The sequence below is a fragment of the Antechinus flavipes genome, chromosome 1 (genome assembly GCF_016432865.1).
Source record: "Antechinus flavipes isolate AdamAnt ecotype Samford, QLD, Australia chromosome 1, AdamAnt_v2, whole genome shotgun sequence".
NCBI classification, from domain to species: Eukaryota; Metazoa; Chordata; class Mammalia; order Dasyuromorphia; family Dasyuridae; genus Antechinus; species Antechinus flavipes.
Genome location: NC_067398.1, coordinates 689,935,628 through 691,089,060, shown reverse-complemented (window position 1 = coordinate 691,089,060; position 1,153,433 = coordinate 689,935,628). Strand labels below are relative to the sequence as shown.

At 39.3% G+C, this 1,153,433-nt stretch overlaps 6 protein-coding genes and 6 non-coding genes across 16 annotated transcripts; 4 read left to right on the top strand and 8 right to left on the bottom strand.

The window, feature by feature from the left end:
- Window positions 1-23,846: 23,846 nt before the first annotated feature.
- On the bottom strand, window positions 23,847-122,974 carry SCARB1 (scavenger receptor class B member 1). 3 transcript variants are annotated; one of them, XM_051972625.1, is made up of 13 exons: window positions 122,685-122,967; window positions 67,096-67,253; window positions 64,263-64,404; window positions 61,757-61,960; window positions 57,427-57,522; window positions 55,905-56,020; window positions 55,142-55,308; window positions 49,075-49,193; window positions 40,795-40,868; window positions 37,979-38,030; window positions 34,727-34,873; window positions 28,202-28,330; window positions 24,014-24,111 (listed from the first exon to the last, which is right to left on the bottom strand). In XM_051972625.1, exons 1-12 carry the CDS (start codon window positions 122,808-122,810, stop codon window positions 28,202-28,204), a joined length of 1,530 nt encoding a protein of 509 aa, XP_051828585.1. In that variant the 5' UTR covers window positions 122,811-122,967; the 3' UTR covers window positions 24,014-24,111. The 3 variants fall into 3 exon arrangements, with proteins under 3 accessions (XP_051828587.1, XP_051828585.1, XP_051828586.1); XM_051972626.1 differs by having other exon boundaries at window positions 24,018-24,111; window positions 28,190-28,330; window positions 122,685-122,974; XM_051972627.1 differs by lacking the exon at window positions 28,202-28,330 and having other exon boundaries at window positions 23,847-24,111; window positions 122,685-122,973.
- Window positions 122,975-142,082: 19,108 nt separating this feature from the next.
- On the bottom strand, window positions 142,083-146,038 carry UBC (ubiquitin C). Of its 3 annotated transcripts, none has more exons than XM_051972623.1 (2): window positions 146,015-146,038; window positions 142,083-143,536 (listed from the first exon to the last, which is right to left on the bottom strand). In XM_051972623.1, the coding sequence occupies exon 2, from the start codon at window positions 143,531-143,533 to the stop codon at window positions 142,160-142,162; it is 1,374 nt and encodes a 457-aa protein (XP_051828583.1). In that variant the 5' UTR covers window positions 143,534-143,536; window positions 146,015-146,038; the 3' UTR covers window positions 142,083-142,159. The 3 variants fall into 3 exon arrangements, with proteins under 3 accessions (XP_051828583.1, XP_051828581.1, XP_051828582.1); XM_051972621.1 differs by lacking the exon at window positions 146,015-146,038 and adding an exon at window positions 144,831-144,947; XM_051972622.1 differs by lacking the exon at window positions 146,015-146,038 and adding an exon at window positions 144,090-144,178.
- Window positions 146,039-151,932: 5,894 nt separating this feature from the next.
- TRNAA-UGC (transfer RNA alanine (anticodon UGC)) lies at window positions 151,933-152,004 on the bottom strand. The gene has a single exon. It is a non-coding gene; the product is annotated as a tRNA-Ala (tRNA).
- Window positions 152,005-163,828: 11,824 nt separating this feature from the next.
- On the bottom strand, window positions 163,829-163,900 carry TRNAD-GUC (transfer RNA aspartic acid (anticodon GUC)). The gene has a single exon. It is a non-coding gene; the product is annotated as a tRNA-Asp (tRNA).
- A 450-nt stretch (window positions 163,901-164,350) lies between these two features.
- TRNAF-GAA (transfer RNA phenylalanine (anticodon GAA)) lies at window positions 164,351-164,423 on the bottom strand. The gene has a single exon. It is a non-coding gene; the product is annotated as a tRNA-Phe (tRNA).
- Window positions 164,424-170,113: 5,690 nt separating this feature from the next.
- TRNAD-GUC (transfer RNA aspartic acid (anticodon GUC)) lies at window positions 170,114-170,185 on the bottom strand. The gene has a single exon. It is a non-coding gene; the product is annotated as a tRNA-Asp (tRNA).
- A 291-nt stretch (window positions 170,186-170,476) lies between these two features.
- On the top strand, window positions 170,477-170,548 carry TRNAA-UGC (transfer RNA alanine (anticodon UGC)). Its single transcript has one exon. It is a non-coding gene; the product is annotated as a tRNA-Ala (tRNA).
- A 1,538-nt stretch (window positions 170,549-172,086) lies between these two features.
- Window positions 172,087-203,408, bottom strand: DHX37 (DEAH-box helicase 37). Its single transcript, XM_051972620.1, has 27 exons — window positions 203,203-203,408; window positions 201,414-201,583; window positions 200,392-200,504; window positions 199,593-199,905; window positions 195,124-195,272; window positions 191,662-191,751; window positions 191,217-191,313; window positions 189,382-189,495; window positions 187,098-187,199; window positions 186,478-186,592; window positions 185,920-186,015; window positions 185,626-185,699; window positions 184,030-184,174; window positions 182,967-183,043; window positions 181,517-181,749; window positions 180,660-180,771; window positions 179,121-179,227; window positions 178,642-178,830; window positions 177,070-177,194; window positions 176,823-176,939; window positions 176,351-176,526; window positions 175,237-175,351; window positions 174,770-174,907; window positions 174,535-174,629; window positions 174,338-174,411; window positions 173,649-173,746; window positions 172,087-173,124 (listed from the first exon to the last, which is right to left on the bottom strand). The coding sequence occupies exons 1-27, from the start codon at window positions 203,309-203,311 to the stop codon at window positions 173,042-173,044; spliced, it is 3,426 nt and encodes a 1,141-aa protein (XP_051828580.1). The 5' UTR covers window positions 203,312-203,408; the 3' UTR covers window positions 172,087-173,041.
- A 5,925-nt stretch (window positions 203,409-209,333) lies between these two features.
- On the bottom strand, window positions 209,334-209,406 carry LOC127546100 (small nucleolar RNA Z40). Its single transcript, XR_007949960.1, has one exon. It is a non-coding gene; the product is annotated as a small nucleolar RNA Z40 (small nucleolar RNA).
- A 4,128-nt stretch (window positions 209,407-213,534) lies between these two features.
- On the top strand, window positions 213,535-227,602 carry BRI3BP (BRI3 binding protein). The gene is made up of 3 exons (XM_051972619.1): window positions 213,535-213,806; window positions 220,216-220,318; window positions 222,919-227,602. The coding sequence occupies exons 1-3, from the start codon at window positions 213,594-213,596 to the stop codon at window positions 223,374-223,376; spliced, it is 774 nt and encodes a 257-aa protein (XP_051828579.1). The 5' UTR covers window positions 213,535-213,593; the 3' UTR covers window positions 223,377-227,602.
- A 57,920-nt stretch (window positions 227,603-285,522) lies between these two features.
- Window positions 285,523-367,811, top strand: AACS (acetoacetyl-CoA synthetase). The gene is made up of 18 exons (XM_051972618.1): window positions 285,523-287,094; window positions 295,986-296,089; window positions 296,977-297,097; window positions 303,053-303,166; window positions 309,648-309,745; window positions 320,015-320,129; window positions 324,601-324,682; window positions 328,653-328,800; window positions 332,294-332,374; window positions 335,074-335,198; window positions 343,054-343,118; window positions 343,244-343,366; window positions 348,377-348,490; window positions 351,383-351,508; window positions 357,472-357,541; window positions 360,371-360,429; window positions 361,811-362,013; window positions 366,072-367,811. The coding sequence occupies exons 1-18, from the start codon at window positions 286,962-286,964 to the stop codon at window positions 366,207-366,209; spliced, it is 2,019 nt and encodes a 672-aa protein (XP_051828578.1). The 5' UTR covers window positions 285,523-286,961; the 3' UTR covers window positions 366,210-367,811.
- A 92,639-nt stretch (window positions 367,812-460,450) lies between these two features.
- On the top strand, window positions 460,451-1,121,418 carry TMEM132B (transmembrane protein 132B). Its single transcript, XM_051972617.1, has 9 exons — window positions 460,451-461,125; window positions 640,368-641,262; window positions 727,519-727,665; window positions 890,356-890,542; window positions 991,021-991,164; window positions 1,089,825-1,090,030; window positions 1,106,135-1,106,408; window positions 1,109,416-1,109,607; window positions 1,112,252-1,121,418. The coding sequence occupies exons 1-9, from the start codon at window positions 461,050-461,052 to the stop codon at window positions 1,113,407-1,113,409; spliced, it is 3,279 nt and encodes a 1,092-aa protein (XP_051828577.1). The 5' UTR covers window positions 460,451-461,049; the 3' UTR covers window positions 1,113,410-1,121,418.
- The last annotated feature ends 32,015 nt before the right edge of the window (window positions 1,121,419-1,153,433 follow it).

Below are 1,153,433 nucleotides of genomic sequence, written 5' to 3'. Positions count from 1 at the left end.
AAAACTATATTATAAATATAGTTATAAATAAAAACTATATTATATTTACGTGTGTGTGTAGCTAGATCAATAGATGGATGCATATGGCAGCTAGGAGACACAGTGGATAGAGTGATGGGCCTAGAATCAGGACTAGTTAACTTCGGATACAATCTCAGACCCTTCACAGCTATGTGATGCTGACACTTCACCCTGTTTGCCTCAGTTTCCTCACCTGTAAAATGAGCTGGAGAGGAAAATGACAAATTACTCCAGTATCTGCTAAGAAAACCCCAATGGGGTCACAAAGAGTTGGAAAGAACTGAAACAAGTGAATAACAAATAGAATACATAATTTATTATACGATAGTATAACGTAGTAAATTTTAAAAGTGTTCATTAAGTATTCACTATAAGCCAAACATTATTCTAACAGCCCAGGGTAAAAATACAAAAGCAGAAACATTTCTTGCTGCCAAACAATTTATAATTTAATGATGGGATGACACCATTAGAGGTGTAAGGGGGGAGGGGAGGAGAGAAAGGAAATTTGAATTGGAAAATTGCAAGGATAGGCATTGAAATCCTAGGAGATGGCAGAGAGTAAAGTTATATATGCATGAGGTCCCCTATATATAGTGGAATACATGAAGCACTCCCCTGTCAGGACGATGGGCTCATGGTAGTAGTCTGGGAACTGGAAGGGTTAAGTCATTCATATTCATAAGAATAGAATAGAATAAAATGGTATATAGAATATAATATACTATATAACATATGCTATGTTGTATATTATATATAGAAAATATTCTATGGTATCATTATAATGTCATGTTATTTCTAATATTTAATATATTAACATATTCATCTAATATAATATATTGACATCTAATATCACATAGTGTCTAATGTCATAATAATATATCTAATATGTCTAACACGTATATTATAACATACTATTCTAATATAACTTATAATATATCATACATGATATACCATTTATTATAATATCATGTTATATCTGTTATGTTGTACATTATACATCTCATGTAATAATACATTATGTCTAATATCATAATAATATATCTAATATGTCTAATGCAATATATCATGATATAATATTCTAATATAGCATATTGTACATGATATATCATCTGTTATGTTTTATCTAATATATTATCATATATTATATATCTCACATAATATATCTAATATGACATTATGTTTAATATCATAACATCCTATCTAAAATGTATAATGCAATATATCATAATATAATATTCTAATATAACACATGTCGTACATGGTATACCATCTATGATAATATCATGTTATATCTAATATTTGTTTTATCTCATATGTTATCACATTATATACCTCATGTAATATGACATCTAATATGACATTATGTCTAATATATTTAATATGTCTAATGCAATATATAATAATATAATATTCTAATATACATGATATACCATCTATTATAATATTATGTTATATCTAATAATATATTTGTTATATCTAATATATTATATTACATCTTATGTAATATGTTGATATCTAATTATACATCTCATATAATATATTGACATCTAACATCACATTATGTCTAATATCATATCTAATATGTCTAATGCAATATATTATAATATTATTCTAATATAACCTCTCATAATATATTATACATGATATGTCATACTATCCTATCATATGTTATATAGGATATCCTATACCATAGCACATAGCACATAGCACAATATTATAACATATCTAGTATAATATTATATCATGATATTGTATCTAATATAATATAATATATTAATTAGATAGGATAAATTGTATTGTGTAGTATGGTATGCAATTATGTGATCTGGTATAACATGATATGATATATACATAATGTATTATATGCGATAGGACCTGCTATGATCTGGAAAATGATGGGTTTTTTCCTTTCAGCAGGGTAGGAGCTCTTGGAAAGGCCCTTAATATGATCTTGTTGGGAGCAGGGCCCTGGTTTGGCTTTTTTTTTTCACTCCCTATCATTGCACGCAGTGCCAAATGCATAGTAAGCATGTCCTAAATGCTGAGTGACTGCCCATCTGCCTTCCTCTTATAACTTATAGCTTTATTCACTGAGACAGGGTCATTAGCCCTAACTCCAAATGAAGGTTGCTCAAGGTCACAAGCCAATATGGAAGGTCAGGACGTGGACCAGATTTTCCTAACTCTGAAGCCAGTTCACTGCTTAACAGAGGTTAGAAAATGCTTTATATAACCTTGTTGAGTCTCAGTTTCCTTATCAGTAAAAATAAAAATAAAAATGAGAGGGCTAGACTTAGTGACTTCCAAGGTCCTCTCCAATTCCAAATCAATGAGACGTTTTCAAAGCCCCGTGACCCTAGGTAGCTCAGTTAAGCTCCCCATGCCTCAGTTTCCTCATATGTGACAGAACCCAATAACGTCTAAGGTTCCCCCTAGCTCCGGTCATCCTTCCAGTTCTCCCTCCAAAGGCTGACATGTGAATGTCCTAGCCCCAGTAGCTGAGAGCCCCCAGAAGCAGCAAGGGCCCAATACCCAGGAGAAGCTCCTTGAGGTGGGGTAGAGGGAGGAAGGATCCAGGACAGAGGCAGTCCCAAACCACATATTTCTCCTTGGGAGAGAACTGACCCTGTATGTTTTCTCTGCATTTGAAATTAGAGGTGCGTTCGGGCTTCTAGATGCTGTGGAAACAACTGGAGCCTTTATTAAGCACCCATAATATCCAGGATTCTGGGTCTGGAATGTATGAAATAGAAGAAAAATGGGGCCGTGACTCCAAATACACCTGGATGCTCTTAATAACTGACCCTGCTACCTGAGAAACCCAACTAGATTCTGGGAATATTTTTTTTAAAAAAAAGACAAAACAAGGACAGCTAGGTGGTGCAGTGGGTAGAGTACCAGCCCTGAAGTCAGGAGGACCTGAGTTCAAATCTGATCTCAGACACATAACACTTCCTAGCTGTGTGACCCTGGGCAAGTCACTTAACTCCAATTGCCTCAACAACAACCTGTCTCTTAGGTGGCTCCTTACAGGTTTTGAGAATGCAGAACAACACAATGAAACCAATGAGCGCTAGCTCTGAAGTCAGAAGATCTACTCTTTCCATCAATGTGATCTTGGGCAGGTCATTTCATTTCTCTGGGGTTCAGTTTCCTCATTTGTTCTCAAAAAGGTCCATGATTCCAAGGAGGTGATCCCATGATATGGAAGTGAGTTGGATTTAAGGGAGGTGGACTCCATAAGTGTTTTCTAGTCTTAAATCTTGGATCCTAAACCTCTATGTATCTCTGTGAGATGCCTTCAGCTTGAAATCTATCACTCAATCAATAAACATTAATTAAGTGCCTCCTGTGTGCCACTAGTAATGCTTTAGAGCAAAGTCATTTCTCTTCTCTACAAAATGGAGAGCTGGGTGGTGCTCCAGAGCACAGCATCTGGAATAAGGAAAACTCAACTCAGACACTTCCTAGCTATGTGACTCTGGACAAGTCACTTCACCCTATTTGTTTCTTTATATGGAGAAGATAAATGGAAAACTACTCCAATATCCCCAAAATGGTGTCATGAAGAGCCAAACATGATGGAAAAACCACAACAAAAAAAATGGAATTAATGCCAGCTGTCTAGGATCTGAGCCCTGTATTCCCAGAAAGTGTCCAGATATCAGTCTTCCTGGGTAGACTTTCATCCAGCACCACACCCAGATAAGAACCAAACTGGACTTGTCCCCAAGGGTAAAAGGACTATTTGAAGGGTGGGGAAAAGTTCGTCCTTTCCAACTTTCCAAGAGGAAGCAGATGAGGCTGAAGCCCCTGGCCACATTTATTTAGCATACAGTAAGACTTTAATAATTGCCTTTTTATTTATTCATTCATTCACTGATCCCCATCATGTGGAAGAAGCTTTAGGGTCTATATCCTTCTATTTATACAGTGACATCATAGGGAAAGGGATTTAGGGTCTATATCAGGGGTCCTCAAACTATGGCCCGAGGGCCAGATGCGGCAGCTGAGGATGTTTATCCCCCTCACCCAGGGCTATGAAGTTTCTTTAAAGGTCCACAAAACAAAGTTTTTGTTTTTACTACAGTCTGGCCCTCCAACAGTCTGAGGGACAGTGAACTGGCCCCCTATTTAAAAAGTTTGAGGACCCCTGGTCTATATCCTTCTATTATACAGTGACCAGTACCTTTTGACTTCAAAGGCAGGTTCTGCCCAAGACTCTCTACATCCCACCTAATCCAACAACCTACTACCCCTGCTTTCCACCACCACTGTGTCTAGCTCACTATTGCTCAAAATTTCAGTTTCCTCACTTAACTAAAGATTTCCTCAGCCTAATAAGAGGCAAAGCGACTAGAAGTAATAACAGAACATTAAGTCTTTTCATCCATGATTCTTCCCTCTAACAATGCAGATTGCAGCCTGACCTATCCTTGGGCCAATCAGCCAATAGGTATTCATTACAGATCTGCTATATTCCAAATTCTAGAATAAATACAAACAGATGCAAAAGAAAATTCTTGCCCTCAAGATGCTTACAATCTAATGGGGGAAGCAACATGAAAACAATTATACACAAAGGGAGCTGTGTACCGGATATATGTTGTTGGTTTTCCTTTGTTTTTGAAGAGGATCAATGACATCGCAGGTGATGGATGTCTTGGCTTGTGGGTGAATTGGATTTAATTGAGCTGCAGTTGCACAAAGTGGTCATCTCAGTCTGCTCCAGAGTCACTGAAATCCAGCGACAGGACAAAAGTCAGGACCCAGGTCGATGGCCCTAGATGCAGCCAATGACCTTGGCGTCTTTGATGTTTGAATGAGCACAGAACTTGCTTCAGCCATTTTGGAGCAAACTGTTCTCATCCAGAAAAGAGGAATGAGGGCTTCTTGTAGAATGGGGGATTTTAGCAAGGATTTGGGAGAAGTCAAGCAGAAATGTGGTGAGAGAGCCTTCCAGCAGAGGAAATGAAGTTATCTGGAGGCTTGAGAGGCAATCTCCAGGTCAAGGAAAATGCCTGGAGGCTAGAGTGTCTTGTTGGAGAACAGCCAGGATCTGGTCAAGCCTCTGGAGAGAAGGGGACAGTTCCAAGAAGACTGGAAAGGTGGGAGGTTATGGAGGGCTTTGAACTTGAAACAGAGCCTTGTGTATTTGATCTTGGATAGCCGGAGGATCTCCTGAGACTTCCTTCATTTCTCTTGACGTTACCAGGACCCTTGGGAAGTACAGAGACTAGAAATGAATCATGCTCTTGCCACATGACTAATCATGATCTTTGATGGAGTCTGCTGGCTCGGTCCCCGATGATTTTATCATGAATGCTTTGGAGAAAAAAAAATTTGTAAAGCTTACAATTCACTTAATTGCTGCCTGCTCTGTTAAATGGGGACAACGACAGCAGCTTCCTCCCAGGATTGTGATCAAAAGTGAAGTGCTCAGAACAGGGCTTGGTAGGCTCTTGGTTGATTGCTTGTTGTCCTTTGTTCTCTAAAAGGACAAATGACATCATGATGTCGGGGTCATTGTACAGTGTGTCCAGCTGTGGCTAATCAGACCCATGCAAGCTCGGAAAGCTCTACTACAGGTCAGGCACAGAGAGTCCAAATAAACATTGCAGGTGGAAACGGTTCTAAATTTACACGTCTGGAATTTCTCTCGAGCTACTGCAATTCTGCTTCGCTCTAGGAGGCTGCTTTGATGTGGGCCGGCCATACCGAGCCGTCCTGTGTCTCCTGGGTTTCATAATTGATTCCAAAGTTCTTCAGAGAGACCTTGATAGTGTGCTTATATCACTTTTTCTGCTCTCCGTGTGAGTTCTCTATAAAATAGTCTTTTAGGCAAACATACATTTGGCATTTGAAGAACATGGCCAACTCAATGAAGTTGCATTCTCTGCCGTCAAGATTGAGTGTTTGGTGGTACCTTTTCCTACCAGGTGATCTTCAGCATCTTTCTAAGACAATTCAAATGGAAATGATTAGTGTTTACAGATGAGAGGGAGACAGAGCCCTTTCTGATTAAAAACCAGATCCTAGACCACCAGAGGAGTGACTATATCTTTCTCCAGACCACACCACCTTGGAAGCACCAAAAACTTGAAAACCCCCAGAAGTAGTTGTGAAAGCATCAAGGCAAAAAATCTTGGAATCTTGGAACGATTTCACTTCTCCCTCCCCCCAACCCTCAACAGAATCCAACTTTAATGCAAAATTCAAAGTCAAGAATTAGGTTATGGTGACAGAGAAGAAGAAGATGCAAAATCAGAACAACATGGAAACAACTACAAGCAAAGCCTCAAAGAAAAATGCAGAGTGGACACAAGCTCAACGAAAACTCTTGGAAAAGCTAAAGAAAGAGCAAAAAAATAAAAATTTGAAGTAACTCCTAAAAACTTTATCACTATTAGGGCAGTTAGAAGGAAACTACATTGACAGAGAGCATAGGTATGAGAAGATTATGTTGAAATGATCTTTAAAAAATGGATGCGTAAGAAAGTGGGACATAAAGGAAGAAAGGGAAAAGGAGAGGTAGAATGGGATAAATTATTTTATATAAAAGAGGTACACAAGGAAGTTTTTACAAGAGAGAGAGAAATGGAAGGGAAGGGGCAGGCACCATTCTTACTCTCATTTTAAGTGGTTCAAAGAGGAAAGAATATTTAAAGACATTAAGTTGAGTATACCCAAAGGAGAAGTAGGAGAAGAAGACAAGAAAAGGGGTGGAACTGAAATAAGGGAAGGCAATTTGGGGGAGTCAGGGGTCAAAAGCAAAACAGACTTTTGAGGAAGGGTAGAATGAAAAAAGAAAAGGGAAATAAAGAAAAAAAAAAAAGTAAAAGAAAATGGGATAGAGAGATGTATCCATAGTAATCATAACTGTGAATGGGAATGGGATAAATTTGCCCATAAAACAGAAACAGGAAGCAGAGTGGATTAGAAACTGGAATCCAACAATATGATGTTTACAAGAAAAACGCTTAAAAAGAGAGACACATACAAAGTCAAAATAGGGGACTGGAGCAGAATCTATTATTTTTAGCTGAAATTTTTTTTAAAAGGTAGGGATAGCAATCATGTTCTCAGACAAAGTAAAAGTAAAAATAGGTTAATTTTAAAAAATAATCTGGGGAATTATATCTTGCTCAAATTAGATGCCATATAGACCATAGACAATGAAGCAATGTCAATACTAAATAGATATATATCAAATGTCACGGCATTCAAATTCTTTTTTTTTTTTTTTGCTGAGGCAATTGGGGTTAAGTGACTTGTCTAGGATCACACAGCTAGGAAATGTTAAGTGTCCGAGACCAGATTTGAACTCAGGTCCTCCTAACTTCAGGGCTGGTACTCTGACCACTGCACCATCTAGCTGCCCCTGGCATTCCAATTATTAAAGGAAAAGTTAGATGAGTTTTAAAAAGAAATAAACAGTAAAACCATACTAGTGTGGGACTTCAAACTTTCCCTTTCAGAACTAAATAAATCTAACCATAAAATTAATAATAGAGAAGTTGAGGAGATGAATAGAATTTTAGAAAAGTTAGATATGATAGACCTCTGAAGAAAACTGGGATGGAAATGGGAACAGAAAGAAGTAGTTTTTTTTTTTTCCAGCTATATGTGGCACCTTTACAAAAAGTAACCACATAATAGGATATAAAAACTTCACATACAAATATAGAAAAGCAGAAATATTAAATGGGTCCTTTTCAGACAACTCAATAAATATTATATTAAGTAAATATAGATTTATTTAATATTTCATATATTATATATTTATATATAAGTATAGATTAAAAATTAATTGGAAATTGTATAATCTAATCCTAAAGTATGAATGATTCAAAACACAAATCAAAGAAAACAATTACTAATTTCATTAAATATAAGGACAACAATGAAATGATTTTTAAAAATTTATGAAATAGACCCAAAACAGTACTTAGGGGAAATATTATATCTTTAACCACTCATATCGATAAGAAAGAGAAAAAAAAGATCAAGAAACCAGGCTGGTGAAGAGAATTCTGGAAAGATGGCAGATTAGAAGAAAAAAGTCCAAGCTCTTCAGATTTCACTCACAAACAAGACTCATAGAGTCTTAAACCATAGAGTGGTTTAAAAAAAAAAAAAGAATTGGGGCAGAATAGTATCATCCTAAAACAATCTGAGAAAATCCAAAGAAAGATATCAGGATAGGAGGTTTGACCCATTCAAAGTATAACTACCTCTGAACCAATTCTGTTGAAACAGCAAGCTACAAGCCCTGGGACTATCTGGGTTGGGAAGTAGCCTTAGCCCCAGCCCCAGAAATTTTTCACCTCCCAGACCATATGGGTAATCAGGGAAGATTGAGAAACCTTTGCTGATAAGGAATTCTTATGCTGGAGGCCCAGATGTGCTGCTAGAGACTGGGCCTGGGCAAGAAGGAGCCAGCATACCCCCAGTGAGTGCAGAAGCAGTGAGGTACTTACAGGAAGGCAGAGGTCTTGGTTTTAAGTCCCAGGTCAGAGGGGAGAATTGAAGGAGCATCTGAGGCCAAAGGCACCATCTTCCAAACCCCAGGACTAGAGGCTTCATACTGAAGCAAAAAAGGCCTCTCCTACCCGAAGGAATAATGTGAAATGGTCACTTGTCCCAAAAGAATTCAAAGAAGAACTCAAAAAAGCCTTTAAAAATCAAATAAGAAAGAATGAGGGAAAATAAACTTATTATTAACATTCATATACCAAACTTGTCTGTTCCTAGGAGATCCAGAATCTTAAGGAAGAAAATTACTTTTTGAAAACTAGAATTGAACAAGGGGAAGCCAGCAAAGTTATGAGACCAAGACAAAAGAAAACAAATTATAAAGAATGAAAAAAATAGAAGAGAATGTCAGCTATCTTATAAGGAAAAAAACTGATTTGGAGAACAGATCAATAAGAGAAAATATAAGAATAATCTGACTACCTGAAAGCTATGATCAAAAAAAGAATCCCGATTCAATAATACATGAAATAATGAAAGAAATTTGTTCTTGAATGTTAGAACAAGAGGAGAAACTAGAAATAGAAAAAATCTGCTGATCCCCACCTGAAAGAGATCCTTCAAGGAAATCCTATATGAACATCACAGTCAAATTCCAAAACCTCCAATTCAAGGAGAAAATATTATGAACAATGAAAAAAAATTTAAAATGGCAGAGCCACAATTAGAATTATACAGGTTCCAGCAACAGTTACATTAAAAGAACACAGGTCTTGAAACACTATATATATGTGTGTGTGTGTGTATATATATATATATATATATATATGTATGTATGTATATATAATATCACATCCAGTAATAATACTGAACAAAACAAATGAAAATATGGATATTCCGTGAATTGCAAGACTTTCAGGATTTTGTTGCCAAAAAAAACTGACCTTAAGAGAAAATTTGACTTATAAGATACATGAGAAATCTAAAATAAACATTGAAGATTAATTTTAAGGGACTCAATAAGGACAAACTATGTTTTATCATAGAAATATAAATTATATGTCTAACTTGTCAGTAATTGGGTAACTAGAAAGAAAGATTAGGATAAAGCTGAGCATGATGTGGTTCTAAAAACCAAAACTGTGTAAGAAAGAGTAAAAAAGAGTAATCATGTTATACAAATGAAGTGCAAGAGCAAGAACTATACCAGATGAATTAGATGGGGGGAGGACTGGTAGTTTTGGAACTCTGCTCTCATCAGGAATGGGTTAAAGATGGAACAATACATACATATATACTTTTACACACACACACACACACACACACACACACACACACACACACAAGGGCATAAAAATCTCCTAAATTTATAAAGAAATAAAAGGATTAGGGAATAGGATAAAGTGGGGTATGATTGTTGTCCTTCATTTTCAAAGAGGATCAAAATGACATCACTATGCTAGAGTCAAGTTACAGTGAGTCCAACTGTGCCTGATCAGACCAATAAAGTGGTGAATAGAAATGTATGTAGATTAACAGAAATGAGATCAAAAGGAAGGGAAAGGATTGGGAGAAGAGAGTAAAGGAGGGGTCCTTGGAGGAAGGGTAGATTAAATAACAGCAAGACAAGGTAGAAAGTAAAAGTAAAATAAAGGAATCAGCAGGAAAAGCAAATAAGAGATACAAACATGATAATTATTATCAAGAATAGAATTTATCAGGAAAAAAAAAAGCCAGGGTAGTAATCATCAATCTCAGACAAAGTTAAAGTTAAAATAAACTTAATGGAAAGAAAGGAATAGGGAAACCACTCCATTTGGCAGTCATATTAATCAATATTATTTTAGACTATTTAACATAACTAGATAGTAAAGGTAGGAATATTGTTGTGATATAGGAAATGATGAGTTGGTGGATTTAGAAAAATTTAGAAAGACTTGGACTTAGAAATGATAATGTTAGCGACCATCAGAGAAACAGAAGGTGAAGTATTATATGGTCTTAAAAATATGTATATGAATGAATGTTTATATACTTAATTGTAGGTTTCTTGGGGAAGGGGAGAGTGATAAAAGAGAAAGCACATTAGGGGAGGGGCTGGTCAGAAGCAAAACACTTTTGAAGAAGGACAGGACAAAAGGAAAGAGAATAGAATAAACGGGGAACATACAGTTAGCAACAGTAATTATGAAAAGAATTTTGAAGCAAGCTTCTCTGGTGGAGGCCTCATTTCTCAAATGTATAGGGAAAAAGATCAAATTTATTTAAAAAGTTAATAATAGAGCCATTTCTCAAATGACAAATGATCAAAAGATATGATCTATGTCCAAAGGGCTATAAAATCATTTCTATCCTTTGATCTAACAGTACCACTATTATGAATCCCATGAATCCCAAAAGGGATTTTTTAAAAGAACCTATATGTATAAAGATATTTACAACAGTTCTTTTCTCAGGACAAAGAACTGGAAATTGAGGGGAGGCCCATCAATTAGGGAATGACTGAATAAATTGTGGTTAGGGATGATTATGAAGGAATATTATTGTTCTATAAGAAATGTTCTATAAGAAACAGGATTCTATTAGAAAAACCTGGAATATCCTCCATGAGCTCAAGGAAAGTGAAACATGCAAAGTTGTGGGATGATCAGCTGTGAATGACTTTACTATTCTCAACAATACAATGAGCCAAGATAATTCTGAAGGATTTGTGATGAAAAATGCTATCCATACCCAAAGAAAGAACTGATTGTATCTGAATACAGACTGAACATACTTTTTTTTTTAATTATTATTTTTCTTGAGAGGTTTTTTGGGAAGGGCGAGGGGAATCTGTTTTCTTTTGCAAAATGACTTTTATGGAAATGTTTTGCTTTGTACAACTTCACATGGGACTTCTCAATGAGGGCATGAGGTGGGGAAGGGGGAGAATCTGAGTATTTTTAAATGAATGCAAAAAATTATTTTACATGTAACTGAATAAAATAAAATATTTTTTTAAAAGAAAAAAGTGCATAGCAGAGTACAAAAGAAAACCTACAAAGAAGCAAAGAAAAGATGGATAGCTCTGACTTCAAAGCAAACATGCAGGCTTTATTCAAATGGAATTTTATTGTTTCATATTCTGCATCTTTTTAGGTTCTGCTGTGCACATTGCAATGTTTCTTTTTCTGTTCTTTTTTATTTTGTATTTTGTATTTGAGTTTTAAGTAAATAAATAATTAAAAAAATTAAAAGGAATTGGACATGCAACTAAAAATACTAGAAAAAAATTTAAATCCCCAACTAAACCCCAAAATAAAAATCCTAAAACTTAAGAAAGAGATGAATAAAAGTAAGTTTTAAAAAATGAATTAATAAATAAAACTGGGGGCTGGTTTTATTTTTTTTAAGATTTTTTAAAAGAAAGATAAAATTTAAATTATCATATCAAAAATGAAAAGAGTCAATGTGCCACTAATGAAGATGAAATCAAAGTAGTTATCAAGAGCTGGTTTGCCCAATTATATGCCAGTAAACCTAACAATTAAGTGAAATGTAGAATATTTACAAAAAATATAAAATGTATAGATTAACAGCAAGAAAATAAAATATTTAAATAACTCTATTTAAGAGGAGACAGCTAGATTTCTCAATGGATAGAATGATGGGCCTGGAATCAGAAGAACTGAGTTCAAATGTAGCCTCAGACATGCACTAGCTGCATTACTCTAGGTGAGTCACTTGACCTCTGTTTGTCTCAGTCCACTGGATAAGGAAATATCAACCACTTCAGTATGTTTGCCAGGAAAACCTCTTATAAAGTATGGACCACAGGACTATTGTAAGAGTCAGATACAACTGAACGACAACATGAATCTTAGAAAGACAAATTAAAGGAGTTATAAGTGAAGTCCGTTAGGGAAAAAATATCCTGATGGATTTATAAATGAACTTTATCAAAAATTTAAATAACAATTCCAATACTATTTGAGCCATTTGGGGAAAAAATAGATAAAGAGGGAAGTCTATCAAACCCCTTCTGTGCTGCAAATATAATTTTGTTACCTATACCAAGGAGAGCATAAACAGAAAGAAAATTATAGACCTATTTCCCTCAGGAATATTGAGGCAAAAATGTTAAATACAATAATAGCAACAAAATGATAACAATAAATCACAAAAATCACATACTTTGATCAAGTAGGATTTATGCCAAGAGGACTAGTTCAAAAATAGAAAAACTATCAGCATATTGACTATGTCAGTAACAACAACAAAAAAAAATCAACAATCATATGATTATATTGATAGATATAGAAAAAGCTTTTATCAAAATACAATATCCCTTTCTAGTAAAAAAAAAAAAATCAAAACACTAGAGAGCATAGGATTAAAGAGAAGCTTTTTTATAATTATAAGTAGCTTCTATCTAAAACCAAGAGTAAGCATTATTGTTAATGAAGATAAGCTAAAAAAAAATCTTCCTAATAAGATCAGGGTAAAGCAAGGATATCCCTTGTCATCACTATTATTTAACATTGTATTATAAATGCTAGCTATAGCAAGGAAATAAGAAAAAGAAATTAGAATATTAAAATTGGCAATGAGGAAACAAAATTATTACTATTTATAATACAATGTTACACTTACTGAATCTAGAAAACAAGTGAAGCAATAACTTTAGCAAAGTTACAATATACAAAATAAACCCACAAGTCATTAGCATTTCTGTGAATTACCAATAAAACCCAATAGAAAGAGAAATTATATTTAAAATAACTGTAAACAATATAAAATACTTGAGAGTCTATCTGCCAGGACAAACTCAGGAACTATATGAGCACAATTCCAAAACAGACAATAAAGAGAACCAAACAATTAAAGAAATAGTATTGTTTATGAGATGATTCAGGACAGTTTCAATGATCTTGTGATGAAGAGAGCCATCTACATTCAGAGAGAGGACTATGGGAACTGAGTGTGGATCACAACATAGTATTTTCACCTTTTTGTTGTTGTTTGCTTGTTTGTTTTTTCCTTCTCATTTTTTCCTTTTTAATCTGATTTTTCTTGTGCAGCAAGATAATTGTATTGATATGTATGCATATATTGGATTTAACATATATTTTACCATGTTTAACGTATTTTGGATTACTTGCTATCTGAGGAGGGGTAAGAGGGAAGGGAAAGAAAATTGGAACACAAGTTTTTGCAAGGGTCAATGTTGAAAATTTGTCCATGCATATGTTTTGAAAATAAAAAGCTTTAATAAAAAAAGAAAGAAAAAAATTATTATTCATGGGTAGGTAGAATCGATATTCAAAGTGACAATTTCATCTAAATTAATCTACTTATTCAATGTCATATCAAACTGTCAAAGAATTATTTTATAGAGCTAGGAAAAAATAGCAAAAATCATGTAGAACAAAAGGTTAAGAATATCAAGGGAATCCATGAAAAAAGTGAGGTAGGCTAGCAATTCCACATTTTAAACTATATTATAAAGCAGTAAAAATTAAACCAATCTGGTACTAACTAAGAAATAGAGTGGTGGATCTCTGGAATAGACTAGGTACACAATAAACAGTAATAAGTGACCAGAGTAAGTTAGTATTTGATAAATACAAAGATTCAAGTTTTGGGGACAAGAACTCATTATATGACAAAAATTGCTGGGAAAACTAGAAAGTAGTTTGGCAGAAACTAAGTATAGATGAGGGTATATGAAGTGTTAAGAGAAGACTAGTATTTTTGATGTGGAAAGCATGTGATATGCCTAGCTCTCACCTATGGCTCCAAGAATGTTCTTTAGCATGAGTAGCAACCACACCTGATAAAAAAAATTTCTGTAGAGATTTACAAGGTTTTACAAGAGAGTCTCTCTGTCTCTCTGATTCTGTCTTTGTCTGTCTGTCTCTCTCTCTCTTTCTCTCTCTCTCTCTGTTTGTCTGTATGTCTTTCTCCTTTCTTTCTGTCTCTATCTCTCTGTCCTTCTCTGTCTTTCATCTCTGACTGTCACACACACATACACACACACACACACACACATTCTCTCTCTCCCTCTCTCTCTCCTACTTTCTCTTCCCCTTCCTCCCTCCTCCTCTTCCTCCTTTTCCTTCTTCCATTCTTCTTCTTCTCCTTCTTCCCTTCTTCTTCTCCTTTCTTTCTTCTTCTTCTTCTTCTTCTTCTTCTTCTTCTTCTTCTTCTTCTTCTTCTTCTTCTTCTTTCTTCTTCTTCTTTCTTCTCCTCTTTCTCCTCTTTCTCTCTCTCTGTCTGTGTGGGTATGAGTGGCAGTAAGATTCTTGCCAAAGTCCTGCTTATTTGGATGATCCACTCAAGAGCCAGTTTGGCTACAGAAAAGACCAAGGAATGGTCAATATATGATTCCTGTTCAACAAACTAGGAAAAATGCCAGGAACAGAACTGAGGTGTTTATACAATGTTTGTTGATCTGGCCAAGATCTTTGATACTGTCAGTCATAAGGATTTGTGGAAGATCATGGCAAAATTTGGTGGATGTGAGAAATTCATCAATATATACACCAGTTCCACCATAGCATGTTTGCACAGGTTCTGGATAATGGGTGATGCTAAAGTAGAGTGAAACAAGGCTATGTGCTTACTCTCATGCTTTTTTACATGATGTTTCCAGTAATGTTATCAGATGTCTTCATGCTGCCCAGATGAGAAATTATTCAACTTGAAAAGATTACAAGCCAACTGCAAAGAGGAAGAAGAGTTAATGTTCAATTTACTATTCACAAATGATTGGGTACGTAATAGTCTCTGATGCTGAGATGCAATAAAATGTGGATTGATTCTTTGTGTTTGTACTCATTTTGACCTGACAATTACTCACAAGAAAACAGAAGTATCAGCCAGCACCATCCATACATGGAACCATCAGTTACAATAAATGGGAAAATTTGGGGTGCTGTGGATAAGTTCACTTATTGACAGTAAAATTTCCAGGAATGTGCACATAGATGATAAGGTGGATGCATACATTGCCGAGGCCAGTTCAGTGTTTTGGAAACTTGGAAGGAAAGTGTGGGAGAGAAGCGGTATTAGGTTGCCTACCAGACTTAAGGCCAAAAGTCTTATTGTGCCGGTCTCATTGTTGTATTCCTGTGAAATCTGGACACTGTACCAACACCATGGTCAGGAAACTAAATTGTTTCCTTTTGAATTATTTTAGGAAGATTCTGAAGGTCACCTGACAAGATAAGGCACCAGACACTGGGGTTCTTTTATGGGCTGAACTGCCCAAGCATTTAAATTCTACTATGGAGACCACAATTCCAATGGGCAGGCCGTGTTATTTGAATGCCTAACATGTTTGCCTAAAAGATTATTTTATGGAAAACTCACACTAGGCAAGAGCTCACACAGAGATCAGAAGAAGTAATACAAGAACACTCCCAGAGTCTCTGAAGAACTTTGGAATCAATTGTGAGACACGGGAGACACTGGCATAGGACCCGAGACAAAGAAGGCTCTGTGCTCTGCAAGCAAAGCAGAATTACAGTAGCTTAAAAAGAAATGTGAGATATGCAAATTGAGAGACATCTTTCTCCCAAATGTTCAGACTATTTGTGACTTCCAAGGCAGTTTTGGTCTGATTAGCAGACACGCTGTATATTGACCTTGACGTAGTGATATCATTTTGGTCTCTGACTATGAAGAATAACAATCAACCAAAGCCAATATCTCACACCAAAATAAGTTCAAAATGGGCATGTGACTTAACCCCCCCCAAAAAAAGTGATATCATAAGCAAATTAGGGTAGCATGGAAATTCTCATTTGCAAAATCTGTGGATAAGGAAAAAGTTTGTGACTAAACAAAAGCCAGAGAGTGGACAGTAAAATGGATAATTATGATTAGCAAATTTAAAAGGTTTTACACAAATAAAACCAATAAAGGAAAGCAGGAAACTTGGAGAAATTTTTATAGCAAGTTTCTCTGATAAAGGCCTCATTTCTCAAATATACAGGGAACTCAGCCAAATATGTACAATTGTTAAGATTTTCCAAATGATGTTGTCAAAGGATATAGTGGATAACAAAGTTATAAGTCAACAAACAGTTAAACAGTTGTAACAGTTCCCTCCATCTTGTATGAGACATTAGTTCACAATTAAAAGCCCTTTTTTGGCATATTCTCAGCCCCATGACCCCTCCACAAAGAAATCTTGTGTGATAACTTCTATTCAGTAAGACTTCAAAGGTTTTTTTGATTTCAGAAATCAGTTTAGTCATTCAGGATAGGGTATCTTATCTAATCAGCCAACGCTTGCAACATCTCTCAATATCTCTCAATATCCCTTTGCCTAGAGTTTTCCCCCACCTTTATTGTTTTAAGCATATATATGAGACTCACTCTGAGAGTCTCTGCCTACAGAAAATGGGACTCCCTTGTTATCAAACTCAATAAATCCCAAGACAAGTTTGATACTCTGGTATTTCTTTATTCCTGCATCACCCACAATATGAATAGGGAGGATTCAAAAGAAGAAAAATCAAAGCTATCAATAGGTAATGAAAAAAATGTTCTAGAACACTGGAATTAAAATATCTCTGAGGTATCACTTCGTTCCTATGACAGAAAAGAAAAATGACAAATGCTGAAGAAGATGTGGGGAAATAGATTTACTAATGCATTGTTGGTGGAGTTGTGAACTGGTCTAACAATTCTGGAGAGCAATTAGGAACCATGCCCAAAAGTCTATTAAATTGCTAGGACTGTATCCCAAATAGATCAAAGAAAGATGAAAATGATCTATATGTATGAAAATATTTATAGTAGTTCTTTTGGGGATGGAAAAGAATTGGAAAGTATGGGAATTTAATTTAGGGAAGAGATTGGTTATTGGTTGGTTGTTGTCCTTTGTTCTTGAAGAGCACCAAACTGACTTCTCAATGTTAGCGTCAAGATACAATATGTCCAACTGTGGCTGATCAGACCAATACAAGTTAGGAATGTTCTGCTACAGGTTGGACACAAATAATCCATGTGAACGTTTGGGGTGAACTCGCTAACTTTACATATCGTGTTCATTCTGAGTTAATTTAATTCAGCCTTCACCATAGAGCACAGCACCTTCTTTAATGAGGGCACACACCATGTTGGGCAGTCCCATGCCGGGGTCTCACTTGTCATGCAATCAATGCATCTTAAGACAGATTTTGAGAGTGAACTTGTATCACTTTTTTCTGACCACCTTGTGAGTGCAGGGATAAACATGTACTCTATGATTGTGATGGAATACTATAGTCAATATTATTGTACTTACAATAATTACTACAATATTATATTCAATATTATTGTAATAAATGATGTGCTGGATGATTTCAGAAAAATCTGGGGAGATCAATATGAACTGATGCAAAGTGAAATAAACAGAATAAGGAGAACATTGTATACAATAACAGTAATATTATAGTGATGATTAACTGTGAAAGACTTAACTCCTGTGATCAGTACAATGGGGGAAAGAATTTGGAACTCAAATTTTAAAGTAAATGAAATATAAATGAAGCCACATCATATCCCCCTAACTGTGGATATTCCCTATCTCAACTATTTTATAGCTGATATCTATCTCTCCATCTATCAATCTGGCTCTATCCATCTATCCATCCATCTACCTAACTACCTATCTATCTTTCTATCTCTATATCTGTCTCCATCATTCTATATATCTATCTAGCTATAATTTAGGTGGATTCTGGTGGTATTAAGCAACCCTTATGGTCAAATTGAGTCCTGAGGTTCTGGGACACCATATTCTAGCAGATCTTAGTGAACTAGAAAGGGTTCAAAAACAGGCCCAGATTATCTATCACTGATGTCTCCTAATTCCAAGGTGGATCACCAAGCTGTCAGAAAAATGGAACTGGAAGCCACAGCAGCTTATAAAGAGAATCAGTAGACAAATCAGAATCAGAATCCTGTGAAATACTTTGAAATCCCAGTGGGATCACTAAACAAACGGTTTCATATTGATACCTCTGACCTGAAAGTCTCCAGTAGCAAATGCCTGTAGTCTTTTCTAATGGAGAAACTGAAACTGGTCAATCCCCTGAGCTCAGAGAAAACTCTGCAGAGAAGCTAAAATTGACCTATGTGTCCACATTCAAGATAGTGATAGTGAATTCTGAGACTGAGGGGACAATAAGCTATTAAAAGAGACCAGTTGAGGGCAGAAGCAGAGTAGACCAAAGTTTCTGTGTTGATCACCACTGAGATCAGGTCATGAATGACAACTACACTTCCTGTGACAGGCTACTGTCACAAAATAGTGACTAAGAACCACCAAGGAGGGTCTCAGGATTACAACTATGTCTCCCTCCATTTAAATACATTACACACAGGATTTTTTTTTGGGGGGGGGCAATCAGGCTTAAATCACTTTCCCAGGTTCACACAGCTTATAAGTGTCTGAGGTCAGATTTGAATTCAGATCCTCCTGACTCCAGAGTAAATACTATAAATTTAGAATCTTGAAGCTATAAAATTATTTCAGTCTATCAACAGTATAATGACCAAGCCTGGCTCTGAAAAGAGAAGAAAAGGTACCATAGTCCTTTCTTTATGGAGGTGGAGAACTATGGGTATAGAATATTGCATTGGCTATCACTTGTTTGGTGGATGCATGATTGGTTTTGACTAATGGCCTTTGTCCCTCACCCTCTGTTTTTATTCTTTATTTTAAGATATGGCTCTCTGGGTAGGAAGAAAAGGAAAAGATTTTTTGAAAATTAAAATTATATATAAACAAGAGATATCAATGCATTTTAAAATTTTAAAATAAGATTATAAAATCGTTCTCTTCTCAAGACTCCTAGGGCAGGTCATCATATACATCATCAGACTTATTTTATGTTTGTCTCAGTCTTAGAGTAGTTATTTCAGTCTATCTTTTTATTTTCAAAACATAGGCAGATAATTTGACAGCATTGCTCCTTGCATAGCCTTGTGCTTCAGATTTTCTCCTCCTTCCCCTTACCCCCTTCCCTAGATGGCAAGTGATCCAATATATGTTAAACATGTTAAAATATATATTAAATCCAATATTTATTAACATATTTATATAATACTCTTGCTGCACAAGAGAAATCAAATAAAAAAAGAAAGTAAATGAGTAAGAAAACAAAATGCAAGCAAACAACAACAAAAAGAATAAGAATGTTATGTTGTGATCCACATTCAGTTTCTACAATCCTTTCTTTGGGCATAGATGTCTCTCTTCATCACGAGATCATTGAATTGGTATCAATCATCTCATTGTTGGAAAGAGTCACGTTCATCAGAATTGATCATCATATAATCTTGTTGTTGTAGTGTGTAATGATCTCCTGATTCTGCTCACTTCACTCAGCATCAGTTCATGTAAGTCTCTCCAGGCCTCTCTGAAATCATCCTGTTCATCATTTCTTATAGAACAATAATATTTCATAACATTCATATACCATAACTTATTCAGTCATTCTCCAATTGATGGGCATCCACTCAGTTTCCACTTCCTTGCCACTACAAAAAGGGATGCCACAAACATTTTTGCACATATGGGTCCCTTTCCTCCTTTAAGATCCCTTTGGAATATAAGCCCAATAGAAATACTACTGGGTCAAAGGGTATGCACAGTTTGGTAACTTTTTGAGCATAATTCCAAATCACTCTCCAGAATGGCTGGATCTGTTCACAACTCAATCAACAATATTTCAATGTCCCAGTTTTCCACATCCTCTCCAATATTCCGCATTATCTTTTCCTGTCATCTTAGCCAATCTGAGAGGTGTGTAGTGATATCTCAAGAGTTGTCTTAATTTGCATTTCTCTGATCAAATAGTGATTTAGAGCACCTTCTTATATGATTAGAAATAGTTTTAGTTTCTTCATCTGAAAATTGTTCATATCCTTTGACCATTTATCAATTGGACAATGACTTGGATTCTTATAAATTTGAGTTAATTCTTTATATATCTTTATCAGAACCCTTAAATGTAAAAATGATTTCCCAATTTATTGCTTCCCTTCTGATCTTGTCTGCATTAGTTTTGTTTGTACAAAATCTTTTTGACTTAATATAATGAAAATGATCTATCTGGTGTCCAATTATGAGTTCCAGTTCTTTGCACACAAATTCCTTCCTTCTCCACAGATCTGAGAGGTAAACTATCCTATGTTCCTCTAATTTGCTTATAATATCACTCTTTATGTCTAAATCATGAACCCATTTAGATCTTATCTTGGTATATGGTGTCAAGTGTAGGTTGAGCCCTAATTTCTTCCATACTAGTCTCCAATTTTCCCAGCAGTTTTTGTCAAATAGTTAGTTTTTATTGCAATAGCTGGAGTTTTGGAGTTTGTCAAACACTAGATTATTATAGTCGTGTATTTTGTCCTGTGAACTTAACCTATTCCATTGATTGACTACTCTATTTCTTAGCCAGTAGCAAATGGTTTTGATGACTGCTGCTTTTAGATCTGATACAGCTCGGACATCTTCATTAGCATTTTTTTTTCATTAATTCCTTTGAAATTCTTGACCTTTTGTTCTTCCAGATGAACTTTGCCACTATTTTTTCCTAGATCTGTAAAATAATTTCTTGGGAGTTAGATTGGTATGGCACTAAATAAGTAGGTTAATTTAGGTAGTATTGTCATTTTTATTATATTCACTCGGCCTACCCATGAGCACTTGATATTTTTCCAACTGATTAGGTCTGACTTTATTTGTGTGGAAAGTGTTTTGTAGTTGTGTTCACATAGCTCCTGACTTCCCCTTGGCAGATAGATTTCCAAATATTATATACTATTGACAGTTATTTTGAATGGAATTTCTTTTTGTATCTCTTGCTGCTGGACTTTGTTGGTAATATATAAAAATGTGGATGATATATGTAGATTTATTTTGTGTTCTGCAACTTTGCTAAAGTTGTGAATTGTTTCTAATAGTTTTTTAAGTTGATACTCCAGGGTTCTCTAAGTATACATCATATCATTTGCAAAGAGTGATAATTTGGTTTCCTCATTACCAACTCTAATTCCTTTAATTTCTTTTTCTTTTATTGCCAAAGATAACATTTCTAATACAGTATTGAATAATAATGATGATAGTGGATAGCCTTGTTTCACTCCTGATCTTATTGGAATGGTTCTAGTTTGTCCCCATTACATATGATGCTTGCTGACTTTTAAATAGATGCTACTAATCATTTTAAGGAAAAGCCCATTTATTCCTACACTCTCTAGTGTTTTTAATAGGAATGGGTTTTGGATTTTTGATAAAATGCTTTTTCTGCATCTATTGATTATATGATTTTTGTTAGTTTGGTTACTGATATAGTTGATTATGCTGATAGTTTTCCTAACATTGAATCAGTCCTGCATTCTTGGTATAAATCCTACTTGGGTCATAGTGTATTATCCTGGGGATGACTTTCTGTAATCGCATTGCTAATATTTTATTTAAGATTTTTGCATCAATATTCATTAGGGAAATTGTTCTATAATTTTTTTTCTCTGTTTTCACCCTTCCTGGTTTAGCTATCAGCACTGTGTACAGCACTTTTAAGGTTTGCAGAACATTCCTCAAATATTATTTCATTTAACACTCACAACAAAACTGAGGAGGGAGGTGCTCTTATTATTCCCATTTTACAGATGAGGACAGTGTGCAAAAGCAGCTTGCCCAGGATCACACAGCTAGTAAATATATAAAGCAGTATTTGAATTCAGGACTTCCCCAAACCTAGTGCTCTATCCAGCCCACCTAGCTCTATCTATAAAATGGAGGTTATTAATTAATCTTTATCTACCTTCATTTACTCATCTGCTAAATGGGAATCATAATAGTATCAGGGTTACTATTATAAAATCCAGAGTTGTATCACTTGGATTGAGGTTCAAGGTTGAGGATCAAATGAGTTAATATTTGTAAAAATTCTTTGCAAATCTAAGCTTATATAAATATTTGCTCATTATTTGGAGTTTTTGCTCATAAGTAGCTAAGCAGACCAAAAAGGGGCCAGAGGCCAGGGCCTTCACACTCCCCCTCACTGCCCAGCAAAATTGAATACAGCTCTGATAGCATACTTCTATTTCCCCCAATCTTCTCTCCAACCTATGGGTCTCAAGGATCTTTGGTTAGAGACACTCCTGCCATTGTTCACTAGGTATCCTGGCTAGGCAGGTTGAGAGCAATGAAGAATCAAGGAGTATAAGGGTCCAGCTCTTCCCTCCCCCATCCATCCTCCCTACTGAAATCTTTATCTCCAACACAGTCACATCTTCAGACATTTGTTTTTTACATTTTTATTTTAAAGTGAATCTATTCTTTTAAAGTGAATGAAATTTCTTTTATTTTGTTTTCTAGTAGAAAAAAAGTGAAAAAAGAGACAGACATTTGTTCAGGAAGCCAGAAAGGCTGTTTCCCCAGCCCTAGGGTAGTCAGCACATCCATTTTGCCAGCCCAAAGGGGATGTAGGAGTCCTGAGATCTCTTCCCCAACCCTGGCTTGTTTCCCTGAAAGAAGGAGTCAGGAGAGGGGTTTCCAGTGTCTCCAAGAATGCAACGGGCAATCTCCTAGGACCACAGCCCTCTAGAGTAGACATTTGTTAAAACGGAAGATTGAAAAATGAGGAAAATATTTTTAAAAATCAGACCTGTCTGTGTGAAGACCCTGAAAAGTTAAAATGCTCCCCAGAGAGACCATAACCCCAAAAGGGTGGTGACCCTGGACCTTCTGCCCTGGACCTCAAGTCATGAGAACTCCATAACGGAAGATGGCGCCTGGCCAGTTCCCTGGGCACGGATAAAATCATTACTGGTCCTGCCCTTCAGCACCAGGGGATGCCCACCAGTGGTGGTCTCAGCCCTGTGGGTGCCCAGGCCATAAAGGACCCAAGGGAGCAGCAAGTCTAGTCTCTGTGGAGTGAGCCTCTGAGTCCAACCTGGGCAAGCTAGAATAAGGTAGAAGTTCTGGATCCCAGAACCAGGGCACTAGGGACATTAGTACATGGGGGAGGGGAAGAGGAGAGGGACAGAGGGTGGAGGTAAGGCTCATCTCAGCTTGGGTTCACTTGGTTGGACTTGCAGCACATAGTTCATCCTGGCTCCTTTTGAGGGAGAGGGGGAAAGAAGGGCTCCAAGGAGAGGGGCAGGGGAGGGGCAGACAACACCTCCAGGACGCTTTGGGAGCCTGGGGTTTGGACAGACCCAGGGATATGTACATTTCTGAAAAGTCAGGTGTCAAGTTGCTCCCAGACTGGCTCTCATAAAACCTATCATCCCCAAATGCCCGATTTGACAGTCTTTGAGGTTGAGATCTCTCTCTCTCTCTCTCTCTCTCTCTCTCTCTCTCTCTCTCTCTCTCTCTCTCTCTTTCTCTCTCTTACACACACTCACATTCACACATGTTAAACATGTGCATCCATGGTTGTACATGTAAAATGATGACATCCTGGCCATACAGCTGCCAGGCCAGACAGAGGAAGTCACTCGGGACTTGCTGCCAGCAGGCTATCCATCCTGGGGGTCGTCCTGGAGGAGGGGAGTCTGGGAGCTGGGAAGCTGGTCTGATTGGGGGTGTAGCCCTTCAGAGAGAGCAGCACTGGGTGTCCTCTGTGGAAGAGAATGGACCAGTTACCTCCCTTGCCACTGGCACATCCCTACCACCCTCTGCCCCCTCCCATTGACACCAACAAGGCACCCACCCCCCGAATGGTTTTAAAGTCCACACATCTCCTCTTGGGGATGGTTTACTTTCTAGAATGACCCAGAGAATCCCACCTGTATGTTCTCTCTTGCATATCTATTCAATCACCTATTGTGTCCCCCATGAGAATGTACAATAAGCTTGTAGAGAGCAGAGGCTATTTTTTGCCTTTCTTTTTGTCCCCATCACCTAGAATACACCAACTGTCTAATAAGTGTGTGTTGGTTGATTGACTTTATATAGTGCTCTTATTTTACAGATGGGGAAATGAGTGAAATCCATCTGCCCAGGCTTTCTCCATCAGGCTAGAGGCAGAGAAGGGACTGAACCCCAGTCTCACCATTTGATGATAAGGGCTTTTTCTGCACTATCCTGCCTCACCTCACCCCCAAAAAGGAGCATTCACCTGAGCCTCATTTTCCTAAGCTCAGAGATATGTGTCTCTGTCTAAATGGTATTTTCCCTCTGCCCAGATTCCCTTTCCCCAAAACTCTCTCTGTATCAGCTCCCTCGGATACCTCTCAGGTATCAGAAAGACAGGCAGAGGTGATAGTAAATGTTTAACAACCATATCTTTCAAGCCCATAATGTACTTTTACAATTTAATCTATATTTATTAACTTTCTGAAAACAAGAGACAATCAACAAAACCACAAAATAAGGCCTGAATTGGAGTGTTTGGGGATTTCCAAGTAAATTCTCCTACTGAAAATTTAACAGTCCTAATTACGCTTAACATATCCCTGGTCTGAAGTGTCTCCAAATAATGCACTTTTACATTTAATCTATATTTATTAACTCTTTCTGAAAACAAGAGACAATCAACAAAACCATCTGAATTGCAGTGTTTGGGGATTTCTCAGTAAGTGCTCACACTGAAAACTTAACAATCTCAATTACACTTAACACACCCCTGGTCTGAGGTGTCTCCAAATAATGCACATGATTAATTCTTGCAATTAATGTAAGCTTGAATTACAGACAGATTTCCCAACCCTCCCTCTCTTTCCATCAGGAAAACTTTGGAATCTACATTATTATTGGTACCCAAGAGGTCCTGGTCCATGTTCAGCCCCGGAAGGATGAGTATTGAACCCATCTAGAATTGGGGGGGTAGGGCAGTGAGGGAAGGCTGGACCACTACAGCTTAATATACAGGAAGGTCCAGTTTAGGAAATTGTCTCACAGATTAACCAAAGGAAAGAAACCAGGTGTGTAACAGTCAACCATACAAAGTGAAGGAAAAGGTGGGACACGTCTTTCCCAAAATTTAAGGCTGCCATGCCCCCTAACATTTTAAGGCAGAATTACACATTTTTTCCTGCTTCATTTAGTGAGTCAAAAATGTGGTCTATGGTTGTGATGGAATATGACGGGAGGGAAAAAATTGAGCATTATTGAAGAAATGTCCTAAAATGCATAATAATTGTACAAGGAAAATGACTCTATTTTGTATGGCCCCTTGAAGACCTATCTCTCAACCCTGTTGGTCCTGAACCCCTTTCAGTGTGTATCAGCGTTCTGACCTGGGGGAAAGCAAGTTAATGAAGGCCCTTGGAGTGAGCAGAACACCCAGGACTCTGATGCCAAAGGGTATTAGCAGAGTCAACATCATGGAATGTATAATCAACCCCCACTTGGCCAATCCCATGGCCAAGTTCACTTATGGGGGGGGGGGTGCTGCCTCTTAAATCAATTAACAAAAACATATTTGGGGCTGGGGGTGGAGGTCTAGGGAGAGAAAGGGTGCTTGCATAAATCAGGACCCACCAGTAACCCCACTCATCAACAGGGAGAAAGCAACCATTTGAATAATTCCTCTGCAAGTCTGCTCTGAATCCCCTAAGGATGGACTAATAAACCGAAGTAAGCTGGTGCCGTTAACAACCCCCCTCCTCTCCTCCTTCTGGCCCACAAAGCTAAAAATATGCCAGCAGCTGGCTGCCTTCTTACAGTTGGTGCCTGAGAGACTCCCCTGGGAGGCCCCCCAGAAGCCCCTGGGGTACCTCCCCTTTTGGGGGGAGAGAATAGGGATGAGGCACTCTTCCTTGTATACAGGGAACATTCAGGCTGAAAGAATACAGAGCTAATTTATCCCGTATCTAGGAGCCCACATCTTCTAATATTCTTTCCAGCTGTCCATCGGTGATAATTATAATAATAAGACTTCAAGGCATCCTAGCCCACCCAACGGGTACAGATATATAACTCCAAGGCCCAGAGAGGTTAGTCTCAGAGGCAGAACTGGAACTCAGCTCAAGTCCACATCCTGATCTCAGGCCATTTACATCACACTGCACCCCCCCCCTCTCTCTCTCTGTCTCTCAGTTTTAGCCCAGAAACCTCAGCCCCTGTGAAGAAAAATCCCACCATCCTCCAAGGCAATGATGCTTCAGGTTTATGGAGGGAGTCCCCTCCCCCCTATCCAAGGCAGTCACAAAGAAAAAGAATGGTGCCCTTCTCTCTCCTTCCTCAGAGACTAGAGGGCAGGAGGAGGCTGCTAAGTGGGGAACCCACCATCCTCTCGGGAGACCTAATCAGGGCTGGTAGAAAAGGCCCTCGAGCTCTAGCTTTGCCCCTCTGAACTCCTTTCAAGAGCCAGTACCAGCCAAAGCATGCACAGGAGAGGGAGTGCCGCATAAATCCCAAAATATCTTCCCTGGGGCCCCAGGGAGATTATTTCCCTCAATGTTGAAGAAGCTCTAGGGAAAAATCCTCCCGTTTCATGGAGCTGGTGAAGAGGGAACTTTAGCTGAGCCTGTGGCTTATAACCCAGCAGCATTCCCCACCTCCCACATATTATTTAAATAAGGGACTTTTATAGATGAGAACCTGACAGGCTTTATTTTCATGTTCTAGCCTCTGCCTAGTGATTTAAGCAAATTTGTGGGGGCAGGATAAGAGAGGCCCCTGCCAAAGCACTCAGTCAAGACCAACTGATTTCACCACGTCCTGTGATCACTAGGCCCAGTATTTATTTCAGGCATTTGTACCTGTTCTCTCTGTAGATTTTTTAAAATGTCTTTTAGATCATAAGGAGAAAGATAGGGCCTTCCTCTGTGGCTCTAAACAATCTCAGATACCAAGGAACAAACATTCAAGGGGAGGGGAAAAAAAACAAACCTGCTGATTTAAACTCAGCACAAAATGGGAAGTCAAAAGTCACTTTGTTTCAGTTCCTCCATCTGAATAATAACACTTACATGGCCAACCTCCCAGGGCAGTTGTGAGGGTATGATAATAAATGTGAGAGCTATACTAACCTTAAAACACTACAGAAATGAGAATTTTACTTCCTATTAAACCTTAAATTACATAAAATAGCCTTCCCCTTTCTCTACCTTTGAGACTTGTTAAGTTTTCAACAAGTAACTTTTTGCTACTTCAGTTTAAAAAAATAGAAAAAGGAAGTGTGAAAAAGCCCTGGGTTTTGAGGCAGAGGTCCTGGGTTCAAATCTTGCCTCTGTCTACTCCCTAGATGGATGACCTTGGAAAAGGTCACACAAGTATAATAAGTTTCAAAGGCTGGATTCAAACTTGGATCCCTCTCACTTCAAAGCTAGCACTCTTTCCATCTGTGTTCCTTGTCACCCCCCCAAAAAAAAAACCAACATTTTTTTGACAGCTGATCTAAAGTAACAGACATATTTTTAAAGTCTGCAGGTGCTTCAGAGGCTAAAGGAAGTGATAAGAGATAGCTAAGTGGTGCAGTAGATAGAACGCCAGACCTGGATCTCAGGCAATGTGAGTAACTTCAGCCTAAGTCACTTTACCTCGGTTTGCCTCAATTTACTCATCTGTAAAATTGAGATATTAATAGTACTTACACTCTCAAGACTGTTGTGAGGATCAAAGAAGATGATATTTATAAAGCATTTCACAAGATTGAAAATGTTATCTAAATGCTAGCTATAATTATCATTACTATTATTTTCACTAAGACCAATGGTGTGTGGAATGCTCAGTATACAAATGTCATTTTACCTGGTTACCCACCTATAGTCGGGCTTCCTGTAGCACCGTCCCATTAGGAGCAGGGGTCATCAGGAATTCTGAATAGGACTGAATGGCCTCTGAATTCTTTGAGACCTTTTTATTACTACTCCAAAATAAAAAGAATGTTTCCTAGAAGATAACCAAGCTAATTTATAGTTCCAGTTGGGAATGAATACAGTTTGTTTTTTAATACGATTATTAATTTTTTTTAAATTGGCCCCTTGTGAAGGTTAATGCTCAAACCAGTTGATTGATTGAGGTAACTTATGTATTATATTTAGGTATATATATTTATACATTATATTATTATATAATATATATTAGGTATATAATTAGGGTTTTTTAATTGTTTTGGTAGCTCATTTGTTTCAAAGGTGTGTTTAAAAACTGATTTATCTTCTTCCCCTATCCCACATCCATCTAATGAATGGAAATCAATAATCAGAAATGATTCCGCCAGAGTTCAAGCCAGTCCTAAAAGATCTCTCTAAGGACTAAAAATGAGTTGCAGACTCTGGATACAGTGTGAAGAAATAAAGATTCTAAAATGGCAAAGTCCCTTGAATCCACATCCTATTGGGTATGGATGAAGGAACTGGGTATCTTTAGCCTAAGACTTGAGGTTTGGGAAGGGGTGGGGGAGAATAGCTAACTTCAAGTGTCTGGAGGATTATCCCATGGAGAGGAGATTGTACTGGTTCTTTAATTATCTGAAGGATTATTATATGAAGGAGGCTAAGGCATGTTTGCATGTTCTGTTTGGCCCCAGAGGGCAGATCCAAGGGTTGATAAGGGAAAATTTTTGGCTAGATATCAAGTAAAGCTCTTTCAACACTGGAGAGTAGAATGGGCTACTTGGGAAGACTGCAGACTGCCCTTTCCTCACATTCTTCAAGCAGAAGCTTCTTGGAAATGTTTGGGGGGTACTGTTGGAGTGGAAGACTGCCAAAGATCTCTTAAAACTCTAGAAAACTAAAACTCCCATCATTTCCAGAGAAATTCCTCTCAGAACCACTGAGTCCAAAGAAATTCACTGGGATTAGGAATGGACTCATTGGCCAATGAGTAACTTTTTGTGGTTGTTTATGTTTTTGTGACTTTGGGGACATTTTTTTTAATTTATGGAATAAAATGGAAGACTTTTAAAGAATGGCTTGAACTGTGGGGATATCTCAAGTTGTGTGGCATTTATATTCATATGTACTGGGCCAATGTTGCCCCAGTTACGGCTCTGATACATTTTAATCATCTTGCCTCCAACGACATGTTAGAAAGGACAAATTAAGAACTCGGTGAAGCTGCGATCAGTCACTTCTGCAGAACAAGATTGTGGGCAACAGTTAGTTAACAGATCACCAAGCGCTTTGCGACATTAGCTCATCATAAGAATGTGAATGTTTTTCTGAGGGAAAATGGGCCGGAGACAGCCAACAATCCACAAGCTGGTAGGCTGCTCCCTAATGTCAAGATAAACAATAATACCTCGAACTTGGATGTCAGTATTGACCTCCAAGGCTTGGATTACCCCACTATCATTCATACATACAAAAAAAAAAAAAAGATGGTAGGGTAGATGTTCAGGGAAAGATGCATCTTTAGCTTATGCTGGGCCACATTGAAAACTGCACAGGACAAGATTTGGTTTATTTTCATTTGGGGATCTTTGGCTAAAGTAGCCCTAGCCCCAAGGATATTTTTTTTAATAATGAGAAACAAGGTGGGGAGGTCAGCCCTTTGGTGATTAAATGAAAAATAAACCTGGAAGTTAGAGACATGGATGTGACTCTTCCGAAGAGGTGGGGTTAGTAACACAAGGATCTGTGAGTACTGTGAATAAGCTCACCGACAATTAATCACCTAGGAAGTTTCAATTATTGCATTAGCCAGCAAGCAAGCAAGACAGAAAGCCTCCTTTGAAAACGGTTCTGATGAAGAGAAAAAGAAAGGAAGAATTGTCATTGACAAAGACTGGATGGCAAGGACAAGGCTGGTTATTGACACAATGTTAACTATGATGGGATTTAATATGCTATTATCAATTAATCAATCAATAAACATTTATTAAGCACCTATTAAGCCTAGTATAGTTTCTCGGTTTGTTCCGAAAAACCCGCCAGTGTGCTACTGCTCCCTAGTCCAACCCTCACTTTTACAGGTGGAGAAACTGAGTCAGGAAAGGGGCTTGTTCAAGTTCTCACTGTAAATGAGCTAGGATTTCAAGCCACACCCTCAGACTACAAATCTAACACTCCTTATATTCTATTACACTGTCTTCATTTTTAAAAAATAGAATAAATCTATTACATCTAATTCTATAGGATTATTATTTCTAATTCTATAGGAACTGGTTAATGGAGAGAACAGACTATAACTGAGTACAGCCTTAAAAGTTGTGAGTCTCCAAAATTAAACTAGACAGCTGCAAGTTGATTGTGCTGAAGAGCAGACCTTGGTGAATTCCCACTAAGGAAGTCATTTTGGCTATTCTAGCCAAGAATTCCGACTATTTAGAAAGGATTATTCGTGTCTTTCCTAGGGCTTAAACTAAGCCAAAGGCAAGAAGCTGCCTTTCCTCCTCCCTGCCTTCCCCATGAGAGAAAAATGAACCCAAATTTTGTTTTCCAAAAAAGGGAAGGCAATTTGGAGAAATGTCTACACTTGAGTTAGGTAGAGTTTTTAATAAAGAAAGCAGAAACTAACTAAGGATTTAGGATACTAAGGATTCTTTCTCTGCATAATTTTGGTCCTCTGGGGTGGGGGTATTGCTGAAGCTCCAGAGAGGGCTTTTTTGCTCCAAATAAGCACACATTCATCCCCCCAAAAAGGCTCAGCAAAGTTATAGACAATCTCAGAGATCCTAAGACTTGAGAGCTGTTGGTGTGTTCTGACTGGTTTTTTGGCAGTGGAAAGGGGTTTAAAGTTATCCCAGCCTGGGCAAAACTGAGGCCAGAATGAGTAAGACAAAGACAGATTGCCAGTGATTCAAAAAATGTACTTAGGAGCTCATCCTCAACCCCCTTCAGGAAGGGAGGCTTACTCATTTTTGAAACAAAGCTTTCTCAGTCATAGAACTTGAGGTAAGACTGGGTATTGGGCCAGATGGGGCACTGGGCAATCTCTGAGGAACCTCCAGAGCTATTGGATGAAAAAAGGGGAACATCAGCCCATTCTTCCTCAATGGACTCCCAAAACAGCTCATTCAAACTTTGCCAAATAGGGGAAAAAACAAAAATATTATCTAGGAGTCCTAACGTACAAAAATACAGTGATAGAGGAGAGCAGATGGACTAGCTGGTCCAGTTAATTCACAAAAGGGGAAACTGAGGCCTACAGATAAAATGGAACTTTCCCAGAGCTGGGGCTAACATTCAGTGTACTTATCTGTAAGATCACATTGCCTCTTAGCAAGGTCAATTTCTAGTGCCCCCGCACTCTTGCTATACTGCTGATTTCTCAAAATTCCATCAACTGTCAGGTTGGACTTTATTTTATTTTGTTTTTTTTTAAGTGAGACCTACAATTTAACTGGTAAAAAGAACTGCTGAAATTTCACCTATCCGATGCAGATCAATGACAGAGAATCTTAGAGATATAATGGAGGCCCTGAAGGGTTTAAATGATTTGTCAGGGCTTACATTGCCAGGTTTGCACTGGAGGATTCCTTCCAATGCTTTCTTTTATAGAAGGCAGACACTGCAATTTCAGCTCCCTCCACTCTCTCTGGTTTCAACTCCATGGAATAAGATAGACCCTGGTGTGTCATTATCCCCATCCCATATCCCTTCTCCTTCTAGTTTCTTTTCATGTGCTGTCTTCTCTCACTCTTTGAAGGCAAAGATTGTCTTTTTCTTATTTGTATCCCTAATATCTGTGACACAATAGGCTCTTAATAAATGTTTATTGAATTGAACTGAAAGAAGTAGGACTTGAACTCAGGTCTTCCTGACTCGAAGGCCAACTCGTTGCCCACTACAGCATTTGACTTCTTATTATTTTTATATTTTGTATTTATTTATCATTTAGGGTTTTTTTTTTTACTTTATTGCCTTGTTTCCTCCCAGTGAATATCAACTTCTTGAGGGCAGGGATTGTTGCTTTTTTTTTTTTTTTTTTGGTTTGGTATCACTAGTGCCAGCACACAGAAGTCACTTAATAAATGCTTGAACTGAATTCTAGGCATTCATTTAACTGAATTAGTAGGTTCTCAGTAGATACGTATTGAACTGAATTGCTGTTTTTTCAGTCCTGCCTGATTCTTCATGACCCTCTAAGGTTTTCTTAGCAGAGATCCTGGAGTGATCTGCCATTTCCTTTTCCAGCTCATTTTACAGATGAGGAAACTGAGGCAAACAGGGTGAAGTGACTTGCCTAGAGTCACACTGCTAGTCAGCTGAAGCTGAATTTGAACTCAGGACTTCCTGACTCCAGGCCCAGCACTGTATCCAGAGCCCCCTACCTGCCTTATTAAAGTAGATTGTTGCTGCCGTTCACTGAGCACCTACTAATTCAACTGAATAAAATGTTGCTTAGTGATTCAATTCAACAAGCATCTATTAAGTATCTACTGTTAGACATTGTGCTAGGCAATAGGGAAAATAACAATAAAAAATAATAACTGCCACAAACAGTCCCTTCTCTCAGAAAGCTTATATTGTACCAGAATTATCTTTTGGCTATTATGTACGATTGAAAATGTTTGAAAAGTATATTTCAATAGATATGTTAAGGTCCCATAATTTTACACTTGGAAGTTTCCTGCACTGAGACCTTTCATTAATTCAGACTAGCTTCCCTCTCCCCTCCCTGCCCCACAACCCACCACCTCATTCCTTGCCCACTTGATCTAAATGAAGAGCTTTTCTTTAGCTGGATGGTTTGCTTGCTTCCATGGGGGATGAGGAAAAGATACCCAAGTTGACTCCCTCCCAGCTCTTTTCCTAATTCCTAATCTGTCTAGCTGGCTGGCAGGAGTAGCCACCTCAATAGAAAGCAGAGCACAAGAGAAATACCAAACTGAGTTTTTAGCCCAGTATGTTCTGCTGCTCTGGTTTGTGAAAGCCCCAGGAACCCTGGATAACTTGAATAGAAAAATTTTCCTAAGAGGTAGGAGGAAGGAGGGGAAAATTTGGAACACAAGGATTTGTAAAGATCAATGTTGAAAAATTATCCATTGTGTATGTTTTGAAAATAAAAAGCTTTTAGCTGTGTGATCCTGGGCAAGTCACTTAGCCCCAGTTGCTTCAGGAAAGAAAGGAAAGAGAGAGAGAGAGAGAGAGAGAGAGAGAGAGAAGAGAGAGAGAGAGAGAGAGAGAGAGAGAGAGAGGAAGGAAGGAAGGAAGGAAAGAAAGAAAGAAAGAAAGAAAGAAAGGAAGGAAGGGAGGAAAGGAAGGGAGGAAAGAAGAAAGAGAGAGAGAGAGAGAGAGAGAGAGAGAGAGAGAGAGAGAGAGAGAGAGAGAGGAGGAGGAAGGAAGGAAGAAAGAAAGAAAGAAAGAAAGAAAGAAAAAAGAAAGAAAGAAAGAAAGAAAGAAAGAAAGAAAGAAAGAAAGAAAGAAAGAAAGAAAGAAAGGAAGGAAGGAAGGAAGGAAGGGAGGAAAGGAAGGGAGGAAAGAAGAAAGAGAGAGAGAGGAGAGAGAGAGAGAGGAGGAGGAAGGAAGGAAGGAAGGAAAGAAAAAAAGAAAGAAAGAAAGAAAGAAAGAAAGAAAGAAAGAAAGAAAGAAAGAAAGAAAGAAAGAAAGAAAGAAAGAAAGAAAGAAAAGGAAGGAAAGAAAAGAAGGAAAAAAGAGAGGGAGGAAGGAAGGAAGGAAGAAAAAAAAGCTTTAATAATAATTTTTTAAAAGAATATTTTTCCTACATGAGGAGCCTTGTTTTAGAGTTTCTCATAGGGGTGGCTGCTTACTTCAAGCCTAGAAAAAAAAAAAATGACGGCATCTTGAATGTTTGCTAAGACCCTAACCAGACTTCTGGCCTCCCTTTGGCAGTCCCGTGAAGCCAATGGCCCCTTCCTCAGAACCCTGCTTTGAAATACATCCAATAAAACCCATAGGACTCCAGAGCAAACCAATTCTATTGAAATACAATGATCAAACTTTGTTTTTAAACTAATTCACAGTCCCCATGTCAAAGATCCCTGTCCTAGACCAAGCATCAGGTGTGTGTACGCAAAACCCATTTCAAGTCACTACCAGAAATGCCTCTGAACTTTCCAGAAAAGGAAGAAATCGCAGGGCAAGGAGCAGAAGGGAAAAGGTAGCTGGGGTCTTAAGGAAAACCAGGGAAAGGAGGTAAAAGCAGCAATGTCAATTTTTGCCCCATCCCTGCCCCAAAGGATAAAAGCAGGGCTCCCTGAAGGGCCTAGGGATGGACGCACCAGCCTAAGAGGGCTTCCCTGGAGAGAAGGGCCCGGTCAGAGCCTGGGAAGGCCCAGTGTGGGGGAAGCTCTGGACCGGTCCATCCCTTCTCTCCAGGGCAGAAGCTGGCACAGAGGGCTGGAGGGTGAGCGGGGGCACAAGCTGGGCTGGCACTAACCTGATTCTTGATGATGAGGATGAGCGTAATGACTATGAACAGGCAGCCCAGGGCGTTTAAGACGTACTGCACATACTGCACCAACTTGGGCATCAACACCAGTCTGTTATAGAATGTGTTGAGGGTCTGGCCTTCCATCGCACCACGCTGGAAAGTGAGACAGAACATGAGAGGGCCGGTGGGCCATGGCCCAGACGGAGACCTGGGGGTAGAGGGGAATCTTTTTTTTTTGTGAGTCCGATCCACAAGCTCTTCATAATCAGTGTTCCAGAGAAATGCTCTGAACGCCGAGGAAATCAAGAAAGGCAAAAAAAGGAGCTTACCCTTTAATAGTGGGAACAGCACATCCATGAAACACAAAACATCTCTCTCTCTCTCCTCTCTCTCTCTCTCTCTTTTTCCATATGTGTGTATATATATATATATATATATATATATATATATATACACATATATATGTAATTTAGATATATTTTATATGCAAATATATTGAGTATGTTTGCTTATAATATGTAGAGATGTTCATATTTATATTTAATTTTTATATAAAGAATACATACACACAGAAATATTCAGATGGGCCTCAGAAAAAATATAACAGTGAGCAAGGACCCCTCTTTTTCAGGAATTTGTATCATAGACTCCTTGCAAAATCTGAGGAAGTCTATGGACTTCTCAGAATTCTGTTTTTAAATCCATAACAATACAGAGGATTAGCCAGTTCTATTGAAACAGAGTTATCAAAATAGACCCCTTGAGTAGTCTGGGAAGCCTACGGGCCTCTTTTCAGAATTCTGTTTTTAAATTCATAACAATACAGAAGATTAGCCAATCCTATTGAAATATTGTTATCAACGATGATCAATTCTGATGAATGCGGCTCTTCTCAACAATGAGACGAGTCAGGCCAGTTCCACTGATCTTGTGATGAGGAAAGCCATCTACATCTAGAGAGAGGATTGTGGGAACTGAGATCATAACATAGAATTTTCACTTCTTTTTTTGTTGTTGGCTTGAATTTTATTTTCTTTCTCACTTTTTCCCCTTTTGATCTGATTTTTCTTGTGCAGAAAGATAACTGTATAAATATATATGCCTATATTGGATTTACATATATATATTTAGCATGTTTAACATGTATTGGATTACTTGCCCTCTAGGGTTAAGGATGGGAGCAAGAGGGGAGAATTGGAACACAAGGTTTTGCGAGGGTCACTGGTGAAAAATTACCTCTTGCATATGTTTTGAAAATAAAAAGCTTCAATTAAAAAAAAAAGAAATATTGTTATCAAAATAGACCCATTGGGCACTCTGAGAAAGCCTATGGGATTCTCAGAATTCTGTTTTTAAATTCATAACAATATAGAAGATTAGCCACTTCTATTGAAATAGAGTTATCAAAATATTTTCTGAAAAAAATTCATAATTGATGGTGAGTGAAGCAAACACAAGCAAGAAAACAGTATATACAGTAATAGCAAGATTGTGTGATGATCAGCTATGATAGACTTGGTTCTTCTCAGCAATTCAGTGATCCAAGGCAATCCTAATAAACTTTGGATGAAGAACACCATCTGCATCCAGAGAAAGAAGTTTGGAGACCAAATATGAATCAACACATATTATTTTCACTTTTTTTCCTCCTTTTTATTCTGATTTTCCTCTTCCAATATGAAACATATAGGAATATATAAAAAATGAATGTATATTATACCAAAAAATGTACATATAACCGGGGAAAATAAAAATAATTTAAAAAGAAAAAAAATTAAAATAAAAGAAGTTCATATACCCTAGGTTAAGAAGCCCAATATGCCTTGTATGCATTGATGTATATGTTCTAACCCCCATTAGATGTAAGCTAACAGTAAGTCAACATTTTATCAGGTGCTTACTATTAAGTGTTTAATAAATGCTAATTGACTAGTTAATGACAGGGGAATCAAATTAAAATCAGAAGGCTGCATGAGAAATGCTATCGAGAGAGTCAGAATTAGAAATAAAAGGTGTTTGGATAAGCCTGGACAGTCTAACCAAATTCTCTCCCAATTTTTCTATTTCAGTGCTCTTTCATTTTAGGGAAAGTCCTCAACTGCTCTGGACACAACGGCGTCAGACAATATGGATGCTTTGCTGTAATAGTCTCAGATGCCCTTTGGGAAGGATGGCCCTACCTCCATCTACTACAAAGTTCAAGATCATCCTTCTCTCTCCTTTGAGGGCCTTGGGTGGAGTTTCCCAGCAGACCCATCTCTGGAGAATCTCACCCAAATGAGCTTCCAGGACACAGGTCTAGATATGGGGGGCCTGGGCTTGCCCCTCACCCGAGTCATCCCAATAAACAAACTGGGCCCTCCTGCCCAATCTCCACCACAACCGTCAACTCAATTGTTGCCTATTACCTAAAAGCTGGGAGAAAAATTACATTGTGATTTCTGATCCAAAGGACTGAACCACTAAGATACCATTTTCCAAGAACTGAAATGCCATAAGACCCAAAAAACAAAACACCTGTGACATAAATAGAGTGAGTAAAGATCTCAAACAGCAGCTAATCTGAGCCACAGGTGAACCAAAAAAGCCTCTCCATCCCTCCCAGCACGTGGTCGTCCAGCCTTGGCTTGAAACTCTCCAGGAGATTTTACTCTTTCCCAAAGCATCCCATTCACGCTCTCTCTTGACCATCTCTCTAAATTGAGCCCCTGTGCAACTTCTACCCAATTCCTCCTAGCTGGCCCTTTGGGGACTAATACAAAAAGTCTAATCCATCCTCGGAGAGCCCCTCTTAGACGTCTCCGGTTCCTTCATCCCATCTTCAGGGTGAAGACTCAAGGTCCTTCCCTCCCAATTGCCTTCCCAGGTCCCTCTCCAGCTTAGCGAGAACTCTCTTAAAATGTGGAGCCCAAGACAACAGACCAGAGGACCAGAGGCAGGATTATGATACCAATACCTCAAGATCCCATGAGCTTTTTGGTCACCCTTAAGTCACTCTCTCTTACAAGGTCCCTGTGAAGTTATTCCCATTGGACAGATGAGGAAACCAAGTGACTGATAACCCAGATGGTAAAAAAAAAAAATAGGAAAACAGTCAAGTTAATAAAGGGGGTGGGTTGCTTTCCATTCCAGGGCTGTTTCTGTATCATCGCTGCAAAGAGGGAGAAGTCTCTCTGTCCTGGTCCCTCCTCTCTGGCCCTGTACCTACCTGCCCACCCCTTCCAACACTTCCCTCCAGGAAGAGAGATAGGACCTTACCTCTTCAAACCAAAGGAGAGGAAGGACAACTGGACTGATTTTTCCCGTTTGCCTGAAGAAAAATAGGAAAAAAAAAAGTCACATTCTAATTAATTTGAAGGCATATTTCACACATAGCAAGAAGGAACTTGAGTTGGTCTCAGAATCAGGAGGACCTCAGTTCAAGTCTCACCCCAGACAACAAACTAGCTAAGAGTCCCCCCAGAAAAGTCTCATCATCCCACAGGCAACACTCAAATAGGGAAATGGAAATAAGCATTTATTAAGTTCCTACTATGTACCAGGTACTGAGCACTGTTAGAATATTAGCCATCTGCACCCTGAGAAAGGACTATGGGGACCGAGTGTGGATTATAACATAGTATTTCACTCTTTTTGTTGTTTTTTGCTTGCATTTTGTTTTCTTTCTCATTTTTCCCCTTTTCGATCTGATTTTTCTTGTGCAACATAATTGTGGAAATACGTATAGAAAAATTGTGCATGTTTAAGATAATATTGGATTACTTGCCATCTAGGGGAGGGGATGGAGGGAAAGGGGGGAGAAAAATTTGGTGTTACAAGGGTGAATGTTGAAAATTAACTAGGCATATATTTTGAAAATGAAAAGCTTTAATAAAAAAATAACAAAGAATATGATCCCTTTTAATTTTTATAGCAAACCACAACATAGGTATTATTGTCATAATATCCATTTTCCAGTTGAGGAAACTGAGGCAAGCAGCAGTGAGATGACTTGCCCAGGATTAAAGAGCTATTACTATAATTTACAGAATAGGTCCTAATCTGTATGGGGTGGAACAGAGGGGGAAACAGGGAGTTTCCTCATCAGGAATTCCTTCCTCCAATGCAAATCACAGCATCTGGTTTAAAAAAAATAAATTACATGTGGCCTCTGAACATAATTTAAGGCACTAGATGAGATCAAAAAAAGTCAAAGGATCATGGGTCTAAAACTGGAAGGAATTTAGGAAGTGATCTAATTCAATCCCCTCATTTTACAGCTGAGAAAATTTGCCTAAGATGGAATCTGAACTCAGATCTTCCTGATTCTAGGTCCAGTACCTTTACCCATAATGCCCTGCTGTCCTTCATCCTCTGGGGGGCAGGGTGGAAAGGTCCAGAGAACTGAGATTCCCATCTCAGTGCTGGACTTGGGGGTCAGGAAGTCCTGGGTGAGAATTCTGCCTCAGAAATTGCCTCCCGGAGGCTTCAGCTCTTCCTTGTTAAAGATGAAGGGGCTGGACTCTGACCTTTAACATCCAGCTTCCACCTAGTCTAAGGTCCATTTCTAACTTGTTTAGATCCATAAAGGAAATGAAGACTCGGGGTACAGCAGAATAAATCTAATTTACATAAAGGGGCGATCCTTTATTTTTCTAGATTAGAATGCTTCTGTATCTCAAGTGAAGGAAGAATAAGCATTTATATAGCACTTTAAGTGCTATACAGTGGATAGAGTGCCACGCCTGGAGTCAGGAGTATAGAAAAATTGTGCATGTTTAAGATAATATTGGATTACTTGCCATCTAGGGGAGGGGATGGAGGGAAAGGGGGGAGAAAAATTTGGTGTTACAAGGGTGAATGTTGAAAATTAACTAGGCATATATTTTGAAAATGAAAAGCTTTAATAAAAAAATAATAACAAATACGATCCCTTTTAATTCTTATAGCAAACCACAACATAGGTATTATTGTCATAATATCCATTTTCCAGTTGAGGAAACTGAGGCAAGCAGCAGTGAGATGCTTGGAGTGAGAGCAGTGAGAGCAGGGAGTCATCTCCCTGAGTGTAAATCTGACTTCAGACACTGTGTGACCCTGCACAAGTCACTTCACCCTGCATCTGGAAAAATGAGCTGGAGAAGAAAATGGCGAACTACTCCAGTATCTCTGCCAAGAAAATCCCACAAAGAGTCAGACACGACCAAAATGACTAAAAGACAATTTAAGGTTTTCAAAGTAATGTGTATGTACACACACACACACACACACACACACACACACACACAATTTAATGTGATCTCTACAACAACCCAGTGTGATTCAGTTCAGTTGTATTGGAACTTTCTTGACCACATTTTGTTTTTTATTTTCCTGATTAAGTGACTTGCCCAGGGTCACACAGCTAGGAAGTATTAAGTGTCAGATCCTCCTGACTTCAGGGCTGTTGCTCTATCCACTGCACCACCTAGCTGCTCTGACTTTGGGATTTTCTTGATTGAAATATTAGAGTGGTTTTTCATTTTCTTCTCCAGCTCATGTTACAAATGAGGAAATATTGGAATGGTCTCATTTTACAAATGAGGAAACTGAGGCAAACGGGGTGAAGTGACTGGGCCAGAGTCACACAGCCAATATGGATCTGAGGCCAGATTTTAATTCAGGAAGATGAGTTTTTCTGTGACACTATTATCCCCATTTTAATGATAAGGAAACTGAGGCTATGTAAGAAACAAAATTGACTTGTCCAATTAACATTAGTGACACAATAAGCCCCCAAGGGATGGTCTTTGAAGTATCTTCATGTTGGTTCTGCCCCAGGAGAACACTTTGAGGCTACAACTGCCCCTTCCTGCTTCTCCTCTCCCACCCCATCACCTTTGTCCCTTTCTTTTTAGCGGTGGGAAGAAGCCCACAGCTGGGAAGTCTGCTCTGGGTCTAAAGCACAGCCCGAACACCGGTCCTCCCGACCCCAAACCCCATCCTTCAGCCGCTCTTCAGTGTGGCAGCGTCTGGTCTCTATTGCCGATCCACTGGGCCCAATCCCCCTGGACTTGTGCACGCGGGGAGAGATCCGGCTGCACGGCTACACTCACCCAATGCCGGGGATGGACTTTATATACAAGCTCAGCTGCAGTTTGACAGAACAGTTCATGGGGATCCCGGTGACCTGCAGTCAGAATGAGAGCGACAGTCACGTCGTTAGTAAAAAATAATGGCGCCATTTACCTGGCTTTTGGGCGGTGACCAAGTCTTAGAAACAGATAACCTTAATAAAGGAATCCAGCCCCTTCTCTCGAGACATTCTCAAGTTTTCCCCAGCTTTGGACTCTGCTTATTGAAAAGGTGAATGAGGGATGGTTTGGGGAGATCCTGCTTTTTATCCCCCAAAACCAGTCTCTCATAGCAATGAACCATTATTCAATACATGACAGCCAAGTGGCAAAGTGAATGAATGTTGGATGGAGTGAGAAAAACCAGAATTCAAATCCAGCCTCCGCAGGGTGAGCCTGGACAAATCACCGCATCTCTTTTTGCCTCAGTTTCCTCATCTGTAAAATGGGGAGAATATTTTTTTTTTTTACTTTTCTCAGCCTCAATTTCCTCATTTATAACATGGGGATAATAAGAGCACTAGCTTCCAGGATTGTTGCAAGGATCAAATGTGTAAATATTATGTAAATATTAGCTGTTATGGTTATTATTAACATGTGGCAGTACTCTTTGGTTCGGAGTCAGAAAGCACAAATCTGAGTTCAAATCCTACATCAGAAACATACTGGCCATGTAAACTTGGGCAGTTTACATAAGCTCTCTCAGCCTCAGTTTGCTTATCTATAACATGGGGATAATAGAACCACCTACCTCAGAAAAATTTTGTGAGGATCACATTAGAAAGTCTATGTAAAGGGCTTTGTAAACCCGAAGGGGCTTTAAATATTAGCTTTTCATTATTTTCACAATTTAAGGGGCAGTAGAAAAGGTGATGGAGTCAAAGTCAGCCCAGAACAGCTTCAGCATCCTCATCATCACTAAAAATTTATTTGGATGGCACTTTAAGGCTTGCAAGATACTTTTCAAATATTATCTCATCTGAACAACAATTCTGAGATATAGATGCTGTTATTACCCCCATTTTTTAACAGATGAGAAAACTGAGACAAATAGAGAGGAAGTTACTTGCTATTTTATCCCCATTTTACAGGTAAGGAAGCTGACTGAGGTAGAGAGGAAGAGGCTTGCTATTTTTATCCCCATTTTACAGATGAGGAAACTGAGGCAGAAATGAAGTTACTTGCTATTTTATCCCCATTTTACAGATAACAAAGCTGAGGCAGAGATGGAGTGACTTGCTATTATTATCCCCATCTTACAGATGAGGAAACTGAGGCAGAGGTGAAGTGACTTGCTATTATTAGAAAACTGAAATAAACTGAGAAGAAGTGACTTGCTATTATTATTCTCCTTTTACAGATGAGAAAACTGAGATAGAGGTGAAGCAACTTGCCCAGGATTACAGTTTGTAAGTGTCAAAGGTAAGATCTTAATTCAGATCTTTCTGACTCCAGGTTCAGGCTCTCTTTCTAATCACTGCATGTCAATCTTGCTTCTGTGACCAAGGGCAAGATATTTCCCCTCTCCAGACTTCCTCAGTTTTCCTCCTCTGTAAAGTGGGCATGATCTCTAAGGTTCAAACAAAGGCTTCTAGAAGACAACAGCTGTTTCTGGCTTTCTTTGTACCCTAGAGAGCGCTGAGCACTGTGATTGGCAGATTGTTACGTCTGACTCTTCATGACTCTATTGGAGTTTTCTTGGCCAAGGCACTGGAGTGGTTTGCCAAATCCCCCTCTGGCTCATTTTATAGATGAGGAAACAGAGGCAAACAAGGTTAAGTGACATATAACTTAATAATTAATATAATCATAGTTTACTATATTCTATATAGCAATATATTAATATTTTATTGATATGTTATAATAAAAATATAATAATAAAAGTTAATAATTATCACATAGCTAGTAAGTGTCTGAAGCTAGATTTGAACTCCAGTCTTCTTGACTCCAGACTCTGAACCACTTAGCTTATAGTACCCCAAAATTTTGAAAGCTCTATCTCCCTCTACTTGTGATTTTAATTTATATATTTAAAATAGAGTCCCAAGGAGTCCATAGCTTCACCAGACCATAGCCCAGTGGGCCCAGAACACAGACAAGAAGAGAAATCCTGATCTAGCATTGTTTTCAGGATTATTCGGGTTTCTTGATTTGTTCTGCATCCGGCATTTCAGATGTGCTAGGCAGAAGCTGCCTGACTCCTAAGGGAAAAGAACTGAAATTATGTCCTTGGGCTCACAGGGCATGGAATGGGCAAAAAAAGGGGGGCCCGGTGACCCACACGTACCCGCCTCCGTCCCCAAAACAAACAGGGGAAGATGGGAAGCACCACGACCCAAGGTCACGCTTGTCTCAAGGAAGTTTATGTTTAAACTCCACAGAGACATAAGTCCTTGCATCAGTTTTCAGTTATTACAAGATTATCTCTTATCAAGCAAGACCTCTCCCATCAGATAAATCCATTAAGTCCAAATAAAGAGTAATCTAATCAGGCTGGCCCCACATTCAACATCCAGACCACAATCTCCCTCATAATTGCAGGAGCTGATTCTAAGGGGCAAAGGCTCCACATGGGCTAAGGTGGCTTCCCCAAGGCCTTCTGAATTCGGGAGTAATGACAAAGATCTCGCTCTGGGAGTTCATCCTCAGCCCCTACCTCCTGCTATGCTACTTCACTTTGAGCCTGGGTTCAAATCCTGCCTTGAGCACTTAGCTATGTGACCATCCCATCTTTGAGAGAAATGATTCTTAACAACCAGATTCAGAGCTCTCCCTATTCTCTTTCTCACTTCAAGTCTCTGAAGGCTGAGCCAGCCTTCTCTCTCTGACCATTTCAAGGAATCTCAAAGCGAAGATGAATTGCATTTAATCAAGTTTTGGGAAAAGAGAGACCCTTTCTCTAAACTGCCCGAAGCTGGTGGGGGTCTGGGTACAAACCTAATCTCTCTGTCCAAAGTGACACAATGTCCCCTCTCTCAGCCCCTCATTGTAATATTCCTTCTCTCCTTAGTTATTAACCAATAATAGTTGATTTCTATCCTAGAGAACAGCTACTCTTCAGAGCTTACAAACTGTGATGATGGTCTTTGGTCTAAGATGGCTACGTGACCATCCTTTTATTAAAATGCTGGTTTTATTAATAAAACGATGAAATTGCCCATAAATTGTCTCTCAGACTTTTTTAAACATCACGTGTTGATGGCAATAACAAGAACCAACATAGAGAGCAGCTAGCGAGGTTTGAAGTTAGGAAGACCTGAGGTCAAGGCCAGCCTCAGTTTCCCATGTGTGAAATGAGCTGGGGAGAGCATCTGCCAAGAAAATCCCAAACGGGGTTACAGAGAATTGGACACAATCTAAAAATGACTGAACAAAATACAATGATATAGTATTTTATATGTTATATCATTTGATCTTTACAATAACCCTGAGGTGCTGTTATTATCATTTTTCGGATGAGGAATCTGAGGTAAAAAGGTAAAGAATTTTGAGGTCACCCAGCTAGTGTCTGAGGCAATTTTTCACGAAGGCCTTCCTGATTTCTGATCTAGTGCTCTAATCATTACATCAGCCAGTAATTTCTGAAGTCCCTTTCTGCTATGAATCTACAATCTTGTGATTCCTAGCAGATCTTGATCTATGATCGCATGAAAACAAATACCAGATGATGAATCTCCTTTCTATAGCTTCCCTCACAAAGATCTACAAGTAGAAAGCCAAGAGACAGACAAAATCAGAGAGACAGAGAAAGACAGAGAAACAGAGACTGAAGGAGAAAGAAAAAAACAGATGAGAGAAAAAGAAGGAAGGAAGGAAGGAAGGAAGGAAGGAAGGAAGGAAGGAAGGAAGGAAGGAAGGAAGGAAGGAAGGAAGGAAGGAAGGAAGGAAGGAAGGAAGGAAGGAAGGAAGGAAAGAAATTTATATGAAGAAAAATTTGTCTGGGTCTGTGACAAAAGAGGATGAAAAAAAGGGGAGAAAGAGAGGGAATGCAAAGACAAGGAGGAGGAGAAAGAGGAGGAAGAGCATTTTCATAGCACTTTAAGATTTGCAAAGTATTTTACAATTATTATCTCATTTGATACCCACAACAACCCACAAGTAGAAGTCATTAATTATCCCCATTTTACAGATGAGAAACTGAGGCAGACAACTGTTAGAAGAGCAAATGAGATGACACTTATAAAACACTTAGCACGGCAATTGGCACATAGTAAGCACTATATAAGAGCCAGTTGTTTATCATCATTATTAATGATGTCCAGAGACACATAGCTAATAAATGTGTGGGCTGCATTCAAACTCCGGTCTCACTGGTTCCTGGGTCTAGTGCTCCACTACTGCCATTTCTCCCTGTCAAAAAGATTGAGGGGACAGCAACAGGAGATGGAAACTGCATTAAAAGCATGTTTTAAATTCCTGTAAGCGTGGAGGCTACGTCCCAAGCCAGACGTTTTGGCTTTGAGTCTGAACCAGGCCCAGGGCCTTTCCATGTGGATGAGCTGCAGAGCTAGACTAGCAGAGGGCCCTGCTGGGGAGGGAATCAGCATCTTCCAAGGCTCCTCCCCTACTCTCTGCCCATCGGCTTCTCCCTCCCTGTCTCTTCTCCTCTCCCCCAGCCTCCACCCCCTTGCAGGCTCCCACTTATCTCTTGCCTAAATGATTGCCTCTTGTTGGGTCTGGAGGCCTCAAGCCCTTCCCTCCGCAGCCACCGGACGGATTTGCCTAAAGCCCAGGCCTGACCTTTCACACCCCAGTGGCTCTCTATGGCCTTCAGCATCAGAAATAAAGTCCTTCTCTTGGCGTTTTGAATTTTTCATAACCTTTCTTGTGTTTTTGGAATTTATTAAGAAATCATAGAATCCCAAGCCATTCTCCAATTGATAAATGATCAAAGGATATGAACAATTTTCAAATGAAGAAATTGAAACTATTTGTAGCCACATGAAAAGGGGGCTCCAAATCACTATGGATCAGAGAAATGCAAATTAAGGCAACTCTGAGATACCACTACACACCATTAGATTGGCTAAGATGACAGGAAATGATAATGATGAATGTTGGAGAGGATGTGGGAAAACTGGGACACTGATGCATTGTTGGTGGAACTTCTGGAGAGCAATCTGGAATTATGTCCCAAAAGTTATCAAACAGTGCATACCCTTTGATCCAGAAGTGTTTCTATCCAAAGAATCTTAAAGGAAGGGAAAGGGACCTGTATGTGCCAAAATATTTGTGGCAGCCCTTTTTGTAGTGGCCAGAAACTGGAAAATGAATGGATGCCCATCAATTGGAGAATGGTGGAATAAATTGTGGTATATGAATATTATGGAATATTATTGTTCTGAAAGAAACGATCACAGTATGATTTCAGAAAGGCCTGAAGAGACTGACAGGAACTGATGTTGAGTGAAATGAGCAGGACCAGGAGCTTATTATACACTTCAACAATACTGTATGAGGATCAATTCTGATGGACGTGGCTCTCTTCAACAATGAGATGATTCAGGCCAGTTCCAATTGTTCAGTGAAGAAGAGCCATCTACACCCAGAGAAAGACTGTGGGGACTGAGTGTAGTTCACAGCATAGCATTCTGACTTTTTCTGTTGTTGTTGCTTGCATTTTATTTTGCTTCTCTTTTTTTGTGTGTAGCACAATAATTGTATAAATATGTATACAAATATTGGATTTAACATATATTTCTATCGTCTTTAACATGTATTGGACTACTTGCCATCTAGGGGAGGGCGTGGGAGAAAGGGAGGGGAAATTGGAACACAAGGTTTTCCAAGGGCTAATGTTGAAGAATTGTCCACACGTGTTCCAAAAATGTAGACGCTTTAATAAATAAATAAATGAACAAAGGGGTGAATGAATGAATGAATGATTTTTTTTTAATAAATCATATAATGTTGTAAAAAATTACCCTGGCATGGGTTCTGTCAATAAAAAGTTATTTAAAAAAATAAATCATAGAATCTAAGCTTATTGATCTAATTACTGTTTATAGTACAGAACACTCCTACCTCCATACCCCCAATACCCAGAATTCATTTCCTTCCTCACCCGGCCTGGAGTTAGAAAGATCTGAGTTGAACTCGGGTCTCAGACACATTAGCTGTGTGGCCCTATACCAGTCACTTAATCCCAATTGCCTCAAAAATAAAAATTAAAAAAGGCAGCTTGGTACTCCGAAGGCCCAGCTTCCCTACACACACCCTCTGTGTCTGCACAGAAGCAGCAAAACAGAAATGGCAAAGCTCCCCTACCTGCGACCTTCTCTACAGCCCAGCTTCCTGGCAAAACGGCCCGGGCCCTTCCCCTGAACCTCCTGAACCTTGGCAGGCTCGGCATAAAATGTGTGGGCCCGACATGTTTGAAGCCAGTGGGCTGCCCCCGGCTGCACGGGAGATAGGCAGGCCAATCCACATTAATTAGTTTACAGCTTTATAGCCCTTTTATAGAAGCAATTCTCCAACAAAGCTGTTTAAATCTGTATTCTATGGAGACTGGGCAAAGGAAGCAGCTTCGTGATCGGACAGAGCACTCTGACAAGCTTTAAGCATCTCCCATGTCAGTCAGTCCATGAGACTTTAGTAAATACATATACACACATACAGATATACACATATATACATATTTATGTGTGTATATATGCATTTCTGTGTGTGTATAAATATATATATACACACCTGAGGATCTACACTTATAATCTCATGTGAGGATGAATAAGAAATGTCTGCGGGACATCCGGGGAGATTTTCATAGACAATTGACAATGTGGGACTGTAGTATAAGTGGGTGTAGAAAGCTGGATATGGTTATTTTTACCTTCTGAATCCAATTCTCCCTGTGCAACAAGAGAACTGCTCAGTTCTGCAAACATATATTGTATCTAGGATATACTGCAACATATCTAACACATATAGGACTGTTTGCCATCTAGGGGAGGGGGTGGAGGGAGGGAGGGGAAAAATCGGAACAGAAGCAAGTGCAAGGGATAATGTTGTAAAAAAAAATTACCCTGGCATGGGTTCTGTCAATATAAAGTTATTATTAAATAAAATAAAATAAAATATTAAAAAAAAGCTGGATATGTCACTTTTGAAATCACTTCCATAGATGTGATTATTCAACCCATGGGAATCAATGATATCACTGAGACTAAGGGTTTTTAACCTTTTCTTTTTCCTGGATCCCCTTGGCACTAGAGATCTGAAGCCCTTCTCAGTATAATCCTTTTAAGTGTATAAAACACACGGGATTATAAAGAAAAATAATTATGCTGAAATATAGTTATCAAAATTTTTTTTAATTTTTTAAATTTCACAGACGCTCCAAACCTCTGCTATAAAAAGGGAAGCGATAGGGTGCCAGGTCCCACCCACACAGTGCATGGGAGACATGAAGTGGGATCTGAAAAAGAAACTGAAAAGAGACTGTGTAAAAGCTCGGGAGAGCAATAGCACAAAAGTCCTGGGGGGAAAGAGCAGAGCAGGCAGCAGAGTCAAAAGCTGCCAAAAAAAAAAAAAAAGTCAAGAAAGGAACCAGAAAGGGTTATTGTGATGAGATGCTCAGACACCCTACAGGGACCTTGGGAAAAACAGTATCCATAGAGTGAAAGAGCCAGAAGCCAGCCAGGCTTCCAGGAATTATTAGAAATGAGTGGGAGGCAGCTTATGAAAATCCTTCTATGAAAAGGAGCAGAGACAAATTTTTAAATCTGATTTTTCTTGTGTAACATGATAAATGTAGAAATAGGCACAGAAAAATTGCACATGTTTAACTTATATCGGGGAATATATGCTGTCTAAGGGAAGAGGTGAGGGAAGGGAGGGAGAAAAAATTAGAACACAAGGTTTTGCTAGGGTGAATGGGAAAAAACTATATCTAAATGTATATTTTTATTTAAAATTTTTTTCAAAACATATGTAGAGATAGTTTTCATCATTCAAATGGTGGCAAAGATACTAGAGTAGTTTATCATTTCTTTTTCCAGCTCACTTTATAAATAAATAAATGGGTGGATAAATTATAAATAAATAATAAAATCAATATAAATGTCATTTATAAATAAATAGGGTGAGGGGCACACAACTAGTAAGTGTCTAGGGCCACATTATGAACTCAGATCTTCCTGATTTCAGGAGGGAATGCTTTCTACCGCACCCCTAGCTGTCTCCAATAAGGAAGCCCACAGTAACCTGGCAAGCCCCTCTCCCAACACAATGGCAGCCGGGACCCCCTTCCTGGCGCTGACTTACCGGGTGCACCTCAAGGAACAGGGAGTGTTCTTCCTTGCTGGGATGGAGCCCAATCACAGAGTCAAGCAGCACCGGATCGGCGTTGTAGAAATGTGGGTGGGAGAGGAAAAGCGGGGCATCTGGAAAAGACAAGGAAGAATGGGGCTATCACCAGTCATGGGGGAAGCCGCTCACCTACTGCCCAGCTGCTGCCCAGTTAGTGAAACGAATGCCCAGAGCCAGGAAGAGCAGCAGCCCTGCCACGAAGGCTGGCTGGATCCAAGTTCTCAGGCACTGGGGGAGAAATCTGTGAAATGGGCTTCTCCCCTCACGAGGACACGAAAAGCGGGCATAATCCAGAGATACGAAAGCCTCCCTTTCGCTCAGTCATCGAGGGCAGGTCCGAAACCAGGGTGGACACCAGCCAACAGCCGGAGAGCCAACAATGTTCTCCTACGGGGACATTTGCCCAGTTTTCAGTCAAGTAGCATACGAAACTATCTACAGGGATTTTTTAATCCTATGTCTGTCACTTACTAAAGACTGTTTCTTAATTTGTGAAATGAAGGGATTGGACTAGCCAAGTCTTAAATCATCAACTGCAGAGCCCTGTATGAAATAATAACATTTACAGAACATGTTAGGGCTGGCACAGTATCTTATATGCTATCTCATCTGATCATCATATCGACCGACCCAGTGAGGGAGGTGCAATTATTATCCCCATTTTACAGCTGAGGAAACTGAGGCTGACTAGCCCAGGGGTCACGTAATTAATGAATATCTGGAGGCAGGATCTGCCTCCAAATCCATCATTCTACCTAATACTGGCAGAATTAAGGTGGTTTCAGCCCTGTGACCCAGGGAGGATCATACAGGGAGGGCAGATAGATGTCATGTCCCATTTACAAAGGTGAAGAGCTTCCTGAACTTTTTTGGACTGCACTCATCTTGCATCTTTTTCCCCTAGACCAAATAAACACTAGCAGGTGCTTCTGATCAAAACCTAGATTTAAACCTAAATTCAAAAAAGAGCTGTTTGTTTAATTGTGTCTGACTCTTTGTGACCCCATTTGGGGTTTTCTAGGCAGAGAGACTGTAGTGGTTTGCCATTTCCTTCTCCAGCTTATTTTACAGATGGGGAAATTGAGGCAAACAATGAAATGACTGGTGGAGAATTGCCCAGCTAGTGAGCTCTGGAGTTCAAATTTGAACTCAGCTCTTGACTCCAGGCCCAGCACTCGGCACTGTGCCACCGAAATGCCCAGCAAAGACCCTAAAGCATTTTAATTTTAAACAGATAGGATCTGTCAATGGGTTTTTCTTGCTGGGGTCATTGTCAGCCTGGCAGGCTGGCCCTCGCGGGTCCAGAGATGTGCAAATCTGCATATGTCTTTGTGGGATTGCCAGGCAGAAGTGCACGAGATGGACCGGGAGATAACTGTGAATTAATTAATGCCTTCACAGGGCTCCCCCATGGGCACACAAAGGCAGCCTCGGCACAGAGCTGGAGCAGCACGTCCGTCCCGTACCCGGCACAACCTGTTCCACTGTGTGAGCTGCCTCCAAAGACTTTATTTCCAGTGTAGATCACAAGAGACGCTAGGCCAATAACTCTTAATTAATTTACAGCTTTATAGGCCTTTTACACCCGCAATTCTCCCACCATTAAAACAATGTCTCCTGATAGAATGATTAGGAAGTGCTGGCTGAGCAAAACCCTGGCCCATGCTGCAGCACCCAGACACGATTTTCTGAGAGTCCTGAAGGTGGGATTTTTCTATGAGGATTTCTTCCTTGGTTTCATAATGTGAGAACTTTAAAGTATCCCTCTTACAGTGGACATCTCTGGCACTTAGTGCCTAAGCTTAGGCTTAGTCTGATGCTTTCTCTTCCTCCTCCTCCTTTTCCTCTTTTACTGTCTTTCAGTGTCTTCTCTGTCTCTGTCTCTCTTCTCTATTTCTATCTCTCTCTTTTTCTCTTTCCCTCTGTTTCTCTCTCTCCCTGTTTCCTTTTCTCTCTCTCTCTCTCTTTCTCTCTCTCTCTCTTTTTCTCTCTCTCTCCCCCTCCTCTCTCTCTCCTCTGTCTCTGTCTCTGACTCTCTCTCTGTCTCTCTTTCTCTCTGTCTCTCTCTCTGTCTCTATCTCTGTCTCTCTCTGTCTCTGTCTCTCTCTGTGTGTCTCTTTCTCCCTCTCTCTGTCTCTGTCTCTCCGTCTCTATCTCTGTCTCTCTCTGTCTCTGTCTCTCTTTCTGTCTCTTTCTCTGTCTCTGTCTCTCTTCTGTCTCTCTCTCTTTCTGTCTCTTTCTCTGTCTCTCTTTCTGTCTCTCTCTCTCTCTCTCTTTCTCTCTGTCTCTCTCTCTCTCTCTCTGTCTCTCTCTGTCTCTCTCTATCTCTCTCTCTCTGTCTCTGTCTCTCTTTCTGTCTCTTCTCTGTCTCTGTCTCTCTGTCTCTTTCTCTGTCTCTCTCTCTGTCTCTCTCTCTCTCTCTCTCTTCTCTCTCTCTCTCTCTCTGTCTCTCTCTCTGTCTCTCTCTCTCTGTCTCTCTGTCTCTCTGTCTCTCTCTGTCTCTCTCTATCTCTCTCTGTCTCTGTCTCTCTGTCTGTCTCTCTGTCTGTCTCTCTCTCTCTCTCTCTCTCTCTCTCTCTCTCTCTCTCTCTCTCTCTCACACACACACACACACACACACAGAGTTTCCTAATCTGAAAATTGAGAGATCTGGACTAACATTTAGCCGAGTGTGGTCTGCAGACCTTAAGGGTCCCTTAGACTTTTTGGGGGAGTGTTGGGGGTGATCCATGAGATCAACAGTATTTCCACAATAATTCTAAACTCTTGCATTTCTCATATTGTAACTATCAATAGGTATAACATATAAACAAAAGCTCTTTGTGGCGGCGGTGTGTGTGTGGGGGGAATCCTTCATAATTTTCAAGAATATAAAAAGATCCCGAGACCAACAGGTTTAGGAAGCTCTTGACTAAATGATCTCTGAGATCCTTTCAAATTAAAGTCCTTCCGAACAGGAAATCTCTTGGGCGTAAGCACCTCCCTGAGCCATGACCAGGATGGGGCAAGATGACTAAGGCTTGGTCCCGAGATACAAAGTGTACAGAGCGCCACAACCGACACTTCCAGACCTTCTGCTAGAAGCCATCGAAGCCAGCACCGAGTTAGCAGTAACAGCCGGCAGATACATAGCTTTCGGATTTGAAATGCACATTACAATCCCAGGGGAGAGGAGTTCTCATTATTCCCATTTTAGAGACTGAAAAACTGAAGCAAATGGAGATTAAGTGTCTTGCTCAGGATCACACATCTCAGCAACGTCTGAGGTCAGATTTTGACTTCGGCCTTCCAGTGTTCTGTCCACTGAGCCACCTGGTTGCTCTAAAAAGAATGAGGTAAGGTAGAAACCACCAAATGTCTTGCTAGTGACCCCACCCCATCGCAGCCTCAGTAGCAGTGTCTGGGGACTCATGCCGTGCTATCTGCTCCCTGTCTATTTTGGGAGGGAGAAAAAAATGCTAATTACAGTCTTGTGACTTCTGCAAAAGAAGTCCTACAGAAAATCTTCCTCAGTTTCACCAGGGAGGAGCTTGACCCATCCAGCTAGTAATCTAAGGACACTGACTGGGAAGACAATTTACTAGCTGGGCTACAGTGGAAGCGTCACCAACCAGGTCAAGATGTTAAAGGAAATGTAGAAGGAGTTGTAACTAGGGTACGGCAATCAGAGCTGTGCCCAAGGGTAAAAAATTAATAGGGTGTCCACTTGTGGCATTTTAGCCATGAAGAAACTTACTAGAAGTAATAATCTCTAAATTTAGGAAGAAAAAAAAAATCTTGATAGGTTAACATTCTGGGTGGAATCAAGAGGAAAAAACTAGGTCATGCAGTGGATGGAGCACTGTGCGTGGAATCAGGTAGACCCAAGTATAAATCTTCTCTCGGATATTTACTAGCTGTGTGACACTGGGTAAGTCACTTCATTTCTACCTGCCTCTCTTTCCCCATCTATAAAATGGGACTCATGAGAACATCTACCTCCCACTTTGTGAGCAATAAATGAGATAATAATTGTAAAATGCTCAGCGCAGTGCCTGGCACATAATAAACACTATATAATGCTAGCTTTTCTTATTATAATTATTCTTTAATTTCTATTGGTCTCAGTTTTCCCACCTGGAAAATGGGAATAAGAATAGCACCTATCTCCCAGGGTTATTATGAAAATCAAATGAGATAATAATTGTAAAGTGCTTAGCACAGTGCTTGGCACATAATAAGCACTATATAAATGTTGGCTGTTCTTATTATAGTTATTACCTAATTTCTGTTTGTCTCAGTTTTCTCACCAGGAAAATAGGAATAAGAACAGCACCTATCTCCAAGGGTTATTATGAGAATTAAATGAGATAATAATTGTAATAGCCTGGTGCCTGGCACATAGTAAGCATTACATCAATGTTAATTGTTATTATTATAGTTATTGCTTAATTTCTGTTTGTCTCAGTTTTCTTACTAGTAAAATGAGATTAAGAATAGAACCTACTGGGTTAGCTAGCAGAACATCCACTCTGGAGCTAAGAGGACCTCAGTTCAAATATGATCTCACTTATTAGCTGTATGACCCTACGCAAGTCACTTAACCCCAATTGCCTTTTGAAGAAGAAGAAGAAAGAGGAAGAGGAGGAGAAGGTGGAGGAGGAGGAGAAGGAAGAGGAGGAGAAAGAGGAGGAGGAAGATGAGGAGAAGGAGGAGGAGAAGGAGGAGGAGGAGGAGGAGAAAGAAAGGGAGAAAGAAAGAAAGAGAGAAAGAAAGAAAGGAAGGAAGGAAGAAAAAAGAAAGGAAGGAAGGAAGAAAGAAAAATAGAAGGAAGGAAGGAAGAAAGAAAGAAAAAAAGAAAAATAGAAGGAAGGAAGGAAGAAGAAAGAAAAAAAGAAAAAAAGAAAGAAAGGAAGGAAGGAAGGAAGAAAGAAAGAAAGAAAGAGAGAAAGAAAGAAAGAAAGAAAGAAAGAAAGAAAGAAAGAAAGAAAGAAGAAGAAAGAAGAGAGAGAGAGAGAAAGAAAGAAAGAAAGAAAGAAAGAAAGAAAGAAAGAAAGAAAGAAAGAAAGAAAGAAAGAAAGAAAGAAGAGAACCTACCTCTCAGAATTATTAGGAGGCTAAAATGAGATAATGTATGTTTTCTCTATCCACTGCACTACCTAGATGCCTCAAAAATACCTTGTGGCCAGGGTCTTCCTTGGCTGGGAAGACTTGCTTTGCAAATCCTAACATAATGTATAAATGGCAGCTTAGCTAGGGAGAAGAGAGACACATCTTCCCAGTGAAATAAAAAACAATCCAAATGCTAAAGGGGAAGTCACAGAATTTTCAATATGGAGATGGTCCAAGGGGTGAAAGTCAAAGGCCACTTGGCCCAGCTCCTTCATTTTAGAGAAGAAGAAACAGACTGAGTGATTTGTTCAGGGGGGAGGAAGAGGAGGAGAAAGGGAAGCTCTTCCTGACTCCAAGACAAGCCCTCTCTGGACCACCCTGTTGACCCTCCCCTGAGCACTCTGCAGCTGATCCATGCCCTTCTTTGTACCGATCACCCCAGAAGGGTGAGATCAGTGTGGGTGGAGGTGACTTTGGAACCTTGGGGAACCACGAGCCTGGGGCTCATCCAAACTGGCAGAGATTTATTCCACTAGGAATTCTGCCAGCCTTGCAGCAACACGGCCCACTCCTGGCATCTCCTCATGCTGGTAAGTAAGACATATGAGGAAAAGAGATGGAATATCACCGAATTATTCTGCCGTTAGCTATATTCACAGTACTTCAGTTCTAACTCTGGAGCTTATATGTCATTGAACTTTTAAAACTATGTTTCTAATAATCAGCTTTTCCCATCTTCCCCATTAGAATGGGGGCCTCCTTAGAGATAAATAAGGTCTGTAGATTTCTTGCTTTTTTTTATATTCCTGGCACTACAGGAACCTGACACAAATCTCACACTTAAAAAGATGCATCCAGATGTTTAATGACTAAGAGACTGGCAGAATGACCAGTGACTAAGAAGACAGATCCCAGAGGATGAATTACTTACTTAACTGACAAGCGCTCATATTCTGGATTCCCGACTCCATGCAAGGACAGAAGCCTTCATTCGGTGGGTAGACAGACCCGTTGGCAAATAACGTCTTAGGGGCCACAAATCGAAAAGTAGGAATGCCTTTGAACTCTCCTGACTTTTCATATTCAAAATTCAGAGACCTAAAGAGTTGAAAGAAAAGTCACTAACGAAAATATCATCAACAACTGGAAAGATAAAAATATCAGTCCATCAGTTCGCTATCCAAGAAACCAAAAGTGGAGCTAGATAGGGAGGCCAAGAAGAGACTTGATTTCTCAACTTGGCTCTACCAAAAACCTGATTTGATTTCAGATATTACTCTTCAGATTTATGATAATCCCTCCCTTCACTGCACAAGTAAATGGCTGTGGATTACTGCATAGCCTGACAAATTCAGTTGCCAGTGAACAAAACTAGTTATTTTTTATTCGTTGCCTTAAAAAAAACAGATGGCCCAATAAATAGGAGCAGGAAGAGAGCTAAATATGGAAATGATTGTAATGTGAAGTCAAAAGTTATACACGCACATCATGGGACATGAGAGCAAGTCACTTGCTCCTGAACTTGGTTTTCTCTTGCTATCAAATGAGGAAGCTGGGATGGTTGGTTTCTAAAATCCCCTTTTCAGCTTTGTCATTGAGATGGGATGGTATCCAGGGAGTGGATCCTCCTATCCTGAGAGTGGATTGCCATCATTCCCCCTTCACCAAACCCAGCCATAAATAAGAATCATTACCTGCAAGCCTCCGGGCTGTAGAACTGAAGGTTATACTCTGGAGTCATGAAAGGGGCCCACATCTGTCCAGATGTCCCATTAATCATATTGCATTGGTCTGAATGCCAGAAATTTAACTGATAACAGATCCACAAATTTGTTAACAATATGAAACTCATTCACATAACAAATTTGTTAGCAATAACAAACCAATTAATGATAAACTTAACAAACGTTAACAACCAATGTGTCAAGCACAAACTTGTTTATACTGACAGATTTGCTAACAAACTTGTTAACATTGACAAATGTGTTAACCAACTTGTTTCCATTGACGAATTTGTTAACTACAAACTTGTTGATGATAAATCTGTTAGCGTCAAACTTGTTAACAACAACAAATTTGTGAGCAATAACAAATTGATTAAGGATAACACATTTGTTAACAACTGCAAATTAAAGAAGGAAAGGATACGCTCATGAGAATTTCCAACGTATGTCCTGGTACACAGTTTCATGAGTTATAATGGCCTAAAAACTTCCATGGCCTATGGGCAACTTTTTAGAGATAAAACTGTGAACTCGGCTGGACTAGTCTACAAATCAATTCAATAAATAGTTAAGACCTGAATCCTACTTCAAATACTTATTAACTGGATAACCATGGAGAAGTCATTTAACCTTTATTAGCGATCATTTTCTCAACTGTCCAGTGGGATAATAATAATATCTGTTCTTGAGGACACACTACTCCCTTCCTTGTACATGATACTCTTTCTGTCCCCTCTGGCCATGTCTAGAATGCTTTCTCTTCTTACCTCACCTCTTGGATATTCTGGATTTCTCAAGATTTGCCCCAATTTCCACCTTCTGCATGAGTCCTTTCCTGGTCCCCTGAGCTATCAGTACCTTTCCCTCCAAGGTAATCTTATATTTGATTTGAATATACTTTGTACTTTATATTTTCAAGCTTTCTCTCTAGTAGAATATAAGATCTTGAAGGCAAATATTGTTCCTTTTTTTAATGTTGGAATTTCCAAGGTGCTTAAATACTTATTGAATTGTGGTAGATGAATATAAAGGAATTCTACTGTGTCAGGGGAAATGATGAACTGAATGTTTTCAGAAAACTGGGAAAGCTTATATAAACTGGTGCAAAGTAGGAAGTGGAATAAGGAAAACAATTTATGCTATAGTAACGATACTATAAAAATGAAAAATTTGGAAAGACTTAAAATCTGATCAATGAAATAATAATTCATGATTTCGGAAGACTGATAATGAAAGGTGTTCCGCACTTCTTCACATAGGGGTGACAATTAAATTTTACAATGAGACACATCGTTTTTGAACATAGTCAATACAGGAATATAGCTTGCTCACTGACAGATAGTTGTTACAAAGTTTTAGGTTGCTTTGGGTTTGGGGGAAAGAGAAAAAATTATTATTAATTGAAATGTTAAAATTAAAAAAAAATACTTACTGACTAATTATAAGGAAAACATTGACATTTAACATCAGCTATTATTATCCAACTTCTTACCTTGCTCTTACCATTCCACTTGTCCACTAGGTGGATCTTGCTGAAGTCTTTGACCCCCGTAAACACAGTGAACAATCCTGAATTGGAGTTGTTTAACTACAGATTATTGGAGAGACATAAGTCAGTTTCCTGGGCAAAGAACTCAGTGAATATATAGGCTTATTCAATTTAACCCAACAAGCCTTTATTTGTATGAGTATGAATAAAATTGGTGTCTTCTGTGACAGAGAAGAGGACATTAAAGTGAGTAACTTTTCTGTCCTTCCAGGAATCACATCATCAGATTTCCATTCTTGTTGTGAGAATTATATTTTATATTCTTGTCATGCCTGACTCTGTGTGATCCCTTTTCTTGGCAAAGATACTGGAGTAGCTTGCCATTTCCTTCTCCAGCCCATTTTACAGATGGGGAACTTGAGGCACACAGGGTGAAGTGACTAGCTCAGGATCACCCAGCTAGCAAGTGTTTGAGACGACATTTGATCTCAAGATTCCTTGATGCTGGACTCACCACTTCCTCCAACCATCTAGCTGTTCTACCAACATCTCCCATAACAACAAAGATATTATGCTTCTTAATGTAATCTAAAATCACATTAGTTTGTTTTTAAGCTATTATATCTAACTGCTGACTAACAGGAGCATAAAATCTAGTAATATCCCCACCACAATCTTTTGCAGATAAACTACTATCTAACCATGTCTCATATATCTTGTTCTTGTGACACTGATTTTTTGGACCCACAGCAGACTTTACACTGGGTTCCAGTTATAATAGCTTGCTAGGTAGAACAGTATAAGTTCTGGGTTTACAATCAGGAAGATTTATTTATCTTCCTAAGCTAAAATCTAACCTCATACACAGGCTAATTGGGTGACTCTGGGCAAGTCGCGTTACCCTATTTGCCTCAGTTTCCTCAGTTGTAAAATGAGCTGAAGAAGAAAATGCCAAATCACTTCAATATCCTTTGCAAGAAAACATCAAATCTGGCCTTAGATATTTCCTAGATGTGTGACTCTGGGCAAGTCACTTAACCTTGTTTACCTTAGTTTCTTGATCTGTAAAATGAGCTGGAGAAAGAAAGAGCCAAACATTCCAGTATCTTGGAAAGAAAATCCCAAAGAGGGTCCCTGAGAGTTGGATATGACTGAACAAAAACATATAGCACTACTATGTTCCAGACATTTTGCTAAGTGTTTTTAAAATGTCACATTTTCCCTAGGCAATTCCAATAAACTTTGGATAGAAAACGCCATCTGCTTTCAGAGAGAGAACTATGGAGAATGAATGTAAATCAACATATGCTATGTTCACTTTTTTTTTTCTTTTTCTTCTGATTTTTTTTTTCTCTCATGGTTTTTCACTTTTGTTCTGATTTTTCTCTTGTGACATGATTCATAAAGAAATGTGTATTTAAAAAAAATTAATGCTCATGTGTAACCAGAAAAGTAAAGAAAACAATTTTTAAAATCACATTTTGACTTGTACAATCCTAGAAAGTGGCTTTATTATTATTATTTGTTTATTTTGTTTCTTATCATTATTATTTATTTTTATAATGTAAAATACAAATATTGTACTGATTATTTATTATTATCCTCTTTTTACAGCTGAGGAAATCGAAGTGGACAGAGTTTAAATGGTTCACATAACTAGGAACTGTCCAATGCTGGATTTGAACTCTAATCGTCATGATTTGGGGCTCAGTGCTCTAATGCTCCATCTAGCTGCCTCATCATACTTGGTTCTGCCCAATGCTTTAGCCTGCCAAAATCTTTTTGTCCTCCCTCCAGATCAGACAGCTCTAAATTTTAGAGGAGGTTGCAGCATCTGGCCACCATACCTGAGCTCACGGGCTCCCTTACCAAGCCAGTTATGGAGAATTATTCTCCTAAATTTGACTACTTTCCAGAGCAAGCAAGAAAGACCTCAAGAATGGGCCTGCCCTGTGAAGCTCGTGTCATAACGGTTTTTATATTTTAGACAGTGAGCTCTTGGAACACAGCAACTGTTTTATGACTGTTTTTGTTTTCCCGGGGCTTATATTAGATAATCAATCAATAAATGTCTACTAATAGGCTGAATGATTTTCTTTCAGTCACAGTAATTTCCAAAGACCATAACAGTGTATATAATAGAATCTTGGTTCTGGAGTCAGATGCCCTGGATCCAGTTTTAGAACATAGACAATACAGGAATTTAGCTTGCTCATTGACAGATACTTGTTACAAAGTTTTGGTTTGATTTGGGTTTTGGGAAAAGAGAGAAAATAATTATTAACTGAAATGTTAAAATTTAAAAATATTTGTTGACTAATTATAAGGATCAATTGGCATTTAACATCAGCTATTATTATCCAGCTTTCTTTCTAGCCTGGCAAAGAATGTTTTATTTACTTGCTTATTCATTTGTTTGCTTATTCATACTACTTTCACACTATATCTAGCAAAGAATGCTCCATTTATTTATTTGCTTGTTTTTTATTTATTATTGTTCATGCTAATTTCTCACTATACTTGGCAAATAATATTTCATTCATTCATTTCTTTCATTCAAATCCTAACTCTGACAATGAGCACTTTTGTGACTTTGGCTTCCTTGGACCTCAGTTTCCCCATCTGTAAAAATGGAGGGGTTGACCTAGATAGTTTCAAAGATCGGATGAAGTTGAAGTCTGAAAACCCTCTCCATTAATGGAGAGAATACACAATTGACAAGGGTCATGGTTTTTGAAACACCGAGAGTTAAATGAAGGTGTTGGGGATGGTTAGCATGGAGAAGAGAAACTTGGAAGGGGGGGAAGGGGCGATAACTGTTTCCAGGTCGAATGGACATCATGTAGAGAAGGGATGAGATTTTGGCCCCAGAGGATGGAACCAGCAGCAATGGTGGGAGAGGGTTGCTGTCAAGAGGATCAGCATCAGGAAAGAATTCTAAATAATCAATAAGAGAATTGGCCACCCTGAGAGGGGACAAGTTCCCTCTGACGGGGATAGAGAGGGGATGGGGAGTATTCTAACTCAGAGGACAGATGATCACTGGTTGGAGTTTCTGTTTTTTTCCTGAGGCAATTGGGATTAAGTGACTTGCCCAGGATCACACAGCTAGGAAATGTTAAATGTCTGAGGCCAGATTTGAACTCAGGAGGTCTTCCTGACTTTGGGGCAGAGACTTTTTTGAGTCTGGGTTGGATGACTAATATGGAAATATGTTTATACGTATATAACTCCTATCAAAAAGCCTATCTTCTCAATAAAGAGGTAGAAAAGGGAGAGAATTTGGAACTTAGGTTTTTTTTATATATAAAAATGTTTAAAATTGTGTTTACAAGTAATTGGGGAAAAAAACAAACTATGAAATTTGAGTATAGATTGGATTCAATGACTGTTGTGGTCCTTCCAACTCTCAAATTCTATGATTCTAAAATACACAGCACAAGCTTAGACTCACAAAAAGGGGTTTAAAATAGCAGAAACAGCCCTTCTATGATGTTAACTTTCTAAATGATGCTGAATAAGTAACTTCCTCTTATTGGACCTTGGTTTGTACCTCAGTAAAATGATGGAGCCAGAATACACAAGGTCCCTTCTAAAGGTCTGTCTAATTCTAAAGGGAAATGGAAGGACACCAGCTATGGAGGGAATGGATGAGCCATCCTACCTATGTGAGATACTCTGAACAATAATTTAATCCATCAATCAGTGAGGATCAATTAAGCACCTGCTAAATGTGAGGGACTGCTTAAAAATTCCCAAGTTCAGGGCATGCACATAGTGTTAAGGGATGGTGGGTAGACTGGCAAAGAATGTTTTATTCTCTTATTCATTTGTTTACTTATTCATACTTCTTTCACACTATATCTAGCAAAGAATGCTCTGTTTATTTATTTGCTTGCTTTTTATTTATTATTGTTTATGCTAATTTCTTACTATACTTGGCAAATAATATTTCATTCATTCATTCATTTTATTCATGCCAACTTTACACTATCCTTGGCAAGCCTGCAGAGCGGCAGAAGCCTCCCCCTTTCTGTCAGGGAGATTGAGGAATATGAGTGGAAAGCGTTTCTTAGGTTCTCAACGTCACTGGCAAGTTTTTCTGATTTTTTTTTTATCTTTGTTATAAAGGAAGATTCACTGGGCTAAAATGGGATGGAGAGCCAGCATAAAGAGGGGGAAAGTGATATGAGAGCAAAACACAGATACATTTTTTCAGTGGTATAGCCTATTGCCAAAATAACAGCGACTGATCAGGTTTGGGTTTTGCTTTCAAAGAACAAGCTAATCAGCCCTGTGTATGTTTATGATATTTTGACCCAGCCCAACTCACCTCTGAAAATAAGCCAAATTTATCCTTAAACGGCAACATGCCAGGGAAGTATTTATTCAGCATATCAATCATAGGATCCCGATAACCCCACATGATTTCCCCCACTGTGCGGTTCATGAAGGCCCGCTGGCTGAACATGGAGAAGGACAAGCTCATGAGCAGCTTCATGGACATGGGCTTGTGTTCCATCATCATGGAGGACACCTAGAGCAGAGTGGGGAAAGACACCGACATCATCAGGAGATCTGGGGTCCAGACTTGGGGTGGGGGGAAGGGGGATGCTCTCTACCCCACCTCCAGCACACTTTTTGCATCTCTGACATCTATTATTATTTAAATGTTTTCCAGCTAAAAAGTGCCCCCTTAATTCCGAAGCCTCCCCTAGGGGATTATCTGTAATTTATCCTGTGTTTGTCCGTAGTTTTTCCCATGTTATCTCCCATATCAGACTGTAAGGTCTCTGGGGGCAGGTTGAGTATTTTGTTTGTATCTAGAACTCAGCACAGTTTCTGGCACACTGTAGGCCCTTAACAAATGTTTATTGACTGAACAATAGAATAAAAAGTTGATCTGGCTCCATTTCCTGAGATGAAGAGCAAACAGACTTTCGATTTCCTTCCTCCCCTCACCCTGGCTGTCCAGAAAGGCCGGGAGGGTGGTAGAAAGTACCAGAGATTGCACTTGAGCCAAGTTTTCAAGTTCAATCAACAAGCACTTATTAAATGCTTACTGTGTGCCAGGCATTGTGCTAAGTACAATAGAAAGCCAAAAACAAGGTCTCTGAACTCAGGAAGTTTACAATCTAAAGTTTTCAAGGAAAGCAGAGATTCTAAGAAATGAGGTCAAAGGAGGGAAGATCGGGCAAAGGGAACAAGTAGGGCAAAGGCAGAGGGACTAGAGAGGGAGGGTCAAGTGGAACATTTAGAGCATTAGACCACGGAGTGTGTGACGAGGACTAATGGCTGCTAAGCACCAAGAGGGGGGTGGAAGTGAGGTCCAGAAAGGTTTTAAATGCTAAACAGAAAAAAAAATTGGATTTGACCAAGATAGAAGAGGAGAGAGGCCTTAGCAAGTGAGCAGATATAGGGGATGAGTTGTGAGAATTCAAAGGTGGTCCCTGGAAGCTTGGATGGGGCAGAGCCTGGTGTCCCTCTGACAGGAATGAAGAGTCAGCGAATGTGGGCGGCTGGGGGACATTTCTGTTTAAAGAACCTATAGGATGGTGGTCCAATGGGCAATGAAAGTCTGGAAGTTAGGAAAGGGTTTAGGACGGAGAGATAGAGCGGAGAGTTATCGTGATAGAGATGGCAACGGAATCAGTGGATAAAATCACCAAATGAAATAGTAGAGAGGGAGAAAGGGAAGAAGGGAGGGGATAGGGAAAGGGGAAGAAGTAGAATAAGAGGAAGGGGAAGAAGTAGAAGAGGAATGTGAAAGGAGAAGAGGTAGAGGAAGGGGAATGGGAAGAAGAGAAAAGGAAAAGATAAAGGAAGGGGAAGAGGAAGAGAAAGAATAAGAGGAAAGGGAAGAGATAGAAGGCAAATGGGAAGGGGAAGAAGTAGAGGAAAGGGATTAGGAAGAAGAGAAAAGGAAAAGATAAAGGAAGAGGAAGAGAAAGAATAAGAGGAAAGGGAAGAGATAGAAGGCAAATGGGAAGGGGAAGAAGTAGAGGAAGGGGATTGGGAAGAAGAGAAAAGGAAAAGATAAAGGAAGAGGAAGAGGAAGAGAAAGAATAAGAGGAAAGGGAAGAGATAGAAGGAGAATGGGAAAGGGGAAGAAGTAGAGGAAGGGGATTGGAAGAAGAGAAAAGGAAAAGATAGAGGAAGGGGAAGAGGAAGAATAAGAGGAAGGGGAAGAAATAGAAGAAGAGGAATGGGAATGGAAAAGAGGTAGAGGAAGGGGAATGGGAAAAAGAGAAAAGGAAAAGATAAAGGAAGGGGAAGAGGAAGAGAAAGAATAGGAGGAAAGGGAAGAGATAGGAAGAGAATGGGAAGGGGAAGAAGTAGAGGAAGGGATTGGGAAGGAGAGAAAAGGGAAAAAGTAGAGGAAGATGAAAGGGAAGAGGAAGAGGAAGAAGGAAAATAAGAAGATGAAGGGAAGAGGAAGGGGAAGAAGAAGGGGAAGAGGAAGAGGAAGAGGAGGTAGAGAAAGATGAATAGGAAGTGGAAGAGGAAGAGGAATGGGAAGATGAAGAGGACCTAGAACTTCACTTTAGAGGATGCAGTCAGAGGGTAAGATCTGGATGAAGGTCCAGAAAAGGAGTGGTTAGACAGGTAAGAGAAGATCCAGGAAAGATTCAGTGTCCCAAAAACCTAGAGAAAAGAAGAGAAGAAGCTGCTCAACAGGGTCAGAGGTTTCAGAGAAGTAGAGGAGAATAGCCATTAAAAAAAAAAAAAAAAGAGGCAGAAAAGCATCCCGAGGCGAGACTCGAACTTGGGTCTTTCCGACTCCTGTCCCTCCCCCCTTGTCCCCCTTGTACCCCCAGCTGCCTGTGCCCTGCACTCACCAAGACCAACAGGTTGGGCATCACGATGTAATCGGTTTCTAAGCCCCGGGACATGTGAGGCTGGAACACAAAGGTCCGGTATTCTAAGAAGGACACCGTGTCATTCTCATAGAAAGTGATGTTGTGTTTCTGCCTGTATTCTCTGTGGAAACAAAGGCAGGGAAGCCCTCAGCGCCCCAACTGTCCCCGACCTTCTCCCCTGGGTCAGCCCTTCCCACCAATACCTCAAAGGGCCCATAAAAGGTGGCTACAAAGCCCTGGGGAGCGGAGACCATCTCCCCCTTTGCTGTGTATATTCCCAGGGCTGCGCAAATTTAGGAAGGGCCTGGACACTGAATCCCACAGCTCACCTCCCACAGGCATTCCCACCAGATGTTCCTTAGCACCCCACAAAAATCCAGAATCCAGATTGCGGGGTTCCCGTCAATGCCGTCCCCACGTGTTCTTAACTTCTTGTACAGAAATTTACGGGATCGGGCGTTCTTGGTAAACTCCCCATGTGACTAACATTCCAGGGCTGCCATCCCGGGCTGCATGATTCCCACAAGCACTGTTTTATTCCCTCTATCTGTAGTAATTAATAGCTCAAACTCCACCTCTTGCAGGAAGACTTCCATGAAAAATTCTCTATCATTTTAAAAATACTTTAAAAACATAAAAAACATTTTTAAAAACATAAAAATCATTTTAAAAACCATTCTATGGCTTCATTGATATAGAGAAATTTTAAAAACACTTTAAAAATATTAAAACATTTATAAAAAACATAAAAAGCCATTCTATGGTTTCATTGATATAGAAGAATTTTTTAAAACACTTTAAAAATATTAAAACATTTATAAAAAACATAAAAAATCATTCTATGGTTTCATTGATATAGAGGAATGATTTTAAAAACACTTTAAAATATAAAAACATTTTTAAAAAACATTTAAAACCATTCTGTGGTTTCATAAGTATAAAGGAAGAAAAATTCTTAACTTTTGTGTGGCGCCAAATTTGAACTCAGACCTCCCCAAATCCACGTCCCAAGCCCTATCCCCTGCCCTACAGCTGCCCCTATAACTGGGGAAAAGATTTGTTTTGTTTCAGGTAAGATGAGAAGGTCCTACCGTCCTGGCTCTAAATCATGATCCCATGAGGTCATCAGGGTGGAGCGCTAACAAAGGACATGTACCAGTCTTCAGGGAGTCAGAGCAGCCTGGGGCAGTGAAGGTGAAGTGACGGCCTCCTGCGTCAGAGGCACTCCAAAGCCAGCCTCCTAACTACTATAGCACACGGCCCGTCATCCCCACAGCACCAGAGAGGTTAAGCACTTTGTCCCTGGTCCCACAGCAAAAATCGGGGAGGGGGCCACCCCTCAGTCAGCCCACTAAGTACTTTACCCCTGGACCCACAGAAAAAATGGGGGAGGGGGCCATCTCTCAGTCAGCCCACTAAGTACTTTACCCCTGGACCCACAGAAAAAATGGGAGTCTCCCCTACAGTGACCACACTGAGCTCCCCAGAGGGACAGAGCTCCTCGACCCCAGTTCAGAGCTGAGTGATTCCCAAGCTCCCCAAAATTACTGCTAGTACTTAGAAACACCCCTCCCCATCCACCCTGTGGACCCACCTCTCACTGTACTTTCTCTGAGCAGAGGCAAAGGCTTAGGGTCAGAGGGCAGAGAAGGGCCTCGCCCACAGGGGCTTCGGACGCCAATTGGCTGATCCGGTTTCCTCACATGTAAAGCTGAGGATCTGATGAACAGGAAGTGGGGGGTGGGGGAGGACGGTGAGGGGGACCCTTCCAGCCCTAAATCAATGATTCTGAGACACACTGCCAGCCGCCCAGACATAAAAGCAGGCTGTGTGGTAGAGCAGGAAGAGCCCCGGGCGAAGGGGGAAGAGGCTGGTTCTTCTGGTCCTAGCAGTCGCTAATAGCTCTGTGAACTTAAGCAAAACCTCCCCTCCTTGGCAGGTTCTGTTTGTCCCACTCTACAATGAGGAGTGGAACTAGGTGGCCTCTGAGCATCAGACCTGTGTCAGGAAGCCTCATGGGCACGTCACTTAAAACCCATGTCTGCCTCAGTTTCCTTGTCTGTAAAATGGAGAGCAGAACGGCCCCTACTTCCCAGGCTTGTTGTAAGGAGCAAATGAGATAATCATTTAAATGATAAATTACATAACTGTAAATATTTATAATTGTAAAGCGCTTAGCACAGTACCAGCACACAGTGAGTACTATATAAGTGTTAGCTATTGTTATTATTATTCCAGTCTCAATAGCTCTAAAATGATTTCTAACATATGAAACATATATGCATGTTATATTCAAGTATATTTGTCTCATACATAACACATTAAAATATAAGTAAATCTACATATATAAACATAAAATCATGTGTGTATCTTGCGTGCGTACCTACATGTGTGTACATATACATATATTTGTGTATTTACATGTTTGCATGTATGTATGTATTTCCTTTGTAAGTCGTGCTGCTTTTCCATCTCCCCTCCCCCAATTAGACCAGGATCTTCCTGAAGAGAGGGACTGGTTTTGCCTTTCTTTGTATCCCTGGCCCTTATTAGTATGTAGAAGGCGCTTAATAAATGCTTCTTCACCTGATCGTACTTGAAGGCATTATGATATTCTATCATTTTGCTTAAGTTGAATTAAATTCTCTGCAATAAGTCTCCACTATGGCCAAGTCCAGACCTTTAAGTGCCTTCTCCCTGACAAGAAGAACCCAAAGACCCCGTCTCCTTCCAGTCACTCTCTCTCCACCTCGGAGAGCTGACGCGGGCCGCCGGGTCCGGCCTTGCCCCAACACTCCCGAGACCTCCTCACCTGTACACGTACGGCCCACGCTCCTGAATGGAAGGCTTCTGCCCCTTCAGCACCTCATCGGCGTTGACCACGTGAAATAAGTACACTGACATGTAGAAAGGGATGGGGATCTCCTTCCACATCTCAAAGGACAGGCTGGTGGGGTCAATCTTGACATTCTGTGGGCATTAAAAAAAAAAATCAGCTTTAGTATTTATAACCCCAATGGAGAAAAGGTCTTTTCATCAGAGCCAACATGGAGGGAGCCCAAGCTCTGCGAGCGACCTCTGAACTCCGAGCCAAGGACAGGAGATGGTGCCGTCTCCGGGATCAATGAGTAAAGGGACAGAACGATGCTGGCAGGGGCCTTGTTTTTTCTCTGTATAAAAATGAGGAGCTCTCTCTACTTCCCTGGGGCTTCAAGTACCTCCACACGTATGTGTGTGTATGTGTATAAGTATTCTATATGTGTACATGTGTATTGTGCATGTATGTGTGTATATATAGTGTGTATTTTATTACATGCGTACATGAGGATGTGCATATATTGTAAATGTATGTAATATGTTGCATTTTTGTGTGTTTTATGTGTATGTATAAATGTGCATTTTGTGTATATGTAGGTACATATGATTATACATTTATATGTATTGTGCATGTATGTAATATATTGCATTTTGTGTATTCTATGTGTATGTATAAATGTGCATTTTGTGTATATGTAGGTACATATGATTATACATTTATATGTATTGTGTATATCTGCATATATTGTGCATGTATGTAATATATTGCATTTTGTGTATTCTATGTGTATGTATAAATGTGCATTTTGTGTATATGTAGGTACATATGATTATACATTTATATGTATTGTGTATATCTGCATGTATTGTGCATGTATGTAATATATTGCATTTTGTGTATTCTATGTGTATGTATATATGTGCATTTTGTGTATATGTAGGTACATATGATTATACATTTATATGTATTGTGTATATCTGCATGTGTTGTGCATGTATGTTATATTGTGGGTGTGTATATACGTATGTATGTCTACATATTTATATATTTTAAAGATAGATAATACAATAGAATGAATGATGGCTGGGGAGGAGAGGGCCTGGGTCTAAACTCTGCCTCCGAGACCCTGAGGAAGTCCCTCAGCACCCCCGGGTACCAGCTGTAAAACAGAGCTTGGACAACGTGTAAGCAGTAAAGATGGAGGCTCATTCTCCTGCTGTCCACACAGCTTGCAGATCGGCGGAGGCGGCAAAGGGGAGCCTGCGGTAGGTCTGAGCCCACTTTGCCAGGCCCGGGTGGTACAGGGGAAGGTGCCCCCCCAGCCCCCAGGTGTTGGGAGGAATGTTTGTACTTGTGCTCCTGCTTTATCTTTGAAGTAATTCTCTCCCTTTGAAGGAGCCAAAACTGAGGGGGATGGACTCTGAGGCTCTGAGGTCCCTTCCTGTTTTCTATCCCTGATTACACGAACCAAGCCGAGCCTGCCAACAAATCTGGGCAAAGACCAACGCCGGGAAGCAGCTTTCCCAGGATTCAGCTTCTCCTGGGCCCTTCCACTTCTAGCCCAGTTAGCAAGTCCAATTAAATCACTTTAGCATCTGTGCAGCCAGGCATTCTTTGTGCTGGAAGCAAGCTCGGGGCAGGGCTCGGGCAGGTCGAGGCAGCTGCAGCCACGGTGCCAGGGCACTCTCGTGGCCTTCCCCCAGAAACCCCACAACCGGGGCGGCGGATGATCAGGTCATCTCACGCCCCAGTAGCCCGGCCTGCACCGGCCTGAACAGCTCCATCTCCCCTCCCTGGGGGGAAGCATAAAGGCCACCTTTATGTGGCGACAAAGACCCAGAAAAGTAAGGGGGTCTCCCCCCGCCTGGGAACAATCATGGCACAGACGTGCTATTGTGCTGTGAGGAATCACGAAGGGGATAATTTCAGGAAAACGTGGAAAGATTTGTACCGAGAAACAACTTCCCAAAGATAAACAACTTCTGGAAAACTTGAAGACACTAGAACAGTGATTCTCAAACTTTTGTTCTCAGCATCTTCATGTTGTTAAAAAAAAACTATCGAGGATCTGTTCAAAGAGTTTTTGTTCATATGGGTTATATTTATAGCTATTTACTATATTAGAAATAAAAAATGATTTTGAATTTGTAGACCCTCTGAAAGGGTTTCAGAGACCCCAACAATTCTTTGGACTACACTTTGAGGACCACTGCACTAGAATAATGTGCTGACCAGCTGCATTTCCAGAGGCTAACGAGGAAACACCATCTATCCCCGATAGATACGTGATGGGCTCAGGGTACAAAAAGAGACGCCGTATTTTAAAGCACTACCGATGCAAGAATCAGTTTTTGCTTGACTTTACATATTAGGAAGGTTTTTTTTTTCTTCTACCATCTCCTAATCATAAATAGGGAAAAAGGAGGGGAGGAAAAAAGAGAAAGTAGATTCAATTTTTAAAATTAATTTTAAAAAAGTAAAAACAATAGCAGGCAAACCAACTTTCATATCTCCTTTTTCCTCCTGAGTTCTAAATTATCCAACCACATTTCTCTGAAAGAGGGCAGCCTACCCAGGAAGAGTTTGGTACAAGTAACCACAAGAATCCAAATAAAAAAAACTATTAAGCCGTCTCATACCCATGTCTTTCCCTTAGAGAGCTCAAGCCTTAACTAGCATCTCATCCTAGGGTCAGGGTACTGGAATCCTTTCTCTCTACTCCAATCTCCAAGCCCCAACTCAAAGCTTCCCCATCCCTCAGGGTCCAATCCAAGTTGGGCCCATTTCCATGGAGTGGCCCTTGGCCACTCCTTTGACACATGCTTTTTCAGCTGCTCTCATCACCCAGTACTCTATGTCTTCCCATGATATAGGGAAAAAGGAACTGGACTCCTGAGTTATACCAAGTTATACCTGAGCTGAAGCAAGGTCAAATCCAGCCTCAGACATTTGTTAGCTTTGTGACCCCTCAGCAAATCACTTCATTTCTGCCTTGGTTTCCTCAACTCTAAAATGGGAATCATACCAGCATCTGACTTACAAGTTTGGGATATGGATCAAAAGCGATCCTACTTGTTAAGCGTTCAGCACAGTGTCTAGCACATAATAAACACTATAAAAAGGCTTACTCCCAACTGGAAGACTAATGCATTGTTGGTGGAATTCTGAAATGATCTGACCAATCTGGAGAGCAATCTGGAACTGTGTCCAAAGGGCTGTAAAACTGCACGTACCCTTTGACCCAGCAGTGCCATTATTGGGTCTGTATCCCAAGGAAATCATAACGGAGGGAAAAGACCCACGTGTGAAAAATGTTTGTAGCAGCTCTTTTTGTGGTGACAGAATTGGAAAAGGAGTGGATGCCATCAATTAGGGAATAGCTGAACAAGCTGTGGTACGTGAAGGTAACGGAATATTTTTGTTCTATAAAAAATGACGAACAAGCTGATGAGAGAAAGACCTGGAAAGATTTTCATGAACTGATGCTGAGAGAAACAAGCAGAACCAGGAATTCAGTGCACAAATAACAGCAAGAATGTGTGATAATCAACTATAAAAAGTTCAGTGATCCAAAGCAAGCCCCAATAGACTCTGGACAGAAAAGGCCATCTGCCTTCCAGAAAAAAGAACTAAGGAAACTGAATGTAAATCAATACATGCTACATTCACTTCTTTTTTTCTGTTTTTATTTTTCTCTCTCCCATGGTTTTTGTGTTTTGGTCTGATTTTTCTCTCCTAATATGATTTACAAAGTAATCTGTATTAAAAATAAATAAATTTACAAAGAGAGAGAGAGAGAGAGAGAGAGAGAGAGAGAGAGAAATACTTATTCCTTTTCCCTTTCTCTATGTGAACAAATTCCATCTTTGGATAATATATCCATTTCCCTTATTTCTGTCCCTTAACAAGTTTGTTGTAAGGATCAAAACTGATCATATTTGTAGAATACTTAGCACACTGTCTGGCACATAGTAGGTGCTATTGAAATGCTTATTCCTTCTCCCTTCTCTATATCTATGAATCATCTTGGGATAATAAATCCATTTCCTTATTTCTGTCCCTGAGAAGGAAGTGAGATGGTATAGAAAGATCCTGGGCTTGGATTCCCAGGACCCAAATTTGAATCTCACTTCTGATACTTACTAACTATCTCTAGGATTCTCACTAAGTTATCTTCTCTCTGCCATGGGTCCCCAGTTCTAATCTGCAAAATGGGGATAATAATATTAGTTGTGACGATCACAGATAATGAATGTGAAGCTCCCTATAAACCCCAGAACTAGAAAAATGCCCCTGATATTTATTAGTTCTTAAGGACAGAGTCAAAGTGACATTATAATCCCAAATCTTACCAGAGCTGAAATAACTGGAAATCATTTCAATTCAATCCAAGCATTCATTAAACACCACTGCCTACGGAATATTAAGCTAAGCACTGGAGAGAATATGATGGCCCTTGACTTCCTGCAGCTTAGAAGGTGTGGGGAGGGATTGCCATTTCTTTCTCCAACTCATTTTTACAGATGAGGAAACTGAGGCAATCAGGCATAAGTGGCACAGTGTCATAAGCTAATAATTTGAATTTGAGTTTCCCTGATTCCAGATCCCAAATCTAATGCCTAGGAAAGCTCAAAGAAAGTGACCTGGAGGTCCAAGAGAGTCCAGAAATCCCACTAGCAGCTGAAATCTGAAAGCTTTCGATAGTTGGGGAAGTCACTCCCAAGCAAACAGGCCAGTTTTCCTAAGTGTCTCTAGGTGGGAGAGAGCAGAATAAGTGAACCTTCATTTTTTAACCAGTAAGTTCTGAGGGTCTCTAAATGTAAGAGCCTGTGGGCAATATAGTTCTAGTTGCAGTTAGGCTGACTTTTATGGGAAAGCAGGAATCACTAGAGGAAATTCTGGCCCACTTACAAGACCTCTAGCCTATAATGGTCTGATGCTTCTGGGTATTTTTGAGTTGTTATTACTTTTTAGCCATAAAACCCACCTTCCCGTTAAGAAAAAGCTTAATGGGACCCCAGACACTCTCTCATCAATGTTTGGGTCAGCTGTGCTCAGTGAATACCCGGAAAACCCTATTGTCTGAAGGCAAAGGACAAAGGAGGCTGCCTGGGGTCCAGATAACGAGATCTAAGACACTATTCCTCCAATAAGGAAGCCCACGCCCATTGGAGTTAGCCCTGGGGCAGGGACAGCAACATCAGGACCCGCGGTTGGGAAGGCCCGCCCTCAAGGTACAATATTCCAAACAATCCGCTCCTCACCTTCTCTTCTATTTCCTAAAGGTTGGAGGTGAGAGTCCTTGCTCAGCACAAAGTTAATGGCCATGACCTTTTGAATTGATCCACTGGCTGCCTTTACTGCTCTAAAAAAGTCACCAAAAACACTTGCTCTTCTCTGTCTATAAGAAAGCCTGAAAAGCCAGTGAGAAAAAAATGGCATCAAGATGTTGATATAAGGGCAGCTAGGTAGTGGACAGAGAACCAACCCTGAAGTCAGGAGGTCCTGAGTTCAAATCTGGTCATTTCCTACCTGTGTGACCCTGGGCAAGTCACTTAATCCCAATTGCCTCAGCCCAAAAAAAAAAAAAAAAAAATGTTATCGATAGCATTCATAATCAGGATCAAGCATTGGATTGGATCCAATAAGATAAAATTCAATTTGAAGAAATGAATGTCTAAATAATGAATGGATGAATAAATAAATAAATGAGTGGATAGAAGGATGGATGTCTTATACTTGGGTCCAACATATCAATTTCACAAGGACATAGTGGTAGACTATCGTTGGTCTAAAGAAGATCTGAGGGTCAAGAGGATCAAAAGTGGATTACAAGTCTACTGTGAACTAAGGTATCTTTAAAAAGGGTAATATGGTCTTAGGTTACATCAAGGAAATGAATTTTTTTTAATTAAGCATGTACTATGAACTATGCTAAGTCATAATTATAAATATTATCTCATATGATCCTCACAACACCCTTGGGAAGTCAGTGCTACTATGATCCTGAAGCACAGATCTACCATGTCATTCTCCTACTCAATAAACATCAGTGGCTCCCTATTCAAATATAAATATAAACTCCTGTTGATGTTCTAAACACTCCCCTTCTAATTTTCTCACAATTTACTCATTCTCATGTACTCTTCAATCCAATGCTCTCCTTGTTGTTCCCGAACCTCCATCTCTCAGCTGCAGGCATTTTCACTGGCTGTCCCTCATCCCTGAAACACTGTCCCTCCTCATTTCTTCCCCATGCTTCCTTGGCTTTCTTCGAGTCCTAACTAAAATTTTATGTTCTCCAAGAAGTCTTTTCTAGTCCTCCTTAATTCTAGAGTCCTCCCTCTGTTGATTATTTCTGACATATCCTGTATATATTCAATTGTATGTAATTGTTTACATGTTGTTTCCCAACCAGATGGTTGTTTGCCCTTTTTTTTCCCCAAGGAGAACCAGTGACATCACAGGTGATGTCTCAACTTATTTGTAAATTTAAGGGAGGCAGTTCCCTCAAAGGAGTCAGCCTCATTCCTACAAAGTCACCAAAAATCAAGAGAAGCGGCAATGGCCTGGGATGCCGTGGGTGACCTTGGCGTTTTCAGTGTCTGACTCAACTCTGAACTCTCCATGGTGCCGGCTTCTCATCCTCCCATTTCACCAGGGGAAGATATCTCCCTAAGTCACCAATACGCTGTTGGTTACCTTCAGTCTACTTTAGCCCACCTGGGAGATGAGTTTACTAGGATGTGGCAAATTGTGCTTCCTACAGTTTCTTGGAGTCACAGGTGAGCGCTGGAGGACAGGTAGATGCTAAAGGGGATGAGCAGCCCTGAAAAGACCTTGCAAGCTCTCACCTCAAAAGTGCCAGTCTCCCTTGAACACCCCCACACACACATATACACAGACACAGACACAGACACACACACACACACACACACACACACAAAACGCCTCTTGAGAACAGGTATTATCTTTTACCTTGTTTTGTATCTCTAGCATTTTGCATAATGCCTTGCAAATAGGAGAGGCTTAATAAATATTTATGACCATATAAAAATGATCCAAATCATTAATAATTAAAGCAATAAAAATAAAACAACTCTGAGGTATCACCTCATGCCCCTAAGATTGGCCAAGTTGACCAAAAACAAAACAAAACAAGGAAAATGACAAATTCTGGAGAGGACATGGAAATATGGGGACTTTTATGCATTATTAGTAGAGCTTTGAACTTATTCAGCCATTCTGGAAAGCAATTTGAAGGTTTAACCCAAAAGCTATTAAATTTTACATACTAAAAACATTATTATTGGTCTATAAGCCAAAGAGATGAAAGATAGAGAAAGGACTCCTGTACAAAAATACTTCTAATTGCTATTTTTGTGGAAGCAAAGAATTGGAAATGGAGGAAGTATCCATTAAATGTGCAATGGTGAAACAAGATATGATATATATGTAATAGAATATATATGGAACGTAATAGAATACTCTTGTGCTATAAGAAATGTTGAAGGGAATGATTTCCAAAAACCCTAAGCAGATTCATATGAACTGATATAGTGAAGTGAGCAGAATCAGGGCAACAAGTTATACAATAACAATATCACTACAAACTCTACAACTCCGAAATATTAAAGAACTCTGATCACAGAATGAGCAACAGTAATCCCAGAGAACTCACCATAAAACATACTGCCCTCCTCCAGAGAGAGCTGAGAGACTTAGGGGGCCGATTGAAACTTTTTTTATTTGGACATGGCCAATGTGGGGATGTAGTTTGCTTGACTATATATGTTCATAATGAGTTTTGTTTTTCTTGCTTTGTCAGAATGGGAAGGTGGGAGGAAGAGAATGGCGACCTGAAAATTTAATGTCAAAATACAAAATACAATATATTAACAGAAAAAAAAATAAAGAAAACAGCCCAAAGGTGATCTTGTACAATTCTTTCCAGCTTTAACTCAATCAATTTAAAAATTCTTCCCTGACCTTCCCTAGCTCTGGAAAAAAAAGGAAGGGGAAAAGAGGGAAAAATTGAATGACCTTGGACAATTCATTGAACATCCTCACATTTCTTCATCTTTTAAAAAAATTGAGGGGGGTGGGCTAAAGACCTTAAACACCCTCCAGCTTGAGATGGATGATCCTATACCCCAATACATCGTGTCTCCCCCACTAGACTGTAAACTCCTAGAGGGCAGGGATCTTTTTTTTACCATTTTTGTATCTTCCATGCTTAGCACAGCACCAGCCACACTGTAGGTGCTTAATAAATGTTGTTGACTGATGAGATTTGTTACTCCTGTGTTTCTTAAATGTTCCTCATTCAAATTATATTATACCTCGCTCCCGCCCACTATGCAACTCTTCATTGTCCCCTAGATAATATTAATTTTCAAATCTTCAATCAAACAATAAACATTTTTAAAATGCTTAATCTGTGACAGGCATTATGTGAAGTGTTAGGGATGCAAAGAGGCAAAAAACCAGTCTCTCTCTTCAAGGCGCTTACACCTAATGTTTGCCAACATGCAAATGAATATATGCAAAGTGAGCTATATACAGGATAAATAGGAAATAATTAACACAGGGAAGATACTGGAATTAAGAGGTGTTGGAGAAGATTTGCCATAAAAGATGGGAACTGTTACTTTGTTCAGGGATTATTGTGTTCCTGTCTGATCAAACACATTGATGATAATAATAACATGCTCTCTCTCTCTCTTTCTTTCTCTCTCTCTCTCTCTTTCTCTCTTTCTTTCTCTGTTTCTGTCTGTCTGTCTGTTTGTCTCTCTCTTTCTTTCTCTCTCTGTCTGTCTTTCTCTCTGTCTCTGTCTCTCTCTGTGTGTCTTTCTCTCTTTCTCTCTCTCTGTCTCTCTCTCTCTCTTTCTGTCTCTGTCTGTCTGTCTGTCTCTCTCTTTCTCTTTCTCTCTCTCTGTCTCTGTCTCTGTCTCTCTCTCTCTCTCTCTCTCTCTGTGTGTGTGTGTGTGTGTGTGTGTTGGTCTCTGTGTGTCTTTCTCTCTCTCTCTGTCTCTGTCTCTGTCTGTCTGTCTCTCTGTCTCTATCTCTCTGTCTGTCTCTCTGTTTCTGTCTCTCTTTCTCTCTCTCTGTCTCTGACTCTCTCTGTCTCTCTCTCTCTTTATCTCTCTCTGTCTCTGTCTGTCTCTCTCTTTCTGTCTGTCTCTGTCTCTCTGTCTCTGTCTGTCTCTCTCTCTCTCTCTTTCTGTCTGTCTCTGTCTCTCTGTCTCTGTTTGTCTCTCTCTGTCTCTCTGTCTCTGTCTCTCTCTTTCTCTCACTCTGTGTCTGTCTGTCTGTCTCTCTCTCTGTCTCTGTCTCTCTCTGTCTCTCTATCTTTGTCTCTCTCTCTCTGTTTGTCTCTCTGTCTCTCTCTCTCTTTCTCTCTGTCTCTGTCTCTCTATATCTGTCTTTTTCTTTCTCTCTGTCTCTGTCTCTCTGTCTCTCTATCTTTGTCTCTCTCTGTCTGTCTCTCTCTCTCTGTCTCTCTCTCTCTGTCTCTCTATATCTGTCTTTTTCTCTCTCTCTGTCTCTCTTTCTGTCTCTACCCCCACTCTTGTCTGAAATGACTTATGAAATCCTCACCACCTCCCTCATTCTTTTCCCCCAGCCATCAGGGATCTGGTAGCTTTCCTGTTACACAACTCCCTCATGACGACGCCCACCACCCCCTCGGCATCCCCAGCTAATCACCTTGATCTAGGTTTTGGGCCATCTGTCTCTTACGAGACGGCCCCTCGTGTCTGCCCCATGCCGACAGCAGCCAGGAGCCGGGGATCAGCTGTGTCCACGGAACCACGCGCCAGGCAGCCCCGTACAGCAGAACCACATTGGGGTGCACAAGGCCACATGATTTGGGGCCAGCCCGAGAGCTCCCGGTCCAGAATTCTGCCTTTGCAGGCCGCCCAGGGATACAAGAAGATCACAGAATGTAGAGATGTCAGAGCCTTTGAAGATCATCCATCCAGTCAAGGCTGTTTCATTTTGCAAGAGATGTCACCACGTCCCAGAGATGTTGAGCAAATGTACCAAGAAAACACAGCTCACCCCTGTTGGAATGTTGTGGGAGACCTTGGTTGTTCTCCCTTGACTTTTAACCCCAAACATTCTGATTTGTCTTGAAAATGCATCTTAATTTCCTGTCTGCAAACTTATCCAAATCTTTTCCCCACTTATTCTTGGCTCGAAATCCCCCTTCAGGAAAAGAGGGAGGGGAGGAATATTTATATGTTTCCCCCCGTGTGCTAGGAACTTTTGACAAATATGATCTCATTTGACCATCGCAATAGCCCTGGGAGGTAGGCGCTATTATTATCCCCATTTTACAAATGAGAAAACTGAGGCAAATGGAGGCTAATTGACTTATCCGGGGTCACCCAGCTAGGAAGTATCTTACATGAGATGCTGGTATTCCTCAGTTTATTGTCTGCACTTTTTTACTTTGCTCCAGCATTAATTGGATTTGAGCAGAGCTGCTCAGAGTTGTGGATCTTGTCTCAGAGGGCCAGCAGCGGGTGACTGTCGATGGCCCAGAGATGGTAGTGGATGATCTTGGGGCCTTCCACATCCGACTAAGCTCAGCGCTGCCAGCCAATGTTGGAACTGTGCTCATCTGCCCATCCTGCCTGGGGAAGACTCCCTAAGTTTGGGGTTAAAATCCCCCAACTCACCAATCGACAGTCGGGGGCCTGTCAGTCACCCTCAGAAATGAGGGAAAACTGAGGCGGTTTTCCAGGTGGGATCACTGCACGTGCTCCAGCTTCTTGGAGCCACAGGTAAGAGCCAGTTGGCAGGTGGACATCCAAGGTGGATCCAGGGAAGGGGCCAGTCCTCCCGGAGCACCCGGGCTGTCCCTCTGCACATCATAAATGTTTGTGGATGGACTACTTGCTAACTTCTCTGACTCTCAGATCCTGAAGCCATAGTCTGAGGGACCTAACCCAAGCAACGGTCATCTGGCTTTTACAGGAGAGGGAGCCCCCCAGCAGCCCATTCCCCTTTTAGGGAATTACATGAAAAGTCTTTGGCCATGGAACATAAAAGCAATTCTCTTCAATTTCCACCCACTGACTCCTGTTCTGCCCTCAAAGGCCAAGGGAACAAAATTAATCCCTCTTCTTCATGAGAGCTCTTCAGATATATATAGATATATATATATATTTTAAACAACTTTTTATTGACAGATCTTCAGATATTTTTACACAAACTTAGAGGCATCTCAACGATACCGTGGATAAAGCTCCATGGAGTCAGGAAATCCTAATCTCAAATCTAGCCTCAGATACGTATTAGCTGGGTGACCCTGGGCAAGTCACTTTACCCTGTCTGCCTCAGTTTCCTTATCTGTTAAATGAACTGGAAAAGGGAATGGCAAGTGACTTCAATGTATTTGCCAAGAAAATCCCAAATGGGGTCACTAGGAGTTGGACTCAACCGAACAACAATAACAAATTTATATCCCTGGCATTAAGCACAGTGTCTGGCACACAGCAGGTGCTTAATAAATGTTTACTGACTATTGATCAGGCAGGAGGTATGAACTCAAGGCTCGATACTGTCCTGATTACCTCTCCTAGATGCTTTTTAGTTTAGTTTAGTTTAGTTTAGACATCCATGTCTTTGTAAATAGTGTGTCTAACACCTGAACACAGTGCTCTAAATGTGGTTTGAAGTACAGTAGCTCGGCCGTTCTGGAAGCAATGCGGCCCCAGATCACTCCATTAGCTCCTATTGAGCTTTCAGTCCATTAGGACCCCCAGAACTTTTTCAGGTAAAATACTTTCTAATCATGTCTCCTCCACCTTGTACTTCTATGTGTCTCCCAACTCAACTGAATCTTATCAGATTTGAGCCAATAGCTTACATTTTTGGACATCGATTATCTTCTGGTAAATGAGCTGTACCTCCCAGCTGCGTCCTCAGCAAACTGGACACACACAAAAACTAAAACAACAAAGGACCAAAGACCCATGGGAAACTCTATTAGGGCCTTCCCTCCAAGCTACCATTGGTCTATTCATTACTATCCTTTGGGTCCAACCAGTCAACAACATCGAAGAGCCATCGGATTGTGCAATCACCCGGCCTGCCCCACTTCTTTTCCTATAGAAGAAAACTTGCTTGCTCTTTAAACACAGAAAAAACCCTCAAGGAAGTTTAGCCTTAATTTATTGCTTTCCTTCTTTTCAGTTAAAAAGGAAAAATAATGAGAAACTAATAGAAAAATATCACACACACACGTGTATATATATATATATATATTTATGTATATGTATATGTATATATGTATGTATCCCCTTCTTCCAACCAGGACACTCACTTTAACAAATCTAAACCACTCTGGAAGTAGAGACCCACTCGCTATGGGACAGAAACTCATAAGTAAGATGATACCTCAGCATATAAACCAGTTAAAATTACTTCACTTACAGAAGACAGACCGATGAAAGCTTACGTAAGAAGGCTGAAGCCTCTGGGACACCCTCTGACAATGGTTACAGGAAAACTGCTAACAACAATAGCACAACGACAATAATAATCCTCAGAATCAGAGGCAGCAGTGTTGCTGGCCTAGGGGACAGAAGATGCCCACAGGGGAGTGGATGATTTGGGTGGAGGTCCCACCTTTGACCCATAATGACTGTGTGACTCCTGACCAACTCCCTTAACCAATTTGTATTCCCAGAATGCTCCATAAGATTTTAATTAAGTTACCCATCATCAATTGGTAAAAAGGAATTAGTTCTCATCCAGGAATTCACCAAGCAGATGAAGCCATGGATCCTGATTGAAATTAATAATCAGTCAGGAAGCATTTATTAAGCACCTACTATGCGCTAGGTTCTATGCTAAGTATTGGGTATACAAAGATGCTAAAGGGGCATCTAGATGACACAGTGGAGAGAGCATGAGCCTGGAGTCAGGAAGACTCTAGTTCAAATTTGACCTCCGACACTAAATACTGACTAGCTGTGGGATCCTGGGCAAATTACTTAACCCCAACTGCTTCTCCCCCCAAAAAAGATGGTACAGAATCTGCCCTCAAGGTATGATCCGAAGAAGGAAAACATATACAAACAAATATGTACAAACAGCATAAAAAGAAGGAAAGCACTAGAATTAGGAGGGTTCCTGGAGAAAACAGGATTTTGTTGTCACGGCTCAGTCATTTTGGTCCTGTTCGATCTCATTGTTTTGTGTTGGGGGTTTTTTGTTTTTGTTTTTTGCTAAAATGCTATTGTGACTTGACATTTCCTTCTCCAGTATAGAAGAATAAACTGAGGCATACAGGATTAAGTGACTTGCCCAGGGTCACACAGTTAGGAAGTATCTGAAACCAGATCTGAAGAAGCCCTTACAGCTCTCAGGCCTGAGACTACTCAATGCAGTAGACAGATAATTAGACTTGAGAGTCAGGAAGATAAATAAATAAATCGTATGACAGATGCTTGCTGACCTTGGGCCAGTCAACCTCTCTGGGACTCAGTTTCTTCATCTGTAAAATAGGGTTAACAAAATCATCTCTTCTTGCCCTCCCAACACACACACACACACTGGTAAGGATCATGAGAAGATATATATAAAGTCCTGTGCAAAGCTCAAAATCCTATATGAATGCAAAATATTGGTTGTCTATGAAAGGAAAAGACAGCTTCTTTAGAGTCCATATCCTCCAGATGAGCACTTACCATGTGCTCTCTTGCACTGTGACTTGATTCTACATATTTATGTCCTCAGAAAGCCTAGAACATAGTAGTCAATAGGTAATTTCCTCCCCCTTCAACATCATCTAAAGCAGTTTCTTAAAGTTTTTCTACTCACGACCTCTTTTGCCCCAGAAATTTATATATATATATAGGAAAGGTTGTAAATTTAGGATTATTATACCTATATAAAAATATATATTTTAATATATATATTTAATGTCTATGTATAGATATAATAATCCTAAATTCACAACCCCCCTATTCAATTACACCACCCCATATGGGGTCATAACCCACAGATTAAGAAACTTTGATCTAAAAGAGAATATAAATGAAACCCTGTGAATCTGGCCCAAGTCACGATTCCTGACGCATCCTCTCTACTCCCCCCCAAAAATCCATGCGAGCAGCCACCCCCCCACACCTTCTGCTTCCTCCAGATGGCAGGAATAACAGCCGGAACCAGAAATTGGGAACAAGACTATGAAACAACAAACTAATTTTAAAGGATCCTAAGATTCAGTTCAAAACAAAGTGTGGCAGGTCTGGAGTCAGACAAATATGGGATTTAAAAAGAGATCACATCTGGAAAATGCTTTGCAAACTATAATATAACATATAACTATATAAAATGATATCACAGTATATATGATATGATATTATGTAACAATTTAATATAATGTAAATCTAAATTTAAAAATATATAAATTATAGCTATTGCAATATTCTTACTATTATGTTTATTTATTATTGCTGCTTCAATGATTTTAAGCAAGTCATTGTATCCCTAAGGAACTTAGTTTCCTCATCTAAAAAAAAATGAGGAGGGGGCGGGTTTGGACTAGACAGCCTAAGAGTCTTTCCAGCTCTAGGTCAATGGTCCTTAGACATCATGTCTTCCAAATAACTTTATTTTGTAAATGAGAGAATTGAGGTTCCCAGAGAGCAGCCAGGTGGCTCAGTGGACAGAGCAACGGACCCTTTAAATCCAGTCTCAAACATGTGGTGTGACCCTGGGCAAATCACTTAACCCTGTTTGCCTTGGTTTCCTCATCTGTAAAATGAGCTGTATAAGAAAAGGGCCAACCATTCCAGTATGGGGACAGCTAGATGGTTCAGTGGAATCAGGAAGACCCGAGTTCAAATCTGATCTCAGGCACTTAGCTATGTGACCTTTGGCAAGTTATTTAATCCTGTTTGCCTCAGTTTCCTCATCTGTAAAATAAGCTGGAGGAGGAAATGGCAAACCACTCCGGTGTCTTTGCCAAGAAACCTTAAGACGGGGTCAGATACTATAGGAACGATAACAAGGATCACATAACCTCGGAAGATTATTGTATCGTATTCTATTGTATGGGATTGCCCAACATCTCAAAGGTGGTATGGACAGAACAAGATTCAAACCCAGATCTTCAGACTGGCCATCTCCATATCACGCCACCTCCCCCTCTCCATCATCCCCCATTCCGTCCCCTCCCAATTTTCACCTTCAGTTTGCCAAGATCTCACAGGGCCCCAGCATCAGGCCTCCACGTTTAAATTCCTTGCCCAGCCTCCCTTTATATGCTGCATGTGCCCGTTAGAAAGTAAGCATCTTAAAGGCCGGGGCTGTCTCTCTTGTTTGATTTTGTATCCCCAGTATTCAGCATAGTCCCTGGCACAAACTAGGTGCTTAATAAATGCACTACAATCCAGAAATCTTTCCAGGCTCCTTCTAGAGTGTGTACAATAATTTTAATACCCAATCAACCAGCATTTATTAAGTGCCTACTATGTGCCAGGCACTCTGCTAAGTATAAGTAATTCAAAGAAATGTTAAAAATAAACACTGCCCTGGAGAACTGATGATGCTCCAAAAAGGAGACCCTGCAGACAGCCAGCTATGTAAAAGCACCGAGAAGGAAAAATAAAGGCACAAAAATGGGAAGAATGGAGTCACTTGAACTAAATTAAGGGGGATTCAGACAATAAAATGACTTATTTCCAAGCAATCAATTTCATGTTGTTAATAGTTCAGAAATTCATAGAAAAAGATCCCTAGCACCCCACCCAACTGCTTTAGTCAGAATGTACAAGCCCTGTATTCGAGGTGGTTCATGGGAGTGAGCTAAGGTGAGCCACTCTCTGCATATCTCAGTTTCTTCTCTTGCGAAAGTAATGAGAAGGTGATCTCCTTGAAGGCAGATTCCATTTTTTTTTTTGCCTTTCTCTCTATTTCCAGCACTGAGTAGGGGTCTCTCTCACCCATTAGGGGTTTTATGTGTTAACTGACAGACTAGGAAACAGAGATAATTATAGCACCAATCTCCCCTGGGTTGTAAATCAGAATTCAATGAGATTACACGCAATTTCGCAAACCTTAAACCCTGAAACATCCCCTCAACCAGCTTGGCTGAAGGCCTTCCACTAACCCTCTGGGGATGGGAAGGGCACGGCTCTTCCTTCTATTCAATCAGCAACAACACCTTGGTCAGTGAATGGCAAATGACACTTTCCCCAAATACATTTTCCAGGTTTGCAAAGCCCATTACTTACATAAACTTATTTCATCCTTCCAGCAAACTTGGGAAGTGGGAACGTGTGAGCTTGTACCATTTTGTAATCAGGAAAGCTGAATTTCAGAAAATATCAAGGGACAGTCCTTTTTTTGGTTGTTCTTGTTTCTATTTTGTAGATGGGAAATTTGAGTTTCAGAGATATCACACCATTTCCCCCCAGAGTGATGCAGCCAAAAAGTGTTAAAAGTGAAAGTCTAGAATGGTGATGATGATGATGATGATGATGATAGTTACATTCATATAGTACTTATTATGTACAAGGCACTATACTAAGTCACTTAACCTCTGTTTGTTTCAATTTCCTCATCTGTAAAATGGGGATAAAATAGGGCAGGTAGGTGATGCAGTGGATAGAGCAACAGCCCTGAAGTCAGGAGGACCTGAGTTCAAATTTGACCTCAGTCAGACACTTAACACTTCCTAGCTGTGTGACCCTGGGCAAGTCACTTAACCCCAATTGCCGAAGAAGAAGAAGAAGAAAAAGAAGAAGAAGAAGAAGAAGAAGAAGAAGAAGAAGAAAAAGAAGAAGAAGAAGAAGAAGAAAGAAGAAGAAGAAGAAGAAGCTATTACTATTAAATATATGATGCTAAGAAGAAGAAGAAGAAGAAGAAAAAGAAGAAGAAGAAGAAAAAGAAGAAGAAGAAGAAGAAGCTATTACTATTAAATATATGATGCTATGATCCAAAGAATCCAGGTCTGCATTGAGCTCACTAGACTTCACCCCTGGCCACTATTTCTATATGTAGAGGAGCCCCCTATTACAGACATTCTCAATCTCTCTTGGGTCATGGACCCCTCTGGCACTCTAGAGAAGTCTATGGATCTCTTCTGAGAATACAGTTTTTAAATTCCCAAAATAAAATTACAGATTTCAAAAGGAAACTGATTTAGTGAAACACAATTGTCAAAATATTAAAACCAAAAAACAAAGTTCATGGATCCCAGGCAGAGAAGTACAGCAGCAACTAGGTAACACAATGGATAGAGCACCAGCCTTCGAATCAGGAGGACTTGAGTTCAATTGTGACAGACACTTAACCCCAATTGCAAACAAAAAATACCCCAAACCCAAGTATATTAGAACAGTAGCTCCTTGAGATCAGAGACTGGCTGGCTTACTATTACTTTGTTATTTGCATCTTCAGAGCTTGGCAGACAGGAAGGACCTTCCAAATACTTCTTCAATCACTCATTCATCCTACAGAGAGAGAATTAGTCATCCAGGGTGGCAGCCTGATGAAATATTGCTCAGAGCAACACAAAAATAAGAATGAATGAAGCAAAAAAAAAAAGCACTTAGCATGTGTAGTGTGGGAACATATGAAAAAGAAAACTCTTTAGTAAAACTGGAAATGTTAAGAATAATATTTTCCTCCAAAGTTCTTTCCAGATTCCTTGGAAAAGATCCTTGGAATAGTGGGTGACGGACTTCAATAAAAAGACAAAAAGGCTTTTCATTAGATGAATGAATTAAGGGTGATAACCAAGCCTAAACCACACAGAACACGGAGACCCACCCTTCTCCAATGAGAAAGAATTAAAATAAATCGAGGGAAGATTTTTCTTCCCTGTCTGTATATAGAATGTCCCGAGTTTGAGAAGTTAACTCTTTACTTAGCCAAACAAACATTTATTCCTTCAAAAAAAGAAAAAATTACAACTTTTACAGGAAACTTTTGCTGATTCTAGTTAATGTTAGGACTTTCCCTCTGTGAGTTATTTTGAATTGTAACATCCATTTTAATTTCTAGTATCTACAGCTTGTTTATACATAGCTGTTTCTATTTCTCCTTCCCCATTAAGCTGCAAGCTCCTTGAGGGCAGGGAAATCTTTGACCTCCTTTGAATGGCCAACATTTAGCACAGTGCCTGACATATAGGAGGGACCTAATAAACCAGCTAGCTGACTGACTCATTACACTCTCTCTTAAGTCAGCATCACTCAACAAGAAGGCACTGTTCCTTTCCTAAGGGACTCTTTCATATACTTGCCAAGTAACCCTGTGGCATACGGTATGTTGTCACCCTTCTTTCTTTTACACTTAAGTCCTGACTTTTTTCCAAAATCCACTTCAGATCCCATCTCCTCCGAGGAGCCCTCCCCAACTACTCCAGCCTTTGGTGACTTTGTGATCATGTGTTACACATGCCGGCGAAGGAGAACCACAGAGTCAGACACAGGAGAAATCAGTTAGGGAAGCTTAACCCCTTGTGGCAAATAAGGTTGTAAGTCACAAAGAAAGCACCAGCCACATTGGGAAAAAAAGTCCCCTCTTACCACAAAAATCACATGGTAAGTCCCCGTGTCTCTCCCATTAGACTGTAAGCTCCCTGAAGTCAGAGACTGTCTTTTGCCTCTTTTTCTATCCCCAGCACTCAGCACAGTGCCTGGTACAATAGCAGGTACTAAATAAGTGTTTATTGATTTGCTAAATAAATGTTTATTGATTGACTTGACCTATTTCCCACCCCTTTTTGTTTTTGTTTTTGTTTTTAATATACACAAGATCCGATCCTTCTTTGTGAGCAAACTCAGGCTCTCCAAGTAATAGTTCAAAAGAAGCTAAGAGGAAAGTTGGACCCTCTGAGCTCTGCCATAGGACTATGTGGCGGAAAGAGCCAGATCATCAGTATAGCAATGGGTATCTTCAGTCCTTCTGATTTGGAGCCACTGGTCCCAGGAGGCTCTGGAGGGAAAGTGAGGCAGGTGACCAGCCTTCCCTCACTTAAATCCAATTCACTTGTATGTCACAGTATCCCCTCCTTGATTTCATGATCTTTTCCAAGAACGAAGGGCAATCAGTAACAAAGAAATGGGGGGGGGGGGGAAAGAACACATTTGGGTGATCCTCCTGCTCTGTGTCAAAAGATCCCTTTCCTTCCCAAATCTCCAAGCTCCACACAACCTCAAAGTCTCCATCTGCCTGCTCCAACAGTGCTCCTACAGTGCTCCCAGAGACTTAGTCTTCCATACTCTGGGAAAGGCAGTACATTATCCTCTTGGATAACTCTCATCTTTAGGAGCACTTTCTTAACCTCTGCTCCAAATCTGTACTCTCACCGTCTACCCACTCGTTCATGGTTTCATGAAAAGAACAACAATATTTTCAGGTTGAATGATACTCGGTTTCATTTTGATCTTTGCATCCCTCGTGCTTAAGAGTCTAGCACACAACAGGCATTTTAATGCTTATTAATAAGAAAAATCCCAAATCTCAGTCCATTTAATAGTTAAAATTAAGCCCCACCTTCTAAAAGACACATGGGTCAATCCTCCTTTGTGATGGTACCTTCCCTCTGAAATTATCTACACTCTACTTTGCATAGATATCTTTTTACAGAGTTGTTTGCATGTTGTCTTTCTCATTATGATTATAGATTCCTCAGGCAGCTTTTTCCTTTCTCTTTAGCCCCAGAAGTAGCCTGGTATATAGTGGGCATTTCATAAATGCTGAATGGACTTGACAATTTTAGGTGCAATATTTAGCTCCACCTTCCATGTATCCAAGTCAAGCATTGATTAAACACTTATGTTCATATCTGAATAATTGCAGAGTAGAAATGTTCCACATTCTAGACTTTCTCCCCTCTCTCTGCGGTACAAATGCTGTACAAAGGGGATCCCCTCTCTGCGGGGAGGATACTCCTCCATAATAGAGAGGGGCTGACAAGCTGGGTTGTTCAATCTCGGATACATTTTGTTCAATCATTTCAGCCCATTTGGGATTTTCTTAGTAGAGGTACTAGAATGATTTGCTGTTTCCTTCTCCAGTTCATTTGACAGATGAGTAAATTGAGGCAAACAAGGGAAAGTGAGTTGCCCAGGGTTACCCAGCTGATAAGTATCTAAGGCCAGACTTCATCTTTTCTCATCAAAGATACTACAGTGGTTTGCCATTTTCTTCTCCAGCTCATTTTTACTAAGTAAACTGAGACTGAGCAAAGGAACACGTCCAGGATCACACAACTACTAAGTGTCTGAGACCAGATTTGAACTGAGGAAGATGGGAGTTCCTGACTCCAAGCCCAGCACTATCCACTGGTCACCTACATACTGGCTCTCAAACTTCCAGGGCCCAGGAGGCCTAAGTTACACAGAGCTTTTCCAACTTCATTGGTAAAAGCTGTTTCCTTACTGGGAATCTCTCTCTACCAGTGAAATCACAGGTGTAGACTCTCTTTCCCCCTCCCAAATTAGATATCAACAGGGGTCAGTCGGAGTTCCCTTCCAGCTCTGACAAGCTGGGATTGCAGGACAGAACAAGTTCCTCCTGAGATCTGGTCAGCCGTAATAGTACGTAGTACACCCGAGGTAAACTTTCCTTATCTACAGAGTATCCTCCACAGAGGACCAACTGGAGATCATTCCCATGTCTCTCTTAGGAGCCTGCAAGAATACTCGACGGGCTGGCTAAAATCCATCTTCTGTCAGTCCTGGTCCCTGTCCTTGGGGAGGGAAGGGGAGGGTTCCTGAGGATGGGGGGGGGGGGAGTCCAAGGCTCCCGACTGCCTCCCTCCTCACTCATGTTGCCCCTGCGTAATTGGTGACCTCGACCCCCAAACATTCTCACTGCTGGATTGTTTCCTCATCCTCCAGCACCATCTCCCTGGACACCCCCTATGCCCATCTCCTTCTGGACACCAGGGAGGTGACTCTGACAAGATCCCACCGAGAGGGAAGAGATCCTTCCCAGGGGATCCAAACGCTCCCGGGCTGACGTCCCATTGGGTGCTCAAGGATACGGCGCGGAAGGTCCCAATCAGCAGCCGTCAGTAATTTCCGCTATGTGATAAGCAACAAGGACAAAGGGCAGGTTTCCAAGGCTCCCGATCAAAGTCTCACGGGCTCCCTACCCATCCAGTTGGCAATGACCTTCCCCTTTGGACCTGACATAGCATGCTGTTTTATAACTATTGTGCATTTTCCATGTAACATTTTAGGCTACTTTTAATTTTTAAATAATATTTTCAGTCAAAGAGCTTCCAAAAGAAGGCTGGGCCTGGGAGCCACAAAGACCCCAAATTCAAATCCACTTGAACATGTCCTAGCTGTGATTCTGGGTAGATTATTTCATTTTTCTGCTACAGCTTCTTCATTAATAAACTGGGGATAATAACTGGGGAGCACCTGCTTCCCAGGGTTGTTGGAATCAAATGAGAGCATCTTTGTAAAGTACTGACCAGAGTGCCTGGCATATAGTAGGTGCTATATAAATGCTTATTTCCTTTCCTCCCACCCCATGTAAACAATTTTGTTTTTCAGTCATTTTCCAGTCATGTCTGACTCTTCATGACAGCCTTTGAGGTTTTCTTGACAAAGAAAAAAGGAGCAATTTGTCATTTTCCCCTTGAGGAAACTGAGGCAAACAGGGTGAAGTGATTTGCTAGGGTCACACAGCTAGGATGCATCTTTCTGACTTAAGTCCCAGTGCTCTAGCCACTGCACCACCTAGCTGCCCGCATCTAGGACACGGGTTCTTAAAGCCCATTGACGACCTAGATCATAGCTATTAGAACCTCAGAGCCCACTGAGTCCAATCCTACTGTTTTATGGAAGAAAAAACTGAGGCACTAAAGTTAAATGACTTAGCTATAGTCATACAGCATACAACACCCAAATGTGGATTTGAATCCATATTTTTCAGGTAACAAAGCTGGCCAGTCCTGTATCTGCTACACAACAGAGTTGTCAAATGCCGCCAGCCCACACTTTCAAATAAAAACTAGGTTCAGATGTAATTGGGAAATACTTAACAAAATAAATAAAAATACAACAGAACATAAATAATGTTAATATGTAGTTTTCCCAGGGATCCTCATGGTTGGTTCTATTTGGGTGGGACACCACTGTGCTCTCCATCTCCCCCCTGGCAGGATAACAAAATCTATGGATTCCTCAGAATCATGTTTTAATGCATAAAGTTAAATACACAGAATTAAAAGGAAAACCGATTCATTTGAAATAATTATTTTTTAAAACTTATTTTTTAAAAAGCACCTTTGTCCCTGGGTCCCAGGTTAAGAACCCCTAGATTAAATGAGGTCCCTCCCAGTTCTAAACCATGATGTGAGGACGGTACGGTCCCTCAACACACCCACCTCATTGCATGTTTCCAGATCTTTGAGAGGGAGTTTGATGAGGGTTGATAGAACCAGGTCACGCTGGGAAAGGCATATTGGAGACTAGCAATGGAAGCTGCAGACAGTTTATAATTAGGACACCACTTGACCCAAATTCTCTGCTGCCAGGGCCTGGCCTGATGTCTGAGCTAACACGGGTGACTTGGATTTGTCCAAGAAACAGACAAAGCCCCAAAAATCAAAATGATGTAAGGAGGAGGGGCACGCCCACAGTCCCTAATGGAGGCCAGGGGCGGCCACAATCTGCCTCCAGGAATAGCTGACTCACCAGACCCACTCTGGGACTTTACACGGAGAGCCGGTGGGCTGGGATGGAAGCCCCATCTTTACCTAGGGCCAGCAAGGAAGGCAGAGAAAGGAAAAAATGATGGCGGAGAATACCCGGCTTGTGAACAGGCTAAGAGGATTAGGGTTCCACAGGCTTAGAGAGAATAACCCTGGAGACCCAGAAAATCCTTGGCAAAGGTAAAAACGGATTGTGTCACTATATCCCAGAACACCGGAGGCCAGGGCCAACCAACCGGCTGGAGGTTAGCAACAGGAAGTGATCCTTGCTGAGATCCAGAGATCAGGCTCTGTGTGGGTGTTGTTTCTTATCAATAACATCAGATTTCCCCAGAGACACCCCCAAAAAAAGAATTAGATGTAAGAGGCTCCTCATGGAAAGAGACTATTCTAGGTTGGATTTGTTTTTCTTCTCTGTCTTCCAGAATCTAGTCCAGTAAGTGCCTCAGAGATCATCCAGGCCAAACATCTCATTTTACAGAGGGGAGAAATTGAGACATAGAGGTGAAATGACTTGAAGGAATGACTTTGGGGAAGGGAAGGAAGAAAAGGGAAAAAGAGGAAAGAGAGAAGGAAAGGAAAGAAAGGGAGAAGGGGGAAATAGAGAAGGAAATGAAAGAAAGGGAAAAGGGGAAGGAGAGAAGGAAAGGAAAGAAAGGGAAAGGGGCAAGGAGAAAGGGGAAGGAAAGAAAGAGAGAAAGGGGAAGGAGAGAGAGGAAGGAAAGACAGGGAGAAGGGAGAAGGAGAGAAGGGAAGAAAGAAAGGGAGAAAGGGGAAGGAGAAAGGAAAGGGAGAAAGGGAGAAAGGGATTTTATGCTTGAAAGTTCACAAAACATATTACATCTGCTCTCGTTTAAGTTTCAAAAAACAACAACAACAAACCAATGACTCTCTGTGAGATAAGAATCATAGGTATTTTTTTCCTCTCATTTTAAGTGTAGGACACTCTCGGTATGGAAACTCCTTCCAGCAATGCAGAGCTTTAAACTGGAGCTCTAGAGACTCTCCTGGAAGATCTAAGAGATTAAGGAGCTCCTATACTGCAACCCCTGGTCCTCCTGACTCCATGTTTCTCGTTATTGATAGTACTGTCCCCATTATATGGATAGGGAAACTGAGGACTGAACTTCAGAACTTTAGTAATTTGTCCTGGACACAGAGCTTGTGGAATCTGAGACTATCTCCAAATCTGGCATTTCACCTACTTTCTCTAGGAAGAACAAAGGACAAACAACAACCACAAGTGAATAAGAGTATGAGACAGTTGTGAAACAATTCTATTCCATCGCAATATTTGTCTCATGTGTAGCTGCTAGGGAATGTGCTTGGAGTATGGAGGAACTTTGGTCCCAATCTAGGCTCAAGCACTGGGTAACATGTGTGGGGCCCAGGATAATGACTTCACCTCTGGGTATTCCAGGGATACTACAGGCTCACTTTGTTCACCTATAAAATAGGAATGACACTGTTAACGCCAGTATCGTCAACCTCACCAAGCGGTGATGAAAACACATTGTAAAACATCTGTAACTGGCATGTATTCTTTCGTGAAGTCTGAGGGAAGAAGAATAATATTGACAGAAGGGCAAGGGAGAAGAAACAGAAATAGAGTAGACATCATATGAATTGAGCTTTGAAGAAAAGTAGGAATTTTAAAAGGTGAGGAGGAGGAGAAGGAATAGCATTTATATTATCTATATTATTATTATTGTTATTAAATATTATTATTGGCAGCCAGTGATCATAGTAGAGAGAGCTGTGGGCCTGGTGTGAGGAAGACTCAAGTTCAAATCTCTCCTTGTATGACCTTGGACAAATCACTTAAACGCTTTCTGTCTCAGTTTACTCATCTGTAAAAAGAGGATGATAATAGCTGCTACTAGCAGAGTTGTGAGGCTCAAATGAGGTAATATTTGACAAGCACTTAATACAGTATCTGGCACAAAGAAACCTTTCTTCCTTTCCTATATTAGTAGTATGAGCAGAGGTGGGAGAATACATATTTAAGAGGCAGAAACTAATCTGGTTTGATTGAAGGTTATAACATGCAAAAAGAAAAAATATAAAAGATGGTTAGAAAAAGGGGAGAAATGGAGCATTATTTATAAGTGCCTTGAGTAGCAGTCACAGGACGAGAATTTGATGTTTATTCACAAGGTAAGAAGGAGTCTCTAAAGATTCTGAGCACAGAAGTGACCATGAGGGGCAGCTAGGTGGTGCAGTGACTGGTCAAACACCAGCCCTGAAGTCAGGAGGACCTGAGTTCAAGTTTGACCTCAGACACTTAACACTTCTTGGCTGTGCAACCCCTGGGCAAGTCACTTAACCCCAATTGCCTCAGGAAAGAAAGAAAGAAAAAGAAAGAAAGAAAGAAAGAAAAGAAAGAAAGAAAGAAAGAAAGAAAGAAAGAAAGAAAGAAAGAAAGAAAGAAAGAAAGAAAGAAAAGAAAGAAAGAAAGAAAGAGAGAAAGAAAGAGAGAAAGCAAGAAGAAAGCAAGAGAGAAAGCAAGAAGAAAGCAAGAGAGAAAGCAAGAGAGAAAGAAGAGAGAAAGAAGAGAGAAAGCAAGAGAGAAAGCAAGAGAGAAAGAGAGAAAGCAAGAGAGAAAGCAAGAGAGAAAGCAAGAGAGAAAGCAAGAGAGAAAGCAAGAGAGAAAGCAAGAGAGAAAGCAAGAGAGAAGCAAGAGAGAAGCAAGAGAGAGAGAAAGAAAGAGAGAAAGCAAGAGAGAAAGAAAGAGAGAAAGAAAGAGAGAAAGAAAGAGAGAAAGAAAGAAAGAAAAAGAAAGAAAGAAAAAAGAAAGAAAGAAAAAGAAAGAAAGAAAGAAAAAGAAAGAAAGAAAGAAAAAGAAAGAAAGAAAGAAAGAAAGAAAGAAGAAAGAAAGAAAGAAAAGAAAGAAGAAAGAAAGAAAGAAGAGAAAGAAGAAAGAAAGAAAGAAAAGAAAGAAAGAAAGAAGAAAGAAAGAAAGAAGAGAGAAAGAAAGAGAGAAAGAAAGAGAGAAAGAAAGAGAGAGAGAAAGAAAGAGAGAGAGAAGAAAGAGAGAAAGAAAGAAAGAAAAAAAAGAGAGAAAGAAAGAGAGAAAGCAAGAGAGAAAGCAAGAGAGAAAGCAAGAGAGAAAGCAAGAGAGAAAGCAAGAGAGAAAGCAAGAGAGAAAGCAAGAGAGAAAGCAAGAAAGAGAGAAAGAAAGAGAGAAAGAAAGAAAGAAAGAAAGAAAGAAAGAAAGAAAGAAAGAAAGAAAGAAAGAAAGAAAGAAAGAAAGAAAGAAAGAAAGAAAGAAAGAAAGAAAGACGAAGTTTTGAAAGGGTGAATGTTGAAAGCTATCTTTGCATATATTTTGAAAATAAAAAGATATTTTAAAAAAATTTTTTGAAATGAAATAATGAGCAGGATGCTTTTAGAAGATGCTGGAAAAATTTACATGAACTGATGAAGAATAAAGTGAGCAGAACCAAGAGAACACTGTACAAAGTCACAGCAATGATGGTCAGTAAGCAACAGTAAATGACTTAGCTACTCTGATCAAACCAACGTTCCAAGACAATTCCAAAGGACTCGTGATGGAAAAAGATGCTAACCAGTTCAGAGAAAGAACGATCAACTCTGAGTGTAGATTTATGCATTTTTAATCTTTCTTGATGTGTTTACTCTTTTGCCATACATTCAATATGGAACTATGTTTTGCATGACTTTACATATATAATCACTATTATATTATTTGCCTTTTCATGAGTTGTGGGGGGCATGAGGGAGAGAATTTGGAACTCAACTTTTTAAAAAATAAATCTTTAAAAAATTTTACATGAAATTTTGAAATATTTTATGACATACATAAGCATGTGTATGTTTATATTTCTAATCCCTTTGATTCAGCAATACCACAAAGCATACAGATCAAAGAGATCAGACAGAAAGAAAGGATTTACATGTATAAAAATATCTGTCATGTCAAAGGATGTGAACAAGTGGTTTTCAGATGAAAAAAATTAAAACTATCTCTAATCATAAAAAACTTAGATTAGAGAAATACCTATTAAAGCAATTCTTAGATTGGCTAGTATGACAGAACTGGAAAATCATATGTGTTGGAAAAAATTTGGGAAAACTGGGACACTAATGCAGTTATAAACTGATCCAACCATTCTGGGGAGCAATTTGGAACTATGCCCAAAGACCAATCAAACCCTTTGATCCTGTAATACTTCTAGTAGGTCTGTATCCCAAAGAGAACACAAAAAAGAAAAAGGATGTACATGTACAAACATATTTATTTATAGCCGTTCTTTTTCTGGTGGCAAAGAACTGGAAATTGAGGGAGTGTTCAATTGGGGAATGGCTAAACAAGTTGTGGTATATGAATGTAATGGAATACTGTTGTGCTATAAGAAATGAGGAGCAGGCAGATTTCAGAAAAAATTGGAAAGATTTGTAGGGATGCAAAGTGAAATAAGCAGAACCAGGAGAACACTGTAGACATTAATAGCAACATTGTATGATGATCAACTATATTAGTTTTCTCAGCAATGTGATATCCAGGACAATTCCAAGGAACTTGTGATGGAAAATCCAAAGAAAGACTTACAAAGACTGGATACAGATTGAAGCATGTTATTTTCATGTTTATTTCTTGTTTTTTCTTTCTTGTGGCTTTTCCCTGATCCTATTTTCACAACATGATGAATGTGGAAATATGTTTAACATGATTGTACATGTATAACCTACATCAGATTGCCTACTGTCTTAAGTAGGGGGATAGGTGAAAATTTTAAATGAAAAATCTTACAAACATGAATGTTGAAAACTATCTTTACATGTATTTGGGGAAAAATTAATATTAGCATTTTTTGATATAGCAAAAAATTGAAAACAAAGAGAATGCCCTGACAAATTATGATATGTGAATGTAATGAACTATTACTGTAACATAAGAAATGGTGAAAGGGAAAAGGGATTGGGAAAAATCTGGGACAACTTATATGGACTGTTGAATTTACACACTAGCAACAACAACCATAAAAACAAACAGCTTTGAAAGGTTTGTTAATAGAATGTCCAATCAGCTCTCTTGGCTGTCTTTTCTGTAAGACGCTCTGTCTCCAACCTCCAGGCATTTTCTCTGGCTTTAGGGTACACCAGGAACACTCTTTCTTTTCATCCTTACCTCCTGGCTTCCTTCAAGTCCTAGGTAAAATTCCACCTTTTACAAAAAGCCTTTTTCAAACCCCCCTTAATTACAGGACCTATTGATTATTTCCAATTTATACTGTCATTTGTATCCTTTGCACATAGATGTTTGCATGTTGTCATCCCCATTAAATTGATAAGCTCTTGGATAACAAAAGAGTGGGTTTTTGATGGGGTTTTTTAATTTTTGTTTTGGTTTTTTGCTTTCCTTTGTATTCTTACCTAGCATATAGGTATTTTCAATAAATATTCACTGACTGACTGACTCCATATAAATCGCTTCTTATTTCTCAACCTACAGGTGATAGATTTAAGATGCAGATTGAAACCTACAGTCTTAAATCTGGTCAATATTGTTGAACATTATGTATTTATTACAAGAAAGGACTTTTGGAGAGTGCAGGAGGGCATGGCAGTGATAGCCAAGAAACTAAAATTAGACTGATACAATCATCTACCTAAATGGTGCTAAATAGAAAAGAAGGGATTGATTGAAGAACAGTTTGTGGAAGCAGAATTGACAAGTCTTCAAAAACAATGAGAAGATTAATGTGGGAAAGAGAAGAATCCAAGGTAACTCTTCAGACTCTCTCCCATGTCCCCTCTCTAGGTACCTTCTCCCTTCTACCCTAGAGCTTCCTTTAGGTGGTCTCTTATCCCATTAGAATATAAACTTCCTGAAAGCAGAAACTGTTTCTTCTTGTATTTGCATTCTCAGTGCCTGGAATGTGGTAAGCATTTAATTTTTGTTAACTTTATGTCCAAACTTGGTGGTTGTTTTTTTTTCTTTCTTCAGACTTGTCTGAATCTTCAAGCTCTCATTTGTGCTTTTCATAGAGTGATTTGTCATTTCTTTCTCTAGCTCATTTTACAGATAAGGAAACCAATAATTTTACAATTATTAAATAGCTGAGGCCAGATCTGAACTCAGGAAGTTGAATCTTCTTAACTGCAGGGCCAGCACTCTCCCTACTTAGATGCCCATTGGTCATTACAATGATACACTATTTATTTTTATCTTTTCATTATTATTTTAGCAGAAATTTTATGAAGTGCTCTGTTGTTTTTTTTTAATTTCTAGGTAATTTATAACAATATTTTAGTTATGGCTAGCAAATAATTTTTTTCTTTTTTTAATAACTTTTTATTGACAGAACCCATGCCAGAGTAATTTTTTAACAACATTATCCCTTGCACTCACTTCTGTTCCGATTTTTCCCCTCCCTCCCTCCACCTCCTCCCCCAGATGGCAAGCAGTCCTATATATGTTAAATAGGTTGCAGTATATCCTAGATACAATATATGTATGCAAACCCTCTGTTGTTTTTTTAAAGAACCAAAATTATATTTTCTCTAAGGCTTACAAAATACTTTACATAGAAATCTCCCATTAATCTATCACAAGAATGTGCTATTAGAGAAGCCACCACCAGGGAAGGGGAAGAGCAGGGCCACATGAGGAAAAACTCACTTGGGATGTGGCTATATCAGTATGTAGCTTATTGTTTTAACTAATTTTTTTTCTCAATAGTATTTTTAAATACATGTAAAGATAATTTTCAACATTCCTTTTTGTCAGATTTTGTGTTCCAAATTTTTCTCCCTCCCCAAGAAAGTAAACAATCTAATATAGTTAACTAGCTGTTTTATATAATATAGTTAACTAGTAACATAAAATTAGCTTATATTTACACAGTGATCTGTAAAGCTTCATATATATTTATCTCATTTTATCCTCACAACAACCCTGAGAAATAAGTATTATTATTTTCCCCATTTTATAGATGAGAAAATGGAGGCAGAACAAAGGTAACTGATTTGCCCAGGGTCATACAGCTAGTAAGTGTCTAAGGTTGGATTTGAACTCAGATCTTGCTGTTTCCAACTCCATTGCACTATCCATTATATCACCTAACCACTTCACCTAACGAGATCAGCCAACCCAATGATCTCCGTTTAACAAAAGAGGAAATTGTTATCTATCTCGCTTATTAGATTGAAAGCTCCTTGAGTGTAGGGACTAGCTTTTGCCTCATTTTGTATCCCTAGCACTTAGCCCAGTACCTGGTACATAGTAGGTGCTTTAATAAATATTTATTGGTGGATTGATTGAATGATCAAAATCCAGATCTCTGATTTGTTCTCTTTCTGTTCTTCAGTATTCCTATAACTTGGGGCTTTCAGAGTGGGAACAGACAATGAAGCTAAGTGGGCAGTGTCACCCTGAAGCAGTGAAGACAGTTTTCAGGACCAAGAATAAAGGAGTAGCTACTCAGGGTTTGGCCAGATCTCCAAGAAGTCTTGGCTTGGGAAAGCTGGAAACTATTTCAATGAATTCGTTTCAAACATACATGAATAATAATAATAATTATTATTATTATTATTATTATTAAGCACGCAGGCACTGTGCTAAGTGCTTTACAGACATTTTTTCATTGATCCTCATAACAATACAAGGAGGTAGATACTATGATCTTCCTATTTTACAGTTAAAAACTGAGACAGGCAGAGATGAAGTTCAAGTTTACACAGTTAGTGGGTACCTGAGGCTGAATTTGAACTCAGATCTTCCTGATTCCAGACTTGGTACGCTCTATTCACTGATCACTTTGCTGCTTCAAAGATCAGACTGCGGTTTTTTTTAATGGGTTTATATTTATAAATTTATAAAAATGTTTAAATTTATAAATATTGCTAAATATTTTGTACCCACTATGGGTACAGGATCAAATATCCCTTGCATCTTGTGACAGAGTTTATACTTTATTCAAGTTAGTGATAGTGAGAGAATAGGCTGTTGTATTCTCAGCTTGGGGAGAGTTAATATCTGAATTTTACCATTCTAAACTCTTAGAAAAGATAAGGAGATGTGGGGGGCTACTGGTCTAAATTCTATAGGGAAGAAGCTCCATTTTTACCCTTGAGATTCCCAGCCAGAGTCATTCCTTTTGGATCTCAGAGATTTTACTTTTTCCTTTGGTTGTAATTTTTTTTGTAATTCTTTTTTTTTTAATGCATATACCCTCTGGAGAGATCTGTTGTGATAATCTATATATTTTCCTTGTCCTTAATGAACCTAAGTTGGATGGGATCTTGGGCCATCTACTCTAACTTTTTCATGTTGCAGAAGAAAAATCCAGCAGCTTGGCTGGGTAAAATTTGAACCCAGGCTCTCTTGCTCTAGAGCCATCACTGGGGCTTGTCTCCCTCTCCTTCCTGACTCACTTCACCCAGGGAATGGCTTTTGCCCTTCTTGAGCAATTCCATCCTTTCACCTTTCACTTGTGCAGGTGACTGATTCAGAAATCTGTTTTCCCTTCTCCCCACCTCTGTTATGCCGTCTCTGTCTGGGGGACCCATTAATGTTTCAGATTCGGGGTATTCCAAACTAAGCTTTATTTCATTCCCTTTAAGTTGCTCCCTTCATCCATCTTTATGGCTGCCCCACTCACCTGGTCATAGGACCCAAACCTTGGGGTTACCTCGGATTCTTCCCCTTTCTACTCTAAGATTAGTAAGATTTTATTAATAACATTAATCTGATTGTTTTCCAAGAGTTGTCGATTACACCTCCACAGTGTTCTTCAATCAATTTTTTTTTTCTTTTTAGCACCACACAGGTAGATCTTTGTGACAATCTCCATTTATTTTCTTGGATATCACTGTCACATCCTCCTTCCCCCTCAAAAAGTTCTTTCTCGTAATAAATCCATAATGTTGAGCAATGTTGATCAAATCTGAGATTGTAGGTTTCAGTCTGCATCTTAACTATCACCTCTATGATAGGGAATAGGAAACAATTTATTATCATTGAGTCAGTCAGTCAGTCATTAAACATTTATTAAAGTACCTACTATGTGCCAGGTAAGCATATAAAGGAAAACAAACAAACAAACAAAATAAACCATAAAAAAGTCTTCATTAAGACATCATTCATCTGGGCATTTTTTTTAAAAAAGAGAAGTTCTGGTTGGAATTGACCCAAAAAATAACAGGAAAAGGTCACGGGGATCGAATGAACTCCCCGGGTGACAAGAGCAGAAACTCCACACAAAAATGAACTAGCTATGAGAATACATGTCCCTCCCTTCTTTTCAAAGGTGGGGGACCATGGGCCCGGAACAGTGCATATACTATCGGCTAATACATTGGTTAATTTTGTAACCTGCCCTCCCCCCTTTCTTTTATTCTTTGCTAAAAAAGAGATGATTGAGTGGAGAAGGGGAAGGAAGAAGAAGTCTATTGGGAAATAAATATGATGTAAAACAAAAGATAATTTTTTAAAATTTTATGTTTTTTATTTTTAAAACAAATATTTCCATAATATAGTATAATTTTTTAAAAAAGTGATTGCACATGAACTGCAAATCTGTTATATACAACTTGCTCTTCCTCTTAAATATATAATAAAGCTACTGTGTCAATTTCTGGGTTGTTTTTTTCCCTGTTCCCACCATCAACCTCAGAGATAACAGGCCCTCCACAACCCACAACAAGTTTGCCGTTCCTTATCAGACCCACACACGTCTTTTTTTTTCTCCTTAGGTTATACATGTGCAATCATGCAAAGCATATTTCCACATTAGTCATGTTATAAAAGAAAATGTAAAAACCTAAGGATTCAGATTCCATCAGTTCTTTTTCAGGAGACGATAGTATGTTTTATGATAAGTCCTTCAGAATTTTCAATTGGGAAATGGTTCTTATTTTTATAAATTTGACTTTTTTCACAATATATTTGAGAGATGAGGCCGCTATCCTAGACACTTGCTTCCCTCCATGCAATTTCCCTCCTATTTTTGCTATTCTCTCCCTCTTTCGATCCTGTCCCTCCTCAGAAGCGTTCTGCTTCTCACTTTTGCCTTCCAGTCCACCCTCCCTTCTAAACCCCTTCTCCTCCAGCTTTCTTGTAGGCGTAAAATAGATTTCTATTCCCAATAGAGTTGAATGTCATTCTCTCTCTGAGCCAATTCTGACAGTCAGGCTCAAGCACTCGCTCTCAGATCCCTGGCTCTTTTGTGGGTCCTGCCATTCCAGGATTTGTTTTAGGGCATTATTTAAAGGTCTTTGGAGGGATCTGGGGGAGGGTTCAGCAGACTCTGGGCCTTCTCTCCGCCATCCTGCTGCCGCCCTCTATCCCACATCTAAAGGGGGTTTCCTGAACCGACCGAGTCCCATGACACGTTACCAGAGACCATGTGCCCGAGAGCCGACACATAAGTTAGAGGCGAGACCCAAAGGCCACACGTGGCAGCTACGGCCCAGGTCCCGGGGGCAAGAGTTTCCTCACCCCCTCAGCTCCAGCAAGAAGCCAGGCCCGCTCTTTCTTCACCAACATCCAGGATTCTTTTGAATTTTTCCAGCCAGAGTGAGACAAACTATACAAGTCAGTGGGCGAAGAGGCAGACAGGAAGCCAACTCACTGACTGGTTCTAGAGCTGGAAGCTCTCCAGGCACCTTCTGAAGTGGTTCCTTGCCTCCTCCCACCGAGAGATTTCACCCACCCCTCAGTGGAAATAGTGCACCTTACTCCCTGAGCACCAAGAGCCCAGGACATCCAGACCCAACTGGCTTTAGCGCTCTCCATCCATCTGTCTCTCTCTGTGTCTGTTTCTCTGTGTCTCTATCTCGTGTTTCTGAATCTGACTCTCTGTCTCTGTTTCTGCTGTCTCTGTCTCTCTATCTCTCTGTCTCTGTTTCTCTCTCTCTATCTCTCTGTCTCTGTTTCTCTCTCTCTATCTCTCTGTCTCTGTTTCTCTCTCCCTGTGTCTCTGTCTCTATCTCTGTCTGTCTCTTTCCTCTGTCTCTTTCCTCTTGTCTCTCTCCTTTCTGTCTCTGCCTGTCTCTGTTTCTGTCTCTGTCTTTCTATCTCTATCTCTGTCTGTCTCTATCCCTGTCTCTCTCCTCTTTGTCTTTCTCTCTATCTCTGTCTGTCTCTCTCTCTGTTTCTGTCTTTCTCTGTCTCTGTCTTTCTATCTCTATCTCTGTCTGTCTCTCTCCTCTCTGTCTCTGTCTGTCTTTCTCTGTCTCTGTCTTTCTGTTTCTCTCTATCTCTGTCTGTCTCTCTCCTCTCTCTCTCTGTCTGTCTCTCTTTGTCTCTGTCTTTTTGTTTCTCTCTATCTCTATCTGTCTCTCTCCTCTCTGTCTCTATCTGTCTCTCTCTCTCTCTCTGTCTGTTTCTATCTCTGTCTCTCTCCTCTCTGTCTCTGCCTCTGTCTCTTCCACGTGCCATTTGGCAACCCTCCCCATCTTGATACCTTGGGCAAAAAGGGTTGTGAGTGGAAAAAGTTTAAGAGATCCTGGTCTAACCCAATCTCTACTCAATCCTGTAAAAAAAGGGTCCTATTTGGGTTCCATGGTTGAATACATGGCACCTGGTATTGCATCCAAGATTCCCTCCAACACCAAGACTTTTGAGAAACTTAGATCCTTTCTAAAGCATCCCTGACCCACAGCCGCTTGTTATCTAGATATAAAATAGGTATGTAAATCAAACATTTACTGATAATAAATCAGAAAGAAATTTATTTTAAAGCAATTCTTTGACATGCATATAATTTTACTAAAGATGAAAACAAGTTTCCATATTAATGAGTTAGATGTGCTTATTTGTTTTTGCATATAGAATTAAACCTTGATCCCTACATGGGGTCTCAACCCAAACTTTAAGAAGCTTTGGGCTAGAGGAGGACAAAGTCTTTTCCAGCTCTGAGATAATGTGATTTCAAACACAGAAGGGACCTGGGGAATGTCAGAGAAAGAAAGCCTTCGGCAATAGGGCAACAGGAGAAGGGAAAAGGAAGAAGTATTCCATCCCACGGGGCTCTGTACTAGCTAGACCTCTACACTATTTTGCTTGATGATTTCATCAGCTTCCCATGGATTCAATTATCTTCTCCATGCAGGTGATCTTCAGATCTACTTATCCAGCCCTAACCTCTCTCCTAACCTTCCAGACTGATTTATCTGACTGCCTGTTGGACATCTCAACTTGGATATCCCACAGGGAGATATGTCCCAAACTGAACCCATCATCCTTCCCCCTGTTGAGGGCCCTGCTTTTCCCGTCCAGGTTCACAGCCATTCTTGATATCTCACTTCTCTCCCTCCTCACGTTCAGTCGGCGCCAAGACCCATCCATCAGACCTTGGTAACATTTCCCCTGGTCTCTGACACTGATCATACCTATGCCCAAGGCAGGTCCTCATTACCTTACACCTGGACTATTGTAATAACTGATGATGGGTGTGTCTACCCCAAGCCTCTCCCCACATCACTCCATCCTCCCACTGTGGCAAAGTGATCTCCCTTTGTGCCCAGGTCTGCCCTTCCCACTCCCACCCTCAACTCAATAAACTAGGGACTCTTATCACCTCCAGAATCAACTGTCAGATCTCCATGTCAAGTTCTAAGCCTTTCAGAACCTGTTCCTCCCACCTTCCTAATCTTTTTACACTTTTCACACATATACACACAACCCCACCTGCAATCCTAGTCTTTTTGTTCTTCTTCACACAAGCCATTTCCATCTCCAGATTCTAAACACTTTCACTGACTGTCCTCCATACCTTCCTCCTGGCTTTCCTTTAAGACCTGACTGAAAACCTCACCTTCTAAGGGAAATCTTCCCTGATCTCTGAATTCTAACACCTTGCCCTTGTTGATTATTTCCAGTTTTGCCTTTCTATTATTTGTTGATTATTCCCACTTTTGCCTTTCTCTTATTTGTTGATTATTCCCACTTTTGCCTTTCTCTTATTTGTTGATTATTCCCACTTTTGCCTTTCTCTTATTTGTTGATTATTCCCACTTTTGCCTTTCTCTTATTTGTTGATTATTCCCACTTTTGCCTTTCTCTTATTTGTTGATTATTCCCACTTTTGCCTTTCTCTTATTTGTTGATTATTCCCACTTTTGCCTTTCTCTTATTTGTTGATTATTCCCACTTTTGCCTTTCTCTTATTTGTTGATTATTCCCACTTTTGCCTTTCTCTTATTTGTTGATTATTCCCACTTTTGCCTTTCTCTTATTTGTTGATTATTCCCACTTTTGCCTTTCTCTTATTTGTTGATTATTCCCACTTTTGCCTTTCTCTTATTTATTGATTATTCCCACTTTTGCCTTTCTATTATTTGTTGATTATTTCCAGTTTTGCCTTTCTAGTATTTGTCCATGGTTGTTTGCTTGTGGTCTTTCCCATTAGATCCTGGAGGGCAAGAATGGTCTTTAATTTTCTTTCTTTATATCCTCTCAGAACTTAGCGTGTTTCCTGTTACATAAGGGACATTTAATCGATGTTTAGTGAGCGTTATCCTTCATTTCTCTCCACATGTCTTATGACTGACTTTACCCTCATGTTTCAGCAGCCCCTCATCCTGGAATATCCCTCATTCCCTGGAATCCCTTCGACCATGAACAAGTTCCTCCTGGAAAGTCCACTTTGACGAAGGGCCCCAGCACAATGACTGGCACTCGGTCAATGCTTAATAAATGCTTCTCCTTGTTGACCAGAGAGAAGGGTCTTAAAAATGTACAAGAGAGTTCTATAAACTCTTAAAACCTTTATAATACCATCTTTTGCTATCAAGTCTGAGGTTCAGAGAATGAAAGCCATAGTAGATTAAGCAGTGGAACTTAGATCAAATCCTGAGTTTCTAATACTGGTTCTGGCCCTAAATTGCTAGCCCTGTGACCCTGAACAAATCATCTAATCTCTCAATTTCCTCATCTGCTCTGATTAGTCAATGTGCCCGGGATTAAATGATGGGGAGGGGTGGGGAGAGCAGAGTGTTAATCCCTACTGAGCTGAATCATCAGTTTTCTAGAAATGACTGGAAGACAGTTAACTGTTGAAAAATCTTTCTAAAGGATGGCAGTTTCCTTTCCTGCCTTATGATCACATCTCTCGGCAATAATTGATTCACTCTTTGGGACTGAAGGACCTCAAGATAGTTTTCCTGAACGTTCATTGTCTCTCTATAAAATCACCACATATGTTACTTTGGAAGTAACAGAAAATCAGGTTGTATTTACAACTGCCAAATGTTAGCATTATCTTATAATCTAATAAGAGTCAAAGGAAGAGATGGCAATAGAGTAGCAGGGGTGGCCCACAAAGGGATACCAGAGGCACAGAAAGCTCTGCTATCTTCCCAGGCCTTTTGACAGAAAATTTCTTGCCATTGCCTTGCCAAATTTGTCAACTATTGGTAAATCTCCTAGGCACAAATGGAAGTAATTCAGAAAGCACTGGAGGAGACGGTGATGTCTTACAAAAGAAAGCCAAGATTTTATAAGTACTAGGAGGATTTCCAACAGCCCTTCCAACTAAAGTTAAGGTCTTCAAAAAAAAAAGTCAGTTTATAAAGTTAAGCGATCTGGGTGTTGAGGTCCACTCTGACCCATATCACATCTGTGCCTCTAAATTACACTCATAATCAACCAAAGCTACAGAATAGCTCCCGATCACCAGGGGCAGGAACTTTCTCATCTCACCAATTCCAATGAAGTCCCAGACTGAGGTCCTGATCCTCCCCTTCCCCAAAACAACAACAACAAAACTTTTCACTGAAAAAAAAAACCCAAACTGAGTCTCAGGCTAAAAGGTTTATCCACAAAACATGGGCATTTCTATGTATTTCCACTAAAACCTAGCAGAAAGAGAAAGAAAGAGAAATTCTATTTAAAATAACAAGAGTATAAAATACTTGGCAGTCCGTCTACCTGCCCGGACACAGGAGTTACAGGCACACAACTGCAATATTCTTCATACAAATAAATACAAATCTAATTATTAGAGAGATTATTCATTGTTTATAAGTAGTCCAAGCTAATAGAATAAAATGGCAATATTATCTAAATTAACTCACCTCTTTGGCAACATACAGAACAAATGACCAAAGGATTATTTTATAGAGCCACAGAATGTGAGTTTAATAATAATAGCTAATATCTATATGGCACTTATATGTGCTACACAGGGCTATTATTGCTTCATTTGATCCTTAAAATAGCCCTGGGAGGGAGGTGCTTTTATTATCTCCACTTTATAGATGAGGAAACTGAGGAAAATAGAGGTTATTGCCCAGGATCACACAACTAGTAAAATGCCTGAAGTCAAATTTTAACTCAGATCTTTCCCACTTCAGGCCCAGCTGTTCTATCCATCTTGTCATCTAGTTGCCCTTAATTAAAAGAAACCAGTATAAGGAATAAAAAGTATATTTTAAAAATACATACTAAAGGTTCATATGGACTAAAATTTTTATATTATATATAATGTATTATATTGTTATATTATATATTATAACATTAAATGTTCATTGGTTGGAGAAAAGCTAAAGCAAGTCCCCTTTGGCAACCTGTTAAAAACCTATGAATCCTTTCTCATAATCATTTAAAATAAAATAACCAATAATATCAATAAATAAAATACCCAATTATATATTATATAATATTACAATGTAATACATATTATGATATATATCGTAATATTATAGAATGTCTATTATAATAATCGACATTATTATATATAATACACAAGTATTATATATAATATATAGATAAGATATAGATATTATATTTAAAATGTCTATTATTATAATCAATTTTTAAAGAATAAGTTCGTGGGTCCCACCAGTTTTAGCAACTCTGAGCTAACCAAATTGTAGTATATGAACATAACGGAACATTACTATTCATAGAAACAACAAACATGGCTGCATATAAAGAAGGATGGGAATGTTTATATGGGGAGTTTACCCCTTCTGAGAATACTAACACATGGGAATTTCTCACATTCTAATGTGAAAAAGAAATTTAAGAATGGGCCCAGAGGGAGTTGAGTGGAGAAAATATGGGTGAAGATCAACAGAAGGACGAAAATAGAAGCAATTTTTATCAATGGAGGAAACTAGAGAAGACTTGGAGAGAGGAGGGAAAAAACTGCTGATGAGCTCAGGGAACGGGTCACAGATCCATTTTGCCATAGGGATGGGGAACTCCAAGAGTTTAGAATTACTGGAGATTACTCATCCCAAAACAGTAATGGATGATTCCTTGGCTTGCCCTAATGACCTCGTCATCTTCCAGGATATTTGAGGATAAGTGCTAATGTGGGGACTGGCTTTATCTATAAGCAGGAAGTAGTTGTTTGAGCAAGAAAGATGGGAAGTTAAGGAGGGGGTAGAGGGAAGGGAAGTGACCACATCATTCTGGAGTTTATGAAGGAGAAAAGTATAACAGCCTGATATGTACTCCTAGATTTCAGGGGCAGCTAGGAGGTGTGGTCTGGTGGATAGAGTCAAGAGATTCATTTTCTGTGTGACCCTAGGCAAGTCACTTAAACTAATTGCCTCAGAAGGAAAAAAAAAAAAAAAAACTCATCTTTGTGAGTTCAAATCCAGCCTCAGACACTTACTGGCTCACTTTCCTTATCTGTAAAAAAAGAAGAAAATGACAAACTAGTCTGGAAGCTCTGTTTGACCCAACTGAAATCACGCAGCAACAACAGAAAAGATGGAGAGAGAGTTAAAAAATAATAGTAATAATTAGCCCTGTAAAAATGGTTATCAAATGGACTAAGTACTAGATAGACTGCAAAATGAGCAAAGGCTGGTGACTAGCACTAAGCATCCCAGGATGAGGGTGGAGGGAATCCAGGCAGGACCTAGCAGAGCCTAGGGTAGATAGGATGATAATCATGGATGATAGGAGAATAACCTTTGGACTGAAAAAAGAGAGAGAAGAGAAATGCAAATCAGAAACTGAAAGCCAAAGACAGCACATTGCAAAAAGCTCCCAGTTGCCCTAGAGTTCAAAACCCTGGGACAACAAGATGAAGAGCTACCCCAAGGCACTGATCAAATCAGTGGTTAGAGCTCTGAAGCTACCCCCACTCATCTTTGTTTAGATTGCACAAGAGGAGAGGGAATGTTGCCTAAAACTAAAGAAGGGTAAATGTCGCCATTTAAAATAAAATTTTAAAAAGTCTGCAAACTCCAGACCAGGAAGCTTGACTTGGCAAAATAATCCAGCATGTTATTAAACAGGTAGTTAGTTACAAAAGAAAAAGGTGATCAGCAAAAGGGCCTCATAACAAATTAAACACAGCTTCCTTTTTGGATGTTCTTCCTTTATAAATGGATTGGGACAATTCTAGAGATCAAATTTACCTGAATCTTAATTGTCTTTTTTTATTTCCCCTTTTTGCTGAGGCAATTGGGGTTAAGTGACTTGCCCAGGGTCAGTTAAGTGTCTGAGGTCAGATTTGAACTCAGGTCCTCCTGACTTCAGCGCTGGTGCTCTATCCACTGTTCTATCACCTAGCTGCCCCTTATCTGAATTTTAGAAAAAACAAACAAACACAAATATTTATTAAAAGGTTAAATAAATAAATAGATAAATGAATGGATGAATAAGTAAATAAATAAATGGATGAATGAATGAGTAAATTAATAAATAAGGAAAAAGATACTCCCTGCCCTCAAGGAGCTTCCTGTCTAAACAAGTTATAAACAGGATAAAATGGTCCCTAAGAGGATCTGTCTTTTACTGTTCCTCAGCACTAAGCCCAGTGCCTGGAACAGAGCATAGGCTCTTAAAAGTTTTTTATGGACAGTCTATTCTGCCTAGTTTCAGAAAGCAGAATTAATAACAACGGGCAAAAGACTCAGAGGTAGATTTGGCTTGATTGAAAGAAACAGATAAAAGTTTTCCATACAGAGTTATTTTACATAGTCAATATATACACATATATAGAAATGTATGTATACATAACATAGAGTTATTCAGAAATAACTGGAGCTTGGAGCCATCAGGATGTCTTTAGCCTTCTCTGAGTCCCCTGGGGAAAACTTACCCAAACCACATGCCCGCATGCCCCAGGGCCTTAGGCCTTCAAGGTACCATCATGGGAAAGCTTCACCCTTAGGCCCTTCCTGCCTCCATATGTTTGTCCATCTTGCAACATCTCCCATCATTCCTGCCCCACACAGCCACCTACGGCCAACGCACTTGACTAGCTCTGGCAGGGTAGCTGGGCAAACCATCAGAAGGAACTTTTGTGATAGCTGGGATCTCCTACAGGCACTAAAGGCAAGAGAGCTTGGTGGTCCAAGTCCATCGGGGCAAGGATGGAACCTTCAGGGTTGAGATGCTACCCAATGTTTTAATCCTGAAAGACCTCTCCTGAACCCTTTCCTCATGAGAAAAAGCAAGTCTGAAACTTTTGGAGAAATGAATCATTTCTAGGATAATTCTGTCTCTGCAGAAGATCTTGAGATCTAATGGATCTCCTCTATGAGACAACTTAGACTCGGGTCAGCCCGAGATCGATTGGTTCTTGATGGATGATCAGACCCAGAAGAAGCTTCCTTTCCCCTGTTTAGTTGAAGAAACTTTCTTCTATAATAAGATTAGCCCCATCATCCAGAGAGGGCTTTGGAAGAAGAAAAAAAAATTTAATGACCACCTGGGGCAGTGAAGTTGAAAGAGTAATGGATCTAATCTTTATGAGTTCAAATCCAGCTTCAGACACTTTCTACCTGTGTGTTGGCTTTGAAAGTCACGTAAGCCTGCTTGCCTCAATTTCCTCATCTGTAAAATGAGCTGGAGAAGGAAATAGAAGGAAAAAAAATTATTGTATTTTGCCAAGAAAATCCCAAATGGGGTCATGAAGAGTCAGACACAATTAACAATAACTGAACAACAAGAGGACCACCTATTCCTTTAGACTGAGATTCTGTGATTGCTATAGTAACTCAATAAAACTGTTTAAGTGAAATGTATCACTGTCTTTTAAGAGAAGACACGTTTGAGAAATACAGCTTGATGGTTTAAGTATTTTCAGTTGTTGCTGGGGTCATAGGGTTATTTGAGAATGTAATCCAGGTCCAAACTCATCTTGTTGATAAAGTTTTTTAAAATTTGCTTTTTTTTTTTAAATATTGGATTGCGATGAGCTCCCTATCATTAGTACTCTCCGAGCAGAGGATGGATATCAACTTGTTGATCTCATAAGGCAATTAATTGGCACATAGAGCATTGAGGGGCAACTAAGTGGTATAGTAAGTAGGAGTGTCAGCTTCAGTCAGGGGGACCTGAGTTCAAATTCAACCTCAGATACTGTATGACCTTGGGCAAGTCACTTAATGCTATTAACAAGAGAACAGAACACTAAGCTTAGAATCAAGAAGCTTATTATTTTGTTGTTATTCAGTCTTGTCTTATTCTTTATGATCCCATTTTGGGTTTTCCTGACAAATAATACTGGAATGGTTTGCTATTTCCTCCTTCAATTATTTTATTGCTCTAATCACATCTAACCTCAGGTATAGATCTGAAGTTTTTAACCTGAGGTCCATGAATTTGTTTTTAAGTTGTGATAACTTTTAAATTTTGATGTATATTACAATATGATTAATTTTTTTCTATAAACCTATATATTTTATTTTATGTATTTAAAAGCCATATTCTGGGATAGGATCCATAGTTGTTTTTTTTTCCAGACTGCCAAAAAAGGTTTGTTTTGTTTTGTTTTGTTTTGCTTTGCTTTGCTGAAGCAATTGGGGTTAAGTGACTTGTCCAGGGTCACACAGCCAGGAAGTGTCTGAGGTCAGATTTCTCCTCCTGACTTCAGGGCTGATGCTCTATCCACTGCACCTGCCAAAAATGTTAAGAGCTGATGACAAAAACCTCTTGTTTACACTCTTCTAACTTCATTAAACTCTTAGGTTAATACATTAATTAAGATGGGGGGGGCATATGGATCTCCTCCCTCATAAAGGAATAAACAGAAAAGCTCCTTTGAGATTCTATGGGTTTCCACCCTAGTCTATAAAAAGGTGAATACACATAGACCCACATGTGTATAAATAGGACACAAAACAACCAAAGACTCATGGGGGAAGAGGGGGGAGGAAACAGAACCAAAATAAACTAGACTAAAAATAAATTCAAGTTATTCAACAGTAGCCAAGGTTTGGCTTGCTAGCCAGGGAGGAATAAATGTGAGGTCCTGAAGTGGGAGGAATGGGAAGTTAGATAACTTAGGAGGAAGAAGGAAAACAAATCACAAGAAATGACCTTAATTACACTCCAGAAAGTTTCACTCAACCAAGGGAGGAGCCCGAGAATGTCGGATGATCGGACACTTGGGACCAGAAGATCCAACCATCATCAACCTGACTCTTATAGCATCCCACTGGACCGCCATGACAGTGACCTATCAAAGAAGGTGCAATCCAGGAAGTCCAAGAAAGCAGTGAGCTGGCTCACCATCAAAGAATGGGAGGGTGGGGAGGAGGAAGAAAGGAGGAGTTCTGTTTAAAAGCCTACAATTTAAATATCCCCTGGTCCAAAAAAACTGGAAATGGGAAGGAGAGATCACAAGACAAGCATAGGATTTCTCTGTACCATCTTCCCTCTTACTTTGTTTTCTGTGAATTCAATTCAAAACAACCAAGATTTTTTATATGTTTATCACATGCAGAGTACTGGGCTAAATGGTAAAGATACAAAGCGTAAAATCAGCAAACTATGGCCCATATACCACCATTTTTTAAACATAAAAAACCTCATTCTGAGCTCTGTAGGTCAAGGGCCAAGTCTATTTACCCCAGCTTAAACAAACAAAACTAGTCCCTGTCTTAAAAAGTCTGTTGGGGAATACTGCAAGCATGCAGGTAAGAGTCACTGCTATAGCTTCTGTGTACATCCACATGGGTTACCTAAAAGCAGCTCCCAGGATGCCATGAACAGACAACTTGGGAGCTTTGTCCATCTCTTTCCAAGGGAGATTTTAATTCTTGTCTGGAGGAGACATGAAAGGGGCCACAAGGCTGGATATGCTGCTTTCATGGCAGGGAAAGGGGGAGTAGGCTAGAATTGTATGTGTCCTAAATATTGATGGCCTAAGGGAATGATTTATTTAAAGTTCATGAAGCTTTATTTAAAGGAGAAAGAGTTTCCCAATCCTATATCTGCAGGTGATAGGAACGAATTCTCTCCCCCACAAATGTACCAGACTTAAAACCTGAGTTACATAAGTAAATAAAAATCATCTGCAAATGCTAAGTGGGAAGACTAATAGGAAAGGGGGAGGAAGAAACAGACAGTGAAGGAAAGCAAAGTTAAGGAAGGCTTTTCCAGCCACAAGTTCACAAACAGCAGCGAGAAATGAATTTCAACTTCCTAGAGCAGTTTCTAGGGCTTTTTGGAAGATGCTCAGAATGTAAAAGGAAAGAATATATAATAAGGATGACGAGATAGACTGGGAGAATTGGTAGCTGAGGAGATTGCATTCTATCATGACCCGGAGTCTAGCTTATGGGGGACTTGGGGTCCACAAATTCTTTTTAAATACTTTGATTACTGTTTTTATGTAAAGTTGACTTCCTTTGGGATCTAATTATTTCATGTATTTGAAAACATGATTTTGAGAAAGGGTTCATAGGTTTCACGAGATTGTTGGCAAAGTTCATAGAAATCAGCTTCCCTAGAAGTATAGGTAAGTACAAGGAAAAAAAAGGACGAGAGTCTCTCTTTGCTTTTGAGAGTAAAGGACAAATTAGGTTCCTCCAACAGCTCTTTTCCTGCTTAACCACATATGGTAAAAGCTGGGACAAATCATGAAAATCATCTAAATCGGAGGTCGGCACATCATGACCTTTAGGCCAGATTCGGTCTACTGCCCATTTTTGTACGACCCTGAGTTAAGAATGGTATTTAGAAGTACCTGATTATGTACTTTATGATAAATTCCCCAAAGAATGGTAAACCCCATTCTCAGCTCATGGGAGGCCAGCTGGAATTGGCCCACGGGCCATATTTTTCAGATCTCTGGTTTAAGTCAACGTCTTCATCATGTAGACAAGGAATTTGAAGTCTAGAAAAAGGATTAGTAGTCAAATGAAGAAACAGGATTGGAATGTGGGCTTTCTAACACCAAAACAGGCTCCTTCGCTGTACCACAGTTATCCCTTCATTTTCCAGAAGGGGATGAAGACCCAGATGGGAGAAATAGCTGTCCCAAGCAAGTTCTCCAAGGGGAGAAGGCATTAGAATGCCCCCTTTCCTTTCAGTCTACTCATGGAATTTGGGGGAGCTCATTTCTAACCATTTGTGACAGAGTGGTCTGTCCTATCTGAGGATATTTTTTCCCCAGTGGCCTGGAGCTGGAAAAACTGACAATTCAGGGGTTACTAAAGCAGGAGCTGAATGGATATCCAAAGAGAACACCCCTTTTTCATGTTCTTTTCTTTGCAATGTCAAGTGAGTCAGGACTGCTGGGAGCCACTCCTAAGGGTCAAGTAGAGAAGGGGCAAAAGGAGGTTAGAAGCCCAAGGCAGCTATTTTTGCTTTTTTTTGTTTCTTCTTTCTCAGATTGCTAACGCAAATTGGAATTCAGAGAGGGAAGAGTCCAATGACCTTTTGAGTTGGGAAGAATCAAAGGTCACATCAGAGCTGAATGGGTTGTCGGGTGGGGAAGGTTTGGAAATAAACAGTGGCCAGAGTAATCTTAACTGGAATGGAAAGTAGAGAGATATCATCCATGGGAAGATAATGAATATCAGAAATTGAGATCCCTTAAAATCCACCAGAAGTATGGATTGTAGGACCTGCCCATCTATCAGGAGCAAAAAAAAAAAAAAAAAAAAAAAAAAAAAAAAAAAAAAAAGGAAGCTGGGTAATGATTCCACAAAGAGGAAAAGGATCCTCCGTGTTCACTCCCTGTATCTTTCACCACCTATTTACTATGTGAGCCCAATCCACAGGAAACTTTTGTATGCACAAGAGAGTGGCCCCTGGTTTTTGCTTTCTTTACTTTCTTCGGCTAATTCTTTTTCTAAAAATATAATAATAATAGCTAGCATTTATATAATAGTTTGTGGTTTGGAAACTGCTTTACAAATATTATTTCATTTTATCCCAATAGTTCTGGAATGTAAGTGCTATTAATATTCCTATTTTTCCAAGTGAGGAAACTGAGGCAAACTGAAATATTTAAAGTCACACAGCTATCAAGTGTTTGAGGTCAGATTTCATCCCAGGTCTTTCTGATTCCAATTTAAGCACTGTATCTACTCTATCTACTGTTCCTACAATGTCCATTTAGTCCAATGCCTTTGCTCCGAGGAACAGTGTTCTCAGTCTCACTACTGACTCACATTGGTGGAGTTAATGGAGTCTACTGATTGACTGGTATACTAGTGGGGACTCACAAGTAGCATTATCAAAACCACAACTCTTTAGATTTATCTATACCTAGAAACCAGCATTGAAATAGGTAGCCTTGCCTTCTGGGGATCCCAACTTCTAAGTTTCAATCCCTATGATGTATTATCTTATTATGGGATGCTATGTGTAATCAATTAATATAATTAATATGCTATCAATTTAACTAATCTACTAATCTACTTTCAGAGCTGTTGTGAGGACTAGATCACATAATGATACTAGCAGTTCTATAAAAAATTTTAAAAGAACCTCTAAGAATCACAAATTAGAAAACACAATGGCTGGAAGACCAAAGACTAAGATTTATAATCATCTATCTTCTCATTCAATAAACATTTATTAAAAGCCTGCTGTTGTGAGAAGTGCTGGGGATACAAAAAAAAAAAAAAAAAAAAAAAGCAGACTTCACACCTCTGAGATTTGGCATTTGTTCCTCATTATTTGGACGAGCTCTTTAACTTCCCTCAGGGTTTTGTTCTCACTTTTGTGAGAAGTGTTTGAAAAAAATCAGATTAGGAAATCTCCAGAGTGCCTTTTAATCCGGATTAAAAGGCACTCTGGAGATTTCCAATCTTTTATCAAGTATTTCCCACATTATCTCATTGAGTGTTTTTCCCCTTTCTTTCTTTCTTCCTTCCTTCCTTCCTTCCTTCCTTCCTTCCTTCCTTCCTTCCTTCCTTCCTTCCTTCCTTCCTTCCTTCCTTCCTTCCTTCTTTCTTTCTTCTTTCTTTCTTCTTTCTTTCTTTCTTCTTTCTTTCTTTTCTTTTCTTTTCTTTCTTTCTTTTTTCCTGAGGCAATTGGGTTAAGTTACTTGCCCATGGTCACACAGCTGGGAAGTGTTAAGTGTCTGAGACCAGATTTGATCTCAGGTCCACTTGACTTCCAGACTGGTGCTCTATCCTTTACACCAACTATCTGCCTCTCTCACTGGGTTTTGCAACCATTAAATACTATAAATATATGTACCATGAAACACTATATAACTAAAACCATCTACTAAGGCACATAAATGTATAAAGAGCTGCATTCTCGGTGGAGATACCCATACAGAGTAACAAAAACAAAAAACAACTCACAAACTTATTAAGGACAGAAATATTAAAGAAAGAATAAGAAAGCACGCTTTGACAAGCATTGGAAAATCCTTAGATGTTCAAAAGACCAAGTCTTAAGAAACATTATGAATGTGGGATGGTCGAGTGAGCCAAGGTTAAGAGTTTTCCTCTTAAGAGTCCAATTCATTGAAGAACTTATTACTGCTAATCACTAGTGGATATACAAATTTGGTGACCACTCCCTACAGGGTTGGAAGGCTCTGGATAAATAAATAACACCCTTCTTAGAATTAACCTTAAAAACTAGCCTTTAGCTGGTGCTAAATCTGTGTTGTTTCACTCCAATTTTGGAGTGGTCAATCATGGATGTACCTGAATGGCCCCACCCAAGTCACTTTATTACCCTCCCTGGTAAAATGAAGCCACTGGACAATGTGGCCTCCGAGGCAAAGGTCCCTTCAGGTTCTAGATCTATGAGTCTTTCATCATCATCATCATCATCACAGGCAGGGTGGACTAGCTTCAGATTCAGGAAGACCAGAGTCATAGTCTTTTGCTTCTGACTTATGGTGGCTGTATAACCCTGGACAGGACATTGAATCCTCTCAAAACCCTAGCCAACTCTTTAAGTTGGGAACCAAGTATCTACTTACATTGGTAGATTTTCTGAGATCCTTCTATCAGTGAAATTATTATAACCCTTCTACTAGGTGGTACAATGGAAAGAGCAGTGGGCTTAGAATCAGGAATCAAGAAGACTTATCTTCATGAGTTCAAATCTAGCCTCAGATATATACTAGCTACGTGACCCTGGGCAAGTCACTTTACCCTGTTTACCTCAGTTATCTCATCTGTCAAATGAGACAGAAAAGAAAATGGCCAAACACTCCAGTATCTTTGTAAAAAAAAAACAAATAAACCTCAAGTAGAATCATGAAAAATCAGACAATTTATCAAAAATGCTTTTAAAAACGCAGAGAAAAATCAAGTCCAACCCTAGGTTTTGAAGAGATAATTCAGTTTCCTCATTTGTAAAAACGAGTTTGGGCTAAATAGGCCCCTCGGTCCCTCCCAGTTCTTGCTCTAAGCTCCCAAAAGGTACCTCAAACAATGAGAAAAAATTAATTGTGCATTTATAGATATCAGTTAGAAGTGAAAAAAGATGAACAAACAAGAATGACTGAAAGCTCTTGCCTTCTTAAGGGAAGGAATATAAGCTTAAGTGGAAAAATGGGAAATAAAAGCTGTTGGGGAGTCACTGAGACAGCAGAATTGATGGGGCCAAAAGAACAACAACAGCAGGGAATGCTGCCGAAGTCCCTGCTTGGGCCAGATGGGAGGGGAGGCCCAAAGACAAATAAATAGATAGAAACCATATCCTTAGAAGCTTCCTCAAAGCTTTTCTCACTTCCCCTCCAATTTCTGTTACAGGAAAAAGTCAACTGTGAGAGAAAATTTTTAAAGCACGGAAGCAAGGGAGAAAAGAGAGCCCTTTCCTAAGAAACACGACTACGCAGTCTGGTATAGTAAATATAATAGGAGTCAACTAAGATTTGAGTTCAAATCCCACCTTTCCAATTCTGACTCACTGTGTGACCTTGAATCAGTCACCTAATCAATCAGTCAGCACATATTTATGTATTATAAATTATTTATTATTTATTTATATATGTAAATAATCCTTATGAATTAAGGAATTATAAATTGGGGACTGGGCTAAAGTCAAAACAATCCTGCATTCTGATAAGGGAAACATGCTCACGAAGCCACACTGAATGGGGAAGAAACCGGGTTTCAGTTCTTTCAGCTATAGTATGGGAGATTTGACTAGAAGTTCCTGAGTAAATGGCAATCTACTCCAGTTTCTTTGCCAAGAGAACTCCAAATGGAGTCATGAAGCGTCAGACACGGTGGAAAAATAACTGGACAACCACAAAAATAATGACCAACCACAAAAGCAACAAGTCAACAAGGATATGAAAAGACTGAACAGAGATCAACTTGAACTTGGGAAAACCCGAATTCAGATTCCACCTCAGACACAGTTTAGCTATATGACCCTGGGTAAGTCCCTTAACTGGTCTCAACCTCAATTTCCTCATCCAGAAATGGAAATAATAAGGGCACCCACTTCCTCGATGAGATCAACCAATCAACAAGTACAACTTGAAACTTTAATAGCTTTCAATTTCACTAAGACTTTTGGGACATCCTGCATTTATTAAGTATCTACAACTGGCCAGGGATCATACTGGGCATTTTAGTAATACAAATAAAGACGAGCTTCTTATGGCAATGAGATTATCACAGATGAAGCTCTTTGCAAACTTTAAAAGAGCTATATGAAGGTTATTTTGTGTTCCTGAGTGTAATTTTGCTCCAATTGGTTAACACCTTCACAGAAAACGCTTCCACCATTACCTTCCCTTGAGATTCTCGGACCCCTATATCCCAATTCACCCTCTCAGACCCCAATCTGGGGTCCACAGGCTTTTCCTACCATGGACTGCTTTGGCTGTGGGGTGGAGCCTCCAAACTCCTCTCTTTGGATAACATTTTTTGACTATACTCATATCTGAAGGAAATGAAAAATTTCAGTTAGAAGTTAATGAAGATAAAGTTGGGTTTTTTCTCATACAAGTTCATAGACTCCCCCCAAAAATAAAAAACAGATTAAGAACATCAGCCCTAATGGATTCATTAGACCAGGTTACATTATGAAACCTTGTAACCCTCTTACTAAAGCTTACATCCCAGAAGAATGTGAGGCTTTTGAGGGGCTGAGAAATGCTTTTTCTTTCATCTTTAAATGCCATATTACCCCGCCAAGTATCTAGTACATAAGTGGTATTTTATGTCATCTTGAATTTGATTGCCAGTAGGGGTACTTTCTATCCATTAAAAAAAAATGTTTAACAGGATTTTGCAAGGGTGAAAGTTGAAAATTATCTTTGGAAGCATTTTGAAAATAAAAAGCTATTATTTTAAAAAGAAGAAATAGAGTCAAGCTTCCCAAAAAAAATGTTTAAATAGCCAATGATTCCACCTGCAGTAAAATCAACTTGGAATCTGAACAACAATACAGTACAGACCCTTCCACACCTTCCCATCCTGTGAGATTTTTCCAAATCCCCACCTAATGAGGACTACTGGTCAGCTAGCAATGAAGTCTTTACTCATGGCGAACCACAAAAGAAAAATATAAAATTTTTTTATTTTAGTCCTGTGCGATCCCCTCCTCAATTAAGTGGTAGATAGAATGCAGGGCCTGAAATCAGAAGCCCTGTGTTCAAATTCGTTCAAATTCAGTCTCAGGCACTGAGCAAGTCATTAAACCTCTATCTGTCTGTTTCCTCAACTGTAAAGTAGGGATAATAACAGTATCCACCTCATTATGTTGAGGACCAAATGAGATTATATTATAAAGCACTTAACACAGGTTGTCATTAGCCACATCTGACTACTCATGATCTTGGTGGACATATCCCAGATCGTTTTATAGGAAAAGGGCCTTCCTTTGTTTTATTTCTACAGTAGGCGGGGAGAGAACAGTTTTAATCTAGCTATAAATTTTGACATTCTAAATCTGAATCCTTGTCTGATGACCAAAAATAAAATCCAATTGCCACTTCATCTGTGTAATGGCACTTTATAATTTTCAAAATCCAGTCAAAATCTATTTTCTCACTGAATGACTTCCCAGCTCTCACACCCCCAAAATGGGATTCTTTGATTCCAATTTGGTTAGGCTGACATCATTACCTGCTTAGAGCCGGCATTATTGACAAGACTAGGCTAACGAGAAGATTTATGAATTTCTGCAGAAATAAACAATTTCTTGTGAAGCCCCAGCTTAGTATCATTACCGGGTCACTTGGATGGGAGGAGGAAAAAAAAAACTTGCCACAGTGATGTTCCTCTTCTCTCCCCCTCCACCACCACTATCTTGCCCCGGAATTTCAAAAGAAAACATGAAGCAACCACAAAAATAAAAAACCAGGAACACAGAGTCATCACTCATTGGACTCTCAATCATTTAGATTACAAAACTTAACAGAAGAAATCTGAAAAAAAAATAACAAAACAAAAGTCAAGGAGATATTCTGTGGCGTGATTGACGCACAGGCAAGCCTCCTAACCCAAAGGCCTTGGCTACATTCGAGTCTTTCCCCATCACCAAGGTCTTCTCCATTTCCAAACGTAGCTCATTGACAATGGGGGAGGAAAAATGGTCGTCATACAAGCAGCAATGAAAAGGAATTTCAGGGTCAATCAGGGCAAACACTCCGTTATTACAGTTGAGGAAACAGACCTCAAATAGAAAAATAGAAAAAATTGTGGAAAAATCCTATGTGATTGATCCGAGGTCAAAGAGGTAGGAAGTGCCCAGTTCAGAATTACAGTCCGAATCCTGTATCTACGAGGTGAACACTACTAAGTGGGCTCTTTCAGAAGGCCTCATAAAGCAAGTTGTACATAGTAGATTTGTAGTTTCATGTGAGATCACCTTTTTTATCCTACTATGTTATGGGAAGGCTTCTTTTATCCCTTAATTTAAAAATATTTTTTAAAAGAAATCAAAATCAAAATCAGACACACATATACCTCAAGGAAGTCAAAGAAAAAAGATAATACTATTCATGGCCATACTCTCTGGTAGCAAATGGAAATAAAGCTGGTGACCACAGACTGGGAAATGACTTTGAAAACCATAGAATATGAATGTAATGAAATATCCTTAAGCAGTTGAAAAGTGAAAATTATGAAGATCTGCATGTGCTAAGGCAGAGTCTACATATCTGTCTGAATGTTGTGTTCCCCATCAGACTGTGAGCTCATTGAGAGCAGAAATTGTCTTTTTTTGTATCCCTGGAGATTAGCACAGTGTCTGGCATGTGGGTTTAGCCATTTTTCAGTCCTATTGGATTCCATAACAGCATTTAGAGTGATTCCTCCTGACTCCAGCTCTATCCATCTATTCATTGGGTTACCTAGCTGCCCCACCTGACACAATAAAATTTATTACATATTATTATATAATTTCAATAAATAAGTTAGTGAGATTGTATAATATTTAATAAATTTTGTTGATTCAATAATCATGATTGATTTAATTGAAACTGGAAAAGCAACATACACAATGACTACAGTCATGTAAATAAAGAAGAGTCACTTAAAGTAAGCAGAACTCTTTACTTGAAGTAAACAATAAACTGAAAAGCTAATAATTGTCCCAGAGAGAAGACAAATAAACATTCTGCCTTCCTCAGAATAAAAAAGGAGGGAAGGGAGAAGGGGGAGAGTGGAGAACTTCTGGAGCAGACTATCAGAGACAGGTTAAGATGGAATCTCCTTCTCAGGTATTTTTTGCTTATTTGTTTTTCTTTGTTACAGAAGGGCCCCTTCGGGGGAGAGACATATATTGTGTATGGTTTTTAAAAGGTATTAATAAAATATATTTCTTTATTCTTTATTATTATTATTAAGTTATAACAAAGAAGTCTGCTATACCATTAAATTGAATCAGCCAGAGAGGAAAAATTCCAGGCTCAATTATATTTAATAAATATTTATCAAATGCCTATTGTATGCACGTATTCAGAAATGTTTTCCCTCTGCTAACAAGTCAGTAATAATTGCTGAATGGTTAATTAGGTTTCTATTTGTAGAATGAATAGGAGTGAAGAGAAAGAAGGGGGAGATCTCATGTTAAAGATGAAGGACTGCTACATGGTACAGTGAAGAGAGTGTCTGACCTGAAGTCAAGAAGATGCATCTTCCTGAGTTCAGATTTGGCCTCAGGCACTTACTAGCTGTGGAACCTTGGGCTAGTCACTTCACCCTGTTTTCCTCAGTTTCCCCCTCCGTAAAATGAGCTCAAGAAGAAAACCACTCCTTTATTTTTGCCAAGAAAACTCCCAAAGAGTCAGACATGACTAAAAAACAAGTGAAGAGCAACATTTAAAGTTGAAAGGCAACATACTGATCCTCTAACTCCAACTCCCCCTCATTTTACAGATGACAAAGTTGAGGTGAAGGATCTTATTTGGCTTTATGTACAACGGAAGACTTGGATTCAAATCCTGCCTTTTGTTTGATCCCAGGTATATCATTCTCTGTATCTCAAGTTTCATAATTAAGACATTCTGCCAACTGTTGTGTAAATTACTATTGTTATTATTCAATTACAAAGTGTCAGACTCTGCAGTCTGGGAAGTTTGTTATTGTTTTTTGTTAGTTAGCATCTTAGTTTTTTATCAGTGACACAACCTGTGATTTCAACAGCGCCTCTATAATTCAAAATCATAGAATTGCCTGGAGCTTTTTTTGGGCCTCAATTTCCTCATCTGAAGAATGGGGAAGAGAAGGATGACCTTTGAGGTTCTCCAATGGGCAGCAAAGATGCTCTGGACTGGCTTCTGATCCTGGCACTGCTACTTTGGGGCTTTCTGACCACCAGTAAAATCACATCTGCACTGAGGATTTATCATCTGCACAATTCAGGCTTCAGAGATGTCACCACCAACTCAACATGCTCTGATCGCCTACGGGAATGCTGTGACATGCTGAAGTTCTCATCTATTTGGCTGCTGCAGGCTGCCAAACTCCCCAATCCACATAGAGAGAGAGAGAAAGATCTATTCTGTGATTATCTCCCCAAGGTGCTTTTCATCTTGGTGTTTCAAAGAGATCTGAATTGAGGAAAGACATAAAATGTTGATATCTGTGAGGTGATAAAAGCTTCTCACTGGAGATATAGGACTCACTGGTCTCAACAACTCTGGAGAGGGAGGCTTACCTTGAAATCTTACTCCCTTTGCATTAGATCTAGTTTGAACAGGCCATATCTTTACCTCCCCATATCTTTACCTTTTAGAATAGGATTTTCCCACAAGCCTCCTCTCAGAGGAGATTAAGGCCCCCTATCAACCTCTCAGGTATTAAGATTCTCCCTCACTAAAATTTCATATTATATTTACTCATCTGTGAACTTGCTTTGGTCTTTCTAGCCCCAGAAGAGCGACTTCAAAATGTCTGGGCGCAATTATGGAAAGGTTCAGGGACTGAGGAACTTTTTACAAAGGGCCGTTTAGCTTGCCCCATCCAAGTGACATTTACTCAGCACTTTCTAGGTATCAGGCTCTAAGTTAGGGAGGAAGGAGCTTGTAAAGGATTCTTCTGGGGCTCAAATGAGCTGGTGGAAACGACATATAAAAGGGAGGGGAAAGACAGCCAGCGCTGCAATACTGGGACTTATTAATGAGATGCCAACTATGCGATACCAAGACAAACCAAAGCAGCAGATTCAGAAGCCAACATGCCAGGGAGGAAACTTTGGCCCAAGTCCTGACATCCTTGCAAGGGTGCATCCGCCCCAGGTTCCCTCACAGAGCCCAAAGATGCTGTTAAGGTGCATCTGCCCCAGGATTCCTCCCGGAGCCTGAAGATTAAGGGGCATCTGCCCTGGGATTGCTCTCAGAGCCTGAAGATGCTGTTAAGGTGCATCTGCCCCAGGATCCTCCAAAGACGCAGGCTCCAAGCATCCTAGACCCTGCCCAACAATGCCCACGCCACCTGTAGTCTGGGCTTACTTCACTCCCCCAAAGAGAGCAAAGGCCCACCCGGCTGGTCCCTAAAGCCCCTTCCCCAGGGGATGCCTCAGCTTTACACAGGACTCCTAACTCCTCTCATCTCCCTCCTCTCTTTATCAGGGACAGCCCCTTGCTCAGATACTCCCAGGCTCCCAAAGCTGCACCAGGGATATTGATCGGGGTTTAGTTGTGTCCCTGGTAAGTTCCTTTATCCGTCTGGAACCTCGATTTCCTCATCTGCAGAATGGGGGAGAGGGGGAGGACTCCTGAGCTCCCCTTCCGGCTCTAATTCTACGATGCTGCAACCCTGATGATTCAAAGGCAGGCTGCTAGTTTAATCATAGCAGGCAATGGGCCCCAAGCGGCAAAGGGTTAAAGGAAAGGTGGGGTGGGGTGAGCAGCCGGCGCGTTCCCGGTCAGGAAGCCGGCTCGCGGGTGTTCACTTTCCTTGCCCCGCGGTGCCCGGAGCCCCCGGAGACCAGAAGTTAGAGCCCCCGAGCCGGGCACCCGGGTCCGGCGGGCACGAGCGGTCCCGGACGTCACCACGTCTCCCTTCCCGCCAGCTCACTGACAAGCCGGAGCTGTCCAGGCCCCGGTCCAGCCGTCCCGGCCGTTTCGCGGTCCGCCTTTTCAGGGCGCCGGGCTGCCGGGGTGGCCGGGCGGGGGCAGGAGGTTCACACCTGCCCAGCCAATCGGCCCCAGGGCTCCAAGGCGGGCTCCTAAGCCCGGGTCTGTCTGTCCGCGGGTCGGTCCGCCAACAGCCCCGTGCCCCGCGCCCCGAGAAGAAGGAAGACAGAGGCCCCCGGGCCCCTACCCACCTGGAGGATCTGGTTTCTGATGAGCTGGGGCACCACGAAGATCATAACACCGCCCAGGACCGTGCAGAGCAGCCCCGTCAGCCCCACGGCCACGATGGTCTTGCACCCTCCGAGCTTCCCGGCCATGGCACTTGGGGGCCCCGAGCTCGCTCAGGGCGCAGCGCACAGCAGGGCGCCGAGCAGCGGAAGGTGGGCACGGCCGCGGGTAGGCAAGCTGGATCCGGACCCCACACTGCGGGGCAAGGAGAAGCGGCAGAGGGCCGTGGCCGTTTTATGTGCCATCGCCTGCCCCGAGGGACCGCCCCCTCGCCTGCTTTTACTTCGCAACGCGGGCGGCTCAGGATTCCCATACTGGCCGGAGCAGGGCGGAGCCGGGCAGGGGGCGGGTCTCCCGCCGAGCCCGCCCGCCTCACGCACCCTCGGGGCGCCGGGATGCCCGGCGGGGTCCCAGCAGCCCCCCCGGGCTCCGCTCTGCCCCTCCGATGGCCCTCCCGAGGCTAGAAACAGCCGGGGAAGCTGGGAGTGCCCGGGCTTCTCCATGAGGCCAGGGGGGAGCAGGAGGGACATGTCCCCCCCCACGTGGCCCCTCGCCCTCCACAGTTGACAAAGAGGATCACAGGACCATTGATTGCCAGCTAGCAAGGACCCTGAGGTCACCCGCGGAGCTGAATACGTGTTTGTCTACGGAGTGCAGTGTGTCTGGAAATAATAAAAATAATATTAACACCCGGGTTCAAGTCCAGCTCAGATACTTAACAACTACCAGGCTTTCACAAAATGCTCCTTCTCTCCGGACTTATTTCTCCTTCCCACCGTGATGCAGTTATGCCCCTAAATTTCTCTCACCTCCTGGATGAAGGCTTTCAAGACTAGCCCTCCAGCCTTTGACCAGAACAAGTGGGAGCCTCCGTTGTCTCATCTATAAAGTGAGGGAGTCGGTTTCTGCTTCTACATCTTGTTCCATTGTCTCCGAGGCTCCCCTTGGGGTTTTCTTGGCATAGGTGCGGGACTAGTTTACTATTTCCTTCTCCAGTTCATTTTACGCATGAGGAAACTGAGGCAAATAGGGGAGAGACTTACCCAGGGTCACTCAACCAATCAGGGTCTGAGGCCGAATTTAAACTCAGGTTTGACAGACCGGGACCCGCTATCTGCTTTGCCCCCTAGCTGCCTCCCCTCTGAATATATGTCCCTAATAATTCAGGCAGCTATGTAAACTGATTGCCCATGAAGACTTCTAGAGAAGCTGTATCACTTTGGCCAGGTCACTTAACCTGTGTCTATCTCAGTTTCCTTTTTTGTAAAAGGAAGGGGTTGGATGGGTAACTCCTAAAGCCCTTTCCAGGTCTATGTCTACGGCTCGTTTCCCACACGCAAGGGTTCCCGCGATCAGTTATGTAATGTTGGACATCAGTCCCAAGCGCAGGGGCTGTTGGGAATACCCAAGGAGATGTCAAACACTATAGAAATGGTGGCTCTGACCATCTCCTCTGGTCATCTTCCCAAAGCTCTGAGGAGGAGGCAGGGGTCCCATTACAGAGAGAAAATTGAAGCACGGAAAGGAAAGTTATTTACTTAAGGTTACAAGGGAAGCTGAGGACAATGACCCAGGTCTCTCCCTTTCTAAGTCCACTGTGGTTTATTCAGGCTCACCCAGGGTTAATGAGCCAGGTTTGGGGTTTGGGGGGATTTGGTTATTTTATTTTTTTGGTGTGTTCAAGTTTTGTTATGTTGTTTTATTTTGGTCCTAATTGGAGAAGAGGCCAAAAACGAGACCGATTTCTGCCACCCCCACCCATAATCTGAGGAAGTGCGTGCTGCTTTCCTGCCATGGGCCTGGAGGTGACAGCCTTGGGGTTGAGGTTGCTAAAGGAAGGGGACTTGCCAGAGCTGGCCTTGGGCAAATGAAAATGAAGTAGGCCCTCTAGTGGTTGCAAACTAAGGGAGGAAGGTGTTGCTTTAGTTTGAGAGATCTAATCTTGGTCCTGCCAACTGTCTGGGAGTCTAAGGATTAGCCACCCACCCGGCCCTTGTACCTCTGTTTCCTGATGCTTATTTGCCAAATGCATTGCTTCTGCTTTAGCCTCACTTATCATGGTAGCCTGACTTGGGAAATGATTTCAATCCTTCCAAAAGGAAGCACACTGAAAGCCCCAAAGGGAATGTTTTGTTTTTTTTTTCTATTTTTTAAAGAAGTTAGGGAGCACCATCCCTGAAGTCAGGAGGACCTGAGTTCAAATCTGACCTCAGATACTTAACATTTCCTAACTGGGTGATCTTGGGCAAGTCACTTAATCCCAATTGCCTCAGGGGAGAGGAGAAAGAAAAGGAAGAAGAGGAGGAGGAGGAGGAGGAAGAGAAGGAGGAAGAGGAAGAGGAAGAGGAAGAAGGAGGAGGAGGAAGAAGAGGAAGAGGAGGAAGGAAGAAGAAAGAAAGAGAGAAAGAAGAAAAAAGAAGAAAGAAGAAGTAGTTAGCTATATGGTCTCTTAGGATAATGACTTACACTTAGTAGAAAACAGAACTCATGGCAACTGGGTCTTCCTTAAAACTACCTCATTGGCACATGTTTTAGAGGACTTACCATTACATGTACATGTTTCATCAAAAATCTCCCTTCCATCATTGACTGGGTCTTAATTTTCAATAAAGTCTCTCAGAGATCCAGGTATTGTTTTGTATACTCAAGAAAGTAGGCCTGAGCTAGGGGAGGGGATAGGGGAAGGAGGGGAAATTTTGGAACAAAAGGTTTTGCGAGGTTCAATATTGGAAAAATTGCCCATGCATATACTCTGTAAATAAAAAACTTTAATTAAAAAGAAAAGGAAAAAACAAAGAAAGAAATTAGGGCTGAAGGCCAGGTCCAAATTGTTGTGCAACTGTATATTTATTTGTCCTTTAAAAGAGGAAAAAGGAAAAAAAAAAAAAAAAAACAAAAAACAAAGGATTTTTGATAGACAGGTCAACCAGTCTCCTCTGAAAGGAATTGAGTTTTTACATTCAGGACAATAACCTGATGAAGGGGGGGAGAGGGGGAGAAATACTTTTACATTTTAGGGGGAGGAGAATGAAGAAAATTAGGAGGGAAAGTAGACATAGAGAAAGGAGAATGGAAGAGATAATTAAGGAAAAATAAAATGAAGCAAAGGGAATGAAATAATAAAAATAGCTACTATCCATAGGACGCTTTAAGATTTGGAAAGTATATATTATCTAATTTGAACTTCATTTGAACAACTCCAGGAAGGAGATGCTATTATTGTCCCCAGTTTACAGATAAAAATAATAATAGTTAACATTTATATAGTACCTACCAAGTGCCAAGACTGACTGTGCTAAGTGCTTAATAATTATTATCTCAGTGGATCCTCACAACTGTGGGAAGATGATGCTACTAACCCCATTTTACAGATGATGATAATAATCATAATTAACATTTATATAGCACCTACTATGTGCAGTACTTGGCTACATACTTTATAATTATTATTTCATTGGATCATCACAATAATCCTGGAAGAGAGATACTGTCATTGTCCCTATTTTTCAGATGATAATAATAGTTAATGTTTATATAGCAACTACAATGCTCCAGAACTATGCTAAGCACTTTACAATTCTGATCTCATCAGATTCTCACAACAAGCCTAGGAGATAAGTGCTATGATTATCCCCACTTTATAAATGAGAAAACAGAGACAAAGGTGAAATGACTTGTCCAGAGTCACATAACTAGGTAGTGTCTGAAATGGAATTTCAGACTCCAAGTCCAAGACTAGAAAATGAAGGAGAAAACATAAGGGAGGAAAATAACAACAGCAATAATTGGCATTTGTGAAGAGTCCTAGGAAGTGTGGAAGAAGTATTAGATTTGGAATCAAAGGACTTGGGTTCAAATCAGACATCTGCCACTTACTATCTATAATATCCCACTGTTTAAAATTAGAATGACCCTGAAAGTTCCCCTGGGATACTTAGATAAAGTATACTTTAGGGGATGCAAAGCCCTTCATGGGCATCCTCAAAAAAAAAATCAATAAATAAAACCCAACTCTGAAGAGGCTGTTCAAGAGAGGGAGGAAAGAGAGTTTGGGGGAAGATTTCACCTTTTTTTGCTTAATAGAGAAAGAAGAGTTCAGTATTCCCACTGCAACAAGTGTATATACCAACATTATTCCAGTGAGAAAGAAATTCTTTGGGAAGAGATGGGTCTTTATTTTCCCTTTTAAAATCACCTTGCTCTTATGCCCCCAAAGTTATCAAACTGTGCATACCCTTTGATCCATCAGTCTCTACTGGGCTTATATCCCAAAGAGAGCTTAAAGGAGGGAAAGAGACTCATATGTGCAAAAATGTTTGAGGCAGCCCTTTTAGTAGTGGCAAGAAACTGGAAACTGAGGGGATGCCCATTAGTTGGAGAATGGCTGAAGAAGTGATGAGACATGAATGGTATTTGTTCTATAAGAAACGACCAACAGAATGATTTCAGAAAGGCCTGGAGAGACACATGAACTGATGCTGAGTAAAATGAGCAGAACCAAGAGATTATTATACACGGCAACAATAAGATTATACAATGATCAATTCGTGGCTCTCTTCAACAATGAGATGATTCAAACCAGTTCCACTTGTTCAGTGATGAAGAGAGCCATCTCCACCCAGAGAAAGAACTATAGGAACTGAGTGTGGAACACAACACAGCATTCTCACTCTTTTTGTTGTTTGCTGGTATTTTATTTTCTTCATCATTTTTTTCTGGTTTGATTTGATTTTTCTTGTACAGCAAGATAATTGTATAAATATGTATGCATATATTGAATTTAACATATATTTCTACCATATTTAACATATATTGGACTACTTGCCATCTAGGGGAAAGGGGTAGGAGAAGGGGGGAAAATTGAAACACAAGGTTTTGCAAGGGCTAACGTTACAGAATTATCCATGCATATGTTTTTAAAATTAAAAAGCTTTAATTTTAAAAATTGGAAAAAAAATAAAATCACTTTATTCCAAAGTATCTTAGAAAAGGGAGAAGTGAGGGTTGAGGGGAAAAGAGAGAGCCAAAAAATGCATATCCCTAGTCAACATATCCTGTTTTAATATACATTGATAAAGAATTTGCAACCATTAAATTTGAACCCAGTCTAAAAGTTCATATTGTAATTAATTTGTCATTCATTTTGTTAGCTTGAATTACCATAGGTATTTGAAAATACAATGTCAAATAGGAACTATCTGTGATTTCTTTAGTCTACAACACAGGTTCTCAAGCTTTTTTATCTTAATAGCCTTGAAATTTGTCGAGGTCTACTCCAAAGACCTTCAAGAGTCAAGATCTAGGTCTTAAAAGTGGATAGGACCTCAATAGATTTGTGGATATGAAAGGGAAAAGCATTTCTGATTCCAAATCCAGCATTTTTTTTCCACTTTGGGTGAGGGAATCACTATTAAACTCTCAGCTTTGAGAGTTTATTCTATAAGCCTCCATTTCTTCATCAGTAAAATGGAGATAATACACTGGGTTGTTGTGACAAAAGTCTTATAAACTTCAAATTTCAATTTTTCTCAAAGCTGTGTCCTATCAGTGGATCTCTTCGATAAAGAGAGTTTTAATTGATCAAAGATGGACAGAAGCAGCTACACCCAAAGAAAGAACACTGGGAAATGAATATAAACTGCTTGCATTTTTGTTTTTCTTCCTAGGTTATTTATACCTTCTGAATTCAATTCTCCCTGTGCAACAAGAAAACTGTTCAGTTCTGCACACATATATTGTATCTAGGATATACTGTAACCTATTCAACATGTAAAGGACTGCTTGCCATCTGGGGAAGGGAGTGGAGGGAGGGAGGGAGGGGAAAAATCGGAACAGAAGTGAATGCAAGAGATAATGCTGTAAAAAAATTACCCTGGCATGGGTTCTATCAATAAAAAGTTATTGAAAAAAAAAAAAGCTGTGTCCTATCCCTAAAACATTACTCATAATATTCTTCCAGGACTGTAGCTAAAACATGACTCAGGAAAAGATAGGTTCTCTCCAGAAGTCACCAGGCCTGTCAGTGTACAGAAAGGATGTCCCCCAGTGCAAAAGCAGATGTCCAAAACTGATGCTGATAATCTCATTCAGTGCCCACTGCAGAGGATCAGATGTTTGAAACCTACTAAATGGCAGCCTAAGATTTTTCTGCTACTAACGGCTCTCATTCTGAGTAACTCTGAAATAAATGGGAAGTTAGAGACAAATTTAGGTGTTGATAACAAAAGAAATATGTTAACAATTAGAGATACCCAAGGTGAAATGATTCACTTTGGGAGATCCCGAGTTCTCTCTCTGCAAAATTTAAGCAAAGGTTGGATGACAGCTTGTCTGGTGTAGTCAAGACATTTTTAAATATAGATTACACTAGAAAACTCCAAAAATTTCCTTCCCACTCTAAAATTCTGAGGTTCTGTGAATTTCTAGAGACCTCTGGGAAAACCCCTACTGAGGCTATGTCTCAAAGGGATTACTGATGGCAAGAAACAACATATACTAAAATGTTCATTCATTGAACATTGTGATAACCAAAAACTGTAAATAAGATATGCCCAATAATTAAGACTGAATGGACCAATGGGAGAAAAGAATGGAATCTTTCTGGACTATTGGAATGAGAAATGTAAAGAATCCATAGAAGCATGGAAAACCTTATGGGATGGGACACCCAAAGACCAATATGGAAAGCAAAAGCCATTAGATATGTCTAATACTTAACAATCCATATTAATACCATACTGCCAAAGTTAAGAGAAGCATTATCACTTTTATGTTAAAAATGACTATTTTCTAAAGAAATGTACTTTGTAAATGCACTTATTTGAGAAAGATATGTTTTATTAAATGTCAATAGTTTTTTTTTTAAGTTTGCCATAAATAATGTTTTATCCCCTTAATTAAAAAAAAAAAAAAAAAAAACCTATTGAGAGTCCAGAGGAAACAGCCATAAGGAAGTTGACCTCAAGAGCAGATCTTTGATCTAATACAAGATAAGCCAGGAAGCCCAAGAGCCACTGAGAAGGATGGGGTTGGATAGCAGGAAAGGCGGGGAACCCTAACCAAAAAAAAACAAACAAAAAAGACACGAGTGAGAGAAAACCAGGACTCCAGGAAAGTTTATAAACAAGATTTCCAGTTTGCACATCTTGCCAGCTTTGAGGTAACATAAGTACAGTTCAAAGGGAGTTTACTCTGAAGTCAGAGAACTTAGGTTTCAATCCTCTTACTTCTTTATCCTCCAAAATTCACCTACTTAAGACCCCAAACAAGTTGACCTCCTGTATTTCTTCATCAATAAAATGAAAGGGTTGGGATTATGTTGTCTCCAAGGTGTCTTCCATCTGTAGATCTAAAACATTTAATCAATAATCAATAATAATTATTATTTTGCTAGGCATAATATACAAAGACAGACGTGGAGGTCCCTGCCAAAGTTTATACGTAGATAAATATAAAATAAAGCCAAAGGTATTTGAAAGCAGGAGGAAAAATCAAGAAAAATTTTATGTATAAGGAGGTGCTTGAATTGAGCCTTGAAAAAAGTGAGAAATTTTAGACAGAAAGAAAGGTCTATTCATGAAAAGTCACTTAGCTGGAATACAGATGTGGGCAATGCCAGTGAAAGACATCATTATTGCCCACTAAGCTCCTATGGACTTGATTAACTCTCTCCTCCTAACACCCATCTTGTGCTAGATGGTAAACTCTTACAGAAAGATTTTGATGGTTGATAGCCACTGGAGTCAAACTCAAAAACAAATGAAGGTCACTCAACTATACCCAAAGATCTCTGCTGGGGCCACACATTAAATTAGAAAACCTCATAAAAGTATTCTCTATTTTCTACTCTATTTTTATTTTGTTAAAAGTTTCCCAGTCACATTTTAATCTAGTTCAGGTAGCACTCCATGCAGTAGAACTCTACATGCAGAAGAGCCTCAGCCCTGTCATGGAGGTGCTATGAGTTCCCAGTCACCAGAGGCGTTTCAATGGGAAATTGATTACCTATTTGTTGCTGATTTGGGATTCCTCATCTAGTATGGGTTGGGTTCATTTCTAAATTCCTGTAAACCCCTTCCTTGCTCTTCACCCCTTTTCTCCTCATTAATTGAAAATGTTGGACTGGACGGGTTTCCAAAGTTCCTTCTAGCTCTGAAATCTTATGATGCTCCTGATTCTTTTGGAGTCTGCACTTTTGCAGACCTGAATAACAAAATCCGCAGAGCTGTTTCCAAACAAGCTATTTCCCTGCAAGGGAAACACTTCATATTTTAATATTTACTGTTGAATTCTGCCAACTGGTGAGGAATTTATGAGGCAGAGGTTTACACAATGAATCATTCAAACCCCCCCCCTCCTTCCATGCCCCCAGAAGACTTGTGGAATACCAAAGCTGCCAACTTTGGTGAATGGGTAGCCTCTCCTCCAAGAAAAGCCTCAAAGACTGCTGTGGTCATATTCCTACAACTACTAAAGAACAAGTGAATAGAGCCTTTCTGCCTTCACTCCATAAATACTGTTACTTGCTACATCTTTTACTCTGGACTGGAAGAGGAGAACTTAAACATAACCTTATAGTATCAGCAGGAACCTCTAACGTATTGTATTATAGCCTCTCGTCTTGCACATTTTGTCTTTGTTTTCCAGGTTAGTTATTATTCCATTGAGATATTTAACGTTCTCAATTTTTCATTCTTTTGGTTATTTTATTATTTCTCTATGTCTTATGAAGCGATAGCTTATGAAGTCTTGCCCAATTCTATTTTTTTTTTTTTTTGGCTGAGACAATTGGGGTTAAGTGACTTGCCCAGGGTCACACAGACAGATATTAAGTATCTGAGATCAGATTTGAACTCAGGTCTTCCTGACCTCAGGGCTGGTGCTCTATCCACTGTGACACCTAGCTGCCCCCGATTCTAATTTTTAAGGAATTATTTTCTTCAGGAGGTTTTTGAATCTTTTTTTCCAAATTGGTTGACTTGCTTTTTCTAATTTTCTTGATTTCCATTACTCTTATTTCTTGTCCTAATTTTCTCTTCTACTTCTCATAATTCTCTCTTATTTTTAAAAGGTCTTTTAAAAACTCTTCTAAGAACTCTTTTTGGTCTTTTGACCATTCTTTATTTTTCTTTAAAGCCTTACAAGTAGCAGTTTTTACTTTACTGCCTTCTGAGTTTGAACCCTAAGCTTCTTTATCACTATTGTAACTATCTATGGTCAGGTTCTTTTTTTGTTGTTTATTCTTTTTAAGTCTATTTCTTGGCTGTTAACTTTATGTTAGGGTAAGGCTCTGCTTCTTGGGTGTATAGGATAATGTCTTTTTTTTGTCAGATTTTTTGTGTTGTTTTCAAAACTCTATCTGGGGATCTTTAAAACTTTTTAGTTCTTATCATCCAAAGCCAGGTGTGGTCCCTCCTCTTCCAGTTTAAACCTTGGTTTATCATCCACCTCAAGTACTTCTCTCCACCAGAGGGAAAAGCAGAACTAATCGCTGTTCCCTTATGAACACAGGTGTTAGTTCTTCCCTACATCCTAGATCTGAAACCAAGAACTCCAGTCTCCTTCAAGTGATCACTAGTCCTCTCCATCCTGAAACAGTGAAAAGGGCCAGGCCCTGCTGCAACCACATTCACTTGCATGAGCTCAGTCCTCCTCCATAAAACCAGCCATGACCACCTGGGTCCTGCTACCAATAATTTTTCCCAATCAGTTGCAACCTTCTCCCCCCACCCCTTACTGTGGAGTAAAATACTGCAAACTGCCAAGACACAGCTACCCCCAAGATTTGCTATTGGATGATCCAGCAGTACATACACTTCCCTCTGGCTAGACCACCATCCTGGTAGGTCAGATCTTTCCCAATGTCTTGCCAAGTTGTCTTCCTTGGCCACCGTTACCCCAACAATTTGAGGCATTATATTATTTGGAGGGGTATTTGGGAGAGGCAAGTAATTTCTTGCCTTTTGCTACCATCTTCCCACAATCCTATAAACCAGGGATTCTTCATCTGGTATCCAGAGACCCACTGAAATATTTCAGGAGATCTATAAACCTTTTATTTCTTTTCACTAATCACTAAGAATTTAATATTTCCTGCAATTATTTGATTCTAAGAAGGGATCTGACACATAAAAAAGTTAAACACCCTTAGACCAGATGATCTCTGAAGTATCTCCTCCCTCTAAATCTGATCTGCACCTGCAAGAGATTTATAGCTATAATCTAGATGCAGCAAAGGACTTTGTTTTGGAATCAGGAGACTTGGTTTCAAATATCAGTTTTGTCACTCACAAGTCACATCAATTCTGGACCTCAAAAGATTTCAGAATCCATAAAATGGAAGGGAGGGATGGGCAGGATGCTCTCTAAGCTCCTTTCCATTTTTAAATTATCTAAATCTAGACATGATCAATGCCAATTCTTCAGCATAAGAGAGTAACAATCACTTCACAGCTTAATGGCCTTCAGCCTACATTAATTTACTAAATACGACACCTATTTCCTGGATTTTTTTTTCTTTTTGCTGGAGTTTGTTGGGGCCAGGGTAGAAAACAGCTAAATTCTCATTTTTGGCTACGGAGGCAAGATACAGCCACAATCGGATATCAATCAGCATGACAATTCTACTATGTAGTGGGGCACTGAGGTTGGTACTGTTGGGCTTGATGATGAGTCATAAGAACTCTCTTCTCTTTACTCATTCAAGCCCCTTGCTCTTTAAACTTCCATATTGTAGAGCAGTCCCTAAAGTCCTCAGTTGTCAATATTGCAATACAACCCACCCAAAAGTTGGATGAAATGACACTTTGTGGATATCCGGCTACATCAAAATATGCACACCGGCTAATGACAGTTGTCTTCACTGATTTAATTGAATTGGAGAGTGATTTTCCAGGGGTTCCCACTTTCATAGAACTTAAACATGATTTTTGAACTAAAATTCATGATATACAGAGTTTAAGAAATAAGCTAGTACAGAAATTGATAAGGAAAAAAAGGGTTCCTTATAATCTAGTCTTTCCATCCTCATTAAACCCTAATTCACAAGTTTTCAAAAAAATGGGTCAGAAGTTCTCAAGGACCATTCAGATCAGCTTTTACCTGTTCCAAAAAAGTAGGACACAAAAGTTCTAAAACAATAACAAAAACAACCTAGGAATGCTATCTTCTCTCCACCCTCAATGAATCTTTTCCTGGTGACTATGATTCATAGAACAGTACAATCTTCTAAGCATCCATATTGAGTGTAATGAAGAGGTACTTAATTAAGTGGGCTGCAGCAGGACCAGTGATGACTCCCCCATGATATCAAGGAAGACTATGATCATTAAAAAGGAGAGAGCTGATCATTTATGAGAATAAAAGATAATGAGTTGGTAGACCAAACACTACTCCTGATTCAATAAATGTTTGGGATATTTTTGTTTGTTTTGTTTTGTTTTGCTGAGGCAATTGGGTTTAAGTGACTTGCCCAGGGTCAAACAGCTAGGAAGTGTTAAGTGTCTGAGACCAGATTTGAACAAGGCTGGGGCTGTATCCACTGTGCCACCTAGCTACCCCATATTCAATAAATATTAATAAATAAATAAAGCTGACAGAAAATGTCTAGGGCAAAAACTAAGCAGCATGTAAATGTCTTATGATCAGCATAAGTGAAAGGAATACCCACATCGATGGTATCAGGGGTCTCTGACGCAGTAAGAATGGAATTTTTGCCTGTACATGTTTCTAAGTTTTGGGGGAAAAGGAACTGAGATTAGACATGTGAAAAAATAGATATTTAGAGGATATTCAGCAGAAGTAAATGAGAAATCAAATTTCATTATCATACAATCTATGTATTTACAGACCAGTATCCTTCTCAATGAAAACTAATATTCAAAGTTTGAAGCTAATCTATAGTAGTACAGAAAAAAAAAAAAAAAGCTCCTGTCAATAACTCTTGGGAACAAATCCAAACATTTTATGCTGTTTTGGACAGAAATCCAAAGTGCATTCTCACTTTTGCCCAAGCAAAATCAATGCAAAAGTGGGAAAAAGTTTTTCCAGCCAAACTTCTCTTATAAAAATGCAATATCCAAGATATTTAGGGAACAATTCAAATACAGAAAAACAAAATCCTAACAGAAAAAAAAAGATCAAATATTATGAACAGGCAGTTCTCAAAGGAAGAAAACCAAATTAAGGTTGGCCACATGGGAAAAAAATTTTCCAAATCACTAATAATGAGAAATGCAAATTAGAACAATTCTGAGGCTCTATCTTCTACCTATCAGATTGGCAAAGATGATAACTGTTGAATGAGCTGTGGGAAGACAGGCAAAGTGATTCATTCTAGTTCCTGTCCTATGCAGAGATGGTAAGCCATCGATAAAAGCTATGAATTGGTTCAGCCCATTCTGAAAAGCAATTTGAAACTATACTCTCAAATTCATTAAACCATGCATACCCTTTAATCCAATTTATACTATTAGGCTTATACCCCAAAGACATAAAAAGATACTGAATCCATCCATACAAAAATATTAATAATAATCTTGTTTGTTCTTTAAAAGAAATGGAAACTAATAAAGTATTCATCAAATGGAAGAAATGGCTAAATAAATTATAGCAAATGAATGTAACAGGTGGCTGTGTCAAGAAACGGTGAATGCAATAGGTCAGAAAAATCTGGAAGTATTTGAATAAACTAATGCAAAGTGTATAGCACCATAACTTACACAACTACAGTAATTTAAATGAAAACACAAAAAGGCAGTCAATTACAGTGACCATAGTCTATCCCAAAGATATATACTTCCCTCTTTTCAATAAATTGTATAGTCTATCATTCAAAGGGATTTTGTCAGTTTTCCAGATTTTTTTTTGTAAAGGGGTAGGGGCAATATTTAGAAAATAACTGGTTTAAAAATAATTAAAATATTATTATTATTATACTATTATAATTGTGATACCTTCAAGACCTATTGAAATGTACAATTTTTCGCTGCACAAAATCCCAATAAGATGTACTTATAAGTTCTTGGCTCTTGTTTTCCCCGTTTTTGTCTAGCCTCCTTACCAAGCTGGCATCTAACACTTCTGGACGCTATCAGTTTGTCTATATCCACCAGCCCTTTTCCTCCTTTCTAATATTCTTCTACAGGGTGGAAAACTAGACTACCAAGCTTGAGCTTGGAAAAGAGATTTAAAAAATGCATCTCTCACCATTTGCTATTGACATTATTAAATATGGGTATGGAATATTGCAAATAAGCTAAAAGATTGAAGATTGTGAAACTATATAATATAGTACAAGAGCACTATATATCACTGTGCCCTTTCCATTACTGATATCTTATTTCTCAGTTTTAATGTTGCAAAAAACCTGAATCTACATTTTCTATAAACAATTTGAAAAATAACTTCAGGAATAAAAAATCCATTTCAACTTAAAAGTCTCATTTAGCCTATGAATTTAACAAACTTTTAAAGTTTTCTAAAACAATAATTTTTTAAAGATTCAAAATTTGCATTATATACAACTAGCTCTTTAGAACAATAAAATAGAACAATAAAAAAAAATCTTTATCAGCTGATGATGGTCAGCTTTCTTTGGACTAGCTTGCCATTCATCTCCTGTAACCAAGGCAAGGATATCCCTTCTTTTCCTCTAAACTCTGCTCTGGACCCCAGTTTCTCTGGTCTGATCAACCGATCAGATCCCTATGATCAGTCCCTATGAAGACTATTTCATAGTATTCTACTTGACTATGTCAATCTTGACATATCTACTTGATATGTCAAATCTACTTGAGTAGCAACAGACTTGCCTGTTGAATTTGTTCTTAAAACAATCAAAACTGAACTCATCATCTCCCAAACCTGGCTTCTTGCCATGTCCCTAATTTGTTGAAATCATCTCCGACTCAGTTACCCAAGTAAGTGACACTGCTACCACACTATTCTTCCCCATTACCTAACACAACCGAGATGTCAATCCTATCTCTACATCTCTGAACCTTGACTGCCTATCTCTACACGTAGGTAACTTCCATGTTTGGTGTATTAGTCTAAATGTTCACTTTTCCTTGAATTTTTTCCCTCTACAATCCATTCTCCACAGAAATGCCAAAATAATTTTCGTAAGTGGGACCCTGTCATTCCATTATTCACAACCTATCACTGGCCCTCTATTGCTTCTAAGATTTAACTACAATTAGTGAAGGACATTTTAGGCTCCCCGCTGAACTTTTCCCAGCTATGTTTCACACTATTCCACTCTTCACCTAATTCTACATTTCTACCAAAAATGAACCACCTAGGTAGTTTCAAACACTGATTCTGCAACTCTCTTAACTGTGACATCCTGGGCAAGTCACTTCTCTTGGCCTGTTTTCTCTGATGAGGCAATTCATCAAAGTTACAAAGTGTGTCAAAGTTACAGACCCAATCTAAGATCCAATGGTTTTAAGCCAAAATTAAAGAAAAAAATATAAGGCAAAATATTAGCTTCATTCTTTTGTATTTCAAACCTTGCTTATTAATCAAAAGTGACCTTTTCTATCTCTTCATACTTTTTAAAAATCACTAGGTATTATACTGGATGGAGCACTGTACCTAAAGGAAAAGACCCTTACTAGCTGTGACCTAGGCAAGTTACTGACTTAACTGCCATCTGCCTCAGTTTGCTCATCTTTAAAATGAGGATAATAGCATCTCTCCCCTACGGTTGTGAAGATAAAAGGAAATAATATTTGTAAAGTGCTTAGTAGGGAACAGAATGCTTAATAAATACTTGGTTTCTTCCTTCTTTTCCTATTAATACCCCATAATCCCGTGTCTATAGCCCTTGTTCAACATTTAACTAGGGTCAGATAGGTGGTGCAGTGCATGGAGCATCAGCTCTGAACGCAGGAGGACCTGAGTTCAAATCTGGTCTCGGACACTTAACACTTTCTGGCTGTGTGACCCTGGGCAAGTCACTTAACCCCAATTGCTTCAGCAAAAAACAAAAAACCTTAACTGATATGGCTCATTAAAAAAAGAAAACACCAAGATCATTTATTTCAGAGGTTTTTCATTCAGAGCCGAACTAAAACAAATTTTAAAACTACCCCAAAACACCCATTCTTCCTATTAAAATTAACCTTAAACACTTACACCATCAATTCAATTTGCTCTGAAAAACATTTTTTTTTCCCAGGATGGTATTGTAGCAGAGACAAGTTCTCCCTAGGGGAACATAGCATTCACTTTAGAGCATTAGCCAGGGATAAAACATACAGCCCATGTCCAAAGAGCTCTTCTTAAGGTCATGTATCTGACTTTTAAGGGATCTTAAGAGATGGCTTAGTCCAATTCTGATTTTACATGAAAAAATAGACCTGTTGAGGTGAAATGAATTGTTTAAGACAACATTAAGCTGTATGACAGCTACGAATTCAATGTTTTCCCCTCTATAGAACTCCCTCCCCCTCAAAAAAAAAAAAAAAAAAGGCTGCCTGGGCTCCAAATTAGACACCCTAGCTCAATCTTTCAGCCTCTCTTCAGCTAACATGAAAGCCTACCTACCTTGCTGGAGTACAGAACTTTGATTCAAAGAACAAATGGGCAACTCATGAAATGAGGCACCATAAATGAGGTATCATTTGTCCCTTAATCTCTAAGGATTATATAGAATTTAATCAACAGCTACAAGTTCAGACAATAAACCAATTATAAAAATGCCAAGCAAATTAGCTACATTATAGAGTATCACTGGAGAGCAAGTAGTCACCCTTAAGACTTATCAGAACCAACTTTACCTTTCACTCTTCAGCCACAGTAGCTAATTATTAGCAATAACATCACAATACAAATTATAGGTGAAGCAATCAAACACAAACATTAGCCTCCCTCTATGAGGGCAAAGTACCAGAAACTAAGGGGAAAAAGTTCAGTTTTTCTTCTCTTTGGAATGTGATATAGAAGACTGAGTTACATGCAAGTATGAAGATTTTAAAATTCCTTACAATCCAGTAACTTGTGACTATTAGTTTTGAAGGTAGAATTTACTTTACCTCCTCCCAAAATTAACATTAAAAAAAAAAAAAATTAGATTCCCATTTGCCCTTTTCTTTTTAAAAGAAACATGAAGAATGAAATATTTGGATTCTTTTTGGAGCAATTGCCCTGTTGAAGAGGCAATTTAGACAACTTCCATATGTTAATTTGACTTTAAAAAAAAAAAAAAAAGTACTTTGCTTCCAAAGACTCCACCTCCTAAACTCCCCTGAAAATAGCAACAGCAAATGACCCATGATCAAGAATGATGAAGAGTCTGCAAAGGTCATCAGAGAAAGGGTTGTTCTTATCAAACCAAAGTCCAAACCCTGATTCACCTGAACCCTTTAGCACTACTACCCACTGGGCAGCAGCCCTTCCCTCTATGGGAGTGTCTTGTTTGCCAATATTAGCCAGGCACAGAGGACGAACACAAAGCATCCTTAGGTTTTATGTATTAGTGTCTCCTGGAGTTCTTAGAGAAGCAGTGAGGGTCAGATTTAGAGCTGAAAGGTACTTCAGAAGCCAACGAGGATAACACTTTCATTTTACAGATGAGGAAACAGGTTCAGGGATTAACTGATTTGCCCACAACCCTCCAGGTTAATAAGTCAAGGTGGTACAGTGGTAAAGTGCCAGTCAGTCCTGTGTTAAAATTTGACACTCAGACATTTACTGTCTGAAAAAAAAAAAAAAGCCACAACCTCTTTGCCTAAGTTACTTGGTTTGTAAAATCTCTTTAATAACAGCATTTACCTCAGGGTTGTGGTAAAGATTGAGATAATTGTACAATTAATATGATACCTGGCACAAAGTAAGTGCTCTGTAAACCGGTTATTGTTATATGATAAAAGCAGGTTTGAACCCAGGTAATTTCTTCACGTCATTCCAACGTAAGATTGACTCATCTAATCATACAAAAATAATTGACAAGTAGCAGCATCTCATTTTTGAAACGGTAATTCAAATAAGCAAAACTAGGTAAGATTTATACTTGTCTTCAATGCAAAGCTCTAAACTTCGATTCACCTTTAATGCAGGATTAGACAGTGCCAGAAGAGCTGTCACTTACATAGCACTGGCTTTCAGTTTTGCAGTGTCTCACACTTATTGTGTAGTTGGGCCTTGGGAAGTATTCCATTTTACAAATTAACAAAAGTGAGGCTAGGAAAGGTTAAGCTGTTGGCCAATGTCAAAAAGCCAGACCCCAAGTTAGGTTTTCTTAATTGTACAGTCTTCTGGGCCAAATTATTTTCACCTAAAGGCTGACTTGTAAAAGAAAGTGCGAAAAGCCTACCTCCCTTATGAAATACTATGAGCTCTTAAAATTTCCCTAACAGTGTTATTCATAGAGAGAAAACACCATGCTCAAATAGAATTGTGGCTGTTTTTGTTTTGTAAGCTTTTTAAGATTGTGCATTAAAAAATAGACATCATTCACCAAAAGCCATTTGCTTTTGGGAGCTAGACACCCAAAATATAAAACTAAGCCTGACAAAACTTATAACTTAGCAGGCCAAAAAATTTTACTTAGGACAAGTTACATAGGTGATAGGGGCTCAGCAAGTTTCTATCGATTACATTGTGATATAGTGAATAAAGCAGCCCAATCCCAGGTGCAGTAGTAACCCATGTGAGCCTGAGTCACTAAGCCTTTTCCAACTGCCAATTGTGGGAAAAAAAAAAAAAAAAATTCCACTATGTAAGGCAAACCAGAAAGCTAAACTTGTTTAAAACAAAATCTCAAAGTCTTTAAAAATATTTTCCCATCAATAATGTGTTTATGGAAGAAAAAAGCCCCTTTGTGCTTAACATGGGAAAGAATTTAGTTGGTCCTCAGGCTTGTTTTTGTACACCAGAAAATTAGTTTTCAGTCAAGCATAAGAAACTTAAAATATGTTACTACCTGTGAAGAGCAAACCAAAGTGTATCATAGCAGCTCCCTCTCCTGGCAGGCCTGCCAAATGGACAGTTCTTGTTCAACCCCAGTTGGCTGTAGATAGATCATTGAATTCCTAAGTATATATTAAAAAAATTAGTCTCAAGCTTAATCAAAATCAGAAATTGCATCTGCAGATTTTAGTGGGACAAGCCATTTTCCTGCTACTACAGAATTTTTAAAAAATTCCTTGGAATTAACATGTTTTACTGCTCCCTGGCAATCAGGAATGCAGAAGACTGGGTTCAATTCCTTAGATTTAAGATTCTTCTACACCTATAAAACGCTGAGTAGCCCATTTCCCAATTAAGACCACATGTGAGCTATTCATTTTATATAACCAAGGGCAAACTTTTGCAGCTTTCCTAACCCTATTTCCTAGATCATACAAATGCTATTTAATATTAAGTGTAAATACTTGGCAAACCAATCTATCTTTGGAATGTTTGCTTCCTTCCTTTTACCTAAAACATGCAATGACACTAAATGCATATTAAGCAGATGATACCTTATCAGGATCAGCCCAGTGGCCAATGCCCAGCTATTTCAGATGACCCAGATACAGAAGGGCCCTTAGAAAATACAACCCCAACCCCATACTCTGGACATTGTCATACTTGAGACAACCTCCTGGTGAGACTAAATATATGAGGACCTTAAGATTCAAATGTTTTGCTTCTTGCTCTTGAATTGTTTATACCCACTTTTAATACAACCAAACTTAATTTTATCCAATTCTATGGCCAGTTAAAACCACAAAGCAGTTTTTACAATTTTTATATAGCCCCCAATGTGCTGTTTTACCACCATTTGGGTTAGCAAAACTTGCCCAAAGTTTTCACTTGTGTGAAAACATCCTACAAGAAACCTTTCACAAAAAAATTATATACCTCTATAAAAACCAATACTCTAATTAAAACTAGGGTCATCTATTGCCCTTTGTAAATTTACTTTCAGATTCTTCCCACCCAAAAGCTTATAAAGTAGCATTATAGGGGTTATTTATAATAGACTTTAAGAAGCAATTTCATACTAATAATGTATTCCCTTGTCTCTTTCTCTATTGGTTTAAGAATGCGTTCAGACCTACCTGGTCACAGCCTTGAGTTACCTTTCCAATGTTTCCTCCTCAGATTGTCTTCAATACCACTTGATCAGCTGAGCTATATTTTTCATCATAATCTTTTCTAAAAACTTATCTGTACCTGACCCCTTAAAATCTTAAAAAGTCTTAAGGTAAAAATTACTTTAAACTATTAATATCTATGACTAATGTGCTTGTTCTTGTGCTTTGGTTTTTTTTTACTTACACAACTCTGAAGGTTAGATTTACTATTTTATGTCCTTAAATACATTGCTATAACCCATATATGACGACTTAAAAGACAAAAAACAAGCATTTTGGGAATGCAACAACTTTATTGAAAGAAAAGTGCAGTGAAATTACTCAAAAGCTTGAAAGAAACTTGAGGGAATTTAGACACCTCCCCTCAAGCGCAGGACCAAGTGCAGGGTGGATTCTTTCTGGATGTTGTAGTCAGACAGGGTACGCCCATCTTCCAGCTGCTTTCCGGCAAAGATCAATCTCTGCTGGTCTGGGGGAATGCCTTCTTTGTCTTGAATTTTGGCCTTGACATTCTCAATGGTATCACTGGGCTCCACTTCAAGGGTGATGGTTTTACCGGTCAAGGTTTTCACAAAGATCTGCATCCCACCTCTGAGACGAAGGACCAAGTGCAGGGTGGATTCTTTCTGGATGTTGTAGTCAGACAGGGTGCGACCATCTTCCAGCTGCTTTCCGGCAAAGATCAGTCTCTGCTGGTCTGGGGGGATGCCTTCTTTGTCTTGAATTTTGGCCTTGACATTCTCAATGGTATCACTGGGCTCCACTTCAAGGGTGATGGTTTTACCGGTCAAGGTTTTCACAAAGATCTGCATCCCACCTCTGAGACGAAGGACCAAGTGCAGGGTGGATTCTTTCTGGATGTTGTAGTCAGACAGGGTACGCCCATCTTCCAGCTGCTTTCCGGCAAAGATCAATCTCTGCTGATCTGGGGGGATGCCTTCTTTATCCTGGATCTTTGCCTTGACATTCTCAATGGTGTCACTGGGCTCCACTTCAAGGGTGATGGTTTTACCAGTCAAGGTCTTCACAAAGATCTGCATCCCACCTCTGAGACGAAGGACTAAGTGAAGAGTTGATTCTTTCTGGATGTTGTAGTCAGACAGGGTGCGACCATCTTCCAGCTGCTTTCCGGCAAAAATCAATCTCTGCTGATCTGGGGGGATGCCTTCTTTATCCTGGATCTTTGCCTTGACATTCTCAATGGTATCACTGGGTTCTACTTCAAGGGTGATGGTCTTGCCAGTCAAGGTCTTCACGAAAATCTGCATCCCACCTCTTAGACGAAGGACCAAGTGCAGGGTGGATTCCTTCTGGATGTTGTAGTCAGACAGGGTACGCCCATCTTCCAGCTGCTTTCCAGCAAAAATTAATCTCTGCTGATCTGGGGGGATGCCTTCTTTATCCTGGATCTTTGCCTTGACATTCTCAATGGTGTCACTGGGTTCTACTTCAAGGGTGATGGTCTTGCCAGTCAAGGTCTTCACGAAGATCTGCATCCCACCTCTGAGACGAAGGACCAAGTGCAGGGTGGATTCTTTCTGGATGTTGTAGTCAGACAAGGTTCGCCCATCTTCCAGCTGCTTTCCAGCAAAGATCAATCTCTGCTGGTCTGGGGGAATGCCTTCCTTGTCCTGAATTTTGGCCTTGACATTCTCAATGGTGTCACTGGGCTCCACTTCAAGGGTGATGGTCTTGCCAGTCAAGGTCTTCACAAAGATCTGCATTGTCTGTTAAAAAACGGAAAGTAAAAAAAATTTAAATATTCATCATCACTACCCTTAAATCCTAAATGCCAATTCAATCCCTCTAGAAATCCTGAAAAAAAAAAATTTGAGGGGAAAAAAAAGACCCCCAAATTTTTATCCCTAGTGGAGATACCCGTTTAAAATAGAATGAAAATAATTAAACTCAATCTAAGGGCTTTTACACCCTTTATACCTAAAAACTAAACAATAATATTTTTAAACCCCAAGCAACTGATGTATAAACATAGTTGTAAAATTTAAAAAGGTTCTTAATATTTTTCTTAGCTACAGTGAGAAAAAGAATTGCTTCCATCTTAGGGCTTCTGCACACCTTATAACTAAAAACTAAAACCTTTAAGTAATTTTTTAAACAATGGAAGGACCAAGGAACTGAGGTAGAAATATTACCATTTTATTTCGAAAAAAGAAGTTCATCTTTACTATATTTCCTTTGCCTTATAGGTAAGAAAATTAGCTTGATTTGATGCAGCTCGATCCTTCTAATGTTTAAATAACGTTAAACACCGAAACTTACTTCTTTTACGCCAGGGCCCCTGTCCCTTCTCCTGACTTAAGTCCTGCAGTATCCACCCCGGCCCCCACCTGACAGTGCCCCTTGACCGGCAAAAGAAAGCCCATCTCGAGCCAGGCTGCCCACCGCCCTCTATCTCGGATGAGCGGACAGAGAAGGGGAGGGGCTGTATCACGTGACGTGATGAGCGGACAGAGGAGTTACTCCCCCTTCCCTCGACGGGCCGCGTACTTCCGGCCACACCCCGACGCGCAGGCGGCCGTAACGCGTTTTTCTTTACTTCCCGCCCCCACCGACGCGACGCGCCAGGCCCGGCTTTATGGCCGATTCTCTCCAGCAGGGGGCGCGCTTTCCTTCCTTCTCGCTTAAGCCCCGGATGAAAGCGCGCCCCTACACTCCCCCGCCCCTTAAGACCAGCGGTTTTCTTACACTAAAGAACCAAGGCCCTTCCTCCCGAATCCCCCGCGGTCTCGAGACCTTGTCTCCCGCAATGGCGGGGGCTTCGTCTCTTCAAGGCTCACCACCAGCCGCCATCTTGCGGGCTTCTTTTACTTCCCTTCCTTCTCTCCCCGCCCCCCCCACTAGCCCGTCAGCCACCTAGAGCCAAAATAAACCGTCACTTCAAGCTCTCACCCAAACCCCAAACTCACCTACCCCGTAGCCCGGCACCAACAAAGCCCACCCCACCCGCAACCCCACCCTTCCCCAGGGGACCGCGATATACAGCGTCCCCTCCCCCCTCACCAAGCGGTGGCGACGGCGACACACACACTGAACAACAGAGTCAACTCCTGTCCTCGGCGGATCTAACTGCGCCACACCCGGCGCGTCCTTATATAGGGACACAGCGCGGCGATTCTATGAGATCCATCCGCGGAAACGCCGAGAAGGAACTATTTCTCCCACGCTAGAACCCCCATCCCACCCTACTCCGAAACAAAAAAACGAGATCACAACTCTCACCGCCCCTAAGCCGTAATCAGGTCGATGGCTTCCTCTCACGAAACTCTTTCTCGAGTTGGTTTAAGGGGCTGAAGAAAAAGTAGCCCGGGGAAGGGGGAGGGGCCATAGCGTGAGCGGAGGGATTCTGAACGTTCGAAAGGAGTGCTTTGACACGGCGGCGTGGAGGGGGAGGGGCGGAAGGGGAGGAAGGGGGAAGGCTCGGCTGGCGCCAAAATCTGGCTTGGCCCAATGGAACGAACATCCCCACCCCCCACCACCACCCGCTGGGAGAAGAGCCGACCCTCCCCCACCTCGCCCCGCGGTGCTCGCCCGTTGGGCCCAAACGCCCACGGCGCGGGGGTGTGGGGGTGGGGGTGGGGTGTCACACTAACGGGAGGTGTCGAAGGCTTTTCCCCCTAGGCCTGGGCACCCCTCGGCCTATATCCCAGAGGGACTGCCCCTCCCCCAACGGCCTTCTCCCGGACTCGGGGGTTTGACCCCAGTCAAAAGACTCGAGACTCCCAGCCCCGCTTCGCAACGATCCTCCCCTCCCCCATCGCCTCTCTGGGCCTCAGTTTCCACATCTGTCAAAAGAGGGGAATGAACACTGGCCCTGCTTCTACCCCTCTCCCTTCCCCCAAAACTTTACACACCCCCTCCCTGGGCCTCAGTTTCCTCATCTGTCAGATGAGGGAACCAGATTCAACCAACGACCTCGGAGGCCCCTTCCGGCTCTCCATCTTATGATTCCTATGAGAGAAGTCCTCCTTGGGGGGGGCCTTCCATCCTTGGGACTCTGGATCAGGCATAATAAAACCATGAATTTGCACAAAGTGCTTGGAGGTTTCCAAAGTATTTTCCTCATTCTCCTGAACCCCCCACCTTCAGTAACCTCACACAGAACAAGTTAGGACTGAATAGAGAGACCTACAATAAGACTTCCTAAGGGTAAGGGGCCTTTCCTTTTTAAATACTTGTCCACTGACAATTTCGGGGTGTTCCTCTGTGAAATCAGGAAGTTAGGGGAATGGGAGGGGGGCAGAAAGCCCCTTGCTCACAACACCAGGGCAGTTGGGTGGTCATCCGGTTGCTCCTCTCTTCATCTCTGACTCTTGGCTCCCACCTTCTACAAGGGACCTTTCTCAAACCCTCTTTATGTTAGATTCTTCCCTCTGTCATTGTCCAATTCCACTGTCCCCTGAATTCTTGAGCAAGAATTGCAGTTTGATATCTTGGATGGGACATTTTATTATCCTGTACATCTCTAAACCATCAAGAGTGTTATGTCATTTCACTGGGCCTCCTCATCTGTAAAACAAAGGAATTGGAGTAGGGGAGCCCAAGGAGTCCTTTCTAACTCCAGATCTAGGGTCCTCTGTTTCAGTAAGGTCCTCTCCAGCTCCAAATTCTTGATCACTAGATCTTTTGGCCAAAATAGAAAACCCTCATACCTGTGATCTCATCAATATGGTCATTTCCTGCACTCATACGGACTTTTTGCTGCTACTCCTATGAGTTTACCCTGGGCATCCTTCCAATGTGGTAGGGGCTTTCCTTGAGTTCTCCTGAATTCCCTCAGGTTACCAGAGGAACACAAGATCTGTCTATCCCTCACTCTCCTCTACTCTACCTCTTTTTCAAGAGTTAATTTCTTTGATTTCATCCTCCCTAACCTGTAATGTGGGCCAGCCTGTTCATCTCTTCCATCTACCTCTATTGTCCCTTGTGCAGTCCTCACCTTCAATGCTTCAAGGAATGTAAATCAGCTACCAGAAGCCATTTGGCATCCGAAGAATGAAATGCCGGTATTAAAACAGGAGCCTTTGTTCAGGGGCAAACATTAAAACAACTTTGCTCTTTCCCAAAAGCAGTCCAGTCGGCCAGTTTCCTCCTACTGAATTCTGATCCTCAATGAATGATTTTATAGAGTGTCTGGCATCCTACCACCTATCCTAGTCTGAACAATAAACATTAAAATATTTTTATCCATTTGGTTTTCCAAGTGTGGATTGTAAAGTCTAAAGTCTGAATGGGATGGATTTCATTTAGAAAGTTCTAGGCCTCTTTTTACCCCTACCCCATCAAGTCCCCCACAGGAACATTTGAAGGACTTCAGATACAGAATGTCTCCTCCATATTGACTCAGGCAAATCCCACATATAGATCTCCCTGTTTTATGCCTTAGTTAATGTTACTGATCAAGAAAATTATAAAACAAAGCTGTCTCTGTTCTATCTTCCAGATATATGCATAAACTGTATCAAAAATACACATAAAAGGCAGGAAAGGAAAACAGAGACTTCTAACACTTTTAAAAAGCTAACTAATGAAGGACATTTTCCTCCTGAACTATTCTTTACTCCTAAAAATTTTGTTAAGTTTTTTTCCCCTTCCAATTTTCAGATTCAAAAATTCTACCTAAAGTACATTACAATGAAGTTCCATTGACATTTAGCTTAGCCCAGAAATACCTCCCTAAAGACCAGGGGGTATTATGATGTCAGCCAGGTACTTATTTATGTTGTCATTTGATCAAAATTTGCCTTAGAGGAAATTGTTGGCAACCATAACACTAGAGTGAAATGATTTCCACAGGGGGAGAAGGGGCTCCACTTGAGAAAAGAAAATTAGAGCTAAAAATAAATGTCTACTAGTTAGAGTTGATTGAATTGACTATTTACTTAGAATCGGAGTAATTCCCTTTCCTAACAACCTACATTGCAATATCTGTTCAGGTCCCCAGCTGATTTTTAAGGTGTCTGGCTATTCAGACAGTTTTTCAATTATAGATAAGAATTTGGAGTTAGAAAGGCCTTTTAGATCATCTATGTCCTTAATTTACAGCTAAATAAGTCAATTGACTGGCTCCAAGTCAAAAAAACAGAAACATAAGACAGGAAAAAAAATCTATTTACAAATCTCTATCCATATATTTGATATATAAATATCTTTATTTGATTCATATAATATTTCACATGTTTCATCTTATATAAATTAATTTATATAATGATTATATTTTATAAAATATTGAAATTATTTCTATAGATTTATTTTCTACATATATTTTAAATTTCTGCAATCAGAAAAATAGTTCCCTTTTTGGCTGGTTTTTTTTCAATTTATAGAAATCTTCATTTTATTTATAGAAACCTTATTTAAAATACAAGCTTTTAGGATACCACTGACATCCTTATTACTCAAAGTGAAATATACAATGGGGATTTAAAAGACCCCTTCCCCAATTTTTTTCTGTTTAAGTACAGGATTAGAACAAGCCAGGTTTCTTTCAGAGTGACCTAGTTTCATGTGAAAACCACACCCTGCTTTTGTTTTTTGTTTGTGTGCAGTAAGGCTGATGATTAATGTACACGAATCAGTTGGGTCACAAGTTTTGAAAGACTAGAAGAGAAACAGCTGTTGGGTGAGAGGCTGGGGGGCTGGTGATGACCCAGATTTAGGAGGTGGGGGGAAGGGATGAAATCCAAATTGAAAAATAGAAGTTCTGAATCCTGGCCCTCTCCCCTACTCCTGGCAAATGCTGGAGGGGCTCAGAGGGTGGACCCTTGCTTGTACTGTCAGATTTTTAAATCTGGTCATTGGTTTGGCTCTCTGAGGGAAGGATACAAAAACTAAATACATCAATAAAAATGTCTTTTTTAAAATGAAGCTGGATGGAGTTGGGGAGAGCTTATGGTAAGGAGTTGAAATTAAAACCTAGAAATCCAGGAACTGGGCCTGGTGTTCTGGGGGAATGTGTCTCCAGGCCAAGGACCCGGAGATGGGGAGGGGCAAGGATGTGTTTCCAGGCTGAGGAACTGAGGATGGAGGGGGCAAGGATGTGTTTCCAGGTAGAGGATTTGGGGATGGGGAGCAAGGATGAGGAAGGGAGAGAGCGGATCTCGGGGTCCCTTGAGGGGAGGCTGTGCTCTCTGAGCAGAGGCGGGGCTGGCCCTGCAGACAGATGCCTCTTTGGGGAGGTCTGGGCATCCCTCCTTGGCCAGACCCAGAATTCTCCATTCTCCCTCCCCCCAGATATCCTTCCTTCACTTGCACCCAGTGGGAAAAGCTGCTCCAGAGGCACCGGCGTGGGAGAGAAGAAGGAGCCTCAGTGGGACCTGAGCCAATGGAAGATGGAGCAGGGCCCAGCAACCACTTTCTGATTGGTGGGGAAAGAAACGCATGCACGACCTTGCCCGGGCTCACAAAGGGGTTTGAGGGCTGGGGAGGAGGAAAGGAAGGGCAGCCACCTCTCCCAGCTTTCTCTCCTTTCTTTCCTCCTGCCCCCAGCAGAGAAGTAATCACCCTGAAGAGTTACTTCATCTTAGTTTGCATCTGCTGGGTACCAATCAATTCAGTTTGGGGAAAATCCTGGTAGCTCCTGGCTGAACCAACAAAGGATGCTTCCAAAGGAAAGGGGAGGGAGGAGGCTGGAAGACCCAGTTTTGAAGGATCAGGGCACCCCCAGCTCTCCTCAGCAATTTGATCTTAAGGAGGCCTTAATCCAGCAGCCAAAGGGGCTCCTTTGTTGTTTATCCCTGCCTGGCTTGGTCTTGGCTTAATTAGGTAACCAGTTGCAAAGAATTAATTGCACACTCACCCCTTTTCTAAGGAAGGGCTTTTCCCACCCTGAGCAATCTCAGAATAAAGGCTTCTTCAAGTATCTTTTTTTCTCCTGCTGCATAATGCTGGGAAGATTTCATTGAGGCCAGTGGAAAATCACTGGAAACCTGTCATTTCTATTGAACATTCATGAAGTCTGAACAATGATGGCTGGCTCTCAATAACGAGGTCTTTCTTTTCAAAAAAGCTATATTCTTACTCTTTCTAAAGACAAAACCAGCCAAACAAAATCCCACTCTGCAAGAAGCCTTTCCTAGTCCCCTTAATTCTAATGCCTTCACTCTAAATGAGTTCATATTTGTAAAGCCTTAGCCCAGCACCCGGTATTTCATTTCCTTGGCAGAGATACTGGAATGGCTTGCCATTTCCTGTTCCAATTTATTTTACAGATGAGGAAACTGAGGCAAACAGGGTTAAGTTACTTGCTAATAAGGATTTGAGACCGGATTTGAACTCAAACTTGAATCCAGATCCAGCACTCCATCTACTGTGTGGCCTACCTGCTCCAAGTATTACATAAAGGTTAATTATTATTATTATCTCCATTAATTTGTCCCAATTAATTCTATTTAATTTATCCCATCTATATCTTGCATGTACATAGTTGTCTGTCCCATTAGATTGTCAGCTCTGTGAAGACAGGAATAATTTTTGTCTTTCTTTGTATCCTCAACCCCTAGCACAGTACAGGAATGTAATACTTACTGATTGATTCTTTGACAAATAATTTACAGATACTCAGTAAGTAAACACACTAAAAGCCATTAAATAACCTCAACTAAACTCATGAACTAAATCAACTCCAGCATTTTAATCGGATCTATTGGCCTTGAGTAATCCACTGTATCTATACTCAACAAATAAACACACTAAAAACCATTAAATAACCTCATCTAAATTCATATTATTAACTAAATCAACTCCAGCATTTTAATCGGATCCATTGGCCTTGAGTAATCCACTGTATCTATACTCAACAAATAAACACACTAAAAACCATTAAATAACCTCATCTAAATTCATATTATTAACTAAATCAACTCCAGCATTTTAATTGGATCCATTGGCCTAATGGTTGAATAATCCACTATGTTTTTAAGACAAGATCAATTAAAAAACGGAGATGGAGGATTGCTCAGTCCTTGAAATATTTTACACAATTTGGATTACAAACTGAATGAAGCAGCAGTATTTGGGATGTGCTACATGCAAAATATAATTAGAAAATGCTACATTTTATGGTGATCAGATTAGAAAATTATTTCAAAATGCACATCCTCCCTTCTCTAAAAGAAGTGAGGAATCATGGGTGTTGAATGCTGCATGCTCTCCAAGTCAAGGTCAATCAAACAATTACTGAGTTGTTTCCCTCCCACCCTTAGTCCCCTTTTTTGTTGCTGCTGCTGCTCTGTGTTTCCAGGGCTGGCTAGCTGGAACAGGGGAGGCAGGGGGTTACCTTCTGAAAGAAAGGTTTAAATGCAAAAGATATCATTAAAAACAATTTTTAAAGATTTATAAAGGGAATTATTTCAAAAGAACTCGTGAACATGAACTTTCTACTTTTTCATTTTTTAAGCTTTTTTTTTGATTAATACTTTAGTACATGGTTTGAACTTTATTCATTTGAAGTAAACTTTAAAGTTCTTAGATGAATAGACCCCATCCTTGACCCCCCAGAAGTTTTTTTTGTTTAAGCAAAAGGGGACTAATTTCACAAAAAAATAAAATACTAAGGCAGACTGTGACAAGGATTAGAAGAGAGGTGTTTGGGGATGGCACTGGGCAGAGGAAGGGATTCCACAGTCACGTTTAGGGTCATGCTCTCAAAAAGGTCTTGATTTCTAGTCTGTGACCTTGACTGTAAAATATTTTGAAAACTGTTTCAGTATAATCTGTTTCCTTCCTACTCTTGTGTCTTTTCCTTCATTCATTTAACAACATGATTCCCAGCAGGGTGAATAAGCCTCCTCCCCATGCTCAAGGTTGGCAGGGCACCGAAAAATTGAAGAACCCCTTCCCTGAAATGAAAACCTAGCTTTGGAAAATACCCAGAGGTTACAGAGCCAACCGTTGCTGAAAAACAGAGGTATTGGTTTCAGGATAACTGGAATGGATGAAGAGAACATTATTTTAAAATAAATAATTAACCCCTCCCCCCAAAAAAAAGCCGGTTTCCCCCAAATTTTGTAAACAAATCGAACTACCCTGTTTGAAAAAATTGTAGTGCTACCTGTTGGGGGAAGGGGAAAAGGGACAACTCTGTTAAGAGGACAAAAAGGACACTTGGAGATGCCGGGGATTGAACCCGGGGCCTCATACATGCAAAGCACGCGCTCTACCACTGAGCTACATCCCCAGCCTCCTCCTCTGGCTACCAACAGAAATGCCTAAAAAGGATGAGTTTTCTGATCTGCTTCCCTTTTATTCCTAAATTTGATATTTTAAAATGAAATTAAACAGTTGACCCTTAAAAAAAAATTCACATTCTGTCTAGACAGAAAAGAAAGCTAAATGAAAAAAAAAAAAAACATCTGAGCCTTTCCCTAATTCAGCTCCTTGAAATCACAGAAAAGTCTGGACCCCAAATTGTTTATAGGGTCTTCTCTGCAAGTTCCTATTTTCTGCTGTGTTTCAAGAATAAGGGAAAAGAGGAAGAAGGAGAGAGATAGGAAAAGAAAGAAAGAAAGAGAAAGAAAGAAAGAAAGAAAGAAAGAAAGAAAGAAAGAAAGAAAGAAAGAAAGAAAGAAAGAAAGAGGAAAAGAGAAAAAGAAAGAGAGAGAAAGAAAAAAAAAGATAAGGAAGGAGGGAAGGAAGGAAAAAAGGGAAAAAGAGAAGAAGGGAGGGAAGAAGGAAGAAACTAAAATTTTTCTCTCATGGTTATTATTTTTTATTTTTTAAAAACACACTTTATTTGAAACTTTTGTCTTTATATCACAGGATTTCACTCTCTAATACAGATCAAATATTTCCTTCTAAACCCCCCATCTCCAAAAGAAAAGAAAATCAAGCAATACTGAGGCATTAAATGCCATGGTATACAACATTTAACCCTGTGGTCCTTCATATCTCTGAAGGGGGGAGGTTCATTATATAATGTCCCCAAATACCCATCACTGGTGATCCTGGTATATGAGGTCAGTTTCCTGTTAACCATCTTTCCATCTCCACTGATAGTCTTTGTGCATATTCTCTGTTTTGTTCTGTTTATTTCATACTGCATTTCTTCCTATAAGACTTCCCATGTTTTCTCCAAATTCTTCATATTCATTATTTCTTTTTATTATTATTATTATTATTATTATTATTATAGCTTTTATTTACAAGATATATGCATGGATAATTTTTCAGCATTGACAACTGCAAAACCTTTTGTTCCATCCCCTCCCCCAGATGGCAGGTTGACCACATATTCATCATTTCTTATTCCTCAATAATACTGCATTAATTCCTTTATGAATTTGTTCAGTTATTTCACAATTGATTGAGATCCCACTTCATTTCCCATTCTTTGCTACTACAAAGTGCCCCTATAAATATTTTAGTATACATTGAACATTAGTTTCTGGGGTTTTTTTTTACCACCATGCATATTTTTAAATATAAAGTAAAAGATGAGATTATAAAGAAGTCAAATATATTGAAATAGTTATCAAAATATTTAAAAAATAAACATGTTTTGGAAGCAAGGTTGAGACAGGTTCAGACAATAAGGGGCTGTTAAAAGTTCTTAAGTGATAGAAAGACTCAACCATCTCTGGACTTAGATACACATGTGACTTCATGGATGTGAGTATGGCCTTGACACTGATGCTTAGGATGACCAAGATGTGCCTTTTCATTTTGCTAGACAATTTCCATAAATCTTCTAGCAAACTTCCCGATCATAGATTTAAAGGCAGACAGGACTTTAGGGCCTCCAAACCCAGCCTCCTTGTTTTCCAGATGAGGAAACTGAGCCAGAGGGAGACTGTCCATAATTACACAGCTAGTAAGTGATAGAAGCAAGATTTGAACCCAGATTTTCTCACTCTTCTCTTTGCAGTGTCCCACACACCTTTGGTGTCTGTCTTTTAATATTTTATGAATAATAAGGCAACCCTAATGTGTCACATCCATTTGCCATCTTTTTCTGATAATGAATGTCACTGAGACAAAATACACTTTATATGACTTTATATGGGCTGGTCTGGATTATTAGGCTGATTTCTTTTGAGTGGATTTAGAGCTCCTGAAAGGGACCTTATGATGGATAAAATCAAAACTAAATGAATTCTCGTAATCCTCCTCCTCAGAAATCAAACTCTGAAGCCTCCTCTTGACATGGAGGTTACCCACCTGGAAAGTCCCTTCACCACCAATCAACTGGGAAAAGGATCATGGATTTAGAGACCATTAAGTTCAGGGTTTCTTATCCTGGGGCCCACACCCCCATACAGAGCAGGGGGTGCTTGAACTTGGATGGGGAGGGAGGAAATGACACCTTTCTTTTCCCTAACCCCCTAACTGAAGTACAGCATTTCCTTCCATTTAGTTTTGCTTTTAAAAGGAGAAGAGTGTCTTCTCACATTGCCAAAAGGATCTGGATGAAAAACCGCTTCCTTTTACAGACAAGGAAACTGAGGTTCAGTGACTGGCCCAGGCTAAGGGGCAGAGCTAAGATTTTTCAGCCAGACCTCTGACTCCAAACGGGCTCCCCAGGTATGGCAGTTGTGTGAAGGTAAGATTGGAACCTGTAGAGATTCCTTTAACTGAAGGTAAGCCCAAGGACCATCTCCCTTTTGTCTCTGTGTTCCCAGCATCTCCCTTAGGGTCTGGTGCTTCATAAATGCTTCTTGTTTGGCTGACTGAGGCAATCAGTTTGGGACACTGTAGGTATGATGTGATGGAAAGCAAACTGTAAACCTGTTAACCTTCTTCCGAGTTTAGTCTTAGAGAGACAAGAGTTAGGTTGTTTTTGTGGTTTTATTCCTCTTAAGACGGCAAATGCCTACATGGGAGCCCAGGTAGATACATGGCAGCCCAGGTAGATCCCAGCCGGACGTGGGCATAAAGGGGTTATAAAGACAAAAGTCACAAGGGAGGATGGGGGGGTGGAGAGGAATCGCATGATCTGATCAGGTGATTCTGGGCTGGGCTATTTTTCAGAAATGAATCATGGCTGTATCAGGTTTGGCCACTGCTTTGGGGTTGACCTGAGCCAGGCTGAGATGGTTCTGTGGCAAAGCAAGGGGGGTTCTGGATTCAGTAGGAGGAGGATGCAAAGAATTTCTAAGGAAGGAAATTCTGCAAGGAAATGTCGGATGTTCCCAGCTGAAGGAAGGCTCAGTTTGTCTCCAGCTCCTGATTCCCCAAGTCAGTCTGGCCTCCTCTGGTTAGTAGGGGAGCTGGAGCAAATCAAGGTGGCTGGTAAAATCAGCAACTGCCTCAGTCTCACAAAGCCAAGGAGAGAACTAATTTTTATTGAGCGCCTACTATGTGCCAGGCTGGCACGTAGTCTCTGGGTCACTAGACCCAGATGGCTCTTGAGGAGAGAGTAAGGCTGGTGACTTTGCACAGCCCTCCCTCACTTAAATACATTTCACTGTCATGATCAATCAATGTTATGATCCTCTTTGAGAACTAAGATCTAACAACCTGGGAATAGAAGAAGGGCAATGCAGTTTTCCTTCCTTTCTTTTCTCCTTCCCTCCCTCTCTTCCTTTTTTCCTTCTTTCCTACCTTTTTCTCTTTTTTTTCTCATTTCTTCCCTCCCTGCTTTCCTTCCTTCTTCTCTCCCTCCCTCCTTTTTTTCTTTCCTTCCTTCCTTCCTCCCTCCTACCCTCTCTCTCTTCCTTTTTTCTTTGCTTCCTTTTTCTCTTTTTTCTCCTTCCTTTTTCCCTCTTCTTCCTTTCTTCCTCCTTCCTTCTCCCTTCATGATTTCCTTCCTGCCTTTCCTCCTCTCCCTCTATTGTACCTAAAAGAATATAAATTTTGTTTGCTGAAACTTAACGAGTTATCTTGGAGTTCACTGGCTAAGGTTTCTTTCTTTCTTTTTTTTTTTTTTTTTTACCTTTAATTAGAAAAATATTTTTTCCTTTTTTTATTATTATTATAACTTTTTATTGACAAAACATATGCACGGGTAATTTTTTACAACATTATCCCCTGTACTCTCTTCTGTTCCGACTTTTCCCTTCCTTCCCTCCACCCCCTCCCCCAATGGCAAGCAGTCCTCTATACATGTTAAATATGTTATAGTATATCCTAGATATAATATATGTGTGCAGAACCGAACAGTTGTCTTGTTGCACAGGGAGAATTGGATTCAGAAGGTAAAAATAACCTGAGAAGAAAACCAAAAATGCAAACAGTTCATACTCATTTCCCAGTGTTCTTTCTTTGGGTGTAGCTGATTCTGTCCATCATTGATCAACTGGAAATGAATAGATCTTCTCTTTGTCGAAGAAATCCACTTCCATCAGAATACATCCTCATACAGTATTGTTGTTGAAGTTTATATAATGATCTCCTGGTTCTGCTCATTTTACCTACCATCACATCAGTTCATGTAAGTCTCTCCAAGCCTCTCTATATTCATCCTGCTAGTCATTTCTTACAGAACAATAATATTCCATAATATTCTTATACCACAATTTATCCAACCATTCTCCAATTGATGGGCATCCATTCATTTTCCAGTTTCTAGCCACTACAAACAGTTTCTAGCCACAGACATTTTGGCACATACAGGTCCCTTTCCCTTCTTTAAGATCTCTTTGGGATATAAGCCCAGTAGTAGCACTGCTAGATCAAAGGGTATGCAGAATTTGATAACTTTTTGAGCATAGTTCCAAATTGCTCTCCAGAATGGTTGGATCCATTCACAAATCCACCTACAATGCATCAGTGTCCCAGTTTTCCCATATTCCCTCCAACATTCATCATTATTTTTTCCTGTCATTTTAGCCAATCTGACAGGTGTGTAGTGGTACCTCAGAGTTGTCTTAATTTGCATTTCTCTGATCAATAGTGATTTGGAATACTTTCATATGAATGGAAATAATTTCAATTTCATTATCTGAAAATTGTCTGTTCATATCCTTTGACCATTTATCAATTGGAGAATGATAGATTTCTTTCTTAAGGACCATGCCTTAAATCCCAATCATTCTGGTTCTCATTGATTGGCCAACATTAGGTCCCAGACCAAGCCCCAATTAGTCATTTTGGGGTCCTCAGAGTCACTCAGAATAAGTGTAAATAGCAACTATTTTTGCTCTGGTCAGAAACGCTAAAGATTTTCCCCTTCTAGATTGATTTTATTTTATTTTTTTTAATTAGGTTAAAAAAAAAAAAGCTATTCTTTGTCTCATTTTCACCTAGCCTTAATCGCTGATTGGGTGTTACCTCAGTCAAACTAAGATTTGTTAAAAATTTAGCTTAAAAAAGGTCAAGGCCTCCTCTGGTCATCCTAATCTACATCTGGCCACTGGACCCAGATGGTTCTGTAATGCCGGAGAAACTGAGCAAGACAGAGATTAGAGACCAATTTAATAGTTTATTAAATGGAGCTATATACTGGGACCAATCTAGCACTATCAGACTGCAAGCTTTTTTATAGGATAACAAGAACAAGGACATAATGGGGGAGGTACCTGGATGGGGGTAACCTAATGGGGGAGGCATCTAGGATGACATAATGGGAGGTACTAGGATAATGGGGGGGGTGTTGGGGAAGAGAATGCCCCCAGTTTGGGACATATTGAATTTAAGGAACCTCCAGAACTTCCGTTTGGAGAGAGGCAATTGGAAATGCAAACATGGAGATCAGTGAAGAGGTCAGAGCTGAAGAAACAGATCTGAGACTCGTCTGCCCAGAGATGGCCACTGGAACCATGGGAGATGAAATCATCAAATCAGATGGGATGAAGGGAAAAGAGATGAGGGTCCGGGGCAGGTCCCCACAGCAGGCAAGGCCTGGGCCAACAAAAGACAAAGAGAAGGAGCCACCAGATGGGGAGGAGGAGCAAGCAATGTCCTGAGTATCCAGAAATGTGTGACCCTGTCAGAGACAGGATCCTTGCAGAATGCTTAGAGGTGCTCCCCTTATACTAATTTTCCTATTCATATTGAAGTGCGCCCATCCTCCCAGTCTCCCAGACTCATCACTTAGGTTGTCATCATTGACTCCTATTTCTCATCCTTTCCACTCCCTCATTGTTCAAGCCCGGCCGTTGGGTCCCCAGCATCTCCTGGACACACTCCCTTCTCTCTCTGCCCTTGGGCCCAGCCATCCTCTGCTCATTTGTCAGATCCATGGTGTGCTAAAACATGTCTGACCGTACCAGCTCCCTCTTCATAAACTTCACTGGCTCCCTATTACATCCAGGACAGAATAAAAAATCTTCTGTTAAAAGATCTGGATCTCTGCAGAGAGATCCAGAAAGATGAAGATTAGGGAAACGTCATTACATTTATCAGCTAAGAGATCTTAGTCATGTTGGAGAGAGAAGGTTAATTTCAAAGATAAAATCATTTGCTTGACAGCAGCGAGCTTGGAGGGCAATGAGAGGGATAGAAAGAGAAGGCACCTATTATAGACAGGCTTTTCAGCATTTAGCCCCAAAGGCAGAGAGGGATGGTACCTTGGCTGGCAGGGATGGACCGCTCCAGCAAAGGATGGAGGAGACCTTTGGTTACTAAGCGACGGAAGGAGAAGGTGTTGGAAGTGGCCGTGGGGAAGCAAAGGCGCAAGCGGATGCTCTCGACCAGGGCCAGAGGAAGGATGAGTGCTAGGAAGATCATGTCACAGGAGGCAGATGGATCTCAGTGACCTCCAAAAGATGGAGGAGGCAAGAAGGGAAAACATTTAAGATGAAATTCGGTTTGTCTCCTACGAAGTAGGCATTGCATCAGTGGGAGATTTGGGTAGCCTTTGAATGGGAGGTTGGGGCAAGGAGTATGAGGAAGGGCATTAGTCCTGGGAGCATGGATCCCCAAATCATACTTTCCTGTGTGCTCCTCACATTGCTTCTGCACTTAAATCTATTAATTCATGATTACATTTTATCTCCCCATCCCATTACTCTCCCAAAGGAACAATTAAAAAAAAATTCTCATAACAAAATAGATAGTTCAGCAAAACAAATTCCTCCTTTAGTAACATCCAAAAAATGTTTATCTCATTTTAAGTCCATCCCTTCCCTACCAGGAGCTGGGAGGCACATTTCACCTTCAGACTCATGGTTTACCATGGCAACAATAGAAGTTCTAAAGTCTCTTAAAGATGTTTTTCTCTATAATGCTGTTGTCATTGTATATATTGTTCTCTCTGTGTTCACTTCAATCTGCATCGGGTCATCTTTCCTCTGGAACAGCCCATTTCATTATTTCTTTTGGCAAAATAATATTGCATTTCATTCATATGCCACAATTTGTTTGGCCATTCCCCTTTGTTTCCAGTTTGGGGCTATTCTGAAAAAAACATAATGATGTTTTTTATAGTATTGGTCTCTTTTCTTCTTTTTTTGATTTCTTCATGGGGTAGAGATGTAGTGGTTTAGCTGGCTCAAAGGGTCATGTATAATTTAGCATCTTTTGGGTCATGATTCAAATATATATTTTTTTACAGAATGGCTGGTTCAATTCATAGTTCCACCAAAAGAGACTTATATTAAGGCTCTATGTGTGCCTATGTGTGCTCCTCCAACATTTACTTAGCTTGTGTGACCTTAGCCGAATAACTTAACCACTATTAGCTTCAGTTTCCCCATCTGTAAGACAGAGATAATAATAACCTACCTTTCAGGGTTGTTTTGAGAATTAAATGAGAGCATTTTTATAAAGCACTTTGCAAAGTTTAAAATGCTATATAAATGTTAGCTATTACTATTAGTTATTTCTTTTTTTCATCTTTACCCATTAGATGGGTTTGCTATAATTTAATTTGCATTCTTTAATTATTAGTGATTTGGAGCATTTTTATGTGGTTTTAGATAGTTTGGATTTCTTTGAAAAAGGATAGGCCTCTGAATATTTATTGATTGAGGAATGGCTCTTTCCTTATATAGCTTGGAAATGAGACCTTTATTAGAAAAACTTGCTGGAAAGATTTCCTCCTCCTCCCAATTACTTGTTTCTCTTCTAATTTTAACTGCATTAATTATCACTGGGAGGAAAATTCCATAAAGGTAGAAGGCACATTCTCTGAGCAAGAGAACATTTTATTAACAAGGGCACTATCTACAAACAGAATGGATCAATGACTGGCCTCAAAGCCCTTTACTGATCTTTTTCAGTTTTTTAGGGGGAGTGAAGAGCAAAGAACAACTCAGGTTTTTCATTTTTTGTGGAGTAAAAAGCGAAGAACAAATCTTCACAGGTAGAAAAAGAAAATAATTGGTTACAGGATTGGCAGAATTATGGGGATGAGGAAAATGTCACTGATTACAGAGCTGAGGTGTGGGGAACAATGTGATTGGTTTGAAATTGGGAAATGAGGGTCTAGCAACAGTCCCTCCTTCTAGTTTGTGACTAAGGAAAGCTCATGGTTTGACTCTAGGTCAAGGGCCCAGACTTCTTTGGACATCCTTGTAGTATAGCCTTGGTGTCCACCTGAGCTCCACACAAATAAGATATCTCCTTAAGGCTAGAATAGAACAGTGATTAGTTGGAGATGGCAGACAGACACAGAGAGACAGACAGAGACAGAGACAGAATAGATACAGGCATACTGACCATGAACTTAACCCACTCCAGGCCAGCTAAACTTCTGCAATAAGCTCGGAGAGGAGAACAATGACTTAGTTACAGGCCAAGATCAATTAGTTGTAAATAGGATCCATCAACAAAAAGAAGATATAGAATCATTTAATCTTCTTGTTGAGGGGTGAGAGATACCCTAACAGCGATGGGGGTCCCCAGGCCGCTGTTGCAGGTTTGGTGAAAGAATTCGCAATCCCAGTCTGCAAGTGAGGTTTGGGGCAAAAATAGGTTTATTTCACTGAGAAACTCTTTCTCTCAGTGGGCCGCTTCCTGATTTGGAAGATAGCAAAGGTGTGGGTACAAAGTTGTTTTTTATTTAGCCTTCTAGCCTTTGAGCTAGGGAACATTAGGGGCTAATTTCTAAATCCATAAGGATGGTGACTATTCCCCAGACCAAAGTGATTCCCAGATCAATTGGGAAGTGGGAGATTCCAGTGGGAACCAGGTAGGCAGGTGGGGATCATTTCTAGGAATTTCCCCAGGCCAGGTGGCCCACCCTCCACAAAGATCAGGGAGACAGAGTCCTATGACATCATTCTCCTTTTGTAAAGGTTTGGGTACAGAGTTGTTTTTTATTTAGCCTGCTATCCTTTGGGCTTAGAGAGCATTAGGGGCTAATTTCTAAATCCATAAGGATGGTGACTATTCCCCAGACCAAAGTGATTCCCAGATCAATTGGGAAATGGGAGATTCCTGTGGGGAACCAGGTAGCTTTCTCAGAGCTGGGAGATTCAGGTGGGTGGGGATCATTTTTAGGAATTTCCCCAGGCCAAGTGGCCCACCCTCCACAAAGATCAGGGAGACAGAGTTCTATGACATCATTCTCGTTTTGTTAGTGCAAAACCTTTGACATTTTCATTTTCTCCCGTGATCATTTTTTCTATTGTTTGAAATCTTCCCACCTCCGAAGATCTGACAGGCAATTTCTTCCTTGCTCCTCTAAATCTAGTTATGATGTCACTATTTTTTTTCTTGACTGTCACACAGTTTTAGAATTCTAGCTTTTCCATAAGTATTCCCTTCCTCCTGTCAGAACCTAAGTTCCTGAGGTACCAAGAAGTTTTCACGTTTGAGTTTCTATCCCCAACAGTTAGCACAGTGCTTGACATAGCCTACATTTAATAAATGCTTTTTCATTCACCCTTTTCCTAATTTTTCCTATTACAATTATTAATATATGAATATATATTTCCTCCTATTGAATGGCAAGGCAAGCTCATTGAGCTTAATCTCATTGAGACTCAGTTTCTCATCTATAAAATGAGAATAATAATGTTCCCATAACCAACGTCGGAGCATTATGAAAGAAGGCCCGTAGTAAACCTTAAAGGATCATTTCAGTGGGAACTACTGAACTAAGCCAGGCATTTCTGGAGCCCAAACTTGAGATCTTACACACAGTAGCCTTTTAACTGGATTCTTTTGGATTGAAACAGTTTGGCCTGAATATTCAGTCCAACATTCCCTCCTATGTTAGTTTTTGAAATCTTTCATTTCCTTTAAAGCTGAATTTGGGCGCAATCTATTCCATCTATTTATCCATCCACAGGCATATATCTTATAAACACTATGTCAGATTAGGGAGAGAAAAAAGGGAAAATTGGAGGGGTGGGGGTGGGGGTGGGGAACCTTCCTTAAGGAGTTTACATTCTAACAAGGAAAACAACCTTCATGAAATGTCCTTTTTGACTCTCCCAGGTAGAAATAATTCTTCCTTCCTGGAATTTCTCTCACTACTTGGTTTTACCTAAACATAGATCACAAGCAATGTATTATGGTGATATGGAGATTCCAAAGAAGGAAGAAGATCACATCAGGCTGCAAGTTCCTAGAGGGCAGAGGTTGTTTACTTTTATTTTTAACGTGCACTGCTGTTCTTGAACCATCTGGACACATAATAGCTCTTTAATAAATGATAGAAGAATTGGTGAGTTAAAGATATTTTGATTCAAAAAGGTCAAAAGTAGACTTGGGAGGAGTTATGGGATTTATCGGACTATTTCATATATTGCTTCACTCATTCAATTCAATAAGTATCTGTTATAATGTACAGTGTGGGATGGCAGGAGAGAACTGCTCCCTAAGCCAGAAAGAAGTGTGTTCACATCACAGCTCCCCCAGAGGGGTCTGGTGATCCTAAGCAACTCCCGATTTACCAGTCCTTCCAGCCAAGATAGAACAAACACCCTTTCTTCAGGGGACTTCCCTCCTTCTCCCTCATCTTGAACAGCAATTCACACTTAAAGCTAAGTGCTTTTCCATACAGAGATTCCCAGAAGGAAACTGAAGCCATTTAGTCCAAGCTCTCCCCATTTTACAGATCAGTAAACTGACATCCAAATATGTAAAGGAACTTGCCCAAGGTCTCTCTTTGTCTGTCTCTCCCTCTATCTCTTTGTCTGAATTTCTGTCTCTGTCTCTCTTTGCCTCTGTCTCTGTCTCTGTCTCTGAGACATACAGGAGCCAATATTTACACTGGATCATTTTAAGGCTCACATTCCCACTGTGGGGGAGCTTGAGCTGCAGTCAGTCAACAAGCATTGATGAATGATTTATTATGGGCCAAGTGCTGGTAATGGTTACAAAAAAAGGCAAAAAGTGCCAGCCTTCAAAGAGCTCATATTCTGATGGGAGAAAAAGCATAGCAATAATTAGGTACATATACATATGTGTGTGTGTACATACACATACATACATATATATAGCGTATCACTTCTTGTTTATTACATATAGTTGGAACAGTGCTATTATACAGGGATATAGGTAATATACTTATATATCACTATACACACATCATACTATATATTGTATATAATATTTACACATATGTATAAATACATACATTATATATACAATACACACATAAATATAAAGTATATAGGTTATAGTTAATTATGTATACTCTCTATATATAATGAAAAGGAGGTACCATCTTATATATGTTCCATGTTAAATATACACCATATATGTAAAAAGTATATTATTCTATGTGCCATACATATGCATACACACTAAATGAGAGGTACTATATGGATATATAGGTGATACATGTGTGTGCATGTCATGTGTACATATGTTTATGTATGGATGTATATAGATGCATGCATATATATATATATATATATATATATAATGTGTTGCACGTGTGAGAGATAATCATAGAGGGGAAGACCAGTGGGCTCTGGTTAGGAGAAGAAGTCATTTTAATATAAATATATTTAAAAGTCATAATAGATTTTTATGTTTAAGAAATACAAGAATAAAATAAGCACTTTTTAAAAAGATTACTTAATGTTTTGGGGAAAGTAGGTCGTATGTTTTTTTTAAAAAGAAAATTAGTTTGGTTTTTAACTTAATTTGAAAGGAAAAGCAGGGTTTTTTTTAATGAAAGAACAATAATTTTAAGTTGTTTGGGATTATGGTAAAACAGTTGGAGCCTCCCCGTCGGGGAATCGAACCCCGGTCTCCCGCGTGACAGGCGGGGATACTTACCACTATACTAACGAGGATTGGCCCGAGCTCGGAGCTCGCGATATCCATCTTTAAAGGGAAAGCCGGCGCGAGCACCTTCGCCAACAACCCCGAGTTCTATATTGTATGAGCTCGGGTTCGTGCAAGTTGCAGCCGCGGGATAGCGGCCCTAGAGGCGCCCCAAGGCCCCATGGCCTCCCCTTGTCCTCTCCCTTTGCTCTTTTAGTGAGTCAAGGCCAAACCCGAGGCTCAGAAAGGCTGGCCCTTGGGAGCGCGTGCAGAGGAGCTGCTGGCGGGAACCTCTTCTGTCCGCTCCGGGGGGTCACACTCTGTCCCCAGGAGGTGCTCATCTGGGATTTCCGTGATTTCTGGGGAGGTCCGTGAAGATCAAAGTAATAGGGATTAATTTTAAAAACGAATGGTGGAACGCAAGGGGGGAAGAAGGGAAAGGGGAAAAAAAAGAATACAAAACCAAAAATCCTAGCTTCTGCCGAAACCCGGGATCGAACCAGGGACCTTTAGATCTTCAGTCTAACGCTCTCCCAACTGAGCTATTTCGGCCGCTGGAGGGGCGCTCGCCAAGACCTGCCTACTACCTCTTGCTCGCGCCGAGCCCTTCCGGAAGTTTCTACGGCTCTGCGTTCTGCGGCCCCTCCTCCTCCCTAGGTCTTTACCTTCTGGAGCCGAATCCCTGGCTCTCAGCGCCCCCTCTCGGGGCTCTGCCCTGGCGGCCGCGGCGCCGCCTGGCCCCGCCCTGCAAAAAGCCCAGCTCGGCTCCGAACTCTGCCCGGGGTTCCACGACTGTGGATCTCCCGCCTCCGTGCCTTTGCCCCTGCCAGTGCCCAGTCCGGCAGGCACACCTTCACCCCTGAGTTTCTCCTGTTTCCGCCGAGCCCCACGTGGTGCAGGAGGCCTTCCGCATCCCCGGCTTCTGTTTCTTCTTCCCCAAGGTTTCCTTCCGTCTGCTCGGAATCTACCCTCTGCGAACAGCGTTTATTTCCCCCTTGTAATGTTAGCTCCTCAGCTTTGCGCCATATTCTGTCTCCTCAGCAGCCTGGGAGCGAGCGCTTGGATCAAGCTTGTCAGGTCACTCACGGGGTCCCCCGCGCTGCGCTCCGTGGGGGGCAATCACGGCGCCGACTCCCCTAACCATAGTGCTCCCATCAGGGCCGGGCCAGTAGAGTCTTGGCGGGGGGAGGGGGAGTGCTGCAGGAGTCCAAGGTCTGAGCCGCGGAAAGGTGGTCTGGTCCTGGAGGGCCTTGAATGCCAGACAAAGAGAACCTCGGGACCTTTCCCAGTTGCCTGCAAGCTCCGCGCCAAAGCGACCTCCGACTCGGGATCACAAATCTAGGCCTGAACCCTAGAGGCCCTCTGCGCTTTCATGGGCAGATGAGAAAACATCTGGCCAGGGGGATTTTTGTATTTTCCTGTCCTCCCCACCCCCCAGCAGAGTGTAAGCTCCTTGAGGGCAGGAACTTTTTATTTCTGTAAATGCTAATTATAGTGGCTAGCATCTATAGAGCACCACAGAGCTATTGGCTCACATGAGCTTCACGACCACCCTGGGAGGGGAGGGGGGCGTTAAATGCTTATTATGCCCGTTTAAGTAATTCCCTGGGGTCATCCAGGTCGTAAATGTGTGAAGCTGAACTTGAACCGAGGTACCAAAGAGCCTTCAGTGTTTGTTTATTGATTAATAAACAAGTGGGAGCTATTGATGATTTTTAAGGGAGAGCAGCTGGCCAGTGCACACGGAGGAACATTTTCACAATAGTATTGGTGAGGTTGAGAAGGGGACCAAACTTTTTTTTTGGGGGGGAGGAGGGTCACAGAATGGTGTCCCAAGTTCTCAAGAGAATTTGCAGGCTTGAATCCATTTCCTGGTCAAGGGGCAAAGTTTTATTGTAATTGTAATACCATCACAAGCTGGCTAAGTTCCAAAAGAAATGGGCAAATTGCTGAGAGAGGGGACCCCTTTATCCAGCTTTCTGTGCTTGACATGCTAATTCTGTGGCCCAGAGGAGTGGTCAGGACTTTGGTTTTCATTGACCAGATTATTAGTCAGCAGCAAATTGAGGGAGGAGGGGGGTCTATTCAGAACCGGATTGTTGTTCTGATCTTAGGAGCATGGGAAATCCCTGAAACGGACTCTAAAGCTTTAGGATCGCTGACTTATTGTTAGAACAGAAGCCCCCCTAAAAGCAGGGACCACGAAATCACGTGACATCGTTCTGTTAGAGGACGTGCGGACCAGGGGATGGGAGACAAAGGAGGGTCTCTGATAGGCGATGACGGGAGATGGTACAGGTCCTGGAGGAGGGAGGTGGGCTGGCCTTTTCAGATCACCCCCTGAAGTTTCAAAATGACTTTCTCCATATTATCTCATCCAGGTAAACGGAGGTGCCGGAAGACAGAGCCTGGGAGAAAATATTAAAAGCATCGTTAGACATCATACCTTTGGAGCCTCAGTTTCCCTGAATTATTAGGTTATGTCCTGAATAAAATTATTATGGCCACTCCCCCACTCTTCCTTACCTCATTAAGCTCTGGCCACTCTTACATCCAAGAGTCATAAAACTCTCAAATGACTGGGCATTGCTCGCTGTCTCCTGCCCTAGACTCTCTGCCTCCTGCTCCCGGCCTTCCTGACCCCCATCCTGTCAGGCCTGGAATCATGGCCTGGCCACTCACCCAGGGCTCTGCCCCTCCTTGCCTTTGTTTCCCCGATAGTTGGAGCCCTATAAAAGTCTCCGGAATTAATTGCCCACTAGGGATGCTTTGAGACAAGAGTCCCACGCAGTTAGCCATCTTCTGGACCTGAGATCTGTTCCACCGCTTGCCTCAGTTTCTCTGCCATTACAATACAATACTATGCACATATATACATACAAACACAATGTATATACACAGAACCATGGAGCTCTGTGAAACTCAATAAGCCTTTTAATTAAGCCCCTTCCTGATTCCTTCCCTTATCCAATTTCCTCTACCTACTGTCCCTACCCACCAAGTTGCCCTTATGTAAACAAAAACCACTTAACAAGTGTTCTTGTATTGGAGACTCACAACTGTGTCTTTATTCCCATTGTTAAAGAAGGGTGAGGCAGCAGTCCCACGGTAATGGCTGAATTTGAACCCTTTTCTTCCTGGATCCAGATCTAGGGCCTTAGCCAATGAGCCACCTCCATGAGAGGTGTATGAGAGCTTATGGGCACAGATATGTTGTGCGGGTGCATGTCTGTGTGTCTGTCTACTGAGCCACAATCTGTACACAAACATACACAGCACACCCCCATATACACATGCACACATTTCTATATACACTTACACATATATACACACAAACACATTATATTGGCATTTATAATACACATGCATCTATATATGCATGCACATATATACAAACCTAATGTATATACTTCTATGTATATGTACCCATACCCATACATACACATAGACATACCATATACACACATTTCTATATATGCTTATACACATAAATACATACTATATACATGTGTCTATTCACAACTCGATTTTCACATACACATATATACACATGTACGCTATATATACGTGTGTGCACTATATATACACACATCTCTATATACACACATGCACATATATACACATATCTCTCTATATACAAGCACATAGTTACATACAAACACATTGTATATATACCCTCATATGTATATATACCCATATATATACACACATAGACACTCTATATACAAATACACATAAACATGATCTACACATTTCTATATATACTTATGCAGATAAATACACAATACATACATGCATGTATATATACAACTATTTTCACATACACATACATATATACAGATGCACACACATATACATACATAAACATACTGTATATATACTTACATGTACATCCACATCCACACATACACATTATGTATGTACAAATATACACATCTGTATATACATATACACACTATATATACAAATCTATATACATCCATATATACACACACTACACACATACACATATACACTATACTTACATGTATGTATATACACAATCTATATACATACATATGACAAACACACAGTATATGCATACATCTCTACATACATGCACACACGTACACACAAACATTGTATACATGCTTACATGTATATCTATATGCACACATAATAAAAACTACATATACTTACACATATATACCCATCTACATACACATGCACATTATATATTTATATACATGTGTGTATATGCACACATACTCACTATAAACATATGCACATACATATACACACAAACATACTGCACATATACTAACATTTCATATATACATGTGCATATTACATATAGACATCTATATACATGCATACCCACTAAATACACAGCATACATACATGCCCACACTTATCACACATATGATCTTTTCCCAAACAGGCTCCCTGCGCCAGAGAAAACCCCCCTTTTTGCTTTTGTATCCCCACCAGCGCCTGGCATGGAGTGGGTGCCGGAAGTCCGCTGGGCACTCAGCATTTCAAAAGGAAAAGCAGGCCCCGGCCTCCGGGAGCTAACGTTCTACTGCTTGGTTAAATTTGATCCTGCAGCATTAGGAGCTGTGGGCTTGCAGCTTCCGAGAGAAGTCAGAAATGGAGATACAAGTGTGGGAGTCGCCTTCAGAGTTACGCAGCTAGGGAGATTGGTACTGGAGAGAGAGGAGAGGACCAAGGGCCTTGAGGGTCAGTAAATCAGTGCCCGAGTATTTATGAAGCACCTAATACGAGTGGGCCACTGGGATACAAAGTTCAAAGAGGCTCCCCCTCCCCAAGAAGTTCTTAAGGGCGGAACACGTGCAGACAACAACGGACAAGCCAGTTTTACCCAGAAGCACCGGGAGATGATTGACACAAGTCACTCATGTGGGGGAGGGGTTGCCTTTAAGAGGCTCAATAGTCAGAAAGAGCTGTCATAAAGGAAGAGACTGGGGAGAGCGAGGGGTCTCTGGAGACAGAGCATTCAGGAGGATGTTGCCCCTATTAGAACGCGTGCTCCATCAGGGCAGGAACTGGGGCCCTTTTGCCTTTGCACCCCGGGGAAGAGGTACGTATACTACGCAGAAGGGGCACTTATAAAGACATTTTGCTGGACTGGCTTGGAAACATGGAGTTCCGGTTGTGCTCTTGCCATTGATGAGCTGGATGACTGCAGTGCTCTGAAAGTCACTTTCCCCAAATGTGATAGCTAATGCTAACATTTATAGGATGCTTTAAAGTCTGCAGAGTGCTTTACAGAGGTTAACTCATTTGATCCTGATCAAGGTACTAATATACTAATAATATCTGTGCATCTGCCCACAGGTCTGCTTTCCAGCTAGATGAACTAATTCCCATAAGAAGCTTTGACTAGGAAAGTCCCAAATAAATATATCTTAAAATATTTGAAGTTATATATATTTTAATGACTTTTCTGCTCCCTTAAGCCATCCCTTGCTACAGAAAAAGGGGGGAAGGGGGAATTGCACTCCAGCAAAACCAGCCAATAGATCCATTCCCCTAGTCCCCCATCTCTGAGAAGAAGGGAGGCAACAAGCTTGTTCATTCTGTTTATTCCAAGACCAGGCTGGTTTCTCATCTTTTTCCCCCACTTGTGTCATTTTTAATATTCTTTCCCCGGTTTTTCAGTGTCAGCTATTGCTTATCGGTGACTATGGGACCACAGACCGAGATCTGGAAAGGGTTCTTTGAGGTCACATCATCCAGCCTTTCAAATGGGTAAATCGAGACCCAAGGGAGAAAGTGACTTGGCCAAGTTTGCGGATTAATGATTATGCATCATGTAGCAATTGCATAGTATATGCACTAGGTTATAGGAAATATACCATAATACCCCAGCATTCTAATATATTATGTGAAATCCATCATAATGCACAATCTAGTTATTAGAATATGAACTTCGAAAGCAAAAATTCATTTCGGAAAAGGGAAGAAAGAATAGGGAACGAGTATATGCTTTCCCCCAAATTCTTCCAGATTTCCAAAATCCATTTTGGAAAAAGAAAGAAAAGGAGGAGGGGAAAAAAGAGAGTATGCTTTTCCCAAATTTTTCCAGATTCTAGAAATACGTTTTGGAAATGGGAAGAAAAAGAGGAGAGGGAAGAGTGTATGCTACTCCCCCCAATGTTCCATATTCCTAAAACTGGGACAACAGCCTCTTACCAGAGAATGTAATCAATTTTCTTTGGAGGAAAAATGTGCACTGCGGCCTCCCCGTCGGGGAATCGAACCCCGGTCTCCCGCGTGACAGGCGGGGATACTTACCACTATACTAACGAGGAAGTGCCTTGTTCAGCCCCCTTCAGGATCCTCCATGTAACTACCACGTGTCTTCCTTGTCCTTTGCCACGTGTTCTTGCACTCTCCAGATCACAGTGAGCATGAGGGAGTCAGACACGAATTGCCGGGAGATTTGCAATTTATCCCAGGTGTTGCAGCTTATCTCTTCCCCCCATCTTCATTTGCATCTTACCAGTAGAAACCCATCCCCCACCCGTGTTTGTGCAAAAAGGGGAAAAAAATAGATTCTGCTTGGTACACCAGCCTTGGCAGAGGAGCCGAGCTGCAAGCGTGGGGATGTAGCTCAGTGGTAGAGCGCATGCTTTGCATGTATGAGGCCCCGGGTTCAATCCCCGGCATCTCCAGGGCGCTTCGCTTTTTGGCTTCTTCTCCCCTTTTGACTTTGAGCCCTAACACTGAGAGGGAGGGCTCCATTCTTAAGTCCCCAAGAGCCTCATTTTCCGGGCAGACCCAGCGGCCTCGGGCTGCTTGAGTCAGCGGGCTCCGCCTGCCCTCGAGCTCCCCCTCGTGGCCGGAGGCGGGAGGCAGCGCCAGGGATGCTCTTTCCTGCCACCTTCCCTACCTGCGCCCTGGCACCTGCGAGGAAGCTGTGCGTCCGCGGGTGGCGTCAGGAGGCCTGGGGGCGCTCCTCCTCCCGGGATGCCTCGGGAGACTGGCCCCCTTACCTTCTCAGTGTGCACCCCAAGACTGGCCACGATGCGAACCGCACCGATTTCGGAGCCCCGCATTCAACGGGCGCCTATTGCCTACAACCAGAGGGGGGGGGGGGGGGGGGGAGGGGAGAGGGGCACAGAGAGTGTCCGCGGATGGCGCGGGTTCAAGTGCTGCTTCTGAGGCCTTGACTGTGCGGACAAGTCCCCTTGCCTTTATTCCTCGGTGCTCTTTGTAACTCTGAGTAGGTGCTGTGTGAGCTTTAAAATGATTGGAAATGTTTGGCCGTCTCTCTTTCCATATATACACACATATATTTGCATATGTATATGTGTGTGTTTTTTATATGACATATAAAAAGATATAAATCTATGTAAAACATACACATGTAAGTATGCACATATACACATAAATACGTAAGTATTTACGTATATAATTATATATACATCTATAGTCAAGGTGTTAGATGAATTCAAAGAAAACTTATCAAAGCATGTATGTACAAAACACACATATTTAAGTGTGTATATATACACATGCATTCGTAATGTTGTTTATATATATATATATACACACACATCTATAGTCAAGGTGTTAGATGAATTCAAAGAAAACTTATCAAAGCATGTATGTACAAAACACACATATTTAAGTGTGTATATATACACATGCATTCGTAATGTTGTTTATATATATATACACACACATCTATAGTCAAGGTGTTACATGAATTCAAAGAAAACCTATCAGTTACATATACATATAAAATACATATAAAACACATATAGACATGTATATATATGCACATATACAGTATATATGTATATAGTTATATATACCTGCATATACATCATATAGTCAGTTACATGAATTCAAAGAAAAGCCAACAAAATCTTTTTCAGTGTTTGACTAATGCACTTTATGTGTTTAAATATTTGATCCTGAGGAAGTCCCTGGCCTTTGCCAGGCAGCTAAGGGGCCTGTTCTAAGCCGGTGGCTCGCCTTTAATTGGTAAATCACAAGCCCATCCACTTTCTTTGTGCTGTGGATGGCCCGTCTACAAAGGGGCAGGTCCTGACCAGGTGGGGGGCATGAGGACCTGTTTATGAATTCCCCTGGTCAGACAGTGAGTGGCAGAACCAGGATCCATCTGGACTCGGGCAGAACCCAAACCCTGAGCCCTTGCCACCACCCCATGTGTTTCCCTAAGCAGAAACACCAAGAGCCAGAATATTAGTTAAATATATTTATTTCCCCCCAATGTCTATTTACATCTATTACATCAGACAGCCTAAGAAGAGGATTTCCCTTCTCAATAATAACCTCATTCTGGGTGGGCACTCCTAGTGACGTCACCATCAGGGGAGGGGTGTGAGAGCTGTGGAAAGCCTTCCTCTCCAGGATGAGAAAGCTGAGATCTGGTGGTTGGGGGAGGGGAGGGTCAACTCAAGAATTGTCTGCTGAGTGGGGGGAGGGCACCAAGGACTCGGGAATTGGAGGAAGCCCTAGAGGTGCCCGGGGCCTTTAGACAAGGGAAAGGGGAGAGCAGAGTGAGCATGCTCAGTCTCACAGGGAGGGAGACAGAAAGCTCATTCTGTCTTTTAAGTTTGGAACTTTAGAAAATAACTTACTAAGGAAAGGACGTTTTAGTCTGGTGAGGGTCCTGGAGACCTAAGGAAAAGAGGTAGTCCCTGTGCTCCAGGGGTTCACAGTCGGCCTGAGGGACCCCAGATGCTCTGGCTCTGGTAACTAATACAAAATCCACAGTGAGCTGGGGGGGGCGCTAAACCCTGGGAAAGGTCTCTGAGGGGGTGGTGACGGGTGGGGGAGGAGGGCATTGTGGGAAGGGGGTGGCCACAGGCTGCGCCCAGTGCGAAGGAGGCTGCGGCTCTCTTGGAGGCAGTGGGGAGCCACAGCCCTTCCTGAGGAGATCTGTGCGCTGGGAAGCTCCCTGTGGCAGATGCAGGAAGATGCCGAGCAAGGGAAGAGACCAGCGGGAGCCCACGCAGACGTGACCAGCCGGAGAGGTGCTGAGGAGGCGACCGTCACCGAGCCCGCCCGGGGAAGCCAGACCAGAAAGTCCAGGAGCAGAGACAAGAGACAGAGCCGGCTTTGCCTCCTTGGAGAGTCACGCTCTGTGCTGGTCCCTCCGAGTCCTCCAGAAAGGCCCGAGCGTGTGCAGGGGCTCAGGGTGTGCAGGGAGGCCAAAGCTTGGACACTTCGCCGTGCGTGACCTGGGGGAGCCATTCGCAATACTCGGACAGCAGATCTGAGAGAAGAGAGGGGACTGGTCAGCCGCAAGGAACCAGCAGGGGTCCCTGGAGATCTGGGGAGGGGAAGGACTCGGTGGCCAGGGCATGGCGCTGGCCCGTTCTCAGCCTCAGCTTCCTCCCCGAACACTCTAGCTGACAGGGTGAAGGGCTTTGCCAACCTTGGAGGATGCTGACATTGGGCAGCCGTCCTTCTGGCCCGGGCCTGGCTAACAAGGGGCACTCTGCGAGGCACTTTACACAGATGCTCCATCACCCTGGGAGACAGGTGCTCTTACTGGCCTCAATTTACAGAGAGAGGGGAGGAAGGGGGGGGGGGGGGGACTGAGGCTGAGAGGTTCCCACAGCTGGTGCCGGAGGTGGGAGTCAAATCCTGAGGCCTAAGCAAGGGTCCAAGGCAGAATCTAACTGGGGACCTCCCCACTCCCGCCGTCCATCTGCTGCGCCCTGAGCCATCTCCCTTATTCTTGTGTCCCCCCGCCCAAACCCTGGGTGGGACATTGGGGGCTGCTCTGATACTTACACTTGGGATCCTGCTTCCAGGCCTTGAGTAAAGCATCCTGGCAATCTGCTTTCTTTGAAACCAGGCCTTTCAGGAGGCTCTCAGTCCTGGGCTGCAGCCTGAAGGTCAAGAGTCCCCCCAAACACCTATCAAATGCAGGAAGTGGCCCCGGCAGAGCCTCCCCAGGACCCCCCTGGGGGTGTCCTTCCTCTGCTCGGTCCCTGGGTCAAAGGGCAGCCAAGCAGCCAAGGCCCTCAGACCCAAGCAGCTCTGCTCGCTAAGACCAGCAGAGAGAAGCTGCCCCTTGGGCCTCAGGTACTCCCTTACCCCGATTAGCCTCACATTGTGTGGGGAGGAGGGGCCCTTCCCCCAAATTGGGATTGGGGGGATTGCTCAACAGCTGGCCCCCTCCTTTATTGTTTCTCTGGCCCCCATGCTCCCCAGAAGGGTTCAACTAACAGGGCATTTCCTAAGGGTGGGGAGAGGCTCTTAAGAGCCCCATTTTACAGATGAGGAGGCGGAGGTTACATGATTTGCCCAAGATCACATGGCCAGTAAGAAGCATAATTCGAACTTGGGCCCCAAACTCTATTCACGGTCCTTCACTTGGCACATGCCCTGATCAAGACTAAACAAGGTCCGAAGGGGTCAAGGACAGGCCCAAGGCCGAGATGGAAGGAAGGCTCCAGGCCCCCTCCAGCGCCACTTACTTGGCCCATGTCTTGAGCATCGTGTTCGGGCTGGACAATAAGCAGCTTTTGTATTGGGCGAGCTCCTTACAGACCTGCAAGGGGGAGGCAGGAGGCAAGTCTAGTGGGAGGGGTCTGCTTCCTCCTCATCGTCAGCCCGGTGCACCAGACCCCAAACAGCCTCCCCCTCCCCCAGCCAAAGAGAAGGGGCTCCTTACCTCTCCTTCCAGGAAAAACTTGGCAAAGTACTTGTAGCGCTCAAGCCCCTCGGGGTAGTCCACCTGCACAGCAGGGAGCTGCCAGCCCACGCGGTCTGCAAGGATGGAGGCCCAGCCCTCATCAGTGCGGGGAGCACGGGGGCCCAGGACACACGGGGGCCATCGCTACTAGGGATCCACATGAGCCCAGGGTTCCTACTGAGGTGGAGTCCCTCCCCACTGCGGGGACACTCACAGAAAGAGCTGGCCCGGTGACATACAACCCGGCCCGTCTGGGGGCAGTAGGCTGGGGGAGGGTCCTCCAGGGGCTTCTCAAAGTGGCAATAAGAAGGCAGCAGGACCGGGATCCACGTGGCTTCCACTGCAGAGACACCTGAAGGGCAGGGGTGGCTCAAAGCTCGGGCCGGCACAGCAGGGGCCCTCCCTGACCACCAGCATCCCCTGGGGCAGGTGGCCGGGCAGCAGCAGGGCACGGACCAAGTGTCAGAGATCCGGGACCTCGAGCCCACCCAGGCCAACACCCACGTTCCACAGGGGGACCCTGCCCCACAGATCCTCTCAGGGAGCCCAGGCCTGGGGCAGCCCAAGACTCGAGCTGTCAGGGCTGAGGGGCCTCCAGATGGCAGCAGGCCCAGCCGGGACCTGCCCTCCCAGCCCTGCCAAGCCAAGGTCAGGGGGCGTCCCCGGGGCCCCAGCACCCACCTCTCATGTACATCTTGGTGGTCTCCACAATCTCCTGATAGACCACAAACTCGGGGAGCTCTCGGAAGAGGACGGAGCTGGGGTGGATGAAGACAGGCTCTTCGAGCAGAGGAGTCTGGAGGGGCAGAAAGCCATCTCTTGTCAAAGATTTTTACAGCAGTTGTAACTGGGGACAGTGTAAAACACCCCACAATGAGGACAGCATAAAACACCCCACAACACCTGGGGACAGCGTAAAACACCCCACAATAATGAGGACAGTGTAAAACACCCCACGACACCTGGAGCAGGCATAAAACATCCCACAGCAGCAGAATGGTTAAATAAACAATAGCAGAATTAATAGAAGGGTGTAAACTATCTGCCTGCCAGTCACATTTGGCAAAAGTGGGGGGCGTTACAGGTACGGAGCACTCCCTATAGTGACGGAGAACCTGATGTGGAGCTGGTGGCTAAACTGATTATTTTAAAAATTTCTTTTTCATTAAATTTTATTTTTTCCCAATCATTGAAAGTCTCATTTCTCTTCCCATCCCCAAGTGCGAAAGAAACTTAGGAACACGTAGAGTGAAGCCCCCCATCAGGCCCTTGGAGGATGGGCTCTGTGCTGGGTTATTTCCCAGGGGTCTCTGTGTCCCGCAGAGCTGTCTGCCTTTCCCATGGTGCTTTGTCACAAGTATTGGAAGGGCCAATGGGGAGGGAAGGGGAGAGGGAGCCGCCCACAAACGAAGGTGACAAGAGGACATTCGCTGAGGGTAATTCATTAAGAAGGAACACGGCAACCATGACCCCGTGAGGACTCCGGAGGTATCTTAGGGAACAACGGACATCGGCCACCCAGGCCCGTGAGAAGGGAGGAAAAGAACCAGGACGGACAGAGGGACGTGGTCCTGGGGGCCTCCGGGAGAGGGGCGGGTGCTGGCTAAGGCGGTGAGATTAAGTGACAAGTGGAAACAGCAGCCAACAGTAGGGGCCGCCACCATGTTTCCCATGGCCACGGATGAATTTAAAAAAAGGAAACCAGCCTGGGCTTGCCCGGTCCGGGGGTGCCCGGGGTGCCCCGGGGCACGGCTGGGGGAGGAGCAGGAGGCCGCGGCCGGGGGGTGGCACCCACCTTGTAGCCGTTCTTCCACTTGGCATCGAGGAGCTCCTCGCTCTGGATACGCCTGGCGACGTGATCGCCCAAGCCGGCCAGCACTACCTGCCGCAGAAAGGTCACCTGGTCTTCGCTGGGGGGCTTCATTTTGGGATCCACACAGAGGCTCTTGGCGTGCTCGCTGACGGAGGCCACTGGAGGAAGGGCCCGAGACAAGGAGAGACCCCTGAGGCGGGCGAGCAGCGAGGAGCCCGAGCTCTCGGTGTCCCGGGATCCGACGATGGGGCGCGCCACCCGCCCGGCCTAGGAGAGGGCTTTGGGGGCTGGGCTTGGAGTCAGGAGGGACAGCCGCCCCGGGCCCTGAGCTACTCTGCCTCAGCTTACTGAGCTGTACAATGGGCAGCAGCCCCCCACCCCCACAAAGCCTCCCCGAGAGGCCGAGACGATGGCAGGGGCGCCGCGGGCCTCCCACCGGGCAGAGGGCAGCTACCTGCTGTGGTCAGCTGTCCCCGGAGCCGCCGGACCTCCATCATGGCCTTGTAGCGGAGCCCGTTGGTTTCGCAGAATCGGGGTATGCAGGCCGAGTACTCGCAGGCCCCCACCGCGCCTAGGGAGGAGAAGGAGCAGCGGGGCTGGGTCCACGCCCCTCCCCCCCGGCCCCTGCCCACCCGTCCCACACGTCCGCACAAGGAGCGCCTGGGCCCGGCCTGCGGCAGGAGGGCTCGGGGCACGCTTACCCAGCAGCACCATCATGTCCCCCAGCTTCAGCGAGGCTCCCTGGCCGGCCCAGAGCCTCTGCATCTGGGACACGCGCGCCTTCTTCCCCTTCAGCTGGGCCTCCTCCCCCTCGCTGGCGGCCGGCCTGCGGAGCACAAGCATCGGCAAAAGGCCCGGCAGTGGGCGCTGCGCCCCCGAGGACCTCCCGGAGCAAAGGGGCGGCTCCGGCCTCCGGCTCCCCGCTCTCCTCCCGGCCGCTCACCCGCCCCCCCTCCCCCCGCTCACCCCAAGGGCCTCTCTGAAAGCCCGGCACAGAGAACCCCCCGCCTGGAGCGCCCCCGCGAGGCGCTGCTCGGGACTGCACCCGGAGAGGCCGCCTCTTCCCAGCCTGCGCCCCTCCCCCCGGGTCTGTATTGGGGCGGCTTACACCCCGCCCGCAGGCGTGGCCCGCACACGTATGTTTGTGTGTGTGCAGACCCGCGGCGCTGTGTGCGTGCTGGTGCAGCACGCAGGTTAAATCTTTACATGCACGTGCACATGTGAGCAATCATGCGCACTGCGGACACGTGGCACGTACAGTGTAGCACATACACACCTGCACACACTGGCGTGTACGCGCACAGAAGGTTTGTGTGTTTAGGTGCACGAGCCCCACCCTGTGCTCCCATTCACACAAGGCATCTGCACACACGTGTGTCTGCCCAGTTGATGGCCACGCACACACGTGCACACACACTGGCAGAAATGGCACAAAACCCCCTTTCTCGGGGACCTCACAGAGCCCCTCCCCCGGCGGCTGCCAGGGCCTCGCTGAGTGGGGGGAAGTCGGAGGCTTGGGTGCTAAGTGTGGGCCTCTGTGTCCGCTCAATCCCGACCCTACTACGCGCGGGACACAGTGGGGAGACAGAACGGCCGTCCTCGCTCCGGGGGGGTCGGAAGCACCTTCCAAGATAAATTCAAACACCCGCACATGGGATGGGGCAGGCTTTTCTGGGGACAAAAGGATGGGACCCCCATAAGTGGGGAACGTAAGAGCACCAAGGGGGCGGCAGCTGAGCTGAGCCCCGGAGGCAGGGAGGCCCCGGAAGTGGGGGGGAGGACCCAGGGCACAGCCAGTTCAAAGGCCAGAGGTGGGAATGAGTAAGGGGGGGAGGGGCAGCCGGGCCCGCCCGGAGGGTGTGGGAGGAACAGTCCAGAAAGCCGGGGCACGGGGAGCGGCTCTTCCCCCCCTCGGGCAGGCTGGTACGGTCCACAGGCCCCATATCAGAACCAGGTTTTAAAACAAGCAGAACAAAACCCAGAGAGCGACAGAGGAACCCGCTGAGGCTGAAACGCCATCCCGCCCCACCCAGAGGTCGCCAGTCCTTGCCCCCAGCCCCTGGCCGAGAGGCGGCGGGAGGGCCCCGGGCTGCACCCCGACATAAGAAATACTGGAAGGAGGCATTCTGGGCAGCGGGCCTCCCTCCTACAGCTGGGACCCTGGGGAGGGACCCCACAACGGGCAGCCTCTTGCTTTAGCTTGCTGCCTCTTCTCCAAAATAAAGCTTCGGGGTAACTCCTGCCGGCAGCAGCCCCCCCCCCCAGCCCCCCACCTGTCCAACTCCTCGAACAGCTCGCGAATCGTCATGGCGGCCACGATGGTGACGACGTAAGGCAGGCACTCGTGCCGCTGGGCCAGGGCCAGCATCTTGGCGTAGCGGGGAGCCACGGGAAAGGCGGCCATCGTTCTCCCCAGGGGGCTGATGGGACGGCTCAGCTTTGCCCCCTGCAGCTGCTTCAGCCTGGGGACAGTGAAGGAGGATGCTGGGGGCGACTCCTGACTGGGGAGGGGGGGAGGATGAAGAGGAGGGGACAGGGGCTTTCTCAGCCTCGCAAGCTTAAAGCTGGAAAGGAACCCGGAGACCACGGGAGTACAGCCCCCTCGTTTTACAGATAAGGAAACTGAGGCAGAAGTTACGTGGCTTGTCAAGTGTCTGAGGCAGAATCTGAATTCGGGTCTCCCTGATTACAGGCCCAGCTGACCAGTCACTCTGGGGTCCTCAGAGGGCCCAGCAGACCCGGCCCAGCTCACCGTCCTGTCTGCTGGGGCTCCTGCAAAGCTCCGAGTGCCATCAACAACTCCTCTGCCGCGACCAGGGCCTCCATGGGGGGAGGGGATGGAAATGGGAAGTTGACCACCTAGAGAAAGCAGTTGTTGAGAATGAGAAAACAGCCAGGAAATCGGCATCGGGCTTGGGGCAGGGCCTGGGAGCCCCCCCCAGCCTCGTCTGGTTCGCTCCCCTCATGGCTATCGCCGAGTTCCCCACCAGCGCCCTGTTTGGACGCGACTGCAAACTGCTCCCTCTCAGGCCGGGAGTTCTTCCAGCTCTCGGTATGGCCGGCACGCAGTAGGCGCTTAACAGACACTCACGGACCCGGTGTGGCCTTTGAGGGCTGAGCTAATACAAAGAAATACTGACACCTAACGGGAAACAGTCCGGGGCCGAAGACGGAGCGTCCTGGCTGGCGGACACCCCCCCCCCCCCAGTGCCATTGGTTACGTGGGGCCCTTCAGGGCGTCTGAGCGCCTCCCCTTGCACCGAGCCCCTCTGTCCCTCCCACACCAGGACTCTGGGACGGGGCTAAGGACGGGGCCGCGGGGCCGGGGCTTTGGGCCAGACTAAGGGACACGGGAGGCTCTGTGACACGTCAGTCCTTCCTCCACCCTCTCCCTCTGCCCTCCCACCCCGTGCCAGGCCGTGTCTCTGTCCGCAGCCGCTGCCTCCTCTCCCCACGGAGCCCTCTGCAACGCGGCCTCCGATCCCACGGTTCCGCCGCCGCTCTCTGCAGCGCCGCGCTCTCAATCGCCAAAGCCGAAGGTCTTTCCTGGGCCTTCCCTCGCCCTGCTGGGGCTTCTGCGGCCTCTGGCACTGCCGACCCCTCCCCAGCCCTCTCTGCAGACGCCAGACAGGTACCTTGTCCAGCTGCTCACTGAGCCATTGCCTCCCCAGGCTCTGCCTAACGTCCCAAGGCCCCCCCAGGTCCGGAGCACGCTCGTAACCCCCGAATGGGAGAAGCTTCCTGCAGCCAGGGCCTCGTGCACGGAGGCTGGCACGGAGGGTGGCACATGGAGAATGGCACGTGGAGGCTGGCACAGAGGGTGGCACACAGAGGGTGGCGCATGGAGAATGGCACAGAGGCTGGCACACAGAGGGTGGCATACGGAGGCTGGCACATGGAGAACGGCACAAAGGCTGGCACATGGAGGCTGGCACATGGAGAACGGCACAAAGACTGGCACATGGAGGCTGGCACATGGAGAATGGCACAGAGGCTGGCACACAGAGGGTGGCACATGGAGAACGGCACAGAGGCTGGCACATACAGGCTGGCACACAGAGGGTGGCACACGGAGAATGGCACACAGGCTGGCACATACAGGCTGGCGCACAGAGGGTGGCACACAGAGGCTGGCACACGCAGGCTGGCGCACAGAGGGTGGCACACGGAGGCTGGTACACGTCTCCTGCTCCTCTGGGAGATCAGCCTGGCCCAGCTGTGAGTGCTCCACATGCTCTCTCTCACCCTACCTGCACCCCTGCAAGCCCGCGCACCCCCACCACCCTCTCACCTTTTCTATGTTCAAAGCCTTCATCTGAAGGACCAGATCCTCGACGGGCCGCCGGGTGATCTCAGGAGGAGAAAACTTCTCGAAGTCGCTGAAGACGGCCGAGGAGTACAGCCTGTGGGGGACAGAGGGATGCCGGAGACCCCGCCGGAACCCCAGCGCCCCCTTCTGCCCGTCTCCTCCGTCTGTCACTGCGCAGGGGGCTCCAGGCTCATGGGGATTCCTGCCTCAGGAAAGCAGCCTCCCCATCTGTAACCGGGGCCCCCAGATCCCGAGCTCTGACCGCGGAGCCAGGCAGCCAGAGAGAGGGGTCCCGGGGGCTCAGCCACAGCAAGCCAAACACCAGACTTCTTTTTTCCTCAAGGGCGAGGGGGGCCATGAGCACCAACAAGGTATTTAAAGAGCTCACGGGAACGAGAGAGGCAGGATTGCTGCGAGTGTCAGAGTCGGCGCAGGCTCCCAAAGCCCCGCGCCGTGCGCAACAGAACTCACAAAAACCTTCGCTTCTCTTCTGTGAGGACGGCAACGTCCGTGTGAGATCACAGTGTAAAGTAATTAAGTGTCACAATAAGGAAGCTCCGCGTCGCGCTCTCCCCTCAGGTGCAGAAAGCTGGCCCGGGGGGATCCACGGCCACCTGAGCGCTCGTTTGCTGAGGCCCTGGGTCTGCCTCGGCCGCCGCACCACAGATGGGCCGGGCCGGCAGCTCCCCCGGCTTAACGCCCCCGACGTGCCCCGAGAAGCCCTTCACACTCCCCCTTTCCCAGATCAGAACCGGAAAGGCCCCAGTGCAGGGCACAGCCCCACAGCCAGGCAGGGACAGAAGCGGGCTTTGCCCCCAGGGCCCTCTGCTCCCGCCTACCTGTAGCAGTGGCCCGGCTCCGTCCTGCCGGCCCTCCCCGCCCGCTGGTCCGCCGAGGCCTGGGACACCCACGTCACTTGGAAAGAGGACACGCCCGTCACCTTGTCGTAAAACCTCTTCTTGACTTTGCCGCAGTCGACCACGTATTTGATGCCGGGGATGGTCAGGGACGTCTCGGCCACGTTGGTGGCCACGACGCACAGTCTGCGCCCCTCGGGGGGAGGCCTGAACACCTGAGTCAGGGAAGAGCCAAGGCTGTTGTTGGAATGGGACCTTCCCTGTGGGAGGCTGGGCCGGACCCCAGAACCCGCACGCGGAAGTGGCTCGGGCCACAGGGCGGGGAGAGCCTGCACCGAGTGCAAACCCATTTCCAGAAGTCCCTGCTTAACTTCCCAGGTGCTCCCGGGGGGTCAGCATGGCACACAAGCCCGTGGGACCTCGGCAGCATCTATGGGACCTCCATGGCCGCCCACGGGACCTCTGCCCATGGGACCTCTGCCCACGGGGCCTCTGCAGCATCTATGGGACCTCCATGGCCGCCCACGGGACCTCTGCCCACGGGACCTCTGCAGCATCTATGGGACCTCCATGGCCATCCACGGGACCTCTGCCCACGGGGCCTCTGCAGCATCTATGGGACCTCCATGGCCGCCCATGGGACCTCTGCCCATGGGGCCTCTGCAGCATCTATGGGACCTCCGCAGCTGTCCTCTGCCCACAGTACCCCTATGGCCATCCAGAGACTCCCTGGGATGTCAGCCTGGCCTGTGCCTTTCCTGAGACCATATTGGTGGTCCTGGTGGGCTGCTCCACAGCTGGCTGCCCAGGAGACCGGAAGCTCTCTGGGGACAGGGGCTGTTGTCTGACCTTGCTGTACTATGAGCACTCGCACGGTGCCTGGCACAGAGGGGGCATCCTGACTGGCTGAAGCTGGCCCACATCCAGCCTAAGCTCGCCCCCAGAAGCAGCCACTGCCATGGTTCTGGCCTTGGAGGCGGAAAGCAGTAGCCATGATTCAAACCCCAGCTGCCCCATCTCATCTGACGGGCCAGGAAGGAAAACGGGCAGCCCCCGGCCACACACCCAGTGTGGGCCAAACTGGGCTCCGAGCTCGGGCATCTAACCCCACGCCCGCTGACTCTCCACCCTAGCCCAAGAGACTAGCACTCACTGCTGCTGCCCGGCCCGCTCCGAAAAGGAGGAACAAAACCCTTGTGACAAGTCTGCGTCTCCCAGAGAGAGTCCCACCCTGGCCCATCCAGCGCCCCTGCCTCCAGGCCGAAGGGGGGCTGCGTCCCGGGCCCGTACTGCCAAGAGAAAGCCCTGGTGACGAGGAATGCTGGCGAAGGGCACCTCCCGCCCAGCCTCCGGGCCTTGGCTCTGCGCAGTCTCACAGTGGCCGGCACGGAACCGCGCATGCTCAGCAGGGCCGTGTGGGCCTGGGTCTCACCTGGGCCTGCTTCTCGGGGGCTAGCAGCGAGTACAGCGGCAGGACGTGGAGGGGCAGGGAGGCATCTGGCTTCTCCTCTGTCACAGAAAACAAAGTCAGGGCCAAGCGGCCGGCGGGGCCCCAATGGGCCCCAGCAGCTGCAGCTGAAGACGACCATGGGGAATATTATTAACCTGGCTATGGATTACGATCAAGACTAACGTTATTGGCTTTAGCTATGGATGCGGACGTTAATTACCACTATGATTAAGAACACGATAATCAGTCTGCTGCCTATGAAATCGTGCCCAGGAACATTCACCAAACCCCTAAGGTTGTGCCGCGCGCTCGCCAAATGTGATTTCAGTTAACCCCAAGGCCACACGGGGAGGCAAATGCTGGTTATCTCCTTTTACAGATGAGGAAACCGAGGGCAGCTAAGCCACCCGCCCAGAGTCACACAGCCAGAAAGTGCCCGAGTTGCAACTTGAAGCCCGATGGAAGTAATACATGTGAGCAAACTGGAAAAAGCTCTAACTGGCCTTCTAACGGAATGGACGTTCTCTGCTCAGGGACGCCCCACAACGGGGAGGCAACGGCTGAGACCTAACGGGGCCAATGGGGCCGTGGGCTTCCAGCTTGGCTCTCTCCAGCCACAAGTTCTAACTGTGTACAGAGGCCAGCGTTTACACAGAGCTCTTTACAAACTATCACGTTTGATCCTTGCAGTAGTAGTTCTATTATTATCCCCATTTTACAGATAAGGGAAATTGAGGCATAGAGAAGCTAATTGCTCAGGTTCTCCTGATCCACCATAATGACATGAAGGTTTGCTGAGTCCTCACAATGATCCTGGGAGGATCCATTTTTAGTGAGGAGAAAACCAATACTTCAGAGAGACTGCACCATTTGCCCAAGATCACACAGCTAGCAAGTGTCTGCAGCTTTCCGGAGCTCTAAGCCCCACACCCTACCCAGAAATGGGGAGCAGGATAAAAGCAGCTCGCTATGGAAGCAAAGCCTGTCCCAGGGGCAGAGAAGGCTGGGGGTGATTTCAGAGGGGAAAAACCCTCTCTAGGCCCACCTTCTTCGACTTCCCCATCCCCCAGGTCCAGGTCGAGATCCGATCCCACGACATCATCTTCTTCATCCATTTCTGATTCCCGGTCTTCGTCCCCTTCATCCACGGGCATCACTGAGTAATTATCCAGATCGATTCTGGGTAATACCTAAGGGGAAAAGCGAGATCAATACCACTTGCTGTAAGCAGGCCTGTCTGCCCTTCTCAGAAGAACTCTCAGAGAAGTTCTTAACCCAGGACTTTGTTTTGTTGCTGATAATTGTATTTTGACATAAGGTCTCCTTTGTCAGCGGGAAGATTCCCGCCCCTCACCTCCCACCCACAGACACGGTCTTCTAGCTCTGTCCTCCACAGAACCACCCATCCGTGCCAGGGAGGCTGCCCTAGACTTGAAATTATTTTCTTTTATGCGTTTAACCGTGACTCTGAGAAGGGGCCACGGGCTTCTCAAGCCACTGCCCAAGAGGACCAGGACCCACCCACCTCAAAGTCAGAGATCAGTAAGAATGGAGATGGCAAACGTGGAGCATTGGTTAAGAAGCCCCGAGCCCAAAAGAGGCAGGAAGCCTTGGCGTCTCCTCGCCCTCAGCATCCCCCACCCCCAGAGCAGGCCCAGCTGTCTCCTCCAGTCCATGTGGCTTTAAGAGGGAATGAGAAGAGCAGCGGCAGGAAGAGGCTCTCTCTCTAACGCCCTACTTAGCCACGCACTACCACTTAGGGGAGGCCCAGTCTGCCTCCCCGTCTCCGCAGAGGGCAGCTGGCAGAGCCGAGGTGCCTCTCTACGTATTAAGTATTAACGCCTTCTGCATGAACACTGCCGGGCACCCTTCTGCTCGATGGAGGCTGCAGTCACTGACGCCACCCCCACCAGCATTACGGGATCCTGAACGGCTGGCTCTTAACGGAGAGACACCACCCCCAAAAGGGGCCTTCCAGGCCAGGGATGCGCTCATAAATGCTTTAGCTGCTGTCAAAGCACTGTGCTCTGATTCTCATTACGCACCGGAAACGAGCCCCCCTGGGATCGTGGGGAGGGGCCTGTCCGGGTTATGGAGGGGCCTGCTCCCTACCCCTGGCAAGCATGGCAGAAGCTCCCTGAAAACAAGGCCTCTCCAGGGCCTGACACGCAGCAGGCCCTTAAGGGTCGGAGATCTGGAGCTGGAGCCCAGGGGCCGGAGCCCAACACCCCCTCATGTTCCAGATGCGGAAGCTGAGGCCCACTGAGTCTCCTGAAGATGTCCCAAAGGGGCAGAGGGGGAGCCAAGCCAGGACTTCCAAGTGCAGGGTCTGAGCTGCTACAGGGCCACATTGTTGGGGAAGGGATCCAGGGGCTCGGAGCAGTACTGGGGCAGCCCCAGGCTGAGGGTCTGCAGGGGGCCGGGGTTCCAAGCCCCAGGGCACGTCTCACTAAGTCTGGGTCAAGGCACCCAGTAAAGCACTTTCTTCTCAAAGAAGACCCCAGGACAGGCTCTGGTTTTGATGTGGGAGAAAGGTCTCTGAGGACACAGTGAAGGGGAGCCTGGGGCAGGGGCTGCCCAGAGCCATCAAGAGGGAGAGCCCGAGAGACCCCACCCCCCACTTTCAGAGCTGCCAACGTACAGTGGGAACCTTCTTGTTCCGGGACTTCTTGAATTTTCTCATTTCTTCCACAGAATCCTCTTTTTCTTCTGTTTCTTTAGGAAAAAAAAAAGTCACATTAGAGCTTGACTCCTTGGCACGTTCCTCGATCAGACAGGCAGCTTTCCATGCCCGCACCCCTGCCCTGCCCAGCCTTGCCCGTGGTGCCCCCAGATTCTCTGGGAACAAATACCAGCCCACTCTGATGCCCGGTGGGCATCTCCCCTGCCACCCTTTGGCCCGCTCAGTGAGCCCGGGTCCCAGTGACTGACGTACCCCTGGCGCTGCCTCTGTAGCACGGGAAGGCTTTCCGGAGTCTTCGGCAGAGCGAGTGCACTTCAGCCTGCCCCGTCAGGAACACCAAAATGCCTCCTGCGGGAGAGAGGACCCAGAGCTGGCCACCTCAAAGGCCTACGGCCACAAGCCATGAGCCAGCCAGTGCCAGGGCCCAGATGCCGACGCCCCGGGAGAGGCTCTGGGCTTCCCAGGGCACGCTCAGACTGGCATGTGGGGGGTGGGGGTGGGGGAGGGACAGCTCGTGTCCCAGAAGCCTCACATGGAAGAGGACAGCAGTGGGAGCCGGGAGGCCAGGGGCCGGCCCAAAAGCAGAGGGCTTCTGGGAGGGAATCTAGCTCTGAGGTTCTGGGAAACCATCAGACACAGGACGCAGAGTGTCTGCCCTCGCCCCCATGCCACAGAAAAGTGAGGGCAGGGGAAGGCATTTTGTGCTTGCTTGAGGGAGCCGAAAGTGAGAGATCTGCCTGTGGCCACACGGCGACTCGGGGACAAGAGCAGCCTTTGGGGCCCGGCCGAAGCCCCGGCCGCCTGCCTCACCTGGAGGTAACATTCGGTGAATCTTACAGACTTTCCGGAAGCATTCACCGCTGTAGTCTTGGAGCGGGGTCCTCTTGTTAAAGTGGACGGTCACAGGGAACTGCCTGGCGTCCACCTGGTGGCAAGACCCAGCAGGCACCCTGAGGCCCAGACCGACACAGCCTCACTGATCTCCCACTGTCCCAAAGAACAAGGAGGAAGCCAGGAAGTGCCCCCGCCCCTCGTTGGGGATCCTTGTGCAGGAACGGGGCAGAGCAGGGGAGCTCCGAGGTCCCTGCCCTGCCCAAGACAATAACTGGCTTCTCTGGCCTTTCAGGAAAGGTCACAGGAACACAGATTTATGAGCTGAAAGAACCTTAGTCACCAAGGTAAACTTTACGGATTGGAGAAATCCACTTTATCCCCACCCACTTTACAGATGGAGAAACTGAGCTCTGGAGAGATTAGCGAGCCATACCCCTAAATTCCAAGTCCCAGCAGTGATCAAGTGCAAACAAGCCCCCATTTTCCCCGGATGTCAGATGGAATGCTTCCGGGGGATTCCAGCCCGGGGCCCTGCCCTGCTTCCCTCCCCCAGAACGGGGCTTGCCATGAGTGGTGACCCACGGGGAGGGGGTTACCTTTACAACGGGGGGAGACACGGAGAAGAGCCGGGTGTTCTGGGTGAAGTCCTCCACGCGCAGTGTGGCGGACATGATGAGCAGTTTCAGGGGCTGCTGCTTCTGCAGAGACACCGATCGGCCGCAGTCATGCGGGGGCCCGCAGCTGGGTGAGGGGGGCCTGGGCAGGCTTTGGGAGGCTGGGACATGCAACCCAGCAAATGCTTACAGGGCCCGGGGAAGGCAAGTGATTTCGCTGCTGGGAGGAACTCCTAGACAAACAAACTCTGCCAAGGAGGGGCAGCATTCCCTCCGCAATGTCCAGCCTAAGGAAGCGCAGAAACTGGAATAACTTCCCCAGAATCACACAGCCAGCGTGGGCCGGGGGCAAGGCTGGACCCGGAACAGCCCACCAAGGGGGTGAGCTGTGTTCCAACTACTGCCAGACACATTCTAGGCACGTGGCCGCCATATTCCTCAGCCCTTCCCTTCCCAACCCTGCTGTCCTGTTCTGGAAGCAATAGCAAAGGGTGCCCCGAGACTTCCCAGATGGAAAGACCCCCTCTCTCCATGGCAGCTACCACATCCCTCTGGGATTCTCTGCACTGCCACTGCCCACCTTCCACTAACCACCAAGTCAGGAAGGATAATAAGAGCCCAGAAGGCCCCATGCAGGGCTCTGTCCATAGGGGACCCGTGAGAAAGGCAGGTTAAAACCAACAGATGCAAAGTGAGGAGTCAGAGAAAGCAGAGGCACCTTTGAGAGAACGTTTACACCAGAAGATGCTGGCTGAGAAAAGGTTGCTCAGCACTTTCCCAACTCTTCCTCCTGATTTCTGTTTATCCACAGATACTCTAATACAATCTGCTATTTTGTTACCCAAACTTTACAGTAAATTGAATTCTGCCTCAACCACAAAGAGGTTAGGGATTTACTAGAAATAGAAATAAATGCAGAGGTAGGCAGAAAGCCCAACTTTTGCCTAAATGTTTAAAAACAAACGAACAACTTTCCTAAGTAGGAGCTCAATGATTTTGACTGAACTCAGAACTTCTTTTTAAAATCCGAAATAAACTCCTTAAGCCTGAAGAGGAGGGAAAGGTTTAGAGGCCATTGCTGTTACGCTTTATACTTAAAACAAACTCATTGCAGGAGTGTTATATAATACATTGTACTTTTTAGATAATAAGCACTTTTTGTTGCCTAGATTGCTTAAAAATTTAAATAATTTAAATTTTACAAATAATTTTAAAAATTATTATAAATAAAATTTAAAAAATAAAAATGTAAATAAAAAAATAAAATTAAAAATTTTAAAATAAAAGAAAAAATATATAGAGAGAAAGCAGAGCAACTAATACCCAGCCTGGGGACAGTGCCTGAGGAATATGTCAATGTGTTTTCCAGGTGTGGATAAGTCATCATCACAAGAAAACAGGGAGAGGTTGCCTTCCCCTCCCCGCCTTAAAGTCAAGTGTACAGTTCACAGTGCATGGATTTGGGGTGGGGGGGCGGGGCTGTCTGCTATTTTCTCTATTTGTACATTTTCCATTGAGGACTACTAGGTTGTTAATAAAGAGAGATCTTCACTGAAATGCTTCCATCTTTAGGAAAAGAATGCCACAAACAGTGCCAGGCGGGTCTGTTTAAACTGTTTTTTTTTTTGTTACAAAGAAAGGTTTGAATGGGAGAAGGGGGCAGCAGGAGGAGAGACGTGGCACTAGCTAGTGACTACTGGGAAAGAACAAAAGCAGCATCACCCCTTAAGAACTGTGGTGGATGCAGCAGCCCTGGCGCTAATTCTGCTTCTGGAGCCAGAAAGGCAGCCCAGCCTAATAAACAGGGCTCGGATCCTGCCTCAGACACCAGGCCAATCATATAGATCCCTGGGCTTCAGTCTCCTAGGGAACAGAGGCTTTCCCGCTCCAAATGGAAGGTGCTCTGGCCTGTGACTGAAGGCAAGTGATGTGCTCAGGGTCACGCCGCAGTCTAGGAACAGGAGACCTACTCTCTCGATCACTAGGCTGGGCTGCTTATCAAAGACAGTACCAACCCAAAACCAGCCAGGCTGCCCTGAGGATAGGCTGGGGGAGCTCCGAAGCGCCCTCAGAGCGTCAGCCACAATCACTGGTCCTCGGGGCAGGAGGGACGCCCTCGGACCACCAGCTATCGTCACCGGTCCTTATGTTAGGAAGGACGCCCTTGGACCAGCCGCGGTCACTGTCCCCGGGGCAGGAGGGACGCCCTCAGAGGCCCCGGGAGAGCCCAGCACCTTCTCCTCCCCACCCTGCCCAGTGCTCCTACCTTTGCCCGGAGAGCCACGATCCGAGACAAGAGACCAATCAGAATGTCCGTGTAGACACTTCTCTCGTGGGCTTCATCGATGATGACCACTTGGTACTTTGAGAGCAAGAAATCCTAGAGAAGAAACAAGAGGGAAGATCCCAGAGAGCATTAGACAAGTGGGCAGGGAGGCCCTCCTCCAGCAGCTGCAGGCCATCATGCCATGATTGGCTGATCACCAATCAATCATCAAGCGCTTACTAAATGGCCACTGATAGGTCAGGCTGGAGGCAGGGGTCAGTAGAGGATTAATTGCTAGCCCTAGAGTCAGAAAACCTGAGTTCAAATTCAGCCTCAGCTAGCTGGAGGACCCTGGGCAAGTCACCTGACCTACTGGCCTCAATCCACCGGAGAAGGAAATAGCCAGGAGACAACATGGACGGAGGGCTACGAAGAAGTGAGTGAGTGAATGACTGAGCAAGTGTGCCCAGCACCGCGTGTGGGGTGAGTTGGCAGCACGTTTAAGCTTTCACCAGTTTATCCAAGCTATAAAAGGATGATAAAGATGTATGGAAAAACCTTCATTTTGATAATAAATGTTTGAAATGAAAACAGCCCCTTCTCAAAGGGGAATCTGTGTATGTTCTGCCCCGGTTCAGATCCCACGTCCAACCACAGCTGGGTGACCCTGGCAAGGAGGCTCCGTTTCTTCCTCCATGAAACCAGGAGATTAGACAACAAGGCCCGGTCCCTTCCCATGATTCTATGACTATGTGTGGAGCAGGAAGGATCCTTCTCATTTTGCCCAGAGAAAAATGTCAGAAAAAGCCTGGTACTGACATCCTTCGAGCAGGTGGGGTCTGGAGAAGGGGCCCAAACTCAGGCCTCTAGGCCGGTCACTTTGCTTCTGAAATCCATCCATTTTTCCACTGGGGTGACATGCCCACAGGGCAAAGCCCAGGCCCCCTGCTCTGCCAAGGACACAGTTTTGACAGTTGTCTCAGGAGGACTGAGAGGCGGTCTGCCTCCCCCGAGCCCTGCACCCAACAGTAACATTTAGAAATAACACTGTTTTCATGGGCGCTTCGATATTGCCCTGAAGTTTGTGAAGTGCTTTATATCTGGTGCCTCAGCTGAGCGTCTCATGCATGGCAGGTCAGAGCCGTGGGCAGTGTCCGTTCTCCAGGTAAGGAAGGTGACGTGATGTGCACAGCACCACACGGTGAGGGCTGGAGGTGGGGTCTGAAACCCTGTGGAATGCCCCAGGGGCCAGATTAAGGGCAGGATGAAGAACAGGGAAGGACCAGAGGTCTGGATAGGATGGCAGGCCACGCCTTTGCGACAATGGCAAGAGGTCCATGCCCCAGAACGGCAGAGGCACGTACATCTTCGTGCCTCCAGACCCGGTCTGGGCTCCAGAGCCCAGGAGCAATCCCACATCCAAGGAGTCTGTGGCCATACAACCATGGCAGAAGGTACTAGTCACTTAGGGTCCCACTCCACCTAAAGGGAAAGGAGGAACGCCTTCTTATTGAAACAAAGAATTCCCGTGGGCAGCAACCAAGAGCCACCTTTTTGGCTACAGTACCCATGCCCCCCTAAGCAATTCCTCCTCCCCATACAGCTCTCTCCTTAGAACTTCAAAATTCAAGTCAACAAGAGTCTATTAAATACCTGATGTTTGCTAAGCACTTTTACACCAGCAGTTAAAGACAAAAAAAAAAAAAAAAAAAAAAAAAAAAAAAAAAAAAATCCCTGCTCTCCTGAAGCTTCTATTCTACACGGAAGAGACAACGGGCACTGCAGAAGTGGGGATCAGACCCGTCATGAGACGGAATGGAAAGCAAGCGGCCTACCTTCTGGATCTCCCGGAGCAGGACGCCATCCGTCATGAACTTGATTTTGGTGTCCTCTGTCACATTCCCTTCATAACGGATCTGGTAGGAAACCACTCTGTGCAGGAAACACTCGTCCTTACTAATCAGTAGCTCCCATGGGGCCATCGTGCTTCGCGGAGATCAGGGGGAAAGTGTCCCCTGAGCCCCTGGGACTCCAAGCCAGCCTGGACAACTGGACAGCCCAGGAGGCAGCTCAGCTCCCTCAACAACCCCCTCACAAGCGCAGCTTCTTTTCTCAAGTTTATGTTGCTTTGTCACTTCCTCTAGCTTCAGATGTGCCCATCCCATGTCCCCCCAAAAAGGCCATCCCCCTGTTGAGGGGTCCCTCCCCTTAGGTCTAAGGCAGGAAACAATTAGAGCTGCCCTCCTTATGGCCCTCCTCTGGTAGAGCTTTTCCTCTCACCTCTGGGAAAGGTTCATCTCCTTGGCCACGCGCTGGCTCATGGCCACAGCAGCCACTCGGCGAGGCTCGGTAATCCCGATGAGGCCATTGCTGCTCAGCGAAAGGAGAGAATCAGTTTTAGGCTGGTATCCCACAAATGAGACACCACATAGCCTCTCCATCATCCACACGTGGCACGTGTGGCAAACAAAAGAGGGGGGAGCAGAAGGAGGGCTTTCCTTGCCTCCCAGTCAATCAAGAAACAAGCATTTATTAAGTGCCAACTATATCCCAGGCCCTGGAGAAACAAAAATGACACAGTCCCTATCCTCAAAAAGCTTATATTCTGGTAGGGGAGTCAGTAGCAATCCCCTCCCCAGACTGGAAACCTAGTTTATCATTAGTCCAAATGAGCAAGACAGAATTAGGAGATAAATGGATGCGTTAAGGGTCGACATACTCTACAATCTAAAAAGTTATGCACAGATGAGCTAGGATTTGTCCTCTTTCATTACAGCAGATAACCTAGAGGAGATTTTATGAAACAGCCATGACCTAAAGGATCCAGTGGGAAAAAGGAAAACAAAATATTGCTCCATTTGATTCATTTCAAGATGTAATTATTAAGTGCCTATGGCATGTCAAGCCCTGAGCTAAGTACAAGGATTCAAAGGCAAAAATAAAACATCTTGCCCTCAAGAAGCTTATGTTCTGCTGGAAGACAGAATTCCATGATGAGTAGATTGAAAGCAAATTATAATACACTGCGTGTATGGAAATCAGGGGCCTGTTTCTATCTCAAAAGCAAATGGCCTTGTTCCTCAGTTAGATGTGCAGATCATCAGAAAAGGATATTACAATCAAGCACCAATTTAGCACCGTGAGCAAATAAGCATGAAATTCTGGTTGGACGTTAATCAACAAAATGTTTCTGTAAAAAGGAATTTCCAGAAACCTCTTGTACCCAAGCACCTCTCACTGCCCCAAAGAAGGATTTAGAAGAAGGCAAGCAAGATAATTATATAAATATGCATAATATATTGGATTTAACATATATTTTAAATGTTTAACGTATATTGGATTATTTGCCCTCTAGAGGAGGGGGTGGGAGGAAGGGGGAGAAATTTGGAACACAAGGCTTTGCAAGGCTCAGTGTTGAAAAATTACCCATGCATATGTTTTGTAAAGTAAAAAATTAATTAATTAATTTTTTAAAAATTAGAAGGCAAGTTTCTTGAGGTCAGGGACTATTTCCATATGGCTTTTGTAGCCCTAGAGTCCCCTGAGGAGCCTCCTAACTAGATAGTTAATAAATATTCACTGCATGGATTAGAACATAAACAAGCTTGTCTGCTGGGCAGACAGCTGGGGCATACAAATGCCAATACATCTCAAGGAGCTATCACATAGAATCATATATTTAGAACGCATCATCTATATAAATCATGTATTTATATACATGATTATATATGCTATATACATTATAATATAAGTCATGTATTTCTATTAAATGCCAACATAGCTTGAGGAGCCTACATAGGACCATATATTTAGGGCACATCATATATTATATGTTGACATATATAAATCATGTATCTCTACTAAGGAGCCTTAGAGATCACTAAATCCAGTCCCCTTTTCCAAGATGAGAATAAGGAGGCCCAGAAACGTGAGCTGATGCCCAAGTTCACACAGGTAATAAGTGACAGAGCCAGAATTCAAATGTGGGATGTGTAATTTGAGATGCAGCATCCTTTCCACCACATCATGCTATGGCTGGCCTTAAGCAGCTACAATTTATTTTGGGGTCCAGCTGAGACTCACGAGGCAACTGACTTTCTAAATGCAGGAAGGGACGTGGCTTCTGTCAAGGCCCTCACCACTCGGCTCCAGCCAGTTTTGCCTGCCTGGATGTTGTTCACGCTGCCCCTCAGAAGCCTTCCTTCAGACTCACCTTAGGGGACAACTCCTCTGGGAAGCCTCCACCCAACCCCAACCAGATAAGTAACTCCACATGCATTTGCGAAAGTTGAAATCTGGGTCTCAATGTGCCCAAATTCATGTGGATTTACTAATCTGGTCAATTGTTCTAGATTCCCCATAGAAAGCAACCTCTCTGAGGGCAGGGCCCATTTCCTTTTTGTCTCTGTATCTCCAGCACCTAGAACCACTGCTCTACAGGTGCTCTGTACATAGCATACACTTATTAAGTACTTGTTCTATTGACCAAGTTTTGGCTCCAAAGGAATATGAGAAAATACTTGCTCTCTTTCTTTGCAGAAATGAGGGATCATGGAACGCTGCATTGGTTGCTATATCATTTCAGTTCTGCAAAACTATTTTTTTTTCCCCTTTTAAAAAGAACCATGATCATAAGGGATGATAAGGTGCTCTGGAAGGGAGAGGGGAGAGGAATATGAAGGGAAATGAAGGGGATGTGAAAACAGAGAAGAACAAGAAAAAGTTATTCTAAAGCCAAATGTTTCCTTCTTCTATCAGATTCTTTCATTTTGTCTAGCTGTGCTACAATGACAACATTCATTTATGAACCTCTTTCTGTGCTAAGTGATAGAGATACAAAGCTCCTTTTCCAATGGAAGTTCCAGCCGCCCCTTATTAGGCAGCAGTTCAAAACTGGCTGAGGCACTGGAGGTGCCACTATGCAAAGAGAAGACTCAAGTTCAAATCCAGCCTTAGTCACTTACTAGTTGGGTAACCCTGGGAAACTTGCTTCTGCCTGCCTCAGTTTACCCATCCTTAAAATAGAGGTGATAATAACTGCACCAATCTCCCATCCCTGGGAGGATCAAGAGATAATAATTGCATAATTATCTCCCCTTCCCCCAATATGACACTATTTCTGAGCTGGGCACAAATTCTGTCAGTTATGACAATTTTGCTTCATGAGCCCTCTCTGCCTAGACACAGGTTATCCTAACCCTTCCATAGCTCAGCAAGAGGAATTCAGGGCCTTGGGTGACCAGAGGCATCATCCCTGGGAGGTCCCCTGTGGAAATGAGTTCTAGGTATTTGGCTAGGCGACCATGAGACCCGAATGGAGGGCTAGCTCTGTGTTCTAAGTCTTTCTAATGGGTATGCCCTACCAGAGCCAAGCAGCTACCGACCCAGCCCTTGAGAACTTGGTGCCCTCCATGCCAGGGGGAAGCAGGGGAAGATGGTGCCAGGTGTGGATGCTGAGGCTGCCCAGATCCAGCTTCTCTGGAGTGGGCATCAAGCAGGCACTACATGCCATGGTTCCCTCTGCTCTACTCCTTAAGCTTTACCCACTAATTTGTCCCTAAGAAAGACCCAGAAAGTTGGGATCTACGAGTCCCATCCAGGAGCAAATCCTCTTTGTGAGAATATGTCTACAATGAAAGAAAGACTTCCAAGAGAGAATCTGGCTCTGGGAAAAGCTTCTAAGGGTCATGTCCACGAGAAGCTGGGGGTAGGGATTCCCTGTGAGTGTTCTTTGGCAAGTACCTGCTATACCCAGCTTCATACAGAAACTGGGGCACCTGGGTGGTCTTCCCGCTCCCTGTCTCCCCACATATGATGACAGTGGGATTCTCTGCAACAGCCTCCATGATCACTTGCTCTTCTGAAAGAATAGGGAGCTTGAGCCGGGCTTCCTGTCAAAGAAACAATAGTATCACAATCTCGAGACTTTCAGGCCTTGAAAAGCACCAATATGAAGGCGAAGAGTTCTCAAAGGCTGCTAAGTCTGTCCCCCTCAACACCCCCACTCCCCACTCTCAAGATGAGGAAACCAAGAAGACACATAAGGATTATATATTTACACCAGGGAGTACTCTAGAAGCCAATGGGTCAACCCCCTTATTTGATAGATAAGGAAACTGGGTTCTTTTCTCTTTTCTTTGATCTCTTTGGGGTAGAATCATAGCAAGGGTATTGCTAGGTCAAAGGGTATATGCAGTTTCATAGCTCTGTGGCCATAGTTCCAAATTGTTCTCCAGAATGGTTAGACCATTGTCATTTAGATAAATGAGAAAGTAAGATCTATTTTGAAAAAAATGTTATTTTCCAGAATATCACAATTTCCCCTCTTCAAAATGAAGTAAGACAATTTGCCCCCCATTCTAGGAATCCCAGAACATAGGCCTTGGTGTTTTTATTACTGGTTGTCTCAGTGACTAGTTAGTGAGAATAATAGAATTTCAGAATTGGAAGGCACTCAGGCATCCATCTAATTCAAATTCAACCTATTCCAGGTAAATGATTTAGACAAAAAAGGGTGAGATCATAAATTAGGGCAGCAGGAACAAATATTCCTGTGAGATTTATGGATAAGAGAAGAGTTTAAGTCTCTTATTTGAGACTGAAAAGATCATGTGAAGCAAAATGGATAATTTTGATCATATGAAATTAAAAAAAGTTTTGTACAAACAAAACAATGCAGCTGAAATCAGAAGGAAAGTAGGAAACCAGGGAAAATCTTTTTAAAAGAAAGTTTCAGAGTCAAATTTATAAAAATAAGAGCCATTCTCCAGTGGATAAATGATCAAAGGATATGAACAGGCAGTTTTCTGAAGAAAAAAATAGCAAAGCTATCAATAGTTAACATTTAAAAATGCTCTAAATTACTACTAATTAGAAAAACATAAATTAAAACAACTCTGAGATACTATCTCACAGCTATCAGGCTAATATGACAGAAAGGAAAAATGATAAATGTAGAGGGGACATAGATAAATAGGGAAACTAATGGATTATTGATGGAGCTGTGAAATGGTCTGACCATTCTGGAGAACTATTTGGAACGATATCCACAAGGGTATAAAACTGCACATACCCTTTGATCTAGCAATAGCCCTGCTATGGTTCTACTCCCAAAGAGATCAAAGAAAAGGGAAAGGAACCTATATGAAGGAAAAAATATACTTATAGCAGCTATAAATGGTGGGAGGGAAATTAGAAATTAAGGAGACGTTTGTCAAGTAAGGAATGGCTGAACAAGTTGTTCTATGATTGGGATGGAATACTATGGTGCTATAAAGAATGAGGGGGATGGCATCAGAAAGACCTGAGAAGACTTACTTGAACTGATACAATATGAAGTGATACAACATGAAGATCATTGTATAGAGTAATAGCAACATTGTAAAGATGATCAATTGTGAAAACACTTAATTACTCTGATCAAGACAATGAGCAGGACAAGTCCAAAGAAATAATGGAAAATATTCAGAACTGCTAAAGTCTGAGGGCAGACTGAAGAATATTTTTTTCATCATCTTTATCTTTCTTTCTTTCTTTCTTTTTTTTGGCAACATGACTAATATGGAAATGTTTTGCATGACTTCACATATATAATTGATATCATATTGACTCCTTTTCAATGAGTCAGGGAAGAGTAGGAGGGAGGAAAGGAGAGAATTTGAAACTCATAATTTAAAAAAAATGAATGCCTAAAAATTTTTTTTAATATTACTGGCAAATATTTAACAGAACAAAAAAATTTTAAATGTCATATTGCCTCCTTTCCTGATGAGTCAGGAAGGGGTAGGAGGGAGAGAAGGAGAGAATCTGGAGTACATAATTTTTTAAAATGATATTAAAAATTTTTTAAATGCAATTGGCAAATATTTAACAAAATAAAACTTTTTAAAAAGAAAGTTAAAAAAAAATTTTCAACCCAATCCTCTATAACACATTCATCGTGGGCATCCCCATAAAATTGTGTCTCACTAGATTGTATGGGTACATTGATTAAGAGGAGCCATCATCAACAAGTAAGGTTCAAAGGGAAAAAGAACAGGAGTGATATTGTGAATGCAAGTGAGACTGGGACCAAGAATGAGAGAGAAAAAGAGAAAGGGACAGAGAGCAGGACCAAGAAAGAGACGAGGACAAGAAGCGACAGCTATTTTGAGAAGCCCAAAGTAGGTGAGGAGCCCACTGACATTGAGAATTTGCCAAGAAGTTGGTAAAAACCATCAATGAAAAGATGGCTATGCTAGTTGGGAAAGTGAGGAACGACTAAAGAAACTGGAAGATTTCTTTGGCATGTCCAACAGATATGCTGACTTTTACCCAGTCACAATGGAGAGATAGTGATGAGGAAATAAATTAAAGCAAAATGGCCAAGGTAACAAGAAGGGACCTTATCAAAGGGACTCTGATACCTAGGAAGAGTACAGCAAGTGTGTGACCACAAAGACTCTTTGCCTAAAGCTACGTTCCCCTATAGCATCAAGACGTGAGAAGGCTGGAAATGCAGACCCTTCAAAAAAACAAATGACAAGGCAGAGCCTGACTGACAAGTGGGAGAAGACCAGTGTAAATATGGAGAAAAGAAAAAGGGAAGCTGATGGGCTGAGGTCAAAAGATCAAAATATTAGTCCAGCACTCTGATTCCTAGAGGTCATTTAACTGTTTATTTCTCAGCTTTCTTTCTCTTCCCTTGCTTTCCTTACAGAGGCTGCGGGCTTTTTGCACCATTTTGATTGCTAAAACCCATGATAACTAATAAAAATAAAAGGAAAAAAGGAGACCTAGTTCCTTGGAGGTGATGGTCTATTTTCACTTTCCACAGTCAGACTGCATTGAGGGAAGTGTGTTTGTTCAGTTCTGGGCACTTCATTTCATCAAAAACACTTCTGAGGGTCCCAATGAGGGCAGCTATTATGGCAAAGCTGGCCAAGTATAGGCCACGTAAGATATGAAGGTGCTGGGGATGTTAATAAGGAGAGAAGCAGTCAGCTTTTTTCAACCGTCTCAAGACAGTTTGGTCTTGCTCTTCCCCCATTGAATATCTCCAATTTACTGTATGTGTTTGTATGTTGCTGCTGTTAATGGTCTCCCCCGTTAGACTGCAATCTCACTGAGGGTAAGGACCGTCTTCTCGCCTTTCTTTGTATTTCCAGGGCTCACCATAATGCCTGATGTGTAACAATGTTTAATAAGGGTTGGCTGACTCCTATTTGGCCCCAGAAGTAAGTACGAAGAGCGACAATGAAGGCTGAAAAAGGTAGAATTATACTTGATGGAAAGAAAAACTTAACAACTGGAGCTAGCCCAAAGTGGATGGACTGTCTCAAGAGCTACTGGGTTCCTTCTCCCACTTACTGGATATGGGTAAGTAGAGATACTTTTCAAGGGAAGGGCTGGACCAGGCCCCTTCTATATTTGAAATTGTGAGGTGCTAGGATCCTGCTCTGACAGTCTGAATAGATCACCTCATCTCTGAGCCTCCTGCCTTGGAGGGATAATAAAATACAGGGATAGCCACACCATAGGATAACATTTGAAGGCTGCAATGAGATGGTCCGTGTAAGGACTTTATGTGCTCTTGAGTGCCAGATGACAATGTTATTACTAGTTTTTGTGAGCATTATTCTCCTTGGCAGTTCACTCCCTAGAAAAGATGCTATTCCTTCAGCACAAATACAGAGTCTCCCAAGTTATACCAAGGAACCCTCCCATGGAATTCTTGTGGATTCTGGGGAACTGATGAAACAGAGGATTCATGGAAGAATCCAGATGTGGCCACGGAAGACAGCCTAACTCCCCCTTTGCTTTCTGGTTTTTAGACAGTGAGATGCAGCTCTCCCTTCTCCAGAAAGCCCGAGCTCTGCCTACTCTCCATCTGATTCCCACCCAATCTGGTCAGCAGTACTTATAAAGGACCTACCCGCGGGCCTTCAATAAGCCCGTCAGGCAACTAGAGGCCCAGTGGAGAGTCAGCTGAACCGGACAATCAACAAGATCTGTATTAACCCCGCTTAGGCGCTGAGCCGCTGATCGGGGCCTCATCTGTACAAGATGAGCAGCCCCTCCTCTGCGGGGCTTCTGAGGAGCAGAAGAGAGCATGATGAGGGGCTTCACAAGCCTCCCAGCATCCCACAAACCAGCACTACTGCCATCGTGGAGACAGCTTACAGACAACGACCTTCCAGGTCTTCCAGAGCCGGAAATGGGCAGAGACTAACCTGGATCTCAGGAGAGCGATCCACTGGGACAAAGGTGGCGGGCTCTGCCGTGGGCTGGCGGGGAGCGGGGGGAGGAGGTGCCGGCAAAGAGGTGGGCTGGCTGCCAGAGGCAGCCTTGGAGTCCTCGACCATGGGCTGGGCGGGCGCCTCCCTGGCCTCTGCCTTCTCCCCCGCCTCTGCAGCCGGGGCTTCCCAGGACTCCTCACTGGAGGACTCGGACTCCTCTTCCGAGGGTAGCCTTCGTCTTTTTCTGTGGGCTCCACGGATGCCACTAATCTTCTCCGGACCCCCAGCGTTGGGCTCTTCCGTCTTACTGAAGGAGCAAGCAGGGACACCAGAGGAATCAAGGGATAGAGCCCAAAAAGAGCCAAATTCAAGCCTGACCTCGGACAATGTCAGCCACAGGGTCAGCATATGGGATGTTCCCCTGTGAGGGGCAGGGGCTCACCCTGCAGCCAGCTGGCCAGGACCACCCCCAAGGCTCCCTTCCTCCTTTTCCCCTTCATATTCACCAACCCCCCGGGGCCAACATACACACACACAGACATAAAATACAGACACAAATAGACATACACACAGACACAACAAACATACACAGACATATATAGACACACTACACACATACACAGACAACATACACACAGACACAACACAGAGACACACACAATCACACACATAGATACAGAGTTGTCCCTTTTAGCATCTGCAAACAAACTCTACAGGTGAGCCAAGGGAGCACTTGAGCTTATCCTGCTTGTGGTAAGCCATCCCTCCCTCCGGAGGCAGCAGGACACCTCACCTTTTGCTGTGGTACATCCGCTCACCAGTCCCTAGTTTGGAGGAGGTAAAGAGAAGCCGCATTTCTGCCTCAGAAGCCTGGACTTCACTCAGTTTCTGCAATAATTCTGCTCGCTGGAAAGAAGAGGGGGGAGAGAAATGAGGGTGACACACATATGATCTTACTGTCCTTCCCCAGCCCTTCAGGTGAGTAGAAAAAAAAAGACAGACTGGGTCAAAACTGAGACGTGGTTAGGGAAATGTTCTAACAGTCTCAATTAACACCCTGTGGGACAAAGCAGGAGAATCTGGGAATGATTCTCCTTCTAGGTGGGCTTGGAAGGTAGCAGTGTGGAAGGGCTCAAGTTGTTTGGGGAGAGATGGATTTTGGCAATCAGGAGCCCCCAGCCCCACAGAGGAAGGGCCTGGGCCACCAGCCACCAGCCCATCCCCAGAGGCAAAGGCAGGCTCTTAAGTCCCATGGACAAAACAATAAATCAGGGTAACCACAGCCAGGACTTGGACAAGAGCTGAGCCCAGAGACAGAGCCTCAGACTCATGGTCACTTGAGAAGCATTTGTTCACTGATTCATTGGATAATTCTTTCATTCATTCATTAATTCATTCACTGAATCATTATTGGATTATTCCATTTATTTTCTTCATCTAAGACTTATTAACCATCTACCAAGGACAGAAACCTCCTGCTAGGTATTGAGGAAATAAAGATGAATAAACCCATCTCATTCTGGTCAAGAAGGTGCTGACATCAAGAACAAGCTTATATCTTTTCCTTCCCTTATAGGAAAAGCTGTTATTCTGTACACCCATGCATCAGGCTGCAGAACACAAACTATAAGAAAACGAGCAGGGTAGTGACACGTCCTAGACCCATTCTATAGGAATGCCACCAAAACGGCCACGGGAGATCACCAACCAGCACTTAACCCACCCTTTGAAGGACCCCCAAAGGCCACAGCAGAAGGGGCCTGGGAGCCCATCTCCCCCAGTCCCTGGAGCAGAGCCAGCCGCCCCCGCTCATACCTGCATCTTTTTTGTCTTTTGCTCCAGCACTTTCTGTAGGAGCTTCTTCTCCTTCTTGGTCAGGGGCTTCTTCTCCTTCTTGGTGGTGGGTACAGCCTTCTTCTTCTTCTCCTTCCGTCCGGGCAGGACGAGTACATTGCTCTCATCCACTCCCTTCAACAGGTCTCTGTCTGGAAGGACACCTGAGCCTGAGTCCTCAAAGCCCAGAGGCCTCGGGGTCAAGCTGGCCGGCGCTGGCCCAGAGCTCAAGCACACCGACAGCAAACATGAATATTGGGAAGGGTTTTATAGGAGAAGAACCAATCATACCGGGAAACCCAAGTTCCTTGCTTTAATGGGGCAACCGAATAGTAGCGAGACCAAGGGAAGGCTAGAGGGAGGCTGACTAGATTTTGGCAAAGCCTCAGACAAAGTAACTCAAACAACTTTTGTGGAAACAAGGAGGGAAGTGGGGTGAGAGATACCGTACAGTTGGGCGGACTCAGCACTGGCTGAACTGCTGGACTTACTCTGGGGCCATTCATGGCTCCCCATCACCTTGGAAAGACACCCACCTGAATCCCACCTCTGAGGCCTACTACCAGCTAGCCTTGGGCCCCTCTAGCTTCAGTCCTGTAAAATGGGAGAGACTGCTTCCTGTTCTAAGCGGAAGGACCCCCAAGGCATGACAAGGTGGGAGAGGACACTGCCTTGTTCCCCTTGGGAAGCTGGATGAAGTCGCATCTCAAGACAGGGAATACACACATTCACGCCACCATTTTTATGACTGAGCGCCTTGGGGAGGTCGGCGGTCTTTTGCTTCTTTTTTGTATAACCCACCACGTGGCACAGGCACATAGTAGGTGCTTAATAATTTTTTGTGGACCTTGGAGATCATCACTGCGCCTTGCTCACTTTTATAACAACGATAATAACAGTGGCACTCAACCTTGAGCCTTAAGGTTTCAAAGCCCTTCAAAACATCTCACCTGATCCTCCCAGTTCTGGGAGGCAGGTGCTATTATTATCCCCATTTTACAAATGGCAAAACTGAGCTAAACAAAGTGTCCAAATAAGGAATCAGGGGTCCTCAAACTTTTTAAATAGGGGGCCAGTTCACTGTCCCTCAGACTGTGGGAGGGCCGGACTATAGTAAAAACAAAAACTTTGTGGGCCTTTAAATAAAGAAACTTCATAGCCCTGGGGGAGGGGGAAAATCATTCTTAGCTGCCGCATCTGGCCCGCGGGCCGTAGTTTGAGGACCCCTGAAACTGGGCTCAAGCCCAGCATTGTATCCACTGCACCACTGACACATACACAAAAGTTCTCTGCATGTATATATAGTTGTTCAGCTGTATGGACTCTTCATGACTCCGCTGGGGTTTTCTTGGCAGAGACACTGCAGTGGCTTGTCACATTTCCTTCTCTAGTCATTTGACAGATGAAAAAACTGAGGCTCAGAGAAGTCACTCAGAAAGCCCAGCTCCTTTGTGCCCATTTTGCATATGAATAATCCAAGGCTTAGAGAAGGCTTGGAGAGCACAGTTCCTTTATGCCCATTTCACAGATGAGTTAACCAAGGCTCGGAGAAGGCACTCAGAAAGCACAGTTCCTTTATGCCCATTTCACAGATGGGTTAACCAAGGCTCGGAGAAGGCACTCAGAAAGCACAGTTCCTTTATGCCCATTTCACTGATGAGTTAACCAAGGCTCGGAGAAGGCACTCCGAGAGCACAGCTCCTTTATGCCCATTTCACAGATGAATAAACGGAGGCTAGCAGAAAAGAAGACACACTCAAAGAGTTCTTACCGTCCAACTCCAGCTGCACCTGGACTTCCGGCCGCGCAGGCTCAGGTCCCGCCGACGGCGGCTGCTGCTGCCGCCCTTTGACGTTGAAGCGCCGGTGCAGCTTCCCCATGGCGCCGGTGCTCTGACCCGCAGCCCCCGCCGCGGCAGCGGCAGCAAAAACCACGGAGATCACGCACGTGCGGCGACTCAGGTCCCCCCAGTGAAAAAAACTTCCGCCCCCTGATCTCGCGAGAACCGCCGGAAACGGGGCGGGGAAAGGGGCCGTCCCTGAACTCGAGGGCTGGAAACTGACGAAGGAGGGAGGAGGGGGAGGAGCGTAAAGGACAGGGGGCCGGGCTTAAGGGAGAGCTGGGAGAAGGCTAGAATGCGCCTGGACCGTCAGTGGAGTGGGAAGCTGGTTCCCCGGGCGCCACCGGACCTGGGCCCAAAGACTATGCGCATCCTTTAATCCTCCCTCCTGCAGAACCAACCTCGGCTCGTTGCTCCTACTGGCTTTGCACGTATTCATTTTCCTGTTGTGTCCCCCATTAGAATGTAAGCTCCTTGAGGGCAGGCCCTGGCTTTGTTCTTCTTTTGTAGGCTCTGCCTGATTGTTTGACATTAGTTTCCCTCCTGTCCCATTCTTCATGGCTCCAATTGAAATTTTTCTTTTTTATTTTTATTACATATTTCTCAATTACATTTACATTTTTTTTCCCAAATACATGCACTCAACATTCACCTCTGCAAAGCCTTGTGTTCCAATTTTTTCTCCCTCCTCCCCCCTCCCTTAGACAACAAGCAATCCGATATATGTTAAACGCACAATTCTTCTAAACATTTGCAGATTCACCAAGAAAAACCAGATCAAAAGAAAAAAAAAAAAACAACAAGCAAACAACAGTAAAAAAAAGACATAAATATTATGCTTTGAAACACATTCTCTCCCAACTTCTCTCTCTGGATGGGGAAGGCTCTTTCCATCCCAAGCATTTTGGAATTGCCCCAAATCACCTCCTTGTTGAAAAGAGCCAAGTCCTTCACAGATGATCATCACATAATCATCTTCCTTTTGGTTCTACTCTCCCCAGTTAGCATTAGGTCATATTAAGTCTTTCCAGGAACTGAAGTTTTCTTACTGAAGAAGTGATTTGCCATTTCCTTTTCTAGCTAGCACAAAATAGGCACTTAATATTAATTGATTGATTAATTGCTTCCCCTTTGTCCCAGCTATAACAAACACTACTAGGCTTCTACCCCAAAGAAATCAAAGCAGGACTTAAAGGTCTTAAATGTCTAAGTATATTTATAACACCTCTTTTTTGTAGTAACAAAGTACTAGAAACTAGGGGAAAGAGGCTTTGTTTAGTTGTTGCTGTGTCTATTATTAACCCCATTTAGGGTTTTCTTGGCACAGATACTGAAGTATTTACCATTTCCTTCTCCAATTCATTTTACAGATGAGAAAATGGGTGTAAGATCATACAGCCACTAAACGTCTGAGGTCAGATTTGAATTCAAGAAGGCAATCCAGCCTCAGCACTCTATTCATTTTGCTACCTAGCTTTCCATAAATTAGAGAAATGGCCAACAAATTATGGCATATGGATGGGACAGAATATTATTTCAGCCTCAGGGGCACGGTAGGGTTTCAGAGTGTAATGTTGGAGAAACTGAGGCAAGGTAGACATTAGAGAGTTTTTAATATTTTATTTGAAAGGGAGAGATTGTGCTGGGGGAATGATGTCCCCGTGGCTGTTGTCCAAAGCATCTAGCAACTAAGGTGTGTTTCCCATGAAGTATATATATACAGGTGGCTCAGCTACAGGGGTAGACCGAGGCAGGGGTGGAGTCAGAGCTCTGAGAGCCAGAAAAGACTATCAATCTGGTTCTGACAGGATGAGGTGAGGCATCAGACATTCTGATAAATTGGGATAAAGAAGAACAATGACAGAATGGGGGGTAGGACCATAAATTCTTTTTTTCTTTCTTTTTTTAAAAATTATATATTTTATTTTATTTTATAACTTTATATTGACAGAACCCATGCCAGGGTAATTTTTTTTTTTACAACATTATCCCTTGCACTCACTTCTGTTCCAATTTTTCCCTTCCCTCCCTCCACCCCCTCCCCTAGAAGGCAAGCAGTCCTACATATGTTAAATATGTTGCAGTATATCCTAGATACAATATATGTTTGCAGAACCGAACAATTCTCTTGTTGCACAAGGAGAATTGGATTCAGAAGGTATAAATAACCCGGGAAGAAAAACAAAAATGCAAATAGTTCACATTCATTTCCCAGTGTTCTTTCTTTGGATGTAGCTGCTTCTGTCCATCATTTATCAATTGAAACTGAGTTAGATCTCTTTGTCAAAGAAGTCCACTTCTATCAGAATACATCCTCATACAATATCGTTGTCGAAGTGTATAATGATCTCCTGGTTCTGCTCATTTCACTTAGCATCAGTTCATGGAAGTCTCTCCAAGCCTCTCTGTATTCATCCTGCTGGTCATTTCTTACAGAACAATAATATTCCATTACATTTATATACCACAATTTACCCAGCCATTCTCTAATTGATGTATATCCATTCAATTTCCAGTTTCTAGCCACTACAAACAGGGCTGCCACAAACATTTTGGCACATACAGGAGGACCATAAATTCTTGATGACTTACGAGGAGTTAGAAGCCAGGAAGTCTGAAGTTCCCCTTATCTTGAGTTTATACATTGACGATATATAAGACTGAGTTATATCAGTCTTAATTAACTGGAGGGGGGGGGGAGTGGTTGCAACTAAGGGGGATTGAAGCAGAACAATTTAAGGAAATTGAGGCAGAACAATAAAAGGGAACTGTGGCACAACAAGAGGATCCTGAGAAGACTTGTATAATCTGATGCAGAGTGAATTGAGTAGAAGCCAATTTATACAATAGCAATACTGTAATGGAAAACAACTTTGAAAAACTTAGGTATTGTGATCAGTACAATGAAGACTATGATTCTAGAGAATGGATGATGAAGTATGCTACTAATCTCTTTAACAGAGAAGATCACTCAAAATGTAGACTGGATATATATTTTTGGACATGGCCAATATGAGAATTTGTTTTGCTTCACTATGGATATTTACTACAAGGTTTCTTGTTTTTTTTAACTTTTCAGACATGAAATTATTGTTGTTAATTTAATGCTTGTCAGTAATGAATTGAACCATGCAATGAAAGAACTCTGGGAAATGAGTATGAACCACTACATAGAATTCCCAATCCCTCTATTTTTGTCCACATGCATTTTTGCTTTCCTTCATAGGTTAATTGTACACTCTTTCAAAATCTGATTCTTTTTGTATAGCAAAATAACTGTATGGACATATACACATATATTTATTTAACATATACTTTAACATATTTAACATGTATTAGTCAACCTGCCATCTAGGAAGGGGGTGGGGGGGAAGGAGGGGAAAATAAAAGGTTTTGCAATTGTCAATGCTGAAAAATTACCCATGCATATATCTTGTAAATAAAAAGCCATAATAATAAAAATAATAATTTAATGCTTGTTAATTTAAAAATAAGATAACTGGTTCTTTTTTGGAAATGCTCTTGGAGACAATGTAGTCTCTAAAGAAGATGAGTCCTAGAGACCTTGTCTTGTAAATTTAAAAACAAGATAACAGTTTGGTTGTGTTTTGGAAATGCTCTGGGAAACAATGTAATCTCTAAGGAAGGAAGATGAGTCTTAGAGTTGTTGTCTCTAGGCCAAAGTCACAATCTTAAATTAGGGCAGGGGATTCAGTCTAGGTCTGCTTTTCTTCTTTTCACCAGGAACAATGGTTTCCAGTTTATCCTTGGTTTCTAATCCCAGGATTCTTATGAGATTTTAGCCTTCAGTTTTCCTATCTGTAAAATGAAACAATTATTCCTATCATCTCTTCCTCACAAGTGAGATAAAACAATGTTATGTTTCTCAAAACAATTGTGAGGGAGAGCAGGAAAGCTTTATTATTTCTATTTTTTCTGATTCTATATTTATTAAGCATGTACTCAGTTCAAGGACATTAATTTGTATAAATCTCTAAGGCTAGCAAAAAAAATGCTAGTCTCATTTGAGAGAGGATGAATCAATTCCTATCTCTGATACACAGTAACTCAAACCACTGGCAAGTCACCTACCTAACCTTGGGGTGCCTCAAACAGCTCTCTTTTAAGATTTCAGATGAATTAATCTAAACTAATTGATCTACTGCTAATCTGCTCAGGGTTGGGAGGATATTTCATAACCAGAGTTTCCTGGGGTGAAATGGGTAAAATCATAGGATCCTGACCCAAACCACCCTACCCCACACCAAAAAAGTATAAAGAACTCACTATTTTAGAAAGAGGAAGAAGAAACTGGAGTAGGAGAAGGGGAAAAAACAGGGTCAGGGCCAGGACTCAGATTTTCTGCCTTCCAATGTATCAAGCAAAGCATTGGAGGAAAGTAAGATTTCACTCAGGAGGCCAGATCTACAAGGATCTCCAGTACACAGTTGGGCATGTTTTGAATGGGTATAGCTAGAGGGGATACCCAAAGATATTTTGGACTCTGAATTTGGAGGCATTTAAATGGTGTAATATGGGAAGAGGAAATGACAAACCTCTGTGGTGGTTTTTGCCAATAAACCCCATGGACAGTGTTGGCACAATACAGGATAGGAGTCACTAAGAGAGACACTTCTGAACAATATCATGTGGTGTCATGGATAGTTGGGAAGGTTTTTCTCAAATGCTGCTAGAGATGCTGTCTATGATTCCTGGCCAGTCACATCATGTTTTGAAGCCTCAGTTTCCTCCTCTGTTAAATGAAGGGTTGAACAAGATGACCTGTGAGATCCTTTTCAGCTCCCCATCTATTATCCATATCTCAAGCGAAATTTACTACCTTCACCCCAGAATTTATTCCTTTTCTGACCTTCTGTAATATAAGTATCCCTATTGTTCTAGTCACTTAGGTAAGTCATTTTAAAAAATTATTGAAATTTATATTAATTTTATTATAAAAACAGTAACCATTTTTAAAAAATTGCTTCTCCAGAGAATCTGGAACCATAGATGCCATTTTAGGTTGATTGACAGTGTTCTTTCTGATAGCTCTTGCTTTTTCCTCTTGTCTTTTCTCCATTCTCCATTTCAAAACATTAATATGTTTAAAATTACAACATAGCTTGCTTCAGCGTACTTGCCAGTATGATCCTTTAACTAGGCTTTTTTTCCCCTTCCACTCCTTTGTAGTTGATATAAGAACAATCTTACAGTTTATGTAAGTAGTAATATTGATAAGGTTTGTGGCAATAAGAGAGTTGTTAAAATCCTCTTATGATCGGGGCAGGTTATTCATGAAAGGATTCATGAACCCAAATTATTAATTGGCAACAATGAAAGTTCATTGTTAGATAGAAAGCCAGTTTTGCTAAGAGACTGACTTCTGTAGGCAAAGTCCTATTAGGGAAATGGAGGCTGACATTGAAGACAATGTCTTCTCAGCAGACAGGGTTCTAGCAAGTTGCTTTAGACATTCTGCAAGGTCCTAGTAGGGAAATGGAAGTAGCACTGAGAAGAGAAAGCCTTTTCAGGGGGCAGGGTCCTAGAAGTAGAGCAAGCTGCTTTGGACCTTCTGCAAGGATGAGTTTCGAAACTGTCCTTTAAAAGGAGTCTTAAGGATTCAGGTTGAAAAGGAAGTCAAGTTCTCAGGCCTAGATGCTTATCTGTATCTAGCCCAGATCTCCTATTGGAATTCACAACACTTCAAATGGGTGCTTTTTGATGAAGATTTCTAATTGAATCAAAAGGTCTGGCATCCCTGAAAGATGACTTATTTGGGGGAAGGGAGGGAGAGACTCCAAAAGGGAACACAGTTTCAGAGTGATAATCTTAAAGGGAACACAGTTTCAGTAAAGGGAACAGTTTCCCTCCCCCTTCAATATCATTTTGTCAAAGTAAGATGACTACCATTTTTCAATTATCAGTAAACAAGAAATTTGAAATATTCAATGACTCTATCAATTGCCCTATAATTACTGAATGAATCATTTTACTGATGAGCTCACTTTCTCCTTTGCTCTGTTTTCTTAGAAATGAATAAGATAATTAAACACAAAGAACCTGGATCTTCAGAAATGCCATTTTTCATTCACCTTTTCAGAGCAGTTGAACATTTTGCCTATCACCACCACACAGATAAGTCATTTTTGACTCTGCCTTCTCAAGTTTCCCTCACCTCACACATCTAATCAGTTGTTATCTTGTCAAAGCCACCTCCAGATATGCTCCACTCATGCTCCCTCCTCATCACCTCTCACCTGAACTATTGCAAGAGTTTCCCTTCTTTTTTTTTTTTAAAGTGTTCCACATATATTTTTCTTTTTTTTTCTTTTTTATTTAATAATTACATTATATTGACACTCGTTTCTGTTCCGATTTTTTTTCCCCTCCCTCCCTCCACCCCCTCCCCTAGATGGCAAGCAGTCCTTTATATGTTGGATATGTTGCAGTATATCCTAGATACAATATATGTTTGCAGAACCGAACAGTTCTCTTGTTGCATAGGGAGAATTGGATTCAGAAGGTATAAATAATCCGGGAAGAAAAACAAAAATGCACATAGTTTACATTCGTTTCCCAGTGTTCTTTCTTTGGGTGTAGCTGCTTTTGTCCGTCATTTATCAATTGAAACTCAGGTCTCTTTGTCAAAGAAATCCACTTCCATCAAAATATGTCCTCATACAATATCGTTGTCGAAGTGTATAATGATCTCCTGGTTCTGTTCATTTCACTTAGCATCAGTTCATGTAAGTCTCGCCAGTCAAGAGTTTCCCTTCTTGATTCAAATCTTTAGCCTTCCTGAACTATACTCTAAATGGTGAAAAGAGCACCAACTCTTTTGGAGTGGGATGCTTACTGTCCTTGTGACCCTGGACAAGTCACTTTACACTGTTTGCCTTAGTTTCCTCATCTGTAAAATGATCTGGAGAAGGAAATGTCAAATCCTTCCAAGAACCCCAAATGGGGTCATAAAAAAATCTGACAAAAAATCTATTGCATCAAAAACCTTATGGCCCAACCTAAGGGCCTTCTTGCTGTTTCTCACACAACCTCTCATCCCCTACCTCTTTTTTTTTTTTTTTTTTTTTTTTTTTGTACAAGTTACCCCCATGCTTGAAATAGATTCCTCCTTGCCTGCAAAGCCAACTTGGGTCCTTTTCTAAAATCCTTAGATGTTAGTGTCTTCCTAAATTACTTTTTATTTCTTCTTCTTTTTTTGCTGAGGCAATTGGAGTTAAGTGGTTTGCCCCAGGTCATACAGCTAGGAAGTGTTTAAGTGTCTGAGGTCAAATTTGAGCTCAGGTTCTTATGACTTCAGAGCTGGTGCTCTATCCACCACACCACCTAACTACCCCCAATTACCTTGTATTTCTATGCATATATGTGCATCTACTTAGACTCTGGTGTGAGGTTTCCTAGAATAGAATGTAAGCTACCCTGAGGGCAGATACCGGTTCACTTTTGTCTTTGTGTCCCCAGTTTCGCACTGTGTCAGCCCATGTTATGCACTTAACATTTCTGCTTGATTTTTTAAAAAAATATTTTGTTTTAATCAATCAAGATCTGCTTTCTTGTGCCCCCATTCCAATCCCATGAGAACATGAGAAACACAATAACACAAAACTCAAGAAAAATTTCCCCATTGGCTGTAGTCAAAGAAATGTGTCATATTATGCGTTCTGAGTCCACCTTTCTATCAGGAGGTGGGCAGCTTATTAACAAAATGTCAATGACTAGTATATTGGGGTTCTCCATTGGAAGCTTGCTCTAGGATCAGCCGGAGCCCTCACACTGGGACAGGTTTTCATTACTACCCACTTGGACTCTCATAAAAGTCTTTCAACCCACTTTCCTGCTTCTTCTCTCTTCCCTTTCAACTCTGCTTTGTATTACTGCCAGAATAATTTTCCCAAAGATCTGGCTGGGTCATTCCTTTATCTCTAGTAGTTGCCTTTGACCCTTAAGTTCTTCCCCAATCTGCAGCTTTCCACCCTTCCAAGCCTGATTCCATGTTGCCCCTCCTCCCCTCAATATACTCTGTGCTTCAGCCCAACTTTCTGTTTTATGCCTCTCCCACATCTGGGTCTTTGCTAATCTCAGCCTCAAAAGCCCTTCCTCCCCATGCCTCCCTAACTCTTTTGTCCTTACTCATCTTTTAAAGCCCAGTTAAATTGGTCTTTCAGAATCTCTTCCCACACAATACCTTCCGGCTGCACAATGCAAGCCTCTAATGCACTTGCACTTTTTAATTAATTCTTTTCAAAGAACAAGCTTTTATTTTCTCTCCCAATCCTTCTACCTCCCCAGAGGTGGAATAAAGGAAAAATAAAGCCCTTCCAACAAATACACATAGTCAAACAAAACAAATCTCTGCATTGATCGTGCCCCGAAATGTATTTCTCCTTTTTAAATGGAGTCCTTCACCTCTGCCAGGAGATAGATACTAATGCATTTATACTCCAATATTCCAAGGATTAGTGGTTTCATCTGGGTGAAAACTCCTTCCATCAACACAGATCTCAGTCCCCCTGTGTCTTTCATTTCTCATCAATGCATCGATCTGGCCAGACTGCCAAGGAGTTTCTGTGCTCTTAGGAGGCTGTTTATTGCTCAGCAGTGCCCAGAGTAGTGTGTGGAAAGAACAGTGCATTTAAAGCCACAGGGTCTGGGTTCAAAACCTATCTTCACTTTGGCCGAGTTATTTTACCTCTCTGCATCTCAGATTAGAGTTGGCCCTGAGGATCCTTCTTGCCCTACAGCAATATTTCTATGACTTTCTAGTTTGATAGAACCTAGCAGAGTTTGTGTGCTCCTGAAAGAGTCTTTGATTTAATTTAAAACTCGTATCAAGTCACTACTTATTACTGTGTGCAGGGAATTGTGCCTGGTTGAGCTATCCAGGCAAAAATAAAACAACTCCTATCTTCAAAAAAGCTTCTGTTTTAGGGCACGCAGTGGGATATAACACGTGATAAATATATACAAAGTAAATACAAAATAATCTGGTGGGGAGAGAGCATAAACAATCCAAGAGATCAGGAAAGACTCCCTGGAGGAGCCTATAATTAAGGAAGGAAGACACTACAATTAAAAAGGTTTGGGAAAGGCTTCCTGTAGAAGGGGGGTTATTAGCTGACACTGCTAAGGACTAGGGATTCACATATGGCAGAGCACAATCTCTACTCTCAACAACCTCACACTCTAATATGAAAGACAACGTGCAAACAACTATGTATATGTCAAATCAATAAACATTTATTAAAAACCTACTATGTGCCAAGCCTTATGTTAAACTCTGGGGATGCAAAGAAAGGAAAAAAGCTCCTGCCTTCACAAAGCTCACAATTTATGGGGGAAAGATGGCATGGAGGAGAGACACCTGTGCAAATTAGTAGAAACAAACAGAAATTGGAGACAAATCTTAGGAGGAAAGCACTGGCGTCAATATCTGAAAACTTAATAAAAACGTTTGCAGCCCTTTTCCAATACATCCTGGGAAGGAAGAAAAATGGATGATGAGAGGAAGGAAGGAGGGAAAGAAAGGAAGGAAAGAAAGAAGGGGGAAGGAAAGGAGGAAGAAGGAGAGGGAAGAAGGAAGGATGGAAAGGGGAAGGAGGAAGGGAAGAGATAAGAAGGAAGAGAGGAGGGGAGAAAGGAAATTAGGATGGCATGGAGGAGAGATACTTGTACAAATTAGTATGACTAGCTGAAACTGGAGACAAATCTTAGGGGGAAAGCATTGGCATCAATGTCTGAAAACTATTTACTGTCCTTGTTTGCAGCCCCTTTCCAGTACAGCCTAGGAAGAAAGGAAGAAGGATGGATGAAGGGAGGAAGGAAGAAAGAAGGAAGGGAGGAAAGGAGAGACAGGAAGAGAGGGAGACAGAGGAAAGGAAAGGGAAAAAAGGGAGGGAAGAAGGGAAGAAAGGAAGGGGAAAGAGAGAAAGGGAGAGAGGATGGAAGGAAAGATGGACTGATGCGGGCCTCAGGGGAGTGAGCGCATAGCGAGGAGCCCCGGGCCCCACTCCCGCGCCAGGCTCGGGCTCTCTCCTCCAGCTCCGGTTGCCCACTCCCATCAGCGCCCAGGGTCCGAGGGCGCGCGCAGGGGCGGGACGGAGGGCGGTCCGGGGGCGGAGCGTGCAGCGGCTGCAGCCGCCGGGGGAGCTGCGCGGCCTGCGGAAGCGGAAGGAACGCAGCAGCGGCGGCGCAGGCGGGCGCCTGGCAGAGCGTCCGGGCGGCGGCGGCGGCGGCGGCGGCGGGAGCGGGACGTGCAGGAGGCCGCGCCGGGGCCGTCGGGGCTCGCCAAGCTGACGGGACGGACGATGGGCGCACGCGCCGGGCCTCCCGCACAGCTCCGGGCGCTGCTGCCGCTGCTGTTGCTGCTCCTGCTGCTGCTGGTCGAGCTGCCCGGGCCCGGCGCGCAAGCTGCGCGGGGTCGCGCCGACAAGCAGAACACGTTTCGCCGCGCGGCCAGCGGCGTCTACCAGAGCGTCAGCAGCCTGTGCGGGGAGGACAACGTGCGAGCAGTGCAGAAGGTGGGCGCCGCCACAGGGGTCACCTTGCCCCCCGCGCATCCTCGCCCACGGACGAAGGCTGGGCACGCGGTGGGGGTGGGGGTGGGGGTGGGGGTGATAGCCGGGAATGGGAGGGTCGTCGGCGTGGGGGGAGCCCCAATCCTTGGGAGCAGCAGCGTGGCCCGGGGGCATTTGTGACACGCTTGGGGTCGGAGGGGTGGACAGCTTCTCCCTCCAACTTCTCCTCTGCCCCCCATCCATCTCTCGGCCCGGGGCTGAGAACGAAGGGCACTTTGGCCCGTGGGTACCTTGGGCTCCCTCTCTGGTCATCCTGCGCTCTTACAAATCCCCCACCCCGCTAGGTTTTCTCCTTGGGCACTGCGCCTGCCCTGGCCTTTGGGAGACCCTTAGGGAAGGCTCCCTGCAGTCCCTTTCTCGCCTCGGAATAGGAGGTGCCGGCCTTAGCGGAACCCTGAGTGGTCCTCACGCCCCCACCTCACCCAAGAAAAACCGATTTCTCCTAAGTAGACTGACCTCCCCTCCCCCCAAACTCCCAGTCCCTAATGTAAATACCACCTAGTTTAGTCTCCTGTTGGGGTTTTCATCCTACCACAACTGAGCCTCAACCCACTTTCCCGGAGAAACTTAACAGCACGTTCTCTTCTTTAGGAAAATCCAGCCGAGCTGGGGCACAGCGTGTCCTTGGCACTCCTTCCTGACTCACCTCTCCAAGGTGTACCCACATTTACCTTTCTTTCCAAACTCAACTATTAAATTTAGAGGCTGGAACTGGTCTTTTATTGGGAGCCTTCTGTCACTGAAGAGAGCCAGGGAAGGGATAAAGTCGGAGCTCTGTGGCCTCCAGCAGCAGGTTTATGGGGCAAGGCACTGATTAGGATCTCTGCAGACAGTTGAGGCAGTTGCCGATACTGGCAGAGTTCCCAGAAGTAATGACCTCTGTTCATCTTAATTGCATTCTACCTCTTCCATCGCCTGTGCATTCTTCCCCCTCCCTCTCCCCCCCCCCCCAAGTGGTAGATATTTAGACTGATTCTAAGAATAAAAGTTGTTGACTACCTTTGAATTCTAAAAGGAACTGGAGGATTCCAGCTCTGGAAAGATTGGGGAGAACTTGTGGGTCAAAGTTTACTTTTTAGAGAGGTGAGAAAATGCCAACTCTTTGTCGTTTTTTAAGCATTTACTAAAAGGTTTGGAGGAGTGACTCTTTAAACAAATGACCTTGTTGGGAATATGTATTTTTATAGCTTTCATTTAGCCAGTCTATCTTAATCTACCATTCCTAGGAGAATGGTCTGTAAATAAAACTTGGGTTTTATCTCTGTGGTATAATATATTCTTTGGATTTCCAACCTAGGGGACCTAACATAATAGTAAGGTGAAGAAAAAATGGGGAGCTTGTGTTCTCTAAACCTTAGCTTGTCTCACAAGGATTTGTATTGGCTACATAGAAAAAGACCTTACCAGATACTGAAAGAAGGCTTTGAATCTTGAAGGTATCATAGTTTAGCATATATTTAGAGTATTAAATTGAAAGCTTCTTGAGGATGGGACTGGGTTTTGCTTCTTTTTGGATTTAATTGAATAAGGATCTTTAGAAATTGTTAAATACAATCCCCTCTTTTCATAAAATTGAGGTTCAGAGTATAAACAGAAAGTCCTATATTGCCCTGATTTGGTTTTCCAATCTATTTTGGCAAAATGTATTTATTTTTGAATATTGGGGGAGAGAGGGGAGGATATAAATGCCAGTAGATCCCTAAGTTTTTCAGTAAGGTTCATTTAATGAATCTTTAGTAGGATTACTTTGCTTAGTGATATGGTGGTAAAAAGTTAATAGAAGAGCATTATACAAAAATTCATAAGAATGCTGGACTCAACAGGAAGAACCAAGTTTGAATTCCATACTTCAGACATGTGAAATGGAGCAAGACCCCTTCTCAAATGGGGGTAACTAATGAAACAACTCTCTAAGGAGATAATGTATAGAAAAGGTATTGTTCCAAATACTTTATGTCAGTCATTGGTATGTGTATAGCTCTGTGTCTGATAGGAATATTTTAGTTGTTTGGGCTCAGAGTCCAGCTCTGAGATCTTGTGATTTCCTTCCCCCCTCCCCTCCAAAAAGGACATTGAGGTACACTATTGGACTGCTTTGTAATGGGAGTTTAACAGCTCTGGGTCCAGAGTCAGGTAGATCTGAGTTCAAATCTAGCTTTAGTCTATGACCCCGGGTAAGTTATTTTACTACTGTTAACCTTCATTTCCTCATCTGTAAAATGGGGATAGGAATAACATTTATCGTTCTGAGTTTATGTGAGGATCAAATGGGATAATAATTGTAAAATGCTTAACATAGTTCCCAATGCAAAGTAAATAATATAAAAGTCTTAGCTGCTGGTATAAATAAGGGTAGTATAAACAAGCACACCCTTGTGTTCTATGCTCAGGGAGCTTGTGATCTAGCTGGAGAGCCCACATTGTGTACATGAAATGGCCCTGCAAGACACTGCATGACAAGTGAGAAAAAGAAATGGGGCATGTGCAGTGCTGGAGCAGTCTGGATACAGAAAAAAAAGGATGTGACCCTAAGAGATCTGAGGGCTCCATGCAGGGACCCTGAAGTCTGAAGGAGGGCTTTTCAGACAGAGGGAAGAGAGCATTGAAAGGGAGCCAGCATGAACCATACTGGAAGCCCATGACAACTAGATGGGCTTGAATGGAGTGTACTTGCTGCTTACTTGCCTCACTGACCTCAAACAAGTTGCTTTCTGAGTCTAGGATTCTTTATTTGTAAGGAAAGAACATTGTAGGTAGGTATTCTTGAAGCTCTGCTTCTGCCTTCAGAGTTGCAGGAGTCATGAACTGAAGGGAAAGCAAAAGCATTGGGAGAGGGAGGAGAGCGTTTTGCCTCCTTGAACGGGCTCCTGTGTGATGAGCAAATATCTGTTCTGTCCTTCCCAAGCTCATAAAGAAGGTTTGCCTTCAGGGCTGGCAGAGATGGGTCCCCCTTCTGTGGCTCATTATGCCTGCAATTTTCTGGGAGAGCCGGTAAGAAGAGAGATGGTGATAGCTCTCCCAGTGTTACAAGGGGCCTAGGCTGCATGATGATGGATTGTGGTGAGGTGGGGCCCAAATCGTCTCCTGGTAGTGACTTGACAAACTTGGTTGCTTTAGGTTTCTGGTCTCAAATGGTTGAATCCAGGTTCAGATTGTACCTTAGGTAATTTTGAAGAGCTTAATATTCACTAGCAAGTTCTCATGTTCTCAAGAAGTTTAATGAGAAAGCAACACCTACCAAACAATTCAAGTCCACTGGGAAAGAAGGTGGTGGTTTAGTTGAACAAAAATATTTTCTACAACATTCCTATAACAATAGTTATCCCTCATTTGCTTGAGAGCCTTCCAATGAGAGAATACTCTTCATTGTTTTGTGAGGCAGCTGATATCCTACTTTAAGAAAATGGTTCACACTTTGTAAATGTTAAAGCATCATAAATGTTGTTAACTTTTTTTAAAGGCAGGTTTTCATATATATAAAACAATGAATCTTGGTATTTCTTGCCTTCACAATTGGTGGAAAATGAGGTTGGAGGAATGGAGGGAATTTGGATCTGAGAAAAAAAAATTTAAATTATAAAAGACAAGTCAGCAAAAACTAGCATACTCAGTTGAGTCAGACAGCAGACACAGAAGCCATCCCTTCTGTTCTGCCTTAACAAGAAGGGGAGGGAAATATATATTCACATCTCTTGGGCTCAGGTTTGTTCATTATAGCTAGAAGAATTCTTTGTTTTTCTTTCTATTTATGTTACATTTATGGCTGTTAGAATCGTCTTGCATCAGTCCATTTTTGTGACTTCCTCACATGTTTCTCATAGCACAATAAGTCTAATTTTTAGAAAGTCTTCCCTTTTTGAGGATCTTCCTTCTTCCCCTTGGTCTTCATTTTTCTTGGTGAAATAAAAGAAATCTAATTCCTCTTCCACACAGCAAGCCATCTTTCGGATATTTGTTTTCTATGAGTTGACCTTTTTTTGCCAGCCCTTTCTCCCCAAAGTCATTGCTGAGGAGACATTGTTTCTCCTTTCTCTCAGGTCTTCCACCCAGCAAGCCATCTTTCGGATATTTGTTTTCTATGAGTTGACCTTTTTTTTTGCCAGCCCTTTCTCCCTAAAGTCATTGCTGAGGAGACATTGTTTCTCCTTTCTCTCAGTTTGGTTAAACTCAAGTTGCCTCTTTCCTGACTAGTGTATCACTCCCAAGAGTTGTTTCACTCCTGCTGAGAAAGTGGTGAACCTCTTGGATTCTGCTGGGCTACTTACCCCCTCTCACCAAATTTGGTTTTGGCTATCAGGCTGACAATACATTGGCCCATCCTGGATTTTTAATATGATTTCAGATGATTGTTCTTGGAGATAGATCTGATTTATTTGAAGATGACAATATGGTCCTTCTGTAGCTGGAGGGTTCTGAATGTGGGTCTCCCCTCCCCCCCCACTTAACAGCATTTTATTTTTTCCAATTACATGTAAAGATAGTTTTCAACATTCAATGTTGCAAAACCTTGGATTCCAAATTTTTCTCCCTCCCTCCTTCCCTCCCCAAGACAACAAGCATTCCAATATAGGTTATGCATGTACAATAATTTTTAACATATTTCTATATTAGTTATGTTGCAAAAAAAAAATGAGCAGGAAAGAAAAAAACCATGAGAAAGAAAAAATGTGAAAAGAATATGCTTCTATCTGCATTCAATCTCCATTGTTCTTTCTCTAGTTGTGGATGGCATTTTCCATCCCAAAGCTATTGGAATTGTCTTAGAACACTGCAAAAGCTAAGTCTATCATAGTTGATCATCCCATAATCCTGCTTTTTATACAATTATTTTGTTGCACAAGAAAAATTGGATTTAGAAAGAATATAAAAATAACCTGGGAAGAAAAACAAAAATACAAGCAAAGAACAACAGAAAGAGTGCAAATGCTATGCTGTGGTCCACACTCACATCCCAGTGCTCTTTCTCTGGGTGTAGTTGGCTTTGTTTATCACTGATCAATTGGAACTGATCTGAATCCTCTAATTGCCAAAGATAGCCACTTCCATCAGAATTGATCCTCATATAGTATTGCTGAAGTGTATAATGATCTGGTTCTGCTAATTTAATTTAGCATCAGTTCATGTAAGTCTCTCCAAGCCTCTTTGTAGTCATCCTGCTGGTCATTTCTTACAGAACAATAATATTCTATGACATTCACATACCATAATTTACTCAGCCATTCTCCAGTTGATGGACATCCATTCAATTTCCAGTTTCTTGCCACTATGAAAAGGGCTGCCACAAACATTTTGGCACATGTGGGTCCCTTTCCCTCCTTTAAGATCTCTTTGGGAATACATACCCAATAGAAACACAGCTGGGTCAAAGGGTATGGACAGTTTGATAACTTTTTGAACATAGTTCCAAATTACTCTCCAGAATGGTTGGATCAGTTCACAACTCCACCATCAATGTGTTAGTGTCCCAGTTTTCCCACATCCCCTCCAACATTTGTCATCATCTTTTCCTGTCATCTTAGTCAATCTGACAGGTGTGTAGTGGTATCTCAGAGTTGTCTTAATTTGCATTTCTTTGATCAATAATGGTTTGGAATACCTTTTCATGTGGCTACAAATTCAATTTCTTCATCTGAAAATTGTTATTATCCTTTGACCATTTATCAACTGGAGAATGGCTTGATTTTTTATAAATTAGAATCAATTCTCTATATATTTTGGAAATGAGGCCTTTATTAGAACCTTTAATTGTAAAAATGTTTTCTCAGTTTACTGAATATGGTTTTAAAGGGTGCCAAGTTTCCTTCAAAGTAGCTACATTCGTCTTTTTCCTTCTCTTCCTTTTCCAAAGGAGTATAACCCAACCATCTTGGATTGATAATAGTATCAGACCCTTGGCTTTATTTAGCGTAAGAACTCGGAATCCTTCAGTTTCTGTCTCATTATTACATCTTCCAGATGAACCAGTTCATGCTCCACACAAGCAAAGCAGGATGTTAGGGCAAGGGAACAGATTACTTCAAAATCGTTAAGTGGCCTTAGGTTATAGTTAAGCTTTGGACAGATGATTCTTCCCTGAAGTGCACACTGAAGAATAGTTTCTTCCGTCTTTACCCTCTCCCCCTTCCAGCCTCTCATGTTGCCTGAGCCAGGGTTTTGTGGCTATTTACTTCTGGCCTGAACCTCCATAAGACTATTTTTATAGTCTGTCTTCCCTCAAACATTTCTGTAACTCCTTTTTATCTTGGCAAAGAACAGAAATTCATATATAGTCTGCCCTGTGGCCAGTCTTGGAAGATATTGGAGAAGGGAATTTATGGGATTCTTTATTAACTTTATCTCTTGATTTTTATAGTTTTTCTCCAGGTCAACTGAGAGATTTGTAAATGGAGTGGATGTCTTAGTGGAAACGCTGTGGAGACTCTGGACTGATTTGCTGGATGTTCTTGGAATTGACGGTAGGTAGAGTGCCAACTTTTCCAATAACTGGCCATGTTCAGATGGGTCAGGGAAAGTATAGAATACTGGAGTATTCTGGAGCATTGGCTCCCTCTGATCACATTCATCACTTGTTCATCATACATGGCTTATGATACTTCCACCAATTGGTAAGTGGTATTATGGTTTCCCTTCTGTAGGGGGAGAAGCAGAGACACTCTGTCGTTTAACACCAGTCGAGGGACGGGCCTGGGAAGGGGTCTCCTGATGAACTGTCCGATTGTCAGCCCCTTTCATTTTGCCATCCGTCTGTCTGTAGTTGGTATATCTATTTGCTTTGCACCTTTTTGGGGGGATGGGGGTATTAGGGACCAGTAACTGGGCCTGGGCTGCATTTCAAGTCCTTGATACCTCTCACTTGAACTTGTGCCAAAACTGCCTCATTAGCCTTCCCACTTACATACTCTTGCCTCTCTGCCCTCCACACAGCTAGCAAACTGGCATTTCCCCATCTAGGGGTCTTGTCTTTCCCTGTTATTCCTCTCTCTGCTCAAGTAGCCTCATTATCCTTCCATTTCTGTGCATAAAAGGCAGACTCCTTCAGATGGCATTTAAAGTTCTTGGTGACTTGCTTTCGCCATAGCTGTCTACACTGATTTCACCCTCCTCCTTCTCCTCCCAGGCACTCAACACCTACTCCTCCTCATCCATGACTGGAATCCGCTAGCTCCTTTCCTGGGTCATGCTGCCAGTTGTCACAGTGCCTGCCTGCCTGGCTGTATCCCTCTAAAAACTTACTTTTACTGACTTATCTTCTCATGTGTAGAGGATGCAGGTTTCTTGAGGGGACAGATGTTTCTTCTTGTTTTTGTACCTTTGGTGCCCAGCACATAATAGAGAGACTCACTTTTTGTACGGTGGTCAATGAATGACTGAGGGCTGGTTGCTCTGACATGGGTTTGACTGCCTCCTTAATAGTCACCAGCAAATCCCTGAGAAGAGCAGCCTAGCTCATCCAGGGATTACTTTTGGCCACCCCTTTTCCCCCAGGACCTTTAATAGCAACTCTTGGGAGACAACCCAGATACAGCAATTTCCTGCAATCCTGTGTAGATTCTGTGTTTACCATCTCCCCAAATTATGAAATCCCTTCCAGCAAGCCCTGAAGAACCAACCTGATTACAAGAGATTGCATGTGACAGGGCAGCAACTGCCTTATCCTTCGGAGAACAGCATGTGCTTCCTCACCGAGCAGCCACTGAGAAATGAGTTATCACACTCCTAGGGCTGGCCCCACTGGTGCCTCTGAGTTTTAGTTTTCACACCTGTGAAATGCCCCCTCTGCCCTCTCATTAAAATATTAGAGGAAAAGAAGGGGATCTGCAGTCCTAGGCCCAGAGATCTCTAATCTTACCCAGATGAGTCTCTAGAGAGTTTTCATTCCAGGCCTGCTTTCTGCCATTTGCTTGTTATCAACTCCCTGCTCTGCCATTATTTTGTGCTCTGAGAATCCCAGTTAATAAAGGTGTGGCTTGTGTGTACATTGTCCTTATGCAAGGAGCATTCTTTATATTGTGACACATGATCCAGCAACCCTTCGTTGTCTATTCTATAGTTATTGTCCCTGTTTTGCAGATGAAGAAACTGAGACAAATATACTGAAACACCTAAACAGATGCTAGTGTGTGTATGTAGAAATGTGTATGTAGATACACACTGTTCTTGACCCCATTTGTAGTTTTCTTGGCAAAGATGCCATTTTCTTCTCCAGTCATTTTACAGACGAGGAAACTGAGGCAAACATGGTGAAGTGACCTGGCCAAGGTTAACCACCTAATAAAAGTCCAAGGCTAGATCTCCAGGCTCAGCACTTTGTGCACTATGGTGTCCCCTAACTGGCCTACATGCGGACACAAATACAATATGTATATATTTTTAATATCGTATTACATCACAGGGATTGACTTATTAACCAGGTTGCTCATGTTTCCCTCATGGTCAAAGGCTAGCAGGGTATGGGGACATGGTGTAATGTTGGTCCTGATATGAATGTGAATCCTTCCCTGGATGCTTTCAGTCAGCATTTATTAAGCATCTGTTTTGTGCCAGCCACAAAGGCTGAGGGGAAGGATGGTGTGTCCTCAAGAAGCTCACAGTCAAACAAATTGTACAAGTTGCAGATGGGATAATTAGGAAACTACCAGTGGGGGAAGGCATCAGAATTAAGAGGAATCAGGAAAGGCTTCCTGCAGAAGGTTTCTAACCATGGGCCACGACCATGTACCTTCTCTCCCCTGTTACAATCAGTAGAGGGGCAAGTTTGGACTTTGCTCGGCATTGTCTTGGGAGCTCTCCCCACAAGAAGTTGTCAGAACAAGACTAAGGCAGTCAGTTAGCCCTGGGATTCCTGCCTCTGAGACTGAGATTCAGCCCCTTCCTCACGGAGCTAACAGGCTACAGAGGGGAGGTGGGAGTACCTTAGAGGGAGTTTGCTCTGAGGTCCCATAACTGGATATTGAGCGCTGTACCCATCTTGTCTGTGTCCACATTTGAATTTCAAGGGCCCACTAGTCCTTTGTAGGAAATTCACTCCTTTTTTTTCCTCTTTCCTGTTTTTCAGCCTCGAATCTGACACATTATTTTAGCCCCGCAGCTGTGGCTAACAACCCCACCCGTGCTCTGCTGTTGGTTGGTGCCGTCCTCCTGGCCTACTGGTTCTTATCTCTCTTCCTGGGATTTCTTTTCTATCTCTTGCATGTCCTGTTTGGTCGCTTCTTCTGGGTTGTAAGGGTCACCCTGTTTGCTCTCTCCTGTGTATACATCCTGCAAAAGTATGAGGGAGAGCCTGAGCAGGCAGTCCTGCCCCTCTGCTTAGTGGTTGCCATTTACTTCATGACGGGCCCTGTGGGCTTCTACTGGAGGAGTGGAGGCACCAGTGGAGGCGGTGGCAGCTCCAACCTCAGCCTGGGCAGCCACAGTTTGGAGGAGAAGATTGACCACCTTGACAGCCAGATCAGACTACTCAACATCCGCCTCTCCCGAGTGCTCGAAGGCATCGATCGAGACAGTGACAAGTGAGACAAGCCAGGTTAATCACCTTTCACCAGCTCTTGGAAAATCAAAAAGCACTATCTTACTAAAAGTTACAAAGCAACAAAATGGCACATTGTGAGGTTATTGGACCACATTTCAATTTTAGGCTGAGAAGAATTTTAAAATAACTTATCTAGAACACTGAGACACCCTGACAACCATTAGTTGTGTTAAAAAAAAATATTTTTTCAAATGATCAAACCCACATTAGCTGTATACTAAAAAATTTATCCATGCATAGTACATACAATTACTTTTTTCAAGTGTTTAAAGACATATTTTGTAAGGTTTTTATAAAGGTAGATTGAGTCAAGTTTATTAAGAAGGAGAAGATTATGTGAATTTGGCATTTTAGAGAAACAATCTCAAGCATTTGTTTTCACAGCTCTAAAAAGATACCATGGGTTCCACATATAATATAAGGGGTTTGCATTTTTACAACTTGTAAGCTTTGGGGCCAGGGGTCTGTAGTTGAGTTATCAGATGTCAATTGGTGTATGAACGAATAGAAAACTTTTTGAGTTCAGGCTAACAGATGTAATTTTTACAGTTGTCATTGCCCCATTCAAGTCTATTTTTAAAATTTTTTATTTTTATTTTTATTTTCTCAAGTTTTTGAAATGAAGGATCCATTTTTGCAAGCAGACCTGGGATTTGTTCTGTATTTTGTCATACTTGAAACTAGGAATTTTCCTCCAAAGGATTTTAGAAAGTAAAAATCCAAGCATCAGGCAGATAAATGTTTTTGGGCTTTAGAGTCTGAAGTTTGGTTGTAACATGGCTCTTAATAGGCAGGTCTTGTGATAACCCTCTTTTAAGGGTTTCCTTGTTAGAAAGCCTTGCCTTGACTCAGAACCCACCCAGGGTCTCTGAAAGAAAAAAAAAAAGCAGCTAAAACAACTGGGAAGTTTAAGCATCCTCTCAGGACCACTGAGCAGCAATAAGTGCTCTGCGGGTTTTATTCTTAACATTTTAAATCGTAGAATCTCTAGGTGCTTTTTGCCAGAAGTCTGTGGTTTCCTCATTTTTGGCAATCTTTGGGGAAGTTACCACAGGGCAATAGCTTGGAATCCTCGCAGGATTTGAGGGTGCTTGCTCTGGGAAGGGAATTATGGTTTGTCAGTTGGTACCTTCCCAGGTTTATGGGAGGGAAATCTGCTGAAACAAAAGAAGAACCCTTGGGGATGTGTGTGAGAAGCTACTCCAAATCTTGAGGGGCGGGAAATGTTTGCCTGCTGATTCCCTCCCTTAGTACCAGAATATTCTTTTCCCCCATCTGACCACTAAGTGGAAATCTGACTGGGCTGAGGGGAGTTGATAGGAGCAAGAACCTGTCCTGTTAAGAGTCCAGTCATAATTTGGAGAACCAAGAATTTAACCTCATCTGATTTTTATTGTTTTTTTTTCTTTCCAAGCATTTGGAAAAGCATTTTTTGAGAATTTAATGAAACTGCTATTTTAAAGTTGCACATAATGGAACACAAGACTGTTTTGATTGTCTTCCTGTTGATTCGGGAAGTCTTTGATTCAGTTGATCTTTATAGGTACTGGAGTAACATGTATTTTGTGGACTGAAATGGTTCCAATAGTGTCAACTCAAGATATGCTAGCTCAAGATTTTTCAGGCCAGTGTATACTTTTTAATATCTCTGGGAGCTGAGCTCAGGGGGAAGAGAGTCATTCTCATTTTAGCTTAGGTGGCAGGACCCTCCCCAAATTACTTTTTGGAATTATTGTTGGATCTCTAGATACTTAACTGCTTTTCAGTTTCTTTCCTATAATAGGACACATGAATATGCTGTGTGTCATCTACAATATGTCTCAAGTTCTAAGTCTTTTTTTATTGTTACTGTTTGTTTGTACTTTAAATTTTTTTCCTGGAGTGGAATTAGTTTGTTTCTCTATTCTTAATTTTTCAAAAGTTGTAAAAACGCATGAGAAGTATCTTGCTGGACAAAGAACAAGACCAGAGAAGAAAAAGAGGTTGACTTTTTAGCAAATTTGAAGGACACGGGGTGTGTGTGTATGTGTGTATGGGAATAAGCATGTCTGTGAGAGAGAAAATGCCCTGAAAATAGAACCAAGGGCTAAAAACCCTAAGTCTGTAATGGGGACCATTCCTCTGCGTCACAAGAAGTATGAGATTCATGCTTGATTTTCCTATGGAAGCTTAGCTGTGTATAATTTTATACTATTTAATATACAGGTAGGGAAGATACCTTTCTCTTTTTAAATGAAGAATCTTTAACTGATGATAACATTCTTAAAGGATTGCTGATGTTTTAAAAACCGATCAGAAGCCTGGATGTTAGTGACAGACACTTTTACATTGAAGATACTACATATAAACCTTTAACAAAATTTGGTCCAGGCTTGTTTTCATCTACTAGAGGGCTTTTGTAGAGATCTTCAGTGGGATGAAAGCTGATATTATATGGCCACTCCCCTCTGCCCCTCCACCCCCCAACCTTTTCTTTTGAGCTCACCCTTTTGTATGTGGAAAAATATATTTTTGTACCATGTGTCTCATACCTTGAACAATGTTTTGTATATCTTAAATGCTGTAGGATAATAATACAAAGCAATACTTCTCATGATAGGTTCTAATGAATACTATGATGCTATTATAAGTATAAACTGAACACAGAAAATTAATCAGTATTAATTTCCCTACTATATCTATATCATGATGGCTATTTACTAAGAATAGTAATTTTGAATAAAATAAATACAAACTGTCCATCTTGATAGGATCTCTTAAGTTGCTATGCTGAACATGTGAATGGGAAAAATTTTTTTTTCATCAGTGCAAATTTTGGCTTGTCCCAATTGTGTGCACATGATGTCTTAATGTATCCCCTTGATGTGTTGAAATATATTTTTCCATACAAAGTTCTGTTGCTGTTTCTTCAACTTCCCTCTAGACTCCCACCTCCTTTCTGCTTTAGGTTCCAACCCCAATCCCATTGATGTGGGTGGGGAGTAGTAAATCTGCCTTTTTGCAACAGGATTTCCCAAATGCGAGCTTTGCCTTGCTCTTAGAAAGGTCAGAGGTAAGCTTTAATTACTTCATTTCTGCTCAGTTTGATGTTTCCCTGCCCCATCCTTTACTTAAACAGATCTTGAGAAAAAGGACATCTCTCTTGCTGGTTCATACTTATTGGTGGATTTTGAAACTGGCTGATCTAATTATAAATTCAGCTGTTATCTTACAAAGTATTAGGGTTAAAAGCTTAAGATGTCAAAGCTCCTACAATATGGGTGTATGTTGTAATGTGTCACAGTTGTACAAAAGTACTTTGTTTGGGGGGCAGTTTGTAAATTTCAGAGCTCTGCCTCTTATCTATAGATAATGGAATTCTTTCTCTTTTCCGGATGTGATACAGTGCTTTTAATTGGTATTGGGTGTTAATCAGTTTGCTGTATAGTATCTGGTATAAATCAGCCTTGTTCCTGAATATTGCATTCTTCTGACTGTTTTGCTATTAAATGCCTTGTCGATGCCCTGTCCTGTGGAATATAGACTGGTTCCAATTTAGGCTTTTCAAACGGCTGTGTTTCTGACTGTGGTTTGCATTATATACCAGTTCTCTATATTTGGCAGCTAATGGAGTTATTGACCATATGTTTAACGTCTATTTTAAAAAATATAATGGTTTTACTGTAATGTCAACTTAATTAACCGCATGTGTTAAATTTCTTGAATCCAGTGTTTCATTGAATTCTTGTGATGGTGATGTCGATTAGCACTCTTCAACATCCAATGAAACAGTCATCCTTGTTTGCCCTATTTCTAACTGGAAATTGTGTCTTTTAGTATGACACCAGTTGTCAGCACTGATATTAGTGATTTCATATTGTTTCCTATACCAGATTGCAGATTTAGATAGTATTTAAGTTTGTAAAAATTGTGAGTTTTTTGTTTTTGTTTTTGTTTTTTTTCTGTAAAACAACTTGATTTGTTGCTAGTGATATGTGTAAAGACTCAAGGCATGTAACCCTTGGGGAATCAGGTCTACTGCTGTCATTGTTGGGAATCCTAAATATATCAACTTATTTTTACAAAGGTATATATATATATATATACACACATTCCTTTATTTATTAAATGATCACCAGATTGATGTTAATGTAGTGAAATATTTGTAGGCTGATTTCAGAACTGAAACAAGATATTGTGAAAATTAAAGCTTAATAAATGTTTACCGTAATTTTGTTGTAAGGATTTTCTAAATGCCTTTGCTGATTACATTTCCATAAGTTTGTCTGTGGGGACCTTGAGTTCTTTTACTCACTGCTTATTGATTGGATAGTGAGAAGAAGATGCATCAGTTCTTTTGAAGTGTATCAGATGTATTGTTTGTTCGAGTGTGGGATTTCCAAATTCTAATCAACATTTAATAAGTCATGGAATGGTCCTTAAATATGAAAAATGTGCATTAAATATTTTGGGCCTCTAAATACTCCCTTTTTACTGCTACCAACTAACATCTAATTTCTGCCCAAGCTGCCTCCTTTTTGACATTTCAGTCCCCAATCTCTGATGTTTTGGCCACCTACTCCATTCTGCTTGTACACACACATCTGTGTATGTAAGATGTGTATCACCTCACTTCTTGGATATGAAAGGAACACTCCTTTTTTAGTAATAAAGAGAGAATGTTTTTGCTTTGTAGAGAACACACTAGTATACTCCAGGAAACTTTCATCCAAATGGAGGGGGTTCTTTGGTGATGATGGTGATGATTTTTGTGTGTGACTTGCCCAGAGTCACTACAACTCAAGTTGTAGTTCCAAGAAAACGGCATTCACGGTGACCACATCCTGGTAAACCATTTTGGCAGATGAGCTAAAGCAGGTTGAGAGTGACCAAAGGGTCTCAGACCCTATGGTGATTTGGCAAAAGGTGTCTACCCCAGGTATGTAAAGACTTCCCCTGGTAGAATGGGTGGATGAGAACAGTTTGTTCCACTGGCAGGTGTGAAACGGGTGTTGTAGTGCTCTTAGGTTTTGTTTGGCCATCCAAGGCCATCTACTGCATCTTGAGTCATGGCCAGTCATCTTGCCAGTGGACAATGGGGACTCTAAAAGAAAGATTGAGGCTGACAGTCATACAACTCTGCCTCACTTAAATCCAAATTACACACCAATCAAAAATCTCAGGTTTCTGAGGTCCAATTCCAGGGCTCTATCCACTCCCCCAGCTAATTTCCCCGCAATGATTATTTTTGAAGCCCCTATGCTTTATCATAGGTATTATGGCATTGGTGACAGTCGTTTCTTAGATGATTAACTTAGCAATATGAGGTCTCCCTTGTGTATAGAATAGTGATAAGATGGAAGAATAGAGAAACAGAGTAGGTGGACATCAGTGAGTTCCATCACTCCCATAGCTTTTTTATAACTAGGGGTAGTACATGAAAGATAAAGAAAAGAATTAGACCTCCAAGTGGCTTACAGATCCACTTATTCCACTAAGAAGGGCATTTAGGAATCCCCAAGTTTTTTTGCTTCATTCTGCTTTCTGTTAAGCATGTTCTCAACCATACCTGAAAACACTGAAGTTGTAGTGAATGGAAGAAGAGTTCATATAAGACTTATGTAGATGCTGTTATGATCTTCTGTCATCATTAGGAACTAGTCTTAATTACTTTCCCCCACAGATTTTGACTCAGGGTTTTTTTCTTCAAAAGTCAGATTTGAAGGCACTTTTTTTTTAATAGTTAATATTATATATGTATATAATTAATAAAAACATGCTAGAGTTTGGGAATTTCAAGGAACATTAACAAAGTGTCTCACTAGACTGTATCACCCTAATGCAAGAGACGGCCATCTATGAATCTGTAATTCAGTTTTGTTTCAGGCTAGTAGTGGAAACTCCTATTTAAATTATTCCATGACAAACATTGATCTAGATTTATTGGGAAGTGCTGAGATAAAAGCATGATCGCTGCCCTCAGGGAGCTTATAGTCTAGTAAAAGAACAGAATACTATCAGATGACTAGAGGGCACTATTATACAAAAACATTAGGAAACTAAGACAAATGAGAGCTGAAGAGGGAAAGTTCATTACTGACTGGAGTGATGAGGATGAACTGAAAGCCAGATACCAAAATTAACTTTAAAATGTTAAGAATAAACCAGAAGTTGATAAATGGCAGCAAAAAAGGAAGAAAAAAAGATATAAGTAGGGGACATAGACCTGAAAAGAAGTACTGGCTTTGGAATCAGAGGGCCTGAATTCAGCTCCTCTAACGCCATCTATGTATTACTGGGGAAGTAACCACCTGCTTGGGTCTCAGTTCCTTGAGTATGAGTATTCTTAAAATAGGAGATTGCATTAGATCAGGGCTTCTTAAACTTTTTTCACTTGTGACCCTTTTTCAATAAGAAATTTTTATGTGACCCTGGGTACATGAGTATATAAAATTTGCAAATCAAACATTTATTATACTAAATCAATTTCACAACTGTTAAAATAAGGAAATGAAAGGAATGTATGTTTAAAAATTTGAGAATTCTGGGGAATTTGTAAAATTACTAAAATTCTACAGAAGATAGAGGCCTGTCAAAAGTACTTTAAATGGGTTTGGAATTGGTTGAGAGAATGAACTCAAGAAACCATCATGGATTCCTTGTCAACTTTGAAGATCTTTGATGATCTGAGGGACTTGGGTGATGTGGTTGTAACTTTTTTTTTCTTTGACAAAGAATATTATCCAGTTTGGACAGGTAGGTGACACAGTGGGTAAAGTGCTGGCCCTGGAGTCAGGAAGATCTGTATTCAATTCTAGCCTCAGACGTACTATGTGAGCCTGAAAAGGTCATTTAGCCCTGTTTGTCTCAAATTTCCTCATTTATAAAATAAGCTAGAGAAGGAAATGGCAAACTACTCTGGTATTTTTCCCCCCAAAAAACCCAGATAGGATCATGAAAAATTGGACTTGACTGAAAAAATGAATAAATGACAAATTATCAGTTTTATAGATGATACAAAGCTTAATGCACTAAAAGGCAGAATCTTGACAATCTTAAAAACAAGACTAGCTCAAGATGAAATGATTAACAGAGATAAATATAAAATATTAATTACATTACAAGGTGGGAGAAGCACAGTTAGCAGTTTGAAAAATAGCTGTAGTAAGCACTTACTGAGTGCAAGACACTGTACTAAGTGTTGGGGATACAGAAAGGCAAATATATAATTCCTGCCTTCAAGGAGCTTACAATCTAATGGGAGGAAACATCTACAAACCAAACTATATGCAGGATAAATAGGAAATAATTCTTTCAGGGAAGAATAGAAATAGAAAAATGTAATTCTTACAGGGAAGACTGTAAAAATAAGGGTTAAGGAAGGCTTCATGTAAGGATTTTTGTTGGGACTTAATGGAAGCCAGGGAGATCAATAGTTGGAGCAGAGGAGGGATAACTTCAGAGAAAAAAAGCCTGCAGTTAAGAGATGGAGTGTCTTATCTGGAACAGCCAGGTGGTCAGTGTCACAGAACCTAAGAGTTCATGAGGAGTAAAATGTAAGAAGACTGGAAAGGTGGGAGTGATGGGTCATGAAGGACTTTTGATGCCAAAAAGAGCATTTTGGTTTTGATCCTGGGGGTCGTAAGGAGTCATAGTTTTTTTTATGTTGATGGGGTAACATTGTCAGACCTGGGGTATTAGGAAAATCACTGTAGTGCTAAATGGAGGATAGAATGGAATGGGGAAGAGACTAGAAACAGGCAGACCCATCAGCAATTTAAGTGTGCAATAGTTCAGGTATGAGGTGATAATCAGACACTGTCAAAGGAAAGAAGGAGGCATATTTGAAATGAGATAAAGGTAAAGTCAACAGACTTTGGCAACCACTGGAGTGAGAGGATAGGGAATTCAGGTAACTCCTAAGTTAGGAATCTGAAATACAGGGAGGATAGTATTGCCCTTTACAGTAAGAGAAGTGGGGAGGCTTTAGGGGAAAGATAGTGAGTTCTGTTTTGTAAAATGAGTTTAGGACATCTACCAGCCATCTAGTTCGAGAAGTCTGAAAAGCAATTTTTTTGGCAGAAACATTGGGGCAGAAAAAGTAGATTTGAGAATGATCAGCATAAGATGGTAATTAAATCCATGGAAACTAATGAGATCAACATTATTTGCCCTAGTTTTCAAAGAGAAACATAGTACTGATAGACTGTCTAGGTTTCAAGCCATACAACAATGGACTGAGAACCTTCAGTTTTGAAAGCAGGCTAATCCCTTTTCTCTCCCACATTTTTTCCTTGGAATCTCCCAAACACTGAGCTAGCTCCGGCAATGAGTGTGTCAACCTCATCAATGGGTGCATCCCTTGAAAGTGCACTACCAAGGTGAGTGAACCTATCCACAGTATTCAAAATTTCTCCATTTGCTGTAACCAGTGGTTCCACCTGTGGATGATAATGATGTGGACTCTAGACCAGTTCGTTCTGTCCCCATTGTCAGAAAAAATGTAAACACTAAAACAAGCTCATCCTGTTCCTATTATCAACTAAAATCACACACAAAAAGAGGTAGGTTTCCCTAGACTGTCTTGTTAGCACATTTGAAATAGATCCAATTGTCTCATTATACATCCCACCATTCACCATGCAACCACACATACAGACACAGGGCTTGTGGAAGTTTGTCCTGAACTAGGCTCTTCCCTACTTCCTCCCTAAATCCTGTCCTTACTCCTCCTGCTCCACTTTCTCCTTTGCTTTTAAAAGTCATTCCAACTAAAATCACATTGCAAAAATCATTTTTGGATTTTGACTGTGTCCTTTCCACATGAAAAAAGTTATCTTCTGGCTGTGAGAAAGTATTGTTATTTTCTCACATGCACATTCCCAGTAGTTTTCCCACTCTACGTCAATGTAGTGTTGGTTGAAGGAGTACCTGTGTTCTCTTGATGATGTTAGGCTTACATTAGCACAAAAAGCAGAAATTATCCATACTTTGTTGCATCTCGGTTTCAGAAGCTTCCTTGAGTACACAATAATCTGCAAACAAAAAATCATGCATCTTTACTCCCTCCACATTAGTTGAAGAATTTAATCATCTGCTCAGTAGAAACAACTCTGTTTACATTCTCTCTGAGCCATCTGGACCCAAACAATGACCAAGAGAGCCTTGGCTCAGGACCTATAATTGGCCAATCTATGAGATTGATTTGGGTTTAAGGCTTGGTCCTACAGGGCAAGCATTCACAAGATGGTCAGAAAAAGTGGTATAATACAGGACACTCTTGAGGTTCAGAATTGGCTTCATTTCCAAATTATATAGAGAATTGACTCAAATTTATAAGAAATCAAGCCATTCTCCAATTGATAAATGGTCAAAGGATATGAACAGACAATTTTCAGATGAAGTTGAAACTATTTGTACCTACATGAAAAGGTGCTCTAAATCATTATTGATCAGAGAAATGCAAATTAAGGCAACTCTGAAATACCACTACACACCTGTCAGATTGGCTAAGATGACAGGGAAAGATAATGATGAATGTTGGAGGGGATTAACTGAGATACTGATACATTGTCGGTGGAATTGTGAACTAATCCAACCATTCTGGACAGCAATTTGGAACTATGCTCAAAGGGCTATCACACTGTGCATACCCTTTGACCCAGCAGTGTTTTTACTGGGCCTATATCCCAAAGAGATCTTAAAGGAGGGAAAGGGACCCACATGTGCAAAAATGTTTGTGCCAGCCCTTTTTTGTAGAGGCAAGAAACTGAAAACTGAGTCGATGCCCATCAATTGGAGAATGGCTGAATAAATCGTGATATATATGGATGTTATGGAATATTATTGTTCTGTAAGAAATGAACAGGATGATTTCAGAGAGGCCTGGAGAGACCTATGTGAACTGATGCTAAATGAAATGAGCAGAACCAGGAGATCATTATACACAGCAACAACAAAATTATATGATGATCAATTCTGATGGACGGGCTCTCTTCAACAATAAGATAATTCAAACCAGTTCCAATTATTCAGTAATGAAGAGAGTCAGCTATATCCAGAGAGAGAACTATGGGAAATGAATGTGGACCACAATATAACATTTTCACTCTTTCTGTTATTGTTTGCTTGCATTTTTGTTTTCCTTCTCAGGTTTTTTTCTTTCTAGATCTTATTTTTCTTGTGCAGAAAGATAACTGTATAAATATGTATCCATATATTGTATTTAACATATACTTTAACATTTATTATATATGGGACTGCCTGCCACCTAGAGGAGGGGTGGGTAGAAGGAGGGGAAAAGTTGGAAAAATGTTTTGCAAGGGTCAGTATTGAAAAATTACCCATGCATATGTTTTGTAAATAAAAAGCTATAATATAAAAAACTTTAGAATTGATTGTATGACTTGAGAGACACTGGGCACAGGACTGCCCAGGATGGTGTGCCCTCATCAGAGAAGGTCCTGTGCTGTATGAGCGAAACAGAATTAGCTCAGAAGAAACAGGAGATGCACAAAGTTAGTGAATCCACCCCAAATGTTCATAGGGGCAATTTGTGCCTAATCTGTGATGGGGCATTCCGAACTCATAATGATCTGATCAACCACAGTCAGAGTAAGTTAACTGTTCCACAATGATGTGGACTTTGAAATAAAGCTATTTTCTTCCTTAATCTGGAAGAAAGCCTTTCTGGCTATTGTCAGGCAAAAACAAGTCCCAAACTGTCCTGTTGGTAGAGTGGTGAAAGGATGGAACTCTGTCAGCCTCCGTTATCCATCTCTCCAACCTCTAAGTGTCTTTAAATAATCTTTGACCTCTTGATTAGCATATTTTTAGATAGATCTGGGACTTGATCAGCCAGATGGATTCTACTTGACTCCTCCTTGATCCCTCCATCTGAGCTATCAAACTCCTTTTCAGGAATGAGGTGGTTGTTTTACTGTACTCTAGTCAGGTGACATCTGGAATATTCTGTTCAATCTTGAATGCTAAAAAAATTTTTAGGAAGAATATTGATAAACAGAGGAGCTTCCAGATTAAGATGATGAAGAGGCTTGAGATTTGGATAAAACTAATCTACGTACTGACTGTATCTGACATTCTATTATTACTTTTTACTTTGTCTTTTTTTACTTTCCCAGTCTCTTCACACTTATTTCCCCCCACAAATCCAGTGATCACACTACATAGGTTTCCCTATGATTTTTTGAACAGACCATTTCATGTCTTGGGTCTGTGACTTTAAACTGATGTCCCCATGTTCTGCCATATCTTTTAGCACGTCTTGATTTAAAGACTCAGCTCAAGAATATCAAGGGAAAAAATAAAAGAGGGAATGATTTTTCTGGATCTCAAAAAAATTATTAAATATTCATAAAATCATTTTATATTGGTTAAAAAGTAAAGGTTATAAAACAAATTGCTCAAGGAGGGAAGAAGCAAGAGAGGTAGAGAGTAAATTAAAAAAACTAATGTTAAAAATTGTCTTTGCATGTAACGGGGGGGAATAAAAAATTTAATTTAGAAATAAAGCAAAAATGAGATTAGATCAGTTGAACAGATTTAGAGAAAGAAAAATCAGAAGCAATGAGATTCAGTAACCTAGTGTTTAATAAACTGAAAAGCCTAAATTACTTTGGAAAAGAATTCCCTATTTCATAAAAATTTCTGGGAAAACTAGAAAACAATATGGCAGAAATTAGGCTAAGTATCAATACCTTATACCATATCCTACTATAAATTCTAAGTGGATACATTTAAAAATAAAGAAAGAAACTATCTACATTATGTTTAGGTGATTATTATTCACTAAACAAGGGATAAAGGCAATTTCAAAAGAGAAAAATAACTTTCATTACTTGAAATTGAAAAACTGCATGAACAAAATTAATGTATTTAAAATAAGAAAAGTGATGCAATTGAGAAAAAAATCTTTATCAAAAAATTCTATATATGCAAATATACACAAATCTATGTATATGACCAAAAGCTAATCTCTATAAGTGATCAAAGGATATGAAATTTAAAAAATTGCATTGTATTAACAACCATTTGAAGAAATGTTCCAAGGCACTAATAATAAAATAAATGCAACCCAAAACAACTCTGAGATTTCACTTCATTCTGTACAAATAGCAAAGATGATAATAGATGGGAATAGTCATTGTTGGTGGAGTTGTGGGAATATGGGCACATTAGTGAAATGTTGGTAGAACTATGAATCAATACAACTATTTTAGAAATCAAATTGGAATTATTCTCATTAAATCACTAAAATGTCCATATCTTTTGACATAGAGATTACAATTCTATTTCAACTCCTATTCTTTGCAATAGTCACATTTTGGGGGGAGAAATAGTCACCTTATATACCAAAACATATATATTCACACTTTTTGTGATAAATAATTGGAAAAAAGTAGATGTCTTTTGATTAGTAAGGACAGCTAGATGGTGCTGTGGATAGAGTTCTGGAGTCAGGAATACCTGAATTCAAATCTGGTTTCAGACACTTATAGCTGTGTGACCTTGGGCAAATCACTTAATCTGGTTTATCTCAGTTTCCTCATCTGCAAAATGAGTTGAAGAAGAAAATGGCAAATCCCTCCAGTATTACTACCAAGGACCCCAAATGAGGTCACAAAGATTCAGACATGAACTGAAAAACAACAACAAATTGATTTAGGAACTGTTTCAGTACTAATAATGGAATATTGCTATGCTATATGAAATAATGAATATTAATTATTCAGAGAGGATATATGTAATGGGCTGAGGCTTGAGTTGATGCACTGAGATGGCCCTTCATCTCCAATCCCCCTCTGCTAGCTGGCTTCCTGTCACAGCTGCCCATATTGCTATTGCAATCCCCCCTCACCTCTACTGAGAATAAAGATTGAAGATTTTTCCCTTAACCTGAATTCCTGACTCCAGCTGATTTTAAATACACAGTCATCACATTTGGCATCCAACGTGGGGCTGTTTTTCATTCCCTGTGACAAAAATGTCCATTCATCTTTTATAAGGCTCAGCTAAGTTAACACTGGGGACTGAAAAGGCAAATCTTTTCATATACTCCTTATCCAGAGGGAAAGAATAGAAACAATCCTTAATATCTATGACACAAAGAGGCCATTCTCTAGGCAATTGAGTAGGAGATGGAAGTCCAGGCTGAAGAGTTCCCATAGTTTCCATCTGTTCATTCATTTTTCTTAAATCAGTGAGCATCCTCCATTTTCCAGATTTCTATTTTACAACGAACACTGAGGAATTCCAAGGACTTAGAGAAGGTTGTAAATGCCCTTGTTCAAGCTGCTCCTGTACTATATCTAATAAGGCTTGAATTTTATCGCTACCTAAGAGCCACTGTTCTATCTATACTGGTGTATCAGTTTTCCATTGGAAAGGAACAGGTGAAAGTGTTGGCAGGCCTTCAACAGCAGCCCTGCTTAAAAAACCGAAGTACTCATTTTTAACCCTAATTGCTGTAACGTCTCTTCCCCACAGATTGATGGGGATTTTTTCAACTATAAAAGGAGTAAAAGCTCCTGTTTTGCCTTCAAAAGCCCATCTCATAGGGGCAGCACTAACTTCAGCTGCTATTGATCCTCCTACTCCAGACATATAGGTATCTGCTTTAATCTTTGGCCAGTGACTGGGCCAACTGGCACTTCTAATAACTGTACGATCCGCACCTATGTCTACCAATCCTTCCAATGGTAGGCCATTTAGATAGATCGTGAGTATAGATTGGTCAGCTGTTACAGCTGCTGTCCAGTATATTCCTGGATTTTGTGGTTTGAAGTCAGAATCTGGGTGACTATCACCAGGTTGCTTATTAGGATTCTGTATGAGTAAACCTAATGCTACTACTTCTCCTGGGTGATAAGTCACACATTGTCTACCTGTATTAGTGACTGGTCTGTCTTTTATCCATGTTGTGGTAGACACCTTTTCAGGATTCACTTTTGCCATACCAGCAGCAAAAGAGACAGCCGAGTGGTCACTGAATTCCTCACGCAAGCATTTGCCATTATGGGTGTGCCACAAGCAATAAAAACAGACAATGGTACTGCATACACCTCCAAACATTTTGCACACTTTTTTGCACAGTATAAGATTTTACACACCACTGACATACCCTTTAATCCTCAAGGACAGGCAATAGTAGAGAGGAGAAACATAGACATTAAGATGCTGCTCCAAAAACAAAAGAAAGGGGGAGCCACAGGTAACCCTAGAGAGCTTCTAAATCTAGCTCTTTATACTATTAACTTCTTGATTTTTGACAAAGATGCACTGGCTCCAGCAGACAGGTTTTATAACCCACCAGAAGGGCAGTGTCCAGTGTGAGCAACTCCACTATCTTTAGATAGTGATGTGGAGAGACCCAGAAAGTGGTGAATGGAAGGGACGAGATAGGCTAACTGCTTGGGGGAGAGGGTTTGCTTGTATCTCTACAGGTGGAGAAGGAATCAGATGGGTGCCAACGAGCCGTATTCACCTTGTCCATCGCAGAGAGACGGAGCAGACCTTTGAAACGAAGGAAAAGACCCAAGAAACATTGAGTGGTTCTGTTGCTGATTGTGCTCACCATTGAAAGAGAGTGGCAGTTATGGCATTTGACTCATGGACATAGAAAATTGTTGGACTTCAAAACCCTCAGGAATTATTGGATTCTCTGAGACATGATAAGATTGTTGTAGGACTTGAAAACTCTCAGGAATCATCGGATTCTTTGAGACATAAGACTTGAAAGCCCTCAGGAATCATTGGATTCTCTGAGACATAAGACTTGAAAGCCCTCAGGAATCATTAGATTTTCTGAGAAATGATAAGACTGTTACAGGATTTCAAAATCTGCTGGAATCATTGGATTCCCTAAGACATAAAAATACTTTTTCAGGACTTCAAAAACTTGGGGGATCATTGATTCCCTGATATGTGAAGCAATGGACAATAGATTTGGTTTTGGACTATCTCTTGGCTGCTGAAGAAGGCATATGGGTGACTGCTGTTTACATACTCTTCTTCTAGGACTTCTGGCAATCTTTTACAACACCATGTTGATTTATATTGTTTGTTATACCGTTACTTGGGTGAATAATTCATGTTTGTTACACCACATCAAGCCTGCACTGACTGTGGGGAGAGTCATCACTAATAGCCTCTGCGTTATTGCTGTGTGCTTGTGTAATATCTCCCATGCTGATGGGTTTGTGCATAATAAGACTCTTCAGCCCAGAAACCCACTAGCAACCCCTACTTCTCTTTGGTGCTTTTCACCTCCCTTCCTGAGAAGTCAAGGGGTCGTGATCACCTCCTTTTCGGTGCTTTCACCTCCTTTCCTGAGAAGTCAGGGAGGGTGTGATCCCCTCCCCTTGGGGGCTCTGACCTCCCTGAGGAGCCAGGGATGGCATGACCACCTGTGTTCTAAAACAAAAGAAAGTGGGAGATGTAATGAGCTGAGGCTTGAGTTGATGCACTGAGTTCCCAAGCATGTGAGGCTAAATAATAATTGGACCATACTCTATTAATATATAAGCTTGGAGAAAGAATGGCCCCGGCCTACTCTTTGTGCAAGTCCTGATATGTTGTATAGGAAATGACGTTTTTGGTGGGTGGAGGCAGGGGAGTGGAAAGGGAAGCAGAAAGAGAGACTGCTGGCTGGCGTTTTGACACAGCTGCTCGCATTGCTATTGCGATGGCCCTTCACCTCCAATCTCCCTCTGCTAGCTGGCTTCCTGTCACAGCTGCCCATATTGCTATTGCAATCCTTCTTGCCCATATTGTTATCGCAATCCCCCCTCACCTCTACTGAGAATAAAGATTGTAGAGTTTTCCCTTAACCTGAATTCCTGACTCCAGCTGATTTTAAATACACAGTCATCACAGATATATGTGTGTATATATGTGCATGTGTGTGTATATATATATGTATGTATGTATATAGTGTTTTTATACACATATGTATATACAAAAATACACACACACATGTGGTAAGGTAATCATATCCAGAAAACAATTTATTCAATGATGTAAATGACGGGGGGTTGGGGGGGTGGAGGAGTGGAACACCCAAACATAAAAGAATTAAAAATGAATATTGCAAAATTACAAAGCACCAGCATGCTTTCAAAAGGACAGGTGCCAATTTACCTGCTACCTAATTCTAGGTCATAGATCCAAAGTAGACTGACAAATCCAAGTCCCTAGAGATGATATTCCTAGGTACTATACTGAGAGCTAGTAGAGGTATGACTCAGATCCCAGGGGGAGAGCTGGGTCTCAATTCCATCTTTCATAATAGAAGCTTGCAGAGAAATAATGAGAACAGGAATCCCAGGCCAAAGGCTAATCTACAGTTTCACTCTGAGCCAATAGATCACTCCTGCTGACTGATAATAGTTAAGACCAGCAACATTATATTATTGTTCAGACCCAATGCAGGTCAGAAATTTGCAAAGCTCAGACCAGGGGAACTAGGAAAAACAAGAAAAGTAAAGTATCTCATAGCAAAAACAACTGACTTGGAAAACAAATTTAGAAGGAAAAATTAATCAGTGGACTATCTGAGTACTATAATCAAACAAAAGTCTAGATATCATATTTTAAGAAATTTTAAAAGAAAGTTGTCCACAATTGAATGGATGCCCATCAATTGGAGAATGGCTGGGTAAATTGTGGTATATGAATGTTATGGAATATTATTGTTCTGTAAGAAATGACCAGCAGGATGAATACAGAGAGGCTTGGAGAGACTTACATGAACTGATGCTAAGTGAAATGAGCAGAACCAGGAAATCATTATACACTTCGACAATGATACTGTATGAGGATGTATTCTGATGGAAGTGGATTTCTTTGACAAAGAGACCTAACTCAGTGTCAATTGATAAATGATGGACAGAAGCAGCTATACCCAAAGAAACAACACTGGGAAATGAATGTGAACTATTTGCATTTTTGTTTTTCTTCCCGGGTTATTTTTTACCTTCTGAATCCAATTCTCCCTGTGCAACAAGAGAACTGTTCGGTTCTGCAAACATATATTGTATCTAGGATATACTGCAACATATCTAACATATATAGGACTGCTTGCCATCTAGGGGAGGGGGTGAAGGGAGGGAGGGGAAAAATCAGAACAGAAGCGAGTACAAGGGATAATGTTGTAAAAAAAAAATTACCCTGGCATGGATTCTGTCAATATAAAGTTATTATAAAATAAAATATATAATAAAAAAAAGAAAAAAAAAAGAAAGTTGTCCACAATCTCTTAGAATTAGAGGACAAAATGGAAACAAAATCCACTGGTTCTCTTCTGAAAGAAATCCCAAAATTAAAACTCCCAGGAATATTATAGCCAAAATCTAGAGCTTCTGGGTCAAAGGAAAAAAAAAATACCACAAGAAGACACAAAAAAGAATTTAAGTACCACAGAGTCATTTTCAGAATCATATATGATAACAGCAGCCATCACTATGAAGGAGTGGAGAGATTAGAATAAGGAGGCAAAGAATATAGGTTTATAGCCAAAAATAACTTTCTGAGTTATATTTGAGAGTTTTATATATATATATATATATATATATATATATATATATATATATATTATATATATATATATATATATATATATATAATATATATATATAAATATATATATATATGATGTATGCATATGTATATGTTATATGTATATATCTATATTTATATCCAAAAGCTATTCCCTATAAGTGATCAAAACAACTATTAACAACAAATATATATTATATATAGGAGTATAATCCTATTAGGAAAAAATCAAGAGGGAAAGCAGGATACACTGGGGAGAGAGAAGGGAACTGATGGTTAGAGACAATTATTTCACATAATCTGGGTTAGCAAATAGCCATCTATACTTGCTGAGGGTATGGGACAATGCAGTTAACACTTTAGCCTTACTCTGATCTGAATTGGTCAAAGGAGAAAAGAATACACACATATACACAAACACACACAGAGAGAAACACAAGAAAGGAGGGAGGAGAAAGGAGAGAAAGAGAGGGAGAGAGACAGAAAGATAGAGACAGACAGAGAGAGAGAGAGAGAGAGAGAGAGAGAGAGAGTAGTTTTAAACAAAACAAATCTAAGGATACACAAAAATATCTTTTTGTGGCCAAAACTGGGAATCTGAAGGAATACCTACAAATTGGAAAAAGGATGAACAAGTCATGATAAAGACAAACAACTCTGAAAAAATTAAGTCTGTTCTAATAACCAACCATGACTTCAGAGGACTAATAATGAAACATGTACAAACTCTTATGGTGAGGAGAAGTGTAATGGGCTGAGGCTTGAGTTGATGTACTGAGGTCCCAAGCACATGAGGCTAAATAGTAATTGGACCATACTCTATTAATATATAATCTTGGAGAAAGAATGGCCCCCGCCCACTCTTTGTGCAAGTCCTGATGTGTTGTATAGGAAATGACGTTTTTGGTGGGTGGAGGCAGGGGAGTGGAAAAGGAAGGGGAGGGAGAGACTTGTGGGATTGCCATTGCCATGGTTGGCTCAGCTCACATCTCTCTCTGTTAGCTGATTTCCTGTCGCAGCTGCCCATATTGCTATCATAATCTTTCTTGCCTATATTTGCTATTGCAATCTTTATTCACCTCTTCACTTGAATAAAGACTGAAGATTTTTCCCTTAACCTGAGTTCCTGACTCTGGCTGATTTTAAATATGCGATCATTACAATTGGCGCCCAACGTGGGGCTCGAACCCATGACCCTGGGATTAAGAGTCTCATGCTCTACCGACTGTTGTGAAATCATCCCAAGTGGCAAATTTTATTAGCCATGGCTCCAAATTTTACACATGGGTCTCCATTAAAGATAACCAGACTTTTGCATAATTGGCGATGGATTCTTGAAGAAAAAGTTTCTAAAGTTCCTCTTAAAGGACCAACTATCTTTACAGATGCGTCCAAACACAATATTTGCGCTGTATACTCTCATGACTTAATGATAAAGAGAGTAGTCAGAACTCCTTTTCAGTCCACTCAGCAGAACGAATTATATGCGACTATGTTAGCTCTCACTTATTACCCAGGCGACATAAATATAATATCTGATTCAGCCTATTCAGTAGGTGTGGTACAAAGAATTGCCACAGCCCAAATAAAATTTGCAGCTTTTAATATATATTAGCTCTTTAAGGAACTTCAGGAGCAAGTGAGAAAACATCCAGGTAAGATTTATATCTTGCATGTCCACTCACATAGTGGACTCCCAGGCCCTATTTTTGATGGGAATTCAAAGACAGATAGCCTTTTAACTATGTTAGCCAGTATGCCTTTATTTCAGGAGGCCCAGGAATCCCATTCTAAATACCATCAGGCTGCTCGAGCTTTGCGTTTACAATTTGGGATTACAAAAGAGGAAGCTAGGAGCATAGTAAAAAGCTGTACAGCTTGCCTTCCTTTCTACGCTCCTACACTGTCTCCAGGGAAGAACCCTCGTGGTTTGAGACCCAATGAAATCTGGCAAATGGATGTGACCCATTATAAATCTTTCGGTCGTCTGTCTTTTATCCATGTTGTGGTAGACACCTTTTCAGGATTCACTTTTGCCATACCAGCAGCAAAAGAGACAGCCCAAGTGGTAACTGAATTCCTTACGCAAGCATTTGCCATTATGGGAGTGCCACAAGCAATAAAAACAGACAATGGTCCTGCATACACCTCCAAACATTTTGCACACTTTTGTGCACAGTATAAGATTTTACACACCACTGGCATACCCTTAAATCCTCAAGGACAGGCAATAGTAGAGAGGAGAAACAGAGACATTAAGACGCTGCTCCAAAAACAGAAGAAAGGGGGAGCCACAGGTAACCCTAGAGAGCTTCTAAATCTAGCTCTTTATACTATTAACTTGTTGATTTTTGACAAAGATGCACTGGCTCCGGCAGACAGGTTTTATAACCCACCGGAAGGGCAGTGTCCAGTGCGAGCAGCTCCACTATCTTTAGATAATCGCCAGGTGATGTGGAGAGACCCAGAAAGTGGTGAATGGAAGGGACGAGATAGGCTAACTGCTTGGGGGAGAGGGTTTGCTTGTATCTCTACAGGTGGAGAAGGAATCAGATGGGTGCCAACAAGCCGTATTCACCTTGTCCATCGCAGAGAGACGGAGCAGACCCTTGAAACGAAGGAAAAGACCCAAGAAACATTGGGTGGTTCTGTTGCTGATTGTGCTCACCATTGAAAGAGTGTGGCAGTTATGGTATTTGACTCATGGACATAGAAAATCATTGGGCTTCAAAACCCTCAGAAATCATTGGATTCTCTGAGACATTAGATTGTTGTAGGACTTTAAATTCCCTCAGGAATCATTGGATTTTTTGAGACATAAGACTTGAAAGCGCTCAGGAATCATTGAATTCTCTGAGAAATGATATGACTGTTACAGGATTTCAAAATCTGCTGGAATCATTGGATTCCCTAAGATATAAAAAGACTTTTGCTGGACTTCAAAAACTTGGGAGGATCATTGGATTCCCTGATATGTGAAGCAATGGACAATAGACTGGTTTTGGACTATCTCTTGGCTGCTGAAGATGTATGTGTGACTGCTGTTTACATAATCTCCTTCTAAGACTTCTGGCAATCTTTTACAACACAATGTTGATTCATATTGTTTGTTATACCGTTAATTGGGTGAATAATTCATGTTTGTTACACCACATCAAGCCTGCACTGACTGTGGGGAGAGTCATCACTAATAGCCTCTGCGTCATTGCTATATGCTTGTGTAATACTTCCCATGCTGATGGGTTTGTGCATAATAAGACCCTTGAGCCCAGAAACCTGCTAGCAACCCCCACTTCCCTTTGATGCTTTTCATCTCCCTTCCTGAGATGTCAGGGAGGGTGTGATTATCTCCTTTTTAGTGCTTTCACCTCCCTTCCTGAGAAGTCAGGGGAGTCTGATCACCTCCTTTTCGGTGCTTTTACCTCCTTTCCTGAGAAGTCAGGGAGGATGTGATCACCTCCCCTTGGGGGATCTGACCTCCCTGAGGAGTCAGGGATGGCATGATCACCTGTGTTCTAAAACAAAAGAAAATGGGAGATGTAATGGGCTGAGGCTTGAGTTGATGCACTGAGGTCCCAAGCACATGAGGCTAAATAGTAATTGGACCATACTCTATTAATATATAATCTTGGAGAAAGAATGGCCCCCGCCCACTCTTTGTGCAAGTCCTGATGTGTTGTATAGGAAATGACGATTTTGGTGGGTGGAGGCAGGGGAGTGGAAAAGGAAGGGGAAGGAGAGACTTGTGGGATTGCCATTGCCATGGTTGGCTCAGCTCACATCTCTCTCTGTTAGCTGATTTCCTGTCGCAGCTGCCCATATTGCTATTGCAATCTTTCTTGCCTATATTTGCTATCGCAATCTTTATTCACCTCTTCACTTGAATAAAGACTGAAGATGTTTCCCTTAACCTGAGTTCCTGACTCCGACTGATTTTAAATACGCGATCATTACAGAGAAGGATTCAGAATGTCAAAACAAAACAAATAATTTTTTGCACATAGCCAGTGAGAAAACCCATTCTGCTTGATTATATATGTCTGTTATGGATTTTGTTCTCAGTTGGTGGCAAGTGGATGAGAAGTTGAGAAGATACATTTTTGATGATTAAAAATGTATATAATTTTAAAAATAATCTATTTTGACTGGATATATTGTTGTTCCTTCCCCCTAACTCTTTTCGTTGTTCTCGTTGATATTCTAGATCTTTCATTTTGGCAAATGAACTTTGTTATTATTTTATCAAGTTCTGTAAAATTTCCTTTAATAATTTGTCTGGCATAGCATTAAAGATGTATATTAACTTGGTAATATTATTTTAATTATGATAGCATGGCTTAAGCATGAGCACTGAATATTCTTTATTTAAATTTTTTTTAATTCTTTCAGGAATATTTTGAAAGCTATTCAAATATTTTGTGGGCTTTATTAACTTGATCTCCAAATAGTTGGTGCATCTTCTTTTTTCTTTTTTTTTAAATATTTTTTAAATTTTATTTAATAATAACTTTATATTGACAGAACCCATGCCAGAGTAATTTTTTTACATCATCCCTTGTACTTGTTTCTTTTCCGATTTTTTTCCCCCTCCCTCCCTCCACCCTCTCCCCTAGATGGCAAGCAGTCCTATATATGTTAGATATGTTGCAGTATATCCTAATACAATATATGTTTGCAGAACCGAACAGTTCTCTTGTTGCACAGGGAGAATTGGATTCAGAAGGTAAAAATAACCCAGGAAGAAAAACAACAATGCAAATAGTTCACATTCGTTTCCCAGTGTTCTTTCTTTGGATGTAGCTGCTTCTGTCCATTATTTATCAATTGAAACTCAGTTAGGCCTCTTTGTCAAAGAAATTCACTTCCATCAGAATACATCCTCATACAGTATCGTTGTTGAAGTGTATAATGATCTCCTGGTTCTGTTCATTTCACTTAGCATCAGTTCATGTAAGTCTCTCCAAGCCTCTCTGTATTCATCCTGCTGGTCATTTCTTACAGAACAATAATATTCCATAACATTCATATACCACAATTTACCCAACCATTCTCCAATTGATGGGCATCCATTCAATTTCCAGTTTCTAGCCACTACAAACAGGGCTGCCATAAACATTTTGGCACATACAGGTCCCTTTCCCTTCTTTAGTATCTCTTTGGGGTATAAGCCCAGTAGTAGCACTGCTGGATCAAAGGGTTTGCACAGTTTGATAACTTTTTAGGCAAAATTCCAGATTGCTCTCCAGAATGGTTGGATTCGTTCACAACTCCACCAACAATGCATCAGTGTCCCCATTATCCCGCATCCCCTCCAACATTCATCATTATTTTTTTCCTGTCATCTTAGCCAATCTGACAGGTGTGTAGTGATATCTCAGAGTTGTCTTAATTTTCATTTCTCTGATCAATAATGATTTGGAACACTCTTTCATATGAGTGGTAATAGTTTCAATTTCATCATCTGAAAATTGTCTGTTCATATAGTTGATACATCTTGTAATTATTTGGAATGAGATGTTCCTTAGAGATCCAGGCTCGAGGATGCAGAATTTGGCTGGCATCGAGAGGCAGATAGCACCATGGTGGAGGCAACATTCTGTGCCACAAAAGATCTCTGCAGTAGAGTGGAAGAACAGAAAGATAATCCATCTCTGGATTTGAAGTATAGCTCAAGCCCACACTCTGATCTCCCTCACTTTCAGAGCTTCTGTGACCCAAACACAGAAAATCAATCCTATGGCATCAGCAGGCAGTGTTCTGAATGGCTAGTTCTTGAGGAACAGAGAGAAATGGGACAGGATAAAGAGATATGATACCATGTTTGCTGTGTCCCCAGCCAATCTCACTTGGGCAGAGACCGAAACTGGTGAACTGTGAATGATTTGGTGTGGGAGGAAGTTAAAATGCTTTAACCTCAAGGAAAACCTTTATCAGAGAGGAGAGAGTGTGTCGGAAAGTGTATAAACTATTTGGAAAAATATGAGGACAAAACAGATTGAAATGACCAAAAATCTCAGGAAGGAGAAAACTCAGAGACCTTAAACATAAGCAGATGAATCAATAAGGATAACGGAAGGAAATATGCCCTACAGATCTAGTAAACAAATTGAGGTCATCTATGAATAAATAGCGTAAAACAAAGGAAGATGATTCAAGACCTGAAGCAGAGGACCATGTGGAATTTGAGGAGAACATGGAACCACATGGTGTAAAAGAAAATGAGAATCACAAGAATAGAATTTATGGCTTATATGATAAAAGTAATGGACAGAATAGGAAAACTTGAATCTGTGATGGCCAGTTTCACTAAAGAAATGAAAGAGAAAACAACTGAGAAAGCAAACACACAGGTGTGAAGGACCATCTAGAAGAAGAGAAGTAAAAAGCAATTAAAATGAAAAGAAAATATGCTCACTTTACAAGTAAAACATATTTAAGACATACTCATATACAAAAGCAGGATGTGTAGAGACATCCTGAGGATCATAGGTCACCCAGAAGAATATGAGAAAATAAAACACTTAAACACCATCATGCAGGGAATACCACAAGAGAACTGCCCAGAACTTTAGAACACAGAAGATGAAATACCGATTGAAAGAATTCATAGATCAGCTCCAGAAAAACAAACAAAAACCAAGGTTACAAACTCCAAGAAACACAGTGGTTAAATTTAACAATTCAACTTGAAACAAGTTCTCCAAGCAATCAGGAGAAAAACCTTCAAACAAAAAAAAAGGAAATTCAAGTAACACAAGATTGTTTTTCACCCACCAGAAAATGCAGGAAGGAATGTTTTCCAAACCGCAATGGAGCTCAGAATACATCCCAGGATGATCTATATTGCAAATTTGAATTTAAATGTAAAATTTTTTAAAAGATGGATATGCAATAATAAAAAGACATTTAAAACATTCTTAGACAGAAAACCAGACCTAAATAGATTAATTGCTTCTTAAATATTCCAGAAAATAGAAATGCAAGAAGGGTGAACAAATATAGTATCAGCCAAGGATAATAATGGCGATAGCAACAGAGTGATCGCAGAGATCAGCAAGATAATTCTTTCTAAATGTACGCAAGGAGACAAGAGTGAAGAAATGAAGTCAGGCAGAGGTAACAGTGAAGAGACCTGAGGCATGATGGACAGAACCTTGGGGATACCCTGTCTACAGGTGAGTCAGTGATTTTGTCTATATGTGTTAGTATGGGATTACAAAATGAGAGCATACGTGAAAGAAAAGGAGATTAGAAGGGTGTATATAATATATCCAGATCAAATCAAGAACTAGCAATGAGAAGGAGGTGATTCTTGGAGTCTGTCAGAAAGAGAAGAAAAAGGAGGAAGGGAGAAGGATTGAAAATGAGGGGGAAAGGAGAGAGATCCTGCTTTTATGGGGGGAGGAGGTTCCACTGATGAATACTCTTATTCACGAAGAGAGATGTTCTGTGAAGGGAGTGAGATGAAAGAAAAGGCCAAAAGAGACAATTTGGGGGTAATTAATAATTTATTAATTAGACTAGCTTATAATAAATTGATGGCCAGTGATGTCTCAATAATCAAAGATAAAACCATGGAGATCCTTTGAAAAAGGAGGTACCCCAACAGGTAAAAATCAAACCTGATTGGTGAACAGTTAATGGGAGGGCATATTGATGAGATAGACTGTCTTTGACTCTTCCTTCTGACAACATGGTTTGATCATGAGACTCAGTTGCCTCCAGCAATCTGGACAAAGATAGTCATTTCCATCCAGACCACTCTGGTTTTCTCTTTCATGAACTGTTACTCTAAACTCCAATAGAAGGCTACAAGGCCTTTCTTAAAGGCATCAGGATTATGTTCTGTTTATACTCTGAACAGAAGTTCTTCTAATTGGATGGCATTTTACCCAAGATCCCCAGATCACAGAGGATGTTCTCAGAAAATTTGGGCAATCTCGCCTATCAGTAATGTCCCTCAGAGACTGACTGGTCTACAGAGATCCTTGAATGAGGAAATAGAAAGGAAAAACCTTAATCTTTATTTAATAATTGGTTATTAGAAATACAATCACTTTTCTCAGGAGATTGGAGACTTTGTTCTAGGTATTATCTGAGAGATTTGGTGCCAATGACCTCTCCTACCTGGGGTGGGAGAGTTAGAATTTCTGGGGAGCAACTGACACCTGGTGGGAGGAGGGAGGGCATGGACCAAGGGAAGAGATTTTGGGGCAAATGGGGAAAAGAAGGTAACCAAGGGAAAGGTATAAATCGGTGGTGAATTGCATAATCAGGTACATGGTAAATGGGGTTGTACCATGAAGCAATGTCCTCTCTGTCACCTGAAGAAATTGGCATTATTTTGGGAGTGAACTCCAATGGAAAATAGGAACCTGAGGGATAAGCTCTACAAGATAGTAGCAGGGACTTTCCAGAGGAGAGAGCCCAGAAGGAGATACCTTGGAAAATTTTAATATAGAGAATAGAGAGGGACTTCATAATTTATAGAATTGATGAATAAGAGAATGAGGATCTAGAGTAAACAAAAAGAGTGGATAGATAATGAAGAGAGTAAGAATGATTCTGTCTGGAAAGAGTTTCTAAAAAATGAACTTAAAAAATTTTTTTAAACATAAACAAAAAAAATTTAAACATACTTTTTTCTTCTCTTTCTCTTTTTAATATTAGCTTTTTTATTTTCAAAATATATGCAAAGATAGTTTTCAACATTCATCCTTGCAAAATCTTGTGTTCCAAATTTTTCTTCCTCTTTCCCTCACCCTCTCCCCTAGACAGAAAGTAATGCAATTTATAAAACATACACTTTTTAAAAGATTTTGACCTACAAACTTTTTTCTCCTTCCTTTCCTCTCCTCTCCCCTCCCTTCTTCCCTCCCCAAGACAGCAAGCAATCTGATATATATGTACAGATTGTACATGTACAATCTTATTAAATGTATTTTCACATTAGCCATGTTGTGTAAGAAGAATCGGACCAAAAGGGAAAAAGCACAAGAAAGAGGGAGAAAAAAGTAAAAATAGTAAACATTGATCTGCATTCAGATTCCTAGTTTTTTCTCTGGATGTTGACAGCGTTTTCTATTATGAGTCTTTTGAAATTGTCTTAGAATATTTAATTGTTGAAAAGAGCGAGGTCTATCAAAGTTGATCATCCACATAATGTTGTTATTACTGTATATAGTGTTCTCCTGGCTCTGTTCATTTCACTAAGCATTAATTCGTATAAGTCTTTCCAGGTTTTTCTGAAGTCTGTCTGCTCATCGTTTCTTATAGCACAATAATATTCTATTGCATTCATATGCCATAACTTGCTCAATTTCCAATTCTTTGCCACCACAAAGAGAAATGCTGTAAAATATTTTTGTACATGTGAGTCCTTTTCCCTTTTTTATGATTTCTTTGGGAGAAAGGCCTACTAGTAGTATTGATGAATCAAAGACTATGCATAATTTTATAGCCCATTGGGCAGTCTAAATTGTTCCCCAGAATGTTGGATCAGTTTACAATTCTACCAACAATATATTAGTATTACAATTTTCCCACATCTTCTTCAACATTTATTTTCCTTTTCTATAATATTAGCCAATCTGACAGGCAGAAGGTGATACCTAAAAGTTATTTTAATTTGAATTTCTCTAAACTGAAAATTTCTCTAAATCTGAAAACTACCTGTTCATATTCTTTGAACATTTATCAATGGAGGGATGACTTGTATTCTTATAAATATAATTCACTTCTCTACATATTTTAGAAAGGAAACCTTTATCAGAAACAATGGCATTAAAAATTGTTTCTCAGCTTTCTGCTTTTCATCTAGTCTTTGTTGCATTGGCTTTGTTTGTACAGAAACTTTTCATTTAATATAATCAAAATGCTACATTTTGCATTTCATAATGTTTTCTTGTTTAGTTATAAATTCTTCCTTTCTCCACAAATCTGATAGGTAAACTCTTCTTTGCTCTCCTAATTTGCTTATGGGATCACTATTTTTGTCTAAATCACATACCCATTTTGACCCTACCTTTGTATATAGTGGAAGAAGTTGATCTATACCTAATTTCTGCCATACTGCTTTCCAGTTTTCCCAGAAGTATTTGTCAAATACTGAGTTCTTATTCCAAAAACTGGAATTGTTGGGTTTATCAAATAGTAAATTACTATAATTACCAACTGCTATGTCTTGGGTACCACTACAATATTTCTTAGCCAGTCTTAATTAGTTTGATGACTGCCACTTTATAATATAGTTTTACATCTAAATGGCTAAGCCACCTTCCTCTGCACACAGACAAAAAAAGACTTTTTTTTTTTTTTTTTTCCTGAGGCAATTGGGGTTAAGTAACTTGCCCAGCTAGGAAGTGTTAAGTGTCTGAAACCAGATTTGAACTCTGGTCTTCCTGACTTCCGGACTGTTGCTCTATCCACTGGGCCACCTAACTGCTCCTCCAAAAAAAGAACTTTCAAAAAGAAACAAATAAGACTAATTGTAGGGGAAGAGAAGGATGGTGGTGGTGGTGGGGAAATCTAGTTAACATTTAAGCTTCTACCAGGTTCCAGGCCAAGCACTGGGGATACAAATATGAAAAAATAAAGATAAATCCCTACCTTCAAGGAACTTAAAATCTAATGGGGGAAGGAACCACAAAAAAAGAAGCTGGAAGATAGTAGGCTGTGTGTGCAAAGTGCAGCCAAATGGAGATGTCTAGCTGGGTTCTCTCCTTAAAAGAAAGTTTGGAGTTCATGTTCCTTCTCTCCAAAAAGAGGGATAGAGAATAGAGAGGAGGTGGAGGACCGAGGCTAGTAAGAGAGAAAGAAAAAGCAGGGAAGAATGAAACAAACAGATAAAAGCAGGAAAAAAGAAGGAATTAATAAGCAACACTCCAAAGAGAAAGGGAAAATAACCCATAAGTAGGGATCAGAGTAAGGGAAAGAGAACCAGTGGGAATAAAGCAACTTTAAAAGAGTAACTGAAGAAACTTAGTGCTGTGTTTACAACAGAAGTAAACATAACTTGATAAAACCAATATTAGAGACAAATGGATAAAAATATTCTAAAAAAAAATACAGGATTTCTTTCTATTATTGACTCTTGGATTTTAAATGAAACATTTACTGAGGGTTTATTTTGTAGTCTACAACTTTGCTGAAACTATATTCACATTTTTTCCTCTTTGCTCCCTATCCTCTTTATTATGGGATTCCTTTCCTCCTTCCCATTCTCCTTCCTTCCTTCCCTCCCTCCCTTCCTCTTTCTTTTTTTCCTTCCTTCCTTCCTTTTTATCTTCTTTTCCTTCCTTCCTTTCATCCTTCTCTTCTTTCATCCTTCTCTTCTTTCATCCTTTTCCTCACAATACCATTCCCTTTAGGCTTTGTATTACTTATGACTAAAAGTTCCCAGAAGCTATCCTTTTTATTTCCACTTTCCTCTGTTTTCATTTCCTCTTGTCTCCTTTTCAAATTTCTAATCAAAGTCCTGTGTGTATGTGTTTTTGTATGTGTGTGCATTTAGTTCTCTTTCAACTAGTCCAAGTAATGCTGCTCCCTCCATCCTGTCTATATTTATACTTTTGTTTGTAAACTCCTATTATGTGAGATATGTTCTTCCATCCTATCTCTTTCCTTTCCCTCTAGTGAATCCCTTATCTCATCTTTCTTTTTTCAACATCATCAGAGAAAAACAAAACTTCTTCTGGGTTCTTGCTCTCATTTGATTCCTTCTTTAATCCCTAGGATATCAAGGGTCTGAAAGGAATATTAGTTGGCATCTTCTTCTCACTTCCCATTAAAATGTAAACAGTTCATCCTTATATTTGTTTCCATTTGTTCACTTAGTACCTTTTTGTGATTCCTCTGTATTTTAAAGATCCTTTTCAGCTCTTGGATTTTTCATGAGGAATCCTTAGACTCTTCTATTTCATTGAAGATCTATTTTTCCCCCTTATATAATTATTTCAATTTTTCTGTAAAAAATTATTCTTGGTTGTAGGCCTGTATCCAGTTTTTTGGAACATCTCATTCCATGATATCAACTCCTTTAAGTTGGTAGATTCTAAAACTTTGATTATCCTAATTGTGGTTTCTTAATATTTGAATTTATTTTTTTTTCTGGCTGAATGCAATTAATTTGGAAGCTATGGATTTTGTCAATGACATTCCTAGGTGTTTTCATATGGGGCTTCTTTCAGGAAGTGATTGGTGTAGTTTTACTTTTCCCTCTTATCTTAATACATCCAGACAATTGTCTTTCATGATTTTAACAAATATTACATACAGGTTCTTTTTTTGGTCATGGATTTCAGAGAGTATAATGATTCTTAAGATATCCATGCCTGATCTGTTTTCTAGGTCAGTTGTTTAACACCTTACAATTTCTTCTTTTTTTTAATCTTTTGACTTTGTTTAAACATTTCTATTCTTTTGTAATTATTAACCTTTCTTTGGGCCATTTCCATTTTTAAAATATCTGTTACATGGGTAAGATTTTGATTCATGGTAAAGCTGTTAATTGTTCTTTTTAAGTCTTTCTTCTATACCTCTTATTTTCTTTATCTCATATAATTTATAATTAAAATTTTAATTCATTTAAAAACTCTTTAAATTTTATTTTATTTTCAGACATACATTTGATCTTTCTTACACATATCTCCATTAGTTGAGAAAGCAAGAAAAACAAAACTCCTGACAAACATGTATAAACAAGCAACATAAATTGTTGCAATGGCCATGTTCCCCCCGCCCCTCCCTGCTGCCCCAAATGTCTCAATTTCTATTCTGATTTCATCATCTTTCTGTATGGAGGAGGATAACATGTTTTATCTTGAGTCCTTTGGAATTACAGTTACTTATTGTGATTAGAATTCCTAAGTCTTTCAAAATTGTTTGTCTTTACGATGTTGTTATTATTATACAAATTTTCCTCCTGGTTCTGCTCATTTCACTTTTCATCCATTCATATAAATTTTCCCAAGGATGAAATTAATTTTCAAAATTTTTTTTAAACAAAATTTTATCACTAGCTTCAGGGTGGTTCCAGATAAGAAAGTGTTCCTTCACCCCCCACCCCCTACTACCCCCCACCCAGTCCTCAAGAAGAATCCCAAAGCAGTTCATTCTTGTGAAAGAGCTTGTGACTGGCATAGTCCCAGATGCTCAGGAGACATGTATAGTAGGAGTAATAAGACCAGAAATTGTTCTACCTTCCCTTCCCTCCACCAAGCCTCTTGCTGAATAGCGCAACTAGAATTAAGTTCCCTTCCCTTCATTCCTTATGAGATAAATGATTTTTCTCTCTTATATTAAAAACCAATTACTAATTGAGATTAAGATTTTCCAGTTTCTATTTCCTCATTCAGAACTAAATCCCTATAGGTTATATAGCCAGTCCTTGTGAAAGATAGATAAAATTGCTGATAGATAAAATTGTCCAAATCTTCTGGATACTTGCTTCTAACCCCATCCAAATAAAAGACCTTATAAGGAGAATCTAATTTAGGTCCATTGGATCCACTACCCTTTATTGTTCATTGATTGGGTTGAGAATGGATGTTTTTATATAGATTGTGGAGGGAATAGTCTGACTTGAGTTGAATCTCTGTTTCTTAGTCCATAGTGACACTTATCAGAATCATATATCCAACTCCTAATTAGAATAAGCCCACCTCTCAATATATTATTAATTCTCATTAATTATTCACCAGGTTGATTGCCATCTGTTATGAATATCCACTTTTCAAAGGGCATATAAGCATCAAGAAGCTGTCATGAAGGATCTTTGGTTTATGAGACAAAGCCAAATGACCACCCTTTCAACAATTATTCGCTAGCCATAATTAAAAAAAGATTTCTACTTACCCAGAAATTATGTTTCTTGAACTTTTCCTTCATCACACTTACATCCTTACACCTTTTTACATAATTTAAAAAGTATCCTTATTTCACTGGTCTTGACTATACTACGGATGACAGGGAATTCTCCTATTGGTTGAATTCTGGCTCTTTGTCTAAAATTTTATATATGTTTGGTCCTTGAGAGTCTCTGGACTTTTTAAGAAAGGGGCAAAACCATTGCTCATAGTTCCTTTTCACGAAGTTACTCTAGTCATTATAGGTTTCCTTTGCACTAAGGACAATGATAGCCTAGAAAAGAAATACTTCTTTGTAAAACAAAAAGATTTTAATCAAACCAACTGATTTAGTAATCTCTAATACAGTTAAGTGCTGATGGAGCACTGGAATTGGAAGGAAGTGCTAGGACTCAGTGAGATCTGAATTCAAATATGATCCCAAAAACTTAATAGCTGTGTGACTTTGGGCAAGTCACTTAATCTCAGAGTCTTCATCTGTGAATTCTGGATCATAATAGTTCCTTCCAAGAGAAGCTTCAAGTCATGGCCAATGACTGGTAGATGATGTCTAAATGTGGGAACAGCTAATGGCTATTCAGTAGCCCTAGGCTGGGCATTGTGAAGACAGATTCAGTCAGTGATCAAGTACTGTTGGCCAAGTGCACATCAAATCTAAGGGATGCTAAGGGTGAAAGGGTGATCAAAAATAGGTGAGGGATTTTCCATATCATTGAGTCATCTCTTTTAAACTGGACTTGGTTACTTACTCATTAGGACAAAAGGTAGAGATTCTCTAGTCAGAATCTCTTGGTTAAGCAAATGATCGTATAATTTATATGTAAAATATGTGTTAATATATATAATTCCTATACTAGTAATTGATAGACAAATATAATACTAATAGGGACCATCGCCAGCCATCTTGATTGACATCTTGCCATCGTACTCAAATGATTTTGTTCAGCTTTGTCTCACTTAAATCCAATTCACTCACTAGTTGAGACAGCACCCTTATGATATCATTGGTCCTCTTGGAGAACAAATGACATGAAATAACAACAGTCCTAATAATTACTACCCCTGTGGAACCATGCTAGAAATACTGATTGGAATCAGATAGGTGTTTAATTAATTATTCCTCCTATCTTAAATTTTTTAAAATTCTCTCCAGAAAATAAAATACATTTCACACATCTGTGATCCTAGACTATTACAATAGCCTTCAAAATGGTTTTATTATCTCAATTCTCTCTCTTCTCTCCTCATTCTCCATAAACAACAGGTGGATGTTTTTAAAATATATGTCTGGTGGTATCAGTATCCCTCCCTTGACCCAAAATATGGCTCCTTTTTTCTACAACAAAATACAAATTGCTTCATTTGTAATTGAAGATCCTTTCACTCCAGCTTGCTATTTTGCCCACTAGGTTACATATTATTCCTATCAGATACTCTCTGTCTCAGCCAGATTGACCTGTTTGCTGACTCTCAGCCTTGAGGTTATGGACATAGTCTTGGACATGGGACCTGGAGGACTTGTTTCATACAATTAATAATTGTCTTCTTCAGTTTCCTAAAGTATAAAATATGGATACACCTCCCATGCTTGTTGTGAGGTGTAAATGAGATCATATTTGTAATGCACATATAGTAGGTACTTAATAATGGCCTTGACATTCCATCTCCTATTTCTATTCCCATGTCTGGAATATGCTCAGAGCAGCTGGAGCTGGAGACTGGAACTAAGTTCAAATCTGGCCTTAGGCACTTATCTGTGCAGAATTTGCACAGGATCAAATTCTGTGATCCTGGGCAAATCACTTCACTCTGTTTGCCTTCATTTGTTCATTTGTAAAATTAGTTAGAGAAAGAAATGACCAACCACTCTACTGTCTCTGCCAAGAAAACTCTATGGACAGTATTAGCGATATATAATCCAAGGGGTCCCAAAGTATTGGACCAGGCTGAATGGATGACTGAAAACAATCTAACCCACTCGTTTTACAAAAAAGTAATATGATTCACTCAGATTCACAGAGCAAGTAAATAACTAAGTCAAGTTATTGAACACATATTCTCTGACTCCAAATTCAGGTTTTTCTCACTACACCACAACAGTTCCTATACTTACAATTCCTGTGTCAGGGATAAAGCTTTGAATATCTAGCCCCATGGCCCCAATTTTGACCTGGTCTTGGATAGTTAATTCATACAATTATATGTACCATATGGCATTCATGTATCTCACTGTGATTGGGGCAAATATTCCTGATATTTCATTATAATTATCTTTTGCTGTTCATTATAATTATCTTTTGAGTACCTGCTTGCTAAAGGAAACAGAACAAACCAAGAGGTGAAAAATCAAAATTTTTTTTCCCAATTCTTCCCAAATTGATCAAGCAAAGTTTATTAAGTAGAAGAGCTATTTAATGAAGCAAAAGAACAGAAAGAATGACAGCTTATCAAGACAAATAGCAGGGAAATCAGTTTCCACAGGGGATGATATTAAATAGGGCATAAAAATCTTCCTTATCCCTGAAAATCTCTATGCTAAGACTTGAAATTTGTAAATGAACTATTACTTTGCTTGTATGGATAATGAAACAATTATTATAAAATCCTGTTGTTGATGCTGTTTAGTCATGTTCAGATCTTCAAGATTCCATCTGAAGTTTTCTTGGCTTGGTTACTGAAATGATTTGCTATTTCCTTTTCCAGTTCATTTTACATGTAGGGAAACCAAGGCAAATAGCGTTAAGTGACTTGACCAGAGTCACACAGTAAATGTCTGAGGCCAGATTTGAACTCAGGAAGAATCTTCCTAACTTCAGACCCAGCACTCTATCCATTACACCACCTGGCTACCCCCTACTTAAACAGAAAACTAGAAAATTCCAAGAAACAGAATTTCTTTAGAGTATCTTTCTTGCCACCTATTAAAGACCTACTCTGAAGTCTCTTCATGGCATATAATTACCTACTTTGATAGCACAGCCTACATTCTCAAAGGTTACACAAGTGAAACCGAAGCTCAAACATTTCCTACAAGTTGGAAAGGCTTCAAGTATGGAACTAATAAAACAAAACAAAACAAAACTGAGTATCTTTCACCTGAAGACCACCTGGCTGAGTTCAGAAAGGCTTATTCCCAAAGTGATTTCCAGGTGATACTATTTTTGCCCACAATTATTCTTATACAGCCAATATATGATCATTTCATAATTATATCTGTTACTGAAGCAAGTCAGTTCTACTATATTGCAACATGTATGATAACTTTTCATTTTTATATAATTTTAATATATTTTATTTCTTTATTAATTTTTATTATGCCATTCTTCTTGGAATTTTGGGCTGATACCTGTTTTTTGTTCATATTAACCTTCTCTAGCTAAGCCCTAACTCATGGAATGATACTATTTTGGAAAGACTTTTTGGCATGTTTTAGATATATCAAGGCAACAGAAGATTTTTGAGCTTCATTCCTAAGGTGACAACTAATTATTTATGAAGGGATTTTACTGGTTCTGACTCTGTAGTTAAATCTGAGGCAAGTAAATCTCCCTCTTCAAACAGCTCATTGAGAACCTTCTAAACATAGTTTAATCTGTAATCTGATTTAGTTTATCTATTTTTTAAAGGTGTGTATGAATTATGATTCTGTTTAAATCTGCTCCAGTCTTACAACATCAAAGGAAGCATGAGATTATGAACCTACCTTTTAAATTTTTATAATCTAAAAGAATATATGAAATTTTAATATGTAAAAACTTATTTCTCTTTCTCTTTGATATAATTTCTTGGTAGAAAACTTATCAGAAACTCAATGTGGGGTTCAGGATTATTTTCCAGAATCCTAAACCTGTACTTAATCATAATAAAACCTAGGTTTTAACCTTTATAATTTCTAGGTTATGGTCAGTTTATTTAGGCAACAGAAACATACCACACAAACTCAAAGATGAGATATTTCTCCCAAAACAGTGTTCGTAAAAATTACTGAACCATGCAAAAATAGCACTATTAAAAATCTAAAAGGGCTTGTGGGAAAAATGGGGTTTGGGGCTTGAATATTTCCAACCACAGATATTTCTTTTATTTTCACCTAATTGTCTCTGATAGTCTACAATGTATATTCTTTCATATCTGTTGTTCAGAAGATGATTGTGTGATTTCCTGTTTCTTTCGAAATGTTTTATTAGGAGCAGCCAAGGGTTGGATAGATAGAGCATGGACTTTTTGAGTCAGGAGAACTTGAGTTCAAATCCAGCCATTTACTAACTAGCTGGTGACCCTGAGTAAATCATTTAACCCCACTTGCCTCCCAAACAAATAAAATACTTTATTAGCTCAAGCTTTTCCTCAATATTTCAAGCTTTGATGACCCTCTAGTTTAGTTATGGAGGTGGGGTAGGGAGGGAGAGCAGAGTGAAAATTAGTGAGGAATACAGGATGACTCCTAAACTATGAATCTGAGATACTGGAAGGATAGTCTAATAATAGAGAAGGTAGGAGGGGGAGGAAGCTTTAGGGGGAAAGATAGTGTTTTGAACATAGTGAGTTTAAGAGGTCTACTGGACATCCAACTCAAGATGTATTTTGTTAAAAGCTTTTTTTTTTTTTTTTTTTTTTTTTACATCTATTGAGTTTATCATGTGATTTCTGTTGATTCTGTTTATTGATATGGTTGATTATGGCAATAGTTTTCCTGATATTGAAGTAGCTCTGCATTCCTGGTATAAATCTTATTTGGCTATAGTGTATTATCCTGCTGATAAATTGCTGTAATCTCTTTATTAATATTTTATTTTAAAATTTTGCATCAATATTCATTAGGAAGATTTTCTTTCTCTGTTTTGCCCTTCCTGGTTTAGGTATCAGAGCCATATTAGAAATGGAAAAAAGAAAAAAAAAGGAAGCAAACAACAACAACAAAGTTGAAAATATGTTGTGATCCATAGTCAGTCCCCACAATTGAGGCAAGATTTCCATCTGAGAGAATGGAGGGACGTGAAGAAGGATGAAAAAGTATCAAATAAAAAATATCTTGGAGAATATTATACGCAGCAACAAGTAAGATTATGTGATGATCAACTGTGATGGACTTGTCTCTTTTCAACAATGAGGTGATTCAGGGCAATTCCAATAGAGTTGGGATGGAGAAAGCCATCCACATCCAGAGAAAGGACTATGGTTATGGGAGTGTGTCAGACTTCTGGGAATTGTTTTATGCCAACAAATATTACTGTTTTACCTCAGGAAATATTTCCCTTTTTATAAGCTATTTATAGCTGCCTGACTAAATTTATTCTCAATTTATAATCTCGGGAAGAAGTACTTTGGTAAGGCCTCTAGCTGATAGGATTAAAGAATTGCTCCTAATCCCTTAAGAGCACCCTAGAAAGAACTCTGAGAAGGAGTCAGAACTAACCAAGCTTTAGAGAACTGATTCATCTATAGGAATAGGAATTGGGATAAAAATCCTCAAAAAACTTTGTGGGCTCTCTATATTAAAGTTAACATGGTAGTGCTAACATCTGGCTTGTCAGTGTCTCTATCTTAAGTTTCTTGTTCTCTCTTTTGTGTATTTTTAAAAATTTAATTGCTACTCTTCTTTGTATTTTGTATTACTATCACTAATCACTTCACTATAACCATTATTCTGCCCTCAATAAAAGCCCTTACTTGAAACAAATACTCAAGCAAATAAAATTTTGGTATATTTGATCCTGAATGAAAATGCACGTCTCATGTTCTGTCTTGAAGTAAAAGATATGTTTTATCATCATTTGTCTGGAGCCATGATTAGTTATTGAATTGATCAGAATTCTTCAGTCTTTCAAAGTTGATTCTCTTTACAGTGTGATCATTGTAAAAATAGATCTGTTTCTCACTTCTCTCTGCATTAATTCATAAAAGTCTTACCAAGTTTCTCTAAAATCCATTCCTTTTTGTCATTTCATACAGATCTGTGATGTTCCATTATACTAACATACTATAATGCCTGGTACTAATTGATAGTTATTCTTTTGTTTATAGTTTTTTGCTACAAAAAGAGCTGCCATAAATATTTTTGTACTTTTTCCTCTGTCTTTGATCTCCTTATTTATTCTGTAAAGAGTGTTGCCTCAGACAAGACCTTAATTTAGAAAGACCAAGGTCACCCACTTCATCCTGGGCCATCACCAGTTATTTTACCATCCTGAAGGAGAGAATGAAACTGATGACTTTGCTCAATTCTGCCTTACTTAAATAAAATATGAAAGTTTAGATATTGTGATGTCATTTTGGGCCTCTTAAAACAAAAGATTGAGAACAGTAATAAATATCTATCTACCATCATTTAAAATGAATTTTTTTTAAAAAAGGTATATGTATATAAGCTTACAAAATGCTGTAACTTTACCCCTCTAGGAAAATTACCAAAAATATTTCATTAAGTAGAAAAGATTCTTTTAAAAGGGCAATAGGTCACCATGGGACAATAATGAATCTTATATTCCAGAACTCTTAAACATATAAAAAATAGATTTATTAGTTTAAAATTATTTAAGCACAATGTTTCACAGAACTAAAACTCTCCCTTTTCTCTTATTTTTCTACCCTATTATTCCTTAAGTTAATGCCCTATTTTAAAATGTTGTTGAAAAATAATGTTTTTGCAATAATCAATCCACCACCAATCCATCTCTCCCCATTTCTCCAAGTCCCACTAGCATTAGCAGATTCATACCAGAAGATAATGGACTCTATCTCCCCTCACATTTTGAAAGGGAAATGAGGAAAGACAGCTTCAGGTACAAGTGCACCAAGTTTTGGAGTTCAGCAAAAAGCTAGGAAGAAATTCATGAGGACTCCAAGAAGGGAGAATAGGATTTGCACTCACTAGGAGCTGGGTTACCCCTTTGCTATCCAGGTATCTTACATACCCCATTACCTTTTTATTTTTAGTGTGCACTCTCTCCAGGGTCCTTGTGTTTCTCCCATTTGGAGAGATGGTTTTTATAACAAATGTCTTTACTACATCTAGTTAGTAAATGATCCATTTTAAAAGCCAATGAAATGTGGCTGATGATAATTGAAGAAGTACACCAGGGGGGGCTCATGAGCAACAATTCTAGGAATCTTGGTCTCTTTTCAGATTATTCCCCAGAAAACACAGGGAATAGACCTCAGCTGCCAAATTTGAGTGCATTGCAGAAAATAGCCCTGAAGGGATGCAACCTTTGGGGTTTACTCCCTTCTCAACTCAGCCTTAGAATTCTTAGCCAATCGAAAAATGCTACCTCCTCTGTGAAGTCCTGTTTAATGCCTCAAAATGGCCCAAATCAAACTCACCAGTCAGATAAGTCCCTTCCAGCTGTAATTCTGTAATATTGTCACTTCTCCGTCCATCTGCTTCCTATGGAAAATAAGGGGGTTGGATTATATGGTCCTTAAAGTTCTTTCCAATGTAAATCAATGATTCCAGACCTCATTTTATTTCTACGTAAAAGGAGGGGGTTAAGCTAAAGGCTTCTTGTTCTCTTTTAGCTAGCTCTAAATTAAATGATCCTGAGATCTTCCTATATATTTATATATACACTGTACACATACATGCAAGTGTATATATACATACATATACATATGTATGTATATATACACACATATATGTTTATATATATTTACATCATTGAAATAAATATCCTCTTGTAAAAATTAATCTGACATAAAATGATTAAATGGTGCAAATCACTAGGCTCTAAAAATAAAGGAATACATTAAGTAGCAGCCCAAGACAAAGGCAGACTAGATGATTCCCTCAGGGTTCTGCAGAACCCCTGTAGGGAGAAAATGTAGCAGGCCTGGACTGAGAAGGTGGAGCCAGAGAAAGCATCTTATAGTAGAAATGAGGCAAAATATGATCAAGTCTATTTGGCAGCCTCACAAACTGCTTTCTGTTCTAGTGTGTGTTATTCAGCTTTTTGCCAGCACATAACCAGTTATAAGGTATATGTTACTTTTTTCTTAAGTGTTGTCAATATGTGCTGTGTTTTCTAAAATGTCATGTTGTTGTTGTTGTTGTTGCTCAGGAAATAAATATTTGACCCATTAAAAAACCCGAACATATTTATTTTTCTAGGATTTCCTAACACTGCTCCCTACAGTGTCAGATTCTTAAGGAAAGGGGTTGCTTTCTTTCTGTATTTCTTATCCTAAAAGGCTTAACCCACTGAGTGGCTTATAGTAAATGGTTAATAAGGGTTTGCTGGCTGGCTGGCTGGCTGGATAAAGGTCTCTTCCCAACTCTAAGGTCACAAATGTAAAAGGGGAAGATAAGACTAGATAATTCAATCCAATATAGTATTTATTTATTAAGGGTCTCTCAGGTACCAGATATCTGGCTCCATATCAAAGACAAACAAACAGCACAATGATTCCTGTCCTCAAAAAGCCTTCCTTAATGTGAAGTGAACCTAGACAAGTCAATTATAAGGTTATTTTTAAGCAAGGAAAGAACATGAGGGCATCAGGTTTTTTTATTCATTCATTGAACAAACATATATAAATAATACTCTACTAAGCACTGGGATTTCAAAGAAAATTTGAAACGATCTCTGCTCCAAAGAGCAACTTATTTATAGGTAAAGTCCAAAAAACAAAACAAAACAACCTTCCAAAGTTCATAGGAGGTAATTTTGGATGATGGGCTCTGGCACTAAGTAGAATCTAGGAAGGAAGAAGGTTCCAGGAGGTACAGGTGAGGAGACAGAACATTCTAGGCAAGTGATACTGCCCTGCACCCTCCATCCCAAGGCAAAAAAACATCATGTACAGGGAACAAATGAGACAGTCTGCAGTCAGTACTCTGTAGAGTGGTTGAGCCACCAGATAAGGTGGACTGGGGCCAGATTGTGAAATAGTTTTACTACCAGACAGATGAGTTTATGTTTGATTCTAGAGATGACAGGAGGCCACCTTAGTTTATTGAGCACGGAGTTGAAACAGACCTCTGACTTAGGAATATAATTTTGACGTCTTTGTGGATCCGAAAGGGGAGATCAGTTACATATGTATCTCGGCACCTTTGGGAGGAAAGCAATGAATTCAATTTTGACCATTCTGAGGCAATCACAGAAAGCTTCATACTTTTAGGGAAGCCAAACTAAGGCTGAGATGAGAAAGGGAGGGGGAGGGAGGATTTACAGGTATAACATCTGTTCCAGTGTAACTTTTCTGATTTGGGGTCTCACTATTGTTCTTTCTCCTGCCTTTCCACCACTACTTTCACACCTGCCTTCCCTTCTATGTTAACAATCATTAGCATTCGTATATGGCTTTACAATTATCATCTTTTTTTTAATTCTCCCAATCCCCCAGTGAGATAAGTGCTGTGATTACTTTCACTTTACAGCTGATAAAACTGAGGTCCTTTGCAAATATGATTTCATTTGATCCTTTCAGAACTCTGTGGGAGGTAAGTGTTAACTCCCACGGAGGCACTTTACATACATTATCTCGTTTGATCCTCAAAGGAACCCTGGGAGTTGGTATTACCCCATTAACGAGGAAATTGAGGCAGACGAGTTGCCCGGGGTCACACTTCTAAAAAGCAACTGAGGTCCACTCTGAACTCAGGTTTTCTGGGTTCCAGACACATGTATGTTACTAACAAATGAATGCATTATGCATCCATCCCCAGAAATTAAAATAGTTCCCGGCACATAGTAAGCGCTTAATAAGTACTTATTCAATTGAATCTAACATTTATTAAGCGCCTACTATTTGCTAGGTTCTGCTTTATTACTTCGGCCGACTACCCCACCTACAACCCTCACTCTCTGGAAGAACCACCAGCAATCTCGCCACCAACCGCCAGCGGGAGAAAGAAGAAGAGAGGGTCGTACGGTCGGTTCTGGGCGTTCCTGCAGCAGAAGCTTTGGCGGCTGGGTTGTCAAGGCAACGCACCTCGGATGACTCCGCCCTTTCCTTCCCCGTTCTGTTCCCATTGGGCACGCCTCCCTCGGCATCCCCCTCCGGATTGGCTGAGAGGCGCGGCCCTCTCACCCTCGCCTCTCGGGCCCCAGGGTGGCGGGATCTGGGCTGATATGAGGCCAGGTTGCCGACAGCCAATGAAAACTCGGAATGGGAAGTGACATCACAGGCGTGGATCCCTCCGCCGCCTGGGCGTTCTGGGCTTGACTGCAGTAGCGTGATTGGTACTGAGAACTCGGATGTGTTTGTCTTTGGCTCTGGGGATGTATCTCCCATCCCCCCTGGGGCACACTTATGGATGTAATGCAAGACCTTGCGAAGCAGACGTTGAAAAATCCACCTGAGGAAAGATTTCGGGGAGAAGCGCCCCGTCCCGTCCACCCAGTGCACATTCCAGATTTTGCGTCTTTAATTTTCAAATGAAATCTCCTTTTGTAGAACGTAAACATTCATTACATGATTGTTGTATACCAAGCACCATTGGAGAGATTCCTGGACCTCAAAAAGATCTGAATTCAAACATGACCTCGGACACGTACTAGCTGTATGGCCCTGGGCAAGTCACTCCCCAGCCTCAGTTTCCCCATTTAAAAATGGTAACACCTTCCAGAGCTGCTGTGAGGATTAAATCAAAAAATATTTGTAACTACTTGGAGCCGTGAAATTTGGTGGGGAATGGTCGCCCAAAAGGATAGTCAGTCACCAATGCGGGTTCTTGAAGTCGGGGTCAGATAAAAGCCAGAAGAAGGGAAGCAGGTAGCTATTGCAAACGTCAAAGCACTGTTAAATCTGCAATCGAACTACAAACATTAACTTCCTATTTCTATGTGCCAGGTAAACACTGTTAAGTCCTGAGACCTAGAGACACAAGGAATGAAATGGTCCTTGTATTTAGGAAGCTTAAATCTTAAGCCGTTGACAACTTGTACCTTAAAAGTTATATAGAAAACATAACTCTTGTATAACAACTAACAGTAGACCTTTGACGGTTGAAAATGTAGTTAGTGGATTATTTTATTAGAGGATCACAGGAGTCTGCTGAGGATGGTATTATTCTCCCCGTTTTACCAAGGAGGAAATGTAGATGTTAAAAAAAACCCAAAGGGCAGGTTATTAAATACCTCTTCGAGTTTAAGAAATGTGATTGGCAGCAATACCTTTCAAACGAATCCCTGAATATTTTTCTAAAAGTTTAAAAAGTTTAAAGTCAACTGCCTATATGAAGAGTGAGGTCAAAGGAAAATTGCTATTGACTGTCTAGGGATGGGAATGGTGGAAGTGATATAAAAATATTCACTTGGAGAATCCCCAAGTAATTTTTAAGTTCACAAACTGTCTAGCTGATCAAATATTCTTCCTTATTCCTTAGACTGTCTCATCTAGTGCTGTTCTGTCCCTGCTGGACTCCTAGATTTAGGACAGAATTTTCTTCTTTGTCTTAATAATGATAGTAGAATGTATATGGCACTTCAAAGTTTAAAAATCACTTTATATTTGATCCTCACAAATAGGAGTTCTTGTTATTCCCATTTTACAGGTGAGAAATCACTATCATCATCAAATCCCCTGAACACAAATTCTGGCCTTGACCATGTCCAAAAATGTACATATCTCAACTGTCACCCTGATTCTGATTCTGTTGAGGTGTGAGAATTGAGGGTTGAGAGATTCCCTAACAGCAATGGGATTCCCCCTTAGTCACAGTTTTTGTGAAAAAATTCACAAACCCCAATGAATACAGGCATGAGGTTTGTGGCGAAGAATGGTTTTATTTACACTAAGAAAGCAGCTTTCTTAGTGGGCAAACTCCTGTTAGGAATTAGCAAAGGTTTGCACTGAGAAAGAACCAGTGGGCTAAGTCCAGAAGGTCATTGAGCAAAGATTGGGGTTCAGAGCCGTATTTTGTTAGCCTTCTGCAATTTGAGGTTGAGTAGATTAAGGGCTAATTTTTTTGATTCAAGAGAGGGCAGTGATTATGCCCCTGGCCAACATCTCCAATTGAATGAGATTACTTATTTTGGGAGTCTCCCCCAAGGGTGTGCCCCTCCCAGAGGTCGGAGGGTTTGAGACCCCAAATCACCTTTCCCCACCAATTAAAGGGGACATCATTTACATCAATTCCATCACCTTTGGGTCAGGAGATAGGTAACATGCTTCAGGTGATGACCTGTCCTTTGGAATCACAGCTGATCAGTGAGTTTGTCAAAGTTCTTAAGTTTTTTGAAGTTTGTTATTGCAGAGTTGTTACAATATAAAGTATTCTCCTTGTTCTGCTCACTTTACTTTGCATCAGTTCATACAAATCTTCCCAGGTTTCTCTGGAACCATCTTTTTTTTTTTTATCATTTCTTATAACAGTAATATGCCCATTATATTCATATTTCATACTTATTCAGTCATTCTCAGATCGACAAATTCCCCTAAGATACTACAGAAACTCAAATCTTTCTGATTCCAAGTATAGCTGTATATGTGCTTTGTGATGCAGCTTCTTTTAAAAGTTTCTCCTGTTGTTCAAGGCCCTGCTCAGGAAGCTCCTCCAGGAAGCTCTTCCAAATAAATGGCCTCAAGTGATAGTGATTTCTCTTCCTAGCCATCTCCACATCATGCTACCTACACCACCCCCCACCCCACCCTGGCCATTATACCCACCCTTCTCGCATCACCCCAAACTTAGACTTAAGTTTGGATTCTGGAATGTCATAGGTAAGTTTTTTGCTTTATCTTGCCCAGAGTTTGATCTCTATGTCATTTCTTACCAATCTTTACACTATATCTTCTTCCCTTCCACCCATTTTCCAACTCCTCTTCTATATGGTCTTCTTCCCCTAGAAGGTAAACTCTTTGAGTATCTCTATCTATCTAATCAGTTATCTGTTCATCTGTCTATCTATATATCTACCCATCTATCTTCCTCTCTATCCATTGCTCTATCCTATCTATCCAGCTATCCATTCATTTATTCATCTGTCTTTTCAGTCATCCATTCATTTATTCATCTTTCATCTATCCATCCATTCATTTATTCATCTATCCATTCATTTATCTATTTTTCTAACTACCCATTCATTTATTCATCTATCTAACCATTCTTTTATTCATCTATCCATTTATTCATCTCTTATCCATCCATCTATCTATTCATTCATTTATTCATTTATCTATTCAGCCATCCATTCATTTATTCATATATCTATCCAGCCATCCATTCGTTTATTCATATATCCATTCATTTATCTTTTTAGCCACATTCATTTATTCATCTATCTAACCATTCATTTATTCATCTCTTATTCATCTATCTATCTATACATTCATTTATTCCATCTATCTATTAGCCATCCATTCATTTATTCATCTATATCCATTCATTTATTCATCAATCTCTCCATCTCTCCAATTATCTGTTTATTTACCTTTCCTTCTTTTTCTACCTATCTTTTTATCCATCCATTTATCCATCCATCTCTCTATCTCTGTCTCTGTCTTGCTCTCTAGCACACTCCCAAAGGACCACAAGTAATACATATGTGCATGACATGTGTCCCCATTGGACTGGAAGCTCCCTGAGGTCAAGGACTTCCATTTTTCAGCTTTTCCTCACACACATCCTGTTCATAGCAGGTTTGTACCTTGCTGAGCAGGCTCTGTGGAGGAGGGGAGGGAGTGGTAGGGATACAAACACAATCTCTACCCCCATTTCAAACGTTGCATCATTTCCACTTTGGTGTAGGAGGTAATCTGGGCTCCTGTCCCAGCTTGTCACTAAATCACTATGTGACATTTAACAAGTTCCTTCCTTCCTCTGGGGCTCAATTTCTATATCTGTAAAGTGAAGGGGACTGCACTAGATATTTTTTAAGTTCTCTGAGGCGGCCGATGGCACAGCAGAGAGTGCTGGGCTGGAGTCAGAAAAAATCAAGAGTTCACATCTGGCCTGAGAGGCTTAATATTTCACCTTTGTGATTTAGTTTCTTCAACGTAAAATGGAGAAAATAATAGGAGGATAAAAAGGGATAATGCATAAATAAATAAACACGTGAATGAATAAAAAGAGATATGCATAAAAGCAGCTTAGCACAGTGCCTTAGCACAGGCAAATACTAGTGATTAATAAATGTTTACTTATTAATTGTTTGGAAGGCAGTTTTCCCATACCTTGGTTTCTTAGAATTCCTAGTTTCTTGAAAAACTCAGCTCTCTTTCCACACCTGATATGGAATCTTTCTTGACTTGACTCTCCCATCTTAGTGCCCTCCTTCAAAATACAGTAATATTAATATTATATTTGCTTATGTGCTGTTTCTAACAGAATATAAGTGCCTTAAAGGGAGGCTATTTATTTTTTTCTTAACATTTCTAGAGGCTATGTGACTATGCTTTGCATATTCTTCATAGATCAGATCTTATACTTTTTTCCTTGAGTTTATTTTTAAAATGTTCTCTCTTTTTATTGTTTTCTTTTTTTTCTGATTATACATATACATTAATTTTTTAAACACACATTTCATTATGAAAAATGTTGGGAGAAAAAAGTCAGAACAAAAGGGAAAAACCAGGAGAAAAAAAATAATAAAAAAAGGGAAAAAAGTGAACATAGCATGTGTTGATTTATATGTAATCTCCATAGTTCTATCTCTGAATGCAGAGCTTTGGTGAGAGTTTTCTGGAGCACTAATAAGTTAAAGGACCTTAACCGGGATCACATAACCAGAATGTGGGAGAGGGAAGATTTGAACTCAGGTCCTCCTGAGTCTAAGACAATCTCTTTATCTTCCATCCTTTGTTGTCTCTCACCAGGAACATTGTGTGTGTGTCCAGTTATTTTTAGCTCTGGCTGATTCTTTGTGACCCCATTTGGGGTTTTCTTGGCAAAGATATTGGAGTGATCTGCCATTTCCTTCTCTGGAGGTGAATGGGTAATTTGTGTTTGTTGAATGAATGATATTCATATAGTAAGTTTGCAAATTTAATATACTTTCATCCTAGCTCATCAATGAAAAAGTTGGCTGTTGGATGACAATTTTTTCAGTCATAATTCATAAAGAGTCTCCTTATAGTTCTTTCTGAGGGCAAGGAACTAGAAATTGAGTAGATGCCCATCAGTTACGGTATATGAATATAAGGGAATGTTATTACTCTATAAGAAATGATGAGCAGGCTGATTTCAGAAAAGCCTGGAAAAAATTACATGAACTGATGATAAGGATGGAACCAGGAGAACATTGTATATAGTAACAAGATTATATTTTGATCAACTGATAGACTCGACTCTTCTCAACAATGTGATGATTCAAGGCAATTCCAATAGATTGGGATGGAAAATGCCATCTGCATCCAGAGAGAGAGAACTGAGTGTGAATTTAAGCATAGTATTTTTACTTTTTGTTTTTGTTTGTTTCTCATGGTTCTTTTCCTCTTTTGAGCTGGTTTTTTTTTTTTTTTTTTTTTTTTTTTTTGCACAGCACCACAAATATCGAAATAAGTTTAGAACAATTGCACATGTTTGACCTATATCTGATTGCTTGCTGTCTTGGGAAGTTGGGAGGGGAGGAGAGAGGGAGAAAAATTCGAAAGACAAAGTTTTACAAAGGTGAATGTTGAAAACTATCTTTGCATATATTTGGAAAAAGAAAAAAAAAAAGGATTCTTCTAAATTCAGGGGCTGTTGCTACCTTTTTCAGGAGAGAGAGAAAGTACTTACATGGAAGAACTTCCGGATCCTTACAGAATATCTCCTGGTTAAAATTCAACTACACTACAGAGAGAACCTTGAGATTTGGCACTAATAAGTGATATTCTAGAGATGAAAGTGAAGGCCACGAGAGAAAGGTGTATGGTTACAGAGGGTGAGGAAGGGCAAAGCTGCACAAAATCTGGGCTGGCAGCAGAGACTGGCATGGCTTCCCTGAATTCATTTTGAGAGAAGGATCCTGCTTTCTCTGTATCTAATAATAGCAGCTTTCATTTCTATCTCAGGATGCATTAGCTTCATAATCTTTTCTGATCACATACACAATAGGTATGCACAATATTTTTTGCTAGGATGTAGATAAAAATGTCCTTAGTGATTGTGTATTCCATAAATGTTTGTCATTAAAACCCAAAATTTAATGGCAAACATCCATGGAATAAAATCAGGGGTCCTCAAACTTTTTAAATAGGGGGCCAGTTCACTGTCCCTCAGACTGTCGGAGGCCGAACTATAGTAAAAACAAAAACTTTGTTTTGTGGGCCTTTAAATAAAGAATCTTCATAGCCCTGGGTGAAGGGGATAATCATCCTCAGCTACAGCATTTGGCCTGTGGGCCGTAGTTTGAGGACCCCTGGAATAAATCATTAAGGACATTTTTATCTATCAAATAAGCCAAGGGAATTAAAATTTTACTAAGGTTAACTTTTTAAAATAAGTTGGCAATTACACATTCAATAAACATTATGCCTTTACTGGTTACAAGCCACTGTGTTGGGCAACCAGAATATAGAGACAGGAACTAAAGTGCCCCAGACTTGGAGGAGTTTGCGTTCTATGATATATCATACATATTTTGTATTAATTATAATTTAGTAAGTAGTATGTATCATTACTATTAAGTAATATTAAGTATATTCATATTATGCATTATCAATGTTAATTAATAACAGTAATACTACTATTAAGTATATTAATGTTACATATTAAGTCTATATTACTTTTAAGTATAAAACAAGGAAGGGCAAAGGAAACTTGTTCTGGAACATTTGAGGAAGGAGAGGGAGGGAAGTCATAAGTGGGGCAAGAAAGCTTGCAGAGTAGCTCTGAAGAAAGATAACGAATTCTTAAAGATAAATATCAGGAGGAAGTGCATTCCAGATGTAGGCAGGGACTGCCCCATGAAGAGTAGAAACCTTCCTGGTTTCAGTTGACTGTACATTTCAGGATCTGTTTCAGGCCATTCACTGGCCCATTTTGGGAAGGACTTGGTGTTTTAGAATGATGTGACTCCAGGGGCACATAATGTCAAAAAAGAAAGAGGTAGGTGCCAGGTCTGACTTGATCGATTCTCCCAGGTCCCAGATTACCTCTAGATTTCTCAGGAGAAAGGTGAGGCAGGTATGAGTGACACTTCTGTCTCCCAGTATAGCATAGATTCACCTAAGCTGCCTAGTCTGTGTGTATTTCCTCCCCTGAGTAGGTCATCAAACATTATTCTCAGGGCAGGAGGACAGGTCCAGATTTCGAGACAAGAGGTCTGGAGGTCCTGTGTTCCATTTGGTTGGAGGAACTGGGAAGGACCTAGGAACCCTTTAGGACTGGGCTAGTTTCTGCATTAGAAAGGAAGATCACTGACCAGTAGAATTGTCCCAAGCCTGGCCACTTCACCAGCCGATGTGTTTAGACAGTGCTAAGAGGAAGTGAAATATAAAATGTCTAGTTATTGGTCTTGCCAATTGCTTTAGATTTTCATGAGATTTAAGTATCAGTAGACTGTTTCACTAGGTATAACTTACCAAATCCAAAGTTGTTCCATTAATGTTATGTTCATCATTTCTTTTTTTGTGAAGGAATCAGTTATTTTATCATATTGTATTTCTTTCTTTCTTTCTTTCTTTCTTTCTTTCTTTCTTTCTTTCTTTCTTTCTTTCTTTCTTTCTTTCTTTCTTTCTTTCTTCCTTCCTTCCTTCCTTCCTTCCTTCCTTCCTTCCTTCCTTCCTTCCTTCCTTCCTTCCTTCCTTCCTTCCTTCCTTCCTTCCTTCCTTCCTTTCTCCCTCTCTCTCTCTCTCTCTCTCTCTCTCTCTCTCTCTCTCTCTTTCTTTCTTTCTTGGCAATTGGGGTTAAGTGACTTGCCCAGGGTCCCACAGCTAGGAAGCATTAAGTGTCTGAGGCCAGATTTGACTCAGGTCCTGCTGAGTTTAGGGCTGGTGCTCTAATTTTCTTTCCTTTTTTAGGAAAATCCAAAAACACGAGCTAGAAATAAAACTCTCCCTGAAGGACTGGGGTCTGTGTTTATTGAGCCAAATAATAGGCAACCTTGCCTTCATTAGAGGGAGAGCTCCCCAGAACTGAGACCAGTCCCAAGGGCACACCTGGGCCCAGAATGGGAAATGGCCCAATACCCCAGCCCCTTTGGGCCCCTCAGAGGTTGCTCAATGGTAGATGGATATCATATTGTCTAAACTTGAGGAGTCAAGAGAAAAAACATCAGGTTAGAGGAATAGGAATCCAAAGTATGGAGCTAGCTGGATAGTTCAGTGAAGGAAGACCTGGGTCTGGAGTCAGCAAGACCTGAATTCAAATCCAGCCTCAGACACACATTAGGTATGATCTTGATTAAGTCACTTGACCTATGTTTGCCTAATGTACTGGAGAAGGAAACCTCTCCAGTCTCTTTCCCAAGAAAACTTCACAGTCTGTGGGGTCATGAAGACTTGGACATGATTGACTGGCTACAATTATTTAGAGAGATTCATGGGCCTGGGATTGGAGGGGCTGGTCAGAGCCAGATTGTGACACTGAGGAGTCAGATTTGGGGAGTCTGTCTATTTTGGCAGCCATGTGAAGGATGGGGAGGGGATCTGGTAGCAGGAAAGTGAGTAAAAGGCTATTTATTACAAGGGGGAGGTAATGAGTGCATGCTAGGCATCCCATCTGAAATGAACCAGAACACTGGGGCCTCTCTTTCTTCTGCTGTTTGTTCCATTACTGCTTTCCTCTCACCAAGAATAGGAAGGGAAGAAGCTCTTATTAAGTACCAACTATGGGCCAGACACTGTGCTAAGTTTTTATAGATATAATATCCTTTGATCCTCATAACAATCCAAGGAGGCAGGTGCTATTATTATTCCCAGTTTATAGTTGAGGAAACTGAGGCAGACAGAATTTAAGTGACTTGCCCAGGAAGTGTCTGAGGCTGGATTTGAGCTTGGGTCTTCCTGACAAGAGGTCCAGAGCACTATCTACTGCACCACTTAATAGCAATATTCAATAGCAATGACAATAGATCAAAAATTCTTAACCTGAGGTCTGTGAATTTGTCTTTTAAAAACTTTTTTTTTTTTTTTTTGGGGGGGGGGCAGCTAGTTGGTGCAGTGGATAGAACACCAGCCCTGAAGTCAAGAGGACTGAGTTCAAATCCAGCATCAGACACTTAATACTTCCTGGCTGTGTGATCCTTAACCCCAATTGCATCAGCACAAAACAAAAACTTTTTTTTGAAGTAAAAAAAAAGTTCAAGACAAACAAAAAAAGGACAGCTATCTCTCCCCTCATAATTTTTAAAATTATGAAATATAATTATTTCAACACTTTAGACCCTGATCTCCAGAGGCTATAAACCTCCCACCTTGGGGAAGTTAATCCTAGCAGTTTGAGGATTCCACTTGGGGCTGAACTCTCCTGATAAATCAGCGAGTGAGAGAGAATTCACCCCAACCCACTAAATCTAATGTACTTCTCCATCTTCCCAGAATCCTCCCCAACCCATTATATCTAACTGTTTGAAGACAATGCTCTGAATCAAAAAATACGGGCATCTTGCCATCTCCCCTTCCATCAAACATGCTCCTCCCTTTTCTCAAATCTCCCCTGACCCCTAATCAAATCCAAGCCATCATTGACACTGGAAGGAGTGAGAAGATCAATAGTTCTATGACTCTTCTTACCATTCTTGTAACTGCTGAGACCAAGACCCTCTGCTGTCATTCCCCTTTGTGTGGGATGTAAAAAGACCCCTACTCAAAATGACTACTCAGAGATCAAAGTAAAAAACAGAAAGATTGTTTATTAAATTCTCATGAGAACGGGCAGTCCCATTGCGAGAGAAGGTACAGCAGGAGGGCCAAAGAATTAGTAAAGATATACAGCTTTTATAGATTTTGTTACAAGAGATTACATCACAAGTAAGAAAGCATGGGGGAGTGGGGGGAGGCCATCTAATTGGTGTTGCTATCCAGAGAGATTGGAATGGAAGGTTTCTATTTCCTCGAAATCACCTGATTTCTAAGAAACAGAAAATCAGGCCTTCAGGCTTTAGATAATCAAGCAGTGTTTAAACGAATAGTCTAAATATCGATAAATGTCAAATATTGATAAATGTCATCAGCTCAGGGTAAGTAAATATGTCTATAGCTGGGCAAGGCTCAAGTAAATGTAGGCCTGCACATATGGTACTTATGCAGGTCATGGAGACACAGAAATGATGAAAATAAAATACAGAAAAAGAATTCACACATTCCTGTAAGTTCTTTACCTTATCTCTCCATTCCACACACCTTTACATTTGTTAGAATGTAAGCTTCCTGGGGACAGAATTATCTTATTTTTGTATTGTACCCAGGAGGATCTAAACCACTTCTTACACATACTGATTGGGTAATGAGGGATAAGTTACTTATCCTTTCAAACTCCTAGCCCAGCAGGTGTTTATTTGTATTGATTAGTTCCCCACTGGTAGCTTATAAATGAGACCAATAAAAAACAAAACTTTAGTGCTGGTTACACAGCAGGCGTTTAATAAATGCTGAACTACTGAAGAGAAGGGGGAAATGACTTTCACAAAGTTATACAGATCCTTTCATGCACACTGACTCATGGGTGTGTGGAAAGGGAGATGTCCAGGAGTGGAAAGGACAGCTCTGCTCAGGACTGCCTTTGTGAACTTGGGGAAATTTTTCAGCCTCAAACTCCTCACCAATGTATTTAGTGAAAGACTAGTCCTAGAATGCGCGGGAGTCTGGAGAAGCATTTAATTATACATGGAGGGACCTTGCTCTCAACTTGAGAGAGCAACATGGTGACTGTTTCCTATCTGCTTAAAAGCAGCAAGACTTTTTTGGCTATTGAGCCGGAATAGAAAGTGCATACATGAGATGCTAATGGAGAAACTTGCTCGTTTAATTTCTTGATGACCATAGAGTCTAAATTGAGTGTCTGAGTGCTAGAAGGTCAGTTGTAGAGCAGGGAGGATTCTCTCTCTGTTGAGCCTGCCTGAGTTAACGAGTGCAGAGGGATGGGCTTGGAACGGAGCTGTTTCCTATTTGTGCCTTCTTTCCTTTGGCACAAAGCTCTGTAATATCTGAAGGGGTCAGGAGAGCCAGCTGGAAGAGGTCCTGAATGGAGGCCTCCCTGACCTATTTGACTTCGTGCAGCAGTGGATCTCTCCAGTATCTTAGATATCTGGCCATACAGCAACAGAACAACTTTTTCATCTGTGGTGCCATATTTGAGAGTGAACTTGGTGGGGAGGGGTGAATGCTTGTAGCAACCATGTAAACTTGAACCCATTCTCCTCAAGGGCTAAAGTAGTGGAGGGGACAGACCATGGTTCAGGGTCAGGGAGGATTTTTTGGATACCTTTTTTGCTTGCTATATCTTCTCTGAAAATATCCTTTGTAAAAGCTAATGGATAAAACTGATAATAATATTATTAATACTATTAATATTTATCAACAATAGTAATAATAATAGTATTAAATTGATAATATCAAGCATATTGAAGAGATATTTGCTAGGACTGGTGATTAACATTGGATAGAACAAATTGGAATTTAAGGTTTAAGGTGATACCATTAGAAAAACTATCTCCAACCCTTTGGAGTTATCCATAGGACCCTGAGGGGGGAATGTACTTGGTCACAGGAAGTCCCTAAAAGAGAAGGAATTGGAATAAGGACCCTTCAAAGTCTTTGTGGGCTATATGTAGAATGAGGGAGTGAACTATAGCATTTCCATCTCTAAATCTGTGATTCTATGAATGGAAACTCAAATGAGGTTATAACAATTGACAATGGAAAGGAGTCTCCTTATTCCACTGGAGAGTAACCTAATATACTGCTGAGTAATAATGGCTTTTTTCCAGCCTTAGATCCTTTTCAACCAGGGAAGTCCTTAGCTTGAATGTGACTCAGGTAACCACCTGCAGAACGTGCCCCAGGTGAAACAAGATAAGAATTCACAATAGCTAACATTTGTATAGCTTTGCCCATTATCTTATTTATCTTATCTTTTTTAATTCCTTCAATGGACTTAGGAGGTGAGTACTATTATCTTCACTTTACAGATGAAGGAGGCCTAGGGTCATATGGCTAGCAAGAGTGTGAGGCAAGATTCAAGTTCAGGTTTCCTTGATTCCAAGTTAGGACATGTATGGATTTCTCCATCCTGTTACCACACTCCAGGAACGTCATCATTTGGAAGTCTCCTTGTCCTGCAGAATACAACTAGCCTTGGGGCTCACATCTCATCAATTCCTGCTACCCCTTAGGTTTGAAGGGCAGAGCAATGAACTCCCCAAATCTCCATTTAAAGAGGGGTTCACATTTCTAGCATATAAAAATGCTCTAACTATTGATTAGAGAAATACAAATTAAGACAACTTTGAGATACCACTACACACCTCTCAGATTGGCTAAGGTGACAGGAAAAGATAATGACGAATGTTGCAGGAGATGTGGGAAAATAGGGACACTGATACATTGTTAGTGGAGTTGTGAACAGATCCAACCATTCTGGAGAGCAATTTGGAACTATATTCAAAAAGTTATCAAACTGTGCATACCCTTTGATCCAGCAGTGTTACTACTGGGCTTATACCCCAAAGAGATACTAAAGAAGGGAAAGGGACCTGTATGTGCAAGAATGTTTGTAGTAGCTCTTTTTGTGGTGGCAAAGAACTAGAAACTGAATGGATGCCCATCTGCTGGAAAATGACTGAATAAGTTATATTATATGGATGTAATGGAATATTATTGTTTTATAAGAAATTATGAGCAGGCTGATTTTAGGAAAATCCGGAAAGACTTATATGAACTGATGCTGAGTGAAGTGAACAGAACCAAGAGAACATTGTACATAGTAACAAGATTATGTGATGATCAACTGTGATGGACTTGGTTTTTCTCAACAGTTTGGTGAGATTCAAAGCAATTCTCAAAGATTTGGGATGGAAGATGCATCTGCATCCAGAGAGAGAACTATGGAGACTGAATATGGGATCAAAGCTTAGTATTTTCATTTTTAAAGTTGTTTGCTTTTTTCCTTTCTTGTGCTTTTTTCTCTTTTTGCCTGATTTTTCTTGTATAAAATGACAAATATAGAAATGTGTTTAAAAGAATTGTACATATTTAACCAATATCAGATTGCTTGCAGTTTTGGGGAGGGGTTAGATGAAGGAGGGAGAAAAATTTGGAATACAAAGTCTTACAAAAGTAAACACTGAAAACTATCTTTACATGCATTTGGAAAAATAAAATATTATTGAAACTTTTAAAAAGGGGGAGTTCAGCACAATAATATTTTCATCTCCTATCTGGCTGTAGTTTTTTGGACTTTTTTGGAATTCTCCATCTTGCCCCCCATCTCAGGTACCTTCCTTCTCTTAGCTCCTATCCTTTTCAGCTTCCTTTTATGTGGGTATTCCCTCATTAGAAGGTAAACTTCTTGAGGGCAGGGCCTTCTTTCTTTTTATTTGTATTTATATCCCAACACTTAGAATAAGACCTGGCACATAGCAGGTATTTAATAAATATTCATTGGCTGACTGACTGACTCCAAATCCAATGCCCAATCCGCCATGCCATCACACATGCCTACCCTGTCTTGGTAGAGGCTTACATATTGAGGTGTTATGGGGGGAGTGCCAGTTACTACATTTTTAGTATGGGCATTTATGCTTTAGCAGTCAGAAAATGCTACAAATCTGGCCTTGAAAGTGATGGAGAAAATGTAGGTAATATTTAAAACTGTATTTTGAAAAACTCAACATTTCTTGGTTGTTAAACATTTCTACAATACACTAATGCACTGCTTAAATGAGATAACATATAGAACATTTTGCAAGTCTATTTTTTGTCATTTTTTTTTTTACTATGTCTTTCCCACCATTGTTTTTCCCTGTTTATACTAATCTCTATGTCTTTTTACCCTGTCCCTCCTCAGAGTCTATCTTTTGGGGACCCATTTGGGGCTAAGTGACTTGCCCAGAGTCACATAGCTAATAAGCATTTGAAGTCAAGTTTAAACTTAGGTCTTTCAGACCCTCAGACTCCAGGGCTGGTGCTCCATCTATTGTACCCCTAGGTGCCCATTTTGTTTCTGACCACTGCCTCCCTTCTATCAGTCCCATCCCCCTTTAAAAATCTTCTTCTTCTCCTACTATATAGAGTATATATAGGGTAACATATATATATAGTAACATAGATTAGTGTGATTGCTCTTTTCTCTTTGAACCAGTGGTACTAAGAGTGAGGTTCAAGTGTTGCTGGCCACCTTTCCCTCTTTTCCCTTCCAGTGTAATTACTCTTTTTTGATTTTTTTAATGTGAGACACATTTTCCCCCATTCTTCAGCTGTATGACTTTGGGCAAATTTCCCTAAGAAAGGATAAACAATGTTTGTTTTAGAAAAGGTACTAAGTGTACAAAGTAGGTATCAGTTATAGGATAGCTATTTATTTACTCTCTGTCTGTACCAACTGCTAAACAGGGATAATAGCACCTACTTCCCAGGGTTATTGTGGAGATCAAATGAGATATTTGTAAAGCACTTTGAAAACTGTAAAATAGTATACAAATGTTAGCTGTTGCTATTATTATCTTTGATAACAAAATTCCTGTTATAGATACTAGTTATTACAATTATATAATCTTATTTGAGTCTAACAAACTGCCTGTGAAGTTGGTGCTATTTATCCTTATTTTATAATGACATTCAGAGAAATTGTGGCTTGCCCATGGTCACAAAGGAAATGTGTCAGAAACAGAATTAAAAGCTAAATTTTCCTAATTCCAAGTACAACACTCATTCATTCACTTAATGAATATGAATTCATTGTGGTTACCATGAGCCAGGCGCTGGAGATACAAAGACAATAACACAACAACTTTCATCTGTAAATGTCAGGCAGATCAGATTTATCTTATTCTAAAAGTGGGTGGAGAAGCAGGAATCAGATTGGTCTTTTACTTCCAAGCACATTATATCTCTTCTCAAACTAGAACTTTAGGGGAAAATCTTTTTAAAAAGGTATTAACTTACATCTATGTTCTCCCCCCCGCAAAATGCTCAACAGGTTTTGTTTTAGGACAGTTATTTATTTTCTCTAATATGGGTAAACTACATAAAACACAAGTGACTAATAATTTTCCTTAAACTTAAACTTTTGATCTGATTTTTCTTATGCAGCAAGATAATTGTAGAAATACGTATAGAAGAATTGCACATGTTTAAAATATGTATTATTTAATTGCCTTCTAGAGAAGGGGGTAGGAAGAAGAGGGTGGAATTTGGAATACAAAGTTTTGCAAGAGTCAGTGTTGAAAAATTATCCATGCATATGTTTTGAAAATAAAAAGCTTTAATAAAATAAAGAAATGGCTTCTCTCAGGCCTTAAAACAAGGGGCAGCTAGTTGGTGCAGTGGATAGAGCCCCAGCCCTGAAGTCAGGAGGACCTGAGTTCAAATGTCACTTTTCTAGCTATGTGACTACCCTGGGCAAGTCACTTAACCCTAATTGCCTTACAATTATATATTGTAATATATATATTACAATAAAACAAAAATTCTTCAAGAAAAAAACACTCTCTCAGGAGGCAAACCCAACTTTTTGGAATATCTAACCAGTTATTTCACAGTGTCCTCAGATTTATTCTAAGTAACTTACAAATCCTACTCTTCTGGCCTGGGAGGTATGACTCTTTTGTCCTTTTGAGTTCAGGATGATCTTATGTGTAGTCATCTCCTCCAAGAAACATCATTATGAGAAGTACTTCCCACTGGTCAGCTGCTTCTGACCTCTTAAAATCACAGGCTGGAAATAGACACCTCTCAGAATTACTGTTCAGTGATTTGTATTCAGGAAAAGAAACATAAAGTAGAAAAGGCTCCCAGGCTGTTAAGGTTCAACTCTGAGCATAATCTAAGCAAGTACATGTTATCCCTGCCATGCAGTGAGAAGTAGGGTAGCTAGGAGGAGAGGAGAGAGAAATCCCCTCCCTTCACCTAGTCCAAAGGAAAGCTGGGGCTGTAAATGGCCTGAGAGAGGCCATTTCTTTATTTTATTAAGACTTTTTATTTTCAAAACATATGCATGGATAATCTTTCAACACTGAAATCTTGCAAAACTTTGTATTCCAAATCCCCCCCCCACCTTTATTCCTACCCCCTTCTCTAGAAGGCAATTAAATAATATATATGTTAAACATGTGCACTTTTTCTATACGTATTTCTACAATTATCTTGCTGCATAAGAAAAATCAGATCAAAAAGGAAAAAAAAGAAAACAAAATGCAAGTAAACAACAACAAAAAGAGTGAAAATGCTATATTGTGATCCACACTCAGTTCCCACTGTTAAGGGAGGCCATTTCTAATTGAAGGTACATATCTACCTTCAATTTATAAATTGCTAAGAGATTCTCTAAATCTTTTGTGAAGTTTTGTCACAATCCATCATGAGAACGAATTAGGATAGCTCAAGAGCTGATCTTTGTAAGGTGAAATACTTACTCCTTAGCAAGAGATCAATGCCTGCCCTCATAGAGCTAGAAAATAGGCTCACTCCCACTACATAATAGACAAAATAAATATGATAAATTATTTAATTATTATTAAAATAAACACAAGTATAATTACAGAAAATATAATTTCAGTGGGTGGACACTTGTGGTTAGGAATGGGTTAGAAAAGTCTTGTTAGTGCTTCAGCTGAGCTTTGAAGAGGATACAGATTCTAAGAGGTAGAAATGAGGAAGTAATATGTTCCAGGAATTAGGGACAATTTGTGCAAAAGCAGAGAGACAGACTCTCCTATGAATGCACACCTGGCTTTGGGCCATTCTGAAATTCATCCGAGTATCATAAGGATTAGCAAGGCTACAGTTGTGGTTAATTTTATTTTCAGGCCTTGGCATTCAGAACTAAGAATTTAAAACACTGCACTCTCTCTACTAAAGGACTCTTTTTCTCTGGGCTCATACACAGAGTGACTGAGTTTACCTCTAGACAACTTGACCTTCAAAGAGAGAGATTAGGTGTTTTTTTTTTTTTTTTTTTTAACTGCCTCTTTGGTCCTTTAAACCCTCACTCCAAAACCCTGGTGAAATTACTTTAAAGCTTAGTTTTGGTGCAAATCCAGTGCTTCTCCAAAAGGTAAAGTGCAAAGGACTCAGTGAATAACATGAATAGGGTATAGGACAGCTATTTATTTCTACCTTGCTAAAGAAATGTTAAACACAAATGCATTGACAGATACTATAAATAAAGCGCCGCAATTTATAATTACTTCCAGAATAATTCTCCCAGGAAGTTGATTATAAAAACATGAAATTGTGAAGCAGTTTGTGCTACTGCTGAATAGGTATTTTATATTTCCTTGTCTAAATAATTCTGTTCAAGTCCATGGCTTCCTGACAAGTCAAGGCAGGGGCTGAGATCTTCCCTCTCTGGGAGGTCAATGTCACTGGTACAGAAATCCCATCTGCCACTAGTCATCTTAGACCAAAGGACATTGAACTTCTGAAACCCACAAACTTTTCTCCCAGGTCGAATATGTCCATTTTGGGATTCCTCTTCAGTCATGTAGGTTCATGGGAGGGGAAAAAAAAAAAAAAGAGTGCATAAAGTAGCCAGGGACCTAATGCTCAAGCTCATGCTTGCTTCTCTACCCACACAGGTGCTTCAGCATCTGTGTGCTCAAAGTTCAGTGTTTTTCCCATTGGGTGAAGGAAATGGCTGTCCCTCATGGAAAGTCTGGAAAGAGGTACATGTGCTATAAGAAACAGCACAAGCTGTCTATCCTTTCAGAAACGACCTGCCTTTGCCCCTCCTATCACAAGGTTAAGGAGATTTCCTCATCTTCCTAAAGCTTCCCAGGTGTTCATTGCCCACCAGCAGACGTGGTCAGCCAGAAGCAGCACCTAGCCCATAGGCTGAAGTCCCAGTTACAAAGATAATATTGACAGAAAGAACGAGGTGGGGCTCCTCAATTCAGCAATCATATTTACATAATGGCTTTAACATTTTTTGAGACTTTTATGTACATTGTGATAGTAAAAAGTTTAAAAGATATATTTAAAAAATAGTTTAAAAGATGGTGTGTGAGCCTTGGGATAACCTTACAGATAGAGGGAATGGCTAAAAAGGCTAGCTAGGATCTCAGTGAGCCATTGGAAGCCATTAGGCAAAGTACAAAAATGACCAGTATTTGCTTTTCCCCCGTTTCCTATGAGTGAGTTTTGCCCAGACTAGCCTATTTGGGCTTTATAATAATTCCAGATAGTTTTTACCTATAATATAAAATACTAGTTATGCAGGTACCTAGTGAAGGGACTAAGGAACACTCCTCACTGCCCAGATATCTTCACCCACCTGTTTTAAGTTATGGCTGAAAGTGGGGGAGTAGATATAGAAGGAAAAGTAAGGTGTACACTGATAAAAACCTTCCAAAAAAGTACTTCTCTGTTTATGTCTAGTATAGGGGATTTTGATTCAATCCAGGTTAGAAATCTCTCTTTGTTTCTTGAGCTGTCAAAGACATAATACAGCAGGGAAATTAAAAGTTTGTGATTTCCCAAAGAAAATTCTGCTGCCTCATTCTAGGTGTTGGATGTACCTGTTTGTTTGTTTGTTTGTTTGTTTTTTAGATTACTATTTCTTCCAACTGCCATTGAAGAAATCTCCACGCAGGAAGGGTCAGGGGCTGCTTATTTCTTTTTATAACAGTGGGTATAAATTGTGGGGAGGGGAGTATAGAGTGATAGCAAGTTAGGAAGCATTTATTAAGCACTTAGTGGGTGCTGGAAATACAAACAAAGGTTAAAAGACAGTTTCTGCTCTCAAGAAGCTCTCAGTCTAATTAATGGGGAACACAACATGCAAATAATTATGTACACATAGAATATAGCAAGATAAATTAATCAATGAAGAAAGGTACCTATCATTTAGTTGTCATTTCAGTTTTGTTTTAATGACCTCATCTGGGCTTTTCTTGGCTAAGATACTGCAGTGGTTTGCCATTTCCTTCTCCAGCTCATTTTACAGATGGGGAAACTGAGGCAAACCAGGTGAAGTGACTTGGCCAGGTTGGATTTAAACTAGGGAAGATGAATCTTCCTGACTCTAATCCCATTATACTATCTACTATACTACTTAGCTGCTCCTAGGGGGTTTGGGAAAGGCTCCTGGCAGAAGGGAGGGACTTCAGGTGAGATCTGAAGGAAATCTAGGATTTCAGGAGATGGAAATGAGGATAAAGAGAAGGGAGCTTCAGGCATGAGAAATACCTGATGAAGGATGAAGTTGGAAGATGTGTATCTTGTGCGTGAAATAGCAAAGGAAGCCATTGGTACTGGATGTAGGAGTGTGTAGTGGTGAGTGTAAGAAGAGAGTAAAAAGTCTGAAAAGTGCATGGGTGTGGGGAAGATAGGTTATGACAGATTATGAATCCAAACAGGGGATTTTACTTTTGATCCTGGAGATGACTGGTAGCCACCGGGCTTTGAGTAGGGAGAGTGATTTTCTCTTTAGAAAGATCGTTTTGATAACTAGATGGAGGGGGATAGACTTGTGGGAAGAGTCTTGAAGCATGAGAATCGAGCAGGCTATTACAATAATCCATCTGGCAGTCAGTACTCTTCGTCATTGCTCTTCCTTTCCTCAGACCTACGCACAAGTCAGTTATCATTATGTATTATAATCATGTACACTGAGGACTTAATTTCCTCTCCACCTTCCCTTTCCAACGCTCCCATCCCCCTGCCACCCACCCACTTCTGGTTCATATCAGTTCTGTGGAATTAGGGAATTGGTTTTATCTCAAAGAGTGTTCTACACACAAAAGAGGCTTAACTAGTGTTAGTGGAATTGAATTGTTGAATAAATGATGCTTATAGGCTAAGATTCGTTTTCTTTGGCCAACTGCTTGAGATTCTGTAGTGAAAATGAGAGTAATTTTAAGAGAATAATAGAAAAAAGCCTTCGGGCTCAACATTAAAAAAAAAAAAAAAGTCCAGAGAGTGTGTTTCACCTAAATTCATACAGCTAAGTGTCTTAGCTTGGACTTGAACTCAGGACTTCCTAATTTCCAGCACCGTTCACTGAATCATCTAGCTGCTTTTAGCTGGCATCTGAACTGGCACTTTTAAGGTTTGCAAAGTGCTTTACACATATTTTTTCCCCTCTTTTAAAAAATGGTATGTTATTTTCCCCAATTATGTGTAATGATCATTTTATTTTTTTATAGTAATAACAATATTCTTTTTTAAAAAATTTATTTAATAATTACTTTATATTGACAGAATCCATGCCAGGGTAATTTTTTTTTTTTTTTTACAACATTATCCCTTGCACTCGTTTCTGTTCCGATTTTTCCCCTTCCTCCCTCCACCCCCTCCCCTAGATGGCAAGCAGTTTTATATATGTTGGATATATTGCAGTATATCCTAGATACAATATATGTTTGCAGAACCGAACAGTTCTCTTGTTGCACAGGGAGAATTGGATTCAGAAGGTATAAATAACCCGGGAAGAAAAACAAAAATGCAGATAGTTCACATTCGTTTCCCAATGTTCTTTCTTTGGGTGTAGCTGCTTCTGTCCGTCATGTAATGACCATTTTAAACATTCATTTAAAATTTTTTGAATTTCAAATCTCATTCTCGAAATAAGGCATCAGACACGTGTGTATGGAATATATTATAGATATAGTATATATGTATACACACATGTATCATAATCATGCAAAACATTTCCATATTGTCATGTTGTGAAGGAAGAAACAGATTAAAAGGGAAAAAAACCCTCTGAGAAAAAATAATGAAAATGAAAATAGCATGTTTCTAATTGCATTCAGAGTCCATCAGTTCTTTGGCTCTGGATGGCATTTTACACAAGTGCTTCGGAACGGTATTGGATTTCCCTATTGCTGAGAAGAGCAAAGTCTATCATAGCTGATTATCGCACAATGTTGCTATTGCTGTGTACCCCGTCCACTTGGTTCTGCTCGCTTCACTCAGCACCAGTTCTTCCAAGTCTTTCCAAGTTTTTGTGAAATTTGTCTGCTAGCACAGTGGTATCCCATTACATTCTCGGACCACAATTCGTTCCGCCATCCCCCAAGACATTCGTCCTCTCGGTTTCCCATTCTTTGCCACTACTAGAGTTGCAATAAATCTTTTTGTACTTATGCTATACATAGTTCGTACATTTTGATCTCTTTGGGATACAGACCCAGTAGAGATACTGCTGGATTAAAGGGTATGCGTGGCTTGATTGCCCTTTAGGCGTAGTTCCACATTTCCCATCGATTTTCTTTTTTTCATCACAACTCTCGGAGATAAGCATTATTATCATTTCTGTCACTTTAAGGTCTGCAAATATCTCATTTGATCATCACAACAACGGCGGGGAGGGGGGCACGTCTCAATTAACAGAAGAAACTGAGTCAGAAGGAAGATAAATGGGAGGGACCCACGGAATGAGATGTTTGAAAAACGCTTTGCAAACCTTACACTATAAAACCATTAGCTGTTTATAGTATTAATAAAATCTACCCTACTTATAAAAACGTGAATTGTTTCCTTGATAGTGGGAGAAATTATTTCCCCTTGGATCTGAAGGGCCTTTCTGCCAGGCCTCGGTAGGGGACTGGTGGGGGCGGGCTTCGCGGCAGACTGGCAGGACCCATTCATTCTGCCTCGGGCCGGGTCGGGTATGTTTGGGGGCACTCTTTTTCCTGCCCTGGCAGCCGGGTGGCGGAAGGTTACATAGCTTTCTGCTAGACATAACTTTCTGCTTGGATTTCCGAGAACATGCCAAGGGCGGGGCCAGCTGCCGCGGGAGGCTGGGCTAGAGGTCCTTGGGGCGGGACGGAGGTGCCCCTTTGAGTGGGGCGGCGGAAGGAACCGGCTCACTTGCCTCTGGGACATTCGTCCGGCTCGTGAGGCTACCGCTGTCCGCGCGCAGCCTAGCGCCCTCCGCTCTCGCAGCCGCCGCGACAGCTGCCCAGATCCCGAGCAGTGGGCGCGGGGTCCAGGCAGGGCGCGCGCACGCACTCGCGGCTCGCACGCGCGCACGCGCCGCTCCCGACTGGGTCCGTGTGTGAGGGGGGCGTGCTCGAGGGAGAAGGCGCGGAGTCCGCGCGCGACCCCGGCCCCGGCCCCGGCCGCCCTCCGCCCGGCCTCGCAGCCCCGGCCTCCGGGCCGGGCCCCGGAGCCGCAACCATGTCCAAGGAGGCGCGGGCCGGGCACGAGGAGATTATGGAGGCGCAGGTGATGTGGGAGCCCGACGGCAAGAGGAACGCACAGATGGACCGCTTCCGGGCGGCCGTGCGCTGCGGCCGCGGGCCAGTGCTGGGTGAGGGGCCGACCAGGGCGTGGGTGGGTGGGGACCCTTTTGTCATTGAGGAGGCGGGATATGGATGGTGAGCCCCTCCCCTCTACCTCATTGTACCCTCCTGTCATTGAGGAGGCGGGGCTTGGGTGGTGAACCCCTCTCTTTGTGCCTCAGTGTGTCCTCCTGTCATTGAGGGGCGTGGCGTGGGTGGTGAGCCCTCCCCCTGTGCCTCAGTGTACCCTTCCGTCATTGAGGGGGCGTGGCGTGGGTGGGGAGCCCTCATCTCTGTCTCAGTATACCTCCCTGCCACTCAGGGGGCAGGGCATGGGTGGTGAGCCCCTCCCTTCTGTTCAGTTTACCCTCATTGATGGGGTGCGGTGTGGGCCCCTTCCCTCTGCCTCAGTGTACTCTCCATCATTGAGGGGGTGGGATGTGGGTGGTGAGTCTCCCTCCCTTTTCTCCCCCTTTTCTCTCTTTCCTCTCTCTCCCCCGCTCCAGTTTACCCTCCTGTAAGTGCAAGGAGGGCTTGGGGAGAGAACATGCATGTGGAAAAATACCACTTCCTGGCCCAGTTTACCCTCTTGTCTGTGGGCAGGGAGGGAGGAACCAGAGACAGGGATGTTTGAAAAAAAAGCTCTGGCTCCTGCCTCAGTTTCCCCTCCTATCAGCTTGATGTGAGTAGAACTGGGAGCCAGGAGTAAAGGCAAGCTGGTGCCCCGAGGCAGGGACACAGAGGCAGGAAACTTTGTGCTCCTTTGGCTCAGTGCTCTGTTTCTCCTGTTCGCCTGCTCCCAGTTGCAGTTGTACATGTGGACATAGTGCATTTGGGTTACTGTGTTAGTCTTCTGGTCACTAGCACTAAGTGACAGGGACAGATAATTCTCTCCTCTCCCCACTCTTTGCCCAGCTCTTGGTGAGTGACAGCATATGAAGGGTCTTGGAGGGGTGCTCCTTTCTCAGCTCCGTTAGGGGTACAGGTGGCTGGGCTTTGTAAGGGGACCATGGGAGTTGGGTGGGAAATAGCTTCTACCATGGTTGGTGATGAAGAAGTGAAGGGGGGGAAGGAGAAACCATTCTTGGAGAGGGAAGAGGAGTGTCAGCAGATGTATGGGTGGAGAAGGGTCTCAGACTTTGGTCTCCCTTTCCCTTTCCCCTCGTCTTTAGATGGTAAAGGCCCCAGATTAAGGTATGAGAAACTGTGGCAAGTGCCTGTTTCTCCTTATTTATCTCTGCCCTGTTCCCCACTACCCCTAAACTTGGTTTTTGAAGGCATTCCTTGGCAGGGAAGTGATAATGGGGGGGGCATTTCTGTGCCTTAGTATTTCCCCCTGTTAGAGGGACTGCTTTCTGGATACTTGTTCTCTGTGAGTGGAGGGCAGGGAGAAAGGAATGTTGTGGGGCTGTGCTTTTGTGACAGTTGCTTCAGAGGCAGGATTGAGTGGTTGGACCTGAGAAAGAGGGTGTGGATAGAGTTGCTATATCTGTGGGAGAAGTGTTCTAAGCTCAATTTCCCTTCTCTGCCAGATGAAGTGATAGGATGCTAAGATCGCTGACATTCCATAAAGTGCCTTCTTATCCAGGCTTGGCTGTCACTTTGGACCTAGAATCTTTTAGAGTGATTGAATTTCGGAGCTTGAAATGACCTTAGAATTAGAATCAATTCTAGTCTAGTCCCTTATTTTTACAGCATTCAATGCTTTCCTGATATTATTACAAAAGAATCATAGGATTTATAAAAATATAAATTCCCTCCCCTCACTTTTTAAAGAAAAAACTTTCCCCTGAGAAGGGAAAGAAACTCTCTCCCATTTACCAGGGATACCTTGACAAAGTATTTTCCCAATCATGCTTTGGGATCAGAATATGCTGGCTCTGTCACAGGTTGGGTGTTATAACTTGGGACCTAGAATCACACATCTAAAGATACCTTAGTGGGTGGAGCTCAGGAGGGCCCTGTTTCTCTCAAAGCAGGAATTCTCTCTTCAGCTGAGAGGCCAAACCAGAATTGAGCCATCTGAAGCTATCAAAACTCCCAAGGGCTGCTGGAACCAGATCAGCATATTATTGGGAAATTTTTAATAATGAAGTGAAAATGCAGTATGAGGTAGATAACATAATTAACTTGTGGTTTTCTGAGTCAGGATAGGACCCTACAAGGATGACATCACTGCTCCCATTACCTCCCCCAAGTAGTCATCCATCAAGCCTTTGAAGAGCTCCAGCAATGGAAACTCAGCACATTAAAATCTATATCAGTGGCGTGAGACTCAGAAAAGAAGGGCCACTAATCTGGATCCCTGTGGGTTTCAGATAAATTTAATTTGAAGATGTAATATTATCTGTTTTATTACATTTTAATGTATTTTGTTAAGTATTTCCCAGTTACATTTTATTCTTGTTCTGGTCACACTCGGGAATGGGGTGGGGGGGGGTCAAGCTGTCTGTGTCCCTGGTGTTTGATGTAGACCATTTCTGTATCATCCTCATTTTGTCTTTTTGGAGCTTGAGAACCAGGATCCATTCTGTGTGTGTGTGTGTGTGTGTGTGTGTGTGTGTGTGTGTGTGTGTGTCCAGTGATTCTGGCTAAAATGGTAAAGGCTAGAATATCTGCTCAGTGTTCATTCTAAAGGCCTTTTTCCCTGTCGTTTTCAGACTGTTCTCTCTCCTTTTTTTGCTCCTGCCTTCTCTCATGGTCCAAGGGGCAGGGAAGCTCTTACTGGGGGTCCTGCCCAAACCCATCTTTCCTTTACTAGGGATTTTATCTTTGCCCTAAACTTTTTTCTCTATTTTACTTAATTTACACTTGGAAGTTAGGACACAATGTGTTATCCCATCTAGGACACAATTTGCATTTTTAGTTCCAACTAATTATGTTGATGGGGTTTGGGGAGTAGATCTGGGTCTTGGACCTCAAATGAAATTTGTTCTGTAACTTGAATTCAATATAGCAAGCATTTATCATGCACTAATCAATTAAAAAGCATTTATTAAGTCCCTAATATATGCCAGGCATTATGCTACAAAATCAAAAAGGGAATAAAATTCTTGCTTTCAAGTTGTTTACATTCCACTAAGAATGAATGCTGGTGGTGGGAAATTTAAGTCCCAGTCATCCCTTTGTGGAGAGAGTTTTGGGCAGGACCTGATTCTTTTTGCCTCTGACAGGATACCTTAAGACTTCCCAAGAGTCATGGGCTCCACCTTCTGTTGCTGATCTTTGTTTCAGTGACAAGTGGAAGGAGAATTCTCATCACACCCCATGCTGTCAGACAGCTTTTACTTGCATTTACCCAATCTGACTGGATTGTGGCCAGTCCCCAACTTTTTTCCTCCCTAAAAACATTCCAATTGAGCATATGTGTCTAACAGTGAGGATTCTTCCAGGGAACTTTAGGGAAAATGCTGTATAACCCTTGCACTGAATGTAATTTGAGAGGGGTAATGTTATGAAACTAGCCTCATATTATTCTTTTCTTTAGGGAATTATAGCTAGATGACTTCTTTTTCCTATTCAGCAATCAACAAATGTATATTGAACCTTACTTTGGAGAAGGCATTGTGGGGGATAAACCTGAAATATGGATTAGGCAATGTTCTAAAGGCTAAAGAGTCACAGATTAAATATACACCTTACCCTCAAGTAATTTGTGTTTTACTAGGCTAGATATAAACAAGTCTGGGTGAAAATATACAAGGAAGGGATTGATGGAGGCAAAGAAGAGATTCATAGAAGAGAGGAACATTTAAGGAGGTGGAAGAAACCAGGAAATCCTTCACAGGACACTGGAGCTGAGTTTTGAAGGAAGATAAGGATTTTAAAAGGTGGAGATGGATAAGGATATACATTTTAGATTCTGATGACATCATTTGGGATATACTTGAAGGTAGGAAACATCATGTCAGCTTCTGGGAATAGCTAGTAGATTGTTTTGATTGGAATAGAGAGTGTGTGAGGGGAAGTGATGGGAGTGCTAAACAGTGGATCAGAACCAGATTTTGGAGGGCTGTTTGTAGAGTTTGTTACGTATACATGTACACACAAACAAAAACAATAGGTAATAAATTCTTTGTGTTAAATGAATGGTGCAGACAATACAGATAATCAGGAGAGGAAGATAAGATTTGGGCCGCCAAAGATACAGAGAAAGAGAGGATTTCAACAGATACTGAGGGAGAGGAAGGCCTCCTCATTGGAGTGTGCTGTACATTTGACAGAGGCTATTGCCATTTGAGCTTGAAAAAGAATCTCTTCTATCAGCTGCTTGAGGAATGGTCAGTTAGCTTTTGATTGAAAACTTTCAGTGAATGAGGAGGCATTATAACATAATAGCTAATATTTGCAAAATACTTTAGATTTGCAAAGCATTTTACAAATATCATCTTATATTACCCTCCCAGCAACCCTGTGAGGTTTTATTATCCCCATTTTCATATGGGGAAATTGAGGTGGGCAGAAATTAAGGGAGTTTGCCCAAGGTCAAACAAATAGGAAGTGTCTGAGGCTGGGTTTAAACTCAGGTCTTCCTGACTCCCAAGCCCAAGGCTCCAGCCATTGCACTACCTAACTTCATCATGCTATTTTCTAGGGCAGAGTATTCTGCTTGTGGAAAGCTCTAATTGTTGAAAAGTTTTACTTCACATAAAGTTTAAATATACCTCTTAGTGACTTCTACCCATTGCACCTAGTTTTGCTCCTGGGCCTAAGCTGAATTACTGTTTTATGACAGTTTTCCAAGTAGTTGAAGAAAGAGCTTTTATATACCCTTTAATAATAAACACTTTGATGTTCTTCAACCAATCCTCATATGACAGCATCTAAATAACCTTTGCGACCATATTTCTTGTTTGCTTGCCTGCTTATCCATGTGTAGGACTTCACTGGCTTACCTGGGAGGCTCAGATCTTCAGAATTACCCCATCAAAGTAGAGCCTAAAGTAACTCCCTCCTCTCCAACCCCCTACAAATCAGACGAGCCTCTAAACCTTGACTTGGGCCGCAGGTCTGGGCTTCCCGTTCCTTCCCAACTTCTGGTGCTGCTTGACCTAGTTAAGAACCTTATTAAACCACAGGCTCTGTACAAGTTTGGTCCTTGTCTATCAGGAATCTCAACTACCCCGACTTGTTTCCATTCTTTTGAGTGCTGCTTCCATGAGCTCAATTCACATTATCTTGGCTTCTTGTGTCTTGGGGTGTTCTTCTATCTACTGTGTCTTGAAATCTATAGCCTCATTCCAATTTTATTAATGTTACAAGTCCTTTCATTGAGGCATCTAGGACTTAGCACAGTCCTCTCCTTAGAGCATCTGCCATGATATTTAGAGCTGGATCTAATCTTTGGGACCATTTGAGCCCAATCCTTCATTTTATAGATGAGGAAACAGAGGCAGAGATGTGTGACAGGAAAGAAGTAGCCACATTGGGACCCAAACCTAGGTCCTCAGTTTCCAATTTTGGTTTCTTTATCTTGATTTCTTTCCTTGTATTGAACTTGTAGTCTAGTCTAAAACTTCTAGATCTTTTTAGACATACTGGTGGTTAGTGATATCTCTCTTTGTCTCTTAATAAATTTTTAATTTTTTTCCAATTACACGTAAAGAGAGTTTTCAGCATTCATCTTTGTAAAATTTTGAGCTCCAAATTTTTCTCCCTCCTTCCCTTATTACCTCCTCCCCAAGGTAGCTAGCTAGCAATCTGATATAGGTTTTATTTATATATATAATTTAGTAACTTTTGGGTATGGTTCCAAATTGTTTTTTAGAGTGGCTGGACCAATTTCTAGCTGAACAAACATAGCAGGACTGAATCTGTTTTCTTTCTTGTTATCTTTGCCAATTTTAGGAGTGTGACTTACAATCTCAGATTTGCTTTAATTTTCATTTCTGTAATTATTAATGGTTTGGAGTATTTTTATATGGTTGTTGATAGCTTGGATTTCTTCCATTGAAAAGTGTCCCTTTATATGCTTTGACACAAGTGTCAGCACGGAATCCTTTTTATCCTTTACCTCTGTTATACAAGATAACTTGCTAAGGCTTCCCTCATTGCGGAAGCCTCCTCTCCTTGCATGTATCTCTCTTACATTTGGAGGGCTATCCTTGATTCCGTCCTTAAAAAAAATTCATTTGACTTGCCCATTGCCCATAGCTATGGTAACTCTCCTCCCTTTCTCAGCTGAAATCTTTGAGGAAGCTAATTGCATACACTAAGTGCCTCACTTCTTTTCTTACTTGCTTCTATGCCCTCCATAGTCCCCTTGTTTCTGCTCTCATTTTTTCACTGAAACTGTTATCTCTCAAGTTACCAATAATATCTTAATCGCCAGATCCTAATGGCCTTTTCTCAATCCTTATCCTGTTGGACTTATTGGAAGCCTTTGACACCACAGCATCTACTCCTGGAAATTCTCATTTGTTGTTCAGTCATGTCTGACTCTCCATGAGTCCATTTGCAAAGATACTAGAGTGATTTGCCATTTTCTTCTCCAGTTCATTTTACAGAATAAGAAACTGAGGCAAACAGGGTGAAGTGACTTGCCCAGGGTCACACTAGCTAGTAAGGATTTAAGACCAAATTTGAGCTCAGAAAAATGAGTTTTCCTGACTCTAGGCCTGGTGCTCTCTCCACTGTGCCCTCTAGCTGCTCTGGACATTCTCTGCTCTCTGGTGTTTTGTGTTAGTACTCTCTCCTGATTGTCTGATCCTGCTTTCTTAGATAACTTTGCAAGTCACATGTACTAACTGTTGATGACCCCAAAAGTCTATCCTGAATATTCTTCTTTTTCTTCTTTCTGCCATCTCTACATGTTGATCTCATTAGCTCCCATGAGTTTAATGATCATTTTTATGAGGATGATTCCCATATATGCATATATGAAATTCTCCTGAGTTTCAGTTCCATGTCACCAACTACCTTTTGGATAGTTCAAACTGGATCTAAAAGTCAATATATCTAAAGCAGAACTTTTTATCTTATCTGCCCCTCCCTCAAAACCGTTCCCCCTTTCTACTTTACTATTATTCTTCACACCATCACCATCCTTCTAGTCATTTCTAGACACTGAGGATTCCCTTGAATCCAGTCTGTTGGCAGATCTTTTCATTTTTTTGCCTTCACAGAATCTCTTGTAACCTTGAACCTCCCCTGGCTTCCTGTTGTCTCCAGGATCAAATATAAAACCTCATTTGGCATTTAAATCCCTTTGCTATCAGGTCCCTTCCTATACTTTTTTTTTTTCCTTTTTGTGAGGCATTTGGGGTTAAGTGATTTGCCCAGGATCACATAGCTAGGAAGTATTAAGTGTCTGAGGTCAGATTTGAATTCAGGTCCTCCTGACTTCAGGGCTGGTACTCTATCCACTGCATTACCTAGCTGTACCTTCTATACCTTTCTGGTCTTTTTATACTTAATTCCCTTGCATGCTTCTGTGATGTAGACATACTGAATATCTTGAAATTTCTTAATGAAACTCCATCTCCTGACTGTGCCTTTTCCCTGGCTCTCCCAGGGCCTGGAAGGTTCCCCCTCCTCTTCATTGCCTCTTGGTTTCCTGAAGGATTTAGTTCAAATCCTGTCTTCTGCAGGAGGCTTTCCCCACCTCCCTTCCTCTTCGATTACCTTCTGTTTGGTCTGTTGTATATACGAAATTTCTTTGTCCATATTAAATATCATTTATTTGATTTGACCCACTGTTCAGACTGTCAAGATCTTTTAAAATCCTGGTTTTCAGTGCATTAACATCACTCCCAGCATGGTGTCAGAGGCAGATTTAGTAAGTAAGTCATGGAGGGGTTGGCATCTCTGCTGGTGAAGAAGTACCTCCAAAATTGATGTAGTGAAGTGTTATTTACCTATGAATCATATGCTGCTTATTGTTTCCTGATTGTTTCAGGGTCGTTTATTTTTCTCTTCTCAGTTGGATTGGAAGCAGTCCAGGACAAGAAATATACATTTCTTTGAAATCCACAGACACTTTTTAGCATAGGGCTGAGCATACAGTTTAGATTAAATAAATACTTGATTAATTGAATGGCTTAGGAGTTGCTGTTTTCCTTTTCTCCTTTCTTGTGACTAATTGTAGATATTTTCAAGTTAAGAATTAGATTCCTTAGAGTATATTCTAGTTTGGAGTGGGGTTCTGCTCTAGTTGGATAAAAGATACTACAGAACTTGAGAGTGCTTCCTCTTGTCCTTATGTGTTGTATGGATTGGGGCAGTTTTGTCAGACTTCTTGACTCTGAGTCTCTTGGGAACAGAGTAACTTGTCTCTCACAGGGGAGGAAAGATGATGAGTATGAGAAACTATACCTATGTATGTGTGGTCCTTCACAGTTTTAAAAAACCTTTCATTTGATCTTTATAACAAACTCTCAAAAGTGAAGCAGTTATTTGATTTTCATTGGTGGGGAAACTGAAGCCCAGGGAGTTTAAGGGCCTAAGTACATATTGTAATTGTCAGAAATGAACCTCAATCCCAAGCCTTGGGAATCTTAAGTGAAATTTGCTTTTCACTCTGCCATGAGCTTGGTATAGTGACTTGGCATAGTGGTATTACCAGTGACTTTTCAAGAAATTCAAAGCCTTTTTTCAAAGGCTTTTTTCTCTACTACCTGGTGCCTCTTGAATAGAACTGGTGTTACATTTATTTTATATTTTATACTTTAATATTCTATTCATTTTATCTTGAGTTCTACCATTTTTGTTATTGTTGTTGACCTTGGAAATAATAATCTGCTCTTGCAGTCACTTTTAGGTAACTATGAATAATGACTGTCCATTATGAGTAACTTGATTTGGATTTTTAAAATTGAATTTAATGATTTTTCTCTCAATAAAAATGAAGCATCCTGTTGCACTGTTGAATTATTTTTACAAAACCTTACCTGTATAGTGATTCCAATTTCTTTACTTTTAGCCAATTATAACGAATTGTATCAGTGGTCGGTGGAGTCATACTCAGATTTCTGGGCAGAGTTCTGGAAATTCAGCGGAATTGTCTTCTCCCGTATGTATGATGAGGTGAGTGTGTTGTTTCTAGGTTTTTATCCTCAATGTTGATAACTTACTGAACTCTTTACACTGCAGATATTAAACATCTTGAATAAAGGAAGCCTGTTATTCATAACCTATTCTGTCATTGCGTGATATTATGATTAGAGAGCTGGCTTTGGAGTCCAAAAGACTTGAATTTAACTCTTCTGACACATAATCACTGTGTGATGATAGCTAAGTCATTTAGCCTTTTAGTCTTCCAGGCAACTTTAAGACTCCTAAGGTGAAGAAAAGTTACTATTTGTTATGGTGGAATTTCCACATTGAAAATTCTCTATACCAGTAAAATTACAGATTCTGCCCCTGTCCTACTTTACTGTTTTGTATGGTGCAGAGATATGGTAAGTTAACGGTGAGCAAAACAATGACAAATTATATCCTTATATATTTTGGTAAAAATATCAAATCTTAGGCTCTTTTCCCCTTTTCCCATTTTCTCTTGTGATATAAACAGTGTTCTGTATAGGTCTGTTTTTTAGATGACAAAAATAGATAAAAATATCAAATCTCTAGTTTACTGAAGAAGCAACACCGAATAGAACTTCAGTAAAAATTTAGTAAAAAAATCCTGAACTGTCTCATAGACATTTTAAACTTTAGCTTTTAAGATTACCTTTGGGGTTTCCCCTTGGGAAGTTGGCCTATTTTCTCCAAAAGAAATGGAGAAAACCTTAGAATGCATAGCATCAGTATCTGCTCTTCATTTCAAGGCTATCTTGAAAGCTTTAACAATTTAAAAAAACCCTTAAAAGAGTACTTTGGACAAGTGAGTTAGCTAGTTTTATAGTTGGATAGTTTAGAAAACAACTATCATGAGCTACTCGTGTCTTAATTTGCACCGTCATTTTCTCCAGGTTGTTGATACATCGAAAGGAATTGCTGATGTACCCGAATGGTTCAAAGGTAGTCGTCTGAATTATGCTGAAAACCTTCTGAAGCATAAGGAAAATGACAAGATTGCCCTGTATGCTGCAAGTGAGTCTTCACTTGGTTTTTCAGATTCTCTTCTATGCAAATAAGAAGCATAGAAGATTGCATTTAAAAATTATTTGATTTACACAATTTATCAGGAATACAATTACTAAAATAAATTGACACATACTAGCACATTCTATTTTCTAAAAGAAAAAAATTTAGATAGGAAAATCACTGGCTAAATTTTGGTAGACTTGCTCCACCTCCATAACTAACTGGAAATGTATGAGCTTACTATAGTAACATAGAATTCTTGCTTCCATCTTTTCATCTGTAAAGTAGGAGTGATCTCCCCAATGGTGTCTCAGAAATAATGGAAACATAAAAAATCCCCCTAAAACCAAAAACTTTAGCTATACTCTTCTCCCCCCCTTCCCCAATTAATAAATTGGAATAAAATTACAGTTTTCAGAGGAAGAAATCAAAGTTATCTTATAGTCATCTGAAAAAAATGGGCTGCTATTTCAGTGCCACAAACATTTAGTAAATCCTGTGTGCAGAGTACTGTACCAAGCATTAGATAAGGCATTCAGATAATCCAAGTCTGGCAGAGCTTTTAGAAAGAAGAGAATAATATTTTAAATTTTAATGTAAAATTAATTTAATTTTATTTTTATTTTCAGTTCCAAATTCTTCCTTCTCTTGATTCCCTCCCCTTCCCAACCCATTAAGAAGGCAAGAATTGCAATGCCCATTGTACATATGAAGTTATATAAAACATTTCTGAAATTGCCCTATTCTGGGAAAAAAAAGTAAAAATATGCCTCAATCTCTGCTTCCTTTCTGGAGGTGGATAGCTTTCATCATGAGTCCTTTAGAATTATTTTGAAGTTACTAAATCTTTCATAGTTAATTATTATTACAATATTGCTAGTACTGGAAAGGTTATTCTCTTAGTTCTCCTTATTTCATCCTGCATTAATTAATACAAATCTTCCCAGGGTTTTCTGAAATCATCCCTTTCATCATGTCTTATATCTTAATAGTGTTCCATCTCATTCATATATCATAGTTCTTCATTCCCCATTTATGCCCCATTGATGGGCATCCCTTCAGTTTCTAATCATTTGCCACTACAAAAAGAGTTGCCAAAATATTTTTTATGTATATGGATCTTTTTACTTTTTTCTTTGACTTTTTTGGTATGTAGACCTAGTAGTAGTATTATTGAGTCATAGGATACAAACAGTTTGATGGGCTTTTCAGCATGGTTCCAAATTGTTCCAGAATGGCTGGACCAATTCACAGCTCCATTAAAAAAAGCACTAGTGTAATTATTTCCCCATATCCCCTTCAGCATTTATCATTTTCATTTTCTGTCATGTTAGTTAATATGATAGATGTGAGGTAGTACCTCAGAATTGTTTTTATTTACATTTTTAATTATTAGTGATTCAGAGCATTTTTTCAGATGACTATAGATAACTTTGATTCTTTCTCTGAAAAATGCCTGTCCAAATTTATCCTAATTTATTAATTGGGGGGAAAAAGAGTATAATCTTTGAATCATCATTGTCTCTTCACTTGCTAAAGTTTTTTTAAATTTTTTATTATGTTTCCATTATTTCTGAGATACTATTGGGGAGATCATTCCTACTTTATAGATGAAAAGAGCAAGTCTACCAAAACTTAGCCCAGTGATTTTCCTATCTAATTTTTTCTTTTAGAAAATAAATGTGTCAGTATGTGTCCATTTATTTTAATAGTTGTATTCCTGATAAATTGTGTAAATCAAATAATTTTTAAATGCAATTTAAATGCACAAATAATTTTAAAATGTACTGTCTTGAAAAAAATTGTGGTTACTCTTTGTGAAATGAATAATCATTTCCTAATTATTTATTTACTTTTTGTAAAGTTGGACTTTTATATACATTGAATATTTTCAGGGAATGTGTGTTATACTGCTGGGTTCTCTTCTCTAGTGAGCAGGAGTTGGTAATTGCTCAGATCATCTAATTCAGATAGATGACATTTGCTAAGCTCAATGTGACCATTTCTGGAGCAACTTGAGAATGGTCCTAGGCCTCTACAGCAGTAACCCATGGAAAGAATAACCTAGGAATACCCCCTGGACACTGTAGCCCACAGACTAGTGGGCCTCCCTGCCCTTACCACCTGCTTTTTCTCACTGCTTCATTTAGACTGATTTGATCTAGGATGTACTAGCTATCTTTCCTTCATTTTTCTTCTTTTACAAGATACCTGGACCCATTTGACCACACAGTGTGACAGCTGCTCTGGCAGCTCCAGGGCAGTCTTTTTTGCCTAGCTCAAAGCTTTTCACTGCCTACTCTCTTCTGTGATGTAAACAGAGTTCCAAATAGGTCTGTTTTTTTTAGGTGACCAAAGCTTATTCCTTTTAATGGTAGAACTTTTATTAAGTTGGAAATCTGTGCTTGCTCGTAGGGTAGCCTGGTGTAAAGGAAGGGGTTTTGGATGTGGAGGCCGAGAGCCTCACTGTGACATTTGCTGGCTGTGTGACTTCTGGTCTTAATGACCTGCATTCTTCTCATTTGTAAAAGCCTTGGTCCCAGGTTGGTTGCGCAGAATGGACAATGTAAACCTTATGGTTACTACATAAATGGAGGGGATTATTATTGCTAACATGATGGTATTATGCCTTAATACACTGATGTCAGGACTTGTTGTGCTAATTAGGGCTAGTCAGCCCAATATTGAATGGCTTTAACCAGTTAAACCTTTTCAATTACGTGTCTGGTTCTAGGTTTTTCTTTCTTCTTCCTCATAGTGAGATCTCATTTTTTTGCTACTCTCATAGTACTTGTCATTGTTACGTTTTGCCCTTTTCTCACCTTCCCTTTTATAATTGACTGCATCCAGCCTGCTGTGTGCTTGGAAACCAAATAATTAGGCTTTTGAAAATTCAATGTAAAATAAAAGGAAGTATTTTATGAATATGGTTCTTTTGTGAGTAAGCTACATGAATTTTAGTGTATGGCTTTTATGATATTTATTTTGAGGCCTTTTTTTGCTTTCTTAGATATATGACATTGTCAGAAGCATGGCCTCCAGATGTCTACTTAACTATATAGGAATTTGTTTAATCCAGTAACATAACCCATCCTAAACTTGCTCTTAAAAACAAACAAACAAACCCAACAACATATGTTTACATCTGTGGACTTTTTTTTTTTTTTTTTTTGCTAATGCAATTGGGATTAAGTAACTTGCCCAGGGTCACACAGTTGGAAATGTTAAGTATCTGAGGCCAAATTTGAACTCAGATCCTCCTGACTTCAGGGCCAGTGCTCTATCCATTGAGCCACCTCATATTTATTGTGGGGAAAAAACATAAGTGAGCCACACATCAGGGACAGAACTCCTTATTTGCTCCACCCAGTAGTTCTGTTCTTCATTCTAGTCCCAAGGTCAGTGACTCTTGGAGCCACCATAGTTTATGAAAGTACCTTCAGGCATACCTGGTGTATTTGAGTTTGTTTTATAACACAGATTAGGAGAGAATTATTTGCTTTGAAAGATTTTAAAAAGAATAATGGATGTCCCTAGTGATTGAAGAACAGAATTTAGCTGGCACCCAATTCTTTCAGATGTATGTTAGTGATGTATAGTGAGTCATCTTTAGTATGAAGATTGGGAAGGGAATCTTTGCTTTTGGGAGTTGCTGATTCTGGACTGCCAGGTACATCATTACTCTGGTTAGAAAGAATGTACCATCTTTCTCATACATTAATCGTGTTCCATTTTGTTTTGTATTGATTTCCATACCTGAATCCCTTCTGTTAGAATCTGCACCTTGAGGTAAGGGGTCATAGACTCATGGATTTGGAACTTAAGGGAAATTTAGAGCTCTTCCTCTTATTTTATGTTGAGAAAACTGAGATGGTTGTATGCCTTGCCCAATATTGTATAGATAGTAAGTGGTGAAACTGGGATTTGAACATAGATCCTCTTGACTTCAAATTCAGTCCTATTTACATTGCACAGTGTTTTTCACTTTTGAATTTAATTTTTATAATCAATTCAATCCAGTAACTTTCTAGTCTCATTGCCTAAGATAGTGAGGGCTTCACATATAGTAGGCATTTAATATTTGTTTGATTGAATTACCCAGAAGATTGTCTTCTAGAAATCACAGCACTGAGAAGCCCAACTCATACCTCGATAAAAATCTTTCTATAATATGGCTAATAATATGTCTCTACTCTAATAGCTGAGTTAAAGGAAGTTTCTGGCCTAAAGCAACCCATTCTGCTTCTGGGCAGCTCTGATGAATCCTTAGAAAGTTCTTCCTGCCATCTAGCCTCCATCTGCTAGTCTCTCTCCCTTCCGCCCTTTGCTGTTATCTCTGACTTCTAAGACTAGGCAAGACAAGTTGAACCCTTCTGACAGTTGGTCCATTTGAAAGAGCGGATAAAAGAAGTGAATAAAAGGACAGCTTCTGCCTCTGGGTGTTATGAGATTTACTTAAGACTCAGGGAACAAAAGGGTTTCCTTTTATCTTTCATAATTCTGAAGAACTCCCACTTCAGGATGGCTCTCCACTCTGACAAATTTCTGGGTCTTTGAAATGGTTATATTTTATATCGCAAAAGTCCTTTGCAACCAATAATGCCAGGCTGCCAGCAGGCTAGTCATCATCTTGCCTGGGGATTGACTTTAGGAATTAATAAACCTTTACAATATTTGTTACGGTTTAGAATATGGTGTTCACATGCCTTGAGCTTGTTGAATTTGTCTTTTTTTCTTTTTTTTAAACATTGAAGGCCTTTAACCCCTATCCAGATCCATTATAAAATTTAAGCGTGCCCACAGACCAGATGGGCTCCATGTTATATATTTCTTTTAAGCAAGAAGATATATAAAGAAGACGCTGAATTTTGCCATTTTATTGTTTTCTTTGGGTACTACTCTTATCTCAGATATTTACTAATCTCTGTGGCTTAGTGCTGGCCCCTTTAAGAGTCTGTTTTAGATCTAAACCTTCCTGTGTACAGTTCTAGTCTCTCATACCTCCAAATAAATTGAACTTGTAGAAACTGTTCATTGCCTTCACACTCCAGTGTGTAGTGTAAAAATTATATGCAATGAAACATCAACTTTGTTTTTTGAAGCAACAGCTGAAGTTTCGTGATACTTTGGAGCTGTAGGAGTCTAAAATACAAACCATTTTTCACTCAGGTTATCCATCTTGGTATTGTGGAAGGAAGGAAGGAAGGAAGAAAAAGAAGAAAGGATGAGTGGAGGCAAGGGAGGAGGGAAAGAAAGGAGGAAAGGGAAGATGGAGGAAAGAAGACAAGGAAAATGGAAGGAAAGAAAGAAGGAAAGAGGGACAGAAACAAACCTGTGTTGAGTACTTCCCAAGTGCTAAGTGCTTTACTGAGAATTGACTAATAGAACCTTCCCCTGATAAACAAGGAGAAAATGAGTTTATCTCAGTTTAGGCAATTATACTGATACACTTTAATATCAATGTACATCAAAAGTAAATTAAGGGATAATTATTTATTTTTCCTTTTTATTTAAAAAAGAATAGAAAAAGACAAAAAAGGAAAAACAGAACAAAACAGAACATTGTCATGTGCTTAGTAGAACATCAGGCAGGATTCAAAATATATAACAATAAATTTCAAGTTCAAGAAAGGATATATAATAGAAGAAATTATATTCATGAGTATCTTATTCTTGCTAAAGCATTTATTATTGATTTCTCTTAAACGGTGAGCTTCCTAAGTCTTTTGATAGACTAATGTTTTCTTGTGACTTATCTGAAACAGTTTTTATCTAAAATGAGCTTGTTTTTCTTTGTTTCAGAACACTGGTGTGAGAGTCATATGTCATAACCTGTGAAAAGCTACTCAAAAGAGTACACTTCTCAGTACTGCTTGGGTGGTGTCTATTTCATCATTCTTTGACAGCTTTAGATTTCTTTCTGGTGGTCCATGAATGCTTAACCTGTTCTTCTCTTTTTAGGGGAAGGCAAAGAGGAAATTGTGAAGGTGACTTTTGCAGAATTAAGACAACGTGTGGCTTTATATGCTGCAGCTATGAGGAAAATTGGAGTGAAAACAGGAGACAGGGTGGTTGGTGAGTATCCCGTGTGATTGTGGTCTCAGTGGACAGATGCTGAGGATGAAATGCACTGTGCCCAGTCTTACTAACCTGGCTTTTAGTGTTGGCAGAAGGGTTCTTTTTATGAAGAGAACAGTGTCTCTGCATTCAGCTTGGCCAATCCATGGGTCATCAAATAGTTGGCCTGGGTGAGATTTTGAAGATTATCTGGCAGTGTCCTCTTATTTTACCGAGGTGGGATCCAGGGAGAATATGCTTAAGTTTATAGTTGACAGAGGTGATTCTTGGACACATGTTTTCTTACTTTGACTTTTTTTTTTTTTTTTTTTTTTTAAGAATTTGAGGATATTTCTGCTTACTCTGAATTCTTCTTTTCTTTGAACTTTCAAAAGATTAGGAGACTAGTCTTGGCTCTCCTACTAACTAGTTGTAACATTGTCCAAATATTTTCTCCACTTTGGTCCTTGATTTCCTCACCTGTAAAAGGCAGGAGTTAGATTATTTTTCTAAACTTTCTTTCAGTTCTAGAACGTTGACACTTTTGTGACTATAGGATTTGTCTAAGGACATTGACTCAACATTGTTAGAATTTTTTGGTTCATGGCTCTTTGGAGTTTTTTCCTCTATACTTGGTGAACCCTCAGGGCATTTTTTAGATCAGTGTCATATGAGAGTCAACAAATACTAGGAAATGATTTTAAGTCACTGTATCTATGGATGCTAGTGGCTTTCTCCTTCATATATAGCCCCTCCATCTTCCTGCTCTATCCCTTCTCATTGGCTGCCCCCACTTCCAATGCATGCTCACCCTCACCTCTGCCTCCTAGAACTCCTCTCTTTCTCTAAGAAGTCTCTTGGATGATGCTGCAACTTCTTGTGCTCTCCATCCGAGACTACCTTGTTTTTAATTACTATCCTACCTGCAAAGATAAATCTTGTCATATTTACTCCCTATTCAGTAAACAATAATTTACAATTATTACTAAACTATTGACACTAGAATCACATATAATTTTTTTCTGACTTTTAAAACTTTTTAAATTGGCTCCATTTACTTTGGAGGCTCATCACACTTCTCTTTCTGCTTTGCATGGTTCTGCCAAACTGTCCTTGCTATTTGTCCAAAAAATTCTGTCTCCTGTCTCTGTGTCTATATGTTGGGTTGACCCCATGCCTGGAATAAATTTGCTCTTCACTTCCACATCTTGGAATCCTTTGTTTCTTTCAAAACTCTGCTCAAATAATCTTACATAAGACTTTTCCTGCATTCTCCAACTGCTAGTGTCCTGCTTCTAATAAATTTATCTTATATATATTTAATGATGTGGATGTTAATTCCCCCAGTAGAATGTAAAGTCTTTGAGGGCAAAAATTGTTTCATTTTTGTCTTTGAATTGCTAACAACTTGCACACATAATAAGTGCTTAAAAATACTTCTTTGTTCTCATAGTTTAATGATATAAAAGTAATAGCTACCATGAAGAGGCCGAAAGAGCTTAGAAACCATAGTAACATTTGATTTCCTTACAAAGCAGAGAGGTGGCAGCTAAGAGCAACACTGGTTTAGAAGTCATCAAAAATTTTTTTTATTATTTTTGTTGAAATTAATTTTATTATAAATATAGTAATAAAATAAGTTAAAATTGTCTGCTGTTAGAGGCATCTCAGTGACAAAGTGCATAGAGTCCTGGTTCTGGTATTAGGAAGATCTTGCTTCAGATATGCCCTTCACAAACTTAACTCTCTGTGATGTTGAGCAAGTCATTTAACCTCTTTCTGCCTCAGTTTCCTCACCTATAAAGAGAGATGATAATAATTGTACCTATCTTGCAGGGTTGTTGTGAGGATCAAATGAGAAAAAAGTAAAAAGTTTTTAGCACATTGTCCTAGAAGAGAGCAGAATTCTATAGTTTGACTTTATTGACCTTCAGAGTTCTTCACACCTTGAGAAAGGAGGAACCTTAGAGATATCCAATTATCCTTTTCCCTTTCTAGTTGAAAAGGGAGATTCAAAGAGGAAAAGACAAGATTTTGTTGTGAAGAGAGACTTGATTTACCGAGAGCTTATTGGACTAGGCAGAATCCTATTTATTGAAAGGCTAGTTGGGCTTGCCTTTTAAAATTCCTATCAAGATAGGGATTGCAGAGAGTAATTGGAGTGTGATCTTAATTGATGAGATAAATTATGATTACTAAATACTTATACTAAGTTTATTAATATTAATATGATCAAATATTATTATCTGGAAATAAATCATTATAATTAACTTGGAAGAAAAAGCCATTTGAAAATAAGAAATACAGATGTTAATAGGTTTCTCTATGCTATACAGTATAATATAATATCAAAGTGGAACCACAGGTCCAAGCTAAGATTTTTTTCAGAGAGAAACCATGTTCCCCTGAGCAAAGCCACAGGGCATTTAGGTTACTATATCATTGTCAATTGTAAGAATGCTAACAAGCAAATGTTCATGGTTTCCACAGTTAATTTGCCTTCCTTCAAATTTCATTTCATGCTTAGCTTTTTGGAAAACAGTATTTCTAATGGAATTACTAAATAGGTCCTTCTTGGTTTTCAAATCCAGTTTTAGATTATACAATTTTGGGCCCACAAAATTTGAATTGGATCATTCCATCTTGTACAATTATTACCTGAAGAACAATTCTCTTTACAACATTCCTAACAAGTGGTCATTTAGTCTCTGCCTGATGACCACTCATAGTGTGACCCTTGCTCTTAGATTTACTTAGATCTATACAAATCCAATTTTTCTGTCTTGTTTGTTTGGGAGTTTCTTTACTTGTTAAACATCATTACTTCCTTGTATGATATGGCCTTCAGGTCCATCCTTCCTCCACATATGCCCTTAAAATGTGGCACTGAAACCTGAAGTTTTAATCATATTATCTGAAAATCTACTAGAAGCAAAACAAAATTATAAAGTATATCAAATATGTAATTGTTCATATTACAAAAACATATTTCAGCTCACAAAAGTATTCAACTAAGAAGAGCTCCCTTAGTTCATTAGTAAGTTAACATTTTGTTTTGGGCAGGTCTAGAAAGCAAGGAAATTAGATTAGATTTTAACTAACTCTATGGTTTTGTGAGTCTGACCTTTCTTAGGTAGAGAAATATAAGGTTGATGTTAGGATCTACTGCTTGCTCAGGGGCCAATAAATAAATAAATAATATTTAAAATTATAATTTGTGAAGATTAAATTTTGAAAAACTGTCAACATCACATTCACTTTCAGGAGCCTATTTATGCGAAGTGGGTGTTGACTTTTAATGGACAGTTTTTCAAGATTATGCACATTTATCTTCTCAAATGCACTCATGATCTATAAATAGGATCAGCATTTATCTTTAAAGAACTTTGATTAGATTTAAGAAAATATACACATAAAAAACTCAGTAAATATAAAAATGTTTGCTTGTTTTCTTGCTACTTCTCCTTGGGGGAATCAAGGTTTTTTTTATGCTTGACTTTGATTCCTTATAATACTAGAGAAAAACAAGGAACCATTTTGAAAACTGTAAGGAAAGTTAGTGATCCTGGGGCTTGTCTCTTTGTTCTTTTAAATATTAAATTTTTTGTGTGTATCTAAAGAAACTATTTTTGGGCATAATTTGTATTAGGAAAGATGGAAGGAGAAAATATATCTCTGAGAGGCAAGAATTTCCAAATTTAACAGATAACAAAAAAGTAAGTTGACTGCCTAGCACATAGCAGACATTTAAGAAATCTTGTTTTATTAATTATTGGCTTCTAGAAGGAAATTAGAAAATTGGACCATTTTCCAGGGTGGGTCAATTTTTTTTTTCAGGGCCAGACCCTACTTGACTTAGGGCCATTCTAGTTAGTATCATTTATGTTTGACTGTGGTTTTCACAGAGCATTGCTAGGCTAGAAGCAGTTTAAAAGTGAGTGTTTTTGGCTGTATTTATTAGTCTATTTCAGGGCCTGAAAAAACATTATAGAAACTATGGTGGGAAGGCAGGAGGACTGAACTAGGTGAAGGGGTGACCATGATTTTAAAGCCATCTTTGTAACTGACTTAACTATGTTCAAGTCACATCACTTCTGTAGGACTCGGTTTACTTTTTTTGAAAGCAAAGAAATTAGACTAAATCTTTACCAACTTTAGGATTCTGTGAATCTGAACTTTCCCTGTTCTTAAAAAAATAAAGAAAAAAGGGGAAAAAAGAAAAATCCCTTCTTAACCATTCGTGGAATCTTGATTGCTTCTTTCTCTTACTCATGGAGAGTTATGATATTAAGCACAATTTAGCTTTACTGTTTGTTTTACTTGGCTCAGTTATAAAGATGATCTTTCAGAACTGTATATTTTGGGGGTGGGGAATAGGTTTAGAGGGACTGAATGATTCTTTGTGCTGAGAAATTTTCTTCCTTTTACTCTCTTCCCAGAGCAGGGACCAAGATGATTTAACTAAAAAACTCAAAGGAAGCTATTTATTCTTTTCATCGGTGAAATGAGAGAGTTTGGAAAAACTTGTTCCAGGTAGTGTTGCTTAGGTCAGTCATAAACTCAGCTTTATAAGAAAGAACACACTTCTGCTGTTTTTTTAGTTATTAAGAAGCCAGGTTGAATGAGTGTCTTGAGTAGTTAATTCCTATTTGTGAGCTAAGGATTAACTTAATGGACTTTAAATTGGAAGAATGTGAATTGGTGACTTGGTCCTAAATTCATTCTTTCTTTCTTTCTTTCTTTCTTTCTTTCTTTCTTTCTTTCTTTCTTTCTTTCTTTCTTTCTTTCTTTCTTTCTTTCTTCTTTCTTTCTTCCTTCCTTCCTTCCTTCCTTCCTTCCTTCCTTCCTTCCTTCCTTCCTTCCTGCCTTCCTGCCTTCCTTCCTGCCTTCCTTCCTTCCTTCCTTTTTTCTTCCTTCCTTCCTTCCTTCCTTCCTTCCTTCCTTTCCTCCCTGTTTCCTTCTTTTCCTCCCTGTTTCCTTACTTCCTTCTTTTCCTTCCTGTTTCCTCCCTCCCTTCCTTCTTTCTTTCCTTCCTCCCTCCCTCCCTTCCTCCCTTTTTTCCTCCCTCTCTTCTTCCCTCCCTTTCTCTCTTCCTCCCTCCTCCCTCCCTCCCTTCTTTCCTCTCTTTTTTCCTTCCTTCCTTCCTTCCTTCCTTCCTTCCTTCCTTCCTTCCTTCCTTCCTTCCTTCCTTCCTTCCTTCCTTCTTCTCTCTCTCTCTCAGGCAATTGGGGTTAAGTGACTTGTCCAGAGTCACACAGCCAGGCAGTATTAAGTGTCTGAGGTTCAGGTCCTCCTGACTTCAGGGCCAGTGCTCTTTCTACTGTACCATCTAGCTACCTAATCCTGAACCACTTTGATCAATGGGTTCTTTTTGAGGGGTCTTTAGTTGAGTACAGTGTTTTTCCTTGTAGATGTATACAGTGAAATATAGCAGAAAAAATATAGGTTACTCTACTGATTATGAAATGGTTTAACAAATTGTGGCATACGAATAGAATGGAATAAGCTTATGTGATAAATAACAAATATGAAGAATTCAGAGAAACATGGGGAATGTCTAGAGGACTTGATGGTAAAGTAAGCAGGACTAGGAAAATATACATAATGATTACTCATTGTAAATGGAAGAATAACATGAGAAAACTGACCAAATGTAGTCTCAGGAAAGGGGAGAAATGCATCTCCTTCCTTCCATTGCTGTATATGTGTATGTGTGTTAGGATTGTGAGTAAGGACAGACTCAGACACAGTCAATTTGTTGGTTGGTTTGGTGACATTTTTTTTCATTCTTATTACAAAAGATAGTTTGCTGAAAAGGAGAAAGTGCTAAATATTGACTATATAGACATGAATGTGTTGTAAAGACAAGATATCAATAACTTTTCAAAGTAGATGATTCAGCTGGCATTGATAGTTAGGTTTCTCTCCAACTAACACCATTGTTTTATTGATTTGTATTCACTCCAGTTCTGATTGTGTAAGTAGCATCTGAAATGATTTCTAACTCTATTTGCCATAGCTCCCCATCTGTGGCCACTGTGCATGCTTATTTGCCAAAAAACAGAGGGCCTTCTTTGCACATTTAAGCAGGTACTCAATAAATACATGTTTGTTAAATGAATGAATGAACAAATTCAGTCAGAATTTTCTTTTGTGCCTCTGTGTGCCTCCTCTAACATTATCTAATAATTATTGAGCACTTTTATTAGTGTGAAAAAAGTGAGTATCTTGGTTTGCTTCTGATCTTTGTTTCCTATTATAGAGTGAGCAGTACTTGGTTGGGGGTGACCTTGCCACTTTTTAATTCCTGGGCCCAGTCACACCTGTGCTTCTGGGTAGATTACTCTGGAGAAGAACAATAAGATCTTTTCACCTCTGGCCTAAGAAATATCTGAGCCAATTCAGGAGAGCATGGGAAAGGAGCAAGGAACTGCTCTCATGTGGCAAGGATTACTTCCATGTATTTTGTGGTCATGTATCTTGTGTTTCTTTGTTTCAGGTTATTTACCAAACAGTGTTTATGCGGTGGAAGCGATGCTGGCTGCAGCGAGCATTGGGGCCATTTGGAGTTCTACGTCCCCGGACTTTGGAGTGAATGTAAGCAAATCTCTTGGGAGTTTTCTGCTGTCAAAGTCCTCTTTGCACTAGGAAGACAGCCGCCTGCTCAGTTCAATCCTCTGCTTCCCTGTGCTTACACTGACATCTTGTGGCTATTATCAGGAAACAGTTTTAAATATCTCCAATTAATGGCTTTTTCAGTTCTTCACAGGGAACAAACCTAAAAATGAGGTTGAGGGGAGGGGCTGGCATTGTCTGCTCACTCCTGAGGGTAATGACTGAATTGTGCCTAGGTTGGCAGTGGGAAGGCCATAGTAGATTCTTACCTTATTATTATTATTTTTAGGATAGCTAGAGAGAACAAGTTAAAAGAATTTTTATTGACTGTTCTCTTTTAAAAATATTATTTATTTTAAACATATGTTTCTTTTTAAATTATGAGTTCAGATTCTCCCCCAGCCACTGAATAGGCAAGCAGTATGATATCAAATATACATATGAAATAATGCAAAAATAAAAGCCATATTTTAAAAACAGCAAGAAAAATAAAGTATGAAAATTATACTTCAGTTTTTACTCAGATTTTATTAGTTCTCTCTGTGGGACTAGATAGCATTTTTTAACGAGTCCTTTGGAATTGTCTTGGGTCATTGTATTAATCAGAGTAGCCAAGTCTTTTACAGCTGATCATCATTACAATATTGCTGTTACTGTGCACAATGATCTCCTGGTTCTTTTCACTTTATTTTGCATTTGTTCATATAGATCTTACCATGTTTTTCTGAAACTACCCCCCCAGTTATTTCTCATAATACAGTAGTACTCCATCAGTCATATGCCATAACTTATTTATCCATTTCCCAATTAATGAGTATCCCTTTAATTTACAGTTCTTTGGAAAAGGAAAAAAGTGGTTATAAATGTTTTTGTACATATAGATTCTTTTTCCTTTTCCTTTGATTTCTTTGAGAAATATATCTAGTATTGCGGGGTATGTATAGTTTTATAGCTCTTTGGGTCTAGCTCCACATTATACTCCAGAAGGGTTGATTCAGAATGGTTGACCAGTTCACTACTCCACCAACATTCATTAGTGTACTTATTTTTTCCTCATTCCCTTCAGCATTGTCATTTCTGGTAGGTATGAGGTGATACCTCAGTTTTAATTTGTCTTTCTCTAATCAGTAGTGATTTAGAACATTTTTTCATATGACTAAAGATAGCTTTTTTTTTCCTACTAAAGAACTGCCTGTTTATATTATTTGACGATTTATCATTTGAGGAGTGGCTCTTATATTTATAAATTTGACTCAGTTCTTTTTTTTTTTTTTTTTTTTTTTTTTGACTGAGGCAATTGGGATTAAGTGATTTACCCAGGGTCACAGAGCTAGGAAGTGTTAAGTGTCTGAGACCAGATTTGAACTCAAGTCCTCCTGAATTCAGGACCAGTGCTCTATCCACTGAACCATCTAGCTGCCTTGATTCAGTTCTATATTAAAAGCATAGATACCATAAATAATGAAGCAAATTTCTGATAAAGCATCATTTCTAAATATATATATATATAAATATATTTACACACACACAAGAAACGATGCCTTTATCATCTGTTTTATCTGTTTAGCTTCTGTTTTATGAGTGAGATCATTTCATTCATAATTTGCAGCTAATGATTACTAACTCTCTTTCCTTTCATTTTATTTTCTTTGGTTTCTTCTCTTTCTTTTTATCCTGACTCTCCTCAAAAGTCTATTTTGCTTCTAACCATTGCCTCCCTTAATCCATGCTCCCTTTTGTTATTTCTTCTCTCTTCTCCTATTTCCCTGTTGACTAAATTATATTTCTTTACAAAATTGAGGGTGTGGATATATTCTTCCCTCTTTGAATCAATTCTAATGAGAGTTAGATTTAACCATTGTGTATCATTACCTCATTTTCCCTGCCACTGTGAAAGCTTTTTTTAAAATGCCTTTTTTTTATGTAAGGTAATTTCCCCCATTCTTCCTCTTCCTTCCCCCCCTTCTCTCACTGCATCCCTCTTTTTCAATCCTTCTTTTTTTTTTTTTTTTTGAGATCACTTCAACACAATTGACATCTATGCTCTCTATGTAAACTTCTTTTAACTGCCCTTAATAATGATAAAGATCTTAGGAGTTACATATATCATCTTCCTGTACAGGAATGAAAACACTTTACCTTTATTGAGACTTTTATGATTACTTTTTCATGTTTACTTCAGAGTTTCTACACAGCTCTGGTCTTTTTATGGGAAATGCTGATGAAATGAGAGCGGAAGTTCTCGATTTCATTAAAAGTTCATTAAAAGTTTCATTAAAAGTTCCCATCTAGGATTATACTCAATTTTGTTGGGTAAGTTATTTTTGGTTGGAGGCTTATATCCTTTGTCCTCCAAAATATCACACTCAAAGGTTTTTACTGCTTTATAGTAAGTGGTGGCTGCTAAATCGTGTGGTCTTTTCTATGGCTCTGTACTACTTTTAGTTTTTTTCTTTCTGGCTGCTTACAGTATTTTTTCTTTGGTCTTGGAGCTTGGGACTTTGGCTGTAATGTTCCTGGAAGTTTTCATTTGAGGGTTTCTTTCAGAAGGTTTCTTTTCTTTCTTTACTTTTTAAAAAAAAAAAACTTTTCTCACTGCTTCTAAGAAATCTGGGCAATTTTTAAAAACGATTTCTTGAAATATGATGTATATAGACTCTTCTTTTGCTCATGGTATTCAGATAGTCCAATGATTCTTTTTTTTTTCTCTTCAAGTAATTTTTTCCAGGTCAGTTATTTTTGATATCTATATCTATAATCTATCTTACATTTTTTCTTTTTAAAAAAAGTCTTTTGAGCTTATTTTAATATTTCTAGTTGTCTTGTGGAGTCATTGGCTTCAATTTAATCCATTCTAGTTTTCTTGGACGATGTTTTTATTTCTTGTATCAAACTGTTAACCTTTCCATCTTTTCTCTTTCATAGCCCTCATTTCTTCCAGTATTTTCTTCTTGTACTTTAATTTCATTCATAAAAGACATTTTTTCTGAATTTCATATTTATGAATTGTTAAAATTTGCATGAACACTTAGAAATATAAAGCATAAAAGAGTATTCAATTTCCCATTATTTTTTGATGAGGCTTTTCTTTTCTTCTGATAGGCAAGGTTGTAATGTTCTTTAGTTCGGTTTCCTTGGGGTCTCTTGAGAGCAGCTTTTGTTTCAGTTCAGTAATCATCACAAGAACAGCCAGGTATTAAAGTCCAAATCCTTTATTATCTCTTTCATAGTCTTGTCTCCTTTGTCTGGAGCCCGGTTAGCTTTCTTTCTTTTCTTTCTTTTTTTTTCACAAAAGACATTTTTTAACTTAAAAAAAACCCCACAAAACTTCTTGATTCATATCTCCCAGGAATGCTAGTTGAATTTGTGTTCAAGGTATGTTTTTCTTTGAGGCTTTCTTTGTAAATGATGTGGAGTCATTCTCTTTTGGATTTGTATCTTTAGCATCTCTGTTTAGCATTGTACCATAATACCTCTTTATGGTGGTTTTTTGTTTGTTTGCTCATTCTTCCAGCCTCCTTCTTGTCTTTAGACTTGATGTTAGGGTTACGTTTTGCACCCTTTTTGAATTGAGATCTGGGTTGGTTCTGTTGCTGCTTTCTTGGTGGGGAGGAAGGAAGAGAATAGGTACCTACTATGTGCCAAGCACTGTGCTGAATGCTTTATAAATATTATCTCATTTGATCCTGACAACAACCCTGGGAGATAGGTGCTATTATTTTCACAGTTGAGGAAACGGAGGCAGATAAATGTTAAGTGACATGTCCCTGTCACACAACTAGTAAATGTCTGAAGCTGGAGGTCAGATTTTTCTGACTTTCTGAATAGCTAGGTAGCACAGCAGATAAAGCACTGGGCTTGGAATCAGAAGACCTGATTTCAAATCCAGACTCAGACACTTATCAGCTGTGTGACCCTGGGTGAGTCACTCAATCCTCTTTATTTCAGTTTCCTCATCTATAAAATGAGCTGGAGAAGGAAGTAGCCAACCACTCTTGTATCTTTGCCAAGAAAACCCCACATGGGGTCACAGAGAGTTGGATATGTCTGAAACAACTTACTGACTCCTGCTGCATCTGCTGTGTCATCCAGCTCCTCTGACACCTTGGGGTATCTCAGGTGGGACCCACAGACCGGCAGTGTTCCCAGAGTGCAAAATCAGATTGCTGCCCCCTGATGTGAGCTCTGCCTTCCTGACTTGGGTGTGAACAATAGGAGACACTGCTTGATTCCCACTGTCAGCCAGTTATTCTGCTGAATCTGGGGGACAGAACTGCAGGCTCCCCTTGGTCTGGGATTGCTGTCCTGGTAACACCTCTGTAGGCTTTTGACTGGGCTAGAAGTTCAAACTGAGCTTCAGCTTCTTTTAGACTAGAATGTCACCCTTCGATCCAGATTCCCTTTAGTCTGCCTGGATCTGTAACCCGGACCTGGGTAGGGAGTGATAGAGCTGCTAGTTGGTCCTCTTCTTGGCACGAGCCCTGGCATTGATCTGCAGCTCTCCCACATGGAACTGGGACCTCCTCTTACCCTGCTGCACCCCTTTCCCCTGGAATGCTCTGCAGGCAGCAGGCTCCTAGCCAGGCTCCATCTCCAATGTTTGCAGACATTCCTGCCTGCCTGTGCCAACCTGGGTTGGAAAAGTGAGTCACTGTGACTTTTTCTTGGTTTTCTCCATCAGAATTCAGTCTGGTACATTTTCTAGATATGTCTAGAGCAGGGGAGGGGAACGTCCGGCCCACAGGCCTTACATGGCCTGTGAGATCCTTTGCTAAGGTAATCACAGCCGATGAGCTGAAAGCTAGCCACCATAACCTTCCACTGCTTGAAGTCTGTAAATTGATAATTTTATATAGTCTGTGAATGATATTATAAATATCCAAATGTCCCTTGGGAGAAAAAAGATTCCCCCTCTCTGGTCTAGAGGGAGGTTTGTTTCGGGGGAGGATTGCTTAGTTTTAGTGCTCCCCCAGACTCCACCATCTTGGCTCTCCCCGGGACTTTGCTTTAACCTGTGCTGTTCTCAGCCTGCCTGCAGCGTGCGCTAGGGGGCAGCGTGGCTTTGCTGCACACGGAGCAGTGGTTAGGGGCCGGGCGGAGGCCGGCAGCGGGGAGCTGGCTGTGGCCACCTTGTCACGTGTGTATTTTCTCATTCTTCAAATGACACTGATGAGTACCTTCTTTCCAAGGTGATTGCTCTGTCATCTGTGGAAAGAGCTTTCATTTTGCTCGAATGAACCTGTGTCTGGCCTTACTCAGAGACCATTATTTTTACTGTCCAGCTCTATTAACTTTACTTTTACATCTTTCTCAGTCGAGTTTTACCATAAATGGCTCTTTCTTCTTGACCTTCATCGAGTCAAAGCCCAGGCAGTTGGGAACTCAAAAACAGAGTTTGACATTATTACACTTTCCCAAGATTCTTGTTCTTAACTCATAAATCTGCTGAATTATTTCTAGAAACTGGCTAAAGGAGAGGTCATTCATTTGGTCCTACAGAAAAGTATCTGTAGAGAGGGACAGGGTGAGGATGAGGACTCTAGGATGGGTGTTGCTTTTCTCCTGTTTCTTCTAGTAGGTGATCAGAGTTAGTTTAGAGTTGGTAGGACTGTCTTTCCAAGGGACCTTCCCAGCTTCCCAGTGACCCTAGTAAAGAAAAAGTTGCTTCCCCTTAGGTGTTCAAGTGGAACAGGATATGCTGAAGGAGTCTTTTGGGGAGAACTGAAATATTGGTGGCTCTTCCTTCCCAAATAGGCCTAATGTGCTTTGGGAAGTGGGGGAGCGTGGATTGGGGGGTGCAGAAGTCATTGGAGGGCTCTCCTCATCCCTCCAGTTGTTGAAGTCACCTGCCACAAACTGCTTGGCCTTTATTTGATAGTGACTTTTCTGAGCATGTTTTGTTTTCCTCCAGTAAAAGAATGGAAACTTCTGGAAGGCAGAGACTGTTTTAATCTTGCTTTTGTCTAGGAATTCCTGGCACAATGGCCAGCATATAGGAAGCACTGAAATAAATACCTAGGATTGTGTGAGGAGTCATATGTGTGATGGCCATTGGACAGTAACAAGCCCAGAAGAAATAACAGAAAAGCCTCGTAAAACATTTTAATCTGCCTTCTCTGGTCATAGTCCAAGATGAAGTAGAACTAAGAGGAAAGACATAAAAGTAGGTGAGATGGGGCTTGGATCCTGGGATGGATGCTTGGCTAGGAAATGGGAGGCCTTTCAGAATATTCTGGTCAAACCCAGTCCTCGTTGGTGCAAAATCTGAGCACCATGATTGAAAAGGATACAGGTGAGAGAAGAAGTTAGGCTGGACAGATGGCAATGAGCAAGGAGCCCAAACCCCTGGGGAGAGGATTGGGGGGGGCCTGCCTGGTTACTGCGGTTTCCTCAGATCTCTTTTCCTGACTGGGGATGCTTGGAAACTTCTTATTTCTGTTCCAGATATTTGATGGCAAACTTCCAAGTGTTAGTACATCTGTCCTTATAAAATGACTGACATTTAAAAATAAATATGGGTATGAATTCCACTCAAGTTCTATTGTCAGACCTCCTTGTAGTGTGGAGGGCCCCTGATAAGTCTTGGACAGGCTTCCAATAGGAATGGGCATGTACTGGACTGTGCCCATCGTGGGAGGCCCAGCTTTCCTGGGCTAGAGAGTCTCATCTCCAGGTTGGCTCTGAGTAAAGAGATGTTTGTCTAGCACAGCTCTGGAAGACCATTACTGAGCTCTGTCTGGGGGGGGGGTGCAGTGGGTCTCACACCAATAGGCTCTGGGTGGTGCGTGCTCTCACGCTAGGTGAGTATGTGTAGGCTGGAGAGACTGAAAGAACTTTTTGTGACCTGCCCACACATTCTGGCTCTGTGCTGTTAGAAGACACTGTTTTCAGGTCAGAGATCCTGCTGGGCGAGGAGCTAGGGATGGTTGAACCTGGGCCATCAATTGAAGAAACATTTGTTAGGCCTCCTATATTCTCAGGGCACACAGATCTGAGGCATATTGGAGGATGTTAGGTATATCAGGAGAGAAGCACTGGGCTGAATACAATTCTAGCCCTTGAAGAAAAAAAATCTAGTTGAGATTTCTACTGTTCTAGTCCAAAAGGTTGTATCTGCTGCTGATGTTTTAATAGTTTCCTTTCTCATGCTTTTAGCACATCAGGAAAATCATTCTATCTGCTCAGTGTGTGGAACACAACATAGGTCAATACAGAATATCACTTTATTAGATGGATCATATTACAAGGGGAGAACAGAGCAAATACCTGATTTTGCAGTAAATTATAGGAGTGAGATTTTTGACTTATTGGCATATTACAGTGCTTAATGCTTAAGTAATTGAACTGAGATGATAAAAACTTCCTTTTCCCAGCATAGTTTTAATAAATTTTTTTCTTGCTATTGAAAGATGTTTGAATAGCAGTAGAACACAATTTGAAGAAATTTGTTAAAATACAGAAAGATTTGCTTTTGAAATAACCAAACCACATTTCATCCTGTAGCAGCACATGGCAAATGAACAGTAAAGTTTGATTTAAGAAGATCCTTGACTTAGTAGCATACTGATTCAACTCTAGCAAATACAGGGATTCCATCTTCATGTAAAATGAGCTAAGGGAACAGCTAAACACAGATGGTCTGGCTGTCTTTTATTGAGTGTCCTCTGTATACTCAGTTCTGTGCTGAGCATTATGGGGAACACTAGCAAATGACAGGTAGGAACCCTGCCCTACAGAAGCTTATCCTATATGGTGAAGGAAATTGGAGTGCCATAGGCAATCCTACTCACTCTTCATGGCCCAGAGTTGCCAGGGCTCTGGCCATGAGTTATGAAGCATTTACTGATTTCTTATTTTAAACCTATTGGAAATACTGACCTTCAAAAACCATTAAGTGTCTACAGTGTGAAAGATTGCTAAGTACTGGGGATACAAAGAAAGTTGACGACAACAAAAACTAGTTGCTGCTCTTGGGGGACTAACAGCCTAACGAAGAGCAAAGGAGTTTATTCTGTTCCTTCAGACTCATTCAGTGACTTCTGTCTTTGCTATGACTCTCTAGTCCCTCTTGTGATGCGAAAGTGACTGGGTTCTTGAAGGTTGTGCTATTGGAATGTCGGCTCTGTTAGGTCTTAGCCAAGCTGTGGATTTCAGATGGAGATGCCATAATGAACTGCCTGTCTCTTGCCTGGGAGTCACCTTTCTTAGGCATACAGGATCATACACTACTGCATCACATCCTAGGAAGACCCCTGGTTCGGGGGGCAAGAGATTTTGGTGCATATATATATATATATATACACACATATACATATATATATACATATACATATATATAAAATACAATATATGTACATATGTCTGTCTGCATATTCATACGAAATCCTAGCCTCTAAATGATTCAACTGCACTTAAATGGGCAGGCCATCTGAGTGTTTGTTTAAAGAGAACAGAACCAGGGAGAGACAAATAATGGAAATGAAATAATCTCTACTTTCAAGGAGGGTACTTATATTCTAACAAGGGAATAACATGTATGTGTATATGTATATATATGTATGTGTATACACATACATAGATGTGTATCCCATACATATATATATATATATATTATATATATATATATATATATATATATATATATATGATTATGTATATATTAAATGAAAGAAGACAAATACAAATAAATGAGTCATGGAAATACAAGGTAGAAAGGGTGGGCACTAACAGTTGAGTCAGTAAAGATTTTATATAGATAATGGTGACTGAACTGTTTCTTGAAGAAATTAAATATTAAGTGCCTACTATGTGCCAGGGACTGGAGATATAAATACAAAAAAAAAATGAAACTATCCCTACTAAAAAAGCTTGTTATGGGAGAAAAATACACATATAAATATTTATAGTACAATGAAAGTACAGTACAATTAATCACTATAAATACAGGATATCCCCAAAATTTCAGTGCTGTTTTACACTTTTATAGTGCCACATAGATACCAAAGTACATAGAGCATGGGCCTGAAGTCAGGAAGACTAATCTTCCCATAATCAAATCTGTCCTTAGACAGACCTTTATGAGCTGTGTGATTCTCGGCAAGTTGCTTAACACTATCTCAGTTTCCTCATCTGTAAAATGAGCTGAAGAAGGAAATGGCACTCTAGTATCTTTGCCAAGAAAACCCCAAATAGGGATGTGAAAAATTGGATGTGACTGAAACAACAGAACAACACACTTTTCCTCAACTGTTTCTTTTATTTTGGAGACACTGTTTTTGTTGTGTGAAAGTTTTATCATATTAAAACTCTCATTTTTGTGTTGAATAATTTCCTTCCATTTAAAAACATCTTTTTTCTCATTTCTGCAGTTGAGGTATAACATTCATTTTTCTTTCATTTTAAACTTTTTTTTTCTAATTTTATTCTATTAGGATTATTGTTATATAAGGTATGAAAGTTAGGTTTTGAACTCTGCTTTTGGTTATGATGGTCATTCCCTGGTTTCCCAGATAACTTTATAAAAGAATGCTTCCATTCCTCAGTATGTTTATAATTTTGAGGTTTTTATCCACAGAGCTCTTGTGTTTGTAGTTCCCCATTTTTGAATTTTGTTTTTACTGTTCTCTTTCATTGGTCTGTCTTAAACAAAATGTTTTTTCCCATTTTTCTCTCTTCTTTCACTTTTTCTTTTTTCTTTTGTTCTAGTTTGTGATCTCATTAGTACAAGAAATTTCTGGGTAGGGAAACTGTTTGCCTAGTGCAGATCTGCTCCTTTTTGATTTCAAAGAGTTGCCTAGGGCACTGGGTTCAGTGCTTGCCGTACCCAGGGTGTCATTCAAGCAGGACTTGAATATGACTTCTTGATTCTGACGCTAAATACTCTGTGCGCTATGCCAGTTTTCATAATTACTGCAATCAGTTTTGAAACCAGTTTTCATAATTCCAGCTTTATGTTACTTTTTAGTATTTGCTTATTAATTTATTGGTTTATGTGTTTTTCATCTTCAAATCAAAATAGTGCAAAAAGAATAGATTCTTTTTATAAGATCCTAGGATTTTCATTTATTTATTTTTGGTGAAGCCTCTTTCATACCTTTAATTACCTTAGTCTAGTTCTCTTTGTGTTCTATCATTATACAGAAATACTAATTTTAACAGCTTCATTCTCTTCCTCATGAAATCCTAAAATTAGGGGTTAGGGATTTTCCCCTTTCAGATGATTAATGATAACTTTTTTCTTTTCCATCCCAGGGTGTACTGGACAGGTTTTCCCAAATTCAGCCGAAACTTATCTTCTCTGTAGAAGCTGTTGTTTATAATGGCAAAGAACATAACCACATGGAGAAGCTGCACCGGGTTGTTAAAGGTATCTGGTTTTCTTAACTGTGAACTAGTAGAGAGAAGTATGCCAGCACCCATATGAGTGAGAATGAGGGAGCAATGGGGGTTTTCCCTCACTTCTTAAAAGTCACGGAAGAGATATATGATTGAGATTCTAAATTATGTTCTGTTTTAAAAATGGCAGCGTAGTGTCTTGCCAGTTCATAAAAATCACAGAATTTCAAAGTTGAAGGAACCTTCATGCCTATCTAGTATACTTTATCCAAAAATTCTTTCTAAAACATATCTGATGAGGGGGTGAAGACATCCTATGAGAGAGAAACTACTACCTTCTGAGATAGTTTGGACTATTTTTAGATGGTTCTGATTGTTAGGAAGTTTTCCTTACATCAAACACAATTTATCCCATTGTAGCTTCCACCCATTGCTTCTCAGTTTTCCTACTGGGATCAAACAAGTTTAATACATCCAAATGAAAGCCCTTGAATTTTTGAAGATAGCTGTCAGGTTCTCACTACGTCTTCTCTTCTCTAGGCTAAATATTTCTCTTTCTTTTAACTTGTCCTCATTTGCCATAAACTTGAAGCCCTTCACCATCCTGATTGCCTTCTTCTGAATGCTTATTAGTTCCTAAATATGGAAGTCTTAACTATATAAAATGCTTCAGATATGGCCTGACAAAGGCAGAGTACAATGGGACATTCATCTCCTAATTCTTGTAAGTTTGCCTTTTAAAACTCAAGAGGTTGTATGATAGATAGTTAAAGCATTGGACTTGGAGGCAGGAAGACTCGGATTCTGCTTCAGTAAGTAAGTCATTTGGCTACTTTTTGTCTCAGTTTTCCCTGTGGCAAAATGGGGATAATCATAACATCAGGGTTTTGAGGCTCAAATGAAATAACATGTAAAGTGTTTTGCAAACCTTAAAGCACTTATATAAATGCTTACTACAAGTACAATTATTATGACTACTATCACCATTTCTATAACGATGACGATGATTACTACTATTACTACTACTATCGCCATTTTTATGGTTTTTTGACTTTCCTATTATACAGTTCACTCATTGGAAGCTTCTAGTTGCTTGGAAACTTCAGATCTTTTCCAGACTTGCTTCTGTCTAACCTACTCTCTTCATCTGATACTTATTAAATCCCTTTGTTGAACCTAAATATTAGACCTTAAGTTCATCCCTATTAGATGCCATTTGACTGGATTCAGCCCATTGTTCTAGCCTGGGATTATCTCTGGGATCTTGACATGGACATCCATCCCTCTCTTATATCCCTTTAAGTTTAAGGTCAATTGTATATTTGGCAAGGATGACATTGACATCTTTATCCAGATTGTGATACAAATGTTAAACAGTTTAAGACAGAGCAAGTTCCATGGGACACTTGGAAACTGCCTTCCAAGCTGATCCAGAACCATTCCTGACTACTTGTTGGGTCTGGCTGTGTAGCTGATTCTGAATCCGTATTTTCTTGTGTAGTCCATGTCTCTCTGGCTTTACCATGGTATAGGAGGAGAGATTGTCAGATTGTCAGTATCAATCAGATGTAGGTAAGCAAGCTATAGAGATGCCTCTAACCTAGGGGCTTGGTAACTTTGTCAGAAAGGAGATAGGAATGTGATATGGTTTGTTCTTCATGAAGCCAGCTTGGCACTAGGTGATGACTTGTCTTTATGTCTTTATTACTGCTTATAATCATCTCTAATCCTAGAATTTTTCCAGGAATAGAAGTCTAGCCTCTAGTTTAAAACTTCCATTCTCTTTACTGTTTAAAAATTATATAACTTTGTTCCTTTCCATTCCTATGGTATCTCTTTTATTCACTATGATTTTTCATATATCACTGCCAATGGCTCATCTGTCATAACTATCAATACTTTTAGCCTTGGTAAAATTTAGTTCATCTGGGTAATTGACTTAAATTCATCAATGATAGCTAGGTAAGCCTTTTTTATTTCCTTACTTATATTGGTTATCATCTCTCTTATTAACCATTTTTCTTCTTTCTATTCAGGTCTAGAGCTTTATTTTCCTACTTAAGGAAAAATCAGAATATGAATTTAGAAGCTTTGTTTCTTCTCTTTAGTCACTTAACATTGTCTCATCCATCTTTAGCAGAGATCCTTATCCCTTTTTTGATCTGCCTCTTTTCTCCAATATAGATTTATTTATTTTAAATTTTTAATGCATTTTTTCCAGTTACATATAGTAACAATTTTTAACATTCATTTAAAATTTTGTTGAGTTCCAAATTCTCTCTTTCCCTTCTTCTCTCCTTGAGAAGGCAAGCTTTGATACAAATGTGAGATCATGCAAAGCATATTTCCATATTAGTCATGTTGCAAAAGAAAACACAGACCAACCCCCTCCCCCCTCCTCCTACTCCCTCCTCTTCCCCCCCCCCCCTGGAAAATAAGATAAAAAAAGCCTGCTTTAATCTACATTCAGACTCTATCAATTCTTTCTTTGAGTATGGATATAGTGTTTTTCGTCATAAGTACTTCAGAATTTTCTTGAGAGATTGTATTGCTGAGAATAGCTAAATCATTCAAGTTGATCATTGAACAACATCCAGTATTTTTCTTACCTTTTTTCAGCATTGTTAGCTTTTGCTCCCTTGACAGTTAAGTATTCTTATAAAATTATAGAATTCGACTTTCCCCCATTTTCTAATACCAGCTCTAACTTCCTTCTCTTAAAAATCTAAATTGGTAGGTGACTTTTCTGTGGCTTCAGGCAATCCCTCTTTCCCTTCATGTCAGGTTTCTTTGTCTTTGGGTTTTCAGAATTTTGTCTTTTGGTTCTTCCTGTCTTCTCAAATCTCAAATATTGGCTTTTCCAGTTAATTTTTTCTTAGAACCCTGTTCTAATGATTATGTTACATTATACTTGACTTCTTTCTATTTTGTTGGCACAAATTCTAAGAGGAAATGGGCTTTTCCCCTGGAACATCCAGATTTCAACTATTTCCACCCCAACTAATTCTTCCATTATGTGAGTCAATTCCAAAATGTCATTTTTCTTCTTAGTTCTTTTTTTTTTTTTTTTTTTTTTGTAAGGAGTATATTACCCTCAAGACAAATCAATCAACTTTTAGCTGTTTTGTTTTTTGGCAGAGCTAGAACTTCCTGTACACTGCTTAGGTCTGTTTGGTTTCCAGGTTTGGTATCTTTGTTGAGAACACAGCTGTTTCCTCTTAAGTCCAGACCCTGTCCACGCAGTCCGCCTTCCCTTCAGTCCCCTTTTCTTTCCCCTGGTAATCTTCCTGTGACTCTCTTCAGGGCTTCCTGGGCTTCCTCACTGGAGTGGATCTCCTTCCCTTAAGGACTATCTCAGCCTCCCTTTTACCAGCTCAGGATCTTTGTGCAATCACTTGCCCTTCATCGTTGAGGTCCCTAATGGTGGCGAGACTTGTCAGCTCTGCCCCTGTTGGTCAGGCCTAGCCTAGTGCTTGGGGCTGTCCTTGTGCCCCTTTCTCAGACTGGTCTCTTATGGCCTGGATGTCTCTCCTACGGTTAATCTGTGCACTACGTTCTTGGGCAAAGGCCTATCCATCCTACGTTTTAGGCCATGTCCTCGAACCCCAGATCCTCTCCTCGGGCATCTTAGGCAGCTCTTCTGGGCCAAATCTGCTTCTTGCTTCTGCATCCTTGTCCTACCTGGACAGCAGTGAGGAAAAAGTGTATGCCCCTAAGGGGGTCAGGGCTTGCCCCAGATTTTGGTACCTCCTGTTGGCAAGAAGTGTTGTCTGTGTCTCCTCCGTGACCCAGAATAAGTGAGGAACTGCCACCCATTTTGCTAAATCTTGGTAATTCTTTGTAGCCTTTGGATGCTGGGTAGGCCCAGGAGGAGGACTACTTACTTTTGTCATTGTGAGGTCCACATGTGTGCCCTCATCAGGAAGCAGCCATTGTTCTCCCTTCTTCCTCAGACCCAGTGTCGCACCTGCCAGTATCTATGGTGCTACTTTATTGCCCCTTGGAGGACAGGCAGCATTAGCTCCTTCATCTTCATAAAGAGTCTTAATTTGTGTTTGTTAGTCCTTGTTTTTCAAACTGCTTGGGAACTTGTCTCATCAACATCTTTTGAACATGGTTGTGAAAGAGCCTCTTCGGCATTGTTGCATAACAGAACCCCTAAATGTACTATATTTTTCCTTATCTCAGTAGCCTCTTACTTGTTTTATACCTTGACATTTCCTCTTTCACTACCTTCTGTTTCTCTTCTTTTTCCTTTAGGGCCTTCTCTTAGCTTTCTTCTTTTTCAGATTGAGTAGTTTTTCAACTTGGCATCTTATTCTCCTGTTTCTTTGCGCCAAATTCAGACTCTAGCTTTTCAAAGCTCTCCAAATTGTCTTTACAATTTTCTCTTTCACATTTAACAAAATTCTTCTTTTCCAAGCCTTTACACTTTATAGTCTTTTTCTGAAATCAAAGTAGAGGAAAGTATCATATTATTTTATTTCTTCCACCTTTCTCAGGGCTTCCTGACTTGAAAAAAGTGGTAATGATACCATATGTGAGCTCCAGTGAGAAGATTGACATTTCGAAGATTCCTCATAGGTAAGCCAATTTAATGCTTTGACCTGTTTTAGTATTCTCATAGGAAGAATAATTCTTTATGAGAATAGAGGTTGAAAGAGCTCTGGAAGTGAGGTGTGAGAGAGACTATAGGACTGAACTTCCAAGTCAAGGTCCTTGTGTAGATAGATTTTAGTAAACCCATGACCTTGGGTGAGGAAAAATTACATCTTTATTTTTTCTGACTTCTAACTGAAATTTGATGGTTCTTTCAATTATAAATTAAATTCTATTTAAAATTGTTCTGAGAAGGGAGTCATAGGTTTCACCAGGCTGCTAAAAGGATCAAAGTCAAATTATCAAACATTTATTAATAGCTAACTTTTGCCAGATACTGCCAAGTTCTGGGAATACAAATACAAGCAAAAAGAAGGAAAATTCCTGTCCTTTAGGAGCTTACATTCTAATGGGGGAAGACAACTCATAAAGGGGAGTTAAAAAGCAAGGGATGTAGGAGAGTGAGAGTGGAGAGTGAATGTACTAAATTGAAAAATGTATACAAAGAAGCCTAAAGAGGAGGGAAAGCTGTCCTGGGCCTCTCCCTCAAAGGAGGTTCTGGAGGGGAAGGGGCTATAAGGCTACTTATGGGGAAAGGGACAGGGTGGGATGAGAAGGCTGCTGGAGATTGTTTGGAACACAGAGTCCATAGAATCAGGAGTGAGGTCCTGAGAAGAGTGGCCCCTTTTATTCTGAGACCCAAAGAAGAGAGGGACTTAATCATCTTATGTGGTAGATAAGTGTCAGAGCTGGAATGGGAATCTAGGTTCCTGGACCTCGTTGCACTCAGTGACCTGTCTGGAACAATTATGGAATCATTCCAGGTAGGCTATAATGAGGCTCCAGGAGTAATACTGAATCTGTCACTAAGAGGTGGGGGAGAATGCAGTGGTCCAGTGAGGCTTTAGGAGCTTTAGGAAGAGGAGGAGGATGAATAGTCCTAGGTGTGCTCTGAGTTCTGGAGAAGGTTTGTATGGAGCACTTAAAGGAAGATGGAACAGAAGTGAGGATGGTGGGTGTTGAGTGGTTAGCCTGAAAGTGCTGATTGATTGTTATGGTGATGGATGAAGTGAGGGTCAGCAGAGGCCGGATCATACTAGGCTGACTAAGGAATGGGAACTTGAACTTCGTCCGCGGTGAAGAGTCCATAGATGTAAGTAGGTGAACTCATCTGAAAGTGGGAGTCAGCTTGATGGGTCCATGTCATTAAGGCTTTTTCTGTTTTTTGGTAATTGATAGATTAATGGCTTGGCTGGACAGAGGGTGTGAGGATTTTAGAATTCTAGTCTTGCCTCTGCCACAGGCTCACTGCAACTGTCACCAGGTTATTTTATCTCTCTGGGTCTCGGCTTACTCGTCTGTGAATTGGATATGAGGGACAGGAATTTAGCATATCAGAATTGGAATCATCTCTCTGGTCTTTCACAAGGAGTTTTCTGGCTCGAAAGTCCTATTTTTAGTAGTTCTAGGCAGGAATTAGAATTAGTGGTGTGATTCTGCCATATAACAAACTGTCTGAGTGTAAAGCTTTGAAATGTCTGACTCCAAGTTGGGCATCTCTTACATTCAGAATGTGTTTATCAGTAATGGAGAACATTGGCTAGGCTGCATTATCCACTTCATTTAGCTTTGTATAATACAAGAAGCTTCCCTCATTAAACCTTTGCAGTTCACTTGCCAGTACTATTCGTCTTTGGTTTCTGGATGCCCCAGATAAACTAAAAACACATCTCTACACAGATACACTGACCAGGCTGGAGTAAAAACTTTCCTCTGAGTTTTCCAGTTTTAGCAAAGCAATAAAAATGGTAGAAATTTGGTTTAATTTCTCATTCATTTGAAAACAAAAAGGCTTTCTTTTTGCCAAGTGTACTGTTTGATTAAGTGTTTTATATAAATGAAATTCCTATAGGAGGAGAGGCATAAACTTTTTGGCCATAAAAATCAGCAGGGAATAACATTGACATTTGTAAGTAGTGTGGGGTGTTTATTTCTTATAGAGATACCTTCTTGTTGATGTACTTTCTAAATCTTTGGAGCTCCCCAGGGTCAGGCTCCAGAGTCCTTAAGGATTCTGTCTAATATAAGAAAGCACAACACTGCTTTGAGCCCAGTGCCAAGCATAGAGTAAATGTGGGCTGATTGATGGAAGTGCTCTGCTTTTATTGCAACATTGTCATCCTTAGCAAATGTCTTTAGGCTAAATTTCTTTTCTTTTTTCTTTCCAATGACAGGTAGAAAAATACATTTGCTAAACAGCACAACGGTTGGATTTTGTATGAACAAAGAGTGAGGGATAGGAAGTCAGGGTTTATGGGCTCTTTGGGGGCTTTAGAGAGTCTCAGTTCTTTCACCTGATAACCATGAGATTTGGAGGAATTCACTTCAACATCCTGGGCCTCAGTTTACTTGCATGTAAAATAAAGGAATTGGATAAGATTATTTATCTTTATGGTTTCTGTTTCTATTGATAGGTAGGAAAAAGGCACTTCAGTGGGTCTTGCCTTTTTCTGTGATTGCATGACCTATGGTTGGTCATAACTGAGGGAGAAGGCCTGGTAGATGAATGTCAGCAAACTTCCATGAGGTTGCCTTTCATTCTTAGGGAGCAGCTTGCAGCACTTGCTTCTTATTGGGTATAAGGCACATAGCTGCAAAAAGTTTGCCTGGCTCCCAGTGAAAATCATTGAGTGATTTTTGAAGTTGCAGAGAGAGGTATACCTCTTGTAATACAGAAAAAGATGAATTAATTTGACCTCTTCTCCATAGCACAGCCACTCAGAAGCAGTATAACCTAGTGGCTGGAGCTGACCTTGGAAACAAGTTCATATCCTATCTCTGACACATATTGGCTGGGGTAATCTCTGGCAAGTGCTTGAACTTTAGTGCTTTAGAGAGTTCTCTTAAACTCCTACCCATGGCATATGCAACAATTTGGACCTGCTAGACTGTCTTTGCCCTATGTTTTAGAGAGGAGGAATTTGCAAATAAGAATAATTGTCTAGTGCTAACTAGGTATCATCATGCTAAATTCTTTACAATTATCCTTTCATTTAATCTTTGCAACAGTCTTGGGAAGTAAGTGCTATTATTACCGTATGTTACATATGAGGAAATTGAAATAAAACAGAAGTTAAATGACTTGTCCGGGGTCATACAGCTAATAAGTGTCTGGGGTTTGCATTTGAACACAGATCTTCCTGTTTCTAGTCCCTTCACTCTATTTACTACACCACTGAGCTGCCCAAATCACCAAATTAATGAAAACAGTGGAAATTAACCTTTTTAAGAGTGAAAGTTGCCACATTTATTTAAAGAGCCATTTTAACAGCGATAGCATACATACAATGAATGCGATAATTACAAATGATTTTTATTTGCTGAGTTCATTAAATTAAGCATTTCTAAAATTCTCCAACATCTCCTAAGATCCAACTTCAGGGCTTTATGTTAGCTAAGTAAAGCTCCAGGCCTTCCTTCCCTTACACCAGAAGGTCTTCAGGGGCAAGCCCAGCAGCTTACTTAGCCTAAGTGAAATCAGCCATTTGGCTACTAGGCAATGGGTATTTTGGCTTATGGTAGGTCTTGAAAACCTTAGGCAGGGAAGGATTATAGTAGAGTATCTGCACTACTGAATTAGAGTAAATTTAGCTAAAGAATCTTGGCCTTGTACGTTGGCTTTGTGACTGGTAAAACAATAGCAACCACATTTCTTTTGAACTGCTACAAAATGATAAATTGTTATTTGTTTAAATGAACTTTTCTTTATTTGGATGAAATTAGTGATGTTTATGTATTTTCTCACTTTACAGCATCCAATGCTATTATCTTCTGGAAAGATTAGGGTTCCATTGTGAGTGAAGAACATTTCTCATATGGCCCCTAGGATTATATGCCACAGTTCAGAAAATCCTGAATAATCTGTAACAACTTTGTTTTCTTTATCTGTCTATAGCATATTTCTAGATGACTTCCTTGGAGCTGGGAAAGGAGACCAGGCCCCCCAACTGGAGTTTGAGCAGCTGCCTTTCAACCATCCCCTCTTTATTATGTTTTCCTCGGGTACCACTGGTGCTCCAAAGTGCATGGTGCATTCCGCTGGGGTAGGTCACCCTTCCATGGCTCAAAGGAGGTATTTGTCACAATATGTGTTGCTTTAGAGAAGTACTGATAATCCTCATTTTATGAGTGAAGAAATGGAGGATGACAGTTTGTGGGGCTTTTCTAATTTGGCGGCAGCTGCCAGTGTTAAAGCCCTCCTGAGTGGTGGGCATTGTTGGCATCAGGAGAAATAATACTGGTGGAAACCCAAGTGGTTTTTTTTAGAAATGCAAATAACTGTTAGCAAACTACCCCAACCCTAAATTGGAATCTACTGCTTGTACAATACTTATACTTCTAATGAACTTCTTCTTTTTCTTGTATATATACATGGACTGAACAAGTGACTTCAGAGGCCCAGAAATAATTTTACCCTAGTGTAAAGTTGATTATTCGTTGCTGTTTCCCTTTGAAACATTGCTTTCCTGAAGAAATAGGGAAAGAAAACATTTTCCAGGCTTTATTTATTTAGTGCCTCACAGTTTACAAAGTGGTTTACAGATACAAACTCATTTGGTCCTTAAAGTCGAGGTGATTGTCCTTATTATTATCTTCCTCCAGATGAGGAGCCCAAGAGTCCCTGAGGGTCAGTAACTTGCCTGTGGTTACAAAGCTAATGATGTCAGAGGTAGGAGTCCAGCTGAAATCATCTGGATTCCAAGGCCTGCCTCACTTTTACTGTTGTACAGTGTTGCTTCTGCATTCCCCAGAATTTAGAAGTCAGATGTGAAATGAAGAAAATTTGGAAGCAAGTGGAAATAAAGACATTATCACCCTTTAGCATTATCTGTAGTTCTAAAGTCACTTTATTAGTTTAGGAACATAAAATTATATCACATGTAACTTAGCTTGAGATTAAATTTACTAAGCCCAGCATATTTTGAGCAAAAAAAAAATCAATTTTTTAAAGTATAAACTTTCAGATTTCTGGGAAAGGATGTATAATTGACCCTTTCTAAAGTGTAATCATTTAAACTAGATGGAAAAACATCAGCAGAAGTAAACTCCATTGGTCAAACAGCTTAAAATTCCTCTGATTTATTATGTATATTATGGTAACTGAAGTCTCCCTTTGCATTCCATTCCCCTCGAAAGATCTTAGAAATCTGTTTTGTCTGTCCTGTTTGAAATTTAATCTGAACCTCTGTCAGCATTCTTGTGCTTACCTCACTGCAAGAAAAGCATTTGAATACAGAGAGAAATATCTTAAAGTCTTTTATTTGAAATACTAAGCTTAAAATAGAGGAATATCCATAGGAGAAACAAAATTTTGTGATTATCAGCCTATTTTCTTTATTAAATGAATTCATCATTTTGTAATAAAGACTATGAGTTTACATGTGTGTCCTCTTTTAAGCAAAATAACATAAGAAAATACATAATTATAGAGGAAAGAAGTTTAGGATGATTGTTTATTTAGCATATGATATACCAGGAAATTCACTTATGTAATGCTTTAAAATCAGATTCGTTTTACAAAAGTTAAATTTCTTTAAAAGTTTGTGAGCATTGTGTTCCTCTAATTTTCTGTCGTTTCTACTTTTCTCCAAATTATAATCTTCTCTCTTTGAGGGTAGCACTTATCCTTGGACTTTGCTATCTCTTTTAAATCTTTTTTCTTGAAGTAAAGTTGTTCAAGTCCAGGAGAATAGGGGAAGGGAAGAAAGGGAGGAGATAAACAAATAATTTTTCTCTGTTCCTTCTCTGTTTTAAAGGAAACTAGATCTATAGAGTACCTATTTATAACTTTGAATGGAAGGATCAGTCAGCAGAGGCTCAACAATTATTTGAATGTTTTTAATAAGAACTTAGAGAGAAAAGGAATGTAGGTATTTTTTTTGTGCATTTTGTGCATTTGATCATTTATTTTTCCTCTTAATAATTCCTCATATTGGTGTTAGTTTACATTAGACAACAGTTGTTCCCTGGTTGATAATTTTTTTTTTGGTATTATTCTAAAGAAATATTTCAGTTTATTCTTTTGCCCCCTCTCTTTCTCTTCCTTTTTTGCTGGTGAGATTCCTGAGGTCTTTGGTGAACCCTAAGGGATTGGCCTCAGTAATGAAGATGTGGGAGAAAGGCTCTGCTGTTTCTGTAGACCAGCTTGATTGAGGTTCAGTGCCTTGGGCAGTCTCCTTCCTGCCCTCTGTGTTGCTTCTAGGAGAGTCCGTGTGGTGTGGTGGAAGGAGCATAGCTCATTAGGTTCAGCAGAGAGCTGGGCCTTGGATCCTTGCTACTAGCCTAATGCTCCTTACCCATTCAGTAAACTCCATGGAGCCTTGTTTTCCTCCTTGGTAAATAAAGGAGAAATAATACCCTGTAGTTCCTGTCTCCTAGGCTGTTGTGAAAATCAGAGATCTTGCTGGCCTGGTCTGATTGCCAACACTCCTCCTTTTCCTTCTTGTTAGATTAACAAACAGGTGGGCCCTGTCCCCAGCTTTCTTAGGGAATGAAGCTGCCTTAGATAAGGCCCTTTTGCTTTAAGGTCAACTTAAATCCTTGGAGGCATCAGCCATCGACTTAGATGTAAAAACAGAGAGCTCAGGAGGCTCGTGGAGACCCATCTTTCCTTTCAGTGTACATCTCCCTGTTTTTATTTCATTCTTCCCAAGCTCTGATTATCTAGTTTGATAAAAACTCTGAGCCAGAGAATATTGGTAGAAGAGCAATTCTCTTTTGCTCTTTAGAATCTGTTCTGTTTGTCTCAATCACTAAACATCTATAAAGTGCCTGCTACATGTCAGCTACTGTGCTGGGTGTTGGGGATACAAATTCAGAGTGAAACAATCCCTACTCACAAATAGCTATAGTGTATAAGAAGCATGAACCATTGTCCTTCTTACCCCTTCTTCCTCCCGACCCCCAAATCATGACATTTCATAGAAGTTAGAATTCAGCAGAGGAGTGACCTGGTCTCAGATTATTCATGTTAAGCCCTTGGCTGAGTCCTAAGTTTTAACTTCCAGTCTGCTAAGTATACAGATGACTAGTAGGTGGCAGTGTTCTGCCATTTGTCACACTGATGACATTATCAAATCCAGCCCAGCCCCTCTCAGTTGGGAAGGGAATGATCATTTGTACAGAGTTTTATTCTGTATTTGTTTCCAAAAGCATATGCTGTTTACATTGGGAGCCTCATCTTTATTGTAGATTTTTATCTATCATTTTTATTTTCAGATACACTTGGCAGGTTCCACACAAGACCCTTTAGTCCATCCAGCATCAGAAAACATGGAGAGTTTTAAAGCCTCTTGACATTTTTCTGTCCAATTCATTAGCATTCCCTAGTATCAGAGACAGCAGGATGACACAATGAAATTCCTCATCACTTTACAAGGACTCAGAAATAAGTTTCTTGGAGTGAGAAAAAATGTGTATTTTTTAGTTTTCCTTGAGCAATGTGCCCGAGTTACCTGTATATATTTTGTACTAAGAGGTCTTGTCTTAAAAAGAAAATAGCTCCATTGAATGTGTTTTTGTTTCCTGTTTTTTTAGGGTACCCTAATCCAGCATCTCAAGGAACACATTCTTCATGGGGACACAACTAGCAGTGACATCATTATGTACTATACCACCGTAAGTATTTTGCTGTGTATTTAAATAAAACTCTTTTCTCCTTCTTTTTCTTTCTCCTTCATCTCTGACTGTGAAACACCTTCAGTAATTTAGCATGTTTCCCTTGCTTATATTTCTTTCCTCCACAATTATGCACATTAATAGAATCCCTGAAGTAGTATTAAAAAAAAAATCAGACCATTTTGGATCATTGGTCTATGACGAGGATTCTTTTCCTGAATCTCAACACTTGCTTGTCATTGCCTGTGTGTCTTCTCCTTGACTTGACTAAATATCACCCTGTTCTTTGCTGCCCACTATGATTTCAGTCTGTACAAACCTTTCTCTATGTGGTGTTGGAGTCTGAGAAAGGATGGTTTACCAGAGTAATGGGATAGAAAAACTGCCGTGGGAACATTCAGTAAAGGTTAGGTCTCTGAGTCTGGAAAGATCAGGACTATTGGGGGTTTATTTGAGATTTTTAATTGATAGAGATGAATGTATAGAGCAAATGGTTTTTTTCCCACTGAATTCCAGACATTAGAACTACTCCTGGCTTGTCTTTGTGAAGCCTGAAAGAGGTAAGTTTAAGAACAAATAAAAGAATACTACTTTATTTACAGGTAGTAATCATAAGGAACTTTTTCTCTGAAGGGTAATACAAGCTGAAAATATGAATAGGTTCAGAAATTTAGAGTTCTAAAATCTTCTAGCAGAATATAAGGCTTTTGAGAGAGAACTGTTTCAATTCTGTGTCCTCAGATGCTACCATAGTACCATACTCAGTGGCTCTTCCTCAGATGCTACTATACTACCATACTCAGTGGCTCTTACTACTTTATTTAATGAATTAGAAGAGATTCTAGAAGGCATTTTGTCCAGTTGCTTTGTTTATAAATAGGAAAACTGTTACAGAATTATACCTCTTAGGGTCAAGAAGTTAGTTAGTGGTAAAGTCAGGATTAGGGCACAATGGCCCTTTAGTCCATTATTTTTCCTACTATACTATGTTGCTTTTGTCAAGGGAAAGATAACAAAATTCTAATAATTTATTTGAAACCCCATATTGTATGGCATGCCCCTCCCTTCTGCCTAGTATTGGGCTGAACGTTTACCCTGGGGAATGGGGATGGGAAGAGGGTTAGTCCTTTTTCAGATTAGGGCTGTGTTGTGTGCTGGTAGAAAGGTTGGAAAGGGGAGAGAATAGCATATATCCATTTGACTAGCATGTGTTGCTCAAACAAACTGGCTCAAGGAATTTCTGTATCTTTGAGGAGTGCTGATATCCAGCACCTGTCCCTCGGAACCAGGATTATAATAAGCATTGGATTGCTATTATTCATTCAAATTTCTTACTTGGTATTCTTTCCTGAGTTCAATAAATCAACATTTTATGGACCTGAGGTTTTGAATTTTAAAAAGTATCCATCTACTAAAGGGAGGAGACAGCTCATCTGTCCTATTTGGAGCTTGATGACTTAAAACAATAGGGTCTTTCATCAGCTGAATCTGGATCTGGGATCTGGGCTGTTTGTTCAGATGGCAGATTTAAACTGAGCCTCTTATGGTTTGGAATAGTTTCATCTTTATGCAGACTATTTCCATCATAACCTATTTAGCAAATGAGATAATGCATTCTGAAGTACCTTAAACTATAAAGAGCTATACACCTGTAAGGGATGATGATTGTCTGCAGCATTATAGTGTTATCTTTATTAAGTGGAGTCATCTATGTGCCAAAAATCAGCTGTACCAGGCCAATGACACCGCTTCCTTGTCCTTTTGCAGTCTTATTGACTGTGAATAGAAGGATAGTGCTGCTATTTAGGACTCCTACACATATTCTTCTCTTTGTTGTAATATTATCAAGCTGGAAGGAGGGTTTCTTATTAGTTTTTTTTTTAAACAAAACAAGTTTCATTGTCTTTTTAAAAATTAGCATCATTTAAATGAGAGTTGCCAGCTAAACCCAATTTCAAATTGTCCTTTCTGTTATATTTAATAGGGAAGTTTAAATTGGCCTTTTTTGAGAAACTGGGTTATGTCATTGTTGGTTATTTCCAAAGATTGAAGAATTAAGGTGTTCTGATGCATACTCTGGTGATTTGTGGTTTTATGATTTTTGTGGTGTTCACCCATATAGTGCATTCCCTAGGCAACAATTTTGTTGATATACAGCTTGTATTTCTTCATACAACAACACGTTGTTGAACCAACAACACCAACAACAACACATTAGGGAGAGAGCCTTTATTTAGTAGGCACTGATCTTCCATGTTAGCACTTTATAATTTTGTCCTTAACTGAAGAGTTATACCCTAGAGAGAGTACAGCATTTCATTTCCTCATTTGGAGGATTCCTAGAACTAAATGAGGAGGAGAATGGGTCTCTGGTTCTTTGTTTACTGCTAAGTGAACTATAGTGCTTGAAGTTGGTCTTCCAGTGTTCCTTTTATGAGTGGATAATAACCATATTCTCAATCTCTTCTCTTCCTGCCTGTCTGTCTCTTGCCCTGTTGCCTTTTAAAATTCCTTTGAGTTAGCCATGTTCATGTGCCCTACACATTCTTTCATGTTGCACTGAATGTATAAAATGGCTTAATTGTGGGAGGGAGTAAGCCTTCTTGACCCATCATAGATGGCTGCGGTCCAAGTACATAAGAAACTGTGTGAATGGAGAGATCTCTCAGTGTAAACATTGGTTCTTTTGTCTCTTCTAGACTGGCTGGATGATGTGGAATTGGCTGGTGTCTGTGCTTGCAACAGGAGCTTCCGTGGTGTTGTATGATGGTTCTCCCTTGGTCCCAACAGCTAATGTGCTCTGGGATTTGGTGGACAGACTAGGGTAGGTAAATAAGATGCTAAACATCTGTTGGTTTTCACTGATGAAAAGGACTTAGAAAATAATGACAACTGTTCTCAATATGTTCCTGTAAGCAGCTAAATTCAGCTTATGGGAAGGGCATTTGGAATAAAACTGAAAATACTCTCCTGCCCTTGTACAAAATTGAGATGGCTTTTCCTTGGAATATTATATAAAATTGTGGTTCAAGGCAAGACAGCATAAATGATCAAGGGGAATGGAAGATTTCTGGGGCTAGCAGCATGAGAACAGGCCAAAATGATGAAAGCCCTCTTTGGTCTGCGAAGATTAAGGTTCAGAGAAAGGAGTATGAAGGAAATATCTGAAGTCTGAAAAGTCATGAAGGATCTAAATAGAATGAATACCGACTTAGATGATCCTTCTTAGAGCTCAACAGTAGCAAATGGAGACCAGGAAGTGAATAGGAATTCTCTTTTGTACAGAAGGACAAATTAAGTAAAAGAATCCAAAATGGGCTGAGCGAGACCTCTGCAGATTTTAGGAGGAAAAATTAGCAAGATTATAGCCAATGAGAGGGTATGGAATGGGGGTTTGGGAGGGCTCTTTGCAGTGAGATGAGATGTGTATTGATGGATACCTAATGGATGACAGGGTTGAAATGCATGATTAAAGTAGAGCAGTTAGGGCTATTTTGGACCATGATGGGAGGTTGATTAATCAGCAGTCATTTATTAAGGACAATCCTACTTGTCCTTAGAACTTACTGGTTCTCATCAGAAGCAGAATCTTGGGTTGGTTCAATCATTGGCTCTAATTCAGTTTGACATTTTTTAGCTCTTTTTTTTGGTTCAAGAAACACTATTTATTCTTTGAGCCAATCCAAGGAATTGTCTTAGGTTTCTCTGCAGTACTATTCCAGTATCCATCTGGTAATCCCACATTAGAGGGTCTGATCTTTCTTTCTAGATTCAATAGTAAAATGTTAAGATTTTAGGAAACAGACACAAGCCAGTATAAATCAAGATGTTGACCATTTCTTTGGTGCATGGATTATAGAAAGGTGCATTTATTTTATAGGAAGCAAGGTGGGAGAAAAAATGAATGGTCTCATATTTGCCTTTCTGTTTTCTTTCAGAGTATCATTAGGAAATGTCAAAAGATCCTTTTCATGAGGATCTTCTTTGATAGATAAATTACCCAAAAGTCTTTAGGATTTATTTGAGTTAATACATTTTAGCAAAGATTCTTTATTTCTTTTTGGTCAAGGATGATTTTTTTTTATAAAGAGTCTAGATACATTCATGAAACTAGGAATAAACCCCAGACTTAATTGTATTTACTCTTTAGTTTTGTACTGTTCGTGGTAGAAAATAGGAGGAAAAATGAATGTTTTAAAGCTTTTGTTCATTCATCTTTTAAATACAGTTTTGCCTGGTTTTTGTAATATTTAAATCTTGACATTTGGCTCATTCTGTTAGGATGTTTTCTAATGAGGCTGTATCCACAAAAAGGTTAATAAAATCCCTTGGAACTTGGATTGAAGGAAGATCTCTTTTTATATGTAGGCAGCCTTTGAAAGCAGCCTGCAGATAGAAAAATTATATTGGTATATTTAGAGGGAAATGATTCTTCTCAGGACATGTTAGTTACAAAGCAGAAGATAAGGCCTTAAGGGAAGCCCATCTTTGTACTCATCTATTTAAATGGTTATGTTTATGTTTATGGGTGCTATTAATGGCTTATTTAAATTTATGTATGGCTATATAGGGAAAATGAAGGACTAATTGGAAGAAAGTGAAGTAAATTAGGATGACCATTGCAGCAGTAACTGACAGTTCGAAGGAGGAGAAGCCACAGGTTCTCCATTTTAGCTTTGTCTCCCTCTTTCTAAAAAAAAGCACTGATGCTAAATTAAATGCAGTCACTAAAACTGTTGTTTCCTCTTAAAATTAATGACTGTTCAGAACTTGTGGAGTTTAAAACAGAGCCCTTGAAATTCCTATGATATTTTAACTAAGATAGATAAATTTAAATATTAAACCTTGTTGATCACTGAAGATTTTAAGTTTATCATACCATGAATAAGGAATTTTGAAGGAATTAAAAAAATTCTTTTATTTATTTTTTAAAGCTATTATTTTGTTTTCTTTATTGGGGAGATATCTAGAACACCTTGTCAAATGGATGTAGGACAGTTTGGGTGAATGGTTTCTGTTAGGGACAAAACTTGGGTTCCTGATAGGTTTTGCTAATAATTGGGTTGGCACTGAGTTGTATTTGTTGTTTACTTTTTCTTATCTGTGACGGGGCATTATCATAATGCTGTAGTAAGAGATGGTAAGATCCCGTAGGTTAAATCAGCTATTCTTTTAGTGAAAGTTAATCATTTTGGGAGTTAGTCTGGGGGTCATTTAGTAAATGATTACTTCAGTAATTTACTAGAATGTGATTATGTTAAAGGAGTGATTTGCTGAGGGCGCCACTTGTGGCCTGAAAGAATTCATATACTTTCCGGAGAAGTTGAACCATCTGTCCTGGGCAGAGCTTTTGAAGACATTTTTAGTTTGTGGTGCTGGCTGGGTGACTATTTTAGTAACACCTTTCAAGTCTCTGTTAAAAGTGCTGTGTAATAAATACAAACACTATTCCATTCTATGCCAGTCTCCTCATTTGACCTCTTCCTAATTTGGTAGAAGGGAAACAATGCCATTCTGTGGCAGGTCTCCTGCCTTCCAGGGAGTAGGAAAGAAACTCCATGTCAGCTGGTTCACATAGATGCCGTTCCATCAGGTTTCTCCTGCATGTCTGTTGACCTGGCCTAGCCTACCCTCAGGGAAGGAAGCTCCCCTTGTTGGTCCCTCTTTTGTGCTGCTTAAAGACCTGAGAGCATACTGAGGCAGCAGTTTTGTATGCCTCAGATGAGATAATGGATAGAAAGCCAATTTTCAGTCCTGCAGTACATGTTCGTTATTGTTATTGCTGTTAGCCTTCAGTCACTAGACCTTCAGTCTGATGACGACTTTCTTCCCTGAATCTTCTGCTGCAATTGTGCTCAGGCCATGCATATAGAACGATACAGGAGTGAGCTGCTAAATGTTTAATAATTAGATTCCATGAAAAAAATTGTATGCACCACACATTTAAATTTAATCTGCATTATTAACTTAGAGCTATTCTTAAATCTAGAAAATAAAAAATTAGATTGCTCTGAATTGTAGCAATTTCTGAAACATAATTGCTTACACTGTACAGTTAATAATCTCTTAGCAAGCCAGTTAGAGTTGATTCCACCACACCCTTGTGATAATCTACCTGAGCTACTCTTCAATAATTAACAAACTCCTATCTGGTCACATCTTGCTCATTTGATTGATTCTGAATCTTCGGCTGTCATTATTCAAGTCTTCTCTTTCTTCCATTGTCTGCTCCCTTATTTTTCTCTCCTTAACACCCCTGTCAAGTGTCCCACTCTAAAGCTCCCCATACCTTATATTGTATCCTCTGGGACACATGTAGCAACCTTGATTTCATTTTTTCCTTTTCTATTCCTAACATTTTCTGGCTCACACTGAAACCTGGCTCCCCCCTGAGCCTCTCTGGTGGCCTTTTCCAATGCTAGTTGCACTTCCATCCATTCCCTACCTCTTCCCATCCTTTCTACCCCTAATAGTTGTAATAAGGGTGGAAGTTAGAATACTTTCTGCTCCCCATGGCTGCTTCCAAGTTCTCTCTCTACCATCATTCCTCAGTAATCTTTGAGTTCATTCATTCTATCTATACCACCCAATCAAAACTCTAGTGGCTATTGTCTATTGATCTCCAGTATCCTTTTGGTTGTTTTTCTTCTCAGTGAGTTCAATGCCTGACTTACATTCTCTCTGTTCTCTATTGATGCCTTCATATGAGGGGACTTCAGTTTATATTTTGATACTTCCTCAAAGATTTTAATCTCCCAGTTGTTGAGTTTACTCATTTCCAATGACTTGGTCCTTCTCATCTCAGCTGCACCCAGAGAAAGTCATACTCAGACTCTTGCTATCACCCATAAATGTCCCACTTCTATCCCTAACATTCCAATCTATTATCAAAACTCTTCTCTATTTTGTAGTACTAAACCTCTATTCTTTGTCTTCAAAGTGGACTTCCAATCTCTCTCTCCCTCAATTCTTTCCTAGGCCATCAATCCTTTCTGGGCTACACTGTTATTCCTCACCTCTCTTGATTCCTTATAGTGAACTGCTCAATTCTACGCTGACTTCTCTCAAATCCATTATCTTCTTATCCTAACAAAGGCTTATCCTTCTAAACATCAGCTCAATCATCCTCAAATTAAATTGAGTCTGTGGAACATGTTAATAGAAGTGAAAAGACATGAAGTATTTAAAAATGTTTACTTTTCATGAGTGGGACATAACAATTCACTGGGACTTAGTTTTAATTCTGTAGACAGCTTCAAAATTATGCTGTTTTACAGTAACTAAAAGCTTAAAATATTTTCTGCTCCATTTTCAGTGGACAAATGAATTTTTCCTTAAAATGATAAGAAGCATTCATCTTCAGCAAGCAATGTAAAAAAAATTACATTATTTGTAATGGGGATAGATTAGAAGTCTTCTCAATAAGATCAAAGGTGAAACAAGGGTGTTCATTATCACTATCATTATTTAGTATTGTATTAGAAATGCTAACAGTAGCTGTAAGAAAAGAAAAAGAAATTGAAGCAATGAAGTAATAAAACTATCTCTTTTTGGAGATAACATGATGATATACTTGCAGAATCCTAGAGATTCAAACAAAAAGCTACTTGAAATAATTAATAGCTTTAGCAAAGTAGCAGGGTATAAACTAAATTCACATAAATCATCAGCATTTCTAAATTTCACCAACAAAATCCGCGAGAAGAGATAGAAATAACCCATTTAAAATAACCATAGACAACATAAAATACTTGGGAGTATACCTGCCAAAATAAACCAAAGAACATTATTATACAACACTTTTTATACAAATAAAGTCACATTTAAATAATTGGGGAAATAGTAATTGTTTATGGGTGGGCAGAGTCAATATAATAAAAATGACAATTCTATCTAAACTAATCTGATTCAGTGCCATCTCAATTAAATTACCAAAAAACTATTTTATTAAGCTAAAAAATGATAACAGGGGAAGCTAGGTAGTACAGTGGATAGAACACCAGCCCTGAAGTCGGGAGGACCTGATTCAAATTTGGCCTCAGACACGTAATACTTCCTAACTGTGTGATCCTGGGCAAGTCACTTAACCCCAGTTGCCTCAGCAAAAAATAACAACAACAAACCAATTCACTTGGAAGGACAAAGGGTCAAGAATACCAAATAAATTAGTGAACAATATAAGGGAAGGAAGTTTAATAATATCAGATCTTAAACTATATTGTAAGGTAGTAATTATCAAAACTATCTGTTATGGCTAAGAAATAGGTGTCACAAAGTAGATAAACAATAAGTAGAATATTATAATAGTAATCTTGTGTTTGATTAATGTAAAAGATTTAAATTTTTGGGATAAGCATTCACTATTTGGTAAAAAAAATTATTGAGAAAACTGGAAAGTAATCTGGCAGAAACTGGATATAAACTAGGATTTTACATCATTTACCAAGATAAGGTGCAAAGGCATACATACCTAGAAAGAAGTGGAGATATCATAAGTAAATTAGAAGAATATGGAACATATTAACTATCATACTTATGGATAAGAGAGATCATGAATAAATAAGAGATAAAGATGATTTTGTGATAATTTTGATTGAACTGAATTAAAAAGGTTTTATACAAATAAAACCAGTGTAACCAAGATTAGAAAGAAAGCAGAAAATTAGGGGAAATTTTTTATTTGCAAGAATATGAATCATTCCTTAATTGATAAATGTTCAAAGGATATGAACAATTTTCAAAAAAAGAAATCAAATCTCTGTATCGTCATATAAAAATGCTCTAAATCATTGTTAGAGAAATGTAAATTAAAACAACTTTGCGATATCTCATATCTGTTAGGTTGGCTAAAAAGATAGAGAAAATGACAGGCATTGAAGGGATTGTTGAAAACTTGGGTCATTAACATACCAGTAGTAGAATTGTGAACGGATACAATCATTTTGGAGAGAAATCTGGAATTATACTCAAAGAATTATAAAACTGTTTATATCATATATCTTTTAACCCCACAAAACCATTATTAGATCTATTTGCCACAGTGATCAGGGGAAAAAAAAAGAACCTATATATTCTAAAAGGTAGCAGCTCTGTGATAGCAAAGAACTAGAAATTTGGGAGATGCCTATCAATTAGGAAATGGCTAAACAAATTGTAGTATATGATTATATGATAAAACATTACTGTGATGTAAGAAAGGATGAACAGGTTGGTTTTAGAAAAACATGGAAAGACTTGCATGAATAATGAAGAATGAAATGAGTACACTCAAGAGAACATTATATACATTAGTGTCAGTTCAAAGCATAACTGAATGATCAAGTTGTTCTCAGTATTATAAATACTTAAATAATCTGCAAAGATATATGTCAAATTGTGGGGTGGGGTGGGGTGAGGTGAAAGGAAGGGAAATAGTTTGGAACTTAAAAATGTATCTCCCCCCCCCCCCCCAAAAAAAAAAGTCACCTAAATAAACAAAGGTTGACAGCTACAGTCTTAGAAAGTTGTCTAGACTACTAAAAAAATAATTGATTTACCTAAGGTCACATAGCCATTTGTGACATGAGCTGTATTATACAGATCTTCTTGACTCAAAGACTGGCTTTCTATAAACTAGACCATGTTTCCTCTCAATAAAATGAAATCAAATAAAAAAAATTTTGTAGACACATTTCTGTTATTTGTTTTGCAAAGAGTGAAATGATAATAATTGTAATTGAAAGGAAAGATAGATTTGAGACTATTAGACTATTAGAGCCATTCTGGCCTTTAGCATTTATTCTTGGTTGTGTTGGGAAAAAACTTCTATATGTGTGCTTTTATTTGTTCCACTACTTCCAATACTGGTGTAAATAATGAAGAGTGGACTGTATTGATTTCTTTTACGCACATCAGAGTTATTATTTATGTGACAGAAAAACGAAAGTGATACCCATGTTCATATTCCTTTGATATGGGTAAGACATTAGAAAAAGGTGAAAAGTTATTCATTTACTTTTCTTCTTTGTTAGAGTAATTTAAAAATGTTCTTTCAGCAAAATACATGTTTATCAGTGGCATTGGAATTAATCACTGAATGTGATTTTTTTTTTTTGGGGGGGAAGGTTAGGAGCTCCAAGCATTTGGGAAAAAAGTAAAAATGACCCAAGTGATTTGATCCATGAAATTGTGTATAACATTTTTCGGGGGAAAGTTGCTTTGTTTTATCAGTTTTAATTAGTGACAATAGCTTTGTAATTCCAGGTAGATAGATGTGCCCTCCTTTTCTCTCTTGTGCCAGGTACTCAGGATCCTGGAACTGTAGATATTCTATCCTCATCAATTCACTAAAAGAGGAAATGTTTATATTAGTGTTCAAGGACATTCAATTTTATAATTTTTTTTAAAAAATAGCCTTTTTAATGTGTACTTAAAGCCTATTTAAAGGTAGATGATGGTTGTGGATAAAACTAATTGCTATAGATTTGAAGATAGCTCAGATTCTTAATGTCAGAATATGACAATATGTTTCCTGGGATGAGGAAAGACTTTATAAGTTAATGCTACAAAACAGAAAAGTGGTTTAGGAAAGTTCAATTGGAAGTAAATTACCAATATTAGAAAGTTTTATTGCAGTGTACAAATATAGTGAAAACTATTTTTTCTTTTCTTTCCATATCTTTATCTTTTCTTGCTCCTAGAATCACAATTCTTGGAACTGGAGCCAAATGGCTATCAGTACTTGAAGAGAGAAACTTGAAACCAGGTAAGTAGACTTAGGTTACCACCAAGGAAATGGAATACATTTAATTTTTTATTTCCTTTACGCAAGTGATTCTTTAAAAAAAAAATTGGTGTTAACTATAACCTTTTAATTGTTCTTCATTTTAGTGGAAACCCACAATCTTCAGACTCTTCACACTATTCTGTCTACAGGATCCCCTTTAAAAGCCCAGAGCTATGAGTATGTTTACAAATATATTAAGAAAAGTGTCCTCCTTGGATCTATCTCAGGTAATGCGCAAGGGTACTGGGGAAGGGGTGGAAATAGCAGAAGTGGGAGGTTATGAGCAAGAAAATACTTGGATTCTAGTTTTTATCTATCTCTCAAATATTCATAAAACTAAACTAAAAGTTTTTGTAATGATTAGTTTTAGGCTGAAAATATCTCTGTTGTTAACTCTAGACTACTTCTCCTAGTCATCTATGTGACCTTGGTTGACCTAAATTTCCACATTAGCCTTTGAATTAATGCTTTTCATTAAAAAAAATTAATATATTTTGTTTCAATATAGTAGTTACTTCCAAACAGATAACTATACAGACCTCTTTACAAAGTTCATTCACTGAGAAAAGAGTTAATAAAAAGATGGAATATGTTCTTTAACTTTGGAAATATTATGCTAACAGCAAATGTTTTCTTTGACCAAAAGTTTTTTTCCTCATGTTTGCTTTCCTTGCATCATTATAGTCACTATATATACATATAAATAAATACAAATATATTCCTTTGGCTTATCTTTCTTCACTCTGCATTATTTCCTATGTTTCTCGGAATTCTTCTATATATCTTTCTTTATAATGCAGTAAAGATGTAAAGAATCCCAATTTTTATGGTGCTAATAAACTTTCCTTTGACAGTTGGTACTCTAAAAATGAGCTCCTTATCTAGTGACCATTGAGTGAATACATTGACGAAGCAGCTGAATCATATCAATTGATCTTTTTTCTATATGAAACATTAAAAGATAGAAAATTTGTAGCTAAATAGAAGGATGACTCATTATTACTCCTTGGACAGACAAAGAAAGGAGCTGGTACAGGGTTATTATATGTCCAGAAGCAACAGTACATATCATTTCATGATATATCTAGTCATCTTATATTGCAGAGTTAATGACATCCATGATAAGAATTGCACCTTGTTGACTAGTATCTGGTAGAGAAGATGAGGAAAATGAAGTGATAGAAAAATTCCATAAATAATTTAATTATGAATATTAAAAATTGTCTTTATGTGTAACTGGGGAAAATATTATTTAAAAAAACTTAAGACCCTTCCAAATTAAATTACCATATGTTCTGATACTTACTGATTTCAATGCAAAGGTATAAAAAGGTGAGGAGGGGAAAAATACATGGATATTCCTGTGTCAGGAGGAATAAATGAATGAAAAAAGCTGACTTCTCTATTACAGAGGTCTCATGCCTCTTTATCATGAATGTTTTCTTTAAAAAATTGTTTAAAAAAACAGATCATATAGAGGACTGTTTGGTTATTTATTTGGAAGGTGTTGACCTTGGTGACCACCAAAAATAATGACTGCAGAAGGCTCGTTTTTGGTGGGCGGAATTACTACTGAATCAGCTGACTCATTAGAGTTAAGGTTAGAATTAGTTTTTTTTTAAGGCAATAAGAAAGAATAATAATGAGAAGATATATATTTGAAAGATTTAACCCTGTAGTATTTAAACAAATCATTGAAAATTTGCAAAATAAAAAATGGACTACATAAATGACATTAACATTGAATAAAATAAATTTCTTTCAGAAGTTTAATCAATATAAATTAATTACCACAATAAGTAGACCAAAAAAAGTCCAAAAAGTGCCTCAATCAAGCAAACATTTGATTTATTTGCCAAATGGGTAGCTATGGCTGCGAAAGACAATTACCAGTCAGTTAATAAACATTTTTTAAGCACTTCTATGTGATATATATATATATATATATATATATATATATATATATATATATACATACATACATACAGAGAGAGAGAGAGAGAGAGAGAAATAGAAGAGAGAGAGAGTGTTCAGTTATTGAAAGATAAACTCAGAGTGGCACTAGCCACTAGGGGCCAGGAAAGACCTCCTACACTAGCTAGAGCATAAAGTTGTTTGTAAAACTTTAAGAAGGATGATGAACAGTTATCAGCAGTGTTATCTCATGAAGCAGATAGAAACATGGATAATAAAGTCAGTTAAAAGAGAACTTGGCAAGACATCCAACTAAGAAAAGTTATTTGGAGGGCATTTGAGGGAAAGTGGAAGGAGAACTAGAGGCAGAAGAGAAATACAAAGGATATGAACCATCCATTTGAACAAACAATTTTCCAATATGTCTTTAGAGAGAAAGTCACTAACAAGGATAAAAATGGGAAGAATCTCCGGATTGGGCTGAGTATATGTAAAGGAGATCTGGCCTGCAGGGTGTCTTAAGGGCCAGATACTGAAGATGTAAAAAGAATCTCAGATTTAGTGAATAGAGAAAGCAGGTGACTATGAGGCTGTCAGTAATCACAGACCTAGAATGCTCATTCTCCTATTTGGTACAACATTTTTGTCCTTTTGTGCACATATTGAGGGCTTTCTTGGTGAAGGTATTAGGGAACAAGCAGACTTTCAGAAACAATATTCAGCAATGGACTACACCTGTAGCATTTCATAATTAACGTAAGATCTCATTGTTTATTGATTACTAAAAGCATTTGAAAGTGGGTAGATGTAGAGAAGTTGCAATCTGTATTGTTGGAGGGAACACCCAAATCCTATGGATTCATTTGAGATACTGAGTATGATGCAGTAATATTTCATTATATTTATATACCATATTTTATATAGCCATTTTCCAATTGTTGGTTGCATTCTTTGTCCCTTATTTTTTTGCTAACAGAGATAAATATTGCCAGGAATGTTTTTGTTCATTTTTTCTTTATGTTTGATTTCATTAACTTCCTTGAGATATAATCCCAGCAGTGGGATTTCTGGATCAAATAATATTAAAAAGTTAGTCATATCTCTTATACAACCCCAAATTATTTATCAGAATAATTAAACAATTTCATGGCTCCACCAGTAGTTAATGAGCCTTACTGCCTTCCCACAGTATACCTAATGCGGAGTTTTCCCATCAAATAGTAATTTATCCAGGTGCTATGCTGGGTTCTTGGAATACAAAGACAAAAATAGCACTTCAAGGAACTGATTTGGGGAATACAGTGTTTATCTATCCAGAATGTCTCAAAAGTTTTCTGCAATTTTAAGAGTTAGCTTTTGGGACACTCCATAAAGTACATATAGAATTTATACAAAATAAATTGGGGGAAGAAGCACTAGTTACTGGGAATAACAAGAAAGGCCTTAGGGAGGAATTAGCATTGTGTGAGTTTAAAAGAAACTAGGGATTTTAAGAGTGGAATGTAAGGAAGGAACACATTCCTGGTCCAGGATAGATGTATGAAGGTGGGAGATAAATGTGGTGAGTGAAGAACAGCTGGAAGATCTGTTTGGCTGGACTCTGGCGTGTCTAACTAGTGTGGCAGTATAACTAGTAAGCATAGGTAGGCCCCATTGAAAGGCTCAACACTTGGAGCTCATTTTTGAGTCTAGGAGTCATGGGGAGGCTTTGAAATTTCTCAATCAGAGTAGTAATGTGTCCAGAGTTGGATTTGAGGAAAGTGGCTTAGGTAATGTGTGGGATTTGGATTGGCAAGGGCTGAGGCAGAGAGGTCTGTCAAGATGTTATTGCAGGAGTCTAGATTGGGTAGGGAGTTATTGGGGTTCACTTGCTAAGGCAATAGCCCTTGGTTTGCTATTGGATATTTGTGAGAAGGTTTTTCATATGAGTCTTGACTGACCCAGCCACGACTAAGACCAAAGCATCCTGAGCATTAGACTGAGAATAATAAGTTTCTAGCCATTAACCAGTTGGGTGACTTCTGGGACAAGTTATTTGACCAAACTCTCTCGAGCTCAATTTCTTCCTTTGTGAATGAATGGATAGTTGATCTCTAAAATGTCTTTCAACTGCAGCATTCTGAATCTATCTTTTTATTTGTGTAGTATGGCTTTCCTTGTTATTATGGTTTTTTCTTGATTTTGCACAAAAATAGCTTATGCACTTTAGCCTTAGGATAGACTGACATTTTAAAAACTCACCAATAAAAGACACTTTAATGAAATTAGCATTTCTGTTAGTAGCTGGGGGGAAATGGAATGATTCTCACCTAGTATAATGTCAGGGCAAGATAATTTCTTACAGATATGCTTTGGAGTTAAAGGAAATGCAATTTTCAAAGACTTGTTTAAATGGGATTTTTTGGCCTTCAAAAGAGAAGTAGTGTTAGTTTGGAAAAGATTTTCAAGGAAAACCTCATTTTCTTTACTTTCCCCTTCTCCTCATGATTCTATAGTAATTATTTTTTGAATTTCATCCCTGTACAAAGGCAACACACCTTTAATGCTGAGCCACTTTTAGTGGCTTGGTCCAGCCAGGTCATCCTAAGATCCATACACAATTTACTTATGGTTGATTTCTTTTATGAGATCCCCTTTCTTCTGGATCCCATGCCTGGTTCTTGGCTCCACCATGACAGTCATTGGCTCCAGTGACAGTTACCTGTCACTCATGCTTTCCAGAGCAATGAAGGGATGTCTGGCACCAGAGATTCTCTGAGAGGACTTTCCTTAGGGCAGGGATTCCTTTCAGCAAGTAGAGGGAGACCCTCAGAAATTCAGAGCATTATCCCTTCTATTGAGCTCACATTCACACACACACACACACACACACACACACACACACACACACCACACATTCATACACACACACACACACTCACACACACACACACACATACACACACACACACAGAGGAAGCTACTCCCCAAGCCAGAGGGAGGACCCTTGTCCTTTGCCCCTGGTGAGCCCAGATGGAGTAGTGAATAAGAAGGTGCTTCAGAGGCAGAAAAATCTCAAGTTTGAGCTCTTTCCCTCCTGCCAATCTGATCTTCTGATTCTCTCTTCAGATGATATGATTTCCTCTCTTGTAAGCACTCTTACGATTTCTGAAAAGAAAATGTAATGCCACAGTGATCTTCAGCATTTAGGCCTCTATTGGGAGAATGACTATTCAGTATTTGTCATATTGGGGGGCTTTGGCCTCTGTGTGCTAGTTCAAACAGAATCAACAGCTTTCCTCAATTTTTTTGAATGCTAATTTTCCCTCTTTTTTTAATTGCAGGTGGGACTGACATAATTTCCTGTTTTATGGGTCAAAATGTTTCAATTCCAGTTTATAAAGGAGAAATTCAGGCCCGCAATCTGGGCATGGCAGTGGAAGCATGGAGTGAGGAAGGTAACTTATTTGCCATATCTCTTTAAATAGAATCCCCTAATTTTTGAGTTGGAAAGGTACCTTAGAGATCATCTGGTCCAACCCTTCTTTGATGAAAAATTCTTTCTGCCTTCTACCCAAGAAATAGTTAACCAGATTTTGCTTTGAGACCTCACCTTTTGGAGCAGAATAATCAATTAATTGTTAGGAAGTTTTTCCACATAATAAGCTTGTTCCTAGTTCTGCCCTTAGGGGCCAGGCACAGCAAATTTAATCCCACTTTCATGTGGCAGCCCATCAAACATGGGCAAGGGGAAAGGGAAAAAGAACAAGCATTTATTAAGGCATGGTGGTAAGAACTTTTACAAATATCTCATTTGATACATACAAACCTGGGAGGTAGGTGCTGCTGTGATTCTGCGAGGAAACAGAGGCAAACAGAATTAAGTGACTTGCTCAGAGTCCCACAGATAGTAAGTCTGAGACGGGATTTGAACTCTGGTGGTTTTGACTTCAAGATCATTTTCCCAGATGCCTAGCCACCACATCCCCCAAGCTTGTCTCTGAAATTTTTGTTGTTGATGTTTTTATGGTTTTTTATATCAACATTAATTTTCCAATATATGTTTGTGCTACCAGAGCCATACTTTATAACAAAAGGAACATAGTCAAGCAAAACTGACTAGTACAGCAACCAAATCTGCCTGTCTCTGTCATATTGCTATCATTAGACTCAAGACTGGTCATTGCATTTAATCTGAATTTTATTTATGTTATTGTAGTCATTATATATTTTGTAATTTTCATCTTCTTGGGTTATGAATCAGTTCCCCTATTTCTCTGAATTCTTTATTTTCATTCCTTTTTTTGAGTGTGATATTATGACTTTCATCATGGTTTGTTCAGCCATTTCTCAATGGTTAAAGAATTATTTGCGTTTCTTTTTAAACTATACATGAAAATTCTTATTTATATGGGACTTTTATTTTTCTTTTTTGATTTCCTCAAAATACATACCCCAGTGACATCAACTGGTTCAAGAGTTTCAGTAGTTTAGTAATTTTTAAAAATTTAAAAGTTTTAGTAAATTTAGTAAATTTAGTAAAAATTTAGTAATTTGTTTGGAAAACAAATCCATTTGTTTTTCAGAATGGGTGGGTCTAAGCCACAACTTCACCACCGGTATATTTATTAGTGAGCTTCGCTTCCCAGAGCCTCTTTGGTTTCTCTTCTCTAGGCTAGATACTCCTAGGCCTTTCAGCTGTTCTCTACAAGGCATGAACTCAAAATTGCATTAAAAAAGTGTTGTGGAGTTCAGAATCATCACTACTCATTTGAACAAACATTTCCCCAAAGAGTTTCAAATTTAGAAGAATTGCCTTTCTCTGGACAGTTCGAGCTTATCAGTAGCTATCTTAAAATGTGCTGTGTCTACTTGGAATTAATATTCCAGGTATGATTTGATCAGGGCTGAGTACAATGGAGCTTTCATTTCATTTACCCACTATCTAATGCCTTTTTTTTTTTTTTTTGCTTTTAAATGAGTGGGCTGGAACAGTTGTCTAGAAGTTCTCAGTATGGTCTTGTGCTTCCATTGTTCTCTGTAAAATGAAAATCTAAATCCTTTTAAAATTGAGTAGATCTCTTTTACAAATTGCAAAGCATTTTTTTTCCCTCTCAATATCCCTTTGCCAGTGTAGTTTAATGCATATTCTGCTTTTTGGAACTATTTCTGATTCTCGTTGTTTGAGATTGATTGCAAGGAAAGTATGGTGGGACCAGCACTCAAAATACAAGTCTGTATTTGCTAATGACTGACCGTTGAGGAAAAACAACTAGATGTTTTAGTACCTCTCTTTAGCCATCAGAAATGCCCGCCAACTAGTCATCATGCATTATTAAGTGTTTATTGTGGGTCAAGCACTGTGAAAAGTGCAAAGAAAGGACAAAATATTGGTTCTTGTCCTCAAGGAACTTATATTCTGATGGGGGAAACTATATAGAAATAACTGGGTACATAAAAGATACATATAAAGTAGATGGGAATATATCTTGAAGATACCAGCACCTGAAGGCACCCACTTGTCTGTGATTTTCCAACAACATTGGTGTGTCTTGATCAGAGCAGAAGATGGTGGCAGTATTGCTTCCCTTCTTTTGGACGCTAATCTTTTAAATTCAGCCTAGGATGGGATGATCTTTTTTGGTTGATGTATCCTGCTGTTGACTCACACTGAATTAGGAATCATACCTTTTCCCACTAGAACTTTGTTTAATCAGGCTTTCCTCCTGCTATATTTGTGAAACTGATTTTTGGAGTGGGATTGTAGGCAGCCTGGGATAGTAGAAAAAACACTGGATACCCTGTCCTATGACCTCTGTGACTTCATCTCTTGTGGATCCTAATTTTCTCCTATGTAAAATGAGCAAGTTGGACTAATTGACCCAAAGGACCTTTCTAACTCTTAATTTGTGATCTGAATACTTCAGGTGTAGAATTTTATGTTTATTCCTGTTAAATTTCATCTTGGGCATTTTTGGATCTAACTTGCCAAGATCTTGTAGGATCTGTGCTGTCATTCAGTATGCCAGCTGTTCTTGGCTTCATGTCGTTTTTAAATTTGATAAGCAGGCCATCTTTGAAAGCACTTGGAGAAGTTAAATATAAGGTGATGGCATTATTCCCTTTAGTGCCAAGTAGGGCTCTATAAATATGTGGTAACAGTCTGTAGCTAGAGGTCAAGAGCATATTGATCTCAAAAATCCAATTGGAGGAATAAAATTGCTTCCTTTTAATGGGTTGACTTTGAGGCTTTTGATTTGTTAAGTAAAAGATATAAAGAGCTTTGGAAAATGTGAATTTTTGTGGGTTTTCATTTGTAATTATTTTCTTTTTTTATTCTTTAAATCTAGGAAAGGCAGTATGGGGTGAGAGTGGTGAACTGGTTTGCACAAAACCAATACCCTGCCAACCTACATACTTCTGGAATGATAAGAATGGTATCAAATACAGGAAGGCTTATTTCTCTAAGTTCCCAGGTAAGTCTGGATGACTAGCAACAGGGCTAAGCTCCTGACTTGGTTAACCCCTCTGTGCCCAATTAAATTTTCATGTCTTTATTCTCCTCCTCAGTAGCCTAGTATTGTCTATATGAGCTGAGGAACTCATGTTCTGCCAGTGGGGTGATGATGAATTTTTTGATAAATATCTTGCCGTCTTATGCTTGAAACCTTGGGAAATAGCTATAATCTAAGCTTGTATTTATATCACCCCTCATCCCCCTTTCTCCCCACAGAGGCTATTATTTCCCAGAAACACTGTGGTTGATCAAGTATAGCCTCAATAGATGACTAACGTGGGCATTTTGGGGACATCTTGCTCAATCATACTATGTACTTATTTTGGGAGAAATGAAGTATGGAAAAGGTTGTTTAATTCTTATTTTATTTTATTTTATTTTATTTTTTAGTTTTATCAACTAAATCATTATCCAGCCATTACAGAGTAAGAAGTATATTTTGGATTAGGGTGAATTTGATGATTTGTTCGCTCATACTCAAAGATATCTCTGCTTTTAATTTTGAAAGAGTGCCTTTTTCTGAAGTGGGGAGGCCTCCTATTTAAAAAGCTCAGCTTCCTAGAGCTTCCTTATTTTATTTTATAACCAATGTCAGGTTCCCACTGCTATTTAACTGGTAATCGAGGCAGTTGTCTCTTCTGAAGTTATTTATACGAAAACCTTTTTCATAGAAGCCACTTTTAGAATTGAAAAGTTTCAAGTGATTTTAGGTAGTATGATGTGCCCTGACTTTATTTCTCTGTACCCTTTCAACCCTCTGCTATGTTATACGTGATAATGTGAACATACCATTTATAGAAGCTTTTGTGCCTCGCATAGTGCTTTGGTGCTTGTTCCAAAATAGGTGCCAAGTAAATGATTGAGATGAGTGGCAAATTACATCTAGTTTCTCATTACTGAAGAAAAATATTTTGATTGAATTAGTTTGACAACTGATAACAATGGTGATAGACAAACCTTTTATCTTTGCTCTCACCATTAGTTTTGATGTGCCTTCAGACTTCATTGATGTGAAACTATTTGGTAAAATGAGCTTTATAATATTTTAAAAGAATGCAGTTTTCTTTCAAGTACATGCTGCTCCAAGTATTTCTAAAGAAAGATCCAGCAGGGCCTGTATTAAATAAATGGATTAGTTTTGTGTAATTAGCAGCAGCCTGTGGCTAGATAGTGGATAGAGCACTGGGCTTGGAGTCTGGAAGATCTGAATTCAAATGTGACTTCAGATACTAACTGTGTGACTCTGGGCAAGTCATTTTACCCTGTTGGCCTAAATTTCCTCATCTGGAAAATGAACTGGAGAAGGAAATGGGAAATTACTCATAGAAATTCTTTCAGAGAAGACTGAAAAACAACTGAATAAAAAAATCTTATATAACAGCAATTCCTATGCTTTAAAGCACTTAAAGCAGATTTAAAAAATGAGACATCCTCTTCTGCTGTGGGAGCTCCACTATGTGTATGAATCTAAAAAGAGGAAGATTCTAAGCTAATCAAAGTTTGAGAAGTAGAGGTATGTGATCAGTGTCCATTAACTTATGAAAGAGAAAGGGCAGTTTCAGGATAGCTGTCTGTTTCTCTGTACATATGGGCTTATTCCAAATCCTAGAAACACCTGTAGTAAGCATGCCTCTCTGGTCTTTCACTGTAGCCTATAATGATAGAAAAAACAGGGCTAGATTTGACAGAGAGTTATTTAGGGAAAACATTCTCCCTAAAGATTATAGTGAATGTAAACAGAATTAGGTTATAAGGAAGGATTTTGATAATTTTGATTCTTGAGGATTGAGATTTCTGCTCTAGCTGATAGTGCTGTATATTAGGAAGCCAGGAAAATTTATATAAGCCTGACATTGAGGAAAGCCTTCTTCATGAGAGTCATGCCTTCTTCCACATTTTTTTTTCTGCTCCTGCCAGAGATAGGAGCCTGTTCTAAAAGGATCATGTTTGATTGAAATTAAGGCACAAAGTTCTAAGCACATTCAATTTATTAGCAAAGCCAGCAATTCTGATAAAAGACTAAGTCAAATGACCACAAGGGGAGGCTTACTAACCTTCATAAAGTTTTGGAAAGTACAAGAGAACAAAGGACAGAAAGCATTACAGATGAAAAATAATGTGATCGGATGGAAGTCTGGTATGTTAGGCAAGCAAAAAGCTGCTTCTTGTTGCTATGGAAAGTTCATTGGCAGTGTCCACCTGCCAGGCAAAGTCCCAGTGATAACAGGGCAGACCCAGTGATAACAGGACAGACTCCTTGGCATTCACCTGCATATTTCAAGGATAACGGATTTCTTCTAATTATACAAGAGCAGCTAGTGGTACAGAGGTAACAGTTTTCTTTCAGTTAAGATGATTTATAAGGAAACTTAACTTTTAAACTTAACCATAGAGGAAAGCTGAATTTCTAGACTCAAGAACTTATTTGTTGTTCAGTCTTTTTTGACTCTTTGTGATCCTATTGTTCCTGGGGTTTTCTTGGCAAAGATCCTGGCATGGATGGCCGTTTTCTTCTCTAGCTCATTTTGTAGATGAGGAAACTGAGGCAAACATGATTAAACGACTTGTCCAAGATCACACAACTAGTATCTGAAGTCGGATTTGAATTCAGGTCTTTCTGACTCCAGGTCTAGCACTCTATTCATTGTGCTATGTAGCTGAATTTAGGGACAAAGAAATATGGCTTAGGCAGTTTACAGAATAGAATCACATATAAAATGATTAATCAGTATTTGATTTTCTCACCCTTATTTGGCAGTTCAGTTTCATTGTTTTTATGTTACATTACCCATAGTTCATCAATTCTTTGAGTGTAGGAATTATTTCACATTAGTTTTTGTTCCCTTTTTGTCTAGCTCATGGCAGGCACTAAATGCTTTTTAAATTGAATTAGATTACATGTTCAATTTTGTGAAGTTGCCGAAACCCTTGGAGGTGTCTTTAAATTGCTAGCCTAACTTTTAGATACTCTGGAGCTTTATTTTCATGGGCTTCTTTCTTTTCTGCCACATTGTTCCAGGAAAGTTAATGTGGCCTTCCTCCCAAGGTTCCCTAGAAATAAAAAGGGACAGGCAGAGGGATGAAATTTTGTTGTAGTTTTTACCATGTGTTCTGTCTCTTAGAGAGAAGATAGGGAAGGTGCAAGTATTGCCCACTTAGGTAAGCTGATGGAAGGGGAGAATGGCCAGTTTTATTCCTGCCCTCACTTTCAAGGCTTTTTCTTTCCTTTTTAGACAAGGTGGCCTAGAGATGTGAAGCAGAAACAGCTCCATTCTAGGAGCTGCTTGGAACTGGCCCATCAGTTTGACTTTATAGGTGACACACATTTCCTTTTTTTTGGAGAAAGGGCAATATAATCATTTTATTAACAAGGCCAACAGGTTAGTTTAAAAAAATGGTTAATTGACCATCTCTTTTAGACCAAAGACAAACACTTCATCAAAGGTTTCTTGGGACTTATGAGGGGAGAAAGTATGAAAGGAAAAATAGAAAAACAGATGATGCTTGACGAAAATCAAAGAGGGAAATCCTCTTTGATAACATTGACAAAATCAGAGAGGTCAGTCTGCTTTGATAAGCAGACCTTACAGATAAAAGACACAAAGGGGAAAAGTCACATCTGATGCAGTCCTGTGGCGCTGGTCTGTTTTCTCCAGCTTAGGTCACTAGTAGAAGTTTCCTACAAAATTGATCTCAAAACACTTTTTTGTTTACTTTGTGGTACACATTTCCTACAGGGACAATTTCTTCAGGACAGAATTGTATCTTTTTTTCACCTTTTTAATGCCTTGGTAATTAGAAGTGATGCTATCTTTTAAACAGCTAAGAAATAGATGAATTTCCCACAAAACAATGTTGAAAGACAGTTTACACATGACCTGGAACATTTATGTGTAATCTTAGCCTAAATTTTTTTTCCCCCTGAGGCAATTGGGGTTAAGTGACTTGCCCAGAGTCACACAGCTAGGAAGTAGCCTGAGGCCAGAGTTGAATTCCTGACTTCACACCAATGCTCTATCCACTGTGCCATTTAGTTGCCCCTTTAGCCTAAATTCTTAAGTGAAATACTCAGCCTCTGATAGCTCTCAGTCTTTCAGGGCTTCCTATTAAGAAACTACTAGGTTTTTTTTTCCCCCTGAATTGTTCTTCTGATTTGCTTCAGGCTCAGACTTGGCATATATAATTTGTTAGCCTGGGAATGCTTTGGTTTTTTACCTTGTGCATATGTGTAAATCTTTTAGTTAAGAGCTATAGGAGAATATAATGTTTTTCATTTCTTTAACTTGGGTGAGAAGAAAAAAACAAATGGCAGATTACTTTGGGTCTCTTGTGAGACTTCCACTTTGAATAAGCCACAAATATGTGGGGCAGCATGGGATAGTCGGTGGGGCCTTGGATTTTGGAGTGAAGAAGACATCACTTCCAATCTTCAAGATAATCTTAGCTCAGTTCTCTCATCAGCAAAATGGAATTGCAAAATGGAAACAATAGTAGCACCTTTCTCACCTTTCAGGATGGCTATAAAAATCAAATGAGACCAAGTAAGAATAGCACTTGCTATTATTATTATCGCTCTCTACTTTGGGACATCATCATTGTCATCATCGTTCAGTTGCTTTTTCTACTGTCTCCTAAATCCCGAGGTTGTTATGGGAGCCACCTGCCACCAGTGGCTGCTGGGGATCCAACACAAACCAGCAGAATGGATAATAATGATTCAAGGAGACTGAGAGGCAGTTGCATTTTCTGACCTCTCTCCTCTTCCCTCCAATTAATTTCATTCCCAATCCACATGCAACATCTGTGTCAATAAAGGCTGACTTGCAGTTCCTTTAGGGTTGTTATGATTCACAGCTGTGGGGACTTTTGGAGAGCCCACCTGCTCCTTCACACTTAGGTGTGGTCTTAGTTAACTCTTGAAAGCTCATCAAACATCCAGAGTCAGCAGAACTTTCTCCAGAGGAGGAAAACACAACACTGGAGAAGGGAATTACATTTTTACCAGCATTTTACCTAAGATTGTACAATTTGGAGCTAGAAGAAGGGGACCTAGTTTAGGCTTTTCATTTTTTAATAGATGAGGAAACCAGCTCTAGGGTCATATTTGTGCAGTGTCATATTTGTGCATATATGTGCAGGGTCATATTTGGAGTGAATGGTAGAAGTGGAATTTGAATCAGTGTTCTTCCCATTTTATCATGCTGTCTTTAGAGAACTTCTGAAATGGCTCAATTATTAGGCTTTGCTTGATTTTATGAGGCCACAATGACTCCCTGAGACTTTTTGTAGTTTGGTTTTCTCATAGTATGCATGTAAAACATTACAGTTTTTGGATTATTTTGTACCCCGACCCAGCTTCCACTATTAACTGTCAGCCAATGCTCTGAGCAGGGATTGACTTTTCTCCTCTGGTAATTTCCTATCAAGCACTGGACTTTCCTGAAGCTTTTTTTAAGGGGTGGGGCATGCTGGTGGTTGGAGACAGTGTAGTAGTAGTTGGGAGGAGAAGAAATGGAATGAGAGATGTGATTAGAAACAGGCACTTTATTTTTTGACAGCAGTCAGATTTCTTTAGTGGACTAAAATGCCATGTTTGTGAGGTCATCTTCCTGGGTTCTTCATTAGACTCTGTTTTTTTCTCTTTACCATGATCTAGCACCCATTTTTGGCCTAACCTAGCTAACCGTTCTATATGGATGTAGCACTGGTCAGCATGGTAACCATGGAAGAAATTCTTATAAGTTAATGGCAAAACATCCTAGCACACATTCTAGGGTGACTGGTGGGCCAGGAGCTTCTTGTATATAAATAGTGGTGTATTATCGTCATTATCAGCCTTAGAAGTCTGCACAGGCTATTCTGTCTGGAAAACTTCTTCACCAGAGAACTGACTTTTTTTTTCTGTCTTTTATCTTTGTGAAGGTGTTTGGGCCCATGGTGACTACTGTAAAATAAATCCCAAGACTGGAGGGATCATCATGCTTGGTCGGAGGTAAGATGCTATTTTCTTGCTTTATAGCCCCCTCCAGTTGATATCCAGGTTATCTATTTCATTTTAATAGGTGTGTGTAGGAGGGTGCAGAGAAAAGCATGGGTGATGTGTTTAGATGATGAGGCAAGGCTATTGTGAGGGCATGGGCAGGTGGGGCAAGAAGGACAGGCTAATTCCTAATGACGTCCTCAGTTTCATCCTTAATGCTTATATTAGGAAGAATCTGGGTGTTCTGTGATATTCATCACCTCCCAGATCCCCAGCTTGACATGGGAGCCTGTTTTTTAGAGCAGAGGATAGTGTAATAGCTACAGCTTTAGATTTCCTCCCTCTGAAACTTAATAGCTGTGTGAGTATGAGCGAGTCTTAGCTTTTCGGAACCTGAGAACATGATAATGAAAATACTTTGTGGACCTTAAAGATGTGTCCCAAAAGATTAGGTAGTTTAAAGTTTTAATAACTTCAAATTATAAATGCTATTTAGAAAAATAACATTTTAAAAGTTAATTATTGACATTTTTGTCATATTGATGTTTATTATAAAAATATATAGAATAATGTTTATGTGACCCCCCACCATAAAAAGTATAATGGAACTAAATCAGTGGATCAAAGTGGATTTCCAGACTGAGGAGATGTCATCCAGGAATTGCTGCACATTCACACTGCATGATGACAGACTGATCAGGCTTATTACAATCAAAATTAAAAATCTGTTATTCAGAATTCATAAAACTAAACAAGTATTTTAAAAATCAAATAATTAAACTTTAAAATTTAAGTTTGTAGCATTTAGACTTCTGAGGTTATTAAAGGTTACAGCTGAACTAAAGCTTTTGGGAAATTCTATATAAATGTCAGTTCTTATTCACTCCCTGAACCATCTGAGCCTAGCCTGATTCCAACCTTATGTTTCATAGCCCCATCTCTGGTTCATTTTGTTGACCCTAGAAAGGATATATGCATTCCTGCCTCTTTTCTTTGTGTACATTAATCTGTCCCTCTGCATGGTTCTGTTGGTGTCTGTTTCTTTTCTTTTTTCTTTTTTCCCTGAGGCAGTTGGGGTTAAGTGACTTGCCCAGGGTCACACTGACAGGAAACATTAAGTGTCTGAGGCTATATTTGAACTCAGATCTTCCTCACTTCAGGGCTGGTGCTCTATCCATTGTGCCACCTAGCTGCCCCAAATGTCTCTTTCTTAGGTGGGTCTTACTGAGCTCAACTTCTCTCCTTTCTGGGAAACTACTGGCCTTCAGTGAATGTTTCCTCTCCTGAACTTGTTTCTGCCATTGAGGTGACCTTTAACAAAGACTCCCAAGTATTTGTACTTGATCTTCTTATGTATTCTTGTTCTCTCCTTTAATCCATGGACCCCTCAAAGGCAAAAGCTGAATCATACTCATCTTTTAGTCAGGATGACCTGAGTACAAATTCAACACCTGGGCAAGTCACTTAATCTATATCTGTCTCAGTTTCTTCATCTGTAAAATGGGCCTAATAGGAGTCTTATGAGGTTTAAATTAATGTTTGTAAAGTACTTTGTAAACCTTGAAGTACTATATAAATGCTAAGTGTTATTATTTTCATTATTATTTTATTATTATTGGTATTTTCATTTAGACTTTGTTACCTTTTATCTGGACTGTTGAGGATAGGCTTTAATTAATTGGCTTTAAAAAAAATTTTCCCTCTCTCCCCTTTCCAATCTGTCCTTCACATAGCTGCGTGGATGTTTTACCTAAAGCACAAGTCTTACCATAACACTTCCCTTATTAGAAAGCTTAGAGCTTCCTGTTGCTTAGAGAATAGAATAGAAACTTTTCAGATCTCCATTTAAAGCTGACTCTAACTCACTTTGTGTGATTTTTTTTCCCACCTAACTCCCCCTTCTGTGTTCTCTGCTAGCCAAACTGGTCTGTCTCTTATTCCTCATCTCTTCCCGCCTCTATCTTTGACCATTATCTCTTCTTCACCTCTGATATAGTCCCCTTCCACTTTCTCTTTTTAGAGCCTCTGACTCCTCTCAGCCCCCAAATCCAAGCTGCCTCCCACAAAAAACTTAAATTTCCTTCCCCTTTCCTCCTCAGTAGTGAATGCTGTTTTTGTCGTGAAATTACTTACTATCTGTAACTTATAACTGTGTCTCTGTTGTATCCTCCCAGTAGAATGTAAGCTCCTCAAGGACAGGGACTATTTTAGTAATAATTATTTATTGAATTTTTCTTTCTTCCAGCATGTATCGTAAAGCTTGGCACACATGTATGTTTTTGGTGGCATTTCACTAAGGACATGTAGAGGAGTGTGGATGTCAATTCAAGGCAGCCTTTTGTTCCTTATAGGGAAGGGAGCTTTTGGAGTGAGAAAAGCTGAGCAGATAGAATAAACGTGTAATGGGCTAATTATAAAGCATATTAATGTTTTCAAAGTGTTGCACATTCTTTATGTTATTTGATCCTCACAACAACCCTGGGTAATGTAGGTATTAATAGATTTTATTAACTCTGTTTAGAGATGAAATTACTGAGGCCCAGACAAGGTGTCACTTGCTAGAGTCACATGGCTAATCAATATTGGAAGCAGAATGCAAACCTAGTTTTCTCCCAACTTTCCAGTGGAGACATTGGATAATTTCTGCATGAAGGTAGAAAGTTGTTAACTAAGATATTGTTTGAAAGTCTTGATATTTGACTTTCAGGTTTCTGATTGTGACTTTTAACTATGCATATGGTTTGAAATGTCTTGGCTGATGATGCTTATGAGAAGCAGCTCATTTCCTGCCACCTCTCTGAGGAGCAGCTCTGGGTTTAATGTCTTTGTATTTATTTTCAGCGATGGGACGCTCAACCCTAATGGAGTCCGCTTTGGCAGCTCTGAAATTTATAACATTGGTATGAATTCTTTTTCACTTGCCACTTGGCCTGGGTTAGCAAAAAGTATTGTGGGAAGGTTTGAAGCCCAGAACTCAGAATTTCTAAGTCCTTAGTTTTTATTTCTAAGCAAATCACTTATTCATTTGTTTCCATATTTGAGACTTTTTTCCATTTTCTGTTTTTCAGAGTGCTTTTAAGAATTATTTGTTTTAGTTTCATAATATATTAAAAAGGATAACTAAAGTTATCTGCAGATGAAGGAAGACTACTTGATCTTGAGTGCAGTAGCATAGCCAGTTACACCCCAAGTCCTGTTAGAATATAGACCGGAGCCCAGATCTCTTGATTCTGTGATTTTGCTCTTGGCCCAGTCAGGGCTTAAGCCGATGCCTGGTTTCATGGAGCTGGAGTGGCCATTAAAAATAATTGAGTCCAAATCCCTTTTTTGCAAGTGTTATCTATAATAAATGGCACAGCCGGAATAAGAGCTTTGGATTCAGGTTTCCCATGCCCTCTTGCCTCTTGCTTTTTAAAAGAAATATGTTAATGGCCAGTGTTATTGGAAATAAAAACTATTCTCTAAAGAAGTAGATAATTATTCTTGAATTTTTGCCAGCACCTTGGAAATTTATACACCTGGCAGTTGTTTTTGCTTAAGTATTTGACCATAATAAATACTTACTATTTGATTAACAATTTTTATCTTTTTAGTTCCTATTGTGTATAAGGTTTTTTTGTGGGTCTTTGCCCCATGCTATTTGGGTGCTGTTCCCCAGTTGGAAAAATAACAGTGACAAACATGTGAAGTTTTCTCTTTTAACCACATATTACAATAATACTGTTGAAGAAAGAGGCCCATGTTATGTACTATTAACTAGGCTATCTTAATTATACGAAGCATATTTTCATATATAATCTCCTTTTGAAAATTGCTCCCATTTTTCTCCCCAAACTCTCAGTGATTTATAGGAAATAGCATTAAGGAGTAGGTGGGGATAGAGAGAATTTCAGATCTATTACAGTTATGATGGACTAACTAGTTACTGTTTTCATCATAAAGGCCAGAGTATTAGCACACATGTTTTCTGATACATGTTGTAGAGACTTAGGTTCTTTTCTGTTTTTATGGTTTCACTATTTGCAGAAGAGCTCCCTTTTGTACAATTTGCCTGAGTCTTTCTGGGTCTCACAAGCCACAAGGAGACTCAATGCTAGGGGTCCTGGAAGCTTCCCTTGGAGATTGTCAGCCCCTGGATTGTTGAACATATGTACATGTGGATAGATAAAGAAATAGGAGGGGAAGGAGAGGAAATTTACTGTTGGGATAATTTGGAGACATTTAGATTGGGCTAAAACCCCAAACTAGAAAGAGTTGACAAGATATGTTTATATTCTACAGTTGAAGCCTTTGAGGAAGTCATGGACAGCCTGTGTATCCCACAGTACAATAAGGATGGGGAAGAGAGAGTGATCCTGTTCCTGAAGATGGTTCCTGAGCACTCATTTAGTCAGGACTTGGTGAAGAGGATTAAGGATGCCATTCGCCTCGGCTTGTCAGCCAGACACGTCCCCAGCTTCATCTTGGAAACCAAAGACATCCCGGTATGTTGGGGATCCCTCTCCCAAGTGGCTGTCTTTTCTGTCCCTTTTGGAATAGCCGCTAGGCAGTTGTCATCTACCTTGGATCAGACATGCAGGAAGTCTCTACAGCTGAGAGCTGTGCTCACTTTTTCTGCATAGCTTCTCTGCATTGCCTAGTATCTTTTCTTCTTTTACTTTCTTGTGTTTTATTTTCCAGAGATTTCATTTAAGCAGTCTCTGATGAGCATGTACACTCACTGGATGTAGATACACCCCATAGAAATATATATTTTTCAGGAATACAAATTTTGTACTTTCTGAATTATTATTCAGAAAATGAATTGTGAGCTACTGAGATAGTCTCTCTCCTTTGGGTTTGATATTAAACTATGAAGAAAAAGGAAAGAGATTCAGGTACCTTAGAAGATTAGCTAGAGAAAGCTGGCTTTTCCCTTTTTGGATTCCATCTGCTGAGATTTTCATTTGAAGCAAAAGTAGGAATTTACCCAGATTGGAAAGCAGCTTTAACTCTCATTTGCTTATAAAATGAGAACCTTCTGTAAATTTAAAATACAAACTGCTGAGCATGTGTGTGCATACATGCCTGTGTGTACAAACAGTGTTGTGGATTTTAAGCTTACAGAATCTCTCTCTCCTAAGGAAAGACCACAAGAAAACACCACCTGGTTAACATATTTTTGAAATTAAGTTGATTCACTATGAGAAAAGCAAAATAAAATACTTCCCAGAAGTTGGTGTGAATGTGTAAAACATGATCAAAAACATTATTCTTGCTGTGTGCTTTATTAGGAAATATTGACCACTCTATTTCCATTAAATTTTTCAGATCACCAGAACTTTCTTTCCCTGACAACCTTGAGTGTCTTTCTTTTGTTTAAAAAACAAAAAAAAGCATCTTGAGCTGTTAGGATTTATTTTTAATCATGTGTCAGGAAACCTGATAGTTAATATGGGTTAGGAATATGACTATGGGGAGTGGGTGAGGACAGTTGATTAGAAAATCCATAAATCCATAAATCAGATGTACAAGTCTGTCTCCTGCCGTGTGTGAAGCTGTGACCAGAGTATCAGGCCTGGGCCTTTGGCCCATCTTTGGTATGATTCACTGAGTGATTTGGAGCAAATTTTTCTTCCTCTTTGGGGCTTAAGAACCTGCTTTTTTGACCTCCCTTTGGTTTACAGATATATCCCTTCATTTCCCTCATCCAATGAGTCTTTCTTTATTATAAGCAAGTTAAAAAAAAAACATTTTAGCTGAACCTCTCCCATATTTACATGTGTCTGATGCCCTAAAGTCTTACAAGTCTCTCCCCTCTCTGATGAAAGAGGGAAATAAGGGCATCCTCTGAACATTTCTCTTGGACTGATCCTGTGCATTGAAATTATATAACTTTTAGTTTCTATAATGCTTTTTTATTTATATTGTTAGAGTTTTATATATTGTTTTCCTAGTCTGCCTTACTTTACTTCCCATCAGTTTTTATAAATCTTCCTATATTTCTTTGAATTTTTCTTTTGTTTCATATATTAAAATGCAATAATTATCCATTGATCTGATGCAAGAATGTCTCAGTCACCTATGATATACCAGACCTTGTTGTAGGTCCTGTGATTATGTAAAGAAGAAGCAAATTTCCTTTTTCCTCAAAGAGCTTACACTTTATCACAAGGAACAGCAGATAGAAATACATACAAAGCAAATACAAAGTATTTTGAGGTGAGGAAGCATTTCAGTTGCAAGGTCCCTGCTTTGTATCTATTTTTTTGCAAAGTTGAGTTCACTCCTTTTTGATTTTTCTTGGAGCTTTTGCTCAGTGGTGAGACCTCTGGGTCAAATGCTGTAGACATTTTAGTAATCTTTTTTCCAAATTATTTTCTAGGATGTCTGGACTGTTCATAGCTCCTCTAACAGTATAATACTTTGCCTGTCTTCTGAAGTAGAACTGAATCTGTCACATAAGGGGCTGGACTTAGATAATTTCTAAGGTCTCTTCCAAGTCTAACACATTTCTGAGGCCTTTTGGGTGGAGCCTTCTCATTTCTGCCTCTGCTCTTTCTAGAATGCTCTCCTTTCCTATTCATTTCTCCAAATCTGTCAATCCCTCATGGCCTGACTCAAGGTCTATATCTTCCATGGAGCCTTCTCTAATTATTCCAGCCCACTTATCTTGGGCTGATCTAAATTCTTGTAGTTGTGATCTATTTTACCATCAGGCCTACATTGTGTTCTTTTAGAATCTCTTCTCTCCTCCAACCATACACAATACTTTGTAAAACAGTGCTGAGCTCACAGTAGGTAAACATTAAATGCTAGATTGAATTCATTCATTTCTGGTATGAGACGTAGGGACAAGAAATCCCAAAGGACAAAATGAGTTATTTTTATCCACTCTCTTGGAGCCCAGTGGTTCCATGTAGACTTAAGCCCAGTGGACTTAGTATTCTAATTTCTCCAAGTTCTCCTACCATATGTAGATAGTTGAATAAAGACATTTGCACCATTAGTGACCACTAACATATCCAGAAGCCAAGAGAGGCTGAGACTTGTGGCTTTTTCCACTAATGGCAAAAGTGGCATTTTTATCCTTAAATAACAGTTTATTTTCCTAACAAGGGAGATATATTTTTGATCTCTTGGGCCCTTTTGTATAGAATTTATAAGCATGTACAGAACAGGAGAATTTAACTTTAAAGGAGAGAAATAAGATGTTGGCAGTGTGATGCATATGACAGGAAGACTCCAGGGCATCACTGCTCAAATCATTAATTAGTTCACACATTGATGGACTTTTTCAAGTGACTGAATTTTAATTACACTTCAGGTGTGTCCATGGTAAAGTGATCATGCTGTTACCATGGTGTATTCGGTATTCATTGGATTTACTCTGAAAGAAAGTTTCCTAAGACATTCACATTTGTTAGTTCCTTAAATCCAGTTTTGTTGGGAATTGTGGGGAGATGAAGCTTATGCAGGACATGTTTCTGGAATGAGTTAAATTCAATTAAGAACTCCAGAAAGAACTTTCTTGCTAGAATTGTTAACCTGATGGCAGAAGGGACAGTATTGAAGAATTACCTTGAAATTCAATAATCATGTTTTATTCATTTGCTGACCCCCCCCCAGACGCCTTAGCAGCCTTACTTTTTGAAGGTTCATTGACATCTCTTTCTAAGCCTCTTCAACCTCTCTACTTTTGGAAGTTTAGTCCTTCCAGGAAGGTTTCCTTGATTTTATAGGAATTGTGAATCTCACTTTGGGAAAGCACATTTATTTTACCTTCAAATCTCTGGGTCTGCACTCCGAGTAGTGCAAGAAGAAAGGTCTTGGATTGGGCATGGAGTGAAGGTCTATGCCATGATTTAGTTTTTTTCCAGGGGCTGTTGGTACTGAACAGAAGGTCCTCAAGTCTTGTGCAGTGTTAAAGACTGAATTCACTTATGTTGTTGGAGTCATAGGCTCCATCAATCGACCACTGATGTCCTAACAGTTTGGTGCTTTTGTTTCGGTAAATAGTGGAATGTATTCCCTTTTCACTCCCATCTTTGATTTCTTCTTTTCATTCAGGGTTCTTCTCAAGTTTCTCCACGTAGTTTTCTGAATTCCTTGATTATAGTGATAGCAAGATTTTTCTAGAATAGTTTTTCCAATCTCTCTTTCCACTCTTCCCTTCCTCTTTTACTTTATCTCACTGTCTTATCCTCCAGAAGAGAGAGTGTGAAGACTATTTAAAAAAAGATAGTGTCCAGTATTTAGCACAGTGCCTTGTACTTAATAGGTGCTTTACCATGTTCATTAAATTGAATTGAGTTCAGGTTCTGGACAGGAGAGCAAATTTTAGAAGGAGGAGCCATTCTTCCAAAGGAGAGTACCCTAGTGTGTTCTCATGCTATTTGCAGAAGGTAAGATCCTGACAGACTGTTGTGTGGCACACAGTCAGCTACAGAAATCCTTGTTAAATAGGATTTTCTTCAGTAGTATGTGGACATGGTGGGCTGGGTTTTTTTTTTTTTTTACCCAACATGTGCCTTGAATTTTTCCTTTTTCTCGTACCTTGCAGTATACAATCAATGGAAAGAAAGTGGAAGTTGCGGTGAAACACATCATTGCTGGGAAATCAGTGGAGCAGCGTGGCTCTTTCTCCAACCCTGAGTCTTTGGACTTGTACCAGAATATTCCTGAGCTTCAGAATTTCTAAATGTGACTGAATTGTGCATCTCTCTGACACATTTGTACATAGAATTCTCCTGTCTTCTAAAATTATTTAAATATTGAGGATTCTTTCAAGAAGGAAACTTACACAAAGTGCTTTATAAAAATAGATTTATTTAAAAAAAGCTTTATAAAAATAGGTAAATGATTTTCTCTTCAGCAGTTAAATAGTTCTTGTATCCTGCATCTTTGACAACTTGAAGAATAATTCTGCTTTTTAGAGGGAAAGGTAGCTTTGGGGGTGGGGTTATTTATCTATATGTATATTTAGTTAAAGAGAGGCTTTGAATGTGTGCATGACTGCACACGCAAACACACAAACACACATAAATTGTATATAGGAGTGTATGTGTATATGTTATGACCATTATTCAGTGACAAGATAATAGGAAGTTGAGGGCCTGGCTAATGTTCTAGGTGAACTGAAACACTATCATATAATTCCTTATCTTGAGAAGTGACAAGGATTTTAGATTCATGCTGAGAGCTTTCCAGTGAATCTCTTAAATGACCTTGTTCACTCCTCAAGGGGAAGGTGAACCTCAGGACTTTAAAAATGTAGTTTATGTTTTACTTTATACCTTAGGCAGTTCCTCAGGAGATGCTACTCTGTCATTGAGCATCAGCAGTTCCTTAGACAGTCTAGGTATATAGCCTCTAGTCCCAGAACTGTTCAGAGTTGATTGCTGCAATCTCTCCAATTGAGTGACTGTTAGATTGTGTTATATGTGCCTGTGCTAGTCTGACACAACTCATTGAACCAGATTTATGAAGAAGCTGCACTTTCCCATTGACAAATGGATTTTAATATTTCATAGGACTTTCCTATTGAATTGATTTTTAATTTTTAGTAGTTTAAAAATTTTTAAATGTGATTGTGAAGTGTTAACTTGTGTGTTTTGGGGATAGACATTTGTACCATTGGGTGACGTTCCTTTTCTAGAAGTACAAATGGAGACATTGCCTTGTGAAATGTGTTTGGCCTTGGTGATGAGGTGTGTTCTTCTGGCATTGAGGCTGGCCCTGGATTCTGGGAGAGATGGAGATGAGATGCCCAGTAATGTGGCTGAGCCTTTGTGCCCTCAGGAAAATACTCCTTTGGTTTCTGATATTATTGTACTTTCTGGATATGTTGATTTCTTTAGTTTCATGTTGAAATTTCATTTATTAGAGCTTCCCATATTATACCAACAAATTATTTTGGTGAACTCTTTATTTTATCCTGTTAGGGGTTTTTTATAAACTCTGGTATTTGTTTTTGTATTTTTTCAACCAAGTACAATATTCTGAATAAAATTAATCTATAAGTTCACTTTTTTTCTTCCAGGTTGTAGTACAAAGGGGGAAAGTGCTGTTAGGAATATGGTGCAACAAATAAATGAATATATCTATATATTATACATAAATATAAATGCCTATCATTTTGTAAAAGGAAGAACCCGCTTATTTCCACTTACATATTGATTTATTGTCATATTGATACCTACTTCCCCTCATCAACAAGTTTTGCATTTGTAATCAATTTTTAATAATAGTAATTAGCTGTTCTGAGCCATTGGTGTTCCCGAATAAAAGTACTCTGTGTCTATCTGCAGGTTTACATGGGAGATACACATGGAACAACTTGATAAATACATAAAATATATAATAATATAAAAACCATATAATTAAATGCCAGGGTAAAAGATGTGGGAAATAGATACTGTGTGAGTTCTAAGGATCGAGACATGCATGTGGACTGTACTGGTTGGAGAAGGCTTCCATGAAATATCACATACATAGATTTTAAACGGGGCTTTGAAGGGTAGAGATTCTTTGGTTAGGTGGAGAATAGGGAGAAGATGCTCCAGATGGGGGAAGACTATAATTAAAGATTTAGAATCAACAGTAGAATCCTTGTAATACAGAAGACCTAAGTACACTTGGGGAAGTCTCTTGACTTCTCTGATTTATTATTCCACCCAGATGATCTGGGAATGCTAGCATCTGCTCCCTGCTTTCTTCTAAGAGTAAACCCCAGATCCCCTTAGCAAGCACTAGGATCACCAGAATCAAAAGATGAATAGTTTGCATTATAGATAGTGGAATAGGATTTGTATCAGCCCATAAACATATCCACTGGTAGCAGCCTTTCCCTGCCTAGTAATTAGTTTAGTTTTCATGTACTACTTTAGTTATGCCTCTAGTGGAGACAAGGAGAGGATTGTGGAAGTTTGCTCCCTGGGAAGCAATATTTCAACCATGAAACTTCTCTGTGTAGCATTGCTTGGTTTTGGCTATTTCCGCTGCTCCTCCATTTACAAAATCTAGTATTATAGGCAGTCTCACTCCAGTCTGACTCCCAGCTCTATACAGGAGTTATACCTTCTATTCTTTTTTTAAAATAAATTTTTATTGATATATATGTGTATGTATATATGTGTGTGTGTGTGTGTGTGTATTTTTTGTTTGTTTTTTTACATTTTTCCTCTCCCAAAGGGCCATCCTATATAGGTATTCATTAAGTGCCTACTGTGCACTAGGCAGTGTTCCAGTTATTGTGGATACAAAGGAAGTCAAGACATAGTCTAGAGAGAGATTGCTCTAAAGGAGCTCATGGTTTAGGGGATAATATGCAAACAACCGTATACAAATGAGATATAGGTGAGATAAATTGGAGACAATCAACCAGGAGAAGGTGCTAGCACCAAGGAGGCTTGAGAAAGACTTTGTATAGAAGCGTGGGAGTCGATGAGACACAAAGAAAGCCAGGGAAGCCAGGAGACAGAGAGGAGGAGGCCAGAGTGACAGCCAGGGTGAATGCCCGAGCTGAGTGGGGGCCAGTGTCACTGGATCTGAGTACTTCAGGGGGTGGGGTGGGCGGAATATAAGATAAAAGATTGGAGAGGCAAGAGGAAACTGGCCTTATGTGGCCTTAAAAGCCACATAACGGATTTTATATTTGATCCTGTAGGGAACTGGGAACCATTGGAATCAATTAATTATGAGCATGTCAGAGTGGTGACAAGTGTGACATGGTCATATATTCGCTGTAGGAGGATCAATATGGCAGCTGAATGGAAGATGGACTGGAGTGGGGAAGAGACTTATGGCAGAGAGATTAACCAGGAAGTTTTGTGATAGTTTGTGCATGAGGCATGGGCCTATAGGGCACTGTCAGGAGGGAAAGGGGGGATGTGGATGTGAAGGAGTAATGATGGTGTGGGGGATGGTGGATGGGCAGAGTGGGAGAGCAGGGAGTGGAGTCTGACAGAGCTTTGACAGATAATAGAGAAGTTGGGGGGGGCTTTTTTGGGGAAAGATAATGAGTTCAGTTTTGGACGTGTGGAATTTGAGATGTCTTCGAGATCCAGTCTGAAATGTCCAATGGACTGCTACAACTGTGACACCAGCGGTCCAGAGCAGAGTAAAAGGCTTAAGTCTGAGAACTGGAAATTAAATACATGTGAGAATCCTCTGCGTAGAAGAACAAGCATTTATTAAGCGTCTGTTGTGTGCCAAACCTTTGTGCTAAGCACTTTACAAATATCTCATTTCCACAACCACCAAGAGGCTTTAGAGTTTAAGAACCCACGTTTAAGAAAACTGAAGCAGAAAGAGGTTAAGCGACTTGCTTGATGCAGAGGCTGAATTGGAAGTCAGGGCTTCCTGACTAGCCCTGCCTCTATCCATTCTGCCGCCCAGCTGCCAATCCACAGGGACACTTGAGCTGACCAAGTGATGTCTGATCAACGGAGCCCAGAACAGGGGCTCCCATGGTGTTAGTGGGTGTGAGCTGGAGGGAGACCCATGAAAGCTTGGTCAGTGGGGGCCAAGGATGGGATTGAACAATGGCAGCTGAGTGTTCAGGAGAACTGGGATGGGGAGGGCATAAGAGCACGAGAATCATTAAGGAGTGAGTTTGGGGAGGCTCTCACTGTTTTAGAGGTTCACTCTGGTGGACTTGTTCAGACAGTGAGTAGATGGGGAGTGCCCTGGTTCAGGCAAGCCAGTAACTATGGAATCTGTGTGGTCTGAGTGACTGTAATGAAAATCTAAGAAGCCCTTCCCTGCTTTTTTTAAGAAAAAAAAAGAGAAAGAGGAAACAGCCTGAAAATTCAATCAATACATAGGAAAATCTCCAATTGTATGCAATATTCCATCTTCTGGACTCCTCACGACAGCTAGGTGGCGCTGCGGTAGATAGAACTTCGGGCCTGGAGTCAGAAAGCCTCCCCTTCCTGAGTTCAAATCTGGCCTCGGACACCTTCCTAGCTGTGCACAAGTCACTTAACCCAATTTGCCCGAGTTTCTTCCTCTGTGAAGTGAACTGGAAAATATATCAAATCACTCCAGTGTCAAGAAAATACCAAGTGGGGATGTGACTGAAATGAGTGGATTTCCTGCCTCTGAAAAATGTTGATCCAGCAGTGTCTTCTCATATCTCTTCATAGGGGATGTGCTTGTTCTTTGTAATTGTGCAACTTCCCCTTTTGATTATTCTGTGTTTGTCCTTTTCATTTACATTGTCATAGATGTTACATGATATTTTATTTGCTATCCTTACTTCACTCTGCATCACTTCATGCAAGTCTTTTTGTACTTCTCTGTATCATCATATTTTTTTTTAACAACACAATAATAGTCCATTACATTTATGAATTACAGTAACTCCCTTCCCCACACGTGGTCCCCACAACCCTAACCCTCATATAAGAATTCTTGTTGGAACTTTAAGAACACTTTTTGAAGGAAGATTCTGGGAAGATGGTGGAGCAAGTTGGTAAATTTTAAGCTCTATGGATTTCCCCCAAATAGAACAAATTTGTGCCTCAGGGTGAACATAGACTGGTGAAAAAACCAAGAAGACTTGGGGCAGAATAGGGGTCCTCCAAATGCAACCCCATAAGATTTGAAGAAAGATCCTTGGGCCAGGATTAACCAGTCTGAAGTGCAAACACCTCCAGGCTAGCTCCTCAGAAAGAGCAATGTTCCTGGTCAGAATGGAGAGCTGAAGAGAAGCTTGAGGGACCCCCACCCCACAATTAGAGGTGCTTACACTGATATCTTTTATTTAAAAAAAATAAACTCACAAAAAAGAAAGAACCCCACCATTGAAATATAGGAGCAGGGAAGACTGGGGTTCATCTTCAGAGGAGGATACTTTAATAAACAAAGCTTCTCCCTCAGAGTAACATGAAATGGCTCCCTGCCCAGAAGGAATGTATAGAAGAACTCAAAAAAGAATTCAAAAATCAAATTAGAGACATTGAAGAAAAAAATTAAAACCATTTGAAAAAAACAAGAAAATTATGGAAAAAAGTTAACCAATTAGAAAAGGAGGTACAGAATCTCAAAGATGAAAATAACTCTTTGGAAATTAGAATCACACAAAGGGAAGCCAGTGAAGCTATGAGAGACCAAGAAATAACAAAATATTATAAAGACTGAGAAAATAGAACAGAATGTGAAACATCTCATAAGAAAAATGACAGATTTAGAGAGCAGATCAAGAAGAGAAAATATGAGAATAATTGGACTGTCAGAAAGTTGTGACCAGAAAGAGAACCTTGACACAATAATGCAGAAAATAATCTTAGAAAATTGTCCTGGAATGATTTCAGAAAGGCCTGGAAAGACTTATATGAACTGATGCTGAGTGAAATGGCAGGACCAGGAGATCATTATATACTTCAACAACAATACTATATGATGATCAATTCTGATGGACGAGGCCTTCCTCAGCAATGAGATGAACCAAATCAGTTCCAATAGAGCAGTAATGAACTGAACCAGCTACGCCCAGCAAAAGAACTCTTGGAGATGACTATGAACCATTACATAGAATTCCCAATCCCTCTATTTTTGTCCGCCTGCATTTTTGATTTCCTTCACAGGCTAATAGTACACTATTTCAAAATCCAATTCTTTTGCACAGCAAAATAACTGTTAAGACATGTATACTTATATTGTATTTAATTTATAATTTAACATATTTAACATGTATTGGTCAACCTGCCATTGGGAGAAGGGAATGGGGGAAAGGAGGGAAAAAATTGGAACAAAAGGTTTGGCAATTGTCAATGCTGTAAAATTACCCATGCATATAACTTGTAAATAAAAAGCTATAATAAAAAATAAAAGAAAGAAAATTGTCCTGAAGTGATAGAACATGAGAGAAAAGTAGAAATAGAAAAAAAATCCACTGATCACCATCTCAAAGAAATCTTTAGTGGAAAACAAATAATAATATTATTGTCATATTTCAGAATCAATCAGATCAAAGAGAAAAATTTTCAGGAAATAAGAAAAAGCAATTCAAATATGCTGGACCTACTATTAGAATTGTATAAGATTTAGCAGCAGCCATAATATAAGACTGCAGGTCTTGGAATCCTATCTATAGATAAGCAAAAGAACTAGGCCTGTGGCCAAAAATATCATAGTCAGCAAAATTATTTATAATTTTGAATAAGAAAAAAACATTCAATAAACTTGAGATTTTCAGGACTTGCTATCAAGCAAACCCAAACTTAACAAAATTTAACATATAAGAACCAATTTATAGATCAATTTTAAAGACCTCAACATGGACAAATTATTTATTTTTTTACATGGGAAATATATAGTTTATGTTTGAGATTTACATCTACAATAGAGCAAATTCAAAAGAAAGCTTGGTAAAAATAACAAACATATTATATAAATGAGGTGCAAAAAAATAGACACAGAGGCATTAGAGGGGGGAGGAGGGTTTGTACTTCTGAAAACCTACTCACATTGGGAATGGGTTCAATAGGCAACAACTACACCTTGAAGGGCACAACCTCCTCTGAGATATATAAAGAATTAAAGGGAGAGGGATGGATGGATGAAGAAGCAAAGGGTGAGGGAAGAAGACAAGGGAAAGATTCCTGGGTGGGAGGAGATTAAGTAACAGTAAACCAAGTTATGGAGCAGAATTTAATGAAAATTATCAGGGATAGGAAAGACATGTGTATGTGGGATATGTGTGTGTATGTGTATGAGTGTGTGTGTATTCTTTTTCACCTATACCTTTTTGGGGAGTAGTTAGGGGGATGAAAAGGGGAAGATAAAGTAAAAAAGGTACACAGCAGAGAACAAAAGAATAATTTACAAGGAATTAAAGAAAAGATGGACATTCATGAATATAATTTCTTCACTAATATATATTATATATATATACTTTCTTAATATATATTATATATAATATTGTATATTAAATTATATATATATATATATACTTTCTTAAATTGGTATTTGTTGTTACATTCTTTGAATCCTCCCTGAAACATCAGGATATCTATCCGCTGGACACATGATAATGTTCTCTCTTTTGTTTTGTTTCATTTTGTTTTGAATTTCTTTTCTGTTTTTCTTTTTTCTTATTTTGTTTCTTCAAATGAAATAAATTTGGAAAAAAACCAAACACTTTCCTCCTACCTTAAAAAGCAATTCTTTATCTGACCCCATGTAGATTTGTGGTAAATCATTAGTTTGCTTTCTCTCCAGAATAATGTGTATCTCTTGCCAACATTTCCAGTTGTTCCCCCGCCTTTTCCTTAATTGCCTTTTCATAATTCCTTAGGGAAGCCTAAAACTACTTTCAGTGAAATTTAGCAAAAGAAAGAGGTGCATCTTTGTTTCCTGGAACTTACACTTTCATAGGCCTGAGATATTTGAATCTTAATTCAGGATTGAGTAAAGTATTTGTGAGGGACAATGAGAGAGGCCAGGTTGTAGTGGGAGGGCAGAGGAATGGTGAAATGGAATACTGACAAGAGGATGTGGTTTTTGAAGTTGGCTTTAATATTTGTAGATGGCTCATCTTCCCCTCTCCTCAAACTAGCATCCTAAATCTCCCCTTACTTTCTTATCCAAACTCCTAGAAAAGCTGTCTATACTATTGTCTTAATTTTTTAACTTTCCACTTACTCCTTATCTCTTGCAATCTGTCTTCTGATTTCATCACTCAACTGAGACTGCTTGTTCCAAGTTCATCAGTGATCCCTTGGCTGTCACATCTGATGACCTCTTGGTCTTCATCCTTCTTGACATTTCTTCAGCATTTGACAGTTAGCCAGCATCTCCCCCTAGACTTACTCCCTCCATGATGTTTTGTGATGCTGCTTACGCTCAGCTGCTTTCTCTAGTCTCCTTTACTGAACCATCACCTATGTCCTACACCCTTGTCATAGGTTTACTCTACTGCTTTGTCTTGGGCCCTCTTCTCTCTTTATTGTCTCTTTCAGTGATCTGATCAACTTCTGTAGGTTCAACTATTATCTCTACAAATTAACTGTCTCTCCCTTAATTTTGTCCAGCATCACTAACTACCTATTAGACACCTTCATTTTGATATCCTATAGTCCTCTCCAATACATGTCCAAAACAGGAGTCATCTTTCCCCCCAAACTCTCTCCCTTCCTAACTTCTTGAGACCCTGCCATATTTCCATTTGCCAAGGTATGTAACGTAGGAGAGTCTCAACTCTTTATTGATTCCTCCATCTCAGTATTTCTTTTCATTCATATGGCCATCACCCTTGTACAGGACATCATCATCTCTCAGTTTGACTATAATAATAGACTCAATCTGGTTCACTTTGCTTTCATTTTCTCTCTCCAATCCATTTTTTATATAGCTGCATTAACTGTCACTCTACTGGCTAAGAAGCTCTAATGATTCCTTCTTGCCTCTAAGATAAAATATAAACTCTTCCACTTGGCTTTTAAAATTCTTCATAATTTGGATGTGGCTCTCTTCAGCCATGAAATGATTCAAATCAGTTCCAATTATTCAGTGATGAAGAGAGCCATCTACACCCAGAGAGAGACTGTGGGAACTGAATGTGGTTCACAACAGCATTTTCACTCTTTTTGTTGTTGCTTGCTTGCATTTTTTTCCTTCCTTCCTTCCTTCCTTCCTTCCTTCCTTCCTTCCTTCCTTCCTTCCTTCCTTCCTTCCTTCCTTCCTTCCTTCCTTCCTTCCTTCCTTCCTTCCTTCCTTCCTTTCTTTTCTTCTTCTTCTTCTTCTTTTCTTCTTCTTCTTCTTCTTCTTCTTCTTCTTCTTCTTCTTCTTCTTCTTCTTTTCTTCTTCTTCTTCTTCTTTTCTTCTTCTTCTTCTTTTCTTCTTCTTCTTCTTTTCTTCTTCTTCTTCTTCTTTTCTTCTTCTTCTTTTCTTCTTCTTCTTCTTTTCTTTTCTTCTTCTTCTTCTTTTCTTCTTCTTTTCTTTTCTTCTTTTCTTCTTTTCTTCTTCTCTTCTTCTTCTTCTTTTCTTCTTCTTCTTCTTCTTCTTCTTTTCTTCTTCTTCTTCTTCTTCTTCTTCTTCTTCTTCTTCTTCTTCTTCTTCTTCTTTCTGGTTTGATTTGATTTTCCTTGTGCAGCACAATAATTGTATAAATATATATGCATAAATTGGATTTGACATATATTTCTACCATGTTTAACAAATATATTGGACTACTTGCCATTTGTGGAAGGTGTGGGGGAAAAGAGGGAAAACTGAAACACAAGGTTTTGCAAGGGCAAATGTTAAAGAATTGTCCATGAATATGTCTTGAAAAATAAAAAGCTTTAATTAAAAAATTCTTCATAATCTGATTTTATTTCCCACTGCTCTTCTTCACAATACATATTCCAAGCCAACTGGCTTTATTGCTAGCAGGTTTCCATACATGATAATCCATTTTCTAGTTTCTTGCTTTTGGATGAGCTGTTCCCCCAAACCTAGAATACCCTCTCTCCTCATCTTCATGTTCTAGAACCCTAAGTGAAGCCAATCTTCATCTCCCTGGTTAAATCCTTCCTTTGGTATATATTTTTAATTTATTTCTTTGTGTAACCTATTATTTCCATGAATAGGATGTAAGTTTCTCGAGTCCAAAGAAAACAGTCCCTAACATAATGCTTGGCATATAATAGGTACTTAATAAATGCTTGCTGAAAATTGAAGGAATATATAATGCTTTTTGTCTTGTGTCTCTTCTATCTTGGAGGAAAATGGAGGCAAAAATTTAAGTGATCTGCACAAGATTGCACAACTAAGTTCCTGAAGTTGGATTTAAACTGAAGCCTGGCACTGTATCTACTGTACCACCAACCGCCTCTGCCATATGACTTACAAATCATTGGCAAGGAAATGGAAATGAATCTTAAATGGGTTGACAGACAAGAGGTAGTGTGACTGGGGAGCAGAGGCCCGGGTTCAAATTTCAGTTCCAGGATTTACTAGCCATGTGAATTTTGGGCAAATCCTCTATGTTCCTCTATCTCTCTCTGAAGTCCCATTTATTGAAAGGGGGTAATATTCCATGAACTACTTCAGAAGGTTATTGTGAAAAAAATACTTGTTCTTAATTTCACTGATGGGTTTGTCATTCATAAATCTGTCAGCCTTTTTAAGATTAATTTCTATTTTCTTGCCAGTGAGTGTGAGTCATATAGAAGAGGCACTTGATAGTGCCTTGAATGTAGGAATTTAACTTGGCATTTACTAGCTCTGTGATCCTGGGCAAACCACTTAATCTCTGTTTGCCTCAGTCTTCCTTAACTATAAAATGGGGATAATAATATCACTCTTGCTGTGGGATTGTAAAGACTAAATGAACTAACATTTGTAAAAAGCACTTGGCATAGTACTTGGCATGTAGTAGGTGCTAAATAAATGCTTATTTTGTTTTCTTTTCTTTTCTCATGGACCTTTCTGATATACTGGTATGACTTTATTAATTGGATAGAAGGTATTATTATTCAGTGTTTTAGAGACAGGATTGAAAGCTGGAGAGATGATTAATCTACACTGTTCCTCACATTTTAGTAGGAAATATTTTCTAAATGGATGATGTCTGTTTCAGTAGGTTCTTTTAGAGAAAATATGGATATTGCCACTTTCTCTTTAAGAACCTAATGGAATATTGTGGAAAAGGCAATTTGGCCTACAGTTTGAAGAGTTTAATTGTCATTCTGTGAGGTGTTTTTCCCTTTGGGGTCAGGGGGAGTATGTGTGAACTTAAGTTTGATCTATGAGAGAAACTGTGGAGAGGAGAGAAAAAAAGGGAGGAGAAACATCTTTCTTGTTAAAACTGTCAACTGTTATTTTATGAATAAGCAGAATTTTATGAGGAGTAAGTCTGGAGAGGTTATTAAGAATAAGAGCTTGAGAGAAGCTAAAGATAATCTTTTTTAACATAGCTAAAAAGAAGCTAGAGAAAAAAGAAAGAAGATGGAGAGATCTTTCTTAATGTAATTATTTTAATCTTTATCTTACAAATAGATGAAGAGAATGCTCATTAAGATATATTATGCGTTACTGTGGATAAACTGAGTAACATAGTATTGTGTTCTCAGAAGTGAAGAGAAGTCATCTCTCTTATCATTAAGTCATCTCATTAAACTGAGGGTTTGAGGAAATTCTGACTGTAATCCATCTCAGAGCTGAAATATTGTAAATAATTATCTACCTATTATTAATATATATATCTATACATTATTAATTTAAGTGTTAATATATATTTAGTAATCTATTTGTTTAATCTGAAGAGATTAAGGAAATTAAAATTCAGAGAACTACACTGTTGAATAAGAACCTTTTCCCATATTTGATGAATTGATGAGGGCTCTGAGCTTAATTTTTTTTTTTTTTCATAAATTTTATTTTATTTAATAATAACTTCGCATTGACAGAATCCATGCCAGGATAATTTCTACACGACATTATCCCTTGCAATCACTTATGTTTCATTTTTTCCCCTCCCTCCCTCCTCCCCCCCCCCCCCCCCCAGGATGGCAAGCAGTCCTATATATGCTAAACATGTTGCAGTATATCCTAGATACAATACATATTTGCAGAACCGAACAGTTCTCTTGTTGCACAGGGTGAATTGGATTCAGAAGGTAAAAATAACTCGGGAAGAAAATCAAAAATGCAAATAGTTCACATTCATTTCCCAGTATTCCTTCTTTGGGTGTAGCTGTTTCTGTCCATCATTTCTCCAATGAAACTCAGTTAAGTCTCTTTGTCAGAGAAATCCACTTCCATCAGAATACATCCTCATACAATATCGTTGTCGAAGTGTATAATGATCTCCTGGTTCTGATCATCTCACTTAGCATCAGTCCATGTAGGTCTCTCCAAGCCTCTCTGTATTCATCCTGTTGGTCATTCCTTACAGAGCAATAATATTCCATAACATTCATATACCACAATTTACCCAGCCATTCTCCAATTGATGGGCATCCATTCATTTTCCAGTTTCTGGCCACTACAAACAGGGCTGCTACAAACATTTTGGCACATACAGGTCCCCTTCCCTTTTTTAGTATCTCTTTGGGGTATAAGCCCAATAGAAACACTGCTGGATCAAAGGGTATGCACAGTTTGATAACTTTTTGGGCATAATTCCAGATCGCTCTCCAGAATGGCTGGATTCGTTCACAACTCCACCAACAATGCATCAATGTCCCCGTTTTCCCGCATCCCCTCCAACATTCATCATTGTTTTTTCCTGTCATCTTAGCCAATCTGACAGGTGTGTAGTGATATCTCAGAGTTGTCTTAATTTGCATTTCTCTGATCAATAGTGATTTGGAACACTCTTTCATGTGAGTGGTAATAGTTTCAATTTCTTCATCTGAAAATTGTCTGTTCATATCCTTTGACCATTTATCAATTGGAGAATGGCTTGATTTTTTATAAATTTGAGTCAGTTCTCTATATATTTTGGAAATGAGGCCTTTATCAGAACCTTTAATTGTAAAGATGTTTTCCCAGTTTGTTACTTCCCTACTAATCTCGTTTGCATTCGTTCTGTTTGTACAAAGGCTTTTTAATTTGATATAATCAAAATTTTCTATTTTGTGATTGGTAATGGTCTCTAGTTCATCTTTGGTCACAAATTTCTTTCTCCTCCACAGGTCTGAGAGATAAACTATCCTATGTTCCTCTAATTTATTTATAATCTCGTTCTTTATGCCTAGGTCATGGACCCATTTTGATCTTATCTTGGTATGTGGTGTTAAGTGTGGGTCCTTGCCTAATTTCTGCCATACTAATTTCCAGTTATCCCAGCAGTTTTTATCAAAAAATGAAATCTTATCCCAAAATTTAGAATCTTTGGGTTTGTCAAACACTAGATTGCTATAGTTGACTATTCTGTCTTGTGAACCTAACCTTTTCCACTGATCAACTAATCTATTTCTAAGCCAATACCAGATGGTTTTGGTGACTGCTGCTTTATAATATAATTTTAGATCAGGTACAGCTAGACCACCTTCATTTGATTTTTTTTCATTAATTCCCTTGAGATTCTCGACTTTTTATTGTTCCATATGAATTTTGTTGTTATTTTTTCTAAATCATTAAAATATTTTCTTGGAAGTCTGATTGGTATAGCACTAAATAAATAGATTAGTTTAGGGAGTACTGTCATCTTTATTATATTCGCTCGGCCTATCCAAGAGCACTTAATATTTTTCCAATTATTTAAGTCTGACTTTATTTGTGTGAAAACTTTTTTGTAATTTTGCTCATATAATTCCTGACTTTCCTTTGGTAAATAGATTCCCAAATATTTTATGCTATCAACAGTTATTTTGAATGGAATTTCTCTTTGTATCTCTTGCTCTTGGATTTTGTTGGTGGTGTATAAGAATGCTGAGGATTTATGGGGATTTATTTTGTATCCTGCTACTTTGCTAAAATTATGAATTATTTCTAATAGCTTTTTAGTAGAATCTCTGGGGTTTTCTAGGTATACCATCATATCATCTGCAAAGAGTGATAGTTTGGTTTCCTCATTGCCTACTCTAATTCCTTTAATCTCTTTCTCGACTCTTATTGCAGAGGCCAGTGTTTCTAATACAATATGGAATAATAATGGTGATAGTGGGCAACCTTGCTTCACTCCAGATCTTACCGGGAAAGGTTCCAGTTTTTCCCCATTGCATATGATGCTTACTGAAGGTTTAAAATATATGCTCTTAACTATTTTAAGGAAAAGTCCTTTTATTCCTATGCTCTCAAGTGTTTTTATTAGGAATGGCTGTTGGATTTTATCAAATGCTTTTTCTGCATCTATTGAAATGATCATATGGTTTTTGTTTGGTTGGTTGTTGATATAGTCAATTATGTTAATAGTTTTCCTAATATTGAACCAGCCCTGCATTCCTGGTATAAATCCTACTTGGTCATAATGTATTATCCTGGGGATGATTTTCTGTAATCTTTTTGCTAATATTTTATTTAAGATTTTAGCATCAATATTCATTAGGGAGATTGGTCTATAATTTTCTTTCTCTGTTTTCAGCCTACCTGGTTTAGGTATCAGTACCATATCTGTGTCATAAAAGGAGTTTGGTAGGACTCCTTCAATCCCTACTTCTTCAAATAGTTTATTTAGCATTGGAGTTAATTGATCTTTAAATGTTTGATAAAATTCAGATGTAAATCCATCTGGTCCTGGGGTTTTTTTCTTAGGGAGTTGATTGATAGTTTGTTCTATTTCTTTTTCTGAGATAGGAGTGTTTAGGATATTTACTTCTTCCTCTGTTAGTTTAGGTAAGCTATATTTTTGGAGGTATTCTTCTATTTCATTTAAGTTGTCGAATTTATTGGCGTAAAGTTGGGCAAAGTAACTCCTAATTATTGCTCTAATTTCCTCTTCGTTAGTGGTGAGTTCTCCCTTTTCATTTTTAAGACTAACAATTTGATTTTCCTCTTTCCTTTTTTTAATCAGATTTACTAAGGGTTTGTCTATTTTGTTGGTTTTTTCATAGAACCAACTCTTAGTTTTATTAATCAATTCAATAGTTTTTTTACTTTCAATTTTATTGATCTCTCCTTTTATTTTTTGAATTTCAAGTTTAGTGTTTGATTGCGGGTTTTTAATTTGTTCCTTTTCTAGCATTTTTAGTTGCAAGCCCAATTCATTGACCTTCTCTTTCTCTATTTTATACAAATAGGCCTCTAGAGATATGAAATTTCCCCTTATTACCGCTTTGGCTGCATCCCATACATTTTGGTATGATGTCTCATTATTATCATTTTCTTGGATGAAGTTATTAATTATGTCTATAATTTGTTGTTTCACCCAATCATTCTTTAGTATGAGATTATTTAGTTTCCAATTATTTTTTGGTCTACTTTCCTGTGGCTTTTTATTGAATGTAATTTTCAATGCATCATGGTCTGAAAAGGATGCATTCACTATTTCTGCCTTACTGCATTTGAGTTTGAGGTTTTTATGTCCTAATATATGATCAATTTTTGTATAAGTTCCATGAACTGCTGAAAAGAAGGTGTACTCCTTTCTGTCCCCATTACATTTTCTCCAGAGATCTATCATATCTAATTTTTCTAGTATTCTATTTATCTCTTTGATTTCTTTCTTATTTATTTTGTGGTTTGATTTATCTAATTCTGAGAGTGCAAGGTTGAGATCTCCCACTATTATAGTTTTACTGTCTATTTCTTCTTGCAGCTCTCTTAATTTCTCTTTTAAGAATTTAGATGCTACACTACTTGGTGCATATATATTTAATATAGATACTTCTTCATTATTCATTCTACCCTTTAGCAAGATATAGTGCCCTTCCTTATCTCTTTTGATTAGATCAATTTTTGCTTTAGCTTGATCTGAGATCAGGATGGCTACCCCTGCTTTTTTGGCTTCACCTGAAGCATAGTAGATTTTGCTCCAACCTTTTACCTTTAACCTGCATGTATCACCCCGCTTCAGGTGTGTTTCCTGTATACAACATATTGTAGGATTCTGGCTTTTAATCCATTCTGCTAACCGCTTCCTCTTTATAGAGGAGTTTACCCCGTTCACATTTATGGTTAAAATGACCAATTCTGTATTACTTGCCACCTTGTTAACCCCGGTTTATGCTTTTCTCCCTTCTTACTCCCTTACCCCCCTTCCCAGTATTAAGCTTGTGAGCTCCCCTTGCTTCTCACAGCCCTCCCTTTTTCAGTATCCCTCCCCCTCCCTTAGAGTTCCCCCCCCCCAACTTGCCCCTTTCCCTCCCAGTTACCGTATTCCCTTCCACTTAGCTTATTCCTTCCTTTTTCACTTTTCCCTTCTCACTTTTCACTGAGGTGGGAGAAGTTTCACCATAGATTGAATATGTCTAAAATTCTTCTCTTAATGCCAATTCTGAAAGCAGTAAAATACTCACTATTTTCATCCCTCTCCATTCTTTCTCTCAGATATACTAGGTTTTCTTTGCCTCTTCATGAAATGTAGTACCCCCACTTTCCCTTTTTTCTAGTACAATGTCCTTTCCACAACTAGTTTCTAGAACAAGGTATACATGTATTCTTTATACATCTTTACAGCCGAAATATAGTTCCCAAGATTAATCTTTACCTTTTTAGATTTCTCTTGAGTTCTGTGCTTGTAGATCAAATTTTTTGTTAAGTTCTGGCTTTTTCATCAGAAATAGATGAAATTCGCTTATTTCGTTGAATGTCCATCTTCTTCCCTGGAAAAAGATGCTCAATCTCGCTGGGTAAGTTATTTTTGGTTGCATACCAAGTTCCTTAGCCTTTTGGAATATCATATTCCAGGCCCTTCGATCCTTTAATGTGGATGCTGCCAGATCCTGGGTGATCCTTATTGTGGCTCCTTGATACTTGAATTGGGTTTTTCTAGCCGCTTGCAATATTTTTTCTTTCATCTGAGGGTTCTGGCATTTGGCCACTATATTCCTTGGTGTTTTGATTTTAGGATCCCTTTCAGTAGGGGATCGATGAATTCTTTCAATGTCTATTTTACCCTCTGTTTCTATGACTTCTGGGCAGTTCTCTTTGATAATTTCCTGGAAGATAGTGTCCAGGCTCTTTTTTTCATCATGCTTTTCTGGGAGTCCGATGATTCTCAGGTTGTCTCTCCTGGATCTGTTTTCCAGGTCTGTTGTCTTCCCCAGAAGGTATTTCACATCCTTTTCCATTGTTTGATTTTTTTGGATTTGCTTGACTGATTCTTCTTGTCTCCTCGAGTCATTCAATTCCAATTGTTCGACCCTGATTTTCAGTGAGGTATTTTCTTCACTCACTTTTTTAAGATCTTTTTCTAATTGTCCAATTGAGTTCTTTTGTTCTGTGGAATTTTTTTCCATTTCGCCAATTTTGTTTTCCAGTTCACCAATCCTATTTTTCAAGGATTTGGTTTCTTTATCCACTCTCTCTTTAACTGACTTCTCCAGGCTCTTTTGCCAAGCCTCCCTCTCCTTTTCCCATTTTTCTTCTAGCTCCCTTGTGAGAGCCTTTTTAATTTCCTCCATGAGATTCATCTGTGCTGAGGGACATAAGGTCTCCTCCTTCGGGGATTCACCTGGGGACTGTTTGTTTTTAGTCTCCTCAGGGTTTGGAGTCTGCTCTTTATCTGTATAAAAGCTGTCCAGGGTTAAATTCTTTTTCAGTTTCTTGCTCATTCTGTCTATTTATCAAAGACAAACTAACAAAGAAACAGAAGGAAAAAAACCCCTTGAATGGAGGCTGCTTTCTTTGGGGGAGGGGCAGGGTATTCGTGAGGCACGGGTCCTACTGTGCTATGGCGCCTGCGCACTGAGATCCGAGCGCTCTGAGATCCGAGCGGGCTAAGACACTGTGGGGGGGGGTGGCCAGGTCCCGAGAGACTCCAGCTGTTTGGGGTTGTATTCTTCACCCCCGGTGTTTTTAGATTCTCTGCTGGGCTGCAAAGCTCTCCCCGCAGAGACGGCTGCGATCGTGCCCCACCCCCTCTCCGCTCTACCCGGTTCTGAGCTGCTATCTGTGCTCTGGTTGCAGCTGCTGCCCGCAGACTGCTTCCAAATACCGTCCCCGCCCTCGCGCAAAAACAGACCTTTCTTGACGAGTCTCAAGGATGGTTTCTCTTGGTAAGTAATTGTATGGTTTTTTTTCAGTCGAGCATTAATTCAGAGGCATGAAATGAAATGAATAGTGAGAGAAAAACACGGAGGTTACACAGAAGTGTATTTCCTCTCCGCCATCTTGGCCGGAAGTCCGCTCTGAGCTTAATTAATGAGGGATATGATATACAGCTTTATTAATTAATTAGGAATTTTCAAATATACCCCTGGATTACTCTAGCGTTCAGGATAAAACAACTAAATGAGAATTAGTCAAAGTAACATGCTGTGGGATGACCGACAAGCGAGCATAATTAACTCAAATTTTGCTTTGCTTCTTGTAACACATCTTATTTCCCTTCCTAATCTTGATAAAAGTGTCTATATGTTAAATATATTAGCACTGGAGAAATAACAAGAAACTCATGGACAAAATTAATGTATTTTAACAAAATATATGGAAGAGTAAAAGTTACAGCTATCTGGGTTTGAGATGAAGAATCAAGAACAAATGACAGATTATTATGCTTATCTCCTAAATACTTCTAGAGGGAGAATGAGTCTTTGTCTTGGTCCATAAGTCAAGTTTCACACCAAATATCAGTCCCATATAAACACTAGCAACCCCAGATCAGTTTATGGAATATAACAGCACAAAAGGAGCGAGACTTCTGACTTTCTCCAAAGAATCATATATTTATCTAGAGCTGGAAGGGACCTCAGAAGTCATCTATCCCAAACCCCTAATCTTACAGTTGTGGAAACAGGGTAAGTGTCTTGCAAGGTCACATAGGTAGCAGACATCATGTGCTTATATTTGGAATCAGTCTTGTCTTGGGGAGGGGATGTTAGTGATGAGCAGTGTTTCTCCACTTCTTGATCTTGCTTCAACCAAGATGCTCTGCAGCGTAATCGATATTCATTTCTTATAAGCTGGACAGAATCATTAACGCTTCCTTACATTGGGAATTAATTCCTGTGAAGCATCCCTGGCACATTTAACGTACACATACTTATTAATAAGTGACGTTGGAATATTTCATTAATGTAAGACAGATGGTTTGGAACAACAGACAATTGAAGCTACACAGAGCAGAGACTTCCCTTGACATGACTTGGCCCAAGTATCGGAAGAACTTACTTAATAAGAAAGAAGGAAAATATAGCTTCTCCTGGGCATTTTTAATGTTTGATATGGCCATAAGGTGCACCAGCTGGGCTGCCTTAATCTTTCTATAAACCTTTTTTCCTCTTCTAATTTCCTAGTATACCCTGTTAGCAAATATCAGTGAAATGAGACTGAACTTACTTTCTCAAGCAACAGATGCTTAATAAGCAAGTGAAGTTCCCAGAGCAAAACTATTGTTCCCTCTTAGATTCTGGGGTACATCTGACCAGGAGTGGGGTTCTTGTATTGATTGCTTTCAGCTCAAGGTGCCTATAGATGTTGCAACTGATCATATCTCCTGTGTCATTGGTTGATCCAGTAATTAGTATTCCAATATCAATTTGATCAGTTAGCTTTTTACAATATTTATTGATATTTATTGATAAGATAATTCTATTTTCCACCAGCAACTCCACTTGGTTTCAATGCCATACACTGTCATGTCTTCCTCAGAATAACAGAATTCCTGAAATCTCCTCACCATTCAGATTGACTCAAGTTTTGATACTCCACACATTCTCAATTCCCTTAGTTGCCTCTCCTTTCTGATTGCAAAGTAAAGCAATAGACTTCTTCCAAAACATCCTTTTGTAGAGGGCTCTAAATATTAAGGACTTTCTGGGTAACTCCATTTTTCCATCAGTGATTCAGCTTTATTTTGATTTGATAGACTAGCATGACCCTTTGCTGGGTAACCCAATGGTGACTCCCCTTCCCCCACACTTTGAGTTTCCTTTTCTCACCTCAGATTATAAATTCCCTGAGAAGAGGGATTATCTTTCTTTTTCTTACTGGTATCCCCAGCACTTAACAATGCCTTGCACATAGTAGGTGCTTACTAAGTGTTTATTGAATTGAATTGGACATATCCCATCTTGACTCCTAAACTAGAGGATGATTCCTTTGTAACATATCTGAAAAAGACAAAGGGAAAAAAATTAAGTAAAAATGATCAACATCACCTGTCTAACAAATATACGAAATATTCCAGCTCCTTTGTTCCCCATCTCAACTTTAATAATAATACCTAGTATTGATATATTTCTATAAAGTTTGAGAAGCATTGTCAATATATTATCTCATTTGACTCAATGAAGGGAGAGAAGTGCATTTCCTCAACTCTTATCCCAGGACAAACTTGATCATTATAATTAGAATTCACAGTTTTATTGATTTTTGTTTTTTTCTATTTACATATTGATAGTCATATAGATTTTGTTTTCTTGGTACTACTAACTTTACTTTGCCTTTACTTCATATAACTCTACCCATGTTTTTCTGAATCCTTCACATTGGTTATTTCCCCATATTGGGAATATGGGATATAGCATATATCCCAAATTTCAAAATGGTTATATTCCATTACATTCATATATTACAATTTGAAGGGGCAGTTGGGTGGCACCATAATGCATAGAGTACCTGCCCTGGACTCAGGAAGATTCATCTTCCTGAGTTCAAATTCGGCCTCAGACACTTCCTAGCTGTATGACCTTGGGTAAGTCACTTTATCCTGACTGCCTCAGTTTCCTCACCTGTAAAATAAGGCAGAGAAAGAAATGCAAACTACTTCGACAAGAAAACCCCAAATGGGGTCACAAAGAGTCAGACAAGACGAAAAAATATCTGATTATAATTTGGCCATTTCTTAGTTGTTGGACTCCTACTTTGGTTCCACTTCTTTGCTTCTATGATATCTCCTGACATTCATGGTGGACAGAACCTCTCCAGTTGCCATGTAGGTGAGCTAAAGGAGATTTCTGTCCCTCCTATTTCCAGAAGGCAAGAGACAGAGAAAAGAAGAGGTGCAAGGCTATATTTGACAATGTGAGAAGTGAGCCAACAGATGGAAGGATGAGGCCCTGAAAGGACGATGCTGAGTTCTTCATGGGCTTACGTTATTGAACCTTGGGAAATTTCTGTCTCTCAATGTCCAGTTATGTTGGTGTGATTTTTTTTCTTAGTGGACCTAGGGTGACTCTTAGTGATGACAAGTTCTCTTTCCAAATGCTCTTAAATGGCCACTTAGAAATTCAGCCTAAGATTTTTGCTTAGCATAAATGTTGAGTTCATGGGCCAAAAGTATAAAGAAACTACCTTTCTTTCACCCTTTTGAAGATCAGGACAGAACTTGTTGCACATCCAGTTCTGCAGTCCCTCTCCTGTATTTTAAAACTTTTCATAGCTCATCTTGGGTCTCATTTTTACATCACAACCACTAGGAACACTCATCTTGTTTGAGGTCTGTCTCAGCAATTCTGAGTCAGGTTACTATTTAGAGATATGTTGGGATTTATTTGAATGTAAGAGAATGCTTCTTATCAGAACCAAATAAATTATTTTGCTCCGGAGAATGGACTGGAAACTGAATGTCAAAGTGTCCATTTTGATGGGTCTGTGCAAGGATCCCTCTAAAACTTCCCAGACCTAGGTTAAATAGTCTTTATCTGAAGATCTTTAGTAGTAGGGAAGTTATTACACCCCGAGGCAACATTTTCTGCTTCTAGATGGTGTTTATTATGAAGAGGTTTTTGCTTCTTTCTGTCCAGCTTCCATCTGTCACTCATAATTCCACCCTCTGGGGGCCAAACAGCACAGATTTAATCCCCATTCCCCATGACAACTCTTTATACATTTGAAAACAGTTTTTCAACTAATTTCTAATTTCTTCTTCAGGCTAGACATCCTTAATAGATCCTCTCATCAAATAAGTGATTATTAAGTACTTCCCATGGACCAGGCATTGTATTAACCCCCGGAAATGCAAAGAAAGTATGTTTTAAGTTTGACTATTCTCCAACTTGTCATTGTCTTTCCTAAAGTAATAATGATGATGATGGGAGAGCTAGCACTTCATAGTTTGCAAACTGCTTAATGTTATTTCTTTTGATCCCAACAACAACTTTGGGAAGTAGGTGGTATTATCATCTGCATTTTACAAACAAAATCGAGACTGAGAAGAGAAATGACTTGTCCAGAGTCATGTAGCAAACAAGTGCCAGGGCAGTGTTCAAAATCTGGTCTTCCTAAATCCATATCTTACACTCTGTCCACTACTGCATCACCAATTGCTTCTTAAAATGCAGTGCCCCAAATTGAACACGGTACCAGAGCAGTGTTCAACAAGACGGTCATTTCTTGTGTGTTGAACACAAAATTTCTTTCTTAATGAAGTAAGATCAAATTAGCTTTTTCACTGGCCATGTTGCATTGTTGACTTATATGGAGTTTTCAGTAAAAAACCCAGGTGTTTTTCCCTAATTCAATTCAATCAGCATTTGTTGAATGTTTATTGTGTGTGTCAGTCACTTTGGAACAACCCAAAACCCAAAACAAAATAATTCTTGGCCTCAGAGAACTTATAGTTTTCTGAATCAAGTGAACAGAAAATGATTTAAATACAAGATATATACAAAATGATTTGGGGAGGGGGACTAAGGGAGAGCCTGAACAATTAAAAAAATAAGGAAAAGGTTGAAGATGGCATTTGAGTGAATTGAGTCTTGAAGGAAACTGGAAAGTCCAAGAAAGAGGTCAAAGATGTACATTCTAGTCACAGTGGTCTGTGCGAGGCTTTGAAGGCAGAAGATTAGATGTCATGTAAGGGAACATCAAATGACCAGTTTGGCTGGAACATTGACTAGATGTGTGAGAGAGAGCAACGTGAATTCGATCTAGAAAGGAATTGGAGCCAGACTGTTAGGGACTTTCAAAGTCATAGGAAGCTGCTGGAGCTTGTTGAGTGGGGAAGCAACAGTCAGGCTCGCCCACTAGGAATATTAATTTGGCATCTGTGTGTGAAGGATGAGATAGGAAAGGGCAAGATCAAAGGCAGAGATTCCTATTAATTGTCAATCAATGGGTGTTTATTAAGGACTATGTCTCTAACTACCCAGATGAAAATGGAATAATTGTTGTACTTTAATTCCAGCCAGCTGACAAAGCTGACAAAATATGGGAGTAACCAGTGGAGGAGGGATTATAAAAATGATGGAATCGCGTACGCATACTGATAGATTGGTGGAATTGTGAATTGGTTCAACCATTCTGAAGAGAAGCAATTTGTGAATTTGTTTCAGAAATTCTACTTGTAGGCATATATCCCAAAGGAAGGAAGGAAAGGTCCCATAAATACCAAAATATTCATAGTAGCTCTTTTTGTATTAGCAAATAATTGGAAACAAAATAGATGCCCATTGATTGGGGAATGGACAAACAAGGACTTCATGGTAGAGCACTGGACTCAGGAAGACCTGAATTTAAATCAATCTTACTTACTAACTACTAGATCCTGAGTGATGGGTATGGGATGGTATACATAGAATCAAACTTTTGCAATGTGTTGGTTAGTTTTGATGAACTGGGTTTTTTTTTTTTCTTTCTCTTTTTAATTCTTTGTAAAACGGATGGCTCTCTGGGAGGGGATTGGAGGAAGGCTACACTGGGAAACAGATAATAGCAAAAAATATCAATAAAAATTAATTGAAAAAATACCTGATCTCAAAGAGAGACCACATGCACACATATAAGCATATGCAAAAATATGCAAAAGAAACATTGGATAATTATTGAAAAGAGGCACTAGCGGATGGGGAGAGAGGAATTGGGACAGGCATTATATGACATCTGAACTGTACTTTTAAATAAACTAGGGGTTCTGAGAGGCAGAGATGGGGAGAAAGGGCATTCCAGGCACGAGGGATAGCTTAGGCAAAAGACAAGATAATGTGTGTGAGGGAGAAGGAGGTCAGTTTGGTTGGACTGTATGGTTTGTGACTGCAGTATTAAATACCTACTATGTGCCAGGCACTGTGCTAAGTGCTTCACAATTATTATCTCATTTGATCCTCACAACAACTATGCAACATAAATGCTGTTTTTTATGTCCATGTTATAGCTGAGGAAACTAAAATAGACAGAAGTTAAGTGACTTGTTTAGTCAGCTACTAAACGTCTGAATCCAGACTTGAACTCATATCTGACTGATTCCAGACTGTGTGCCTCGTGGGGCCACCTAGTTACCTCCAAAGAGAGCAGTATATAATTAGATTGGAAAAGTAAGTTGTGAAAGGTTTTTATATATCAAATAGAAATTTGTATTTGATCCTAGAAATAATGGGGGAGTTCAGACTAAACTTTCGTAGACTTGTGAGGCAGGATGGCATAAGGGGAAGGATCTTGAACTTTGAATCTGGAAGATCTGCCTCAGATATTTACTGAGTAGATGACCCTGAGTTATTATTCATTTTGTGCCTTGGTTTTTACCACATGTTAAATAAGGATGTGACCTCAGAGGTCCCTTCCAGCTCTAAACCTTTATTATGATTCTAAGATCTCCAATGTGGCCATTCCTTCCCATGATGCAGACCGTACCCAATCTGTGCCTATGTTTTCCATGTGATCCTTTTCACAAGCAATCTATCTATTATGTTGGGGGCCAGAAGTCCTCCTTTCTTCTGGAATCTTAAGGGGACCAGTGAAGCATTGTGACTATCTATCATTCCTTGTCCTCGTCCTTGTTCTGTGAGCAGCCCATTTCTTCCTCCTATCTTACTATTCCTTGATGATATATTTTTCTTTTTTTTTTGTAGTAAGTTTATTTATTTTTAATACACATTGCTTTATGAATCATCTTTGGAAAGAAAAATCAGAGCAAAGGGGGAAAAATCAGGGGAGAAATAAAAAAAACAGAAAAAAGAAATGAACATAGCATGTGTTGATTTATATTCAGTCTCCTTAGTTCTTTTTCTGGATGCAGATGGCATTTTCTGTCCAAAGTCTATTAGAATTGCCTTGGATCACTGAACCACGGAGAAAAACTGAGTCTTTCATAGTTGATCATCTCACATTCTTGCTGTTATTATGTACAATATATTTCTGGTTCTGCTTGTTTCACTCAGCAGAGTGTAAATCTTTCCAGGCCTTTCTATAATCAGCTTGCTCATCATTTTTTATAAAGCAATAATATTCCATTACCTTCATATACCACAACCTGTTCAGCCGTTCCCCAATTGATGGCATCCACTTCTTTTCCAATTTGTTGCTACCACAAAAGAGCTGTTACATACATTTTTCCACACGTGGGTCCTTTTCCCTCCTTTATGATTTCCTGGGATACAGATCTATTAATAGTGCTGCTGGGTTAAAGGTTATGCACAGTTTTATAGCACTTTGGGCATAATTCCAGATTGCCCTCTAGAATGTTTGGATCATTTCACAACTCCACCAATAATGCATTAGAGCCCCAGTTTTTCCACATCCCTTCCAGCATTTATCATTATTTTTTCCTGTCATCTTAGCCAGACTGAGAGGTGTGAGGTAGTACTTCAGAGTTGTTTTAATTTCTATTTCTCTAATCAGTAGTGATTTAGAACATTTTTCATATAACTATAAATGACTTTCTTGATGATACATTTTGCTGCTATTAGTATTTTTCAAAGTTCTTCATTGATCAGATGCTGCAACATGGTCACATCCACCTTGGGCCTTTTTATTGGTGTGATATTCATTTCTAATTATTTTGGGGGAACTGGTATATCACACACAGATTTTGTTACAATACAGCATCCCTGGTATTAAAAAGATGATCCTTTGCTTTCAAGGGAAGCTTAGAAACATTAAAAGAACTTTGGAGTTTCCCAAAGGCAATCAATTTTCTCCTTTCTCTTCTTGTTCAATTATGGGTCCAACTTGTATAGGCCTGCCTGTGCTTTTGGAAAATCCTTTTGACAACTTTATGGAGGATGGATAAGAGAAGAAGAGAGAGAAAGGATAGCAGTTTAGTTTAGGAGAGAAGAGATGATGTGAAAAAAAGTGGAAGATATGGATTTGAGAGATGTAGTAAAGATTGAATTGACAAGTTTTGCCAGCTAATGGATATGGGGATGATGGAGGTAGAGGAGTAACCTTGAGAATTGCTCTGAGGTTTTGCCAGCTAATAGATATGGGGATGATGGAGGTAGAGGAGTAACCTTGAGAATTACTCTGAGGTGGTGGAGTTGTGAACGAATCCAACCATTCTGGAGAGCAATCTGGAATTATGCCCAAAAAATTATCAAATTGTGCATACCCTTTGATCCAGCAGTGTTTCTATTGGGCTTATATCCCAAAGAAATACTAAAGAAGGGAAAGGGACCTGTATGTGCCAAAATGTTTGTAGCAGCCCTCTTTGTAGTGGCTAGAAACTGGAAAATGAATGGATGCCCATCAATTGGAGAATGGCTGGGTAAATTGTGGTATATGAATGTTATGGAATATTATTGTTCTGTAAGAAATGACCAGCAGGATGAATACAGAGAGGACTGGCGAGACTTACATGAACTGATGCTAAGTGAAATGAGCAGAACCAGGAGATCATTATACACTTCGACAACGATATTGTATGAGGACATATTTTGATGGAAGTGGATTTCTTTGACAAAGAGACCTGAGTTTCAATTGATAAATGACGGACAAAAGCAGCTACACCCAAAGAAAGAACACTGGGAAACGAATGTAAACTATCTGCATTTTTGTTTTTCTTCCCGGATTATTTATACCTTCTGAATCCAATTCTCCCTACGCAACAAGAGAACTGTTCGGTTCTGCAAACATATATTGTATCTAGGATATACTGCAACATATCCAACATATAAAGGACTGCTTGCCATCTAGGGGAGGGGGTGGAGGGAGGAGGGGGAAAAAAATCGGAACAGAAACGAGTGTCAATATAATGCAATTATTAAATAAAAAATTTAAAAAAAAAAAAAAAAAGAGAATTACTCTGAGGTTGCTGAGATGGGGGGCTAGAAGGATAGTGTTGCATACAAAAAGTTTGAGAATGAATCCATAGTTGCACACTGTTCTGCTCAAGCCTCCTGGATAAGGCTCTGGTTTGATTCCACGCCTATGATTGAGTGAGCCCCTTCCAGGCTCCTAGGTTGCCCACTTTCCTACTGCTAATCTGACCCAGAGCCAGCCTAAGCCCAGAATGCCTATGCTCCTTGATAGTGTGGGGGATCAGGCCTGGGTCCTTTAATGGAACCATGTTCTGGATGATCAAGCAAATAAGTGCTGAGTGTGCAAGAAAGCTGCAGTCTAGGGTTCTACGATTAGGACTGTGAAAGCCTCAACAGCCGTTTTGATGGACTGTGGCTTTTTCCGAAGTCATTATTACCTTTCATTTCATGGAAAGGATTTCTAATAGCATCTTGCTTTTTGCTCACAAAACCTTCAAAACTGTCATAAGCTAATGGGCAAGAGGCCTGTTAGGAGGATATTTAAAATCCATTACTAGCTAAACGTCGTCTCCTTTGTCATGGTTTATCATGTCGGAGCTCCTGGCCACTGTTGTAGTAAATGGATTATCTCATATTTTCATTAGTGTTTTCGGAGAGACTGTTTCCAAGGGAGAGAAACAGTTGTTAGTCAATTCATTATCCTTGATAGCAATTTTCAAACTTGTTCATCTCACAACTCCCTCATTCTCTTCCACTCCCTCCCAAATAAAACCACCCACAAATGAACATCCTCAAAAATGAGTTGGGTCCATACTGGGGAGACAAGGTTGGGTTGCTTAGTGGGGCTTTCCTTAAAGAGTGGAGAGGGAATGGGATGTTGTCCTGCCTCCCGTGCTCCCAAGAGAGATGAGAGCCACAACACTGGCTGTGTCGATGTTCCCTCCTCTCCCAGGTCGGTATAATGCTCTTTGCTTATCTATGTCACATTGCTCTGGGCTCACCTGGGTGAGTAGAGTAGAAGGCAGAGGCAGTATTCAATCCCAGGCCTTTCCTCTCTGAATCCGATACTGACTTTTCTTTGGGCCATATTCTCTTCTCATTTGCTTTTTCAAAGCATCTTGCTTCTATAGGAAACCACCAAGACCTGATAGTAAACATACATATGACTGGGAACTGATTCCTTGAAACAGCCCCAGCAAGTGGCCATCTACCTTCTGTTGAAAGACTTCCAAGGTGGGGAAGGGGCTCTCTGCTCCACCACCAGAGGCAGCTGGTCCATGCTAATTGGAAGGTTCTTCCTTGTGACAAGCCTTAATTCCACTTCTTTACAAAGTCCCTAGTTCTTTCCCTCAATAAAACTTCTCCAAGCTTCATTATCTCCTCTTCCTTCAATTGGTCTTCATATAAGATCAACATGATGCCCTTTGCCATCCTGGTGACCAGTCAATAGATAAGTCTTTATTAAGTGCCCAGCATGGGACAGGAATTTGGCACCATAGAGCATAAAATACCAGGCCAGGAGTCAGGAAGACACATCTCATGAATTCAAATCTGGCCTCAGATACTTATTAACTATGTGACCCTGGACAAATCACTTCCCCTTGTTTGCTCAGTTTCCTCATCTGTCAAATGGGTTGGAGAAGAAAAATGGCAAACTGCTCCAGTGTTTTTGCCAAGAAAATCCCAAATAGGGTCATGAGGAGTGGGACAAAGCTGAAAACAAGTGAACAACATGTGCCAGGCACTTTGTTAAATACTAGCGATACAAATAAGACAAAAGACTGCTCCTCAAGGAGCAGTTTTATACATACATATATATACAACATATATGTATATCTACAACATACACACACATACATATACATATATATGCACATATACATGTTAAGGACTATGCCTAAGTGAAGGGGCAGGTCAATTCTCCGAGAGCCTCCCCAGCTGTGAACATCTGAAGGAGTTGCAAATCAGCCTTAACTGACACAGATGTTGCTTGTAGACTGGGAACGAAATAAATTGGAGGCAGAGGGAAGAGGAGAGAGGTCAGATAACACAATGGCCTCTCAGAGAACAGCAACTACCTCTTGATCTCCTTGAATCACCATCATCCTCTCACAAGAAAAGAAGAAGGTCTACTAGAGGTTAAGAAAGTTACATATTGTGTTCCCAACATATACACACATTTATGTATACATTATGCACATTTATATATACATACATACATACATATATATTTATATACATTTATATATACATATATATCATATACAATTATATATACACATATACACACATTTAGGTATACATGTACACATATATTTATACATATATACATTGTATACAATTATATATACACATATACATACATTTATATATACATATACACACATATACATTGTATACAATTATATATACACATATACACACATTTATATATACATATACACACATATACATTGTATACAATTATATATACACGTATACACACATATATACATACACACATATATTTATACACACATATACATTGTATACAATTATATATACACATATACACATTATATATATATATACACATATATTTATGCACACATATACATTGTTTACAATTATATATACACATATACACACATTTATATATACATATACACACATATATTTATACACACATATACATTGTATATGATTATATATACACATATACACACATTTATATATACATATACACACATATATTTATACACACATATACATTGTATGCAATTATATATACACATATACACATTTATACATGCATATATTATACACATTATATACATTTATATAGAAGTATATGTATACACATATATTTATACACATTATATATACATTATACACACACACACACACACACACACACACATATATATATACACATACATACATATAATGTTCTGATTGGTTTCTGGAGTGCCTTCGGACCAGCCTTGGTCTTGGCAGAATAATAACCATGAGAATCTTCAGGAATAAATCCTTCCTTCACAGTCTGACTCCTTTGCCTTGGAGACTCCAGAAAGCTAATTACACACACACACACACACACACGCACGCACGCACACACACACACACACCAGTCCTATGATAAAGACAATATGCAAACCATGATGTACAAACAAACTTTATACAGGATAAATAGGAAAGAATCGACAGAAGGCATTAGAATTAAGAGGAAGCAGGAAGGGCTTCTGTAGAAGGTAGGATTTTATTTGGGACTTGAAGGAACCGAGGAAGCCAGGAGGAAGAAATGTGGAGGAAATCTCTGGATATTTTTTAGGTTTTCAGTGTCCTTCCTAAAATGTGACATCTGATAGCTTTTCAGAGCAGTAGGATTAGACCAGGCTCTAATTAGCCTCTTTTTAAAAGGAAGTTAATTATAGCCCATCCTGGGGTTAGAAGAATCTGGCTTTCCCCACAGAACTCTTCTCTAGAGTGCTGTTTTTTCCTTCCCAGATGGCAGGAACATTTTTTTGATGTTCTGATTGGTTTTATCTAATTTTGCCTAAGATTATAATCTCATAGATTGTCAAAATGAGAAAGAACCTTGAAGATCATTTAGTAATGTCATTTTCATGTGACCCTTAGCTTGGGTTCTGTCTTCTACTGCTTCAGACTATGCTGGGAGAGAGTTGGGTTTAGACTTGGCTCTTTTTTCCTTCTCTGCCCTATTTTGGATTATTATTCTCTATGGTGAGAACTTCCTAACAAATCTTAGATGGGGTGTCTGATCTTTGGAGTCCAGAATGTGTGAAGCAACAGTGGAGTGCTAGCTCATTTCACTCAGTATGTTCAGGACCAGTCTTGACCATGGCCTGGGTATGAGAGATAGGATGGGAGAAGGGAAAACAAGCATATTTTCCCCGTATTAGACGAAAATCATATTGACTTAGACACTTTTAACTTCTTTCAGTGGGTGGGGTATTGGGTGGGCCAGCAGACAGGACATACTTTGGATGAAAACTTTGCTGTTCTCTCCAATTGCCTCTTTTTCCTGGTTGGGGATAAATCTATCAGTCACTCGACAAACATGAATAAAATATTTATGATGTGAAAGACATTGGGTATACAAAAGATAAAAGTATCACAAAGATATCTGGAATCTTAAGGAAGATTCTTGAAAACTACTATTGGGAAAGGAAACGTGAATAACATTATGAGATACCAAGAAATAATAAAGTAGAATGAAAAGAATGAAAAAAATAGAAGAGAAAATAAAGCATCTCATAAGAAAAAGAACTTGTCACCATAATAGCTTTCAATGTTAAGAAACTTTTTTTTTGTTTGTTTGTTTTCAGCTCATTTTCCTACCCTATTATTCTGTTTTTAACTCTTTTGTTAAAGTAGGGCTCTGTTTCCAGCATGGATAGTGCATTGTCCAAAGCTTCAAGGGTTTTGTGCAGCTGTTTTCAGAAATCCTTCCAGGAATTTGACACAAATACCCTGTTCTTCCTTGGACCTGTTAGGTGTGTCTCTGCCCCACTGTAGGTGTAAGATTTAGTGGGCTGCCCAGGGCTGGGACTCTGCTGACCCAGGCTGCCCTGGAAGTGCATACCAGACTCCCATGTTATTGCCACAGATTCTCTCCACTAACCTTCCGAGTCCTCCCTGGTGTTTCTGGGCTGAGAAGTCTCCAGCACTGCTACTGATTCAGCAGCTGCCTTGCTGACCTGGGGATACTGGGCGGACCTGCACTAAGATTGAGCACTGGGCTCCACTCTGGTTCCACAGATCTTTTCTGCTGACCTTCCAGCTTCTCCTTGGAGTCTCTGGGCTCAGAGGTGTATACATTAAAGGAGTGAAGATGCTCTCATGGGAATATAGCCTTAAACTATATTTTAATTGAAACTATAATAACAAATAGAGCTAAAAAGTTGCAGGTGTTGTCCCCCAGCCTGGGGGTAGGTGGGACTTTGGGGACTTCTGCATTCAGGGACCAATTTAATTTCGTTTCCCAGTTCATGTTTGACACTTCTTTGCTGGCAAACACCCTGTCAGATGGAAGATGCCTTTCTCGAAAGGTGGTAATAACCCCCTTTTTGCTTTTTTCTTACTCTGAAGTCTCTGATTGTATTTGTGGATGATATTGTCCCACCCGGACTGGAAGCCACCAGGAATGCCACTTATTCAGAGGCTGGGCCTGGGCCACGATTGGGATTGGGTCTGGGGCTGGATGCTGGACTCCCAACTTTTCTGCTGAGTTTCAAAGTTGCCTTTGGCTGGAAAATGTTCTACTCCATATTTGCTCTAAAATTTTAGTCATAATTTCAAGGAATTTGGAGAAATTTGGGGGATAGATTGGATTAAGTTCCTGCGTTTACTCCACCTTCTTGGCTCCTCTTCTCCTGATCTTCTCTATTCCCATAATAGTTGTCTAAGGTTGGGTTCTTTCTCCTTTGCTTGTTCATTTTTATTTTATTTTTAAATTTTTAGCAGCTTATTATGAACACCTCTAGGTCTGGAGTTTGGGGATGATGCTTCTGACCGCAGTTGTTCAGCATCCAACTTTAGCCCTCCTTTCCCCCTCCAAGCCACAGCAAGGGTCTCCAAGTACATTATTGTAGAAATCTTCTCTTTGAGAACCCTCCATTGGCTGTATTCTTCAGTTCTCCCTTCTGGACTCAGCTTTCCTGTAAGTGCCCACACTCAGAAGCATCTTGCCCCACTCCTTCTGCACTGGGCGTCTGCTGGTTCCTTTTCACCTTCAGCCACAGCCCAGGACCTTGTCCTGGAAGCACCACTGGGTCTGGCGGTAGCAGCAGGGTATCCTTCAATCTTCCTTCAATCTGCTCAGATGTCTGATCCTTCCTCTCCCCACACCACAGCATACGCGCGTGCACACACACACACACATACACACACACACTATCTATGAGGTGAGAATTTCTTTGGCTGAGGCTACATCCCAGCCCACCTGCCCCCAGGGCTTGCTGTTGGTCCTTTTAGCAATATAGCCTGGAGCTGATTGCATTTCACTCAGGTTGAATGTCAGATCTGGGATCTTTCCTCAGGTCTTCTCCAGTTGTCCCAGGAGAAGCACTATTCTGCCCCAACTTTTGTTAATTCTTGCCCCTCTACGTTCACCCTGAGGCACTATTTTATCTTTTTTTTCTGTGTGGAATAATTCTGGAGAGCTTGAAATTTTCTACTTGTAATGCCCTGAATACAGACCATTGAGTCATAAAACTTCAGATATCTTATGTCAGTCCTTGCAGGGATAATTCTCCCAAGGTATTGCCACCTTGCTGTCTCCTGCCCTCGACCTTCTTATCTTGACCTTTATCCTGTCAGGACTAAGTTATGATCCTTTCCTGGAACTATGGCTTGTCTGCTCACCCAGTGTCCTCCCCACCCCCCATGTGCCTTTGTTTCCCCTTTTAAGATTGTAGCTATATAAGTTCCCTGCCTTAGTTGCTCATGGCTGAATGCTCTGGACAAGAGTCCCATATAGCCAACTAGCTTTGGCTAGTCAAACTCTCCACAAATAAAAGATTAAAAGCCAATCTCTGTCTTGCCTCAGTTTCTCTGGCATTACATACCCAGTCACCTTCCCGGACCCCCTCCCCCCCCCATAATTCCAATTTTGTAAATAAAGCAACTGAAACTCAGAAAAATGGTTTTGTGTATAAGATATAGAACTAGAAGGGTGCTAGGCAGTCACTTAGTCCAACCCTCTTACTTTACAGATGAGGAAACTGAGGCCCAGAGAAATTAAGTGATGTGCTCCAGGATTGCCTAATAATAAATACAGAATTCTTTTTCCTGTAAAGTTACTCCTTGTGATTATACAGTTAGTCAGGGTTACATTTGCCACTTGAAATCAGGCCTTCCTGATTCCAAATGTTTTTCCCATTGGATCAGGTTGTATAATCAATCCTTCTAGCTCTCCAAAGTCTGATGGTGGGGAAGAGGTATCAATTTCAGGCAAATTGTTGGACGTGATTGGATTTAGAATGAACTCTGCAGAGCCTTGGTTTTAATCTAGACTGCTCTTTGTGCCTTTGGATTAGGGAAGGATGAGATGATTTAACTTGTGTTGCTTAGGTCCCTCTGATTTTGCCTGCAGAGAATAGATTGACATGACATTAAATGCAATATGGCTGGATTTAGTGCAGTGCCTTAAATATTTTTGTTGTTATTATCCAGTCATTTCAGTCATGACTGGCTCTTTGTAATCCTTTTTGGACTTTTCCTGGCAGAAATACTGGAGTGATTTGTCATTTTCTTCTCCAGCTTATTTTACAGAACAGGAAACTGAGGAAAGTAGGGTTAAGTGACTTGCCTAGGGTCAAACAGCTGATAATTATGTGAGACTGGATTCGAACTCAGATCTTCCTGACTCCAGAACCATCACTCCCACTGTGCCACTTAGCTGTCCTGCCTAGTACATAGTAGGCACTTAATAAGTGTTGATTGATTTTTACCATATTTTGGCAATAGTGGATTTGCTCAGCTTCAAGGATGAACAAGAATTCTCCAAGAAGACATAAGGCTCTTTTTAGCTAGTCAGTGAGTATATATATATATTTGGGGATTACTTGGTACTACTTTACATATGATTGCATTTACTTGCAGGAGTAATATTGTCTCCACCAATAGCATGCTGATAATCTTGAAGTCAGGCGCTTTCTGTTCATCTCCAGCACCTAGCACAATGAGCTTACTATATGCCTGCTGATTGATAGATTACCTTGCTGATGGTGGATGGGTGCTTATAAATGTTTGTCTTTTGAATGGAAAGGTTGGTGCTTTCTGGCTACTTCCCAGTTATCTCTATGAGTGTTACATTCCACATTTTTTACTGATAAGCAGGCCTGGGATCAATCAAATCAATCAATAAACATATATTAAATGGTTACTAAGGGCTTAATATTGTGCTAAGCACTAGAGATATAAAGAAAAAGTCAAAACAATTCCTGCCCTTAAGGTGCTAATTAGATTAAATGATTGTCAGGATTCTTTTCTACTCAAACTATGATTCTATGAAAACAGTGTGGGAGCCCACAATCTGACTCTAATGGGTCAGAGAAAGTTATTACCATGGCATGAACTAAAGCCCAATATTACTGAGGGTGAATGAAAAAGGTTTGCTAGCTGCCAGTGTACTAATTCCCTGAGATGGTGAGACTTTGCAAGGTTATTTATTATTATTACATATTATATTTTATATATGTGTATATATATTATATCATATGATGTATATTATATATTATTAATTTCAAAATTTTAAATTCATACAGAAGCAAGTAAAATTTTTGCACGCAGGACTATGAGAAGGAAGCTTTCCTTGAAGTGTGGATGTGAACCTGTCTGCAGAGCACTGGGAAAAGTCAAATTAATCACAGAGAAATTCTATTGTTCCCCTCTGAACCCAGGGCCCAGTAAGTGAGGAGTCATTTCAATACATATTTCCCTTACAATGGAAAACCTACCGAAAACAAGCCAATCCCTCTATACAGGTTTTGTTCATGGGGAAGAAGAGGAAGTTATTTTCTTGAAGGTGGATGGAAGGGAGGATGGAAGGCAGCTCTATTCTTTTGTTGAAGCTCTGCAGTGACAAATCGATTTTTAAAAACTGTGCCCTGGTGAGATATATCGATTGCCATACGCAGTTTCAAAAACGATATTGACTCAGCTGCAATCTCTCGCATACACTAAACTTATAATTAGATTTGGAAGAAGAGTCAATTCATATGTCAAAATTTTAAAAGATGGCATTTCGTGAACGCTATTTTCCATTATTTTTGCTTGATTGAAACGGTGAGATTAAAAAAAAATGCTATTTATATTCCTCCCTTGGTTAAAGCTCCCCAATTCTGATACGGAGGTGACCCTGGGTTTAAGTCTATGTCATTAGAGTGCAAACTCAAGCAGGTCCTTCCAGTCCAATTTAATTCACTTCAATTCAACTCAGCAAACAGTAATTAAGCACTTACTATATGCCAGGCATTGTGGTAGGTACTGTAAATACAAAGACAAATAACCCTCAAGGAATTTATATTTTTCTGGGTGGATACAACTAAATTTGAGCTGTTTTCAAAAAAATCCGCTCTTGTGATGTCATTGGTCTACTTTGAGATACTAAGGCACAAAGGGGTTGCTATCAGCCCTAAAAGTAGGGAGGTGGCCATAGCAATGAACTCACACTTTAGAAATATTGACTTAGTTAGACTCCTTAAGTCAATAAAGCTTTTCTCATTAAGAATATGTCTCAGTACATTATTATTTCTAGGGAAGTAGAAATTTCCACACAATTAGCAAGCATTTATGAAGTGTCTATTCTGTGGCAAGCCCTATGCTGGGCTGATTTATGCTAATAGCAAATCAAAAATGAAATAGTCCCTGCCCGCAAGGAGTTTAGCAGTTCTTTTAAATTAGGATGAATTGTATGTTTTTCTGACTTGGAAAGTCTCCCCCAGTAGAGGAATCTCAAGTTCTTGCCAATACACAAGTGTTACATAATTATTTTCATGTTATCAACTTGTGAAAATACTTTAAAAACTACAGGAGACTCTGATGTGATAATTCTTCCAGGCTTGGAGTCCCTGCATAATCAACCCTGCCAATTGGCACTGAGTAGCTCTATCTCACTGGTAAGATTAATTCCCCCTCACAGCCTGGTGGAGTATCTGGGAAAGGTTTGTTAAACCCTGAGAGATTGTATTTAATTTGAGAAAGCCTTCTGGATGTCCCATGGTGGGGTCCTTCTCAGATGTACCATCCTTCCTATGACTTCAGCTGTCCTATGGACTGTGGGAAGATGGTGGGTCTCAAGTCAACAAATATTTTTAATCAGGAATAGTAAGAGACACAAATTAAAACAAACTCTGAAGTTGTACATCACATCCATTAGAATATAAAGATGACCAAAGGTGAAAATGATGAATATTGGAGGCTCTGTAGGAAAATGGACACATCAGTAAGTTGTTGGTGGAGTTATGAATTGGTGCAGCCATTCTTAAAAACAATTTTGAAATTATACTCAAAAAGTCATTAAACTTTACATATCTTTTTACCCAAACTACACAACTCTGTATCTTTCTACATTTATATTGGTCAACAATTGCATCTTTTATATGTATCTCTCTCTTTCTCTCTTTCTACATATATGTATACATTTTCTTTTTCTTTTCTTTTTTTTTTTTAATAATAGCTTTTTATTTACAAGTTATATGCATGGGTAATTTTACAGCATTGACAATTGCCAAACCTTTTGTTCTAATTTTTCCCCTCCTTCCCCCCACTCCCTCCCCCAGATGGCAGGTTGACCAATACATGTTGAATATGTTAAAGTATAAATTAAATACGATATAAGTTATGTATACATTTTCTTGGCAAAATGTTTGCCATTTCTTTCTACAATTCATTTTACAGGTGAGGAAACTGAGGCAAACAAGGTTAAGTGACTTGGCCACATAGCTAGGATGTGTCTGAAGTAAAATTTGAACTCAGGAAGAATTCCTCCTGACTCCAGGTCCCTGTATTCCATCTGTGTGCCCCCTAATTGCCAGATATCGATAAAGATTAGATGTAGATTTATATGGTATAGATTTTCAAAAAAAATATAGATGATATATATAACATATATATGTATATATATAATGCATATTGGTAATACTATTGTTTTTGATATACATATGGTGGTACTAATATTTTACATAATACCAAAGATTACTATAGAAACATAACTCTATCTCTTATTATCTACATCTTTATCTGTTTCTTTATATATATATTATCTATATATCTATGCATATGTGAATATACATGTGCTCAGAAAATAAATTCAAAGTAATTTGGGTGTTCAGGGAGTGCACTAGCAACTGGGGAGGATTAGACACCCATCTGCTTTTTATAAACTATTCTGTCAAGACATTGAGTTATTCAGATGCTTGGTTCACTTAAGTCAGTGGTGATATTGGCTTACGGTGAAGGAAGGGAAAATTTCCCAGTGGAAAGTAACACATGAGGATCAGGAGCTGGTTTTCTTTCTGTATTCCTGGGGCCTACTGTGGGATCTCCCACATAGTAGGCTCTTAATATATGCTTTCTGGGCTTAATGGAATGAAACAGAATGTAGTTTTCTCCCAGTATTTTGTATACTTGTTAAGGGTAGGGAATTTCCTTTTTGTTTATGTGTTTTCCTATTTTTCATGGCAAATACTTGTTGAATTGAATGACATTGAACTGAGTCAACTCTGATTAACTCCCAAATGTAGAGGGTCAGATAATTCCACAAATATTTATTGATCTACACGATGACCCCAGCTCTTAACTGGACTCATGGGATCATAGTATTTGGAGACAGAAAGGACCTTTGAAAAAAATCTAGTTCAATCCTCTCATTTTAGAGGAAAAAACTGATTCTGAAAGAAGGGAATGGAACTTGGGATGGAAATTCCATCTCCAACATTAATTGTAGACTAGTTTTTTCATTTATAACAAAACTTCTTAAGCTATGGGTCGTGATAGTAACTGATAGCGGGTCAAAAACTTTGGCAACAGTAAAGGGCAACAACTATTCTACCAAGATTTAATTCTTTATATAAAAATAATTAAGCACACCTATTTAATCAGCATGCAAATTTGCTTTCTTATTTAATAAATAATAAAACCATATGTATACCAAAGAATTGTTTTAAAATAAATTTCTTTATTATTTATTATCAGGAAATGTTTGATTTATATGCCTGTTTTACATACCTAATACCTGGGGTCATGTAAAAATTTCTTAGGTGAAAAAGGATCATGAACGGAAAAAGTTTAAGAAGCCCTGATGTATAACTTCTATAGTGGAGTAAAGGCAGGGACTTGCTGGGCTCTCCCCTAAACTACTCCAGATTCCTTTAAATAATGATTCCAAAGAAATTTTAGAGCATCACAACACAAAAAGAGGAAATGGAACATTTTTTAGCTGAAGACAACTTAGAAGATCAGCAGAGAAGGTCTGTAGCACCAGAATGGGAGTCCAGCATGCAGTTCTGGTGGGGACCACACCCCACAGTCCAGGCCAGGTCCAGCCTCAGCTTTGCTCCTAGTGCCATCAAAGCTGGAATGGGCATAGGATCCTTTGAATAAGCAATAATACAGGTGATTTCTAGACCTCTCCACCCAGAGACACCAAAACCCCCAAGAAAAATAAAAATTGGTCTTAGGCCATGGAAGGACTTAATTTTGAAATTAAGAGAGGTGGAGAAAAAATTGGGAAGAGAAATGAGAGTGATGTAAAAGGAAATACAAAAAGCTCATGAGAAGAATGCCTTAAAAAAGCAAAATTGGCCAAATGGGAAAAAAGGTACAAAAACTTACTGACAAAAATAATTCCTGAAAAATTAGAAGTGAACAAATGGAAGCTAATGACTTTATGAGAAATCAAGATACAAAAAATCAAAACCAAAAAAAACGGAAAAAGTAAAATAATATAAAATACCTCACTGGAAAAAATCTGACCTGGAAAATAGATACAGGAGAGATAATTTTAAAAATTATTGGTCTACCTAAAAGCCATGATCAAAAAAATAAAATAAAATAAAAAAGGGCCTAGACATTGTCTTTTAAGAAATTATCAAGGAAAACTATTCTAATATTCTAGAACCAGAGGGTAAAATAGAAATCAAAAGAATCTACCAATCACCTTCTGAAAGAGATTCCAAGATGAAAACTCCCAGGAATATATAACTAAATTCCAGAACTCCCAGGTCAAGGAGAAAATACTGCAAGCATCCAGAAAGAAACAATTCATATATAGTAGAGCCACAGTCAAGATAATACAAGATTTGGCAGCTTTTACGTTAAAGCATAGAGGGCTTGGAATATGATATTCTAGAAAGCAAGGGAACTAGAATTAACAATGAAGAATCACTTATCCAACAAAACAGTATAATCCTTCAGGGGAGAAGATGGGCATTCAATGAAATTGAGGATTTTAAGTATTTGTGATGAAAAGACCAGAGCTGAATAGAAGATTTGATTTTCAAATATAGGACTCAGGAGAAACATAAGGAGGTGATTAGGAAAGGGATTTCATAAGGGACTTAATAAAATTTAATAAGGTTACATGGAAGGATGCTATTTGTAATTCATTAGTACTTTTTCATCATTATGGCAGTTAGAAGGAAACAGGGAACAGGTGTGAATTGAATATGAAGGGATAATATCTAAAAAAAAATAAAATTAAGGAATGAGAGAAGAATGTATTGGGAGAATGGGAAAGGGGGGAGGTAGAATGGTGTATATTATCTGCCACAAAAGAGGCAGGAAAAAGTTTTTATAATGGAAGGGAAGAGGGGAACTGAATGACCCTTACTTTCATCAGAATGGGCTCAAAGAGAAAATAATATACATGCTTCATATGGGTACAGAAATCTATCTTACACTGCAGGAAAGTAGGAGGGGAAGTGGATATGGAAAGGGAGAAGGGTGATAAAGAGCATATTGAGGGAGGGGGTATTCAGTAGCATTTTGAGGAGAGCAAGGTGAAAGGAGAGAGAGAATATAAATGTATAGGGAACTGGTCACACATTAAAAAAGAACCATTCTCCAATTGATAAACAATCAAAAAATATAAACTATGCCCAAAGGATATATAGGATATAAAATAATGCATATCCTTTGACTTAATATCACTACTAGACATGAATCCAAAAGAGATTTTTTTTAAAAAGAAAAAGGACTCATATGTAAAAATATTTATAACAGCTTTCTTCTCAGGGTAAAGAATTGGAAATTGAGGGGATACCTATCATTTGGGAATGGCTGAATAAATTGTGGTTTGTGCTTATGATGGAATATTATTGTTCTATGGGAAATGATGAGCAGGATGCTCTCAGAAAAACCTGGAAAGTCTTTTATGAACTCAAGAAAAGTGAAATGTACTGTGTACTACTAAGTAATAGCACAATGTGGAAGGATCAGCTGTGAATGATTCTGCTATTGTCAGCAATACAATGATCCAGGACTACTCTGAAGGACTTACGATTAAAAATACTATCCATACTCAGAAAAAAGAACTGATTGTATTGTATATAGATTGAATCATACTTTTTAAAATTTTTATTTTTCTTGACTTTTTTTGGGGAAAATCTATGTTTTCTTTCACAGCATAACTTTTATGAAAATGTTTTGCATAATTTCACATGTGTCTTCTTAAAAGAGCATGGGGGTGGAGAAAGGGAGAGAATTTGGAACTCAGAAGTTTTTTTAATGTTATTTTATTTTCCCAAATACACAAATCTATTCTAATGGTCTTAAATCATTGCTGAAAGGAGCCAAATCCATCACAGTTGTTCATCTTGCTATTACTGTGTACAATGTATACTGTATAATACAATGTGGATTATTACTGTGTACAATGTTTTCTTGGTTTTGCTCATTTCACTTAGCATCACTTTATGTAAATCTTTCCATCCTTTTCTGCAATCATCCTGCTGATTGTTTCTTATAGAACAATAATATTCCATAACATTCATATACCACAGCTTATTCAGCCATTCTCCAACTGATGGGCATCCATTCAATTTCCAGTTCACCACCAAAAGAGAGGCTACAAACATTTTTTCACTTGTGGGTTCTTTTCCCTTTTTAATGATCTCTTTGGGCTACAGACCTAGTAGAGACAGTGCTGGATCAAAGGGTATGCACAGTTTTATAGCTGGAACTCAAAGCTTTAAAAATAAATGTAAAAAATTGTTTTACACGTAACTGGGGAAAAATAAAAATGCTAAACATGAAATTAACATTTATAATATCTACTGCACAGGATTGTGAGGCTCATAAGAGATCATTGGTATAAAGTATTTTGCAGACTTCAAAGGCTACATCAATATTTATCATCATAACTCCCATCAGCAGCAATGGTAGCAGTTTAAGGTAATAAGTAGCAGAGGATTTGAACCTAGGTCCCTTGACTCTTAAGTTCTATGTTCTTTCCACTATTCCAGCAGAAGAGAACACAGGGGAGACAAGATTAGTGGACAGTACACATGCAAGCAGCCATATAAGTCTATATATGATCTATTGCTAAACCATGTGGTACTGTGTGTAGCACAAAGCCTTTCAAATAGCAAATTCTTACTTACTGGCTATGTGACCCTGGGCAAGTCACTTAATCCCAATTGCCTAAACACACAAAAAATAGCAAACTCTTAATGAATGTTGGATGAATTAAAAGTGCCAAAGGAGATCAAAAAAGGGTGAGATAACTGGGGAAGTAGTACTTGATATAAGGATCTTTGAGGATAGATTTTAGTGCTCAATAATGTCTAACTCTTCATGATCCCATCTGGGGTTTTCTTGGCAGAGATACTGGAGGGGTTTGCTATTTCCTTTTCCAGATCATTTTCCAGATGAGGCAACTGAGGCACAGAAGAGGAAGTGACTTGTCCAGTGTCACCGAGCTATTAAGTGTCTGAAGCCAGATTTGAACACAGGAAGATAAGTTTTCCTGCCTCTTAAGTCTGTCACTTTTCATAAGATGTCATCCACCTGCTCTGACAGTAGATTGGGAGATGACCTGCTTGAGCAAAGAGACCTGGAGATGGCAGTTTAGTCTGTAGGGGATGCAATAAGAAAAGTAGTTTGGCTAGAAGAAGACATTGAGGAAAAGTGGAAGATAATTGAAGGTGAAAGAAGAGGGAGGGGGATAGGGATTTGAATGTGAATTGACCTTATGATATCAGCTTCTTGAGAACAAGGACTATTTTTGTATTTGTATCTCTGTCTGAAGATGAATGGACACGCCCACAAAAATGTCATCTGTTACTCTGACCAGGAACTTGGTACAATGAATAGAATGAAGAACCTACAGTCAGAAAGACCTGAATTTAGAACCCTGTTTTGGATTCTTATTAGCTTTGTGACCCTGAGCAAGTCCCTTATGTCTCCTGAGCCTCAGTTTTCTCCATCTGCAGAATGGGAATAATAATAGCAGCCACTTCCCAGAATGTTTGTGAAATTCCATTGAGATGATCTAAGTAAAGCAGTTCACAAACTTTAAAGTGTTTTATATAAATGTCAACTTTATATAAATGTCTACTATTTTTATGATGCCTGATTAATCTTAGGGATGGAAGCAGGAAGATGAGGCAGTTTGAGACTCAACCATGACTTTAAAAAATTATTGATATTTTTTGTTTTTGCATTGCTTCTTGCAGAGAGCTATCTCCTGTAAGGTGCGTAAAAAAAATGCAACAAAAGCAACAGCCATATCCACAAAACCTGACATTATAATTCAGTGTTCCATAGCTGGTTACCCTCACCTTTTCTAGCAGTGGGAAGTGATTTCTTTTGTGTCTGTTTGGTTATTATCATTCTGCTCCATTCATCTTCAGTCCTTCTTCTCTTTTACTTTCCATTTGGCTTGTTGTAGTTATTATACTTATTGTTTTCCTGGTGCTTCTGTGTTTATCTTATTTGTCATTTTTAAATAACATATTTCATCATATTCATGTACCATAATTTGCTTATCTTTCTCATTCAACGAGCAGCTACTTTGTTTCCAGTTCTTTGCTGCTTCAAAAAGTGTGCCATAAATATTTTGATTTATATAAGGTTTTTCTTTTTTTGTCATTGACCTCTTTTGAGTCAAATGGTCTTTACGAGGAGTATAAATAGTCTTTACATGGAATGTGGACTGGACTAGGCTTGTGCTTTGAGAACCCTGACTGCCTTTCTCCTGTTAGCACTGGTTAGTTCATGCTCTTAGGTGAATTCTCTTGGATTAATTCCATATTACTTCCTGAATCCTGGACTAAATTATAACTCCATTAATGATGGATCAGGGTTCCTTTGATTCTTTCGACATTGGCTGTTCCTATCATCAGTTATCTTTGCCAACTTGATAGGAGTGGAGTGATTTGTATTTCTCTTGTAATTAATGTTTTAGAGCATTTTTATGTGTATATTACGAGTAAAATTCTTCTTTTTAGAACTATCCTTTGACCACATAGGATAAATAGTCACAGAATGCCCTCAAAAATCCATCAAACCAGCCCTTTCTGAACATTTATACCTGAAATATTTTCCCTATCAAGGTTTTCAAGAATCCAATTATAAATCTCATTCTGATTTTTCATTAGTTTTATTTTGTTCAATTAGCTTAACAAATGGAACTGAAAGATAGCAATTAGTTGGCTCTGTGTAATTGTAAGGGGCCACTCAAATTGGGTCACAGAACGTGTTTGCTGAGAGCACTGGCCCAATCAGGAAGTGATTAGGTAAATTGTGGAGAGCCTCCTGAAACCCTTTCCTACACTGAGAGGGAACAAAATAGGTTGGGGCCTGACAAGTGGATTTTAATGCCTTAACATCTGCTTGTTCAATTCAGCTCCATTTGTTCCTTCAACACGATTTTTTAAAATTCAAGGAGTTGGATCTACACAGACCAAAATAGAAACAATTTTTGTCCTCCAGAAGTTTGGTTCTACTTGCAGACAATGGTATGACAATGTGTATATAGATAAACAGATGGAAAATACAAATATTTAGGGGGAAGCCTTTCTTACTCTACCCCCAGCAGGCTCAATTGCCATTCTTGCTTCTGGGAGACCCCATGGAAGCTGTGTGTGACTCATATTTCATGGACTGGCAATGGATTTGACAAACAGGACCATAATGGGCTGCTAAGAGGAAAAGCTGATGACTTAGTGGACCTTTGAAAGGAAGAGACAGTTTTGGGCTGGATCCTCCAAACAGTGGCCCTTCAGGTGATAGATACTATGTGACTTCATTGAGGGCTTTGTCTCAAAATCATGACTGTCCTGCCTCTGCTCTTTACATGGAGTGTGGACTGGACTAGGCTTGTGCTTGGGAACTCTGACTGCCTTTCCCCCTGTAGCTCTGGTTATTTCATGATCTAGGAATCCAGGGGTCCTCAAACTACGCTGGGCCAGATGCAGCAGCTGAGGATGTTTATCCCCCTCCCCCAGGGCTATGAAGTTTCTTTATTTAAAGGCCCACAAAGCAAAGTTTTTGTTTTTACTATAGTCCGGCCCTCCAATAGTCTGAGGGACAGTGAACTGGGCCCCTATTTAAAAAGTTTGAGGACCCCTGAATTAGGTGAATGAGTACCCTGAGAGCTATGTACCCAAGGATCTGTTAGAGATTCCATTGACAACTAGATATATGGTGGCAGGGAAGGCGATTCCCAGAATGAGAGATTTAGGCTTTTGGAAAGAAAAGCCTCTAGAAAATAGAACTTGGCTCTTTGACTGAACAGTGCTAAACCAAGGTGAAATGTAAAATGGCTAATTAGCAATTTTTTGAACTGTTTTATTTTCTGATGAGGCTTAAGTATTAGCTTCCCAACTGGTTGTAACTATAGTTACAAGTCACTAAATCTTATTAAATAGTTCTATTAATGCAGGCTGTGATTCTTTTTATGTTTAGGATTTCCCTCAGGATAGGAATAAACTATCTCTTCCATACCCAATTCATGTTCATACACACTGAGTAGCTTTTTACTTCGTCCCTTATAGTGAATTGGTGGACTCGTGAACCACAAGTTTTATTATGTTTTATATATTTATATAAATATTTTATATTTACTGTTCTTTTATAGTTCAGTCTTATATGCATATATGTGTGTATAATCATGCTTATATACACTTTCTTCTATTTCCGTCTTTTCTTTCTTTAATTCAATTTCAATTTTTAAATTAATTTTTTCAATTTTTTTTTGAAAAACATCAAGGGAGTAAACTCTATCCTTTTAATTGTTTCCCATTGAGTTCCCATTCCCAGTCTTGGGAAGATGGGTCTTCCTGACTCCAGGCCCAGCTCTATCCATTATGGCGCCACCATCCTGTCCCATAGTAAATGAAAATACTTATTCACTGGTCACCTAGGATGGAGAAGGGCCTCAGGTTCTACATGCTGCATGAAGACCAGTTGAAGGAATAGGAGATACTGAACTTAGAGGTATACATATATTCTCTATATAGAAATTATATATATCACAATAGATATTGTATATAGAATATATATTTTCTCTACATAGAATATATCTTATAAGTACTGTACATACAATATAGATTCTCTCTAGAGATAAATTATATTTATTATAATAGATATTGTATATAGAACATATTCTCTCTACATAGAAATTATATATTTATATTTTGTAATAGATATTGCATATAGAATATATATTCTCTCTACATAGAAATTATGTTTACATATTATAATAAGTACTATAATGCAATATAGATTCTCTCTAGAGATAAATTATATATATTATAATAGATATTGTATGTAGAACATATTCTCCACATATAAACTATATTTCTCTACTTTCTCATCCTTATAGAATGAGAAGGGAAGGGAATAAGCATTTATATGTATTAAGCACTTTTACAAATATGACCTCATTTGATCTTCACAACAACTCTGTGAGATAGATGCTTTTCTTCCCATTTTACAGTTGGAGAAAGTGAGGCAAGCAGAGGTTAAGTGAAATTGTATGCTCCTTGAAAGCATTTCCCCCTTTGTATCCTAAGCACCTTACATGGCTTCTGGCATGCAATAGGAGCTTAATAAGTACTCGTTTATGGATTGGAGAAGAATATATGGCCCTTGCAGGGACCCCAAGTTGTTTTCAGGAATAAAAACGCATTTAAAACCCATTTAAAAATACCAATATTTTCTTAGTGATGCTGCACCTTTCTATGAATCTTAGAACATCACTATTTCTGAAGAATCCAAATTGATGTTAATTTGGATGATTGTGAAAAGAGATATGGTGGATGTAAATTGAATGTAGGTAATACTAATAATCCTTTGTGTGCCAAGAGTGAAATAAAAGATGTAATCCTGGAGACCTAGGATCAAAATAGGAGGCAGGCTGGTCATCTAGCAGAAAGAAGGCATGGTGGGTGGGCAGCCCAGGGAGGAAGTGGCCCACAGGCTTCTAGAACATTGGCTAGGCCCTCTATGGAAGACTAATGGAGGCCATGGACAAGGGTGAAATCAGCAAAATTTGTGGATGAGCTGCAGATTAGATCACGGGAGGGATCATAGATTACTTGAAGATGGAGTGTTTATTCTCCTTGCCACACAGGATTGTTTTGAGGAAAGTGTTTTGTAAACCTTAGAGCACTCAAAAAATGTGAGTTATTGTTATTGAAACCAAAGAGGGTAGAGATTTAATGGTAACTGACACTGATATGAGTTTTATGACTTACAAAGCACTTTGCCTGCATTATCTTATTTGAGTCTCTCTAGCCCGCAATGCTGTACTTCCATTGCCATCTTTCACTTGGTGTGGAGGGCCTCCTTTCTCCGGACTAGCCATCCTCCTCTGTGGCCTTCTCATCCTTCCACCATGACGGTCACCTTCTCTCATTGGTGAATTCCTCTTGGGGTCTCCATTTTGGGGAAGGGCCCAAAGTTGAACAATCTCCATTCCCCTTCTGACCATTTGGGACTTCGCCACCTTATCTGGGCTGCTATCTGACCCTGCATCTGGGGCCTTCTGACCTTGCAATACCTCGCCTACTTCCCTATGACTTCTCACCCTGGAATATCCTTCTGACCATCTTCTATTCCAACTTACATGTTACATTTGTTCCTTAAGGGCAAACACTGTTTTTCCTTTTGTTTGTATTTATATTCCCACTGTGCAAAGTAAGGCACAGTGTCTGACACTTAGTACTTAATAAATGCTTGTTAACCTGAATTTTATAACAGCTTTGTGAGCTAGTTAGTGAGAATATTACTCTGATCACTCAGGTACAGAATGAACTGGCAGGCCTCTGAAGTGTCTTCAGACTCTGAAATTCTGGGATTCTGTGATTTCGAAATGAAAAGATAATATATTTGAGAACACTGTTCTGATTGGAGAAAAGACCTCTAAATAAAGAGGCATATTATTGTGCAGAAATGGCTACAAACCGACTCATGATTTTAGTTCACAGATTGTACCTGGAGGAGAATCCAGCAAGGACTCCATTTTAGGGCTCCTTTATCTGTCACCCTACTTGATTCTCCCATCAAAAAGGTAGAAAAGAAAGTAGAAACGATTTTCCTACATTCAATTCTCTTTTACCATCATCCCTCTCCATTTTCAATGGCAATTCTGAGTGCTAGGGAGACATTTTCAGGCAGGTAAGAAAAAGCACCAGATTTGGAATATAAGAATTGATTTTTGAATCTGGTTGTGTGACGTTGGGTAAATTGGGTAAATCACTTCTCTTTTCTGTGCCAGTTTCCTTGTCTACTTTGGCAAATGCAGAGGCTCCATCTGTTATACTCTAAGGTACTTTCTTGTCCTAAATCCTTTTTTTTTTCCTGAGTCAATTGGGGTTAAGTAACTTGCCCAGGGTCAAATGGTAAGTGTCTGAGGTCAGATTTGAACTCAGGTCTTCCTGACTTCAGGGCTGGTTTTCTATCCAACTAGGTGCCCCCTAAATCCTCTAATCCTATAAGTAAAAGAGATATTATCAAGAAACATTTATTGAACACTACTACTATATGCAGGGCTATATACCATGGCCTTCGTGAATAACTATTAAAAATAGGAAAAAGTTAAGCTTGAATTAAGTCTCTTGATTCAAGTAAACATATAGTTATGAATGGCGAGATGCTCAAAGAACAAATTTCCTGCCCCATTTAAGTCCAGAGGGCAGAAGGAGCACAAGTGTGTAGAAGCTGCAATGAAACCAGTTTAGGTTGATAGCAGGAAAAACATATAGAGATAGCCCCAGTGGAGTGAGCTGCCAGGGGATGGGGGGTGTTTCTCCTCCCTGAAGTTCTTTGGACAGAAGCTAGATGCCCAGTTAAGGAGGATGGTGTATAGGAGATTCCTATTTAGGTACAGAATGGACTGGCAGTCCCTAAAGTGTCTTCAGATTCTGAAATTCTGTGATTCCTATTTTGGAACGAAAAGATAATAAATAGTATGTTTGGGAACACTGTTGTGATTGGGGAAAAGAACCTATAAATAAAGAGGGAAAAATGCTTCTCCATTTTCTGGTCCATTTCCAATATCTGCTCCCTTTTTTTGTTTTTGGCTACAATCAGATAAAGTCTGTCACTAGAAATTTTCTGGCAACTCTTGGCAACTGAGAGGCCTCCCTGATAGCTTCCTATTTCCAAGTCCATTGGATGGATTAGACACCACTCAGGCCAATTTGCCTTTATACGGTACTGACTAAACCTAATCAATTTTTCCTGCAAAACTCTCTGTCCCCTGGACAATGGCCTTGGCCATTGCTTAGGTGTTCTAATACACTTCCTCTCTTCCTCCCTTCCCTTCCCTTCCTCTCCCTTTTCCTTCCCCCCTTCTCTTCCTTTTCCCCTCCCTCCCTTTTCCTTCCTTTTCCCCTCCTTCCCCTTCCTCTCCCTCCCTCCTTCCTTCCTTCCTTCCTTCCTTCCTTCCTTCCTTCCTTTCTTCCTTCCTTCCTTCCTTCCTTCCTTCCTTCCTTCCTTCCTTCTTTCCTCTCCCTCCTTCCTTCCTCTCTCTCCCTCCTTCCTTCCTTCCTTCCTTCCTTCCTTCCTTCCTTCCTTCCTTCCTTCCTTCCTTCCTTCCTTCCTTCCTCCCTCCCCTCCCTCCTTTCCTTCCTCCCTCCCTTCCTCCCTCTCTTTCTTCCTTTCCAGAACTTGCTTATTGACTGAAATCCAAGGGAAATCTTTGTCGAACTTTCATGCAGGAATTTTTAGCTTCTCTGAAGGTTTGGGCAGGTAACAAGGTAAAACAGCAATCACTAAAAGTCAACATGGGTTCTTTAGGGCAAGTCACAGCAGCCTAAATTCATTTTCTTTTTTGAGCAGGGAGGTGAATATTTTGTTAGCCAGTTAACAGACATTTATTAAACACTTACTGTATGTCAGGCACTGAGGATACAAAGAAAGGGGAAAATATGGTCCCTGCCCTTAAGCAGCTTGTATTCTAATGGGGAATATCACAAAAGATGCTTTTCTAAAAGCTACATTTGCCAAGTCTCTTAGTATATCTTTGTGGTATGCCTTAGTGTATCTTTCCAATAGAATTAGATATGTAAAATATGCCTTTCTGAAATCCACATAGACTAAGTCATTATCTTTGGAACAGCTAGGTGACCTCATTTACTAGCTGTATAATGCTGGACAAGACACGTAACCAGGATGACCTGGATTATAGTACATTTGGATGGAATTAGTTGATTGACAGGACCCAAAGAGTATTGATTATTATGTTGATGTTCATGTAGAAAGGGTCTCTAGTGGAGTACCCAGAGCTCTATTATCGGGTCTAAACTGCTTATGATTTTCACCAATGATGTAGAAGAAAATATGCTTTGTCAAATTGGCAAATGACACAAAGTTGGAGAGATGTCTAATGCCCAAGAAGTTAGAATCAGGACTGTAAAAAGATTCAGAGAGTGAATAAATTATGATATTAAAGAATAATGGGACACTGATACATTGTTGGTGGAATTGTGAATACATCCAACCCTTCTGGAGAGCAATTTGGAACTATGCTCAAAAAAGTTATCAAACTTTGCATCCCCTTTGATCCAGCAGTGTTACTCCTGGGATTATATTCCAAAGAGATCTTAAAGAAGGGAAAGGGATCTGTAGGTGCAAGAATGTTTGTGGCAGCCCTGATAAACCTGCTGGGTGTTGCCTTTGTCTGAATCATTCTGGAGAACACTGTCCAGTTTTGGAGATATCATATTGAGAAATAATAATATTAGCTAGTAATTTTATAATATTTTAAGGTTCACAAAGACACTTTGTATTTTGTCTTATTTGATTCTCACAATAATTCTAGAATTTAGATGATTATTATGTCTATTTTACAGATGAAGAAACTGAGACTAAGAGAGTTTAAGTCAATTACCTAGGGTTACACAGGTCGGTATTCAGGATGGTAATCCCGGATCATGCTGTCTGGGATTCATCACAGAAACTGAAGATATATTGTCCTGAAGAAAAAAAGACTTGGAATGGGGACACGATGACTGTCTTCATGTACCTGGAAGGCCGTTGTGTGCAAGAGACATTGGACGTCTTTTATTTTCTCTCCATGGGAGGAGGTTCTGACTGGAGAGGAAGCATTTACTGTTCTGCAGCCCTCTTCCATTGCATGCCCCAAGCATATCATCAGTGGCAGAATAAGCCCCGTGCCCGAGTAAAGACATTTCATGTTTTTTTTGGAGGATCCAGTGACAGCCCCAGTGTGAAATACGACAGCCATTACTCTGGCCCTTTGTCAGGTTGCAGAAACACACAGAAGAGGAAACTGTTTGGCCGCTCTTAAATCAAAGACATGTAATTGTACCTGTTCCCAGATATTAAGAATTTCTCCCTGGGGATTTGTGATAATATAGTTGGGAGATTTTCAGAGACTTCTGCACACCTGCCCCCGGACCATATATTTTGCTCTGAGTTTCAGTCCCATTTTTTAATGGGACTGAATAATTTAATTTTTTATTAAACATTTTATTATTCACATAGAACATCGATTCAATCAACTAAATTTGCTTGTAAACTATGTCTATTCAGACCCCTGTGAAGATCTTATGGGAAGAAATAGACAATGGAGGCACAGAATGGGTCAGCATTGATGTTTGTGTATCTGTTTCTTGGGAGGAAAATCAGAAGTCACGAGATCACAGATGCATCAGAAGATTAGAATTATGTCACTGTTAAATGTACTACAACAACTGTTCTTCAGCCCCTTCCTCAAAAGGCACCGTAGACTAATCTAGGCCAACGATCCAGCTTCATTCTTTTTCCTTTTATATGATCATTATTGTCGGGCACTCCATTCTTCTGGCTCTGTTTCTTTCATTGCATAAAAAAAAATCTGTCCAGATTTCTTTGTATGCTTCACATTTATCAGTACTGATGGCATTGTAAATTCTATTCCATTAATCTACCACAATTTAACCATGTCTTATTATAGAGCAACAAAAGTGCTTCGTAAATATTCCCTCTGTCTCTATTTTTTTGTCTCTGTTTCTCTCTGTCTTTTTCTATTTCTGTCTCTCTCTTTCTCCACGCCCTCCCTCACCCTCACTCCTTTCCTTCATTCACTCTTTATTTTTCTCTTCTTCCCTCCCTCCTTTTCCTTTCTTGTTCTCTCATCTCTTTTTCTACCTCTTTTCTTCTCCTTCCTCCTTCTTTTCTCTCTTTTTCCTTTCTCTATCCTTCCTTCCTTCCTTCCTTCTTCCTTCCTTCCTTCCTCCTTCCTTCCTTCCTCCTTCCTTCCTTCCTTCCTTCTTCCTTCCTTCCTTCCTTCCTTCCTTCCTTCCTTCCTTCCTTCCTTCCTTCCTTCCTTCCTTCCTTCCTTCCTCTCCTTCCCACTCTCTTCAATTTTAAAGCTCAGCACTGAGGAAAATTAAATAATGCTTCTTAAATTTTCTTTTTGTGTGCATATGATTAAGAGGGCATTTTATTTATCAAATGAATTTGGCTCCTGTGTACTAACATTGTCTGCAGGATAAGAAGGTGACTCAAGCAGTGGATTTGCAGGAGCCAATAATGTTAACAGCTGCACCGAGAAAGCCTGGTGTGACAGAAAGTGAGCGGAGTTTGAACTCTGCAGCTCCTGTGTGGTTCCAACACTCACTGTATTCTATTCTCTGAACCTCAGTTTTCTCATCTAGAAAATGGAAATAATACAATGACAATGTTTACATCATGTCTATGACAAGGTTGCTGTCAGGCTCAAATGACCCATGTATGTCATAATTGTCTTCTGAACAGATCTGTGATTTCATCCATGGCGGGGAATGTTCAGTGAGTAATTCTCTCTGTCAATATAAACTGTAGACAGCCCTAGAAAATTGCCTGGGGGGCATTTGGAGATTAATAGCTTGGCCAGGATAACTATGTTGGGGAAAGAAGACTTGAACCCTGGTAGACTTTGGGGCCAGTTCTATCAATCCTGCCACATTGCCTCTCATGTGATATAACTGGAGACATTTAATGGAAGTGACTTTGGATCAGAGGCTAGATTTGGAAAGAACTTTTAGCATTGTAGATTTAGGACTAGAAGGGATTTTGGAGATTTAGTCCTGTTCTCTCATATCACACGTGAGGAGAATGGGGGCTGGAGATGTAAAGGGTCTTGTCCAAGGTCGCCCAGCGAGTGAGGGGCAGGGCCAGGCCCCATGCCTGTGTCATCTGGCTCCTTCTCCCGAGCTCTTTCGCCCTCACACTGCGCTGTGACCACTAGACTGAGCTCAGGCCGACCGTCCCAGGGTGGGCATAAGCAAAGTCGGCGGTGGTCTGCAGGAGGGATGCCGCGACTTTGTCAGGAGCAGACATGGCCCATCCATTAAAGCCTGGGTGGATCGCGATGAGACGCTTTCCATCCATCTCTCAGCCAGCCAATAGTTATGGCTCTTGTAACAGGCACCATCTGGTCCCCGTGCTGGGAGAGAGAACCCATTCCAGATGGCATTAAGGATTATCGTTGATAGCTTGGTGTGCTAATGACTCAGAGCTAATTCTTAATAATGATGAAGCTTGATGGAAAGAACATCTGGATCAGATCAAGGTGTCTCGTTCAAACTTCACTACCTGTATTGAGGGGCAGGACCTAGACTGACCCTTATAAGGATTCATTATCAACTGCATCCTGGCTCCCTCCTTTGTATCGGTCCCTCCCTGATGGTGGAGCTTGGGAGTTTGGACCAAACAGTGGCTCTCTGAGGTCTGAGCTTTTCTCTCCCAGACTCCTGTCAGAGGGGCGGGGAGTGCACTAACTTTGCATGTACAAACTGTTTATGTCTGGGCCAAATCTCCAAGAACTTGGCCTTTATTTTCTAGGTTTGGCCCAAATGGCAAAAGAAGTTGCCAGAGTCAGATCTTAGATCTATGAGTTCCTTCATTTGCGACTCTGTTCCTGCCTGAGATTTTCCTTATTTCCCTGAAGCATTCCCGAAGACCGAATTAGCCACTGAGTTCTCAACACACCAGCCCCTTCTAGCTTGAAAATTCTGGAATTCTAAGTATTAATTAAGGAAGGAAGGAAGGAAAAAAGCATTTCTTATGTACCTGCTATATGGCAGACACTGTGCTAAGCACTTTATAGATATTAGTTCATTTGATCCAGTGCTGAGTGAAGTCAGAGGATGTAATATGCTCTGCTGTCCTCAGAGATCTACAGTATAAACAAGCTGCACTAATCACCCCTTCGGTCCCACCCTGAACAAACAAAAATACAGCCCTCAATGCACACATTCATAATCTGGCAAAACAACTCCCCACTGGCTGTGTCTAAAAATGCATGGATATTTCTTTTTGTATCCCCTGTTCACTATATCTCTATTGGTGAGTGGAACACTTCATTATTTTGGACTCATGGTTTATACTGTGATGGTCAGTGTTCTAAAGTCTTTCAACTTTATTTTTCTTTGTAATAGTGTTGGTCAGGCCTCTGAAGTCTTTCAAAATCAATTTCTTTTTTAATTGTTAATACAGTAGAAAGTGTTTTCCTGGTTCTGCTCATTTTGCTTTGCATCAGTTCAGAGAAGTCTTCCAAATTGCCTCTGAAACTATCCTTCTTTGTCATTGCTTAAAAGCACAATAATATTCTGTCACATCTATAAATCCCGATTTGTTTAGCCATTTCCTCACAGGAGGATAGACCTGGGTTTCTAAGTTTTGGTTACCAAGAGAGCAGCTACAAATAATTTTTGTCCTTGAGGCAATTGGGGTTAAATGACTTACCCAGAGTCACAAGCTATTGTGTGTCTGAGATCAGATTTGAACTCTGGTCCTCCTGACTTCAGGGCTGGTGTTCTATCTACTACTCCACCTAGCTGCCCTTACAAATAATTTTTGTACAAATAGATGTTTTTCTTCTTTCTTTGACTTTTTCTTGGGTGAGCATAAGTCTAGTTGTGATTGTTATTTATAAGTCCTTTGTTTTTGAAGAGAAATGAAATAACCAAAAAAATCAGGGGGTGATGTCTTGGCTTCTGCATGAATTACATTTAAATGAGACAGAACTGCATAAAGTCTCTTCCAGAGTCATAGAAATCCAGTGGCAAGCCAAGTCGAGGCTGATCGATGACTGCCCTGGATGCATTGGATGACCTTGGTATCTTTGTTGTCTGACCAAGCTCTAGGTAACTTAATACTTCAGTCGCCTTCATGCCTGCAAATGGTTCTCATCTGCCCACTGCATTGGGGGAAGTATTTATGTGCTTGGGGTAAATATCCCCCAACTCACCAATAGGTTTGAAATTGTTAATCTCAACCTGCAAACATCTGAGGAGATGAATGTGGTTGCTGCACATCCTATGCCTTAATTAAATAATTAAAATTAATTAAAATGGATAAATTAATTAATTTAAAACAAATACAAACTAGAAAAAGAAAAGCATTGCCATGTGCACAGCAGACTAGAAGAGAGGAGGATTCAAAATATAAAGGAATAAATTTCCATTTCAAGAAAGACTATAAAGAAATACTAGATATTGTACTCAGAGCTGTCTATCTTTTCTTTGCTTCCTTGTAGGTTTTTTTTTTTTGCTGTGCACTTTTTATTTTATTCTTTTTTCCACCTTCCTTCTCCTTTTCCCCAGAAGACTATAATTAAGCATAAATACATTTACATATGTACATATATGCACAAACAACACACACACCTAGAATCATAAACACATGCACACAAATACACACATGCACATTTTTATATATGCACATACACACAGATCTATAATCATACACAATGCACATACAATACAATATGCATGTACATATACATGCAAATCAACGCATCTATAAACATACATATATATGTACACATACATATGTACCCATAAACATATACATAAATATCTATAATCATATACATACATACACACAGTGTAGAGTTATATACACACACAAATATGTACAAACACATATACATCTATAAGCATATACACATGTATATGTATACATATATACATCCCTAAACATCCCATACAGTCCCCTAGTTGTGATGTAGCTGGGTCAAAGGCAGACATGGCTTGATAACTCTTTGCATCTAGTTTCAAAAAGTTAGTAAAGGCACTGAAGATATAACTCTATCTCTATCTATATATAAAGTTCAGTAGTACCTAATCTCAAAGAGCTTCCATTCCATATTCAATTGGAGGAAAACAACATAAAATATATGTAAATTAAATACAAAGTAATTACTCTCTTTTTTGGGGGAGAGACATGGAATAAAATCCTTTTGTGGGAAATAAAAATACCTTGACATGGATTAGGAATTCCATTTATCCTGTGACACTTTCCTTGTCTAAGTGAAAAGGATGGTCGTGTCAACATTTAGTCCTGGGGAAAATGGATTGTGAAGAAAAGAAAGACAGTTTCTTGGGAGGTAGATTGTTAACTCTTGGATCACTAAACTTGACTTAGATTTTTCCTTTGGCTTTAATTCGGTTCAGCAAACATTGAACACCTACTGCATACAAGGACCTAAACTAGGTACTTTCATAAAACAAAAAACAAACAAGAAAGAAAAAACAACAAATAGGTAGGAGGTTCTGGATGAAATTAAGTTAAATAAACTATTAAGTACCCTCCAGAGATATACAAACACCAGGAATACGGTGACAAAAATGTACCCATTCTTGTCCACAGGAGGTCATACTCTATTGGGAATGATGTCATTTATGGTATCTTGGCAAGCTGTCAGAGACTCTAAATCACGGTAACTGTTTTCTGGCCTTTTATTTTACCTGAACATAAGATGCAACCTGAAATAAGCAACAAGATAAGCAGTCAGAAAGAACAACTACTCCACACGGGTTCCTGAAGAATGTAAACTCTCTGAAGGGACAATTTTATTTCTGTCTGCCTATCTCCAGGGCATAGCACAGTACTTGGTACACAGAAGGGGCTCAATAAATGCTTGCTAACTGATTGATTTCCTCCAGTAGACCATAAGCTCTTTAAGATCAGGGACTCTTTGTATCCCTAGGGCTGGCCTAGAACAGTGCCGGGCACATCTATCATTGTTGTTCAATTGTTTCAGTTGGGTCCCACTCTTTGTGACCCCATTTGGGGTTTTCTTGACAAAAAATACTGGAGTGGTTTGCCATTTCCTTCTTCAGCTCATTTTACAGGTGAGGAAACTAAGGGAAATGGGGTAAAGTGACTTGCCCAGGGTCACACAGCTGTTAAGTACCAAGCTGGATTTGAATTCCCGAGATGAGTCTTCCTGACTCCAAGTCCAGTGTTCTATCCACTTTGTCACTCAGCTAATTTCTTGCACATAATAGGTGCCTAATAAATGCTTGAATTCAAGCATTAGGTCTCAGAAGACCTAAGTTTGCATCACCTCTTACTTTATCAAGTTTCAAGCCCAAGCTGATACCTCCAGAAAGAGAGAGATTGATTCATTAGAGACTGTCTGACCTTTGGAGTCAAGAGTCCTCCATGGTCAATTCTCTTTGGATAGTTCCTTGACTAATCCCTGATTTGCCTGATCAGCCAAGGTACTGATAAGATTTGGCAAAAAGGAGGGGAAAAATACAGAGGTTGTGCTCCCCAGAAACTTCATCAGAGGAGAGGACACAAAAGTGGAAGAGGTCTCAACTATTTCCAAGCTATTAAGGCCTTCCCCACCTTGATCCTTGTCAGGTAATCAGGTCAGCCCAGCCTTGTGATGAGAACATCTGCACCAGTCTTACTGGTGGCTCCCTATAGCTTAAATATGGTGGCAAGATTCTGAGGATGATCATACATTTAGAGGACATCTAGTCTGACTCTCCCATTTTCCAAATGAGAAAACTGACACAAGAGAGAGGTTGAGTAATTTGCCCAGAATGACACAGCTAGTACGTTATCAGGGATGAGAAATTGTTGATGGCAGCATTCTTTCTACTGCCATTAACTGTCTTTCTCTTCTATTTTTATCCCAAAGTATACAATCCATCTTCATTGTCCCTTAAATTATTTAATATGTTTACAAAATTATTTTTGAAAATTAGCTCTTGTCTTTGTTCCCAACAATATAACTATGTATATGAAAGATTTCTTTTCTAGTTATTGTTTTTCTTGGATATGATGTTGAGTAGATGAGTTTTCAAGAGGATCTTTACATCCATTTGCTAATTAGATAGAGTTCTAGATCTGGAGTTAGGTAAGATGAGTTCAAATGTGGCTTTGGACACTTACTAGTTTTGTGATTCTGGATACGTTAACATCTGCCTCAGTTTCCTCCTCTATAAAATGAGGCTAATGTCAGCCCCTGTCTTTCAGGGTTGTTGTAAGAATCAAATGTTAGGATATTCAGAGGGTGCTTTGTAAACCTTAAGTTCTATTCTGATTCTTCATTGAAGGCTGCCTGCTTGGTTAGCTTGAAGAGTATCCCTTGCTCACAGATGGGATGCACCACTTTTTAGACTCACTGGGAAGTCGATGAGCTCACTTGAATTAAGCTCACAAATCCTGCTGCCCACTAAACAATTTGGGCATGTTTCTATGCAGATAGCAAGTATGGCTTTACTGTCCCAAATGCCACATTTCCCAGTAAATCTCTCATGTTTGCCAATTCCCAGTCCTTGGCAACAAACCATTTGGAGCCTGAAGTCTTCATGCTAATTCTGCCTTCTGGGCTTTTGTCACATTCCCATTTCCCTTGGCTTCTGCTTTAAGCTTGGAGGGGAGAGGGGATGAGCGCTCTCAGCTCTGGACTTCCGCCCTCCTGCCTTCTTGACAAAGGATTTGCTATTAGATCCACCGCCTAGTCCCACAAAGTCATCAGATGTAGCTTTCACAGATCAAGAAAATCTTACAAGAGTCCCAAGTAGATTTAATTCCACAAGTGTTTTTATCACGTGCCAGACACTGGAGAGACAAAGACAAAACACGCCTGTCCTCAAGGAGTTCAATTCTATTACTATTTTTTTTTTTTTTTGTTCCGTTGTGTCCAACTCCTTGGATTATATTATCTACGGGATTTTCTTGGCAAAGATACTGGATCGGTTTGCCTTTTTTTTTTTTTCTCCAGTGGATTAAAGCAAGCAGAGATTAAATGACCTGCTTAAGACCACACAGTCAGTAAGCAGCTGAGGCTAAATTTGAAACCAGAACTTCTTCACTCCCAGCACGGTGAATAGAGCACTGCTTCTTGTATAGTCAACATTTAAACAATAGTTTTAAGGTTTGTGAAGTGCTTTAGAAAGGTTAGCTCAGACTATTCCTGGCTGATAGATGTTATTATCAAGCCCAGTTTTACCTGCCACCTTGTTGCTTCAGAATTCAGAGGCTAAAGGAAATCTTTGCTTTTGGGGTGATTTGATTTCAGATGAAACCTATGGAAGTTCTTTGGCACCCAGTCTGATGACTAAAGATGAACAGAATTTGGAGTTAAATGACCTTGGGGTGAATTTTATACAATTACTTTGGACAAGTAACTTAATGTCTGAAGCCTCAGTTTTCTCATTTGAAAAATGTGGGGGTTGAACTTTTTCTGCTCTAAAGTTATTATTGTATGATTAGGTGGAGGGATTGGGTCTGTGATTTCATTGTCCTGGAAAGTTCCCTCTACCAATACTGATCTACATCTTCTCTAGTCTAGACTCCCTCCATTTATGTCTACAGATACAAAACCCAAGACTTAACAAGACTAAGTGACCTACTCAAGATCCCAAAGTAGTAAGTGACAAACCAACCTTTGCCTGAAGGTCTCCAATGGAAACCAAACAAAGGAGCCCCATTCCACTTTTTGACCACTCTAATGGTTAGGAAGCTCTTCTGCACATGGAGCCCATATCAAATTCTCCTCATTGTGTACCCATAGTTCTTTGTGTTGTCCTCTGGAGCTGAGCAGAATAAATCCAATCTTTTGTTCTAAGTTGTGGTCCTTCAAGTACGCTAAATCAACTATCACATCCCCCCCCTGAAGCCTTCCCTTCTCCATGCTTAACATTCCAAGTTTTCTCACAATAGATTTAATTCAGTAATTCATGAAGGATTTATTAGGATGCCTACTACATGGAGGCATTGTGTATAGGGATGGGGGCGTTTAAAGACAAATAAAATAGGATTTGCCCTTGAAAATTTACATTTGATCTTCCCATGCTGATCATTCTCTTTTGGATTTTTCCCCAGTCATCAATAGCCTTTCTGAAATGTAGCATCTAGAACTCATATGAAGCTCTAGGTATTGTCTGACTAAAGCACAGTAAGAGAACTAGCCCTTTCCTTAGTCCTAGACATGATGCCTCTCTTAATATACTCCTATGAAGAACCAATTAGCATGGGAGTAGGATGACCTCCATCACACAACTAACCTGTGGATTCCTGTATCTCCTAGGTAACTTGCCTTTCAAGAAATTATGGGATGGATTATTTGCATAAAATGGGATAAAGTACACAAAATTATTTGCATAATGGAATACAAACATTGTGGTTTGGTGGCTATGCAGGGATGGGAGGGATGGTCAGGGGAAGAAGTAGAGTAATAAGGGATTTGAAGACTAAATCCTGGTTTTGCCACTTACCACTTTGGGATCTTGAGTAGGTCACTTAAATCTTGTTAAGTCTTGTTTTGTATCTGTAGACTTGAGGGCAGGGAACCTAGACTAGATAAGCCCTAAAGTCTTTTCCTATGCTACATCTAGGGCCATGCAGTGTGGTACAAAGAAATAGCCATTGACTCTACCTGTCCAGTCCTAACTTCTCTGCTGACCTCCAATTTCACAACTCCAGCTACTTTTTAAATAGCTTGAATTGGATATCCAGTAGACATCTTAACTTCAACATGTCCAAAAGAGAACTCATTAGCTTTCTCCTCCAAAGCCTGCTCTCTTAAATTCCTGATTATTATTGAGGATAACACCTTCCTCCTAGTCTCTTGGGTTCTTTCTTGGCTTTCTTTCTTTTCTCCTCCTCCTCCTCCTCTTCATCCTCCTTCTTTTCCTCTTCCTCCTCCTCCTCCTCTTCCTTCTCCTCCTCTTCGTCCTCTTTCTCCTCCTCCTCCTCCTCTTCCTCCTCTTCTTTCTCCTCTTTCTCTTCTTCCTTCTCTTCCTTTTCCTCCTCTTTCCTTCCTTCCTTCCTTTCTTCTTTCCTTCCTTCCTTCCTTCCACCTTAGTTTCCTTAGCTGTGAAATGAAGCAAGGTAGATTTGAATTCTAAGATCCCTTTCAGCTATGATGTGATTCTATGAAGTTGAGCATGGTGTCATACAGTGCAAAGAGTGCTGAATTTGGAATGAGTGGCTTTGAATTCAGTCCCTAGTTCTTCTGCTTCATATCTGAGCTTAATTTTCTTTAATTTTCTTGACCTCAGGTTCCTTATATGTAAAATGAAGGGGCTAGACTCCATATTCCCTTTGGGAAATAAATCTATAAACACAAAAACATGGTAAAAAGTCTTGTCCAACTCTGTTGAAAACTGAACAATAGCTTTTCTTGGCCAATGCATATGATAACGCCCTCCCTTCCTGTCCTGTAGCCTGACATCTTTCTCTCTCTTAATCCTTGAGGTTTGGGATAGATAGAGAAGGAGAAGGAAGAGGAATATATGAAGAACAAGAAAGAAGTAGAAGAAGAGGAGAAGGAGAAGGAGGAAAAGAAGTCGTGATACATGATTAGAACATATCCTCCAAAACTCCCAACATTACCAAAAAGCAAGAAGACTGCCTTTCTCTTAGGCTTATAAATTATATCTGAAGGCCATTTCTAAAGGGGAATTTCAGGCAATGTTCTGAGCAATGACAAAATTGTTCAGATGAGCATGCAGACTTCCCAAGAGACCACTCTAAAAGGGGAGACCTTCCTGAGATTGGGGAAAGACTGCTTTTTTTTTTTTGTTAATGACCAGATTTCAGACAACTATCATACCTCATAACTGAATCCTGGGGATGTCGTCCCTTTGGGCTCTGATGTGGGCTACAGAGGAGAATGAATGAAGTCATATGTTATCCAAGTTATAGTGGACAGAGCTTGGAACTAGGAGTTAGAAGACCTGGATTTGAGTCAGTCACTCAATCAATAAGCAATGAAACATCTACTACATGGCAAGGGCAGAAAGAAGGCTCAGCGCATAGAGCGCTGGGCTTGGAAGCAGGAAGACCTGAGTTCAAACCTGACCTCAGACACTTGCTAGCTCCATGACCTCAGGTAAGTGACTTAGCTCTGTTTGCCTTTATCCACTGGAGAAAGAAATGGGAACCACTTCGGTATCTTTACCAAGAAAACTCCAAGGACAATATGGTCATGAAAATCACGAGGAGTCAGACACAAATGAACCACAATGTGCTAAATACTGAGGATCCAAAGGCAATAAAAGAGATAGCCCCTGCCTTCAAGGGACTTATATTCCACTTGGGGATGGAGAATATGACAAGAACACAGATAATATAAGATTCATATGAAACAAAAAATAGAGAGACTCTAGTATCTGGGAGAATCCAAGAAACCCTCTCTAGAGGCCTTCAAGGATCATTGTAAATTATTCTCCTTCACATTCTCTTTATTCCAGTTCAAAATTAGCTGTTCCCTGTGCATGACATCTGGAGCCGCTAGGTGGCGCTGTAGCACAGGGAGCTGATGTCCGTTCTTCAACGATTATTACTGTGTTTACTCTCCTTGATACACTATTCTAGTCATAACTAGAGATTCCCTATGCGTGGCAGTTGGGGCCGCTAGGTGGCGCCATAGTACACAGAGAGCTAGTGTCCATCCTTCAAGCATTACTGTGCTTACTCTCCTTGACAACTCTATTCTAGTCAAAACAAGCTATTCCCTATGCGTGGCCGTTGGGGCCGCTAGGTGGCGCCATATTTGCACAGAGCACTGGGCGTCTAGTTAGGGAGACTCATTTTTCTGAATTCAAATCTGGTCTCAGATTACCTCCTAGCTGTATGACCCTGGGGAAGTCACTAAACCCCGTCTGCCTCCGTTTCCTCATCTGTAAAAGAAGCTGGAGAAAGAAATGAAATAACCACTTTCATATTGTTGCCAAGAAAACCTCAAATGGGCCACAAGAAGCTTGAAACATGACTGAACAACAAATACATGGTGGGCCATCTCTTGCCTTTGATCTAACTGCATCCCACTATTTTTAAAATTTCCTTGAAGGAATGCAAGTTTTTTGAGTTCAGGAACTGTTTTGTTTCTGGGCCCATATCTTTTTTTTTTTTTTTTTGCTGAGCCCATTGGGGTTAAGTGACTTGCCCAAGTCACACAGCTGGGAAGTGTTAAATGTCTGAGACTAGATTTGAACTCAGGTCCTCCTGATTTCAGGGCTGGTGCTCTCTCCACTGCGCCACCTAGCTGCCCCACTGTCAAACCAGTTTAACTAGAATAAAGAACTTACCTTGTTAGGAAGGAGAGTAATAGGAAATATAATGGAAAAAACAAGTGAGAACAATAGTGTAGACTAGGTGGAAGGGTTTCTAGTTTGTCTAAGAATAATAGGGAGCTATCAGAGATTCTTGAGTAGGGGGATGATGTGGTTAGCTGTATTTTTTTTTTTTTTTTTGAATATCAGCTTTGTGGTTTTCTGGAGAATGGGTTGGCTTGGAGAAACTGGAGAATGGGAGACCACTTTGGAATCCCTTATGGCATTCTAGACAAGAATGGAGGACTGGAGAAGTAGAGTGGAGTTTGTGTGAGCGGGAGAGAACAAGGACTGATGGACGGGATACTGTGGGGATGGAGAAACCTGATTTGGTAACTCACTGGAAAAGAAGAGCTGAACTAGACTGCTCAGATGGGAAAGAAGGAAAGTGTGGAACCACCTTTGAGACTGGTGAGTGTTAGGATTAACTCTCTTGGGGAGAGAGAGGGATAAGAGTAGACTCTACACAAACCCATCCCTTGTCCTCCCTCTCTTGTCGACTTTTTTTCTCTTCAGGGCACAGTGCCTTATATCCAGAAGCTCTTAATGAATGTTGGTGGGGGAGTAAGGAATGGAGGGGCCCAGACTCTCTCCTGCCCATCTATCTGTCCTGGAAGCAGCTGAGAAACCCCTAGCCCTGGGTCTGAGTAGGCTTCCCCCTCTCTGGGATGTTTGCACATCAGGCCAGGATGCTACAGAAGGTAATGTCTGTCTCAAAGGAATGCAACTCTAATAGTGGATTTTCCATTTTCTATGCAGAGGAAATATACTGGAGCTAGGGACTCCTTTCTGGGGTCTCTGGATCACCCTACATAGGCAGCCCTCTGTTCTCAGAGTCAGCCTTGGAAGTCATCACATCTTGCTTGGGATTGGGGAAGGGGGCAGGATATAGTCTTCAAGGGCTAACTCTGCAAGAGACAAGAAGGTCAGTTATTAGCTTAGCTGAGTGGGAGGAGAGAGGAGTCATGGTCTTGTTGGGTGGGCCCTGGTGAAAAGCTGAGGTCCTGTGCATCCTGACCCTTGCCCAATGTTCTGAGGGCTGGGGGTGGGGTAGGGCTTGATCCCAAGAAGCAGGGCAGAGAAGAAGGCAGGCAGAACAGAGTTGGTCTTTCAGGTCCCACAGGAGTCTCAGCTGAGAACAAAAGTCTAGGGTTGCAGCTGTGGTCCAGAGAAATGCGGTAATAATTCTGCCTTCCTCGGGGGTCTCCGAGCACTGAGGGGAACCTCCCCCGCCAAATTCTCAGTCCCCTTTCTGAAGTAAATACAAAGCAGCAAGAAATGGAAGTGTGGGAGGGAGAAAGTACCCTAGTGGGGCTTGGCTTATATTTCAAGCTGCTCATGTCATATAGGTTTGGGGATATTTAGGAGAGGCAGGTGGGAAACATTGTCTCAAGGGATCTTGGGAAAGAGACCCAGACTCAAGGGACTTATCCAGGATTATACAATTGTCAATGAATCATCATTTATTAAGCACCTACTATGTGCCAGACATGGGCTAAGCATCAGGAATACCAAAAAAGAGGGAAAAGACAATCCCTACTTTCAAGGAGTTTACAATCTAACAGGAGAGACAACATAAACACACACACACACACACACACACACACACACACACACACATATATAGGCACATACATACATACACATATATGTAATAAGCTATATTCAGGATAAATAGGAAGTAATTAACAGAGGGAAGGCCCTGGAATTAGAACTAGGAAGCATCTGGGGCGGGATTTGAACTCTGGTATTGTTGAATAGAATTCAAATTCTATCTTTAAAACTTCCTATATATTGTATATATTCAAATCCAGCCTCAGACACTTACTGGCTGGGCAAGTCATTTAATCTCCCTCAGTTTTCTCATCTGTAAAAAGGGGATAATGATATACTACTTCTCAGGGCTTTCCTTTCATAAATGAGATATCTGTAAAGTGTTATATAAATGCTAGTTATTATTAATTATTAACTTTAGAAAGTAATCCAATTTCCCTGGTCCTCAGTTTCCTTCTTTGTAAAATGAGGGAGCTTCACTAGAATGTGTCTGAGGTTCCTTCCTGTCTAGAGTTCCCTCCTCCTTTTCCTTCCTTCCTCCCTCCCTCTTTATCTTCTTTCCTTCCCTTCCTCCACCTCTTTCCCTCTCTCCTTCCCTCTCTCCTTCCTTCCTTCCTTCCTTCCTTCCTTCTTTCCTTCCTTCTTCCCTCTTTTCCCTCCCTCCCTCCCTTCCTTCCTTCCTTTTTCCTCCCTCCTTCTGTCCCTTCTTTTCTTCCTCTCTCCTTCCCTCCTCCTTTCTTCCTTTACTCCTTTTTTCCCCTTTCTTCCTTCCTTCCATGAACAGGCTACCTATTTTAGCCAAGTGTTCATGTCCCAACATGCACTGAACAAGCCCTAGTTGGGCTTAATCTCACCAGATACTGTTCCCTATTGGTGATGTCCAGGTCCTAGCTGAAATTTTCCCACTTTTCTGATTTTTAAAGTGTATACACTTCAGTTATTTCTGTTGTTTTTTTTTTTTTTAGAACACCCTACATAGATGGAATAAAGCAACCAAAATAGATTCAAAAGGTACTTTAAAGTATTGTAATCAGAATTGACTGATCTTGTCACCACTTGTCAACACTTGTTCATCAACAAGTATTTATTAAATATCTACTATGTGCCAAATACTGGCTGCAAAAATATTGCCTAACTTTACGGTGCTTACATTCTTAGGTGGAAGGCAACATGAGCATATATATCTATACAAAACCTACAGGGTAACCTTAAAGGGGAAGGCACTGGCACTAGAAGGACAAAGAGGCAGTGCTTGAACTGAAAGTTGAGGAAACTGAGGCAAATGGAGCTTATCTGACTTTCCCAGGTTCACAGTTAGGAAAGATCTGAGGCTGAATTTGAACTCAGGTCTTTCTGACTTCAGGACAGCCTTCTGTACACTATGGTATCCCAAGCTGTCCTCCAGGGCTTTATATACTCATGGGAGAAGACAACACGTAAAGGACGTGAACAGTAGTGATGGGGGAGGACATTTATTTGGGGACATGGAGTCTTGGGGACTCAGGTACACAGGTCATGACTGATGGGAGGATGAAGTAAGGCTGACTTGGTTTTGTCCCCAAAATGGAGGCCCCAGGAAGGAATTCATCAGCAGAAGAAGGGGACCAACATGGAAAAGGTCCCAAGCATTAAGGAACGTTTCAGGCAAGATGAGTCCACGTTGTGAAGAACTTTAAGTGCCAACCAGAGACTTTATATTGAATCCTTGAAGTAACAGGGAACCACTGAAGGTTATTGAGTAGGGGAGTGCTATGACTAGATATGAATTTTAGAACAATCTTTGTGGCAGTTGGGAGGAGGATAGGGAGCATGGAGTAGAGATTTGAGGTTGGGAGACCAACTAGGAAGTGGTGCAATAGTTCAAGGAAGAAGTCCTTAATGCAGGATGATGACCGTGTGTGTGGGATGGGTGTGAGAGATGCCATGGAGGGACATGTGACAAAATTTGGCAACTGCTTGGATCTGTGGAGAAGAGTAAGGAGTCGAGGATGGCACCAAAGTCATAATCTTGGATGATCGGAAGGGGGGTGGTGCCCAAAACAGAAATAGGGAGAGGATAGGGAGAGAGTGACTCTGGCAAGTCACTTGACCCTGTTTGCCTCAGTTTCCCTTCCTGTAAAATGAACTGGAGAAGAAAATGGCAAACTACTCCAGGATTTTTTTTGCCAAGAAAACCCCAAATGGGATATGAAGAATCAGACATGATGGAAAAACAACTGAATAACAATTTTTTTTAGGTCTAGAGTTTGGTAAATTTCTGGTTTGACCTCAATAAATATTTATGGAGAGTTTACTATGTGCCAGGTCCGACCCATGCCTGAACAATAATTCCTAGCATTTCCAACAAGTGATCTTTGGGCCTCTGCTTGAATCTTTTCAGTGCTCATTCCCTCCTGTGGCAGTCCAGGATCACTTGGTAGTTGTTTCCTTTGGGACAGCGCTAATGTGCACTAAGTACTTGTTTTCAAGCCAACATCTGTCTTTATGCAACTTCCACCCATTGGATCTAGATCTATCTTCTGGGGACAGGGAGAAAATTTTAAAAATGTATTCCCCTTCCAAATGATAAATAGCTTTCTTTTGCAGTTGGGGTTAAGTGACTTGCCCAGGGTCACACAGCTAGGAAGTATTAAGTGTCTGAAGGCAGGTTTGAACTCAGGTCCTCCTGACTTCAGGGCTGGAGCTCTATCCATTGCACCACCTCGCTGCCCCAGTAAATAGCTTTTCAATACCTGAAGATAGATATTGAGGTGTCCTTGAATCATGTTTTCTCTAGGCTAAACATCCCCAATTCCTTCAACTGATCGTCAGGGGTCATAAACTTTCATTGGTCACCTTCCTCCAACTCTCTGAAGCTTGTAATTATTCTTCCTAAATATGGTACTCAGAACTGAGAATAGTGGTCTAGATACAGCCTGGCCAGATCAGGTTGTCCATCTCCATTTCCCTTTGTTTTAGGATTGAAGGTGGGAGTCAGTTGGGTATGGGATTAAACTGTCTTAATGAGGTAGGGTGACCTAATGCCCAAACTTCTAGAACAAGATAATGATTCAGTCCTGGGTTAGTTTTCTGAAACAAAAACAGCTAGCATATAATAAATGCTTATTTCCTTCCTTATCAGTCAACAAGTACTGATTAAGCACCTCGTGTGTGCCAGTCACTGTAGCTAGAAGCACAAAGAATGAGACAATCATTCTGTGTGACTCTGGGTGAGACCTCTCCAGGTCTCAGTTTCCTTATCTGTAAACTGAGGGTGTTTGGCTCAATGGTTCTCCCTAACTCTAGATCTCGGATGCTATTTAGACTCAGATCCTTGTCCTTTCTTTGAGTAGAACTTGGAAGCGGGTTCTCTGGAACTATTTCTGTTCCCATAGAGTAGCTCCGAGTGTTGCCCTCACTCTGGACCACTCTTGGGAGAATTCCATCTGGGCCCAGGAGATCTCAGATAGTGGAGACTCCACAGATCCAAGTGCCCACTGCCACCCTGGGGCCTTCTCTCCCATCCATAGCTCCTGCTGGGAGTCCTCCCCCTTGACCTGAAGCTCTTTTCAAGACCCCCCTGCCCTTTCTCTTCCTGGGAAGGACCTCAGGCCAGGCAGAACCATTTGCCTCTTGCCAAAGTGCCTTTCGCTGCCTGCCAGGAAAAAAGCTATTCTCTAGCCAAGGGCCGCCCCCTCAGGCCCCCTTCTTGCCCCTATTGTGGGAAACACACACAGGCCTCTTGTCTCCTTTGTCAGATTCTCAATGTGCCCCTCGAAGAGGGGAGCAGGAGAGGGGGTGCAAATAAGATGGGCTTTCCTTCTGATTTCTCTCTTGCAGGGGGCTGTATTATATAACCCAAATTTTCACTCGGTAAGGAACTGTGGGTACAACTTTAAGCTGTTATATTTAGTCACTCATACATTACAGTATCTCCTTTTAGCTGCTAATTCTACCCCCGCCCCTGCAGCCAGCTTTGGTGTTGAAATGGGGAGCCTCTCCCTCTAAGGCTGTGATGGGGTGGGGGGGGCAGCTGGATTCCCAAATCCACAGCTTTTCTCAATACCTCCTCCATTTCATCCAAAGGAGGCCTCTGAAGAAACTCAACTCTACCCAGAGCTCGTCTCACATTGCAGATCTTAGCAATATTTTCCCATGATTCCAGCCTTGTCAAATTGATTTGACAATACCTCAGGGAAAGAAGCCTGCTGAAGCCGGCTGTCTGCCCGTGGGACTAACCAACACACCCCACCTGATAATAATTAATGACATTTACACGGCATGTTAAGATTCTTATAACCCTGAGAAATGGGAGCGCTTATCACCCCCATTTTGCAGATGAGCTAACCGAGGCGCAGAGAAATAAAATGATTTGAATGCTGTGTTTAGTTCCGGTGACCACAATTTAGGAAGGAAGTTGGTTGACAGCCTCAAGAATGTCCAGCAGAAGAAAACCAGAGTAATAGAGAACCTTGACTTTCTGCCATATGGGGATTAAGGCAGCTGGGATTAGGGACTGATTGCATGTATCATGATAAGTAATTCTGACAAACCCTTATTGGGTTTTGAGGATACAAAGATAGACATGGAAGCTGTGAGCTTATGTTCTCTTGGGGATGATAAGACACGGAGAAATTGGATTAGAAACTAGATGTGTGATTTCACTGGCTCAGTGATCTCCTGAAAGAGGAATCTCTTTCTTTACTAAGGCAGGACTTTTTTTTTTTTAAATCTTTATTTTTAGAAGATCACTTGGACTACTATCTTTTTTTGGGAGATGGGGGACAATCAGGATTAAGTGACTTGCTCAGCTTGTAAATGTATGAGGCTGGATTTGAACTCTGGTTTTCTGCCTGCAGGTCTATGATTACTAAAATTCCCATGAACAATTTGGGGGGGGTGCTTCCTCTTGTAGGAAGAGGTACTCCAGCTGAGCTCTGAAAGAAGCTGAGATATCTAAGATATAGGGTGAAGAAAGAATGAATTCCAGGTAGGAGACACAGATTAGACAAAGACCTGGCAGATAGGCCGATAGGAGATGTAATAATAGAGTTTGGTGAATATCCAGTTTGTCTAATAATAAAAGTCCCCCCCATAAGTCCTTCTCTGATACCTTGTCACGGTATGGAAATGACCTCGGTTTCCCTAAAAGCAAACCTACCAAGTCAGAAAAATTGTGCGTATGACATTGGCAATGGACCATGTGCAGTCATCTGAGGCCCAGCGTAGCTAAGTCCTGAGATGCTCATTGCCTCTTTGGCTACAGGGGATAGATTTTTTTAGCCACAAGAACTCTTGAGGACTGTGTTATATTTTAAAAGGCAAATCCATACTGATGAAATCATGAATTGAAATATACTAAACAGGCTTTATCTATCTTATCTATATATTTAACATTTAATATATTTCTATATTGAATTTGGTGGTGCATTAATAGAGCACCAGGCCTAAAGACCCGAGAGAAAATCCTTCCTTCTTGTGTGTCCCTAGAAAAGCCACTTTACCCTGTTTGCGTCAGCGTCATCTGTCAAATGAGCTGGAGAAGGAAATGGCAAATCACTTCAGTATCTTTGCCAAGAAAATTCAAATGGAGTCACCAAGAGTTGGATATGATTCAAATGACTGAACAACAAAATATTACATTTAATATCTACACATTAAATATTTAATCTTAGCTGCTTGGGATAAGAGAGCTTAAATCTCTTGCTCAGGGTCATCCTGCCTATGTGTTTCAGAAGCAGGACTTGACCTCAGGTCTTCTTGCTTCCAAGGACAGCTCTTTCCCACTGACCACATTGCCTTTAGAGGCAGAGAAATAAATACAAAATAAAGCAGTTTTAAACTTGCTAAAAGCAAAGGACTGTACTAAGATTTTTGGGACACCATGGGATTTTTGGGACTCTCTGTCTCTCTCTCTCTCTCTGTCTCTCTCTCTGTCTCTCTCTCTCTCTCTCTCTCTCTCTCTCTCTCTCTCTCTCTCTCTGTGTGTGTGTGTGTGTATGCTTCTCTCTCTCTCTCTCTCTCTCTCTCTCTCTCTCTCTCTTTCTCTCTCTCTCTCTCTCTCTCTGTCTCTCTTTGTCTCTCTCTCTCTCTGTGTCTCTCTCTGTCTCTGTCTCTCTGTCTCTGTCTCTGTCTGTCTCTGTCTGTCTCTCTCTGTTTCTCTCTCTCTCTCTCTCTCTCTCTCTCTCTCTCTCTCTCTCTCTCAAATAATAGCAAACATTTCTATAGGATTTCAAGGTCTACAAAGCATTTCCCTCATAGCTGCCTTTTTGTATAAATGCTTTCAGGCAAATCGAAATCTGTAAGTCAAGGGGAAGCTTATCAGAATCTACCCCTGACCACGCCAGCCCTCCTGCTGGGCCCAGACAGGGAAAGCAAGCTATGAACATAAAAAAGTTGAAGTGATGGGAAATCAATTGACTTGGAGAATGGTCAAATTCCCTTTGCACTCCCTCTCTGCATTCTGGCTTCTTTTTTAAAATTATTTTTTAAAACCATAAATTAACATTTTTTTGTTAGAGAACAAAAATCCATTTTCTCCCCTCCTCCTCTTCTATTTAAAAGAAAGATAAGTAAAACTCTTGGAACAAATATGCATAGGCAAGCAAAACTAATTCCCACATTGTCCATATCCCAAAATGTGTTCCGTAGTATGTTACAATTGTAACTGATCAGTGTGTATGTGTGTGTGTGAGTTCTTAAGTCTTTCCAAGTTGATACAATGTTACAAGTCTTTATAACGTTGTTACTGTAAACATTGTTCTCCAGGTTCTGTTTTCTTCCCTCTACATCAGTTCAGAGAAATCTTTCCAGGTTGCTCTGAAACCGTCCATTTAATTCAGCTAGATGGCAGGAAAACACGAGTTCAAAATTCAACCTTACACGTTCACTAGCCGTATCATTTAGACCTCTTTGTCTCAGTTTCCTCATCTGTAAAATGGAGATCAGAGTAGCAGCTTCTTCTCAAGGTTGTTGTGAAGATCAAGTGAGATAATAATTGCAATAGTTGTATTATTTGTAAAACCCAGCCCAGTGCCTGGCACATAGTAAGCACTAGATAAATGTTAGCTATTATTATTAGTCATTTCTGCATTCTGGCTTCTTCACTGAAGAGTGACTTCCCAGTCCCAAATTGTTTCTCTGGCAACAGGGTTTTTCACATTCATCATCAGCCCTTTGGATTGTGAGGCAGACAAGACGGTTACCATTTCATGTTGGCTTTTGTCCCTGCTCTTTTTTTCTCCCATCTCACAACCTGCCTCCTCAGCTTGGATTGTGTGTTATTCTTTTCCTCACCACCCACTCCCACCTCCCGTACCATTTTTCTTCCCACCTTTACCCAATCACTGATACAGAACATAAGTCTGTCTCACAGGATGGGTGACAGGTGAGGTAGATATTTCAAATATTCTTATTCTCACTCTACTCTTGAGGAAACCAGAACCAGGAGAGGCAAAGGGATTTATTCCATAATCACACACCAGGGAGCTTTTGATTGACAAGGAGCTTTAGCAAATGAGAAGACATTTAGCTTCCCCAAAGCAAGCAAAATCATACCTTTCATATTATGGAACCCTGCTTCCTTTTTAGATTTCATAGGATCACAGATTTGGACCTGGAAAGTACCTCAGAGCCCTTCTAATCCAACACCTTTATTTCATAGAGTAGGAAATTGTGCTCCAGAAAAATAAAGTGATTTATCTAAAGTCATAGAGCATGTAAGTCACAATTAGAATCTGAATACACATCCTCTGACTCAAAATCCTTGTGCTCTTTCTACTGTACCATGGCTGCTTCTTTTTTATGTCTTAAACAGAAAATTTGGCAGAAAGCATTAATGAAATAATCAATCCTGGACATAGATGAGATAGTGAGCAAGAACTCTATATTCAGAGTTAGGTTGACCTGAGTTCAAATTCCATCTTCCATTCTAGTTGTGTAGTTCCCTCTTATCCTCCATTTCTTTGCCTGTAAAATGGGAATGATAAGGATACCAATTTCCCAGGGTTGTTATTAGGATTATGTCCAAATATATGAATATCAAATTTCTATTCAATTTTTCCCACATCAGGAATACTTGAAAGTTTTCTATTTCATTAAATATCCACTTCCCCCTCTAGAATTATATTGTTTTGCTGGGAAGGTTATTCTTGGCTGGACAGGTAGGTGCCACAATGGATAGAATGCCAGACCTGGAATCAGGAAGACTTATCTTCCGGAGTTCAAATCTGGCATCAAACACATATTAGCTGAGTGAGCCTGGGCAAATCATTCAGCACTGTTTGCTACAGTTTCGTCATTTGCAAAATGAGCTGATTCAGAAGGAAATGGCAAGCCACTCCAGTATTTGCCAAGAAAATCCCAAATGAAGTGACAAAATTAGACATAACTAAAAAATGACTGAACAACAGTTCTAGCTCCTTTTCCTTCCAGAATATATTATTTCAAGCCCTTCTCTGCTTTATTATGGTAACTGTTAAATCTTGTGTGGTCATAACTATGGCTTCACAGTATTTGGTTGGTGCCTTTCTGGTTCTGAATTTGCACTGTAATCTGGTACCTTTGGATTTTGGCTATACTGATTTTTGATTTTTTGAGTTTTCTTTCAGGGGGTGTCTGGTAGATTTTTAAAAAATTTCTGGTCACAACTTTCAGGCAGTGCAATTATTCTTATATTTTCTCTTTTGAACTGTTCTCTGGATCTGTCATTTTCCCTTATGAAACATAAGGGAAATGTTTCATATTTTCTTCTATTTTCTCATTATTTATAATTTGTTTAGTTATTTCTTGGTTTCTCATAGCTTCACTGGCTTCTCCTTGCCCGATTCTAATTTTCAAAGAGTTATTTTCATCTATGAAACTGTATCTCCTTTTCTAGTTGGTTAACTATGTGATCCAAGGAAAAGTCTGGTCACTACCCAGCTGGTCTATGCTCTGCCTTAAACAGAAAAGGCCATTGCTCCTTCTTGACCATGACCGCTCCTTTCTGTCCTGGAACTGGGTAATGTGTGACAGGATTGTCAGATGGTATCTACCCTGCACTCAAGACTACTACAAGGAACCTCTAGGTTTTCTTTTTGATTGGGTATTCAGTCCCTGGATGTTGGGCTGCTGTTACCACAATCATGCTCCACAACACATACAGACTTGTCTTTATGAATGCCTAAGCTGCTTTGAGCTAGAAAAATGACTCATTGTGACTATTTTTGGGTTTTCCTGGACTGAATTCAGTTTGGTCCAATTTTTGAGGGTTGTTTTCAAGGTGTTGTATTGAAAGAGCTCAACAACTATGCTGGCTTTACTCTGACATCTTAACTCTACCTCCATCTTATTAGGATCAAATGACTTGAACATGTACGGTGCTTTGCAAATCTTAAAGTACAATAAATGCTAGCTATTTTTCTTTTGGAATGTAAATGGAAGCCATTTAATAAGCTTGAAGTTGGTTCATTTTTTCTCTGGCCATTAATTAATTTATTTTAAATTTCAGTCATTATATTTGCCACTTACATGGCCTGTTCTGGATTTCCTTGAAAAAATACATTGGTTAAAGGCATTTTGTTGCCACCTCCATCATGAGGTTTTCACTGATTCCTCCAGTGCTCTTCAGGAGATGACATTCTATGGTAGACGCAACATGTAACATATACTTCTAAAACAATATATAGAGTGTTAGTTAGTGGAATCAAGAATTCAAATCAGATCCTTACTAGCTGTGTGACCCTGAATAAGTCACTTCACTTCCATCTGTCTCAGTTTCTTCATCTGTAAAATGAGAATAATAAAGACATCTTCCTCCCAAGATTGCTGTAAGGATCAAATGAGATAACATCTATAAAGTGATTTATATCTTTAGCATCTGGCACAGTGTCTGACATACAGTAGGCACTTAAATTGAAGTGTATTAAATTGAAGCAGGTTTCAGGGAGCAAACAATAATGTGCTCCAGAGAAACTTGTAAAGACCTCACTGAGAACATGTATGACAAAGAAAGGAAGTGACAGCGTCATGGACGAGGAGAATATGAGGTAACAGATCTACAATCCCAGCACTGCCCAGATACCTAGGATATAGGCAAAAAAGCAGAGGATGAAGGAACTTGTAGCTCATTGGATATAACTTTTTGATATCCACATTGTACAATAAACGTAACTGGGATTCATGAAGTGCTTTGATATCAACAAAGTACTTTAGCTTGCTGTTGTTTAGTCGTTCAGTCGTGTCTGATTCTTAGTGATCTTAAGCATGTCAGGTTCTTTTATCATCCATTATCTCTTGTCCATCCAGGCTCATGCTCACTGTTTTCATGACGCTCTCCATCTCATCTGTTGCCATCTCCTTTTCCTTTTGCCTTCAATTTTTCCAAACTTCAGGATCTTTTCTAATGAATCCTGCCTTCTCATGTGGCCAAAGTATTTAAGCTTCATCTTCAATTTTTACCTGAATTAATTTCTTTTAGTATTAAATGTTTTGACCTCTTTGCTGTCCAAAGAATTCTTAAAAGTCTTCTTAAAACACCATAATTTGAAAGTGTTCATTCCGTGGTGTTCAGATTTTTTTTTTTAAATAATCCAACTCTCACAGCCATATACTGCTAATGTAAAAATCATAGCTTTGACTATGTGGAACTTTGTCAGCAAGGTGATATCTGCTTTTTTAGTATGCTGTTTACATTCGACATAGCTTTCCATCCAAGGGGCATGCGTTTTTTTTTTTTTTTAATTTCATGATTGCAGTTGCTGTGTGCTGTGATCTTTGAGACAAGAATATAAAATCCGACACAGAATCCAGTTCTTCTCCACCTATGTACCAGAAAGTGATGGGACCAGTTGCTATTAGTAGCCTGTCAATGAGAATCAGAGTGGTTTGGGTTTAAGGCCTGATTTTTAAGAAAGAAATCTAGCCTGTTTCCTAAGGTCCACTTGACTTCATTCTTCAGGATGTCTGCCTCTTAATGTCTTCTGCTTCTGTTAAGTTCTCTATCTTTTTTGGGGGTTAAATTTCTCTCTTTATCTATAACATTGTATCAGTTCTTCACAACAGGAAGGATGAGAAAGATGCTATTTTTTATTATCACCCCCATTTTGCAGACGAGGAAACAGATTACGAGAAGTTAATAGTCCTAATTTAGGATAACATAACTAGTAAATGTCTGAGAAAAGATATGAACTCCACTCAGTTCTATTTGATCTAAATCCAGTATTCTAGCCACTAAGCCATCTAATTGCCTCCCAATGAGAGGAGTACTGATCTTGGAATTAAAATGGGAATCTTGTCCCTGTGACTACTTGTGTGATCTTGGAATCACCTTACGAGGTCATGGCCTCCTCATCTATTGAAAGATCAGAGGATCTCTAAAGTCCCTTCCACTTAATCACAAGCTTATGCTAGAGGACACGAACAAGAATGACATAAAGTGAGGAGGTGTGGAAGGATTGCTGTCTCTATCAGGGGAGGGAGTACCTATATGAGGGCAGAAGTGCCATCAAAGAATCTGCACTCTTACTTAAATATGCCATTCATGTTAGGAATAAATGTACAAACAGAAATATACTTCATGGATCCAATAACTTTTTTTTCCCAGTTTAGGACACTTTAGAAAGATCTTGCACCAGCCACAAGTCAGAGATGGCAGGCCTCTTTGCTCCCTAATATGATTCTAGATGAGAAGATGATCTTGACTCATCATTGGCTCACATTAGTCAAACCAGCAAGTTCAAAACATTAGCTTCCTTGGAGGGGAATTGCTGCTGCTTAGCAAGGTGGATGAATGAATCATTGGGCCTTATTTATCTACTCCCATTTGCATAATTCACTACTATTATGCTATATGTGCTGGGGACATAATTATTTATGTAGCTCCAAGGAGCTATAGGGCTTTGCAAACATTGAATAAATAATTAGCATCAATCCTGGTAAGGTACCCAAAGCTATCTCATTTGCCCGCAGGAAGCTCCTCCGGCCCAGGACCAAAAAATAAACATACTTTATGAGAGAAAATTCACCAGGGCTGGAAATGTGTGTGTGGAGATCAGAGAGAGGAAAAATGGAGAAGAAAGGAAGAAGCCCAAATGTCCGGCCCTGGTCACGATGCGTTCATTTCAGTATGCATTTATTAAATACCTACTCTGTGTAAATACCTATGTAGTGATTTTTTTACTCTTGTGCCCCAGACAACTCTTCAGGACTGAAAGGGTCTTGACTTGCATTAATGGAGGGCATTTCCTCATCAGAGTTCCCTATTGTGAAGTGCCAGGCAGAGTAGACAGGGAGATAGCTTCCTTTGACACATACTGCCCAAGTGACCCAACCTTCCAGGTAATTCATACGTGCAGGTACACACATACACACACACACACACACACACACACACACACACACATACACACACATTCTCTCTCTCTCTGTCTGTCTGTCTCTCTCTCTCTGTCTCTGTCTGTCTCTCACTCTCTCCTCTATCTCTTTATCTTTATCTCTCTGTCTCTGTCTCTCTTTGTCTCTATCTCTGTCTCTCTTGTTCTCTTTCTCTCTGTCTCTGTCTCTGTCTCTCTTGTTCTCTTTCTTTCTGTCTCTGTAACTTTCCTTTCTCTAGTTCTCTCTCCCTGATTAGAAGTTGCAGGAAAGGGGCTGACCAGCTTTAGTGAGGGAATTTCTTTATCTGAGAATTCCAAGTAATAGCAGTGAAACCGTACAGGCCCAGTTTTTGTCTCTATGTGCCATAAATGATATTAAGTTGGAGATATAAAGACAAAACCCCAACCTTTCTGTCCCCAAGGAGCTAATGTTCTATGAGGGAGGAAGGACAGAATTAGGGGAGAGAATTAGGAGTGAGGGAATGAAAGGGAAAGACAGAGACAGAGAACATAATATAAGTACATGTAGCAACAGGAAAACTGAGGAAAGAGAGGATACCAGAGAGTTAATAAGTATGTGTGTGAAGTTTGTATGTGTGTAGCCCTGTTTGTAGTGGCTAGAAACTGGAAAATGAATGGATGCCCATCAATTGGAGAATGGCTGGGTAAATTGTGGTATATGAATGTTATGGAATATTATTGCTCTGTAAGGAATGACCAGCAGGATGAATACAGAGAGGACTGGAGAGACCTACATGGACTGATGCTAAGTGAGATGAGCAGAACCAGGAGATCATTATACACTTTGACAACGATATTGTATGAGGATGTATTCTGATGGAAGTGGATTTCTCTGACAAAGAGACCTAACTGAGTTTCAATGGATAAATGATGGACAGAAACAGCTACACGCAAAGAAGGAACACTGGGAAACGAATGTGAACTATTTGCATTTTTGATTTTCTTCCCGAGTTATTTTTACCTTCTGAATCCAATTCTCCCTGTGCAACAGGAGAACTGTTCGGTTCTGCAAATATGTATTGTATCTAGGATATACTGCAACATATTTAACATATATAGGACTGCTTGCCATCTTGGGGGGGGGTGGAGGGAGGGAGGGGAAAAAACGAAACATAAGCAAGTGCAAGGGATAATGTTGTAAAAAATTACCCTGGCATGGATTCTGTCAATACAAAGTTATTATTAAATAAAATAAAATTAAAATTAAAAAAAAAGTTTGTATGTGTGTGTGTGTCTGTATAATGTATGTACATGTGTATGCCAGAGAGTTAGTAAGTATGTGTTATTTGTATGTCTGTATGGTCTGTAGTGTATATATGTATGTGTGTGATGTGTATACATGTGTGTATGGTGTGTGTATGTGTGTGTTTCAGAGAGAGAGAGAGAGAAGGAGGAAAGGAGGGAGGGATAGAGGGAGGGAGAGAATGAAGAAAGGCTTCCCAGGGAGGGGGGAGCAAATGCCCAGAGTTCTAAAGGAAAATGAGGCTTCTGGGAGGCAATGATGAGGTGGAACCCTGCTCCAGAACAGGAGCTTAGCTCTGGGTGAACTGGAGCTTGGAGTTTGGGAAGCGTTAAAGTTCAGACTGGGTAGAAAGTTGAGGGCAGAAGGAGAGTCCCATGGAACAAGGAGGAAGAGGAGCTTCTTGAGCAGGGCTTGAGGAGTTTGCCCACTTCCCCTCTGGGCAATGGGCAGCCTGGGCTGGGCCCCACTCTGGGCCTTTCCTAATTCGTAAACCAGATGAGTTGGACTCGATGATTTCAAAGGTCCTTTCCACCTCCAAATGTGCTACTCCAAGTGAGGCGAGCAGAACCCGGAGAATACTGTGCAGAGTAACAACAATATTGTAATGATGATTAACTGTGAGAAACTCAGCTATCCTGATCGATACAATGATCCGAGACAATTCCAAAGCACTCATGATTAAAAATGCAATCCATCTCGAGAGAGCCTTGATAGACTCTGAGTGCAGAATGAAACATACTTTTTCCACGTTATTTTTCTTGCTTTTTTTCCCAACATGGCTAATAGTGGGTTGAAAGAAGTATTAGAAAAGTGAGGGTAATAACAGCATCTCTCTTCCAGAACTGTTGTGATGATGGACTAAGATAAAGATTGTAAAGCACTTAGCACAGTGCCATAAAAATGTTAGTTCTGATTAATATTTATCCCATTTGACAGATGAAGAAGACGACACACACACAGAAGTTGCCCGTGGTAAAAGATGAAGGATTTGAACTCACTTTTTTTTAAACTCTAAAACTGGCACCCTAGTGTACCTACTACCTTCGTGACAGTGGTTAGAAAGAGCTACATTGGTCAGGTTTGGGTTTTTTGTTCTTTACCTTCTTTTTCTTTTCCTTTCCTTTTTTTGTTTCTTTTTCTGTTTGTTTGTTTTTGGTAAATCACTTAGCTCTGTTTGCCTCAGTTTCCTCATCTGTAAAATGAGCTGGAGAAGGAAATGGCAAATGCCTCCAGTGTCTTTTTACCCATCTAGTAAGTAAGTGTCTGAGGCTGAATTTGAACTCCCGGCTCAGAGTTCTATCCACTGCAACCACAGGACTGAGGATTAAATGAGAAATAACACATGATGAGTGCTTTGCAAACATAGGGCTATATACATATTAGATACTACCATTATTACTACTGCTGCCACCGCCATTACCTATGGGGAGATTTTATTCTGGGGAGAATATAGACCCTCAGGCCAAACCCTCTGCTTCTTTCCCACCACGCAGGAGTAGGAGGTGACAGTGAGGTGGGCACATCCATGGCAAAGCTCCAGCACAAGCCAAGTTTCAGGCTTCAATCCTAGCCCTTCTCTGTAGCTCCAGTCCCTCTTTCAGGTTATGACGTCCTTTTTGTTGTTGCCCATCAATCAAAACCTGTGAAACTTCACTCCAGATGTTCCCTCTCCCTGGGGAATTGGCATTTGAAGCCTTACCTTTCCTTGCAGAATGAGAAACTTTGACCCTGGTAAAAAGGGATTTCCAGAGGCAGCAGAACTTAAAAGTGGGTGAGCTCCGGATCACCTAGTCGCGAGTCTGGCCTCTGACACTTCTCATGGTATGACTTGGCCAAGTCATTTAACATCTCAGGGAGACCCTCTAAACCTTCCTAAATTGGAGGCTGCAAGCTTGTTTAAAAAATATCTGGAGGGCTGTATTTCAAAACAACTGGTTTTCTTTATAATCCTATATCTTTACTTTTAAACCACGATTTAAACTATGATTCTGAGCGGGGGTCCAGAGGCTTTAGCAGGCCACCAGAGAGGTCTGGGACACAAATAAGCAGACCGTATGTTAACTGACAAGTTGCCGATCTGCTTCTGTGAACGCATGGTCTGTGCTAGCAAAGTTAAACCTCCTCTCTCTGACTATCCCTCAAAAAAGAGAAAATTATCAATGGGGACTTTGGAGTGGGGTTGGGAGGAAGGCATCCAGCCAGGTAATTTTCTCTGCATTGTCTCTAGCATGCAGGTGACATTCAATAAAGGGACGGTGATGGGAATGCCTTTGTGCAGTATTTAGCGCTCTTTACAATCTGGTGTCATTATATGCTTGCAGCCTTATCTCTCTTTACTTCTACCTGTCCACCCTATGGTCCAGCAAAGAAGGGTTGTCCTTAAATGTGAATCCTACTTCTGTGCCACAACTGGAAGGTCCTCCCTTCCTTTCTGTTGAATTATACACACACACACACACACACACACACACACACACACACACACGTATTTTTCTTTTGCAGAGGCAATTGGAGTTAAATGACTTGCTCAGGGTCACACAGCCAGGACGTGTTAAGTGTCTGAGGTCAGATTTGAACTCAGGTCCTCCTGACTTCAGGGCTGGTGTTCGATGCCCAAATTATATACATTTTTAAAAGCCCAATTTGCTTGCCACCTTTTGTCCAGCAGCTTTCCCTGATTTCTCTGCTTGTGATGGATGCCCATGGGATATAAATATGAGGGAATACTATTGTGCCCCAAGAAATGATGAAGGGGATGGTTTCAGAAAAACCTGGGAAGACTTGTATGAACTAATGCAAAGTGAAGTGAGCAGAACCAGGAGAATAATTTATACAGTAACAGCAATCTTGTAAGGAGAATCACCTATGAAAGACCTAATAACTCTATCAATACAATGATCCACTACAAAGCCAAAGGATTCATAGTGAAATAAGTTGTCCACCTTCATACAGAGAACTGATAGACTCAGTATAAGTTGAAACATTTATGTTTTTTAATTTTTTAGACATGGCTAATGTGGGAATTTGTTTTGTATGATTTTATGTATATATATATATATAATATATGATACATATATTTAACAAATGTTGTTTTTCATAGTATAAGTTGAAACATATATATTTTAAATTTTTTGGACATGGCCAATGTGGGAATTTGTTTTGCATGATTTTATGTATATATATTATATAATATATATATTTAATGAATTTTATTTTTCAGAGTATAAGTTGAAACATATATTTTTAATTTTTTGGACATGGCCAATGTGGGAATTTGTTTTGCATGATTTTATGTATATGTATATGTATATATATATATAATATAATATGTATATTTAATGAATTTCATTTTTCAGAGTATAAGTTGAAACATATATTTTTAATTTTCTGGACATGGCCAATGTGGGAATTTGTTTTGTATGATTTTATGTACATATATATATATATTTATATTATATATATATTTAATCAGTTTTGTTTTTCTTGTCTTCTCAATGCAAGGGGATGGGGTAGAGATAGGAAGAGAATTCTGAATTTAAAAAATCACTATTTTGACGGCACGGAGCATTTTGTTCTGTTTTTCTCTAGTCAGTCAAGAAGTGTCAGGCACTATGCTATGTACCCACAATGAGACACACTTTACGAAGCTAATGTGCAGCTTTAGGCATTAGAGTTATTTTTGTCTTCTCTAGCGAGACAGAGACTCTATAGTTGTATAAACCTTGTATCTCTCCAAGCAATAAACATGGCTCTAAGTGTACAAACAGTAGGTGATTAATAAATGTTCATGAAATAAATAGATGGTAATAGCTGGCTTATCTGGGGAGGAATTAGTTCTGTTCAAAGTGGACTGGGCAGACTTAGGAGTTCTTGCTGAGCTCCCTCTCTATGTGGCCTTCAAAGGAGTTTGGAGGAGCAAGGGATCAGGGGACAGTGCAGATTATGGCTCCTTATCTGCCTTACTACTTAACTAGGTGATGTTGGGGCAGTAATTCTGATTTCTTCACTGACAGGACCTCCAAGATCTTTTCCAGCTCTGAACATTCTGGGGGTCTTGGAAATAGCCCCACCCCCCCACATTTACTTGTCTGTGCTGGGAACTTTGGGCACGGAAAACAAGAGGACTCCCTCCCGAGTCCCAAGAGAATTTGCCAGTCCCTCTGGAAGTGATGGCGCCGGGCTGCGATGGGAACCCTCTGGTGTCTTCCCTGCCTGCAGTAACAGCCAAAGCCGCTAGAGGGGAGGCTTACCCTTTGCTTGGAAAGCAGCAGCCTGGCAGTCTGTCCGGGTCTTGAGAGGGGAGGGAAGGAGCGTGACTCGGACCAGAGGCAGAGGGGGTGCTGGCGCCGGCTAAGGGCAGTGGGGCTCCTGGGTCTCGCCTCCTCAGACTCATAAAGAGCTGGCAAGGACCCCCAGGGGTCAGCTGGGCCAAATGACCTGCAGCCAACCTTCCCATCCTCCCAGAATATCACAGCTGGAAGGGTCTTTGGAGAGAAGGATCTTGGGAGAATCTCTAGGTCAAATGCTTCATTTTACAAAAGGGGAAACTGAGGATCAGAGATGGGGGGGCAGGGAGGATTTGTTCATGTACTTCCTATCTCCTGGAGAGTTGGTGATTCTGTAGCCAGCCATGTTGGAGGATCAGAGAGGGCATTTTTGATGCTTTGGCTTTGGGGAAGGTAGTGGTGATGCAGTACAGAATTTTTGAAGAAGGACTCCTCCCCAGTGCTGAATTTAGGCTCTTGGCCTATTAATAATAATAATTGCAGTCACTTACATAGTGCTTTCAACTTTATAAAATGCTTTCCCAACAACCAGGAGATTGATGTTCAATGTTCTTTTCCCATTTTACAGATGAAAAGATCGAGGACCAACCAGATGAAGTGATTTCATCTCTTGCGTGTCTTTACACAGACGGCTCCCCGTGTCTGGAGTGGGCTTCCTCCTTATCCTGCTTTCTGGGATCCTTAGCTTCTCTCCCAGTTCAGCTCAGGTGCCGATTCCTACACAAGGCCCTCCCTGATTTCCTCCCTTCCTCTTCGTGCTCCTCCTTCAAATGATTTTATCTTTTTATATGATTTTATTTACTTCTCTGTATCTATATTTTATAATGTCATGGATAGATAATTGGGCCTGGAATCAGGAGGTCATGAATTCAAATGGGACCTCAGGCACTTCCTAGCTGGGCAAGTCACTTCACCCTGTTTGTCTCAGTTTCCTCATCTGTAAAATGAGTTGGAGGAGGAAATGGCAAACCACTCCTGTATCTCTGCCAACAAAACCCCCAGTGGAGTCATGAAGAGTTGGGTCTGGCTGAAAAACAACAAACGGTCTCTGTTGTATCCCTCATATGGAACAGGCGTTGGTCTGTTTTGGTACTCCCAGAGCCGAGCCCCGTCCCTGGACTAGGATAGCCCCTGAAATACTTGTTGCATTGATTTGAAGGCCAGAGAAGCATATTTTTGGAGGCCTCTGACCTGGAGACCCAAAGAGCCAGGAATGAAGAGTTAGAAATAGTGTTTTAACTTCCTCAAATCCAATAGGCTGGAAACTGATATTTTTGTTATTAATTTCTCCCCGTCGTTCTAGTTCAAATACCTGTTGCTGTCCCGGCCATTCCCCATCCATCCAAAGTCCCTTTTGGGGGCTGAAGGCTATAGGATGAAGGAGTAAAAGGAGGAAGAAGGCAGGGGGTTGGGGTAGGAAGTATTGCGCTCTCTCTCTCTCTCTCTCTCTCTCTCTCTCTCTCTCTCTCTCTCTCTTTCTCTCTCTCTCTCTCTCCCACATTTATTAGGCATTTAACTGTGTACAGATCTGGGGAAGTATAAGTTTGAGAGAGTTTAGAAAAAGAGTAGTCTAGACAGAGAATAAACAGCTTAAAATCTAGAAGGTTGGTAAACAGCTTAGAAGAGGGTAAATGGTCTAGAAGGGCGTACATTAGCTAGAAGAGATAGAAACAGTCTAGAAGGGAAGTAAATGGTCTAGAAGTGGGGTAAATGGTCTAGAGGGACATAAATTATCTAGAAGGGATAGAAGCAGTCTGGAAGGGGAGGAAATGGTCTTGAAGCGGGGTAAATGGTCTAGAAAGACATAAATTATCTAGAAGGGATAGAAGTAGTCTAGAAAGAAAGTAAATGATCTAGAAGGGCTAAAGCCCTTAGTTAGAAGGGGCTAAGTGTTTTAGAAGGGGAATAAATAGTCTAAAAGGATGATAGCTAGTCTGAAAGGGTATAGATCAACTAGAAGGTGCATAAGTGGGCCTGAAGAGGGATAAATAGTCTTTTGGGTCCTGAATAAATGTTTGTTGAACAAATTGATGAGTAAGTCAATAAACATTTATCAACCACCACCAAGAACTGTGCGATGTGCTGAATAAGAAACAGATATAGAGAACTAAAGCACACAGTTTTAAAGAGAAAGCTATAGAGTTAGAACTGTGACTTGACCAAGATCATATAGCTAGTTAGTGTCAGGGGGAGGATTTGAAAACAAGTCTGACTCTAAGCCCAATGTTTTATCGGCTGTGCCCCACTGACTCTGTGATGAATAAAATACAAAAGGAGCATAGATTTAGAACTGGAAGGGACAATAATTTAGTCTAATTGTCACAGTTTACAGATTAGGAAACTGAGGCTGAGAGATATGAAATGACTTGTTCAAGTTATCTGGTTAGAAATTGCTAGTATTGGAACCCAGGTCCCCATACTCCAAATGAGGAAAGGCAGTAATCATTTATATAGTGCCTACTATGTGCCAGGAACTGTGGTAATTATTATCTCATTTGATCTTCACAACAATCTTGGGAGGTAGGTGCTATTATGATTTCTATTTTACAGATGAGGAAACCAAGGCAAATTGGTTAATCTTTCTTCTTCTTCTTCTTCTTCTTCTTCTTCTTCTTCTTCTTCTTGTTCTTCTTCTTCTTCTTCTTCTTCTTCTTCTTCTTCTTCTTCTTCTTCTTCTTCTTCTTCTTCTTCTTCTTCTTCTTCTTCTTCTTTGCTGAGGCAATTGGGTTAAGTGACTTGCCCAGGGTCATACAGCTAGGAAGTAAGTGTTTGAGGTCAGATTTGAACTCAGCTCCTCCTGACAGCACCACCTAGCTGCCCCCAGATTAGTTAATCTTGCCAAGGGACGCACAACAAGTACTAATCTGTGGCTGTATTTGAATTCGAGTCTTCCTGGCTCTAAACCCAGTGTTCTGTGCACTACGGTGCTTTCTACCTGCCTCAGATCCACTATTTTTTCAGTCTAAAGCATGACTTCAGTCTTTCACATCCCAAATACAGCAGAGGGGGCAAAGTATTCTGAAATTTGGGTGGAAAATTTCTTAGTCACCTCAGGTAGTAGAGATGACTTCCTGGAGGAGGTGGGCTTTGAAGGATGAGTGAAATGGAAGAGGCAGACAGCGAATTCATCTAAGCCTAGGGAACAATGCTAGCAAACTTCCTCATGTGAGAGCCTGCCTGTGTTCTTGGAGATGGGAGTGGCCAGAGGATCATCCTGTTTGGCTGGAGCATGGAATATGTGAAGGAGAGTAGTCTGAGATAAGGCTGGAAAGGTCAGATAAGGTCATCTACAGCAAGTGGTACCACACCAGACGTATCTTAAGTTCTAGAAGCAGCCATATATCCAGAGATGGGAGACCCAGGCTCATCAATGCGGAGGAAAGAGCCAGAGTCGGGGAGACTTGGACTAAAATCCCAGAATTCCTGAAATTTATTAGTTGCCCGACTTAAGCAAGTCACTTAAACTGACTCAATTCTCTCATCTGGATAATGGGGATAATAATACTTTTTTTTTTTTTTTTGCAATTATCCATTGAAACAGCTAGGTGGTGCTATAGTGTATAGAGCATCAATCCTGGAGTTAGGAAGACTCATCTTCATGAGTTCAAATCTACCCTCAGACATTTACTAGTTGTGTGACCCTGGGCAACTCATTTAACCCTGTTTGCTTCAGTTTCCTCAACTGCAAAATGAGCTGGAGAAGGAAATGGAAAAATCACTCTAGTGTGTGTGCCAAGAAAACATCAAGGGGGATCAGAAAGAGTGGGACATGACTGAACAACAGTTACCTTTCAGAGTTGCAGTGAGGAATGGCTGTAAAGTGCTTTGTAAATCTCATTTATTTATTTATTTGATTTAATTTTTAATTTAATAATTTAATAAATAATATAAACATATATTTTATTTATATATATTTATTATGTATAAATAATTAATACAAAAATTAATAAATAATAAATAAAAATTATTTATTAAAATGCAATTATTCTTATCCTTTTTTCATTGCTTTACAATCACTTGCTATCACCTTCCTTGCAAAGATGGATAACCTATTTGTATAACAAAGGGAGGAAACTGAGTCAAGAACTTTGGCATTCCTGACACTGTCTTGGCTGGGAGTGGGTGAGTCCAGGAAGGCACAGAGACAGAGCAAGGCTGACAGATCTCAGAAGAAAAAATAAATAACTACATGGAGGAAAGGAAAGAGCATTTGCTTTGGGATTGAGAAGACTTGAATGGAAAAACTTTCTGCCATGTTCTACTTTTGACACTCTATCAGAGAAGCCCCAGAAATTAACTCTCAAAGACTTGAGGTTTGTAGAGGGGTTGCCAGCTTCTATTTGGAGAGGGAGTTACCTGGCTGGGAGTTCCCTCTGAAAATAAAATCACACTCTGTCCCCCTTTCCTCCCTGTGAATTCTTCCAGGGTAACGGATGTTATTGAAGTAACATCTTCAGTGCTTTAAGATTTGCAAGGGGGCAGCTAGGTGGTGCAGTGGATAGAATACCAGCTCTGAAATCAGGAGGACTTGAGTTCAAATCTGGCCTCAAACATTTAACACATCCTGGCTGTGTGACCCTGGGCAAGTCACTTAACCCCAATTGCCTCAGCAAAAAAAAAAAAAAAAAAAAAAAAAAGGTTTGCAGAGAGGGCTTTAGTGTTGGGTCCCAGAGCATCCCCTACTCAGTAAACTTTAGTAGCTTCCTAGTGTCTCAAGGAGCAAATACACAATGCTCTGTTTGGCGTTCAAAACACTTCACAACCTAACCCCCTCTTCCCTTCCAGTTTTCTTCCCCCTTAGTCTCCAATGTGGACTTTTCTATCTAGTGACACTGGCCCCCAGGCTCTTCCAGGAATGAGACACGCCATCTCTTGGTTCCAGGCATTTTCCCTCACTGTCCCCCATGCCTGGAACACTCTCTATTTCCAACTTCTAACCTCTCTGGCTTCCTTTAAGTCCCAACTAAAACCCCCACCTTCTATGGGAAGCCTTTCCCAATCCTTCTTAATTTCAGTGCCTTTTTTCTATTAATTATTTTCTATTTATCCTGTATACAATTTGCTTTGTGTATATATTTATTTGCCCATTTTCTCCAACATTAGATTGTAAACTTCTTGAGGGCAAGGGCTGTTTTGCCTCTTTTCATATTCCTAACTCTTAGGGGCAATTAGGTGGCACAGTGGATAAGACACCAGCACTGAAGTCAGGAGGACCTGAGTTCAAATCCAGCTTCAGACACTTAATACTTCCTAGCTGTATGACCCCGGACAAGTCACTTAACCCCAATTGCCTCAGTAAAAAACAAAAACAACAAAAACATAATTCCCCTCTTGGCACAGTGCTTGGCCTGTAACAGGCAATAAATGTTTACTGCTCAATCGATCCATTCGTTAAAACAAACATTTACTGAGAATCTACTGGACAGAATACTGTGTTAAGTGTGAGTCTAGCTGGGGAAGGAGATACAAAATTTATATAACACTGGATCCTGCCCTCAAGGAGTATACTGTTTAGAGGAAATAGATAACTATAATAATATTAGAATATAGTGAGTGAAAGAAAGAAGCAAGGGAAGAAGGCAAGGAGGGAGAGAACAAGCAAGGAAAGAAGAAACAAGGAAAGAAGAAAGGGAGAGAAGAAAGGATGGAAGAAAGGAGGGAGAAAAGGAAGAAGGAAGGAAGAAATGAAAGTAGGAAGGGAAGGAGGAAAAAAGGGAGGAAGGGATGGAGAGAGGGAGGAAGAAAAGATCTCTTTAGCAGATGAGGGGAGATTGTGTCTGGTTGGATCAAAAAACCTTTTTGAAAAAGAGATTTTTGAACTACGTACCAAGGGCAGGGAAGGTTTCATTGGGTGGAAGAGATAGGGAATAGGGAATAAATGATGTCATTAAAAGCCTCAAGGTGCCCACTGGGCATCTAGGGAAGGTGCTGAGTTGTCCTATTTGTTGGAGAATAGGAAAAAGGAAGGGAATAAAAAGAATGAGATAAATCTGGTTGGAGCCAGATTGTGGAGGACTTTGACTCTTTGCTTTCAGATGATTAAACTGAACAGCATTAGAATTATGGGAGCAAGAAGGCCTCTGTGTGTTCTGGAGATCCAGTATGGGAAGGAGCAAGATGTCTTATCCACATCCATATTACTCTGATAGCCTCTCCTTGTAGTGTGAAGATGACTCTTGAAGGTTAAGTCCTACCAAATTGTGTCCCTCTAAGTCACAATTATTTCTTGTATATTTTAACTTAGTTATCTGTATACATATGTTCCCCCTACCCCTCAGGAGAATATAAACTTTGTGAAATCAGGGGTTGGCTCCTTTTTAGACTATTCAGGGCGTAGTCCAGTCACTAGTGCTTTCATTTTTGCTATTTTCAGTTATTTCACTCATGACTGACTCTTCAGGACCCCATTTGGGATTTGCTTGGCAAAGATATGGCATTTTCTTCTTCAGCTCATTTTATAGCTGAGGAAACTGAGGCAAATAGAGTTGGGTGACTTGTCTTTATAGTAGGTCTTTTATAAATTTTCTTGCTAAATGGAATTGGATAAAATGGACCTTAGAGGTCACTGAGTTCAACTTCATTTTATAGATGAGGAAGGTGAACTTCCTCCAGCTGACTTGTCAAGTACCATAGGTAGTAAATAGCAGAGGTGAAATGTGAATCCAGATCTGCTGGCCCCCAATTCAGGGCTCTCTTTTGTGAAAGACGCTTTGTTGGTCAGCTGTGGGCAAGCCTAGTACGGTCCCAGGGAGGTTCATGACCATGGGATGAATTTTCGGCAGTAAATGAAAAGTGTTTACTGAGACATGGATGGATGGAATGGAGATCTTCTGAGGTTCTACAGTGAGACTTTGATTTGATTGACAACTTTCTGCATTTTCCTTTCCTTCCTTCCTTCTTTCCTTCCTTCCTTCCTTCCTTGCTTCCTTCCTCCCTCCCTCCTTGCTTCCTTCCTCCCTCCCTCCTTGCTTCCTTCCTCCCTCCCTCCTTGCTTCCTTCCTTCCTTCCTTCCTTCCTTCCTTCCTTCCTTCCTTCCTTCCTTCCTTCCTTCCTTCCTTCCTTCCTTCCATCTTTCCTTCCTTCCTTCCTTCCTTCCTTCCTTCCTTCCTTCCTTCCTTCCTTCCTTCCTTCCTTCCTTCCTTCCTTCCTTCCTTCCTTCCTTCCTTCCTTCCTTCCTTCCTTCCTTCCTTCCTTCCTTCTTTCCTTCCTTCCTCCTTCCTCCTTCCCTCCTTCCTTCCCAGATCTTTTACAGAAGATAAGATGCTAGGCTTGGGTGGCAAAAAAACCTGAGTTCAAATCTTATTTCAGGCACTTACTAGCTTTGCACCTCTGGATAAAATGTTTCACCTTTCTCAGCCTAAATTTCCTCAGCTTTAAAATAGGGAAAATAGCAGCTACTTATCGTGGTAGTTATGAGAATCAAATGAGATAACACACGTAAAGGATTTTGCGAACTTTAAAGGCTGCACAAATGCCAGCTATTATTATTATTATTTTCATTTATTCATCTATTCAACAAGCATTTGTTAACCACTTATATGTACCAGGCACTGTGTTGAGTGCTGGGAATACAAAAGCAGGAGTGACCCAGGTTTTGCTCTCTGGCCTCTTGGGGCTGCCCAGTAGAATTGGGAATTAAAGCCTTGGGAATTCCCTTGGGAAACTCCCTCCTCACTATCTCCCTCAACTGTCCTTGCTGGTACCTGCCAGGGGCCAGCTACAGCCACATGCTGAGTCTGATCATTGCTGGGCCCATGTCTCATACTGATCTCTGCCTGCAGACAGTTCTTCGTAACATGGGAACCAATGATGGACTTGGAGTCAGGAAGACCTGAATTCAAATTCAGCTTATTAGCTGTGTGAGCCTACTTGCCAAAATGAGAGGATTCACCTAGATGGTGTCTAAAGTCCCTTCCCTTTCAAAATCTGTGATTCTATGAGATCCTCCCCCATACTAAGCCCTGATTCTAATAGACCGACCCCTTGATTCTGATGATGAGAATAGGATTGCAGATTTCGAACTGGAAAGGCCTTGAGATGCCATCGAGTCTGGCCCCTTAGACAAGACCAAAAGTCCAGCGTTTGCCAGGGTCATATCATCCAGCAAACTCTACTGTGGATTAGAACTCAGAGCCACTTGAAGTCAGTGCTGTCTTTAAATCCCCCCCCCCCCATCTTCATACTAATTTTCCTTCTTAAACCAATGACTGATTGCCCTCTGAGTGCAGCTGACCCAATCTCCGTCTCTCTCCCTCCTTCCATCTCTCCCTCTTTTCCTTCCTTCCTTATTTTCCTCCCTTCCTCTTTCCGTCTTTCCCTCCTTCCTTCCCAGATCTTTTACAGAAGATAAGATGCTAGGCTTGGGTGGCAAAAAAACCTGAGTTCAAATCTTATTTCAGGCACTTACTAGCTTTGCACCTCTGGATAAAATGTTTCACTTTTCTCAGCCTAAATTTCCTCAGCTTTAAAATAGGGAAAATAGCAGCTACTTATCGTGGTAGTTATGAGAATCAAATGAGATAACACACGTAAAGGATTTTGCGAACTTTAAAGGCTACACAAATGCCAGCTATTATTATTATTATTTTCATTTATTCATCTATTCAACAAGCATTTGTTAACCACTTATATGTACCAGGCACTGTGTTGAGTGCTGGGAATACAAAAGCAGGAGTGACCCAGGTTTTGCTCTCTGGCCTCTTGGGGCTGCCCAGTAGAATTGGGAATTAAAGCCTTGGGAATTCCCTTGGGAAACTCCCTCCTCACTATCTCCCTCAACTGTCCTTGCTGGTACCTGCCAGGGGCCCAGCTACAGCCACATGCTGAGTCTGATCATTGCTGGGCCCATGTCTCATACTGATCTCTGCCTGCAGACAGTTCTTCGTAACATGGGAACCAATGATGGACTTGGAGTCAGGAAGACCTGAATTCAAATTCAGCTTATTAGCTGTGTGAGCCTACTTGCCAAAATGAGAGGATTCACCTAGATGGTGTCTAAAGTCCCTTCCCTTTCAAAATCTGTGATTCTATGAGATCCTCCCCCATACTAAGCCCTGATTCTAATAGACCGACCCCTTGATTCTGATGATGAGAATAGGATTGCAGATTTCGAACTGGAAAGGCCTTGAGATGCCATCGAGTCTGGCCCCTTAGACAAGACCAAAAGTCCAGCGTTTGCCAGGGTCATATCATCCAGCAAACTCTACTGTGGATTAGAACTCAGAGCCACTTGAAGTCAGTGCTGTCTTTAAATCCCCCCCCCCCATCTTCATACTAATTTTCCTTCTTAAACCAATGACTGATTGCCCTCTGAGTGCAGCTGACCCAATCTCCGTCTCTTCTGGGGGCAGGGCCAGGGAGGGGGCTGCTGGGAGAGTACCTGGAATTACTCCCAGAGTAAGTCAACTCCAAAGCTCCAGCTCCCATCCCCTCTAGCTCCTCCTCCTCTCCCCCTCCATCCCCAGCCCTTCCAGCCTTCCAAGCCCATTTGTGACATGAAAGCTGCTGCAGTTGTGACAGTACTGGCAAGAATAGGGCCAATTTTTCTCAGAGACAAAAAAAAAAAAGGTGTTTTGCATCAGGCTGGGCTAGACTGAGAGGAGAACCTCATTAGCAGCGAGCTGCAGCCTGGACAATCCCCACATCTCTCATAATTAAGGGCCTCGGTACAAAGCTACCTGTGGCTCAGGCAGTGCTCTCCTTGGTTTTTATTATTATTATGTATATGGGGAAAAAAAGGATTTGGGAACTGCCTCTTTTTATGTGTCTGTTCCAGCTAATGAGCTTCTGTCTGGACTAATGAACCAGGTGCGTGGGTCCCCCTTCTGCTTTCCTCTCAGCCTCGGCCCCCAGCTGGGAGGAGGTGGGAGAATGTTCTTCGGGATAGAATTTAGCTGGTAAAGGGAGGTAGGTCTGGGAACAATGGCTGCTTATTGTTCATGAGCTTCATGATTTCAAAGGCGGGCTTTCTGGCCTGTCACAACAGCCTTGGAAGGAGGGTGTGTGTGCATGATTTTGGGCAAGTTACTTACCCTATTTGCCTCAGTTTCCTCATCTGTAAAATGAACTGGAGAAGGAAATGCAAACTGCTCCCAGTATCTTTGCTGAGAAAACATTAAATCTGGCCTTAGGCACTTCCTAGATGTTTGATCCTGGGCAAGTCACTTTACTCTGTTTGCCTCAGTTTCCTCATCTGTAAAATGAACTGGAGAAGGAAATGCAAACTGCAAACTTTTTGCTAAGAAAACTCCAAATGGGGTCATGAATTGAACATAACTGAAAAGAACAAAATTTCAATGCCCTCATTTATATCTGGGGAGTTGAGGCTGAGAGACATGGCTATTGTGTTTGAAGTTGAATTAAAATTCGTGTTCCTGACTTCAAGTCTAGCACATTGCATTATTCTGCTGAGCTTATTGTATATATTATATATATATAATATTGTAAAAATAGGGAAACTGATATACAGGGAAAGGAAAGGCTAGGGCGCCGGACTGAAAGGGATGTTAGAATAAAAGGAGAGCATAACTAGAAGGAAACTTAGCTCCATTTTTTCATTTTACAGAGGTCAGAATGGAGTCCCAGAGAAGGAAAATGACTCCTTAAGTCAAACTCCTGGTAGATGCAGAGTCAGGACTTAGATTAAACAGAGGTTTTCTTCTTGGTGGTCCAGGACTTTCCCCACTCGTCTCAACTTGCCTTACCTAAAGTCAGTGAGAGTCAACACAGGACTACTCAGGTCCTACAGGAAAGGATCCCTAAATTGACTATCTGGATCTAACCACTGCATCCCAGTCGCTGTCCCCTTAACACCAGACCAGGATTGATTTCTCTGTGCCTAGTAATGCTTTCCAGATGGGGAAGGGATGGGAGAAATCAGAAATAGTGCCAAAAAGTGGCTAAACTGGCCTAAAGTTGATTCTTTTCAGGGTGGGGGAAGGCAAGCTTAGGGCATGTTCTTGTAGTTTGGGACTAATGGCCCCTGCCAATATAAACCACCAGTCTTGTCCAAGAGTTCCTTTCCCAGGCAAGAATGGGTTTGTTTTCAAAGCAGAGGAAGGGTTAGTATAGCAGGTAGTTTGACCTGCCTGAGCCAGCCCTCCTTCTCTATTCTCTGACCGGGTCAAGGGCAGCCTCCCAGAATCCTAGCCGAACTGGCACTGGGCTGTCTTTAAGAGTCCTCTGCCCTCGGCAGAGCCAATGGTCCTGTGCTCATTCTCTGCTGTGGGAGCGCAGCACTGTTGGGTGAGAGGGCTGAAGATCGGCTGAGGATGCTTTTGCTATTCCTGTCCCAAGTCCAAGTGGATTGGGACTCCAGCCGTAAACTGAGGCCTTCTGGGTGACTGTACCCCGGTTTTCCAGATTTAGAGAGGGGACAGCGGGGAAGAGAGGGAAGCTGCTTTTGGCATTTCTCTGGGGCGCAGGAGGCTGGCTGTTCACATTTCCCAGCTACCCCTAGGGGACTTTCAGTGTCTGCTCCGACTCAGTCCGGGGGGCAAGCTGGGAAAAGAGAGAGGGACGCCGGGGCGGCCCTTGGGATGGCTCCCGGAGCTCCGCCCCCCCGCGGAGCGGGGCAAGGCTGGGCTGGGCTCGGTCCGGCCCCTCCTCTCTTCGCCGCGGCCCCTCCTCTCTCCCCTTCTCTCTCCTTCCCTCCTCCCCTCTCTTCTTTTCCCTCCCTTCCCCCCTCCCCCGGCCGCTCGGGGTGGCTGGCTGGCTGCTCTGGCCGCCAGAACGGCGGCGGCGGCGGTGGCTGTGGTTGTGGCTGTGCGGAGCTCGGCGCAATCGGGCCGGGATGGGACGGCGTGGGACGGGCGCAGAGACGCCGGCGGGCGGGCTCCACTTGGGCTCTGGCCGCCCCGCACCAACTCCGAAGTGCCGGGGAGGAGTCGGGGGCGCAGGGCGCTGAGCGCTGAGCTCCGAGCCGGAGCCGGAGCCCGAGCCGGAGCTGCCGCCGCCGCCGCCACCTTCGCCACCCTCGCCACCCTCGCCACCCTCGCCACCCTTGCCACCCTCGCCCCCCTCGCTGCTGCGTCTGGGGAGGAGCCGCCGCCGCCGAGAGAGCGCGCAGCCATGCCCGCTGGGGCTCGCTAACCGCCTGGGGACGGTCACCCTGCCAGGGCTAGCCGCCGCGGGCACCGGCGAGGGGCGCGCAGCGGGGGCGCCCGCGCCCCCTGCTTCCTCCTCAGCCCGTGCAGCTTCCCCCACCTCGCACCCCCAGTGATGCTTGATGAGATGAACATCCTCCGCTCCGAGGCTACGGTGCCCTAATCGTTCCCGTATCGGCCGGGGGACCCGGCCACTGACCTGCCACCCCGGCCGCCCCCGAGCAGCCCCGCGCTCCGAGGACCATGCCGCCCCCGACCCTGCCAGCTCTCCCGAACCTGCTCCGGCTCCTGCTGGCGCTCGCCGCGCTCTGGTGCCCAGGTAAAGGTGGCCCTTGGCTGGGCGCTTGTGGGCAGGAGAGGGGGTGACGGAGTTGGCTGTGTGGCGTGTGGGTATGTGTGTACAAGCGCGCGCGCGTGTATGTGTGTGCGGGGAGTGTCTGCCCCGCGCCCCGCGTGGCGCACAAAGTTCCATCCCGTGGAGAAGCTGTAGCCCCCCGTGTCTCCCCCTAATCACACTCCACCCCGGCTCCGGCCCTAGGACACCTCCCCATTTAGCTCTCGCTGCGTTTGCCTCTCCCCGGATGAATGTTCGTACTTATCCTAGGAGAACAGGGCTCTCTCATTTTGGGGAGAAAGCAAATTCGGCCCTTCACCCCAGCAGCTGCGAACCTTCTTTACTTAGTGCGGTGGAGGGGGAGTATGGCAGGACAGCTCCCGTCGCCGTGTGCCTGGAGTGCAGAGGCTTGAGATGAACTTCGGACAACATCCTCACAGCCCAGGCTGCCCCCACCCCCGCGGTTTGCCCCCATCTCCTCTAAAGCCATTAGTGCGTAAAGGGGGTGGGGGGTAGGGTAGGGTATGAGGAAAGGATCTCTCTCTCTCTCTTTCTCTCTCTCTCTCTCTTTCTTTCTCTCTCTCTCTGTCTCTCCTTTTCTGGTTTCTCTCGCCTCCCTCTCACTTTGGACTTCCCCTTCCTCTTCCCCCCCCCCCCCCCCCCTCCGCCCCCGCCACGAGGGTTTCTGGCCAAGCAGGTCATAGGTTCCCTCAGAGAAAGCGATCGGCCCAGGAGGCAACAGGAGGAGCCCAGTGCTGGGATGGATGGATGGATGGATGCAGAGATGGATAGATGTTGCGAGCAGTGGGTGGCAGCAGCGTCTCTCCTTATCTCTCTGTGTCGCTCCTGCCACTGGACTCACTCCCCTTGCGGACTTTCCCTAGAGATTTGGGCTGGGGGTGAGAAGGGAGAAGCCAGGGATTGGGGCCTGAGGCAAAAGGCATCCAGGCTGCTCCTGGCCGGTGCTCACCTTCTTGCCACCTATTTGCCTGCTTGGATCCCCACATCCCCCCAGCCCAGAGGGGCTTCCAATTGAACTGTGTGCAAAAGAGTCTCTAAATGCTGTCCTTCCCTGTTTCATCATAATTTTCAAACGTGCCCCTTTTGTCCCCCATCACCATTTATATTCGGAAGGTAGATTCTGACCTACATTTCTCCTGGCTAGAACAGAGGGGGTTTTAGTCTGTAAATGCAAACCCCGGCCCCAGAAAGAGACTGCAGCCCACAGGGAAGATAGAAGGCAAAGCTGATTCTCTCTCTGCTTTTAATGACGATAATAGTTCTAATGGGAAAATTCCCTTAGTCACTTAGAGAGCTGGCTTTGCTGGGGGCCAGGAACCAATCTAAGCAGTTGCCAGTTCTGGGTGAAGAGAGATTAGACTCCCCCCCCCAGTTTCCTTGTTGGGGATTGATTATTTTCCCTTTCTCTTTAGAGTGTACCCATCTTTGGGGAGTTATTTATCAGGATGAATTTGGAAAAAGCTTATTTCAAAATGCCATATTTCCTCCCCCCCTTCTTTTCCTCTCCTTTCCCTCCTACTTTCATAAGAAGGAAAACCTCAGGGACAAATGGCTTGACAAGGCTTTTTTGGGAGGGGGAATGTGTTAATTTTCGAACCCTATTCTTTCCCTTTCTCCAGGGACACCTTTGTTATCCCCTGGGAGAAGGGACTGGAGAGTTGGTCTCTTAGAAATCCTCACCCTATTTATAGATGAGGGGGAAAATCCCCCCAACATGTAGAAAGCAAACAGAAAAAAATCCGTACCTAACTTTTCTGCTGAATTTAGTGTGATTGTTTCAGAGGCTGGAATCAAAATCCTTATTTCGATGTGACGTGATGTATCTGCATGGAAAAAGTAAATCGTTTTTCCTCCCGTGCTGCCCTTAAGTGATGGAGATTTTTTCCCTTTTCCAACTAGGAGAAAATCTTCTCTCGCAGATGTTTATCAGAATTCATCTAGAGCTCAGCCTAGCTCACCGAGGCACCCCAGCTTAACAGGGAGGATTCTCCCATCTGCTTTGCTAATAAGCAATATTTGACTTGGGGTAAATCTTTATTTCATCACTCCTCTCCTCCCCCCCATTTCTACCTGCCCATAGTGTACAGAGGAGGTGGATGCTGGTGGCAAGACAGCTGCTTCCTTTTTATCTGGAGTGAAGGACCTGTCCCTGAAACAGTACAGTTTACAGTACAGTGGCTCTGATTCAAGCATCCTGATTTCCTCTGTCTTTAGTTTTTTCCATCGGGATTCAGATGTTCTTGAGACTTATGAGTAGAAGCGAGGAACTCTTAGTTCTAAGAGCTTCCTGAGAGAATAGGGGAGTTCTCCCTCCCCTCCTCCCCCAAGGGAAGAAGAGAGTGTTGTTGGTGATCCTTGGCTAAAGTTTTAGTGGTGGGCTTTTCTGGGGGGTGGGATGGGGAAGAACCTTAGCTGAAATCTGGTGCTTGTAAATCCAGCCACTTTCCTCCTCCTTCCCTCCCTCCCCCCACCCCCCAGCTGAGCTTTTCAGCATCCTGACTGGCTTCTGTGGTAGAGCCCCAGACAGCCAACCTTGGTGCTCTTCTCTGCCTTGGCAAAGCCTGCTCGCCTTGCACCAATCCCTACCAGGGACCTGATCAGCACACATTTTGGTACCTCCTATATTTAGCTCAGCTGAGGAGATGCTCTTCCAGTCACTCTGTCGCTAGAGATGGGGAAACCAAACAGGGCTGCTATTTGATTCCCCACGAGCTCCGGGGGGCCATGGCGGTAACACGCGAGGGGCTTCTGTGCAAAGCTTTCCGTTTTCAGTTCCAAGTTAGCTTGTTTAGCCCAGTGGCTCTCTGGGCATCCTGGAAACTGCATCGCGGTGTCTCGGGGTGGCGTTTGCTGAGCCGAATGAGGCCTGTGGCAGGGGAATGCCTCCCGATCCCAGAACATTGCACCCGATGTCTGCGCTTTGTAATCTCTCCTGCGTGGGTAGCTGCCATGGCAAGAGCAGGGTGGGTGTGCCTTCAGCCCTAGGAGTGTCTCAGGCAGATGGAGCCTTACTTTTTTTTTTTTTTTTGCCTCAACAGCCAGTGCAAAGCTGGTTGGGGTCTGCAACTTGAATTGCACCAGCCACTTTTGTGCTGACCAATCTGGGGGATGCGGCCCCCCCTGGCAAGGTCCTTGCTGGTGAGAATGGACCCAGCCCGGGCCCCCTTCTCTGGCCTATTATGCTGAGTCTCTATTAAATCCAGAGTGGGTGGCGCCCTATTGACAGAGGGGCTGTGTGTCCTGCTATCCTGGGGCTCAGGGAAAGAGGCACTTAGAGGGAGGAAGAAGACTTCCCTCGAGCTAGCCCGATATGGCTGTCTTTTGTGGAGATGTTGTTCTCCCCACCTTTTCATTTTTCAGGGGGTGGGTGAGAGTGGAGAAGAATGGAGTCCTTGGTCTCTTTTTCATTTGAGAGCTAAGCAGGCAGCCCGGATGGATGGTGTTGATTAGAAATGGGAGGGACGAGAATTGGGGAGCATGCAAATGCTGGAGCCCCATAGACTCCCTAGTGATTTAGTGTCGGGACAGGGAGGTTCTCAGGGTAAATCATTTCCCTTCCTAACACTGAGCTCGGGGATCCCAGTGAGCCAAGCTCTTTATGTGCTGAGATGCTGAGGGCAACAGTGGAGGTGCAGGATGCCATGATTTCTGGGGAAGGGAAACCACTCCCCCTTGGCAGGGTGACCAGGAAGGTGGTCCCTGTGCCAGTGAGGACCTCCCATGTCGAATCACAGAATCTCTGGGTTGGAAAGAACGCCGGTGGCTATCTAATTCAATGGACACTTTAATAAGAACCAGAGAATCAGAGCTCTAGAGCTGGTGGGGAGCAGTTAAAATGATTATTTTAACATGTGAGGAAATTGAATCACAAGGCAAATCATTCCCGGTTTGCCTCGGTTTCCTCATCTGCAAAATGATCTGGAGAAGGAAATAACAAACCATTCTGGTATCTTTGCCAAGAAAACATCAAATCCAGTTTTAGACACTTATAGCTGTGTGATCCTGGATAAGTCAGGAACCCTGTTTGCCTCAGTTTCCTTATCTGTCAAATGAGCTGGAAAAGGAAATGTCAAACCATTCCGAGTGTCCTTTTCAAGAAAATCCCTAATGGGGTCACAAAGAGTCAGGACTGAAAAGACTGAACAACGACAATTACCTCTGACCCCAGAGCCAGTGCTGTTTCTACTGTCCCATGCTTTGATAAATGGCATATTAATCACTAGTACTAGACTGTCTGCTCTCTGAAGATAAGGTCTGTGTCTTATTTAAACATCCCCAGAACCAAGTACAATGCTGTGCACACAGCAAGCATTTAATACATGCCTGTTGTTATTGATTAATCGACTAGGGTTTGGGGGAATGATGTGGGGGAGGTTTAGAGCTGGGTGGGCCTTTAGAATAATATAGAGAACATTAAAATCAAACCCAAAGCCACAAAGCTACTAATTCTTAAGGTAGGATTTGAACCCAGGCTCTTCAGACACTAGTACTTGTGCGTTATCCACTGTATGGTCGTAAATCCTCTCTTTGGTTTCAATTCAGTTCAGCAAATATTAAATGTTTATTGTATTCAAAACTCTGGGAGATTAAAAATAATAATAACAGCAAAATAGTCCCCATGCTAAAGATCAATCATTCGACAAGAATTTATTCACCCGCTACAGTATGACTAGAGATACAAAGACAAAAGTAAAAGTTTCCCTCCTGCAAAGAACTTACATTCTATCAGGAAAGTCAACATGGTGATACAAAATAAACAAAGCATAGTTTTTCTGGTGGGAGGTGAGAAACTAGGTGGCACAGTGGATAGAGTTCCAGACCTGGAGTCTGAAAGATTCATGAGTTCAAATCTGGTTTCAGATACTTAGTAATTTTGTGACTCTGGTTAAGTCACTTATCCTAGTGTGCCTCAGTTTCCTCAGCTGTAAAATGAGCTGGAGAAGGAAATGGCAAACCAGTCCTAATATCTCTGCCAAGAAAATCCCAAATGGGGTCATGAAGAGTCGGAAACAACAATAACAACAAAAATTACTACTACTACCACTAGTGGCTGGAAGCCAGGAAAGGCTTACATTTGGATGGCAATGTATATATAGATTAGTCAATAGAAATGATATATGAAGTCATTTCAAAAGGCACTTGGAAGGATAAGGTGGGGACTGGCAGAGGTTGGGTTGGAGATATTTTGTGAAGGAAGCTGGGGATTGTTAGAACATTGGGCGAGGGAGAGGCTGAGGGGGATCCTACTGTCTCCTAAGGCAGACCATCCTATCTCTGGGTAGGAAGATTTTCTGTTGGACAAGGCCTGGCTCCAGCATCAAAGGAATTGGGTTCAAATCCCATCTCTGGCATTTGTTGTGATCTTGAGTACTTATTTTTCCTAAACTCAGTTTCCTCACCGTAAGATAAAGGGGTTAGACCAGATGGGTCCTGAGGTCCATGCCAGGAGTAGATCTGTAAACCTGGGCTTCTGACATCAAGCCCACATCTACCTCTCTATGATCCCCACCCATTTCCCCTCATTTTGTTCTCTGAGGCCAAATAGAACAGGTTGAATCCTTCTATCAGATGACAGTTTTTTCTCCCTTCTTCCCAACTGCTTGTTTATTTCCATATTTTAAATTCTAGCTCGACAAATACTGATTGTGTGAGCATAGGATACTGTAAGAGTATACTGTATAGGGAAACTGTCAGTCTGCAATGATGGAGGAAATTTTCATGCTGGAAATTCCCCACAATGATGAATTGTATGAATGCCCTGGGTTTCCTTTCCCTCTTCCTCCTCATCCTTAATGTATAAGATACAGCTGGGCATTGGGAATACAGGAGTGAAAAACACTGAAATCTCTACCTTTAGCTTACAATGAATGAATTAAAAAACAGTTACTAAGCACTTACTATATGTCATGAAGGGCACCTAGGTGGTACAGTGAATAGCACACTGGGCTTGGAATCAGAAAGATTCGTTTTCATGAGTTCAAATCCAATCTCAGACACTTCCTAGCTTTGTGACCCTAGGCAAGTCATTTAACCTTGTTTTGCCTCAGTTTCAGCATCTGTAAAATGAGCTGGAGAAAGAAATGAGAAACCACTCCATTATCTTTGCCAAGAATACCCCACATGGGGTCACAAAGAGTTTTATGGGACTAATCATTAAAAACAAACTCTATAATAACAAACAAACAAACAAACAACAGCAAAATCCAGCTACTCCCCCCTTACTTTGGATTTACTTACATACATACACATAGTTGTAATCTTCCCAGGACAGTGTTAACCTTTTGAGGGCAAGAACTAATATTTCTTTTGGGTTTTTGTAGCTCCAGCTCCTTGTACCTTATAGGTGCTTAAACAGTAGTGGTGATTGTATTGCTGGAGTTGGGGAGACCAGTTAGGGATTTATTACAATAGGCCAGGTGAGAGAGAAAGATCTGGACTAGGAATCAAAGCATCAGTATCTTGTTGGGGAAGAGACCTAATTAGCACTGGGTCTAAATCCTAGTTGTGTGACCTGTATAGGGAGCTGACCTCTGTGAGGTTCAGGAAGCTGTCTAAGATTCCTTCCTTCAGTTCATAGACTTGGAGCTGCACGGGAGTTCTTAAGCCAGTAAAGACCGTCTAGTCTAGGGATTCTTAATATGGCACTTGAGAACTTTTTTTTAGTAAGTTAATTTATATTTCAAGTGGTTTTTCTTTGCAATCCTTTTTTTGTACATAGTTTCTTTGATTCATTTAAAAATATGATTCTGAGAAGGCGCCATAGACTGCATCAAACTTTCTGCTCAGGGGATTCATGATAGAGTCGGAATTGCGGTGCATTTAGGGTTAGAGTTGGAGGATTAGGGTTAAGAATCCCTGATCTAGTTTAAGTCACTTGTCTAAGATCACGGGTAGAAAGTGGTGGATTTGAGATTTGAACTTGGATCCTGAGATTCTAAATTCATTGCTTCTTCTGTGCCATCATGTAAGTGGGTTGCAGGCTGGTGTGTGTGTGTGTGTGTGTGTGTGTGTGTGTGTGTGTGTGTGTGTGTATGTTGAGGAGGGGGCATGTGGGAGAGAGGTTTAGAGGACAAGTAGAAACAGTAGGATGTGGAAACAGATTGGACTTGGAACAAGGGAGTGATGCTGGCTGTCAGAGTGGAAGATGGGGAGGTTTCCAGCCTGGGGGATGAGGTCATCAAGAGATAGGAGGTTGAAGATGTCTTCACCTATTTGGGCTGGTGTGCTTTGAAACTCCTCTGTGGTGGTAGAGAAGGTCATTATGGAGCTGCCTTCCCCAGGGATCTAGGCTGTGACCCTTGTTACCAGAATGATCTAAACTTGGGAGCTAACTGGCTCAGAGTCTGAGACCCTGGATGGCCTGCAGAGTGAGTGCCTTGGTTTTTAGACTTTCTCCCTGGGCCAGTGGGAACCACTGATTCATTTTTTATATGTTAAATGTACTTCTACAAACCACAGGATTGTAGGTTTTGAGTGGGAAGGGGCCTTGGAGGCTATTGAGCTTACAGATGAGGAACTTAAGCCCAAAGAAAAGTGATATATCTAAAGTCACACAGGCAGAAAACAGCTAAGGTAAGATTTGAACTTGGGAACTGTCCCTCCAAATTCATAGCTCCTGCCACATATTCTCTTTATTTTCAAAATATATGCATAATTTTCAACATTCACCCTTGTAATACCTTGTATTGCAATTTTTTTCCTCAGCCCCCTCCCCTAAATGGCAAGTAATCCAATATATGTTAAACATGTTCAATTCTTCTATACATATTTCCACATTTATCATGCTGCACAAGAAAAATCATATCCAAAAGGGAAAGAAATGACGAAGAAAAAAAGGAAGTAAACAACAACAACAAAGGTGAAAATCCTATATTGTGATCCACACTCAGTTCCCACAGTCCTCTCTCTGGGTACAAATGGCTCTCTTCATCACAAGGCCATTGGAACTTGCTTGAATCATTTCAAGTTGAAAAGAGCCCGGGGTCCATTAGAATTGATCATAGCATAATCTTGTTGTTGCTGTGTACAATATTCTCTTGGTTCTACACCACTTAGCATCAGTTCATGTCAGTCTCTCCAGACCTTTCTGAAATCATCCTGCTGGTTATTTCTTACAGAGATTGCTCTGTATTCCATTACATTCATATACCAGCCATTCCCTAACTTATGGGCAATCATCCAGTTTCCAGTTCCTTGTCACTACCACATATTCTTTGCAAAAAGGGTTGGGCCTTGTGTCTGATTGGATTAGGCAAGGAAGTTCCATTCATTTCTGTGGACTGACTCAAGTGTTTTCAGTCAGGAATTCCAGACTCCTGAAATGGGAGAGAAAGGGATTTTTGTTAGGCAGTTTAGAAAGGCTAGAGAAAAGCAAGGTCTTCTGGATGGTGGTGAATATGGAATCAAATACTTCCTCAGACATTTCCTAGCCATGTAACTCTGGGCAAATAGTTCACCCTGCCTCACTTTCCCTTCTCTGTAAAATGAAAATGATATTGGCGCCTACCTCCTACAGTTGTTGCAGGGATAAAGTGATGTAATGTGTGTACTGGGTTTTATGAACCTTAAAGAACTATATAAGTGATGATCTTCATTATTAAGATAGCCAGGTGTACAGTGGGTGGAATGCTACACAGGAAATGGTAAAAATGTAGAAGGTCTTAGTTCAAATCCAAAATCAGATGCTTACTAGCTGTGTAATTCCAAGCTACTCATTTTATCCCTCTCTCAATCTCATTTTCTGGGATTTGTAAAAGGGGGATAATAATGTCATCCGGATTATATATATATATATATCACCTTCTATATGTCAGAGACGGTGCTAAGTGCTTCACAAATATAATCTCACTTGGTCCTCACAACAGTACTGCAAGGTGAGGGCAATTATTTGTCCTATTTTATAGGAAACTGAGGCAAAGAGAGGTGAAATCACTTGCCAAGATCATACAACCAGTAGAGGTATGAGGCTGGATTTGAACTCAAATCTTGCTAACATTGTATCATCCACCTTCCTATAAGAAGAGAGAAAACCATTAGAGAGGTGATAGAGGAATGAAAAGAATGTTGGACTTTGTATGTGTGTGTGTTTGTGTGTGTGTGTGTGTGTGTGTGTGTGTGTGAGAGAGAGAGAGAGAGAGAGAGTGAAAATATATGTGTATGTATATGTGTGAAAGAGAATGTGTATGTAAGTGTGAGAATGTATATGTAAGTGTTTATGTATGTATGTAAATGTATATGTGTGAATGTGAGTGTATCTGAGTGTGTACATATGTATATATGTCCATGTGCATGTGAATGTGTGTGATTGTGTATACACCTTGGTTTGAATTTTTTTTTTTGAGACTAGCCAGCTGGGTGATGCTGGAGAAGACAGTTAATTTCTTCAAGACTATTAATACCAATAATAGTAATAACAAATAATAATAACAATAATTCTTAGTAATAATGGCAGCAGCAACACTTGCAAAACTTACCTCCTCGAGTTGTATTTCAGGAAAGTACTTTAAAGCACTGGAAGATTTATTTCCTCATTTGTCTGTGGTTTTGCTTTGTGTGTGTGTGTGTGTGTGTGTGTGTGTGTGTGTGTGTGTGTTTTATAGCATTTTGATACAAGGTAGGATGCGGGGAGTGTAAAAGAGAGGATTCTGAATAGGACAGCCACAGAGCCGGAAGGAACTTTGGGGGTGAGCTGTTTCACTCGTTGCATGGTAGAGGGAAGGAAGAGGAGGCTCAAGGGAAGCCAAGGGCATGTGAACAGTAGCTGGCAAAATCAGCATTTGCACTCTAGTCTTTTGCTTCTGAACTCAGATCTAAAGCCTTCATGTTTTGAGAGCTCCTGGAAGTAGAATCCAGGTAACCTATTCAGCTTTGGAACCGGGTGGCTGAGCCACCCTAACTGGCAGATGGGTGAGTGCCGGCTCACCTTGGCCATCCTATGGAGGACGCTTCACATCCTGCGCAGGACACTTTACATCCTGTGCACTTATCCATTAGGGATCCAAGGATCTCACCGTCAATCTACTCTTCTCTCCTTGCTTGGCCACAGTAATGCAATCCATGCCACCATTTCTAATGGAAAAGGCGCGATGAAACATAGCTCTATGGCTCCATTCAACTTCCATTCCTAGACAAAAACTGACTTCTCTGGACACCTCTGTTCAATATATCATCTCCTCCATTTGAATGTTAAGCTCCTTGAGGTCAGAGGCTATATCCCCAGTAGTTAGTACGTGCTTTCTCTTTCTTTAAAAAAAAGATTTTTTTTAAAATTATGAACTTAATCATTAAATCCATGAATATTTCAACAGAGTAACAAGAGCCGGTAAGACAGTGGGTGTCTGTGAGGTATTGTTTCATATATATGTATCTTAACATAAAATTTAGTACATGTATATGTTAAAAAAATGACCGCCAGGTGGCGCAGTGGTTTGAATGCCAGTCCTGGAGCCAGGAAGACTCATCTTCCTGAGTTCAAATCCTATGCTCAGACTTACTAGCTGGGTGACCCTGGGCAGATCACTTCACTCTATTTGCCTCACTTTCCTCATTTGTCATATGAACTGGAGAAGGAAATGGGAAATCACTCCAGTATCTTTGCCAAGAAAATCCCAAATGAAGTTGGCTGTGACTCAACCACAAATTTATTAAATATATATTACATATATGTATATAGCTCTATATACATCTGTCTATACTTATCTAACTGGATATTATGCATAAATATTACATATATCACAAAATATATATGATTACACAGTATATATAATATATACTATATATGTAACTACACACAAATGTATATAAATGAAATTTGTGAATATGTTTGCATAATATATATAATATGTATTACATATATACATACATTATATATATATGATTACATAATATATACAGAGTGTATATAATCTTTATTTTATATAACTATATAGAATATGTATATAATATAATTTGTGAATATATATAATTACATTATATATAATATGTATCACATATATACATGTATATGATTATACAGTATACATTATATAATTATGCACACATATGTAGTGTAATTTATGAATATATATGATTACATAATTTAGGATTATACAATATATTTTACATATGTATACATATATAACATAATATATGATTATACTATATATGTAACATGTATAATATATGTTAAACATAACTATATATAAAATATAATTTGTAGATATATATTAATACATAATATGTATGTATTCCAAATATATACACATATCATATAATATTATGATTACATAATATCTATAATATCTATAAGTATATGTTACATATAACTATACACATATGTATATAAATGTAATTTATGAATAGATAGGATTACATTTATACACATAGATTACCATTATATATATGACACATATTATATATATAGCTATACACACATATGTATATAAATGTAATTTAACGCTATAAAATTGCTGTATTTGTTTTGACCCCTGCGTTTCTTTGTGGTATTTGTTTTGGGTCCTTTTTGGCATTCTATCCTTTATTACTTCTCTGCCCCCATCTTCAAAATAGAACCAATGCTTATATTTTCATCCATCCAGTCATTAGAATACTGAGCTTGTAGTCAAGAAGATCAGAGTTCAAATGTGGCCTTTGACATTTACTTGCCGTATGATCTCGGGCAAGTCACTGAACTAAAAAAAATGGGCAGAATAATAACCCCTTGCCGAGTTGTTTTGGGGACCTACTGAAATGATAGTTGTAAAGCAATTAGCATGGCCCCTGGAATGTAGAAAGAGATATTAATGTAATTTAAAATATTAAATAAATATACTGAAGCCACTATTAATATCATCATCATCATCATCATCATCATCATCATCATCATCACCACCATCATCATCATCACCACCATCATCATCCTCATCCTGGAAAGTGAGGATGGGGTGGGCTGTTGTCCCGGGGTTGGCCGGAGGAACAAAACTGGGACGGTTCCCTTCTCCCTCTTTCTTTTCTTCCCGGTATCCTTTTCTTTCTGGTGTTTGTAAGCAGCGGTTGCACGTGGCCCCGGGAGAGGCAGCCGCGCGGCCGAGGAGGCGCAGACTGAGACATCATCCGTCTGTCACTCCAGCTCTCCTCCGGGCCCCCGGGGTGGCCGAGTCTCGGAGCCTTGGGGGGGAGGGGAGCGGTGTTTGGCAGCCCTGGGCCCCAGCTGCCAAGTTCGGGAATGCTGCTTTCTGGCACAGGAAGCCTTGTTGTTCCCTCATCTGCCACCTTGGCCGGCTTTTGGGCCGCCTCTGGCGGCGGCTGCCGCTGCTGCTATGGCGAAGGCTGGGTCGGGGAAGAGCAACATGGAGCGGGGGATTTTTACTCCTCCGCCTCGTTCCATTCCCTAAGATCTGCTCTCCCTGAGATGTTATTTGCTGGGGAGTTTGAGAACGGGGAGGAGGAGAAGGGTTGGAGCAGCCCCTCCCACAGTCCCCATCGTGTTAGCTTAAACCGGACCATGGCCCCTCCCCTCCCAAGTACCCATTGTGTTAGCTTAAACCGGACCATGGCCCCTCCCTCCAAACACCCATCCTGTTAGCTTAAACGGGACCTTCTCCCCTCCCCCTCAAGTACCCATCTTGTTAACTTAAACGGGACCATGACCCCTCCCCTCCCACTGCCCAGTCCTGTTAGCTTAAATGGGACTATGGCCCTTCCCCTCCAATCATTTTTTTCTATCTTTGGTTCCCCCCCCCCCCCCCCCATTATCTTTCCTATTAGTTCCCTAGTACTAGGAACATCACCATCTTCCCAGTCCTAGTCTCACAACCTCCCATATCCCAGCTCATGCTAAGGGCTGCCGATTTTACCTTTCCGGCATTCATTTTGACCCCCTTTGTCCTCTGAAACTTCAACCATTCCCCTCCCTCGCAGACCCTAATCATCTCATTCCTATACCTTTGCAATAATTAATGAGGGGTCTGTTTGCTTCAGTCTCTCCTCCTTCAGCTGTCAAAATGATCTTCCTAAAATTCAGGTCCAAACCTGAAAACCCCGGCTCCCCCCCCTTACTCAATAAACCCCTGTGACTCCCTATTACCTCCATCTGTTGTCTGGCATTCAAAGCTCTTCAAAACAGGCCCCTCTTCCCTTTCTAGTTTCCTTATACCTTACTTCCCAACACATTCTCTTGTGCCTAATGACTCTGGCTGTTCCACAAACAAGGCTCTCCATCTCTTGGCTCTGAGCATTTTCTCTTGTTGTCCCCCACTTCTGGAATGTTTTCCATCCTCTGCTCCAACTATGATCTTCCTGGCTTTTATATTGCAACTAAAATCCCATGTTCTGCAGGAAGCCTTCCCCAAACTCTCTCAATTCCAGAGCCTTCGCTCTATTTTCTTTTTATCTTGTAGATTGCTTTGTATATATTTGTTTGCTTGTTTCCTTATTTAGTTGTAAACTGTTTGAAGACAGGGATATTCTCCTGCCTCTCTTTATATTTCTTGTGATCAGTATGGTGCCCAACACAGAGCAGGCGCTTAATAAATGTTTGTCCATTGATTGAAGTCATAGAATCCTGAAGTCATAGAATGGAGAGGAGAAAGGGACCACCCTTAACATCATCAGTCTAGGTTGGAAAGGGTCTCAGAGACCATCGAGTGGCCATCCTCATTTCATAAAAGAGGAGCCTGAAGATCACTCAGGTCCAAGGTCATAAAATATATAGTGGTAAAATCAGGATTTGAATACAGGGATTCCATCTTCAACCCGATGTTCTTTCCATTAGACTATGGTCAACTGCCTCCTTTAGGCCCCCCATTTTTTAAGACCACAATTTTAGAAATAAATTTTGGGCTTCTCTTTGGCTTCCGCACCCAGAGAAAACAGGTTCAGAATGACAAGAAAGTTTGTGGTCCATAATCAAGGCAACTGGACCTTGCATTAAAAGATGGAATACCCATTGTCAGAGTGGAGTCAAATGACAAGAGGTTGGAACAGATCCTTCATCTGAGCTCTTAGTCAGCTGGAAGATGGTGATGTCTCCTGCATGTTTCTGACAGGGCTAGCTCTGGGTCCAGCATTCCCTTAAAATGGACATTCCTACATCTTCTGTGATCAGTACAATGGGGTTACCGGGGCCTTTGACTTCCCCTCCTCCCCCACCCCTTCATTTTCTTCTCCTCTTTTTCCTTCTCCCATTTCTCCTCCTCCTTCTCTTCCCCTTCCTTCTATTCCCCTTTTCCTTCTCCCTCTCCTCCCTTCCTTCTATTTTTCCTTTCCCTCTTCTTCCCTTTTCTATCTTCTCCCCTCTTCTTCCTTTTCCTCTTCCTTCTCCTTCTTTTCCTCCTCCTTTTCTTTCTCTTTCTTCTTCTCTTCTTCTTGCTCATTCTCCTCCTCTTCTTTCTCTTCCTCCTGCTCATCCTCTGCTTCTTCCTCTTCCTTTTCTTGCTCATCTTCCTCTTCCCTTTTTACTTCTCTTCCTTCTCTTTCTTCTCCTCTCTTCTTCCTCCTCCCCCTCTTTCTTCTCTTGCTCCTTCTCCTCCTCTTTCTCCTCTTCCTCTTCTTCCCTCTTCTCTTCCCTCCATGCTCCTCCCCCCTCCTCTTCCTCTTCTTGTGTTGCTTCCCATATATGACTTGGCAGAAGTCCAAGATGGTGCTAAGACCTTTGGGTACTAATTGCATTAAACTCTGCCAACATTTATTAAATACCTGCCATGTAGGGATATGCTGATAAATGTTTAATGAGAGGCTCTCCAAAAATCAGAACACACCATTTTATCAGAATTATTAATATTTTCTCCATCTCTTTCTTAAGTCTAGACAACAGCAATAAAGCAGACCCATATTTTTAACATTTGCCAGTTTCTGAGGTATAAATGAAAACATAAAAATTGACTGCAGTTGATTCCAGGATGTCACTGCCACTATGTTTAGGGGACTTTGTTAGCTATTGCACTTATAAAGACAAAATGAAAAAACTGTCTCTGCCCACAGAGAGCTGACACTCTATGGGGGAATACAACAGGTAAACAGGTAAGTAAATATAATATGATTTCTGTCAAAAATATTGTTAAGAGCTATTGAGGGGAGGGGCATGGAAATCAATAAATGCTTCCTGCAGAAGGTGGTACTTAAGCTGGGCCTTGAAGAGCACTAAGAATATTCTAAGAGGCAGAGACGAGAAAAGGAGAAGATTCCAAATATGGACAAAGCCCGTGAAAAGGTTTGGACATAGGAGCTGGAATCCCACATACTGGGAATACCAAGTGGAACAATCTGACTCACCATAGCTGTGAAGGTTAGTGATGGGAACTAAATCTGGAAAGTTGGACTGGGGCTAGAATATAAAGGATTTTCTAAAAAGTTTAATAAGGGTTTCAAAAATTGGTGTCACCAGTACAAAATGGAGGAGGTGTGGTTTTTGTGATTGAGTCCTTACACTTGTGTCCAACACTTTGACACCTCATTTAGGGTTTTCTTGGCAAAGATACTGAGTGTTTTGCCATTTCCTTCTCCTGCTCATTTTATAGATAGATGCTAAGTGCCTTGCCCAAGGTCACATAACTAAGGGAGGATCTGAGGCTACATTTGAACTCATAAAGATGAGTCTTTTTTGATTCTAAACCAAGTGTGGGTGTGCGGTTAGAGAACCTTAAAAAGATACGGAATCAAAAAGCTAATTCAACCATGAGTAGCTTTGAAAAGTATGGGTTCTAGGAATGATTCCTTACTTAAGACTTGTCCTAAAGTAGAATGCATTGCTTCAGGAGAAGTTATGGGTCTTCCTTCCTTGGAGGTTTTCATCCAGGCATTGGACAGTCACTTATTTCGTGGGTTCTAGGGGGAATTTCTTTTGTGTGTAGGTTGAACTAGGTAACCATAGAAGTTATTTCCTTCCTTCCTTCCTTCCTTCCTTCCTTCCTTCCTTCCTTCCTTCCTTCCTTCCTTCCTTCCTTCCTTCCTTCCTTCCTTCCTTCTTCCTTCCTGTCTATCTTTCTTTTTTAATAATAGCTTTTTATTTTCAAAATATATGCATAGTTTTCAATATTCACCTTTTCAAAACCTTGTGTTCCATTTTTTTTCTCCCTCCTATCTTGCCACTCTCTCCCTCAGATGGCAAGTAATCCAATAGATATTAAACATGGACAATTTTCTATACATATTTCTACAATTACCATGTTGCACAAGAAAAATCAAATCAAAAAGGAAAAAAATGAGAAAGAAAACAAAATGCAAACAAACAATAAAAAAAAAGGTGAAAATAATTTGTTGTGATCCACAATCAGTCCCCACAGTCCTCTCTCTGGGTGCAAGTCTCCATCTCTCTCCATCACAAGTCTATTGGAATTGACCTGAATCACTTCATTGTTGAAAAGAGTCAGGTCTATCAAATTTGATCATCTTATAATCGCTGTTGCTGTGTACAATGTTCTCTTGGTTCAATTCACTTCATTTAGCATCAGTTCATATAAGTCTCTCCAGGCCTCTCTGAAATCATCCTGCTGATCATTACTCATAGAACAATAATATCCCATAGCATTCATATACTATAACTTATTCAGCCACTCCTCAATTGATGGGCATCCACTCAACTTCCAGTTTCTTGCCACCACAAAAAGGGCTGCCACAAACACTTTTGCACATGTGGGTCTTTTTCCCTTTCTTGTGATTTCTTTGGGATATAAGCCTAGTAGAGACACTGCTGGATCAAAGGGTATGTGCAGTTTGATAGCCCTTTGGGCAAAGCTCCAAATTGCTCTCCAGAATGGTTGGATCAGTTCACAACTCATGGAGGTTCCTTTCAACTCATTCTGTGATTGTTCTGCTGCATCCTGCCCATTGAAGTCTGTATTGTAGAAAGGATGCTGAGCTAGAAATAAATCCAGAGGAGGCAAATAGCACAGTGAAATGTCTCATTCTTGTGCATTGGTTGAAGGACCTAGGGAATCTTTGTCCTGGAAAGGAAAGGTTTTAGAGAGGAAACAATAATACTTTCAAAGGTTTGAAGGGCTCTTGTTGGGCAGAAGGGTTAAGCTTGTTCTATTTGATCCCAGTGGTTATGGAACTATAAGCAAAAACAGGCAGATTTATACTTCAAGTAAGGAAATATTTTTTCTTTTTTTGTCTTTTTTTCTTCATTTAATAGTATTTGATTTTTTTCCAATTATGTGTAAAGATAGTTTTCAGCATTCACTTTTATAAGATTTTAATTTCCAAATTTTATTCCTCACCTCCTCTTTCTTCAAGACAGCAAGCAATCTGATATAGGTTATACATGTATAATCATATTAAACATATTTCCACATTATTCATGCTGTGAAAGAAGAATCAGAACAAAAGGGCCAAACTACAAGAAAGAAAAAAAGCAAAAAAAGTGAAAATAGTATGCTTTGATCTGTATTCAGAGAAATATTTTCTAACAGTTGGAGCTAGCACCAATGGAATGGTCCCCCTTGAGAGATGGGGAGCTCTCCTTTGTGGAGATCTTCAAGTAGAAGTGAGAGGAGCATTTGCCAGCCCCACTGAGGAATGGACTCATTTTGGGGCTGTGTGTTAGATTACACGGTTGCTGGCAGGTTCCTTCCAAAGCTGAGATTTTTGCAATTCGAAGTCTGTATTTTACCCTAGAGGCAATAAGTAACCATTAAATCTTTAAATTAAGAGAGTAGTGTGGTCAGATCTGTGCATTAGGAAGATTGATATTCAAGTATTTCAGGTGTTCCCGTTTCTTGAGAGTAGGAACTACTCATTCTCTGCATTTTTCTACCTATTTCTTGGTACATAGTAGGTATTTAATAAATGCTTGTTGCTAGATAGGCAGGCAAGAAATGCTCTAGTATTTACTTTCAATGTCGGACTTTATCTTGTGGGAGATATATAAGGAAACAACTGTATGAAATATAGAGTATTTAAAAAAACACCATCCCTAGACCCATCTAGACCAATTGGGGGTCTCTCCAGCCCTCAGGAAAGGATAAAAAGGATAAAATGAGCTAGCAAATGGTACAGTAGGTAGAACTCTGAGCTTAGAGTTTGAAAGTTAAATCTAGCCTCAGCCACTTACTTGTGTGATCCTGGGCAAGTCATCTGCCTCTGTTTCCTCTAGTTCACATGGCTCTTGTGAGGAGTAAATGAGATCATATCTATAAAGTGTCTGGCACTGCCTCTCTCCTCCTTGTGCCTTCTCCAGGCCCATGGTCTTTGCTTTCTGAATGCTTAGCCCCTTTCTAGATAATGCTTTGAAATATTTTTCTTATGAGCTTTGTTTATTGCGACAATCATACCTTATTATATATATTTAGAGTCAGACTTTTCCAGGCTTTTTGGTACATGTTTATCTCCTTTAGAAGCATATTTATTATCTGGACTTGGAATGACCCTCAGATATCATTTGGTCAAATTCCCTTCCATTTTCAGAGGAAGAAATAGACTCATGGGTTGGAGATGCACTATTTGAACCCTGGTTCTCTTTTCTATGATCTTTCTGTTATGGCCATTATTTTTATAGAATGAGGAAAAAATTTAAAAACACATTTTTATCGATATCTTGTTGTTCTACCATTATCTACATTTCCCAATATATCCTTCTCTTTTGAAATACCCTTATGATGAGAAATAAAAAAGAGGAAATCTCATCAACGGATTGAAAAACAAGTCCAACATCCTCCATCCTGTACCATAGCCATCATCTACCTCTTTAACAAGGGAGTGAGGCAGGTACCTTTTGTTATTTCAAGCCTCAGCTTTGGGGCCAAGCTTGGCCATTATAATTTCACAGCACAAATTTTTACTTTTTGCTGTTGATGTTGTCATCAAATTGGGTCCGCCATTTCCCTTTGCATCAGTTCATGTAAATTTCCTGCTTCCCTTAGAAGGAATCATATAGACCATTTTATTTTAAATGTGAAAAAGCCAAAGCTCAGAGGAGGAAGTTACTTATTCAGGGTCACATTAGAGGAAGCCTTGTGACCCATGGTCTAATTTCTATTGTATTGCATCGCATTTAATATTCATAGGATTGTTTTGAGGGAAGTACATTCTTCTCTTCACTTTGCAGATGGGGAAACTGAAGCAGAAGTATTTAAGTAACTTGCCCATGGTTATAGAACCAGTGGGAGAGCTTCATGGTAAAGTTGAGACTACAGAGCGGGTACTCATCCTGACTCTCTCCCTGTGACATCTTTAGCCCAATGTTCATATGGACTAGTTGTGCCTGACCGGTGATAAAGTCTTCTGAGTTTGTAACAGGATATAGTGAACATCGACTCTAACACAGTGATGACATTTTGGTCCTCTTCGAGCACAAAGGACAACAACAAAAGAATGAACTAAGTTTTTATGGTGGATTCCTCTGCTATTTGACTGTAACATCCCCAGAGGAGGGAGGTGTTTTGTGGGTAATGTGCTCCAGAGCAACTCAGATTTATAGGAGATGGGAGTTTTTCTTTCTTTATTAGCTCTGATCTCACTCTCCTGTCACTTCACGTGACATGAATGTTGAGTGTTGAAAGCGTAGAGGGGGAAAATGGTTCCCGTTCTTCTTGGGGTTTTAATTTCAGACTCTGCTCTTCACCAAATTGCTTGGCAAAAACCTGTTTTCCAGAGCTCCGTTCCCTGACATTTGACTCCTTAACTGATCAATACTGTCTCTTTAGGCCTCGACTCCAAAATAGTTACATAAAAAATCAATAAAGTCCAATTTGATTTGGTGTATTTTATTACGGAGGATGATATGGGCCTCAGGAGTCGGGCAGTCATTCAAAACCCTGTTGTTCTGGTGAGTTAACCTGGATTAACACTTTCAGAGCCTCTTGGAACTTGAGATTGTGTTCAATGGAGATGTGGCCCAAAAAGGGTTTCTGGGTAAATCATAATCTATTATTATTTGTGTTCAGGGAAATGTAGGACCAAAAAAAAAAGAAGTTACACTGGTTAAGTAGTAAGGACGAGAGATAATTGGTGAATAGTTTTGTGCTTCCCTGGGATTCTATTGATGTCAAGAGAAAGCAACTATTGGTTCCTCAGTTCATTGGTTGGATCTCCAGTGGGGGACAGGGACAGGATACTGAGCCATGTTTGGGTTGTCAAATGCATCCTGAAAGGAATCATGAAATCACAGATTTTTAATTTAATAATATTTAATAATTAATTAAATAATATTTAAGCATTTACTATTTCTATTTAGAGTTAGCATGAAGTAATGGGTAGAATATTGGGTTGGCAGTCTGGAAGATGTGGATTTACATAATTTCAGAGCTGGAAGGGACCTTCATGTCAATGTAGGACAGCCTATACATGAAAGGGACCCCCCACCAACAAGTGGTTGTCCAGGTTATGATTGGAGTCACCTGCAGGGAGAGGATGCCATGACTTCCCAAGACATCCTTTTTATTGGCAGCTCTGACTGGCCTACAACTACAACTTCTGTCTATTCCTACTGATTCTGCCCGTAAGTAGAAACAGAAGTCAAGACAATAAATACGTGTTAAACACCTACTATGTGTCAGGCACTATGCCAATTGTTGGGGATATAAAGAAAGGCAAAAAACAGTCCCTGCTTTCAAGGAGCTCACGTTCTAATAGGGAAGATGACATTCAAATAACTATGGACAAACAAGAGATAGAGAGGATAGGTTGGTGAGGTTGTGTCCTGGGGAAGTGCGTTCTAGTCAAGTGTAAGTTTTCTAACCTATGACAATCCTTCAGATACTTGAGACTGCTCTCCTGTCTTCCTCAAATCCTAGGGTCAAGGCTCCTCATCCTCCTGGCTGCTCTCATTTGGGTGATCTCTCTTTCACCAATGGGCTTTCCAAACTAGGGTTCTCTGCACCCAACAAAATACTTCAGGTGTGATTTGGCAAGGGCAGGATACAAAGGGATGATCACCTTTGTATCCTTGAAAGTTCTATTTGTATGACCCTGGCCAAGTCCACTTAACCTTTTTGTATTTTAAACAACTCCATAGGATTTACTTACTGTCACAAACAGATTATGTTCCATCAGTCAATCAATAAGCATTTATTAAGTGCTACTATGTGTTCAGTGCTGGGTGTACAAAGACAAAAATGAAATTGTCCCTGCCTTCAAGGAGCTTGCATTTTATGGAAGTAGATAGCACATATACATAGTATATATAACAACTAAAAGGTAATTTTTGGGAAACACTTGCAGTTGCTGTGGAGATCTAGAAATACCTTATGTAGGAGGTGGTATCTGAGCTGAGCCTTGAAAGTTCCAAGAGGCAAAGGAGAAGAGAGAGTGAATTTTGGGCAGAGGCCACAGGTTATGCAAAGACAGAGAAATGGGACATGGGATGTCTTGGGTGAGAAGAGGCATGAAGGTCACTTGACTGTGATCCGTATTTGGGTGGATGTGTGTTTTCGCTTTTTTTTTTTTTTTTTTTTTGCTGAGGCAATTGGGGTTAAGTGACTTGCCCAAGGTCACATAGCTAGGAAGTATTAAATGTCTGAGACCAGATTTGAACTCAGGTCATCCTGACTTCAGGGCTGGTGCTCTATCCACTGCACCACCTAGCTGCCCCAGATGTGTTTTCAACATGAGATTTTTCCACCTTAACAAAATCATTTATCCTTGTGCGTTATTTGTGTTTAGAATTTTTCTACTAACTCAAATAATATACTAGAGTAGAGAGACATTAAAATGTGTTAATACCAGTAGGCAGCTTGGCCCAGTCTGGGCATCTAGGTGAGTCTGCTCTGTTTTCATTTGCAGAGTGCTAATATGACCCCAAACTAATCCTGGTCACTGGAGCTCATTTTGGAACATCTCCATTTTTTGTTGAGATTGAGTGATTGGGGATCATGAAACCCACCATCTCAAAGACTTTCCAAATGATAGTAGAAGTCAATGGAAAGAAGCATGGTGGGTATCACTGGGTTATGGCAAGTTACCAGCAATGAGAAGGGGTGTGAGAGACAACATTGTGGATGTGTATAATCAGAAAAAGAAGTGGGCTGGTCATTTACCCAGAGTGAAGAATAACAGATGGAAGGGCCAAATGGTTACTTGTATCCATAATAGATTTTTTTAAACTATAATTTTATTGACTTTTGTTTGCTCCCAAGTTGGCCACAGATTGAATTCCTACCCAGAGACTAGCCCGTGTCAGATGTCAGATTGAGTTCTGACCTGGCTAAAATCCCAGCCCAACTGGCCCCTAACTCAGATTGAGTCCCAGCTCTGCTTGTAATTCAAACTCAAACTGGTGATGGACAGAACCCTAACCCTCAAACCTCCTTTAAAAATTGTATATTGGGGCAGCTAGGTGGTGCAGTGGATGAAGTCAGGAGGACCTGAGTTTAAATTTGGCCTCAACACTTAACACTTCCTAGCTGTGTGATCCTGGGCAAGTCACTTAACTCCAATTGACTCAGCAAAATATACATACATATATATATATATATACATACATATATATACATATATATGTATATATATATGTATGTGTATATATATATATATATATATATATATATATATATATAATATATATATATATGCTTTGGGAAACAGCCCCTTTTGAGATACAGTCTGGCAACTACACAGGTGTTACAACCACAATTGTTGAAGACCCAGAAAGGAAAGTTCTTGTCAACAAAGTCCTTGGAGTTGTGAGGTGATTTTGTTATTTGAAATTGAAGTCATTTTATCAGTGGAAATTACATTAAAAAAAAAAGGAATTGCCATCTGCCTTGTCATTGAACTCTAAGGACCATTGGATGTTTCCAGCTGACTTAGAGCCAAAACTTTCCTTAATGTGTCATTTTTCTGTTAGTATCTTCAATATTTTGCACAAATAAGTGTAAATTCTTAAATTATGGTACTTGGAATTCAGAGAAATACTTCTGGTGTGCTCTCACTAGGGTAGAATACAGAGGGATTGTTTGTTACTCAGTCATTTTAGTCATGTCTGACTCTTTATGATATCCTTTTTTTTTTATCCTGGCAAAAATACTGGTGTGGTTTTCCATTTCCTTCTCTAACTCATCTTTACAGATGAAGAAACTGAGGCAAACAGGATTAAGGGTCATACAGCTAGTAAGCATCTGAGGCTGAATTTGAACTCAGGTCTTCCTGACTCCCGGCCCAGTGCTCTATCCAATGCCCTAGAGAGAATACCACCATCTTGTTCTTGGAAATTCTGTCCCTTACAAATTATATCATCCGGGTGAATAACTTAACCTGTGTGTGTTTCAAGCAGCTTTATAGGATTTATTTATTGTGATTGTGATCAATCAGTAAGCCAGAATTTATTAAAATAGTACCCAGTGTATGTCAAGTACATAAATCATCTTTTATGCCCTCATAGCTTTATTTTTTTATCATTTTAATTTCTAGCTAAATCCCCTGAGGCCTTCTACATTCTCTATCTAGAAAACCATTCCTTGTAACAAAGAGAAAAAAAGGAAAAAAAAACATTTCAGCAAAACTAACCTACGTACCAGTTGAGTGTGATCCCATATAGAGTGTTTTGCATCCAAAGATCCCCTTCTGCATAGAATGGAAGGAAATATATTTTCTCATCTGTTCTCCAGGGCTAAGTTTGGTCACTATAACTCTACGTTTGTCAGATTCACTTTATCGTCCTTTCAGTTTAAATCATTGCAGTCTTTCAGTAGAAAGTTCCCCTGGTTCTGACAACTTCACTTTGCATCAGTCTGTATAAACTTTTCCATTCTTCTCTGAATTCTTGGTCCTCCTTATTTCTTATGGTGCAGTAAATCCATGTTGTTCCTTTGTTGGGTACGTAACTTTGTTTCTTGTTCTTTGCAACTATGAAAAAGTACTGCTTCCAGTATTAGCGAGTATCATATCCTTGGCATTTTAAAAACCCAAAGAAAGGGCTTGAATGCATCAAGAATGTGGAGACATCTGGGTTGGTGAGATGGCTGGACTTGGAGTCAAGAAGTTTGAATTTCAGCTTCTTCCTCAAATATTTATTGTGTGACCCTAGGCCAGTTAGATAAACGCTTTGGGCTTAGTTTCCTCATTTGTAAAATGGGGAGAGGGTATTAGACTCAATCATCTTTAAGGTCCTTTTAGCTCTTTATGTGTGATCTTATAATTTATGTTGAGAAGGATTTGAACAATGATAATAATAATAGCTATTTTATATAGAAGTTACTAGGAGCTAGACTGGCATTATGTTATGTGCTTTGCAATTATTATCTCATGTGATCTTCACAGAAACTTTGAGGGGAAGGTGCTATTATAATCCTTATTTTACATTTGAGGAGACTGAGGCAGACAGAGGTTAAGTGACTTTCCCAGGGTCACATCTCTAATAAGTGTCTGGAGCCAAAGTATGAAATCCTTGAGCCTAAACTGATGATCTTTGAGATACAGCTGGTATTTTAATAACTGCTGCCTTTAGAAAGTGAGAGATTCACAATGGAGAGGTAGGCTTGGGAAACAAATAACCATCTAAGAAAATGATGTCAGTAAGATATGGATTTCTATTAATTGTTCTATTGCTCTTAATTGTGTCTGACTTTGTATGACCCCATTTGAGGTTTTCTTGGCAAAGATACTAGAGTGGTTTACCATTTCCTTCTCCAGTTCATTTTTACAAAGGTGGAAACTGAGGACTGGCACTCTATCCACTGTACAACCTAGCTGCTTTGGATTTTTCTACCATGATCTAAAAGTATAGAAATTAGAAGCATATATCCCTTAAAATGTTATTTAAAACATAGTGGCCTGGAGATATGGGAATTTTTCTCCTTGGGTCTCAGTTTCTTCATCTGTAAAATAAAAATATTGAATTAAATGGTCCCTTTTAGTCTTAGATCTGTGAGACCATGACCTTCTTCAATTTTGTTTTCTTCATTGGGAAAATATAGCGGCTAGACTAGATGGTATCTGAGATCTTTTCCAATGCAAACCTAGGAGTTTTTGAATAACCCTGATTAATTTGCTCAAGAATGATTAAAATTGAGTTGCATGGGGGGAAGGGAGAAAGCATCTTTCCTAGATCTGCCAAATTTAGCACCATGGAGAATAGCAGGCACAACACAGGAAGACGAGGAATAGCATGATAAGGGACTGCTAATTCATAGGAGACAATATCCAGGAAGTTAGCCAGCAATAAAACACATGGTCTTGAATGTCTATATACAAATACTCAAAGTATGGGGAAAGAATAGAGCGAACTAGAGATCATGACGTAAGGAGGTAAATTTGGCCTTCTGGGGTGTCACGTAGACTTGGTGGGATGAGATTTAAACTAGAAAATGGCTCTGGAAGGGTCGCCCATCTTTCTTCCAGCCCTCAGCGCCACGCATCCCGATCTCAGCAGATGTCTTTGCCTCCTACTTTCCTGAGGAAAAGCCAGGCCATCTGTCATAAGCTCTCTTATCTCTCATCTTCACACCTCCAAGCTCCTCTCTGTTTTCACCCATTCTCCCTTCCTTTGCTCCAGTCTCAGAGGAAGATGTAGGCTTTCTTGCCAAGGCCAGGTCTTCCATTGTGCCCTTGAGCCCATTCCTTCCTGGCAATTTGCATCATTCAGTCTTCAACTTCTTTCTCTGAGCCTCAGTTTCCTTTTTTTTTGTAAGGGGAGCTTGGACTAGATTATTTCTGAGCTCTTTTCTAGTTCTAGAGCTATGAATCTATGATCCTCTCCTTTACAGCCAAATTGCTAGAAAAATCTGTCTATATTCATCTCCATTTCCTTAGCCTCCACTCATTGCTTATTTTCTTGCATTCTTGGTTCTGATCTTTTCCACTTCACAGAGAAGGCTCTCTTCAAGGTCACCAATGATCGTAAACATTTTTTTACTGCTCTCTTTTATTTTTATATCACCTACATTTGTGGCTTCTCTCATAGAGCTCCATCCCAGAACATCATCCTTTATAATAAAGAATTATAAAAGAGTGAGAAAGGTTAAAAAACATTTTACAAAACTTGCCAACCCAGAAGCAGCAGTATGCAGTGGAAAGAAGGCTGGATTTGTATTTAGATAACCTGGGTTGCTGTTTATCATCTCTGTGACCCTAGACAAGTCTCATGATTCAATCGTATCTCAATTTCCTCATGTGTAAAAAGGTGGGGTTGGATTAGGCAGTTTCTAATGCCTCTCCTACTCTGTAGTTATGATTCCATGTGAAAAAATCTGACATATATAGTATTGTACTTGTAGATGCTTCATTTCTGCAAAGAAATAGGGTATTATTTCATCTTATATCTCTTTTTGGGGCCAAGCTTGGTCCTCGTATTGATCGTTTCTTAACTGATAAATCCTCTGTCTAACTCCTACAGGACCTCTTTGCACAGTGCAATTCAGTTAACTACCATCTCTTCCTGGATAATTGCTCCTTCCTCAACTTCTGAGATGCTTTTCGCTCTTGGTTAGATTGATTCTTCCTAATTTTTTCTGATAGATCTTCTTGGCCTTAGAACATGCTTGGTCTTGGGATTCCCATATTTGGTTTTTTCCTCCTTACTCACTTCTGTTATGGTTTCACCTGCCCCTGTGGTTTTAAGGGCACATGGGCAAATCCCAACCTATACAAGTCCAGCCTTGATTGTCGCTCAGATTAGCCTCTTGTAGATGTTAACTCTGTAATATGGGACAGATATTTTGTCAAACTTTTGGAAATGTCTTCCTTTTAAAATTTCTTTTATTGTCAGCCACTTCTTGGACATCTGTTCCTGCGTGTCTCTTAGGCTTTTCAGATTCAACACATCTTCCCCCATTTCTGACTTCAATATTTTGAAGGAGGGTGTCACCATCTGTCCTGGTCCTGGACATACATCTGGTGAATGGATCACTCAGGGCCAGAAGAGTAAGATAGGGGGGTTTCATTAGTAAAAACATTCAGTGACCCCTGGGTGAAACAACTTGAAAGGCAGTATCTGAGAGGGAAGTTCTCTGGAGTCGCAGGAGCTCCTTATTTGAGTCTTAGAGCTGACTTTGTATATCCTGTCCAAAGGGCTCAGATCTGTTCATGTGGGGGCAGAGTTAGCTCAAAGTGCCCCATGTCTGTTCCATGGCATCGTGGCTAGTGATGCGGGAGTGGGAAGCCACCTTAAACCTCTTCGATTCCACTAGAGTTCTGGTCTAGGAGGCAGGTAGGTAGCCCAGTAGATAGAGTTTTGGGCCTGGAATGAATTTGTTCTCAGATACTATGTCACCTTTGTCTGCCTCAGTTTCTTCAATTGTAAAATGGAAATAATAATAGGAACTATTTCCCAAGATTGTTGTTAAGGTCAAATGAGATAATCATAAAGTATTTTGCACAATATCTGGTATACAGCAAACACTTCATAAATGCTTATTATACTCCTCCCATCATCTCATTTTCTCAGAAGTAGAAGGGAAGAAACAATGTCTTCCAGACCTGGGTGGGGGGTGATGGGATGTACAACTTGTACAAAGATACAGAGGTTGGAGATGGTTGAGGTTAGGTGCTAATTTTGGAGCTCAGTAAGTTCAACATATAAAAGGGAACAATATACAATGAGCCATGAAAGTTCAGCCAGACTGTGAGGGGCTTTGAATGCAAACTGGACATTTATATTTTGACCTTGAGGCAATCAGGAGATATTCCTTAGCAGGGGAAATCAGACTTGTGCTTTAGAAAGATTTTGGAAGTTCTATGGAGGGTGGATTGGAGAAGGGGAAAAATCAAGAAGCTGATATTCCAATTCGGTTGTTGCAATAATCCAGGCAAGATTTGAGGAGGGTGGTAGCCATATGAATGGAGGAAAGGGAAAGGAAGCAAAGAGTCCAGTCTTTATTTGAAGATGTCTGCTGAGAGGCTTCCCTGGCAACTTTGAAAACTTGGGTTCCAGCCCCCCCCCCTTTACTCCTTCCTTAGTTTCATGGACTTGGATGTGTGCCTGTGTGCCTTTTACTTCTCTGGACCTCAGATGTCTTACCTGTAAAAAGAACAGGTTGGACCAGATCAAATATTTTTAGCCTTTTCTGTGATCTTGAATAATAACTGACACATAGTATGAATTTAATACTGGGAATTCAAAAAACCTGGCCTCAGACATTTACTAGCTATGTGATCCTGGGCAAGTCACTTACCCTGTTTGCCTCAGTTTCCTCATCTGTAAAATGAGACAGAGAAACAAATGGCAAACTAGTCCAGTATCTTCCAAGAAAACTCCAAATGGGATCATGAAGAATTGTACATGGTTGAAATTTCTGAACAAAATATTTATTGGCTGGATGAAACTTAAGGGCCCCTTCCTATAATTATATTTGTTCCTTCATTCTTAATTAAAAGAAATGCTAAATTTCAGTCAGAGATGAGAGAAAATTAAGGTGTAAGTCTTTTCTCTACTCAAGTTCCAAAATCTCTTAAAAATCACCAGCCTCAGCTTAAGAGCTCCCAGACTCCTTGGTTTCTTAGGTCTTTAAAAACCTAAATCAATTGATTCTGTGAAATCAGAAGAAAGATGATGATTCCCATTCTACATGTCTGAACAATTAGCCAGACTTGTTTTCCCAGAAATGCTCTTTCCAGGCTGTGCTGCTGCTGGTGTAAATAGAATCTTTCCTCCTTCTATAATGTTGCCATTTCATGGATCTTTTTCTCATCTCTGAAATGAGAAGGCATTTGGATGGTGGTAGGATTCTGGGACTTGAAGGGAGCTGTTACTGAGTTAATGAGATTTGAGAAATGACTTGAATTCAAATCCTTCCCCAAACACTTACTCACTGTAAATATGACTTGGGGCAAATCGACCTTTCTGAGATCAGTTTCCTCTTTGGTAAAATGGAGAAATTGGACTTTATGCCCTTTACAATGCTACTAAATCTGACTCCATTAATCCCCTCAAGTGTTCCCTTATCCTGGGGAGAGCCTGGCTCCTCTCTCCAGTGGAGGAAGATTTAAACCAGTGACTGAGATAATTACCTGTGCTGGTAGTGAGCAGACTTCAGAGATGGATACATTCCCACTTTCACTGGATTTCCTGTCCCTTGATCTCCATTCTCTGCACTTGGCAGAGAATAGTAGCTTGGAATTGATGTTTTTTTCTTTAAAGCTCAGTTCAAATACCTCTTCCTACACTAGGCCTTTTGGAATCCCTTCAGTTACTAATGCATCCCCGCTCCCAAATTACCTCACATTAATTTTTTATATCCTTTGTATCCATCTTGTATAAAATAGGTACATGTCCTCTCTCTAGAATGTAAGCTCACCGAGGGGCAGGAACTAATTTTTTCCTCTTTGTATTCCTCAGTATTAAGCCCAGTGGCTGGTGGATAGTAAGTACTTTAGCAATGAATCTTTTCTCTTTGAAATTTGTATTCCTCAGTATTTAGCCCAGTGGCTAGTGCATAGTAGGTGCTTTAGCAATGAATCTTTTCTCTTTGAAATTTGTATTCTCAGTATTTAGCCCAGTGGTTGGCACACAGTAGGTGCTTCATAAGTGGTCATGAATTGATCCTCTTAGTGATGAACCTTTTCTCTTTGAAATTACTTTATATTAGGGAAGGGGAATAAGGGAAATGAGCATTTATGAAGCACCTACAGTGTACCAGAGATTGTGCTAAGCATTTTGCAGATATTCCCCTATTTGATCCTCACAGCAACTCTGAAAGGTAGGTGCAATTGTTATTATCTATTTTTTTTTTTATAGTGGAGGAAACTGAAGCAGATAGAAATAAAGTTACTTGACCAGGATCAGACAGCTAGTATGTGTCTGAGGCTAGATTTGAATGGATGTTCCTGACTTTAGGTCCAGTGTATCTCTTAATGCCTCATTGTATTATGACTGTATTACTTTCTATTTGCTTATTTCTTCTCCCCCATGTAACTCTAAACTCCAGGAGGGCAGAATTTTTGTACCAACAATGACTAGCACAGGACCTGCTGCATGTAGGTCCCGAAGAAATGCTTGTTGATCGATTTCCTCTGGCTATTAATACTCTCTCCTTGAAATTACTCAGTGTAGAATTTGTCATTATTTTTATACATATATATTGTGTTTCATCCAATAAGAGGTAAACTTCTGGCTGGAAGGCCCCTGTTTCCCAGAATGATACAGGGTGCCTGGCATAGGATCTAGGCACTTGGTCAATGCTTGTTGATTGATTGGTTGGTAGCGATGGGCAGTGTTAAAGGAGGCAAGTTAGTCTGTTGGAGGAGGAGACTTGGATTCAAATGACCTCAAGGAGTCTAAACGGTGTTTGAAAGAAGTATGAACCTAGATCAACAAGCATAACATATATAAATACTAATTACACAAATATTAATTTACTAAATAAATATATGATAGTTTCAGGAAATGCTAATAACTAAAAGCATTAAGAAAGTCCTCCTATAAAAGGTAGGTAATACCATAGCAAAGTCTTGAATGGAGCATGAGATATTTATGCAATTAAAACACAAATTTTAGTTATTTCTATAGATACAGAAAAACTTTGACTATTTGAAAGATAGCACAAAGTGTGCTTTTCATTGAGAGAATGGCCTGGAATGCCCCTGGATAGCTCAACACCAAAAGATTGGCTCAACATATATGTTATTGTTGTTGTTGTTGTTGTTTATTTTTGGGGGAGTTTGTTTTGTTTTGGTTTTGGGCAACAACAAAATATAAAAGTAAAGGTATTTCTCTCTCCATAGGTAGAATTTCTTTATGGAGGTAATTGCCTCCTTTTCAAACTATTAACTATAGGAATGATTATAAGAATTTAGTGGAAAAATATTTCATTTGGTCTCTAAGAAATAATACCCAGCTGTTGCTTCTTGTTGTAGTCCAGTAATTTGTAGTTATGTCTATTTGTGACAACTGTGATCTGTGAAATAAAGTATTATTTTTTTTAATTGTTTATTTTTTTAAATTGTTAAATTTTAAAATTGTGACAGAGTCACTAGAGCAGAGCAATTTTTTCTGAGCCTCCACTTTCTTATCTGAAAAAGGGGAATAAATCCCATGAAATGCCATGATGCTGAAGTTCCCTCTGGACTGAAATTTCCACCTCAACAAACCCTTCACTTGTTGCCAAGAGGGAGGAAGTCAGGAAATTTCTCTAAGATCACTGAGGCTAAGGCAGTGAATGACAGTGATTGGCTTTTTTGAAAACCTCTCCAGCACAACCAAGAATCTTCTTTTCAGCACCTGCGTGTTCCATGTATCTTCTATGTCCTTCCATGTCATTCTTAAGTCTCTTAAGAACAAGAAGCAGGCTCACTGTGTCAACATGTGGGGAAACGCCATTTCATGGCCTAGATCATCTTTATCCATATGAAGGATGGTTATCTAGTTGCCATTAGCATTAATGCCATTAAAGCAATGGAAGCATTAAAACCACAAATCCCAAAGGAAAATGGAAAACCACAAAGTTTCAAATCAAGGAGTAAGCTGACAGCAACAGGTTACTCTTGATGATCTCTTTAAGAGATCATTCATGACAGATAGCTATTAAATTGTCAGTAACTTTTCAGCTCCAACTCCTTCTCCCCCAAGCCTGGCCTTCCAAATATTAATTGCTCTAAACAAGATTTACATGTATCAAGGCAACGGATGTTGCAAGGAATCCCATCCTTTTGTAAGTCTCAGAATAGCAACAATGTGATGGAAGGAGCATGGCACTGGAGAGCCGGCTTTCATTTCCTACCCATCCAGTAATTAGCAGTGTGAGCTTCACTTTAGTGAACCTCAATTTCTTCTGTACAGGTAGAGGATTGGACGATATGTTCTCTGTCCCGGTCAGCTCTGATTACAGGAAATATGAAAGAGAGAGCAAAATGGAGGAAGTGAAGGAGAGGAAGAGAGAGAGAGAGAGAGAGAGAGAGAGAGAGAGAGAGAGAGAGAGGGAGATAGGGAGAGAGAAAGACACAGAAAGCAAGAAGTAGAAAGAGAGGAATGGAGGAGAGAGAAGAGAACAGGAGGAAAGAGAAAGGGAATAAAGGAGAAGAAGAGAGAAGGAGGGAGAGAGAGATGAAGAGAATAAGGGAGGAGAGGAAGAGAGAGGGAGAAAGAATGAGGAAGAGAGCAAGAGGGAGGAGAGGTTAAAGAGTGAGAGAGAGATTGAGACAGAGAAATAGAGAAGAGAGAGGGAGAGGGAAAGAATAGGAGAGAGAGAGAGAGGAGATAGGGAGAGAGAAAGACACAGAAAGCAAGAAGTAGAAAGAGAGGAATGGAGAAGAGAGAAGAGAACAGGAGGAAAGAGAAAGGGAATAAAGGAGAAGAAGAGAGAAGGAGGGAGAGAGAGATGAAGAGAATAAGGGAGGAGAGGAAGAGAGAGGGAGAAAGAATGAGGAAGAGAGCAAGAGGGAGGAGAGGTTAAAGAGTGAGAGAGAGATTGAGACAGAGAAATAGAGAAGAGAGAGGGAGAGGGAAAGAATAGGAGAGAGAGAGAAATACAGAGCAGAGACACACACACACAGATAGAGAGACAGAGAAAGAGACAGAGAGAGACACAAAGAGACAGAGACATGCACACAGAAATATACAGAAATAGAGACAGAAATTGAGATTTAGGAGAGGAGGGAATATAGAGAACTCTCCATTGTGTCCAACTGATCATCTCTGGATGATTTAGGGAAAGAAATGGACAATGAATGAAAAAAATGATTTTTTTGAGTCCTTACTATGTTGTTACCTTTGTTGATAGACATGTGGCTGTTAGAGTTGGCAGCCATTGTGATAAATGCTGAGGATAGAAATACAAAAGTGTAGAAAGCCCCTACCCTCAAGGAGTTTACATTCTAATAGTGGAAATCATGAGGCAGCTAGGTGGCGCAGTGGATGAAGCACCAGCCCTGAAGTTAGGAGGACATAAGTTCAAATCCAGCCTTAGACACTATGTCCTAGCTGTATGACCCTGGGCAACTCACTTAACCTCAATTGCTTCAGCAAACAAACAAACAAACAAAAAGTAGTGAAAGACAGCCTACATTGACAAGTGGTGACTAGGGAAGGTTATTTGTGGGGAAAGTATTAGGGATGGTGAGTGGAGCCAGTGCAGTAGACTGGGACATGTTTTTCAGTAGCAGTGACAGGATTCATTTCATTGTTCCAGAACTAGAAGGAAGTGGGTAGTGGTGCCTAAATATACAGGGGAAATATAGCTGACAACAATTACACGGGATGGGCCAACTCTAAGGGGTGGGGTTCACAAAGGTGGATGAAGTGCCCCCTCTGAGGAAAAAACCTTCTGACAAATTAGAACTATCTTCCAGATGGAGTGTCCTGCCTGGGAGAGTGAGGTGGTGAATTCTTCCTTCCCGGGGATCTTCAAGAAGAGGCTGAATGACAATATGAGATATGGTAGAGGGGAACATAGTGTTTTTTCTCAATAGTACTTTATTTTTTCAAATACATATAAAGACGGTTTTCATAAGATTTTGTGTTCCAATTTTTTCTCTCTCCCTCCCTTACTTCCCCCTCCCCAAGACAGCAAGCAATCTGATGTAGATTAAACATGTGCAATCCTTTTAAACATATTTCCCTATTTGATATTAATCAGACCAAAAAGGGGAAAATGATGAGAAAGAAAAAGCAAACAAATAAAAAAGTTTGCTTCAATAGGATGCTTCAATCTGCTTTCGGTCTCCATAGTTCTCTCTCTGGACGTGGAGGGCACTTTCCATCCCAAGTCTACTGGAATTGCCTTGAATCCCTGCATTGTTGAAAAGAGTTGAGTCCATCACAATTGATCATCCCATCATTGTGCTGTTACTGCTGATTCCGGTCACTTCACATAACTATAGATGTCTTTAATTTTGTCTTCTGAAAATTGTCTGATCATCTCCTTTGACCATTGATCACTTGGGAAATGACTTGTATTCTTATAAATTTGACCCAGTTCTTTATATATTTTAGAAATAAGTTCTTTATCAGAAACATTGGCTGTAGAATTTCTCTCAATTTTGTATTCCCCTTTTAATCTTGTATCTGTTGGTTTTGTTTGTGTAAAACATTTTTAATTTAATATAACCAAAGTTGTCCATTTTGCCTTTCACAATATTCTTGAGTTCTTCTTTGGTCATAATTTCCTCCCTTTTCCAAAGATCTGATAGGTAAATTATCCCCTGTTCTCCTAATTTGTTTATGTTATCATCCTTTAAGCCCAAATCACGTATCCATTTTGATCTAATTTTGGTGTGGGGTGTGAGATGTAGGCCTGTGCCAAGTTTCTGACATGTTATTTTTCAGTTTTCCCAGCAGTTTTTGTCAAATAGTGAGTTCTTATTCCAGAAGCTGGAGTGTAGGGATTTATCATTCTGCTCACTTCAGTAAGCATCAGGAACATAGCATTGTTGATCTAGTGTAGCCCTCTTATCTTCTGCAAAAAGAAACTAAAGTTCAGAGAGAGGAAAAAAATGTCCAAGATTATACAGTAGATTAAGTGATAATTAAGATTAGAACTCAGGCCTTTTCATGAACTGCATTTTTTTTTTAAATAAAGAAGTGGGGTTAGCTAATAGTTAATATTTAGCAGCTAGGTGGTGCTGTAGTAAGATAGAACTCTGGGCCTGGAGTCAGGAAGACTCATTTTCCTGAGTTCAAATCTGCTCTCAGGGACTTCCTAGCTGTGTGACCCTGGACAAGTCACTTACACTATTTGCCTCAATTTCCTCAATTGTTGTTGTTGTTGCTGCTGTTGTTGTGTGTTCTTCATTCTCAAAGAGGACCAATAACATCATAGGGGTATTATCTTGACTTGTGCATGAATTGGATTTAAATGAGGCAAAGCTGCACAGTGAGCTGGAAAGGAGAATGGCAAACCAGGCCAGGAAATCTCAAAAGAGGTCATGGAAAGGTAGACCAAAATCTTAAGCAGCTCTTGAAGATTCCCAAGTAGTCTTATCACCATCAGATACATGATGGGTCGGCCTTAGAAGGGATGAAGGTTTCCAGCTCTTTCTTAGCCTCATCAAGCTTCCTTACTGTCTTTCTGGCCATCTGAGATTTTAAGCTTCCTCCCTGCAGAGCTGGGCTTGTGTCAGCACCAAGGACAGGGAAGCATCTCATACTTAAGTCTTAACGATGATGCAATGGAAAGGAACTCTCTTTTTTTTTTTTTTAAAATAACTTTTTATTGGTAGAACCCATGCCAGGGTAATTTTTAACAGCATCATCCCTTGCACTCACTTCTGTGGAAAGGAACTCTTGACCTTGATTCTAATCCTGCCTTTGACCCTTCCTATCTAACCCTGAGCAAATCACTTCACTGGACCTCAGTTTCCCCATCTGAAAATGCAGAGTAGATTAGAGAGCCTCTGAGAATGCCCTTCTTCTTGTTCATTCTATGAGTCTGCAGGTTCAAATTCTGGCTTTGCTATCTACTAACTCTGTGACCTTGGACAAGTCCCTCCCTGTAAAATGAGAGGAAGGACTTGGATGACTTCTACCCTCCCTTTTAGCTCCAAGTCTATGAATCCTGGATCCCTCCAAGCTGTAGCTCTTTTGATCTCATTATCCTTCCAGATACAACTTGAAGGTTTGCACACGGTAACTGACACTTCCTAGAGAGGTAAGTACCTGGTGGAGTTCATTATCTTCATCTTGCATATAAATAGAGGCCTGGAGAGCTTACACGAATTCCCCAAAAGGAGTGCAGCTCATTCATATTAAAAATAAGTCCCAGCTCCAAGTCTACCAGCTCGGGTAATGGCTCTGACCTGGGGGGAGATCACTTTTTAATAATAAGATAAAACTTAAAAATAACCTTTTTGGGGATTGGACCTATGATTTCACTGGTATAGGGAATTTCCAGATGAGAAAACTCCACTACCAGTGCGTGAGGATGCTTGTATTATAACTTATAGTTTTAGAGTGGGAGCTCTTAATATGGGGTCTCTGAACTTGTTTTTTAAATTGATAACTATATTTTAATATAATCATTTTCCTTTGGGATCCTGTATATTTTATGCATTTAAGATATTATTTTCAGAAAGGATCAAGAGCCTAATGTGAAATTGTGAAAGGAGTATAATACTCATAAAAAGGTTAATTGATTATAACATAAATATATGTAGAATAATATATTATATAACAATATAATATAGAATATATTATATAATAAGCATTATTGCATAATGCAATACCACAAATGATTATTTTGTTATAATTATATATTATAATTATGTTTATAATTATAATTAAGGACCTCTACCATGGAGAGTTACCCATAGCAATAAGAGGTTAAATATCTTGCCTGTAGTCACAGGGCCAGTTGTTCAGAGCAGGACTTGGATGTTAACTTTGCTGGCTCTAAGGCGGGCTCTCTGTCTACAAAGCCGTGTTTTGTATGTTATCATAAATATATTATCTGGCATTTCTATAGCAATTTACGATTTGCAAAGCCCCTTATTTATTTCTTTACAACCACACTGTGAAGTAGCTAAAATTATTGCCATTTTACAAATGTGGAAACTGAGGCTTCAAGAAGTCACATAAGTCATAGTAAGTAGGAGCTGGTAATAATTTCTGCCTCTGACATTTTAGTAGTGTAGCCTGCAGAAAACAACTTAACCTCTCTGGACCTTAGTTTCTTCATTTGTAAAATTGGGATAATACTTTTTGGGATTGTTCCAGGATCAAGTGGCTTATACAAGTGCTTTGTTAATCTTAAAACACTATATACATATTAACTATTAATAAGCATATGCATTGTCATATAATATACATTATAAACATTACATCAATTATTATGTAAAACAATTATTATGTTTGTGCCATTATTGGTAGCTAGGTGGCACGGGGGATAGAGTGCCGAGACTGAAGTCAGGGAAACTTATCTTCCTGAAAAATAATCTGGGATCAAATACTTACTGACTGTGTGACGACCCTGGACAAGTCACTTAACTCCTTTTGACTCAGTTTCCCCATCTGTAAAAGATCCAAGAAATGGCAAATCACTCCAGAAAACCCCAAATGGGGTCACACAAAGTCAGAAATGACTAAAAAGATTAAACAAGACCTGAATGTGATATTATATATTATTAATTTATTATTCCCCAGGGTCCTGAGCTATTATCTGTACCTAGGTTTTCTTAATGCCAAGGCCAAGCTGAAGCAATTGTTATTCCTGGAAGGAGGCAGTCATGGATAGGTAAAGTTGGGTCTGTTGCTTTTCTCTGCTTCTTGGGAAAGGCAGAGATGGCTGGATCCCATTGTCCCTGATTGCAGCCCACTCCTAGTGGAGACCGTCCCAGGATGCTGCCGCCGCTAATCCATTCCCTGGTATCTTTTACAGGCTTTCAGTGCCTGGACCACTCTCAGAAGCCACTTGAAAATTTGACCTTGGGAGGTGACACAGATTCCTTTCGTTGTTCTATTCGAAGAAGTGAAAGATTATATTGATTAAATATTATTTACAGTAGTTAATAATAATAGCTGATATTTCTACAACACTGTTCTGTTTATGGTTATGATACAGTTTTATTGTCATTCTCTTTTTATAGATGAAAAAACTGAGGGTGAGAACGGTAGGATGATTTGTTTATAATCACATGGCTAACTAAGTCCCTAAGGTGGGATTTGAACTAGTCTTCCTGACTTCTGGGAATAGACTAAGAGAATGCTTTCTCATGGGAAGTCTCCAGGTTTGCAGCCACCCCCAGAAACATCGCACGTGCTTCAGACAGCTGGTGCTGGGGTGTCATGGTGGCACTGGACCAGAGGACTGTCAGAGAAGCTGTTGTGTGTATCTTTGGGGTGAAGCTCTGGAATCACAGAATTATAGCTAAAAAAACCCAGTGACTCTCATGGCAGATCTCCCATGGAATTCTGGGTATCCTTAATCCAAACCTCTCTGGTGCTCTAATACAGTTGTTGCCTTATTATACCAGAGGCTTATCATTAGGCTTCCCAGTTAGAAGAAGGTTAATATGAATCTGAAATCATTTTTGACTTTTTGTTTTAATGGAAGGAGTGCTGGAATTTGGAGTCCGCAGACCTGGGTTCAGATTTCCTCTCTGTTACTTTGAGACCTCGGACAAAGGATTTCTCCACCTTGGATCTCATTTTCTCCTCTGTAAACTGAGAGGTTGAGTTAGATAATCTCTAAAGTTCCTTAGAGCTCCAAATCCTATGATTCAATTCTCAGTTCTATCTGCTGAGATCATCCAGAGGGATTCTTTAGCAATAATCCTTCAGAGATGCGTGACGTCTCTGTGGCTTATATTTGGGAATTTGACATTTCCATACGAGTTGGGTGACTCTGGGCAAGTCCCTTAACTGCATTTGCCTCAGTTTCTTTATCTGTAAAGTGAACTGGAGAAGGAAATGGCAAACCACTTCAAACTGTCTCTCAAGAAAATCCTCAGATTTTCATGAAGAGTTAGATATGACTGTTATGACTGAACAATAATAAGAAATTTCTCTAGCACAGAGTCTTTTATTTTGAGTTAGATCTAAATAAGGTTCAAGGCAGAGATCCCTTCTATATGAAGGCTGTTTTTGTTCTTCCCCAAGCTGCTTGTGCCCTCCCTTCCCAAAATAATGTGTATTTATTTAAAATACAAATGTATGTGTTATATGTATGTATGTACCCATGTGTGGATGTGTATATTTATCTCTCTCTGTGTTAACAACTATGTGCCTCGGTGTCCTTATCTGTAAAGTAGAGATAATAATAGGAGCTACATCACAGAGTTATTGTGAGGAGCTAATGACTTAGCACATATAAGGGATATGCACACTATAAATTGCTATGTAAATGTTAGTTATTATTATTATATAATGTTCATCTTGTCTCCCCTCATAGAATTTAAATTTCTTCACATGTTTCATTTCTATCTTTGTAGCCCTAGCACTTAGGACAGTACCTAACACTTTAGCAGTCACTTAATAAATCTTTGTCGATTGACTGATAGCTCATACCCATGACGAGGTCAAGATAATATATTAAAAATGCCAATACTGTGAATTTCCAAGGATCTGTTGAATCCTTGGTGACTGCGGTTGTTTCGATTTTGCCTTTATCTATCACCTAGTGCAGTGCTTAATAATAGGTGCTTAATAAATGCTTGTTGATTGATTGACTGAAAACTTGTGCACATGGCTAGGTCAAGCCAATAAATTGAAAGTATCAGTACTGCAATACTCTGTGGGACTAGCCTATGTTCTCAGAATATAAGCTCCTTGAGAGCAGGAATTATTTTTCATTAAAAAAATTTATTCCTAGCTCCCAGCACTGTTCCTGGAACATATTAGGTGCTTAATCCATGCTTGTTGGACTGGATTGAATTGAATTGGATCTCTTATTTAATATGGAGTCTCTATCTTCCATTAATACAGAGCTTGTCTTTTCATGTGTCCCTTTGGGACCAGCCTGTTGATGACCCTCATGAAGCTTAGCTTGGCAGTATGATTAGAATGCTGGACTCAGAGTCACAAAGACCCATATTCAATTTCTGCCTCAGAACCTTAGTATCTGGGTGACTCTGGGTAAGTTACTTTTCTTTTCTGGCCCTCAGTTTCCCTATCTATAATATAAGGGGGTTACAAAAGTCAGTAAATTAAACATACCCTCTGAACCAACAATACCATTGCTAGACTTATAATTCCGAAGGGTAATCAAGGAAAGACTAAAGGGGCAGCTAGGTGGTTCAGTGGATAGAGCACCAGTCCTGAAGTCAGGAGGATCTGAATTCAAATCTGGCTTCAGACACTTAACACTTCCTAGCTGTGTGACCCTGGGCAAGTCACTTAACCTCAACTGCCTCAGCAAAAAGAATAAAGTATGCATGTTATAAAAAATTATGAATTTTTTTGGTGGCAAGGAACTACAGTCTAAGAGGTTATTTATCAGTTGAGGAATGGCTAAATTGTGATGTATAAATATAGTGAAATATTCTTATGTTGTAAGAAATGACAAAAAAGCCTGGGAAGACTAGTATGAACTGATGTAGAATAAAGTGATCAGAACCAGGAGAATAACTTCTATGATAACAATAACATTGTTCATATTTTTTCTTTTAATATTATTTTATTTTCCCAAATACATACCCAGATAGTTTTCAACATTCACTTTTGCAAAACTTTGTGTTCCAACTTTTTTCTCCCTTTTCCCCCAACCCCTCCCATAGACAGCAAGCAACTGAATATAGATTAAACATGGAGAATTAGTCTAAATATATTTGTCATGCTGTACAAGAAAAATCAAATCAAAAGGTGAAGGAAAAAAATGAGAAAAAATAAGCAAGCAAGCAAGCAAACAAAAAGCAAAATAGAATGAAAATAATATGCTTTGATTGATATTCAATCTCTATAGTTCTCTCTGGGTGTGTATGACTCTTTCCATCACAAGACTATTGTAATTGTCTTGAATTACCTTATTTTTAAAAAGAGCCAAGTCCATCAAGGTTGATCACATAACCGTGTCCTTACTGTTTACAATGTTTTCTTGGTTTTACTCAGTTCAGTTAGCATCAGTTCATAAGTTTTTCCAGGCATCTCTGAAATCAGCCTGATTCTCATTTCTTCTTTTTTTTCTTTTCTTTTTATTAAAAAGCCTTTTATTTTCAAAACATAGGCATGGATAATTTTTCAACATTAACACTTGCAAAACCTTGTGTTACAATTTCCCTTCTCCTCATCTCCTCTAGATGGCAATTAATCCAATATATTGTAAACATGATAAAATATATAATGTTGTTAATATAAACAACTATGAAAGGCTTAAGGACTCTGAACAATGTACTAATCAACCACGACTTCAAGGGGCTGATGAAGAAGCAAGCTGTCCACCTCCTAAAAGAGAGAGAGTGGATTCCAGATGTAGGAAGAGATAGACATTGTTGGACATTGTCAGCAGGAATATTTTTTCTATGAATATTTGTTATAAGGGATTTATTTTTTAATGGGGAGAATTGGAAGAAACAATATAAATACTTATTAATTGAATAAAATAATTAACAAAAGGAAAAGAGTTGGCTTCCATTATCTCAAAGGTTCCTTTGATTCTCTAATCCTTGGACAATATATTTATTATCCATCATTAGGCCTTCCATTTAGAACAACTAGATGATGCCATAGTGGATAGAGTGCTGGGTCTGAAATCAGGAAGACTCATTTTCCTGAGTTCAAATCCAGCCTAGATATTTACCAGATGTCTGACCCTGAGAACAGGGTCGCCTAACCCTGTTTGCCTCAGTTTTTCAGCTGTGAAATGAATTGGAAAAGGGAGTGGCAAACTAGTATCTTTGCCAAGGAAAGCCTAAAAAGGATCATGAAACGATGGACACAACTGAACAATAGGTCTCTAAGTTTTCCCAGCTTGGTGCCAATCTCAATTTTCGTCTGTCAAATGGAGGAGTTGACGCCTTGAAGTTCCCTTTCAGTCCAACCTCTATGGCTTCCTCTCTGCCATGGATCATGAGCACAGCCTTGCAGCACTCACTGTCACCTTTGCACCATGAGGAGGCATTCTTGCCAGTCAATATCCCATGTTAACTTGTGAATGTGGAATAAAAGTAGGCCCTGATTCACTTTTATTTTTGTAATCTTGGAAGAGCAGTTTGGGGACACTTAGTAGTCCCATGGTCTCATAGCCCAAAACTACTTTGGGTCAGAGGCAGAGTTTGAACTCAAGACCCAGACTGGTGTTCTATAGTACAGAGAACTGGATTTGGAGCCAGAGGATCTGAATTGAAATCTTAGTCTGTGTGATCTTGGGAAAATCACCTAAATTGTCTGAACCTCATTTTGTTCAGTTTTGCAATGAAGAGTTTCAACTAGATGACTTCAGATGTCCTTTTCAGCTCTAAACCTTTGATACTATGATTTAGTATCAAGGAATTAAGAAAAAACTATTGGAAAACAAAGACACTTATTCTTAAAAGTTTCCGAGTCCTTTCTGACTTCATGGCTGATGTATGGGGGTCAGAGTTTGATCTTCTGGTTCTGTAAATGGGTGGGTGGGTGCGGGAAATAGACAGAATAGTCTAGAATTCTAAGACATGCTCCAAGTTCTTGGAACTCTGGGTCTTACAGAAGGTTCTCTCCTCTGTGTGGTTTGGCAAAAGACGAGAGTACATTATCTGTAAGTGTTTAAATTAGAATCCCATCTTTTAGAGTCAGTAAAATTAATACTCTGAGGTTTCCTTCTCCTGAACCCACAGCTCTGTCTGATGCATTTATTCATTCCGGGTACTTCATTTAAAAGGAATCTGTGGAAAGTCATCGGCATTAGTGGGTTTTGGACATACGGCTCATCTCCATAAACACAAGTAATATAAATGAGAATGTTAATTTTACTTGAGTTTGGGCATGTAGGTTCTGTGCTTAGCATATATTTAAAAGTTTAAAAAAATCGACCACGGAAGTTTGTCAACTCTCTTCTGCCTGTAGGACTTAGAGAAATCACCTTCACCTTCTAGAGGTGGTGGCAAGAGCAGGGATTCCTGACTATACCCCTCCTTTTCCTGACTATCTGCCTCCTCCTTGTTCACCTGACTTGTGACTCAGCCCCAGCTCCCAGCTCCTGGCTTCTTATATGGTCTTGGATGGTGGATCCCCGAAGCTCCATTTTGGGTACATGCCCATTGGGTGATCCGGCGTTAGTTTGGGACAGATTATCCTTTTTCTTAGCAGGCCCTGAACAGGGGTGTGGACAGCTGCAGCTGTTGCTGGTGGACAATGGGGAAACATGTATTTTGTGTTCTCCAAGTGGATTCCCCCAAGGACCTCTCCAGGTGTAGCAAATGGTTAAGAGATGTGTGGGTGTCTAATTTGCATGTCATTTGAATATCTTTACTTAGCCTGAGCTGTCTATTCCTTGGTAATTTTCCAGTTTAATTATATACTCTCCCCCCATCTCCAAACTCACAATTTCTTAAATATTTGACTTCCTGTTGGGCTTTGCCCATGGCTCATAGTGGGGCACTTGCCCAAAGGAGCCAAGAGCAGGTCATATCCTGTTGGGTGGGGCAGTAGGCAGGTAGTGGCCTGAAACACACCTACTAGACTTGCTTCCTTCAGGACCAGTGGGGCTCTGGGAAGCTCATCCCATCCTGCTCTGTCCTACTCCATTCCTTGTTGGTGCTCAACTAACTTAGTGGCAAATATTTGGAGTAAAAATAATTATAGCTAATAATAGTAATAACAATTATAAAATAAAATAAAAATAATAACAATAAAAGGCATTTATATAAGATTTTAAAATTTTCAGACTTCTATAAAATGGTCTTCTTCTAGAACCTGAATTTACCTCTTTTTGAGCTATTGAAAGTAAAATACTTTATAAACTTTAAAGCTCTATCCCAGGGTTCTTATCTCTTTTTTTGTGTGTCTTGGACCCCTCTGGCAATCTAGTAAAACCCACAGACCCTTCTCAGAATCTTGTTTTTAAATCTATTAAATAAAAATCCATAGGTTTATGTCAAGTCAACAAACATTTATTTAATACCTACTCTATACCAGGCACTGTGCTAAGTGCTGAGGATATGAAGAAAGGCAAAAGTGGTCCCTGCTTTCAAGGAGTTCCCAGTCTATTGGGGCAAACCACATGCAAACACCTACAAAGAAATAAGATAGGATATAGGATAACTTGGAGGTAATCTCCTTCCTTAAGAGGAAACTTATAAAAATATATATATTTTTTACAAGTTCATGGACCTCAGGTTCAAAACCCCTGCTAGAGAGAAGTGGGAGCTCCTTGGAAGATCCTGTGTCTAGAGCTAAGAGGGACTTCTGAAGCTATCTAGTCCAAGTTCTTTTTACAGATGGCCCAGGGAGGTGACTTGCCTAAAACCACAGAGAGTAATCTTATGAAGAGTGTTCTTTTCACTGACCCATTTACCAACCAAACGAATGTTTATGGACTCTTACATAGTCCTCTATTAGACACTGTGTGTATTATGTATATAACCCAGAAGAAGAATATGATTCATTCCTTATACCAGATGTGACAGGGCTAGTGAGACTTGGGGGATTCTTGAGATGTCAGTGGAGGATTGGAAAGTCAATCACCCTTGGTGCTTTGGAGAATGGTAATGTCAAAACTAGGGTAGTACATAGAGCACTGGTCCTGGGGTCAGGAAGACTCATTTTACTATGTTTAAATCTGGTTTCAGACATTTAAATAGCTGTGTGACCCTGGGCAAGCCACTTTACTTTGTTTATCTCAGTTTCCTCATCTGTAAAATGAGCTGTAGAAGGAAATGGCTAATCATTCTAGTATCTTTGCCAAGAAAAATCCCAAATGGGATCGCAAAAGGTCAGATATGACTGAAAAGCAATCAAACAACAATGTCAAAACTGCCTTTATGATCATGGGATCCTCTTCTAAAGTCCTGTTCCTGTACTTGAGATCCTTAAAAGTAATGCTGGCCAAGTGCTGAACTTCTTGGGCTTCCATGAGAATGTCTGGGGATGAATTCTCCCTTCTTCAAGAATCAATGTGGCTTAGTTTGGAGAAGTGGATTATCAGGTTGGTATTAAGATGGATTTTTTCCTGCAAGGCAATCATCAAAGTTATAAAGAAGTTGCCATCTATGATTAGAACATTATAAGCTTCTTGCAGACAAGGACTTTGTTGTTATTTTTGTCGGTTTCCTTAGCATCCAAGTAATGGGGGGGAAGAGGCAAAAGACAGTTTCTGCCCCTCAAGGAGTTCACAGTATTTAGCACAGTGCCTGACACATAGTAGGTGTTTAATTTATGTCTGGTCAGTCAGACAAGAAACATTGATTGAGTGCTTATTATACATAAGCACTATACTAAATGCTGAAGAATCAAAAAGAGGCAAAAGACAGTCCCTGCTCCTGAAGACCTCAAAATCTACTGGACTGAATTGAATTGAGTAGAATCCCTTACTCTAGCCATATAGATTTATTCCTTCTATGAATGCTGAGCTCAGCCTCTCTACAACGTCTGAGAAGTTCAAAATCAGTGGATGGGGAGCTGTGGGTCTCAGAATATTTCATGCTTTGGAATCCAGGAAATGGGGTCAGGAGATGTCCCCCTCTGAAACTGGAATAAAAGAAAACGAGTGGGCAAAGGATGGATGAGATGTCACCTGGATACTACTTACCTGTGAGATTACCTGTCATCACCTGAAAGATAACTAATAGATGGTACAGTCTGGAGTGGAAATCAAAGATTTATAATGAGAATTAGACCAGAGTCACTGGGTGCCCTTGGAACCTCAGTCCTCAGTCTTCCTTCTGGCTGATTCTGAGTCATTTCCCTTTGGACCTCAGTTTCCTCATCTGTAAACTAAAGGGATTGAGCTGATAGACTACAGAATAATGGATCTATGTTCTCTTACTTTGTGCGTTCCTAAGAGAGAATTCAGATGGAGCTCTAAGTGGATTATTACAGTACAGGGAGAATTCTTAGGTAGGGCAGGTTGACTGCCTTGACACTGCTGTGCTTGTTCAGGGCTTGAAAAAGAAATGGTGGGTCAGTGATTTATATTAGGTGAATTGTTTTAGAAAAAAAAGATATATTTTGGAAAGGGAGATTTGAGAAGACTCTCTTGGTTTTTTCTTAGAGGTGAATTCCATCTCAGCAGCCAGTGGGATGAGGTTATAAGAATCCTGGGTGGTTTTAAAAACCAAACCAAAAATAAATAAAAAGGACCTCAAATAATCTGAGGGCTAGAGGAAAGTAAGGAGATCACATGTCTTGAAATAAATGAATATTGAATAACTGGTGAGTTGCTCTTTGTGTTTGTTGGGGGAGGGGTTCTTGAAGGAGGCACCCCAGCTGAGACACTCCCAAGGAGGCCACCAGGCTGATTGTTTTCAGGAAAACCAGCCTCCTTTGAGTCTTTTATCTGAACTCCGAAGAAAGGAACAGAAAAGACCCCGGCCGCATGTGGGCCAGGTCACGGGGCCAGCTCTCCATGGCCAGCTTGGGTATGTATGGGATATAGCTGGAGTTGACTCTCTCAATCTGCTTTCCCCATCACCTTTCCCCCCATCTGAAGCTTCCTCTGAGTTTTATTCCCTGGAGGTATTGAGATGGTCTTGGTGGGGGATACTTAGTCTTTTTCTTGCCTGTTCTTTTTTTCTAACCCTGCAGGCCCATCCCCTCCCTTGTTGTTGGTTTTGGTCATGCTTGGGAAAGCCCAGACACTAATCCTTGTTTCTGAAGTGGGATTGGGGTCCTATTTGCCAGGAGGCTTCTCTGAGAGAGCTTAGTCCTCTCCTCCTAAAAGGAATTCCCTTTTCTTAAGCAGCACTCTTTTTTTGTCTCTCCCCCCATTCCTGTCTCAAATGGAAAGAAAGTACCCCTCTGTCTTTCAGTCGAACAAAACAAATGGCCTACGGGACGAGCTCTGCCTTCCTGCTTCTCCTTTTGAAGCTTTCTCAGCCTTTGTAAATGCTTAATAAATACTATTTGACTGACTGACTCTACTTTTCCCCCCATATCCCCCAGAATATGGCAAATGAGGGGGCCTAGTGTGGGCAACCGGGCCAGATCTGGAATGGAATGAATGAGCATTTCCTAGGCTATGTGCTGGGCGATGTGCTAAGGATTGGGCCTAAAAGATATGTCCTGATCTCAAGGTGCTCATGGTTTAATTGGGGAGACAATATTCAAACAACCGTGTACAAACCAGACAATCTCAGAGAGAGGGAGCTACAGTCCAATGAGGGGAAATCCACCATCTACTGAGAAACCCTTATCTCACTTTGGAAAAGCTTTAATTATTACAAAGGGTCTCTAAAAATTAATTACCATTTTATTATTATAGTAATATATTTATTGTTATAATTAATTATTCTCATTGCTTATGATTTTATTTTTAGGGATTTTTTTCTAAGGCAATTGGGCCCAGCCACATAGCTAGAAAGTAGTATTATAGGTCTTTTTCTTTTCACTAGCCAGTGGCAGAAAAAGGATTCAAACTCACGTTTGGAAGCCACTAGAAGGTACAGTAGTGCTCCACAGTCCTCTCCTATTTACTCCCATGAGTACCGAGTTTCTGAAGGAAAAATTTTTGAATCATATCTTGGTTCTTTAATATGTAAAAACACTAGAGGCAGCTAGATGGAGCAGTGGATAGAGCCCCAGCCCTGATGTCAGGAGGACCTGAGTTCAAATCTGGTCTCAGACACTTACTACTTCCTAGCTGACCTTGGGCAAGTCACTTATCCCTAATTGCCTCAGCAAAACAAAAGAAAAAATTACATGAACATATCAACTATATTATATCTATAACTAGAATATGTTCTATGTTAGTATATATTTATAATAGCATATTTAAATAACTATATGTTCTGTTAGTATATATTTATAATATGACATTTGATATTTAAAAATATATATATTTCTAATTACATGTGTATATATATATATGTATACATTGAATAAAAATATTTAATTTGACCTTATTAGATTGTAAGCTCCTTGAAGACAGGAAGTATCTTTTGCTTCTTTTTGTATCCCCAGTGCTTGGCACACAGTAGGCACTGATTGTTTGAAAAAAAATCATGCTTCAAGGTACAGTTTAAATGATAGAGCTTGTGCAGGGAATGATTTTTTTCAAGAAATCATTTTCTTCTTAAATGCATTTGCCAGGTCTTTGAGTTATCTCAGATGTGATTTAAAAAAAAAAATCATTTTCTTTTTTGTCGTTGAAAAACTCAGAAGCAATTTCTTTTTCTTTCTTGTCTTGAAAAACAACAATGAAAGGGAAAAAAAAATCTGGCCTTTGGGAAGAGGAAAGGGACAATAGGAAAGGGAGGGAGAACTCCACCTTTTAGGGAAGAGATGCCCGGGGTCCCAGTGGATTGAGGGAGCATTGAGCTGCTGCTTTGGTTGATTTGCTTTGGGATTCAACTGACTTTCCCCTGCTTGAAAGTAGACTAGAGTATAGGATTTTTTGAAATCTTGCAAAGAAGTGTCACTTCTATATTTAGAGATGGAAGGAGCCTTGGAGTTCAATTAGATGTTCTGCCTCTTTATTTTTTGAGAGATGGGACACAATTTGCTTGGACTCACACAGGCTACAATCAATAAGGGCAGGGTTTACCCAATAAATGATTTTAGAATCATAGCTCTTACATACATGAACTGATGCCAAGTGAAATGAGCAGAACCAGGAGATCATTATACACTTCAACAACAATACTATATGAGGATCAATTCTGATGACTGTAGCTCTCTTCAACAAGGAGAGGATCCAAATCCGTTCCAATTGATCAGTAATGAACAAAACCAGCTACACCCAGTGAAAGAACATAGGGAAATGAGTGTGGACCACAACATAGCATTTGCACTCTTTCTGTTACTGTTTGCTTGCATTTTTGTTTTTTCTCCTCAGGTTATTTTTACCTTCTTTCTAAATCTAATCTTTTTTGTGCAACAAGACAACTGTATAAATATGTATATATTGGATTTAAGATATACTTTAACATATTTAACATGTATGGGACTGTCTGCCACCTAGGGGAGGGGGGCGGGAGAAGGAGGGGAAAAGTTGAAACAGAAGTTTTTGCAAGGGTCAATAATGAAAAATTACCCATGCATATGTTTTGTATATAAAAAGCTATAATAAAAATATATTTAAAAAAAGAATCGTAGCTCTTGAACTGGAAAGTACTTGAGAGACCATCAAATCCTACCCCCATATTTTTACATTGGAGGACACCAGATCCCAGGGAAGTTGTGACTTGCCCAAAGTCACCCAGATAATAACGGGCAAATGGAGATTTCTGCTTATAGAACTGCGTCTGCAGATAGGCAGCCCCTTCTGCTGTTGGCCAACCCTACCGATTGGGGAGTTTCCCCCCTCTCATCCAGCTGAAATCGCCCTGCTTGTAACTTCCTGTGTTGTTCCTGGTTGTGCCCTCAGGGGGCCAAAGGGAACAAGCGGTCTCCCTCTCAGAAGGGGTGATAATCCCTCAGATATTTGAAGAGGTTTCTCATGCTTCTCCCGAGATCTTCTTAAGACCCAACAGGCCCATTTCTTTGAGCTGAGTGGGCACGGATTCAGGTCCCCCTCCTCTGGATCTGTTCCAGCATCTAAATGTTCTTTCTGAAATGGGACGTCCCCAAATGGACACAATGCCCCATTTGTAATCAGACCAGACCAGAGGACCCCAGAACTATCACCTCTTGTATTCTGTACATGATGTTTTTCTTAATGGAGCCTAAGAACAAATTGCTTTTTTGGCTGCTGCATCACACTTTAACTCATAGCGAACTTGCAGTCTGATAAAAATGGGAGGTATTTTTTTTTTTTTATTGTGAACTACTTTCCAAGCTTCGTCTCCCCAATTCTGTAATTGGACATTTTGAAAAAAATCCACGTGTGAGTCTTTACAGTTGTTTCTCTTAAATTTCATTTTATTAGCATCTAGTTTTGCTTTCCAACTTTTGGAGATGTTTGACTATTCTGATTTGGACATCTCTTCCCTGTAGCCTGTAACCTGGAAATGTGATATGTCTTTACCCAAGGAATCGATGAAAATGTTGAATAGACAATAGAGCCAAGGAGCTGATTTCTGGGACATTTCACTAGAGACTTTCCTCCACGTTGGTACTGAGTCAAATCAACAATCAAATTTTTAGGGATTTAATGGAGGCAAAAAAGTACTTAAGCGCTTACTGAATGACAAATGTCTTAAGCTCTGGGTTCTAGCTCTCAGGGAACTCACATTTTAATTGGGAGAGGAAAGACATACATGGGGCTTAGCTACAAGAAAGATGTAAGGGTCTTGTGGTCTCAGGGGAATAATTACAATGCAGATGGCAAGGTCCGAGTTTATTTAGGATCTGCTCAGTCAACTAGCTCCAGATCAAGTTGTCTCTAGTTGATAGTTAACAAGCATTTATTTATTTCGGGCAGCTATATGGCTCAGTGGACAGAGTGCTGGGCCTGGAGTCAGGAAGACCTGAGTTCAAATTTGATCCAAGATATTTACTGGTTGTATGATCTTGGACAAGTCACTTTACCTTGTTTGCCTCAATTTCCTCATCTGTAAAGTGAACTCAAGAAGGAAATGGCAAATATCTCTGCCAAGGAACCCTGCCCCCCCCAAATGGTCATGGACAATCAGACATGACTATAGTCAATAGTCAACAAGCATTTATTAAGTGCCTACTATGTGTCAGGCATTGTACTATTGTTTTATTTTATTTTTTGTTTTTTTTTTGCTGAGGCAAGTGGGGTTAAGTGACTTGCTCAGGGTCACATAGCCAGGAGGGGTTAAGTGTCTGAAGCCAGATTTGAACTCACGTCCTCCTGACTTCAAGACTGATGCTCTATTCACTGCACCACCTAACTGCCCCCCCCATCTTTTATTTTTAATCGCTAGAACTTTGTACAGTGGCTGTCCAATAGTAGGTATTTAATACATGTTTATAGACTGATTGAATGCTAAGCATTGGGAATATAAAATCAAAAGATAGTCCTGGACCTCCAAGAGCTCAATGACTACTGTGTAAATGATATCTTAAACTGTCTGGAGGACAAAAATATCTTTACTGTTTCCACAAAGACAGCGTGAGAACTTTTGTCAAGTGCTTTGCTGTCAAGCCTTTGCTATGTCTAAAGGAAGTTGTGCAAAAACAAAAAAAATCAAGTTAGCCTGGTGGGACTTGTCCTTGGTGCTTAATGATTGTCTCCTCCCATGTCAAGTTCTCAGAAAACAGTCCTTTTAAAATAATCTGCCCTCGAATTTGATCAGGAGAGGTCAAGTTCACCAGACTATTTTTGTAGCATCTGCGTTCCTCCATTTTTTGAAAAGCAGAGCAGTTAGTTGCTCGTGTTCAGTAACGTGGCACCTCTCCTCTCTTCAAATCTCATTGATAATAGCTCGGGAATTAGATTAGCCCTTTATTTCAGCATTACAGGAAACACTTCATACTAACCTACTTTGCTCTTCCTTGCTTCAGCTAGGGACTGAAGCTTCCTATTTATCTTGGGGTTCAACTTTCTGTTAATGAACTAGTGCATTCAGTTCTACTCAGTCCAAAGAACATCCTCTGTGGAAGAGAAAAAACAGAAGCAAAGTATTTGTTGAGTAAAAATCATAGGATTTAGAGTTGAGTGAGATCTTTGTGTTCATTGAGTATCACCCATTCACTTTAGAGATGGAGAAACTGAGGCCCAGGGATGGGAAGTAACTTGGCCAATGTCACTTAGCCAGTAAGTAGCAAGGATGGGATTTGAAACTAGATTTGCTGATTACAAATGGAGTGTTCTTTCTATAGATCTACAATCTATGTTGATGTATGACATCAACTACATTAAGAGTGGATACAGAATTCTACATCCAGGTTCCCCCACCTCTTCAAAGATTGTCCTTGGACAACATATTGTCTTAGAAAACCACAAATTAACATTATCTATGTTGAATGGCAAATTTATTTATTTATTTTATTTTTATTTATCCCAAGTACATTTTAATCTGTTTTGGGCTAATCTGAATTCTTCTCCAGACTCAAGTGTGGCTTTTATAGTTATATAGTATTCAGTTTTGGTTTTTAAATAAACTTTTTTCCCCAAGCACTAACTATGTATATATTCAGCCTTGTCACATGTCAGAAACATGTTGGAGGTCATTGGACTTAATGTTGAGGAAGCCATAGGAAAGATGGAAAGTGAAATGTTGGGATGGGAGCTCTGCTGCAAGGGCTATTGGGGAAAAGGAGGCCCTTGGAGGATAATGATCTTTTTTTTTTTTTTTTTTTTAAAGAAGTTTAATATTGAGAAGAAATTGTAGAATTTGATTCTGAGGAAGGGACCTCAGAAGCCTTCTAGTCCAACCAAATCATGAAAGGAATCTCTACTACAACAAGAGAAAGAAGGTTAATGCTAGAGGGAGCTTTAGAATCATCCAGAGCAGTTCTTAAGCTTTTGATGACATATACTCCTTTAGCTATCTGGTGCGCTTATGGATGTTTTTGGATAATCATGGCTTCAAGTGCATAAAATAAAATACACAAGATGACAAAAGAAACCAATTAAATTGAAGTAAAATTACAAAACTATTAAAAATTAAATTCACAGGTCCTAGGTTAAAAATCCCTGATTCAGACCAATGTCCTTATTTTATAGATCAGTCACTCAATCAATAGGCATTCATTTTCATTCATTCATTCATCTGTTTATTTATTTTTGCAAGGCGGTTGTGGTTTAGTGACCTGCTCAGGCTCACACAGCTACTAAATGTTGTGTCGAAGGTCAAACACAGGTCCTCCTTACTTCAGGGTTGGTGCTCTATCTACTGCATCATCTAGATGCCCCTCGTTAGACATTTATTAACTATGTACCAGACATTGTGTTAGATCTTAGAGATAAAGACAAAAATGAATCAGTCCTTGCTCTCAAGGAGCTTACAATCTATGAGAAGGGCTCTCCCAGAGGCACACAAGCAAGGTAGTGGTTGAGCTGGCATTGGAACCTGCGTGCCCTGACTTCTAAGCAAGCATTCTGTCCTTGGAACTATCAGTGTTGGTCTTGTTAATTCCTTCTTTGCCCTGTTACAAACAGTAAGTCCTCTGCCTATGTGCTCCTGGGCTTGGAAAAATTGCCCAATCTTTATATTTAGGAATAAAGATGATAAAATAACAGACCTTGGATGTATCTGCAACCAAAGGAGATAGGGGTGCAGGAGGCAGGATAAACTACTGAGATAGTCCCCAAGGGCAAGATGCCCGGGCAGAGGATCAATATCATACAGTAGAAAGAAGACTGGATTTGGCAGCAGAAGAATATGAGTTCAAATCCATTTTTTCCCATCAGTGTGGCTTTGGTCAAGTCAATTCTCTATATACCTCAGTTTCCTCATCTGTAAGACAAGAGAGTTGTGACTAGATGACTGATGAGGTCCTTTTTAGGCATTGATGTGAAATCTTTGCATGACTTGGGCATCACTTCTGATCATAGGGACTGGGTTGGGTTTTGAATCTTGCTTGTTAGCATTAATTTGGGATCATGGGGCCGACAGGGTGAACTATGAAGCTGATGATGATGATGGGATTGAGACAGAGTAGGACAAAGGCTACACTTGGCTCTGATTTTGGTGCTTATAAATTAGAATGCTTGGGGACCCCTGGCCATTAAGCTGTATCTGATTTTTTCCCTACTACTCAGGAACTCCTAATTGGAATGTAACTTGCTGCCTCTGATTAGATTAAGCAGCTAAATTCATCTAGAATATTGTTTTCATCTGCATTGGGTAATTAGTAACATATGATGCTTACATTAGCTCAATTAAAAGTTATAGTGATTAATTTAAATGGTAAAGCCAAACTATAAATCATTTGGTAGGAAAGACTTGGAATTCTGTCACGAGAAGGTACACAGGCCAGAAAAGGAGGCCTTTGTTCAAGCCTGGTGAGGTGCGTTCTAGAATGGATCAGCCCCATCCTACGCGGGGAACTTCCGACCTACTTTTCTTCACTGTGGAATCCCGATGTTCGAGGCTTCATTTCTTGTTTCTTGGTACAGAAATGATAACTAAAACCGCTTCCAGAAGGGTATTCAGAGTTGAGAGAGGAGGAGTGCTCACCTCAACGTTTTCTTGATTCTCAAAGGCTGAGATTGATGTGGGAAAGATCGGAGCGCTGATCCATGACTGAGGAGGGCCCGGTGTTTGTTCTTGCTGGTGGTCCTGACCATTTGGGTTCTGGAGGCCTCGGGAAAAGCTTAAAGCCCTTGTGTGTTAAATGAAAAAAAATCTTTCAAAGGAGATAGGATGGTGATAGAGAGGAGGTGTTTCATTCTCACAGTGGATGAGTTTTTAAATTAAAGATCTCAGTGTCCTGAAGTATCCTGGGGTGTTAGTATATTCTTTCCTTTTTTTTTTTTTTTTAAGGAGATGCTGGTGGAGCATGGTGATAAGTCAGGCCCTTCTTTCTGTGGCCAAAAGATATTTATGGCAGTCTTAAGAAAGAGGGACAGGAAGGGCAGGGAAATTGGCATGGAGAATGTGAGGAAACAGAGGTCTGTGACCATAACCTTTTTGTTTGATTATTTTTTTTTTTTTACTGGGCCTGTGATTCCATTAGTAGAAGAAGCTACTTTTATCAATTGTAACTTAATAGTTGCAGAGTTGTCTCATACATCAGTGTCAAACTCAAAAAGAAACAAAATCTCTGATCAACAGATTGACTTAGAAAACCACAATTTAACATTATCTATGCTATATTACATTTATACTTATTTTTTTTAAATTACATTTTAATCTAGTTTGGGCAAGTTTTAAGTTTCATACCCTTGCCCAGAACACTGAGCAAGACTGTTATTAATTGGTCACACAGACGGTATAGATTGGAATTGAGACTTGAACAAAGCTCTTTCTGAATCCAAGTCTGTTTCTCTATCCCCTATGTCAAATTGCCCTTCTAGAAGAAGGTAGGCAGTGCAGTGGAGAGAATGCTGGACTTTGAATTTAAAGGTCCCAGTGCAAATACAGATTCAGACACCGATTAGTTAAGTGAACCTGGATAAGTTACTTAATCATGTGCTTCAATGTTCTTATCTGTAAAATGGGAATAATAATGCTGTATGGATAAAGTGGGATTATATTTTAAAGAGCTTTATAGCATTTTAAAGCACCATAATTATAATAATACTATCTACATGCATATTTCTAATATTGAAGCACTGGATTTGGGGAACTTGGGTTCAGATACAATTTAGTAGCCTTGGCAACTTAAGTTAGACACGATCTTCCTCTGGCCCTATTTTTTTACCAGCAGAATGAGGAGCTTGGACTCCTAGTCTAGGAGGCTAGATTTGAACTCGGATCCTCTTGACTCCAGGGCCAGTATTTTATCCACTGTACCACCTCATTGCTCAGACAGTTGTTATTTTTAGGAAGATTTTTATACAGATAAGGCTTTGTAAACCTAAAAGTGTTCCTGTTACTACTGTATCAAACCTCAATCTATAACTCTGTAATGGGAAAGAAAGGCAGATGATCTTGCACAACCCTCCCTCACTTAAATCCAATTCACTTGTATGCTATGGCATCCTCTTCTCGATGTCGTGGTCCTTTTTGAGAATGAAGGACAAACAACAACTTCTATTTATTTCTTCAAGTTCTGTTTTTTTTTTTTTAACTTAATGTCCCTTTAAATACTTGATAATGTTTATGTCTGTCCTAAGGCTTTTCTTCTCTGGGCTATAGATTTTTAATACCTTCAGTTGGTCTTTATTAGGTGATGGATTGATTGTGTTTCAGTCATTTTTCAGTGGTGTCTGACTTTTTATGGCCCCATCTGAGGTTTTTTTGGCAAAGATACTGAAGTGGTTTGCTAATTCCTTCTCCAGCTCATTTACAGAAGAGGAAACTGAAGCAAATGGGGTTAAATGACTTGTTCAGGGTCACACAGCAGTGAGTGCCTAAGGCTGAATCTGAATGCATGAAGATTAGTCTTCCTGATTTCCAGCCCAGTGCTCTGTTCATTGTGTCACCTATTTTGCCTGATAGATTGACAGGAAAAAAAGAAAGAAAAAGAAAGGAAGAGGAAAAAAAAGAAAAGAATTAACATTGTCTAAAAATATATTAATATTTTATCTACTGTAGTATTTATTAATTTGCTATGTGCCAGACAGTGTGCTAAAGCATGGTCTTAAAAGGCACAGTTTGGAGAATTTTCACCATCTGCCTTCCTGATGCTTTACAATCCTTCAATATCCTTTCTAAAATGTGGCCCCAGAATTGAGTATAACCTTCCAAGTGTAGGCTGAGTCCGGTTGACCAATTCCTTCCTTCATTGTGGTCGTGTGGTCAAACACCCATTGGACTGTTATGAGCAAGACCTAGGAGACGTGGTGTGTGTGAATGGGCTTGTTGTCCAAATGTGGGAATGGTGATGATGTTGATGATGTTGATTAGAGCAGGTGAGAACTGGAGGCTGGCTCATTGATCCCAACACAGCCCTGACATCCCTGAGTGAAGGAGCTGGAATCACAGCTGTGACCTTGAAACTTCTTTGATCTGGCTATGTGATTAGACATATGTGATTTGGGGACTTTGGATTACTGGGTTCAATAATCCTGAGTGATGGTATTAAGCTGCCTCATAGGGTGCCCACTAATCAGAATCCTGGGAAATACTTTGCCAAATAAAAAGCCAGGATCGGGGAAACAAGCTTATTAAAAGTCCATTAGGATGTCTGTGACTCACAACTTCTCAGGGGCTGTTGATATTCTGAGCTTTTTATTTTGAGTCCCAGCTCTCTCCTTTTTTTTTTTTTTTTTTTTTTGGAGAGGGATTGATGGCCTCGAGGAAAGTTTAGTTAGAAGATGTTACATTGCTGGGGGACTCCTGAGGAGGAATGGTAATGGGAGCTTGGACTAGGCAGAGTCTTGTAAAGGGTCATGGGAACTTGTTTTGGACTAGCCAATAATAATAGTAATAATAACTAATATTTATATTATACTTTAAGGTTGCAAAGTTCTTAACATAAATTTTCTCATTTGTTCCTCATACCAAGGTTGTGAGCTGGATATTAGCACTATTTTCGTTTTATAGACCAGAAAATAGACTGACAGGGATTGAAAAGCTTCCCAGGGACAACAGCTAATGAGCGTTTGAAACAAGATTCAGACCCAGAGCTCCCTGACTTTGGGTTCTGCATGCTCCCCACTCTGCCACTGACACATGATTTCAGACCTTGGGGTTGGATGGGTCATTAGTTGAAGTACTAATACCCTTAGCCAAACTTTGAAAGAAACTGGCTCATTAGGCTACCAATGCTAGAAATATTTTTTTTCTTGTTCCTCTAAATTCATAGTTGCTTCTTGGGTAGTAACCATGCCCTAGCCCTAGTCCTGGGTCACCCCTTGTCAATAATAGAGTTTGGATTTGGTCCCATCTAGTACTTGGATTACAGAAGATTCTATGTACATAGAAAATTAAATACAAAATAAAATATTCAAAATGGCACTGTCGTTTGCACGTAATAGGTAGTTAATAAATCCTGTTTTATTCACTTATTCATATTTAATCAAACAACAAGCACATATTAAGTAGCTAAAATATTACCAGATATTGTACTAAGTGCTGAAATATACAACATAAAACAAATCCTATTCTTGAAGAGACTATTCTAACAGAGCAAACCCCCCCCCCAAAAAAAAAAAAAAAACCCAAACTCACATCTATCCAAGGGAGTTTGGGAGGAAGAATTTTAATAGGTGGAGGGAAGGGAATTGGAAAAGATACCATGCAGAAGGCAGGGCTTGAGATGCATCTTAAAGGGAATCTTGATGTGCTGGTGATGAAGAACCTTCCAGCCATAGAGATGGGAGATGGAAGAACAGGGAGGCAGATTGGCTTGTCTATAGAGTACTGGAGGAGAAATAATGTATCATGAGTCTGGAAAGACAGATCGGGGTTAAGTTGTAAGTGAATTTAAAAACCAGAGGAGAATATATTTGCTTCTTTAGGCCAAAGCTTCTTAAACTGTGGATTGTGACCCCATAAGGGGTCTTGTAACTGAAAGTGGAGGTTGGGAAATTATGATTTGTTATCAGTGTTTGATTTGTATACCTACAATATATGTGGGTGTAAAAATTTCTCTGTGAAAAGATGAAAAAAGTTTAAGAAGTTCTGCTCTAGGGAATAGGGAGCCATTGCAGGTGAAAAAAGTTTAAGAAGCACTGATCTAGGCAATAGGGAGCCATTGACTGGATTTTATTGAATAAGGAAGTGATTTGGGTAAATCAATGCTTTGGCAGTTGCGTAAAAGATGGAAAAAGGAGACCAGTTTGGAGATCACTGTACTAGGCCATGGGAAGGGAGAATAGCTTAATTAAGATGATACCTCACAAGTAGAGAGAAGTGATTGGATTTAAGAAATGTCAACATGGAAATGAAAAGATTGGATATGTGGGGTGATAGAGAGTGAAGCATCTAAGACAATATGGAGGTTATGAATCTGGGAGATAGAGAATGGTGGTGTCCTCAGCTGAAACAAATAGAATTTGGAAGAGGGATTGATTTATTTTTGCCTCGCAAATATCCATATTTAATGAGTAATCATCAGTGGTTCAGTATCAATATGGCAGGAATCTGTGCTTGTCTCTATATTGTTATATATTTTTAAAAAATTTTAATAGCTTTTTATTTATGTTATATGCATGGGTAATTTTACAGCATTGACAATTGCCAAACCTTTTTTTCCAATTTTTCCCTTCCTTCCCCTCACCTCTCCCCCAGATGGCAGGTTGACCAATACATGTTAAATATATTAAAGTATAAGTTAAATACAATATAAGTATATATGTCCAAACTGTTATTTTGCTGTACAGAAAGAATCAGACTCTGAAAGAGTGTACAATTAGTCTGCGAAGGAAATCAAAAATGCAGGTGGGCAAAAATAGAAGGATTGGGAATTCTATGTGGTGGTTCATAGTCATCTCCCAGAGTTCTTTCCCTGGGTGTAGCTGGTTCAATTACTTACTGTTCTATTAGAGCTGGTTTGTTTCATCTCATTGATGAAGAGGGCCAGGTCTATCAGAATTATTCATCATATAGTATTGTTGTTGAAGTATATAATGATCTCCTGGTTCTGCTCATTTCACTCAGCATCAGTTCATGTCAGTCTCTCCAGCCTTTCTGAAATCCTCCTGCTGATCATTTCTTACTAAACAATAATATTCCATAACATTCATATACCACAATTTATTCAGCCATTCTCCAATTGAAGGTTTTATTTTTGGTCAAAAGCTAACGAATGGCTTTCTGGAGAGGGCAATAACAAATAGGGATGTGTGTGTGTGTGTGTGTGTGTGTGTGTGTGTGTGTTTGATGAGGAAAGGGTCTATAAGAGATGGCTTGCCTAAGTATATTTCTTCAAAATCAAGGATATTATAGAATCAGAGAGCTAAAAGATTCTGATCAATTAATTTGAGCTGGATGGTACCTCCGAAGGGATGTCACTGATTACCTGATTCCACTGAGGCAACAGAGGAGCTATTTTGTTTTTCTCTTTGTAGCCTCATTGCCTATTATAGAGCCTGGCACATGGTAGCCCCTTGATGAGTGTTTGAAAGAATGAACGAAAGTGACAAAGGCTCAAGGTAAGGAAAAGATTCCTCCCCATTTGAGCTGGGCCACTCAAAGTGGACTGGTTGCCTTTGGAAGTAATGGCCTCTCCCTTCTCAAATGTCTTTAAGCCGAGGCTGAATGACCCCTTCTTGAGAATGTTTTCAAGACGGCATCAGATGGACTGGATGCCCCCGAGGGTCCTTCTAATTCAGCAGTACTATGGGGCCAGCTGGGTGCTCTCTGCTCTTGGGAGGTTCAGCCATTGCTTAAACAAGTGTGGATTTGATCAGTATGTGTTCTACATTGATTGGTTCTGGGCATCGTGCCAGTCTCCAGGTAGAGCAAATATAGACATTCAGCCTTTGTTCTGTTGTCCTCTGGTAGCCTGCTGTCACCCTGGGGCCTGGGGGGCTTCCTAGCCCCAAATAATGGGCCCCATTCATTGGCTGCTGTCATGTGCTCTGTGACCCTTGGAAATGCTTAGAAAGTTTCCTGGTCCAATCAATCAGTTTACAAGTATTTATTGAGCCCCTGGTGTGTGCTCAGCATTGTGGGGGAATTTGAAAGATAAAATCTGGTGCCTGCTTTAAATATACTTGTAGGGGAGACAGGATTCCTCTATGAAGTCACATGGAATCACAGCAAACCACACTGGTCAGGAAACAGTGGGGCAAAGTGACAAGGGCAGTGACCTTGAAGGCAAAGAAAATTGGTTACAATTCCTGCTTTATCAGAATGACTTTGGACAAATCATGTAACATTTTTGTGCCTCGGTTTCCTAATTGATAAAATGAGGAATTTCAACAAGATGGCTTTGGAGTTCCTGGCAGCTTTAGAGCTATGATCCTAAGATCAAATTTAGAGGCAGCTCAATTTAGTAGAAAGAGGCCTGGGGTTTGGAGTCACAGGGTTTGGGTTCAAATCTTAGATCTGGTACTAGCTACTTGGGTATCCTCATGTGAGTCCTTTCTTCTCTTTAGGCTGCACTTTGCTCTATTGTGAAATGATGGAGTTTCACTAGAGAACATTTCAGGCAGGACTTCTTAGCCTGTTTGGGGTTGTGAACCCCTTTGGAAGTCTGGGGATCCCTTTCTCAGAAAAATGTCATTAAATGCATAAAATAAAATACATAGGATTATTAAGGAAACCAATAGTATTGAAAAACAGTGACCAAAATACATACAAATGTACATGTGTATACATGTTTATATATATGTGTGTATATATATACATTATGCATAATATACACATACATATATGCATTTAGCTAGATGGTGCTATAATGGATAGAGCTTCAGACCTAGAGTCAAGAAGATTTCTTCCTAAATTTAAATCTGGTCTCAGATACTTAATATCTGTGTGACCCTGGGCAAGTCACTTAATTCTGTTTGCCTCAGTTTCCTCATCTGTAAAATGAGCTGGAGAAGGAAATGACAAACCATTCCAGTATCTCTGCCATGAAAACCCCAAATGGGGTCATCAAAGTTGGACGCGACTGAACAACCACACTTACACATTTATACATTCATATGTACACATGCATACATGTGACAATATATATATATTTATAATATAGGTGTGCTTATATGTACATGTACATGGGTAGATCCACATATATAAATGTAAGTATGTATATGTGTGCACACATTCCCATATACACATATATGAAGATATATATTTCATGGACCCAGTTTAGGAACTCCTACTCAAAAGTCTTTTGGAGCTTTAAATCTGTCATATCATGAGAAGCAGACTGGGATAGTGGAAAAAGAATGGAAAGATACCAGTCACAAAGCCTGGACTCCTTGGGAATCTTACCAAGCTTCTCCTCTGCCCCATTTTCCAGTGCCCTCAGGCTGTCCCCTATTCACTTCTCTATTATGACCTTCCATGGTGCCTCCTGCTCCACAATTATTCTGTCCTTTTCTCCATCAAAGGCCTTGTCCCCTCAGTGTCTTGCTCCCAATTCCCTTTCTGGCAAACTATTTCTGATAAACTCATTTTTAGTTCCTGATAGTTTTTTCTTTTTTATTAGTCCTTTGCACTTTAGGGTGAATTAAGACACATAGATTCTTGTCTTGTCCTTCTACTGACTCACTGTGCGAATGTGGGCAAATCCACTTTTTTTTTTTTTTTGCTTCTGTATCTTATCTACAATGAAAAGGTTGATCTTAGTGATCTTCAAGCTTTCTTCAGAGCCTTGTATTCCTAATCTCTGGATTATTTATATTTTAAAGGAGGAGCTTTTTTTTTTTTACAATAATTCCTTAATCCCAATTCTTCAGCTATAATAGTATAATAAATAGTATAAACTGCCATTTATATTTTTTAGGTGTGCAATGTAGTTTACCCACACATATATCACATTTAATAGTCAAAATAACCTTATGAAATACATATTATATAGAGACATTATAATTTTTTATTTTATAGTTGGGGAAACTGAGACTCAGAGAGATGCAGCATGGTATAGTGACTAAAACCTTGAACTTAGGACTCAAAAAGACCTCAGGATGGGTCTCATATGTCACCAAGGGTAAATCACTTAGTTTCTCTGGGCCTCTATTTCCTCATCTGTAAAATGTGGGTATAGGTGAGTAATCAATCAATAAGCAGTTATTAAGCACCTATCCTAGGCTGGACACTGTGTGTAAATGATCATAGAGCTCAGATATGGATTTGAAAGGGATCTCAGCAGCTGTCTAATTCTCCCCCCCTCCCCCTTCATTTTATAGATAAGGGAGCTGAGAACTAGAGATGTGAGATGACTTGGTCACAGAGTAAGTTGTGAAGTCTGAGTTTTTTCATTATAAATTGAATGCTCCTTCCATTGCGCCTGCTAATGAAGGACTTGCTTGGGAAGGGCTGAGTACATTAGGGTGGGAAAGAAGGAAGGATACGGCTCTAGAAATTGGACCAGTAAGATCTGCTTTGGAGAGAGACAGAGATTTGTGGAGTGTCAAGAATGGGGTGATCCATAAGCAGAGAAGATTACTGATGGCCCATAGAGTCACTTTGTTCTATCTTTATCCTAATTTCTGGCATATTAATAAGAACTTGTATAATGAGATAATATATGGCAGCATATTGAAAAACTTCAAGCACTTTGTAAATGTTAGCTATTGTTATATTGTTAATATTAACAGTAAATCAGCAACTTTCCCAGCTTAATTTGAGCAATTAAGCATTGGTTTTGCTTCTTCATCACCCCAAGTGTTTAGTTGGACCGTTCCTCATTAGCATCTTTACACTTCCCTATCTAAAACCCATTTCTGCCCATTCATGCATCTTTAAACCCCAGGTGGCAGAATGAAAAACAGGGTGGCAGGTGGATGGACCATTATTTCCTTTTCTTGATTTTTCCCATTCATTTATTCTACTTGACTCTGGAGACTTGAAAACGTGTGTATAGAATCCTGCAGATGGTGAGCATTTCAGGAGGGAATTGACATCGGGTTATTGATGAATGGAGAGCTATAGATGCTGATAGCCTTGGGATGGGGGAGGAAGAAAACACACTGCAAGGCAGGATCTTGACCTTGGGCAGGTTTAGGGGTCAACTTCTTCCCAACTCTGAGAAATTGAAAATGGATTCCCTATTTTATTTTAATAAGAATTAGTCAATCTACTAGCTATTCATAGTCAGCTCACTATGTACTGGTTGACCCCCTCATTATATGAATTTGTACTCCCCTAATTAAATCTGTAGCTCAAATCTATAAATTTGCTGACTGTGGGGGAAGACAAGTCAATTTGATCATAATATGTTTCCTCACCACGAGACTTTCCAGGGAATGTGATATTTGCCCATCATGAGACTTTACAGAGGATATTAATGAAATTTGTGCCTCGATTTCTCTTTATTACAGATTCTTGTTGTAAAACTTTAGCCCTTTTGACATCACTATTTTTGAACCAGACCTAGTTATCATGGAGGAAAGGAAATTTAGAAGCTTTAAAAATACTAATTAGGGAATAGTGTGCTTACCTAGCCTTCATCATCGATTAGGTATTGCATTAGTTAAACTAAGAGCTGTTGAAGACCTTAGCGTAAAAAGGCCAGGTCTTCCCACAGCATCCAGGCCCTCCTGATCTATATCTGGCCACTGGACTAGATGGCTCTGGAGAGGAAAGTGAGACTGGTGATTTTACACAGCCTTCTCATTTGCAACAATTCATTTGCATGTGATAGCTTTACCTCTCTGACATCAAGATCTCTTTGTGAATGATGGACAAACTACAAAGAAACAGTGTGGTGAATGAAGACTACTGGCCCTTAAGTCAGAAGCCTTAATGGTCATAGATCTCAGATTGGGATTTGGAAGGGATCTCAGGGGCTGTCTAATTCACCGCTCTCATTTTACAGATGAGGGAGCTGAGAACTAGAGATGTGAGGTAACTTGGTCACAAAATTATGAAGTCCGAGTTCTTTCATTATAAACTGAATGCTCTTTCCATTGTGTTTGGAATCTAATACCCAGATTCATTCATTCTACCATTCATTGCCCGTAACTTTTGGTAAGTTATTTCTCTCTCCTCAGTTTCCTTATCTAGAAAATTAAAGAATTAGACTAGATGGGCTCTGAGGTTCCTTCCCATTTCAGATCTAGATTTGTCTATATAGCTGATTCATCTGGGCCATATAAGCTATCTCATCAATAATTTTCCTTTGCCTTCTTCATGGAAACCTTCTCTTGACTGGAACCAACTTTGAGCCTTACCAACTCTTCCTTCTCTTGGTTTGTCTCGAGCGATACCCGATCGCTTCCTGCTCGCTCTCTTCCTTCCGTTCGCTCTTCTACCACGAAACCACTCGAGATGAGTTGAGTTTCTATTTGGCTTTAGAAGAAAATTGGTGACAGGCGTTTGTTCAAGCATCGACACCTGTTCTCCCGAGTCAGACGCTGACGTGCTGTAAATATTGGGACAGGGTTAAATGTGTGAAGTCACAGTGTGCATTTTCCTCGCTCATAAATACACAAATAGCTCAGATGTTGTTTGCGGAAAAAGCAGGCTTGGCTTCTGGGGAAATTAATTAATTAATTGAAGCTCTCATCGAGATGATTTTGTTCACTTTGTGTTTCTTGTTCCAATGCTGATGATGTGATGGTGTGGTCTGGGTAGGTGAATAATTCTTGATTTCATGCTACTTTTGGCTGGCTCTTTCTATGGATGTTGTCGACTTGTTAGGATGTAAGCTCCTTGAGGGGAGGGTCTGAATAAATCTTTATTCCCAACATCTAACACAGTCCTTGGCACATTGTCTATGCTTGATAAATGTTTGTTAATTTATTGTTTGCTTCTTAAGGAAGACCAAATGGGGTGTAGGTCATTAAGGGTATTTGATGGGATGATTTCATAGAGTCAGAAGCATGAGTTCAAATCCCACTTCTCATTTGGCATGTGCAGAGATAGTGCACAGGGCTTGGAGTCAGGAAAAATTGAGTTCAAATCCAGCCTCAGACACTAGTTGTGTGATCCTGGGTAAGTCATGTGACTGGACTCAGTTTCCTCATCTATAAAATGGAGATCATAATAGCACCGATTTCCCTGGGTTGCTATGAGCATCAGATGAGATAATATTTATAAAGTACTTAACACAATGTCTGGCATATAGGCTTTTAATAAATGCTTCTTCCCTTCTCTTTCTCCTTTCCCCTCTTCCTTCCTTTTCCCTTCCCCCTTCCTTCATTTCTTTACTTAATTTTTACATTTCAGTAGCATAAACCTGTACTACAGTTCAATAAAAGTGGCGCTCAGACCCTCAGGTTTTGGTCCATCCCACTCATCACTGGTTTCATCCAATTAGTTCAAAAGATTATAGGATCCCATGCCTAGAGTTTTCCATGAAGGGACCTCCGAGGCCATCTGTTCCAACTTTCTCGTACAGATGAGAAAACTGAGGGCAGAGGAATAGGGACTTTGAAAAGGTAGTAATTGTGAGAGGTGGGATTTGAATTAACTCCTTTGAGTGCAGAAACTAGTATGTTTTCCCCATTGTTCCATGCCTTCCTTTTAAGGTATGTTGGAGGAGGGGGAAATTGAGTCAATTTTGGACTGTGGAAAGTTAATAGATCATAGAGAATCCAGATATTCCAGAGAGATGAGAACAAGGATAAAATTCAGTTATATCTAACAAAAATGTATTGAGCATTTCTTATATGCAAGACATTTTGTTTCCTTCTTAAAATGGAAATTTTGGGAAGAACCAGCCAATCAGAGGGCCAGAGAATACTTCCAAGATGAAAAGTAGTCCAGGAGTGGAGTAAGCTTCCAAGATGAAGATCTGTGATAGAGAAAACTTTCTGGAGATGGGTGAGGAGGACAGCCTGGAGAGGAGTGAAGAGTGGATACTATATATTGGAGAGGGCCGTAAATAGTGGGGAAACTCTGGGTAAGGTATAAGCCCAGAGGGAACCTGCTAACAAGGTCTGGTTTGGCTCCCCAGCTCTCCTAAGGGTTCTCACCCTTCCTGAGAAGTCAAGGAGGGCGTGACCACTTGTGTTGTACTAGAAGCAAGGGATACTTACAGTAAAGAGGAATTTACATTTCTATAGGAGGGTGCTTATAGTTAGCACTTGGGCAGGGTGATGTGGTGATGTAATTAATAATTCTATAGTTGGCATATGCTCAGTGTGCTGTAGTGATGTAATTATACTAAGGTTTAGGAGCTGAGAGGATTTGAAATAAAAAGGCTCCATCTTTGACCATCCTCCTGGGTCTTCTGTCTTCATCACTCCTCCACTAAGACCAAGGACTCGGGCTGATCCCGAGATCCTCCAGAGAGCTAGTTTGGATGATATTTTTGGCACCCCAGGGTGGGGGCTCTAAAAAGCATAGAAGATTTTGGCAGCTCTTTGGGGGCTCTAGAAAGTACACTGCAGTATATATGCTAGGATCATAAATCAAGAGCTGAAAAAAGACCTAAGTATATAGCTAACTCATCTTTAAGATCTGGAAACTGAGACCTAACGAGGTTATATGACTTGTTTTCAAGGCTTAGCTCAAATCCCACCTATTCCAAGAGCCCATTTCCAGTTCCTTGGTTGTTACTAATTCCTCCCTTCTGGATGCCTTTCATCCACTTTATATATACCTTGAACCTTCTGAGTTATTTACATTACATCGATTTATATGTTATTTCTATGTTAGACTGTGAGCTCCTTGAGGGTAGGAACTTGGATTTTTCCTTTCTTTGTATGCCTTAAAGCAGAGTGCTTGAGCACACAGTAAACACTTAAAGGCCGATTCACTTGACTTATCTGTCCAAAGTTAAATGGAGTAAGAATCAGAGATGGGATTGAACTCTGGTCATCTTACACTGGTCTTTTTAAAATTTTTTAAAATGAAAGCTTTTTATTTTCAAAACATATGTATAGATAATTTTTAGTATTCACCCTTGCAAAACCTTGTGTTCCAATTTTTTTCTTCCTCCATTTCCTCTACTTCTTCTCCCCTAGATGGCAGATAGTCCAATATATGTTAAATATATGCAATTCTTTTATACATATTTCCACAATTATGCTGCACACAAAAAAATCAACTCAAAAAGAAAAAAATGCAAAAGAAAACAAAATGCAAGTAAACAACAACAAAAAGTGAAAATACTTTGTTGTTATCCACACTCAGTCCCCAAGTCCTGTCTCTGGGTGCAGATGCCTCTCTCCATCACAACACCATTGAAGCTGGCCAGAATCACCTCGCTGTTGAAAAGAGCTACGTCCAACAGAATTGACCATCACATAATCTTGCTGTTACAGCGTACAATGTTCTCCTGGTTCTACTCAGTTCACTTAGCATTGGTTCATGTAAGTCTCTCCAGGCCTCTCTGAAATCATCCTGCTGGGAGCCAGTTTTCTTTATGTAATATTCTGGTCCCATGTATCCTTTGGAGGATGATGGGTGCCTGGATCCTCTCCAGAAATGAGTTGTGTGGCATTGTACAGTTTACCAATAACTTCATATAACATTTCATTTGGGCTTTGTAACTCAGCTGGATATTTATTACAGATCTTATTATCCCAGTTTTACAGAAGGAAAAGCTCAGAGAGGTTCTGTGGCCTGCCCACTTACACCCAAAGATTCAGTGTCCGAAATAGGTTTTGAACATAGAAATGTCCCCAAGTCAGCATTGTAACCCTGATGCTCTGTAGTGTCTCATCCAGAAATGACCACGAAGGAATAGACTTTTCTCAATGCTCAGATGGCTCTATGCTGTGTCTTCCTCCCCACCTCTTCAGTTGCAAGGGGAAGACTTGAGCCGGGGCCCAGATACTGGATGTTGGTGGCCCTGGCTGGGATTACCTTTGGAAGTCCATCTTCAGGGAGAAAAGAGAGGCAGGGTTCCAGTGTGGTAAAATACAAAACAGCAACCGAACAGAATCCTACAGGATCAGACTTGCTTTTTAGATTCTTTGGCTTTTCTACAAGAACCAACCTCAGAGAACCAAAGCACTAGGGAATGTCAGGAGACAATTACCCCACATTTTGGCTTCCTCTTATTTTCAAAGCAATCTCAGATTTGGGCTTCACTTTCTCTGCTTTGTTCAATTTGATTTTCTCTCTGATCCTTCCTGGGAGCCTTCTGATGGAGGAGAATTCCCTGGACATATTAGGTCTTCATTTTTGTATTTGTTCATTTATTAGAGTGCATTTGAATCACTTTTTCTCAGAAGTCTGGGTAGTTGAGTCTATTCCATGGCAGCTTTTTGAGAAGACAAAAGACAGAAGTCTAGGAAGGTGCATGTCCGCAGCCTAAGAAGGGAACACTGGAAAGGGCAACGTGAGGTATTTGGACATTAAAGTTTCTGCATTTTCTTTTCCCTTTCCTCTTTTCTCCCTCTCCTTTCTCTCCTCTTCCTCTCTCTCCTCTCTCCTTTCCCCTCTCTCCTTTCCCTCTCCTTCCTTCCTCCTTTCCTCCCTCTCTCCTTCCCTCCTCCTTCCTTCCTTCCTTCCTTCCTTCCTTCCTTCCTTCCTTCCTTCCTTCCTTCTTTCTTTCTTTTCTTTCTTTCTTTTTCTTCTTTCTTTCTTTCTTTCTTTCTTTCTTTCTTTCTTTCTTTCTTTCTTTCTTTTTTCTTTCCTTCCTTCCTTTCTTCCTGCTTTCCTTCTTTCTTTTTCTCTCTCTTTCTTTTTCTCTTTCCTTATTTCCTTTCTTCTTTCTCCCTCCCTCCTTTCCTTCCTTCCTTCCTTTTTTTTATTTTCTTCTTCTTCTTCTTCTTCTTCTTCTTCTTCTTCTTCTTCTTCTTCTTCTTCTTCTTCTTCTTCTTCTTCTTCTTCTTCTTCTTCTTCTTCTTCTTCTTCTTCTTCTTCTCTCTCTCTCTCTCTCTCTCTCTCTCTCTCTCTCTTCTCTCTCTCTCTCTTCCTCTCTCTCCCCTTCCTTCCCTCCTCCACTGCTTACCATCTGAGTGACCACTGGTAATTCATTTAATTTCCTTCAGCCTCAGTTTCCTCATCTTTAAAATGTCAATAATCAAAGCATCCAGCTCCTGGGATTCTTGTGAAGATCAAATGAAATCATATATGTAAAGCATTTTTCATAATTTAAAGAGCTATATAAATATTATTATTATTATTATCATCATTACTACTATAGCTGGAAGGTACAGTAAAGTATGGAACTTGAAGTTAAGAATAGATGAATTTGAATCCTGCCTCAGACATCTATTAGTCATATGACTCTGGGCAAGTCATGGAATCTCTCTGAGCCTCAGTTTCCATCTTTAATGGATATTGGGATAATAACAGCACTGATCTCACTGAATTATTTGTGAGGATCAAATGAGTTCCTATCTGAAATGCACTTTGCAAGCCTTAGAGCTCCATAAATGGTAGCTTTCACCACTAATATTATCACCTTCCTGTGATATTTGGAGACTCAGTGTTTGAATGGATAGGACACTGGATTTGGATTCAGATACCAGTTACATGTGAGTAGGAAGCTTAGTTCTTTCACTTATTACTTGTGTGATCTGGGGTGGGGAAGAATCACTTCACTGGACCTCAGTTTCCTCATCTTTAAAATGGATGGGTTAGTCTAGTTAGTATTTCAGTTCCTTGCCAGCTCTCAACCTGTGATCCTATGATACTCTTCTCTGTCGTTCAAATAGACTAGCACAGAAGTAGGCACATCGAAGGGTCTCCACACAGTAAGAAAGATTGGATAATAGAGATTGCAGAAGCCACTCTGTATAGGTGTGGGTTGTTGGGCTTCAAGGGTCCCTTCCAATCCAGACACCTTTACAATTTTTAGACTGTTAAGTACCCAGTGCACACAAAATATAATAAGTACATAAAAATATTTGTATAATTAAAAAAATCAGAATGAGATCAACCTTTAGGGATCACTGAGTTGAATCCCCCTTTTAATTTAATTTATTTTTAAAAGGCATGCTCTTGATGACTGTTATTTTTATATCACAATCATTCCTCCCCTCCCCCCCAGCCCCAAGCTCTCTCTTTGTGAAAATTAAGTAACAACATCTGAGATTGAGACTGTACCTGACAGTGCATGTAGTATTGAGTTTCACTGGTCTTCCACCTCTCTGTCTTGAAGGATGATGTTTGTTTCCTTTATTGCCAACCCCTTTGTTTCACAGAAGGAGAAAGAGACAAAAGAATTAGCTTTCTTAGAGTAACACAAGTAGTAATGATAGGGCATAGGACTTGACTCCACATTTTTGGACTCTAAATTGAATGCATTTTACCTGTCCACCAGCCTTTCCTCATCTTCGAAATTCTGGGGGAATAGTTGATAGGCAAAACTATTTTCTTCTCGTTAATTGGACATCTTTTTTGTGAATAATCCATCGTAAATGAGTATTTTCTAGCTCTAAGTAAATGTCCTACTCAATCTCAGAATCTCAGAACTGGAAGGATTGACATCAGACTCCATCTAGTCCTATTCATCCCCTCTCCCCCTTCCCTTTTTTCCTGTCCCCCCAACAAGTGCTCCTCCCGAGCCTCCCAAACAAGTGTTTACTCCACCTCAGCCTGAAGTCCTCTAGGGAGGAGCGACTCAATTCCTCCTGAGAACTCATTCCATTTTGGACAGCTCTACATATTAGAAAGTCTCACTATCTAGCCTAAATTTGCCCCTCCATAATTTCTTTTTATTGCGTCTATCTCTGCTCTCTAGAGGGAAACAGAGCAGAATTTCTAGCTGTTGTCAAGGCTCAGTTCAAGTATCGGCTTTTATATCAGTTTTCCTGCTCTTTCCCCCTCCCCTTTCTTTAACTGCTAGTGCCCTCCTACCATCCTGATATTACTTCGCATTTGCTTTGTATACATTTCATATTTATTTATGTAAGTATATGCTGCTTCTGTCAGTTACGTAATTCTACAGGGGTTATCTGTATGTGGTTCAAGTAGACGCAAGGAGAGATATCTCTAGAATCTTGCCTCCCTCCTTCCCTCTCGAAGGGAGACTACGATGCTTGCCTTGAGGAGAGCAGGAAAAGGGGACATGAGTCTAGTTATCGCGTGCTCCTCTAATGGAGGGAGTACGAGACTAGAATTATAGCAGTTTGCCCTCATAAATATTGCTGGTCTGGGAGAAAGATGTTTTAAGTTCAAAGCTTCTTCTTTTTTTAGGGGGAGCTAATACTTATAGGAACAAATCCTTCCCATCAATGTAAGTTACACAGAAATCATCACAAATAGTGAGCTGAGTTGTCCAAGCAGACAGTATCCTGGAATCCGAATCATACAGATTAAAATATACTAGAATATTATGTTCAAATTGGTTTCTTTCTTTCTTTCTTTCCTTTTTTTTTCCCTGAGGCAATTGAGGTTAAGTGATTTGCCCAGGGCCACACAGCTAAAGTGTTAAGTGCCTGAGGCTAGATTTGAACTCAGGTCTTCCTGATTCAGAACTGGTGTGCTATCCTCTGCACCACCTAGTTGCCCTATGTTCAAGTTGATTTCAAGAGAGCCCAAAACCACACATGGCTTCTCTTGAAGAGAAGAGAAGATTATATCTCCTCTCCAAAACTCTTGAACCGACTCTGCTTCTCACACATCTCCCCCAATCTGGAATCATGTTCCATGTAGTCCCAGGCTGTTTCTTCTGGACAAAACTTGCTCTGGAGTTGAGTTATATTGTCTCTCCCAGTAGAATTCAAGCTCCTTGAAGGCAGGGACCATTTCATTTTTATTTTTGCATGTAGGACATATGAACCTGGTACATAGCAAACAGTTAAAAATGCTTAAAATGGGTATCGAATGAATAGATGAAAGTTTAATCTTCCCTCCACAAAACATCCCTTTGGACAATTGAAAACTGCTAACAAATTCCCCTTGGGTCATCTCTTCTCTGAGATATACATCCCCACTTCTCCGTCATCTCTTAAGGTTTTAAACATGCATGAGTCTTTTGAACGAAGGCCACCTTTCCAGTGAAAGACCTTATGGAAGGAAGGCTGATCCTGGCGTGAAAGCTGAGAGTGGTGAGGGCTGCAGGACCCTGGGATGTTTCAGCTTCAAAGGCTGTCCCACCAAAGAAATCCATCTGAATAGAAAAAACAGGTCAGACATTGAGTTGATAGAATCAGTTTTACTCATTTACATTTTGTAGAAAATTAAACCTGTGTCACAGGTGTTTTGTTTCAAAGAGACACAGATAGAGAAGAAACCATAATCATGATTGTTCATATTTTGGGGCACTTTAAAATTATAATTCGGATCCAACACAACAGGCATGAATTAATTGCCAGCTAGGATACTCACCTCTGGGAATAGAAAGACAATAAAACAAACAACAGAACCAGTCAGGAGCTTACATTCTATTACATGGATTATGTTGTGTTGTGTTGTATTGTTCTATATTATATGAAGATAGAACTTGTCCTATAAATGAACATAAATGAAAAATTACTTTGAAGAGAAAAAGGGATTAGGAATTAGGGAAATCCAGAAAGGCTTCCTGGAAGAAGATTTAAAGTCAGCAAAAGATTTTACAAGACAAGGATGAGGAAGGAGCATATTCCAGGCAGAGGGATCTGGGAAAGTTGAGTTTGGGAATAGCGACTAGACCAGTTTGAGGCTGCTAGGGGGCATCATAGTGTACCCAGTGCTGGGCCTGAAGTCGGGAAGACTTCTTCTGGAGTTCAAATGTGGCCTAAGACACTCCTATCTGTATGACTCTAGACAAATCACTTCACTCTGTTTGTCTCAGTTTTCTCATCTGTAAAATGAGCTAGAGAAGGAAACGGCAAACTATTTCAGTATATTTGCCAAGAAAATTCCAAATGAGGTCATGAAAAGTCAAATAACTAATCAGAAACAAAAAACCCAACAGCAGCAAAGTGCAGTCCACAGGGATCCTTACGTATGGTTTGGTGGCCTCTGTGTCTGAGTTTGATACCATTAGGCTGGATGATTTTGGAAGTGCTTTCTAATTTCAGTCTATGATTCTAAGATCCTATTCCCTGCTAAACTGATAGTATAGACAGATCCATGAGAGAATCTTTTCCCTTGAAGACTTTCAAGAGATGAGAAGAATTTCAAAGATGAAGTTCTCATTTTTCCTTCTCCTCCTCCTCCTCTTCCTTTTTCTCCTCCTCCTCCTTTTCCTCCTCTTCCTCCTTCTTTTCATCCTCCTCCTCCTCCTTTTTCTTCATTGTCTTCTTCCTCTTCTCCTTCCTCTTCATCTTTGTCTTCTCCTTCTTTCTTCTTATATTTGTCTTTTATCTTCTTCTTCATCCTTTTCTTCCTTTTTCTTCTTCCTCTTCTTCATCATCTTCTTCACTACCTTCTCTTTTGTCTTCTTCATGTTTGTCTTCTCTTCCTTCTCCTACTTTTCCCCTTCCTTCTTCTTCTATTCTTCCTCCTCCTTTTCTCTTTCTCCTCTTCCTCTTCTCAATTACATGTAAAGATAATTTATAACATTAATTTAAACATTTTTTGAGTTGCAAATTTTTCTCTCTCCCTAAGATGGTAAGCAAATTGATGGAGGTTATATGTGTGTAATCATGTAAAATATATTCTATTCAGACCTTAGTTCTGTTCAGATCTTAGCTTAGTGAGTTATATAGATGGGTTGCAAAATAGGAAAGTCTCAAATATGAAAATCTTAGATTTAATAAGCAGATTAAAGGATGCTAATTCATCCTCAAAGGACTTTCTGCTGAGTACCTTGAAGATAGGACCCTGGGCTTGGAATCTGAGTAATGTATTTCTTATTTAAATATTGCTAACTACTTGACAGTGAAGCCAAGGGGAAGAGAGCCTTGTGGTAGAGAAACTTGACAGTGAACATCCCATCGAGGAACTGTCAAAAATGACAAAGTGTCTCCAAGATGAAAATTTAAATCAACAAGGATGTGTGAGCTGATTTGCAAAATTGTGATTTGGAGGTTTTCAGGAACCACTTTAATGTGTAGAGTGAGATAGATCTCAGAGGCAGAGTGGTCTCATGGAAAGGATGTCAGATGGAAAGGGAGATAGGTTTGATCTGGGCTCTCCCACTTTCTAATCCCTTGCCCTCTTTGAACCTCAGTTTTCTCAACTGTAAAATGGGATAATCATATACTGTTTTTACTAGGAATATGATGCTCTCTGTTCAAGTCAAACTCAGACAATTTGCCCTTCCCTGACCATGCCTTGTACCTTCCTTTCTGGAAATGAAAAACCTCATTTATTCCCTGAGCCTAAAATTCCTGTTCTTTACTCTTACTTTTTTTTAGAGGTGGTATGATATAGTGGGTAAATTTTATATTTGCAGTCAAGAAGTCCTAGGTTTGAATCCCGTCTCATATACATATACATATGATCTTGAACAAATCATTTCACTTTCTCCAGGTCTTCATTCCTTATCTAGGTTTAATAACCTTTAAGATACCTTCCAGCTCAAAAATCTGTCCTAAAACAACTCAATTCCAAAGCCACCTAATAAGGCCTGATGGGTAATGTACCATCCTTCTCAGATTTCCCTTAAAACTTTGTTTTAGGAATCTCTAATGATCTGAAGGAGGAAGAAAGTGGACTTGGTTTTGGGGAAATTCATAGCACATTAGCTGGGTGACCTGAATAGGTCAGTCTCTGTCTGCCTCAATTTCCTCTACTGTCAAATGGAGATAATAACAGCCCCTATCTTCCAGGATTGTTGTAAGGATCAAATAAGATAATATTGTATATGTGAAGTGATTAGCATAATGACTGATTCATAGCGATATTTAATAAATGCTTATTTATTTTCTTCCTATAATGATCTCAACTTTCCCATAACAACAAAGGACCATTTTAAAAATACAAATATTTTGCCAGTATGGATCTATTGTAGAAAGATCTAAAAACTCATGGCTTCTGAAGTACTAAAGATGAAGGTCATGGAGGACAGTGGACAGGTGTATGCTGGGTGTGAGTACAACACCCATGTATAATTAAGCAGGGACTCTGAAGAACAGATGTGAGAACAAGTCATCAAGGAATTGTGGGACAGGAAGAGAAGATGAACTGGTTACTTGGCTGGACCGAGGCATGAACAGTGGGCAGCCCCAATGCCCTATGTGAATTCTGGTGATGTTAGGGAAAGTGATAAGGTCCCTCAAAATGGTGGGTCAATCCCCTGTGGGGAACTTTTAAGTAGAAGGATGAGGATTGCAAAGGATGGGCAAACCCATTTTACAGAAGAAGAAGTGAATTCCACAAAAGCTGAATGATTTGTCCCTGATCTCACATGGTGTGTCAGAGCTAAGATTTAAATTCAAGTCCCCTTGATTCCAATCCAGGACTCTGCTCTTTCTACCATTTTCTAATGGATCAGATTAGTAACTGAGGCAGCAACATTTAGGATGGTAGCTCTTGGGTTCCTGCCGCCATCTTGGTGGAGTTTCAGTTGGTGACCCCCGCAGGGCAGACATCATCCTGGGGTCCCTTTTGCTCCCAAGCTTGGGAGATCCATTGGAGATTTCCCTATCAACCTCAGGAGGCATTATAGTACATGGAATGCTGGATTAGCAGTCAGAAGACCTGAGTTTGAATCCTGCCTCAAGTCTTCCCTAGCTGCGTGAGTTTGGAAGTTATTGACTATTTTCTCAGCCTTAGTTTCTCTAGATATAAAAAGAAGATAATAACAGCATCTCCTTCACAGGATTGTTCTGATTATGTGTAACCCTTGAAGGTCTATAGAAATACTCTTAATTGTTGTTTGTCCTTCCTTCTCCAAGAGACCATGACATCAGAGAGGGGATGCCATGACATTAGAGGGGATGCCATGACATGCAATGTCTGGATTTAAGTTGGATTTAAGTGAGGGAGGGCTGGGCAAGGTCATTCGCCTCACCTTACCCTCCTGAGCCATCTGGGTCCAATAGCCAGATAAAAATCAAGATGACTGGGAATGGCCCTGCATTTAGTGTGAGACCTTAGCCTTCTAAAGCTAAGGTTTTCAACAGATTTCATTTTGACTGAGACTGCTCATATTTAGTGATTTAATTCAAAAAACATCAAAATGAATGAATGAATGAATAAATGAATGAATGAATCTTCTGACCTTGCCCAGCTCTTCCTCACTTAAATCCAATTCACTTGTTATGTCATGGTATCATCTCCCTGATGTCACAGTCCTCTTTGAGAATGGAGGACAAACAACAATCTCTGTGAGTAAAGCTGGCCTGGAAATGGTCAGTTGGAAAATTCCCTCCCTGCCTCCCTTTCCTTCCTTCCTTCCTTCCTTCCTTCCTTCCTTCCTTCCTTCCTTCCTTCCTTCCTTCCTTCCTTCCTTCCTTCCTTCCTTCCTTCCTTCCTTCCTTCCCTTCTCCCTCCTTCCCTTCTCCCTCCTTCCCCTCCTTCCTTCCTTCCTTCCTTCCTTCCTCCCTCCCTCCCTCCCTCCCTCTCTTCCTTCCTTCCTTCCTCCTTCCTTCGTTCCTTCCTTCGTTCCTTCTTTCCTTCCTTCATTCCTTCCTTTCTCCCTCCTTCCTTCCTTCCTTCCTTCCTTCCTTCCTCCCTCCCTCCCTCCTCCTTCCCTCCCTTCCTTCCTCCTTCCTCCTTCCTTCCTTCCTTCCTTCCTTCCTTCCTTCCTTCCTTCCTTCTCTCCTTCCTTCCTCCTCCTTTCCTTCCTTCCTTCATTCCTTCCTTCCTCCCTCCCTCCTTCCTCCCTCCTTCCTTCCTTCCTTTCCTTTCTTCCTTCCTTCCTCCCTCCCTCCTCCCTCCCTCCTTCCTTCCTCCTTCCTTCCTTCTTTCCTTCCTTCCTTCCTCCCTCCCTCCTTCCTTCCTCCCTCCTTCCTTCCTCCTTCCTCCTTCCTTCCTTCCTTCCTTCCTTCCTTCCTTCCTTCCTTCCTTCTCTCCTTCCTTCCTCCCTCCTTCCTTCCTTCCTTCATTCCTTCCTTCCTCCCTCCCTCCTTCCTCCCTCCTTCCTTCCTTTCCTTCCTTTCTTCTTTCCTCCCTCCCTCCTCCCTCCCTCCTTCCCTCCCTCCCTTCCTTCCTTCCTTCTTCCTTCCTTCCTCCCTCCTCCTTCCTCCCTCCCTCTCTCCTTCCCTCCCTCCTTCCTTCCTTCCTTCCTCCTTCCTTCCTCCCTCTCTCCTTCCCTCCCTCCCTCCCTCCTTCCTTCCTTCCTCCCTCCCTCCCTCCTTCCCTCCCTCCTTTCCTTCCTTCCTTCCTTCCTTCCTTCCTTCCTTCCTTCCTTCCTTCCTTCCTTCCTTCCTTCCTTCCTTCCTTCCTTCCTTCCTTCCTTCTATCCTTCTTTCCTTCTCTCCCTCCCTTCTTTCCTTCCTTCTTTCTCTCCACATAGAGCATCATACCCTTACCTACAGATGTTCTTAAAAGTAGTTTTTTTCTCTTTTGCACCTCTGAACCCTTCCAAGCTATCTTTCGGTTTACTGGCTAGATTTTTCTCTTAAGGACCAGGCCTTAAATCCAAACCAATATGATTTAATTGGCTACCAGTAAGTCCTAGGCCAAGCCCCATTTGGTCATTGTTTGAGTCCTGAATGACTCAGATTGAATGTAAATAGTCATTTCTGCTTTGGCCAGAAATGCTGAAATTCATTTCCTTCCAGATTCATTTACTCACTAACTCTAATAATAATCATTGCTTAAAGACTGTGTGAAATAATACTGTGATCTGCTTCCCAGACTAGGAAGCCCTATGTTTAGGTCCATCCTCTAACATACTATGTGACTGTGTTGGTCCCTTGATCTCCTAATGAGTGGGGCAGCACTCTAAGACTATAAATGGCAGAGAAGGTAGAAAGACTTTTCTCATCTGGGAGTTCCCTTTAACCAGTGAAATCTCAGATCCCACCCTTCTTCCTGTCATGTTCCTATGGCTTCCTTTTTCCTTTTCTAGTCTTTTCCAGTCTCACCTGAGCAGGACCTTGGCAGGAAAGGTAGCTATGGCTTGCTGGTGTGTTTTCCTCTGGTTCAGGGTCCCAGAAGCGGGGAGCACATGTCAGGGAGGCACCAGAGGCAGAGGGCTGGTAGCTTGTAGGCTCAGTGATAACTCTGATGTGGGAACAGGGATTTCTCTCAGAATCTGCCATCTGCTCTGATCCCTCAGCATCACTCCCACCAGGGGTGAAACCAGACTGGCAGCAGAGACGTCACGGCGTGTTTGCTTCTATGGTTTTGCTGAGATAGAAAGAATGCTGCATTTGCAGGCAGGCCAGAGAAATGCAGAATATCAGAATTCCTAGGGGCCTCCGAGGCCATTCTGGTTCAGCTTGTACCAGAAGGAAATCTTCCCTATAACAGGTGGCTGTTAACCTCTGAAGACTTCCCAGGAGGGGGAACTCAGCCCCTCATGAGGCAATGCATTCCACTTGTGAAGAGATTCAATTGATAGGACAGTTATCCTGACACCGGGCCTAAAGCTGCCTCTGCCATACCACCCCCACCACCATCTTCATCTTCCTCATCATCACTCCCATTTTCACATTTTCTGCCTGGTACATAGTAAATACTTCCTAAAGGATTTTTTCCTTTTCCTTCCTTCCTTCCTTCCTTCCTTCCTTCCTTCCTTCCTTCCTTCCTTCCTTCCTTCCTTCCTTCCTTCCTTCCTTCCTTCCTTCCTTCCTTCCTTCCTTCCTTCCTTTCCTCTTTCCTCCCTCCCTCCCTCCCTCTCTCCCTCCCTTCCTCCTTTTTTCTCTCCTTCCCTTCCTCCCTTTCTCCCTCCCTTCCTCCTTTTTTCTCTCCTTCCCTTCCTCCTTTTCTCCCTCCCTCCCTCTCGTCCTTCTTTCAATAATAATAATTTCACATACACACACACACACACACACACACACGCACACATGATCTTCCCATCTTCCCACCAATGTAATTATGACCAAAGTGCTTTGTAAACCTCGATATTCCATAACAATGGGGGCTCTTCATCAACATCATTATAACTTGGGGAGGGGGACTGGACCTGTGTTTTCCTTGTTATAAGGAAGTCCATGTGGAAGTCTCATCCTCCACTTCCTCCATGCAGTGCTCTGCACTTTGCTGTCATGGAGAATGGCCTGAGGCCTTGAGATGCTAAGTGGCTCCCTTGGAGGCCCACAGCCACTATGTGTCAGAGGCAAGACTGTAACCAGGGTCTTTCCAAGCAGGAGGCAGGCATCCTTTGGTCCTCTCAGCTTTGGGGACATTTCATTCCTTTAGTCTTTTAAGGAAATGGGCCACATTATTTTGTACATCTTTAAGCATGGTCTAAATGTGAATTCTTCATTATGGTTTGAGTGTATAGGGAGCAGTCCAAAGCTATAAACAGGGTTTCCAGGTACTGAGGAGACAATTACTTCACAGCACTGACTATGGGTCTAAGATGAGGGCAAAGCATAATGGCAAAGAGAACTGGAGCAAAATGAATAGGAAAGGAGCCATTTGGGAGTCTGGGTGGTGTGATGTGGTGGAAAGAGCTTGAGGCAAAAGGAAGCAGGTGATTTCCTACATGTCTTGGGACTGCGCAGCGTGCTGCCCTGGGGATTCAGTCTTCTTACCAGTAAAATGGGGAAACTAACATCTGTCCCGTCTGCCTCCTGGACTGTTGTAAGATAAGATGAGATGTGACAGATGCTTTGACAACTAGACCACCCCCATGAAAGATGGAATGATCTTCAGCAGTCTAATGAATAATTCCCCATCCATGATGTTTGAAACTGACCAACCAGGCCACGAACATTTATTAAGTGCCTATTGTTTGCCAAGCACCATGCTCATGATAGGGGTGCTAAGAAAGAAAGACCATAGTTTAAAGGGAGAGTCCTCTGTGATAAATCTTGGGGTGGGAAGGAGTGGAATTGTCATTCATGTACTTGAGTGCTGTGTCACAAGTGGTGTATTAGGTGATGGATTATGGAGGTCTCATGTGGTGGTCCAAGGTATAGTGAGAGTTAAGGTTGGACATACTGTAGAGTAATAGTAGTAGTAGCAGCAGCAGCAGCAGTAGTAGAAGTAGTAGTAATAGTATCAGTATCAGTAGTAGTAGTAGTGGTGGTGATGGTGGTGTAGTAATAGTAGTAGTAGTAGTGGTTGTGGTAGTAGTAGTAATAGTAGTTATAGTAGTAGTAGTAATAGTGGTGGTGGTAATAGTAGTAGTAGTAGTAGTTATAGTAGTAGTAGTAGTGGTAGTAGTAGTAGTTGTAATAATGGTGGTGGTGCTGCTGATGGTAGTAATAGTAGTGGTGGTAGTAGTAGTTATAGTAGTAGTGGTGGTGGTGCTGCTGATGGTAGTAATAGTAGCGGTAGAAGTAGTAGTTATAGTACTAGTAATGGTGGTAGTAGTAGTAGTAATAGTAGTGGTGGTAATAGTAATGGTGGAAGTAGTAGTTGTAGTAATAGTTGTAGTAGTGGTGGTGGTGGTGCTGCTGATGGTAGTAATAGTAGTGGAAGAAGTAGTAGTTATAGTACTTAGTACTAGTAATGGTGGTAGTAGTAGTAGTAGTAGTAGTAGTAATAGTAGTTGTAGTAGTAGTAGTAATAATGGTGGTAGTCATAGTAGTAGTGAAAGTAGTAGTTATAATAGTAGTAGTGATGGTAGTAGTAGTAGTAGTAGTAATAGTGGTGATGGAAATAGTAGTGGTGGATTTAGTAGTTGTAGTAGTTGTAGTAGTGGTAGTGGTGCTGCTGATGGTAGTAATAGTGGTGGAAGTAGTAGTTTTGGTAGTAGTAATAGTAGTAGTAGTTGTAGTAATAGTGGTGGTGGTTAACAGTAGTGGTAGAAGTAGTAGTTATAGTACTAATAATGGTGGTAGTAGTAGTAGTAGTAGTAGTAGTAGTAGTAGTTATAGTAGTAGTAGTGGTGGTGGTGGTAGTAGTAATAGAAGTAATAGTGGTAGTAGCAGTGATGGTGATGGTGATGGTGGTAGTAATAGCATCTATATATTGCTTTAGGATTTGCAAAGTGCATTACAAATGCTTCTTGAATCCTCAGAACAACCCTGGGGGTAGTTTTTTTTTTTTTTTTGCTTGGGAAACTGAGGCAAACTGGTTAAGTACATTGTCCAAGTATGCTCTGAGACCAGATCTGAATTTAGTATCAGGAAGAGTTGGAGGTGGGGCACGTGAGTGGTAATAAGCTCTTTTTGAGGGTTGGAGAATGTTGTGGATGGATACCCTTTGACTTCTGCCTTGTGTTTTGACACTGGTCTGGGGTGGGGCAATGGGGAGGAGATCTTTGTGGAGTTGTCTTCAAGGTAGTCCTCAGTGCTTAGACTTTGAGCTCCTTCAGGGCAGGGTCCATCTTTTGCCTCTCATTGAGTCTCCAGGGCTTGGCACAGTGCCTGGCACATAATAGTGCTTAATAAATACTTATTGACTGACTGAACCCTCTGGGAGGCTCCATTCTGGTTTCACCAAAGTCTAGTGAAAATAGCACTGAATTGGAGCCCTTGAGAAATCTTGGTTTCAACCAGCTTTGCTTCCAATGAGCTCTTGCTCTCTTCCAGCTTCCGTCTCCTCTTCTTTAAAATTCTGGGGTTGGATGGGTGATCTATAACATCTCTTTGAGCCTTAATTTCTGTTAAACAATAGTTCCGTTAACTGTAGACAAAGTCACTTCCCCTCTTATGCCTCGGTTTCCCTCTCTATAAAATAAGGATAATAATGTCTGGACTGCCCACTTCCTTGGATTGTTGTGGGGAAAATGTTTTCTAAACCTCACGGCAGTATCAAAATTCTAGTCACCCTGGTCTTGTCGCTCTTGTCATTGCTGCTCTATAAAAGTTTGAAATGAGAGTTGGTTCCTATATAGATGCAGAGACTGGAGTCTGTTTGAGTAAAATGAGTCTTAACAAGAATGAATATCAAGGCTACCAGTATCTCAGAATAATGAGGTGATGTGGACATAAGGGTCCATATTCATTTTCAAGACTGAATCGTCTTGACTTTTCCATAGGAAACTAAAATGCTTCTGACATGCTCTGGGGAAGTATGTTTCTGAAAAGCTGACATTTAGAGGTCATCTAGGTCCAATCCCCTTACTTTACATAAGTGTTCTGCTCTGATTCAACCACAGCTGAATATTGTACGGGAAGGGACGTCGTTGATAAAATAAGGAAAGAGAAGAGAAAAGAAAGAAGCATTTATTAGATACTTACTGTGTGCCAGACACTGTGCTGAGTACTTTTTACAGATAGAGGTGTTATTGCTCTAGCATTTTTCAGTTGAGGAAACTGAGGCATACAGAGATTAAATAATTTGCCTAAAGTCGCGGGGGACTGAGAGTGGATTTGAACTCGGGTATTCCTGACTTCAGGACTAGTGCTCTATCCATTGGGCTACCTAGCACTCTCCACTAAACTGGGGAACACTCAGAAAAGGGTGACTAGTTTAGGGAGTTAATTTGGTACCATGTTACAGGAATGAAAATTAGTTGAAGAAACTGGGGACAAGTAGCTGGAGAAGAAAAGACTTAACATATGTAATTATATTTGAAGAATAGTTACTTGTAAGGAAGATTCGATTATTTTCTGTTTGGTCCTAATGGGATCAAACAGTAGGGCCAATAAGTAGAAAATGTGAAGGGGCAAATTTTGGTTCAATGATAAGAAAATTTTTCTAAGAGAGAGAGTTGTCCCAAATGGGATGGGCTGTTCTGGGACATGGTGAACTTCCCCTCGACTGGTCAGGTCTGGGTTGAACAAGGGGGTCTGAGAGCCCTTCCAGATTTTGTGGACATGGATCTATTGAGGTTCAGTTTGGGAAAGATCAGTTAACTACAGTCCTCTCCATGATAAAAAGCCAGAATTCTCTAGTCCTGGCTATTTATCCTACTAACATGGGCTATTGATCATGAGGGGATCAGGAAGGAGAATACTTTCTTTCCATTTTTTTGAAGGTACTGTTGAGTACATGCTTTATTCCTCATTCAGATTTAAAATTTTCTGTCACCTAATGGGACAACGTTACTGAAGATATGGGTTTCTGATCTATGCTATTTGTGTATAAACCTGTCTAAGTTCATTCACTTAATTGGGCCTCAGTTTCCCCATATGTACAGTAAGGGGACCTCTAAATTTCAGGCTTTCAAAAATCCACTTCCCTAATATCAGAAGCATATTATTTTCCTATGGAAAAGACAGGATAATTCAGTCTTAAAAGTAAGTATGGACCCATATGTCCAAGATTTGAAGGAAATCATCCTGGGATTCAGAAATCATCATCATCATCATCATCAACATCCTCCTCCTCCTCTTCATCATCATCATCATCAACACTAACATTTAACTTGTGGCTACCATGTGCCTGCCATTGTGTGAAGCATTTAAAAATTGCTATCTCATTTAAATGATCCTCACACTGACTCTGAGAGGTAGGTGTTATTATTATTATCCCTAATTTACAGTGGAGGAAGTTGAGGCAGACAGAGCTTAGAAAGATTATAGGACCATAGTTTTAGAACTAGAAGGGACTTTAGAGGTCATCTAGCCTAATCCCTTAAAATTTGATTTTTAATATATCTATTTTTATTTTATTTTGAATATTTACTTATTTCATAAATTCATTTATTCAAAAACCTATGGAATAAAACAAGGCTTTTTTTTAACATCATAGAATAAAAGTTATTTTACAGATGGGAAAATGAGGCCTGAAGGGATGAAGTGACTTCCCCAAACTCATCTCCCAGTAGCAGGACTGGAATTCAAATGCAGGTTATCAGCATTCTTTCTGCCACGCTTATTTAGGCTGAAGGCAACCAAGAATTTGAGTAAAAGTTAACACATCTGTTTCTCCCTGCTGCTTCTCAGAGCCACTTGTCCCATCCCTGCAATGACAGGATCTACTCTGGTGAGGACAGAAAGAGGGGATGACTCAATTAAAAAAATTTAACTGAATTTCAGTGACTAAGGGACTTTTCTCTTTCTTTGTTACACTTATAAGCTGTGTAATGCTGGGTGAATTAGGTCTTCTTTCTGGGACTCAGTTTCCCCCTCTGTAAGATGGGGTAATAATTGCATCCTCTGCCCTTCAAAGAAAGCCTCTAGAATCTATAGCATCCTTCCATATAAGTCCCTGGAACATGAACGAGTATCAATGCTAGGAGCTTAGAACATTCCCTCCTGTCTACATTTAGGTCATCTTTGCTATTGGTGCCTGCTCTGGAACTGAGTCTTGTAGAATGAGTAAGATGTAGAAAAGTGGAGAACAGTGATAGGGACTAGATCTCATTGGTATAGAAAATTCCCTAACAAGAAACTCCATTGACCCATGCAGGGAAAAACCTTCCTTACAACTTTGAAAATTGCCTAAGTTAAGTGGACTTGTCCAGGGTCACACGGACAGTATCAGTCAGAAGAGGCACTTGAACCCTTATGGCATTGAAGCTGGCTCTATCTACTGCAGAATTATTGTAGGTTGAAGGCAACTAAGAATTTGACTAAGAGTTAAAACATCTGGGGCAGCTGGATGGTGCAATGGATAGAACACTGACCCTGGAGTCAGGAGAACTTCCGTTCAAATATGGCTTCAGACTTACTAGCTTACTAGTAACTTACTAGCTTACTTACTTAAGACTTACTAGCTGTGTGATCGTGGGCAAGTCACTTCATCCCAATTGCCTTGCCCAAAAAAGTTGAAACATCTGTTTCTTCCTGCTCCAAGTGGAGTATATCTATCTGAAATCTTCCAGTGCCACTTGACGGTTCATTAAAAAAAATCCTTTCTAGGAGAGGTATTGTTCCATAGTGCACCTCAGAGAATTGGCTTTTATTGGATTCCCAGGCAGATGAGGCCTTTCCCTAAAAGGTTAGGCCTTCAAGAATACATCTCTTATTTCTCAGGTAGTAGCATCTTTCTTTCTTTTAAAATGTTTTATTATTCTTATTTTCAGTTTTAGATTCTCTCCCTTCCTCCACCTCTTCCCCTATTCATCAAGCAGGTAAGAAATACAGTATCTGCCATGTGTATGAAGTCACAGCATCTTTATTTTAGCTCCAGCAAGCTTGTGTATGGCACGCTTCTCTCTTGAGAGATGCTCTGTGCTCTTGCTCTATGAGCCTTGTCTTCATGGACAAAAAGCCCCCAAGTAACTCACAGAATCGGGGAGATGATCTGGAATGGCTCCTTGGGTTGGCGGGAATGGTTACCGTGGGGACCAAAATACTAGTGAAGTTTCAGAGGATGGAGAAGAAATGACTCCTTCTTTGGAGTTGTTGAACTCCTCCCTTCCTTCCTCCCCCCAATTCATCTCTATTTTTAGTACCTAAATCCTTGTTTGCTGTCTAATTAAGTTCACTCCTGCAAATGTTAAGGAGCTGGATGGTTTTGAGAAAACTTGAGAGGTTTTAAATTTCTCTCCCTTAATCCTTTATTCTTAGGTCACTAATACACAGCTTTCTCTGGATGATGTTGGCAGTTTTGTGTCTACATAAGCTCTTTTGCTAAGTATCATCCTAAGCAAGTAGAAAGAGCATGGGATATGGAGCCAGAGACTTGGGGATTTGAATCCTGATTCTGCTACTTATTACTCGTATGACAATAGACAATTCAAATCCAATAAGCGTTTCTGAAGCTCCTGTGAGGTATTAGGCACCAAGTTGGGCAAATTTTGGTTTGTAAGAGCTGGAGAAAATATGAAAACAAACAAATAGATATTTGTCCGACTCTGTCTGCCTGGAACAGCATCCTAAGACCAGATCTCCAAAGACCGTGGGGAGTTCATGTGCCACCAAGATGTTCTGATTGGTGGCTGATTGGATGAATGCAAACTCTTCTGATTTATTATCTTCAGTAGTTCCCCGTGTGCTTCACATTCTGACTACCTTGGACATTCTGCCATTGCCTTACCACTGCATGTGTAATTCCCTTCCTCATTTTCCACTTCTTGCTATAGAAACAGTAATCAGATGAATCAATATTGCCATTAGCAAAGGCATTACAGTTGCCTGCCTTTTAGATTATTCCAAAACTTCTTTCCTTGATGTGTTGACTTTTTATATTAAGAATATATGTCAGAGGTTGGGGATTATCTGACTTTTGTCTTTAGATCTCTAGCACCTAGAACAGTTCCTGGTTCATAATATCTCCTAGATAAATGTTTGTTCTACTTTTTCCTATGGGATGCGAGAGAGAGGGATTATGGGTTTATTCCCAGAGTGCTCTCTGGCCCTAAGAACTTCAAGGAAGGTATGAATTCACAAAATTACATTTTCCCTTCTCCCCCTTTCCCTCCCTTCTCCTTTGCTTTCTCCTCCCTTTTGCCACTCTTATCCTTCTCCTCTTCCTTCCCTCTTCCCTCCTCTTCTCACACCCCTCTATTCTGCCCCTCCCCTTCCCTTTCCTTCCCTTTTCCTTCCTTTCTTCATGTAATTTGAGAAGAGGAAAAAAGTAGGAGATTAAGGGGATAAGGGAAGGTTTCTTGTAAGAGATGGCTTATAAGCTAAGCCTTGAAGGAAGCGAAGGAATCTTTTCTGGAGGGCCCTCAATTTTGTCATCTGTTAATTAGAAAATTAGACTAGGTAATTTATCTTTAAGGTGTTGCTTCCAATTCTCATTCTCTGATCTTATGATCCTGATCCTGATTGGTTCCTTCTGTCCCCTGATATGCTTGTTGGCTCATTTTCAACAGGGTCCTTTTTTTCTGAGACTTGAGATGGTCAGACCAACCATTGCTGTTGACTGCAGGAAACTTCATTGACCAATTGGAAGAGCTGGATCGATTCTGTGGCTGGCTTTTATGTCAGGATATTGGCATTCTGCTTTGTGTCTAGAGCTGCCTCCAAGTATTGATTAGAAATCACTTTGTGCTGAATGGAATGCCAATCCATTTAGATCATAAAACACGTGTGTCTGTCAATGACCTACACAGAATTCCCTTTCGTGCTTTAGCTTATGAAACATGGAATAAGATGAGAACTACTTTGAGGGTCAAAGAGCAAGTTTTTCTATGTAAATAATGTGGTGAGTGTTAAATGGTATATAAGATTTTTCAGAGGAGGCCTTCCAGAGTACCATCATCCCCCTTCTTCATGAGATCTGAGAATTAGGGGTAGAAGGGATCTTAGATATATTATCCTTCAAACTTCTTATTTTATAGATGAGTAAACTGAGGCTCAGAGAAATGAAATAATGGCCCAAGCTCACTCACATGGCAGAATCTGGGTTTGAACCAACGATTCTCTGACTCCAAATGCCATGTTCTTTCCCCTGTACCCCATTTCCACACTACCTTGACTTAAACACCAGTTTGTCCAAGGAGAGCTGATGTTTGTACAGTAGCATTTGGAAACCGTTTTTGAGTAGATTTTATTTCTTTCGGTATGAATTCCAATTATTGAAGGCTTTGGGGACAAGTATCATAAATCCATAGAGTGTAATTTCAAACAATTTTTGAAAGTCTGGGATTCTGCAGCTCCCACCCACTTCAGCCTCAGTGGACAAACAAAAAATGATTTTGAATTAATGGCTATTTTGGGAAATGTGAAAAGCTCTGATTCTTAAATCAGAGCTAGCTTGGAGGCACTTTTATTCCCTGCTTCATTCCCATCGGTGGAAATCGTAGAATTGTGCATACTGGGGAATGGAGAGAAATTACCCAGCTATTAAGTGGTAGAGCTGGGATTGGAACTCAGGTTTTTTTCCCTCACAGGACATGTTTATATGCCATCTCCATCAAATGAGACACGGCTGTCTGGTTCTGCCTTGGTTGGGTAGACCAGACCAGATGCCTGGAGTCCTAGTTACTCATTGTTTTCTCTGTGTTTTAGTGGACATCTAGGTCTTTCTGTGATTGTAGCAGGTGTTTCTACTGGACTGGAGATTTCCTTTTCATTGTGATGCCTTCCCTTTTCCGGTCCCAAAAAATGAAGAGTAGGTGGCTATATTGGATGGTTTAAAAATATATATGGATAACTTTTGCTTTTAAAATCATCTTAATTTCCTAATGTTTCTTTCCTTTCCCTACCCAAAGAGCCATCTCTTTATTATAATAATATTATAATATATATATATATATATTTAACAATGAAGAAAAAGAGAAAACATTTCAGCAAAAATAACCCAACCTACCAATCCCATCCTGTAGTATCTTGTAGAGGATCGGAACTTTGAAGAAATATACTTGAAACAAGGATACTTATAACAAGGTGTTAACTTGGTGTAATTGATGGGATGATGATTCTTTAGTGTACATATACTTAGTATTTAGCATGGTGATGTAATGGTTCTCTAGTTCACACCTACATAGTGTGCTGTAATGATGTAATTGTAATAGGGTATATAAGGACTAAGAAGGACTAGAAGAGAGACATTCCATTTTTGACCATTCTCCTGGTAGCTCTCCTGTTTGCAATTTAGGATCTTAGAGAGTTTCCCTAGAGAAATGAAGAGTTAGTTGACTTACCCAAAGTCACACAGTCAATGTGTGGACAAATGGGACTTGAACCAAGGTTTTCCTGATTTTGAGGTGGATTTTCAGCCACTACACATTGTAACACCCATGAAGGCTTAAAAAACTAATGTCAAGTGGCTCTGAGAGAAATCAGTTAGATGGACTCCAGGTGACCATAGCCTATACATCCTCCAAGGTTTAGAATAAATCTCACCTTTTTTTTGTTTATCTGTGATGTCAGTTCTGAACACTCCAGCTTCTATCCATTTCATCCTTCCTTGAAATTCCTGTAGTTATTTCCATTTTTATAGCATTTTAAGGTTTATAAAACACTTCTTTCATAGCAACAGCATGAGGTTGATAGGATAAGTATAACCATCTTCACTGAGATTCATTCTTCACTGAGAATGAGGAAACAGAAGATCAGTAAATTAAGTCACTGCCGTAAGACCACTAGGATTGGGATTTATTTATTTATTTTATTTTTATTTTTGCTGAGGCAATTGGGATTAAGTGACTTGCCCGGGGACACACAGCTAGGAAGTGTTAAGTATCTGAGGCCAGATTTGAACTCAGGTCCTCCTGACTTCAGGGCGGGTGCTCTATCTACTGCTGCCCCAGGATTAGGATTTAAACTCAGTTTCCCCAAGATAGCTAGTGGGTGCAGTGGTTAGATCTTGGCATTTCAAATCAGGAAGACTCTTCTTACTGAGTTCAACTCCAGCCTCAGACACTAGCTGGGTGACCTTGTCACTTCACTCTGTTTGCCTCAGTTTCCTCATGTGTAAAAAAAGCCGAGGAAGGAAGTAGCAAACTACCTCAGAATCTTTGCCAAGAAAACCCCAAATGGAGTAATGAAGAATTGGACGTGACTGAAAAAGGACTGAATGACAATTTCTGACCTCAAGATCAGACTACAAAGTATGGATTTTATCAGAAGATGATAGGAAGGGATTCTAGACTATTGTCTAGTCCAATGTTCCTAGTTTATGGCAGAGAGAATCGGGATCCATGCAAGGTAAATGATTTAAAGTCACAGAGTAAACTGTAGAGCTGAGAATTGAATTTAGATGTTTTGACACAGCCTATGTTGCCTCTTATTCTTATTTAATTGTTATCTCCATAAGGGCAGGGACAGTGTCTGATCTTAACATTCCATCTTCCCTGGATACTGGAGTTTGGTGCCCAGTAGGCACTTAATAGTGAGTTTGAAAAGTACCCGGGGGATAGAGATGAGCATATGCTTGAGTCAGTTTTGATGATACTTATACACTGGTCTCTTGCTGAAGGACATGGTCAACAAGAGGGTCCCAAGATGGGCAGAGAGGGTGGTGCTGTGCCCAAGAAGAATGGCCACTGAGGCAAGAGAAGCTGTCCACTCAGAGAGAAGAATCTACCTCTGTGCTCCTTCTTTCTCTGTCTTCCTATTTCTCTCTCCCCTTTCTTGCCCCTCTCTCTGACTCTTTCTCTCTCCCTCCATTCATTTCTCCTTTTCTTTCTCTTTCTCCTTTTGTCTTTGTGTTTCTCTGTCTCTGTTTTTGTCTTTCCCTCCCTTTGCAGACTCATCCTTAAACTTTCAGGAAGGGGATGGACGGAGTAAGGAAATCTGTTTCCCTTCCCCTCACAGCAGCAAATGCAACTTCACACACACACACACACACACACACACACACACACAAATGGGAGACCGTGTTTATGCTTAGATGAGTTGAGACTAAATGCCAAGTCCCTGACAGCCTCCTCTGCTTTGTTTCCCTCAGCAGAAGGGACTGAACAGTGACGCTGGGATGGCCTTTTCTCACCTTGATGATAACTTTGTGAGTCTGAGATGTTTTTAAGCTTCTGGGTTTGGGTATTGGTTGCCCAGCAAGATATTGGGCTCTAAGCCCAGGTCTCCTGTCCCCAGGACAGCGAGGGGGTGCAGTGGTTAGAGCTCAATGCCTATAATTAGGAGACTTCCCTTCCCGAGTTCAAATCCAGCCCCAGACACTTACTAGCTGGGTGACTCATGGCAAGTCACTTCACCCTGTTTGCTTCCAAGATTATGACAGCCACTGGGAGGATTCTATAGAATGAAGGGCCGAGAAGATTCAAGCTGGATCCTGCTTCATCGAGAATTCTGGACTTCTGAGTTACACAGATAACATAGATTGGAGATGAAAATGAAACATTTCTTCAGCCATCCCACAAATCTCCTGGAAATCATTTCATGCTGGGAGAATATAATAAAAACAAAGTTGCTGATGTGTTTTGTGTGTGTTTTAAACATTTCTTTTGTGGTGGGGGAAATAAATAGCTGTCCTATACCCGAATGACTTTCTACATTGAGTACCTTTTTTAGAATGGTCCCTGTTAATCAGTTTTGGGGAGTTCTTAGACATCCTAAGCTTGGGATGATAGATTTCCCCCAGATTTGTACTCTAGTTCAGGAGTCTGAAAATATGAGAAAAGGACAAAGAATACCCAAGCTGATCTGCAAGGCTTTCTGGAACAAGAGTCTTCACTAGCCATCGTTAACATTTTTTTTTTTTAAATTAGGGCAAACAATAACAATAACAACAACAAAGTACTGATTTAAGCACCAAGTCATGTATTCTTAAATTAAGTTTGTAATTCATAATGTGAAAATAGTACAAGTTGAACATGTGGAAAAATTAGCCCCCTCTTCCCCCTTCCAATTCCAGGAAGGTAGTGGTGAGGCCTAGGAAGGAATATGCCATCTGCCAGCTTCCTATTTTGACTAATTATTCTTTCAAACTAGGTGATAAACTTAGTTATTTCTGTATTTCTGAAGAGCTGGAAATGCAATCAAAATATAAATGTGACACTTTTTAAATGGCACAATCTCTAAAAAATCATTATTTAAAATATTTTAGCCCTCTATATTTTAGCAGTCTGGGACAAAGTCCTGGTCACCTTGCCCTAGGTACAGCTTTGCTGGAGCCTCAGTAAGATACTGCTTAGATAGTAGGTCTTTAATATATATTTGCTGAATTGAAGAAATACTTCAAGACTTCTATTTCAGGGAACCCTTAGCTTAGGAATCATTAGGGCATTCTTTCTTGTAGGTAAGATAGACATCTTCACTTCAGAAGATCATTTTTTTAAAAAGTCCCAATTACTGATTCGAGGGAAATTCTGGGAAGCAGGTCTTCAGAAGCAGTAACAGAGAGGCGGACTCCTGTGAATCTCAGTGGGTGCATTGATCACCCGAGGACACAGTAGCCCCCTCCTTGCTCCATAATCCCGGGGCTGAGATTTTTATAATTTGTCTGAGGGGAAACGGGAGCTCACGGGGGATGCTTCAGACAAGAGCTTGTTTCGCTGTAACACCTGAAAGAAAGGGACCTTCTGAGCTCAAAGCACATTAATTCAATCTAGCCTGATTTAAATATTTTAAAGCTTAAATCAGGCTTATTTCACAGGAAGACAAGGCAATGAGATTTTGATACAAAGACTTGAGTTATTTTAATATTTTAAATAGCTGACCAGAGGGTATCGATTATTAGATTACTATCAGGCTTTAATGGCACTGACTTTATTACATTTATTGGGATTTATATAGCCTTTGCTTGTGTTTATGTCACTGGATTCCTTCAAAACAAAACATTGGAATGGGCCTGTATCCCGGGCTTTCAAAGCACCCTGTTAAGGTCCTAATAAATTAGAGGGCCATCTGTATTCCACTTAAAGATGTGACTCAGACCAAAGCTTCCTAAACTATGGGTCATGACCCCATAACGAGTTGTGTAATTGAATATAGGAGTCCTGAAAATTTTGGCAAAAGTAAAGGTTTCTGGTTGTTCTGTGTCCCGTAGTATCAGATATTCTGCTAAGACTGTATTCTTTATGTAAAAATATACAAGAACATCCATCTTATTAGCATGCAATTTTCTTTCATCTTTAATAAATGGCAAATTATATGTACACCAAAGAATTGTTTTAAAATAAATTTCTTTATGATTTATTATTAGTAAATATTTGATTTGTATACCTGCTTTATATACCTATATACCTAGGATTGCATAAAATTTTCTTGGGCAAAAAGAAGTCATGAGGGGATAAAGTTTAAGAAGCCCTATTTTAGACAAGTCAGACTAATTATGTGTATTATCAACATGGGGATATCATTGACTTTGTGCCTGTGGATGTGAATGATTGTTGTTCAGAAAATTAACCAATTATGCACAAATTAATTATAAAAGATATATGAAGAAAGATACCATTTTAATCCAGAGAAAGAACTGATAAATTGAAGTATGTATAGAACAATTTTATATAAATACCTATTTGTGTCTAATTATAACCATCTCTAGAATGGGAAAAGAGGGAAGGAAAAAAAAGAAATTTATATGATAATTTTGTTGCATATTGGAAAAAATAGTAAGTAGTGGATAGTAGATTTGCAATTTCATGTGCAATCATCTTTATTTTTATTGTACTATGTTATGGAAATGCTTGTTTTATTTCATAAATTAAAAATAAAACTTAATAATTAAAAAAAGAAAAGGAATACAGGATGAGATTTACTGTGAAGAAATAAGAGCAAGGCTAGGAGAGATAATAATTAAAAAAAGAAAAGGAATATAGGATGAGATTTATGGTAAAGAAATAAGAGTAAGGGCTAGGAGAGATATTCAGTTGTTATTGACTCTTTGGGACTCCATCTGGGCTTTTCTTGGCAAAGAATCTGGAGTAGTTTGCGGTTTCTTTTTTCAGCTCATTTTACATATGAGGAAACTGAGGCAAGCAGGGTAAAGTGACTTAAGCAGACTCACACAGTTACTAAGTGTATGAGGCCGGATTTGAACACAGGTCTCCCAGAGTAGAGGCTCGGCACTCTATCCAATGTGCCACTTAGCTGTCTATAAGTATTTATTAAGCATCTACTATATGTCAGGTCTTATGCTGGCACAAATGTTTACAAATAACTTATAAAATTTGCAAATAATATTTACAGATATTGTCTTATGTGATATCAGTGTTTACATAAGTGGGAATAGGTAGACTTTTAACAAAGCAATGTGGGGAAATAGAAATGGGACGGAGTTTGGAACTGGAAGATGGAGTTTAATTTTTGAGTCTTTTAGTCAATTCCTGGCCATATGTCTTTTGGTAAGTCACTTCACAATTTTGCATAATCTCATAGGTTTCCAGAGACAACCTCGTCGAGACGCATTTATTGAAAAGAATCACCCTTGTAGAAGAAACCCAACAAAGGATCACTTAGTCCTATGATGAGGAGGTCCTTACTACCTCCCAAAGCAGCCCATTCACTTTTTAGTGAGTCTAAGATTGCCCCTCCTACCCAATGGTTCTAGATGTGCCTTCTGGGGCCAAAGAAACCAACCTGGATCATTCTTTCCTGTGATGGTTCGAACACATCTCTCTCAGAGTTTTTTTTTCCAGGTTAAACCTTCCTAGTCCTTTCAGCAGATTTTCTTATGGCCTGAACTCAAGACTTTTCATCATTTTACTCTTCCTTCTCTGGACTCTCTTCTTTATCAATTTTATTCCTGAAATGTGTCCAGAATCTAACAGAATATGTCAGGTGGGCTTTTATGGGGTCAGAAGACAGAGGGATGAACACCTTCTTAATCAATAATCACTAAACATTTACTAAGCACCACAGTGTGCCAGGTGTTGTGAAAAGGGCTTATTCCTGGAAACTCTGTCTTTTTTTTTTAATATGATGTAAGATCATTATTTAAAATATTTTAGCTTTCTATATTTTAGTGCCCTGGGACAAAGTCCTGGTCACCTTGTCCTTGGTACAGCTTTGCTGAATTCTCACTGAAGTACTATTAAGATATTAGATATTTAATACACATTTACTGAATTGAAGGAATACCTCAGGACTCTGATTTCCTTCTCTGCAAAGTGGAAGATGGTCCCCCTTTTCCTTCCAATCATAAGATCCCTTTTTTTGCAAAGAATTTGGAGACTCTTGGACACTGGGGCAGTGAGAAGTCTCCCTTTTCTTGGATATATTTTTGTTTTCACTTATATGCATATATATTGTCCCTTTTATAGACTGTAAGCTCTTGAGGACAGGGATTAGTTTTCTTTTGCCTTATCCCCAGTGAATGGAAAAGAATAAGCACTTACCAAATGCTGGCTTGAAATCTACAGAAATTCTTTTAAATAGTTCTCCTCCCCTGAATATAACAGGAAACATATCTTACCCAATAAATCGTAAGCTACTGAGGGCATAAGGATTTTGTCTCTGTGTGTCAGCTCTTAGCATCCTAGTAGATGCTTAGAAAATGGTTCTTGAGTCATTTTTTCCCCCCCTGAGGCCATTGGGGTTAAGTGACTTGCCCAGTATCACATAGCTAGGAAGTGTTAAGTGTCTGAGGTCAGATTTGAACTCAGGTCCTCCTGACTCCAGGGCTGGTACTTTATCCACTATACCAATTAGTTGCCCCTGTTTCCTTTTTTTTTTTTTTCCTGGTATCCCTAGAAAGAGCACATTGTAGGCACTTTATAAACATTCTTTGATTGGGCACAGAGAAGCTTGGAACTGGGGCGTGAAACATATGTATAAATCCTTGCTTCTGCTTGTGGCAGAATTTCAGGGTACCACCTGCCTCCCCACCTTCCCAGCCCAGCTCATGGCAGGAAGGTGGTCCTGTGAATCCTTCCAGGGGACTCGGTCGCCTGAGAGATGGGGTGGTGGAGGAAAGAATTGTTGCATTGGAGTTTTTAGGAGGTGGTGGATGTTCTTCCTCTTCCTTTCATTCTTTTCAAGGTGACTGTCAAATTCACCGAAAGCCCTCCTAATGAAACGGAGGACGTTAAATTTGTCTTCCTGTGTCCAGGGGCCTTTTCTTTTTATCTCCTGATAATTGTTCCCTCTAGGTTCAGCCGCATGATATTAAAGATTCTTTTCTTGTTGTACAATTAGTTCAAAAACGGCTCCTTCCACACGTAGACATCAATCTGGTTATTGGTGGCAAGTCACCGTGGGCCGGAGAGACCTTGGACTAAGTCCCCGACACTCTTTTCTCTTTTATCCTCGTAGGGAACATTTGAATGGAAGTGTCACTGATAAAATTAGGTTGGCTTGGGAGTGTGGACACCCCGGAGGAAAGAAAAATCTTTAGAGGAGGAACATTGAAATGATGTTTCCCGAGGAACAGATTGGAGATGGGGGTGCACAGTCCTTATCTAAACAGTAGCTGCTGTCCTGCAGCAGGGGGGACTGATTAGCAAATTCATTAATTAGGTTTCCACTTCTGTAATCTGAAAAAAAAGTCAATGGATTTGTCTTCATTAAAGTCATTAGTACATATGACTTAGTGAAAATGTTTGACTTTTTGCAAGTGTGTTTGAAGTTCACATTTTGATTGTTTGGCAGGAACTCAGGTTTAATCTGGTTTTTTTTTTTTGGGGGGGGGTTCCAACAGGTGTGAGCAAACATATAGGACCTTTTTAAGACAGCAGAATGTAACAGAAGCAACGTTGAACTCAGTTTTTCTTGGTCCCTGTTCTAATGCTCCTCCTATGTTCTAAGGCCCCTGATCTAAGACCCTTTTCCGTTGTGACATTTCCTGTTTTAAGACCCTCCTGTATTCTAAGGCCTTTCTCAGCTCTGACATTCCGTGTTCTAAGACCCCTCCCATGTTCTAAGATCTCTTCCAGCCCTGGCATTTCATGCTCCAAGGCCCTTTCCAGCCTGACATTCCCTGATGTAAGACCCTTCCCAGTTGTGACATTTCCTGTTTTAAGACCCTCCTATGTTCTAGGGTCTTTCTCAGCTTTGACATTCCCTATTCTAAGACCCCTCCCATGTTCTAAGGTCTCTTCCAGCCCTGACATTCTATGCCCTAACGTATCTTGCAGTCCTAACATTCCATGTTCAAAGGCTCCTTTTAGCTCTGATTTTTTAGGAGCCTGTGATCCACTTCCATCCCAGGACCAGCCTCCCTCTGTCCCTACTCATCGCAGAACCAGCATCTGGTAAAGTTGATAGAGACAGAAGCTCAGAATGAGGAGGTCCTGACCTCGCACCACAAAGAAGCATTTGGAGAAGGGTTAGTAGATGCCACTTGGGGCTTCAGAGGCTGTCTAGTTCAATCCTTCTTTATTACAGACCAGAAAACCGAGGCCCATGGAGTAGGAGGGACAAAGTGGCACCTGATGGAAAAGGAGGAAGTCTAGAAGACTCATGTTAGAATCTCCTCAGACACTTCTGAGCTATGTGACCCTGGCCAAATCACTAACTTCCTTATGCTTTAATTTCCTCATCTGTAAAATGGGTTTAAGTTTAGCACCTATCTCCCAGGGTTGTTTTGAAGATTAAATGAATTCATATAAGTAAAGTGCATTGTAAACCTTAAGATGCCATATAAAATGCCATTATTTATTATGTTTATTATAATATCTCAGGTTGTCTGACCTCTGGATTGGCATCTGGAAGTCAAAGTCATCTTGGTGGCCAAGTATGGATCAGATAGCGCCTACTCCAGGAAGTCTTTCCTGCTTCCCCCAGTTATTAGTACTTTTTATCCTCATTACTTTACCTAAGTTCTTGTCATTCCCTTCTTCCAGTAGAATGTCAGTTCCTTGAAGTCAGGGATTATGTCATTTAAAATTTATATGTACTGGAATATAGCAGATATTTAATAAATGTTTATTGGTGAATTGAGGTTTTTTTTTTTTTTTAATTGTACCTGCAATTTCTCTGATCTGAGGGACTTCCAGTGAGGAAAATTCCTCTAGAAGTTCAGTTCATCAATTGCCCTGGAACCCATAGTCTTCTTCTTATTTTTTAAGATTTCATAGTATAACTTATTTTTTCTTTTATTTTTGGATTAAGAATTACTTGTAATCTTTTTTTATAAAATAGTATTTTTCCAATTACACACAGCTCATTTTCAATATTCATGTCGTAAGATTCTGAACTCCAATTTTTTTCTACTTCTATTTTATAGATGTCTATTTTACAGATAGATTTTATTTTCTATTCTATAGAATATTGCTCTATTTTATCTGTCTCTTCTATCCCTTTCCTTCTCCAAGACAGCAAGTTCTTTGCTATAGGTTACACATGTGCATTCATAAAAACATAGGTCCCTATTAGTCATGCTGTGAAAAAAAGTAAAAACAGTACAAAAGGGAAAAGTCACAAAAATTAAAATGGATAGATACAGCATGCTTCAATCTGCATTCAGAGTCCATCGATTCTTCCTCTGGAGGTGGTCAGCATTTTCCAGCCCGAGTCCCTTGGAATGGTCGAAAATCATCATCTTGCTAAGTCTATCAAAGTGGATCAATGTATAATGTTGCTGTTAATGTATATAATATTCTTCAGGATCTGCTTACTTTACTCTGCATCCATTCATGTAAGGATGACTTGGAATCTTAAAGAGTTGTTGGGGGCTTTTCAAGGTCAAGTGGCTTACCCAGGGTCACACAGCTAAGCTATATTGATGGTAGACTAGAACCCAGATTAGAATTCTGGTTCTGAGCCAGCTTTCTCTTAGTTCTATATCGACTTGATTTGTTTTAAGCATATATTGGATTGACTCCTCAATTAGATGATAAATTCCTTAGGGCAGATCTTTTTAATTTTTTTGTGTCCCCAACATTGCAGATACTGGTTTACCATTTCCTTCTTTTTCCTTCTTATACCATTTCCTTCTCAAGCTCATTTGACAGACAAGGAAACTGAGGCAAATAGGATGGAGTGGCTCGCCCAGGGTCACACAGCTAGTAAGTGTCTGAGGCCAGAGTTGAACTCAGGAAGATGAGTGTTCCTACCTCCAGACCAGTGCTCTAGCCACTGTGCCACCTGGCTGCTCTCAGAGCTTAGCACATTCTTGGCACATAGGAGCAGATGATTAAATGTTTATTGACCGACCGATTAAGATTCTATTCAGGTTTTTTGATAGCACCAGAACAATCTCTGTTCAAACAGGGAATGACATTGACTTTGTTCACTGGAAGGAAATGTGTTTCGATGAGGAAAGGAAGCTTGTCAGGGCGAGCACAAAGGCATCAGGGGAAGGGAGGAGGATGCCGAGGTGGGTGGTTTTGTCTGGGGCCAATAATGATAATGCTGAGCCCCCTTCTCCCCCCAGTCGAGCTGTTTCTGTGATGTGGGCTCTAAGTTTTCATTCTGTCATTATTCCAGCTGCCTCCTCAACCCAATGACTTATGGCCCTGTGGTAACAGTAACCAAGGTGAGGTCGTTAAAAGAAAACCTAAGAAACTCATTCACCTCGTGGACACTTGTAATTTGTTGCCAGGCCAAGTCAGAGCCCGGTAATGATTGGGCGCACATGGGCCATTGGTCTTTTAAATGAAATTTCACTCCCCGCTTTGAAAAAAAAAAGCTCATCTTTTTTCTTTCTGCCCTTTTTCTTCTTCCTTTCCTCCCTTCTTTCCTTCTTTCTTCTCTCCCTCTTTCATTCCCTCCCTCCCTCCCTTCTTTCTTTCCTCCTTCCTTCTCTTCTCTTCTTTCTTTCCTCTTTCCTTCTCTTTTTTTTCTTTTTTTCTTTCTTTTCTTCTCTTTTTTCTTTCTTTTTCTTTCTTTCTTCTCTCTCTCTCTCTCCTTTCCTTCCTTCCTTCCTTCCTTCCTTCCTTCCTTCCTTCCTTCCTTCCTTCCTTCCTTCCTTCCTTCCTTCCTTCCTTCCTTCCTTCCTTCCTTCCTTCCTTCCTTTTTTTTTCTTTTTTGCTTTCAGTCTGAAGAAAATCAAGTGCGAGGATCCCTTTGTAAATGACTTCAGTAATTAATCCTCAGGGACTCGTCAGTGCTGGTGTTGTCTCCATTACTTACACACAGAAATAAAGATAAATGTGGCTGGCTAATAACCCTGGGAAGGTATAAATCTTGCTTGTTTATGGGGGAAGGGAACACAGGCGAACAGAATGCTGTAGTTAAGATTATATTCGATTTATGAGGAGAGGCTCTGTTCTGGGAGCTGAGATCTAAGATCAGATGTAAAACAGATAAAGAGAATCCTCCCTTCAAAACACAGGTGTTTATAGTAGACAGTATCTTGAGCCAGTGGACATGGCCTTAGACTTGGAAGGGCTGAGAGATCTGGGTCTGAGTTCTCAGTCTCTGGATTTCTCTGGGCAAATCAGATCATTCCTGATTTGCTCTTCAGTTTCCTCATCTTTAGAATGGGGCTAGCCAATAGCAAGTCTTTTTCTGTGGATAACAGGTAAAAGCTTATCTGAAATCATTAAAGAAAATTAGGATAGGAACAATTAGAAGGTGCAATGGATAGAGCACTGGCTCTGAAGTCAGTAGGACCTGAATTCAAATCTGGCCTCAGATGCTTAATATTTCCTAGCTGTGTGACCCTGGGCAAGTTACTTAACCCTAATTGTCTCAGAAAAAAAAAGAAAAAAAAAGAAAATTAGGGTAGAATAAGAATACATCCACCTTATCCTTTGCCCTCCTTCTTTTCCCTTTCTCCAGGAGACTCTAAACTCCATGAAGGAAGAAAGCATTTTATTTTGTGGTTTTATATTTCTAGTCCAAGTCTCAGAACCTGGACTGCTTAAACTCTTTTTGGTTTAAATTGACTTCCTATCTACTGGGTCAGATCTACTCTTGGACATAAAGACGGGAAGAACTACCAAATCAAGGACAGTAAGAGACCGCTATATCATCATTTCTACTTTGAAATTAATCTGAGATGCTACAGGCGGGACCGATGTGGTATAGGGGATACACTGCTGTGCTTGGACTCGGGAAGACATTAAATTGATGTCAATTTAAATCTTGCCTTAGACATTCACTAGCTATGTGATCCTAGGCAAATCACTTAATGTCTGGTCTGTGAGTCTATTTTCTCATCATAATAGCTAGTATTTATAAGATGTTTTAAGGTTTGCAGAACATTTTACAAATATCCTCTTTTTTCTCACAACAATCCTATGGTGTAGGTGCCCCATTTTACACATGTGGAAACTGAGGCAGATAGAAATTGTGTCTTTGGTCAGAGTCAGTAAATATCTGAGGTTAGAACTAGCACTCTAGTCACCCCGTAACCTTTTTGTACTCTAAAATAGGGATAATAACATTTACATAGGGATAATAATAATAAGGTTATTGTAAGGATCACAGGAGATAAAGTCCTTCAAAAAACTAAGAATGGTAAATGTGTGAGCTAGTAGTTGGAAAAGGAGAAAAGAGAGAAAATTCTGAAGTGGTCTGGATGTGCTCTTGGTGTAGGAAGGAAGACTGGGATTGAAAGGATTATGAAGGCCTGAAGCACCTGGGGATTATGGGAATGTAAACTCCCTACAAGCAAGGGTTTCATTCTTTGTATTTTTATCTCTAGCGCAACACAGTGTTTGACACTGTTTGGAGTTTGTAGTTTGGAGGGGCAGGGCATGAGAGCACTGTAGGACTGACATCCTTGGAAGGGGCTCAGGATTCACTATGGGACTGATGTGTGTGGGAAAAGCTTTGATGGGCCTTGAAGATAAGGGCTAAATGAGAATGCACTGAGCAAGTCAAAAGAGATGGGGCCAGGATGGAAGATATCCCAAAGGACACTAAAGATGGGAGGTACTATGTGTGTGTGTATCTCTTGCAATACTATGAAGATCACTGGTCACATAATGAATGGCATAGGGACGAGCTGGAATGGGAGGGACAGATTACTGACAAGGGAGCTCCAGTGATGCAAAGGTACATTCTGAAGGCATCCCATTTGCTTCTTGGCACCCCATGACCCTTAGGTTTGTTGGGTCCCTGTACTGAATTATCACATGACTTCTGCAAATTTGTAATCTGTAGGATGCAGGTGAATAGGCACAATTTATCTCCAAAAATCCTGGAGCTCAGTTATATTTTGGTGATGATTCAAAAGATAATTCTAGTTCTAGGCAGCCTGAGACTTTCTCTTTCCTTCTGTCCCTCCCCCATCATCCTGTCCCTGCCACTCACTACCACTGTGATCTTGCCCAATTCGCTCAACTTTTGGAGGTTTCAGGTTTTTTTTAACCTATAAAATGAGGGAGTTGGACTAGATCAATCAATAATCAATCAATAAATAGCCATTCATTTAATAGTTCATTCATTCATACACTCATTCATTTTTTATCCACTCTTTCATCCATTCATTCATATAGTCATCATTCTATCCATTTGTCCATCTAAACATCCATTTATCCATTCATCCAAACATCCATTCATTCACCCATTCACCTATCCATTTATCCATCCATTCACTCATCCATCCATCCACTTATTCATCTGTTCATCTGTCGACCCATCTGTCCATCTAAACATCCGTCCATCCAAACATCTGTTCATTCGTCCATTCACCTATCCTTTTATCCATCCATCTATCCATTCATTCATTGATCTATTCATTCATATGTGTCTTCAAGGTATGAATCGATGACCCTAACTGGTTAAGGAAGCTTCACAGGATCAGATAGAATATTGGAATTCAAAAAGCTCTCAGGGCTCCCATAATCCAACCTGTTTCTTTTAACAGAGGACACATGGAGGCTCAGAGGATGCATGACTTATTTATTCTAGGTCACACAGATGGCAGGTAGCAGAGCTACGGTCAGAACCACCGTCTCTGGACACACAGCCCAGAATTCTCTGCTTCTCCACCCCACCTCACTTTCTCCACTTAGTGATTCTTAGAAAGTTAATCTTTCCTTTATTAACTAGCAAGTCGGCACATTTTAGGAGCTGACATAATTAATTTGGCTCTTTAGCGGGGCTGCTGTTTTTACTGCGAGTGGGTAATAGCAGCTCTGGGGCAAAGCCTCCCTTGTGGCACCATCCACACTTGAGGTGCCTCTGTAATTATGTTTGCAGTTACATCACAGTTCAGCGCACGGACCCGTAAACCCGTCTCACACATGTTTTTCTTTATTTTTCTGCTTCTGGGATGAGGCAGAGCTCTGAGTACAGCCTGATTCTAAGAACACTCAGGGTTTCCATGTATGGAATTACTGTAGTCATCCTTCCTGATGGAAATTAGCAGGCTGCCAGCCTGAGGAAGGTGGGATGGAAAACACTGGCCTTGCAGAGGAAGGAATCAAGGACCTTTCGTTTTTCTCTCTTCAGAAATTCTGATTAATTGACATTTTCCTCAATGACTCGAGAGAGAGATGGCAAGCAGAGCGCGGGGGCTCGGACGATGTCGTCATTATCCCTTTAGCTCCCTACTGATTCATGTGGCTCAGCCGAGCCCAGTTATTCATCGAGTGAATGTAGTCACGTCCCCTTTAGGAAATTGTTACCCCGGCACAAGGAAAATAAATGATATCATAACTCATGAAAAATAAGGTGGTAGAGTGAGAGCATCAGTCTTGCAGTCTAGTTAAAGCTGAACTATAAACTCATGATGCTCATTGTCCCCGTGGTGACTGACCCTGTGGAGCATCATTCTTATCACCTTACTGCTCCCTAATTCTGCTCATATCATTTGCCTCAGGGATGAGAAGGATAATGGACCATTCATATAGCATCCCCTCACTTTTTCCAGAGGTCATATATCTGGCAGACTCACAGATTTAGACTCACAGAATATCAGAGCTAGAAGGGACCTTAGAGAATGTTGAACCCAACCTGTTTCTGAACAAGATTTACCTCTACAACAAACCTGACAAGTGGTCACCCAGCTTCTGCCTGAGAAGCAACTGGATGATGTAGTGTTAGGCATAGAAGGACTGAGTTCAAATCTGGCCTTGACTCATACTAGCTGTGTGATGCTAGGCAAGTCACTTCCCCGTGTTTGCCTCAATTTCCTTATCTATAAAATGAGTAGGAGAAAGAAATGCCAAACCACTCCAGTATCTGTGCCAAGAAAACCCCAAATGGGGTCATGAAAAGTCGGACATGATTGAAACAACTGAACACCCTAGCTCGTTTGTATGTAGTTATTAATGTATAGTCTTCCAGGGATTGTCTTTTGCTTTTTTTTTGCACCCCTAGCATTTAGCACAATGTCTGACATGTAGTATGCACTTAATAAATGTTTATTGACTTTTTTGACTTGGGATTAGGGAATTTAAATTCTTTGTCAGATGCTTATTATCCTGACTAAGACAATTCATCTTTTTCAGCATGTTTCCTCATCCACAATGGTGACAATAATATCTACTTCCCAAGGTTATTGTAGAATCAGATGAGATAATATATGCAAAATGCTTTGTAAACCTCAAAGTACTACATAAATGTTAGTGAGGATGATGATGATAATGAAAGTGAGTAGTAAGACTTAAAGTACAATACAAAAATGAATTTGTATCATTATAAGGAATATTTATTGAGCACCAGCTTTTTGTATGCTTAGTACTTCCAAGCACCATAAACAAGAAGAAAAGATGATGGTTTGGTTTCTACTTTCAAAAGACCCTTTATGGTTCATATAGGGAGAAGAAACTGACATAATTGCTACCTGGCACCAAAAGGCAGTTTAGAATGAGTGCCCAATGAGGCACAGATTAGTTGTTATTAGTGAATTATTTTTTCAAGTTTATAAAATAATCTTTTTAGCAGTTTGAAAGATATGGTCCTAAACCTATCAAATAATTAAGACTATCTTCATTTTTATTATATTGGTATGACCTAACCATGGACAATTCATATTTTTCCCATTAAATCTTCCTGCATTCTCTCAAACATGCCCATGGAAAACATTATTCTAGAGTAAAGAAGACTTGGGAGTTGGAGGAGTTGGGAATAAGATAATGAACTTCAAGTTTTTAAAGGATTATTGCCTGGAAGTGAGATTAGATTTGTTTCTGCTTAGATTCAGAGAGGAGAACTGAAAAACAGAGGGCGGATGTTGCAAAGTGGTGGAATTACTCTTGATGTCAGGAAAAACTTACTGTTAAGTGGATCTATACCCTCAGAAGAAAGTGAGTTTCCCTTCACTGGAGGTCTTTAGGAAGCTAGAGAACTATTGGAGCCCATTTTGTCAACATTTTGTAGAAAGGCTTCCTCTTCAGTTATGGACTGTCCTAAACTTCTGAAATGCCTTCCAATTATGTGATTTTGTAAATTTTACTTGGAACTTGGAAGAAGGAATTACTGTAATTACTAAGAGTGCCATCTTTCTCCCCTAGCCTACCCATGAACAATTAATATTTCTTCAATTATTTAACTCTATAGTATATATTACACTTGCAATATATAATACATATAAAACACAATGATTTGATAATATATTTTAATATGTTTCTTAATAACAAGAGTTGATATATATGAAGTGCTCTAACATTGGCAAAACCCTTCTCTCTCTCTCTCTCTCTCTCTCTCTCTCTTTTACACACACACACACACATACACACACACACACACACACACACAATTTTATTTGACCCTCACAACAACTCTATTAGACACATGGTATTATTATCCCTATTTTACAGATGAGGAAACTCATAGGTTAAGTGACTTGAGTTTCAAACTCAAACTTCAGGAAGAATCTTCCTGATTCCAAGTCTAGAACTGTATTTTTTTTTAAAAATTTATTTAACTCTGACTTTATTTATATTAAAATGTTTAATAATTATGTTCAACTAATTCCTGGATTTGTCTAGGCAGGTAAAGTGCCGGGTATTTGATACTGTCTATCGTTATCTTAAATGGGTTGTCTCTTACTATCTTTTCTTACAGGATTTTGTTGGTGGTACATAGAAATGCTGATGATTTATGTGGATTTATTTTCTTTTCTGCTATTTTGCTAAAATTATTGTTTCAACTAGCTTTTTAGTTGAATCTCTAGGATATCATCGTTTCATCTGCAAAAAGGGATAGTTTTGTTACCTTATTGTCCTTTTTGATTCCTTCAATTTCTTTTTCTTTTATTGTTATTGCTAGCATTTCTAATATAATATTGAATAATATTGGTAATAACCACCTTTGATTCAGTTCTGATCTTATTAAGATGACTTCTAGCTTATCCCCATTACAAAAAATACTTGCTGATGGCTTTAGTTATATGCTTCTTATCATTTTAAGGAAAATTCTATTTATACCTATGCTTTCAAGTGTTTCTAACAGGATGACCGTTTTATTTTGTCAAAAGCTTTTTCTGCATCTATTGATATAATAACATGATTTTTGTTACACAGTAACACTTTAAAGTAACCCTGTAAAGTAGTTACTGAAACATGGAGACATTTTATGGATGTTGAAACTCGGCTTTAGAGAGTTTCAATAACCTTCCCCCTGCTCATGTAGTAAGGCTTAGGGGAATAGATTTTGAACTTTCCAGTCCTCGGGTGCTGGTACCAAGTTTAATGCTCTTAAGTTCTCTCAGGCTCTTGCTCATCAGATTTAGAGCTGGAAGTGATCTTCGAGACCATATCATCCAACTCTGCCTCATTTTATAGATGAGGAAACTGAGACCCAGACAACAGAATTATAGCATTTAGGCATTGATTGGAGCTTACCAGGTTATTGATCTTCCCTTTGGACATGAATCCCCTCTTGTGCCACCCTCAAAAAGGGTCATCCAGATTCTGCTCGAAGTAGGAATGACTTGGCAGAGAAGTAACATACAGTGTTGTATTTGGAATCAAGAAGACTTGAGTTTGAATCCTTCCCGATCCTGGACAAGTCACTTAACCTGTCAGTTTCTGCATCTATAAGATGGGATAATGATGCCATGTGTCTAATGGAGTTGTGAGAGTCAAATAAAAATTCTGTGTGTGTGTGTGTTTGAGAGAGAGAGAGAGAGAGAAAGAGAGAAAGAGAGAGAGAAAAGGATTTTGCCAATGTTAGAGCACTTCATATATATCAACTCTTGTTATTAAGAAACATTAAAATATATTATCAAATTATTGTATTTTATAATATGTATTATATATTGCAAATGTAACATATACTATAATAATTATATTGTTATTTAAATATTTAAATACTTGAATATAAATCAGGTCTTCTGATCTCCAGAATCATATATTTTTTTTCCTCTAGTACTACAAAGTGGTGGTAAGAGGTAGAATCTGACCATGACTGAGCTCTCTTAAGACGCAGAAAGCCAGGGAGCTCAAGGGACTTCTGTCAATGCCTTTCCAAAGAGCAATATTGTAGGATCATCAGTCTAGAGATAGAAGGGACCTCAGAAGTCATTTAATCTAATTCCCCTTATTTTCGGGGATTTAGGAAAACTGTGACTTGGGGACACTGGGGAGGTCATCTTTTGTTTCACTGGAGGGGAAGGCTTTGCAATCTGAGATGGAAAGCAGGCAAATGTTAGAAACCCATTTTAGCTTGTCCATTTGAATCCAGTCAGGCCCCTATACAAGGGGACCTGCCGGAGCTGATTTCCCCAGGAAGGGAATTGTTGAATCTCTAGCTCCTACAAGTTCCCGTCATTTCAAAACCTAGTTGGCAATACATTCAAGCAGCATGTGGTGCCAGGGAGTTGGAGTATTTTTATTTATGAAATCTGATTCACAAGTATCTCCATAGCAACGGGCAAGGCGAGGGTGGGGGGGGGGGAGAAGACGTGAGCTGCCACCTTATTAAATGACCCAAAGAAGAGAGAAACTTGAAAACATGTTAAGGATTAATTGGACATAGTGACAAGTCATTGGCCTCCATCACTGCTTGTGACGGTTGCTATCCACATTGTGTTCAAAGGAGCTCATCTCTCATCCATTTCTATTGGCTGGATTCTTCAAATGGCAATTCTCTGAATGTTTGAGGCCGGAAATTCAGGGTCATTGCTAATGGCCCAGTTTGAAAATGAACTTAATAATTGCAACTGTCAGAGGAGATGGACTCACCGAGTGCAGAAAAAGAAATGCTTTTGTGGACACTGCCATTGCGTGGATTTATTTTATTTGACCATGTGTATTCATTACAAGATTTTTTAAAAAATCATTTTTTGTTTTGGTTCTTTTTCTGTTTTTAACTGAGGGGAGAGAGTGGGAAGGATTAGCGATAATGATGACAGAGAAAGAGAGCTATTGCGTTAGTTTGGAAACTTCACAGAGGTCAACAGAATGAAACTCAGAAGAAAGGAAGCATAGACAAGCAGGACACTTTTGAAAATAATGTGAGGAAGTTATTACATACTTAAAAAGCAAATACTGTGAAATGGATGTTCACAGTTTCATATAGAATCCTCTTTTTTGAGGGGGTTCTGTGTGTAATTATAAAAACCAATCTAATCTTGACCCTAGAGATAAGGAAGTACCTCTCTTCTTGCTATATACAGAAGTGAGGGGTTATGGGTAGAGAATATTGTATATATGATGAAATTCTGCTGTTGGATTGTTGGGTTTTGGATAACTATTTTCATTTGTCATAGGGAGGTCTCTTTGGGAATGATGGGAATATAAGAAACTCCTTCCAGTGCAGGCTGGCCCCTTTTGTACAACTTACAACATTTAATGAGTTTCCTAAAACACTAAGTTGAGTGACTTGCCCAGAGTCACAGAGCAAGTAGATGTTAAGAGGTGAGATTTGAACTTAAAAGACTTTCTGGTTTTGTGATTAGCTCTTGTACCATATTGCCTCTCCTGAAATGCAGTTTAAAATCAAACAAATAAACTCAACATTGATCCCTGTGGTCTGTGGATACACAAAGGTGTTTTGTATAGAATTGTGAAAGTCTTTTGTGTTTATGCTTTCGGACTTCTGCTGAGATCTTTCCCTCTGATCATTGCATGGAGGTGACCCAGGGCTCTTGGAGGCTGTCTCAGCAAGATCCAAGTCATGCCAGGTTAATAAATGTCAAGACTTTAGAGGTTACCTAGCTTCCCCCTTATCTGAATTAGAATTTCCTCCCCTGGCAAGGAGTCAGCTAGCCTAGAGAGGAATGAGAGGACTAAGTAATTGCTTGGATTTACATTAAAACATTAGCCGTGTCAGAATCATACTGGGATCCTGCAAAAAACAAACAAACAAAAACCCAAACAATTTACTAAGGAGGAAAGGAACAAACATTTATTAAGTGCCTACTGTGTGCTAGGAACTGGGCACTTTATAATTATTATATTGTTTTGTCCTCACAACAACTTTAGTAGATAGATGCTATTATTTTTCCCATTTTTCCAGTTAAGAAAATTGAGGCAAATAGAGGTGAAGTCACATATCTAATAAATATCTGAGACTGAATTTGAACTTGGGTTCCTGATTCCAGGCCTCCAACTGCCTCTAAGGACTGCTAGCTGATCTTATCTCTTTCCTCCCTGGGGCCTTTGGGATTGACTTTTTTTTTAAATAAGAGAAAAGTATTGAAATTTAAGAAACATTCTACCTCAGTCACAATAAATATTTATCAGATTCTTATTATGTGCTGTGAAAATGGAATGGTTAATGATTTTATTAAACACCTTGATTTGCTGGAGCTGTCTTATTATCCAGAAGAGGCCAGATTGACCCAGGAATCACATCAGCCAATCAGGAGGCAGACTGAGCGTCCCTTAAGCTTGACATACCAGAGATCCTTTGCAGCGTTTGCTTGCTGTGTGCCAGTAGCCACAAAACCAGCTCAAACTGGCTCATGCCGGAACCCCCCCCTCCCCAAACAAACTAAAGGGCCCCTGGGGACTGTCTACTTTAACCTACTTCCCTGTACTGAGAGAATGTCTTGCAATCTCTGAGAAACAGCTCGACCCAGGGGACCAAACCTGATTAGGACATGATGTGATTACTGACTCTCTTCCCCAACTTATGGTTTTTGTTTTTATAACCCCTGCTGCCTAACCCTACTCGGAGCTCAGTTAGAATTTTAACGCAGCATGCATGCTGCCAGCTGGAGAGAAATAAAAGCACGCACACAGCCTAGTTTTGTTTATCTTTCTTAGACAAACTCTGAGGTTGACAGTGCCGAGGGTTGTGTTATGGGCTGGTGATATAAAGAAAGACAAGAGACAGCCCCTGCTTTTAAGGAGCATATAGTCCAAAGTTCTATCCAGTAGACCATTCCTACCCAGCCACTACAATGTAGCTCTGGTAAGAATATTGGCAGTGATCATTTTAATTTGATTATATCAACAAAGAAACAAACAAACAAACAAACCCAATCCAGTCCCACTCATAAGGAAGATCATGGCTCTTTACCTGAGGCTGGTGGGGGAGCAATCCAGCATTTGGATCACCATCACCATTGTCCATCTGCTTAAGTCAGCATGCATGTGATCCCAACTGTCTAGATACTAGTAGCTATGTCACTTTTTGTATATGCCAGAGAAGAGAAGGCTCGTGGGGACAAAGGCACGGAGTATTTGAAGGGAAGATAGGGGGAAGAGAAATCAGATTTGTGGCTTCAGAATTTGGAAGTGAGATCCTGAGGTTGCAGAGAGACAGATTTAGGTTTGATACCAGGAAGAACTTCCTAACTGGGACAACTATCCCAAGGAAGGATGGCCTTCCCTGGGAGACAGTAGGTTGGTTCTTCACTAGAGCTCTGCAAGCAAAGACCACTTGTTAGGGGACATGATATCACAGAGGAGATAAGCATTTTATGAGTTCTAATCCAAAAAAGGCAAAATGAAACAAACATTGTAAATGCCGTTTTAATGAATGTGCTGCCTTCTCCAAGAGGGCTTTCCTAGTCCTCTCCACTGCTGGTACCTTTCCTTTGACAGAAGATGAACTTCCATTTTCTTCATATTTGTCTTGTATTTACCAACTTATGAACAAGTTCTCTCTCTTCTTAGAATCCTAGAGGGCAGGGATGCTGTTTTTGCTTTTTCTTTGTATATCCATAGCCTGTCACACTACAAGCTTAATCATTACTTTTTGATTGAATGATTTCAGAATATATCTTTCATGAGGGCAGGAACTTTCACTTTGATCTTAGTATTCCCCAATAGTTAGCAGAATCATTGTTGTTTGTCCTTTGTTTTTGAAGGGAACTATAGCATCCGGAAGGATGTCATGACTTGCATATAAGTTGGATGTAAGTGAGAGAGGGCTGTGCAAAGTCACCTGCCTCATTTTCCCCTCCAGAGCCATCTGGGTCCAGTGGCCAGATAGAGATCAGGATGACTAGAGATAGTCTTGGATGTGGGGGGAGACCTTGGCTTAAGCTAAAGTCTTTAACAGGTCTACATTTGACTGAGGTATCATCATATCAGTGATTAAGGCTAGGTGAGAGCTGAGGCAAGAATGGTCTCATACAGAATTTAAAAAAAGTCATTCCAGGAGGGGAAGACTCTCGGGGTTTTTAGCCAAAACAGGGACAATTGCAATTTATACTCGGAGCCTTAGAAAACCAAACAATGATCAAGTGAGACTTGATCTGGGACCTATTGTTGGTCAATCATTGAGAGCCTAGTGATTTTTGAGTTTAATACATGATTACTTAATCATTGATTGAATGATAATGTCTTTAGTAGGGCTATTTCCTGCAACAGTCTTTGAGTGTGTCTCCCTTACTCTCTTGGGCCTGTTGGACATATTTAGCTGTATACAGCCCCTGTGCTTGGGCTGGATCTGGGGAGTCGGAAGCTGTTTGTTCTATGTAGTCACATGTGCATTGTGCATTTGAGAGACAGCTATCTATTAAGGAGTACATTATCTCTGGCTTTGGTCTTAGCCTGACTTTGACTGGTACCTTTGGGTCACTGAGATAAAGTGAGGAGCTGACAGTTCTCTTGACAGCTGGTGCTGTCATCACTGTCAGGATCCTGAAGTTGAAGCGGGGACTTGCTTTTTGGAAAAGCCTGAGAGGATAACCAGGAAGGAGGAACTTCATGAAATGATATTCAAAGAGTGTCTTAAAAGTGAGATGCTAGGAACATAGCTACATATATACTAAGACCCTTCTACAGCTGTTTATGGCGTGAGGGGAACTCTGGATTTTGGAAAGAGGGTGTGACATGGTGAATAGCAGGATGGGGTTGGATTTGAACAGACTGAGTTAAAATCCTACCTATGGGAATGAGAACAATTCATTTAGATTCTCTGATCCTTTGTTTTCAGCTGTAAAATGGGAGTAATAATAGTATCGATGTTAGGATGTCATGAGGCATAAATGATGTTAAAATATTAGATATGTCTATAAACATATATGTAAGTTTATATTTAGTGCTTTGTAATCCTCAAAGTGATATATGAAAGTGAATTATTACTGTTCAAGGTCTGCCATTATTATGATGAGAGGCTCTATCCTAGCAGCTGGATGGCACAGTAGTTAGAGTTCCAGGCTTGGGGTCAGGAGGACCTGAGTTCAAATGTGGTCTCAGACATATGCTAGTTGTGTGACCCTGGGTGTGTCACTTAACCCTGTTTGCCTCAGTTTCCTCATCGGTAAAGTGAGCTGGAGAAGAAAATGACAAACCAATTCAGTATCATTGCCAAGAAAACCCCAAATGGTGTCACAAAGAGTCAGACAGGACTGAAAACTAGTAAGTCCTGGAAAGAACTAGGTTGGAAAGGACCTTAGTGGCCACTTAGTCCAATCCCTTCATTTTGTAGCTGAGAGAAGCAATGAGGTACCTGTATAGGATCTTGGATTTACATCTGTAAGGGATCTCAGAAACCATCTGCTCCAACCTATCCATTAGGAGGAGTACGGTAGGATTGCATCTTCATAGAGTTAGAGTTGATGGCTCTATGGGGCTCTATGGGGATGGCTTCCCCAGATGGTGGTTGACAGGGCTGGACTGGAAGTAGAACTGGTGGCTTGGGAGGTGCTGCCACTCCCAGGCCCTTGGCCTTCTCTCTTTTGTTGACAATTGGTCACCAGTTGATGTGAACGGAAGCTTTATCCCACAGTTGCTGATCAGAAGATGGTGGGTTGGACCCAGAGACTTATGGGTAACTCATTGTTTCCTCCTGAAGAGACCAGGTCCCTCCATCAATCCTCTTAGCTACAATCCTGTACTTCATCCATTTATACTGATGGAGAATGTGGATGGTTGGTTCCATGCAGAACTGTCTCCACTCTAGGAAGATTGTCCACAGTACTGTCCACAGTAGCCTGGCCTTTGTATGAGGACAGATGGCTCCTCATTCACTGAGTTAGGGTCATGAGTGATGAATGATCAGCAGGGATGGTTCTTTGTTCGAAAGCATGGATGAGATCAGTCCCTGTCTTTAAACCTTTAAACAAGGCAACTTGATGTGATTACAATAGGTTTTGGTCTAAAGTAGGATGAGGGAGGCAGTGGGATCAGCTGAGAGAACTTCAGTAGAACTCAATAGAAATAGCTAGGCTTTTTCTATCAGGAGGAGGGGAGTCAGAGGAGGAGGAAGAGGAGGAGGAGGAAGAGGAGGAGAAGGAACACAGTGGTTTGGGGGGCTGATGGCTGTCAAAAGAAATGAGAAAACTGGGGGACTGGTAGGCAAGCCTTTCCAGAGAGAGGAAAAGTGATTTCCATGACAACAACTCAATTAGAAGAAGAAGCCTTCTTCCCTACAGGAAGGACAAGAAGAGATTTGTAGTCAACCTGAAGCTACAGTGAATCTTCAGGGCAGGAAGAATGGCCAAATACTTGGCTCAGCAAAACACCTTGGTGTTTTGTTGGCTTTTTCCCCAGTGGTAGATCTTCAAGGAAGGATTAGGTTGGAAAGGAAATCAGGGGGAAGAGAGGGAAGAGAATCAAAGAATCACACGAAGATATAGAATCTACACCACAAGATGGCTCAGAGGACATCTGCTTGTAATTGTTGTTATTATTATTAGCAAGTAATTGGAGTTTACTTGCCCAGGATTACACAGTTAGTGTTAAGTGTCTGAGACAGATTTGAACTCAGGTCCTCTTGACTCCAGGGTTGGTCCTCTATCTAGCTAGGGCCACCTACCTGCCCTGTTATTAGTATTATTACTTTTGTATATACCTTTCAGTCTACTCAAACCACCAGATCTTTTTCAGATGAAGTACTTTCTAGTCCTGGATCCTCATCTCACATTTGTGAAGATACTACTTTTACAATCCAAGAATAGAATGTGCCCAATTTGCAAGTAACTTGGTGGCCCAGTGCATAGTGTCAGGCCTGACATTAGGAAGATTCATCTTGAGTTCAAATCTAACTTCAGACATTTGTTAACTATGTGTGATCCTAGGAAAGTCCCTTAACCCTATTTGTCTCAATTCTTCATCTGTAAAATGAGCTGGAGAAGAAAATGGCAAACTACTTCAATATCTTTGCCAAGAAAAATCCCAAAAGAGGTCATAAAAAGTTGGATGTGACTGAAATAATTGAACAAAGTAGAAATTTGTATTCATTCTTGTTAAATGTGATATTATTCCATGTGGTCCATGCCAAGATATTTTTGGAGCTTGATTGCTATCTAGTTAGTTAGCTGTCCTTCTAAATCTCATATCATCTTTAAATTTGGCAAGCATATCATCCATGCCTTTATTCAATGCATTGACAAAAATCCTGTCCAGCATAGGCGCGCAGTGACATCCCTCATGCCCTCCATTAGAGATGTCCATCTAAATTAACTTTTACCTATTTATGACTTCTTCTTTTTCTTCAACCTGCACCAAGTTTACCTATCTGTCCTATCAGAGCTTTTGTCCATTGGTTTTGTTACATCCAAATTTACTTCATCTACAAATTTCTGTCTTCTACCAATCTAATCACCCTGTCAAAAAAAGGAAAAGTGGTTAGTCTGGCACTGGCAGAAGGTTAATGATCACTCCTGCTGGTTCTTTCATTTTTCAAGTATGTGGATCTCAGTTTCTTTATTTGTAAAATGAGTGAATTGGACTAGATAGAAGAATGAATAAAAATATCTAGATTGTCCTTCTACCTCTCACCTCTGTTCCATCATCCTATGAAATTCCTTCACCTCCTTGATTGTCCAAGCTTACAATGATCTATCCTTTCCTGAAACTCCCATAGCACTTAAAAGAGTTTTTACTCCTCATCTGGAATAGTATTTATTAACTTTTGTTTTTTTAATTACTGTCTCAGGAGTCTTGTCTCCTCAACTCAATTGTGAGTTCCTTCAGGAAATGAACTTTTAGATTTTTACATTCCATGCTTCCTCACTCCTATTCCCTGGCTCAAATGTAGGCTCAGAATAGGTACACAGTTTAGATTGGCATTATTTTATTGGCCAGTCATAAGGAACTTATTCTGTAGTTCTTTCCTTGTTTTCTACCTTTGCTCCTTCACCCCTTTCTCCCACTCCCTGTACCCTACTCATCATGTAGTGACCCTGTGGCCCTGGAAAAGGCAAGGGTACCTTGAATAGTTCCCTCATTGGGAATGGGGGGGTGGGCCGTGGGGGCTGGTGTTTCACCATTTGTATATTCTAGACCCCTTTGACAGTCTGGAGGAACCTTCTCAGAACCATGTCTTTAATGGGGAAAAAAGAGCCATATTTCAATTAGAGTTTAATAAAAAAAATTAAAGATGTCTTTCCCCCATTATTTAAGTTCATGGACTCCCTGAAGTGTATTTGTGAATCTCAGGTTAAGAACTCTTGTTCTAAGACCATATGTTTCCAAATAGTTGTTTAGTTATATTGAGGGAGTTTTCTTACAGATTAAATCATAAGTATATGAACCTTTAAGGTTTATTAAGAACTAACTTCTTTCCTTCTTCCTCCTGTCCCTTCTCTTCCCTCTTTTTTCTTCCCTTCCTCCCTTCTTCTCTCCCTCCCTCCCTCCCTTCCTCTCTCTCTCTCTCTCTCTCTCTCTCTCCTCTCTCTCTCTCTCTCTCTCTCTGTCTGTCTTTCTCTGTCTCTCTGTCTCTCTCTCTCTCTCTTTCTTCTCTACCTTCCTCTTTTCTTTCTTTCCTCTCTCCCTTCTTTTCTTTCTTATTATCCACTAATTCCCCACCCCCACCTTGCTTCCAGCCCCACACTTGCTTTTCCTTGTCACAACTAAGTATAGACAAACCAAAATTCTCTCTTCTCTTCCCAGGGGAACCCAGTAGAGTCAAATACAACACACTTAAAATTCTTCAGCAGAAAATGGTGAACAGTTCCTGGGGGCAGGTTGTTTATTGGAGAGGGTAAAAAGGGTAATTAGCAGAGAGGCTTGGGGGTGGGGCATAATGAAGGGTAAGGAGAGATGAGAAAGTTGCATTCCTGGCTCAGCATCTCTCCTTGGGCATCTGGGGGCGGCTAGCTCTAATTCTGTACAATGCAGAATCTCGGTGGGTAATAATAGCAGCCCACATTGATAGAATGCCTTATAAATGCTGTATATACAGTCCCAGAATCACAAAAAGGTTTGGAATTGGAATGGATTAAAAAAAAAAACCTCTTTCTAATTCAACCCACCCTTAGAAAGAGTATTCTATATGGCACATTTGATCAGTGATCATCTTGGCCTTTTTCTTAAGTCCAGGTCTTCCTGTTTTGTCCAGATCGGAAATTGCAATGGCCCAATCCCATGACTGATACAGGAGCTTTAGATTCTTAAAAGGCCCAGTAGCACTCACTTCCAGGCACTCCCCATATTAATGTCCAATTTAGAGTAGATCCCCAACTCACCAGTCTTGTTCTTCCTAGAAGGGCCAATAAACTCTGCTCATCTGGGCTTTGTATGAAGAGAAGAGTACTTGTTGTCCCCAAGCAAACCCGTTATGGTTTTTGCTTAGCTTTTATGAGGTTTATATCAAGTCACAATCTGTCTCTTGGCAATTTCTACTCTCTATTCTTGGTGCTACCCTTTGGAGCTAATCAAGTGATCAGGTTGAATCCTTCCTCCACGTGATAATCCTTCAAATCCTTGAAGCAATGAGACCATCAACAAGCATTTTTTGAATGTCTACTATATGTGCCAGGAACTGTGCTGGGAGCTGAGGACACAAATACAAAAATGAGATGGCCCTACCTTCAAGAACCCTGCCCTTTAATGAATGAGTGTATTAATTCTCTTGATTTCCATAATATCCTGGTGATTCAGTCCACTAACTCTCCTGGATCTTTTTCAGACAAGCTGCCATCTTGTACTTGGGAGCTCTTTTTTTTTTTCAATCTAAGAGTAAACAATTGTTTACATGTGATCTTTACTATAACCTGGTACGATAGACCTGGTAGGGATTATTAACCCCACTTTGGAAAACTGTAGAAGGAAAGTCATTTGCTCAAGGTCATTCTGTTAGTGAGGGGGGAAAGAGGAGTAACTAAGACTCAAAATGAAAGTTACCCACTATAGAATGCTTTCTTTTGGACTCCAAGTCCAAAATAACTCTGGATTATAGAATTCAATGAGATAAACTCTTGTTTCCTTCACTTTAACTTTGCTTCTGTCATTGATCTGTGGGAGTGAGTGGAGTTATGGGACAAAGGAGATCAGTAACTGGGTTGGACATTTAGGTCTTCTAGGTCAATGGAGAGCTGAAGCTTAGAGAGGAAATGCCTTGCCCCTAGTCACAGAGCTAATTGTGGCAGAATCTGAACTCAGAGCCAGATTTTGAGGCTCCTAATTACTCTGCTACAATCCTTCCATCATAGGTTTTGTTCTTCAGAAAGCTACTGTCTTCACTTCCTCTCATGCTTTCATATTCTTTATTTTCATTGGCATCTAGGAAAGTCCCTCCCTTTGTCATCTGCCTGAAATCACAGGATTTTAGGGTTGGAAGATAGCTTACAGAGAAGTAAACTGAGGCCAGGGAAATTAGGGGATTTGCCCCTAATGTTTCACAGGTAGCCCAAGGTAGAGCTGGCATTCACAGTCAGGTGCTCTGGCTCCAAGTTGAATGCTTTTCCCACTGCATCCCTCATTTTGTTTCCTGAATCTCATCCTCCTCCACACAACTATCAAATCAATTTTCCTAAAGTATAGCCCTGACAATGTCACTGCCCAGCTCGAAAAGCTTAAGTGGTTCCCCATAGCCTCTGAGATTAAAATACAAACTTCTCTGTTTGGCCCTTCAAGCCCTTTCTAGAATGGTTCCGGCCCTTCTCTCCAGGCCGATTACATGTTACTCCCCCTCATACACTTGAAACTTCAGGCAAAATGGATTGTTTGCTATTTTCTTTGCACAAGGCTCTACCTTTTATCGCTGTGCCTTTGGCTGAGCTACTCCCCACAGAATGCTTTCTTTCCTCGCCTCTGCCTCTTGACAAGGCTCTTTTAGGCTCAGTCTGGGGTCACCTCCTTCAAGAGACCTTTTCTTAGTTGTTAACACCTCTGGCCTTAAATCTCTTTGTGCTTATTTTATAAATCTTTTTTTATTTCTTTATCTCACTTTCTGCAAGAAGCTTTTCCCATTTCTCTTAATGTTAGCTCTTTGACTTTGAAATTACCTCCAATCTATCATATATAATTATATACAGTGATTCATATGATTATCATATACACACATAAATATATATTCTATATATGTATATATAATTTATAGATATTTATTTTCAAGCCATTTCTCCTATTAGAATGTAAGCTCCTTAAGAGCAGGGACTGTTCTTGCCTTTCTTTGTATCTCTAGGTGGTGCCATAGTGCACTGAGTATCTGGTCTGGAGTCAGGAAGACTCATTCATCTTCCTGAATTTAAATCTGACTTCAGACACTTAGTAGTGTGACTGTGGGCAAGTCATGTAATCCCATTTGTCTCAATTTCCTCATATGTAAAATGATCTGGAGAAGGAAGTAGTCAACCGCTCCAGTATCTCTGCCAAAAAAACCCAAATGGGACCACAAAGAGTCAGACATGACTAAACAATAACAAAGCACTTAGCACAGTGCCTGGCACATAGTAAGTGCTTAATAAATGCCTGTTGTTGAGTTGACTATAAACAAATTGCTCTTCTACTTTCTTCCCCAAGAATATCTCACTTTTGTAGTTGTATCTCATGATAGGACAAGAGCTCAGTGTTTGGTATACAAAAGGTACTTAATAAATACTCAATAATCACTCCCTTCCTTTTGGATTCTATTGCAGCATTTTGGTACAGATTTCATCACCAGTTTCTAAGAGGTCACTGAGTTCTTACATTTCCTTTCTCTATTTTTTCCTTATTCTTTCTTCATGTCTTGCCAAATTTATTTTTAAATATGCATAAGCTTTGTTATATCTATTCCTATTCTCAAGGATCTTTGGTAGCTCTCTATTGCCTACTGAGTAAAAATCAGATTTCCCTGCCTAAATTTCAAGACCTATATCTAGTACCATCCCTTCTTTGTCTAGTCTCATTGAGATTTTGCAGAGTGTAGAGCCCGCAGTCTGGGCCTGGAGTTAAGAAGATTTGAATTAGAATCTAATTTTAGACACTAGCATCTAGTTGGCACAGTGGATAGAGCATCAGTCCGGAAGTCAGGAGGACTTGAGTTCAAATCTGGCTCAGACACTTAACACTTCCCAACTGTGTGACCATGGGCAAGTCACTTAACCCCAATTGCCTCAGCAAAACAAACCAAACAAAAAAACCTTTCTATCTGTGGGAATTTGAACCTTAACAGATGTCCTTGATTTCCTTTTTGATCAAAGGAAGGATGGGATTTGGACTGAATGGGCTCAGAGATTCCCTCTACCTCTGCTCGGATGATTCTCTTGTTAACGGCATTTATATTGAGTTGGAGCTAGCTATGTTTGTCAGAGTCATAGTAAGCTCTAAGAAGGCAGGGGCCATGTCTTATCTCAATTTGGTGTCTCTCTCCTAGGGCCCTTGGTTGAATGAATGAAAGAACTGAATTTTTGTAAATCGAGGCTTCAATCACAAGATCACAGGTCTGGAGCTGGGAGGGACCTCGGAGGCATCTAGTCAGCCCTTGCATTTGATGATTCCCAGGGGGAAGCTGACTGATTTGTCCAAGGTCACACTCAGAGCTGACTCACTCGATTCCATCGTACCAAACTACCTCTAGGAGAGCTTGCTATTTAAAGAAGGCCTTTGATGAATTATTTTGCAAAGTGGAAATTCAATCCTGGGTCTATTTTCTGAATCTGGATTTCGGTGTTTTCTGAAACATGGGTCTGGCCCTGGTAGAAATCCTCCTTCCTGCAATGCCCCTTCTCTCGCCTTCCCCAATCACCTGTCAGCCAAGGCTTTGGGCTTCAGCATGTCCTGTGGAGATTTGTGCTTTTTGAATATGTATCAGGTTCTGTGAATATTTTTACAACTCATGAAATTGCTGCAAATGAGATCGAGCGGGAAGTTGTTTTCTTCTGTTCTTCTGGAACACAGTGGATCTGTGTGGGATTTTCAACTGGCAGATGCTTGAATGACCTTGATAAATGGACAGGAAGGGCAAAAATTTGGAGCCTGGGAGAATGAATAATTTAGCATAAAAAACATTTAATTACTTGGAATGTCCACACCTATGTTGTCGCTCATTATGAGATACACTTTTGGCTTTGGGAAGGGGAGAGATGGGAGACCATTTTGATCATTTACCTTTGGAGGAGCTCAGGGGAGAAGCCATGCTGTAAACAGTTCAGCTGATATAGATGACCACAAGTTGGATCAACGGATGGAGAGTAAAATAAATCTTGACATGTTAGGATGATAGACTGTGTGGGAAAAATATAGGTTTGAAGGAGAGAAATGGAAAAATTTGACATGAGTTCTGAGAATCGACTGCACAAAAAACAGGAAGGTATAAACATAGCTAAATGATAATTTGGATGAAAAACAGCTTGGGCTTTTTAATGGCTTGTAAGCTTAATATGAGTTAAAAAAGGGCAGCCCACTTTTCCTCCAAATAAGCACTCTAAATGTTATCTTTGTAGCTCAGTCATTTCAGTCATGTCCGACTCTTTGCGATACCATTTAAGGTTTTCTTGACAAGGATACTGGAATGGTTTGTCCTTCCCTTCTTCAGCACATTTCATAGATAAGGAAGTTGGGACAAAATCAAGTGACTTGCTCAGGATCACACAGCAAATAAGTGTTGGAAGGCAGAGTTGAACCCTTTAAGGACTCCAGGACAGGGACTCTGTTCACAGCACTACCTACTTGTCTGCCTACCCTAATGCTATCTTAATAGAAGCATCGTGTCCTGAATGAGGGAGGGAACAGTCTTGCTGTATTTTGCCTTTGTCACATAATATCTGGAATATAGTGTTCAGTTTTCAGCACCATATTTTGAGGTAGATACAACCCTCTTCACTCTGCATCTTTTCTTTAGATATCTTTAAACAGATCAAAATTCCCCTCAAAGCTTGGCTCCTTAGCCCCACCCTATATATATTTTTTGGTAACCAGCCAACCAGATGACAAATAGTTCATAACAAAGGAAAAAAATGGGATTTTTTTTAGATCATTTTAATTAAATGATAATATAAAATAACTAAAGATATTTCTGTCCATAAATCTTAAACTTCTTCTCAAAATACATACATATTTAGTAGAAAGAACGGATATTTCTAGGAATTATATGTAGAACATATGGACATCAATATATAAGGAAATTCATATACTGGGACACTTGTGACCCGGGGAAGAAACATGGATGGGCAACTGACTTCGCTAGTATTGTAAAACTGCCTATGTACTTTATAGATGTTGTGTAGCTCTTTCTCTAACATTTTATACCAGGTGCTGTTCCTCTCCCTTCCCCATCATATATTACTTGACAGCTGATTACCAATTCCAGCTATTTTCAGGGTCACCTAAAACTTGTTTATAACATTCACAGAGGATTTCACCAGCTCTTTCAGACACTTCCACTATCCATGGATGGAATTGGGCAGCTAAATCATACGGTGGATAGAGTATTGGGCCCAGAAGTTCAGGTTCAAATGTGGCCTCAGACACTAGTTATATGACTGAGCAAATCATTTAACCTCTGCCTGTCTCTTTTCCCTCTACTTTTAAATGGGGAAGATAATGCTTTGAGGTTGTTGGGAGGAGTAAATGAGACAATATTTGTAAAGCGTGTAGCACAGTGCCTGGCACATAATAGGTGCTTAATTAATGCTTGTTCTCTCTCCCCCTTATTCTGCCCTCCTGAGCTTTCATTTCTCTACTGAGAAGCATGCATATTTCATCATCAGCCTTTCAAAGTCATGATTAATCTCTTCATACATTAGTTATTCTCTTGTACAGCCCTATGGTCTCCATGTAAATTGTTGCCTTGGTTCTACTTACCCCTTTCTGTGTCAGTTCATACAAATCTTAAATTTCTCTGAGTGTTTCATGGGCATTGTTTTTTTTAGGATGCAATTCTATTCCATTATATGTACATATCACAATTTGTCTAGCCATTCTTCAATTGATTGATTTTGTTTCCAGTTCTTTGATGTTATAAAAAGGGTTTTATAAATGTGGTCAGGGCAGCTAGGTGGTACAGTGGAGAGAGTGCTAGGAATGGGGTCAGACAGGCTCTTCTTCATGAGTTCAAATCTGACTCTAGGCAAGTCGCTCAGTACTGTGTGCCTCAGTTTCCTCATCTATAAAATGAGCCAGAGAAGGAAATGACAAATTTCTCTAGTATTTTTTGCCAAGAAAACCCCAAATGGGGTCATGAAGAGTTGGATATGACTGGAATGACTGAATGACAACAAAATAAATATAACCACATATAGAGAAATTCTCCCTCTGTCTTTGACTTAACTGGAATACGTGCATTGTAGTAGCTATTGCTGGATAAGAGGTCATGGAAAGTTTAGTGGATTTTGGATAGAATTCCAAATTATTTTCAAGTATAGTTGGACCAGTTTATAGCTTCCCCAAGGGTGTATTAATATGAGGCAGTGTCATCTTTAGTCTCTTTTAGCTCATTATGGCTAATTGGTCCCAGACCCTAGATGAGTCTTCATCTTCACATCCCATCCAGGCCGTCTTGTCATCTGTCTGTCTCCCCTGCCCAGTTTTTCTCTGTTCCTGGGCCAGCACCCTGAACCTGGTCCCCCTTACCCTGCACTTCCAGATTCTGTCTCTTATCTGAAGGGAAGTGAATCCACTCATTTTTGGAGCTCCAGCCATGGAGCCCAGACATACTGATTGGTAACTGAATGAATACAAACTAGATAGTTCCAGGTCCTAGACCATATTTTATGTTCATATCCCACTCAGTCGTTCATCCAGGGCATCTGGCCATCTGCCTTGTGCTGCTGGCATGCCCCCTCCCTTGCCCCTCCCCACTTTTTATTCCTTGCTCTGGGAATGATAATCAAATCAATATTATCATTGCTTCTGTAAAAGACAGGTCAATTGAATACTGCATGGACTGACTTACCATCCCTGTGATATACTGAACCAGAGAGTCTTAACTGGGGTCTCTGGACTTAAACATATATACATATGTATATTATATATATATATGTATATATGCATACATATGGATAGATAATTACATTTCAATATTTTTGGTTTTCCTGGTAATCCTATATATTTTATTTTATATATTTAAAAACATGATTATGAGAAGAACCATATGTGATCATATATAAATATTAAAATAATTTATACACACACACACACACACACACACACACACACACACACACATATAGCTTTCTCCCTTTAAAATGCAAGATCCTTGAGGGATAAAGATTGCCTCTCTTTTTGTCTTGCATTTAGCATAATGCCTGGCACATACTAAATGTTTTTTTCTTCCTGACCCTCTCCTCTCTTCTCCTCTTTTCTCCTTTTTTCTCCTCTTCTCTCTTCTTCCCTCCTCTCCTCTCCTCTGTTCTGTTCTGTTCTCTTCTCCTCTCCTATATTCTTTTCTCTTCTCCTCTCCTTTCTTCCTCGCTCTCTCCCTCTCTTCCTCCCTTCTTCTCTCCTTCCTTCCTTCTCTCATTTCCTTCTTCATTTAGGATCCTCAGTTCAGATGCTGTCTTGCATCATATTTCATAGAATCTTAGACTCTCAGAACTGGACATGACTGTAAAGATGATCAAATCTAATTTTCCCATTTTTAAACTAAAATCCCAAGAGAGGAAGTAATTTTCCAAGGTCATACAGAGATGATATACTGAACCTCTATGAGCCTCAGTTTCCCAATCTTTAAAATTAAAGCCTTACCCAGATGGTCTGAGTGTGCTTCCATTCCTAAATCTATAGTTTTGTGATCCTGTAAGTAAATACAAGGTAGTGGTGGAGGTGATGATGACAAAGGAGAATTCTAGACAATATGCACTAAAAATATTTGAGGAGGGAGAAAAGACCTCAACAGTGATGACAGACATCAACTTAACCCTGATCCCAATGATTCATTCATTCATTCATTCATTCAATCAACAAATATTTAAGTCCACTATTACATGCCTGGGGCAGCTAGGTGGCGCCATAGTGGATAGAGCTCTGGGCTTGGAGTCAGGAAGACTCATATTCCTGAGTTCAAATCCTGCCTCAGACACTTACTAGCTGTATGACCCTGGGCAAGTCATTTAATCCTGTTTGCTTCAGTTTCCTCATCTGTAAAGTGAGCTGGGAAAGGAAATGGCAAGCTACTTTAGTATCTCTGCCAAGAAAATCCCAGTTTAGGTCATAAATAGTTGAACACGATTGAACAAGTAAATAAAAACAACTGTGTGCTAAGTACTAGGTGCTGGGGCTATATATACAAGGACAAAAATAGTATTGTTTCTCTCTTCCAAGAGCTATAGGGCTGGGATGGAGCACCGTGTACCCAGACAAATAAATGCAAAATAATTTGGTGTATGGAGAGAGAACATTAGCAACTGGGGGGATTGGAAAAGGTCTGATGGAGGAGGTGTGCTCTGGAGGCTTCCTCTGAGGTCTTAGGGAGTCTTCAGAGAGCTCCCGGAGAGCTGCAGTAGAAGGGTGAGCCCGACCTGGCTGGAGTTCCACAGTTAAGGATGAGCCTTGTGCCCAGTGTCGTCATCCCTTGCTTGGATTTGAAGTTAGCCCTTGCTTACCTTTTCTGTTTCATCTGGTTTGCATGAACCCCCAGAATACCCTGGAGAGTGTTTCTCACCTTCTGCAAAGCTTTGATATTTTAAGTTGCTTAAAATAGGGAGGAATAAAATTCTTAAATTAGCATCAGATTGCCCAGAAAAATCAGCTTCTCCATATGTGATTGGAAGCAGAACTTCAACCAACAGGTTTTCAAATAAAAAGTTTCTTTACCGGAAGAAAAATAAATCCTTAAGGAGATGCTTTGCAGTCTGTGAATTATTTAGCTCAGTTCAGCAAGCATTTATTAAATCCCTGCTGTATGTACAAGATACTATGTTAGACACTAGGGATACGAAGACAAAAATGATTACCTTTGACAAACTTGGGGCAGGATATTATGGGAAATGGACAAACAATACCTGTTTGCAAGGCATTTATAGTCCTTATAGAGAGATGACATACGCTTATAAAAACATTAGAGAAGGTATGATATAGCATAGTGAGAAATGGGTAACCTAACTCTTTGGGAACCAAAAACATGAAGGATCAGTGAGGAAGTCTTCCTGGAACAGATGGGACTTGAATTAAGGTGCTGAAGGATGACAAGGAGTTGATATGACAAATGGATAAGTAGAGGCATTCCTAAACAGGGATATTCTGCCTGGCACATAGTAGGCAATTAATAAAATGACTGACTAAGAGGAAGATCTGTGTACAAATCCTTCCTCAGATACTAACTTTATGACCTTGGGCAAGTGACTTTCCGGGCCTAAGTTTTCTCAATAATAAAACAAGGTAACTAGACAGAAACACAGATTTATATAGTTATTAATATTTATTATAATATAATACTTATATTACATAGTATTATTTTAATATGATTATGTTAGCTCTATTTGTCTCATTTTCATCTCCTGTAAAATGATTGTTGTAGGATCAAATGAGATAATATTTGTATTAACACAGTGCCTAGCACACAATAGGTATGATATAAATGCTAGCAGTTATATAACACATAGTGGGTGTTATAGAAACGCTAGCAGTTATTCACAAGTTATGTAGTATTGTAGAGAGTCCTGAATTTGGAATGAGTCTTGGGACTCCTTTCTTTACTACTTATCACTTGTGTAATCTTGTATGTAATCAGTTTCCTCAACTGTAAAATAAAGTTTTGGACTGGGTCATAAGAGCGGTGGTATGTTGAATTGCAAAAGAAAACTTATGTCAGAGAGCAAGGACTTGACTCTGTTATTTACCAGATGTGTAGCTTTGGTGGTGGTTCCCTTTTGGACTCAGTTTCTTTATCTGTAAATTAAACTATTTGAATTAGGTAATTTCTGATGTCCAAACTTAGAGATCCCAGCTCTGAAGCTGAAGGTGCTGTGATTGAGGAGTAGCATGACATCATGGGTAAGGAACTGGACATTGAATCAGGAAGATATGTGAGACACTGGGTAAGTCACTTAACTTTTATAGTAATGAGCTTTATTATCTCACGAATGGAGGAGTTGTACCGGAAGGCTTCTAGATCCATGATTCTCTGTTCCTAATATCTTTTAGTTCTCTAAGACAGGCTGAGATTTCTCTCATACTCCCTTTCTGGGACTATTGGGGGAAATCAATTTGGGACTACAAGAGCCCAAGGCTTTTCACTGCAGAGTTTTATTGTTCTCATGCCAGTAAACCAATCAATGGATAACTAATGTTCTGCTTGGTTCCGAAAAACAAATCCCCAAACTCCCCAGGGTCCAAGTTGCAGGCTCAGAGCTCACAAGTAGCCCTCCTCAAACACGTGCAAGGCTCTGGGACCCAGTCCAGAGGCTGGCTCTAGTTAGCAAGAGTGGGAATTAGCACCACTGAGAACATGATGGGGAGATTTGAAAGCACCTTCTGGTGCTTCTCCGGCTCTCCAAGTCCAGAGAAGTCAGCCTCAAATGTTCACCGGGGAGCTCCTGCCAAAGCCAAGGGCTTTTAAAACCACGCTGTTGATTCCCGTTGGCTGTTTTTCCCGACTCCCTGCCCTTCCTGCCAACACTCCCATCCCCAGTCAGCTTGCATTCCTTCCCAGGTCTGACTGTGAACTGGCCAGCGGGAACACTGCAGAGCTAATGCTGGTTCAGCTTGTCCGCCCCATGAGTAGCCCTGCCTGGGGCTTCCCCCTGGGTTGGGGTCATGGCTCTCTGCCCTGTTGGCTTTCACCCATGCCTATTGACCTGGAAGAACTCAGGAAGGGGAGTATTAACAAAATCCAAAGGAAGAAAAAACCATCCTCGGAAGAGTCACGGAATCGCAGAATCTCAGAGCTGGAGATGGTAGCCATGGGAAGAATTCTGCATTTGGAGACAGAAACTCTGAGTTCAAATCTCACCTCTGTGACGTATTATGTTGTGTGATCTTGGGCCTAAGTGTGGTTTTCTGGGTCTAACTACTTTTACAAATACAAATTTGATCCTCACAACATTTCTAGGAGTCACGTGCTATTAATCCCCATTTAACAAATGATAAAATTGAAATTAATAAAGCTTAAATGACCTGCCCAGTTCGCACAGCTAGGAAATGTCAGAGGCTGGATTTGAACTCGGGTCTCCCTGACTCCAGGCTCAGGATCAATCCACTTAACCACCTAGTAGTGCCCCAAAGATTTTAAGTGACTTGCTCAAAGTGACATAGGAAGTGTCAATTGAAATATTTGAATTCAGGACTTCTGACTGGAGAGCTACCCCTTTTTTCTATATCCTATGCTTTCTCTTCCATCCTGAAAATATATGATTCTGTGATTTTGTGTAGACAGTGTGTATTAAGTTCTTACTATGTACCAGGCACTGTGCTAAGTGGTGTGTGTGTGTGTGTGTGTGTGTGTGTGTGTGCTTATGAGTGTGAGTATGATTTTGTATGTGAGTGTTTGCAGAAGGGATTCTCAGTCAAGAACAAGTTGAACTAATTGGCCTGCGAAGTCCCTTCTATCCTTGAAATTCTATTATTCTGTGAACCAGCTGGATCTCAGAGCTTATTAATTCTGAAAATCTTTTGCCTTAATGCCACAGAATTCATTATTCGAATTTCTGAAGACACCTTTGTTTGGTTTCATGAGAATGTTTATATGAATAATGTTAAGTGAAAACCTCCCAATATTAACATGGCTATGTAGAATATAGACATGTAATAGGTATGTGCAATTAACAAAGATATAAAGGCAGTCTGGAAATAGAATATAGAGCTTGATTTTTATTAGGCTGTTTTTTTAAATAAAGTTTTAAAGTCTTTGATCCATTTGGGGTAATATGGGACAGCTGGGTCAGAACATATGATTAGTTTAATGATTTTCTTCATATAATTCCAAATCTATTTTCCTACTTTCCACCAATCTCTTTTGTTCGTCCATCCATCCATCCACCCATTCATCCATCTGTGTGTCTGTCCATTTAGACATCTATCTATTATACATCTTTCTCCTAGTCCATGTTCACCTCTTCACTTACTCACCCATCCATCTGTTCATCTGTCTGTCGGTCGGTCCATCCGTCCATCCATCCATCCATCTATCCCTGTGTATCACCTGTCTACCCACCCACCCATTAATTCATCTATCCATCCATTTGTCCATCTGTCTGTCTGTCCATTTGTCCATTCATTCATCCATCCATCCATCCATCCATCTGTCTGTGTCTGTCTGTCTGTCTATCTATCTATCTGTCTATGTATCTAGATAAGGAAACTGTGTCTCAAATCAAGGTGATTTGATTTACCCAAGGTCTTTTAGATAGTGAGTAATTGGTTGAGCTGGGATTTGAATTTAAATCCTTTGATTACAAATCCAGAGCTCTTCCCACTGCTACACTGTCATATTGCCATCGAATCCCTTTGAGGCTCAATTTCTTCTCCAGGGGTTTTTTGAGTAGGTCAAATGAGCTACTAAGTGGGAAAGACCTGTACATAGACAGATAAATAAATAAACACACATACATACATTGAGGGAGGAGCTATTTTTGTAGAATTGGAAACTTCACTTCCTTTGGGTTCTTTCCCTTCAAGGATGGGAAAGAGAATATGGCTAATTTCTAATCTCTTGCCTGTGACAAAGAATGCCATGTCTTTCCCCAGACTGGCTGTTCTATGTTCTCTGCTGCCCTACCCTCCATAAAGTTCCATCCTCACTTCTCTGGCCCTTCATTAATTAGCTGAGTCTCTCATTTTCTGGTTCTATTTTGCTTCACTTTAAGACTTTTCTGCAAAATCCCCAAATCCTTTAAGAATGGATCTGTAGGACAGAGTCTTTTTTTTAAGCTCCCAAGAGAAAGATGGTAGCAATATAAGTCATAAAGGCAGTAGCCTGCTCCTTTAAAACTAACTAATAGGTAGGTAGCATGGTTGACTTGGAATCAGGAAGACCAGAATTCAAAATCCGCCTTAGACATCAGTTGTACGATCCTGGGCAATCAGTTTACCTCTTTCTGCCTCAGTTTCCTCATCTGTAAAATGAGGATAATAGCATCTTCCTCATAGGGTTGTTGGGACGATGAGCTCTGATAACATATAAAATGCTTTGAGAATCTTAAAAAGTGCCTAAGAAAGGTTTCTGTTCTTTATTACTCTTCCTGTTATTATTCTCACTGAACAGGGAAGTCTGATTAACGAAAATGCATTTTCACACCTCGGCTCAGGGCAAATGAAACCTGGGCTTTTCAGAACCCTGTACTTCAGGGGCAGAATAGTTTAGGAAAAAACCCTGGATTTGGAGTGAGAAGAACAGGGTCCATTTTCCACTACTGTCACTTAGCTGTGTAACCTTAGGCAAATTAGTTAACTTCTCTGGGCAATACTCCCTTCTATAAAAATGAGGGTTTGTTCCTCTCTATCTCCCCAGCTATGATTCTTTTGTGTCACAGTCATAGGAAAGTCCTCAGCGCCCCAGGAGATTTTATCCAACCCATCATGGGATTGCCATCCCTTTGGAGGCCCTAGAATCCACCAATGATCATCCATCAGCAGCCTTTCCTTCATAACTCAAAGTTACTGCCACGTCAGGGAGGCCGGCTCAGTCCTATGTTCCTGCCAGGCCTCCGAGGATGCTTCTTCATTAGTAACCAACCTCCAGTTCACTTTGTATGCATATACATGTATCTAAGAGAAGACCAAAGAATAAAACTCTGCTCCATCAATCTGAGGAGTGTGGAGTAATAGCTGATTCTGGGAAGGAGCCCCATCCCATAATTCATCTAAGGAGCTCATTATGAATGGGAGAATGGGGCTGCTGGAGGTAAATGCCAGGTAATTCTAGAACTGTGAGTTTTCCCCCTCACATCTCTATTGATTAATGTATCCAGATTTTTAAAAGAGAGACATCAATTGCTCCATGTCTCTCCCTTCATCTGCATACCCGGAACCTCCCCAGCTCCCATCCTTCCGGGGGAGAATGAAAATAGCTCCTACGTCCCTTTATTCTCTGGCAAAGATAGGATGTAGGTAGCAGCCCATGGAAGAAATGGAAATAGTACCTAATTAGATTAAATGCTCCTGTTCACTCCCCCTTCCCCAACCCCCACCTTGTTGGGTGGCTCATTTGTTCCCTGGAAACCTGTTTTTCTGTCTTTTTATCCAGTGCCCATATATAGGATCATAGGATCACAGAAGTAGAGCTAAAAGGGACCTTAGGAACAATCCCTTCGGTTTTTTTTTTCTTTTTACATTTGAGGAAACTGAAATCTAGAGAAGGGAAGTAGCCCATCCAAGTTTTTATAGGGTCAGAGGTAGGATTTGAACTTCTGACTCTGGTTTCATTTATTATGAATGTAACAGCACTGAAATAGCTCCTAGTTTCAGGAAGGGACCACAGAGGCCACTGAGGCTTCACTTCCTCTGTTTTACAAGTTGGGAATGATTGGTTGAGATGGAATTGGAACCTCTTAACTCTAAAGCCAGCAGCTGGGCCTGGAGTCAGGAATGTGAGCAGCTTATAGAATTATGTTTCCGTATAGGGACAAAGACTTAGCAAAAAGTCATGTCAGCTGATCCTACTTGAGCTTCTGAACTGATAAACTGATAAAAATCACCCCCAAACCAGAGATGGGTGAAAGGTATCTGCAAGCATTGAGTGAGCATGCTTAATGAATTAATATTAATTTCTCATCCCCAAAGGAGGATTTGGAATATATATGATGAGGGAGGGGGAAAATATCAAAGAGAAACATGAAATGGGAGGTCCAGCAAGTCTATTAATTTCCATCATTCCCAACCAATGGAGGGATATGCTTCAAGATGGGAAATAAAAAGCCTCATTCTGGTTTCTATAAGCGTGGATCCGCCCAGGGATTGCCCCATGCTGGATCAAACTGTAAATAAACCAACTCCAGAGTCCTTTTTATCTTTGAAATGTATTTCTAACAGAAAGACTCAGTTCAAATCCAGGATCACTCACTTACTAGTTGGATGATTCTGAGCAAGTTACTTAGCCCTGTTTGCCTCAGTTTCCTGATCTGTAAAATAAGCTGATGAAAAACACAGCAAATAGTTCCAGTAATGCTGCTAAGAAAACTTCAGATGGGGTTCCAGAGAGTCAGACATGACTGAAAGGATTGAACAGAACAATTCCAAAGCCGTCTTTCTTTCCACTGCGCCATGCTGGTTTCTCCAGATAGATAGAAGGGGGTGAAGGTGCACTCAGTAGGGGTAGCTTCCTGGAATGAGCACATGACTTCTCTCATCAACGTGGATGTTGGATTCCAGTTCTTGTCCCTGACAATCTCAGTCCGGGAAGAGAGGCTTTTGGGGGGCTTTCATCTGTTGTATGGACCCTAACATCAGCGGATGTCTCTGGACCACCAGCTTTGTTAAAACTAATCCTGGTCCTTGGTATGATGGTGGAAAACTCCAAGTAAGGTGTTTCTGGACAGCTCCTTATGGATAATGACAAACAGCATGTGCGATCTACAACCCAACAGTGGAGTCTGGCTGAATCAGGACTAGAGTTGGGAGGGGGGAGGGAGGAGGCAAACAGCCCCTCCCAGTTCCACTCAGGAAAGCTGAGGATCAAAGGGATGCTGTCTAACCAGGCTCTTAAACTCGAAGTCCCGTCTGCTAATCTCTTAAACCCCAGCCCAGTGCCAAGATTAGCAAAGGTGCATCGAGGGGAGGGCTCTTGGTAATTGGTTTTCCAGAGTGCATTTTTGCTAATGAGCTCATTTAGGAAGAGCAGGAAAAAGCCTGGGAGGAACTTCTGGGGGATGCTTCCTTTTTGGGGAGGTGGAGGCAGGGATGTGGAAGTGGGTCAGTTCTTCGGGGAAGGACATCTGCCATTGGTTGCGGCACCCAGAGCATCATAGAAGACCCAGGGCATCAGATGCTTCCTTCTCCCCGATCTTGGCATTGGCAGTGGCCTTCAGAGCCCTCTGGGATGTCCTCAGAGCCTCATTGAGTTTTCTCATCCCGGAAGACCAGGAAGAGAAGAAAGGATGACTTCTTCCTTTTTGCCATAATTATCTTCTCTCCCCAGGCAGGAGTACTGGCAGACCCTGCCCCTGCAGCCTTCTCCGAGCAATTGCAGATGCTGAGAAACTAGGCAGGGGCCAGTCCTTAGGCATCCATTTCTTGCCCATTGACTTGGGCTCATGGGGCATGGTGAGCTCCAGCTGTTGTTACCGATGACAATCCATCAGCAGCTGTTAAGTGTGCCAGGCTCCAGGATACAAAGGTAAAAGGGGCTGGGTGCCGGCCTCAAAGGGCTTACCCTCAAGCCAGGGGAGCCAACAAGGGCGCGGCTTGGAGACCAGCTCTCAGTCTGTTACGCTATACTGACTTTCTATACTTTATACTAAATTGGAACTGACTGCATCAGTGGGGTTGACATTTTCATTCAATCTGGGATCTGTGACATTGAGGGATAGTAAACTATCCATCAGCGAGGATCTAGTAAGGGCCTATCTGTACCAGGTAGATTCTAGGGATAGAAAACAGAAGGAAAGCTGTCCCTGCCTTCAAGGAGCTTAGGTTCTACTGGGAGAGAAAGCAGGTACATAAGTACATTTAAATTATGTTCAAAATAAACACAAGCTTATTTGAGGGGAAGAAGGCACCAGAAGGTGGAGGGAAGATTACAGCCATGTGGACAAGGTGGCTTTCTAGCTGATCTTTGAAGGACACTGGGGATTCTAAACGGCAGAGGTGAGGAAAGTCCCTCTCAATATGGCTGAGACCTGCTGCAGAGGCAGCTAGGTGGAGGAGTGGATAGAACACCTGGCTCTGGAATCAAGAAGATCTGAGTTCACATTCAACCTCAGATACTTACTACTTGCTGTATGACCCTGAGTAAGTCACTTAACCCTGTTTGCCTCAGTTTTCTCATCTGTAAAATAAGCTGAAAAAGGCAATGGCAAACCATTCCACTATCTTTGTCAAGATAATCCCAAATGGAGTCACAAAGAGAGTGCACAAAACAAACTGCAAAAACATGGAAATGGAAGACAGAGTGTTATGTGTGATAAAGAATAGGAATAGGAATAGGAGTGTGTGTGTGTGTGTGTGTGTGTGTTTGTGTGTGTAATTGTCTATATTCTATTGCCATCTTTATATTCAATTGGAACAGATTTTCCTTCTGGCTCTGGATCTAGGATTTATTAACATTTATTGACATTAGAATAACCAGGTACATCCAACTGATGCAATAATTTTATTATGACTTTACTCTGAAATAAAAATTTTCATTGGACCTGCATTATTTTTACACTATGGATTTTTAAAATGCTCTATGACAATTTGTACCATTACTCCTTTAAGGTCTTTTAAAATTCCACTTCCTATAGTGTATTAAGCACCTACTATGTGCTAGTCTCTGTGATGGATTCTGAGAGACAAAATCCAGACAGTTCCTCCTGTCTAGTATTAATAATGAGTGAGCTCCTTATCACTGGAAGGCTCCTAATGGGAACTGATTCATTGATTCTTCCTGGCTCTGGCTTATGGTTCTAAGTGACTTCTTGCTGGGAATACTGTGGAAGGAGTTCCTATTTAGAGAGGGGTTAGACTCGATGGTGTCTGAGGTTGCTTTCTGCTCTGCAGTCTGGGCTTCTTGTCCAGGCTGCTCCTGCTTGGAGATGGATGGGCTGGGGTGAGAGGGCAGGGGTCCAAAGGGTTGCTATGGAGAAGAAACCAATCAGATTCTCTCCTCCTCCCTTCTCCACCCTCACACTCTCTTCTTGGCTCTGCTCCTGACCCAGGCTCAGATGCTAATCAAACCAAATGTCCTTTTATTCGCCTACTCTGGTTGCAATTAGGGGTCCAATATGTTTCATTAGCAGTGTGTAAATAATACACGTGTCCAATCTGAGGATGAGTCAGTCAGGGTCGGCAGTTGCTTAGCTGGGCTGTGTACTCGCCTCATCACTGCGTGTTCTGCATTGGGACCGATGAAGGTGGCAGGCTCTAATAGAGGGAATTCTGGGATCTGGAGTGAAGGAGTGGATGCACGTTTCTGGGACTGGCCCCTCAGGTTGCTTGTCTTCATCTTGGCCCATAAGGATGGAAGTATTCCCAGAACTCCAAGATCACAGGCTCAAGCACTAGGGAGGACAGCCATTGTATCCCCACGGAGTCTTCACTTTTTCAACCTAATATGCTTCATTCCCCCTCTACAGTTGGAAGGAACCTCAGTGGTCACCTAGTCCAACCCTTCTTTTTTCAGAAACAGGCTTACATCACGAGATCATTAGGTTCACAGGTTTGAGTTCCGAGAAGCCATCTAGTTCAATCTGTGCATTTTTAAAAAAATAGATTAGACTCAAGAATTGTAAACTCCTTGAGGGCAGAGACTGTTTTTTGCCTCTTTGTAATCCCAGCACTTAACACAGTGTCTGACACCTAATAGATGCTAAATAAATGTTTCTTGATTAATTGAGGGGGAGTGACTTGTCCAAGGCCACACAGTGTTCTATATTAGAAGTAGGATTTGAACTCAGATCTTCTTCTAATTCAAGAGCCAGGATTCTTTCCATCACATCATTCTGCCCGAGTGTGTTATCAATAATCTATCTCATTAGGTACCTCTGCATTTGCCCCAGAGTGGGTCTCAGGAGGAAGTTCTGTTGGGTTTAGGGATGCATATGTCCTTTAGGGCCATTCATACTCAAATCCAGAAGGTTTTCCACTCGCACTCATCTGCCCACCAATAGTTTTCCCTGGAATTTTGTCTGTGAACCAGTGGTTGGAAGAAAGGGACAATGGAAGGAAATTTTGATTCTAATCAAAGCTTGGTTTTGCATGTACATGTTTAAAGTCCTTGAAGACAGGGATGGATTTGTGTTTTTGTTTTTGTATCCCAAGCACCTAATACAGCTCCTGGCACATAGTAAGTCCTTAATAAATGATTGTAGAATTGAATGAATGTTGCATTGCCTGGCACATAGTAGGTCCTTAATAAATGATTGTAGAATTGTATGGATGTTGCATTTTGTCATGGAATGTAAGCTGTTTGAGGGCAAGGATTGCTTTATTTTTGTTTTGGTATCCCAAGTTCCTAATACAGTACCTGACACATAGTAAGTCCATAGTAGATTACAGAATTGAATGAATGTTGCATTGTCTGGCACATAGTAGGTCTTTACTAAATGATTGCAGAATTGAATGAACGTTGCATTGCCTGGCACATAGTAGGTCTTTACTAAATGATTGCAGAATTGAACGAATGTTGCATTTGTTCATGGAATATAAGCTGCTGGAGAATAGGGATGGACTGCTTCATTTTTGTCTTGATATTCCAAGCACTTAATACAGTGTCTGCTACATAGTAGGTCCTTGTAGAATTGTAGATTTGATTGTAAAATTGAATGAACATTACATCTACTCTTAGAATGTAAGTGCTTTTTAATTTTTGTTTTTGTATCCCAAATGTCTAACAGTGTATTGGTGAAACAAGTGATTGCTGATTGGTTGATTTGTATGATCTAGTGGGAAGAATGTTGGACTCAGGGTTAAGAGACCTAGGGCCAAATTCCAACTATACAATGTTACTAGTTGTAGGACCATCTTGGAGGCAGTTCCCTTCATTGAGCCTTAGTGTTTCACTTGTAAAATGGGCATAATAATCTCTGTTTTTACCTTATCCTCTCTTCAAATTCTGTTTTAGTTCTGGAGGTAGATAGTTTAGTGTAGAGGACAGAGCTCTACACAGAGGGTAGAAAGAAGAATAAACAATAAACTACTATGTGGCAGGCACTATGCTAAAATCATTTTTACAAATATTATCTCATTTGATTTCCCTAACAAAGTAAGGTGCTAATTATTAGCCCCATTTTACAGTTGAGGAAACTGTGGCAAACAAGTTAAATGACTGTTGCTGTGCTGCCTTGGGCAAGTTAAATGACTTGCCCAAGGCAACACAGCAATAGTATCAGAAGGCTAGATTTGAACTCAGGTCTTTCTTATTCCAGTCCCAGTACTCCATCTCCTGAGCCATTAGCTGCCCCTGTGAAGAGCTGCTTACCAAATCCTGTTTCAATACTGATGAGCTTTGGGACCATGAGCCTTATCTGTAGAATGGGGATAATAGCACCTATGTTCCAGAGTTTTGTCTGGAGGCTCAAATTAATAATGTTTATGCAAGAATAAGATCCTCGGAGTCAATTGATTCATCTCCTCACTCCATTTAAAGCAAATAACATCATACTTTAGCTCTGATAATTTTATTAGGGGAGAATATCTCAGTTGGACAAATCAAGGCAGCACTCTATTCTACCCTACCTTAACTGAGAACACAGCTATTGAATCAATTAATGAACAGAGGCTCTCAGGTTCAGTTTGAGAAGTCCTTGAAAGCCATTTGCTGAACTGGAATGATGCTGCATAGGAGGTATATCACAGGAGGTTTTGATCATTCCTTGTGGCTTTTATAGAAAGCAGCAAGTCAGTTTGGATTCCAGTGTTCCAATATTTGGCCAGCGAGTGGTGAAAAAGTCCCCCATAAGCCCCTGAGAGTGAACCGCTTGGTGAGAGAGAAGTAAAATCGCTGCCTTCCTCCCCTCCTTACTTTACCAGAGCATGACCTAGAGAACTAAGGGGGATTAGAGGATTTGGACTGCTTATCAGGGTCCTAGCAGTGTCCCATGAACGGCAGTGATTGGCAGCGGTGTCTGTGTAGGGAGCTGACATACTGAGGCTAGGCAGCTTTTGGACTCTTCAAGAAGCCCTGCAGAAAGCTGGACTGTCCCAAAGGAGCTTCATGGGTAACCCTGTGAAGGAAGAAAAGCACTTCAGAAGCAAAGGATTCTACGTTATTCCTTCTAAGCTTGCGTCCACTTTCTCCTTGGCTCTGTATGTACAGATGGGAGAGTGTGAGAGACTTTTAGCATTATGTTTTATACCAACTATCCCACTGATAGTATCTGTTCTTGAAAACTACTTAACTATTCTGATCGGTTTATAAAGCTTCTTATAGCCTGGCCTTTTGCTATCTTTCCAGTTTTCTTACATCTTAAACCTCAACAGTTCCCCTCCTCCCAACTCTCTCTTCCTCTCTCTCTCTCTCTATTCCCTCCCTCCCTGTCTCTGGCTTTCTCTCTTTCTCTGTCTGTCTTTGTCTTTCTATCTCTGTCTGTCTGTCTGTCTGTCTCTGTCTGTCTGTGTCTCTGTCTCTCTCTGTCTCTGTCTGTCTCTCTGTGTCTCTGTTTCTCTCTGTCTCTGTCTGTCTTTGTCTCTCTCTGTGGCTCTCTCTCTCTCTCTGTCTGTCTATCTCTCTGTCTATCTCTGTCTCTGTCTCTGTCTCTGTCTTTCTCTGTCTCTCTCTGTCTCTCTCTTTCTTATTCCTTATACCACACTCAATCTCCTGACTGAGCATTTTTTCCATCCTCCCTGGATCTCTCTTCCTCTTGATGTCTGCCTGTTGGCTTCCTTCAAGTTCAAGCTAAGATCTCACCTTCTACAGGAAACCTTTCCCCCTTAATAATGCTAGTGCCTTCCCTGTGTTGATTATCTCCAAATTATCTCAAGTATATCTTGTTTGTGCACAACTGACTGTATGTTTTCTCCCTTATTAGATTACAAGGTCCTTGAGATTAGGGATGATATTTTGCCTTCATATCCCCAGAAAATAAGCACAGTTCTTGGTACATAGTAGGTGCTTGATAAATGTTAGTTGGCTAAATCTGGCTGGCTAATTGATGTCAATTGATAATGGTGGGGCTGGGAAGCTCAAAATGGGGGCTTGCAATGCGTGGTGCTGGAAAAGAACGCCTCCCTCCCAAAGCCATTAGAGACACCAAGGTCCCTTAGGGGAGAAGTTGTCAATTTACCTCTGGAGAACCAGCCTGCAAAAATGAGTAGGAGTTAGAAGAGTAGCTATAAAGAGTGTGCTACATATAATATTTATAAAATGCTTTTTAAACCTTGGAGTGCTATATTCTGTGATTTATATTGATGATGATGATGATGATGCATCATGACAGAGTAACAGGGGCTGTCCTTCAAATCCAAAAATCTGAATTTATATTGTCCCTTTGAATGATGAATTTGGAATCGGGATCTAAATGGTACAGGCTCTTCTAGAGATGCAGGTGAGGGTCAAATCTCTTTTGTTTTTTAGTCTACTTTGTATACATTTAATTTTTCCCCTTTTTATTAATATGAATTTAACAAACATCAACAAACATTAATAATTTCCTCTACAAACAGAAAAAAAAGGATAGCTAATGGGCAGAAAGCTAGCTTCATCACTAGTCTTCAGGAGTCATTATTGGTATTGTGTTGAGCAAAGTTCTTAAGAGCCTAACAGTTGTCTTCCCTTACCATATTTTTATAAGACTCTTCATGATCTCATTTGGAATTTTCTTGGCAAAGATAATGCAGTGGGTTGCCATTTTCTCCTCTAGCTCATTTTACAAGTGAGGAAACTGAGGTAACAGGATTAAATGACTTATTCAGAGTCATATAGCAGAGTCTGAGGCCAGATTTGAACTCATCTTTCTCATTCCAGACTCAGTCCCCTATCCTCTGCACCCTCTAGATGCTCCCCTTATAATGTAGTCTTTGTAGAAATTGTTCTCTCATGCCTTGGATAGGATTCAGGGTTTGGAATCTGGAAGATAGATCAAAATCCTACCTCAGACACTTACCAGCTGCGTGCCTCAGTTTCTTTATTTTTAAATGGGAATAATAACAGCACCTACCTCTCCAAGTGTTGTAGATTAAATGAGAAAATGTCTATAAAGTTCTTTGTGATACAAAGTATTATATAAATGCTAGCTGTTTATGGTTATTATTATTTCTCTCTTCACTTTGTATAAGCTTATCCAAGTCTGTGTTTTTTTTTTTTTTTGAAGTTTTTCTGAATCTGTCCCTTTGGTCATTTCTTAGAGTACAGCAACATTCTATTATGTGAATATTCCAAAATATGTTCAATCAATCAGTCAATATTTATTAAGCACCTACTATGCTCCAGCACTGCTTAGACACTCCCTAACTGATGGCTCCAACTTTGTTTTCGATTCTTCACTACATTTTTTTTTTTGTATCTACATTTGCCATATATTGCATAGTCAGGACTCTGTATTCAACATAAGTATACCTGTCTATTTGTATTATTTATAAGAACATGCTGTTTCTTCTCAGAAGAAAGTAAGCCTCTTGGGGGCAGGCATTTTTCTGTTTCCTCACAGAAGGTTGCATGTTGTAGGTACATAATAAATATTTGTGGAATTGAGTCAAATTCAGGGAAAAGAGGTTTTCTCAGACTCCAGCTCTTGATTCCTAGGGAGATGCCAGGACATCACTCCTGGTGGGCCGAACAACTGCTCTGGGCTGTTTTGTGACAGCTCGTGTTCTACCTGTCAGAATTTGTCAGTGAGCTGTGGGCAAGGGCCGTGTAAATACAGAGCACTAGCCTTGGGAACTGGGCTCCAAATTGCTCTGGGAACTGGTTGCTCATCACTGCAGTCTTGTCTCAGCTATAATTGAGTGTGTTTGGGCTTCCAAGTTCCCTACCTCCTTTTGCTTCTTAGAGGACTGATGCCCACACATTTACGCTTCACCACTCAGCCCACAGCAGAGAGACAACATGGACTGAAGGGATAGGGTCATGGATTTGAAGCTGAGAATGACCTGAAAGGCCATTGAATCCCAGTCTCTCGTTTTCCAGGAAACCATGGGTTTATGAAACTTCCATGGACAAGTCACTAAATGTAGCATCTTTCAATCGAAAGAACCTTGGCTCTAGAGTTAAAGAGGATAAATTCAGATTCCACCTCTGACACTTACTACCTGAGTAACATTGTGTGAGTCCTCTTCCACTCCTTGAACCTCAGTTTCCCCATCTCTAAATGAGAGGTTGAACTAGATGGCCTCCAAGATCCCTTGAAGCTCAAGTTCTTCAGGCCTATGATAAGGTCAATAATCAGTTGAGATTTTCTCTGATTGTCTTCTCATGGACACGTCTTAGCTCTGGGCACGCTGGCAGGATAGTCCAATATTATTGAATTATCTTCACCCAGGTGTGCTTACTGCCAGATCCCCCATAGCCAGGGGAAGCCTGTCTGTTAAAAATTAATGGAGTACGACATCCTAACATAAAGAAAAGCTGTGAGACTCCATGGTTTCATGGATTGTTAATTCTTTATTAGGTTTTCGTAAGACTGAGATAAAAGGCATTTTATCTTTTTTAAGGGTTGCATTAACATGTCATTGTGTTTTATGGATACATTGATCTTCGTTTGACTAATCTGGGAGGGGTAATAGAACCGTATGCTACACACCATAGCAAAGACAACTCCATAATGCCAGGAGTTTGGCCTTATGGGTATTTTAGAGAGGGACCTGAATGTTAAACATGGGGCTGATGTAGTCACATCAAAGTCCAGAGGGACTGGTTTCCTTTGGCCAGCATCTGGATTGTGTAGATTTCATTTCCGATTGCCGAGTTTTTCAACCGTTCTGCTTCCCAACAAAGTTGGGGACAAAGATGACCTAGACGGCCTCTTCTGAAAAATGTCGGCATGAGCTTTTGGGATAGAAAGAAAGAGAGAAGCCAAATTCTGAACTAGGACATATCCTTGGATGGAATTAGGCATGGAAAGGGGCTATTCAATGGCAGACCACACTGGTATAAGAGAAAGAGATTTTGTTGTTTGGGCATTTTCAATTGTGCCCCGCTCTTTGTGACCTCATGTTGGAAGTTTTCTTGGCAAAGATGCTAGAGGGCTTTGCCATTTCCTTTTCTAGCTCGTTTTACAGAAGTAGAAACTGAGCCAAACAGGGTTAAGTAATTTCCCCAGTCACAGAAGCTGTGTCTGAGGCTAGATTTGAATTCAAGTCTTCCTACCTACTGCCAGAGGAACTGGATTCAAATCTTACATCTGATATTTACTAATTATGTGACTTTAAACAAGTTTCTCTATGTCTTGGTTTCCTCATTTGTTAAAGGAAAGGAATAAGAAGGTTGAATTATATGAGATAGCGTTGTGAACTACGATCTCTTCTTTGATTTAGCTTCAACCATGAGTTTTAACACTGACAGTGGGGGATGAAATAGACGTTTGCTTTGGATCAACCTGTAGACCTTAAACTCTTTGAGGGCAGAGGTATGGGTTTTTCTTGATGTTGTTTTGTCCTTTTTGTCCCCTACATTGAGCACAGTTCCTGGAACATGGTAAATGCTGAAGAAATAATTATTGAATTGGATTACAATGATCGACAAATTGACTTTCTGGGCTAGAGGTGCCACATACCTCAATGGGAATATGTGGATCTGTGTTAATTTATAGCAGTGATTCCCAGTGATTTTTGTTCTGAGATACTTTAACAAAATATGTTATGAACCCCCAGAATAATATAATGTACTATATTATGAGCATATGTTACATATTATATATAAATAATTTACAATTATTTACTGCTTTAGGCAATATTAAATAATTTTTATTGGGGTAGTTAGATGGCACAGAGGATAGAGCACTGGCCCTGAAGTCAGGAGGACTTGAGTTTAAATCCAACCTCAGACACTTAATACTTCCTGCCTGTGTGACCATAGGCAAGTCACTTAGCCCCAATTGCCTCAGCAAAAAAAAAAAATAATAATTTTTATCATGAACCTCTTTGGTCATTATCGTGAACTCCTAAGGGGTCTGCAAACCAATTATTTACTGCTTTAGACAACATTAAATAATTTTGATCATGAACCCCTTGGACCATCACTATGAACCCCTGAGAGGTTTGTGAACTACAAAATGAGATCTGTTGATCCACAGTGTCAGCAAATTTGAGCTCTAAGTTTCCTTTTAAAATAGCTATTGTGATTCCTTTGTGCATTCCTTCTCCCTCTCTAATTATTAGTGTTTCCCTCCAAAATTACTTTGTATATATAGAATAACATCTACTTTATATATAGTTTGTATTTTCTTATAGTTGTTGATTGTTTTCTCCCAGTAGAATATTTGGTTTGTTGGACTGGTTTAGATTTCACTGGCTTAAAAAGGTGCCTATTTCATTATTGTGACAGATATTTTAATAAAGATTCATATTTCAATAGTTCTCATTGTTTACCAGGTACTTGCTGGGAGGAGGTAGTTTGAGTATTATGTCACCCATTTTACAGATGAGAAAACTGAGGCTCAGAGAAAATGAAACAATTTGCCCAGAGTCATAAAGTTAGAATGCAAATGTAACTCTAAGTCCAGTCCATTCTCAGTGAACCATAATTGGAATTTACACTTAATATTTGTGAAGTGTTTTACATATACACTTTAGTTTAAAATGGTAGATCTTCATTTTAGCTTTTAAAAAATTCACCAATTTTAGCTCAGCAAGCATTTATTAAGCATCATCTATGTTCCAGGCCCTATGCTAGGTTCTAAGTTCTGTGATAGGTTCTGGGATATAAAAAACAAAAATTAATCTTACTTCCCAATCATCATTTGGGGAGGTGGCCCTTGTGGAAAAAAAGCTAGCTAACCTTACCAACTACCAACCAACTGCCAGTCACAGGACAGATAAGCCAGCTTCACTGGACAGCAAGGCATGTTGGGGGCATGATGTCCCATCATGTAAGGCAGACCACTATCACTACCTTGAACATTCCCTCCCCTAACATCCCAGTGGAGACAGTTAGGACCTTGAACCCAAGAGCCTTGGGAAAAGCAATACTTCCAGTTCGGTGCCTTCAGACTCATCCTCATCCTCAAGGAGATGCAACCTACCAGCTGCTCCTCCAAGTACCATATCTATTGAAGACCAAGAAAAGAATATGTTTGTCACCCAAGTCCTTGGCCCTGACAAATGGTTCACTATAAGAACTGAAAAGATTTTATTAGTGAAAATGACATAAAAAGAAGATACATTATTATTATCTGTTTTGCTGCTGAACCCTTAGGACAAGAAGCCCTTTCTATCTGAATTGTAGTTGAAGCTTTCCACATGTACTGTCTCTCAAGTACGGTGTCTGGCATAGAGTTAGCATTAAATAAGTATTTGTTTTCTTCCTTCCTTTGTTGATCCCCACTTTAGTTTGTGGGCTCTTTGAGAGTAGGGACTATCCTCTTTTCTTAGCACAGTGTTTTATACATAGGAGGTACTTAGTAACTGTTTCATCCATCCATCCATCTATCCATCCATCCACCCATCAATTCATCCATCCCTCTATCCATCCATCTACCAATTCATCCATCCCTCTATCCATCCATCCACCAATTCATCCATCCCTCTATCCATCCATCCACCAATTCACCCATCCATCTATCCATCCATCCATCCATCCATCCATCTATCCATCCATCCACCAACTCATCCATCCATCTCTCCATCCATTCATCCATTTAAGGAAATGGAAGATAGAATATCACATAAGGGAATCAGAAAATGGGCTACACACAGTATGAGAGGAAAAGCAATATGGAGTCAGTCTTGGAAAATGGTTGGGATTTGTGATGTCCATCCAGCATATGAAGGACTTTTAATGTCAATCAAGAGTTTGTATTGAGCCTACAAGCAGACTATGAGCAGGGGAAGGAAATGGTTCAGATCTGTGCTTTAGGAATATCAAATTAGCTGCTGTCTAGAGGATAGATTGGATATAACAAATTGGTGAAATACTCTAGTCTCTTTCCTTTGATAGAGTCTTGATGTCATCCAAGTGTCCCTTGACCAAGTCAGATCTTAACTCAGCTTTCCTGTGTTCAGCTTTTGTTATCCTGTGTTGCTCATTCTCATTCATGTTTCCCTCTAAATCCTCTCTGAGTTATCCACCCAATCTGCTGCGTGACTTCCTTCAGGCACCTATGCCTTTTGTCTTCCGAGTCTTCTGTTTCTAGTGTAGCCTTTGGGCTTCCCATCTCCTCTCCCTTATTCTCACCATATGTGGCTGGTCCCATCCTTTCTTGATTTCTATGCATCCCTAATGATGTCACTTGTACCGCTTCCTGCACATAAGGCATTATTGGCAACCCGCTCTAGTCTTCTTACACCCACCATGTGTCTTCCCATTGCCCTCTGGCTCACCTGTTATTGTGACATTTCTGAGCTCATGGAACTCAGTGATTCACAGCCCTACAGCATCACCCGGAGAAAGCTGTGCTAAATGATGGTCTTTTGCAGCAGAAAGTTGTGTGGAATTTTTTCAAAAGCTCTCTGGCTTCCCAGTCCAATCTCTCCTCTGATTCTCTTGCTTATTGGTCATCATCAGTGTGCATGGAGGGGTCAAAAGATCATTGATCTGGATCAGAGACCCTCTAATTGAGTCCTCTCCTTTTACAGAAGAGGAAACTGAAGCACAGGGAGGGTAAGTGCCTTGTCATACAGTTCTGGAGCAGAGATGGGTTGTAAACTCGGCTCCTCTGGCTCCAGAATTCTTTCTACTGGGCTGCCCATCCAATTTTGATACTTCAGAGCACCTGTGATTTTTATTGCTGTGGGAACGTGTTCCACCTCAGATTATCATTTTCATCTTGATATGTTAGAAATTGCAGAATGTAAGCTCGTTGAGGGCAGGGGCAGTTTCAATTTATGTTTTTGTTTCCTTAGTGCCTAGTGCAGTGTCTGGCACATAATTGGTGTTTCATGCCTTATTTCTGCCAGAGAATTTCATAAGATTTCTGACAAAGATCATCATGATGCTTTGCTAGGATGCTCTTTAGTTGGCGCAGGCAGGAAATTCTTTCCTCATTGGAGGAGCAGCCTAGACGCTGCTGGGATGAACTGAGGATCCCAGGATCACCTTCACACTACTATGAGGAGTCAGAGAGGGGATATTAGCAGAGTAAAGAATACTGATGCCAGTCCTGGAATCAGAAAGACCCATCTTCCCGAATTCAAATTCAACCTCTGACACTTACTACCTGTGTTACCCTGGGAAATTCACTTTAGCCTGTATGCCTCAGTTTCCTCATCTGTAGAATAAACTGGAGAAAGAACAAACTACTGCAGTGTCTTTACCAAGAAAACCCCAAATGGGGTCATGAAGAATTGGACATGATTGAAAAACAACGGAAGAACCACAAAGAATACTGTATAATTGAAGAAAAGGCAGGTTTTTTTTTTAAAGAGAAAAATGGTATTAATAGCTTTCATTTAAAAAATCACTTCCATTTCCAAATATATCTTCTATTCCTCCACTCCCCAGAGAGCCATCTCTTTTAACAAAGACTAAAAAAAGAGACAAAAAGGGAAAAAAGAGTTCTGTAAAACTTACAACGCATACCCTGTGCTTGATATTCTTTTCTGTTTTCCATGCCCACAGACCTCCACTTCTGCAAAGAAAGGATGGAGAAGCAGTATCTTATTTCTTCCTTGAGACTAAACAGTATAATTATATACCCTTCATTATCTTTTTCATTTTGTTGTTATTTTTGATGTAGTTATTGTATATATATATATTTTTTAGGACCTGTCATTTTGATCAATTCTAAATTTACTTCTTGATTATTAGAGTTGTTTAAATTTGTATCTAGCATAGTATTACATATATTTAGTATCTTAAGATTGAAGAAGATTCAGTGGATAGAGCAGTGGACCTAGATTAGGAAGATCTGAGTTCAAATGGGATTTTAGATACTTGACCCTGGGCAAGCCATTTACCAGTCTGTCTCAGAAGTCTCATCTATAAAATGGGGCTAATTTATCTAGGATAAATGTGAAAATATTCCTAAAACAACTTACAAACCTTAATATTAGCTATTATAATTATTTTTTCCCTAAAGTAATTAAGAGTTAACTGACTTGCCCAGAGTTACACAGATAGAAAGTGTTAAGTGTCTGAGGTCAGATTTGAACTCGGGTCCTCCTGACTTCAGGACTTGTACTCTATGCATTGTACCACCTCCCAGCCCCTAACTATTATAATTTTTAGAATGAAATAATATTTTGAAAATACTTTGCAGACCATAAAGCACTATTTAAATGATAGGTATTCTTATTCTTGAACCGAGATAATGTTTGTAAAGAGGATATGATTAAGATGGAATTTGAACCCAAGTCTCCTGATCCAAATCTAGTGGTCATGCTCTCTCATCAGGGAGATGTTACACAGAAATTCGGTGACTATAGTCAGGGATGCAATAGATGGTGAAAGGCTGAAATATTTGACCCCTAAAACCTTTTCCAATTCCAAAAATTTGAAATTATTTGTGCAATATAGTGATTATGTGAGCTGACAGAGATAATTTTTTTGGTCCTTAACACTTTGCTCCTACAAAAATCTAACACCATTCCTTGAAAGATGCAGTAATAGAGAGATTTTTAACTGCAATATTCTCTGGTTGTTAATATTCAGCAATTCATCAGATGAGATACAGATATAAAGCTCTTTGCTAACCTAAAAATACTATATAAATGATAGCTATTTAATCATCATAATAAGGCATCATTCACTATAATTCAACAAGCTTCTTTATAGCCCTTCATAAACCTGTTTCCCACTGAAACCGCTCTCCAAACTTACCAGAGGTCTCTTAGTTGCCAAATCCAATGACTTTTTCTCAATCCTTAATTCTCCTTGACCACTCTGTAGCCCTTAATACTTGTGAGCACTCTTACCTCCTTGATCCTCTCTTCTTTCTAGGTTTTCAGGATGCTCCTCATTTCCCCCCCTCATCCCTTTCCCTGGCTCTCCTTTCACCTCTCTGACTGCTCTTTCTCTGCCTCCTTTGCCATATCCTCCTCCAGATTGCACCTTCTAATCATTGATATCACAGACTTCTGGGCACTTGTCCTTTTTTCCTTATATACTACTTCATTTGGTGATTTCATTAGCTCACATGGACTTTATTATTACCTCTGTGCAAGTGGTTCTCCAGTCTACCCATCCTGACCTAGAAGGAGGCATCCAAAGAGAGGAGGGTGCAAAAGTTCCTCCAGAAGTGTGAATTCCAAGGCTGGAATGAGGTTTCAGGAGGAAATCTGGAGCATAGTAGAGGACGTCTAGAATGCATTCTGCAGATGATGTTTGCTGTACTACACAAATGGAATCGGAGGATGCTGTTCTCCATAGATGTCATTGTGCTGTTTGCACCAAAGCCCAGAATACTTCAGAGTCTTCTAAATGAGATCCAGAAACATTCAAAAGCTTTTGTGATCACCATATGCATGGGAAAAACAAAGCGGATGAAAACATGGGATAAAATGTTGGATGGACAGGCCACATAATGTTCTATAAGAAATATGGGCACTAAGTGCTGCATTGGATAGTGGCTGGGCCTGAAGTGTCTCTCAGAGTTGGGTAGAGACACATAATGTAGGTTTGAGTTCAGCTTTGCCACTACGGAACTGGATGATTTTAAAGAAGTTACTTATACCTTTTTAGTTTGAGTTTGTGAAATGGGGATGGTTACATCAGCTCTGCCTTATCTCATGAGGCTGTTTCAAGGGCATAATGTGGCAGTGGGCATGTAGCAGCCAAAGCTTTCAAACATGCCATCCAAACTCCAAAAGATGGTATCATCGTTTTCCATGTTTAGAGATTGTCGAGAGCTTCTGAGGTCTTGTGCTGAGTTGCAGAATCTCAGAACGGGAAGTGATCCTAGAAGACAGCTAGCCCAAGCCATAGCCCACTGGGAATCTCCTCCCCATCTTGATATCTCTCAAGAGGTCCTCTGCTTGACCACCTTCCAGCAAGAGGAGACTCCTTGACCTCCTAAGGAAGGCAGCCAGCCATTCCACTGCTGGACAGCTCTCTTTGGTAGGAAGGTTTTTAAAAAATTAATTAATTTTTTTTCCCTGGCACAATCAAGTATTCCACCCATTGCTTCCATTTCTGCCCTCTGGGCTCCAGCAGTAAAAGCCAAATCTCTCTTTCACATGATAGCCTGCAGATACTTGGAGACAGTGCTCTTGTCTTAAGTCTTCTCCAAGTTAAAAGTCTTAGAGCCTCAGGCAACCACGAGAGATCTGTTTCACAGGTGGCTAATCTCTCTTTCCCTTGCAGGAAGCCAAGATATTTATAGATATTATTATGATAGCTGTCGCCAAAAGAAAATCAGGTAGATACAGTTCCTATTTGCAACTCTTCCAGGTTTGGTTCATTTGGCTTTATCTTGGCAGGACAATTAAGATCAGACTGACATAAATTATAAATCCAATTATCCAGCAGATGTATCAGAGAGGTGGCACAGGTGAGAGAGCACTGGGCTTGGAATCAAGAGGACTCCTCTTCCTCAGTTTAAATATGGCCACTTGAAAGCTGTGTGACCCTGGAAAAGTCACTTAACCCTGTTTGTCTCAGTTTCCTCATCTATAAAATGTGCTGGGGAAGGAAATGACAAATCATTCCAGTTTCTCTGCCAAAGAAAACACCAAATGGAATCACAAAGAGTTGGATACAACTGAAAAATGACTCATCAACAGAAAAGGATGATTGGGTAGTGCAGTGGATAGAGTGTTGGATTTGGAGTCAAGAAGGCTCATTTTCTTGAGTCAAAATCTGACCTCAGGCACTTATTAGCTATGTGACCCTGGGCAAGTCACTTAACCACATTTGCCTCAGTTTTCTCTTCTATAAGATGATCTGGAGAAAGAAATGGTAAACCACCCCAGTAATTTTGTTAAGAAAAACCCATAGGGGTCGCAAAGAGACCCCAACTGAAAAATAATGGAATTCACACATATATCATCTATCTATCTATCTATCTATCTATCTATCTATCTATCTATCTATCTATCTATAACATATATAAGAGCATATCCATGTTCTGAGGAGAAAAAAGTAAGAAAAATAAAGGGAAAAATGCTTCAGGCTGCATGCTTGAATCCATCCGTTCTCTCTCTGAGTGTGGGAAGCATTTTTTAAAGCTCAGGATTCTAAGAAGTAGAGCTGAGGATGGGGGGTTTGTGGAGTATATTCCAGGCAAGGATGGGAGAAGGATCTAAACATCTCAGTTTTCTCACCTGTAAAATGGGGAAAGAAATTCTAGTTCAATTTCCTTTATGGGATTGGTCTGAGAGAGACTCTGCAAACCTTAAAGAACTAAAAAAATAGGAGAGATGGGTAACAGTTGCAAGATTTCTCATCATCTCTAGGCGGGTGTTGAGCTGTTAAAAATATGCTTTGAAATATCCCATCCTATTACCAGAGCCTTCTCTTGTCTTTGTGTGCTGGTGTTCACTTTATGTTCTCTTTCCTCAGGGAGGGCTTCTTTTCTTCCCCTCTTTCTCCAACAAAAGACCTTTCCGGAGGGAATTTTCCTCCCTCGCTGTTCTTTACTATTTTGGGAAGGTTGGGTAAAGCACATTTCCTATATTTTCAGTCTTAATAGTGCCTACCTACAGGGAAATGTGTGTGTTGGTGTTTTCTAAGTGTTCAGTCAGTGAACAAGCCTTTATTGAGGGCCTACCATGTGTCAGGCGTTGTGCTAAGAGCCAGGGATACAAAAAAGGGGAAACTTCCAGTCTGTGCTCTCAAGGAGCTCACAGTCTAATGGGGGAGAAGGTAGAAGGAAGGAACAACATGAAAACTGCTATGTACACATTATCATTGTTCAGTAATTTTTCAGCCATGTTTGACTCTCCGTGTCACCATTTGCGATTTTCTTGCATCCAGTAGAGTGGTTTGCCATTTCCTTCTCCAGCTGATTTGACAGATGAGGAAACTGAGGCAAATAAGATTAATTGACTTACCCAGGGTCACATAGCTTATAAGTATCTGAGGCTAAAGCTGAACTCAGATCTTCCTGACTATAGACCAGGTGGCTCTATCCACTGCACCACTGTTTGCTACAAGATATCTATGGAGTAAGTAGAAAGGTCTTCTTAGAGAAGATCAATGATTTCAGGAGGGTAATATTTTGACTTGTGAGTGAATTGGATTTGAGTGAGACAATAAATACTGTGCTGGGTCATCAGCCTCTTTCTTCCAGAGCAGGTGGGAGGTAATCTTAGAAAGAAAGGATTAGCAGTAGGGGAACAAAGAGTGAACTCAGAAAGACTCCTTGCAAAAAGGAGGATTTTCATTGGGTCTTGGAAGAAGCCAGGAGATCTAAGAGGTAGCGATGAGCAGAGAGAACATTCCATGTATGGAAGATGGGAAACTCAAGACTCTTCTTGTTGGAGCAGAATCCAGTAGAGCTAGACTGGGAAGTTAAGAAGGGGGCAGATTTTGAAGGGCTTAAAAAATTAGACAGAGCATTTTTTATTTGATCCTGGAGGTAATAGCGAGCTGTGAAAAAAAAATAATTACAATAAAGGGATGGGGTCCATGGTCAAGCCTGCACTTTAGGAAAATCACTTTCAAATGTGGAAATCTATATCTAGAAAATTGCTTGTTTCTTTTCATTGTGCTACCTCCACTTCGCCTGCTGGAGCTGGGATATTCTGAATGATGGTATTAGAAAGCTCAGCTGGATCCTGGGCGTGAAGGCTGCTGCTACCAAAGGAGGGATCTTTTTATGTCTAATCAGAGGATGCTGGATTCCTAGAGCTAAGGGAGACCTCAGAGATCATCTATGGCTTGGGCATTCCTTTTATTCAGTTTAGGAGGAAATTGTGAGACCCAAGAGAGGGTCTTGTTCCCATAGAAGTGTAATGACTGATTTGGGATTAAGAACAACAATGAATACTTATATTTATATAGCACGCAGCTCTTTAGTAGGCAGAGCGGGGATGCATTTTATCATCTAGGGATTCTAAGCCCCGTGGAGACAAAAATATAAGTAAAATTTAAACTCATTCAATAATGAAAGGATGTGATTTTTATATTTCCTTAGTGTGGGTCCTCCTTCTTCCAAGCATGACCCATCCATATTTCAATAGATGAAAATTTGAGAATTGCTTTCCATTTGGGAGTCTCTCAGAATTTGGTGAAGGTAGTTCTGGGAAAACAAATATAGAGACACACAAGCCAATAGCTGAAGCTGTATCTTGGTAAGACCTGCCAATGCCAATATTTTCTTGGAAAACCTAGAGTTATCTCCACGGAGTGATGATGCAGCAGATGATGTTGTCAGAGGAAGATAAACAATTAATACTTGTAAAACTGTTGCAGTAAAATCCCAGGTTCAGCACCTATCCCTTTCCTTATAAATGTCATAGATGAGTAGAGTTAGAACTTAGAAGTTCTAAGGAAGGAGAGATTACTGGAGGCTGGTGTCCAGCAGAAACCTGCCCTGTTCTTCTTACTCAGAGGGAAGGCCCTTGAGATTTGCCATATGTAGCAGTTTCTGAGACCACTTTTTTCTCAACAATTCCTTAATTCTGCAGATGGACGATACCCAATTGGGTAATGTCATGTGCTTCTGCTGCAAGCGATTATTGTGAGGAGGGGGAGAAAAAGCCCTTTTCTACTTTTTGGACTCTCCAAAGAGCCTAAGGGAAAATAAGAGAAAGAATTCTCAGAAGCTTCCTAATGAGCAGAGTTCTTCCATAGTTGACTCTCTTCTCAACTGATTCACTAGGGTCTGCCAAAACTAAAGTGGAAAAAGCGTTGGTACGTGATTTGTCGTTTGCACTCAGTGCAGCCTCTGAAGCTGAGATGCGACAAAGTATGGATCGATTCTCTGCTGCTTGTGCTAATTTGGGCCAAACAATTAACACCAAGAAAACTATAGGTTCTCCATGCGCCAGTACCACGCCATCCATATGTGGAACCATCAGTTACAGCAAATGGAGAAGTTGTGATTGCTGTGGATGAATTCACTTACCTTGGCAGTATATATTCCAGGATGTCCACATTTATAATGAGACTGACATTGTAATGCTTGAGAAACTGAGAGAGATTAGAAAGTTTTTAATATTTTATTTGAATTTCTGAGAGGGAGAGATTGTCTGGAGGCAGATCAGAGTCCATTTTTCCCCCAGGGCTGAATTGGACTTTCTTCTCAAAGAATTCAGCATCGAATGTGAGATTCCAATGATTTTTTAATAGAGCTCTAATGATCAGGGGAGACAAAAGCAGGGAGTGGAGTCCAAACACTGGTGAGCAGGAATTTCCCGGAACGGACCATAAATCCGGTTCTGACAGGTTGGGGGGGTAAGGACCATGAATTCTTGACAACTTAGGAGGACTCAGGAGCTAGAATGTCTGAAATAGATCTCCCCCTTATCTGAGATTAAACATTTACAGTTTATAACCCTAGAGTAGCTAGCCCTAAGTTATATCAGTCCTAATATTTAGGAAGGGAGGGTTGCAACCAGGGGGATTGAGGCAGAATAATTCAGGGAAACTGAGGTAGAACAATTAGGGAAACTGAGGCAGGACAATAAAAGGAAACTGTGGCACAACAACATATGCATTGCCAGAGCTAGCTCAGGGGTTGGGAGGGCTCTGAAGAAAAGTGAGGGAGAGGAGAGGTATTAGAATGACTACCAAACTGAAGGTCTACAGAATTTGGTGGTGACTTCATTGTTGTATGTCTGTGAAACCTGGACAGTCTACCAGAGCCATGCCAGGAAACGGAATCGCTTCCATCTGAATTGTCTCAGGAAGACGCTGAAGATCACCTGGCAGGAAAAGCTAGCAGACCCTGATGTCCTTTCTCAAGCTAAACTGTCAGGCACTCCAACTATACTACAGAGGACACAACTCCGACGGGCTGGCCACATTGTTCGAATGCCAAACACATGCTTGCCAAAAAGACTATTTTATGGGGAATTCACACAAGGCAGGTGTTCACAAGGTGGTAAGGAAAAGCCATACAAGGACACCCTTAAGATCTCTCTTGAGAACTTTACAATTGCTTGTATGACATGGGACACACTGGCACAGGACCTCTCAGTATGGTGTGCCCTCATCAGAGAAGGTCCTGCGGTCTATGAACAAAGCAGAATTGGATTAGCTCAGAAAAAACAAGAGATGAGTAAAGTTAGAGAGTCCAGCTCAAATAAGGGGCTATTTTATTTGTGTCTGACCTGTGGCAGAGCATTCTGAGCTCCTATTGGTCTGATCAGCCACAGTCAAACATACTAATTCACTCTAACGTGGTGATGTCATTTTGGTTCTCTTGGAGAATGAAGGACAACAACCAAGGGGACAATTCCCCTTGTTAGCCCACTTAATTGTATGGGCAGAGAAGAGGCACCCAGACCCTTCCAAACAAGAGCTCAGCCAAATTCCTGACCTTTTCATATGCAAATATGACCACTTGGCATCTGAAAGGGCTCTTTGCCCCACACCCTTACAGACTATCAATTAGTCTCTGCTAGGGGACATATCCTTACATCCCTATTGTTTGTGTCCTCTGCCCCTAACATCCTACAAATGAGTTATGAAAAATTCAACTGTTTAATTTCATTTAATCTGTTGAGGGACTTGGTTGACCAGAAGTTCCAAGTTCCATTCTAAACCCTGACCCTTACTCATCTTTTAGCAAATGAAGCCCTGAAAGGCATGTGGATAGCCACTGTCTGTGTGTGTGGGGGGGAGCTGAAACCTAAATTTCCAAACTCTCAGGCTGGAACTCTTTCCATCCTCCTCCTCCTTGGGTATGTTGTACATCGGAACAATGGGCGGCATTTTACTAGTTATAGTTGGGTAAGGGAAAACATGTTGGGAATATATGGGAAAACTAGGAAAAAAGGTGTGGAGGTGATATATTTAAGAACATGACCGGGAATGATCAGAGTGTAGTGAAGACTGCTTATCTAGTCACATTGGGAGAAGAGGTGGAAGGGGGTGGAAGGAGGTAAGATGGGGTCGATCATTCCCGCTTATTCCTGGGCCTCTTATATAGCTTTAGAAACTTAGAAAGTTGTCCAGAAATTCATTTCCAGGTGGGAGAAGAGAAGGAGGAAGAAGGAGGAGGAGGAGGAGAAGAAGAAGGAGGACGAAGAGGAGGAGAAGGAAAAGAAAAGAAGAAGAAGGAAAGGAAGAAAAGTATTCAGATCCTAATTCTTTTTTTTTTTTTTTTTACTTCCCATAGTTGAAGGGGTCAGGGTAGGGAGCATTTTTAATTTCCCTTTCTCAGTCTAGATAAGAGCTTCTTAAACTTTTTCCACTCTGGATCCCTTTTTGCCCGAGAGATTTTTATGTGACCTCATGTATGTTGATGTATGAAATAAGTATACAAATCAAACATTCACATATAATAAATCATAATTTCATGATTCCTATGTTCAGTTACAAGACCTGAGATGGAGTCACAAATCATAGTTTAAAAATCTGGGTTCTAGATGACCAATATTTATGTGCAACCAGAATTTATCTGGCTAGAAAACCATCTCACCTAGTGAGCTGAGTCTTGTTGGTGCTAGGAAGATAAATAGCATTTGGTATATAACCCGGAAATATCCAGTCCAGTCCAGGGCCAGCCAACCAGGAAATCTGAAAAGATGTACTTTTCTAAGAACTCTTAGAGGATTCATTTTGCAGAAATCTGCCAGAGGTCAGGTGCTGATTCAGATAATGTCCACATCTTTCCTCCCTCTCCTTGGCACAACTCAAGCTTATTAAGCTTTGTTAGGCACATCTTAAATTTTCATTATCTTTTCAGGAGCTGTTAATTTTTTCTTTTTCTTTGCATAACTAAGGCTAGATAGGATTAATTTTTCAAATTTGTTTTTTTTAAATAAAAAAATTGCAAAATGCAATTCAATTAAATAAATATTGATTAAGCATCTATCATGTACCAGGGACTGTGCTCAGTGGTATGTCTACAAAAAGAGGCAATTACAGGCCCTGTCCTTGTGGAGCTTACAATCTAATGGAGGGAGAAAACCTGTAAACAATTATATAAAAGTTAAGCTGCCTACAGGATAAATAGAAAATAATTAGCAGAGGAAAGTCATTGGAATTAAGTGGGGTGGGGAAGGCTTCTCTAACAGGGATGGGGAATAAGGCCTGAGAAATCATTTGGTTGGGCCCTGCCAAGGAAATTAGCAGGGGATGATGACCTGAAAGCAACAACTTCTCATTGCTTGACTTTAACTTGATCATTTTGTAAGGCCGATATTATATATGTCCAATGGCCTTGGCAAAAGAAAGGTTCCCCACCCCTGCTGTAAGTATTTGTTGTTGATTCATTTCTATTGTGTGTGACTCTCCACAACTCCATTTTGGGTTTTCTTGGCAAATTACTGCAGTGGTTTGTCATAACCCTCTTTAGTTCATTTTACAGATGAAGAAACTGAAGCAAACGAAGTGAAGTGACTTACCCAGCATCACACAGCTAGTAATGTCTGAGGTCATACTTGAACTCAGAAATATGAGTCTTCCTGACTCTAATCTTGATACTCTCTCTATGATGGCACCTCCTAGTAAGGGCTTAAAGGAAGTCAGAAGGTTCAATATTCTGAGTGGAGGAAGATCATGTCTGTGATGAGGAACAGCCAGGGAAGGTGGAAAAAGTATCCAGAGAGGCCAAAAGGAATATGAAGAGAGAAGCAGAAATTGTAGCAGCATTTCTGATTTATTGTTGCTTTTAATCCTATAGGTATAATTCTATGTTTGATGTGAAAGGGGCTTGAGAATCTTGGGGATAATTTGGTTATTTCAGCTTCTTACAACTCAAGAAAAGGAGCTGTTCATACTCATTGCTTCTATCCTCTCTCCTGTCACTTCTCAACCCCTTTGAATTAAAACTTAAGTTTCATAAGGGCAGGGACTATCACACTTTCTCTCTGTTGACCTCAATCTAATGATCAATTCCATCAAAGTGTCTCCCAAATCTATATATCTGACCCTAGTTCTAGTTAGCTTCCTGTTATGGGCCAGAACTTGAAACAAGGTGCTAACTCACTGGAATTGGTAGAAACAATACTTGTGTACTTAAGTTCACACCTTTTAAGAGTTCACACATTAGTGGTTTGAGATTCATTGGACATTTCCATCTGGATGTCCTATATCTATCTTCAACTCATCATGTCCCAAACTTGCCCCAAATGTCTTTCTTCCCACACTCTTCCCTCTTCCAAATTTCTTCAATATTATATCATTCACCCAGTCACCCACGCACTCAATTTCTTAACTCATGGACTTTTCTTCCTCTCTTGCCTCCATGTATAATCAATTGTCCAGTCTTATCAGTCTTTGAAATGTCTCTTAAATTCAGCTCCTTTTCTCCAGTCACATAGTCATCATCCTGGTTAAGGCCTTCCTCTCTCACATGAACTATTGCAGTAGTTTCCTGTTGGTCTCTTTACCTCTAGGCTCTTCACACTTGAATTTCTTCTCATCATGAAGCAGCACAGTGGATAGAATACTGGACTTGTGGTCAAAGGAGATCTAAGTTAAAATTGTGACTCATATACTTATTGTGTGTGACAAGCAAGTCATTCAACTACCTTCATCCTTGGTTTCCTCATCTGTAAAATGGGGATCATTATAATACATGCATCCCAGATTGGTGCTATTATATATAACATGTAAAATGTTTTGTGAATCTTAAAATGCTAGACAAATATTGTTGTTATTTATAATTATAGCTACCAAACAGAATGTTCATTTCACTTTCCTGTTCATCTTCAGTGACTCTCATTTGCCTCTAGGAGAAAAATACAAACTCAGATGTCTAAGGACTTTTATAACCTGGTTTCAGCTTGCCTCCTCCAGCCTATTATATATATTCCCTTTTCTTCATGTTGTAGACTCCACAGTTTTCAATGCTGAATTCAGAATGAGGAAGATATGGATGCTAATACTACCTCTGATATAGCCTGTGTGATCTTATGAAATCCAATGATAAAATGGGAATATTAATATCTGTAGTCCTCATCCCAAAAGATCGTTTTGAGGGTCAGTGAAAATAATATATACAAAATGTGTTGCAGAGCTTAAAGAACTATAGAGATGTCATCTATTAAATCAGCCAGTCATCTACCATTTATTTAGTTCCTACTGTGTGTCCGATTCTCTGTTAAGAGCTGAGAATACCAAAAAAGGACAAACATGAATTTCCATTTTCTAGGAGGTTATGGTGTAATGGGGGATTTATCATGCAAACAATTAGGTAAAAACAAGAGTACAGGATGGAGAGCATTACAAGTAAGAGGGACAGCCAGTGAAAAGGAGATTGGTGTCCTATGGGAAGAACAGCAAGGAACCTAGGGTTATTGGAGTGTAGAGATTGTGGAGGGGAGTAAAAAGTGTAAGATTACTGGAAAAGTAAGAAGGAGTCAAGTTATGAAGTACTTTAAAAGTCATAGAATTTTGTATTTGATCTTAGAGGCAATTAAAAGCCATGGGAGTTTATTGATTAGGAGGTGATATGGTCAGACCTATGCTTTGGGAAGATCGATTTGACAGCTAAATGGAGCATAGATTGGACTGGGGAAGACTTGAGGTAGAAAGTCTAAGTAGCTGTTGGAGTAGTCTGAGGGGGAAGTAAGGTGTCAGTGTCAGAAGAGAGAAAGAGAGGGTTATGTGAGAGATGTTACAAGTGCCTTGGACTAGGCAAATAATCAGATAGGAAAGAGGGAGGGATTGAGTATTACTCAAGTACTGGTGGTAGTGACCTCAGAACTTATCAGGAAGTTAAGAAGAGGGAAGGATTTGGGCAGAGGAAGGAAGATAAGAAGTTCAGTTTTGTTTGTAGCCTGTTGAGTCTACATGGCTCCATTTTGAGATACTTAATAGGTAATAAGAGATGCAAGTCTGGGGGTTAGGAGGGAAGGGGATATTCATCCAAAAGACATGAAAGGATGTGATATAAACATTTCTCACATAATTCTAAATTATGTCACAGAATGGTTGGACCAATTTACAACTCCATCAAGAGTGTTAAAATGTGCCTGTCTTCCTCCAGTCCTTTCAACCTTACCTATCTCCTAGTTTTGATCCTGTTTGCCAATTTGATAGGAATAAGGTGGTCTCAGTTGTTTTAATTTACACTTCTCATTAATAGTGATTTGGAACATTCTTTCATGTGAATGATTCCTTTAACAATCAAACATTCAATCAAAAGAAACCAATGACAACCTACTACTGTATTTGCTGGGGGCAGCTAGGTGGCACCAGAGTGTATAGTGCTGGGACTGGAGTTAGAAAGATTCATCTTCTTGAGTTCAAATCTAGCCTCAGACACTTACAGACTGTGTGACTCCGGACAAGTCACTTTACCCTATTTTCCTCAGTTTCCCCAAGGAAATGGCAAAACAACTACAGTAATTCTGCTGAGAAAATGGCAAATTGGGTCACAAAGAACTGGACATAACTGGAAACTTAGCAACCACAATGACACAACTGTATCTCCCAAGGCACTATGTTAGGTATTGGGCATAGGGAGAAAAGCTAAAACAATTTATCTCTTCAAAAACTGAACATTCTCTTGGGAGAAAATACCATACAAATATGGTATATTTTTGGCCCATTGTGTATATATATATTTGTATAGCTACAAAGTAATTTATTTCTTTATTTAAGAGGAAAACACTAGAAACAGGTTAAGGGAGAATCTGGTTAATGTAGGATAGAACAATCAAGACAGGGAAAGCACTAGCAATTGGGGCAATTGGGAAAGTCCTTTTTAAAGGCATGGTACTCAATCTGTACCTTGAAGGAAGGTAAGTGGGGAAGTAACCTAAGGCATGGGGGCCAACCAGTGAAAAGGCATAGCCTCAAGAGAGGGACTGTTATATATAGGTAATATCAAACAGGACAGGTTGGTGGTGGAATATATCATGTGTAGAGAGAGTTGTTGATGATTTGTGTTTCTTCTTCTGAAAACTCTTTGTTCCTATCTTTTGACAGTTGATCTATTGGGGAAATGATTCTTGGTCTTATTAATTCCCTTTACATATCAGATCTCAGACTTTTAGCAGAGATATTTAATGTAAACTTTTTTTCCCAATTGATAGCTTTTCTCTTTATCTTAGTTGCATTGATTTTGTTTTTGCATTAATTTTTTCAATTTTATATAATTGAAATTATATGTTTTATCTTCTATGCGCCTCTTTATCTCTTGCCTGGGTACGGTAAGAACATGTATCCTGAGCAGGCAGCTCATCCTCACACAGTATGTCCTGAAAGCATGAGCCAAGTGCCTGAAATGAAATACAACAAATCCCTTTATTCCTCCAGAAATCTGGCTTACCCATGATAGAGCTGGTCCATGAACAATTCCATCCATGACTTGGTATCTAATTGCCTTGAATACCGAACCATATTAATGTGGTTTATTTAGAATTCTCTTTAAGTTACATGATCTGAGCCAGTGACCCAAATAAGTGGTTCTCAGCCTCCCCGGCATTAGACATGGTGTCTGGCCATCATTATTCCTTTGTCCCACGTCCTTCAGCGTTGATAAATCCTGAGGCTTACGGGACAATCGCAGCTTCACTGTGTTGGTGGGAAAAGTACCGGAAAGCCTGCTACGCCGAGACGTACGAGCTACGTCTTGTTTGTCAGCCCTTCATACTTCCCTTTTCAAATGCTTTTGATCACTCATCTCAGCCCTGCCTGTGTATAGCATGTGAATCAGCCTGGGAAAGTTGTGAGAGGGCCCGAGTCCACTGGGCACTGGGGGTTTGACATGTGCCAACTGACCGGATGCTTCAGCAGCATTTGGGCTTTTGTTGAGGTTTGCTAACAAGCTCCAGCCAGTGTAGGGCAGGGCCCCGGCAGAAGTCTCCTTGGCAAAGAGGGGATGCTTCTTTCCCGCCCTGGAGGAGGGGCTGGGGGGATGAATGACATATGCAAGCCCTGATGGTTGCAGATGGAGACATGTCACCCAGGGAGAGTTGTTGGGCCATCCCCAAAGGCGTCTTACCACGAATTCGATGAGCATGTCAGATGCATATGTTAGCTGTAAACCCTGGCATTTCTGCGAGGAGAAATTGGGCCAGGGAGGGTTGGAAATAGGGCAATTTCTCTGAGCTGGGAACTTGAGGAAGAGGTCATGAACCCTAGTAAGAGAATGACAAAGATCTTTTCTTCTGGCCCAAATTAGTGAGATTGCCAAAGGCTCTTGTCATCTTTCAGTGGAGACTGAGGCGGTAGGACTTGGGATGAGAAATTTCTGTCTTCAGCACTAATGAACATCCAGGCAGGCCGGTCTTTCTTTCAAAGATTAAAAGGGGAAAAAAAACCTAACTAGAAATGCCTTCCTTTTGAAAGTGCATCTCATTTGTCTTTCTACTGTCTGGGAGAATGACTGTTTATATTAGTAGGATGGGAAGTACAGTATGGGGAGATCCATGCCAGTTAATGGGATCTTAAGCTCTCTTCAGAGAAGGAGAATTTTGAGGGCTTGAGGAGGAACAGTCCTGCTGTGCCTTGAGCTATTGCGACACATAAAAAGCTGTTAGCCCAGTCGATTGTTGGACTCGGAACAGGGAAGAACCGAGTTCAAATGTGACCTGAGCTGCTTATTAGCTGTTTGATTCTAGGCAAAACATTTTACTTTTCTCTGATTCTGGTTTCTCATCTTAAATAGACAGTAAAAACAGCACCTGTTCTCATTGTGATGTTGTGAGGATCAAGCGAGATTAATTCGTGTAAAGAACTTAAGTGTTAAGATGCTATATAAATGCTGTATATTCTTTGTTCAATTCTGGGTCCTCGGTTTTAGGGTTTAGCTGGAAGGTATCCAGAGAATATGGCCTGAATGGTGATGGGCAGTGAGACCATGTCACTTGAGGTACTGGGGCTCTTTATCTTGGAGGAAAGAAGGGGCAAGTGAGATACAATGGAAAGAACATGGGCTCTGGGAGTCAGCATTTGGGTTCAAATTTTATTCCTGATGCTTAATTAGCTCTACAAGTAACGATCTCTCAGTTTCTTTATTTTTAAAATAAGAGGGTTAGACTAGATGGCCCCTAAGTCAGTTGAGTATCTGAAGGAGTAGATGTGGAGGAAGGCCTGACTCATTCGGGTTAGCCTCAGAGAGCTCAGAGAGAAGTGTTTCATAAATGTTTATTGATCGAGCTAGTGACTTATAGAGAAGTTCTCATGAGATTGAGAGCTGGAAGAGATCACCAATCGGTTCTTTTTACAGAGGAGGCAACTGGGAGACTTTCCTAAGGGTTTATAAATTCAGATCCGAGTCATCTGACATTAAATTTAGTGCATTTCATCACTATACTGCACTTCCTTTTTTGATTCAGCCAGCCAATCAATTAGCAAGCATTTATTAAGCACCTCTTGTTTACCATACATCGGGCTAGCATCTAGGGATAGGACAAAAATGAAGAAGCCCATGTCCTCTCCAAGCTTACATTCTCTTGGGGAAGACTCCCTCTAGTCTCTAAAATTCTGCATTTAAAGGCACTCCATCACCTTCCCAAATGCCTTGTGGGATGCCAAATATCTGGCTGTATGAGAAATGGTGTATCCCAGCTCATTCAACCTTGTTTTCCAGATCAATATCAGTAGCAGGAGAGTGATTTTAGTCAGAGGATAGTCCCCAATTGCCTTTCTCTGTGAGGGGTAGATGAACACTCACCTCCATTTCTGACTCTTCTTGGCTATGGCTGAATACAGGGGCTCAGAGCATTCTCGGACCCCAGAGTGCCCTTCACGATCATCTGCAGGTGGTTTATCATCGGTTGGATCCTACTGGTCATTATTTGTCTTGCTCTATGCTGTGCTTTGTCTCTGATGTAGGATTTCAGTCTTTTCAAACCTCTTTTTTTCTACTCTGTCTCTGAGTAAGGAAAACAGCTTCTGGGCTGCAATAGGCTTGAAATCAGAAGAACTTCTGGGTTCTCATCTCCTTTGGACCCCAGCTGTGTAATCTTGGATAAGTCCTTTTCTCACTTTAGTCCTGGGTTTCTTCCTTTAGGATGTAAGCTTATGGGCAGGTAGGGATGGTTTTACTTTCTCTCTATAGTTTCAATATTTAGTGCTCTTTAGTGTTATTCAATCATTACAGTTGTATATGTGACCCCATTTGGGGCTTTCTTGGCAAAGATACTGGAGAGTTTTGCTATTTCCTTCTCCAGCTCATTTTACAGATGAGGCAACTAAGGCTCACAGGGTTAAGTGAACCTGCCTAGGGTCATATAGCTAGTAAGTGTCTGAGGCTGGATTTGAACTTTAAATCCTCTCGACTCTAACTCCAGTTTTCTATCCACTGAGCGACCTAGATTCCCAGTACATGCCCACAAAATGAAATGATTCCAACCCTTTAGGACCTTACATTCAATTGAAAATTGAGAGGACAATGGGTTCAATACCCTTCATTTTACACATGAGGAAACTGAGACAAATATGGATTTATTTACTACAGAATTATATCATAGAGCTACCAGACTGAAAGAGACCTTAGAGCCAGGCCTGGGTCAAGCAGGTGGCTAGTGACAAAGCTGGAGCTAGAAACTTTGGTTTTTAATTCTCAACCAATAAAAAATGAAAAAAAAATTCATTTTAGGCACAATTTTGCCACAAGTCAACTTTCCTAAGAAACTTCTGGCTAAAAGTCAGAATATGTCAGGGTTTAGCTTGTGAAAGGTCCTTACAGATCACCTAGTCAATAAATGACTAAATATCTAAATCTAGAACAATCCTGTGAGATAGATCCTTTAAGTATTATATACATTTAAAGATAAGGGAATTGAGGATTAAGCCAAATAGATCTAGATTATATGAACCAGTAATTGGGTGAGCAAGGGAGATATTTGACCAGAAATCTTCCTTCAGTTCTGGGAAGCTTCTGTATCATGAACTATATAGAGTATAGAGAAGAAGAAGCATAGTAGGTTTGAATTCAAGTGGGACTTCTCTTACGTACAAGTCTTATGGCCTTGGATAATTTATTTAACCATGGTCAGCCTCAGTTTCCTCATCTGTAAAATGGTTGACATCTACTGCAGCAGAGGCAGTTGTGGATAAGGCACCGCATTGTTATTCTGTATTGGGAGACATTTTCCAAGAAGTGGCCTAGGCCCCTCAGAACCCCCACTGTCTTATTTCCTGGAGGTCTGTTTCCTTGTTCCCTCTAATTTTGGAGAACTTTTATTATCCTGTGAATCCTGAACTAATCCTCTGGCCTTTGGGGGATTGGATTAAAACTTGGCCCCGCTTCTCCAACGTCTTACCTCCAACAATGGGCCAACTGTCGCGGGACTCTAATCCAGTTGGGGCCCATTCAGGCAGGCGAGAGAAAATATCAGAAAACACATTTCTGGGCCAAGTTAAATTTAGATTTATTCAGCTGGAGCTAATTGTAATCTTTATTTGCTCCCAAGTGAAGCCTTCTTATCGTTCTTATTATAGCTGAGAAAATTAATTTTTATTCTGCCATAAAGGTGGCCATAATAATCTGGGTTCAGGGAGGGAGATTACTTTAATAAGATTTACAGGCAGCATTTGAAGCAGTTGGCTTTTCTTAGCCTGTAGCAGGAGCAGGATGGACCCAAGAGAAGGTGGGTGACTGGGGGTGGGATGGGGGGTAGGGAGGGTGAGCTTGAGAGCCAAGCTGCTCCATTGACCTGCATTTGGAATTCCACAAAAAGCAGGTATGAAAGTCAACAGAGAGAGCCCAGGGCTCTCTCCCAGTCCTGTTTTCCAGGAAAAATGTTAGGAGCAGAATTCACTTTTTAAATGTCTTTTCATTCTTTTATAAGGTGGTTGTCTTTTCCTATTAGAATGCAAGCTCCTTAGGGGTCGTGCTAGGATATTGGGTGAAGGGGATTTTCCTCAGTCGTAGATCAGAGACTCAGAGTTGGATGGGATCCTCTTAGGGAGCCCCTCATTTTAGAAGCTTCAGCTTGGAGTTAGAAAGTCTATTAGAGAACTTCTAATTTATTTGTTATGAAATGACTGTAAGAGGCAAAGTCAGGATTTGCACCCGGGACTTTAGAGCAGCACTAAATTACATCCTACAAGAATAGCTTGCCTTGATTTACCTCCATAAAGGTGTCTAATCCTTCTTCCAGTGGGCCTGTAATTGGAAAGCCATAGGTGTGAGTGCTTCATGTTTCTAATGATGCTATTTATTGCTTTCATCTATAATTAGCTATTTCTTACATCCAACATCCCACCTCTGCCTCCATGCATTCTTCCAGACCAGCCCCTTGCCTGGAATACCCTCTTTCCTTATGATTTTTTAACATCTGGGTCTTGTAGGTAACATTGTACCTTGCATGCAGTAGGTGCTTAATAAATGTCCATTGAGATGGTATGAGATGAAATAAAATGAAGGGAAAATCAGAATGTAGAATAGCTAAAGAGGGTAAGAAAACTGGAAAGGTATGACGTAGTAAGATAGAAACCTAGATTTGGTAACAGAAGACAATATTCATATTGGCTCTGTCAATTACTGCATATGTGACCTTGATCTCACTTAATCTTTCTGGGTCTCAGTTTTTTCATCATGAATTGAGGAGCCTATATGGAGTTGAAAGCTGGTGGGGAGGTGGACAGAGTGAAGCAGAGGAGGAGCTTAGCTCAGTTCTCCATCTGATAATTTCTTATTTTAACTAATTAGTTTTGCTAAATACTTGCTAAGCTCTGTTGTTTATATATAATGTATGTATATATATATACACAATATATGCGTGTATATATGTGTGTGTATATATGTATGCTATGTTTTCGTATTAGAATTGAAAGTCTGTCAACACCCACTAAATTCAGCACCCTGGTGCAAACTGCCAACTGCCTCATCTTAGTTAGAGCTCTGATGCTGTTAAGGGATGTTTTTTCCTTGTATTAAATTGGGCCTTTCTCTTTTTCAGAGGCCTTAATAGATTCCTCTGAATTGCCCAGGTAGGGGCGCTGGCCAGGGTTCTGACTGTGAGCTGGTTGAGGCTGTGTTTACTGCCTTTGGGGCTGGCTTTTAAGATCTCTCACCCTGCCCCAGGACTCAGGTAGCTTATGAAAGAAAAGAGTAAGGAGGATTTATCTTCTGGGAGCTGGAGACACTTCCTCCTGCAGTGAGTGCATCGACAAAGGGAAAAATGTACTTTCATAAAAACTACAGATTGTCACAGGTGGGAACATGACAGATATGGGCGAAAATGAGTTTCTCTTCCTTTTATGATTTCTCAGGGTGAGCAGAGAAGACAAAAGGAAAGGAGGGAAAGAGGATTTCAGACATAAAGATCCCCATCCACTTGCCTGTGCTTCCTCAACATAAAGAGTGCTTGCTGCTGCCTGGAAGCTGTTAGCTCTTGGTCCTTGGAGTCCGGTTGCCCATAAGCATTCTGGGAGGAGGCAGTATAGTATGTGGAAAGCTCTGGAGATGCAGGATTGGGTTCAGATCACACTCGGGTGTCTCATCTCTGTGTGATCTTGGACAAGTTACTTTGTTTTCCTGAGATGTTTCCTGTAAAATGAAAATAATAGCATTTCGATAGTGATTTAAGATTTGCAAAGCACTTTACAAATATTATCTCATTTGACCCTCAGGACAATGCCAGGAGATAAAAGTGCTTTTATTATCCCAGTTTTCTAGCTCAGGCAGACAGAAAGTAGTTGAATGAGGTGCCTAGAGAAATACAGCTAGTGAGGGTTTGAAGCAGTATTTGACCTTGGGGTTCCCTGGCTCTGGGTCTGGTGGTTCTATGAACTGAGCTGCCTCTTTCAGAGAGGAGGATTTAGAGCTGGGAGGTACTTTAGCCATCACTGAGTCCAAAAGAGGAACAAACTCAAGTTGAGAAAGTGGATGTTATTTAGCTAAGATTGCATAGGCAAAAGAAAGGTTTTTTGAATCCAGGTTTTCTGACTCTCCATCCAGAGCTCTTTAAACAGGCTCCTTACCCTCAGGGAGGATATAGTCTAGTAGGAGGAAGGAATACCCAAACAGAAAATTGGAAAATATAGTTTTGGTTTTTTTTGGTAATACTGGATAATTTGTAATAAGGGATTTTCTTTTTTTTTTTGGCATCTGGGATTTCATCTGTGATGAGAAGTACTTCATGAGGAAACTCCCTCCATCAAAGCAGATTACCACCCACTTTAAGATTTAGGCTTTTCTCTCTATTACATCACTTCTTAAATTAGGTTTTATGGAGTATTATGGGTGATAAGTCATGAAATTAGAGAATCGTTGAATTGTTGGGCTGCAAGCAGGAGTGTGCTGGAGCCAGCCAAGCCAATTGTTAAATTTCCAGTGTGCATATTTACCTATCAGAAATCAGCGAGTGCTACAAATCTAGGCTTGATTTATGCTCTCATTGATTGTCTAGACTTAAGAAAGTGATGAAGACTTTCTTTACAGAAACTCTCCATCCCAGTAAAGTCACTTGTGCTGTTCACAGTCTTCCACCTCAGATTAAATTGATTTTGCAGGCTTGTTTATTTAGTACATGTGGGAAAATTACTAATGTAGATTAAACTTAAGTGTGTTGAATATTTTCAGAGAACCAGTTGTCAAACATTTACCAGCACCCTCCCCTGGCTATAAGGAACCAGAGCAGTCCTCCAATTCAATATTCTGTTCTTCAGAGCAGGTCAGATATTGCATTTTCTTCTTGAATATACCTGCTGACAGTGAGCTCTACCTCATGAAGTAGCCCATTTCATTCTTGCACAATCCTCATCAACCCACACTTCTTCCTCATAGTGTCTGTGTCAGATTTGAGAGCCAATGTTGCGTACTGAATAAAGAGCTGATTTTGAAGAGGAAGACCTGAATTTAAGTTCTGACTCAGAAACATACTGACTGCGTGACCCTGTCCAAATCAAGTTAACACCTCTGTGTTCTAGGCAGCTCTCTAAGGCTGGGTATTGAAAAAAAAGGTGCTGACTAGCTTTGGTAGATGGAGTTCCCCTACCCAGAAGTTCCTTATACTAGGAAAGTCACAAGTTTAATTTTCAAATCATCAGCATTTCTTAAGCATCCACTGTGTCAAACTAAGTGCTGGGGATATCAAGAAAGGCAAAAATGCATCCTGTCCTCAAGGAGCTTGCAATGTAATGGGGGTGCTTTGATCCTGCCTCCAAGAAGCTTGAGATCTAATGGAAAAGCTTTGGTCCTGCCTCCAAGGAGCTTACAGTCTAATAGAGGAGTTTTGGTCCTACCCCCCAATGAACTTGAAATCTAATGGAGGTGCTTTGATCCTGTCCCCAAGGAGCTTACTTGTGATGACCTCATATTTTAAAATCAGCCGGAGTCAGGAATTCAGGTTAAGAGAAAATCTTCGATCTTTATTCTCTGTGGAGGGGATGGGGGATTAGCAATTTGAGCAGCTGTGACATGAACCCAGCCAACAGTCTCTCTTTCTGCCTCTCTTCCTGCCCCTCTGCCTCCACCCACCAAAATCGTCCCTACGTCATTTCCTATACAACACATCAGATCTTGCACAGAGTGGGTGGGGCCATTCTTTCTCCAAGCATAGATTAATAGAGTATGGCCCAATTACTATTTAGCCTCACGTGCTTGGGACCTCAGTGCATCAACTCGAGCTTCAGCCCATTACACTTACTATCTAATGGAAGAGCTTTGATCCTGTCCCCAAGAAACTTACTATCTAATGGAGGAGCTTTGGTCCTGCCCCTATGGAGCTCACAATCTAGTGAAATAACTTTGGTCCCTTTTTTTTTTCTTTTGCTAAAAGCTTCCTCCCTTTCATTCTCATTCTTTGCTCCTAATTTTACCCTTTTGGGGTTCTGAAGAGTGAATCTAATGCCCTTTCTCTGAGACAACCTTTTAGAGAGTTTCTCGTTTCCAAATGAAATCTCCATAGTATAAATAAGATTTCAGAAGTACTTGAAAACCAAGCAGTTTTAAAACAGAGTTGAGAGGATAATTACTGGCCTTATCTATTCATCAAAGCAAGTCCTCTCGAGATTATTACTTGGCAGTACTTTGTTAGTCTGGCTCTAGTTACTCTTTGTGCTTAAAATAATAGACTTTATGCCTTTCAAGAGATGCTGTATTTCTGACAAATTCCAACTAGCTTCCTCCAGTGAGTCTGACTTAGTGAAGTTTTCTGTATAAAAAAGGAAGGCAAATCAGTACAGTTCTGACTAGCAGAATTCTGAGGAAGGTGGTGTGGTTGATATCACTAGAGTTTAATCAAGTGAGTGAGTCTGGTGGTTATTCCATTTGTCCAGCTTGCCTCCCTTAAATCCAACTCACTTGCATGTCATAGCTTCATCTCCCTGAAGTCAGGGAGATCCTCTTGGAGAATGAAGGACAAACCACAATGTAATTACTGCTCTTTCTCAGAGCAAAGCAGTTCAGTGTAGAGAATAATGAGCCGACTCTGTTATCAGGACCATCTAAATACATATGGTTTGGGTGAACCTGGGTAAATCAATTTTATTTCTTTAAATCTCCAGGGAATACTCCAAGATTATAAACTGCTAATTTACATAGATAGAAGGAATTACCTCATCAGAAACCAGTAAAATTGCAGCTCCTGACCCCCTTAAAAATCGAAACCAATCTTTGTTTGTCTCAGTTTCTTCATTTGTAAAATATAGATAATGGCTCCCAGGCTTGTTGTGAGAATCAAAGGAGGGGTACCATGGGAAAGTGTTTTGCAAACTTTTATTTAAAGTGTTGCTATAGACACTAGCTGCTTGCGTGTGACCCTGGCCATGTCTATTCTCTCAGAGCATCTGGTTTTTCATTCTTAAAATGAGAACATAGGACTGGATGATCTTTAAGACCCATTTTAAATGATTCCTAGGATTTTGATCCTGAGACCAGTGTGGGTTTCCATGAACAATTCCCTTGTTTAAATAAAGCCTTTTGGTTCTTCTAAATTAATTTCGTTATTGTGTTTTCTAATTAGGTAAATTTTTCTAATTAAGTAAATTTTTGGTATTTTAATTGGGATATTCAATGCCAAAAAGGCTATATTTGAACAAGGGAGCTGTTAATAGAAGCTCACTGGCTGCTGAGGCAATAGTGAAACTGCTGAGCCTGCAATGGCCAATTTATGGGAAGGTCAGCAACAAGTCCAAAGTCTGAAAGCAATATGGGACCACTTTTAATGAAATTCATTTAGAAATGTTCAAATACCGAACTTAACAAACTCACATCCTCTTTTTCCATACAATGAATGTTGCTGATAGGCAGGTGAGGGAGAGGATTATTCCTATTTGATAGAAGGGGAAATTGCGTTTCCGAATGATTGAGTGACTTGTTTCAGGACATTGAGGGAGCTAGTGACAGGGCTGGAACCCCCACCCAGGCTTCCTCCTTGACCGCCTCCTGCTAGAGTAAGTCGCCGCCCAATCAGACAATGAGATAATTGCTAGAAACGCACAATGTTTTCCGCCTTCAATTTAAACAACCTCTTAGGTGTCCAATTTAGAATAGATATAAATGGAAGATGGGACAAGGTCATCATAATTTCCTGCTGCTTAACAGCTGATGGTGCCTATAGGAGATCAGAATTACTGTCAGAAAGATGTATATAATCCGTTTAATAATGTTCTCTTTCCATCTGGTGCCCTGTGGAAGTCTCCCATGTTGGCTAACAAGATCTGCCTTTCTCTTCCTTTCTCATCCCCTTAATCTTTTCCTTTCCAGTTTAAATCAAAGAGGAACTGTCTGGATGAGATGTGATCTGTTTGAGCTTTGTAGTGGTTGGGGGGCTGGAACTTCCAGCTCACAAAGGACTGTGGGACACCACAGTTGCCTATCCTGATCTCGGGCTGATATGGTGCCCAACCACCGCTCTCATCTCCGGGCTTCCCTCACTGGGCCAGGTTTCAGACACAGTGTAGAAATTCTTTTTGGCTCATGATGGGAAATATGATGAGAGAGGATTTGACTCTTGTTTTTCTTAAAGCTCTTGCTAAAACTCTGAATATCCTACCTCCTAAGTTTCATGACACTCATCTCAGAAACTTGCATGTGTTTGGTGGGAGAGTGGAGTGCAGTGAAAGGAGCATAAAATTTGGAGCCAAAAGACCTGGATTCAAATTTGAAAATTATGGCTTCCTAATTATGTGCCCTATGGCAAACCACTTTCCATCTCCAGACTTTGGTCTTTTGAATCAATATACTGAGATAGTTGGACTAGATCCCTGATGATCTGGGATTCTACTGTGGGAATTCAGAGAATGAAGAGATAGACGTGGGTTGACTAGTCAAAGAAGGCTTCTTGGAGGAGGTGAGATTTAAAGTTCTTTTATATAGGCAGCTATACAAGTGAGTCCCTTAATGGAGCAGTTATCCTGTTTTCATTTCTTGGCTGGGACAGGTATGTATGGTGCCATAATGGATAGAACACCAAACTTAGAGTTAGGAGGACCTAAGTTCAAATCTAGCCTCAGACACTTAATAGCTGTGTGACCCTGGGCCAGTCACTTAACCTCTCAGTATTTGAGAGATGTGTCTATACATATATACACACAAAGACAGAGACACACACACAGAGTCTGAGAGAGAGACACACACACACACACACACAGAGACATACACACAGAGAGTCAAAGAGACACACAGAGAAAGCACATACAGAGACACACAGAGAAAGAGGGTCAGACAGACATATACACAGAGACAGAGAGTCAGAGAGAGACACACACACAGAGATAGAGAGAGGAGGAGGAAGGAGATAGAGAGAGCAGGATTCCAAGAGAAGGTGTAACATACTGGCCACAAAGGACAAGTGGAGTTTCCTAGTGGATAGTGGGTAGGGAGGAGCAGAATTAGGCAATGGGGTGGGGTGAGTCTATAACTCAGTGATGATTCTTTAGATATAATCATGTTGTAGAGATTGCTTCATTACGTGATGGTAGAATGGTACAGTGGGGAGCTTCTATGTAAAGAAGCTTTGAAATTGGGAGAGCTGAGTTCAAATCCTGATTCTGATGCTTATTAATGTGATAAGTCAGGCAAGTCACTTTCCTTCCCTGGTTCTTGGTTTTCTTTTGTGTAAAATGAAGGGGTTACATCAAATGACATTTTCTAGGTTTTGCTCTATGATCCCATTATACTAAATGGTGTTTGTCATTCAGTCATTTCAGTCTTGTCTGATTCTGTGATTCCATTTGGGGTTTTCTTGGCAGAGACACTGGAGAGGTTGGCCATTTCTTTCTGCAGCTCATTTGACAGATGAGGAAACTAAGGCAAGTAAAGTTAAGTGATTTGCCCAGAGTCATACAGCTGACAAGTGCCAGAGGTCAGATTGTAACTCAGGTATTGATGATTCCAGATTGGCCATTCTATCCATTGGGACACCTAGCTGGAATTCAATATTCAATACAGGCTGGAAAGGGAGTAGGAAAGGGCAATTCATGGTATAGTCTAACTGAAATATAACACATATGAGAGTATGAGGTCAGGGAGTTATATTGCAGCTGGATGGCAAGGACCCCTGAATGGCCTAAGGAGTTTTAAAAATTTTATCCTAATAACTGTATAAATATGTATACATATATTGGATTTAACATATATTTTAACATATTTAACATGTATTGCACTACCTGCCATCTAGGGGAGGAGGTGGAGGGAAGAAGAGGAAAATTTGGAACAGAAGGTTTTGCAAGGGTCACTGTTGAAAAATTACCCATGTGTATGTTTTGTAAATAAAAAGCTTTAATAAAAAAAGATTAAAATTTTATCTTAATATCTAATATCTTTGAAATTCATCAAACCAACAAACAATCATTAAGCACCTGCTGTGTGCGAACACAAGACGGGAAAATGTCATGGTTAGCCATGTGCTTTGGGAAGATGCTTGAAAGGAGTATGGTTTAGAGAAGATAATGGCTGGAGGCAAGAAGGTCAATGAGGAGACTATTGCAATGGTCCAGGTGAAAAGTTTAGGAAAGCCCTGGATAAGCTGGCTGGCATCCAGAAGAAGGCTGCCATGATGATCAAGGGACCTCCAGTTCACACTACATGACACCCAGTAAACTGGGGCCATCCAGCCTGGAGAACAAGAGATCTTAGTAGCCTCTTCCAATTTGACCTCTGAAGGTAGAATCAGATTGGATGGTGGGTGAAAATTGCAAAAATGCAGATGTTAGTTGGATATTAGAAAGTTTTCTTAACAAGCAGAGCAGCTGTCCTAGAGTAGAGAGAGCTACCTCCAGAGCTGGTGGGCCCTCCCACCTTGGGAATCTTCAGGTAAAGGCTCGATGACTGGTTATCGTATATGGCCCTGGGTATATAGTAGGTGCTTAGTGCATGGTTGTTGAATTGAATTGAAGTGAGGGCCTTCTTGTTCTAGTATGGGTTTGACCATATGGCTTCTCAGGTCTCTTCCTGCTCTGATATCTGTGATTCTGTAAAGTAGAGAGATCTTGAAAGAAGTTTCAGTCAGTGGCCTTGGTAAGTTAGAGAATGAATTCAATGCTCATTATGGCTGTTGACTTGACCTGTTTTTTCAAGTCCTTGGAAAAAAAGGTAAAAAAAAGTATGATTGATCTGATCCCACGAGGAGATGTTATGGGCCAGAACTTGAAACAAGGTACTAAGTGGAATTGAGGAGACAATGTTTAAATCTAGTTTAGAATTGATTTAATCCTACAACAAATCCCAGTGATATAATGATTGGCGTGTACTCAGTGTACATCATATAAGCAAGAAGCTCTCAGGGCCAAAGAGCACTCTGGGAGATACAGAAGCCCACTCTTAGAGGCGGAGTCAGATTCATTCCATTTTTCACTTTTGTGCTGGCTGGAAGCTGAAGGACAAACCTTTGGATTTGGAGACATTCAGAGGGAGCTCTTAGAACCAAGGAGAGAGAAAGGTCTCTATTAAAGCTAACCAGGCCCAAGGAAAGAGACAAGACTTGGAAGGAGAAAATAAATGTTTGGATTTTATCAGCTAGCTGCATTTGAAGTGATTTTTTACTCTGAACTGAAACAAAGGCTGCCTCCAGAAAACCTCCCTAAGAAATCTGCTCCCAGAGAGAACCATTATATTATATTTTAAAGAAGAGAACACCACAATATATCAAGAACATTTGTACTAGATGATATGAAATTTCCCCTCCAGATCAATAATATAGTAGTAATAGCTAATATTTATAAGATATTTGCTATGTACCAGGCACTGTGCTAAGTGCTTTACAAATATTCTCTCATTTGATCTTCACCACAACCTTGAGTGCTATTATTATCCACACTTTACAAATGAGGAAACTGAGGCAGACAGAGGTGAAATGAGTCATCGGGCCCCACAGGTAGTTAAGTGTCTAAGCACAGAGTTGAATTCAGGCATTCTTGAGTGGACCAAGTACCCTATACAGCTACCCCAAAAGTATCCTATCATTATCACCCACATTTTATTCTCATAGAATATAAGTTCCTTGAGGGAAAGAACTATTTTATTTTTGCCTCTGTATCCTTGGAGATTGGCACACAATAGGTGCTTAATAAAGACTTAATTGATTGAATTATAGTGAAAATTTCAGGCTTTTGGAAGTACATCCTTGTGCACCTTGTGAGTAGCAATTGATTTTTCTGGTGAAACTTTTTGAGATCTTCCTGGAGCAAGTTGCCATTGCCTTTGAAAGAAATGAGGACCCATCTTTTCAATAGCTATTTTCCAGTGGGTTGAGTCATGGGTCATGGGGTCTAGCTATAATAATAATAATAATAATAATAATAGGAACAAATAATAACAAAAGCAGCAACAGTTGACACTTGTGAAGTGCAAAGACTGATTGTGCCTTTCTTTATATTCTAAACTTACTACTGTGCTTGGCATTCAGTTGGTTTTGGTTGACTAATTGGTTTTGATATTTGCAAAGTGCTTTTCATAGGATTATGGGATCATCCATCTAGAAAAAAGAAACTTAGAATCCATGTAGCCCAACCCCTTAATTTTGGGATGAACAAACAGGTCCAGGGAGGCAGTGACAAATATCATAGAACCAAGTTTGTGTTGGAACCAGCTCCATCTGGTTCAAGAGCCAGTTGTTAATTTTCAGCGTGAGCATTTGCTCCATAGAAATTGGAAAATGCTACAAATCAGGGTTTCATTTGTTTTCTTAACTTTTTAGACTTAAGAGAGTAATGGGAAAATGTTAATAATGCTGACTAAACATAAAAGTATGTCTTGCATTGTGGAGAGTGGTCTATTAAACATTTACCAGGACATTCCTGTATAGGAGCACACATTGACCTTAGGACCTTCAAGGTTATGTAGTCCAACCCTGAATTTTAACAGTCAGAAAAGTTGAATAAAATGCCTGAGATCATTTGGTATTAAGTGCCAGGGCTAGAGTTTGAATCTGATATTCATTATCTTATTTAATCCTGGTAACAATCCTGGGAGATCGATGACTCGAGGAAGTTGAGGCACTGAGAAAAGTAAAGTGATTTCTCCAGGATCATATAGCTAGGAAGTGAACAAGGAGTGATTTAAACACAGGATTTCTTGATTTCAGATCCAGAGCTCTCTCAGGCCCTATGCAAGTTGCTATGTCTTTGAGATTCTATATACTTTTTTCTTTCTTCAGTTTGAGACAGAGAATGAGAGGCTGATCCTTGCCAGGCCTCCTGAAGGCTTTTGAATTTCCCTCTCTATCTACATCTTGTTCACTGGGTGCTTGGAACTAGAGCAGAAAAGAAAATGGTGGTGGCTTCCAAACAGATGCAGTCCTGGGGAGCCCCTATTTCTGACGCTTTGGGGCTGGACTTCCGATCAGGTTACGGAGCGTGGGCCCACTAAGCCTGATCAGGACGTGATAGATCTCTTTGTCCACATTCCCTGGGCTTCCTAAAATGCAGCTGAATTCAGATATCATACTTGGTGACAATCTGGTTCTGGGACAGAATGGAGCTCTGTCAGCCAATGTTTACAACTTTCCATTGGGGCTTTCACACAAAATTTGTATCATCTTCCTTCTGAATTACAGGGGATGGGAGCGCCGGCAGCCGCCTGCTGCAATTTCAGGGGACATGGAGAATGAAAGGGAAGAAAATGCTGCCTTAAAGTTCTCCTAAATCACTCTTTGAGAGATGTCAAATATCTGCATAAAAGATAAAGAAGATAATAAACCTCTCCAAGATGAAAAAGCAAGTGTGTTTAAGAATTGCATTGCCTATGATCTTGCTTTCAGTCCCTGGAAAGCTGCCAGGGTGTAAATTGCTCCTGGTTGGGGAGATGGATAAGTTTGTATATCTCTTTCCAACACTTTTCCACCCCAGATTTTGAGAACCCATCTCCCCTCTCTTTTCTTTCCCTCCCCTTCCCTCTCATCCCTCTCTGTCCTCTTCTTCCCTTCCTTTCTGCTCTCTCCTCATTTCCTTCCCTCCTCTTCTTTCTCCTCCCCACCCTCCTCCTTCCCCTTCCTTCTTCCCTTCCCTTCCCATCTCCCTTGCCTTCCTCCTGTCCCCTCCCCGCCCTTCTCCTTTCCTCTCTATAGAAAGTCCAGGTGGTTGCAGGGAGACCTATTAGGAGACTATTGTCTTCTCCCTCTCTCTCTTATCCTTCTTTCTGTTTCTTCTGAGTCTCCTCTTCTCTAGTCTAAACATTTCCAGTGCCATATTTCATTCGCATATAGCTTAATCCTGGTTACCATTCTGGAAACCCTTCCTTCTAAAAACCCGCAACGAATCCCCAACGTTGTGGGTGACATGTGAGTGAAATAGAGTACAATGAGACCCTTGGCTTCCTCATCCTAGAAGCTGGAGCTCTTTTCAAGTAGCCAGAAAGCCCACTGGCTTTCTTCAGTCACAAGATACTGTTGATTCCAGATGAGCTGCCTGTTGCTATGTCCTGCTTTTTTCCCTAGAAAAAGTGTCCATAATTCCCCCATGTGACAAAGACTCCTCTTTACCTGAGCTCTTTTGTCTCCTGTGTTTTCCTTCTACCTGCGCCTGCCCCAAAGTAGCAGAGAAGTGGGCTTGTAGGGGATACCTCATCAATATTTGATGCCCATGTGAGATGGTGGTGCTGTGGGCAGACCACTGGACCTGGAGTCAGGAAGCCTTGAGTTCAAATCCCACCTTAGACACTTACTAGCAGTGGGCCTCTTCAGGTCACTTAACCTCTGTCTGCCTTAGTTTCCCCACCTGTAAAAAAGGGGGCTAATAGGATTTTCTCCTTGCAGGGGTGTTGTAAGGATCAAACATTTAATATTCATAAAAGCTCTTGGCACAATGCTTACCACCTACATGGTAGGTGATTAATAAATGCTTATTCTTTTTCTCTTCCTCTTATATGGGAATAACATTCAGACAGCTTTGGCATCATAAAGCAGAGATTCTGACCCCCACCTCCTCACGCCCTTTTCTCCTTCTCTCACCAGGGAAGCAGTTTTGCCAAAGAATGATGCCTGAAAGGAGATTTAAATAAACACAAAATTATACCTTGCAGAAGTTTTTTTCTTTTTAAAATGTAGGACAAATATCACTGGGTGTCAGAGTCAACAGATTGGGATTTATCTTTCTTTCCATTTTCAAATCATACTACAGTTAAAAAAAAAAAAACAACTACCCTGGGTCTTTACATGTTTTTGTACTGGTAAATATGGATTTAGCTGTTTTTAGAAGTAGTTACCAGAGAGTGTGAGACAGTGTGGTGGGGTGGGCAGCATGCTGGACTTGAAGTTAACAAGACTTGGGTCAAATCCTCCTGTAGATTTCTTTTTTTTTTTTCCGAAAGCAATTGGGGTTAAGTGACTTGCCCAGGGTCACACAGCTTCCTGTAGATACTTTTTAACTATGTAATATTGAACAAGTTCTCACCTCCCTGAGCCTCAATTTCTTATTCTGTAAAGTGAGATGGAAGTAGATGACCTCTAAAGCTTCTTCCAGCTCCAAATCTATGATCTATGAGGGTGTAATCTTGACTTCAGCTCGTGTAGTGGAAATATACCCTGGATATCCAACCAAGGTCTTAGCTCTAGAGCAGAAAAGATTTAGTAATTCAGTCTCACCTCCCAACTTTTTACAGATGAAGACACAGGTTCAGAGAATCAAGGGTTATACAAATAATCAAAATGGGGATAAAAGCAGCACCTATCTCCTGATTGTTGTGAGGATCAAATGAAGTAATATTTGTAAAGTGTTTTGCACAGTGTCTAGTGCATAGTAGGTGCCTAATAAATGTTTATTCCCTTTCATGTCCTGTTTATTATGCTAGATAATAAGTCTTGGGTTCACATCTCAACTTAACTATGCTGTTATCTCAATGCTACCTACATTTTCTGTGTACATGATCGCATTTCTCTGTGCCTTTGTTTACTTTCCTGTAAAATATTAGAATTGACTTGAATGATTTCTAATGTCTCTTTGATCTCTAAATTGATGACCCTGGGATTTATTATCTGATGTGATATGGCAATGAGGAAAACTAATGAGAACTTGGATTATCAAATGAGATAACACTTGTAAATACTCTAACCATGGTGGTGGTATGTGGTAGGTGCTATATAAATGCTTGTTTCCTTCCCCTCCTGCTCGTTAAGAAAGGCATAGTTTCAAGGAGTATACAGGTGAGCAAACCTTCTACACTCTTCCCTGATTGCTCCATACCTGGAGCGCTATATTCAGTTTTTAGTTTCATAGATCGGGAAGAACATTGAGTCCTTTGGAGGGCAAGCAGAATGCTTAATGGCTTTGAGTTCAGGGTACATGAGCTCACATCCCACATAAAGATGGGATGAAGGTACTAGAGTAGAAAACACTTGGGAGATCAACAATGGCTGTCTTCTAGTATTAGAGGGACTACCTTGTGACAGAGGAATAGAATTAGGAGCAAAGAGTAGAATTTGCAAAGAAGCAAAATGAAGTTTGAGTTCAGAGGATCGTCCCTAAGCTATCCACAAATACCTTGGGGAGGTGGTGGAAGTATTCAAACCGAGTGACAGCCACTTACTGGATGTGATGTAAGAGGTCTTCTCTTTGCCCAGCGATGCACCAGATGACTGCCAGCGTCCCTTCTGATCTTGACTTCTAGCCCTTCATCCAGTGTTGGGACTTTATACTGGAGGAGAGAGGGATGCATCTCCTTTTGTTAAATCTGATACTCACAACCTTGGTTCACCATCATCTCTTCATTTATAAAGCCCATTTGGGTCCCTATCCTCATTTTAATTTTAATTATGGAAGATTTCTCCATGCCCCAATTGACAGAAGCCATATGTTTACATAATATATAGGGGTAATGAAAATAAGCGTAAATGTCGATGTGATAAAATATTAACAGACCATATGTAGCAGTTTCAGGAGATGACTTATAGGTAGTGTGTGTCTGACGCTCTCCCGACATTTACAGTTGTGATAGTTGAATTATTAAGGTTGATAATGATATTTCTCTGGATTGGGGATTGGAGGCTGAGATTGAGGGAGCTGGTGGTTTTCTATTGTCATTTTTCATTGAGAGTGGCTGCCCACAGCTACAATATTTTTCTCTTTCTGTAAATGTTCAGCAATCACTCTGATCAATATTAACTGAGTCTTTCCTTTCACACCTTTTCAGAGGTTATTTAGAAAGCCTTGAAGAAAGTGCTTAATGTCATTCTACTCTTAGTTGTTTAAAGTCTTTCTGGTTTTAATAGGGATTAGGAGGAGGGTTATATCCATAGGAGGTAATCTCTTGGAGCTGAGTAGAGAGTTCTTCAGTGAATTTTTGTGTGACCTTGGACAATCTCCTGACAGTAAAGTTCAGATTTTTTTTTTCTGGTATTCGAGAGTTTCCACAGACTGGTGCTAGTTTACTAGACTCCTCTCCTTCTTTCATACTCCAGCAGGTTCTTTTCCTCATGCTTGAGATGTTCTCTCCCATCTTCTTCATGAAATTTATTCCTTTCCAGGCTTTGAAACATATCTTCATTGGTTCTACTTCTTCCACAAGGCCCCTTTTGATTCTTCTAGAGGGCAACCACCTTCCCTTTCAAAGTTCCCATATCTTGTTTTTTTTTTTTTTTTTTCTTCTGAAACTCATTCCTTCTGCTTTGCTAACTTGGAGGAAATGGGCATGAACCTCAATTTTGTTATATATGATCTTGAGGCAGTTGTTTCATCTCATTTCCCTGGAACTTAATTTCTTTCACTGTAGAATGAGGGGGCTGAACTAAAGGATCTTTAATATTTCTGACCCTCTTATTCTTGAGGTTACCATTATCCTTTCTACCATTAATCATATTCCTAAAGTGTAATGACCGCGCTAGCACCCAGGATTCCCCCAAATCAGCCAGAGTCAGGATGAGCAAAAGTCCTCAATCTATATTCTTGGTCCCCTTACACATGATTGAACAGGATGGAAGCAGAATCTCTGCCACCGCCTTCTTCCTCATCTACCTCTGAGAGTTTGTCCTTGGCTAGCTTTACTCCACCCCCTAGTCCCTCCTACAAACCTCTATACACCAATCATTGAGCCAATACGGATAGTGGAAAGGACCATTTTCCAAGCATATGCCCATAGAGTATTGTCCAATCAGAAGTTAGCCTCAAGTGCTCAGCAATCCCAACCTCAGTGCATCAACTCAATAGTTCGAGCCCTTTACACTAAAGTAAAACCTAGACACACTCTTCCCCTGCATAATAACCACAACTGGTTTCCTAGTATCTCTATGATCAAAAACAAACTGGCATTTAAAGTGCTTTACAACATGACTCTAACCTACCTTTTTTTGGTTTCTTCCACAGGACTTTTTTTTGGCTAGGAATTCTCAATCTGGGGGTGTGTGAACTTGTTTTATTAAATACCTTAATAATAGCTTCATTATGATTGATTTCTTTTATAATTACATGCATTTTATTTTGTACATTTAAAAACATGATTCTGAGAAAGGATTTCTAAGTTTCATCAGCCTGCCAAAGGGATCCAGGTTAAGGGTTAAGGTTAAGGTTAAGAACCCTAATTTTAAGTACTATTGATTTCAACAGAATGTAAACTCTTTGAGAGTAGGGAGTCTCATTTTTGTCCTTGCATCCAACACTCCTAGCACAATACTTAATAAATGTTTCTCAATAGATTTTCAATCGTTTATGCAGTCAACATAGAATAGTGTTATCATATTAACATTATTTATCAATATAATCAATATTAAATAGAAATAAATATAATAATTTAATATTAATATAATGTAGTATTATAAGGAAATAGGGTGAAGTCTATAGAGATTCAGTCTTTGAACTAGGAAGACCTGGATTTCAATATTACCCTTGAATTATAATGACTTATCCAATGTGATGTTGGACAAATTGTTTGGCTTTTTGGTGTCCTAGTCAGTGTTCTAAGTTGAAGAAGTTTCAATTTACATTGTTAGAATTTTCTCATCAGGGAGTTTCTTATTCCAATGCAATCCTCAGTCTTTTTCTCTTCCTAATGTGTTTAATAGTTATCTGTGAGTTAGTTTTTTTTTTTAATTACTCTACTAGGCTCTAAACTAGATGATGGCAGGAATTCTATCTTATTTCATTTTGTATTTTCCTTCTGTACTCTCTACAAAGTAGGTACTTAGTGTATACTATGTATTATTGTTCAGTCACTCAGTTGTGTCGGACTCTTTGTGACCCAATGGACCATACTCTCCCGGGGGTTTTCTTGGCAAAGATACTGGAATGTTTTTTCATTTCCTTCTTCAATGTATATGACAGATCCTTAATAAATATTTGTTTTTGATAAGCTTTTGAAGAAGTAGTGATATTCCAAGCCTCTCTTTGTTTAATGATGGTTAGAAGGGAGAGCATTATTTCTAAGGATTGGAGCTGGAGGTGATTGCATTAAACACATTGGATGGGCTATCACGGGGTGATCCCAGTTTCCACTGGGAAAATAAGACTACTTGTGAAACTAAACTTTGAAATTGTTTTTTCATTTCTTTCTTTTGGTTGTATAGTGATGGAGAGCCGAGGAATCATGGACAGTCTCCAGAGATTTTCCTCCTTGCCTGCGTATCTCCCCATGAGCTACCATATCTGCAATGCTGAGGTCTCCTTCTTTCTGAAAGAGGCTAACCAGGACCTCATGAAGAACTCCAGTCTGCAGTCCAGGGTGGAGTCCTTCTTCATCTATCGAGCCAAGGAGCCCCCGATTGTGAATGCCAGTTACGGCCCCTTCTTTGTGGAGCAGGTGATCCCCCGTGACCTCCTGTTGACTCTGACACCCTTTGGCCACTCGGAGAAATTCACTTTTAACTGGAAACTAAAGTCACACATCCTTGACAGCTCCATCTATTCCAACAGACCGAAAGTACAGACGTTGTTTTATGTCACAGGAATGGACTGGGAGGAGAATAACCCAGTTGAAGACCTGCCCTGTGTTAAGATGTTTGCCATTCTAGAAGCTAGGGAGGTGGTGGCCAGCTGTAGGCTGCAGGGGGATCTGGGGCTTTGCGTGGCAGAGCTGGAGCTGTTACCAGACTGGTTGGAGCCTGTCCCAGTCCTAGATGCTGAGGCAGAGGCTGAGGCTGAGTCAGCAGCGGGAGGCATCCCCGTGGAGCTGTTTTACAAACTGTGCCCTGCCGATGATTGGGGCAGGTGTTCTCCAGAGGATGGCAAATGGGAGAACAATATCCATTCGGGGCAAGAGAATGCTCATAAAGGGTTTTCACCCATGGAGAGGATCGGCAGTGTCGTGGTCTACCCAACGCAAGACCAGACAAAGAGGTCCCTTGTGAGGCTTGATGAGAACCTTGTGATCTCTCTGCCACTCAACCCTGTCAGGGAAGGGGACATTGTCACCTTCTTTGTGTCTTTGGCTGGCAGCTCAACCGCAAACCACTTTACTCTCAGGTAAGAAGCTCAGCCCAGTTGGGCGGTATAGAAATCAATTCTTAATTATGAGTCAAAATTTACAAAATGTGGATTTCTGTGCTCAGCCTCTGTACTAGGCACTTTGGGGAGATATAAGAAGAATAACTCATAATTCTGACTTTCAAAGCGCTCTTAGTCTTGTGGCAGGGCAATAAGATATGTACTTACAAAACATTTTGAGGATAATTCTCAGCACCAAAGATTCTCAGCACATATGCTACTATGATAGAGAAGTTGCAAGGAGACATCCCTGTGGGCTAGAGCAGGTAAAAATGTCTTATGATGAGCTTTGAAAAATGGGAATGATTTGGAATTTCAAGCTCTTCATTACCTTTCTTTCATGAGACGCCCCTTCACTCAACTTCTAGTCCAATCAAACTGGTTCAGTAGGTATTCGTTATATGTGACCTTGATGCCTCTGTCCTTGGTACCAATACTATGGCTTCCTTCAAAACACATCTCTTGGCTGCCATTGTCTGCATCAGAGTTTCTTAAACTGTAGGCTGTGATCTTATATGAGATTGCACAATTATGATTGGTTATCAGTAGATTTGTGTGACTATTTTATATACCTACATACCTGGGGTCGCATAAAAATTTCTCAGGCCAAAAAGGGTCACAAATAGAAAAAATTCAAGAAGCCTTGGTCTGTGTTTTAGGCTTTTTTTTATTTCTCTCTACCCTTCTCCCCTCGATCCCATTCCCCAATTGTTAGTACTGTTTCCTGTCTTTAAATTGCTTAGTATTATTTTATCTTTTCTTCTTTATATATATATGTGTGTTTCTATTAATCTCCACAGTATAAGGTAAGTTTCTGGAGGGCAGGGATTTATTAATTTTGGCTTTCTATTTCCAGCACTTAATGTAGTGATTTGTATATTGCTTAATAAATGTTCATCAGATTGACTTGAATGAATTTTGACTAGAGAAGTAGGAGTATTCTAGAGCAAAGGAACATCCTGAACCAAGGAACAGAAGTTAAAATATGCAAGATGTCTTCATTACTTAGCATGGGGCCTTGCATATATTAGCAGCTTCATACGTTTTCAGTTGACTTGAATTGATCATGAGAGAGATTGGTTTGATTGGAGTAGAGGGAATATGCAGGGGAGTAGCTGTTTTCACAGTCAGGGAGATAGGGTACTTGAACTATGTGATTAAGAAGCTTGAAGCTGCTACTTTAGCCCTAACAAGTATGGCTTATGTTTTGAGTTACCTGTAGGAAACTTAACAATAGTGGGGATGGCTGAGGCTTCTGGGATGGTGTTCCTAAAGCTAGCTTTTAACTAGAAAAGTGACCGTATTGATAAGAAAGTAAGAAAGACAAATGAGGTCTTTTTGCTGCACAGCAGCATAGCTCTGGGGTATCTGGGTAGCTTTTTCTGTGTTTCCCTTTGTTATATTACTCCCTAGGGAAAGTCTCATGCATTGGCTCATGCTGTAAAATGCTTGAGGTCTTATGTTCAGAATATATTAGAAGGTTAGGCAACGATGAGCCTTCCCTTGATACCACGTGCCAATCCTTCCCTTATTCTTTTGGACATTCTTTCCAAGAGGTTACAAGATCCTGATAGTGATGACGAAAATAATAATGGCTAACATTTATATAGCACCAACTATATGCCAAAGATTCTACCAAGTAACTTGGCAAATATTATTTTGTTTGATACTTATAAAAGCTCTGGGGGAGGGAGGTGTCCCATTTGACATATGGAAAAACTGAGACAAACAAGGTTAACTGACTGCAGGATCACGTTGCTACTGAGTGTCAGATATGAAGTCTTTCTGATTGCAGGTCCAGCGTTCTAGCTATGGCACCATCCTGACATGTAGTTGTTTCTGGACGCTAACAGCAGTAGAATCCGAGACTGGAAAGACAGAAAGGGCCCCCAGATTGAGGAGGGCTTTGAATGCAAGATGAAAGGGATGGACTTTATCTTAAAGACATTAGGGAACTATTGAAGGTTTTGGAGCAGAGGAGTGACATAGAATCTGAGAATTTTAGAACTGGAAGGGAATTTTGATACTGCCTGTGGCTCATTTATTTTAATCAAACTTAAAATTCCAGATTCCTGAGAACATTTCTCGAGAACATTTTTTGAGATCAGACTTTTTTCCCCCCAGTTGGCTAATGGCCAAAGAAGTAGCTCTTCAGTGAGAGATGGGCCTCCTTCTTTTGTGAGTCCCTCTGCACTTCAAAGGCTGCTGTAACAGGATTTATGCCTGTGTCTTGGAATGCCTTGGCAAGCTGAGTAGAAATGAGGGTGGTGAGAGGGATGATGGGGGAGTGGGAATCACAGGATAATAGTGAGATTTAGAGTTGGGAGAGCCCTTAGAAGTTGGGTTGTCTAATCCTCTTGTTCTGTAGCTGAGCATTATGGGACTCAAAGAAAGAACTTGCACTAAATTATTCAGATAGTAAATATCGAAGTCAGAATTCAAACTCACATTCTCAGAAATGAAATCTTGTGCTTTGTCCATGAAGGGGAGCTGTGATAGCAGAGAGGGACTTTCCCCACAATTCTCTTTATTTATGTTTTGGTTGTATATAGAGTGCTAGCATCATTATCACTCATACGTCATCATTTTTGGGCACAGAAGAGTAGGCAGCATGGAACAGTGGATTGTGCGTGGGTTTGGGTCAATTAAAGGATCTGGATTCGAATCTTGGTACTGCCACTTACTGGTCTGGGATCTTGGCCAAAGTTCTTTACTTCTCAGAGTCTCAGTTTCCTCACTTGTAAAATGAGGAGGGAGCATTTGAACAAGATGGCTTTCTATTCTAAATCCATGATCCCATATGTTCCTAGGATTATATCTTCAGTGAATTTGTAGAAGATGAGTTGGTATCATAACCCTGTCATTCATCCAGTGACAAAAATCCTTTATTTTAGTCACCAGCTTAATAAACATTACCCATAAAAGAACAGTAGCAGGATAGCAGCTTGTCCTAGAACTGTTTGTCTCTGACTTCCTTTAAGCATAAAAATGAGAACAAAATAATAACAATGATAATAATAATGCTAATGATTGCTGATCTTTGTTCAGGCATTTTAGAACTGGCAAATGTTTTACATGGATTATTTCATTTTTGCCTCTCAGCCATTCTGGAAGGCTGGTGCCATAAATATCACTCTCCTTATGCTGTAGGAAAAGAAACTGAGGCTCAGAGCAAAAATGATTTGTTCGTTGTCACAAAATTAATAAGCATAAGAGGTGGGACTCATTCATTCACTCAGTTAGCAAGCATTAATTTTATTTTTATTTTTAAAGCTTTTTATTTTTCAAAACAGATGCAAAGATAGTTTTTAATCATTCACCCTTGCCAAACCTTGTGTTCCAAAATTTTTTCTCTCTCCCTCTCTTCCACCCCCTTCCCAGAGAGCAAGAAATCCAATATATGTCAAATGTGCAATTCTTCTGTACATATTTCCACGATTATCATGCTGCACAAGAAAAATCAGATCAAAAAGAAAAAAATGAGAAAGAAAACAAAATGTAAGCAAACAACAACAAAAAGAGTGAAAATGCTATGTTGTGGCCCACACTCAATTCCCACAGTCCTCTCTCAGGGTGCAGATAGCTCTCTCCATCAAGACTATTAGGACTGGCTTCAGCAAGCATTTATTAAATGCTTACTGTATAACAGTACTTTATCAATGAAGTGTTTTATCTCTGCTAGGAGATGGGGATAAACCTAAGCAAGAGAAAGATTGCCCTCAAAGCTCTGACATTCTAATGGGAGAAGACAAAACATAAAAGAAGAATTAAAAAGAGCTTGGGAAGAGATTAGGGAGGGGATTAAAGTACCTGGAGCAGAGCATTGCAGAGATTTGGGGATGGCTAGCTTGGGACCCTTGTCCAAAGTGAAGGTTTCTGGGAAGAGTTCTCTTCTGGGAGAAAGAACCAGCACTAACTTCAGTATATGCCATTGTTTTTCCAAAATAAGCTTGATCTCATATCTGATAGATATAAATGGACACAGGAAAGTTTAATGACTTGTTCACAGTTATACCATCTATCAGTAGCAGAATTGGAAAATAAAATCCAGGAAATCTCATGGATTCTAAGATTCCCTTTTCCCCTTAAGGTGACACTGTCTTTACTTTAGAAGATTGTAGAGGACAGGAGGACAATTCCAGGACCTTATCTGTCTGATGGATAGGTAGAATATTAGAACTTCAAGACCCCTTCTTGGGAGCCTCTTGAACCTTCATGGTTCATAAATGCCCAGCAGAAATTAAATCTGGAGAATGCACAGAAAAAGTTCTTTGTTTTATTGCTGGTGGAAAGCATATTGAAGTAAATATTTTTGTCTTGGGAAATCTGTCATTTCTCACCATAAGTGATTGTCTGTTTTAATCACGTCCTTTATAAATGGAAGGGGGTACACTCGGCTCTGGCTCTGATGAGACACTTCATTTGAAGGCAAGATAGTCACAGATCCATATTTTTGAGCTTAAGTTGTGTTGGGAGGGAATAGAGATGTGCAGCGTTCATGTGTCATATTGCTATTTCTGACAGCATGTGTTGGTGTGTTGTGAGATGCCAGTTTGGGGCAAAGATGGCATTTCTTATTTGGAGCACAGAGTTAGATGCAGGTTAAATATGAACGCCCAAAGAATACTGAGACACTTATTGGCTTCTCTGAAGGCGAGACAAAGGGAGGTGTGAAGTGGAGGGAAGGAGGAGACAGAAATCAGCCCAGAATCCTCTGGAGTCTGTCACATTTTGGAGAAAACTTGAAACCTGAACTTTCCCTGGGAGCTGAGGCAGATTGTACAGGGGAGACATTGCTGCTGCCTTGGAGTCAGGAGACCTATCTAAGAAGTCCATATCTTTATTTTCTTATCTGTCTTATCTTGGACAAATCATTTCTCTGCTTTGGACCTCAGAATATTCATCTATAAAATTCCATTTGAATGTAAGATGATAGATATATTTTTGTTTTTGGATTCCCAGCAAAATGCTGGGCACATTTTTGGGGGTGTGCGGCAGGGGAAATCAAACTTGTGATTTTGCCTGTGGAGGGAACCCCTGGTAAGAATTCTCTCAGGTCATATTTTCTGCAACTTAAAGCATTTGAGAATGGCTAATTGACTTGCTTAAGATCACACTGCCAATATATTATCAGAGATGAGACTCAAACTCATACCCTTCTGATTATAAGATGAATTACTGATGATACCACACTGCAGGGAACTGTCATAGATATATAATAAATGCTTTTTTTGATCTCAATTTATGATCCTATGTCCTTGGTAAAATTCACTTCTCAACTCTAAATATTCCCTCAAAACTCCCATATAGGGGAAGATAAATGGAACAGTGTGATAGAGTACCAGACCTAGAGTCAGGAAGGCTCATCTTCCCTGATTTCATGTCTGACCTCAGACACTTTCTAGCTGTATGATCTTGGGTAAGTCACTTGGTCTTCTTTGTGTTAGTTTCCTCATCTGTAAAATGACCTGGAGAAGGAAATGCCAAATCACTCCATTACTTTCGCCAAAAAAAAGAAAAGTTAAATAAGTCTGAAACAAATAAACAAATGAATATTCACAGGGAAATCTTTGGGTTCAGTCACATTCTATTAGAAGCTTTACCTTTGTTTTCTGATTTAAGATTGTGTTGCCTTCACCAAATCACTTAATCTATCTCCTGGGCTCAGTTTCCTCATCTTGAGAATGAGGGGATTGGATTGTATGTCCTTTCAATGTCCCTTTCACATACAAATCTATGATTTTAGAGCATTTTATCTAATCTCTCATTTGATCCTATTTTCTCCCTTCTTATGTAGTTTTCCCTTAGTAGAATGTCTCTTGAGGGCATGGACTTTTCTATTTTTGACATTGTATCTTCAGGATGCTTCATAAATATCTATTGAATGAATGGACTCATGGTTTTTAAAACTGATTTTAGCTTCTCCATTTAAAACATTTATAGTGCTTTTGTCCATTCTTCTTTCAACCCAGGAATAGTTAGTCCTTGGAAAACTCTTTATGTTGCCCCACGCAATCAACTGACCAATGTTTATTCCAACACTCCAAGTAGATAGTCATTCATTAAATCCCAGCCATTTGCCAAATGTGCCATGATGTGCCAGATGTGCCATGCACACTGTGCTCAGTGTTGGGGATACTAAGTAGTAAGCAAAACAATCCCTACTCTCAAAGAGTTTACTTATTTTGTGCTCAGCCTTGAGCTAGGTTGAAAGGACAAGTGAAGTGGAAGACTGGGTCACAACACAAAGCTGATGAAGAGGAAAAGAATGAGAATTCAAGCAGGGAAAATGGCCTCTGAGATTTTATTTTTGTTTTTTGCAATACTGGGATTCAACTCAAATGCCATTTTCTATAAGAGGTTTTTCTTCATTTTTTTCCTATCCATCTTCCCATCTAGCTGCTAGTGCTTTTCCCTTTAAGCTTACCTTCCAAGGACTCGGTATCTTCTATGCACCAATTTCCTTTCCCCGTTTTCCATTAGAATGGAAAATCTTTGAGGGCAGAGTCTGGGTTTGCCTTTTTTGGGTTACCCATTGCTTAGCACAGTGCCTGACACATACCAAGGCATCAACAGATACTTGTTGATTAATTGGTTTTAGGAACGTAATGAAGATTGGAAGTTTTTGATTTACTAGAGTTGATCAATTTCTGGGAAATTTCCAGTCTACATTCTACCTAGAATGCTAATTAGAATTGTCTCATCATTCAGGAATCACCTGATGGGTTTTGATGATTGTGTATACGTGAAGGATTCATAATTTATTGATTGTGGAGGTTTCCTTGATTCAGGGCAGGGAACTCTCTCTATAAATTCTAGTTGCATTCTCTTTATTACTTAGTAAATCTTAGGGGGATGTTTGAGAGATGTAAAAGATAAATAACTTTTCTAGGGTCACACAACTGATATCAGAGGTAGTATTTGAATTTGAGATTTCTTGATTCTAAGCCTAGCAGTTTATCCCCTACATGAGGCTGCTTCAATGATATGAAAATAACTGCCCATAAAAGTGTAAATAGATTTTTCATGTCAAATATTTATACTCTCCAAACTATGTGGAAGGAAAAGCTTTCAAAATATAGAGACTTAGAGGAAGAAATCAAAACCATGTACCAATAAGATGAAAATCATACCTGTTGTCCATGCCCTGAAGTTCTATTGAAGATCACTTCAGTGACCCATCGACAGGGAAGTTATATCTCAGTATTTTTATTCAGGTCCAAAACACAGTAATTTTCTCCACCTGTATAATTGTTCACAGAACACTAACCATAAGAGAATAATAGCAGGATATTGACTTGTTCCGGGACCATATAGCTAAACTTTATTGAAAATTTTGAAATTGAGATGAGAATGATTTTGATGATAATTTATAATTAGAGAGTGTATTTTATGAGAGGCAGCATAACATAGGATGGGGAAAAGAGAGAGAAAGTGAAAGAAAGAAAAAGAGAAAGAAAAAGTAAGAGAGAAAGGAGAGAGGGAGCACATAAGAGGAGGAAAGAGAAAAATTGGTTTACATTACATGTTTGACACCAATTATGTGCCCTTGGGCAGGTCATTAAAATTTTCAGAATTCTAGGCAACTCTCTAAGACCATAGGTTTTAGAAGATATTGATCTGCACTGGTAGAGGGAATTTCCTCACTTGGGAGTGCCCTAAAAAAGTGAAATCACTGGTCCAACCCCTTTTTCTTATATTAGACCAACTACCTTCAATTGTATCCAGGAAGTGGAGCTTAGTAGATATAGAATATGGTATTTTGAGTCAGAAATGGCTATGATCAAAGGCCACTTCTGCAACTTTATGACCATGGGATTTATTTCCTTAGTCACGGAGAGTTACAATGGGCATAGATGAAGGGAGCTTCCTCTGAAATCACAGATGGTCCTTGTATTTTAATTCTGAGTTCACCATCTTCCCTTTCCTTTTTTTCTCTCTCCCTTTTTCCTTCCCTCCCTCTCTTCTTCTCTCTCTCTTCTCTGTCTCTCTTCATCTCTCTGTCTGTCTGTCTCTCCCCCTCAGTATTCCGTTCTACCTCCTTTTATTTTCCTGTACAATTTGCATGAGTTTCTTATTTTCCTCCAGAAATCCCCATATCTTTCCTTCTCTGAAGAGAGATTAACTCCTGAGCCTATTCCTGTCTACTCCTCTTCTTTGCCTCCTTAGCCGCCTTTCTTCTGGAACATTTTTTTTTTTTCTGTCAGATGCCTTATTTTCATTGTGAAGAGGAGAAAGTTAGACTTAACCTGACAGTCCTGCCTTCACATATCAGAAAGAGGTTCTCTTCTGGTTTGATCCTAATTCTCTATGATCTCTGGTAAATTTCTTTTTAATCTCTGGGTCTCAGTTTCACCTTCTATGAAATGGCTTGAGCCCAGTGATCTCTAAGACCCCTCCCAGCTTTGACATTCTCTGTTCTATGATCCCTGCCAGCGCTAACATTCTCAGTTCTATGTTCTCTCCCATTTCTGGCATTTTCTGTTCAGAGACCCCAGCTAGATCCAACCTTCTGTTCTAACTTCTCTTTGATATCCCAAATTCTATGAGGTTGCCCATCTCTTCCACTGTTCTTGGTCGAGCATGACTTCTTGCTTGTCTCATTTCCCTGTTGTTGCCTACCATATAACTGATCAGCAGTGAAATAAACAACCTTCCTCTTTCCAGGGTATATCTCAGGTTTTTTGAATCCCTGAGCTGCAGGAATGGTAGGTAAGACTAACCAGGTAGGTTGCCGGACAGATGGCATTGGGTGCTGTGCTACCCACTGGGGTTCATCAAACCAATGCGAGTCTATTTATAATGTCGGTTGCCTGTCAATCAGAAGGCATCTAATTGATGGAGACATCTGCTATAATCCCTGCTGTTCTGACAAATCGTGCTGCTTGTTCCTTGAGTTCCTGGAAGATTGACAGCCTCCTATAATCTGGGCAAGACATTCCTTTCCGTTGGTAGCTAATCAGAATATCAGAGAATCACAGATTTTTAAAGAGTGGTAGCTTCTTAGAAGTCATACAGTCCCATCTCCAACCCTATGCTGGTCTCACTATTAATCTCTGCCCTTGGGCCCTGGAGTCTGGAATGAAATGAAACCCATTTGTTACTCGTTTTACAACCACAAGTGATTGGGTGAGTCCTGATCCCCCAGGGAATCCACAGTACAATCTGTAGGATAGATTTTCTTTCATTACCCACGATAACAAATGTTTAAAGTAACCAGAATTAGAGATTTTTGCAAATGTATAGGTATGTTTTTAGACATGTACCTAGCATGGGATATATGGGGCGCTGCCCCAGGCAGCTGACCTTCAAAGATTCTTCATGTCTGGGAACATCTACCTTCCTAGCTGTGACTGCCAGCCTTCATTATTGCCTCATGGAGATACTTCTACCAAGTCACCCCTCTTTCTCAGGGTCCTGTGCCATCTTTCTCTCTTTCCATCTTCCCGTTAGCTACCTTGCTACTCAGACCAGAGCTCATGTTTGGAGAACTTAACTCTTTCTGCTATAGAGGTTCTGCCTTAGGGCCCAGATTAACTGACTGGGGAGACCCTAAGAGGCTCACTCTCTCGAGACAGGTTCCAAACAGGCTACTCTTTATTCCTCAGCTTTATTTCTGCCATACTTACTACCTGTGTGCATACCCTCTGTAGTCTTCTGCCCTCCCATCCCTGCCACACATTTCAGTCTGGAATCATCATCAATTCTGTCATCATTCTTGGAAAGAGTATATCACTCTTCCTCTCCTATGGCCAGTCACCATCTTGATAACTTTCCAAAGCAAAATACTCTATTCTGACCAGTATTATCTTATTAATGTTGTCTTTACCTAATCCATGGGCTCTTAACTTTGTGTGTGTGTGTGTGTGTGTGTGTGTGTGTGTGTGTGTGTGTACTGGATCCTCTAGCCGTCAGTGAAATCTATGGATAATTTCTCAGAATAATGTTTTTCAATGTATATATAAAAGAAATGAAACCAATAATGTTGAAATACTTATTAAAGGAATTATCAAAATATTTTTAAAAACAACTTCATTAACACTGTTCTGCTGAAAACCTCTATTCTATCAGAATGTAAGCTCCTTGAGATCATAAACTTTGGTTGTTTTTGTATTTTTATCCTTACTACTTATCACATTGTTGGACTCATAATAAGTGCTTAATAAATGTTCATTCATTCATTCATTTCCTGGCCACAATTTTCTCCACTCCTGTAGGGATGAAATCTGGGGATGTGTCTCTAATCTCCAGGTAGTCCTCCTTTGCATCACCCCACCCACTGTCTTCTGGGTCACTGTTGCCTTTCCAATTCTTCCCCCCTCCACTTCCCAAGCTGTTTTGTTTTAAGTGAAGGAGTTCCTAGTTACAACGTTGGCTTGGAATGGAAGTAGGCTATGGAAACTATGCTTTGGAGATTTCTGGGAACAAACTTAGCAGCTTGGATTGAGAAATAATGAGAAGGGAGGTAATGTTCAAAGACTGTTTTGGTAGACCAAACCCTGACCTTACCTTTGTGAAAACTTTAATATTAACTTACTTTCTATCTTCTGGTAAATCATTCAGTCCTCATGGGCCTCAGTTTCCTTGTCTTCAAAATGGAGATAATAATCTTCCCTCTGCCTTTCTTCCAGGGCAATTCTGAGGTTCAAAGGACTGTGTAAGAAAACAGATGGGAAAGTATTTTGCAAAATAAAAAGCCCTGGCTAAGATCCTATTCTTTTATTACTGTTATTTTTAAAGGACAGTCTTACTATGACATTAACTACACATAGGACTTTATTGGAGTTAATTATGTATCAGTTACAAGACAAATATATTTCTTCAGAGTCTCATGAACAGAGTAACATTTAATCAGTTTTTGTAGTGACCTGAATTGAAAAGCTCTTGAAATATATAATTTCATTTGAGCCTCATAAAAACTCTGTACAGTAGGCACTCATTATTATATCCATTTTACAGATGAGGAAATTGGACCATGAGTAAAGCAAGCTCTAGTCTTCTGGATTGCAAACGGCAACTATTTTGGCATAGGTCCTAAAGAGATTGTGTGTACATGCTGATAATTAATCAATAATCCATCAGCTAATAAGCATTTGTTAAGCACCTACTATGTGTCTACAAATAAAAAGAATGAAACAATTCCTACTCTCAAGCTTCTAACTGCTGTCCTCTAGACCCTATTCTCTTTGTTGTGTGTCCTTGGACCATGACATCAGGGAGGGGATGCCATGACATGAAAGTGAACTAGATTTAAGTGAGAAAGGGCTATGCAAGGTCACCTGCCTCACTTTCCCCTCTAGAGCTATATGGATCCAGTGGCCAGATATAGATCAAAATGATTGGAGATGGTTCTGGATGCAGTAGAAAACCTGGTCTTTTTAAGCTGTAGCTGCAAATACAAAGAATAAAGCAATCCTACTCTTAAACTTATAACTGCTGTCCTCTGGGCCCAGAATACCCTTCAAGGCTCAGTCCAAATGCCGTTTCCTGAGTCTTTCCCCAAGTCTCTCAATTATTAGCACTTCTGCCACAAAATAAGTATTTATTCATGTCTTCCCATAAACTTTTTGAAGGCAATGACTGTTTTTGATCTCTATATTCCCAGAGTATAGTATAGCAGTTGGCACATAGTAGGTCTTTAGTAAATACTTATTAAATTGAATTGCATTGAAATTCATAGCATTACCAAATTGGAAGAAAGCTCAGAGATCACTTGGACCAATCTCCTTTATAGAGAGACTGAGGCCTTAACTGGAAGGTGACCTGTCTAGTTGGAGTCACAAAATGGCAGAATTAAGAGTCAAATTAAATTGAAAAATTGTTTTTACATACATAATCTTGTACGTATGTAGGAAGCCCATTTACCTCTATGGGCTTCAAGTTTCCCCTCTGAAAAAGTGTTGGACTAAAGGCCTCCAAGTTTTCTTTTAGCTCTATGATTCTTTGATCTCATTTTATAGAAGGCAATTGATGATGGAAGTGACTGCTCTAAGATCACATAGCAATAGTGAGATGGAGCCTTAGATCTCTTGTATTTGAGTTTTCTCTTTATGCTTCATTGCTTTCTCCATCTACTATGACTCTAATCTCTCAGAGCTGTGATATCCCAGACTCTTAGGGCTATATAGATTATTGAGTCAGTTCCTTTATCTTCAGTGAAGTATACATCATGATATAAGTTGAAAGAGCACTGGTTTAGGAGCCAAGAAGACCTAGTCCAGTATCTGGCTTCACATTGGCCTTGGGTGTCTCGACCGTGGTTCAATGGAGAGGACACTGGATTGGTCAAGAGACTCATCCTTTCTATCTGAATGACCTTGAGCAAGCCATTAAATCTCCCTAGACATGTTTCTTTATCAGTAAAATGAGGGGGTTGGATGAAATGACTTCTGATGAGTCTATAATCTCTGGACCTCCATTTCTTCCTTTGTTCAATGATATTATTAGACTAGATGGCCTCTGAGGTCTTTCCCAGTTGTAGACCTAAAGTTGTAGAGTTGACCTGCACAGAGTCACCAGGCAGTGTCCCCTATGCTTTTTTTTCTTTTGGTCTATGATCAGTGGTAGTATTTACAAACTTGGGTATGTCACAGGGGAAATTTCAGAGCCATTATGGGAATATGTACTTCCAGAACCTCATTTCCTGGGGCTGGGAGATAATTCTCATCATGAGCATTTGTAGATTTACAAGAAACCAATGGGTAGCCTCCATTTGGGATTTCTTTTTAGTACTCTTTTAGAGAGCCTTATTTTAAAATGGAATTGTATGCAAAATAGAACTGTTGTGGAGAGTTGGTTCAACTTGCCTCTTTGATGTTAACTGATGTCTACCCTAGGTGTACATTATCAGCAATTTTAAACAGATTCCAAGAAGTTGGGCCAATTAGGAGCACAAAGTACAGGGAGTGTAGGGAGGAGCATCATTTATTGACAGATTTTCCATGAACTCAGTTGGCAGCTTTCACTTATTCCCCCATTGTTTATATTTCTCTTTTAGGTGGATAGATGAAATGTACAGGTGATAGATATGAAGAGGTGAATAAATAAACAGTAAGATGATCGATAGATATATGAAAGCTATAGAAAGATAATAGGCAGAGAAATAGAGGATAAATAGATGGCTCTCTAAAGACTGCAGTAAAAAGGAAACCTGAATTGAACTAATAATGTGTGAGTTGCCCAAAATCTGTAATAGTCTATTAGTGCTCAGATTCCACCATGCTGCCTTTCATTTAAGTGTATTAGGGCATGTAGGTGGTGCAATACTTAAAGCACTAGGCTGGATCAGAAAAAGTGATCTTCCTGAGTTCATATATGGCCTCAAATGGGTTCTAGCTATATGATCCTGGACAAATCACTGCATCCCGTTTTCCTCAGTTTTTTAATCTGTAAAGTGAGCCTGGAGAAGGAAATGGCAAAACACTACAGTATCTTTGTCAAGAAAATCCCCCATGGGGTCATTAAGACATGACTGAAACAACTGAACAATGGTTCAGTTTCAAATGGCTTCAGAAAGTATGATTCTTAGATCCTCACCCCCCTTTCCTACCCCTGTTAATGTCACTAGAGAATTGAAAGAAGGCCACACAGGACAGAGGACTATTTTTTATTCTTTGTTTTGTGGGTTGCTGTGGCCTAAGGGGAAAAAATATCAAGTGGCTAGTCTACTGATGATGAATCTTCCCATGCATGGATAGCTAGGTTGTCTCGTAGCTAAAAATGTAGTCTGCTACTGGGGTCATGAAGGAAATCATTTTAGTCTGGTGGTGAGTATCAGGACTTATGCTCTGCTTTCATTACCTTTGAGAACTCAAAGTCACTTTCATGTCACAGTAAGGAATTGGACTAGGACTGGACAGAGGAGTAATAATAGTTAATATTTACACATAATAATAATAGCTAACATTGAGATATTGCTTTAAAGTTTGTAAAGCACTTCACAAATATCATCTCATTTTTTGTGTACAATAATCCTGGGAGGTAGGTATTATCATTATCCCCATTTTATAGATAAGGAAAATAAGGCAGGTAGAGGTTAAATGCGTTGCTCAGAATCACACATCTGGTAAATATCTAAAGCTAGATTTGAACTCAAGTCTTGTAGACTCCAGCTCCAAAGCTCTATCCATTGGGCACCTAATTTTCAGCATTTTATAGATATTATTTCATTTTTCTTTTATAATGTTCTCCTGAGAGAAGTACTTACCAGCATTATTATTTCCATTTTTCAGATGAAGAAACAGACTGAGAGGTGAATTCATTCAGGATTTCATGTCTCTGCTTCTTAGACTCCCCAGCTTCCTTTACAGCTTAATTTACATTTTAGTCTCTTGCATAAGGTTTTGCCCCCTCTTCCTAGTTACCAGTGCTCTCTTATCTCCCAAATACTTTGTATATATGTTCTTATAGGTGAAAATCCCCCCCCTCCCCCACTAGACTGTAAGCCTCTAGAGATTAGGAATTGTTTTGTTTTTGTCTCTGTCTCTATCAATGGGCACGGTGCTTGGCACATAGTAGGCATTGAATAAAAACTTGTTGAATTTGAATTGAGTAGAATATTAAGTCTCTAAAGTTGGATTTGAATGCGTCAGGACACCTCTGTATATTTGTGTATGGTTTGAGTTTCCTCTTGGTTCCAAATAGGTGCTCCCCATCTCTCTCCACCCCTAAGCACGAAGACAGGAAGCAAACAACTCTAACTTGTACTCCCTGGAAGCAAAATCTCTGACCATTCCGACATGACTAGATGTGTAATAATGCTTGAGGGACAAGTTTCCAATCCATTTTCCAATTAACCGTTTGACAGTCTTGTGAGTAAACCTGATTTCGGTTATCCTTGTCAAGTCATGTGCTCAAGAAGTGAAGGATGTGTTCAATATTGCTCTAATTGCGCATCTAGCAATATACCTGTGGGGTGAAGGATGAATTCTGTCCTAACATATATAGCACACATGTCCTCCGTGAAAGATAATTGAACAGTCAACTCCTTTAGGGGAAAAACGTAACTCATTTTATCTTGCTGTTTTGTTTTTTAGGGGAACTGGGATGGGGTTTAGATCAATCCAATTCAATCATATAAACATTTGTTCAGCACATTATATGTGCCAGGCACTGTGTATTGGTGATGCAATTAGCTAAAAGAAAGACAATTTCTGCCCACTAGGAGCTTATAATCTTTTTAAAAATTAATTAATTTTTTGGGTTATTTTTAATTAAAGCTTTTTATTTTTCAAAACATATCATGTATTGGTCATCCAGCCATCTAGGGGAGGGGATGGGGGGAAGGAGGGGAAAAATTGGAACAAAAAGTTTGGCAATTGTCAATGCTATAAAATTACCCATGCATATAACTTGTAAATAAAAAGCTATTAAAAAAACAAAACAAAAAACAAAACATATGCATGGATAATTTTGCAATGTTAGCCCTTGCAAAACCTTGTGTTCCAGTTCCCTCCCCTTCTCTTATCCTCTCTTAGATGGCAAGTAGTCTAATATATGTTAAACATGGTAGAAATATATGTTAAATTTAATATATGCATACATGTTTATATAATTATCGTGCTGTATAAGAAAAATCAAACCAGAAAATGATGAAGAAAATAAAATATAAGCAAACAACAGCAAAAAGAGTGAGAATGCTACGTTGTGATGGAAGCTTATAATCTAAAGGAAGAGATAGTACACAAAAGCAAGCAGGAAAGCAGGGATGAGGGGGAACAGCAAAGGGTATGCTCTGCTTTCATTACCTTTGAGAACTCAAAGTCACTTTCATGTCACAGTAAGGGATTGGACAGTAAGGTGGTTAAAAAGCATTACAAAGAGAGGCAGCTAGGTGGCACAGCAAATAGAGCACCAGCTCTGAAGTCAGGAGGACCCGAGTTCAAATTTGCCCTCAGACACTTAACACTTCCTGGCTGTGTGACCCTGGGCAAATCACTTAAACCCAATTGCTTCAGGGGGAAAACAGCATTACAAGAACACTCTCAAGGTATCTCTTAAGAACTTTAGAAGTGATTGTATGACATGGGAGACATTTGTGTCCAACCTGTGACAGAGCACTCTAAGCTCATATTGGTCTGAGCAGCCACAGTTGGATTCTAATATATCGACGTCATTATGATCCTCTTAGAGAAGAAAGGATGACAACTAACCAGTTGAGTTGAAATCAGGCAGGATGACAGATGTAATGTGGGATGAGCTTAGAGTCCAGCTTCTGCCCCCTTTAAGGGAAGGCATTGGGAGGAGTTTGATGTTCTACCTTCTGGCTCTCTAGCCCTCAAATCGAGTGAGAAGAGGCTGAGAGGTGGTGTCAATCAAAATCTGAGCAGCCTAGTGATGAGCTTCTCCTGGGTGGCATCTTATTCTGTAGAATTGAAACCAGGTGGGGCAGCAGAAGCATAGGGGAGGGAGAACTGCAATTTCATGGGTGAAGGGATATGCTGGTGAGAAAACTCCCTCTACTGAAGCAGACTGGCATTTGCCCTGCCCTGACAGTCTGGAAGAGCTGCCTGGATCCCCCCAAAGTTAAGTGATTTACTAAGCTCACAGAGCCATTATATAGCACAGAGGATGAAGAACTTTTTACTGTTTGCACTCTAAGGCCAGCTCCATATCCATCATTCTATCTCCACTCTCCAAATGTCAATTATTATTGTTATTATACAACCAGAATTAGAGCCAGCATCAAACCGAGCTCATCCCAACCGTGAAGTTGGGCCTCTATCCACTCCTAAAACTCTGGGTCTTCTTTGTATTTTAGCCATGTAATCAGCAGGTGCTTAATATGTGTTTGTTAGTTTAAGCTGATTTTCTCATCATTAAGTTACTACTTTGAGACTTCCTCCTATCTTTAGGAAATAAATCTTTGGGGGCAGCTACTGGGCACAGTGGAGTCAAGAAGACTTGAATTCAAATCCAAGCTCAGACATTAGCTTTGTGACCATGGGAGAGTCACTTAATCCTGTTTACCTCAGTTTTCTTATCTGTAAAATGATCTGGAGACGACAATGGCCAACCACTCCAATATCTCTGCCAATATGATCCCAAATGGGATCATAAAAAATCATAGAGAACTCAAGTAACAACAACAACAAAGATAAATCCTAGGAGCTGACTGAAGCAGGAACAGAGGTTAAGTCAACTCATCAGGCAATTAAGCCCTACTGTGTGCCAGATACTTTGCCTGTTTGTTCTTGGTTCATGTCATTTGTCCTTCATTCTCAAAGAGGACCAGTACATCAGGAAGGTGATACCATGACTTGTAAGTGAATTGGATTTGAGTGAAAGACTGTGCAAAGTTATCAGTCCTCTCTTTCTCCTCTGAAGATGGCCCTGGATGTAGTGGAAGAACTTGGCTTTTTTTTTTCCTGAGGAAATTGGAGTTAAGTGACTTGCCCAGGGTCACACAGGTAGGAAGTGTTAAGTGTCTGAGACCAGATTTGAACTCAGGTTATCCTGACTTCAGGACTGGTGCTCTATTTACTGCACCACCTAGTTGCCCCGGAATTTGGCTTTTTTAAGCTAAGGTCTTTAAAAAGTTTGACTGAGGCAGCATCCACTCAATGGTTAAATTTAGGTAAGAAATGAAGCAAAGAAAGACTTCTTTTACCTCGTCAGAAACAAATAAATCAAGCAACCACTATGCTAAGCACTGGGGATAAAAAGAGAGGCAAAACCCAGTCCCTGCCCTAAGGATCTCCTGATAATGAGGGAGAAACAACTATGTGTAACCTACAGTATAACCATTATCTATGTTAACTAGAGAGATGAAAACACTAATTAATGACTTAAACTTCTTGATATATGCAATCACATTTAATTAATCAAAATAATACCCTCTTCTAAGAACAAACCACTAGCACGAGTCTCTAAAGTTCTGATTCCTGACTGGATAAAGCCCTCTATCTGCCCATTTGGAGATTATGTGTCTCCCTCTGAAGTGATCATTCAGCCTTGTCCTCAAGCCAGGAAAGGGAATATAGGAGACAATAGGAGACCATCTTGTTCTAGGAACAAGCTCATGGCTTGGAACCCAGGTTTTTTAAAAATAGTCTTAGCTATCACAATTTCTAAGTGGTTTATCATAATGTTTGGTAATTTACTTCAAGTTGTTTATATCATTTGTTCATTGGTGGTTTGTTTTATCAGGAGGTACATTTATATTTTTGGTTGTTTAAGAACGTACTGTTTGTTTACTTTATACTACAGAGGTGCTTGGGCAGGTAGGTAGCTCTGTGGATTGTAGTCCCGGAATGGAATGGAATGGACGGCCTGGAGTCAGGAAGACTCATCTTCCTGAATTCAAATCTGGCCTCACACACTTAACTAGATCTGTGGGCAAGTCACTTCACTCTATTTGATTCAATTTCTTCATCTGTAAAATCAATTGGAGAAAGAAATGACAGACCACTCCAGTATCTGCTAGAAAGAAAACTTCAAATGGGGTCATGAAAAGTTGGACATAACTGAAAACAATTGAACAACAACATATAGATGCTTATCTTCTTTTTGAAAAAACAACTTACACCAAATGGTTCAGTCACAAAATGGAGACAACACAAAATGGGATCAGTTAAGTTGATAAACTTATTCCTACTATCTTTTAAAGATATTAAAACTTATTCTTGCCACACTATATGCCAACAAGCTAATTTTTGTATGTGCGTATATGTTGTTCAGTCATTTCATTTAAAAATTATTTAAAAAATTAAATTTTAAATGTGAAATATTTATTTAAAACATTAAATTTAAAAATTAATTTTTAATTTAAAACTTAATTTAAAAATTAAAAAAATCAGTCCTGCATTTGTATGTATGGATGCCTGGTATGGAAGTGGATCATACACTTCAGTTGGAAGGGACCTTAGTACAACCTTTTCATTTTATAAAAGAGGAAATTGAGACTTAAGAGAAGTTGGGAATTTGTACAAGGTTACATAGCCATTAATAGTAGAAGGCAAAAGATGAACTCAGGTCCTTGACTTTTTTTTTTCCTGAGGCATTTGGGGTTAAGTGACTTGCACAAAGTCACACAGCTAGGAAGTGTTAAGTGTCTGATTTGACAGATTTGAACTCAGGCTGAAGTGAAGAAGGAAGAGCCTTGGTGGACAGATCAATTGGGAGGTAATGATGAACTGGGATGATGTGGGGGGGAAAGGAAAGGAAGTGTTAAGTGTCTGAGGCAAATTTTGAACTCAGGTCCTCCTGACTTCAGGGGTGGTACTCTCTCTATCCATTGCACCACCTGGCTGCTTCTAGGTCTTTGACTTTTGAGCTCAGCCTTATCTACTATGCCTTGTTCTCTCTTTCTTCATTAATAGATAGGTTTGTTCATAGGATCATAGGATTACAGCATTAGAACAGGAAAGAGACCTCTGAGCCCTTCTAATTTAATTGTTAATTGATTAAAGATTTAAATCCTAGCATATATTAACTTAGCTCCAATTTGCTTATGAGTGCTCATTTGTACGGTGGTCTATAATGTGCATGGTACTTGAGGGTAACATAGCGTCAAATGAGATAATGCGTGTAAAGTGCTTTGTAAACTGCCAAGTGCTATATGAATGTCAGTTTCTATAAAAAATATTCTGTAATTTACTAGCTGTGACTCACTCTCTGTTTCTGCCAAATTGTCCCTGACCTCAGCATTCCATCTGTATCATCCCTAAACTTAGAATCCCTTCCCTTCTCATCTGTCTTCTAGAATCCTCCTGCTCCAGAATTCAGCTCAGAGACCACCTCCCCAGGGATGCCTTCCAGGACTCCCCTAGCTCCCTCCTTCCCTCAATCCCCACCAATTAATGCACATTTATTAAGCATCTTCTATTTATCTACTCTGTAGAGAGCTGGGGATACAAATATAAGCAAAACCATTCCCTGCCCCCAATGAGCTTATATTCTGTTTGGAGAGAAAACATTTACATAATTTGATGTGTAAAATATACATGGAGGGCAGATGGAAGATAACTTTTGAGAGGAGGATGTTAGTGGAAAGAGGGGCACTGGGACAGGTCTCTTGAAGAAGGTGGCAATGGAATTAAGTCTGGAAGAAAACTGGGGAAGCTAAGAAGTGGTGGTTGGAAGGGATAATTTCAAGCCTGTGGCACTCAGAAACTTATAAATTGTAGAGAAGGTGCCAAACTGCATTGAGAGAGGGAGATGATTGTTTCGGGAACTTCTGATGTCAGTGAAATTACATAGCTGGTCCTTCTTCCTATCTCATTTTATAGGCGAGGAAACTAAGACTCAGAAAGATTTAGATGATTTCAGTGGCAGGAGGGATGTGCCTAAACTCCTACCTCTTATTTGTGTTTGCATGTAACAATCTTCTGTCTTCAAATAAAATATGATCTCCTTGAGGGCATTTAAAAATTGTCTTATTAGCATTTAAAACAAGATTTTGCTCATTTTAGACACTTCTTCCATGTTAGATCAAGGAATGAGTTTGACCTTTTTTCAAAGCTATTTTTGTTTTGTCCTTTTTCTTTGTCATTAATAGATTTTGGTATGATGTTCTCCCCAATTAGCATTAGATTGATGGTTCCAAAGCCAAGTCTCTGATAATAATTCCCTCCCCCTCTCCCCCACGTGGATACCACAATGCAAGGGCTGGTGTCTGGGAGACCTGGCTTCAGGAATTACCCTTATGAGGAGTATCTCCATCAAGAATGAAATTTGGCGTTAAGCAGGAGAGTGGATAGCCAGAGGAAGTTTTCAGCACCAAGGAGAGGGCCAGAGTTATAGAATTGTGATCTGTGGATGGATGGCTTCTTGCTTCCTGGGACATTTCTTTCTAGATACCCTTCTCTGATTTTAATATGCCTTAGGTGACTGGGCTATCCCATTGCCCCAGAAACAGCTGGAAGATATCCAGGTTTGGAATTCTTGTGAGCCGTTCTGTAGCATAGGTATGAGCAGAGCTGGGCTTGCTTCAAAATGTGGCTTTTTCCTTGCTTGCAAACATGATAGACTTTCTTTTTTTTCTCTTTTTTAATTAAGTTTTTTCTAATTGGGGAAAAAAGTCATTTTACCTCTTATCTCCAAGCTCTTGCAAAAACTATAATGGATGCAGACAGACTTTTTCTGTGTCACTAGGTAAGCTGACATTCTTTCATGTCTCTTGTATTTTGAGTTTTTAAACAATTACTGAGAGTTGGAAGGCCACAGACAAAAGCCTTGGTGAGAGAAGAAGTGAGTTTTATAGCTTATGGACCATCTTATCCAAACCTCCTATTTTACAACAAAGGATACTGAGTCCAGCAGAGGTTAAGTGACTTGAACAAGTTCATGTAGGATCATAGTATCATAGTTCTAGAGGTAGAATGGACCCGCATTTCTCCATTTTACAAAAAAGCAACTGAGAACAAAAAGATTAAATTACTTGCTGAGGATCATAATTGGAGCAAATGGCAAAATTTAGGATTTGTTTTTAAGAGCATCTCTTTTAAGAGCTATTATATCATACTGCCTTTAACCAATGAATAGTAATAGCAATAATAATAATAACAACAAAACCAATGATGATGATGATGATGATGATGACCAAATGATGTTTTTTGGCAAGTGGTAGAGCTAACATTAAAACCCAGGTCTTTCTTGATCCTCTCATGTTTTTTTCCACTGCCTGTGGGGTTCCTATCCTGCCAGGTCTTTCTAACTGACGTCTTTGGTATCTGCATTGTCCTTTTCAATCCTTTCCCCCAATATCATCCTAGTTTATCATTGCCTCCCAACTGATCTGTCCACCCAAGCCCAAGGCTCTTCCTTCTTCATTTCAGCCTTCACATCCCTTCTAGGTAATTGGTTTGGATGGATCAGGGAGTTCAGCAGAGACAGCTGTGATATGAATGGGACATAAAACTAACTTTGTAATCAGGAGTCCTGAATTTGAATGCTAGTTCTGATACTGAATTAGTTGCAAGATGACAGTAATATAGACGGGGGCAAATATAGTAATTATAAATGATTTATATATAAGATTTATTATATTATATTATTATATAATTATAAGATTATATTATATATAACATATATTATAAGATTTCAGGACTTCAGTTCAAATCTCAGCTCTGATACTTATACATTTGGGTTATTGATTAAATCACTCCATCTCTTTATACTTCAGCTTCCTCATTTATAAAATGAGGGAGCTGGACTAGATAATACTTTGTTATGCTGTTGAGTTCTTTCAATTCTGCCTGACTATTCATGATTCTATTTGGGGTTTTCTTAGCAGAGATCCTGGAGTACTTTGCTATTTTTTTCTCCAACTCATTTTTACCAATGAGGAAACTGAGGCAAATATTAAATACTGTGCTCATGATCATCCATGATGAGGCTGGATTAGAAATCAAGTCTTTATGTATCCATACCTGGCATTCTATGCATTGTGCCACCTAGTTACTCCTAGATAATAATACTCAATATTCAATAAGCATTTCTTAAATAGTTACTATACGTCAGGCAATATGCTAAGAACTGGGGAAGCAAAGAAAGGCAAATGATCTCAAGGAACTCACAGCCAAATTGGGGGAGAGGGAGAGACAATATACAAAGGAAGTTAAAAAGTGGGCTAGGGAGATGAGCATAATAATGTCAACAACAAGAATAGTCACCAGAATTTATATGATCCTTTAAGATTTGTGGATTGTTTTATGAATATCATTTTATTTGATCCTCATAACCACTTTGGGAGGTAGGTACTATCATTATTTCCACTTACAGATTCTATTTACAGATGAGAAAATTGAGACAAAAAATAAAGGGTCATATAGCTGGTAGGGGTCTGAGTGGATTGGATTGGATTGGAACTCGGGTCATCCTGAATTCAGATTTCACTCATCTCCTGGGCCATGTAGCTGCCTTTGAATAACATCTAAGGTTCCTTCCAGCTCTGCATCTGTGGTCTTATGATCACTGGGAGGCACAGCATGGATGGAGAACTGATTTTGGAGTCAGGAAGGTTGGATTCAAGTCTTCCCTTAGACACAGTGAACCTGGACAAATCACTACATTCAGTGCCTCAGGCAACTATCTAACTGTAAATCACAGATGCATTTCTGCCAACATTGTTCTAAGTTGTCTCACCAGGAAACTCCCAAACTGAGGAAATGAGAGGCATGTGTTAGAAAGAAAGCTAAACCTTTCATATGCTTGAATTTTGCAAAGCATTTTACATACATCTTCATTTAAGCCTCATGATTACCCGGGTGATCCCTAAGGCTTCCAGTGGTTCTCAAACTTTTGTTCTTAGTATCTTTAAATTATTAAAAACTGCTGAGGATCTGTCGAAAGAGTTTTTCTTTATGTGGGTTATATTTATAGCTATTTACTATATTAGAAATAAAAATGAATTTTGAATTTGTAGACCCTCTGAAAGGGCTTCAGGGACACCCAAGATAATCTGGAACACACTTTGAGAACCACTCTCTTGGTTTGTTGGTTGGTTATTGTCTTTCATGCTCGAAGAGGACTGAAATAACACTATTATGTTAGAGTTGAGTTATAGTGGGTCTGATTGTGACTGATCAGACCAATACGAGCTTGGAAAACTCTACCACCGGTCAAACACAAAAGTCCCTATAAACACTAGTCTGACTCGCTAGGCCACATGTCAAAGAATCACACATCTATAGAGCTGGGATAGACCTGGAATATTGTTGGCACTTTTCATTTTTTAAATGAGAACCTGACCTTTTTAAAATAAAGTGACTTGTCCAGGGTCACACAATAAGTTTCTGAGTCAGATTTCAAATCTGTGTCTTTTTAGAAGTCCAGTTCTCTAACATCTAGGCTCTGCTTCCTCAAGAGTCAATGATTAATTATTGTTATGTTCCATAATAGACCAGAGAGAGCTAGTTTGGGCAATGAAGATTGGTAGAAATCCTGATTTTCTGGAAAAACACAGGGTTAAATTTCATTCCAGAGTCGAGCTGATTGGTTTGCATGGCTAAGAGCCATAAAGTCAGATATAAAATTTCCCCCACCAACTAGGTTAATGAGACACCTAATAGGATTTGCTGACCATGAGAACCACAGAGCAAACCCCGAAAGGTTTTATTTATTCGCCATCTGTATGTAAATTCTACTTATTATGGAAATTGTAACAGAAATGGTATTACTGCTAGATAGCTATGTGCTATGTCCTGTGATATTGGAGGCAATATAAAAAAAAGGGGGGGACAGCATATGTGTGTCAGCATCAGAATAATTGACTTCATTGTGCTTTCTCTGAAATGCTAAATCTCAGGCTCCCCAGCTGATCTGTGATCACAATCAGCACACATATTTAAGAGGGGGAGATGAGTAGTGGAAGGCTTCATCCTCAATGGAGTTCCGAACCACACATTCCCTGGGGTCAGAGCTTCCTTCAGCTTTGGAAGTTCCTCAAGAGCACATTTGGTCTGATCTCTTAATTTTATAAGTAAGAGAAGTGAAGCCCAGAGAATGACTTCTCTAAGGATACACAAGTAGGAAGAAGCAATAGTGGTACTGGACCTCAGGTCTTTGGTTAGAAAATCCAACCTTTTACCCATCTTATCAAGCTGAACCTTTGAGAACATGGAAGGCTTTTTACCTACAATGCATATATTTGGTTGCCATTCAGTCAATTCTTCATGACCCCATTTGGGAGTTTCTTGGCAAAAATACTGTTATGTATTGTCATTTTCTTCTCCAGATCATTTTACAGATGAGGAAACTGAGGCTAACAGAGTCACACATAGGAGATATTTAAGAAATGCTTGTGGAATTAAATGATGTCAGGGGTCAGATTTTAGAGGCAGGAGAAAAACTTGTTCATGATGTATATTTAGGTTTCGAACGTTGTTCATGTTCTATTTCCTTAGTGATTTCCCAAGATCTTATAGAATGAATGAATAAAAAAGATATTTATTAGAAACTTGCAGGTGCCAAGCACTATGCTGAATGCTAGGAATAAAAGGATAAAAGCAAGAGGGAGAAGGAGAGGGAAAGAGAGAGAGAGAGACAGAGAGAGAGAGAGAGAGAGAGAGAGAGAGAGAGAGAGAGAGAGAGAGAGCACAAGAGAGAAAGAGAGAGAGGAAAAGATAGAGACAGTCAAAGAGACAGAGACAGGGAGACAGAGGCAGAGATAGAGAGATACACAGAGATAGAGAAAGACAAAGAGAGAGAGAGAGAGAAGACGGGGGGGATTGGTAACTAGGGAGAGGTATTTTGGTATGGGAAGCGGAAAAATAAGGAAATTGATTGTCAAGCTCTTACTGAAACCAATGGCAATATTGATTTGAATAGTGTTTTCAAAGGAAGAGATCAAAGTTGGTGGGGCTAGCAAGAGACAGTTTGTGCTATGTGTGAAGCATGCTTGGGGTTGGGTAAATAGAATGAGCTATGTGACTTTGCACCCTATCTATCAATCAAGACTTTGACACCCTCAAAACTGAGTAGGTTACATCTCCCAGGGTATGGCCTCTGAAGGTCTTTGTGATTAGGAGGTTTCAGCATCAAGGCAGATATCAAGAAGACAGTTTGGGTAGATGTCTGGGTAGGATGGAGGATGGCTGGGAGTATCCTTCCTTCATCAGGACAGGGTAAGACTATGGGAAAGCTGCTCTTTTGAAAATCCTGAAATGACCCCAGCTAACTCAAAAAACTTCTTAGAGCTAAGGGTGAGAATGCCATTGACAATAGAGGTAGCTTCTGAACTGGAAGGAAGGCCACCCAGCTCAGTCCTCCTACTGCTCAAAAAGTTCCTTGGCTCCCTTTCGGCTCCTCGGACATTTGGCTTTTAAAGCCTTTCACAAACTGACTCCCAAGCCACTCTTCTCCACATATTTCTTTCATATTGCTCCTCTTTCCGGATTCAGCATTTCCACCATACTTGCGTCTTTTGTGTTCTTGTCTTTTGCCCTTGTGCCTTTGCATAAGCTGCATGCCATGTCTGGAATATCTCCTTTCTCTTTGCTGCCTCTTTAGCATCATCCAGGGACCGGGTGCCCCGTCCTAGATGAGCTATTTTCTAATCTCTTCCCCACTTCCCTTGAAGTTGTTGACGAGTCTCCCAAAATGACAGATCAGTATTTTGTATTTCCTTTTTGCATACATCCCAGTAGAAGAGAAACTCCCTGAGGCTATGGATTGTTTCCTTTCTTTGTATCCCTGATGCCTGGCACGCTGCTTGTCTCATGTCTGGACTGCTGAGATAGCCTGCTCTTTGGTCTTCTGGAAAGAGTCTTCCCACTCCAGTCTATCTTCCCTGGAGCTGTCAAAGTGATCTTCCTAAAGCACAGGTCTGACCTTATCACTACCCTTGCTTAATAAAGTCTTGCCATCCCCAGGACCAAATATAAAATCCTCTATTTGGTTCAAAGCCCTCCATAACCTACCCTTCCCTCCAACCTTTCTAGTCTTCTTACACTTTATTCCCCTTACCCGATTATATACTCTATGATCCAATGACGTTGGCTTCCTGACTACTACTCAATCAGTTCCCTCCGTATCCTGATTCTGCTTGTTCCCACTGCTTGTCTCCCATGGCTGGAATTATCTCCCTCCTCATCTCCACTTCCTTGGCTTCTCCAAATCCTAGCTAAAAGCCTACCTTTTCTATGACGTCTTTCCTAATTCCCTTTCATGGTAGCCCTTTCCCATTGAGATTATGACTAATTTATCCTGTTTGTATCTTACTTGTAATTATTTGCATGTTATCTCCTCCATTATACTAGGATCCCTTTAAAATCATGGATTATCTTTTACTTTTCTTTTTATCTCTAGTTTTTAGCACACTACTTGGCACATAGTGGGAGTTTTTTTTTTTATTATTTTTAAGTTTTTTTATTTAATAATTACATTATATTGACACTCATTTCTGTTCCGATTTTTTTCCCCTCCCTCCCTCCACCCCCTCCCCTAGATGGCAAGCAGTCCTTTATATGTTGGATATGTTGCAGTATATCCTAGATACAATATATGTTTGCAGAACCGAACAGTTCTCTTGTTGCGTAGGGAGAATTGGATTTAGAAGGTATAAATAATCCGGGAAGAAAAACAAAAATGCAGATAGTTCACATTCGTTTCCCAGTGTTCTTTCTTTGGGTGTAGCTGCTTTTGTCCGTCATTTATCAATTGAAACTCAGGTCTCTTTGTCAAAGAAATCCACTTCCATCAAAATATGTCCTCATACAATATCGTTGTCGAAGTGTATAATGATCTCCTGGTTCTGCTCATTTCACTTAGCATCAGTTCATGAAGGTCTCTCCAAGCCTCTCTGTATTCATCCTGCTGGTCATTTCTTACAGAACAATAATATTCCATAACATTCATATACCACAATTTACCCAGCCATTCTCCAATTGATGGGCATCCATTCATTTTCCAGTTTCTAGCCACTACAAACAGGGCTGCTACAAACATTTTGGCACATACAGGTCCCTTTCCCTTCTTTAGTATTTCTTTGGGATATAAGCCCAATAGAAACACTGCTGGATCAAAGGATATGCACATTTTGATAATTTTTTGGGCATAATTCCAGATTGCTCTCCAGAATGGTTGGATTCGTTCACAACTCCACCAACAATGCATTAGTGTCCCAGTTTTCCCGCATCCCCTCCAACATTCATCATTATTTTTTCCTGTCATCTTAGCCAATCTGACAGGTGTGTAGTGGTATCTCAGAGTTGTCTTAATTTGCATTTCTCTGATCAATAATGATTTGGAACACTCTTTCATATGAGTGGTAATAGTTTCAATCTCATCCTCTGAAAATTGTCTGTTCATATCCTTTGACCATTTATCAATTGGAGAATGGCTTGATTTCTTATAAATTTGAGTCAGTTCTCTATATATTTTGGAAATGAGGCCTTTATCAGAACCTTTAACTGTGAAAATGTTTTCCCAGTTTGTTGCTTCCCTTCTAATCTTGTTTGCATTAGTTTTATTTGTACAAAGGCTTTTTAATTTGATGTAATCGAAATTTTCTATTCTGTGATCAGTAATGGTCTCTAGTTCATCTTTGGTCACAAATTTCTTTCTCCTCCACAAGTCTGAGAGATAAACTATTCTATGTTCCTCTAATTTATTTATAGTCTCGTTCTTTATGCCTAGGTCATAGACCCATTTTGATCTTATCTTGGTATATGGTGTTAAGTGTGGGTCCATGCCTAATTTCTGCCATACTAATTTCCAATTATTCCAGCAGTTTTTATCAAATATTGAATTCTTTTCCCAGAAGTTAGGGGCTTTGGGTTTGTCAAACACTAGATTGCTATAATTGACTATTCTGTCTTGTGAGCCTAGCCTTTTCCACTGATCCACTAATCTATTTCTTAGCCAATACCAAATGGTTTTGGTGACTGCTGCTTTATAATATAATTTTAGATCAGGTACAGCTAGGCCACCTTCATTTGATTTTTTTTTCATTAGTTCCCTTGAGATTCTCGACTTTTTATTGTTCCATATGAATTTTGTTGTTATTTTTTCTAGATCAATAAAATATTTTCTTGGAAGTCTGATTGGTATAGCACTAAATAAATAGATTAGTTTAGGGAGTATTGTCATCTTTATTATGTTCGCTCGGCCAATCCAAGAGCACTTAATATTTTTCCAATTATTTAAGTCTGACTTTATTTGTGTGGAGACTTTTTTATAATTTTGCTCATATAATTCCTGACTTTCCTTTGGTAGATAGATTCCCAAATATTTTATGGTATCAACAGTTATTCTGAATGGAATTTCTCTTTGTATCTCTTGCTGTTGGGTTTTGTTGGTGATGTATAAAAATGCTGAGGATTTATGGGGATTTATTTTGTAGCCAGCTACTTTGCTAAAATTATGAATTATTTCCAATAGCTTTTTGGTAGAATCTCTGGGGTTCTCTAGGTATACCATCATATCATCTGCAAAGAGTGATAGTTTGGTTTCCTCATTGCCTACTCTAATTCCTTTTATATCTTTCTCGACTCTTATTGCCGAGGCTAGTGTTTCTAATACGATATTAAATAATAATGGTGATAGTGGGCAACCTTGCTTCACTCCAGATCTTACTGGGAAAGGTTCCAGTTTTTCCCCATTGCATATGATGCTTACTGATGGTTTTAAATATATGCTCCTGACTATTTTAAGGAAAAGTCCATTTATTCCTATGCTCTCAAGTGTTTTTATTAGGAATGGATGTTGGATTTTATCAAATGCTTTTTCTGCATCTATTGAGATGATCATGTGGTTTTTGTTTGTTTGGTTATTGATATAGTCAATTATGCTAATAGTTTTCCTAATATTGAACCAGCCCTGCATTCCTGGTATAAATCCTACTTGGTCATGGTGTATTATCCTGGTGACAATTTTCTGTAATCTTTTTGCTAATATTTTATTTAAGATTTTAGCATCAATATTCATTAGGGAGATTGGTCTATAATTTTCTTTCTCTGTTTTCAGCCTACCTGGTTTAGGTATCAGTACCATATCTGTGTCATAAAAGGAGTTTGGTAGGACTCCTTCAATCCCTATTTTTTCAAATAGTTTATATAACATTGGAGTTAATTGTTCTTTAAATGTTTGGTAGAATTCACATGTAAATCCATCTGGTCCTGGGGATTTTTTCTTAGGGAGTTGATTGATAGTTTGTTCTATTTCTTTTTCTGAGATGGGACTGTTTAGGATATTTACTTCTTCCTCTGTTAGTTTGGGCAAGCTGTATTTTTGGAGGTATTTTTCTATTTCATTTAAGTTGTCGAATTTATTGGCATAAAGTTGGGCAAAGTAACTCCTAATTATTGCTCTAATTTCCTCTTCGTTAGTGGTGAGTTCTCCCTTTTCATTTTTAAGACTAACAATTTGATTTTCCTCTTTCCTTTTTTTAATCAGATTTACTAAGGGTTTGTCTATTTTGTTGGTTTTTTCATAGAACCAACTCTTAGTTTTATTAATCAATTCAATAGTTTTTTTACTTTCAATTTTATTGATCTCACCTTTTACTTTTAGGATTTCAAGTTTAGTGTTTGACTGGGGGTTTTTAATTTGTTCCTTTTCTAGCATTTTTAATTGCAAACCCAATTCATTGACCTTCTCTTTCTCTATTTTATACAAATAGGCCTCTAGAGATATGAAATTTCCCCTTATTACCGCTTTGGCTGCATCCCATACATTTTGGTATGATGTCTCATTATTATCGTTTTCTTGGGTGAAGTTATTAATTATGTCTATGATTTGCTGTTTTACCCAATCATTCTTTAGTATGAGATTATTTAGTTTCCAATTATTTTTTGGTCTACTTCCCCCTGCTTTTTTGTTGAATGTAATTTTCATTGCATCGTGGTCTGAAAAGGATGCATTTACTATTTCTGCCTTACTACATTTGAGTTTGAGGTTTTTATGTCCTAATATATGGTCAATTTTTGTATAGGTTCCATGAACTGCTGAAAAGAAAGTGTATTCCTTTCTGTCTCCATTACATTTTCTCCAGAGATCTATCATATCTAGCTTTTCTAGTATTCTGTTTACCTCTTTAACTTCTTTCTTATTTATTTTCTGGTTTGATTTATCTAATTCTGAGAGTGCAAGGTTAAGATCTCCCACTATTATAGTTTTACTGTCTATTTCTTCTTGCAGCTCTCTTAGTTTCTCTTTTAAGAATTTAGATGCTACCCCACTTGGTGCATATATGTTTAATATAGATAGTACTTCATTATCCATGCTACCCTTTAGCAAGATATAGTGTCCTTCCTTATCTCTTTTAATTAGGTCAATTTTTGCTTTAGCTTGATCTGAGATCAGGATGGCTACCCCTGCTTTTTTGACTTCACCTGAAGCATAGTAGATTTTGCTCCAACCTTTTACCTTTAACCTGCATGTATCTCCCCGCTTCAGGTGTGTTTCCTGTAAACAACATATTGTAGGATTCTGGCTTTTAATCCATTCTGCTAACCGCTTCCTCTTTATGGGGGAGTTTACCCCGTTCACATTTATGGTTAGAATGACCAATTCTGTATTACTTGCCATCTTGTTAACCCCGGTTTATGCTTTCCTCCCTTCTTTCCCCTTTCCCCCCCTTCCAAGTATTAAGCTTGTGAGCACCCCTTGTTTCTCACAGCCCTCCCTTTTTAGTGTCCCTCCCCCCGCCTTAGAGTTCCTCCCCCTATCTTACCCCTTTCCCTCCCAGTTCCCGTATTCCCTTCCGCTTAGCTTATTCCTTCCCTTTCCACTTTTCCCTTCTCACTTTTCAATGAGATGGGAGAAGTTTCACCATAGATTGAATATGTCTTAAGATTTTTCACTTAAAGCCAATTCTGAAGGCAGTAAGATACCCACTATATTCATCCCCCTCCATTCTTTCTCTCAGATATAATAGGTTTCCTATGCCTCTTCATGAGATGTACTACCCCCACTTTACCCTTTTTCTGGTACAATGTCCTTTCCACATCAATTTCTAGAACAAGGTATACATGTATTCTTTATGCATCTATATAGTCAAAATATAGTTCCCAAGATTAATCTTTACCTTTTTAGATTTCTCTTGAGTTCTATATTTGTAGATCAAACTTTTTGTTAAGTTCTGGTTTTTTCATCAGAAATAGATGAAATTCGCTTACTTCGTTGAATGTCCATCTTCTTCCCTGGAAAAAGATGCTCATTCTCGCTGGGTAAGTTATTTTTGGTTGCATACCAAGTTCCTTAGCCTTTCGGAATATCATATTCCAGGCCCTTCGATCTTTTAATGTGGATGCTGCCAGATCCTGGGTGATCCTTATTGTGGCTCCTTGATACTTGAATTGGGTTTTTCTAGCCGCTTGCAATATTTTTTCTTTCATCTGAGGGTTCTGGCATTTGGCCACTATATTCCTTGGTGTTTTGATTTTAGGATCCCTTTCAGTGGGTGATCGATGGATCCTTTCAATGTTTATTTTTTCCTCTGTTCCTATGACTTCTGGGCAGTTCTCTTTGATAATTTCCTGGAAGACAGTGTCCAGGCTCTTTTTTTCATCATGTTTTTCTGGGAGTCCAATGATTCTCAGATTGTCTCTCCTGGATCTGTTTTCCAGGTCTGTTGTCTTCCCCAGAAGGTATTTCACATTTTTCTCCATTGTTTGATTTTTTTGGATTTGCTTGACTGATTCTTCTTGTCTCCTCGAGTCATTCAATTCCACTTGTTCAATTCTGATTTTCAGTGAAGTATTCTCTTCACTCACTTTTTTAAAATCTTTCTCTAATTGTCCAATTGAGTTCTTTTGTTCTGTGGAATTTTTTTCCATTTCGCCAATTTTGTTTTCCAGTTCACTAATCCTATTTTTCAAGGATTTTACTTCTTTATCCACTCTCTCTTTAACTGACTTCTCCAGGCTCTTTTGCCAAGCCTCCCTCTCCTTTTCCCAAGCTTCCTTCTCCTTTTGCCAAGCCTCACTCTGCTTTCCCCATTTTTCTTCTAGCTCCCTTGTGAGAGCCTTTTTAATCACTTCTATGAGGTTCATCTGTGCTGAGGAACAGACGATCTCCTCCTTTGGGGAATCACCTGGGGACTGCCTGTTTTTAGTCTCCTCAGGATTTAGAGTCTGCTCTCTATCTGTGTAGAAGCTGTCTAGGGTTAAAGTCCTCTTCAGCTTCTTGCTCATTCTGTCTATTAATCAGAGACAAACTACCAAAGAAAAACAGAAAAAACTGGAGTCTTTCTTTGGGGGGGGGGCTGGGTGTGTTATCGAGCTTCCTCTACAGACTGCAGGTGGCAGCAGTGAGGCACTAGCAGGACTGTGCTGCGCCTGCGCTCTGAGATCGCAAAGCGTGCTGAGTCACTGAGGGGGGGGAAGGGGGGGCGGCCAGGTCCTGAGAGACTCCAGCTGTTTGCGGTTGTGTTCTTCAGCCCCGGTGTTTTTAGCTTCTCTGCTGGGCTGTTGACTTGCTGCAGGTTCCAAACCTGTAGCGAAGCTCTCCCCGCAGAGACAGCTGCGATCACTCCCCACCCCCTCTCCAGTCTGCTCCCGTGCTCTCACTGCCGCTGCCCGCCGCCTGCGCCCGATCTAAAACCGCCCCAGCCCTCCAGTAAAGACAGACCTTTCTTGGCGGATCTCAAGGATGGCTTCTCTTAGTAACTATTTGTGGGTTTTTTTCAGTCAAGCATTGATTCAGAGGCTTGTAATGAAGTGGATAGTGAGAGAAAGCGCGGAGCTTATGCAACTGTGAGCCTCCTCTCCGCCATCTTAACCGGAAGTCCACATAGTGGGAGTTTAATAAATGCCTATTGACTGACTAACTAATACAAGTATGTTGAATGCATGAATGAAGAGATGAAGAGGGCAGAACTTGAATTTGAAGCCAGATCCACCCATTTCAAATTTGTTGCTTTTTCAATCACATTGGGCTCTTGTAGCAGGCTGGGGGAATGGGATAAAGTCAAGGGGAAGGACGCCCATTTCTTTCAAAAGTATACAACCTGCTCCTTAACAGGGGGCTAGCACTAGAAGATGTCTGTTGACATTGCTACCCGTATCCATAGTAACCTGATTGTAATCCAGGGAAAGTGGTAGACTTTGAGCTTCTGTGAGACTGGGGCTTAAATGACAGAACTGTCAACATTGCTTTAAGTCCCAGTCTTGCCTCGGGTCCCCTGCCCCCATAATGCAACCAGATTTTAGACTATCTTCTGCTTTCTCTGTATTCTTTTCATTTTATAGGTAGGTCCTACCTTGGTTAAGATTTTTGAAGCCATAAGAGGGAGCAGTTTGTATTTTAAAGATACATAATTATAATGATAATAACCATTCAGTATATATAACACTGATTCATGAAAATTGAAGAATAAAGTTTTTAATAGAGGCTTTCATAGTGAATACTCATAAACCTCATGTTATGTAAATAAAAGCTTTCAAAGTATAGAGATCTTGTAGAAGAAATCCAAACTATGCAGGAGCAAGACAAGGTACCTATAGTCCCCCATCGTCCACTCTGTTACTGTCCTTGTCTTGGAGATGCCCTACAAAAATAATAGAAGATTATTGTCGTTTGGTTATGTTTGGCTCTTTGTGACCCCATTTGATATTTTCTTGGCAGAGCTATTGGAATGGTTTCTACTTTTTTTCCCCCAGCTCATTTTATACATATGGAAACTTAGGCAAACAGTAAAGTGACTCGCACAAAGTCACACAGCTAATAAGTGTCTCTGGCCAGATTTGAACTTCCTGACTTCATTGGGCATTCAGTGGGCATTCTATTCACTAAATCACTGAGGAGATTTCATAGAGGATGAGCTTATATCTAATACTCTTTATTTAATCACAAGTCATTGTATCATTTAAATCATCTGTATAATACTTTGCAGAAAACTTGCAGAATATTGATTTTCCTTGACTTTTCTACTTGAACTACATCAAAAAAGGTGAGGCAAATGAGATGATGATGTCAATAAGAATACTAATAAGCCTACAAGTAATAACCAGAAACAACAGACATTTATGTAGCACTTCCAAATTGGCAAAGGATTTTACAAGCATCTGAGCCTCATAACAACTTGTGGGTTATATATTATTATCATCCCCATTTTCCAGATGAGAATATTGGCTCATTTGGGACAAGTGCAGTTTTATTTTTGTGTTGTATCTCTAGCACTCAGCAGTATTCTTTACTTGTTGTTGGCTTTTAATTGGATATTTCTTGAATTGGGAAACTGGTAGAAATCTTCCACAATGTGAAATCAATTTTTGTCTCCACAGTGGCAAATTGTTTCAAGGAACAGATAAGCCCTAAATTCTAAGTCTACCATATTAATGATGTTGGGGATTGAATTAGGGGCTACTTGGTCTATGAACTCTTCTTGTTCTTTTTTGAATCAGACTCATATCAACAGTGAACCATATAGTGAAAGTCCTTCAGATTAAATTTACCTCTTTGAGCTTTCTTTACTTCTCCAGCAGTTAATACTCTCAGCCTTGGCTTCTCTTTCCATTATGTCTCTTAATACTAGTGCTGGAGCCATGCAGATTACACTGGACCTTCCTTTATTTATACTTGAGTGAATATGAGGAATTTGGTGACTTTCATCCTACATTCTTACAGACTTTATATCTTTTATGTCTCTACAATTCTGTGGAAATCTCCTCCTCCTTTCCCCCTAACAAAAAAAATCTCGCATCAGTTAATAGGAAGCTAGGTGATGCAATGGATACAATGCTGAGCCTTGGAATTAAGAAGTCTTGAATTTTAAAATGCTTTATATATTCTAAGTCAATATATGACCCTGGGAAGTCACATAATTATGACTAGCCTCAGTTTCCTCATCTGTAAAATAATAGAGTTTAGAATTGATAGATTCTAAGTTCCCTTTAAGTTCTAAACCAGAGGTTTTTAGCCTGAGATCCATGAACTTCTTTGAAAAATATTTTGATAACTGTATTTTAATATAATTGATTTTCTTTGGAATCCTATGCATTTTATTTTATGCATTTAAAAATACGATTCTAAGAAGGGGTTCATGAGCATCACCAGATGGCCAGAGGGGGTTCAGGACACAGAGGAACTTAAGAACCACCATTCTAAGTTTATGATCGATGAAATTGTTATTGTGAAGATGGCTTAAAGGTATCAACTGACGAGAGAAATGCACATGTGACTTGCTTCAAAATTGTCACATTAGTATTTTATTGGGGGAGTTTGTTGACTTTTTGTAGGCAACTTTTTGTAGACTGGTTCCTCTAGTATGATATTAATATTGTGATCTCTAAGTAAGTTACAGGTGTATTTCATAAACCACCATCTGGCAGACTGAAAATATGATGGGATGCAGCAGTAGTCCAGCAGTTTGGACAAAGATAGAAATAGCAACTGTGAGAATGTTGTCTTGTATTCATTGCTATTAAACTTCAATGGTGATAAACAGGGAGATGAATGTTTTGGGGTAAGGAGAGGAAAGTTGGTGGGGAAAAAAGACATGTTCCAAATGAAAGAGATGATTTTTTTTTGCCTGCCTGTCTCCCTGTTTGGGGTGGTTTAGAAAATGGTAGGATTATTTTCAGAGTACAGGGATTGAACACACTCAGTCAAAGTGAAGAGAACTCCTTAGACCTGAAAAGCAGGTTCTCTTTCTGCAAGGCTGGTGTCCGGTCTTGGATAAAAGGGTTTTGTGAGATAAGGAGTTGAGCAATGTGAGGAGCTGGAAGCAGGGACAGAGGATGACAGCAAGCCATTGAAAGGAATCAAAGAAAGGAGGAATGTAATGGAACAATTGTGTCTACTCTTTGGAAAATAAAAAGGGAAAAATATGAAAACAGAAAGCTGAGGGATTTCTGACTCCATTTTCCAATTCCCTAGGCTAAATGATACGTCTGTGTGAGACTCAGCACAATCTGGGCCTTTGTCGGGCAAAGCAAGGTATCATTTTCGCTCGACCACACAGCTTTGTCTGTTTGTTCCATGGTAACTTTCAAAGGAGGCCTTGGTGAAATTTGGGAGGCAGTTAATGGGATCAATATACACTGGGAGGCCTCTTGCCATCTGAAAACAAGATGGGGTCAAGAATTAGAAGAGCTAGGTTTGTTTGTTTTTCTTTTGGACCTATGATTCCACTGGGGTCGGGAATTTAAGAAGAGGAAAATCCCTCTATTAGTGTAGATTGCCACCTTTCCTGCAATTTATAATCTTTTACAAAGAAAATTTTGGAGTATTTTTTTAAAACATCCTCTACATTCTTGTGATTTCTTTGGTATAGGGAACTCCTTAGATCAGGAAAAGTCCTTCTACCTTCTTTATAATTTTTAGTTTTAGAGATTTGCCTGGAGCCACTGAGAGGTTAAGTGATTTGCCTGGGGTCACACAGCCAGTTTGTATCAGAGGCAAGGCTGGAATTTAGGTCTTCTTGACTCAAAGGCCCCCCTCACTTCTCCACATCATAATGATTCTCTTGGCAAAGTGAGAAAGAAGAGTAATGGCTACAGAACAATTTAAGTACACAGATAACCAGGAAACAAGTAGACGCTGAGCAAGTAAGATAATATTTGTTCAAATTTCTTTCTGTAAAAGAGGCAATGTGGTTTAATAGATGGGAGCCATTTTCAAAATCTGATTCGAGTTCAAGTCCTGTTTGTGTCCACATCTCAACATCTGCAGCCAGATATTACTACGGTGTATTTTAGTGATGTCTGTCTAGTATAAGTATAAGTACTCTTATAATTGGGTATATGTATGGAAGGAAGGAAACGAGCATTTATTTGTGCTAGGAACTGTGCTAAGTACTTTACAAATAATTTTCACAATATCCCTGACAGGTAGCAGCTGCTGGTATCCTTATTTTCTAATTGAGGAAATTTAGGCAGATAAAAGTTAAGTGATCTGGCTAGGAACACACAGCTATCAAGCGTTTGAGATAGGATTTGAACTCAATTTTTCTTGACTTCAGGCCCACTGTGCTAAAAACTCACTAATCATGCACTAAGCATATATTATCTGTGTCACAATCTTAGGAAATGCATTGAATTGGGAGCCAGAGGTGATTGTTGTTGTACAGTTGTTTCAGTTATGTCTTAATACTTTGTGGCCCCATTTGGAGTTTTCTTGACAGACTGGTTTGCAGTTTCTTTCTCTAGCTCATTTTCTAGATATGGAGATGGAGACAAACAGGGTTAAATTCTTGTCCAGGAACACATAGTTAGTAAATGTCTGAGGCTGGATTCAAGCTCATAAAAATGAATCTTCCTGACTTTAGAAAAAGCAGTATATACACTGTGGCACCTAGCATTCTGAGAGCTTGTGTTCAAATCTTGTTTCTAGAAGCAATATTTGCTATTTCCTGTCTTATCTTGGTGAATTCTTTGGGTCTCAGGTTCCTCATCTGTAAGTTGAGGGGGTTGGACCTCTCAAGATCTTCTTATGTTATGTATAAATAAGGTCTTAGTGATGAGAAAAGAAGAAATTCACAGTATCATAGATTTAGAGCTGTAAAAGATTTTAGGATTCAGATAGCTCAATGTCCTCTTACGTTTTAGCAAACTCAGATATAGACAGAGGAACTGATGTTCTCAAACTCACATGAGCTGTAATGGCAGAGCTAGTTATAGGACCAAATATCTCCTACAAATATCTAGGTCAATTGAATTTTAGAATCTTTTGCAGCAATACATCTATGATCCCATGCATTTTTTCCCCATCTCATGATTAGCATCTTAAGCTCTGCAGAGAGAAGGGACTGGAAATGCCATTTAGTCCAGCCCCATCAGTTTATAGATGAGGAAATGGAGGCCCAGGAAATTAGCTAAGGTCATACAGGAAGTAACTAGGAAATTTCTAGAGCTGGAAGAGACCTTAAGACTATTTAATCCAAGCCTCTCATTTTACAGTTGAGCAAACTGAGTCCCAGAGAGATTAAGGGATTTAGCCTAGTTCATGTGGATACTAAGTTGCAGAATCTTTTGACTCCAAACTCAGTGGTCTTTACACTGCCCCAAGAGGTTCTCTGGTTCTGGGTCTCTCACTGTTTCTTCACTGGAAATGACCTTGAGGCTTGAGAGGGCTTTGCCCAAGAAATAAATAATGCTCCCAGCCCCACTCCCAACTCCAGGATTTTATTCTTTTATCTGTGGACTTGTAATGAAACAAGTGGAAAGACTTCTGGGAATGGCTCTGTCCATGATCTATTTCCACTTTGCAGATATGGATCTTTCACATAGAGCTTATGTTTTTCATGAGCAAAGGAAAGATCTAGTCTGACTCTCCCTCCCTCCCTTTGTCCACCAGGAGGAAAGTGAATGAAGAAGGGGCCTGGGAAAAGGAGGAGGGTGAGGGAATATGAGGGATGGTGTTTTGACTTAGATTTTAGAGAGAACTGCACATCATGGACACCATGGGGTTTGCAAAAAATCCTGGGCATAGAGGAACTGGTACTTCCTCCCACAGAGGAGGAGTAGGTTCTTCTGTTGCTGATTGGCTGAGAAAGGAAGATGTTGGAATACAGGGGGTATCTCAAATCTCTACTGACTCATAGTTCTTCTATTAAGAGCCTGTTCTGTTTACTTGTATTGAGCATTTTCTGCATGCTGGGGCCCTGGAGTGGAAATGGGGCACTGGTGAGCAGGTAAGGATGGAAGCAGCTGGGGGCTGACCGGCTGAACTTAGAAACTCTGGCAAGGTTTGAATCCCAGATGTCCTCAGTCAGGTGGAGAGATGAGTGGGAGGCTCCAAACATGGGTAAGATCTGTAGGAGGCAGATTTTTGGCTCTATAACGTAGGGAAAGACTGTTCAACAGTAGTATTATCTTATATGAAATATAGTGAGCTGCCTGTTATTGGAGGTATTCAAAAAGAGGCTAGACAAATAAATAAGTGAATGAATGAACAAAAGCATTTATTAAACATCTGTGTGGCAGTCACTGCAATAGGTACTAAGGGTATAAATACAAAAGTAAGATAGTTTCCGCTCTCAAGCAACCTATATATTTTAATATATATATTTACATGTTTTGTTAAAACTTTTCCAATTTCACTAAAATCTTTTAATATTCATTTAAAAAATTTTGAGATCCAGATTCTCTTTCTTCCTTCCACCATTCTTTTCCCCTTGAAAAGGCAGGCAATATGATATCAATGAAATCATTCAAAAACTACTTCCCTATTAGCCATGTTTCAAAAGAAAACACAATAAAAACAAAGCTAAAGAAAATGAAAAAAAGTATGCTTTAATCCATACTTATTCATCAATTCTCTCTCTGAATGTAGATATCATTTTTCAGCACGAGTCCCTTGGAATGGTCTCATATCTTTGCATTGCTGAGAATAGTTAAATCATTCACAATCGATCATCATACAATATTGCTGCTACTATGTACACTGTTCTCTCGTTTCCATTCATTTCACTTTGCATCAACTTATATAAGCTTTCTCAGGGTTTTTTTGGAAACCGTTCTCAAGCAGCTTACATTCTAATAGGGGATGAAACATATGGCCAAAGGAGTGATGTATGGTTTGAGGTCACAGAGATGATGAATGGAACCTGAGGACAATCAATTTTCACATGTCTTCCAGAAGCAATGATAGTATTGACTTATATATTGTGCTCAAAGTCAGAGGCAGAATGGCAGGGCTAGTGATGGTAGCATTAACTAACCTCCTCACCCTGGAAGTTCCTGGTACCCCTAGATGTCACCCACATAAGGCGCCGTCCAAATTACTAGCAAATGCAATGGAACAATCTCTGCCCCCAAGAAACTCACATTCATAATTCCATCTTCAAGTTGTTTTTTTCCCTGCAGCACTTTAACCTTTAGTTCTCTCTTTAAAAAGCTCTTTCTACCTTTTTTTTTCAGATTGAAGGTCATTTTTGTTGATGTAGAAGCAAAGTAAGGGTTATGGATTAGAGCAGGAGCTCATAAGATTACTAGTACAGAGCTGGAAGGTTTCTGTACACATGCTTAATAAATGCTTGTTGACTGATTAGAGGTCACCTCGTCCAATTCCCTCTTTTTATAGATGATAAAACAGTCCCAGGAGGTTATGAAGTGTGTCCAAGGTCACATAGGGGAAGAAGCATCAAAAAGACAAATTGATCCTAGTTCCTCTGGCTCAAAAAAGCTTCTTTTTTCCCTAGCATACCATTACTTACCCAAACCCAACATTATACATATATCTCGGTCCAGGAAAAAGCCTGAGAAATGGTACTGCTATCAGTTCAACTCAGAAGGCATCTGGGTATCAGGTAGTATTTAATTAACGTGTTTGGATAACATCTTGATCAAGGCAATGGAAGTCTTTCTGGTATCAATCAGCCTTCTCTGTCATTAATGATGGGTTCCACCGAACACCAAAGATGTCCATCTAGCTTGCAAGCTAATTGGCCTGGATCAGAGAATTTGGTTTTCAGATCTAGATTGTGAGGACCTTGATGACTTTAATCCATTTGGGATGAATGATGCGTTTCAATTTATAGAGAAGTCTTAGGAGGACAGATGTGGTGCTATTAGAATGAACAAGAGGCCAAGGCCTAGGAGGCTCCATTTGACAGTGGAAAAATTATTGGATTTAGGGACTTTATCGTGTGACTGGGAAACAACTTTGCCTTTCTCTCAGCCTCAGTTTTTTCATCAGTAAAAAGGTGATAATAAAACTTGGATCCTAACTTATCCTCACTCTAACCAATTTCCTCATAAGGAAATTGAAGCCTTCTAAAGTTAAGAAATTTTCCTCCATTCACAAAGTTGATGGCAAAGGTAGAATTTGAATTTAGGTCTCTGTATGCCTGAACCCAATATTTTCCTCATTACATTGACTTTATCTCCCTTTGTGTATTTGTGTGGTCCTAGTTTTACTCTGAATTTTTGTCTTCATGCGACTCATTTTCCTCTGCTTTTCTGACTCCATAATGTTTGACTAGTTTTCTGTCTCCACATCTTTTATTTTTCTCCCACATGTCTTTTTTTGCCATCGTGGTTTTCTGTCTTCATGTGCGTCAGTGCTCTGCAAACTGTTAGCTTGGGGGTGAAGACAGAGGATGATGCAGGCTGGGAGAACGTGGCTGTGCATTTCAGAGAAAGACACTTTTGACAACCGAAGAAGAAAACCAGAGGTTCTCTCTTGGCTGCTTGTCTCTCCCTCTCCATAGCCAGTCTCTCTTCCTCTCTCATCTCAGTGGAGGATCAAACTCAGCCTGGGGGTCAGGATCCTCAGAGACTCTCCTGTTTTCTTTGCTTGCAGCTGCTGCTCCCTGGGTTGGCAGCATCTGAGCCCAGTTGAGTTGGACAAGGAGGCCACCTCTTGTTGGAAAGAATGGTCCTTTGATTTGTCATTCAAAGGCTCCCCTGGTGCAGCTACAAGGGAGAATGGGGCCGGCGATGTAGGAGGATGCCAAACCATGCCGTCTTCTCTTAGTACCTGCTGGCTCCAGAGGGAGGAACAATTCTATGTCTCTCCCACTGTGCCCAGTGGGCATTCTTTCCCTAAAAACATGGAGAATGGGACCAGTCACTGCTTTGTCATCACTATTGACAAAACTAAGTCACCGTGTAAATAGTCGCACTTCCTGTTGGCGTCAACAGATGTTGACTGGGCACCTGCTACGTCTGGGTTTGGGAGTGGGACAAGTCGGGCGTGTGTCATCACTATTGGCCAAAAACAAGTCACCACATAAAGAGGCACATTCACATCAACAGATGTCAAGTGGGAACCTGTTGTGTGTTTGATGGGATGGGAAGTGTCACTCATGTGTTGTCACTATTGGCACAACTGGGTCACCATGTAAAGAATCTCACTTCCTATTCATGACTCCATCAGACCCCAGGCTTGGTGTTTTAGAACAGAAGTTCTAAGATGATCCGTTCCTGTCTGTCAGGAACATACAACTTAGTTGATGTCTGAGCCCCGCCATTCATTGGGATGGTCCAGGCAACAAGAAGTAGCTTGACTTAAATGGGGCCATGCAAACCAAAGCAACTTCTTTAGTCATGATGAGACATTAGAAAGCTAAGCAGCACAGTAGATAGACTGCAAAACCTGAGTTCGACTCCTATTCTTAGCTGTGTGACACTGGGTAACTCTTCTGTGCCATCCTTCTTCATATGTAGAGTGAGGATAATGATAACAATCCCATTGGGTTATGGCGAGGATCAAGTGCTTAAATTAATTACCATATATAAACTACTTTGCAAACCCTACAGTGCTATATAAATTATAGCTATAATTACTATCTAGTATTCATTTAATGCACAGGATGCATTGTTCTACTTAAAGATCTTAGAATCTTTAAGTTCAAAAGTCAGCTCAAGCACCATCTTTTCCTAGAAAACTTAATTGATTCCTTCAGATATTAGTATTTTTTCTTCTATAGTGGTCTTGTATTTAGTGTGGCACAGTGGACTGAGAGCTAGCCTTAGAGTCAGGGAGGGATATGTGGGTTCAGATCATGCTTCTGACACATATTTGCTTTATGACCACAGGCAAACAAGTCCCCTAATTTCATATGCTCTGGACAACACTTTAAGTACTTCATTAATAGAATTTCCTTACCTGGGAGCACTCTATGCCGAGGCTATCACAGGGTCAGCTCACTCCATTTATCCATTGTGTATCTATTTTATATGGTTATTTTTGTACATATCCTGTCCTGATAGATTGTAAGCTTCTTGAGGATGGGGATAGATTCAGTTTTGTCTTTGTATCTTCAGCTCCTAGCTCATGCCATGCAAGAGAGGAGGTGATTGAAAAATGCTTGTTAATTGATTAGTGAATTAATTGATATAAGTCTAATGAGCGAAAAAAACCTTAAATATCTGAGAAATAACTTGAGATCAGACTGTATTGATTCTCCCTTGATCCTCACATTTTAGCTCACTCATTTTAACTATATCACATTATCTCTGAACTTTAACGGGCTGCCAGTCTGTTGTTCTTCCCAATTTCCATAGTCTCTCTAGTATAAGTCAAATGGGTCTTTGGATTATGATTTCTTGCCTTCATTGCTTATCTTTTTCTGCTCCTGAAGAGGATTATTTCCCCCCACATTGGGTACTGTGTTGTTATACAGGGAACACGAATTTATAATGGTGGGAAAGGGCAAGGCACACTTGAAGAACAGTCATTGTTCTAGTTGGTGACTTGATCTGGGCCTGAAACACTGGATTTGCTTTAGACCCAACTCTCTGGTTAATAATAAAGGAAAGATGGTATTTTCTCTTTACCTCAAGCTCCTTCCCTTCCCACCAGTACCTCTTTGTTCCTTTTCACACCTCTGTCTTGATATATTACTCTACCCAGACCTTCCACTGCACCATCTGGAATCCTGTTCTATTGTTAACTAGCTGCTCTTCATATTAGATATGTAGCTACCCCTTAGAAACAACTATTATATACATTATGTTTGGTTTTTGCATATGTATTGTGTCCCCCACTGTTCCCCTCAAACGTAAGCTTCTTGAGGATAGGGATTTCTGTTTTGTTTTTGCTTTTATGTCCTCTGGCTCCTTACTCAGTGATCGGTATGTAAAAGTTGCATAATAAATATGAGTTAAATTGAATTGAGCCACAATAAACATTTCCATTCGAGTTAGATGGAACCGGCATATCCTGATGGAGCAAACACAGCATTCTGAAGCTTAACAGCATCTCCGGAGAGGTGGTACTTAAAGATCTGACCATTAAATAAATTAGAGTCCAGCTGACATATTGGTAAATGGTAAAATGCTTAGAGTTTTTGCCCTATCTTCTCTTTAAGGTTGTGTAAACCTCAAAGTGCTATATAAATGAGTCTTTGAATTTTATGTGATGGTTGCTTAGCTATGAAATGTAGCTGTGATAACACACACAATGTTATAGACATGAGAGCTTTGAAGGGCCTTAGAGACCACCTACCCCACTCTGCTCACATTACAGAGAGACAAAAATGAGTTCAAGAGAGAAGTAACTAGTCTAATGTTATACAATTAGTGATAGATACTAGGGGATTGCACAGAACATAGATTTGGAGCCAGGTTAAAGTGTATTATCTGATGTCTGAAATATGGTTGAAATTCAGTTCAACATTTATTAAGCACTTATTCTGTTCTAGGCACCATGCTAAGCACTGGGACCCAAAGGCAAAAATGAAACCATGCCTTTTTTCAAGGAACTTATATCCTTTAGAAATTATAAAATGGATATTGGACTGATTCTAATGCTTAAAGGAGCCTTTTAAGGAGTACATTTAAGAATGTACTTTAAGAAACATATTGAATGGATTTATTAGTTCCTTAAGGACAGGAACTGTCTTTTGTCTTTTTTTTTTTGTAACCTTAGCACCTAGTGTCTGGCACATAGAAGATGCTTAACAAATGTTTTATGTTTACAGTTGGAAGAAGAACATAGATCTAGCGCTGAAAGGTACCTTAGAGTACCATCTATCTTATTTTACATATGAGGAAACTGAGTTCCAGAAGTGGTTTGCTCTAGGTTACCTAATAAGTGTCTCAGAAGTGGGATGCGAACTTAGGCCTCGTAGCTTAAATTTCAGCAGTCTTGATACTATCCCTTGAAGACCTAGAGGTCATCTAGTTTAACTCTTCTATTTTACAAATGAGGAAACTGAGGTCTAGTGAGGTTAAGAGTTGAACCCAGGACCTGGGTTCTGAATGTGACTCTCTCTCCATTATTCCAGACTCCAGATTGGTGCCATGTGGTAGTACTCCAATACTGTGCTAACCAGCACATATTTGGCTTCCTTTTGATGTGGGGGAAGGATGGCAGGATGAGCTTTCTTTAGCGAGTGTATTAATTTTTTTTACATTAAACTGAGAAAAAGATGAACTTCTAGGGAACATGTGTAGCAGCTGTGTTTGATTCTAGATGTTCGACTACAAAATAGAAGCTGGGCAACGGGTGCGAAAACAGCTCATTTCAACAGACATCCTGCAAGCACCTGTTAGTGCAGGGGAAGAAGATTCCCTGAATCTGGAGCTTGAGAACCTGAGGTCAAAATAGAGGCGATTGGGTGGCACAGCAAACCAGAAGACCCGAGTTCAAATCCATCTTCATATACTTTCTGGCTGTGTGACTCTGGGAAAGTCACATCTACCTGCCTCGATTTCCTGTAAAATGGGGATAATAATAGTCCCTCCCTCCTAAAGTTTTTGTGATGGTCAAATGAAATGATATTTATAAAATGCCTTCCAAACTTTAAAGCACTTTGTAAGTGTGGGCTAATTGATGTTGTTGTTATATGATGGCTCTGCTACTCACTACCCAGGTAGTTTGGGCAAATTGTTAACTTAATCTTTCTGATTCCTAGCTTCTTCCTCTATGACTAAGAGAAATGGGCTTGATGATCTCCTGGATTTCTTTTAGCTCTATGGAACACCAGTGAACTCTGCTCAGATCTGAAGGGAAATGCAAGATTAATATTTGTCAGCCAGTCAGTTAATAAACCTTACTGTGTCCCAGGCATAGAATACAAATACAAGTAGAAAGAAAGACAGTTTCTGCCATCAAGGATTTTACATTTTAATGGAGGAAAACAACACAGAAGAGAAAGATGAAAAACAGGGGTGGGAGAAAATAAGGAAAAGTAGGAGGCTAAGGGACCCAATATGAGGACATGATGAAGAGGTCCAAAAAAGTCCAAAAGCAATGTTGTTAATGGGAAATGGGGAAAAATCTGTAAATCTGATTCAATCGAGGGATGTCTTTCCAGAAACTTTAAATAATTGAAAGGGATGGTTCACTTAGAAGTTTGTGAAAATAGAGATGGAATTTTTCCTTTCCTAGTTCATAGATTCCCCTCCACCCAAACCATTGGAGTCTCAGATTGATATTCCCTTTCTATGTCTTTACACTGGCCTTTTCCATGACTTGGAATCCCTTTCTTCCTCAAATCCTGCATTTTCTTTCAAGGTTCATCTCAGGTGCTACCTCCTACAGGAAATCTTTCTTGATTTCAATTTTGGATTATTTTATCTGTTAAATGGAATATCCCCTCCCAGTAGACTATAAGTTTGCGGAGGCAAGGGCAGTTTCATCTTTGCTTTTCTATTTCAGTACCTTGAACAGCTCTCGGGCACTTAAATGCTTCTTCTTCCCAACTTGAAATCTTCTCTATGGTTGTTGCTGCTGATAAATTCCTTTTCTTGTAGGATTAGAAGATTTAGATCTGGAAAGGGTTATTGAGATCATTGAAGGCTGGTAGACCCAAATTCAAATTTAGCCTTTGTTGTTTGTCATTGTGATGCTGAGAAAGTAATGTCCCCTCTGTCTGCCTCAGTTTCTCTGTCTGTAAAATGGGGGTACTTGTTTTTCAGCCAATTAAAGGTTAAGATCAGGTATAAAATGAATGTCACAACAGCCTGTCTCCCAGGGCTGTTACGAAGATCAGATGACAAAAAGTTTGTAAAGTGCTTTGCAAACTTTAAAGAGCTATGTCAATGTTTGCCATCTTCTTTATTCTGATACCCTATTTTGCAACTGAGGAATAGAAGCCTAGAGAGATCATAGAGAGCTAGGAGTCTCAGAAGGGATTTAACCCAAACCCCTCATTTTGCAGATTAGGAAACAGAGATCCTTAGAAAGGTAACAGGACTCACCTGTGGTCAGATAGGACACAGGTATGAAGTATCAGAGTTCAGATTTGAACTCAGGTTCTTTTATAACAAATCCAAATGACTCAATGTATAGAACTTTAGACCTGGAGTCAGGAACAACTGAGTTCAAATCTGCCCTCAGATAGTTAATAGCTGTGTTTCTTGGGCAAATCACTTAGCCTCTGCCTGCCTCAGTTTCCTCATATGTAAAATGAGGATAACAATAACACTTACTTTCTCGGGTTATTTTAAGGATCAAGTGAGATTGTATTTGTAAAGAGCCTTGTAATATATAACCCTTAGCTGTTAATCTTGTTATTTCCATTATATCAGTCTACTTTGTGCAAAAAAAATTCTGATAATTTTCTAGAAATGGAGAAAGCCCAATTATCTTATCTTCCCTTTCTAAACATTTTAAATTTGTTTTTGTCCAGTCTCTAGTTTCAGGAGTAGCTGTTAAATATCATTAATAGAACCATGGAACTAGGGCTGAGAGGGACCTTGGAGATCATCTAGTCCAACCCTTCATTTTCCAGATGTGGAAACTGAGGCCCATTATGTGGTTAAGGTCATACACATAAGTGGAAGAATGGGGATTTGAACTTTGCCCCGCCCTACATTTCAATTCAATGTTATTTCTACTACATTAGTAAATCTAATGTAGAAGGGACCATACAGTCTATTTCATCTACTCCTTACCCCATTTTGCAGGGGAGGAAACTGAGGCCAGGGAATATGAAATGACTGACCTATGCTCATAGAGTTGATAGAGGTATGATTTGAACTCAAGTAATTTGACTACAGAGATTTTTCCTCCCTTTTTGTTCATCTTGAACAATTGAATATTTCATCTCAGATACATCTGTCCCCCAAACCAACAATATTGGCAGTAGATACAGCTGATTGTCATCTGCTGAGTTGTGAGACTGTCCTTCAGGTTTCTGAAGGTAGGACTCCAATGACAGATTTCATCTGGCCTCTCCTCTTCATTCCCCAGAATAGACTTTCTTTGCTTCCATGGTGGCTGAGATCATCATCTATAGTTTTACAGCTAATAAGTGACAGAGAAATAACTAAGCCAAGTCCTTCTGACTCCAGGTCCTCTGGCACTCTATCTAGTAGGCCAGAGTACATATCAAATGTTTGGAGGGCCATAGTTGAGCCCATCAGGAAACAGTGGAGGGATACAAAGAAGGGATATTTTTTCATGATTTTTTTCTAAAAAAAGGGGGAAATTTAACAATTATTTTGCTTCCAAATTATGGGAACAAGTCATGTTAATAAGCCCGAGTCCTATAATTACACCCCAGTCCTTAGATTACATACTCTGCAAAATGTGGCAACAAATTGGTGGTGACATATCTCTAGTCCCCACCGTATCATTAGTCACTGCTGTGGGTTCATGCAAAACCATGGGAATATATCAAAACGTGTGGCTTTGTGCTGGGGAGGAGAGGTTAGGCTTGAGAGTCAGTGAGATACAACTTGCAGGCAGGCCTGAGACTCGGCTCAAGAAAGTGGAGAGGGCCAAAGAGGGTGTTTGTGTGCTAGAAAGGTGAGTGAGTAGAGCCTGGATCCAGTAGAGCTGACTTTGAAGCAGAGGAGTAAGTGGTTCAATGGATAGAACACTGGGAGTTAAGAAGACTTGAATTCAAATCTAGCCTCAGACACTTACCAGCTGTTTGGTCATTTAACCTCATTTCCTCATCTGTAAAATGAGCTAGAAAAGGAAATGGCAAACCACTCTAGTATCTATGCTAAGAAAACCCCAAATGGACTTATGAAGAGTTGAACATGACTCATGACTAAACAACAAAGTAGGCAGAAAAGAGAATCTGACTCTGAGCTAGGAAATCTGAGATTGAACCTCCCTCTCTTGATCACATGACGATTAGATTTGCTCTAAAGATAAAGCTAGAAAAATGAGTAGCAGTGATAAAGAGACAAATTGAGGCTAGATATAAGAAAGAATTACTGATCGATCACAGCTTTCCCAGAATGGAATAGATTAACTTGGGAAATCCTGAGTTTCCTCCTGGTGGTTTATATAGAGGCTGGATGACTGTTTTCCAGAGATATAGAGGGGAATTCCAGATAGCTGCTGGTTTGACTGAATGACCTTTTTAGTCCCTTCTAACATTGCAATTTACTAGATAGAGATGAGTTATTACTATGATGTTTTTTGTTGAGGGAGGGGCAGACCTATGATTTCAGAGCACTCTCTAAAAGCTGTTTTATTTGTCCATTCATTCATTTCTCCATCTATTTATTTTTTTATCCAACTTGTGATTTCACAGCTCTCTCTAAAAGCTATTCTATTTGACCATTCATTCATTCATCCATCCATTTATTTACCCATCCATCTATCTATTTATTTATTTTTGCCTTGACCTGTGATTTCCCCAGTAGAGAGAACCAGTAAGGAAATGTAGACCCAAATATTCTCTGTAATTTCATTAAATTAATTTTCAGAATGTGCCCTGGGGGACCTGTAGGGGGTCCCTGTGAAGTCTGGGGTCTGTGAGGCAAAAAATTATTTTTATCATAATATTGACTTTAACAAAATATAGTTATTTCTTCCACATCACAACTTTGCCTGTTGTGGCTTTGATATATTATGGGTCAGCATAAAAAATTAAATAGGAATTTTGGGGAAGTTTTGTGAAAACTACAACTGATACATGAAGGAAACACTGAAATGCATAAAATGTATATGTAGTATATATATGTATATATAACATCAATGTATTTTATCTTTTAATACCATAATAATTCAGACTTTTTTTGATATGAAGAGATATCCAAAATATTTTACATAGATTTTCTAGATCAGGAGCCTTGCCCCTCACCCCTTTGATATGGAAGGGATAACTGTACAGTAAATATGAATAGTTATAACCATGAGTATGTTGGTAAATGTTTGACATCTAACTTTCTGAGGGAAAATGGATGCAGGATGCACTTTTAAGCTTATTCTGCATTATTAAAATTTTTTCCATACTTTCTCAATTCTAAGCAATCAGTAAAATAAGACACCAAGCCCTTATTTGTAGCATTGCTAATTTCTGAGGTATAAATGCTTGTGATGAAAATTTATTTCATTATTTCTGGAGTCTCTAGGATGTTTCTCGATGTAATTCAAATAAACAAAATATCTTTGTGGAATCCTCAATAATTTTTCAAAGTATAAAGGGTTTTGGAGACCAAAAGTTTGAGAATTGTTGTTTTAGAATTGTTGTTTTGGAGAGTTACTTTGGGATACCTGAGAGAGGAAGTGATTTGTGATCTCTACATCCCTAGTATATTAGAGATAACATTTTGAACCCAGGTTTCCCGATTCTGAGGCCAGTTTCTTTATCTATTCTTCCATGTGTTTACTTCTAACAAAGATCACTATATATATTTTTTTTCAAGGAAATTCAGTGGAGAAATATTGGTCCTGAAGTCAGAAAGACCTGACCTCAGGTATTTACTAGCTTTGTGATCTTAAGAAACTCACTTAATTCAGTTTTCCTGTCTATAAAATCTAGTAATAACATCTATCCCCCAGGGCTATTATGAAGATCAAATAAGATAATATTTATAAAATACTTCATAAACTTTAAGACAGAACATAAGTGCTAGCTAACCTTAATTATAATTCGGTCTTATTGATTGTTGATTGAATGATTGACTATGGAGGTGGGGTTCTGCTAGAATTCCAGGGACCCTTTCTTGCCTTCAATATGAGACTGTCTATAGGATTGGGAGATCCCCTGATGCAGTCTGAAGTTTCTCTGGCTTTTTTCAGGGCTCAGCTCAAGGTCCATCCACCATCTTCAAGAGACCTTTCCCAGTGTCTCTATTTTTGAATGCCATCTCTTTTGAGATGACTTTCCATTTCCATTACATATATGTAGATAATTTGTACATTGCCTTCCTCATTAGAAAAAGAGATCCTCGAGGGCCTAGACTGTGTGCTTTTGTCTTTCTTCATATCCCCATATTTTATCAGTGCCCGGCACGTAATAACTGCTTAATAAATGTTTGTGGCTCTCTGATTGACTGGATGTGGCAAGAAGTACGAGAGACTTTTTTCTTAAACTAAGGAGGCCTGCAGTTTCCACTGGCATCTCTGAAAGTCTGGGAGATGGAGTGGGGTCCTGGTTGTTGTCCTTTATTCTGGGGATTATGCCTTTTCTTAAGGAGATTACATCTTTTGCCAAGCTTGGTGGCCACAACTCAGGCTTAGGATGCTTGGTGCTTTACAGAGACCCACGGGCTCAGCAGCCAAAAGCAGCTTCCAGCAACTCCATGATTTGGAGATGAATGATGGCTAGGCTGGGGGCCTCCTGGCAGAGACACACTGCTCCTAGGGAGAAGGAGCAGCTGTCCAGGGTGCTTATAGGCCAGATGCGAGTTCATCTTGGCCTGACTCTGATATCCGGGCTGAAATAATTCTCTCTAATCCTTCTGAGGAGCCAGTGACTGGCCATTTTTTATGCAAGAAAAATGACTTTGTATGGTAAGAAAACTGTCTCTATCAGAGGAGCACTGAGTTTCTAGGCGTGCTTTTAAAAGTGGATTCAGAAGCTCAGGCCAACAGGATTAGTTTGTTTCAAAAATGTTGTTATGATCGGCTTTAGTGATTCTTTTTCTTTTGATCTGCACTTGTTAGTTCATTGGAAGAGGGAAATGAGCAGTGAGGAAACTTTCTTTACCAATGCCGCTGCTCTGCAATCTACAGTCTTAACTGTCCAGGGCACCAAGGGGTTAACAGGATCACATGGTTATTCTGTCTTAGAAGAGAGACTTGACCCCAGGTCTTCCAGATTGCAAGGCAAACTACTGATTGCATTTCAGCATCTTTCATTTATCTAAAATCCTACAATCTCCATGTTGGAGCAGATTTCAGAGTTCTACCTCAACTCCCCTCTAAAACAGAATTCCCCCTCTAACAAAATGTCTGGTCTTCTAGCCTAGTTAGCAGAGTTCTCACCTGGATGGAAAGAAACAAGCCTTTATTAAACACTTTGTGTATACCAGGCACTGCATTAATTATTTTACAAATATTATTTCATGTGGTCATTGCAAGAACCTTGAGAGGATGGTGCTATTTCCCCCATTTTACAGTTAAGAAAACTAAGGCAGACCCAGGTTAAGTAACAACAGCAACAACAGCAATGACACTGATAACAGCTAACATTTGTATAGTGTCTACTATGTTTCAGGGACTGTGCCAAGCACTTTCATACACTAGCTTCTTTGATCCTCACACCAACTCTGAGAGGTAGTTTCTATTATTATCTTCATTTTACACATAAGAAAACTGAGGCCCAGAGAAGTTAAGTAATTTTCTCAGGATCACACAGCTAATAAATATCTGAGGCAAGGTTTGAATTTAGATCATCCTAATTCCAGGCCCAGTGTTCTATTCATCAAGTTACTTAACTTCTTCTGGAATGGATACTCTTCATCACCGGGAAACAATATGTATATACCATAAAGCTTTTCCTCATCTCCTCAACTTCCAGCTTCCCCTCAAGCGACTTTGGATTTATTTGTAAATATTTTGTATTTATTTATATGTTTCTATGTCTTCTCCCCTGATAGAATATAAGTTATTTGTGAGTAGGGACTGTTTGATTTTTTTCTTTGTATCTCCACTACTCAACACAATGCCTGACACAGAGCAAGTACTTTTTAAATGTTCATTGATAGCTAGGTAGGTGGCTGAATAGGTGAATGGGTGGATAAATAAATGAATGAATGAATAGAGGAATGAATGGATAGATACATAGATAAATAGATAGACATAGATAAATGGATATTCAGATGAACATATAGATACATGGATGGATGGATGGAGAGATAGATGGATGGATGGTGGATGAACAGAGGAATGGATAAATGAATAGCTACATAAATGGATGGATAGTTACTTAAATGGACAGATCCATCATAGATGGATATACAGGTTGATGTACAGATGGATAGATGGATGTATCAATAGAAGGATGGATGGATGGATGGACAGATAGATACAGATGGTAGGATGGGTGGACTGATGGATGGATACATGGAACTATGGATGCATATATAGACTGTTATAGAGATGGATGGAAGTATGGATAGATAGATGAATAGATTGATTAGTAGGCAGAGATAGAAGTTTAGGTTGAACTATTATGAGGAAAACTCAGAATATCAAATGATTATTTTAAGGTTAGGCCATAGTAGAGGATGTTGGCTTATAAAGAAGAAGGTATAGGGGATCAATAGAAAATGATGATGTAGCAATAATATTAGGCCAGGCCATCCAACATCTTTTTTGCCAGACTGAGGAATTTGAACTTTAAAGTTTGTAAATAGCTAGGAGGTCATTGAAGGTTTTATAGCAGGAGAATGTCATGTATTCATGTTTAAAAAAGTTGTGGTTTAGTCAGTCTACCTGTGCTAACAACTAAGATCTATCAGGAAGTATATCATATCATCAATCCAAAGTCATTAGGAGATCCTGGTCTTGTTTATACTCTTTTTTCTTCCAAGTTTAAATAATAGGGGATGCTGGGTGGAGCAATGGATAGAATCAAGGAATTAGAGTCTGTTTTTTTTTTTTTTTGAGAGGCAATTGGAATTAAGAGAGTTGTCTAGGGTCCCACAGCTAGTTAAGTGTTAAGTGTCTTAGACTGGATATGAACTCAGGTCCTCCTGACTTCAGGGCCTGTGTCATCTAAGCTTATTATTATTATTATTATTTTTGCTGAGGCAATTGGGGTTAAGTGACTTGCCCAGGGTCACAAAGCTAGGAAATGTTACATGTCTGAGGTCAGATTTGAACTCAGTTCCTCCTGACTTCAGGACTGATGCTCTATCCACTGTACCACCTAGCTGCCTCTTAAGTTTTTTTTATTATTAAGGGAAAACCATTGTGTGTTCTAGACCATAGCTTCTTATATTTTTCCTACTTGTGACCTCTTTTCATTTGAGAAATGTTTATATGATTCTGGGTATATAAACATATAAGATAGGTATGCAAATCAAATATTTATGATAATAAATCATATTCACATTCAGTTATGAGTGCCATTGGGGTCATGAACCACAGTTTAAGAAGCTAGATTCTAAATAACTGACTTACAAATGAATTTTCTGGCACAATTGGACTATATGGCCACTGAAATCCTCTTCAGTTCTGAACTTCTGTGACTGTGACTTCCAGCTTTAAAAAACTGCTAGAAGTTTATGCCCAGGAAATAGCCAGTATGTATCAGAGGCAGGCCTTGAACTCAGGTCTTACTAACTAGAGGCCAGCCCTTTATCCACTGAGCCAGGCTGCCTCTCCTTTGAACATATTACAGTCTACTACAAATAGGCTAACCAGTCCTCACTGAGAGAAATATCTAGGACTTATTCAAAACCACTAGCATTATTGGCTCTGACTTCAGACCAGCAGGATAAGCAAACCTCAGCCTCTATGGGAATTAGCTTTGATGTTTTTCTCTATTTTCCAATCCTTCAAAGCCAAGTTTTCAAACATCTCAGACATACTTTCTGACTGATTTCATTGTTTTGTTTATTGTTCTTATACAAGCCAGACAATTTCACATTCTATAACTAACAGAGAGAACACCATGGACCAGAGCCTTTCCTCACCTAGCACTGCAATTTGTTTTGGAGGAATCTATAATATCCTTAAATTCAGGCAAGGTAAACACAAAGGCATTTGCAAATAGACTGTCTATAATCTCTAAATTACAATACGGCCTATATCATTATCCTTATTATCAGCAGCAGCAGTATCATCACCATTACCATCATCATTAAATATTTAAGGAGCGCATACTCAGTTGTCTTAGAATCAATGAAGCATCTTGAATGGGACCTCAGAGGTTATTTAGTCCATCTTTCTTTAATCATGAAACCTAGTTCCAACATCCCTGACAAATAATTATTTATCTTTTATTTGTATACTAGTCTGTATGAATGCTGATAATAGTACCGGTGATGGGAAATTCATTATCATATAAACAATTCACTTTATTATTTTGGATAGTTGAAATTGTCACAGACTTCTTTTTTTTTTTAAATCTTATTTAATATATATATTATTAATTTCATGTAAAACAATTTCAACATTCTTTTTTCAAATTTTGAGCTCCAAATTCTCTCCTCTTCTCTCTTTTCCTCCCCCGCCCTGACTTGAGAACATAAACAGTTTGACATAGGTTATACATAGGTAATCATGCAAAACACATTTCCATATAATTCATTCTGTGAAAGAAAATACAGATAAGAAATCCCCCTCAAAATAAAGAAAAAGTATCTGATCTGCTACCAGGTTCTACTAGTTCTTTCTCTGGAGATGGGATAGTACATATTATCATAAGTCCAACAGAATTGTCTTAGATCAGTATATTGCTGAGAATAGCTGAGTTATTCATAGTGGAACATCATGCAATATTGCTGTTTCTGTGTACAAATGTTATGCTGGTTCTGCTCATTTCACTTTGCATCACTTCATGTAAATCTTTCCATGTTTTTCTGAATGAATTTTGCTCATTATTTCTTTTAAAAAAATTTCAATGGGGGCAGCTAGGTGTCATAGTGGATAGAACACTAGCCCTGAAATCAGGAGGACCTGAGTTCAAATATAACCTCAGACACTCAACTAATTGTGTGACCCTGGGCAAGTCACTTAACCCCAATTGCCTCAACAACAACAACAAAATTCAATAGTATTTTATTTTTCCAAATACATGTAAAGATAGTTTTAAACATTAATTTTTAAAAATTTTTTTATTTAATAATTACATTATATTGACACTCGTTTCTGTTCCGATTTTTTTCCCCCTCCCTCCCTCCACCCCCTCCCCTAGATGGCAAGCAGTCCTTTATATGTTGGATATGTTGCAGTATATCCTAGATACAATATATGTTTGCAGAACCGAACAGTTCTCTTGTTGCGTAGGGAGAATTGGATTCAGAAGGTATAAATAATCCGGGAAGAAAAACAAAAATGCAGATAGTTCACATTCGTTTCCCAGTGTTCTTTCTTTGGGTGTAGCTGCTTTTGTCCGTCATTTATCAATTGAAACTCAGGTCTCTTTGTCAAAGAAATCCACTTCCATCAAAATATGTCCTCATACAATATCGTTGTCGAAGTGTATAATGATCTCCTGGTTCTGCTCATTTCACTTAGCATCAGTTCATGTAAGTCTCGCCAGTCCTCTCTGTATTCATCCTGCTGGTCATTTCTTACAGAACAATAATATTCCATAACATTCATATACCACAATTTACCCAGCCATTCTCCAATTGATGGGCATCCATTCATTTTCCAGTTTCTAGCCACTACAAACAGGGCTGCTACAAACATTTTGGCACATACAGGTCCCTTTCCCTTCTTTAGTATTTCTTTGGGATATAAGCCCAATAGAAACACTGCTGGATCAAAGGGTATGCACAATTTGATAATTTTTTGGGCATAATTCCAGATTGCTCTCCAGAATGGTTGGATTCGTTCACAACTCCACCAACAATGCATTAGTGTCCCAGTTTTCCCGCATCCCCTCCAACATTCATCATTATTTTTTCCTGTCATCTTAGCCAATCTGACAGGTGTGTAGTGGTATCTCAGAGTTGTCTTAATTTGCATTTCTCTGATCAATAATGATTTGGAACACTCTTTCATATGAGTGGTAATAGTTTCAATCTCATCCTCTGAAAATTGTCTGTTCATATCCTTTGACCATTTATCAATTGGAGAATGGCTTGATTTCTTATAAATTTGAGTCAGTTCTCTATATATTTTGGAAATGAGGCCTTTATCAGAACCTTTAACTGTGAAAATGTTTTCCCAGTTTGTTGCTTCCCTTCTAATCTTGTTTGCATTAGTTTTATTTGTACAAAAGCTTTTTAATTTGATGTAATCGAAATTTTCTATTCTGTGATCAGTAATGGTCTCTAGTTCATCTTTGGTCACAAATTTCTTTCTCCTCCACAAGTCTGAGAGATAAACTATTCTATGTTCCTCTAATTTATTTATAGTCTCTAAACATTAATTTTTATAAGACTTTATGTTCCAAATTTTTCTCCCTCCCTCTCTTCCTTCCTTTCTCCAAGATAGGAAACAATTTGATATAGGTTAAATATGTGCAGACATATTTCCATATTTGTCATATTGTGCAAGAAAAGTCAGATCAAAAGGAAAAAAACCATGAGAAAGAATGAAAGAAAGAAGCAAATGGGAAAATACTATGCTTCAATCCATATTCAGTTTCCATAGTTCTTTCTCTGGATATAGATGGCATTTTCCATCCCAAGTCTATTGGAATAGCCTTGAATCAGTGCACTGTTAAGAAGAGCCAAATCCATCACAGTTGATCATCACATAATCTTGTTGTTACTATGTACAATGTTCTCCTGGTTCCACTCACTTAATTCAGCATCAGTTTATATAAGTCTTTCCAGGATTTTCTGAAATCAGCCTGCTCATCATTTCTTATAGAACAATAATATTCCAATACCTTCATATACCATACCTTATTCAGCCATTTCCCAAATGATGGATATCCACTCAATTTCCAGTTTCTTGCCACCACAAAAAGAGCAGCTACAAACATTTTTGCACTTATGGATCCTTTTCCCTTTTTTATTGTCTCTGCGTTACAGACTTAGTAGTGAGATTGCTGGATCAGTTTTATAGTCCTTGGATATAGTGAAAAATTGCTCTTCAGAATGGTTGATTCATTTTACACCACCACCAACAATGCATTAGTGTTTCAGTTTTCCCACATCCCTTGCAACATTTATCATCATCTTTTCCTATCATCTTAGCCAATCTGAAAGGTATGAAGTGATACCTCAGAGTTGTCTTAATTTGTATTTTTCTAATCAATAGTTATTTAGAGCATTTTGTATAACTTCAATTTATTCATCTGAAAATTGTCTGTTCATATCCTTTGACCATTTATCAATTGGGGATTGACATATTCTTATAAGTATTTCTTATATTTTTTTATTCTTATGAATTTAAGTCAGTTTTCTATATATTTTAGAAATGCTGCTCATCATTTCTTAAAACACAATAGTGTTCCATCACAATCATATATAACAACTTGTTCAACCATTTCCTATGGACATTTCCTCAGTTTCTAATTCTTTGCCAGCACTAAAAGAGCTGCCATAAATATTTTTATATACATAGATCTTTTTCCTTTTATAGAAGCTGCTAAATCTTGTGTTTTACTGAATGTCACTCCATGATATTTGAATTGTTTCTTTTTGACTACTTGAAATATCTTTTGCTTGATCTAGAAGGTCTGGAATTTAACTTTAATATTCCTGGGAATTTTCATTTTGGTATCTCTTTCAGGAGATGATTAGTGGATTCTTTCAACTTCTATTTTACCTTCTGATTCTAGAATATCAGGGCAGTTTTCTTTGATAATTTCTTGAAAGATGATACCTAGGCTCTTTTTATTGGACCATGACTTTTAGGGAGTCCAATAATTCTTAAGTTCTATTTCTTGGATCCATTTTCTAGGTCCATTCCTTTTCCAATAAACTATGTCCCATTTTCTTCTATTTTACTTTCTTTTGGCTTTGTTTGATAGATTTTTGATGCCTTATCAAGTCATCCCTTCCTTTTTGCCTAATTTTAATTTTTAGGAATTATTTCCTTCTATTTCCATTTGACGAAGTGTACTTTTTAAAATGAGTTCTTCTCCAATGTTTTTCAAGACATTCTTCTCTTTATTGGATTTTTGGGCCTCTTTTATCATTCGGTGTATTCTATTTTTTTAAGGTGTTATTTTCTTCAGTAGTTTTTGGTGTGACTTCTTTACAAAGCGGTTGACTCCTTTTTTTGTGATTTTCTTATATCATTCTTATTTCTCTTTCCAATTTTCCCACTATCTTTCTTACTTAATTTTTGAAGTCCTTTTGAAATGCTTCCATGGTCTGAGATCCAATTCATATTTTTCTTTGAGGCTTTGGATGGAGGAATCTTGACTTTGTTGTCTTTGTCTCAATGTCTACTTTAATCTTGCTTGTCACCATAGTAATTTTTATGGTCAGAACTATTTTCTATTGTTTGTTCATTTTTCAGACTATTTCTTGACTTTGAGTTCTAAGATAAAGTGGGACTCTGCTTTATAAGTGGAGGGAGTATTGTCCCAAGCTTCAGGTTTTTTGTATAGTTGTTTTCAGAGGTAATTCTGGAGACCTGTAAGTTTTTGGTTCTTTTAAAGTCAAATCAAAGTATGATCTAGAGAGAAGTCCTATAATGTGTGCTGCTTTGTGAGTGACCAAATGCACTCTTTTCAACTGTGGAATTGTGACCAAGTTTTCTATTTCCCAGGGGCGTTAGTTGCTTCTCCTTCAATTGTTATTGCTCTTCCTCGCACTGGGACTAAGACCCAGGACTGTGATACAGATCCACATGTAGGCAATGCAATAGGGGCTTGCCCCTGGTACTAACAAAGGGACCCATGTAAATCTCCTCCTGATTTGTTGTCAGATTCTCTTATCATCTGTGGACTGAGAGATCTGGAAACTGCCACTGCTGCCACTGACTAAAACACCCCAAGGCCTGCTCCTGGTTTGCTCGGGTCTTGGTTTGCTGCTCCTCTCTCACCCTAGTGCAATAGACTTTTCCTGCCAACTTTCTAAGTTCTTGTCTGAAAAATTATTTCATTCTAACTTTTTGGGGTTTTTTTCTCACTCTAGAATTTGTTTAGTCATTATTTAAAGATATTTGGAGGTGTTTGGGGGAAAGCTCAGGAAAGTATCTGCTTTTACTGTGCTATGTTAGCTCTACCTGTAGGAGTAATTATTGATGTCTTAAAAAAAAAAAGCATCACCATAGCTTCCTTCCAGAGTCTTCCTTCTCCTTCCCTGAAAAGAACCATCTTATTTAACAAGTAGTATTTGTGTGTGTGTGTGTGTGTGTGTGTGTGTGTGTGTGTGATGTTTATTTACCCTTCTCCTTTACTTCATTTAGGTATATAGAACACTGGCCCTGCGTTCAAATCCAACTTCAGATATTTACCAGCTGTGTGAGTATTGGCAAATTATTTAATCCTGTTTGCCTCAGTTTCCTCACCTGTAAAATGAGCTGGAGAAGGAAATGGCCAACCATTACAATATCTTTGCCAATAAAACCCCAAAATCAATCACAAAGAGTTGAACATGACTGAAAATGACTGAGCAACAAGAACAACAATCCTTCTGAATCTCCCCTATTTTTCATAGTCTTTCAGAAATCATAGTCAGTTGCTGACCAGTCACTGACCAGTCACTCTAGCAGTCTGCTCTCTGTGCTTGTAATAGACCCTTTCCATTTAAGTCATCGTAACATTTAGAACTGGAAGGGACTTTGGAGACTATTTAATCTGATCCTGTCATTTAATAGAGATCATTGAAACCCAGAGAGTCCAAATGCTTTGTCCAAGGTCACAGAGCTAATAAGTGGCCACATCTCTGCCTCTTGAAATTCATCTTTATCTTCAATGCTTGTTCAGCTATAGCTTCATTTATTAATCCTTCCTTGTCCTTTCTCTGTCTCTGTCACTGTCCTCCCCCCCCCCCCCCAGTAGAATCCTTTACCTAATGTCTCATTTATCTCTTCTTGGCCTATTTTTAGTATTTCTTTTTATTTATTTTTTACTGTATCTCTTGGCTCAGGGAATTTTCTTTGGCTGTTCTCCATGTCGGGAATGATCATCCTCTTCCACTCTGCCCAGTGACCTCCCTGGTTTCTTTTAAGTTCCAACTAAAGCCCTAACTTCTATAGGATTTCTTTTCTAACCCTCTTAATTCCAATGCTTTTTTCTGTTAATTATTTCCTATTCATCCAGTCTATAGCTTGCTTTGCATATATTTGTTTGTTTGTTTTCCCCCAACTCCCATTAGATTATAAGTTTCTTGAGAACAGGGATTGTCTTTTGCCTCTTTTTGTATCCACAGTGCTGAGCACAGGGATGGCACATCATAGTTGTGTAATTAATGTTTGTTGATTGATCAGCGTAGAGAACTCCAACTCTCTTTACTAACGAAAGATGTACTTCTCTCTAACTTTTTTATCTATCTTTTTTATCTTATTTAACTTAGAGAGTTCCTTGAGCACTGAGAAGCCAGATGACTTGCTCAGACACATACTGGTATGTGTCAGAGGTGGGATTTGGACCCAAGTCTTTGTGATTCCAAGACCGGGTCTTTAATCACTTCTGTATAATCTTTCATTTGACACAGATTATTTTGAATAATATTTATTTGTACAATGTGTCCCAAAAGTCTGAGTGCATGTTAATTTCAAGCTATTCAATCAAGCAATCACTCAATACACATTTATTAAGCACCTACTATATATGTTCCTGGCACTCAAATAAGCACTATGGATTCAAAAAGAGGCAAAAGACCATTTCTGCTCTTTATAAGCTTACACTCGAACGAGAGTTAGGGGAAAACATGCAAACAAATATATCAAAGCAAACTACAAACAAGATAAGTAGGAAATAATTAACAGAAGGAAGGCATTGGAATTAATTGAGGTTGGGGAAGGCTTCCTGTAGAAGGTGATATTTTAATTGGGACTTAAAATTTAAGCTAGAGAGGTCAATGGTTGGAAAAAGCTTTAACTTGAAACTGTCCTCAAAGTCTGAATGTAGTTGTATAATTGCAGTCAGATTTTTGGGACACCCTTTTATTTGTGTTGTAATCCCTTTGGGGAGTAGGACTTGAGAGTTTTTTTTTTTATTTCAGGCATGTACAATATCTTGTAAATGTATGTTAAATTGAATTAACACTATACTGACCCATCTGCAGAGATTTCTGGGCTTCCACAAGGTGGAAGAATGGAGCAAGCTGGCCAGTCTACTGAGCAGTCATTTTCAGCAAAGGGGAACATAATGTAGGAGTGAGTGCCCTCTAGAGGAGAAAAGAATCCTGAGTGGAGGTCCCCTGTTGAGTGGGAAAGGGGCATTTGAAGAGGGTTTGCTCAATACTGAATAGACACTAATCCCTCACCAAAGCATCGGTCATCAGCCTGTGATGTGGAAGAGAGATTAGACTTTTTCTCCTTGTCCCCAGAAGGCAGAATTGGAGTTAAGGGGTAGATGATACAAAAAGACAGATTGAAGCTTGATGTTGGGTAAAACTTCCTGATGAAGAGAGTACTTTGGAGGTCTTTTTTCCCCCCTCAATAGTATTTTATTTTTCCAATTACACGTAAAGATAATTTTCAACATTAATTTTTGTAAGATTTTTAGTTCCAAATTTTTTCTCCTTCCCTTCCTCATGTCCTCTCTACCTGCTCCCTTGAAGGACTTTAAGCAATGGTGACTGGATGATAATTGGAGAGTATGTTTTAGGGATTCCTTCTGGAGTATGGATTGGATTAGATAGCTGCAGAAATCTCTCTCTGCTCTGAGATTCTGTGATTCTGAGATGACTGAGGCTGGGTGTCTACTTGGATTGGGAACTTGGACTAGATGACTGGGAATCAAATGGATCTATATCTAGAAAGGTCTTTAGGAAGCATTTCATGCTATCCTTTTATTTTACAAAGAAGGAAACTGAGGCTGAGTAAGGAAAGGTGTCTTACCCAAAGCCACACAGTGAATTTGGGAAGAAATAAATCTAAAACTCAAGTCTTCTGACTCCCCAGCCAGGATTTCTGCTGTTCCACTATGTTTCTGGATTGGACTAGATGGCCACCAAAGTCTAAAATTTGGTGATCTCTCAGAGAGTCTTAGAGTAGAGTTAGAAGTTCTGGACTTGAGTTCTATTGTTCTAGTCTAATCTAGATGATAGATTTTTTGGCAATGGCAAGTCTGCATTTTAGCATATTCATCTGTAAAATGAATATAATATTTAAGTTACCTATACTGCAGAGTTGCTGTGAGAATGAATTGAGAAAAAAAGTATGAAGATGCTTTGAAGAGTGTAAGATTGTTTTATTCTTCTCCCTACTATTTCTTCTCTTCTTTCTCCCCATCATGGCATTATGAGTAGAGAAGTAGTTGTTGATGATGATGATGATGTCATTTACTAGGTGACAGGTTCTATATTATGAACTTTTCAAATACTATCTAATTTGTCCTCACAACAACTTGGGAGGTCAGTGCTATTTTCATCCCAGTTTTACAATTGGGGAAAGTGAGGCAGGCAGAGATTGAGTCTTGCCCAAGGCTACACTACTAGTAAGTGTATGAGGATAGATCTGAATTTAGATCTTCCTGACTTTAGATCTAGTGCTCTACCTATTGTGCCTCAAGTTATTAATCCTGGGTTCAAGTCTTTGCTTTGGCACATAATAGGGAGCAAAGTGAGGCAATGGATACAAAGATGGACCTGGAGTCCAGAACACTTGAGTTTAAGTGTTGAGTGGGGCAGTCATCTGCCCCAATTTCTTCATCTGTAAAATGGGGGTAATAATAGCACACTCTTCTAAGGATTGTTGTGAGGATCAAGTGAGATCATATTTACAATGTGCTTTACAATTCTTAAAGTGCTATATAAATGCCAAATAGTATTAATATTATTCAATGAGTGATGATTATTGGCATATTTCCTATAAACATAAGTGGTAGGCCAGCTTAGAATTTTGGTGAGTTGAGTCTTGAGAAGCTGTGGTTTGCATAATGGAACAGCTCTGGATTTGGAGGCAGGAGCCTATGATTTAAACCCTCAACTCTATGAGATCCTGGACAGCTCCCTTCACATCTGTGAGCCTCAATTTTCTCATGTTTAAAATGGGGATGGTGATGCCAGTTGCTCTGTCTAATTCATTTGCTGTGAGCAAAGTGCTTTGTAAGTCTTATGCTATTGAAATGGGAATACTAGTGATTAGTATGATCACAGACTATTCTAGTTCTCTGCTGTCTCCTCATCCCTTTATTTCATGAGCTCACCCCAAATTTGCCATTTAAATTCAGTCCAACAAACATCTGGAAAGTCTCTATCAGAGATGAGAAGAGAATGTGGCAGACTGTGGGGATACAACTTTACTTCTTTTATCTAATCCCTGTATGTTATATAATCACAAAATCCTTCACCATTCTGGTACGGGATCAATTAATGAGCATTTATTAAACTCTTATTGTGTGCCGAGTACATTGGGGATAGAGTCTCGGTCCTCAAGAAACTTGTATTCTAATGGAGGAGATAATACTTATAGAGAGGGGGAGTACCATTCAGGGAAGTGTTTCATGCCCTGGGGAGTCACAGGGATTGTTAGTGGTGCCCCTATTGCCTCTGAGCCAGAGGCAAGGGTAGTGATGATCTGATTCTATTACTCCAGCAAAAAGTGATGAGCAGGTAAGGTGGGGGAGTCCTCAGTGAAGAAGGAGATCCTCTCCCTGTGTCATGGGAATGTTGTCTGTGTTCATGGGGAGGAAGCGAGAAGGGAGGAGGAGGAGAAGTTGATTTTGATCAGGGCTGCTCACAAATTACATTAAATTGCTGAGATAAATGATTGTTAGTCATTTGAAAGTTCATATCACCAGATTTGCCAAGAACAGCTAGCATGAGGAAAAGTGTATTTGATTCCATAAAAGGTCAGATTATTTTTGACTTATGAACTGAATTTTTATACCTCTCATTGTGTATCGACGTTTATTACAGAAATTGCTTCTTTGCAGAACAGAGACGACCTGGGATTTCTAGAGTCCCAGACTTTAATATTTGTACTCTAGAGCAATAACAGCTCACATTTATATAGAATTTATGATTTACAAAGCACTTTACATACATCACTTTATTTGTGAATGACAAAGGCAGCTGGTAAATGTTCAAGGCAGCACTTAAACTCAGGTCTCCCTTACTCTATAAGCCATGTTTACTATCTGTGTCGTCACTCTGGCTACTTAAATGCCCAGTGAAAGGGATAACAGATTTCTACTCTGAAATGTCTGCCAGCAGCAGAATGAGGAACCTCAGTTGAAAAGCTTTCGTGGAATGTAGAAAAGTCTTGGATGGTGTAAAAGGATGGGGAAGGAAGCTGGATTCAAATCTTGCCTCTGTTACTAACTACATGTATGAGTTTAAGCAAGGTATTTCCCTTATATCTAGGATGGGGTTTGTCTTAGGTCAGTGGTCTCAAACTCAAGTAGAAACTGGAGGCCTTTATACCATAATAAGGATTTCCATATTGACCTAGAAAACTATATATTAAAACCATCCATATCCTGTCATTTTTTTTATTAAATATTTCCCAATTAAATTTTATTCTGGAGAATTGTGGGCTATTGTAGGTAGCAAATTTGACACTCCTGATTTAAATGATCTCCGACGTCCTCTGATATCTAAAACCACAATGATCCAATAAGCTGTAGACTGAACAGGCTTCTCTTGCTGTCTCTAAAGAATGGCTGCTCCATTGTTGCTTACTTCACATATTCAGGCTTCATGAATTCTGGGTTGTCTGTGATATTCTACTAAGGAGGCCAGGACAATTGAGCTGCAAGTTCAGAAAGTCAGATTTAAGGAGGAGTCTTGAATATAGAGAAGGAATGGGCCAGAACCAAGGGAGATTTCACTGTGCCAGAATGTTGTGACTCTAGAGCATCTTTTGTTTGCAGACAGGCCTCCCTATATTTTTCTGTATTCTTCTGTGTTATGTATGTCCTTGGGGAGGTCTAGTAGGATGAGTTGTCTTATAGGTTGCCTGAGAAGGTAAAGTAATTATGGAGGTACAACCATGTCCTTGACCACACAATCTAAGTCTTCTAAACTCTTCTCTTGGCTCAGTCTATGCCAAAGATCACAAGCCCCTGACATTCAGGGCTGGAGTCATGCTGGGTGGATTAGCAGTGATATTGTAGCTCTGAACTTCAGTTGCTTTCTCTATACACTAAGGAACCTTGGGGGTTCCAAAATTTCAGAGAAGTTTAAGTCAAAGTTCCGAGACATCTTACTAAATACATTATTTTATATTCATTCAATGTAATGAAATGCCTACTATGTGTCAGGAACTGTTCTAAGTTCTTTTTCAGATTAGATGTCCACAGATATCATTTCTGAGTCTGAAATTATTCTTATGGATTACAATTCTGTGATTCTGTTATTTTGGAGAGCCTTCTGGAACATCTGGGCTAATGTCCTGGCTTTTTCTGCATGACCTTGATCAACTTTGGGCCTTGTTTTTGGCCTTGGGCCTCAGTTTGTTTTTTATAGCATTTGGACTAAGTGATTTCTGCGATTCCTTTAAACTAATCTATGATCCTGCCTCATTTTAAAGTTCTTTTTAGCTTGAATTCCTACAGCCCTATGAATATTGGCATCCATTGGAAAGATTTCATAACTTTTTCCTCCTGTCTCCAACTCTTCAGCCCATTCCTGCCCACTTGTGCTACCCTAATTGTAAAATCGGTCTCCTAAGCTATGTAGCCCATTTTTAAAAAACCCTTCCTAATTCCAGATCCCTCATCGGAAGGCTAAGCTTTTAATTACTTCAGGCCCGGTAATCTCATCCTCACATAAAATGATATTATATTGCTAGTTGAATCCCAAGAAAATAGTGTGCGTTTCTGTGGCTCCCTCCCGCCCCCCAACTCTCTGTCCTTCCCCCACCAACCTGACTGCTATTTATGACTTGGAAAACAAAAAGGCTTCATTAGACAGCAAGAACTCTGGGAAGTTGACATTGTTGTTAATAGCATCATTGGTACCATGACAATCCCAGGCCATTGTTCCTGATTGTAAAGGGAGCTGCTTCCATATTTCAGGAAGCCAATTCAGATATTTAAATTTCATCTGAAGATGGATGGGCTTCATCCTAGGGAGCCCTGGGCTGGCATTATACAGGAAATGAAGTAGATGCATGGCTTGGGAACCCGCCTTCCTGATGGCTGAGTGATAATTAACTTTTAATTGCAACCCATATTGATTTCATGACAGTGACTTAGAATGCCCATGGAGCATGGAGCCTCGTAGGTGAATTGCTTCTCAAACCACTCCCCAGCTTCCCCAAATGAGCTTTTCTATTCACTCAGAGGACTAAGAAGAGAACAAGCATTCAACTGATTCTGCTCCATGTATAGCATCCCTCTGTGGGACCAGGGCTTGGCTACAGGGCCTGAGGCTGGGGTTATTGGCTTTTCAGAGTCAAGAAAATGGAAACTCCTAAAGAGAGCAGAGATAGTTTGGTTTTCTTTTGTCTTTGTATCCCAGAGCTTGACATCACACGATGAGCACTTATTAAGCACCTAATATGTACCAGTGGCTAGGGAAACAAAAAAAAAAGTTAAGTAGTTTCCTCTTTCAAAAAGCTGACATTTTTGTGGGTGAAATATAGAGGAGCAGAATGGCATTATGGATGGAGAAACAAGGAATACCTGGATTCCAGATCCTACTTTTGACACAGAGAAATGTGTAAACCTGGGTAAATCACTAAATCTTTTAGTGCGTTAGACTAAACTCTCAGATGAGTGTTTGCTGAGAAGATGGCAACCAACATTATTGGTAGGGCATATTGGAGGTTCTTTCTACTGGTAGTTTCCTATACCAATAAAATAACAGATCAAGCCCCTAACTTAAGAAATAAATATTAAATAAAAATTAAATATAAAATATGCATTTAGTACAAAAGTATACTTAGTAGGAGCTTGATAGTCAAGTCAAGTAAACAAGCATTTATTGAGCATAGTATCATGGTCCAAGCATTAGGCTAAGAGCTAAGGATACAAAGAAAGGCAAAAAACTAAAAAAAAAACAATTAAACAATCCCCCTCCCTCCAAAGAGATCTATTCCCTGATCTCAAGGACCTCACATTTAAATGGAGGGAAGAAACCACATAGGAAAAAACTATGTAGAAATAAAAAATCTGCAGCATAAATTGGAAGTAGTCTATAAAAGAAAGCAATAACATTGATGGGGATAAGGAAGGGCTTCTTGTAAAGGGTGGGATTTTCCTTAGGGCTTGAAGGAAACTAGGAGGCAGAGAGGAAGAGGAAAAGGATTCTAACTATAGGAGAGACAGCCCATGGAAATATTTGGATTCAGGATATGGAGTGTCTTGTTTGAGGAATAGCCAAGAGGACAGTATCAGTGGATTTCAGAGTGCGCTGTGACTTATAAGAACCTGGAAAGGTAGGAGGGGTCCAGGTTATGGAGGGCTTTAAGACCAAAGAGAATATTTTCTATTTCATCTTGCAGTCAATAGGGGGCTATTTGAGTTTATTGAATAGGGAGATGTACTTTAAGAAGATCATTTTGATGGCTGAATAGAGGATAGACTGGAATGGAAAGAGACTGGAAGCTGGCAAAGCCAGCAGTAGGAGTGAGATGATGGGAGCTTGCTAGGATCATGGCAGTGTCAGAAGAGAGATGGGGGTATATTCAAAAGATACTGCCAAGATGAAATGAGCAGGCCTTGGCAAGAGATTGGAAATGGTGGGTAAGAGTAGAGGGGATGCAAGGGTGACACCTTGTTGTGAGCTTGGAGCTTGGAGGATGGGGAGGATTGCAGTACCCCCCATAATAAATAATTAGAAAGGAGTATTTAGAGTGGAATGAATTTCTTCTCTCTTTCAAAAATCTTATTCTTTCTTTAAGGCCCAGCTCAAATATTGCAGTTTCTAGAAGTCTTTCCTGGATCCCAAACTGGACGAAGAGTACCTTCCTCTGAACCCCTAGAGAACCTATAGCACTTATCAAACCAAACTTTGTTTTTATTTGTTTGTTTGTTCATTCATTGATTCATTGATTAACTCATTTATTATTTATTCATTTACTCACTCATTTATTTACCTATTTATTCTTTCATTCACTCATTCATTCATTCATTCACTTATTTATACTTGTGTCCATGTTTTATACTTTCAAGTAGACTGTAAGTACTCAGTCTCTGTTAAGAGACTTAGGGTCCAGGACAAGGTTAGCGTGATGGTAATCTGTTAGACCCAAATCACTTCTGGATTGTCTTGAGAAAGTTCAAATTCAACTTCAGACACTTAGCTGTGTGACCCTAGGCAAGCCACTTTACCTTTGTCTGCCTCAGGTTTCATCTGTAAATTATTATAGTATCTGACTTCCAGAAACCCTAACGCACTCTATAAAAGCTAACTATTATTTTGGGTTGGGTTGATTTTTCTGTATTCCTCTGAATTTCGGCTTTCTATCTATATGAACAAGGAGGTCTTGAGAAAAATGCTGCGAAGCTTCCAGATGAGAGAAGTTGATAGTGAAGGGTGTTGAGACTGTCATGAAAACTGATGAAAGGAATTATGGATGGTTAGCCTGGAGAGGAGTGATAATGATGATTTGAAGGGCTATAATATAGGAGAAGGAATAGACTGTGGTCCTGTGGAAAAATTGCTGGGTTTGGATCTGAGATTGAATTCTAGCTGATCTGTGTGATCTTCAGGTAATACACTTAACCCCTCTGGCCTCCAGTGTCCTCACCTACAAAACAAGAGAACTTGATCAGTCCTTTTAGCTCCAACTTTAGGATCTTTTGGACATGATGCTTAGGATCCTGGGAATCAGAGCTGGAAGAGTGATTAGGGCCTTTCTTATTATATGAGTAGAGGACAGAGAGTTGCAAGAGAAGATCAGGAATTAGACAAGATTAAGCAACTGATTAATAAGATCATGAAATTTGGATCTGAGGGGAACCTTACAAGCCATCTAATCCAGAGGCTCTTAGCCCTGACCATTTCTGTGTGGTGGATCTTTAGAGTAAACTGGAAAAACCTATGGGCTGCTTCCCAGAAAAGGACTTTTTATTTTAATGCCTAAAATTTTTAAAGGGTTGCTAGGGGGCACCATAGTCCACAGAGGACCAGGTCTGAAGTCAGGAGGACTCATCTTTCTGGGTTCAAATTCAGCCTTAGACACATAGCACCTGGGTGACCTTGGGCAAGTCACTTCACCCAGTTTGCCTCAGTTTCCTCATCTGTAAAATGACCTGGAGAAGGAAATGGCAAACCACTGCAATGTTTCTGCTAAGAAAACCTCAAATGGGATCATAAAGAATTGGAAACAAATGAATTGAACAATAACAAACATGTTTAAATGTGAAGCATTTAAAAAGGAATCAATTACATTGAAATAGTTATCAGTATATTGATGTAAAAGTTCACAGAGCCTTGGTTCAGAACCCCAGGTCTAGTGCAACCTTTTTTATTTTCCTTATGAGGAAACTCAGGCTTTTTCTACAGTGACATGCACAATGAACCACAGAGCCCCAGATCTGAACCTAGGGTCACTGCCTTTAAATCCAGCATACTTTGCATTATAGTCTCCCAGTGCTTACTTGTGGATTTTTTCCCGTTTCTTTCCATAGCAATATCAATGATTACTTTTGTCTGGACTGGTCTCTTGCATCCTGTGATTGAGGGAGGGCAGCTACGCAGTGGAAGGCTGAGCAGGAGTGGTCTGACAGAAATTCATTCCTTCCAGTGGGATTTGGGTGAGAACTCTGGCTTTGGAGCCAAAGGACCTGAATTCAAATTTCACCTCTCCTTACTATCTTATACCTTCCCTGGACTTCCGTTTCCTCATCTGGAGAATGAAAGATCTAGACTAGATGGCTTTGGAGGTCCCTTCCAGCTCTAGGACTGTCCTCCTCATGGTCTCCCTCAAGGCATCCCTGTTTGCTGTCTCCACTGTTGTTTTTCAGGCTGGGACTTTGATGACAAAAACAAACTGATGGCTTTGAAATACCCAAGATGGCGAGGAGTTACTGACAGGAGGCTCACGAGCTTCAGCATGGAGAGATTCCTAGGCCCTGGAACAGCACCCTGCCACAACTCCCAGCAGAGTGAAGGAGAGAGTTGACAGACAGATGTAGCCTATTCATATAGATATAGATATAGGTTTATAGGTAGATATAGATAGAGAGCCACACAGACACAAGAGAGGAACAGAGAGGCAGAGAGAGACTGAGAGAAACAGAGAGAGACAGAGAAACAGAGAGAGAGAGAGAGAGAAAGAGAGAGAGAGAGAGAGAGAATGAGGAAGGGAGGGAGACAGAGAGAGAGAGAGACAGACACACAGACAGAGACAGAGAGACATAGAGAGATGAGACAGAGACAGAAAGGTACAGACACACAGAAAGAGATAGAGAAACGCAGAGACAAGAAGAAAGAGACATACCGAAAGACACACACATAGAGACACAAAGGTAAATAGATATAGAAAGAGCAGAAAGACACAGAGACAGAGAGACAGAGACATACACAAAGGCAGAGAGAGATAGAGAGACATAGAGACATAGAGAGAAAAGAAAGAGACAGAAAGATACAGATACAGAAATAGAAGCAGAGAGACAAGAAGAGAGACACAGAGAGACACACAAAGGGGAATAGATGCAGAGAGAAAGAGAGAGATAGACAAAGACACAGAGGATAGAGAGACATAGAAACAGAGAGCTACAAACACACATGGGGACAGAGAGTAAGAGAGAAATATACAGAGAAAGACAGAGAAGGAAAGTGACAGTGAAGGGCAACCAGAGACAGAAGGAAATAAATAGGAGAGAGACAGATATAGAGACTGAGAGGAAAGAGAGAGTAGAGAAAGACAGGCAAAGAAACAGAAATCAAAGAGAAAAAGAAAAGAGGCTGACAGAGATAGTGAGACAGAGAGAGAAATATGGAGGGATTAGTAGACAAAAATATAGAGAGAAAAATGAATAGAAAAGCAGAGAGAAAGAAACATATAGAGAGACATAGATACAGAAATAGAAATACAGAGACAGAATGATAAACAGACAGAGAGAGGGATGGAGAGAAAGAGACAGACACTGACAGAGAGATATGTGGGAGAGATATTTAGAGAGACAGACAGAGAGATAGCATTGAGAAGAGAATGTTTTCCTTCCTGAATGTCTGAATTTCCTCCCAGCCCCTGCATGGTCATTGCCTCTCCAGAAGCTTCCTTTGGCCCAGGTGGGGCTGCCAGGCCCATTTTAAGAGGAATTGCCAGGGCAATTTCTCCCTGGGAGGCTCTTTGTCCTGAAGTATCTCAAGAGCTTCCTCCACCTCCCTGCCAACTTCCCCATGACTCCTTCCCAGAGTTAGAGAAGCATGGCAGCTGTTTGAGACTGTTCAGAGACTGAAATGCATTTTTTTCCTTCTCTGGTAAAAATGTCAGACTTCTATGTTGGGAAGGGGTGTGTATTATTAAAGGGCAGGTTTGCTTGGAATTTAGCATCCTTAGGGGGAAAAAAGGTAAAGAATAAAAGGAGAGGAAGGACAAAAACCTGCCCTCCTCCCCTCGCTTCCCTCTCCCCCAATTTACTACTCTGCGGTGTGTTCCTTTGGAAAAGTTCACACTTGCATAAAATCAATTATAGGAGTTACGTATTCTCAACCAAAAGAAGGTCCCCAGATCTTGGTGATTCATTCCTTCCCCTGCACTTCCCCTGTATCCCTAGACTGTTCCAGGCCTGAGCGGGGGCACCCTGCGGCCTGTCAAGTGGGCCATGGGTGCATATAGGAGCATAAGATTGTTGATTTGGTGTTAGGCAAATGTGAGAGGCTGAGTCTGAGGCACACAGTAGGGATTTATGTCTGACACATAGTAGGTATTTAACAATCAGTTTTAGCAGTTTGTCTGACACATTTATAAAATGGGGTTAATAAGTTGAGACCTTCCTTTCCATCCTCTTCCTAATAGATAGATACAACACTGGCCTTGGAAACAGGAAGACCTGGATTGATTCTGCCCAAGATATTTAATGGGTAGCTACCATTTAACATTTCTTTATTTGCAATTTTTTTTGTGAATTTTTACAAATTTGCAAAATTAATCACAATAAGCATTCCTTATTTGCAAATGGGCGATAATGTCATGCCCCTCATGGGGGATGTTGTGAGAGTCAAATGAGAAAATGTAAAGTCTTCAAACAACATAGAAATATCAGCGTCTTTCTGTCCCCATCATGCTAGATCTGGGCAACAGCAGGATTGCATACTTTTTTATTTATTCACTCATTTATCAATCTATTCATTCATTCAAAGAACATATATTGAGAACTCACTATGTGCCAGTCACTCTGCTAGAGGAAACTAGTGACTTTACTATCAACACCATAGATTTTCCATCAGACTGAAAGCTAGAAATTCTCTTCTGTGTCTTATTTTGGAGCTCAAAAACTAGGACCAGCTTGGCACAGCGCCAGCAGGGTGTGTTTCCTCTGTTTCTCCTGTGCTTCTCTCCCTGACTGCTCCATCATTTGGAGCTTAAATACCAGTTTGAAACAGAATTGCTGTAGACCCAGGCTCCCAATAGGCCCAGCTTTTTGCAGGTCCCCCTCACCCTCCGGGGGACTGGTATGCGTTTCTCTCTTCCAGTAGCTAATTCATCACATAGAAAGTAATTTGCTTGGAGAGCCCAAATTAAAAGCCTCTTTACCCTTTTCATTAATCAAACGTTAAAATGGTCCCGAGTCAGTATCTCCCCAAAGGTCTGCTGAACACCAGGTGCCTTCATTCCTATTTGGTTTCCTTTCTGTGTTAGTCTGGTGCCTCATTCTTCACAAACTCAGGCCTTATTCATGGCTTCTTGCCAAGATCTTTGCCCGCAGAACCTCGCTTGCCTTGTTTCATCCCCCGCTGCTATGGTCAGGGAGGGCATTTATTTGGGTGATGTCTTTGGATGCTGGAGTATTCAGCCTTTAGCACCTCAGAGGGCATCTAATAGGACCTGTACCTGAACAGGAATCCCTTCTACTCCATCTCCAAACCACGGTTCAACCAGCCTCTGTTGGAAGAAAGACCACTATTAGTCCAAACCTGCCATATCTGGAGGCATCTGGTTCCCTATTGGGACAGGAAGTGGACCCTGACACCATCTCTGATTGTATCATTGTTAACTCTTTGTTCTGCCTTTTGGGGCTAAGCAGAAAAGCCAACCTCTTTTCCTCATGGTAATACTACACAGGGATTTGAAGACAGATCTCCTGCCATACCCACCCCTTCTCCTTTAAGCCTTCTCTTTTCCAGGACAAACATTTTCTGTTCCTGAAACTGATCATTTTATGGAATGCCTTTGGGACCTTTCCCTGTCGTAGATTCCCTTCTCTTGGCTTCCTTTAAATCCTGTCCTGCTCCATCTTCACTCTAGTGCCTCTCGATCAGTTGATTGTTTTCTTCTTCTCCACCTCCTTCTTTTCCTTCTCTCCTCCTCTTCCTCCTCCATCTTCTCCTTGTTCTTGTTCTTGTTCTCCTTTTCTCTCATCTCTATCTGACTTTGTGGCAGCTGGGGGTGGCACCATAATGCCCAGGGCCCTGGGCCTGGATTCAGGAAGACCTAAGAGTGAATCTGTCATCAGATACTTATAGTTGTGTGACCCTGGGCAAATCACTTCACCTTTGTCTGCTTCAGTTTCCTCTTCTGTAAAATGGAGATAATAATAACATCTACCTCTGAAAGTTGTGAGGATCAAATGAGATAATTGTTATAAAGTGCTTAGTACAGTGCCTGGCTAAGTAGGGGCTTAATAAATATTTATTTCCTTCCATTTATATTTGTATTTATATATGTCTATGTATTAATATATATGGTATTTCTCTAATACACATATACACACAAATATATGTATATGGGGAGAGAGAGAGAAAGAGAGAGGGAGAAGAGAGACAGATACATAGACAGAGGTAAGAGGCAGAGAGAGATACATACACATAGAAAAATAGAGACAGAAAAAACAGAGAGATAGAGAGAGGCAGGGACAGGTAGAGATAAAGAGAGACTGAGAGAGACAAAGTGAGGAGAGACAGACTAAGAAAGAGAGGGAGAAACAAAGGAAGAGAGATAATGAGAAAGGGGAGAGGGAAAGAAGAAAGGAGAACTAGAAATAAAAATGGAGGACATAGAGAGATAAGGGAGGGAGGGAAAGGGGGAGGAGAGAGACACACATACACACACACACATTGAGAGAGAAAGAGAGAGAGAGAGAGAGAGAGAGAGAGAGAGAGAGAGAGAGAGAGAGAGAGAGAGAGGAAAGGGAGAGAGAACAGAGAGAGATACACACACACACAGATACACACACAGAGATAAAAGGAAACCAATAGATATAGAGATAAAGAGAAACAGTGACACACATACAGAGAAAGTTCATAAATGATAGTGGAATAATGGATAGAAAAGCTGTTCTTGAAGCTTAAGTAAATCTGGATTCCAGTCATTTCTGACACATTCCGTCTGTGTGACTCCAAGCAAGTCACTTTGGCTCTCAGAGCTCTGGGCAGAGAACATATTAGAAACTTCCCCTTCCAATGCCTTCTCCCTCTGTGTCCTCTTGTCCATCAGGATCTTCTCTATTCTGTGCTCCCAGGTTCATAGTGCCTTCAGACATCACTTAGTTAGTCTATGTCATCATGTGGACCTTTGCTGTTCATGTGCAAGGCGGCGATAAGGGTGATGGTCCATAATAGCCAGACTCTTCTTGCCACTCCTTTATTAGTCATAATGGTTGTTTCTCTGCAGGGCCACTTGGCTCTCTGAGTCCTAAGACAAAGACTCAAAGAAAATGCTCTGGGCTCGTACCACCACCAGTCTAACAGTCTTTTGGCTAAATATTTAATTGCTTTCTTTTCTTAGTGGCTTTTAGTCTTCGGCCCTTGACTGTTCTCTCTGGTTATATCCATTTCCCAAACTTCTCTTCCCTCCTCTGTCCCTCTGTCCTCCTTCCCCACCTCTTTTAGATTCAAAATCAATTCAATATGGTCACTGCTTCTAGAAAGCTGGTATCAATCTGGCCTTTCTAGTTGTGCTCCCCATCCCTGTAACTTTCTAAACCAAAATACTCCTCTCTGGTTGTTAGGTTGTTAATCCCCTTAAAAAATCTATATCCTAGCTCCCCAATACATTTAAAAATTCTCACACACCTTTCATTTTGTCAAATAAACAAAGCAATAATTATACAGGGTATATAGGTCTATTTATAGATTTAGAGCTAGAAGAGATCTCTAAGATCATCGTATCCCTGTACATTACTTCTCTACACGTTATTTCCCCTGTCAGAATATAATTTTCTGAGGGCAGTGATTGTCTTTTTTGTATTTTTATTCCTAGTATTTAATTCAGTTCCTGGAACAAAATAAGCACTTAATAAATGCTTTTTCATTCATTCATTCCATCAGTCATCAATTCAATCATATTATTTCCCCCTGGGGATATTTATATAGAAATTGGAATCATAATCCTGAGATTATGGGACTGGCAAGGAACTTTCCATCTATATGATAAGAAGGTTGGCCTAGATCAGGCATTTTAACCTTTTTTTCTTTTAAATCACAGACCCCTTTGGCAGTCTATTGAAATATATTGATGCTGAGAATGATGTTTTTAAATGTTTCAAGTGTACAGGATTACAAAGGAAACCAATTATACAGAAATGAAGATGTATCTTTTTTTCCCTCTATCTATATTCATGCACCCCAGAAATCCATCTAAGGTCCTGTGCCCCCAAGTTGAGAACATCTGGTCTGTCTGGTCTCTGAGGGCCGAGCCAGCTCTGATATTCTGTATTTTGAGGATTCTCAGAGAGCTAATATTCTGAGTTCCAAGTCTCCTCCCTTTTCTGATAGCCTATGCTGTAAGATACTTCCCATTTTGACATCTGGTTTCTAAGGTTCTTTGGATCATTCTCTATCCTTCCAGAGGTGACATTTAGCATTATGTGGCCTCTCCTAGTTTTGGCATTCTATTTTTCAAACTCTTCCCACCTCTCATATTCTCTTTTCTAGGTTCCTGACAATCTCTCTTGTAAACACTCTTTCTAGCTTGGACCTTCTGCACTCTAAGGTTCATGCTAGCTCTGACATTCTCTGTTCCCATGGTCCCTCCATGTCAGCTCCAAGCTCCGACAGCCTCTGTTCCATGACCCTTTGAGCTCTGACAGTCTCTGATCTGTGGCCCCACTGAGCTCTGAGAGTCTCTCATCTGATGACCCTTTCCAGCACGGACCTTCTATGTTCTCAGGTTCAGCCTACTTCAGACGCCATTTCTTCTTAGGTGACTTCTGGCTCCATCATCTTGTGCTTGTCTTTCTGAGACAGAGTGTGGAATCTCAACACATAAAATTTATGAGGCTGAGAACCCTGAACTGAGGAGCAGTGGCTGGGAGATGCTGGGGTTGATGTGATCGGGGGGGAATAAAGCAGAGGATATCATGGTCAGAGGGAAGGGGAGCTAGCGATGGCCCATGTTTCCATCTTCCTATATCCCTGACACATATGGAGACAGTTAATGTGCGACTGTCATGCTGACAGTTGCTTTATAGAGCATATGCAGGGTCTGGCTGCCTTTATTAAGCTTTGCAGCAGCAATATTTCGGGGTGTGTAAAGTATTTCACGGTAAAGCTTCACTCTCTACTTTGGATTCTGTCTGTTCTAAGGATGTTCTGTCTGAGCCCCAGAAATGAAGATTAGAACTCACATTTTTAGAGCATTTTCCTTTTTAGTCCCTTTTAAGATGGGTATAGCATGTTCCCATTTTACAGATTTTGAAACTGAGATTTAAAAAGTCCAAGCTCATGAGAGGCAATGTGTCATAGTGGGCAGGGAGCTGGCCTTTCTGAGTGTGTGATGCTTAGCAAGTCACTTCACCAAGGACAAATGTCTATTGATGAGAGAGTTTCCATTCTATACTAATTAAACCAGAAATTCAAGTTTTCCCCTGTTCTTTAAGAAGTGACATTTAGTATTTTAAGTTTTTCAAAGCAATTTCCATTCCTTCTCTTATTTCATCTTTGCTTTGCACAAGCCTGTGAAGATGGGCATGATTATTATTCCCATTTTACAGATTTAGAAACTGATCTTTAGAAAGGATGAATGTCTTACCTTACACAGCTAGCAGATTGTAGATTTGGGATTTGAACTCAGGTTTCCTAGAACTCCAAGTGTAGCATTCCTGTCAGTGTACTTTGTTACCTCTAAAATCCCCATCAAGGCAGCTATTGTGATCTAATGGGCAGAACTCCTGATTTGGATGGTGTCAAAAGTTCTGGTTTAAGATTACTTTCTGAGAAATCTTGGCCAAGTCATTTAGATCTCTGTTTTTTAATTGAATGGAAGGTGGTTAGGCAGGTGGATTGACCTAGATGACCTCCAAGATCCTTGACTAACTTTAAAATCTAAGATGTTTGCTTTGAGAAGTTACTGGTTGTAGTCAGTCTGTCCAGAGGTTGCTAGAAGGAAATTTTTTAGAAAAAAATGGTATTGATCTTTGCTAATTCTGACTCTGGTATATCCCAATGAAGAACACTCCTCCTTCCCCTTCACATTGCATTTATTGATTATTTAATTACAGGCTGGGCACTGTGCCAAATGCTATAGATAAAAATACAAATAAAAGTAAAGACAGTTCCTGTCCTCGGAGAGCTTATATTCTAATAGAAAATATAGCACATAAAGGCTGGAGAAAGGGATTGGGAAGGATCATGGCAAAATTCAGAGAATTAGAAACAAAGGTGACAGAAGAAGGAAGGATGGCTGCCTTGGGTCATTCCTCAACATCGAGGTTCCTGAAAATACTCATCAATGGGAGAGGGGAGCTGCAAGGCAGAGGACACTTTTAGTAATATGAGGGGATCTTCATAATTTGGTCTCTGGAGTCCTTTCCAGCTTTGATCCAGGATTTGGGGATCTTTATTAGCTGTAAATTATCTAATTGGTCCCAGGAATACTCTGATGAGGAAGTTCCCTCAGTTGATGCAGACTGATATTGTTTGTGTACCTTTTGGCGTTAGAAAATTTTGTAAAATCAGTGAGAGGTTAATAACCTTTGAAAGGTCAAAGAGAACTTTTGGTTATTTAATCTTTGTCTGCCTCAATTTGCCCATCGGTGGAATGGTTATAATGAAGACACTTATCTCCTAGGGTTGTTGTGAGGAGTTAAATGAGGGAGATAGAATGTGGGTCTGGAATCAAGAAGATTCATCTTCCAGAGTTCAAACCCAGCTCAGTGAACCTGAGCAAGTCCCGTAACCTTCACTGCAAAATCAGCCAGGGAGGGAAATGTTAAACTACTCCAGTGTCTCTGCCAAGAAAACTCCAGATGGGGTTTCAGAGAGGCAGACAGGACTGAACAACAATTCAACAAAAACAATTTGTAAAGCACTTAACACAGTGTCTGACACAGAGCCGGCACTTAATAAATGCTCGTTTGCTTCCTTCCTTCTATATTATGTTATTTTTGCTACACTTGTATTTCTAATTTGCATAGGTATATGTGAAGAAGGCTAGTCCAAGTTATAAATCAGAAAGCTAGAGCTAGCAGGGGCCTTGGGGACTGTCTAGTTCAATTCCTTCATTTTTTTACAGCTGAAGAAACTGAGGTCTATGGAGGTAAGTGACATGTTCAAAGTCATATAAGTAGTAAGTGTCAAAGGCAAATTTTTTCTCTGACTTTAGATCTAGATCTAGGATTTTCCGAGAAAGCATGTTTTTTAGATATTTTGGAGGGAAAAAGAGGAGATATCGGGATAGTGAATGATCTTCAGATGAGACGATAAGAAAATCAGTGGAAGGAACTGGGAATAATTAACTTGGAGAAGGGCCACTTAGCGAGCCCTTGATAGGTGCCTTCAAGTACATGAAGGAAGGACTGTTGTGTTGAAGGTTTTGACTTATATAACCCAGAAAGAGCTACAGGTAGAAACTGCAAAGAGGCAGTTTTTGGCTAGACAAAAATAAAACTTCCTCACAAGTAACTACCTCTGTATAGTGGAATGAACTGTTTTGGATGGTAGTGAGTCACCTGCCCTCTAGAGGTCTCCAAGCAAAGGCTGCATGATCATTTTTCTTGAATTCATTAGAAGGGATCTTTATTCAGGTACAAGTTGGTCTTCCTAGCCTTGGAGGTTCCCTCTGGCGCTGACATTCTGTGATTCTGCGAAAGGTGGGAGGGAAGAAGAGAGAAATAAAATACATAACGAGTCCCTCTTGTAAAGTGATTGAGGGAAGAAGCTAGGAGGCAAGCAGACTTCAAGGAAAAACCAAGGAGCTGAGCTTTGCAATGCTTGGAAGAGGAACAGTGAAAGATCACTTCTCCAGAGAGAGGGAAGTAAATGTTGAGCCAATAGCAGGGTCCCCTGAGGGACTTCATCTGTGCCCCTCAAATGCTAGGAAGAATACAGGAGCTAGATTCACATGAACATCATGTTACATCATAGAGACAGAGCTGGAAGGAACAATTTTAGAAGGCATCTAGTTCAATCTCCTTATGGTATAGATGAGGAAACTGAGTCTCAGAGCAATTGTGACCTGGAAGGTGATAAGTGACAAAGTCTAGATTATCTATCTATCTGTCTGTCTGTCTGTCTACCTATTATATATATATATATATATATGCACAATACAATATGTACATATATACACATATACATGTATGTACATATATGTGTTTGTATATATGCATCCACACACATATGTATATATTTCATCAAATATTTCCTAATTATATATACAAATTTTAACATTAATTAAAAAAACTGAATTCCAAATTCCCTTTACATCCCCTGAGAGGGCGAGTAATATGATAATGATCATACATGTGAAGTCATGTGAAACATAGCTCCATAATATCCAGTGTTGCAAAAGAAAGCAGAAACAAAAAAGCAAGAAAATGAACTAAATATATACTTTAGTCTTCACTTAGAGTTAATCAGTTCTCTCTCTCTCTCTCTTTTTTAAATTTTAATATCTTTTTATTGATAGAACGCATGCCAGGGTAATTTTTTACAGCATTATCCCTTGCATTCATTTCTGTTCTGATTTTTCCTCTCCCTCCCTCCACCCCTTCCCCCAGATGGCAAGCAGTCCTTTACATGTTGAATGGGGTACAGTATATCCTGGATACAATATATGTGTGCAGAACCGAACAGTTTTCTTGTTGCACAGGGAGAATTGAATTCAGAAGGTAGAAATAACCCGGGAAGAAAAACAAAAATGCAAGCAGTTTATATTCATTTCCCAGTGTTCTTTCTCTGGGTGTCGCTGCTTCTGTCCATCTTTGATCAATTAAGGCTCTCTTTATCGAAGAAATCCACTTCCATCAGAATACATCCTCAAACAGTATGGTTGTTGAGGTATATAATGATCTCCTGGTTCTGCTCATTTCACTCAGCATCAGTTCATGTAAGTCTCGCCAGTCCTCTCTGTATTCATCCTGCTGGTCATTCCTTACAGAACAATAACAGTTCCCTCTTGATAGCATTTTTATCATGAGTCCTTTGGTTGACTTTAGATCCTAAACTAGGAAGAGCAGAAACAGAAAAAGAAAATTATAGAATGTCATCAATGAATGGAGCCAAGATTAGAAAGAAAGGAGAAAATTAGGGAAAATATTTATAGGCGTTTCTCAGATAAAGGTCTCCTATCTCAAAAACAGAAAACTTTGTCAGATTTATAAGGATATGATTCATTTCTCAATTGATAAATGGTCAAATGATATAAACAATCAATTTTTTTATGAACAAATAAAACATATGGTTATATGAAAAATGCTCTAAATATTACTAATTAAAGAAATACAAATAAGAAAAATTTTGAGTTTATCATCTCACACCTGTCAGATTGGCTAAAATGATAGAAGGGGGAAATGACAAATATTGGGGGGGAATGTGGAAAAAGTGGGATAATTATACACTGTTGGTAGTACTGTGAACTGATCCAATGTTTTTTTTTAAATTAAAGCTTTTTATTTTCAAAACACATGGCTAGATGATCTTCAACAATCACCCTTGCAGAACCCTCTGCTTCGAAATCTTTTTCCCTCCTTCTCCCAGTCCCTTCTCTAGACAACAAGCAATCCAATATATGTTAAACATGTGCAATTCTTCCATACATAGTTCCATAATTATCATTCTGAACAAGAAAAATCAGATCAAAAAAGGAAAAAAATGAGAAAGAAAACAAAATACAATCAAACAACAACAAAAGAGTGAAAATACAATGTTGTGATCGACATTCAGTTCCCATAGTCCTTTCTTTGGGTGTAGATGGCTCTTTTCATCACAAGACCATTGGAACTGTCCTGAATCACCCCACAGTTGAAAAGAGCCATGTCCATCAGAATTGATCATCACATAACCTTGTTCTTGCAGTGTACAATGTTCTCTTGGTTCTACTCACTTCATTCAGCATCATTTCATGTAAGTCTCTCCAGGTCTCTCTGAAATCATCCTGCTGATCATTTCTTATAGAACAACAATATTCCATAACATTCATATTCTATAACTTATTCAGCCACTCCTCAGTTGATGGACATCCACTCAGCTTCCAGTTCTTTGCCACCACAAAAAGGGTTGCTACAAACATTTTTGCACATATAGATCCTTGATCCAGTGATTTTGGACAGTAATCTGAATTATGACCAAAGTTTTATGAATGAAACTGAGTATTCAGTTTGACCCAGTATTACCACTAAAAGTAATACCCAAAGTAATCAGGGGAAAAAACAAGAACCTCTATGTCCTAAAATATTTATAGCAGCTTTCTTTGTGGTTACAAAGAAGTGGAAATGTCCATCACTAGGAGAATGACTAAGTAAGCTGTGGAATATGATTGTGATGGAATACTATGATGGAAACTACTATGCTGTTAGAAATGACAAGCAGGTTGATTTAGAATAACATGGAAAAAGTTTGCATGGTATAATGAAAAGTGAGGTGAGCAGAATCAAGGGAACAGTAATAGTAATATTGTTTAAAGAATAATTGTTAACAACCAAGTTATTCTGAGTATTATAAATACCCAAATCAACTATAAAGGACCTATGAAGGAAAATTCCATCCACTTCCAGAGAAAGAACTGATAAATAGAAGCATACATAATATGTTTTTTACATTTATAAATTTGTGTTAAGTGGTGATCTTCTCAAATATGGGGTGTAGAGGGAGGAAAAGAAACAGTTTGAAATCTAAAATTTAAAAAATTAAAAGGGGATTGTCTTAGATCATTGTCTTGTTCAGAGTAACTAAGTCTTTCACAGTTGATTATCATGCAATACTGCTACTATTCTGTAAAATGTTCTCCTGGTTCTGCTCATTCTTTTGGTATAAATTCATATGGTTTTCCAAATTTTTCTGAAATAATCTTGCTCATCATTTCTCATAGCACAGTAGTATTGCATCACAATCATATGCCACAACCTGTTCAGCCACTCCCCGATTGATGAGCATTAATTTCCAGTTCTTTGCCACCACAGAAAAAGCTGTAAAGCCTAGATTTTAACCTAGGTTTTCTTGACAGCTGTTTTTCCATCCCTATCAAAAAGTTATATCTTGGAGAACCAGATATGGAGAATCAGCTCCATTCTGCCCCAATACTCACGATAGTTCTAGCCTTGCTTTCTTATTTTACCAATCTCCCCCATTCCCAGTTTCCAGTTCTGGAACACACTGTCCTGCTTGTAAAGGATATATTCAGTTTTATCCTTGTACTATCTTGATGATTTCCCAACCAAAATATTCCTTCCTAAGCATTACTTTTTTATATAGATTGACTCCTCAATAGACAATAATTTCCTTGAGGGCAGGAATTATCTTTGTTTCTGTCCTTCTCTCCATCCATCCATCCATATGTTTGTCTGTCTGGCCATCTGATCCATCTAACCTTCTATCCATTTGTCTGTCTATCCTTCAGTCTGTCTGTCTCTCCACCTGTTTTTACATTCTTTCTTTTCTGTCTTTCCTTCTGTCTGTTTTTCCCCATTTCTCCATCTCTATCTTTTTCTCTTTTTTCCTTTTCGCTTTCCCTTGCCCTTCCCTCATCTGTCTGTCTGTCTCTCTTTCTCCCTTCTTCCCTTCTTTTCTACCTCCCTTCCTCCATCCTTTTCTGTCTTTTACTATCTATCTGTCTGTCTTTGTCTCTTTCCACCCTCCCTTCCCACTAATGCTTACTTATACTACCTAAGAACAATTAGCATATTAATCCAATCATGTTTTTTGTCAAGATTAATCATGAAACTTTAAAACCTGAAGAGACTTTAGAAACTGTTAGTTTTGTTAATAATTGGGGAAACGTATTTGAATTCATTTAAATGGGCTAAAATAATAATAGCCTTTTTATAGCAAAGGAAACCAATGCAGACCCAGCTAGTAAGCGTCTGTGAACAGATTTAAACCCAGGCCTTTCTGACTCTAGGCCCTAGAGGCTCCATTGCCTGTGCCTTTCCATAGCGATGACCCTGGCTCAGCCAACATTTACCTTTCTGCCTGATAAAGAATTGAGATATGAGCAGATGTGAAGGGAATAAGGTGTCAATGGAGCCCATGCATGCATTTCTAACATTTAACTCTCTTTATTAATTTTTTTTATTTTTATATCACTTTTATTTCTGAACCTATCCCTCCCCTCTCTCTGACCCAGCAAGCCATTTCTTGTAACATACGATAGAAGGAAAAAAAAATAAGAAAAAACAAATCAACCAGTTCAAGGAAATGAACCAACATATGACTAGAATCTTACACCATCTGTAGTAATAGTATTTCTATAATGCATTAAGTTTTGCAGAATACAGATATTTTTTCATTTGATCCTTATGACAACTCCATGTGGTATGTATGTGCCATAATTCCTCCCACTTTTACAGAAGAGAATATTGAGGCTGGAGAGTTAAGAGAGTTGTCCAGAGTCACAGAAGAAAGCTTCTGAGATGGGACTTGAATTCAAGTCTTCTAGGCTCCAAGTTCAGCACTCCATCCACTTCATTCCCAGTTCTCTGTCATATACCAATTATCTCTCACCTCCATAAAGAAGGCAGTAGCCAACATGACTTTATGGATTGCTTTTCTCTGTACCCATCAAATTCAACAGACATTTAGCAAACACCTACTGCATGCACTGTGCTATGCTAGGAGAAATGTATGAAGGTATAGTCCTTGTTTATAATCTAATTGGGGGCATAAAAATGATAAATTCCAAAAAGAAAAACCCATCCCATTTTCAAGCAAGGAAGGATTTTTAATGCATGAGATAGGGGGAAGCAAGAAAAGAAATCAGTTACCTACAAACTCTACATAGACTGTTTTCCTGGAGGTAGTATTTCCCTTGGCATTTTGTAAAAAGTGGTGCAAGGGAAGCATCCATCATTTGCTAAGTTATGAAGCTCCTTGACTAGTTCCCATTGGCCACCGGAGAGCAGAGACAAAGCCAACCACAATTCCTGCTAAGTAGACTGACTAAATCTCAGTGGTTTCATTCCTCCAGAAGTCTAAGCAGTCCCTCCTGATTTTCCTTAAAATTCATTAAGTCAAGACAGCAGCAGCAGTGGTGGGTTGGGGTGGAGGACTGGGGGAAACCACAGTAGGTAAGCTTTCATTCTAATTCTTACACCAGATGGAAATCCCAAGATTGCATTTGGACAGCTTCAGTGCAGACCTTGCCACGACAATGGGGACCCATTCCTGTTTCTGCAGTAGCCTTGGAGCTGTTCTGGGAATGATGAAAAAGAGGCAGATGGGGTGCCAGTGAGGACATTGAACTGTCCTTGTCCCCTTTCTCAATAGCAGAAGGACTCAACCCTGTTTCCCCCCTCCCCCCCAAAAAATAAAAAAGCTCTGCACATGACAGAAATTTCTAGAGGCCCATTTGGACTTCTTATGACCAAGTTGGACTTATTTTCCTATTGGAGGAACATCTATGATGATGTGGCAGTGACAAGAGGTCTCAGCTTTCTCTTGCTGGTTAATTAATCAATAAACACGTTATAAGGTGCTCACTATGTGCCAGGCACTGTGTTAGACCTTAGGGTTACAAAGAAAAGCAAAAACAGTTTTTATCTTTAAAGAGCTTCTATTTTGGTGGGGAAAGAAAATATGTAAATAATCAAATGCATATAAAATCTAGACAGCATTTGAGCTTGGTGACACATCTACCTCCTCAACATGTTGGGTATTCAAAATCACATTACTTGGGTGAAGTAACCCTGTGTGCACCTATTTATGATACTTGATGATAGATGCATCCTCATCTCCATCTGGACCATAAGACATTGCAAATTAAATAAATTTTTACTAGGCACATCTGTTTCATTTACATCAGCCTGGTGCCACAAAAGTGGAGAGTATTCAAGTTCCCAGTGTATTGTTTAAGGACAGACTTAACCTGCGTCTCATTTTGGGAGATCCATACTTCAGTTGCATGTAATATAAATGAATTCTCTGGTTATTATAGGTTCAATTCTTGTCTACCATCTTTTCCCATGTGTCTTTAAGGGAAAAGTGGGCATGAAAGCGTCATTTCCTTCAGTGATGGGTCCTTCTTGTTTTTTTGGCCATATATTTGGTATTAACTCAAGTGGTTTGTTTTGTTCTCTAACAGCATAAAAGCTGCTCCCAGGCTCAAGATCATGGCTGTGAGAGTCAGCAATGAAGATGAGTGGGAGATCCAGGAGGAAATTGACAATGGAGAGACGCAAACAACAGCAACCTTGGTGTGTGTGGGCCATATTCCAGATATCGAGAACAGGTAAGAAAGGGCCAGACACTCTTAGGCTTGGCAGCCTGTGGTAGCTGATAGAGAAGTAATGCATTCATTTTTCTGATGGGTCTCCTTTATGGCTAATAGAATTGCTATCCTTTTAGCTCATCAGCATAGTGGCGGCCATATAGCTCCTGAATGGCTACATTACGCGGATATGTTATTGCACCAAGCTTTCTTCTTTGGGCTTTTTATTCATAAATGACCTAATTACAGATGTGGCATGGGACAGAAATTACTTAGCTCAGAGTTGCTGGGGGTGAATGGTTGGATAACATTGTGGCTATAGAGATGACAGTAAGGGGTCATGGATTAAAACGGGGGAAATAGAAATGATTTAGGAGGACTGAGGGAGATGGGCTTTTAGATTGCAATAGCTGTTGGGTAATTTTTGCTAGCACTTTGTGCAATATGTCCCATAGACATCATTTTGGCTTATTGCCATGTTGCAATGATTGGAAAAAAAAGCCAAGACCCATTAGATTCCTGAGGAAACTAGTTTGTCCCCAGTTGGCTGCCATGCTTTGTTAGAATGCCAGAAGTTTATCTCCTTCTCTCCTCATCATGGCACTCTCACAGTCATTGTCTTTACCTCTCTTCCCTCCTCCCATGTCCCTTGCTTAAATACTGTTGATGATAAACAAAGCGTTTTGATGAGCCAGAAGAGGGACAATAGGATATGAAGAACCTTGAGTCCTTGAAGAAAGAGGTTAATTGAAGGAACGTTTAATCTAGGAAATAGAAAATTCAGAGGGGTACCCACTAATCATTGCCAAGTATTTGAAGGGCTGTTTTTTGAAGGAGGGACCATACTTGTTCTGTTAGTTCCAGAGGGCAGAACCATGATCAATGTGTAGAAATGGCAAAAAAGTCAACTTTAGCTTAGCGTCAGATATAGCTTTCTAATAATTGGGACTGCCCAAAGTAGAATGGATTGCCTTGAATGGCAGTGGATTTCCCTCTCTTGGAAGTCTTTAAGCATAGGATAGGCCTGGTGTGGTATAATGGGGGACTCCGGTGAGCTATGATTTGTATTTTATAGCCATTGAGGGCATTTACCCTGTGAAATTCCATGATTCTGTCATAATGTGTGTGGTGCTAGGCTGGGGGTTGGGGATACAAAGACAAAATAAAAAAATAACCCTGCCCTCAAAGAGCTTTTATTCTGATACTAATGAAACTTTGACTCATATTTTGGCAGCTTTAGGACAAATTTTTCTTATTTAGTCTTTCATACAGGGTCTAGTATGTAGTACCTTCTTTTTCTTCCATGATTCCTTTTTTCCTCTCTTCCTCCCTCCCTTCTTTTTCTTCCCTCCTTCTCTTCCTCCCTCCTTTCCTCCCTTCTCTCCCTTCCTTTCTTCCTTCTTTTCCTTTCTTCCTCCTTTCCTCCATATGTGTATATTAATAGCTCTGGCAGCAATTTATTTTTATCAGTATTTTTTAAATATCTACTACATGGAAGATACAATATGGGGTGCTATTAACACAAAGGAAAAAAATCATCTTTGGTTTCAAAGAGCTTCCATTCTGTTGAGAACAGATGTGAGGATAAGGGTGGAAAAGATAATAGCATGGACACAAATAATTATAAGCCAAGGAAAATTAAAGAAGAAGAGAACAGCTGGGGAGAGTCAGAGAAGGGTTCATGGAGAAGGTGTAGTTTTAGTGTCACCTTAAGCCTTTTTGATGAAAAACCAAGACTCTGACAGGTTGAGGTGAGGAAGGGCATTCGAGCCATTGGGACTGGCTTGTGCAAATGTAAGGAGGTGGAAGATGAACTGTCATGGGGAGAAAAATGAGAATCAGACAGAAGGTCCAATAGTAATAAAATTAGGCAGCAAAATGGTTATTAAGTAATTGAATAAGCACGGGGCAGCTAGGTGGCTTAGTGAATAGACTGGGAATCAGAAAGACTCAAGAATGGAAATTCAGTTTCATGTACTTACTTCCTGTGTGACCCTAGGCAATAAAATGGGAATGAAACAAGACTCACCTCCCAGAGTTATTATGAGGATCAAATTAGGTAATGATTGTAAAGTGTTTAACATAGTCCCTGGCACATAATGGATATAGGCTATTCTGATCAAAACCTGTTCAGTTCTAAAGATTGTAGCAAGGAATTTTCTCATAATTATACATCTCAAGCAATCCATATGCTTATCTGTAAACCAAAGCCATCCTGATTAATCAGTTACTGTTTCCTTGTTCCTTTGATTGAATATAGATACTTGGGGGAATGGAACACCTCTTTTTTTCTGATTTGAGGGAATATAGTGCCTATTCACTCTTCCTCTCCCAACTTGGAGAGTCCCTAATATTTCTTCCAATTAGAAATCTGATTTTTAAATTTTGTGTCCTGGTCAATTAATTATTTTCTTTTAAGTAATTATTCTTACTGATTAATTGTTTCTAATGTATAAAAGTCCGTCTCCCCTGTATTGGGACCCAGCAACAAAGCTGAGAAAGGTGCCTGATCCTGATTTGTTATGCAGTTGTCATGTGTTGCTTAATAAATCGATATGCTCAGAAGCCTGAATCTTTGTTTCCTCAGTCACTTCATCTTTCAGCTGCCACATAAATAATTACAGTATGTACATACAAGATATAGACAGAGCTGATAGAAGGTAACCTCAGAGTGGAGGGAGAGAGGAAGACCAAAAAAGGAGGATTTGAGCTGGGTCTTTAGAGAAGCCAGAGAAAGCCAGAGGTATAGATGAAGAGTATTCCAGCCTTAGAGAATAGCCAGAGCAAAAGTGCAGAGGTTGGAAATGTTTTTCACATGCAAGGAACACGAAGATCAATGTCCTTGGAGTGTGTAGAATGTACAGTGCGGGATGACTGGAAAGTTGGGAAGGAGCCAGATTGTAAAGGCTTATATACCAAATAGTATATTTTCTAATTGATCCCGGAGGTAATAGGGAGGCAATAGAGTTTATGGAATGAGGGGGATGGGTAATATGGTCAGATCTGAGCATTGGGAAGATAATTTTGACAGCTGAGTAGAGGAAGGATTAGAGGCAGGGGAGAGACTTGAGGTATGAGGATCAACCATAAGGCAAGGATGAAGGGTTGCATCTGGGCAAGGCGAAAGAAGGAGACATCTACATATATAAAATTAAAAACAACAAGATTTGGCAACTGATTGGACCAAAAATAAATGAATTTCTCGCAATCTATTCCTGTTAGTTACTTTTTCAAGGACATCTTCACGTGGATAAGTGGAGGTCTCTGAGGCTGTGTCTACACATGCAACCAGGGTGTTGGTGCTGAAGAACAGCTCCGAACAGCTGTGTGCATAGACACATTTGAAGCAGTGTGCTGATTCAGCTACTGATGCTGCAGGCAAATTCTCTGAGCTTAGCAAGATAAGCAGGAGAGGTGGGCTTGGGAAATAACACTATTTTTGTGGCTTGATGATTTTGGAAAAGGATTTGTACGGTTGAGTGAAGGTGCAGAAGCTGATGAAGAGTCAGTTACTGCTGACAATGGAGTGTAAACTGTATTCTACCTTCGGTAAGCTCTTAATGTGACTTAGAGTGGGTGACAATTAGGTTAAGGTCACAGGTTTGATTTACACATGGGATTGTTATCTTCCCACCTGAGGAAGGTCACAGATTACATTTCTAGACCCAGCTAGTTCTCTTAACAAATAAATGTAGGACCATTGGTTAGTAAAGATAATTCCAAACTTAATCCAGTAAGATAATTTTAATAGGGATAGACCTGAAAATCTATCTGTGGACTAAAAAAATAATTTAACTTTTAAAGGATGAAAAGACATGGTTGGACAGCAGTTCTCAAGGAAAGGACCTTGGGGTTATTAATAGGCCATGAGCCCCAGGAGATAGAAATGTGTCCTGACAGCTGAAAAAGCTATTATCAGTTTAAGCAGAATGAATAAAAGGATAGTATATGTAGCTGGCTCAATGAATAGAGATCTGGGTATGGAATAAGGAAGACCTGAGTTCAAATGTGGCTTCAGATGCTATCTGTGTGACCATGAGCAAGTCACTGAATTCTGTTTTCTGTGTAAATGGTAGACCACATCATTCTTTGCCATGACCCAAATGGGGTCATGGAAAGCTGAACATGACAGAAACGCTTCAATAACAACCACAATAAAACATCTCACCACCATTGATTCTGTATGAATGCAATTTGTTCTCTTTTTAGAAGAGATCATAGAACAAGAAGGAACCAGAATAATTCTCTGCTCCAGCACCTTCATTTAGCTTATGAAAAAAACCAATGTTCAGAGAGTGGATCACCCAGGAAGTGGCAGCCCACGAGTCAAAGCTATATTCTTTGACTCCAAATCCAGTGCTCTTTCTCGGACAGCATGTTGTGTTGAGGTGGATGTACCAGTAAATTAGGTGCTAATTTTCTGCCTGTGGGAGAGTTCCTGTCTTTCTGCCAGCAGTTTTCTGCTTTTTATTCTCCTCTATGAAGAATGTCCTGATACTTTCTCCTTTACTCTCTTCCTTTGCATTTCTAATTCAACCCCTCTTCAGCTGTCCAAAATGTTAGGCATCTCTACCTTGGACAGACAATTTATGCCTATCCAATAACCCTGTAAAATACATTTCACAATATAAATAAATAATCGGTCCTTTTTATACTTTGTGTTGAACTGTTATCAAATGAGATTTGAAAAACTGGCTCCTGGAATGTGCTGGGCTGCTAACAAGGTGAATTTATGAATATATTCCTAACAAACCCTGCTGCCGAGAGCCGTAATCTCCAAATTATGACAAGGCTGGATGGAATAGAGTTTTAATAGAATATAATGTACAAACTGCCTGAAACACCACGATAAGAATTTAAAAAGTGGTGTAAAGAAAGGAGCCGGTGTACACTGTGAGGACAGCGGAAAGGTCTTAATTTAAAATGTTTTAATGAGCCCTCATTGTGAGGAAATGGTGAGTAATGAAGATGAATAAGGATGTGATAAAGGGGTCAAACTGCAGGAAGGAGGAGAGGAAAGATTAGAAAAATAAAGCAGATTCAGAAAGCGTGCCTGGGGATGATACCCATGGAAAACAAGAAGACTGACCTGATGTGGGGAGTGGCGCTAAGTAATTCGAAGTCAGGAAACAATGGATTTGTGTTTTTGTTTTTGTAACTCAACCCATTCTGTCAACTTTGGACATGGTCAGAAGCCACAGTAACCCCTTGATGGTTCTGAATTTTAAGGTAAGATTTAAGTTGCAAAGCTTGGAAAGAGTCTCCTGGCATAAGGCACAGAATACTGGGCTTGGATTTAGCAAAGGCCTACCCCTGCCACCTCCTAGTCCTATGATTCTGGGAAAGTCACTAATTCTCTAGCCTCAGTTTGCTCAAGTATAAAATGGGAATAATAATAATAATTAATAATAATATATTTACAGTACCTACTTCAAAGGGTGGTCATAAGGTTCAAAAGATCCTCTCCATAAAGCTCTTTCTATTCTTAAGTAGTAAATATGTGGCAATTGTCTTTGGAGTAATTTTTGTTATTACTTTTGATGGCAAAAGAGTAAAACTGCAGCACAAACTTCTTCAAAGAAATCTAAGTTCAGTTCTCTTCTTACCCCCAGAGCAAATTAAAATAAAGATCAAAGGCAAATATTTACCTTAAGTGCTACAATATTTGAAAATCTAGAACCGATCTTTCAGGAGTTTCCATTTGCATACTTTAATTAATCCCAAAATATTAAACTTAATCTCACAAAGAAAAAGGTCACAGTGTTAATTAACTTGAGACCTAAAGCTTTTGTGAAATTCAACAGTTCAACACAAAGCAAAAAAAAATGATGTTAATAAAACTAAATTACTGTGACAGGTATAATTTCATGGATTAGTGAAACATGAACGAAGCAGATTCTTTCATTGTTTTTCCTATTCCTTGCCCAAGTTACAGAAAAAAAGACTAACTTAAGAGGTTTGAAATGGATTCACTTGGTTCTGTGAGATAGACCAAGTTTCTTCTGTCTACCTTGGCCTATTTAATTCTTCTGCCCTTCCTCTTTTCCTTCCTTCCTCACTCTTCCTCCCTCCCTCCTTTTCTTTTCCTTCCTTCCTTCCTTCCTTCCTTCCTTCCTTCCTTCCTTCCTTCCTTCCTTCTTCCTTCCTTCCTTCCTTCCTTCCTTTCTTCCTTCCTTCCTTCCTTCCTTCCTTCCTTCCTTCCTTCCTTCCTTCCTTCCTTCCTTCCTTCCTTCCTTCCTTCCTTCGTTTCTTCTTTCATTCATTCCTTCCCTTCCTCCTTTCCTTTCTTCCTTCTTCCCTTTCTCCCTTCCTGTTCCTTCTCTCTCTTCCTCTCTGTCTTTGTCTCTCTCTTGATCTCATTACCCTTTCAATTCTTTCACAAGACTTTCCTGATGACAGAAAAAAGGATATGCAAAGTATCATTTTGAAAATCTTGGGTCACACACACACACCCTGATGCTTCAGCTTCTTTCCCAAGCATATTCAGTGATTGAACACTAATAGTCACTTTCTTCCTTTGATCCCACTTGGCAATTAGAATCCTGAGATAATAAAGGTGCAACTTACAACTCCACACAACCGATGTTTTAAAATCTGAATGTGAAAAATCTATTAATAAGATGAATCTTGCTTTTTATAATGTGATTCACCAAAGATTCCTACAAAAAATTGAACAGCCTGAGTGCATGCATTCATTCATTCATACATGCATGCATGCACACATTTATTCAAAACCATTTGAAAACTTACATGTAATACATATGAATCAATTTATGAAAAATTATGGGGTATATACATGCATCTTTGGAAAAAACCTCATATCTATTAAGTAAATTTGGGTTCACGACCTTTTCTGCCTCACAATGTGAAAAGATGTGGAAGCAGTTAACCTATGAAAAAAAATCTAAAAAAATTTTCAAAAGTAGCCATTTAACATTGTCCAATTCAGCACCCTTTTCACCCTCAATTCAGGGTTGGGAATTTTAATGTTATTATTTTCCTCTTGTGGGGGTGGGGAAGGGCTATGTTGTATGCAAAGCCTTCTGATTGGTTCTGTTCTCATGACATAGCTAATCTGCCATCTCACCTTCTAAATTCATTAAGAAAGATGGGCCAAAGCCTCTAAATAGATGATAGAGACTGGAAGTAGTTTTCTGTGAATTTATGGGAGGACGTGGACAAGAGTAATAATGAATGAGCAGGCATGGACAGGCTGCCATCTACATCTTTGAAAGGAATATCCACGGTGATGAAATCATAAAGTGCTGGAGTGTGACAATGGTGTGTGTGTGTGTGTGTGTGTGTGTGTGTACAAATGCTCTTAGATGGTCTGTTCCTTTGGTCTGGGATTTCAAAGAACAGAGACAGAATTCCATAATCATTTGATCTCATTATGGGATTTATTGATATTATCCAAACTGACTTGGAAGAAATTGAAAATTACATATACCTCACTACTATTCTAGATTTCAATTAGCCAAATTTCAATCCTGGGAGGCAAGGCAGGACAATGTTTCAGGAGAAATACAGTTTTCTCAGAACTGAAGCCTGCATCCAAGTTGTTTGGAACAGTTAGGGCCCACATTATTTTAAGCTCAGAAGGATGAGAGAGACTTTTTATAAATGTACCATCTCAAGAAAGCCATTCATGAATAAACCTAGATAAGGATAAACATTGGTGAAATTAGTAAAATTACCTCGGTCTCCGGTCTTTACAAATTCCTTTCATTTTCATCAGTCATTCTAGGTGTATCTAGTTACATATTCCTTTTCTCTTTGGGGGAATCTGACCAGATATGTCAGTTATAATCAAACAGGGCTGTGTGATCTATTTCTCTATATTTAACTATCTTTTCTGTCTCTTGTAACAAGGTAGATTGGAAAGAGCTCTGAACTTGCTGTTACAAGCCATGGATTTGAATACTGGTACCTCTGTGCTTCAGGTTTGTCAACTTGGTCAAAGTATTTAATTTCTTTGATCCTTAGTTTCACTCACTGTCAAATGGGGACAGTAATATTTGCATTTCCTAACTCACAGGGAGATTGTGAGTTACTGTGAGACTCAGCAGGAATAGTAACTCACATTGCATTTTAAAAGGTTTGCAAAATACATTTTTCACAACTTCCGTATAAGCTAGGTCATTCAGGGATACCATTCCCATTTTACAGAGGAGGAAACGGACTCTCCAAGAAGTAAATTGACTCTCCTACGGACACCCAGATGCAAGTATTGGGACCAGCTCTCCAATCCAAATAGTCTCACTACAAACCCACTGCTTATCCCATTCTACTTATCTATTCTACAATCAGTTCTTGATGAGGCAGCTAGGTGTCCCAGTGGATAACATGCTTGGCTGAGAGTCAGGAAGGTAGAATTCAGATCTTGCTTCAGATGTTCACTAGTAATGTGATCCCAGACAAGTTATTTATCCCTGATCATCTGTAAAGTGGGTATACTACTACTAATAATAATAATTGGAAAGTGCTATATAAATACTACTATTGATTATTATTATTATTAAAGATAAAGGAGATTTTGTCCAAGAGGAATTTTGCTCTGGCATCCTAAAGTCATTGGGTCACTCTTCCAATAGATTCACCAGATTCTCCTTCCTTGAGCATGGTGTTTGGAACTGGGAAAGTCATAGTTCTGTTCTACTGTACCCTGGCCAGACCATATCTAGAGTATTTTATTTAGCTTTGAGTGTGGTGTTTTTAGAAGGACTTTGGTAACTGATAGTGAGTCTAGAGGAGGGCAGCTCAGATGGCATATGGTGCTATATGGTGCTCAGTTAAAGGAACTGGGGAAGAGATGACTTGATTAATGGCTACCATGGTTAAGAAGCAGAAGTGACATGATGAGGAAGGGAGATTGGCCTTCTTCTGCCTGATCCCAGAGGGAAGGGCTAGGAACAATGAATGGAAGCTTCAGAGAAATTGATTTGGACTTGATGGAAATAAAAAGTCCCTTAAAATAAAGGTTCTGTCAAAGTAGAATCGGTTGCTACAGATGGTGGTGAGTTCACTCCCTAAGATTCCCAAGATGATAGTTTTTCTTTGGCACTGTGTGTCTGGGGGATTGCATGGGTCCCTGGGGAAAATGAAACCCACAGGGAAAAGATGAGAATTTATTGGTTATTTATAGTTGATGTTAATTTCCTTTTTTGGGGGGAGGATATTGTTTGTAATATTTAAAGATTCTCTTCAGTCCTTTGCAATTTTTTTTTGTGAGAGTGCCTCATATACCCTATTATCCTCATATATCCTATTACCCTGAAGACTTTTTAGTCTTCCACATATCCACATATGTGAAAACAAGGATCTGAATAATGAGAAAGCTGTCTGGAGATTTTGAGGTATATCCTGCAGGAGGGTGCATAACAAACCAACTCTCTGCAATCTTTGGATGTAGCCCTCAAGGTTGAACCTTGTTATTGTAAATCGAAAACTTTCAGGTGCTTGGTCACAGATTGCATGCTTACATAACGCCTCATGGTTATATAGACTTTACTGGCGATGTCTCATTTGATCTCCATAACCATAGATCAAAGACAGGCATTTAAATGCCAAATGTATGCTAGAAACTATGCTAGAAGATGGGATACACGGAGAAAAATGAAACAATCCTTACACTCATTGAACACTCTTTGTCTCTCTCTTAATTCGTTTGTGTGTTTACCATAGATACTACAATTTACTAACCTGTGGAGCACACAGTGCATGTTTTACTATATCCATTTTACTGATAGAAAACAGGTCTTGAGAAGTGAATTTCTCGATGTCACCGAGTTAGAAAGGGAGAATGTCAGGATTCAAATTCAAAAATTCTGTTCTTTATAAAGTGTCTCTTGTGATTCAGATATTGACTCATCTCCTGGAAGGAGATACATTGGATAGCTTCTTAAAGTCTTTTCCTGATATGATATAATGATTTATAAAATTTTCAGTTGCTTTCAAGAAATAGCTCTTGAATTATCTTATGCTTCCCTTTCCCCATTACCAGTCACCCACTGGAGATCTCACCCACTTCCAGTTACCTAAAATGGAGGTCTGTGCACTGTGCTCAACTTCCTCAGCCCCTTCTGCTCTTCCAATAAACTCAAGTATAGGATCAAATAGAAATTTGTCTATTTGGCATTTAAAGAAAGCTCTTCTCAATTTAGCTCCATCTGATCATTTCGATCTGTTTTTTTTTCCTGAGGCATTTGGGGTTAAGTGACTTGCCCAGGGTTCCACAGCTAGGAAGTATTAAGTGCCTGAGATCAAGTTTGAACTCAGGTTCTCCTGACTTCAGGGCTGGTGCTCTATCCACTGCACCACCTAGCTACCCCATTTCAATCTTTTAACACAGTATTCTGTTCCACATACTCTGTGACCCGGTTTGGTATTCCTTTCACAGACACCATTTTCCTGCTCCAAACCTTTGCTTTGGCTGTGCCCCATACTTGGAATACTCTCCTTCCTTACCATCGACTTGCTGAATCTCTGGTTCCATTTAAAGACTTAGTTCAAGCATGACTCTTTGTAGGGAGCCATATGCAAGGCTCTGGGCTCACCCAGTGCAGTGCACCAATTCTCTAAGCACTTAGTCACGAACAATAATTGAATCAGAAAGCGATTTGGTCTTTCGAGTCTCTGAAACATCATCACTGTGGTAAAGTCAAGGGGCACCAGCAATTCCCCACTCCATGGGAACAGCAGAAGAATCTCTTTTACTTTTTCTTTGTTTCCTCTTTCTTTAATGCTTACAGGCAAGAAAGGAAAATGAGGTGGTTTAACTATTTCCCAAATGCTTCCTGCTGAAATTGACTCCCCAAGCAAGGAGAAATGCTTTTCATTAGTCAGTGAGCCATTAATTGCAATCAAATTGAAACTTGGGAAAGACCTTAGCTTAAAAAGACCATAGTGTCCCACTTCATCCAGGACCATCTCCAGTCACCCTGATTTTGTCACTGGATCCAGATGGTTCTAGAGGGGAAAGTGAGGCAGGTGACCTTGCTCCGCCCTCCTTCACTTAAATTCAATTCACTTGCATGTCATGACATGATCTTCCTGATGTCATGGTCCTTTTTGAGAAATAAAAGCTAAACAACGACAACCCATATAGGATCCAAGTCAGTCAATTAATCAGCAGACATTAATTAGTGGGCTAGGGATGGAAATTCAAAAGCAAGCCTTTTCTTCCTTCAAGGAGCTTAGCAGAGGTGTATACTGGAGTTATCAGAAGAAGACATTATTTCTATCATCAGAGCATCATTTCTATTGCAGAATCTCAGAATCTGAACAGGACTTTGAGGGTATCTAGTTCAATCTGTACCTGCTATAAGAATCACCTTTACCACATAGCTAATAAATGACTACATTTACATATATACTACATTATAACATAGCTAATGAAAGATAATAAAGGGGCAGCTAGGTGTTGCAGTAGATAGAGCACAAGCCCTGAAGTCAAGAGGACCTGAGTTCAAATCTGGTCTCAGACTCTTAACACTTCCTAGCGGTGTGACCCTGGGCAAGTCGCTTAACCCCAATTGCCTCAGCAAAAAAAAAAAAAAAAAAAAAAAAAGAAAAGAAAGAAGATAATAAAAGCAATTTTGTTTGGAGACCTCCTAGTAGAGAAGGGATGGGGTGCCCAATGACTTTTGAGGCAGTCCATGCCATCTCTGGGTAAGTGTAATTGTTAGAAAGTTTTTCCTTCAAGCTTTAAGCCTTATCACCACATGAAGATAGAAAGCAAATGACTTAACAATAGGTTGGATATATGGTGTAAATGATCATAAAGAGTGAAGATAACACTGGTGTTACTAGCCTGAACGAGTGGAAGGCCGGTGCTGCCCTCAACATTAATAGGGAAATTTAGAAGAGGGAAGAGGTTTTGTTTTGGGGTTGTGGTGGATGTTAAGATCTTCTTATTGCCAGTTATTTCAACTGATTATTTAGTAATGAACATCAGAGGATGACCTGTGAGTCACTTAGAATGAGACATTTGAAGGATGTTTAGCTGCTGGGAGAAGGAGGGCATGAAGGATTTTTCTTTCAAAGCTTAGATTAAGTTGTGTGATACCATTGGGTGCCATTAGATACTTAATGAGCCCCCAAAAATGAGGAATAGGGCCCGCCCTTATCTTTATAGTTGCTTAATTTGGGCTCTCATTCAGCATCTTAGCATGTTCCCTCCCAAGTCTTTTTATGCTCCCGTTCATTGTGTGAACCTTTACTTCTTCATCATGAAATTGAGCCAATTAGCCATCCTCCAGTGGTGCTGGAAGATGGTGAGGGCACTGGAACTGAGGCTCATAGTAGCTGGGCTATTTAAATGAGTCATTTAGTCAATAAATAATAAGTAAATAAATATTTGGGCAGCTTGGTGACACAGTGTCCGACAGTCAAGAGGACCTGAATTCAAATCTGTCCTCAGAGACTTGCTAACTATGCGACTTTAGGAAAGTCACTTAGCACCTATTTATTTCAGTTTCCTTATCATAAAACAAGCTGGAGAAGTAAACAAAAAACTATTTCAGTATCTTTGCCAATGGGTCACAAAGAGTTGGACACAACTAAGCAACAACAAATAAGTATTTATTAAGTATTATTATATTATTGCTATATTTATTTATTAAGCATCATTATTGCAAGCACCTTTCTTATTGTAGGGAAGGCAACTATGAAGGATAGTCATTTTGTACAAGATAGTTATACCTAATGCAAGTTAACAATACCCATTGAGTAGCCGAAAATGAATCGTCATCTGGTTGTGTTGTCTCAGGTTATTTCTTTGTAGCATGAGAAAATTGGATTAGTTGATTCCTTTCATTCTTATTTCCTCTGATTCTAAGAGAAAAGAATACTAAGCTTGGAGGCAGAAGATCAAAGTTTGAATTTTGGACATTCTGCTTAATCTTGGTCAAATCATTTTCTTTCTCTTTGCTTCAGTTTTCTCATCTGTAAAATGGGGGGTTGAGTTACATGATTAAGGGCATGTCCACCTTTAATTCTATGATCTTTTGAAAAGTGGTTATGTCCAACAATTCAATTCTGTCAGCATTTATTAAATGCTTACTACATGCTAGGTTCCAGGGACAGAAAGAAGCGAATGAAATAATCCTTGCCCTTATGATCTGCTGGAAGATAGAGTATAGACCCACTTAAGTAAATCAGATTATCTACAAAGAAGTAAGGAGAGATATCTAAGTGGCTCAATAGGTAGAGCACTGGACCAGGAGTTAGAAGACCTGAGTTCAAATCTAACCTCAGACACACTATCTTTGTGATCTTGGGAAGTCATTTAGCCTCTGTCTCAGTGTCCTTATGTGTAAAATGGGGTTAATAACAGTACTTACCTTGCAGGGTTATGAGAAAAAAATGATATAATATTTGTAAAGTACACTGTAAGCCTTAAAGTGCCACATAAATGTCATGATTACTATTATCGTTGTCATTATTGTTACTATTATTGTATAGCTGAGAGGAGAAGAAGAATCAGGAAAAGCTTTATGTGGGGTTTTTCATGTAGTTGAGCTTTAAAGGAAACTAAAGATAGGAGGAGGTGAGAGGGGGAAACATGCTAGGCATGGGGGACTACCTGTGCAAAGGCATGAAAGTGGCAGATGGTGTGTTCCAGTATGTAGGCCATCTTGGATAGAATATGCACTGCATGAAGGGGAGAAATTTGCGGAAATCTGGGAAGGTGGGCTGTATTTGGCTCACAATAGACACTTATGAAGTAGTCGATAATGATGGTGGAAATCATGACTTCTTAGGACTCTGACAGTGAAAGTAAAGTGTGCCTTCCCCCTTTCGTCTCAGCAGAGACTATAGACTAAGTTTAGCATATAGATAACTATGGGTGTGGAATGAGACATATGTTTTCAGAAGTGGCCAATACGTTAATTTGGGTATATTTATTTGCGGAACAGCTAGGTGGCCCAGTGGATAGAGTACTAGGTCTGGAGTTAGGAAGAGTCATTTTTGTGATTTACTAGAGATTTACTAGTGGTGTGACTCTGGACAAGTCACTTAACCCTGTTTATCTCAATTTGCTCATCAATAAAATGAGCTTGAAAAGGAAATGGCAAAGCACTTCAGTATCTTCATCAAGAGAATCCCAGATAAGTTTACTATGAGATGTACATGACTGATCAACTAAACATCAAAAAGCTTTGATATTCTATACACATCTGGTTCTGATAAACGCCTATCAGTGATTATGATTGTTGATTTTAGCTGAGTATCAAATACTCAGGGGGTTCACTAGAGGCAGTATGGTGTAGTGGGCTGGGTATTGGATATGAAGTCAAGAAAACTTGGCCTTCAATCCTACCTCCTCTTGGGTAATTTGTAAGGCTCAGTTTCCTCATCTGTAAATTTCCTACCCGTACTTGGCACAGGGGGTGTGAGTGAGTGTAAAGACTGCCTCCCAGGGGGCCAATGCAGAAAAAAGTACTTTGTGAGCTTTTGTGGCAAGAGGACTTGGGGATCTTGAGATCTCTTTGTTCTTAGAGAAGGGCTCACTGTGGTGAGGTAGCTGGCAGTAACTACCAGGGAGCTTTTTGTGCAGGGACTCTCTATTGACAAACAGTACATGGGCTGTGACTGGGGGAAAAGCGTGCTTCTGATGGAAAGGGCACCATCCTTGACTGGGCTAATTGGGTATTGGAATATAATATACATTATGTGGCATAATCAGCATTAACTTATGCCTCAATCAAGCAGCCACTGTAAGCATTAGCCAAAATGGGCAGCAGCTGAAGCAGCATTTTATGTGAATCTGCTCAAATTACTGCCCCCAAAATCTTCAACTGTGCAATGAAATATGCAGATTGGTGAGGTCCCCTATGTACGCTGCGGGGAGGGGATCTGGATTCTAGGATCATAGCGCTAGAGACAGAGGGAACAGATCTCAGAGGTCATGGAGTCCAACCCCCTCACTTTATAGATGAAGGAATTGAGACCCAGAGAGATCTGGTGACTTAGAATCACTGGATCATGAATCTATAGCTGGAAGGCACTTCTGAAGTCCTTGAGTCCAATCTCCTCATTTTAATCCTCTCAGTGAATGCTATTGTCCTATGGCTCATTCTGGGTTAAGCAGTTTTAAGGTCCCTGATAATGGTCCCTGATAATGGTCCCCTCCGGTCAGCAGTGACCTTCTTCATCAGACCTCATGTGGCACTTAGTTCAATGGGATAATATATGTAGAACCAGAAAGATCCTTAATGTTATATAGCCCATCCCTTTCATTTTATAGGTCAATGAACAAGTATTTATTAAGGACTTAATATGTCCAGGAATGGAAAATACATCTGAAGATGGAGGACTGTCTTTCTCTGGAAGGAGATGATGGCCACTATGGCTAGACACTAAGAACCAAAAAGAGTTATAGGATTTGCCCAGTAAGTGGTAGGGTTTGGATTTATTGAGGTTAGAATGAAGACAAGGTCATTAGAGCTTGGGAAACACCATGATTTTTAAATTGGAAGTTGACATAAGCCTCAAGGAATAAATACAAATTAGGTCAAGGATAGGGATACAAAGAAAGGCAAAAACAGTCCCTGCCTTCTAGGAACTTATATCAGGAAGGCAACATAAGTTATTTATTTAAATTAGAATAACCTGATGGTGGAAGGCTTTAGCAACTGGGCTGCTCTCCTAGAGGAAACATTTGAACTTAATCTCGAAGGAAACCAAGGCATTTCAGGGAGAGGAAATAGTGGGGGAAGTAGAAGAGGCAGCAAGATATGGTAGAAAGAACATGAGATTTGGAGACAGAAGATGGGTTTCAATTATGTTTTTGCTCTTAACTCACTGTGTCACCTTGGATGAATCACTTTTTTTTTGGCCTTAGTTTTTCTACATGTAAAATGAGGGGGTTGAATAACATGATTTTTAAGATTCCTTTTAGTCCTAAAATCTTCTGAGAGATAATGTGGCCTTGGGGGAATAGAATAAAGATACCATGTTACAGTGAAAAGAGCAGAGGACCTGGGTCCAATTTTGGCTCTGTCACTTACTATAACTGTAATTCTGAGTGATAATAATGCTAGTAATAATACTAGCTAACATTCACATGATGTTTAAAGTTTTTATCTAATTGGTAAGTAACTTTACAAACATTAATTTATTTGATCTTCGTGACAACTCTGAGAAGTAGGTGCTATGATGATATTCATTTTACAGATGAGGAAACTGAGGCTGAGTCCAGTAAAATAGCTTTTTCATGATTACACTGCCAGTAAATTTTAGATGCAGATCTCCCTGATTCTAAGTCACAGGAACATAGAATACAGATTTAGAGACAGCAGAGACCTTAAATATCATCTTGTCCAACCACTACATTTTACAGATGAGAGAACTAAGACCCAGAGAGATCAAAGGAGATCAAATGAATTGATATATCTAGAGTGCTTTGAAATCTTCAAAACATTTTATTAATGTTTGCTATTATTAAAGTAAGAGGATTGGGTCTGGAATTTATCTAATTTTTATCTAATACATATTTTATCTACTATATACATAATTTTATCTAATAGATTATCTAATTTTATCCTCATACCCAACTTTGAGAAATAAGTGCTATTATGGTCCATATTTTACAGTTGAGGAAACTGAGGCAGGTGGAGTTAAAGTGACTTTCCTAGGATCACACAGCTGGTAAATGTCTGAGGCAAGATTTGAAAATAGGTCTTTCTTATTCCAAACTTGCTTTTTTTAGATCAGATTTAGATTTAGATTTAGATCAGATCAGATAATATGAACTTGTAGCAAACCTAATTAATTTGGTTTTGGAATTTCCTTAGCTGTGTTCAGTAGCAAGTAAATTGGAGCAAAGGAAGTAAATGGACCCTTGAGCTGGAAGAAACCTAAGAAACCAACCTATCTAACCCTTCTAAAGGTGGAGTTATTATCTTTATTTTTTTTCCACACTTGTGATTTCATCCAAACAGGGAAAATGTGGGAAGTACCATAGATCTTGATCTATGCAGATCAACAACCTATCAGTAACTTTTTAAACCTGAGAAGTTAAGGGACTTGGCCAGAATTATACAGCCAGTAAGTGTCAGAAGTTGAATTTGAACCCAGACCTTCTTTGGCTTTGAGGCTGATTCTGTACTATGCCAGGCTACTTCTCACCCTCATTTTACTGGTGAGAAAATGACGTTCTAGACAAGATAAGGGAGCTGTCCAAGGTCACCTCACTGCCCACAGTCTCCAGGCCCCCAGCTTTTCATTTACACTACTTTCAGATTCTGCCCACTCAATCCTCCCTTGCATTACTCTCATCCCCACCTTCTCCTAATTGCTCCCCTTTGTACTGGCACAGAGACCACAAACTGTTGCCTCCAGCAAACAACCCCCATAACGGTTTCCCATGGCAACTGAACAATAACTCAGAGAAGAAGGCGGTGGAGTGTGATTCAGCTCGTTGCTTAATTTCCTCAGCATGGCCTGGATTTCTTTTAGTCAGTCAAGCCTGCATGTAAGGAGACAGTTCTTGGGTGGAGGACACTGCCTAGGAGGCTTTGCCACTGCCTTCTTTGTCTTTAGAGGCAGAGTTGTGGCATCTGTGGGTGATGATGGGGCTTAAAGGGAGAAGAAATAGTAAATGGTAATCTAGGAACTCATTGAGGGTGAATTTAGAAAAACTAAGATGAGACAATGATAGATTTAGATGTGGAAGGAACCCTAGAGATCTCTTTCATATTTCATGTGGAAGAGAGGCTTAATTTGTTTGGTCCCAGAAGGCCGAACTGGAAGGAATAGGTGGCAGCTGTGAAATAGTAAAATTTAGTTTTGATCTCCCAGATCAACCCAGCCCAGGGAGGGTGAGTGATTTCCCTGGCTCACACAGGAGTTTTTAGTCTGGAAAACTAAAGGCTTTTGTAATGAGCTTTTTACTTTATTTATTTGTTTGTTTGCTTATTTATTTGTTCATTTATTTATTTATTAACAAGAGATTTTTTTGGGGGGAGGTAAGTTATTTCAAAATGACATATGTTTAGAAAATAAATCAACAAAACATGTATTTTGTTTAAGAGCTGAGCTCAGCATCACCATATATAGAGTCAGGAAGAAATTGAAAAAGAAGGAAATGAGAATTTTTCCCTCGCTTAAGGCAGCTTATGGAATTAGCAAAAAAAGTCATAGTCTTGGGGTCTATTTCCTCTATCACCAACTTGTGATATGATTTTAGGCAAATTCACTACCCCAGGCCTCAGTTTTCTTATCTGACAAGAAGTGGGTTTAATCCTGTCTCCCTTTCCCTTAAAGGGTGACTGGGAGGATCAGATGAGCCCATGAGCGTGAAAAGTGTTCCATAGAGGGTAAGCTGTGTGAAGGATTGACATGCTGACTCAAAATCCTGGATTCCTAGAAGAGAATAAATCCAGGATGTAGGCAGACAAATAAAAGGAAGACTTATTCTACATGGTGTGGGATGAGCCCTTGAAACCTGTTACCCTGAGAACTGAAACAAGCAGGAAATACAAATAGGTTAAAGAAGGGTTTAGATAAATCCTTGGCTGTTTGATCCAAACAAGTTATTAACCAAAATCTAGGGAACCTTGGGAGAATGATAAAAAGAACCATTGTGAATAATGGACAAAGTTCTGGAATCAGATTTGAATTTCAGAATCTCTTGAGTGTGAAGGGGCTGTGGGGGATCTTTGCTCTGCCACTTGGGTTACTTTGATTTGGGGTGCAGGGCTAATGTCAGTACCTCATTAATTCATTATTACTATTAGGATGTGGCCTTTGTTGGTCAGTGTCTTTATTACATTTACACCAAGACCAAATCTATCTTCCTTCAACTTTTAACTAGTTCTTTCTCCTGAGACTAACTTGATCAAATCCTTCTTCTGCCTACTAGTCCTTCAAATATTAGGATAGCTATTGTGTCACCCCTAAGTCTTCTCTTTTTCAGGCACAATGCTCTCCAATTCCTTCTACTGATTCTTATACATCATGTAGTGTTGGGCACACTGGATCCTGCCCCATTTATCAGTGCTGTCCCTAAAATGTGCAGCCCTGAAGTGAATACAATATTCTTAGCACAATCTAATCTGAGTAGAGTACAGTGGGGTTACCTCCTCCCTAACTAATCTAGTTCAATCCAATAAGCATTTATTAAGTGCTTAGATTGTGCCAGGTACTGTGCTAAGCTTGGTGGATAAAATGAATAAAAAGACATACCTCCCTTTGTCAATGAGTTTACAATGTAAGGTGGGAGGCAACTTACAAAAGGGAACAGGAGGTAGACAGATGGAACACCTGGGGATACCCAGGGTATTTTGTTCCATGACTGAAACCAGGCAAGGTAACAGATACAAGATGGAGTGAGCTGAGTCTGGTTTCTGCCCTCCATAAAGGAAGGCATTGGGAGGAGTTCAGTATTCTACCTTCTGCTCTCCAAATAGAAGGTAGAGCCAATCAAGGGTTGAATTAGCAGCATGATAAGTTTAGAACCTAATGAGCTTATCCTGGAATGGACATCTCACTCCCCAAACATACATGTGATGCTTTTCTTAATACAACTCAAGTGTTTATTAGCTTTGGGGGCTGTAAAGATAGCCTGGGTTCCCTATCTATGGGAGGGAAGCTGGTGCATCTGCATGGCCTTTCTCAGGAGCCATTTGACCCCAGGTATGGCCTGAGCAGCAGTAAAGTGACAAGGAGGGGTCCTGGGATGTAAGTGGGCCATTTAAAATATGCGTGGCAAGGTGATAGATTCAAGAGACTTCATTTTGAATCATGTGCCACAGGATGCCATTTTCTGTAATCCTGGGTAGTTCACTTAGTTTCCCTGAGCCCCTCTTTCCTCTGTTAAATGGATAAAATAGTACTTACAAAGAAGCATGAAAGAACTTTCAACATTAGAGAGGACCGTGGAACATAGAGAGGAAGGAAGGTGTACTCTTAACAGAATTGGCTCAAGGAGGGATTAACATTCACACTTGGTTGTGTATAGAAATATATCTTATTTACTCTATGAGAAAATAAGGGGAGAGAAATAAGAGAAGAAAGAGTGCAAAAAGAAAAGGGAAGATTGGGGAAGGCTGTAGTCAGAAGCAAAACACTTTTCAGGAGGGACAGGATGAAGGAAAAGAAGAATGGAGGAAAGAGGAGAAAAAGAGAGAGAGAAACAGAGAAAGACAGAGATCCAGAGCCACAGAGCCAGAGAAAGAGCAACACATACAAAGAGATGGAGAGACAGAGACAGAGATAATGAGAGATAGAGAGACAGACATACAGAGAAAAAAAGGCACACACAAAGAGACAGAGAGACAGAAAGATAGAGACACACAGAGAGAAGAAGAAGAAGAAGAAGAAGAAGAAGAAGAAGAAGAAGAAGAAGAAGAAGAAGAAGAAGATGATGAGTTGGATTTAGACATAAAAGGTGAAACCATAAGCAATTAGGGAGGCATGGAATAATTTACCTGTCATATTTATGGGAAGAGTTTATAAGCAAAGAAGAGATAGCATTAGAGGATATAAAATGGATAATTTTCATTGCATTAAATTAGGGAAAAAAACCACACAAACAAAACTACTGCAGCCAAGATTATAATGAAAACAGAAAACTAAGAAAAAAATTTACAACATGTTCCTCCGATAAAGGCCTCATTTCTCAAGTATATAGATAACAGGATCAATACAATTCATTCCCCAAGTGATAAATGGTCAAAAGTTATGAACAGTTTTCAAATGAAAAAATCAAGGCTATCTATAGTCATATGAAAAAATGTTCTAAATCACTATTGATTAGAGAAATGAAAATTAAAACAACTCTGAAGTACCACTTCTTACTTATAAAATTGACTAATGTGACAGATGAGGAAAGTAATTAATGTTGGGGTAGATGTGGAGAAATTGGGACACCATTTCACTTTTTGGTGGAGCAATTTGGACCTCTTCCCAAAGGGATAAAAAAACTGCATACCTTGTTACCCAGCAATACTACTACTTGATCTCTATCCCAAAGAGATTAAAAACAGAGAAAAGACCCATGTGTACAAAATAATTATAGCAACTGGTTTTGTGGTGGAAGAATTGGAATTTAAGATGTCTGCCAAATGGAAAATGTCTGACCAAATTGTGGAGTTTACTCTGCATCAGTTCATATAAGTTTTTCAAGTTTCTCTGGAATTGACTCTTGATCATTTTTTTATGGTGCAGTAGTGTTCCATTATATTCATATGCCATAATTTGCCTGGCCATTTCCCCGCTGACTGCTCAGCTTTCTGAAGGGATCATAGATGTTTCTGAAGATCATAAAGCTAGAAAAGACCTCAGAGGAATGTATTTCATTTCTATTTCTCATCCTTGAAGAAATTTATGCCCAGAAGGGTGATTAAAATCTCAGATTTAGAGCTTATAGGGACTTTTCCATCTAGGCCACCCTCAACATTTTATGGCAGAGGAAACTGAGAACCAGGCATGAAAGGAATAAGTGGCAGAATTGGGATTCAAATTCAGAGTATGTGACTACCAAGTTCAGTTGGTAAGATTTCTCAAGTCTTATTACATGTTTAGTCTGCCTCCTATTCTAATTGTATTTGTATTTGTGATGCTAGTTCTATTTTCAATAATCAAGTTCTTGCTGATAACATATAGTCCCATAATATCTATTTTCCATTGTTCTTTATTATATGTCTAATAATAATAATAATAATACAACTAACAGTTATGGAACACTAAAGTTTGTATAGTACTTTACAGATATCTAGTTTGATCACAAAACAACAGTTTTGTGAGATAAGTGCTATCTTACAGATTTCACATTTTACAAATGAGAAGACTGAAACTGAGACAAGTTAAGTGACGTGGCCAGCATCATGCAGTCAGTCAATAACAGAGGCAGAATTATATCTCATCTCTTTCTGACTCACACTTTACCATGCTACCTACTGTGTTTCACAGATGTACTCTGGAGTTGCCCAGTCTCCTAGTGTGTCTGCCTTGTCTGATTCTCAGTCCAGGTCATTTTACATCATCATTGTATTTCCAAGACAGAGACTAGCTCAAACACAATGCCTTGTGCATAGTAGGTGCTTAATGAATCTTTATTGGAGTGAATGGGCTGCCCATCCTATGACACACGGTGGCTTTAGTGAGAAAAGATTGTTGGAGTAAAAGCTGAGTCTTGCAACTCTTATGAACTCTGGCAAGAGGTCAGATATAGCCCATGAGATTTTCTGAAGGATTGGGTTAATTATTTCCAAGTGATTCTCTTTTTAATTTGACCTAATTAGCTTCATTTTCTACTCATTGTTTCTATGTGTGAATCTTAATGTTGGTGTAACAGTTGGCAAAGTTTAATTTCAGGGAAGGATAATCTGTATAATGAGGCCTGAAAGAATATTTCAGGGGTGTGGAGTGGGATGGGGTGTGGATCTGAAATGCCTGATGGAGGATGCACACCAATGTGCTCATAGAGCTTTGGATTCTGTCTACATTTGCTGTATGGAGATAAAGGTAGCATTTTCACTTTGACTTACTCATCAATCAGAAGTAAGCTTCGTATCCATGAGATTCTAAAGGAATAGGAGTGGGTGTGTTGTAAATCCTCTGTAGATAATCTATGGAACATTGTGGGTAGAAATCTCATAGGCTACAAAGATCTGGAAGGCAAATTACTATCTGCATCTGCATAGAGTGATCACAAGGGATCTTGTTCTATGGTTCTGTCTAAACATCATGGTAAATAGAGGAAAGCCAGAGGTGTAGTGGAGAGAAAGAGTTAGTTTTGAAGCCAGAGAAACCTGAATTGAAGATCTGCCTTGGACACATAATGTGAGACCCTGGGCACTAAATTCTAAATTTCAGAAAAGACACTGAAGTGCACTAATAGACCTAATTTCTCATATGGGAATTTCCTATACTAATAAAATCACAGTTGATTGTCCCAATTTGGTGTAAAAAGAAGTATAGCCCAGGAATTAGGATGTCCAGAGTAATTCACATCTTCTCAGTGTCCCACCTAATTCTCTAAGAATGCAGTTGTAAATGAGTAGCTGATTTTCATCAGAAGAGGGAGGGAATTTCCACACTGGGAGATTTCTACATGGAAAAATCATAGCCGCAAAAGATTTTAAAGTATTATTACATAGACGATTTATTTTTTCTATCTTCTTCATTTATCCTCTTTTTCCTAACTTCTTGTTCCCTGGTTTTCTTTCTCAGTTGTTCAATTGTGTGTAACTCTTCATGACTCTATAGACCATATCATATTTATTCCTTCTCTCTTCCACAATCTCTCAAAGTCTGTCCAAGCTCATGTTTGTTGTGACACTATCTTTCTATCTCACCCTCTGCCCTCACCTTCTTCCTATAACTTCAAGCTTTTCCAATATCAGCTTCTTATAATCAATCATAATCAAATTACGTGTAGTTCTAATTCTATTAATTATTCTTTTCATATTGGCTTTCCCATATATCCTTCATATTTACCCTCTTTTAAAAAACATAGATCAATTACTGTCTAATTGTTGGACGCATAGAGTAAGTTTCCAATTTTTTGTTATGACAAATGAATCTGTTTGAGAGCAGGTTGGTGGGTAGCGCTCTGAGCTTGGAATCAGGAAGTTTCATCCTCATGAGTTCGAATCTGATCTCAGACACTTATTAGCTGTATGACCCTGGGCATGTCACTGAACCCTATTTGGTCAATTTCTCATCTGGAAAATGAGCTGGAGAAAGAAATGGCAAACTACTCCCGTATTTCTGCCAAGAAAATCCCAAATAGGATCAGAAAGGGTATGACTGAAATATTCAAGAACAGAATAATCTTTTTTTCTACAAATGATTACTTTCCCCTCTTGTATGAAGTTTTGGGATAAAGTCCTAGCAATGCCATTGTTTGATGGAAAGGACTGATGAGTCTTGTGAATCATAACGCATAGCTTAGATTCTTAGATGGCCCAAAGATGGGAGTGATAGCTCACGCCTGGGTAGATAGAACAAGGATTCCAAAAGATTCCAGCCAGCTAGAATGACAGATTGATTCTAATAAGATAATTATAATAGGGATCAATGTAAAATCCTATGCTTGGATTAAAAAATCATATGTGCAAAAATTGATTGGGGGAATTGTGGCTAAGTACTCTTTTTGGAATATGGAATATGGGTGGTGATAAATCCACCCAAGGTTAGACCATACATTGTACAGTCTACACAGCTTTCAGCATTATATTTTAGCAGAAACATTGACAATCTGGAACATGCTCAGTAAGTAAAGACCAGTGGGCATGTTGAAGGAATTGGAAACTCTGCTCTTTGGTTCAATTCAACAAGGTTTTTTTTTTAAATAAATTTTTTTATTTTCAAAACATATGCATGGATAATTTTTCAATATTGATCCTTGCATAGCCTTATGTTCCAAATCTTTCCCTCTTTCTCCCCACCCATCCCCTAGATATCAAGTAACCCAATATACGTTATACATCTTAAAATATATGTTAAATCTAATATGAGTAAACATATTTTTACAATTATCTTGCTGCACAAGAAAGATCAAATCAAAAAGGAAAGAATGAATAAGAAAACAAAATGCAAACAAAGAATGAGAAGGTTATATTATGATCCACATTCAGTTCCTACAGTCCTCTCTCTGGGTGTAGATGACTCTCTTTATCACAAGATCATTGGAACTGGCTTCAATCATCTTATTTCAACAGGGTTTATTAATCAAATATCATGTGCCTGGTACTGCAGTAGATCTGGGGAATATAGAGACAAAGAGGAAATCATTCCTGGCTTTGAGGATCTTACATTGTACTTGATGGAGAAAATGTATATATACAGTTGAGGAAACATACAAGAGTCACTCAACAAGCATTTATTAACTAATTACTAGGCTAGGCACTATGCTAGGATACAAAGAATACAAAGAAAGGTAAAAAAATAAAAAAAATCAACCAGTTTCTGCACTCAGAGTATCCCATAGTCTAATGCAGGAGATAAGAGAGATACTTAGATGCAAAGTTATGAGAGAGACATTGGAACTTAACAGATACAGAGCTGCTTTTGGGAGCAGAAAGAATCAAGTTCAAATCCCACTTCTGATATGTACATGTGGCTGGACAAATCAGTATTTTAGTCAACTCTCTAAGTTGCTAAGATGCTAACCTGTATTGGTAGAGGAAGTTTTCTCCCATAGGAGTTCCTGATACATGTGAAATTGTACCCCTATCCCTATGCAAAATAGTGTGTGTGTGTGTGTGTGTGTGTGTGTGTGTGTGTGTGTGTGTGTGTGTGTGTAGCCTTGACAACCTGGGGGAGAAGGAAGAAGAAAAGACTCAGAGAGGAGGTAGCACCTGAGTTGGATCTTGATGGGTTGGGAGTTCCAAGAGGTTGGGGTGAGCAGCTGATGGAATATTTAGTATGCAGTTTGTAGAACATAGAGCTCACAAGAGGGAGATGTGTAAAATCTGCTTAATAATAGTAATAATTATAGCTAGAATTTATATAGTAATTGAAAAGTTGCCAAGCACCTTATATCTTCTATCTCACTTGAGGTTCGTACCAACCTTATGAATTAGGTGCTGTTGTTCTTTTCATTTTAGGGAGGAGAGGGAAGTGCCAATACTGTGCTAAACATTTCACAAATATTACACTATTTGATCCTTGCAGCAACTCTTGCAAGGATCAAATAGTGTAATATTTGTGAAATGTTTAGGCAAAGGGCCATTGTTATCCCCATTTTACAGATTAAAAAACTGAGTCTGACAAAGGTTAGTTAACCTGTTGAGGATCACACAACTAATAAGTATCTGGGGTTGAATTTGAATTTTAGTCTTCCTAACCCTAGGTTAATGCATTGTGTCATGTTGTTGCCTTTCATTGCTACTCAGAGTAACTCAGAGGAGAGAAAAGTCTATTAAAACAGGTTGGAACTTTGTCTCTTAGAGAACTATCTAGAGCCCTCAGAGGTTATGTCTTTTATAAGGTCATATAGCCAATCAGTGTCAAGGATGAGACTTGGACACAATTTTTTCTGGCTCTGAGGCCAGCATTTTATCTATTGGATCACTCTTCCTCCAGGTCTCTAACAGCCAGTTCCAAAGCCAAGTCTGTGCAACTGTGATTTGGGACATTATCAAACCCACTTATCTTGCTTATCGGTGTCCAAACTAAGGCTAGTAGACTAGGGTTCCAGAGGCTGAGTCAGGGGTTTCTTTGGTATGGACTCTTAGAGAGAGAGATTCTCTCTGCCTCCCTAGGGACTGGCATTGGATTTACACAACTGGATTATTTAATTAACCACACCTGCAGATTTAATTTTAATCAGAACAGAGCCACTCTGTTAACAAGAGCTCATGAATAAATTGAGCCTTGGCTCCGGCTTTGGGTGGCTGACAGCAACAGGTGAACAGACTGGGAACTGCTTGCATTAAAATGTGGATTCAGAGCTGACACAGCAAGGTATGAGATGATCAGTTCTGGGTTCAAAGGATCAGAACTTCAGTGATGGGAGGGAGCACAGGGTTCATGTAGTGCAATGCTTTTTAGTTGAAAAGTAAGGAAACTGAGGCCCAGAATAGTGCAGTTAATTGATCAATGTAAATTCATTCCACCAAACATTTATTGACTGTCTGCTATATGTTGTATGAAGATGACAAATCAGTTGTCTAAGCAACTCCCTAAGTTGCTAAGGTGCTAACCTGAGTTGGTAGAGGGAATTTCATCACCTGGGAGTTCCTGGGAAACAAGAAATCCTAAGTCAAATCCCTATGTATAAAGTAATAAAAAGTAGTTTGAAATTAGGAGAACACTGTCAACTGAGAGGAGGAGGGGGAATTAGGAAAAGCCTTGAGTAGGAGATAGCACTTGAGCTGCCATAAAGACAAACTTCTCCAAAGTTTCTGCCTTCAAAAAGCTTCCCCATCCCATTGATAGAACACAAATTTCTAGAAACAAGGGCTATTAAAATATATTTTTTCAGCACCTAAAACAGCACCTAGCACATAGTCAACTCTTCATATAGATATGAATTGATTGATTCTATGGGAGAGCTATACAGTATGAATACAAAAAAGGTAGAGTTAGACAAAATGATTTTAAGAGGGTGAGAGTGTTTCTTACTAGGGATAGGGGAGGGAGTAGGAAATACTTCCTGGAGGAGCTTAGCTATGCCTTCGAGAAGAAGGCTTGAGATCAAATGAATTGAAAGTGAAGAGGGAGTGCATCCCATACATAGGGTACCACCTATCCAAAGTGACAGAAGTAGGAGATAGAATGACTTATATGGAGATCAGTCACAAGGCCATTTGGGCTGGAATGGAGCATATACAAAGGGTAGAAATTTGAAATAAAAAGTTAGGCTGGAGGCACATTTTGAAAGGTTTTCAAATATGAGTCGAGTTTTATGATTTATTCTGGCTTCTGACTCCAAATACAGTATTTTTTCTACCAGAACCCACTCATTTTTTTTTGCTTCCCCTCTCCTCCAGCCAATGGATTTATAGTCTATAACTTTACCAGGTGGGAGCTCTAAGGTGCATTTAGAAGTTTCATACTAATGGATCGACTTACTTAGCAATTAATGAGTTAAAGTAGAAAAACTGAGACCCAGTTTTACTATCCTATCCATTTGTAGTGATCAGGGCATATGCTTATTGTGGATGAACCACACACCTTAGCCTGTGCTCCTGAGATCCTAGATACCTGATACTTCCCTTCCTCATTAATACTTCCCTCCCTCATTAATAGTCTCAATAATAGTTTCCAAGAGACCAAGGTTTTTTTTTTTAATGGTAATGACTCTCCTGAATTCATTGTTTGATTCACCATAAACACATTTCTTAGCCTCACACATTCATTTTCATGGAATGACAGGATCATAATTTAAGACTTGAAAACAACTTCAGAAGCTATCTAATCCAACCCTCTCATTTTACAGAGGAGAAAACTGAAAAAGGAAAAAGTTTTTCTTGTTTTTGTAGAATGTAGATGGTATAAAAACTAATAATATAAAATGAGTCTGAAAGGAGAGGTGGTAGCTGGTGAGGACCTGACTTTCAATGACAGAAGTCAAGTCACAATCAAAGGTGCAAGATGTGGGAAAGAGCAGATCAGGAATGGGATCTATAGAGTACTATGGTTTTGCTAGAGCCATAAAGTACTTGAAGGTGAATAGGAAAGCACATAGGATTCTGGATCCTGATTGTGAATGACCTTGACTGCTAGGATCAGGTGTTTGATGTTTATTCTACTGACAATGGCGAGCTGCTGAAGGTTTTGACATAGTGGAGTGCTATGATTGGAATGGTCTTTTAAGGAAATACTTTGGGCAGCAGTGTGGAGTCTACATTGAATGGGGTGGGGAAGGGGATGGTGGCTAAAGGGAGGGGGATCACTTAGCAGTCTGTTACAGTCATCCTGGCGAGGAGAGCTGTTGAAGCTGTCCAGCCATACACTTCAAAGTGAACAGTCTATTTGTCCACGGGAAGAAGAAATAAGAAGGAAGATTCATTCTCTTTAATGTTGCCATCATAGTTTAAGAAAGGGATGGGAAGGGGTTTTTCTTTCTTGCTGAAGGCCTCATGCTTTCTCTTGGGGGAGAAGCCTGAGCCTAGTTACCCCTGTGATCCAGTCTCCTACTGTCTGTCTCTTCTATGATTTTTTTTTTTTTGCTCTTTATTTTATAATAATTGTAGGTTTACACGATTCAGACTCTGCTCCAAAAATTTTCTTCCTCCTTCATTATTTTTAAATGACTGAGTCGACTGGGGCTTTTCCCAGGATACTTGTTAAGGTATTGGCTGTGAAATATCACAGTCATTAAAGCAAAGCTGCCACAGCCTTTAGCCAGGAAGTTTCCTTCTCCTTTTTGAGTCGGAAATGACTTTATTTTAAAAATGACACTTTTGAAGTCCTGGCTATTTAGGGTTGCCCACTCAGCTGGGATTCTATAGTCTCATTTTCACTATATCTTATCCCCAAAGGATATGGATTTGGACTCATTAAGTACTGATTATGTACTAGCCACTGTGCTCAGTGTTGGAGAGATTCTGTCCTCAAGATGCTTCTTTTTCTTGGAGAAAAACAGCATGTCCATGGAGAAATAAATGCAGGATATATAAAAAATTATTGGGGTGGGAAGAAGGTCACAAAGAACTTTCTCTCTCTCTCTCTCTTTCTCTCTCTCTCTCTCTCTCTCTCTCTCTCTCTCTCTCTCTCTCTCTCTCTCTCTCCCTCCTTCCTTTCCCTCCCTCCCACCCGCCCTCTCTCTTTCTGTGTGTGTGTGTGTGTGTGTGTGTGTGTGTGTGTGTGTGTGTGTGTGTTTGTGTGTGAAGAAAGCAAAGAGGAGAGGTAAGGAGAGTGTTCTGGGTATGCAAGGAGAGCCTAGGCAGAGATTTTCTCCTCCTGAATGGGGAAGAGGGGGCTCAATTTCTGGATCTCTACTAGGCTGCAGTGCTCTATAACCACGTAGTAAGAGGTCTGGGTCCTCTTTAGTTATGTTGACCATGTACACATATATACATATGTATATATATATGTGTGTGTGTGTGTGTTTATGTATGTATGAATATATATACATATATCTCTATATTTCTTTCTAGCTATCTATTTCTTTAACTATCTGTCATCTATATCTATTTAATTATCCATCCGTCTATCTACTCATCTATCATCTATATCATCTCTCTCTCTCTCTTTCTCTCTACACATACCCCCTCCTTTTTATTCAGCAACTACAATTTTGTCCTACTCTCCTTTCCTCCTCACTTCCTCCTTCCTTCAGATGTAACTGTTTATTTCTGTCTAGAAGCCTATTATCCGGGGGTCAGAAAAGGAGAAAACTGGGTGTATTTTCTGTGATTCAGTCTCCAGATAAGACCAGTACAAAATACTGCCTGAAATTAACTAGGTTAAAAGATTACAGGATCATAGATTTGGAACCAGAAGGGGCTTTGGTGGTCATCAAATCCAATTCCCTTTCTTTTATTTAACAGATGAAGAACTGAGATGTGGAGAGGTGAAGAATCACACAAAATTTTCTGAGGCAGGATTTGAACTCAGGCTTCTTGATTCCAAGTCCAATGCTCTAAATATAAGTAATCCACTTCTGTTTTTTTTTAAGAGAAAGATTAAGTTTAACAAGCAATTCCACAGACATATCCTAAGTACCTATTAGGTGTCAGATGCTATCTTTAGTTCTAAGGATGCAATGGCTAAACATAGCTAATAAATGGGCAAAGTCTATGAATAAACTGTTCTTTATGAAAGAACCACAAATGGTAAATGGCCATTTGAAAACTTGCCCCAAATCACTAATGGTAAATTAAATGCAAAAAAAGCAACTCTGAGTTTTCATCTCACACTCTGCAAATTTGTAAAGATGACCCAGAACAGGAGCAGTCAATGCTGGAGGGGCTGGGGGAAGACAGACACACTAATACTCTGTTTAAGCCATGAATCAGTCTAATTGTTCGGGCCTATCAATTTGGAATTATGCAAGAAAAGTAAATTGTCCATCCCATTGACCTGGTGATCCCATTTCTGGGCATATACCCCAAAGAAGCCAAAGACAGAAACAAAGACCTCAATATATGGCCAAATATTCTTAATAGTACTCTTCGGGGTAGCAATGAATGGAAATAAAGTGGTTTTCTGTCTCTTGGGAATGGATGGAAAAACAACTAGTATATGGACATAATGGAATATTATTGGGCAATTAGCAGTGCTAATTCTGAGGAATTCAGAGAATCATAGAAAGGCTTGTATAAACTCATGCAAAATGAAACAGGCAGAACCAAGAGAACATATAATTACTAGCACTTATGTAATACTTTATAAAGTATTTTTCAAAGGGCTTTATACTTTATCATCTTAATAATAGTATTTATATAATATTTTTAGGTATTCAAAGTACATTGAAAATACTGTCCTATTTTATCTTCACAACAACCCTGGAAATTGCTATTATTATTACCTTTTTTTTTTTTTAACAGATGAGTAAAATAAGGCAAATTCAGCTTTAGGTCTGAGACCGGATTTGAACTTAGTTCTTCCTGACTTCAATTCCAGTAATTTATCCACTGTGTTACCTGGCAGCAATTACATAAGGGGCTGGGAAAGGGAATCAGACCAAATGCTGAAGGGAACAGATGATTTGAGAAGGCAAATGACCACATGGAAGAGAGAACAGACATTTTTTACCTTCTTGGAGAAAGGCATCATATGTATTGAGCCTTGAAGAAGGTATAAAAGAGTATCAGCTCCTTTAGAGCAGGGACTGTCTTACTTTTTTATGTGTACACTCAGAATAGCACTGTGACTAATGGATACAGTTTTTTAAAAAAATAAATTGATTGATTAATTTCTTGATAAATGCTTGTTGATAGATTGATTCCAGGAGATGAGGAGATGGTATACCCATATTTGTAACCACGGAGTCAGTCTTGATTCTTCCTTTCCTTCACTGTCCATGTCCAATATGTTGCCAAGATTTTGTTCACAAGATCTCTTGCTCCCATCCACTCCTCATCTCTTATATGGCCATCATGCCAGTTTATGTCCTCTTCACCATTTGATCAATTGAATTGCAGCAGCTTCCTGATTTGTCTTTTTGTCTCCATTATTTTTGCTTTCTAATCCATTATTCTCACCATTGCTAAATTAATATTCTTAAAATTCATGCTTCCTTGTGTTCTATTTAAACAGGTCTACTCACTTGAATATTCTATCTTCAGCTTCCATGTCATTGTCCCTATTTTCTGGAATTCACTTCCTCCTCTCTTCTTAAACTCACTCAGATTCAGTTTTTTCTTGCTTCCTAAGGAACTCTTTATATATCCCCCACCACCTCAAGTTATTAATGTTCTATTTCTCAAAAAGTTAGCTGGAAAGAACCTTAGCACACATTTAGTTTGACCCCTTCTTTTTACAGAGAAGAAAACAAGAGGGGCAATGACTTGACCATGGTCACACTAGTTTGAAGGAACAGAATAGAGTTTTAAATGCAGCTCCTCTCACCCCACAGATCCATTATTCTTTCCCTGCCTATGCTACTGCTAATATTGATATTCTGACAGAAGCTTTGATCTATGGGTGGTTACTTAAAGAGGCAGAAACTCCCATGGTTCTGTGTAAGCAGATCCCAAGGCTTCCTCATCAAATCCCAGGTGAACAGTTGTTTAAAAGAAAGACTTAAGGAGATAGACGCAAAATTCTGACTGAAATATGTATTTTTTAAAAAAAAGAATAGAGTAATTCTTCAAATCCACTCCAGAACCTAACTTGTGTCTTCCTTGGGTAAATCTGTTGACTATCAAGGATGAAAGAATCCTCTGAGTACTTGGGCTCCTAAGTCTATTTTTGGGATGGGGAGAGGATGAATGAGAGCGGGGAGAACACAACATTATCCCTCCAACTTGATTTTCTGTCTACGTGCTTGATATTCTGTCTTGATGGAGAAACACTCATCTTAATGGTTCCCTGTCTAATTTCTCCAGTGTCAAGAGGCAGAAATAAGTCCTTCCCTCTTTTTAGAGAGTGATTTAAGTAGGGAATAATGAATGCAAAATGCTGTAGTTAAAAATCAGCCGATAAACTGATGGATCATCTGTCACTCTTGAGTCTTGCTATGAGGGGAAAGGAGATGCTATCTAATCATTTTTTAAATAAAAGTGGCAATGACAAATTTAGTATATGTTGGCTGTGAGTGACTCATTAACGCAAAGTGTTATTTCTCAATTAATCGAGAGAAAAGCACCTTGCAATTCCCCTCTGACCAAACAGTGAGATGGAAAAGGGAGTAATTGTTTTCCAACACAACTTTCTATCTCCTGAATAGGTTGAGCCGAGGAGATTTCTCAAGATGAAATTGTCAGTTCAAATTGGTACCTATTCTTAGAATAGTAGTATTTTAAGCTGAATTGGTCTTAGAAGTCACTTAATTGAAATGATGAGGGTCAGAGAAGGAAGGGGACTTACCCAAGACAAAACAGCTGAGCAAAGTCAGGATTTGGATTAGAGAGAATTCCAAAGTTAATATTCTTTTCACTTTAGCTCTTGATTGTGATTACTGGTGACGATGATACCAAAAGAATACATCTTAGAATCATAGATCTAGAATGTTAAGGAACCTCAATGACCATCTAGTGTTCTCTCCCTGACATTTTAAAGAAACTGATGAAAGACCCAGGGTCAGGAAGTTGTAATTAATACAATGTGCTGTACAAAATAGAGAAACATATTTAGGAGAAAAGATTTACGAGGGAGTTCAGAAGCCATTTAGAAATTGTATTTCACCATATTACATTCATTACATTATATTATTACATATACATATTCATCATATTACAGATGAGGAAACTGAGGCTCAGGATATTATTATTTCCCTATAAAACTTACTCATACAGGTGATAATCATCAGAATCTCTGTTTCTAGGATCATTATTTTTTCCAGTGAGTTTCACTGCCTTTTTTTTTCTAAAGCTTTTTATTTTTAAAACATATGCCCAGGTAATTTGACAACATTGACCCTTTCATAGCCTTGTGGTTCAAATTTCTCCTCCTTCCCCCCCCCCCATAGATTCCACTGCACTTTTGTACTAAGGGAGTCACTCAGAAGTTCTGGACAGCTAAATGGATGAATATTTCTCTTTGGTATAGATATACTGTTCTTCATCCTAATCATTCTCTAAGTTGGAAACTATTAATCAATCTCAACTTGCTCTCTAGCTTTGGGAACTAATAGTCTGACATCCTCTTGTACTAAAAATATATAAGGAAAAAGAGATGACTTAGGGGAAACATGATAGTTGTCTTCAAATATCTGAAGGAGTGTCAAAAGAAAGGACGAGACTTGTTCTTTCTAGCTCCAGAGGACAGAAAAAGAAAAAAAATGCATGGGAGTAGCATAGACAGATTTCTTCTTGATGATAGGAAATGCTTTCTAATAATTCAAAAGGTCCTAAAATAGAATGGACTATCTTTGAAGGTAGAAGACACCCCCTCACTGGGAAGTCTTCAAACCAAGGCTGGATGACACTCAACACTTGTAGTGGAGATGCTTGTTCAGTTATTGGTGGGACTGGTGGTCACTGAGGACTTTGCTAATTCTGGATTCTGTCTTTCTGCAGCAATCCCCAGCTGGCAAATCAGGTAGATGTTAAGTCAACATCTGTTCTCAGAAAAAGAATCAAGGTTATTCTTTTGATAGCAAAGTGATATTGTTTAAAATATCCAGCTTCAACTGAAGGAAGATCTGAGCTAATCTGGTCTCCTGTTAGTTGTGGTTATCTAAAAGGATAATAAACTAAAATAGGAGAGGGAAAAAGAAAAAGTTAACAGCCAGTTTGAAATAAGGGAAATACAGCCCTCACTAGGTAGACATCATGTATTGATGTGCATGAGAAATCATTGTAAAGTGAGAAGGTCAGCAGAGACTTCTCAAGTTGGTCCATGATGTCATTTCCCAGTGTAATGCAGAGGTTGGAAGTCTTACATGTTGTTAATAACTCTGACCTCCTTCTTCCTGTTGTTTGCAGAGCCAAACTAGCCAGGTTTAAGAGAAGCTTTTTTCTCCCTGCTTTATGGTGGCTCATTTTGACCTCAGTTTCTTATTTATAATTCCAATTGTTGTACATGTTTATTATTGTGTCAAATTGAGTGAAGATGAGTGCTTCCATATCTTAGAATCTGAATCTTAGAATAGAAATCCTAGAATCTGAAGGAACCTCAATGATTATCTAGTGTTCTCTCCCCCACTTTTTAAAAAAAACAGATGAAAGACCCAGGGTCAGGAGGTTTTAATCAATACAATGTGCTGTACAAAATAGAGAAAGGTATTTAGGATAAAAGATTTACATCCGGAAGGGAGTACAGAAGCATTTAGAAAGTCACCTCATATTACAGATGCAGATGAGGAAACTGAGGCTCAGGGTATTATATTTACATATATAACTTGCTCATACAGTTGATAATCATTAGCATCTCTATTTCCAGGATCATTACTGTCACAATTGATCAGGACTACTGTCCTGGGCTGTGTTTCCCCTAACTCATGCAGGTAGATAACTCCTCTCCTTTCCCCCTCTCCTATGTGAGTTTATTACCCTTTTAATTAACCTTAACTAAGAGGAGATCAGATTGGGTTGGTGGCACAATTTTCCCCCCAAAGCTGTTCTAGTGGCCATCCTAATTGATCACCTGCAGAGAAGAAGAAGACAACTGTAATTCTATGGTCTATGATTTAGTGCCTTCCTGAGGTTTTTCCAATGGGCAGTAAATTGTATTTATTTGGGGGAAAGCAAGGGATTGTTGGGCTACCTCTTTCTCCGAGAACTCCAGCGGAGAGCAGGAGAACTTCTGTAAAGATGTGAACTGTAATTCTCTCTCTGCCGTGATTATATGTCAGTCTACTGGAAGGCTCCAAGAGCCACTTAGTGGGGTTCCTGCTGAGCGGCCCTGATTAAATTCCGTTGGCTTTTTGTCTGTGTCTTGGGAGTTTCAGCAAGCTCTGTAACATACCGGCTAGATGGGGATTATTTTCCTCCCCCCATCTCTGTTTTCTTGGTAACAACTCTTGCTTAACATAGAGAGAATTTATCTCAAATCGAAATGGGAAATGTCGTATAATTAAACGTTTGCAACCAAAGCATATTTTATAGCGGTGAGGGTTCCATCTTTTGCTGTCAACAGATGCCACCCCAGCTAAATATTGGAGCAAAATGGGGAGAAAACAGTCTTTTATCTGTTAATAATAGCAGTCTTTCTCCCATTTGTTTCCTCTAGTGTGTCAGTGACAGCCCAACGGAGGACAATAACATAGCCTAAAATTGAGATAAATTGGGTTAGGGCAAGGTTCATGAAAAGCCTACTGATTGCTCTTTAGTTTCTTGAAAGTTATTTTTGTGGGGTTAAAAGAAGTTTAATCTGATGAGGGAATAGGGGAAGGGTAGATAAGATCATAGATTTCGAATTTAGAGCTCTAAGGGCTCTTTCAAGTTCATTAGGCCAACTCCTTCATTTTACATAGGGAAACTGAGATGAAGAGAGATTAAGTGGCTTGCCAAAGATCAGATAATTAATAAATGATAGGTGGGAACTGAACCCAGGCCCTCTGAACATAAATCCACTATTCCTTTCACTGAACTACACTGGGTCTAGACATTTTCACATTTCTTCTGGTGTTATATATAAAGACAGTCATCATTATTAAAAAACAAGCTCTTGTTTTAGAACTATTTAAACTATTTGTTTTAGAAGTAGGGAAGTGATTTCATTAGTATAAAGATTCTGGGTGTAAAAATTCCCTTCATGGATGCAGATGATCAACTCTAATTTATAATATCCCAGCATTCTCTCTGAGGGGGGTGGATGGGCACTGAGAAAACGGCGCAGAGCCAGTATATATCAGAGGTTAAAAATTCATGTCTGAGAGGGTGACTTGGTTGCCTCAGTATGGAGACAATTCATCCTGTCTCTTTTTCCTGATCAGCAGATGGTAATGAGTCAAAATATTGTAATAGCATTGGAATGGTTTGTCCTTCAGTATTCTGATATCCTTGTTATCTCATTGACATGAGTGTTGGTTCTATTGATGCTGATTGTAATACATCCATGTCTGTTTATCCACTCTAATTGTCATCCATGTCTTCTCAAAAAGTCACCACAGGAGCTCCACCCCATGATCTTACCTTATGTTCTCTTGACATTGCAAGATGATACCGGCCACCTTGAACAAGACGCTCTACTTCTTGGCCAGGACATGTTTTCTGCCTCTTTCCCATGCCTGCAATGCTTTCCTGCCTCATCTTTGTATTCTTTCTCAAGCTTTTCTGGCTTTCTTCAAGTGGCAGCTAAAAATCCCACCTTCTATAGGAAGACTTTCACAATCGCCCTTAAGCTAACACTTCCCTTTGTGGTTATCTCCTATTTATCTTGTACATGGATTCTTTGTACCTACTTGTTTACATATTGTACCTTCCATTAAATGAAGAGCTCCTTGAAGGCAATCTTTGCCTTTGTATCCTCAATGCTTAGCATAATACTTGGCATATCGTAGGTGCTTAATTGATGCTTATTGATTGATTGAGAATGCCATGGAAGAGCTCCATTAGTTCATTTCTCATCGTGATATGATTAACTCAGTTTCTCTTGGTATCACAGTTTTTTACTGCTATCTTTTATATGGTCCTTTTAGAAGAGATGACAGCATGTTGTCCTGGATATGCATGTGGAGGATCTGGATTCAAATCCTGGCTTGACTAGTTACTACTCTTGTGACCTTTCCCTCTTATGAACCTCCATTTTTTTGTCACCTGGAAAAACAAGAGTTGGATTGGATGATAGCCTTTCCACTTTTTGTCTACAGCTAAAAGTTCCTCTGTTTCTCCTCCCTTACAATTTATAATACACCGTGAAGATCAGAGAAGGCAGTCATTTTCCTGAAGCCACATAGTTGGGAAGCTAGATTTTGAATCCAGGTCCCCTAAGTCCAAGGCCATACGCCATACTGCTTCTCTGACTAAGGATGCCTTGCTTCTGTTTTTGAGTTTTAAAAAAAGATGTTTTAAAATTCAGTCGTGTCCTGTTTTCAACCATCTTTCACTTCCAAGAAAGGCTTAATTTACCTAGATGCAAATTCTGTTCTTTTCCTTTTGGGGAAGTCGTTTCCTGGATGAACGGCTCCTTTTGCGCCCCTCCAGAACAATCCTCTCCCTCTCTCTGTTGTACATCATATTTTGAAAACAGCCATAGCCAGCTGCCACAGTGAGAGATATCCATTTAGGAGAGGGAGGATGGGCACCCCTGCCAAATCAGATTGGGTGCAGACACTCATTCGAAATAATATGTATGTAGGTATGTATGTGTATGTGTGTGTGTGTGTGTGTGTGTGTGTGTGTGTGTGTGTGTATGTGTGTGTGTGTGTGTATGTTGGGGGTGCTATTTGTTAACACACCATTAGCAGTTTCACTACCCACTTGGAGACTCCCTGCTCTGTTAATGACTATTTCCGTGGTTTCTCCTAATCACTTGCCCTGGGAATGGGGCCAGATGTAGCAGAAGACTTTGCTTGTACGGGCTGCATTTACGTTTTGTTCGTCTTTGCATGAGCTCTGTGGGGTTGAATGGAGCTTTCAAGGAGAATCCGTTTTTCAGGATTAAAGAAAAAAATAACATTTCAGAACTCTGGCTTGGGTGCCATTTCTTTTGACGCCTATGCAGATGCCCCATTATCCAGAATGCAGGGTCTCTGAAAACGGGTAGCATTGTGGTCATTGTGAGAGGTTGGGAAGAAAGCCGGGAAGTCTAATTTTTGTTTTTTGGACCATCAGCTGCTGGCTCCACACAAACAAAAAAATTAATGTGGAAGTGTATGAATCACTCCCCTCCCCGCAAGTCCCCCCAGCCCCCATTTCATTGTGAACCGGCAGATGGCAGCAGTTGTGTGGAGATGCTGCCAAAGACGGCCTCTGAACGGAACAGAGAGGGTGGAAATGGATAGACTTTAGACCATTCCCTGGGATTTCAGTGGGGATTGAAGCATGCTCTCTTTTTATATCAGTACACGGCTCCAGTAGTTGATTACCTTGGCTTCCCAGCTTTGGAAAACCTTGCCGTTGAGACATTTCTGAGAGAGATCTGTGTTAGTCGATATCGTCTTTAAAGCCTATATAATAAAATATTGCCTTCATCCCGAAATCTGCTTATTTATCTTAGGAAAACACAAAGATCACTCCAGGGAGATGGAAATCTTCATGTTCTCATGGGATCTCTGGAGGCTTCCCAATGCACTGATTTTCTGATTTTACTTTCTCCCGACTCCATTTCTATATTTGCATTTGTGGGTTTTTTCTGTCCTTTCCCCTTCTTGCTAGTTATTTGCGAGGATAAGTTAGAGCATTGAAGTATTTCTGGGTTAACCACTGAATTTTTCGATGCGATGTTTCGGTTCCTTGTGTTTATGTGGTTAATAAAACTCAGGGAACTTAAAAGGGAGATGTCTCGAATTGGACTCATTAAAAACTTAAAATATTTTATCTTGCGATCCGAGGCCCCTGAGCAATTCGAACAGAAGGCTCTCTGTGTACTCAGAAGGGGAAAAAAGCAACATCGTTGGATGAAAAAGATGAAGAAAATAAGCCTGTGTGTGATTCAGCAGAATTCGGGAGTGTTTCAGAGCCCTCACTGTTGGCAATCAAGGGGAGAGAAAGGGAAAAAGGAAAGTGAATAGAGACAGATACAGACAGAGACGCAGACAGAGATGGCATCTTTATTTAATGGAAATGAAGTGTTATGTAAGGGAAGTAGAGATGGAGGAAAGTAGAGAAAGACAGACAGATGGACACAGGGAAGGGGAGAATTGAGGAGAGAGTGGAAGAGCAGGATGTAGAGATGGAGGAAAGTGAAGAGAGTGCATACACACAGAGAGAGAGACAGAGAGACAGAACCAGAGAGAGAGAAATGAGACAGAGTCAGAGACAGAGACACAGAGAGAGACAGTCCCTGAACAGAACAGAGAGGGATGGAGATGTGCTTGAGGATGTAGAAAAATGAAGATGGACACCTTCCCAGGCTTCTTGCATATTCTCCCTTATATGTAACACAGAGAGGCTCTTTCCTGTTTTTCATGCACAATGCTTTATTTCCCAGCCATTGCACTGAAACTTCTGCCTGGAATGCTTTTCTATTACATCAGTTTTCTCTCTTAGAATTCTTGCTTTCCTTTAAGACATAGGTGAGGGACTTCCTCCTACCTTGGGGTTTTTCATGGATTCCTCTTGGGAAATGACTTCTATTCCAATTTATTTGATTTGATTTGTATGTCTATTATATACCAAATGTTTGTAAGTTGTTTCTCCCAGTAGAGTATATAGAGTCCTTGTGGACAGGGTCTTTCCCTTCCCCCTCCTTTCCTCATTTCTAAATATAGTATTGGGCACAATAGATGTTTAATATATACTTGTTGATTTATTCTTGGATTTAGGGATAGAGACATGCACAGAGAATGAGAAAATGATGAGACAGAGAAGCAGAGACAGACAGATATGCATAGCAGTGGAACAGAATGGAAAGAAATAAACATGCATGGGGAAGGTGAAAAATCATAAGGGAGGGAAGGAGAGAGATAGAGACACACACAGAGAGACACAGAGAGAGAGAGCGAGACAGAGACAGAGATAGAGACAGAGATAAACAGAGACAGATAAAGAGAAAGTCTCCCTCTCCCTCTCTTTCTATATGCACACACACACACACACACACACACAGAGAGAGAGAGAGAGAGAGAGAGAGAGAGAGAGAGAGAGAGAGAGAGAAAGAGAGAGACAGAGAGAGCCAGAGAGCCAGAGACAGAGAGCCAGAGAGAGACAGAGACAGAAAGACAGAGAGAGACAGAGAGAGAGACAGACAGACAGAAACAGAGAAAGAGAAAAAGAGAGATAAAAGAGAGATACAGAGAGACAGAAACAGATGGAGAGAGAGACAGAGAATCAGAGAGAGACAGAGAGACAGAGACAGAGAAAGACAAAAAGACAAAGAGAAAAAGAGAAGTAAATAAGTAAAATAAAGAGAGAAATGTAGCCTCTTGAGATACTTCTCACAATTCCACTCCTAAACACACATCCCAAAATACTTAGTTGATCTTCACAAGCTCAAAGCTATATTCATGAGCCCCTACCAATATGTTACCTATACTAGTTATTAGCATGGTTCAGTCAATGGAAAGGCATTTAATGAAATAGCATAATAAAAAAAATTAACACACTTTTCTTCCTATGAATCTGGAGCATATTGTCCTACAATATATACACATCATCAACAAAAGAGTAGAAATACATAGGGATCTCTTCTAAAGGCAGAGACATCTCCAAGCTTGAAACATTAAAAGGCACTAGGGTTCTTTGAAGAACTATTGAATTTGGAGTCAGAGAAGCTGGGTTCAAATTCTACCTATGATAAATACTGTTTGTTTGACCTCGAATGAATTATTTCATCTTCTCTGGGCCACAGATTCTTCAAAGTAAAACAAGGAGATTGATCTAGATGAACTTTAAGGACACTTTCAATTCTAAATCTAATCTATGATTCTGTTTTCTGCCAAACTCCAAAGAATTTAAGTGTATTATGAATAAGTGCCACCTTCAAAGGCACTAGAGAGACAATAAGATGGAACAGTGGATAGAGCACCAGACCTGGAGACATTAAGACAGGAGTTCAAATCAAGCCTCAGACACTTACTAGTTATGTGACTCTGGACAAGTCACTTAACGTTTGTTTACCTCAGTTTCTTCAATTGTAAAATGGGGATAATATGACCTATCTCACTAGGTTGTTTCCTCTTTCTTTCTCTTCCTCCTTCCCTTCCTCCTTCCATCCCTTCCTTCTTTTTGGGGCAAGTTACTTTACCCAAGGTATCTCTCTAAGACTCTTAAGCTATGAAGAATGCTGCCATCCTGAGAAGAGAAAACACCTTCCCTAGATTTTGCTATTGCAATGAAGTCAGATTTTTAAATACATAATATGAAATTCATAAGATTACAAAGGAAACCAGTTCTATATCTATTGTTGTCCTTCAGTCATGTCTAACTCTCCATGACAGTATTTGGGGTTATCCTGGTAAAGATCTTTTTCCAGCTCATTTTACAGATGGGAAAACTAAGGCAAATAGGATCAATTCACTTGCTCAAGTTCACACAGCTAGTAATTCTCTTATATCAGATAGGAACTTAGAAAAATGAAGCTTCCTGACGTTAGGCCCAGCACTCTATGTACTGTGCCATCTATATTCATCTATATATCTATCTATATTTATCATATACATCTATATCTATGTCATATATCTCTATATATCTATATATGGTGCCTAGCTTTCCTCTTCTAAAGGGCTTTAGATTCAAAACATACCTCAGTGCATTTGTTCAGTTCAGTTCAACAATTAGATCACGGGTTTTTAACCTAGAGCATACAACACACACACACACACACATAATATATATAAACACATTATATATAGTACACATATGTATTATATATGTAAATACACACACATGTGTATTATATATACATACACACTATATATATTTGTATTTGTGCATGTGTATATATGTATGTATGTATATATACATATAAAGACATCTACTTATGTATAAATACAAATACATGTGTGTGTATCTATTTACTAAAAATAGGATCATGGGCTCCAGGTTAAGAACTTACAATTGACATCTATGTTGTGGAACGGAACTGCCCAGCTACACTGAGGAGGGGGATGAGAAAATGTATTTCAGGGCTTGAGCCCTTCAGAAGAGCGATGCTGGAAGCTGGACATTCTAGGCCGAGTACTGGCTTAGAGCAGTGCTGACATTGTCGATTGGAGACAAGAAGGTGTTGACAAGGATAAAGGCTGTCGCTTAAGTGAACATGTGGGAATAAGAGACAACACTTAGTGGGGAAAATAAATCAGTTCTGAAAATTCTGCCTTCTACAGGGAGGCACAGAGGGACCTCAGCAAAGGGGGATGAAGGCAGTGCATGGAAACTTGGAAGAGGCATTTGGAGGACAAAACAGAAAAAGACTAATCGAAGGAAGATAAAAGGCAAAGGAAGGACAAGTTTGTCCAAATTTTTCTCTAGGCTTTTGCCTCAGGTTTCATTAACTCAACCTAGTCCCTTTCCTGTCTGGGTCTCCTGTAGAGTGGGAGAGAATGTCCCTTCTAGGTACCACTGCCCACTTGGCAGATAATCTGGAAGAACTCCCAAAGGGCATTGAGTCCCATTCTCTCTTTTATAGAGAAGAAAGCTGACATATGCAAAGGTTCAGTGATTTGCTTAGAATCACACTTAATACAGTAGTAGATGCAGAATTCAAATCCGGGTCCTGGGATCCCCTAATCTTTCACCTGCGATCCCCTAATCTTTCACCTGCCCACTGGGTCACAAGACTTCTTTAAGGATTCCCATTCTTTAGATGTTTAGCTGGAGTATGTGTGTGGGAATGGTCTTAGCCTGTTTTGAGAAATGGAGAAACTGAGGCAGGGAAAAAGGTGCATCCACTCCAAAGCAAGCATTGCCTCTACTATTTGCAAGATCTTGTCAGCAAATATTGAGAATCAAAATGTTAGAGTAGGGAAGGATGTTGGGGGACATTTAGTCTAACATCCCTCATCTTTACTTTTACAGAAAAGGAAATTGATGCAAAAAGGGGAAGGGATATTGCTTTAGATTATACAATGAACTATTGAGACAGGCAGAGCATGTAGATGGGGCATTAGATGTGAAATAAGGGAGATCTGAGTTCAAATGCAGCCTAAGACACTTAATAGCTATGTGACTCTGGGCAAATCATTTGTTTTCCCTGAACTTTATTTTCCTTATCTGTAAAATAAGATAGGTTAGACTCATCCCTTCCAGATCAAAATTGTATAATTTATTCAAATAAAGAAATTGAAAATTATCGAACTGAGTTGGAATTTAAATGGAAAAGATTACTTTTCTAAATCATAGCTCAGTTTTATTTTGTCTGAGATCAGATTCAAGCCCATTTTTCTCCTGACTCCATCTAATATTCTTTCTACTGAATCACAGATGCCTCTAGATTAGGCTGTGCATATGTGTATGTGTTATATATATGAACACGTGTGTGTTGTGTATGCGAGTATACGTGTATATATGAATGCATGTATATGAATGTGTTGTGTATGTGAATATATGTGTATATGAATACATGTGTGATTGTGTGTCTATATTAATGTGTATATGTAAATATTTGAGTACACACATATATATGACTATATGTAAGAATATGTGTGTGTGTGTGTGTGTGTGTGTTTGTGTGTAATATCTGCTCCCATCCCTGTAGGAGGGTGTGCTTTTTGCCCTCTAAAGATTTCTTTACAAAAAGAAAATAACCCTTTTGTTGACTGGCCATTCTTTATACAGTGACATCGCCCTTTTGATTTCTTATTTGTAGCTCATGCAGTAAAAAATAAATTTTCAGAAGACTTCGGCTTTTTTGGTGAAAGCTTAGCTCGTATCTCAGCCCTGGCAAGGCTTCCTGCAGCTCCTGGGCTTTTCCTTACCCCTCTGTGTTTATTTTTTCCCCTCAGAGATACACAAACCATCTGTGCTTCTGCTACCATGGTTTTAAATAGCCCACAGGCAGGGTATCTGCTAGGGAAGATTTTCTTCCTTTTCTTTTTCCTGTTGTTGGACTGAAGTTTATCTAAATCCTCTTATTCAGGGGAGACTGTTTGGAGGAATGAGGTAGGGGAAGAGTCTATCTTAATAAATATGCTTGTACTGAGAGTGACAGGAACCCAGTAAATGTTGGGATGACAAAGGAATTGATTCCTGAATCCAACATGTCAACTTGTACTTACAGGTTCGTTTGGTCCAACCCCGTAGTCAAGTTTTTTCTGCTGGCTTGATGGAACTTGTTTCTGCCACTAGAATCCCAGTGCTGACTCTCTTCTCCGTACATCTGGCTGCAGGAAACACAACTACAAAACCAAATAGGAAAAGAAAGTGCAAGTCAAGTGTCTTCATTTAGATGCCTTTTGTTCCCTACATCCCATAGCCGGATGTCTTTGGTTCTCCTCTTCTCCCCAATCAATCAACAAGCAATTAGGAAGCATTTGCTGTGTTCTTGAGGTATGCACCACAGTCTTTTTGGAGTTGGAAGATCCTTAAGAGACCCTTTCAGGAAAAAATGTAGCCTAGAGAGGGAAAATAACTTGTATAATGTTCAAACATCTGTAGGAGGAAACAATGGACGTGACTGCGATGGAGATAGGTTGACCTTGAAGATGGGAAACTAACACTTTAACTTCCTTCCAGGTCCCAGAGTGCTTCAAGTTCCAAAATGAAACTGACATTTTTAAACCTATATTTGTGCTTTCCATTGAGATTTAGTCTTTTGAAAGACTTTTCCTAAATCAGTTAAAATTACAGGATGAAAATCTCCATTTCCATTCCCATTTTTCTAAGTCAACCAGCTCTACTCAGAGAGGGTCATGGTCACATCACCTCTTTGATGAAAAAAAGAGAGAGAGAGAGAACTGGAAGGTACATCTTAATTAATCTGTTCTAAAATTTTCAAACTAAAGGATAAGTAAAAAAGAAAATAAATTTCCTCAAATCAAACAAGTAGGAAGAGGAACTAGCTTCTTGAAGGCCACGTTGTTGTTATTATTAATATCATTGTCTAGCCCAATGCTATGTGTACTGAAGCAGGCCTTAATTTGGGTGCTTGCTGAATTTTAAGAAAACTATATATATTTTTTTCTGGAGGTCAGTTCTTTAGGAGACAGCATGGGAAAGTTAGGAGACTTGATCTTGAAGTCAGGTTTTTATGTGTTCTTGAAGAAACACAATATCTTCTGTAAAATGAGAGGATTGGATTGGAACCAGGATTTCTTAATTGGTTAAGAAATGTTTTACTAGTTATGTAAGTTAATTTGATTCCCTTTGTAATTCTAGATTTTTAAACTCATTTAAAAATCTGATTCAGAGAAGAAATCCATAGGATTCATCAGATTAACTTGTGTAAGGTGTGTGTGTGTGTGTGTGTGTGTGTGTGTGTGTGTGTGTGTGTATCCATGGCACACAAAAGTTTAAGAACTCTTGAACTCGGTGAATATTTAATGGTCTCTCCAAATTCTAAATCATTGATCATGGTAATTATTGATCCTCGACCAACTGAATTGGAGTACAGTAGAAAATTGGTATGGGAAGATCTGGGCTCAAATATTAGTTCTAACTCCTCTTCCTACTTGTATGATTTGGGGAAACATTTCCTTTCTTACTTATCCTCTAAGTTGGAAGGTTTGGAATAGATTACTTCAGATGTACCTTCCAGCTCTCTATCTCTCTACTTTTACCAAGTTGGCAACCTGACCATGACCATCTCTGAGTAGACCTGGTTGACCTGGGAAGATGGGAATGGGAGCGGAAGTGGTGTTTTTCCCTCCATTCCTTTGAATGTTCTTTTATACTTTTGTCTGCTTCTGGAACCTGGCACTTCCTTGATGGGATTCTTCTCCTTCAATGGGAATAGGGGCATTAGCTGGGCAGTTATCATGGTTTTTAGATGCCCCACTCATTTGGATTTAAATGCTTTAAATGGTATACTGGGTTATGGAAAACATGTGGAGGAAAACTGGGACAGCCTCCCCCACCCCATTATACTGACAGTACTTTTGAGTTCTTCAGAGGGGTTTCCTCCATGTCATCTCATTTAGGGGCAATTTAACAATCAGCTCTTGCTACTAACGATAGCTAGCTCCAATATATTCATAAATTTCATTACCATCTTATTTCAGAGAAAGTATAATTGTCTCTCTATAGAGGATGAAAAAACCAAGAATCAAAACCCAAACAACCTGAGGATTAGAGAAGTCAATTGATTTCCATAATATCTTCCAGGCAATCAAAGAGTCTAGAACTTGAGCTAGATTCTTTTTTTTTCCCTGAGGCAATTGGGGTTAAGTGACTTGTCCAGCTTGTTCCAGCTAGGAAGTGTTAAGTGTCTGAGATCAGATTTGAACTCAGGTACTCCTGACTTTAGGGCTGGTGTTCTATCCGCTGCACCACTTAGCTGCCCCTTGAGCTAGACTGTAACACCTTACCATCTACGATCAATGACCAAACTACTACTCAACAGACATTTATTAAATACCTACTGTATGTCAGGCCCAGTGATAGGAACTGAAGATATAAGATTGAACAGCAACAATTTTGAGGGGTGCCACGCCAGCAGAAGTCTTTCTGCTGCTGTTCTTTATATCATCAGAGCTTAGCTTGAGTCTTCCTCTTGCTGGCAAGATGGGCTGATAGATGGACATGGGGAACTATAGGATCAGCAATTCAGAGGTGAATTGAGTTCCAAGCTCTCCTTTTATTGAGGGAGAAGTTCAGAGACACAGTGATTTGACCAGAATTGCACAGGTATTTAGTTGGTATAGCTGGGAAGGGAACCCAGGACTTTGCCTCTAAATTCCATCATCTCACTGCATCATATTCTGGGTGGCAAATATTCAACCAGAGGAGGGTAGGGAGGTGGAGGTTTCCCAGCAGGATTTGTATACATTTTGACTTGGAGTTTTCAGTAATGTAGATTTAAAATTTGAAGGAATTTTAAAGGTCGTTTAGTCCAGTACCCTCATTCTACAGATGAGGAAACTGAGACCCAGGGAAAGCATCCTTACATTTTAGGATCTCAGATCCTTCATGAACTGTCAACCAAACTATAACAGGTAGTTTTGGACATGATGTCAGAGTGATATGAAGTCATATCCTGTCATGTATACTTGCTAGTTGTATGATCAAAAGTAGCTGCAGTGGATAGAGAACCAGCCCTTGGGTTCAAATCTTACTTCACATACTAGCTGTGTGATCCTGGGCAAGTTACTTGACTCCAATTGCAGGGTATAAGGTATGACCAGGGGAGAGTAGTACCCTGGTGTGAGGACTGCCGAGAACCTTTCAGGGCTGTTTTCCGCCTTTATGTCTACTTGATCCATCTTTCACTTTGGCTCTAAAAACTGTAGCATAAAGAATGATCACACTCTGGGAAACTGGTTCAGCAGATGGATTAAACCAGCTTGTGGGGAACCAAGGGATTTCAAACCTGTCAGTGAGTTAAAGGGGGATCTACCGCAAATATGTAAAGAGCTCCCCTGGTAGAAAGGACAGATAAGAACAATTGATCCCAATAGCTACGACGGCAGCTTAAGCAGGTGGTGTGAAATGCTCAGAGCTTGCTTAGAGACTGAAGAAATCAAAGTCATCCACTGTATCTTGAGTGATTGCCATTTGTCTTGTCTGTGTCCTACCACTGAGCAATGATGACTCTGGAAGAGAGAGTAAGGCTGATGACTTTGGGCAACTCTGCTGCACTTAAATCCACTTTATGTATGAACCAAAAGACATCACGATGCCATTTCTACCTGCCTCAAAGTGACAAAGCAGCAGGTGTGAATACCCTGGAGCTGCAGTCATGGATCTGCACACGGGAAGCCCAGGTCATAGGGTCTTTTCACTGGAAGAGCAGTGGGATTTGGCAGCCCCTTGGGTATCTGAGAAGCCTTTTAAGTATAACACTGCTCACTTCCAGGTGTGTGAAAGGGGCTAGAAAAGGTGCCTTAAAAATTGCCTGCTCGCTCAACTCTGGTCTGATTACCGTGGCAGGTGGGGGATCTCATTCTATGATCAAGACACAAAAACTTACACAAACTTCTGCAAAGATGATTCTATTCACCATGGGTACATGGGATGTGCACACACTTAGAAGCAACACAACATTCAATAGACTTGAAAGATGAACAGACCTCATTGTGAGAGATCTCAGCAGGTATTGCATCCAAAGAGCAGCTACAGCTGGCAAGTGAAGGCCAGCTTACCAAAGACACAGCTGCACATTTTTCTGGAGTGGCCACAGTAAAGGGGAGTCCCACAAATCGGGTGTAGATTTTGCTATCAAAACAAATCTAGTCAGTCTAGTGACTTAACAAAAGAAATGAAAAAGTACCAGTTAGATGGCGCAGTGTAGGTAGAGCACAAACCCTAAAGTCAGGAGGATCTGGGTTCAAATCTGACCTCAGACACTTAATATTTCCTAACTGTGTGATCCTGGGCAAGTCACTTAACCCCAATTTTCTCAGCAAAAAAAAAAGAGTGAAAAAGACAGGCTCAAGACAATGTGATTGTCACTTGCAGGAAAATGCCACACCAAGATCACCAGTGCTTATGTTCCATGAAGAGACCTGATGAGATCAAAGAAAAATTATTATTTTTTCTTTTTTGTATGATTTTGTATTCCAATTTTTTTCCTCTCTCTCTTCCTTACTTCTCTTCTCCCCAGGGCTACAAGCAATCTGATACAGGTTAAACATATATAATCTTTTAAAACATATTTCCATATTTGTCATGTGTAAGTAAAATCAGGTCAAAAGGGAGAAAATTATGAGAAAGAAAAAGCAAACAATAACAAAAAAGGTGAAAATACTATCCTTGTCTCCCTATCTTTCTCTGGATGTGAAAATCTATTTCTAAGTCTATTGAAATTTTCTTGGATCACTGCATTGAGAAGAACTAAGTCCATCATAGTTGATTATTATATAATCTTGCTGTTACTATGTAGTGTTCTTCTAGCCCTGTTCACTTCACTAATCATCAGTTCATGCAAGTCTCTCCTGCTGGTCATTTCTTATAGAACAATAATATTCCATTACATTCATATACCATAACTTACTCAGCTATTCTTCAGAATTGGTGGGCACCCACTCATTTTCAAAGAAAAATTCTGTGAAGATGCAGAGATCCTCATCATCAATGTGTCAAAAGAGGACAACTTTATAATTCTGGGTGACTTTAATGCTGGAGTAGGCCAGACTGCTGGACATGGCAGGGAGTCCTTGAGAGGAATGAAGCTGGAAACAGCAACAGCAATGATCACTTACTATGGAAGACTTGTGTATCTCATTGTAAGGAGAAGAGACAGGATATGAGAGTGGTGTGTGTGTGTGTGTGTGTGTGTGTGTGTGTGTGTGTGTGTGTGAGAGAGAGAGAGAGAGAGAGATAGAGAAAGAGAGAGAGAGAGAGAGAGAGAGAGAGAGAGAGACAGAGAGAGTGTTGAATTGATCATAGACTTATCCTCTCCAAACTAAATATTGACATCAACAAAAGCAGTGGCTCCAAGACAAAATAATACCCAAAGAATTGATGTTAACAAAATAGAGCACATCTCTGAACAGGAACATTTCAGGAACAGTTTGCTGCTAATTTGGAGAGAAAGTTGAGCCAATGCCTACTTGGCAACCATGGAGCAGAAAAGAAGTGGGCAGTGTTCAGAGATTTGGTGTAGAGCATCACGTTTACTGATCTGGGTCAGAACCATCAGAAACTGCAAGACGGGTTTGATGAAAATGATGGGGAAATTCAGAAGCTGCTAAATGAAAAACAAGAAATCCACAGGGTGTACTAGCAGGATACTCATCTATTTCTAAAAAGATAGCATTCAATTCCCTCAAAAGTAAAGTACAAACAAATCTTAAGTAGGAGGCAGTCTTCTTGGCTCAGTAAGGAGGCAGATGAAATTCAGTTTTATGCTGATAGTAACAATCCAAAGCACTTTTATGATGCCCACAAGTTTATTTATGGGCCAGAGATCTATGATGCATCTTCCTTACTTCTCTTCTCCCCAGGGCTACAAGCAATCTGATACAGGTTAAACATATATAATCTTTTAAAACATATTTCCATATTTGTCATGTGTAAGTAAAATCAGGTCAAAAGGGAGAAAATTATGAGAAAGAAAAAGCAAACAATAACAAAAAAGGTGAAAATACTATCCTTTGATCCTCATTGTCTCCCTATCTTTCTCTGGATGTGAAAATCTATTTCTAAGTCTATTGAAATTTTCTTGGATCACTGCATTGAGAAGAACTAAGTCCATCATAGTTGATTATTATATAATCTTGCTGTTACTATGTAGTGTTCTTCTAGCCCTGTTCACTTCACTAATCATCAGTTCATGCAAGTCTCTCCAGGCCTTTCTGAAATCATCCTGCTGGTCATTTCTTATAGAACAATAATATTCCATTACATTCATATACCATAACTTACTCAGCTATTCTTCAGAATTGGTGGGCACCCACTCATTTTCAAAGAAAAATTCTGTGAAGATGCAGAGATCCTCATCATCAATGTGTCAAAAGAGGACAACTTTATAATTCTGGGTGACTTTAATGCTGGAGTAGGCCAGACTGCTGGACATGGCAGGGAGTCCTTGAGAGGAATGAAGCTGGAAACAGCAACAGCAACGATCACTTACTATGGAAGACTTGTGTATCTCATTGTAAGGAGAAGAGACAGGATATGAGAGTGGTGTGTGTGTGTGTGTGTGTGTGTGTGTGTGAGAGAGAGAGAGAGAGAGAAAGAGAGAGAGAGAGAGAGACAGAGAGAGAGACAGAGAGAGTGTTGAATTGATCATAGACTTATCTTCTCCAAACTAAATATTGACATCAACAAAAGCAGTGGCTCCAAGACAAAATAATACCCAAAGAATTGATGTTAACAAAATAGAGCACATCTCTGAACAGGAACATTTCAGGAACAGTTTGCTGCTAATTTGGAGAGAAAGTTGAGCCAATGCCTACTTGGCAACCGTGGAGCAGAAAAGAAGTGGGCAGTGTTCAGAGATTTGGTGTAGAGCATCACGTTTACTGATCTGGGTCAGAACCATCAGAAACTGCAAGACGGGTTTGATGAAAATGATGGGGAAATTCAGAAGCTGCTAAATGAAAAACAAGAAATCCACAGGGTGTACTAGCAGGATACTCATCTATTTCTAAAAAGATAGCATTCAATTCCCTCAAAAGTAAAGTACAAACAAATCTTAAGTAGGAGGCAGTCTTCTTGGCTCAGTAAGGAGGCAGATGAAATTCAGTTTTATGCTGATAGTAACAATCCAAAGCACTTTTATGATGCCCACAAGTTTATTTATGGGCCAGAGATCTATGATGCATCTTAATTACACAGTGATGAGGCAGCCACACTGATTAGTGATAAAGATACTATCTTGGAAGATGGGTTGAAAACTTCCATTGAGATTGTGTTCTCAATGGATTGTCATCAATCAGTGATGAAGCCATTGACCATTTACCTTAGATTGAAGTCGATCCCTTTCTAGACTAATTTCCAATTGAAAAAGAGTTTTTGAGGTAGCTACGTGGAGCAGTAGAGCATCAACCCTGAAGTCAGGAGGACCTGAGTTCAAATATAATTTCAGTCACTTAACACTTTCTACATGTGTGACCCTGGGCAAATCACTTGACCCTAATTGCATCAGCAAAAAAAGAGATTTTGAAAGTCATTAGGCTCCTTTCTTGTGACAAAGTACCTGGCATTGATTCTATTCCAGCTGGACCTATAAGGTGTGTCTATTTACCAGGGGTCCATTGCTCATACAAAAGCCAAATGAAATTTTCTAAATTATATGTATGGCAAGAGGAATTTATTCCTCTGGGAGTTCAGAGATGCCTCCATTGTCCATGTCTATAAAGGTGATAATCTCAAGGGTGTGGGAGAGCCTCTCTCTTAGTCATTTGTGGTGTTCTTTTTCTTCTTTTTAAAATAATAATATAATGATTTTCTCTGGGAGTGAGCAGGTTTTTCAGGGGAGGTTTTCTGGAGGCAGCCTTAGTGCAGTTGAAAGTAATAATCACCTCAAAACACAGCCGGGTGATAAAAGTTCAGATCTTTTATTGCCTCTAATATAGCCCAGTTAGCTTAGAGGCGTATCTCTCTGCTTGGTTCCAAGACCTCCCTCCGAATGTCTCCAAATCCAAAGGTTTGTCCTTCAGCCCAGCCAGCACAAAGGTGAATCTGTCTTGCCTCTGAGAGAGGGTTTCTGGCTCTCAATCTGCCAAATTGCTCCTCTCTGACCCCAGTCAATGTTCTGAAGTAAAACTCCTGACTCAGAGAGGGCTTCTGGCTGAACTCACTTGACACTCCCCTCTCAATCTAAATTTAGCTGAACTCCCAACTGAGTCCACTTCTTATATATCATCTCTCAAAGGTTGACTCCTCCTTCTGGAGGCACACCTAAGGGAGGTGTGAATTCACAAAGTTACAAAGTTTGCTTTGTGAATCTCCCATACTTGTGAACTCCAATGAGTACTGGTGTGAAGACAAGCATTGTATCAATTAGTTCTACTTAGTACCTTGTTTCAGTTTCTGGCCCAAAGCATCTCCTTGTAAGCTCAGATCAGTGATACTGAACCATGCTAAATTAGATAATTATTGTCTCTATCAACTCTAATGACTTAACAGTTTATAAAGATTCCAACAGTCATTGCTAGCAAGATTCTTGCTAGAGTCTTTCTTATAGACTAATCCTTCATCTGGAAGATTGTCATTTAGCTCAGAGCCAGTGTGGTTTCAGAAAGGGCTGGGAAACAGTTGATATGGTGTTTGCCGCCTAACAATGCCAGGAGAAATCCTGGGATCAGAACAGAGGTTTCCATATCACATCTGCAGATCAGACCCACATTTGCAAGGCCTTTAATACTGATAGTCATGAAGGCTTGTGGAGAATTATGTCAAGATTTGGTTCCCTGGAGAAGTCCATCAGTACTGTATGTCAATTTGGGGATGGCGTGCTTGCCTGGATTCCGGATGATGGACAATGTTCTCACACTTTCCCATTCACCAATGGAGTGAAACAAGTTTGTGTGTTTGCTTCTGTGATTTTTAAAATGATGTTTTCAGCCCTGTTGTCAAGTGTCTTCAATGAAGACAAACAGAGGATCAAGATTAGCTACTGCCCTGACTTGAAAAGACTACAAGCCAAGACTAAAGTGGAAAGAGCGTTGGTGCATGAATTTTTGTTTGCAAATGATTGTATACTCAAACTGGGATGCAACAAGGCATGTACTGGTTCTCTGCTGCTTGTTTTAATTTTGGCCTAACAATTAATACCAAGAAAACCCAGTTGGATTCTCCAAATTTGGCCATCTCAAGTTTCTTTTGAGCTACTTCAATTCTGCTTTGTTCATAAAGTGTAGCAGGCCAGAACTCTGGAGAAATATACTTGAAACAAGTTGTTAACTCAGTGGAATTGATGAGATGATGGTTCTCTAGTTCACATATATACTAGTACTTAGCATGGTGATGTAATGGTTCTCTAGTTCACACGTATTCAGCATGCTGTAATGCTGTAATTGTAATAGGGTATACAAGGGCTGAGAAGGACTGGAAATGAGACATTCCATCTTTGACCAGCCTCATGGTGGCTCTCCTGCCTCCTGCACTCCTCCACTAAGATTAAGGACTCGGGCTGATCATGAGGTCCTCAAGAAAGTGAACCCAAACATTACAATAAAGCATAGCACCTTCTCTGATAAGACCACCCCCAAAATCACATGGATTATTTGTGTCCAACCTGTGGCAAAGCATTCTGAGCTCATCTGATCAGCCAAACACACTCTAACATGATGATGTCATTTGGGTCCTCTTCAAGAAGGGAGGACAACAACCAACCAATGACCATAGATAAGTCACATTACCTCTCTGAGCCTCGGATTTCTCATCTTTAAGATGGGAATAGTGAAAACTTTTACCTTGCAAGGTTGTTGTCAATATCTAAAGACATATTATATATAAATTGTCTTGCAAACTTTAAGATAAATATGAATTATCATTATTAATGCCATATTCTTCTTCACCATCTTCAGAGACTAAGCATTTTCTATATTGGGATTTGATAGATCCACACTTTGTTTCACTAAATGGCATCACAGATTGGAGCCCTTGGCAAGCTACAGATCTGGATTTTTGCTAGCAGAGCTGGAGGAAGGGGGTGAGCACAGGTATAACAAATATTTTACAAGACAAATCCAGCAGAAAGTCTTAATGCCACAATCTGAAGGCTTGAACTCTTTCCCCTTGTGAAATTACTTTAAATCTCCTATTTAAAAACATACAAAATCCTGCTTAGTTTTTTGCTTGAATGTTATTTTAAAAATACAGTGTCCTGTGGTAAGAGATTGGGGGGAGTGGGGGAGCTGTAAAAGCTGTTGCTAAGGAGACCAGCAGAGCTGTGCCTATATATAAACCTTATTGTACTTAAATACACCTAGTAGGGAGGGAGGACCTGGGTTCTAGATTGGGTTCTGACAATAAAGAAAGCAGTGCCTCTGGAGAGAGGCAGAGAGACAGACAGACAGAGAGATAGAGAAAGAGAGAAACAAAGATAGAGAGAGATAGACAGAGAGACAGAGACACACACACATAGACAGAGAGACAGAGACACACACACAGAGACAGAGAGACAGAGACAGAGATAGAGACACAGAGACAGAGAGACAGAGACATACAGAGAGACAGACAGAAACACAGGGAGAGACAGAGACAGAGATACAGAGACACACAGAGACAGAGAGGGAGGGGAGAGAGAGACAGAGACAAATACACAGAGAGACAGACACACATACACAGAGACAGAGACACACAGAGAGACAGAGAGACAGACAGACACACATACAGAGAGAGAGAGAGAGAGAGAGAGAGAGAGAGAGAGAGAGAGAGAAGAGAGAGAGAGAGAGAGAGAGAGAGAGAGAGAGAGAGAGAGAGAGAGAGAGAGAGAAAGTGAGTGTGTATGTGTGTGAAGGATGCCCTTGGCAGGATAGTGAGGTTTACAGAATCCTACTCAGAATCAGTGCTTTAAATTCACAAAATACACAGAATTATAAAAGCCAAATTTCAATATATTTGGTTATAAAAGGAACCAAATATATTGAAATTTGGTTTGTCAAAATATTTTAAAAATAAGTTCAAGTGTCCCAGATAAAGAACTCTTGAACTAGATGATTTCTAAAATATCTTCTAGTTGTAAATCCAATGCATGTTTCCACTAGATTGACATTCCATGTTCTAAAGTCCTCTCAGTTCTGACATCCTGTGTTCCAAGGGCCCTTCCAACTCTGACATCCTTGTTCTAAGGTCCTTTTTAGCTCTGACATTGTGTTCTAAGGACCCTTTCAGCTGTGACATTCTGTGTTCTAAGTGCCCTCCCAGCCCTGACATGATTCTCAGGCTCTGCCCAACTCTTTTATTCTATATTTGAAAGTTTTTCTTAGCTCTGATTTTCCACAATTCTGAGATTCTCATTCAGAACCTACTGTGGAAAACTGATCTCAGCAAATCTCAGGACTCTGATCTTGGCATCTGGACAGCCAACTGAATATTCTGTGCCACAAGAGAGCCTCCACCCAATGCATGGAAGAGTGTCATTGCAATCAGCAAATCCTGACCCTTGTCATTGTCAAGATACATGACATCCAAAATGTAATAGGTTTGAACACTTGGCATATACAGTGCAAATTGGAAAAGGCGGGAGGAGGGATCCTGCGGGCCTCTAATGCCAAGTTTCATCCCAGAGAAAAATTTTATTTCTCAGTGATAAATGCCTCTTTTTTCCCCCTCTCAGCTGAAGAGTTTTATAACACTCTAGCACAAAAGATTTATACCTTTTGAAGAAAAGTTCTTCATGGTGTGTGTGTGTGTGTGTGTGTGTGTGTGTGTGTGTGTGTGTCTTTTCATCTGTCCTTTTATACATTCCCATCCTTTTGGTTGAAACAATATGTATGTAGCCATCTGTGTAGACACACAATGTCCACATAATGTCACCAAGTTGGTATATATATCCATGTTACTATCCATGTCTATTTTTGTCCTAATGACTGTCAACTATTCATTTGCATATTTGTCCAGGATTGTCAAACAATCAATTAATTCAACTAAATGACCTTCAATTGACCTCGGGTGTATTATGAATATTGCGTAGTTGTTAGCATGATGTCTCCTATGAATATCTTGAGGGGAGAGGCTTTATTTTTATTTTTCTTTATATCTTCAGTGCTTAGATGAATGACCTGCATTTAATATGTGCTTGTTGAATGCTTGTTGACTGACAATCATCCTTAGATGCTGGCTCAATGTGTTTATCTATTTATGAATGTATATAGGTCAGCATGTTTCTCTGTGTATTTCTTTTTTTTTTTTAACAGAAGAGCTTTTATTATTTTCTTTTTTTATTTTATAGCTTTTTATTTACAAATATAGGCATAGGTAATTTTTCAGCATTGACAATTGCAAATCCTTTTGTTCCAACTTTTTTCCTCCTTCCCCCCACCCCTTTCCCCAGATGGCAGGTTGACCAATTCTGTGTATTTCTTAAGATCATAGAATCATACATCTAGAATTGAAACCACAATAATAATGATGATGATAATGATAATAGTTAACATTTATATAGCACTTACTATGTGGCAAAAACTGTGCAAAGTACCTTACAGTTATATCTCATTTGATCCTCACAACAACTCTAGGATCCTCACAACAACAAAATAGGAACGATAATCTTATTATTCCTGTATTACAGATGAGAAAACTGAGGCAGACAGCAGCTAAGTGATTTGCCCAGGGTCACACAACTATTAAGTATCTTAGGTGGGATTTGAACTGAAGTCTTCCTGACTTCAGATCTGACACGCTATTTACTGGGCTGCCACCTACAATGGGATTAAAGGGTCCATCTATTGAGTTTACAGATGAAGAAAATGAAACCCAAAGTATGTGAAGATGCATGGCTAATAAGGGAGATTTTTAGATTTAATTCAAGTTCCTCCTCCACTGTAAAACCTTGCTTTAGTACTCCAGTCCTTGGACCTACTTTATCTCTGAACTACTCTCCTTTACTACAGGCCCACCAGGCTTTAGTTAACACATTTATAGATACTACTTTGGCATTGCTCATCAATGGTACTGCTTGGCGTTGCTCATCAGTGGTTTCAAGTGTCTGAGTCTTCTGAGGAGGGTAGGCCACACAGTAGGTAGAGTTCTGGACTTGGATTCAGGAAAGTCTGAATTTTAATCCAGCCTTAGAGACTTCCCAACTATGTGGTCCTAGGCAAATCATTTGACCTTTATTAGCCACAGTTTTCCCATCTGTAAAATGGAGCTAATAATAGCCCCAGAATTCACAGAATCATTGGGAAGCTAAAATTCGATAATATTTGCGTTGCCTTTTGCAAATTTTAAAGCAGTTTGCAACTATTAATTATTGTGTTCTCCCAGCGAGATTGGATGTTTTTTGAAGATGTGAATGATGATGTTTCATTCTTCTTCTACCTCCCTCATCATGCCCCGTATTTGGAAATTAGGCCTATAGTTAGTAGTTTCATAAATGCTTGTATGTTAATAAATTGATTCGTATAGTATGTTCACTGTTTTTCTTTATTGGAGCCAAGTTTCTTTTCTGACATTTGGCCAACAGCCTGCTATTGCAGGAAGAATCAAGCAGAGGAAGCTAAGTGGGGGAAATGACATGTCAACTTGATTCAACAAACATTTCTTAAATAAATTCTGTGTGATGTGAATTTGGGAAATACAGTTTTAGGAAAGATAAGGTCTCTATTCAGAGGGACTAACAGACTATAGTAATTGGAAGATAAGGCATAAACATAAACAACTATAAATATGATGATGGTAATTTTAAAATTATTCATGAAATTGCAGAATGTGAGACGTGAAAGAGACCCCAGAAACCATGTAGTCCAACATGAAAATAATTTCTCGGTGCAACCTATTGTCCTATTGGTCTTCAGTATTGTTGATACCTTTTGGTTTTAATCACTGTCCTTTCTCAGTGTGGCACAATAGATAGAGTGCTGGCCCAGAATTAGGAAGATCAGAATTCAAATGTGAATGACCTCAGACACTTCTTACTGTATGACCCTGGGAAAGTAACTTCACTCTGTTTTCCTCAGTTTCCTTATCTGTCAAATGAGCTGGAGAAGGAAATGGCAAACCACTCCAGTATCTTTGCCAAAGAAAATCGCAAATGGTGTTGTGAAGAGTTGGACACAAATGAAACCAATGGACAAGTTTCCTATTGAATCTCATCTTCTCTCGGAGTCCTTTCTTATTATTTCTGACACTTTATGACACATTCTATTCCCACAGTGCTTTACCGTTCCCCTGGCATGTCGGTGCACTTTATCACCTTGATAGCAATAGACCATGATACACATCTTCTGTCTCTGACCCTGATATCTCCCATCTCTGACTTTTGTTTTTTAAGGAACTTTGATATTCTGATGTTTTAAGGCCCCTCCTGCCTCTGATAGTTCTAATATTCTGTGTTCTTAGGCCCCTCCCATTTCTGATAATTTGACTTTCTTTGTTCCAAGACTCCTTAGAGCTTCGATACTCTTATATTTTAAGACTCCTCCCAGCTCTTGAATTTCCTTGTTCTCAAGTCCCTTTTAACGCTGACATTTTTTGTTCTAAGGCTCTTCTTAGCTTTGATATCAAGAACTTCTCAGTGTAGCCAGTCTATGTTCTAAGATCCTGCCCAGTTCTAACCTGCTATGATTATAAGATTCTAGAAAATATAGAAGAAGTACAAATAATGAGGTCTAGAAGGAGAAAATAATTATCCATATTGTAATGCTGGACAAACTGAGGCAAGATAGAGATTAGAGAGTTTTTATATTTTATCTATTGGAGAGCTTAATTGATTGATGGACAGGACTCTCATCTCAAAGTGTCCAGCGGTGAATATGAGGATCCCAGGTTTTTTTTTTTTTTTAACAGAAGAGCTTTTATTATTTTCTTTTTTTATTTTATAGCTTTTTATTTACAAATATAGGCATAGGTAATTTTTCAGCATTGACAATTGCAAATCCTTTTGTTCCAACTTTTTTCCTCCTTCCCCCCACCCCTTTCCCCAGATGGCAGGTTGACCAATTCTGTGTATTTCTTAAGATCATAGAATCATACATCTAGAATTGAAACCACAATAATAATGATGATGATAATGATAATAGTTAACATTTATATAGCACTTACTATGTGGCAAAAACTGTGCAAAGTACCTTACAGTTATATCTCATTTGATCCTCACAACAACTCTAGGATCCTCACAACAACAAAATAGGAACGATAATCTTATTATTCCTGTATTACAGATGAGAAAACTGAGGCAGACAGCAGCTAAGTGATTTGCCCAGGGTCACACAACTATTAAGTATCTTAGGTGGGATTTGAACTGAAGTCTTCCTGACTTCAGATCTGACACGCTATTTACTGGGCTGCCACCTACAATGGGATTAAAGGGTCCATCTATTGAGTTTACAGATGAAGAAAATGAAACCCAAAGTATGTGAAGATGCATGGCTAATAAGGGAGATTTTTAGATTTAATTCAAGTTCCTCCTCCACTGTAAAACCTTGCTTTAGTACTCCAGTCCTTGGACCTACTTTATCTCTGAACTACTCTCCTTTACTACAGGCCCACCAGGCTTTAGTTAACACATTTATAGATACTACTTTGGCATTGCTCATCAATGGCACTGCTTGGCGTTGCTCATCAGTGGTTTCAAGTGTCTGAGTCTTCTGAGGAGGGTAGGCCACACAGTAGGTAGAGTTCTGGACTTGGATTCAGGAAAGTCTGAATTTTAATCCAGCCTTAGAGACTTCCCAACTATGTGGTCCTAGGCAAATCATTTGACCTTTATTAGCCACAGTTTTCCCATCTGTAAAATGGAGCTAATAATAGCCCCAGAATTCACAGAATCATTGGGAAGCTAAAATTCGATAATATTTGCGTTGCCTTTTGCAAATTTTAAAGCAGTTTGCAACTATTAATTATTGTGTTCTCCCAGCGAGATTGGATGTTTTTTGAAGATGTGAATGATGATGTTTCATTCTTCTTCTACCTCCCTCATCATGCCCCGTATTTGGAAATTAGGCCTATAGTTAGTAGTTTCATAAATGCTTGTATGTTAATAAATTGATTCGTATAGTATGTTCACTGTTTTTCTTTATTGGAGCCAAGTTTCTTTTCTGACATTTGGCCAACAGCCTGCTATTGCAGGAAGAATCAAGCAGAGGAAGCTAAGTGGGGGAAATGACATGTCAACTTGATTCAACAAACATTTCTTAAATAAATTCTGTGTGATGTGAATTTGGGAAATACAGTTTTAGGAAAGATAAGGTCTCTATTCAGAGGGATGAACAGACTATAGTAATTGGAAGATAAGGCATAAACATAAACAACTATAAATATGATGATGGTAATTTTAAAATTATTCATGAAATTGCAGAATGTGAGACGTGAAAGAGACCCCAGAAACCATGTAGTCCAACATGAAAATAATTTCTCGGTGCAACCTATTGTCCTATTGGTCTTCAGTATTGTTGATACCTTTTGGTTTTAACCACAGTCCTTTCTCAGTGTGGCACAATAGATAGAGTGCTGGCCCAGAATTAGGAAGATCAGAATTCAAATGTGAATGACCTCAGACACTTCTTACTGTATGACCCTGGGAAAGTAACTTCACTCTGTTTTCCTCAGTTTCCTTATCTGTCAAATGAGCTGGAGAAGGAAATGGCAAACCACTCCAGTATCTTTGCCAAAGAAAATCACAAATGGTGTTGTGAAGAGTTGGACACAAATGAAACCAATGGACAAGTTTCCTATTGAATCTCATCTTCTCTCGGAGTCCTTTCTTATTACTTCTGACACTTTATGACACATTCTATTCCCACAGTGCTTTACCGTTCCCCTGGCATGTCGGTGCACTTTATCACCTTGATAGCAATAGACCATGATACACATCTTCTGTCTCTGACCCTGATATCTCCCATCTCTGACTTTTGTTTTTTAAGGAACTTTGATATTCTGATGTTTTAAGGCCCCTCCTGCCTCTGATAGTTCTAATATTCTGTGTTCTTAGGCCCCTCCCATTTCTGATAATTTGACTTTCTTTGTTCCAAGACTCCTTAGAGCTTCGATACTCTTATATTTTAAGACTCCTCCCAGCTCTTGAATTTCCTTGTTCTCAAGTCCCTTTTAACGCTGACATTTTTTGTTCTAAGGCTCTTCTTAGCTTTGATATCAAGAACTTCTCAGTGTAGCCAGTCTATGTTCTAAGATCCTGCCCAGTTCTAACCTGCTATGATTATAAGATTCTAGAAAATATAGAAGAAGTACAAATAATGAGGTCTAGAAGGAGAAAATAATTATCCATATTGTAATGCTGGACAAACTGAGGCAAGATAGAGATTAGAGAGTTTTTATATTTTATCTATTGGAGAGCTTAATTGATTGATGGACAGGACTCTCAGCTCAAAGTGTCCAGCGGTGAATATGAGGATCCCAGGTTTTTTTTTTTTTTTAAATAGGACTCCAGTAAGAAGAGAAACAAAGGCAGGAGGCAAAGAGTGGGAATTTTCAGAGAAGGACCATAAATTCGGTTCTAGCAGGATGGGGGTAAAAACTATAAATTCTTACTAATTGGGAGGCCAGAGTCAGGATATTTGAACAAACAAGTAAAGATGTCAGTTAGGTACCTGAGGTAGTCTTATTTTTAGAATGTTTAGAGTGAGTAGTACAGCCCTAATGGACAGCAAAAAAGATGGGGATTGCATGCTAACTCAGGGTAATGGAAATATAATTCGGGGAAACTAATGCAGGGAAACTGAGGTAGAACAGTTCAAGGAGACTGTGGCATAACAGGGATGAGAGGAAATTAAAATGAGAACAACACTGGTCAATCTCAGTGGCCAGTGCCATTTGGGGTTGATTTGCCAGAACTAGTCTCTGGCCTCTTGTGTCCCACAGTAATGCTAGTAGAAACAATAAGGAAACATTTCCTTTTCTTCACTGAATGTGATCACTGTGTGGATCCTCCTAATCCTCTTCTTTTTGAAAACTTCAAAAAAGCTTATTGCAGTTTCCTTTAAGAAGTTATCAAGATAAAAGATGGCTGGCTATAAAGTGTAACAAGACAGATTCCCTCTCACCTACCCTACCTTTCATTAATGATGCCCCGGCAAGGAATGGCAGTTTTGTCTTAATGGGGAAGCCTGATTTATAGGAATGTATAATGCAAAGGACACCTTTAAGTATTTGAATAATAAAATTTGAGGTTTGACTTAACGGAGGGTATCTTGCAAAATGAAAGCAGGCTGAAAGTTCCAGGTCATTGGGTGATAGAGCTTGACCCCTGCCCTTTGCTTTGGCGAAGGTTTGCGGCATATTGATAGACTAATGGGAGGCTCAACAAATTCAAATTTGGAAACTTAAAAAAAAGTAATTACCATGTAAAATGACTAATATGGACTTTGTGGTGCTCATGGTCTCATTGGAGAGGTATACAGATATAAAGTGGAATAGAATAGCTGAAATTACAGGAGATTTCTGATAACCTTTTTCTCTGATGCCTTATTCTACTACTGTTTATGTTCTAAGGCCTTATTAGAACATAAGTAGTACTATTACTACTACTATTACTGTTGCTGCTACTGCTGCTACTGCTACTACTACTGTTGTTGTTCTTACTACTGCTACTACTATTGCTTCTGCTACTGCTACTGTTACTACTACTGCTGTTGCTGCTACAACTATATTACTGTTACTACTATTGCTACTGTTACTACTGTTACTACTACTGCTGCTGCTACTGTTATTGCTATTACTAATGCAACTAAATGGTGTAGTGGATGAAAGGGTAGACCTGATTTTTCTTTGTGAGTTCAAATCTAGCCTCAGACACTTACCAACTATGTGATCTCAGGTAATCGCTTCTTTGTCTCAGTTTCCTCATTTTATGATGATCTGGGAAAGAAAATGGCAGACTACTCCAGTATCTTTTGCCAAGAAAATCCTAAATGGGGACGCAAAGAGGCAGATGACTGAAAATAATTAAACATAGACCCCCTTTCAGAATAACAACACTATTGCTGCTGCTGTTACTATCACTGTTATTGCTACTTCTACTATTGCTGCTGCTATTACTATTACTATCACCACCTAGCATTTATAGGTATTGATTTCAAAGTACTTTATATACATTATCTCATTTAATTCTTTGTAGGCAGTTGGGGAGGTGGAAGGTTGTGAATTGAATGCTGTTTCATTCTTTTGCCCATTTCATCAGGCCCAGAATATAATAGGAATATAGTAGATGAGCTATAATGTTTGATGATTGATGAATTTATTTGAAAAGCTTTCCTTTTTCTCTCTTAGAGCCAAGAAATTTTTTTCATTTTTTGACCAATAGCCCTGCAGCTTACCCCGGGAAGAATCAAGCAGAGAAAACTAATTTTGGGAAAATATCCCACATCAGCTCAACTCAGCAAACATTTATTAAACAACTTCTGCGTGATATGTGCTGATAAGGCATAGAAAAGGCACCCACAAATGGCTGCCATTTAAACCTTACAACAATGTTGGAAGGGGTTGGAATTATTGTCTCTATTAAACAGATGAAATAATTAAGACTCGGGAAGTGGAAATGACCTGTATACTCAGTCTAATAACCTATTTTACAGATGAAAAAATTGAATTCCAAGGGGGTAAAAAAGCTTATCTAAGGTCATACAGATAGCAAATGGTAAAGTGAGAGTTTAGATAAGGGAGAGAAAGAGCTTCATAAATCTTTCAGATAGAATGAGAATCATGGCTATTCTGCTTGGAAAATTAGGAACCGGTCTCCCTGGAGAAGGGACTTTTTCAACTGGGCCTTGAAAGGTGAGCAGAATTTTAGCAGGTAGAGATTGGAAAGTGGGGGAATGAGAGGAAATTTCAATTTGTTTGAAGCCTATAATATGTAAGGAAATGCAATAGAATCATTATTGCTCCTTAAGCACTTTAGAGATCTAATTTTGTCAATATGGATTCAATATGTCATGTCTCCCTTTAGAATGTGAATCCCCTGAGAGCAGGGACCATCTTACTTTTCTATTTGTATTTCTGGCACTTACCACAGTGCTTGGTATATAGTTAAGTGCTTATAGAATTCATAACATTTGTTTATATCTATATTCCTCTATCAAAAGATATTATTGTTCAGCTGTTTTTGAGTTAAACCCAATTCTTCTTGACCCCAGTTGGGGTTTTCTTGGTAGAGATACAAAAGTGGTTTGTCATTTCCTTCCCCTGCTCATTTTATAGCTGAGAAAACTCAAACAAACAGGGTAGATGACTCGTTTAGGCTACACAGTTCATGTCTGAGACCAGATGTGAACTCAGGAAGATGAGTTTTCTTGACTCCAGGCCCAATTCTCTATCCACTGTGCCACCTGGCTACTGAGCAGAGATTACAGCTCTTACAATCATGGATGATTTTGGAAAGCTACTGTTGAAATACCCCTGCCTCAAGTCCAGAAATGAGCTTCTCTGATTCTAGGCTGCTTCCTCAATAGTACTACATTTGAAGCTTATCTGCCTTAAGGGGACTTCCCAGAATGTATAGTCTGTCTAACCGTCTATCTATCTGTCTGTCTGTCTGTCTATGATAGAGTGTACATATATGTACATTTGTGTGCACATAAGGTATAGATACACAATATAATACACACGTGTATGCATGCTTGATATAGTATACATATACACATGTATGTATATACACATCCATGCACACACACATATATGTATGTATAGATAGATGTGTACATATATAAAGATGTATGTATATATGTACGTATTTGTGTGTGTATATATACATATATATGTATATATACACGTGTGTAAACATACATACATACATACATACACCCATAAGGGGACCTCTAGGGACAAAGTTGTCTCTAATATCAGGGTATATTGGGAATGGACTTGTTTTTGTAGTGGAAGTTTTTTATAATTATTATTCACATTTATATGTATATAGCTCTCTAGGCAATACATTTTTTCCTCACAACAGGCCTATGAGGTATGGCCTTAGGAGAATAATCTCTATTTTGCAGAGAAGACTGTCACAGAAAGGAGGAAATGATTTGCTTTTTATCATGTGATTAGTAGTAACTCAGATAGTTGGAGCCCAGAAGGACCTCAGAAGGCATCTGATGCTTTGCCAAAGAACTTGGAAATCTTTCAGTGTTAAAAATGTGAATTATTATTGCTATATTGTTTATAAAACCCTCATTTTACAGATGGGAAAATCAAGGTTAAGTGATAAACCCAGGTCACAGATGTAGCAAGTGTTAGGGTTGGTATTTGAACAAATCATTGGAATTGAACTAAGGTGTTCATAACAATAGTAACATGAGGCAGCTAGGTGATGCAGTGGATAGAACATTGGCCCTGGAGTCAGGAGAATCTGAATTCAAACATGACCTTAGATACTTGACATTTAATAGCTATGTGTGTGACCTTGAGCAAGTCACTTAACCCTGATTGCCTGGCCATAAAGAAAATAACAACAATAAGCATCTATATACAGCTTTAAAGTCTGCATAAAAATATCTCCTTTTATCCTCACAACCATCCTATAAGGTAAGTTTTATCATTATTCCTATTTGATGAGGAAAATGAGTCAGATGGAAATTAAGTGACTTGTCTAGTCTCCTACTAAAAATATCTGAAGCTGAATTTGGACTCAGATCTTCCTGACTCCAGATCCAATGCCATATTCACTTCAGAAATGGAGAAAAGAGCAGGAGAGGAATAGAGGGATGGATTTCATTTGTATAAGGAGCTCCCAGATGAAGAAATCCCTTCTATCAATGTAGGTATGTATTTGTTCTGAAAATCATAGACTCAAAGAGTTGCTAAATAGAGTTTACATGGCTCCTCCAGGGTTAGGCAGTTTGGGTGCAACAGAGAGAGGGTCTCTTTCAAGCCGCTAGGTGGCTTAATTAAGTAGGTGCTTAATTAAGGCTCATTGAATGGAACTGGACAGAACTAATGTTATTTGATGTGAGCAGAATTAATGTTATTTGATGTAAGCTAGTGACCTTCTCCTGGGAGGGGGGCAGTGTAATGACAACAGAGTCAATCCCTGCCTCCAAAAGGAATTCTAACAAGTCTTACTTAGCCTTAACTTTAACACGTCCCCCTGTGATTGGTGCATTTGTCATAGGCTCTGGCTCCCTTTGTTGACCTCAGTATAAAATCCCACTGCTCCGGCCATCCAGAATCAGTTGGCTAGCTGAGATCCCTGCAACAAGCCCAATTAGAGACTCCGGGGAGTAGTGAGGAGTGACATGGAGAACTCATATGTCTTTTACCATGTTTCTCCATGATTTACTATGTCTATTTAGATAATTTGGAATAATAGTCATAGTAATGATGATGAAAGCAACATAAAATTATGTTTTCCCTTCTTCCCCATCTCTCTCATCTTGTATCTTTTCTTCTTCTTGTCACTTACCCTTTCCCTAATAACTGGAGATGCATTAGAGATGGAATCAATAATAATAATAAATACCTATCTTTTGTATTGTGCAATAATAATAAATAGCTGTCTTTTGTATGGTGCTTTACAGTTTGAAAATCACTTTACAAAAACTGTCTCATTTTATCCTCACAACAACCTGATGAGACAAGTACTATTACTAACCCCATTTTACAAATGAGGAAACTGAGGCAGCGATCAGGTAAGTGACTTTCCCAGTATACCTCAGCTAGCAAGTATCTGAGTCTAGTTTTGAGCTCAGATCTTCCTCACTCCAGTTCACCCTATCTATCATACCACCTAGTTGTCTTCAAACATGGAACAGCTCATGGCCACAAAGAATTTACACTGAGTAACTTAATTTAGGCTTCTAATGCCAGGTCAAGTCATTAGGTCCTGGGTACCAAATAGAGTCTGCCAGCCAGCTTAGCCATTGGTCAAATGCCCCTTGATAGCATGAGGGTGAATGGGTTGAATGGGGGTACTAGAGATAGCACCCATCCAAGTCAGTCACAGCTGAGACAGTATTGGTGTGAACCGATACTGATGATCCTGATGATCAGTAGCCTGCTGGGGCAGAATGTCATTATTTACTTTGCTAATGAGCACGATGTTGCTGTATCTTAATTACAGTAGTTTTGCTATGAAACAGAATTGTTGTGATTTTTCACATTCATGTATCTCATTAATGAGCCCGTGCTAACAGTTATTGGCAATATTGTAAAATACCATTTGATTTTAAATCATTTTCTAAATTGCTCACGCCATCGGCCAATGTGGAATGGTTCTCCAAAGTATCTTTTGGAAGTGAAATATATGTATATATATATTGGAAGATACGGTCTTCTATAACAGAAGAATAACTTGACTCCTATCCTCCACTGGTTCTGTGATGTTATCTATGTGGTTGTACCCTCCTGTAATACCAGTTACTCCCTAGCTGTGTCTAGATCCTCTTCTAAGACTTCACAGGGAATCTGCTAGTGCATTACCTTGGCATCGCATGTGGATTTTCTCTAGCTCATTTTTCACTCTTCCTATGTTTATAGACTCATCATCTTTTAGGGGCCTTTGATTCTTTGATCTTTCTCTAGTCTTCTTATTCTTTATATACCCTTTCATGCACTCTATGAACTAGCAATACTAACCTACTTTATATTACTCTGACAAGATATTCCATCTCTTATTTCTAAGCCTCCAATAATTTCTCTTCTCATCTCTACATCTTTGAATCTCTAATTTTCTTCATATCTCTGTTCAAATCTCACCTGCAGAAAGTTTCCATTATCAGTCTTCTCCCCTGCCACTTCCAGATGCTAATGCCTTCCCTTATGAGATGGCCTTCCATCTGTTGTTCTGTCTGGATTTTGTATGTAGCTTATCATTTACATGTTGTCTCCTCGTTAGACTGGGCTTAATAAATGCTTCTTGACTGACTCTGCTGATAATCATCCTTCACAGGATCATAGAAACTATGCATAGAAAGGACCCTCAGAGGCCATCTACTTCCAACCACATTGAACATGAGAGCACAAGTTTCTCCTTACCCTGACTTCATGGATAGATTTCAGGTCATAGATTAATTGTGGATGGGAAAAATTATATATTTGTTTCAGTCTGATTGGTTTGTTTTGTAATCTTACATGTTATATATATATATATGATTCCTAGAAGAGATCCAAAGATTTCCCCAGTTTGCCTAGTGAACTGTGGTGTTCTCTTCTTTTTTATAATATAAGATCATTCTCTGGGAGCAGGTTTCATGGGGAGGTTTTCTGAAGGCAGCCTTAATTTTGGTTCAGAGTAATAATCACTTCAAATACAGTCAGCTGATAAAATCCAAATGTTTATTTCTTATCTCTTTCCTTGGGCCCGGTTAGCTTTCTTAGAGGCCTATCTCTTTGCTTGGTTCCAAGAGCTCTTGTAGCTTGTCCTTTGCCTCTGCTTTCTTCAGCCTCCAGCCAGCACAAGAGTGGAAGATGGAATGAATCTGACTTCACCTCCGGGAGTGGGCTTGTGGGCTTCTGTATCTCCCAGAGTGCTCTTTGGCCCTGAGAGCTTCTTGCTCATATGCTGTTCCCTGAGTCACACCAATCATTATATCACTGGGAAACCATTATTTGTTGTATGATTAAATCAATGCTAAACTAGATTTAAACATTGTCTCCTCAATTCCACTTAGTACCTTGTTTCCAAGTTCTGGCCCATAACATCTCCTCGTAAGATCAGATCAATTATACTGAACCATGCTAAATTAGATAATTATTGTCTCTATCAACTCTAATGAGTAAACACTTTGTAAGGATTCCAACAATGGACGTTAAAAAGTTTAAGAGGATAACTAGACGGTTCAGTGCATAGAGCACTGGTGCTAGAGTCAAGAGTGCCTGAATCCAAATCTGGGCTTAGACATTTGACACGTCCTAGCTGTGTGACCATGGGCAAATCACTTACTCCCAATTTCCCCACCAAAAATAAATTTAAAAATTAAAGAACCAATTATTTACTTGCCTTACTACTAATTACATATTCATTGCTTGAAGACTACCAGTGATGAAGAGCCCACCATATTCCAAGACCACCCATTGCACTCTGGAATCACTCTGATTGGTAGGAAAGCATTCCTAACATCAAGCTGAGATACGTTTCTCTGTAACTTCTTCCCTTTGTTGCTGGTTCTATTTTGTAGCCAAGAAAAATGAATCTAAATCCACTTAGACATTATGGTCTTTATAACCTTGACTACAGCCATCATGTCCCCGAGCCTTCTTCTCTTCAGACAAAACATTTCCACTTCCTTCAACTGACCCTCGTTTGGATAGCCTTATGATTTCTGCTTGGTGAAAAATGTGTTTTCTTTGCTATGTCTCACACTCCCAGGTCCTCAGCATTGGTGTTTTCCCCTAAGCTGCTATAATGTGTTAACAAAACTCATTCATTCTGTTAGAAGTGGGGGGAGTTAGAATGACAGTTTCTCTTACTACTTAATGCTAGCTATTTCAAGGAAACAGCATTGCATAATGGGAAGAACATGCATTCCAGATTCAGGGAGCCTTTTCTATTCTTACGTTTTTCTGCTTTATATATTTGTGACTTTGATCCTTTCTGTGCCTCAGTTTCTTCCTCTGTAACAGGAAAAGGCTATGTTAGGTAATCTTTAAGGTTCTTTCTAGCTCTATATCCCATAATTAAAAAAAATATCCTATACTGTTTAGATGAACTTTCATTCACTTATTCACTTGTTCAGTCATTGATAAGTCAATCAGTTACTCAATAAGCATCTATTAAGTGTTTGTTTTATCTGAAGGGCTGTGCTAAACTTTTGTGATATTAAAAATAGTCCCTGCCTTCAGAGAGCTTACATTCTAGTGAGAGAGACAAAATGGAAATAATTAGGCACATATAAGCTATGTGCAGAGTAGACAGAAAGTAATGTAAAGTAAAAAACTAAATTAGGAGAATGGGAAAGACTTTCTGCAAAGGGTGGGATTTGGGCTGGATCTTGAAGAAAGCCAAGGAAACAGAGTCAGATGAGAGGAAGAAGAGCATCTCAGAATGGGAAGCAACTAGTGCCGAGCTGGAGATGGGTGATGGATAACTATATGCACAGAACAAGTTGATCAGTGTGGTTGGTTTATCAAATGTGTGGAGGCCAGTAAAGCAAAAATTGGGAGAGTCAGGTTATGAAGACCTTTAAATGACAAATAGAAGGAGTTTATATTTAATTCTGGAGGCAATAGAGAGAGACAGTGGACTTTATAAACTCTCTCTCTTTTTCTGTCTCTTTTCTCTCTCCTCTGTCTCTCTCTCTTTTTTCTGTCTGTCTGTCAGTCTCTCTGACACAATCAGACTTATGCTTCAGGAAAAATCATTGTGGCAGTTGACAGAAGGATGGATTGGAGTGAGTAAAGACTTGAGCCAGGGAGACTGATTGTCTGGTTATTGTAATCATCTCTCTGAGAAGTGAGGAGAGCTGGAATTAGGCTGTGTCTATATGAGTAGAGGAAATGAGAGATATACAAGAAACACTGTGAAAGTCAAAATTGGCAAAAATTGGTGATAAATTGGATGTTTGGGACCATGGAGTGAATGAAGAGTAGAGGATGACACTAAGGTCACAAGCCTAGGAGACTGGGAGGAAGATGGTGTTCTCTACAGGAAGAGGAAAGACTGGGAGAGGGAAGAGGGTTTGGGAGGAAAGATAGTGAGTTTTTCTTTGGTTGTGTTGTCTTTGAGATACCAATGAGATATCCCATTTCAGATGTCCAAAAGGCCTTTGATGAAGTGGAATTGTGGTTCATGAGAAAGGTTAGGATTAGATGGATATATAGCTCGTAGAATAATTTGCAGTGAGATGTGAATTGAACATGTGGAAGCTCAGCTAGAGTGGAAAAGAGGTCCATGATAGAGACTTGGGTCATAACTGCACTTAGTAAGCAAGACCTTTTTGAAGAACTGGAAAATGAGGCAAAAGTGCAATCTCTATGAGGAGGATGACCAGGGGATGGAAAGGCCACAAAACCTCAGTGATGAGGGCATTTCCAGAAGGAGATTGACCACTGCTAACTTCAGAGAGAGCAGTTTCATTTGAATGATGAAGAAGACAGAAGCAAGATCGCAGAAAAAGTTGGAACAATTATTAAATACAAAACTAGGCATGGTCATGGGGGAGAGAGGAGACAAGAGGAAGAGGAAATATGAATAAAGACTCAATTGTCATGGAGTTAGTGTTTCAGGTTTATAATTTGACATTTATCTGGAAGAAAGGAATCTTTTGGGGATCCATGATAATTTCCTTCCTTCCTTCCTTCCTTCCTTCCTTCCTTCCTTCCTTCCTTCCTTCCTTCCTTCCTTCCTTCCTTCCTTCCTTCCTTCCTTCCTTCCTTCCTTCCTTCCTTCCTTCCTTCCTTCCTTCCTTCCTTCCTTCCTTCCTTTTTTTGTGAGAAAATTGGGATTAAATGACTTATCTAGAGTCATACAGCTACTAAGTGTTGTGTTTGAAAACTACATTTGAATTCAGATCCTCCTGACTTCAGGACTGGTGCTCTATCCACTGTGTCATCTAGTTGCCCCCATGATAATTTTTTAGAGGCTTTTAGAGGGCTGTTAGTCCCAGAAGAGTTAGACTCATTCTACTTGACTCCATGGAAAAGGACTACTGTAGGGGGAATGGAGTAGAGGGAGCAGTTGGAAAGAGATCGATTTAAACTTGGTATAAGGAATTCCTTATAATTTTTGTTCATTCATGTCCTATTCTTTGTGATCCTGTGACCATACCACATCAAAAGTGTCCATGAGGTTTCTTGCAAAGAAACTGGAGTATTTTTGCCATTTCCTTCTACAATATATTAAGGCAAACTGGTTAAGTGACTTACCACGGTCACATAGTAAGTGTCTGAGGCCAAATTTGAACTTAGGTTTTCTTGGCTCCAGGGCCAGCACCCTAATCACTGAGCAGCCTAGCTGCCTCAGCTACAGAGAATTGGAATGGGCTTCCTCAGAATGTAGTAGATTCCCCTACACTAGTTGTGTCAGGTTCAAGTACAAATGGATTCCTGTGGCCACAGGAATATTGACTTAGAAAACCACAAAATAATATTATGTTGTAATTTTGTTAAACATTTACCAATTATATTTGAGTCTGGTACTAGGTCAGCAAGTCAGGAGGTTTGCACCTCTACCCTACATTGCAGGTTTGAAAGCAAAAGTTAGATGACCAAAGGTATCAATTATCTTATAAAGTGGATTCTTTAATTCAAGTACTGGGCAGATAGACTAGGGGGAATTCTGAGATTTGGTGGTTCTCTGCTGACTGGATAATAGATGGATGATGGCCACATCCCTTATTGATGGCCATAATAGGGGTTCCAAGTATGGTATCACCAATTACACATGGTGTCACTCTTTGCAGTTTTCTCCCAGGAACATTTGTGACAATTACAACTTGCATTTTGGGGACAAACTCGAGCTGAGAGTGATTTGCATAAAGCCTTGGCACATAGTAGGCACTTAAATGCTTGTTTTCTGTCTCCTTTCTCTTCTTTTGAAATTATATTATTTTATAATATGGAACATAGACATAAGAACTAGAAGGGACCTTAAAGGCTATTTGAGTTCAATACCTTTGGGGAAACTGAGGCAGAGATTAAGTGACTTATCCAGGACCTCCCAGCTAGTAAGTTTCTATTGGTTAGAATTGTAATCCACATCTTCCAAACTACAAGTTTACCACTCAGTTTTCTTCCTGACAGATATTTAGCAGTTCGTCATCTGTGCATATACCCCCCTCATTCCCAGTAGAATGAAAGTTTCTTGAGGACAGAGAGTGTTTATATTTTCCTTTTGTACCTGCAGTATCTAGCACTGTAGTAATATGCCTGCCACAGGCACATAGCAGGTACTTAATAAGTGCTAGCTGAATCGAACTGGGCTGTGTTCTTCACATTCATTTAATTTGCTCCCATTTGGCTTCCCCCATAGTATCTCCTCTTGCTGAGATGTGTGGCCTGAGAAAATTCCCATCGGCAACAAGACATCCTCACAGTCTGTCTAGCCAGTTATAGTCTTGCTGGTGGCTAATGAGCCAGCCATGCTGTGGACACCTGCCTGCAGAACGCGGCTTCTCCTGACCCCGTCCGCTAGAAAGGAGCTGGCTAAAATTACTCACTGGATCTCTGAAAGGTTCTGATTCAGCCGTTACTTATCGTGAGAGCTGAAGAGAGAGAACCCTATGTCACTTGTGCCTATGTGGGCATAATTGAAATTGATAGAGACAATTAGGAGAACCAGTCTGCTAATAGGCATTTCATATCCTGGGCAGGTACAGCCCTAACTTTCACCAGGAATATATCCTTCCTTTGTCTATTTATTTAATCTTTGGTGATCATTCTTAGCTTAGTTTCAGCATAGTTATATAATAATATACATTTACTGAATTTTTATTATGGTTGTAATATACATTTACTCCTTCCCTCCACCCCCTTTGTTTTGCCAGTTAGACAGAATAAATTTTTATCCATGGCTTTCCTGAAAGGACTTAGGTATTTGGATCTAGGGACAGGATATCCATCATCATTTCCATCAGTGATATAATATTTAAGTTACCTTTCCTTGGCACTCAATACCCTTTTATGATCTGTGGCCCCTCTTTTTTTCCAGCCTTTCCAGGAGGCAGTTAAGTGGTGCAGCGGATAGAGTGCTAGACTTGGAGACAGGGAAACCTGAGTTCAAATCCATCCTCAGACACATACTAGCAGTGTGACTCTGAGAAATCACTTATCCACTATCTGCTTTAGTTTTCTCATCAGTAAAATGGGAATAATAATAGTACTTAAGTAGCTACCTATCTACCTACCTGCCAGGGTAATTGAGAAGATCAAATGAGATAATAATTGTAGAGCTTAACACACTGCCTGGGATATACTAAACATTATGTAAATGTTAATTATTATTGTAATTAATATTTTTATTCCTACCTTCTACAGCCAGACTGGTCTACTCTATCAGGGAGTATAATGAATTTTCTCTCTCCTTGCATTTGCTTGAAGCTGTCCCACATGCTAGAAATCATCTCCTTTCTGCCTTTCATCCATTGAGCTCCCATCCTTCCTTTAAAGTGGGGGTTCTTATCCTGGGAGCAACAAACATGTTTTTGCTTTTTTAAGTTTTGATGACTGCATTTCAAGAAAATGAGTTTTCTCTGTGATCTTAGGCATCAAAACACATCACCTTAAGAAGAAGTTCATTGATTTTACCATGTTGCCAAAAGGGTCTAGAGGACACAAAAACACCTCATATTTCCTTGCTTAAAGTCAGGAAACATCTATTAAACATTTACTATGTGCCAGAAACTGTACTAACCACAGGGACACAAAAAAGCAGAAGACAGTGTCTACCCTAAGAAGCTTTCTATCTACTAGAGGAAGACAACATATAAAAAGTAGCAGAAAAGGGGGAGAAAAGGTGATGGTAAAATCCAGAGGAGTTTAGTTGAATGGGAGAGGAAGAGATGGATGACCAGGGCTTCTTTCTTAAATGGAGGTTTTGGGGCTAAAAGCATCCTCCCTCTAATCAGAGGGAAGCAGAGTCCCTGGGACAGAGGCTGCTGGTGAGGTGGGAGTTCCAGGGCTTATGTGATCTCGAAGGATGAAGAGGCTCCTGGGATATGATGCAAAGTTTAGGAATGAAGCCAGGTCAAATTAAAATGTTCCCTTCTCCACGATTACTTTAATTAGCAAAGACCTTTTCCTCAATTAGCACTTGGCTTTGAATCTCTCCATAAGTTACTTATTTTTTAATAGCGTGTGTGTGTGATTGTATGCCTATATGTGTTATATGTATTTTGCACATTTATAATTTTCTATATCTGTATCTATAGATTATGTATTATTTAATATTATATTATATATTATATATTTTGTTTCTTATCTCCTATTAAACCTCTTCCTCCAGGAGGGTGAGGACAGAGACTACTGCCTTCAGAAGGGCATTGGCAGCGTGTTGCCTAAACTTTGGAGCATCTTCATGATCTGGCTCAATGGTTGTTAGGGGATATTTTTGGAATAGAATCTATGTTACATTTAGTGCTTTCTTGTTTACAAAGGGTCTTCTTTTTACTAAACATCATATTTTTTAATCTGCAAAATCAAAAGGTGGTGTGGTTGTTTGGAAAGACATTTGGATCTGAAATCAAGGAGATCTGGATTAGAATCCTCATGCTAGACACTAGCTGAGTGATGTAGAGGGCTGAAACTATTGAGTTGATGCACTGAGATCAGGACTGCCGAGCACTTGAGGCTAACTACTGATTGGACAATACTCTATGGGCATATGCTTGGAAAATGGTCCTTTCCACTATCTGTGCTGGTTCAATGACTGGTGTATACAAAGAATTGTAGGAGGGTCCAGGGGGTGGAGTAAGACTAGCAAGAGTCACTCTTGGCAGTAGACAAGGGAGAAGGAAGTCGGGGAATTTCTGTTTCCATCCTGTTCAATCCTGTGTTTAAGGACCAAGAATAAAGACTGAGGACTTTTGCTTATTCCGACTCCTGATTCTGAGGTATCCTGGGTGCTAGCATGGTCATTACAGAGTGATTCTGGGCAAATCAGTTCACCTCTTTTTTTGGGCAATTTAGATTTCTTATTTGTAAAGTGACAGGATTGGGTTCAGTGGTCTTTGCTGGTTTTAAATGAAAGATTCTCTGAAAATGGGGCCAATAATCATTGTCCCGCCTGGATCAGAGATGGATTCGAATAGACCTCAAGTTACCCATAGTCCCTGCCTCATGGGTTGTTTATGAGGCCTGAATGAGATGATTTCTGCAGAGTACTTGGCAGTTTTCTCTCCAGATACCCAAAGGATCCATGATCTCATTCCCAAGGAGGGGTTCTTTCTACCATTTCAAGTCATCAGTGGCACTGGTACATGTAGTGTTAGAAAACTGGCTGAGCCATTGATAGGGCAAATGATTTAAGGGTCACAGTCGGTGTATTTTACAGTCAAGACTTGAATTCAAACTCTCTCTTCCTCCCTATTGCAGACTCTCATCACTCCTCCCCTGGATACTGCCACAGCCTTTTAATTTGGCCCTGCCACAAGTATCTACAGTCTATCCAATTATAGGACATAGTTATGGTGTCCTCCCCTCAGCTGCCAAAGTGATTTTCCTAAAGTGTGTGACCATATCACCATTACCCACCCCTCCATTAAACTCTGATGAGTCTCTATTACCTCCAGGATTAAAGATAAACATCTCTGTTTGGCATTTCCAGCTCTTCAGAATCTGGCTTCTTCCCAACATTTCATTGTTCTTACATTTTTGCTCCCCTGATCCCCAACCACTCTAGAGTCCAGCTATACTGGCCTACTGTTCCTTATTTGGGCAGTCCTCCTGTCTCCATGCTTTTTCCTCTGGCTACTCTGCTCCCATTCCTAAACTGTTTTCCTGCCTCTCCTCCTTCTCCTGGTTTCCCAGGCTTCCTTCAAGACTCAGCTCAGATATTGTCTTCCTCTTCAGATCTTCCTTGGTTCTCTCATTGCTGATCCCTTCTCTAAAGTTACTTCCAATTCACCTTGCTTATACCTTTATGTACAGAGTTGTTTGTGCTACTGTCTCCCTGTTAAACTGTGAGTGTCATAGGGGCAGGAACTCATCTTTATGTTTTTACCTTTTATTTTTGTATCACTAGCACTTAGTACAGTGCCTGCCACACACTCAGAACTTAATAAATGCTTATTGACTGACTGCTGCCATCTTTTCCGTTAGAACTGGGGTTCTTAGCTCTATGTCATGACCTTCCTTGGTTGTCATGCCTTTGGACCTCATCTCAGATAATTTTGTTTTTGGTGAGGCAATTGGAGGTAAGTGATTTGTCCAGGGTCACACAACTAGGAAATGATACGTGTCTGAGGCCAGATTTGAACTCAAGTCCTCTTGACTCTAGGGTTGGGGTTCAATCTACTTCACCATCTAGCTTCATGTCAGATAATGTTCTTTAAATGTATCAAATCAACTACATAGGATTATAATAGAAAACAAACATTATCGAATAAAGTTGTAATTTTCTTTCCTATCCCAAATTTATCGATTCCCTGAAACCTATCCATGGATCTCAGGTTAAGAATCCTTGCATTAGAATATAAGTTACTGGAAGAAAGGGACTGTTTTTGTGTTTTTAACCTTTCTTAGTAATCCTAGCATTTAACACCATATCTAGCACATAGTAGGTACTTAATAGATGCTTGTTGAGTGATTGGTAGGATCTGCTAGAACTTGCATTCTGTTGGTTTAATTATCTAGAACACAGCGTCTTGTCCAAACCATGATGGTGCATTGGAGAAGATTTTTATTGGGGTACATGTAAATATATGATATTATTACTGTTGTTCTTAGGATTTCTTTTATGATGCTAAACTTCAGTAGTTAGCTATATGCGTTACAGAGGTCCTTTAAAGCATTCTGAATTTATCATCATCATCATCATCATCATCATCATCATCATCATCATCAAAGCTAATTCCTAAACTCCTATTTCTGTTGTATTTTCCTCTATGAGTAACCAATTAGCCAGACTTAGGGACATTTACAAAAGTAATATAGTAAGAACAGTTGGTACAAAATATTTGTTCCTCCCCTTAAGATCTGTAATTCACTCTCCCACAAGTACATCCAAAGTTAAAGGCAAAGTGGGCTCAAGCTTAGGGGGCACTTGTTGCAAAGGTGGTAACTAAGCTCCTTCAAGTCCTTATTTTTGGGATCCTCAAGATGGTTCTCTTATTCATGACACAGATTTTCTTCAAACCTCCTTGTTGAGTCTTGACATAGTTTTGTTTCATCATATCTAGTCTATCCTCAGCTACCAATGTAGATACTACTTTTAGCCCTTGCTGTACTTGAGAGGATGCTAGAGTGACAATGAAAAAAGTCCAAATGACCAAATTTTCCCAAGAAAATGAAGTTAGGGGATGATTGAAAATTAAGATAAGCTTGAGGCTAAAGCTCTCCCCTTTCTCCAAGGGATTCTTCTTTAGGGGCTTGACTAGGAGGCTTCCATTCTATGATACCAGACACTGAATTTCTGGGTTCACAACTAGTTTGCTATTCAATCCCACTCCCCACCTTGATTACCCCTTTTGTTTACTTTTTGACTCTCTCCTCTCCGATAGTGATTTCTTTGGGAGGTAGATCTTAGAACATCTCAGCCTTTTCCCATGTTGGGCAATTTATGTTCACCGGCCTAGATCTCTTCTCTAAGTAACTTCTTGGTGGGCAGAACTGAAACCAGTTCCATGCTAAGCTAATCTGTGGAGACAGATAAAGTTGTATTCTCTCTGGAGCTTAATTTCTCTTTTGAAGAGGTTTTACAGGTTGTGAAGACCAGAGAAAATGTTTACTTCACCATCCTGTTGCTTATGTGGCTTATTTTATGGATGACCTAGAAGCATTACCAAATATTCTCAATCATTCTAAACACACCTCCTTTCTGTGAAGTGTCACTGGCTTTCAAGTATGTCAAAAGTGATGAAGGTTCCCTCCCCCAACTTGGTCTAAATCCTTTGATTGTTTGATCTTCTTGAAACTTTACCTACATCCAGTTTACCCCTCTAATTGAGTGAGTATTCTTGCCTGACAAAAGTATCAGAGCAGTAGGTTTTCCTTTTTCTTCAAGTGGGATGCAGAAACTGACTGAATAAAAGTCTCTCCCCCATCTTGTGTATATCCTGTATTTTTATTTAATGTGCTTATGTTATTTTCTTTCAAAGGCTATAAATCACCTTATTATTTTATTTTTGTATTCTTAGCTCCTAACACAGTACTTGACCCTGGATAGAAGCCACGCCAGTGCTTGTTGAATTTGGGATTCCCGGTCTCAGTGGTCTGTATCCTGCTGTGATCTGGTTGGCGGTGGTCGGTGGGGTGTGAGGTTGGACGGATGATTATATGAGATGGGTTAAATTTCACTTGCAACCCCTCACATTGGTTTTTCCTAGAATGTTCACAGGAGTGTCATAGGCTCAAAAATATTGGGGAGCACAGCTATAAAAATGTCAAATTATGGGGGCTAGATCCATACTTTAGCCTTTTCAAAAATCCTAGTCCTTGCTTGGTTAAATATCACATGTATATATTTATTACCCTTCCTATCAAGGCAGTCTCTCCCTTGAGCATGTAATGGAAATTGTCTAAAAGATCCCAAGGTTCCTTTCTTCCTCATTCCCTACCCCCACTCCTACCCCATCAAGGCGATAGAAGTCTCTTTTAAATTCACAGTGGGAAAATGTCCAAAGCATTAAGAGACTCCGGTGACTTGGAGCAAGATTTCTAGACAGAGGGAGTCAGTCTCTCTCATCTTTATCAGTAATTCCTGGTAAGGATCGTCAGTTACGGTCCCCAGACTTCTTATTAATGTAGAGAATTAAGTGAGAATCTGACCTTATCTTCCAAAGTATAGGCAGTCTAATGGAGTGCTGGACTGGGAATCTGGAAGGGGTGAGGTAAAATCTTTCCTTGGGCATTTTCTTAGTATGATTCTGGGCAAGTAAGTCACTTCTCTGAAACTCAGTTTTCTTATCTGTAAAATGGGGACAATAATTATATTAGCTAAGATATAAGTCACTTCTTTGAAATTCAGCTTTCTCATCTGTAAAACAGGGACAGTAATAATAATAGCTAGTATCTTGGGTTTGCAAAGACATTTTTTATATATTGCATATATTTGCATGTGCTATATAATTACAGATGTTTTGGCACTTGATCTTCATAACAACTCTGTAGGTAAATGCTATTATTTTCTCCTTCTTATGGATAGGGAAATTGAGGCTGAGAGAAGTGATATAGATTCTAATATTATTCCTATTTTATAGATGAAGGAACTGAGGCTGAGAAAGGTAAAGTGGGGTAGATACTATTTTAATCTTTATTTTTACAGATTAAGAAGTCATTCTGGAGATCAATCTGGAACAATGCCCAAAGAGCTATCAAACTGTGCATATCCTTTGATCCATCAGTGTTTCTACTGGGCTTATATCCCAAAGAGATCATAGAAAAGGGAAAAGGACCCACATGTGCAAAAATGTTCATGGCAGCCCTTTTCATAGTGGCAAGAAACAGGAACTGAGGGGATGCCTATCAATTGGAGAATGGCAGAATAAGTTAGGGTATATGAATGTAATGGAATATTATTATTCTATAAGAAATGATCAGCAGGATGATTTCAGAAAGGCCTGGAGAGACTTACATGAACTGATGCTGAGTGAAGTGAATAGAACCAGAAGATTATTGTACACAGCAACAGCAAGATTATACAATGATCAAATGTGATAGATGTGGCTCTTTTCAACTGTGGGGTGATTCAGGCCAGTTCTAATGGTCTTGTGCTGGAAAGAGCTTTCTGCATCCAGAGAGAGGATGTGGAGACTAAATGTGGATCACAATATAGTATTTTCATCTTTTTCATTGTTGTTTGCTTACATTTTGTTTTTTCTCATTTTTTCCCTTTTTGATCTGATTTTTCTTGTGCAGCAGGATAATTGTGCAAATACGTATAGAAGAATTGTACATGTTTAACATATTGGATTACTTGCCATTTAGGGGAGAGGGTGAGGAGAATGGAGGGAAAAATTTGGAACACAGGATTTTGTAAGGATGAATGTTCAAAATTATCTATGTGTATATTTTGAAAATAAAAAGCTTTTCTTAAAAAAGGCTAAAATGTGATTATGTCTCAGGATTTGAGTCTGTAGTTCACTTATTTCCAAGAAACATGGCAGTTAGGTTTGGGAATATGTCCATGGAAATCAAAAGGTAGAAATCAAGATAGGATCCTACCTGTCAGGATAAGGGGGAGGAAGAGAGGGAAGTTAGTACAAGTGGTGTCATGCTAAGTTCCCTATCCCATGATGCTCCTGGTGTTGCTGAAAATGACAAGCCCCAGTGGAAGAAGATAATAAAACTCTTTCTCGGCTATTGAGGGGTGCTGGCATGTAGGAAAGCCACTGGGGTAGTGAACCTTGACCGTGGCTGGGTATGGAAGGGGCATGTGATATAAGGAGTGCTTGTGCAAGAAAGGCTTGGGGGGAGATGAGATTCAGAGGGTATTGTAGGCCATAGATTTAAGGCTAAAAGGGACCAACTACAGTCCAACCCTCCCATTTTACAGATAAGGAAACTGAGGCCTACAATAGGGAAGTGACTTGGTTTTAAATCAAACAAGCAAAAAAATGAAAAAGTAGGTTGGATTTGTCTCTGTCCCCTGATTTGTATTATTGGCCTTTGTGTTTGTGTGTATTTGAGTGAAGATCCAGATCATGTGACCATAAGATTTAAAGCCAAGAAGGGACCTTAGAAATGATCTAGTCTAAGCCCCTTCATTTTATAGAAAAGAAGCTGAAACCCAGAGGAGGCTGTAAATAGCAGATCTGGGAGTATTTGACATATGTTGTGGTTTTTTTTAGTCATTTCAGTCATGCCTGTCTCTCAGTAACCGATTTGGAGTTTTATTGGCAAACATAATGGCGTGGTTGCAATTTCCTCCTCCAGTTCATTTTGCACATGAGGAAACTGAGGCATACAGGGTTAAATGACCTGTCCAGGGCTAGAAAGGATCTAAGGGTAGATTTGAAATTAGGAACATAAATTATCCTGCCTCTAGGCCCATGAGTCTGTGCCTTATGTTGTTACCTAATTGCCTTCCTGGCATAATAAATTAATAAATTGATTACTGGTTAATGGGTTGATTGATTCAAATCCTATAAATTTAACAATCCTGCCTCATGGAACTCTTGTTCAGTGTCTGTGGGAAAGCAAGTGATGGAAAGAGTTGAGGTCATTTCCAGTCTCATGCTGTTTGTCTGGATCTTGTCCACTGTGTTTGCTTCCAAGTTTCTTCCCAGGAAAAATGCTTTGGGGAGGAGGGGAGGAGGAGGGGAGGAGGAAGAGGGAGGTAGAGAGAATAACAGTGCTTGATCTTCTGACCACATACTTTCCTATAATGGCAAAACCCACTTAACATTGCCCTAGCCAAGTCTATTTTTTTCATTACATTTAACTTTTATTGATGCCTTTTGTAATGTCACATTCATTTCCGAGTATATCCCACCCCTTCCCTTTCTTCTCATGCCCAAAGAGCCATCCTTTGTTAAAATGAATAAAAAACAAAGAGAAAAAAAAAGTAGTTAGTAAAACTAACCAATATGTCAATTTCATCTGAGAACATGTAGAACATTTTACAGCCACAGCCTCCTTCACTCTTCAGTTAGGATCAATCAACCAATAAGCATTTATTAAGTACCTACTATGCATCAGATACCAGGCTCAGTACTGACGTTGCAAAAGGAGACAAAAAACAATCCTTGTCCTGGAGGAGCTTACAATCTAATAAGGGGGGGACTACATGCAAAAAAATATGGAAAGTAAGCTCCATAGAAGATAAGCAGGAAACAATGAACTGGAATTATGAAAGGTTGAGGAAGACTTCCTGTAGAATTTGGACTTTTAATTGTAATTTAAAGGAAGGTCAGTAGTCAGATTGGAGGAGGGAGAACATTCTGGATATTGGGGCTACCAGAAAGAATACCCAGAGCTGAGAGAGGGAGTATTTTTTCTATGGAACAATGGTTCTAAGGGTGCATGTCAAGGAGTGAGGTGTAAATATACTGAAAGGGTAGGAGGGGACTAGGTTATGAAAGGTTTGAATGCCAAATGGAGAATTTTATATTTGTTCTTAGAGATAATAGGAAGTCCCAAATTCAGAGTTTTAGAGGTAAGAAGGATCTAATGCAGTCTCTTCATTTTTTAGATGAGGAATTCTAGATGAGAATGGAAGCGTTTGCCCAAGATCATCAGAATAGTGTGTAGCAGGGTTAAGATTTGGACCTTTGACTCCAAAATGAGAATCTTTCTCCTGAGCTACTTTCCTTCTTGAAAAGCCTAGTCAATGCCATTTCACACCACTTCAATAATTCTGGACTCTCAGATTTGGTAAGCAGTGGCCAGTGTAGATAAAGTATTTGGTAGCTAGTCTTTGAGAGTTATTGTTACTGGTAGCTAATCTGGGCACAGTTCTCTCCAAACTTAGTGAGAATGGGCATGGATAGAGAGGAACAGTTACTCCCTCACTAGTCTTTACTTAAAATCTGTCTAGGTTAGTAGGACTTTAAATAAACTCAGATCAAATTAAATCAAGAAGTATTTATTACGAGTCCTTTAAAACCCTGGTGTCCCTTTTCTACTTTTACCAGTCTCTCTATATTTTATATACTCTGTGATCCAGTTATAGCAACCTTCTTTCTTGCAGCTAGGCAACTGAAATAGAATGCTGGGTCTGAGGTCAGAAAAACCTGAATTTAAACCTGGCTTCGAAGACTCACTAGCCTTGTGTTCTTGAGCAGATCATTTGATCTCAGTCTGTTTTTGTTTCCTCAACTGGAAAAAATGGGATAATAATAGCAACTATCTCCCAGGGTGGTTGTGAGGAGGAGATGATTGTACTTATCACAATGCCTGGCACATAGTAGGTGCTTAGTAAATGCTTGTTTCATGTATGCATTGTATGTATGTGTATATGTATATGTTTGTGTGTGTGTATGTGTGTGCCCTAGATCCTTTGGGTAGTCTGATCTATATTATGAGCACCTTCTTAAAATCGTATTAAAAAACCACAACGTCATAACTGAAAAAATGATAAATTTCATTTAGAATGGAGTGAAAATAATTGTCTCTCTTTTTTTTTGTCCATCCAAGGGCACGGATTCCCTGGAAGACTATCTATGGACTCTAGGTTAAGAATCACCAGCCAATTAAAGTTAAATGATTTCCCTGCTTACATTTGGTTTGTTTTCATAGGTTCATAGATGTTGGGTGAGTTCCACTCACAATGCATCCCATGACCAAGAGTGTGCCATGCTCAGCCTCATAAAGACAAATCTCTGATAAATGGACTTATTAAAAAGGGCCATAAAAATAAATGGGTGGAATGGGTTCATCTTAGAGAGAAAAAGAAAATTAAGGGCGTTTTCTTCTGGGGCACCCATGAAGAATCTGCTCTGCCATAGTCTCACTTATTTATTTCTCTTATGTAAATGAAGAACAGGAAATGAGGAGAGGGATGCTCCCTTGACAGAGTAATGAATGTGAGCCAGTTTTTTTTTTAATGGAAAACTGATATAATTAGAAGACTATTAACTTTTTCCCCTAGCAGCATGAAATGAACAAGCCACAGGAGACCTGTCCTTCACAATAATTAAAGTTCAGAATTAGCCTTTTAGCTTCATAAGCATCTTATTTAGTAATTCTTAAATTGATAGTAAATATCAGGGCATATTGGGGATAAGGAACTTCTTCCCTTCTTTCTATTATTTTATGAAGGAGATCTTTGTGGGAGACAGATTTTTCTTTCCCTTACCTTCTCTTCCCTTGCCTTCCCTTGATTTCCCTTGCCTTCTGATTTGCTCCACTCCATTCCATCCCATTTCATTCCATTCCATTCCATGTCTATTTTTTCCCTTGTCTTTCTTGCCTTCCCTTGATTTCCCTTGCCTTCTGATTGCTCCACTCCATTCCTTTCCATTTCATTTCATTCCTTCCATGTCTATTTTTTCCCTTGTCTTCCTTGCCTTCCCTTGCTTTACCTTGCCTTCTGACTTGTTCCATTCCATTCCACATCATTTCCTTCCCTTGCTTCCTCTTCCCTTCCTTTCCCTTGCCTTCTGATTTATTCCATTTCATTTCATTCCATTCTGTTCATTTCATGTCATTTCCTTCCCTTGCTTCCTCTTCCCTTGCTTTCCCTTGGCTTGCCTTCTGATTTGTTCCATTCTATTCTATTCCATTCCATTTCATTTCCTTCCCTTGCCTTGCCTTGCCTTCTGACTTGTTCCATTCCATTCCACATCATTTCCTTCCCTTGCTTCCTCTTCCCTTCCTTTCCCTTGCCTTGCCTTCTGATTTATTCCATTCTACTCCATTCCATTCTATTCCATGTCATTTCCTTTCCTTGCCTTCCCTTTCCTTGCCTTCTGGTTTGTTCCATTCCATTCCATTCCATTCCATGTCATTTCCTTCCTTTACTTTCCTTACCTTTCCCTTGCCTTTTATTTCCTTTTCTTTCCTTTTTTCAGGGTAAATTTCACAGATCGATGTCTTTTGCCATGATTTGTCACTATGTAGAATGCTGTCTTCTGTTCTAGATGATATTATATATATATATATATATATATATATATATATATATATATATATATATATATATATATATATATATATAAAACCGTAGGCAAAGCACTTAACTCTTATGGGCCTCAGTAACAAGAGCAATAACAATAGGAACTAGCATTTGTGTAGCACTTTAAAGTTTATAATATGCTTTACATATATTATTTGATTCTCAAAAGAACCTTGAAAGGTAGATATTATCATTTCCCCCATTTTACAAGATAAGGAAACTGAGGCAGAGAGACATTACATGAATTGCTTAGGATCACAAAGCTAATAAATGTCTGAAGCAGGACTTCTCTGTATCTTGCCCCCTTCTCTCTGTGAACTTTATGTTGTTTTATCCTAATTCTGCCCCAGAAGTGAGCAGGAAAGAGTCTAATCTCATGGTTGCCTGACTGCTTGCAAATAGGCTGTCAGTATCACAGTGGATAAAGTGCTAAGCTTGGAATTAGGAAGTCCTGAGAATCTTGCCTCAGATACCCCTTGGCTTGTGACCCTGGACAAGCTGCTTAACACCTATCAGCCTCAGTTTCTTCATCTGTAAAATGGAGATAATAATATTATCTACCTTCCAAGTTGTTTGTGAGGACCAAATGAAATAATATGCATTGTAGATATTAAGCAAACAAGCTACTCCCTACTCACATGTGGGGAAAGACAAAATATAAAGGAGAGCTAGAAAGAGGAAGTAGGGAAAGGAGGGTACTCGCATGGAAGTCAAATAGTAGATCTTGAGAAGAGAGGAGTGGGTGAAGTGAGAGGATATGGATAGGATGGATAATCTGGGTTCTTCATGAAATGGGAAGGGAATCACTAATCACTGGAAGGGCTCCCAGGGGTGGAGACATCTTAAGAGGGAGAAGATCGTTGGTTCATACTGAAGAATCAGAAGTAAAAAGTTAGGAGAGAAGGGACCATGGGTGGCTTGGGCTCTTCTGAAATCATGGCTAATTGGAGTCAACCCTTTGAAAAGCACAGAAAGTTGATGAGATCCAGCTTAGGGATAGACTGAAGAAGGGAGCTAGTCCATAATTTTGCCTGCTTCCCAGTGAATAAACCTTGTGGTAGATTCTTTCTCCTTTCCCAATTATGTTTAAAGACATTTGGTTCTCATTAAATCAGGAAAATGATACTGACATTTAAATAGTGCTTTAAAGTTCATAGAATGCTTCCTCCCCTACTTAATACTATTTTATTTTTTCCAATTTCATGTAAAGATAATTTTCAACATTTATTTTTTTATAAGATTTTGATTTCTATTTCTATTTTTTTCTCTCTTCTCTCTCCTCCTACCTTCCCATAATGGCAATCAATAAGATATAGGTTATACATGTTGATTATTGTCCTTTGTTTTTGAAAAGGATCAAAATGATATCACTATGTTAGAGTCTAGTTAGTGTGTCTGTTTCCATATCAGTCATGTTGTGAAAGAAGAATTAGAACAAAAGGGAAAACCCATGAGAAAGAAAAAAAATAAAAATAGTATACTTCAATTTGCATTCAATTTCACACTTCTTTCTTTGCATGTGGACATCATTTTCCGTAATGAATCCTTTGGAATTCTCTTAGATCATTGTATTGCCAAGAAGGGCTAAGTCTATTATAGTTCCATGATGTTGCTGCAGAATGCTTTATACATATTTTCTCATTTGACCACCCCAATAACCTCATGAGGCAGATATTATTATTCACCTTTCAATTCACCCTGAGCATATTGAAGCTCAGACAACTAGAAAGTATCTGAATTGGGATATGAACACAGGCTTCCTGATTTCTTTTTTTTATTAAAACTTTTTATTTATAAAACATATTCATGGGTAATTTTTCAACACTGACCCTTACAAAACCTTGTGTTCCAAAATTTCCCCTCCTTCCCTTAATGGCAGGGAGTCCAATATATTTTAAATATGTTAAAATATATGTTAAATCCAATAGATTTTTACATGTTTATACAATTATCTTGCTGCACAAGAATTGGATCAAGAAGGAAAAATAGAGAAAGAAAACAAAATGCAAGCAAATAACAACAGAAAGAGTGAAAATGTTATATTGTGGTCCACACTCAATTCCCACAATCCTCTCTCTGGGTGTAGAAGGCTCTCTCCATCACAAGATCATTGGAAGTGGCATCAATCATCTCATTGTTGAAAAGAGTCACGTCCATCAGAACTGATTGTTGTATAATATTGATGTTGATGTGTCCAATGATCTCCTGCTTCTGCTCATTTCACTTAGTATCAGTTCATGTAAGTATCTCCAAGCCTCTCTGAAATCATCCCACTGATTTTTTCTTATATTACACTAACATCCCATAACATTCATATCCCATAATTTACTCAGTGATTCTTCAATTGATGGGCATCTACTCAGTTTCCAGTTTTTGGCCACTACAAAAAGGGCTGCCACAAATATTTTAGCACATATGGGTCTTTTTCATTCCTTTAAAATCTCTTTGGGATATAAAGGCTTTCTGATTTCAAGAGCAGCATTCTATATATTATGGTAGGCTGCCTCTGGAATGAAAGATGTAGTGAGAACATTTGTCCATTACTGTAGTACTTGCTCCTCTTTGCTAATAATAGTTGTGGTTTTTGAGTTTGATTTAACTGAATTGTGGAGCCTGTGGCCTTTGATTTTATTTTCTAATTAAGATGACACTTTAGTGGTTAAGAAATGATAGCTGGGTAAGGAATGATTCTCGCATTTCATAAATTTATAGGGATTTCATGCTGTTATTTACATAATGTCACCCTTCCCACAACTCAAAGCTGGAAGATTGGTCTTTATAAAGGAAAACGATATTATCTGTGATTTATTACCCTCCAGGGTAAATAGAAAAAAAATTACCAGAGAGAAGGCACTAGACTTGGAAAGGACTTTGTATATATGCATCAATATAATTATTAGCATTCATATAATAATCTAAGGTTTGCCAAGTGCTTTACAAATTGTTTGTTTTCTCCTTGAACTTGGGAGATAGATGTGACTATTATACTTATTTTATAATGAGAAAACTGAGGCAGGATGAGGTGAAGTGGCTGGCCCAGTGTTGCACAGCTAATGTTTAAAGAAGGATTTGAATTCAGATCTTCTTGACTCTGTGTCAAAGACTCTGTATATTCCCTTCCCCTGCCTCTGTGCCTGTTTATCATATCATCCAATTCCCTTACTCTTTAGATGGGGAACTGAGACCATAGAGGTTAAATGACTTGCCTAGGATCATAGACTCTCACAAAATAGAGCCAGGATTGTAATCCATACTGTAGATTCTCAGAACTTGAAGGAACCTTTTCCTAGTAGAATATAAGCTCCTTGAGAACAGGGGCTGTTTCATTTTTGTGTTTACATCTTATTACTTAGCACAGTGCCTACCACACAGGGGGTGCTTAATAAGTAGTCATTAAGTTAAATTGTTCTCAGAGTCAAATTCTTATCTGTCTAAGAGGTTCCTCCACAATGTCCCTCAAAGTAATTATCTAGTTTCTTCTAAAAACAACAGGAGGATCCTATCCCCCTGAAGTAGCCAGTTCACTTTTTGCTTAGTTTTGAGCCTCAGGAAATTTTCTTATGTTGAGCCTAAATTGACTAAAGTGGATACAGTTGTATCCAATTCTTTGTGACCAATTTGAGGTTTTCTTGGCAAAGTGTGGTTTGCCATTCTCTTCTCTAGTTCATTTTAAAGATGAGGATACTGAGGCAAACAGGGCTGAGTGACTTGTCCAGGTCACACATTTAGTAAGTATCGAGGCTAGATTTGAACTCAGGAAGGTGGGCCTTCCTGACTCCATGACCAATGCTCTGTGCACTATGGCACCACCTAGCGGCCCTTACTTCCCACAGTGAGCTCTAATCCTGCTGTTTGAGGTCATATCGACTTTTCAGAGACTTAAAGACAGCTTTTCTGTCCTTCTCTGCCTTAAATCATCTCTTCTCCAAGCTAAATATTCTTAATTCTTATAACCAATCTTCTGACTCCCAAAAGCCAGAGTTCTCTGCACTGTCCACACTGTCTCCAATATCCATTAACCTTTGTTTTTGTGACAATTTGTGTTTCTGATCGATACTGCATGAATAGTAATTAATGATAGGAATGGTTCTTCCATTAACACAGAGCTTTATATTTCCCCAAGATCTTTCTCATTTCTTATATTCATTGATTCCCATAATAACATTGAAATTGGGAAGCTAGGGGGCATAGTGGATAAAGTCAACCTGGACTCAGGAGGAAATGAGTTCAAATCCTGCTTCAGACATTTACTGGCTGTGTGAGTCTAGGCAAGTCACTTAACCTCTCTCCCTGCCTCTGGTTTCTCATGTATAAAATGGGGATAGTAATAGCACCTATCTCCCAGGATTGTTGTGAGGATCAAATGAAATAATAATTGAAAGAAGTTGGTACAGTGCCTGGCCCATAGAGAATACTCTATACATATTATCTTATTATTATTATTTAGGGGCACTATTGTCTTCATTATACAAATGGAGAAACTGAGGCCAAGAGAGGAGAAATGAACTGTGTCAGGCCCCATGACAAATCAGAATTCAAGTTAAGATTACAAAGCAAGGCTTGTGATTTCTGGTTGCTTTTCACTTTGGGTATAGCCAAGGCTTAGGTCTCTGCTTGCAATTTCTTAGCTACAAATTACTCCGAGTATGACTTTCTTATAATGAAACAGCTGCCTTGTACTTGGGGAGAGTATTCAGTTGTGAAGCAATTCCCCCTTTCATTTCATTGGAGCATTGTGAGCTATTGTGCTCGAATGAAGGCTTCGGTGTAATTTGCCACCATTCCCAATAATCGTTCCCCATCCTCTACATTCTCATTAAGATAGATGTAAGTAAGTGGAATTACTGGCTTAGGAAGGCCCTTCAGTGTTGTTGTAGCAGACATGTCTCTCCAGTTCAAATAAATTGAACTTCATGTTCTTCATATTCAATGCTCCCGTCTCCATCAGTGTCCATCTTCCCTGTTTTTGTACAGGCTGCTCTTCATTCCTGCAATGAACTCCTCTCTCATGCTCCTTTGAGAAGCTTGAACTTACTTTAAGGGTCAACTGAAGCTGTTTTTCGAATATGGTCTTTCTTGATGTCCCTAGTTGCTCGAAACTTTTTTCTTCATTATCTTAATTTTCTTCCCTGTCCCTTCCTCTCTCTCCCTCTCTTCCTCCCTTCCTCTCTCTCTCTCCCTCTCTCCCTTCCTCCCTCCCTCCCTTACTCCCTTCCTCCCTTCTCTCCCTTCTTCCTTCCCTCCTTCTCTCCCTTCTTCCTTCCCTCCTTCTCTCCCTCCCTCACTTTCCTCCTCCTTCTCTCCCTCTCTCCCTTCCTCCCTCCCTCCTTCCCTTCCTCTCTCTCTCTCCCTCTCTTCCTCCCTTCCTCTCTCTCCCTCTCTCCCTTCCTCCCTTTCTTCCTTCCTTCCTTCCTTCTTTCCTTCCTTCCTTCCTTCTTTCCTTCCTTCCTTCCTTCCTTCCTTCCTTCCTCCCTCCCTTCTTCTTCCTCCTTCCCTTCCCCCCTCTCTCTTGCACTATCATTTCTGGGCCCAATATAATGCCTTACATGTAATAGGCATTTTGTACTTGTTGATTAATTTATAATGAATTACCATATCCCTCTCTTGTTCAAAAGCCTTCAGTAAATCCTGATGGTTAGTAGGACAAAATGCAGCCAGTATCCATTTGTATTTTTTCCTGTTTTTTTTTATCCCCAGTTCTAAACACAGTGCCTGGCACTTAGGAAATGTCCAATAAACGTTGGTTTGTTGATAGATCAATTCATTGATTTCTTATTACTCCCCTTCATGTATTCTGTGTTGTAGCCAGATTGACTTATTTGCTCTTATCCAAAATTATCATTTGATTTTCCAACCTTATAGAATCTGCTCACTTTGACCAGAAAGCCCTTTCACCTTAGCTTAGCCTCTTGTAATCTTCATTATCATTCAAAGTTCAGTTCAAATGCTGCCTCCTAGAAGAAATCTTCCCCATTCGCTTCCCCCTCAGTTGCTTATATTTCCCTCCTCCTGAAATTACCTTATATTTATTTATCTTTTTTAATGACATTACTCCCTACAGAATACAAACTCCTTGCCTTCAGGGATCCTCAGGGAAGTAGCTTTCATATAATAGATATTATGAGTTAAAGAAGCCTGAAATTTTCTTTCATTCTATTATTAGTTTCATCTCTTATAATTCCTTTTTAGACTCATTTTAACTCCTTTTAAGACTAATTTAAGACTCAGCTCAAGGACTTTCTGCATAAAGCCTTTCCTACTACCATGATCTCTTCAGTTACTATGATCTTGATTCCTTCGGATATCTTCTATTCATTTTTTATTCATTCATTATTATTTTGCGTATACTTATAATCATATGAACACAGATTTTCAAATGGAAGGAACCTCAAAGATCATATATTCAAACTTTTTCATTTTCCAGATGAGGAAACTATATTCTAAATATGCCGAGCTACTTGTCCAGGGTTACACAGATAATGAATATAAAAACGGGTTCAAATCAGCTCTTTTGAATTTAAATCCAACATACTTTCCATGATAATACATTGTCTCTCCAACCAACTAACTAAATGGGAGTAAGTTGACAAAGTACAAAGAGCACCAGTCCTGGAATCAGAAAGACTCATTTTCTTAAGTTCAAATCAGGCCTCATTTACTTAGTAGCTGTGTGACCCTGAGCAAGTCATTTATCCGTGTTTATTTCAGTTTACTCATCTGTAAAATGAGAAGAAATGGCAAAGTGTCTTTGCCAGGGAAACTCCAAATGGAGTCATGAAGAGTCAGACATGACTGAAAATGACTGAAGAAAACTAACTCTATACACACAAACAGACACATACATATGCATACACACAGATACATATGCCTTCTGGCACAATAGAATGGAAACTCCTTGAAAGCTGGTGTCTGATTTAGTTTTTATTTAGTGTCTCTAGCACTTTGGACAGCGCCTAGCATCTCCTAAATAATTAAGAAATCTTTTTTGATTGGTTGATTCATTGGTTGATTTTGCTTTAGGTCTCCTGTGACTGGTCACAATAACTGGGGGAAAAAAAAAAAGAGATCAGAAACGTGATTGTTCTTCAGGCCTATTGTACTTTCTGACCTTGAGCTCTTGCCAAGACCGGGTCTGAATTATCCTTTGGTAACTTCTTTAGCCAATATTTCAAATCACAAAGTGAGGAATAGCAAAAATAGTCCATAAACAAAGAGATTTAAGTTAGGGTCATTTGGAAATGAGCAGGGAATTTAGGATTAGGGTATAAATCTCATTGGTGAGAGACCTGGGATGAGGGAGGGAATGAGGGCCTTATCTGCATTTCCTGATATTTTTTTTTATGGGTAAGAATCAGTATGAGAGTTGACCTGCTGACACCTTGGTGGTTTCCAATTTCCTTCTTCATTCCCTCTCCTCCTATTTCCTTTTTTAACTCCTAAAATAAAATCTCTTCTCATATAACCAGAAATTTCTGCATTTCTCTGGGCTGTCTGTCACAGAGATAATATCAGAAAAAGGATGCTCTAACGGAAAAGCTAAACCTAGGGAAGCAAATCAAGGCAGAGAATTGCACTCAAATCCTTGCTTGTCACATGTAGAAGCCAGACAAATTCATGCCTCAGTTTCCTCATTTATAAAGGTAAATTAGAATTTGATTAGATTAAGGGTTCTTAACCTGAACTTGTTTTTAAAACTATTTCGATATAATTGATTTGCTATTTAGTCTACGTATTTTATTTTATTCATTTAAAAACACAATTCTAAGAAGTCTGTAGTCTTTATCAGATTGCCCAAGGGGTCCTGGACATAAATATGGGTAAGAAATTCTGGCTTAGATCATACCTGACATCCCTTTCAATTCAAAACCCTCTGGTTTTGTAATCTATGCTAGATAGATAATGAATTTGGTGTCGAGAAGACTTAAATTTGCTTCCTTTTTGTGGGGAGGAAGACATTTTCAATTTTATTGCTGTTTTGTTTTTACATTACAAACAGTTACAGATTATAACCCTCCTCCCCCAGTTCATGAGTGGTCTCTTGATGTAAAATAAAACAATTAAGTAAAATTAATAATATAGTAACCTCATCTGACAGTGCATGCAACATCCCAAATCTATAAACCTCCATCATACAAAAAAATTAACCAAAATCTAATTTTCTCTCTCTTCTATCTCTATTCTATTGGAAAAAAACCCAGAAGAGCAAAAAATAGATTTCATCCAAGAAATATGCATAGTCAAGCAAAACAAATTCCCCCAGTGATTGCAACCAAAAATTTATGTCTCATTCTATACCCTAAATGCATCATCTCACTGTCATGGATGGTATGTTTTATCATCAGTCCTTTAGAATCATGGATGGGTCACTGTATTGATCATAATTCTTATGGCTTTCTGAGTTGTTGTCTTTCTTGTATTTTCATTGTAAAAATCATTCTCCTGGTTCTGCTCAGTTCATTCTTCATTGATTTATAGAAATTCTCAAAAGGGTTCCCGTTTTCTAATATTGATGTCATTGTATAAATTGTTCTGGTTCTGCTCACTTCTTTAATTTGCCTATCTCCAATTATTAGTGAATTGGAGTATTTTTTTCATACAGCTATTGATAGTCTGGATTTTTTCCTTTGAAAACTGTTTATTCATATTCTTAGATCAATTGTCAACTGGGGAATAGCTCTTTTTCTTGTAAGTTAAATCTATTCCTTATATATCTTGGAAATTTATCAGAGGAACTTGCTGCAAAGATTATTTTCCCCAGCTAATTGTTTCCCTTTAATCTTAGCCTTATTAGATTTGTTTATACAAAATCTTTTAAATTTTATGTTATCAGAATTATCCATTTCATCTTTTATGAGCCTTTCTTGTTATTGTATAAAATTTTCTTCTCATTTCATCCTTCAGTAGGTTATAATGGTCCTCAATATTGTTCAATTTTATAAAATTGATGTTTTCTATAATAAGATTGTTCTCTTGATGCTGTTTCTCTGATGCTCTTTACTCTGTATCAGTTCTTACAGTTTTTTCCATGTCTCTTTGAAATCATCTCTTGTTTTTTTAAACAATTAAAACTCCAACAGCATTTCATCACATTCTTATACCACAAATTAAACAACTATTCCTTATTTGCTGGGCATCTCCTTAGATTCCTTTTTTTTTTTTTGCTTTGACACCACAAAAAGAGCTGTTATAAATATTTTTGTATATAAAAAGCTTTCCTCTTTTTTGATTGTTAGGTACATACAAGGTACATATACTACACTCTCTGAAATTCAGTGATTATGAATGTTTTACTATCTCAGTTCACTGAAACTGAGTTTTAAGGTGATCTTGGAAGGCATGACAAGGACAGGAAAAGTTTTTTTTTCCACCAGAAATACTCTCCTGGGGGAAATCCAATAGCTCTTTTATGTTAATATAGAATATAATCTCCTTGAAGGTAGTTCCTTCCTCCTCTCCCTCCTTTCCTCCCTCTATCCCTCCTTTTCTCCCTCCCTCTGTCCCTCCCTTCCTCTCTCCCTCCCTCTCTCCCTCCCTCTCTCCTTCCTTCTTTCCTTCCTTCCTTCCTTCCTTCCTTCCTTCCTTCCTTCCTTCCTTCCTTCCTTCCTTCCTTCCTTCCTTCCTTCCTTCCTTCCTTCCTTTCTGCCATTCCTTCTTTCCCTATATTTCCAGCTTTTAGCATAGCACCTGACATGCTCAAAGGGCTTAATAATTATTTGTGAAATGAATGAATGAACTGAAGAATAAATAAATGAAGTAAGCTATACTCATTTCTCTTGATGAGAAGGTATGAAGTCTTCTTTTTCTGAAGACTGTTGTCTTCAATAAATATTGGGGAGTGAGATAGGTGTCCTTTGTCTTGGCACACACGACCTAGTGGAACGTATTTCTCTATAAATTGGGGGCCAGAGACCACCTTCTAGGAAGCTAGTGGAATGTTGGACTCCATTCAGACTGACTTAAAGTCTCAGAATAAAGAAATGATATTTCCACCATATTCCTCCCAGTTGTGTCATGAATGTAGTTTTGTTCTGGTTGCCATATTTTATGGAGGATATTAATAAGTTGGAGAGCATCCAGAAGACTGCAACAGAGATGATGGAGGGCCTTGAGATCATGACCTGTGAAGACGGCTTGGAGGAATGAGGGGCACTTAGCTTACAGACAAGAAGACTTAGCAAGAACATAATAGCTGTCTTCATCTAAATGAAAGGTTGTCATGTAGAAGAGAGATTAACTTAGATCTGCTTGGCTCCAGAGGGCAGAACTAGGGGATAAGTGCAAAAGTTGCATTTAGATTTTAGACTGGCTGTCACGGGAAACTTCTTCTCAATGAGAGGTGTCCCAAAATAGAATGCTCTGGGTAGATACTGAGTTTCCTGTCATGGGAGAGCTTCAGGGAAAGGCTTAAGGATGCTTCTTCAGGTAGATTATAGGCAAGATACTCATTTCAGGCATAGATTGAACTAAATAGCTCCTGAGGTCCCTTCCAACTCTGCGATTTTGTGATTAAACATGCTTGACTAAAGGATAATTTGAAGCATTTACATATTGCTTTAAGGGTTGCAAGATACTATAAAAGTGTTATCTAGTCCTCCCAATACCCCAATAGATATCATTATTCTCCTTTCACAGATGGCAGAGTTAAATCTGAGACAGAGGTCTTGTGACTCTCCTAGAATCACAGAATTAGGACATCTCTGAAGGTTTCAAATCCAGGTCTTCCTTGACCCCAATGAAGTCATAGTGGTCCCATAGTATTCTTCATGGTATCACCTAGCTGCCCCAGTTCACTTAATTGCTGGTTGGATTTAACTCAAGGGCAATATGGAAGGGTGCTGCCCTTAGTCAGAGGTTCTTGGTTGCCATTCTACCATCATGGCCCTGGAGCAAGTAATTTTATCTCTTTTTCTCCCTTTCCTCTTCTGTGAAGTGAGGAGGTTAGTCTAAATAGTATCTGAATTCTCTTCCAGCTCTAGGGACCTGTGATTCTTTAAAGGAGATTGCGGGGATCACCTGGAGAATAGCTCTGACCTTTTGCAGATATTAATTATATATGGTGTCAGGACTATCATCAGCATGGCTAACCATTAATTCATTCCCTGGCATTGTGCAGAAAATCACTCTTGGGACTGAAGAACCCAGAGCTAATACTCTCCATGGAACATTGTATAGCTCGAGACAAAAAGCAGCAAGTATTTGAAAGGATTGTTTTGTGATGGTCTTTATATTTTTGATGCCTGGCACATAGTAGGTGCTTAATAAATGCTGAATTGGAGTGAAGATGATTTTGAATTTTTAGAATCCTCTGTTACTTCTCCCAGGTAATGTGATGAAAAAAGAGACACTGAAGCTGGATTTGGAATGAGGAAGAGCTGGATTCAAATCTGGTCTTAGACAACCACATACTGTGTGATCCTCAGAAAGTAAATTTACCTCAAGTTGTCTTAAGATTGAGGGGGTTGAGCTAGATGGTTTCTAAAGTCCCCTTCTGGTTCCAAACCTATGTTCTGTGAGCTTTTGCTTTGGTGTCAGAGATCCTGGGTTGAATTCTGGTTTTGTTACTGATAACTCTATGACCTGGAGCAAAATAAATCCAACTTCCAGATCCTTAGACATCTCATTTTCTTAACCTTAAAGGTCCATTCTTTGATAGGCAGCTGGGTGATTCAGTGGATAGAGCACTGAACCTGGATTTCAGAAGATCTGAGTTCAAATTTGTCATCAGACAATTGCTAGCTATGTGATCTTGGGCAAGTTATTTTACCACTGTCTGCCTCTGTTTCCTCATTTGTAAAATTGGGATAATAATAGCACCTACTTCCCAGGGTTATTGTAAGGATCAAACGAATCTGTGAAGCTCTTAGTGTAGAGTCTGGTGCTTAATAAATGCTTGTTTCCTCCCTTCTCTCATGAGATTCTTCAGGAAGCTTCTTTTAATGCCAGATGGCACTGGGCCAGTCCTTGAAGATGGTCATTCAGGAAGTGACTGATCTCTCTGGGTACAAAGCTTTGTGGAAGCTTCAAGATAGATAGTTTAGAACAAAACCTTTCATCCAGTTAGCATTTTAATGAACCAATGGCCCAGACTTCCTATTTCAGTTTTATGGGCTAAGTCTGTGGAGTGATAGGAAAGTTGGGATGATGTCCCTAGCTATCCTTTGGCCAGAAATTATATTAATGTTTTACATTCGTTTCCTATGATCTCATAAACTCTTCTTGCCAGAGGAGGTCCACAAAGAAATTACTTTCTTCCCCCAAATCCTGCTGAAGGTCAACATGGTAGTTCAAAGAATCCTAGAATCTCCTCTCCTTTCCTCTCTGCTCTTTTTCTCTCCCCTCTCTTCTCCTCCTCTTTCCTCTCTTCTCCTCCTCTCTCCTCTCTTGTCTCCTCTCCTTTTCTCCTTTATCTTCCTCTTCTCTCCCCTCTCCTCTTTTTCTATACCTCCCTTTATCATATACTATATTGTACTTGAGATTTAAATCTGAAAAGAACTTTAGTGATTATCTAATACACTTCCCTAGTTTTACAAATGAGAAACTGAGGTCCACAAAGATTAAACAACTTGCCCATTGTCAGAGAGAAGCATCTGAGGATTTGAACCACAGATTTTGAGGATTTGAACAGATTTTACAACTCTGGAGACCCACATTAAGCTCCTGAGCAGATCCTTGGATGACAGATGTTTCTTGTCCCTCAATCAGGGAATAATTCCATATGAAGCCTTGATGTAGGACATCTGTGCATTATTTTCCTGATTCCCAAGGTCCACTCCACACTCACAAGGCATTATGATTAAGACCCATCTTTTAAGTTCTGTTTCTAAAAGAGTTCCTCTGGTATCAGGCTTGCCTGGCTAATGCATACGTTGGTTTGTTGGAACCATTTTCATTCCTTAGAACTCACTGAGAATGGAACCAAGATAGCGAGTGGCAATATGGGGGCTGTATCATAAAAACCAATCATCCTCTTCCTTCTGAGTTGTAGCAGTTGGTGGATGAGACAGGAATTCATCCTCCATAAAGTGTTCAGTGTGTCTGAGAAGACTCTTGCTTCCCTGTGATCAGCCCACAAGAAGAATTGCTATAATTCTGATTTAATACCTGCTGTATTAGACCCAGACTCTCATCAACTGCATGCAAATGATAATTTATGTCTTAATGGTCTGAACATTTTACTTCCCACGGGGCTCTGAATTATATCCACTTTTTTAAAAAAAGAGTACTGTGTGTTTTACTTTACTTAGAGGGGGCTTAACAGATCATGAAAAGATTCAAACTCAGAACTGATCTTGGTCTAATTTTTAAAATTTATCAGTTGAGACCTGAGCAACCAGATAGGCGAGTAATATAATTATTCTGATTTATCGTAGACATCCTCTCTGTCTGGACCTGCTCACTCCTCCCCCTGCTCAGAACAACTCCTCAGAGTAATTTAGCTAAGATATTGAGCTATTCCTTCCTAGGAATTATCTTTCTCAAGGAAAAATCCACCTCTTTTTTTGCAAGTAAGGGGGTTGTTTGGGGGGGGGGAGGCTGAAGTCTTAAATTCAAGTGCCATTCATCAATTACTGAAGTTTGGGGAAAAACTTCAGATGTACTTTTGAAATTCCCTTGTTATAAGCTATAAAGGAGGCATTTTGCTATTTGATCCTAGTTTCTACTAGAATTATTACAATGTGTTGGCTGAAATGTATTTGGTAAAGACATAGGATAATGAAATTCTATTTACTTAATAATAACAACAACAATAACAGTTAATATTTGTATAAAACTTTGAGATTTGCAAGATACTTTATAAACATCTTATTGATCCTCACACATCAATCCCATGAAGCAAGTATTATTCTTATCTCCATTTTTACATATGAAGAAAAGGCTAAGAGAGGTTAAATGAATTACCCAGAAAATTATAGTTAGTGTCTGAGGGAAAATTTGAACTTGTGTTTCTGATGCCCAGGCCAGATCTATATTCATAATGTCTCCTAGTTACACCTATCATTTAAAAACCTAGTCTTTTCCAGGCACTGTGCTAAGCTCTTTGGAGGATTCAAAGACAAAAACCAAACAGTCCCTGCCCTCAAGAAACTTATGTTCTAATAATGGGAAATAAACACAGAATATTAAAAAAGCAAATGCAAGTAATTTGGAAGGGAGAGCACTAACAATGGAAGGAGTCAGGAAAGGTTTTCTGTAGGAAGGAGGTAGGAAGGTGGGTAGCTAGGTGATGCAGAGGATAGACTGCGAGTCCTGGAGTCAAGAAGACCTGAATTCAAATCCAGTCTCAGACATGTACTAGCTATGTGACCCTGGGCAAGACACTTAACCTTGCTTGCCTCAATCCTTCATTTATAAAAGGAGTTGGAAAAGGAAATGTCAAACCACTCTAATGTCTCTGCTAAGATACCCCAAAAGGGGGCATGAAGAGTTGGACCCAATTGAACAACATTTATTGAAAGCAAGGGATTCTAACAAGGAAGTAAGGGATTCTAAAAGGGGACAGTGTGAAGGGAATGTATAGTGATAAGTTTTAGGGAGAGCTGGTGCAAAGATTTAGTGAACAGAAATAGAATGTCAAGCATAAGGAATAGCAAATAGGCTCATTTGATTGGAACAAAGAATAGCTGAGGGGATTAAACTGAAATCTGCCTGGAAAGGTAGTCCAGAAGCAATTTGCAAAGGTCTTTCAATTCAAAACTGAGGTATTTGCTTTTTTATCCTAGAGACAAGAGGGGGTCATGAGAGACTTCTTGAGCAAAAGAGTAACTTGGTCAGATATATGTTTTGAAAATATCAATTTCCTTATATGTGGAGAATGGAGAGAGACTAGAGATTGGAAATCTCCTTTGGAACGTGGAGATCAGGATGGGAGAAAGGAGAGAGTGGAATCAGTGAGATCAATTAGGAGAGACTAACAGTAATAGGTCAAATCAGAAGTGATAGGGGGGATTGAACTAGAATTGTGGCTGGGAAACTGAAAGGAAGAGGACTGAGGAGAAATAAGTCAGAGAGGAAGAAGAGAAAGTATTTGGAACTAGATTAGATGTGACAGATGAGGGAGATTAAAAACTTAAGTGTAATGGTCAGGGCTAGCTTTCTGGAGGTCCTCCGGATGGGCCTTGGTCTCAGCAGGATAGTCACCACAAAGATGGTCAGGAATAGAGTCTAAAGTCTTTATTGTCTCCTTCATAGTCTGTTCACTTTAACTGACCTTGTCCCCAGTTCTCTCAGCCCTTAAATACCCTATTACAATCACATCATTACAGCACACTGATTATGTGTGAACTAGAGAACCATGACATCACTATACTAAGTACATACTATATATGTGAACTAGAGAACCATCATCTCATCAATTCCACTGAGTTAACACCTTGTTGTAAGTACCTTTGTTTCAAGTATACTTCTCCAGAATTCCAGTCCTCTACACTTAAGTATGATTCTGAGATTAGAAGCCTGGGTGACTGGTAGAATGCTTGTGCCCTCAATAGATAAAGTTAGAAGTCCTGGTCAGGTCTGAGGCTATAATATTGTGATCTTTTTTATTGACATTACAAGCTACACCCAAATACAAGGACACTTCCTTAGTAATATGTCCCTATTCTTATTTATATTCTTCTCTCTCTGTCTCTTTGTCTGTCTGTCTCTCCTCTCTTTGTGTCTCTGTGTCTCTCTGTCTCTGTCTTCTCCTTTCTCCTTTTCCTTCTCTTCTTCTTCCGCTTCCTTCTTTTCCTTCTACTGTGCCTCTTTCTCTTCATTTTTCTGTTTCTATCTCTTGCTGAATATCTTTCAGTGTCTCTTTGTCTTTGTCTTTCTTTGTATATTTCTTTCTATGTCTGTCTCTGTCTCCCTCTGTTTATTTTTGGAAATTCTATTTTTTTATTCTAAATTTAATAGATATCAAATAAAACAAGCGTTTTATATACAAATAGGATTGAAAAAAAGGAGAATTGCACATAAAACTGAAAACCTCTATTATGCACAACTGTTTTTTGCTTGAAATATATAATAATCAATTCAACATGTAATTTTCAAAGCTGTTCTGCTTGTCTGTGTTTCCAACAGGCTTTCCTTGTTTTCTAATCTGTGCATTTATAAAGTGCCTTGATGAATTTAAAAAAAATTATGGTAACTTTATTGATACAGCTCCTCTTCCTCAACTCATCCTTAGTTTAAAAAGATTTAGAACAAAGTCCTTGCAGCAAAGCAAACTTCTCTCATTGAAAATATCTGTTTTATATTGTATCCTGAGTCCAATACCCATTTCTCAGGGAGGTGGACTCAACATCAGTCCTCTGAAATTGTGGTGGTCATTATAACGATTCAAGTTCTTAAGTTTTTCAAGTTTGTCTTTACAATGTTGGTGTTATTCTATAAAGTGTTTTGTTCTGTTCATTTCACTCTGCTTCAGTTCATATAAGTCTTCCTGAATTGTCTAAAAATATTCCTTATGGCTCAATAAAACTCCATTACATTCTTATACCATTATTTTTCAGCCATTCCCAGGAGATGAGCATCATCTATTCCAGTTCTTTGATATAACAAAAAAAAGCTGCTAAAATATTTTTGTACATGGGGATCCTTGCTCTTTTTCTCTTAATTGTTTTGTGTTCTAAGCTTAGCAACGACTGGATCTGGTTAATGATTTTGGGACTCAAATGCAAATTACCTTGCAGAATGCCTGGATTAATTCATAACTCTACCTAAAATGGATTAGAGTGGGGCTTTTTAAACTTTTTCTGTTCAAGACCCTTTTTCACCTGAGAAATTTTTATGTGACCCTGGTATATAGGTATATAGATCAACATTTATTGATGACACATGATAATTTCATGACCCTCCTATATTCAATTACAAGATCCCATATGGGGTCACAAATTACAGTTTAAGAATCTGGGGATTAGAATGCATGTTTTCTCATAAGCCCTTCATTTCTCATTTTTGTAGTTTTTGTCACTCTCCTGTTTTTCAGATGATGAAATTGAGCTCAGAGAAATTTAAAAATGGCCTCAGACATTTACTATCTGTATCCTGGACAAGTCTCTTAACCCCCATATACTCTAGTTTCTTCATATGTAAAATGGGGATAATAATAGCACTTAAACCTCACAGGGTTGTTGTGGGGATCAAATTTGATAATAGGATATAACATATATAAATGTATATTATAAGATATAATAATAAGATATATAAGAATGGATCTTATTAAAATAAATATGTTAAAATAATATATTAGAATATATAATAATAAGATAATAAGAATATAAGAAGATATATAAATTATAAATATAATAATAATAAGAAAAGTATTTGTAAAGTGCTTGGCACAGTGCTTAGCACATAGGAAACCCCATATAAGTGTTAGTTATCATGATGATGATGATGATGATTCAGTAATGATCAGAGGCAAGTTTTTTTATCCAAGATTTCTTGATTTCTCAATTCAGCACTTTTACCTGTTCCCCTCCATTGCCTTTCTAGAAGTTACTGCAGGCTCATCTATTACTGACTGAGTTGGGAGTTCCAATTTCCAAGATTTAATATAATTGGGAAGGACAGGAGGGAAGCAATAGCATTCGTTGCCAGAATCTGTGCCAAATTTGACAGGTGCCACTCATTGCAAGGGAAACGATTCTTAAGCTGCCTACAAACCACTGTCCATTTTTCCCAATTTCCAATTCTAATAATTATCAATTATGGTTGGGCCTTACATAATCTGATCATCATCTTCTTGTTCCTCGTTTTCAACTACAATGTCCACTTGATGTTTAATTTAAGCATTGGCAAGAAAAAGGAAGTCATCTCAGAATAAACTTCTTTGTAGTTTAAAGAGGGAGGAAGGGCGGGGGGGAGGAGAGAGAGAGAGAGAGAGAGAGAGAGAGAGAGAGAGAGAGAGAGAGAGAGAGAGAGAGAGAGAGAGAGAAGGAGGGAGAGGGACGGGGGGGGGGGGAGAGGGAAGGAGGAAGGGAGAAAGGGGGAGGATGAAGAAGGAAGGGAGAGAAATGACTCCCGATAAGAGCTTAATTCATTTCTAGAAGCACAATGTATCCATCCAGTCCTGCCATACTGCCCAGATAAATAATTTGGAAGACAAAGAATCCATGACAATTCCTATTCCCCTCCTGAAAGTGATTCCCCAGTTGAATGAATATAAACATAGAAGTTAGCTTGCCCTTGGTTTCAAGATAGGCAGTGCCCTTCTAAAATACTGCTAGATTTATCCATTCATTGATGTAACACATATCTGGGACAGTTCATATACACCTGAAATGGAACCTGGATAAACATTATTGGTTGAGGTTCAAAATAGAGGTTCTATCCCATAAGGTTCAGAAGCTGTAGAAGAGAAGATTTAAGGATGGGTGTAAAAGTGAGGATCCGTGTTTGTCTTTTTATTAACGGCTTGCTATAGATATTCAGTTTTTAGATGACAGGAAAGTGAGAGAGCTGACTAATATCCTAGGTGACAATCAAAATCTCAAAAGGTCTTGATCAGATAGAACACTGGACTCAATCAAATAGGATTGGATTTCAAAGAGGAGTAGGGAATGGATCTGTGATTTCTTTAGTATAAGGAACTCCCAGGTCAGAGAACTCCTTCTACTAAGGCAAGCTGGGACTTCTCTGGCTCCCTTCCTTCTCTGACTACCTCCTTTGGCTTCCAAGATATGTCTTTATTATTTATAATATGTTGCAGTAGAATTAATATAAAATCTTACATTTAGGTTCAAAAACTCAACTTCCTAAGTATAAAATGAGATAAAAGTCAATAGTCTGCATACCCATGCTTTTGATGGACTGCAAGCAAAATATTAAGTGTGTGTTACAAGACAGAAAGACAACAAACATGTGCCAGGCACAAGGTAGGAGATAAGAAAATTAATGTTATCCTGAGTAGCATTAAGAGAGGCAAGATGAGGCAGCTAGTTGGTGTAGTGGATAGAGCATCAGACCGGAAGTTAGGAGGATCTGAGTTCAAATCTGACCTCAGACACTTAATACTTTCTGACTGTGTGACCCTGGGCAAGTGACAATTCCAATCGCCTCAGAAAAAAGTGGGATGTGATTGTTTCATTACCCCTTCAGTTACATCTGGGATGTTATATTCGGTTACGATTGCTGTGTTTTAGGAAGGATATTGAAAAGTTAGAATGTCTGGAGGGGAACACTAAGGGGACCTAGAATCCATGTCATATCAGGAACAGTTGACAGAAAATGAGATTTGTAGGATAGAAATGGGAAGAGTTAGGGAAGACTTCAAATATTGAAAGATTCTATTTGACCCCCACAAGATAGAGTTTGGAACAACGGGTGAAAGTTTTAAAGAGACTTGATGTCAGAATGAACTTCCTAACAATTAAAACCATTCCAAAGTAGAATGAACTGCTTCTGGAGGTGTTAGTTTTCTCCTCCTTGGAGATCTTCAAGAAGAGGTTGGTTGAACCATTCTGGAGAGCAGTTTGGAACTACGTCCAAAGGGCCACAAAACTGTGTATACCTTTTGATCCAGCAATGTCACTATGATTCTGTATCCAAAACAGATTGTAAAAGAGGGAAAAGGATCCACATGTATTGAGATTTTTGTAGCAGCTCTTTTTGTAGATTGTAAGGAATTGGAAATTGAAAGGATGCCATCCATTGGGGAATGATTGAATAATATATGATATATGAATGTAATAGAACACCATTGTTTTATAAGAAATGATGAACAGATTGTTTTCAGAAAATTCTGAAAAGACTTACATGAACTGATTCTGAGTGACGTGATTAGAACCAGGACAACATTGTATACAGTAACAGTAAGATTATGTGATGATCTCAGCAATGCATTGATCCAAGACAATAATCATAGATTTAGGATGGAAAATGTCATCTGTATGCAGAAAGAATTATGGAAATTGAATGCAGATCAAAACAAGTATTTTTGCTTTTATTGATTTTTCTTTCTTGTGGTTTTGGTTTGATTTTTTTCTTGCACAACATGATAAATATGGATATATATTTAAAAGGACAATACAGATCTAAATATATGTCTATCTCTATCTATCTATCTATCTAATACAGGTATAATCTATATGCTTGCTCTTGTGTGGAGGGGAGAGTAACTAAAGGGAGGGAGAAAAAATTTGGAACACAAAATCTTAGAAAAATGAATATTGAAATCTATCTTTATGTGTATTTGGAAAAAATACTATTGAGAAAAAAAGGAAGAGATTTGCTCCCACCTATTAAGTACAGTGAAAAGAAGATTCTTGTTCAAGTGTGAATCAGAATAGATGTCTCCTGTATTCCCTTCCAACTCTGATAATTTGTGATTCTTTCCCAAAGGGCAAAACTAGAAGAGAACATAATGTGGGGGAGTTAGAAGAGGGTATAAGGGGAGACATAGGGTTTTGGGAAGCTTAAAATAAACATTGCTTAGGAATTGGAAGTTTTGAAAGGTAAAATGGGTTGCTTCAAGAATAGTGGGTTTCCTGTCCCTGGAGATATTAAAGCAGTGACTTAATTTCCATTTGTCAGGGATGTTGTTAGAGGGCACTCTCAGGCAAGCATGCTGGTACATGTCTGGAATTCCTGCTACCGGTAGGCTAAGTCTGGTGAATCTCCTGAGACTGAGAGTTTTGAGCTGCAATGGGCTAGGCAGCTCGCATATCTGCACTAAGTTTGACATCAGCATAATGAGCCCCCTGGGATTAGGGATGCCATCAGGTTTCCTAAAGAGGGATGAATTGCATTTAGCACAGTGCCTGACACATGGCAGGAGTTTAAGTGATTGGTTCCTTGCTCTCTTTCCCTGAACCAATCCACACTGGAAATGGAGTAGGTCAAAGCTCTCATGCCAATCAACAGTGAGGTTAGACCCATGAGTAGCCTCTATATTTCTAGCCTGGGAAAGATAGAGAATCCTAATAAAAAAAAACAGAAAGAGAAAGAAGAGAGAAAGTGTACGTGTGAGAGAAAGAAGAAGGAGGAAGATGAGGAGGAAGAGAAGGTAGAGAAGAAGGTGAAAAAAAAGAAGTAGAGGGGAGAGAGAGAGCTAGAGAGAGAGACTGACTGAGAGACTGAGACTCTTGTACTCTTATAAGTTGAACTATTTGGCTTCTGAGGTTTCTTCTAGTTTAAGGGCTCTAATCTCCCAAGCGATTCTTGCCAAATGAAAAACCTTCAGCTCCACTTGCATTGCTCAAGGCATCCTAATATTTTTAGTTCCTTGTTGGAACAGGATAGTAAGTCTTTTACTTTCCCATTTTAAAATTGAGAAGTCCTGAATCTGAAAGCAGTCTTTAACCCACGTTGTCCTTGAAAGTGTGAGGCAAAGGGCCATGAAAATTATTTCTGAAACATAGTAATTAAACCTTATTTTGCCATCAAATGATATTACTTTTTGAGTATGGAACTTTGGGGAGATGTAAAAGCCCCTTAGGGGGCCACTATTTGTCACATTTCTCTTTCTTCATTCCAGGAGGCCAATGATTGATCATGATAAGCTGACCTAATTTCCTCTTCCCCTTTCTCCTTTTTAATATTTTCATTGGTTATAATTAGCACATCACTTTGCTCTGGGGCTAGTCTGAACACTTCATAAACTTTAGCCAGTCTACTCATTCCAGTTATGGGTGCATAGAGGTAGATAAGTAATCTGAAACCCCTGAGAAGACCATTTTAATCTTGAGCAAAGTTCCCTCCCTCCTCAAACTTATATTAGAATTTTTGAAATTTTAATTAAAAATACATTTTATTGACTTCCTTCATCTTTATGTCATGATTACTTCTTAGTTAAACTGAACCCTTCCATGTGAAAATAAAATTAAACAAATAACTTCCATTGCTGTGACACTTGAAAGTGCATATAACATTCTGCCATCTCATTTTCCCACTTGTTGGAGGACCTTGATTTCATTCTCCAGGACTTTCTCTGTTTTTTTTTTTTTAATTTTCTCAGAATTTGATTTTCTTTTGGTGATCCTTTTGTAGATATTTTGGTAGTGATGTATATTGTTTTTCTGATTCTACTTATTCCATTCTGCATCAGTTTGTCCAAATCTTCCCATGTTTCTCTGAATTGTCCTTTCTAGATCTCCTGTAGTATATTTGTCTATGTCTTTCCATAGGTCCTTTATATGGTATCCTTATGTCAATGCCAGAAACTTTCCTCTTAGCTTATGTTTATATTGTGAATACCCACACTACACTTGCAGTGTCCATTTATTGCCTTTCTTTCTGTACAATTTGCCCTCCTTTTCTGAAATCCTTAATGGTGATTTTTGAACACATGCTCCACTCTGCCTGGGATCAGTAGAGTTCCTTATGTAAACTCTGTGAGGACAGGAACTGTTTTTATTGTCTTTGTATGCTCAATGGCCTAGTATAACTTTTTTATTTCCCTTTGAGACCAAACCTGTAATTTCATTATTATAGGAAACTCTTCCACCAACGCAGATTAACACCTGATCTTTTATTCCAATTTTAGAGAGTTGTCTGGAGAATTGAGAGGCCAGGGTTATACACAGCCTAAATATGTCAGAGCTGGGAATTGAACCTAACAAGAAACCTGGATGGTGTAGTGAATAGAGAGCAGATATTTAACTCAGAAAGGCTTGAGTTTTTGATCTCAAACATTAGTTATGTGGTCCTGGGCAACCTCTATCTTTCTCGGCTTCCTCATCTCTAAGGGGTTGATAATGAATAGCTTCTGCTTCCCAGGGTTGTTCCTAGGTTGCCAAGATGGCAAGCAATCTGAGCTATGTTATACATGCATAATAATATTAAAATATTTCCATATTTGTCCTCTTCTAAACACTTAACTTTATGTTTTCTTCAATTATTTAATGTGTTTGTTTCAGAAGAATTCAACCAGTTCTGCTCTGAAAGCAAGAGGCTTTTTTTGGCACTTTTAAGGAGAGGCTACACGGTTTTCCTGGAGCTACTTAAGAGTAGGAACATAGAGGGAGAGGCAGAGACTTAAATTAGGGAAGCACTCTGCTTGCTTCTCTAACTAGGACAGAGAAAGGTTAAACCAAAAATGCATCCAGAGCCTCAGGCATGATGATCTTTAGGTTATAGGAGTAGAGAAAGTTCATAACATCATGTGATTTTAAGTCTAGAGACTTAGACTTAAGTCAACTTCAGCAACCCATTTGGTTCAAACTCTTCATTTTATAAATGAAGAAACTGGGGCTCAAGAAATGCAAAGGAATGTCTCGATGTCTCACATTCTGGAATGCAATTTCATTAAAATCTCCTGATCCTCTATGGTCTTGTGGTTGATATTTCTGGACCCATTACTGTATAAATCAGGGTATTCTGAGCTGGACACTAGGATTTCTAGGAATGACTGGCATCTCACTTCAGACCTATCTATTCTATCCCTGAGTTGTCACATAAGGGTGTTTGAACATTAGCAAAGTCTCATGTGAGAAGAAAACTTCTTACTTGGAAGGTTCTATGCATAGAACATTCTAGAAAATGGAACAGAGTTCCAGACAGGAGAGAAGAGTCTTTCTATAACAAACACAAGTTGAGCCAAGAAAGGTCAGACCAAGAATACCAACTTTTTCTGGACAACCACAATTTGAATTTACTTAAAATAATATTTCCTAGAGAAGTTTCTCAATCTAAAGTCTTAGAAGATTTTTAAAAATTGATAATTGTATGTGGACCAAATTGGTTTCATTGGTAATCTTGTATATTTTATTTAATATATTTAGAAGTAAGATTTTGAGAAGAGATCCATAGCCCTCACCAGATGATGAACGGGGTCCAGGGCATAAAAAGTGAGGATTCCATGTTTTAAAGGGTCTTTAAGTTGTATTAAATGGCTTTCAAATTGGTTTTCTTCAAAGTATCTCTGTGCCTTCCTCATCTTAGAGTGTCTTTCCTACCTGCCTCTTCAAATCTCATTCTTCATTTAGGACAGGCATCATGTCCCTATTTCCCCACTACCTTCTTCACTTATCCAGCCTATGTTTATATCTTCCCTCAAATTTCTGAAGAACTTATTCAAATCACTACTAATAGCATTCCTGTTATTATTATTCCTGACTCTTTATTTAAACACCCACTCACACACTGTATGTGTATAAATAAATAAATAAATAAACATATATATATTGCTGCGGTTTTCATGGTTCTTACCCTAGTCTTTCTCATAATGCTATTGTTATTAATATTATATGTGAATGAATCATATCCATACAGTACTTTTATGTTTATTAACAAGAATTTTTTTCTAACAATGGCCCCATGACGATTTTATTTTAAAGATGAAGAAACAGGCTTAGAGTGGTCTAAATTACATCTTCTGACTTTGTTTTCTAAAGTCTTTGAGGTCATCAAATTGCATAATATCTTATTTTATATACATACAATACCCATTTTTATGTATATTTTATATACATACAATAACTGGGCACTTAGTAGATAATTGTATAAGGAGACTTTATGCAGCGTTGGAACTTTCAGGACCATGGAGAACATCTCAGAACAATTCCCAACTAATCCTTTCCTGATTGTATTTGTTAGATGTCTTGACAGCATAGTTAGAGTTGGAAGGGTTCTTAGGCACTTAATGGGATCACAGATCTAAATTGCCTATCTATTTCAACTCTCATTTTACAGATGAAGAAAATGAGAACCAAAAGATGAAGGAAGTCAATAAAATGTATTTTTAATTAAAATTTCAAAAATTCTAATATAAGTTTGAGGAGGGAGGGAACTTTGCTCAAGATTAAAATGGTCTTCTCAGGGGTTTCAGATTACTTATCTACCTCTATGCACCCATAACTGGAATGAGTAGACTGGCTAAAGTTTATGAAGTGTTCAGACTAGCCCCAGAGCAAAGTGATGTGCTAATTATAACCAATGAAAATATTAAAAAGGAGAAAGGGGAAGAGGAAATTAGGTCAGCTTATCATGATCAATCATTGGCCTCCTGGAATGAAGATCTAGGTTCAAGTATAACTTATTTAAATAACTTGCACAAGTGACACTTCATAGAGGAAGTGTCAGAAGTTATACTTGAACCTAGATCTTCTACCCCTTAAAGTCATTGCTTTGCTGTCTATGATAAATACTCATTGAATTAAATTGGTTTGATTCTGATTCAGTTCCCTCATTTTACAAATGGAGAACCTGAGGTCTTTAGAGGTCAAATTACTCAATTATAGGATCATGGTTATAGAGCTGGAAGGGAATTTAGGGGTCCTCTAATATAATTCCCCTACAGATGGGGAAACATGCTACGAGAGTATTCATAGCAGATACCTTGGACAGGATTTGAATCTGCAACCTCAGAATCTGCATTCTTCTTCCTAGTTCCTTTCCTATGGAGAAAGGCAATGTTTCTCTGTTTGTTTCTTCCAAGGTAGTTGCGGTCCATGATCCTAAATTGACTTTAGTTTGTTGATGGAGAGTTGGGGTGATCAAAGAGACATGCCTTCTCAGGCATTCAGATTCAACTTTAAGTGCATAGAATCTGACCTGAAGTCAGGAAAATGTGAAGTCAAATCTGACCTCAAACACTAGTCATTTAACCTTTACCTCAATTTCTTCAACTGCAAAATCAGGTTAATAATAGCATCTACCTTCCAGGGTTGCTGTGAGGATCAAGTAAGACAATATTTGTGAAGCATGTTTTAGCAAAATGCCAGAATAGGTTCTTAGTAAGTGCTTGTTTCCTTCTCTTGGTGAGATACCTGACTAGGATTGTGTTCCAGTTATACAGCATGATATAGTTAGATAGGAAGCTGGCCTTGGAACCACCTGTTTGACTCAATGGTTGTATGTTCCTGGCATAGTTACTTGACCTCTCAGTGCTTTAGCCCAGGGCTTCTTAAACTTTTCACACTTGTGACTCCTTTGCACCTGAGAAATTTTTGTGTGGCCCTGGTTATACAGGTATGAAAATAAAATTTTACTGATAATAAATCATAATTTCACATCTCTCACATTCAGTTATGAGATCCCATAAGGGGCCATGACCCACAATTTAAGAATGTGCATTCTAGTCAACACTCTATCAATTGCAGAGAATTTGCCAACCTGAGGTGAAGATGGAAGTTCCTTACTTAGGAAATCCCTCTATCACTGAAATCCAGGCCTTTTCCTATTTTAGTACTCATTATCTAAATGAAGGTAGGCTGGTTAGGATAGTGAGGAGGCTGGAAACCTTATATATAGATTAATTTAAGACATCAGGGATATTAATACTACAGAGAAATAAAAGGAGAGAGTCATGATAGTTGTCTTAAAGTACTTGAAATTCTGGCTTATGGCGGGTTATTACCTTGTTCTAAGAGCACAGGTTGAAATTGGGAAAAAATGAATTAAGACTTTATGTTAGGACAAACTTCCTAAAATTGGAGCTGTCCAACAGTGAAATGGATTACCTGAGTAGAAAGTGATTTTCTCTTCATTGAAGGTCTTTAATGAGTCCATATGGCCCTCTTGTCAACTATATTGTTATGGGGATGCCTTTTCAGGTGTAGGTTGGACTCAATAACCTCTCAGTCCTAGTTCTGAGTTTTCTGTCTATTGGTGATACTGACCTCAAACTCTTTTTGGTGATGAGAAAGGGCTGTCCTAACCTGGCACCTTTCTTTCATTTTAGGACTGTTCCAGCATCCAAGGACATAATGTTGCAAAGCAATTCATCTAATGGCAATTAGTTCATGCCAATAAATCAGAAAATTACAAGCAAAGGGATGTAGGGGTAGGTGAACAGGCAAATAGGATTTGATCTAAGTAAACATTATTTGGCCTGGCTTTAATCCCTAACTTTTGGGGACTTTGGATTTTGTGATTTTTTTTTTTTTGCTTTCCTCTTGCTGTGGGAACAGGCAGTGGAATGGTTTCCCGACACATTTGTCAAAATTGTGATCTGACCAATTAAAATGGAGTGATCACAAAGTCTGCTTTTCATCTGCCTCCTGACAGTCTCATCATTGGTGCCAGAGGCATGGTGGCTGTGACTGTTGGTGATTTTTGTTAGCGCAGGATTTCCTGCCTTCCTTAAATATTGTTTTAAGCTTTTTTTTTTTTTGACAACTAATTAGACATGTTGGATGCCTGGCAGCATTATATGTGAAGCCATTTTTTCAGGCCTGTCTTCTTTCTTGTGATGTGCTCCCAGGATCAAGATGAAGGCCGAGTGAGATGTTCTGTGCTTCTTTGCCTTGCTTTGGTCTCTGGCAATCATTCCTCTTTTACTGAATCCTAATGTGATCATTATGTTTAGGAAGGTTTGCCAAATGGGCATGCCAGCTCCCACTTCTGGGCTCTTGCTCTTTCGTTGTCATGTTTGGAGATGAAAACCAATGAGCCACGTCCATCCCCCAGATGCTCAGTTAACCTGGGAGAAGTGCGTCAGCTCCCCGAGGAACACATAGTACAGCCAAGCAAGACATGGTGATTTTCAGAATGGGGTCCGTTGTTCTCAGATCCTGGATGCGTTTGTCTCTGAGATCTTCCCTAGCTGGATCTCAGAGAAGAGAAGATCCCTTATACAGGAGTGGATCAAAGGCTTCTGCTTTTGTTTTTGGAGCTTGTGGCCATTCATTCTCCTCTTTCATTAAAGAATAGCTTGAAGATGAGAATAGGTCTTACCTTCCAATGAAATGGGAGAAATTATAGACTTCTTTAAGCATTATACATACAATCCTCTAAACAAGCCCTTTCCAGATGTTTTCCCTTTTATTATTTTCTTTCCTCCTTAAATTAATTTTAATTTCCTTTCTATACATTTTGCATTTACTTATCTCTGCATGGTTGAATATAAGGGCGCTGAAGTCAGGGACATTTTTTGTCTTTGTTGCCACAGTGTCATATGATCCTAGGGTCCTAGGCCCTTAATAGACAACTGTCCAATTGAATTGCATTAATAGAATAATAGAATACTAAATTTAGAACTGAAATGGACCCAAGAAGCCATCTAATCCAACCTCTTTATTTTATGGAGAGAGAAACTGAGGTTCAGGAATGTTTAATTACTTATCCAAAGTCACGTAGATAGAAAGGGACTGAAGAATGATTTGAACTCAGGTTCTCTGACTCCAAAGCCAGTGCTGCTATTTTACTGTGCCAAGAATTGAATTCTACCATTTTCCATTTATTTACCACATATTATACTCATCTCTGGGATGTCAGAGAGGTATTATATCACAGTAGCTTCAGAGTTAGTATTAATTGGGTCCCAATCTTTTCTATTAGCTGTGTGATCTGGGGAAATCACTTAAACTCTTAGTAATTTGGCAATCTTGGGAGTAGTGGAAGCTACTTCATTTTTATCATTATATCTCAGGCATCTATCAAGTATCTGGAGAATAGCAGGTCCTTATTAAAAATGTCTGTTGACTGATAAGTTGCTAGCTGTTTATTGCCATTAGAGGAGGGATTTTCCTCACAGGGAGTTCTCAATATCATTGAATTGAAGATTGGGCAAAAACCCAAATGATATGTCATATTCCCAACAAATGCATGCCCAAAGAGAACAAAGACTAAGTCTTGCCTCAACTTTGGGTCTCTTCCCATTATGGCTCCATTGTCATTTTTCTTTTCTTTCTTTCTTTTTTTTTTGCTGAGGCAATTGGGATTAAGTGACTTGGCCAGGGTCACATAGCTAGGAAGTGTTAAGTGTCTGAGGTCATATTTGAACTCAAATCCTCCTGATTTCAGGGCTAGTGTTCTATTCACTGCATCACTTAGCTGCCCCTTCCATTGCCATTCTTAATCCATCCCACCAACACTGTTTTAGGTTTACAGTAGATACTCAATAAATATTATTTAATTGATTTGAATAAATAGCTATTATTAAAGTGACCTCCTACATTCAAGATTCAAGCCCAGAGGCTAGAAATGAATCCTTTGTCAGAAAAAAGAGGTCTTTAGTTATATCAAGGGCCCAAAGTTATGCTATTCGTGACCCCATGAGCAATCTTGTTATAAGGTGCCATTACCTTACATTTATCTCTGAATGACGTAGGTATTTTTTGTTTCAATTTTTTTCATTTAATTTTACTTTAAGTTGTAGATAAAGGGCTGGACCAGAAGGTGGGAATACTTGAGTTAAAGCATTGCCTTTGACACCTTGTCTATGTGATTTTGATAAGTCATCTACTCGCTTAATGATTTGAGCAATTCTCCAAGATTGTAAGTTTCTTTTTATTTTAAAAAAAATTTTATTTTATTTTTAATGAGCCATTTGAGGGTAAGTGACTTGCCCAGAGTCACACATCTAGCAAATGTTAAATATCTGTGGTCACATTTGAACTCACGTCCTTCTGATTTCAGGGCCCTGAAGACTGTAAGTTTCAAAGGTGATGACTTGCATTGGTAGAGGGAATTTCCTTACTCAGAAATTCCCCACACCAAAAACATCAGTATTCTAGTCCATCTCCCTATTTATCCTCTTGCCCCATGGTTAAAATTTGCTCTGAATGAATGATAGTGCAGATGGAATTCCTATATTAGCCAGTTAGCTTTCTCATACTCCATGGTCCACAGACAACAACACAGAGTGGACTAATCATGTTCTGAAATGGGCGAGAATGGGGATGGTTTTGGTACATCAAATTTCCACCTACTGGGAAGATGATATAAAGATAAAGTATGTGAACACTTTGGGTCATGTATGATGCACATCATGCTAACAAATTCATCTTTTAAAAGCATTTACTGAGTTAAATTTTGAGTGTTCAAGATGGTTCCTGCCTTTTATATGAATTTAGAGGGAAAGTGACATGTGTAGTGGAAGACCTAAGTTTAAATTCCGCCCCAGATAGTAACTAGCTGTGTTACCCTGCACAAGTCACTTAATGTATCTCAGTCTTAGTTTCCTCTTCTATAAAATGGTAGAGGGAAATCATAAGAGCATTTACCTCACAGGATTGTTGTAAGGATTACATTAGTTGGAAAGTGCTTTGAAAATTATAAAGCACCATGCAAATTATTATTTATGTGTTATTATCATTATTGTCTAGACTTGAAGGCAGGAACATTGTTGTACAGTGGGGAGAATACTATATTTGAAGTCAGTGGACCCGGGTTCAAAATTCTGCCCTGCCACTTACTATTTGTTTTACCTTGACCAAGTTATCTTATCTCAATTTCTTCTGAGGTCTAAATCTGTGTTCTCCACATCCTATGACTTGGATTTGATTTTTTAGTCATGTGACAGTCCCTTTAGCTCTTAGAAATTCAGTTTCCTCATTTGTAAAATGGGGATAATAATTTTTGAAGTAGCTACTTTAAAGAGTAATTGTGAGAATGTGTTTTGTACACCTTTGGGGTTACTCTTTCTATCTAACAATGATCCAATTCTCAAAGTGCTTAGAGCTGAAAGGGTCCCATAGATGATCTATGAGATCATCTAATCCAAGTCTCACATAAGGAAACAGAGGAGAAAACAAGTCATAGGGTTATAGATTTAGAACTAGATGAGCTTCAGAATTTCTCTACTCCAAGTCATTCATTTTACAGATGAGGAAACTGAGACTGAAATAGGGGAAGTGACTTTCTAAAATCCCATAGGCAGTAAAATGATAGAGATGAGATTCCAACCCAGTCCCTGCACCTTCAATTTTGACACTCTTTCTACCGCTTTTCTCCTTGAGTCCATTCCACACATGTATCTCCAGGTCTCCTTTTGCACTCAATTCTGTTATGTTCCTGCACCTGGTAACACCCTATAAATAATTGAGGGATTATTTATAGCTGATAATTAGTGACTGTTTTGCTTAGGCTGGAATCGATCCACAGATGATGAATATTATCCAATGGTTACATAAGGAAGAAAACTGCCTAGAATTAGGATAGAATAAACCATAAAATGCACAGTAGCCAGGGCCACTCATTCTAATCTATCTTGCTGCCAAAAGGAGGTTGTTCCACATAAGTTCCCTTACCACGGACCCCTGCTATATTAGGGAGGGACAGGATCACATGTATGGAAATAACCTCTGAGGAGGTTGTTTCTACCATTGCTACTATTTTCATCAAGCACAGGACATACTCCGCCTCCTGGCAATCTTGTTTCTATAACGACTGATTCCCACAGAAATACAGAATGTCAGAGTTGGGCGATATTTCCGAGGCCATCTGGCCTAATCCATACCTGAACCAGTCGCATCTACCACATACCTGACAAAGGGTCATCCAGCCTTTGCTTGAATAGCTTCACTGAGGGGAAACCCACTACCTCCTGAGGGGGTCCATTCCACCGCTCTCATGGTTAGAAATCTGCCTTATATCAAGCTAAAATTATCCTCCTTACAACTTTCCTTACTGCCTTTGGCCAGCAGGAGGTTAGTTAATCTGCTAGGGAACCTGCCCTTTAGTAGGACAATTGTGCAGTGGGAACCTGCTCACCGTCCATGATCCATACCCTATCCCAGGAGTGGCGGACAAGGGAAGAACTACTTATTTCACTCCAGATTGCTCGATTGTTGAGACAAGGCAGATGTGAGAAACACAAGAGTGAGAGGTGGGAATTAAGGTGGAGAGGATTAGGGTTGCATTAGAATCATTAGAGTATTTGATTTGTGAAAAAGGGGATAATAATAGCACCTCCCTTACAAATTGCTATGAAGATTAACTGAGATAACGTATATGAAACAATTTGTAAATCTTATCGTGCTAGCTACCATTATCAGGTTGGTTGATGGACCACTTTGGGAACAACTTCTGGAGATGTTACAAATAATTCTAGTGCCTGGAATAAATGGAAGATGGTAGAAATCTCTGGGAGAGACCTCATTTAGATGCTTCTTTGGGATACAAAGTCTCATGGGAAGAAGAGACTGTAGAATACCATGTGACATGGAAATCTTATGTGCCTTTGAATGGAATATTGGAGAAGTTATTGTCAGAGGGGAGGGCAGAGTGGGGAACTGTAGGAGAAGTTATTCCTGTGGCAAAGCCTCAGTGATCTATCCCTAGTTATTACTCTGAAAATTTCTAAATAAACTTTCTCCCAGAAAAGACAGTTTCTTTAGCATTATCCTCATTGCTAAGTGTTAATGAAGATGTGTTTTCATGGCAGGAGAGCTGCAGGAGAGGATGGAATAAATTATTATTTTTTTCTATTGATCCATTGCAAATAAACATTTTTTTTTAACAAGTGCTTTGCTCCCTCTTTCTCTCGACTCTCCCTCTTCATCCCTCCCTCTCCATCTCTTCTTCTCCCGTTCTCCTTAAATCTCTTTGAATTTAGAAGTTGGAATCTTTTCCAGAACCAGAGAGAGACCCACGCCAAGAGTTGAGTATTGCAAGGGAGAGAATGTTGGATTCAGATGTAGAGCATCTGGGCTCAAAGCAGCGCTCAGGTACTTGCTACCTCTGTGACCTTGGGCAAGACATTAAGCTACATGTGTCTCACTTTGAAAATGAGGGGGGCTTGGACTCCATGACCTCAAAAGGTCAAAAGAGTCAAAAGACTCTTCCAGATCTCAGTTCTAGGATTCAATAGAGGACTGACCAGAGACTCATTTATTAAGTAATTACTCTGCTGAACTTGGAATGGAAATATTGGAAAAGGTAGAAATGGAAAAGATGGAAAAGTTGAAGGGAGTACCATCAGTGGTGGCCAAGTCAGGCAGGGTAGATCTGAAGATTCCCAGGCATGGTGAATGGAGCTATGGGGAAGTCACTTGTCATGTGGTAGTGTTGGTAATATCTAATAATAGATTTATATTTTTTATACAGGGCTTTCAGATTTACAAGGCATTTTACATATGCTATCTCATTTGCTTCTTTACAATAACTCAGGGAGGTAGGTGCTGTAATTATCCCTACTTTATAGATGAGGAAATTGAGGTTGAGAATGAGAAAGTGACTTGCCCAAAGACACATAGTCAGTAAATTTCCATTTTTTTGCAAGACAATTGCGGTTCAGTGATTTTCCTAAATTCACAAACTTAGTAAATGACAAATGTTTGAGGTTGGATTTAAACTCAGATCCTCCTGCCTTTAGGGCCAACTAGTTGTCCCACAGCTAGTAAATTTCTAAGGCAGGATTTGACTGCCTTGACTGACAGATTTTACTGACTCCAATTTCAGATGATTCCATGATATCATCTCTTCATCTATTATTTATTGAATTACTGTTCAAAGAGCAAAGAAAGACAGAGATACTGGATGAAGAGAAAGCCTTGGAGTCAGGAAGTCTCTGACCTACCCTCGTTTGTGCAAATCATTCACTCTCTCGCGGCTCTAGGCAGCTCTCTACCACCATAAATTGCAGAGAAAGAGCACCAACTTGCATTGCTAAAGGAAGGCTCTTCATCTGGGAGTTCCTTACACTCCTAAAGTCCCAAGTCCAGTCCCTGCTCCTAATCCAGGGTGAGAACTGGAACTGGAAAGAACTAGAAAGCAGGAGAAGGGGGGTGCTAAGGGTGGCTTAGATGCCAAGATGTCCACAGGGAATGGAAGTCAATCATGGCCTGGGGCTATTGTGTGAGATTCCCATCCATCATTCATCAATCAGGACAAGTAAACCCCCAGGCAGAGATGATCTCCCCCAGATTGGTCTTTGGTGGTATGATCCAGAAGGCAGTGGTACCAGTGGGTAAAGGGGCAGAGATATAAGAGATGGCAATATATTGGGGGTGGGTGACAGGTCCTCGTCCATTATCTAATATTCTGTGGCTAATTCTCTCTCCCTTCCCACTGCACAGGCTGTTGCATTTGGTACCGCCCATCTTCAATGTGATGTCTCATCCCCTGTTTTTCTTCTCATTTCTTATCCCCAGGAGGATCTGGCCTTTGGCAAGAGAACATGGTCTTTATCTTTTTCAAATTGAGGTATTTCTCCCAGGGCCTGACAAAGTACTCTGAAAAGAGCAGGCATTTAATAAATGGTACTTGGTGCTAGCATTACCTTTATCCTCATCAGAAGAGTCCCTAAATAGTCAGTGGAGAACGACATGAGGCTCCATACAAGTCAGGTAGATAGCACAGCCTGGTATCGGGGAGATCTGAATTCAAATCCTACCTTAGACACTTACTAGTTGGGTCATGCTAAGCAAGTCACTCAACCCTCTGTCTACCTCAGTTTCCTCAATGAAATCAATAATAATATCCATCTCCTTAGGTTGTGAAGATAAAATGGGATGATATTTGAAAGATATTACTGGTACACAGTAAGCACTTAATAAATGCTTATTCCATCTTTTGTTTATTCTACCATGCCCATTTTGCAACCCACCCTCAGCCCTCTTCCATTTGGACCTTTATTTCTTTTAATCATTGAATGTGACCATTACTAGGTTTCTGAAAGCACTTTCTTTACAACTCTGTGGGAAGCCTTATTGTCTCCATTTTCAGATGAACAAATGGGCTTTGAGAATTTAAATGCTAAAACCTCATGGCTAGTTAGTGACATGGCTAGGTCTTGAACCAGGTCTCTTAAGGTACTTGCTCTTTCTGTATAGCCTCTCTATAGGAAAAGCTTTTCTGTCAGGCCTTGGGAAGATCTAGTCGAAGTTTTATTTGGGAAAATCATATCAATTGCATGTAGAACAGGCCCAAAAGAGTTGGAGGAAGGCTTTATATAATAAAAAGAGCACTTGCTTTGGAGTTGGAGTCCTGGATTTGAATTCTGAGTTCAATAATCAATCAACATTTATTAAGCACCTACTATGTGCCAAACACTATGGTGTATACTGGGGATTCAAAAAGAGGCAAAATACAGAGTGTCTGCCTTCATAGAACTGACTCTAATGGTGCTTATGCAGGACAAGCAGGAAATAAAAAAGAGGGAAGACACCAGAAGAACTGGAAGGGATTGGGATGGACTTCTTGTAGAAGGTGAGATTTTAGTTGGGACATAAATCCAGTGAGGTCATTAGCTTCCAAATGTTTTTGGTTCTGGGTATATCTCTTGGTTCCTTTTTTGTAAAATGAACCAATAAGCAATGTCCAATGATGTCCAATAAGCAATATGGTATAGTGGAAAAGGCCTTGGATTTGGGATTATATTTGAATCTCAATTCAAATCCTGGCAATGCTGATTCCTTGTGAGACCTTGAGTTTTATTTTTTCCTTTCTGGGTTATAGTTTAATTGTCTGTAAAATGGGCTTAGGGGGAGTGAAGTCCCTTCTGGTTTTAAATGGCCAATGCTATAATTAGACTCTTAAGCTCCTTGTCCAGTGAACTATGTTGGAGGGAACAGTATCGGGGAGAATTGCTTGGGGAAGGTCTCTTCCAAAATTAGCTTCTTCTATACCAGATGCAGAGGACGGGACAGAAAATGACTCGTTAAATCCACCTCATACAATGGCGACACTGGCTCTGAGAAATATGAAGTGTGTGCTGCTGTTAATCCATTTTGAATGATGTTGGATTTAAAAGACTATCAAACACCCGTCCATGGAAGCTCGTGAATGTGTCTTGGTCTTTTAATATAAAGGCTTTTACATTTAATATGTTCCCGTGGTTGCTTCAAGGAATTTCTATGAACATTTAATGTGCAATATTGTTGAGAAGCTGTTTAAGGGGCCTAATTCATTTCGATTCATTTAAGTTGTAACACATTCAAACATCTTTGCCTGCCTAAAATCTGGTTACCATTCACGCTGATAATTTTGGACTTTCAGTAGAAGGAGTGAAATGTTTGTTGTTTACCTCTAGTTTTTTGAATTTGTGGAGGATGGAAAAATAACCTTTCTGTATTTAAGAATGCTGACTTCACTTAACAGTCCTAGAGCCTTTTGTATTTAAGAGTCTTGATCTGACAGCACTCTCAGAACCTCTAGTTTTTATGGGATGTGGTCTTATGTAGTCCAGAATCTCATTGGATTCAAGAATGTTGGTTTGACCAACATACTCATAGCTAGGTGGTAGAGTGCACAGAGTACTTCAGCTTGGAGTCAAGAGGACTAATCTTCTCAAGTTTAAATCTGGCTTCAGATGACTAACTATTTAACCTTGGGCAAGTCATTTAATTCTGTCTTCCTCAGTTTCCTCATTTATAAAAGGAACTGGAGAAGGAAATGGTAAATAGTTCCTTCTATGCCAAGAAAACGCCAAATGGGTTCCTAAAGAATTGGACAAATCTGAAAACAATAAAAGCTTTGCAAGCTTCGAGATTCTATAGAAATACTAGTTGTTATTAACACCTACCTCCCAGAGTTGTTGGAGAATCAAATGAGATGGCATAAATCAAGTTCTTTTCAGAGTAGTACATAAATGTCATTATTAATAATAATATTAAATGGTGCTAGTTTTTGTTATAATCTCTGTCTCAGTTTTCTCATCTATAAGATGATAATAATCAATCAATAAATCAACATGTATTTAGTGCCTAAGGCACTAATAACATCTTATGCGATTCTTTTTGAGATCCAATTAGCTTATATATGAAAACTTCATTGCAAACTTTAAATATTATTATTATTATTAATCACAAAGAGTGCCAGCCTTTTTAATAATGTCAGCCTCAATTTCCTTATCTATAAGATGAGCATAACAACAGTACCTGCTTCCTAATATTGTTGTAAGGATCAAATGAGGTAATGTATATCAAACCCTTTGCAGAACTAAAGGTGCTATATAAATGTGGATAATAATAATAATAAATGGCCTAGCTTTGCAATTCTTTAGCCTCTTGCCTTTAAGAACATTGTTTTGACTAAGCCAATTAATGACCCCATGTTTTGTTTTGTTTTGTTTTTTCCTTTTTTTATTAGAACTTTTTATTTACAAGATATATGCATGGATAATTTTTCAGCATTGACAATTGCCAAACCTTTTGTTCCAACTTTTCACCTCCTTCCCCCACCCCCTCCCCCAGATGGCAGGTTGACCAATACATGTTAAATATGTTAAAGTATAAGTTAAATAATATATATATATATATATATATATATATATATATCCAAACAGTTATTTTGTTGTACAAAAAGAATTGGACTCTGAAATAGTGCACAATTAGCCTGTGAAGGAAATAAAAAATGCAGGCAGACAAAAATAGAGGGATTGGGAATTCAATGTAATGGTTCTTAGTCATCTCCCAGAGTTCTTTTGCTGGGTGTAGTTCATTACTGCTCTATTGGAACTGATTTGGTTCATCTCATTGCTGAAGAGAGCCACGTCCATCAGAATTGATCATAATATAGCACCGTTGTTGAAGTATAAAATGATCTCCTGGTCCTGCTCATTTCATTCAACATCAGTTCATGTAAGTCTCTCCAGGCCTCTCTGAAATCATCCTGCTGGAATGAGCCATGTTTTTAAGAATACTGGTCTGATATAGCAAACTCCTGGAGCCATAACTTTAGAGCTAGAATTGACCTTAAAAACTATTTAGTCCAAATCCCTGATTTTACAGATGAATAGAGACTGAGAGAAATTAATAAGTGACTTTCTCAATGCTTATAGAGCTAGTAAATACCTGAGGTAGTAATCAAACTCAAGTTTTCTTGCCCCGGGAACCAGCTTTCTATCTACTATGTTACCTAGGTATTTATCCTTGTAACCATCAGATGTTAAGTGCAGTAGCCTGATTTAAGTAGTTCATAGACTCCTTTGTTAAGAAAGCACCAAACAGTTAAATGATTTAGGATCATAATTTCTAAAGCCATAAATAAAGAATTGGAAAGGAATTCAGAATCTGTTCTTGAGACCGAATTTTGCTGATTCTGAGGCTTATTTTCTATTTGCTATGTCACTTAGCCTTTTTTTCCTGAGGTAATTAGCAGCTCAGTTGATAGAGCACTGAATCTGGAGTCATGAAAATCCCATTTCAGATACTGAGAAGCTGTGTGATCTTGGGCAAATCTCTCTGACTCAGTTTTTTCAACTATAAAATGGGAATACTAATTATTTATCTCACAGAGTTGTTGTGAGGATCAAATGAAAGAATATTTGTTAAGTACTTAACACATAGTAGTATATAAATTCTCATTACCTTCTCCCTCTCATAGTGTGTGGGACATAGCAGATAAATGCTTGTTTCTTTTCTTCCTGGCACTTACTGAATTCATTCAATTGAATTGTCTTTCTTGGATTCTCTCTCCACTGCCCCACACTGCCCTTCAATCTCCTGTAGTTATGAATCACAGCCTCACTTAGTAGCATCCCCTATATTTAAGGGTGTTTATCTTATTGATATTTCATAAATGGTCCTATGTGTCTACATTTGTCCTATCTTCAAGTAATTTACATTCTATCTGGGACTCAATATGTTTAAGCATATACAGCAAACACATAAGATTCATTGGTTTAAATATAACAGTTAATGTTGGAGAGCTCAAAGAAGTTTAGAGATCATGTAGCCAAATCTTCCCATTTTGCAGCTAAGGAAACTGAGTCTCAGACAGAGAAAATCATTTGTCCAAGATCACATGGGTACCAAGCAATAGAATATGATTTGAATCATGTCTTTGGATTCTTCTTTTTTTCCTTTTTTACCATGCTGTATAGCCTTCCTCTGATGGTTTTTGCAGTGACTGATGGGTAGTCTGTCTTCCAATTTGGACTTGATACCTTTCCAGCTTGGGAGAATCTACAAGAGCTTTCAACCCATGAAAAAATAATCTTTGAGAACTGAGAGCCACCCTAATAGCAAGATCAAGCATCAGAGGGGAATGTCTACATGGACAAACAGAACACTAGCCCCTTTCCCATTTTGTTTGTCATATAATATGGCCTTAAAACAATGCTAATTGTGGGAGCCATGCAACTTTCTCATAAACCTTGTGGTTTTCACAATCAAACGTTACCATCTCCCTCGGAAATTGCTAGTCTTGTTATTTAGAGGAGATTTGGTAGATGTGCTCAGTTATTGATAATCCATATCCTCAGTTTGTGCCGAGGCAGCAGAAATCCTTCTTCCTTCCAAGTGACCCGAGGGGGTTGTAAATCACACGGAGGGTTATGTTTTACGGCTGCCATATGCTTTGCTATACTGTCTGTCCTCGTGTTTTTGTCTTGCTGCCGTGAATCCGTAATGTCTTTATGTTTGGTTTTCTTTAAAATTACAGTTTTGTACCGTGGGACCCGAGGGCAGAGGACTCGGTCAGAGAGCCCTCTAATGAGAAAATAAATAAACATGAGAGAATCCTGAACTACTGTAAATCTCTCTTTCAAAGAGCTGGAAGCCCTTTGCTATCTTGGGTGAATGTGTCCATAAATAAAGTAGAGATACCCAACCTTGTGACTTTCCAAAGTAACTTGTCTATACTGGCCTGTAAGTCTGGCAGGAGAGATGCTACTCAATTTGGGGACCACATCTCATCAAGTGGAATCAAAGAGTTTATTAAGTCAGTAACATGGCAATGAAGGCTGATGTGCGTAAATGGAAGCCTGAGAACATCTAGATCCAGGGCGTTTCCCACTCTACCATATTGCTTATTGGATATCATTTAATTCCTCTCATTTTACAGAAAAGGGAACTAAGACCACTTTGGGACTAGACTAGACTAGATATCATTTTTTTTCAGGGGAGGTATCGGTATCTATAATTTTCTTTCTTTCTTTCTTTCTTTCTTTCTTTCTTTCTTTCTTTCTTTCTTTCTTTTTCTTTCTTTCTTTCTTTCTTTCTTTCTTTCTTTCTTTCTTTCTTTCTTTCTTTCTTTCTTCTTCTTCCTCCTCCTCTTCTTCCTCCTCCTCCTCCTCCTCCTCCTCCTCCTCCTCCTCCTCCTCCTCCTTCTTTCTTCTTCTTCCCTGAGGCAATTGGGATTAAGTGACTTTCTCAGGATCAAAAGCTAAGAAGTATTAAGTTTCTGAGGCCAGATTTGAACTCAGGCCCTTCTGACTTTGGGGCTGGTGCTTATGAATTTTCTTTTAAAACTTTCATAATTACAATTCAACATAATTGGTTTCCTTTGCAATCATATATATATGTATAAATATGTATCATATATATATATATATATTATTTGATATATTTTAGAAACATGATTTTGAGAAAGGTCCAAAGGCTTCATCACATGCTGCTTAATAGGTTCAGAGCACAAGCAAGGTGAAGAATGTTTAATCTAGTCTTTCCTCTCCACCCAGTTTATTTCATTTTAAAGAAAACTGAGGTCCAGAGAGATCAACCGACTACCAAGTGTCCAAGATTATAGTTTGCAATGGGAAGAGATAATGTCTCCTTATGGATCACTCAGTTCAATCCCCTTATTTTTAGAAGAGAAGAAAATTAAATGACTTGCCAAAAATCACACAGTTAGTAACTGGCAGGGACTGAATTTGAATCCATGTCCTCTGACTATAGGGCAACTGAGTGGAACAGAGTGCCAGCCTTAGAGTTGGGAAGATATTTTTCCTGAGTTCAAATATGGCCTTAGATTACCACTAGGCTGTATGACTCTGGATAAGTCATTTCACTGTGTTTGCCTCAGTTTCCTCAGCTGTAAAATGAGCCAAAGAAAATGACAAATCATTCCAGTATATTTCTCAAGACTTCCAAAGAGGCTCAAAAAGAGTTAGACATGACTGAAAAAAAAGATGGTCTGACCTTTGACTCATAGGTAACATTTTTTTCCACTGTGCCATAATGTCTCCTAGAAAGGGGATAGACATATTTGAAACTTGACTACCTGAAGAAAGATGATTTTTTATTGGTACTCCCCTGGGGAGAAAGATGAATTAAAAAAAAGTTGCTTGTTTGTTATGGGTCCTTGGACTCTTCTGAGGAAAAGGAAAAAAAAAAGAGAAGAAAGTCTGACTTGGAAAAGGTCCAGAAATATAGTTTTCCAAAGTGCCCCCCAGCTAAATTGTATTGGGAGAAAGCTAAATAGGAGTACCAGAGCTAGATCTTGGTGTCCTTGGGATGCTTGTAGTCTTCTCCCTTGGAATCAATTCAATTCAATTTAGCAAACTAATTGGAAGCCTCTCTTATGTCAGTTCTTCTGGGGACAAGAAGATAAATAAGTCCATTCTTGCCCATAAGAAGCTCTTTTCTGGGGAGGGGTGAGACAATTAGGGTTAAGTGACTTGTCCAGGGTCACACAGATCGTAAGCATTAAAGTGTCTGAGGCTGGATTTGAACCCAGGTCTGCCTGACTCCAGAGCTAGTGCTCTATCTACTGTGCCATCTAGCTGCCACCCTCCCCAAAGTAGCTTCTCTACTACTGGGAAATTGAAGAAGGAAGGAAGATATAATGTTTATAGAGATAAGTAAATGCAAATTGTATAAAGGGAGGCAGGGAAGGAATAAGGATACTGGAACCCAAAGGTATGAATTCAAGGACTACCTCTGATGCTAACCTTGAACAGTCCCCTAATTCCCAAGTCTCTGTTTTCTCATCTGTAAAATGAGGCATTTGAATTTGATGGCCTGTCTCCAAGGTACTGTTCCGTTTTAGATCTGTGTTCTAAATTAGTAAGTGTATTCCAGTTTAATTTCCTTTGTAAACCTTCATATTCTATTGTGTGCATTAAAAAATGACTCTGCAAAAGGAGTTTGTGGGGTTCTCCCATCTACCACGGAGGACCAGGGCACAAAAAAGGTTAAGAACCCCTGATACCAAGCCCTTTTATGAAACAAATCCTGCTACCTCTCTTTAATGGAGAAAGAAGATATGGTTTCAAGTCCTGACACTTACTTGCTAGATTGGCAGTGGGAAAGTTAGCACAGCTAGGTGGTTCAAAGAATGCAATGCCTGGCCTGGAGTCAGGAAGACTTGAATTAAACAAAAAATCCAGCCTCAGACACTTACTAGCTTTGTAACCTTAGATAAGTCACTGAACTCCATTTGTCTCAGAAGGAAATGGCAAAACTAGTTCAGTATCTTTGCCAAAAAAAATCTTAAGAGGGGTCATGGAGAGTTGGATGCACTTAAAAATGAACAATAACGACAGCAATTGTAGTTACTTCCCAGTTACTTCTAGAAATGCAGGATTTTAGAACTGGAAAGGCCTTCAGGAAACATCTAGTCAAATCTATGTCCCGGTAAATCTGCGGCCTGTGAAGCAGGGCATGGGGTCCCTAAATTTGCCACATTTCTTTTTTTCCCCAACCTTGACAACTTTTAGAGGCTGGGGAAGTCAATAAAACCAGAAAGTAGCCATTTTTGCACATCCATAAATAAGCTCCCAAGTTTTCTTGGTAGGCGGCTGTACATTTTGGGGTGTTGTACATGAGTCAGAGCCATTTCAAGATACTCTATAAGTAGCAAAATCTGTTTGGCAGCGAGTGCAAATGACGGTAGGCTTCAGCTTTTCCAAAATATTTAATTCCAGAGAGTGATAATATGTTCATGAAAATGTTCCATTAATAGGGTTATAAATATATTTTCCATAAAGTGATTATTGAGCTTGGCAATTAGTATTGTTTTCCATTCTCTTTCATATGGACAAACAGTTCTTTGGAACATTCAGCTGGACTTGGAATATCACAGTGGAAGATTTTTGCCTTACAAAGTGCCAGGGAAATGGAAGCTTTCACAGGAGCACTTTGGGCAGCCCTGGAAACTGACTCCCTCCTCTCCTTACTACTTATTTTTGATCTGCACCAAATCAGGATCCCACTCCCCAGTCTCCCTGGATTATTTCTGAACAAGAGCTCCAAAGCTGTGCAAACTCCTTTCTTCCAAAGAGCTAGACTGAGAGGGAAGGGATGATGGAACTCAGTGGGGTAGAAGGCATAGAACACCAGAGTCTGGAGAGACCTTAGAGCAAAGACTGTCAAAATTAGGAGGAACTTTAGAACAGGGAATGTCATCGCTAAGAGGAGTCTTGGAAGAGGGAATATCAGAGCTGGGAATGGCTTTAGAACAGAGAATGTCAGAGTTGGGAGGAGCCTTAGAACTGGGAAAGTCAGAGTTGGGAGGAGCTTAGACCAGGGGATGTCAGAGCTGAGAGGGACCTTACACCTTGGCAAGTCATTTAGTTTCCTTGTTGTACAATTGTAGAGTATCTCTGCATCGGGACAAAGAATTCACTCATTAGCAGTTCCCATCATTTGATAATATATTACTGTTTGATAACATTTTTTTTTTAGTTACTCCAATTGTGTCTGACTCTTCTTGAACTTATTTGGGGCTTTCTTGGCAGAGGTACTGCAGTGGTTTGTCATTTCATTCTCTAGCTCCATTTACAGATGAGGAAACTGAGGCAACCAGGTGAAGTGACCTGCTCAGGATTACACAGTTAATAGTGTCCGAAGTCACATTTGAACTCTGAAGATGAGTTTTCCTCATTCCAGATGCAGTGTTCTATCCACTATGGCGCCACCTGGCTGCCCATTTCAATTTTTTTCCTAAAAATTACTATCTATGATTTATTCCTGCTCTCCCACCCTTGGCTCAATCCTTGGATTATAAGCCCCTTGAGGACAAGGACTTTTACATTTTTTTGTCTTTGTCTTCTTGACATCATACACAGTTGTCAACGTGCATTGACCTTAATAAGTATTTGCCAAATCAAGTTGAACAAAACCAAAGGGAAAATTATATCTGTATCTTGGATTTGTTGGTAAGAGGGAGAAGACATTTCCTATCTGAGCTAGAAGAGAGCTGGAGGGCAAGACAGACCCAATATTTTCTTGGTAGTTAAGACAGAGGTAAGGACAGAACTGGCTGAATCTTGTGTTTTTCCCTTCTCTCTTTTGTTTTTAAAATAAGTCTGAACCTTTAGTCTCAGGATGCTTGTCGTCATGGCAACATGAAGCTTTTGAGCCAGCCACAGTGAGGACAGCCAGCTGCCAACTGAGCTGAGTGAGCAGCTTAGTGGGTGACCTGTCTCTGTTGGCCCTCTAGGAAGCCTAGACCAGGTTCAAGCTGGGGCCAGCCTAGCATGGGCTCACATGTCCAAGCCATTTTTCTTATACTTCAAGCAGTCTACCCTCAAACATGTACAGGACACCGAATCTGGGCCTGACCCTGTGTCCAACTATACCACCAGGCAGGGAAGGAGGAGGCACAGACTAGGCCTCTACCCTCAGAGAGGTCACGGTCTAGCTGAAGGCAAAAGATTCACACATATGGAAATGAGATAAAATCATCAGGAGTCTATTCTTCCTTCTCAAGTTAATGTGATTGTAGTACAAAGAGTACTGGGTTTGGAGTCGGAGAATCTGCTTTGATTCCTTTCTCAACTACTTACTGCTGGGTACCTCTCAGCAAATTACATAATTTTTCTGAGACCATTTTCTCATTGTATAATTTAACTTACAAATTTAATAAACTCACAATTTAAGTTTAGGACTAAATCTTCAAGATCTCTTCCCATTCTGTCATTCACTGTTCTAAGGCTCTCTTCCATCTCTGACATTTCCTGTTCTAGGGTCCCTCCCAGCTCTGACAGTTCCTGTTCTAAGGATCCTCCCAGCTCTGACATTCCCTGGTCTAAGGGCCCACCCAACTCTGACATTTTGTGTTCTAAGGTTCTCTGGCCTCTGACATTTCCTATTCTAAGATCCCTTCTAGGCCTGACATCCTCTGTTCTAATCCCCCTCTCGGATCTTATACTCCTTGTTCTTTGGACCCTCTTATCTCTAATCTTAATAATTCCCTTCCTGTTCAGGCCTTTTATACTGCTGATTGTTTGGAGCTATCGGGTTTGCATTTTCTTGTTTCTATTCCTTTTGGCTTTTGGGCTGAGCCCCTAGGATAGATGGATGGGGGCAGTCAGCCATTCAATTTATTGAGAATCCAACCTTGATTGTGGGAGTATCAAGCCTCTGATATTCCCTGGCGTGTGAGTGTAGAACTCAGTGGAGGCTTCCATGTGTATCCTCCCCCACCACAGCTGTGGAAGGGCACTGGGCAGGGCTGCTTTGGAAACCTTATTCAGTTATTTGAGCACAAATGGAGTTTAGAATAGAGTGAAAACAAATAATAATTGTTCTTGTTATCTTTTAAAATTTGTAGATTTCCTGGGCACATTTTATATACAGTGCAAATTGCACTGTTGTCTTAAATTAAGACAACATAATCAGTATGAGTTCTAGGCTGGCAATGAGAATTGGGCCATTGAGTTTAGTTGAGATGAAACAACTGTCCCCAAACATTTTCTTCCTAGATGGGAAACAAGTATAGCTTTAATTGTCTTTAATGAGAAGGCTTCTCTCAATGAGAATCTACCCCCAAAAGAGAGAATTATGTTGGCATCATTATAATAAGGATTCCCACATCTTATTTTTCTTTGCAGGAAGGCCATTCTGGAACCAAGCACCATTGGGGTCTGGGCCTTGGATGACAGGATGTAGAATTAAAAACTGGAAGAGGACAGCTAGTCTAGGTCCCTCGTTTGTTACTCGGTCTGCCAGCAAGTGTTTAGTAAGGCCTTACTACGTGGTCTCAGCTGCTGTCTCATCCAAGGACCAAGAACCCAAGCCAGCAACTATGGCAATCTCAGTTTGAAATATCCCTCAGTTTGAAAATTTGGGAAATTTTCTCTCATCAGTGAGTTGTTCCTGGAACCTCCATTTTGGGGAGCATCCTGGGCTGGACACCGTCAATTCTTTCCTATCTGTGTTTCTGAATTTCCAGACTTTGACACTATGCCTCCACATGAGTACCTTGCCCCTCTCTCTCACTGCTTTTTAGATCAGTTTTCTGCATTGTCTCATCTGATGAGAATGTAAACAGGATGCCTATTACTTCAGGTATGTCTCCCCTCCTTCCATCTTCCTTTTGTCGGTTCTCTACCTCTATTAGATTGTAAACTCCTTGAGATCAGGGACTGTCTTCCCCTCCCTTATTTATATTCCCAGAATGTAATACAGTTCCTGGCACATAGTAATAGTAATAGTTGTTGCTCTCATTTCTCAGTCATCTCTGACTCTTCAAGAGTCTACTTGGGGATTTTCTTGGCAAAAATATTGGAATAGTTTGCCTTTTCCTTTCCTTTTCCAGCAAACAAAGTTCAATGACTTGTTTAAAGTCATATAAACTAGTAAATTTCTGAGGTTAGAGTTGAACTCAGGTCTTTCTGATGCCAGGCTGGGTACTATATGCATATGGTGCCACCTAGCTACCCTGCCATAAAGAGACTAGACTTATTCCATTTGGCATCAGGGAACAGAATCAGATGAGTTGAAGAGGCTAGTTTAGGCACCATTTAGTGACCATTAGAAGGGTTGGAATGGGTTGTCTCTGGAAGAGTGCCTCGTAGAGGTCTTCAAGCAAAGGTTGAATGACCACTTTGTGAATGGGGTTGGAGCAGATAACTACTGAGATTCTCTTTAACTCTCAAATTCTGTAATTCTCTTTGAAAAGACATATTCTGGTTGGAGGAACCAAATCTCTGGACTAGCTTACAAAAAAGAACCTACAAAACACTCATTCTGTTTTCTTCTTCTTCATATTTTCCCTCTTTATAGGGCAGAGAAAAGCATGGTAGAACAGAGCTAAGTTTTAGCAGGAGACCATTCCTGCTTACATTCTTTACTACCCTCCAGACATAGAATTGTTCAAGATTTCCTTGCAATAGATATGGGAGATTCATGTGCTCACCCACTCCTTTCTTGCATTCTTCTTATAAGAGGAGAGTTCCTGTTAGTGGAGTTTCCCAGAATGCTCAATCTGGGCGATGATGGCAAATTTAAAAATGATACATGGCAATGGAAGACATGTTCTGGCTCAGGAGTTTGTAGTGGATGATGTTCCTGGACCTTAGTTTTTTTGTATTTTGAATGAGTTTTCTTGTGTAGAGGAGAGAGGGACCTTAAAATTTTTTAGGCCATCTTAGACTTTAGTCTTCTAGCCTTCAAAAAGAAATGTCTTGAGTAGTGCTAGCCTTGGGCTTTCCTCAATTAGTAAGAACTGCTTTAAGAGTTAGGTGACTTACCTAGGCAGAGAAATAAGGGAAGTTCATGAGTAGTGTGCCTCTTGAAGAAAGAAAGAGATCATCCATTTGATCTTATGGATGGAAAGCAACATAAAGACTGGAGAGAGGAATCAGTTTGCCTTTCCTTGAAATTACTGTGAATTATTCAATAATAAAGAATTGTTGGGATATAGATTGTCTATCCAGCAGTCCTTAAATGTTTTCCTTCTGGAGAGAGTTAGTCTAAGCCATAAAGTGGCATTGAAAAAACTGTGTAAGACCCACTGGATTGAATTCTGGATGTTTTGTGATAACCCCAAGTTCAGTTCTCTGAGATACTAATTGAATTTCTGTGTTTTCTGTTTCTGCTTCAGGATTCCTTTGAATGTTCTGCATCTTCTGTATTTTCTATAAGCTCAAAAGAAAGACCATCCTCTGGTTGTTATGTATTTGTTTCCCTGAGTGCTTGAATGGGAGCCAAGTACACTGTTACCCACATTTCTGGAAACCTAGACACATACACATTTGTCAATTTCCAAGAGTAAAGTCTGAATGGGTACATAATGAGCTAAAGAGACACAAAAAGGTCTGATCTTTTTGGGTCAGCCTTAAATTAGGGTTAATGACAGCAGCTTGGAATAAGGACTCTCTGTAGGAGTTTGAATAGTATTAAAATGAGAAAGAAATTTGATTGTTTTTTTGATTCCTACATTTTGATTCCTACATTTAGCAGAAAATATCTCATCTAATGAGTGAGTATACAGTAACCTTCTGTCTATGCCAGTTTGGTAAGAAAAAGAAAGCCCCACACATTATTTGAGTGGATTTATTACAGGATATTTTTCACAACTAGATGGGAAAAAGAGGAGGGGTTGTGTCTATAATGAGGCTCCAAGATGATCTATTATTACTTTTGCAGATCTATGTTTTGAGCCCTTTGAGCACAGTAATTGGTTGATAAAATATGAGTTGGACTATTTCCTCATTTACCTGAGGTCCTCCAAGGAAGGGGGATACCAAGGGTCTTATTTATGATTGTGGGCACTAAAGGCTGTTGTGCCCAGATGGATCCTTACTTTCGAAATTATAATTGGAGAAATGAAGAGAAATTTTCTCAGCTGGCTTCACAGGTAAAAGCAAGAAAAAGCACCAAGCAATTAAAACTGTAAAGGTAAATGGATAGTAGCCAATTTTAAATTACCTAGCCCATGTCACTGAAATAGATGTTCATTGTCTTCTTCAAAGAAGATCAAAGGCCCTCTGATGGAAATGCTTATAACTTTTTGCTTTGGGATTCTAATTATGAATGCTAACTCGGATTTTACGTGAGTGAGAGGAATGAACTTCTAATACACAAAGATCCACACAAGGGAAAGAAGTTTTAATTATTAATATAGCAATATATAATGTGTGTATGCATCTATCTATTCTCTAGCAAACATATCAATTCATTTGCATTCTCCAGAGGAAAGATAGCACTTACAGATAGAAAATTCTAAGAAGCAAAGCATAACCTTTAAAATAGAATAGTAAGGGTCATGGAAATCACCAACTGGACACTATAAAATGATTTGCAGCAATCATAATTTAATGGCTCCTGCAACAAACCCCTAGGATTGAACCCAGGTTCTTTCAACTCAAACCTCTAGATCCCTTTTTATTATATGGGTAAACAGTTTCGGAAACCTTAAAGCTCCTTGTAAATATTGCTATTATTATTCTCACAGATCCTAGGCATTTAAAACTCAAAATGTATTGTGGAAATAGCGGTTCTCCAGTGGTGCCGAGGGAGCATGGTGGTCAGATGGCTGGAGGAGTAATTAGAAAGCCAATAAACGAGGCTTAATTTAGATGAGAATATTAAGAGTTGAAGGCTCTATCTCTCCATTAGCCATTCCCAGTTAGGAATTGCATGGCCTAAGTAAGTATAACAAACCATTGCATTAAAAAAAAAGTGGGCCCATAAAACAGCCAGCATCATTTAAAAGCCGCCAATTTCCTGGGAGTACAGTTTGAGACTCTACCACTTGCTAATCAGTCTGTTAAGCATAATAGCTCCTCCTGTCTGGCTGCCGTCAGTCATGTTGTGCCTCAGCTTATCAGCATGCATTAGAAACACAATCCATGGCTTTCCAGCAGAGGGATGGCTGCAATTATTGCAATCAGTATGCTGTGCTTTGTCGAGCTGTATTTTTAAAGCCCATTCGAGCTGATATTGTGGTTTTTGTCCTTAGTAAATACAGAAGGGCATGCTTGGAAGCTCTGATAAGGAAGAGAGAACACTGGCCACAGGGTGTCCTGCTGGATCTCCCAAGATATGGCAGCTCCTGTTTAGTGAGTAATATGTAAGATTCACTGGGCACAAGAAACAAGAAAACTGCCTGGGCAGAGTGCCTTTGCTGGGGCCGTTGTCTTCTCCAGACTCTAGTTTCTTCATCTGTAGAATGGGGATGGTTCATAATGGAGTTGTTTTGAAGGTAAAATGAATAAATCTTAAATGGGCTTATTTAAATGTCAGCACTTACTTATTATCTGAATGACACAATAGAGCAGAGCATTGAGCCTCAAGAGAGGAAATCCTGAATTCAAATCTACCCTCAGAACCTTGCTAGTTTGGCAAGTCACTTAACTTTTGTCTTCCTTAGTTTCCTCAACTACAAAATGGAGTTTATAATCTTGTTTTTGTTCTTCTCTTCCTCCTCCTCCTCCTCCTCCTCCTCCTCTTCCTTTTCATTCTCCTCTATTTAATACAATGCCTAGAACATAGTAGATACTTGATAAATGTTCTTTTCTTCATTTGTACCTTGATATAATTCATTTTTAGTCTGGTTCTATGATTTTTTTTTGATATAGGGAATCACACCATGAAAATCTTTTCCAATGCAGGTCAGTAGCACATCTATTAACACAGTCTTAGAAAGTTGTATGAGACACTCAGAGATTAAATACTTGTCCAAGGTCACACAGCTTATATTTAAAAGAGGCAGAATTTGAACCAAGTCTTCCTAATTCCAAGGTTTACCATGGAGTCACCAAAGTATACTGCCTCTCCATCTCCCCACCTCTGCTTCGTTGGGAGTTAACTATTAGCGCTTTGCCCATAGTAGCCATTTAATAAATGAATCATAGAGTCACAGATTTGAATTGTAAGGATTTAAAGCAGCCTTCCAGTTCATTTCCTTAAATGGTCATCCAGCCTCTGTTTGAAGACCTCCAAGGAGTGGGAACCCATCTTGAGTTCTTGTTGACTGATTGAGTGAATGAGTGATTGATTTCTCAGAAACAATATTGAACTTGAACCCCAAGATCAGAACTTGGACTAGAATTTCTAGTTTTATATCCTTAGCATCTAGCACCATGCTCAGTAAGGGACTTAACAAAAGCACATCATTTGTTTGATTCAATTTGAAAAGGGATCGATATCAGTTGAATGTAAGCAGAAAATTCCAATTAAATTAGATCTTGCTCTCTTAGGAGGCTCTGGGTTCCCTATTGTTGGCAGGGGAAGGGACCTTTAAGCAAAGGCTGGATGACAACTTGTTAGGATTGTTGTAGAAAAAAAAAAAACAAACTTGTTTGGGTATTGGTTGGTCTAGGCGATAATTAGCTCTGTGAAGAGAAAAAGATTCTTAGAACTCTACATATAGTCCTAGTCTTTCTTCTAGTCTCTCATCTTCTGGTATCCATTTATTTATTGGAAACCTTGAACTGAATATCTTTTAAGCATTTCATACCTAACATGTCCAAACAGAACTCATTATCTGCTTCTTTCAAGCCAACTCCTTTTCCCGATTTTCCTGTTGCTGTTGAGTGCATCATTATCTTTCACCCACATATGCAATTATGGTTTCATCTTCTGCTCTCTACTTTTATTGTGCTTATAGATTCAAGCAGTTTGCAAATAGTTTCATTTCTTCTTCAGTAATATTTCTCCCTGGCAGCTAGGTGGTGCCATAGTGGATAGAGTGCTGGACCTGAAGACAGGAAAACTCATCCTCCTCAATTCAAATCCAGCCTGAGATCATTACTAGCTGTGTGTGACCCTGGGCTTGTCACTTAACCCTGTTTGCCTCAATTTTCTCATCTGTAAAATGAGTTGGAGAAGGAAATGACAAACTATGTCAGCATCTCTGCTAAGAAAAATCCCAAATGGGGTCACAAAGAGTCAGACACAACTGAAAAATAATTGAATGAGAAAAGTTCCTCTCCTTTTCTCCATGCACACAGTCTCCACCTTAGTTCAGTGCCTTACTGCCTCTCAGCTGGTGGTTAAAATTTTTTTTATTAAAGTCTTTTCTTTGCAAAACATATACATAGATGATTTTCAATGTTTACTCTTGCAAACCTTTGTGTTACAAATGTTTATCCCTCCCTTCCTCCTACCCACAGCAAGTAACCCAATATTTATTAAACATGTACAATTTTTCTATAGATATTCCCACAATTATTGTTCTGCACAAGAAAAATCAGATCAAAAAGGGAAAAAATTAGAAAGAAAACAAAATACAAGCAAACAACAAAAAGTGAAAATACTATGTTGTGATTCACACTCAGTTCCCAGTCCTCTCTCTGGATGTAGTTGGCTCTCTCCATCATGAGATCATTGGAACTGGCCTGAATCACTTTGCTATTGAAAAGAGCCACTTCCATCAGAATTGATCATTGCATAAGCTTGCTGTTGCCATGTACAGTTCTCCTGGTTCTGCTCATTTCATTTAGCATCAGTTCATGTAAATCTCTCCAGGTCTCTCTCAAATCATCCAGATGATCATTTCTTCCTTTCTTTTTCTTTTTGTTTTCTTTTTTGCTGAGGCAATTGGGGTGAAGTGACTTGCCCAGGGTCATACAGCTAGGAAATATTAAGTATCTGAGACCAGATTTAAACTCAGTTCATCCTGACTTCAAGGCTGGTGCTTTATTCACTGAGCTACCTAGCTGCTCCCCCTCCCCGCTGCTGATCATTTCTTATAGAACAATAATATTCTATAACACTCACATACCATAACTTGTTCAGCCACTTAATTTCCAGTTTCTTGCCACTACAAAAAGAGCTGCTTCAAACAGTTTTGCACATGTGGGTCCTTTTCCCTTTTTTATGATCTCTTTGGGATATAGGTCCAGTCGAGACACTGCTGGATCAAAGGATATGTGTTGGAATCTTTACAAATTGTTAAGCCATTAGAGTTGATGGAGACAATAATTATCTAATTTAGCATGGTTCAGTATCCTTGATCTGATCTTACAAGATGTTTTGGGCCAGAACCTGAAACAAGGTACTAAGTAGAACTAATTGATACAATGCTTGTGTTCACACCTTTACTCATTGGAGTTCACATGTTTAGAAGATTTCAGGGTTTAGTATGAGATATCCAAATTTACACCTCCCTTGAAGCTCTTAGGGCCAGAGAGCAAGCTGGGAGATATCCCACAATCCCACTCTCTCCTATATAAGAAACAGACAGAGGCTCTTGGAGAGAGTTCAGCTGAATTAGATTGGAGAGGAGCACTCTGGGACAGACACAGAGCACTCTGGGAGATTGAGTACCAGAAGCCCTCTCTCAGAGACAAGACAGAGTCAACTTAGTGTTGGCTGGAGGCTGAAGAAAGGAGAGGCAGAAGCAAAGGACAAAGTTGCAAGAGCTCTTAGAACCAAGCAGAGAGATAGGCCTCAACTAACTGGACTACTTTGGAAGGAGAAAATAAATGTTTGCATTTTTACCAGCTGGATGCATTTGGGTGATTATTACCTTTGACTGAAACTAAGGCTGCCTGCAGAAAACCTCTCTGAGAAACTCGCTCCCAGAGAGAATCAATATTATTTTAAAAGAAGAAAATCACCACAGATACACACAGTTTGATAGTTCTTTGGGAATAGTTCCAAATTGTTCCTCAGAATGGCTGGTTCCCTTCACAATTCCACCAACAATGTATTAGTATCCCAATTTTCCCCACATTCCCTCCAACATTCATCAATATCTTTTCAGTCATTTTACCAATCTGGGAAGTCTCACCTGTATTGATACAGCAATTTCCTAACTATCCTCCCTGACTCAAACCTCTTTCCACTCCAATCTATGCTCCAGTCAGCCACCCTTTCAAATTTCTTAAAAGATGAGACTGAACTAGTTCTCCCCCTGCCTGGAATGAATTCCCGCCATAACTCTGCCTCATGGAATTTTTTCTTTCCCTCAAGGTGCAGTTCAATCACCTCAGTTTTTTAATAAAGCCTTTCTTGAGCTACTCAGTAGCCCCTGAAAAAAACTTGCAATCCTTGACTTAGGTTGGATGTTTAGTAAGCATCCCTCATTTTTCAGAAGTCCAAAAAGGCTCATTAACTTATGAAAAATCACACAGGGAGTAAGTGGAAAAGGCAGTAAGCTTCCCTCCCTCCCCAAATGATCTTAAATCCATTTTTATCCATTCTGTATATCCTAATACCTATACCTATTTTCTATACCATTTGTATGTCAGCTTCTTGAGGGTAGGGACTCTTTCAATTTGGTTTTTATATTCTCAGTGTTCAGTAGAACTCCCCAGCACATGAGAGGCACTTGATAAGTGCTTGTTGATAGACAGATTGTTGGTCACATTTGACAAATGCTTGACTGGCTGATTGCCTGATTGGTGGTCATGGAGATTCCTTCCAGAGTTGCAATCCTCAAGCTACTTTCTCTAGCATATCATCAACTTTAGGAATACCTTTATCCTCCACTCACAAGAGATCAGCAACCCGCCATCTGAAGACATGCTATCCTTCAGAGCAAGCCCATAATCTGCAGACGAACTGCTTCTTATCAAAAGTTTTGAAAAAGGGAATAGTTGTTGTATCCCCAAACTCTTCTTTTGTCTTCCAAATCTCTCTTAGTATTCTTGGTTAAGGGCCAGTGGGAGATTTGCTCACTGGCAAGCACTTAGCCATCATGAATTCTGCATGAGCAAAGGTAAGCGTGTTATGGCAGGCAGTAAGTGTCCGTTAGACTTAGCTCTTTTGGGTCTTGATTTTTCTCCCTTGGCCCAATGCCTGAAAATGAAATGAGGGTTTAGGGATGGGGACTAGGACAGAGCCAGTCCCTCTAATTAAACATGACCTTCCTTCTTCACCTTGATCTCTTAGAATCCCTGGATTTCTTAAAGACTAAGTTGAAACTCCCCTTTCTATGTGAAGCTTTTCCTGACCCACTCATCACCCCTTGCCTTTCCAAAAGTCTTAGATCATAGATTTTTTTTTGGGGGGGGATGAGTAAGGCAATTGGACTAGACTTGCCCAGCATCATACAACTACTAAATGTGAAGTGTCTGAGGCTGGATTTGAATTCAGGTCTTCTTGACTCCAGAGCTGGTGCTCTATTCACTCTATCATGTAGCTACTTCTTTTAGATCATAGATTTTGAACAGGATGGGAACTTCAGTGGCTACTATAATCCATTCATTTTCCAAAGAGTGAAAATTGAGTTCCAGAGGTAATTAACTCATTCAAGATCACACAGTAGCAGATGTGGGATTTGAACTCATATCCTCTGACTCTTTCTATGGCAGCTACATGGCACAATTGATAGAATCCCAGGCCTGAAATCAGGAATATATATCTCCCTGAGTTAAAGTCTGGCTTCATATACTTACTAGCTGGGTGACCATGGGCAAGTTTCTTCACCCTGTTTGCCTCAGTTTCCTCATCTGTCAAATGAGCTGAAGAAAGAAATGGCAAACCACTCCAATGTATTTGTCAGGAAACCCCCAAATGGGGTCATGGAGAGCCTGATGTGACTGAAAAATAACTGAATAACAACAACAACCTCTACAGAGCAAGGATGCTCTCTAGTTTACTAAACTACTTTCCTTACCCTGTATTTATTCTTTGTTAATCTATATATGCATGTCACCTTTTCCAAGTAGAATGTTACAATCTTAGTGCTCAGGGATTTTTTTTTCTTGTATCTCCATCACTTACCTAGGACAGTGCCTGGTACATTATAGGAGTCTAGAATCTTTATGTCCTTGGATCGAGTTTTCAGGCTGATCTGGCCTCTGGAAGGGATTTTAAGGTCACACAGCAATATATACACACACCAATCCCTGAAATGGTAAATATCTTCAGTTTGGGTAATTCTTCCACTGATACCTCTGACAACCCATCCCACCCTTCTCAATCTGCTCTTGTAGAACATTTCGGACAGGAATTTTCCCCCCTTCTTTATTGCCCATCTTTTCTGGCCAGTTCTGTCTGCTACCATCACAGGTCTCATACTCTGCGTGGAATTTTTGAACAGTCAGGCAGAATGGTCAACAAGACCTACTTGCTGCCAGAGGACAGTGTTTAGCTTCACAGTTACCTAAAGAGCACTTGTGAATTAATTATGGAAATTAATTTTGCTTTATATTTGAGCTAAAAGCCAACTGTCTGTCATCAGCTCTCCAATGTCAAAGTAGGGTCCAGAATCAAGACTAGTCTCTTTCCAATTCAATCCAAATACTTCCTGTTGTCTTTTTTTTTTTTTAATGGATTAAGTATGATATTATAGGGAAATGAAGTCTCAATTTGGAATCTGGAATCAGAGGGGCCTGATTTCAAATCCTGACCCTGTTACTTATTCTCTCTAAGACTTTAGGGCAAAGTCCTTCATGGTATAGCTCCATTCAGTCTCTTCAGACTTTTAGCCAAACTATCTAACTTATTTTATCCTTACATGATATTATCATTCCTGGCTAATTGTCTTACCACTGGCTTATCCCATGTCTTATGTAATTTCTCCTTTCTCTCACCTTGATTTTTTAGGCTCCTGAGTTCTTTTCAAAATACAAGTGAGATCTACCATTCTACAAAAAGCCTTTTCTCATCTGACCTATTAGGTGTTAATGCTGTCTCCTTGAAATGATTTTTATGTATTTTGTGTTCATTTATCTGAGTTTCTGTTGTTTCACCACAGTAGAATGTAAACTCCTTGAAAGCAGAGACTATTTCATCTTTGGTTTTGTGTTCCCAGTGAATTCAAACTGTGTTATGAATATAGTAGGTACTCATTAAATTCTTGTTGAATTTAATTTAGACCATTTACCTCTAGTAAAGTCTTAGTTTTCTCATTCATAAAATGATATCCTTAATGTTCTTTCTGTCTGTCCATTCTCTTTCCCTCTCTTTTCACTCCCCCCTTCTTCCTCTCTATCTGTGTATTTTCCTACCATCTTTCCCCCGAGGTGGAATAGTAAATGATGGCACTATGCTTCTTTTTTGTTTCCTGAGTCATCAGCTCCACTTGTTTATCTAGACTAATATAGCAGATTCTCACACAATCCCACATATAAAGTTTTCTCAGTACTTTAATAACAATAATAGCATTTATATAGTATTTTAAAGTTTGTAGAGTGCTTTATTAATGTTTTCTCATTTTACCCTCATAATAGTCTTGGGTTGTGGTATTATTCTCATTTTACAGATGAAGAAATTGAGTCAAAAAAAGAGCTCAAGTGACTTATTCAGCTATCTGAGGTCAGATTTGAGCTCAATCCTTTACTTTTTTTTAATTTTTATTTAATAATTACTTATTGACAGAATCCATGCCAGGGTAATTTTTTTTTACAACATTATCCCTTGCACTCGTTTCTGTTCCGATTTTTCCCCTCCCTCCCTCCACCCCCTCCCCTAGATGGCAAGCAGTTTTATATATGTTAGATATGTTGCAGTATATCCTAGCTACAATATATGTTTGCAGAACCGAACAGTTCTCTTGTTGCACAGGGAGAATTGGATTCAGAAGGTAAAAATAACCTGGGAAGAAAAACAAAAATGCAGATAGTTCACATTCGTTTCCCAGTGTTCTTTCTTTGGGTGTAGCTGCTTCAGTCCGTCATTTATCAATTGAAACTCAGTTAGGTCTCTTTGTCAAAGAAATCCACTTCCATCAAAATATGTCCTCATACAATATCGTTGTCGAAGTGTATAATGATCTCCTGGTTCTGCTCATTTCACTTAGCATCAGTTCATGTAAGTCTCGCCAGTCCTCTCTGTATTCATCCTGCTGGTCATTCCTTACAGAACAATAATATTCCATAACATTCATATACCACAATTTACCCAGCCATTCTCCAATTGAAGGGCATCCATTCATTTTCCAGTTTCTAGCCACTACAAACAGGGCTGCCAAAAACATTTTGGCATATACAGGTCCCTTTCCCTTCTTTAGTATTTCTTTGGGATATAAGCCCAATAGAAACACTGCTGGATCAAAGGGTATGCACAATTTGATAACTTTTTGAGCATAATTCCAGATTGCTCTCCAGAATGGTTGGATTCGTTCACAACTCCACCAACAATGCATTAGTGTCCCCGTTTTCCCTCATCTGCTCCAACATTCATCATTATTTTTTCCTGTCATCTTAGCCAATCTGACAGGTGTGTAGTGGTATCTCAGAGTTGTCTTAATTTGCATTTCTCTGATCAATAATGATTTGGAACACTCTTTCATATGAGTGGTAATAGTTTCAATTTCATCCTCTGAAAATTGTCTGTTCATATCCTTTGACCATTTATCAATTGGAGAATGGCTTGTCAATCCTTTACTTTGATTTCAGACCTGACTGTCCTTTGATAAATATAATAAGTAAAGGGGAAAATAGGGCAGTTTCATTGCACACATGATAATCCACCAAAAACTCTAGTTGACTTAAGATTTAATTACAGTAGAGTAGTTGGTCTCCATGAAAGGTTCTTAGGCTGCTCTCATTAATGCACTCTGCCAAGGAGGAGATGACACCAAAAGTTCTGTTCCTTAATTAGTTGGAGAAGAGGAAATTTATGCCTTCTGAAGGAAATTTTGTGCTTTATTTGGGGATATTTACACATTTTTGTGACTCCAAGGACATCCATGTTACCACTAATGTCTTTTTGCCTACCTAAGAAGTACTGGAGAGATTCTGGTGGAAGGGAGTATTCTGAAATCCCAGGTCAGAATCTGAGGGAATTCAGGGTGCCATCATTAGCTGGTCATGTTCTCAGAAGGAATTGGTTGGCTAGCTAGCTCTGGACCACTTTCGCTTGGATAAATAAGACAGAGTTGCTTTTTTTTTGTTTTTTAGTCAGAGTGTCTTACAATTATGGATCTGCTGGGATTTGCAAGATTTTGCAAGCTGTAGGCTGCTTGGTTTACGATGGGAATGTGGGGGTGATTGGGTGAGATGAACTGCCAGCTGTATCTTTAAAACTTCAATGGATTCTGGGATCCCAGCAATCTCAGTACTCTGTGACTTCAGTGGTATGGAACAAAGCTCTCTCTCCCTCTCCCTTTATATCTTCTTTCTCCTTCCCCTTTGCTCCCTTTTTTCTTCCTAAAATTTAGGAATTAGTGTTTCAGCAAAGGTCTTCTGATTTTGAATCCAGAGTTTTCTTCAGTTCTGGCACAAATGCTGAAATTGACACCCAGAGACATGAGGTTCCTTGACCAAAGTCATGCAGGTGCAAAATCAGGACTAGAACTCAGGTATTTTGATGTCAACTCTGGTGAGATTGGTTTACTGAAAAAAGAGATTGATTTGACATCAGGAGATCTGATTTTAAATCTCAGCTCCAACACTCATTGGTTTTATGATCATGAACAATTTACTTAATTTTAATGAGCCTCAGTCTCCTCCTCTGTAATACTCCTCCTCTAATAATACTTGAAGCAACACAATACTAGTAGAAAGAAGGATTTGGAATCAGTAGACTTGAATTTAAATCTACCTTTTCTTTCTCTTTGCTTTTTCTTTTGCTATTGGAAGAATCTTTGCCCTGAAGCCTCTTTTCCTGATAGTGACTTTTTCCTTGGGACCATCATTTTAAGAAGAATCTTCACCATGTTTCACCTTAATCAGTCCTAGACTCACTTTCCTTATTTTTCTTTTCCTCCTTGTCCTTTTGCCTTCTTTCCCTTTTTCTAGTTCCTCATCTGTGTAATTTCCTCCCATTGGCATGGAAACTCCTTGAGATGAATGACTATCTTGCTTACTTGTATTTGTAGCCACCATACTTAGTGCTGGGCATAGTGCTTGGCACATAGCAAGTTCTTAATAAATACTCTGTCTGCCTGTCTTATTCTTCTATCTGTCTTTCTGTCTGTCTGTTTCTCTGATTTTCTCTGTATCTCTATGTCTTTGTTTCTCTTCTGTAAAACAGAAGGAAGGAAATGGCAAACTACTCCAAAAACCAATCCAAATGGGCTCACAACCAAAATGACTGAATAACTTATCTATCTTTCTATCTATCCATCCTTCCATCATATATCTATCTACCTATCTATCTAATGATCTTTCAATCTATCTATCTATGTAGTTATGTGATACAGTGAATGGAACACTAGGCTTGTATCAGGTCTTTGTATCACTTCCTCCCCATCTCTTTCCACTTCTCTTTTTTCATCTCTCCCTCCCTTCTCCTCCTATCTATATCAATCTATCCATATTCCTCCTTTTATAATCTTGGACAAATGGCTTTATATCTTTGGATTATGAGAGCATTGTACCACAACATCTCAGATTCCTATGATCTGGTGTGTTACACATAAGTGTGGAGTCCTGCCATCTTAATCAGAGACAAAATCCTGGACTGAAGAGACTGTACCAGTGGGCTCTTCTTTTAGGTGTAGGTTGGACAACATTGCCTTGGTTGGGCTCATTGTGACCATGTGTCTTTGTGCTGGAGAGATGAGTTAGATACCAATTTTCCACTTGGGGATCTCCAATGCTATCCTTATATATAAACAGAATAATGAAAATTTTCTATGATATTGAGCTCTAGTTTGTAAATAGCTCCGCCTTACAACAACCTTATAAGGTGGTTGACATTAATTTAATCATTCCCATTTTATGGATGAGCAAACTGATACTTTCTGTTGTTCATCCAGTCCAGGGATGTGTTTGTACTGATCTCAACCATTTCAATTTCCTTTATTCTCCATGATATGCAGCCAGTAAGGTCATGGGAGGGTGGGGGGAGAGAGAGACACCACAGATAGCAAGTTAATTAGCATATTGTGGGGAGGAGAGGGCCTTACCAATGTCCTTGACCTAATTAATTCCAGACTTTACCCAGAAGAGCTAATTTGCCTTTTATGTAGCTGCTGGGAGACCCTTGCTAATAATTCTAAGCATATGTGATGTTGTTTCTTGTGGAAACAGAAGCTTTTTGGTTAAGCCGATGGTCCATTCTCCCATCATGTGCTATCTCATCAAAACCATTTGGGTCACTGAAGTTCAAGGAATATCCACATATTCCTTGCATTGAAGCCAGAGCTAAAACATTTCTGCTTGGAGGCTTAGAAAGACCTTTGGATTCTGGTGTTGGCTTTGCTGGGACGACTGGGAAATGTGGCCTTCATTTTTTTGGATCTTAGTTTGTCTACAGTATGAGGATAATCTGACTACAGGATCTTTGATGTACCTGCTGGGCTCTTCTAAGTTTCCATTTTTGTCTAGCAAATCCCTGTACCTACAAGTTGAACTTTCCTTCAATTAGGAAAAACTGCCCTCTTTACCGATCCATGAATACCATCCATGGCTTCCTGCCTCTATCTCTCTGCTCTTTCTGTGGCTCCAGCTGATAATGAAGATACAGGAGAAAGAGCATTGACTCTGGGAGTCAGAGGACCCAGGTTCAAATTTCACCTATGTCTTTTACTCTCTAGATGAGTTGGGACAATTCAAGTCAACAAGTCAACAATCATTTATTAAGCCTACCCCATATGTCAGACATTATACTAAGTGCTAGAGATTCAAAGAAAGGCTGCAATTTAGTGGGAGAGACAACATGCAAACCACTATGTATAGATGAGATAATTATAAGATAGATTGGGAAGAATCTCTGAGGGAAGAGGGAAGACACTAAGAGTAATGAGGACTGGGAAAGACTTCTTGCAGAATATGGGATATTAGCTGTGATTTGAAGGAAATCACGGGAGCTAGGAGACTGAGATGAGGAGGCAGAAGGGAAGACCAGGGAAAATAAGTCACTTGGGTGGTTGGCTGTTTCTCTCCTTACAGAATGAGAATGTTAAACTAGGTGGCTTCTGAGGTTTGCTTTAGCTCCGGATCTGTGATCTGTGATCCAGATTGAAATTACGACTGAACAACTTACTATTTATTTGTAACCTTGCACAATCAACCATAGGCCTTTGTTTCTCAACAATAAAATTTGAGAGTCACCAAGTTCCTTTTCACTTCTGTACCTATGGTCTTATAGTTTCCATTAGTAATGAATCACATTAAAAGTGCTTTCCTTATAATAACATTGTGATTTAGCATATATGGATGGCATTATACCCATTTGACATCCCTTATTCCTTCACCTGATACTCCAATGGCATGAGATTGAAGTCTATTTCCAAACCTGTGTGTCTGGGAAGAATAGGATGCCTCCTAATTCTTAGGCAACCTCAGTGAGAGAGCTCCCTCTACCTGACCTTATTCAATTCCCACCCTCCCCTACCTTGAATATGAGAAAGATGTTTCCCAAACCTCTGTTTCCAGGAAAGGTTTTCCGAACAGTTGTCAGCTAGACAGAAGCAAATAAAAATAATTGAGGTCATTGTCTCAGCTGTCTCCGGACTTGTCACAATGATGTTGATAAAATCAAATAAGCTAGAACTTGGGTGAGCTGTTAACAGTGAGAAACAGTTTGGGGCTCTGGCAGCTGAGCTAGTGGAGATGCTGCAAGTGTTTGCTCATTATCAGGATTTATTGTTTTCCATGATGGGGAGATGTTGCCGATGCAGAAAATAAGGTCACTTGCTTGCACCAAATACAAAGGTAGCTTTGGCAGTTTCAAAAAAAGAATCACAGATTCATCAAATCTCAGAATTTGAAAGGACCCCAGAATCGCCATCTAGGCCAGCCCATCTTCCATTTGAAATAGCCTATGACAGTCATCTAGCTTTTCTAAGAAGTGCCCTGACCTAAAGTTGGGGGTTTCTGCTATTACTTCCTACTTAGACAAATCACTTAACTTCCTGAGGTCTCAGTTTCCCTGATCCAAACCATCCGTCTCCTAAGCATTAATGACATTTTCCTGAAGTCCCAGGAGCTGATGGAGGATAGCCACCAGAAATAATATTGGATGATCAATTTTATATAACCTGAATTACAAGGGAGGGAACACTGCCAAATGATGGTGATCAAAGGAAAGTCTGGACGTGGTAATGGGGAACAAGAATATTTTGCTTATCCCACAATTATCCTTATATAAGGTATGAATGAGAATGCAATCAGTATTGGAAAAGGTGGCCATTGATATCATGTGATGAGGGGAGAGTTAGATCTTAGTTTAGTGTCATAAGATGGATAGAGTGAGAAAACAAAAGCTCGAGGATAAAAGAATTCATGAATTCAAAATTACACCTTGAAAGGAGTGGATAGCTTGAGAATAAGGTAGAACTTAGGGAATGGGAATTGCTAATGGGGAACAGAATCTGTACATAAGGATCTCAGCAGCAGGCTGCAAATTGACTTAGCTTTAAAATGTAATATCTAATTTTATTGTATTTTAATTATTTTGTTAAATATTTCTCAATCATATTTAAATTTATTCAAGAATTACTTGGGAGTGTTGCGGTCCACAAGGACCACCTGTAGGCTCAGTGTTTGACACATCTCCTATAGGAGGCAATTGTAATAGGCAGGCCTCAAGGCAGGAGGTGAGGAGGGCTTTAACCAAAGTGGTAACTGTATGAATGAAGAGAAGGGTATGGATGTGAGAGGGTGTTGTGAGATGGAATTGGAAAAGATTTCACAGTCTCTAAATCATCTACACACATGCCAAAATCATCTTCCCCAAAATAGTTCTGAATCTTCAACTGGTCAATGTTTAACAACTGACTTGACCTCTTTCCCAAACATATGCAGGATTTTAATTTTAATTTTAAATTTTAATTAATTAAATTTAAATTTTAAAGTTTAATCTCTTATTGACAATTTTCCATCACTTTCTTAAGTCCAGAAGATCAATCAAACAATAAATCAAGCCCTGATTTGTGGCAGTTGCTGATTTCCAAAGTATAAATGCTCACATTGGAAATTTAACAGTAGACTCAGGGCCTAGCAGACTTCTGCTTCATTGACTCTCTGTTGCCTCTGGAATAAGAAGAAAACAAAACAACAACAACAACAAAAAAGAAAACAAAAAGCAAACTCTTAGCCTAATCTTAAAACTCTCATTATCTTGCTGACCACTCAGTAAATTTGCATTCTGGGAAGCCCTTAATCAATTGAGCAAGTAGACTTGTTCTTTGTACTCATCTCAACATCTTACCCTTATGCCTGAAAAGGAACCTACCCCACCACTACCCTGACCAACGTTCATTCAATCACCTCTTGATGACCTCCATTAAGGGAGCTACTAATCTCGGCATTGTACTTTTGGACCACTGATTCTTAAGAAAGTTCTTCCTTTTACACTGAGCCAAAATCTCCTCTGCTAAACCACTTCTTGGTCCTGATGCTGCCCTCAGGGGCCAATCAAAGGGCTGATCCTTTCCATCTCATGGCAATTCTTCAAATTTTTGAAGATATCTAGAATATTCCCCTTGAGTTTTCTCTTCTCCAGTATTGACACTCCCAGTTCCTTTGCTTCTTCATTGTGTGGCAAGTCTTATGTCTGAACTTTGCTGCCCTTTGAAAATAGTGGACCTAGATTGGGGTGAGAGATAATGGTAAGAGTGGTAACCAAGATAGGGGTTTCTAAGGCATTGACTCAAATAAATGAACAGTTTGGATTGGTTGGAGCTCAGACATCAAGTTTGCTAGTAACAAGGTCTACTAACCTGTGTTCTCTCAGCACATCTTTGGCTTCCTGATTAAATCTCTGTATTGTCCTTCATCTTTGACCCACAAGGAGGAAAATGAATGTAAGCTCCCTGAGGGCAAAATTATTTTGTTTTTATATCTGCTGGCCCTGTGTGCTTTGTACTTAATTAACTACGGGAATTACTGTTTTGTATTGATTTTTTAAAAATGGCACCTGCCTGGACATTTTTCTAAATACTAAATGTACTCACTCAGTGCTGGAATAAGAAATGGAAGCTTTGTGCAAATTGTATTTAATGAAGGCTTCACAGAATGGCAGTCAGGAAGAATCTCAGAGGATATCTGGATATCTCCCCCAACTGCTTTGTTTCAATAATCCCTTCTAAACCATCTGTCAGTTGACCAGCAAGTATTTATTAAATGCCTACTATATGCTGGGTATTTGGCTAAATGCTGGGGATACAAAGAGAATCAAGCAACAATCCTTGCCCTCAAGGAGTTCACATTCTAATAGAAAGAAATTATGAAAATGACTAGGTAACCATCTCCAAAGTTTGGTCATCATTTAGTTTTTTCTTGGAAACTTTCAGAGAAAGTTTCTTGGAAACTTTTCCAGAAGCAGCCCTTCCTAATTTGGGTTATAATTATTGAAAGGCAGCCATGGTATAATGGTCTCTGAATCAAGAAGATCCAACCCATACTGGCTTTATGACTTGGGAATAAGTTACTTAACCCTTTAGTGACTATTCTCAGACACTAAAAATTGCACAGAAACTGCTAGACTTGAATTGGTAGGGAGAAATTTCTCTTCTGAGATTTCCCTAGGCATATGAAATCATAAGCCCAGTCCCTTTTCCTATCAATAATTAGGCAATTTTTCTTGACATCAAGCATAAATGTCTCCCTGTTTCCCACTCTTTTTTTTTTCTGGCACTGCCCCCTGGGAGACCATGGAGAACAAGGCTAATCTCTTTTCTTTGTGACAGCCCACCAAATACTTGAAAACAGCTCTCATATTTTCCCTCAGTCTTCTTTTCTCCAGGCAAAACATCCCTTATTCCTTCACCTGATACTCCAATGGCATGAGATTGAAGTCTATTTCCAAACCTGTGTCTCTGGGAAGAATAGGATGCCTCCTAATTCTTAGGCAACCTCAGTGAGAGAGCTCCCTCTACCTGACCTTATTCAATTCCCACCCTCCCCTACCTTGAATATGAGAAAGATGTTTCCCAAACCTCTGTTTCCAGGAAAGGTTTTCCGAACAGTTGTCAGCTAGACAGAAGCAAATAAAAATAATTGAGGTCATTGTCTCAGCTGTCTCCGGACTTGTCACAATGATGTTGATAAAATCAAATAAGCTAGAACTTGGGTGAGCTGTTAACAGTGAGAAACAGTTTGGGGCTCTGGCAGCTGAGCTAGTGGAGATGCTGCAAGTGTTTGCTCATTATCAGGATTTATTGTTTTCCATGATGGGGAGATGTTGCCGATGCAGAAAATAAGGTCACTTGCTTGCACCAAATACAAAGGTAGCTTTGGCAGTTTCAAAAAAAGAATCACAGATTCATCAAATCTCAGAATTTGAAAGGACCCCAGAATCGCCATCTAGGCCAGCCCATCTTCCATTTGAAATAGCCTATGACAGTCATCTAGCTTTTCTAAGAAGTGCCCTGACCTAAAGTTGGGGGTTTCCAACTTTCTGCTATTACTTCCTACTTAGACAAATCACTTAACTTCCTGAGGTCTCAGTTTCCCTGATCCAAACCATCCTTCTCCTAAGCATTAATGACATTTTCCTGAAGTCCCAGGAGCTGATGGAGGATAGCCACCAGAAATAATATTGGGTGATCAATTTTATATAACCTGAATTACAAGGGAGGGAACACTGCCAAATGATGGTGATCAAAGGAAAGTCTGGACGTGGTAATGGGGAACAAAGAATATTTTGCTTATCCCACAATTATCCTTATATAAGGTATGAATGAGAATGCAATCAGTATTGGAAAAGGTGGCCATTGATATCATGTGATGAGGGGAGAGTTAGATCTTAGTTTAGTGTCATAAGATGGATAGAGTGAGAAAACAAAAGCTCGAGGATAAAAGAATTCATGAATTCAAAATTACACCTTGAAAGGAGTGGATAGCTTGAGAATAAGGTAGAACTTAGGGAATGGGAATTGCTAATGGGGAACAGAATTTGTACATTTGCAGTCAGGGGACAGAATTACTTGAATGGAGAAAATTTGAAGGGCAGTACAGAGGAGTGAATGAATGAATGAATTGAATCCAATTGAGTATATTGAATCCAATAGAGTATAAATAGCTGGAAATCAGTCAGTTGAGGGAAGGTGGTCATTAGTATTTCAAGGTTCCAAGATTGTGGTAGGGGTGATATTTCTTGTGAAGTCCCAGAAGTCCCACCTCACCCAAGGCAAGAATAAGTGGAGGTCATACCTGGAGAGTGGCCAGGAGGCAGGGAGAATCAGTGGGAGATTTTTGAAGAAGTCTCTGGTGTCAAGGATGGGAGCTGAGAGATGGAAGACTGAGTCTGATTCGGTTCTGGTTAAGTCTGTAGTGACATAGAAGGTCCTGGGATGAGAATAAAAGCAAAAGTAGATATTCAGGTCTAGACTGACTGAGTTGGACCTATGGTTTTTTTTAATAACTTTTTATTGACAGAATATATACATGGGTAATTTTTCAACACTGACCCTTGCTAAAACTTCTGTTCCAACTTTTCCCTTCCCTCCTCCCACCCCCTCCCCTAGATGGTAGGCAGTCTTATACATGTTAAATGTTAAAGTATATCTTAAATACAATATATGTATACATATTTGTACAGTTCTCTTGTTGCACAAGAAAAATCTGATTTAGAAAGGTAAAAATAACCTGGGAAGAAAAACAAAAATGCAAGCAGTCCACACTCGTATCCCAATGTTCTTTCGCTGGGTGTAGCTGGTTCTGTTCATCACCGATCAATTGGAACTGATTTGGATCCTCTCATTGTTGAAGAGAGCAGAATTGACCCTTATATAGTATTGTTGTTGAAGTATATAATGATCTCCTGGTTCTGCTCATTTCACTTAGCATCAGTTCAAATAAGTCTCTTCAAGTTTCTCTGTATTCACCCTGCTGGACCTATGATTTTTGAGATCCCTTCAAGTTCTAGGTCAATGACCTTGTGATTCTAGGATCTTGAACTCAGATAGTGAGCTTCTCCAAGCTTAGTAAGGCTTGGCCATGGATTGTGATAGACTCTAAAGTTACAATTCTGGAAGACCTACTAAGCCAATGAATAATTTCCAACTGTGTTTGAGAAGTCAGGACCATCATTAATGGAAATGATTATGAAGACACATCTCTGTGCCTTCAAAAGGATGTTTCTGGAGACATCTTATAGTGTAATAAAAAGAGAGCTAGATCTGGAGTTTAAGGGTCTGAGTTCATATCCTGATTTTACTCTTGTGTGAACTTGGATGGGTCTCTTTGTTTTTGTATGCCTCAGTTTTCTTATTAGTAAAATGAGAAATTTTGACTAGATGGTCTCTGAAATTTCTTCCAGTTCAAAATCTATGAATCTCAGAACTTACAATCCGGTGATAGATGAGAACCATCTTGTTCCTTTGTCAAAAATCTTCTTATATGAGGAGGAGGATATTGCTGTTTTAGCATCACATTCCATTATTAGCTGTGAGACTACAGAAAACAATATAATTTCTGATCCTAGCTGAAGAACCGGACAAAATTTAACATGTTTACTCTCCAACTATTATTTTAAATATCAACTATTAAAACAACTATTATTTTCAGACTAAATGATACATAATTCTCTTAAAAACAATCAAACAAAAACCCAACAATGACAACAACAACAAAAACCAAACTAACAATTTGGTTATCATTATTCAACTCATTATTTAATAATGATTATTATTATCTTATTTTATTTTATTATAATATCTTATTATTTAATAACAATTATTAATCATTATTAAACTCTAACTATATGCCAGGCAATTTATTAGGTATTGAGATCATGAAGATAGAATGAAACTTTAAGTCCTTGCTAAAATCACATCTTCTTCTGGAAGCTTCCTTCATTTGTTCTCTTCCTTGCCTCCTTCCTTTCTTTCCTTCCTTCCTTCCTTCCTTCCTTTCTTCCTTCCTTTCTTCCTTCCTTCCTTCCTTCCTTCCTTCCTTCTTTCCTTCCTTCCTTCCTTCCTTCCTTCTTCCTTCCTTCTTTCCTTCCTTCCTTGTTTTCCTTCCCTCCTCCCTCTATTCCTTTCTTTATTCTTTTGTTCCTTCCTTCCTTCCTTTCCTCCCCCCTTCCTTCCTCTATTCTTTTCTTCCTTCCTTCCTTCTTTCCTTCTTTGCCTTCTTTCCCTCTTCCCTCTATTTCTTTCTTTATTTTTGTTCCTTTTTTCCTTTCCTCCCTCCCCCTCTTCCTTCCTCTATGCTTTTGTTCCTCTTTCCTTTCTTCCTTCCTTCCTTCCTTCCTTCCTTCTTCCTTCCTTCCTTCCTTCCTTCCTTCCTTCCTTCCTTCCTTCCTTCCTTCCTTCCTTCCTTCCTTCCTTCCTTCCTTCCTACCTTTTTCCTTCTTTTTTCTTCCTCCCCTCTTTCTTTCTTTTCTTTTCCTTCCATTTGTTCATTCATCCATTTTTTTTCATTAAGCAGACATTATATATCAGACACTTAGGTGCTGAGAATAAAAAACCAAAATGTGAGATAGTTCCTGTCCATGAAATACAACACATGTGTGTTGATGCACACACACATTAAATGAAATGTATTTTTCTTTTTTTTTTTGAAAGGGAAATTTATAAATAAGTGAATAGATCAGGAAGAGTCAGATATAGGAGAAAGCAACTGAGCTAAACTTTGAAGAAAACTAGGAATTCTAAGAGGCAACGATTAGGAGGCGGTGCCTTCAAATTATGGGAAATGATCTCATGAGTTATCATGGCCAAAGAGGGATCTGAGTATGGTGAAAAATGATGGGACAAGACTCCATGATTCAATGTCCAGTTTTTCTTCTCTTCCTCACAACCTTTTCTTCCTTCCTTTCTATGCTGCTGCTAAGACTAAGTCATGAATGAAGGCAGTGCAAATCCCCCTTTCCCAGCAACCTCCACCCTAATCATGGGCTCCATATAGTCTTGGTGAGAGAGACATGGAATTGATTGACACTGGGGTATCCAGTGAAATAAGCCTTCTCTTTGGACAAAGCTGTGGTAACTCTAGCTTTTAGGACAAATAGAAAGCTGAGCCATTCCCCATTGCTCATCCCCCTACCTCCGGCCCAAAAGAAGTATGTCTAATGAATATCTCATGTCTGAAACATTGGGCTGGATTCATCAAAGGGAGCTGGTAATTACCAAATTGAGAGAATCATGAAGCGCTTTTCTAAATTTGAAAGGCTCATCAAGAATAGATCAGGAACCGGGCAAAATTAATAGTTATGAACTCATTTCCATAGAAATGGACTTATTAGCAAGCATGCCAGCTGCCGAAAATTATAAGATCTCCTTCCTCTGGCTTGTAGGAAATAACCTCATATGTGTGTGTGTGTGTGTGTGTGTGTGTGTGTGTGTGTGTGTGTGTGTTTATAAAAGTAATTCTAGTTTTATTTTTATTGCTTCTCCAACCCTAGGTTTTCATGGAGTTTTAGCCAGCCAATATGACAGGGAGGGAACCCTGGGGAGGAGGTAAAGTGGAACTTCCCAGACAACCTTCTTTCTCTCTGGCCAGGGACCGATTCTTCTCTCCTTGGTACAAGTAACTCTGTTTCTACAAGAAAGATCTCCAGACCTTTGTGAGACTGTAGCGGGGCTTTGGCAAGATTAAGGGACTGCTAACAGAGCGAGGGGCAGCTTTAGTTCTTTCCCAGTTGAATTTTCACTTTTCTGATATTATCTTCACCCTACGCCCACAGAACACCCACGATCCAGAAGGGATTAGAAACAGCTCCCAGCTCTGGTCACAAAGCCTGCAGTCCAGAGAGAAATTAGAGATTCAATTATATAAAATTTATATAAATTATACATAAAATTTATATAATTTATATAAAATCATATAAAAATTAGAGCTTTTGACAGAACAAATTTTCTCTTAAAGGAGTTTTAGCAAATGAATATGTAGAGAATTCCAAACAGGGGAGACTATTTTGGGGGTGGGGTGGAGCGGTGCTGGAGTATTGTGGATGGTATATGGGATTGAATTTCTGTATATTGGTGGTACAAAATCTCCCAGTGAAATTACTGTAAGGAAAGATACTGGGCTTTCTTTCATTTCCATGTGCTCTCTTTCATTAAACCTGTAGCTGTGTAGGAGGTTCCATAGCCATCTCCGGTCCGTCACAAAGGCTGTTGGAAAACCTTAGGCAGATAAAGAGAAATAGCGTATCATGAACACAGCAGAAGGTTTGCTGAGCATCAGGCAGACATTCTATCTAAAACGTAGTTTGGGGGTTTATTTGTACATTTTGTCTTGATGTGACTGATAATTCCCAACATATATCCAGCCAGATCTCCTTTACAAAGGACATCACTCAGGTGGGCAAAACAAAACAGACCACCAATTATTTGTTTATTTAACACGGGAGATATAGTACTATCATTGCCCATTGAAACTGACCAGATCTTTATTGTTTCTCCATGTTGACCTTATTGGGATTGTTAAAATGATTATTTTACGTTAAAAAATCAAAGAATTTGAGAGTTTACAAGGGGAAAGTGCCATTTAGCCTAATCCATCTTTGAAAAGTAAACCCTCATTATGTTCTTGAAAAGTGGTTATCTAGCTTCCTTTTGAAGCCCTCCTGTGAGGGGAAACCCACAGATGCAGTCCATTCCATTTTGGGACACTTCTAAGTATTAAGAGACTAAAATCAGCTCTTTGCAATTTTCACCCACTGTTTATGGTTCTGCCCTCTGGGACAAAGCAAAACAAGACTTCTGTCTCTTCTACGTGACAGCCTTTAAAATTCATGAAGGCAGCTACCATGTCCTGTCCAACCCTTTCTCTTCTCCAGGCTATCAACCAATTCTAATGAGTCATGGACTCAAGGTTGCTCTTCTCCATGAGCTCTTTAGCCCTTCTTAAATCGTGACAGTCAGTGCAGAAGAGCTATAACTTTGAGATGTAGTCCCATTAGTGGATTCTTCAGTTTAAAGACTAGGAACAATTTAGTGCATTTTTCTTGAATATTTTAAGATAGTTTTACAGAATGATTTTTAACCAATTCATGGCTCCATCAGTGGATTAGCATCAATCTTTGGCTTTGAGGCATTTTTGTAGATATACTATGAGCCCTATTCCTTCATCCATTCATTCATGCAATAAACAGAGTGTTTGATTTGGAATGAGGAAGATCTGGGCTTGAATTTCACCTCAAATATTCAACCACGTGTAATCTCAGTTTCCTTATCTTTAATTTGAGCACAAAGTTTGGAGGCCCAAGTGTATCAAGTGTTTTTTCCGGTCTTAAAATGCTATACAAATGTTAAGTATAATTAATTAGCAAATTCACTCATTTAACGACACTTTATAAAGTCTCTGCTATTTACTGGGTGCAGAAGATCTAAGCAGGGCAGGTCCAAAGGCTATAATTACTGACAGGTTTATATTTTATTTTTATTTTTCCCTTCAATCTTTGTCCTGTTCAATAGCAATTCTCATCACTTTGGAATGTCCATCCATCTGGATTAATTTGGTGATATTCCTTTTGTGGATTTCAGAGAACGCATTATAGCCCATATGCCTATTTAATAAAAATGTGTATACCTCTGAATAACAAATGAGATAATGCATATAAGATGATTTGTGTTCCTTAAAACACTATTTAAATATTAATTGATTATTATTACTATGACTTCAGTGTGGCAAGCTCCTTTTTCCAAATGATGATTACAACTTCTGGAGATTATTGTTAAGACTAAAGTGAAGTGAGTTTATTTAATCTAACCTTTTGATTTTATAGTTGAGGAAACTAGATTATAGGGAGGATAAGTGATGTACCAACACCCCTGAGGTAATAAGCACTAAAGATTGAATTTGAATCTAGCTTTTCTTATTCTTGAGTCATGGCTTTTCTATTGTACCATCATTCCCAGGGAGTCATGTCTTAGGAGTGTCTAGCCAAGGGTCACACAGCTGTTGAAACTCTCTGCCTCCAAACCAAGTATTCTTTGTACTATGTATTGTCTTCTATATAGCTATCAAAAATCTCATGTTTCAAACATCTCCATAAAATGGACTGAGATCCCTTCATGCCTGAGGGAATTCTGCTTCATGAGTTGTGGATGGAAAATTGCATTACTTCATCCCAACCTTGCTGATAACTTTGAATTATGAAAATGATAATAATACTAATTGCCAGTACTTTAGTGTTCTAAGGTTAGGGTTAAATGCGCTTCATAAATCGATTCTCAATTAAGCCTTACAGCAATCCGGGGAGCAAGGCATTATTATTATTATCCCAATTTTATAGAAGAGGAAACTGAGACAGGTAGTAGTTAAATGACTTGTTCAGGGTCACATAGCTATTAAGTGTGTGAGTATGGATTTGAACTCAGGTCCTCTTAATTCATGGCGCAGAATTCTATCCTCTGTGTCAGCTAACACTGAGATCCCACTACCATCATTACCACCACCACTATCACCATCACACACTTATATAGAGTTTTTATGTTGACACAAAGTTTTATAAATATCTCATTTGATCCTCACATCAACCTCGGCAGGTGGATGCTATTATGATCCCCATTTTACAGATGAACAAACTGAGGCAAGTGACTTGTTCATGGTCATATAGCCAGCATGTATCAGAAGTAGGATTTGAACTTGGGTCTTCTTGACTCTATAGCTGGCTCTATTGCTCCTCTATAAATTTGTGAACAATTTTTTTTTTCTGAGGCAACTGGGGTTATGTAACTTTCCCAGGATCACACAGCTAGGAAGTGTTAAGTGTCTGAGACCAGATTTGAACTCTGGTCCTCCTGACTTCAGGGCTGGTGCTCTATCCATTGTACCACCTAGCTGCCCCTAAAGTTGTAAATAATTTTAAAGAATTTCTGTAGCTTAAAATGGATTATTACTAACCCATTGATGACTTTTTCTGATTTTGTGCCACCTAATACTTGAGTGAATAAGTCTCTGCCTCTGTTTCTGTCTGTTTCTGTCTCTCTGTCCTCCCCTTTGCTGTCTATACCCTGCAATCTGAACAAGGGTAATAGAAATCTGCACTATGCTCAATATATCATTTAAACCTATTAGGAAGAATGAACAAGACCAAATTGCATTGACCTACTCAAAACAAGATTCTACCCAAAAGTCTCCCTTCTTCCCCCCTTCTTCTGTCCCCCTCTCACTACCCCCTCAATTTTCTCCTCTCTCTCCTCTTCCCCTCCCTCTTTTCTCTCTCTTCTACTTCTCTTCCTTCTCTCTCCCCCATACACATACACAGATGCAAATGTACATGAGTGCATATCTTTATGCATTATAAATCAGAGGGAAAGAAACATGAATTTTCATTTGGAATATCTACAGAGACCTTCACGTAACCTGTTGAGATAATTGGAGACAAACTGGTATTCAAGAACTGAGCCGGGGGGTGTCGGAGACATGACTTGGCATTATTTCTCAAGTTTCCCTTTACTTTTTTGACTGAGGAAGAAGTCTGTATGCTGATGGAAGCCAATTTGTGGATTTCTGATTTTTTTGGGGGGGTGGGTAAAGGAGAGAAAGGAGCTTCAGAGGCAAAAGCTGCATGCTGGGTGAAGATGTTTAAAATGAAGTCTAATTAGGAAACAGTCAGTCTGACACGTAAGGGGAGCCCCTTTAGCAGTCTGAAACACCCCAAGTGCCTGATTGTGAAAGGATGACAGCTTACACCAGGCACTTAAATTGCTTACCGAGTGTTTAAATGACTTCAGAGACAAGTTAGGGCGTGTTTTGTGGTCTGTAGAGTAGGATGCTGTCTTGCCTCAGATTCTAGATGTTGTGGCAGGACCATTTCTCTAGTTCTTTGCAGCACTGACCCTGGACTTATCCCAGCATCCACCTCTCTCTGTAAGTGATACAAAACCTCGAGGAAGGTTGGCTGGCAGAACAAACTTCGTCTTTATCAAACCTTCTTCCAGATCCTTGTAGGATTGAGATTTCTGCTATATTATTAGATAATTTCATTGTTCACTTTTTTTTTCTAGCCTGCCCTTTCTTTAATGAGGATTCTTCTCATATTTCCTTGTTGCTTTTCCAGATGAATTTAATTAATACTGTTGCTTCTGGAAATGATATGTTTACTGATATCAACTCATCATTCCTGTGACTTCCCAGACCAAAACTCCCTTCTCTGGCCACCACTAACCTGTAGAGTATCTGTGGTGTTTTCCTATTAGAATGTAAACTCCATGAAGGCAAGAACTGTCTCTCTTTTTGTATTTGTGTTTGCATAGTACCTAGTGCAAAAAAGCTTAATAAATATTTTTTCATTTATCCCTCTCTTAAAGGAGGGATTCTTAACCTGGAGCCAATGAACTTGTTTTATAAATATTTTGGTGGCTTTATTTAAATCTAGTTGTTTCCTTTCACAAACATATGCATTTTATTTAATGCACTTAAAAATTCAGAGAAGAAATTCATATGTGTTTCATCAGACTCTCAGAAGACTCTCTAACATAAAAAATTAAGACCTCTTATGACTCTGTAATAAGTTGCTCTATCATTAGCAATTATTAACAATAACATTGATCTGCAAAAGCCAAGAAGAATGTTTTAGATAGCTGATATTCTGAATGTTTATAATCACAAAGCTGTGTGGAATAAAATATTTCAAAATGGAGAGACCTAGCTGAAAAATAGGAACAAAATGAAGTGTGTACCATCCCCATCAGCCTGTCCGCTACAGAAAAACATTAAAAAAATGCTTACTGGGGGCAGCTAGGTGGTGCAGTGGATAGAGCACTAGTCCTGAAGTCAGAAGGATCTGAGTTCAAAATCTGGTCTCAGACACTTAACACTTCCTAACTGTGTGACCCTGGACAAATCATTTAACCCCAATTGCCTCAGCAAAAAGAAAAAAAAGAGAAAAAATGCTTACTAAAGATGATCTTATATCCTACTGCTTTCATTTAACTATAAAATAAGGAGTTATTTTATCCCTCTTTGCAGCAGTCCAAACAATAATATATATATATATATTATATATTATATTATATATTATTATATTATATTATATATGTATATAATATATATATATTGCTACTAAATGCCACCTTTGGCATCTACATGACCTAATTTCACTTTGGGCAGGAATATGGACATCTTGTGGGTACATCCTCCCTTGACCCCTTTCCATTGCTAGTTCACATTCCTAATAGTTTTAATGGAAAGCAAGGATTCTGGGTAATGTCTTTACAAAAATGAAACTAATTTACTTTTTTCTTTTCTCAGAGTTTTTATCTTTTACAAGGTTGTCATTAGCCAGTGAATGGAATAGTCACTACACAATCTGTAGGTTATATCAGCGACAAAAGGGATCTTCTCCATAATAAAAATATTGAAATCCTAATAGTACCATTAAAGGCATTGTCTTTTTCAGAAGATCATCCCCCTCCTTTTCTTCTATCATCTTTGTGATAAGGGCAATGGAAGGGCTTCGATTCAGCAGACATTCCTGTGTATCAAGTGTTTTCTATTTGTACTGAAGGTTTGTTATTTGAAAATCATAGTGCCAGGGGGTAGAGGAGGAATGAAGATGAAAAAGGCAGAGTCCCTATATCTGTGAGCTCATGATCACCTTGATGCTAATATTATTCTTCAAGAGGAAAAGTGTGAAATTATAATTCAACTTAATTTAGTTTGATTCAACATAAATTTATTAAACAAAGGGGAAACCAAGAGAGAGCAGGTCTAAGGTCTATATCTCCCTTCTCCTGGCATGAGTTGCTCCACCATTGAACTAGGTTCCATTGCAGATTAAAATGAACAGTCATAGCTACTCCTTTTTCTGGTCCTCCCCCTTCCCAGATCCCTACTTTTCTAGACATAGAACAAAACAAAATTGCCTTGCCCTTCTCTGCTGAGACCATTGACAAACTGATACATCTCTGCCCCACTTCCAAGGTCAACTCTCCACTTGAACTTGATTGCCCTGTGTATGTGTACACGTACATATACACATGTATGTATATATATGTATATGTATGGATTTGTGCCTTTGAATATATATATATATATGTATGTATGTAGAAAATTGTATGCAGAACTCTGTTGATAGGGAATCAACTGATCTCTTCCCTTCATGGCTTCTAATAGCAATAAGACTTGCCAATCTATTTGGTGTGTGTGCATGTGTACACACAAACACATCCTCGTATGGATATATATGTACATATGCACGAGCCTATATCTGTAAAAACTTATGTGCAAAATATTATATACAGAGGTCTCTTTTCCAGTGATGATAAAGCTCTCAATCAGTTCTGTACGCCACGTTTTTGAACTGTGGCCTTCTTATTTTATAGTGCTTACTATGTGACAGAAATTCTTTGGCATCCTAGGTACAGGAAAAAAAAAAATTATTCCCTGCTTTCAAGGAGCCTCAGTTTCCCTAACTCTCTACTGTATTCGGGAAAACAATGTGTGCACAAGCAATATAAGCTATATATATGTAAAGCACATATATGCTTTACATATATATAAAGAAATAAAAATATGTATAATATGTATATATATATATATACATATATATGTACACACATACACACACATATATATATATTAAAGAGTGTTGATGACTTGGGGATTGAGCAACATCATGAAGAAGCAGGTACGTAAAGTATCCTTGGAAGGAAACTAAAATTCTCATGAGGCAGAGATGATGAGACGGTACATTCTAAAGAGGGGACTAGTTATGCTGAGATACAGTGACTGGAGAGAGCATCTTGGATATGGTGGCCAACTCTCAAGGTAGTTTGACTGGATCTCTGATCTACAAGGATGGAGCTGCTATCAGAGAAGAAATGATTAGAACCTTGGGAAGTTCTGTTACTGACATTTCAGTTTTTAAGGTTCTTTCCAATCATCACTCGCTTATATATATTATCTCCCACATAAACTTTTTAAGCATTGTGTTTCATATTTGTATCCCTAGCAAAGTGTCTGGCATATAGAATGCACTTAGTAAATACTTAATCGTTCATTTGTTAATGAATTGTTGAAGACATGACTTAAGAATAATGTTAACAATGGATCCAGTGATTGACAGAATAGCAGAGGCAGGAAAGCTTGGAACGCGCATCTATGCAATGAAAGGTGGTCTAGTTTGGCAGGAGCACAAGGCATATGAAGGGGGAGTTATATGAGGTCGGCCTGGAAGGATAAGGTCATACCTCCCATTACAAACACATAGTTTGGCCTAAGTCAGGGAATTGAAAGGATGAAACATGCCCCCAAATTCAGATGAGGGCAATTATATAATTTTGCAACATCTGTGGTTTTGTATGGCTCCCAGGGCTGGCTGACATGGGGAGATTTAAACACCCTGAGATAATATGTCATCTGAATGCCCCATTTAATCGGCAATGGATCTCCTATTCACGAAGTTCTAAAATCAGGCTGTTAGTTTCCCTCTGAGCCCAGGCCATCAGAGGAAATCCTGTGATTTAGTTTTTTATCAATCTGCTTAGTCTCCTTGTTGAATTTGATGGTAATTCTTTGCCTCGCGAAGGAAAAATGTGGCCGTTTATTACATTCTTGATGCTTTGCTGATCTGCTTGGTTTTAAATTGTGCTTTAACATATATTTTTTTTTTCCCTTCCCAGAGTAAACACATCCTTCTACGAGATCTTGCAGATGGACTTTGAAATTGACAACAGCAGCGGATTGGCAGGGGCTCAGCAAGTTACCTGGCAGATCGAGTACCCCGAGGAAGACTCGGCAGGTGAGCTGGTAGTCTCAGAGATCTTCGTCAGCCAGACAACATTTACCGGCATCGTTCCTCTGGCAACGGTAAGAAATAGCTTCTCGTAACAAAAACGTTTTCTTTGCCTCCTCTTAGTATTCAAACGCACATGAAACATTCGATAATTCGCCACTTCCCATGCACCTGCTGCAAGTTGTTTAAACAGGAAAAATACATTTCAATAACATTTTATTTACCCAATATACCATAACAGCTCCTTGGAAACCATTAGAGTCTATTGTGTGAATCCTTTTTCGTTTGTGGATTATTGGCCTGATATGCTGAAATGGTTCCTCTGGAGCACTTGTTTTCTATTGCGACCATCTGATTGCCATGCGTGTTCACTAGGGCTAAGTGTTACAATTAGTTAAAGTATTTTTATTGAAATATGCTAGCGTTGGGAATCTTGGGATAAAATCATCCGGGGAGAAGCAAGGTCAAGGGTGACCCAGAGGTCAGTGGAGAGATCCTGGTTGGATGCATGGAGGCTTAACTACATTTCATATGATAACCACATCACTGCCCCTATTCAATAAACTTCAGTGGCTCCCTATCACCTCCAGGATCAAATATCAGATCCTTTGTTGGGATTTTAAAGCTCTTCAAACTCAGAACTTTTCTAACCTTCAAATTTTATTGTAAGTATATTTTCTTGGCAAAATACTGGGTTAATTTGTCATTTCCTTCTCCAGCTCATTTCATGTTTGAGGAAATTGAGGCACACAGGGCTGTGACTTATTCAGGGACTGAGGGGGACTCACAGCTAGTAATTGTCTGATGTCAAACTTAAACTTCCTGTTACCAAGCCCAGTGCTATTTCCACTTAGCTGCCCTTATACTTTATTTCCCATCTGAATACTCTCCTGGACTTCCTATCCCCACATACAACACTTGTGTATCAGCCCATCATCCCATGCTGAAAATGCTCTCTCTAACCACCTTTTCCTCCTTCTGACTTCTCTGGTTTCTACTCAGTTATTTCAAATGTACAATTGGCATATTACATGCCTTTGCAGTGTATGAAAGAGGGGCAGGAGGGAGGGACAAAATTTGGAACTCAAAAAAAAAGAACATTAAAAATAAATAAATAATATGTTGAAAAAAACCAAAACTCTGCTCGTATCTCATTTTTTATAGGAAACTTTTCTCAGGCCTTTCTATCTCCTTTCCCCACTGCTAGACTCCTACCTCTGAGACTGCTTCCTAGTTACATTTATATATGTGTTGTATAAAAATATATTCATATAATTCTTTACTATTTGCAAAGTGTTTTGCAAATATTATCTCATTTGATTCTTACAACAACTATGTACAAGTAGATGCCATTTCACAGTTGAGGAAACTGAGGCAGACAGAAGTAAAGTTGCTCACACAACTAGAGAATGTCTAGTATTTTTTAAGTTTAGAGTTCCAAATTCTATCTAAATTTGGTGCACTGTGTTTTCAGGTGAAGTAACAGTGACTAATGAACTAAGATGGGATTCCTTTTTTTTTAAAATAACTTTTTATTGACAGAACCCATGCCAGGGTAATTTTTTACAGCATTATCCCTTGTACTCACTTCTGTTCCGATTTTTCCCCTCCCTCCCTCCACCCCCTCTCCCAGATGGCAAGCAGTCCTTTACATGTTGAATAGGTTACAGTATATCCTAGATACAATATATGTGTGCAAAACCAAACAGTTCTCTTGTTGCACAGGGAGAATTGGATTCAGAAGGTATAAGTAACCCGGAAGGAAAAACAAAAATGCAAGCAGTTTATATTCATTTCCCAGTGTTCTTTCTTTGGGTGTAGCTGCTTCTGTCCATCCTTGATCAATTGAAACTAAATTAGCTCTCTTTATTGAAGAGATCCACTTCCATAAGAATATATCCTCAAACAGTATAAGATGGGATTCCATCTCATCTCTATTCATTATGCTAAGCTACCTTATGTATAAATAATTGTATATTGTCCTCATTTGAGTGTAAGCTCTTTGAAGGCAAGAACTCTGTTTTTTTCTTTCCTTGCATCTCTAGTCTGTACTAAGTTCCTGGCACGTCATATGTGCTTAATAAATGCTTCTTGAACAGTGACTGACTTGGCTGTTCTCAGCAAAACAATGATCCAAGACAATCCCAAAAGACTCATGTTGAAAAATGCTGTCTCCAGAGAAAGAGTTGATATTGTCTGAATATAGAACAAAGCATACTATTCTATTTTTCTTCCTTTTCTCCCTCCCTCTCTTCTTCCTTTCTCCCTTCCTTCTTCTATCCTTCCCTCCCACCTTCCCTCCCTCCCTCCCTTTCTTCCTCTGTCCCTCTCTCTCTTCTCTCCCTCCCTCTCTTCCTCCTTCTCTTCTTTCTCTCTCTCTCTCACTCCCTCTCTCCTTCCTTCCCTCCCTTCCTCCCTCTCTCCCCCTTCCTCCCTCCCTTCCTCCCTTCCTTCCTTCCTTCCTTCCTTCCTTCCTTCCTTCCTTCCTTCCTTCCTTCCTTCCTTCCTTCCTTCCTTCCTTCCTTCCTTCCTTCCTTCGTTCCTTCCTTCCTTTCTTCCTCCTTACCTTTCTTCCTTTCTTTCTTCCTCCTTACCTTCCTTCCTCCCTCCCTCCTTCTCTCCCTTCCTTCCTTCCTTTCTTTTTCTTTCATGAAATGACTTATATTGAAATGTCTTATTATGACTACACATGTATAATTTATATCAAATTGTTTAGCATTTCAGAAAGGAAGAAGGGAAGAGAGGGAGTAATAGGATTTGGAATTCAAAACTTAAAAAATACATTGATTTAAATTGTTTTTACATGTAATAAGGGAAAATTAAATGCTATTAAAAATAAAAAGCAGTGATAGAGTTTCTTTGCAACTGAAAAAATATAATTGAGAAATTTGCTGAGGTAATTGGGGTGAAATGACTTGTCCAGGGTCATACAGGTAGGAAGTATTCATTGTCTGAGGCCAGATTTGAACTTAGGTCCTCCTGGCTTCAGAATTGGTGCTCTATCCACTTTGCCACCTAGCTGCCCCAACAATATTTTAAAGAATGCAGCAAAAAATTCTTTTCGATGGTGATGATGAGGATGATGTAAGAAGTGGTGTAGGAAAGACAACATGGGGAAAGTAGCCTGGAGAAGGAGGTGGTCTCATCATACAGCAAGGATGAAGTGAGGGAAGCGTTCTGAGATCTGACTTGCTCATAGCCTCTGGATTGTTGATTGAAGATGTAAGGGTGAGTATGGGTTCACAGATACATATAGACAGAAAGGATCTATGGAAGAACATAGGAATGGGTTCTTCAGGATAAGAAAGTGTCCCTAGATCACAGGATCCTAGATCTAAGCTGAAAAAGAACTCAAGACATCACCTCAGCCAGCTCTGTCGTTTTCTAGCCAGTTAGGTGGCAAGAGGAGCTGGGCCTGAGGTCAAGAAGACCTGAATTCAAATCTCACCTCAGATGCTTACTAGCTGTTTGACTTTGAGCAAGATGCTTCACCTATGTCTGCCTCAGTTTCCTCAATTGCAAAATGAGGTTAATGAGAACACCTACCTTATAAGATTGTTGTGATCCAATGAGATTTTATATATATATATATATATATATATATATATATATATATATATACACACACACACGCATATATACACGTATATATACATACATATATATATATATATATATATATATATATATACACATGAGAAGAGCTTAACCAGGTGCCTCACACATAGTAGGTACTTAAGAAATGCTTTTTTTCTCTTCTTCAAATCCTTACAGGTGAGGAGACTCTATCTTGGGGAGGTGAAATGACTTAGAGCTCAAAAAGACCTCAAAGGCCATTTAGTCCAACCCCTTCATTTCATAGATGAGGGAATCCTGGTATGTAGAGGCCATTTAGTCCAGAGCCTCCATTCCCCTTTGGGAACATTTCTCAGGGTTAGGAAGTTCTTCCTGATATTAAATCTAAATGGGCTTCTTGGTATCTTCTATCCATTGCTTCTGCTTGTGATCCCCGAGTCCAGCAGAACTAACTGAAGCCCTCTTTGGCGTGATTGATTTTCTGCACTTGAAGAAAGTCTTCAGAAGGCCCTCTGCTCTTCAGGGTGAGCATCTCTGGCTCCTTCAGACAATCTTCATTCATTTAAATGACCCTCAGTTTAAGTACGCCTACACCCCATGACATTTCCCCTGTTCTCTCCCATTGGCCAGTGCCTTCCCTGTCTCTTTCTCCAATTGCCTTATGTATATATATTTTTTAAATTTACTTTTCCATTTATGTGCCATTTACCCACAAGTTCTTTCAGGGTAGGGACTGTTGCTTTTGTAGTATGTTTTATAGTACCTGATACATAATATATAATACATACTTTTATTACGTATTATTGCTAGCCTGTTCCCCTGATGAGAGACACAGCAATTGGAGTGACAAAGGTCTCTACTTGGGCAGAGCCCAAGCTAGCATACATACATATTATTACATACATACATACATACATAATAAACTTTTAAAAAATGTTATTGGGACAGCTAGATGATGGAGTGGATAGAACACTAGCCCTGAAGTCAGGAGGACCTGAGTTCAAATCTGGCCTCAGACACTAGGCCAGTGTCCTAGCTGTGTGACCCTGGGCAAGTCACTTAACCCCAAATGCCTCAGCAAAAAAAAATGTTGTTATTGGGTTGATTGATAGACATGGCAAGAACTTGCAGTCTTCCCCTCTGGGCTTTGTCTGTATTTTTAAGAGCCTCCCAAGGGAAATTCTTGAAGTGGAATTCAGTATTCCAAATGTGACCGGTTTAGGGCTGGGTACACTTGGTTACTCACCTGCTTATTCCTGGAAGCTAAACTTTCCACACAGCAGATTAAAATTGTATTCTCTTTGTTTTGGCTGCCATAATACCCTGTGGACTCTGATTGAGGTACTGGGTCCACTGTGAACCCCCTCCCAGAACTTTTATCTAGTCTTGCCTTCCTCATTTTGGAATGCAATGCCAGTTTTTGACACTGATTACATTTGTCCTTATTCAATTTGATCTAATAGGATCAAATCATTCTTCTAGTGTCTCTATATTAATTTTAATTCTTTGGTGCTTCTTAGGCACACAACTTGAGTAGAACTCAAAGAGCAAGGGAGAGTGGGCTCATGGAGGGTGTAAGCAGGCTGCAGCATGTAGAATTGGAGTCCAATCTGTATTCAAGGAAACGGATGACTGGAAAGAAAGATGGGATTGGCTGTGTGGTGAGAATGCAGGGTACTTGGATGAAAACTTGCAAGCCTCTATCAGTTTGATTGAACCCCCTTCTCATAAATGCATGGGAAAATTTGGACAGGCTAAGGACTCTACATTGCCTTACCTCATTTAAACATGGCTCACTTGAAAGTCAAGACATTGCCTTCATGATCATGGTTCTCTTTGAGAATGAAGGCTCAACATCAAAAATAACAACTCTTGCTGTGACTTGCTGACTGGTGTGGGTAGGACTAAGGCTGTAGCCTGGAAAATCCCTGTACCTCCTGTCTTCTAAGCCTTGTTGTCCTGTTTCTGTTCCTTAAAATAAGGGTGGTTTCCCATGTATAGAATGTACAATGTCTCTGTTCCTTTCATTATTCTCTTCCCTGAGCCCATCAGGCTCATTTGTGCAGAATTATTATTTTGTCAGTGTGTTGGATTGCAGGTGGCCCTGATTATAGGTTCTTGAGAACTGGCATATGAGATGGTAGCAATTTTCCCAGGGTACCTTTGGCTTCACTGTAGAAATTGGCTCTGAAATGTGTTCAGACAACTTGGGGATCTTGACTAGATGTGGCAATGCAATTGGTGAAACATGGAACATCCTTCCATCAGCTTCCATTTCCACTGCTCCAATCCCTGATTAGAGCTTGTTCTTGGAGAAAGATGGCCCCTGCTTTCTCAAGCTCACCCTTACTTTTTTTTTTCTCCACGACTTTTGTATTTCTGTAAAGAGTTGGATTTTTTTCTTCCCCAATATAAAGTGAAAGTGGCAGATTATTGTCCCACAGAATAAAAAAGAAGAGAGCTGATCCTCCTCCTGCTTAGTTTCATAGTAACAATGATAATATATTTTGTATATAGAATATATATTTTGTATATATCATAATATAATACATTTTGTGTCTATGTATTTGTATAGAGAGGTAATGCAACAAAATAAATAGACAACTGGTTTCAGAGTCAGAAGAACCTGGATTCAAATCCTACCATCATCATCATCATCATCATCATCATCATCATCATCATCATCATCATTTGTCTTTATATTGAATTTTAAGGTTTTCAAAACATTTTACATACATGAACTCATTTTATCCTTATAACTTAAGTGGTAGCTACTATTGTTATCTTATTTTAGATATGAAGAAATTAAATGATTTGCCCAAGATCTTACAGCTAGTAAATGTCTGAGGTCTTTCTGACTCCAAGTCCTGTACTCTATTCACTGAACTATCTTTTTGCATGACAAGTCCTAGCTGTGTGATAATGAACAAGTTAATACTCTTTTATTGCCATAGATCAGGATTTCTCAAGCTTTTTTTCAGTCATGACTCCCTTTGTGCTCGAGAAATTTTACGTGACCCCATCTTGATCTGCCTTAAGACATTTCTGGCAGAATATCTTGTATCCACTGTGCAAAGTTACTGTGTAGATTTTCAGAACCAAGACTGTAGTGAAGTCACATGACACAGCATGGGCAAAAGCAGCCAAAAATATCTCAGATTTATTATGTGTTTGATTTTGAATTAATTTTTTGGTCATTGCATCCAGAAACCTTTTACTGTGCAAAATTTTCTATGACCTCCACATTTAGTTAGACGATCCCATGTGGGATTGTGACTCAACGTTTCAGAAGCTTTGCCCTAAACATCCCTTTAAGACACTTTGCTATGGATGTGTTTCTCATCTGCCTCCAAAACTTCCTCTTAGAAATTTGGAGGGGGGCAAGTCCACCATGGCAGTTTACAATGAGATCACCTGTCTTCCAAAAAAGAAACCCCAAGCTATTGTGCAATGCTTTTTAAAAATATAATCATACCAACTGCAACTTTATTTAAAAATTTTTTAGTTTGTGAAGGAGATAGGGGAGCAGCATGATTGTGCCCAATTTACAGCTAGAAAAATCAAGGAGATTATGGACTAAAGTGTGAAGAATGCTGCATTTAAAGCATTCTTAACCTGATATCCATAGGCATCTTGGTTTATGGATAGATTTTAGGAAGCTCATGAACTTATAAGGGAAAAACTACAGCTTTATTTCTATATAATTGTTTTCCTTTGTAATCCTATGTATTTTATTTATGCATTTAAAAATATAATCCTGAGAAGAGACCAAAGGCTTTACTTGGCTACTAATAGATCCAGGACATAAAAGAGATTAATAAGTCCTGATTTAGTCAGTGGACCTGGGTTAGAATCATCCTCTAACTTCTAACTGCTTAACCTCTTTATTAACAGTTTCCTAATTAAAATGAGGGTTTTCTACTTTGTGACTTCTAAACTCTCTTCCAGTTTTAAATTTATGATCTTGTGATCCATTAACTTGTCTGTGCCTCAGTTTCTTTATCTGTAAAATGGAGGATTTGAATGCGGTCATCTTAAAAGTCCCTTCTAACTCTAATTGTGATCTGTGATTAGGTTAAGATCACAAAATGAGTTATGGTCAAGCCGGTTTCTGGTTTCCAGTCTAGAAATTTTCCTCTGGCCCATGATCTTCTTGGTTTAAGGATTTAACCCATGTACTTGCAGAAAACTTAGGGATGTTAGATACTATCATTTTGTCTTCCTTTGAGGTCCTAGCCTTTAGCACAATGCCTGGCACATGGTAAATAATTAAGAGATGCCTGTTGATTGCCAGTGATTGTTCCAGCACATCATAAATTTGGATAGTTTGAAGATATGCAGGCTTCTTAGAATGAATGAACCATGATGAATCGGTGTCTTTGGTAGATAAAAATAAAAGCTTGCTTTAGAATCCACAGTGAATCTGATGCTTCAGGGCTCTGCCCAAGTAGAGACCTTTGTCACTCTAATTGCTGTGTCTCTCATCAGGGGAACAGGCTAGCAAGCCAGAGGGCTATTCTGATTCATGGGTGAGGACCCAGCAATCACAGGACCAAAGAATCATGTGAAATCAGAGCTGGACATCACCTCAGTGACCATCAAGTCAGCCCCATACCAAAAAAACAGGTCTCCCTGCATCATAACTGACAAGTATTTATCCAGTCTCTTATAGAAGAGCTTTAGTGAGAATTACTATCTCCTGAGGCAGCCCAGCAGAATATGCTGTTGGGAGAGTCAGAATCCCAACTGAGATTTTCTTGGCAGAGATACTGGAGTAGCTTGCCATGTTCTTTTCCAAATCATTTTACAGATGAGGATCCTATGTATTTTATTTATGTATTTAAATATATAATTCTGAGGAGGGACCAAAGGCTTTACCTGGCTACTAAATAGATCCAGGACATAAAAAAGTTTAATAATCCCTGATTTAGAGTCAGTGGACCTGGGTTAGAAACGTCCTCTACCTTCTAACTGCTTAACCTCTTTATCAACAGTTTCCTAATTAAAATGAGGGTTTTCTACTTAGTGACTTCTAAACTCTCTTCCAGCTTTAAATTTATTTATATTGTGATCCATTAACTTGTCTGTGCCTCAGTTTCTCCATCTGTAAAATGGAGAATTTTATGAGGATTATAAAGAGGCAAACAGGGTTAAGTGACTTGCCTACAGTTACACAGCTAGGAAATGTCTAAGATCAGATCTGAAATGAACTTAAGACCTGATGACTCCAGATCCATTGCTCTATTTACTATACTACCTACTAGTCCCTCCCTAACAGGAATATAATAATTAATTGAAAGGGAGATCTGGGAAGGGAGGATTTGTTCTTCCCATCCAAAGGCAAGATCCATATAGAAGTACTGGAAAGGTAAGACAATGGAGAACATAAGCTTTGGAGTCAGAGGAACCAAGTTCAAATTTTGGCTTTGCCACTTTTACCTGAGTGACCTTGAGCAAGTAAGCCTCTCTTGCTTAGCCTTAATTCCCTCATCTGTAAATGAAGGAACAATACTAGATGATCTTTTGGATCCCTTCCAGCATGAAATCTGTGATCCTTAGATTTAGGTTAGGGTCATGTTGGCACTGAAATAGGAAGAAGAGAGGTTCCTGGGGCACAGTCCTCCATTTTTGAAGAGTATATGTTGCATAGGAGACTGAACAAATCATAGTAATTTACCATTTGATTTGAATGGTAGGGTCCTAAAGTGGAAATAGGAGATGGCTGGGCCTTAAGTCATTTGGGTTTTAACTTTAGTCCTACATATAATCAGCTGTGTGATCTTAGAAAAGTTGTTTTTCTTCTCTGGGCCTCAGTTTTATAATATGTAAAATGAAAGCTGTATATTGAATAATCACAAAGGTATCTTGCATTTCTAAATTTATGATACTGTGGCTTTTAAAAAATGATCTTTCATAACTTTGAAACTGCCACTCTGGGACTGAGATGGTCTGGTTTAGTGAATGAGTGAATGGTATATACTGATTTTACTATTTGTAGCCAGTCACAAGACCAAGCAAAATGTCTTTCTTTCCATGCATCCATCCATCCATCCATCCATCTATCCATCAATCCGTCCATCTTTCCTTCCTTCTTTCTGCCCTTCCATCCGTCCATCCATCCATTCATCCATCCAACAATCCAACCAACCTGGTCATTGACATCCTCCCTGTTGATACGTATGTATACCTATTGATACCTCTTCCTTCTCCCCTCCTAGCTTTCCTCCTCTTGCTCAGATACTAATAATGTTCATTAATCAAATCAATACTATCATTACTTCTGAAAATGGCATATTAACCCACTGCCATTTGGCTCCATTTACCATACATCTGACTCCTCCCATCTTCAGTTCTTGGCCAGCATTCTCTTAAATAGTTTGTTTCTCATTAGTCCGTAAAGCACCTGCTATGTGCCAGCCATGGCGCTATGTTTTATTAAGTACCAACTATGTTCAAGATACTGTGCTAAGATACATATATTGTAATGTCCGGACTAGCTTTCTGGAGGACGTCGGGATAAGCCCGAGTCCTTGATCTTAGTGAAGGAGTGAAGGAGGCAGGACAGCCATCATGAGGCTGGTCAAAAATGGAGTCTGGCATATGAAGTCGGGAGCCTGAAGTCTTTTCTGGGTCTGTGGCTGAGAGCTGTGGCTGAGAGAGGCTTCTGTGTCTGAGACTTCCTTAAATACCTTGTATGATTACATCACTATAGCACACTGAACACATGCAACCATTATATCACCATAAGCACCATGATGTCCTAGAGTCAAGTATACCTTTTCAGAGTTCCGGCCCTCTACAATATATCAAAAAAAGAAAGACATTCCATGAGCTCAGGGAGCCAACAATCTGTATTATTGTTGTTTGTCCTTGTTCTCAAAGGGGACTATGACATCAGAGAGTTGATACTATCACATGTAAGTGAACTGGATTTAAGCGAGGGAGGGCAATGCAAAATCACCAACCTCACTTTCTCCTCCAGAACTATCTAGGCTCAGTGACCAGATATAGATCAGGATGACTACAGATGGCCCTGGATTCAGTGTGAGACCTTGGTCTTTTTAAGCAAAGGTCTTTAGCAGTCTCAGTTTGATTGAGTCAATATCTAAATCAGTAATTGAGATTAGGAACCAATCATCTAGTGGGGGAAGACGATACACAAAAGGAACCTAAAAGGGATGGAGTTCAGAAGGTACTTGATACAGAGGCATGGTGGAGAATATATTATATCATATTCCAATATACATTCAAATATATGTTTCTTGAATCAAAAACTATCTCACTTAAAATCATAGATACTTAATAATGTTACATTAATAAGTGAATTTGCATTTATTTATTCAGATCTCAGAATAGAATTTTTATCCAGTTCATAATTGGAAAATTTCTATTTCATTTTTCATTTTTCTTTCTCCAAGTATAAACTTTCCCAAATATGGCTTTCTTTTTCTTTTTTCTTTGCCTCACTCTATCCATAATCCTTCTTTCAATTCTTGAGCTCAAGATTTGTAAATTTCTTCCTTCTCCGATGGACATAGCAGGAGATGGGAGGGAGGAAGGAAGGAGGTATCAATAGGTATACATACGCATCACCAGGGAGGATGTCAGTGAGCTTCCTATTCCCATTTTCATCCAGGCCTTGAAATAGAAGAACTCTGTTCTGTACAAGCAACACACACCATTTGAGTCCTATAATCTCTCTAAAGATTGGAATTTCAAAGTCAATGTGCTCACTGGATTCCTAGGCAACCAGGAGGTTTGCCATGGTACAGGGTCAAGATCTAGCGGCACAGTTGTTCTAAACATTTTTCCTTTGAAATACTTCTACAAAGCCTTGGATAATAGCAACACAGATACCTGGTAAATATCACAAAAATGTGTGATTTCCTTGGTAGGAGCACTCACTCCAGTGATGAAATTTCTCTAACACAAGTGACTCTTCAGTTGTCAGAGAAGTTGAAAGCAAAATTCTTTTATAATGTGGTTAATTTCAGTGATGATTGGGTGTCCTTCTGATATTCAGATTCCATGATCCTTGAACTTAGAGGGTCTTTGCTTATTGCTATGGCCAAAAAAATTCATCACCCTATGGTCCTTTAATTAACAAGACTGTACTCATTAATCTGCCTTAGGGATTATGGTGGGTACTGTGGATATAAAGAAAACAAAAACCCAGCCCCCCAAACTCTCAGTTCCTTCCCTCAAGAAGCTTACCTTCTTTTAAAAAAATTTTGGTTTTTTCATAATTACATGTAAAAAACTTACATTTAAAAATTGTATTTTATTAACAAATTTTCTTTTTACATCGCCTAGATTTCTTTTTGTATTTTTTCTTTCTCCCCTTTTAGAAAGTCATTTGTATAAAAATTGTATAAATATATTATATTTATTTATATATGCATTGTTATTTTATATATAATTATATATGTGACATAACATATAATTTAATGACATATTAAATATTATTACCAAATTATCAATTTTATTTATAAATTTTACATAATTATTATAAATTTATAAATATTAAATTAAATTATTAAAAATAGATATATTTATAAATTAAAATTGTATAAGTAAAAAATGTATAAAAATAAATACATTTAGAAAAAGAAGAAGAAAGGCATAATCAATAATTAAAAAAAAACTGATGGGAGGTGAAGGGACAAAGCATTTATCAAATACCTACTATGTGCCAGGATTGGAGTTTCCCAAATATTATCTTATTTCATCTTCACAATAGCTCTGAGATGTAGTACTATTGTACTATTATTTTCCCAGAGTCATGCAACTAATAAATATTTGAGACTTGATTTGAATTTTCCAGATCCAAGTCTTAGTGCTATGTCCACTGTGCCTTCTAACAATTATATGGAATGTTCCATATTCATGGATCTGTGGTCTTCTTTTCCCTTCCTCTGCAAACGAAGCAAGGAAGAAATCTAATCATATGTATTTTGGGAGGCCAAGAAGACCTTCTATTTTTATGGGGTAGTAAGTTGGCATCATTTAAATCGAGAAGTACATAAGTTACATACAAAGTGGATGAAAGAAAGTAGTCTTATAGGGTAAGACACTAGAAGCCAAAGAATTGGGGGCAGAAACTGAGAAGGGCTTCTTGTAGGACTTTGAGTAGAGTCCTAAAGGAAGCTAGGGGTTCCAGATGGTAGAGGAGGAGCCAGGGGAGATGAGCCTCCTTGAGTGGAGCTACGCTGGCCTCTGGCAACTGGCTTCACCTTTCACCTTGGCAGACATGTTTTTTTTTTTATAGCCAAACCAGGGTCATACATCTCTGCAGGAATATCTTAGCCTTGTTTACCCTGTGCCATGCAATATTCCAGGTTCCAGAGAGACAAAGAAAGCGAAAAACATGGTCCCTGGTCTCCAGATGATATTGGGGGAGACAACATGGAAACAACCCTGCAAAAACAAGATATTTAGTTGTTTTTCTGTATTGTTTGATTCTGTGTGACCCCATTTGGGATTTTGTTGGCAAAGATACTGGAATGGTTTGCCATTTCCATCTCCACCTTATTTTATAGGTGAGAAAACTGAGGAAAACAAAATTAAAGTGACTTGCCCAGTCACAGCCAGTAAATGTCTGAGGATGGATTTGAACTCAGGATGATGATATTGGCAGGATAATTTGGAGATAATCAAGAGAGGAAAGGCACACACATTAAGGGAGGTTGAGAAAATCTTCTTACAGAAGACGGAGTTTTAATTGAGACTTAAAAAGACTCCAGGGAGGCCCAGAGATGGAGACAAGGAGGGAGAGTATACTAGACATGGGGGAGAGCCAGTAAAAATGACTAGAGGTGAGAGATGAGTGTCATTTGGAAAGACAACAATGAGAGCTGTATCACTAACTGGGGGCAAGGGTGGGAGGTAGGTGTAGGAAGACTGACAATATAGGAAAGGTCAGCTTATGAAGGGCTTTGAAACAAAAGAGAAGATTTTATAAAATAGAGTTTATTGAATAGTGAGATAACATGATCAGACAGGTGTATCCCAAAGATCAGCATCAGAAGATGCTGGGAGGGAGAGATATATGAAGCAGAGAGACCATCCAGGAGACTATTGCAATAGTTGTGACCATAAAGGGGAATACACAGGTATATACAAATATACACATAAATTATACATGAATGTATAATTTGTTTTTATCAATAATCAATTATTGAATAATTACTAATATTAATTATAGGGCAGCTAGGTGATACCAGAATGTATATAAGTTACTGGATTTGAAATCAGGAAGACATCTTCCTGAGTGTAAATCTGGACTCAGACATTTACTAGCTATGTGACCCTGGGCAAGTCATTTAACCATTTGCCTCTATTTCCTATCTGTAAAGTCAGTTAGAGAAGGAAATGTCAAACCATTTCACTATCCTTGTCAAGAAAACCCCAAATGGAATCATGAAGAGTTAGATATGACTGAACAACAAGAAATAACAATTAATTAAAATATATTATGTGAATTACATACATATACATACACAAATATTTTCTTCACCGGTGGATGTCTCTAGTGGGTAGCTTTTAGGGGTTGGGATTGAACTCATTGTTCTAGGAGATTCTCCTTTCTCTGAAATTCTATTATTCTTTGATAATGAAATCTTGTAGAAAGGAATAAGGGTCCTGGTCATGAATGATCTCAGTGGCTTTCTGGGTTTGCACATGCACTCACACACACGTGCAGTGTGTATACCCAATGGCACAACAATAGGAGCCCAATCCTCAGAAGATCATTATCTCAAAAACAGTTTTCCAACATAAAATAATTTTTAGCAAGTATTGAGAACCCAAAGGCCTGAAATATAAAGGGAGAGAGGGAAAAGGAGAGGGAGAGAGAAGCAGGGAGAAGGAGAAGGAAAGGGAGAGGGGGAGGAGAGAAAAGGAGGGGAAAAAGAGGGAGAGGGCAAGAGCGGGGGAGGGAGAAGAGAGGAGAGGGAGAGGGAGAAAAAGAGGGAGAAGGACAGGGAGAAGAAGAAAGGGAGAGGGAGAGGGAGAAGAGAGGAAGAGGGAGAAGGAGAGAGAAAGGAAGAGAGAAATGGAGAGTGAGAAGAAGAGTGGATATCTTAGTCTTGCTACAAGGACTTAATCTATAAGACTCAAAATCTTTTTTCTTTCCTGAAAATGTGAGTTTCTGGCTGAAAGATGACTGAATTATTCTGTGAGTCACTGAGACCTACAGATGATCATGTCCTTGCTAGTTGGGCCCCTCTGGAAGGAGAGATTGAATAACAGCATTTCCCATTGCTATTGGCAAAAAAACAAAAACAAAAACAAAAAAAAAAAACCAAAAAAAACCCTCTGACAGAGACAACCAAGAAAAATGTCCCTTAAAAAACCAGTTTTTGTAATTCAAGCAATGAGGAAATTATTGAGCAAAATACTGTGTTTACTTGTTTCTGGATATGCCAGCATTGCAAACCCTAAGGGAGGAAATGATTTCTTGGAACCAACCAGGATAGATTGTAACTTCAATATATTTTTTAATTCAATGATTTGATTTCTTTTTTAAAAATTGTAATTATTGACAAACACTAACAAACATAAATACTTTCAATACTTCCAGTCAGTTGATAAACATTTATTATATCTATTTATATTATGTATCTTCTAACTTGGGATATAGAGAACAAAAACAGTCTGCCTTGAGAAAGTTCACATTATAATGAGAGAGACAATTTGTAAGCAACTGCCACATGCAAATGAGAACAAAAAAAGATTGAAAATGAAGCAAAAAAATTCATCATTCACAACTTGTTTCTTATTACACAATTCATTTGTTATATAATTATTATGTAATGAATTTAATAGACTAGTCTAAATGTTGTCTTGGAGATGATCCCCTACCAATGTCATATAGTTAAAGGAAGAATGTAATTCTTGGCATCAAGAAATCTGAGTGGGTTCATAATCCAATGTTGATGTTGACTTAAAAAAAATTATTTCCTCCCCCAAATACATCTTAAAATAATCTTTTAGCGTTTGCTTTTTCAAAAAAAAATTTGAGTTCTAAATCCTTTCTCTTTTTTCCTTCCCCCAAAAGTAAGCAGTCCGATATAGATTATACATGTGCAATTATGTAAAACATTTCCATATTAGTCATTTTGTACAAGAGCATGAATAAAAAAAGAAAGAAAAAAAGTGAAAATAGCATGCTTCAATCTGTATTCAGACAATATCAGTTCTTTCTTTGGAAGCAGATAGCATGCTTCATTACTGGTTCTTTAGAATTATCTTGGTTCATGATGCTGCTGAGAAGAATTACATCATCCACTTAAATTAAATCATTGCTCATTGTTGGTGTTACTGTGTACAATGTTCTCTTGGTTCTGCTCACTTCACTTAGCATCAGTTCATGTAAGTCTTTTCATATTTTCCTGAAATCATCCTGCTTGTCATTTCTCATATGATGATGCTCCTTTGACTTTTGACAAGGTTCTTAGTATGACTGAGACTTGGTTTCCATATCTGTAAATGAGGATCATAAAAAATCCATTCTTTCTTCTGGTGTTATTGTGAAGAAAGTGTTCTTTTCATGTGAGTTGATGATATGAGCAAGTTGTAAATGATGAAAACTTATGAAGAAAAGGTGTTAAGAAGCATGTTGTCAGAGAAATGATAAGAAAAAGAAGTGGTTTGGGCCACAGACTGTGAATGGTGGATAAAATCATGGGCAAGTTGATTATTCTATTAGTATGTATGTGTAAGGTATGTGTCTGTCTCCTTGTGATCTCTACTGTTTTCCTTGAGACTTTGGATCTTTTGATACTAACACAGTCTGGTTTGTTTTTCTGAGTTGAGATCAGAGGAAAAAATGAGAAGAGACAGGAAGACGTTTAAGAGATTAAGTTGTGGGAATTAGAAGAAAGAATTGATGGAGGTTAATAGCAACAGCTGAATGGCTCAGTGAATAGAGTGCCAGATCTAGAGTCAGAAAGACTTAAATTCAAATCTGACATCAGATAATTACTGGCTTTGTGACCATGAAGAAATCATTTATCCCTGTTTGCCTCAGTTTCCTCACCTGTAAAATGAGCTGAAAGAAAAAATGACAAAACATTCCAGTGTCTTTGCCAAGAAGACCCAAAATGGGGTCATGGAGAGTCAAGCACAACTGAAATAAATAAGCAATAACAATGGCAACGTAGGTTTAGTGGATTCCTGTTAACCATCTGATCCTGTACGTAATACTGGAAGGGACTTTCAAGACCATCTAGTCCAACCTTCTCATTTCACAGTTGAGAAAACTCTGAAATCTAGTAGTTAAATAAATTCTTGTTCGTTTGTACAGGTAGTAAGTAGCAGACTTACCATTCAAATCCTAATTACAATTTAGCATACTTTGTCCAACACCAGTCTATCTCCTTGTCCAGACTTGTGAACATTGTGGCTTTTTCCTCCTTCCCCTGCATTATGATTTTCTCTTCTATCCCAGAAAGGCCTGATTAAAACTGAATTTCATCTGCCTTCTTACTGAACCAAGAATTCCACATCTTTCTAATATTTGCTTGTACTTTACTTTTGATTGAGTTAAATGCTGCTTTCGTAGAGATGCATGACCTCTCCTGATAGCAAATCCTATGAGTCTTGTTTTTCAGTTAGCAGCTTCTGAATTTCCCCATCGTTTTTCTCAAAACAGTCTTAATTTTGTGAGTGTTCTGACGCAGATGAGCAAATACAATGTCGTTCCCCAAATCTTTGAAAGTTTGCTCACTTCTTTTTTGCTTTACTGTAGTCAAGCGCGTGTTGGCTTAACTTTCCCTCCAAGTTAACAATCAACTGTTTCTGCTCAAAGAAGCACTCTAATCTATTGACATTGTCTTTTGGTAGTCATCTTACCATGAGGCTACCATTTGTGTTGAATTTTAATATTTAGCTTGGAGAGGATAAGTCTATGATCAGTTCAATACACTATCACTCATTGCTTTCATTATTCTCACGTTCTTCTTACAATCACATAGTCTATTAAATGCCAATGTTTGTTGTGAGGGTGCATCCATGAAGTTTTATTGTATTTAGGTAAATGGAAGATGGTGTGGGTGATGAAAGGGTCATGAGATGCACAAATCTTCAGTAGTAAGTGACCATTGCTTTTGTTATTTCCAGCTCCATTCATCCAAAGGACTCCCTGCCATGTCTGGTAGACTGAGCCTACTCTAGTATTAGTCGCCAGGAATTACAACCTTGACCTCTTTTGACACATTGATGAGGGGGTCTCCATATCTTCATAATTTTTTAACTCATCATAGTGGGATCATAGTCACTGATGATGGTGCCATGGGATTTTCCTGCCAGGGGCAATCACATTGTCATGAGCCTGTCATTCACTCTTTTTTGGTTGTCAGACAAGCTTGTTGACTGGATTGGTTTTGATTGCAAAATTTACAGCAGCTTCACAACACCTTCACTGTGACCACTCCAGAAAAATGTGTATTGAGATCTGATTTCAATAAACTGGTCTTCATCTACTAGCCTTGTTTCACTCAGGGCTGCTATTTGGATATCATACCTGCTGTTATTTTGCAACAAGGGCTGTTTATTTTTCAGGTCTATTGGATTTTCTGTTGTCTATAAGTGTGTGTGCAGTATAAGTACCGATGGAGAGTTGAATCATTTTTGTAGAACTTTTTGTATTTTTTTTTTTTTTGGTGTTTTGCTTGCAGTGTGAGATTTCTCACCTGCCACAATAATCAGGTCAGGGTTGAATAAGCACACGATTTTTGTGGCATATTTTCTAGCCCCTTCCTCACATCAGTAGGTGATCAGACAAAAAAAGAGGCTGCCAAATCCCACTGCTGCTTCCAGTATGGAAGCCCATGGCCTGAGTTGCCTATGTGCAGGCCTATGACTTTAGCACCCAGTATGTCCACAACTGCTTTATCACTTATCTTTCATTGCAGAACTTTGAGATATATAGAGATGATAAAGTAATATGGGTGATTTCTTTTGATTTATGCACAAATCGCAAAATCGCATAAAGTTATCAGCCTCATTCTTTCTTCCAGAATCATCACAGTCCCTGGCAGGACAGGATCAGGGTGAGTGGTGAGGGCTTGAGATGTAATAGATGACCTCAGCATCTTTGCTGTCTAACCATGCTCTGAGTGCTCCACAGTACCTCCTATAGCTGCCTTCATGGCCATAGGAAAAAATTGTTCCCATCTGCCCATTGCCCCAAGGGAAATCTTCATATGGTTGGAGTAGCACTAGTCACCTTAGCAACCATGGTTACCAAGACTCCTTAGTTACCCTGGGTCCATTGCCAAAATGTTTTACTGGTATATGACTGTTGCACATGCTACAACCACATATGAGACTGATGTAGATTAGATGGACATCAAAAGACTCAGTAGCCCTCACACCAGAAGTCCTAATCTTTCCTGAAAACATCCTTTACTGAAAACACCCTTTACCTCTCTATATAATATATGTCATTACATGTAATGTGGTATGTAGAGCATACATCTAAATATAAAATTTATATGAACAAAGCTATGTTTATATCTTTGACTTTGTCTTTGTCTATGTCTATGTCATGTCCTTATCTATGTCTTTGCCCATGTCCATGTCTATGTCTTTGTCTTCATCTATGTCTATGTCCATTTCTACATCTAAATATATGTCTATGTCCATGTCTATCTCTGCTACTAGCATTCCTGGCAATCTTGGCTTTGGGAAATGGATTGACTCTGTTATGGTTTACATTTCCTGTGCCTGCTGGTGCTTCTTGATATTGTTATGATTTTCCTAAATATACTGTTTTTCTTTTCTACATTTGAAGGTTCAAGTGATTTGTTAACAGCTTGATCTATATGAGGAAAGGTTTCAAGAATTGGGGACTAAACCAAGCGTGATCTAGTAAAGTAATACTGAGGAGACTGTCAAGACTTTAGCATTGGACTGATACATATATAATGTCAAGAGATCTTGAGGAAGATTCAGATATTTGATTTATGGGAGGTACTTACACAGGAAAACACACAGCCTATGAATAGGCTGGAATTAATGGGGAGGGGAGCATTATTTACTATTGTTTTTATTATTACTTTTACCTAAATGGAATTCCCATACTTATGACATTGCATTCATGTGGGATATTCTCTAAAGATATTTATGCCACAATTAGAACTAAATCTTTTGCCTCCAAATTGATGATAAGCTCCAAAGTCAGAAGAAATGACATGCTTTATTGCATCACACACTGTACTTAGTACAAGGTCTTCCACAGAGCAGGGATCTGGAAACTTGTTTAATTTGTTATTATTATTTTTTTTAGGATTAGCTTTCCCCTTTCATGTTGCTCCCCTTACTTGAAATGGCTTTCTCTTCTATCAAACCTTTCTCTCTTTACCACCCTCTTCTCCTTCTCTTTTCTTCTCTTTTCCTTCTTCTTTCTTCCCCTCCTTTACCCAATGCAATTGCCACTTTTCCATGCCTATTCAATATGCATTGAACTCATGCCCCACTGAATTCTTATATTCTTTTATAGATTGTATAGTTTCCCCCTTAATTATATGCTGTCTTATTTCCAGTTGGTTCACAGAATTTTATTTCATAGAATGTGGTACATTGGAAAGAATAGCAAGTTTGGAGTTAGGAGACCCAGATTTACATATCCACATTTGGACTTTCTGCAGGGTCTCTTGACAATTCTATCTTAGTTTCTTGGGACTACAGTTTCTCCAGTACTGTCTTTCTAGTTGACTCTCTTGGCTTAGCCCTCCTGAAACTATTGTCCTTAATGAATTTTTTTTTTTTGGAGGCAATCAGGGTTAAGCAACTTGCCCAGGGTCTCACAGCTAGTAAGTAACTGACAAGATTTGAACTCCGGTCCTCCTGATTCCAGGACCATTGCTCTAGCCATTAAGTCACCTAGCTGCCCCTCCTTTATAGCGTTAACTGTTAAAAATCACGTGGACTTTGAGTTGTAAAAAAGAGAAACAATTTAATTAGGGAAAGTATGTCTATCTCAGGAAGTAAGCTTCAGAAGTATGCCAGCCTTCATGTTAGCTGTGTCTTCATGAATGAGTTTCTTAACCTCTCTGAGACTCAGTTGCTGCTTTTATCAAATTATGTGTAATAATCATATAGAATCACAAAATGTCAGAGTTGACAAGGACCTCAGGCTTTTTGTGAATGAGAGTCCTTTTTGTAGCATCCAGACCTTAATATTTCTCATTTGATGGAAGGTGCCATACCTTCCTCTTTTTATTTCTGTTTGTATTTTTATAAGTCATTTTTCAGGCATGTCTAACTCTTTGTGACCTCATTTGAGATATTTTGGCAGAGATGTTGGAGTGATTTGCCATTTCCTTCTCTAGCTCATTCTAAGATAAGTAAACTGAGGCAAACAGGGTTAAGTGACTTGCCCAGAATTACCCACCTAGTGAGGCTAGATTTGAATTCAGGTTTTCCTGACTTTAGACCTAAGGCTCTATCCACTGCACCAAATCACTGCCATATTTAATTAAGTAGTAAGACAGAATTTTGTGACTTGATAAACAGTTTATCCTCAAGCATTAAAAAAAGAAGGAATTATAGTTTGCAGGAAAATGAGTGCGAGCCCATTCTCTGACTCTTGATTATCCCATGATAACATGGGAGAGTGGAGAATGATTAGAACTTTGTTTTAACTCATCCTTGAAGCCAACCCTCAGTTCTCTCTTGAGCTCCTTTTCCTCTCCACCAATGACTTGGCACACATCTCCATTAGGATGTCTCAGAGGTGTCTGAAATTCGCCACATCCAGAACAGAATTTCCCTCTATAGCTATCCCTGTAAGGGACTTCCCTGTTTCTTTTAAAGACACCACCATCTTTTTAGTCATCCAAGTTATCAGTTTCAAAGTCATCCTTGATTCTTCACTCTTTCGCCCTCCATATCCAATCAGTTGTTACTATGGGGTTGATTTTACTTAATTATCTCTCCCATGTGGTGCCTCATTTCCACTCATGTGTCGATCTGGGTTCAGGATTTCATCATTTCTAATCTTCACTGTTATAAGAACCTCTTCCATCAGAGATGTCAAACATGATGCCCTTCATTTTAGCACAACACTCCCAGTGGTTCCTGAACCATATTAAAATAGAATTGGGATACATTTAACTCAATAAATAAAAACACAATAGAACATAGATAACATTTTAATAAAGCTTTTTATTTTCAAAACACATGTAAATATAGTTTACAACATTCACCCTTGCAAAACTTTGTCTTCCAAATTTTTTTTTCTCCTTTCCTTCCCCATCCCCTCCCTTAGTCAGCAAATAATCCAATATATGTTATACATGTGCAGTTCTTCTAAACATATTTCCACAATTATCATGCATAAGAAAAATCAGATCAGAAAGAGAGAAATGAGAAAGAAAACAAAATGCAAGCAAACAACAACAAAAAAGCAAAAATATTATGTTGGGGTCTACACTTGGTCCCCAGAGTCCTTTCTCTGGGTGTAGATGGCTCTCTCTATCACAAGACCATTGGAACTGGCCTGAATCATCTTGCTGCTGAAAAGAGCCACATCCATCAGAATTGATCATCACATAAACTTACTGTTGCCATGTATAATATTCTCTTGGTTCTACTCATTTCACTTAGCATCAGTTCATATAAGTCTCTCCAGGCCTCTGATTGTTTCTTATAGAACAATAATATTCCCTAACATTCATGTACCATGATTTATTCAGCCATTCTCTAACTGATGGGCATCCATTCAGTTTTTAGTTCCTTGCCATTACAAAAAGGGCTGCTATAAACATTTTTGCACATGTGGGTCATTTCCCCTTTTTTATGATTTCTTTAGGATACAGACCCAGAAGAGACACTGCTAGATCGGAGGATATACACAGTTGATAGCCCTTTGGGCATAGTTCCAGATTACTCTCCAGAATGGTTGCATCAGTTCACAACTTCACTGACAATGTATTAGTGTCCCAGTTTTCCCACATCCCCTCAACATTCGTCATTATCTTTTCCTGTCATCTTAGCCAATCTGACAGGTGTGTAGTTTTAATTTTCATTTCTCTGACCAATAGTAATTTAGGGCATTTTTTCATATGACTAGAAATGGTTTTAATTTCTTTATCTGAAAATTGTCTGTTCATATCCTTTGACCATTTGTCAATTGGAGCATGACTTGTATTCTTATACATTTGAGTCAATTCTCTTTATATTTTAGAAATGAGGCCTTTAACATAATGTTAATATTTGTCTTATTTTTAAATCAATATGTAACTCTCAGGGATCTTTATATGAGGATTAGCAGGTCCTGTCAGTTTTGAGTTTGACAATCATGACCTATATTTCCCTTGCCTCTAGTCTACTATCTTTCTAACCCATACTTCTCACAACTGCAGAAATAATATTTCCCCCTCTTTGGAGATAATTGGGGCTACATAGCTACTAAGAATCTGAAGCTGAATTTTTTTGTGTGTGAGTCTGTGAGGCAGTTGGGGTTAAGTGACTTGTTCAGGGTCACATTGCTAGGAAGTGCTAAGTGTCTGAGGTCAGATTTGAACTCAGACTCCAGGGCCAGCACTCTATCCACTGCATCATGTAGCTGTCCTGAAGCTGAATTTTAATTCGGGTCCTCCTGACTCCAAAACTGGTGCCTATGTACCTCAGGAGTAATATGTCTTTTTTTAAAAAATGTCTTTTTATATGAAAATATATTTTATATGAAATTACAAACTTGAGAAGATTAACAAATGTAGAGGAATTTAAATTCAGCAAGATGTTCTGCTATACCAGTACAGCTCTTTCAGTTTACATTCTACAGTGTGTAATATTAAAAAAGGAATATAATAAAGTAATATTCTTAAAGTACAGGCCCGACTCTGCTACTCTGTTGCTCAGATAGCTTCCCTCTTGCTTTAGTATAGAATACAAATTTCTCTGTTAACAATTTGTCTGCAGCCTATCTTTCTAGACAATTTTTAGTCTTTCCCACTATGTCTTAGCTGCCTTCTCCCTCCTTTTGTTCTTTCCCCTTCTCCCAAAAGGCAAGTAGGAGATGTAGCGCATAGAGGCCTGGGCATAGAGTCAGGAAGTTCTGAATTCTAGTCCACCTTGATGATGGTTGGTGGTTGCCCTTTGTTCCCGAAGAGCACTCAAATGACAGCAGTGAATCCAGGCATAGTGCTTTATTCACTGAACCACGGCGTCTGGCATGTAGTTAAATGGTCAATAAATGTTTGTTGACTATTGACTATTTGCTCAGTTCTCCCAATTGATGTCCATATATTCCAGCCAAACTGTCCATTTCCTTTTTTTTTTTTTTTTTGGTATAGCATATTCTATTTCCAGCTTCCATGATTTGCAGAGGTTATTTTCCATATTGGAGATACTATCCCTCCTTAACTTTACCTCTTGAAATTCCTGGTTTCCTTCAAGGTTTAATTCAAGCATCACCTCCTTCAAGAAGTCTTCCTTGATTTCATAGGCGTGGGTGCTTTCTTGGACTCACTCTGAAAAATACTTTATATTTACTTTGTTTTTTATCATATAATTATTTGACTCTCTAGTGTTGTCTGTTTCTTGTCTCTCCACCATCTCCTGCCTCTCCATTCTACCCTGATGGAATGTTTTTATATTCTCAGGGACTGATGCCGGCACATAGTAGGTACTTAATAAATATTTACTTAATTAGATCGAACTGAGGAAGTTGATGTTGAGATGAATTTTCAGGTAATTCTTATCCAATGATGTCCAACAGCCTGGATAAAGTACCACAGATCAGGTCCTGGATTTCACTGAGATTGGTTCACCTGGTATTCTAGTATACTTCTCTCAGAGTTCCGGCCCTCTACATGTACCCTCGGTGGAAAAGGGCTTTTATTATATGAAAGGGAATAAAAAGGAAAAATCTTTCTAGGGAAGAGAAAGTACAAATAGCCAGAAATAAACATCTCTGTTTCAAGAGAGCCAATTGCTGACCCTTTGTAAATACGATTTTATTTGTCAAAGCTAGGTGGCCTTGGGGCTTCCAGAATAACCAATATAATTTGTGCTGTGTACAGTTAAGTGTGATTACCGTATATGAGCACTGATGATTATATTCTATAAACCCATTACAGCAATGGTCATAACAGGACTTATATGATATGATATTTCCTGGTGTGAATGCAAAAATGTATATATATATATATAAACATCAAAGATTTTTTTCCCCAGAAAGCTAAAGTGTAGCCCGCCTACCAAGTGGGAAAGATAGTGATCCTGGGGGGTTTCTGAGTAATTGATCCATAACATTGAGGTTTGGAAAGGCTTTCTGGGGCTTTCATTTCTTCTAGGGGGAATGAATATCTCTTTTTACTACCCCCCAGTCTCACCAATTAAATGAAGTAGAGAAGGAAATTGGTAGCACGTCCTCAGTGGGAGGGACAAAATGATTGAATTCCAAGGGTTTCCCTGGCAGGCATGTGACAGGACAAATTTTTAAAGGCTCTATCAACACCATTAATATTTATGATGTTCTTCAAAATTGAGTCCTGGTGTGTGTGTGGCCCATCCATCAAAGATTAGTTCAGAAGCATGGTGTTCCATTGTTGTACTTTGTTGGGTGATGAACTGGCAGAAATGACAATAGCTGGAGATTAGGGGAAGGATTTCATGCTCCAATTTTTACACCTCCTTAAAGGTGTGGGAATGGTGGGGATGTTGTGCTCAGAGACAATGGCTTCCTTTTTTTTAAAGGCACTTTGATGGCTGACAGGTACAACGGGCTTCTTTTTTTAATCACAGTTTAGGTTCATGAATATGTAGATGTCTGGGAGAGCAGAGAGACAGACTGAAAGTCCTCAGGACCTGTTATAAGAACACAGCTATTTTCTTGGTGTTGAAAGGACCATATGATTTTAGTTGCCTTGCTTTTCTAACATATCACATTCATGATATGTATATGTGTGGGCGCGCATACATGCATGTATGTATATACATACGTGCATATGTTGTTTTTCCCCAGGAGAATATAAGATCCTTAAAGACAAGGATCATTTGGAAGAAGGGAGAGCTTAGGATAGTGGAGAAGCAGATAAGGTCTGTTTTGCTTGAATTTAAGATGTCTGTGGGATATTCAGGTGGGAGAACTATCTAAAGAACTGGAAATGGTTGCCCCATTTCATCATTTTATAAATTAATTAACAATTAAATATACAATATATTAAAATGACTAGGTCTGCTCAGTTTTGAAATACAAGGGCTACTCAAAAGCATAGGCCCACTCTGATATTTTTAACTTGGACAAATTTATTCTTCCAAGATCACCTCATAGTTACCCTGTCCCTCTCTTAGAATCTTGCAATAGCAGTGTAGACACTCAATTGGTATTGCCTACGGCAGCCCAGAAGTCCCAAGCTCAAAACATCCACTTTCTCAGTACCTGGGAGTACAGTCATGAGTCACCATGATGTGCTACAAGAAACTTAGAACATAGATAAAAGATTTCCTTAGAATGGAAAGTCTTCCTCCTGCTTTGCCTGGGTCAGGGGATTGCAAAAGGCACAATTTGAGGAAAGAATGCATCTCAGACATGGAGGATAACCTGAAGAAAAGCATGGAGAAAGGAGATGGAGTCTTATCTATAAAGAACGGCAAGTAAGTCAATACTAATAAATCACAGTGCAAAGGGTAGAAAGTTAGGAAGGGGCCACACAATAAAGTGCCAAACAGAGCAACTGATATTTGATCTTAGAGTATAGAGACACATTAAAGTTATACCATTAAGGTTTTCAATGGGCTTAGAAAAATATTCTTGCTTCCTAAACCACCTATAGATAGTGGATAGAGTAGCAGCCCTGGAGTCAGCTCCTGAGTTCATATCTGGCTTCAGAAACTTATTAATTGTGTGATCCTGGGCCAGTCATTTAAATCTTTATTTGCCTCAGTTTACTCAACTGTAAAATAGTTATAATAAAACTTACTTCACAAGTTATTGTGAGGATTGAATTAATGATATTGGTAAAAACATTATATGCTACTGTCTGGAAGATAGGAAACATCTACTAAAGCTTATTTGCTTCATTTTTTTCAACCATAAAATAGTCATTTAATCCAATTAGGCAACAGTTCACAGAACATTAAAAAAATAAAAGAATCCTAGATGAATAACAATTTGCCTTTGCTCTGTTTTTCTCTGAATTCATTTAAACTGAGAAGAGCGAGAAAATAAAGATATTGATATATGATGTGTGTGTGTGTGTGTGTGTGTGTGTATGATATATGTGTGTATATATATATATATATATGGGTAAAGATTAGACTTAAATACAGATACCCTGGAAGACAAAACAAAGGGTTAGCTCATTTACAGTAGAATGGAAAAGACTGATATAAATATGAAAAGGTAGTATGAAATAAATAAAATAAAAAGTATGAAATATATATGTGTATATACACACACACACACACACACATATATATATATTTAATGACACAAATGTTGTTCAGTTGTGACCAACTCTTTGTACCCCCATTTGGGGTCTTGCTAAGGACTATGCCTAAGTGTGAAAGGGCCATTCGGTTCTCTGAAAGCCCTCATAACTATGAATCATAACACACTTGAAGGAATTGCAAATCAGCCTTTACTGACGCAGATATTGCTTGTGGATTGGAAATGAAATAAATCAGAGGTAAAAGGGAAGAGGAGAGAGGTCAGAGAATGCAACTGCTTCTCAGTCTTCTTATATTGTTATTATCCTCTCACATAAAGGGATCCATCCTGCTATTCAGAATTAGATCCCCAGCAGTCACTAGCAAGTTGTTTCTGTAACAGGATCTTCTTGTTAAAGACTCTGGAGTAGTTTGCCATTTTCTTCTCCAATTCATGTTATAGATAAGGAAACTGAGGCAAATGGGGTTAAGGGACTTGCCCAGAGTCACACAGATGGTAAGTATATGAGGCTAAACTTAAACTCAGGAAGATGAATATTTTTTATTTCAGACATGACACTGTATTAACTGCTTTTATAATTTAAAAATACATGCATAGATTATATATAGTGTTGATTCAGGAAGACTGAATCAGGTGGTACAGTAGATAGAGTGCCAGGCCTAAATCAAGAATATTCATCTTTCTGAGTTCAAGTTTGGCTTCAGACACTTAACTGTTTGTGTGACCCCGAGCAAGTCATTTAACCCTGTTTGCCCCAGTTTCTTCATTTGTCAAAAAGAATGGGAGAAGAAAAAGCAAACTACCCTAATATCTTTGCCAAGAACCTTTCCCCACTTAAAGAAAGGAGTCAAAAAAAGTTGAACACAGTTGAAATGACAGAACAATAACAAAATTACTAAATACATTATATCATTTGATTCTTATTAAAACCCTGTGTAGAGACAGCATGAGATAATAAATAGTAGACCTCAGAGGGCTTGGGTTCAAGACCTGCCACTAATGTATATTATTTATATGTCTATCAAGAAGTCACTTAAACTCAGTGTGCTGCTAAGTGACTAATTCTGCGTTTCAGGCAAGTTGTTGATCTGAATTGGTATAGAGAATTGCCTCATTAGGAGTTTTTCTCCCTATTAAAATCATAAGTACAGATACCCCCATCCCTCCTCTCCCAAATACATGATGAGATGGAGACGCATAAAGACACGAAGCTTCTAGTCCAGGATCAAACAATGACTAAATACAGAGAGTGAGATTTGGACCCAAGTTTTTCCTGATTTGAAATTTAATCTCCTCTTTTCTGTACCCTGCCTTCATTATGCAGAGGTTTTGTACCTTTCTGAAGCCTTTCAGAATCAAGTATCCCCCCAAGCTTTGCTTCCAGATATCACTTCCTCTGAATTTCAAACAAGCTCACCTTGGAAAATATAAACTGTCTTTTCCACAGCTGAGTAGGCACTAGGGATGATAACAAGGAATCAGGAAAAAAGAAAAACAAACAAAACAAACTCTAATTCAAAATTGACTAGCTGTATCTAAATTTACTAACTCTTTCAACCTTAAATCCTTTTGCAGGGGAAGGGAAGGGAAGGGAATAAGCATTTATTAAGCAGCTCTGATGTGCCAAGCCAGGCACTATGGTAAGTATTTTACAAATGTTATCTCATTCAATCCCCTCAACAATCCCAGAAAGTGAGTGGCTTTTATTATCTCGATGTTACAGTTGAGGAAACTGAGGCAGGCAGTGATTAAATGATTTGCATAGAGAGACACAGCTCTAGGTTTAGGTTTGAGCTCAGATCTTGAATGTAAGCACAGCAGCATGTCCATAGTTCTCCCTAACAGCCTGTAATAAAGAATTTTTTAAAATGGAGAAATTAGGAGAACTTAGAACATTCTCTTCAGTGGGTAAAGTTAGATTTAAAATACAGTTACCCTGGGAGACAAAATGAGGGATTAGTTCATTCACAGTAGGATGGAAAAGACTGATAAAAGTATAAAATGGTAGAAAGACTACCAGACTGAAAACCCAGGAGTGATGAATTCAAGTCCAGGCTCCACCTGACATTTAAAGCCTTTCTCAATCTAATTCCAGCCTATTTAACATGACTGATTTCACCCAATTCTCTCCTCATATACTCTGCTTTCCTAGCACTATACTGACTATGTGACCTTGAGCAAGCCCGTGGGCCCTAAACGGCCCATGAAATCATTTGGTTTGGTCCCGCAGACCAAGAGAATTGCAAATGATGATAAGCTGAAAGCTAGGTCCAACAATCTCTCACTGTTTCAGTTTTTAAGTTGATAATTTTGTATGGTCCAGAAATGATGTTATAAACATCAAATAATCCTTGGCAGAAAAAAAGTTCCCCACTCCTGTCTTACACCCTTCTCATTTCTAAATCTTCCAAACCTATGAACTTTCCTGAAACCAGGTTTTGATTGAAGAGAAATTAGGGAGGGGGGAGAAAGAGAGAGAGAGAGAAAGAAAGAGAGAAAGAGAGAAAGAGAGAGAGAGAGAGAGAGAGAGAGAGAGAGAGAGAGAGAGAGAGAGAGAGAGAGAGAGGGAGAGAGGAAGGGGAGGGGAGAGAAGGGGAAAAGAAGAGAAAGAGGGAGAGAGACATAGAGATATGGAGATAGAGGCACACACAGAGAGAAAGAAAGAAATACACACAGAGGGGAGAATGACAGAGACACACAGAGAGACAGAGAGAACCCTGGGGTAAATTCTCCCAGCTTCGTATGTTTGTTTGCTGATCTATCTATTTGCTCTTTGTCCTTGGGTGAGGATCCAAAGGGGACCTGATGATGATTCATTTAAAGATGATTATTAGAAAGTCTTTTCTCCCTCTGGAGGGAGGGAGAGTTGCAGGAGCAGTATATTAACTCAATGAATTGCCAAGGCCCGAAGAAATCTAAATGGAATAGAATGCTGATGAATCTGTAAAGAAACAGACTCTCATCAGTTCTCAAATCCACTGAAGAGTTTTTCTTTCCCATTCTCCCATGGTTTTAAAGAACTATATAAAAACTCATTATTTGTATTCTGTGGATTTTTTTTGGACAAAGGAACTCCCCCTACCTCCTTCCATCTTGCTCTTCAAGCATTGGGTATTGGACTTTGTTGTTCTTCTGAAAGATTGTTTGGAGTGGTTTCTCCCACATGGTGTTGCTCAGGGCCATAGATCATCTGTCCAAGGTGCTGATGAATGGATACCTCTTGTGGTTAGCTGTCAAAGAGAAAAAGAAGCCCTTACTAATTCAAAGGGATCACTGCCAAGGAAAAGATGGCTTCATCAGTCTGAATTTCCAAATGAGGAGTCAAGAAAACTATAGGAGAGAAAAAAACTTCAGTCTGGAGTTCTACATGTCCTTCCCATGTATTCTTTTTCCTCTCTCAAAAGAGAATATAAGCTCCTTGTAAGGTATCTGGCCTTAATGTTTTTATAATGTATCTTCCATGGTATCAAGATTAGAACAATATAGATTCATATATTTAGAAAGGGAAGGAAATACAGGTCATCTAGCCTAAATCCTTCATTTTAATTTTAATTAAAATGTTTTATTGATGCTTTGTGTATTTACATAATGGACATCTACAGATTTCTACCTTAGTGAATCCTGCATTGTAACAACCACCAACTACACACACACACACACACACACACACACACACACACACTCATATCTCCACCACTACCAACAACAATAATGTTGCAAAATCACCAAATTGTCAATCAATAAGTTACCTATTATGTATCAAAAACTACTAGGTGCTGGGGATGCAAAGACAAAATATAATATTTTATACACTTCAGGAGCTTACATTGTACTGTGGCAAAATAGTATGTACATATATAGTGACATAGAAAATATTTGTAGGATTAATGCAAGGTAATTTGGGGGGTTGGGGTACCAGAAGCTTGGGTGATGGTGCTTAAGCTGATATTTGAAAAAAAACAAGGTGTTTTTAAGGGGTAAAAGAGACAAGAGAATACATTTTGGACACCTAGACCAGCTGGTACAAAGTCAGAGAAAATAATCATATCTGCCAGTAAAATCCAACAGAATAATGCAGTAAATGCATGATTCAACATTAATAGTCCCTCACCTTTCTATCAAAAGGAATAAAAAAGAGATTTACAACTTACAATTTGTTTAGAATCAGGTTTTCTTTTAGTGTTCCTTATGTTTGTATTATTGTGGGGAGTGTCTCCTTGGTCTGTTGACTTCACTGTATAAGTTTGTAACAATATTAAAGTAATAGATTCACTACTGGAAGGGATCTTAGAGGTATTTTAGTCTAATCTTCTCATTATATAGATGAGTAAACTAAGGTCTGGAGAAGTCAAGGGATTTAAAACGAATTACCATTACTCTGAGTTCCTCATATTTGTTATTTCTTAAGTCACAAGAAAATTCTATATGCTCATCTCCATTAATATAATTGTAAAAGTCTTGGACATCTCTATCGAATCATTCAATCATTAGAAAGTATAACTAAGGTGTGAGTAAGTCCCTTTGGTAAGCAAAGTCCTGTGAAAAATCATGAGCACAACCTTGAGAGGAATGACTACCACTCCCTTCAGGGATGTAGAGATTATCTTAAAGGACTTAGGTTTCTATGTTGCTATTACTATTACTATTGTTATTAATAATCCTGCTTATGAGCCCCCACCCACTGTGTTCCTCACTGATTATCAGTCAGACTTAATTAGCTTTTAGAAAGAGGTATTTACTAAGCAGCTATAACAGAAACAGTTGGTACAAAAATAATACCACTAAAAATCAGGGAACAACTCTTTCTGTTACTGTTTGCTTGCATTTTTGTTTTTTTCTTCTCAGGTTAATTTTACCTTCTTTCTAAATCTGATCTTTTCCTGTGCAACAAGATAACTGTATAAATATGTATACATAGATTGCATTTAACATATATTTTAACATATTTAACATGTATGGGACTACCTGCCATCTGGGGAGGGGATGGGGGAAAGAGCACAAGTTTTTGCAAGGGTCAATGCTGAAAAATTACCCATGTGTATGCTTTGTATATAAAAAGCTATAATAAAAATACAATTAAAAAACAAAACAAAACAAAACAAAGAGTCAGGGAACACACTTTCCCCTGATTATGAATAAGACAAAAAGATAACCAACCGATTCTGGTTACTGGGAAAGATTTCTCCTTCTGCAGAATCCCCTTGAAATTTCCTTTAAATGCAGTAGTTTGCTGGGCAGTGAAAGTTGATGTTGTAATAAGTTTCTGAAGCTGCCTTCTTCAGTTTGCCCATTTTATCCTTAGTTTTAATGTTAGTTTTCAATATAGACATCAGTTTCTCTTGCTTGAGGGACATTCAAATCTTCCAACCTTTGAAATTAGCAAAGTTGTCTTTTAATCCAAGAGGAGAAGAAAACTCAATTTTCTCCCTTCTTACAAGAACAATTCCTTCAACAGTCTGTTAATAGAATTTTCTCCTAGAGTACTCAGTTTTGAACTAGCTGCTTTGAATACACAGTATCATCAGAATATTTGATTTTTTTGTTCCTGAGGCAATTGAGGTTAAGTGACTTGCCCAGGGTCCCACAACTAGAAGTGTTAAGTGTTTGAGATCAGATTTGAATTCAGATCCTCCTGACTTCAGGGCTGGAAATCTATCTACTATGCCACCTAGCTGCCCCAAAATATTTGATTCTTTTAATCAATCCCACCCAAATTGATTAAATACTTGTTTAAATCTCTTACACTGATTGACTCAGTAGAAATGTCTAGGCCTTCTATAATTACATTAATTAATAAGGGGCTATGGAACATCACCTTTATACATTCATATACCACAATTTATCCAATTATTTCCCAGCAATTCTTTTTACTTTATATACAGGGAAACTGAGACACAATGAGATGAATCCACCCATCCACTCACTATAGGCAACAAAAAACTGAAAAGAGACTTAAATCCAGGTCCTTTGATTAGAAATCTAGGTGTTTTTGCATTATGTTATGCAGTCTAGCATGGAGATGCACAATAATTGCTTGTTCATTTATTAATATGAAAAAGGAGAAAATAATTATGCTCATAGCTGACATTTACATAGTGCTTTTCATTTTATAAATTGCTTAACATACATTCTTTCATTTAAATTTCACAGTAGCTGTGCAAAGAAAATACTGTATATTTTATTAGGTCATTTTTCTAGATGAAATAGAATAATAATAAATAGCTGCTAATAGCTAGCCTTTAAGTTCTTTAGCTGCTATTTCATTTGATTCTTCCAACAATACTATGATGTAGATGCTGTTATTGTCCACATTTTTACAGATAAGGAAACTGAGGTGGAGAGAGATTAAGTGATATGGGGAAAGAGAGCTGGATTTGGATTTAGGGAACCAAAATGAATATTTCACCTCTCCTACTAACTACCGGTGTAAGCTTAGACAAGTATCTGAAACTTCTTTGGGTTTCTGTTTTCTCATTTCTAGAATAAGAGGGTTGAACTTAGTGGGCTTTAAGTTTCCTTCCAGCACTGACTTGCCTGAGAGGGCAGGGGAAGGTCACACAGCTAAGAGACAGAATTTGAACTCAGATCTTTCCTGATTCTACTTCTATTGGTCTATCCACTATTCCGCCTAGCTGCCTTAATAGATTCCGATAAGGTACACCCTACATTTGAGGTCATATGGCTTGTAGATTGTAGCCTCAATCTCAAGGCTTTTAACTCAATGATCAAAATTTTTTTTAGGTATTATTTATTCATTGAACATATATTAAGCACCATCTATTTGCAGAGTACGTTGCTGGGTGAAGGGGAAAATAAATAGGAAATCATAATCTGGATGCTACCTTCACCACATAGCTAAGAGTGAGGACATAAGACACATATACAGTCATATATATATATATATATATATGTTTATGATGCAGAAAAGACTAGAACAATAGCATATGAGAGGGACCTAGAGAACAGTATTGCATAGTGGATAGAGAGCTGCTTTCAGGGTCACAAAGACTGGGGTTCAAGTTCTGATTCACATATATATCCCAACTGTGTGACTCTGGTCAAGTCCCTTAACTTTTCAGTGCACTAAGTATCTCTCTCAGACTACAAATTACAGGGAGGTGCCAACCTTCATAGATGAAAAGAATTTCCATATACCAGGGAAATCACAAGTCTGCTCCCTCTGAAAAGAAAAATAAAAATCAGACACAGAGAAGTATAAAATGCTTCAAGGAAGCTAATTCAAAGTTCATCTAGATAATTTTCCTCATTTTATAGGGAGCAATATGAAAAGAATACTTCACCTGGAGTCAGGAAGACCTGAGTTCAAATCCAGCCTTAGACATTTTCTAGCTTATATGACCTGGAGCAAATTATTTAATCTCTATCTACCTTAGTTTTTTCAACTAGAAAATAGAAATAATAATAGCTCCTACCTCTCCATATTTTTTGAGAGAATAAACTGAGGTACTACTTATAAGACGCTTTTGCAAACATTTAAAATTTGATATGTTTTCTATCACTAACCATTATTATTATTTGTAAAATCTGAGGAAAGAATTATTATCTCTCACATGGGAAGTCTGTGGAAGAATCATGGGAGCTTCTTGAAGGCTATGACATTTAAGCTAAACCTTGATGGATAGTTGGGATTTTTAAAGGCAGAGATGATGTGGGCAAGAGACATTAAGAATGATGTGATTAAAGATACAGTAGTGGGAAAGCTCTAATTAATTACATATTCCTTCATTTATCTTTTTTCCACCTAACTCCTCATTTCTGGCTTGTTGTCTTGTCTCATTGAGTCCTCCTGCTGTGAGATCCACAAATCTTTCTATGCTTTGTGCTAAGCTAGGTCCTATTGTTAAGTAGTTTTTCAGTAATGTTCTACCTAGATATTGGAGTGATTTGCCATTTCCTTTTCTAGCTCATTTTATTGACCAGGAACTGAGGCAAACAGCGTTAGATGACTTGCTCAGGGTAAAACAAACTAATAAGTGTCTGAAGTCATATTTGAACTCGCAAAGATGAATTTTCTTGATGTCAGGCTCTGTATTCTATGCACTGTGGCTCTATCTAAATGCGTCACTAGTCCTATAGAGGTACCCAAGGAGTAGGAAATAGTATTTTTACCTTTAAGATGTTTATACTTAAACTGGAAAGTCAAAATTTATGAAGCAATCAGAGGACAATTTTCATGACCCAGTGTGACATCTTTGACTTCTTTAGGGATTTAATAAAGAGTAGATGACTGGCAGCTGGGACTTATTTCTGTAAAATGTTTCTTTTCTTTCAAAGAAAGAAAATGCGTCCACATGATTTTGGTTTGTCATCTTCTACCTGCCGTTCCAGATGGTTATGAAAACAACTGATTATATTGTTCTACGAGGGTGCTTTTTTCCAGCCTACTAGAATGGATTCTTGGCATCTTGCTTTACAAAACCTTCAAGGGGGAGGTCAACAAGGATAGTGAAGGGCCTCCATTCCTGGGCTGGGCTGGTTGAGAAAGAGTACTGCATCGGAGACAAAGGACCCAGATTCAATCCTTATGTCCTCCTTTATTGCCTTTATTGCAGATTATCTAATCTTAAAGCTTACTTTTCCTCATCTGTAAACTAATGTGATTTGATGGGAAACTTTGCAAAGTCCCTTTCCCCTCTAAATTCCATCTCCTACCTTTAACAAGAAAAAGGGAAGACTTTTTTGGGGGAGAAATGTTACACTGGGTCTTGGAAATTGCCCTTGATTGCTTTATATGGTTATTCTTATCTCTCCAGTTATGCTTTAATAAAACTCACCATTCTACTTTTCTCTCAAAGGCCATTGCTGGTAAGATGTTACATCTGGCTTGTGCCCATCATGTATTTTTCCTTTGATTTTTAGGTCATTTGGAATTTGGGTTCTTCTAAGAGTCTGATAACTTTCCAAGAAAACAAATGCAGTTTTTGGCTGCATTGAGAAGGACTAGGGAGGTGAGTCTGCCCCTGGCATCCACCTTAGTCATTCCACCTCTGAAATAGTGTCTTTATTCCTGGATTTGGTATTTTAGGAAGGACTTTGGTAAGCTGGAGAATGTCCAGTGGAGGGTAACTGGGAATGTTGAAAGAGCAAGTAAAAGTCATATGAAAATTAGTTGAAAAAAATGAGAATACATAGGCTAGAGAAAAAAAAAAAATTACTTAGAAGGAACACGGGAGTTTGTCCTTGGGTATTTATTTGAAGGTCCGCTGAGAAAAGAGGAAGTAGATTGATTCTGTCTGCTTAGAGCAATGAGTAGAAGTTATAAAAAAGCAAAAGACAAAAACTAATTTAAGACTTCATAGCAGGAAAAATTTCCTACCAATAAAGGCTGTTCTAAAATGGAATAGGTTTCTTTGGGAGGTGATGAGTTTGTGCTCACTGGAGGTTTCTAGTCCAAGGTTGAATGATAACTTTGGATATTTTGAAGAAGAAATTCTCCTATGGATCTAGATTGGGTATAATTTCCAATGTCATTTGGATTTTTTTGCAATTCCCCATCATGGGGTACTGAATACCTTTCCATTTTCTTCTCCCTTTCAGCTTTTATTTTTAGTGTGGTCTTCCCCATTACATTGCAAGCTCTTTGAGAGTAGAGACTGCCTTTATAATTTTTATCCCCAATACCAAGCCTATTGCTTTGCACATAGTAGGTACTTAATAAATGTTTAATGATGAAATATCCTTATTATTCTGTCCATTTAATCTCAGAGATTCTGGAATTATAATGTTATAGAATGTCTAGTCATGAAATGAAAGATTTCCTCAAAAAAATCTTGAGGAGTGTGTGTGTGTGTGTGTGTGTGTGTGTGTGTGTGTGTTGTGTGTTTATGTAGGGTGACTGGAGTAGAGTGGGAGCATGGGGATTTTTCTACCTGGGAAATTTCAAGAGCAGCAGTTTCATCAATGAATATGGAAGATTGCCTCCTCAGTCTCATTTGATTTGTTTTGAACCAGCTAGTTGTGTTTCAATTGAATGTGATTTCTGTATGTAGCACATCAACATATACAAACCCAAACAGAGAAGTCTGTAGGAAAAACAACAGCTTCTACTTAATGTTTAAGCAGGAGTGTTACCCAAACGAGTCCCTCTCTCTCTGCAGAATCAAATGTTTTATCCTTGGCACTCTCCTTCTGCTACAGGTAGAAGGAGACAGAAAGAAAAAAGAGGGAATTATTGCTATTTGTAGTGATAATTTGTCTAGCAAGTAACAAGTTGTTCCTCAAGGACTCCTCTCTCCTGATCTGTATCTCTTAGAGAAGCCTTAGGAGGGGATGTGCTGGGGCCAGCTCATACCTGCTTGGAGCCTAAATTCTCAGTGTATTTACACTCTGTAAATTGGCAAATGCTCTAACTCATAGCTTGTCATAATTGTTTTGTTGGTTATCTAGACTTAAGAAAGAGATGGAAAAAATATATATTTATTATAGACACAACATATGCATGGGTAATTTGCCAACATTGACTCTTGCAGACACTTCCTTTCCAACTTTTCCTCTCCTTCCCTCCATCCCCTCCCCTAGATGGCAGACAGTTCCATACTTATTAAATATGTTAAAGTATACGTTAAATACAATATACGTATACATATTTATACAGTTGTCTTGCAACACAAGAAAAATCAGATTTAGAAAGAAGGTAAAAATAACTGGGTAGAAAAACAAAAATGCAAGCAAACAATAACAGAAAGAATGTAAATGCTATGTTGTGGTCCACATTCGTTCCCCAGTGTTCTTTCTCTGGGTGTAGCTGATTCTGTTCATTACAGATCAATTGGAATTGATTTGGATCCTCTTATTGTTGAAGAGAGCCACTTTCATCAGAATTGATGATGAAAAAATATTAATGATGCAGATTAAATTTTAAAGTGAATTCTTTAGATATTTTATTTTCAGAGAGGTGTTCTTAATATTTACCAACATGCCCTTTTCTCAGTACCTCTTTATGCATGAAACTTTTCAGTATTTCAACAGCTATTCATGCTCCTTTCCCTCAAAGTCTTTTGCATTTTTTGATATTAATTTTGTATTTAATTATTGATGAACTTATTGGATTTCTCTAGTAGAACATAAGCTCTTTGAGGGTAGGGATAGTTTTACATTTACTTTTGTATCTCCAGAGACTAGCACATAGTAGTCCTAGCCAGACACATAGTAGTCAGTCAAAAATGCTTATTGATGGACTGCATTTATCTTATATATATTTTAAATAATTACTTAAAACATATTTTAATATAGTTAAAATAAGTTTTAAATATATATTTTAAATATATTAATTTATATACTTCTTACCTCTGAGAGAAGTTAAGTTCCTTGAGGGCAGGGTAATTTTATTTTCATATGTGAATTCCAGGATTCTTATACATATTTGACTTGTAGTAGTTTATTAATCACTTAGCAAATATTTATTAAGCACCCCACTATTTGCCAGGTACTATGCTAAATTCTGGGAATATGAAGATAGGCAAAGGCCAGTCCCCATTCTTGGGAAATTCACAGTCTAAGGGGAAGATAATACAAAACAACTATATACAAATAAGTTATACTCAGGATAAGTTATAGATAATCAACATAGAAAAGTCCCTGGAATAAGTAAATAAGTTAATGTTAATAAATAATAATAAACAAATTAAATTGTTGGATTAAAAGTAGAGAAAGGATAGAAATAGAGCTCTGCAGTTACTAGCTTTACTTGTAGAGTATAAAAGAAGTAGCTATGAAGGAAGCCATAATTAATTTTGGTCCAGGAGACTCTGGGAGGGCAAGCTCCCCTGCTTTACTCCTGTTATAACCATTGCCCCCAAGTTTACCTTTTGGTCCTCAGAAAGTTCAAATGAATTGAAGAATTCTCTAGGATACATGGGATGGCTTCCCGTGGCCTTACCTATAATGGTACTACTATATACTCCCAAGTATCCCTTGCTCTCTCATTAGTACATTAATTCTGTCCTCAAATGTATGTACTAAACACAGTTTAGCCTAGTGATGATTGTCACTGTGAAAAAAACAACAGTTGTAGTATTGCTCTTGAGCTTCCCCCAAATACAGATACACTTATTCTTCTTCTTTATAGGACTTGTATTCTTTGTAAGCTCTTCCCCCATTCTGTCCTCAGCCACATGCACACAACCAGAACCACAATTTTCTAGGACTAAGTGGGATTTATTCCATTCCTGGTGCAAGCATTCAGTATAACTTTAACCTCCTAAAAAGAGTCAGAGCAAGCCTCAAACCCTACTCAACTCTGCTATTACTTGTTCAAACACTGCTCCCCATTACTCTGAGATGCCTCTGTGTCTCAGCACCTCGATAAGGTCATTTCCTCATAGGGCCATAGTATCAAAAGATCCAACTTTTTCAAATTGTAGATGAGAAATTGGTGACCTAGAGAATGGAAGTAACTATCTGAGGCTACCCAATGACTCTGTCCCAGGCAGGATTTGAAGAATTTCTTCTTCAGATTGCTATTTCAATTATTATTATTCCTATTTTACAGATGAGAAAAGTGAGCTCAAAGATTAAGTAATCTGTGCAAAGTCTTATAGCTAGTCAAATTCTTTGCTACAAAGGCATTTTCTGGCCAATCCATGACTTTTCATTCTTAATATAACTCTTCAGTTTAACCTTCCTTAAGAAAAAGCCCTAGGACAAATGGTTATTGAGGGTGCCATGATCTTGTGTCATCGTTTATCTTGGCTCACTTTGAAGAACACTTCCTCTCCCCTTTTCCCAAGATGTTGAGAAAGATTCTTTGTAAGTTGTAATGTAAATGTTCTTTGTAAAATGTAATATAAATGTGAGCTGTCACTATTAGGAAAGATATTGTTGCCCAACTTTAGGTTCTCATGGGAAAAAAACCCACTACCTTTGGCATCAAAAGGCTATGAGTTAGAATTTTATTTCTGTGATTTACTATTAAGTAACCCTTCTTAATTAATTTCATTTTTTTGAGTCTTCCCTGTAAATTAAGGGAGCTGGATTAGATGATCTTGGAGGCTCTTTCTGAAGCCAAGTCCTATTGTCTATAAGTTCCTATTTATCTTTTATTCTATTTCCCTAAACTTATGCACACAGATAATATCAATTTTTATAGGTGCTAGTACACATTATTGCTATTTTATAAATGAGTAATAATAATAATAGCTAGAATATATATTTAGCATGTATCTATATCTATGAATAGCTATCTCTATATCTATTTCCATTTAAATCTATATATTATCTTTGTATCCATCCATCTATCTTTCTTTTGTTTAGTTCTTTTTCGGTTATATCCAATTCTTCATGACCACATCTGGGTTTTTCTTGGCAAAATTAGTGAAGTTGTTTGCCATTTCCTTCTCCAATTCATTTTACAGATAAGGAAATGTAAGCAGAGTTAAGTGAACTTGCCCATGATGATATAGCTAGTAGATTTGAATTCAGAAAAAAAGATGAATCTTCTTGACTCCAGACACAGCTATCCACTATTCTATGATTCTCTCTCTCTCTCACTATGTGTCGGACACTGTGTTATGTGCTTTACAAATATTATCTCCTTTGTCAGATAGTTATTATAATAATCCCCATTTCATAATTGAAGGAACTGAGGCAAATAGATTAAATGACTTCCCCAAGATCATACATTTTATAAGTATTTGAATCAGGATTTGCCCTCAGGTCTTCATGACTCTAGACCCAGTACTCTATCTACTGCAACCTTGATCCTTTCTTTGATGAACAATCAGAACTCAGAAGATGTTCCTTGCTCCAGGTACACACACACACACACACACACACACACACACACACACACACACACACACACACATATAATTCCTATGAGACAGAGGGAGATTGAGCTCTGGGGAGACTAGTGGTTCTCCCCAAGGTCGTACAGTAAGTCTGAGGCTGGGCAGCAGAGGACTTTAGGAATCCAGACTGCCAGTACTTTCTTCCAAATTGAATTGCCCTGCCTTCAGTGACTGGGGACCTCATTTTGTGAGATATTCATTCAAATGGGTAGCAGCCAGGATACCCATCGAGGACACACAGCCCATCATTAGCGACACATCAGCAAGTTTCTCTAAAGTGATTAACCATTGGGAAGTGATTTGGCTGGAAGCCTTTCATATTTTCACCAGCAGGCACATTCCCATTTTCTTGCCAATTGATTTAGCATCCCCCTCCCAGGCTGGGGATTAGTCAGTCATTTGGAGGAGAGTTCTAGTTCAAAGGGCACCATTTGTGAAACAGAGAACAAAGTCTAATAGAGTGAAATTCCACTTCATTAGAACTGCATGGCAGCTCAGTGGGAATCAGCAAGCAAAGTGCTGTTTATTTTATTATATTTTATTATTTTATTGTTGGTGGAGTTTCTCTTTTGCTTGGAAAGAAATCTACTTTGTAAAGAGGATATGAAATAGGAAAGATCATAGGACTGGGAGATGGGTATGCAGAATGTCAGTTGTGGGAGGGTCCTTAGAACAGGGAATGTCAGGGCTGGGAAGGGCCTTAGAACAGAACTAGAATTTAAACACAAATCTTCAGTGGGCCTTTTTTCCCCCCCAAATTCTTTCTTCATTGAGGAATTATATTATGAATTATTTGATGTCATAGAAACATAATAATGAGAGGCATTATGGTGAAGGAGATAGATGGAGAGTCAGTTTCAGAGTGAGGAAGACGAGTTCAGTTCTAGCTCCTGACACATATAGGATGTGTGACCTTTGTCAAGTGGTTTCAGGACCCTTGGCAACTCAATTAAATAGGGTTTCTATCTGTCTCTGTCTCTTTCTCTCTCATATACAAACACATTATTCCTCTTTCTCTTTCCCTGTCTCTCTCTTCCTCCTCCTCCTCCTCCTCTCCTCCTCCTCTTCCTCCTCCTCTTCTTCCTCCTCCTCCTCCTCCTCCTCCTCCTCCTCTTCCTCCTCCTCCTTCACTTCCTCCTCCTCCTCCTTCTCCTTCTCCTTCGCCTCTTCCCCCTCCTCCTCCTTCTCCTTCTCCTTCGCCTCTTCCCCCTCTTCTTCCTCCTCCTCCTTCTTCTCCTCCTCCTCCTCTTTCTCCTCCTCCTCCTCCTCCTCTTCCTCCCCCTGCTTCTCTTTCTTTTCCTTCTCCTTCTTTCTTCCTCTCTCCCCCCTCTCTCTTCCTGTTACAATCTAGTGAAGCTTATCAATTCCTTTTCACAATAATATTGTAAACACATTAAATATATAGAAGACAAAAAAATCCTTTACTTTGAAATAAAGATGCAATTTTTTTGTTCATCCATATTCTTGGACCCCTGAAATCTATCCATGAATCTCTTGCAATTACATGAACTTCAGATTTAGAACTTTGGTGATCGTAAGCACCGAGTTTCAGAGAAGGTACTGACCTGCAGAAGTAAAAAGTTCTCAATGGAAGTTCCATGTCACAGTGAAACCATAGGTCTGGTCTGGGATAAAGGAACAAGCATTTATCAGATGTTTACTATGTGCCAGGCACTGTGCTAAATGCTTCACAAATATTATATTCTTTGATCCTCAGAACAATCTTGATGGATGGGTATTTTTGTTGTCCTTATTTTACAGTTGAGGAAACTGAGGCAGACAGAAATTAAATGACTTGCCCAGGTGCATGTGATTACTAAGTATCTGAAGTGGGATCTGAATTCCAGTCTTGTTGACCCCAGGCCCAGATCTTCAACCACGGGACCACCAGCTGCCTCTAGGAGGGGTTATGGATTTGTCCCAAACAGCTTGAGAATTATTTTGCTTTGGCCAGAACTCAGCCTAGTCTTGGGAGCTGACCTCTACCATACCCTTTTCCGTATATCTTCCAAAGCCCGTGTACCCACTATGTCCAATATCTCTTCCTCGACCTGCTGAGTCATTTGTCTAGAGAAGCTGGGGAAGCAGTTCATCATCAGAAAAGCAAGGTGCTGTAGGGTAATAACCTTGTGGATTCTTGGTATCTCTGCCCGTATTCTCGTGTCCTTGTGACCTTCTGTTTCTATGCTCTCATGGCTAGGGCTGGAAACAAGCTCCCCCCTCTCCCAGTGCTGTAGAGTCACACAAAGCCAGAGGCTATACAAAGAAAGCAAGATTACAGTTTTCTGGGTTACTGATTCATTTTAGTGACTTCTGACATTTTTCTGACTTCTAGGGGCATAGGGGCTTAATCTGAGATTTTCTTTGTGGAGGAAACTTCTATATGAGGAAAATCCCTCCACGAATGCAAGTTGGCACCTCATTATAGTATTGAGGGATTGGCATTGAATACTGAATTTCATACAAAATTTCTGAGTTCCAGTTCTTGCATTCAATTTAATAGTTTAAGGGCAAATGAATTCATGTCTGTAATCCTCCCTTTTTCCCTGAATCAAAGGCAGATAATAATACTTGCACAATATGCTTTACTCATAGTTAAATGAATATGATGGATCGAAGGAAGTTACTAGAACAAGTAGAGCTCCATTAAGAGAACCTGGGTTCAAATCCCACTTGTGTGATTGAGAGCATTCTGTCCAATTTCTCTGGGCTTTGGTTTTTCTCATGATGATGTGAATAAAACTCCCGGTCTTAGAGTAAGGTAGACAAGTTCAAATCTTTCCTAAGAATCAAGTCTTCCTGACTCTAATACCTTTTCCTTTACAATAACCTGCTTTTTAGTTTCCCTGCCTCAAGTCTTCCTGGTTTCTGCTGTTAGATTAGTCTTCCCAATATGCAAGTCTGACCTTATTGCTACCCCCCCCAATTCAATCAATTCTAGTCATTTCCTATTTCATAACTGCCCTTTCCTACATTTCCAGTCTTCGTACACCTTATTACCCTCCATGTACCCTATGATCCAATGGCATTGCTCTCTTGGCTGATCCTTGAACAAGACAATCCATGTATTACTTTCATGATCAGCTCCCTTGACTGTCTGCATGTCTAAAATGCTCTCCCTGTTCCTCTCTTCCCTTTCTGGTCTCAAGCAACATTCTACCTTCTACTGGAAGCCCTCCCTGACCTTCTATGATTCTATGATTTTTTGTTGTTGATTATTTCCTGTTTTTTCCCTAAAAGATAGCTTGTGTGTACATTGTTAACATTACTGTCGCCATCATTAGGCTTTCTTTGTTTCCTTAGCATGTCTGATACACAGTAGGTGTTTAATAAATAAATGCTTAATTATTGGTTATTTGTACATATCTTATTTTTAGCATCTTTGTTTTCTTTGTGTCTTTCCCATTAGACTGTGAGCTTCTTGAGGGCAGGGAGGATCTCTTGTCTTTCTATCTCCAGCACTTAGTAAATTGCCTGGCATATGTAGCAAATTTATATAGCACTGTGGGCTAGCCATTGTGCTAAATGTTTTACAAATATTATTTTATTTTATCCTTACAACAACCATGGAAGTTAGATGTTATTATTACCTTCATTTTACAGTTGAGAAAACCAAGGAAAAAAGAAGTTAAGTGACTTTTCCAGGATCACACAGCTGGAAAGTGAAGTTGGATTTGAATTTATCTTCCCGATTCCTCGTTTCATAGAGTCAAGTGGCTCTATCCATTACACCAACCAGCTGCCTGCAAGAGTATATGTTTAGCAGATGTTTATTGACTGATTATTCTGTATATAGCTGTTTATAGATGAAATTCTGAACCTGGAATCAGAAAGACATGAATTCAAATGTGGTTTTAGACACTGGGTGATCTTAGATAAGTTACTTAAGTGCTCTCTGCCTCAGTTTCCTAAAATGTAGCGTTAATAACAGCAACTATCTCCAAGGTGGTTGTGAAGATCAAATGAGATAACATTTCTAAAGCATTTAGCGCTGTTGTTGGTACATTGTTGTTGGTCGATTGTTGTCCTTTGTTCTTGAAAAAGAACAAAATAGTATCACTATGTTGGAGTGGAGGTACATATGGGGTGTCCGATTATGACTAATCAAAGCAATACAATCTTGGAATGCTTTTCCACAGGTCAGGCACAAATGTTCCATGTGAATATTTGGGGTAGATTCTTTAATTTTGTGCACCTCATGTTTCTTTTGAGATACTTCAGTTCTACTTTGCTATAAAGAATAGGACTGAATAGGACTTTCTCTGAGGTGGGCACAACCTGCTAAGTGACATTTTGCCAGAGTCTCCCCTGTCACATAGTCAATTCCAAAGTTCTTTGGTGGTACATTGTTATGCATTTATCAAACCCCTGTTTTCTCCCTTCTTGTGTGAGTATGTATCGCCAGGGAGTAGCAAAATACAAGATGAGAATTGAGATCTCAAGTAAAATCAGAAGAGATAAAAAATTTCCAGGTGGGCATACTCAAGTGCTCCTTAAAGGAATAGTGTATAGATATAATGTATAGATGAAGGAGGAAATGATTTTACCTGTAGATTGAGATTTTGAATCTACTGAAAAAAACTTTTGAGATTTATTCAGTTATAGGCTACTGATGAACTTCAAGTCTTCTTTACCTGAAACTTAAGCATGTTGAGGAAAAGGAAAAAAAAATTTTTTTTCTATTAATTTGTGTCCAAATACTTAAATAAATTCTATATTGACTAATCTTCCCCCTTTATACTTATATTTTAATTGTGTAGACTCACATTAAATCCTTTAAAGCAGATCTCTCAGAGCACAGTGAGATAAAATAGTGATCATTATGGAAGAATTGGGAGAGCCCCAATATGGAGTTTTTTTTTTTATTAAAGCTTTTTATTTACAAAACATATGCATGGGTAATTTTTCAACATTGACCCTTGCAGACCCTTTTGTTCCAAATTTCCGCCTTTTCCTTCCATTCCCTCCCCTAGATGGCAGGTTGTTAAGGACCACACCTAAGGGAAGGGGCAGGTCAATTCTCCAAGAACCTCCATAGCTGTGAATCATAACATCTAAAGGAGTTTCAAAGCAGCCTTTACTGACACAGATGTTGCTTGTGGACTGGGAATGAAATAAATTGGAGGCAGAGGAAAGAGGAGAGAGGTCAGACAAAGCAACTGCCTCTCAGTCTCCTTGTATCAGCAGCAGCAGCAGCAGCAGCAGCATCATCATCATCATCATCATTATCATCATCATCTCCCATGAAGAGATCCATTCTACAGGTCTGAGTTAGACCTCCTGCAGTCATTAGTAGGTGGCTCCCATATCACAATAGCAAGCAGTTCAATACATATTAAATATGTTAAAATATGTTATATCCAATATATGTGTACATATTTGTACAGATATCTTGTTGCACAAGAAAAATCAGATCAAGAAAGAAGAAAAAACTGTGAAAGAAAACAAAATGCAATCAAATGACAACATAAAGAGTGAGAATGCTATGTTGTGGTTTGCTCTCAGTTCTCATGGTTCTCTCTCTGGGTGTAGATAGCTCTCTTCATCACTGAACAAGTGAAACTGGTTTGAATCATCTATAGTTTAAGAGAGCCTTGTCCCCCAATATGGAGTTATTAATAAAGAAAGAGGAATCTGGGAGGTTAAATCACTTCTAGTCAGTTTCGCGTTCCTTAAAACCCTTTGTCTTTTCTCTCCTATAGAGTGTTGATTTTGGATTGGAAAAGATGCAACAAAATTAATAAAATGACAGGCAGAGAAAGAATAAGAGAACACTTTGCTGCTCCCATTTCTCAATCCTAGGTGGATTTCATCCAGCGGTTAAAAATGGGATGTAGATGCTATTACTATATCCATTTTACAGTTGAGGAAACTAAGACAAAAAGAAGTTAGGTGACTTTTCCAGGGTCACACAGCTGGAAAGTGAAGTCGGATTTGAACTCAAGTCTTTATGGTTCCTGGAAAAAATAATTTACATAGTGTTTTAAGGTTTACAAAGTATTTTAGAAATATCATCTGCTTTGACCTTCACAACAGCCACCTTTGGAGATAGATGCTATTATCCCCTTTTACAGATGAAAAAACCGAGGTAGACAAAGGTTAAGCAATTTTACAGGGCACATTGCTAGTAGGTATTTGAGGTTGGGTTTGAACTCTCTTTCTGCCTTAAATCTGATGCTTATTCATTATTCCATCTATTGTCCCTCCATCAAAATAAAACAAAACAAACAAACCCAATCTGGTAAGTGTGTTTGCTGATCTTGTGTCAGTGATAGATGAAAATTTTCAGTAAAGCAGAACAGGAGAAAAGATCTTAAAATCTCAAAAGAAGTATACTTAATTTTAATTCTTGTAAAATTCTAGAACATACTATTAAAGGGTTAAGTAAGGAATACCTTGAAGACGGACTCAAGGATCATCAAACTGAGTTTCTGGAGATCAGGGACTTTCTTTTACCTTTCTTTGTATCCCTAGTGTTGAGCCCAGTGACTGACTCATAGTAAGAGCAGAATAAATATTTACTGACTGGTTGACTTATACAAAGAGCTTCATGGGGTTTCTTAAGCATGAGCAATTCCAGACTAACCATATTTCCTTTTTTTTTGACGTCTTCTGAACCGATAAATCACAGTGTTACAGATATTATTTACTGATATGTTAGCAAAACTTTGTTAAAGTCTCTTGTGTTATTATTATGAACATTATGGAGGAATTTAAAAAGTTTGGAACCAGATGGTCAGAGAGACCTTAACAGAAGTCATTAGGAGTTTAATGCTTATTATCTTAGGAAGAAGTTCCTAACAAAGTTACCCAGGGATCTGTCCTTGGTTCTGATCTGTTTAAGAATAAATTCCTAGAGGGGTATCAAATTTGTAGTTGATACAAAATAAGAAAGGCTAGCTAAAGCTTTAAAGGACACAGTCAGAACCCCCAGAATCCAAGAAAAGTTTAACATCCTAAAATATTGAGCTGACTCAAATGAAATGAAATTTAATAGGGATAAATGTGTTACATATAGCTTCCAAAAAATGAATTTGTAAGGAAAGATGAGGAAAAGGAGTTAGTCAACCAAAAGGAATCTGGGAACTTTGCAAAGTTCCCATTCTGTAGCTACTCAAAATGAATGCATTTGTAGGCTACATTAAGAGAGGTATAATGTCCAAGAATAAGGAAAGAAGAATAAATGTTTTAGGAGCAGGTCAGGCTGCACCTATACTACTATATTCATTCCTGCTTGCACCTGAGAAGGAGTATTAATGAACTAGTTTCCAGAAGAGTGCAACTAGACTTTTGAATTGCCTCAATACTGAACTATAAAAAAAATCTGTTAAAGAGCTGGGGATGTTTAAGTTTCAGAAGAGAAGATTTAGGGTTGGGTTACAGGTGCTGTCTTTTACTATTTGAAAGATAGTCATATTTAAACAAGATTACACTTGTTTTTCAATCTAGAAGACAGAACTGGAGACAATGGGGAGAAATCACCTAGAATTCTAGTTAGGGCAAATGTAAGGAGGAAAAATTTTCCTTATTATTAAAGAGATTCCCAAATGGAATGCATTACCATAGGAACTAATGGCTTTTTCCTTCACTTGAGGTCTTTAAGCAAATGCAGGATGAAACTTGGGGTATATTAAAATGGGGATTATTAGACTAGACAACCTCTGAATTTCCTCCCCCCCCTTGAGATTTTGCGATTTTATGATTTCCTTTAACTGTGAATTCATCCCTCCTTGGCTATATTTCAATTTCATCACAAAAGGAACTGGATCCCTCTAAGTCATATTTGAGGAGAGGTGATAGGTCAACATTTTGTCCTGGACAGGGATTGCCTGGAACTTCTTGGATATAAAGTTGAAAGAATTCTCAGCAATGATTTAGTTCAACCCCACCCCTTATAAAAGGAGAACTAAGACCCAGAGTGTTGCAGTGTTTTACCCAAGGACAAACAGCAAGTATGTACTAGAGATGGGTCTTGAACTTTAATAAACTGATTCCCAGGCCAATATCCTTTCTTCTATACCACTATCTTTATAAACTAAAAAGTGATTTATTTTAGAATCTTTTGAGAAGTATGAATTCTCCAACTTCCCTCCTTCACCCTCTTAAGTTCTGGCATGGAGTTCTTCCTCATCTGAAAAATTTTGGGTCTTATCCTGGTAGAAAAAAAAATCAAATGTATAAAATACATTTTAAATGTATGATTATATTTTAATGTATAATAAATACTGTAAATAAGTGTATAATATATTTAAAATGTATGCTTCTGCTTTAATATGTTTTAGAAGCATCTAATGTGTTTAGACATCCATAATTAATTTCTATCATCCAGATCACATCTGAGACTAACACAGCTTTGGATATGCTGGTTAAGGAGCAGCCCAACCCAACAGTACCGTGTAAGTCAATTGGATGACAGATTCCCTGGGGAAATTCTATTGGATTTCTCTTTGGGAATTGTACAAAATGCTGGGTAAACATGGAGCTTAATTACTTAATTTTTCACCAAATGGAGAGGATAGGCATGTGGAATCCAACACTTAGACTATTATAGATGGAGGTGGGTGGGTAAGAACAAGAGCTTTGGAACCTTTATTCTTAACTTTTAATTAAAGTTTTTCTGAAATGTAAAGACGTCACAGATAGCAGTGAAATTAACATAGCTCCAGGACATCAGAAATGATTTCTGGCCCCACTAGATGTGTGTTTTGTTTACTGTGCTTTCTCTTGTCCATTGACAATTTTGCCTAAATATGATAATTATAGTCTTAGGGCTTGAAGGGAATTGAGGGGACAGGTAGTCCACCTTTGCTCTCCATTTTATAGATGGAAAAATCGAGTCTCAATGAAGAGTTTACTTGTCCAAAGACACAAAGGTAGCATATGACAGAGCTGGCATTTGACAGCTGGTCTAAAGACTCCAAATCTCTTCTTCCTTCCCTCTCTGCCTCCTCCCTTCCTTCCTTCCCTTCTTCTTTTCCTCTTTCCTTCCTTTTCTCTCTTTCCTTTCTTTTCTTCCTTTCCCCTTCATCCCTCTTTCTTTCCCTCCCTCCATTCATTCCTTCCTTCCTTGCCTCCTTTTCCCCTTCCTCCCTTCCTTCCTTCCTCTTCCATTCCTTCCATTCCTTCTCTTTTCTTCCATCCCTTATCATCTCCCAGCATAGGGTTGACAGCTCAGTGGATTGTGAGTGGTGATATACACAGGATGAGACAGCTTTGAACCTTCTAAATGTGTTGTTTGACTAGGAGAAATAGCTAAGGGATTGGTAATGTCATATGCCATATTTATATTCACTTGACATGCACTGGTCAGTTCATCTACCATCAACTCCTTTAACTTACAGTCTGAACAGATCATAAATATAGGTTTTTCCATCTGTTTCTAGGACATTTGTATTTGGGATGATTATATGGGATCGAGAACATAAAATTACATTGTCTAAACTCAGAGGGACTTGATTGATCAGATCTTTCAACTTCCCTGTTTCATTAGGGAGACCACTGAGTCACAGCAAGAAGAGGTGGCTTATGGAGGTGACATGATTCATTAATAATTGAAGTACCACATAGTCAAATAGCTTCACATCATCTCAGAGTAAGAAAGGCAACTGTTCCAACACTTATCTCAACAAGTATTTCAAAGTAGTCCAGAATTTTCTTGAAAACTTCCACTAAGCAGAATTTATTTTCTACTAGGCCTATCCATTTTCAATTTTTGTACAGTTTTGTTAAAAACATTTTTTTTTTTGCTGATATCAAATCTCAATCTACCTTTTACCCATTACTCATACTTCTGTCTCATTGGACCAAGAAAAACAAATTTGATTCATCTTTCAAGTGAGAGCTAGTCCTTTAAATAGCTGAGAATGGCCATCATGCTTTCTTGGGTACAGTTAAATGGCCCAGTGGCTAGAGCACTGGGCCTTAAAATCAGGAAGAATAAACTTTGTGAATTCAAATCTGGTCCCAAACATTTACTAGCTGTATAACCTGAGTAAGTCACTTAGTCTTGTTTGTCTCAGTTCCTTATCTACAGAATGAATTTTATGGGACAAATGGAAAGTATTGCTTTGAGGTTCAAAACAACTATCCCATGAGAACACTTGTATGTAACTCTGGATCATCCCTGGTGCTATGCTTTCTTTGTTCTGTTCCTAATAATACCCAACCTGGCCTATGATTGGTATAGGAATCCACCACACCATTCTGTCCTGCTGTAAAGGACTGAGTCTTATTAGCAAACTCCTTCAAACAACTCAATTATTCTAACAAACCCCAAATAAACCTATTATACTACCAAGCTGTACCAAAAAGCTCTTTTTTTGATATTTCAATATTATTTCAGAAGATCTGCATTCAAATGCCCTGCATATCAGGGCAGAACAGATCAGCCCCCTTACACATAGCTTTACAATTGTCACAGATGGCAGGATAACATGCTCCCTTTTCAAATCTTGTTCCTTGTCACTGGTTAGATGTGGTAGATGTCCTATATCTTCAGGAAGGACAATGAAACTTCTTAAATATAGGGTCCAGAATTTAACACTCAGTACCTTAGATGTGATCTTATTAGGGCAGTGGAATTGTCCATAGTAGAACTGTAACTGCTCTAGAGTCCTTACGTATGTCTATTCATCTATATCTATAGTCTAGACTATTATGTTTCTCTTAGTGCATTTCAAGGTCCCATTAACTTTTTTTGGGGGGTAGCAGAGTTGTTGATTCATTGAGTTTTCAGTCTACTAACCCCTACGTTAAGACCTTTGTCAGATGAACAGCTCCTTAGTGACACTTCATTGATTTGTATTAAAATGGAGTTTTTGAACCTCAAAGCAATACTTTCCATTTGTCCCCATAAAATTTCATCTTCCTTTTTTTCTTTCTTCTTTTTTTTTTTTTTGCTGAGACAATTGGGGTTAACTGACTTGCCTAGGGTCCATCTTACTTTCTTTAACCCATGTCTGTTGCTTTTGCTTCCCTTACCTCATGAAGGACAGCCCTTTTTATCATTGCAATTTTTACTTCCCAACTATGGTTCAAGTTAGCAAATAAATCCCGATGGCCAATTCTGATTATTGCTTTCCCTCATCAATTTTCACTTTTGCTTGTAGCCTCCAGGATATTCCTAAATAATAAATCCTATGTCATTAGTCACACATGGAAACATGACTATGGAAGACAGAGAGCCTTTGACAGCTGTTTTGACATACTGTTTATCATCACAGAAATAAACAATATGTCGAAACAGCTGTCAAGTATTTTTAAGGTTAATCTCTTTTATTAATGGAGACTAATGCTCATTGGAGCTTTTTTTGCCTTTTTCTTTGTCTCAGTGCTTTTGAGTTGGGCTGATTTAAATGGCTTATTGACACATGCTTAGAGGGAAAAATATGGGGCTTCATCTTTAGATCTCAGGGAGCCCTGTGGGAATTATAACTAGAGTCTTGTGTGTGTGTGTGTGTGTGTGTGTGTGCTATGTGCTTCCTCTATTTTTTAACAAAAGGATTTTTTCCCTACTCTTACCACAATTAAGAGAAGGCAAAAAAAAAAAAAACCCAAAACAAAAAATTCAGAAAGTAATATTAAGAAAGTTTTTTGAGAATCCTGTAATACACCTGTCCTGTGAAGTCTCTTAGTGTCTTTGTGATATATTTGAATTCACTCCTGTTTTCTTCCCCAAAGAACTCAAGGACTTGAGAAGATTCTGTGATGAAGTAATGATGCATTGGACTAGTAGACCAGAGGGAGAGAGTGTTTAGATTGAGTGCCTTACAGTCTAAAAGAGTTGAGTTCAAATATTGCCTCTGAAACTCACTAACCTCGAGATCAGGTTAGCTTCTTTTGAGCCTCAGTTTCCACATATGTGTAATTATACCTGTCGCACCTACGTTAGGGATTGTCATGAGCTCAAATGACCCCATGTATGTCAAATGCTTTGCCTGCTGACCTCCTCATTCCTCCGCAGTCAGACTCAACCAGCTCTATTTTTGTCCTATTTCTGAAACACTGGGCATACTTTTTAATGTTGGTTTTGAGAATTGCCATTGTTGCTGTACATTTTGTGCTTTCTGACTTAGGGACAAAGAATAACAGAGAAGAGAAGTAAGGGAGAGATTCTTATATTCAAGATACATAAGAATGCCAAAGAAGATGGATTAGTGATGAGATAATAATGAAGGAAAATTGTTAAGCTCTATTTTAATTCTTCTGATGTTAAGAGAACTCAAGAGGGGACCGCTCATGAGGAACTTTCAATGAGGAGATTTTAGGATTCTAGATCTAGGTTTGGAATGGGATCTCAAAAGTCATTTAGTCTGAGACTCTCATTTTGTAGATAAGGAAATTACAGTCAAGTTTAGTAAGTGATTTGTCCATAATCATATAAGATGGGATCATAGTATCACTGTTTTAGAATTGGGAAGGAACTTAAAGCCATATAGTCCAAATTCAACCCATTTTACAGATGGACACACTGAGGCCCGTGAAAGTTAAGTGACTTGTCACATAAGATAGAATCATAGAATTATAGATTTAGAGTTGAAAAAGACTTTAGAGGTTATTTAGTACAACTGTCATTTATAGAAAAGGAAACGGGCTCAAGGAGTCTTACCTAAGGTCACACCTAAGTAGTGATGGGAGTTTAACTCAGGTCCTATGACTTTAAAGATATCTGTATTGATTATATTTTTTGTGATGGTATTAAGGCAGCTAGGCGGCACAGTGGACAGAGTTCTGAGTCAGGAAGATACAAGTTAATAAGTTCAAATCTAGCCTTAGACATTTAACTGGTTGTATGACTCAGGACAAGTACCTTAAGCCTGTTTGCTTCAGTTTATTCATGTGGAGAAGGAAATGGCAAATCAGTCCATTATCTTTGCCAAGAAAATCCCAGATGGGGCCATGGAAATTTGGACGTGACTGGACAACAACTCAAGCTTTGGATAATCAACACCTTTCCTCCTCCCTCAATCTCTTTTATTGCTTGATTGGAAAGTCAGAGAATGGCATACTAAATCCCTCCCAAAGGTATCCTTTAGAGAATATAGAAATTAGATCTCCAGGTCTCCCCACATTACACCCACAGCTCTGTTTGATTTCAACTCCACAGAATAGATGACGCCAAGCTGGGTACCCACTGGTTCTCCCTTCCCAACCGCCACCTCTGAGTTCCAGTTTCCTTTTGTTATGGTGTTTTTCTCCATTAGACTATAACTCCATGTGGTCAGTGATTGCTTTAAGTTCAAATCCCCAGCACTTAGTATGGTACCTGGTACATACTAAGTGCTTCATAGACATTTATCAAATTGAAGAAATTCAATGTTTCTCCATATCCAACTCTAAGTTTAATGAGAATAGTGAATATTTATAATCTAAACTTTAAATTCCCCCCATACCTCACATAATGTTCTGCACAGAGTAGGTACCTAATATATTTGTTGAATTGAATTTCTGCTATCATCACTGTAGTTGCTATGTGATGTTGGATACATCACTTAACAGGTTTTTCATTTCATTCTTTTTAAATATAGAAACAATCTCTATGAATTTGGATTCTGTGGATTCAGGCTTTCTGACAACTCAGACAGCCCTAGACTGAAATATTATCTTTGCTTAGCAAATCCTTTTTTTTTTTAAATAGAGAGCTCAAATTCATCTGAACAGGATTGCGGAGGAATGTTTAAAATATATGAGAATAAATCTTTCAGTGTCCTCAACTACTTTGAAAGTATATATTTACATGCCAACATCTGATAGCTGTATTCTAATTAGAAATTCTTCTTATCTGTTTGCTGTAATAGAATGTTACCTAAGGATTTTTTCAAGATACAATCTGAATGAATGAATAAATGACCTTCATTAACTTCATCTTCTAGTCTAAGATAATAATAGTAGGTAATAATAACAAGAAAGGCCATGTGATATAGCAGAAAGTATCCCAGACTTGTCATCAGGAAAAGTCCTGGGTTCAGATCTTTTCCCTTACACTTACTAGCTTTGTGACTATAATCAAGTCATGTTAACTTTGATACTTTCTGGTTGTCTGGCCATAGGTAAGTCATTTAATCATATGTGTTGCTGGCAACTCTCTTATAGTCTGATCTTCATTGGTGGGAGATGGTATTTCTGTACCTGGAGTTCTCAATTCTGATGAAAGCACAGATTGGATCAATAGCACAGGTCGGTATTATTACTAATGTTCAAGACTATTCTTTGGAAACTCAGAATTGAAGTACGAAGTGACATTTTGGAAAGTATGTTTAGGGAAGGGAAAGATTTGGGTTCCCAGTAAAAGATGAGTTCCTTGAAAGCTGGGTCTATTTTGTTTTAATTTTGTATTCCAGGAAGTAGTAGAATGATTAGCACTTAGTAGGTACATAAGAAGTATTTTTAAAATTGAATTCCAATGTCATGAATTTCTTGACAATTTCAGAGTGACTGGCATTTCCTAAACTATAGATCTCTGCAGACAGCTCCTAGATTGGAAAGTTTTGGATCCATTTGGCCTCAATGAGCGCTGAAGGACATTTACTTTTCTGTCTCATTCCTTCCAGGCATCTTCAGGTGCTTGGAAGAAATAACCTCCCAATTTCCTCCCGAGGTCTCCTCTGTAATCATTGTTGTCAGTTTGCATTTTATATGTATATCAGAACTCATTTAAAACATCATCTGATAGAAAACCTGTACCATTTTCCTCACAGATGGAAATGAAGAAAAAAAAATGATGACAATATTAGATAATGGCCCCGTGCTTGTAACCGGATATAACCACCTGGTAGAGAGTTGAATAATATTATGTTCAGAAGAAAAGAGCAGCCCAGGGAGGAAAAAATTGTTTGGATTTCTCCCTTCTAATGCTGAGGATGTTTACTAGTCCATAGAAAGGTTGGTCGGTCTCTGGTGATTTCTGTGCTGGGTCAAATTATGAATTGTGAATATAGAAAAGGACCTTAAATTTCTATATTCATAATTTGCAGAGAGGTGAATCTAATAGAAGGAAAACAAAACTTTCTTTCTTTTAGAATAATTCTGTAGAATGTATTTATTTTTAATTTTTTTCCTTTATTGAAGCTTTTTATTTTTCAAAACATATGCATGGACAATTATTCAACATTAGCTCTTGTAAAATCTTGTGTTCCAATTTTCCCCTCCTTCACCCCATCCCCTCCCCTAGATGGCAATTAGTCCAATATATGTTAAATATGGTAGAAATCTAATATATGCATATATATTTATACCATTATCTTGCTGCACAAGAAAAATCAAATCAAACCAGAAAAAAAGAAATAAAATAAAATGGAAGTAAACAACATCAAAAAGAGTGAAAATGCTATGTTGTGAACCACACTCAGTTCCCACAGTCCTTTCTCTGCGTGTAGATGGTTCTCTTCATTACTAAACAATTGGAACTAATCCAAATCATCTCATTGTTGAAGAGAGCCACGCTCATCAGAATTGATCATCATATAATCTTGTTGTTGCCATGTACAATGATCTCCTGGTTCTGCTTAGCATCTAAAACAAAACTTTCTACCAGTGAAACTTCCCAAAGTGAAATAAATTGTGGGTTTCCCTTCATTGGAGTTATTTAAGCAAAGGCTATTTTCAGTCACATCCAACTCTTTGTGACTGAGACACTAGAGTGGTTTGCCATCTCCTTCAACTCATTTTACAGAAGAGGAAATTGAGGCAAACAGTGTTAAGTGACTGGCCCAGAATCACAAAGCTAGAAAAGTCTAAGGCTAGATTTGAATTGATAAAATTGAGTCTTCCTGACTCCAGGTCCAGTGTTCTATCCACTTCATTCAAATCCACTTCTTCCACTAACGTTGTAACTTTAGGCAATTCACTAAATATCCGGGCTCTTCAGTTTCCTCATTTATAAAAGGGGGAGTTTGCACTACATATCCTTGAAAATCCATTCCAACCCTAAATCTCTGGTCCTGTTTTGTTGAGGGATAGACTGGAGTTCTTTTCATAAAAGCGCAATGTCATTCTGGCTCCATTAGGAGGGATGTATGTATTCAGGCTTCATGCTAGAGGAAGTTTATGATCTGACATTTTGATCTGCATGACCCTAAGACTGATTTTTAAGCTGGGTGAGAAGGGACATGTAATACATTGCCTTCAGAAGCGCTGTTCAATGGCTGGCCAATTTGGAGCTATAATAGAACCAAAATGGTATCCTCGGAGCCCAGAGAATGTTGACATGATGCAATGCAAAAAGGAAACTCCAAGTCAATCAGCCATAAACAATCTCATAATCTCCCCAGAAATCTCAATCAGGGCAAAAGGCCCTCACTAGAATATTCTTTCTTTTTCTTTCCATCTTGGCTCATAGGTTTAAGATCACAGGAGAATTTCCCAAGGAGATTTAGAATGTATATGACTATTATTTTCCATATTATGGTGGCCTTATGAATAGCAGTATCTTTGAGTTTCTCCCCAAGGATTTTTAAGGGTCTTATTCTCTATTATATTACTGAGTGGAAGCCAATGAGATGGCAGTAGCCAATAATCCTTCCTCAAATGATACTCCCTTCATTGAAGATTGATAGTTGCTATGTTCAAATGGGGCCTCCAACATTTATTTACTATTTGTAAATGGTATGCCCAAGCCATTTATATGGCTTATATGTATATTTTGTATACACAAGCATCTAATATTTCCTTCCATCCCTCAGGGGATAATAGCAGCATCAGTTATCACCCAGGATTGTTGTGAAGATTAAATGAGATAAAATTTTCAAAGTGCTTTGCAAACTTTAAAACATTTATAAATGCTAACTATTATTATTACTGGGCAAATAGGTGGTGAAGTGGATAGAGCAATGAGGACCTGGAATCAGGAGGACCTGAGTTTATATCTAGTTTCAGGGCACTGAGTGACCATGGGCAAGTTTGCCTCAGTTTTCTCATCTGTAAAATAAACTGGAGAAGAAAATGGCAAACAACTCCAGTATCTTTGTTGAGATAATCCCAGACGGGTCACAAAGAGTCTGAAATGACTAAACAAAATAATTGTTGTCATTATTATATCTCAGATATAATCTGATCAGAGCAAGGAACAGAGGAGTATCATCTTCATCTAGTCTTGAGTAGTTTGATGTTTAGTCTAATCTACAATTGGTTGTTTTTAAAATTGTTTTTATTTTGGATAATAATTTGTACACATGCCTTTCCACCTTAGTAGAATATCAATTTCTTGGGGGCAGAGATTTGTTATTTTTTCCCTTAGGGCCCAGAACACAGTGGATTTAGACCCCAACTCTGACCTCCTCAGCACAATGCCTGGCACACAGCAGGCACTTAATGTTTATTGAATTGCTTGGAAGGAGAAAGAACATTCAAAGTAGAGTACAATTCTTATCTGCTTTTAGCAATAGTAAGACTCATTCTTATAAAGGTTAGAAAGGAAAAAAATTGCTTGTTTATTGTTGAAAGTATGTCCTTTCTATCTTAGAGGAAAGGGGGAAGCGGAGATTAGCTCAGTCCTTTGAAGATGTGAAGTTACAGGAACGATACCAGTGGAGATAAAAAACAGAGAGAGGTTTTTCCACAGAAGCCATTTGAGTTCGGAGGATTCAGTGAGCCCCAGGAGCGCAATAATTGAGAAAGTAGAAGAAGAAACAGCTTTTCTTTTGATAAATTTCTTTTCTTTTTTTTTTTTCTAAAGAAAGAAAGGTTCCAAAGAAGAAAGCAGATACCCCAATTGGCATGGTAAGGCAGGGGCCCCAAATAGCTCATTGGCATGCCATGGCATGGGTCCAACTCTGCCAAGCAGAAAGATTTAGAATTCCCCTTTGCTGCAGAAGAGAAAAATAAATTTTGGTTTTCCAGTTTCTGCTGCAGAAAAGAAGCCTGGATCTTGGGAGAAGGGAGGCAGCTATATTTCATGTGCCTAGAAGTCTGTTTTGAATTGTTTGAATGCAGGGGTTTTACAGGAGTTTTTTATTTTTTATTTTTATTTTTTATCAGGAGTGACAAATTTGGCAGGCTGCAATATCTCTCTGTTTCCACCAGTTTTGCCCATGAAATTTCTTTCAGCTGTCTCCTTCTTTCTAATGCTCCTTATCTTTTCCCCGGAGCGCAGACACTGAGACCTGTTCTGGGCCTTCTATCCTTTTTGAACATCTTCCAAATGATAGAAAAGCTTTACTGATAAATGGTGGCTCTCTGGTAGTGGGAAAGGCATTTTGAATGGCCTCAGAGCTCAGCACAGTGTCTTTTTCTCTATTCCCACACCCACCAACTACCTCAGGATAGGCCCTTGCCCCCTTTATCTACCTGAGATAGTTCAGTGTGACTGATGGCTGAGACAAAAAAAGAATATTGAGGAGGAATCAGCTGGGCCAGTGATACAGAGCTGCAGGGTATCTATCTCATAGTTTACCTCTCGCCTGTTCCGTAGATGATTTATTTTTCTTCCTCAGTCAGCCTACTTTCCTGGTAAGACATCTTAATTATTGGCCCATGTCCCCGTGACATTCTATGTCCTTTCTTGGATCCTTTGCTGTGGCTGTTCCTTGTATTTGGAAGGCCTTCCCTCTTTCTCTTCTTCAACTCCTAGTTCAAAGGTCAGGGATCATGGGGTCATAAACAGAGCTGGAAAAGACCTGGAAACTTGTCCTCTTTTCCTTGTGTCCAAGCTCCCTTGGACAATCTGGTGTGAAACTTTTGGACCCTTTTCAGCATCATATTTTTAAATGCATAAAAAACCACATAAGCTTTCAAAGGAAACCAAATAAAGTTATCAGAACATAAAGAAAATCAAACTCTAATCCCTTGACCCCAAATTAAGAAATCTTTCATTAGAAGCTATTGAGCAGGTAGCGGCTGCTCACGTTAGTCATTTTAGGCATGTCTGCCTCTTCATGAGCCCATTTTTTTTTTTTTTTTTTTTGGTGAAGATACCATAATGGTTTTCCATTTCCTTCTCCTGCTCATTTTACTGATGAGGAAACTGATGCAAACAGGGTAAAGTGATTTGCCCAGTGTCACACAGCTTATAAGTTTGTTTGAGAACAGATTTGAACTCAAAAAGAGAAGTCTTGCTGATTCTAAGCCAGGAACTCATCTATTGATACCTTCTCCATTGCCAACTCTACTTTTATCATCGAGACTATTTTACAGGGTCTGAATGGACCTGCCTACAGTCATACATCTACTAGTGTATGATGCAGAATTGGAACTCACATCCTCCTGACTTCAAGCCCAGTGCCTGAAGAGTTCTTTTGTACCATCTCTTACAAGAGGCTATCCCAATTCTCCTAGTTGTCAGTTTGTCTCCACTCCTGAAATGACTTTGTATTTCTTTTGCATTTCCTTATCTAAATATGAATTCTTTTCTAACCTGACCCTCCAGATAAATACATTATGTTCTCTGAGGGCAGAGACTTTTCATTTTTTGTCTTGTATCAGTAGTACCCAACAAAGCACCTGGCACTTGCTAAATGCTTGTTGAATTGAACTCACGAAGCAAGTTTTTAACTTTTTCTGGTTTTTAACTAGTGATGGACAAGGTACTGAGAGAGAGTTTGTATTCTGAATGTGGGAGAAGGGGGTTGGGAGATGTTTTAGATACTAGCTGGATCGGGAGGGGCTGGCCACACTGGCTATACAGGGATGGTTCCCAGTCAATGGAAAGGAAAGGATAAAACCAGAGAATCCCTTCCTAAGGGTCACAGAACCAGGTAGGTGGTCCCAGCTTCAGCAGGAGGAAAAGGGCATTCATAAGCATCCTCTGCAAAGAGCCTTCCTTAGCACTGGTCATCTAAGCTTCAGCTCTGTGCTCATGCTTCCTGATCACTATGAAAATTGATTGAGGTCTCAGTCAGGGAAGTGGACTGATAGCGAAAATGCTTAGATGCTTCTGGATTCAAATCCAACTTCGGACGTTTTTTAGTTAAATAACTCTGGACAAGTCACTGTCTAGTGACTCTCTAGGCTAGGTTTCCTCATCTGCAAGACAAATTTGATGGCATTAGATTGTTTTTGAGATCTCATCAACTTGGAATCTAAGATCCTATTTGACTTTGGACCTGCCTCTCTGATCACACAGAGAGATGAGAGGGAACTTAGGATTCATATGGTCTTATCTCCTCATTTTTCAGATGATGAAACTGAGACTCAGTCAATCAAGTGATCAAGCAATATGGCAATCAGTAGGTACAAGGAGAAAGAATGAGAGAGAGAGAAAATGACCTGTCAGAGGTCACACAGGTCAAGTGTCAGATTTTATAGCTTTTAGACCTGAAAAGACCTTATCTTTCAACTGGACCAAGCTTTTCATTTTACATAATAGTAGGTAAGGAAACTTGAGGTCTAGACAAATAAATTGATTTATCCAAGGTAATAAAGGATATTAGTGACACTAATAGATTCAAATCTAGATCTTTCAAATCCAAACTCTTCCTACCATTCCATACTGCTTCCATGAGAACTAGCCCCCATATCAGGAGGTATCAGCCCGTGGAGGCAAGCTGGGAATGCCCACTTCTAGCTACATAACCATGACTGTTATAACAAAAGATGGGTTTGACTTAGGTGTGATCTGATTGGCCCCTCACTTGTGATGTCACAGAAAGGAAGGTGTCAGTCAATCAGGTTGCTTGGGAGATGAACTGAAAAGTAGACTTGGCTAAAAAGATCTGGGTCCCATTCTGCCTTTCACAAATTATGCTTTTCCTTCTTCCCTTCCTTCCTTCCTCCCTCCCTCCCTTCTTTCCTCCATCCTTCCTTCTCTCCTTTCCTTCTTTCTTTCTTCCCTCCTTCCTGCCTTCCTTCATTTCTCTCTCTCTGTCTTTCTTTCTTGGCAATTGGGATTAAGTGACTTGCCCAGGGCCACACACAGAATGTTAAGTATCTGAGGCCACATTTGAACTCAGGTCCTCCTGACTTCAAGGGCTGATGCTCTACTCATTGCACCACCTAGCTGCCCCCACACATCATGCTTTCTTTAGGACTCTGAGCGACTCACCTAAATCTGGTAAACTAAGACTTATAAGTTATAGACCAGTTAGAGGGAATTTCCTCAGTAGAAACTTCTAAAGAAAACTCTTATGAGTTTCCATAGTAGGAGACTCCAATGAAATAGGCAACAACTGGATTTAACAACAACACAACAATCCTTAAAGACTCTACAATTACCTCTCAATGTAGATTTTGCAGGGAAAGATAGAGACAAAGTACTCACATTGCCTAGGCTGCTAAAATTTAACACCAACAGACTAAGCAAGACATGACCTAGAGGTTGGAATGATATATCCGAAGCTGACTATTTTTCATGGTTTGACAGATGACAAATCCACACTATACAAATACAGACTTCAAAAAGCCAATAAACCAGACTGGGATTGGATCATTATCACATTAGCTCATATTGCCCACAGTTGCCTGGCCGTGACTCTGAGCTATTTAACAACAAACAATATCAGCAACAACAAAAACGTATGCATTACATTATAAAATAGATGTAATCATATCACATACGCATGATTCGAAGCTAAATAGAATGAGAAATGCTTTCAAAGAATTGAAAACAGGCTGAGGAGATCAGACAATTGCACTGTGGGTATGGGATAAGATGCGGCAGCTAGGTGTGACAGTGACTAGAATCCCAGACCTGGAGCCAGGAAGATCTTAGATACTTACTAGCTGTGTGACCTTGGGCAAGGCATTTAACCTGTTTTGCCTCAGTTTCCTCATCTGTCAAATGAGCTGGAGAAAAAAATGGCAAACCACTTTAGTATCTTTGCCAAGAAAACCCCAAATTGGGTCATGAAAAGTCAAAAGCTATTGAAATGACTAAACAACAACAATAACACAGACAAGGTATGGATCACTCCTGTTATTCAACCTGCTTTTGGATTTGTACCAAGGATGTTGTCAGGGAGCCAGAGGATGAGCTAATATTTCTTGTAGCGTGTGTGTGTGTGTGTGTGTGTGTGTGTGTGTGTGTGTGTGTATGTGTGTGTGTGTGTGTATTTTATTCAACTCCAAAAACCAGTTGTTTTATCTACTTGTGCAGTAATTTGTAGATCATGTATTATAAGAAATAATAGCAGAAGAGTGACAAATGTTCCAGGGATATTTCTATAACAACCCCATTGAATGAATGCCTGCAAAAAAACATTGAAGTGCTTATTATATGTCAGCCACTGTGCTAAACATTGGGAATACAAATATTTTAAAAGAAACAGTCTCTGGCCTTAAGGAAAAAATCAAAAGCGGTTCATATTAAAAACAACTATATTAATAGTACCAATATTTTCTCTGTATATTTCCATTTCAATCTTCAGCTACATAGCTATCTTTTGGATTACCTAATAACCTGTCTTATAATACAGCATGATATAATACAATGTAAAATAATGTAACATGATATAAGATATAACATGGTACAGTATATAATGTATGCTACAATACAATATAATATACAATAATACGGGGGGCACCCAGGTGGTGCAGTGGATAGAACACTAGTCCTAGAGTCAGGAAGACCTGAACTCAAGTGTGACCTCAGATACTTCCTATCTATGTGATCCTGGGCAAGTCACTTAGCCCGTTTGCCTCAGTTTCTTCATCTGTAAAATGAGCTGGAGAAGGCAATGGCAAATCACTCAACTACCTTTGCCAAGAAAACCCTAAATAGCATTACCAAGAGGCAGACACTATTGAAAATGACTTAATAACAATATGATAATGTATAGCATTTTCTCTGGCTGTCCCTCACACCTGGAATGCTTTCCCTTCTCATCTCTATTTCTCGGCTTCTCTGTCATCCTTCAATTTCCTGCGAAAACCCCCTATTCTACAGGAAACCTTTTCCAATCTCTCTTAATTCGAGTGCCTTCCCCCTGTTGAGTATTCCTATTTGTCCTTGCAAATAACTCGTTTGTACATATCTGTTTGCATGTTGTCTCCCCCATGAGATTGTGAGCTCCTCAAGGGAAGGTATTGTTTTTTGGCTTTCTTTGTATCCCCAGTGACTGGCACAAAATGCTTATTAGTTAACTCTTGACCAATAGATAGAGCATGCATGTGGAGTCAGGATGACCTTCTTTGAAATCCAGAGTCAGATAGATACTTACTAGCTGCAGGACCTTGGACAAGTCACATACCATTTTACTTCAGTTTGCTCATCTGTAAAATGGGGATAATAATAGCACTTATGTCTTAGAATTGTTGTGGGGATCAATGAGATAACATTTGTAAAGTACCTGGCACGTAGAGCAGTGCCGTATAAATGCTAGATGCTTAATAAATGTTTATTAATTGACTGTGATTATTGTTATTACTAATTTTGCTATACAGTCACTTTTGTATATATACAACGAGCACATGCTCACTTCTGTATATATGATAAGTAGGATATATATGATACTACACATATGATACATAAACAAAATGAAGCAAGAATTAATCCCTGCCTTCAATGGCTTACATTTTATTAGGAAGATACAATGTGTAAATTCCCAGGGTTGTTTCAAGAATCAAATGAAATAATTGTAAAGCATTTAGCACAGTGCCTGGTACATAGTAGGTGCTATATTAAGTGTTAACTATCATTATGTGAGAAAATTCACATATATGTAATCATTTAAGGGTGGAGGCAGAAAGGAAACTAAAATGGAAGTCAGAAAAGACTTCCCAAAGAAGATAGAACCCAAGATGAGCCTTGTGGGAAGATCAGGATTCTGGGAGGCTTGGGTAAGGCACGAGGAGATTTCAGGCATGGGGCCAGCCTGTACAAAGATTTGGAGGTGAGAGATTGAATACTAAATAGAGGAAACTAGCACCTTGGCTAGTTTTGGGGATTCTATTTTTCTGTTCGGTTTGGATTAATTTATATGGGAAAATACTGTTTCCCTCCAGTTCATTGTAAGCTTCTTGAGGCTGGTATTGTTTTAGGATGATGAATCTAGAGCTGATAGGAATATTTGAGGTCATCTAGTCCAACCCTCCACTCCCATTTTACAGATGAGGCAACTGAGGCCCAGAGAGATGCAGTGACATCTAAATTCACAGTCAAGTGTTTATCCCAGCTCATATTCCATAACTTCTTTAGCACCCATTCCACTGTTCAAGCCTGCCATCCATTGTGTATTAATTTCTTTCCCAATGCTCAGCACAGTGCTGGGTCCATCGTTAGCATCTGATAAATGGTTATTGAATCAAAATTGAATGGAATCATAGATTACAAGAAAAGTAGTAAGTTTTATTTTTATTATTATAAAGTGCCAATCTATCTCCTCTTTGTGCTTCAGAAGAACAGAACATGGTTAGGGGAGGGCTAATGGAGAGGGAAGAGATCACTGGTTAAAAGTCTTTATCAAAGGATTATGGATTGTCTCTGTAATCTACTCTCTGCTTACACCGAGAACTAGGTACTGTACAAGAGCAGAATTGAAGTTCCCGTGCAATTGATTGTATCTGTTATCAGACTCCCATCATCCCTCCTTTAGCTAGGACACATTATCAGCCTGTCTTCGCTTGCCTTTCTCACCTCTTTGGAGTTGACATCAGAAACCATCAGAGAAGGCACCCACCTGTTAGATGTTCTTGGGTACCGACTTTGATCTTTTCTTTTCTCGCTCTTCGGTCCCCATCTGAAGCGCAGCAGTCGGCACTGTTTGCTTTTTCCTCTTCAGAAAAGCGACAGATGACTCGAGATTGGAAGTTAGAAGTTTCTTTTCTGAAGCCTGTGATGTTGACAGACAGGCCTGAGAAAGTTTACTTCCCGTGGAATTGAGGTCTTTCCTACCCTCGCTCTCTCTGGCACCCGCCCAGCCATCCGTTCCCCAGCTGTCAGAATCCTCAGCGTACACAAGTTTAGTCACTTCAGTTCTCTGCCTAGAAATCTTCAAAAATACACTGAAATTCAAAGCCCTCCACAAATTGGGGTGTCCTTTTCTTTAGAGTCATAGAACATTCTCCTCTTTTTACTCTTTGCTGTGGCAAAATCGGATCGGGCTCAGTCCCTTGGACACATTCACACTCTACCTTTTTGCCTGCAAGGTTTTTAAAAATGCATTACATTTTATACATCACCCATACATTTATGCATTTTTATATATTACATAACACCTCTGAAATGTCCCTCTTTCTTCTCTTTGCCTGAACATTTTCTACCATGCGTTAAAGAAGTCACAGTGACACAGAGCCTTGGGTTGGGAGATAGAAAACGGGTCTGAACCCCAGATCCATCACTTACTACTTGTGTTATCATGGTAAATCTCTTTGGGCCTCAGTTTCCTCCCTTGTAAAATGAAGGGGTTGGCCTAAGTGGCCACTGTGTCCTGGTCCAACTATGATGCTATGGTTCTGTGATTCTATAAAATGCCAGCTCCTCTAGGAAGTTTCCTTCTCTGAATCCTCCAGCCTCTTTAAGTGATACCAACCTTCCATTGTGGACTATATATGGTACTTGTTTTTATCTATCCAGTGTATTCCCTATGTGACATCATATATCAGATTTCTTTCTCTCTCTAAGTTTCTAACTCTGTCTCTATCTTTCCTTTTCTTTTTTTCTCTGTCTTTTTCTGTATCTCTGTCTCTTATCTCTCTCTGTTTCTGTCTGACTGTCTTTGTCTTTCTTTCTGTTTCTTTGTCTCTGTCTGTCTCTCTCTCTATATCTCTATATCTCTATATCTTATTTTCTTCTTAAGCTGTAGGTTTCATGAAGATAGGGACCATGCCATATTTAAATTTTGTACTTCTCTTCCTCCCCAAATATCTAGTACTGTGCTCTGTATAGCTACCTAGAAAGGATTTGCTGAATTGAAATGCTTCCTGTCAGTCTGGTTTAGAGAGGTACCAATCCAGTCAAATTCACGTCTGTTTGTTCACAAATTGAAGTTGAATGCCGTTACTGTTCAGTTGTGTCCAATGCTTCCTAACCCCGTTTTTGAGTTTTCTTGGCAAAGCTACTGGAGCAGTTTGCCATTTCTTTCTCCAGCTCATTTTACAGATGAGGAAACTGAGACAAATAAGGTTAAATGATTTGTTTAGGATCACATAGCTAGGAAGTGACTGAGGCTGGATTTAAACTTGGGTTTTCCTAAGTCCAGGCCTGGCACTCTCTCCATTGCATCATTTAATTTTATAGATGTCACATTAAATAATAGAGCTAACATTGGCTTTCCCAAGTCCAAATGTCTGCCGTTTATCTGGATATTGTTAAGGGATTTTCTTTTGCATGATTGTTGTAAAGATTCAATTATTCTTTACTATCAATGTACATTTATTGGCATAGAATATAAGCTCCTTGAGGACAAGAGTATACATCATTATTGTCATACATTTGGCATAGAACCTTTCTCAGGATGACAGAATTTCTCGCTATAAAAGACGTCAGAGGCTGTCTCATCCAACATATGCCTGAAAAAGCTTCTCCCTTATGAGACAGTTGGCTAGTGATCATCTATTTTTGTTTGAGAGCCTGCAGTTAGGATGGACCAACTCCTTCCTGTGGCAGCCGTCTTTCTTCTCCAGGCTTTGCACTTAGTTTCACCAAGTTTTTTCTTCATCAAATTCCAGCAACTTTTTCTTTCTGGGAGATTCTGTCCCTGTCCCTGAGCCCCCTTCTCTGATGGGGCCAGTTTCTCCCAGGAGCTCCAGTTTTAGTCAGCTCTCAGGCCAGTCATGTTCATTATTTTATTCTTTGACTCTTGCCTTTCTGAATGTCTTTTTTCCACTATGTCTCTGTGGCTTTCTTACCTTAAAAGGTCCAGATGTTGCCTATGAAGCCAGAGAGAGACAAGTACTTTCCCCAAAATCATGAATTTTGTGGAGAGTAGGGACTAAAATCCAAGTATATTGACTGAACCATAATGAACTAATTTTGCAGCTGAAACAAAACATCAACTTCTATTTCCTGCTACTTATGTCAATGTGTGGATTAGTAGATACTTACATTAAAATTTTAAGTAACCTTTATTCAGCTTTGCATACTCTAGTTAAGGTTACTTGCCTTGCTCTTATAGGAATGTAATTAATTAAGTGATGCAGAGGATATAGTGCTGACTATGGAGTTAGAAAGACTTGAGTTCAATCCACCCTCAGGTACTAACTAGTTGTGTGACCCTGAACAAGTGTCTTAAATCTTTATGTGTCTCATATTTTATTAATGCTTCGAGATCAACTAAATGCCTTTAGAGCCTAAATAGCTGTGAGGGTTAGGCCACAGATGTAGTTCTCCCCCTATGATTTGGACCTTTTATTTCAACAGCATAAGAAAACACCATGATTGAACTCTTTCCACCTCTGTAGGTAGGTATCTCATTTGGCAATGGATCATTTTAGTGAGTTGCCTGGGGTTAATGAGAGATTGAATGACTTGGCTAGGGTTACTCAGGCTTTTTCTACTGGAGAGAAAACTTGAATCCAGATGTCTTTATTCCAGGGATATTCTGCTTTCTATGATGTGACACGCCCTGGGTACTTATGCAGATATATTTATGTATTTTGTAAATGAGACATGTGGTTTTATTTCACTCAGAACTCCCAGTGTGGAAGCTTCATCTACAAATGGAAATTGGCACAGTGGATAGAGATCAAGGCTTGAAGACAGGTGAAATCTAGTCTCAGATGCTTACTAACTATGTGACTCTGGGCAAGTGATTTTACCCTTTGCCTCAGTTTCTTCATCTGTTGCACAAGAAGAAGGAGATGGAAAACCACTATATTATCATAAAGAACTGGACATGATTGAAAAATAACCAGACAACTACAAAATAAAAATCAAATTTATAGCTTAGAACAGAAATTTTTAGCCTAAGGGCCATGGACTTGGTTTTGAAAAGATATTTTGATAACTGTATTTCAATATAATTGTTTTCTTTTGTAATCATAGTGTTTTATTTTATGCATTTTAAAACTTTATTGGGGCAGCTAGGTAGTGCAGTGGATAGAATACCACACCTAGAATCTGGCCTCAGATACTTCCCAGCTGTATGACCCTGGGTAAGTCATATAACCCTGTTTGCCTCAGTTTTCTTATCTGTAAAACAAGCTGGAGATGGAAATGGCAAACCATTCTAGTATCTCTGCCAAGAAAACCCCAAGTGGGACCACAAAGAGTTGGTCACAACTGAAAAATGGACTGAACAATGACAAAACTTTATTTGAAGAAGATCTATTGATTTCACCAAACTGATGAAGACACAAATCAAAAAAATCCATGACTTCAAAGAAAGGTAGCAAACTTCTGGATTAGAGAATTGTTTGTTGCAGTCAGCAAGAGAATGACCTGTCCAGAGTCACACCCCCAGAAGGTGTTTATAGGTGGGACTTCAACCCAAGTTTGCCTGACTCTGAGGCCATCTCCTTTTTCCCACTCTGCCTTTTGATGCTTAAAGATTACTCTCTCCATTTTACAGATGAAGGTGTTGGGTTCAGAGAGGTGAGGTCACTTTCCCAGAATCACACAGCTACTAAATGTTGGCTCCTGTCTTTTGATTGCGGGACCTTTCCAAGGAGATCCTCAGTTTGTCTGTTTGGCTACAGAACAGGCTTTGAAGAGAACGCTCGCTGGCACTGGGAAGTGGGGATCAGTAGTTGACTGGCTGGCCATCAATCCATAGTGGCTCAATTCAGTGTCATGGATGTTGAGTGTGACTTTTTCCTCTTCGGATGCCTTGCTGCGGTGTACAATCCAACAGATGTGATCAGATGGCAAGGCCTCCACCCCAAGCAGCGGGCAAGAGAGATGGAGTGATTTGCTTCTCAGCAAATGGATCAAGGTTGCGGCCGGATGCCCTTGCCAGGAGGAAAAGACACTGGAGAGGTCCAAGGGGGCCTTGTGTACTCAACTCAATGAGGCCCTTTAGTATCTCAGTTACATTAAAGGTGCATCTTTCTGGAAAAGAACGTTAGGGTTGCCATTGTGTTATATGGTCAAATAGGTCTCTGTGGGGAGGGCTGTAATTCCTTTCTAAGTACACCAGTGAGCTGCATTTATCAGCGAGAGCATTATTGTTATGGCTCGGCCATCAAACAGGTGGAAGAAACCGGAGCCATTTTAGTTGTTAAAGAAACAAGGCAGGACCCTACTGGGGCAATCTGCCCTCATCCCAGGAACAAGGCTCGAGTAGGCAGAGAATGGCTTTTGAAGGACAGACGGCTCTGAGCTCAGGTATCAGAAGCTGCTTTTGGAAAAACTGTTTAGTTTTTCTAAGAGATTAAGCATTTATTAAACGCTTACTTTGTGCAGGCCCCATGCTCAGCCCTGGGGAAACAGAAAAAAGGCAGAAGTAACCCCTGCCTTTAAGGAGCCGATGTTTTATTGGGGAATTTAAATAAGTAGGTACAGAAGATTTGTACATAGTAGATGGAAGGTAATCTGAAAGGGAGAAGGAAATTGTCACTGGGAGTACCAAGAAAGACCTTTTGTAGAAAATAGCCTTTAAACTGAGTTTTGAAAGAAATCTGGAAATTTTCAGTGGAGGGGAAGGGCAGAGCACTCTAGGAATGAGGCACAGCCAATACAAAACCATGGAGGTGGAGATGGGAGATGTAGTGTCTGTCTTTGAGGAATAGCAAGTAAGCCATTATTTCTGTCTCATTGAAAAAAAATAGTGAATCACAGTATCTCTGCCAAGAAAACCCCAATGGGGTCACAAAGAGTCAGATGTAACTGAAAGAACCGAATAACAATCTTGGGCAGCTGGGTTATCTTCCTGAATTCAAATCTAGCCTCAAACATTTACTAGCTGTGTGACCCTAGGCAAGTCACTTCACCCTCATTGCCTCAGTTTCCTTTTCTGTAAAATGAGCTCATGAAAGAAATGGCAAATCACTTCAGTATCTCTGACAAGAAAACCCCCTATAGCGTCACAAAGTGTCAGACATGACTGAAATGACTCACCAACAGCAACATTATAATTATGGAATCTATGAAAAGTATCACTTTACTCTTCACTTCTGTCTGTGAAGTTTTCTTTTCCTTCAAAGCACAGCTCAGATACTGTGGACTCCTTCAAGAAGTCGTTCTTGATCAATCTACTTACTAGAGATAGCATGGCACAATAGATAAAAGGCTGATTTTATACCTAGGAAGACCTGGGACCAAGACCTGCCTCCGACATTTATTGTCTATGTGACTACAAGAGAGCCACTTAGCCTCTCAGATACCCGAGGGTCTCTAAAGTAGGGCATGTGTGAGACAGTACACTGGGATATGGGGAGATATATTACAGCTTCTATTTATAATCTGTTTTCCTGTAAAAGAGTAAGAAAGACAATTGTCTTTACATATATAGTAACACTATTGACATGGATTGTATAGTCAGTCTCATGACATGTATGCGTTATGATTTATCCTGAAGGAAGAATGGGGGTTTCACACCAAGGAGAGGTTGACAGTGATACTATAGCTTGTTTACTTTTAATATGTTGTGATTTATTGCAGTTTGTATGTGGATTCACTTGGTTTTATCCTCATCTGGGGACATGTCATATCTCCCAAGTTGAATGTAAGCTCCTTAAGTGGATTTATGGATGATATTATCAAGTTTCCAAGAGACAATGTTGCCTGATGAATATAAAAATGGCCTTGGATCCAAAAAGACCTTGTGAACTTCATAAGGGCAAGGGCATCCTTTTGTTCTTTTTATGTCCCCATTGCTTACAGTGTCTGGTATATAGTAGGTGCTTAATGAATGTTGACTGATTGAAAGAACTGGATCAGTTCCTGAGTTCAAATCCAGCCTCAGACACTTACTAGTTGTGTGACTCTAAGCAAGTCAGTTCATCCTTTTTGCCTTAGTTTCCTCACCTGTAAAATGAACTGGAGAAGGAAATGGCAAGCCACTTCAGGATCTTAACTAAAAAAACTTCCCAAGGGGTCATGAAGAGTTGGAACTGATTGAAAAATGACTGAATAACAATGAAAAATATGGCAGGCCCTGTCATCAGCATTAGGGAAACAAAGAAAGGAAAAAAACAGCCCCTGTTCTCAAGGAATTCAGAGCTTAATGAGGGAGCCAACATGCAAACATCCATAATCAAATAAAGAGATATAAAGGTTAAATTGAAGGTCAACAGCAGAGGGAAAGCATTGCAATAAAGGACTGGAAAAGGCTTCTTGAAGGGGAAACTTTAGCTAAGAGTTGAAGTAAGTTGGAAAGCCAGGGAGTGGAAATGAAGAGGGAGATAATTCCAAATATGGGGGACCAGCCGTGGATATGTCCAGAATTGGGAGATGCAGTGTTGTGTGTGAGAAACAGCAAGGGAACTAGGGTTACTGATCTCAGAGTACATGGCCCGGAATAAGACGTAAGAAGATTGGAAAAGTAGGAAGGGCCTAGCTTAAAACGGACTTTGAAAGTCAGAAAGGTTTTATATTAGAGTCACCAGAGTTCAATCCTAGGTTCAAGAAGGACCTCTGATACTTATTGGTCATGTGATTTTGGTCAAAGTAGTTTTTTCAGTGATTTGTGCCCAATCTTTTAAAATTATAAATTTCAGAGAAGATTCCAATTTCCATTGGTAGAAATATACTAGTATTCCCAAGTCAAGACCCTATCCTTGCTTTTATTGAATCTTAATTCAGCGAAAAGATAAACAAAATAGACAAGTGGATTCCAATTCATTGCGTGATTTCAGTTGTGTCCAACTCTTCATGACTCCATTTTGGAGTTTTCTTGGCAAATATGTTGCAGTGGTTTGTCATTTTCTCCTATTTTTTTTTTTTTTTTACTGATGAGGAAACTGGGGCAAATGGGGTCAAGTGACTAGCCCAGAGTCACACAAGTAGTAAGCATCTCAAGCCCAATTTGAACGCAGGATGATGAGTCTCCCTAATTTCAAACTTAGTGTGGTATCTACTGCATCATCTAGGTGCCCTGGCTTCCAAAGAGTCCTGCAAAAAAAAAAAAAAAAAAAAAAACAAATAAACAAACCATGAATTAAAGATAAAGCTAATAATTACAATTCAAGGGGAGAACAAGAAAATGACATTCCTCATAGGAGTCCTTCATGAACCACATTGCCAGGCACATGATCTGACAAGATCTGACAAAAAAAATCAGCCAAAAATTTAGACTTGACAAGAAATCAGCCCCCCAAAAACTTAGAAATGATCTAGGTGATTATTTGGAATATGAATTCACATTCATTATCCTTATAGAAGAACCCAGTCCCAAAGGTATGTAATATCTTGAGATAGTTGCTAATGATGGCATAAAGACACCATGATGATGAACAAAGACAGTGAAAAACTAAGTTTTTGTTGTCAAAAATGATGTGTCACTTCCAAAATGGGCAATATATGCATGATTTAATATATTAAAAACAATTTTTTAACCTCTTTTAAAATCTTTCAAACAAAGACTTTGTGTGGGTTTTGAGCTCATTTGTTAGAAGTATAAAAAATGCAGCACCTTCAAATTAGTTTGTAAGAACAATTGATTGATATGGGGAAGATAGAAATTTACACCTTGACTTTCAATAGAAGCTTCTGCATAATTGCTGGATCAGATTGAAAAATGAGTATCGGTGATATAGGAAGTACAGCTAACAATATCCTTTTCCCACCTGGGTCTCTGTGTCTTTGTGAAAGGGGGTCTTTTTCAGCTCTGACAGTGATTAAAGCCATGTTTCAAAATAACAACTTCAAACCAGACTTTGAATCCTTATATCACAAAAGATTAAAGTAAGATTTTAAAATATAATGAAACAAATTCATTTACTTTACTTTCAGAAATATTTGATAATTGTTTAAGTTTTATTAAAATGTGTTTTAAGGTACTTGATAATTAATGTTTAATTAAATGATTCTAGTCAATTAATGTGATTAATCAATGTTTGCTTAATAATAATATTTTTAGAAGAGAAGAAAGGGACAGAGAATAACAGATAATCAAGACAGCTCTAAAAGTTACTTATTGGATTTATTATACAGCATATTCCGAAAATCTTGGTTTAATTTTAAGCGTTAGGACATTAAAGAAGTCCATAGGACTTTGCTAGCAGTGTGATCTTGGACAAGTGTTTCAGGTTCCTCAATTGTAAAAAGGGAATTATAATAGTCCCTATCTCCCAGGATATTATGAGGAATAAATGAGATTCTCTTTGTAAAACACTGATATTGGTACCTGGCACATAATAAGTGCTTAATAATTGTTAGCTATTATTCATTTTGAGATACCCTATATATTTACAGAGAAAAGTAGATTAAATGTAATAGACATTGAAAGTTTCATATACAAGCCTTATTTTATGATCCATTGTGTATAGATAAGTTTTGTTAAATTCCAAATTTTAAAAAGGAAAATTTTAAAATTTGCATTCTTGGGAAAATACTGTTTATTTTATCTTTAACTCTTTTCATTTTTATTTCATGGCATGTTCTCTTAATATATGCATGTGTATAATTTAAACTATAATGTAATGAATAAATATACACATACCAATTAATTAATTATGTGCTAGGCATTGTGCTAGTGATAATAGTACTAATACTATTTGTATAATGCTTACTATGTGCCAGCATGTTAAGCGTTTTATATTTATTACTTCATTTAATCTTCAGAACCACTCTAGGAAGTAGGTGTTAATATAATCTCTGTTTTACTGTTGAGGAAACCAAGGCAGAGATTTAAGTGATTTGTCCAGGGTCACATAAATAGCAAGTGTCTGAGGCTGGATTTTTAATTTCTAGCATTCTATCTATCTAGCTACCCCAGAGATTAAATTTCTTTTAGCTACTGGAGAATGAAATAATTCCTTTTCACCATGAGATCTACCCATCCACTTCTCTTTCTTTCTCTGTCTCTCTATCTCTCTGTCTCTGTCTCTGTCTCTGTCTCTCTTTCTGTCTCTCTATCTCTTTTTCTCTCTGCTTCTGTCTCTGTCTATCTATCTCTGTTTCTCTGTCTCTCTCTCTCTCCCCTCTTTCTCCCTCTCTCATCTATTATTATAATGGAACAAATGTGGAAACTCCCACCCTGCTGGAATCTTGGTTATAGATGAATTGCTGGTCTTGTCAGTAGAGGGAGTTTCCATTCCTGGAACGCTCTCTACGCTTGTCCTTCCCTTGAAAAGAAGTGTTGCTAGCCAACAAGAACATTTTTATTATTATTGACTGAGACCTACAATTATCATATGCAGAGCCTTTTGTTTTCCTCCCTGCTTCTTTGAATCACCAGGTCTGAAGTTTTGCACAGAATAGCAACCCTACCTAGTTCTTTTCCAGTTCTGCCAGCTGCCGACCTTGGCTTCTTCGTTCCGCAGCCCTCCCCAGTCCAGCTGCATGGCATGAGGCTGGCTTTGCAAACCCCTGCAGAATTTCTTCTGACTTTCCTGCTTGAGATACTTACACGCTCACTCATCACACAACACGTCGATTTCCTTTGCTAGTTTCACTGGATTGGATTCTGCTTGTGTGCTGAGTCCTCTTCTGGGAGAAGACGGGATCCAAATAGAAAAATTAAATCACAGAGTGCTTATATTCATGGGTGTTGCTCTAAATGAGCTTTACAGAGACACAGTGAAGTGGCTAATGTAGGACCAGGGGAGCATGAACAAGCATGAGCCAGACATTGTGCCTGGGACTGCAGATACCTGTCAAAAATAAGACTGTCTTGGCTTTGAAGGAATTTTCATTCTATAAGAGATGATAACTCTATTTGGGAATGATGGCCAGGGAAGAATATTTTGTTCTTGGAAGTCACAGGGATGGTGAATGGAGACATAGGGATTGCCATGTCTTCTCCAATAGGAATGGTTGTTTTGATATGATTACTTCAAGAGGCAGAAGGTGGAGTGTTAGGAATAAAGGTGGCAGTTGATTCCATCCAGTCCAACCCACGCTTGAATAGTAAAATCTCTCTGATAATGTTTTCGAGAGGTGATCATCTGGGTTCTTCATGAAAACCACTAATGAGAGGGACACAAACACCTCCTGTAAGCATAGTAAATGTTTGTTGAGTGACCAACTTTGTCAAACAAATCTAGCTCTCTATAATTTTTGCCCATAGCTCCTCCTTTGTGCCTTTGGAGACAAATAGAACAAGTTCTCTTCATTCTACACCCACTGGCTTCTATCCCAGTCAGATCCTATCTAGAATATGATCAGTTCTAGATGTCCTATATTTGTGTAGTGCAGGCTCTGGGCTTATTCTCCCTATTTCTGCTCTCATTGGCAAGTTGCATCCTCAAAGCTTGACTGAATGTGGCTTCCAGGTTAAAAAAAAAAGCTCATAAATGTCATGAATATCTGACTTCAGATCTTCCACTTCCAGGGTGATAGCTGAGAATGGAGCTAACTATCTATAAATTAGAGAGAGAGAGAGAGAGAGAGAGAGAGAGAGAGAGAGAGAGAGAGAGAGACAGAGACAGAGACACAGAGAGAGACAGAGACAGAGAGAGAAAGAGCACATTAGCAATTGGGAGTTTAGATTTATAAATACTCTATAGCAAAGAAAAAGGCTTTAAGACCTGATAGTACCTACAAGAATGAGTAGCCCAGTCCACATGTTTCCTATATGTATGCTTTATTCCATTATTCTAAAAATTTATGCCAATTGTTCATTGTAGATGTGAGGTGTATTTGTACAAATGTACCCCAGATTTTGTGGAAGTAATGTCTTTAGCTGCTGCTTTTACTACACTATCTTAGCAAATACCTTTGCTAAAAGCTAATTGTTGTATACCGACTACTCAGTAAAGAAAAGCACTCTAGTGGGGACTCACGAGCTATGAATTTTAGGGTTATAAATCTACAGTGTGCTCTAAAGTCAAAAATAGTAGCTGTACTCCATGGAATCATGAACGGTCTTTGGATCCAACAAGATGAGTGAATAGACCAGAAAAGAATGCTACATGAAGATAAAGAAATTGAAGTTTGAAAAGGGCAGAATCCTTTATCTCATGGCATTGTAAAATTGGTGTAGGGATTAAAATGAAGATAAATTTAAATTCTTAGGAGGCAGGTTTGCTTTTGACTTTGTGTCCCTGATATATATATATAATATATATATATATATAATATATATATATATATATATATATATATATATATATATTATGATGCTTTTACACATGATGGTTTTTCAGCAAATTGACTCCAATTGAGTTATACTCTGAATTCTCAGTCTTTGACTTCACATTCGATATGTTTTTCCCTAAATATTGTTATAAAGAAGTGGACCAGTGGTCAAAGTCAAATGTCTAAAGATAATTGAAGAAAGGTTAGGGTGAAAGTGGAAAAGAATGGATGGGAAGGATTTTTATGATAGTAACAAAGACAGGACCTTGCTATCTGAAAGAGGGACATATTACAATGAAGATCTTGGAGGCTGAGAGCCTGGTGACAAGTATGTAAATAATTTGACTTTATATCATCATCACTAAATAAATAAAAGATGAATACTGAACATGAGAGGCAGGAAATCCTTAGCATTTTGGCACTATTGAAGTTGGAAGTTGTTTTAGAATTTGATCATATAACTAAATATAGAAATTAAATTAACCGTGGATATCAGGGGATCCCTGAACATTATGAAATCTAAATTACTAGGTCTATTAATGGTATCTCCACCCCTATGTCATGCTTCAATTATCTTTCTTTTTGTAGCTTTAATAGTTTTTTTAAAAATTTTTTTTAAACACATGCAAAGAATAGTTTTTTTTTAACATTCACTTTTGCAAAATCTTGTATTCCAAATTTTACTCCCTTTCTTGCCCTGCCCCCTCTCCAAGACAGCATGTACAATTCTTCTCAACATATATCTATATTCATTATGCTGCACAAGAAAAATCAGATCAAAAAGGAAAAAAAAAACACAAGAAAGAAAAAACCTAACAAACAAAGAACAACAACAAAAAGGTGAAAATATTATGCTCTGATTCATAGTCGGTCTCCATAATTCTCTCTCTGGATGTGGATGGAACCTTCCATCACAAGTCTATTGGAATTGTCTTGAATCACTTCACTGTTGAAAAGAGCCAAATCCATCAGTCTATCATCATATAATCTTGTTACTGTGTACGGTGTGCTCTTGGTTCTGCTCACTTCACTCAGAGCAGTTCATGTAATCCTCTCCAGGCTTTTCTGAAATCAGCTTGCACATCATTTCTTATAGAACAATAATATTCCATTACATTCATATACTGTAACTTAATCAGCCATTCCCCAGCTGATGAACATCCAATCATCAGTTATCTTCCAAAGAAGAAAATTTCCTTGAGACAACAAATGAAGATGTGCATGCTCTCCTCCCCTTTATCTCCTCTTCCCCACTAATGTTTTACCCATCCAGAACAAGATAACTAAAATCAGGCATCAAATGTCAAATCTAGGGCCCCTTCCCAGTGAAACTGGGAAGATTTAATATCCTTGTTTCGAATTTGATAGGAAAGCTCCTACCTGTTTGCTTGCTACCTGTTGTCAGGTAGCTATCAATCTTCTAATTTTCCTTTTCTCAGGGAGGGTCTGGCAGATACCTCTCTAGGTAGCTAGGCCATTATACACCAGCATCATAAAATGAAGTTTTAGAAATGCCTACCCATGGAGAGACACACTGAGCTCAGTTAAACAAAGATGTGGGAAACCTTCAATACCTTGGCACACCACCCTGAGCCTTGCCAGATGGCACCAATTAGAAATAATGAGTGTGCCACTAGCAGTATGGGATAAAAGCAGAGAAAGTACATGTAAGCAGGTACCTTGATATAACTATGTTTAATTTTAGTGGGAACAGAAAAAGAGCATTCTTTGGGATGCAGAGAGACAGTAGGATTAGCTGATTATTGGACCCTTCCAACACTCATTTTATGGATGAAAAAACTGAGAATGGGTGCTATACAGCATCTGAAGGAAAGATCTCAACTCAACTGTCCTAGATGACAAGTTCAGTATTCTATTCCCTTCACTACCTAGCAATATCACTGTACTAACAGCAACAGGGTTTGAATTCATTCATTCTATCATTCATTTGATATTCTTTAATAACTAATTATGTGCCAAAATAATTTCATTGAGAAAGCCCCAGTAACAAACTAGTTATCCAACCTGTGTATGGGTTAATTAAGTCTTTGGAGCCTTAATTTTTCATGTACTTTTAAAAGGGTAATAATAATATTTACATAGGAATGTAATAAATAGTTGATTGGCTAGGAAGGAAGAAGGGAGGAAAGAAGTAAAAAAGAAAGGAGAAATGGAGGGAGAAAGCAGGAAAGGGAAGAGGAAGGAAGGAAGCAAAGAAAAAAAGAAAGGAAAAAAGAAAGGAGAAAGGAAGGATGGAAAGAAAGAAGGAAAAAGGAAAGAATGAAAAAAGGAAGAAAGAAATGGGAAAGAGGAAGGGAGGAAAGAAGGAAAAAAATAAAAAGGGCGAGAAGATCAAGAACATAAGTATTTACTATCAGCTGTAAACTCTGCTGTGTTCAGAATATAAAGACAAAAGCAAAACAGTCTCAGGATCATTTCCTGCCTCTGACATGTGTGTAATATTTGCTAAGATTTTTAACCTATCCCTGCCTCAGTCAATTCCCTAAGACAATGAGTTATTTCTCTCTATAGGTAGAGGAAATTTTCAACATGTGAAGAAAATTTTGGTCTGGAAAAGGAAAAAAAATACTCCGATAAATCACAATGCTGTTGTCAGGTGAACACTTTGTAAACTCTGACACTACAGAAACTTGAGAAACTTTTATTATTTTTATTTGAGAGTAGAATAATTTTCTTTTGTTTGGAAGTTACCAAATATTATGATCCGTGTTTTTAAATATGCACACAAAATACATTGATTTTTTCCCGAATGTAATAGCTTTTTGTAAAAGAAAGATTTACCCAAACTCATGATACATTGATTAAATCAGAGGTCTCTAATTGTGTTTGTGTCCTTGGCCCCCTTGTGCAGGTAATTTAGTGAAGTCTATGGACTCCTGTCCAGAATTATGTTTTTAAATGCATTAAATAAAATATATAGGATTGCAAAGGAAGCCAATTACATTGAAATGTAGTTATCAAAATATTAAAGACATATTAATGGGCCCCAGCTTAAGATCCCCTTGCTTAAAAGTTGGAGGAAAATTGAGGAGCTGTCATTTGGGCATTTCTTAGTATGAATTGTATTCCTCCTTTTCTTTCTTCCTTTTACCATTATTTGTCCCCTTTTCTTCTTTCTTCTCCTTCTCCTTCCCTTCTGCTGTCTCCTTTCTTCTCTCACAACCTACCCTTTCTTCTCCTCCTTCTATCTTTCATCCTCATTTTCCTCCTTATTCTCTTCTCCTTCATCTCCTTCTCTTCATTATTTTCCTCTTTCTCTTTACCCTCTTCCTCCTCCTTCATCTCAGTATTGCTCAATTTGGTTGAAGGAGGTAGACCCTTAAACAGGCCAACATAGAACAATACTTAAAACCTTTCCTGCTTTTGGTAGGACTTCCTAGAACTTGTACCCTGCTGGGCTAGCTTTTGAGCCCAAGGTCATCTCTGTGCATAATGGAAGAAACTTGTAGTGGTGATCATAGGACCCTAATTTCATATAGTTAGAGCTGGAAGGTACCCAAGAAATCATTAGAGTTAATCCTCTGATTTTTAAAATGGGGAACCCAAAGTCCAAATTGATTGCTTAAGATTATATAATGAGTGGGGGCTCATCACTACTTACCAGTGGATTCTGATGATTCTAGAGGAGAAAGTAAGGTTGTTGACTTTGTACATCCTCTCTCACTTAAATCCGACTCGCCATCAAGTCAAGATATCCCCACCCTGACGTCATTGTTCGTCTTCCAGAGTGAAGGAAGAACAACAGTTTCATAAGGAGCATGGTTAGGATTTTAACTCATTTTTTTTGTGTGTGTGTGCCCAAGTTCTGTCCATACTTCTAGATATTGGAGATATTTCCTTTAAAATGTCTCTCAAGTGGTGTTCCCTTTGAGACTATTCTCATTTCCCTCAATTCAGCTATTTACATCCCCATATCTTGAAATGATTTTGGATTACTTTACCTTAAGTTGACTTAGAAGCTTATTTCTCTTCAGTTGAGGATAGCCTCCTTGTTGACAAGGACAGCTTTCTTGAGATTTTGTCTTTGAATCTTTATCACTTAGTAAAGTACTTGAAATATATTAGGCACTTAATAAATGTTCTTTGAATTGAATTGAATTAAAGGAACTAATGGAAACAAAATAGGAAGGAAGGAAAAGGAACAGTAAAAGTTACGGGAAAGAAGGGTAAAGAGTGTACTCTATGATGATAATAAAACCATATTTATATGCTGCTTGGAGGTTTCCAAAGTTTCTTCCTCATAGAAACTCTTTGAGTTTGCTGAGCTTCAGAGAGGTTGATTAATTTGCTCATTTTCACAGCTACTATTTCTGAAGAAGGATTTGATTACCAGTGACATCTCCTGTGTCTATTATATTCCATATATTTCTCTTGATGTCATCTAGTACTTTAAATATCAGGTGTCAAATATAAGAATAATCATGGTACTTCCCTATTTAATATACTTCAATAGCTCCCTGTTTCCACTAAGAGCCAATACAAACCACTCTGACATTCAAAGTCCTTTGCATCTTGTCTTTAATCTACCTTTCATGGCTTCATCCCAAAAAATACATGGTCCAGTGTGTAAGACTTCCTTACCCACAGCACTCTATCTCCAGCTTCAATACCTTTGTTGAGGCAATCTCTGATATGTAGACTCCTTCCTCTTAGAATTCCAGATCAAGGATCATCTTCTCCATATGAAATCTTTCCTGATCCCCTAAGGATTCCTTATTCAATCAATTGGCATTCATTTTAAAATCTATTTTCATGTGTACTTATTCTTTCTTTTTCCTTTTTTCTCAGGGACTAATTCATTTTTGTCTATATTCCTAGTGCCTAGCACTGTGCATTAAGGCAAGATAAATAGAGACAGGAAGACATGGATTCAAGCCCCACCTTTGATAGGAACTGACAGTCTGACCTGAGGAAATTCATTTAACCTCTCAATGCCCTAGATGTCTCTTTGAGAGTCTAAGATAACAGGTTATGACTCATGTTGAAAGAGCATGTCTTCATGTGGAAGTGCTCTTTATTATTGAAATCACAGTCTCTATCCTTATTTCCATTGCCTAGCAAAAGTACTAAGCACATAGCAGGCACTTAATAAATGCTTGTCGGTGGATTGTTTTTACTTTTTATAGTCTTGATACATAATCCCGCTGCTTGGTTATCAGGCAGATAAAGAAGTGATGGACTCTTATTTGATGCAGTTGGAGAAAATAAAAATAGCTTTGTACCCAGCAGTTTCATTAATATGTATTCCAGTCCTAAAAGGCTCTTCAGAAATGCTGGGAAAGCACATTGGAATTGCTTTGGATTATAATAATTTAGCAAAGCATCTAATTTATATATTAAGTTGGCTTAATAGACTTATATTGCCTTGCTCTTTGATCTGAAGAGAAAATTGGTGAATAATTTATCAATTTTTTAAAGTGTCATATCTGAGCTATAATTTACATTTAAAAAATACATTTTTGAGAAGGGCCTCCATCAAATTGTTTCCAAAATCATACCAATTCACAGGGAAGGTACAAAAATAGAATGAGATGTGTTTGCAAAGAATTCATCTTCTCCCTCCCTCCTTGGAAAGACAGTCCTTTCAAGTGTGCTGCCAAAAGGCACTTCACTGTCAGATTTGCCGACAGGGACACATGATCATTCTTTCTCCCACTTTTACCATTATACTTGTTTTGGTGGATTTGTATTAGCATCTCTGGCCATGATGCCATGCAGCTAAGCATCCTGGGACAGTGGCTTCTTGCTGGGTTTATGTTTTCTCCCAGGACTCTGGAGATCCCACACCTGCATCAAGGGGTGGTGTGAGGGTGTTCACATGATGGTGTGGCTGCTGGCAGGATGGCTCTGCCCAGAAGCTTCTATATATCTGCCAAACAGTTTATATTTGCCGAAGTTCATCATACTTAGGTGAAATCAGATTTCACCTGTGACCTTGTTCTCCTTTCCCTCTCTCTACCTTTAATCCAGCTCTGCCTTCATTCATTAGACAGATTATCCCTCTCTCTCTTATCACAAAACTGTATATTCATTAGGGTTGAAGGGACATAAGAAGGCATCTAATCTAAGCAGAATAAGAAGCAGGAATCCCCTCCATAACATTCTTAATTAAGAATAATGTATTCATGAAGTTATGTTTGGAATATGCTTAATTTCATTCAATCAACTGGAAGGCGTTTATCAGGCATCAACTATATGTCAGAGACACTGTGTGTTACCTTGATGATACAAAGAAAATACAAATAAAACATCTCTACTTAAAGAAAATTATAGTATATGGAATCATTTTTGCAACCGTTTCTTCCCCTTATTTTTCTTCCTTCCCATCCTTCCCCCTTCTTTTTTCTCTGTCACTTACTCTTCTCTTTCATCTTCTTTCTCTTCCTCTCCTTTTCCCTTCCCTTTTTCTCCTCTTTCCTCACCTCTTTACTTCTCCTTCTCCTCCCTTTCTTTTCATCTTTTCTTTCCCCTCCTTTCTCCTTTCTCTCCTTCCTTTTTCTTTTGTCTCCCTCTTCCCCCTGGAAATTTGTTTTCCTGAGTTCAAATCCAGTTTCAGACACTTACTAGATATGTGACCCTGGACAAGTTAAGTGACTTTCAAAGTCATTTAACCCTGTTTGCCTCAGTTACCTTATCTGTAAAATGAGCTGAAGAAGGAAAGTTAGCAAACTATAATTCCAGCCCTCCTTTTTTATAGCCTTAGTGCCTAGCACAGTATCTGGAACATAATAATTACTTAATAAATGTTTCTTGATTAATAGTGATGGAGAACTTGCTTCCCCCAAATTATACTGACTATTCTGCTTTTGGACAGCTCTTATGATTGGGATGATCCCTTTTTATATGTTGTTGGGCTGAAATCTACCTTTTTAAGGTTCTGAATTCTGGCTTCTAGTCTAACAAAATGCTTTCCTCCACCATCTAATATTAAATAACCTCCAAATCATCTTCAAATAAAAAATTGATTTCTATTGAATAATCTTTTCAGAGGACTATTTTATGTTTCTGTCATATTTCTAGGGTGAGAACTTGGCATCATGCATCCTGAATGGGAGACCAAGAATTAACTAGACACAAAACTCATATGACTGGGGCAGAGGAGAGTTGTTTTTTTTTTAATCATTTCTATTGATTCAAGCATTATGACTCTCAATTCAATTCAACAAGTGTTTCCCCTCCCACTAAAGGTAGGGAAAACACATGTTTTGTGTGATCTGTGTGATCCTTGTTGTGTAATATGAATTGTGAGATCTTAGATTTAGAACTGGAGTGAACCTTATTGATTATCAGTTTTAAACTCTCTCATTTTACAAATGTAGAAGAAACCATCTTCCTGAGTTCAAATCCAGCCTCAAACACTTACTAGCTGTGTGACCGGGGGCAAGTCATTTAACCCTGTTTGCCTCAGTTTCCTTATCTGTAAAATGAGCTGAAGAAAGAAAGTTGACAAATCATTCCAGTATGTTTGCCAAGAAAGTCCCAAATGGGATCATGAAGTTTTGGACTTGATCGAAACAGCTGAATAACAAACCTAGAAGAGGTTAAATAGTCATGCAACTAAAGAATTATCTGAGGCAAGATTTGAACTTGGGTCATCATGATGCCAAGTTCAGTCTTCTATCCCCTACACTATCCTAATTCTCTAAGAAAAATAAACTGACAAGATGATTTCAGAAAGGCCTGGAAAGACTTACATGATGCTGAGTGAAATGAGCAGGACCAGAAGATCATCATATACTTCAACAACAGTACTATATGATGATCAATTCTGATGCACATGGCCCTCCTCAACAATGAGATGAACCAAATCAGTTCCAATAGAGCAGTAATGAACTGAACCAGCTACACCCAGCGAAAGAACTCTGGGAGATAACTATGAACCACTGTATGGAATTCCCAAGTCCTCTATTTTTGTCTGCCTGCATTTTTGATTTCCTTCACAGTTTAATTTTACATTATTTCAAAGTCAGATTCTTCTTGTGCAGCAAAATAACTATGGACATGTATACTTATATTGTATTTAACATATACTTTAACATATTTAACATGTATTGGTCAACCTGCCCTCTTGGGGAAGGAGTGGGGGGAAGGAAGGGAAAAGTTGGAACAAAAGGTTTTACAATTGTCAAAGCTGAAAAATTACCCATGTATATATCTTGTAAATAAAAAGCTATTAAAAATAATCTGTCATTTTTATAATGTTTATTTTTCATTTTAAGAATTAAATTAAATTATTATTATTTTGCTAAGGCAATTGGGGTTAAGAGACTTGCCCAGGATCACACAACTAGGAAGTGTTTGAGGCCAGATTTGAACTCAGGTTCTCCTCACTTCAGGGCTGGTGCTCTATCCAGTGCACCACCTAGCTGCACCTAAATGAATTTTTAATACATATGGCTTTATGAATCATATTGAGGGGGAAAATCAGAACAAAAAGGAAAAACCATGGAAGACCAAAAAAAACCATAAAAAGAAGTGAATATAGCATATGTTGATTTACATTCAATTTCAATAGTTCTCTCTCTGGATACAGATGACATTTTTCATCCAAAGTTTATTGGAACTGCTTTGGATCACTGAACCATTGAGAAGAACCAAGTCTTTCATAATTGATCATCACACATTCTTGATGTTACTGTAGTACCTTATTTTTTAAAAATTAATTTAAAGTCAATTTAAATCTTTTGATCTAAATATAAATTTAGTTTTTAATAGGCTCTTAAGAATAGTGGTTGATCCAAATTCTTTTTTTTAAGCTTTTTATTTTCAAAACATATGCATGGATAATCTGACAACATTGACCCTTGCGTAGCCTTGTGTTTCAGATTTTTCTCCTCCTTCCCCCATCCCTCCCCTAGATGGCAAGCAAGCCAATATGTGTTATACATGTTAAAATATATGTTAAATCCAATATATGTAAACATATTCATACAATTCTTTTGTTGCACAAGAGAAATTAGATCAAAAAAGAAAGTAAATGAGTAAAAAAAAAAAAAGGAAAGCAAACAACAACAAAAAGAGTGAGAATGTTATGTTGTGATCCACACTCAGTTCCTACAGTCTTCTCTTCATCACAAGATCATTGGAACTGGCATCAAAAATCTCATTGTTGAAAAGAGTCACGTCCATCAGAATCAATAATTGTATAATATTGATGTTGTCATGTACAATGATTGCCTGCTTCTTCTCACTTCACTTACCATCAGTTCATGTAAGTCTCTCCAGGCCTTTCTAAAATCATCCTCCTGATCATTTCTTATAGAACAGTAATATTCCATAGCATCCATACACCATAACTTATTCAGTCATTCTCCAATTGATGGACATCCACTCAGTTTCTAATTTCTTGCCACTACAAAAAGGGCTGCTACAAACTTTTTTTGCGCATGGGGTCCCTTTTCTTCTTTTAAGACCTCTTTGGGATATAAGTCCAATAGAAACATTGCTGGGTCAAAGGGTATGCAGTTTGACAACTTTTTGAGTATAGTTCCAAATTCCTCTCCAGAATGGCTGGATCCATTCACAACTCCACCAACAATGTATCAGTGTCCCACTTTTCCCACATCCTCTCCAACATTCGTCCTTGTCTTTTCCTGTCATCTTAGCCAATCTGAGAGGTGTGTAGTGATATCTCAGAGTTGTCTTAATTTGCACTTCTTTGGGTTGATCAGAATTCTTAAGTCTTGAAGTATTTGTCTTTAGAGTATTATTGCTACTGGTTCTGCTCATTTCACTTCACGTCAGTTCATTCTCAAGTTTCTTTGAAACCCTCCTCCATTATTTCTTATAGCCAGTGGGTATGCTGGGAAATATGAACTCTCCAGAAAAGAAAAGAAAAAAATCTGTACACAAAACACTTTTAAGTTTAATGTGCATCATTAGCATTTTCTCCATCATGTCAAGTCTAAACAATCATGAAATAATAAATCAAGCCTGGATTTGTAGTGTTTGACTATTTTAGAGATATAAATGCGGAGGCTAACAATCTGCTGTGGAGAGCCCATGACACTAGATAATCTTATGTTTTGCTACCTTGGAAATGGAAATGTTTTTGAGTATACAGGTTGGGCTCTATGGCCTTGGAGCTTCCTTTCAACTGTGATATTCCAGGAGTTTTTGTTTCCAGTATGGAACTGGTCCTACATAGACTCCAACAGACGGTTATTCATATTTAAATAAAGTCATTCTTGTGGACTTGAGTTTGAATAGTTTCATCCTCTTCCTCTAGAGTATTTCTCTCAGCAGGGCCATCTAATCAGGTTTAGGTTTTAATTAAACAGCTGTCATTTGCTTGCTAGTTCTGTGGCAACCCGATGTTGTATTAAATTTTAATTTAGCCCGAGCAGGATAAGAAGATTCCTTCAGACAACAAAGAAACACTATTAGCAGGTTACAGTTGTAATTAAGCTGAGCTCTGGTGAGGTGCTAATGCATTCAGGAATCGAGAAGGAATTAGAGATAAACACTTATGTAATTATTATGCAGTGATAGAGCTGGCCATGTGAATAACCAGGACCCACCTGAATTGGTGGAAGCTTACGGTGTAATAGCCGCTCCTTTAAAAAGAAACCCCAGACTCCAAGCCTGCCTTTCAAAGGCTTTCTGAATCAGAAGGGACCTCAAAGACAATCTAGCCTACTTGTATCTAACCAAGAATCACACTCCTTACCATATTCCACCCAGCTGGTCAGCTAGCTTGAGATAAAGGGGGAATCTATCCAGTTTGGGAGGGTGATCTATAATGATCTGGGAAGTCCTTCGTGACATCAGGTCTCAATCTGCCTTTCTGCAGCTTCTTTTTATTGCTTCCAGTTTTCTTCCTCTTTCTCCTCCTCCTTTTTTCTCTCCTCCTCCCCCTCTTCTTCTTTCTCCTCCCTTTTCTTCTCCTTTTCCCCACCTTGGGCCGAACTGAACAAATTTAAGCCTTCTTCCTCGGGATAGTACTACTGATATGTGAACCCAATAATCATTTTCCCACCCAAACTTTTCTGTAGTCCCTGCAACCAGTTTTGAAATTTTTCATCTTCCTACTTCTCATCAGATTATAGATTCTGAGTTGGAAGTGAACTTATAGCCCATTAAGTCTAGCTGCCTCATTTTGCAGGTGAGAAAACTGAAGTTCAGAAGGACACATGTTAAGGTTAGATTAGCTCTTAGCCTCTGTTACCTAATGATAGCCTCACAGCAACCCTGTAAGATTGGTGCTATTATATTTATTTGGCATTGTGCTGTTTAAGCATTTTATTGTGTCCTATTCTATATGATCCCCTTTGGGGTTTGCTTGGCAAGGATACTGGGGTGGTTTGCTATTTTCTTCTCCAGCTCATTTTATAGTAGGGAAACTGAGGCAGACAGGATAAGGTGACTTGTCCAGCGTCACACAGCTAGGAAGTGTCTGAGGCTAGATTTGAACTCATGAAGATGAGCCTTCCCAATTCCCTCCTGTACTCTGTGCACTATGGCATCACCTTGCTGCCTATATCCTTATTTTGCCGATGAATAAAGTAGGTTCAGAGGGGCTTAAGACCTCTCCAGGGTTCTGCAACTAACTCAATGTCTTAGGCAAGATTTGAAATCAGATCTCCTTGACTCTAAGTGCATTGCTTTATCTAATCGGCTCCCCAAAGTTGCTCTCTTTGATATGTATTTAAATTTACCAATGTCTCTTCTAAAATGTGGCATCCAGAACCGAACATAATCATCTAGTCTTGAGTTGATTAGGATAGAGTACAAGAAGAATACTACCACCTGATGGTAAATGTTGCAGTGGATAGAGTATTGAATCTGGAGTTTAAAAAGACCTGAGTTCAAATTTGACTTCAGATACTTCCTATGAGATTCTGGGCAAACCACTTAATCTTTGTCCATCACAGTTTTCTCATTGATAAAATGGGAATAATAATAATAATAATAAGCGCCGATCTCATGGGGTGAAGATCAAATAAGGTAATATTTATGCTTATCATAGTGCTTGGCAAATAGAGAGTGATCAATAAATACTCATTTCCTTCCTTTCATACTGTATGCCTAATTTTGTTCTAGACTTTATGCTTCTTTCAATACAATATAAGAACATGTTGACTTTTTGGTTGTTCTGTGACAACTATTGATAATTTTGATCCATTTATTATGTGCGATTGAACTGTGGGGTCAGTGGAAGAACAGCTGCTGCCATAATATACTGGAAAGAACGATAGTCAGGTAGCCTATACTTGAATCCCTGCTCTCCTGCTTATTTCTTGTATGGTGAGTAATCCTTGAATCTTTCTGGAGCTCAGGTTGCTCATTAATAAATTGAGGGAGTTGGGCATGTTGACCACTGAGACCCTTTCCACTTCTAAGACCCTGTGATCCAATGGGCCAATAAGCTAAACAAAGGCACCATTTTCTCCAGTAGTTTTGATACTTTTAGATTTGTATAAAGATAATTGGGGGCTTTAATGAAGAGAAGAGTTAGGAAGATGTTGATTTAAATCTTGCCTTAGATACCTATTAGTATGTGATCCCCAACAAATTACCTACCTCCCATTTACACTGTAGTTATTATTGTTATTCAATCATTTCAGTCATGTCTGAATGTTCATGATCCCTTTAGGGGTTTTCTTGGCAAAGATAATGTGGCGGTTAGTCATTTCCTTTTCCAGATCATTTTACACATAAGGAAACTGAGGCAAATAGAATGAAGTGTCTTGCTTAGGATCACATAGCTAGTAAGTATGTGAAATCAAATTTGAATTAGGTAAATTGAATCTTTCTGACTCCAGACCTGATGCTCTATTCAATTCCCCACCCTTTCTGCCCCATTAGACTGTATCTATCTTGTATACAACTGTTTAGATATTGTCTTACTCATTAGATTGTGACTTCCTTGAAGTAGGAACCATGTTTTTCCCTTTTTGTCTCCCCAGGGCTTAGCACATTGGAGGCACTTAGTAAATGCTTGTGGATGACGATGACCTCCTCTGTGAGCCTTCATTTCCCCATCTATAAAGCAGAGATAATAATACCTGTTTCATGGGGCTGTTGGAGGAAGGTGAAATGAAATCAGCTAATATAAGAAAAGGGCTTTCCAAATATTACAGCACAAAAGAAAAGTGAACTACTATCGTCATCATTAAGGGGGTGTTAGTCCAGGATTCTAGGCTGAAGAGCTCTCTACTGGACATCATCCTCTGACTATAGGGCTGAGGTTTTATTTTGTTTTGTTTTTTGAGAAGAGTAAGAAAGCTGGCTGAGTTATCAGTGTGGCAGAACGGTGTCTTTTGGGGGAGCCACTAGGTGACTTTCCCCATATTTCTTATTATCCTCTTTATGTGTGATAAGTGTTGTATTCCTTTGGAGAGGGCTGTATATATTAGACTGTGCTCTAGGTTGCCTGGGGACTTGGGCTCTGCCTACATCCAAAAACTTGGTAATGAAACTTCTGTTTTACAAAGTCAGTGGTAGCTGCATCCCTAATGCCACAAGATCAGGCCTTCCTCCTTCTCAGAGAGCTGCAGGACTCTATAAATCAATGGACCTGCCATGGCCCTGCCACTCTAACCCCAAATCGTCCTAGATGGGCACATGATAAATCGTTCCATTTTGGATGCATGGACATATGAACAAGAAGCGGAGTTTTTGGTGTACAGTAGAGCACCTCACACTGAAAACTTTGGTTGTCCCCTCAGTATTTCAGTTTGTAGGCCTGCTCTGTCCAAGCCTGCCATTATTTCTCCAAGTACTCCTTGGTACATTTCCTCCACATCACCACCAGTGAAAATCCTCTTCAAGGTTCAGGTCATGTACCACCTCCTCTGAGAAGCCTTCCAAGATTTCCCCTACTCTCCATTAGGGCTCTCTCTCTCTCTCTCTCTCTCTCGCTCGCTCGCTCTGGCTCTGGCTCTCGCTCTCTCTCTCTCTCTCTCTCTCTCTCTCTCTCGCTCTCTCTCTCACTCTATTTCTCTCTGTCTCTGTCTCTCTCACATTTATTTCAAATATATTTGCTTCTCTGTGTATAAGACTTATCCTATCCTGCCTTCCAGTAGAATGTTACTCCTAGTGGGCAGAAACTGAGTATTATTATTATTACTATTATTATTATTATTATTATGTATCATCAGTGCCTTGCATATGATAGGCATATAATCATAGATATCTGACCCATTGAAATTTAGGGCTTTAATGTTAGATAACATTTTACAGTCATTGCCTTATTTTACCTAGTGGGGAATCATCATACCCATATTCCAGATTGGGGTGAAGCAAAGACCTGGAAAGATTGTGACTTGCTAAGTTTGCCCCGTTCCTTCTGACTCCAAGTCCAGGAGTCTTTCCATTATAACACAGTTGCTTTCCAGGTATCAGGACACGACATTCCTTTTTCTTATGATAAAAAGAGCGTGTACTTGAAAAAGTTTGCACAACAAAGGTGTGTATATATAGAGATGGCTCCGTGCTGCTGTGAAGTAGTGTGTTCCAATGAACATTTCAGAAAGAAGCTGAAGCTCTTCTCCCTCCCTCTCCCTTTCCCTTCCCCAAGGGTATTAACAATTAGGGCACATTTCATGTTTTTCATTTGCTCTGCTGACCTTAAAATAGGCAATGGCCATCTCTTTGTTGCTAGTGGCCATCCATTTGGAGATCACAGCCAGCCTGCTTGTGATCTCAGTACTCTTGACCCAGAAAATCTCTGAGACCTAAGTGGTATCCGCTGGCCAGTATCCTTCCTTGAGCAGATAGATGGGATGTGTCTACTGACACCTTTAGACTCCATAGGGGACTAGCTATGTAGACTGTTTGAATGGTCCCTGAGGATTCTCTACAAGAGTTTTTTTCAAACAGAGTCTGAGAGTTAGAAGGGTCCCCATAAGTGATCATATCCACCAGCTTGAAGCTGTATAAGAATTTTCACTATAGTATTGCTGACAAGGAACCCCTCACCTTCTGCTTGAATCAATCTCATAAGGGAATATCAGCCAACTTCCCGAGCAGTCCACTTCACATTGGACTGATTCAGAACCTTTCCCCCTCCCCCCCACTTGACATCTGTCTCTTGATTTATTTTCTTTCCATTATTCTTGATTTTGTCCTCCTGGACCAAACAGAACAATTCTATTTCTTCCCAGAAAGAGGCAGCTAGATGATGCAATGCACAGAGAACAAGTACTGGAGTCAGAAAACTCCAAATTTAAATCTAGTCCCAGATACTAGCTGTGCAACCCTATGCAAATTATTTTACTTCTGCCTCAGTTTCTTTAATTGTAAAATGAGGATAATAAATAGTCCCTATCTTGCAGGAATGTTGTGAGGATCAAATGGGATAATAGTTGTAAAAAACCATTTAAGTTAGTACCTGGCACATAGTAGGTAGAGAAAGAAGAGGAGTAGATTTGGAAATGAAAGTCATGATAAGTGCCAATAAAAAAATCTAGGGTATTCTGGCAGCTAGGTGGCACAGTGGATAGAGCACCAGCCCTGAAGTCAGGAGGACCTGAGTTCAAATCTGGACTTACACATTTAATACATCCTAGCTGTGTGACCCTGGGCAAGTCACTTGACCCCACTTACCTCAGCAAAAAAAAAAAAAAGGTAGGGTATTCGGAGCTGAACAGGACCCTCTAGAGATGCTCTGATAAGGTCAGAGACCAGTGAGACACCCACCTCCATAATTAACTTTTTAAGGGTGTTTTTATACTGATGATAGTCAAACAACTTTTATTTTATTAATCCCCTGTCCCCTGAACTGCTATTTAGTAGCATCCTATAATCATGGCATTGATTTTTTAAGCCCAAACTCAGGACTTTACATTTTTTCTATTAAATTTTATCTTTTCTAAAACCTACAGATGTGACTGAGTTGATACTGCCTTGAATCAAAGTGAATTTTTATTGACTTTCTCCAAGGTTTCCCCTATTTAAAATGACTTTTCTTTGCATTCTAGAGGGACAAGTGGGTGGGTAATGGAACTGTGAAATTATATACTGTTCTATAGATAACATATTATCAGAATCCAAAAATAATCTTTAAAGTGGGGTCCATGTAGACTTTGGTAGTTATATAATATGGGGTGTTAGGATTGAAAGCCATCATTTAAATTGTACTACATGCTCCCATTTCTTTTGTTTTCTTCCTGAAGAGAAGTTTACTTCTGATTTGTAGTTTTAGAAATCTGTATTTGTGGTGTCTGTGGACAAGGAGAGAAAAAGATGGAATTTGATCAAAATTAGAGTAATTCTGAAATGTCAGAAAAAAGCACTAAGCAGTTGAGGGTGTACTGGTATGCTTTAGGCTTATTTATTTTTTTCCCTGAGCTTTCCAGGACCCACAGGAAGCTGAAATTGAGCAGAGCCCATCATCATTGCGATATTACTTGGCTTTGAGATTACTCTGTTATTTCAAATAATGACAAAGCATTGAAGTTATGGAATACTCCATGATTTTTATCTCTTTATCTTTGTTGCTTTGGAGTCCAAATATGTATTCTAGCCTCAAGACATCTTTGTGAGGCAGCAGAGCAAGAGATTAGTTATTGAATCATAGATTTTTCCAAGTTGGAATGGGATGAGGATGATGATGATGATTGATGGTGATGAGGATGATGATAACTAGCATAATACCTATTATGTGCCAAGCACTGTGCTAAACACTTTATAAATATTATTTCATTTGATTTTCATAACAACTCTGGGAGATGGGTAATATTATCATCTCCATTTGACAGATTAGGAAATTGACTTGTTAACTTATATAATCAAAATTATCTATCTGGTGTTCAGTTATGCGTTCCAGTTCTTCTTTGGTCGCAAACATACTATCCTATGTTCTTCTAATTTGCTTGTAATATTACTCTTTATGTCCAAATCACGAACCCATTTTGACCTTATCTTGGTGTACAGTGTTAAGTGTAGGTCAATGCCTAGTTTCTGCCACACTGGTTTCCAATTTTCCTAGCAGTTTTTATCAAATAGTGAGTTCTTATCCCCAAAATGGCCTTTAGATTTGTCAAATACTAGATTACTATAGTCATTGGCTTTTTTGTTCTGTGACCCTAACCTATTCCACTGATCAACTACTCTATTTCTTAGCCAGTACCAAATGGTTTTGATGACCACTAGTTTATATAATAAAATTTTAGGTCCGACACAACTAAGCCACCTTCACTGGCATTTTTTCATTAATTCCCTTGAAATTCTTGACTTTTTGTTCTTCCAGATTAACTTTGTTATTATTTTTCTAGCTCTATAAAATAATTTCTTGGGAGATTGGTGTGACACTAAATAAGTAGATTAATTTAGATAGTATTGTCGTTTTTTAAAATATTTGCTCAGCCTACCCATGAACACAATATTTTCCCAACTGATTAGATCCACTTTATTTGTGTGGAAAGTGTTTTGTAGTTTTGCTCATATAGTTCCTGACTTTCCCTTGACAGATAGATTGCCAAATATTTTATACTATCGACAGTTTTTTTTTTTTGTTTTTGATTTTTTTCTGTGTGATTTCTTTTTTTTTTTATTATAGCTTTTTATTTACAAGATATATGCATAGGTAGTTTTTTTTTTATAGCATTAACAGTTGCAAATCCTTTTGTTCCAACTTTTTCCCTCCTTCTCCCCATCCCTTCCCCCAGATGGCAGGTTGACCAATACATATTAAGTATGTTAAAGTATAAGTTAAACACAATATATGTATTCATGTCCAAATAGTTATTTTGCTGTATAAAAAGAGCTGGACTTTGAAATAGTTCGACAGTTATTTTGAATGGAATTTTTCTTTGTATCTCTTGCTACTGGACTTTGTTGGTAATATATAAAAATGCTGATGATTTATGTAGATTTGTTTTATATCCTGCAACTTTGCTAAAGTTGTGAATTGTTTCTAGTAGTTTTTTAGTTCATTCTCTAGGGTTCTCTAAGAATACCATCATCTCATCTGCAAAGAGTGATAATTTGGTTTCCTCATTATCTACTTTAATTCCTTTAATCCCTTTTTCTTTTCTTATTGCCATACATAATGTTTCTAATGAAACTAATTTTAATGGAATAGTTGTCAACTATTAAAATAAATGCACTATCCCAGATTAAGAACTCCTGAACATCAACATTTTTTCCCCTACAAGTTTACTTGCTCCATGGTCACCCACACTTTCTTAACAAGATCATCAACCCCAGGTTAAAGACCTCTGGACACCAATATTTTCCTAACAAGTTCACTGGCCTCAGGTTAAGAAACCAAGAAATACCAACATTTTTCTAAAAAAATCACTAGACCCTGGTTATTAACCTCTAGGTGCCAATTTGGCATCTAGAGCTTCATAACTTGTTAGATAAATCTTGTTAGGAAAATAATAGTTTCCAAGGCTTCTTAACTTAGATACAATGCATTTGTTGGGAAATTTTGGAATCCAGACATTCATAGCCAGGGGCTCTTAAAGAAAATGTTGGTCTCTAAGGTTTCTTAACCTGAGACCAGTGAGTTCATTGGCACTAGGCAAAGAAGTCTTGGAAACCAATATTTTTCTAACAAGATTGTTAGTGTATGAGGCCAGATTTGAACTTAATTTTTTCTGACTCCAATGCTTACCCATAGAGCCACCTAGTTGCCCTAGTTGGGAGAAACCTCAATGGCCAACCTATACCTGAGCAAAAACCCATTCTCCAATATTATCAATGAGTGGTCATCATCCAAGGTAATTCATTGCACAGATGTATAACTCTACATACTAGGAAATTCTTTCAGATGTCAATTCAGATATCAATATATCAATTTTCAGATATCAATTGTAACTTTCCCCATTGCAGCTAGTTTTGCGCTTTAGGCCCAAGCAGAAGAAGGCAAATCCCTTTTCTGAAAAACAATCTTTTAAATACTTGAAGATGGTTTTCATGACTCCTTAACTATTTTTTTCCTAGGCTAAACATAAAATCATGAAATTGGAGAGAGAAAGAACCTTAGTAGCCTAATCCCTTCATTTTGTAGATAAGGAACCTGAAACTCAGTGATTTGCCCAAGCAGATTAATATTTGATTTTAGGTTTTCTGTCTCCAAGTCAAGTCTTCTTTCTAGCACTGCAGAAATGCTAAGATCCTCCAATAAATCCTTTTACACATCATTTCAAGGCTCCCCACCATCTCTGTGGATACTATCTAGTTAGAAAAATGAAGTCCAAAGATTTTGAACCTGAGGCCCCATATGAACTTGTCAGGAAAAATGTGGTTTTTAAGCAAGGGTTGGTGATCTTGTTAAGAAAATGTTGGCCTGTAACCATTCTGCTTAGTCTGCTCAGGGCTTGTTTTTAAGGGGTTCCCTCTGGCCAAAGCAACACCCATGGATTTCTCCGGATCCTCCATGAGGAGGGATTATGTGGGGGAAGGGCAGTGAGGGAGTATGAGGGAGGGAACCTTTCTGGATTCATAGAGCTTCTGTACTTTTTACATTAGACTGTTGTTACATGGGGAGCTGTTTAATTTTTCCCTTTTCAGTTTTCAATAAATGAATTTTAAACACACACACAAAAAAGAAAATGTTGGGCAGCTCGATGGCACAGTGGATAGAATACTAGTCCTGAAGTCAGGAGGACCTGAATTCAAATCTGACCTCAGACATTTAATATTTCCTAGCTGTGTGATCCTGCCCTCAACCAAAACCGAAAAATGTCGACAATCAAGGTTTCTTAACTTGAGATCAGTGAACTTATCTGCAAAATGTTGGCATCCAGAAGTTCATAACCTGGAACTGGTAATCTTGTTAGGAAAATAATGGTTTCCTAAGTGGATGCCCATCAATTGGAGAATGGCTGAATAAATTATGGTATATGAATGTTATGGAATACTATTGTTCTGTAAGAAATGACCAGTAGGATGATTTCAGAGTGGCCTGGAGAAACTTAGATGAACTGATGCTAAGTGAAATGAGCAGAAGCAGGAGATCATTATACACGGTAACAAGACTATACGATGATCAATTCTGATGGACGTGGCTCTCTTCCACAATGAGATGATTCAAACCAGTTCCACTTGTTCAGTGATGAAGAGAGCCATTTACATCCAGAGAGAGGCCTGTGGGAAGTGAGTGTGGAACACAATATAGCATTCTCACTCTCTCTGTTTTTATTTGCTTGCATTTTGTTTTCTTTCTCAATTTTTCTTTTTCTTCTTTCTTGATCTGATTTTTCTTGTGCAGTATATGTGTATAAATATGTATACATATATTGGATTTAACATGTATTTCAATGTATTTAACACGCATTGGACTACCTGCCAGCTAGGGGAGGGGATGGGGGGGGAAGGAGGGGAAAATTTGGAACAAAAGGTTTTGCAAGGGTCAATGTTGGAAAAATTAGCCATGCATATGCTTTGTAAATAAAAAGCCTTAATAAAAAAAATAAATATTTTAATAAAGGAAAATAATGATTTCCAAGGCTTCTTAATCTAGGGCCCATGAACTTATTAGGGAAATTTTGGCTTCCAGAGGTCCATAACCAGGCACTAGTGATCTTTTAAGGAAAATGTTGGTTTGCAAAGTTTCAGTGGGGCTACTGAACTTGTTAGGAAAATGTTGATGTCCAGAGTTGATGCCCACTAACCCGGGGTTAGTGATCTTGTTAGAAAAGTGTTGATAACCAAGGCAAGTAAACTTATAGGGAAAAATGTTGATGTTCAGGAGTTCTTAACCCAGGATAGTGGACTTATTTTAATAGTTTGACAACTATTTCATTAAAATTAGTTTCCTTTGAAATCCTATATACTCCTTATGCCTTCAAAGCATGTTTTAGAAAAAAAGTTCTATAAGCTTCACCAGATTGCCAAAAGGAGAGAGGCTACAAAAACAAGGTTAAACACCACTGACTTCCACTATCTCTATAACCATTTTTTCTGGGTTTACCTTATCTGGTCTTTAAACCACTGAATTCACTGCCAGTAATGAGGCTTGAGGTTAGCTATTGTGAAGGATATATTTTGTTTTCCTATTCAGAATAATAGACAGTTTTGAGTGAAAGTGATCACCATAAATCAGGGTAAAGCAGCTTTTGGAGGCATGGAACATCTGGCTTGTAAAAACCATGTGCACACACTTGCACGCATCCACACACACACAAGCCAGCCTTTTGATGAATGGTTCAGTCTTTTCCCCCATGAAGCAGTTTGGTGATGTGAAAATGAAGGTTTCACTTGGAGACCTCAGTTTGAATACATTCTCAAATGCTTTGAAGCTGTGTGACCCTGAACTAATCATTTAATCTCTCTTAATCAGTTTTTCATCTGTGAAAATGGGTACGTACATTCCATATATCTCAGTGTAGGATAGAGAGAGCCATAGTTCATGGCTTGCTCTGACTCAGCTGTGTGATTCTGACAAGTCACTTAGCTTCATAGTGATTTAAGCAATACATTGTAGAAGAGTTGCACATCTCCCTTGGTAGAGGGAATTCCTCATGTGGGAGTTCTCAAAACAAGTGAAATCACAAGTCTAATCTGAGTCCCTATCTCTGGCTCTTTCTTTAGGCCGTTGAGGGAATCAAAGGACTCTTTGCACATCTGAAAGTGTATAGATGACAACTCTTGTTAGTTTATTTAACTTGGTAGGGATTCAAATAATGACTTATGAAATACTCTTGTGAATGTTTGGAGAAGGCTGACTAAAAGGTCAAATCTATTGCCTTAATCCACTGGAGAAGGAAATGGCAAACCACCCTAGTGTCTGCCAAAAAACCCGCTCTCCTTCAGACAGTACTGATGTCCTGTGATCCATGGGGTCATGACGAATTGGGCACAACTGAGTAACAACAATTTTAGCAAGAGTAATGATAAACTGGAGAACTTCTAAAAAGGGCCATTAGTCTGTGCCACGTGAGGTTTGTGACCTGCTAATTTATCCCAGAGAAGAGAAGATTGGGAGTGGGAATGGGGTGAGAGATCTGTAGACTATCTGCAAATAATTGAAGGGTTGTCATAGAGAAGAAGTATTAGATTTATTCTGATTTGGACTGTTGTTGTTCGGTTGTTTTCAGTCATGCCGTACTCTTCATGGCCTCATTTGGGGATTTCTTGGCAGAGTTATTGGATGATCTGCCATTTCCTTCTCTAGCATATTTTACAAATGAGAATACGAGGCAAACAAGGTCAAGTGACTTACTCAGCGTCACATAGCTAGTAAGTCTCAAAGGCTAGATTTGAACTCAGAAAGATGAGTCTACCTGACTCCAGGCTCAGTGTTCCATGCACTATGGCAGCCCATTTTGTACTTAGACCAGGGGATAAAAATTGCAAAGTAGTAGCCTTAGGCTCAGTTGCTTGGGCCTTCCTTCTGAATTACCATCCATCTCATCTGGATAGAAATCCAGTAATTTACATTGCTGTTTCCTCCATTAGAATGAAAGCTCCTTGAGGACAGGCACTGTACTTCGACTTTTCTTTGTATTCCTAAAACTTAGCATATGCCTGCCATATAATAAGTACTTCATAAATGAATGACAACATAAGAATGGGTTCCCCCATCACCACTGGAGAGTGTTAGGAAAAAATGAGATATGGCAGTAGGTTATCAATTGATTACCTGCTGTCAGAGATGTCACAGAGCAGATTATTATTCAGTGATTGGGGAAGAACACAGTGTAGTACAATGTAAAGAACATTTTTCTGGAGTCCAAAGGAACTACATTTAAATCCCATATCTAATGCTTATTACATGGGTGATCTTGGGAAATCACTTATAAACTCCCTTAGACTCATTTTTTCTTTTTACAAAATGAAGGGGTTGGACTAGATCATTTCTGAAGTCCCTTCTAGTTCTAGATCTATGTTCTTTTGGTCCTTAGGCAAATTATTTAACCTTACTGGGACTCAGTTTCCTTTTCTGTAAAATGAAGGGATCTGATTAAATGGTCTTTAAGGTCTGTTTCATTCTGTGATTCTGTGAACCTACTGAGATCCTTTCTCACCTGAGATACTCTTGAGGAGCAGATCCTCCTCATTTTCATCAATTCTCATTATTTGGTGGCATTTACCAAAGCCCCTCAAGCTAGGGATCCCAGTAGCTGGCCATTTAAGGGTAATTTATCAAATTTAATCCACACAGAAGTACAGATAAAGGCACAACTAATGGGATCATTAGAGGGATAGCTCTGTGGAGGAGGAGACAGAATGAAGCTTAATGGCCAGCAGAATGTCTCCAGGTGGTCCATGTGGGAGGACATCAGTGAAGGGCTGATGGGAAAAAAAAACTTTCAGATTTGCATTTGGTATTCTGCTGTTCATTGTGCTGTGGTGTTTTCTAATTCAACATTGAAATGAAGGCTTCACTCACCATGTAATTAAGCCTTGAAAAGCAGGAAATCACTTCCCCAAACACGTCTTTACCAGCAATTTGGAAAATATTGAAAATGACTTTTATCCTAGTACTTATGATGTCTAACATGTCTGGGTCGGGAGGTGGGGAGAGAAGGCAGAGCTTGAGCAGGAGATCTAGAGAGTGTGACAAATGACCTCACTAGTAGGGAGGCATGGAGAAGATGGCAGAGGAAATGTGCTTAATTATCTAATTCTAGGAATGAAAACTATGGACTAGTTGGTAATTTTCTATTTGGAATAAGCAAATGACTTTCCCCATACATATAATTTTTTAAAATTGCAAGGCAGGGATAAAGGTCAGGGAACTCCTGGGGGAAGAACCCCACATTTAGCATCCCTGCCTACTAATTTATCTTCTTTTTCTTCTTGTGTGTGTGTGTGTGTGTGTGTGTGTGTGTGTGTGTATACATGTGTGGCTACGTTTAGGACACGGAAATATTGAACACAGCTATTCTGACGGGGAAGACGGTCTCTGTTCCAGTCAAAGTGGTTGCTGTTGGAGAGAATGGCTCTGTGGTCGATGTTTCAGATGAAGTGGAGTGTAAGTCCACAGATGAAGATGTCATTAAGGTATGATGGGGAGTGGGTGGGAGAGATACCTTTGGCTCTTCATCAGCTTGTTGTGACAATCCCATGTAGTGCTATATGGCATATCCTAAATGGAAAGAGGAATATGGGATGTAATGTGAAGAGGGCCAGCCATGGAGTCACGATTGGAGCTCAAAGCTCAAAGTAGATCTTTTAAGATATCACAGTCTACTTCTTCACTTTACAGGTGAGGAAACGAGTTCAGATTGTCCTCTTCTACCTATAATCCATGTGACATTGGGCAACTTACTTGATATTTCTTGTTTTCAGTTTCTGCATTTGTAAATTGGGATATTGGGCTAGATTGGTCTCTAAAGCTCTTCTAATCTGTATCTATGATCTCATGTGCTTGAGACTGAAGTACATGGTCTCCTGAGACCCTTCTAGTCCAAAATGTGTTATTTTATTCCTGGTCCTGTTCCTGGCTTTTGGAATTCATTTATGACTTGACCACTTGTTTGTCCTAGAAATTCCCTCTGTATCTGGGGTCTACTCTCTCTGGAATATAAAACTATTTCTAGAGACTTCTAAACCTGGGATATGCTTTGTAAGAGTAGCCCCCTTCTCCCATTGGGATGTTCTTCTTGGGGGTCTCCATTTTTATGGAGGAATCCAAGCTAGCCTTCATCCCTTTCTTGGTCCTGTTTCTAACTTCCAAAACTTAAAATAAATACTACCTACCCATGTACTACAACTTCTACTTTTAATTTTTTAATTAAAGCTTTTTATTTTCAAAACACATGCATGATAATTTTTCAACATTGTCCCTTACAAAACCTTGTGTCCCAAATTTTCCCTTCCTTTCCCCCATCCCTTCCTTTAGATGGCAAGTAATCCAACATATGTTAAACATATTAAAAATATTTTAAATCTAATATATGTATACATATTTATATAAATATCATGCTGCACAAGAAAAATCAGATCAAAAAGGAAAAAATGAGAAAGAAAACAAAATGTGAGCAAACAACAAAAAGAGTGAAAATGCTATATTATAATCCACATTCAGTTACCACAGTCTTCTCTGTAGCTGTAGATGGCTCCCTTCATCACAACATCATTGGAACTGGCCTCAATCAACCATTGTACAACCTCTAGTTTTAAAGCAGTTTTCTGTGTTATCTTATTCTTTTTAGAATATAAGCTCTGTGAGGGGAGGGACTTTATTTTCCCTTGTATTTGTATTTCTTCTCTCTTCTTTCTCTCCCTTCTCCTTCTCTTCTCTGGATGCATACCTAAAAGTAGCATCACCAAAATTCCTTTTTCCATGAATTATTTAATATCATTTTAAAACAGATCAATGAGAAACAAGCAAAACTTTATACCAGGCACTGAAATGTATACTGATGTTTCTGCCATTTTTAATGCTGGTGGCAGGACTGTAAGATTTCTGTTGCACATAACTGTTTTTGGGGACATGGTTTTGACTTACCATAAATCCAGATCTTTGTAGTTAATTACAACAGCGTGTTGTGGAATTAAATTCCCCAGATTTCTACATTGGACAAATAGCCTCTTTGCAAGTAAAAGCATATAAAAATGTACAAGCTTGTAATAATATACTACTAATCATACAAATTATCAAAGGCCATGGAGAGTCAACCTTGGAATGAGGAAAATCTAGTTTCACATCCTGCCTCTGACAATAACTTAGAGAAACCTAAGCTAGACCCAAAGCGCTGGGGGCACAGAGCTAATCCCTGCTGTTGGTTTGGGTTTAGCTTTGGGTGATCCTGCTTCTAATTAAATGGATCAGCTTCCCCTTTCTCAAACTTGTTAGTTTGTTATGTGTAGAGGACCCCAGATATTGGGAAACTCTGAGAAAAGTATACTTGAAACAAGGATACTTACAGCAAGGTGTTTACTCAGTGTGATTGATGAGATAATGGTTCTCTAGTTAACATATACTAGTGTGATGTAATGATGTAATCACTCTAGTTAGCATATACTTAGTGTGATATGGTGATTTAATGGTTCTGCAGATCGCACATGCTCAGTATGCTGTAGTGATGTAATGATACTAAAGTATTTAAGGGCTGAGAGACTGGAGACACGTGTCAGTGCTCCAGCTCGATCTTAGATGCCAGACTCTATCCTTGACCAGCCTCATAGTGGCTCTCCTGCCTTCATCACTTCTTCACCTAAGACCAAGGCCCATCCAGAGATCCTCCAGAAAGCTAGCCTGGATGTTACAGTTATGTCCCCTTCATTTGGAAAAATTGCTTAGGGCTTGGGTTATGGCTCATGTCTTCCCAAGGCAATTGGTAAATAGTATTCAATGTACCATATGAACCAGATATCAGATAGGTAATTTATAACTGTAAAAAATTACTAAATACCACACTCTCTCATTCACCAAATTTAAAATAGAATTCAATACCATAACTTGTCTACCGACAGAGATTGCTAGGAGGTAACTCCATGAAGCAGCTTGTGATAGTGCTAATTTGGCATTTTAGATTTCATCTCAGCTTGTTGCTGGGCTTACAACTCTGCTGACAAAATGCCAGACTCAGTCTAGTCCTCTTGCTGGGGTCTGTTCTTAGATGTGAAAACTACCAGCCAGCTACAGTTCATTAGTCCCTCCAGGTCTCCAGATTGCTTAAGGTTCTTGACATTGCTTTCCTGACCTCCATCCTGGGGATCCCCATTGGCCTAAGATCAGGAGAGAAACACCCAAGTAAGTAAAGGCAGCTAGAAAGCAAGAACAAGTTTGTTTATGTAGGAGCTGTGATCAGCCCTATGAAGGCTGGGTAAGATTTATCCTTTTCTCTTTTTCACTCTATCATGTGCTAGAGACTATGCAAAATGCTTACAAATATTGTTTCATTTCATCCTCACAACAAGTTGCAATAGGTAGGTGCAATTTTTATACACCTGCTCCATTTTTCATATGAAGAAACTGAGACAACCAGAGAGTTTGATTTGCCAATCACACAGTGTGTCAGAGGCTGGATGTTTTTAGCCCAGCTCTTCCTGACTCTTGTTATTCTTATCATTATTACTATGTATTATCACAGAGTAAGACATTGGCAGAATCCAGATCTTCTTACGTGTCCCCCTTTGAGTCCCATACAACTCCTGTTTTATTCTCCTCTAGGTCAAGATTTATTTTCAGGAAGTTCTTGATATAGTCATTTATAGTTTCGTATTTTTTTAAAGGGATTTCCCCAATGCTGAGGAAGTCATGTCCACGTGATGGTTGTTTAGAATTTTAGCATCCCAGAACATTTGATCCAGAAGTTCCCTTAGCATACCCAGTACAGCATCCTGTGTGACCTTAATTAACTTCTGTGTGCCTCAGTTTCTTCATATATAAAATGAACTTTGATGGTGGCCTCTAAGGTTACTTTTAACCCTGGTATCTTCTTTCTGAGATTACCCCCAATTTATCCGCTATCTTTGTTGTTTGTATATAATTGTTTGAACATTGTCTCCCTTAGTAGACTGTGAGTTCTTTAGAGAAAGAACTGGCTCTTTTCTTCCTTCCACCTCTTTCTTTTGTATCCCCAGTACTTTAAACATTTCTTGGCAGGTAGTTCAGAACTTAATAGATGATAGTTATTGATTGACTGACCTGAGTTCAAATTCTGACTGTACCACCTGTATAGCCTTGAATCAGACTGAGTTCCAATCTCCTTCATCTGTAAATTTAGGGAATTGAATTAGATGCATCATCCAGGTCTGTCTAGCCCCTAACATCCAGATTCCAAGGCTATTCCACAATCCACCCTACCATGCTTGTCTCAGCCTACGATGGGAGGTCTGAACATCTTGCTTGGGATTTGGGAGAGATGGTTGTTGCAGCAGTGGCTCTACAAGCCATACTTTTTGCCACTTCATCATGCTGTCTTAGTAAAACCTTGTACTTGAGAGAGGAAAAACATCTGTTCAAATTCTGCCACTGAGATGGACTAGCTATGTGACCCAGGCAAATAATTTAAGTCTCAGTTTCCTCATCTGTAAAATAGAATGAATAGTTTTTTCCTTATTGTTGTTCAGTCATTTCAGTTATGTCTGACTCATCGTGACCCCATGTGGGATTTTCTTGGCAGAGACACTTCAGGGGTGTGCCATTTTCTTCTCTAGCCCATTTTACAGATGAGAAAACTGAGGCAAATAGGGTTAGGTGTATTGCCCAGGATCACACAACTAGTAAGTATTTGAGGCTAAATTTGATCTCATAAAGATGAGTCTTGATTCCTGCACTCTATCCACTGTATCACCTAGGGCTGCACAAAACATATCTGGGATAAGTGATACAAAATACAGTCTAAAATCATTCTTTTAAATCATTTGGAAAGGGATACTCCAAGAAATAGGCCCTCTAATAGTTTTCTAATTAAAAGGATTTTCTTTTTTTTCTGACTGGATTCCCAGCTCTGTTATTTCTCCGTTGCTTGAATAATTATGAGAACTTGAAGCACCTTTTGAATCTCGTTTTGGGGTGCAAAGCTCTGATTGCACACCTTAGTTATTGCTATGACATCTGTAACATCAACTGCACAAGGCTGTTATGAGATGCAGATGATATAACTGTTGTAAAGCCTTTTTAAAATCTTAGAACACTATGTAAATGTCAGCAGCTATTATTATTATCATCATAATAAGCATCCTCTAATCCACAGTTTTGTGTAATATTAACTCATTCTAAGTGCTTACCTTAGGGTATCTCTATAGCTTCTCTGAATTAATGGTTGGGCTTCTGAGCCTGTCCAAATCCAGCAGGTGGTTCTTACATGTTCTTGGCAGGTTGCTGTTTGAACCAACAGAGTGAATATCTCTGCGTGTGCTCTGTTTTTCTTTAGCTCATCCGTTGGCTTTATCTTTCATAGTGGAGACCCCAGAGATTCGGGATGGGAGCAGCTGTGCCTTCAGAACCATTCCTCCTCCATTAAGGGGACTAGAGAACTCTCAGATCACAACTATTATTAATTTAAAAAAATAAGTGCTGAGTTCTCACCATCCTGAGACTGTGTCTGCTCCTCTAGAAAGGTTTGGTATAAAATACCGTCTTCAGAGCCTGCAGGTAGACTAGGAAGCCCTTTAAGGTTTTTGTTGTTGCTATTGGTCCAAAGAGAGGAAAAGATCTGGGAGGAATTGGACATCTTTTAATTCTTTTTACTTTGCAAAACTTGGCGGGAGTTGGCCTGAAGGTGGTTGTTGATAAAATCTGGACTCTTTTTGATTGAAAAAATAGTTTTTTTTCCCACCAGAAAGTATTTATGTGAATCAAAATCAGAAATAATTCTTGAGAAAAACCCCCAAACCACAGGATTTCTAAGTTTGGAAAATACATTTTTTTCCCAGAGATAAAAGGGAAAAGACCTCAAGGTTTAGGACAATGCCTGAGCTCAGAGGCATGGTTTTTGATAAAACATATCTTAAATGGCTTAAATCTTAAAGAATTGGGGAAGGTAGTGGATAGAGTACTGGCTCTGGGGTCAGGGGGACCTGAGTTCAAGTCCAACCACAAACAGTTGTGTGATTTGGGCAAGTCACTTACCTCTGATTGCCTTGCAGCATCTTTCCCCTTCCTCCCCCCCAAAAAAAGTAGAGAGAGATGAATCAGATCAGAGATTGAACCCAGAATACTGGTTGTCCATTGTACTTCATGGCATCAATAATAATAGTGATGTAGAATGTTTCCTTATAAAACACTTTACTCATTAGTGACTTTTTGAGGTGAGCAACACTAATATTATCTCTGTTTGACACATGGGGAAACTGAGTCTCAGAGTGATTACAGACAAAGGACAATAGGGTGCTAGACTTGATCTCAGGAGAGATCTGGGTTCAAGAGAGACCTGGGTTCAAATACTCTCTCAAATATTTGATACTGGTGTTATTCTGGACAAATAATTTAACCTCTCTGATACTCAGTATCCTTATCTTCAATATGGGGATAATACTAAGGTAATTGTGAGGATCAAGAGAGGTGATGTTTGCAAAGCAATTTGCAAACCTTAAAGTGTTATAAAAACTCTAGATTTCACAAAGTGAGACACAATATATAGTCACCTCACTTGAAATATATAACAATTTGGGGATGAAGGTTCTAGTTATTCGTGCATGTTATTGTTATTATTAGTAAAGTTCCTTGAGAGCAGGAATTGTATTTTGTCTTTCTTTACTTTCCCAGCACTTAGCACTGCACCTAGCACATAGTAGGTACTTAATGCATTCTTGTTCAATTATCATTATTGTCAATATTATTATTTTGTAAGCTGTTTCAGGGCAGGGATTGTCTTTATTTGTATCCTCCGCATTTAGCACAGTGCCTGGAACATAGCAGGTGCTTAATACATTCTTGTTCAATTATTATTATTGTCAGTATTAATATTCCATAAGCAGCTTGACAGCAGGGATTGTCTTTATTTTTGTTTGCTTCCCCAGGACTTAGCACGGTGCTTGGCACATAGTAGGTGCTTAATACATTCTTGTTCAATTCTTCTTTTTGTCAGGTATTATTATTACATAAGCTGCTTGAGAGGAGGGATTGTCTTTTGTCTTTCTTGCACCTCTAGCACTTAGCACAGTGTCTGGCACATAGTAGGTGCTTCACAAATGTTTATTCTGTTATTATTATCACCAATGTTTGTGTGCCTTAGCAACTCCCTAGGATCATTGGGGGAAAGGGGGGAGAATGAGGAATTTTGAAAGCCTTGTCCAATCTTGTCAGTGACTTAACCACAGATTGGAATTAGTCACTAAGTCACTAATAGGTTTTGTGTGACCCACCAGTAGAATGTAAGCTCCTTGCCCAGGGTCACATAGATAATAATCATCAAAGGTAGGGATTTAAATTCAGGCTTTCTAAACTTCAAATCTACTACTTCACCAGACTGGCAGAGCAAGTTAAAAAAATATACATTGGACCCATCCGGGTCCAGAAGTAATTAATTTACTTTCCAAAGGAAATTTCAGACAGGCAGCCCCACATGAATCTTCATGAAAAGGCGAATTGGTGATTTTTTTCTTCTCATTAAAACTACCTTTTGACTATGTAAAGGGCCATAGTTTTATTTTCTCTCAAATCTGATTAGTAATTGTGTTGTTTATCAATAAATTGCCCAAATCTCTGAGGTTCCCAGATCATCAGCATATCAGCTGAGCTCTCTCCCTCTTTTGGAAGAAACACAAAGAGACTAGATACAGATCTCAGAGCTAGTCATCTTCAACTTAACTCTGCACTAATTAAATTTTGGTGCTCCTGGAATTATATCAACCGGAGAAAGATGAGATAGGGAAAGGTCAGGAAAAGGACTTAAAGCAAGGTTCCTGGGTTTTGGGAGGTGCTGGGGTCACTTTACTTTGCAAAAATGGCCTTTGAGGGGTGAAAGGGATGCTGGAGAGCTAGGAGCACCTGCTTCCCAGGATTTTTATGAAGATCAAATGAGCTAATAATTGTAAAACACTTAGTACGGTAGTTGGCACATAGTAAGTGTAATATAAATGAAATAATGATGATATTTCCTAATGAACATGTTGGTCCTTATTCCTGGGTTATCTTGACCCAATTCAGCTAAACAAACATCTGTTAAGTGCCTACTGTGTGCACATAGAAGGTGTCATGCTAGGGGATGGGTATTCAAAGACAAAAATAAGATAGTCCCTTCCCTCAAGGACCTTATGTTCTATTGAAGGGAAGGAGATATGTCATATTACTAGGAATCTAAATACAGAAGGGGACTCAGATGCCAATGCTCCTATGATTATGAAAATATGTAAAAATTATAAATATGTATATATCTGTATATCTATATATCTAAATGTAAAGTGATGTTGGGAAGGGGGAGGGCATAAAGGACTGAGAACAAAGATTAAGTGTTGGGGAAGGGTTCTTGAAGGTGACAGGTCTAAGTTGGACCTTAGAGGAAGATTAATAAGCTTAATGAAAGAGGGAAAACATTCTAGTCAGAAATGCCCAGAACTGAGAGATGGTGTATCTTGTTCAGAGAAGATCCTGGATTGAAGAACATACATTAGAGAATAAGATTTAAGAAAACTGAACAGGTAACAGGGAGCTAGGTTGGGATCGACTTTGAATACCAAACAGATCACTTTATACTTGATCCTGGAGGGATCCATCACAGTTTATTGAGTAGAGCAGTCAAACCTATGCTTTATGAAAATGAGTTTAATGGGAAAATACTTCAGGCAAACAGATCCATCAGAAACTACTGCAAAGTCAGTGGAAATGGAGTGTCAAAATCAGGAGATGGAGTGTCATATACATGGAAGATGATTTTTTGCAGTTGCATTTGTGGGGTTAATATACAAGAGATTATGAAATCTCCTTCTGACTCTTCCTTGAGTGACAGGACAGGATGATCAGTAGTTTTTTTTTTTTAAATAAATATACGTATTTGACTTATGTTTCTTTTATCACAATAATTCCTCAGGATTTATTTTCTCCATTCAAATAACAAGGATAGAAAACAAACAGACAAACAAAAAGATCAATGCAGCTCAACCAATTGACAGATGTAACATGGACGTGTACAGCCTTCCACACCCAGAATCCTCCGCCTCAATAGCAAAAAGCAAGAGCTGAATTCTTTTATCCCTCATCTCAAGCCAAGCTTGGTCATTATAGTTTAATAGCATCCCAATTCATTCTTTTCATTTTTATAGTTATAGTCATTGCGCTGGTTTTATTTTCTTTACTCTGGATTAATTCATCAAAGCTTTCTCATGTTTATTTGAATTCTTCATAGTCTTGATTACTTTGGATGCCTCGATATCCCATTATGTTCACGTACTACATTTTATAATTATTCCCTAATTGTATCTGCTTTGTTTTCAGTTTTTTTGATATGACAACAAGTGATGTTATGAATACTTTGGTATTTAGAGGACCTTTATTTCTACCTTTGATTTCTTCATGGATAAAGGCTTAGCAGTGGGATTTCTGGGTCAGTGGGGAATAGATGTTTTAGTCCTGATTTTTCTAAAAATTTCAAATTATTTTCCATAATAATTGTACCGCTTCATAGGTCCACTGAGAATGTCAGTGTACCTATCTTTCCACAGCCCCATCATCACCGACTATAAAAGTATCACCTTAGCATTGACATAGAGGATAAATTGAAATTAGTTGATACATTTATTGAATTTCCATTATTCAAATCAATAAATATTTATTAAGTGCCTACTGTATACAAGACACTATGTTAGGCACTGGGAATACAAAATTTAAAAATGCTGATCCCTGTCTTCAAGAAGTTTGCCTTCTGTTCATGGTAGGTCATATGTACAGAAGAACATATTGTATAGTAGATAATAAAGGGGACAATGAAGATATCAGACAAAGTCTTTGAAGAATAATTGAGGATTGAGAGATGGAGAGTATTAGAGAAAGCTTTCTGGAACTGAACCTTGAAAGAAGAGCAGAATTCTGAAGGGCAAATTTCAAACCGTAGATTAATATTCAGATAGAGGAGAAGGCATGTTGGACATTATATAAAAGCAGAAGTATTGTGGGATATCATCTGTCCCAGTGGCAAGTTTTGCTATTGTTTGCCACTTACTATTTCTAGAAGATGTTATTTCATTTTCCAGCTTTATGCTTTTTCCTCTACCTGGAATGTTCTTGTAAGACCAATACCAGTATGAACGGGGTATCTCTTGATATGGGTCCCTCTCTTGACAATATATCTCTTCTTATGGGGCATGTGGATACCCCATGATCTGGATGTGGAATCTACTTTCTCTTTGGAGTGGCCCTTCCAACTTGCCTCACCTTGGAATATCTAGGTTCTCAGAGAAAGACTATCACGGCATGGTTATATTATAACTTTCCCATGGAATAATCTATTTCAGAGGAAATAATTCTCCATCTAGTCATTACTCTAGTTCTTAAATTCCCATCCATTTTGCAGCTAGCCACTTACAATTTAATGTACCCATACAGCCACTCACAATAACACAATAACAATAATCACAATAACATTTAGATTTTAAATATAACCATTTTTACTTAGCAATTAGGGAAGGAGAATAATAATAAACCACAGAAATTCATATATTCAAGCAAGTGAGCAAAAATAGAAATGTCAATCAATACAAAACTGAATTGCATTCTTCCACAACCACATTGAGTAGGTGTGGGAGAGAGTGTGTACATACTCACAGATACAAGAGGTAGGAAAACTGTGCATTTGATAACACTACTCTGGACTGCTAGCTTTGATATCACCATTTGGGAACATCTACACCACATGAAATTGCTTCTCTGCTTATTGGTGGTCTGTTGAGCCTCTCTTCACCTGTGTAAATCTCATTCTCTCTATTCTCCCATAGCATTTACAAACTCTTTCAACTTAAAATCACCTTAGAAGATTATTTAGGAAGTGTTAATTGTTAATGTGAATAGCAGTTCTTTTTAAGTCCGGGAACTGTGAAACTCTTAGAATCCTAAAAGGTTGTGATTATGTCCCACATTGTCCTCCCCAAGGCTCCAATTCCCTAGCCTCAAAATCCCCATGTTCTTCAACCAATCTAGTATGATTTACAAGGCTTCACCATCTTGGCTGCCCATTTGGGGGGATAGATTTTGGACTATCTTTGACTATACAAGTGAGTACAGTTTACCCAGATACTGAATTGTGTAATCAGAATAGACCTCGTAGCAATACAGATTATGTCACCTTTTCAAACTTCAAACTTTTCTTTCTGTATCTAGAGTAGTACGCCCACCTATGGTATAAATTTTTTTTTTTGCACTTTTTAGTCACAAAAAAGGTATGTACAAAAGAACTCAAGTACCATAGTTCTTTTTGTTGTTGCTCAGTTGGTGACCCCATTTGGAGTTTTGTTGGCAAAGATACTAGAGGGATTTGGCATTTCCTTCTCCAACTTATTTTACATATGAGGAAACTAAAGCAGAGTCAAGTGACTTACCCAGGGTGACACAGTTAGTGAGTGTTTTAAAACAGATTTGAACTCAGATCTTTTTGACTCCAAGCCTGGAATGCTATACATTGAACCATCAAGCTGACTTTGTATTTCTTTAATTTTACATAAATAAAAGTTCTTCTATCTCTCGAAAATTTCAAACCATTCACATAGAAGTTCATATTTTACATTTTTCATGAGGTGATTTGCATCTTTACATTTATAACACAATTACTCAAATCCTGTCTGAATCCTGGCTTTCTTCATACACATGTATTAGCAGTTTTTACTAAAAATAAAGTACTTTTCCTATTCCTTTTTGACATCAAAATGTTCATTCATAGTAATGGCAATCTAGTATAACCTTAACCAATTGAAATAATTTTTCCTTCATGTTAAAAATGTTGTTAACCATCTCTCTCCTTAGCTACTCATTTTAAAGGGGTGGGCACCTTTCATCTTCCCTTCTCATCTCTGTTTCTTAGAATCTCTATCTTCAATCCTGAACAAAAGCTATTCAATGTTGAGCCCTTTTATGGGATGTCTTCTCTGATCCCCATAGTTATTAATGTTCTCCATTATCTTCAAATCATCATGCATATATTTCTCTGTTTGCATGTTGTATCCCACCTTGCCCCCATCCCAGGATAATGTAGTGTCAACTTCTTAAGAGCAAGGACTGTTTCTCAATTTGTTTTCATATACCCATTACCCTTGTATACTGTCCCTTAAAAATGCATGTTGGATTAAATGAGACTACAATAACAAATAACATCACATCATTTCAGAGTTATAAGGAACCTCAATATCCTTATAGTTTAATATAATATTGTAAAAGCATTCCTTCTACAATAGTCTTAAAAAGGAGTCATCCATCCTTTGCTAAAAATCATGTGCTACATCAGGAATTCACTTTCTCTCAAGGCAGCCCATTTCACATGGGGATAGCTCTAGTTATTAGGAAACTGCATTGAGATTAAATTTACATTATACCTTCCAACCAGTGATTCTAGTTCAGAAATAGATCCAATCTCTCCTTCCAGAGAAAATAGCCCCTTTAGAATCTATATTTTTTAATCATGACTATATTCCCCTAGTGACCGAACTCAGAGATACTTGTGTTCCTGTCTCTCCCCCATCCCCTTCCAGTCAAATCTTCTCCAAGCTCAACATCCTCAATTCCTTCCCTCAGGCCTCAGGTGGTATGGTTCATATGGCCATCCTGGATATCTGCTGGGTGATTTCTGGCTTATACAGAAGCCAGCATTATTCCAATACCAGAAATGAATTGCCTTCTCTTTCTCCTGCAGTAAGGAGCCAGAGCTGCAAATTCTTGTTGTCAGGCAGTTTGGATGCTCCTGCCTAATTTTGTCCTTCTTTATCCTGGCAATTTAGACTTTTATTGTTCCTTTCTAATTAGAGATATGTCATACATTTCCTGTTGGCCAGAATACGGAACTCTGTATTCTCAACCTTTTGTTATTGTTGGGAAGATTATGATTTCAATATTAATTAGATAGTTAGTTTGTTCACTTCTGTCTTTGGCATCTCCAATTAAGAACTAGCATTCTGGTATTGTTCCCTCATAATGCAATGAATTATTTTAATGTGCTAGCTCTGGGCTGCAAAGACCCTAAGCTTTCCCCTTTATCCAAGATATTTCCATGTGCATTTTCTTCCTCATTCATTCTTCCTTTCCTACCATCTAGAGACTGCCAGACCATGGGTTTGAAGTTTTAGAACTGGTGAGAATCTCTGAGGCCATCTGGTCCAAACTCCAAATTTTATTGAGGAAACTGAGGTCCAGGGAAGTGGTCATTTGTGGCAGTAAAAGGCTTCAAACCAAAGTCCTCTATCTGTAAACTAGGTCCTTTTCTCTCCACTGGGCCAATCATCTCCTTCAGTGATTCATAAATGCTTAACTCTTTGTTATAATATGTGCAGAGTACTGTGCTAATTACTGAGGGTTTAGAACAGAAATACCCAACCTTTCTTCCCTGTCTCCCAATACTGCCAGGTACCATGAAGCAGATTACAACATAATTGGAAATATTTTTAAAAACAAATAAAAATACAACAAAACATAGTTAATATTAATATGTGGTTTCCTAAGTCAATATATCAGTCTGATTTTTATACACGACTTAATAGCTTCTATATCTTTTTGAGTTTTACTCCCACTGACTTAGAGTCCTGGTTTAGGGAATTTGGGTCTGTGAATGCTGAGAGATAACCAGTTCTATATGTCACTGATCATCCAGCGATGATGATATAGGCTTGAATGCTCCACAGATATCCTTCTTTCTCTCTTCTGACCCCCTCTCACTTATTTTATTGTCTCTGAAATAAATGATAAAGCAGGAACCAGAGTCCAACCATTGGGTCAGTTGTAGAAAGACATGATGTTGCATCTTTCTAAAGGAATCATCCTGGTTTAATGGAAAGAGCAATGAAGTCAGAAGTTGAAAATCAGAGAATTAGAATTGGAAGGGACATTTTGTGGAAGGAACTCTTTATCTATATCCCCTTCCATCTTCTTCCTTTTTCCTCTTCATTTAAAAAATGAAGAAACCAAAGTGTCTCAATATAAGTTCTTTAACCACAGAGACTGAATTTGGCTTTGTTTGTTCTTTATTTGCTTGTTTGTTTTGTTTTTTTTATTACTTGTTTCTTTGAGACTACATCTCTCTATATACCCTGAGCTGGAAATGCAACACATTTCATCCTATTACTTATGGGGATTTGGCCTGCCCCATTTTTCTGACATGGACTAAGATGCTTCATTTTTCTGACAGTGGCAGCCGGATGGCCTCCTCCATCCCAAGTTTTAGTTCTGACTCTCAATCAGGAGTTTATGTTCTATCGACAGGGGAGAGGGGAAGAACAAAATGTATGTATATAAATATATACAACACATATAAATAATAAATACATGGGGAGATTTTTAAAAGCTAGAGGAACCATGAAAGAGCCTCATGTAGAAAATGACCTCTGAACGGAGCTTTGAAGGAAACTAGAGTGTTGTATATTCCAGCATAGGAAGCATTCAGGGAAAAGGGACTGAGATAGGGGGATGGCATGTTGTGTGTGAGGAACAATGGGAAGCATAGTTTGGCTAAGCCCATAAAGTTCATGAAGAGGAGAAATATCTAAGTCTGGGAAGGAAGGGCTTTAAATGCCAAATCAATAGAGGAGTTTATATTTGATTGAAAAAGTAATAGAGATCCATTGATGTTCACTGAGCAGAAAAAGGATATCTTTGGAAGCATCACGGAAAGTATGTTAGATCAGAACATAAATGTAAAATGTAAAATGAGCTAGAGAAGGAAATGGCAAACTACTCCAGTATTTTTGGCCAAGAAAATCCCAAATGGGATCATAGAGTTGGGTACTACTTAAATGACTGAATATAAACATATTAGATTTGAATTCTTAGGATATGAACTCAAATACTGTCATTTGCCATCTATGTGACCTTTGCAAATAATTGAACCTGTTTCCTTATTAATGAAATAAGGAGATAGGACTAGATGGTCTCAGGATTGTTATGTTTAGACAATTTGATTGTGATTAGGTTAAAACTCTGATTTCGATGAATCCTTTTGTTAGTTGGGTGGGTGATAGATTGCTGAGAGCACAGGAGACAAAAAGGCCAGTGAGAGATGACAGGGGCCTGAACGTGGCCTTTGCCTTGTATGAGATCATCTCATACAAGATGATCCTCAGTGGATCATCTGTATAGCTGTCTAAATGACTTTTATCCAAAGATGGTCTGGTTTTGGTCTACTATCTTCCTAGAATCTTTACCTTCTTTCAAGTTTCAGCTCAAGTTCTGTCTCTTCATGAAAGCCTTCCCTGGTCTCAGTTAAATGCTCTTTTCTTCTTCTAATGCCTTGATTTAATCGGTTTACATATTCTATCAAGGCAGCTATAGGGTCAAAGTGGATGGATTATGGGATTTTGCATCAGAAAGATCTCAGTTTGAATCCTGCCTTAGACACTTGCTAGCTGTATGACCCTGGGCAACTCTCTTAAATTGCACTATCCCTCAGTTTCCTCATATGTAAAATCCTTATAAGGATACTGAATCAAATGATTTAATGTGTAGAAAATACTTTGTAAACCTTAAAGAGCTATATAAATATGCTATCATTATTGTTGTTATCATTATAATCTTTTTTATTAGAATGCAAAGTTCTTGAGGGAAAGGATTGTTCAGTTTTTGCCGTGTATTCCCATCACCCCACACAGAATAGTCAGTTAACAAACATTTATTGAGCTCTCCTTATGTCTTCACTATGCTGAATACTGGGTATATAAGTGCCTACCCCTGGTGAGCTCAAACTGTAATGAGGGAGTGTGTCACCAGACACATACATGATATGTTCCGAATAGATGGGAAGCAGACTTGGAAGGGAAGGGATTAACAAACTGGGGACAGAAGAAAAGATAATAAAAACAAACATCTTGTTGAAGATTGGATTTGAACTGAACCTTGAAGGAAGCCAGGGAAATCCAAAAGGGAAGGTGAGGAAGGAGAGCATTGTAGGTCAAGTGGGCAGCCCATACAAAGGCTGGGAGGTTAAGAGATAGAATGTTATATTGGGCAGACAGCAAGAAAGTCAATGTAGTTAACTCATAGTGGGTTGTAAGGGAGTTAAGTATAACACTGGAGAGGTGGAAAAGGACCCTGAAGAGCTCTTAGGTCCAAAAAGAGGAGATTCTATTTTATCTTGGAGGTAATAGGAAGCCAGTGTTCAGCCAGTGTTTTCAATGTTGGACAGAGTTGACTTGGTATATGGTTTGAATGTCTTAGGGGGCACACTCATAGTTTCCCCACCAATAGAATTTAAGATGCCTGAGGGCAAGCTTTGCTTTGCTTTGATCTTTGTACCTCCTTTGTCAGGTGTCAGTTAATTAATCAATGCTCGTTGAATGAATGAATAAATGAATTGAAGAATTGCATCCCTAGGAAAAGCTGCTATGAATTGAGTTAACACTTGTAACTGAATTTGCATTTTGTTAATCACAACAGCATCTACATACATTTGAAAAATAGTAACGCACATATGTGTGAGACATATTATTTATTCAGAATACAGAAGGTGTACGCTTGTTTATTTATCACCGTTGGAGCCATTTAATGAGTTGGCGGAGCTATTGCCTCCTTCAGAGATGGGAAGTCTGGTGCCCATATGGATTTGGGGACCCCTCACAATCAATCACTCCCGTTCCCCTACACATTGGACTCCAGGAAATTAGCCCCAGTGACTGTTTGCAAAGTGACTTTCTGATACTGAGTTCTTCCTTTCCCCTCAGAGCTCCCGGCCAAGCCCTTCTAACCCTTGTGGGGCTTTTGCTCTAAATTTTATAAGGTGCTATTAGTCACAGTCATTGAAACTGTCAAAGGCTCTCTCCCCTGACCATTGTCTTAACTTAAAGCGACACTTGGATAATTCTGAAACAAGGCAGGCCAACAATCATTGATTGATGCATTACATTGTGACTACAGATGGGGGTGATAATGGATTCAGCTTCTCAAGTTGGATACTGGGAAAGCTTGGTTGATTTCTCCTCCACTTATTATGCATTGTCACTGAAAGGATTATTTTTTTTTTCCACCCAGGAAAATGACTTTGAAAGAAGTTACCTTATGAAAGGGGAGATTGTGGCCAATTTAAAGGGACATGCTCAGGGCAAAAATTCTGTTCACTAAAGAATTCTTTGAGAAGCAGCTTGCTTTAAGTGGGTAGAGGGTTAACCCTGGAATCAGAAAGATTTGGATTTAGGAGTAAAGGTTTAATAACCAGCTCTCAGGGGGAAAAAACCAATACCAACAATACAGGACTCTCTCTGTCTCTCTGTCTCTTGTCTGTCTCTCTCTTCTCCTCTTTCTCCTTTCTCTCTTTTTTCCTCTCTGTCTCACTTCATTCCTCTCTCTGTTGATGTCTGTCTCCATCTGTCTCTGTGTCTCTGTCTGTCTCTCTGTCTCTCTCATTTTTAAGAGACAGTTAAGTGGCTTGTTCAGGGCAACAAAGCTAACTAGTAAGTATCTGAGGCCAGATTTAAAGTTGGGTCCTTCTGGCTCTAGGTACAGTCTCTATCCATTGTTCCACCTACCGGCTCCATTTTTTAACATGTCACATTTTAAAGTTTAATCTACAATATGATGTAAGGGTCAGAGGAGGAGTCAGGCACTCTGCAATCAGGAAGTAAACAGGCAATATAGCCTGAGATTCCCAGATGTGATTTTCTGTGAATAAACAGGGATTGCCACATGAGTGGGAACTCTGGTCTCATTGAGATTGTATCATCAACGAGAAGTGTCTCCTTCTCTGATTGATTGTGCATATGACCCCATAGATCCTGTTTAAGTTGTGGGGATGAGGAAGTTGGCCTTTTTTACCAGGAGCTTTGCTAGGAGTAGTAATTAAGAGTGTGCAGGAGGTCAGAGGGTAGGATGTAAACACGTGACTAAAGATCCTGAGCTTGCATACAACTTCTCTCGAGTGCTCTACTGTGCATTTAAACCATTGTTCTATGAAATGATGGCCAGAGATCTCTGAAGACCTCAGACAGAAGTAAGCTTGGTAAAATTGGTTTAAGTACTGCAAAAGACAGTGACTAGAGATTTTTCTGAGGGCCTGGGAATTAGGAGAGACTGGCAGTAGTTATGCTGATGGGCATTAACAAGGGTATTCACAAGAGTAGTGAATGCCTTGTGGGCATTCACCATATGACATTTTCTCCATCACTTTTTAGGGTTTAGAAGTTTAGAAATCCTCAAAACAATAAATTAAATGCTGATTTGTAGTGTCTTTAGATATCTGAGGTGTAAATGTTTACACTGAAAATTAAATAATTAATTCATAATTCACTTGGCTATAAAATACTCTTCCTTGGTTTCTCATTTAGTCTCTAACATGTCATCTTAGCTGTGTGTTCCTGAGCGTGCTGCTTACCGTCTCAACTTCTGAGACTATGAATTTCAGAGATTGTCTACTGGTGAAAGGAGTTCTCATAACAGTTCCCCTCACTTGACAAAGTCAAAGATCAGGCCAATTAAAAAAGGAGAGAATTTTCTGAGCATACAATCACTGTCCTTACATATTCGGTAATCTTGTCCCTCAGTCAAACATTGATAAAAAAAAATAAATATTTGCCTCAATGATGGACTGTAATTTGGCATGATGAGTACAGTGGGGTGAAGCATTTGAAGTCAGTGAAGTTTTTTCTCCAGCATTCATTCACTATTGTCTTTGAGACCTTGACCTAATGTCCTTTGGCTTCACTTTCTTAAACTATAAACCAGGGATCATCAGGCCTGCAGTACCTCCATCACAGGCTATTTGTGAGGAGCCAATGAGATGATGAATATCAAAGCATTGTGTAAATTTAGCAGAGATATAACAATGTCAGATCTTTTTATTATCTTTTTAAAAAAATTCCCAGGGGGTGAGGAAGGAGGGTCTGCCATTTTTTTTTCAACCCAACTGCCTTCTATCCAGTATTTAAACTTCCTACAGCACCGACTTATCATGGAGAATAGGTGGATCAACCCCATTTCTTCCCTGTGGTATTCTGAAACTTGTGCCATCATCCCTTTTGTTGATAGATTTGTACACTCTAGTTTTGGCTCAGGTCTTGTATTAACTCTTCTCTCTATCCTTAGAGCTTATTACCCTTTTCATTACTTTGCTTTGTTACATTGTTTGGAAAGCTAATATGATCTCTTCTTGTTCTTGTTCTTCTCGATCCTTATTCTTCTTGTTCTGCCTTCCTTCCTCTCTCCCTCCCTTCCTTCCTCCCTTCCTCTCTTCCTTCCTTCCTTCCTTTCTTCCTTCCTTCTTTCTCTCTCTCCCTTTTTCCCTCCCTCCTTCCTTCTTTCCTTCCTTTCTTTCTTTCTTCCTTCTTTCCTACTTTCTTTCTTCATTTCTTCTTTTCTTCCTTCCTTTTTTCCTTCCTTCCTTCCTTCCTTCCTTTTTCCTTCCTTCCTTCCTTCCTTCTTTCCTTCCTTCCTTCCTTCTTTCCTTCCTTCCTCCCTCTGTTTCTTTCTTTTTTCTTTCCTATTTTCTTTCTTTCACTTTTTTCTTTTTTTCTTCCCTCCCTTTCCCCTCCTTCTCTTCCTCCTTCTCCTCCTTCTCTTTCTTCTCTTCCTCCTCCTTTTCTCTGTCTCTGTCTCTTTCCATCTCTCTGTCTCTTTTTCTTTCTCTTTCTCTGTCTCTGTCTCTCTCTCCATCTCCCTTTCTCTCTGTATTATATGGCCATGTTTTTTACCTCTTGCCTTTTATGGATTTTCTATTGATTTCTTACAGGCAAGGACATGCCATGTTGTCCTTGATGCACAAGGCAACAGACACTAAGAGAAGTGCCTGATCAGTCCTTTTAGTTTCAGGCAGTCAGTCAGTCAACAAGCATTTATTAAACATTTACAATGTGCCAAGCACTATATTAAGACAGAATTAGTCTTTATTTTCAAGGAACTCATATGTATTGAGGGAGGTGATATGAAATAATTAGATACTTGCAAAATACATGCATAATCAAAGGAAGGTTGTTAAGAGTTCAAAATGTTGGAGTTTGTTCTTCTCAGGGCAGCCGGTTTAGAGGCTTAGAGCCCTTCGGATGTCTCCAAATCTTAAGGTTCTGTCCTTCAGCCTCTGCCTCTGCCTTCTTCTGCCTCCAACAGAGATGGAAGATCTCTCTTATCTCCTTCTGGGAGCCCAGCACCAACTTGCCGCGGAGAGAGGCTTCTGGCGTAGCTCCACTGAAGTCCGTCAAAAGTGTTCTCTGCAGCAGAGTCGTTTCTCTCGAGTCTAGCGCGATCAGCCAGCAAGAGGAAAAAAGTGTATTCTGCCATAGATCCTTCATCGCTGGCTTTTTATCTGCCTCTTCTGAGAGAATGGGATTATGGGTTTTCTCCCATAGTGCTCTCTGGCCCAAAGAGCTTTAAGGTGTGGACTTTGAGTAAAGGTGGGAACACAAGCCTTGTCTTGATTAGTTCTACTTAGTACCTTGTTTCAGGTTCTGGCCAAAACAACTTCTTGTAAGATTAGATCAACTCTAATTACTTAGCAGTTAGTAAGGATTCCAACATCTCCCCCTTTCTTTTGTTTTAAAACATAGGGGGTTTCTGAGGGGGTACACATAAATCCATTAATATGGGCCAGAACTTTGTAACAGATATACATGGTATACATAAATCCATCAATATGGGAGGCATTATACATAATTTACATGAGCACATAGCAATATAACACAGGCTAGTAGTAATGTAACAAATAACAAGAATCAATCTGAAAATTTACACATGTCCATAAGTCCTAGAAACAGTCCAATAGGATTCCATTGTCCATTAGTTCATGTGCCAGGAATCTAATAATTCTTGTGAGCACAATCAGCAACAGAACCACCCGATATTTCTTGGGTCTTCTCCTTTGTTTCAAGGGTCTGCTCCATCTTTCTGCGATGGACAAGGCGAATGCGGCTCGTAGGCACCCATCTGATTCCTTCTCCACCTGTAGAGATGCAAGCAAATCCTCTCCCCCAAGCAGTTAGCCTATCTGGTCCCTTCCATTCACCACTTTCTGGGTCTCTCCACATCACCTGGCGATTATCTAAAGATAGTGGAGCTGCTCGCACTGGACACTGCTCTTCTGGTGGGTTATAAAACCTGTCTGCTGGAGCCAGTGCATCTTTATCAAAGATTAAAAAATTAATGGTATAGAGAACTAAATTTAGAAGTTCTCTAGGGTTACCCGTGGCTCCTCCTTTCTTTTGTTTTTGGAGGAGTGTCTTAATGTCTCTGTTTCTTCTTTCTACTATTGCTTGACCTTGAGGATTGAAGGGTATGCCAGTAGTGTGTAGAATCTTATACTGTGCACAAAAGTGTTCAAAATGTTTGGAGGTATATGCCGGTCCATCATCTGTTTTTATTTCTTGTGGCACACCCATAATTGCGAATGCTTGAATGAGGAATTCAGTGACCACTCGGGCTGTCTCTTTTGCTGCTGGTATGGCAAAAGTGAATCCTGAAAAGGTGTCTACCACAACGTGGATAAAAGACAGACGACCAAAAGATTTATAATGAGTCACATCCATTTGCCAGATTTCATTGGGTCTCAAACCACGAGGGTTCTTCCCTGGAGGCAGTGTAGGAGCGTGGAAGGGAAGGCAAGCTGTACAGCTTTTTACTATGCTCCTAGCTTCTTCTCTTGTAATCCCAAACTGTAAACGCAAAGCTCGAGCAGCCTGATGGTATTTAGAATGGGATTCCTGGGCCTCCTGAAATAAAGGCGTACTGGCCAACATAGTTAAAAGGCTATCTGCCTTTGAATTTCCATCAAAAATAGGACCTGGAAGTCAAGAAGGTACTAGCAATTAGCAGGGCAGGGAAAGCCATCCTGTCAACAGAAGAACAATTTATACAATAATAATAAAAACATCATAAAGACAAACAAGTTCAGAAGACTTAAAACTTCTGGTCAAAGCAATGAATCACTGTGATCTCAGAGGCCTATTGATGAAGAATGCTATCCTTCTCTTAAGAGAAAGATAATGAGTTCCAGATAAGGAATGAAACATGCTACCGTGTTTGGCCATGGCCAATGTGAGGATTTCTTTTTGCTTGACTGTGCATATTTGTTATAAGGGTTTGGTTTTTCTTTTTCCTTTTTTTCTGGGAGTAGGAAGAAGGGATAAAAGAGAAAATAAATGTTTATTGATTGAAAAAAAATCCCACAGATTGGAGATAGTATATATAATTCCAGGAACTATAAGTAGGCCAATTGTCATTGAAGCATATAGAAGGACATAAAGTAGAATAAGAATGGAAAATAGGAAGGGGTCTGTCTTGAGTACATGTTCCATCTGGAGTGTGGAAATGTTGACTTAGCTGCCTTCTAGTTTCTATATTTGCAAACCTAAGATTTTTAGGAAGAATGTTGCCAAGTTGAAGGGCAGTGTCAAAAGGCTTTGAGTAATTCCACATAATGATTGGTTGAAGGAACTTGGAAAGTTTAGCCTGGAGAAGAGAAGAGTCAGGGTTTTGTAATGGCTGTCTCCAAACAGTTATAGGTCTATCATATGCAAGATGAGTTAGATTTCTTTTGCTTCATTTTATGGGCCATAAACAAGACTAATGGGTACAAATGTGAAGAAGAAAATTTAGGTTTGGTTAACCCCCCCCCCAAACAAAAACAAAAATTTCTTAATGATTAGAAGCTTGCTACAGTGGAATTAGGGCTGCATGGGAGGTAATGAACCCCCTATAGTTGGAGAGATTCAAATCAAACCTGGATGGCTGCTTGTCAATTTTGTTAAAGTACAACTTGACTCATGTGTTGCATGTGATCCCTTTCATCTCTGGGATTATGTGATTTTTGTTTTCCTTCCTAAACTTGAGACTCAATACATATTATAAGCCCCATTTCCATGCTTTAAAAATATGAATGATATTGAGATACTTGATTTCTTTGTCTCTCATGTCATTACTGATGCATTTTAAATAATTTCTACATTAGAGATGGAGACTACTTCACTGTTTGCTCCATCTGTCTCCCCCCAAATTATGTGTAGAATGATGAGTAATTGTCTTTTGTTATTTATCTGCAAAGAAGATAAAGAAATAATCTTAAAAATACAGCAAGAGATCTTTAGCATCGATCAGTTCATCAATAGACATTTGTTATGCATTTGCTTTGTGTTAGGCACCGTGTTAGGGATACAAAGCAAAAAATCAGAATGTCCACACATCCAAAAAGTCCACAATCTATTGGGGAAATACATATTCCCAGTCAAGCAAATAGCAATCTATATGGAACTAGAATAAGGAATGGACTTGTGATTTCATTGATAGGAAAAACCTCCAGGTGAGGAAACTCCCCCTTCCAGTGCAGATCAGCTCTTTCTCTGCAATATTAGAGAATTGTCTAGATCAGTGGTTCTCAAACTTTTGCTCTCAGCATTTTTATACTATTAAAATTATTGAGGATCTATCAAAACATTTTTATGTGGGATATATATATATATATACCAAATTAGAAATAGAAACTAATTTTGAAGTTGAATACTCTTAGAAACGTTTTTATAGACTCCCAGGATTTTGGGACCTCGCTTTAAGAACCACTGGTCTAAATTACTAAGTTACTTATCTAATAATGGTGTTTATATAATGTCATTGTTGTGCCAGGCACTGTGCTCATTACTTTTACAAATATCTCATTTTGTCTTCACAACAATTCTAGGCAATAAGTACTATTGTTATCCCCATTTTACAGATAAGGTCACATAGCTAGTAAATGTCTGAGATCAGATTTTAACATAAGTCTTGCTCACTGAAACTGCAATGCTCTATTACCTACTACACTACCTCTCCACCTCTAGTCTCCAGGGAGACTGAGTGTGTATTAGAGAAGAGACTTGAATCCAGGTTTTTCTGAGGCCTGATTTCTATCCACTATGACATTCTTCCACTCAAAAATAGAAATAAATATAAAATGATTTTTTTTTAGTGTAAGGAGGAGGGATCCACAATTGGGAAAAATCAATAAAGGTTTCTTGTAGGAGGTGAAACTTAAGGTGAGATTTGAAAGGATTTAGTAATTCCAAGGGGACATAGGAAAGGTGGGAGGACATCCCTGGATGGAACTAATGAGATGAAATGGAGGTAAGAGATAGAATATAATGCCATGGATGGAGTATCCCTTGATATGGACAAGGGACCATGTTACCCAGGCAAAGTTTTCTGTTATACATGAAACAAAGGAAATTGTATTCTCCAATTGACTGCCTGGGAAGCTAATATCCAGTAGCATCCTCTGATTTCCAAATGGCTTTTAATCCTATCTGCAGCACAGCCTAGGAACTTTCCCTTTATATTCTATTTATGTTATAGTGCCTACTCAAACTCAGATAATGAATAAAATCTTGGCTGTATCTTGTTTTACTCTTTATGCTTTGCTATTTCAGGAAATGTCTTTGCTTTGAGATAATTATTCCTTCTGACTGACTATTAAAAGTGAGCACATTAGTGGGGACTTAGGAATTCTGGTTTAAGAAGTTTCCACCAATGTGATCTCTTTTAATAATCATTCATCAGAAAGAATTAGTTCAAAGTTTAGCCCTCATTTGGATATGAGTTCAGCCATAGAGAATACCACCAATCTGGACTATTCACCCTTTGAGTGACTTAATTTTCCAATGTGAGTTGCAGAGGGGCAGAATCCTATAAGGAAAGCTACATGCCCTTTAGAAATATCAATCTAGCAGCTTTATGGAATATAATGCATAGAGGGGAAAGGGAAGATAAAGGGACACCAAGGCTTGGTTGTGATGTGAGTAAGAAGGAAATAGATTTAAAAGATTGTGGAAATGAAATCAATAGGACTTGATAACTGATTGAAAGTGAGAGATTGAAAGAGAGAGAAAGTAAAAGTATCCCAAAGAGATTAAAGAAGGGAAAAGGACCTGCATGTGCCAAAATGTTTGTGACAGCCCTTTTTATAGTGGCTAGAAACAGGAAATTGAATGGATGCCCATCAATTGGAGAATGGTTGTGCAAATTGTGATATGTGAATGTTATGGAATATTATTGTTCTGTAAGAAATGACCAGCAGGATAATTTCAGAGAGGCCTGGAGAGATTTACATAAACTGATGCTAAGTGAAATGAGCAGAACCAGGAGATCATTATATACTTCAACAACAATACTATATCAGGATCAATTCTGATGAAAGTGGCTGTCTTCAACAAAGAGATGAACCAAAACAGATGAACCAGATCAGTGATGAACAGAACCAGCTACACCCAGCGAAAGAACATGGGAAATGAGTGTGGACCACAACATAGCATTTGCACTGTTGTTGTTTGCTTGCATTTTTGTTTTTCTTCCTGGGTTATTTTTACCTTCTTTCTAAATCTGATTTTTCTTGTGTATCAAGACAACTATATAAATATGTATACATATATTGTATTTAAATATATTTTAACATATTTAACGTGTATGGGACTACCTGCCATCTAAGGGAGGGAATGGAGGGAAGGAGGGGAAAAGTTGGAATAGAAGTTTTTGCGAAAATTACTCATACATATGTTTTGTCAGTAAAAAGCTATAATAATAATTAAAAAAAAACAAAGTGAGAGTACAAAATCAAGAATGACTCCTACATTGTGAACCTGAGTTATAGGAAGAATGGTGATATCTTTGATCATCTTGAATTAGAGATATCAATGGAATACACAGTTATGAATATCCTCTAGGCAGCTGGAGATATGTGACTGAAGGCCAACCTGAGGATTGTAGTATTATCAACACTTGGATTATAATTGTATCATCTTCACACAGATAATAGTTGAGATAGATTATTAAGATAATATTAACAGGGAAATGACAAGATTATATATAGAGAGAACAGAGACAGAAGGGAAGAGTTCAAGACAAGATTTTGGGATATTCTCACAAATAGGCAGTGGGACATATGTGATCTTGCAAAGGAAATAGAGAATCATATTAGAGTAGCATTCTAAAAATCAGAGAAAAGAAGAGTATCTAGAAGTTGAGGGTGGTCACCAACCTCAAATTTCATAGGGAAGTCAAGAAGAGCAGGCACTGAGAAAAAGCCACCACATTTGGCAAGAAGGACATCATTGTCCTTCTAGCCAGCAGTTCCAGTTGATTGATTCAGTTGTAAGTCTGATAACAAGGCTAGACACAAATACTTGGCAGTAGGAACTGGAACTGCTTATTGAAATAAGTGTTTGAATCTCTCTGTGCAGTAATTCTGAATACCACCATTGGTGTGTGGTGCACCTTTGTAAAAATAATGCCAGGAATTCCAAAGTTCAGAATGACAGGAGACTGGAAAAGAAAGCTCAGGTCAACACGATTTCCTTTCTTCTCCTGAGGTTTGAACTTTGAATCAACTGGGGATGCTTATCCCAGAGAAGAAAAGACTTAGGAAGAGACATCATATTTGTCCTTTCTTCAAGTATATGAAGTCTTGCCATATGAAAGAGATTGTGGTCCTTTTGGCCCCCAGAGGGTATCCGTATGTTGTTCTAATTCTGCAAATGCAACTGCCCCAAAGTGAAAGCATCTTCCTCCCCTAGACCTAGCTGTCTTCCCATTTCTAGGTGGAGGATTAAGGTAGAATGAATCTTAGAAGTACAACTTTTTTTTTCCTTTTCCAGACAAGTTAAGTGATTTGCCCAATATAGGTCATAAGTTCAGAATCTGGGATTTTTTCCCAATATGCTATGGAATCACTGTCCTTCTAGCCAGCCGTGACTTAAAACCTTTTCACTCTCAACTCTTCCTTCTCCCTCTCTCCCCTATAGCCAAATTTTGCTTTTCCAACTCTGCATTATATTTCTCAAATATATTTTGTTGATAACTTTTTAAAAGATCGCAATCATGGATTGAGGGAAGGACACATAGGAAAGAAAAGGGATATCAAAACTGAAGAGATCAATAAAAATGAAGAAGAAAATCAGTCATTCTTTGAATTGAACCTCATTTTGAAACAAAAAATGGGCAGCTAGGTGGACAGAATATTTGATCTGGAATCAAGGAGAATTGAGTTCAAATCTGGCCATAGATACTTACTAGCTGTGCGACCCTGAGCAAATCGCTTAACTCTGTATGCTTCAGTTCCCTTATCTGTCAAATGAGATGGAGGAGGAAATGGTTAACTTTATATTTTTGTCAAGAAAACCCCGAGTGGGGTTACGAAGAATTGTTCATGACTGAACAACATTCACAACAAAAATAGAAATGAATAACAGTTAAGTAAAAACATCTAATTCATGATTATATCTGACAAAATGGTCCCTTACCTATTTGTCAAGAGGAGAAAGGTATGTTTCTTTATTAATTTTCTAGTACCATTGTTTTTTTTTAAAATTACTTGTAATCTGGCTGCCTTTTAATTATGTTTTATTGAAAATGTTATAGTCCTTGTACATCATTGGATTTTGGGTCTCCATGATTTTGTTTACTTTACACAAATAATATCTATTAGAGGAGGCTCAGGAGATAGAACTCTAGATCTGGAATCTAGACCAATCAAATTTGGTCTCAGACACTTGCTGGTCAAGTCACTTCATCTGTGTCTGCCTCAGCTTCCTCATCGATAAAATGGGGATGATAACTCTTATAGTTCAGGATTAGTTGTGAGGATCAAACCTTAAAATGCTATGTAAATGTTGGCTATTATTATTTTCTGCAACCATCTCCATTTTCTATTTTTATAGCTGTCGTGCTAGTTCTGACACCCCTTTATCACTCCAGTGTCTCCTAACTGGTTTCACCGTTTCTAGTTCTGAGAGACAATAAAGTGCTAAAAACCCAGCTAATTTTCTCATCTCTAGAATGTTTATAATCTCTAGAAGTAGGGAAACCAGTGAAATCTAAGACAAAGCTAAGAGACTTTGGAGTGATAAAAGGCAGTCAGAACTGTCTAATGAAATGTACCCTGTCACTTTCTCTCTGCAATCCATCCTGTTCACTGCTGGAAAAGTAACTTCACTAATACAGAGATCTGAGCATGTCCCTACCTTGCTCAAAAAACCTTCACTGGCTCTCTTATGCCTATGGAATAAAATACAGACTACTTCATATGCTGATTAGAGCCTCTGACAGTCTGGCTCCAATCTACCTTTCCACTCTGATTTCATGGTGTTTCCCTGTAGTACAGTGAAAAGTATACTGTGTTTAAAATCAGACAACTTCAGTTTCAATCCTTCCCTGGCCTGTTATCACCATTGGGCAAATATATTCCCCTTTTGGAGCCTCAGCTCCAAAAAAGGAGGAGACCCAACTAGATGACTTCTTGTGTCCTTTCTGATTTTAATTCTATGATTCTATGGTCCACACACTATTCCCTGATCTTATCCTGGTCTTTCCTGCCTCATCTACTTGGCAGCATCTGTGTTTGGGGTTCAAAATCTGGTTCAGCTGCTTTCTGGATGTGTGCTCATTGGCATTGGTTTTTGTGATTCTCATTTTTTTTTTCAGTGGGAATGAAAGCTTTTTTCTTCACTACCTCTCAGAGCTTTCCTTGGCAAGTTCCTTGTATATGGGTGGGATTGAACTATTCTCTTCCCCACTTCCCCCATTTTAACTTGGATTCCTTAATCACATGAGAATTTCTCTTGATCAATGAATTCCTCAGGCTTTAGACTAAGAGCTACAATGGCCTTCAGATTGGAAAGATGTCACACAAGAATAAAGTCCATGTTTGATCAGACAGGAAACTGGTCACAACAGAGGGATCTTCTCTAACTTAACAAATGAATCATGTGACAGATGAAAGATGAAATGACTATGGAAACAAAAATATATCTTCCAAGTATATCAATTTATTATTCAATAAATGCCAATTTCTCAAAAAAAAAATGACCCGACCTCTGTACCTTAGACCTAGACTTCAAATATAGGGGCAGACAGAAGTTTACATATTAAAAATAATCAAATGAGACCAATCAATTAAAAGAAAATAATACATTAATCTGATTTATAATGGAGAAAGATGAGGGACTTTAAAAGTTGGGAACAGGTGTAATTCTCTGAAATTAGAAAGAGTTGTCCTAAGTGTGGGGGACAATCAAAGAAATCTGGAAACAAAATTGAGTGATCAGCATGGGGTCATTTTTTCAGGTAAGACATAAAAGTTGCTTGACATGTACAATTTTGAGAAAACTCCTTGCATCAATATTAGATCTGACTGGATTTCAGGTCTGTACAAGCTAGTCCTTGGTTAAGGATCTCTAAATAGAAAGTAATGGTGGTTCAGCTTTCTAGCCATATAAAGCTAGATTCAAAAATATATTAAGGTTTTCTCTCAATTCCCATAACTCAATAAAGTTTTCCCACCAGACAGAAATTGGACAAGATCCATAAATGAACAGAAACTAAGCTAGCTAAGAATTGAATCACAAGATGGAGTTAGTGTGGTTCCCCATAATTAACCATTTGATTGTAAAGGGCAGGGACTTTGGAGAAATATACTTAAGGATCAGTATGATTGATTTAGTCTTACAACAAGGTGTTGACTCAGTGGAATTAAGATAATGATTGTCTAGTTTACATGTACTTAGTACTTATTGTAGTTCTACAAGATTGACACTTATTCTACAAGATTGGCACCTATGGTGATGTACTTATAATAGAGTATATACAAGAATCAACAAGGACTGGGAGAGAGACATTCCATCTCTCACCATCCTGGTGGCTCTCCTACTTCCTCCATTCCTCTACTAAGAAGACCAAGGCCTGTCTGGAAGTCCTCCAGAAAGCTAGCCAGGCCAAGGGTGAAAGAGATAGACTGTGAAGGAGACAATAAAGACTTTGGACTTCATCTCTGACTATTCTCGTGGTGATTATTCTGCTGAAAACAAGCCTGGTCCTGAGACCTCCAGAAAACTAACCAGAACATTATATTTCATGTCCTAATCCCTTCAATTCCCAGTTGAGGAAGTTGTGATTTTCACAAATTAGAGCAAATATGGCTTTTTTTTTTCCCAAGGGGAAACTTGACTTTGGCCTTGATCTGTAGTACCTATTCCTTCAACTTGCAAGTGTCAAAGAATCCAATATTAGTCAACATTCTAGAAACATCCTTTCAGGGCGGTTGTGTCAGGCAGGAGCATCTGAATCAGAAGTCGAAGCTAGACAAAGCTCATGGAACCTCACCAAGAAATGACACTGTATCTAAGGGGAACTTCCTGAGCACCTCTTAAATGAGAGTAAAGGACTTCTGAAAACCCAGAGTTGTGAGTTTCCCTTTTGCCATATGCTTCCTATGCTGGGGGTCATTTCCTTTTGAATTCTGTATGTACCTGAAGGAGAGTATGGCCCAGATGTTTTGGGGAAGTTTTTATAAGAGCTATTCTTTCTGCCAATTAAGCTGATTCCCAACGGATTATCTGGTGGGAAAGCACCAGTGGGGGGGTGAAACCAATGGCATTCACAATCACCTCTGACTCTTCAGGGACTTTTCCTAGAACTCTGAAGGGTCGATGTAGCTAGGCAAGCTCTGGGGACCTAGCTCTTCTGCAAAGGTGGGAGCTGATATAAGATTCCTCAGAGCTAATTTGAATAACTCTAAGTATTGGAGAAATGGGAGACTTTCATATAGTTGTATGCAAAGCAAGTCTATTTGATGCCCTCCATGTCTCAAATAATTGTGACTCACCCGTTCTTTTGGTGGGTCTTCAAGTTTAAAATACCTCCTTGATGCTAACGGGAACACAACTTTGATTTATACACACCTGGGCTTGGTGAAACATAAACTGTTCTCCCCAGGGGAACCTTAATTGGAGGAGAAGACAGTGACAAGGCCGTTGGCATGTCACTGTCATTTGGAAGTACCTTCCCTTAACTTATTTGACATAAAAACACCTGCTTTTGACAGATAGCTGACTTCTCTTTTCCCTAGGGAAGAGATTGTCTCTTTTGAATTTGTACCATATTGAATAGGAATTCTGAAGAGAAAAGACTATGGATGTTTATTCAAAAGATGTGGTGTGAACTTTTAAATGCCCCTGGAACCTGAAACCTGGGGTCTCTAACAGCTACAGAGGAAGGATAATTAATAAGAGAAGAATAAGGATTGTGTAGGTGTGTCTTGAATTCCTAAAGGCCTGGAGTCAGGAAAATCTAAGTTCATATGTGGCCTCAGAGACACTTATTAGTTGGATGATCTTGGGCAAGTCACTTAACTCTGTTTGCCTCAGTTTCCTCATTTGTGAAATGAACTGGAAAAGGAAATGGCAAACAATTTCAGTATCTTTGTCATGAAAACTCCAAATGGTGTTTCAGAGAGTTGTGCACAACTGATGGGACTGAATAACAATAATAAAGTGGCAAGACAATTAATCTGCATTGGTGTAAAGAATTTTCTCCCTGACACTTGGAAATCACAGGCTAGTTTTTATGATCATCACTGTAGAAATCCGGCTAGGACAAGGTTTTTGATTTAGAAGTGTGATTTTTATTGTTGCAGGGAGTTCCTAGTGTCAAAACAGTGTCAAAACATTGATACAGACAATTTATTGCTTAGGACACCAGAAAGATAAGTTATTTGCCTAGGACCACACAATCAGCAGGCAGTATAGTTGGGCACTTCAATCTAGATGGACTCTAAGCTCAATTCTCTTTCCAACATACTATGCTGTCCCTAAATGCAAGCTTAAACTATGTTAAAATGAGATTCAGAAATAAGAAGAGAAGAAGAAGAAGAAGAAGAAGAAGAAGAAGAAGAAGAAGAAGAAGAAGAAGAAGAAGAAGAAGAAGAAGAGAAGAAGAAGAAGAAGAAGAAGAAGAAGAAGAAGAAGAAGAAGAAGAAGAAGAAGAAGAAGAAGAAGAAGAAGAAGAAAAGGAATGAGAAGAAAAGGAGAAGAGGAAGAAGAGGAGCAGAAGGAGTAGGGGAGGAGGAGAAGGAGAAGGAGGAAATGTTATATTGCATCAGCGCATTGTGTTCAGTTCTGGCTGTCACTGTTTAGCAAGAATATTGATAAATAGAAGAATCCCAATTTAAGGAGGGCAACCAGATTGGTGAAGGATCTTTAATCCACTATGTGGTGGCCAATAAGAGATGAGAGATGTTTAGCCTGAAGTCCAGAAAACTCTGACAGAAACCTAATACCTGTCTTTAGTTATTTCAAGAGTTGTTCTTTGGAAAATGATATAACCTGGTTCAGTTTGATCCTAGTGGAAAAAGCAGGAACAATGGGTAAAAGGTGCAACCAAGCAAATTAAGGTTTGATGCCAGAAGATTTAGATTTCCTACTAATGAGCCACCAGAGAAGACAGTGAGTTCCTCCTTTTCTTTGGAGCAAACAGAGATTGGATGACAAGTTGCTGGGAATATTATCAAGTAATATTTGTCCAATTATGGGTTAGTCTTGTTTGTGTTTTAAGGTGAAACTTTTGACTCTTCCCAGAATCATGTTTTGTTGTTTATATTCATAGTTGAAGAAATGTTAGAACTCAGGTAAAGGTAAGTGAAAATAAACTCGTAATTATTGCCCATCCAAGTTCAAAGACACCTTGAAATCTATTGTACACTCTTGGGAGTCTGTTGGTTCTAAGCTAGGAACTTCTGGTCCCTTCCAACTGTGAACAGTAGTGGTCTCCATAACTTTGTGATCAACCATAAACTTTCACAGAAAAATCATTGGGAAGACTTAGATGTTTTATGTGGGTTTATTTTATATTCTGCAACTTTCCTAAAACTGTTAACTATTTGAAGTAAGTTTGTGGATGTCTCTAGAATTCTCTAAGTATATTATCATATCATCTGTAAAGTGATAGTTTTATTTCTTCATTGCCTATTCTAATTCCTTTAATTTCTTTTTCTTTTCTTATTGCTAAAGCCAACATTTCTAGTACAATATTAAATAATAGTGGTGATAATTGACAATCTTGTTTCACAAGGGGCAGGTAGATGGTACGATGGATAGAGTACTAGACTTGGTGTTAGAAGGACCTGAATTCAAACCTGTCCCCAGACACTTACTAGCTGTGTGACCCTGAGCAAGTCACTTAATCCTGATTTCCTCAAAAAAGTTTGGAAGAAGTTGTCACCTATCTTTTCCACTTTCTTTCCTAGTCTGTATGTGGCAATTCTGAAATTAAAGGACCCAAGTTTAAATGTCTCATCAGAAGCTTATTATCCCAAAGAGTTATCAAGTTGTGCATACCCTTGGACCCAGCAGTGTTTCTACTGGGCTTATATCCCAAAGAGATCTTAAAGGAGGGAAAGTGTGGTGTTCTCTTTTTTTGTATAATATAATGGTTCTCTGTGGGTGCAGGTTTCTTGGGGAGGTTTTCTGGAGGCAGCCTTGGTTTCAAGAACTCTTGCAGCTTGTCCTTTGTCATCTTCAGCTGCCTCTGAATCTTGGTTCTACTCCTCCGAATCCTTCATTCTGCCCGACTGCAGTCTTTAGCTTGTCATTCTCCTGAAGTGACTGACTGACTGACTGATGTTCTAAGAGCTTCTTATATATGATCTCTTAAAGGTGTGAACCCAAAGGTTGACTCCTCCTCTGAGAGAGTGGGATTGTGGGTTTCTGACTTATGAATCTCCCAAACTTGTGAACTCCAATGTATGAACTAATGTGTGAACTCTCAAAGGTGTGAACGCAAATGTGTGAATTCTCCCAAAGGTGTAAATCCTAAGCACACAAGCATTGCTTCCATCAATTCCATCGAGTTATCACCTTGTTTCAAGTTCTGGCTCATAACAGGAAAGGGACCCACATGTGCAAAAAACTCTTTTTGTAGTTGCAAGAAACTGGAAACTGAGTGGATGCCCATCAGTTGGAGAATGGTTGAGTAAGTTATGGTATATGAATGTTATGGCATATTATTGTTCTATAAGAATGATGAATATAAGCAGGATGAATATAGAGAGGTCTGGAGAGACTTACATGAACTGATGCTAAGTGAAATGAGCAGAACCAGGAGATCATTGCACATGGCAATAGCAATATTATATGATGATCAATTCTGATGGATGTGGCGCTCTTCAACAGTGAGATGATTCATACCAGTTCCAATGGTCTTGTGATCAAAAGAGCCAAGAGCCTCCCCAGAGAGAGGACTATGGGAACTGAGTGTGGGTCATAACATAGCATTCTCACTCTTTTTGTTATTGTTTGTTTGCATTTTATTTTCTTCATCATTTTCTTTTCTGGTTTGATTTGATTTTTTCTTGTACAGCAAGATAATTGTATAAATATGTATGTACATATTGGATTTAACATATATTTCTACCATGTTTAACATATATTGGACTACTTGCTCTCTAGAGGAGTGAGGTGAGAACAGGGGGAACTGGAACACAAAATTTTGCTAGGGCTAATATTGCAGAATTATCTCTATATATGTTTTGAAAAATAAAAACCTTTAATTAAAAAAAGAAGTTTGCTACCTTACCACTTGGGCAAAAAGCTTCACCTTCCTTGGGAAATCATTCCCCTCAGGGAAATCATTTCTCCCTTTTTAAAGGGAAGCACTTGGACCAGATGATTTCAGAGATCCTTTCCAGTCCTGGATCTGGGATCACTTTGATATTCTGGAAAATGAGTCTTTGCACCATAATCAATATCTGTGAAGTAAAGATTGTTGTGATAAATAGAAAATGACACCTTCTCTCTGGATTCCCAGTGATCGAACACAATATGTGAGAAAATATAGAAAAAAAGGGAACCTTTCCTTCTAACCAGCAGGATGATTTGCACAAATAAAATTAGAGCTGAGGAAGCTCTTTTGTTTGTCTAATAAGTGTTGCTTCAAGATGATGAAATCGATGGATGATTATTTAATTGTTCATTAGTATATTCTACATAGTAATACACAATAAATGTATAAAATATATATGTATACACACATAGCACACATACATACATACATGATATATGTTAACATTATCAATAGCTAGAGAGACAGAGGGAAGGAAAGAGAAAGATAGGTACAGAGACAGAGTAATAGAGACAGAGGCACTGAGAGACACAGAGAAACACACACACACACACATACAGAAAGAGAGACTGAGATAGAGAGAGGGAGAAAGAGAGAGAGATCTCTCTTTTTGAATGGAATGCAGCCTGTAGTAATGAGGACAAATATGCATCCCAGCTGAGCTGCAGAGAACCGGAACAAGATTATTCAAGGAGCTGGGAAGGCAGATTGCTCATCACTGCCTTAAGCAAGTGAGGATCTCTCTCTGTAGCTCCATTGTCAAATGGGATGTACAAAGAGCAGAAAATGACAGTTTCCATTCATGTACTTTATTTATTCATTCTTTTCTGGTAACATCTTCTAAATGGCCATTTAGATTTAATTTGTTGTTGGGGGAAGGAAAAAAAAAACTCCATTGCTTAAGATCTCACTTGAAGTACTTAAGTGAAAATCTTTGAAATGAAAAGCACTTGTCTTCTGGATTGTCTTCTGGATCTTACTTACGGTTGGATTAGCCATTTTGGAGGGCTTTTCTTGAACAGAGAGATTTCTCCAAGTTATTGTCTCCAGGCAAATGTCAGTTTTCCAAGAATTTTAGGGAAATAATCTGAACTCTAAAGCAGTTGGGTAGATATCGCTGGGCAGACCTGAGTTCTAATCTTTCCTCAGGTACTTACTAGGCAGGTAGATAGCTCAGTGGATAGAGTGCTGGACCTGGAGTATGGCAGATTTATGTTTAAATCTGCTCTTAAACACTTCTAGCTGTGTGATCCTGGGTAAATCCCATTCTTTGCCTCAGTTTCTTCATCTGTAAAGTGAAAATAATAATAGCATCTGTCTCCCAGGTGTTGTGAGGATAAAATAAGATAATTGTGAAGTATTTTTCAAATCTTAAAGCACAAATCCTATAATTAAATAATCTTGAAAATTAGTTCAGACACGAGCAGGGCCAGGAGATCATTATTTACTTCAACAACAATACTATATGATGACCAATTCTGATGAACCTGGCCATCCTCAGCAATGAGATGAACCAAATCAGTTCCAATGGAGTACTAATGAACTGAACCAGCCATGCCCAGAGAAAGAACTCTGGGAGATGACTAAGAACCATTACATTGAATTCCCAATCCCTATATTTTTGCCCACTTGCATTTTTGATTTCCTTCACAGGCTAATTGTACAATATTTCAGAATCCAATTATTTTTGTACAGCAAAATAACAGTTTGGTTATGTATACTTATTGTGGATCTAATTTATACTTTAATATATTTAACATCTACTGGTCATCCTGCCATCTGGGGGAGGGGTGGGGGGAAGGAGGGGAAAAATTGGAACAAGAGGTTTGGCAATTGTCAATGCTGTAAAGTTACCCATACATATAACCTGCAAATAAAAGGCTATTAAAAAAAAAGAAAAAAAAAGAAAATTAGTTCAGGCTCTTGATCTATCTCATGAAGAACATTTTTGGTACATTCTCCCCAAATTCTTTCTGAGTCAATGCAAAGTAATTTGAAAATGGTTGAATCATTAGGATTGGGGTGGGGTTCATCAGAGAAGATGTCATGAAAGAGATGGCACCTGAGCCAAGCCTGGAAGGACCCTTAGAGGATCTCTTCTTTTTCTTCTTTATGAAGAGGAGGGCATGCATCCTAGAATGGGGCTACAGCTTTTTTGAATACATGGAGGCAAGAGATTGGATATTAGAAGAGAGTATATTAAAAATCTAACAGATGATCTCTAGTGTTCTGTCCAAGTCCTAAAAATCATATGAATCAACATAACATATACATGTGCTGTGTATTTCTAACAGTAAATATTTGGTTGGCAGTCTAGATTTTATTTCCCTATTGAGTACAGTTGTGCAAATGTAGTAGACAACCATTTGCTGAGACCTTCTGTTTCCCCCAAAGCCCCCTCCTCTCTCTGGGGGTTGTGCAATCACCATATGTTATCGTTGATATTTCCATTTAGTGACAATAGCTGTTCTAAAGAATACTAGAGCACAGCTGTTGGCTTCCTTTGGTCCTTTGGAAATGGGGATGAGTGAGGAAGAAGGATGCCACAGAAAGGATTGATATTATTCACTATGGTATGAGTGCCACCAATTGTATCATTTAGGTCATGTGATTTAACTTTATTTTGTTAAAGTCCTTAGAATAATGAGTGTCAGAGTCAAGAGGGACCTTCTCGATGGGGGATGTCAGAGCTAAGAGGGGCCTTAGAACAGGGAATGTCAGGGCTGGGAAGGGTATTAGAACAGGGAATGTCCATGCTGAGAGGGGCCTTAGAATAGAGAATGTCAGGGCTGGAATAGGCTTTAGAACAAGAAGTGTTAAGAGTCAGAAGGGATATTAAAACAGAGATGAAAATAGAATGAGAAGAAATCTTAGAGATAATCTTGTGCTAATCCTTTATTTTATAGGTAAGGGAACAGAGTCCCAGGGAGAAGAGGCTTATACTTGATCATAAAGACAAATGTCAGGATTCGAATTAGGATCCCATTCTCTGACTAAATTCAGGGCTATTTTCATTACACTACTTAATTGTATTCTGCCTTATATTTTGCCCAAATTATTTCCTTTGTGGGTTTTCTCTTCCTAACTAAGTTCTCAGGCCTTTAAAAGAAGATATCATCTCCTTATACTTCTTCTGTATCCCTCCTATCACCCAGCACAAGTCTGAGCTTAGAATGGGTACTTGGTAAACAGTTGGCAAGTTGAATTGAGTTGAATACTTTCTAAAGAAGTTTCCTGAATTGGGTGGAAATGACAATTCTTTACTGTTTTCCAGAAATGGATTTTCTAAAAACACTTAATTTCCTTCAAGCTTTCAGATTTCTCTTTCTTTCATACACCCTTGAATTCATTGAGGGCTTAATGGATTCTTCCATTTCGAAAAGCATGCTCTTAAGGATTCAGAAAAGTGGGGATAAAAATCCAATAAAAAAGTTTGTAGTCAAGGTTAGTGACTTGTGGAAGGAAAAACATTCTTTCATTAAAAAGAAATTTTTTGAGACTTTTGTTACACATAAAACACTTTGGAACAGTTGGCAACAAAAATTACCTCAAAATAATTTAGGATATTTAAGTTGTTCCCTTTGAATGTTGAGGTTTTCTCAGTCTTTAAAACTTAGATTAAATGCCTCCTCCTCCCATGAAGCCTTTCCTGATAGCCCTAGGTAGTAATGACCTTTCCTCCTCCCTCCCCCATACTTCACATAACACTCTACTTACCCATATAGCATTTCCTTCCTTATTTCCTTCCTTCCTTTCCCCCTTCTTTCCCCTTTCTTCCTTTCCCCTCCTCTTCTCTCCTCTCTTTTCCTATCCTCTTCTTTCCTCTCTTCTCTCTTTTCCTGTCTTTTTCTCGCTTCCTTCATATATTATTTCCTGTGGAAGTACACCCATTCAGATAGTCAATCCTTCCACAATTTGTTGACTTAGAAGGTGCGTGAGTCATTGAAAGATTAAGGGACGTATCTAGGGTCATAGATGAGACTTGAACTCTGTCCTTTCTCAAACTCAGACTGACCATTAATCCAGAAGCAGATATAGCTTATAGATTATTTGGGGTGTGTCCTACAAACCTACTAGAATGCCAACTCTGTGGGCAGGGAATCTCTTAGTGAATTTTTGTATTTCAACATTTGCATAACACTGTACTTTAAACAGGGGTGGATGTTTCATTGAATTGGCAAGAGTTATAAGGCACTGAGGTGAGAGGGAAAGTGGATGGAGTTAGGAATCTTCAGATACTCACTAGATGTGTGATGCTAACTTGATCTCTTTCAGTCTGAGTTTTCTCTTCTGTAAAATGGGATAATAATAATAGCATCTGCCTCCCAGGTTTAGCCCAAGGATCAAAAGGGATAGCATTCAATACTCTTTGCAAACCCTAAACTCTTGTATAAAAGACTTATTATTTTTTAGAAAGCTTTGAATTTGGAGACCTGAAATCATAGTGTCAAAGATGTAGTTCTAGAAGAGAGCTAAGAGATCATCTATTCTCACATCCTTCTTTACAACTGAGAAGAGCCCCAGAGAGCAAATTAGTTGTTAAGTTTACACAGGCAGTAAGTAAGAGAAACAGGAGATGGAACCCACTTCCTTTGACTTCATATCTAGTGTGCTTCCCATTCCATTATCCTTTAAGGCAGAGTTTAAATCCCATCCGGTCTGAATACTGGTTGTTTGACCTCAGTCCACATTTGCTGTCTGGGCTTCTTTTTCTTAGTCTGCAAAATGAGGTAACAGAGATCTCTTAGAGTGCTGAGTTTGGGGCAGAAATGTTTGAGTTCAAATCGTGCCTTTTATTCTTATGAGCCACATGACTATGAAGAAGTCATTCAATCTTTATGCTCTTCAGACAACTTCTTAGGAATCAATCTGTTAAAACATAGATTGTAATTGACCTCATTGGTTTGGCAGAGGGAGTTCCCAATATTGACACAATTACTGACCTTTCAAACATTGCCATGAGCACAACAATGATTAGAAAAGGTGAAAGGAGACAGCAGTTATTAAGTGCCTACTATATGCCAGGAATTGTTCTAAGCACTTTACAGATCTTATCTTATTGAATCCGACTTCTTCTTCTGTGAGACTTGGGAGACATTGGCACAGGACTGCTCAGCATGATATGCCCATGTCAAAGAAGGCACTGTGCTCCAGGAGCAAAGTAGAAGTGCAGTAGCTTAAAAGAAATGTGAGAAGCATACATTTAAGGCTATCTCTATTTCATATGTTCAAACAGGCTATTTATGCTGATATTGGTCTGATCAATCACAGTTGGGACACAGCCCACCTCGACCCTGATGGAGTTATGTCATTTTGATGTTTTTTTCAGCACAAAGGACAGCAACCTCTATTCCTGCTATGTATATAACACTGCAAACTTTATAAGCAATATAGATGAACGCACATGCATATACACATATGCATGCATACAGGATATATATATATATCTTTCTATATATACATATACTTAATCCCGTTTTATCCTCACAACAACACTGTAAGGTGTTGTTGTCAGGCTGTTCAGTTGTGTCCAACTCTTTGTGATCCAATTTGGGTTTTTCTTGGCAGACATATTAGAGTGGTTTGCCATTTCCTTTTCTAACTCATTTTACAGATGAGGAAACTGAGGCAAACAGGGTTAAGTGACTTGTCCAGGGTCACACAGCTAGGAAATGTTTGAGGACAGATTTGAACTCAGATTTTCCTGAATCCAGGCTTGGAATTCTATTCACTGTATCACCAATCTGCTCTTATATTGTGAGGTAGGTGCTATTATCGACAATTTACAGATGAGAAAATTAAAGGTCAAACGTGAATTACTGAGGATCATATAGTAAGTCTAAGTATTTGAAAGGCTGAGTTGTAATTGAGGTTTTTCTCCAAATTCATCATTCTCATTTTGCCAGTGTTGTCTCTGCAAAATAGAAGCAGTTAACTGTGCAGAGAGAAAGAGATTTGGATCTGTGATTCCATTGGTAGAGGGAAGCCCTGGTGGTAACACTCCCTTCACCAAAACATATTAGAATGGGCTTGGTATCTTATAGTCTTAGAGAATTGTCTGGACCACGAAGAGATAAAGACACAAAGATAGCATGTGTTAGAGCAAGATAAATTCAGGCCTTCCTGATTGAAGGTGGTTCTATATTAATTATGCAACACTGGCTCTCATTTATGTAACTGTAAAATATAGAATGGGCAGATAAGTGGTGCCATAATTCAAAGAATATTGGCCCTGGCTCAGGAAAATTTATCTTCCTGAGTTCAAATCTAGCCTCAGACACTTCCTAGCTGTGTGACCCTGGAGAAGTCACTTAACTCTGTTTGCCATAGTTTTTTCACCTATCAAATGAGCTGGAGAAGAAATTGGCAATCCACTTCAGTATCTTTGCCAAGAAAATTTCACAGGGGGTTACGAAGTTGATCATGATTGAAACAACTGAATAATAACAACTACAACAAAATATAGAATAACACTAAGGCATTTGGTGCCTTAAGGTTTGGAAAGCACTCTGCAAATATTAGCTCATTTGATTCTCACAACAATGCTAGGAGATAAGTACTATTGTCATCTACATTTTAAATATAAGAAAGTCATTCTACAATTAAGAAACTGAAGCAAGATTTAAACTTAAGTCTTTTTGACTTGAAATACAACATGTCTTCTGCCATACAATCTACCTGATTGTTCAGACTAGATTTAAGGGAAAGGTATAGATAATTTCTAAAGTCCTGAAATAATATGATTGCAACAATCATATTATACCATCTTGTCTGAAAAAAAAAAACTAGGCAGAAAACATTACTGAGAAGAAGGAAACTTTTTTCCCCCTTACTAAAGAAGACATTCTTTCTGGTTGAATCAATAAGGCTGAATGCGTGCTCTGCATTGTATATTAGTGCTCTGAAAAATTGGTGACCCTTACCAATCTATAGGTCCTGCAGGGACGTAAGGATATTATACAACAAAAAGGCAGCAAATTGCAGGAAAAAACCCCAACCCTTCACTCTCTCTCCCCCCAAAAGTTCTCTTTCAAGTTAAATCAATAGGCCCTATCTCTAGGTAGTTCCCAACACTGACACAGTCACTGACCTTTCAAACATGAAACATGAATGGCTAATAGAGTTGTTTCAGCAAGTGATATCTAATGGGCCTGGCACTTGCCAGTTTTAACTTCAAAGATGGGACTGAGAACGGGAAAAAAAGTAGGAATTGAGGAAAAAGCTAGCTCTGTATCTCATTGTAAACAAACAGAGACAGCAGGAAAGCAAAAATCAATTCTCAGGAAGTGAATTCTTCTCCCGTATCCAGGGCCATGTGGTGAGCTGATGCTGAGGCTATTTACTGTTCATGTCCACCAGCCTTGCTACAGCTTATCATCAAGGGCAAAAAAAAAAAAAAACAAAAAAAAAAAAAAAAAAACAAGAGGTCCAGGAAGTGACCTTGGGAAGTTTTAAGAGCCAGTTAAAGTAGTGTTTCTCACAAGTAAGCTACATGAGGGTATAATGAGTGGCATTGTGAACAAATGGATAAATAGATAATTTATTAAGTGCTCATTATATAGTAGGTAGGGCAGTTAAGTGGTACAATGAACAGAATGCTGCCTCTGGAGTCAGGAAGACACAAGGTCAAATCCAACCTCGGACACTAATAATGTGATCTTGGACTAGTCACTTACCCCCATTTGCCTCAGTTTCCTCAACTGTAAAATGGACAAGAGAAGAAAATGATAAACTCCTCCAGCATTTTTACCCAGAAAACCCCAAATGGGTCATGAAGGGTTGCGCATGACTGAAATGACCTAACGACAATAACAACACAGGTTCTGTACTGAGATCTGGAGATGTAAATACAAGCAATTCGGATAATCCCTACCCTCAAGGAGCTTAAATTCTTATAGAGGAAAGTGACACATAAAGGGAAATTGGTATGAAGGCAGAAAGTGTTGAAGTGACTTGCCTAGGATTCTGTAGGAGTAGTATCTGTATTTGAATGTTAGTCTTCTTTTAAACTTTAATTTTAGCATTCTTTTCTTTCACTTTAGTTTTCAATATTTCCTTTTATAATATTTTGATTTCCATTTTTTTCTCTTTACTTCGCTCCCCAAGATGGCAAGCTTTCTGATACAGCCTCCTATATCATCATCTTAAACATATTTTCACATTAGTCATATAGTGAAAGAAGAATCAGAACAAAAGGGGAAAACCATGGGAAAGAAAAAACAATAAAAAAGTGAAAGTAGTATACTTCAATCTGCATTCAGACTATAGTTTCTTCCTCTGGATGTGGACAGCATGGCGTGCTGTGGACAGCATCCTCTGGATAGAAACATCATGAGTCTTTGGAAATTGCCTTAGATCATTGTATTTTTGAGAAGAGCAAAATCTATCAAAGTTGATCATCACACAGTGTTGCTATTACTGTGTACAATATTTTTCTGGTTCTGCTCACTTCACTCAGCATCACTTTGTGCAAGTCCTTCCATAGAAAATAATATTTCATTATGTTCATATACCACAGTTTTGAACTTTTGTCTTCTTGACTCCAAGTCCAGGTTTAATGCTATTAATTTGTAAGTCATCGTGAAGTTTGAGGCACCCCTGGTGTTTGGATAGTTGAATTAATGATTTGATGAAGGAATAAATGTTTTTTTTTTTTTTTTGTCTAGTCACTTCCATTAAGGAGTCCTAGAATTTTTTGGTGTCCGTGCGGGAAAGAAGTTTTATAACACCAGAGAATTTTAGAGTAAAACTGCCCCTTTGGGTTCATCTAGTCTAATTCCATTCCCCTTACTGGATTCCTCTCTTATTTATAATTCAAGTCAAGGATCTTGACTTGAATATTCACTTTACTACTCACTCCATCTGGAGTAGGATTCCAGGATGAAATCAGCATCAATGGGTGCCATCTTCCTCATCTGTATAATGAGGGTATTGGGTTAGATATCCTTTAAGATTCATTGTAACCTGTGTCCTCCAAAGAAAAGCTGCTTGTGAAGAGCTTTAAAGACTTTAAGGAATGAGAGGAAAACACTTGTTACTATTACCATGTTTCTTCATAGGGTTCTATTTTTAGTCAGTCCTTATGTTATACTAAAATATCTTTCCTGATAATTCTGCCCATTGAATCTACTTCTGTCCTCAGGAGACAAGTAGAAAAAAATGAACTCTTTTTATGCATGGTAATCCTTTAGACTTTAGAATCATTGATTTAGAGTTAAGATGGACTTTAGAGATTATTTAGTTTAACCTTCCCATTTTACAGAGGATAAAACTGAGGCCAGAGAGGAAAGTGGTTTGCTCAAAGTCATCCAGGAAGTACCAGAGTTAGGATTTAAACCAAGAGCACTGTTCCCATTAGATTATGGCAGTCTTTGTATTTAACTCCACTGTTGCCTGTGCTGATATAATTACAGGGTACCAAAAACAGAATCAATAAATTATTAACATATTAATGAGATTCAGAAACTACTATACTTTTACAAAGTGTCAGAAAATCTTATTAAATTAAAAGGAAAACCTGAACATTGGCAGGGAAAAGACTGGCCCTGTCCCAGATAGTATCATAGTATCTGTCTGTCTATCTATCTATCTCATATATATGTATAAATGTATATATATAATATATATATACCAAATATTCACATATGCACATACAACACACATATAAAATAAACATGTATATGTAATATATAATGTCTAAATAATATATGACAACTGTATGGTAGAATATATAGCATATATAAAACAATTATGTATATATAATATATATAATGAATATGTATATCTATCTCCATTTCTTCCTCCCTTCCTCCCTTTTTCTCTCCTTCTCTTTCTTTCTTTTTCTTTCTTTCTTTCTTTTTCTTTCTTTCTTTCTTTTTCTTTCCTTCCTTCTTCTTCTTTCTTTCTTTTCTTTCTTTCTTTCTTTCTTTTTCTTTCTTTCTTTCTTTCTTTCTTTCTTTCTTTCTTTCTTTCTTTCTTTCTTTCTTTCTTTTTCTTCTCTGTTTCTTTTCTTTCTTTCCTCTGTCTCTGTTTCTCTCTCTCTGTCTCTGTCTCTCTTTGTGTGTCTCTCTGTCTCTCATCTGTCTGTCTCAAGATAGGGCTTGCCAGCCTTAAGCAACAATTGGACAGATTAAGAGACTGAATGTTTACGTCAGGGAGTGATATTATGATGTGTGACCCTTGAGCTTCTACTAGAGGCAGCCAGTGAGGGAGGGTTTGGGCATTTGCTGGGGGAGTCCATTTTAGGATTCTCTTTTGTTGCAGTGACAATTATCTATAACAACCTCCTACGCCCTTCCTGAATTTATCTCACAAAAGTGGCAGGTACTATTTCTTCCTAGTTAGATGAAAGAAAGGGAAGAGAGTGATGGAGGAAGGAAGCAGCATACAAAATTGCTACCTTGTTATTGAGGACTCAGTTCTGGGATAGGGACCCCCTAACACAACATTGATTTTGCTGATCACATCCACTATCCCACAAGAAGTAGGAGATGCTGATTCTACCCTGCCAAATGGAATTAGTCAACCAGTCAAGAAGCATTTATTAAGCACTTACTCTGTGCCAGGCATTGTCAATAGATATAAAGAAAGGTGAAAGACTGTTCTCAAGGTGCTTATAATTTATTTAGGGAGACTACATGCCAACAACTATGTATAAACAAGATAAAATGTAAATAATCCACAGAGTGAAGACACCAATATTGAAGGAGAGCAGAAAAGACTTCTTATATAAAGGAGGATTGTACCTGATCTTGAAGAAAGCCAGGGAAGTGACAGTGCTCTTGTTATAGGGGATAGATAGTGAAGATGACAAGAACTGGGAAATAGTAAGAGCTCAATGTCCCTGAATAAAAGAATGTATGGGATGATGAATAAGTTGTAAGATGCTTAGAAAGTAGGAATGAACTAGGTTATGATAAGCTTTGAATGACAAGCAGAAAATTTTACATTTGATCCTGGAGGGAATAGGGAATCATAGGAATTTATTGAGTGGGGGAGGAGGAAGTTACATGGTTAGATATGAGCTGATTTTTTTTCTTTTTTGCTTATTATTTTTCTTCTTTTTCTATATCTTTAATATTGTTTTCATTAGGCATGGCTCTTTGTGAGGGCAAAATGGAAGAGCTATATAGGGCACATTCAAGTTAGAAATAAAATGTCAATAAAATTATTTGTAAAACATTTGTAATCAATTTATTAATAATTCAATAAATATTTATTAAGTGCCTACTATATGTCAGATATTGTTTTAAGCACCAAATAAAGAAAATAGTGACATAATTCCTGTCCTGGATCAATTTACTATATATCTAGAGTATATGATTATATGTAGAATAGGTACAAAATGGATACCAAATGGTGGAATGGGGAGTACACTTGGAGCTGAGGGGAGCAATCAGGTGAGGCTTCATGCAGATGATGATGCTTGAGCTGGAAGGAATCTAGGAGTTTGGATGGTTAATGGTGAGAGTGGTTTTAAAGCATGGGAATAGTGTGCAAATGAAGGAGGTAGAGAGGAAAGGTTTGTATGAAGGATAGTAGGAAGCTCTATTTGGCTAGATTATAATATATGTGAAAGGAAATATGTAAATTGTGAGGTTGAATAGGTGTGTATGGGGGGACCAAACTGACTTGTGAAAGGATTTTAAATGTAAAATTCAGCTTATTACATTTGATCCTAAAGGTTCTAGGAAACTATTGGAATTGACTGAGTATGGAGATGACATAATCTGACTGTTGCTTTAGGAAAGCTCTATAGAAAATGGATTATAATGGTATTAGTTTTGAGACAAGGAGACCAATTGAGAAGTTATTGAAAGGAAAGAGAAGATTATGGTCTGAGCTAGGGTAGTATTTGTGGAAATAGAGAGAAGAGGATGGATGCAAGAAGTTTTATAACAATTGACCATCCCCCCCAAAAGTATGCCCATTTACATTTATTAGCATTAACATTTATTCCATGACTTTTTAAAGTTTAGACAACCAACAAAAAGTAAATGAAGATTTCATTTGTAGGTTTGCAGATATCCAAGGTGTAAATGCTTACACTGAAAATTTAACAGTTGGTTTTCAAAAGCCTGTCTCTAGCATATTCCTGGATGTGAGATACCTTGTGGAAGTAGAAATTACAAGATTTAATAGCTCAGTGGAAATATGTGCTGAATGAGTGAGGAGTTGAAGATGACAGAGAGGTTGTCACTAGGTGATTAAAAAAGGGAAGTTTAGAAATGGGGGCAGGTTTTGGTGAAAAAGGTAATGAGTTCAGTTTTATACATGTTGAATTTGGGATAGCTTTAGGATATCTGCTTTGAAGTATATAGTACAGGAGTTCAAGAAAAAATAAATTAAAAGTCAGCACAGAACTTTACAATCTTGACTACTCTTCTTTACAAAAAGCTTGAAGACCATTTTTCAAGGAATTATAAATGAAAACTGACCATATGTATAAAAGTCTCAGGGCAAAGTGGAAACAGAATCTTCTAGTTTCTTCCTTAAATGAAAAATCCCAGGTCAAATTGAAAATATATCAGTAGGCAAAAATAAAAAAAATGTTCAGTCACTAAGGAACTACAATGAGGATCACATAACATTTGTCTGCTGCTGCAGAAAGAAGTGAAGAGCTTGGAATACAGTATTCCAAAAGAAAGTTTGAAATGTAAACAGAGGAATCAAGAGAAACAAAGAGAGGTAATTATGTTAGGAGATTTGTATAGGACTGTACTGTCTTGAATTATTTATTTTCTAATGGAGGGAGAAGAAATATGTCTTCTTGAAACTCTAATGACTAAGAATTACTGAAAAAGTTAAGATAGGCAGAGAGTCTGTGAGGGTGCTTTTGTTTTATTTTGGTAGTCTTGGAAAAGAAAGAAGTAGAAAGAAGAGGAAATAGACAAAAGAAGAAAACAGGATAAGGAAGAAGGAATTATGTCAAATAATAGAAGTTCATAAGATGAAGTATATTAAAACATGGAAGAAGAGGGTAAATGGAATGGGCATCTCAAAATGTCACTTTCATCACATATGGATCCACACAGAGGGCTTATACTCAAAGGGTTTAGTGAAGAAATACATTAAGCTCAAGGAGGGAATAGGTATGGACAGGAAGAGAGGATGCAAGGTTTTGTGGGAGGGTGAAAACAGAATGCACAAAGGAGTAATCATAACCAAAAGAAACCTCCACTTCAGAGGATGGAAATGTGAATAGGGCATTAAAGGGAAAGAAAAAGTAAAAACTTGTGATGAGGATGGGACAAGGGGGAAAAGTGAAGCAATAGAAGAAAAACAGATTGCTTCAATTATAGATCACCATTGGAAAGCAAATTATTCTTTTAGCAGTTTCTTCTTTTATAAAAAGGGATAAAGAGGATCACAGGGGGAAAAAAAGATATCATGGCCAAATTTGATTTTATAAAATTGAATAAGTTTTTACAAAAATCAAACTAATGAAAAAATGGGAAACAGAAAAAATCTTTGCAGAAGATTTCTTTGATAATATATAAATGGAATAGATTTAAATTTATAAAAATAAGACTCATTCCTCAAGATTTGTGTTCAAAGGAAATGAAGTCAGTTTTTGAAGGATGAAACCTAGAATATCAGCAACCATATGAAAATAATGCTCAAAATCACTAATAGCTAGAGAAATTTTAAAAACTATGAATGTTCATTCAATTCATAATCAAAAAGTTGACAAAGGTAAAAAAAAAGAAAATCACTGGATAGTGTTGATAATGGCAGATAGATTGATGCAGTGTTAGTACAACTGAATTGCTCCATGTGTTCTATAAAGTAATTTGGGACTGTGACTCTTACAGTTACTAAACTCTATATATTTTTTGACCCAGAGATACCACTATTAGGCATATATCTTAAACAGGCCAAAACAATTTTTTATAAGGACCCATGTATTAACATAATAGTCATAGCAACTGCATTTGTTTTATCAAACCTGAAAACTAAAAGAGTAGTCATCAATTGTGGAATGGCTGAACAAATTATGATATATGAATATAATGGAATATGACTGCACCATAAAGAAATGATGAAAAGAATGATTATATAGAAATGAGAGAAGACTTTTGTGAAATTATGAGGAATGAAGGGGGAAGAACTAGAACAATATATACAATACACATGATATGGTAAGGAAAAACAAACATGATATGGTAAGGAAAAACAACTATGCAGTATATAGAGCACTGGTCCTGGAGTCAGAAGGACCTGAGTTCAAATTCAGCCACAGATACTTGGCACTTACTAGCTGTGTGATCCTAGGCAAGTCCCTTAATCCTGATTGCCTTGCCAAAAAAAAGAAAAAACAAGAAAAAGAAAAAACAAAATAGTTTGGAAAGATGATATGAATGAACTTTGATCAGAGTGTGTTGTACATAGTAAGTGCTTTGTAAATATCTGTTATTGACTCAAAATAGACTATAAATGTAGAATTCAGACAATTTTGAAAGTTACATGTTGAATATATTTAAAAAAAGAAAAATAAATGAAACATAATGAGTCAAAGTTTCCTATCAAATATTCTTTTTTGTTGTATTAGGTTTACAGAAATAGTAATTTTCCTTTTTGTTAAATTCAGAATTAGAAAAATGAATTTATAGATCTTTTAAAAAGAAAAAATCTAGAGCAGTTAGGAAAATGGAGCAAATCTAAAATGATGAAATTTAATAGGAATGGATATCAAATTTTATACTTGGTCCAAATTAGCTTTAACAGTTTGACTAATAGGGAATTACTTGTTGGGTAATAATCCATATTAAAAAAGAGCTGAAACTTCTATTGGACCACAAGGTCAATGAATCAACTGTGTCATCTGGCAGTTCAAGAAAGCAAATGTAATTTTTTGAGTTCCACTGAAAGACATAATATTCAAGATCAGGGAGACTGCCCTGGTCAGACTCTACCTGGAGTACTGTTGTTACTACACTTTAGGGAAAACAGCAAAATGGAGGATGTCTGGAAGAGCATGATTGGGATGTTGAGCAGATTGGAGAATATGCCACTGGAGCTAGGAATTAAGAATGGTAGTGTGGAATAGAAAGACTTACATGGAGTGGGGGAGGTGGGAAAAGAGTTGGACATAATTACAGTTTGGAAAGGCTTGTCACAGGAAAGAAGGATCTGATTTGTTCTTGGTCTTAGAGGGCAACACAGAGAGCAGTGAGTGGAAGTTGCTAAAGATAATTCCTGAAGATGAGGAGACAAAAATGGAATATATTACTACTTGATATGGTGAACCTCTGACAGTGGAGTTTTTTGAGGCTGCATGATTATGAACCTTTTTTTATTCTAAGAGTTTTTTGGTGAATTTTGTGAAGATTTACTAATCACTCCACAAACATTGTTTTAGGCTGGAGAAACAAATACAAATTTGAAAATGGTCCCTAAGCCTCCAAAACTCACAATCTAACAAGGAAGGCTCTCTCTGCTTCTTTCTTTTCCTCTCTCTTGTTTCTCTTTCTTTTTCTGCCTTATTTTTTCTCTCTGTTTCCCTCTCTATCTCCATCTCACTATCTCTGTCTCTGTATCTCTCTCTTTTCTTGCTTTTCCTCTATGTCTGTCTATATATTTCTTTTTTCTGTTTCTCTTTCTTTGTCTCATTTTCCACTTCCCAGTTTCTCCCTCTCTGTTTCTCCCCCCCCCCCCGCACCGTCTCTCTCTCACTGTCTCTCTCTTTCTGTCTCTCTCTGTTTCTCTGTCTCTCTCTCTGTCTGTCTGTCTTTTCTTTCTTGCTCTTTCTCTTTATAATTCTGTCTTTTTTTGCTCTTTCTTATTTTTTCTCTGTGTATCTCTTTCTGTCTCATCTCTCTCTCTCTATGTATACACACACATATATAAAACAGACATATGGAGATTTCAGAGAGAAGCTACAAGCAGCTGAGTAAGTAGGTAATCAGGATAGGCTGAATCTAGAAGATAGCATTTAAGCTAAATCTTGAAAGGAACTACATATTCTGAGATACCGATTTAGGGAGGGAGTGCATCCTAGGTGTTTGAAACAGCCAGGACAAAGGTTTGGAGGCAGGAGATAGACTGTCAGGTTGCAACAGCAAGGGAGTCAGTCTGTCTATATTTTGGCACATATTGGGGGGGATGTTAGGTAGCAAAGATGGAAAGCTAGGTTGGGGCCAGGTTGTAAAGAAGCTTTAATGCCAAACTGAGAAGTTTATATTTGTTCTTGGAGATAATAGGGAGCAGCTGCAATTTATTGAGCAAAGGAGTAACATAATTACATTTTCCCTTTAGAAAATTTGGCAGCTGTGGGAGATGGATTGGAAATGGAAGACAGTAGGTTGAAAATAGGGATAAAAGATAAATATAATCACAATTAAGAAGTATAGGGTTTTTACTCTGGTGTCTTATCTGGTGATGGCAAATGCTTCTCAGAATAATACTTATAAATTCACAAAATAAAAATATAAGGAAGCACACTGGAAGTGCAGTTATCAAGCTATTAAAAATAGTTTGTGGATCTCAGGTTAAAGACTTTGGAAAATAAATTACTATAGTTGAGGATAAAATTGTGCCAGTATTTGGAAGATAGGAAGTAGAGGGAGAAATGAACTATAGCCAAAAAAAAGTGAGAAAAGAGAAAACACCGCTAGTAGTAAAAGGATTTTAGAAAGAGGCACCCTTCAATACTTCAATGGGTCTGTGATCTCATCGATGTGGGAAGAGAGAGAGAGAGTAAATAAAACTACACATTTCCTGTGCTCAAAGGATGATACTGACAAAAGTAAATAGGAACCTTTGGGGATGAAACAGGAAATTAAACCAGAGAGGACAAGAGTTAAAATGTCACAGGCTCTGAATTATGTTGACAGCAAAGAGTGGGAAAGAGAAAAAGGGCCATCGGTGGCAACCAGAACATCCCCTCTGTGAAGAATTTGAGGTCAGTACATCCTTGTACAAATTTGTAAAGAAGATAATGTTGAAATTGTCACTGAGAACCTCACCATCCCTGAACAAGACACCCCAAATCCAAAAGCTCAGAGGAAGATGAGGAGGAAAGGAACACGAGACATAGAATAGATGGTGTTGGAAGAGCTGACATTTTCAGAGAAGAGCCTCAGGATATGAAACTGACTATGACAAATTACCTTCCCTCTTTCTTCTTTCCTTCTTCCTCTTCCCTCGCATATATATCCAGCATATAAATATGATGTCATGATCAATGAAGTGGCTATGAAGCCTCTGTGCCCCAGAACATGTAGCTTCAGGCTCTTCATCTGACAACCGATAAGCAGTGTATATTTGATGATGAAAGATACTTATCGGGTTTCGTCATTTCTCCTGAGTGTATTTGCTCTTAAGCTATTTCTTTTGTCCAAAGTTTTATCTGGTCAGAAAATAAATCGGTGTTAAAGGAAAGCGCAAAGTCAGGTTTCACAAACCTGGTGCACTTTGATCATGATGTATCTGTCCATTTCTAGACTTTTCCAGGGACTAGATGAAAATTATAATAATATATATGCTTCAGGTTCAATGTAGTTCAATTTCACAAACAGTTACTAAGTGCTTATGATGTAATAGTTCCTGGGAATATAAAGACAAAAACATCTCCTGCCCTCTAGGAGTTTACATTTTTCTTGGAGAAGAAAAAAATACATGAATAAATATATACAAAATAATTTCCATAGGGTATATATAATTAGAAAGATGAGAAAAGATATTGTGTAGCATGGGAATCTGAACTGGATATTTTTTGCCCATCTCAACCTTTTATTTTATTTTGGTTTCTTTAATATTTCCTCCTAGTTACATGTGAAATAATTTTTACATTTGTTTTTAAAACTCAGAGTCTCCAAATTCTTTTCTTCATGCTCCTTTCCCATTGAGAAAGCACATATGAAGCACATTTCTATAAGTCATATTGTGAAAGAAAACATAAAAAGAAAAAATAAAGGGAAAAAAGGATGTTTCAATAATTTGTATTGAGACATAATCAGTTCTTTCTCTGGGTATGGATGGCATTTTTCATCCTTCAGAGTAGTGAATCAATGTATTGCTGAGAATTGTAAAATCATTCACAGATGATCATCCCACAACATTACATTACTTTGTACACAGCACATCTTACTTTGTATGAGCTCATGGAGGATTTTCCAGGTTTTTCTGAGAGCATCCTGCTCATCATTTCTTATAGAACAATTGTGCTTCATCATGGAGACAACCAACTACATCCAGAGAGAGGACTATGGATGTGATGACCTTGTTAGCACCCTGGACACCTTAGAATCAGTCGGAGTCAAGATAAGCAAAAATCCTTAGTCTTTATTCTTGGTCTTTAGGGGTAGGATTGAATTGGATGGAAGCAGAATCTCCACAACCTTCCTTCTTGGTCTCTTGCCCAGAGAGTGACCCTGGCTAGTCTTAGCTCCACCCCCTGATCCCTTCTACAATTATCTGTATGCACCAATTATTAAGGCAGCACAGAATAGTGGGGAGGGCCATTCCCCAAGCACATGCCCATAGAGTATTGTCGAACTGGTAATTAGCCTTAAGTGCTTGAACTGACCTCAGTGCAATGACTCAAGAGTTTCAGCCCTCTACATATGGAGACTGAATGTTGATCACAACATAGTATTTTCAACTTTTGTTGTTGTTGTTGACTTGCTTATTTTTTTTCCTTTTTGATCTGATTTTTCTTGTACAGTGTGATAAATGTGGAATTATGTTTTAAAAAATTGCACATGTTTAACCTATATTGAATTATTTGCAGTTTAGGAGAAGGGCAAGGTGGGGAGAGAGAAAAAAATATGGAGCACAAGGTTTTGCAAGAGTGAATGGTGAAATAGTTTTTGTTGCATGTATTTTGAAAAATAAAAAAGCTATTATTATATAAAAATAGTATTCCATAATAATCACATATCACAATTTATTCAGCTATTCCCCAATTGTTGGGAATCCCCTCAATTTCCAGTTCTTTGTTCTGAAAAAAGAGCTGCTAAAAATATTTTTGTACAGATAGGTCTTTTTCCTTTTTTAAAAAAATCTCTTTTGGGATACATGTTTTAGTAGCAGCAAGATGATTTTATAGCCCTTTGGACATACTTCCAAATTGCTCTACACAATGGTTGGATCAGTTCACAATTCCACCAACAATACATTAGTGTCTCATTTTCCCCACATTTCCTCCCATATTTGTCATTTTCCTCTTCTGGCCCATTAAGCAATCTCATAAATATGAATTACTTTAATTTGCATTTCTCCAATCAGTAGTGAGTTAGAACATTTTTTCCCCATATGGCTATGAATAGCTTGATTAACTCATCTGAAAATTGTTCATATCTTTTGATCAATTGTCTAATGGGGAATGACTCTTATTTTTTATAAATTTGACTCAGCTTCCTATATGTTTGCTAAATAATGTCTTCATTTCATTCAGTTGTTCAAAATTCTTTTCTCAATTACTATTGCTAATTGTATTTCCCCTTTTGCCGGGTACTTTTTCAGATATGTAACTTTGCTTCACTTTCTCCTCCAAAAGTGGTTTTACTTTCTATACTCTGAACTTGGCTCTCCATATCTTACCTTTCCATAAACTTGCCCCTATGCCTAGAATCCTCTTTGTTTACTCTCTTGAAACCCCTGGCTTCCTTTAAAGAGATAACTCAGGTGCTTCTTCCTACATGAAATCTTTCCTGATTTTCCTTGTTGGTATACTCTCTCTCTCAAATGATCATGGCTGTGCTTCTCTGCTCATATACTCTACCCTCCCAATAGAAGGCATTTTCCTTGAAGGAGATTGTTTTTTCCTATTGTATTTTTTATCTTGAATTTCTAGTGTATAGTAACTGCCAAATGAATCTATTTTTTTTTTTTAATGTTGGGTTAGATCTTCTTTCCACTGGTCTGTACTGCCTGACATTGATTTCAATTTATTGCTTCTGAGTATAGTGATTCTTCCTTTGAAGAACATAATGATTCATCTGTAGTAGATTCTATGGGTTACTAGGAGGTGCCATAGTACACAGAATGAAGGGCTTGGAGTAGGAAGACTCAAGTCCATATCCAGCAATAGATGTTTACTTGTTGTGTGACCTTAGTCAAGTCACTTAATCTGCCTCAGTTTCCTCAACTGTAAAAAAGGAATAATAATAGCATATACCTCCCAGGGTCATTGTGAGAATCAAATGAGACAATATTTGTAAAGTGCTTTGTAAAGTTTAAAGCACTGTGTAAACGATCACTGTTTATAGTGACAATGCTGATAATGATGATGAATCTATAGTTATGTAGTGAGTGTTTTTTTTTAAGATGGCTGTCACAAATCCACTTCCCAGGTACATCAGTAAGATTCCAGTAAAGACAAAGGAAAGGCAAGCAAGATAGGCTCCCAAATTCTTCTGATCATCTGATTGGAGTGAAAAGAGAAGGAACCACTTTCTCAGAAATGGAGTGAAATTGAAACTGTCCAACAAAAATACCATTAGAACACAACTCTCCAAATCTTCAGACCATCTCAAGCTTTCATTTCTAGAATTTGTTATTTCTATGTTGTAACATCAAACACTTGATCAGGAAAGGGGCAATTGATGTATTTACAGCTTTTTTTTTCTCTCCCTTTCACACATTTAGTCCAAAAGGAGTATAGGGAAGTAAAAATGAACAACCTCTAACTTGTGAGGGGTCAGAGAATATTTGATTCAGAAGACAACTTAGAAAATTATCTAATTCCAGCTTGCCTCAATCTAGGGAAATATTAACTTCTAGAAGGCATTGTATACCTTTTTTGTTTGTTTGTTTTTGGTTGACTATTCCCAGGACCTGGCACATAGTAGGTCCTCAAGATATATTTGTTGAAGAGAATTCTTTCATTTCTTGAATATGGCCTCCTCCTGCTTTCCTTTTTGTTCAGTTGTTCCAGTCATGCCCAATTCTTCATGATCCTATTTGGGGTTTTCTTGGCAAAGATACTAGGGTTTGCCATTTCCTTCTTCAGCTGATTTTACAGATGACTAAACTGAGGAAAACAAAGTCAAGTGACATATAGCGTCACATAGCTAGTGTCTAAGGCCAGATTTTCAGCTCAGATTTTCTGACTCCCTGCCTGGTGCTCCTATACTGTTTAACTACTCTGCTTCCTAGACTCTCTAATTAGATTAATAACACTTGGAAATAAAAATAACTTAATTATTTTATGTTATACATATATTTGCTCAAAGACATCTTAGTTCATAAAGTGTATTAAGTCTCTTCTAGAGAATCTGGATCTCATCACTCTGAGGGATACAGAGATACAGAGATATGTCTCTGTATAAGACACCAGAGGATTTATAGTCTGCTTAAGGAAAGAAAGCAATCACAAGATAAAAGGAAATAGGATTTAGAGCTGTAAAGGCCCTTAGCAATCATTTAAGTTAGGGTTTCTCATTTTTTCTTACCATCCCTTCAGTAGTCTGGTGAATTTTGTGAAGCCTTTCTCAGAATCATGTTTATAAATATCTAAAATATAATATATAGGATTATCAAAGAAATCAATCATATTGAAATGGATGCAAAAATATTTAAAAATTAAAGTTCATGGGCTCCAAATCAAGTACCCCTGTTGTATTTCAAACTTTTAACTTTACAAATGAGGAAACTGAGGCTCAGTGAGGGATTCACTCAGGTGGTCAAGAGAAGAGTGAGATGAATAAAAAGTCCAAATGACATAGTTTCTGGGTAATTAATAATCAGTTTATCAATTATGGGTAGCAAATCATCAATTAATTGAGGTTGGTGATTCTATTGGAAACAAAAAACAAACTTGGAGAGTAATGAATAGTTGGTTGTTGTCCTTCGTTTCTGTAGGGGACCAAAATGACAAAACTATCAAATTTTTTTGACAAAAATTTTTCAAAAATTAAGTTATGGTGTATCTGACTATGGTTGATCAGACTAATACGAACTTGGAAGGCTCTGTCACAGATCGGACACAAGTAGCCTTTGTAGACATTTGGGCTGGACTCTCTAACTTTACCCATCTTGTGTTTCTTCTGAGTTAATTCATTTCTGCTTTGCTAACAGAGCACAGCAACCTTCTCTGATATAAGGGCACACCATGCTATGCCAGTGTCTACCAGGTCATACAATCGATTCTAAAGTTCTTAAGAGAGACCTTGAGAATGTCTTTGTATCTCTTTTTTCTGACCACCTTGTGAGCATTTGCCCTGTTTGAGTTCTCCAAAAATAATGGGAGTATCCCTGAAAAATGGAAATCAACCCTGATTGATGACCAAGTTGATGAGAGAATGAATATTATAAGGAAAGGTTGGTTTATTCTAATGAGGAGCTGAGGTGGGGAAGGGGGGAGAAATGACATTGGTCTCATCTCAGAAAAAGAGATTCATCTCAATCCAAACTACTCCTGTCTAAGACAGTTTAGACAAAGGATTTATTGTCCATCTGAGTTCTACCTGAGTAGAACAATGATGGGATTAGAGGAAGAATTACACCTAGATAAGATGGTATAGGTAGGGTCAGTTCTTTGGGTGAGGTCTGAAATGTCCTTGAGAAATTGGACTTTGAATGAGGAGGAAAAAGGATTATTAAGATAATAAAAAAATTATTATTTTTCTCAGAAGATTAGATGTGTGTGAGACAGGTCGGGTGAAAGATGCCCTTCCCAATTAACTAATCAGAGACATCATCAGGTACAAAGAGAAAGCATTTATTTAATCCCTGCAGAGAGAGGCCCAAACACACACAGGACCCATCCCAACTCTGCCATGTCTGCCTGGAATCTGGCCAGCTTCCGGCTTGTCCAGGGTTTAAAAGCAAAAGACTTGAGCCTTCTCATTGGATAGACTAAAAGATCAGAACCATCCTTGACTAATGGTCACCAATGCTGACTGCCTCCCACAGGTCGCTTCATTTCCTGAAACTTCCTGTATCAGGGTTCAAAGTTCATCCTCCAGAGATCAAATGACCTCTCCAGGTTCTCAGTTCTGGGGTGACTCAATACTGAGAAATATTTCATCCAATCTGTCCCATTCATATGAAGATAAGAAGTAAGTGGAAGTAGAGAAGCAATGTGGTAAAATGGAAAGGGCATTGAATTTGGAATCAAGAGAGCTGAATTCCAATCTTGCCCTGTATGCTGCTAATTGTGGAACTAAGACATAAGACCTGTTAAGTTCACTGGACTAATTTCTTTATTTATAAAAAATGAGGATGATAATACCTGAATATGTTGAAACATTGTAGAATTATGTTTAGAACTGATGTTGAAATCAGGGAGCTATGAGTTCAAATTCTTCCTTTGATGGTCTCTTGCTCTGTAACCCTGAGTAGATTTTATCTCTCAATGTTCTAGACCAGAGGTATCAAACTACAAATGTCTGTGGCCTGAGTGGACCCATTCAGATTAAAATATAATAGGAAAATATTTGACAAAATCAATAAAAGTAAAATGAAACTTAGATAATGTTAATTTGTGCATTTGTTTGTTTGGAGGCAGTCAGAGTTAAGTGACTCATTCAAGGTCATACAGCTAGTAAGTGGCTTAGGCTAGATTTGAACTTTTCACTCCAGGACTAGTGTTCTATCCATAGGACTACCTAAATGCCCCCTAACTTGTAGTTTTCTAAATCAATAAGTGGCCCATAACAATCTGGGTTGGATACCACAGTCTTAGCCTATAAGTTGCAAATAAGATGCTTTTATGCATTGTTAGGGAGATTTCCCTCATTGGAGAATTCTCTTGGTCAAAGAAAAAAGAGCAAATCAAATCAGCTACCTCCCAAAGTGGTTGTGACCTAAATGAGGTCATCAACACTAGTACTTTGCCTATTGTTATTACATGTATCTTAAGATAAGTACAAAAAAGTCTGAATTGGACGTTCAAAGGGAGAAACGATCACTTTTAGATGAAAGAGATCTGGGAAAATTTCATGAAAGAAGTAGCCTTTGGGTAGTCCTTGAAAGACAGAGGAGATCGGGCTGAGAAGAAAAGTTGGATGTAAATGATATTTTTGAAAATAGCAAAGTAGAGGCAATTAGTAGTGTCTCAAACTTTTTCAACTCACAACTCCTTTTTGTCTGAGAAATTTTTATGTGACCCCAGGAATATAGGTATGTAAAATAGGAATACAAAGCAAACACCTGCAGATAATAAACCATAATTCCATGCTCCTACAGTTACATGACTCCACGTGGGCTTGTGAACCACAGAAACTTTGATGTAATCGATCAAATTTTTAATCGATATTTAATCGATGTAAAGCATTGGGTCTAAAATCAGGAAAGCCTGAGTTCAAAATCTGCCTCAGATATTTTCTAGCTCAGTGGCCGTGGGCAAGTCAAAATCTCCTCTGTCTGCCTCAGTTTCCTCATCTGTAAAATGCAGGTAATAATAGCATTTACCTTGTCTGGTAGTTAGGAGGATCAGATGAAAGATTTGTAAAATGTTTAATATAGTACCTGGTACATAGTAGGTACTTAAAGTTTTGTTGCATTTCCAGTTGATTTAAAGTCAGATGATCTGGGTAAAAAATATTGATTTTGTCACCGTGTGATCATAGGAAAATTACTAACTTGGATCTGAGCTTATGCAGGATGGAAGCAAGCATTTATTAAGTATCTACTGTGTGCCACACACCATGCTAAGTGCTTTACAAATACTATCTCATTTGATCCTCAGAACAATGGTGGGACATTTATTAAAGCATTAAAATAACAGCAACAATAACTAACTAAATAATAATAAGTCAGGTTCCATTCCAATCAGAGAGGGAGCTGCTAAGGCATGAAAATATTGGTCAGGGAGTCAGGAGATCCGGGTTCAAATCCTAGTCCTTGCCATGTAACCTCAGGAAAATCACTTCTTTTCTCTGGGCCTCAATTTCCTTATCTGGAAAATGAAGATTAATGACTTCTTAAGTCCCTTTCATCTCAAAATCTGTGATCCTAGGATTTCTATTGCAAATCCTCCTATAAAGAGAAGAAATACTTATTTCTTTGCTTTACTTTGCTTGGGTTAACTAGTTTTTTTAATCATATTTATTCAAAGTAAATTAGAACTATATTTCAGTTATAGAAGATTTTTCTCAGATTGGCCAGAACAGGGGATTTTTCTGAGCAAGATTTCTAGTTAGTCCACAAATGACTCCAATGGATAAGACTGGGTCAAGAATCTTGTGTTCCACCTGATTTTCTTTCTGTTCTAAAAAGTCAGCTTATTCCTCAAGGCATGATCTAGAAACACACTGATGTCTAGGTGGCTCACTGCATAGAGTTTTGGACCTTGAGTTAGGATAACCTGAGTTCAAATTCTGCCTCAGACACTTACTAGCCAAATGACCACATCCAAATAAATAAACTTCTATCTGCCTCAGTTTCTTCATCTGAAAATGGGGATAATAATAGTACCTGCCCCCAGGGATATTTTGATGATTCATTGAGATGATAGTTTGTAAAATGCTGTGTAAAACTTAAATAGTTATACATGTTAATGATAATGATAATGGTTCTAGCTGGTCCACAGTATTGTAGGAGGGATACAAGGGGAAATTTAGGTGATGTAATAACAAAAGATAGGTACAAAAATTTATTTTAAAATTTAGAACTGCAATGGTCCCTAAAAGTCATCTAGTCTAACCAATTTATTTTACAGTTGAGGAAATTAAGACTAAGAGATTTACTGACCTGTCTGTGGTCACAAAAGCAGTATATAACAGGCAGTATTTGAACTCAGCACTTTTGTCTCCCACTTCTTTTCCAATGTACTATTATTGTATGTGTGTGGCTATTTCTTTATATCGTTATAATATTCACATACACATAAAGAGATAGAGATAGACAGATAGATAGAAGGAATATATATAGAGATGTAGATAGATGTGTATATGTATATGTATATATGTGTGTATACATAAGGACATAGGAACATACATGTTGTCACTGATAGAATATAAGCTTTCTGAGATCAGGAAATGATTCCTTTTTGTTACTGTGTCCTATATCTAGCACAGTGAATGGCATATGGTAACTACTTATAAAGACTGATTAGATAGGCTGCCTGATTGGCAACAGTTGGATGGGTGCCATAGTGCATGGAGTTCCAGTCATAGTTAGGAAGACTCATCTTCCTGGTTTGATTCTGGCCTCTGACATTTATTAGCTATATAAACCCTGAGGTTGCCTCAGTTTCTGCATCTATAAAATGGAGGAATCAGTTTCTGAGATACCTTCCAGCTGTTTTTCCATGCTCCTCTGATCCTAACATCTCTGAGTCTCAGTTTCTTAATCTGTTAAATGAAGGGATTGATGGTTTCTGGAAGCCCATTCACCTGTTGTCCTAGGATCCTACAATCTTAATGTCAGTGGGTCTCAGTTTTTTCATTCAGAAAAGGAAGGGGTTGTCCTGTGAGCTTCTTCTAGCTCTAAAATTATGATTTGCTCATCAGTTCCTCAGGAAATTTGAAAATTCTTTAACTCTTCAGAACTCTTATTCCACCAGAAGCCTCTGTTTCTCCTGCCAACCTGCTCCCCTTTTATTTGATTAATTTCTGTGCCAAGTCCCCCCGCCCCCTCCCAGCTTGTCTCAGCAGGCTTGATGCCCGTGGCACCCAATGAACGCTCTTTCCATTGAACTGGTTCAATGTTCTTGCCTAGGACTTATGTGAGAAGCTGCCTGGCGCCATATGCTTGGGGGCTTTACCAGATAAACAAGTCCTAATCCCTTCTGGGGCAGCATTTGATGAAAGTAAAATGCTTGGCTTTTTTCATAAGCTAACAAGTGCTGGTGGTGCTTTCCTTAATCCCTGGAAGTTTAGCAATAAAGTACAAAAATTAAATCGACATATATTCAACTTGATACTCTCCATACCAAGCTCTTAGGACTGGATCCCAGCTTTCACAAGCAAAACAGTGATGTACTATTTTGATCTAGCTGATAAGTGCTAGAAGGTTTAGAACAGGCAGTTTTCAGAAGAAATAGAAGATATAATCATTTGAAAAATTACCCTGTTTCTAATAATTAGAGAAATGCTTCTTGCACATTTGTTGTGTTCAGCCCAGGGAGGGGCTGGTGGGAGAGCGGGCTTGGTGCAGCGTAGGAGCAGGGCTGCAGCTGCTGTTTCTTCCTCTGACTTGGGTCAGACTAACATAGGAAAAGTGAAGCAGGTTCCTGAGACTCCAGCCCTGACAACTTGAGTTGTGCTTAAAAAAAAAATCAACAGCCAAGGAAGCTTCTTGATGGGAACATTTAGAGCCCATTCATCAAGGTAGCATGTTTCTGAGAGTCATGTTGCATGTACTTGACATGAACTGTTGTCCTTTGTTTAGGTTCTGGGACTTGATTGATTAAAAAAAAAAAAAAAGGACAAAGGCAGTACCTGATGATACCATTGTCCTGGGTTCTATTGAAAATTTCTGTCTAATTAACTGAAACCATTCTGTAGCTCTTTACAAGGAAGAGAGGAAATATGGGCTGGTGGTTAGAAGGCTGGATTCTAGAGATGGTTTGAATGAAACTTTTAAAATTTTCAAAGTATGTGAATCTGGGCAAGTCAAGCTACCTGTAAGCCTCAGTTTTAATTTGTTTTTCATCTACAAAGTGTTAATTATCAATTGATCAATTGATATTTTTAAATTAAAATAGATTTAATCAAAAATGAAAAATATAGAAACCACACTATGTGTTAGCAATATTATTCAATATTGTTTTCAACCATTTAAAATACTTAGACAGAATAAGATACCTGAATGTACATCTGCCAAAACAGACACAGGAACTATATATATGCAAACCTATAATGCTTTCTATACAAATAAACTAATTGAAGTAGTATATATTGTTTATGGATAGGTAAAGTCAATATAAGTTTCAAAAGCATTTTAAATCTCCTATTGTGCGCTCAGCATTGTGCTTGAGCTGGAGATAAAGAGCTTAAAATAAAACTGTTTTTGTCCTCCAGAGGAATGTTTTATCAGGGGAGGTGTGCATATATTGTATATCTAGAGAAAACAGATGAAAGATGCTTTGTGAAGAAAGAGAAGAGACTGAGCATTTATTAAATTTGATAAAGTCAAATATCTTAATTAATGATTATTAATAAATCAAGCTGATCAATATATGATCTTATTGATTATTTCAATATAAGATTATTGACAAAATATATCAGTGTCTATATTGTATAATTACATATAAACTTTTAAATTAATAAATCTTATTCTCTTCCCCTTTCCTAAGCTCCAATTTGTATTAGGTACTGTACTAAGGGCTTTACAATATCATCTCATTTAATCCTAACAACTATCCTGGGAGATAGGTGCTATTATTATCCCAATTTTATAGTTGAGGAAACTGAAGCATACAGAAAAAAATTGACTTGTCCAGGGTCATAGAGATAGAGTCTGAAACTAGATTTAAATTCTGGTTTCCCTTCCTACCATACCACCTAGCTGCCTCAAAGGGTGATGTGGAACTGAAAGGAGAGAGACTAGGAATGGTTAGATATATAACCATATAGATATATAAACATATAAATACATATAGATAAATAGATATTTTTCTTTCTCTCTTGATATCTGAGTAATCTTCAGAAAGATAATGAACAGATGTTAAGGAAATAATATTATATATTTTATCCATCTTCCATATTATCATGAGGCTCAAATGAGATAAAGTATGCAAAGCATTATGGGATTTAAAATTTTCCTTTTATTCTTCCTACAAATTTTGGTCAACATTAACCTCATCTGACCAAAAGTTGTCCTATGAGATGTAAAAATTTACTTAGATCCTAAAACATTCTTTAGATAAGAAGCCAACAGAAGACTTGCAACTGTCCCTGACTTCTTGACAACATGTAAGTCATATTTGTGAATCCTTTAAATGTACTTCCATCTGTAATATGACTTAGTTTACCCTTAGAATTTGTTTGACATTTATTTCCTTAAGGGATATATGAGATTATGATTTTAGCTAAATTTGTTCACCTTTTGTGACATTTAAGAAAGGATGGGATTATAGATCTATCGTTAACTTTTATGGTTAAGAAGAATGTACAAGATTGCAATATATAAAAGAATTATTTCTGTCATTCTGATGTAATTTTTCCTTTAAGAAACCTTATTAGCATCCTGATGATGGTTCAGGTTTTCTCTGAAGCCTGAACCTATGCTATACATCATGATAAAATCTAGATTTTTACCTTTATAATTTCTACATTGTGGTAAATTATATATATATATGGCAATAGTTATCCAATATATGAATCAATAAGGAGATATTTCTTCCATAACAAAAAGTATTTTACAAACCTTAAAATGCTACTGAAATGTCATAATATTGTAACAATAAAAATTTCATAAGACATCTCACCAATTATTAGGTTAACAATTTTATCATTTTCATCATTGGAATGATATAATTAGGAACAAATACAATAGCAGCAGCAGCAACAATAATTATTTTTTTCCTTTTTATTTTGTGTCTACTGCAGCCTTTCCTATGGGAGTTGGCTTGGGAGAGAGGGGGAAAGCACTGGACTGAGTTTGAATCCTGGCCTTATCAGGCTTTATATGTAAGAACTAAGTGGCTGAGCTAGATACTTTCTGAAAAAAGGATATTCCAGCTGTCATCTAAGGCCCAGAATTAAGAAGCGACAACATCTATGACCATCGGGCCTATCTAGGTGTGGATACTGAGTGGTTATCAGAGTGATTGGGAGCGATAGGGAAGGAATGGTTGGCTTTCCTGATATTAGGGATTTAGCTCAAAGTTTACCTTAACAGCCAGTCTTCCATGAATTTAAAAGCTAATCCCTACTTGGACAGCTTTGGATTTTCAGCCTGTAACACTTTTTGCTTTGATTTCCTTTAGGATTTCAAGGACCTGTTGTTTTATCCCACACCTTGGGAGACAATCTTTGAGAGTACTTTGGCTCAAAAATCTCCCTGGCCCTCCTCAGCCTCCTTGGCTAACCAGCAGATCAGTCTCTCCTGACACAGCTAGTTGGATTATTAGACAATAGACATACAGATATATGCTTACAGAGTTTTTCTAGCTTGCTTAAAATTTCCAGCAGAGCCTTTTGGAACCCAAAGTCTTTTTTAACTGAGCTCAAACATCAGATTATAGGATTTTAGTAGAGATCTGGGATTACAAGTATTTCAACACTGAATCTCTCTGTCTCTCTGTTTCTTTCTGTCTCTGTCTCTCTGTTTTTCTCTGTCTCTGTCTCCCTCTCTTTCTCTGTGTCTCTGTCTATCTGTCTGCCTTTCTGTCTGGTTGTCTCTATAACAATTTGATTTTCTATATAGATTCAAAACTAATCCCATTGCTTGGCTTTCTAGTTTTCCTGGTCTCGGCAGAATTGTCCCTTTTCCTCTTGTAATTTTTGCTCTTTTAGATTTATGTTTTATTAATCTATTATGGCTTTCTCAATTCCTCCAGATGCCTTTTGGTTATTTGTGTTTATTTTCTTTCTATTTATTCTAAGCACAAGTTAAAATGCCCAATTAAACATTAAATTGGAAATTCTGAAAATTTATTTATTCTAAACACACTTATATACATAGACTTGTTCCTAGAATGTCCCTTGTATATATAGACTTGTCCCTAGAATGTACTAGAATGGATGCTTCTTTTGAGGAGGGATATTTCATTCTTTTCCTTTATATCTCCAGATTTTAATACAATGCCTGATATAGTAGATGCTCAATAAATGCTCTTTGTATATTGATTGATTGATTGATTTGGAATACTTGAGTAGTAGTTAGTCTAGAGAGCAAAGATTTGGAGGTGGGAGGAATGTGATTGCAATGTTGAGAGAGGCAGCATGGACTTAGAGCACTGGGTTCAGGGATACCTGGATTTGATTCCCACCTCTGTTATAGATTATTTGATCCTGAAAAGTCCCTTCACCTCAGTTCCTTCATTTGCAAAATGGAAGATGAAAATTCCTGTAGTGTCTAGTTCATGGAATTGTTTGAGAAGAAAATGAGCTAATGGTGTTAAATGTTTTATAATCTTTAAAGCATACAAATGTTATGTATATTTCTCTGAAGGATTATCATGTGAAATACCCTTTTATTAAAAATCTGTAGTTTCCAAGGGCCAAAATTCTATCAAAAAGCATTTCAATTCCATAAATATTTATCAAGCACCTACTGTGTGTCAGATGTTGTACTAAAATAAGAAAAAGACAACCCCTGCCTTCGAGAAGCTTACAATCTAATGAGGGAAGACAAAAAAAGGAAGCTGAAAAGGGAAAGGGGGGAGGACTATCAGGGGGCACCTGGTGAAGGTGAAACTAAGCAGAGCTGCTGATAAAAAGTGGAGAGTTACCCAAATTTAATCAATAAGCAGAAACTAAAGGGAGACAAATTCAGATTCAACACAGTTTCCTTATAAATCCATTTTAAAAAAAAAATAATTAGAGCTCAGGACAGACTCCTTCAGGTAGAGGTGCCTACTTGAATCTTTTCAGCCAGAGATTTAATACTTCCATTGTTGACCATTGGGTGAGATGGTCTCAAAGTTCTCTTTTAACTCAGACACTATGGTTCTTTTCTGGAAATTGGTTTTGAATTCATAAGATTCTAGAGCTAGAGTTCACAAGGATCTTAAAGGTTGTATCATCCAATTCCCTCCTTTTACACATCAGGGGCCCAGATCACATAAAGATGGAGAAATATAAGTTTAGAAATGTAAGTCCCCTATCCATAGTTCTTCTTCTGGACCAATGTCCTCCCTGTTATATCCCTCTTTGTTGTATGTTCTCTCCCCTGTACATGGCTATTCCATCTCCTGCCTTTGCCCAGACTATCCCTGGATATGTCCCTCCTTGCTTCAGCTTCTCACTGTTCTTAGAACATCTCAGAGACCAGCTTTCTGGCTCTCCAATCAACCTGTAAGTGTTATGTCTAACCACGCCCCCCAAAAAATTACTTTGTCAAAACTTTTTTTAGAATTTGTTGACTACATAGTCTATGACTGAAGAGTTTGTCTTGTGGCCAGGAGCACCTTGAGTTAAATTTGGTCTCTGTCACCCTGGCTATGAGATTCTGGGCTAATCATTTCCCTTCTCAGTGTCCTTTGCATCTTTCTAAGACTGTAAATTATAATGAAGATGCTAATGTGCATTAGTTTATGTTGCTGTTCTGTCATTTCTGTTTTGTCTGACTTCTTGTGGCCCAATTTGGGTTTTCTTGGCAGAAACTGAGTAGTTGGCCATTTTCTTCTCCAGATCATTTTACAAGTAAGGAAACTAAGGCAAACAGGATAAGTGACTTGCCCAGGGACACACAACTAGTGAGTGTCTGAGGTTGGATTTGAATTCATGAAGATGAATTTTCCCGATTCCATGCTGAGTACTCTGTGCATTGTGGTGCCACCTAGTGCTCACATGCATTAGTAGGTGTTTTCTCATAAAAGAGAGCATTAAACCAATGAAATCCAGGTGTGTGTGTGTATGTGTGTGTGTGTGTGTGTGTGTGTGTGTGTGTGCAGTGCAAGTGTGCATATGTCACACATGTATATGCATACATACAACACACATCATGCAATATACACACAACACACAATGCACATACATGCACACATACACACTATACAATATGCACACGCTTGCACAATACACACATATACACATGCACACAATGCAATACACATAATGCACACTTCAACATACATGCACAATACACATAATGCACAATGTACAGTGCACAAATTCACACACATGCACACAACACACATACTTGCACACACATACATATACATGCACACATATACACAATCCACAATACACACATACATGCACACTACACATGCTCACATACTTGCAAATACACAATACATCCATGCATGCACACATGCAATGTACATGCATACATACATGTTGTTTCCTTAAATAAAAAGTAAAATAAAAATGTAAAAGTAATACAGAGACTGTTTTGTTCTGTAAAACTCACACATGATGAGTTTTCAACATATGTCAGTTGAATTGGAATGATTCCATTATTCCATTTTTCATTTGGATTGTTCTGTATTTTATTAATTTCCAGGTGTAGGGACTCCACCTTTCTGCTCACATTAGTAATCACAGTCATTATACCTAACAATAACCTTAGCATTACTATGCAGATTGCCCTGCAGAGGAAGAGTGAGAAAATAGAGGTAAAGGTCTGAGATATTTCATGTTTCATTAACTGTGTTAATCACTTAAGGGTTGATCTGTGGTAAGAGCCCTAGTCCAAAGAGATGGGTTTTGACATTCACAGTGACTGTTTTTTTCCCCTAAAATTTGGAAGGCAGAGAAAACAGGCTATAGAACCTTCAAATATAGGCTCACATTGCCTATGGCAATGTCGTGGATAGCTCTACAGAGATATTTGAATATAATTATACTTTGAAGCTCACTTCTGAGGCAGAGCTCAATTCTGGAATAAACAGAGAACAGGAGGGAAATTACTGTCATTCGGAAAATATTCATAATTTGTTTAAGAGAAAGGCCAGTTTTAGAAAGAAAGATTTAAGTCATTTTAGCCTTTAGTTAACACTTGTTGATGAATTCTAGATGGCTGTAAGGCGCCTTCCATTTCTGATTTGCTGTAATTCTGTGATTGGCAAAGTAAAGTAGTAGATAAGGCATTTGATTTGATATTAGGGAGAGCCTCAGACACTTAACAGCTGTATGATCTTAGGTAAGTTACTTAGACTCTTTGATTGTCATTTTCCTCATCTGGAAAGTAAAGGGTCAAGATTTCTTGGTCTCTTGTGTCTCTTCCAGATCTAAATCTATCATCTTGTGAAATACAGGTAAGGGTATGACATAAAGTGGAATTGGGGACTGGCTGATAAGGTCAATTCTTTTGAGCCTGTAAAGAATGAGTGCATCAGCTTGCTTGGTTGATACAATTCCCCAAGTGGAAGAAGTTGAGGTCCTTGCTTTGGGGTAGGTGATGACATATAATTGAAGTGCCTTGGAGAGACATGAAGACATTCTGTAACTAGTTTCAGTGAATCACGTGGTGAATGGAAAGCTCTTTAGTTGGCTCTAGAACTTGGGAAAGGAGGTAAAGAAGAGGCATTTTCCAACAATCTTAGCTATTTTTGACCAATCTATTGGTTGGGTCATCTCTTGGGATGATTCCATTGCTGTTGGTATCTGATATATTGCAAGGGGAGGAACTTTAGAGCTTCTTTCTCTGAGGCTGACTTTGAACCTATGACTATAAGCCTCAGTTTTTTACCCTTTGGTTTTAGGTGAAGAAAGTTAGAGGCTATAACCTTGGGAAGTTGAAAAAGTCAGAGTGAGCCACCATAAATGTCTGGCTATTTTACAAGGCCTAGATCAATTGGTGTCTAGAATGTGCAGTAGAAAGAACATTGAATTTTGGAGCAGGGGACACATTCTGCTGTGTCCCTTACTATTAACCACTCTCTCTGAGACTGTTTCCTCATCTGTAAAATGACGGGCTTGAAATAGGTGGGCTTTAATATCCTTTCTAATTCTGAATTCATGGTACTATGAGAAAGAGAGAGAAGAAGGATTGTCGACCAATTTGAATACTTGTGAAATGAGGGATGGTGAACAAACATTTATCTAATACCTACTATGTGTCAAGCAGTGTGTTTAACACTTTAAAAAAATCACATTTGATCTTCATAACAGTTCTGTAAGGGTGGTCTAAGTAAGCCCTTAAGGGTTTGAATGGTTACTCACAAATGACCACTGTCTGAAGAGCTCTTGTGTTATGTGCTAATTCTTACTGAGTGACATCATCATTTGAGGACTATGATGCTGAATCTCTAGCAGATGCCAGGATCCAGATTAGTATCATCCTGAGTGCTCAGTATTCTCTGCCTGGAGGAAGAGACTGGCCATGATTGGGGTTTGGATGCAAGTGTGTAGGTTGGTGATGGCCAGTATTAGAGCTGGAATTCAAACTCAGGTCTTCTGAGTCCTGGGCTACATTGACCTGCTTAATTCCTTGTACTGTGAATCAATCTTTCCTATCATAGTTTGTGTTGAATTTATTTACAAGTCACTGGGGGCATAACAAAGAGAGTACTAGGCCTGGAATTGGGAAGATCTGAGTTCAAATTTTACTTCCTCCACCCCCATCTCCACTCCCTTGGGTTATTTTGAGGATAAAATGAGATGAATGTAAAGCATTTTTTGGACTTTAAAATAAAAGATTTCTTATTATTTTTTCATATTTTAATAATATTTTATTTGTTCAAATACATGAAAAGATAGTTTTCAACATTCACTTTTGCAAAAACCTTGTAGTTCCAATTTTTTCTCCCTCTATTTGCTCCTTATTAAGCAACTTGATATTGTTTAAACATGTAGAATTCTTCTAAACATATGTCCATATTCATCACATTGCACAAGAAAAATCAGATCAAAAGGGGAAAAAAACAAAACAAAAAAGGGAAAAAAATCCAAGCAAACAAAAAATAACAATAACAACAACGAAAGGTGAAAATTCTATGCTTTGATCTTCATAGTTCTCTTTCTGGATGTGTATGACAGTTTCCATCCCAAGTCTATTGTAATTACCTTCAATCTCCTAGTTGTTGAAAAAGAGTCAAGTCTAGCACGATTGATCATCGCATAATCTTGTTTCTGCTGTGTTCAATATTCTATTTGTTCTGCTCACTTCACTCAGCATCAGTTCATTTAGGTCTTTCCAGGCATTTCTGAAATCAGCCTCCTCACCATTTCTTATAGAACAATAATATTCCTGTAAAGCACTTTTAAACATGAAAGTGTTATCTATATAAATGCTATCTATCATTATATTCTGGAAAGCTGCTTACATCTTATTCTGTTGTTTTACTGAAGTGGGAAGGTGACTTTGAGTTATTAAAAGCCAAGGTTATGGGCTATGATAAAGTGATAGACTTGATATAACAAGAGCCCACCTCAGACAATTTCTAGTTATATGAACCTGGAGTAATCATTTAACCTCTGACTCTTTCAGTTTCCTTATCTTTAAAATGGGAATCATAATAACTATTCATTTGACAGATGAAGAAACTGTCCAAGGTTATGCAGGTGATAATTGACATAGTTGGAATTTGAATCCAGATTCTCTGTTTTCAAACTTTACATTCTCTCCACTGTGCCATATCTACTCTCATTGATTTAATCTATTGATTATTACAGTAGATTTATTGATAATGGAAGGGAGGTAGCTATGTGGTTTTGTAAATAAAACACTAGGCTCAGAGCCAAGAAGACCTGAATTCAAATCCAGCCTTCAGGCACTTACTAGCTAGGCGATCTTAAATAAATCATTTAACTGATGTCTGCCTCAATCAAATACTGAAGCTTAACCTTAAACACTTTGGCTAAGTGGGAAGACAGGATTCACTGGAAAAGATTTTGATGTTGGGAAAGATTGAAGGTAAAAGGAGAAGAATGGAGATAGATGGATAGATAGTGTTAGCGAACAATGAATTTGTGCTTGGACAGATTTTTGGGAAATAGTGGAGAATAGAAGGGCCTGGGCACACTGTGGTCCATGGGATTATCTTAGATATCCCTGGACAATTGAATAAGATGCTTGGATTGTTGTGAGGATCTAATGAGATATATGAAGTTCTTTGCAATACTTTGAATGCTATAGAAATGCTAGTCATTATAATTAAGTCTTAGAAGGCCTTACCAAATTGGAATGACTTCATTGATGGGCTGTGGGTTCATGGCCTGAAGACCCAATTAGATAAGCTTGGAGAGTCTCAGTTATCACATTAATTAGAGAGTGATGAAATCTTCATATTATAGAAACTCTCAAGACTATTTCTCCCAAGTTAGAGATAAACTGTGTGAGTGGAAGGAACCTTCACAGGATGAAGTCACCAATACTTGCAATTTTAAAGAGAAAGAAGAGATGATAAATAGTATAATAGTAATATTTGATATTTGACTGCTGGTCATATGGCAGAAAGCTATATTTTTTTGTTTGGCCCCAGAAGGCAGAACAAGGATTATCAGCTAGAAGATGCAAAGAGGCAGATTTAGGCTTGATAGAAGGGAAAATTTCCCAACAATTAAATCTTTCCCCAAGTAAGGTGGGCCATTTGACTGGTAAGTTCTTCCTCGCTAGAGGAAGGTCTGGATGATTAGCCCTTGCAGGTATTATTGGAGAGATTCTTGTTCAGGGTTTATAGGTTATAGGCTTATAAAACACTTCCTATTTTCTTTCTAGTATCTTGTTATATTTTCACAACCACTATAGGTATATAGCTATAGTTACTATGTAAGTGTACAGGTATAAGTTGTATTGGTATTATTCTCTGTTTTACAGATGAGGAAACTGAGGTTAAGAAATGATACTTGAACTGATCTAGATGACACAGATAGCTAGTAACTATCAAAATAGGGAATGGAACCTGAGTCTTCCTGGACCCTGTGTGGAGGACTCTTTCAATCACATTGCTATAGAATATAAACCAATTTTTTGTTTGGCAGATCAAAGTATTCAAAGTTTTTATTAGACAAACTGACGAGTTAGAAGATAGTTTCTTTGCAAGACAGTCCTACTGTGTCAAAAGAAATAAATTTGTATACAGTAGCTAGAAGAGGAAAATTTCAGGTACCTTTAAGTAGTGGCAGGGATGGGCAAGTGATAGGGAGAGGAAGAGGAGGAAGATAATATGTAGCAAGATGTCTGGAGGGGTTCCCTCTCCCTGAGTATTAAAATTGGACACCTTCTAGTTTGTAATATAAGAGAAAACAGACAGATTGGTATTAAGGCAAGGACTGCTGCTTCAGGTCATTAAAAGGTCACCTTTTTTAATAACAGTAGCTAACATCTATATAGCCATTTGTGGTTTGCAAATCGTTTTAGATATATTACAATTACTTTATAATTTATAAGGTTTATGAAGCATTTTATATAGATATTCACTTATTTATAATTTATAAAGTTTTCAAAGCATTTAAGTATATTATAAATACATTATATTTTATAAGGCTTACCAAGTACTTTACATTTGTTACAATTATTAAAATTTATAAGGTTTGCAAAGCACTTTAATGTATGTTATAGTTACATTGTAATTTATAATGTTTACAAAGCATTTTACATATATATTGCAATTACTTTATAACAAGTTTGCAAAGCATTTAAATATAATTATGTTGTAATTTATAAGGTTTATAAAACACTTTACATATATTATAATTATTGGTATTTTATAAAGTTTTCAAAGGACTTCATACATATTATAATTACATTATAATTTATAAGGTTTGTAAAGGATTTTCTATATATTTAAATTATATTATAATTTAGAAGGTTTGCAGAGCACTTTTTATACACTACAAAAGTTATCTAAAATATCCTCACAATAATTCTGGGAAGGTAGGTGCCATTATCCCCACTTGATAAATGGGGAAACTCAGATAGACTGAGGTTAAATGATTTACTTTGTGTCACACAGTGAATATCTGAGGTTGGATTTGATAACACTTTCTTGACTGCAGGTTCAAAGCTTTATCCGCTGAGCCACCTAATTGTCAATGACTGTTGAATAAAAATTTTAACATGCTTCTACTTTACTACTAGCTTGGCTCATGTCGGAGTGTAACATTTAAGGTTTTACTGGCTAGATTTCTTACTTAAGCACTGTGCTTAAATCCAGATTTCTCTGGATCTCATTGATTGATGCACAATAGGTCTCAGACCAAGTCTCATCTCACTTGGTCATATTTTGGGCCACAATTAGCTCCGAGTGAGTATAAATAGCAATTGTTTTTGTTTTGACCAGAAACCTTAAGGGTCTTCCCCTCCCTGAGTGATTTTTTTTGATCAGGTAAAAGAGGCTATTCTTTGCCTCAGTTCTTACCTAGGCTTAATTACTGATTATGTGTTGCCTCAGTCAAACTGAGATCTGGGAAAGTCTTAACTTACGGCCAAGAACTCCGGCTGCATCCAGGGCCATTTCCAGTCATCCATGTCACTGGATCCAGATGACTGTGGAGGAAAAAGTGAAGCTTGTGAGTGTGAATAGCCCTCCCTTACTCAAAACCAATTCACTTGCAAATCATGACATCTCCTCCCTGAAATCATAGCTCTCAGTGAATGAAAGACAAATAACAACTCTATCAGTCATCATAAAGCCCTTTGAGAGTAGGAACCATAGATGATTTTAATTATTATTGTTTTCATTACTACTACTCAATGTTGATATTTACATAGTATTTTTTTTTGCACTGGATTTAATGACTTTATTAGTGTAAGGCTCATCCAATGAGGAAGCTGTTCCTCTATCCATGGAGAATAGCACAGGGTCTATTGCTTCTGGTCTTAAGAGAATTGCTGAGTCCAGTGGAGAGATGTACCCAAGGTCCCACATTCCTGATATCAGAGTATGGAATATAATTCAGCTTGGAGTAACTGGCAGCCAGTTTTCCAGCCACCATCCTAAAGCTGCCTCTCCTAATATCACTTTAAGACAAAAATCATTTTAGAGATAGGAAATTGAAGTTTAGAAAAATTAAGTAACGTGACCATTTTACACGGTTAATAAGTTAATTAGGCAGGGTTAGAAATTTGATTTTGTTGATCCCAAGTTCAATCCTCTAGACACTTGCCTCTTGCCCCTTTGCCACCCCCACCTCACACCATTGTGGATTTTATATCCCCTTCCACTGCATCTCCCCACAATAGGAATTCTGCAAATATTTACTATTGATACCAACCACAAATTGGTTCATTAGGATTTTTCTTTCTTTCTATATTTAGGTCAGAAATTTTCTTTTAAGTAGGATTGGGAAATATGCTCCCTGAGTGGTATTCCCTACCACAGACAGCAATAGGCCAGCTCTGCTGGACAGGGAGGAATGGGAAAGGAAAGGGGAAGATTATAATGCATGGTCAGGTTTCCTTTGGCGCAGACAGACAAATCAATATTCTGCCAAACCCAGTGGGTGGCTAATACTCAGAATTGGATTCTTGCTCCTTTTCTAAATAGAAAACAAGAGTAAAGATCTATCTCCTAAGCTTCCCCAGAGGAAATACACTTGTTTTTTAAGAGCCCCTCATAGCTTCGATTACTCCGAAGTAATGTAGCTGAAAGTGTGTTAATTTGCCTGTAAAAATATTAACCTCCCTAAAAAGATGCTGTTCAAATGACATTTGCAATGCAGTTTCATACGTGTTCAAACATTAAAATGGCATAAACCTTCTGGGTTTCCTTTTCTGGATCCCCGTGAATTCTGTTCTCAAGCTGGGCCTCAGGTAACATTGGGCCTGACAAAATTGTTCCTCTAATATTCTTTCTTAGTCCTTGGTACTGTTGGATCCTGATGGAGCTCTGCCATGGCCCCTTTTACCCGTTTCCTGTGAATCATTGGATCCCTACTCTCTCAGACTTTGAAGGTCCCACATGCGGGACTTTCTAATTTCTAATCACGACATGGTCATGGGTCCATGACAATTGACCCAACCTGAATCTGAAGTTGAGAATAGGAAGCAATGTGTGTTCAATGGAAAGAGAATTATGTTTGGAGTTAGAGCCTGGGATTAAGTCCCAGCTCTGTCCATTAATACCTTGTGACATTGGAGAAGGACAAATCTTGATTCCCAACCTAGGATTTTATCCACTGCACCACCTAGAATGAAGCATTCACTCATCAACCATTTATTAAGCTTATATTACACACCAGGCATTATATTCCCCAATTTGGATCTTAGTCTTGTCATTTTTCAAATAAAGCGGTGGGATTAGATGATCTTGGTCATTTTCAATCATGTCCAACTCTTCATTGACAACATTTGGAGTTTTCTTGGCAATGATATTGGAATGATTTGCCATTTCCTTATTTTACAGATGAGGAAACTGAAGCAAACTGGGTTAAGTGATTTGTACAGGGTCATCCAGCTAATAAATGTCTGAGGTTAGATTTCAACTCAGATCTTCTTATCAGACCTGGTACTCCAATCACTGAGTTACCTAGCTGTTTCTAGATAACTTCTGTCTTTTCTTGTTCTTTCCAAATGCTATGTGCCCTCCTTCTCAAACTGCATGAAATTTAATTAAGTGTATATAGCTGCATTTGTTCTTTTTATAATTAGGCTGCCTACATTTATAGGTGTACTTATTATCTCTCTCATTAGAATGTAAGCTTCTTGTATGTGGCAATTATTTCATTCTTTGTATTTATATCTCTGGTGCTTAACAATGCCTGGCACATAGCATGTATGCTTGTTGATTGATTGGTACTTGTTCTAGGTGGGATAATGGATAGAATGCTAAACTTAGAAAATGCTAAACTTAGGAAGACTTGAATTTGAATCTCTTCTCAGATAGGTAAAAGCTGTAAGATCCTGGGCAAGTAATTTACTCAGTCTCAGTTTTCTCATCTATAAAATGGGGGTAATGACAATCTATTTCATAGGGTGATTGTGAGGATCAAATGAACTAGCATTTATAAAGTACTATGTAAAGGCTGTTATTATTAGTAGTAGTAATAATAATAACAACCATAACAAGAATCTTCCAGTCTTTAGCATAGTACTGGCCAGATAATAAATGTGTGTTAATTGATTGGTTGATGATGAACCTAATAGAATAAAGGTTAAAGAGACATTCAGGAGACCTGATTCCTGGTGCTAACTCTATACTAGATTTCTCATACAATCAGTTAGCACAGTGCCTGGCACATAATATTAGGTGCTTAATAGAGTTTATTGACTGACTATTGATTGAATGTGTGACAACAGGCCAGTCCCTAACCTTCTCTGTGCTTCTGTGTTCTCCTCGGTAAAGTGATGGAGGTTAGCTTGGGTGATTTCTAAAGAATTTTGCAGCTCTCACATTCCATGAGTCTATTTGTCAGCTGCTTGACTTTGGCCTTTTTCAGGATTGTTTTCCCTTTCCCAATCTATCTCCTTTCACTTTATCCACTGGGCTTCATTTTTCTCTAAGACATTGACAAAACAACCCTGTTTAAATACCTTTCTTTCCTTCTTATAACTCATCGCTTCCATTGGGGTTTCTCAGAGTGAACTGGTTTTGTAATTAACAAAAGAAAAGGATGGAAGCTCGTGGTCCGGAGTTGGAAATCAGTTCTCAACTTCTGTGTATCAAATAGAGCCCTAGAAAACTCTTATTGCCCTTGTTCATCAGAACCTATCTTTAATTGAGTTCAGTTTGATAATCATTTATTAAAATAATACTTTCTGTATTTCAGGCACTGGTCTAGGCACCAAGGATACAAAGACAAGACAAAATCTGTTCTTATCTTTAATTTATGTTCAATAGCTTACATTCTGTGTGGGCAAGGGGGATGAAAGGGAGGAAGATGAATTAATGCAAACTGCATGTATCTGGTTCTATGATTTCATCTGTCTAGAGAGCTCTATATTGAGAAACCTGTCACCTTTCCCATCCCCCTCAATTCAGATTGGCAACTTAATGTCATGAAGGGACATTGAGAAATGTAGGTGACAGTCCCAGAATAACAGTCAATAGCAATGGTGGGATTTGAGGTCCAGGTGTCTGTCCTGACTTGGATGCCAGATCTTTAATCACTTGGACTCCATTCAGGGTATTGCAGCATGCCCCAAGAAGGCAAACTGAATAGGACTGCTACTTCAGAACCAGCAGGACCATGTTGGAAAGCTGGGGCTTCTAGTGTTTAACCCTGGCTCTCCTTCAATAAATAGCACTGGCCTAGCATGCTGAATCTCTCCCTAATAGAACCATTCCAAGCACCTTGCAACATGAAGAATTGGCCAGTTTTATTGTTTGACTATTGTGGTCTGCTTTTTATTATATATCTCTCTTCCCTCCTCCACTATTCAATTCAGTTCAATTTCTATTTAGTTTTTTGTTTCTCTACTTCTTTTATCCCTTCCCCCTCCCCTACTCAAACTATTACTTAAAAGGTTTTTTTTTGTTCCTTCCCTCCAATCTCTTATTTTTATTAAATTTTTGCTATATCTTTAAAAAGAGATTTTTCTTTGCTGTGCTCTCTTCATTAATTCTCTTCTCACCCAGGCAATTCTGAGTTTTATTTTCAGCTATCTGGTCTATAATCTCATTTGTTTCTGTTTTATTTTCTCTTTGTTCCTCTAGGGGCTAGTGTGTCTAAAGTACCAGATTTAAACTCCTTCTTATAACCAATTTCGATGATATTTAACCTTGTAGGTCTTGCCTTATCCTTCCTCTCCCCCTCCCCCCTCCCCTCCCCTCAACGCTCTCTCTCATTCTTAGAAATATCAATTTAGGAATGAAACAGTGTTAAACATTGGAATCCTGTGACCCAATTCCACCCCCTGCCCTTAACATAATCCATCTCTTTCACAAAAGCCATAGTACCTCATGCTCTATCCTCTTACCTTCTCTTCAGTCATCACAGTTTCCAACTGTCCATAAAAAATCACATATCACTAATATTGAGGCAGGATTTTGCCTACCAAGATACAACATTCCCTCCTCTGTCTCTTCCTCTCTCCTCCTCCCTCCCTCTCCTCCTCCCTTCCTCCCTTCCTATTCTTAACTATCTATTTACCTTTCCTTTTCCTTCTTTTACCTTCCTGCCTTCCTGCCTTCTTTCTTCCTTCCTTCCTTCTTCCTTCCTTCTTTCCTTCCTTCCTTCCTTCTTTCCTTCCTTCCTTCCTTCCTTCCTTCCTTCCTTCCTTCTTCCTTCCTTCCTTCCTTCCTTCCTTCCTTCCTTCCTCCTTCCTTCCTTCTTCCTTCCTTCCTTCCTTCCTTCCTTCCTTCCTTCCTTCCTGTTCTTATTAACTATCTATTTACCTTTCTTATATTTCTGTGGTTTGAGATATTTTCATGTCAAATATTTTGTTCCCATAATGTTCCCTCCATAAATTTGCCTTAAATACCTCTGTATTTGTTGAATACACATCTTTTTTATATTGATAATTTGTTTCAGCTTTATAAGGTATAGAATGCTCAACTGTAGATTGATCTTTGTTTTTTGCAGTACATTTTTCCATTACCTTCTGCAATTTCTTTTAATTGCAGGATAATCTTGTATGATTTGGATTTTATTCCCTTCATATTTGAAGGTCTTTCCTCCTGAAGGATCCTGAGGGAAACTCTGGCAGCATAAAAAACAAAATGCATCAATAAAAACTTATTACAAAGTAAATTATTAAATTTAATAACTATGTCTTCAAGCTTGAAGTCTTAAGTTTATTTTTGTTATGGATATCTCTGAAATCTCTGAATGAATATACTGTTGTCTGTATTCAGAAGTTCTAGGCAGTTTTCTTATATTGTTTTCTGAATTATGGGATTTAGGCTTTTTGATTTATATTTTGGGAGACCTGTGATCTCTAGGTTATGACTTTAGAGTCAGTCACTTTAGTTTGTTTAAAATTTATGTATTCTTTTACCATTGTTACTTGCTTCTTCTTCTTCGTCTTCTTTTTTTTTTTTTTTTTTTTTTGCAATTTCCCTCCATTTAAATGCTCCCTCCCAGTTTCTTATTTTCTTTTTTACTTCTTTAGAGAGAGTCTATGTAATAAAGATTCTACTAATTATTTTTCTTAATCCTACATTGGTAACTTTTATTTCTGTATTCTGTTGACTGCCAACTTACTCATTTGTGAATTTTATATTTCTTGGAACATTGTAGAATTTCTTGTTATCCCATGCTTTCTGGAAAATTGGTAGGACTCTCATTAGGTACTAGTGATACATTCTTCTTCAGTATATTAATTTCTAAGAGAGTATTATATTTTCTTTGAAGTTGTACTTATTATTTCTGCTATTCTTTTTAGTTCTTCTCTGCCCATTTATCTTCTTGTAGACTAGGATTTTATCGAGTTTTATTTTATTTTTTTCCTCTCTTGACATCTTCAAATTTTTTTTTTCTGTTTTTGTCTGTACTCCCCATCACTTTTGTTCTGGCTTTTTTTTTTGTTGTTGTTGCTAAGAAAACCAGCCTCTAAGGTTGGGCTGAAAAGCTGCATCAGCTGCCACAAGTTGAGGAATATACTGATCACCTCTGTGAATCCCTACCCTGAGTAACCTCAAGGGAAAGAAATGACCCTGAAGATCTGATGTAATCACGTGTACTGGTACTACATATAATAACTCTCTTTGTTTTCTGCCTTCTTTCAGACAGAAACATAACAGAAAAACCCAATACCTTCAAAACAAATAATTGAGCAGAAAAGGCAAACAATCTAATGGAGGAAGACAAAATATAAAAAGAAGCAGAGGGGCAGGGGGAGACACCAGTGGATTTTTTGCTTCAGGGAGTTCAAACCAAGCAAGGCTGCAGGAGTGGAATTCTCTGGTGCTAATTCATACAGATTTTACATTATCTGGAGCTATGGCATCTTCTCCTATGAATTTAACTATAATTACTGTGTGTGTGGAGGGCTGAAGCTTGAAGGGTTGAAGAGGTTTGTGGATGGTAATGAATCCACCATCTTGCTGGGCACATGAGCCAACTCACTATTTATTAAGCACATATTATATGATTCAGAAACAACATAGTAAAATAATAATAACTCACTTTTATATAGGTCTAGAGGTTCGCAATGCATTTTTTTTGTTTCTGAGGAACCATCTTCTGGGACTAATTCCCCAATTTAACACACATAGGTTTCAGGTTAGGTTCCCAGAGGTGACCCCTCTCTCAGGTTCAAAGTGCCCTGTACTACTAAAACTCTAGTTTATCATTTAATTCTCAGAATATTCTAGTGAGATAGGCAATGGTATTATATCCATTTTATAGATGAGAAAGTTGAGGGTGACAGTGATTAAATTAATAGTTTTATAGAAACTCCTAATGTTTGAGGTAATATCTGAATCCATAGCTCCCCAGCTCCAAGTCAAGCTCTTTTCCCAGTACCCCTGGCTGCTTATGGAACCATGGGTAAGTCAATGACTTCTATGTGTCTGCAATAGAAATGGCAGTCATTCATAATCTCAATAATCCATAGATGATTCTTTTATATACATGTACCACTGTCCTGGATGCTGGAATTACAAAGATGAATGAAAACACCAACAAATTCAGTCCTTACTCTCCCAGGATGGAAATGTTATGGGGAAGGGTAGGAGGTGTGGTATAGGGGAGATATGTGCAGTTACAAGATTTGCACAGGGAATTATCATATGATACAGTACAATGTGAGCAGAAGGAAAAATTCAGAACCCAGGATTCTTTACCTCATTTGTTTTCTGGACCTCTGGACCCCTTAGGCAGGTTGATGAAACCTAAGGACCTCTCCTCAGCCTGATCTTCCTAAATGCATAAAACAAAATACTAAAGGAATGGCAAAGGAAACCAACAAATCATATTGAGATAAAAGTATAATTTTTTCCCATCCAAATTCATAGACATCTTAGATTGTTTATGAATCACCAGATCTAAAGAGAGTATTTTCAGAGAATTTGAGGAGTGAGGAAATATTTTCATCTTTGGAAATCCAGGAAGGCTTCAAGGAGAAGGTGGTACTTGAAGTGAGCTTTGAAAAAAAGAGGATTCTGGGAAGCAGAAATGAAAAGGGAGGGAAAATCAGACATGGGAATCATAGGATCATTGATTCTGAGCTGGAAAGGACCTTAGAGACTATCACTTCCAATTCCTTCATTTTACAGATGAAAAAACTGATTCTGTGAGAGTGCACATTCAAGATCACACAGCTATTATGTATCTGAGTTGAAATAGGTTTTCTAACTCGAAGTTGAGCATTTGGTCTTTGATGCTACCTAGCTTCCTAGCTAAGGAGGCAACTTGTGCAGAAGTAGGAAGTAGTCTGTTGAAATTAGGAAGCCACTAATAGCCTAGTGAGGCAGGAAGATAGAGCTTCTGAAGAGCAGTAAAGGGAGCGATGTGAAGTAAGCTTAGAAAGGGAAGTTCAATTTAGATTGTGATGAGACTTGAAAGTTGACATTTTTATCATGGAGACAATAGGGAGCTACTGAAGAATTTCAGTTTGGACCAGTGATATGGTCAAGCTTGAACATTTGGGCATTTATTTTGGCAACTGAGTAGAGGATAGGTTATAGAGGAGAAAGACTGTAGGCAGAAATTAGGGATTTTAAAAAATAGTCAAGGTAAAAGGAGATGTGTGATGAACTAAGGTGGTGAATTAACATGGAAAGAAAAACACAGGATAACGTGTTTTAAATAGAATTGGCAGGACTTGGCCACCAATTGGATATGGGGATGGGATGAGAAAGGGAAAGGGTCATAGATGACTCTGAGTTGTCAAGTTTCCCTGGATGATCTGGAGAATGATGATATCCTGAGCAGAAACAGGCAAATAAGGAGATGTAGCTTTCAGAGAAAAGGGGATGGGTTCACTTATGACTGTGTTGAATTTGAGGTGCTGGCAAGTCAGCATCAACACATGCAACCTCAAGAAATATACCTGTCATGACTGACAATTTTGTATGCTTGAATTTTTTTGTTCATAGAAAATGTTCCCTGATTTCCCAAAACCATTCTTCATGCAGTCATGATATATGACAAAAAGTTGGGGGGACGAGAGAGAGGGGGGGAGGGAGAGAAAGAGAGAAGGAAGGGAGGAAGAGAGACAAAGACACAGAGACAGACAGACAGATACAAAGAGACAGACAGAGACAGAGACACACACAGAGAAACAGAGAGACAGAGAGAGAGACGAAAAGAGAAACAGAGGGGGGAAGGGGAAAGGGAAAGGGAGGAGAAAAGGGAGGGGGAAGGGAGGGAAAGAAGAGTGAGAAAGTAGCCAAAAGACATGTATAGGCCAAACAGAAGTAAAATATTAATGAATGATAAGAAGGAGAGGTGGGTATGGATCAGGGCTCCCAATTAATTTAGTGGATCCTATATTCAACTTGAATGGGAGTACAAGAGAGACATGGGCTGAAGGTAACCTCCCATTTGGAAGTAAACATTCGTCCTAGTTCCTTACTAAGAGAATTCAAGGACCCTCCCCCACCACATACACCCCTGATTGATCCCCAGTATCTAGGACTATCTTCAGGATGAGATTGGTCCCCTCAGATGCTACTCCTTTCCTTAGAGAAAGCTGGTTCATAGAAATAGAAAGTTAGGCCTAGAGTCAGGAAGACCTGAATTTAGATCCAGACATAGAAATTTATTGGCTATTTGAACCTGTGCAAATCATTTAACCATTACCTGCCTCAGTTTCTTCAACTGAAAAGGCTATAATAATACCTACTTTTAAAGTGGTTGAGAAGATCAAATGAAATATATTTGTAAAGCACTTAGCACAGTATCTAGTACTATATAAATACTTATTCCTTTTTCTCCCAAAATGATTTCATACCCATTGTGCATATATTTGAATATGTGAGTACATTCATACACATATACATATATAGATAAAATGAACATATATGTTATATATGTACATACACATATACACATTTCTTCCTCAGTAGAATGTAAGTTTTTTAAAATCAAGGAATATCTTTATCTGACAATTAGCATAGGGCTTGTCGAAGAGTCAGCACTTGTAAATACTTGTTGATTCATGGATTGGTAAGTGGGAAGGGAGTTGAGAAGTCTCTGTTCCTTGCTCTACAAAAGGAAGTTATGAAATGGCTTGGTGCTCTTTTAAAATAAAATTGCTCTCCCTTGGACTTCCATACTGGAGTACAGCAGTTGTGAGAGGGGCTTTCTTTTTTCATCTTCTTCTCAATGTCTAGGAACAGTAATAATTACTTTCTACTAGACTGTGAGCTCCTTGAGGGCAGGGACTATATTTTTCTTCTTTTTGTATCCCTGGTAGCCCTTAGTACAGTGCCTGGCACATAATAAGCACTCAACAGATGTACATTGATTCATTGACTGAGCACGTGGAAAGCTAGCTCAGGGGATCAGAGTTCTTGGACCTACATTATTAACTGCCTTCAACCTTTTTTTTTTTTTTTCTTTTTCTGAGCGTAGGTCAGAGACTACTGTTTCTAAAAATGAATTCCCATGCCCAAGATAATACTGATATGTGGGGCTTTGATAGAGTTCTTCAGGGGAACATGGCGGTGTAGGTAACCTTGTATTTATACATGGTCCCCCATTAATGGGGACCACCTAAGCCTTGGGAATTCATATGCCAATGATCTCAAGTCAGAGAATGTTCAAGATATTGGGACTTCTTGAGTCCATTCATTTAGACATCAGTTCTCCTAGTGAGGAGATATCATATTCTCAGAGAAGGAAAAGCATAGTCAAAAGTACCTTTCTGAACCTGAAGGACTAAAGCCATGCATAGAGGAATGGGACAGGAAGAAATGTGATCCTTGTTATTGGTTCAAATTATGGTGCAGGTCTGATGAAGGCAAGGCAAGCGTTCAGCAGCTCTGCAAAGTGTGTTGACTTTCTGACGAATGCTTATCGTGTCTAATGGACTATTTGAGAACTCTATGTTTCTGATTTTGTTCTGGGCTTCCTGTGAATCTTTTGCATGTTCTGGGGTGGGTGGAATAGAGATTAGCTCATACCTTGACACCCATATTGTACATTGAGTACCTGTGTGGGAGTTGGGGAAACACATTTTAAGAAACCTAGTCCGGAACCACCCTTAAGCTTTATTTTGGAGATATCCTGAGGATATATTTCTTGGGTGAAGGTTATGGAAAAAAGATAGAAAATTACCTTTTTTTTGATAACCTCTAGATGTGAATTCTAACCTCTCAGAGGCCCTGGGTCACAGATTATAGTAGCAAAGTGAAAAAACAAAAAATATATCATAGATCTCAAAGGGAAGCCTGGAAATCATTCGCTTCCATGTGTTCATTTCACAGATGAAAAAATTGAAGCCCAGAGAGATAAAATGACTAATGTATAGACTAGAAGCTCCCTGAGGACAGGGACTATTTGATTTTTAACTATATCCTCAGTGTCTAGCACATAATAGATGCTTGATAAATGTTTGTTGGTTAATTGAGGGATTGATTGCCAAAAATCACACATGTATGAACTGGAAAGGTAAGAATTCAAATCCAATTCCTCTGATTCAAAATCTAATATTCTACATTGAACCATACTGCCTCCTAGTAAAAGAGATGAACCACAGAGCAGAAAAAAATGAATTTCAATTATCTATATTTCAATTTCTCATTATTAATACACGTCATTAATTTTCTTCTATGTCAATGTATATAGCACAGTTAGTCAACAAGTATGTATTAGCTCCTACTATGTGCCAGGCACTGTGCTAATCCCTAGGGATCCAAAGAAAGGTAAAAGACAAGTCCTTATTCTCCAAAAGCATACAATATCATGTGCAGCTTAGAGATTGGTCTGGTGAGGCGAGTTTGAGTCAAATGAGTGAATTCTGGCTCTGTTTCTTTCTACCTGAATGACTTCAGACTAAGTACTTAACATCCAGGGGGGCTTCACTTCCACTTCTGTAAAATGATAGGGTTGGACACAGAGGTTTTTGAGGCCCCTTCTAGTCCCAGCATTATGATTCTATGGACCTTCTTCTCCAGGGCCTGCTCTGGCCCAGAGCAATGTACCTGTTGGACCTCTCTCATCCATTACCCAAATGGAGCTCTCCAGAAAAAGGCCAGGTGTTTTCCAAAGGGGCTCAGCTCTGATCTCCGCCAAAGGGAAAGCAGTTGAGTTCATCACCAAGAAAGCATCAGTTTTTTAAGATAACTAGGAAATGGTCATCCATTCGACTTGCCGCTCTCGTTAAAATCCTGTTCCGATTGTTCTCTTTACAATCCTAGACACAATAATGAGGTTTTAAATCCCTCCAACATGCTCGAAGAGACAGCTACACGCTGTGTGAGTGTGACCTTTACGGCGGGCTGTAATTTGCTTGGATGGTCATTTCTCTCCTCCCTTTTAAAAATCACAACAGCCTGGGAGAGGATAGGAGAAGCAGGCTGCTTTACAGAATATCGCAAAGGTTAAAGTAATGCCATGATTCGTACTTGCCCAGAAAGCATCTGATTTTGAAATGACTGTTACAGGTTCTTTTTTGGGTGGGAGAATGTTCTCAGGGAGATGGATGGAGACAGAAGAAGCAAAAGCAGGACAAATTAAGTGTCTTCTCATTAAATGGTTTACTTTGCTGTTTTACCATCATTTCCCAACTCTTTTGAACACAAGGACAAAATCCTCTTCAGAGGATTTCCTCTCTGGACTTATTGGCAGAAACCAGGTTTTTTTCTCTGATGTTTCAAACTCTTCACACAGGTCTCTATTGACCTTTCCTTATTTTTTAGACATTTCTCCCCTTCATGCACCAGAGAAATTGACCTCTCTACTATTCTTCATCTGTGGAGCTCCATCTGTTCACTTTTTGCTGTGTCCTATGCCTAGACTGTACTTTCTCCCCTCTACCTCCCATATTCTGTATTTTATTTTAAGGATCAGCTCAAATGCCCCCTTGTGAAAGCTTGAAGAATTTTGTAAAACAAAACAAAACAAAATGCTATCCTTTTCACCTAAGTGAAAAGTCCTTCCTATCTCTGTCAACTGACAGTAATCTCCTCCAAAAAAATCTTGCCACTACTTTGTATATTTCTATATGATAACTTTTAACAGGTAACATATTATAGTAGACAGAGCACTGGCACTGGATTCAGGAAGGCCTGAATTCAAATCTGATTTCAGATAGTTTCTGTGTGACAAATCTTTTAACACTGTTTGACTCAGTTTCCATATCTGTAAAATGAGAAGAAAATGGCAAATGACCCCAATATGTCTACCAAGAAAACTTCGAATGGGGTCATGAAGAATCATATGCCAACAGAAAACAAGTGAAAAAAATTTAAAAATTAATAGACTACTGGACCTGGAGTCAGGAAGACCTGAGTTCAAATATAGCCTCAGATACATATAATCCTAGGCAAGTCACTTAACCCTGTTTGCCTCAGTTTTCACATCTGTAAAATTAGAAGAAAATGACAAACAACTTCATTATGTCTACCAAGAAAATTCTAAATGGGGCTAATCATACACATACAAATACACAATCATACACAACCAAAAATCATACACATACACACACAATCATATTTATACACCATCATACACAACCCAAAACAAGTAAAACAATTAAAAATGAATAGAATACTGGACCTGGAGTCAGGAAGACCTGAGTTCAAATATGGCCTCAGATATTTATAACTATGGGCAAGTGACTTGATCCTGTTTGCCTCAGTTCTCTCATCTATAAAATGAATTGGAGAAAAAATTGGCAAACCATTCCAATATCTTTGCCAAGAAAATCCCAAATGGGCTCACAAAAAGAAGGATATGACCAAACAACATAAAAACACCAGTAACAATAACAATTAAAATAGCTAACATTCACATAATACTTTGAGAACAGGCACTCTTTGACTTTTGATGTATCTCCAGCACCTTGAATAGTGTTCAACAGATTGTAGGCGCTTACTAAATGTTTGTTGATGTGAATCAATTGATTCTTTGTGCATTTATAAGCCTCTAATTTCTTATAGCCAGAGAATACAAATGCCTTTTTAAAAACCAAACCATTTAGTGAATTAAATTAAATGGCAGCTTGTGGAATATTTACCTGTACAATCAATTGACAACCCAATCAATGCTTCAGTTCTAATTAAAAAGTATTGAAAGCAGCTAAATAGACTTTGAGAGAAGTGATGTCAAACTCAGAAACAGAGGCTACTAAATTGTACATGAGGGCCACATATTGACTTAGAAAACCATCTATTAACGCATCTATGTTCTACTGTATTTTTATTTACCTTGTTAAATATTTTCCAATTATATTTTAATCTGATTAAGGTCAAACTGGGGAGTGTTATAGATCATCTTTTTGATACCTCGGTTTTGTAACTAGAAAGGAATTCAGAGGCCATCAAAGTCCATCCATCCCTCACTTTAGAGCTGGGAAAACTGAGGCTTAGAGAGCAATGGCTTACCCAATGTCACACAAGTAGTAAAAAATGGAATCTAAACTTGGACCTAGATGACCTGAATCCAAATCAGTGCTCTTTGTATTTTTTAGGAATCAGAAATCTGAAGAATCAGGAATCTGAAATCAGAGGCTCTACATTCAAATCCTCTCTTAGATGCTTACTATCTATTTGACCTTGGCAAGATTGTTAACATCCCTAGAATTAGGTTTTTTCATCTATAAAATGAGAGAATTGGGCTAGATGACTTCAGAGATCCCTTCCAGGTCTTAATCTGTGATCCTATGACAAATTCTGTTTTTATTATGACCACCTAAGGTAGAGCAGGTAATTAGTACTTAGTTAAGGTTGTAAAGTAAAGAGATTTAGTAACAGTTATTCAAAGCTGATGTTGACCAGTAATCTATAGCCCTTTTATTAGTATATAGTGTAGTTCTGGTTCACGGTTGGTAATTCAGTTTAATACCATTCTAGATCCTAGATTCATAATTATTGGGGGTCATGGGTGGGGCAGGTTGATCAAATTATAACTAGAAATCGAAGGCAGTAGATGGGGCACTACTCCAAGGACAGAGTGCTCCCAGGTGTCCCCTCAGGAAAAACACTATCATACCCTCAGGAATCAAGAGGCAGAACTATGATAAGGAAACTTCTGCATGATGCCAAAATACAGACAAGCCTTCTGATTGGCTGAGAGATTTCATCATCTCAAAGAAATGCCCTCTCAGCTTGATCTTATATAGTATATAATGAAGAAGATAGATCTAAGGAGGCATTTCTGAGACCTGAGCAAGTATCAAGCACTTCATTATGGGAAAACAGCATGAGTGTTACCATTCAAATTCTGGAGGAACAGTACAAATCAAAAGAAGTTTTAAGAGACTTACTTGTTGCCCTTTATTTGGTAAGCAAGCCGGAGATCCCTCTCCTTCTAAGGGTTCCTCATTGCTCTTATTATTTCTGAGTAATATAACTGAATGAAAGGCTTATGTGAATATGTGAATCTTATGGCTTAGTGAAATCCTCCAAGCCAGGAAAATTTGGATTCAACTCCAGTTCTGCCTTGGACATTTGCTAGCTTTGTGATCCTGGTCAAATGCAGATCTCTTAATGTGTTTGAATATTAAAATGCAGAAAAGGTGTCAACCTGCTTTGGGAGAGAGAATTCCCCCTCCCACCCCCCATCCCCCCACTAGAAATTCCCTATACTAATGAAATCACAGACCTAGTCCCTATCCCTAACTCTAATATGGCTGACAATATGTTAATATGGCCATAAAAATACTATTTTCCTCCACAAAATATGGTGCTTGCATGCATTTTCAGGCTTACTAATAATACAGGGTTAATCCCATATTAAATAACCATGGACTCACAAAATATAAGAATTGGGAAGAACCTTAGTGGCCAACTAGACTAATTCAGAGCTTATCAGCAATTCCCTCTATAGCAGCCCTGAAATCTGAGCATCCAGCTTTCACTGGAATACTTCTAGTGAGGGCGATCCCACTGTATCCCCAAGTAGTCATTGTATTTTGGATGGTTGGGGAGTTTCTCCTTGACCCTCCCACCTGATTTGTACTATCAGGAAGGCTGATTGAGGGAGATCCCACTGTACCTCCAAGTAGCCATTTTATTTTGGACGGTTGGGAAATTTTCTCTTCCCACCTGATGTGTACTGAATATGGAAGGGTGATTGAGTCACTGATTTTTCAATTCTGAGGGCATATGTATGTTGATGTCATGTTGCTCAAAATATATTCTTAGTGCCATTTAAAAAGGGCTTATTTGTGGAAATTGGCAATAACCACCTGTTCTGAAGTCATGAAAGGTTAATTACAACTCAATTATATTTAATGTAAATATCAAAGTGGTTAATTCTGTCTGATTGAAGGACTGGATGGCCGCTGAGGCCCTTCTGATTCTGACATTCTGTGATTCTGACTCTGAATACCAATGAGTTTGGAGAATGTTGGATTTCAGAGATGGGCATGATCTTATGTGTCATGAGATCATGGAACTAGATTAGGTTCAAAGGGGCCTTGGAGACTGCCCTTTCCAGCTCCCTTCTTTTTATAGGGGAGACCTCAGTGATTTCCCTATTGCTTCCAGTTTCACATATAAAATTCTGTTTGATATTTAAAGCCTTTCACTATTTGCTCCCTTCCTACCATTCTCATTTTTTAAATCTTTTATTCTCTTCTGTCATTGAGCTCTTTCAGTCATGTCTGACTCTTCATGAACTCATTTGGGGGTTTCTTGGCAAAGATATAGGAGTGGTTTTGCCATTTCTTTCTCTAGACTAGCTCTCGATTGCTTAATAAATGCTTGTTGATTGCCCCAAAGTCACATAGTAGTAAGCATCCAAGACAGGATTTACACCCAGTTAGTCCTTTTTCTTCTGTTCCTTCTCACTGGAAGCCTTGAAATCTAGGTTTATTGATTATTTTAGAAAGATGTTGCAAAGAACATCTACATTCAGGTATGAGTTAGATTTGCTAGTTTCTGAGGTTCTTTTCAGCTTGGAAATTCTGAGATCATGTGGGGCAGCTAGATGGCTTAGTGGATAGATCTCACAGATCTATCCTCCTGAAATCAGAAGGACCTGAGTTCAAATCTGGCCTCAGACACTAACACTTCCTATCTGTGTGACACTGCGCAAGTCACTTAACCCCAATTGCCTCAGCAAAAAAAAAAAAAAGGAAATTCTGAGATCATGTGAAGGTGTGTGGTTGGTGGGAAGTGATCAGTATAGAAAGAACAATAAACCTATAGGAGTCCAGAGGAAGGAGTGGTTTTCTTGGATTGTATGGAGAAGGCAGTCTAAGTCCTAGCCAGTCAGAGATTACACATCAGGGTGGTGGTGGGAACTAAGACAAGTGAGTGGGAATGCCGCTACCATGTTTGAGGAACCCATTTTTATTTAGAATCCCCTTGGTACACTGAAATAAGGAGAGGAGATAAGTTTACCAAGTGAGATCAACCACAGAATTATAAGGGTCTTGCATCTGAGACAAGATTCATTCTGCAATTGATTGGGAGTGATTAAATACATTTGAGGGGCTGGAGTTAGATAGTTAGTAGTAGCACTAAGGTGCCCAGAATAATTCTTTTGGAATGAAAAGTCTTTTGAATTCCTTTATTCTAAATCCATATTCTAGCTGCTGATAATAAATTTGAATCCAATATCCCACTTATCCTCCAGCAATTTTCAATTCTGATACCTCATAAGACATACACATTTAGGGCTAGAAGAGCGTGTACAGACCATTAATTAGTTCAGGAGGCCTTAACCTGGGTTCCATGAACTTGTTTTTTTTTTTTTTTTTACTAATATTTCCTAATTAGTGGGTTTTTTTTTTTTTTTTGGTGAACTTATGTCCTTTATTTTGTGCATTTAAAAATATTATTCTGAAAAGTGATATAAAGGTTTCACCAGATTGACAGCCAAAGGAGATCATGATACATAAAAGCTTAAGATCTCCTCATTTTGCAGAGGAAGAAACTGAGGCTAGGAAAGCTTTTGTCAATAAGGGACACTGAAGTAAGATTGTGTTCTTGAAGACTCCAACCAATAAAGTAATACTTCTGGTAGGACCTATCAACTGAGAAACAATTTAACATGTATTTATTATGTACCTATTATGATGAGGCTCTTGGGATAAGGAAAAGGATCACCATTGGACTGTTATTTCACTGGCATTAAAAAACTCTCAGATGAAGTAATTCCTTCTTCCAATGTAATCCTACATTATTTCTACAATTTAATCTTAAAGAATTGCCTTTGATCTCGAAAGGTTAAGAGTAAAGTGACTTCCCCAGAGCCATACAACTAGTATGTGTCAGAGGACATAATTAGATACAAGCCAGAAAAAGACCTGAATTCAGTTCTTGAGCTTCCATTCTATTGGAAATTCTCTTCAGGGAGAGTTTTCTATTCAAGGATTAGGAAAGGAGAGGAAGACAAGTTTAGGCCTGGCTCAAGTATAGCTCCAAGGATGTAGAATATGAATATCTTTTTAAAACCAGCCCAACTAAATATGGATATATTCCTTCCAAGAAGATAGATGGTGAACTTTTTTTTATCGTTATCTCAACAACTTCTGAAATGATCTATTAAAGTTTGGTGGGGTTGTGATTTGTATTGGTGGAGGGAACATGCACCCTGATAGAATGAGATTGTAGATCTTTTAAAGTCTTCTAGTTAAACAGGAAGCTTAGGGAGTCAGAGTATGGGGCTAATGAGGGGGTGTCTCCAGCCAGCTCTTGAGACCTTTAGCCAGAGAAGCTGTGGACTTACACTGGAGCTGTAATTAAAAAGGAATAGAGGATCAGAAGCCCCTCAGAAGCAAGAACTTTGGGGCTGATCCCTGTGGCCTTTTGATCTGAGGCCTGAGTATTCATAGCAATAAAAAAGGTGAAGGGAAAATCATCTGAAAGCTTTTTTGCCATTGCCTACAGCACATCCTGAACTTTTCCTGATCTCCATCAAATCTCTCTTTTCTGCCAAGGGAGAGCTGAAACTCTAGCTCTACCTGCATTACAGGGTACTTGGAGAAGCCCAGGGCCAGGTTTCACCCTTAATCTTGCCTCTTGCTTTCCAAGTAAAGGTCTGAGATTACTGAGCGTGTCAGCCATTGAACAAATACTAGGATGGCATAGAGCCTGACCAGCCGTCGCCTTCTGGTTTACTTTGTGTAAAGGGCAGTCAAAATGACCCCATAACATTTGGAAAAATCCCACAGGAAAGTCTGAAGATATCTAGTGGAAACCTGGTGCAGAGGAGAGTCCCGATGAGAGGATTATGTGGGAGAGGATTGGGTTTACTTTTGTCCTAAAGCACTGATCTGGAAGTTTAGTATTTCAAGCACCCCTGATTTCCTAGGAATACTGACTTTCTCAGCCTGTCCTGATCACTACTCCTCTGCTACTCAGCAGTGCTAAAACCAATCCCTTACATTGATATGCAAGGGGAAATGAAATATATATATTTATATATACATACACACATCTATCTATTTGTCTACACTATACATACATATATTACATCTGTTTATATACTTATGGAAGGAGGGAGAAAAAGAGGAGGAAGATTGAGGAGAAAAAGGGAAGGGAGAGTGAGAAAGATAGAGAAAAGAAAGAAGAAAGATGGGGAGAAGGAGAATGAAAGAGAAACAGAAACAGAAACAGACAGATGGACAGAACAAGAAAGAGCTAGAGAGTGAGTGAGAAAGCAAGAGAGAAGGGAGGGAGGAGAGGAGGAAAAGAGAGAAGTATGTGTGTATGAGAGAGAGAGAGAGAGAGAGAGATTGGGAGGGAGGGAGGGAGAGAGGAGGGGGAGAGACACAGAGACAGACAATGACAGAGAGACAGTGACAGAGACAGAAAGGTGAAGAGAAGGAGGAAGAGATAGACAGAGAGACAGAGACATACAGAGAGAAAGACAGAGACAGAAAGAACAAGAAAGACAGAGAGAACACACTCTGGAAGAGGAGTCAGAGAATCTGGGCTTAGAAAGGTAATTTGGGACATTAGAAAGAGCACTCATTTTGTAGTATATTTCTGAACATTTATTTGGAAACTTTTCAGGTTGAAAAGACCATTCAAAGCTTGCCTTCCCTGGCATTGGAACTCCAAGGTCATCTTCACACTGTGATTACCCATGACCAAAGGGCTTTAATAGAGGTCACATAGTCTCACAGAATTATAGCGTTTAGGAATCATTCCAGTCCACAATTCCTCAGTTGTAACAAACTACATACAAGTGTTTTAAGAAGTTTCCACTGTGTGTGCTAGCAAAATTTAGGCAAAACATGATCTTTCCCCTTGTGGGATATGCTGCATATGCAATAAATATAATAGAAAATAGTAAGTGATTGAGAACATACGAGAAAGGTAAAGAATGTACTGTGAGAGATTAGACACATGGGAAGAAAGAAATTTTTGGAAAGGATTCTTGGAGGAAGAGGTATTTGCAATAAGGAAGTGTCTAGAGAACTGATCCCAGAGCTAAGTAGATGTGGCTTCAGGTCCTGGCGGTGTGACCCAGCATACGTCATTTGACAGTTTTCCTTTTTTCTGAGCCAATTAGGGTTAAATAACTTGCCCAGGGTCACACAGCTACTAAATGTTAAGTGTCTGAGGTCAGATTTGAATTCAGGTCCTCCTGACTTCAGGGCTGATGCTCTATCTACTGTGCCATCTAGCTGCCTCATCATTTAGCATCTTTGTGGATGGAATGGGTGGTGACATTGAGAGCTTCTGAGAACTGAGAAAAGAATTCTGTCTTCCTCCTACACTATAAACTTCGAGACATAGGAGGATAGTTTATTTATCACTTTTCACCTTGACTTGGGGCAAAAACTGGGAAATAAGATAGAAAATAGCGATGAATAGAATTGCCTAGTAGCAGTCTATATCATGATGAGTTTTATAGTAGGTGAAATCAACTTGACATTGCCCTCCCCACCTACTTTTATAACAAAGAAACACAGTGAAGCAAAATTAGAGAATATGGTACACCTGGTATGAAGTCTTTCACACGATGACACATAGAATGGTGGAAAGAACACTACTTCTGGAGGCAGAGGATCTGAATTCTGATTCTCCCCGAGATCCTTACAACTGGTATGATTTTGGGGTAAGTCACTTAACCTCTCCAAATCTCAATTTCCTTATCTATATAAATGGAAGGGGATGGACTAAAGATCCCCTGAGGTCCCTTCCAATTCGAAATCAAATCAATGATCCTGCGACCTGCTCAGGTGAAGGAGGAATTTGGTTTTCCTCTTCTCTGTTCCCTATTCACGATGGCCCTTCTTTTGTACAGGCTGCCTTCTCTGCTTAAAATGTTCTCTCTCTTCTCTTTTACTTCTTGGAACCAGAGAGAAGGGAAAAGCTTTGAAGAAAAACTCTGTCTTTACCATTCTGCCTCAGGCTGCCTAGATTGGTTTCTGTGGATTCCAGAGATAGGCTGGTTGTAATATATCATTTCAGCTGTTCTTGCTATTAATGAAAAGCCTTGATTAATGTACCCCAAGATTCCTAAAGACATTCTATGATACATTGTGAAGTGGGGATGACAAAGGTTTTTAAAATATTCCTCCTCATTTGTGCTATTGGTGGCACGGAGGACTCGAGGTCGGCTTCAAGCTTCCCGTTAATTATTTTTTCCTTTGTCTTTCCTTCCATCCCCGGTGAACTGCTGATATGAAAGCTGGTTGGGAGGACGATATTCTTTTTTGCCCTATGTGTGCCTTTTAATACCGGTACGTTTTCCCCTGGGAAATCATGGTTAATTTCCACTGGCTGATCATGATCTGGGAGGGCAGCTCCTGCTTAGAATTTGTAAGGTCAGAGAGTCATACAATTTAATGGGCTGCCTTGGACGGCCCTTATTTGAGACTCTCATTTTGTTAGGAAACTTTCCCTTCTTTATGCCTCAATTTGCCTCTTTGAAATTTCCTCTCATTGCTCCTGTGTTTGGTCATTGAGGTCAAGAAGAAAAAAGATAATCTTTTCATAAGACAGGCATTCTGATACTGGAAGACAAGTCTCACGTCTTAAATCCTCTTCTTTTGAATCTTCTCTTCCCCAGGTTGAACAAACCCATTTCATAGAATCACAGAATCTTAGTGTTGGAAGGCTCATTGAAGACCATCTAGTCTGTCCCTCACCTGAACAAAAGCTTCTCTATAGCATTCCCCAGTGGTCATCTGGACTTCGTTTCAATATGTTTTAGGGAGAGAAACTCATTCCCACCTTGTTCCCATAGGCAGTGGAATATACAATTACAAGACTTGTAATTACTAGAAAATTTTCATACCTAAATCTGCCTCTTTTAATCTTCAGCCTATTGTTCCCAATTCTGCTCATAAGTCTAATCCTTTTAAGAAGCAGCTTGGTGGCACAGTGCATGGAGTCGACTCTGATCAGGAAGAACTGAATTAAAAATCATCCCCAGACTATGTGATCTTGGGCAAGTCACTTAAATCTCTATTTGCTTTAGTTTCATCAATTGTAAAATGGGCATCATAATAATACCTACCTCAAGTTTGCTGTGAGGAACAAATGAAATAATATTTATAAAAAATTCTAGACAGACTCTGGCACATCTCCTAGCTATTGTTGTTATATGAGACCTCTTCAGATACTTGAAGGTGACTAACACATAGTCCTGAAGTAATTTCTTTTTCTGGCTAAATATACCTATTTCACAAAATGATGCATATTATAATTGGAAAGGACCTCAGAGGTTATTTAACTGAAAAGAGAGAAAGAGGTTGGTTTTGTTTTTGTACTTTTTTACACCTAAAGTTAGCTTAGCATGGTCTTCCTTAATTCTAGCACCATCCGTCTATTGATTATTTTCAATTTATCTTGTTTATATGAATAAGCTGCTTTCTGTCTTCATTAGACTCTAAGCTCCTTGAGAGCAGGGACTACCATTCGCCGTTCTTTGTATCTGAGCTTAGCACGATACTAGGAACATAGTAGGGACTTAATAAACAGTCATTGACTGACATCCAGATTTTTCTATTCTTTGGGATGAGTATACAAAGATGACTTCAGAGTTTTGAACCTGGATGACCAGTGGTATCATCAGCAGACAAAGGGATATTGGGGAAAAAATTGGAATATGAGGAAAGAAGTGAGATAAGTCAATTTTGTCTGTGTTGAGTTGTCTTCCTACTACAGATGGTTTTGCTACCAGTTATCTTGCTCTCTTTACACTCAGTGAGAGTAGAGGACCCAGGATAAACCAGGAGGGATATGAATTTTGCTTGTAGTCTCCTGCCATGGCTAGAGGAGAGAAGTTAGCTGAAATCTTAGGTAGGGAGACCTGCTAGGGATGGCCCATCTTTTGGAACTGCCATGGTCAAAATGAGTCCCTTAAGAAACTCCTATTTTTTGGAATTAAGGAAAATTTGTTTTGTTGTTTTTAGAGATGTACTCTGTCCCACTGATACTCATGTAATAATTTGTATTTATTTCTTTATAAATATATAGTGCTCAAATATCTATCCTTGGGTTATGTTTTTATATTTTGTCAATGTTTAATTCCATTTCTAATTTTCTCTGTTTTACCAGTATATTTCCGGCACTACTTCTCCTATAGTCAGTGGGTATAGCTCTGGGAACACAGCAAACTCATTTAAATGTTCCCCTGGGCAAAGGAAAATTGATAAATCCATTAAAGAGGATATTCTATAATTCATTTCCCAGCTAAACATGATACAAAATTAATTCCAATGTGTGTTTATGTAGTTTTGTCTGTGTCCAAAGCCATATGCTTCAGGTACCAAAGGACACAAAATCAATGTATTCCCTGCCTTCATACAGCTTAGTGTCTAATCAGAGAACTCAGGAATGTGCAGAAATAAAATATGTACATGGATTTTCTTTGATGCAAGGAAATTTTTTCTAGCCATTGGAGTGGCCTCAAAATGTAATGAGTTGCTTTAGAAAGTGGTAGTAACCTATTGTTGAGGAATCATTTCAGCTGAATCTGACTCATGACCCCTTTGTGGATTTTCTGACAGAGATAGTAGAATGGTTTGCTGTTTCCTTCTCTGGCTCATTTAACAGATGAGGAAATAAAGATGAACTGAATGAAGTGTCCCACAGCTAGTAAGTATCTAAGGATAGATTTGAACTCAGGAACATTTGTCTGCTTGCTCCACCTAACTGCCCAGATCTCTCATTGGGGATTTGAAAGCTATCAACCAATAAGCATTTATTAAGTACCAACTATATGCTTGTACACTCTGTTAGGAACACTTGTTAGCAGTGCTATAAAAGGAATTCTCTTAGTTCTGGAGGTGGGAACAAGAAGGCCTGATTTTAAACCCAGCCTCAGACCCTTCCTCATTTATATGACTCCTTAAAAAAGTCATTTAACTTTCTTTATCCTCAGTTTCCTCAGCTATAAAAAGAGGATAATAGCTATTACCTCCTAGTAACAGGTTGTTTTTGTGAGGATTTAATGAAATAAGATATGTAAAGCCCTTTGTAAAAAAGAAAAAGCCTATATAAATTCTAGATGTTATAACAATAATAAAATTATTAATAGTTGTAGTAAGATCAGTAGCACTAGTAATAGTGTTGGTGGTAGTGGGTGGTGATAGTAGTAGTGGTGATGGTAATAGTAGTAGTAATAGTACTAGTAATAGTTTCAGTAGTAGTGAAAATAGTAGAAATAGTAGTAGTGGTGCTATTAGTAGTAGTAATGCGAGTGATGGTGGTAGTAAAATAGTAGTAGTTGCAGTAATAATATTGCTGCTGCTGCTGCTGCTGGTGGTGGTGGTGGTACTAATAATAGTAGTAATAGTAGTAGTAGTAGTAATAGTGGTAGTGGTGGTGATGATGGTGGTAGTGTTGGTGGTGGTAGTAGTGGTGATGATGGTGATATGTCTCATAATTCCTCTTAGTCTCAGGTTTTTCATGTGCAAAATGGGAATAATAATAGCAATCACCTCCCAGGATTGTGGTAAGGATCAAATAAGATGTCTATAAAGTGCTTAGAAAACTTTTAGTGCTATGTAAATGATAATAATTGATGATGGTGATGATGGTATATTATCACATAGCCTCAGTTTTTTTCATGTGCCAAATGGAGGTAATAATAGCACCTACTTTTTAGGGTTGCTGTGAGATCCAAATGAGGTCTGAATGTAAAGTTCTTGGCAAATGTTAAAACATTAGTGTCAATGTGAACCATTATTTTAAATGAAAATTTTCAATTCTTAAAAACTACAAAAAAGAGTAAGAAAGCTTGAGAGATTAGTAATAATAAATTGCTAGAAGAATTCAGAGGATGATGGTAGCTTCTGGCTGGAAAAATCAGTGAGGATGGTCAAAGGGACATATGGGAAACTCATCAAGAGCTGGCTTGGGGGTCTTCCTTCAGAATGAATCATGCTGGCCTTTTGTGATAGAGATCACTGATAATTAAAATCAATATTATACATATAATTTATTTAGATTTTAGAAAAGCCTTTAACAATGGCTTCTATGTTATTATTGTAGGGGGAAATGGAGACCTATGGCCTGGATTATGGTCCATTCACCATCCCATTTGCTGTCTTGGGGAACACCTTTTAACAAAAATCATAGTCTCATGGAATTAGAGCTAAAGGGAAACAGCCCCCCCCAAAAAATGTGAAATGATTCATCTGACATCACATAGATATTGTCCTTCGATTGGCAGATGTGGAATTCAAATCCAATTCCTTTGGTTTCAAATCCCCCCATTCTTTCCACACTGTTTCCTGAAGCTAAAGCTGGTGGCCCTAACAGAAGAGTTATTTCCTTACTTGTTTGCTTTTAGATTGCAGTTTAAATGTCTGAAAATAATTATGCTCAAGCTTGGTATTTATCTCCCAAATACTTTATTTCCAAAGATTCTAATTTATCACAAACTTCCACAGTTCCTGGGTCAGTTCCCCTATTTCCATTCTCCCCCCTCCATCCTGTTTGTGGCTGAGAACAAAGTAATTTGTTTGTAACATATGGCCATCTTTTATGCATTTTTTTAAAAAAATTGTCATAGGCACGGAAATTGATGTACCTGAAGTTTGATTCATGTGAGGTTGAATACATCTGACATTTGGTGGTAGAAAGAAGTTAGGGAGGAGGAGGAAAGGGGTTCTAGAAACCTAGAAGTGATTTCATAACTCCGTTTAATTATTTTTGTAGTTTTCCTCATCTGGATTGAGCAACGCAGAATTGTTTCCCTTGGGTCCATTTATCACTGTTTGCTACTAATTAGAACACACAAATTACTGTGTGTACAGTTCATATTATTAGTGTTGTCTTGGAGGCTAATAAATGAGGGTTGGCTCTCTGGCATGAACCTGAACAACTACTCGCCTCCCCCATCCCTGTTCTGCTTTGTTATGCCACCCATAATGCATCTCAAGATTTCTCCTCCCCCCACAGGTCTCTGATAGCTGTGACTCCATCTTTGTGAATGGAAAGGAGATGAAGAGTAAAGTGGACACCATTGTGAACTTCACATACCAACATTTTACTACTCAGCTTGAAGTGACTGTCTGGGTCCCAAGGCTACCTTTGCAGATTGAGATCTCAGACACAGAGCTGAGCCAGATCAAAGGATGGAGAATCCCTGTTGCTCCCAACAAAAGGTAGGAGAGGAGGAATTGGGATGACCAAGAAGAACTGTTGGAGGGGAGAGTTGCTATGAAATCTAAGATGGTACCATGGACAGAGTACTGTTTCTGGACTTAAGGAAGTCTGAGTACAAAACTGGCCTTATACACTTAATAGTTGTGTGACCTTAGGCAAGTCACTTCACTTCTGATTGTCGCAGTTTGTTGATCTATAAAATGAGGGTGATGATAGCACTTATCTCCAAAAGGGTTGTTGTGAGAATAAAATAGAGATATTGTATAGTTCTTCACAAATCTTGAAGATGCTAATTCATCATCATCATTGTTGCTGTTACTTTGCTCTGAATATAAAGTCTTTTGGATCCAGGCCTACACAAAAAAGAACATTTAGCTCAGAAGGGAGAAAACATAGTCCTGCTCACCATATAGTTTGTGACCTTGAGCAGCTCCTTACCTCAGTTTTTCTATTTGTTTAAAGTAGACAGATAATTATATCAGCCCTTCCTCTCACATATGAGAAAAGATTATATGATCATAGATTTAGAATTGAAAGGTAGAGGTTCATCTAGTTAAAATCCTCCACTTTGCAGAGTAGAAAACTGAGATCCAAATAAATTAGGTGACTTGCTCAATCATGACAATACATGTTGGTTTGTGCTCTGAACAGAATAGTATTATACAGTGCCATTGTTTGTCAGTAATGGTATTCAGAGGATAGATGCCTTAGCTTGTTCATTCAATTCCACAAATATTTATTAATTATTTACATTGGGTAAGATCCTATACAAAATTTAATAAATGTAATAATATTAATAAATTAGTAACAAAATAAATTAATAAATAGGAGGGCTTCTACCCTCAAGATCCCTCCATTCAACCCCAAGGAAAATAATATTTACACAGAGAAGTATAATACATTAAGAGTGTGAAATGGGCAGGGAACCAAGGGTAGATCCCTCTTAAATGCTCTGGGAAATTTTGAGGAAGGGGAAAACACTTCAGTTTGGGGTTAAGGAAGATTTCCTGAAGAAATGGCACTTGGACTGGGTCTTGAAGAAATAGGAGAATTCTCAAAGGCAAAGAGGAAGGAGTTCATTTCAGGCATGAATAATGACCTTTATAAATGTTTAGAGATGGATGAGTTCAGGGAATAACTGGTAGTCTAGGTATATAGAGGTCATGAAGAGGAATAATAGGAAGCAAGGCTTGGAAATGGAGGCTAGAGGTAGATCATACAAATCCTTAAATGACAGATTTGTATTTTATTCTATCAACAGTGAGAAGCTATTGAAATTTCTTGAACAGTGGAGTAATATGAACAAACCTAATGCTGAAATCAATTAGAGAAATTCTTATTCTTTCATGTGTCTGAGATTTCATTGCGATCATCATTCACATCCCAACCAAGCTATTGTTTGAAAAATTTACTTAATTCTCTGTGAAAAGTATCAACCTTTGTTCTTAGAGCTATAAGTAGGACTATGCTGGTAAATGTTTAACAATCAACTCTCTAGAAAAACAAAGTGCCTATGACACACTTTGAAGTTCAATTTTCATTTTTAAATATTTTCTCCATCACTCTCTTAAATCTAAGCAGTTGGTAAAGTAATAAATCAAGCTTGATTTGTAGTGTTGCTGATTTCGGAGATTGTAAATGCTCATGTTGAAAATTTTGCATTTGCTTCTTGCAAATCAGCACACCAACAGTTTGAGAAGAACGAGGTTGAGAACACAATAATGGAGTGTTTCATTTGAGCTGAATAATACTAAGTGAACGCATATGTTGAGCAGCTAGTATTTGTTAAATGGCTACTATATGCTTAGTATTGTGTGAGCCACCATTGATATAAGTACAATGATTAAAACAATCCTTCTCTCAAGGAACTTACATTTAGACAATTAATAATTTGAACAATTTTACTCTGGTCTCAAAAAAAAAAAAGAAAGAAAATGAGAGTGCACAGGCAAATCTATTTAGCACAGAATTGGAAGGAACAGGGAAGTGGTGCCATGATAGAACACTGAGCCAAGAGTGAGGAAGGCTTGATTTTAAATCCACCCTCAGACACTTACTAGCTGTGTGACCCTGGGAAAGTCATTTAACTCAGCCTTAGTTTTCTCATTGGTAAAATAAACTGGAGAAGGAGTTGGAAAAACACTCTAGTATTTCTGCCAAGAAAATCCCAAACAGGACACAAAGAGTCAAACATCACTGAAAAACAATAAAACAACAACATAGAGTTGGAGGATGAGTCAGTCAATAAACATTTATTAAATGATAATTCATAATAGTGCATAAAATAATTATTATGACATTGACAAAAATGTGATTGGAACATTTGGAAATACATAATATATTGATGAAAAGGATATGGTTTCAGTAAACTGATTAGGAGCAAATTGTGCCACAAGAAAGAGAGTTCTCATAGTCGTTCAAGCTAGCAATATTTAACTTTCCCATAACCCCTTGGAGTAATGTCAAGAGCTCTCTTAAAATACAACAAATACTAGGTCACTTCCTTCAGCTCTCCTGACATCGTGGTGAGGAATTGGGCTGACCCTTGGATAACCTTTGCTCTCATTACCTGACTGACCCTTAAAATTTTTTTGACCTTGTATTTTTGATAGCATCCTTTATTCTCTAATACATTTCATCAGTAATACTGTAGTATAATCTGTCTCTGTCCATCCTAGGCTCTGGGGAAATCCACAGCATTCATTTTTTTCTCTAGGGTTTCGTAGATTAAAGCCAAGAGAAAACCTGGGCAGCTAAACAAAAATACAAGGCTGTCCCTCTTCAGCAGCTGTAGAGAGAGTATGTCAGCATGTGTGATCAGCAAGCAATTTCAGAAGTTGAGGGGGGTAGAGTGTTGGAGAACGAAGAAGGAACAAAGATAAGATAAAACATAAATTAGGGGATGATATGCTCTCCCTGCTAAACAAATCTTGAATTATTCAGCATTCTGAGATCACAGAGTGGTATATTAATAACACACCTAAGGAAATCTTCTCATCTGGAGCAGAGAGGAGACATTTCCTCCTGGAAGGGGAAAGCTTTTGAAAATTACATTAGATTAACACAACCCAGGAATCTTGACATTCACACTAGAAATAGGAAGAACTTTAATGGGGCATGATTACAAAGAACGTGGGAAAGTACTCTTTCCTACCAGAATGGAGCTTCCCAGCTCCACCCTGGTCTAAAAAGAAGCCATTTCTATTCAGGCAGAGGAAATCTGTAAGCCTGGTGGTGTTTAGAGTCATGAGTTTTCCAAGAAAGGAGATATATATATATATATATATATATATATATATATATATATATATATATATATATGTATGTATTTATGATTAGGTGGTCGCCTCATTTTATACCTAGCCTTAATAAAAAATTGGACATCACTGAATGAGTGTTGTCTCTGTTAAACTAACCTGTTAAAAACCTTAGCTTAAAAAGGCATAATTCTCTCTCTGCATCCAGGGCCATCTTCAGTTACACTGATCTATATCTGGCCCCTGGATCTAGATCCCTCTGGTGGAGAGAGTGAGACTAGTGACCTTACACAACTCTCTCTCACTGAAATCCAATTCAGTTGCATATCATGGTATCAACTTCCTGTTGTCATGGTCCTCCGAGAATGGAATATGAACAACCAGGCTGTCGTAAAGAATTAGTATTTTCTATTGACTGTATATAATTGTATTCATTGCAATTCAATTAAACAGTCATATTATAACGTGCTTACTATTTGCCAGATATGTGTTGAGTTGTATCATGGTAAGATAGTGGATTTTGGAGCCAGAGGATATGAGTTCAAACCCCAGCTCTGACATTTACTCTCTGCCTGTCCTTGGGCACAGACAGCTTTCTATCTATAACTATCTATATCTATGTCTATATCTAACTATTTATTGAGAAATAGATATAGATAGATATAGATAAAGATATATCTGTCTATAGATATATTGATTTACCTATCTATCTGAAAATATTCTCAGGGAGAGAGGAGCACTTCCAACATCATGGGAAAGCAGTGATCAGAAATAGTTTTATAGAAAAAGTTGCATTTGATCTAAATCTAGAATGAAGTCCAGAATTCCAAGAGGCAGAGGTAAAACAGGAAAGCATTTCAGGTTTGGAGGATATAGCTAGTGCAAATGCATGGAGGTGGGATATGCGATGTCATGTGTGAGAAACATGAAATGGGCCATTTTAGTAGGCGTATAGGATAAATGAGGGGGAGGGATATGAAATCAATTAGATAAAAGTTATAGCATCTCTAGATTCTGAATTCAGAGTTATGTCAGAATTGACAAAAGCTATATACATATATAGGTACCTTGCCTTTCATTTGAGATTTCCTTAGTTTTTTCCTTCATGTATAATTTATACATTCAAAACTGTTGTCCTTGTGGACTGTCCCGTTAGATTGTGCACTCTCTTAAGGCAGGGATTGTTTTTGTCTCTTTCTTTTTAAAACTTTATCACTTATTTCAGTACTTGGCACACAATAGGAACTTAATCATGTTTCTTAGAGAAGGAGATTTTAACTGGGCTTTGAAGGAAGCCAGAGAAACCAGGAAAGAGAGATGAGGTGGAAGATCATTCCAGGGATAGTAGATAGTCAGAAAAAGTGTCCAGAATTGGGACATGGACTTTCCAATTTGAGGAACAACATAGAAGCCGACATTTCTGAGTCACAAAGTATATGATATAGGGGAACAGGGTATACAAAGACTGGAAATGGAATTATAGAAAGGGGCAAAGTTGTGAAGAGCTTTTAAAGTTAAATGGAAGATTTTATAATTGATCCTGGAGGTAATAGAAAACTGCTGGGAGTTTATTGAGTTATATGGTGACATAGATGGAACTATGCTTTAGGACAGTGGATTGGAGAGCTGAAAGGTGGATAGATGGAATAGGGAGATATCTGAGGAAGGCAGATCTCCTCCCACCCCAGCAATAGACCAGATATGAGATGATAGGGCCTGCACTAGGTTGTGATAGTGATAGAGGAGGGCACCCAAGAGAGAGGTCTACAAAAGTAGACTGGACTTAGTTACAGACTACATAGAAAGCATGAGATATTGAGGCATTGACATCCAAGTTGTAAGAACAAAGGACTGGGGGGATGTTAGTACCCTCAACAGCAATAGAGAAGTTAGTAAGAGGAAAGAATTTGGAGGTCAGCTTTGAATATGTTGCATTTCAGATGACATCTAGTTTGAGACATCTAGTAGTCTTCAACCCATTCAATGGAATTAAAGGACTTCTTCTCATTTTGTGAATTCATAAACTGTTAGAAATGGAAAAACCTTGGAGAGCCACTAGTCCAACCTTTCATTTTGTGAAGGAGCAAGTTCCCAAAGCACAGAATAATGGTATTTCACAGATGGAAGGACAGGGTTCTTTCCCTTTCAGGAAAAGGGGAAAGCTTTCTTTCTATCAGGGAGAACTGTATAGTAGTAGAATGCTCGAGCTGCTTCTAGAAGTAGTGAATTCCTAATTGTGTTCCTTCAGACCAGACAGAACAAAGCTGATGGCTTTTCCAGATGATATTTCTTCAAATACAGAGACCTAGAAAGTTGGAGTGGCTGGTCAACATCCCTCAGCTAGCAGGAGAGCTGGCACTTAGATAAGTCCTGACTCCAAGTCCATGCCGCCTCTGAATTTCTCTACATTTTTCAGAGAGAGTATTTGAACACTGATTTTCAACTTTACAATAATAATTTTGAAATTATAATTTGCAAACTCCAGAAATAAGATTTCCCAATTCCATCCTATAGACTTCATATTAAACATCAATGTATACAAGGTACTGTTTTATAAGCTAAGGATGAAACATTCTTTTTCTTCTCAACATAGAGAGGGTATAGATAGAATAAAAATAAAGCATGTGCAGGTTGTTATAAAATAATTCAGTAGGGAGAAAGTGGTCAGATAAATCCAAAAGTGTAGAAAGAGAGAGGAGAGAACAGGAAAGACTGGCTATGGTTATTGTTGCCATACAGAGGATTTATTGTTCATCTCCCCTTCCACCACTCTGTCCCAAGGGGTATTAATTACTAGGGTGCCCCAAGAACTGCATTTGAACAAGTCTTATCCCTAAAGTTCTTTCACTTTATGGACTCCATGAAGCATTATGGGGAAGTTCTATTGTGCAAAAAGCATTCACTCTTCTTATGTTCTGGGAAGAATAATAGGCTTCTTATTCTCCTGTTCTTGGAAAAGCACTGGATATTATTAAGCCAGAAGACATTTGCTATCAGAGTGACATTGGGCAAGTCGCTGGTCTTTGCCAGGTTTCAATTTGCTTATTTGTGAATAAGGCCAGACTAAGTGACCATCTCTCTGGCTCGGAATCTATGGTTCTATGACTTGTCTTAGCAATAGAAGAATAAGCTGTGGAAGCTGATTCAAAGATACATTTTGCCTAAAATTACCATATTATTCACTCTTATGGATTAAGATGTGGAAAATTCTCTAAAAATGAAAAAAATTAGGAAATTAGGCTAGCTCTTTTCTATCTACATCTTGGCTGACTGACAATGAGGTTATCTTCTGGTCACTTAGTGACGTAACGAATAAAGAGCTGATCTTGGAGCTGGGAAGATTGACTTTAAGTCCCAATTCTGCCTCAGATTTGTTGTGATTCGAGGAAAGTCACTGAACCTCTCGGTTGCTTTCTAAGTCTATGATTTGTTGGCCTGCATTGCTAGAAGAACTTTTCTTATCTGGGAGTTCCTTGTAGTAAGAGATTCATAGATACAATTTCCTGTCTCTCTATTATTGAATGAAGGAGGAAGCACATCAAGGCTTATTAAATATCCAAGGCAGGACAGGGACCACAAGAATGTTGCTCTACTGGATGTTGGAACACTTCGAACAAAGCTCTGAGGGAATTAGAAGAAGCAAAAGTGAATAATTTGGTGAGCAAAGGCAAATAGCTCAGCTCAGGCTGTTGTCCAGCTTGGAATATGAAGTTAGGAATGGTGCTAGAGAAGCTAGCTGTGTACCTCAAAGATAGCCTAATTCCTAGAGAGGGAAAGAGGAATAAGATTGAAAGGGGAAGGCAAAGGAATGAGAAGAAGCATTTATTAAGTACCTATTATTTGCTAAGCACTTTACAATATTATTATTTTTTGATCCTTACAATAACCCTGGAAGGTTAGTGTTGTTATTTTGCCCATTTTACAATTAAAGAAACAGGCAGAGCGATTAAATGACTTAGTATCATAGTATCATAGTTTTAAAACTAGGAGGGACCTTAAAGGTCATCTAAGTCAACTCGTGCACTTTACAAATAATAAAACAGAACAGTGCCGTGCCCAGAACTACACAGATCATGATACAGCCAAATCCAATATTCTTCCTTCCTTCTCACACTTCCTCCCTCCCTTCCCCCTTCCCTTCTCTTCTTTCTCCTTTCCTTCCTTCCTTCCTTCCTTCCTTCCTTCCTTCCTTCCTTCCTTTCTTCCTTCCTTCCTTCCTTCTTTCTTTCCTTCCTTCCTTCCTCTCTTCACTTCCTTCTTTTCTTCATTTCTATTCAGCACATTACTTTTTCCCAATTACATGTACAATTTTTACATCCTTTTTTTTTTTTTTTCAAATTTTGAATTCCAAATTCTTGCCCCCCAAATTGTGAATATCTTTTCCAACATATCATATTACTGAGAGTGGTTTCATTCCTGTGAAAAAGGAAAAACTCCAAGAAGTTGAAAAGACATGGCCTCACAATTAGAATTTCCTTACTCTTGGAAAAAACAAAAGGTGTATTTTAGTAACCTTTTGGGGACAGAGATTTACAAAGATTCAATTTATCAGGAGATAGGATTTTAAAACTCTCTGAACCAAAGAGCCTCTGGAGGTGACAAAGAAAGCACTAGGAAGTGTTATTTCACATCAAGGAAAACTTGTATTCCACCAAAAGCAAGCTCATCGCCTCAAGGAAGGATTTTTAGGCCCACTCCAAAGGCCTTAATAAGATGTTAAGGGTCCAAAGAGACCATGTAATTTAATGGAGTTTGAATGATTTGTGGAAGCTGGGGAAATGTGGACCTGAACCACTGTGTCTTACTAACGGTATAAGAGCCACAGCTCTGAAGAAGAAATGAATGTCATTTATAACAACCTTGATTTAGAAAGGGCCACCTCAAGTTGGCCTCAATTACTGCCATCCTGGGTTTTCTAAAAATGGATGCTCTCTTCCTCTCCCTCCCCTGAGCATTGAGATGAGATGATACTGCAGGAAACTCATTGCTTTGGTTAGACATTCAATCCTGTTCTAGAAATATTTTCATACTTTTCATGGGTGGGTGAGCTGGGCCAGGTGTTAAAGATGCAAAGAAAGTAGTGAGACAGGTCTTGCCTTCAAGGGGCTCCCTTTCTACTTGGGAAAACATTTCTTTCAATTCAGCAAGTATGTTTATTTGAATGCCTGTTATGTGCCAGTTATGGTGGCAAGTGCTGAGAGCCAACAGATAAAACTTCCACTTCAGACACTTATTCGTTGTGTGTCCCTGAATAAGACACTTAAACGTTATTTGCTTCAGTATCTTCAGCTATAAAATGGGGATCGCTGCTAATACATACCTCTTAAGGGTTTTGTGAGGATCAAATTGAAATTAGATTTGTAAATTGCTTAAGCACAGTTTGTGGCACATAGCAAATGCTGTATAAGTGTTTATTCCCTTTCCTTTTTCTTGCTGACATAAAGAAGCTTATATCTACTGGGGAGAGGGGGGGTACATACATTTATGCAGGTAAGTAATTATTAAAATATATTCAAAGGATTATATTAAGTACATTGCAGAGTAATTTTGAGCGAGAAAGAGTGCTACCAATTGGACATTAGTAAAAGACTAATGCAAAAGATGGCATCTGATCTAAACATCTAGTTGGTGTGGTGGATACATCTCTGGTCCTGGATTCAGGAGGACCTGACTTCAAATCTAATCCCAGAAATTTATTAGATGGGGCAAGTAACTTGACCCTTGACAAGTCACATTTTCCATCTGGATGCATTTTCTCTGACTGTCCCCCTTCCTCTGCTCTATTTTCTATAGTCCTTATTTTCCATCTGGACTGAATTAAAAAATCAATCTACTACAAGAAGCCTTTCCCCCTCAGTGCTAGTGGCTTCCTTTCCTCCATGATTTATTTCTAATTAATCTCGTCTATAGCTTGTTTGTATGTTAGCTCCCCATTTAATTGGGAACTCCTTGAATGCATGGAGACCTTTACTTTACTTTCTTTCTCTGGTCCTTAGCACAGTGCCTGACAAATAGTAGGTGCTTAATAAATGCTTGTTCATTTGACTTGGGAGTTTCCTTGAGTATTTTTTTATCTTTCTTTTGTTCCAGTTACTCCTTTTTTTTGAATATTTTGGTATATTTTTTACTTGGCCCATTCTTATAGTGGAAGAGAGGCTTCTTGAGGATCGCCTCTAGTTTTGTCTCTATCTCCTTAAAGACTAGAACAATGCCGTAAGTATATTTCTAAGGCTTCACCAGGGTGAGGAACCCTCAATCTGGAACTCTGGGATGATGGCTGTATGTGTGAAGAAAAGGAATGTTATGTGAGAGATGTGGTGGCAATGAATGTCTGGCCATAGGAATAACCAGATAGTGTCTTAATATACCCATGGGAGGAAGGGGTCAATAATGAAAATCCACAGAGTTTTCTGTTGGCGTGAGCAGGAAGCAGTGGTCTCAGAATGAGAAATACCCATCTGAAAACTGAACTTTGGAAAGATTCTTTTTTAATCTAAGTTATATTTGGAAGGCTTAATGAAGTTGTTAGGGGAGAGGGGATTGCTTTCTTAAAAATAATGAATTCATTTTTGCCATTTCCAAGAGTGTTGGAGACATTTTTTTTCAGAAGGGATAAAAAATTTATAAAGCATCTTCTCTGCCTCATCTCAAACCCCTATTGAAACCCAGAAAACCCAATTTTCACTTTTTCTATGCTATTGTCCATCTAGGAATAACAAAATAATATAATTTTAGAGTTGGAAATGTCCTCAGAATCTGGGTAGTGCAACCTATATGTTAAAAAAGTAACCTCTATAATATACCTGATGAATTGTCATCTAGCCTTTATTAAAACCCTCCAGTGTGAAGGGAACCTACTTCTTCCCAAGACAGCTCATTCCACTTAAGGACAGCTCAAATGCTCAAGTAGTTGCTCCTGACATTAAGCCTAAATCTGCTGCTCTGACCCTTCTTCCCTTTGCTTCCTGTTCTATCCATTGGGGTGGAACAGAATGATTCTAGTCTCTTTTCTATCTGGCAGCTTTTCAAATAAATGGAGTCCAATGTCATTTTCTTCCTGAAGACTTCTTTTTTCTAAACGAAACATCCTTGGTTCCTTTCACTCATCTGAGTATGGCATAGACTCAAAGCCATCACCATTCTGATTGCTTTTCCTTTTAAGCTCTCTATTGTTTCTTCAGAAAAATTGGACCCCAAAATGAATGAATATAATACTCTAAATGAAGTCTGACTAGAGCAAAGTGAAATAGTATTATCATATAGCTCTTGAAGCTATGGTTTTCTTAATCAGTAAATGATTCCTTGAGAAGTTTTGGCTAACACGTTCACTAGGGACTCATATTGAAGTTGTAGACTAAAAACCTCTGGATCTTATTTTTTTTTTTAAGATTTTGAGATACTTTTCATCAATGTTTCCCCTTCTCACCCTTCCCTCCTCTCTCTTCTCTCTCTCTCCCTCTCCTCTCTCTCTCTCTCTCTCATATATATATATATATATATATATATACATATACATATATATGTATATATACATATATATTACACTTGGGCTCAAAAAAGTGAGTGTATGTATATTCTTGATATTTCTCTCTCTCTCATATATATATGTATATATATATAAATATATATTACACTTGGGCTCAAAAAAGTGAGTGTATGTATATTCCTGATATCTCTTTCTCTCTCTCTCTCTCTCTCTCTCTCTCTCTCTCTCTCTCTCTCTCTCATATATATATATATACATATACATATATATGTATATATACATATATTTTACACTTGGGCTCAAAAAAGTGAGTGTATGTATATTCTTGATATTTCTCTCTCTCTCATATATATTACACTTGGGCTCAAAAAAGTGAGTGTATGTATATTCCTGATATCTCTCTCTCTCTCTCTCTCTCTCTCTCTCTTTCTCTCTCTCTCTGTCTCCTGAAATAATTTTCTTTAGTTATATTTATTTCAATTACACCTTATTGATTTAAACCTAGTTTTCTAATCTGTGAGGTATTTTCTGGATCTCCATTTATTCATATACACTGTGGTAGCACTAGCTTGTAAATGAATGAATGAATCATTTATTAAGTACTTATATACAAAACATTATGCTGAACACAGTACAAATAAAAATGTAAGACCATCCATATTGTTAAGGGTTTATATTCTTATGGAGGGAGACATCTTTAATTGACATGGAAAGATCCCAGCATCCCTGGAGTAAAAGGCAGAATAGATGATAATGCCTCTTCAACAATTTCCATTGCTGATGACCCATCAGTTTCTGAGATCCAACCTATTTGGCAACTCCAAAAATTTTGGTGTCAAGACCTTTCTCTTCTCGTTGTCTAGTAGTTGTGGTGGTAGTGCCCATTGGAACAATTGAGACATCCACAGATGGCATAAGTATATCCTCTAGATTTGTATCTAAGCCATTGATTAAAAAAAAAAAAACAACAACCAGAGATCCCTGGGGTATTCCGCTTGTCACTCTATGACAAAACGCCCTTAATGCAACCTCACCTATTTCAGAATCTATTTAATGAGATTATTGTGTAGCCTAAATATTGCCATTTCTCCTCCTGTAATGAGAATAATATGAGATACCATATCAAAGGCATTGTTAAAATCTTTGTAAATCATATTTATATATGGCTCTCTTTCTTTTCACTTTTACTTCTTTCCTTTAGGTCCTAGTTAAAATTTCACCTTCTATAAGTAGTCATTCTTAGTTTTTTTTTTTTTAATGTTAGTACCTTCTTTCAGAGATTAGTCCTAGTTTGTTCTGTTTATAGATTGTTTGAACAAAATTCTTGTATCCCCAACACTTAGTACAGTGCCTTGCATATCATAGAGTTAGAAATATAATAAGCCAAATTCAATCAAAGAATGCTCCACTTGGAAAGGGACTTTCTTATCTTAAACTACTTCCCAAAGAAGTCACCCATGGTCTCACATATATCTAGGTAGTGACAAACTTGGAATGTAGCAGAAATAGTTTAACAATTTGGCATCTGAAAAAGAGCTGGTGGTTGTAGTGGACTACAAGTTTCACAAAGGAACTTACAGTGAAGTGTGATAGTCAAGGAACTTAATGCAGTCTCAAGGAAAATGAGTGATCCACTAAGTAGGCAGCTGATTGTCTTGATAGACTCTGCTGTACTAAGATTGCACATGGAAACTCGTGTTCAGTTCTGGTTGCCCCATTGGAGGAAGAACATTGATAAGGTATGATGTCCAAAGGGGGTTGGATAGCACAGTTGAGTTCAGGCCATATGAAAATGAGTGGAAATAATTGGGGATTGTTAACTTGAATCAGTAGACATGTGTGAAAAAAGACATAGTGAGAGACATAAGTGCCTTTGAGTTTTTGAGGGATCATTTTGCAAAAGAAGGGTTAAACTTATTCACCTTGGTCCTAGATGGTAGAACCAGGAGCCATGGATACTGAATGTACTGTAATCTAATGACATTAGCTTCTGTGTTGTTCCTCACACAAAACATTCCATCTTCCAACTCCATGAATTTTCATCGACTGTCCTCCATGCCTGGAACCATTTCCCTCCTCATTTTTACCTCTTGGATCCTCTGATTTCCTTTAAATCTCAGCCAGAATCCTACCTTTAACATGAAACCTTGTCTAATTAATCTTAATTCTATTATTTCCTATTTATCTTGTACTTACCTTATTCATGCACAGTTGTTTGCATGTTGACTCGCTGTTAGATTGTGAGCTCCTTAGAGGCAGGAGCTGTCTTTTGACTATGTATTCCCAGCCCTTAGCACAGTGCCTGGTATAAAGTAGGTGCCTAACAATTGCTCGTGGACTTGAATTGAAAGGAGACAAATGTCAGAGCAACATTTCTTAACAGTGAGAGTGAGCAGAAGGGGAGTGGGCTACTCTGAGAGGTCATGGATCCTTTCCCCTATTGCCCCCATGGAGTTCTTCAAGTAAAGACTGAAGATGACCATTCATCAGGTATGTTGTGATGCAGGTGCAGGGTGGGTCATATGACCAGGGTCTCTAAACCCTCTTCTGAGATGGAGAAGAGAGGGAGGAAGGAAAGCTGAATGGATGCCATACAGGTTGTGTGGGCCCAGTCTATTCATACTTTCTTTCAAATGCATGTCAGCTGTGTGATTTATAACAATATTTGATTGGAGGAAAATGATCACTCTTGGATCCATGTTAAATTACATAACAGTGCATCAGCTTACATAACAGATCTTGCTTAATGCTTTGATGGGCTGTGGATCTGAGAAATGCCTTTCCCAGCTTCTTGGTTGCTAACTTTATGATAAAACAATTTAAAGCAATGCCATTCACTTTCATAATGATTCTTCCATAACTAGTATTTCAAAGAGCATATAAAAGAGAAGAACATTACAAACATTTCAAAAAAGAGAAAGAAAAAAGAAAATCTTATTCAAACACCATCAAAAATAAGTGATTCTCTGCCCCTTCCCCAACTTAACTTTAGAAATGCTTATCATCTCAAAAATGAAGCATTTGGAGTCCATGAATTCCCCAGCATGGGGGCCTAATGAGGGAAACCAAGACCACCTGGTGTTTAAAATCTGATTTTCAGAACAGAATAAAAGCCAAATTGGAGCCCATCCTGCAGTGTAAACATAAAATGAATTAGAAAATGGGAAGGATGTGTTTGAGTCAAGTGAAATCTTTGTTCCACTAATGGGAATAGTATTACTTTCAAAGGCCTCACTCCCTGCTAAGGGCTGATTCTGATTTTATTATGATTCTCTGATAGTGGCTGAAGAATAAGAAGGGACTGGAAGAGAATAAAGACAATAGATAATCAGAAGTCTGTCCCCTTGGAACCAGGCAATGGCCAGCCCTGGGGGGAAGGGGGTTTGCTCGGTGCAAACAGGATTCTGAAGTTATATTCAGGGAAGCAGAAATAGGAAATAGGTACACAGTGTCAGAGAGAGTATCAGTGTCTTTATCTATTTCTGGGTTTTCTCGAGTGCAAGGAAACCCATCACTCTGGACCATCTGATCTTCTCCTTCTGCCCACCATAGGGTCTTTTGAGTTGGATCCAAAACTGATGATGGGAAGCATAGAGTTTAGGATCAAAGATTTTCAGTTAGAAAGGAGCTTAATGGTCATCCAGTCAAATCCTCTCATTTAATAGATGGAGAAGCTGGGGAAGTGACTTTCCTGAACTCACAGAAAAGAAAAATTAAAGATGCCAGCTCATATCCCCTAGCTTCAAATCCAGTATTTTCTTCATTGCATCTGAAGTATTTATTAATTTATATTTTTCAGCTTTCACTGACGTTTTCTTTTTCCCTCCAAAGTGGATTTTGAGGAACTACCTAATATAGTATTCTCTCTCTCTCTCTCTCTCTCTCTCTCTCTCTCTCTTTCTCTCTCTCTCTCTCTTTCTTTTTCTTTCTCTCTGTATGTCTCTCTGTCTCTCTTTCTCTCTCTTTCCCTCCCACCTTCTCTCTTTTTCTCTCTCTCTATGTATATATGCATGTATGGGTTTTGTGTAGATTTATGATTTTCTTGGGAAAGGAGAAGAAATGGGAAATTTATGTCATAGCAGACACGTCAAGGCATGATCTGCACAGAACTTCCTTAATCTAAGACTCTTTATCTTTCCATTGTAGCATTCTATTTCTTTTCTTATACATGGTAGGCACTTAATAAAATCTGTCAATGATAGTGATTTGAATTGAAGTGACATGAAGGGAGGACATAGCTGATAACTCACTTGTACAGATGATATTAATCTTGCTAAGTCTTTTCTCTCCTATTTTATGTTGGATAAAAATCTGTCTTCTCAATATTGCAAAATGTGAGCTTACAAGGAAAACCAAATTTTATCTACAAATAAGTATGAGTGACAGATTGGATTTGTTCAACTTCAGTTTCTGATATTGCTAGCTATATTAACACTGGCCAAGTCACTTAATCACTCTGAGAATCATTTTCCTCATCTGTAAAATGGGAATAATGATAACACTCATAACAATCTTACAGGGTTGCTGGGAGAGTAGCTGGTTAATACTTTTAAGCATTATCTAAATGTGATCAATTTATTAGTAATAATAATAACAGAATTATAACTGGAATACTCATTAAAGGATTTTCTAAATATTCTCAAGATGATCAAATCTGATTAAAAAATTAAATTACAAAATTCTTATAGAAAAAATAGTAACAACAAAAAACTAAGCTAATAATAGGATCTTACAACCATGTAATTAATTAGCTAATTAATAGCACTTTTTTTAGTTAGAATCCTTACAAGACTAGAAACTATGTTTTCTTTAAAAAATTATATTTTATCACAAAACTACCAAATTAACACACAAACTCTCTAAAAAGATCTTTTCTAAAAATAATTTATCTCTTGCTGACAAAAGGAAGAAGTTATGCTTTCACTTTAAAAACATGGTACCAACATAGTCCATAGTAACTGACTATATTTTTTTGCCTCTTACTGTTAATTTTATTTATATCATTTTTCTATTGTAGTTGTGTAGGATAACTATCCTACCAACTTTGCTTTCCTTTCTCTGTATCAGTTCATACAAATCTTTGAGATTTCTCTGAATTCTTCATGTTCTTGAATCATTCCTTGAATCAGTTTATATTCTATTACATTCATATAACCTTAATTTGCTCAACTGTCCCCAATGACTGGGCACATATTTTGCTTCTAATTTTAAAAATAAAGTAGTTAACATTATTGATTATTTCTGCATCTGGAGGGTCTTTTATGCTGCCAATAACTTAAACTTGCTTTCTACTATTCCTCCTGTAGGATCATGCTCATGTGATTGCTTAACTCATGTTTTCCCATGATGCTAATTTTCAGGCCTACTCGAGACAGTGATGATGATGAGGATGATGAAAAAAAAGGAAGAGGTTGCACCCTTCAGTACCAGCATGCCATGGTGCGTGTGCTAACACAGTTTGTGGCCGAGTCAATGGATTTAGGAGGCCAGCTGACCTATATGTTGGGCTCTGATTGGCAGTTTGACATCACCGAACTAGTGGCAGATTTCATGAAGGTGGAAGAACCGAGAATTGCCACATTACAAGATGGCAGGACCCTGGTTGGCCGTGAGCAGGGAATAACAACAGTGCAGGTACAAGAAATAAACAAATGCATGTATATCTGTAGCTAAAGAATAATGAGTTAAATAATCAAAATTCTTGAATTCAAATGACTTGAAATTCTTAGAAATTCACTTATTTAAGAAACATGAAATAAGGCTCAAAGCAACAGTGGGAAGAAAAATAAATCTTGAAACTCTAATTCATGCAAACCAGAGTAAAATGGATTTCAATGAAATCTTGGGCCAGCACCCTCAACAATAATGGCTAGTATTTATATAGATCTTACTGTGTGCTGGGCATTGTGCTAAGTGCTGCAATTATTATCTCATTTAATCCACACAATAACTTTGGAAAATAGGTCATTCTTATCTCCATTTTATATATGAGAAAACTAAGACAAACAGTCAAGTGACTTGCCCAGAGTCATACAGCGAGTAAATGTATGGATTTGAATTCAGGTCTTCCTGATTCTAGGCCTGATTCTCTATCCATTAAGTCACCTCACACATAGTAGATGCTTAATAAATTTTAACGGACTGCTTCTTTTGAATAGCTCAAGCACTGAGAATACCCACTTACCACTGATCACATTCATATGCTACCTTTTCCCTTGCTTATTATTATTGACTGAAAATCATGAACTTCATGAAGATAGTTATTCTTTTTCAAAATGCATGTACAACTTTATCACATATGTGTGAGTATGAACTGTTCAAGACACCTTTAAATCAATTTAGAAAAAAAAATCCTTTTCATTTGAGCTAAAACAAATTCTTTATATTCAGTACTGTGAGGGAGAATGCCATCTGGGTAATTGTGAAAAAGCCTGATTTTTAAATGACTCTGATCATTGTCACTTTAAGTTTTGCCCCTCTTTTAAGTTTTGCTGAAAGTTGTGCCATCAGAATTGCTTTATTTGGTCTAGTGATCTCTTCCTTGATTTCTCACACATAGTGGTCAACTAGAGGTTCACTGAGGTAGAATGATTTCTTTAGAGTATAAAACCTGAGAATCACATAATTTCTAAATTTGAAGGTGTCTCAGAGACCTGTATTTGAAAAGTACTCCCCTTCCCCAGAACGATGGTCAATCCATCGTTTTCTTGGGAATGTTTAGTGAGGGTTCCTTCCTTAAATTTCCTGTTATTTTCTTGATTAATTCTAATTGTGAGAATTGTGAGAAGTATTTTTTGGTAGGCATAATAAGTACTTAATTAATATTTGTTGACTGAGTGACCTGACATGAAGCCTGGATTTTCTTTTTTACAAATTCTTCCCTTTGTGACACAATCTGCCATCTCAAACCAAAGCAGAATATGTCTAAATGCCCTTCAAACACTTCGAAATAGTGATCCTAGAATCTTCCTCTGAGTTAAACATCCTTAGTTTCTTCATTTAATACTGTCAGAGTCTCAAGGATTTTCATCTTTCTGTGAATGCCATTAGTCTAATAATCTTGTTTTGTTCCAAGAAGCAAATATAATTAATTTTGTTACCATTAAAAACCTACCACTTTCCCAAGATTTTAACTAGCAATTTACTTATTATTATATCTCTGGGTGAATGAAAGAGACATTTATTAGACAAATTATTTTTTCTGAAGGCCAACTCTAAGATTTGTATTATGATTGGTAGAGGTAAGGATAGGTACTAGAACTGTGATGTGACTGATATGGGAAACTCAAGTGAGGAAACTCTACTGACCAAGGGAAATAGCTTCTTTAGATTGGATTGTCTCAGAGTGAGAGAGTCTTCACCTTTTTTGTATCCATGGAACCCTTTGGCATTCTGGGGAAGCCTATGAGACCCTTCTCAGAACCATGTTTTAAATAATTGAATGAAATGATAAATTTCAATTACAGATTAGAAAAAATAAAGATGCAACTATTGCTCTAACTACATGGAGCCTCTGAAATCTATTAATAAACCCTAGGTTAGGAATCCCTGCTCTAGGAATTACCTAGAATGCTGAGAGAGGTTAAGTGCTCTAACCTAGGATAATACAACTAGTTTATCTCAGAGTTGAGATTTGAAGCCAGGTCTTCTTGCTTTCAAAGGTTTCTCTTTATCCATTGTGTCACACTGCCTCTCTATTTATTTTTATCATCATTATTATTCATTATATATTGCTATTATTATCATTATTGTTCCTGCTTAGAGAGATGTCTGTAAAACTAGACATTGTAAAGAAAGTGGTGGATTACATTGATAGAGGGAATTTTTTCATTTGACAGTTTTCTTAGCAGAGAAATCACAAGTCCAATCCCGATCCTTATCTTATTAATATTGCTACTGTTATTATTATTTATAAGATATAGATACTTGTCATCCAATTAAGTCCAACTGTTATTACAGAAGGGAGCTCTGTGCTGGCTATTACAGAGATCAAAGGAAGAAAATGGGTTGCACTGATATCTTTAGGATGCTGTCGTTTTCTATTGGCGAAAGTAATTGAACAATTAGGAAATGCTTTTACAGACCATTTTGGCAAGTGCGTTCATTTAGTTGCAAATTGGGAGAACATTTTGGTGGAAACATCAATTATGGGGTTTAAAATGATTATGACAAAGTTATGATTAAAAAGAAAACATCAGTGATTATCGAGGTCTATTTTCCTGTCTTTGAGAGGCATCATTGACAGTGGATAAGAGGGTCAATTCTAGAATTGACAAGAACAGTATTCAAGTCCTGTCTCAGACACATACTAGATATGTGACTATGGAAAAAATATTTAACCTTTCAGTACCCATCAGCCACTCTAAAACTATAGGTTACAGAATAAGTTGCTGATATCGGTCAGTATTTCTATTCCTGGACTTCCCTAATTGCTAATGAAATTAATTATCCAGAACTACCCCCACCCCAACAAAATCAAATCCAATTCTGTACATTTTATCTTTATTTTTCACTAGCAATGTGGAGAGCTCAACCCTATAACCATTTATAAAATCCTTAGCTTGTGCCTGGATCTGTGTGTGATGTTGGGGAAGCAAAAACAAAGACAAAGTAGTCAATGTTTTGGTGCTTATTTTTTCAGGTCCTCTCACCTCTCTCTGACTCCATTTTGGCTGAGAAGACTGTCATAGTACTGGATGATCGGGTCACTATCACAGACTTAGGGGTACAACTTGTGGCTGGCCTGTCTCTTTCTTTGCAACCCAACAAAGGAAACAAAAGAGCCATTGTTTCAACAGCATCTGCTCATGATATGCTTCATGCCCCACAACAGGTAGGATTTCTTTCCCCAAGAATGCTTGGACCCATGGTAAATTCAAGATAACAGCTTGGAAAATTGAGAAACCTTATTCAAAATCTCCCAGAGCTCTGGGAAAGAAGGCTATGCTCCAGTGGAAAGAGCATTGGAAGACATATGTCACACCATCGCATATAGCTTCAAATCTTGACTGTCACTAACTTCTTTTTTTAATTTTTAAAATTAATTTTTTCCCCAACACCTTGAATGGCTGTGGGAAAATTGCTTCTTTTGTCTCAATCTATCTGCAAAATGGAAGATTAGAGCATTAGCATCTATTAGCAGCATTAAATCTGATCTTAAAAAATGCTAAATCATTTTACTCACATTGAGGTTTCAGTTTCTTCTTCTGCAAAATATGAGGACTAGTTTGCCCCTGTAGACCTTTCTAATTCTAAATCTATGATCCTAGAATCCTAAATGTCTTTAATCTTTCTGGGCCTTAGTTCCTCTCTCTGCAAAATGAGAGCATTGGACTCAATGGACTTCAGAGTCCTTTCCAACTTTAATTCTTTATGACTAGTTCCAGATCAGAAATGATCTCAAGAGAGGCCAAAGATTCCAACTCAGAATTACCTATGAACTTCCTATACAACACCCTTGATAAAGGTTCATTCGGCCTTTTAGGAAGGGGATCTCTCTCCTTCCAAGTCAATCAGCCCCTTCCACTTTAGGGGAGCACCAATCCCAGTGTCTTGGATTAAATTTCTTCTGTAAATTTACACATTTACTGCTTGGCCAATTGCTGTCAGGCTGGCTACCTGTTTATCTTCTCCAGTGAAAGTCTCCTGCTACAACATGACAGAAAGATTATATTTCTCTACTTTTGCCAAAGCAGTGGGCTTTTTTTCCTTTCAGTTTTTTATTCTTTTAGATTTCCTTTCAGGTTCTTTTGCAAGCATGGCTTATGTGTGCCAATTTGCTGTTGGTTTACACTATAATTATCTCAGGTCTAAAACACTCCTCTCATTTTCAGACTTTAAAACAGAAATACTTTGAAAAGGGAACCGTGAAAGAATCTTGGCTTTCAAGTACCTTAAACTCATAATGCATCCTTTTCTAAGTACCTCAAGTGAGCACCTACATTCCTTTTCCAACGTTGACTTCCTCATAAAGTCTGTTTAAAGTGGTATTTTCTGGAGGCGTGGGCTGATTAGTTGCACCTGGAAATGATTCTGATGCTTTGCCTGATATTTCAAAATGGGCTTTGCAAAGGTCAGAGCCAAATTCATTTATATGTCATGCTATAAATTAATGCAATTAAAAAAAAAAAAAACTATCCATTAAACAAATCACTGGATCTTTGTGCTAATGGAAATGTGTCTTTGTTGCTAACATTACTTTAATACAATACAAAAAAAATCAAAATAAAATATTTTCAAACAATCCAATAACCTCTAAAGTTCACTTCAGATACAATAAATGTATATTGTGCTTGTTTTTCTAATCTTGTAAATTAAAAAAAAAACAACACTTTACCAGCAATCATTAATTCTTGGATTATGTTCAATGATGGCTTGGTGATGCCCTTGGACTTTTATGATTTCAAGGATTTGGCAGTTAATGTCTCTTCATTAGATGAAATAAAGTTGTCCACTCAGCCAAGTCTTCAATCCAAGTGGTCCATTAATCAATTAATTGAGCAATCAACAAGTATTTAATAAATGTGTACTATGTGCCATGTTATATTCTAGGTATCGGGGCAGAAAGACAGAAATCAATCAATCAATCAATTAATATGCATCCATTAAGCATCTTTTATGTGCTAGGGATTCCACTAAAGAATGGAGATTTACATGCAATGAAGGAAGAAACAGTTCCTGTCCCTGAAAAGCTTACATAATACCAGGGGGCAACATGTTCCCATATAAATACAACATAAATACAGGATAATTTGAAAGAGAGTATATGTACTTTTTTTTTTTTTTTTTTTTTTTTGCTAAGGCAATTGGGGGGACTTGTCTGAATCATACAGCTAGGGTGTGTTAAGTGTCTAACACTAGATTTGAACTCTTGTGCTCTACCTAGCTGCTTATTTCATGTATCTATAGATAGGTAGATAGATATGCACACATATATGTATGTATATATATGTAAATACACACATTATATATATTATATATTTTCTTATATATCTATAACATATATCTATATTATAACTATCTATATCTATATCTATATTTATCTATCTATATATAGCTATACTTTTGTAGTACCCTGAAAGAGACAATATGGTATAATAGAAAGAGAGCCAATCTTGGGGTTAGAAATCAATTTTATGAGTATGTACCAGAAAGCAAGCTGTCTGATAGGAATAGAAAGACAAAAACAATAGAAGTACCTACCTTCAAGGAGATTATATTCCAGCAGGTTCAAGTCTCACCATTGACATATATATTAACTGTATGATTTTGGGCTTTTTATTTAAATTTAAGACAATAAGTTGCAGATAAGTTTTCTTTCTCACACCTGGCATTACCTATGCCAATGAAATGACAGGTTGGAATTTCCAATGCCAAGGAAAGCATAAGTTGGACCTGAAATAAATAAATGCATGAGTATATAAGTAATTTCCTCTTACTCTGATTATAATGTCATATTCTCTTTTCCTTTTCTTTAGGAAGCAATAGTCAGTTCTTGGCTTTTGTTCAGCGACGGCTCGGTAACTCCTTTAGATATTTATGATCCTAAGGATTTCGCCGTTGCCGTCACATCATTGGATGAGATGGTGGTGTCTGCCCAGCCAAGCCTCCAGTCCAAGTGGCCCATTGTGGTTGCTGAGGGGGAAGGGCAAGGACCGTTGATCAAGTTAGAAATGATGATCAGTGAACCTTGTCAGAAGACCAAGAGAAAGAGCGTTCTGGCGGTTGGGAAAGGAAGCGTCAGGGTAAAATTTGGGCAGAAAGTGGATGAGAGCCAAGGAAGCACCAATGACATTGAGGGTGTCAATCGTGAATATAAAGAGCACCTCAGTAATTCCATAGAGAGGGAAGGAGACCAGGAGAGGGCCATACAGGAATGGGCCAAACATGGTACTTCTTTTGGCCAGGAAGAAAGTGGCAATAAAAGTACGACTCCACAATCATCTTTTGAGGGAAAGGGGAACAAGTTTCTTGAGAATGGCCAACTCCAAAATAATGCAGATGGCTTCACAAGTTTCCCTACCCAAGTGGAGTTACCAGAGCCAAATAATCCCAGTGATCTTTCACTGACCTCTAGGGGATTAACAGATTTAGAGATTGGCATGTATGCCCTACTCTGTGTCTTCTGCCTGGCTATTTTAGTCTTCTTAATCAACTGTGTGGCATTTGCTTGGAAGTACCGACACAAAAGGTTTGCAGTGAGTGAGCAAGGAAATATCCCCCACTCTCACGATTGGGTTTGGCTCGGGAATGAAGTGGAGCTCTTGGAGAACCCCGTGGATATCTCCCTTCCATCGGAGGAATGCACCACCATGCTCGATCGTGGGATGCAGTTTGAGGAGAGCAACTTCCTTCTAAATGGCAGCTCTCAGTCAGCACTACACAGCCATCTCCTTAGTCCTGCTGATTATGTTTATGAAAAAGAAATAAAAAGTGAACCTCTCAATCCTGGCCCGAAAAGGAAACGAGTCAAGTTTACTTCATATACCACTATTCTCCCCGAGGATGGAGGCCCATACACCAACTCTATCCTTTTTGACAGTGACGATAATATCAAGTGGGTTTGTCCAGATATGAGTCTTGGGGATTCGCAAGAGTTTAGAGACTATATGGAAAGACTGCAAGACCAGATGTAAACTACTTTATTATGTTTGTATTCACCTTTATGCCTTCTGTTTTGGAATGATGGAGCAGGAAGTCCTGTCAGCAATAGGGGAGGATGAAGTTGAGCTCAAGTCGTGGAGGTCTGGATGGACCACTTCACATGTGGGTAGCAGAGCTATGATGGTTTCATTTGAAGCCAGGGCACCTCTCTTCAAAACCATGTGGTGGATTCTGGAAGGGCTTGGGGGGAAGGGGTCTAAGACAGCCATTTTTTGATACTGCCTGGTACTAGCACAGTGCTAATACAAATAAACTCCGACCCCACGGGACACAATGTGAGATTCATGGCATCTCATGATGGACAGCCGTTTGGAATTAGAGAGGACCTGGGGTTTGATTTTTTTTTCTATTCCTAGTCCTTTGTAAAGCACAGTGGACATTTCCTTACCCTTGGCCTGAGAATAGACATCTTTGAAAGATAATTGAATGTAGCCATTTCATTTTATTTGTGATGAGCCGTGCTCATGGTTTTTTATATACATTTATACCACCCCTCCCCTAGTTCACGTGGCCTCTGGGTTTCTTTTAGACAATGGAAGAGAAGAAATCTCAAATTTTCCTTTTTGGGGATTCTTTTGATTCATATAAAAATTTAGTTCCTTGTCTTTGCCATGCTGTTTATGCTGTGTCCATCTGGATGCTGATTTTCTCCATGTTTTAGCTTTTAGGGACAGTCCCTAAGAATCTCATCTTCATCTTCTTTTCTTCTTCCTCTCTGGAATCCCTGGTGGCAGGCTGGGGGGTGGGGAGCACGTCCTTTGGCATCTTTCCACCTAGAGCTTGAACAATTTGGAGAGGAGGGGATATTAATGGGGCATTAGTCAGTTTATTTTCGTCCCGGGCAACTGGAAATTAATGGGAAACTAGGGGCTCTATTTCATAGAGGAAAAATGTCTCAATTAAAACAGCTGTATTTATATAAGCACGCTGTGGTCAACACATTTTATTATCCAAATGGAGATCTAAAATTAGAACTGATATATGCAGAAAGAAAATTGCCTAGGAAATAGCAGAAGATTAAATTCTCTGTGTTCCTCCTCCTCACCCGGACAATAATTATTATTATTAATAAAAATGGTATTCTAATTTAGCAATATGTAGAAATCCATCCATACAGTGACTTGGAAAAATATCCATTATCATAATTCTGGAGGAGACAAAATCTTTGGAGGATGTGCACTGAGGGAGAAAAGGGATGGGTATTGTTCCAAAAAATCATCAGAAAGAAGTGACTATTCCCTAGTTGATGGAATAGTTTTTATGATCAAGCCAAATAAACAAACACAAGGGTTGGGAATAGAAAGTGGCAAAAGAAAAAGGAGACAATGGGCCATCTCTCTATAACTTTTAAACAGAAAAGAAATATCACTGGAAGAACAGGATGGTTGATCTTCAGTCAAAGGAAAATTTATTCTACAGCAGGGAAAATATGTCAAGGTCTTTATTTTATTTCTGCAGACACAGGGCAGAAACTGGACTAGAATGACTTCTCTTGGGAGGACTTTCTTGAACCCCTGTTGTTTACTAATGACATAAGCTGATCAAGTTGTCTAGTCCACTTCTCTCTTTCTAGGTAGGCTGAAGGCTGATTGAGACATCCGACATATAGGATTAGTAGTCTTATTTTTGTAGATTTCTAGGGACAGAGACTCCACAAAGTCCCCCTAAAAACCTTCCAAGGTTTAATCATGTCTGCTGTCAAGAAGGTCTTCCTTAATTTCATGCTTCCAGGATTATGGGATTTAATTATACAACATACTGGGTACCATGTAGAATAGACAGAAACCTACTGGAAGAGAAACTTCAAACAAATAATGCATGAAGCCAGCATTCTGTGGCTGTTGCATTTGTGCTCAAGATCAGAAGTTTGGTAAAAATGTGAAAGTCCCTTCCTTTTGGCCAAAGGATGAAATTTTGTGACTCCTAGACGCATTTGCTTTAAAAAGAAAACTCAATAAGAAAGAAATAAGAAAGAAAGAAAAAAAGAGTATGGAGAAGAAAGGATGGGGGATTCTTGAGTATGGCAAGGGCTGTTTATGGAGTTATAGTCCCTATCCAATCAAGTAGGTAAATTATAGCAGACAGACATCATGGTAAAGTGGAAAAATAGTGGCTTTTGAAGTTCCAGGACCTGGTTTCAAATCCTCGCCCTGTTTTTTTTATTATGAACTGGGGCAAATAATTAACTTTTTTTTTTGGCCTCAGATTCTTAATCTGTACAATGAAGGGAATTGATCAGTTTATCTTTAATTTTCCTGCCAGTTTTAATTCAATTTATTGAGTCCGATAGATTTTTAGAGTCTTTTAAAACAGATTCTTCAAATGAAACTAGAAGAAAATTTCATTTCTTTTACTTTGAGTCTCTTTGCCTGTCCTAAGCATAAAGAAGGTAAATTATTGAAATATAAGGGCCTAAACTGAATCAAGAGTGGGCTGAGCCTCCCTCTTCATGCTGATAACAACAGGATTTGGAAAAGTAAATTAAATTAAAAAGGCGCTCCCTTTTGCACTGAGAACTGTAGTTAAATCAGTTTGCAAATTAAGAGCTTTTCCAAGGAGTAGGAGGGTACAACAAGAAGACAAGCACAAAGGTCTTTAGAATTTGGCAGCTATAGGAAACAGCATAGAAAAAAGTCACTTGGATAAGGACTAAAAAGCCAGAGGTTGGTCTCTGTAATAGCCTTTTATTGTTAATTACAAGAAATGTGAGACCATTAAAAATACATTGGAATACTTCACTCAGCCACCCCCAAATCAGAAGGAATTTGTGGGCTTTCCCTGGATAATATATCTTTTCATTTTTTTTTTTGTTTAATTTTTGAAAGATTGGATCTCCCTATCTTGCCCATGCTAGATATGTACCCATGGGCTTGGACCCATTATGAGTAGTCAGCACAGAAGTTTTGACCTGCTCTTTTTCTGACCTGGGCTGCTTTGCACCTTCTTAGCAACCTTGCAGCTCCCTGTTCTTGGTGCTTCATACCAATAATGCCAAACTTATTATTAATGCTGAAATGGCTTAGTTTGTTGCAATTCAGCATCCCCTAGGAAGAAGCTTCCTAGCCTCAGCTTTAGTTTCCTAGGCAGCTGGTATTGCAGGTGTGTCCCATCATATTCCACCCAAGGTAATATTTAAGTAAGAGACCAAGAGACTGTCCAGTTGTCTGCTGATGGTCAATTGGTTTTTAAATAGTGTATATCTTTGATATACTTTATATTTCAGTCATATACAAGACATGACTAATTTGATCTGTTCTACTTGCTGATTACTAAAGGCACCAGGTTAAAGAAAACAAAATCCTGTTCTGTCCATAGTGTCCTTATTTATCTAAAAAATTATTTAGATAATGTAAAGGAAGAAAAAAATATCATGAGCTTTTATTAAAATATCCTGGTGATTGTGGAACTCTATAGAACTGGCTAGAGAAAGTAGTTAGACCAGAAAAAAATTGGAAGTAATTGCTGCTTCTTTGAGAATAAAAGTTTAGATTTACCTTCACATGACTTCACACAAGATACTAGGCTCCTAAATTCACAGAATCTCAAGGGTTAGGTGAGTGGATCGGGGAACAAACAAACAAACAAAAAACTTCACAGAATTCTCAAATCACAAAATCTCAGATTTGGAAAGGATTTCAACAGTCACATGTAAGCCAATTCAGACTGGAAAGGGATTCCCACTATAGCATACTTTAAAATGTTCATCCTTCTTCCATTTGAAGACATCCAGTAGAGAAATTGAAAGGGTCACCGTATGTTAAGATTGCCCATTTCACTTTGGGATGGTTCCCATTGTTTGAAAATTTTTCCTGACCCCAACTATAAATTTGCTGCTTTATAATTTTTCCATATCCTCCTGAGTATGCCTTCTTGGCCCAAGTAGAACGGGTTCAAACCCTTATCCATATGAGAGTCCATTGCATATTTGAAAACAGCTATCATGACTTTCCCATCCCAATCTTCTTTTCTACTTTCTTAAACTTTTTTTCATCCCCCATCCCTTCTCCCGTTACTTATTTGATAGAAACTCAAGATTTTGGGTGGTATCCTCTGGACATACTCCAGCTATGAATGTCTTTCATAAATTATGAAAGCATTGAGTCCAGAAGTGACCCAAGTACTGTAAATATAGTTGACCAGGTCAGAGGACAGAGATATATGCCCATCTTTTTCTATATCATGCTTCATTTAATAAAGACCCAAAACACATTCACATTTTGGGCCACTGGTAAGTTAACTGCAGAGTCCCTAAAACAATGGATTTAGAGCTAAAAGAGGCCTTAGAAATCATTTCATACAATTCCCTTATTGTATAGATGAGTAAACTAAAAATTAGAAATTAAATGATATATCCAAGATTCTAAAGGTGATAAATAAGGAACAGAGACCAGATTAGAATCTACAGTTTCTGATTTTAATTCCCATATTCTTACCACTATGCCATGATGCATCCTTATAATGAAATCCATCCTTGAAATAGAATCTCATCTGTTCCATTTTATTGTTATTCGACACATTGATTAAGCACCTAATGTTTGACAGACACTGACCTTGGTAATCTGGATACAAACTCCAAAATTAAACAGTCTTCTCCTTTGAGGAACTTAAATTCTGTAGCATCACCAACAAGATATTGTCCAATGAGAGAAAATCTACTATTCAATTTTTAAAAAAGCTTTTTTTGAATGCGTATTGTCTACAAGGCACTGTGCTAGATTATGGGATACAAAGACAAAAATGAAGTAGTCCATTCCCAATAGGAGTTTAGATTCCACATCCATTCTATAGTTTCTTCATGTATAAAATGAGGGAGTGAACTAGATGGCCAATGTGGTCTCTTCCAGCTCTTGATCTATTACTCTATCAGTCTTCCTGACTTCCAAAGATAGTTTGTCAGTCATTCATTCAATTAAGAAGCATTTAAGTACCTACTGTGTTACCAGCAGCATGCTCGATTATTTTGTTGTTTAGTTATTTCAATCATGACTGACTCTTCACGACCCCATATGGGATTTTCTTGGCAAAGATACTGGAGTAGTTTGTCATTTCCTTTTCCAGCTCATTTGGGGAAACTGAGGCAAATAGAGGTTAAGCAACTTGTCCATGTCATACAGCCATCAAGTATCTGAGGCTGGATTTGAAGATGAGTCTACTGACTCCAGGTCCAGAATTCTATCCACTCTTCTACCTTGCTGTCTTGATATACAAACCCTTGAAAATGAAATAATTCCTCCCCTCTATGAGTTTATCATTCCAAAAACTCATCACACTTTTAGATAACTCTAATTATCCATCTAATTATCTCGCTCTCTGAAACTTCCACCTTCACTTGCAGGGTCATATGCAATAAAATGACATACCCTGTAGCAGATGTAGACACTGAATTGAGAGCTAACATAGAAGCAAGAGGAAGTGAACTCCTAACTTTTCCAGTGAGAGGACAGTCATCCCATTAGAATGTAAGCTCCTTAAGGTCAGTTCCTGGGTTTATTTTTATACTCCCAGGGATTAGTACAGTGCCTGGTACATAAGGCTTAACAAATGTTTGCTAGATTATTGATCTACAAATACTTAGAAATTAAACCAACAAAATCAACAAATGAATACCTAAAAATTAAAACCAATCTTTTTCATGTTATTTTCCCCCAAAGATAGTATTTCTCATCTAGGATGGAAGTACGGAAGCTACTCATGACCACTAATGAAGTGATTCCAATGTTGATATCTGGTTTAGACCTGTTTTTTTGTCTCTCCTCAAGCAACCTGGTGCCCCTTCCATTTCCTAGGGCTTACCATGTTGATGGTGGGTATGGTGTGGAAAGTTGAGAACTCTTGACCTCTTGAACTCAAGTGATCAACCAACTTTAATTGCCCTAATATCAGAGCCCACAAGGTTCATAAGTATTCATCACTAAGCCTGGTTTAGCATGGTTGTCCTACAACTAAGGCATAAGAATGAGAAATAGAAAGGGAGGGAAACAGGAATATTTCCTACAAACCAGAAGTCTGACTTTCCTACAAATTTAAGAAGGGATTTGAGAGCAATTTGATTATCATATTAGATAGCAAGGCAACAAGAAACTAAAACTCTTCCCCCACCTTTTCTTTTTCAAATTTTAGGGCATAAACAGCACCTCTTCCATTTGTGTATAGAATCAGAAAAAGGAAAACTGCTTTTGGGAGGATTTTCTTTTCCATAACAGCCAAACTAGTATAATGGAAAGCAGAACATTTATTCCATTGATATGCCTGTTTAATAATCCTTTTTTCATCTCATCTTTTTTTTCAGTCCCTTTTGGAGGCAATTATGCTTAAAAATTTTACTAAAGTAGTTGTAAGGTCATAGATTTAGAACTAGGAAAGACCTTAGAGGATCTTCCAGTCCAATGGCAGCAAATTCACATGCAAATAAATCCCTGATGCTTAGAGAACCACACATTAACATCATCTATGTTGCACTGTACTATTTATTTTTGTTAAACATTTCCCAGTTACATTTTAATCTGATAATGACTGCACTGGAGACTTTTGAAGGTTTGAGTTTGATACCTCTGATCTTCTAACCTTCTTATTTTCCTAAAGCCCAGAGAGTTGCAGTGGGTTGTTTGTGTGTATGCACACTAGTTTGTGTGTTTACACACCTACATGCATATATGTATTATGTAAGCTCATGATATACATATACACATATGTGTGTAGGAGGTAAGATTTGAATCCAGGTACTTGAATCCTACTGCAGAGCCAGCACTTCCTGCATTGCCCCCCCCCCCATAGATCTTATGCTTCTGATGCAAAATGGCAGTCAAAGAATCATACTAATTGATGATGGAAAGGATCTTCAACAACATCTGGTTCAACATCTTCTACAGATGAGAAAAATTAAGATCTAGAAAGCCTCAGAAACTAACCCAGTCAGCAAATGGCTGTCTTCTTACTAAGGGGTCTCTTTACTAAACATCCACCTCCACTTACTATCCTTCCTACAACCGTGCATTGTCTAACTATCCAATAGGATCTTTCGGATCAAACAAGGGGCACTTAACCTGACTTATCCATGTAATGGAAAAAAAAAAAAAGCAATGAGTTATCTCAATGTTTGACTCAATTCTCTAGTCCACTGTGTGTGTGTGTGGGTATAGACATATACACATGGCTTAAATGGTAAGTATGCAGAGAAACAGATCATCTAGCAAAGTATTTCTCAAAGCCAAGCACCATTTTATGGAATAGTTAGAGAGGAAATGTGGCATTAGGAGTAGAGTGCTAGACTTGGGATCAGGAAGACATGGGTTGAAATTCCCTCTCCAACAACTTTGTGACCCTGGACACACTATTAGATCTCTATGAGCCTCAGACATTCATTTTCTAAGTCATAGTGGTAGTCCATATGCATTGAGGAAGGGAATTTCCCCTGTAGGAGCCTACCATGAATTGGTTGGAGATCTACATCCTTCCTGTATAATATATTATATGAATAAATACTTACATAACCTATGAGGTATTTTAAATGGACAATGGTACAATTATGCTAAAAGCATACAGTAAATGTTTCTTTTTTTCTTTTTTTTTTGAATTTAATGCACAGAACATAGCAAAGATGCTAAAGGGTATATTGGAATGAAAGCATTTGGAGAAAGTAATGTACAAGGCAGCAGGTTGACTGTGTATATACATCAGCCCTTGAAATATTTAAATGGAAGAGGTAAACTGACAAGTTACAGCCTCTTGAAGTGCAAGAAATTCAACAATTCTGATCTGGAAGGAAAATAGTTTTTTTTTTAATTTTTGGTTGGGGTTATTGGTAGTGATGCTGAGGTCTTTAAACCTCATCTTTCATTGTTCTCTGGAATTTGTTTTTGCTTCCTCTCCCTCCTCCCCTTGAAATATTTCAGAAATAAAGTTTTCCAATATAAAGGTGTCTTCTAACCACAGGGTAAGTCATCATTTTTAACATGGAAATAAACATTTAAACATTCTTCAATTCTGTTTCATTATTTTAACCATAAAAACGTTACCCTTTTATTTCAGCCATTTGTAAGGATGACAGGATGCAGCCTATAATGAGAAGAGACAGATTTTTTTTAAAGATGGCGTGAAGGTCTCCTCACCACCTGCCCCCCTTTTCTGCCAATTGGAATAAATAGAAAAACAGTCACTGACCATTTCAAGAGCCTGGATAGAATGGATAGTTAATCCTAGGGTTTTACTCTCTGAGTTTCATTCTCTGCTCTTTTGTAGAAGGCAGGGGGAAGGAGCCATCTGCCAGCTGGGTTCCATTAGGATTTTCAGAGAATAAAAGTAATAGAGAGTATGATCTAGTGCAGGGAAGACTGGGACAGGAGGAAAGGAGATCTGTGTTCAAGTCTTAACACTGACATGTACTAATTACAGGCTGATGCACACGTCAATTTTCAGAAGTCCCGGCGGTTCTCAAAGATTGTTAGTTAAAGGTTGGGACAATTTGCAACACTGGAGGTTATTTCCACACTGGGAGTCTCAGATTAAATAGCATAAAGATAAGCAAAATGATTTGCACATTTTCATTTCACTGGATCTCCACAGTGTGAGATTGGTGCTATTTTTATCTTGCTTTTTACACAGAAGGAAACTGAGTCACAGAGAGAATATGACTTGTCCAGGGCCATAGTGTTAAATAAGTATCTAAGGTGGAGTTTGAATTCAAGTCAAGACGTTTTTAAATCTAGCACTCTCTAACTATACCAGTTTACCGCCAATCATTGGTAATCATGAAATTTAAATAAGTTTTCTTTAGGGAGCCAAAAGGAAAATTAATTTCTTTATTTTTCGGTCTGTTTATTCATTTAATTTTTGTTTCTTGTCAACCCTGGGCAATGGGAGCTGACTTCCTTCAGTTCTTTTTTCTGCACTAATAATAATAGGTGAAGAGAAAGAAATGAAGATATTTTCTGTCTCCTGTGGCAAAACTGGGTTTTCCCAGTGGCCTCTTCTCCAGACCAACCAACCTTCTAAAGGACTCTATGGTTGAATGGGACAACCTACTGGTAGGGTCATCCTTTCTTACATCTTCTCTTCTGGCTCCATTCCTAAAATGTTAGCAGGTCTTTTGTCAGACTGAGGAACATGATCATCTGGGAAGTCTTCAGAGCAGAAAGAGTTCACACATTCATTCAATATACTTTTACTCAGCACATATTATGGGTTTAATAGGGTCCAGTGTATAGAATGCCAAGCCTAGAATTAGGAAGACCCAAACTCAAATACATCTTCAGGCACTAACTGTATGGTACTGAGTAAATCATTTAACTACTGACTGCTATCTGTAAAATGAGGTCAGTGGTAAGACTTATCCTCCAGCATTGTTCTGAAGATTAAATGAAATAATAGTTTAAAAAACACTTCATGCATAGTAGGCTTTATATAAATGTTGAGCTGAAATACAACCTCTGACAGTAATGTGCTGCATGACATGGACGGTACACTTAACACCTCTTTGCCATCTATAAAATGGGAATAATAATACCTACCTCCCAGGGTTTTCTGAGAATCAAATGAGATATTTATAAAAGCACATAGCACACAGTAGGCTTTATATAATTGCTATCTATCATTGTTACTCTATGCTGCCTGTGGAGACAATAAAAAAAGGAAATAAAAAAGAAAGAAAATAGTAACAAATTCTACTTACATTCCAAACATTGTCATAAAACATATATTTGGGACCCCTGCAGGTTTCTGAAAATTGTTCATAAGGTAGAAACTGTCATTCTCACTGACAACTTAACTTAAAGTGTTTTTTTTTTTTTTTTTGCCAAAATAGCTATAGAATCAGGTGCTTTCTTTCCATCATAAGATGATCATCCTTCTCCTCGAAGGAGTTTGAGCAAACGATGAACCTAAGTTTTCAATCTAAAAAGAGAAATGTCTCTGGCAGGCCTTGAATAGTTGGGTACGTTGTAATAGCTCCCCAAAGCTCAGTCTGTTGTTTTCTCCCATCGTACAGGTACTGAGCAAAGAAATGGATGTTGAGACAAAAAATTGTCTCCATGAAATTCAAGCGGATGAACAAAACACTAATGCTTCTGAAAATTTGGCAGGAGAATGAGTCAAAATGCTCTCTGAGGTTTACAACCCTACTCTCGTGATCAGCATTATTTCAAAGCACTTTCAATCTTTGCTTTTTGCACTTATGGGTATTATTGTTTTCCTTTCTCCATGGAATGAAGGGGAATGGAGCTGATGACCTATTGAAGTGCCTCCCAGATGGGGAATGAGGTGATTTAATATCATCTCTTTCGGAAACTGAAGAAGAAAAAAAAGAAAGAAAATGGTCCTTGAGACTTGGGAAGAGTGAATTCTTTTTGTGTTGAGTTTCCAAGTATATTTGTCCCCTGATTTTTATATTGACTTAAAGCTGGTGAGTAGTTTTTCCATGAGTATATGTTTTGTTGCATAAGTTGCATAAATGCTTATAGACCATATCATCACTTAAGATGAGAATAGACTTGCTTCCCTTCTGAAGCCACCTTCTCTTTGCTATTTATCTTGTATGAGCAAAGCAATTAACACATGGACTCCTTAGTAGCTTGAATTTATGCTCCTTGAGGGTAGTAATTATTTTGGTCTTTCTTTATATCTATAGCAATTAACACAGCACCCCGTACATAGAGCACTTAATAAATGTTTGTTGACCAACTTTCTATTTCCTAATGTCCTTAACCTTTTGTATGTGTAAATGTGTGTGTGTATATGAGAGAGAGAGAGAGAGAGAGAGAGAGAGAGAGAGAGAGATGAAAATGTGATAAAGCCTGTGGATCCATTCTCAGAATCATGTTTTTTGTGTGATGTTTTTATTGCAATATATTTTCAGTATTCATTTTTAAAATGTTTATTTTTATTAAAGCTTTTTACTTTTAAAACATATGCATAGATAATTTTCAAAATTCATCCTTGACAAACCTTGTGTTCCAAAATTTTTCCCTTCCTTCCTCCCCACCTGCTCCCCTAGGCAGCAAGTAATCCAATATATGTTAAACACGTGCAATTCTTCTACTCAGTATTCATTTTTTATAAAATTTGGGTTACATATTTTCTCCCTTCCTTCCCTGCCTCCCAAGATGGCAAGCAATCTTAAATACAGAGAAATTTCAAAAGAAATCAATTAGATAGATTGAAATTCTATTCTTTTCCTTTCTCTCTCTCTCTCTCTCTCTCTCTCTCTCTCTCTCTCTCTCTCTCTCCTCTCTCTGCCTTCTTTCTTTCTCTTTGTCTCTCTCTCTCTCTTTCTCTCGCTCCCACTCCCCTCTCTGCCTTCTTTCTCTCTCTCTCTCTCTCTCCTCTCTCTCTCTCTCTCTCTCTCTCTCTCTCTCTCTGTCTCTTTCTCTCTCTCTTTCTCTCTCATCTATGTAGACCTAAATATAGATTCATCATTTATGAATCATTTATCCATCTAATCTATCACTTTTTCTTTCACTTTCTGGCTACCTGTCCATCTTCCTGTCCATCTGTTTGCCTATTTCTCTCCTCTACCTAAGGTCACAGACCCAGGTAAAGAACTCCTATTTTAGCTTGGGGATAAAACCTGGAAGGCATTAGATTTTATTAATATCTCTGCAAGTAATCACCTTTGTCTTAGGGAAAGTAATTTTTATCTTCATTCACATTAGGTCTTCATGTTTTCTTAACCTCTTTCAAAATTCAGTGGGTTTTAATTGCTGAGCTCTTTCCCTTTTCCTGGACTGGGCCTTTGTGCTATAGATCACAGACTCTTCTGTCTCTTTCTCTGCTCAGCTCCCGACCCGTAGCTGAGTCTGAGGAAAAAAAAGGCGGGGGAACAGCCATCTGACACATCTCTGCTGTCCATTAGAACTGAAGTACTTTAGATACAGAAAGAGATGACTGTTGCTATGGGAATTGAGTCTGCGTGACACTGATTTTTCTCTTCCCCTTGCAAATATTTCATTTGACTGAGAAATGCTAGGTTGGTGTACATGGTGGCTGACCTGCTTTGCATCCACCCCTCCCCTTAGTTGGAAAATGCTTCAAAAGTTGTCACCTCTTCAGGTGACTTTAAAAAAATCATTTTAACAATAAACTTTAAACTACATAAACCATTGCTTTACTGTTGGTCTAATTGTGACATGTTCATATTCCATGGGACCAGTGAGCAGTATGCCAGGAGAGTCAGTACCCAAATAATTCAGTTTATTCACTCAATATGAGTAGGGGGAATGGGTGCCAATTCCAAACATTTTTCTCTCTGTTTGAAATTTTCAGATTTTTTTCCTCTTGGTTTTGCGCCTTGTAGTATTTTCCAGTAGTGTAATTATTCCCAGCTGATATAGGAAAGCACATAGTTGATATTCTCAAGAATAATACACTTATTATTCATTGCAATTTATAGATTTTGGTATTGTAGCAATCATCTAGTCCACTCCCCTCTTTTTACAGATTTCTGAGGCCCAGAGAAGTAAAGATATTTTTCTCAATCACTCAGATAGCAAGTCTCAAAGCTGGGATTGTGATTTCGTTTTCCTTTGAACCAAAATCAGCATGGATTAAACATCTGGATCCAGGGCATTGTGGTAGACACTGGCAATATAATAATAAAAAGGATAAAGTCGTGCCCTAAAAGCAAACAAACAAGCAAAACCAACTCTCAATTTAATTTAACAAGAATTTATTCATTATTTATTAAACACTTACTTTGTGCCAGGCTCTTTGCTAGGGTCTAGGAATTCACATACATTAATGGTCTTAAGAAGCTTATATTCTTTTTGGGAGAAAAATCATTTAAGTCAATCCATTTTGATTCAATTCACCTCAAGTTGTCAAGTCAACAAACATTTATTAAATATCCACTATTGCAAGATACTTTGCTGGCAATAGGGATACAAAGATAAAAAATGAAAAGTGGTCTCTCCTCAAAAGTATGTCCCTGTTTATGTTTCTTTTTAAATTTTTAATTAGTTTTTTATTTTCAAAACATATGCATGGATAATTTTTCTACATTGACCCTTATAAAACCTTGTATTCTAAATTTTTTCCTCCTTCCCTCCACTCCCTCCCCTAGATAACAAGTGATCCAATACATGTTAAACATGTTAAAATATATGTTAATTTCAGTATTTGTATACATGTTTATACAATAATCTTGCTGTACAAAAAATAGATCAAAAAGGGAAAAATGAGAAAGAGAACAAAATACAAGTGAACAACAACAAAAAGAGTGAGAATGTTATGCTGTGATCCACACTCACTTCCCACAATCCTCTCTCTGGGTGTATATGGCTCTCTTCATCACAAGATCATTGGAACTGGCCTAAATCATCTTACTGTATAAGAGACACACATCCATCAGAAGTGATCATCTTATAATCTTGTTGCCATAATGATCTCCTGGTTCTGTTCACTTCACTCAGCATCAGTTCACGAAAGTCTCACCAGGTCTCTCTGAAATCATCCTGCTGGTCATTTCTTACAGAACAATAATATTCTATTACATTCAGATACCATAACTTATTTAGTTATTCTCCAATGATGTGCATCCCCTCAGTTTCCAGTTTCTTGCCACTACAAAAAGGGCTGCCACAAACATTTTTGCACTTGTGGGTCCCTTTCCTGCTTAGGTTCTAATGGGGGAAAACATAACCGAGTCAATCCATTTCAAATCAATTCAAGCCATTTATTAAGCACCTACTATATGTAAGATACTTTGCTAGGTACTGAAGATACAAAGATAAATTTTTTTAAAAAATGGTCCCTGCCCTCAAAGAGCTCATGTTCTAATCAGGAGAAATCCAAACAAGTCAATCCATTTTAATTCAATTCAACTCGATTGTCCGGTCAACAAGCATTTATTAAGTATCTTATTATGCCTCTGCAACTCTGTTGTGTAAAGGATAAATTCTCAAAGTCCAAATAGGAAACACGTTTCTAAAACTCTCTTCACTATCTGTGCCATTCCACTTTTGCCCATCATGGGATGAAAGGTATAACAGTAAACTTAGAAAATCTGTATTCTTTTAGATCCCAGGAGGACCAGGAAGTTAGAGTCAAAATGCATAATTTTGCATATATCCCTGAAAATCTGATCTGTGCTTTTCTCTATCCTGGTGTAGAAACACTTTGTATAATTCCTTCATATAATTCACTTTGTAGAATTCTATTCTCCATAGATAGTTTTATTTATCACTTTGAGACACACACCGTGCATTTAAATTCAGCATCGAATATTAGAACTGCTCCATTGCAGAAATAGCCAACATGAGGGTCGTTTCAGCCATATTTGATCTCCTCATTGCACTTTTAGGTAAGCCCCAAAGTGTTTGAAGGACAAGAGTTGAGTTTGAAGTAGGAAATAAAAAAAAGGAAAGATCAAACCCACAGGAAGAAAAGGTCACATGAAACACAGTGCAAGGTACATAATCCGGTATTCTTGGGTATTATATTGTATAACATGGATCAGTGTTCTTTGAGAGAAAAGGCGAGTGAGCCCTCTCCAGTGGCAAATTAAATTTGACAACATTGTGGATAATGTGGGTTTAAACAGCATGCTGTCTTCTCACAACTTAATTTGGTTTTTAGTCTTTTTCATCGCAACTCGTGTAATTCTTGGGGCCCTAGTGGGTTAGGGTCTCTCCAATGAATGAGCCCTATCTCCCAGAAAAGTGCAAAAGGTCACACACATGGATATTCAGTCCATACAGCACAGAAATCTCCTTCAGGTGCTTTCAAGTTAAACCTGCAAACTGTGAATACATTTTGTCATCCCTTTGAGAAGATCTCACTATCTCATCTGCTTCATCTTTCCTTCCTTCCCTGTGAATTGCATCTTTGTTCTCTTATGAATGTCAGGTATTGTTAAAAAAAAATAGAGCACGTTTTTCTAATGTTGTGCTTTTTATGCTTTGGGGGTTGTATGATGTATTTTTTGACCCACAGATTCTGTACCAGTTTTTAGGTAACATGTCGATTCTATCTCATTATCAGTGCCTCTCTGACTGTGAGCTCCTCCAATCTGAACATGGAAAAAAATTTAAAAACAAAAAAGTTGGATGGTTTCTTGTGACATTACCCAATTACTTGTGAAGATCATGGGAAGTTGTCTCATTTTAAAACAATGTTTTGTGGCAAAGCATGGAAGGTATTAGCCACTGACAGTGACCTTTGGTAGGGGGTGCTTTGGCGAAGAGAATACCAGACATGCACCCAGAAATATTCAAATATGAATCATCCCCCATATGCTAAGGGTGTACAATTTTAGAGCTGCACTGGACTTCAGAGGGCATCTACCCCAATCCCTTTAATTTGTAGAGGCAGAAACTGAGGCTTAGACAAAATGAAGTCACACAAATGAACAACAGAGCTTGGATTTCAATCCAGGTCACCAGATTTCATATCCTATATTCTTTGTACTAAGGGTGACCATGGAAAGTATTCTATTATGATCAGCAGATCATAAGCTCATAGGGTAATAAGATTATGGGTTCCAGAATTAGAATACTAACTATAATCTACAACAAAATTAGATGAGGGGAGAAAGATACATTTTTTGGTCTGGAGGGCAGGGATGGATTCTAGGAAGAGATACTATTAGAGCTGGGCCCTTTTGTTCATTACCCAAAATCGGCACTTGATAAAAATTGAGTTGAAACAAAGAGGTTCCTTGACATCTGGCCTTTAGAAAATGCACTGGAGAAAGAGAGGCTCAAATTTGTCATTTACCAGCTGTGAACAATTACTTAACTTTTCTCAGTATTGGTTTCTTATCTGCAAAGTGAGAAGATTGGATTAGATTATCTATAAGGTTTCTTCTAGCTCAAACCATCTCTGAATCAGCTTGGTATTTTTTTGTTTGTTTTTTTCATTTTTCATTTTATTATTTTTTAAACATCCTTTTCAAATTTTGAGTTACAAATTCTCTTCTTTCTTCCCACCTCCTCCCATATCCACTGAGAAGGCAAGCAATAAAATATCAGTTATATATGTGAAATCATGCAAAACATATTTCCATGTCTTTTAAAAGCAAGAAAAATTGAGAAAATTATTCTTCAATTTGCTCTTAATTCGTTCTCTCTCTGGAGGTAAGAGAGTTTTTTTTTTTTTTTTTCATCATGAGAAGGTCCTGGAATTTTTAGGCCCTTGTGACATGGAAAAAAGAAAAATGATGGCCTTTGGCAACACAGTCTTATTGATATTAGTGCCTAGGGTTCAAGGAAACCTGCTAATGTGCTTGCTATTAAAGCCACAGTGGTATTTTTTTTTTGCTATTAGACTGAGTTGGATATGATTCTCTCTCTCATTGGATTTATAATATTTGGGACACATCATTCAATCAACCAACCATCAGTGCTCTGCTAGCACTGGACATAGAAAGACAAAAGTATAAAATCTTGCTTTCAGATTACATTCTACCAATCAACAAGCATTTTAAGCATCTACTCTGAGTAGGCAGTCAGATTCTATAAAGTTAGAAAGAATATCTCTATTGTCTCACTGCTGTTACATCTTTTCTTCATGATTCCTATATAAGTCTCAGCAATTCTCTCTGCAGAGAAGGTGCAAATTCACTTTAATAGAGGACATTACTTATCAGAAATTCCTTATATTGATAAAATCACATATCTAGAAAGAAAAAACATATAGCCAGAATTGAGGACACAAAGACATTTTAAGATCTTTCTCCTTATTGGATTATTTTATAAAACCTCAACAATGCTTTAAAAATCAGGGATATTAGCCCAAAGCTGAACAGACCAAATGCTATTCTTAACAGCTGGGAGGAATCTTAGAAGAGTGGGCTTTCTCCACTGGTGGATGGTTTAGATTGCTACTAGACATTAGACTTGCTTTAGCAACCTCCTCCTCTTCCAACTCCATCTCCAAACCATTGCTAAATGAACAGATTCTGCAAGAGTTTGTCACTATTGCAAGAGGTTTCCATTAATGAGCAACAAATTTAATTGAATTGAAATATGCATTTCTTTTCTCTACCTTAAGGAAATAGGTAAATTGGGTTTCAGAAGGCAACATTTCACCTTGGAGACTGTCAGATCCATTCTAGAGTTGGATGGAACAAGGTGAATAAGGTAACTGAACTATATTTCCAAGTCAGATAAGAGTGAAAGATTTGGATTGAATATGGTGGACGTGAGTCAATGCACCTTGGTTCATTTGCATTGGGCCATTCTTCTGGACCAATAGATTTCATTCTGCTTTTGCAAAATTTATTTTTATCTTAGACAAGCCTACCTATCTTGAATGATCTTATGACTAAAGTTAGAAAGGAATTCAGATGTCTTCTGGTCCAAACTCTTCATTTTATGATAAACAAACCAAGGCTCAGAGAGTCCTTAAGTTCATAGACTTCAACCTAGATGGAACCTCATGGGCCATTTTATTTAACCTTCATGATTGAGGAAACTGAAGCCCAGAGAAGTGAAGGGATATTCTAGAATCACAGATCAGGAATTCAGTAGTTATGTAGTCCATCTCCCTCATTTTATAAGTAATTAAACAGGCCCAAAGTAGTAAAGGAACTTATCCAAGAGGAGATAAATAGCAAAAAACACAGGGAGGCTTTAAACTCAGGCTCTTTGCACCGTACTGCACTGCCTCTGGATGGAAGCTTTACTGATAATGCTTCTAGTTTTGCAATGGAGAAATAATCATCTCATAAAGCTGTTAGATTAAGGGGTATAGACCCAGCGGTCCATTTAAGATGGCATAAAATGCACATGTATATTTTAGTTGTGGTCCCTTTCACTTAATTTCAAGATTTTTCTTGTCTGTGGGGCCTTCAAATGTCCTTTTCAGAATGAATCAAAATGCACATTTATCTTTTTATAGGTTATAGTGCCTATTAACTGGGAAAATAGAACCTATTCTCTGCATGTTGGGAAGGTGAGTGCAGTAAGTGAGGGTATAAAACCATTCAGGTGCAAAAGGTGAGATCTGAGGATCAAGACTTAGCCAAAGAGCATCTTATTCTTTGTTATTATTTCTTAACTCCTAAGTGAACTAGATCTTTTCAAATGAATGAACAGTCCTTCCTAAGAAATGCATGATTTAAACTCCTATAGGTCACTGGGGGACCACTGGGTAAATGGAATGCTCCAGTCCTGAGAAGACTCAGAAGCAGCACGATATGTGTATTCAAGTGTCGAGATTCAGTTTAACTCATTGGAAAGAAAATTGAATTTAGAACCTGAAGATTCAGGTTTAATTCCCAGCCCTGCTAAATCCTACCTGGGCAATCATGGGCAAGTCACTCTAAGGCTTCATTTTCACATCTATAAAATTATGAAGTTGCACTACTTGATGGTCTTCAAAGTGGGACCCATAGCATGATCTCACCAAGTTCCATGAGCAACTGGCCAGAGAGGAAGATGGGTCATATTCTATGCTTCCTATAATTGCTTTATTCTAATATATCCAATTTCACTCTTCTTTTATAGTTAAAACTCTGCTACTTCATTCTAGTTTCATATCTTCCCAAGGCAGTTATATTCTACCCTAAATCCAGGCATATGAAAAAAGAATCTATGCAAATCCCATTGGTAAAATTGCCTCCATGCCCTCCAGTGTACCAGCACTCAGCCCTCCAGATTGCATTGTGTCTGGTATGAGTGTCCCTTGGCTAGTTTTGGGCCCTCCCAGGTAAGTCAGGGGTAGCCTCTTCCCATGCCTCATTTTACTTTTTGTGAGGCTGAGTCAAGACACAGATGGATTGCAGCCTGTGTTGGAGCTCTCAATATATTGTTTTCTCCTCCAAATCCTGTGCCTAACTATCCTTCCCTATTAACAATAATAGCACCTCCAATTTCCCATCAATACTCTTGTTCCATCTTTAGTTCTTCAATCTCCCTCATCCCATATATCCAATCAGCTGCCGAATATAGGTTGTCCCAAAAATCTTTAGTGCAGTTCTAAACCTTAGGACCTTTCAGAACTGTGTTCCTTACAAAACCTTGGATAGATTAAATCTGCACTCCTGCCTTTGGAATACTTCATATGGACATCACCACCTCCACTAAGTCCCTCATCTCTGATCTCTTCTCTCTACTCACATAGCCTCTACTTAGTACACAGCCTCATATTCTCTCACTTGGATTATTACAATAGCTACTTCATTGTGAACCTGTCCAAAAGCTCTCTTTTCTCCAATCCATCCTTTACACAAGGACACAAAGAGATAATCCTCAGGGGCAGGTCTGACCGCATCACTCCCCTACTGAATAATACTTCCCTATTGCCTCCTAGAATGAAATATGACATCTATATCTCATCCTTTCAAAGTTCCTGCTTTTGAATAATTTTATAATATACATAAATGTGTATACATTAATGTATGAGTATAATTTATAAATAAGTGAATTTATGCATGCTGGGATGTGAATGCTCAAAAATTTTTCTAACGGGAGATATAATTTCAAAGGTTAGATACCATTGGATCACATGATTTTTAAGGTCCCTTCTGGTTCTGAATCTCCAGTCCTATGATCCTAAGATTTAAAAAAATAAAACAAAACAAACCTGTCAGATGCTAGATGACAAAGTGGATGGGGCACCTCTCCTAGAGTCAGGAAGACTTACCTTCCTGAGTTCAAATCCCACTTCAGATACTTCCTAGGTATGTGATCCTGAGCAAGTCACTTAATTCCATTTCCCTCAGTTTCCTCATTTGTAAAATGAGCTGGAGAAGGAAATGGCAAACTACTTCAGTATCTTTGCCAAGAAAGCCCCAAGTGGGGTCATAAAGAATTAGATACAACTGAAAAAAATTGAACAAAAGAAGAGGAATTAGATTCTCTCTTTAGACCAGAGGGTAAATCTGGATGTCATGGGTAGAGGATACAAAGAGACAAATTAAGGCTTTATGTGACACACACACACACACACACACACACACACACACACACACAGTAAAAAACAGAAACAAAAAAAAAACCTTCCTGAATGTTAGAATTACCCTAAAGTAGAATGGGTAGATGTCATGGTTTCCCTTTCATTGGAGGTCTTTAAGCAGAATTTAAATGACCATTTTCCATGGAGGCTATGTGGGAGGATTCCTTTACCAAATCCTTACTCCTCACCTCCCTCCCCTTCCCCCACCAAAAAAAAATAGTAAGAGGTACTTATCAACAGGGGCTCCAGTACTCTCTTTTATGTTGGAGGTGGAGATTACAGATCCCTCTAGTGGATATTTTGAAAGAATGAATGACATGGTGGAAGGCTTGCTGGCTTTCAGTGTCAATAGATTTGGGTTCAAATTCTAATACTTAAACTTCCTACTATGGTGATCTTGGACAAATGCCTGGACATCCGTGGGACTCACTCCCTCATCTGTAAAATTAGTTGGATTCAATAATTTTTAAGGAAAGTGTTTTGTAAACTTTAAGGCAATAGGTAGCTTTGAGAGTATATGATTATGGATTAAAGCTAAAAGACATGTGAGAAGTCAACTAATCCACTGTCTTTATTTTATAGGGAGTTAACATTTTAGGCAAGTTTAAATCACTTAGGATTTACTAGAGCAAGCAGAAAACTTGAACCCAGATTCCCTTAGCTCCAAGGCTATCTATCAGTGAATGTTGTCTCTCATTATTGTTATTATAGCCATTAAATTATGTAAAAATGGAGAACACTTGTGATCCTAGTAGACTGAGGAAGTCAGAATCTTGAGGAATGTTTAGGCTTGATGGTCTTTTTTTCAAATGTCACTGTTTTTACTCAAGTTCTGCCAATAGAAATAATGCAGAAAAAAAGTCTGTCTTTCGGGTAAGGATTTCCATAGTTAAGAAATTTATGGCTAATATATATCTTCCAGGGAGGTGGTGAGGGAAGAATCTGGGCATCTAAATATTTACAAGTAAAGTAACATGCTTTTTTCATGTTGTTTTAGAAGACCTATCCCTTCAAAAAGCATATATAATATTGATGGTAAAAAGAAACAGGTCATCAATTGCAATATTTGGACTCACATTGTAGCATATGAAGGTTGGTAGAAAATTTTTTCTAGAAATTACATGTGGGTGGACATAGTTTGGAGATAGTAATAATCCTAATAATTGACATTTATAAACTGTTTTAAAATGTGCAAAATATTTTATATAGCTCTTTGTATATACTCTTGTATTTCCATTTGCATTGGAAGTTTGGGTTTCCAGAGAGTCTCCTATTACTTATGCTATAAGGGTCTAGGGGAAATCCTCAGAGGTTTAAGTTTCTACTGTTGCTCACAAGTCCACATTCAATGTGCTCCCTTCAATCAACCATATTAAACCAATTAGCTTTTGTGAAAAAATATAATACTGAGAGGATATAGCAAGTAAAAAAAATTACAAAAATCACTCAAACTTGTAATGACTGCGCTAGCACCCAGGACAACCCAGAATCAGCCGGAGTCAGGATAAGCAAAAGTCCTTAGTCTTTATTCTTGGTCTTCAGACACAGGATTGAACAGGATGGAAGCAGAATCTCCGGGACCACCTTCTTCCTCATCTACCGCAAAAGGTGACTCTGGCTCGTCTTACTCCACCCCCTAGTCCCTCCTACAATCATCTGTATTCACCAATCATTGAGCCAGCACAGGATAGTGGAAAGGATTATTTTCCAAGCATAAGCCCACAGAGTTTTGTCCAATCAGTAATTAGCCCTAAGTGCTTGAACCAACCTCAGTGCAATGACTCAGGAGTTTTAACCCTCTACACAAACTAGATATAGATTCTCCCTTCTATATCAACTACTTTTTGTGGAGAGTGGGCTCAGACTTGAAACACAAAAGTTTTGAAATACTCCTGAATAAACGCCTGAATCTGGGAGATAACTCTATAAAATGTGAGTTTTTTTCTCTCTTTAAATAGTCCCCACCAGTCTCATTTCTGGGTAAGTCATAGCTTCTAAATAAATTGCTTCCCTGTGGCCTCTTTACCAGCTGAAGCAACTGGTCCCAGAGATCTTGTCACTGGTGGGATTTAAAATGGTTTTATTGAACTTCTTTCTCAGTCTTAGCAGTCACTGAGATCTTCCAACCTCAGGATAATTATTCCCCTAACATCAGGGAAAAACACAAAAGGAAAAGAAGTACCATTTATCCACAGATATTTTGGAAGAGGACAAATGACATCAGGAAGGTGATGTCTTTACTTGTAGGCAAATTGTGTTTAAGTGAGGGAGGGTTGTGTAAAGTCACCAGCTTCATTTTTCCTTTTACATCCATCTGGATCCAGTGGCAAGATATAGATGAAGACAACTGGAAATGGCCCCAGATTGGTGGGAGACCGTGGTCTTTTTAAGCTAAGGTCTTTCTCAGGTTTCAGTTTAATTGAGGCAACACCCATTCAGTGATTAAGGCAAGGTAAAAAATGAGATCCAAAATGACTTCTTTTACTTACTCAAAAAAAAGGCAGTCTGGGAGGGGAAGACCATTATTAGGGTTTCTGGTCATAGCAGAAATAATTTCTATTTACATTCACTCTGAGCCATCAAACCCCAAATGATCAAGTGAGGCTTTGCCTGAAACCTAATGTTGGCCAGTCAGTGAGAACCAGAGTGATTTGGGTTTAAGGTATGGTCAAGTAGCTCCATTTGACTCCTAATGGACCTTATCCAAGTCTGGTTTTTCAGTACTGTATTTCAAGAAATAATAAATGAAACTATATGGGGCAAAAGATTTAACTATCCCTTTTTAAAAAACTGACAGAATTAATAAATAGGGAAGAGGAAAAATCTAGCCTATAAACCCCAAGTTATCTTGTGAGGTTACAGCAATCAAAATTTATATTGCTTAAGATGATGTCAGCTACTTCATGGCCACATGGCTACTCATAGCAATTCTTGAAAGCCATCGGGGAAGAGCTTGAGAAATTGTCTGCTTGAAACTTCTCAGCTCTTCAAGCCAATTAGAAGACTCACCAGTCTGATCAGTACCTGCTCAGAAGTTGGCTCTCCCCAAGTCCCATGTGCTGCATTTGCTCAGGCAAAGATTATAGTACTTGGTATGTATTACCAAGAAAAAATAAATCCCCACATTTTCTAATGATTGGGTCCTCACTGACCAGTTCTCTCATTATATGCACATGATAATTCATTTAATTTTTAGTTCCCAAGGTTTTGTATTGTTTGATCCATTCTTTTCCTTTTCTCCCTCCTCCTCTCATCCTTCCCTTCTTCTTCCCCTTCTTTTTGACTTTTCCCTCCCTCCCTCTCTATTGTCTGCCTTTCTCTCTTTCTCTCTTCTCTTCCTTCCCTATTTCTTCTCTCTTGGTGATCTCACCCGATCCCAAGAGTTTATCAGTTCTAAGGCTTCAATCATAATTTTTATGCATAATCTTTTGGTCAAGCATTAATCTCTCTCCTCACCAACTTCCTGCTGCACACTAATCACTGGTATGTCTCAAAGGCATCTCAAATTCAACATTTCCAAAATTAACTTCATTATCTAGTCTCCTAATTATCTAGTCAGCCTTCTTCTGAATACTTCTACTTTTTTTGAGAGCAAAATTCTCCTTTCTGTTTTTCAAATTCTCAACTTTAGATTCATTCTTATTTTCCATTTGCCCTTGCTCTCTTGTGTGTGTGTTCTTTTTAAATAATATATGATGGTTCTCTCTGGGAGCAGGTTTCTTGGGGAGGTTTTCTGGAGGCAGCCATAGTATCAGTTTAGATCAATAATCACCCTAAATGCAGCCAGGTGTTAAAAATTCAGATCTTTTATTGCTTCCTCCAAAATAGCCTGGTTAGTTTTCTTAGAGGCCTCTCTCTCAACTTGGTATAAGGTTCTTGCCGCTAATCTTTTGCCTCTGCCAGCTTTGGCTTCTCTTCTTCCAAATGTCGCCAGCTAGCACCAAGGTGGAAGATGGAATGAATCTGACTCCACCTCTGAGAGTGGGCTTGTGGACTTCCTCCCAGAGTGATCTATGTCTGTCCTAGAGTGCCTCTGTGTCTGTCCCAGAGTGCTCTTTGGCCCTAAGAGCTTCTTGCTTATATGAGCTCTCTCTTTTTTTTTCAAATTTAATTTTTTAATTTCAAAATTGTATTGAGTTTTCATTGATGATATAGATAACAGAATCTCTTCTTTTTTTGTGAAGAACAAATGAGACAATATTTATTAGAGCACTTTGAAGTCTTAAAGTACTACATAACTATTATCGTGTATCAATTCATATAAGTCTTCCCATGCATGTCCTTATGAATTTTTTCTTTTTTTTCCCCTCCCTCCCTCCTCCCCCCCCCCAAGATGGCAAGCAGTCCTATATATGTTAAATATGTTGCAGTATATCCTAGATACAATACATATTTGCAGAACTGAACAGTTCTCCCGCTGCACAGGGAGAATTGGATTCAGAAGGTAAAAATAACTCGGGAAGAAAATCAAAAATCAAATAGTTCACATTCATTTCCCAGTATTCCTTCTTTGGGTGTAGCTGTTTCTGTCCATCATTTATCCAATGAAACTCAGTTAAGTCTCTTTGTCAGAGAAATCCAATTCCATCAGAATACATCCTCATACAATATCGTTGTCGAAGTGTATAATGATCTCCTGGTTCTGCTCATCTCACTTAGCATCAGTCCATGTAGGTCTCTCCAAGCCTCTCTGTATTCGTCCTGCTGGTCATTCCTTACAGAGCAATAATATTCCATAACATTCATATACCACAATTTACCCAGCCATTCTCCAATTGATGGGCATCCATTCATTTTCCAGTTTCTAGCCACTACAAACAGGGCTGCTACAAACATTTTGGCACATACAGGTCCCTTTCCCTTTTTTAGTATCTCTTTGGGGTATAAGCCCAATAGAAACACTGCTGGATCAAAGGGTATGCACAGTTTGATAACTTTTTGGGCATAATTCCAGATCGCTCTCCAGAATGGCTGGATTCGTTCACAACTCCACCAACAATGCATCAGTGTCCCCGTTTTCCCGCATCCTCTCCAACATTCATCATTATTTTTTCCTGTCATCTTAGCCAATCTGACAGGTGTGTAGTGATATCTCAGAGTTGTCTTAATTTGCATTTCTCTGATCAATAGTGATTTGGAACACTCTTTCATGTGAGTGGTAATAGTTTCAATTTCTTCATCTGAAAATTGTCTGTTCATATCCTTTGACCATTTATCAATTGGAGAATGGCTTGATTTTTTATAAATTTGAGTCAGTTCTCTATATATTTTGGAAATGAGGCCTTTATCAGAACCTTTAATTGTAAAGATGTTTTCCCAGTTTGTTGCTTCCCTACTAATCTTGTTTGCATTCGTTCTGTTTATACAAAGGTTTTTAATTTGATATAATCAAAATTTTCTATTTTGTGATCGGTAATGGTCTCTAGTTCATCTTTGGTCACAAATTTCTTTCTCCTCCACAAGTCTGACAGATAAACTATCCTATGTTCCTCTAATTTATTTATAATCTCGTTCTTTATGCCTAGGTCATGAACCCATTTTGATCTTATCTTGGTATGTGGTGTTAAGTGTGGGTCCTTGCCTAATTTCTGCCATACTAATTTCCAGTTATCCCAGCAGTTTTTATCAAATAATGAAATCTTATCCCAAAATTTAGAATCTTTGGGTTTGTCAAACACTAGTTTGCTATAGTTGACTATTCTGTCTTGTGAACCTAACCTTTTCCACTGATCAACTAATCTATTTCTAAGCCAATACCAAATGGTTTTGGTGACTGCTGCTTTATAATATAATTTTAGATCAGGTACAGCTAGACCACCTTCATTTGATTTTTTTTTCATTAATTCCCTTGAGATTCTCAACTTTTTATTGTTCCATATGAATTTTGTTGTTATTTTTTCTAAATCATTAAAATATTTTCTTGGAAGTCTGATTGGTATAGCACTAAATAAATAGATTAGTTTAGGGAGTATTGTCATCTTTATTATATTTGCTCGGCCGATCCAAGAGCACTTAATATTTTTCCAATTATTTAAGTCTGACTTTATTTGTGTGAAAACTTTTTTGTAATTTTGCTCATATAATTCCTGACTTTCCTTTGATAGGTAGATTCCCAAATATTTTATGCTATCAACAGTTATTTTGAATGGAATTTCTCTTTGTATCTCTTGCTCTTGGATTTTGTTGGTGGTGTATAAGAATGCTGAGGATTTATGGGGATTTATTTTGTATCCTGCTACTTTGCTAAAATTATGAATTATTTCTAATAGCTTTTTAGTAGAATCTCTGGAGTTTTCTAGGTATACCATCATATCATCTGCAAAGAGTGATAGTTTGGTTTCCTCATTGCCTACTCTAAATCCTTTAATCTCTTTCTCGACTCTTATTGCAGAGGCTAGTATTTCTAATACAATATTGAATAATAATGGTGATAGTGAGCAACCTTGCTTCACTCCAGATCTTACTGGGAAAGGTTCCAGTTTTTCCCCATTGCATATGATGCTTACTGAAGGTTTAAAATATATGCTCCTAACTATTTTAAGGAAAAGTCCTTTTATTCCTATGCTCTCAAGTGTTTTTATTAGGAATGGCTGTTGGATTTTATCAAATGCTTTTTCTGCATCTATTGAGATGATCATATGGTTTTTGTTTGGTTGGTTGTTGATATAGTCAATTATGTTAATAGTTTTCCTAATATTGAACCAGCCCTGCATTCCTGGTATAAATCCTACTTGGTCATAGTGTATTATCCTGGGGATGATTTTCTGTAATCTTTTTGCTAATATTTTATTAAAGATTTTAGCATCAATATTCATTAGGGAGATTGGTCTATAATTTTCTTTCTCTGTTTTCAGCCTACCTGGTTTAGGTATCAGTACCATATCTGTGTCATAAAAGGAGTTTGGTAGGACTCCTTCAATCCCTACTTCTTCAAATAGTTTATTTAGCATTGGAGTTAATTGATCTTTAAATGTTTGATAGAATTCAGATGTAAATCCATCTGGTCCTGGGGTTTTTTTCTTAGGGAGTTGATTGATAGTTTGTTCTATTTCTTTTTCTGAGATAGGAGTGTTTAGGATATTTACTTCTTCCTCTGTTAGTTTAGGCAAGCTATATTTTTGGAGGTATTCTTCTATTTCATTTAAGTTGTCGAATTTATTGGCATAAAGTTGGGCAAAGTAACTCCTAATTATTGCTCTAATTTCTTCTTCGTTAGTGGTGAGTTCTCCCTTTTCATTTTTAAGACTAACAATTTGATTTTCCTCTTTCCTTTTTTTAATCAGATTTACTAAGGGTTTGTCTATTTTGTTGGTTTTTTCATAGAACCAACTCTTAGTTTTATTAATTAATTCAATAGTTTTTTTACTTTCAATTTTATTGATCTCTCCTTTTATTTTTTGAATTTCAAGTTTAGTGTTTGATTGGGGGTTTTTAATTTGTTACTTTTCTAGCATTTTTAGTTGCAAGCCCAATTCATTGACCTTCTCTTTCTCTATTTTATACAAATAGGCCTCTAGAGATATGAGATTTCCCCTTATTACTGCTTTGGCTGCATCCCATACATTTTGGTATGATGTCTCATTATTATCGTTTTCTTGGATGAAGTTATTAATTATGTCAATGATTTGCTGTTTCACCCAATCATTCTTTAGTATGAGATTATTTAGTTTCCAATTATTTTTTGGTCTACTTTCCCTTGGCTTTTTATTGAATGTAATTTTCAATGCATCATGGTCTGAAAAGGATGCATTCACTATTTCTGCCTTACTGCATTTGAGTTTGAGGTTTTTATGTCCTAATATATGGTCAATTTTTGTATAAGTTCCATGAACTGCTGAAAAGAAGGTGTACTCCTTTCTGTCCCCATTACATTTTCTCCAGAGATCTATCATATCTAATTTTTCTAGTATTCTATTTACCTCTTTGACTTCTTTCTTATTTATTTTGTGGTTTGATTTATCTAATTCTGAGAGTGCAAGGTTGAGATCTCCCACTATTATAGTTTTACTATTTCTTCTTGCAGCTCTCTTAAATTCTCTTTTAAGAATTTAGATGCTACACTACTTGGTGCATATATGTTTAATATAGATACTGCTTCATTATTCATTCTACCCTTTAGCAAGATATAGTGCCCTTCCTTATCTCTTTTGATTAGATCAATTTTTGCTTTAGCTTGATCTGAGATCAGGATGGCTACCCCTGCTTTTTTGGCTTCACCTGAAGCATAGTAGGTTTTGCTCCAACCTTTTACCTTTAACCTGCATGTATCACCCCGCTTCCGGTGTGTTTCCTGTAAACAACATATTGTAGGATTCTGGCTTTTAATCCATTCTGCTAACCACTTCCTCTTTATAGAGGAGTTTACCCCGTTCACATTTATGGTTAAAATGACCAATTCTGTATTACTTGCCATCTTGTTAACCCCGGTTTATGCTTTTCTCCCTTCTTACTCCCTTACCCCCCTTCCCAGTATTAAGCTTGTGAGCACCACTTGCTTCTCACAGCCCTCCCTTTTTTAGTATCCCTCCCCCCCCTTAGAGTTCCTCCCCCTAACTTACCCCTTTCCCTCTCAGTTACCGTATTCCCTTCCACTTAGCTCATTCCTTCCCTTTTCACTTTTCCCTTCTCACTTTTCAATGAGGTGGGAGAAGTTTCACCATAGATTGAATATGTCTAAAATTCTTCTCTTAATGCCAATTCTGAAAGCAGTAAAATACTCACTATATTCATCCCTCTCCATTCTTTCTCTCAGATATAATAGGTTTTCTTTGCCTCTTCATGAAATGTAGTAGCCCCACTTTCCCTTTTTTCTGGTACAATGTCCTTTCCACATCTAGTTTCTAGAACAAGGTATACATGTATTCTTTATACATCTTTATAGCCGAAATATAGTTCCCAAGATTAATCTTTGCCTTTTTAGATTTCTCTTGAGTTCTGTGCTTGTAGATCAAATTTTTTGTTAAGTTCTGGCTTTTTCATCAAAAATAGGTGAAATTCGCTTACTTCATTGAATGTCCATCTTCTTCCCTGGAAAAAGATGCTCAATCTCGCTGGGTAAGTTATTTTTGGTTGCATACCAAGTTCCTCAGCCTTTCGGAATATCATATTCCAGGCCCTTCGATCCTTTAATGTGGATGCTGCCAGATCCTGGGTGATCCTTATTGTGGCTCCTTGATACTTGAATTGGGTTTTTCTAGCTGCTTGCAATATTTTTTCCTTCGTCTGAGGGTTCTGGCATTTGGCCACTATATTCCTTGGTGTTTTGATTTTAGGATCCCTTTCAGTAGGGGATCGATGAATTCTTTCAATGTCTATTTTACCCTCTGTTCCTATGACTTCTGGGCAGTTCTCTTTGATAATTTCCTGGAAAATAGTGTCCAGGCTCTTTTTTTCATCATACTTTTCTGGGAGTCCGATGATTCTCAAGTTGTCTCTCCTGGATCTGTTTTCCAGGTCTGTTGTCTTCCCCAGAAGGCATTTCACATTCTTTTCCATTGTTTGATTTTTTTGGATTTGCTTGACTGATTCTTCTTGTCTCCTCGAGTCATTCAATTCCAATTGTTCGACCCTGATTTTCAGCGAGGTATTTTCTTCACTCACTTTTTTAAGATCTTTTTCTAATTGTCCAATTGAGTTCTTTTGTTCTGTGGAATTTTTTTCCATTTCGCCAATTTTGTTTTCCAGTTCACCAATCCTATTTTTCAAGGATGTGGTTTCTTTATCCATTCTCTCTTTAACTGACTTCTCCAGGCTCTTTTGCCAAGCCTCCCTCTCCTTTTGCCAAGCCTCACTCTGCTTTTCCCATTTTTCTTCTAGCTCCCTTGTGAGAGCCTTTTTAATTTCCTCCATGAGATTCATCTGTGCTGAGGAACATATGATGTCCTCCTTTGGGGATTCACCTGGGGACTGTCTGTTTTTAGTCTCCTCAGGATTTGGAGTCTGCTCTCTATCTGTATAAAAGCTGTCAAGGGTTAAATTCTTTTTCAGTTTCTTGCTCATTCTGTCTAATAATCAAAGACAAACTATCAAAGAAACAGAAGAAAAAAAAACCCTTGAATGGAGGCTGCTTTCTTTGGGGGAGGGGCAGGGTAGCCGTGAGGCACGGGTCCTACTGTGCTGGCGCCTGCGCTCTGAGATCCGAGCGCGCTGAGGCACTGTGGGGGAGGGGTGGCCAGGTTCCGAGAGACTCCAGCTGTTTGGGGTTGTATTCTTCACCCTTGGTGTTTTTAGCTTCTCTGCTGGGCTGCTGACTTGCTACCGGAGCAAAGTATCTAATCCTGTAGCAAAGCTCTCCCCTCAGAGACGGCTGCGATCACGCCCCACCCCCTCTCCGCTCTGCTCGGCTCTGAGCTGCTTTCTGTGCTCTCGCTGCAGCTGCTGCCCGCAGTCTGCTTCCGATCTAAATACCGTCCCCGCCCTCGCGCAAAAACAGACCTTTCTTGACGAGTCTCAAGGATGGTTTCTCTTGGTAAGTAATTGTATGTTTTTTTTCAGTTGAGCATTAATTCAGAGGCATGAAATGAAATGGATAGTGAGAGAAAAACATGGAGGTTACACAGCAGTGTGCTTCCTCTCCGCCATCTTGGCCGGAAGTCTATGAGCTCTCTAAAGGTGTGAACACAAGCATTGTTTCTATCAGTTCCACTTAGTATCTTGTTTCAAGTTCTGGCCCATAACATCTTGTAAGATCAGATCAGTTATACTGGACCATGCTAAATTAGATAATTATTGTTTCTCTCAACTCTAATGAGTTAACACTTTGTAAGGATTCCAACACTTGGCTCACCAAATCTTTTTAATTTTACCTTCACAGCTTAGTTCTATCTCCTCTCTGCCCATGATCACATCAGTTCAGACCTTCTTTATCTGTTGCCTACACTCTTGCAAAAGCTTCCTAATGGGATCGCTAGTTTCCATTTATTCTCAGTTAACAAATAACTTATTTGATCCATCCACCATACAGTTACCACATTAATTTTCCTTAAGTACAAGCAGGATCCCTAATCAAAACCTCCAGTGGTTATCTATTATATATAGAATAAATGCAAACTTTTAAGTTTGTGATTCAAAGTCCTTTAGAATTTGGCTCCCACCGACTTTTCCAGTCATTCCCCATGTTTCTTTTATATAAACTATGATAGAAACTGATTCATTTGTTCTTCTTTTAATTCAATAGATCAATCCAGTTTATATCCTTGCACCAATTGTCCCTCATACCTAGATAATATTTTCTTCCTACCCTCATTTCTTAGAATCAATCCCTATCCTGGATCTCTTCCTTCCTGGCTTTTTTTCTCTCTTATCTTTCTTTCCTTTTCTCCTTCCTTCTTTCCTTCTTTCCTTCTCTCCTCTCCTCTTTCTCTCTCTCTTATCTTATCTGTGAAATAAATGAATTCCTTTCTTCCTTCCTTCCTTCCTTCTCTCCTTCCTTCCCTCCTCCTTCCCTCCTTCCCTCCCTCCTTCCCTCCTCCCTTCCCTCCTTCCCTCCTTCCTTCCCTCCTTCCTTCTTCCTTCCCTCCTTCCCTCCTTCCTTCTTTCCTTCCCTCCTTCCTTCCTTCCTTCCCTCCTTCCTTCCTTCCTTCTCTCCTTCCTTCCTTCCTTCTCTCCTTCCTTCCTTCTTTCCCTCCTTCCTTCCTTCCTTCCCTCCTTCCTTCTTATCTATTAGAAGCAATAAAGTATTTGAGCAGTAAGCATCTGAATCTTCAGTCTTCCTGCTCCAGGCCTAGCATTCATTCACTGTACCACCTAACTGCCCTTCTTTACTTTATAAATGACTAATTTGAGACTAAGGAATGAAATGACTTGCCCATGGCTATACAACTATTTATTGTCTGAGACAAGATTTGAACCTAATTGTTCTTGACTCCAAGATTAATATTCTATCCATTATTCCACATTCTTCTCTCCCTTTTCATATTATCTTCTGCAAATTTATCTGTTTTCATATTGACCCACTGTAGGTTCTTTAAAGGCAGGACTGGTTTTTATTTTGAATGGTTTCCCCCAGTTTATGATACATTACTTTGAAAACAATAGTATTTCATAAATTTTTTATCATATTAGATTGGATTTCAGACCAACCTCCAGATGGATTTAGAGGACAGATATTCATTCAATGAAGAAACTGAGGTCCATAAAGGGGAACTGATTTGCTCAAGATGTCCCAGTTAGGAGGTCTCTGATTTCTCCTTTACACTACTCAATAATGTCGTAATATAAACTTTCTGCTTGTTAACTTGAGTGACTAATTTGAAAAATAAAAAAAAGAACCATCACATGAGAGCTGCAAAGGGTATCAGTGGCCATCTAATCAAGAGCCCAGAGAAGAAACGGGGAGGAGTAGTCATGGGTGACTTACCATGAACTCATTTCTTTAGAGGATGTTGTAAATATCTTTAATAAGGCAAGGCATTTAGTATATTTCTTGTGCATAATTTTTGTTGGCATTCATAGCATTAATAGGGTCTTGTGAAGGAAAGATGTTCAATAGGAAGGTACTTAGTGGGAATTTTGAAAGCATTCCCTTTCCTTTGGAGTCTATTGTACCCCTGGTATGTGGCTGACCTGGAACTTTTATGGGGAAGAAAAGATCAATACAGCCTCAGGTTGTCAATAAAAATCCCTCAGACTGCTTAAAGCTGGCAATAAGGTAAGGAGGTTTATGGAAATTGTATCTGTAGGAACTGAGCTCCTTTGCATTGACTCAGAATTTAAGTGGACCAGATTGTGGTAGAAAATAATAATGACAATAATAGCCCTTATATATCACTTTGAGGTTGTAAAACACTTTATAAATATCTTATTTTTTCCCTCACAACAACTCTTTGAGGTAGGTACTATTATATCCCTATTTTACAGATGACAAAACTGAGGAGACTGGCAGGGTTTAAGTGACTTGTCTAAGGTCATCATTTTTGTTGTTCATACTTCATTTTTGAAGAGGACCAAAAACATCATGAGTGATGTCTTGCCTGTGAATTGGATTTAAGTGAGGCGAAATTGCACAAAGTCATCAAACTCACTTTCTCTTCCAGATTCATCCAAATCTAGTGGCAGGAGCAAAATCAAGACGACCAGTGATAGCCTGGGATGCAGTGGATGACCTCAGCATCTTCAATATTTGACCAACCTCTAAACACTATATAAATCCTGCTTCACTTATGTGTTCTGCTGGGGAAAATCTTCACATGTTTAGCGTATAGTATCCCTGAACTCACTAATAGATTTCAGGCCTGTTGGTTGCTCTCAACCTGATTTAGTTTTTTTCCCTCGACTCAACTACAGGCAGAAATCGAGACAAAGAAAGAGAGAAGAGCTGTGATCTATAGTACAAAGTTAGGGAGTAACTGAGGCAGAATTTGAACTCAGGTCTTCTTCCTGACTCCAAGTCCAGCGTTTTAATTTGCTGTGCCATGTAGCTGCTAGACTGACCTTATTTCATAAGCTCTAATTCATATTCAGTCTCTGCTGATAGGAAACCTCCAGAGCAGATGGGTAGACAGCTGTCAATATGGACTGAATCAGTGTGATGATCTACTGCTTATCACCGAGAAGATTCTGGGGCTGCAAGGGGACTGGGCACCATATTTTAGGAATATGGAGAAAGTCTAAAGAAGGGTGCCTGGGTATTATATGCACTTGTTTTATCTATGTTTTACCTAAATGATGTTGGTCTAGGGATATGGAGGATGGCTTTTCCTATAAAGTATGCTAGAAAGCTACTCAGTGTACAATGTAGCCAGTTTCTTAGTTGTACCAGACAAAAGAAAAGTTGAACACACAAAAGACTCAGAAGTGCACATTGAAAAGGACCTTAATTATGGACTGGTAATCCATGACTCCATTTATATTCCTCTGAGAGACTGATACTTAATGTTAAATATTGGAAGGGTGAGGCAATTGGGGTTAAAGGACTTGCCAAGGGTTACACAGCTAGTATGTATGCTTTTTTAAAATGTCTGAGGCTGGATTTGAATTCAGGTCCTACTGACTCCAGGACCAGTGCTCTAGGAGTCTGTGCTATCCTGGTTGTTGAGGGCATTGTATCTAGCTGGCCACAACTGGTCATGTTACACTTTTCAGAATACACTTTTCCTTGGTATCTACCTTACTGTAGAACTCTCTGGACCAGAGAACTCCAGAGTCCATCCCCTAAGGGGTTTAATTTTCACCACTTGAGGTGTGCATTGTTCTGATCTGTTAGTGTATTATATGGTCCACTATACTTCCAGGCACCAGCCATCATTTCCACATGACAATTTGGCCATCTTCTTGCCATTTGCTCTACCTCTAGCTAATCTCTCCCCTTCTTGCTTCTGTCTCTGGGTCTCCCATCAAATCAATATTGTCATTGCTACCACAGAAGTTATCAATCCCTCTTTTCCTATGACTTCCTATCCAAGTTCCTAATATGTATTGTCTTGTCCTATCAGGATATGCTCTTTCTGGTGATAGGAACTGTTCAGCTTTTGTATTTGAATCCCCAGTACTTAGGATGATATTTGGCACACAGGAGGCACATAATAAATGTTTTTCTTTCCTTCTTTCATTCCTCCTTCCCTCCCTTTCTCCCCTCTTATTTTCTCCCTCTCTTCCTCCCTTCCTTCCCTCCCTCTTTCCCTTCCTGTATCCCTCCTTCCCTTTCTCTCTCTCTCCCTCCCTCCCTTCATCCCTTCCTTCTTCTCTCTCTCCCTTACCACCTCCCTTCTTTTCTCCCTTGCTCCTTCTCTCCCTTCCTCTTCTTAGCACATAATTTCTGCCTAATAAATACTCATTGATTGGTTGAATTCACAATAAAGGACTCTTGTTCATATATAGGCTGGACTTAGTGGCTTTGGGGATTTCCTTTTCATTTAAAGCTTCTGAAATCCTTGTCTCATCTTCAAAGATGGTGATACTTAACCCAATTAATCCTTAATCACAAAATATTTATTAAGTATGTACTTTGTGGAGAGAGAGTGCACAAGGGAGTAAAAAGACACTATTTAGAAAACACAGGCACCCTCAAGAAGTATACAATATAGTAGTATTATGAAGAGGTTTTTGGTTTTGGTTTTTTGGTAGGAAGGAAAGGAGGGAAAATTATCAGTATAGAGAATTCTTGCTGATAATCTCTCAACAGTATCTGCTGTCCAACTGACAGTCTTATCAAGCTGCTTGGGGGCACCAAGAGCTTAAAGGGGTTTTCCCAAGGATCACACTTTTTTAAGCACGTGTCAAAGGCAGGATTTGAACTCAGGACTTCCTGAATCTGTTCAGCTCCACTACCTGAAGATGCTTTGCTTAGATGAGCAATTATAATAACAGTTCATAACAGAGCACTTTAAAGGATGGAAAGAAGAATTTATTAAGTGCCTAGTTTGGGATAGCTTTACAAATACTATTTCATTTGATCCTTACAACAATACTGTGAGGATGCTATTATTTCCATTTTCCAGCAGAGATCAATTGATTTAGCCAAAGTAATCATCTGGTAAGTCTCTGAGGCAAGATTTAAAGTCAAGGCTTCCTGATTTGCTCAGAGTTCTAACCACTGCACCACCTAGCTCCATGTTTTCCAGGTTCAGCTCCATGTACCAAGTCCACGTACATCTAAACACTGTACCACCTAGCTTTTTTACTTAGATCACAAGAATATTGTGAGCCGCTTCATTTTGTTACAATAATATAATGAGCTTTGGTGTAGTGGATACAGCATCAGTCCTGAAGTCAGGAGGACCTGCGTTCAAATGTGACCTCAGACACTTAACACTTCCTGGCTATGTGACACTGGGCAAGTGCAATTGCTTCAGCAAATATATATATATGGCTCATTATATATAATATGAAAATATATTATACATATATATGTATAATATATTTTCATATTATATATAATGAGCCTTGTAGACATGATCTCATTGGCTTTTCATGACAAATCCATGAAATAGTACTGTTATCCTCCACATTTTAAAGGTAACTGAAACTCCAAGATATTTCATGAAATTTGTCCAACATCACGAATCTATTAAATGACTAGAGCAGAATTTACGCCCAATGATCCACTCCTGGTACACACTATCTGAAGCTAGGTTCACCTATTGTGAATCCAAAATCTTCCAGTTCTGGGGACAGGATGGACACTTAATAACTGGCTGTCAACATTTTCCTTACGAGATTTCTTAAGGCTGTGCTGACTCTAGGGAACTAGCCTAGCTCATTCCAGGAACTGACCTCTCACTGTTCAGACTCACCATTCAGCTGTCAGAGAGCAACATAAAGTCATAACTCCTCCCATATCTCCCTAACTCCTTTTGGAAATTATGTCCTTTTACCGGCTCATGAGATTCATGTATATCAGGCTTCATTGGATCCTACCTGCCTATTGTGGCTACAAATGATCTCCTCATTATTAAATGGCTTTGAAAAGTGGAATGCTTTAAATAAGGGCATTATATTTATAATGCAGAAAATGCAATACCCATTGTCATCAAAGGAGCAGAACATTTAAAAATGGAAAAATTCAGATTCCCTAAAAAATCCAAGGCCCCACATTCCTACTGCTGCTTATAGCTGGTATTTTATGTCTACCATCATGGGAGAGGGTCTTCTCTAATAATTTTCTTTTCTGTGGTCTATAAGTTCATGTGATTTTTCAGAAAGTTAAAGAAAAATGTGTGTTTGCATTTAGTAAGCTCAGAAAATTGGGTGAAATAGGATTACTATTTAGAATGTCTCTTCACGATATAGAAAAGTAAAGAGTCAACCTGAAGTGATAGGCTTAGAAAGGGAATTATTAGATTAAGCTTGTACACAGGGGAGGTAGAGTGGGGTAGTGGGAGGTGTACTTAACTTGGAGTAAAGAAACTTTGGTTCTAGTCCTGACTCTTCTCTTACTATATATATGGCTTTTGGCAAACTTATCTCCCATTTCTAATTCTCTCAGTTTCTGAGAGAATTCTCTCAAACTAATTCTCTAAGTTTCTTCTGTTAAATGGGACACTTGGACTCTAAGAAGTTGGGAGATAGTGTAATGCCAGAGAAACTGAAGCAAGATAGAGATTAGAGACTTTTAAAATATTTTATTAATTGGAGAGTATAATTGACTGGACAGGATTCTCATCTCAAAGTATCCACTGGTGAACATGAGTTCTCAATGATATATATACCCACATGACTCAGCTACAGGGGTAGACCAAGGCGGGGCAGAGTCAGAACATTGAGAGTGGGAAGTTTCAGGTCCATAAATTTGGTTCTAGCAGGATAGGGGGAAACTGGAAGCCACAATCAGGATGTCTGAATAAACAGAAGTAAAGATGTCAATGAGATATCTGGGATAGTCTTATCTTTTGGAATATTTTAGAGGGGGGTAGTGCCATAAATTCTTGAGGGTAGAAGGAGTTAGGAGCCAGGAAGTCTAATCTCCCCCTTATCTTGAGTCTCACATTGACAATTTATAACCTTAGAGCAAATGGTTCTCAGTCTTAATGAACCGGGGGGAGGGGAAGGGTTTACAATTAAGGGGATTGAGGCAGAACAGTTAAGGAAACTGAGGCAGAACAATTTAGGGAAATGGAGGCAGAACCAATTAGGGAAATGGAGTCAGGACAATTAAAGAGAACTGTGGCACATCAATAGAACACTAAAAAGATAGGATGAGACCTGATGGTGAAGAGCTTAAAAAATAGCTTTAAAACTCCAAATAGAAGAATTCATATTCAACCCACAAGACAACGAGGAACCACTGGAGTTTGCTGAGTATGGGGATGTCATAAAACTGAATTTTTTGAAAATCTCATGGGCCATTGAGTGGAAGATGGATTGGAAAAGAAAAAAGGTTGAGGCAGAGGGACTAATTAGAAGGCTCTTTCTTCTCCAGGAGCAAAGAGGGAAGACCGGAACTAGATTGGTGGCTGTGTGAATGCAGAAAGGGATTGTAGTGGATTCACTCTAAATGTGTTATTCAAATACAGCAGACACTGCCATCCTCTCAGTCATCCCTAATTCACTTTCTAGTCTCCAGCTTCTTAATTGTGGTTCACGACCCTATATAGGGTCTTATAACTGAATGTGGCAGTCTGATCTGTATATCTATCTTATATACCTGTTTATCTGCGTTCATGTAAAAATGTCTTTATTTTATCAGCAAATGTTTGATCTGTATACTATCTTATATACCTATATACTTAGGGTCACATAAAAATTTCTTGGTTGAAAAGTGGTCATAAGTGGAAAAAGTTAAGGAAATCCTGCTCTTCTAGACCACTATCCACAGTGGCTATTTTGATTCCCCTTTTCTCTTCTCATTCATAACCTATCATCTCCTCCTTTCTTCAGTCTTGGAGGAAGAAGACAGTCCTTCTCCAAGCCAACATTATCCTCTACTTGTATCCTTGATCTGTTCTCATTCTGTCTCATCCAGGAGCTTATTCCTTTGGTAATCCTTTCCCTGTCTCTAATTTTTAGCCTTTCTTTATTCAATATCTCATTTTCTGATGTTTATAAACAGGGCCAATCTATAAATCAATCATTTATTTAATGTCATTATGTGCCAGGTACTGGGTTAAATCCTTAGAATATAGAGATGACAGCTGGACAGCCACTGTTTGGCTCTGTGAACACATTACTGTCCTCCCTGATTCCTGTGGTTCCAATATAATGGCCTGTTTGCTATTCTTCACACATGATGATCTATCTCCAATCTCCCTGCTATGCTTGGAATATTTTCCTTCCTTTCTATATCTCTTAAAATATTTGGCTCCCTTCAAGACTCGGCTCAAATGTCATCTTCTGCCAATATATGTATGTGAAAATACATACAAGACATATCAACACGGCACAGTGTTTAAAGAATAAACCTCTTAGTCAAACCAGAAAGACACGAATTCAAATCCTGTCTCTAGCACATATTGATTGTGTGACCCTAGGCAAGTCATTTAACTTTTCATTGTTTTAGGTGATTCTCTAAGACTACTAAATTACAAAAAAGAGAGTGACCTAAATTATAGAGGATTTCCTTATTTTGGAGTTGTCTACAGCAATGAAATTCCCTAGGTCTAGTACTCATCCCCTACCAAATTTAAGATAACCTCAGAAAGAATATCAGAGATGTCAGATATTAGAGACATTGTTAGGGGCCAGAATGTTCAGAATTTCACAATCTTTAAACATATTCACACACACTACTTGACTTTACCCTCAAGTTAACATCCTATATCTCTCTTTCCATTCACACCCAAACTCCCACACTCAAAACAAAAGCTATTAATAGCTATTAAAATTATAGCCATAATTCTATAATATTGAATAATATAGAACAGAATTCTATAATATAATAATAGTAATAGCTAATAGAAAACAAAAGCTATTAATATTTAATATAAACAATAAGTTAATAGTTATTATATTAGTAACATATCATTATTATAATATAATTAATAATAAAAAATATTCTTCACTTTCACATATTTACTCCCTCACCCTTTAAATCCAGCTTTTATTTCTAAATTAAAATTGTTCTCTGCAAAGTCACCAATGCCATGTTTATTGCCAAATCTGATGTCTTTTTGTTGGTCCTTATCTCCCTCGACCTCTGTAGCATTTGACACTGTTGACCTCTTTGCCTCTTAGATGGTTTCTCTTTTCTGGGTATTCATGACACTACTATATCCTGGTAATTCTTCTATTTGACTGACATCCATCTGGAGTGCCTTTGTAGCATTAATATTGATGCCCTATGTCCATGCATGGCTGTGCCCCAGAAATCTATATACAGAGTCCTCTCTTCTTACCCCTCTTTACTTTTGATAATTTCCTCAGCTCCCACAGATATCAGCTCCCTGCATATGGAATCCAAATCTGCTTATCCAGCTCCTATATCTCTCCTGAACACCGCTGTACATCACTAGCTGCTTATTGGGCATTCCATTTAAGGAAGTCCTATAAGTATCTTGAATTCAACATATTCAAAACATACATCATTATCCTCCCCGAGTTTTCTCCCTCACTGCCCTGCAAAGCTCCCTATTTCCCAACTTTTCTACTTGTAGCAAAGATATCCCCATCCTTTTTTTAGTCCCCTGGATTCATAACACAGGAGTCAACCTTGCCTCTTCAATTTCACTCACAGTC

Bases quoted from the DNA above. Each gene is read 5' to 3' on its own strand.
- DHX37 (XM_051972620.1), bottom strand. From the start codon at position 203,311: ATGGGGAAGCTGCACCGGCGCTTCAACGTCAAAGGGCGGCAGCAGCAG. The intron at 187,200-189,381 runs GTAGGAGCACTG...GTGTCTCTGCAG, and splicing joins TCGTGGCTCTCCGGGCAAAG to AAGCAGCAGCCCCTGAAACT. The intron at 185,700-185,919 runs GTACGTCAGTCA...TTTTTCCTAAAG, and splicing joins CTACAGAGGCAGCGCCAGGG to AAACAGAAGAAAAAGAGGAT.
- TMEM132B (XM_051972617.1), top strand. From the start codon at position 461,050: ATGCCGCCCCCGACCCTGCCAGCTCTCCCGAACCTGCTCCGGCTCCTG. The intron at 727,666-890,355 runs GTAAGAAAGGGC...TTCCCTTCCCAG, and splicing joins ATTCCAGATATCGAGAACAG to AGTAAACACATCCTTCTACG. The intron at 1,090,031-1,106,134 runs GTAGGAGAGGAG...GCTAATTTTCAG, and splicing joins CCTGTTGCTCCCAACAAAAG to GCCTACTCGAGACAGTGATG.
- AACS (XM_051972618.1), top strand. From the start codon at position 286,962: ATGTCCAAGGAGGCGCGGGCCGGGCACGAGGAGATTATGGAGGCGCAG. The intron at 343,119-343,243 runs GTAAGTAGACTT...TCTTCATTTTAG, and splicing joins AGAGAGAAACTTGAAACCAG to TGGAAACCCACAATCTTCAG. The intron at 343,367-348,376 runs GTAATGCGCAAG...TTTTAATTGCAG, and splicing joins CCTCCTTGGATCTATCTCAG to GTGGGACTGACATAATTTCC.
- BRI3BP (XM_051972619.1), top strand. From the start codon at position 213,594: ATGGGCGCACGCGCCGGGCCTCCCGCACAGCTCCGGGCGCTGCTGCCG. The intron at 213,807-220,215 runs GTGGGCGCCGCC...TGATTTTTATAG, and splicing joins ACGTGCGAGCAGTGCAGAAG to TTTTTCTCCAGGTCAACTGA. The intron at 220,319-222,918 runs GTAGGTAGAGTG...CCTGTTTTTCAG, and splicing joins GGATGTTCTTGGAATTGACG to CCTCGAATCTGACACATTAT.
- SCARB1 (XM_051972626.1), bottom strand. From the start codon at position 122,810: ATGGCCGGGAAGCTCGGAGGGTGCAAGACCATCGTGGCCGTGGGGCTG. The intron at 56,021-57,426 runs GTAAGAAGTTGG...ATCTGTTATCAG, and splicing joins AGTGGAATGGTAAGAGCAAG to TTAAATTTCTGGCATTCAGA. The intron at 28,331-34,726 runs GTTAGTGCCAGC...GTTATCTTCTAG, and splicing joins TCCTCATCATCAAGAATCAG to GAAACATTCTTTTTATTTTG.
- UBC (XM_051972623.1), bottom strand. From the start codon at position 143,533: ATGCAGATCTTTGTGAAGACCTTGACTGGCAAGACCATCACCCTTGAA.